The 829,985-nt window shown below is 44.2% G+C and overlaps 3 protein-coding genes across 4 annotated transcripts; 2 read left to right on the top strand and 1 right to left on the bottom strand.

The window, feature by feature from the left end:
• Positions 1–6,480: 6,480 nt before the first annotated feature.
• PARP11 (poly(ADP-ribose) polymerase family member 11) lies at positions 6,481–20,059 on the top strand. Its single transcript, XM_044281284.1, has 5 exons — positions 6,481–6,608; positions 11,521–11,596; positions 13,822–14,025; positions 14,143–14,294; positions 18,987–20,059. The coding sequence occupies exons 1-5, from the start codon at positions 6,578–6,580 to the stop codon at positions 19,298–19,300; spliced, it is 777 nt and encodes a 258-aa protein (XP_044137219.1). The 5' UTR covers positions 6,481–6,577; the 3' UTR covers positions 19,301–20,059.
• Positions 20,060–89,440: 69,381 nt separating this feature from the next.
• CRACR2A (calcium release activated channel regulator 2A) lies at positions 89,441–270,819 on the top strand. Of its 2 annotated transcripts, none has more exons than XM_044277943.1 (18): positions 89,441–89,604; positions 166,452–166,691; positions 170,040–170,151; positions 199,054–199,243; positions 205,639–205,785; positions 209,909–209,999; positions 213,488–213,583; positions 232,956–233,143; positions 236,164–236,235; positions 237,560–237,605; positions 237,942–238,033; positions 241,423–241,759; positions 242,346–242,478; positions 245,773–245,854; positions 252,704–252,818; positions 258,443–258,544; positions 259,797–259,873; positions 269,831–270,819. In XM_044277943.1, exons 2-18 carry the CDS (start codon positions 166,500–166,502, stop codon positions 269,919–269,921), a joined length of 2,163 nt encoding a protein of 720 aa, XP_044133878.1. In that variant the 5' UTR covers positions 89,441–89,604; positions 166,452–166,499; the 3' UTR covers positions 269,922–270,819. The 2 variants fall into 2 exon arrangements, with proteins under 2 accessions (XP_044133878.1, XP_044133877.1); XM_044277942.1 differs by having other exon boundaries at positions 237,560–237,617.
• Positions 270,820–283,297: 12,478 nt separating this feature from the next.
• PRMT8 (protein arginine methyltransferase 8) lies at positions 283,298–568,742 on the bottom strand. The gene is made up of 10 exons (XM_044277941.1): positions 568,674–568,742; positions 470,195–470,389; positions 452,360–452,515; positions 446,545–446,608; positions 393,582–393,724; positions 391,589–391,676; positions 389,623–389,738; positions 379,494–379,644; positions 286,781–286,902; positions 283,298–283,447 (listed from the first exon to the last, which is right to left on the bottom strand). Exons 1-10 carry the CDS (start codon positions 568,740–568,742, stop codon positions 283,364–283,366), a joined length of 1,188 nt encoding a protein of 395 aa, XP_044133876.1. The 3' UTR covers positions 283,298–283,363.
• Positions 568,743–829,985: the final 261,243 nt, after the last annotated feature.

Here is an 829,985-nt window from a genome sequence, read left to right as displayed (position 1 = left end):
GTTGGGAATTAAAAATAAATCGAGTCAGGAGTACCTTGGGAGGAGAAGGCCCCTTACATTATTACCACAATGCCAGTCTCTGGGGATGGGGTGCACATCTGTCCTCCTAAGGTGCTTGGAGCCAGATACAGAGTTGGAAAGCCTCATATTACAGAGAATTAAGAGTAGTCTGGGAGGCCCTGAGATGTTTTGCTTTGGAAATCAGAATGTTCATATCCAGTCCGACAACAGAGCTGTGGTTTCCTACATAAATCGTCAGGCAGGAACAAAAAGATAAAATACTCCAGTCTCTGACCGAACAGAACCTAATGTCACCATCTGCGATTTATCTGAAAATGGCATAAAGTACAAAGGCATCAGCTATTGCACTGGAGGAGCCCTGGACTCTTTCTTGGATTCAGGATTTTTTGTTCCTGGGTCCGAGCTTTCATCCTGAGGTGGAAAGCTTACATCTGGCAGCATGGATCCTGAAAGGATGATTCTTAAGTATCGGAAAAACTAATTGACACCATGATAGCTAGTTGTAAGGTGGTAACATGTAAAATATATCATAACATTTGGAAGAAATGTATTTCCTGGTGTAGGGTTTCTAACTTTATGGGTAATATTGGTGACATCCCCTCTATTTTTGGATTTTCTGCAGCAAGGGTTTACATTGAGAGTTCAGGTATCGGTTCTAAATGTTTCCTTGAAGAAAAACTAGCGGAATATGAGGCAGTGGTGATGGTGAATTCACTGAAGTTCAAGAGGGGCCTGGATGTATTTCTGGAGTGTAATAATATTACAGGCTATAGCTACTAGAGATGGGTCGTTGATCCATGGAGTTATTCTGATTGCCTGATTGGAATCGGGAAGGAATTTTGGCTTCTACCTCAGTGTTTTTTTTTTTTTTTTTTTTTTTAACCTTCCTCTGGATGGAACAGATGTCTTTTTTTCAGCCTTATAAACTGTTACTATGTAATATCAATGGATGATCCGATTTTTGAAAGGAACAAATAGGCTCAGACCCAGGATTAGAAAATACTGTGTAGCTCACCTTGGCTTGACTCTTCCACCATTTGAACCATTAGGAAAATTGTTTTTTTCTTGTTGCTGTCACCTCGGCTAGAAGGGTAAATGAAATCCAGGCCTTTCAGTTAAAGAGCCTTTCTTGACTATTGTCGGAGGTTGTTCTTCCTTCTTTCTGTGAAAACCCAAAAACAGAGGCAGAGAAAGTTTTTGACAAATTGGACGCTAGGAGATGTATGCTTCAATACCTAGTCTAATGGTCTTTTCATCCAATTTCAGGGGATGAAGACTTTGAAATCTTCTATAGCTAGGTTGTTAAAGCCAGCCATTTTTGAATCCTTTAAAACAATGGGAAAAGAACCACCAGAGGGACTAAAAGCTCATTCAACTAGAGCAGTTTTGCAACCTGGTCCAATTCTCACAACTTTATAAAACACTACAGGGTAGGTGTTGATGCTAAGCAGGATGTGGAGGGAGAAGGTAAAAATCTGAATTAATCTTACCGGTAAACCCTTTTTTACAAAACCTCAATGATGGCACCAACTATTCCCCCCCCCCCCCCCCCCATAACATTATATATATGACAGAAATCCAATTTTTGGATTTCTGTTGGATATCTAGTGGATCCTACTCTTTGGATTCCAGAGGGTTTGCACCCATTTCTCCTGTTGTGACAAGTGCTGCTGTCTACTCTGTTCATAGGTAAGTATATGGATATACCATTTGTACATATGTAATGGAAAGTGCAAGCTCCTAGAGAGAGAGAATGGACATGTGCATGATGTGAGTCTATAGGGTCTGTCAGGTGTGGAAGACACTGAAGAGAACATGGAGGTTAAATTATTTTATTGCAACATTTTCAAATATTTTATGGAACAAAAAGGGAAGGGGAACAAGCAATACATCCTGAAATATGCGTATTTTCTGAGAACCCATCTGTATCGTATTGCAAATAACAGCAGGTCTAGTAAGCAACATTTATAGATGTATACATAAAAAAGGGGGGGGGGGGAGGGATGGGAGAATTACACTTGAAGAGCGCCCAAAGTGCCTTTTAGAGAGGAAATGAGGTACCAGGAGGTATACTAAGGCTAAAATGAGTAATGAGGAAGGTCTTCCATTTTCGTAAGAATTTAGTAGCTGAGCCCTCTTTGTGACTCTCTGCCTCAACTCGATCATACCTCAATAACAGCTTCAGTTGATAAATCACAGCTGATACATCGGGCATGGAGTTTGACAACCAGTGTTGTAATAAAACCCTATTGGCAACCAGCAGTATTTAGTGGAGGAAGAGAGGGGCACCTTGGGAGCGTGTGGATTGGGATGCTGGTAGGCGAATGTAATGAAACCGCAATGTCTGAGGTTCTAGGGGGAGGTTGACAGACCAGTGCGTTCGAACATATGCTGTCAAGTCCTTCCAGAACTTGAACACCAGAAGACATGACCATATGCCATGCCAGAAATCTGTGGCTGGTTCTTTGCATTTGGGGCAATGGGTAATACGTTCTGAGAACCCAGGAAAAGCTGGGAAATTGAAACCATAAATGGCATTATGCATCATCTTGAAGTAGGATTCCCGCGATCTCTCTGACACAGGAGCGGACCTTTGCCCACCCCTCTAGAATCTTCTCTCTAATTTCAGCGTCCATAATTAATATTTCCCATTTGTAAAAGAGCTTGGATGGTAAGACTTTTGTGAAATGACCAGACATGGCTCTGTAAAGTCCCAAGTGATACCATTTGCGGAGTGGTTCCTACTATGTAATCAAAGGTGTTCATGGGTGCTTCTTTGGATAGGTCACCAACTCTTTGCCTACAGAATCCTAGCACTTGCATGATGTGAAGAAAGTGAGTCTGGTAATTGGTATCTTTCCTTCAGCTCGCTGAGAGACAACCATTGCTTCTCCTCCCCATGTATCAGATGCTCCGCCCAAATTATCCCTCTTGATTTCCAGTTTTCGAAAAACATGACATGCCTTCCTTGGGGAAATTCCGGATGATCCCATAGCGGCATCTTTTTTTTATATTAAGTAGGGGAGCCCAAAGGCCTTCCTGATCGCTTTCCATGCAACCACTGTGTCTCCACTAACATTGAGTTCTTAACTACTGAGGGGAGAGCAGCCAAATTGGAGTGAAGGCAAGACACCAGGCCCCAAGGAGCCACTAAATTTTGCTCCAGATCTTTGTTGGAGAAGTGGTCTGTCCCATGTAGCCAGTCCATGATGTGTCTCTTGAGGCAAGTAATATTGTATCCCTGTGTTTACATCTGCATGTTTTAGTAGGACTGGGAGGGTTTGGAGAGGATATAGCAATTTAGAAAAACTCATCATTTTAATCAGATGGCATCTTCACATAAATGACAGGGGAAGTGTGTGCCATCTTTTTAGATCTGCCACTATTTTCCCTATGAGTGGCAAGTAGTTCAAATTGTATCGGGAGCTAGGAAGTTTGCCTATCTTCAGTCCCAGATATGTTATATGTTTGATCGAAGTAGGGGCAAACCCATTAGTCTGCCACAGTTGAGGGGGATTTTTGGTTTGCAATTCAAAGACTTCACTTTTGGCAGAGTTGATGTTATAAACCAAGAGGGAGCCAAAGCGATGGAGCAAGTCTATCAGGGGGTGCATGTGGTGTTTAGGATTGGACATGAACATCAGCAGGTCATCCGCGTATAAGGCCAATTTGACCTCCTCCTTATTTTGATGCCTGAGTACAGATCCGAGCCTTCCAAGAGTCGAGCCAGAGGCTCTAAGGCCAAGTCGAACAACAGTGGGGATAAGGGACACCCCTGCCATGTGCCTTTTTGGAGGAAAAAGGTGGGAGATAGAAAGCCCTCTGAGTGTACTCTCTCTCCATCGGGTTTGTATAAAGTCTGTTTAAGAAGGTGTGGAAATGTCCAGGGTAGCCAGCACCTTTCCAATGTTGGCTAATGCCTACCTGCCTTTAATGAACTCCACCTGAGAGGGCCCCACCAACGAAGACATTAAAACCCCCAAACTATCTGCTAATATCTTTTGTTAGAATCTTCAGGTCCTGATTAATCAATGATATAGAGCAATAGGAGCTAGGATCTCGTGGATCCTTGTGTGGTTTTAGTATAAGCTTTATGTAGGCTACATTTGTGTGGCTAGGAAAACATCCCGATTGTAAGAGGTGGCTGAAGTAGATAACCAGGGTGGGGGAGAACTCCCCAGTAAACCCGCCTGGGGCCTTGCCATTGTGTAGTGACTTAACTGTATTCAAAATGCCCCCCTCCGTGATCTTCAAGCTCAGGCTTTCTTGTTGATCTTTGGTCAACGATGGCATAGTGATGGACGACAGGAACCTAGTGCCTGCTATTGCATCTCCTGGTGTATCTTTGTACAGATTAGCATAGTATTCCCCCAGAATTCTATTTATGACCCTGGGGTTTATTTGAGAAGCTCCGTGACCATCTTTTAAGGATGAGATAATCATGGGGGTGAATCTTCCTCTGGCCAGGTTAGCTAGCATGCGCCCTGACTTATTACCATAGTGAAAGAGATTAGTTTGAAATGCAGATCTGTACATTGCTTCTCTTCTATCTACCCACCATTCGTAATCGCTTCTAGCCTTGAGCCAGTTGTCCATATCGCTAGTGGAGGCTGTCTGTAAAAATTTGGTAAAAGCTTCCCCTAATGCTGTGCTAACTGTCAAGTACTGTTGGGAGACTGTTTTACGCAGGTTACTAATATATCCTATAATCTTCCCTCTCAATACTGCTTTGGCTGCTTCCCAATGGGTCGAGACATCTGATGCATGGCGGGATTAGCACTCTGGAACTCCATCCACCAACCTTGCAAACTTTCCTTGAAGTTGTCATCTTTGGCCAGGAAGGAAGGAAAGTGCCATATGAAGTCAGTTCCTCTTGGATGGGCATTCTCCTCCTGTAGCGCAGTCGGGGAAGACTGTATGGTGGTCTCCAGAGTCCTCTGGATGTCTGGGTTAATGCTTAGCGCCACTTTTATAGCTAGACGCTTGTAGTCCAGTGGATCCGAACCCCTATCTGAGGGCAGAAGTTCCTGGAGCATCAATGGTGAGGGCGCCGCCATTTTGGTAGATCGGGAAGGGGGGGATGAACCGGAGTGCTGGTATCCAGTGGATTTGTGTCCGCTTTGTAATAAGTACCGGTCCATATAGTGAGGATGGAACCTCCAGGTGCCGTTCCCAGGTTTCTAAAGAGGGAATGCTGTGCAAACTCTCTGAAATGGCGCTCTTGGAGTCAGTGTAGCAGAGGAGCTCTTTTCGCTGCATCCTCAAATGGCAGCACCGGAACCGGAAGTCGAGGTGGGCCCTTTTTAAGCTTCCTGTCCCTGCCTGGTGGGAGGAGGAGATTCTCATGGTTAAGGTGTCATCGAGGAGGTTTCGTTTTTTTTCTCCCAATGAAAAATATCACCCGTCCTCCCAAAACAAGCCCACATGAAGCTACATCAGCAAAACAATAAAAAAGTTATGAAGGAAACAAAAAGGGTCCCACCTCTAGAATCTGCTCCTGTGTTGAACAGGGCACCCTGTCTTGCACTGCTGTGAATGGAGAGGTGACTGCCTTGCTTATCCTGTGGATATACCATAAATGTCCATATGTGAATACCCCTCTAAGGCCTAAAATAGGCCAGTCCTGAAGAGGTTAAGTACATAAATGCACAAGGTTTTAATGCTGAAGCGCCTTTTCCTGTGTATTTCCTCTGTTATTCCTTCTGACAATATGCAAATAAATGGTGTTACCATTTGCCTTGTTTAATGGATGTGTCTCTGGACAGTGTCAGAGTGTCTAATCAGTGAAGACATTTTAAGACTGTGGAAAGGGCAGTGCTAGTTTCTAGGGGCACGCCCCACTGACAGGGCAAATGGTAACATCCGCTGTTCAATTTATTCATATATTTCCTGGAGAGATAACAGAGGAACGGCATGCATAATTCTAAGGAAAGATGTGCCGTACCTACAGTATTTAATGTGGAATTTTAACCATTTACTAAAACGTGTGTCGGGAGAGCTCACTGGTCCTGCTTAAAGGGGTTGTGTCCTGAAGACAGCCCTGTCCATTTGCCTCGTTAGGGCACAGGAACACCTTGGAGGGGGAATTCTCTGCTCCAAGCTTCGTCTAGAAGTGTGAACGGAGAGTGAGCACTGTATGAGCAACTACCATTCCTATGGACTGGAGCCACCTTGTAATACTTGGACGGCCCATGTGATACTACAATACTGTCTGGCCATGACTCTTTGAATAGGGATGTCTCATGAGACCACCCCTTTAACTATATCCTTAAAATTTTAGTGTAATATCACACCCGGTCACATGAATGGGTCAACAGAGGTCCAGAGTGGGAGCTGCTCTTTTCAGGACTCTGTAATATCCATATATCCTAATAGAGTAAACACCAGTAATAAAGCAAAATAATGCTCTTTGTAGGTCCACGCACGTACTCACCCGAGATGGTTCTCTTATCTTTGTGTTTTGTAGACGACGTCCACAGCCTATTGCTCCATAAGTAGCCAAGAGATTGAACAACACTACAAAGCAAATCCGCACGCTTCAGTAAACTTTAGGACCATGAAGTTCAACTACACATTAGATTTTATAGGTGAGCAGTTTTATTTCTTTCTTCTTTATACCCTAATAGTGGTTCTCATGCCGGGATGTCCATTTGTTGCAAAACTACAACTCTCAGCAAGTTGGGAGTTGCAAATTTGCAACATCTTGAGAACCACTTTAGCTACCGTCAGGTCCATAAATATTGGGACATCAACACAATTCTAACATTTTTGGCTCTATACACCAGCACAATGGATTTGAAATGAAACAAACAAGATGTGCTTTAACTGCAGACTGTCGGCTTTGATTTGCGGGTATTTACAGCCAAATCAGGTGAATGGTGTAGGAATTACAACAGTTTTCATATGTAGCTCGCTAGTATTTGTTTTAGGGACCATTCACACATCTGTGTGTTTTGCGGATCCGCAAAACACGGACACCAGCAATGTGCGTTTCGCATCTTGCGGACAGCACATCGCTGGCACTTAATAGAAAATGCCTATTCTTGTCAGCGGAATTGCGGACCTGGAAGTGCGGTTCCGTATTTCCGGATCCATATAAATGAATGGATCCACAATTCCGTTCCACAAAATGTGGAACGAAATTGCCGACGTGTAAATGGAGCCTTTATACGCGTTATTGGTATATCTGCAAGGTTAGATGCCGATACCGATAATGTACAAAATCCTGAATATCGGCCAATAATATCGGTACTTCCAATAATCAGGAAAAGGAAGGAATAGAGGCTCACCCGACTGGAGGTATGGATAGGTGCTCTAGTCACGTATTGACCCACCCGGTCAAGAGGAGAAGCAAGAATTGGATATAAAATAATGTGACTAGCACTCAACCTTTGAGACCATGTATTTGGACTTTATTTGTAAAGTAAGGTAAGTTGTATGTAGGGTGGTACATGTACATACATAAAATGGCAATTGAAAGATAGAAATGAAAATCGCAATATGAATAAATATGGTGAAGTATAGTCCCAAATCCTATAGTTTATGGGTGATATTCGAGTAGTCCTTTTATTCGATGTTGAGCAGATAATGTCCACACTTTTAAACTATAATAGGCAATGTCAATTCAGATTAAGATGTTGAAAAGGTGACTTTTTTTTTCAGATATTACAATCGAATAATAAGTCGATAATAGTTGTTTGTCGGTCTGCACCTACGCTACTACGTGGCGTCCCACGGAGCTGGCAGTAACTGACCTTACCTCCCTCCTGTCAATGACTCAAACCGTGTTTGTTCGCCCTCTAAGTACAATACACCGCGTGGTCCTGGAGATGTCAGCTCGGCGTCCCACGTGTTCGGATAAATTCAATTTCTGTCTGTACGGTTGAGTTTTGGTTTATCAGAGGTGGTATGCCAGTTCATGGGAAAGAAACGCTTCTATCCTTCAAATATTTAGTCGACATAAAGACAAGAGTAGGTCCTGTGACATGGGAATCCAAACCATACTCGTTTCGAAGTGTATGCTCACTCCTTCATCTATTGTACTTAGAGGGCGAACGAACACGGTTTGAGTCATTTACAGGAGGGAGGTAAGGTCAGTTACTGCCAGCTCCGTGGGACGCCACGTAGTAGCGTAAGTGCAGACCGACAAACAACTATTATCGACTTATTATTCGATTGTAATATCTGAAAAAAAGTCACCTTTTCAACATCTTAATCTGAATAGACATTGCCTATCATAGTTAAAAGTGTGGACATTATCTGCTCAACATCGAATAAAAGGACTACTCGAATATCACCCATAAGCTTGGGACTATACTTCACCATTCATATTGCGATTTTCATTTCTACCTTTCAATTGCTATTTTATGTATGTACGTGTGTGTGTATATATATATATAGAGATCTTATGTGACTTTTTATAGGTTCTTTATCTATCTTGTGCAATATTTTTTTTTATATATATATGTTCATATTTGCGATTTTATATGCTCGTGATTTTATTCAAGTGATCTCATCTGATTTTATACACATTATATTCATTACCTAAGTGTTCTTATTCACTATTGTATGAACCACCTTACATACAACTTACCTTACTTTACAAATAAAGTCCAAATACATGGTCTCAAAGGTTGAGTGCCAGTCACATTATTTTATATTCAATTCTTACTTCCAATAATCAGTCGATCCCTAATTTCTGTCATATATACAGGATATAACATAAATGTCTCATAGATTTGTACAGATAAAACAGCAAGCACATTACTCTATTTAAAGGGGTTGTCCAAGTTTCCTCAGGATAGGTCATCAGTATCAGATCGGCAGGGGTCAGACACCTGGCATCCCCGCCGATCAGCTCGTGAGGATAGGCCATCTATAGCAAAAACTTGGACATCACCTTTAACATAGTGTGCCATAGTGCTCATATACTATACTAGTCTTATACTAAATATATGAAGAGCCTGCTAGAGAAATAACATAAGCATGCTACCTTGAGGGCATCCTGTGCCACTGCTGCATCTGTAGGTCAAGAGGGTAGCCCCTTGTTCCACCTGCTGCATCAAGGTGGGGAAAGATTAGATAGGTGGAAAGCAAGTGCCTGAATGCCGCATCTACTGATAGCCTCATTTCCAAGAGGAATAACAGAGAAGTGAACACCGGGTGCCAAGGAAAGATGCTTCAGAGCTCTCATTTAATGAGGCCCTCTTTAAAGGGTATGGATACGTGTAAGCGTTTTCTGATGTAACATGTAAAAGGATGTGGGAGGAGTCTTTATTTTTTTTATTTTTAACAGTTCTTAAAGGTTTTAAAGGGGTTCTCCAGGAATAACTTAAAATGGCTGCTGACAATCTGTACTAGAATGTGAGCAGGACTGGTTGCCTACAAATGCAGAGGAGCCTGGTGGGATGTGGGGCAGGGCCTCACTGCACATTACGCTTTGGTACTTCCATATACTACACATTCGTGAGCATTCCTGTCTGGCTGTTCAACCATAATGGCATTATTGTAGGCAGGATCATATCATTATTGTAGAGCAGTGTAGTGAGGTCCTGCCCTCCCATTCCATAAGCAGCTTTGCAAGACTATAAATCCAATAGTCCACCCAGAACAGAACTCCACCAGGTGCTTAAAGTGTTCAGAAGACACAATTCAGATAACAGATCTGACCTAGCATTTAGCCTGCTTGTTTATGGTGTCCAGGAAACAATGGCAGAATTTATTTTGGATTGGTTTGTATAACCACTATTACGTAAAAGTAAATCTTAATTTTATGTATTTTTGTCCCCTTCTAAAACCTCCATATCGGGGAATTAGAGTTTGCCCACTCACAATTTCCACTTTGTCTAAATCTTAGTATTCATAAATCTGTGACAGTCTAAAGAGGCATGGGGTTTATCACACTGGCTGATGCTGAAGGATAAGTTGTACCACCTGTGCCGTTTCACAATGTAAACCACACCCCTTTCCTGACCAGCCACGCCCACTTACCCAGTGAGACCTTAAGGCCTCTTTCACACGGACGTTGCGGGAACATGCGCGATTGCCAAACATTGTCATGCGTTTTGCACGCGCGTGAGAAAAATCGGCATGTTTGGTACCCAAACCCGAACTTCTTCACAGAAGTTCGGGCTTGGGATCGGTGTTCTGTAGATTGTTCTATTTTTCCCTTATAACATGGTTATAAGGGAAAATAATAGCATTCTGATTACAGAATGCAAAGTTACAATAGCGCTGGAGGGGTTAAAAAAAATAAAAAAATAATTTAACTCTCCTTAATCCACTTGATCGCGCAGCCCGGCTTCTCTTCTCTTCTGTCTTCTTATTTGCTGTGTGCAGGAAAAGGACCTGTTGTGATGTCACTCCGGTCATCACATGATCCATCACCATGGTAAAAGATCATGTGATGACCGGAGTGACGTCACCACAGGTCCTTTTCCTGCACACCGCAAATAAGAAGACAGAAGAGAAGCCGGGCTGCGCGATCAAGTGGATTAAGGTGAGTTAAATTATTTTTTTATTTTTTTTTAACCCCTCCAGCGCTATTGTACTATGCATTCTGTATTCAGAATGCTATTATTTTCCCTTATAACCATGTTATAAGGGAAAATAATAATGATCTGGTCTTCATCCCGATCGTCTCCTAGCAACCGTGCGTGAAAATCGCGATTTTCACGCAGCCCCATTCATTTCTATGGGGCCTGCGTTGCCTGAAAAACGCACAAAATAGAGCTTGCTGCGATTTTCACGCAATGCACAAGTGATGCGTGAAAATCACCGCTCATGTGAACAGTCCCATAGAAATGAATGGGTCCTGATTCAGTGAGGGTGCAATGCGTTCAACTTGCGCATTGCACCCGCGCGGAATACTCGCCTGTGTGAAAGGGGCCTAAGGGCCCTATTAGGGCTGTTTCACACGAGCGGATGCCGTGCGTGACATCCGCTGCGTGAATGACAGCCATGACCCGATGCAGACAGCAGAGGCACGGAGCATTAACATGATTGATAATGCTCCGTGCCTCTCTGTGATCTCTTTACTACGAAATCACAATGACAACTTTATCTCGCTGTGATTTTGTAGTAAAGAGATCATAGAGAGGCACGGAGCATTATCAATCATGTTACTGCGCCGTGCTTCAGCTGTCCGCATCGGGTCTTGGCTGTCATTCACGGAGCGGATGTCACGCACGGCATCCACTCGTGTGAAACGGCCCTTAGACTACATGATTTTCAGGCCAATTATTGGGAATGAGCGTTCATAGGAAGCTCGTTCCTGATGGTTGGGGCGTGTAACCGATTAGCAGATGAATGAGCAAGCGTCTGTTCGTCGGCCAATGGCCTGATTATCGGCAGCACATCTTTCTGTGTAAAAACCTGAATACCGCAGTCGTTACTCCCGCTGTCAGCAAATCTGCCCCTTAGTTTTTTTCCTACTTTTTCGTGATGCGTCCATTGATCAGAAGAGTTGGCTCATTCTTCTTCTCTTCACTCCTTGTGCAGGCATGAAACAGACCAATCTATGCACCGGAAAACAAAGGCCAGTAAAGCGAGCCCCGTTTTCAATTTCTGCTTTCAGGTAATTGGGTTCAGTTTCTAAAAATCATACTGACTGTGGTGATGGAAGAATGTCTGATGTATGGTGGAAAGCTTAAAATAGAGCATAGATGGCTTATACTAAGCTGGGCCCTTTATTCTGCTGACTGGCAGGGAAATTGGGGGTCAGCCTGGAACACCCCTGTAATACACGGCCGAGTCACATTATTATGACCACTTACTACTTGTGACTTCCTTCATGAGCTACCGATGTCAAGTGTGGTGAGTTTGCTTGGTGGGTATATAAGGTGTGCGATAAGCTGTCTGCACACATATCCCTCGTTGCTGTCATGGGTCTAAGGGGCGATTTATCAGAGTTGTAAAAAGAGATGAATATTGGCTTTCGGGTCAAGGGTGGCGGTATTTCTGAAGCTTCACAGTTTGTGAACTGTCCGCATGCTGCTGTGGTGAAAGTGTAGGGTGAGTGGACAAATGGCACCACTGTGAATAAGTGACTTGGAAATTGCGGAGCACGAGGTGCCACCGTTGTCAGAGGTGAACGTCGAACTGACACACTACAGTGGAACAGCTCACCGCCAAAAGGAACCGGAGTGCTACCAAACGTGTCTAAAACAGTTCAGTGGAACCTATGGGGCTCTGAAGCAGATGGATGGGGATTTCACCGTCTGCAGAAAAGGCTTCAATTTTCATGGCAGTATCGGACTTGAACCTCTGCTGATTGGCAAAGGGTTGCCTTCCCCGATGAGTTACATTTTCTGCTTCATGGAACAGATGAGTGAACGTCAGATGGTGTCAGGCGAGAAATATCAGAGAATAAACACCCTGCAACCTTTGCTGGAAAAACACAAGCTGGTGGTGGCATTTCTGACATCCTATGGGTACACTCATCCCTGTGGAAGGCACTCTCAACCGATTTGGGTATGAATCCATCCTTGCAGATCTCCTACACCCATACATGCTGATTGTCTTCCCTGGGGAGGATGGGAACTTCCAGAAAGACTATGCCGCATGCCACACGGCTAAAAGTGTCCAACTTTGGTTGGAAGAGCATGACCAAGACTTCCAGGTACTACCCGGCCCCCTAATTCCCCAGACTTGAACCCAATTGAGTATATGGGACCACCTTGATCGTGGTATTCACTCTATATGGATCCTCCCCCACACCCCCTCCAGCAGCTGTGGGATGCACTGCAGTCAGCATGGCTCCACATACCTGTGACAACCTACCAGGACCGTATTGAGTCACTCGGAGCCCATCTAGCTGCTGTCCATACTGCACAGTTACTCTGGATATCAGCTAGTGGTCAGAATAATGTGACTCGACTATGTATAATGTTGGTTGAATCCTACCTCAGCACCGCATGTGAGTGAGATATTCCTGTATTCAGAAAACGGTAGCAGATTCTTAATCAAGACTATTGCAGACTTGCTTTGTGTTATTTTTGATGCATTGGTGTAACATAAAGTAACTGCAAAGGTGGATATAACTTTGACTTGAATAATAGTGATACTATAGAAGAGAATTGTTATTTATGCAGTTCTCTTAAAGGGATGGTCCAATCCCTAACTCACAATTTAAAGGGGGTCTTCCTGTCTCAGACACTGGGATATTACATCAATATCAGATAGGTGCAGGTCCCATCTCTGGGATCCATTCCTATCTCCAAAACAGGGTCCCTGAAGTGACTGCGAGCAAACTGTGCTATGGGGGAATGGAAAGCACACCGGCCACCTCTACATTCGCCGCTATGGGACTGCCGGAAACAGCCGAGCCAGGGCTAAGCTATTTTCGGAACTCCCACAGCAGTGAATGGAGTATAGCTGTTGGTCCTTCACTTCGGAGCTCCCATTCTTCAGAGAGGTGCAGGTCCCACCTATAGTACCCAGTCCTATCTGACATTGATGGCATATCCTATTTCTGAGATGGCAATACCCCTTTACAGGGTTGTCTGGCCATGGAGCCAACAATCCCCATCTTACATATCTGTGTCCCTGAACCTAAAAAAGCAGATTTAGCTGCCACTGCTGCGTTCCCAGACATTTCTGGCCCTGTGGGACCAGTAAGTGGCCACAGCGGCCAGTGACATCGGCTTGAATATTACGTCACAGCCTTGAGGTACCGTTAAACATGTACCTGTTTAATACATGTTATGTTATGTCACCTACCTACGTATATTACATCAGTGGTATAGATGTATGTGCAGATTCTCCGATATTTTATTTCACGAGTATTTCTTTCTGTCCTAGTTACATCTGTGACAATGGATCTATTCCTATGCCGTCTCACTGGGAACACGTGAATAACTCTGAGCCCTATCAGCTCATTCCATTGATCAAGTGTTGTAATGAGTACAATGAAGTGGCCAATCTCTTTGGAGACTCCATGGATAAGAACCGGATTGCAAATATTCTTAGGATACAAAATCTAGATTTATGGGAGTTTTACTGCAGGTAAGCTCTGCCACCACTGACCGATACGTATCAACCTCCTATCCGCCTGCATATATGTGCAACCCAGTGTGTTTTTGCCTATGTCATAATGGTGGACGTTTTACATGTTCCTTATAGAAAGAAAGCTCAGCTGAAGAAGAAGAAGGGTCTGTCTCAGATTGCAGAAGAGATGCTGTTTCACGGGACGAGTAATGAGTTTGTTAATGCCATCTGTATCCATAACTTTGACTGGAGGATTAATGGGATACATGGAGCTGTGTATGGGAAAGGTGAGATTCTCCCCATAACCCCCTTTCACTTCTTCCTTTTGTCTTGGACACCCCCCTGGCTTATATAACCCACTTATGTCCCACCCCTGTGCTATCCTTCTTCTCGCTTTATTCATCGTGTTTGCTCTCGTGGTTCCCCCCTTGTTTACTTGAGGCCCTTATCCCCGTATTGAGCCCTGTCGTCTTGTCTGGTTTTATAAAGCGGCATTCACACACTGCACATAGATTGTGGATTTGTACAGCTCCCACAGAGTTCAATCTTAAATCCATCTGTAGCACGCTTCCTCTAGTAGTTGCTGTGGGCAGCCAGAATTTTACCATTTAAAGATAACCTTTCCTGGCATGTCTGTGTTACTATTGACTACTTGCATCCCCCTTATAATAACAATCCTGGAGCATCTATGGTGTGCCATTCCTTTATTATTCCTGCTAGAAGTATGAATGAATTGCTAGCAGTTTGCAATGAAGGTGCAGATGGGTGTTACCTGTAGGGGCTGTGTCCCTGCACAGTCTGATATTATCCAATAAGTGCTGCCAGTGTCAGACTGTGTAAGGACACCCCCCCCAACTGGTAACACCCATCTGCACCTTCATTGCAAACTTCGAGAAATTAAAGAGAACCCATCAACCTGAAAATGTAATGTAATCTGACAGCAGCATGTTATGGAGCAGGAGGAGCTGGGCGGATTGATATACTGTTTTATAGAATATATTCAGCAATAGGGGGTCATTTATTAAGATAGGCGTTTTAGACGCCAGTCTTAATAAGCCCCTGTGCTGGCGGTGGATCCGCCAAAGTTATGAAGAGGGGCCGGTCTCTACATAACCTCAGCGTATACAGTGTCGGTCTAAATGTAAGATAGCTTCCTTGCTGGCTTACATTTAGACCATTTTCTAGAGCCCCCCCTGCTCTATAGCATACTGCCTGTATCTCAAATGCCATGTTCCATATGAGAGGTTCCCTTTAATATGTAACTTTTAGCAGGAATAATAAAGGAATAGCACAGCAGTCATATGACTAGAGGTTCCACAATTTTTGACTTGCTAAATGGAAGTAGTTACTAAAACAGACATGTCAGGAGAGGTTATAGGCCTTCTTTAAATAGATTTTTTTTTTTTTTTTTTTTTTTTTTATAGATTTTTTTTTTTTTTTTCCCCTTTTAAAGAGATTTCCCGGTAATATAGATTTTTAAGCAAATGACCGCAGCCTCTCCCCTGAAATAGAAGATTCATACTTACCTGCTACACACCCCTCTGGTCCTTTGTGCTGCCTCGGTCTTACTGTCCCTGCACTGTACAGCCAGCTGGCCATGGGCATGGTCGCAAGTGCCGATCCAGCCAATGACTGGCTCTAGCGGTGATGTGCTGCTTGTGGCCATTTCACCTGCTAAAGTCAGTCATTGGTTGGAGTGGTGCTTGTGACCATGCCCATGCACTGCCAGATATAAACAGTGCGGGGACCAGAATATGGAGGCGGCGAGGAGGACCGAAGCATTGTGGAGCAGGTAAATTTTTCTATTTTGAGGGGCAGAACGTACCTGATGCCCTCCTTTATGATCTGTCCTGCCACCCTTCTGCTGGCTACCTCAGTCTCAGACTCTGCGTGCAGCGATCGTCACCCACTCTGCCCTTGGATGGACCAGCTCCCAATACACAGTGAAATATAAAGTTATATGTGGGAACCGCGCTATATTGTTAGCAGTTTATGAAAGTGGTTGGAAAAACCATAAACACAGAGAGCTAAGTTCTTATTCAGCCGTAAAAAGTATCAACTGCAGGTCCGCAATTCACATGCAATGATCCTGCTGTCCACCTCCAGCCTGTTATCAGTTCTCACGTCAAGCCACCAACCGCTCGCTCCAGCCGAATCAGGATTACAGAGAGATGGTGCAATACCCTCAGCACTCAGATATTTTACTCACATATTCCAGAGTTTTCACATGCATATATGTTTGCCCGACCCGGGTTTCGCTGTTAGCTTCGTCAGGGGCTGCGGTATAGACGCCACTATAGTCCACGAGTATATAACAACCTTTTGCCCCGGAACAAAAACGGACTTCCGTTATCCAGCGGCATGTCAAACAATTGCATGTTAAAATTGCTAAAAACATGTACACGTACATACTCACAATAAATACAATTACACTTAAATCCCTTACATAAAAACTTTAACAATATTCCAAAATATCTTTAAAATAGTGAAATATAAAATGAATCTAAAACTATAATAATTAAGACAGTATATATTCAGATAAATCACACCATGCAGACAGATTTTATGTCCCATTCAATATTATGTCCATGTGGCTGCAATGTATTCATTTCGTAGATCCATTCAGCCTCCTTTTTATAAATTTATGTGGCTGGATTACCTCCCCGCCAATGGGGAGGTAATTTTATTTCCTACTTTGGAGGAGGTACATTGATGACTGCATTGGAATTTGGTACGGCACTGAGATTGGATTAATGGAATTTATTTCCCAGATTAATTTAAACAAGTGGAACATCCACTTCACCCAGGATGTGAGTAAAAGCACCATCCATTTCTTGGATCTTGAGATTAGGGTGGAAAAAGGAAAAATTAAAACTACAACCTATTTCAAGCCGACTGACCGTAATGGTTATATAGAAAGGAGCAGTTGTCACTATGAACTGTGGATCTGCAATGCCCCAAAGGGGCAGTTAAAACGCATTAAAAGAAATTGTATCAGTGTTGATGACTATGAAAAACAGAGTGACATTATTGGGAATAGATTCATTGAAAAGGGCTATAAAAAGGAAGAGTTAATTAATCAAAGGGAGGAGGTGAAGTCTGAAAATATGAATATTAAAAAGAAGGACCCGAGTGAGTATAAAACACAGAATGGGGACAAATATAAATTAGCGTTTTCCACCACTTATTCTGTTAACTGTCCACAAATTAAGAGGATTATCCACCAAAACTGGAATGTCCTTAAAAATGATTCGGTCATAGGAGACCTCATCCCCACCAAACCACCTTTTATATTTAAAAGGGCCCCCACAGTTAGAAACAGTCTTGTGCGTAATTTTGTGAAAGAGGATGTGAATGTGTCTAAACCCGCAACGTTTTTACCTGGTGCGGTTTTTGCCTTTATTGTAAAAACCGCTCCAGGGAGGATAAGAAGAAAAGAAAAATGGAAAATATTGTGTCTACTTCCAAATCGATCTCAAAAAAAGTCAGAGGTAATATTTCATGTGAGTCCATGGGGGTGATTTACATACTTGAGTGCCCATGTAGACTTCAGTATGTTGGCAGAACATTAAGGAAGCTGAAGGTCCGAATTGCAGAGCACATTAGAAACATTAAAAAAGGGCTGGAGACCCATAGTGTCTCGGCACATTACAAAAAATTTCATCAAAAGGATCCCATTGGTCTCAAATTTTGTGGCGTGGAATTAGTGAAGCGCCATCGGCAGGGAGGTAATCCAGCCACACAAATTAATAAAAAGGAGGCTGAATGGATCTACGAAATGAATACATTGCCGCCACATGGACATAATGTTGAATGGGACATAAAATCTGTCTGCATGGTGTGATTTATCTGAATATATACTGTCTTAATACATCTGGTCTTAATTATTATAGTTTTAGATTAATTTTATATTTCACTATTTTAAAGATATTTTGGAATATTGTTAAAGTTCTTATGTAAGGGATTTAAGTGTATGTACGTGTACATGTTTTTAGCAATTTTAACATGCAATTGTTTGACATGCCGCTGGATAACGGAAGTCCGTTTTTGTTCCGGGGCAAAAGGTTGTTATATACTCGTGGACTATAGCGGCGTCTATACCGCAGCCCCTGACGAAGCTAACAGCGAAACCCGGGTCGGGCAAACATATATGCATGTGAAAACTCTGGAATATGTGAGTAAAATATCTGAGTGCTGAGGGTATTGCACCATCTCTCTGTAATCCTGATTCGGCTGGAGCGAGCGGTTGGTGGCTTGACGTGAGAACTGATAACAGGCTGGAGGTGGACAGCAGTATCATTGCATGTGAATTGCGGACCTGCAGTTAATACTTTTTACGGCTGAATAAGAACTTGGCTCTCTGTTTATGGTTTTTCCAACCACTTTCATAAACTGCTAACAATATAGCGCGGTTCCCACATATAACTTTATATTTCACATTAAGGAGATCGAACCTACCCTATTAAGGGCACCGCTGCTTGATCTAGTTTTTCACACCACACATTACTTGTTTTATTACTCCCAATACACAGTGCCTACGTCATCGGTAATGGTCCACCCCGAGGGAGGGACGGCGGGTCCTTGGTGACCTGAAGCCATCATTTGGATTTAAAAAAAAAAAAAGTATTTTTATTTTTTTCTCGGGAACTCCACGAGACGGCTATCATTTCAATCAGCAGAATCATGCCTACCAGGCAGTATCTCTACTTTAAAGAGCATCTGTCTCTAGTATCAACCTTATTAAAATAAAGCAAAGTATAATAATAAAAAAAATGTAACATTAGAATTTTATTTTTAGGGGTTGGAAAACGCCTTTAATGTTATGGATGTGTGAAGAGAAGCTGGTGATCAACATCTGGGAATGTCCAGAATTTCTGATTGCCAGTAACGCTCAATAACCCATAAACTGTCCAGTTTCAGCCTTACTTTCCTCTTATTGCACTGTATGGTCAGCTCAGAATTTTTTTTTTACATTTCAGGTACATATTTCGCAAAGAACGCGTCCTTATCAAGCCAGTACTGTAAAAACACGGGCAAGCACGGGCCAACGCTGAAACTGCACGGAGTCACCTCGGACTGCTTTCAGTTCTTCTCTAAGAAATCCATGTTTTTGGCTCGAGTCCTGGTGGGGGAACACGCCACTGGAGACAGCAAGTACATCCGACCTCCATCGAAGGATGGCAGCCTCACGAACCTGTATGACAGCTGTGTGGATAACCCCTTCTCTCCGCTCATTTACGTCATATTTGACAGCAATCAGATCTACCCGGAATATCTAATACACTTCGATTGACATTATGTTTTTTTTTTTTTGTGTTTATTATTAGACCATAATAGCCAAGAGGACTGAGACTAAATCTACTGTGGATGGGTATCCAATGCAAGTCTGATGATCCGGCACTCGGTAGTCTGGCACGCCACCCAGTCTGAGAGTGTTGTACCATCAGGATTGTGTCATATGGTGTCCAATATACAAATCTATGACTTTTTTTCTCCAGGACCCCCGCAGCTCCTATTTGTGGCTATCCATAAGTCATTTAAAGCGACAGTTCAGGACTTTGTGTGATGCCATTCTGCACAAAACCTTGCCTTCTGTGGAACTGAAATCCGGTGGATACATTCACCTACTTGAAAACTTGGTAGCGCGGGATTCTCTAGGAACATTTTATCAACATTTCATATTTGTGCCCACACCCCTTGTGGTTCCCCATTTCTTTGGAGGACTGTTTATTGTGATGACTGCTGTGCAAGTCAGTGATTTATTTTGTATGTGTTTTACAGCAAGCACTGTATGTCATCCAGGCAGAGCTGTTCTGTGTTGTGTCCAATGTCATAGAAAATAATCTACAGGACGAAGCCTGTTAACAATAAGGCCTTACAGGAAAGGCTGATGATGTAGCAGAGTTAAATTTGTATTGTAACTGCATTATTTTTGCATCTTTGATGTAGCAGAGATGAATTTGTTATTTAAGTGCATTTCTTTGCTGACTAAGGGTTTAGGTGCTTAGAACACCTATTTTCAAATACAGTACAAGGAAATTCTGAGTTATTACATGGGAGTACCCCCATTCAGGACCCTGGCCAGAGCGGACGGTAAAAAAAAAAAAAAAAGTCTTCAACTCTGGAGGCCCATCACCTCCTTGCATGAACAGCCCATTGATTTGAATGATCAGCATGCAATGCCTAATTTCCCCTGTGGTGGCACTGCAGGCAAATTGAACAGTTGCTGCTAGATTGCCCTACTGACTATAGCTGATTGCTGACATCCTGTGGTCATCTTACAATACTGTGTGTGTTTTATATTGGACTGCATAAAAAAAAAACACAGATTATATCCGCATGAATTATACCACATGACAAGTTCAGCTCTGCCACATCTGTTTATATTAACACCTACCAAATTCAAGGGCCAACAAAAAGTTCTCCAGTTTACGCCCAAAAATATAACACCAAAGAAATAGCAATAGCTGGAGATATGTAAATTAACAATTCTTATTTATCACATGATTATTATTATTTTTTATTACATATTAAAAATAATTCTCAGGTGGTCACAGAGAACATGGGACAAAATGCCCAGGCTGGCAATGTGGGTTGACAATTAAAGAAATTATATTACTTTCTATAAACAGCATCCATATAGGGGCAATACATACAGTATTATATAGTAAAGTGCTTGGACACGTGGCTGGTATATTGTTATACTGTGATTTACTTAGGATTGACATACTAATAAAATGTATGTTTACTTGCATAAGCACTTTACTATATAATACTGTGTGTATGTATTGCCCCTTTATGGATGCTGTTTATAGAAAGTAATATATTTCTTTAATTGTCAGCCCACATTGCCTGTCTGGGCGTTTTGTCCCATGTTCTGTGACCACCTGAGAATTATTTTTAATATGTAATTTTTTTTAAATCATGTGATAATTAAGAATTGTTTATATATATCTCCGGCTATTGCTATTTCTTTGGTGTTACACATCTGTTTATGTCTATGAATTCTCTGTATCACCCCTGTAATACATTGTGCATGTCCAAAATGCAAGGGTCATGCTGGGACAGATAGTGCAATTCAAAATGGCCACTTACTTGTAGACTGGTAGTGCACTTTACTCACACCACTGCAAATCCTGTATGTATGATGAGACTATTATACCATCCTAGGGGTCACTTGTGGTATGCAGCGGCACACTGTGGATTGACTCTTTTATTTTTGCCATCAGAGTTTCACCAACTGGCAAAATGGTTTGCGATTCCCTGCATTATGATCAGTTGGAAATTGATTCATCAGGTTTGAGAGTCTCTTTTGATGAATTCCAGAAAATAATGGGCAAATTGATTCTGAAATCTGAGTGAAGCCAGCTGGGTATACAATAGATGTTTTAAGGCTGTCATGACTACTCTCAGGGATGTCGGTTTACAGTTTTTTTCAGACCATAAGACGCGTCTAGGATATAGAGGAGGAAAATAAGAAAAAAAGAGCCACAGACCCCCATTCTTCCTCCGACCCCAGATTAGACTCCCAAGTGCCATCAGATAAAAATGACATTACCGCTCCGCCTGCAGATCGCGCGCTCCTTCTGTACTTACCGCTCCCTGGACTTCTTCCGGCCCGCTCTGCACTGTGAAATGACATTGCACAATGCCAGATCATAGTGCGCACCTACGTGCACTACGTCCCCTCTCTGTACGCAATCAGGACGCAGGGCGGGGACTGGAAAAATGCCAGAGAGCCATGAGTACAGCCAGCGTAGAATTTTTATTCACTGCTTCCCTTATCATAACGGAAGCAATTAGCATTTGCAGCATAAGACACACTGCCATTTTCCCTCTGCATTTGGGGGGGGGGAGTGATAGTCCAATAATAGGGTATCTTTAAAGTTACATACATTTATAGGGCTAGTTTCACACTAGTGCTAATAGATTGTTCTGGCAGAGGTAGCCAAAGCCCATTGACTATATGCAATCCGGCCTGGTTCTGCCATTATTCTGCCAGAAGAAAACCGCTGCTTGCGTATTTATGGACATACACATCACTCTGGATGTAACCATGGCAACCAAAATAAAAACTTCTGTTGTTTACTCTGCTGTCTGCAGTCAGTGAACTGAACGATGGTGAACAATATATATATATTTTTTTTAACAAAGTTTCAGATATTTTTTTTTTGTTTTATGATGATTATAAGTTTACAGCCCCTTTAATCCAATATCTAAAGGGCCCATTCAGATGACTGTATTTTGGTCCGCATAAATTTCAAATGGGCCACAAAAAATGTGGACAGCACACCGTTTACTGTCTGTTCCACAGCCCCGCAGAAAAAATAGAACCTGTCCTATTCCTGTCCATTTTGCGGACAAGAATAGGCATATTTAACATAGGGCAGGACATGAGGATCGCACATGGCTGGTATCCGTGTTTTGCGGACCACAAAACTGATCCGGTCATGTGCATGGGGCCTTTTATAAGAAATTCTTCCAGTCTGGGTCTTGATTCCAGAAGCAGAAGACTGCGTGAGTGATAACCTCTAAGGCTATAGCCACATGTACACACTACGGATTTTCTCAGCAGAATTGCTTGCAGAGAAACCATGCTTTCCGCATTTAACTGGTGCACATTCTAAATGCCCAGCGTGTTATACATCAGATAATCCAGAATATTTTATAATTCTGCATCTTTCAATTCCCAGTAATGGCGGATTAAAAGAGTTTTTGTTTCTTCATTGCCCCATCCTCCGATGGCCTGGTTTAACTTGAAGTGCTGTGTGGTGCAGAATGTTACAGAAACGAGGGGGAAACTGTTAAAAGGCTCGTCCGGTTTAAAAATAAAATCCAGCTTCAGATACTGTATTAGGGTCATCTGGGTTGGAGGTTACATAGATTTATTTATTTTTAGATAAAAAAAAAAAAAACGGCCAAATGTTTCAGAATTGGGTGGAGCATGTGACTTTTGGAGCAACTATATAATGGGTAAATGTGTAAGACAGAAGGCAAGTGCAATATGAGAGTTTTCATGTATTGTTTTCAGGGTCATTTCCACTACATCAGGGATCAGCAACCTTCGGACCTCCAGCTGCTGTTAAACTACAACTCCCAGCATGCAAACATGGTCGGTTGTTCTCACAACTCCCATAGAAGTGAATTGGGCATTCCGGGAGTTGTAGTTTCGGAACATCCGGAGTGCCAGAGGTTGCTGATCCCTGCACTGAATGCTCTTCCAAGCATTTCCACTGAGGCCAGATAGACATGAGCGAGTTCAAGGCAAGGAACTTGCAGCATGGTATGATTAGGGCTTATGCACTCAAACGTATTTCTTTCCCGTGTTTGTTACATTCTTTTATTTTTTTTATTGTTGCAGCCTGTATGTGGAACCATTCACTTCAGTGGGTCCGCAAAAAAACGGAAATGACTCTGTGTGCGTTCCGTTTCTGTATGTCCAGATGGCCCTTTTTACGGACAAGGATAGGCATTGTTACAATGGATCCGCAAACAATAAATAAATTTATGCAATACGGATGTCACACGGAGGTCATCCGTATTTTCTGCGGATTTGTGTTAATCCTGTGTGACCCTTAGAGTCCTGAAATCTACTGGATTTTTAATTCTTTTTGTGGGTTGGATTTGGACCCATTCACTTCAATAGGGTTGCAAATGATGCGGACAGCACACTGGTGAGCTGTCCGCATCTGTATGTCCATTCCGCAGCCCAGCAAAAAATAAAACGTGACCTATTCTTGTCCATTTTATGGACAAGGATAGGACCGTTCTACAGAGGGCAGTTATCCATGTTTTGCGGATCTGCAATTTGTCGGACCGCTAAAATGGTTGTGGCCGTGTGCATGAGCCCTTACACTGACATAATGCTGTCAGTGTTATACAATAGATTCCACACCTCTCAAGGTCAGACAGCCTTATAAATCATTTTAATGCCATGCGATTCTGTCAGAATGGGACCTCTCACTGCCACACGCTGCGAATTTCTCGCACTGAGCTCGCTTGTGTGTGTGCCCTAAGAGTCACCAGCATGGTGGCTTCTATCAGATGGTTAAACTGGTTGACAATCAATATGGCTGCTATCACCAAACCAGAGTCGATAAGCCTCCAGAAATTCCTGGACAGTCCTTAAAAAGATGGGAGTTTTTCCCCCATAGTTTGTAAATAAATTAGCGTTTTACAGCTCTCGGTCAATGCTACGAAGGTTGTTTATTAGTAGTATCTGACCTGTAGATATAGGTTATTATATTCTATGATTTTGAAGTATCTGTTAAAAATGTTGGTTATCTATGATTTTTGGTTGTCCAAAAAAGAAAAAAAAAATCCGGTTGAAAAACCTGCTCCAGAATCTTTGATGTCAAATCTTCTAAGGCCTCTTGTGTTTCCCGTGGCCGTATTGCGGCCCGCATACATCAGGTCCACAATAAACGGGACACCGGCCGTGTGCAATCCGCATCACGGATGCGGACCCATTTACTTCAATGGCTCTGCAAATCCAGAGGTGTGGAACGGAACCACAAAACATCCGCATGCGGTTGGCCTAGGGTCGATGCCCATGTGTTGCGGACCGCACGGAGCCCTTACGTTCGTCTACAAGAGGCCTCCCTCATAACTAGGCGGATTTGTTGTTCACGACTAGGTGAAATCTGGGAGACAACCTAATAGCAGCCATAGTTGTCCCCCAACTTACCCCAAAACAGATAGTTCATTTACTAAGCTGAAATACGCCTAAGGCCTCATGCACACGACCGTTGTTGTGGTCCGCATCCGAGCCGCATTCGCTTCAATGGGGCCGCAAAAGATGCGGACAGCACTCCGTGTGCTGTCGGCAGCCGTTGCTCTGTTCCGTGACCCCGCAAAAAAATATAACCTGTCCTAGTGTCTGTTTTGCAGACAAAAATAGACATTTCTACAATAGGCCGTCTCTTCCGTTACGCAACTTGCAGAAGGCACACGGGCGGCTTCCGTGTTTTGCAGATCCGCAATTTACGGACCGCAAAAAAACAAAATGGCCGTGTGCATGAGGACTAAATTAGGCGTATTTCAGGTGTAGAGGCGACCTGGCCCTGCTCACGCCAGTGTAAAACGCTGGTCTTAATAAATGTGCCCCATGGTTCATTTTTTTCATTGACAGAAGACGGCAACTAAATAGGGGAGATGTATTAAAGTGGTATATGGGAAAAGTGGAGTAGTTGGCATCCAATCCAATTCGCCCTTTTGCAGATGCTCCTTGTGAAAATCGTCATTGGCATTTTCTGTGCCCTTTTTGTTATCCATATTTTGGTCTCTATGAGACTTCACGGTGGAAGGTGTTTGCGTTGAGTGACTTGTTTAGCTGTAGAGGGCGCTGTACTCCCGGGTGTGTGTACATTTGTCTGTTAATACTTTGAGTCCTATTGTTTTTTGCCTGTTGATAATTCAACAATAAAAAGTTAATATATTCTTCTCTAACTTGTGTATGTATTAACCCCCTCGTATATTCCACATTGACAATTCTCTTTCTGGAAGGTGCAAATGAAGGGGAAAAATAGGTACAGAAACTGTCACTCTGGAGGACCTGGTGTGTCCATGCAATGCGCAGACAGTCCTTCAATTTCAAAGAAAACTGTGTATTCTCCATGTTGCCTTGTGGTGGTGCTGCAGGGAAATTGAACACTTGCTGCTGAGCTCCTAAGCAAATTACTGCTTAAAGCAGGCATCCTCAAACTGCGGCCCTCCAGCTGTTGCAAAACTACAACTCCCAGCATGCCCGAACAGCCTACAGGTATCAGACTACAGCAGGGCATTGTGGGAGTTGTAGTTTTACAACAGCTGGAGGACCGCAGTTTGAGGATGCCTGGCTTAAAGGGTTTCCGTCATCAGAAAAAACGTTATGTAGCTGACTGGGGCGTTGCTTCAGCACCTAGAGGCTCGGTCTACGCACCCTTTGGCACGCCTAGGTCCCAATGATTGACTGTCGAGTTCTCCTCATCGTTACATAAATCCCACGCCTGCGCGTCCCGTTTAATATTAGGCGCAGACGCAGTGAGTGAAGGACGTACTCCTGGTGCCGGCTTTCTTCCTTAGGCGCAGGCACAGTGAGTGAAGGACGTGCTCCTGGTGCCGGCTTTCTTCCTTAGGCGCAGGCACAGTGAGTGATGGACATGCTCCTGGTGCTGACTTTCTGCCTTCGGAGCAGGTGCAGTGAGGAAGCCGGCAGCAGGAGCGCGTCCTTCACTCACTGCGCCTGCGCTGATTACTAAACGGGACGGCGCAGGCGCGGGATTCACGTGACGATTAGGAGAACTCGACAGTCAATCATCGGGACCTGGGCATGCCAAAGGGTGCGTAGACCGAGCCTCTAGGTGCTACAGCAACGCCCCACTAGCACCTAGAGGCTCATTAGCATATTATAAAAGTCTTTATTTTGAGGGAACGGAGGCAGGCAGGGAGATATAAGTCATACAGTTATGTACTGCTGCATAACGACCGTCTGAGCTGGGAAGCGGTCACTAGCGGCCTGAAGATAGAAGAAACCTGTGGCCTGCAGGTGAGTATAATGTTTGGTCTTTTCTTGTGGGGGGGGCATTATATATTGGGGGCATTATATTATGGGGTGGAGAGCATTATATAAATAGGGGGAATTGGGGGCCTTAATGCCCTATGGGATCATTATTAATATTGGACACAATATGGAAGGCACTACTACTAATGGGGTTGCTATTGGGGATGTACTGTAGGGGGCACTATTACTGCTGAGAGCAGTCTGAGTAATTGGAGGGGGCTAATTTGTACACTATAATGTTTGTGGGCATTGGGGAGCACAGCAGGTACAGTATTGGGTGTAGCAGCAGGATGACAATGTTGGGACACCAGGAGGGGGAAGATGATAGTAAAGTGATGAATCTAAGATGTCTGTGCAGCACGCCAGACCCGCAGGGTATTGCGATTGTGAGGTCACGGTTTATGGGCAGGCGAGGGTTAATCACAGTTCTGTAGGAAAACCCTGGGCAGGCATGGGGCAGTGAAGGAGAGGCTGGCACAGGAGTCCTCTGGGGCACACTCTGTATTAGGGACCAGGCCTGATGGTGGATGAGGTGCCCTGGATGTTGTAGGTGTTTTATGTGCCTGGGGCAAGGTCCCTTTAAGAATCGTGACACCAGTGCCTGTAACGGTGGCACACCGATTTTATAGTTGCAGTAATTTAGGAACACGAGGATATGTTGAACCAAACTTTACTTTACTGAAGAAACAGTTCAACTTTATACAGTTGGATGGCAGTACAGTTCCCTACATCAAGTGCTCTTCACAAGCAGGCTTACATCAACAATGGCAGGTATATTCCTTGCAAGATACTCGGAGGGTAATAATCACATACACTCAGATCAGGTTGTACCTTCTCCTCAGATATAGTGTACACGGTTCCTAGAACTCCTGTCTGGTTTCTATCCCAAGGCCCGGACTCCCAAATGCTGGCTTATATCCTTGGCAAAATAATCTTCCTCCCGTATTTATCCTTGCTCGATATTTATGATTCTTCTGCCCTTCAGCTTACTTGAGTTTAGCTGGAACTCTGGCTCTGCTTGGATTGAGGGTACTGCAGGTTTCTCCCAGGAGGCACATCTCTTCTACTGGGGTGACTCTTCTGAGCTAACATAGGCTCAGGGATACTTCAGGCAGGCTGGAATCCGTCACTAGCCTCCTGGTGGCAACTAGTAGCCTGGGCTGTCTAGCTGCATGTCAGGAGGAGGCCCTCAGCTTGTCTCTGGCTGGTGCCTTCTCACTTCTGTCTCCACAGACTCCTGACTATGACCTAACCCCTCCCTGTCTAGGCCTGGACATTTATACTATGGGCTCCCTATCTCCCTCTAGTGTCTAGGATGCTACACTACACCCCAATAGGCCTGCTATACATATCACAGGGGAACAATACATATAAAAGCACATAGAAAATACATTAAAATGCATAGTTAAATATAATGCCACTGTCCCTCAGGAGTAAGAGTACCACGTGGCCCAATTGACCCTTGTGTAGTGCCCACCCCTACCTAGTGGGACACTACATCTGTGTATCAAACTCTGCAGTGACGAGACGTGGGTGGAAGAAGTTATCATGGAGGTCTGATCTCCAAATGGAGAAGATGAGGAAAGAGAATGTCTACCTCAAAGGAGACATCGCTGGATGTAAGATGTATGTGGTGCTGTATTCTCATGTGTGTTTAGTGTTGTATGTAATGTCCATCCAAATATGTCTTTAAGGCCTCATGCACACAACTGTATTTTCAGTCCGCATTTTTTGCAGATTGAATGCAGACCCATTCATTTCTGTATACTATATGGGTGCAACAAGGAGACATACTGTATGGGGCTACAACTTGTTTTCCCTATACAATATAATGTTTGTTGCCCTAATGTAGATTAATTTCTTCTTGTGGCCCGCCGCCACCCTATATAGTATAATGTCTCCTTGTAGCCTCAATCGTTTCTTTATTCTAAATGGGTATTTATATGATAAATTTCTTAATATTGTTATCGTGGGAATATTTTTATCATCCAACCCTATACAGTCATACACAGCTTTTTGTGGCAGTTTTTGAGTCAAATCCAGAAGTGGATCCAGCAGGAAGGAGAAGTATAACCCCTTCCTTTATAATACTCATTCCCTTCCAACCCACTTGTGGTCTTGGCTCGAAAAAACTGCATAAAAAAACTGCCACTAAAATCTGTTGATGGCACATAGATTTGCCTTGATATTTTCAGGCATTCATTTCCAGATTCATTCAAGAAGGCTGAACACCGATATTTAAAGTGAACCTATTACCAAATTTTGGAAATTTTATAACCAGGGCTTACTTTAAGTCCATATATGTTAAAATTTACAGAAGTTATGGGTAACTAACTTAAAAGGGTTGTCCTAGATTAGAAAGACATGGATGCATTGTTCCAGTAAGGCTACATTCACACGTCAGTATTTTTCTATAATCCGAATTTCGGTCCGTTTTTTGCGGATCCGTTGTTCCTGAAAATGTTTCCGTATGTCATCCGTTTTTTGCGGATCCGCAAAAAACGGAAACATGTATACATTTCAATAATCAAATAAAGTTGTTTGGATTTCTTTGAAAAAATAAATAAAATTTGCTATGTGTTTCCAGGAACGGATTCCGCAAAAAACGGAAGACATACGGAATGACATCCGAATGTCTTCCGTTTTTTGCGGAACCATTGACTTTGCATTGTACCAGAATCCGATTTTTCAGGAACATAATAGGACATGTTTTATATTTAAACGGACATGCGGAACGGAACAACGGAAACGGACAGCACACATTGTGCTGTCCGATTTTTTCCAGGACCCATTGAAAATGAATGGGTCCTGATCTGGTCCTGATCTGTTCCGCAAAAAACGGAACAGATCAGGAAAGAAAAAACAGACGTGTGAATGGACCCTAAGAGTGCCGCATCTGTCCTTGGGTTGTGTCCTTTGAAGTGAATGAGGATGCAGCATAATACCATACACAACCCGAAGACATGTGTGGAATTGTTTTTGGAACAAGGCAGTCATGCTTTTCTAAGCCTCTGCAAATATCTGTCACCACCAGACATCTGAGAAGCTCTGACAGACGTCTAGAACCTCCTCCTTAAGGTTCCTTTGTTTTGCTTTAATTTTCTCATCTCGTTAGCCTCTCTCAGCTGTCATGTAGTTGCACTGATTGCATCCCTTTAAATCCTTTTCCCATAGTGCATCACTTTGCGGTTTATACAACTTCCTGGAGTGTGTGCATGCTGTTCCTACTTTTGAGTCTTCTACAAGATAATTTTTGTTCATTTATTTGTGTTTTTCTGTTTGTTGGATCCCAGGTGACCCTGACTCCCTCCGTATCTAGTGTAGGGAGCCGGTGGTCGTGTCCCCTCACTATTATAGGGTGTTCAGGTGTTATACAGTTGAGGTACGAGGATATGCGATCATCTACCATTGGGATTTTCGCATAGGCTGAGCAGTCAGGGAGAGAGCCAGGTCTGATGCAGGGCTCTCCCTTTTTGTTCCTTAGTTTTGGATCCAGTCAGTCGTATATTCATTTTTGTGTTTTCTAGTTTCCTGCACACCTTCCGTGACATTATAAACCGCCAAAACCGTCTCAAGCATGGAGGTTCTTTCATTGGAGGTAGCAGATCTCCGTAAGACTCTTTCTCTGTTTCAAGTGACCGGTTCAGCTTGCGTTCATGGAGCTTGTTCTGAGCCTAAGATCTCACTCCCGGATACGTTCTCCGGGGGTAGTGAGAATTTTGTGCGTTTTAGAGAGGCTTGCAAACTCCATTTAAACTTAGGAATACATGACCTGATGTAAACGTAACATCTATAGAAGTGAACACATGGAATAGTAATATCTCTGAGAGTCTGAGAAAGGGACACATATGACCCTCGAAGTCACCTGTTGCCGCAGTTTTTTTCTTTGTTAAGAAAAAAAATGGTTCTTTAAGACCATGTCTGGATTTCAGGGAGCTGAACAGTATCACAATTCGTGACCCTTATCCGCTTCCTTTGATCCCCAACCTGTTTAACCAGATTGTTGGAGCTAAAGTTTTTTCCAAGTTGGATCTAAGAGGCGCATACAACCTGGTCAGGGTCAGAGAAGGAGATGAATGGAAGATGGCCTTCAATACCCCATAGGGCCATTTTGAGAATTTGGTTATGCCTTTTGGTTTGATGAATGCTCCAGCCGTCTTTCAGCATTTTGTGAACAGTATTTTTTATCATTTAATGGGGAAATTTGTATTAGTGTATCTGGATGACATTTAGATTTTTTCTCCTGATTTCAAAACTCATAGGGAACACTTACGTCAGGTCTTGCTCATCCTGCGGGAGAATAAATTGTACGCTAAACTGGAGAAATGTATGTTTGCGGTTCCAGAAATTCAATTTCTGGGGTTTCTTCTCTCCGCTTCCGGTTTTCGCATGGACCCCGAGAAGGTCTGCGCTGTGCTTGAGTGGGAGCTTCCTGAGAATCAGAAGGCGCTGATGCATTTTTTGGGCTTTGCCAATTATTACAGGAAGTTTATTTTGAATTATTCCTCTGTTGTTAAACCACTCACTGATATGACTAGAAAGGGGGTAGATTTTTCCTCCTGGTCGGTAGAGGCGCGTAAGGCCTTTTCTAATATCAAGGAGAGTTTTGCTTCCGCTCCCATCTTGGTACAACCTGATATTTCTCTACCCTTCATAGTTGAGGTTGATGCTTCTGAGGTGGGTGTGGGTGCGGTCTTGTCTCAGGGTCCCTCTCTTGCCAAATGGCGACCGTGTGCCTTTTTCTCGAAGAAACTCTCCTCCGCAGAGAGAAATTACGATGTGGGAGATAGGGAGCTGTTGGCCATCAAATTGGCTTTTGAGGAATGGCGCCATTGGCTAGAGGGAGCCAGACACCCTATTACCGTGTTTACTGACCATAAGAATCTGGCCTACTTGGAGTCAGCCAAGCGTCTGAACCCGAGACAGGCCAGATGGTCTTTGTTTTTTTCCAGGTTTAATTTTGTTGTCACGTTCCGCCCTGGGGTTAAGAATGTGAAGGCGGATGCCCTGTCACGTTGTTTTCCGGGAGGTGGAAATTTTGAAGACCCGGGTCCCATTTTGGCTGAAGGTGTGGTGGTCTCTGCTCTTTATCCTGAATTAGAGGCAGAGGTTCAGGTAGCCCAGTCAGAGGATCCTGATCTTTGTCCTCCTGGGAGGTTGTTTGTGCCTCTCGCTTTAAGACACAAGATTTTTAAGGAACACCACAATACTGTCCTTGCTGGGCACCCGGGGGCAAGAGCCATTGTGGATCTCATCGCTCGGAGATTCTGGTGGCCGGCGCTTCGTAAGTCGGTTGAGGGTTTTGTGGCAGCCTGCGAGACCTGCGCTCGTGCCAAAGTCCCTCATTCACGGCCATCAGGTCCTCTCCCTCCCTTACCCATTCCTTCCCGTCCTTGGACACATCTGTCCATGGACTTCATTACGGACCTGCCTCGTTCCTCGGGGAAGACTGTGATTCTGGTGGTGGTGGACCGTTTTAGCAAAATGGTGCATTTCATCCCTTTTGCTGGCTTTCCCAATACTAAGACGCTGGCGCAGGCATTTATTGATCACATTGTCAAATTGCATGGTGTTCCTTCAGACATAGTCTCTGATAGGGGCACGCAGTTTGTTTCCAGATTCTGGAAGGCTTTCTGTTCTTGCTTGGGGGTTCGGTTGTCATTCTCTTCTGCTTTCCACCCGCAGTCGAATGGCCAGACAGAGCACGTCAATCAGAATCTGGAGACATATCTGCGCTGTTTTGTGGCGGAGAATCAGGAGGATTGGTGTTCTTTTTTGTCTCTTGCTGAGTTTGCTTTAAATAACCGTCGTCAGGAGTCCTCTGATAAGTCACCATTTTTTGGTGCATATGGGTTTCATCCGCAGTTTGGGACTTTCTCGGGAGAGGGGTCTTCTGGTTTACCTGATGAGGACAGATTCTCCTCGTCTTTGTCATCTATTTGGCAAAAGATTCAGGATAATCTAAAGAGCATGAGTGAGAGATATAAGCGTGTGGCGGATAAGAGACGTGTGCCTGGTCCGGACCTGAATGTTGGTGATCTGGTGTGGTTGTCTACTAAGAATATTAAATTGAAGATTCCCTCCTGGAAGTTGGGTCCTAAGTTTATTGGGCCTTACAAAATCTTGTCCGTCATCAATCCTGTTGCCTACCGTCTTGATCTTCCTCAGACTTGGAAGATCCATAATGTTTTTCATAAGTCCTTATTAAAACCTTATGTCCAACCCATTGTACCCTCGTCTTTGCCTCCTCCTCCGATTGTGGTTGATGGTAATCTTGAATTTCAGGTCTCTAGGATTGTGGATTCTCGTGTTGTCCGTGGTTTTCTCCAGTACCTCGTTCATTGGGAGGGTTATGGTCCTGAGGAGAGGATGTGGGTCCCAGTGACGGACATTAAGGCCACTCGTCTAATCAGGGTTTTCCATAGGTCCCATCCTGAGAGGGTGGGCTCTGAGTGTCCGGAGTCCACTCGTAGAAGGAGGGGTACTGTCACCACCAGACATCTGAGAAGCTCTGACAGACATCTAGAACCTCCTCCTTGAGGTTCTTTTGTTTTGCTTTCATTTTCTCATCTCGTTAGCAGTGTTCCCTGTAAGCTGCGCGGGCGCGCGGCCGCGCAGCTTCCTTTATGCCTCCGCTCAGCACCTCTGCTGGCCCGCTCACTGCTGCTGCCCGGACTTTATGTAAGGAGCTCGGGGCCTCTCTGTGCAATTTATTTTTATGACGCCTACAGTGCGATTGGCCGGCTGCGCTACCGGCCCAGTGCGCACATTAAGTAACCCATACCCTCTTCGGTGCTGCGCCTGCGCCACCAGCTGTGACAGTGCGAGACTCGGCACTGAGGTCACAGGTCTCGCAGGATCACGCGGGATGACCGAATGGCGGGATGACTGAATGGCGCGGCGCCGGAGAGGGTATGACGGGATTGTCCTGACAGATGAGTGGAGCAGAGAAGGTATTTTTATTTATTTATGTATGCACACACACACACACCGGCTTCATAGGGAGGGGGGGGGGGGGCACGCCGCACTTGAATTCAGAAAAGGGAGCCCACGCCGGCCATATGAGGGCAGGCCCACTGGCAGCAAATCCTTCATTATCATGGAATATATACAGAGATGGAGAGAGGGGCAAAATAATGAAATATATACAGAGAGGGGCAAAATAATGAAATATATACAGAGAGGTGCAAAATAATGAAATATATACAGAGAGGGGCAAAATAATGAAATATATACAGAGAGGTGCAGTGTAGGGACACCGTGTAGGGGTTATACTGTTTATTGTACAGCATGGCACAGGGGTTATATTGTCATTTGCTGTACAGTATACTGTACATTATAATCCCTGTACCATGCCGTACAATATACAGTATAGTTCATACACAGTGCCGTACAATATACAGTATAGTTCATACACAGTGCCGTACAATATACAGTATAGTTCATACACCGTGCCGTACAATATACAGTATAGTTCAGATACCATGCCGTACAATATACAGTATAGTTCATACACTGTGCCGTACAATATACAGTATAGTTCATACACCGTGCCGTACAATATACAGTATAGTTCAGATACCATGCCGTACAATATACAGTATACCACCTACACTGGGGGATTATTGTGTATATTGTACGGCATGGTGTATGAATTATAATGTATATTATACGTCATGGTGTATGGATTATATTGTGCAGCACGGTGTATGAACTATACTGTTCATTATCATGATTAAGGACCAGCATGTAAATGTCCGAAATGCATAGATTTGACTGCCCTGCGTATGTGGAAGTTTTAATACCGCTGTGAATAAAGTATTCCCTGCTATCAAGAGCTGGATTTTCTCTCTTTTCTTCATGAACTATACTGTATATTGTACGGCATGGTGTATGGATTATAACGTACATCGTACAGCATGGTGTAGGGATTATAATGTACATCATATTGCATGGTTTTGGGGTTATATTGTATATTGTACAGCATGGTGCATGAACTATACTGTATATTGTACGGCACTGTGTATGAACTATACTATATATTGTACGGCATGGTGCAGCGGTTACACTGTATTGTACGGCATGGTGCAGCGGTTACACTGTATTGTACGGCATGGTGCAGAGGTTACACTGTATTGTACGGCATGGTGCAGAGGTTACACTGTATGCTCTTTGATGTGACACTTATCTTAGGTTTTCCTAGCGCCCACCTTTGATGGCGCTGTGCCCAGCTCTGAGCCGACCCCGCTCAGCAGCTGCCAAGGCTTAGAGGGAACACTGCTCGTTAGCCTCTCTCAGCTGTCATGTAGTTGCACTGATTGCATCCCTTTAAATCCTTTTCCCATAGTGCATCACTTTGCGGTTTATACAACTTCCTGGAGTGTGTGCATGCTGTTCCTAGTTCTGAGTCTTCTACAAGATAAGTTTTGTTCATTTATTTGTGTTTTTCTGTTTGCTGGATCCCAGGTGACCCTGACTCTCTCCGTATCTAGTGTAGGGAGCCGGTGGTCGTGTCCCCTCACTATTATAGGGTGTTCAGGTGTTATACAGTTGAGGTACGAGGATATGCGATTATCTACCATTTGGATTTTCGCATAGGCTGAGCAGTCAGGGAGAGAGCCAGGTCTGATGCAGGGCTCTCCCTTTTTGTTCCTTAGTTTTGGATCCAGTCAGTCGTATATTCATTTTTGTGTTTTCTAGTTTCCTGCACACCTTCCGTGACAATATCTCATGTTATGTAGTTTAGCATTGTAACATACAGGTACATCTTAAATTACAATATCATTGAAAAGTTAATTTATTTCAGTAATTCAATTCAAAAAGTGAAACTCCTCTATTCTATAGATTCATTACACACACAGAGTGATCTATTTCAAGTGTTTATTTCTATTAATGTTGATGATTCCATCTATCTTAGAAAATTTGAATATTATATAACATCAATTAAAAAAAGATTTTTAATAGAGAAATGTTGGCCTTCTGAAAAGTATGTCCAGTACATGCACTCAATACTTGGTTGGGGCTCCTTTTGAATGAATTACTGCATCGATCTGGCATGGAGGTGATCATCCTGCCCAGGTTGCTTTCATAGGGGCCTTCAGCTCGTCTGCATTGTTGGGTCTGGTGTCTCATCTTCCTCTTCAGTACCCCACAGATTCTCTATGAGGTTTAGGTCAGGTGAGATTGCTGGCCAATCAAGCACAGTGATACTGTGGTGATTAAACCAGGTATTGGTACTTTTGGCAGTGTGGGCAGGTGCCAAGTCCTGCTGGAAAATGAAATCCGGATCTCTATTAGGGAAGCCTGAAGTGCCCTAAAATTTCCTTTTAGACAGCTGCACTGACTTTGGACTTGATATAACAGTGGACCAACACCAGCAGATGACATGGCCCAAACCATCACCAAGCAATTTGGATTGTGTGACTCTCCACTCTTCCTCCCGACTAAGACCTTGATTTCCAAATGAAATGCTAAATTTACTTACATCTGAAAACAGGACTTTGGACCACTGGGCAACAGTACAGTACTTTTTGTCCCTCGTCCTGGTAAGACACTTCTAATGTTGTCTCTGGGTCATGAGTGGCTTGACACAAGGAATGTGACAGTTGTAGCCCATGTCCTGGATATGTCTGTGTCGGGTGGCTCTTGAAGAACTGACTCCAGCCGCAGTCCACTTCTTGTGAATTCTAGTGAATCTCCCCCAGATTCTTGAATGGCTTTTTCTTGACAATGCTTTCAAGCCTGCGGTTATCCCTGTTGCTTGTGCACCTTTTATTACCACACTTTTTCTTTCCACTCAACTTTCCATTAAAATTCTTGCATACAGCATTCTGTGTACAGTCAGTTTCTTTGGCAATGTGGCATACCCTCCTTGTGGAGGGTGTCAATGACTGCCTTCTGGACAACTGTCAAGTCAGCAGTCTCCCCCATGATTGTTTAGGCTACTGAATTAGACTAAGGGCCATTTAAAGGCTTAGGAAACCTTTGAAGGTGTTTTGTATTGATTATAGCTGATTACTTTGTGACACCATGAGTCTACAATATTGAACTTTTTCCACAATATTTTATTGACTTATGGGTTTTCATTAGGTGTAAGCCATAATCATCATTCAAATAAATAAACACCCTGTGTGTAATGAATCTATAGAATAAATGAGTTTCACTTTTTTAATTTAATTACTGAAATGAATTAACTTTTCCATGATATTCTAATTTATTGAGATGCATCTGAATATGGACTCAAAGGGGTGTAAATGGGCTTGCAGGTGTGGGGGCACAGATTGATGTTTATTTTATTGTGGCAGTACTACTATGTGACTCACAAGGGTGGTATGAATTTGAGAGATTTGGTTTTATCTTCTAAAATTATAGCTTCTTTTCATGGTGCTCAGAAATTCTATAGGTGAACCAAAGGAAGGCAATGGTGAGTGAACATTAGGAGTGAGTATGGGTGGACTAGGCAAAAACTTGGGCAATGCATAAATGCTATTGTAATAAATTTTAAGACTTGCCCCATTTCTCCTAATGTACCCACCTTACTGTCATAAAATACACAATCTGGATACTTTTTTAGTGTTATATATTCCAGGAAAAACAAAGAAAGCCAGTTGATACTTGGTTCTGTAAATGGGCCTTCCAGTATTTGCCTGTAACAGTGCCACACAGTGGGCTAAGTCTGTCATTGCAGCTCACTCACCTTTAAGTGAATGAGGGTGAGCTAAAGTACCATAAATAAAATCTATAGACAAGAGTGATGTTCTTTCTGTATAAAAAATGCAGACCCTCTTTTTCCTGGACACCCCTTTTTAGTAGTATTTCTTTATATTCATTGATACAGGAAAAACCTGCAGGCAAATGACAAATGCCATTCAAGCAGCACAATTTTTTTTAATTCTATAATTCCGAAATAAATTATATAATACAAAAAACACAAAATGCTATCGCACTCTGCAACCAGCACTCTGCCCTGCCTTTATGCTGGATGTTGAATAAGGCATTGGTGTACATTTTGGCCAAAGCGTAATAAGCCACTCACCACGTCAAGGTCGCCTTAATGAGTGGTCCCTAACACTAGTTCCTACCTGTTATGGGCCACGACAGCCACACAAAGTCCAGGGAGTGTAGGCACAGCATGCGCGCCAAGCACACTCTGCTTTTAACCCCGTCCGGTGCCATTACAGCTTTCATTGGATCCAGGGATGCAAGTACCAACATGCATGCTGAGCCCACTATATACTTCTCCTGGAGCCAAATGGCTACTGGTAGGTGCTATATAAACAGACTCAGTTTTATACTGACTTTAAAACCAGCCTCCAGGGCATACTAACTGGTCAGTAGGGATGAGCGAACTCGAACTGTATAGTTCGGGTTCGTACCGAATTTTGGGGTGTCCGTGACACGGACCCGAACCCGGACATTTTCGTAAAAGTCCGGGTTCGGGTTCGGTGTTCGTCGCTTTCTTGGCGCTTTTTGACGCTTTCTTGGCGCTTTTTGAAAGGCTGCAAAGCAGCCAATCAACAAGCGTCATACTACTTGCCCCAAGAGGCCGTCACAGCCATGCCTACTATTGGCATGGCTGTGATTGGCCAGAGCACCATGTGACCCAGCCTCTATTTAAGCTGGAGTCACATAGCGCCGCCCGTCACTCTGCTCTGATTAGCGTAGGGAGAGGTTGCGGCTGCGACAGTAGGGCGAGATTAGGCAGATTAACTCCTCCAAAAGACTTGATTATTGATCGATCTGCAGCTGTGGGTCATTGAGCTGCTGATACTCAATTGCTCACTGTTTTTAGGCTGCCCAGACCGTTTGTCAGTCACTTTTTTCTGGGGTGATCGGCGGCCATTTTGTGTCTTGTGCGGTGCTGCGACCAAGTGCATCCAAGCTGCGACCAAGTGCATTTAACCCTCAATGGTGTGGTTGTTTTTTGGCTAAAGCCTACATCAGGGTGAAGCTGTCACACCAAGTGCATTTAACCAGCAATAGTCTGTTTATTTTTTGGCCATATACTACATCAGGGGCAAGCTGCGCCTGTCACCAAGTGCATTTAACCCTCAATGGTGTGGTTGTTTTTTGGCTAAAGCCTACATCAGGGTGAAGCTGTCACACCAAGTGCATTTAACCAGCAATAGTCTGTTTATTTTTGGCCATATACTACATCAGGGGCAAGCTGCGCCTGTCACCAAGTGCATTTAACCCTCAATGGTGTGGTTGTTTTTTGGCTAAAGCCTACATCAGGGTGAAGCTGTCACACCAAGTGCATTTAACCAGCAATAGTCTGTTTATTTTTTGGCCATCTACTACATCAGGGGCAAGCTGCGCTCGTCACCAAGTGCATTTAACCCTCAGTTGTGTGGTTGGTCAAGCTGTCACACCAAGTGCATTTAACCAGCAATAGTCTGTTCATTTTTTGGCCATATACTACATCAGGGGCAAGCTGCGCCCGTCACCAAGTGCATTTAACCCTCAGTAGTGTGGTTGGTCAAGCTGTCACACCAAGTGCATTTAACCAGCAATAGTCTGTTCATTTTTTGGCCATATACTACATCAGGGGCAAGCTGCGCCCGTCACCAAGTGCATTTAACCCTCAGTAGTGTGGTTGGTCAAGCTGTCACACCAAGTGCATTTAACCAGCAATAGTGTGGTTATTTTTTGGCCATATCCCAGTCTAATTCTGTCAGTAAATCCATACCGGTCACCCAGCGCCTAAATACTAGGCCTCAAATTTATATCCCGCTAAATCTGTTGTTACCGCTGTACTGTTGTGGCTGGGCAAGTTATTTAGTGTCCGTCAAAGCACATTTTTTGTTCTGGGTTGAAATACAATTCCCAATTTAGCAATTTCATAATTTAGTGGTTTCTGCTGTATCAGAGCTATTTGAAATCTATCCCTAAAAGGGTATATAATATTCAAGGTGCACATAGGGTCATTCAGAATAACTTCACACACACGCTACTGTGCATTTCCAAGTCTAATTCTGTCAGTAAATCCATACCGGTCACCCAGCACCTAAATACTAGGCCTCAAATTTATATCCCGCTAAATCTGTCGTTAACGCTGTACTGTTCTGGCTGGGCAAGTTATTTAGTGTCCGTCAAAGCACATTTTTTGTTCTGGGTTGAAATACAATTCCCAATTTAGCAATTGAAGCCTGATTGTCTGTTACGGGACCTCTCTCCTCTGCCTGGGTGCTGGGCCTAAATATCTGACAATGGACTGTTGCATTGGTGGCTGACGTGAAGCCTGATTCTCTGCTATGATATGAAGACTGATTCTCTGCTGACATGAAGCCAGATTGTCTGTTACGGGACATCTCTCCTCTGCCTGGGTGCTGGGCCTAAATTTATGAAAATGGACTCTTACAGTGGTGGGTGACGTGAAGCCTGATTCTCTGCTATGATATGAAGACTGATTCTCTGCTGACATGAAGCCAGATTGTCTGTTACGGGACCTCTATCCTCTGCCTGGGTGCTTGGCCTAAATTTATGAAAATGGACTGTTGCAGTGGTGGCTGACGTGAAGCCTGATTCTCTGCTATGACATGCAGACTGATTCTCTGCTGACATGAAGCCAGATTCTCTGTTACGGGACCTCTCTCCTCTGCCTGGGTGCTTGGCCTAAATATCTGAGAATGGACTGTTCCAGTGGTGGGTGACGTGAAGCCAGATTCTCTGCTATGGGACCTCTCTCCAATTGATTTTGGTTAATTTTTATTTATTTAATTTTTATTTTAATTCATTTCCCTATCCACATTTGTTTGCAGGGGATTTACCTACATGTTGCTGCCTTTTGCAGCCCTCTAGCCCTTTCCTGGGCTTTCTTACAGCCTTTTTAGTACCGAAAAGTTCGGGTCCCCATTGACTTCAATGGGGTTCGGGTTCGGGACGAAGTTCGGATCGGGTTCGGATCCCGAACCCGAACATTTCCGGGAAGTTCGGCCGAACTTCTCGAACCCGAACATCCAGGTGTTCGCTCAACTCTACTGGTCAGGTGTGCATGACTACGCTTTGGCCAAAATGTACACCAATGCCTTTTTCAACATCCAGCATAAAGGCAGGGCAGAGTGCTGGTTGCAGAGTGCGATTGCATTTTGTGTTTTTGCGTTTGTATCTGTATTTTGTCATAGCAATGTGCACCTGCATAGGGTTGTGCGGGCTGAATCCCCCATATTTTTTCTTTGTAGTATATATTAGAGGCGTGGCGATCTCCAAGCAGTCATGCACACCTGACCAGTTAGTATGCCCTGGAGGCTGGTTTTAAAGTCAGTATAAAACTGAGTCTGCTTATATAGCACCTACCAGTAGCCATTTAGCTCCAGGAGAAGTATCTAGTGGGCTCAGCATGTACAGTACAGACCAAAAGTTTGGACACACCTTCTCATTCAAAGAGTTTTCTTTATTTTCATGACTATGACAATTGTAGATTCACACTGAAGGCATCAAAACTATGAATTAACACTTGAAGAATTATATACATAACAAAAAACAACTGAAAATATGTCATATTCTAGGTTCTTCAAAGTAGCCACCTTTTGCTTTGATTACTGCTTTGCACACTCTTGGCATTCTCTTGATGAGCTTCAAGAGGTAGTCACCTGAAATGGTCTTCCAACAGTCTTGAAGGAGTTCCCAGAGATGCTTAGCACTTGTTGGCCCTTTTGCCTTCACTCTGCGGTCCAGCTCACCTCAAACCATCTTGATTGGGTTCAGGTCCGGTGACTGTGGAGGCCAGGTCATCTGGTCCAGCACCCCATCACTCTCCTTCATGGTCAAATAGCCCTTACACAGCCTGGAGGTGTGTTTGGGGTGATTGTCCAAAATAAATGATGGTCCAACTAAACGCAAACCGGATGGAATGGCATGCCGCTGCAAGATGCTGTGGTAGCCATGCTGGTTCAGTATGCCTTCAATTTTGAATAAATCCCCAACAGTGTCACCAGCAAAGCACCATCACACCTCCTCCTCCATGCTTCACGGTGGGAACCAGGCATGTAGAGTCCATCCGTTCACCTTTTCTGCGTCGCACAAAGACACGGTGGTTGGAACCAAAGATCTCAAATTTGGACTCATCAGAAAAAAAGAACAGATTTCCACTGGTCTAATGTCCATTCCTTGTGTTCTTTATCCCAAACAAGTCTCTTCTGCTTGTTGCCTGTCCTTAGCAGTGGTTTCCTAGCAGATATTCTACCATGAAGGCCTGATTCACACATTCTCCTCTTAACAGTTGTTCTAGAGATGTGTCTGCTGCTAGAACTCTGTGTGGCATTGACCTGGTCTCTAATCTGAGCTGCTGTTAACCTGCGATTTCTGAGGCTGGTGACTCGGATGAACTTATCCTCCGCAGCAGAGGTGACTCTTGATCTTCCTTTCCTGGGGCGGTCCGCATGTGAGCCAGTTTCTTTGTAGCGCTTGATGGTTTTTGTGACTGCACTTGGGGACACTTTCAAAGTTTTCCCAATATTTCGGACTGACTGACCTTCATTTCTTAAAGTAATGATGGCCACTCGTTTTTCTTTACTTAGCTGCTTTTTTCTTGCCATAATACAAATTCTAACAGTCTATTCAGTAGGACTATCAGCTGTGTATCCACCTGACTTCTCCACAACGCAACTGATGGTCCCAACCCCATTTATAAGGCAAGAAATCCCACTTATTAAACCTGACAGGGCACACCTGTGAAGTGAAAACCATTTCAGGTGACTACCTCTTGAAGCTCGATAAGAGAATGCCAAGAGTGTGCAAAGCAGTAATCAAAGCAAAAGGTGGCTACTTTGAAGAACCTAGAATATTACATATTTTGAGTTGTTTCACACTTTTTTGTTATGTATATAATTCCACATGTGTTAATTCATAGTTTTGATGCCTTCAGTGGGAATCTACAATTTTCATAGTCATGAAAATAAAGAAAACTCTTTGAATGAGAAGGTGTGTCCAAACTTTTGGTCTGTACTGTATGTTGGTACTTGCATCCCTGGATCCGATGAAAGCTGTAATGGCACCGGACGGGGTTAAAAGCAGAGCATGCTGTACCTGCGCTCCCTGGACTTTGTGTGGCTGTCATGGCCCATAACAGGTAGGAACTAGTGTTAGGGACCACTCATTAAGGCGACCTTGACGTGGTGAGTGGCTTATTACGCTTTGGCCAAAATGTACACCAATGCCTTATTCAACATCCAGCATAAAGGCAGGGCAGAGTGCTGGTTGCAGAGTGCGATTGCATTTTGTGTTTTTGCGTTTGTATCTGTATTTCGCCATAGCAATCTGCAGCTGCATAGGGTTGTGCGGGCTGAATCCCCCATATTTTTTCTTAAATTATATAATATTTTAAAAAAAATATGAGTTGCTTTTGATATAGCATTGATGGCATATAATAAAGTGATCTATTGATATGAAAAGTAGGCAGATTGTATTTACACAGGTTGAACACTAGGTGGGGCTCTCTCTCTATGCCAGAGCCAGGATTATTTGTGTATAAGAGCTCAAGTGTTTTCATCTGTCAGACTCAAGTCAGGCCACTTGCTTTGATGTGGAGACTCTTGTCAAAGTTGTGTCCATTTTATAAAACAGGTTAATTACATTACATCATATCTTTTCCAGGAGATACTTATGTGATTTACGCAAATGTGATTAATAAAAATAACAGAATGTGATTCACATGTTGGCCTCAATAGACATGAATAATTACTTCAGGACTGGGCTATTTTGGGCGTTAATGACGAAGGTGACTGTAAGAACAATATATGGTACGATAGCACATAGGGCAGGGCTGGCTCTAGCATACTTGGGCCTTGGGTGACAAAGTCACAGTAAGTCCCGCATGTGCTTCACCTCAGCATGCCAAGCATATAGCATGTTTAACCAGACCCTGGCATCTGCCCAGATTCATCTGGTGCTATATGGCGCTCTGTATATACCTGCGAACTGCACCAATGAAGTTCTATGTATTTTTCAATGTATTTTTTTTATATTGTATTCAGACTGGGTACCAAAGGGCAACCAATGAAACAGTTTTAGTTTAGTAACCTGTCTGGAGGTGAATACAATTTTTGTTTATGATTACATTTCACTCATTTTTGGCTAAAAAACATATTTTCACTTGGCCCTCTATTAAAAATATTGAGCCGTTCTGTCACAAAGGGTTAATTGTTTTTCTAGCTGTGTAACTGGTACTTTCACACTCACTTTGTGCCGGTCATCTAATAACCCTTATCTCTAAACTACTAAGAGGTCATAAACGCTTATTTCAGTAAGATAAGATAAGAACTGAGCTAATGAGTGTTTATAATGTCAGAGAGCAGAGATAAGGAGTCCGTCAGCTCCCCAACTGCTGGAAAAGAGAGAAAATCCACAGTCTGCTACTACAGCATCTCAGCACTGTACAGAAAAAGGGGCTCCATATTTTTTTAAGACCAATTGAAAAAATTATTTTTAGCTCAAAATTCGTACAATGCAATAATAAAAAAATATTGCCCCCTAAAGGTGTACATAGCCTTTGAGATTGTATTTTTCAGTCTCCATTGACTTCTGCGGGGGATAATTGTTATCCGTACAGCATCTTTGTGATGGAGTACACCATGATGGCACAATGAGTCAGTGTAAAACACCTTAGTACAAAAATAAGAAGTCACATGCTTGTACAAAATAGGATGACATTAGTGCCATGTGATGGTTTCAGATGACACAAAGCTAAGACAGATAAAATGGTCACACTTTTTCTAACGTTCAATATTTGTAAGGAAGTATCCAGAAGGCTGCTTTCACACAGTGAGTGTTTGATCAGTGATTGTGAGTTAAGACCAGGAGTGTAGGCTACGCAGAGATAAGGTATAATGGAGAGATTTCTTCCTCTTCTGTGTTTTTGGCCTGGATATGGTTTTGGCTCACAATCACTGATGGAAATCAATGACCAAACACCAAACACTGACTGTGTGAAAGCGGCCTAAGGCCTCATGCACACGACTGTAATTTAAGTCAGCGTCCGATCTGCATTTTTTTGCAGGTTGCTTGCGAACCCATTCATTTCTATGTCAGATCTCATCCGTGTGCCGTCCGTATCCATGAGGCCGTTCTGCAAATTCTAGAACATGGCCTATTCTTGCCTGTTTTGCAGACAGTAATAGCCATTTCCACTGGGTGTGAGACAATAACGGAACACACACAGCCGCATCTGTATTTGTAGATCCACGGTTTGCAGACTGCAAAATGGATACGGTTGTGTGCATAAGACCTAAAGCTGAGACATAAAATGGGATAAATGATGTCAGGTATTCAGATATCGTAGTAGTAGTAGCAGCAGTTCAGGATTTTGTATGTGTACCACCATATGGTGCCTCTAGGGGGCACTGTATTATCCTGTTATGCAGAATGTAACAGAGAGGAGTCTGTTAGTTACAGTATAGGTTCATAAATAGCCAAGTCCTCTGCTTTACAGATATGGGATCTGGCCATGTTCTTGGGGCTTTATGGATATTGGCAGTGGTGTTGTCTTTTTTAATTTATTGGTAGATTTTTTTTTTGTTTTTTTAAGCATTTTATAGGTTTTTAAGATTTGCTATGAAATATTTGGCTCACAATTTTATAACAAGACACGGAGGCTTCGTATTGCTTTTCTCCTTCTTTACTGAAACCAACAGCAGCAAAGAATTAGCATAAAAAATTAGGGACAACCCCCAACAATCCCTCCCAATAGATAGTCCATAAATAGGTCCTCCTCTGAGATCTCATCCTCTTTCTTTGCTGCTGCCCACAGCAGATAAGTACCTCTCGTTTTTACAGTGGTTTTATTTCCTTTAATTGGTCTTATAAGGGCCTTTATGTCCTTATATATATGGTTTACTCTATTGACCGCTATTATTGTCCCTGCGGTCGGTTTTATTCTATGATTTTGGTCTAATTGTGATTTTTTCCCACTGAGTGCGGCGCGTCTTCTGTATTCCCATCCTGGTTGTCCCCCCCCCCCTCCCCTCCCCCTCCCTCTTCCACTTACTTCGGGCGCCATCTTCCTGCTGTATTCGCCTAGCCGTTCGCGCTTCTTGCCGCCCGAGGTCCCGCTCATCGCGGGATTTCGGGAGGCGGTTGCGGGGGAGGGCGGGGCGCACGCGCCTCGCGAGATTCTCGGGCGCCATCTTACTCCACCCTGCATCGCTACAGCGCTGGGTTTGGTCGCGGTTGCGGCCATTTTAGCGCACCTTTTCGCATCTTCTTTAGGAGGGGCGTGTCGGAGCTCCCTCCGCCCACTGTTTCAGTCGGCGCCATCTCGCTTCATCGTGTGACACGGTCGCTGTCCGCTCCTGTCTGCCTGGTATAGTTAGTTTGCCATCGCTCTGTTCTGCCTCTACCAGGAGTGACTAACTCCTTCACCATGTCTCTCCCTGCCGATGTTCCCTCTGCCCTTGGGGATTCCCCCACTACTCCTGCCCTACTTCCTGCAGCTCCTAATGCCAGTCATGCTGAGCCTCAAGTGATAGATTTACAGCAGTCAATCTCTGCAGCAATAGCTAATGCCATGGGAAATGTTTCTTCCATGATCTCCCAATCTATTTCCCAGGCACTTAGGGCGCAAAACCCTGTCACCACCCCACTGATCGATGCTACCCCAGCTACCTCCAGAATTGATTGTACCGATGGCTTAGCTCCATCAAAAGACGGCGTGCATAGGTCACGCAAGAGAGCCTGCCCGCGCCAGGCGGAAAAAGCGCGCCCCTGGAAATCGGCTCGGGCTCGTCCCGAACCCAGTTCCGACTCTGAAATTGAGTCTGAGGAGGAGGTTTTTGATGAGGATCAGTATAACTCTGATCTGGACCTTGAAGGGGTCCGGGTGGCTGACGAAATAGACCGGTTTTCCTCCCCCCCCCCTTCTAGTTTGGTTCCGGATGCTAACCCTCCAGGATCCACCCCCCTTACTGATCCGCAGGGCGAACCCCTGTTTGATCCAGACAGCCTTCACCACCCAAGGTCGGCTGAATGGGTGCCTATTCCGCATGTGGCACAATACCTGGTGAATAGGGTTCGGAAACCTCTCTCTAAGGAGACCAGGAATAAGCTGAAGGCTGAATGCCCCCGTCCCTTAATCCCGAATAAAGTGGGCGAAACGCCCAACGTGGACCCTAAAATGGTCCAATTTCTTTCTAAGTCGGGTTTTAACCCCCGTAAAGGCCTAGACTCTTGGACAGTCTAGGGCCCATGACAAAGATATTTGAATTGGCGGAAACCGCCAGGATTGAGGGTTCGGCCATAGACCCAGAAGAGCTTAGTGGCTGGGCGCAACGCGCCATTTGTTTGATTGGAAACGTTAATACCTCATTGTCCATTGAACGTAGGAAGGCATTGCTCATGAAAATTGAGCCCAAACTTACTAACATGGACCTAACGGAAACGGGCAAGGAGGCTCAGGGGCTCCTGTTTGGCGATAGCTTTGTTAAAGATTTGGGTAAATTCGTAGGAGCATTTACTGCGCATGATAAGGCGCAGAGTTCCATGCGTAGGGTCTTCCACGGGCGTGTCTCTAGCAGGGCCGGCAGTTTCAGGGGCCGACTGTCCGGCCGTGTCCATTTTCAGACGCGTGGAAGCGCTCGAGGTTCCTATAACCAAAGACCACCATTCCAGGAACAAAGGCAACAGTCTTCTTTTTTCCCGTCCAGAGGTCAGCAGTTTCGCTCCAGGGGATACAGAGGCAACCTTGGATCCAGACGTCCATTGGGTAAGTCCTCAAAACCTGTGTGTTTCTTCCAGCCATTACATCGGGGGCAGACTCCAACATTTTTTGGCCGATTGGAATCGGGTTACCTCCGATCCGTGGGTTCTGGCCACGATCCAAGGGTTTCGAATCGATCTTGTGGTTTCTCACCTGTCGCTGCCACATCCTCATCCGCTGATACTCTCGAGATCGGCCCAGTCTTGCCTAGACCGGGAACTGCATGCCCTGGCGGGCAAAAGAGCAATAGAGAGAGCGCCTCCTCATTCCTTGGGGGTGGTCAGCAATATGTTTTTAGTGGAGAAGAAAGGCGGTCAATTCCGTCCTGTGATAAACTTACGGAATCTGAACAGGTTTGTGTGTTACCGCCACTTCAAAATGGAAGGAATCCACCTGCTCAGGGACCTCTTACTGCCAGGCGACTGGATGGTCAAACTGGACCTGAAGGACGCTTATCTGACGGTCCCAGTGTCTCCACAGTCCAGGTCACTCCTCCAATTTTACTGGCACGATCTTCTATGGCAGTTCACCTGCCTCCCGTTTGGCCTGTCGTCAGCCCCCTGGTGTTTCACCAAGTTAATGAGACCAGTGGTGGCTCGCCTGCGCAGCCAGGGTATCCGTCTAGTGATTTACCTGGACGATATCCTCTTTATGGCTCAATCCCCTTCGGAACTGTTAACTCACCTACGGACTGCCATCTCTCTTATTACAGGTCTTGGATTCGTCATCAACACCGAGAAGTCCTGCCTTCATCCGTCGAGATCAATAGAGTTCCTGGGTTTTGTGGTGAACTCCACCGAGCAGACCCTATGCCTCCCTGGAGCCAAAATCAGGTCTATACGCAAGGAACTTCGTCACGTCCTGAGACTCCCTCAGTTGTCCCTGCGTCACCTGGCGCGCGTCATTGGCCTTCTATCCTCATCGATCCAGGCGATTTTCCCGGCTCCCCTCTATTACCGGGCATTGCAGAGACTGAAGATCGCCCATTTACAAGCAGGTGCGTCTTATGCGGACATGGTGTCGTTGGATCGCGAGACGAGAGACGAGCTCACGTGGTGGATCTCCAATCTCGACGCGTGGAATGGCAAGGCCATTGTGGGCCCTCAGCCGGATCTGATTGTGGAGTCGGATGCCAGTCTTCTCGGCTGGGGTGCATACTGCAACGGGGTTTCCACCGGAGGACCGTGGTCAGGCAACGAGTCTCACCTCCACATAAACGCTCTGGAGCTGTTGGCGGGCTCCTTCGCCATCCGCAGCTTCACCAGCGACAGGATCTCGGCGTGTATCAGGCTCAGGATGGACAATGTGTCGGCCGTACGATATGTCAACGCCATGGGAGGTACCCACTCGTCAGTCCTTTCCCATCTAGCGAAGGACTTCTGGTCCTTTTGCCTGGACAAAGGCTTCACGGTAGTTGCGGAATACATCCCAGGACTACACAACACTTTCGCGGACTGGAGTTCTCGTCACTCATCGGACTTCAGCGACTGGAAGTTAGATCCGGCAGTGTTCTCATCCATCGCATCGCTTTGGGGACCTCTCTCTATGGATCTTTTTGCTTCACGTTGGAACGCCCAGCTCCCGCGTTTCTACAGTTGGAGGCCGGACCCCCTGTCGGTAGCCGTGGACGCCCTTCTTCAGGATTGGTCGGGTCAACTGGCTTACGCATTTCCCCCTTTTGCGCTCATTCCTCGAGTGCTATCTCAGATCCGTCGCCAGCTCGCGGACTTGGTGCTCATAGTTCCCTTCTGGCAGGCCCAGTCATGGTTCCCTCAACTCCTGGAGCTGTTGGTGGAGGACCCCCGTCTTCTTCCATCGTCCCCGGATCTTCTTCGCGGGCCTCTGGAACAGCTTCACCCGCTAGTGACGGACGAGTCTCTTCGCCTGCTCGGGTGCAGAGTCTCAGGGAACGCTGGGGCGTCACAGGCTTATCGGGATCGGCTCGTGCCCTTCTGGAGAGCGCATGGGCCCCTGGCACCCGACGAGCGTACCAATCCGCCTGGAATCGTTGGTTTGACTGGTGCATGCGGCGGAATCTGGATCCCTCTTCAGCTCCTGTAACTGACATGATTGAGTTTTTGACGTCGCTTTACGACGAAGGCAAAGCTTATAGGTCCATTAATCTTTTTCGTTCAGCCATATCTTCTCGGCACCAGGGTTTTGCTGGTTGCCCGGCGGGGCAACATCCTTGGGTGTGTCGTCTTCTGAGGGGTTCTCGGTTATCTCGTCCACCTAGGCCACGTTTCTCTAGTTCTTGGGATGTTACGTTGGTTCTTCAATTTTTCTCTGGCTGGCCCCTCAACTCTCTTTTGTCTCTCCGGCAACTCTCGGCGAAACTGGTCACCCTGCTGTGTTTGATCTCATGCAAGAGGGTTTCTGATGTTAGAGCTTTGGACTTCGATGCTCTCTCTTTTATTCCTAGCGGTGTCTTATTTAATATTTCTCGCCGCACGAAAACTAATATTCAATCGGTGTCTTACCCGGCTTTTCCTGAGAATCCAGCTCTTTGCCCTGTACAATGCTTAAAGGAATACTTGGATCGCACCACCCCCTTGCGTGCCCCTTCTAACCCGCAATTGTTCATTTCTTTTCGCAAGCCTTTCCTTCCGGTTGCTAGTGTCACTCTTTCCCGATGGGTCAAGTGGATTCTTTCTCTGGCGGGAGTCGATACATCGATTTTCACGGCTCATTCGGTGAGGGGAGCTTCGGCTACCTCCATGACCGTTGCGGGTGCTCGTCTGGAGGATGTTTTACGTTTAGCTGATTGGTCTAGGGCTTCTACGTTTAGAGAGTTTTATTTCAGGCCACCTCCACATGCTTTTTCTGCGGTGATTTCGTCGCTTTAAACTTGCAATACGAAGCCTCCGTGTCTTGTTATAAAATTGCATGATTTTCCTATTTCATGACGTAAAGTCATGATTTTATTAAAGACACGGAGGCGAGTATTGCCCCCCCTTCTTTTGTTCCCTCCCTGTTTCGCTTATGTGTTATAGCTAATTACCAGATGTTTGCATTACGTGATGTCTTGTGTTATTTATACTAGTATCTATTTATTGGGTTACCTGTGGCCGCTATGGTTCTCCCTCATATCTGGTAAGTCTTTCAATTCGGAAGCTTCCTCCTATTATTATATATTTTTTCTTTCCATAGGTTGATTCCCGATGCGTACCTGCCTACCTTGCGGGATTGCCAAGCAGTTTTGGAACCAGTTGGATTTGGTTTTTCGGTTGAACTTCGGCTCCAGTTCTCGGGTCGTATGCCAGGTTGAAGTTTCGGTGTGCTGTTCGGTCGGTTTTCAGGTGGTCCACATCAAAGAAAGAGGATGAGATCTCAGAGGAGGACCTATTTATGGACTATCTATTGGGAGGGATTGTTGGGGGTTGTCCCTAATTTTTTATGCTAATTCTTTGCTGCTGTTGGTTTCAGTAAAGAAGGAGAAAAGCAATACTCGCCTCCGTGTCTTTAATAAAATCATGACTTTACGTCATGAAATAGGAAAATCATGCAATTATTTTCCATAGTGAGTGAATCTGACTTAGACGATGAAACTGTCCAACAGTATGAGATTTTATCACACAGGGAGGACTGATCTGGGACCCATGAGATCACATGATCTATAAGGTGGTCTCCAAGAAATAGATAAGATGCAGCACTTCCATGTTTGTTTTCTAGAAACAGTGCCACTCCATGGACGCTGCCTCTGAAACAGCACCAGATCATTTTTCTAAGCTCACACCACCCCTTTGACCAGGGCCGATTTAGGCATAGAGTGAACTATATTTGTTTAGAAGGGCTGATCTGGGTACAGAATTATTCAAGGGATTGTGTTGCCGAGTCCTCCATTTTTTGGGGATTGTTTTTTGGGTTTTTACTCTATTCACAGTAAGGTAAAAATTACATGTTAGGCTATTTTCACAGTTGCGTTGTTAATTCCGGTAATGAGATCCGGGAGAGAATCTCAATACTGGAATTAAACAGATCCGTTTTGATTTTGCACATCAGGATGCATCCGTTCTATTAGCATGCAGTTGTGTGAAATAAATACTTCATTAAATACATTGAAAGTCAATGGGTGACGGATCCGTTTTTTTTTTTTTTAAAAGGATCAGTCACCATTGATTTACATTGTTTTCACTGATGGATCCGTTTTTTTAAATTAATTATACCAAACTAGACATTAAGCCTGTTACAATAACGGGCGCTAGAACAGTAGTGCATAAACATGAGTAGGAACAGTCTATATTAAATGGCAAGGGAACTTGACCACATTGGCTGAGACTGCTGGCACTGACTGGTGGCTGTGGCTGAGATTGCTGGCACTGAGTGCTGGCTATGGCTTAGACTGCGGCTGGTGGCTGAGACTGCTGGCACTGAGTGCTGGCTGCGGCTGAGACTGCTTGCTGCGGCTGGTGGCTGAGACTGCTGGCACTGTGATTGGTGGCTGTGGCACTGACTGATGGCTGAGAAGGCTGCCACTGAGTGCTGGCTGTGGCTGAGACTGCTTGCTGCGGCTGGTGCCTGACTGGTGGCTGAGACTGCTGGCACTGACTGGTGGCTGAGACTGGTGGCACTGACTGGTGGCTGAGACTGCTGGCACTGACTGGTGGCTGAGACTGGTGGCCGAAACTGTTGGCTGTGGCTGAGACTGCTGGCACTGACTGATGGCTGAGACTGCTGGCACTGACTGTTAGCTGAGACGGCTGGCACTGACTGGTGGCTATGACTGAGACTGCTGGCACTGAGTGGTGGCCAAAACTGTTGGCTGTGACTGAGAATGCTGGCACTGTGTCTGATGGCCGTGGCTAGCAGTACGGGCCGGCGGGTTACCACGGAGCGGTGAGTAATAGAAAGTGCTTCACTCTTGCTCCGTGGTCACATGACACAAATGAATCCTCGATGCAAAAAATTTGCAGTGTGGATTTTTTGGGTGTCAAATTGCTTGATTCAATTGAGTAATTGTTTCAGTCTTAGTATAGTGTACTCTATAGTCCTCTCTGTGATCTCTGCACAGTGCGCTCCATACAGAAACCATACAGGAAAATAGACCAGTGGTCCAGGTTACTTACATAGAAAAACTAATAGCCAAGGGGCTAAAGAAAACCCTGTTTCTGACCCTTATGTTAAAACATAACTTTCATTTGATTGCTCTAACACCTAGACAGCTAAAGGAAAAAAAATTTTTTTAAAACCTGCTGTTTGGCCTCATGCACACGACCGTTGTGTGCATCCGTGGCCGTTGTGCCGTTTTCAGTTTTTTTTCGCGGACCATGCACCGTTTTGCAGCCGAGACCGTGATCCGTGTATCCTGTCCGTTAAAAAAATAGGACCTGTCCTATTTTTTGGACGGACAACGGTTCACGGACCCATTCAAGTCAATGGGTCCGTGAAAGAACACGGATGCACACAAGATTGGCATCCGTGTCCGTGATCCGTGGCCGTAGGTTACTTTCATACAGACGGATCCAAAGATCCGTCTGCATAAAAGCTTTTTCAGATCTAAGTTTTCACTTCGTGAAAACTCATATCCGACAGTATATTCTAACACAGAAGCGTTCCCATGGTGATGGGGACGCTTCTAGTTAGAATACACTACAAACTGTACAAGACTGCCCCCTGCTGCCTGGCAGCACCCGATCTCTTACAGGGGGCCGTGATCAGCACAATTAACCCCTTCAGGTGCGGCACCTGAAGGTGTTAATTGTACTATCATATCTCCCTGTAAGAGATCAGGGCTGCCAAGCAGCAGGGAGCAGACCCCCCTCCCCAGTTTGAATATCATTAGTGGCCAGTGCGCCCCCCCCCCCTCTATTGTAATAATAGGTTGGTGGCCAGTGTGGCCCCCCCTCCCTCCCTCTATTGTAATAATTCGTTGGTGGCACAGTGTGCACCCCCCCTTCCTCCCTCTATTGTAATAGTTCGTTGGTGGCACAGTGTGCGCCCCCCCGGCCCCCCTTCCTCCCTCTATTGTAATAATTCGTTGGTGGCACAGTGTGCACCCCCCATCGGCCCCCCCTCCCTCTATAGCATTAACAACATTGGTGGCCAGTGTGCGGCCTCCCATCTCCCCCCCCCCGATCATTGGTGGCGGCGGAGTTCTGATCGGAGTCCCAGTTTAATCGCTGGGGCTCCGATCGGTAACCATGGCAGCCAGGACGCTACTGCAGTCCTGGTTGCCATGGGTACTTAGCGATAGTACAATAGTAGAAGATTCATACTTACCTGCTGCTGGCTGCTGCGATGTTCGTGTCCGGCCGGGAGCTCCACCTACTGGTAAGTGACAGGTCTGTGCGGCGCATTGCTAAATGAACTGTCACTTACCAGTAGGAGGAGCTCCCGGCCGGACACAGACATCGCAGCTCCCAGGTAAGTATGAATCTTTTACTATTGTACTATTGCTAAGTAACCCGCTGCCACCAATGATCGGGGGGGGGGGGGGAGATGGGAGGCCCGACACTGGCCACCAATGTTGTTAATGCTATAGAGGGAGGGGGGGCCGTTGGGGGGCGCACACTGTGCCACCAACAAATTATTACAATAGAGGGAGGAAGGGGGGGGCGCACACTGTGCCACCAACAAATTATTACAATAGAGGGAGGGAGGGAGGGCGCACACTGTGCCACCAACCTATTATTACAATAGAGGGAGGGAGGGGGGGGCGCACTGGCCACCAATGATATTCAAACTGGGGAGGGGGGGTCTCCCCCCTGCTGCCTGGCAGCCCTGATCTCTTACAGGGGGATATGATAGTACAATTAACCCCTTCAGGTGCGGCACCTGAGGGGTTAATTGTGCTGATCACAGCCCCCTGTAAGAGATCGGGTGCTGCCAGGCAGCAGGGGGCAGTCATATACACAGTTTGTAGTATATTCTAACTAGAAGCGTCCCCATCACCATGGGAACGCCTCTGTGTTAGAATATACTGTCGGATCTGAGTTTCACGATCTAGCTCATATCCGACATTATATTCTAACATAGAGGCGTTCCCATGGTTGCCGGGGGAGCAGTATACTTACCATCCGTGCGGCTCCCGGGGTGCTCCAGAGTGACGTCAGGGCGCCCCAAGCGCATGGATCACGTGATCGCATGGCACGTTATCCATGCGCATGGGGAGCTCTGACGTCATTCTGGAGCGCCCCGGGAGCCGCGCGGACTGTAAGTATACCGCTCCCCTGCTCCTACTATGGCAACCAGGACTTTAATAGCGTCCTGGCTGCCATAGTAACACTGAACGCATTTTGAAGACGGATCCGTCTTCAAATGCTTTCAATACGATAACGTTTTTCCAGATCTGGCGTGTACCTCCGGCAAGTGGAGTACACGCCGGATCCGGACAACGCAAGTGTGAAAGAGGCCTTAAAGGGGTTTCCACTCCGATTTACCTGCTGGCCTATCTTCAGGATAGGCCATCACTATAGGATCGGTGGGGATCTGACAACCTGTACCCCCACCGATCAACTGCTCTGCAGTAGCTCCACAGCATGGTCCATTGTGCAGAGGATGGAGCTGATTTCTGCAGCTGCAGTTTACTGTTCTGGTTACCAGTTCTGTCCACGACACAATGTGTAGTTCTGGATACCATTGTATGGAATAGCATACTCCACTGTGCTATTCTATGCTTTTTGTACAGACCAGAAGTAGGGTAGAGGGCCCACTCACACCGTTGCATTGGGTCCAATAAAGTGTTAAAATTACTGCCTTTAACGTTATCATATGGAAAGTCTCTATGTGAGACCGGAATAAGAATAGCAGGTGTCCCTAAAGTACCATGGTTGGTTGGGGCCCTGTTACAGAGTTTTTGTTTGGGCCCTTTCATTTCATCTGTGGATATGAATCATAGGGGAGAATGCTATACCTGCATATACTTGTATTATGTCCTCCTCACATTCACTATGGGTAGAAGTGCAGGAAATTGATGACCCCGCATGTCCACATAGCATCAGTAAGATTTAGGCCTCTTTCACATGAACGATATAGTTTAGGTGCGGATGTGTTCAGGAAAACTCACACCGTTTCGCAAGCAATTTTTAGTCAGTTTTGTCTGCGATCGCGTTCAGTGGTTGTTTTTTCCACACGGGTGAAATGCGCATTGATGCGTTTTTTAACGCGCGTAAAAAAAAATCTGATTGTTTACAAACAACATCTCTTAGCAACCATCAATGAAAAATGCATCGTATCCGCACTTGCTTGTGGATGCGATGCATTTTTCACACAGCCCCACTTACTTCTATGGGGCCCGCATCGCGTGAAAAATGCTAAATATAGAACATGCTGCGATTTCCACGCAACGCACAAGTGTTTTTCGCTCGTTCACAGGGTAATTGGTGGTACATTTTACCGCCAGGTAAGGCTACTTTCACACTCGCATCTTGTGCGGATCCATCATGGACGGATCCGTTCAGATAATACAACCGTCTGCATCTGTTCAGAACGGATCCGTTTGCATTATCTTTAACATATACCTATTAACTATACCCCTTGAAAAAGCTGTACGCGAAACGTGCGTTGGGGAGTGGACCGGTGGTATTGCTGCACGATACAATCAAATCAATTGGTCAGTATATATAACGCTTTCCATCATGTGTCAAATACAATTGTGATTATTGTTATTGCCCTAATTTTGATAACTTTGGTGTATATCTTTACACCGGCTTGTGGCAAATTCTGACACATATATACATGTGGATATTTGTGGTACCCAATAGCTACGGCTTTTGGATACTATATGCCCACTACTCATGACCATTTGGGTATAATTATGCACTTGCACTTTACCTTAGATATATGTATTGGCAGCCCACCATCGGTTCACTTGGTTTTTAACATGTATTGTAACCTGTATGTATTGTCTTATTTGTGACCAGTGCTGATCATGTGTCTTTTGTGATTTTCTTAATAAAACTGAGTATTTTTGTACTATTGTAGTATATATTCTTTGAATTAAAGTATACTTTGCTTACCTTACTCCTTCAATCGGCTATATATCTTTAACATAGCCAAGACGGATCCGCCTTGAACACCATTAAAAGTCAATGGGAGACGGATCCGTTTTCTATTGTGCCAGATTGTGTCAGTGAAAACGGATCTGTGACCATGGACACACATTGTGTGTCAGAACGAATCCGTTTGGCTCAGTTTCATCAGGCGGACACCAAAATGCTGCAAGCAGCGTTTTGGTGTCCGCCTCCAAAGCAGAATGGAGACGGAACGGAGGCAAACTGATGCATTCTGAGCGGCTCCTTTTCTGTTAAGAATGCATTAGGCCTCCTGCACACGACCGTTGTGTGCACCCGTGGCCGTTGTCCCGTTTAACGAGTTTTTCTGCGGTCCCATTGGCTTTCAATGGGTCAGTGGAAAAATCAGAAACTGCACCGTTTGGCAGCCGCGTCCGTGATCCGTGTTTCCTGGCCGTGAAAAAAATAGGACCTGTCCTATTTTTTTCACGGCCAACGGTTCACGAACCCATTCAAGTCAATGGGTCCGTGAAAATCCCGGATGCACACAAGATTGTCATCCGCGTCCGTGATCCGTGTCCGTGATCCGTGTCCGTTTTTTCCTATCATTTCAATGGCAAACTTGACTTAGATTTTATTTTCATTTTTCATGTCCGTGGATACTCCAAAAATCACGGAAGACCCACGGAAGAAAAAACGGGCACGGATCACGGTACAACGGAACCACGTTTTGCGGGACGTTAAAAAATACTGTCGTGTGCAGGAGGCCATAGGGTAAAACTGATCTGTTTTGGACCACTTGTGAGAGCCCATGACGGATCTCACAAACGGAAAGCCAAAACGCCAGTGTGAAAGTAGCCTAATCGCTAATAAGCATTTCTGTGAACGCTCGTTAGCAATTGCCTGGCAGATTCTCTGCCCGTGTAAAGGGCCCTTTAGTAATATTGTAACTTTTTGTATATTCTTTGTAATAAATCATTTGCCACACTGTTTGTCTCCAGTAGCAGTGAATAGAGATTAGATGGATAACTGCTTGTGTTATTTGTCCCGCACGGTCACCACCCATTAAGCTAAGAGATATTCAATGCTAATTATTAAGTAAACTGGCCAGAGGCAATTTGTTAATTAAGGTGCGGCTGTTAGGCTAGGAGGAATTATCTGTACACATCCTGGAAAGGGAAAAGCAAACATACTTATACAGTGGAAATATCTATAGTGCGGTATTAAACCAGGATCTGACAGGTGCTGGATTATCATATATTCAGGCTACATACACACGAACGTAAGGGTCCGCAATGCACGTGCTGCGGACCGCAATGCACGGGCACAGACCATGGGTCAGCCGCATGTGTATCGTGGACCCATTCACTCCGTATTTGACGGTCTGCAACGCAAAAAAGTAGTGCATATGCTATTTTTTTGCGGTGCGGAGGCATAGCCACAAACACCACAGAAGCACTCCGTAGTGCTTCCGCGGGGTTCCGATCCGTGCCTCTGTTCCGCATCTCCGTTCAAGTGAAGGGGTCCGCGATCCGTGATGAGGAATGCACACGGCCGCTGCCCGTGTATTGTGGACCCGCTGTATGCTGGCCGCAATACAACCACAGGGGGCACACGGTCGTGTGCATGTAGCCTCAGGATTATTGGATATAAGGGCCCTCTTGCACAATTGTGGACCATTATACCAACACTTGTTCCCTATAATCAGCTCATATAATCAAGCAGCCGATGAAAGAGGAAAGGCTCATTCATCGGCTGATCGGCATCTTGTATCAGGATGAAAGATGCCTGATTATCGGCAGCACATCCCTGTGTAATCAGCGATGTGCTGCCGAGACTTCCTCAATGATTCAAAGAATGATCTGAAGGCTCCATCTAATTTCCTTTCTTATATCTACCTTCACTCACTTATACACTGTGTGCACAATTACCAGGCTAGTGAAAATTTTGACCATATCATTATTTTTCTGCAGATTTTCCTTGCAACTCACAACTGTATAAACTTGAATGCTTATTGGACTGAAGCATATCAGGTGATGTGTATTTGTGTAATGAGGGAGGGTGTGGACTAAGGAGACCAAGACCCTATATCAAGATGGGCATAATTTGCAGAATAAGAAATAGAATGAACCTTTTTGATGGCGCTGTCAGCAGGAGTCAGAGACAGGTAGGTATTGTTAACACCATGTTGTATATTGTCCTGATGAAGGGGGCTCTCCGCCCCTGAAACGCGTTGACCGAAAATAAAAAAATATTGTGTTAACAATACCTACCTGTCTCTGACTCCTGCTGACAGCGCCATCAAAAAGGTTCATTCTATTTCTTCTTCTGCAAACGATACCTCTCCCCGACGATTGCTTCCAAGGCACGGGGCTGGAACCTAGGCAGCAGCGCAGGCACCCCGCATGCTGATCGGGCAAATCAGCACAAGCTACACATAGGTGTTGTGACTCATCACAACACCATCCGGTAAGAGTTTTCACTTACCTTTTTTACTAATCATCTCACTATACCACACATGAGGCGCTGCCTCCTATCTCTCTTTTATCTTCAAGATGGGCATAATTATTAGACAGCTTGTTTTCCTCAGGCCAAATGGACCAAAAAAGAGACTTGACTCTGAAGTCAAAAATTGTTAAAAGTCTTTCTAGCACTCTTGAAATTGTTATCACAGAGTCATCAAACATTTTGTAGCAGATAGCCAACAGAGTTGCTAAACGATGCTAAGAAAAAAAGATGCAAATTAACTGCCAAAGATTTGAGAACAATCGAACGTACAGCGACCAGGAAGCCATTATTCTCCAGTGCTGTCATATTCCAGAACTACAGCCTCCCTGGAGTGCCCAGAAGGACAAGGTGTCCATTGCTCAGAGACATGCTCAAGGTAAGAACGCCTGAAACCTGGCCATCACTGAACAAGACACATAAGTTGAAACGTCAAGACTTAGCCAAGAAATATCTGAAGACACATTTTTCAAAGGTTTTATTGACAGATAAGATGAGAGTAAGGCCTCATGCACACGACCGTTGTGTGCATCCGCGTCCGTTCCGTCATTTTTCACAGTTTAGCGGAGGTCCCATTCAGGGGCGTAACTAAAGGCTCATGGGCCCCGTTGCAAGAGTTCAGCTTGAGCTCCCCTTCCCTCAGTGCTTTGTGTGTCTTCTTATGCGGCACAAGTGTCTTTGGGCCCCTTCAGGCTCCTGGGCCCGGTAGCGACTGCTACCTCTGCACCCCCTATAGCTACACCCCTGGTCCCATTCATTTCTATGGAGCTGTGTAAAAGAACTGATAGTCCTCCGTTTTTTCTCCGCGTTCGTGATTAGTGATTCCAGTCCAAACCTGTCCTATTCTTGTCAGCGGAAAATGGAGGACGGACCCATTCAAGTCAATGGCTCCGTAAAAAAAAAAAAAACTGATGCACTACTGGTATGTCATCCGTGTCCGTGTCTTTTTTTTTTTACAAGACCTTGGTGCAATAAATTTACACTTTTCATTAACTCCCCCCCCCCCCCCCCCCCGTCAGACAAAAAAAAAAGGAAGACACAAGGAAACACAACTGAAGCAAAATCGGACATGGACCACTGAAGCCAAATCACTGACAGTGAGAAAACACTGTCGTGTGCATAAGGCCTTAGTCTTCACCAGATTGATGGGCCTATGGCTGGATCAATAATGGGCACAGAGACTCCAACAAGGTGGAGGTGGGGTACTGCTATGGGCTGGTACTGTTAAAGATGAGCCAGCTGGACCTTTTCATGTTGAAGATGGACTCAAAATCAACTCCAGTTTTTAGAAGACACATTTTTTCAAGCAGTAGTGCAGGAAAAAGTCTGCATCTTTCAAGAAAACCATGAATTATATGCAGGACAATGCTCCTTCACATGAACAGTGTCTGGGAGGCTGTACACAAAAGATTAAGAAACCGACAGACCCCATGGATAGAAGACTTATCTTATTGAAAAGAAGTGGGGCTATATTGGTCTATCTATTTATCTATTTATCTATCTATCTATCTAATTGTAAGATCTGTAGGAGTGGTGTGGCTGTCACTAACTATGGCTAGCAGTTATGAGGTAAATCCCAGACACTTGACTAAATGTATGAGGGTTCAGTTGGCACTTATGGTAATGAGGCACAATGAGGGCACTGGGACTGCGACTTGGTGTTATTGTTGTACCGTGATGATACTGACATACGAAAAATCTGTTCCAATGTACATCTTATGCCTCATTAAGGACTCTGCTTGTTGCCCCTAGCAACCAATCAGAGATCGGCTTTCATTTCTTTAACTGCTCTGGAAAAATAAAAGCTGCTTTCTGATTGGTTGCTATGGGCAATGAAGATAGTCTTACTGCTAGATAGATTTGGATGAATGAGAAAGCATTCCTCAAGGCAGGGGAATACATACAAAAAATACCTCCAATATTACATATATAATACACATTTATATATTTAGACCAGGAATTGTTCCAATGTAGGTACAAAATGGGATATGCAGCTAAATTTGCAACTCCTTTCCTCCTATTTGACGAGGCGATGGGCTTCCTGCTGGAACCTCCAAATTTTGTCAAGCTGCGGTGGGCGGGGGTAGACAAGCTCAAGGTCCTCAGGCCATCAAGTACGGCATCAAATATGGCCACTTGCCTGGTTTTTGCAAGGGTTCTTCCTTTATGTGCTTGTGATGTCACAGGTGTCTATGACTAATGTTGGTGGCAGTTTTCCCGAAGGGTTAACCCTTTAATGACTGTTAATGTACCTTACTGCAGAGGCCCTTAACACCTTACTGACCACACTTTGTCAATATACTCCAGTCTGGATAACCGCCATATATCTATGGTCCCCCAACAATCGCAGGGTTTCCTGCGCTTTTTCCAGGCTTTGGGGGAGCATGTTTGTTCTGTTACTGATATCCACTGGTTCAGGTTCCCACACCGAGTACCCGGACCATTGGCTCTTACTTAACCCCTTTCAGACTGCACCATGTAAATGAACAGACTAACAGCATGGTGTGTTCAGTTTTATATGTGATCCTTGACAGTGGCGTTGCTCGGGCTGGTGTCACCCGGTGCGGTAGAAAATGGTGTCACCCCCCCCCTGTTTTCATATGAAAACTTACAGTTACTTGGCTTGGTCCTTGGGTATCTCGGACGCCACTTCCACACTTTGGCCGGGGGCTCGGCGGAGCTGATGTATTTTATCCTAATGAGAAAGATTTCAAAATAAGGATTTGGAGAAGGGGCAGAGGGATAGCAGAGCAGGGAGAGGCTGGTGCTGCTACTAGGGGGTCATACCATGGGGGAGTAATAAAGCCCACCATAATGCCCCCCAGTAGAAATAATTCTCCTTATAATGTGTCAGTGCAAAAAATACCCCCTTGTAATGCCCCCAGTTGAGCTAATGTCCCCATAGTGCCTCCATAATGTGCCAGTATAAAATACCCCTATATAGTGACCCCAGTAAATGCCCCCATAGTGCTCCTCTCCCCCCTAGTGCCCCCTATAATGTACCAGTATAAAATGCCCGATATATAGTGCGCCAGTAGATGCCCTCAGTGTCCCCCATAATTTGTAAGCATAAAATACCCCTTCTCAGTGCCCCCGTAGTAGTCCTCTCCCCCCTTCCCCATAGTACCCACCACAATGTGTCCCAGTATAAAATGCCCCTATACAGAGCCCCCATATAAAATAACCGTTCTTTGTGGCCTCAGTAGATGCCCCTATAGTGCCACCAATAATGTGCCAGTAAGAAGTGCCCCCATAGATGTCCCCCAATAATGTGCCAGTGAAATGTCCCCTTAATCATGTGCCAGTAGCCTAAGCCCCCCATCAACATGTGCCAGTAGCCATAGGCGCCCCCCTATCATGTGCCAGTAGCCATAGGGCCCCCCTATCATGTGCCAGTAGCCATAGGGCCCCCCTATCATGTGCCAGTAGCCATAGGCGGCCCCCCCTATCATGTGCCACTAGCCATAGGGCCTCTCCTATCATGTGCCACTAGCCATCAGTATTGTACAGAAAAAAAAAAAAAAATTGAAAAAAACACTTACCTCCTCTGGCCTGTGTCCCGCGCTGTGTACGGCTCAGGGCTCAGGCGGCGCGATGACGTCATCGCGCCGCCTGCGCCGGCCTCTGATAGCAGGGCTCCAGACTAAAAAAAATACCTAGTAGCCATTGGCTCCTGAACTGAAATTTTTTAATTTTTAGTCGCCAAATCAAACCCGAATGAAAATTTTGGTATCGTGACAACGCTACTCCGATCAGATCGGCATAGGGTTGTTTTAATACCAATATTTTGATTCGCTTTCATCACCATAAAAAAGTATTGCGCTACTCAATACCACGCAAAAAAGCCACGTGCATTTCGCATTTTATGAAACGTTCGGCCCATAATAGAACAGTCCTATCCTATTTTTTGGGGGTTTTTAGGGTGACTAAAAAATGGTGAATGCTCACCGCATAGGAGATATTTTTTTTATAATTTAATAGTTTGGACTTTTCGGACGCAGCGCTATGTAATATGTTTATTTATTGTATATATTTTTTATATGTAAAATTGGGAAAGGGGGGATTTAAACTTAATATTTTAGAGTACTTTCACACTAGCGTTTTTCTTTTTCAGCATAGAGTTCCGTCACAGGGGCTCAATACCGGAAAAGAACTGATCAGGCATATCCCCATGCATTCTGAATGGAGAGTAATCCGTTCAGGATGCATCAGGACGTCTTCAGTTCAGTCATTTTGACTGATCAGGCAAAAGATAAAACCGCAGCATGCTATGGTTTTATCTCCGGCGAAAAAAACCGAAGACTTGCCTGAATGCCGGATCCAGCATTTTTCCCCATAGGAACGTATTAGTGCCAGATCCGGCATTCAAAATACCGGAATGCAGGATCCGTCCTTCCGGTCTGCGCATGCCAGTAAAAATGTGTAAAAAGATACAAGACGGATCCGTCTGTCCGCATGACAAGCGGAGAGATGGATTCATTCTTGCAATGCATTTGTGAGATGGATCCGCATCCGGATGCATCTCATAAATGCTTTCAGTCACATCAAGAGCGGCGGATCTGGCGGGCAGTTCCGACGACGGAACTGCTTGCCGGATCACACTACCGCAAGTGTGAAAGTAGCCTTAGTGTTTGTGTTTTATTTTCACTTACTATTAGCCCCCTTAGGGGCTGGAACCCTTGTCCTATTCACCCTTAGGCCCCTTTCACATGGGTGAGATTTCTGCGCGGGTGCAATGCGTGAGCTGAACGCATTGCACCCGCACTGAATCTGGACCCATTCACTTCTATGGGTCTGTGCAGATGAGCGGTGATTTTCACGCATCACTTGTGTGTTGCGTGAAAATCGCAGCACGCTCTATGTTGTGCGTTTTCATGCAACGCAGGCCCCATAGAAGTTAATGGGGCTGCGTGAAAATCGCATTGTATCCGCAAGCAAGTGCGGATGCGGTGCGATTTTCACGCTTGGTTGCTAAGATGAAAGTCTATTCACTGTGTTATTTTCCCTTATAACATGGTTATAAGGGAAAATAATAGCATTCTGAATACAGACTGCATAGTAGAAGGTCAATATAATAAACATTGAGTGCGCCCCCCCAGTATAATAAACATTGAGTGCACCCCCCCAGTATAATAAACATTGAGAGCGCCCCCCCAGTATAATAAACATTGAGTGCGCCCCCCCAGTATAATAAACATTGAGTGCGCCCCCCCAGTATAATAAACATTGAGAGCGCCCCCCCAGTATATCAAACATTGAGAGCGCCCCCCCCCAGTATATCAAACATTGAGAGCGCCCCCCCCAGTATAATAAACATTGAGTGCGCCCCCCCAGTATAATAAACATTGAGAGCGCCCCCCCAGTATAATAAACATTGAGTGCGCCCCCCCAGTATATCAAACATTGAGAGCGCCCCCCCAGTATATCAAACATTGAGAGCGCCCCCCCAGTATATCAAACATTGAGAGCGCCCCCCCAGTATAATAAACATTGAGTGCGCCCCCCCAGTATAATAAACATTGAGAGCGCCCCCCCAGTATATCAAACATTGAGAGCGCCCCCCCCAGTATATCAAACATTGAGAGCGCCCCCCCAGTATAATAAACATTGAGTGCGCCCCCCCAGTATAATAAACATTGAGAGCGCCCCCCCAGTATAATAAACATTGAGTGCGCCCCCCCAGTATAATAAACATTGAGAGCGCCCCCCCAGTATAATAAACATTGAGAGCGCCCCCCCAGTATAATAAACATTGAGAGCGCCCCCCCAGTATAATAAACATTGAGAGCGCCCCCCCAGTATAATAAACATTGAGAGCGCCCCCCCAGTATAATAAACATTGAGAGCGCCCCCCCAGTATAATAAACATTGAGAGCGCCCCCCCAGTATATCAAACATTGAGAGCGCCCCCCCAGTATAATAAACATTGAGAGCGTCCCCCCCAGTATAATAAACATTGAGAGCGCCCCCCCCAGTATATCAAACATTGAGAGCGCCCCCCCAGTATAATAAACATTGAGAGCGCCCCCCCCCAGTATAATAAACATTGAGAGCGCCCCCCCCAGTATAATAAACATTGAGAGCGCCCCCCCAGTATAATAAACATTGAGAGCGCCCCCCCCAGTATAATCAAACATTGAGAGCGCCCCCCCAGTATAATAAACATTGAGAGCGCCCCCCAGTATAATAAACATTGAGAGCGCCCCCCCAGTATATCAAACATTGAGAGCGCCCCCCCAGTATAATAAACATTGAGTGCGCCCCCCCAGTATAATAAACATTGAGAGCGCCCCCCCAGTATAATAAACATTGAGAGCGCCCCCCAGTATAATAAACATTGAGAGCGCCCCCCCCAGTATAATAAACATTGAGAGCGCCCCCCCAGTATAATAAACATTGAGAGCACCCCCCCAGTATAATATACATTGAGAGCGCCCCCCCAGTATAATAAACATTGAGTGCGCCCCCCAGTATAATAAACATTGAGAGCGCCCCCCCAGTATAATAAACATTGAGAGCGCCCCCCCCAGTATAATAAACATTGAGAGTGCCCCCCCAGTATATCAAACATTGAGAGCGCCCCCCCAGTATATCAAACATTGAGAGCGCCCCCCAGTATAATAAACATTGAGAGCGCCCCCCCAGTATATCAAACATTGAGAGCGCCCCCCCAGTATAATAAACATTGAGAGCGCCCCCCAGTATAATAAACATTGAGAGCGCCCCCAGTATAATAAACATTGAGAGCGCCCCCCCCAGTATATCAAACATTGAGAGCGCCCACCCAGTATAATAAACATTGAGAGCGCCCCCCCAGTATAATAAACATTGAGAGCGCCCCCCCCAGTATAATAAACATTGGTGGCGCAGTGGGCAGTGCCAATAAGGGTTAAAAAAATAAATAAAAATTAACTCACCTCCTCCAATTGATCGCGCAGCTGCCGGTCTCCTGTTCTTTCTTCAGGACCTGTCAAAGGACCTGTGGTGACATCACTGTGGTCATCACATGGTACATCATATGATCCATCACCATGGTAATGGACCATGTGATTAGCTCAGTGACGTCACCACAGGTCCTGAAGATAGAACAGGAGACCGGCAGCTGTGCGATCAATTGGAGGAGGTGAGTTAATTATTTTTTTTTTTTACCCTCATTGGCACTTCCCACTGCGCCACCAATGTTTATTATACTGGGGGGGGGGGGGCACAAAATGTTTATTATACTGGGGGGGGGGGTGCACAAAATGTTTATTATACTGGGGGGGGGGGGCGCACTCAATGTTAATACAAATACAGGAGGCGGATGCCGGAATGAAATAGCCAGCACCCGACCTCTATGATAGGGGGCTGCGATCAGCGGCAGTTAACCCCTCAGGTGCCGCTCCCTGTCATAGAGGTCGGGTGCCGGCTATTTCATTCCGGCACCCGCCTCCTGTATTTGTATTACAGGTCAGTTTTCTTCATTGGTGGCGCAGTGGCCACAGCCCCTCCCCTCCTCCTCCCATCCCTCTTCTCATTGGCGGAGGCAGCAGCAGCACAGGGGGGAGGGAGAGAGCCCCCCTTGCCTCTATGGAAGCGCCGGCCCTGCCTAAAGTTAGTCAAGGACTAGACTGAGTCAAGGAGAACTCCGGCTGCTGGCGGGTGACACCCCATCAGACTGGTGTCACCCGGTGCGGCCCGCACCCCCCACACCCCCCTCACAACGCCACTGATCCTTGACTCTATACTGGGACTGCACTTAAGTATGGTGTAGCCATGAAACAAACACTTGAATCTTGACTTTACCCAAGAAGGAGGCACAATGCTTAGCGATAAAGTCACCATTGGGCACAAAGATTGATGGTTTCATTGTTATTATAAGCTTGGTGGTTGCTATGGGCAACTGAACAGTCTATCAGGTAAACAGCTTGATGGTGTCAGTCTTTCACTGAGGCACATGGCCTTAGGCCCCTTTCACACGGGCGACTTTTCCGTGCGGGTGCGATCCGTGCGGCGAACGTATGGCACCCGCACTAAATCCTGACCCATTCATTTCTATGGGGCTGTGCACATGAGCGATGTTTTTAACGCATCACTTGTACGTTCAGTGCAAATCGCAGCATGCTCTATAATGTCCGATTTTGACGTGACGCAGGCCCCATAGAAGTGAATGGGGTGCGTGCAAATCGGATGGCATCCGCAAGCAAGTACGGATGCCGTGCGATTTGCACGCATGGTTGCTAGGAGACCATCGGGATGGAGACCCGATCATTATTATTTTCCCTTATAACATGGTTATAAGGGAAAATAATAGCATTCTGAATACAGAATGCATAGTAAACCAGCGCTAGAGGGGTTAAAATAAAATAAAAAATAATTTAACTCACCTTAGTCCACTTGTTCGCGAAGCCGGCATCTCCTTGTGTCTCCGCTGCTGATGAACAGGACCTGGGATGAGCTGCTCCATTAAATACCGGTTAAGGACCTTCGATGACGTCACTCCGGTCATCACATGGTACGTCACATGATCTTTTACCATGGTGATTCACCATGGTAAAAGATCATGTGATGACCGGAGTGACGTCATCGAAGGTCCTTAAGCTCTATTTAATGGAGCAGCTCATCCCAGGTCCTGTTCATCAGCAGCGGAGTCACAAGGAGATGCCGGCTTCGCGAACAAGTGGACTAAGGTGAGTTAAATTATTTTTTATTTTATTTTAACCCCTCTAGCGCTGGTTTACTATGCATTCTGTATTCAGAATGCTATTATTTTCCCTTAAAACCATGTTATAAGGGAAAATAATACAGTCTTCAGAACATCAATCCCAAGCCCGAACTTCTATGAAGAAGTTCGGGTTTGGGTACCAAACATGCGCGATTTTTCTCACGCGAGTGCAACGCATGACAATGTTTTGCACTTGCGCAGAAAAAAATCGCGCATTTTCCCGCAACGCACCCGGCTCTTAGCCGGGCCAAAAAAATGACGCCCGTGTGAAAGAGGCCTTATAGTTACAAATCTTGCCCTGAGAGCACTCGGTTGCAGTTTCTGACAACTCACACTAAGGTCCCTTTCACACGAGCGAGTTTTCCACGCGGGTGCAATGCGTGATGTGAACGCATAGCATCCGCACTGAATCCTGACCCATTCATTTCAATGGGTCCGTGCACATGAGCGTTGTTTTTCACGCATCAGTTCTGCGTTGCGTGAAAATCGCAGCATGTTCTATATTCTGCGTTTTTCACGCAGCCCTGGCCCCATAGAAGTGAATGGGGCTGCGTGAAAAACGCTTTGCATCCGCAAGCAAGTGCGGGTGCGATGCGTTTTTCACTGATGGTTGCTAAGAGATGTCGTTTGTAAACCTTCAGTTTTTTATCACGCGCGTGAAAAACGCATCAAAACGCATTGCACCCGCGCGGAAAAAACTGAACAACTGAACGCAATCGCAGACAAAACTGACTGAACTTGCTTGCAAAATGGTGCGAGTTTCACTGAACGCATCCTGAACGCATCCGGACCTAATCCGTCACGCTCGTGTGAAAGAGGCCTAAGGCCTCTTTCACACGGGCGTCATGTTTTTTGCCCGGATAAGAGCCGGGTGCGTTGCGGGAAAATGCGCGATTTTTCCGCGCGAGTGCAAAACATTGTCATGCGTTTTGCACTCGCGTGAGAAAAATCACGCATGTTTGGTACCCAGACCCGAACTTCTTCACAGAAGTTCGGGCTTGGGATTGATGTTCTGAAGATTGTATTATTTTCCCTTATAACATGGTTATAAGGGAAAATAATAGCATTCTGAATACAGAATGCTTAGTATAATAGGGCTGGAAGGGTTAAAAATAATAAAAAAAGTTAACTCACCTTCTCCTCTTGTTAGCGTAGATCCCGGTCTGTTCTTTAGCTGTGGACTGAATGACCTGAGGTGATGTCAGATCACATGCTCCAATCACATGGTCCATCACCATGGTGATGGAGCATGTGATCTGACGTCATCAAAGGTCCTTCAGCCACAGCTAAAGAACAGACCGGGATCTACGCTAACAAGAGGAGAAGGTGAGTTAACTTTTTTATTATTTTTAACCCTTCCAGCCCTATTATACTATGCATTCTGTATTCAGAATGCTATTATTTTCCCTTATAACCATGTTATAAGGGAAAATAATACAGTGAATAGACTGTCACCTAGAACCCATGCGTGAAAATCGCACCGCATCCGCACTTGCTTGCGGATGCTTGCGATTTTCACGCAACCCCATTCATTTCTATAGGGCCTGCGTTACGTGAAAAACGCACAAAGAGGAGCATGCTGCGATTTTCACGCAACGCATAAGTGATGCGTGAAAATCACCGCTCGTGTGCACAGCCCCATAGAAATGAATGGGTCAGGATTCAGTGCGGGTGCAATGCGTTCACCGCACGCATCGCACCCGCACGGAAAACTCGCCCGTGTGAAAGGGGCCTAACAAGATGTGGCGGGGCACGTTGATCAGGTCTCTCTTGTCAGAACCACACTTTGGAGGCCTCTAAGGCCCCTTTCACACGGGCGAGTTTTCCGTGCGGGTGCGATGCGTGCGGTGAACACATTGCACCCGCACTGAATCTTGACCCATTCATTTCTATGGGACTGTGCACACGAGCGGTGATTTTCACGCATCACTTGTGCGTTGCGTGAAAATCGCAGCATGCTCCTCTTTGTTTGTTTTTCACGTAACGCAGGCCCTATAGAAATGAATGGGGTTGCGTGAAAATCGCATGCATCCGCAAGCAAGTGCGGATGCGGTGCGATTTTCACGCATGGGTTCTAGGTGACAGTCTATTCACTGTATTATTTTCCCTTATAACATGGTTATAAGGGAAAATAATAGCATTCTGAATACAGAATGCTTAGTATAATAGTGCTGGAGGGGTTAAAAATAATAAAAAAGTTAACTCACCTTCTCCTCTTGTTCGCGTAGAGGCCGGTCTGTTCTTTAGCTGTGGTTAAAGGACCTTTGATGACGTCAGATCACATGCTCCATCACCACGGTGATGGACCATGTGATTGGAGCATGTGATCTGACATCACCTCAGGTCATTCAGTCCACAGCTAAAGAACAGACCGGGATCTACACGAACAAGAGGAGAAGGTGAGTTAACTTTTTTATTATTTTTAACCCTTCCAGCACTATTATACTAAGCATTCTGTATTCAGAATGCTATTATTTTCCCTTATAACCATGTTATAAGGGAAAATAATACAATCTTCAGAACATCAATCCCAAGCCCGAACTTCTGTGAAGAAGTTCGGTTTTGGGTACCAAACATGCGCGATTTTTCTCACGCGAGTGCAACGCATGACAATGTTTTGCACTCGTGCGGGAAAATCGCGTATTTTCCCGCAACGCGCCCGGCTCTTATCCGGGCAAAAAAAATCACGCCCGTGTGAAAGAGGCCTTAGGCCTCATGCACACGGACGTTTTTTTTCACGGTCCGCAAAACGGGGTTCCGTTGGTCCGTGATCCGTGACCGTTTTTCCGTCCGTGGGTCTTCCTTGATTTTTGGAGGATCCACGGACATGAAAAAAAAGTCATTTTGGTGTCCGCCTGGCCGTGCGGAGCCAAACGGATCCGTCCTGAATTACAATGCAAGTCAATGGGGACGGATCCGTTTGATGTTGACACAATATGGTGCCATTTCAAACGGATCCGTCCCCATTGACTTTCAATGTAAAGTCTGGAGTTCTGTTATACCATCGGATTGGATTTTTCTCCAATCCGATGGTATATTTTAACTTGTAGCGTCCCCATCACCATGGGAACGCCTCTATGTTAGAATATACTGTCGGATATGAGCTACATCGTGAAACTCATTTCCGACAGTATATTCTAACACAGAGGCGTTCCCATGGTGATGGAGACGCTTCAGGTTAGAATATACAAAAAAACTGTGTACATGACTGTCCCCTGCTGCCTGGCAGGTGCTGCCAGGCAGCAGGGGGCAGACCCCCCCCCCCCCTGTTTTTAACTCATTGGTGGCCAGTGGGCCCCCCCTCCCCTGTTGTTAAGGCCTCTTTCACACGACAGTATGTCCATTTCAGTGTTTTGCGGTCCGTTTTTCACGGATCCGTTGTTCCGTTTTTTGCTTCCGTTGTGGTTCCGTTTCCGTTCCGTTGTTCCGTTCCGTTTTTCCGTATGGCAAATACAGTATACAGTAATTTCATATAAAAAATTGGGCTGGGCATAACTTTTTCAATAGATGGTTCCGCAAAAAACGGAACGGATACGGAAGACATACGGATGCATTTCCGTATGCATTCCGTTTTTTTGCGGACCCATAGACTTTAATGGAGCCACGGAACGTGATTTGCGGCCAAATATAGGACATGTTCTATCTTTAAACGGAACGGAAAAACGGAAATACGGAAACGGAATGCACACGGAGTACATTCAGTTTTTTTTGCGGAACCATTGAAATGAATGGTTCCGTATACGGACCGTATACGGACCGCAAAAAACGGCCCGCAAAACGGAAAAAAAAAACGGTCGTGTGAAAGAGGCCTAACTCGTTGGTGGCCAGTGTGCGCACCCCCCTCCCTCCCTCCCTCTATTGTAATAATAGCATTGGGGCCAGTGTGCGCGCCCCCCCAACCCCCCCCCCCTCCCTCCCTCTATTGTAATAATAGCATTGGGGCCAGTGTGCCCCCCCCCCCCCCCCCCCCCCGATCATCGGTGGCAGCGGAGTAGAAGATTCATACTTACCTGGCTGCTGGCTGCTGCGATCTCTGTGTCCGGCCGGGAGCTCCTCCTACTGGTAAGTGACAGGTCTGTGCGGCGCATTGCTGTCACTTACCAGTAGGAGGAGCTCCCGGCCGGACGCAGACATCGCAGCAGCCAGGTAAGTATGAAAATCTTCTACTCCGCTGCCACCGATGATCGGGGGGGGGGGGGTGTGCGCACACTGGCCCCAATGCTATTATTACAATAGAGGGAGGGAGGGGGGGGGGGGTTGGGGGGGTGCGCACACTGGCCCCAATGTATTAAAACAATAGAGGGAGGGAGGGGGGGGTTGGGGGGGCGCGCGCACACTGGCCCCAATGTATTAAAACAATAGAGGGAGGGAGGGAGGGGGGTGCGCACACTGGCCACCAACGAGTTAACAACAGGGGAGGGGGGGGCCGCACAATGATATTCAAACTGGGGAGGGGGGGGGGGTCTGCCCCCTGCTGCCTGGCAGCCCTGATCTCTTACAGGGGGATATGATAGTACAATTAACCCCTTCAGGTGCCGCACTATCATATCCCCCTGTAAGAGATCGGGTGCTGCCAGGCAGCAGGGGGCAGTCTTGTACACAGTTTGTAGTGTATTCTAACTAGAAGCGTCCCATCACCATGGGAACGCTTCTGTGTTAGAATATACTGTCGGATCTGAGTTTTCACGAAGTGAAAACTCAGCTCTGAAAAAGCTTTTATGCAGACGGATCTTCGGATCCGTCTGTATGAAACTAAAACCTACGGCCACGGATCACGGACACGGATGCCAATCTTGTGTGCATCCGTGTTCTTTCACGGACCCATTGACTTGAATGGGCTCGTGAACCGTTGGCCGTGAAAAAAATAGGACAGGTCATATTTTTTTCACGGCCAGGAAACACGGCTCACGGATGCGGCTGCCAAACGGTGCATTTTCCGATTTTTCCACGGACCCATTGAAAGTCAATGGGTCCGTGAAAAAAAACGGAAAACGGCACAACGGCCACGGATGCACACAACGGTCGTGTGCATGAGGCCTTAGGCTGAGTTCACACGAGCGTGACAGATTAGGTCCGGATGCGTTCAGGGTGCGTTCAGTGAAAATGCTGCGATTTTGGCACTAAAACAAGTCAGTTTTGGCTGCAATTGCGTTTAGTTGTTCAGTTTTTTCCGCGCGGGTGCAATGCGTTTTGATGCGTTTTTCACGCGCGTGATAAAAAACTGAAGGTTTACAAACAACATCTCCTAGCAACCATCAGTGAAAAACGCATTGCATCCGCACTTGCTTGCAGATGCAATGCGTTATTAACGCAGCCCCATTCACTACTATGGATCCAGGGCTGCGTGAAAAACGCAGAATATAGAACATGCTGCGATTTTAAAGCATTGCAGAAGTGATGCATGAAAAAAAATGCTCATGTGCACAGCCCCATGGGTCAGGATTCAGTGCGGGTGCAATGCGTTCACCTACTGCATTGCACCCGCGCGGAAATCTCGCCCGTGTGAACGCAGCCTTACTGTCTTCTCTCCTTGATTAAGCGTAGACATCTGATGGTCGTCAGCCACATCTCTGATTGGTGCTGGGTCCCTTTACACATAACACACAAGAAGACAGGTGACAGAGAACAGACATCATACATGACTGGTGGGCGTCCTCTGCACTCTCAGGGACACCGGCTCTTACACTGAAAGCATGGATGAAATAATTTAAAGGGGCAACCCAAGCCTGTTACAAGCTGAAGTATGGTGGCAACTTCAAGGACACTGCACAGTGGATGGAGCCCTTTGCTTTTGGCTCCATCCACTGCTAAAAAAAGCTAATCAGTGTGGTTCTGGGTCTCCACTAGGGTTGCCACCTGCCTGGTAAACCACTGGCCTAGCCAGCATTAACGGTAGTCTGCTGGGAAAAGTGGCAACCTACATGTAGTTTGTCTATTATATAATAGGTTAGTTTGAGCGCTTAACCCCTAAACGACGGACACCATACCCGAGACAGTGGGTGACGATACAACACATAGAATGGAAACCGTAAGCTATATACCAATGTCAGGGAACATTACAGAGAGGAGGTATAAGAGGAGAGGACTACAACTACCAGGATGCCCAGGTAATTATTATGGGATATCAGAGGATGTTTTAGGAAGGAGGTTTATAATGAGAGTACTACAAATCCCAGCATGTTGAGGCTGATATCATTTGATAGTAGAGCACATTACAGGGAGGAGATAGGAGATATAAGTGGAGGGGGCTACAATTCCCAGCATGTCCAGGATGTTATATAATATAAGAGGATATTACAAGAATAAGGTTGAGGAGAAGAGAACTACAAATCCCATCATGTTCAGGTCTTTATTATAGGATATCAGAGGTTATTTCAGCGAGGGGTATAAGGAGAGGATTACAACTCCCAGCATGTCCAGGCAGGTATTATGGGATATCAGAGGGTATTTCAGCGAGGGGGTATGAGAGGACTATCTATCTATCTAAAACCAAACACGATGCAACAAAACTCTGCAAACTTTGAGGTATTTAGCAAATATATTTTGATCAATATCTGTTGTGCCCATCCACCACGACAAGATGACCTCTTTATCTATCTATTAATGCCAGTGCTTGTGGTTCCTGCTAGCAGTTGATAGTTGGGGGTTCCCAACTATCGGACCATCACCGATCCTATTACTGACCCTATCCTAAGGGTCAGTCACCAATATTCAAGTTCTAGAAAATCCCTTTTTAACTATTCAGGAATCTATCAGGTTTTTATTCACATGCCACAGTAATGTTGTGTGATTTTCTGCAATCATGGCAAAAATACAGCAGTTTTTTGCCATGATTTTGCAAAATCACGGCTAAGACTGTGATGTGTGAACAAACCCATAGGTCTTCCTTAACTACTACTTGAAGACATTCTTCAGGTATATAAAATACTTCGCTCTCATCTTCTGTCTCTCAAGCTGAATGTGATGATAACTCCCTGAGAACCCAGCATGGGTGGAGACTGGTCCATTCATCTCCTGCCTTTTTGTTCCACCTCGACATGATACATAAAGGTGGGAAGATTAAATAAACTCGTGGTCAAGAAGCTACATGGGTATGATGAGTGGATAATATCTTCATTGTTTTTCATTTGTAGTGAAGGGAATCTTTGGTATCCTGGGAGTGGTGCTGTTTTATTACGCCTTTGTCAATTTAGAACAGAGTCTTACAAAAATTTGACTCTTTACCGTCTGGAAATCATATGAGAAAGGTCTTAATTTTTTAAGAGGCACAAGAAAGATTAGAAATAGGGGGGTCTCCTGATAGGATCGGACATGTTGGATATGCAGGCTATGTGCCAGATTTGTCTGGCAGCAGTAGGTCTCCTACTCAGACCCAGATTAATTCGGTGGAGGACCCTGGGCCAAAAAAATTGGTAGGCTTCCTATTCTGGATTCTACCCGTATCTTTATTGTAGCACCTGACACTGCCTTCTATTGGAGTTATAGAAGCATCCATCCCTACTGCCCATACGTTTTAAACAACCTTGGCTGAAACTGCCAATGATCTGAAGTCTATAGGGGGCCACCCTACTCTTGGCAGTGACAAATATTAAGGGAAAGAAAGATCAAGTTTGTTGGATTTTTGTTCCCACATGAGATAAGCAGCATCAGAAGTGTTTATTGATGATAGACTATTATCATTTGAAAAGCAGTCAGCCATGTTTAATATTTTCGACTGATAGTTGGACAAAAGTCTTTTGTTCAAAGAAAGATCATCCGTGAATAAAAGATTTCTTTGAGATAACTTTCCCAGTAAGATCTTTTGTCCATCGCCCGGTTTTATTGACCATGTATGGCCAGTTTGAACAACTGTACCAGCCAATATGGGCTAAAATGTGTAAGGCTATTTCTGTGAAATGAATGTTCACCAGATGTTTGTTTGTTTAACAGTTTTTCAACCATCAACCAACTTCTATATAATGTGTATAGGCCTGTATTACACCAGATTATCTGTTCAACCAGACCAATAGTTGGCATGTATAACAAAATATCTCTGTGAGTAATTAGTGATCTGACCAATGATTGGTGAAAAAATCTGTCTGATAATCTGTTGGCGTAGTCTCTGCCAGACACTGTGATGTGATCTTTTGTGGGAATGAAAGATCAGGCATGGTGAAATCCACTGAAATAAACATGGCGGGGCTAAGTGGGGACTAAGGACAAAATATTTCTAGTCACGTAAACTTCAAAAGAGAGATACACACATGTGTAGCCACCTCTTAACCTTTTCTCAGCTGGATAGAATACTGTAACAGTCTTGTGTGGGTGGAGGAGGCCAACCCAGGGTGAAGAGTAGCTAATGGAGGCTCTTTGGCCATTGGTCAGGCCAACAGTGCATTTTGATGTGTAGGCTGGAGGAGATGAAAGTGTTTTTTACATGTGGGACCGCAATTATGAGATTTCATAGAAGTCCTAGGAATATTTCCTAGAATGGTTCTTTTGGAGAGCTGTGCCTCTGAGAGTCATATGTGATGATATTGATGAGTTAAAAAAACTGAGGAGTTACTTCACTTCAGCATTAAAGGAATTGATGGCAAAGTCTTCTATGCATGTACTAATGGGAAAATGTAAAAGATCACAAGACATTTTGATGATTACGACAATATTGAGGTTTTGGCTTTCATAAGAAAGCCGCAGATGAGTTGTTTAAATTGCATACAGTCATTTCTATACAGAATGAGAAGCATCAGGTAAGACCGTGGGACCTCACAAAAGTCAGCCTGCTGCAAAAAAAAACTCATTCAATGAGGTTGACATTTCCTTGACTGCAAAGCTAACAAGCCACAATGTAAAAATAAAGTTGTGTCCTCTGTGTTCTGAGAAGTCTCAGATCTTAAAAATCTATTTAAAGTTATCATCAATTAATCTTGGGATGAATTCAACAAGTTACCATCTGGTGAAAAAGTGATTCATAAATGTTTTTGGTCTCTTCCCACAGTAGCATCATAGATAGCAATGGGTCTCAATACTCATTTATTGTCAGCTGTGCCAGAAATGTGGGCAGATCTTTCCTCTCAAGCACACTTGGTGAGATGTTTTGCAGATTCCTAGGGGTGGTAAGATATCTCATGATGTGATCCTTCTCTGTGCTGTCACAATAAGATAGTGGCACATTATGGGTCCAAATCTTTCTGAGAAGTTTTTTTGCATGGATGGGATGTTGCATAATCTCTGACTCATTTAGCATCAAGAAATATTTTTTATACAATACTGAGATCTTCTGATACCTTTTCACTTCCTCGTACACCCTTCAAATTGTAGTCCAAAATAATTATATAGTGAATTGCTACCTTAAATGGGTGTTAGGAAATTTTAAAAAAGTCAGTTTTTTGTTTGTTTTATTTTTTACAACAAACAGCACCCCTTTTAGGCTGCTTTCACACTAGCGTTCGCTGGTCCGTTCGTGAGCTCCGTTTGAAGGGGCTCACGAGCGGACCCGAACGCAGCCGTCCAGCCCTGATGCAGTCTGAATGGAGCGGATCCGCTCAGACTGCATCAGTCTGGCGGCGTTCAGCCTCCGCTCCGCTCGCCTCCGCACGGACAGGCGGACAGCTGAACGCTGCTTGCAGCGTTCGGGTGTCCGCCTGGCTGTGCGGAGGCGTGCGGATCCGTTCAGACTTACAATGTAAGTCAATGGGAACGGATCCGCTTGAAGATGTCACCATATGGCTCAATCTTCAGGCGGATCCGTCCCCCATTGACTTTACATTGAAAGTCTGAACGGATCCGCGCAGGCTACTTGCGCACTTGCGCACTTGCGAATTTTTTTAAAGTTATTAATGCAGACGGATCCGTAGTGAACGGAGCCTCCGTCTGCATTAATATGAGCGGATCCGTTCAGAACGGATCCGCCCGAACGCTAGTGTGAAAGTAGCCTTACCTAGGCTGCACCTGGTATTGAGGCTCAGCCCCAAGGGCTCCAAAAGAATAGATACCCTTTTATAAAGTGTTTTTTTTTTATTAGGAGATATGCAAAGAGATATCCCAGAGAAAGAGAACTGTTTCACTAGCGCCACTCATTGGAAGTGACGCCCTATAAGTCAATGTTCAACTTTTTAACAAGCTTTGGAACATGACAAGGGACAATAGCCAAGCCATACATACAGTCCTGATCAAAAGTTTAAGACCACTTAAAAAATGGCAAAAAAATCATTTTTAGCATGGCTGGTTCTTAACAAGGTTCCAAGTAGAGCTTCAACATGCAACAAGAAAAAATGGGACTGAGACAAAACATTTTTTGAGCATTCAATTTAACGAAAACAACGAATAAACTGAAACAGGCAGTTTTTCAGCTGATCAAAAGTTTAGGACCACACCTCCAAAAAAACGAAAACCCCCAAAACAGAAATCCAACTTCCAAACATGAACTCAGTAATGAGTAGCTCTGCCGTTATTGTTTATCACTTCAAATATTTGTTTCGGCAGGCTTGATGCAAGCGTTTCCATGAGGTGAGTGGGAACATTTCTCCAAGTGGTGAAGACGTCTGAATCAGGCGCCATTTTTATGTGTCTTAAAGGGAAACTCTCAAAAATGTGCCCTGCTGGAGCCTCGAAAATTTTTATTTTAGGCCACAGGAGTACAGGACCCAAAAATTAGGCTTCGACCTGACAGAAAAGAACAAGTGAAATATGTGGCTGGAGGTATATTAGACGGTCAGTGGATAACAATTTTACAGTAGGACAGTGGAGTACAGGCCCCAAAAATTAGGCATTCACCTGACAGAAAAGAACAAGTGATGATGTGGCTGGAGGTACATTAGGCGGTCACTGAATAACAATTTTACTGTATGCCAGTGGAGTACAGACCCCAAAAATTAGGCATTCATCTGATAGAAAAGAACAAGTGATTATGTGGCTGGAGGTATATTAGACAGTCACTGGCTAAAAATTTTACTGTAGACCAGTACAGGTCCCAATAATGAGGCATTCACCTGACAGAAAAGAACAATTGATTATGTGACTGGAGGTACATTAGGTGGTCACCGGCTAAAAATTTTACTGTAGGCCAGTGGAGTACAGGCCCCAAAAATTAGGCATTCACCTGACAGAAAAGATTATGTGTCTGGAGGTACATTAGGCAGTCACTGGATTTTACTGTAGGCCACTGGAGTAGAGGTCACAAAAATTAGGCCTGACGGAAAAGGCCTTTTATGCCGCTGTACATACATAAGGCAAGGACCATTCTTTGTTTTGGGTGGTGGTGGATATGCGTGGGCTGGCATCAGTAAAAGCAATTACACGTGGTCGTCACAGGTGTTGAATTCCACCGAGATCCATGCCTCATTCATTTTTAGAAATGTGAGGTAGTGCACACTGTCGTGAGCTAGGTGAGTGCACTTATTGGTCACGATCCCCCCCCCCCCCTACTGCGCTGAACGTCCTTTCGGACAGGACACTTGACTAAGGGCAAGCCAAGAGTTACATGGCAAATTGTGCCAGCTCTGGCCACAGGTCAAGCCTGCACACCCAGTAGTCCAAGGGTTCCTCGTTCTTAGAGCGTCCACATCGGCCGTTAACCCAATGTAGTTGGACACCTGTCGGTCTAGGCATTCCCTGAGGCTGGATCCAGAGGGCGGCTCTCGATGGGTTGGCTGCAAGAATGATGTCATATCCGAAGTCACCAACACATCTTCAAACTGCCCTCTTCTTGCAGGCGCGGTAGGATTGGTACCCGCACCTGTTTTGATGTGGGTGGAAATTCCTCTGCCAGCGCCCGCAACAGCAGAATACAGCATCTCTCGCAGCAAGGCCTGGAAATGCTACATTCTGCTGGCCCTCTGTGATGCTGGTAACATGTCTGCCATTTTGTGTTTGTACCGGGGGTCTAAGTACGTTGCCACCCAGTACTGGTCCTTGCCCTTTATGCTTTTTATACAGGGGTCCCTCTTCAAACACTGGAGCAGGAAGGCCCCCATTTGCACTAAATTAGAAGCGGTGGAAGCCCTGGCTCCTGCACATCGCCCAGGAGAATGTCGTCCTCAGTCTCCTCCCCCCAGCCACGGACAACACCAGGGATCCCCAAAATGTTCTTCTTGCTCCTCCTCCTCCCAGCCACCATCCTCCTCTGACTCCTCTTCACACTCCTGTTGACTTGGAGTAGCCACCCCTGGGAATTCATTCAGCATTGGGACTTCCTCATCTTCCAGCTCCTTCTCCTCCACGGCTTGATCAATCACATGACGCAATGCACGCTCCAGAAATAAGGCGTAAGGTACGATGTCACTGATGGTGCCCTGGCTGCGACTGACCAGTTTGGTGATCTCATTAAATGGCCGCAGAAGCCTGCATGCGTCGCGCATGAGCAGCCACTGGCGCGGTGAAAAGAAACCAAGCTCCCCAAAGCCTGTCCTGCTGCAGAGTTCGTACAGGTAATTGTTAACGGCACGTTGCTGCTGAAGCAGCCTATCAAGCATATACAAGGTGGAGTTCCAGCGCGTCGGTAGCAGTGGAAGAGGCGATAGAAGTGGAAAAGGAGGAGTCAGCCGAGGAGGAGACGGAGGATGGAGTAGGAGGAGAAGAAGAAGAGGCAGGCCTGCATGCAATCCATGGCGGTCACACCACATCCACACGGGTGCCACGGGTTACATTCTTGGCAGCCGTCAGGAAGTTCACCCAGGGGGCAGTAAAAGTTATGTAGCTCCCCTGCCCATGTTTGCTAGACCATGTGTCTGTGGTCAGATGTATCTTGGCAGCGACACTGTGTGCCAGAGATATATTCACTTGCCGCTGAACGTGGCCTTATAGCTCTGGGCTGCTCTTCTGGGAGAAATATTTCCTTCCGGGGACTTTCCAGTGCGATGTGCCAATGGCCACAAATTTTTGAAAGGCCTCCGAGTTTACCAGTTTATATGGCAGTAGTTGGCAGGCTAGCAGTTCCGACAAGCCAGCGGTCAGCCATTGGGCAAGAGGGTTATCCGGCATCATCAACTTTTTATGCTCGAACATTTGGGCCATGGAAGCCTGCCTTCTGCCAGATGAACGTGACGATGGCACGGTGGAAGGTGGAGTGGAGGACAAATAGTAGGAGAGTAGAGAAGGAGAAGAGGCAGGACGTGGAGCACCAGGAGTGTGGCTTTGTGGGTTCTGATGGCGTTGCTCCCACTGTGCTTGGTGATGGGAGGCCAGGTGCCTTCTTAAGGCGGTCGTCCCTAGGTAAGTGTTGGGCTTACCGCGACTTATGCGTTGTACACAGGCTGAAGATGGCAACACTATTGTCAGCAGCTGACACGTTAAAAAAAAGCCCACATCTGGGAGCGCAAGATGTGACCGTGCATGGTGGATGGCTCGCTCCATATACATTTGCAGTCTGCTTTTTGTCTCCGGTGCACTGCGAGTTCTGCCTGCTTCTCCTTCTCCTCCCTATCTGCTGCTCTGTCTCTCCCTCTGAACTCCCCTCCTTTTCCACTCTTGTGGGCTCCCACGTGACATCCATCGACACGCCATCATTGTCTCCTTCACCACCACTGACATTAGAGATCTCGGAATAGGCAGCAACAGCGGGGACCACCCTCCTTGGGCTGATCTGGCTGATCAGAGTACTGTCGTCAGACCGCTGGAGGCTGTTGCTACCTCCTCTTCCTCATCTGATGCCAAGATTGGCTGTGCATCGGTAAGGTCTGGGAATAGATGGGAAAATAATTCCTCTGACTCGAGTGGAGGGGCTATGGTGGTGGTGGTGGTGTTTTTGGGGGTGCACACAGCAGAGAGTAAGGAGAGTGCAGAAGCGGAAGGCTGAGTGAGTCACTCAACCAACTCTGGTGCCTCTTTTGATGTAATCGCACACATTTTCTCTAACTTCCCACTTAGGTTCCGGCCTGGTGCACCTGCCCGACCCCTACCACCACTGCAGAACGGCCTGCCACTTCCTCTGCCTGTCATTTTCAAAATGACCCTGTGCCAAAGTCCCTAGAGAAGAGCATTATTTGTGGAAGCAGATATATCGCAGGCCTCAATCAGTATTTCGTGGAAGCTGGTATATCAATCCCCTTAATCAGTATTTTGTGGAAGCAGATTTATCACAGGCCTCAATCAATATTTGGTGGAAGTAGGTATTTCAATCCCATTAATCAATATTTGGTGGAAACAGGTATATCGCAACCCTCTATCTGTATTTTGTGGAAGCAGGTATATCAAACCCCTTATTCAGTATTCTGTGGAAGCAGCTATAACACACCCCTCAATCAGTATTTTGTGGAAGCAGGTATATCAATCTCCTTAATCAGTATTTTGTGGAGGCAAGTATATAGAACCCCTTAATCAATATTTGGTGAAAGCAGGTATATCGCACCCCTCAATCAATATTTTGTAGAAACAGGCATATAGAACCCCTAATCAATATTTTGTGAAAGCAGGTATATTGCACCCCTCAATCAGTATTTTGTGGAAGCAGGTACAGTTGCAAGAAAAAGTATGTGAACCCTTTGGAATTATATGGATTTCTGCACAAATTGGTCATAAAATGTGATCTGATCTTCATCTAAGTCACAACAATAGACAATCACAGTCTGCTTAAACTAATAACACACAAAGAATTACAATTTTTTTATTGAGCACACCGTGTAAACATTCACAGTGCAGGTGGAAAAAGTATGTGAACCCCTAGACTAATGACATCTCCAAGAGCTAATTTGAGTGAGGTGTCAGCTAACTGGAGTCCAATCAATGAGATGAGATTGGAGGTGTTGGTTACAGCTGCCCTGCCCTATAAAAAAAACACACACTAGTTCTGGGTTTGCTTTTCACAAGAAGCATTGCCTGATGTGAATGATGCCTCGCGCAAAATAGCTCTCAAAAGACCTACGATTAAGAATTGTTGACTTGCATAAAGCTGGAAAGGGTTATGAAAGTATCTCCAAAAGCCTTGCTGTTCATCAGTCCACGGTAAGACAAATTGTCTATAAATGGAGAAAGTTCAGCACTTCTGCTACTCTCCCTAGGAGTGGCCGTCCTGTAAAGATGACTGCAAGAGCACAGTGCAGACTGCTCAATGAGGAGAAGAAGAATCCTAGAGTGTCAGCTAAAGACTTACAAAAGTCTCTGGCATATGCTAACATCCCTGTTAGGGAATCTACGATACGTAAAACACTAAACAAGAATGGATTTCATGGGAGGATACCACAGAGGAAGTCACTGCTGTCCAAAAAAAAATTGCTGCACAATTTTACAGTTTGCACAAGAGCACCTGGATGTTCCACAGCAGTACTGCCAAAATATTCTGTGGACAGATGAAACCAAAGTTGAGTTGTTTGGAAGAAACACACAACACTATGTGTGGAGAAAATAAGGTACAGCACACCAACATCAAAACTTCATCCCAACTGTGAAGTATGGTGGTGGGGGCATCATGGTTTGGGGCTGCTTTGCTGCGTCAGGGCCTGGACGGATTGCTATCATCAAAGGGAAAATGAATTCCCAAGTTTATCAAGACATTTTGCAGGAGAGCTTAAAGGGAACCTGTCATGTGGATATTTGATTATAATCTAACTAATTACATACAATCATTAACTACTAAAAAGTACCTTAGATGTATTCACTTACTGGTGTGACAGATGGTTACCTCATAATATACACACAAAGATGCCGCATGCCGCATGCTAATGAGTTGATTCAAGTCCAGCGTGAGGTCATCGAGTCCAGCGTATATTTAATTCAGAGCTATAGCCACTCCCCTGCCCAACTGCTGCTGATTCATATGGAAACAAACTGTCATTCAGCAGCAGGTGGGTGGGGAGAGTCAGGAGCTCATAAATATTCATGACTCATCATTATCAGCTGGAGCTTTTCAATACAAAATGTTGGCAGATTGACTGGGTCAATTAAAGAAAGTGACCCAGCATCTTGCTAAAAGAATCTGTCACTTATTTATGTTGCCCTTAGTTAGGACACCATAAAACTGGTGACAGGTTCCCTTTAAGGCTATCTGTCCACCAGCTGAAGCTCAACAGAAAATGGGTGTTGCAACAGGACAACGACCCACAGCATAGAAGTAAATCAACAACAGAATGACTTAAACAGAAGAAAATACGCCTTCTGGAGTGGCCCAGTCAGAGTCCTGACCTCAACTCGATTGAGATGCTGTGGCATGACCTCAAGAAAGCGATTCCCACCAGACATTCCAAGAATATTGCTGAACTGAAACAGTTCTGTAAAGAGGAATGGTCAAGAATCTCTCCTGACCGTTGTGCACGTCTGATCTGCAACTACAGGAAAAGTTTGGTTGAAGTTATTGCAGCTAGAGGTGGTTCAACCAGTTATTAAATCCAAGGGTTCACATACTTTTTCCACCTGCACTGTGAATGTTTACATGGTGTGTTCAATAAAAACATGTTAACATTTAATTCTTTGTGTGTTATTAATTTAAGCAGACTGTGATTGTCTATTGTTGTGACTTAGGTGAAGATCAGATCACATTTTATGACCAATTTGTGCAGAAATCCATATCATTCCAAAGGGTTCACATACATTTTCTTGCAACTGTATATAAAAACCCCCCTCAGTGTTTTATGGAAGCAGGTATATCGCATCCCTCATTCAGTATTTTATAAAAGCAGGTATATCGCACCCCTCAATCTTTTGTGGAAGCAGGTATATATAACCCCTTAAACAATATTTGGTGGAAGCAGATATATCAAACCCCTTAATCAGTATTATCTGGAAGCAGGGGCATCGCAGGCCTCAATCAATATTTGGTGGAAGCAGGTATATTGCACCCCTCAATCTGTATTTTGTGGAAGCAGGTATATCAAACCCCTTAAATCAGTATTTTGTGTAAGCAGGTGTATCGCAGGCCTCAATCAATATTTGGTGGAAGCAGGTATATCAATCCCCTTAATCAGTATTTTGTGGAAGCAGGTATATCTCATAATCGCTCCACTCAATCTGTATTTTGTGGAAGCAGGTATATAGAACCCCTTAATCAATATTTGGTGGAAGCAGGTATATCGCACCCCTCAATCAGTATTTGGTGGAAGCAGGTATATCGCAGGCCTCAATCAATATTTGGTGGAAGCAGGTATATTGCACCCCTCAACAGATATATCACACCCGTTGCAAATAGTTGTTCCAATAGCACTTGTCCCTCTATTTACCTGCAGTATTGCAGCAGAACCGCACACAACTGCTGCACAATACAAATGCACCATAACATACTTTCTGTGTTAGAAAGTATATTATAAGTATATCACACTCCTCTGTATATCACGCCTAACGATAGCACACCTATACCAGTCCTTAAAAGGACTTTTGTGGCCCTATTAGCTAGCATTTGGTGTCCCTAACAGTCTGTCCCTGCTCCACAAAGCAACCTCTCCCTACACTGGCAAAAGACTGAATGTAAAATAGCTGCCAGATCGGGTTCTGTTATAGGGTGGGAGTGTGTCCGTGTGCTGAAACGTCTCAATTGGCTGTCCTGTCCCACCTGATGGATGTGTCATGGGTCAAAGTTTGCGCAACGCAAAAGAATATGGGGCATGTGAACATCGTCATATGTTCGCATGTTCGGCAAATCGCGAACGAGCAAAGTTTGCAGCGAAACAACCGCCGGGCAAACCGCAAGGCCATCTCTAGTTATTGACCCTAGGCGTGTGAGAATTTAGATCGTTACATCAGGCAGGGACTGATTTTAGTAATACGTTTCTGTGTACAGTGTTGGGAAAAAAATGAAATCCTGTTCTGATCATGTCCAAGTGACACATGAGCAAGCTGTGCTTGTGCGTCAGCAGCAGATTATCAGAACTGGTTTTCAGTCTCTAAATGTAAACAGTGAAAATCTTCATTCCCTTAAAGCAAGCAGAGATATAAAGGTATATTCAACATTTCTATATTTTAGTGTAAGCTTTATTTACACAAAACTGGAATGCCCCTTTACCCACTTCTATAGTATTACCATAGATCTCTCTGACTTACCAGGATTGCCTACATGTGGTCTAAACTAAACTATTATATCATCCATGGGGAAACATACTGCCGTCCAGCAGGAAATCTCCACCTACTGTACCACAGTTTTTATTTGGAGCCCATTGTCACACTGATTTTATTTCCTTGCTTTTGCTTGTAGGTTTCTGTGGCTTCAATTGCAATGACCAATTTCTAAAAGGGGTTCCCAAATTAGTTTGTGGAGTTAGCAAAATGATCATCTTATTTTCCTCACCATCTTGTAGTGTGTCTAGGGTGATTTAGGTGTTAGCAACAATATTGCACTTATAGGTTAATAACTACTATCCCGATTATCTGAAATGGTTTGGGGGTTAACTCCTACTGTCCATAGAGGTCTGTGGAGATAAAGGGGTGATCTGGGCAATATTTGTGGTTATCTCGGATGACTATGGCTTAATACGTAATAACCCTGATGGGCTAGAGGTTGACACTTAAAAGGGTTTTACAGGAAATAAATATTGATGACCTATCCTCAGGGTAGGTCATCAATATCAGATTGTGGGTGGATGACTTCCGCCTCCCCAACGATGCCCAACAGCTGCTTGAAGCTCAGTATACCAAGCAAAGCACCGTACATTGTATAGTGGCTGTGCTTGGTATTACAGCTCAATTTCATTCAGTTGAAAAGGAATGGGCTGGACAATGAGTTTACAACTGATGGACATGAAGTCACAAGCTGAATCAACAGCTGATCAGTGGGTGGTGCTGGGAGTCGGACCCCAACTCATTAGATATTAATCACCTATCCTGTGAATAGGTTATTGATATTTAAAGGGGTTGTCCAACAAAAAATTTTGTACAGTTTTCAAACCAGCACCTGGATCTGAATACTTTTGTAATTGCATGTAATTTAAAATTTAGCATAGCCACTGAGTTATTTAATAAAATGTATCTGTATAGCGCCACCTGCTGTTAGGTTTTTTCTTATTCCTTTGTCCTGCTCACTGAGATGGCCGACATGCTCAACTGCCTCCTGAGCTGTGATAGGGTGAGCTGAGACACGCCCCCTTAACTGCAGCAGAAAAGACACTCCCCTTGAGCTGTCAGCTTGATATAAATCTATCAGATTAATGACTGAGGAGATCCCTGTTCCGTGGGAAGGATCGTGCAGGGCAAGAGCTCTTTTATTTACTATAACACACTGCCGGGTTGAGGCTTCCGCCCAGCAGTGTGTTCGGTGAAGTCACCGGCTCTGACGCTAAAGCCTGCCCATCAGTGCCAGTGACATCACCGGGCTCACTGCTGGGCGGAAGCCTCCGCTTGGCAGCCCGAAGGTGAGCCCGGTTCATCACCGGAACTCCACAGGAACTCCACAAAATGCCTTTGCCCTGCGCGATTCAGCACAGGGCAAAGGAGAGCATCGGAGCATGAACTGCTCCGTTGCTCTTGTCAGGGGGGCTGCCTGGGTGAAAATATGGGTATGTCTACAATGCCTTTAAAGGGATCAGAGCTCTGTGGTTTTCACTTCCTTTATATACCCCAAACCAAATGCTGCATTTTCTTATTTATTTAATGGGAAGGTTCTGGGTGCCCTCTTGAAATACATCTGCATAAAGTCTCCTCTGGTGCTGTTTCTCTCCACATTTCATTAGGTATAACACATTAAATAGGTGGGATTGATCTTTAGTGTTATTTGTGTATAACCTGTGCCGTATTTATCTCTATGGGGAGTGTGAGAAGAAAATGGTGAATAACATATGGATCCAAGGTCTTATATAATATGGAAATCTTTTCCCTCAGAATGTCATCTGATAGGGTAAACCAAGTATTTTTAGTTAATGGTGTCAAACACAGTGGGGGAAATTAATCAAAACTGGTGTTAAGGAAAACTGGCTTAGTTGCCCATATCAACCAATCAGATTCCACCTTTTATTTTTCAGACCTCCTTTGGAAAATGACAGGTGTAATTTGATTGGTTGCTATGGGCAACTAAGGCAGTTTTCCTTTATACCAGTTTTGATTTATCTCCCCCAGAGTCTCAGAGTGACTAGTAAATAGTCAGTTATTTTCTCTATAATGATTAATGTTCAGCGAATCGAGGTTCACAAAGTGGACTTCGATCCAAATTTCAGCAAAAATTTGATTTGCCGAGAAGCCGAATTTCCTCGTCCTTCATGGTAACGAATCAATTTTCTCTGAAATGGTGGTAAAAATAATTAAAATAAATGTACTTACCTCATCCTTTTGAGTACGAAGAGGCCACCACAGCCATCTTGCTTGAGGATCCCACATGAAATCTCATAAACGGTGACATATGATGTCACCCCGCCGGCTGACGTGATGACATCATCACTCGCAGCGCAAGATTTCGTGCTGGATCTTCAAGCAAGATGGCTGCGGCGGCCTCTTTGTACTCAAAAGGATGAGGTAAGTACAATTTATAATTATTTTTATAATTTGCAACCACTAAAGGGCTTTAATATGGATCTCAGATGTCATGATCAGCGATGAACGTGGCATCTATGGGGTTCAATTATGGGGGCCCCGCAATCGCCGTTCCCTGTCATTGCACCCGCTATTTGCAAAGAAATGCGCTTCATGATCAAGTAATTCGTCACAAAGCAAAATTCGGCGAAGCAGCCAAATCAAACATCGCTCATCTCTAATAATGATGTATAAGAATAAAGAAAGTTTCACTCTAGTGTATTGCAAGCTCATGTCTTCATCCATATTAGGCCTCCTGCACACCAAAATGCGGGCCGCAATGCATGAACACCGACCGTGGGGCAGCCGCAGCGGATCGCGGACCCATTCCCTTTAATGCATTACATGGACAGTCTACTGACTTCAAAGAGAAGAGTGTAATGCTTCATTTGTCCTGTGAAATTTAACACTTCAGAACCTGGATCAGAAAGGGTCTGACAGAAAGAAAAGGTTTTGAAAATAGATAATCAATTTAAAGAGCTTGGGCGTTATTTACAGTATCATAGATGACATTTTTCACTGGTCTATAATATCCCTTGCATTGCCGGAGGATGCGCTTAATTAATGAAGCTCTGGCAGTGTGTGCGCTTAGATTGATATCTACAGCAGCCCCAAGCAGCCTTAGATTTCAGTCTTCTTTTACGCCAAAAAAGTGGTTTAAAAAAAGTTAAATCACCAGGCCCACTGGCACAACCCTTTTAAGGCATCTGTAAGATGTCTGGAAGTAGCTAAATTGGTGGTTGTGATAGCACCTATGCCACCTTACCCCTCAAGCACTGAACATAAGGCCGAAAAGAATGCTACATGACAGTGTTTGTGGAAGCTCCCCTCAGTGAACCCTTTTGGTCAGATAACAGTACTGAATGGTATAACAGGCTCTGGGGGTACATAGGTGTAATCTATACAGTGACCCTATCCCCCAGGGGTGCACATAGCCCCCTATCACAAGTGTAAAGTGAACTGGATATGCTTGCTCTGTTATGTTCAGGAGCACTATGGCTGGCTCTTTTATGAGGCATGACATTGCTATGGGGCACTGTTGCGGTCACTTATAGGGAAACTGTGGCAGGTACTGTTATAGAGCACTATAGGTGGTTATGTGGCACTGCATCTGACACTGTTATTGAAGCACTATAGCTAGCTCTGTTTTGAGGACACTATGGCTGGTTTTATGGAGTCATTTCTTCGGGCTTTGCTATGTGGCCCTGTAACTGACAGTAATATGTGTCAGCCACTGTTATGGAGGCACTGTGGCTGGCTGTTTGGGGACATTGTGACTGTATGAGTTGTTGAGTTAAAAGTTAACTGAACATCTGACAAGGGGTCTGTTGAAAAACCTTTAAATTTGCCACATTACAGGATTCTAGTGGTGGGTTCAGACAGGTGCAACCTTCAGCAGCTTTAGGCTGTTTGTCTGCTGGTACTGTGTACATGTGTTATCAAACAGCTCATATTGGAAGGTTGCTAGGTATATAATTCTCTAATATATTCCGTAAAGTGATCCAAACTTCACATTCACTTTCCTACCATTGTAAATCTGTCATTCTCAGCCAAGCTTCCTAAGTCTTTAGTCCCTCCCCGGGGCAGGCCTGTCCTCGCTCATTACTTTCACAATGCCTGTTGTTCTAATCCTCCCACAACTTTCTACACAAGAGACAAAACTGCCAGAGACTTTGTCTGCAGGTGAAGAAGAGAAATTTCTCCAGTGGTGACACATGTGGATATATGAAAGGTTCTGTGCGCTTCTTCTCACTTTCCAAGGAGGGATGGACATCTGGAGACACTAAGCTTCTGCACTGGTGGTGTCACAGTAAGTAACAGAACTGTGGCAAGTCATGTAAATTTACCTGCTGTGTCTTTTCCACCGGTGCTGGCTCATGGGTTGACTCTTGACAGTCGGCACTTGCAAACAGCTGTTTGTGGTATAAGCAGATGTCCCGAAAAGCTCACCTGTTCACCTGGGAAGAGCCTATCATGACCAACTTATCTTTATAGATCTTGGCCCAGGAGTGTACTGATCATTTGGACATTAAGGCCATGGGTCAGATACTTATTGCCATTGTAGTTGGTAGGGGTAAATGATCTTTTCCCCCCTAGAGACCTGCTTAGGAGTAGACATAGACAGTAGAGCTAATGTACAAAGAGTGCTTGACTCATAATACAGCACCTTACGATGACTATCTAGTCAAACCTTCATCTGATGGATCGCTAATTTCAAGCTATTTTTGCTCTTTGATACCATGTGACTTGAACATCCTTCTGAGAGAAGGGCTATTGACATTAGGAGGATTAGATCAGGCTTTTGGGCATTTCTATAGGTTGGACTGGCTAAGCATTCATTTCAATGAAATCAGGTGCTGGGAACCCTTCAATATTGGGATCAGTAGGGGTCCTAACTTCTGGAACCCCAAGAATGGTGGAAAGAAATATGTAGATGTGAACTACTACTTATAGGATATATATATGTCAATGGACATTTTTTTTGTCTGATATAGAACCTGATGATTATATATACTATATGTATACATAGCAGCACTGAGGCACTGCTTATCTCTGCCGTAGCAGTCTGTCAAAGATCATTTCTGAATAAAGTTCCAGCTCTTGTGCCAGCTGCTGATCCACTGACACGTAGTGCTCCCTCACTCTTTAATAAGAGCTTCTTCAACCGCTACAGTGTATATTACACAGTTAAGTGCCCCAGCTGCTGCAGAACATCATAATACAGGCTTTAGCTGCTGCAAGCTTTCTTTTTGAAAAAGGTTGAGGGCATTTCTTATCAATCAGTATTGCTACAAAGAAGTTGTCTAATTTGTATAATTGTCACAGAACTCTTCGGTGACTGATATTTTTTATCATTTATAGCACTATGCCATATTTTATATGACACATTCAAACGTATACCACATATTTTGTACATGATGCATTTTAATAAATTAAAGGAGCTGTCCTAGTTTCATGCAGGGAACTGTTCAGACATGAGCCAAAAATAACTGCTTAAGGTCAGTTCTGTTGTCCAACTCCCAGTAGTCGTGGGGGAAGCTGCTTTGTTGTCTTCTCTTGACCATTGGGTTGTTTCTGTAATAATAATAATAATAAAATGTATTTATATAGCTCCACCATATTCCGCAGCGCTTTACAAATTCATAGAGTTCATGTACAAAACAAAAGTAACTGGCTAATATGCAACTAAAATACTAGGAGTCAGGGCCCTGCTCGCAAGAGCTTACAATCTATGAGGAATTGGGGGTGACACATAAGGTAGTTGATTGTGATAAGTAGGATTTGAGCCATTATTGAACTGAAAGGAGAGGTGCCGGCCGATCTGCTTCGGGTTTGGGACTACTAGAGGATCGATTTTAGGCCAGAGGAGTTGGTGGGGGAGAGGTTTAGTCTTGGAAAACTCATTTTAGGTAGCTTGATAAGCCTGCCTGAAAAGATGTGTTTTTAAGGCACGTTTGAAGGTGGAGAAGTTGTGAATTGACCTAGTATTTCGGACAGAGTATTCAAGAGAGTAGGTGCAGCTTGAGAAAAGTCTTGAAGAGGGGAGTGAGAAATACAAATTATGGAGGTTATTAATCTTAGGTCGCTAACAGAACGGAGAGCACGGGTAGGGTGGTAGATGGAGATGAGGGAGGAGATATACGGAGGTGCAGCACTGTGGAGAGCTTTGTGGATGAGGGTGAGAAGTTTGAACTGTATTCTGTGGTGGATGGGCAACCAGTGAAGTGACTGGCACAGACTAGTAGCATTAGTGTAGCGGTTGGATGGATAGATGAGCCTGGCTGCAGCATTTAGAACAGACTGAAGGGGGGAGAGTTTAGCGAGAGGGAGACCGATTAGTAATGCGTTGCAGGAGTCAAGGCAACAACAAGAGTTTTTGCCGTTTCCACCGTAAGAAAATGCCGCATTCTGGCGATATTCTTAAGGTGCAGGTGACAAGAGCATGTAAGTGATTGAATATGGGGAACAAAGGAAAGATCAGAGTCAAATGTGGCCCCAAGACAGCGGGCATGTTGCACAGGAGTTATAATAGTGCCGCAGACCAAAATTGAAATATCAAGTAATGTAACGCACTCTCCTGATAATCTGCTTGTGCTTAGCATATACATTACATGTAGTCACAGGTACGCTGCTTTGAAAACCTGCTTTTCAGCTTACTCAACCACTTCCTTTAAAGGGGCAGTTGCTAAATGAGTCATTAAAGGATCTCAGCAATTTAAAGGAAACATATACAGATCCTTCAGAGTCAGTTATAATAATTTCTGCTGGTGACTGTACAAGTGAATTTGCTGTATGTTTTGAAGGGAATATGTCATCAGAAATTGACCTGCTCTTTAAATCAGTTTTTATGTTAAACATATTTCTTCTAGAATTTTTACTCATATGTGTATTCATATCTATGTAAATCTACATTAAAAATAAATAAATAAATAAATAAAAATATAATTGTGCAGTTTTCGTCCTGGTCACTAGGCCATATAAAATGTTGAGAGTTCCTGTTTTGTACAGGTAACTTTTTAGTAGCCATCACATTGTTATCACAAGCAGGATTACTCATATGTGTATTTATATCTATGTAAATCTACATTAAAAATAAATAAATAAATAAAAATATAATTGTGCAGTTTTTGTCCTGGTCACTAGGCCATATAAAATGTTGAGAGTTCCTGTTTTGTACAGGTAACTTTTTAGTAGCCATCACATTGTCACAAGCAGGATTCTAATGACAGATAGCACCATTGTATAGATAACATAGGATTCGTGTTGATCGAGCACCAAAGTGCTCGGGTGCTCGAGTAGAACAGTTTTGGATGCTCGGCTACTATATAGAGCACCCGAGCACAATGAAAGTCAATGGGAGTGTCACCATCTATAAAACCCTGCTCCTGGCCCTAACTCCTATCCATATGGGTACCTCTCGATGGTAGAGATGCCAATACACAGGAACCTAGAAAACCCTGGTGACCCTCAAATGCCCTAAAGGTAATGACAGGGCAGAGGCAACCCGTTCCTTCCCTGGTGAAGGAACCAGCTTCTCGCTGAGGCCTAGTAAACCACTAAAACACAACAAGCAGAACACTTAACTTCTAAGGATGATGGATGAACAGGACTTCAACAAGAACTACACTCCAGCTCTTCCAAAAAATGAGCTATCCAGAGCAAGGAGGGATGGGTAAAGTAAGACTAAATAGGGAGAGGTAAAGGTCACAAGATCCACACCGGAACAGGAGGTGTGGATATACCAGCAACACACAGACAAAGTGAAACCAAAAGAGGCTGTCAGATCACTCATGTGCAGTTAGTCTTTCAGACCTTCTAACACCTGTCACAGGTGTGACAGTACCCCCCTTCTATAGATGATCTCCGGGCACCCAGGACCGACCTTATCAGGATGAGCTCTGTGGAATGCTCTCACCAGACGACTAGCATTAACATCGGTCGCTGGAACCCACATCCTCTCCTCTGGTCTGTACCCTCTCCAATGAACAAGATACTGGAGGGATCTCCGGAGAACTCGGGAGTCCACAATCCTGCTGATCGGAAATTCTAAATTGCTGTCCACCATGACAGGAGCGGGAGGACGGCTCAATAGGTTCGACACATTTCTTTAACTATGATTTATTAAATACGTTATGGATTTTCAAAGCCTGAGGAAGTTCAAGACCGAAGTCTACAGGGTTAACAATGGCAGTGATCTTATATGGACCAATAAATCTTGGACCGACTTCCAAGAAGGTACCTTAAGTTTAATGTTTCTTGTTGACAACCACACAGAATCACCCTCTCTCAGGTCCGGACCACTCATACATCTCCTGTCAGCCGCATGCTTATACCTGTTGCCCATCTTTTTCAGGTTATTTTGGATTTTCCGCCAAATACAAGACAAAGAAGAGGAAAATCGTTCCTTCTTAGGAATGCTGGAATTTTGAGCACCAGAAAATGTACCAAACTGTGGATGGAACCCATATGCCCCAAAAAACGGCGACTTCTCAGTGGATTCCTGCCAACGGTTATTTATAGCAAACTCAGCTAATGACAAAAATGAAGACCGCTCTTCCTGATTCTCTGAAACAAAACATCTAAAGTAAGTCTCCAGATTCTGATTAGTGCTCTCCGTCTGTCCGTTCGACTGAGGATGAAAAGCGAAGAGAAGGACAATTGTACACCCAGACGAGTACAGAATGCTTTTCAGAATCTAGAAACAAACTGAGTCCCTCTATTGGACACCACAACAACGGGAATGCCATGTAGTTTCACGATGTTGTCGACAAACACCTGTGCAAGAGTTTTAGCATTGGTTAGATTAGGTAATGCAATAAAGTGTGCCATTTTACTAAAACCATCTACAACCACCAGAATCACAGTTTTTCCTGAAGAATTCAGTAAATCCGTGATAAAATCCATGGACAAATGGGTCCAAGGTCTGGACGGGATGGGCAATGGAAGCAGAGATCCGGAAGGCCGAGTGTGTGTCACCTTAGCATGTGCACAGGTACCACAGGATGACACATAGTCCTCAACACACTTACGCAACCCTGGCCACCAGAATCTGTGAGAGATGAGATTGACAGTTGATCTGCTCCCAGGGTGCCCAGCAAGCACCATACAGTGATGTTCCTCGAACACCTTGTGACGTAATTCGGAGGGAACAAACAATTTCAAGAGTCCGGAGTGTCCTCCTATGCCTCCAACACCCTGGCCTCGAGATCAGGATAATGAGCAGATATGACTACCCCTTAAGATAAAATGGGACTAGGGTCATTAGGCTCAACCCAGGAAAGCTGTGCGACAAAGCATCCGCCTTGACGTTCTTAACCCCAGGGCGTTAAGTGACGATGAAGTTAAATCTGGTGAAAAACAATGACCATCTGGCCTGCCTTGGATTCAGTCGCTTAGCCGACTCCAGGTAGGCCAGATTCTTGTGATCCGTAATTACCATAATAGGATGAATTGCTCCTTCCAACCAATGCTGTTAATCCTCGAACGCCAACTTAATGTCCAGAAATTCCCTATTCCCCACATCATAATTCCTTTCAGCAGCCAAGAGTTTTTTTAGAGAAAAATGCACATGGGTGCCATTTACTGGGTGAAGGACCCTAGGGGCCAAAGCGAAACATTCTTTCACAGCAGAAAAAGGCCTGTAATGCTGCATCAGACTAGATAGAAATATCAGCACCCTTCCTAGGCATGTCTGTTAACCCCTTAAGGACACAGGGCGTACAGGTACGCCCTTGTGCCCTGGTACTTAAGGACACAGGGCGTACATGTACGCCCTGTGCATTTTCAATCACCGCCGCGCGGCCGGCGGCGATCGGAACCCCGTGCCTGCTCAAATCATTGAGCAGGCACTTGGGGCAAATGCGTCGGGGGGTCCGGTGACCCCCCCATGTATGCGATCGCAAAAAACCGCAGGTCAATTCAGACCTGCGGTTTTCTGCGTTTCCGGGTTATTCGGGTCTCTGAAGACCCGATAACCCGGAACAGGATGGTGATGGTGGTGTGATTTCACTCCACCAATCACCATCCAGCGATCCTGAGTGGTGATGGTGACATCACCACTCAGGATCGCTTTCTGATTGGTCAGGGGGCGGTGCGGCGGCAGATTCAAAAGAGGCAGGCGCCCCTCTCCTCCTCCTTTTGTGTTCCAGCGCCGGAGGAGAGAGGAGCTGCCTGCTTGTGTCCACCATCGCTGCCAGCACCCCTGATCTGTGCCCCCAGGACCCGATCTGTGCCCCAGCACCCCATCAGGTACATAGGGACAGCTAGGGAAAGTTTGGGATAGGCAGGGAAAAAAAAGGGAAAGTTAGTTTTTTTTTACTTTTTATTGCATCACCCTAGTTAGGGTGTCTGGGGTCCACAGCACAGCTGTGTGACCCTAGACCCCCCAGGGGTGCTGCCACTTGCCCCCCTCCCCCTGCCACTTGCCCCCCCCCCCCCACCTTTTTTGGGGTGCTTTTTTTTTTTTTTTTTTGAGTTCGCTGACTGTGACCGGCACTTAGCGTCCGGCCACTGTAAGCGCATCGCACACCCCACCGCTGATCAACTTCGGACGGTTGATCAGCAGTTTTGAATTTTTTTTCCTCACTTTTTTGCCCTTTTTTTTAGTTAGTTTTATTTATTTTTTTCTGTTAGTTTTAGGGTGAGTTCGTGAACACCCGTGCCCCCTCACACACGCACACCAAATAAAGAGTTACACACACGCACATATACACGCAGACACACACTCCCCTATGGCCCGCCGGACGTTCTCGGCCGAGGAGGCATACGCCCAGCTTGCCTCCGAGTCCGAGAGTCCCAGTGAGGATGAGGATGACCCCACATTCCTGTTGTCATCCGCATCCTCCTCATCATCTAGCGATGATGATGAGCCCCCAAGGCGGCGGAGACGCCGCCAGGCGGAGCAAGGGGACCGCCATGTTAGGGACCCTGTGGCCCACACTAGTACGAGCAGCTCTGGGGCTCGTACTGGTTTCCCGGCCCACCAGTTAAATCCACCGGAGCACCCTGCCGGTGAACTTGTCTGGTGTAGCCCAGAGCGATACGAGCCCGTGATTCCTGATTTTGTAGGCCAATCAGGAATCCAGATTTCCACAGTGGGCTACACTGAATATGACTTTTTTTGTCATTTTTTCAGTGACTCACTGGTAAATCTGATGGTGGAGCAGACGAATCTGTACGCCCAACAGTTCGTCGCTCAACACCCGGGCTCCTTTTTGGCCAGGCCCGGTGGCTGGACGCCGGTCAGTGCAGCCGAAATGAGGACATTTTGGGGCCTCGTGCTGCATATGGGCCTGGTCAAGAAACCCAGTGCCAGGCTGTACTGGAGTGGGGACGTCCTATATCAGACCCCACTTTACAGTACGGTTATGACACGCTCCTGGTTTGAGGCCATCAGGAAATGTCTGCATTATTCCGATAATGCAGCATGTCCACCCCGAGGTGATCCTGCCCATGACCGTCTGTACAAGATACGGCCGGTCATCGATCACTTTGGGGCCAAATTCATGGAGGCCTATGTACCTGGAAGGGAGGTCGTGGTTGATGAGTCTCTCATTGCGTTCAAGGGGAGACTCATTTTCCGCCAGTATGTGCCTTCCAAGCGGGCGAGGTATGGCGTGAAGCTATACAAAATTTGTGAGAGTACCTCAGGGTACACTTACAAATTTCGTGTGTACGAGGGGCGAGATTCCCGGATTCAACCACCAGAATGTCCCCCCACTCTGGGTGTTACCGGGAAACTCGTGTGGGACCTTATGTACCCACTGCTGGATAAGGGTTACCACTTGTACGTGGATAACTTTTATACCAGTATCCCCTTGTTCCAGTCCCTTGCCGCCAGATCCACGTCCGCTTGTGGGACCGTGCGGAAAAATCAACGCGGCCTCCCTGCCCACCCCCTCCAGGTACCCATCCCCAGGGGTGAGACCCGTGCCCTTACCACTGGAAACCTGTTGCTGGTCAGGTATAAGGACAAGAGGGATGTCCTTATGCTGTCCACAATTCATGGTAACGGCATCACCCCTGTCCCTGTGCGAGGTACCGCGGCAACGGTCCTCAAGCCCGATTGTATCGTCGCCTACAATCGGTATATGGGAGGAGTTGATCTCTCGGATCAAGTCCTCAAGCCATATAACGCCATGCGCAAAACCCGGGCATGGTACAAAAAAGTTGCGGTCTACTTGGTGCAGGTTGCCATGTACAACTCTTTTGTACTATCCCGAAGCGCTGGCAGCACAGGGACATTCCTCCAGTTCTATGAGGCAGTCCTCAAGGCCCTGATCTTTTCGGACCGGGAAAGAGCAGGCCGGAGTACCTCGGGAACTGTAGGCGCCCGGATCGTCCCTGGCCAACACTTTCCAGGTGTGGTCCCCCATACTGGAAAGAAGGGACGAACCCAAAAAAAGTGCAGAGTGTGTCGCAGGAGGGGGATACGGAAGGACACGACTACTCAGTGCGACACATGCCCCGATCATCCGGGCCTCTGCATTGACGGTTGCTTCAGGGAGTATCACACTTCCATGGAGTACTAAATTTATATCCCAATTTAGGACTGACATGGGATAAAAAAAAAAAATGGTTCTCAGACTTGAGACACCCAAAAAAACTAAAATAATTTATTAAAAGTAGACATAGGTATTGCCGCGTCTGTAATAATCTCCTCTATAAAAATGCCCCATGACCTAACCCCCCAGATTAACACGGTCCAGAAAAAAAAAAAAAAGGTGCAAAAAAAAGTTTTTTTTTGTCACCTTACATAATAAAAAGTTTAATAGCAAGCGATCAAAAAGTCATATAGCCCCCAAATTAGTGCCAATACAACCGTCATCTCATCCCGCAAAAAATGAGCCCCCACATAAGATAATCAGATAAAAAAAAAATTTGAAAATGACCCTTAGACTTTAGAGATACAAATTTTTTTTTAGGGTATCAAAAAGGATAATATAGTCTAAAACCTAAATTATTGTAAAAAAAAAGTTGACTTATTAGGTATCGCCACGTCCGTAAGAATCTCCTCTATAAAAATACCCCATGACCCAACCCCCCAGATTAACACAGTAAAAAAAAAAAAAAAAAAATAGGTGCAAAAAAATTTTTTTTTGTCACCTTACATAACAAAAAGTTTCATAGCAAGCGATCAAAAAGTCATATAGCCCCCAAAATAGTGCCAATAAAACCGTCCGCTCATCCCGCAAAAAATGAGCCCCCACATAAGATAATTGGCTAAAAGAAAATGAAAAAAATTACACTTAGACTTTAGAGATACCCAAAAAAAAAGTTGTATCAAAAAAGATAATATAGTCAAAAACCTAAATAATTGTAAAAAAAAGTAGACTTATTAGATATTGCCGCGTCTGTAAGAATCTCCTCTATAACAATATCCCATGACCTAACTACCCAGATTAACACGGTTAAAAAAAAAACAAAAAAACGGTGCCAAAACCGCTATTTTTGGCACTTTTCCATTTCAGTCCGTTTTTTCCGGTAAGAAAACAAGGGTTAACAACCAAACAAAAGTTAAAATTTATTACCCTGATACTGCAGTTTACAGAAACGCCACATTTGTGGTCGTAAACTGCTGTATCCGTAAAAGGGAGGCTGCAAAAGGAAAGGACCGACATGGTTTCTGGAAGGCCGATTTTGATGGCCTTTTTTATTGACACCATATCCCTTTTGAAGCCCCCCTGATGCCCCCCTAGAGTAAAAACTCCCTAAAATTGACCCCATCTAAGAAACTACACCCCTCAAGGTATTCAAAAATGATTATACAAACTTTATTAACCCTTTAGGTGTTCCTCAACAGTTAATGGCAAATGGAGATGAAATATCAGAATTTCAATTTTTGGTAACCTTACCTCACAAAAATGTAATATAGAGCAACCAAAAATTATATTTACCCTAAAAATACTCCCCCAAAAAATGCCACCTTATCCCGTAGTTTCCAAAATGGGGTCACTTTTAGGGAGTTTCGACTCCAGGGGTGCATCAGGGGGGTTGAAACAGGACATGGTGTAAATAAACCGGTCCATAAAAATCAGCCCTCCAAAAACCAAACGGCGCACCTTTCACTCTACGCCCCGCTGTGTGGCCGTACAGTAGTGTACGGCCACATATTGGGTATTTCTGTAAACGGCAGAGTCAGGGTAATAAAGATACAGTCTTGTTTGGCTGTTAACCCTTGATTTGTTAGTGGAAAAAATGGGTTAAAATGGAAAATTAGACAAAAAAATGAAATTTGCAAATTTCATCCCCATTTGCCAATAACTCTTGCGCAACACCTAAAGGGTTAACGACGAATGTAAAATCAGTTTTGAATACCTTGAGGGGTGTAGTTTCTTAGATGGGGTCACTTTTAGGGAGTTTCTACTCTAGGGGTGCATCAGGGGTCTTCAAATGGGACATGGTGTAAATAAACCAGTCCATAAAAATCAGCCCTCCAAAAACCAAACGGCGCACCTTTCACTCTATGCCCCGCTGTGTGGCCGTACAGTAGTTTACGGCCACATATTGGGTGTTTCTGTAAACGGCAGAGTCAGGGTAATAAAGATACAGTCTTGTTTGGCTGTTAACCCTTGATTTGTTAGTGGAAAAAATGGGTTAAAATGGAAAATTAGACAAAAAAATGAAATTTGCAAATTTCATCCCCATTTGCCAATAACTCTTGCGCAACACCTAAAGGGTTAACGACGAATGTAAAATCAGTTTTGAATACCTTGAGGGGTGTAGTTTCTTAGATGGGGTCACTTTTAGGGAGTTTCTACTCTAGGAGTGCATCAGGGGTCTTCAAATGGGACATGGTGTAAATAAACCAGTCCATAAAAATCAGCCCTCCAAAAACCAAACGGCGCACCTTTCACTCTACGCCCCGCTGTGTGGCCGTACAGTAGTGTACGGCCACATATTGGGTATTTCTGTAAACGGCAGAGTCAGGGTAATAAAGATACAGTCTTGTTTGGCTGTTAACCCTTGCTTTGTTAGTAGAAAACATGGGTTAAAATGGAAAATAAGGCAAAAAAATGAAATTTTCCAATTTCATCCCCATTTGCCAATAACTCTTGCGCAACACCTAAAGGGTTAACGACGAATGTAAAATCAGTTTTGAATACCTTGAGGGGTGTAGTTTCTTAGATGGGGTCACTTTTAGGGAGTTTCTACTCTAGGGGTGCATCAGGGGTCTTCAAATGGGACATGGTGTAAATAAACCAGTCCATAAAAATCAGCCCTCCAAAAACCAAACGGCGCACCTTTCACTCTATGCCCCGCTGTGTGGCCGTACAGTAGTTTACGGCCACATATTGGGTGTTTCTGTAAACGGCAGAGTCAGGGTAATAAAGATACAGTCTTGTTTGGCTGTTAACCCTTGATTTGTTAGTGGAAAAAATGGGTTAAAATGGAAAATTAGACAAAAAAATGAAATTTTCCAATTTCATCCCCATTTGCCAATAACTCTTGCGCAACACCTAAAGGGTTAACGACGAATGTAAAATCAGTTTTGAATACCTTGAGGGGTGTAGTTTCTTAGATGGGGTCACTTTTAGGGAGTTTCTACTCTAGGGGTGCATCAGGGGTCTTCAAATGGGACATGGTGTAAATAAACCAGTCCATAAAAATCAGCCCTCCAAAAACCAAACGGCGCACCTTTCACTCTATGCCCCGCTGTGTGGCCGTACAGTAGTTTACGGCCACATATTGGGTGTTTCTGTAAACGGCAGAGTCAGGGTAATAAAGATACAGTCTTGTTTGGCTGTTAACCCTTGCTTTGTTAGTGGAAAAAATGGGTTAAAATAAAAAATTTGACAAAAAAAAGAAATTCTCAAATTTCATCCCCATTTGCCAATAACTCTTGTGCAACACCTAAAGGGTTAACAACGTATGTAAAATCAGTTTTGAATACCTTGAGGGGTGTAGTTTCTTAGATGGGGTCATTTTTGGGTGGTTTCTATTATGTAAGCCTCGCAAAGTGACTTCAGACCTGAACTGGTCCCTAAAAATGTCGTTTTTGTAAATTGCTGAAAAATTTCAAGATTTGCTTCTAAACTTCTAAGCCTTATAACATCCCCAAAAAATAAAATATCATTCCCAAAACAATTCAAACATAAAGTAGACATATGGGGAATGTAAAGTCATCACAATTTTGGGGGGTATTACTATGTATTACAGAAGTAGAGAAACTGAAACTTTGAAATTTGCAAATTTTTCCAAAAATTTGTTAAATTAGGTATTTTTTGGTGCAAAAAAAAATATTTTTTTGACTTCATTTCACCAGTGTCATGAAGTACAATATGTGACGAAAAAACAATCTCAGAACGGCCTGGATAAGTCAAAGCGTTTTAAAGTTATGAGCACTTAAAGTGACACTGGTCAGATTTGCAAAAAATGGCCTGGTCCTAAGGTGTAAAAAGGCTGTGTCCCTAAGGGGTTAAAGGTTTAACCACTGTGGGGATTCTCTCTGGTAGGCAGGTTAGCGGACGCAGTATAGAGGCAAGGAACCAGGTTGCAAATCAACTTCAGTGTTTTATTTACACTCAGCAAAAATACAACAGTCTTGGTGCTTGTTCACACACAGCAACACATAATAACATTAAAGTCTTTGTGCTTGTTCACAGCAAGAAAAAACAATGGTCACCTGGAATCCTAGGTCTCAGTTCACACCCGGCTATATGCTCAGCCACAGACAATTTTCAGGCCTGCACCCTGTTTACAGTCCTCAGCACAGAGTACTCCCAAAACCACAGCGTCTCCACAGCTTCACTGTGAAGTGGAGGATAATTCACTCAGCTGAGACTGCTGGCTGGGTTTTTATACCCCAGCCAAAACCCGGCCTGGAGCGTGGGGAGAAGCCATCCACCCTGAACTTTGGCTGCTTCCATAAGAGCCGGCCCAGATCGACTCTACAGCCATACTAACAAATAGTATCAGTCAGCACTAACTGCCACTGCCACTTAAAATTACTGACTCTTACCTCACCGAGGCCAGGAATCTCGATGACACATACTTTCTGTCAATGATGGACCCTTACGCCTTCCTACATACCTCATCCCTTTGTTCAACCTTGAGGGGCTGAACACTTGCCAGACAGTGTACGCGGGACAGGGCATCCGCATTTCCCTGTAACCTGCCTGCCCTATGTTCCACTGAGAATTTAAAGTTTTGTAAAGACAAGAACCACCTGGTGGCCCGAGCATTCCTCTCTTTGGCTTGGCTCATCCACTTGAGAGGGGAGTGGTCAGTCACCAGACGGAACTTTCTCCCCAACAGATAATAGTGTAGAGACTCGAGTGCCCACTTGATGGCCAGGCACTCTCTCTCCACTATACGGTACCTAGTCTCGGCTGGAGTGAGCTTGCGGCTAAGTAAGACAACGGGATGCTTTTCGAAGGGAGTCCACTACGACCTGTACTTTGCACCAGTCGGTGCTGTGAATGACAATATCATCCAGATAAGCCGACGCGTATCACCGAAACGATGTCCCCTAGACGTGGCCGCCAAAAGTGACAGGGCCGCCATACAGACTGAAGGGTAACACCTTATATTGGTACAGCCCCTGGTGTAATGAAGGCAGTTTTCTCTTTGGCAACCTCCGTCAAGGGTACTTGCCAGTACCCTTTGGTGAGGTCCAAAACAGAAAAATACCGGGATTGGCCTAACCTTTCAATAAGTTCATCCACCCGAAGCATAGGATATGCATCGAATTTAGATATTTAGTTCAGCTTACAAAAATCGTTACAAAACCATAACGTCCCGTCCGGTTTGGGTATTAGACTCCTCGATGACGTCTAGCCGCAGCATTATCTGCACTTCCTCCGAGATGGCTTGTCGCTGAGCCTCAGGTACCCGGTATGGCTTTAACTGGACTTTTGCCTGAGGCTCAGTGACAATGTCCTGCTGGATTGCGGAAGTGCGTCCATGGAGGTCCGAGAACACATCCATGTTCCGACTAACGAACTCCCTGGTCTCCTGAGCCTGTTTAGAGGAGAGGCTCTAAACTCTTAACTGTGGCAACCTCCTCCCTTGCATCAGACATAGGAGCCGGAACTTCTCCCCCTAGAAAACCTGGCCGCGGGCTGTCTTCAGTACAGGTCTCCCTATCTTTCCAAGGTTTAAGTAAATTAACATAGTAAACCTGCTCCGGCTTGGCTGGTGTACCTTGTAATTTACCTCTCCAACTTTCTCGAGTACCTCGTAGGGCCCCTGCCATCTAGCCATGAACTTACTGTCCACGGTCGGTACCAGAACCAAAACCCGCTCACCAGGGTTAAAGTTTTTCGGACCCGAGCCTGAAGACTATATATCTGAGTCTGGGCTCGCTGAGCGGCCTCCATATGCTCCCTGAAAAGAGGTAAAACGGTCTCTATTTGCTGTAGCATCTTGACAAAATACTCCAGGACACTTTTATACGGAGTGGGTTGCTGTTCCCACACCTCTTTGGCCACATCCAAAAGACCATGAGGATGTCTGCCATAAAGCAATTCAAAGGGCGAGAAACCAGTAGAAACCTGGGGTACCTCTCGCACTGCGAACATGAGATAGGGCAGAAGAAGGTCCCAATCCTTCCCATCTTTAGACACCACCCTTTTTAACATAGTTTTTAGAGTTTTGTTAAACCTTTCTACCAGACCGTCCATTTGCAGATGGTACACGGATGTCCGTAACTGTCTGATATCCAGCAACTTACAGAGTTCCCTCATGACCTTGGACATAAAAGGGGTCCCCTGGTCAGTCAGAACCTCTTTAGGTAGCCCCACTCAGGAGAACATCTCCATTGGCTCCTTAGCTATAAGCCTCGCTGATGTATATCGCAGTGGCACCGCCTCCTGGTACCGAGTGGCGTAGTCCACGATGACCAAGATATGTTGGTGTCCTCCAGCGGACTTCGGTACTGGGCCTACGAGGTCCATAGCGATTCGCTCAAACGGGACCTCGATGATCAAGAGAGGTACCAAGGAACTGCGATAAAGGTGTTGGGGGCTAGTTGCCTGGCAGGTTGGACAAGATATACAGAATTCTTCCACCTCCCTAAACACACTGGGCCAGTAAAACCGTTGTAGTATCCTGTGTCTTCTGCATTCCCAGATGACCCCCGAGAATATGTTGGTGGGCTAACTCTAACACAAGTTTGCGATAAGCCTGGGACACCACCAACTGTTCAATGCATTCACCTAGCAGCTGGTTTACCCGGTACAACATCTCCTGATGAACCACAAAACGAAGGAACACCGACTCTGCCCCTGGTTATTGTGGTTCACCATCTACTGTTAATACATTTTCTCAGGCTTGGGATAGGGTTGGGTCCCGGTGTTGGGCGGTACCAAAATTATCCCCAGAGACATTGAGTTCTGCCAACTCCGGACCCGGCGGCAAGTACTCCACGTCTCCCATCATCACACTTAGTGGGGTTGTCTCCCCCTCTTCAACCGAAGTAGCGGTCACCCCTACCGCTGGCCCTTCGGACTCAGGTTCCCAGCGTTCTGGTCTCCTCCCTGAGATGGGCCACTCTGCTAGGGTCACATCTGTCTCCCGGGTATCGGTAACTTTCGTATCCGGCCATAGTCCCGGGAAATCGGGGAAGTCTCTCCCAATTATTAGTTCATAGTGCAACTTTGTGGCAACGGCCACCTCATGAGTCCACGTGCCGGCCACCGTGGATAGTGACACCAGGGTGGTGGGATAGTCCTTCAGGTCTCCATGGATGCACACTACGCCTACTTTTCGGCAAGTATACTCGGCAAGCCGCACCAGGGCAGCTCTTACCAGGGACATCAGGCTCCCTGAGTCCAGCAGCGCCACTGCCAAGGTATCTCCCACTTGCACCTGGCACACGTTACTATTGTCTATTGTCTCAGGGTTACCAGATGCACACAGCCTCCTGGCATACATTGAGGGGTGGTAGCCAAAGTTAGTGTCCATGGGTTCACCCCGATGGGGACAGTCAGCCCTTATGTGTCTAGGCTCGTGACACTGCCGGCAGACCACTGGGGCTGGGTCTGCAGGGGGTACATCCCGGGCGGGTTTGGCTGGCACCAGCCGCCAGGCCTGGGGTGGAGATTTCCGGGGTTTGACTGGCCCCCTTCCAAAAGAACCCCCCTGCAGATTTTTGGTGGCCTTGTAGCGCTCCCTAGGTTGACCATCTCTAGGGCATTACCAGGAGACACCTGGCCGATCCAGTGCTGGAGAGGGTACGGCAAAGCCCTCCAGAACACGTCCGCCAACAGGCGGTCCAGCATAGCAGTGGGACTCAGTATGTCAGCCATTTTTGCATCTGGTATAGCAGATCATAATACTGCTGTCTGTCGGGTTCAGCCGGGTTAAATTCCCCCTCACGCACTCGCTGGGTCCGGACCAATACATTCACCCCCAGTCTTGCCAGAATCTCACCTTTTACGGACAGGTAGTCGGCCACTTGGTCAGCTGGCAGGTCGAAAAACACCTGCTGGGGTCTAGATGCTAGGATCAGAGCGATGACCTCAGCCCATTGGTCTCATGGTAAATTCTCCCGCACGGCCACCTTTTCGAACACTGCCAGATATGTCTCGTTCCAAATGAGTCATCTCAGGGATCGCCGCACGAACAGCTTTCCGGGCATCGTGGACGTTCTGAAACGCTCCTGCCACTTGTAATGCCATCACATACTGTAATAGCAGCTGGTTGGTTTCCTGTTGTTTGCCTCCCGCTGCTGCAAGTTAGCCTCCACGAGGGCTTTCACGACCGCCTCTATTTTGTTAGGGGATACGGGTCGTAACCTTGCCGGCTTTATAAAAGACATACACCCATGCCCGAGGGGAAAAAAAAAGTTTTCGGCCTTCAGGCCAGCCTTTCCTGCTCCAAGCCACCAATTGTGGGCATTCGCTCTGGTAGGCAGGTTAGCGGATGCAGTATAGAGGCAAGGAACCAGGTTGCAAATCAAATTCAGTGTTTTATTCACACTCAGCAAAAACACAACAGTCTTGGTGCTTGTTCACACACAGCAACACATAATAACAATAAAGTATTTGTGCTTGTCCACAGCAAGAAAAAACAATGGTCACCTGGAATCCTAGGTGTCAGCTATATGCTCAGCCACAGACAATTTTCACCGGCAGGCTTCCAGGCGGCCTGCACACCTGTTTGCAGTCCTCAGCACAGAGTACTCCCAAAACCACAGCATCTCCACAGCTTCACTGTGAAGTAGAGGATAATTTACTCAGCTGAGGCTGCTGGCTGGGTTTTTATATCCCAGCCAAAACCCAGCCTGGAGCGTGGGGAGAAGCCACCTACCCTGCACTTTGGCTACTCCCAATAAGAGCCAGCCCGGATCGGCTCTACAGCCATATATCATTGTGAGCAGCGAGCGTTTCAGTAGACACAAAAGTGGGATGGTTACGCTAATAATAGCGGCATCGCCGCTCACATCTGTGTTGATTCCTCAAAGTTGCGCAAAACCTCACAGAGGTCAGAAATCCATGCCCACTCATCACTTCTGAAGAGTGGAAGTTGACTGGAAAGGGGACGACCATGTTGCAGGTGGTATTCCACTACTGCCGTCTGCTGCTCACAAAGCCTGGCCAACATGTGGAACGTGGAGTTACAGCGCATGCTCACGTCGCACAACAGTCGGTGAGCTGGCTATTGCAAGTGCTGCTGCAGCGTTGCCAGACCGGTGGCAGCTGTAGATGACTTTTGGAAATGTGCACACACGCGGCGCACCTTCACCAGTAGCTCAGGCAAATTGGGGTAGGTTTTGAGAAACCATTGAACCACTAAGTTGAACACATGGTCTAGGCATGGTATGTGTAGGAGGTTGCCGAGCTCAAAAGCTGCCACCAAGTTACAGCCATTATCAGACACAACCATACCTGGTTGTAGGTTGAGTGATGAGAGCCACAGCTCAGTCTGGTCCCCTATACCCTGCCACAGCTCTGCGGCGGTGTGCTGTTTGCCACCTAAGCAAATTAGTTTCAGCACGGCCTGTTGCCGCTTCCCCACTTCAGTGCTACACTGCTTCTAGCTACTAGCTGATGCCTGATTGGTGCTGCAAGATGAGAATTCAGAGGTGGAAGTGGAGGATGAGGTGCAGGAGGAGAATGGGGGGTTGCAGCCACTAATGTAGGTGGTGGCAGAAATCCTGATGGAAGTAGAGCCTGCAATCCTTGGCGTTGGTAGCACCGGTGCCATCCCAGGGTACGACTCGCTTCCGTCCTCTACATCGTTCACCCAGTGTGCTATCAGGGAAATGTAGCGTCCCTGGCCAAAAGCACTTGTTAATGTGTCAGTCGCTAAGTGGACCTTCACAATAACTGCTTTGGTCAGGGCACGGGTGATGTTACGGGACACATGCTGGTATAAAGCAGGGATGGCGCACCCGGAAAAATAGTGGCGGCTGGGGACTGAGTAATGAGAGATGGCCGCCGCCATCAGGCATCGGAAAGCCTCAGTGTCCACAATCCTAAATGGCAACATTTCCAGGGTCAGCAATTTGGAAAGGTGCACATTTATTGCTATGGCCTGTGGGTTGGGTGGCTGGGTATTTGCGCTTTTGTTCAAAGGTCTGGGGTATAGACATCTGTATGCTGCACTGGGACACAGAAGTGGATGTGCTAGCTGATGGTGCTTGCGAAGGTCCAGGTGCAGGGCGGGAGGCATCCAGGCCTGCGTCTTGGACAGGGGATTGGCCAGCACATAACACAGGGGAAGAGGAGGCAGTGGTGTCACCCGCAGACACTGATTGTGGACCCAGGCATTCAGCCCACCTATTAGGGTGCTTTTATGCCACGTGGCGGATCATGCTGGTGGTGGTGAGGTTGCTAGTGTTCACGCCCCTGCTCATTTTGGTACGGCACAGGTTGCAAATAACAATTCTTTTATCTCCCGCACTTTCCTCAAAAAAGCACCAGACTGCGGAACACCTAGCCCTTGGCAAGGGAGATTGCTGCAAGGGAGTGCTCCAGGGAACAGCTGCGGGCCTGTTTGGTGTGGCCCGCCTTCTCCCTTTTGCCACCCCACTGCCTCTTCCAGCCTGTTGCAGGGCTGAAAATCCCTCCCCCTCTGTACTGCTGTACTCGCTCGGCTTGCCACCTTCCCAGGTTGGGTCAGTGATTTCATCGACTACCACCTCCTCTTCCACTCCCTCACTCTGGTCATCCTCCTGACTTGTTGACCTAACAAGAACCTCACTTATTGACAACTGTGTCTCATCCTCATCATAAACCTCGTGAAACACTAATTGCAGTTCCCCACCGTCATATTATTCGGACTGTGGATGCTCAAGAGTTTGTGAATCAGTGTACAAGATCTCCTCATGTCCATCTTCAAGCGGGCTTGGCGAGAGGCCCAAATCAAGGAATGGCGATGAAAAGAGCTCCTCGGAATATCCGAGTGTGGGATCACTTGTTTGCCAAGACTCTCCATGGTGTGGAAGCCTTACTAGAGATAGTGGATTTATATGGAACATTTTCGGGACCACGGGTCAATTGGGCCAAATCGCATTGTATTTGGTTGATGAGTCTTCCTCCCAGAGCGTTTTACCCAGGTCATCACTTCAGATGGTGAGTAACTTCACCTACCTGGGGATAGTCATACATAAAGATCTCACCCAGTTTATAGATTTAAACATAAACCCGGTAGTCAAATACATTTTGCAAAAACTGAAAGCTTGGGAGACACTGCCATTGTCACTAATAGGGTGTATTAATATATTTAAAATGGTCCTTCTTCCTAAGCTACTATACATGTATAGAGCAACTCCTTTAACTTTGCAGAAATCTCATTTTCAGACCCTAGTTTGCTTACTAACACCCTTTTTATGGAATAACTCCATTCCTTGCATAGCTAGGGATACTTTGAAAGCGTCTAAGGAGAAAGGTGGCCTGGCACTTCCGGATATGTACCTATACTACATTGCGACACAACTAAATTATGCTGCTTGGTGGATTAAGGCAGACCCTTATATCCCGGCGGTGGTATTGGAGGCGGCCCTCATGGGGTCCTATGAAGCTATGACAAACTTAGTGTACAGAGCAGGGAAATACCCGGTTAAACATCTTACTACACTAATGGTGGGGGTGATCAATGCATGGAATACTTTTGCGGGGGTGGGAGGGGATGGAGAGGAAAGCAATATACTATTCCCAGTGATGCTCTTGTGGGGAAATCCCAAACTTGTGGAACTAAATTCTCTGCTTGACTTAGAGTTCTGGCTGCAAAAGGGCGTCAAATACCTTACGCAAGTGTATGAAGACTTTTTTTAAAAAACATTCTCAACCTTGCAAACGGAATACAACCTACCACAAGCATCTCTTTTTAGATTTTTCCAACTGAGACATGCTTGTGAATCCCAGTTTGGGAGTGGTCCTTTGAGGCTAGAATATAGTGCAGTAGAGAAAATTGCCAGACGGGCGAACCACACTAAAGTGGTGTCGTCTTTTTATGCTTTCCTTCTATCCTCCCGGCCTTCGCTGATCAAGGAATGGCGATGAAAAGAGCTCCTCAGAATATCCGAGTGTGGGATCACTTGTTTGCCAAGACTCTCCATGGTGTGGAAGCCTTACTAGAGATAGTGGATTTATATGGAACATTTTCGGGACCACGGGTCAATTGGGCCAAATCGCATTGTATTTGGTTGATGAGTCTTCCTCCCAGAGCGTTTCACCCAGGTCATCACTTCAGGTGAGACATGCTTGTGAATCCCAGTTTGGGGCTGGTCCTTTGAGGCTAGAATATAGTGCAGTAGAGAAAATTGCCAGACGGGCGAACCACACTAAAATGGTGTCGTCTTTTTATGCTTTCCTTCTATCCTCCCGGCCTTCGCTGATGACAAGGGCTTTTCTTAAGTGGAGGGCTGATATTCCTGCATTGGAAGATTATCATGAGAAAGAGCTGTCGGCCTCCTGGATGGGGGCGGTGGTTTGTGCACGGGATCAGCTGATTCAGATGAAATGGTTACACAGAGTCTACTATACCCCAGTGAGATTGGTACGCATGCATAAACTGGCCTCCGATACGTGTACAAGATGTAATAATGGCAGAGGAACCCTTTTGCACATGGTATTGGAGTGTCCGGTCATTGCTGAATTCTGGAAGCAGGTACATAGATATCTTGATGCTCGTTTGGGGCTCCCTGCAGTTGTAACACCCGAGGTTAGTCTGCTAGGTCTTGTCAACGATATTATTCCGAATAAACATACTAAGATCCTTTATAGGTTGCTGATGTTTTATGCGAGAAAGTCAATTCTGCTAAACTGGAACATTGTCTCATTGGATCCAGCTTATTAATGCTACACTATCAGTATATAAGCTAACTTATGAAGCTAGGGGCATACCGGAAAAATTAGAGAAAATCTGGGATATTTGGCTGAGTGCAAACTCGGTCACTGTGTAATGGGGCTGGGAGGTTTTTGAGACGTCCAGGTCACTGCCAGTATGAATGTGTGTGTGCATGGAGACAGGTTTTAATGAAACAATTTGATTTTACGGTAATAATTATGCTTTAAGACTGATGTGAATTACATTAACAACCTTTGCATTTGCTGACACATTATCTATATGTAATCCTGTTAATTTGCCTGTCAATTGAATGTGATGTTCATGGTTACACCTTGTTGAGGGGGTTGTTCCCCTATTTAAAAAAAAAGAATCTGTGAAAATGGAAAAATAAAGCCTTTAAAAAAAAAAAGATTCTCCATAGTGGGTGGAAGGAGGATCAGGGTGAGGATTCTGTTGACCAGACTCTTGGCTACTGAGACTGGACTTGGTGGAAGACAGGGTGGTGCTTAACCGACTGGAAGCATTATCTGCTGCAATCCAACCGACCCCCTGGTAGCACTGGTGTGACTTTGAGAGCATTGTCATGCACCGCCCTGCAAACTGGGACATGAAGCTAGGTATTGTGGATGAGTGTGTTTCTTGTGCTTTAGCAGCAGGCACAGTTTCACTGCGCCCAGGGCCACGGCCTCTGCGTGCACCATCAGCAGCACGGCCACTTCCCCGTCCCTTACTGCTCGCCTTGAGCATATTAAATGGTATATATAATTGTGTTCAAAATAATAGCAGTGTGTTTAAAAAAGTGAATAAAGCTCAAAATCCTTCTAAAAGGTTTTATTTCCATACACACAAATGCATTGGGAACACTACACATTCTATTCCAAATCAAAACATGAAGAAAAATATATCAAATGTGTGTTGTTCCTCAAAACAAATTGAAGAAAAGTGAAAGACTGTTAAAAGAAATAGCAGTTTGTATTCTTCTTTACAAACTCAAACATTCGCTATATAACCTGAAAAATGTTTGAAGATTTTGCTTTCCTTTGAATCACTTAACTAATATTTAATATTTAGTTGTATAACCACTGTTTCTGAGAACTGCTGTACATCTGTGTTGCATGGAGTCAACCAACTTCTGGCCCCTGTGAACAGGTATTCCAGCCCAGGATGACTGGACTACATTCCACAGTTCTTCTCTATTTCCTGGTTTTGCCTCAGAAACTGCAATTTTGATGTCACCCCACAAGTTTTCTATTGGATTAAGATCCAGTGATTGGGCTGGCCACTCCATAACGTCAATCTTGTTGGTCTGGAACCAAGATGTTGCACGTTTACTGGTGTGTATGGCGTCGTTGTCTTGTTGGAACACCCATTTTAAGGGCATTTCATCTTCAGCATAAGGCAGCATGACCTCTTCAAGTATTCACTGGTCTGCGATAAATAGGACCAACACCCTAGTATGAGAAACATCCCCATATCATGATGCTTATGCTATCATGCTTCACTATCTTCACAGTGTACTGTGGCTTGAATTCAGTGTTTGGGCGTCATCTGACAAACGGTCTCCGGCCACTAGACCCAAAAAGAACAATCTTACTTTCATCAGTCCACAAAATGTCTCTTTAGGCCAGTCAATGTGCTTTTTGGCAAATTGTAACCTCTTTAGCACATGTCATTTTTTCAACAGTGTAACAGAACTCACAGGTAACTTTTAGACCTTCTTTGATCTTCCTGGATCTGATTGTTGGCTAAGTCCTTGCCATTTTGGCTATTTTTCTATCCATTCGAATGGTAGTTTTTCGCTTTCTTCCACGTCTTTCAGGTTTTGGTTGCCATTTTAAAGCATTTACGATCATTTTAGCTGAGCAGCCTATCATTTTCTGCACTTCTTTATATGTTTTCCCCTTTCCAATCAACTTTATTTTATCAAGGTATGCTGTTCTTCTGAACAATGTCTGGAACAATCCATTGTCCTCAGAATTTCAGAGAGAAATGCACTGTAACCAGCATGTATAACATTTGCTGCCTCCTTTCCTTAAATAAATTGCCACCTTTTTTTCAGAGAATGAATGACCTCACTCATTGAACTCCACACTGCTATTATTTTGAACATGCCCCTTTCAATAAGTGATTGAATTACAGGGAATCAGCAGCATGCATGTCATGACTGTTGGGTCTGTTGGGTTTATGTTACTCTACTACACCTGCTAGTAAATTCTTTGCCATGTAGAAATATAATTTCTACCAAAAACAGTGATTGATTAGGTTAGTGATGTCTGACTGCTATTATTTTGAACACAACTGTATGCTTGCAAGTATGTCACAAGTACAGTAGCATAGGTTTTGTAAGTGTATGTGCAAATAAATTAGACTGAATGTCACAGATATTTAGGATGCGCAAATGTTGTACAGGAGATGTAGTGCAGGTAGTGTCGCTGCCAACAGCAGCGAAAAAATTAGACTGAATGTCACAGATATTTAGGATGCCCAAACGTTGTACAGGAGATGTAGCACAGGTAATGTCGCTGCCACCAGTAGCGAAGCAATTAGACTGAATGTCACTGATATTTAGGATGGGCAAACGTTATACAGGAGATGTAGCGCAGGTAATGTCGCTGTCAGCAGCAGCGAAAAAATAAGACTGAATGTCACAGATATTTAGGATGCCCAAACGTTGTACAGGAGATGTAGCACAGGTAATGTCGCTGCCACCAGTAGCGAAGCAATTAGACTGAATGTCACTGATATTTAGGATGGGCAAACGTTATACAGAAGATGTAGCGCAGGTAATGTCGCTGTCAGCAGCGGCGAAAAAAATTACACTAAATGTACCTGATATTTCGGATGCGCTAATGTTATACAGGAGATGTAGCACAAGTAATTTAGCTTTCACCAGCGGCCAAACAATTGCGCTGAATTTCACAGCGCAAATGTAACACAACAGATATAGCAGATAATAATATATATTGCAGCCAGATAAAACAATAGTCCTTAAAAGGACTTTTGAGTCTCTTAACACCTTTCACCAGTAAACCCTGCCTAAAAAAAAACAACTATTCCTGGCCCTACACTATCTGTCCCTTCTGCTGCAGCTCTCCCGGACTAAGACTGAGCTGAACCACGTGTCATCGGGTGCTATATAGCACCCGATGACGCGTTCCGGCCAGCCAATCACTGTAATGCCAGTAACCAACATGGCTACGGCATTACAGTGAGTGCCAGTACCTCCGCGCACATTTATTTAATGCGTAGCAGCCAACAAACGTGCGGGGAGAAGATGCAGTGTTCGGCCGATGTCACGGCCTATGGTGTATGCTGTGACACTGTTGCCACACTTGTGGTTGCCCGCGGAAACGTGTTGCTGTGAGAGCAGGCGGTGGCAGTGTCTCAGCATTCTGGGTGATTGCCGTGACATGGTTGCCACGCATGCTGTTGCCGGTGGTAACGTGTGGCTTAGTTTGCTTGTGTGTGCACTTCTCCTTTAAGTGGCTTCCTTCCTCTGGTGTTGGAAGGGTTAACTCCCTTCCTAGTGTTTTGTGAACACTGGGTTGTGTGTTTGTGGGTGTGGCTGCTTGGGCTATTTAGTCTCTGCTGGTAGCCTATAGCTCTGTGTTCCTCCAGGCTTGGTGTGTGCTGGTGGTTCACGGCTCCTGGCTTTACTATCTTTCCAGTGAGGGCCCCCCTTGTGGTCATAGATGTTCTATGTTATCCCGGTGTCTCCTTCCTTTCCTGTCCCTATTTGTATGGAGTGGGTTAAGTTCAGGGTGTTTTTATGTCTAGTTTGGTGTTACATGTCTGGTGGTGTTTCAGTCATGTTTACTTGACATTCCCCTGTCTTATGTTTATTGCAGCTACAGACGTGGACAAAATTGTTGGTACCCTTTGGTCAATGAAAGAAAAAGTCACAATGGTCACAGAAATAACTTTAATCTGACAAAAGTAATAATAAATTAAAATTCTATAAATGTTAACCAATGAAAGTCAGACATTGTTTTTCAACCATGCTTCAACAGAATTATGTAAAAAAATAAACTCATGAAACAGGCATGGACAAAAATGATGGTACCCCTAGAAAACACAGAACATAATGTGACCAAAGGGACATGTTAATTCAAGGTGTGTCCACTAATTAGCATCACAGGTGTCTACAACCTTGTAATCAGCCATTGGGCCTATATATATGGCTCCAGGTAATCACTGTGTTGTTTGGTGATATGGTGTGTACCACACTCGACATGGACCAGAGGAAGCAAAGGAAAGAGCTGTCTCAAGAGATCAGAAAGAAAATTATAGACAAGCATGTTAAAGGTAAAGGCTATAAGACCATCTCCAAGCAACTAGATGTTCCTGTGAGTACAGTTGCACATATTATTCATAAGTTTAAGATCCATGGGACTGTAGCCAACCTCCCTGGACGTGGCCGCAGGAGGAAAATTGATGACAAATCTAAGAGACGGATAATCCGAATGGTAACAAAAGAGCCTAGAAAGACTTCTAAAGAGATTCAAGGTGAACTTCATGCTCAAGGAACATCAGTGTCAGATCGCACCATCCGTCGTTGTTTGAGCCAAAGTGGACTACATGGGAGACGACCAAGGAGGACACCATTGTTGAAAACGAATCATAAAAAAGCAAGACTGGAATATGCCAAACTACATGTTGACAAGCCACAAAGCTTCTGGGAGAATGTCCTGTGGACAGATGAGACAAAAATCGAAGTTTTTGCCAAGGCACATCAGCTGTATGTTCACAGACGAAAAAATGAAGCATATCAAGAAAAGAACACTGTCCCTACTGTGAAACATGGAGGAGGCTCTGTTATGTTCTGGGGCTGCTTTGCTGCGTCTGGCACAGGGTGTCTTGAATCTGTGCAGGGTACAATGAAATCTCAAGACTATCAAGGAATTCTAGAGAGAAATGTACTAGCCAGTGTCAGAAAGCTTGGTCTCAGTCGCAGGTCATGGGTCTTGCAACAGGACAATGACCCAAAACACACCGCTAAAAACACCCAAGAATGGCTAAGAGGAAAAAATTGGACTATTCTAAAGTGGCCTTCTATGAGCCCTGACCTCAATCCTATTGAGCATCTTTGGAAGGAGCTGAAACATGCAGTCTGGAAAAGGCACCCTTCAAACCGGACACAACTGGAGCAGTTTGCTCATGAGGAGTGGGCCAAAATACCTGCTGAGAGGTGCAGATGTCTCATTGACAGTTACAGGAAGCGTTTGATTGCAGTGATTGCCTCAAAAGGTTGCGCAACAAAATATTAAGTTAGGGGTACCATCATTTTTGTCCATGCCTGTTTCATGAGTTTATTTTTTTACATAATTCTGTTGAAGCATGGTTGAAAAACAATGTCTGACTTTCATTGGTTAACATTTATAGAATTTTAATTTATTATTACTTTTGTCAGATTAAAGTTATTTCTGTGACCATTGTGACTTTTTCTTTCATTGACCAAAGGGTACCAACAATTTTGTCCACGTCTGTATGGGTGTCCTGGGTTCCTGTGTGGTTTTGTGGTGTGTGCTGTGTCCTTTAATGTTGGTGTGGACAGCAGCACGGGTTCCAGTCAGTGTGTCTGTGGCAGGTAAGTGTGTTATGGGTGTCACTTACCTGCCATCTCCATATGCTGTATGTGTTCCCCTCTCCTTGCAGCCTGGCCTCAGATAGAGACTCCTATTCCTCCATGACTGGGATGAACAGGTCGTCTCTTCCCGGCTCCTTGGTGAGGGATTACCAGGGCGACTTAGGGTCTGTAGGAATTATGAGTATGAGTCGTCCTACCATCGGGGTCCGCTCATACGGTGAGGAGTCTGGGAGAGGATTAGGGAAGCTGTAGGAGGTGACCTGTTCCCTTATTACTCCTTTTGGCCAGGTTGATTCCCTTTTACCCTTTGACACCACACGGTGGGGGGGTTTCCCCCACTCCCCGCCATGACAACCGAATGCTCAAGTAAAAAGGTGTTCGGCCGAGCATGCTCGCCGAACACTACACAGGATCCACCACACACAATAGGTGATATCATAGCTTATCTGCTCCCTTCTGACCTCTGCACAGGTCACAGAGCATGCCTAGAAAAATCTCTCATAGAAGTCAATTAGTTTCACTCCTGTCTATTGTGTATATGGCCCATGTGGCTCTCAAGTAACAGGAAGTCTTGACATACTGTATTTTAGCTCTAGTAGTCAGTGCGAAAACTGTATGACCTTAGGATTATATTTAAATATAGATAGGGACATAGAAAATTTAGAAAGAAATCACCAAAAATTCTAAAAATATGTTTAGCATAAAAATTTGGTTTAAAGAATAACACATTCCTGTTATTCAGCCCAGTAGATAGTTCTGTGGTACAAAAATGTATTTATAGTATTATAAAATGTGTAATGGTATATAAACCGTCATTACTATCTATCTATCTCATATCTATCTATCTATCTATCTATCTATCTCATATCTATCTATCTATCTATCTATCTATCTCATATCTATCTATCTATCTATCTATCTATCTAAAGAAGAAAGAAGGCTTGAAAAAGACAGCAATAAGCTGTTGAAACGTCGCTGCTGACTCTGGGTGAATAAACCACACGCTTTTTTTGATATTTTTGGAGTGCTGCTGGCCTTCTCTCTTCTTTATTACATTGGACCTAGGTGCTTGTCCTGACCTGCACCCATTTGCTACAGTGTGCTGCATTCTCATTTTGCTAAAGTCTGTCTATCTATCTATCTATCTATCTATCTATCTATCTATCTATCTCATATCTATCTATCTATCTATCTATCTCATATCTATCTATCTATCTATCTATCTATCTATCTATCTATCTCATATCTATCTATCTATACAACATATACTGTTATGATGATAGTGATACTTGAAGCCTTGGACAGCCAAGACCCTAAAAGGCTTATTCTTGGTATAAACATATGTCCACATATTGAGGATTGGGCTGAAGTAACTCATAATGAATAGTTCAACAAATATAACTTTTTCTATGGTGTCAAAACGAATACATTCCCAACTGTACAGTAGGTAGGTCATGTGGATTCATAACCACTGACCTACCTGTCCCTAGGCTAGAAGGAATTCTTACCCATTTACAAAGATCACATGGGCCTTTATCTGGCCATACATGTTAGATAAATGTTGGCTGAAACCATAGATTTTGGTGCATAGGGGCTACCTGCCTGGTCATCGGACAAACAAAGAATTGGGCATCTTAGGTTTCCCTATGCTCCCCCATGAGATTTCCAGAGGTGCCTGACAGCTCGCTTTCCATATTGAAATAAGCATGTGCGCACAGATGTGTTAAAGTCCTCCCATTACATAGCTTGGGAAACATAAAGTTAACACTAAACACCATTTCATCAGATACATTCTGATTATTATATAGAGAAGATAAAACATAGCAAAACTTCTCTGAGCCTCTCACTATTTCCACCCATCCCACTGTAGGAGAATACAGTGAATTTTATCATAAGAAAGAGAACACACCGCTCATAAGGCACTGGTAAATTTATATAAAGGTGCAAAAATAAGTGACCCTATTACATAGACTTCTGTAGTTAATACTGGTCTGATTGTTATGTGAGTCCCAGTTACAGACAAGCAGACTCTAACTAAACTAATAAGACACACAGTTGTACTGGTCAGGTCTTTTATTGAGCACAGTTCAGGGAGAAAAAGTAAGTGAACCCTTGAATTCAATAACCTGTAGATACCCAGCAATCACCTCCACATTTCCTGTATAAGAGTTGCACACTGATGAGGGAGAAATTTGGACCATTCCACCCTGCAGATGTGTTTCACGTCATCAATATTTTAGGGATATCTTGCATATACATTAGGGTACCCCCTGTATCTAAGCATATGTGAAGGCTCACTCTTCAGATCGTCAGTAAAAGTATTGCTCTGCTTCGCTGTACTAAAACTGTAAATTCCCAAGATGCTCACAATATGCCCTTATTCCCTTTGGTGAAAAATAAAGGTGTTTTATATGTTCTGTAAAAAAAATAATTGTGAGTCTCCTACATTTTGAAAGGGGTTTGTCCGAAAAATTTAAAATTTTGCAGGCAGCAGTGGTCTATGAAAAAAAAAACCAACAAAAAAAACCTTACCTTTAAAATTGTCTGCCAGTCTTGCATCACCACTCTGATCCCCACTGGCCATGCAGTGGTTAAATGTCCCTCATTGTGCACATTGACTTGCAGCCAGTCACTTGCCTCAGCGGTCATGTCTGCATGAATGGTCCCTGTCAGATTTAAAAGAAATGGAGCACTGAACCCCCAAAAGATTTTATTATGGTAATAAAACTCATCACATATTTTTTGACCTATAAACAACATATGGTGAACATTCACTACGCCCAAAAATTTGTGTGAACAGAATGTTAGAAAATGGGAGTTATGGACTTCATCTAATAGGACTACCATGGGTGCCCAAATATGATAGTGTGAATCCAGTACTTGGCATCACTATGTGGTTGCCTTTGAAATACCAGTTGTAAAATGAGTAAGTGAATTTGCTCTGTTGAAATAATAGAAAAAAATGTGTTGGAAGTTTTTTTTTTTGGGATACATTTGTATGGTTCATATGATCAGAGAAAAGGCACAATGCAGGGGATCACCGAGGAAACCAATTCATCACAATGACACGTGGCTTTGTGTACCACTTGGAACCGAACCCGAGATCGGGAAATAGTAGAAATTGGTTTATGAAGTTATTATGCGTTCTCGCAAGACTCCTGCTCCGTACAGTATTAGAACAAAGTTTTATGCTAATCGATTTCGGATGTTTCATCCGAAATCGATTCGCACACAAATTTATCACAGCATCTAGGTGTACATTAGTAAATGTGGACCAATTAATGCAACATAATTGGCAGTGTTATTGGGGTTATGATACTCCAACCCTGGGTCCCTCTTTCCTGCTGCTCTGAAATATGCTGCGGTCAGGTGTGTACGGTGTAAATATGTCATGGTCTTACCTTCTTACTGTTCTCCTTCGTTTGACATGTGCTGGTGGCCATCTTGGTTTCTGGGTTTCTTGTAGCCTCCCACCCTGCGGCTTCTCCTTCCCACTGGGAGGAGCTGGATGCCTAGCTCATATATATAGGAGGTCTGTGGCTTCAGTTCCTTGCTTGGTCCTCCTGTGTTCACATGCTTCTAAGACTGCTGCTGCTTCTGGTTCCTGATCCTGGCCTCGTCTGACTACCCCGTTGGTTCCTGATCCTGGCTTCGTCTGACTACCCTGCTGGTTCCTGATCCAGGCTTCGTCTGACTACCCTTCTGGTTCCTGACCTCTGTCTACGCAAGACCCTGCTTCGGTTTAGCCATCCGTTTGGACTTTTGCTTACAGCTTGATTTTCAATAAAGCCTTCTTATTTCCACTTATCCCTTGTTGTACGTCTGGTTCATGGTTCCATGACATTAGGACCAAGCCATGAATTCTGACGGTACAGGGCCATCCTCGCTACCTACGCTGGTTGCCAGACTTGATCAGCAGGATCACCTGTTGGGTCGGTTCGCTGTGGCGTTGCAAACCCTGCTTGAACACACGGCTCATTTCGCTTCCGTTGCCGATGGGTCGGTTGTCGCTCCTGGGCCCGCTCCTACTGCCGCTCCGGTTGTTGCGCCAGAGTCTACCCCGACACCTGTTGCTGCGCCTGCGGTGTCTCGGGGTATGACCGGTTCTGCCCCCCTTCCACAGCGCTTTGGGGGAGAGCCAACTCAGTGCCGAGGTTTCCTTAACCAGGTGGGCATTTATTTCGAGTTGCTGCCACATGCCTTTCCTACTGAGAGATCAAAGGTGGGCTTCTTGATCTCGCTGCTCTCGGACAAGGCCTTGGCCTGGGCCAGCCCTTTATGGGAGAACAACAATCCGGTGGTTGCCGAGTTTTCCGGTTTTGTTGCTTCTCTTCGGAAGGTATTCGATGTGCCGGCTCGTGCTGCCTCTGCTGCGAAGCTCCTTATGTCCATCAGACAGGGTTCACGATCCATAGCTGAATACGCCATTGAGTTTTGTACCCTGGCAGCAGAGGTGGGCTGGAATAATGAGGCTCTGGTCGCTGCTTTCTCTCATGGTCTCTCGGATGCCTTGAAGGATGAGGTTGCAGCTAAGGACCTACCAGTGGAGCTCGAGTCTCTTATTTCTTTCCTGATTTTGATTGACACCAGACTCAGGGAGAGACCTTCCTTTAAGGAGAGCCTGCGGAGGTCTTCTAACAGATTGGCGCCTATGTTTGCTGTCCCACCCGTGCCTCCCTCTCCTCCCACGCCTCCTGGGGATGACTTGTCTGGGGGTGAACCCATGCAGCTGGGGTTTGCTCGCCTGTCCGAGGGGGAGAGGGTACTCCGGAGACGCGAGGGCCGATGCATGTACTGTGGTCTCGGTGGGCATTTTCGGTTGGCATGCCCGAACCGTCCGGGAAACGCTCGCACCTGAGATCCTGTCGGGGGCAGATCTTGGGTGGAGTCTCCTCGTCCCCGGTTTCCCGTGTTGACAAACCACTGATCACTGTTGTCCTCTCCTGGGTCGGGGGCTCGGTGACGACCCAGGCGTTGGTGGACTCTGGTGCTGGTGGTTTGTTCATTGATAGTGTGTTCGCTGCCGCCAATTCCATTCCTCTGCAGCCTCGAGGTTCCCCACTGGCTCTTGAGGCGATAGACGGCAGACCCCTTCTGCCGCCACACGTGACTCATGAGACCCTTCCAGTGGGGATAGCCATTGGTGCCGTTCACAGAGAGTCGGTCTGTCTCCAGGTGATTTCGTCTCCACACTATTCGGTGGTCTTGGGGTACCCCTGGCTCCAGAAGCATAATCCGACTTTCGATTGGAGATCGGCCGAGATCCTCTCGTGGTCACCGCAGTGTGGGGCTAGTTGCATCCATGGGCCTGTCAAGTTGCTGTGTACTTCCTCGGACTCTCTGTTGCCTCCTGAATACGAAGAGTACCGGGATGTATTTGATAAGGTGCGCGCGGTTGCCCTACCTCCGCACCGCCCATACGATTGTGCCATAGAGTTACAATCTGGTGCCGTTCCTCCTCGTGGCAAAGTCTATCCACTGTCGGTAGCGGAGAATGAGGCCATGGAGGAGTACGTGAGGGAGGCGCTTTCACGCGGACACATTCGCAAATCCTCGTCCCCGGCAGGGGCTGGATTTTTCTTTGTGAAAAAGAAGGGCGGTGAGTTGAGGCCTTGCATCGATTACAGGGGTCTCAATCGCATCACGATCAAGAACGCTTACCCGATACCCTTGATTTCCGAGCTGTTCGATCGCCTCAAAGGGGCCACGGTCTTTACCAAACTCGACCTGAGGGCGGCATATAACCTGGTAAGGATCAAGGCGGGCGATGAGTGGAAGACCGCGTTTAACACCAGGACCGGTCATTATGAATCCTTGGTTATGCCCTTTGGGTTGTGCAATGCGCCCGCAGTCTTCCAGGAATTCATCAACGATGTTTTCCGTGACCTGTTGCAGCAGTGTGTGGTGGTCTATTTGGATGACATCTTGGTATATTCTGAATCCATGGAGGCCCACATTATGGATGTCAGACGAGTGTTGCAACGGTTACGAGAGAACAGGCTGTTCGGTAAGCTTGAGAAATGCGAATTTCACCGATCCCAGGTAACCTTCTTAGGTTACATCATTTCCGCTGAGGGGTTCTCCATGGATCCTGAGAAGGTTTCGGCTGTCTTACAGTGGCCCCAGCCCAGTGGTCTCCGTGCCCTGCAGCGCTTTTTGGGCTTCGCCAATTATTATCGGAAGTTCATCAGGGACTTTTCTATGCTAGCCAAGCCTCTCACGGATCTGACCAGGAAGGGCAGTAATTTCCAGGTCTGGCCGCTCGAGGCCATCCGAGCTTTTGAGGCTCTAAAGTCCGCCTTTGTGTCGGCTCCGATTCTGTCGCATCCCAACCCTGGGTTGCCCTTTGTCCTCGAGGTGGACGCGTCTGAGACGGGAGTAGGCGCCCTTCTGTCTCAGCGTAGAACACCAGAGGGTCCTCTGCTTCCTTGTGGGTTTTACTCCCGGAAACTGTCTTCCGCGGAGTGCAACTATCAGATTGGTGACAGGGAGTTATTGGCCATCGTGCAGGCCCTTAAAGAATGGAGGCACTTGCTCGAGGGTTCGGTGGTTCCGGTTCTCATCCTGACGGACCACAAGAATCTGACCTACCTTTCTGAGGCCAAGAGATTGACACCACGTCAGGCCAGATGGGCTCTGTTCTTGTCACGTTTTAATTACGTGGTCTCCTACCTACCCGGTTCCAAGAACATCAGAGCGGATGCCTTATCACGGCAGTACTCCGAGCTGTCCGGGGAGGAGTCGATTCCGACTTCGGTCATACCTCCGAATCAGATCCTGGCCGCCATTCGCACCAGCCTGACCTCTCCCCTGGGTGAGCAGATTTTGGCGGCTCAATCTGGTGCTCCCTCTGGGAGACCCAACGGCAGGTGTTTTGTGCCTGAGGAGTTGCGCACTCGGTTGTTGCGAACCTACCATAACTCCAAGGCCGCGGGGCATCCTGGAAAGAATCAGCTGTCCTGGGCTGTTTCACGTCTGTTCTGGTGGCCTTCTCTACGTTCCGACATCGCCGCATATGTAGCGGCATGCTCCGTTTGTGCCCAGAGTAAGTCCCCTCGGCACCTTCCGTTGGGCCTTTTGCAACCCATAGCCACCGGGGAGCGCCCATGGTCACACCTGGGGATGGATTTCATTGTGGACCTCCCTGCATCCTGAGGCCATACGGTCATTCTCATGATTGTGGATCGGTTTTCCAAAATGTGCCACTGTGTTCCTCTCAAGAAGTTACCCTCTGCACAAGAGTTGGCCACGATTTTCGCCAGGGAGGTCTTCCGGTTGCACGGTTTGCCCAAGGAGATTGTGTCGGATCGGGGGAGTCAGTTTGTGTCCAGGTTCTGGCGCGCCTTTTGCTCCCAGTTGGGGATTCATCTCTCTTTCTCCTCGGCCTACCACCCTCAGTCCAATGGGGCCGCAGAACGATCCAATCAGGCCTTGGAGCAATTCCTTCGTTGCTATGTCTCCGATCACCAAGACAATTGGGTTGACCTCCTGCCTTGGGCTGAGTTTGCCAGGAACACGGCGGTGAACTCTTCCTCTGGGACGTCTCCCTTCATGGCCAATTATGGGTTCCAACCTGCCGTGTTACCGGAGGTATTCTCTCCCCAGGATATTCCGGCTGTGGAGGATAACCTTTCCGTCCTACGTGCTTCTTGGGTACAGATCCAGAGGTCCCTTGAGGTCTCTGCGCAGCGCCAGAGACTCCAGGCTGATCGCAGACGAGCGCCCGCTCCTTCCTACCAGGTCGGAGACCGTGTATGGTTGTCCACCCGCAACCTCAACCTTCGAGTGCCCACTCCCAAGCTGGCGCCTCGCTTTGTTGGTCCCTTCCGAGTGCTTCGCAGGGTAAACCCGGTAGCCTATGCCCTTGCGCTTCCTCCTGGCATGCGGATCTCCAACGTGTTTCATGTCTCCCTGTTGAAGCCATTGGTGTGTAATCGTTTCACTTCCTCGGTTCCTCGGCCCCGTCCGGTCCAAGTGGGCAATCGTGAGGAATATGAGGTGAGCAATATCCTGGACTCACGCCTGGTCCGCGGTCGGTTGCAGTTTTTGGTCCATTGGCGTGGTTATGGTCCAGAGGAGCGTTCCTGGGTTCCCTCCGCAGATGTCCATGCTCCTGCTTTGCTCCGAGCCTTCCACGCACGCTTCCCTCAGAAACCGTTCCTTACTCCGCGGAGGAGGGGCCCTTGAGGGGGAGGTACTGTCATGGTCTTACCTTCTTACTGTTCTCCTTCGTTTGACATGTGCTGGCGGCCATCTTGGTTTCTGGGTTTCTTGTAGCCTCCCACCCTGCGGCTTCTCCTTCCCACTGGGAGGAGCTGGATGCCTAGCTCATATATATAGGAGGTCTGTGGCTTCAGTTCCTTGCTTGGTCCTCCTGTGTTCACATGCTTCTAAGAATGCTGCTGCTTCTGGTTCCTGATCCTGGCCTCGTCTGACTACCCCGTTGGTTCCTGATCCTGGCTTCGTCTGACTACCCTGCTGGTTCCTGATCCAGGCTTCGTCTGACTACCCTTCTAGTTCCTGACCTCTGTCTACGCAAGACCCTGCTTCGGTTTAGCCATCCGTTTGGACTTTTGCTTACAGCTTGATTTTCAATAAAGCCTTCTTATTTCCACTTATCCCTTGTTGTACGTCTGGTTCATGGTTCCATGACAAAATATTTGCATGGATGATCATAGTGTGCTGCCTGATTATCCCACCCTCAGATTGATAAGTTTAGAATATGTCAAATGGGATGTTCAGCCTTTACAGTACTATATGATAACCTATCCTCAGGATCATTGGGCTTCCGACAAATCCCCCAACCCCGCTGACCATTAGGGCTCCAACAACCCATCCCCACCAATCAGCTGTTTGGGTATAGCTCTGTTGCTGGGCGCTGAACTATACAGCACCGACAACCTTGTAGTGGAGAGAGCTCGTTAGTACAGCGCTACCACCATTGAAGTCAATAGGAGTAGCGCTGTAGTAATGGGCTTTCTCCACCACAAGGTTGAAGGTACTGTGTAGTTCTGGTGACTGAGCTACACCCAATTAGTTGAGGTGTCAGAGTGTGAGGTTTCAGAGCCCCCGCCAAACAGCTAGCGATTGCCTATCCTGAGGATAGGCCATCAGTTAGTAAAGGGCGACCATCCCTTTTAATGCAATATTTAATTTTACAATATAATACATCATCCAGGAAAGTCATATTTTTTTGTTGACGAATTATGGGCCAGATCATCCAAATTTTCTAATGATGTCCACACATATACCAGTGCTGCTTGCATAGACCATGTATTAAAGGGAACCTGTCACCTCCAACAAACATCCCAAGCTGGCAGCAATACCTGAGAGTAGCCAGCGGCCTCCTTGCTTCAAGTCACGGTAACCGCGCCCCCTTCCCTGCCCCTTCGCTGTGACTGACAGCCGGAAGTTCGGCAAAGCCAGCCGAACAGTCATGCATAAGCGCTGTCAATCACAGAGAAGGGGCAGGGAAGGGGGCGCGGTTACCGTGACCTGAAGCAAGGAAGCCGCTGCCTCCGTGACTTTAAGCCTGACTAGAGAAGCGGGCCGGGCAGGGGATTAAAAATCTTTTTTACAGCTTATGCTTCTCTGCCTGCAGGAAGAAAATGATTGTTACAAACATGCTGCTGGCTACTCTAAGGTACTGCTGCCGGCTTGGAATGTTTGTTGGAGGTGACAGGTTCCCTTTAAGGCATGGATACACATGATAGACCTGTAGGCACTCACAAATCCTGTCCTAATATGGCATATATTTCCACCACTTTTTGGTGACCTCAGATAGATTCAAAATCTGGAATGTAGTATGAGGATGGGACAAGAAATGATTGTGTATATCAAGGGGAGAAAAACAGAACACATCCACAATGCTACGCTTAGATCTAATTAAACTCGCTTCTCAGCGCCATGTTGAAGTGTACAGCCCCCCATACTGCATGCTGTACAAGAGGCATTAGTGTACATTTTGATCAAAAGGCATAAGCCCACTCACAACGTCAAGGTCGCCTCTTTGAGTGGGACCTACTCTGAACAAAGAAATGATTGTGTAACAGCCTCTAATAAATGAAATGACGAGTCATATTTATTTTCCAGTTTTATAAAATAAGACAGCCCTTAGGTCAATATTGACCGCCGGTCTTTTTCTTGTTTGTACAGACGCGGCTTTCAGTTCTCAGGCTGTGGGATTAGAAGAAATACCTGAAGTGTTTATGGAGTTGTGGAAGACCTTTCCTGGCCATTTAACAAAATGATTTCATGAAAAAGCTGCTGTACCAGGTTCCAATTACTGATGTTAATAGCAGCATAAAGCAAGCCAAAGATGGCAGCAATACTTAATGCATTCATCAGTAATGAGGAACATTACATAGATAATTTTTTCTGGAGCTTTCATCATTTAGATGACTTCTCTAATATAGAAATTGTTTGTACTTATCATTAGACATTAACAAAATGTACTAGGTCAGAATAAAAATAGTTGTCTTTGTATCTATCTATCTATCTATCTATCTATCTATCTATCTATCTATCTATCTATCGTTCTGGGGAACTGGGAGCCTAAAATATTAAAATAATAAGTTATCATATGACTTATTTAAATGAAGGCACATGGTAACCTACAAGACCAGCTTGTCTAACTCCCGCCCATGAGTAGTTATCACTGTGGAAAACCTTTAGTGAAATGTAGCATTTTATGGCTTCCATTGAACTGACAGGGGATTTGGAGCTGTATCAGAAAAAAAGAGCTCTATAAACGTATGGTATATTAGGTAATTAAAGCACTTTTCTCATGAAAACAACCCTTGTCCATATTGTCAATTAGGGCATATGGTCATAATGAAGGAGGATCCTCACTATGAGACCCCCCTCTATGATCCAGAACTGAGAGTTAGCCTATACAGGCAGCTCTTAAGCCATCCTTGTAATACGTGAATGGCCATTTATCTGAATGGCGGCCATGTAATCTTATATTTGTTCTTGAGCAGGTGCTGGAAATGTGATATTACATGGTGGCTGTGTGAAGGACCTGGGGCGATCAGCTGATCATCCTGGAAGATGCATTTTGAATGGGGTTGTCTCTAATGAGGCACCCCCTGTAATAATAATAATAGAATTTTGAACCAATTTTGGCAAACATGGCCCAATGGGGACTATTATATTCTCAACCTAATAGTAAAAGTATATTTCCAGAAGAAAGACAAGTCCATCCGTTATGAGGTGGTACGAAATTTGACCTAATGAGAAAAGTGCCATTTGAGGCCCATATTCATGTACAGCTTATGTACTGAATATTGATTACAGCTGTTTGGTACAAATGAATGAAGAGACTTTTCTCTTACATTCTGAAATGTTTTGAACACTATTGCAAGTGACAAGGGGAAAAAAAAAACTGCTATCTTGTTTCTACAGTACCCTGGAGGCTGACAAGATTGAAAAATTCAAGTTTGCATAGAGAGGTTTAATAAAAGATCAGCTATGTGGTCTCATCCGTCACCGGCTGCAAGGAGAATACTAATGTAAACCATCCGACAACAACCTGAGGTGATGCACAAATCTTTACTAGGATGTCAAAAACCTCAAGTCCCTATTGGCAGTCCTAGCAGATACTACAGAAAGCATAGCACTGCTTTTAAATCCTGAAAACCAAGTAAATGGGTGGTAGTGGTAGACTTTATTTCTTAGTGCTCTAGGAATAGTGGTGGGTTCTTGGATTATTCTGGCTGATAGGACTGTTTTTGGAAGCTTTCTAATATACACAGAGCACCACTGAACATTGGCAGCAGAGTACTACTGGTGACAGCAGTGGGAGATATCACCATGGCTGTTGATGTTTCGGAGTAATGCCAATCTTTTTCTGTTTTATGACTGCGATGTTATCCAGAAGTCACAATGGCAGTGTGATTAGAGTATAATGTTGCTGACAGTCCAAGCCAGAAGCTAGAACCTCCATTAATGATTGAGAAGGTCTGAACAACTGGTAAATAGTAGTGATGAGCGGCAGGGGCAATATTTGAATTCGCGATATTTCGTGAATATTTGGTAGAATATTCGTCATATATTCGAGAATTTGCAAAATCGAGATTATTTTCTTGATCGCGAAAAATCGGCAATGTAATATTCGTGTAATGCGCTCGAAATACAGGCGTGGGTCACTATAGCTAAATTTTTCAAGCTGCTAGAAGTTTCCTGAGACTGGAGAAAATGGTTGACACGGCAGAACATTACAATAGATTTTTTATATGCAGATAGAGTGCTCCAATATATTCTCAATTGTGAAATCGGCACCAATGATGCAAATATTTTGGCGCAATACATGCAACTTCACATTTTAACAGGTCTGACTACTCATTAGTGATTGGTGCACTAAGTATTGTTTCCTATTGGTTGCTAGGGATGTTGCTAAGCTCAGACAAAGACATTGCAGCCTTCTCATTGGCCCACAAGCAAGAAGGGAGGTTACTGATGAAAACAAAATCTAGAATATTTGAAATGACAAATATCTACCACTATATATTCTAAATATTTGCGAATTCGCGAAGTGCCGATATTTGCTAATAATATTCGCTATTCGAATATTTAAGCCCAACACTAGTAAACAGATGAATACCTTAACCAAGTGTCAGAATAAGGCACCTTGGGCTCATAAGGGGATGTGATGGACCCACCATCATCACCAGCAGAAAATATGCACATGTCCACTTTGAACTGCATGCTAAACAATTGTTCTAAACAGCAAGTGACTGACTCTAAATCTACTTTAACAAGAGTTATCTTCTACTGGATCCTTGGTACCAAAACTCCTTTGAAAGAACCAGTGTCCATTGAGAGATCCACCTGTTGATTTCTATATTTTAATGTTTGCATGTTTAGCCATAAATCTAATAATGCAGGTTGAAGGTATGGAAGCGGAGATGAACACTAGATCCAACCCCAAGACCTTCTACGGTCTTATCTTTTGACATGCACCTAAAGTCAGAAGATTAATAAAATGGAGAATACCTTTAATAGTGGTGAATCGCACAGAACTACACACCTGTCCATACATGATAGATGAAGCTTGACACCAGACATCTTGGCTTTCTATAAATTTGTCCACCCAGTGCAAAACTTGCAATATGTCTCTTTTGTAGCAGTAAGCTAATCATAGGGTGTCCTACTATGGGGATGCTCAGTGATCAGCTGTAATCTGTGAGGGCACCCATATGAAAGTTTAATTTCCATGCAGCACAACCTACATGGATAGATCAGTTCTGTACAGTCACTCTCAAGCTAAGGCATGAGGCCTTTTCACTCAGGAATCAGGATTATAAACTATGGTATTCACATTATTGTAATTAGATAGGTTGAAATACAAGTCATGCCACATACCAGAGTAGACCTCCTAATATTTAAGATTTATGTAGAATAGTCCTAGTTTCTAAACCTATGAATGAGGTAGAACTTTCTATGAAGGGATTTGTGTTATGAGAACAGGTAGACTAGGCCTGAGGTTAGCTCTGTTTTTGTCTTTGCGAATGATGGGAAGTACAGATGCTCTATGCAGAGATAAGTAAAACCTGCAGTTCTATGGGACATCCCCAAACCAAGAGTGAAACTAATGACTTCAATACCAACAAATGCAGATTTCTATATGTGCTCTATATACGGGTTGCATAAATCAAGGCAACCACAAAGCATAGAATAATTGCACACACCTCATATACTCAGTGTACTAAACACTGTCTGGCAAATCAGTCATCAAATAGTTCACAATAATAAGTGTTCCAGCTCATATTATTAGGTATAAGAGGTCTACATTTACAGATTGCTTCAATTTCAATGACATTCAGGTACAAACTCTCCCGCATTACAGATTAGGAAACTGTATATCTTTATATTAAACTAAAAGTCAGAAAAAGTAGAATTTATTTGAACTGTCATATGATGAGAGCTACATGAGCTGTAAAAGATAAAAAAAAAACACGTCTACTTCCAGAAACAGCCGCTCAAACCCATTCAAGTGACTGGGTCTAATATTTAATGCTATATACTGTACATTCTATTGATAAATGCACAAAAGGGTCTAAATGACAAAAATAAGAATGTACAAGACAATCATACACACTTCAGACCACTCAGGTTTAAGTAGTCCAAACAGGAAACTCTTTCATTCATATCTTCTTTTTATAATAAAACCAGAACATGTAGTGAGGACCCTTTCAGGTTGAAGTATAATCCATCAGATCCTGCCACGCGACGTATCAGGGGTGGGCAACAAAACATTTTGGGAGACAACGTTCCCTTTCTCAAGCATAACAGACAGGATCCTCCCCATCCTAAATATAAGGGTGCATTCACATGACCGTATGTATTTAAAAAATACAGATGACGTTCATGTGACGTCCGTGTTTGATTATAGTTTTTTTGCAGACCCATTGTACCAATGCCTATTCAAGAATAGGACATGTTCTATCTTTTTTTTTTGCGGAGATGCGGAACGGACATACGGATGCAAACAGCACGCTGTGTGCTGTCCGCATTTTTTGTTCTGTTTCTGTTCTGCAAAAATGGGGATTTAATGCAGAGCAAAAATACGAACGTGTGAATGGTGCCTAACTCATATATTGATCTCACCTGTGACATAAATACATACATAAAACTATAAAATTTTAACATCATTTTCTGGTTACCTCTAAACATGATGTTTAGAATTGAGGTCAAAAACTTCAATCTTGGTGTCATCAGACCAAAGATTCTTGGTTCTCATAGTCTGAGAGTCCTTTAGGTGTCTTTTTTCCCAAAATGTCATGTGTCTTTTACCAAGATGAAGCTTATTTTTGGCCACTCTGCCATAAATTCCAGATTGGTGGAATGCAGCAGTGATGGTTGACCACGTGATATGATCTCCCATCTGCACACAGGATCTTTGAAGCCCAAAAGAGTGACCATTAGGTTGTTGGTCACCTCTATTACTAAGACCCCCTTTCTCCGAATACTTAGTTTGGTTGGACGACCAGCTCTAGTAAGAGTCCTGGCTGTGCCACTGTACTCTTTGGAACTTTTAGTGCAGCAGAAAATTTTTGTACACTTCCCCTGATCTGCGCTTCTACACAATCCTGTTTTTGAGCTCTACAGACAGTTCTTTCCTCCTCATTACTTGTTTTTTTCTCTGTTATGCATTGTCAGCTGTGGGACCTTATAATGACAGGGGTGTGTCTTCCCAAATCATGTGCAGTGACCAGGAACGGGTACGCTGATGCCACTTATGCAGTGGGCCAGGATACGGGTGGATAATAGTCTGTATTTGTTCGTGATGCCAATTGCAGCATGCGCGGGGTACTACCCCAGGGCCCTTCCAAGGTGTTATAACGGACATCCCAGGAATGCCAGAGTGGTGTAATGGCCTATAATGTCTCTATAGGGTGATGATAATTGTGTCAACGGTGTCTCCTACCTGGGTACGGCTGTACTCCTGGCTCAATTGCAATAAATTTGAGTGTAGTGATAGTAGGAGTAATAGAGGAATTTTGCAGCAGAAATTATGTCCAGACCTTTAGATGAAGTTCAAACGTTTCTTTACTGAAGATAACTTGTATCCAAGCAGTATACAGCTTTGGTCTCTGGTCCCAGCATGTTTTGGCAATGATTGGCAGGAATAAATACTTCTGCTTTAATGTGAGCTTGCAGGATAAGTCGTCTGCTTGGTAGCTCTATAACTGTGGCAGGAATTAATCTTCTGTGCTTTTCTGTACTTCTGCTGTATGGGGACAGACTAGCTGAGGATGGAATGGCTTCTCCTAGGTCCCTGGACTTAATTCACAGATGGGTTCTCAGGGGATGCTTTCTTCCTGAAACTCTGGAGGTTGTATGCAGTTTCTGCTTCTTCATCCAGCTGAGGCTGAAGTTGCTCAGGCTGGGCATATGATCAAGTCTCAGCCGAGACAAGATCATTGCTGTCTTCCCTATGCAGGGGAACTCCTCACACACACACCCTACCCCTAGCAGGGGGTGGGCTACACTAACTCTAACTTCCTTCTCCACCAATACTGCAGGATGTGGGAACAGACCACTCTGCTCACAGAGGGGGAGCTAAGCTGGAATAATCCATTCCAGCCTAGATTCACTAAACTAGGACTAGTACCTTGCCAAAGTGTTGCTGCCACCTGCTGGTGAACCTGGAAAATTACAGAAACAATTGTACAAACCGGATTCCAAAAAAGTTGGAACACTATATAAATCGTGAATAAAAACTGAATGCAATGATGTGGAGGTGCCAACTTCTAATATTTTATTCAGAATAGAACATAAATCACGGAACAAAAGTTTAAACTGAGAAAATGTACCATTTTAAGGGAAAAATATGTTGAATCAGGATTTCATGGTGTCAACAAATCCCCAAAAAGTTGGGACATGGCCATTTTCACCACTGTGTGGCATCTCCCCTTCTTCTTACAACACTCAACAGACGTCTGGGGACCAAGGAGACCAGTTTCTCAAGTTTAGAAATAGGAATGCTCTCCCATTCTTGTCTAATACAGGCCTCTAACTGTTCAATCGTCTTGGGCCTTCTTTGTTGCACCTTCCTCTTTATGATGCGCCAAATGTTCTCTATAGGTGAAAGATCTGGACTGCAGACTGGCCATTTCAGTACCCGGATCCTTCTCCTACGCAGCCATTATGTTGTGATTGATGCAGAATGTGGTCTGGCATTATCTTGTTGAAAAATGCAGGGTCTTCCCTGAAAGAGATGACACCTGGATGGGAGCATATGTTGTTCTAGAACCTGAATATATTTTTCTGCATTGATGGTGCCTTTCCAGACATGCAAGCTGCCCATGCCACACGCACTCATGCAACCCCATACCATCAGATATGCAGGCTCCTGAACTGAGCGTTGATAACAACTTGGGTTGTCCTTGTCCTCTTTGGTCCGGATGACATGGCGTCCCAGATTTCCAAAAAGAACTTTGAATCGTGACTCATCTGACCACAGAACAGTCTTCCATTTTGCCACACTCCATTTTAAATGATCCCTGGCCCAGTGAAAACGCCTGAGCTTTTGGATCTTGCTTAGAAATGGCTTCTTCTTTGCACTGTAGAGTTTCAGCTGGCAACGGAGGATGGCACGGTGGATTGTGTTCACTGACAATGGTTTCTGGAAGTATTCCTGAGCCCATTCTGTGATTTCCTTTACAGTAGCATTCCTGTTTGTGGTGCAGTGTCGTTTAAGGGCCCGGAGATCATGGGCATCCAGTATGGTTTTACGGCCTTGACCCTTACGCACAGAGATTGTTCCATATTCTCTGAATCTTCGGATGATGTTATGCACAGTTCATGATGATAGATGCAAAGTCTTTGCAATTTTTCGCTGGGTAACACCTTTCTGATATTGCTCCACTATCTTTCTGAGAACATTGTGGGAATTGGTGATCCTCTACCCATCTTGGCTTCTGAGAGACACTGCCACTCTGAGAAGCTCTTTTTATACCCAATCATGTTGCCAATTTACCTAATTAGTGTTAATTGGTCTTCCAGCTCTTCATTATGCTCAAATTTACTTTTTCCAGCCTCTTATTGCTACTTGTCCCAACTTTTTTGGGATTTGTTGACACCGTGAAAACTTGAATCAACGTATTTTTCCTTTAAAATGATACATTTACTCGGATTAAACGTTTGATCTGTCATCTACGTTCTATTACAAATAAAATATTGACATTTGCCATCTCCACATCATTGCATTCAGTTTTTATTCACAATTTGTTTAGTGTCCCAACTTTTTTGGAATCCGGTTTGTATTTAACATGGTTTTAGATGCATATTTGTGAAGGCATAATATAAATTACATCAGATGACAATATACAGGCTCTTAGAAGATAGTAGCGGGGTAGAGGAGTGTAGTAACACAACTCTGGGGTGTTACACATGTCCAATCAACTAAATTTACTACAGGTGGACTCCAAGGTATAGTAACATCTCAGAGAAGATTAAGAGAAATAAGAGACCTCAGGAGCTGAATTTCATGTTTCATAGCAAAGGGTCCGATTACTTATGTAATTTTTGTTTTTCCTTTTAAGAAATTTGCAAACATTTCTAAAATTCTGTTTTAACATTTTCATTATGCGGTATTGAGTGCAGATTGATGGTGGGAAACGTGAATTTTTAGTTTATTTTAGCACTAGGCCGCAACATAAAATGTGAAAAAAAGTGAAAGAGTCTGAAGACTTTATGAAAGCACTATGTAAATACAGTGATCATAGAGACACTCTGAAATTTGAGGCTTTATTCAGTCCCCGTGGTTGCATTGTCTCCAATTTAACAATCCACCTCACGTTACAGTAACTTTTTTGCGATTAACCCCTTAATTCTCATTTCCTCTCAGTCTGCTCAATTACCTGCCAATGCAGCTTATTTACTTAGTGTTCGTTCTAAAAAATAAAAAAATAAAAATAAAAAAGTTTGGTACCGTGTTAGCCAGTAGTGAGAAGTCTTGATGCTCTCCAAAAGAGAAACAATATAAAATATTGTAATTTGATACCATTTAATGGCACTTCTCTCTAAACAGTTTAAGCTACTTTCAGACTCGTGTTTTGGATTGCAGTTTCTGAGATCTGTCTAGGGCTCTCACAAGCGGTCCAAAACGGATCAGTTTTGCCCTAATGCACAATACAAAACGGATCCGTCTCCCATTGACTTTCAATGGAGTTCATGATGGATCAGTCTTGGCTATGTTACAGATAACACAATTGGATCCGTTTATGACGGATGCATGTGGTTGTATTATTGTCACGGATCCGTTTTTGCAGATCCATTACGGATCCGCCAAAAACACGAGTGTGAAAGTAGCCTTATCTGTAAACTTATTAAGGACTCTTTCTCCAAGGACTCTTTCTCCAAGCAGAGGGCTTGTTGTGTGTTTTGCAATTTATTACTCCACCTCTCTGTTCTTTGTAAATTTTGTTTTTATTAGTTTTAAAACAAGAAAAATAAAACTTTTATTAACAGTGCACATGGTTCCATTCACCATTACAATCAAAGTAATATAATAGCAGTATTCAATCAAAAAGAGAGCATTATTGATATGAAAGTATTACAAATAAAGAAAAAAATGCACTGGAGTAATAATTTTAATAAATATATTATAAAAAAGCACATATATTTAATCTAAAAGTAAGGTACATTATGAATGAGAAGCATAACTTATTTTTATTAATCAATTAAAATTATAGCGACATTCAAAAGCCAGTGCACAAGTGGTGAAAGGGGAAGTGAGGAGGGAAGAGGGGAAAAGGGAGAGGGGAGGGGAGGGAAAGAAGGACACAAAGGGTTAAAAGGGGGGAAAACAGAACAATGTCACATGTAATATGGCATATCCAAGAGGAGGAATATTTATTATGACAAGCCTTTATTTAATCAAAATATTTTGAGATTTTGTCTGTGGAAATGTAGTCGTTCCATCTGGTCCAGATCCTGAGATACAATTTGAGATTTCCGAACACCGTCCACTTCAGCTTTTCGAATCTATTAATTATGGTGACTTCTGCTATCTATTCCTGAATAGGAGGGGTATCTGTACACATACAATGTTTTGCAATGATAGTCTTCAGTGCAATAATCAGAAAAGGGAAAAGCCTATCCCTAAGGCATGAGTGTTTTTTATTGTATATCCCTAATAAGACTAGTTCACTATCTAATTCCACCTTTGTCTTATATATTTCAGAGATTATCTGATTGAATTTGTGCCATAGGGGAGTTACCTTATCGCATGTGATCCATATATGTGTAAAAGATCCAATCCCCCCACCACACCTCCAACAGTGTATAGAAATCTTTGAATTAATCCTGTGAAGGAGAACAGGAGTTCTATACCATGTTTGTTTCCGTTTTGCGGACCGTTATTTGCGTTCCGTATACGGTCAGTATACGGAACCATTCATTTCAATGGTTCGTATTTCTGTTTTTCTGTTCCGTTGAAAGATAGAACATGTCCTATTATTGCCCGCAAATCACATTCCGTGGCTCCATTCAAGTCAATAGGTCTGCAAAAAAAACAGAACACATACGGAAATGCATCTGTATGTCTTCCGTATCCGTTCCATTTTTTCTGAACCATCTATTGAAAATGTTATGCCCAGCACAATTTTTTCTATGTAGTTACTGTATACGGTATATGCCATACGGAAAAACGGAACGGAACAATGGAACGGAAATGGAAACACAATGGAAACAAAAAAACTGAACAACGGATCTGTGAAAAACGGACCACAAAACACTGAAATAGTCATACGGTAGTGTGAAAGAGGCCTTATAATGAGCTTCTTGGAGTCTGGTCGAAGTCACTCTTGGTATAAAAGATTGCAAAATCATTTGTGTCTCCTTTTCATTAAAGGATTTTTAAAGTTTTTTTAAGTATTTGCCACCTCTGTTCTTTCCTGTGTACAGTTGTGGCCAAAAGTTTTGAGAATTACATAAATATTGGAAATTGGAAAAGTTGCTGCTTAAGTTTTTATAATAGCAATTTGCATATACTCCAGAACGTTATGAAGAGTGATCAGATGAATTGCATAGTCCCTCTTGCCATGAAAATTAACTTAATCCCAAAAAAACTTTCCACTGCATTTCATTGCTGTCATTAAAGGACCTGCTGAGATCATTTCAGTAATCGTCTTGAGAATGTTGATGAGCACAAGGCTGGAGATCATTATGTCAGGCTGATTGGGTTAAAATGGCAGACTTGACCTGTTAAAAAGGAGGGTGATGCTCGAAATCATTGTTCTTCCATTGTTAACCATGGTGAACTGCAAAGAAACGCGTGCAGCCATCATTGCGTTGCATAAAATTCGCTTCACAGGCAAGGATATTGTGGCTACTAAGATTGCACCTCATTCAACAATTTATAGGATCATCAAGAACTTCAAGTAAAGAGGTTCAATTCTTGTTAAGAAGGCTTCAGGGCGTCCAAGAAAGTCCAGCAAGCGCCTGGATCGTCTCCTAAAGAGGATTCAGCTGCGGGATCGGAGTGCCACCAGTGCAGAGCTTGCTCAGAAATGGCAGCAGGCAGGTGTGAGCCCATCTGCACGCACAGTGAGGCGAAGACTTTTGGAAGATGGCCTGGTGTCAAGAAGGGCAGCAAAGAAGCCACTGCTCTCAAAAAAAACCATCAGGGACAGATCTTCTGCATTAAATATGGTGAATGGACTGCTGAGGACTGGGACAAAGTCATATTCTCCGATGAAGCCTCTTTCTGATTGTTTGGGGCATCAGGAAAAAGGCTTGTTCGGAGAAGAAAAGGTGAGCGCTACCATCAGTCCTGTGTCATGCCAATAGTAAAGCATCCTGAGACCATTCATGTGTGGGGTTGCTTCTCATCCAAGGGAGTGGGCTTACTCACAATTTTTCCCCAAAACACAGCCATGAATAAAGAATGGTACCAAAACACCCTCCAACAGCAACTTCTTCCAACAATCAAACAACAGTTTGGTGAAGACCAATGTATTTTCCCTCACGATGGAGCACCGTGCCATAAGGCAAAAGTGATAACTAAAACATTGACATTTTGGGTCCATGGCCTGGAAACTCCCCAGATCTTAATCCCATTGAGAACTTGTGGTCACTCCTCAAGAGGCAGGTGGACAAACAAAAACCCACTAATTCTGACAAACTCCAAGAAGTGATTATGAAAGAATGGGTTGCTATCAGTCAGGAATTGGCCCAGAAGTTGATTGAGAGCATGCCCAGTCGAATTGCAGAGGTCCTGAAAAAGAAGGGCCAACACTGCAAATACCGACTCTTTGCATAAATGTCATGTAATTGTCAATAAAAGCCTTTTGAAACGTATGGAGTGCGTGTAATTATACAAACCGGATTCCCAAAAAGTTGGGACACTAAACAAATTGTGAATAAAAACTGAATGCAATGATGTTGAGATGGCAAATGTCAATATTTTATTTGTAATAGAATGTAGATGACAGATCAAAGTTTAATCCAAGTAAATGTATCATTTTAAAGGAAAAATACGTTGATTCAAATTTTCACGGTGTCAACAAATCCCCAAAAAGTTGGGACAAGTAGCAATAAGAGGCTGGAAAAAGTAAATTTGAGCATAACAAAGAGCTGGAAGACCAATTAACACTAATTAGGTCAATTGGCAACATGATTGGGTATAAAAAGAGCTTCTCAGAGTGGCCGTGTCTCTCAGAAGCCAAGATGGGTAGAGGATCACCAATTCCCACAATGTTGCGCAGAAAGATAGTGGAGCAATATCAGAAAGGTGTTACCCAGTGAAAAATTTCTAAGACTTTGCATCTATCATCATCAACTGTGCATAACATCATCCGAAGATTCAGAGAATCTGGATCAATCTCTGTGCGTAAGGGTCAAGGCCGTAAAACCATACTGGATGCCCGTGATCTCCGGGCCCTTAAACGCCACTGCACCACAAACAGGAATGCTATTGTAAAGGAAATCACAGAATGGGCTCAGGAATACTTCCAAAAACCATTGTCAGTGAACACAATCCACCGTGCCATCCGCCGTTGCCAGCTGAAACTCTACGGTGCAAAGAAGAAGCCATTTCTAAGCAAGATCCACAAGCTCAGGCGTTTTCACTGGGCCAGGGATCATTTAAAATGGAGTGTGGCAAAATGGAAGACTGTTCTGTGGTCAGACGAGTCACGATTCGAAGTTCTTTTTGGAAATCTGGGACGCCATGTCATCCGGACCAAAGAGGACAAGGACAACCCAAGTTGTTATCAACGCTCAGTTCAGAAGCCTGCATCTCTGATGGTATGGGGTTGCATGAGTGCGTGTGGCATGGGCAGCTTGCATGTCTGGAAAGGCACCATCAATGCAGAAAAATATATTCAGGTTCTAGAACAACATATGCTCCCATCTCTTTCAGGGAAGACCCTGCATTTTCCAACAAGATAATGCCAGACCATATTTTGCATCAATAACAACATCATGGCTTCGTAGGAGAAGGATCCGGGTACTGAAATGGCCAGTCTGCAGTCCAGATCTTTCACCTATAGAGAACATTTGGCGCATCATAAAGAGGAAGGTGCAACAAAGAAGGCCCAAGACGATTGAACAGTTAGAGGCCTGTATTAGACAAGAATGGGAGAGCATTCCTATTTCTAAACTTGAGAAACTGGTCTCCTCGGTCCCCAGACGTCTGTTGAGTGTTGTAAGAAGAAGGGGAGATGCCACACAGTGGTGAAAATGGCCTTGTCCCAACTTTTTGGGGATTTGTTGACACCATGAAATTCTGATTCAACATATTTTTCCCTTAAAATGGTACATTTTCTCAGTTTAAACATTTGTTCCGTGATTTATGTTCTATTCTGAATAAAATATTAGAAGTTGGCACCTGCACATCATTGCATTCAGTTTTTATTCACGATTTGTATAGTGTCCCAACTTTTTTGGAATCCGGTTTGTATTTCACTACATCACATTTGTGAAAACTAATATTTGTGTCATTCTCAAAACTTTTGGCCACGACTGTATATCCACAGGCCTGAAGAAGGGACCTCAGAGAAGCTTGCATTATAATATCATGTATTTTAGTTAGCCATTAAAGGGTATCAAATTACAATATTATATATTGTTTCTCTTTTGGAGAACATCAAGACTTCTCAAAACAATTCCTGGCCACTCCTGCAAATGTATGTTCCATCACTGCCAAAGTATCCTCTCCTTTTTTTCTGCTGCTGTTCTTTTTGTTGATAACAAAAATTGTCTATCTGCTTTCTTCTTCCTCACATCACTTCTCACCAGTGTACTGCTGAAAGAATGTCCTTTTCTATAAGCAAACTGTGGCACATCCCTAAAGAAAACTCCAAATTCTGGGTCCTGTTTCAGCACACTCCAGTATTTGCACGCAATTTCACGTAGAAGACACAAACCTTTCCTCTGGCTGCTTCCTATTACTTCTTCCACAATTTTCACTCATGATGTTCTTCACTTCTCTTTTAATCTGGCACATGAGGTAACCTCTACCGTTGAACTTCTCAACAATCGTACTCATACCTTTTTCATATCCCTTAAATGTACTACAAATTCTCTTAATCTCCATCAGCTAACTGCGTGAGAGACTTTTGAAAACATGGGGAGAGTGACAATTCTTAAAATTGTTGTCAGTTGGTTTAGGTGCAACCTGCTTTCAAACCTGTTTTGTACTTACGAGACTGGCTGACCTGTTACATGTTCTCCTGGCAGCTGAAGGCATCTGTGTTGGTCCTATGTTCATATGTGGCCGCATAGTGGAGAAAGATTATGTTTTAATATATGCAAATTAACCTTTACAGGCAATGGGGGCGTTGCCGTTACTCCAGTGGCGGATCCAGAGCCTGGTCTCGGGAGGGGCACTTCCAGATTATTTTCTGACCGCTGCCACAAAACAATGGTGCTTATAGAACAGACTACACAGTGTGAGGTATACTGTATATTGTGTGGCACAGTGTATGCTATATATGTATAACAAACATATTTCACATGAAAACTTACAATTACTTGGCTTGGCCCTTGGGGATCTCGACCACCACTTCAACACTTTGGCTAGGGGGCTCAGTGGAGCTGATATTGTGTTTTATCCTAATGAGAAAGATTTCATAATAAGGATTTGGAGAAGAAGCAGAGGGATAGCAGAGCAGGGAGAGGCTGGTGCCGCTACTAGGGGGTCATACAATGGGGGAGTAATAAAGCCCACCATAATGCCCCCCAGTAGAAATACTTCTCCTTATAATGTGACAGTGCAAAAAATACCCCATTGTAATGCCCACAGTTGAGCTAATGTCCCCATAGTGCCCCCATAATGTGCCAGTATAAAATACCCCTATATAGTGCCCCCAGTAAATGCCCCCATAGAGCTCACTCCCCCCTTCCTCCTAGTGCCCCCCATAATGTACCAGTATAAAATGTCCGATATATAGTGCCCCAGTAGATGCCCTCAGTGTCCCCCATAATTTGCAAGCATAAAGTACCCCTTCTTAGTGCCCCTTGTAGATGACCCCATAGTACTCCTCTCCCCCTTCCCCATAGTACCCACCAAAATTTGTCCCAGTATAAAATGCTACTGTACAGAGCACCCCATATAAAATACCCCTTCTTTGTGGCCCTTTGATGCCCCTATAGTGCCCACCAATAATGTGCCAGTAAGAAGTGCCCCCAATAACGTGCCAGTAATAAGTGCCATAATAATGTACCAGTAAAATGTGCCCCCAATCATGTGCCAGTAAAATGTGCCCCCATAGCTGCCCCCAATCATGTGTCATTAACAAGAGAACCCCCATCATGTGCCAGCAACAAGAGCACCCCCATCATGTGCCAGTAATAAGAGCCCCCCCAATCATGTGCCAGTAATAAGAGCACCCCCCTTCATGTGCTAGAAATAGGAGCACCCCCATCATGTGCTAGTAATAAGAGCATCCCCCCATCATGTGCCAGTAATAAGAGCCCCTCATCCGTCATGTGCTAGTAATAAGAGCCCCCCATCATGTGCCAGTAATAAGAGCACCCCCCTTCATGTGCTAGAAATAGGAGCACCCCCATTATGTGCTAGTAATAAGAGCATCCCCCCATCATGTGCCAGTAATAAGAGCCCCTCATCCGTCATGTGCTAGTAATAAGAGCCCCCCATCATGTGCCAGTAACAAGAGCCCCGCCAATTATTTGCCAGTAATAAAATCACCCCCCATCATGTACTAGTACTAAAAGCACCCCCCGTTATGTGCCAGTAATAAGGGACACGCCTCTCACTCCCCTGCCCCGCCACAGCACAGACATCTGTATCGCTGTCCTGAGGACCGGGATGCAGATGACTATGGAGATGAGCTCATCTCCCTGTGCCCTGCTGCCGCCAACCCCAACTTGGGAGCAGGGCGGCACCGCAAGCTGGGGGGGGGGGCAATTGCCCCATTGCTCCCCCCCTGGATCCACCAGTGCGTTAATCCTAGAGGCTCAGTTTTCTCTGCAACTGCCGCACACATTGCCAGAGCTAAGTAGGTGTGATCACGTTGACACTGCCTGGCCCTGGCAATCAAAGTGCAGCGGGCGCCGCAGTTGTAGAGAGAGCAGAGCCTCTAGGTATAACAGCAATGCCCCCATTGCTCCTATAGGGTAATTTTCATATATTAAAACTTCATTTTTCTCAGCAATGCGGTCTCATATGAACATGGGACCAACACCGATGTCTTCAGCTGCTACAGATGCTATTTGAAGCCCCTTTACACTGCTCAATTGAGCAGATGGCAATAGCCTGCTTATCAGGGAAGGAGACAATTGCATTTACATGCAGTGATCTCCTCCACAGTATGGGGAGAAGCAATCGCTAATGTCATTGCTTGTCCCCATAAAGAATCATTGTTTGCCGGCAGCAAAGGCTGTTTAGGTGGCATGATCTGCTACCCAGAAGTGATGATTTAGCTGAAAGCACAAACGTATTACCCGATGAATGAGAATTTGCTTGTTGGCAACCTTTACTACAGCAGATCATCGCCAATGTGTGTTCCTATGAATGCTTGTTAGTGATTATCTTCCTAATGCTCGGCCAGTATATAGGGACCTTCAGTCAAAACGATCTCCAACAATGATGTAAAAAATCTGATCATTCTGTTATCCAATGACACATCCAGGCACGACCTTTCCTGAATACACCAAATGCCCTCACACTGTGGAATATTGGTGTACAAACTTTTTACATCTAATTTACTCACTTACACTGACGAGCAAAAGGGTAACAATGTTTTGAACTTTTGACTTTCAGGCTCCATATCCACCATCCACTACAGCTTCGAACATGAGACTACCATCATTATAGACAATCATCTTGGTTATCTCATTGCATTGTTACTGTTTTTCTCCTAAAGCTCTAAATTTAAATTTTTATTATATTGTTATCATTTTTTTAATCCACCTTTGGCTTTCAACACTGCCTGAATCCTTCTGGGCATGCTCTTGATCAGATTCAAGCATGTCTTGACCAAAATCTGTTCCCAGGTCTCTTTTACAAGTTCCCAATGTTGGTGCTGGTTGATTCACTTGGGTAGGAATACAACTTTTTCTTCAACTCTACCCACATATGTTTGATTGGGTTGAGGTCTGGGGACTGTGGAGGCCAATCCAACTCCTCTACTTCATTGTCATTAAACCATTTCTTCACCAATCTCGACGTATGCTTCGGGTCATTGTCCTGCTGGAACACTATGTCGTCCTTTTCATACCCATAGTACTTGAGTATGACGCAGTCTGGCAATTTTCTATCGATGAGCTGGATGATGCAGTTTTTCTTTTCTTAGGAAATATTCTTCATGAATGCTTCTGGATTGAAACCAGTGACCATTCGCTTGGGAATCAACCTTATAACACACTGAGCTATTAGGGGATGTGAGAACAGGTTGTAATTTGTAGTATACAAGAAGAAAAAGAATGTTCTACCACCAGGAGCAAAATAGTAACAATGCAGTTACATGACAAGAATCTGCATAACTACTCATATGCTAAATAGTTGTAAGCCCAATTTGTGTATGAGCTAGCCAAGATGATTGTCTAAAAAATGATGGTAGTCTCATATTCAAGGCTGTAGTGGATGGTGAGATATGGAGCCTGAAAGTCAACAGTTCAAAGCATTGTTACCCTTTTGCTCGTCAGTGTAAGTGACGCCCACATCCATCTAACACTGCATCTTTGCCAAGAAAATAATGTTTTAATGATTCTTAGAGCAAACATTGTGTAAAGAGACATTTTTTGTGGGGCACTTTTTTGTTGCTGAACCGTGAGGGTGGCAAACATCTCTCTTGGAGCATATGGTAAGATTAATGACAAGGTATCTACAGTATATACCATATAGTACAAAGAGTTTTCTTTAATGCGCCCAGGCTCTTCTAATGACAATAAAAAACATTTGTAATGCACTTTATCTCCCAAAGTGGACTCAAAGTGCAGGGTTGGTTGTGTAGCTGGGTCAAATCCACAGTGAGTCAGTGACTGCCAAACAGGCACTCAATTCCAACACAACACTTCCTAGGGTCAATTTCATAAGTAGTCAATTTTATTTTTTTATGATTTTAGTATTTTCCAGCCAGAAGACAGCTCCATTTGGAGGTGACTTTGAGCTAATAACTTGCTCTTTCCTAATAACCAATTAGATCTCATTAATGATATGTCCTGTGTGTAATAATAAGATTCTAATTACAGATGAGCAAATCAATTCATATTAATCAAATTCATTAATGAATCAGCCTGCTGAGCAGTGAGGGGCTGGTCCCGCTGCTTGAGAGACTGCACCTTGATTGACAGACCCAGACATCTCAACTGGGCCTCTCAATCTTGCACCATCACTCCAAATAGCAGCACAAGCGCAGAGGCTCTGCTGCTGTTACCTGAGCAGCGCAGGTGCTGACTGTGCACATGCTGCTACACTTCCAGTTCTTCCGATATCTCTAATTATAATGCAATTATTAGTGGATAAGTACATGTTCTGTATAGGTGGAAAGTAGCCCTCTTAATCATCTTCTCTGACAGGCCTAAGGGGCCCATTCCCACACACCATGTGCCATCATAGGTGACATCACCAACATTTTAATCCATGTACTTTCCACCATCACAGCTAGAGTGTATATTTTATAATATGGTCTTCTGCCTTCATTTCTTAATATGGCTCTAGTCTAATCTAACCCTACAAAACTCATAATATTCTGACTGGAGACATTCTAAGACTTATCTAATGCTTTAATTGGCCACTTGGCTACTGACTGGTCTAGCCCTCTAAATTTTTTAATGCTTTAATAGTTTACAGGTTGGACTACACCCGTGACCAATATTTATACTGACTGGATTATGGTTGGTCTGACTTTGTGAATAATCTAATGTTATAATTGGCATCAAGTTTGCCTAAGCCTATAAACAGTGTAATTCCTCATACTTACTCTGGTCTATTGACAGAAACAAGTATGTTAGTCATTCTTGTTCTAGTGAAATGGGCCTAAAAAAGTCTATCCAGGATCTGTGCAGGCCATAGGAACTAAATGCTAGCTGGATACCGGGAAATTACTTGTAAAAAAGAAGACCTCTCCTTAAGCAGGAGATTAGGGATGTCATCCTGACCGCTCTGGTCTATCTTGGTGGCACTATATATAGGAAAGATCTATGGCACCCCGCTTATGATATTAACCTCTTCAGGACACATGACGTACTGGTACGGCATGTTGTCCTGGTACCGCAACAGGCCCTATTTTGTGGACCGCAACAGGCCCTATTTTGATGGGCTATCAAACACTCCGTTCATACCTCCCTGTAAAGGACTTTGCATGGCCATGCAATAAAGAGAAATATTCATCTAAGAACTGCTACCTGACAATCAGCGGAACAGCTCTAACCACCTGAGTAGGTACTGAGATCAGACGCAAGTCTCACTCGTACTACCGCGAGATCGGGCCGGACTGTTAGTTCCTGCAAGCCGTGAAGACGCAGCGGCGAGTTTAGCAGTCTTCTTCCAGCGTTCAAAACAAGCAGCCTCTTTTCCGGAGGTAAGATTGATCGCATCTTAGGAAGTATTATCCTCGGGACAGAGGTAAGACTTTAGCGGACAAGTCAAAACAGACTATGTCATTAGCTTGAACAGCGGAATATTACCAACGGATTACAGTGCCTGTTGCGGTCCACAGTACATTGAGTAACCCGGACGTTTTTGGTTGTTATAGGAAGCAACACAAGCATAACAGCGTGCATCAACACGCAGTGCTCCATCAGGTGCCCTCTTCACCTACGTACCTCACTATTTATCACCATTATGGACATTATTTAAACTACCACTTTATTAATTTATCACCTTACTTTTTATATTTCTATCACTTATATATTTGGACACCACTGGAGGATGTTTATGTATTAGCAAGTTTTATATGCCTAACTGAGCCCCCTATGCAACTATTGTGAATTTTATCAGTGTCATATTATGGTCGACCTGATCATATAGTTTTATATTCATTTAGTGTTTTAACCATTGTGTTTTATTATTGTATTATTTTTAAGTGCAACTAACAGGCATTTTAATTAATAAATCTGAGTATTGCCATAGAGCGAGTGCTCGCTTCACTATTTCTACAATTTTCATTACATTAAGGTTGGGCGTCCTTAATTTTTAGTTTGTAGCACCGTGCCACCCACCAGCATTAGTGAGCCACTCCATTTAGTCAACCAATAAACCATAAACTAACACCAGACATAAAGTTTATGATTTATGTGTTATTGCAGCATATGGTTACTGGGTTCCCGTGTGATGTCTGTTGTGTGCTGTGTCCTTGGTGTTGGTTGTGGATAACAGCACTTGCACGTGGGTTCCAGGTTGTGTGTCTGTGGCAAGTAAGTGTGGTACTAGTCTCACTTACCTGTCAATGCCATATGTCTGTTTAGGTTTCCCTTTTCTATGTAGGTTGGCCACTTTAGACTCCTGTTTCTCTGTGTCTAGGAGGAACAGGTAGTCTACCCAGCTCCTAGCTTAGGGACCTGCGGAGGGTTATTAGGGACCCGAGGTTCCGGAGCATGAGTCCTCCTACCTTCAATAGTCTTATTTTTAGTTTTTTGGCAATTACCTTGGGTAGGGTATGATTTTTGCAGGATGAGATGACGGTTTTATTGGCACTATTTTGGGATGCGTGTGACTTTTTGATCGCTTGCTATTACACTTTTTGTGATGTAAAGTGACAAAAAATTGTTTATTTAGCACAGTTTTTATTAAACATTTTTTATGGTGTTCATCTAAAGGGGTGGGTCATGTAATATTTTTATAGAGCTGGTCGATGCGGACGCGGCGATACCAAATATGTATACTTTTTTTTATTTATGTAAGTTTTACACAATAATATTTTTGAAACAAAAAAAATCATGTTTTAGTGTCTCCATATTCTGAGAGACATATTTTTTTAGTTTTTGGGCGATTATCTTAGGTAGGGTTTCATTTTTTGTGGGATTAGATGACGGTTTGATTGCCACTATTTTGGGGTGCTTATCACTTTTTGATCGCTTGCTATTACACTTTTTGAGATTAATTATTTTTTACGGTGTTCATCTGAGCGGTTAGTTCATGTGATATGTTTATAGAGCCGTTCGATACGGAAGCGGTGATACCTAATATATATACTTTTTTTCTCCCCTATTTTTTACCAATTTTTTTGACGGAGACTCACATCAATTCATCATTTATGGCATATCCTGTGGAAATGTTTAGATAAGATTACCAGTAGAGGGTACTTGTCCAACAAATATTAAGAAACATTACACTAGACAAAACGAAATGCCATCTCTCTCCATTTTATGAAATGCTTTTCAATTTTTTTTACTGAAAGTCTGCACATGCCAAGTAGAAGGTGACTTCTGTCTGCCAGGGCCCCTAAAATTGGTTTGCATCAACATCCTTTAAAATAATTTATGAAGGTTGCTATTTTTGTAATGTATTCCCTTCACCTTTATTGCTCCAGTCTTCCATTCTGGGCTTTGGTCACATGACTATGTCCATGCAGATCTTTCTGATTTCCTGTGATGTTATGTCCATGGCCGTGTAAAGGCAGCAACAGTGGCAGTGATAGAGGAGGACAGGGGCTGATTGGGAATTGAATGTGGCCCTGGAAAAAATACTAAAAGTGGCCCTATTTGTAGTTCAGTCCAAATTGATGGAAGACAAGGCCAGCAATACCATATTGTGGCTCATTATACCACTTTTCAGAGCCAAATACCACAGTCCAGCAGGAAATACTGCCAGCAGCACAAAATACATTCCCAAAAATTTCCACTGGCCAGCTGTGAGAAGGGCCCAGGTGGCCCCCTGGGCATCGGACCTCCGGGAAATTTCCCTGTAAGGTCTATGGCCAATCCACCCCTGAAGAGGGAGTGTTTATGTAACTAGATGGTGGGAGGAGCTATAAACTAGCTGGCTGTTGTTAGGGGCAGTGATAGGGGAGTGTCTATGTAACTAGCTGGTGGGAGGAGCTATAAACTAGCTGGGCTTTGTTAGGGGCAGTGATAGGGGAGTGTCTATGTAAGGAGCTGGGTGGGAGGAGCTATAAACTAACTGGATGTTAGGGGCAGTGATAGGGGACTGTCTATGTAACTAGCTGGTGGGAGGAGCTATAAACTAGCTGGGTTTTGTTAGGGGCAGTGATAGGGGAGTGTCTATGTAACTAGATGGTGGGAGGAGCTATAAACTAGCTGGGTGTTGTTAGGGGCAGTGATAGGGGAGTGTCTATGTAGCTAGCTGGTGGGAGGAGCTATAAACTAGCTGGGCTTTGTTAGGGGCAGTGATAGGGGAGTGTCTATGTAAGGAGCTGGGTGGGAGGAGCTATAAACTAACTGGGTGTTAGGGGCAGTGATAGGGGAGTGTCTATGTAACTAGCTGGTGGGAGGAGCTATAAACTAGCTGGGTGATGTTAGGGGCAGTGCTGGAGCTGTGGTAGAGAAAGGAGAAGTGCATCATGGGTTTGGTTGGATACAGCAACAGGAAGTGCTGCATACAGGATGGAAAAAAAACTTTGTTATTTCTTTACATGGTCAGAACAGTTTATATTTTTTTTTATTTTTTTTAAAGCATGGGGATGAGGTAAGCAAATACATGACTTTATCTGTAACCATAGTAATCCTGGAAAATGCCTTTAAAACAATTTGCATTGGCCACAAGAAAAGATTTCAAAGTTTCAGTCTTAAAAATGTATACAATCAAAGAGAATAAAACCTAAAAAAAAAAGACACACCTGGGAAAATGGTTACGTCTCCTTTTATTATACTTGTACATGTATACAGTATATACATGTAGTTTGATTCTTTTCTATGATTTGTTCTATGAGCAGTGTAGTTTTACATTGTGCTATATAATTGTATATGCTAAAAACATCACTGCAAAATGAAAGCTAAAAATCAAAATGCAATGCCTGCCAGACTTGTGTAAGCTCCTATTACAGGGGTGGGATTTAAATTTTTAACAACAGGTTTACTACTCAACGGCAGATATGCGGTGTCACGACACATGTTTACATATACATAGACCATAAATATGCAACGCACATAAATGCACCATATACATGGTACACATACATAAATACACCATGTATACACTACACAAACATACCATAAAACTTTTAAAAAGCCTAACGAGCTAAACTATCAGTGTCGCGCAAAGTTTTTTTTACAGCGCTGGCCCACACCTCTAACTGCTCCCAATGTCTATCTGTACATGTCCCAACCCTGCTCAGTCTCCATTGTGCCCCCTACACAGTAGTTATGCCAGATCTGGGATGGTTGGGAGGTATGCATACATAAGCAGACTTTATAGACACTACACTCACATTATCACATATACAATATACACCATACAGAATATAAATGACCCCTAGGCTACACTTACAGTAGATTTACCTATACCTTATACATTTTATACACATTTGCACCTAGCACTAAAGACATATTTACATACATATTATATTCTGTGCTATCCAGAATACAGCACCACATACCTCTTACATTTAGTGACTTCTCCTCTGATGCAGACCTTCTCTTTCTTCATCTTCTCCTTTGAGACCAGACCGCCATGATGATTTTTCACCCATCTCTCGTCTCTGCAGTTTGACAAAAGACATCTTAGGTTGCTACTTTTCCATCATCCTCCTATCTTCTTATCAACTCACCTGCCACCTTCAATAATAATAATACTAATAATAATGTGCACTAGTTAAAAAATGCTCCCGTTCTGTGTGCCAGTACAAAAAAATTCCCTCAGTGCCCTCAGTTGAGCTAATGTCCCCATAGTGCCCCCATAATGTGTGCAAGTATAAAATACCCCTATATAATGCCCCTCGTAAATGCCCACATAGTGCTCCTCTTCCCCATAGTGCCCACATAATGTGCCAGTATAAGATTACCGCACTGTCCCCCAGAATGTGCCAGTATAAATGCCCCTTCTTAGTTCCCCCATAATGTGCCTATATAATATGCCCCCATAGTTTCCCCCCCAACACCATAGTGTCCCCCATGATGTGTCAGTAATGCCCCCATAGTGTGCCCCATAAGCCAGCAATGCCCCACTAGATGCCCCCATGTGCCAGCAATGCCCCCAGTAGATGCCCCCCATAGTGTCCCCCATATGCCAGAAATTCCCCCAGTAGATGCCCCCATAGTGTCCCCCTGTGCCAGCAATGCCCCGAGTAGATGCCCCCCATAGTGTCTCCTGTGTGCCAGCAATGTCCTCAGTAGATGCCCCCCATAGTGTACCCAAGGATGTGCCAGTAGATGCCCCCATAGTGTCCCCCATGTGCCATCAATGCCTTAGTTGATGCCCACATAGTGTCCCCCATATGCCAGCAATGCCTCCAGTAGATACCCCCATAGTGTCCCCCATGTGCCAGCCATGCCCCCAGTAGACACCCTCATAGTGTCCCCCATGTGCCAACAATGCTCCTAGCGCACCACAGAAAAAGAAAAGAAAACACTTACCTCCACGCTGTCAGCGATGCGATGCAGGCCTCTTCCGGCCTAGTGTCTGCAGCCTATCAGAGGTACAGGGAAGGGAGACGCCTCTCCCTTGTCCTGCTGCAGTGTTCATCTGCATTGCCATCCTGAGGACGGTGATACAGATGAATGTAGGGAGATGAGCACTTCCACAATGCAAGCGCTCATCTCCCGCCGCACCGGATCGGTATTCAGCCAGTAACGCGGTTCTCCGATCTGGCTGTAATTTTAACAAGCGGATCTGGAGAACCAGAGGGAACCGGCTGAATCCCAGGCCTGCCCTATTAGACCGCACAATAATTGGGAAAATTGTTCGGAACAAGTGTACATAGGAACGCTCATTCCCGAGAACTGGCTCGTATAATTGAGCAAGAGATCAGCTGATGACCGAGCAGAAGCTGATTCATTGGCTGTGTAATCAGTGCTGATGGATAGGTTATCACTCATTGGTATTCACACTGCATAAAGATCAGACAGTGTAATACCAACTTTAGAAAGCTTACAATCAGATTGTAGGAATCGAATAAAAAACATAACGTGTATTGTGAAGGGAAGGCAGTTTGGAGTGCTATAGGTGGCCGATAGGGCTCTTGTTAACAAATTATTAATCTCTAAATATCAAAGATAGGGAACAAAATGACTCGCTCTAAGCAAGAGTCCCTGATTGTGATCTCTGAGTGCTCTAAAGGTCCCGCTACAACAGGCTTGGCTAGAATTCACTAGCAGATTATATGTGCTTGGAGACGCCGTCATTAACCCGGATGTTGCATCAAATGTGTTTATACAGTTAGTAATCAGAGAGTCTCAGCCTCCTGAAATGTACGTACTTCATATATTCCTACGTAACAGGACTCATGGGGTCCTCATATATTGAATCCAGAAGAGTCTCTTCCAGCTGGAGAGCATTGAACTCTACACCCTCTTCTCATAGTAAATGAATACACATATTACAAAGGGTTTCAGTTGGTGGTTACCCCTGTTCTGAGGATTAAATGTTTGAGATGATGTTTTTTTTTTTAATAATACAAAAATATATAAAACAAAATCTGCAACATTTTTGGAGTCAAATTGAAAGTGATTGTCTCATCATGACAACCCCTTTTTCTCGACAGAAACTTACCTTGCTGATATCACCGTGGTAAGCTATGGCTATGGTTGGTGAGGAACCAGCCCAGATTTTAGTTCTGTTAAATGGAAAACATGTGAGGATTAGATTTATATAATGAAATAACGTAGCTTCTTTCTTCTGGAAACAGTGCCACGCTTGTTCAATGGCAGTGTTTGGAATTATAACTTAACTGCATTCACTTAAAGGGGTTGTCCCACAAAAAATATTCTACAGTTTTCAAACCAGCTCCTGGATCTAAATACTTTTGTAATTGGATTAAATAAAAAAATTAGCATTGCCACTTTATTATTCAATAAAATGTATCTGTATAGCGCCACCTGCTATTTATTTTTTTCTTATTTCTTTGACCTGCTCACTGAGAAGGCCGCACATGCTCAGTTTCATCCTTCACCTGCCTCCTGAGATGTGATAGGGAGAGCTGAGACATGTCTCCTGAGTTATGATAGGGGGAGAATGGCCACGCCCCCTTATCTGCAGCAGAAAAGACACTCCCCTTGAGCTGTCAGCTGAATATAAATCTAACAGAGCAATGAATGGGGAGATCTCTGGATCCTTGTGAGGTACGGGGCTGGTTCTAGCTTTGTTAGAAAGAGGTTGTCATGGACTATATGATGTCTGATTTTCATTTTTTACATTAATCATGGGATAACCCCTTTAAATGGAATTTAGCTACAATACCAGCCACAGCCCAGACTCTGCTTTCTAAACCCTTTTTCCTCTGCTCTACCTGGTGTATACTTTCAATTTTGGTGACTCACCTCTGGGCCCCACAGCAGATACTACGCTTGCCACCTGGTAGCTATGCCCACGCGTGACTTATGTAATAAAAGTATTTAATTTCAGTATCTGGTGATATCATTGATATGTTCAGAGAATATTTGCTTATTTTATAATGTGCAAACAAAAGTAAACCCCAGACTTTTTCATTGTCACAGACTGGTACTACATGGCTAGTTTATAGATCTCTTAAAAGAAATGGTCTGGACTTGAGTGCACAGTGTATTTATGCAGAGCTGCAATCGGCTTCCTCATACACTCTCGTAGCTGCAGATTTGAGACCCTGATACAATTTCAAAGTGTACCTTGTGCTGTGAAAATCCTTTAGAACTGAGCATTTCACAGACAACCCATAAACTTCAATGGGCACCATGTAATAGATGGTTTCTCCCATGGCATGTACTGTGTTGCGGAAGGATTTTTGCCCTCTCTTAGGCACCAGGTCCAAGTAATAACTCCTACTTCTACAGCATCCCCTATAGATACACTGGTGACAGGGCATAGGAGTTAAAATTTGGACTTTGAGTCCTCACGGTATTCCTTCGGCATCACTGCTCATCTTATGGTCTTTGTCCTTGATATTTTTTGGGTGAGGAGAAGAGAGGGAGAATTCTGCTAGTGCACCTATGTTCACTACTTATGTTATAGGGGTATTCCTGTTAGAACAAGTTTCCCCTTATCCACTGGGCAGGGTATAACTGTTAGACCAGTGGTGGTCTGACCACTGGGAACCAAACTGAACACAAGATTGACACTGCTGGAAATCATTGAGTACGTGGCTTGGCTATCTCTGGTGGTCCCTTAGAGTTCTGATGGATTGGTGACCATTGCTCCATTCAACAGGAGGACATGGGTCTAAAAGTTATATCCATCTAGTGGATAGGGTATATCTTGTTCTAACCAGAATACTTTGTTAAGGGTTTTTCAGGTGGTTTCTATAAGGCCTTTAAAAAATAGTCTTCCTTAGCCCATACTAAAAAGCTATAGGCATTCAGTGTGGTCCATATTATGGGGAGACTCTGATGGAACACGGCCCAATTATTGCTCATTTGGAACAAGACATAAAAAGACCTCTGAATGCATTTGTATGAAATCAGAGGGATATGAAGGTACAGCAAGGCACCACAGACTTCTATGAATGCTGTATTATGCCTACACACAACTTGGAGTTTGTAATATGATCCTGTGAAGGAGTCATTATATAAACACTATTGTAAATTCTGTTTCTATAAATCTTCCCCCGCTTCCCTCTCCGCTATCCATCAGGCAGATCATTCAGTAAGTCAGAAGAATATTTAAAGAGTAAACCTAATTTTGTTCTGTCAAATTTTATTCCCTTCCTTATCTCCTCGACTGGTCATCAATCTCCCTGTCATCCTTCAGATCACAGGTTTCCCATTTGTGTCTCTGTTTATTGCCAAACTACAGCACAGCAGAAATTACCAGGTAAAAATGTCCCTGGCAGATCTCCAGAGCGGAGTCAGAAATGTTAGAATAAGCACCTTCAGGTTTTATATCCATTTCCTGAAAATATTGTAGATAAACTGAATTATGTCCCCGACACTTCAATGGCATCTAAATACTTCTTAGAATCACCAGAATCCCAGTTGATCTGACAGAGAACTGATGTAGCAAGGCTGATTCTGTTAGATGCAGCAGAACTCGTTAAGCTGAATGTATGTCAAATGATACAAAAAAATCACCATAATTAGTGGAATCCCATAATAAAATGTGCAATGGGTCTTCTCTGTGACACTGCCGCATTGCTAAACTTTCTAACCGTAACCATCCAAGAGGAGAATATAGAGATTATGGTCTCCTGGGGAGGAGAGGCAGGGAGTCAAAGCACCTTTGGATGCCTATTCTCCTTGGGTCCCATAACAACCTCATGGGCTATCCACTGATACTTATACCAATGTACAGAATATCTATTGTTGCCTGCAGATGGAATAGGGGCATTCTGTTGGACTTCAGGATCATTTGATATTTTAAAGGGTATTTCCACATTTGACTTCCATTTCACATATAATCAATATAAAAAGTGGAGTGACTTTGTGAATACACATAATTTCTTTCTTATTGTTCCATATCTCTGTACTAAAAGCACGGCTGATTGCCATTGAAAGAAACAAACAAGCTATCTCACAGCTTAGTGGAACTTCTATAATGTAGTGGGACAGCACGTTTTTAGTACATGAGGTGACAGTATATTTCCTATTGTGAATATGACACTTTCGAGAATCTAGATAATTGAAGGGCATCTGTCAGCAGATTTGTACCTATGAAACTGGCTGAGCTGTTACATGTGCACTTGGCAGCTGAAGGCCTCTGTGTTGGTCCCATGTTCATATGTGCCCGCATTGCTGATAAATATATATGCAAATGAGCCTCTGGGAGCAACAGGGGCGTTGCTATTACTCCTAGAGGATGAGCTCTCTCTGCAACTGTTGCTCCCTCTGCACTTTGATTTAACCATGCAGTGAAAACCTTATCACTAGGGATGAGCGAATTGACTTTGGATGAAACATCCGAAGTCGATTCGCATAAAACGTCGTTCTAATACAGCACGGAGCAGGTGAACACGGTAAAAAAATTAAAATAAAAACTGTGCCAAAAAAGTCTTTTTTTGTCATCTTACATTACAAAAAGTGTAATAGCAAGCGATTAAAAAGTCATATGCACCCCAAAATAGTGCCAATCAAACAGTCATCTCATCCCGCAAAAATGATGCCCTACCTTAGACAATCGGACAAAAAAAAAAAAAAAAACTATAGCTCTCAGACTATGATAGCTCTCAGAAAATGATATTATTGTATAAAACGTAAATAAAATAAAGTACACATTAGGTATTTCTGCTTCCGAAACAACCTGCTGTATAAAAATATCACAAAATATCACCCTGCTCACTCGTCTCACAGAAGTAGCCGGAGTCGCAGACTCGGATCTACCCTGGTTCGCATCCTTCTTGGAGAACCGATCCCAGAAAGTGAAACTAGGAGCCTTCACCTCAGAAACACGTAAAATCACATGCGGAGTCCCTCAAGGATCACCCCTGTCGTCTGTGCTCTTCAACATCTCCCTCCGACCACTCCTCAAAATCATCAGCAACCAGGATCTGCTCTATCATTCCTACGCTGATGACACCCAACTTTATTTACACATTACCAACAAAAAAGATCAATATCACGCCCTGGAAATCTGCCTCTCATTAATCGACGAGTGGATGACTGAGAGCTCTCTCAAACTCAATGGTTCCTAAACAGAACTCCTCTTCCTTCATGCAAACCGAAACAAAAACTCTAGCATGTCATGCACGCCACCCACCATCCTCGGACAAACCATTACTCCCAGCACCAAAGTCAAAAACCTCGGAGTCATCTTTGACTCAGACATGACAATGGATGCACAAATAGGATCAGTAGTCAGTGGATCCCATCATCTTCTTCGCCTGCTGCGCAGACTCATTCCCTTCATCCCTGAAGGAGACGCAGCAGCAGTAGTTGAAATAACGATCAATTCCTGACTGGACTACGCAAACTCCCTCTATCTAGGACTTCCCAAATATCAAATTTCACGTTTACAAGTTGTCCAGAACACAGCCGCCAGACTGATAACTGGAAAAACAACCTGGGAATCTATTACTTCGTCCTTGAAGACCCTCCATTGGCTACCCGCGAAGGATCGGATCCAATTCAAGACCCTCTGCCTCACCCATAAATGTACACAAGGGAAAGCACCCCAATACCTCTGCGAAAAAATAAAGCACTACACCCCAGGTCGCCCCCTCCGGTCAGCTAACCAGAACCTCCTCCATATCCCCAAGACCCGCTACAAATCAAAAGTTGAACGAAGGTTCGCAGTCCAAGGACCCCGGCTATGGAACACTCTACCTGCGGAGATCCGCTCAGAAGAAAACCATCTAGCCTTCAGAAAGAAGCTCAAGACCCACCTCTTCTGAAAGCACAGGCGGTCAAGGGCTGCAAAAGCGCCTTGAGGCGATTTAGTTCGCAATTGTAGCGCTATATAAGTTATTCATTCATTCACATGACCTAACCCCTCAGATGGACACTGTAAAAAATAAAAAATAAATACTGTGTTAAAAAAGCCACCTTACATCACAAAAAGTGTAATACCAAGCGATTAAAAAGTCATATGCACACTAAAATGCTACCAATCAAACCATCATCTCATCCTTAAAAAATGAGCCCCTACATAAGACAGTCACCCCCAAAAAATAAAACTATGGCTTTGAGAATATGGAGACACAAAAAAAATATTTTTTTCAAAAATGCTTTATTATGTAAAACCAGGACTTTTTTTCTCAGAGGAAAGGTGGTGGAACTCAACCCCCCTCCCCTGGCCACACCCCTACCCACCCCTAGGACCGCCCCCTAAAACCGCCCCTTTAGAGGACAGGGATGCAAGTAAAATTTGGGGGGGGGGCTATAAAAGTCCAGCCCAGCAAAGAAACCCCCCAGATGGGGATGGCACTGTTAATGGGGGATCTGTGGATGGCACTGTTATGGGGGATCTGTGGATGGCATCCACAGATCCCCCATCCTATAACAGTGCCATCCACAGACCCCCCCACCCCATAACAGTGCCATCCACAGACCTCCCCCACCCCATAACAGTGCCATCCACAGACCCCCCCATCCTATAACAGTGTCATCCACAGACCCCCCACCCCATAACAGTGCCATCCACAGACCCCCCATCCTATAACAGTGCCATCCACAGACCCCCCATAACAGTGCCACCCACAGACCCCCCACCCCATAACAGTGCCATCCACAGACCCCCCACCCCATAACAGTGCCATCCACAGACCCCCCTTAACAGTGCCATCCACAGACCCCCCACCCCATAACAGTGCCATCCACAGACCCCCCCTTAACAGTGCCATCCACAGACCCCCCCACCCCATAACAGTGCCATCCACAGACCCCCCCCTTAACAGTGCCATCCACAGACCCCCCATTGCCGCTCCAGTACAGTTATAAAATGTGTAAAATTAATAATGATTTTATTCATGCTGCCCCCTCTGTAGTGCTGTATAACATTCAATATATCCATCCTACTCACAGGGCTAATGTTCTCGTAATGCAGGCCGGCCGGGCAGACGAGCGGCAGCGTCACTGACTGACGTCACGTGCCTGCTCCGCCGGCTTCATTCATAAAGTAGGCCGGGCAGGCATGTGACATCAGTCAGTGACGCTGCCGCTCGTCTGCCCGGCCGGCCTGCATTACGAGAACAGTAGCCCTGTGAGTAGGATGGATATATTGAATGTTATACAGTACTACAGAGGGGGCAGCATGAATAGAATCATTATTAATGTTACAGATTTATAACTGTACTGGAGCTGGGGGCTGGAGCACAGTGAACGCACCGGCCCCCAGCTCCTCCTCCCAGTCCCTCCCCGCTGATACATCGCAGCCTGCCATGCTGGAGCATGGCAGGCTGCGATGTCAAAAGGTGGCGGAACGCCGTTCCGGTGCGTTCCGCCAGAAAAAAAGCCCTGTGTAAAACTGAAACAAACAACCCCAAAAAATTGTCATGTTTGGTATTGTTGCGTCCGTAACAACCTGCTCTATAAAAATACCACATGATCTAACCTGTCAGATGAATGTTGTAAATAACAACAAATAAAAACAGTGCCGAAACAGCTATACAGCAGTTTATGATCACAAATGGAGTGTTTCTGTAAACTACAGAATCAGGGTAATAAATATAGAATTTTGTTTGGCTGTTAACCCTTGCTTTATTACTGGAAAAAAATGTATTAAAATGGAAAATCTGCCAAAAAACTGAAATTCTAAAATGTCATCTACGTTTTCTTTTAATTCCTTTGGAACACCTAAAGGGTTAAGAAAGTTCGTAAAATCAGTTTTGAATACCGTGAGAAGTGTAGTTTCTAAAATGGGGTCATTTTTGGATGGTTTCTATTATGTAAGCCTTACAAAGTGACTTTAGACCTGAACTGGTCCTTAAAAAGTGGGTTTGGGAAATTTTCAAATTTCAAGATTTGCTTCTAAACTTCTAAGCCTTCGTCCCCAAAAAAATGGCATTGACAAAATGATCCAAACATGAAGTAGACATATGAGAAATGTAAATTAATAAGTATAGTCCTGATCAAAAGTTTAAGACCACTTGAAAAATAGCAAAAAATCATATTTAGCATGGCTGGATCTTAACAAGGTTCCAAGTAGAGCTTCAACATGCAACAAGGAGAAATGGGATTGAGACAAAACATTTTTTGAGCATTCAATTTAATGAAAACAATGAATACACTGAAACAGGCTGTTTTTCAGCTGATCAAAAGTTTAGGACCACACCTCCCAAAAAAAAACTAAACCCCCCCAAACAGAAATCCAACTTCCAAACATGAACTCAGTAATGAGTAGCTCCGCCGTTATTGTTTATCACTTCAAAAATTCATTTCGGCATGCTTGATGCAAGGGTTTCCATGAGGTGAGTGGGAACATTTCTCCAAGTGGTGAAGACGGCCGCACGAAGGCCATCTACTGTCTGGAACTGTTGTCCATTTTTGTAAACTTCCCTTGCTATCCATCCCCAAAGGTTCTCAATTGGATTTAGATCAGGGGAATACGCAGGATGGGCCAAAAGAGTGATGTTATTCTCCTGGAAGAAGTCCCTTGTCCTGCGGGCATTGTGTACTGTAGCGTTGTCCTGTTGAAAAACCCAGTCATTACCACACAGACGAGGGCCCTCAGTCATGAGGACTGCTCTCTGCAACATCTGGACATAGCCAGCGGCCGTTTGACGCCCCTGCACTTCCTGAAGCTTGTTCTACTGAAGGAAAAAGCACCCCAGACCATTATGGCGCCCCCTATTATGGTGCCCCCTCCACTGTGGCGCATAGAAAACATCTCAGGTGGGATCTGCTTGTCATGCCAGTAACGTTGGAAATCATCAGGACCATCAAGGTTTAAAAAAATTTCTCATCAGAGAATAAAACTTTCTTCCACCTTTGAATGTCCCATGTTTGGTGCTCTCTTGCAAAGTCCAAACGAGCAGTTCTGTGGCGTTCAAGGAGACGAGGTCTTTGAAGATGGTTATTTGTTTTTGAAGCCCTTCAGTCTCAGATGCCGTCTGATGGTTATGGGGCTGCAGTCAGCACCAGTAAGGACCTTAATTTGGGTCGAGGATCGTCCAGTGTCTTGACGGACAGCCAATTGGATCCTCCGGCTCAGTGCTGATGAAATTTTTGTTGGGTCTTCCACTTGACTTTTTTGTTCCATAACCCTCAGGATCATTTCAGAAATTCCAAATGACTGTCTTACTGTGTCCCACCTCAGCAGCGATGGCGCGCTGTAAGAGACCCTGCTTATGCAGTTCAACAACCCAACCACGTTCAAAAAGGAAGAGTTTGTAACGGATCACCTGGCACCCCGACTGAGTACCTCCGTTGACGGATGCTCCTAGCGTTTTCCTGAGGTTTCCAAGCACTCTGGCAGACACCACAATCACCGAAACGAAGCAGCATATAAATCTTCTTCAAGCATATGAATGCTGTAGGCAGTTGAATAGGAAACCATACGAATAGGTTTACACTCCTAGCAGTCAAACTGGAACAGCATGCAATAAATCCTCCCCCAAGAATGAGACGACACTTCACCTTGAGGGTAAAAACAGGAACTGATGCATCATGGTTTCCTCCTCTCTGTCCCGGAGACAACTGAGAAGTAATCCAATTATCTCTCAGGACAAAAGGGAGATCGCCAATACACATGTGGAGACAACAGGACAGACATCACCATTTAAACACACAATGGCACAATGGGACAATAGAAACACACCCACACAAAATCCTCCCCTCTGCCGATGATGATTATTGAACACATTTGGCGAATATAATTATCAAAGGCAGAGAAATACAGTTTTATAAAAACATATCACAGGAACCCCAAAACATGCAATAACCCCATAACCAATATATCCTCGGAACCGGGGGATCTGGGTGAACCACATATCCAAAATTCACCCACATCCGTTCAGTAGTTTGGAAGATACCGTTTTATGCCAGTTACACTGAAAATGTACAAGTTATACAGAAAATAGTCACTAATAAATGTGTCCCCTGTTTGGTAGTTTCAAACTACTGAATGATGTCTCTGTGCACCAAATACAGGCAAGATAGCACCGTGTTGAAAAGTCAGAACAGTGTCTGTGAGCTAAAATGGCCGCTATCTATTGTTCTCACCATGTGCTTCATCCAAGCAAGTAAGGCAAATGATGCAATCCAGGGACAGAGGGCTCAGTCCCAAGTGTCTTAAGACCCAATAACTTAAGGGACCATAATCCCAGGGCAAGAGGCGGGCACGCAGCCCCCTCCAAAAGCTCATGGCAAACTCTGGCAAACAGGTGAGTTTGCTACAGAGTTTTTTTGCCTTTGCCATCACAACATGTGACTGCCTGACAGAAAATGACAATGAAACCACATCTTTGCACAGATTTGGCCTTTAAAGGCATGTGGTCCTAAACTTTTGATCAGCTGAAAAACAGCCTGTTTCAGTTTATTTGTTGTTTTCATTAAATTGAATGCTCAAAAAATGTTTTGTCTAACTCCTATTTCTTCTTGTTGCCTGTTAAAGCTCTACTTGGAACCTTGTTAAGATCCAGCCAAGCTAAATATGATTTTTTGCCATTTTTCAAGTGGTCTTGAACTTTTGATCAGGACTGTATTATATGAGGTACCACTATCTGTTTTAAAAGCAGAGAAATTGAAATTTAGAAAGTTGCGAATAAAAAAAATAAAAAAATTATTTAGTTTTCTTTTATAAAGATGAAAAATATTGACTGAAATTTACCACTATCATGAAGTATAATGTATCACGAGAAAACAATCTCAGAATGGCTTGGAAAAGTAAAAGCATTCCAAAGTTATTAGTCACGTAAAGTGACACATAAAGTGAAAAATGGCAGGGTCCTGAAGGGGTTAAGCTGCATTCTTATCAAACTGATAATAATTTAGAACAATGTAGCGAGGGTCAAAGAAGTATGCGGCACTCACCCAGGCATATGAATCTGTGTCTTTTTATTCAGTCCTAGACATCGGACGAACAGGTGGGGTTATGAGGCGGACACGCTCCTGCTGATAATAATTTAGCTATAATGAGAGTGTATGATCTGACACTATACAAGAAAAGCTGTTAAAAAAAATAAAAAAAAGACCAATTGAAAAAATGATTTTTAGCCCAAAATTATTAAAATGCAATGTTAAAAAAATGCCCCTAAAGGTGTCCATAACCTGGCTGTAAGCCATTATGGGGGTTATTTATCAAACTGGTGTAAAGTAGAACTGGCTTAGTTGTCCATAGCAACCAATCAGATTCCACTTTCCATTTTGGGCAGCTCCTTTGGAAAATGAAAGGTGGAATCTGATTAGTTGTTACGAGCAACTAAACCAGTTCTACTCTACACCAGTTTGATAAATGACCCCATATGATTTTAAATGTAGCCCTACAAGCATTCTGTAACACTAATATGACTTCTTATACTAACATACTAAGCTGACTTCTAAACTGGAAGTAAAACTTATTTTATCACAGTAAATAAGATATACGGTACTGTACTGTGCAAGCTGTGACTTGATGGAAACATGAACAGGTTTTCTAAGTACTCTCCCTCCATTTCATGTCACGCCATATATCTCTTAAGAAGGGTATTGTTGTTTCCCTGATGTTTACTTGTATTTCCCCTTGCATTCCAAGGTTATTCCTGGGATTCACTTTCTCTATCAGTCTCTCCTCCACACATTTTGATGATTTTGTCCTTTTGGTCTCTAAAATAATAAGACAGTAAGATCTGAGTCATGGATGATATGACCTGTATTCTTCGATTATAGAACAAGCTAGTATTGGCAAGTCTTTGTATGTCATTGCATCAGATATGATAATATTGTCAAGACATGACTTAAAAAATTTAGCCAAAAATAGAGAATTATAACAAAGAGAATGGTAACACCTCGTGGGCAATTTATTCATACATTTAGGCTACATGCACACGATCGCTGTGTGTTTTGCGGTCCGCAAAACACAGATGGCGTCTGTATGCGTTCCGCAATTTGTGGAACGGCACAGACAGCCTTTAATATAACTGCCTATTCTTGTCCGCAAAGCGTGGACAAGAATAGGACATGTTATCTTTTTTTGCTGGGCCACGGAACGGAGCAACGGATGCGGACAGCACACGGAGCGCTGTCTGCATCTTTTGCGGCCCTATTGAAGTGAATAGGTCTGCATCCGAGCCGCCAAAACTGTGGCTCAGATGCGGACTAAAACAACGGCCGTGTGCATGAGGCCTTATAGGGAAGTGGGTTAATGTTAATTAGGGTGCTGGGATGTGAGCCTACAGAAGGATTCTCTCCCAAGACATAAGTCAATAAGCAAGAAGGTAGTGGTAGCTAAGCCCTCTTACTCTAAAGCCTGCCAAATACATGAGAGAATGCAGCTGATCAATCATCTGTGGGATTGTTTCTAAACGATCCTACCGGCAACATGCCACTAATCCCTGGTCCTTCAGCACAACGGCAAATGATCTGCCAAATTTGTCAGATCACTTTGACAACATTTTCCAATCTGGTTGACGACAGCTGACAGAAGTTTGCCATTGGCCATCGCAAACTATCGTTCATTTAAAAAAAAAAAGATCATTGGCCAACTTTGATCTCATGTATATGGCCAGCATACGGGCTATTGAGCATTCACACATGCATTGAGCCCAGGAGGGGCTGGAGCGGAGGATGGGAGTGGTAGTGGGGCATATCCTGGTTCTGGGGCTCCTGCCTAATGGTAGTTGGGGTGCCTGTTAAGTGTCTGTATGGGTACATGACAGGGTGTGTAGTGTGTAATGGCCAGCATATGGTGGTAGGAGTCATAAAATCAAAGGTAGAATAAACATCTCTCTTAACTTAAGTGCAAAATGTGAGCCATAGTACATCCAATTATAGCAGACACAGTTCAAACTGATGGGAATTATGACCTTCTTTCCTCTCTATTTTGCTAAAGTCTCCTTCATTTCAATCTATGGCTGGGAACAGTACATTGGCAATAATGGCTGTAGTGTCCACTGCAAGATACAGGGTCTTGAAGACACGTCTAGCCAGAACATGTCAAGGTGTGAGAATGTCTTAACAGTGTCCCTCATAGCAGCAAAGTCAGAATAGCTGTAGTAGTAGCAGGGGAGTACATAGAAATCACTAGGCCCCATAGCCCCCATGCCCCATTTATAGCCCCTCCCTCTACCCATTTCTGACCAGTATATACAGCAGTGTACTGATATTTTAGGTATGAGGTATAAATTACAGCTCATTCCTCACATATCAGTACACTGCTGTGTATACTACATACCTGTGTCCACTGCATCTATTACACTGTACAGTATAGTACATGCAGTGTGTATGTGAATGTTTGTGTGTGCATATATAATATATATGTATATATATATATATATATATATATATATATCTATATATATTTGTGTAGTTTTTCTTGTGTTTTAATACTGACCCCAAAAATTAAACCTAGGAAAAAAAAAAACTTTTCATCTCCATATTCTGACCCACAATAACTTTTTTGTAGTTATGTATACAGAGTGGTTTGAGGGCTCATTTTTGTATGGTGATGAACTTTTCATTTTGGGGTGGGTATGAGTTTTTTTTATCATTTTTATTTATTTTTGTGGGAGGTGAAGTGACCAAAAAATGGCCAAAGGGCTATTTTGATTTTTTTTTTCCGTATTGCCGTTTGCCATATGGGATGAATATTTTTATATTTTAATAGTATGTTGGGTTTTTGCATGCAGCGATGCCCATGATGTTTTTGTTTTATTTTTTACTTTTGATTTTACGGAAAGAGGGTTGATTTGAATTTTTATACATTTTTTATATTTTTAAAAACATTTATTTATTTATTACATTTTTTTATAGTTCCGCTAGGAAACATGAGCAAGCAATCATTAGATTGCTTCTCTCATGGACCCACATGCATTAGCATTGGTGTCTGAGACACACATCATGTTCCTATGGAGCCCTGCTACAGGCAGGGTGTCCATAGGATCTAATGTGCGACAGCCTTGGATCATTAAGGAGGATCAAGGCTGCTGCACACACCATCCAGCTCCTCCAATCCCCACTAGGGGGAGCTGGTGCTTGACTTGGAGCGTGTGCTCCCAGGTTTATGAGATCCCAGATGCTGTGGTCACATTCGACGATGGCATCTGATGGTTAAATGGAGAGGATAGGTCATCAGTAAAAATATCTTGGAAAACCCTTTTAACTGTACTCTATTTATTTTCTTGCTTTAGTAGACTTGGTACCATATGTGACCACTATATTGTCATTATATGGTGATATTATTGGTTATAATAACCTTTATGAGGCAGATTTCAGAGTGCTGGACTAATATATCTATGAGAATAGGTTTAATTATAAAATGAGGGAAATAAAGTCTGGCAATGGAACAGGTAAAGAGTAATGAATGTAGGTAAGAAATAAAACCTAACAAGAAATCAAAACCCTCAGCTAACACAACTACAATACAGACAACAATAAAACTCTGGAACCATAAATCCAAGAATGGACTATGATTCAAGATCCTGGAAAATATATGCAGTGGTCAGGTTGGGGTGGCCCCAACACTACACTGAGTCCCCCAGACACCATTGAGGTGTCACTATGTGTTGCTATTTTCCGGAAGGGATGGTAAGGTGTGGTGCACCCCACTCAGGCATTGCAATAAACCAGTGTGCTTCTCTACTGGAGGAGTGCTAGGCAAGTGCAAAACAATGCAGGCAAGGCACTGAGATGGCTTCTCCAGTCTCCTCCTTATGTTCTATGTTGAGGAAAGGCCTCTGCTACCAGACCCTCTCTCTCTCTCAGAAGACTGGTACCCTGGCCAAAGGGCTGGTGACCCAGGGTCTGTGGCTCAGTTGTCCAGCTGGCTTCCTGGTTAAAGAGTTGGTGACCCAGGGTCTGTGGCCCCATCTCAGCGTCTTCTTCTGGTCACTCATGTAGCCTGGCAAAGTCTCTCCTACTGAACACTGACCCCTATCTGCAGACAACTAGGGGTTATGACTGGTCTCTTTTATACCATTTCTAATATCTAGTGGCACAAAAGAAAGGTCTAATGTGTCCTGGGAAAAGTTATGTGCAGTTAGAAAACTGATAAATTGGCCCGGTAAGAAAGGGGGGTAAACACTCCGGTAATGAAGACAATGTCTCTGTAATATACCATGATGAACCACTGGTAGAGCAGGGAGTAGCTATATGGAGGCCAAAGGTGGCAGTCACACTCGAGACCTGCAGTCATGGAATGCAGTCACATAAGGTGGATGCGGATGTGTCAGTGTTACTGCAGCAAGCTCAGGAGGGTAGAGAAGAGGACTAGTGGTGGCATGGATTCTGGGGTAGTGGTATTCATGGTGGCAGTTCTCACTCACCAGCTACTCATCACATGCTATTCACAGCCCTCAGATAGAAAGGGTGGGACCAGCCCACACCTAGAAACTGAATATAGGGATGGCATAATAACCTATTTCCCCATATACAGTCTTTTAGAATTACAATTTATTACAGTGACAGTAATACCCCTTGGTCACTGCACAACTAATGTAACATTACGCTATAGGGGGTTGACTATGGTGCTAGACAATGAGTTAATCTATAAAATGCTTGAAGAACACTACGCTTTGTATTACCTGTCTTCCTATGGCCCTGCTCTGAAGGAAGGTAATTATTTTCCTATTCTTCTAGCGTATTTGCCTGTGCATGGTGTGTTTCAGTCCAGTTTATTAAAGAAACAGAATTAGGCTGGGATTTTCAAAAAGCCCTTTTTTCTGCCTTTCATGGCTAATTAAAGAGATGGTTGCTAAGAGATGATCAGAAGCATCACTGCGAGACTCTAATGCACTTTCGTTTTTTTTTCTACCTTTAACATCCAGGTTCTTGACCAGAGTTTGAAGCTTCTACAAGAAGAAGCAGACAGCGCAATGGCCGCTTTAGAAAATTCTTCAACACTACAAGTCAAGCACAGGTCACATGGACAAGAGGCCTCAAGAAATGAACTGAAATGGACAAGCGGCCAAGAACCGGGGCCACAGATAATGCTGGGGAAAGCACATGAGTTTTTCCAGATCTGTGATATTGAGGATAAAGGCTTCATTACACGTCGTGATATGCAGGTAAGAACAGGAGACCAGAGGCAGAATATTCTTTTACACACAATCTAGGAAATAAGTTTGGCTAACATTTTTATCTTACCTAATATGGAAGCAAAAAGTAAGTAAAAAAAGTTTTCCAACATATCAGACTATCATCTCTATATACTGTATATTCCTCTCTTTATCTTTCGATCTTTCATCCTTTTTTCTCTTCTATTATAAAACTATTAATCTATCACATATTCTGTTTTATTATAAACCTCTTTATATCTATCTATCTATCTATCTAAGGCAGCAAAATGAAGGCAGCACTCCGGTCTTCAAATTTTGAAGACCGCAGTGCTGCCTTCATTTTGCTGCCTTACTTTACCATTCCATGTCAAGGAACCGCTGTGGGATTTGCACCTGGCATACCTATATAGTGCTGCTGCCTTTTTTCCTCTATCTATCTATCTATCTATCTATCTATCTATCTATCTACCATTATAAATATCTAGCTTCTTTCTTTCTTTTCTATTATCTATCTATCTATCTATCTATCTATCTATCTATCTATCTATCTATCTAATGCATCATTCTAGACAATATATCAATCCACTATCTATCTACCTCATTTGTATGTGTCTAAATAAACATTTTTTGGATTTAGTACTAGAAATACAGTAGATGATATGTAGGAAGATGGTAAATAAAAGCTCAACTTCACTCTTTGCTTTTATCTTTGGTAAAAAAGAAGCAGCATCTACAGTAACATAATAGATCTAAAGAAAATAGAGCAGTCTAAATGTGTATATCCTGAAGTGGATCTAACACTAAACTATATTGTATTTATTACTACGAGTGTCAGGTAAACTGCATATTCTGGGTTAAGATTCCTCATTTTTTCAAGGACCATTCCAGTCCGTTTTCTGATTTGACAAAGTTTCGTAAAATTTGATCATAGACTCAGTAATAAAAGACGTGACATCACAATGTCTCATAGGTTGGAAGAGAAGGTAGCAACAGAAATGATCTAATATATATTTTGTTAAAAATAGACCGTGTGACAACCTGTGGCTATTCAGATCCTCCTGATATAGTGGCGTTTTCGACCTTGGCTCCTTAAGCTCCTTAACTCTCCCTTGAGTTGATTTGATACAATTGGAAATTCACTATTGTTAGAGACAAATAAAAGCTAAGCTGTAAGCTGTCTACCCCACTGGTGAGGTCAGAGAGGTCTGCCTTATTAATATACATATATATGTATATAGATATATCATCAGACACTTGCACTATTGATTTTCAGTTTACATCTTCTACCAATTCACTGCTTACATTATGAATGCATCCCAGTGCAAAAAAAAAAAATTCTATATTTCCAGTTGATCTCCTGATGTTATTTTTGCAAGGTCTTAGAACAGAATTAAACCATTTGCCAACTTTGGACGATGCCCCATTAAATTACAAAGGTCCCCCCAATATAAGAGAATCGCAGGTTGTTCTATTCCTTGGACTCCCATCAATCAACTATACTCTGGTGGGGAACCTGGCAGCAAGGCTTCGCTGTCTTTCCCAGTGACACCACAGGATCACCACTTATAGTCTGCAGTTAGAGTGCTCCCGCAGTGCCAGACCTCCCTGACTGCTCCCTTGTTGTGTTTCATTTTAGCAAGTGGCATTTATCATGTAGAGAAAGTTAATATAAGCCACTAATGTATTGTTATTACCCATATTGCTTCCTTTGCCGGTTTGCTTTATTTTTCCATCCCAGTATACACTGCTCATTTCCACTTGCTGAAGTGACACAACCCCTACAATGAGAGAGCTGTGCATGTGCGCACCTCTCTTTCTCAGTCCTGATCTGTGTGATCAGTGCAGGCAGGAGAGAAGACTGAAAGATCATTCAAGGAAATACATGTAGGCTCTGACTTGTGCAGTTAAAGGATCTTTGATGATGTCACCAGTGGGAGGAGTCAGAGCGGTATGAAGAGGACTATGCAGTGGATACTGTATTGTAGTGTACACTATAACTTTTGATGTTTATTGTGATGTTAATACTACTAATCATGTGACCACAAGCTCCATTGCTTTTTGTTTCAATGGTCAAAAGTTGACACACTAGGATTAGCCTAAACCTTTAAAGATAGGGACATTGTCTCCTCCACTTCATTAAACTACTGTACCAGGAAAGTTTTAATTAGTAGAAAATATTTATTTTCAATTTCCTGTTATCTAAACAGCCCTTTAGCTTGATTTGCCTAAAGGGGTTGTCCCATTAAAAAATATTCTACAGTTTTCAAACCAGCACCTGGATCTGAATACTTTTCTAATTACATGTAAAATTAAGTATAGCCTCTGAGATATTCAATAAAATGTATCTGTATAGCGCCACATGCAGTTTTTCTTTTTTTTTTTGCTTTTCTTATTTCTTTGCCTCCTTAGCTGTGATAGGGAGATAGCTGCAGCAGAAAGGACCCCCCCCCTGATTTTCAGCAGAAAGGACACTCTCCTTGAGCTGCCAACTTGAGATAGAGCTAGCAGAGCAATTGGAGCAATGAATTGGGAGATCCATGTGAGGTACAGGGCTGGTTGTAACTTTGTTAGATAGAGATTCTCATGTACATACTAGATTTCCATGTTTTACATTAATCATGGGATAACCCCTTTAATGTGTAGCTGTCAGTAATGTGTAGGGTGTGATTTGTATCAGTTTATTATAGTATATAGTATAATATATAGTATATTCTATTGTGGGCATTTATTTTACTGATATCAATTACTTTTTTGTGTCTCTTTATATAATTTTTCAGCGACCTTTACCTTGAGTCAAAAAGAGCTCTGACCAATCAGATTCAGCATAGGATGTGAAATGACATGCTTAGAAAGAGGGCTGAACAAGGGCAGAATGTGAGTGCACATTTTCTCCATTCACTGCTATGTCTTGGCTGATTTCAGAAGTCCCATAGCAGTGAGTGGAGGGCTGGCTGCAGATGCTCGATGTCCTCTCCATACACTGGTATAGCACTTAGCCAAATAGTAGCCTGGCTGTTTTGGAAGTACCACTTAATGGAGAGTATGCCGCATGTGTGGCATGCTCTTCATTCATGCTGGGGACCTGTTCCTGAGATAATAGTGGGACTCCACCCATAGGACATTTATGGCCTACATACTCTAACAACAGCCCCTGCCAGGTAGGCTCTCTGGACATACTGTTTGAGACTTAGATTAGACATATCAATTATTGAGGTTAGGAAGGATTCATTGTCATTTATATTAAATTATTAGTTTTTCCTTCTTCTGGATCCACACAGTATGAAGATACCATGATGACGTTGGTGGATTCATAACTGTGCTATGTAAGTTCTTAACACTGGTCCTTATTTCTTCTAGAGGCTTCATGGAGAGCTGCCTCTTAGCCTGGATGAACTGGAAAACGTTTTCGATACCCTGGATTCAGATGGGAATGGATATCTGACGCTAGAAGAATTCACTACAGGATTTAGTGAGTGTTTTCTACAAGTCTTTGGATAGGTACCGCTGACAAACTACATTTAAAAGGACACTCCAGGCAAAACTGATACCTGGTGCTATAACGAGTGCAGACCCTGAGGGGACGGCAGGTGACTGTCCTCTGTGTTTCTTCAAACCCTTAACTCATACCCTTCCCTGGTGTTTGCAATACTTTCTTTAACACTTTTACATATTGATTAGATCATCCGACCTCTGATGAGACTCGCTGGATTCCTATGAGAGCTTTGGCATTAGTCTAATAGGAATAAATCGAGAAATCGCTTTCCAGTCCAAACAGCAGACACTGAGGGATCCAAAGCAACAGAGGCAGAAAATACATAAAAAATCTATCTAGAAGATTGCTCAAGGAGTTGTGCTGATTTTTTTAAGTTAGCGCTCCCAAAGAGAATGCATAGAGAGGCAGGGAGCACACTCGACCTGTTGGAATGGGACTCCTGTTCGTGGGGTTGGTGCCAGCGTTTGGACCTTGGGCTTGTAAACTTAGCACAACCCCTATGAGCAAACTATAATGTACTGTATAGTAGGGCACTTACAAATGGGGGGAAGAACGAACTGTGCGTCCAGCCCGGTGGGCTTCTGACCACACTTTGACAGACTCCAGGGTCTCAGCTACAACTTCAGGCTTCTAGGAAGGACTGCACTGCACTACTTCTCTAGCCTCTGGCTAGGACCAAAACTCAGGCTCAACTCACCCACAACAGGCAAGACGCCATTCATCTTCCAAAGAGTGGAAAAGAATGGAATGGTTAGTTCCATTCTACCTATAGCTCTGACAGACACACTGCCACCTGCTGGTAAACCAGGCATAATGCATTAAATACAATAAATAACTGTTACATAGCAATACTATTAAGGCACAATATCAAAGGACCTGGAATCAGATATACAGATGACATTACTGGTTAGCCTATTAGATAGAGTAGCAGGTTGTAGGAATGGTAGTGCCCGCTCTGGGGTACTACATATGTAGCTCGCAACCTACTTTGGTGGAACAAGCAGAGTATTTCAGGGGATCTCCGGCTGCTGATTAGCCAGTTATGTTTCTCTGCCTGAAAGGGCAGGCTTGGCAGGGTATTGCTAGCGTTACTTTATTACAGCAGTATTGTTTGTCTTCTATTAATTGTATCACTTTTTATTTGTTGGAGACTGAAGAGGTTTCTGACCATTTACAGAAAGGGCAGAGAAAAGCATCTCACCTGACCAGTCTCTCTTGTGGTAAATTGGATATAAAAATGTCACATGTTAAAGGCATCTGCACATTACTGGCCACACTCACATAAAAATATTTGTTATATTATTTTTTACTCTGCATTTTATGGTTATAGTGTGCGGTTGTAGAAATAGCGCCTTCATTAATCTATGTGTAAAATGTTGACAGTTTTACGGGCATTTCTGGCTCCCAGACAAACAATAGCCTTCTACAAAATGTAAAAAAAACCACCCAAAACATGACAAGCATACTTTGCAGGGGAGGACTGCGAATTCAAGGTGGCCCTGGAAAAAATACTAAAAGTGGCCCCGTTTTGTAGTTGAGTCCAAACTGATGGAAGGCAGGGCCACCAATTCCATATTGTGGCACATTATACCACCCCAACAGAGCCAAATACCACAGTCCATCACAAAATACTGCAGCCAGCAGCACAAAATACATCCCCAAAAGCTTCCACTGGGCAGCTGCGAAGAGGGCCTACGCAGCCCCCTAGGTATCGCCCCACCGGGAAGTTTCCCTGTAAGGTCTATGGCCAATCCACCCCTGATACTTTGGCACCACAAGTCACAGGTCAAATGTACCGCTCCATTATCCAATAAATGATTGTATTATTAATTTCTAGATTTTTTTTAGATTCCAGAGCCACACAATGTCCAGTTAAAACATTACTTTTATTGGATTCAGCATTAAAATCTCAGATAGGCCTCATGCACACGACCGTTGTGTGTTTTAGGGTCCACAAATTGCGGATCCGCAAAACACGGATGGCGGAATGCCACGGACAGCAATTGATATAACTGCCTATTCTTGTCCGCAAAACGGACAAGTAATAGGACAGGTTATATTTTTTTTGCAGACCACGGAACGGAGCAACGGAGTGCTTTTGCGGCCCCATTGAAGTGAATGGGTCCACATCCAAGCCGCAAAGACTGCGGCTCGGATGTTGACCAAAACAACGGTCGTGTGCATGAGGCTATACAGAGTAGATAACCTAGTGCTAATTTCCAGTGGTGCTGGAATCTGCATATATATGGGGTCATATAAAGTACACCTGACAGTTGCCCATAGCAACTAATCAGATTTCATCTTTAACTTTTGACAGCTCCCTTGGAAAATGAATGGAGTAATCTGATTGGTTGCTATGGGCAACTAAGCTAGTTCTACTTTACCCCATAGTGTTTACCTTACTCTGGGAGCTTCTCGCACGCTGGTGTATATCCTGAGGTGGTGAGCTTTCTTTCTATGTCTGATTTAGTTTTTAGGTTCGCAATTTTGACATATAGATGCAAGCTTTAGAGGGAACTACTGTAAATGTATATAGCATGGTACAACTAATAAAGGGACACTTCTGTCAGAAAGGGGTATTTGTTTTCAACTCAATATACGTAGAAAATCTCTTTAGAATTTTTGTCTGTTTTTTATTTTATTTTTTGTTATCACATATTAACCCCTTCCCGACACATGACGTAATAATGCTTCATGGCGGCAAGTAACATCCCGCAGTTGGACATACTATTACGTCATGGTGATCGGGCGGGCACCTGAGCAGTGCGCGCCCGATCACTGCAGGGCCGTGGCAGTCACTAATAGCCGGGCCCCTGCTGTATTGGCCTGCATCGCTGTAAAAGCCAATGCCGGTGTATAAACCCCTTCTATGCTGCGTACACATAGTTATTGCCACGTCCGTAACGAGCGTCTCTATAAATATATCACATGATCCTCCCCATCCTATAAACACCGCAAAAAAATAAATTAAAACTGTGTAAAAAAAAGCCACTCACCAAGCGATCAAAAAGGCGTATGCACCCCAAAATGTTACCAATAAAACGATCACCTCATCCCACAAAAAATGAGCTCCTACATACTGTAAGGCAATCGCCCAAAAAATAAAAAACTATAGCTCTCAGAATATGGAGACACTAAAACATAATTTTTCCCATTTCACCACCTTGACGGCAAGATAGGAGATTGACCCCTGACCTCTGTAGGGGCAGGAAAACAGGGAAAGATTAAATTGCCCCCGCCCCCACTTCAGTGTTTTCCTGTCCCTATAGGGGCCAGGACAGAGAAAGGCCTCTCTGCTCGTCAGGAGGTGAAGATGGATTTATACATGTTTTACCTTTATTCACATTGCCGGCTCATCGGGGGCTGGAGTCTCCCTTAGCTTAGGAATCGCTGTGACTACTCCCGTACTCGCCGGCGGTATATTACCAAAGCTGAGCAGGGGAAAAAGCGCGGACCTCGCATCTGTAGATCGGATGCCTGTGTCCGGGGCTTCCGGCACGTGTGCACCTTCCTTTCCCCTGGTGGGATAAGCAGGTGCAGGCCAGAGTCCCCACGTGGTTGCATTGGTGTCTGACATCACTTTCGGTGGCGCAATGACGCAGTGGGCGTCCCGGAAGTGAGATTCACCGGAGGATTGCGCATGTAAAAAATGCAGGATGCCACGGTGGATCCCGATCTGAGGTCTGAGGATCACGTCCACAAACATGTCGGCCATTACACTCCTGCACCGGTGATTGTAAGTCCCCCATTGGGGAACCCTAACTGTACAGATTGATGGCAAAATGCTGGGGTTTTATGGACAGGGAAACTGTTGGAGGTAGAGACAGATCCTATTGGGCTAGAGGGAAAACGGGGAGGTGGAGCTACCCAAAGGGCAGCCGAGGTAGGGGGTTCCTCCTTAATCCCCAAAATTAGACCAGCGACAAGCAATGGCGCCAGGATTGGGGGAAGACTAAAGGGGTTCTTCTCTCAGTGGGAGAAAATGACATAAAATCTCTGGGTTTTAGACATGGCGAAGGGATACAAGATAGAGTTCTCCTCTCTTCCCCCAAACAAATAAGTGGTCACATCCCCATCGTCAATACGATTAAGAGACAGACTCTGGAAAAGCGTCCTAGAAATGTTAAATCTGGGGGCAATTACAAAGGTTCCCCCCTCTCAAGAAAAGGAGGGTTTCTACTCCACTCTGTTTTCAGTAGCCAAACCGGACGGGACATTAAGGACAATAATAAACCTAAAGGGACTAAACAGGAACATTCTATACAGAAAATTCAAGATGGAGTCTCTTGCGTCCACAATTCAACTAATAAGCGAGAACATGCTAATGTGCACAATCGATCTGAAGGACGCATATTACCATGTACCCAAGGCCGGCGTCAGCACTCGTCATACCCGGGCAAGTGCCGGGCCCACAGCTCCTGCGAGGGCCCACAGCACAGCTGCCAGAGGCCGGAAGCAATGAGCGCTTCCATCAATACAGATGGAAGTGCTCATTGCTGGAGCGCTGGGAGCTGGATCCTGTCACTCACCGCTCAGCTCCCCCGCTCCTCCCCTTCTTCAGGACTGCGGCGCTCTGAATGGTGAAGCAGGAAGACTTCTCCCCGCTCCACCATTCAGCCTGCAGGCACGGATCGCACTGTCAGCATGTGTGGGCGGAGCCTGCAGCCCTGTAATCTGCATAAGCTCTGCCTACATAGTGCTGCAGGGAAGAGAGGTATGTGAGCTTCAGGAATGGGACAAGGTGAGTAGTTACTGTGTTTTTTTGTTTTTAATACCGAGGGTTCACAGAGGACTTTTTTACTATGGAGGGGGCATGGGGAGGACTTTATTACTATGGAGGGGGCACGGAGGACTTTATTACTATGGAGGGGCATAGAGGACTTTATTACTATGGAGGGGGCACAGAGGTCTTTATTACTACGGAGGGGGCATTACTAATTTGAAGGGGGCACACTGGGGGTTTCTACTATGGAGGGAGCACAGATCCACAGGGCATTACTACAATGAAGGGGGCACAGTGGGCATTATTATTGTGAAAGGGACACAGTGGGCATTATTACTGTGAAGGTGGCACAATGGGGATTTTTACTATGAAGTGGGCACAATGGTGATTATTACTATGAAGGGGACACAATGGGGATTATTACTGTGAAGGGGGCACACATCTGTACAAAACTACCCTGAAGGTTGTGTAATGAGGGCAATACTACTGTGAGGGGGTACAATTTTTTTTTAAGTATGGGGGGTGCAGAGAAAGGAACCACCTCGGGTGCCAAACACTGTAGGCACGCCACTGAAGCAGGGAACTATTCGCTCCCCGCTCCACCATTGAGCCGCCAGCGTTCCAAAGCAGCACCAGCACAATATCCTCACACATCGTCCTGCTGATTTGTGTAGGAGGAGCGGGGCAGGCTGGGAATCAGCCTCTGCTCCTCCTACACAGCAGCGAGATGTGTCACAGTATCCTGTTGCTGCTCATGGGGAGTGCGGTTCATGGGAGGAGCCAGGTGATTGAGGCGAGGAGTATTTTTTTGTTGTTGTTTCTTTCACTGCCTGTGAAGGGAGCACATTTGGGCATCACCACTGTGAAGGGGGCACTGGGCACCTATCTTGGCATATCCACCGTAAGAAGGTACATATCTTGGCATATCTACTGTGAAGGGGGCACATATCTTGGCATATCTACTGTGAAGGGGGCACATATCTCGGCATATCTACTGTGAGGGGGCACATATCTTGGCATATCTACTGTGAGGGAGCACATATCTTGGCATGTCAACTGAGAAGGGGCACATATTTTGGGATATCTACTGTGAGGGGGCACATATCTTGGCATATATACTGTGAGTGGGCACATATCTTGGCTTATCTACTATGAAGGGGGAATATCTTGGCATATCTACTGTGAGGGGACACACATCTGTGAGTATACCTGAGGGACTTAAACACTGGGTAGAAAATAAAAGTAGGCACATAAGGACTGATTCACATATATCCGCTCTGTAGGATGCTCTGTGTAAGGTATTTAATTTATAATACATGTAGTTTCCTTGCTGTAAGCGCTGTGCAAAATGCCACAAGGGGGCCCACTGAGACTTTATCGCCCAAGGGCCCACATGTGCCTGGAGCTGGCCCTGCATGTACCGATCAGAGAGCAGTCTTAAAAGTTCCTAAGGTTTGCGCTAAAAGACAGTGCAGGGAAAGTTTGTCATTTCCAGTTCTCAGCCCTCCCATTCGGTATTTCCGTGGCCCCCAGGGTTTTTACCTAAATAGTCATAGAAATGGTAGCTCATCTAAAGAATCACGGTCTAATAATAAAACCTTACTTAGACAACTTTCTAATACTGGCAGATTCCGAAAAATGGATGGAAAGCGACCTAAATTCCTTCCTAGCCTTGCTGGACAATCTGTGATGGATTGTAAATAAATAAAAAAAATCATGTCTTCTTCACCAGACAAGTATAAAATTCTTGGGACTCAGAAATACAGTCATCGTTCCTTCCAAAAGAAAGAGCAACGGGCTTAAGAGGGAAGGTCCAAAATTTCCAGATAATAAATTCATGCTCTATCATGCATAGTGTCGGTTCCTTGATCTCAGTTCCACTTCAGGACTCTTCAACTATGGCTACTGAGGTGCTGGGACAGGAGACAGACATCCTTAGACAGGAAGGTTCTGATCCCACAACATGTAAAGTCGTCACTCACATGTTGGACTCAGTAGGCAAATCTAGTAAAGGGAATGACTTGGCAGAAGTCTCAATTTATTCAAATTCAAACAAATGCCAGCAAAACAGGCTGGGGAGCAACATAGAAGGAAAATTCTTTCAGGGTCTTTGGCCGTAAGCCATGTCGGATCACTCGTCAAACTACAGAGAATTAAGGGTGGTATGGGAGACACTAAAAGCCGCATTGGATCTCATAAAGGGCCATCAGATAAAAATTTTATCCGACAACGTAACAACGGTGTCTTATTTGAGGCAACAAGGGGGAACGAGATCAAAACAACTAATGAAGCTGTCAGGGAAAATATTTTCATGGGCCGAAGAAAATATAAAATCAGTATCGGCAGTGCATCTAAAAGGCTCCCAGAATCAGGTGGCTGATTTTTTGAGCTGCACAACCTTGGACAAGGGCAAATGGTCACGAAATCCAAAGACATTCAGCCTGATAGAACAGATATGGGGTTCTCCAGCCATAAATCTGTTTGCCTCAAGGATAAATGCAAAAGTGAAGCAATTCTGCTCCCTAAACCCAAGAGACAACCCTTGGGTCATAAATGCCTTCTCTCTGACTTGGAATTGGACTTTGGCTTACGCGTTCCCCCCGTTTCAACTGATTCCAAAAGTTATCCAGAAAATTATCCAGGACAGACCAAACCTTATCCTAATAACACCATTTTGGCCAAAACGAAGCTGGTTCTCGATTCTCAAAAATCTTGCTGTATCGGATCTGTGGATACTTCCTCTCAAGAGAGACATCCTGACTCAAGGTCCATTAATACACCCACGTCCAGAATTGTTCAGGCTGACAGCCTGGATCCTGAGTCGGAAATCTTAAAGAGCCAGGGGTTGTCAGAGAAGGTCATCTCCACTCTCAAAGCCAGTAGGAAAAAAGTTACATCTGAGATTTATTTCAAAATCTGGAAGAAGTTATGCTCCTTGTGAAAACAAGACGATATAAATCAGTCAGCTCCAAATATACAAAGAATTCTGGACTTTCCACAACAGGGGTTAGATTTAGGCCTCCGTCCTTCGACTCTGAAGGTGCAGATTGCAGCCCTAAGTGTCTTTTTTTACTCAGATTTAGCTAAGCACCGGTGGATTAAGAGGTTTTTCAGAGCAGTGAGCAGGTTAAGACCCTTTGTCAGACCTAGAATCCCAACCTGGGACTTAAACATAGTACTAAAGGATCCAACAAAAAGTCCACTTGAGCCTCTAGAAGATGCTACAGTCAAAATGCTCTCACTCAAGACAGCCTTCCTTATAGCAATTACGTTGGCTAGGAGAGTAGGGGAAATTCAGGCCCTCTATATCAGACATCCACATTTAACCATTTTGGATGATAGGATAATATTTAAACCAGATCCAGGGTTCCTTCCAAAGATAGTTTCTGACCTCCATAGAAACCAGGAGAGAGTGCTGCCTTCATTCTGCACTCAAAAAACATAAGGGAGGAGGAATTTAATTCTTTAGATGTCAGACGAGTTGTGCTGAGATAACTTGAAGCGTCTAAAGAATTCAGGAAGGCTGACAATCTGTTAGTCCAGTTTGGAGAAAAAAAATAAGGGGAAGGCTGCCTCTAGGGCCTCCATCGCCAGATGGATAAAGCAAACGATCTATGACTGCTACCGACTTCAAAATCTTTCTTTCCCCGTTAAAGTTAGGGCTCATTCCACCAGGGCAGTCTCTTCATTCTATGCAGAAAAAGCAGGCGCATCGTTGGAGCAGATATGCAAGGCTGCGACTTGGTCTAACGTCCATACCTTCATTAAGCATTACAGGATCGACTTGTCAGGATCTTCAGAACTATCCTTTGGTAGGAAGGTCCTCCAAGCCATAGCCCCCCATTAATTAAGTAATCCACCTATCTTGCCATCATGGTGGTGAAATGGGAAAATCTGAATTAGACTTACCGGTAATTCCTTTTCCATGGATCCACCATGACGGCACAGAATTCCTGCCCAAAATGTAAATAAATAGTAGTGTACTTAATTTATGTTAGTATGAAGAAATACTACAGAAAAAAAAGTGTGTCACTGCCTGTGTGTTGTGCTTAAATTAAGTTAGTATGAAGAAATAATAAAATTAAAAAAAGTGTGCACTTATGGTTTAGGTGCATGGGTACTATAGTAATCTGTTAAACACTGAAGTGTGTGTGTGTGTGTGTGTGTGTGTGGGGGGGGGGGGGGCGGAGGCAATCTAATCTTTCTCTGTTTTCCTGACCCTACAGGGTCAGGGGTCAATCTCCTATCTTGCCGTCATGGTGGATTCATGGAAAAGGAATTAACGGTAAGTCAAATTCAGTTTTTTAAAATGCGATTATTGTATTAAAGTGAAATAAATAAAAAGTATACATATATGTATTAAGTATCGCCACGTCCATAACAACCAGCTCTATAAAAATATCACATGACCTAACCGCTCAAGTGTACACAGTAAAAAATAAATAAAATTAAAACAGTGCCAAAAAAGCAATTTTTGGTCACCTAACATCCCATAAAGTGCAACACCAAGTGATTAAAAAGGTGTATTTTAACGCTCCAAAGGGGGGTGGACCCGCTGTGCCACTTACCGGTTTGGCTTTGGGCCAAACGTGGGAGCGGAATCTAAGTGTTCCCCTGGTTTTCACCCTTTATCCCGCTCCAAGATGCGAAAGCTGGTCTTAGCTGCAAGGGAGACACCAGGTCGCTACCGCAAGAGTGGTCTCGGTTAAGTGGCAGCTGGCAAGCACTGGGGATGCAGGCAGGTGGAGCGAGCTGTCACTGGATGGAAAGAGCGTAGCAGCAGAGTCAGATGAAGCAGAGCTGAGTTAGTGATTTAGCAGAGCTGGAGCTGTTAGAACAGCAGAGCTGAATAGCTCAGGTGCAGCAGGTGTAACAAGCTGAACAGCAGACAGAGGCGTGGTTGACAATCCGAATCATACACTTGAGAGCAGCGAGGTACAGGAGGATCAGGCAGAGACGAGGTCAGGATACAGGCTAAGGTCGGAAGCAGGATAACACCACAGGAACAACAAGCTGGAACCTTTGCTGTAGAAAACTACAATATTGCTCAGGCATCACAGGAAGGGGGGAAGCACCCTTATAAAGGTGGTGCCTGGCCAGGATTGGAGAAAAGGCGGAATCAGGAGCGTGCACGAAAACCTTAAAGAAACAGGACGCGCGCGGCTCATGCAAGGTGCAACTGAAGCTGTCGCCGCCTGCGGGAAAACGGGAGCCTGCAGCGGAGAGGAGGAGCCTTGTGTGCAGTTCGACTGAGGTACGTAGCAGGATGAGCTGCACGTTGGCGGCTGCCAGCTACTATTGTTACACATATGCACCCCAATAAAACCTCATCCCGCAAAGAATGATGCCCTACCTAAGTGTCATGGAACCATGAACCAGACGTACAACAAGAGATAAGTGGAAATAAGAAGGCTTTATTGAAAATCCAGCTGTCAGGCAAAAGTCCAAACGGATGGCTAAACCGAAGCAGGGTCTTGCGAAGCCAGAGGTCAGGAACCAGAAGGGTAGTCAGACGAGGCCTGGATCAGGAACCAGCAGGGTAGTCAGACGAAGCCAGGATCAGGAACCAGGAGCAGCAGCAGTCTTAGAAGCATGTGAACACAGGAGGACCAAGCAAGGAACTGAAGCCACAGACCTCCTATATATATGAGCTAGGCATCCAGCTCCTCCCAGTGGGAAGGAGAAGCCGCAGGGTGGGAGGCTACAAGAAACCCAGAAACCAAGATGGCCGCCAGCACATGTCAAACGAAGGAGAACAGCAAGAAGGTAAGACCATGACAGTACCTCCCCCTCAAGGGCCCCTCCTCCGCGGAGTAAAGAACGGTTTCTGAGGGAAGCGTGCATGGAAGGCTCGGAGCAAGGCAGGAGCATGGACATCTGCGGAGGGAACCCAGGAACGCTCCTCTGGACCATAACCACGCCGATGGACCAAAAACTGCACCCGACCGCGGACCAGGCGTGAGTCCAGGATATTGCTCACCTCATACTCCTCACGATTGCCCACTTGGACCGGACGGGGCCGAGGAACCGAGGAAGTGAAACGATTACACACCAGTGGCTTCAACAGGGAGACATGAAACACGTTGGAGATCCGCATGCCAGGAGGAAGCGCAAGGGCATAGGCTACCGGGTTTACCCTGCGAAGCACTCAGAAGGGACCAACAAAGCGAGGCGCCAGCTTGGGAGTGGGCACTCGAAGGTTGAGGTTGCGGGTGGACAACCATACGCGGTCTCCGACCTGGTAGGAAGGAGCGGGCGCTCGTCTGCGATCAGCCTGGAGTCTCTGGCGCCGCGCAGAGACCTCAAGGGACCTCTGGATCTGTACCCAAGAAGCACGTAGGACGGAAAGGTGATCCTCCACAGCCGGAATATCCTGGGGAGAGAATACCTCCGGTAACACGGCAGGTTGGAACCCATAATTGGCCATGAAGGGAGACGTCCCAGAGGAAGAGTTCACCGTCGTGTTCCTGGCAAACTCAGCCCAAGGCAGGAGGTCAACCCAATTGTCTTGGTGATCGGAGACATAGCAACGAAGGAATTGCTCCAAGGCCTGATTGGATCGTTCTGCGGCCCCATTGGACTGAGGGTGGTAGGCCGAGGAGAAAGAGAGATGAATCCCCAACTGGGAGCAAAAGGCGCGCCAGAACCTGGACACAAACTGACTCCCCCGATCCGACACAATCTCCTTGGGCAAACCGTGCAACCGGAAGACCTCCCTGGCAAAAATCGTGGCCAACTCTTGTGCAGAGGGTAACTTCTTGAGAGGAACACAGTGGCACATTTTGGAAAACCGATCCACAATCATGAGAATGACCGTATGGCCTCGGGATGCAGGGAGGTCCACAATGAAATCCATCCCCAGGTGTGACCATGGACGCTCCCCAGTGGCTATGGGTTGCAAAAGACCCAACGGAAGGTGCCGAGGGGACTTACTCTGGGCACAAACGGAGCATGCCGCTACATATGCGGCGATGTCGGAACGTAGAGAAGGCCACCAGAACAGACGTGAAACAGCCCAGGACAGCTGATTCTTTCCAGGATGCCCCGCGGCCTTGGAGTTATGGTAGGTTCGCAACAACCGAGTGCGCAACTCCTCAGGCACAAAACATCTGCCGTTGGGTCTCCCAGAGGGAGCACCAGATTGAGCCGCCAAAATCTGCTCACCCAGGGGAGAGGTCAGGCTGGTGCGAATGGCGGCCAGGATCTGATTCGGAGGTATGACCGAAGTCGGAATCGACTCCTCCCCGGACAGCTCGGAGTACTGCCGTGATAAGGCATCCGCTCTGATGTTCTTGGAACTGGGTAAGTAGGAGACCACGTAATTAAAACGTGACAAGAACAGGGCCCATCTGGCCTGACGTGGTGTCAATCTCTTGGCCTCAGAGAGGTAGGTCAGATTCTTGTGGTCCGTCAGGATGAGAACCGGAACCACCGAGCCCTCGAGCAAGTGCCTCCATTCTTTAAGGGCCTGCACGATGGCCAATAACTCCCTGTCACCAATCTGATAGTTGCACTCCGCGGAAGACAGTTTCCGGGAGTAAAACCCACAAGGAAGCAGAGGACCCTCTGGTGTTCTACGCTGAGACAGAAGGGCGCCTACTCCCGTCTCAGACGCGTCCACCTCGAGGACAAAAGGCAACCCAGGGTTGGGATGCGACAGAATCGGAGCCGACACAAAGGCGGACTTTAGAGCCTCAAAACCTCGGATGGCCTCGAGCGGCCAGACCTGGGGATTACTGCCCTTCCTGGTCAGATCCGTGAGAGGCTTGGCTAGCATGGAAAAGTCCCTGATGAACTTCCGATAATAATTGGCGAAGGCCAAAAAGCGCTGCAGGGCACGAAGACCACTGGGCTGGGGCCACTGTAAGACAGCCGAAACCTTCTCAGGATCCATGGAGAACCCCTCAGCGGAAATGATGTAACCTAAGAAGGTTACCTGGGATCGGTGAAATTCGCATTTCTCAAGCTTACCGAACAGCTTGTTCTCTCGTAACCGTTGCAACACTCGTCTGACATCCAGAATGTGGGCCTCCATGGATTCAGAATATACCAAGATGTCATCCAAATAGACCACCACACACTGCTGCAACTTGCCACGAGGAGGAACGGCACCAGATTGTAACTCTATGGCACAATCGTATGGGCGGTGCGGAGGTAGGGCAACCGCACTTACCTTATCGAATACATCCCGGTACTCCTCGTATTCAGGAGGCAACAGAGAGTCTGAGGAAGTACACAGCAACTTGACAGACCCATGGATGCAACTAGCCCCACACTGCGGTGACCACGAGAGGATCTCGGCCGATCTCCAATCGAAAGTCGGATTATGCTTCTGGAGCCAGGGGTACCCCAAGACCACCGAGTAGTGTGGAGACGAAATAACCTGGAGACAGACCGACTCTCTGTGAACGGCACCAATGGCCATCCCCACTGGAAGGGTCTCATGAGTCACGTGTGGCGGCAGAAGGGGTCTGCCGTCTATCGCCTCAAGAGCCAGTGGGGAACCTCGAGGCTGCAGAGGAATGGAATTGGCGGCAGCGAACACACTATCAATGAACAAACCACCAGCACCAGAGTCCACCAACGCCTGGGTCGTCACCGAGCCCCCGACCCAGGAGAGGACAACAGTAATCAGTGGTTTGTCAACACGGGAAACCGGGGACGAGGAGACTCCACCCAAGATCTGCCCCCGACAGGATCTCAGGTGCGAGCGTTTCCCGGACGGTTCGGGCATGCCAACCGAAAATGCCCACCGAGACCACAGTACATGCATCGGCCCTCGCGTCTCCGGAGTACCCTCTCCCCCCTCGGACAGGCGAGCAAACCCCAGCTGCATGGGTTCACCCCCAGACAAGTCATCCCCAGGAGGCGTGGGAGGAGAGGGAGGCACGGGTGGGACAGCAAACGTAGGCGCCAATCTGTTAGAAGACCTCCGCAGGCTCTCCTTAAAGGAAGGTCTCTCCCTGAGTCTGGTGTCAATCAAAATCAGGAAAGAAATAAGAGACTCGAGCTCCACTGGTAGGTCCTTAGCTGCAACCTCATCCTTCAAGGCATCCGAGAGACCATGAGAGAAAGCAGCGACCAGAGCCTCATTATTCCAGCCCACCTCTGCTGCCAGGGTACGAAACTCAATGGCGTATTCAGCTACGGATCGTGAACCCTGTCTGATGGACATAAGGAGCTTCGCAGCAGAGGCAGCACGAGCCGGCACATCGAATACCTTCCGAAGAGAAGCAACAAAACCGGAAAACTCGGCAACCACCGGATTGTTGTTCTCCCATAAAGGGCTGGCCCAGGCCAAGGCCTTGTCCGAGAGCAGCGAGATCAAGAAGCCCACCTTTGATCTCTCAGTAGGAAAGGCATGTGGCAGCAACTCGAAATAAATGCCCACCTGGTTAAGGAAACCTCGGCACTGAGTTGGCTCTCCCCCAAAGCGCTGTGGAAGGGGGGCAGAACCGGTCATACCCCAAAACACCGATGGCAGCAACAGGTGTCGGGGTAGACTCTGGCGCAACAACCGGAGCGGCAGTAGGAGCGGGCCCAGGAGCGACAACCGACCCATCGGCAACGGAAGCTAAATGAGCCGTGCGTTCAAGCAGGGTTTGCAACGCCACAGCGAACCGACCCAACAGGTGATCCTGCTGATCAAGTCTGGCAACCAGCGTAGGTAGCGAGGATGGCCCTGTACCGTCAGAATTCATGGCTTGGTCCTAATGTCATGGAACCATGAACCAGACGTACAACAAGAGATAAGTGGAAATAAGAAGGCTTTATTGAAAATCCAGCTGTCAGGCAAAAGTCCAAACCGATGGCTAGACCGAAGCAGGGTCTTGCGAAGCCAGAGGTCAGGAACCAGAAGGGTAGTCAGACGAGGCCTGGATCAGGAACCAGCAGGGTAGTCAGACGAAGCCAGGATCAGGAACCAGGAGCAGCAGCAGTCTTAGAAGCATGTGAACACAGGAGGACCAAGCAAGGAACTGAAGCCACAGACCTCCTATATATATGAGCTAGGCATCCAGCTCCTCCCAGTGGGAAGGAGAAGCCGCAGGGTGGGAGGCTACAAGAAAGCCAGAAACCAAGATGGCCGCCAGCACATGTCAAACTAAGGAGAACAGCAAGAAGGTAAGACCATGACACTAAGACAATCGGCCAAAAAATAAGAAAGCTATGGCTCTCAGACTATGGAGACACTAAAACATCATTTTTTTGTTTTCAAAAATACTATTAGGGTCCATTCACACGTCCGTTGTTTCTTTCCTGATCTGTTCCGTTTTTTGCTGAACAGATCTGGACCAGATCTGGACCCATTCATTTTCAATGGGTCCTGAAAAAAAATCTGACATTGTGCTGTCCGTTTTTTTTCAGGACCCATTGAAAATGAATGGGTCCAGATCTGGTTAAGATCTGTTCCGCAAAAAACGGAACAGATCAGGAAAGAAACAACGGACGTGTGAATGGAGCCTACTTTTGTGAAACTTAAAAAAATAAGAAAAAGTATACATATTAGGTATTGCCGCGTCCTTAATGACCTGCTCTATAAAAATGTCACGTGACTAGAAGTGAGCGGACACCTGGATGTTCGGGTTCGGCCGAACTTCACATAAAAGTTAGAGTTCGGGACCCGAACTTGACCCCGAACCCCATTGAAGTCAATGGGGACCCAAACTTTTGAGCACTAAAATGGCTGCAAAAATGTCATGGAAAGGGCTAGAGTGCTGCAAAAGGCATCAACATGTGGTTAAGAGCATGGCAAGTGCTCTGCAAACAAATGTGGATAGGGAAATGACTTAAAATAAAATACATAAAAATAAACAATAATAATCTTGATCTAGGAGGACGAGGTCCATATGGAGTAGGAGGTTAAGGAGGCGGTGGATGCGGCGGTGTAGGTGGAAGCGGTGGTGGAGGAGGTAGCCTACTCTGCTTTTTGGGTTTAAATTTATTTTTATTTTTTAAATTAGGGTACACCCCAAAACATTGGGAAATATAACCTGTGATAACCCCCTCCAGTCGTGCTAAACACATGTTCAGACAATACACTGGCTGCAGGGCAGGCCAGAACATCCAAGGCGTAAGGGCAAGCTCAGGCGATGTGCCCACTTTGGAGACCCATAAGTTGAAGGGGGCAGACCCATCATTCAGTACATGTAGGCATGTCCCCGTGATGTCCACGATCCAATTGGAAATCTTCTCTATCAACTTTCGATGTTCTTTTATGCGCCTACCATGGTGATCACGGGCGGCGGGGAATCAGGGTTCCAGGCCGGAGAGGGAGCCTGAAAAAGGGATACCGCATCCAAGGGAGGTCAATGGATAAAATTAAATGTAATCGAGCAGAAATGTGGGACAAAGTATTGAAGCATAAGCTTCCAAGTTAAGGAGGGGGCGCACGGCAATTACCCACTCCCGACTCGGGGAGGTAGTGATGATAAATAACAATACAGGACTCTTAAGATGCCCTGTTATTGAAATGATTAATAAAAAAATTATAGGGAATGTCACAGGGGTATTTTGGATTTGAAAACATTAACCAGGAGAGGCCCTGATGTCGCTTTGTTGACTCTAGATAACTTCTGCCTGATCGCACGTCCCCGTGATGTCTACGATCCATTTGGATATCTTTTTTTATCAACTTTCAATGTTCTTTTCTGAGCCTACCATGTTGATCACGGTTATTGGCGAATCAGGGTTCCATGCCGGAGAGGGAGCGTGAGAACGGGAGACCCCATCCAAGGGAGGGCAATGGCTGCAATGGGATGAAGCGGAAATGTGGGACAAGTTATTAAAGCAGAAGGATCGAATGAAAGGGCCAATTAAAGACGAATTTTAGAAATTTAAGTTCCTGTGACCTATGCAGAGCAGGGGTTTATTCACGCCAAAAATTTGAAAATGTCAACCCAAGAATGTGTGAAATTTATTAACCTGTCTACTAGGTAGAGCAGGGGTCTATCACAGCCAAAAATTGTTAAATGTCACCCAAAAATAGAACAGACAAATTAGTGAATTTTGTTTACCTGTCTACTAGGTATAGCAGTGGTATATCACACCCAAATATTGCTGAATTTCACCTGAAAATGTAACAGACAAATTAGTGATTTTTTTTACCTGTCTACTAGGTAGAGCAGTGGTATATCACAGCCAAAAATTGTTGAATGTCACCCGAAAATGTAACAGACAATTTAGTGATTTTTTTTTTACCTGTCTACTAGGTAGAGCAGTGGTAAATCACACCCCAAAATTGGTGAATTTCACCCGACAATGTAAAAGACAAATTAGTGAATTTTTTTTACATGTCTACTAGATATAGCAGTGGTATATCACACCCAAAAAATTGTGAATTTCACTCAAAATGTAACAGAAAAATTAGTGATTTTTTTTACATGTATACTAGGTATAGCAGTGGTATATCACACCCAAAAATTGGTGGATTTCACCCAAAAATGTAACAGACAAATTAGTGATTTTTTTTACCTGTCTACTAGTCAGAGCATGGGTATATCACACCCAAAAATTGGTGAATTTCACCTGAAAATGTAACAGACAAATTTGTGAATTTTTTAACCTGTCTACTAGATAGAGCAGTGGTAAATCACACCCAAAAATTGGTGAATTTCACCCAAAAATTTTACACAAAAATTAGTGAAATGACATAAAATAAAATACGTACACATTTAAAAAAAAAAACTTGATTTATGAGGTGGAGTTCCATATGGAGTAGGAGTTTGAGGAGGCAGTGGACGTAGCAGTGTAGGTGGAAGCCGCGGTGGAGGAGGACGAAGTAGCCAACACTGGTTTTTGTTTTTTTAATATTTTTTTATATTTTTTATTAGGGTACACTCCAAAAGAGTGTGAAATATCCAAAATACAAGAATGAGCAATTGCGCAGTAGTATAACAATGGCTAATTAAGGCCGGTATACATGTCTATTCTGCACAAGGTACGGACAAGTCCTGTGGGATCCATGCCTAGTTCGATTTAATGAACGTGAGCTTGTCCACATTGGCTGTGGACAGGCGGCTGCCCTTGTCTGTGATAACGCCCCCTGCTGTGCTAAACACACGTTCAGATAATACACTGGCTGCAGGGAAGGCCAGCACCTCCAAGGCGTAAAGGGCAAGCTCAGGCCATGTGCCTAATTTGGAGACCTAGATGTTGAAGGGGCAGACCCGTCATTTAGTAAGTGTAGGCGTGTGCACACATACTGCTCCACCATGTTGGTGAAATGCTGCCTCCTGCTAAGACGTTCCATATCAGCTGGTGGTGCTGGTTGTAGTGCGTGCTGACAAAGCTTTTCCACATTTCGGCCATGCTAACCCTGCCTTCTGAGGTGCTGGCGGTGCCCCAGCTGCGTTGGCGACGTCTTCCTCCTCCTCTGCCTTCGCCTTGTGCTTCCACTGTGCCCCCGCTGTCAGGTGGGAATGCCACCAGCAGCGCATCTACCAGCATGCGCTTGTACTCGCGCATCTTACGATCATGCTCAAGTGAGGGAATTAAGGACGGTACGTTGTCCTTGTAACCGGGATCCAGCAGCGTGGCCACCTAGTAATCAGCACAAGTTAGAATGTGGGCAACTCGGCGGTCGTTGAGGAGACACTGCAGCATGTAATCATTCATGTGTGCCAGGCTGCCCAGAGGCAACTAAAAGCTGTCCTCTGTGGGAGGTGTATCGTCTGTGTCCTCTGTATACCCCCAGTTACGCACCAGTGATGGCCATGAGCTGGTCTGGGTGCCACCCTGCTGCGAACATGGTTCCTCCTCCTCCATCTCCTCCTCCTCATCCTCCACCTCGTCATCCTCCAGAACTGTGCTTTGGCTGGACAATTGTGTACCTGGCGTTTGTGGGTGCAGGAACCTCCGCTCGGAGTCACTTGTGAATGACTGGCCGGAAACGCTATGAAATGATCCCTCTTCCTCCTCCTGTGCAACATCCATTTCCATCATCGCCAGCAGCTTTTTTTCAAGAAGGCATAGAAGTGGAATAGTAACGCTGAGAACGGCGTTATCGGCACTGGCCGTGTTGGTGGAGTACTCGAAATAGCGCAACTAGGAACACAGGTCTTGCATGGAGACCCAGTCATTGGTGGTGAAGTGGTGCTTGCTCCGCAGAGCGACTCACCCATGAGTGCTGCAGCTGAAACTCCACTATCGCCTACTGCTGCTCACACAGTCTGGCCAGCATGTGCAAGGTGGAGTTCCACCTTGTGGGCACGTCGCTTATGAGGCGGTGAGCGAAGTTACGCTGCAGCGCTGACAGGCGAGCAGCAGCAGGGTGAGAACGTCGAAAGCACGCACAGACAGCGCACACTTTATGCAGCAGCTCTGACATATTGGGGTAATTTTTAAGGAATCTCTGCACCACCAAATTCAACATATGCGCCAGGCAAGAGATGTGCAACAAACCGGCTAGTCCCAGAGCTGCTACAATATTGCGCCCATTATTGCACACCACCAGGCCGGGCTTGAGGCTCACTGGCACGAACCACTCATCGGTCTGTTCAAGGCCCATCCACAGCTCCTGCGCGGTGTGGGGTTTGTCCCCCAAACAGATACGTTTTAAAACTGCCTGCTGTCGTTTACCCCTGGCTGTGCTGAAATTGGGGGTGAAGGTTGTTGTGGAAATTTTATTAGGATGTGTATTTAATATATTGTGTATTGTCATCATGTCTCTCAGTGTCAGGGTAAACCATTGGAGTAGATATCTACCTGTGTATGTCCTGTCACAGCTGCTGGGCGCAGAGGTCTCCGTCGGCGAATGGTCCATGTGCTAAGCACTGGGCTGTGGGCCGGGGGAGACTGATGTGTTCAGCAAAGCAATGTTTTGTTGGCTGATGTATGGACGCCGGCTAGGGCCCCCAGCGCAAGACACGGATTTATTGGCTTGGCGTGGATACATTTGTTAAGAGAACAATATAACGAAAGGAACGTGCGTTTGTTGTCTGTAGTGCGCCTGATCAGCCGCTGGAGATAATGACGTTGTCCTGTAAATAAACATGTATGAGGATCATAGTAACTTTATCTGGCATTGATCACTGAGCAAGGCTAGATAAAATTAACTCCAGTGTTAATGGTAGATTATTACATACATGTGTTTGTTGGCTAGGGTATTCTAAATGTTGGTGTCTTGTCTTCCTATGTCATCACTTCCTGTATCCTTGTTATGGGCCAGCCCCTTTTGCACCTTTTGTGAGTAAATAAAAGTGAACAGACTGAGCAGGGCGGGGCAGTTGCTCAGAAGAATTCAAGCAAAATGGTAACACCTGTGTCTGCCTCTGACTGCGGTTGAGATTTTTACCTTTCCTTACACAAAGACATTGGAGAGCAGATTACAACTATTAATATTTCTACAACAAGGTGTTACGCTGACCGGATGAGGAGCCGGTAGAGGATGAGGAAGCCGAGTAGGAGGAGGAAGCAACAGGAGCAAACTAAAGCGCCCTGCAATCCTCAGTGGTGGAAGGACATGCGCCAAACTGCTATGCGCCTCAGGCCCAGCCGCCAAAGCATTTACCCAGTGTGCTGTTAGGGAGATATAACGTCCCTGGCCGTGCTTACTGGTCCACGTATCAGTAGTGAGGTGCACCTTGCCACAGATGGCGTTGCGCAGTGCACACCTGATTTTGTCCCCCACTTGGTTGTGCAGGGAAGGGATGGCACACCTAGAAAAGTAGTGGTGGCTGGGCACGACGTACTGTGGGACCGCCACCGCCATAAGGCTTTTAAAGCTCTCCGTCTCCACCTGACGGAATGACAGCATTTCAAAGGCCAGTAATTTTGAAATGCTGGCATTCAGGGTCAGGGATCGCAGGTGGGCAGTGGGGTACTTCCTCTTCCTCTCCAGTGTTTGGGAGATGGAGAGCTGAACGCTTCCGTGGGACATTGTGGAGATGCTTGGTGACCCAGGTGGTGGTGTTGCTGGCAGATCCTCTGTTTGCGGGGTGACAGGTGGCACTGTCACTCCAGAGGTGGATGAAGAGGCCGAGACTGCAGCAGAAGAGGAAGCAGGAGGAGGCAGAGACCTTTCTTGTTTTTTAAGGTGTCTACTCCACTGCAGCTCGTACTTTGCAGTTAGATGCCTGGTCATGCAGGTAGTGCTCAGGTTGAGAACGTTTATGCCTCGCTTCAGGCTCTGATTGCACAGCGTTCAAACCACTCGTGTCTTGCCGTCAGCACATTGTCTGAAGAACTGCCACGCCAGGGAACTCCTTGGAGCTGGCTTTGGTGTTCTTGGTCCCTTGCTGTGGTGGGCAGTAGCAGGCCTACTGTCTAGGGGACGGCTGCTCCGCTTTTGCACCCTGCTCCCTCTTCTGCTGTGCTGGTGGCTCTGTGCAACCACTGCCTCATCCTCCACATCATCTTCCACCCAGTCTTCACCCCTGCCCTCCTTGTCGGTCTGCACACTTTCGAAAGCCCCACCTGTGTTTTTCGTCATCATCCGAAACGTGCTGCGATGGTCCTCCCATGTACTCATCTTGAAACGTTCTCCTTATATTTATCAAATTTAGGATCTTGCCCAAAATGGGTGTTTTTTTAATAACAGAATAGAACAACACTATTTAACACGTGTATCTCACAATGATATATGCAGCAAAGACTGCAAAATTAAGATTTGTTTTTTGTTTACCAGAATATGACAGCAGTATATAACGCCTGAATTTCACATGTACAGATGCAGACAAGGCCGCAAATTAAGTATTTTGCCCAAAATGGGTGTTTTTTTAATACCCAGAAAATGATAGCTGTTTTTCTAGCTTAAATTCACACTGACTAATGCAGCAGAGCAGAGTATTTCAAGCTTGTTTTTAACAATCACAGATGCAGCAAAGGCTGCAATATTAAGTATTTTGCCCAAAATGGGTCTTTTTTTAATAACAGAATATTACAACAGTATATAACGCTTGAATTTCACACGCACAGATACAGCAAGGGTTGTAAAATTGAGGATTTTGCCCAAAAAAGCTGTTTATAAAAACCCAGAAAAATTAAACTGTATTTCTAGAATAAATTGCACACTGACTAATGCGGCAGAGGCACAAGATGGAGGGTATTGCCAAAAATTGGTGTTTTTTCAAAGCCAGAAAATTATTGAAGTATTTAAAGCTTGTTTTAACAATAACAGATGCAGCAAAGACTTTTAATATTAAGTACTTTGCCCAAAATGGGTGTTTTTTTTTATTAACAGAATATGACAGCGGTATATAACGCTTGAATTTCACTCTGACAGATGCAGCAGGGGCTTTAAAATTAAGTATGTTGCCCAAAAAGGGTGTTTTTTAAAATCTATAAAAATAAAACTGTATTTCTAGCTTAACCTCTTGCCGCACACGTAACGCCTAAACGCGTCCGTGCGGCAGCAGTCTCAGGCTCAGCGACGCCTATTGGCATCTCGTGAGAGCTGAGATTTCGTGTGAACGCGCGCATGCGTTCACAGCGACGCGCAGCTGGGGAGTTGATCTACAGCCCGCCAGCGATGATCATTCACTGGCAGGCTGTAGATGCGATTTTTTTAACATCAGAAAGGTATATTAGACTCTGTTTTGTTAACAGCGTCTAATATACCTACTACCTGGTATCCCCATTGCTTGGATCGACCACCAGAGGCCACAGGCAGCTCTGTAAGTAGCACCAATCACCACACTACACTAAACCCCCCCTGTCACTTATTAACCCCTTATTAACCCCTGATAACCCCAAATATAGACTCCCTGATCACCCCCTGTCATTGATCACCCCCCTGTAAGGCTCCATTAAGACGTCCGTATGTGTTTTGCGGATCCACGGATCCGCAAAACACGGACACCGGCAATGTGCTTTCCGCATTTTGCGGATCCGCACATTGCCAGAACTATAATGAAAATGCCTTTTCTTGTCTGCAATTGCGGACAAGAATAGGACATGTTCTATATTTTTGCGGAACGGAAGTGCAGATCCGCAATTCCGGATCCGAGCGGGACAAAGTCTGTCCCCATAAAAATGAATGGGTCCGCAATTCCGTTCCTCAAAATGCGGAACAGATTTGCGGACGTGTGAATGGGGCCTAAGGGTCCTAATTGTTAGGTAGTTAGCTCCCAGCCCACCACACCGCAGTCACTGATTAGTCGCTGATTAGCGTCATCGCTGTCGCTAATCAGCACTAGTACTATATAGTATCTGTAAGTGATCAAGACTGATCGCAATCAGATCTATATCAGTACATTAGGGTCACCTTAGACTCTACAAAAAACGCAGTGTTCGCCCGATCAGGCCTGATCTTGTGCGCACACTTGCGTTCAGTCCGCCCCACCGCAGTGACAGAATATATATTTTTTCTGATCACTGCAAAAACACCGTAAAATCACTGCGGCGCTATAAAGATCACTTTTGAGGGGCATTGCGAGTTCATAGAAGATTTTTTTTTTTTGCCACAAGTTAGCGGAAATTGATTTCTTTTTTTCTTACAAAGTCTCATATTCCACTAACTTGTGCCAAAAAATAAAATCTTACATGAACTCACCATACCCCTCACGGAATCCAAATGCGTAAAATTGCCCTGTGAAATCCTAAAGGTACTCATTGGAATTTGGGCCCCTTTGCGCATCTTGGCTGCAAAAAAGTGTCACACATGTGGTATCGCCGTACTCAGGAGAAGTAGGGCAATGTGTTTTGGGGTCTATTTTTACATATACACCCATGCTGGGTGAGAGAAATATCTCTGTAAATTGACAACTTTGTATAAAAAAATTGAAAAAGTTGTTATTTACAGAGATATTTCTTACACACAGGATGGGTATGTGTGAAAAGACACCCCGAAACACATTGCCCTACTTCTCCTGAGTACAGCGATACCACATGTGTGACACTTTTTTGCAGCCTAGGTGTGCAAAGGGGCCCAAATTCCAATGAGTACCTATTAGGAGGGCATTTTTAGACATTTGGATTCCAGACTTCTTCTCACGCTTTGGGGCCCCTAAAATGCCAGGGCAGTATAAATACCCCACAAGTGACCCCATTTTGGAAAGAAGACACCCCAAGGTATTCCATTGGGGGCATGGCGAGTACATGTAAAATTTAATTTTTTGTCACAAGTTAGTGGAATATGAGACTTTGTAAGGAAAAAATAAATAAATAAAAAATCATTTTCCGCTAACTTGTGCCCAAAAAATATATTCTATTAACTCGCCATGCCCCTCACTGAATACCTTGGGGTGTCTTCTTTCCAAAATGGGGTCACTTGTGGGGTATTTATATTGCCCTGGAATTTTAGGGGACCTAAAGCGTGAGAAGTAGTTTGGAATCCAAATGCATAAAAATGCCCTGTGAAATCCTTAACTGACTCATTGGAATTTGGGCCCCTTTGCGCACCTAGGCTGCAAAAAAGTGTCACACATGTGGTATCGCCGTACTCAGGAGAAGTAGGGCAATGTGTTTTGGGGTCTATTTTTACATATACACCCATGCTGGGTGAGAGAAATATCTCTGTAAATTGACAACTTTGTATAAAAAAATTGAAAAAGTTGTTATTTACAGAGATATTTCTTACACACAGGATGGGTATGTGTGAAAAGACACCCCGAAACACATTGCCCTACTTCTCCTGAGTACAGCGATACCACATGTGTGACACTTTTTTGCAGCCTAGGTGTGCAAAGGGGCCCAAATTCCAATGAGTACCTATTAGGAGGGCATTTTTAGACATTTGGATTCCAGACTTCTTCTCACGCTTTGGGGCCCCTAAAATGCCAGGGCAGTATAAATACCCCACAAGTGACCCCATTTTGGAAAGAAGACACCCCAAGGTATTCCATTGGGGGCATGGCGAGTACATGTAAAATTTTATTTTTTGTCACAAGTTAGTGGAATATGAGACTTTGTAAGGAAAAAATAAATAAATAAAAAATCATTTTCCGCTAACTTGTGCCCAAAAAATATATTCTATTAACTCGCCATGCCCCTCACTGAATACCTTGGGGTGTCTTCTTTCCAAAATGGGGTCACTTGTGGGGTATTTATATTGCCCTGGAATTTTAGGGGACCTAAAGCGTGAGAAGTAGTTTGGAATCCAAATGCATAAAAATGCCCTGTGAAATCCTTAACTGACTCATTGGAATTTGGGCCCCTTTGCGCACCTAGGCTGCAAAAAAGTGTCACACATGTGGTATCGCCGTACTCAGAAGAAGTAGGGCAATGTGTTTTGGGGTGTATTTTTACATATACCCATACTGTGTGTGAGAAATATCTCTGTAAATGACAACTTTTAAAAAAAAATTATACAAAGTTGTCAATTTACAGAGATATTTCTCTCACCCAGCATGGGTATATGTAAAAATACACCCCAAAACACATTGTCCTACTTTTCTGAGTACGGCGATACCGCATGTGTGACACTTTTTTGCAGCCTAGGTGTTGGCGGGTATATATAAAGCAAATGCTTTATATAAATATTCAAAAAAAATTATCGGGTCAAAAGAAAAATTATGCAAACTATATTGACCCGTGAGATGGACGTAAACATCTCAAAAAGAGTTCAATCAAGAACCTGATTATTTTGTGCAATCAGTAAAACAGGGTACAAGCGTCTATGCAAAAATATAAATGGTTTATTATACAATAGGTTAAAAAACAAACAAAAGTGAATCAGCATAAATTTCAATAATATACAATGATATGCAGTACCCAGAATTCACCACTATATGATACCAACAAAACACTACTCAACCAACACAAGAATATTATGCAATACAGCTTTAAATTTGTGAGAGATATACAATCAATGGATTATGCGGAATACTCAATCAAGAAGATGACAGATACGAGCCCTTGCTCCGCCCAAAAATGATGACCAATCTTCAGATATTGGTAGTATTGCAACAAAACTTATAAATTATTGGCTTGATATCAAACTAGGGAATACAAAGATTCCCAACAAAGAGTTCTCCAATATTATCCCTTTTTTCAGTTATATGCATCGTAACTGAAATCAGAGAAAATACTGATGTAACAACTAACGTTACACGTCCGCAAATGAGCGGGTATCTGGCTAAGTATCAAGCCAATAATTTAGATCAATACTACATAAAAACAAAATGTACATTACCCAATGGTCAAGTGATGTGCAGAGTCTTGGGGCAGCCAGCTCTCAAGAGTTTTTCCCAATAATCCAAACGATTCTCCAGAGATCTATAATCCAAATGTTTGTTTCTCTTTTTCTCCTTCTTTTTCTCCTTTCTGGTAACTGGTTTCTTAACCCAAAACTTATCAGATGAACACGCCCTCCGAGTTTGGAACTTTCCAATCATTGTTGGATGGGTGTGTGCATTGATAAGGAGCATGACGTCATAATACTACCCAGAATGCACTTTTGCTGCTGATGTAGTATTAACTGCTTATATCTAGGTGGCACTGTTGTATAAGCAATAAGCATCATACCATTAAGGGTTAACTCATACATGCCTAATATTTCCAATACTTCACACCTCTGACATCTAGAGGCCTTGTCTCAGGGCTGAGGGACATTAATATATACTTTGAGGAACATCTAGACAATTCTCACACTGTGGAATTCATGTTCAGGTAGGAAAAACAATGAAGTCTCAGAATCTGCAGGTGCGGTGTATCTTCTAACTTTCTAAATGTATAATATATTGTTACAATAACACTAGCTTTTGAACAGCACAGTAATGTTCTCATGGACTTACTTTGGCCTACATGAAACTTCATACAAAACAGTGAATATAAATCAACATTGCTCTTAAAGGCAATGAATACACATTATAACTAAAATAAGTAGATATAACTGTTTACACTTATGAAAAAGCACAACAGTGTGTAAAGGGGCCGAAAGTCCAACGAGTACCTTTAGGGTTGCTCACAATTTAGCCCCGCCCAAAAGGCCAGAACAGTAAACACACCCCACAAATGACCCCATTTCGGAAATTAGAGACCTCAAGGTATTCACTGAGGGGCACGTGGGAGATTTTTTTTTTTTGCCAGGCGTTAGCAGATATGGAAACTTTTTTTTTTCTCAGAAAGTGTCATTTTCCGCTAACTTGTGAAAAAAAATTCAATCATACATGAACTCACCATGCCCCTCCGCGAATACTTTGGGGTGTCTTCTTTCTAAAATGGGGTCATTTGGGGGGTATTTATACTATCCTGGCATTCTAGTACCTCGAGAAACATGACAGGTGCTCAGAAAGTCAGAGCTGCTTCAAAATGCAGAAATTCACATTTTTGTACCATAGTTTGTAAACGCTATAACTTTTGCGCAAACTAATAAATATACACTTATTGGATTTTTTTTTATCAAAGACATGTAGCACAATAAATTCTGACACAAACTTGTATAGAAATGTAATTATATTTGAACAATTTAACCAGAGAAAGTTAAAAATACACATTTTTTGAGAAAATTGCGGCCTATTTTGATAAATATCGGAAAAACGAAAAATCTCAGCAGCAATAAAATACCACCAAAAGAAAGCTGTATTTGTGAGAAGAAAAGGAGGTAAAATTCATTTGGGTGCCAAGTTGCATGACCGAGCAATAAACCGTTAAAGTTGCTAAGTGCCGATTTGTAAAAAAGGGCCTGGTCACTAGGGGGGGGGGGGGGTATAAACCTGTGGTCCTTAGGTGGTTAAATTGCACACTGACTAATGCGGCAGAGGCCTAAGATGGAGGTTATTGCCATATTAAGTACTTTGCCCAAAATGTGTTTTTTTTTTACTAACAGAATATGACAGCAGTATATAATGCTTGAATTTCACACTGACAGATGCAGACAAGGCCGCAAATTAAGTATTTTGCCCAAAATGGGTGTTTTTTGAATAACAGAATATGACAGCAGTATATAATGCTTGAATTTCACACTGACAGATGCAGCAAGGGCTTTAAAATTTAGTATTTTGCCCAAAAAGGGTGTTTTTTTAAAACCCAGAAAAATAAAACTGTATTTCTAGCTTAAATTGCACACTGACTAATGCGGCAGAGGCCCAAGATGGAGGGTATTGCCAAAAATTGGTGTTTTTTTAAAGCCAGAAAATTATTGAAGTATTTAAAGTTTTTTTTTAACAATAACAGATGCAGAAAAGGCTGTAATATTAAGTACTTTGCCCAAAAAGGGTGTTTTTTAATAATAGAATATGACAGCAGCATATAACGCTTGAATTTCACACTGACAGATACAGACAAGGCCGCAAATTAAGTATTTTACCCAAAATGGGTGTTTTTTGAATAACAGAATATGACAGCAGTATATAACGCTTGAATTTCACACGTACAGATGCAGCAAGTGCTGTAAAATTTAGTATATTGCCCAAAAAGGGTGTTTTTTAATAACAGAATATGACAACAGTATGTAACGCTTGAATTTCACACTGACAGATGCAGACAAAGCTGCAAATTAAGTATTTTGCCCAAAATGGGTGTTTTTTTGTTTCTCACAGCTGTACTAAACTAATAATGGGTTACCTATGTCTATAGGAGTTTTATCTCTCTGTGCTGACTGCTACAGAAGTACAATACTTTCTATTTAATTTTCAATGGTAATGTACCACCAAAATGAAAAAGAAAAACAGCCAAAAGTTCTTAAAAGAATGCTTTCTATGAATATTAAGTTTAATAAAAATACATCCTGCTGATGGAAGTATGCTTTTAAAGTTAGCTGTACAAATTCGTATGCAGTGAGTTCCATCTAGTGGTGGTTGCATGTAGCCAGGATGACAGTATCATGATGAACAGGGAACCAATCTTTTGCTGTACCCCTATCACTATGGTCCCTTCCCGCATGGTAGCTATACCACTGTATTTGTCAGAGTACAGGACATATCAGACACCATCAGTGTCGGACTAGGATACCTAGGCCCACCAGTAAAATTTATTTTGGGGGCCCACCGTACAGATACATTCAAATATAATAAATATTTTAACAAGTTTTTTATATGAACATAGGCTGGTTGAGGTGCTCTGCATTGAATACATGTTTGTAGAGCAGTAAATCTACTGTGTTATGTGCCACTTGTGCAGGGGGTGGAAGACTAGGGGCCCACCTTGCTCAGGGGTCCACCGGGGGATTCCCCTGTACCCCTGTGGGCCAGTCCGAGCCTGGACACCATGTCTATTACCCATTTCCATTGCACTAATTATTAGCTCTAATTAAAGCTTAACTTTTTCAAATATTTTAGGTCACTTTTTACATGGAGAAGAAACGCAGATGAAGGACATGTTGCATGAGGAACTTGAGGAGCAACTTGAGTTTGAAAATATGTATCAAACAAAATGGGAAGAAAGCACTCGAGATGTCCAAGAGGAGGATGTCAACACCCAGTTCTACAACTTGATAGATTCTGTTGGGGCAAACAGATTTTTAGAGGAGTGAGTATAGTACATCATTGCTTCTTCAATTTTCAAAGTGGTTTGTAAAATCTTATGGACCAATGGACTTGTTCTTATGGTTGATGGGTGAACATCAGTTGAACAATCATCTGGTGAATACACATTTTAGTCCTTATTGGCCATTTCAGTCATTGAAACTGCCCGTACATGTTCAATGAAATCAGGTGATGGATGAAGGATCTTTTTAGGAACATTCTTTGAATGAAAGATCTTTCATCCAACTATCAGACAAAAACTTCAAATATAGCCAACTTTCTTTCAAACAATGATGGTCTGGCATCAGTTGGTTAAAATGATTGATTTATCATCAATTTCACCTGAAGTGAATAGAGTAAGTGGGTACAGCTATTGATGTCACTTACTAATGTCTGCCCACCAACCTCACTGTGAGTGAGCTGGGTGAGAAGCCACATTGGAATGAAGACTAGGTGAGTATTTGTGGATTGAAGTTAACATTGTATAGTTATCAGAATGACTTCTAATGAGTAAACAAGCCATTGATTTAAAGGGACGTTCCACCTAGAGATGAGCAAATTTCATATTTTGAAATTCATTCACTCGTAAAAGTAGAATTGCGTTATGGATTCTGTTACCACGGACCATAACGCAATTCTATGACGGAATGCATAAGAAAATGCCTTTAGAGGCATTCCGTTATTCATTCTGTCATAATAGAAGTATATGGTCAGCATAACGGATCCGTCCGGTTTACATTATGCAGGGGAGTCCTCTTCTGCATAATGGAAACGGGACGGATCCGTTTTGCAGCCCATAGACTTCTAATATGCCTTTAGAGGCATTCTGTCATGGAATTGCATTATGGTCCGTGGTAACGGAATCCATAACGCAATTCATCTATTACCAGTAAACAAAGCGAGGCTTTGCAAACAGCCTTACAATATACTGTTGTCTGCAGCATCTATGGAAAGCTGTAGGTTGCCATAGTAATAGACAACAAACTCTGTGTAGTCTGATCTCTTGGTCATATTTCTAACAATGTATCCCTTACTTCTTGCTAATCTCCTGAATATAAGTTTAATGAGAAGTAGGGGACATATAAAATGATGTTTAACTTGGGTTTGTTTACAGTCTGTTACCATGGAAATGAATAGGTCCGCAAAGGAGCTGTAAACACAAAATAGTTGGAGATTTAAAATTTTGACTGTTTGCAAAGTTGAAAAAAAAACTAAAACATATGCTTCAAGGGTATCAGTTCAGCCCATCAAGGTAAAACTCTCAATTTAGAAATCATATAGGGGAGAAGAGGGGGAAATTGGAAATAAATAAAATGTAACTTTTATTAGATATGTATTAAAACGTCTGTGGTGCAGATCAGAGCTGATTCCAATGTGTAGATGCCAGTGAGATTGAAGATTAAGTGTTCTCCATGTAAGCGGGACCACTACAGAGGACATTTCTATTAGTGTCCTGTTACTCCCTACAGACTAATACTCATTTGTTGCTAAGTGTTATGCTGGGCAATGCTTAGTTTCTTTATTTTTCAATTTAGATACAATTGAATGGTAGAATTTTTTATTTTTTTAAATTGAACCTTCCCTTTAAAGGGGTTATTCCATGATTATTGTAACAAATGAAAACCAGATATCATATAGAACATGGCAATCTCTTTCCAACAAACTTAGAACCTGCCCTGTACCTCACATGGATCCAGAGATCTCCTCATTCATTGCTACAATTGCTCTTCTAGATTTATTTCAAGCTGGCAGCTTAGGAGGCGTGCACTTTCTTAGGGGGCATGTCCTTTCTACTGCCGCTGGTGGTAGTTGAAGGATGGAACTGATCATGTGTTTCCATCTCAGAAAGCAGGACAGAGAAATAAGAAAAAGAGCAAACAGCAGGTGGCGCTACACAGATAGATTTTATTGAATAACTCAATGGCTAAACTAAATTTTTTATTACATACAATTACAAAAGTAATATTTTTTGTAGGACAACCCCCTTTAAGTCATAAACTGACCATTTCCCGGTCTCAGTTCAATTGGTGGCTGCCTGAAAGTACTTTATTTTGTAATCATGACATAATTAAACTGTGGGTAAAAATTATAGTCGGTCTGACGCTAATTAAATATGAAACTTTTCAGTTTGTTACAATGCTGGATAATTTGTGAGCCAGCAATTACACAAACCCTCATAACGACCCAACGGCAAGCAGGAAATAGACCGGGCATTTTTTGACCATTTGAAAGAACACATTATTGCTTTCACAATCATTACACAAAATTATTTCCATAGCAAATGCGTAATTTACTTTATTTAGCACAAGGGTCAGGAAGTTTTTTCTTGTTCTACATAATACAAGTAATTTTACAGGAGTAACCTGTTGTACAATTATAGGAACAAAGTCACTTAGGCAGTAGGCGATGAATGTAAAATGGAAATTAAACCTATATTGTGAGCAAAGTTTACCCATTCCAATTCAACTTCATGATGTATAATGTACTTATATGTTGCCTAGAAGCACTGGGGTTCTGGTTTCAAATCTGACCATGATCCACATCTGTAGGAGTTTGTATGCTGTCCCTATGTTTGTGTGGGTTTCCCCCCACCAGTATACTAGGAAGTAAATTGCCTTGCTATGAAATTGACCCTAGTGGGTGTTTGGGATGGGCAGCTCCTGATTCCACAATCATCCCTGCCCTTTGAACCTCTCGTGTGAGATAAGTATATTACAAGAACAGGAGTCTCACTGGCCAAGCTACAAAGAAAGGGGGGCAAAGATAGCTTATGGCAATGGCAGGTAAATGCAACAAGTACAACACCTACCTGCCACAGACACAAAGCCTGGAACCCATGCAGAAGCGTTGCTGTCCACAAGAACACAAACGGACACAGCACACACCACACATCACACAGGAACCCAGGACCATAAGCTGCAATAAACAAGGAGACCAAAGACACACCTTCATAACATCATGTATAGCATAAACTTATGACCACAAGGGTGGCCCTCACTGGCAGATGGTAAATAACCAGGAGGATGACTCCAGCTAACCATGGCTGAAGTACCCCTCAGACTACTGATCTGAACTGAGGCTAAATAGCCCATGTAGCCACACCCAGACACAGACACACCCAGTGTTCACACAAAGAAGGGAGTTAACCCTTCCTACACCAGGCAAAGGGAAGACAGCAACTTAAAGGGAAAGTGCACACACAAATAAACCCTGTGCACACCAAACAGGAAAGTGCACACATATAACACAAGTTGCCTGAGACAACCGCATGCTATAACAATGAGCAGCCTAGCAACCAGCTCCAGCTGCTCTACTGCCACATACCTTATGTTGCCAGCGGCAACCACAAGTGAGGCAACATACTAGCGGCCCTCACCTGTGGTTGAACAACCAAACTAGACCGCAGGCAACAGCATGCGGTTCAGGTCAGGAGTCACGCTGATGGTGCTTGCGAAGTTCCAGGTGAATGGCGGGAGGCTTGCTTCTTGGACAGGGGATTGGCCAGCATGTAACACAGGGGAAGAGGAGGCAGTGGTGTGACCCGCAGACACTGATTGTGGACCCAGGTGTTCGGCCCAGCTATTAGGGTGCTTTGATGCCATGCGGCAGATCATGCTGGTGGTGGTGAGGTTGTACTTGCTAGTGTTCATGCCCCTGCTCATTTTGGTACGGCGCAGGTTGCAAATGACAATTCTATTATTGTCCGCATTTTCCTAAAAAAAGCACCAGAATGCGGAACACCTACCCCTTGACAAGGAAGATTGCCGCAAGGGGGTGCTCCGGGGAACAGTTGCGGGTCTGTTTGGTGTGGCCCGCCTTCTCCCTTTTGCCACCCCACTGCCTCTTCCAGCCTGTTGCGGTGCTGTGTATCCCTCCCCCTCTGTGCTGCTGTCCTCACTCAGCTTGCCACCTTCCCAGGTTGGGTCAGTGACTTCATCGTCCACCACCTCCTTTTCCACTTCCTCACTCTGGTCATCCTCCTGACTTGACCTAACAAGAACCTCACTTATTGACAACTGTGTCTCATCCTCATCATCACCCTCTTGAGATACTAATTGCCGTTGACTTATTGGCAACTGTGTCTCATCATCCTTTTCCACCTCGTGAAACACTAATTGCCGTTCCCCACCGTCATCTTCTTCTGACTGTGAATGCTCAAGAGTTTGGGAATCAGTGCACAAGATCTCCTCATAGCCCTCTTCAAGCGGGCTTGGCGAGAGGCCCAAATCAAGGAATGGCGATGAAAGGAGCTCCTCGAAATATACGAGTGTGGAATCACTTGTTTACCAAGACTCTCCATGGTGGGCGGAAGGAGGATCAGGGTGAGGATTCTGTTGACCAGACTCTTGGCTACTGAGACTGGACTTTGTGGAAGACAGGGTGGTGCTTTACCGACTGGAAGCATTATCTGCTGCAATCCAACCGGCCACCTGGTCGCACTGGTGTGACTTCGAGAGTGGTGTCCTGCGCCGCCCTGCAAACTGGGACATGAAGCTAGGTATTGTGGATGAGTGTGTTTCTTCTGCTCTGGCAGCAGGCACAGTTTCACCATGCCCAGGACCACGGCCTTTGTGTGCACCATCAGCAGCACGGCCACTTCCCGTCCCTTACTACTCGCCTTGAGCATATTAAATGGTATATATGCTTGCAAGTATGTCACACGTACAGTAGCGCTGGTTTTGTAAGTGTATGCGCAAATAAATTAGACTGAATGTCACAGATATTTAGGATGCGCAAACGTTATACATGAAATGTAGTGCAGGTAATGTCGCTGTCACCAGCGGCTAGAAAAAAGGATGCGCAAACGTTATACAGGAGATGTAGCGCAGGTAATATTGCTGTCAGCAGTGGCCAGAGGGGTGAAATAGATGTGGTTTTCTGTGCACATCGTCGATGGGCCTGGGCTCTTGTTGCAGTATCGCTGCCCATGGGCACTTGCCTAACCTCATTAGCATAAGTTTTAAAAGTCTTTTTTGGAAGATCTCCGGGAGGGACAACACAAATAAAGGTACCATTGTAATAGGGGCACAGGAGTCTATAACCTGATCTGAGCAGTCTTAAAGGCTCAGATTAGGTGACAGACTCCTTTTAAAGCATACCTGAGTTTTCAAGAAAAAGTTTGCATAATGGCTGTGCTTCTTTGTACAATCATAAGTGCGAAAGAACAGTTATGTTTGGGCTTACTTAAAGTCTCTTTCAGCAATATTACTTCTTGTTGCAGCTGCACAGCTAGATAACTTTCTCTCAGAAGCAGTAGGTGTCTCCCTTTTGCCAATACTGTATACAGTGATCTCACTTCCTTTGCTTCCCACTATGTTTGTTTTATTCTAGGGAGCTCAGAAAGCTGATAAGGAGGGATACATCACAGTTACAGAAAAGCAGGAGGCTCTTGTGATGTTTAAAAGCAGTTATTTTATTAGGCTCAGGATCTCAGCTAGAGTCGCTCTGACAAGTCCTACTTTTTTTCAGCCATCTTCTACAGATCTTGCCTGACAACAGGCAGTGAACTGCAAATTAAGAGGAAGTGAGACCCCTAGTGGCCATGACTTTACAGCCTTTTTTTAGGTGGATGTAGACATATTTTTTTAAATGATGTGATTTAGAAATTAGCTATTTACACCGTTCTCTATTAAATTAAATTGTGTGAAAGTGCAGTGACTCTTTAAAGCTCATGCATATATGTGTGCTGCTTTTATATTCTGAGCTCTGCTGTTTTATTCTAGTTTCTGATACAAGTTACTTCCTTTCAGCCATGTTCGATACCATACTATTATCAGTCACCAGCAGGTCCACCACCAGTCATTCTCTATAAAAAAAGCTTCTCTACCTCTTCGCTTTTTCTGTGGAGACATACTGATTTAAATCCTTGCTGCTGAGCTTATGGGTGCGGGCTTTCTAAAGTAACATGTATATACCACTAGTAACTACAAATGTTGCACATTTTTATATTATCATAATTGTAAAAGCTTTAAGTGTTGTTTTTAATGCAAGATATCATAAATGGGAATGTATATGTCTTGTACATTTACATCCTAGTTCTGCAACCTGTGGTGCTTCAGCTGAAGTGGAACTACAAGTTTCATTATGCCATGAAAACTGCTAATTTTAAGGGGTTGCTGCGAATTTGAATGTTTTACAGCCTAAGGTTATTTTCACACAATCAGTGTTTGATCAGTGTTTGAAGCCTACACAGAGATAAGGTATAATGGAGAGATTTGCACCTCTTCTGTGTTGGACCCGTATCTGGTTTTGGCTCACAATCGCTCATGGAAATCACTGATCAAACACTGACCGATCACTGACTGTGTGAAAGCAGCTTTATTCAGTGGAATGACCCCTTTTTTTCCAATTTGGTCACCTAGCTCAAAAGTTGTCACAAGGATATCCTCTTTATTGCAGTGAGAATAAAATAAAACGCTTGTGGATGGATTTAAGAAGGGATGAACCTCATCTGCTTTCAAGTTTTGAAGAATTCCTCACCAGAGTATTTTCACAACTTCAAGAAGCCAATGAGGAAAAGAATGAAATGGAGTGTGCACTCAAAAAGTTAGTAAACTGAAAAAAAAGGGATATGTTCATCTCAGCCAGGGCTGCCATGAGGAATGTTGGGGACCAGAACAGGCAAATTTATAGCAATAACTTTTTGTTTTGCCTCAAGCCATTTTACCATACACATCAGTAAGATTTTAATTTATGTCAGCTTTTATTATGAGTTAAATGTGTGTGTGTGTGGGGGGATTTGCATATTTTTTATTTCTGCTGTTTACTGATCACTAGCGTTGAGCGAAGCAAAGCATTCAGAGCAGAATTTGGTTCAAAGTTTAGGAAAACTTCGATTCCCAACAAATTCAAATTTCCTCGCCCTTCGTGGTAACGAATCAGGTTTTCCTAAAGTGGCGGCTGCACATGTTACAAAGCGAAACCAAGTGTAGAGGAGACAAGCCTGGGAACACGATTTTCCATAATACCATGCAGCCAGCTAGTCTGCAGGTAGCCATCCCCTATGATGTCACTGCCCTATAAAACCCTCACCCCGTGCAGTCTCCACCATTGTCCTGTGAGCTGAACATAGGGAGAGACGTAACAATCTCTCATGTGCTGGAGACAGTGTTGCTGAAAATGATTAATAGAAGAATATTAGAGATGGAGAGAACAGGGAGAGTGCAGGGACAGTGCAGAGAGACTGCAAGGAGAATGCAGGGACAGTGAAGAAAGACTTATTCTGCATCAGTGTTATTTATTTAATTCTACGTTTACTTATTCCTACATCAGCTGTAAACTAAGATATGTAATTCAGTACCAATAAGATGAAAGCCTTTATTATTCCACTGCCAGCGTGCCTTAGAGGGGACAGGTCTTAATGCTGACTATCCTCATCTTTTGCGGGCTTAACTTCTTCCGTATCATCCTTCAAAGTCTCTATGTCCTAGAAATGTCAGCAAGGTGCAGAGAGAGGAGATGCTGGATGTTCCTGATGACATATTCTCATCGATATTAGATGATGTGGAAAAGGAGGGAAAGCAGATGGCAGAAGAAGGGCTCCCACCTGTAGGGCAGGAGAGTGCTGGGGTTAAGGAAGTGGGTATACCAAAGTTGATTTGTATTGTGTTTACTGTCAAATAACCTGCAGGAGATTGCAGGCCAGAACAGCAATAATTTGCATATTGTGCCCCCACCTAACCAGCCCCATCCCATACCAGCAATGCAATGCCACGCGGCCATTAACAATAAAGACCGACTGTACAGTGAGGGCTTCATTATTACATGAAAGGCAGCTGCAGGCTAACTGGTCATGCGGTTCTTTACCACATCATGGCCGCAACCTGCCCACAGCACTGCCACTCCGTGTGGCTGTATAGTAAGGCAGAGTGGCTTGGGTATAGCTGATTTATAATGATTTGTGACAATTAATTAGTAACTAATTGAATTTCTCTGTGAACTTTGGTGACACTGCTGAACCAAATTATTCAAAACATTGCTCATCTCTACTGATCACCATAAATAATGTGTTCACTATATTGTACGGGTTATTATATATACAGGGATACAATCTACTGTTTTGTGATATTAAATAGTAAGTATATCACAAAAACACGGTTATTGTAATTGTTTTTGCTCCATTATTCTTTTTCATAACAATAAAAGATAAAAGTTGGAAAATTAAAGTTCTCCCTTAACCTTTACTAAAAAAAAATATTTGATAGGTATGTACTAGGAATTGAACCCCAGCCCTTCTGAATAGCCAGCAATAGCCTTACCGATACTGTGTAAGAACATTCTGATGTTTTAATAGAATTTTGATAAATTTATTGGAATTCTGTGCGTAGTAACTACTATATATTAGTACTATTTCATATTATGCCTGTGAAGAAAAAAAATACTATTTTGACACAAAAAATCCTACACTAACTACAGAACCCTTCCATACAGTACTGGGTAAGGCTGTTGCCTTTATAGAAAAACTCAGATGTTTGAATAGAATTGTCTGTGTCTAGTAGCTATTATGTAGCATTTCTGTTTATTTAACATTATACCTGTATAGAAAAAAACATGCTATTTAGGCACAAACATGTCTATGCTTGAAAAGAACCCTTCTATACTCATGGATCTGCACAAACGCATCAGTTCAGATAATACAACCGCATGCATCCGTTCAGAACGGATCAGTTTGTATTATCTTTAACATTGCCAAAACGGATCCGTCTTGAACACCAGTGAAAATCTATGGGGGACAGATCCGTTTTCTATTGTGCCATATTGTGTCAGTGAAAACGGATCTGTCCCCATTGACTTACATTGTGTGTCAGGACGGATCCGTTTGGCTCAGTTTCGTCAGACGGACACCAAAACACTGCAAGCAGAATAGAGACAAAACGGAGCCAAACTGATGCATTCTGAGTGGATCCTTATCCATTCAGAATGTATTAAGGGCAAAACTGATCCATTTTGGACGCTTGTGAGATCCCTGGACGGATCTCACGAATGGAAACCAAAACACCAGTGTGAAAGTAGCCTAAGGTTCCTGTTGCCTCCTATACAAAAGGTCTGGGGTTCAATTCCCAGTATGTACCTTTGAAATACATTCTCTATTAAAAGTTATAGCAGAAAAATGAAACTTTTATATAACTTTTTATTTTATGTAAAATGTATCAAAGTCGATGTTAGAAAAATATAATGGAGAAAAACCCATTACAATAAATATTTACTATTAAATATCAGAAAACAGTATTTGGTATCACTGTAATCATAATTACTTCTACAGTATAGTGAACACATTGGTAACCAACTTAAATAAAAATGACACAATTTTTTCCTCTTCATTTAAATCACTTCTGTTGGCAAGATCAACATAAAGTCAAAAGAAAGGTGTCATTATAATTAGCATGATCAACCTTACTGGCCTGGTTTAATAGGGTTCATCATGGTGACAGATGATCTTTAAGAATAGAAAATCTTATCGTTCTAACATGCTAGGTCTATAGTGTAATGGTATATCTTCCTTCTGCCATATAGAAGGTCTGGGGTTCACATTCCCTCAAAGACCTGTAAATTTGTTTCTTTAGTAAAAATGTTTGTGCTGGGAGAGGGCCCTTCCCCAAACTCATATGGAGAGAGAGAGACAATGATTAATTAATATTCACTGCGCTCATGTGAATATTAATGAGGCTGCCAATGTCAGAGTCCTGGGCCTCTGCAGTACCACTAGTAATGTCCTGATGGTGGCCCTGATTTGACACCTATCTTATGTGGTGGTTGGAGTTATGGAGACAGCGTAGCTCGCTGTGCTTCTCTGTTTTCATGAATCCCATCAAAGTGAATGGAAGCTACGGAAACAGCAAAGCTTGCTGTGTACAGTGTAGCTCCAATCTATTTCTATAAAATGTAACCGTTAAGCACAGTTCTCTCAGATGTTTCCTTAACTCCTCCATGAATAGCTGAGATGGGAACATCCGTTAGGCAATTATTAAGTATTAAAGGTAATTCCCTAGACTGATTAGCATATATGGAAAGCTATTTAGGTTATGCCATCAATATCCTATCAGTAAGGCTTTAACTGCTTGGACCTCTGTGATTGTGAGGAACATGTCATTTCTTATTATCTCCTGTTGGCCCCTCCTAGCTATTACCAGCTAATGGTTGACCATATACTGGGGAATAAATCTGAAGAAAGCCACCAAGAGCTGAAGAAGCATGTCAAGAGCAAATATATACATAAGTAAAAGCGAAGACAGTTCTCACACAATACATTTCATTCAAATATAGTGGTTCACTATCCATGAGACAAAGAACTTTCTCATCTATAGGAAGAAAAACATCTAATACAACCTCTCCAAATGGCCACCTTTTTGAGAAGACCTAGACCAGATTTTTGTGTGACAATTTTTCAATTTGGTCTCTTCTTTTGGAGGCGCACCACTATAAAAGACCATTCTTTACTGCAATGATGGGTGGTGATCTAAATAATGTTACACTTCCTAGACATATTCATAGGAATCTAAAGGATATTGAGCCATTTGTAAATCTGGAAAACACACAAGATCCACACCAGTACTTTAGTTGGCCAGTGTCTCATTGGTCAATTGAGTTTTATTGAATGATACATTTTTAGATATGTAATGTATTTACGAAAGTGACATTCACATGTCTTTTTTCACTCCCAATTGTCCAGGAAAATTGCAACTTATGATAATGAAATTCAGAATTTATATGAAGAGATGGAACATCAAATAAAAACCGAGAAAGAACAATTTCTCTTACAAGTAAGTTCTGTAGTCTCTGCTGTATGGTAAAACAAAACGTTTTTACCATCATGTACATTGACCTTGCAATATATCTTTCATGATCTTTGTAAGTGTAATAATGTCTGTTTTTAGGTTCTGCCTTAGGATAAAGACATTTGTGTTCAGGAGAGATAACTATTTCCAGCATAAAGGTCATGGTCCCCTGAGTTATATATTTTATTCCATACTATATCAATATAGTCCTGTAATTCCTTTTTGTTTTTAGTTTCTCAATTTTAGCTTGAGAATGGAGTTTAGATTCACAATTATGGATTATATTCTAATGATTAATATCTTCTGCAGTATACCAGGCTGTATAATACTACCAGACCATGAACAAATGTTACCACCATGCTGTGACCAAATAACAAATACTGGGTTCACCAAGTTATCTTTCCCTATATTTTTACAAATAAGTTAGTAAAATATTTTTTTTGTTTTATTTAAATGTTCCCTCAGGCAGTGATTGTTCAATATAAACCTTCTTTGACCTTTATTCAGTGAATGGAGTTGTAGTACTCCTTTCCTCTCTCTCTTTCCAAAGTCTCTTTCTGCAGAATCTAAGGCTGGCAATATTACTCTTGCAATGGTGGCTGTAATTGCCAGCTGAAGGATAGAAGATTGAGATATGGATGGCAGAACAATGTCCAAGTTTAACGGGTGTTTAGCAATGTTCCTCTCACTGCAGTATAGTCTGCAGCAGCCTTAAACAGCAATTACCTTACTGACTGACTATAATGCTCGGCCATGCAGATTCTGGACCTTCTTGGTTCTCTCTCCTTCTGGAGTACTGTAAAAGTGGATAATCTTCAGAGAAGGTGATTCTCTGAAACTTTGGCCAGGTCCTGTAAGCTACAGCTACAGTAACTCATTACAAACCGACTGAGCTAGGGGCAGACCCAAGACCCACACCTTCATGCAGGGGCTGAGTCAAGATGGTTAATCATTTGATCCATGCAGAGATATGCTAGTACATTACATGACATTAACATATTAAATAATGTTACATAACATTATAGAACAAGAACTTTTTTCAAGTATCCTGGTTTAGGGTACTGTACAAAGGCTGGATAAACTATACTGTGACTAAATAATACCTCCAGATCATGATAAAATGTAACCACTATAATGCAATTGAATAATACCACCAAATCATGACTAACTATGACCATTCCACTGTGACTAAATAATGCTGCCAGACTATGGTCAGATATTGCCACCATATCGTAACCATATTGCCACCATGACAGTATTATACCAACATATCACATGACCAATTTTTACCACTGTACATCGGACAATACAATACTAACCTGGTGCAAATGGAGGCAGAATAATTAACAACCTCTTTAAGAGATACATATTTCTATTTCATGCAATAGATATCTTTGTCTGTTTTCAGAAACATTATTATAACAGACCAAAAATTGTCAGTCATCATCATATTGATAAGAAATGTTTTTTAACCTATTTTAGGGTTTTTTAATCTTATAAATAAATTGACTTTCTAATGCAGCCAGAAATGCATTAATGGAACACTTAGAGGCTGTGGTTTTTACTTTCAGGAAACACAACTTAATTGAGTCTTTGTAGAAAAATATATTTTAAATGAAAAAGGAAGAGCCCTGAGTCTGTTCGGTATCTCTTGTGAGCGTTGCTAACAGCAATCATTTTCTTTCTTAATGGCTTTTAATGGGAGCCTGAGCAATGGCTGAACAATGAAAAAACAAAAAAATCTATAATGCATTTCACATTGGATTTAGCCATTAGATAGAGAATTGTGACATTCTTTATATCTACTGACACCCGGGGCCAAATTGTATTTTTTGTTGTATAATATGAATACATCTATACTTAAGGATATTTTTTTTTATTTTACAAAGTTATTTTACAAAAATCCTCAGAAAACATTTTTAAGAATATTTGGACACTGAGAAAATTTAATACATGGTGTTATTCCTATCAGGAGGTCTGAGGGGGCAGAGCATGGCATGATCAAAAAGATGCATTTTATATTTCATGCTTGACCCCCAGCGCTGTTTCGTCAGGCCTTGCAGTAGGTATAACACAGTTTTGCTTAGAGTGTTTCTTTAAAGGTATTGTCGATTTGGATAATACATCTGATCTCTAAGGAGCTCAACAGTGGGGGTATCATAAGATCAAAGTTCCATATCATGAGGGGACCTTTTTTAATAAAACAGGATTGTTTAAAGTTGGTAACCCCTTCAGGGTGCTGCCACACTATATTTTTTTCCTGTTTTGAAAATGAATGCATTTTTAGAAATTTTCTGAGGGTGGTGTTTTTTATTTGTCACGGTCAGCGGATGTGAACCCACTGTGCTATGGACTGGCTTTACCCTGGTTTTCGCTAGAGCCTCTTATGGTGAGGATAGACTTTGCCGTTAGGGTAATTGCCAGGTACCACTCCAGGGCAGTCCCAGAGTCAGTAGCAGCTGGTCCAGGCGAACCAGGACATACCTGCAAAGGTACCTGACAGTACAGGCATGGTTAGACAGGCAGGGTCGTTACCAGGAGCAACACAGACAGGAACTGGAAGATGAGGCAGAGACATAATCGAGACAAGCAATGGGTCAGGGCAGGCGGCACAGGAATGAAGTCAGACAATCCGGGTCGGCAACAGGAGGAGCGATGCAAGCAGGCAGGGATTAGATGAAGAGCGTAGTCTAGGAAAGAGGCACGTAGTCAGGAACACAAGTGGGAACACAACACAGCCCCGCCCAAGGAGTAATGCGTACAGCAGCCGAGCACAAGCAGCATTCAGGTAGACTGGAAGCTGAGGAGCGGAATCTCTAGAGCAGCAGCAGAGACAGGGAAGCACAGATCATGATCACAGGTGAGCACGGCGCCCGGAACCGTGGTGGCGAGCAGGGGGACAATGTTGCACCGAGGACGCTGTTACATTATTCACACAACAATTTATTGCTGTTTTTTTTATCCATTTATTTTTCCTTATAGAGTGGTCTATGGGAAAGCACCTGAAAAAACATTAAACCCAGGGCATGCTGGGATTAAATAATAAACTTCAAGGGTAAAAAACTAAAAAACAGACAAAAAAAACCCCAAAAACGGAATTCTATTATAAAACACCACACAAAAAAATGCAATGTTTGTTGTGGGAGGTTTATATTATACTATTGGCCAACATTTAACATCTGGATTCCATATTTTTCACTGTAAAAAAAAAAACGTACAGAAAAACACTGGCAAAAATACTGCTGAACCCACCCACAATTTTGCATTTCCACAGCTTTTCAAGTATTTGGATGAATATGAACTGTACTGATGCATTCAGAGGTACAGTGTGCACAGACTTCTATGGGTGCCTTTTTATGGTGTCATAAAATTTGAGACCATGAGAACCTACCTTCCTGTTTATTAACAATTAAAGCTATACATTTGTTAATATAAATTTGTTACATTCTTTATTATATTTTTGTTATATTTAGGACACAGAGAGGTTTCAAACACGCAGCCAAATGCTGGAAGAGAAGCTGCAGAACAAGGAACAGGAGTTGGAGCATCTAGTGCTTAAGCAAAAAAGGGTATCTACACTTCTTTACTTAAAATCTGGCTAATGTCAGGGTAACTCCACCACAGTACATACTTTCCATATCACTCCTTTAGTAGGTTCTTGTTTGCTCATTGGCCAGTTGTCATGACCAACAGCTGCGGATTGTTTGCTGTAATTGCATTAAATGTAAATTGTACTCTATGGATTAATCAGCTTCATTCATAATGATACACCATAGGTCTGTGATGGCTAACCTCCAGCACTCCATCTGTGGTAAAACTGCAACTCCCAAGATGCACACTTGCTTGACTGTTCTCTGTTGTGCCTTTTATAGCATGTATGTCTAAAAATCATAATTATAGTGGATTTGATTATATATAAGAGGCCATGTTGTGAAATATTCACAATTTTTGTATGTATTGTTAAAGTTGGCCGAAATAGGTTCATGGAAAGGACACTGTTCATAAGGTTTCTTCTCTATTGATGTACCAGTCTGAGAAGAGTCATTCTTGTCTCCTTATAGATTTATGACTAAGATAAGGATTTTCTCTAGACGTATCTGGTACTAATTACCCCTACAGTTGATGTCTATTGGTGAAGCAGAAAATCTGTGGTGTCTGTATACACGGTGGGGTTTCGCTCTGGTAGATGGGATTAGCGGACACAGTATAGAGGCAACAAGTTATTTGGATCAAACAGTTCAGTGTTTTATTCACACTTTAGGCAAGTGACAAAACAAGCAGTCATAATCAAACAAAAAGTCACCTTGCGATGTTGGTGTTAATTCACACCATGCAGCAATTCTGCCTCAAAGAGTCCTTGCTGATAGCAGCACCAACCTGTTTTCATGCCAAACAGGTAGCAAGCCTTCATGCAGACACACAGACTCCTGAGCTCCACTGTCAGAGGGAGGTAAATCCATGCACCTGGCAGTGCTGGCTGATTTTTATTCCTAGCAAAATCCGGCCTGGAACATGGGGAGTAGTCACCCACCCAACACTTTGACTACTCCCAGTAAAAGCCGTCCTGGATCAGCTATGACAGACATGCTAACTCTCAAGGTGTCAATTAGCAATAGCTGCTGCTGACACATAAAATACCAGCTCTTACTTCACCGAGGCCAGGAACCTCGGTGAAGCATACCTTCCATCCACAATGGTCCCTTGCGCCTTCCTATAACACATATAATGAACCTTATTTTTTTTTTTAGCATAAGATAATCAATAGGACATATGTATTGTTTTATATTGTTAAATATTATGAAGGATGTCAATGCATCTATTACCGTATTTTTCGCCCCATAAGACGCACTTTTTCTTTCCCCAAAATGGGGGAGAAATGCCCCTGCGTCTTATGGGGCGAATGCTTGCAGTTTTACATCGCAAGCTGCGATGTACGAGCGAGCGGGGACTCGGGGAGGGACTGGGAGGAGGATCTGGGGGCTGGCAATAGTGGCGGGGTGGTTCAGTCAGTGTAGTATCCCAGCCCCACCGCTCCGGTATACTAAAATAAGATGTCATATCCAAGTAATACTTATTAAACATGCCCCCTCAGTCCTATTACTACCTTACATCCTAATCGCTGCTGTAGAATTCAGGCCGGGCGGGCGGCAGCGTAACTCTTGTCACGTGCCTGCGCAGCCTACTTTATGAATGAAGCAGGCGGCGCAGGCAAGTGACGTCAGTGAGAGACGCGCCGGCCGCCCGGCCTGCCTGCCTGAATTCTACACAAGCGATTAGGATGTAAGGTAGTAATAGGACTGAGGGGGCATGTTTAATAAGTATTACTTGAATATGACATCTTATTTTAGTATACTGGCGGCGGCGATCTGTGGATGGCACAGTTATGGGCTAGGGGGGTCTGTGGATGGCACTGTTATGGGCTGGGGGGGTCTGTGGATGGCACTGTTATGGGCTGGGGGGGGTCTGTGGATGGCACTGTTATTGGCTGGGGGGTCTGTGGATGGCACATATATAACAGTGCCACCCACATATCCCCCCCAGCCCCCTGTAACAGTGCCATCCACAGATCCCCCTGTAACAGTGCAAGCCACAGATCCCACCATAACAGTGTCCGTCATCCACAGATCCCCCCATAACAGTGTCCGTCATCCACAGATCCCCCCATAACAGTGTCCGTCATCCACAGATCCCCCCATAACAGTGTCCGTCATCCACAGATCCCCCCATAACAGTTTCCGTCATCCACAGATCCCCCCCATAACAGTGTCCGTCATCCACAGATCCCCCCCATAACAGTGTCCGTCATCCACAGATCCCCCCCATAACAGTGTCCGTCATCCACAGATCCCCCATAACAGTGTCCGTCATCCACAGATCCCCCCATAACAGTGTCTGTCATCCACAGATCCCCCCATAACAGTGTCCGTCATCCACAGATCCCCCACATAACAGTGTCAGTCATCCACAGATCCCCCCCATAACAGTGTCTGTCATCCACAGATCCCCCCATAACAGTGTCCATCATCCACAGATCCCCAGTAATAGTGCCATCCACAGACCACCATTAGTTCCAAACCCACCAAACACACAGCACACCTTTTGGTTAAACATTTTTTTTTTCTTATTTTCCTCCCAAAAAACCTAGGTGCGTCTTATGGGCCAGTGCGTCTTATAGGGCGAAAAATACGGTATCTTATATATTTCTCACTAGGAACGCATACACTCCTAAAACATGATGAGAAGAATTTTAGGTATAAACTTTGTTAATGACTCTCCGTTCAGGGAAGGCAGTGTTTTTGTAACTAACAATCAATCAACCGTTAAAGTGACAGGGGAGACACACATGTCTGTGAGAGTACAAGGTCTATTATATTCTTATGAGTACCATACATTTTATAGTTTGGGAAATGTGTAAACTGGTACCTTACTGTCTATGCTTTAATTGGTACATTAGTGTCTATGCTTTAATTGGTACATGTGTCAAAGTTATTCGCTGTAGCTCTGATTTAGCAATCCATATGTTATGTGTATGGAATGTAAGATGAAGTCAGACCTGGACATTTAACCCTTACTAGTAATGATGCTAATAGCTTATGCAATAGTGCCACCTAGGTATAAATAAGTAACATTACACCAACATCAGAAATGCATTCTGGGTGATACAGTGACATCACAGTCATTATCATATGTACACGCCTAACCGACAATGATTGGAAAACTCCAAGTTGGGAAGGTGTGTCTAACTAATAAGTTTTTGATAATAAACCACACACAAGAAAAAAAAGGAGAGAAGAAAGAAAGGAGAGACCCTAGAAGAAAAATCACAATGATCAGAACGGATTTTACAGCGGACTTCCCTTAGACTCTGCATATTATCTACATTCCTGGGTAACATATTACTTTATTATGTATAGTATTGATTGAATTAATTGGCCTGATATTTAGTAACTCCCCGCTTTAGTGCGGATGTATAATGTTAAAAGTCCTACATCAATATTATCACTATTCAGTAAAGATGCATATTACTGAATAAAAGATCTAATATTGATATCGGGGAAACTCTCTGATTGAAATATTCACATTCCATAGTCAATATCAGGCCTGATAATTTATAAGTTGTGTCGCAATACTACCCGATATCCAAGATTGGTCATAGTTTGAGCAGAGCAAGGATTCGTATGATTAGCTACCCTAATCACTATTGAGTTAACTGTGTCAACTGAAAGTATATCTCATAATTGTGGTTTAGACGGTTGTATTACATTTTATGTTTGAGAGGTAATAAGGAACGCTGGTATTTGTGTTAGAGCCATCTAGTGGCGAATATATGGCACTACATATTACTGCCTGTTATTGCATATTATTGAATTTTATATTGATTAAGCTTTGATTGTATTCTAAGTTATTGTATAATAAATGTATTTATATTTCTGCATAGACGTTTGTACCATGTTTTACTGATTGCACAATATAATTAAATTAAAGACAAACTCTTTTTGAGGTGTTTTATATGTCCACCTCTAGGATCAATTCCCTTTGAAATTTTTTCTTTGATCCTTTCTTTATATAAATCATTTGCCTTATATCCCTGGCATCTCAGAACTCCATAGAAATGAATGCAGCATGCTAGGAGTCGTAGTTTCACCACAGCTGGAGTGCCAGAGGTTTCCATCCCTGCCCTAGGTTCTCACACTGTAGTATGTGTACCCCATGTGGTATATACAGTGTCCTGAAGGACTTATTCACACATTAGTGTTTGGTCTGTGTTTTCCATCAATAATTGTGAGCCAAAACAATGTGCGGATCAAAAATTCAGAACAGGTGTAAATACTTCCATTATACCTCATCTTGGTGGAGGATCCACTCCTATTTTTGGCTCCCAGTCACGAACCAAACACTGACTGTGTGAATAATGCCTAAAGGTGTTGTTCAGGATTTTACTATGGTGGGCCTATTCTCAGGAAAGGACATTGAGAGTGCAGGGTGCTGGGGACCCACCAATCAGATATTGATGGCCTATCCTTAGGATAGACCATTAATATCTGATCAGTTGGTGCCCAACACCCTGGACCTCTGCCAATGTGATATTGATGTCCTATAAGCAAACCATAGTAAAATCCTGAACAACACCTTTAAGGTGCGCCAACACTGTCCACATGCCCTGCTTTAACAGGTGCATACACTGTATGATCCTGCTGCTGATATAACTAACATAGGATTCCCATTAGATAGAAGTCTGCCAAATCTTCAGTTGAGAGTATTGTCTGGCAAGTCGCTGACCACCACAGATCTTGCTCCTGAAAACCCCAAGGATGAGTTAGTATATTTTCTCAGTTGTATTATATTCTTGCAATGAATGGCCAGCTATGTAATATAACATGGATAGACTGGGTTGTCAGAGTGGGAGCAGCTCTTACTTAGTGGTTCCCTGCTCTGGCTCATTTAGGAGTTCTTGAGCAGTCACCCCTCCATTAATATCCATATGCCCTAAATGACCATATGAACATGGAAGGTCTTTATGAAACAACTCATTGAACCCAGAACAGTTTTCAGGATACATTTTTTTTATGGTTTACTAATATGTTAGCAGTCTCCACATTCATTTTTCAAATGTAGGCACTGTCCTTTTAATAGTCTTAGGCCTCATGCACACGGCCGTGTTCCGCGGCCGAGAGTGGACCGTGGAAACCCGGCCGGGATTCCTCCTGACAGCATGAGCGCACGGCGTCATTGGTTGCTAGTATAATGTATTACTGTACAGCAGCGGCTGCATGAAGCGCACGGCGTCATAGCAAGTGTATTACTGTACAGCAGCGGCTGCATGAAGCGCACGGCGTCATAGCAACCAATGACGCTGTGCGCTCATGCTGTCAGGAGGAATCCCGGCCGGGTTTCCACGGTCCACTCTCGGCCGCGGAACACGGCCGTGTGCATGAGGCCTAAATGATATTCCTGGCTGAGAAAAGAGAATTTACTCCATCCAGATGCACTTGATATAGACAGCTATGCTTCACTCTAGTCCAGCTTGGGGGTGCCATATTCTCCAAAATAGGTATGTGTCTATAGTGCCCACTGCAGGGTGTAGACCTTCATCAGACCAGCCATCTGTTTCTCTGTGGCATGACTGGGGACCTGAGGCCTTTAAACCAAGCCAAAGCTGTAGAGTCCAATAGCCAAAACGCAAACGTTATCATGACATTCTGTTTCCTTGTACCCTCCAGTTTCACTGCTTAACCTTCTCTAAATAATTCCATTTTTTGTGAGTTTTCTTCTCTTTTTGGCCCCAGATATTCTCTGCAGATATTCACAGGGCTGCTTACATCCACCAACTCTCTCACTCAAGCCTTATTCACACGTCCATTTCTGTGCTCAAATCCATGAGCAGGTGGTCAGTGATGCATCCATGAAGCCATGAAGGATCCGTGTTGGGTACGTGTGTCTGTTTTTTGCTGTCCGTGTTGCATCCATGTTTCACTGACACTGAACAGTGAATTTAAAAAATTATTTTTATAGCATCTCTTCCTAATGATCTGTGAAACACGGATGCAACATGGATGGCATCCGTGTTGCATCCATGGTTTTCACTGACTCATAGATTATAATGGACGTAATGGATCCGTGAACATGGACAAAATAGAGCATGCATCCGTGCTAAAAACACAGACCCACGGACCATGCTAAAACACTGATGTCTGAATACACACATTAAATTGAATGAGGACGTGTGCTGTCCGTGGAGAATACGTACAGTACATGTCCGTGAAACACGGACGTGTGAATGAGGCTTCACTTGCTAACTGCTGCCTTACAGGAGGAAGCCAAGCCCAAGGGGTTAGACGTGCCCCTGCCTAGTAATGGTTGCTATTGCCTTGAAATTAACTCTCTCTGTCTCAGCCAGGTGTAATTTAATTTATATACCTTACCACACATTAGAAAAAAATAATGTGCAAAATTCCTTTATTAACAGTAAATTCTATTAGAAGTGGCCTTCTAATTATTCAGTGGCCTCTGGATTACTGCATATGGTTCAAAATCACCTGAACTCACTGTCCCTATACATAAAAAAAATAACCAGCTCCATCCACTGCCCAACAAGTAGAGCTGTATCGTTCCAGCGACAGCTTCTGGTACCAGAGCAACTGCAGAACAGCTGATTGTCGGGATACGGGGTGTCGGACTTTCAGTAATCAGATAATGATGGTGAGTTCTGAGGATAGGCCATCACTTGTAAAAGAGTGGACAAACCCTTTAAATCTATTTGCCTATATTATCTATTAAGGAACTGAGTTAGGGCTCATGCACACGAACGCATTTTCTTTCCGTGTCTGTTCCGTTTTTTTTGTGGACCTTATGCAGAACTATTTAGTTTAATGGGTCCACAAAAAAATGGAAGTTACTCCGTGTGCATTCCGTTTCCGTATGTCCGTATTTCCGTTTCGCAAAAAAATAGAACATGTCTTATTAGGTCTCATGCACACGGCCATAAGAATTTTGTGGTCCCCCAAAAACGGATCCCCAAAAAATACGGATGACGTCCGTGTGCATTACGTATTGCAGAATGGAACAGCTGGCCCCTAATAGAACAGTACTATCCTTGTCCGTAATGCGGACAATAATAGGACATGTTCTTTTATTTTGCGGAACGGAAATATGGACATACGGAAACCGAATGCACACGGAGTAAATTCCGTTTTTTTGCAGACCCATTGAAATTAATGGTTCCGCATAAGGTCCGCAAAAAAAACGGAACGGTCACGGAAAGAAAATACGTTCATGTGCATGAGCCCTTATTGTCCACATTACAGACAAGGATAGTACTGTTCGATTAGGGGCCAGCTGTTCCGGAATACGGAATACACACAGACGTCATACGCATTTTTTGTGGAACCATTTTCTGCGGACCGCAAAATACATACGGTTGTGTGCATGAGCCCTTAATGGGAAGCGGCCCCACTGATCAGGATCCTAGTTCTTAAAGAGTCACTGTACTTTCACACAATTTAATTTCACTTAATAGAAAGAGAATGGTGTAACTAGCGAATTCCTAAATCACTTTATTTAAACAGATATGATTGCATCCGCCTGAAAAAAGCTGTAAAGTCATGGCCTACTAGAGGTCTTGCTTCCACCTAAGTTGCAGTCCACTGCCTGTTGTCAGGCAAGATCCATGTCTGGTAACAGAGACTCAAAAGATGACTGAGAGGAAGTAGGGGTGTGTCAGAGCTAGTTGAGATTGTAAGACTGATAAAACAACTGCTTCTATACTGCTTCAAATTAGAGGTGGGATGACGAATCCGTCGAATCCACGAATCCCTCGAATCTTGTTGGATTTGTGGACTCGAATCCCGACCTCATTTGCTAAATTCGAATCCGACGAATCCATGACAGCGGGGACTGGTGCAGTCCCTGTATTCTAATGCACCGGCCCTGCTCACTGTAGTATAATCTTATAATCTAACCTGCATTGTTAAGGTATAATTCATCTGTATTACTTACATTACAACATTAAGTTCCATAGCAGAGAGGAGAGAGGATGCAGGCCGGGAGGATGCAGGCCGGGAGGATGGGCGGGCGGCGCATCACTCACAACGTCACGTGCCTGTGCCGCCCACTTTATGAATGAAGCAGGCGGCACGGGCGCGTGACGTAGTGAGTGACGCGCCACCCGCCTGTCCTCCCGGCGTACCTCCTCCCTCCTCTCTGCTACGGAACTTAATGTTGTAATGTAAGTAATACAGATGGATTATTATATCTTAACAATGCAGGTTAGATCATAAGATATACTACAGTGAGCGGGGCTAGTGCATTTGAATGCAGGGACTGCACCAGTCCCCGCTGTCATTCCTAATCCAGATGCCGGCCCCAGCCCCTGTATTGGGGGGTCATTCACACTGCAGGGACACTGTTATGGGGGGGATCTGTGGATGGCACATAGCATAAGATGCTATATATGTGTCATCCACAGATTTCCCCATCACAGTACCATCCAGAGATCCCCCATAACAGTGCCATCCAGAGATCCCCATAACAGTGCCATCAAGAGATCACCCATAACAGTGCCATCCAGAGATCCCCCATAACAGTGCCATCCACAGATCCCCCATAACAGTGCCATCCACAGATCCCCCCCATAATAGTGCCATCCACAGATCCCCCATAACAGTGCCATCCACAGATCCCCCATAACAGTGCCATCCACAGATCCCCCTATAACAGTGCCATCGACAGATCCCCCCATAACAGTGCCATCCAGAGATCCCCCATAACAGTGCCATCCAGAGATCCCCCATAACAGTGCCATCCAGAGATCCCCCATAACAGTGCCATCCAGAGATCCCCCATAACAGTGCCATACAGAGATCCTCCATAACAGTGCCATCCACAGATCCCCCATGACAGTGCCATCCACAGATTCCCCCATAAAAGTGCCATCCATAGATCCCCATAACAGTGCCATCCACAAATCCCCCCCATAACAATGCCATCCACAGATCCCCTCCCATAGCAGTGTCATACACAGATCCCCCCCCATAAGTGTTTGGATCACTTTGTTTCTTACGCCGTTCACACAATTCTTATGTACAGGATTCGTAGGATTCGAGATTCAAAAGATTCAATAGATTTGAGAACCTTTTCGGGTTTCGAATTGGAAAAAAATTGGATTCGTCCCACCTCTACTTCTGATTATGATAGCCTTTTTGTAAGTGTTATGTATCCCTCCTTATCAGCTTTCTAAGCTCCTTAGAAGACAACAAACATAGTGGGAAGTAAGGGAAGTGAGGTCACTGCATACAGTATTGGCAGAAGAAAGACACCCACTGCTTCTGAGCAAAATGCATCTAGCTGTGCAGCTGAAGCAGGGAGTAATATGGCTGGAAGAAGCTTTAAGGAAGCCCAACCAAACCCAAAGAAGCACAACCATTATGAAAACTTTTTGGGGAAACTCAGATACACTTTAAGAGCATTTACAAAGAACACCTCTTGTTCTGGAGGACCTGTCCTATCAACCAAATGATTTGAATGGTCACTGTTAGAGATGAACGAATCTTTCAAAAATTCAATTCGGCTGGTTTGCCAAATGTTTTTAAAAATTTTTGTTCGATCCGAATATATTTGCGGCGAATCACGTTAAAAATCGGCTATTTCCTGGCTGCAGAGAGCCTTTATAGTGGAGTAGAACACTGTGCCTTGCAGTAACACACATAGGGAGTCTGCTGTGATAGTGAAATAATACTGTGAGTAAAATACAGATGACAGGCGTCGCTCTTAGAATCACTGCACACTTCACTTATTTGGGCAGTCACAGGGCCAAAACTGACCAAATAACTAAAGTATGAACTCAGCCTTACAGGTCGATGTTAGCGCCAAGAAGAAGCACACTACTTTTACACTGTCGCCAGCTGATTCCACATAGAGTTCTACAGAACCTGGTCTATTAAATGCTTATACAAGTAGAGCTCCCCGACAGAGTGGAGAGGGTGTCAACAGTAAGTTTGTGTTGATGACACTGATTATTTTGCCCTTCCTCTGATCCGTCAGAACAATAACCCCCAAAAAACTGATCCTGTCTGTTGAGCACCCCTAAACGGGAAATAGACCCTTATTTTTTTCTACTTATACATGCCAAAAAAGGCTTTAGTACATGTAAGTGCACCGCTTAACGGCAAATATATTTTTATTTTGCAACTATTACACGACAAAAAGGGCTTTAGAACATATACAGTCAGGTCCATAAATATTAGGACATCGACACAATTCTAAAATGTTGGGCTTTATACACCACCACAATGGATTTGAAATTAAATGAACAATATGTGCTTTAACTGCAGACTGTCAGCTTTAATTTGAGAGTATTTACATCCAAATCAGGTGAATGATGTAGGAATTTCAACAGTTTGCATATGTGCCTCCCACTTGTTACAGGACCAAAATTAATGGGACATAATAATCATAAAGCAAACTTTCACTTTTTAATACTTGGTTGCAAATCCTTTGCAGTCAATTACAGCCTGAAGTCTGGAACGCATAGACATCACCAGATGCTGGGTTTCATCCCTGGTGATCCTCTGCCAGGCCTCTACTCCAACTGTCTTCAGTTCCTGCTTGTTCTTGGGGCATTTTCCCTTCAGTTTCGTCTTCAGCAAGTGAAATGCATGCTCAATCGGATTCAGGTCAGGTGATTGACTTGGCCATTGCATAACATTCCACTTCTTACCCTTAAAAAACTCTTTGGTTGCTTTTGCAGTATGCTTTGGATCATTGTCTAGCTGCACTGTGAAGCGCCGTCTAATGAGTTCTGAAGCATTTGGCTGAATATGAGCAGATAATATTGCCCAAAACACTTCAGAATTCATCCTGCTGCTTTTGTCAGAAGTCACATCATCAATGTGACTTCTCCAGTTCCATTGGCAGCCATACATGCCCATGCCATAACACTACAACCACCATGCTTCACTGATGAGGTGGTATGCTTAGGATCATGAACAGTTCCTTTCCTTCTCCATACTCTTCTCTTCCCATCACTCTGGTACAAGTTGATCTTGGTCTCTTCTCTCCATTGGATGTTGTTTCAGAACTGTGAAAGCTTTTTTAGATGTTGTTTGGCAAACACTAATCTTCCTGTTTTTCCTGTTTTTGAGGCTCACCAATGGTTTATATCTTGTAGTGAACCCTCTGTATTCACTCTGGTGAACTCTTCTCTTGATTATTGACTTTGACACACATACACCTACCTCCTGGAGAGTGTTCTTGATCTGGCCAACTGTTGTGAAGGGTGTTTTCTTCACGAGGGAAAGAATTCGTCGATCATCTACGACAGTTGTTTTCCATGGTCTTCCGGGTCTTTTGGTGTTGCTGAGCTCACCGCTGCATTCCTTCTTTTTAAGAATGTTCCAAACAGTTGTTTTGGCCATGCCTAATGTTTTTGCTATCTCTCTGATGGGTTTGTTTAGTTTTTTCAGCCTAATGATGGCTTGCTTGACTGATAGTGACAGCTCTTTGGATCTCATCTTGAGAGTTGACAGCAACAGATTGCAAATGCAAATAGCACACTAGAAATTATCTCTGGACCTTTTATATGCTCATTGTAATTGGGATAATGAGGGAATAACACACCTGGCCATGGAACAGCTAAGAAGCCGATTGTCCCATTACTTTTGGTCCCATAACCAAGTGGGAGGCACATATGCAAACTGTTGTAATTCCTACACTATTCACCTGATTAGGATGCAAATACCCTCAAATTAAAACTGACAGTCTGCAGTTAAAGCACATCTTGTTTGTTTCATTTCTAATCCATTGTGGTGGTGTATAGAGCCAAAAATGTTAGAATTTTGTCGATGTCCCAATATTTATGGACCTTACTGTAACTGCACAGCTGAATGGCAAATAGACCCTTATTTTTTTTCCACTTATACACGCCACAGAAGGCTTTAGAACATATAACTGCACTGCTGAACGGCAAATATATTTTGCTTTTGCCACTAATACACGGCAAAAAGGGCTTTAGAATATATAACTGCACCGCTGAACGGCAAATATATTTTACTTTTGCCACTAATACATGGAAAAAAGGGCTTTAGAACATATAACTGCACCGCTGAACGGCAAATATATTTTACTTTTGCCACTAATACATGGCAAAAAGGGTTTTAGAACATATAACTGCACCGCTGAACGGCAAATGTATTTTTCTTTTGCCATTAATGCACGGGAAAAAGGGCTATAATGTTTGCACTTCACCACACAACGGCTAATAAGCGCTTTTTTCCCCCCACTAATACAAGCTAAAAAATGCTTTAGAACATATAACTGCACTGCACAAGGGCAAATAAGATGTAGAAATATTTCCTTGTAATAAACCCTATTAATGTCTGTATCAAACAGTACACCCCAATAACAAGAATGGTTCGCTGGAATTACAGAGCAGTATAATAATTTGGATCTCCAGTCAGTGCAGCAAAGTGTAATAGGATTGTTCCTATTACCCAGGCTGTAACTAGTGTTGATCGCAAATATTCTAATCGCGAATTTTTATCGCGAATATCGGCACTTCGAGAATTCGCAAAGATATAGAGTAATAGTGTTATATATTCGTAATCGCGAATATTCTAGATTTTATTTCATCAGTATCCTCCCTTCTTGCTTGTGGGCCAATGTGAAGGCTGCAATATCTTTGTCTGAGCTTAGCAACATCCCTAGCAACCAATGGGAAAGTTGCATACCCCTTATTATACACTCACCTAAAGAATTATTAGGAACACCATACTAATACGGTGTTGGACCCCCTTTTGCCTTCAGAACTGCCTTAATTCTACGTGGCATGAAGGGATGCACATGGTCAGAAACAATGCTCAGGTAGCCCGTGGCATTTAAACGATGGCCACTTGGCACTAAGGGGCCTAAAGTGTGCCCAGAAAACATCCCCCACACCATTACACCACCAACCACCAGCCTGCACAGTGGTAACAAGGCATGATGGATACATGTTCTCATTCTGTTTACGCCTAATTCGGACTCTACCATTTGAATGCCTCAACAGAAATCGAGACTCATCAGACCAGGCAACATTTTTCCAGTCTTCAACAGTCCAATTTTGGTGAACTCGTGCAAATTGTAGCCTCTTTTTCCTATTTGTAGTGATGATAAGTGGTACCCGTGGGGTCTTCTGCTGTTGTAGCCCATCCGCCTCAAGGTTGTGCGTGTTGTGGCTTCACAAATGCTTTGCTGCATACCTCGGTTGTAACGAGTGGTTATTTCAGTCAACGATGCTCTTCCATCAGCTTGAATCAGTCGGCCCATTCTCCTCTGACCTCTAGCATCAACAAGGCATTTTCGCCCACAGGACTGCCGCATACTGGATGTTTTTCCCTTTTCACACCATTCTTTGTAAACCCTAGAAATGGTTGAGCGTGAAAATCCCAGTAACTGAGCAGATTGTGAAATACTCAGACCGGCCGGTCTGGCACCAACAACCATGCCACGCTCAAAATTGCTTAAATCCCCTTTCTTTCCCATTCTGACATTCAGTTTGGAGTTCAGGAGATTGACTTCAGTTTGGAGTTCAGGAGATTGACCAGGACCACAACCCTACATGCATTGAAGCAACTGCCATGTGATTGGATGACTAGATAATCGCATTAATGAGAAATAGAACAGGTGTTCCTAATAATTCTTTAGGTGAGTGTATAAGAAACTCCCCAGAAGCCATTTTCTGCTGTTTTTTGCAGTTCTGAGAGAGAGAGAGAGAGAGAGAGCAGTGTCATTGCTGTGCTCTGTGCTTTGCTAAGTCATCTGGATCCTTATTCAATTACATTAGATAGTTAGTTAGCTTATATATATATATATATATATATATATATATATTAGAGATAGTTAGTGGGAGATAGTCAGTGTAGGTTAGATAGTGATATAGTATAGCTGATTCCAGTGCAGGTTGTTAGGTAGTGTGATAGGAATTACTGTGTTGTGATAGGGATTACTAATGTGATAGGGATAAAATGTTGCATGTATTGCGCCAAAAAATATGCGCATAATTTGTGCCGATTTGCACAATCGCAAATATATTGGAGCACTATATCTGCATATAAAGTTATTGTTCTGCCATACATGCAAAATGTAATAAAAAACTGTGCTGTAATTTAAAATTACTTACAGTGATCAGGAGTACTTCCTCACAGTCACGAAAGCTGCTGCCAAGCATTGTCTCAGGAAACTTCTAGCAGCTTGAAAAATGTAGCAAAAGTGAGCCACGTCTTTATTGCGCGCGCAATACACGCATATTACATTTCTGATTTTCGCAATCAAAAAAATAATGACTGGAGATCACGAATTCTAGAATTTGCGAATATTAGGCCAAAAATTTTCGAAATATTGTGAAAATGAATATTGCCTATACTGCTCATCACTAGCTGTAACCTCCTCTACTGAACCCTGTTCAATAAAAATGCTGTGGTATGATTCCTCCCTATCCTTTCCCTACACCTTGAATAATCTTTCCCTGCCCTTGTAAATTGTTTTTTTTAGCACAATGAAGTCTTTCCTAGCACTGTCTTTAGTGCCTACTGACATCTCTCCCTGCACTAAGTACACTGGAAAATGGCAGAATCCAAGATGGCTGACACTATTTATAGGGCTGTGACATCACAGGGCTGACTGTCTGCTGATTGGCTGCATGCATGGCATTGTGGGTGATGCCGCTTTTCCAGAGTTCCTTGCTTCATGTCCTCTCACGGGCAGCAGCCATTTTAGGATAGGATTCGTTATCACAAAGCGTAAGGAAATTCGGATTCGATGCAAATCGAATTTTTCCTGAACTTCGGATCGAATTCCACTTCGTCCACTTCAAATCGCTCATCTCTAGTCAGGGATATTAAACACTTACTGCCAGGTTTCCCCACAGATTGCAGCTGGTCGCCAAGGGTCAGTTTGGGATCATCTTATTCTAATAATGTATGGATTGTCAAAAGCAGATGAGCCCCATTAAGTTGGCATAAAAATTGACACATCTCATTACTGACACCTCAGAGGCATGAGGCACATATTACCTGACTGATATAAATAATTACTACTGATTGTGTATGCCAGTTTCTATTAATCGATTTCCAACCTAAAATGTTGCTGCAAGCACTGTTATCAGTTAAAGGGGTTGTCCAGGTTCAGAGCTGAACCTGGACATCCCTCCATTTTCACCCCGGCAGCCCCCCTGACATGAGCATCGGAGCAGTTCATGCTCCGATGCTCTCCTTTGCCCTGCGCTAAATCGCGCAGGGCAAAGGCATTTTTCTGAGTTCCGGTGACGTACCGGGGCTCTCTATGGGGCTGACAGGAACCCCGGTGACGTCACCGGCACTGATGGGCGGGATTTGGCTCTGCCCTAGCCAGTAAAACGGCTAGGGCAGAGCTAAAGCCCGCCCCTCAGAGCCGGTGACGTCACCGAACACACTGCTGGGCGGAAGTTACCGCCCGGCAGTGTGTTATTGTAAACACAAGAGCCTGTGCCCTGCGCGATCTAGCGCAGGGCACGGGAGCGCATCGGAGCATGAGATGCTCCGATGCCAGGCTCAGGAGGGCTGCCGGGGTGAAAATAAGGGTATGTCCGGGTTCAGCTCTGAACCCGGACAACCCCTTTAATGAATACGCCTTATTATACATATTACCTTTCATTTCTCATGTTCTAAACTTTGTGTTTTTTATTTTGGGGCATTGAGTATTAGGGAAGAACGATTATCTTTGATGTAGCGGAGAATATAACAGGAATATAATGAGTCTCTTGCTTTCTCTTCCTGTTTCATGTTTATGTAAATCCAGCTGTTCGGCTCCTCTTGTTTTCTACATTTTAAGTAGCGCTTTTAGCTAAGATAAATTGGCCTTTCAAGTTTCACAACATAAAAATCCTCCAACAGCTAGTTATCTAACCTCTATACAAATGATCCCCTGCCTTATTGTGGTGTTATACATATATGCATGGCCCTATGCAGAAAGCATGGGCAAAATGCGTTGAGTTTTCTCACACCCAGATAAAAAAATAAAAAAAGGATGCGTATTAGTATCTGATTTTAATTTTCCATTTAACTATTAAAGGGACACTTTCATCAATTTTGTATCAGATATTAACACCCCATGTGTTAATATCTGATAAAAAAAAAAATAATTGTGCCAAGCTAATACTGTGTCAGAGTGCCTCCCCCACAGTAATCCAAGAGTCCTAAAAGTCCCACCAATAGTAGAATTCATCTCCTAGAGTGCCCTCACTAGTAATAGTGTCCCCTACAGTGCCCCCAATAGTAATAATGCTTCTCCAAACCATCAGTTGGACCATGGAGGAGTGAGGGCTGGTGATTCAATTAGAGCACCACACCTCCCCTATGCTATATAGCGGTCAGGGATTTTATACTTTTTATTACTTTTTACACTGATGAAGGATTTTCTTCACTAGTGTGGTGCCCCTCCTTCACTAAAACCTTTATTCCGTTCGTTGCCAACCATTCATTTAAGACTTTTAATTATCTATTATTTATAATTCAGAGCTTTTTTTTTTTTTTTTACTAAATTTAAAGGGAGTCTGTCAGCAGATTTACCCCTTTTTAACAGTTGCCATTATGCTGTAGCCGCAAAACAGACGATTAACACAGTACCTTTATACGCTTTGGTGGACTTTTAAATCTGCCAAAAACGAACTTTGATGAGGGCTCGCAAGTGCCCAGGGCGGAGTCCACCGTGTTGGAGCCCAGGCAGCTCTGCCTCTTCGGCTCTTATCCCCGCCCAGCCTCCTCCTCTGCTCGCCTATCTGTTGTCTCTCCCCCTCAGCGAGATCCCGCGCCGATGCGATAACTTCCTTGGCCGGGGCATGCGCACTGCAATGCCCATTGCCAACACGGCATCGCAGTAGCTTATGCGCATGCCCCGACCAAGGAAGTCATCGTGTCGGCGCGGGATCTCGCTGAGGGGGAGAGACAACAGATAGGCGAGGAGAGGAGGAGGCTGGGCGGGGATAAGAGCCGAAGAGGCAGAGCTGCCTGGGCTCCAACACGGTGGACTCCGCCCTGGGCACTTGCGAGCCCTCATCAAAGTTCGTTTTTGGCAGATTTAAAAGTCCACCAAAGCGTATAAAGGTACTGTGTTAATCGTCTGTTTTGCGGCTACAGCATAATGGCAACTGTTAAAAAGGGGTAAATCTGCTGACAGACTCCCTTTAAATGCAATTTACTTTTACAATTTTTAACATGGCACAAAAAGAAAAAAAAAATTTTGTATGTAGCCAAATCTGCAGTAGCAAACTCCACACCAAATCGTGTGGATTTTGCTGCAGATTTTGGTGTTGAAAGACTGTGGAATTGCTGCAGGTGTCACCCACTGAGTTTTAAAGGGTGAATTCCACGGTAGATATCTGCAACATAAATTGGCATGCTGTGGTTTTAACATCCGGATTTTACATACACAATTACATTGCAGAAAATCTGCAATATTTATGCTACATGTGGCCATATCCTTATACTGTTCAACATGCGGTATACATACCTCATCCTGCCAGTCATTCCTGTCCTCCACCTACTATTCTAATGAGGATTAACATGCAGATAAACACTTCCCTGTGCAGCACGGTTTAAAAATATTAGATTGCCTTGCCCCTTATTAAGAACTTTTATCTCATTGGTAAAAGAAGACAATATTTTTATTACATTAAAAAAATTATTTCATTTTTAATGGACCAGATTTAATGAATAAAGGAGCTGCCAAAGGGTCTAAAACGATTGTATTCTATGAATATTGAGCTTAAAAAATACCCCTCTCTGATGTAAGTGTCCCTTTAAGCTACCCCAGATCAGTATGCACATATCCCTATGCAGTAAGCTCCCCCTACAGGTAGCTGCAGGCAGACTTAATATTATCAATTAATGACAGGAAATAAAATAAAATTCTAGGAACACGTTCCTACTTCACCCTGGGATTAGAATATAATTAACCACTAAAATACCCTAGACCTCCAGGGATATTTATTTGTGTAATCTATTTTATCTGCATTGTATTTCCAACATCCCTACAAGGGTAGAATATGATTATTAGGCAGATCCATCATCTTTGGCAGCTTGAGCCATGAAGCTGAGCAGCATATGGGCAGGTATTCTGCAGCTCTCCTCTCCATGGGATCTAGATAGCTGTGCCGTGCATTCAATCCCCCATAAGTGGACAGAAAACCAGCCAAGGTAATATTGTGTCTGTCATAACAGTCACAACATGGACAAGCTTTTTTGACTAAAGGCAAATTAATCTTTATGGCCAAAATATTGAGTTGTGTGGACTCTAAGCTTCCACGCAGTTCTGTAAATGGAATTTTTCTGATGTCCATGTAGTTGTGATAATAACATAGTGCGCCAATAATCTTCTGCTGAGTAAAGTAAGTAGAGCACAAGTTACGAAAGACCACTAACACAATACAAGTCTTCTAATATTCACCAGAATTTACAGATGGGGTTCTCTGTCCCTCTGTCTATTCAATATGCCCAGATGTCTAATATCTATCTATCTATCTATCTATCTATCTATCTATCTATCTAATATATATATATATATATATATATATATATATATATATATATAAAGATGTAAGGAAACTGTGCCACTTTTGCTGAATAAATCACGGTTTTCTATTGGAAGTGCTGTCCGTTTCCTTCTATATTTTTGGGTAAGAAGCTACACCCTGGGACATAGAACCCGTGACTATTATTGTAAATTGGTGTTGCCATATTTTTTCTTTATATATATATATATATATATATATATATATGTCCAAAGAACGAGGCAGCACTCCAAATTCTAGTGAGAGGGTGATGACCCAATTTATTTCCCAGGCAACGTTTCGGCCTACTCAATGAGGCCTTTGTCAAGCCTCATTGAGTAGGCCGAAACGTTGCCTGGGAAATAAATTGGGTCATCACCCTCTCACTAGAATTTGGAGTGCTGCCTCGTTCTTTGGACATATTATACAGTGGAGGAGAAGCCTGCCTTCCCTGAGGAGTTGCACCCTATTCACTCCCTCTGACTGTGCTGCTGCTCTATCTGTGTTGTTATATATCCATGGACCGGACTTGAGAAAGGTTCTGTGAGAGAACCGAAACGTTGTCACTTGATATGTGTGAATAAAGAGCACATTTTATCTTTTATGGAGTGCTGCGGACTTTCTTTGTCTGTGTTGTGATATATATATATATCTACTATCTATCTATTATCTATCTATATATCCATATATCATCTATTCTTTCTTGCTTTCTTTGTTTCTTTCTTCCTTTGTCCCTTTTTGTATTAGTACTGTATATTGGATGTCATGGAAGAAGCACTCAAAAATTGAAAATATATTTTAGAACTTCTCTCAGTTTTCTTTTATGCCATTGTGCCATTCATTTAGTTCTATCTTTCTACTTTGTTCTTCTGGATCTGTTGCAGTTGGAGAGTCAGTGCACAGAGCTGAATAATGATAAGTATGAAACCAAAGCCGAGAACGAGAAGCTGAAGTCAACAAACAAAGAGATGAGGCGAGAAGTTGAACGAACCACACAAGAGTTAATCACCGCTCAGAGACAACTGAAGATTCTGCAGGAGGAGGCCTCCCAGCTGCACGAGGAGAGAGAAATGTACTGACTTTGCAGATTGGATTTTCCATGAGATTTTATCAAAGGCCTTATTCAATGGCATTAGTCATTTTAAGGGGTAAAGCATAAGCAGTGGCCTAAATGGGAGGAAATGCTCAAAAACCCCAAACACTGTGGTGTGTTTATAACCGGGGAAGCAATTCCTCCGCATGTGATCCGTTGCTAACGGTAATCCCCAGCAAAAATGCATACAATGGAGGATGTCGGCAGCAGACCACATGCACCATAATGGCATCCTACACAAGATTGGATAATGTGTGGATGCAAATATACAATTACATAAATCACTGCAAAAGGTGCACCACAATGATATGCAACTGTCAGTTGCATATTATTGTGGTGCACTTTTTGCAGTGATTTCTACATCTCCTATGCCAACCCATGTATCTCACTGGTTACAGACCACAAACAACTCTGCCGAATGCACCTTAAGGGTCCATTCACACGTCCGTGTATGTTTTGCGGACATCGGCAATGTGCGTTTCGTATTTTGCGGACCACACATGGCCGGCACTTAATAGAAAATGCCTAAGAATAGGACATGTTCTATTTTTTTAGGGAACGGAATTGCGTACCTGGAAGTGCGGATCGGCAATTCCAGATCCGGACAGCACATCGTGCGGCCCCATAGAAATGAATGGGTCCGCAATTCCGTTCTGCAAAATGCGGAACAGAATTGCGGACGTGTGAATGGACCTACCAATCAATAAGGTGTCTGTTTACTTTGTGTAGCCATTGTGACATTTAAAAAAATGATGATTTGCAATGTCACTTCATGCAAATAGTGTATTTTCATTTCACACACTTTTCATTCCCTGATATCTTCAGATGCCACAGTAGAAGCCCAGGTCTGCGGTGCACAGATTACTTAATAAGCAGCTTTTGCGATTTTGGTCCCTTGCAATATCTCTCAGCACTGCAAACCATTGTCATAGTTTCTTTAAAGGGATTTCTTGTTTGGATCGTACATTTTCAAATACCCTGTTAGTGGATTAAAGGGACATTTCAGTCAGATACAGGAAATTTTTTATACTCAATATTCAAAGAAATGTAAAAAAATTTTAATTGGGGCTGATTTTCTTTTTTATTTCAGCATTACAATGCCACTGAAAATGAAATACAAAATATTGCTCTGCTGTAGTAGTCAACACAGAGAAATAACACTCCTATATAGATAGGGACCTCGTTGTCAGTTGACTGAGCCTGTGAGAGAAAGTTGGTATCTTTTAGAATAATAGTAGATTGTAGAATTGGGATAACAGTGTGATAGCTCTATTATTCTCTTCATGTCCACAGTGAATGGTCTGACTGAGAAAGTCAAGCAAACCTGTTTGTCGTACTAAAAGTCCAAACACAGGAGGAAGTTAAAGAGGCAGGACAGGAAGTAGAATGCATGGAGTGACTTCAAAAAAATGTTTTTTTTTTGTTAAAAACAAATTACATAGGATATTCACATACAGTATAAACTAAGGGTAATCCCTCATTTTGGTCCTTCAGTTATCTAGAGTAGAGTCTCTCTGGCTCTCGAGGACCTGGCAAGTCTGTCCGTTACATGCTGAAGACCGCTTATTTCAGTGAAATATCTCTCCTGTGGTGGAGCTGCGGGATAATTCAACATTTGCTGTCTTGTCCCCCACAGATAATAACTGATTGCAGTGGGTCAAAACAATGGAACATCCTACTATGTGCTTATCATAAGGGAACTCTTCTAACAAAACGTGATTGAGTTGGACATCCCCTGTTGTTCCATATCATTTTTCTTAATTAAATCCAATAAAGTTAAAATCTGATCCTGGTGCAATTTTTTTGCACCCATAGGGTTTGTTTCTCCATTTTTGCTGCATAAGACAGTATAAGGAAGTAGTACTTTTATCCAGATGAGTTTAGATTCAGTGATCCTCAGCAATGACAATGGACCATACATGCATCCTGACTTCACTGTTCATGACTTGAAGTATTATATGCAGGCCATTGTCCAACCTTGTAGAGTGTGGATTGATCAGGTTCGTCAGTCCTGCTCTTTCTTTGTGGCTTAGTGGCTATCCTACATATCAGATATGCCAGAAATATCTAAAATAGGACACCCTATTTAACTGTTGCTGCATCTTAATAACGATGGCTTTCCCAGCATAGTTATGGCATTTTGCTAGGATATTTCATAGCTAACTGATTACTACCAGTCAGACTCCCAATGATCCCCATACTAAGAGATTGTGGGTGATGGGTCATTAAAGTTTGGCCATTGGATTTAATAGGTAAAGAAAAGAACAGTAGCCCAAAGACGAAAAAGAGTGAGGAATTCAGACTTTTAGAAGACTACTGCTCTGAAGTAATTCTTGAAATCTTTTATGTTAAAGACCTCAACCATAGACAGAACAAACAAGAAAGTGCAGATGCAAAAGTTGCAGTTGCAGCCAGACTCTGGTGCTCGGGGAGGAAGGGGGGGGGGGGGGGGCATGAAAAAACACTCTAGTATTATAAATGGCACATGGTAGGTGGGGAGACCTATTTCATATTTTGGCCTGGTAAGCAGTCACTTGAAAAGGATTGTGCCAAGTTATGTTAGGTAACCATCTGATGGAATCCACAACGATCACAAGAATGGGGTTTCCATTCCTTGAATGAAGGGAGTGGCAGGTAATGCATGTCTACTGCTGCCCATTTATCCCTACGGAAGTCCATGAGATAGCTAAGTGTTATACTAAGTTATCTCCAGCAGTCTCATAGAGAATGAATGGAGCAGCAGCAGACATGCTCATGATCGGTGGGCACCCATTCTCATGATCGGTGGGGATCCCAGTGGTCAGACCCCCAGCAATCAGATGATTATCCCCTATGCTGTTTTTAGCAGATAACTTTGTAACTTAACCCTTAACATGTAAATAAACCCCTCTAGTTAAGATCAATTCTGTTAATTCATAGTGAATATACATTTGCAATTGCTCATATTTCTCTTTTCCTCCTCTTAAGATATGTTTGTTTTAACAATACATTTATTATAGGGAGGTATACCGAGTCACAGAAAGTCTTCAGCGAGAGCGTTCAGCACTTCTAAAACAGCTTGACTTGTTAAGGTAAGTGTTGTCTGCCAAAAATGAACATTTATCATCTGCCCTTTTAGGCTACATTTAACTAATGGTGGTGGGAGGTTCTGTCTTTTATGGCACACTTCTGTTAGTTAAAGGTTCTCAACACTGGATGCCCACAGGGTGCCTGTTGGTGACATCCATTGACTGGGGTGTAGCTTGACATTGATGGTGGGGCATGTACAAGAAAGTGCTGGGTGTCAGGGATTAACTGTTTGAGGGAACTCACCAGCTGGTGTGGAGCCCAGTCTACCATTCACCCCAAAGTGCCAAATGCTACAGATAGTTTACTAATATGACTGGCTCTTAACACATCTCCTGTATTTTATTAATTCATCTTATATATAAGCATACATTAAAATGTAAAAAATACCTTATTTGGTGATCCAGGCTTATAATATGCAGAGCTCACGCATAAAACTAAATTAAAATACAAAAATTGGCCAAACTGATATATAAAATCTGTGTTTTTTAGACGGTGATTTAATGGATATTAATGTCCATATATTGTTGTTCACATTAGTTGACGATTCAGCAAACATCTATATTCTATGCATATATTCATGCATTAATATGTCCAATAAAATACAGGAGATGTGTTAAGAGCCAGTCATATTAGTGAACTAGAAATTTTAATAGAGGGCTGCCCTCTTTGTCACAAATAAAGTAAAGGTTGGTTATTACTATGTCATCATTTAATGTTATTGAGTTCTCTAAGTAAAGTTCCTTTACTACAAATACCTAAATGGGGACATCCAACAGAGGCTCCATGTTTGGGACTTCTGGTGCCGCTATACAGGCTTCATGCACATGGTGCTACCAAATTCATGAGATAGATTTTATAATTTCTCCTTATTATGATTTTATTATTTTTTTGTATCAGCTACACTCTCTTCTCACCATTACAATGGGGGTCATTTATTATTAAATATACTAAAAATTTTGTTGCAGATTCGATTGTAAAGGAGATTTGCGAATCTGTGCCTTTTCCTTCCTCACGTCAGGTCTAAAAAAGGGGGCATGGTATGAGAAAGGAAGAGGGCCAGCCGGCCCGTCTCATTTGCCATTTTCTACTCCTGCATTAGGCGTAGAAAATTATCTAAATCTACTCCAGCAAGGGAGCTGACGTAGATTTAGGCAGGTGGTGGATGCGCCTAAGTTATGTAGAGGATGGTGCCTCTACATTACTTAGGCACATCATGCGCCAGCGCAAGGCGTGTTAAGACTGGCGTCTAAAATGCTAGTCTTAATAAATGAACCCAAATGTTTTTAGAATAAATTAGGTGATTATTGTTACAATTCTTTTTTCCAGGGAAATGAATAAACATTTACGAGATGAAAGAGACAGCTACGTGCAGGTACAGGAGAATGTGAGTTTGTAGCACAGGAAATGCCTTTCATTTTAAAAAAGGGCCCATATGCATTGCCATTTCTAGCTAGTCAACAGCATACACAGCTTTCTGACAGTCCCATCGAGAATGAATGGCAGTGTACATGCACATCTTGCTGCTCCATATACAATTGCGCCTAACAGAATGGTGCTCAAGGGTAGACAACAAGAAAAACTGAAAATTGAATTGAGTTTTAACTAAATCAAGGGTAGACATTCATTTTGAGTAATTGGGTTGTACAATGAAATATTAAATGTCTTTGTTAGATCACACAAAACATTTTTTTCCCTTTTTGTTACCTAGAAATCAAAGGTAAATCACTCTAAATCAATGAAGAATCAAAGATCTGGATCTATAGTTGGGAAATATTTTGAAAAAAAGCCTACAATTAAAAGGTAACCATAATCTTTAATTGTCCTTATGCTAGAAGTCCAGCTGTTACCTCCTGGAAGATTGTGTGAAATGAATTTTGTCCATTATCAGATTTACTTCTCAGGCACAAATAGCCTGTTACCTGAGACTAGTCCTTCAAAGAGGCCAAGTCTACAGTCATTTTTAGACTAAAAAAAAATAGTAGATCCCTGGTGGTCCTCCTCTCTTTTCTACAGCCCTGACATTACCTAAATAACTCTAAAATCTACTTTACTTCCATATTAATTCACTCCGTTCTGTTCATTTGTATGTAATTTTACCCGTCAGCAGGCTGTAGAGTTACTGTAGTTAGCCAAACTTCCGACTCAACATCAAGTTCTCTGTTTTTCCACGTTATGACTCCAGCTCCGACTCCAGTATAAATGGCTAATGTATAAGTAATTCGTAATAACAAATTTACTATAGTGAAATTGTGATATAAGGCTTTTCATCAGCTGTATTATGTACTTTCCTTAATACTGTCTTCCTGTTGTCTCGCAGTTCAGAGATGACTTCAGGCATGTTCAGGGGTGACCTTCTTCCTCTGTTTTACACAGAAGGAATTTCACCCCAATGGCTGATATCGGGGAAGATAAGCATATGACATGCTGGATTTCATCTGCCTAATCCTTTTGTTCTTTTGGAGAGAAGCCGCTACCAGAGGTTCACTATACTACATATGCATTCTCAGCTATGCTGAACATGAATATGTATGGGTGGACGGGGAGAGACAGCTGTTGGCCAAATGTGTATCCTAGTTTTAGGGTCCATTCACAAGTCCACAAAATGGGTCCGCATCCGTTCCGCAATTTTGCGGAACGGTTGTAGACCCATTCATTTTCAATGGAGCCGGAATGTGCTGTCCGCATCCGCATTTGCGGATCCGCACTTCCGCATCCATGCTTCCGTTTTCGCAAAAAAATAGAACATGTCCTATTCTTGTCCGCAATTGCAGACAAGATTAGGCATTTTCTATTATAGTGCCGGCAATGTGCGGTCTGAAAATTGCAGAATGCAGATTGCCAGTGTCCGTGTTTTGCGGATCCATGTGAATGGATCCTTAGACTGTTTTTTTGATAAATTGGAGCTTTAGCTTGATAGAACATAGCAGATATTTATATGATTACAATTTCTAAACTTAAATAATATTCCCATGAAAGGGAATATGCAGGCATAGGATTCAGCCAGTTCCCTCCAGTTCTCTAGATCCAGTTGTTAAAATTACAACTGGATCGGAGAACTGTGTTACCGGCTGAGTCCTGATCCAGTGCTCCGGCCGTGGCAGGGCAGCTTCCATTGCTTCGCGCTGCTGATAGTTTAGCTCCTTAGTTGGGTGGTATGTGTGTGTAGTGTATATATGGTGTATTTATGTGTATGTGTTTCATATATATATGGTGTATGTATATGTAAACATGTGTCGTGACGCCATTGAGTAGGGAACCTTGAATCCAGCCCCTGGGAATATGCAAAAAGTTCTGAATTTAATAACCATTTCTGTCTCTTACTCCATCCAAAACTGCTCCCAACTCGTACTCCATGACTCTGGCTCCAACTACACAACTGTGGTTTTACACCATGTTAGATAATACCTTTTTACAATCAATGTTGTCATTAGTTTTAAAAAGTCTTCTGTTTTCCCTTTCCTCTGTGACCAATCAATTATGTGGTATTATACCCACATATAAAAAAATATATGGGCCACTCCATGTATGAAGGGGGACAATCTTTTTGATAGAAAGTTATTATATTAGCAACTAGATGCTTTTCTAAAGGAAATAGAATTGAGGGTTATAAATCATTTACCAGTTATTCTTGTATAATTGATTGGGAAAGGTTGAACTTGATGGATTTGATGGACATGTGTTTCCTATTTCACTATGTAACTCATTTAAATGTTTTCATGTCTACTGGACATCAGTTCAGAGCTGAAGGGTAAGGGTGCATTGGATTAGACATTTTACAACAGCATCACCTTACTGCCCTGATGGTGGTCAAGGGATCATTCGGGGAAGGACATATACAATCTGCCCCAGGCTCCCAAACAAAAGTGACAGGGGAAGAACAATAAATGTGTCCTAGTTGCACACTAGCGACGGCGATCTGGCTGCATTCTGGCAAATATGACTGAAAGAAAACTGCTGCCGCATATTTGCCGGAATGCGGCTGGACCTCTGCTTGGTCCCCATTACAGAGAATAGATTACAGATAGACCTTTACAAACCTCCGACAATGCCGCGAGATACAGCGCAACCTGGCAGGCTGTTCACCGCGGATCTCCTCTGCTAGTGTGCAACTAGCCTAAAAGACAAGATCATGGACAATGATCCAAGTAATTGTTATTTGTTAGATTTACAGTCCCTTTATATTCCTAGGCTAACCCCATTCATCAAGTAACATTGAGTCATCCATTAACTGTTTCTTCACAGTAAATATAAACAGTTTGAAGTGGCTTTTAACAATCCTCTGCGTAGGTTCCTCCAAGCACACAATACTCGGTAGATCTTAATTTTTGACCCTTATTGCAGATTAAAAAATAAATCATTAATGATCCAAAAATTCTAGTGTATACACGAGCCTCTCATATAAGGCTGAAGTACTGCCCCCTAACTATATAAATATATATTTTTTGTTAGCAGAACATCTAATTTTAGGATGCTTTATAAGAGCCTAAATTACTTCCATGTGCTGGGTAGACTATTTTACATTTTAATGCATTCTCACATCCGCTAATTATTCACTAATTGGAAGAACATCCTAAGAGACACATTCAATTATTGTTCCTCTTCACAATTAATTGAATTTGATGAATTATAGCCAAAATATGGACAATGGTGCACACCTAGGAACAAGCAGGCCACAACTTAAAATAGATTTAATTGTAATGGATGTCACAATGTAACAATAGGCTTCAAAATAGCACTTATTTGCCAGAAATTTTGCTAAACAGGCCAAGAAAAGGTTCATATGGGAAAAAGGAGAGGTAGAGCTACTACTCATGGTTAAAGTTATCAGTTACTTTACCATACTCTGGCTGTAGTAACTTGGTCCCCTGGACATTGCACTGCAGATTTTAATAATCTGGGCCTAATATAGTGTCCATAATCTGTGGTGTTCTGTAACCAATACTGGTGAGTCTGAAGTTTCATGAGCAGTCACATTTTTTTAATCCAAAAAGCTGTGCCCTTGCCCCACCATTAATTAGTAGCACCCTAGACAGCATCCACTTCCTTCTCCACCTACCCTTCTTTCTGTCTTGCTTAAGTGGACATTTTGGCTACTTGGACTCAATTTTTTTGGTTTTTGCATTCTCTCAGTTGCAATACTAAGCTTTCACTTGGTCAACATTTTTAAGATTGTTTTACTTATTTTCCAGTCAGTCATCTGAAGACGATGATGTTTTTCCACCTAAACGGAACTCTGTAGGGTTAAATGGTGTTGGCACGTCTACAACAGAGACTGACAGCCATTTGGAAAACAGACAGAGTAAAGGTCACCATTTACGGAGAATAATCTCCATTGAAGAGGATCATCTTCCTCAGTATTTAGACAATCAACAAGAGAGACCATTAAATGACTGGCAGGAGGTGGATGAGAAAGAAGAAAAATTTACGCACACTAAAGAGGAAATCCAAAACAAAGAAGAAATTCCTCATGAGGACTTGCCATCTTCTCCAAGAGGACAACCAGTTGGAAAAGAGACTTTACCAAATGTAAGTCTGCATACCCAGATTTGTGCTTTACAGTCCTGTGGCCACCAGTGGGGGGAGCTTTGGGGCTTACTGCATACTGTTTATACAGTTAGTCGTAGTATAAGCTGAGACTGGAGGCTGACTAAGACAGGAAGAACGAGAATGAAAGATGAAGATAAAAAATTATTATGCAGATATATGGCAGTGGGCTAAGGTGGTGGAAAATCAAATGAATGGCTAACCATGCAATACAACCAAAATCATACTTTACCCAGGGAAAATATTCAATTCTCAAGTGCAGTATTTACTAGAAAGTCTACATACCCAGATTTGTGTCTTTACAGTCCTGTAACCACCAGTGGGGGGAGCTTTGGAGCTTACTGCATACTGTTTCTATGTTTAGCTCAATAATAAAACACGATGCAGTTCGGATCTGAGCTCCTCCTACTGAACTGTAGAAAGCCAGAATTTTGGCATTATACCTAATTGTTTATCAATGTATTTTCAGTGTCCAATACTTTTGGCAGTCAGATCATGTGACTCCCAAATGAAGTTCTCAAGAATTATATTCATATTATAGAATAATTTTAAATTGGTTTATTTAAAGGAAGAACATATTTACTGGCCCCCGGATCGATTATTTAAAATAATCATGGTTGGAAATTCCAGTGTGGGAAAAACATCGTTTCTAAGAAGATTTTGTGAAGACAGTTTTTACCCTGGAACCTCTGCCACAGTAGGTAGGTGTAATTCAAATGAATGGCCAAATGTGTTGCCTAATATGTTTTTTTCCATTGACCAGGGGAGGGGTAATATGTACCTACATTATTTAGAGGAGGGAGACAGGCAGGTAGTATCATCTGTACCTACATCTTTTACCGAGAGACGAGGGAGAAAGTTTTATCTGATCCCCCTTGTATTGCTCCTCCTAGCAAGCAGCTGATCAACACATTGCAGTAAAACCTAAGCAGAGATGGACGTCCCTGTTCATTATAATAATGTCCAGAATAAAAAATGCTATTCAGGCACATGTGGATTATAATATATAAAAAAAAATCAAAAACAAAATCTGAAGTTTAATTCCTTGAATATTTTGGTGACATTGCTCTTGCCAAGCTGTGCAGCTTCATCTGAGACTGCCAAATCTAGCAGATAAATTCTGTATACCCAAGAATACTCTACATCTGTGATAAAACTCCCACTGGTCCAGCAGAAGAAAATACAGTCAACAGCCTCCATTTCCCTTGAATCGCAGCAGCCTGTGCTCTGTCTCATGCATATTTCTCTTGATTTATTATAGGCATTTGGCTGTTTTGCATCACATCAGCATAATTTATATTAAAACACACCATGAAACTATATAAAAAGGATCCATAGTGCACAGTGAACACCATTTTAATATGATCGGAAAGAGACACCAGCAGGGGAGCGGAACATGTACAGTGCTTCCTGAACATCCTGAATGAATATTGCTCCTGGCTTCCAAAAAGCAGGTTTACAATAAGGTCATAGATGATTCCTGCTAATCTCAACTTTAAAAGTACAGAAACAGATATTGATATGATTTTTAGATTTACCTTGCAGAAATAACTTACTTTGATTACTATAGAATCCAGGATTTGAAAAAAAGGGTCTGCTTTTGCAGAACCAACATAGATAATGTCTAGGGGCTGTACCTGGTACTGCAGCTCAGCACTTAAAGGGGTTGTACTGGATAAGAAAAACATGGCTGCTTTCTTCAAAAGACAGCAGTTATGGGGGTGATTTGCAACATCAGACAAGAGAAGGTGTTTCTAGGAAAGAAAAAAATAGACATTTTGTTCAAATTCCAATCCATCCAATTCATCTGCAATCCATCTGCATGTCTTGATGACCTTTTTATCTTGACAATCAACCTTTCAAACTGCTTCCTGCACTGGTGTTCTTGGGGTCCAGACATATAGTAGACACATTAACTTCTGTGCAGCACACAGGAACACACATTATATAGCAAAGGAAGAAGCAAGATGGGGCTGCGTCGTAGTATAAACTGAGACTGGAGGCTGACTAAGACAGGAAGAACAAGATTGAAAGATAAAGATAAAAAGTTATTATGCAGATATATAGCAGTGGGCTAAGGTGGTGGAAAATCAAATAAATGGCCAACCATGCAATACACCCAAAATCATACTTTACCCAGGGAAAAGATCCAATTTCCTAAGTGCAGTATCTACTAGAAAGTTTATCACCAATGCAGAATAGCTTATTTGCGTTCCATCCTGAATTACATGGTCTGCCCTTCACTCCACAACTATTCCATTGCTACCAATATTTTCAATCAAGGAGGTTGTAAATTGACCAAAGAGCCATGAAAAGATCATTTGAAAGAGTCTTTTTATTGACATGCATCATTTCGAACTTACCAACATTTATATAACACACATTTGTACTTAAACCATCCGTGAATGTATACATTACTTCTGAATAGCATAACGGGCATACAGTAGTTCTTCTAACTTCCAAAATGGGCCAACGAACCTCCAAATCCATATATTACATTAGAATGCAAACAACATCCATAAATGATCCACAGTATGTTTTAAATTAAAGGGCTAAATGATTATGACTAATTATACAATGTTAATATTAATAGGACCAGATGCTTGTAATCTCCTTTAGGATCTTATTAGCTTCTTAGATAGAATGTAGCTGGATGAATAAAAATTTGTGTTTATCCTTTGTAAATGTCTTAGGAAGCATAAACCCCTGCTTAAACACTTCCCTTTTCATGCTCCATTACCCATTCAGGCTCTTGCTTTGGTCCTTCAAACATAAAGTTGAATATCTCCCTTGGGTTCTATCAATGCAGCAAGAACAGACCGCGATCTATGATACTACTGCCAAAAACTAAGAGTGTCCAGCCATGCATACCTTATTTCTAGAGCTCTTTCTCCTCCTGCAGTGAAATGCCATCATAAATTGTCGTTCTATGTTTTTTGCCTGCCAAATCCAACAAGTCAAAGGTGAAGCTTCAACCTGTTCTCTCGCCACATGTCAATGACTTGTTTCTAGGGCAGAAATTGTTAATATAAACAGGCTGAGATCCACCGTTTAATTGAGAATATTTTTCAACAGCTAAATACAAGAAATAAGGATTTATAAAAATGTATACATAATGGGTATGACACATCGAAGAGAACAAAATTAGATTCTGAAAGTTGACATGGAACTAAAATGATATTTATTTTCAACCAGAATATAAAAACGTCTATTTTTCTATTATTCCACATTGATGTCTTGAATGTAAAGCTAGGTTTTCATGGGGCGAGGCAGCGGCCGATTGTCGGGAAGGAAGTGCTGAAAGATGACTGTATGAGGACGGGGGATCTCTAAAGCGCTATAACAATCTACCCAGACCATAATTGGTGGTGCCTGCATGAACGACAGGATCACCTGATGAAAGAGCGTTTCACTCTTTCAACAGGTGATTGGTGGCACATCAAGATGAGCAGGTTGTTGGGAACGACCGTTTGCAGGAACGGTTGTTCCTGATAATCTGCTTGATAATTGGTGCGTCTAAATGCACCTTCAGAATTAGTTTTTTCCTACTGTTTATGTTTTGTAAGTGAGTATTGTTGCCCATTCGCAAGCAATGTAGAGGCAGATACTGAGTGATGATTGTATAGGACCCAGATTGAAAAATTAGTTTGAGGTCCCTATTTCACCTCATTAACTTGGACCCTACCTAACCTTCTATTGTTGAAACTACATGCTGGTGTCTGTGCTGTTTGTGGCTCAACACTTGCCTTTGTGAAAAGAAGATGCTTGGCAAAGTCACAAAACACACAAAACAAAGTCACAAAACAAGCGATTATAACTAATCAAAGGTATTAGGGAATATATTTATAGTAAAATAATTAAGTATTTTCATTTTCTTAATTCACGGAGAACCCTTTTAAGTAAAAACATAAACAATCTTTCAGTGTTCAGGTCCTTTAAAATGACATTATAGATGCCTTTGCTATAACATATCCTGTTTCCCTTTGGTCATGCAGGCATTGATTACAGTGTAAAGACGGTAACGGTGGACAATTGCCAGGTGGCACTGCAACTCTGGGACACAGCTGGGCAAGAAAGGTCTTTCATTCTCCACTAATAATACTATGTGACTACTCTGACATGTTATTTTCCTTCACTAAATGGAAATTATTTTTTAAACAACAAGGGTGTCCCATAGAGGCAAACCACATTGCTTCTATAAGGCCTTTAGCTAGTGAGGGCCCAAATCAGGTTAATCCCATCCCATTTGCAACTTGGTGGAAAGAATCAGTGTAGATCTCCCTTTCCAGAGCATAAGGGGTTTAGCAAGCAGTGGGGTAGGGAATTACCTAAGGGTCATGGTAAGGAGTGGAGAGGGAAACACACTGCTTGTCCTGGGTAATAAATCTAACACCATGATAGGACCTCCTTATTTCTATGTAAGTAAGACAAAGACACTATAACACATTAGAAATTATGGTAATTAAAATATAACTTTATTGAACTTTAAAAGGGTTTTCCAAGGTGTTAATACTGATGACCTATCCTCAAGATCAGTAGGGGTCTGACACCCGGGAACACCATCGATCAGCTGTTTGAGAAGGCACCGGCACACCTCGCAGTTTACCAAGCACAGCGTCGTACAATGTATAATTGCTGTGCTTGGTATTGCACTCAGCCCCATTCACTTAAATGGGGCTAAGCGCGATACCAAGCACACCTGCTATATAATGTATGGTACTATGCTTGGTAAACTGCAAGAAGGCCACGGCACTCACAAGAGCACCAGTGCCTTCTCAAACAGCTGATCGGTGGGGGTCCCAGGTGTTGGTCCCCCGACTGATCCTGAGGATAGGTCATCAGTATCAAAATCTAAAAATAAAACTTTAAGGCCATATCATTTCCCCAAAAATCATATTCTTGAGCATCTACTTTGAGGTTGCTTTCAGGGTATTGGTCCTTCATCAGTGCTGCCCTGTCTATAAGGGATTCTATAGTGCACCTGTCAGTCACTGGGCAGCTTTGGGCAGAACCTGACTGGTCACTAATGTGTTTATTGCATATGTTTTAAGTAATGTTGAGCGAATCAAAGTGAAACAAATTGACTTCGATCCAAATTTCAGGAAAAATTTGATTCGCCACAAAGCCTCGCTGTCACCGCCAGATATCTGAGAAGCTCTGACAGATGTTCTTCAGAACCTCTTGCTTGAGGTTCTTTTGTTTTGCTTTCGTTTTGTCATCTCGTTTCTCTCTCTCAGCTGTCATCTAGTTGCACTGATTGCATCCCTTTAAATCCCCTCCCATACTGCATCACTTTGCGGTTTATACAACTTCCTGGATTGTGCTTATGCTGGATGCTGCAACTGATGCTTCTACAGATAAGTCTGTTCCTTTATCTGTGTTTTCCTGTTGGCTTGATCCTAGGTGACCCTGACTCCCTCCGTATTAAGTGTAGGGAGCCGGTGGTCGTGTCCCCTCACTATTATAGGGTGTTCAGGTGTCATACAGTTGAGGCACGAGGGTATGCAATTATCTATCATAGAGATCTTTGCATGGGCTGAGAAGTCAGGGAGAGCGCTAGGGCTTTTACAGGGCTCACCCTTATGTTCCTTAGTTTGGGATCAAGTCAGTCGGATCTTCATTTGTTGTCTTCTAGTTTTCTGCAACACCATCTGTGACATTATAAACTGCCAAAACCATCTTAAGCATGGATCCGGTTTTACTCTTGACTGAAAGCATGCAGGCTCTTACACTGGAGGTAGCAGATCTCCGTAAAACTTTATCTCAGTTTCAGGTGACCGCTTCAGCTTGCATTCATGGAGTTTGTTCTGAGCCTAAGATCTCGCTCCCGGATACGTTCTCCAGGAGTAGTGAGAATTTTGTTTGTTTTAGAGAGGCTTGCAAACTCCATTTTCGCCTAATTCTCCATTCCTCTGGTGATGAGGAGCAGAGAGTGGGGATCATCATCTCGCTGCTCAGGGATAACGCTCAGTCTTGGGCCTTTTCACTACCGGTGGATTCATTTTTTGTAGCCCTGGGTCAGATATATGATGATCTGGATCGTATTGCTCTAGACTGCGTCTTTTATGCCAGGGTAAACAGTCCACAGAGATATACTGTTCAGAATTTCGGAGATGGGCAGCTGATTCTGGTTGGAATGATGCTGCACTCCAAAGTCAATTTTGCCATGGTCTTTCAGAGGGATTGAAGGATGCATTTGCATTTCATGAGAGACCTGTCTCCTTGGAGTCTGCCATGTCTCAGGCTGTTCGTATTGACAGGCGTCTTAGAGAGAGAGGAGAGATCACTCCTTCCTGTCATATTCAGTCCAAGGACAGTGGGTCTGTCTCATTCAGTGCACAGGGGTCTCAGTCTCTCTCAATCCCCTAATAATAGAGGATTCAGCTCTCCAAGGAGGGTTTGTTTCTGTTGTGGAGGTATAAATCATTTAGCAAATGTTTGCCCCTCTAGACGATCCAGGGAGAGTTTTGAGGGTAATAAAGAAACAAAAAGAAATAAATCCTCTAAAAAATTTCCATCTGTTACCACTGGCATGGTTGATGCGGAAATTGAAGCTTTTCCGTTTGCTTGTAGTTCCAGTTTTGTCCTACCTGCCAGGGTGGCGCTAGAGAGCAAGAACATTGTTTGTGAGATTTTTGTAGATAGTGGAGCAGCTGACAATCTCATTAATAGTCAATTTGCTGTAACACATAGTTTCCAGGTATGCACTTTGGGAAAGGACATACCTGTTTTTGCTATTGATTCCGCTCCACTTTCTCAAAAATCCTTAAAGGGCATAGTTCACAATATCCATTTGACTGTGAGTGATGCTCATGTTGAGGATGTGTTGTGTTTCATCCTAAGTGGATTACCTACGCCTCTAGTTTTGGGGCTACCCTGGCTCACTAAACATAACCCCACCATTGATTGGCAAGCGAGGCATATAAATGGTTGGAGTGACTTTTGCAGAGAGAAATGCCTCTTGACGTCTCTTTTAGAGGTTTCTACTAAGACTGTACCATCTTTTCTCTCTGAATTTTTGGATGTGCTTTCTGAGAGTGGTGTTCAGGAGCTGCCCCCTCACCGGGAGTACGATTGCCCTATTAATCTCATCCCAGGCACCAAGCTGCCTAAGTCTCGTTTATGCAATCTCTCCCAACCTGAAAGGGTCGGTATGCGTACTTATATCTCTGAGAGCCTGAGAAAGGGACACATACGATCCTCGAAGTCACCTGTTGCCGCTGTTTTTTTTTTTTTTTAAGAAAAAAGATGGTTCTTTAAGACCATGTCTGGATTTCAGGAAGCTGTACAGTATCACAATTCGTGACCCTTATCCGCTTCCTCTGATCCTGGACCTGTTTAACCAGATTGTTGGGGCTAAAGTTTTTTCCAAGTTGGATTTAAGAGGGGCATACAACCTGGTCAGGGTCAGAGAAGGGGACGAATGGAAGACGGCATTCAATACCCCTGATGGGCCATTTTGAGAATTTGGTTATGCCTTTTGGTTTGATGAATGCTCCAGCTGTCTTCCAACATTTTGTGAACAGCATTTTTTTCTCATTTAATGGGGAAGTTTGTACTAGTGTATCTAGATGACATTTTGATTTTTAATCCTGATTTCAAAACTCATAGGGACCACCAATGTCAGGTCTTGCTCATTTTGCGGGAGAATAAATTGTACGCTAAACTGGAAAAATGTGTGTTTGCAGTTCCAGAAATTCAATTTCTGGGGTTTCTTCTTTCCGCTTCTGGTTTTCGCATGGACCCCGAGAAGGTCCGCGCTGTGCTTGATTGAGAGCTTCCTGAGAATCAGAAGGCGCTGATGCGCTTTTTGGGTTTTGCCAATTATTACAGGAAGTTCATTTTGAATTATTCCTCTGTTGTTCAGCCACTCACTGATATGACTAGAAAGGGGGTAGATTTTTCCTCCTGGTCGGTAGAAGCGCGTAAGGCCTTTTCTAGTATCAAGGAGAGTTTTGCTTCTGCTCTCATGTTGGTACAACCCGATATCTCTCTTCCCTTCATTGTTGAGGTGGATGCTTCTGAGGCGGGTGTGGGTGCAGTCTTGTCTCAGGGTCCCTCTCCTGCCAAATGGCGACCGTGTGCCTTTTTCTCTAAGAAACTCTCCTCCTCAGAGAGAAATTACAATGTGGGAGATAGGGAGTTGTTGGCCATCAAATTAGCTTTTGAGGAATGGCGCCATTGGCTAGAGGGAGCCAGACATCTTATTACCGTGTTTACCGACCATAAGAATCTTAGCCTACTTGGAGTCAGCCAAGCGTCTGAACCCGAGACAGGCCAGATGGTCTTTGTTTTTTTCAAGGTTTAATTTTGTTGTCACGTTCCGCCCTGGGGTTAAGAATGTGAAGGCGGATGCCCTGTCACGTTGTTTTCCGGGAGGGGGGAACTTTGAAGACCCGGGTCTCATTTTGGCTTAAGGGGTGGTTGTCTCTGCTCTTTATCCTGAATTGGAGGCAGAGGTTCAGGCAGCCCAGGCAGAGGCTCCTGATCTTTGTCCTCCTGGGAGGTTGTTTGTGCCTCTCGCTTTATGACACAAGGTTTTCAAGGAACACCACGATACTGTCCTTGCTGGGCACCCGGGGGGTAGAGCCACAGTGGATCTCATTGCTCGGAGATTCTGGTGGCCGACTCTTCGTAAGTCAGTTGAGGGTTTTGTGGCAGCCTGCGAGACCTGCGCTCGTGCCAAGGTCCCTCATTCACGGCCATCAGGTCCCCTCCTCCCGCTACCCATTCCTTCCCATCCTTGGACACATCTATCCATGGACTTCATTACGGACCTACCTCGTTCCTCGGGGAAGACTGTGATTCTGGTGGTGGTGGACCGTTTTAGCAAAATTGCGCATTTCATTCCTTTTCCTGGGTTGCCCAATGCTAAAACGCTGGCGCAGGCATTTATTGATCACATTGTCAAATTGCATGGTATTCCTTTAGACATCGTCTCTGATAGGGGCACGCAATTTGTTTCCAGATTCTGGAAGGCCTTCTGTTCTCACTTGAGGGTTCGGTTGTCGTTCTCTTCTGCTTTTCACCCGCAGTCGAATGGTCAGACTGAACGCGTCAATCAGAATCTGGAGACATATCTGCGCTGTTTTGTGATGGAGAATCAGGAGGATTGGTGTTCTTTTTTGTCCCTTGCTGAGTTTGCTTTGAATAACCGTCGTCAGGAGTCCTCTGATAAGTCACCATTTTTTGGTGCATATGGGTTTCATCCGCAGTTTGGGACATTCTCTGGAGAGGGTCTTCTGCTTTACCTGATGAGGAGAGATTCACCTCGTCTTTGTCATCTATTTGGCAAAAGATTCAGGATAATCTAAAGAGCATGAGTGAGAGATATAAGCGTGTGGAGGATAAGAGACGTGTGCCTGGTCCGGACCTGAATGTTGGTGATCTGGTGTGGTTGTCTACTAAGAATATCAAATTGAAGGTTCCCTCCTGGAAGTTGTGTCCTAAGTTTATTGGGCCTTACAAAATTTTGTCCTTCATCAATCCTGTTGCCTACCGTCTTGATCTTACTCAGACTTGAAAGATCCATAATGTTTTTCATAAGTCCCTATTAAAACCTTATGTCCAACCCACTGTACCCTCCTCTTTGTCTCCTCCTCCGGTTGTGGTTGATGGTAATCTTGAATTTCAGGTCTCTAGGATTGTGGATTCTCGTATTGTCCGCGGTTCTCTCCAGTACCTCATTCATTGGGAGGGTTATGGTCCTGAGGAGAGGATGTGGGTCCTTGTGATGGACATTAAGGCCACTCGTCTCATCAGGGCTTTCCATAGGTCCCATCCTGAGAAGGTGGGCTCTGAGTGTCCAGAGTCCACTCGTAGAAGGAGGGGTACTGTCACTGCCAGATATCTGAGAAGCTCTGACAGACGTTCTTCAGAACCTCTTGCTTGAGGTTCTTTTGTTTTGCTTTCATTTTGTCATCTCGTTTCTCTCTCTCAGCTGTCATCTAGTTGCACTGATTGCATCCCTTTAAATCCCCTCCCATACTGCATCACTTTGCGGTTTATACAACTTCCTGGATTGTGCTTATGCTGGATGCTGCAACTGATGCTTCTACAGATAAGTCTGTTCCTTTATTTGTGTTTTCCTGTTGGCTTGATCCTAGGTGACCCTGACTCTCTCCATATTAAGTGTAGGGAGCCGGTGGTCGTGTCCCCTCACTATTATAGGGTGTTCAGGTGTCATACAGTTGAGGCACGAGGGCATGCAATTATTTATCATAGAGATCTTGGGCATGAGCTGAGAAGTCAGGGAGAGCGCTAGGGCTTTTATAGGGCTCACCCTTATGTTCCTTAGTTTGGGATCAAGTCAGTCGGATCTTCATTTGTTGTCTTCTAGTTTTCTGCAACACCATCCGTGACACTCGTGCTTCGTGGTAACTAATCAATTTTTCCTGAAATGGTGGCAAAAAAATATAATTTATCCATTTGCTCGTGGTAAAGGCCATTGCGGCCATCTTGATTAAAAATTATGTCATCACATCACCGCATGCAAGATTTTACGCGGTTTCTTCTATCAAGATGGCAGCAACAGCCTCTTCACGAGCGGATGAGGTGAGCAAGTATTTCTTTTTTTACCCATGGTTAACCCCTGAAAGGCCTCAATGTAACTGTCAGATGCCACGATCAGCAATGAACGCGGTATCTGAGGGGTTCAACGATGGCGGAGGGGCGGCACGATCGCCGCTCTTCGTCATTGTGCTCGCTACATACAATGGAATGCAATTCATGACTAAGTAATTTCTTTGTGAAATTCGGCACAGCAGCCAAATTGAATTTTTGATAACTTTGCTTATTTCTAGGTATCTAATACAACTTCGCTGTCCTTTTACCATTAACCCCTAATAACATGATGCCACTGAATGCAGCCTACAAGTTTAGATGTTATCTGAATATATTCTAATGGCATTCCTGTTTTCATGCTAGGTACCGCAGTATCACCAAACAGTTCTTTAGGAAAGCTGACGGTGTGATTGTCATGTATGATATTACCTCCAAGGACTCATTCACTGCCGTGCGACAATGGCTCACCAATGTGGAGGTGAGATGCAGGAAAACTATAATGGCAGCTATGAAAGGTGAATGATAAATATTAGATAAATAGATAGAGCTGCAAGAAAAAGTTAGTGAACGCTTTTGAATTGTCTAGATGTCTGCATTGATTACTAATATAATGTTGTTGGAATGTTATCTAGTTCACAATTTTAGAAAAACACAATCTAACAAAGAATCAATAATATGCTGTAATAGTGGCTTACCCTCTCGGATCTAATAATACGTGTGCTCTGCCTACGGTCCACCCTCTGACGTGTATGTTCAAAGATGATCAATAAAAATGCACGTGCCAGGCACTATATATCTCGGAGTTGCATAGACAAATCACTCAAATAAAATGAATATATAATTATACAATTCATTTACCGCAGAAAATTTTAATTCAAATAGAGAGAAGTTCATATTATTATATTATACTATAGTAAAAGTGGATAATAGTGTTAAATGTCTCTCTAATATACCTATAAATCGTGACCATAGGCCCTAGCTAATATTTGCATGTATATAACAAGAATTATTATAACAGCAAGTTATATAGCTTAGAAACACAATTGGTCTGGACTACTATAGAGATATGGTACGCTGTAGATTTAAGGAATAAATAGTCAAGTCTCTGTAAATAGTTAATAAATAGTTGATAATAAGTGTCTTCTTAGTGATTATTAAAAATAATATAGCTCTGTGGTAGTAGGTCCATTAGTTCATAGATTAATATATTCCATCCATATTATTGTAGTACGCATTGAAAAAATATAAAAATATAAAAAATATATAAAAACTGCATAAAAAATATGTATATACAGGTGAAACTCGAAAAATTAGAATATCGTGCAAAAGTCCATTTATTTTAGTAATGCAAATTAAAAGGAAATGCATTAATGCAGCTTAACATTTGAATTTTCTGAAAAGGTTTAATATTCTAGGCTCAAAGTGTCACACTCTAGTCAGCTAATTAATCCATACCCCCTGAGCAAAGGGTACCTCAAAATTGAGACTTTGGGGTTTCATAAGCTGTAAGCCATAATCATCCAAATTATAACAAATAAAGGCTTGAAATATATTGCTTTGAATGTAATGAGTCTATCTCATATGTTAGTTTCACCTTTTTAAGTTGCATTACTGAAATAAATGAACTTTGCGCAATATTCTAATTTTTCGAGTTTCACCTGTACATACAGTACAGACCAAAAGTTTGGACACACCTTCTCATTCAGAGTTTTCTTTATTTTCATGACTAAGAAAATTGTAGATTTACACTGAAGGCATCAAAACTATGAATTAACACATGTGGAATTATATACATGACAAAAAGTGTGAAACAACTGAAAATATGTAATATTCTAGGTTCTTCAAAGTAGCCACCTTTTGCTTTGATTACTGCTTTGCACACTCTTGGCATTCTCTTGATGAGCTTCAAGAGGTAGTCACCTGAAATGGTCTTCCAACAGTCTTAAAGGAGTTCCCAGAGATGCTTAGCACTTGTTGGCCCTTTTGCCTTCACTCTGCGGTCCAGCTCACCCCAAACCATCTCGATTGGGTTCAGGTCCGGTGACTGTGGAGGCCAGGTCATCTGGCGCAGAACCTCATCACTCTCCTTCATGGTCAAATAGCCCTTACACAGCCTGGAGGTGTGTTTGGGGTCATTGTCCTGTTGAAAAATAAATGATGGTCCAACTAAACGCAAACCGGATGGAATAGCATGCAGCTGCAAGATGCTGTGGTAGCCATGCTGGTTCAGTATGCCTTCAATTTTGAATAAATCCCCAACAGTGTCACCAGCAAAGAACCCCCACACCATCACACCTCCTTCTCCATGCTTCACGGTGGGAACCAGGCATGCAGAGTCCATCCGTTCACCTTCTCTGCATCGCACAAAGACATGGTGGTTGGAACCAAAGATCTCAAATTTGGACTCCTCAGACCAAAGCACAGATTTCCACTGGTCTAATGTCCATTCCTTGTGTTCTTTAGCCCAAACAAGTCTCTTCTGCTTGTTGCCTGTCCTTAGCAGTGGTTTCCTAGCAGATATTCTACCATGAAGGCCTGATTCACACAGTCTCCTCTTAACAGTTGTTCTAGAGATGTGTCTGCTGCTAGAACTCTGTGTGACATTGACCTGGTCTCTAATCTGAGCTGCTGTTGACCTGCGATTTCTGAGGCTGGTGACTCAGATTAACTTAGACTTCGCAGCAGAGGTGACTCTTGGTCTTCCTTTCCTGGGGTGGTCTGCATGTGAGACAGTTTCTTTGTAGCGCTTGATGGTTTTTGTGACTGCACTTGGGGACACTTTCAAAGTTTTCCCAATTTTTCAGACTGACTGACCTTAATTTCTTAAAGTAATATTGGCCACTTGTTTTTCTTTACTTAGCTGCTTTTTTCTTGCCATAATACAAATTCTAACAGTCTATTCAGTAGGACTATCAGCTGTGTATCCACCTGACTTCTCCACAACGCAACTGATGGTCCCAACCCCATTTATAAGGCAAGAAATCCCACGTATTAAACCTGACAGGGCACACCTGTGAAGTGAAAACCATTTCAGGTGACTACCTCTTGAAGCTCATCAAGAGAATGCCAAGAGTGTGCAAAGCAGTAATCAAAGCAAAAGGTGGCTACTTTGAAGAAGCTAGAATATGACATATTTTCAATTGTTTCACACTTTTTTGTTATGTATATAATTCCACATGTGTTAATTCATAGTTGTGATGCCTTCAGTGTGAATCTACAATTTTCATAGTCATGAAAATAAAGAAAACTCTTTGAATGAGAAGATGTGTCCAAACTTTTGGTCTGTACTGTATATATAAAGATGTCTTTTTTAGTTGATATGATAATTGTGTCAATATTCAAATGTCCTCTAATACTTGTGTGTCGATATCACCATGCCAAACTGAGATACTAGGGGATAAAACAAGTCTCTCGTTCAACACTTTATTGTCAATTATAAAAGAATACATTGTAACATGCTGTTACTTTACCACCCAGAAGAGTTACTCGGCAGTTCATACGAGTCGTCTCCTGTTTACATTCCTGCTTCTTCTAGCGCTTGAGTCCCGTGCCGTGATTTGGTGGTGGCCGGACCGGAGTCCTCCATCCACCACCTAGCGGGGCTCCATTCTCGATATAGGTGCAGGTCCCGCACCTATAAGACAATGGGGGCATATCCTAGCGATATGCCCCCATTGTCCATGATGAGACAACCCCTTTAATCTATGAACTTATGGACCTACTACCACAGAGCTATATTATTTTTAATAATCGCTAAGAAGACACTCATTATCAACTATTTATTAACTATTTACAGAGACTTGACTATTTATTCCTTAACTCTACAGCGTACCATATCTCTATAGTAGTCCGGACCAATCATGTGTTTCTGAACTATATAAATTGCTGCTATATTAATTGTTATATAGATGTAAATATTAGCTAGGGCCTATGGTCACTATTTATAGGTATAGTAGAGAGATATTTCACACTATTATCCACTTTTACTATTCTATAATATGAACTTTCCTCTTTTTTATTTTTCTGCGGTTAATAAATTGTATAATTATATATGCATTTTATTTCAGTGATTTGTCTATGCAACTCCGAGATATATAGTGCCTGTCACCTGCATTTTTACTGACAATCTAACAAAACTAGTAACACATGCACAGCTGTACCATTCATGTCTTTTGAAGAAAAAATGTAACATAGTAGGCACACCTAAATCTGGATAAAATTCTCAGAGTCACCAATATGTTATGAAATAACGTATTTACTAAACAATTAAATATTTACTAAACAATAAAATAACAGAGTACAATAATATTATTGAATACACTATCATAGCAGGGCCCTTGCTACTAAACAGTAAAATCTATGACACAAATCAATGACAATTGCATTCAAGTGGATGCTGTCATGCTACATAAATTCTCCAGATCTCCTAACTCGCTGTGTCTTACCACAGTGCCATTTATTACTGAATAAAGCGACCAATCTCCTTGTTAACTTTTATGCAAACCTTATTCAACTTCTTCACTGGGCATCGATTTCACCATACCGGCCAAGCCACAATGTCCAACCATAGACCTGCAATAGTAGTACACAAATGCAACAAATCCAATGTGATAAGTTCCCTGGAGTCCTTCATACCCAAATTGTTGCCTCCTCAAGATGTCGGGAGGCCTATCCAAACCAACATGAAACTGTACCTCAGGCAACAAGCAACTCCACATCATGCTGCACCCCAAGCGCACCAAAATCAGAATGCAGCTGGCGAGCGTCCCAACTCACATCCAATCTCATCGCCCCCCAGTAGACATAAGAATGTCTGACTATCCAAACCAGGCAAGGGCCACAAACTGCAAAAACACAGGCACCTCAATCAAGTAGCCAAAAATGCCAGCCCCACGAAAATGTACAAGGCCTTACGGCAATTGAGGTCTAATGTATAAACAGAATCTATCATCTATAATCCTTGACGCATTTTGGCGTCAAAACAGACCTTTTGATGCCAAATATTTTCTAAAAATTGGCACAAACTGAAACTATGAGAGAAGTGAACTGGCCCCTTGAACTAATAAAGGGCATAGACCCAACGGTCGCACCATGAAAAATTCCCTCAAACAACGCATTGACACACCAAGGACCCTGGGAATTCACATTTCTATCCACATTCCCCTACTCTCCTGGTCAGTTTTGGACTGCCTAAAATGACACCAAACTGACCTATGCTTTAACCGTATGCAACTTATACATAAACCCCCAGCAGATTGCCTAGACTTAGCTGCCAACTCAGAAACCTGAAAATCCTGATGCCACCCCACCATCCGGGGCAAACACGGGTGCCAAATCAATCAAGGAGCCCCGCTGATCCTTCCTTGCCTTCCAGTAGCAAGGCAGGCCGCCAAAATTAATTATGTCTCGTTGGATGGCCACAGCCTGTGCCTGGCTGCTAGGCCATTTTCCCTGACCCGTGGAGTGCTTGCGCTTCCTGGCTTTTAAAAGTCCAGTTCACCCGTACACCAATCTCCATTAGCTAATGGATGGACATCTGTTAGTACTTAAGGTGCCTTTCCCAAGGGAGAGGTGCCTGTGCAATAGGTTTCTCTAGTTTCTATATCCTGCAAAGGTGCCTTTAATCTTCTTTGATTGCCTGTGTACTGACTTCTGCCTGATTCCTGGATTCTGACTCTTTGCTACTTTCCCTGACCCATGCCTGTTTACAGTACTGACTCCGTTCTGCCTGCCCTGACCTTTGGACTGATTTTCAGATTTGCATGGACTCTGCCTGCCCTGACCTCGGCTTGTGACTGACCACATGCTTTGACTGATCCTTCAGTGCTTCACACCAATAATTTATCTGATACCTGTGGGTCAGCAGCCACCACACTGGTATTATTCCAAGAGGTAGTGGCCTAGTGGCTCACCTGCAGGGAGGACCATATGCCTGTATATAGGTTTAAATACTTAAAACTAGGGGACTTCCAGGATAATGCCCTCAGGACTGACTCAATGTTAAACCATTTGGTTGACACGGGGGATAAACATATCTCATAAATCCATAAACATACAACTATCTGTATAAGATTATGTAATCGTCCTCCTTTATCTCCACAGGAAGGAGCTGGTGAAAACATTCCCATTTTAATGTTGGGCAATAAAATAGACATTGAAAGGGAAAGAGAGGTGCCCTGTGGCCTGGGAGAACATCTTGCTAAGGTATAAAATGTAGTTATTACATTGTAAAAATCTTCTGTGTCTTTAAGGAGTTTTGTGGGATAGTGCAGATGTTCTGTCCTTCCACCTCAATATACTGAGGAGCACACTTGAGGTTGTGGTGGTGGGTGGGTCAGTTCCGAAATCCACCTATAAGGGCTCATGCACATGAACATATTTTCTTTCCGTGTCCGCTCCAGTTTTTTTTTTTTTTTGGACCGTATGCAGAACCATTAATTTCAATGGGTCCACAAAAAAAGCCGGAAGTTACTCCGAGTGTATTCCATTTCCGTATGTCTGTATGTCGATTCTGCAAATAAAATAGAACATGTCCTATTATTGTCCGCATTACAGACAAGGATAGTACTATTCTATTAGGGTCCAGCTGTTCCGTTCCGCAAAATACGGAATACACACGGAAGTCATCCGTATTTTTTGCGGACTGCAAAATACATACGGTCGTGTGCATGAGTCCTAAGCCTTTCATGAGAAGCCAAGTGAAATGGTAAAATTATTTTTCTTACCACAAGGGGGAGTTCCTTAATAATGTTTTTGACATTGAGTTCAATAGGAGCTGTATCAATTCATATGCAGTAAACTCACCCTAATGTTGACTGCAGGTTGACATAATTTTAGGCTGGATTCACATCCGATCCATCACAAGAACGGAGAAATAAAACAGATCCTTTATTTTTAGCATCCACTGTACTGATTTTGCATACGTTTTTCCACCTCCATCTTAAATCCATTAGTTTTGATGGGAGGAAAAGTGCTATTTCCCCCATGAAAAATAACAGATCTCAGACGGAAATGGCTAAAAAAGTGCAACAGATGCTAAAAATAAATGATCTGTTTTTATTCTGTTCTATTGACGGATCAGAACAGAAAACTAAATGGTGATGTGAACCTACCCTAACCCCTTTAATAAAAGGGGTATGTTCACCAGAGTGACTAATTATTCAAAATTCCCGGGACAGTCCATATACTGGGGGATGGGACACAGTTTGGCATTCTCCACCATGGACACCAACACTCTTGGAGAGCAACAACAGTTACTAGACTAACATTAAAAGGCATCATCTCATCATCTAAAGCTACAGCGATGTTATGACCAGAGGTCGCTGCAGGCGAAATGGGACATTACATGGCAATCATTCAAAAGAAGAGCCCTTTTACCAGGGAGAGGAGGGATAGGGAGCATGCCAACCATCTATGAAGTCCATGTACCCTTAACTAACTTCTTTTTACTGTCTAGAGTTGCCGCTTACTTTTTTATGAATGCAGCGCCTCCAGTGGACACAATGTGAAAGAATCAATTCTTCATTTAGCAAAGTAAGTTATGTTTTTACCAAATTCCATTTTAACTGTGTGAGATGCTGGCTGATCATCATCTGATAACTCAAGTCATGTTTCAAGAATCTTTACAGAAGCACTCCAGCTCCTGTGTGGACCAGAAATTGTGCTCTGTATGAAAGTCTATGGTAGCCTACATGCGAGTCTCAGACTTGCATAGAGAGATTGACTTTCGGTCCATACAACAGACACTAGTCTAGAATTAGCTAGTCAGGGCGGTGGTCACATGTTGCAAGGGCAGGTGGGAACAGAGCTCATAATTCTACAATATAAAGGTCAGTAAGGGTGGGTTAACATAATTTTTTGTCATCCATTTGATGTATACTACGTTGGAAAAAAAGGAATCTGGTAAAAAAAAATATACGTTAACGTATACTTTTTTTGTTTTTTACGATGGAACTCTATGGTGAATAGATGCCGCAGTATGGCATCAGTAATACAATGTGTCGATCGGCACTGTGGTTTGAAGTGGAGTAGCGGTGCACGTGTCTCCGCGCCGGTGTCCCGTATAGATAAGGAGAAAAGAGACCAGCACTCGCTTGTTTAGATAATCTTGCTGTGATTTATTGTCACATTCCAGTGACGCGTTTCGGCATGCAATCTGCCTCTGTCAAACTGTGAACCAACAGTGAAACAGCACCCAAACCTCAGACCTTGCATGAGGTAGTCATGGAAACCAAGTAAACAAACAGTAAACAGAAGGAGAAGCAAAAGGGGAGAGATGAAGGAGGGGGGGGGGGGAGTTTGTTGAATAGCAAAATTCTGTGGCATAGTGAGAATCATTATAGTTCATAGAGGACTTCCATCTTATCGGTATGAAAATGTGCCCCGTATAAGTATCCTTTGCCCTGTGTGTGGATGAGTGAGATGTGTGCCTCTAATTATTATCCCTGATGTTACTTGCCCTTATATACAGATAGAAGAATTCCAAACCCCAGCGATGGTTTGTTATAAAAGGGCAAGTAACATCAGGGATAAAATAATTAGAGCTGACATTGGGAGTAATAGAGGGTTCTCCAGACAGAGCACGCTCTCCACTCCAAGATCTGGAACCTTTCCTTGTGTAAGTTGCATACATTGTTCCAGCATCATTAAAGGCACACATCTTACTCATCCACACACAGGGGAAAGGATACTCATACGGGGTACATTTACATGTAACCGCCAATTCATCATATATATCCTGAAGTGCCCTTGTGGTCTAGTGTATGTAGGTGAGACCTCTATGAAGATGAAGGACAGGTTTTCAAAACACAAGTCCACCATACGGAAAGGAAACCTGATGTTACCCATTCCTCATCATTTTCACTTACATAGACATACAGTTGCTCAATTACGCTTCCAGATCCTTGATAGTGTCCCCCAACCGCGACGTGGCGGCGACAGGCACAAACTTCTGCTTAAAAGAGAGGCTTATTGGATTCGTCTCCAGACACTGGAACCCAGAGGACTAAAACGGGACTATGCATTAAATAGCTTTTTATAAAAACTTTTTGATGATGATAATGGTTTCTTGTAGTTGCAGATCAGACGTGCACAACGGTCAGGAGTAATTCTTGACCATTCCTCTTTACAGGACTGTTTCAGTTCAGCAATATTCTTGGGAAGTTTGGTGTAAATCGCTTTCTTGAGGTCATACCACAGCATCTCAATCGGGTTGAGGTCAGGACTCTGACTGGGCCACTCCAGAGGGCGTATTTTCTTCTGTTTAAAGGGCTTCTGTCACCCTCCAAAACTCATTTTTCATTTTTGGGCATATTAAAATCCTTATTGGACAACTATTCGCTATATAGGGCTCTTACCTTGTTCTGTGGCTTGATTTCACAAAAAATCGAGCTTTTAAAATATGCAAATGACTTCATTACCAGCAAGTAGGGCGTCTACTTGCTGGTAGCCGCCGCATCCTCCTTTCAAAAAAACGCCCCCTCCTCCTGTTGATTGACAGGGCCAGCGAGCGCTCTCCTCCTCCGGCTGGCCCTGTCTGCAATTCAAATCCCGCGCCTGCGCGTAAGGTGCTCTGAGAGAAGGACGCTCGGTAGTGAAGTCAGTTGGATATTTTAAAAGCTCGATTTTTAGTGAAACCAAGCCACAGAACAAGGTAAGAGCCCTATATAGGGTATAGTCGTCCAATAAGGATTTTAATATGCCAAAAAAATTTGGGGGTGACAGAAGCCCTTTAAGCCATTCTGTTGTTGATTTACTTCTATGCTTTGAGTCGTTGTCCTGTTGCAACACCCATCTTCTGTTCAGCTTCAGCTGGTGGACAGATGGCCTTAAGTTCTCCTGCAAAATGTCTTGATAAACTTGGGAATTCATTTTTCCTTCTATGATAGCAATCCGTTCAGGCCCTGACGCATCAAAGCAGCCCCAAACCATGAAGCCCACACCACCATACTTCACAGTTGGGATGAGGTTTTGATGTTGATGTGCTGGGCCTCTTTTTCTCCACACATAGTGTTGTGTGTTTCTTCCAAACAATTCAACTTTGGTGTCATCTGTCCACAGAATATTTTGCCAGTACTGCTGTGGAACATCCAGGTGCTCTTGTGCAAACTGTAAACGTGCAGCAATGTTTTTTTAGACAGCAGTGGCTTCCTCTGTGGTATCCTCCCATGAAATCCATTCTTGTTTAGTGTTTTGCGTATCGTAGATTCGCTAACAGGGATTTTAGCATATGCCAGAGACTTTTGTAAGTCTTTAGCTGACACTCTAGGATTCTTCTTCACCTCATGAAGCAGTCTGCGCTGTGCTCTTGCAGTCATCTTTACAGGATGGCCACTCCTAGGGAGAGTAGCAGCAGTGCTGAACTTTCTCAATTTATAAACAATTTGTCTTACCGTGGACTGATAAACAGCAATGCTTTTGGAGATACTTTTATAACCCTTTCCAGCTTTATACAAGTCAACAATTCTTAATTGTAGGTCTTCTGAGAGCTCTTTTATGTGAGGCATCATTCACATCAGGCAATGCTTCTTGTGAAAAGCAAACCCAGAACTGGTGTGTGTTTATTATAGGGCAGCTGTAACCAACACCTCCAATCTCATCTCATTGATTGGACTCCAGTTGGCTGACACCTCACTCCAATTAGCTCTTGGAGATGTCATTAGTCTAGGGGTTCACATACTTTTTTCAACTGCACTGTGAATGTTTACATGGTGTGTTCAATAAAAACATGGTAACATTTAATTCTTTGTGTGTTATTAGTTTAAGCAGACTGTGATTGTCTATTGTTGTGACTTAGATGAAGATCAGATCACATTTTATGACCAATTTGTGCAGAAATCCATATCATTCCAAGGGGTTCACATACTTTTTCTTGCAACTGTATATATAGTTTTCTTACAGCGGATGTGAAATGAATTAATGACTACATACCGATAAGATGGAAGTCCTCTATGAACTATAATGATTCTCACTATGCCACAGACTTTTGTTATTCAACAAACTCTCCCCCACCTTCATCTCTCCCCATTTGCTTCTCCTTCTGTTTACTGTTTGTTTACTTGGTTGCCATGACTACCTCATGCAAGGTCTGAGGTTTGGCGGGTTATTTAAATGGGTGCTGTTTGACTATTGATTCACAGTTTGACAAAGGCAGATTGTATGCCGAAACGCGTCACTGGAATGTGACAATAAATCACAGCAAGATTATCTAAACAAGCGAGTGCTGGTCTCTTTTCTCCTTAACAGTATGGTATCAGTCTGAGGCATCCGTTAACATATACGTATTTTGTATATGTTAAACGGATGGCAAAAACGTGATCTGAACACACCCTAAGCCAACTAATTGCACTACCCTATGCCTTATGTTTTCAGATTGGGGCAACAAAAACAAACCAAAATGTTGTTTTTTAAGAGTTAAGACATTAACGTACAGTTGGCAACTAATAAGTGGCACTAGAGAGATAGTTTTTCTGCTTCTGGAAGAGAGCTATCTTGCTTGAGTCTTTTAGCAATGACACATGTAAACTCAGGGCTACAGGTGGACCACCTCAGGATCCTCTGGGTGAGCATGAGGATTAGCAGCAGATAACCCCTGCAGCTACTAACAGACCATAGGAGATTCAGATTTTTGAGTCATTTCATATTTGAAATGTTAGTCCGTATTGATGATGTGGCCAGGGGTATGAAAAGGCCTCTTTGCCACAACATAGGTGACCTCTTGCAAACAAGTGGCTTTGCTAACATTACACCTGTACTCTCTGATCTACAATATATAAGAAGCTCTCATTGTGACTGACAAATATAATGCAATAAATCCACTAAAGTAGCATAATGAATAACAGCATCTGAAGCCTAATGCACATTATCCATTTTATAGCTGTGAGAAAATGATGTATGTGAGAGACTACCAATGCCAAGTAATGAGATAAATATCCTCACCTTAATATCTCATTTACTGCACCATGTAGAAGGGATGATGGAATACTCCAACAATCGGACCACATCTGCAGGAGTTATTAAAGAGGATCTTTCATCTGGCAAAAAATTGTGAACTAAGTATCATGATATACACAGCGGCGCCCAGGGATTTCCCTGCACTTATTATCATCCCTGGGCACCGCTCCATTCTCCCACTATGTCCTCCGGTATGTTCGGTCTCTGGGTTATAGTAGGCGGAGACTTAGGGGACTTGGTTATAGAAGGAGGAGACTGCCCTTGTTCTCCTGGGTGTCTTCTTCTCCCATGCTGTAGTGCTGGCCAAACGCAGCACAGAGTTCGCAGCCTGGGAGAAAAAAACCTCTCAGGCTGTGATCTCTGCGCTACAGCCTGGGAGAAGGAGACGCCCAGGAGAACAAGGGCAGTCTCCTCCTTCTATAACCAAGTCCCCTAAGTCTCCGCCTACTATAACCCAGTGACCGAACATACCGGAGGACATAGTGGGAGAATGGAGCGGCGCCCAGGGATAATAATAAGTGCAGTGAGATCCCTGGGCGCCGCTGTACAGATCATGACACTTAGTTCAGAATTTTTTGCCATATGAAAGGTCCTCTTTAAATTCTATATGTGATGTACTGTATTGACCATTTTTTCAAGTGGTTCCTTGGGCGATGACGTCTCAGTCGGCCCCCTTGTGTCATTTTGCATGACACATGCTGCAATGAAACTGCATGTATTATAGATGTTGCCAAATACAATAGACAGAGCATGCTACGCAGCGGATATATGGGAATCAGTCCTTTTGCACCTACTTGTTTTTTTTCCTACCCAGTGTTTCAATCCCTCCGGTCAACTTACAGTATTCCATTTTTGACTGAACACCCTCTAAAGAGAAACTACAGACATTAAATATACTGCAGACTGGGAGAGGGTTGCTGAGCTGGAGGCACTTTTCCCCACTCTATGCTTATGATGCCTCCTCTGACTGCCTGCTCATGCTCCGTGCTGGCACCTAGCCTGTTGGGCTTTCCTGTGGCTTCATTACAGATCACAATGCTGCCAGCTACTATTGGCTGAGAACCGAGATGTAATTATTCTCCCTTTATGCAATCACACAGTAGTAATGCCCAGAGGTGCCCCTCACAGTTGTAATGCCCACAAAAACTATGGCCACATATGTGCCCCTTTCACAGTTGCTCAACCCATATATGCTCCCTCACAGCAGTTATGCCAAGGTATGTGCCCGCTCACAGTGGTTATGCCCAGATATTTGCCCACTGGCAATGGTTATGCTCAGATATGTGCCCCCTCACAGTAGGAATGCCCAGATGTGCCTACTTGCATTAGTTATGCCAAGATGTGCCCCCTCACAGTAGCTATGCCCAGATGTGCCCGCTCACAGTAGTTATGCAAAGATATGTGTCCCCCTCACAATAGATATGCCAAGATATGTGCCCCCCTCACAGTTGATATACCAAAATGTGTGCCCCCTACAGTTGATATACTAAGATGTGTGCCCCCTTCACAGTAGATATGCCAAGATGTGCCTCCTCACAGTAGATAAGCCCAGATAGGCCTCCTCACAGCAGTTATGTCCAGGTATGTGCCCCCTCACAGTAGTTATTCCCAGATGTGCCACCGCACAGTAGTTATGCCCATATATGCCCCCTCACAGTAGTTATGCCAAGATATGTGTCCCCCTCACAGTACATATGCCAAGATATGTGCCCCCTCACAGTAGGTATGCCAAGATGTGTCCCCTTCACAGTAGATATGCCAAGATATATGTCCCCTCACAGTTAATATGCCAAGATGTGTGCCCCCTTCGCAGTAGATATGCCAAGATGTGCCACCTCATAGTAGATATGCCAAGATATGTGCCTCCTTACAGTAGTTATGCCCAGATGTGCCCCCTCACAGTAGCTATGCTAAGATGTGTGTCCCCCTCACAGTAGATATGCCAAGATATGTGCCTCCTTCACAGTAAATATGCCAAGATGTGCCCCCTCACAGTAGATATGCCAAGATATGTGCCCCCCAAAGTAGTTATGCCCAGATGTGCCCCCTTCACAATAGATATGGCAAGATATGTGCCCCCTCACAGTTGATATGCTTCACAGTAGATATGCCAAGATATGTGCCCCCTTACAGTAGATATGCCAAGATATGTGCCCACTTAACAGGAAGTGAAAAAAAAAACTGTAAATACCGTACTCACCTAGTTCCTCCAATGATCTGCGCTCCCTAGCAGCAGGATACAGCGATACATCATGCTACTGTGTAGTAGGAGGAGGAGGTTGAGAAACTGATTCCCAGCCTGCCCTGCTCCTCCTCCTACACAGACCAGCAGCGTGATGTCTGCTGTTTATTGCCCTCTTATTGCCCTCCTACAGTAGTGCTCCCTTTACAGTAGTACTAACTCTGTGGTTTTAATTTAAAAAAAATGTAATACTCACCTAACCCTGTCCCCCCGGAGACCATGGTGACCTTCTTGAAAGCGCTATGCAGCCAAGCAGGGGAATGCACAGGCCAGGGACAGGCTGAGAAATGATCCTCAGCTTGTGTGCTCACGTGCTCAGCCTAGCAGGCGTGATGATATCACTGCATCATATCTGCAAGTAAATTTAGACTAGCACATCAAAAGTCACAGGTGCACATCCATAAAGCTAACATGCAGACAGCAAAAAAAATATGTATGGCAGCACACTCTTACATACATGCAAACAATAGATCTAGGGTTTAGGGATTATTTTGGATTACAGTGGTACTATACCTACTTTACATGAAAAATTGAAAAATTTAAATTTAGGCCCAGGAGAGACAGTTCTGTTAGTGTTAGGTACCCATCTGCAGAAGCCACCTTGACGTTGGTAGATGGCTCCGTCACACTTTTGATAAAAAATGTGCGCAAAGATCTTCCATTTTTCATGTATAGTAGATATAGTACCACTTTAATCCAAAATAATCCCTAATCCCTAGGTCCATTGTCTGCATGTATAACAGTGTACTCCATCAAATCAGGAGAATGAGGCCTAAGCCCTAATGGATGACAGACACATCAGTTGGACCCGGGCAGAGGTGCACCATCAATGAGGCCAGGTAGCACTCAGGCAGCACCAGGTAGGGGCAAGAGGGGGCAGCGGAAGGGCCACGGGAAATGAGCACTTTCATTGTGGCAAAGGAGTTAGGTTAAGAAATTGGCATGGTGGGGGGGGGGGGGGGGTTCAGTTTTCGCCTCAGACAGCAGAAAGGCTAGGTGCACCCCTGGACCCGGGCCCTGTTGTGTCTGTCGTCCATTACAGCCTGTCAGTAGTGATGAGTGGCAGGGGTCATATTCGAATTTGTGATATTTCACAAATATTTTGTCGAATATGAATTGAATATTCGCAAATTCTAATATTTGTCATATTCTACATTCTTTTTTTTTACTCGAAGATCGGCAAGGTAATGATCGCGTAATATGCGAATATTACGCGATCAATACAGGCGTGGGTCAAAACGAATACAGAGCACTATAGAATATAGTGCTATATATTCCTTTTTAGAATATTTGTCATTTTTTCCATCTGAACACATGATTCCTCCCTGCTTCTTGCTTGTGGACCAATAAGTCATTGGCCCACAAGCAACTTAAGCAGGGAGGAATCATGACTTCAGATGGAAAAAATGACGAATATTCTGAAAAACGAATACCGTATTTTCCGGCGTATAAGACGACTGGGCGTACAAGACGACCCCCAACTTTTCCATTTAAAATATAGGGTTTGGGCTATACTCGCCGTATAAGACTACCCCTGATTTCCCAGCCCTCCCTGTCTTCAAGACTATCTTCTCCAGTCCAGGGAACTGACTGGGATCTGTGGTTGGCACTGTTATGAGGAGGGGGATCTGTGGATGGCATTGTTATGGGGAGGGGGATCAGTGGATGACACTGCTATGGGAGGGGGGTCAGTGGATGACACTGCTATGGGGGGATCTATGGATGACACTATATAGCATCTTATTCTATATGTGTCATCTACAGATCCACCCCATGACAGTGTCATCCACAGATCCCCATCCCTATAACAGTGTCATCCACAGATCCCCCCTCCCATAACAGTGCCATCCACAGATCCCCCTAAACAGTGCCATCCACAGATCCCCCTACCCATGACAGTGCCATCCACAGATCCCCCAATGACAGTGCCATCCACAGACCCCCCTCCCCCTAAACAGTGCCATCCACAGATCCCCCTAAACAGTGCCATCCACAGATCCCCCTAAACAGTGCCATCCACAGATCCCCCTCCCCATAACAGTGTCATCCACAGATCACCCCCCCATGACAGTGCCATCCACAGATCCCCCTCCCCATAACAGTGCCATCCACAGATCCCCCTAAACAGTGCCATCCACAGATCCCCCCCCTAAACAGTGCCATCCACAGATCCTCCTCCTCATAACAGTGTCATCCACAGATCCCCCCCCCCCGACAGTGCCATCTACAGATCCCCCTCCCCGACGCTCACAGGAGTATGCATTTATTAACTGTAATCCGTAACTTTAACTTTAAATGAGCGCTCATCTCTTTACTAGGGTACCTTACTCTCAGCTCCGGTAACAGGCAGTGCGGGTGGCGCTTACTCACTGACGTCACGCGCCTTCTTTTCCAATAGAAGTCAATGGGGAAATACTTGTCTGAGACAGACCTGGCGCAAGTTGTGATGACTGCACTTGTTGAACGTGCATGTAAAACATGCGCACCCACTTGAGGCTGCTGACTACATTGGTTATACAGTTGATCAGCTGCTTGTGGTTTATGTTTAACATATTTTATGACTTGTATCACTATTTGAAGTTAATCAGAATGCTAAAGAACCACAAAATTCACAACAGTTCAAACAACAGTCTATAAATGATCATGGACAAAAAAAACCTACCCTAAGGCCCCATTCACACCACCATGTCTATTTTGTTGATCCGCAAAACATGGACACCAGCCATATGCATCTCGCATATTCTCCTTTTACAGGTCCTACACTATGTTACAATTGCCTGGTCTTGTCCACAAAGTGGGGCAGCGTGAATGGAATTACGGATTAAAATTAATGGGTTAAAAAATCCAGTCGTGTGAATGGGGCCTAAAAGCATGATTATACATGGGTTGTTTCAGCAGATAACCTCCCTTCCCAGACCTGCAAAGGGAAGCATACTTACCTGCTCCCCACCGCTGCCTTGCTCAAGTCCCCTCTGCTATCAATATCAATTTTCATGCTGCTGCAGCCAATGACCAGTTGCAGCGGTGACCTGCCTCCTTGCATTACGTGACCAATTGATGTGACACAAGAGGGACAGGTCACTGCTGTGGCCAATCTTTGGCTGCAGTGGTGTCAACATGACCAAGGCAATGGTGTCTGGGGAGCAAATGAGCTGGGACCCCGTGGTGGGGAGCAACCTTTGCAGATCTGGCCAGTGTGGGGGTTCTGTCCAAACATCCCCAAAAGGTGAACAACCCCTTTAAGCAATAAGAAAGTGTTTATGTTCATAGTTTATAATATATTTATGTTTTTCCAGGATTCTAAAAGAGCAAGAAGATAAAGTGAGGGAAAAAACCATCCATCTACTTGATTCACCAAAGAAGAAAAATTGCTGTTCCAGACAGTAGACTTCGAATACTTACTTCTGCTTCTTCTACACTACCATTCCCTGGGACTGTGTGCCCAGCTCAACATTATGTAGTATAATACTACCCAATGATATAATATGCTTGTCTGATATTTCACTTAGTTGGTGATCATACTGACAAATAATGGACCTTGGCCTTAGAGTGGTATTTTTATAACTGGCCGAAAATGATTATGTTTTTATAATAATTTATTGTGGTTTATTGTTGATATAGCGGTATATTTGGTATGGCAGAATTGCATTGAGTTGTTCCTTAAATAATACATATGTCAACGAACCACCGTATGTCAAAGAACCACCAGAGTGGTGGGAAGTTAAGACATTGGTAAGAAGAAACTCCTCATTCCTGGATAACATATTATAGCTATGATGGATGCCTACGATAACGCAGTCAGGTCTCCTGATACAGTTTTGGAAGCCAAAACCAGGAGAATTCAAAAAGAGAGGAAAAGTCGTATCTGTCCTTATTAATGTCTCTCGTTTTATGATCCACCCTTCATTTTGGCTTCCAAAACGGCATCTGGAAACCATCTGTGGCCATACCCGGGGTTTACCGGGATTTTACATTGTTGACCTATGCTAGAGATAATGTATATACTGTATGTATGTCAGGGACTAACCTTCAGTACCACCACAAATCAAACAAAGAAATAACAGAGCTTGATGGAGCCCCTTCATTGCAGTATCTGACACAGTAACATCCATACCTCTGTGGCTGTGTGTGGTACTTAAATGACCAGGACCGAACTAATGGCCACATTTTGGGCTACTTTCACATCTGCGCTTTCCCTTTCCGGTATTGAGATCCGTCATAGGATCTCAATAGCGGGGAAAAACGCTTCTGTTTTGTCCCTATTCATTGTCAATGGGGACATAACTGAACTGAACAAAACAGAATGCACCAAAATGCATTCCGCTCCGTTTGGTTGTGTCCCCAACGCGGACAGAATAACGTTTCAAGCAGTGTTTTTCTGTCCGCGATGTGGTGCGGAGCAAGACGGATCCGTCCTGACACACAATGTCAGTCAGTGGGGACGGATCCTCTGACACAATAGAAAATAAATACGTCCCCCATTGACTTTAAATGGTGTTCATGACGGATCCGTCTTGGCTATGTTAAAGATTATACAACTGGATCAGTTCATAACGGATGCAGACGGTTGTATTATCACGACGGAAGCGTCTTTGCTAATCCATGACGGATCCAGCAAAAATGCTGGTGTGAAAGTAGCCTAAATGTGGATGTTCTCGTGTCAGGTACAGCAGCAAGGCACCACTGCCTGTTTTATCGACTAATTGGAGGGCAGATAAACCATCAATGTAAGGCTCTTTTCAAATCTGCATTATGACTTCTGTTCATAATGTGGATCATGATGGCTCCTGATGGATCTTGATGACTTATAGTGTGTTATATCTTGGTCTCTTTTGTAGGCTTGCTGCTATGCTATTCTTGTGGTCAAATTGGACGGATCTGGCAGCAAGAACCTCCTATAGCAGTATAAGCATCCTAAAATCCTGGAAAAGTGTCGGCCATATACTGTTGGGAATCTTTAAAAATGATTTTTTTTTTAAAGAAATTAACACCATGTAAATAGAGCATATATATGACCAATGCACTAACTTAATTTCGTATCATATATCATATCAAAATCATCATATAGGGACTTAAATACTCCCATTAATAGACATATGTTTTATAGACATGTATATGTCATGTTTTTAGTACAAATGTATTTGAATACAAATGGCATTTTAAAGTTATTTTAGAAGATTTATAATCTCCCTTGCACCTGAAAAGTGGCGTTAAAAAGTCACAAAACATTGTTGCATCTCTCTACTTTTATGCCGCCCTTGCCACACCCCTTTCAGTGGAAGTAGGGGCGTGGCCAGGCACTGCTACAAATACATTTTTATTTACACCACTTTTTTGGAGCAAATTAATCCATAAATCCAGGGGCGTCGTTAGGTCAAAACATTCGGGGCTGGAGCACCGAATGTTTTGCCCAGTGCCCCGAATGTTTATTCTGGTGGGATTTTTTTATTTTTTATTAGGCTATTCCTAGCCGTCTAGGCAATCCAACAGCTCATCTCCCAACACCCCTTGTACTTGTTCCGCTACTTGCAGGCAGCGCGGGAATGAGTTCAGAACTTCAGTCACTTCGGTCCACAATTCTGTTCTGTGGCACGTGATCCCGCGAGACCCGCCACGGGAGGTCACGGGTCTCACAGGATCACGCACCGCAGAACAGAATTGCAGACCGAAGTGACTGAAGTTCTGAACTCATGCCCGCGCAGCCTGCAAGTAGCGGAACAAGTACAAGGGGGTTGATGGGTTCCAACTTCCTACACTTGTTGATGGGTTCCCTCACAGATTACAACTGATTCTGGCATCCCAGCAGCACAATCTGTGATTAGTTTATAGTTATTAATCCCTTTCAGCAGTCCCCGATTCACTGAAGGGGGGACTGCTGAAAGGGGTTAATAACTACTGTGAAGGCCCCCCCCCCCCCCGGTGGCGAAGAGGGCGTAGCTTCATGGGGTGGGGGCGTAGCTTCACGGGGGCTCGAGCCCCAGATGTCTTCAGACCCTAGCAACGCTTCTGCATAAATCTACAGCAGCTCAGAGTTACCGTAGAATTCCATTTAGGTTCCATAATTCCTGGCCACAGCACTCGTCCAAGAGAGACTTCTGCTGGGTACAAGTCCTTTTCAGGTCCTTTTCCACCCTTCGGCCATATATTAGTCAATTTTAGACGGCACACCAGCTTTGTGTTTTCAATATGCATATCTTTATTTTATTCAGCCATTTGAGGTGCAGTAGCAAGAACATCAGCAACGTTTTGGGTCTCTATTTGAAACTAATAACTGCACCTCAAATGGCTGAATAACACACCGTGAGGAGCATAGAATTCTGTTTAGGCACACTGACTGCCCGGGAATTAACCAATTTATGCGGAGGTCTGCACCTCTTCATAAATTAGGCGCATCCTCTGGCAACGCAGGGATATGAAGACTGGCGCAGAAAGCGCCATACTAGATAAATCTCCCCCATTGTCTAGTTTGGACTGCTTTTTGCCCTGAGATAAGCTCATCCTGGGATTCCCACTGCTGGAACCTATGGCACCTAGTACCTGTTGCCTGAGTTAGGCTACTTTCACACTAGCATTTTTGCTGGATCCGGCAGGGCTCATCAAAAACGCTTCCATTGCTGATAATGCAACCATCTGCATCCGTTATGAACGGATTCGGTTGTGTTATCTTTCACATACCCAAGACAGATCCGTCATGAACTCCATTGAAAGTCAATGGAGGACGCATCTATTTTCTATTGTGTCAGATTGTGTCAGAGAAAACGGATCCGTCCCCATTGACTTGCATTGTGGGTCATGATGGATCCGTCTTGCTCTGCATCCCATGATGGAAGGGAATGAGACTGCAACCAAACGGAACAGAAAGCATTTTAAAGCATTCTGTTCTGTTCAGTTACGTTTTGTCCCCATTGACAATAAATAAGGACAAAACTGAAGCTTTTTTTTCTGATATTGAGACCCTATGACAGATCTCAATACCGGAAAATATTAACGCTAGTGTGAAAGTAGCCTAATCTGTGGTTGACAGAAATATCACATTAAGGTCAAAAGGGAAATAGACATTACATGGTCCACACTGAAGTCAATAGGTGTTCACTAATGTGAGGGCATACCTACAATAGAATCAGGGCACATGATCATTAGGAGAACCATGGTGGAAGTAGGCCAGGGACTTCATAATCTGCAGCTGCAGGTAGTTGGAGCTTGTAACATACCGTACTCATTGATACAGCATGCATTGAGAACACTACAATTAAGTTGTTGCTGAAGGAGCTGTTGCACTTCGGCTACTCCTCCCCATTGATGACCTATCCTTTCTAAGGAAAGGTCAATATAGGGAACCAGACAACCTCTTTAAATGTATAGTTAAAGTTATAGTGTAAAGTTATACGTTTTACTGAATCTTTTCCCAAAAACTATATAATATACTCCCCATGTTCTATAACATCCTGCCTGCAGATAGCTCTGCATTTTGTGGTGACAGGTTCTCTTTGCGCACTTCTTCAAGAATGATTTAAAATGGCCTCACTACACACTACACTCTAGCACTTGCATATACTGCATAGGCAAATATTGTGCCTGTGAAGACATCAATAATATGTATTAGCTTTCTAAGCATAGAAAACCACCATTCTCAGTATGGAGGTAAGTGATCAGGCTTCCATACAGAGGTTTCAGGTTTGAATCATGGTGGATACTCTTCTTCAGTTAAGTTTTTTCTCCCTCATTTAAAGGGAACCCGTCATCAACTTTATGCTGATCTCACTGAGGGCAGCATAAAATAGTGACAGAAATGCTGATTTCAGCGGGGTGTCACTCATGTAAGTGGTTGCTGAAAGCCAGCATCATAATCATTGCAGCCCAGGCCTGGAAATCTACTTAAGAAGAGTCCTGGTTATTCATAATCTCCTGCTCTCCCCGTCCATCTGCTGATGATTGGCAGTTCTCTCCTAGACGGAAATGGAGAAAACTAGGTAGAAGACTGTCAGACCTCAGCAGGTGGGCAGGAGAGCAGGAATTCATGAATAACCAGGACTCTTCTCAATTTGCCATGACTCTTTTCCAGGCCCAGTCTGCAATGATTGTGAACTTGGTTCTCGACAACCACTTACTTTTAACTTTTAAATGACAGACCGCTGAAATCTACTCACCCGTCTCTACTTTATTCTGCCATTAGTATGGGCACCATAAAGTTGATGACAGGTTCCTGTTAACCTATAACATTAGTTAATAGAAATTAAAATGTTATATGTATGGCAAGATGGCCTGATGAAAGTAATGCTATACTCGCTAGGCTTTAAGCAGTGTATATGATATCATGTTATGACACAGCATGAATTTACTTCCTGATGCCTATACATAATACTCCCCTTATCTAGTTGAAGATCTGTTTAGTGTAAAGGCAAGGTTTGAGCTAGAGCTGAGTGTCACAGATATGAGAAGCATGATTACATCTGCAGATCTACCCTTCCCATGTTGATGTCTAGCCCTGCCAATGAAGGGGAAAGGGTGGGAGGAGTGTGCACGCATAATGGCATTACAAAAGCAGTGCTTCAAGGATTCAGCCCCACCCCGTTGTCCCAACTTGCTCATTTGCATATGAATAAAACCACAAATATCTCTGCAGCTGTTTAAAATCCCGACATATCATTTTAATCAGCATGATCAACACTACCAGGCACTAAACCTGGTTTAACGCTGGGTTCAGACCTGAGTGTACTTGAACGTACGCTCTGTATGCGCAAATGTGGAATATTCTGCTGATATACTTTCTGAGGATGTTTTTTCCTCATATCTATAAATGTACAGTAATGTGATCTTTGGTATCTTCTAGAATTTATTTCATATCAGTTAAGCTAAGATGTTAGGGATGTGTCTGTCAACACACTGTTGACTGATTCCTGGGGAAACCAGCAGAATTATGAAGGCAGCTCTTGGCCATAGCAACTGCTGTATGGGTATGCTCACATAAATCACACCAATGAGGCCAGGTTAGGCAAGCGCCTCAGGCAGCACCAGGTAGGGGCAAGAGGGGGGCAGCAGAAGGGCCATGGGGAATGAGCGCTTTCATTGTGGCAAGGGTTAGGTTAAGAAATTTCGCCATTTCAGTTTTCGCCTCAGGCAGCAGAAAGGCTAGGTGCACCCCTGGGAAAATCTAATGGGTATTTGCTGAGGAATCTACTCATTTTCCATTTACATGCTGTAGATCTGCCCATGGATTTAGCTGGATTCTATTATTCTAATTTGTGAGCTGCCACACTGTGGTTTCTGTGTGGCTGAATGGCAGCAATGAGTTTTCTGTGGGTAGTTAATGTTAGGTGTTTTTGCTGCGGATTTCAGTGTGGAAAATCTGTTGAAAAATAGCGTAAAAAGGAGCTCCATCTGAATATATCCTAACCCATAATCAGCAGAACATATGTGCAGCAAAGAATTGTTAGATCGTATTTACCTGTATGAGTAACATGTCTATAAGTTTTAAGTTATAATTCATCTAGAAATGTTTGCATAAAGACAGAGCAATAGTAAGATCTATATTTTTTATAGAACAGGCTTTATTACTATGAGGATAAAAACATGGAAAAAATATTAAATTGATATATTTTATGATCTGTTGTTCTCATGCTTCATGTCATTAATGTAAAATATCTGTATTTCCCAATTTTATTGGATTGTTTTATTGTACATATACAAATAAATTAAGTCCCATTTTGTATGTGTATAGTTTTTAATAGATAAATATTTGAAATCAAATGTTTTATTTAATTTAATTTAGAGAATAAAGCCCAGCTCTCCTAAATTTCGCACAGCTTTTCGACTTCTATTGATAGCATCAATCTCAGTGGCCACCACTAGGTGGAGCTTGCTGCATATTGTTTATGATTAGTTTAATGGTCAAACAGTACGCAATAAGCTTTTAAACAAGAAAATGTGTCCTCAGAAATTGACCGATTGTTTAAAGAGGACCTTTCATGGTTTTGAATTAATTGAGATAAATAACTTACTTGCTGATGCTGCCACCCTGCCTGACTTTTTAAAATACCGCTCGTACGCCCTGCTGTGCCTCCCCCTGCACTTTTGCCGCTCAGTATGCTAATACTGAGCATCGGTACAGGGAGGAGGAGACACCGGGGGGGGGGGGGGGCACTGTCTGTGCCGCGATCCAATCACAGCGGAGAGCGTCACAGCCAGCGAGAAGGTAAGCTTTTTTTTCTCCCTGTGATTGGATCGTGGCACAGCCAGGGAGAAGGAGACGCCCATTGAGAAACCCTGGTGTCTCCTCCTCCCTGTACTGATGCTCAGTATTAGTATACTGAGCGGCAAAAGAGCAGGGGGGCATAGCGGGGCGTATGAGCGGTAGTTAAAAAAATCAGGCAGGGTGGCAGCATCAGCTGGGGGTACCCGCAAGTAAAGGTATTTATCTCAATAAATTCGAAACCATGAAAGGTCCTCTTTAAAGCGGTTATCCCATGAAAAGCCATACCATAGTGCTATTTATTAGTGGAATTGTTGGGCTGTGAATGAGGGACTACTATGTACAGTATGCAGAGGAGGAAGACAGGAGAACACAGCAGGGTTAGCAATGCAGTCATGGGAGATGCAGGTGCTTGATTGTTACATGTGATGATCTGCTGCCCTCCCACAGAAAATATAGAGATCAGAGCTGCAAAGGGGTCAGTAAAGAGGCTAAACAGCATGATAGTTATACTGGAGAACAGCATTTTATGCATTGATATAGTAAAAACTATACACACACTGTATTTTTGCCCTATAAGATGCATCCTATAGAGCGAATACTAATGGAAGCACATATTAGTACAGTAGGACTGGGGAGTGATCTTCTTGCATCGCATGCTGTGCTGTGACCTGTGTACAGCGTCAGGATTAGAGATGAGCAAATTTAAAAAAAATTAGATTCGGCCGTTTTTTTTTGTTTTTTATTTGGTTCGACCTGAATTTATTAATGCCGAATCGTGTTAAAAAACAGCTATTTCCTGGCTGCAGAGAGCCTTTATAGTGCTGTAGAACACTGTACCTTGCAGTAACAGGAGGCCACAGAGTGGCAAGATGACATAGTGTTGAGGAAGCATCAGGAGACCACAGAGTGGCAAGGTGACATAGTGTGGAGGTGGCAACAGCATCAGGATACCACAGAGTGGCAAGGTGACATAGTGTGGAGGTGGCAGCAGCATCAGGAGGAGGCCACAGAGTGGCACAATGACAGAGTGGAAGTGTCAGAAGCAGCATCAGGAGGCCACAGAGTGGCACAATGACAGTGTGGAGGTGGCAGCAGCAGCATGAGGAGACCACGGAGTGGCACAATGACAGTGTGGAGGTGGCAGCAGCAGCATGAGGAGACCACAGAGTGGCACAATGACAGAGTGTGGAGGTGGCGGCAGTAGCATCAGGAGGAGGCCACAGGGTGGTGCAATTACAAACTGTGTAGGTGGCAGCAGCATCACCAGGAGGCCACAGAGTGGCACATTGACAATGTGTGGAGGTGGCGGCAGAAGCATCAGACTGAGGCCAGAGGGTGGCACAATGACAGTGTGGAGGTGGCAGCATCAGTAGGCCACAGAGTGGCAAGATGACAGAGTGCTGAGGTAGCATCAGCATCAGGAGACCACCGAGTGGCAAGGTGACATAGTGTGGAGGTGGCAGCAGCATCAGGAGACTACCAGTGACCCGGTGACAGAGTGGAGAGGCTGGTGGCAATACCAGTACCAGCTGAAGATGGTGGGTGAAAGAAAGAGCACTTGGCATCAGATGTGTGGCATCAGGTGGGTGGCAGAATCAGAATAGTAGCTGAGGCAGGTAGCCATAAGAAACCAGTCTCTTTTGTCAAAGTTTTCGGTGTGGCGCCATGGATGATCTAGTCTGACGCATTAGGCATTGGTGGGTTGAAATCCTGGCTGATTTATGCCTGATTCATCTTGACAAAGGTCAGTCTCTCTACATTTTGGGTGGACAGGCGAGTTCTTCTTGGGGTAACTATGGCTCCCGCCGCACTAAACACCAGCTCTGATGTCACACTACTGGCCGGTCAGGACAGCTTTCCCAGGGCAAACTCTGCCAGTTGCGGCCACAAATCCAGTTTGGCTGCCCAGTAGTCCAGCAGATCTTCAATGTGGGGTGGCAGGGTGCTGTCCAAGTATTTCAACACCTGCTGGTTCAGGTCCTGCTCCAGCTCAAGCTGCTGCTGGTGAGTAGTTTCTTCACTATGCGGGTGAAGAAAGCTGCTCATCAGCGACTCTACCCTGCCACAGCAGCAATGGCCGTGGAACGTGAGCGCAGAGGGCCCTGCGAGAGGATGGACGATGGTGCAGATAGGCAGCGGCCAACTGACTACATAGGATGTCTCTATAGTAGTTCAGTTTGTCCTCCCTCTAATTTTGGGCTGGTAGCAAGGGTCCAACAAGGTGGAGAGCCAGAAGTCATCCCTCTGCCGAATGGTGACAATTCGGCTGTCACTACGCAAGCAAGTGAGCATGCATTGGGCCATTTGTGCAAGTGACTCAGAGGGACTCCCTGCCTCCATCTCCACTGCATACTGCCACGGTGTGTCTGGGTCCTCTGCCTCGTCTTCCTCATCGCCATGTAGCTCCTGTGGCTGCTTCTGCTCCTCCTCTCCTGTCACCTTTGTAGAAAAACCACCAATTTTGCTACACATTGCTTGTGCTCCAATTTCCTCCTCCTCCAGTTCAACCCCCACAGGGCTCATGTGGCTATGAGATCTAGGCACCATGGCTCCAGTCCCCTGACCAGCCAGATTTACCAGCATCTGTTCTAGGATATGAAGCAGTGGAATGACGTTCATCCCATAGTCCTGGCGACTGACAAATAATGTGGTCTCATCAAAGGGCCTGAGCAAGGTGGTGTCACACATGAGTTGCCACTGGCTGACGTTGAAGTTACACAGGGGAGTACTCTTGTTTTCTTGGATCATCAAGAAATAGTTTATGGCCTTTTCCTGTTCGTATAGTCGGTCCAACATATGGAGGGTGGAATTCCAATGGGTGGAAACGTCGCATATCAGCCTATGTTGGGGGATGCCGTTCTGCTGCTGCAGCTCAAGGAGGGTGTGCTTTGCAGTGTACGAGTGGCTGAAGTGCATGCAAAGTTTCCTGGTCATTTCTAGGATGTCTTGCAGATGGGTGGAAGACTTCAGGAACAGCTGCACAACCAAAACATGTGCCAAGCAGGGCGCAAGGCTCAGCCCTCCTTGACGCAGCGCCGCCACCATGTTCTTCCCGTTCTCTTCACCATGGTTCCGATTTTGAGTCGTCGCGGAGAAAGCCAGGATTTGGCTTCTTGATGAAGGACATGGAGCAGTTCCTCCCCTGTGTGACTCCGTTCACCCAGGGAAATGAGGTGAAGAACAGCACTGCACATGTGGTATGCTGGAGGGGCACTGTGAATTGTCCCTGCAGTGGAGGCTGAGGGCACAGTGGAGAATGAGGAGGCAGAGGCGGAACTTGTCGCAGGACCAACGGCGTGAGAACGTGGAGGCGGAAGCGGCTTCACCTGGCCAAGTTGCTGGTGTGGCTGTGCAGGAACCACATTCACCCAGTGGGTCATAAAGAACATGCATTGTCCCTGACTGTAGTTAGAGCTCCAAATGTTGGCGCTGCCGTGCACTTTGGAAGACAACGACAGGCTCAAGGACTGGCCCACCTTCCGTTCTACGTGTGCAGGGCTGGTACTGCCTTTTTGGCAAAGAAATGACGGCTTGGGACTCTCCACCTTGGCTTGGCACAAGCCATCAGTTCTCTGAAAGGAGCAGTGTCCACCACTTGGAAAGGGAGGGACTGCAGCACCAGCAACTTGGCCAGGAACACTTTTAGCTTCTGCGCCGTTGGATGAGTGCACTCATACTGTTGTCTCTTGGCAATCGCTTCAGTAATTGATTGCTTTCCCTGAAAATGAGTGAACGGTGCTTATTTTATTTAGGGTAGTATCATGGTGACATTCCATGTCCGCTGCTGTCCAACTATCCGGGGTGGGCACAGGCACGGGTTAATTCCCTTTCTGATCCTGTTGTCAGCTGCTTGACTAATAAGCCAATCAACTCTTCTATATAGCCTGTCTGCTGACCTCACTTCCTTGCCTGAGCAGTTGATCTCTAAAGATCTTGCTAGGTCTCTCTAATTTCCTAGAGCTTGTAAAGAGCTACCAGTGTACTGACTCCTGCCTGTTTTATGGATTTATTCACAGATTTGCACAAACTCTGACTGCCCTAACCTTTGCCTGTTCCCTCAGTGCCACGCACCGCTGTCTCTGATCAGCAGCCAACCACACAGCAGCTATTCCAAGAGGTAGTGGCCTGGTGGCTCCCCTGTAGCAAAGGCCAGATCCCTGTATAAAGGTTAAAGGGTGAAAACTAGGGGATCACCAGGATAACGCCTTCAGGACTAATCCAAAGTCAAACTGGTTGGTTGGCACAGTGGGTCCACATTCACTGTCCATAACAGGTATCAGATGGTAACAGAGTTGAATCGCTGTTTCAGTCACACTGTAACAGAAGCCAATGTAAAGCAAGTTCACGTCTGTAATATAGCTGTATGTTAGTTTCCACATTATAAACTGAACATTTAAGTTCCCTTCAATTCTACAGAACCAAACTTATATCACCATAGGGTTCTAAGTTGGGTTCAGTAGAGCCACAGGCCATCGTAAACTTGCAGGATTATTATGTCAGTCTCAAACATACATCACAAAAGTTGTGTATGCCACCTGAACGGTATGACTGAAAACTTTGATTCAACTGCTTTGCCAAATTACTGACAAATTGAGAGTAGCGGGCGCAATGACGGGGAATGGTGATTGCGCCACCACCCTCATCATTGAACACCTCAGACGCGTTCATCAATGATCGCGGCATTTGAGCTAAAAATATTAGGGCTTTCAGGGGTCAATCGATGAAAAAAAATACATTTTCCATTTGAGCGCAAAGAGACCATCTTGATTGACGATTCTGCATGAACTCTCACTCGGTGCGTAATGACATAATAACGCTGTCCAGTGTGGTGACGTCATACACCACGTGAGATTTCGCACGGGATCTTCAATCAAGATGGCCATGGCGGTGGAAGAGATAAGTATGATTTTTTTTTGCCGCCATTTCAGGGAACATTGATTCATTACCACAAAGCATGGGGAAATTCGGCTTCGCTGAGAATCTAAAATTCGGATCGAAGTCTACTTTGGATACTTCAATTCACTCAACACTAGTGCCCAACATAGAGCTGATCTGTGTACCGTGCCATGTGAACTGCGGTTTTGCTGATTCAGAGAATTACTCTATATTACAGCAATCTATGGAATATGATTTTCTTCTCATGGAATTAAATCAGTGGTATAACAATATATGTTATGAGCTCATAGATTTCTATGGGCTCTGTATTACAGATTCATACAACTAAAATCCATAATATGATCGTCTCATCTGCAAACTCCACTTGCTAGCATACTTACAGCTTACATAGAAGTGAATGGGGCTGCGTAAAATTCGCAAGCATCAGCAAGCAAGTGCGGATGCGGTGCGATTTTCACTCATGGTTGCTAGGAGATGATCAGGATGAGGACCTGATCATTATTATTTTCCCTTATCACATGGTTATAAGGGAAAATAATAGCATTCCTAATACAGAACGCTTAGTGAAATAGGGATGGAGGGGTTAAAAAAAATTAAATAATAATTTAACTCACCTCATCCACTTGATCGTGCAGCCCGGCTTCTCTTCTGTCTTCTTCTTTGATGCCCAGGAGGAAAAGGACCTGCTGTGACGTCACTGCGCTAATCAGTGATGGATCATGAGCACAGTCACCACAGGTCCTTTTCCTCCAGGGCATCAAAGAAGAAGACAGAAGAGAAGCCGGGCTGCGCGAACAAGTGGATGAGGTGAGTTAAATTATTTTTATTTTTTTTAACCCCTCCATCCCTATTTTACTAAGCGTTCTGTATTAACAATGCTATTATTTTCCCTTATAACCATGTTATAAGGGAAAATAATAAAATCTACACTACACCTAACCCAAACCCGAACTTCTGTGAAGAAGTCCGGGTTCGGGTCTGGGTACCAAACATGCCGATTTTTCTCACAAGCGTGCAAAACGCATTAAAATGCTTTGCACTCGTGGGGAAAAATCACGAATTTTCCTGCAACGCACCCGCATCTTTTCCTGCACGTCACCCGCAACGCCCGTGTGAACCCAGCCTAAAGGTCAGTATAGTACCCTAACCTACTGTCGTTAAATTGACCTCTCCTACTACAGGCAGGAGTGATCCAAACTGAAAGTAGTCAAATCCATGTATGAATAATGGGTATAGTTTTCCTTTGAAGGATCGGTATTAAATTGCATTCAGCCACAGAGACATGATGTATGAAGTCTTATCACTAGATGCTTTTTTTTATATCATCCCGCAGTTCCTAAAATACGTACTGCAGGCCGCTCATTACACATTTATCATGAATGAAGCAATAAATGCAGTGCTAACACCCATTTGTTTTATCCCCCAATTAGACCTTAGACATTTCATAGCACACATCACTTTATTGCCATAGTACAATCAGCAATCTCATTATCATGCACTGTAAAATTACAAGTGTCGCCATCGTCGCCACCTTACAATTAACCGATAAACACAGAAGATTTGCTCATTTCATTTATTAGTTACTTCCAACAACATGAAAAATTCATCACATTTTTTTTTTTTTTATTCGCCTCTTCTCGTCGTGAAGCTGAACTGACTTCAGTGTCCGATTTCTTTCTTCAGAAGTACCGGTGGCTTCAAGTATGGCAGGTAGAGGATTAATGAGATTCAGGCTCTTGTTCTAACGCATTTTATAATCATGAGATATTGAAGCTTCACATAGCTGGCCTTTGAAATCCAGTTCTACTGTGAAATCGAGATCACGCTGTAATGAATAGCAAAGATACTAGTTAAGCAATTGTATTTAACCATGTAGCTGCCACAACTGCATCCGTGAATAGTTGATATTATACATATTAGGCTTACTTGCTGAGAATTGGGTGTGTGGCATGTGTAGACCTTTTCCCCAAGCCTCACCCCCTTTCTTTTGGGTCAGACCCTTTTTTGTGCCATTGCACCTACCCCTTACTCTGTATTTGCATGGCAGGGCTGTAACCGATGACACACCCCTGGCACCACACGCAACTTGGGACTAATCTCCAGGAGATGTTGGGATGGAATTTGCCAAGTCTATCGGAATTCTGGGAAGTTTATTCTATCTCAAGGAGCCTCCTGGACTTTCCGGGAGAGTTGGCAAGTATGTATTAGGCACAGACCTCAAATACAAGGATTACAGATCTGTGTTGTTCAGATAATACGGTGTCCATAGTTTGACATGGGCCAGATGCCTAACTTGAATAATCTTGGCCCCAATTCAAAATCTATAATAAGGCCTGTATTTACCATGTGCCTTTTATTATACTAGTGTCTACTTATGTGGCGGAGAGGTATTTGGCCTCCTTCAGGATCTCAGGCCTATGTTCAACTGCTACATTTGCACCCCCTATATGTTTTTTTGGCCGACACATATATTCTTGGCTGAGCCAAGCAGATATGTGCTGAGATAGTGGGGAGAAAGCTGATGCCAGAAATCTCCCCTAAAAACAAAAGAAAAGCCAAGATTTCTAAAAATCCAAGAATGCTGAAATCCAACATGTTTCCCTTTTCCCTGAAATCTTCTTTAGATGGTTGACGAATACCATCAAAATTGGTGGGTTCAGCCAACTTGTATCTAATATGTATGGCAAACTTTTATCTTGTGCACATTAAAGGGGTTGTGAGGTGTAAAGATACTGATGACCTATCCTCAGTATAGGTAATCAATATCAGATTGGTGGGGGTCCAACTCCCGGCACTCTGATCAGCTGTTTGAAGTTGTAGCGGCACTAGTGCAAGTACTACTTCTGCTTCAAAATTGCCTGTGCACCATCTTATTTGCAGTGGCTGCGCGGTGTATTTACAACTGCTTATCGCATTAGTTTGAGTGGGACGAGCAGCCATAATTACACTGAGCCGCCTCTACAACAGAGACGATATGCAGGTAATTTTGAAGTAGAAGTGGCGCTCACACTATCACCACCAGCTCTTTTAACAACGGATCTGAAGAAAGGTGAGCAATAGGGCTGAAACGATTACTCGATTGAATCGAGTAATTCGACACAAAAAAATCCTCAATGCAAAATTTTTGCATCAAGGATTTGTTTGTGTCATGTGACCACGGAGCGGGAGTGAAGTGCTTGCTATTACTCACTGCTCCTCGGTCACCCGCCGGGCCGCGCGCTGCACTGGATCCTGACACGTCAGGACGACAGTGCAGCGTGCAGAGAAGAAGATAGAGGAGTTGTGGAGCAGCGTATTGAAGGGCTGCTGGAGATTAGGAGTGGAGATGGTGGCACTGGGGGAGCTGAGGGCACGCTGGCATCAGAAGGGATGATGGCACAGAGGACTGATGACACGGGGGGGAGCTGATGCCACCGGGGGCAGCTGATGGTACATAGAGCTGATGGAACAGAGGATTGATGGCACTGGGGGACTGGTGGCACAGAAGATTGATAGCACATGGGGGTGATGGCACTGGGGGAGCTTATGGCACAGAGGATTGATGGCACGTGGGGGTGATGGCACTGGGGGAGCTGATGGCACTGGGGGAGCTGATGGCACTAGGGGGAGCTGATGGCACGGGGGAGCTGATGGCACAGAGGATTGTTGGCATGAGGGGTGATGGCACTGGGGGGAGCTGATGGCACTGAGGGGCTTATGGCATGGGGGAGCTGATGGCACATAGAGCTGAAGGCACATAAAGCTGATGGCACAGAGGACAGATGGCACTGGGGGGAGCTGATGGCACTGGGAAGATTAATGTAAAGTACAGCTCATTACATGAGCGTTTCATGATATGGACCATTTTAGACTGGAAGATGCTCAAGTGAATGGGGTTGCAATGCTACACACTTGTCATGAGCATACAAGCTGGTTCTTGAAAAAAAACAGACCATATTTCTAATCTCAGACACACATTTAAAGGAATCAACTTGATATATCATTAGAAGCAATGTCATAACCATACTAAATGAGGAGAAATCCCTAGGAAATTCCATCACTGTGTGAACGTTGGTGGCTTACTGACCAGATGGCCCTCAGCACATCATATGCTGCTATTCCTAAATCTCCTGCAATTCCTCTGCAATGTTGATGGCTAAGATCTTTCATATTTTTGAACTAAGCACATTTTAATATTGCAGCATTGTCTTGTATTACCAATGGATTTCCTGCAGGGCGAATCAAAGCTGTAAGTCTATGGTTAATGTCTTTATATTATAAATTGATATTACTAGACTGCTTTATCCTGTGTACAGGAACATCTCTTTCAGCTGACAGTCAGCAAATATAAATGCTTTAAAGATAACATCCTTCCTTCTTGTTAGAGATTAGCGTGACAAATGAGGTGTGTTGGCATTAGTAGAGGAAGCTCAATAGGAGAGAGACAATGCCAGCAGCCGCGCTCTCTGCATCCTGCATACTGATCAGTAACGGCATTCTTTTCAGGTGATCATTCCTATTTTTGCACTGACAGCTAAGACCGGGAGCAATGCAGCTTCAAAACTGGGGCATAGATAGAAGAAATCAAAATGGTTAATGCTATTATAACCTTGGAAAAGAAGGTTCTGGAGCTTGGTGAAACTTTCATCCCCCACTTTTATTGAACCTTGAGAGAAACATGGCAGGTTCCTTTATTTTGTGCTATGGAGATATGGAGACCTGCCTAGGTTCCCACCGACTATGAGAAAAGAACATGGGATCGGGGTCAGACTGACGAAACAGAGGACCTTCCTGTGGGCCTAAGCTGTAACGTGATCATAGGTCCCTAAGTGTCCTTCAGAGGAGAAACCTGTGTGGAATTGACTTTGGATCCAATCACTTATCACAAGGGTCTATTTGTGACACAAAAATAACCTATTAGCCCTTATCAATGATCTTCTCTGTGTGTACAGTGATGACAAAATACATTGTAGATCATAATGCAATTAAAAGTGGTCATGTTCTGTATAAATGGAGGGTGGCCCTCAATAATTTTGATGGACCAAAGAACCACAATCTGATGATGCATTGTCAAAACCTTTATCTACTCTATATGCCCAATGACAGCTACAATGGTTGTTTTCTGGTACATACTCTTTTACTTTAGAAATACTGGTAGATGGAAACAAACACAACTTACAATGTTGTTAGCATTAGGTTTCATAGATATAGTACCATATAGTTCTTCTCCTCTCCGTACAGTTAGGTAATCTTCCAAGTAAAAGACAGTTTGCTTCCAGTGTGTATATGGAGCATCTGGAGCTGTGGAAGAAGATAAAACAATAAAAAACAATCATGAAAATATTCATAATTCTGTTAATATTGCAAGCAAAAAATGTGATGTGATTGTCATTTTGTAGAATCGCAGGGCTTAATTTAGGTTGGTGGAGCCCCATAAGTCTGGCTAGTACCCAACTGACTCCCTATAGCAGTCACAGGTACGAAGCAGAGAAAAGCCTCATTGTTCTGGGATAAAAAGTTGTATATGGGTGAATAAAGAAGGTTCTTTCACTTTATTTGGGGATTTTGCCTATTTTTGTATTTTAATTGGATAGATATACATATATTGTATACAGTTAATGTATTGTATTGTTATGTTATTTGGCCATATCCACTAGTCAGGAATGGTTGGCAAAGCTTTTTTAGGAACATGGCTAACCACCCTCTTCCTTCCTTCTTGGTAGGAGTGGGATGGTCCTGCTTCCTGCCAGAAGAGGGAGTTCCAGTATTGACAAAGGGAGGAAATGAGAGGGGAGTTCCATTTCAGATAATGGGGGAGTGAGGAAGTACATGTCAGAGCTTCCAATCTCCTATTCCCCTGTGAGGAGAAATTCAGGAAGCAGAGATTCTTCTCCTGTGAGAACAATTTAATCCTGTCTCAAGAAAACATTTGAGACAAGTCAGCAGAGTGATCAGTAAAATACAGCTTTACAGCTGTAAGGTGAAGGACAATAGCTTAGACACCACCATCTACCTAAACCATCACTAGGTCAGAATAACATTAAGCCTGTATTACAGTGGACACCTATATCCACAAGTGCTTGCTAATGCCAACCGATTGCCATCCAACCTGCCACCATACCTCCCCATCTGGTGCCAGAATCTGCACTTTGTACTTCATACTCCTGGATGTGCCACATGTTATATTTTGCACTAAGTAAAGAGAGACTATTATACATTTACTTATGGTCTGATTCTTCAAACTACTTTTTATTGCACCAAACCTCAGGGAGAGATGGCCTGAGGGAGTACACCGTGACACATCAGGGCTACTATCGCTCAAATCCTCTACATCGGCTCCTTGGGGGCTCATGATAGATATATTAAATACCGTAGATAAATAGATAGATAGACAATCCTATTAATAAATATTGACCTCGGGCGCGGAGCTTGGAACCCATGCAGAGAAGAAGCAGCTAGTGACAGCTCCTGGTGTATATCTGCTAAAGCTACAAAATAAAGCAACTCATAATTGTCAGACAAGCGAAGTTCGCCCAAGGAAACGATCCGGATACTAGAGCTACATTCTGGATGAACTACATGCCGGAAAGAATCCGGTAAAGGACATATTACAACTTCTAAAGCAAAGCCGCGGCACTAGGAGAGAGAGGCGCGAAATAACGCATCACAAAAGGGGCGGAGTCAGCACAGGAAGAGACGGGAGCGGCATCTTGTGCGAGCCTCAAGATACAGACAGCGCCATAATAGGAACACAGCGAATAGAAGTTGCAAACAGAGGGACACAGACTTCCCAAGCAAAACGAGAGGAGCGCAACAAGAAACGATCCTCGCGGCGGATAACAGCGCAGCAGCAGTCACGATTACTGCAAGTAGCCGAGAGAGTAAAGTAAAAGAAGGGGAACAGAACATTGAAGCAACAGCAGAGGTGCCCAAGCCTCCGGAACACAAGCTGACAGCAGTGTGATCGAAAACAGAGAAAGCCCGCACAAAGATCTATGTTAGCAGAAAAATGAAAGTAGACGCACAGTCCTGAAGACAGTATTACCAGGAGTGGAATCGCATATATTAACCCACCAAGACCCAGCGACCGAGTGCACAACAACCACAGCAAGTAACCTGGTAGGACTGCGGGGTATTATTAAAAGCGGGGTACACTGCTTTACAAGCTGCATCAGAGATATTGCCTCTGATATAGAAGGCACTTCCTTAGTAGCAAGAGAAATACCAACCTGCTACACTACACAGAACTAAAAGTAATTCTGTTATAATTACACACTACAGATCCCTAACTTCCTCAGTGAGATGCAACAGAAACACAACCATCCTTATCGCACCAGAGGAATAAACAACTCTGAAGTTTGGCAAACCTCATAAAAAAAATCCTATCATTCCAAAGATTATCTGGGAGAAGATTTCCCAGACATATACAACATGCAAAGCTCGCAAAAAAAAAGACAAAATGTCCCAAAACCAAAAGCCTCAAAACTATTAACAACAAAATTGTGGGAAATGAGGAACAAGAAGACAATACTGAGAATGATAATTTCTCAGACAACTCCTCAGACACGGAGAGTCCTCAAAAACAGAGAGCAAGGAAAAAATCATTCAGTGACTCCTTAAATGAGGAAAATCAGACACATCAATCAGAACAGGTCAAAACTACACCTGAACCCAATCAGTGGATAGACCTGAATTCCATCATCGCCACTGACAAAGCTGCGTCTGAATCCTTCATAAAAGAGACAATATTATTGCTACACAAGTCCTTTACAAAAGAGATAAGCAATGTCTTCTTGTCAACCAGCTCGAAACGGGAAAATATAGAGAACACACATAGAGAACAAAATAGATCAGATCTGCAAGTCGCATAACGAGATCGCTGACACCATTAATTGCAACTCAGATGAAATTGAAAGTTTACAACTTAAAATTGTTGATCTAGAAGATAGAAATAGAAGAAAACCTGAAATTCAGGGGCATCCCAGAAACCGTTTTGCCCTTGGAACTAACACAATTTTTACAAAAATTACTGGGACTAGTTCTACCAGATTGCTCCTCACAAGACTTTGAAATAGACAGAGCCCACCGTTTACCCAAACCAAGAGGATTGGACCCTTAAATCCCAAGAGACACTATTGCCAGAATACATTTTTACAAAATCAAAGAAAAGTTCAATCAAGAATTCAGAAAATGCAAACAACTCCCAGAGGAATTCAAAAATATACAAGTCTATACAGACTTATCACAATTCACAATCCAACAGAGGGAAAAATACCAAACAGTAACTAATACTTTACGCAAACATAATATACCCTACAGATAGGGCTTCCCTGTAAAGCTATTGATCCTGGATGGAGGAACAAAAAGGATAATCACGTCCACAGAACAAGGCCTGGAACTATTGAATAAATGGGACATTTCGCCCAAACCAGAAGACCGTCCCCCTGAAAGACCATCAAAAAGAGAAAGACCGCGCTGAAGAAACGATGAACCGCGCTGAAGAGATGAAACCGCGCTGAGGAAACCACTCAGTGTCTCTCTCCAGTAGTTTAAAACATGTTGACAATATTTACAGTTATTGCAGTATACACTAGAGTATATGTATCACCAAGACTCCAAGTGTACTTACTTTTTTTTCCTTTCCCTTTCCTACAATTGACCCCAATTGTGTAGCGAAGGCTACTCTTCTATAACTCCTATAAATTCCTATTTTTTTCTGTCACTATAGTGAGCCCTCTTGGGGTAATCCATTTTTATTTTGTATCTGGATTGCCACATTGGCGCTTACGCATCTTAGACCTCTTACCTATTACCTTTTCTTTACCTTTGTTGAACCAAATACTTTTAGAATCTGATAGATTGTAAGGCTATTTACTGTTTAGGCTGGGTTTGATCGGCTCTTGTCATATGTTGTACTCTTATGTAAAGTATAACCTATATATACACACAGGTGTAAATTGCCCACGCACAGATCATCCAGAAAAAAGAATATAATTAGGGATGAGCGAACCCGAACTGTATAGTCCGGGTTCGTACCGAATTTTGGGGTGTCCGTGACACGGACCCGAACCCGAACATTTTAGTAAAAGTCCGGGTTCGGGTTCGGTGTTTGTCGCTTTCTTGGCGCTTTTTGAAAAAGGCTTCAAAGCAGCCAATCAACAAGCGTCATACAACTTGCCCCAAGAGGCCGTCACAGCCATGCCTACTATTGGCATGGCTGTGATTGGCCAGTGCAGCATGTGACCCAGCCTCTATTTAAGCTGGAGTCACGTAGCGCCGCATGTCACTCTGCTCTGATCAGTGTAGGGAGAGGTTGCAGCTGCGATGTTAGGGCAAGATTAGGCAGTGATTAACTCCTCCAAAAGACTTAATTCAGTGATCGATCTACAGCTGTGGATGATTGAACTGCTGCTATTCAATTACTCACTGTTTTTAGGCTGCCCAGAGCGTTTTTCATTCACTTTTTTCTGGGGTAATCGGCCGCCATTTTGTGTCTTGTGGTGCGCCAGCACAAGCTGCCACCAAGTCCATTTAACCATCAATAGTGTGGTTATTTTTTGGCTATATCCTACATCAGGGTCAAGCTGTCACCAAGTGCATTTAACCATCAATAGTGTGGTTATTTTTTGGCTATATCCTACATATGGGGCAAGCTGTCACCAAGTGCATTTAACCCTCAATAGTGTGGTTATTTTTTGGCTATATCCTACATCAGGGTCAAGCTGTCACCATGTGCATTTAACCATCAATAGTGTGGTTATTTTTTGGCTATATCCTACATATGGGGCAAGCTGTCACCAAGTGCATTTAACCCTCAATAGTGTGGCTATTTTTTGGCTATATCCTACATATGGGGCAAGCTGTCACCAAGTGCATTTAACCATCAATAGTGTGGTTATTTTTTGGCTATATCCTACATATGGGCAAGCTGTCACCAAGTGCATTTAACCATCAATAGTGTGGTTATTTTTTGGCTATATCCTACATCAGGGTCAAGCTGTCACCAAGTGCATTTAACCATCAATAGTGTTTTTTTTTGGGCTATATCCTACATCAGGTTCAAGCTGTCACCAAGTGCATTTAACCATCAATAGTGTGGTTATTTTTTGGCTATATCCTACATCAGGGTCAAGCTGTCACCAAGTGCATTTAACCATCAATAGTGTGGTTATTTTTTAGCTATATCCTACATCAGGGGCAAGCTGTCACCAAGTGCATTTAACCATCAATAGTGTGGTTATTTTTGGGCTATATCCCACATCAGGGGTAAGCTGTCACAAAGTGCATTTAACCATCAATAGTGTGGTTATTTTTTGGCTATATCCTACATCAGGGGCTTGGCTGTGCTTGCTATTTTATTGAGGGGTGAAATACAATTGCCAAAATAGCAGTACCCTAAATCTGGTGTTTCAGCTGTGGCCAGCCAATTGTAATACTGTCTGCTGTCTGGCAAAGGATATATTTTTGTTCAGGGTTGAAATACAATTCCCAACTTAGCAATTTCCTAAATTAGTGGTTTCTGCTGTATCAGGGCTACTTTAAATCTATTCATTAAAAGGGTATATAAGATTCAAGGTGCAGATAGGGTCATTCTCAATAACTCCACACACACGCTACTGTGCAATTCCAAGTCTGAATCTGTGTGTAAACGTATACCAGTCACCCAGCGCCTAAATAATAGGCCTCAAATTTATATTCATCTAAATCTGCCTTTATTGCTGTGGCTGGTCAAGTTATTTAGTGTCCGTCAAAGCACAGTTTTTGTTCTGGGTTGAAATACAATTCCCAATTTTGCAATTCTCTAAATTAGTGGTTTCTGCTGTATCAGGCCTACTTTAAATCTATCCCTAAAAGGGTATATAAGATTCAAGGTGCAGATAGGGTCATTCTCAATAACTTCACACACACGCTACTGTGCAATTCCAAGTCTTATTCTGTCTGTAAACGTATACCTGTCACCCAGCGCCTATATAATAGGCCTCAAATTTATATTAATCTAAATCTGTCTTTATTGCTGTGGCTGGTCAAGTTATTTAGTGTCCGTCAAAGCACAGTTTTTGTTCTGGGTTGAAATACAATTCCCAATTTAGCAATTCTCTAAATTAGTGGTTTCTGCTGTATCAGGCCTACTTTAAATCTATCCCTTAAAGGGTATATAAGATTCAAGGTGCAGATAGGGTCATTCTCAATAACTTCACACACACGCTACTGTGCAATTCCAAGTCTAATTCTGTCTGTAAACGTATACCTGTCACCCAGCGCCTAAATAATAGGCCTCAAATTTATATTCATCTAAATCTGTCATTATTGCTGTGGCTGGTCAAGTTATTTAGTGTCTGTCAAAGCACAGTTTTTGTTCTGGGTTGAAATACAATTCCCAATTTTGCAATTCTCTAAATTAGTGGTTTCTGCTTTATCAGGCCTACTTTAAATCTATCCCTAAAAGGGTACATAAGATTTAAGGTGCAGATAGGGTCATTCTCAATAACTTCACACACATGCTACTGTGCAATTCCAAGTCTAATTCTGTCTGTAAACGTATACCTGTCATCCAGCGCCTAAATACTAGGCCTCAAATTTATATTCAGCTAAATCTGTCGTTACTGCTGTGCCTTTATCAGTGTAATACGGTACCTAAATAGATAGCCAGATAGTGTTAGGTGTCTGTAAAAAAAGGCCTGAATTTGAATTCAATACATTGGGCCAAATAATATTTTTGTTATTGTGGTGAACGGTAACAATGAGGAAAACATCTAGTAAGGGACGTGGACATGGTCGTGGTGGTGTTAGTGGACCCTCTGGTGCTGGGAGAGGACGTGGCCATTCTGCCACAGCCACACGTCCTAGTGTACCAACTACCTCAGGTCCCAGTAGCCGCCATAATTTACAGCGATATTTGGTGGGGCCCAATGCCGTTCTAAGGATGGTAAGGCCTGAGCAGGTACAGGCATTAGTCAATTGGGTGGCCGACAGTGGATCCAGCACGTTCACATTATCTCACACCCAGTCTTCTGCAGAAAGCGCACAGATGGCGCCTAAAAACCAAGCCCATCAGTCTGTCACATCACCCCCATGCATACCAGGGAAACTGTCTGAGCCTCAAGTTATGCAGCAGTCTCTTATGCTGTTTGAAGACTCCGCTGGCAGGGTTTCCCAAGGGCATCCACCTAGCCCTTCCCCAGCGGTGGAAGACAAAGAATGCACTGACGCACAACCACTTATGTTTCCTGATGATGAGGACATGGGAATACCACCTCAGCACGTCTCTGATGATGACGAAACACAGGTGCCAACTGCTGCGTCTTTCTGCAGTGTGCAGACTGAACAGGAGGCCAGGGATCAAGACTGGGTGGAAGACGATGCAGGGGACGATGAGGTCCTAGACCCCACATGGAATGAAGGTCGTGCCACTGACTTTCACAGTTCGGAGGAAGAGGCAGTGGTGAGACCGAGCCAACAGCGTAGCAAAAGAGGGAGCAGTGGGCAAAAGCAGAACACCCGCCGCCAAGAGACTCCGCCTGCTACTGACCGCCGCCATCTGGGACCGAGCACCCCAAAGGCAGCTTCAAGGAGTTCCCTGGCATGGCACTTCTTCAAACAATGTGCTGACGACAAGACCCGAGTGGTTTGCACGCTGTGCCATCAGAGCCTGAAGCGAGGCATTAATGTTCTGAACCTTAGCACAACCTGCATGACCAGGCACCTGCATGCAAAGCATGAACTGCAGTGGAGTAAACACCTTAAAAACAAGGAGGTCACTCAGGCTCCCCCTGCTACCTCTTCTGCTGCTGCCACCTCGGCCTCTTCTGCTTCTGCCCCCGCCTCGGCCTCTTCCTCCGCCTCTGGAGGAACGTTGGCACCTGCCGCCCAGCAAACATGGGATGTACCACCAACACCACCACCTGCGTCACCAAGCATCCCAACCATGTCACACGCCAGCGTTCAGCTCTTCATCTCACAAACATTTGAGAGAAAGCGTAAATTCCCACCTAGCCACCCTCGATCCCTGGCCCTGAATGCCAGGATTTCTAAACTACTGGCCTATGAAATGCTGTCACTTAGGCTGGTGGACACAGACAGCTTCAAACAGCTCATGTCGCTTGCTGTCCCACAGTATGTTGTTCCCAGCCGGCACTACTTCTCCAAGAGAGCCGTGCCTTCCCTGCACAACCAAGTATCCGATAAAATCAAGTGTGCACTGCGCAACGCCATCTGTGGCAAGGTCCACCTAACCACAGATACGTGGACCAGTAAGCACGGCCAGGGACGCTATATCTCCCTAACTGCACACTGGGTAAATGTAGTGGCAGCTGGGCCCCAGGCGGAGGGCTGTTTGGCGCACGTCCTTCCGCCGCCAAGGATCGCAGGGCAACATTCTTTGCCTCCTGTTGCCACCTCCTCCTACTCAGCTTCCTCCTCCTCTTCTTCCACCTGCTCATCCAGTCAGCCACACACCTTCACCACCAACTTCAGCACAGCCCGGGGTAAACGTCAGCAGGCCATTCTGAAACTCATATGTTTGGGGGACAGGCTCCACACCGCACAGGAGTTGTGGCGGGGTATAGAACAACAGACCGACGAGTGGTTGCTGCCGGTGAGCCTCAAGCCCGGCCTGGTGGTGTGCGATAATGGGCGAAATCTCGTTGCAGCTCTGGGAATAGCCGGTTTGACGCACATCCCTTGCCTGGTGCATGTGCTGAATTTGGTGGTGCAGAAGTTTATTCACAACTACCCCGACATGTCAGAGCTGCTGCATTAAGTGCGGGCCGTCTTTTCGCGCTTCCGGCGTTCACATCCTGCCGCTGCTCACCTGTATGCGCTACAGCGTAACTTCGGCCTTCCCGCTCACCGCCTCATATGCGACGTGCCCACTAGGTGGAACTCCACCTTGCACATGCTGGACAGACTGTGCGAGCAGCAGCAGGCCATAGTGGAGTTTCAGCTGCAGCACGCACGGGTCAGTCGCACTGCGGAACAGCACCACTTCACCACCAATGACTGGGCCTCCATGCGAGACCTGTGTGTCCCGTTGCGCTGTTTCGAGTACTTCACCAACATGGCCAGTGGCGATGACGCCGTTATCAGCGTTACAATACCACTTCTATGTCTCCTTGAGAAAACACTTAGGGCGATGATGGAAGAGGAGGTGGCCCAGGAGGAGGAGGAAGAGGGGTCATTTTTAGCACTTTCGGGCCAGTCTCTTAGAAGTGACTTTTTGCCACAGCAGAGGCCAGGTACAAATGTGGCCAGCCAGGGCCCACTACTGGAGGACGAGGATGAGGAGGAGGTGGAGGAGGATGAGGATGAAGCATGGTCACAGCAGTGTGGCACCCAACGCAGCTCGGGCCCATCACTGGTGCGTGGCTGGGGGGAAAGGCAGGACGATGATGATACGCCTCCCACAGAGGACAGCTTGTCCTTACCTCTGGGCAGCCTGGCACACATGAGCGACTACATGCTGCAGTGCCTGCGCAACGACAGCAGAGTTGCCCACATTTTAACGTGTGCGGACTACTGGGTTGCCACCCTGCTGGATCCATGGTACAAAGACAATGTGCCCACCTTACTTCCTGCACTGGAGCGTGATAGGAAGATGTGCGTGTACAAGCGCATGTTGGTAGATGCGCTACTGAGAGCATTCCAAAATGTCACAGGGGAACAAGTGGAAGCCCAAGGCCAAGGCAGAGGAGGAGCAAGAGGTCGCCAAGGCAGCTGTGTCACGGCCAGCTCCTCTGAGGGCAGGGTTAGCATGGCAGAGATGTGGAAAAGTTTTGTCAACACGCCACAGCTAACTGCACCACCACCTGATACGCAACGTGTTAGCAGGAGGCAACATTTCACTAACATGGTGGAACAGTACGTGTGCACACCCCTCCACGTACTGACTGATGTTTCGGCCCCATTCAACTTCTGGGTCTCTAAATTGTCCATGTGGCCAGAGCTAGCCTTTTATGCCTTGGAGGTGCTGGCCTGCCCGGCGGCCAGCGTTTTGTCTGAACGAGTATTCAGCACGCCAGGGGGCGTCATTACAGACAAACGCAGCCGCCTGTCTACAGCCAATGTGGACAAGCTGACGTTCATAAAAATGAACCAGGCATGGATTTCACAGGACCTGTCCATCCTTTGTGCAGATTAGACATTAACTACCTCCCCTTAACCATATATTATTGTACTCCAGGGCACTTACTCATTCAATCCTATTTGTATTTTCATTTTACCATTATATTGCGGGGCAACCCAAAGTTGAATGAACCTCTCCTCTGTCTGGGTGCCTGGGCCTAAATATATGACAATGGACTGTTCCAATGTTGGGTGACGTGAAGCATGATTCTCTGCTATGACATGAAGACTGATTCTCTGCTGACATGAAGCCAGATTCTCTGTTACGGGACCTCTCTCCTCTGCCTGGGTGCCTGGGCCTAAATATCCGACAATGGACTGTTCCAGTGTTGGGTGACGTGAAGCCTGATTCTCTGCTATGACATGAAGACTGATTCTCTGCTGACATGAAGCCAGATTCTCTGTTACGGGACCTCTCTCCTCTGCCTGGGTGCCTGGGCCTAAATATCTGACAATGGACTGTTCCAGTGTTGGGTGACGTGAAGCATGATTCTCTGATATAGTGATTGTAGTGGATGGCACTCCTGGTTTGTGGTAGTCGGTGCTCAGCGGAAGAGGTCAGTCAGAATATACTTGTATAAACCACGGCACTCGATATATTGCAAAATTAGATTCTTTTATTTATTGTCCATCCCAAATGGATCTTTTTGTAAATACACTGGCCAGTGTATTTACAAAAAGATCCATTTGGGATGGACAATAAATAAAAGAATCTAATTTTGCAATATATATCGAGTGCCGTGGTTTATACAAGTATATTCTGATTCTCTGATATGACATGAAGACTGATTCTCTGCTGACATGAAGCCAGATTCTCTGTTACGGGACCTCTCTCCTCTGCCTGGGTGCCTGGGCCTAAATATCTGACAATGGACTGTTCCAGTGTTGGGTGACGTGAAGCATGATTCTCTGCTATGACATGAAGATTGATTCTCTGCTGACATGAAGCCATATTCTCTGTTACGGGACCTCTCTCCTCTGTCTGGATGCCGGGGCCTAAATATCTGACAATGGACTGTTCCAGTGGTGGGTGACGTGAAGCATGATTCTCTGCTATGACATGAAGACTGATTCTCTGCTGACATGAAACCAGATTCTCTGTTATGGGACCTCTCTCCTTTGCCTGGGTGTCGGGACCTAAATATCTGACAATGGACTGTTCCAGTGTTGGGTGACGTGAAGCATGATTCTCTGCTATGATATGAAGATTGATTCTCTGCTGACATGAAGCCTTAGTCTCTGTTACGGGACCTCTCTCCTCTGCCTGGATGCCGGGGCCTAAATATCTGACAATGAATTGTTCCAGTGTTGGGTGACGTGAAGCATGATTCTCTGCTATGACATGAAGATTGATTCTCTGCTGACATGAAGCCAGATTCTCTGTTACGGGACCTCTCTCCTCTGCCTGGGTGCCTGGGCCTAAATATCTGACAATGGACTGTTCCAGTGTTGGGTGACGTGAAGCATGATTCTCTGCTATGACATGAAGATTGATTCTCTGCTGACATGAAGCCAGATTCTCTGTTATGGGACCTCTCTCCTCTGCCTGGGTGCCTGGGCCTAAATATCTGACAATGGACTGTTCCAGTGTTGGATGACGTAAAGCATGATTCTCTGCTATGACATGAAGACTGATTCTCTGCTGACATGAAGCCATATTCTCTGTTACGGGACCTCTCTCCTCTGCCTGGATGCCGGGGCCTAAATATCTGACAATGGACTGTTCCAGTGGTGGGTGACGTGAAGCCTGATTCTCTGCTATGACATGAAGACTGATTCTCTGCTGACATGAAGCCAGATTCTCTGTTATGGGACCTCTCTCCTCTGCCTGGGTGCCGGGGCCTAAATATATGACAATGGACTGTTACAGTGGTGGGTGACGTGAAGCCAGATTCTCTGCTATGGGACCTCTCTCCAATTGATATTGGTTAATTTTTATTTATTTTATTTTTATTTTTATTCATTTCCCTATCCACATTTGTTTGCAGGGGATTTACCTACATGTTGCTGCCTTTTGCAGCCCTCTAGCCCTTTCCTGGGCTGTTTTACAGCCTTTTTAGTGCCGAAAAGTTCGGGTCCTCATTGACTTCAATGGGGTTCGGGTTCGGGACGAAGTTCGGGTCGGGTTCGGATCCCGAATCCGAACATTTCCGGGAAGTTCGGCCGAACTTCTCGAACCCGAACATCCAGGTGTTCGCTCAACTCTAGATATAATCAAGTCTTGTCCTCATATCACTTCATACCTTGAAAAACCCTCCGCGCTCGCAGAAACAAGGAAGACTACAAACATAAGTGACTTCCTCCTGACATATTCTACATCCTCATTCAACACAATCACTAAGAATATTCCACCTTCTTGTCTCTACTAGATACAGGAAAGCGGAATGACGGTGTCATTGCTTAGTTATGACATAAGAGGCCTAAATAGTCCTCAAAAGAGAACATACCTGAAACATGACATACAAAAACTCAAACCAAACATAGCTTTTATCCAAGAAACACACTACAAAGAAGGTGACAACCCACAAATAAAAATTAAAGGCTATTCAAAAACTTTCTATGCCAATGCAGCAACCAAAAGGCAGGTGTATCTATCCTTATTAAGGATACGATAACTTTCCAAGCAGAAAAAATAACAAAAAGCAATGAAGGAAGATTCATCATCCTAAACTGCAAAATAAATAATACCATATACATGCTTGTGAACGTCTATGCCCCCAATACTAGGCAAATAAAATTCTTGAACAAACTACGCAAAAAAATAGACAAGTTATCTAAAGGTGTTCTCTTGTTGGGAGGCGATTTCAACGCAATACACGACCCAATCTTGGATACAAGCAGTGGGAAAAATAAAAACAGAGTCTTAATAGATAACTGGCTAAAAGACAAAGAACTATATGACATATGGAGATGCTTAAATGCCACTGAAAAAGACTACACGCACTATTCATAATGCCAAAATTCATACGCAAGAATCGATATGTTCTTAGCTAAAGCTGATACATTCAATCATATCATATCGAGTACCATAAACAACATATCTTGGTTAGACCATGCACCAGTATTGCTAAAAATTAAAACTACAACACCATCCCCCACATCCTACTCATGGAAAAATAATATATTCATACTCAACAATGAATAAACAAACCAAGTAATAAGGAAAAACTTAAAAGAATTCTTTGAATTCAATTCCTCCTCACATTCTGACCCCATTATGATTTGGAGAGCTCACAAAGCCTTTTCAAGAGGAATAATAATTCAGCAAACGGCCAGATTCAATAAGTCTCACAAAAGAGAGATCACAAACACATTAAAAGAACTAGAATACCTGGAGAAAAAAACCACAAATCAGACAACTCTTTTCCCACACTAGAAGCCCCAACTAAGAATAGATTGAAACTTCACAACATTTTACTAAAAAATCATCTAAAAACATCAAAAAGAATAGAAGCACATTACTACAGGGACTTTAATAAACCAACAAAACTAATGGCCAAACAATCCAAAAATATTAGAACTCAATTTAGAATACAACACTTAATAGATGAGATTACAAAAGAAAAAAATAACTAATCCAGTAGAAATAGCTAACTCAATAGCTAAATATTATGAAAAACTTTACAACTTAAAAAAGGATATAAACACACACCAACCAACTAAAGAACAAATTACCGATTACCTAAAAGAGTGCAAACTTCCAAATATTAATCCAGAAATTAAAGAATCGCTTGAATCTCCTCCTATCTCTGAAAAAGAAACAGAATTAGCAATCAGATCTTTAAAACAAGGAAAAGCGCCTGGCCCAGACGGATTTTCATCTGAATACTATAAGATCTTCAACGACATCTTATTCTCACATATAACTAAAACATTTAACAAAGCAATGGAACAAGGAGAATTCCCTCAAGAAATGTTATCAGCCAACATAATTACACTCCCTAAACAAGGTAAAGAGCCCACCAGCCCAAGAAATTTCCGCCCAATTTCATTAAGAAATGCGGAAGTTAAACTATACGAAAAAATTCTTGCATACAGGTTGAAAGATTTGGTACCGTCTTTAGTCGATTTAGACCAAGTAGGCTTTACCAAAAATAGACATCCATATGATGGTACTAGAAAGATCATTGATTTAGCTTTCTGGGCAAAAACCAGAAAAGCACCTTCTCTGCTTCTTTCCCTGGACGCAGAGAAGGCGTTCGATAGGATCCAATGGGATTATGTCAAACTGGCCCTTCTCAATACAATTTCCCTGACTCAATGATCAAAGCGATATTTGCATTATACAAAAACCCATCTGCAAGAGTCCAATGTAATGGCATATACTCAGATACCTTCCTTATCAGCAATGGAACTAGACAGGGGTGTCCACTATCCCCAACTATATTTATTCTTGCAATTGAACCTCTGATAACCCATATAAGATTGAATCCGAATATAAAAGGCATTAAAATAACTAACAAATCATATAAAACTTATTCGCAGATGATATGATATTAACATTGACTGATCCACTCGGGTCCATTAGAGAAATTCAGACAGAATTAGATAGATTTGGGAAAATTTCCTACCACAAAGTAAACCAAAACAAATCTCACATATTAGGGATCCACATCAAAGAAGACACCAGAACCAAGATTGAAAAAGATTTCAATTACATATGGAATCACAAAACGATAACCTTTTTAGGATCAGAAATAGCTCCAGACAGAAACCTCTTATTAAAAGAGAATTTCCACACGCTATTAAAAAACCTTAAAAAAGATATGGATATGATAATGTTAAAAGAATGGAGCTGGTTTGGAAGATTAACCCTTTATAAAATGATTATCCTGCCTAAAGTGCTCTACAAATTCAGCACAATACCCATTTCCGTACCAAAATACATACTAATAAATATTGACCAAAATTCCATAAATCTTTCTTACTTTTTTTTTTTTAACGAAAAGTAAACTTTTTGTTATCACCAAGTACATCTTCTGTGAAAGGACAATAACCCTGATCTGTATTCCAGAGACAGGTAATATCTAATTTAGCACTTTAGGCAGAGGCGTTGACAGGGGTCTTAGTAAACAAGCTTCCACATATCCATGTCTGTTTCTTTCCTAATATTGTGACAGCTTGTAAATTGAAACAGAAAACCTTTTTCTAGCAAAAGCCTATCTGTAGAAACCCATTCGGTATCACATTATTGAAATGGTGCTTGATTTAAATCACTTAAACATGCATGTGAATTGAACATATCACTGCACTACAGCCTTCTCTAAATTTAGACATGAGAAATCGAAGTTTATAAGAACATTTAATGGATAAATTCAGCTACACAAGATGGAAATATATATTCCTAAATTAGTTTTTGAATTTTGATGCAATTTCTATTAAAACCCAATGATTCTTGTATAAATAAACTGGGTTTATTTTATGCTGCAAACATAGTTATTCCTCTCAAAAATAAAAAATGATTAATATAGAACCTATGAAACATAAGGCAAAGGAATATGACTGCTAAACACTTGCACCAAATTATCTATATTGTCATCATACATCCAAACTATACTCACATGCGGGTTTTATAGTGTCTGACTGCACAAGGGATTTAGCCATAATCCACATCTCTCTATCTGAAAGAATATAGTTCTAGGAAAGACTTACAACAGGGCCAAGACTCTGACGATAATTACCCCCAAAGGGCATCCAGCAGTCAATCCATTTGAAGCCAACTTTGGAGCCAATTACTTGTCACTAGAGTGTAGTCTAATGGTTTGATCACAAATAAATGATTACATCTTATTGATGCTATGTCCTGTGTGCACAATTGTGGGTTTACTGGTGAAAAGCAAAGAGCCTCTCTGGCCAGCACTAAGCCTAGGGCTACAAAGAAACCCACTTGGTCTCTCACCAGTAAGTGACAGGTTCTAGCACCTAGGCAATATGTAGCAAGATTATTTGGGTACTGTATGGCTCTATTATTTGACTATTATATGGCTCTATTAATTACCGTATGGCTGCTTTAGAAAAATGGGTGGTTAAGAGTGCACAATTAAAATTTGAAGCAGCTACACTTCCAAATGCATGCTGGCTCTATTATTGGAACACTGTATGGCTCTATTTTTAGGACACTGTACAGCTATGTCTTTTGTTAACTTTCCTCTTGGCTGGAAATGTCCTGATATGTATGGCATGGGATGACCAGCTTTTCAAAACAACATGATTTCATGATATTGTGCCATGAGATGTCTATCCTAAGTCGTCTATAGGTGGCCACACAGTGCCTGGGTTGTGAAAGGGAATCTGTCAGCTCCGAAACCCCCCCAAACTAGAGACAGCAGTGTATAGTGTAAGTGATGCTGAGTCCGATTATGTAATTTGTATCTTTATAGTCACTCACATTCTATCACTGCAGTAAAATACGATAAGAGGACTCCTGTGCTCCTGCACATAATAGAGAGGACTGAAATGCTTGTTACTGCTGGTTTGCAGAGCACAGTGTCAGAATGCAAGTGGGTATGAAAACAAAAATGTCCTAATAGGACTCAGCATCACTTACACAAGTTTGGTTGGTGTTACGGACCTGACACATTCCATTTAAGGGTATTGATGTCATGATATTGTATTGTGATAAAATGGAGTCTTTGGGAATTGTATGGGTTTATTATATTAACACTGTATGGCTCTATCATTAGAAGATTATATGGTGCTCTATTATAAGGGAAATGCATGGGTTTATAGTTGGGCACTCTATGTTTTATTAGGCCACTGTATTGGCCTACTATTTGGGCGCTGTATAACTCTATTAATAGAACACTGTATGGCTCTATTATTAAGTCATTGTATAGATTTATTCTTTGGGCACAATACATATATATTATTTGGGCACTATAAAGGTTTATTACCGGTATTTGGTCACTGTATGGTTCTATTATTAAGTTACTATGGGCCACATTTATGTACTGATATACGCCACTTTTGTGGTGCATATGAGTCACATATTTTGTCGCAAGTCTCACTTCTCTCTTTCTGTCTGCTGCTGCTGTCCTATAGACATAAAGGGGAGAGCGTCAAGAAAGAAAGGAGACGGCATGTGCGCACTGAGCACGCCGTCACTCCGTACAGCTGATCAGTGGTGGTGCCGGGTGTTGGTCCCTTGCCGATCTGATATTGATGACCTATCCTGAGGATTGGTCTGTCTTCAATATTAAAAAGCCCAGACAACCCCTTTAAATCTACACCAGCAAGGGGGCTGGCGTAGATTTTAGATTGCCTCACGTCCCGCTGGAGCAATCGAAAACACTATGTAGAGGCCTGAGTCTCCACATAACTTTGGTGCTTCCTCCAGCAGCACAGGCACAATTAAGACCAGCGTCTAAATCTTCAGTCTTAATAAATGTGCCCCTATGTCTCTATTATTAAGAGATTGTATAGAGTTACTATTTGGGCACTTTATAGCATTGTTGAATATGGTATATTAATCTTACTTTGGTCATGCATGTTCACTGCGCGCTTCCACATACATCTAAATCTAGTTCTGGATTAGCACAATTTTACTTAAGATATTTTTTTTTTACAAAATATGTGTTCACTTAGGACCAAAATATATTTTCTGAAATGAAATTAGTTTTACACAGTTGTACTATACTTCAAAAGGATGTCCGCCATATATTTACTAAATATATTCACTGGCTGATGGTTGAACATGAAAAGGCTTTGTGCTAAATAATTAAAATGACTTATTATTCAAGTGCAGAATATAAATATCCGCAGAGACAAGTGTTCTTTGATCTGTGCCCTTACTTTGACTTAGATCTCAAGCTGAACATTTGTATTTCAATGTAAGGATGAAGATATTCTAGCGTGAGATCTAGATTATCTATGTGATATTATTTTATCGCAATTTTTCCTAACATGGCGGCTAGCCGGCTACAATGGCGGCTAAAATGGCGGCTACACGTGTGAGGACATGAGGCAAGGAACTCTGGCCAGGTGGGATGACCCATAATGCCATGCATGCAGCCAATCAGCAGCCAGCCCGTTGAGGTCACAGCCCTATAAATACGGCGGCCATCTTAGAGTCTATTTCAATACAATACAAGAAATATTTACCCAGGTCACTTTTGTTGTTATTTGCGCTAAAAACATTTATTGCCATAATTCTAGAGAAAAAGAGAAAAAGACTAAGTTCATATTTGGTGTTATTTACGCTGAAAACGTTTCTTGTCGGATTTCACTACAACAGGAGAAAAATAGACGCAGTTCATGTTTGGTGTTATTTTCGCTAAAAGCTTTTATTGTCGTATTTCACTACAATACGAGAAAAATAGATGCAGTTCACATTTGGTGTTATTTGCGCTAAAAGCGTGTATTGCCATATTTCTAGAGAAAAAGAAAAATAGACTAAGTTCATATTTGGTGTTATTTACGCTGAAAGCATTTCTTGTCATATTTCACTACAACACGAGAAAAATACACGCAGTTCACATTTGGTGTTGTTTGCGCTAAAAGCGTTTATTCTCATATTTCTAGAGAAAAAGAGAAAAATATAGGCAGTTTCTGTTATTTACTTAGAAATCGTTTAGTGGCCTATTTTAGTCCAATACGAGTAATATATACGCAGTTCAGTTTTGCTGTTATTCACCCTGAAATTGTTTCGTTGCCAATTTTAAATCCTTTAGTAAAAAAAATAAATATATATATATATATATTTGGCACTTTTAGGGGTGTTTTAGTTTGCTTTAAATGTATTTAGTTCAGCTAAAACTATGTCAGACAGAGAAGTGCCAGGCCCTGCACAGGGGAGTGTCAGAGGCGTAAATGATTCTGGCGCAGGCACATGTCGCAGCAGAGTAAGGGGGCGTGACAGCAGGGGTTTCTTCCCAAGGCCTCAGGTCCACATGTCAGCTAGCGGTCGTGTCTTGACCAGCAACCCAGCGGTTCTTGATTGGTTGACTGAAACTTCGACTTCGTCGCAAGTGACAGCAGCACCAGAAGCCTGAGTCTAGAGTCGCTGATGAGCAGCTTTCTTCACCCACATAGTAAAGAAACTACTCACCAGCAGCAGCATGTAGACCTGGAGCAGGACCTGAACCAGCAAGTGGTGGCATACTTTGACAGCGCCCTGCCAGCCGTCATAGAAGATCCACTGGACTACTGGGCAGCCAAACTGGATTTGTGGCTGCAACTGGCCGAGTTTGCCCTGGAAAAGATGTCCTTCCCGGCCAGTAGTGTGGCATCAGAGCGGGTGTTTAGTGTGGCGGGGGCCATAGTTACCCCAAGAAGAACTCGCCTGTACACCCAAAATGTATAGAGACTTACTTTTGTCAAGATGAATCAGGCGTGGATCAGCCAGGATTTCCACCCACCAATGCCTGATGCATCAGATCAGATTAGATAATCCATCTCCACACTACGTAACATTGCCAATCTGTGGTATCATCCTGCTGTTGCTGCCATGTCCACACTGTCACCATGCCACTCTGTGGACTCCTGATGCTGCCATCTCCACACTATGTCACCGCACAACGGATCCTGTCTGTGTAGCAGCTGTAATGCCTGTATGGTCGCATCAGAATTGGCTTATGATTTGGTAGCCAAAAGCAGGAGTGAGTACAAAACACAGAAGACATGCAAATATTACTGTCATCTCTGTTTTAGATCCACTCCTGTTTTTTTGGCATTACCAATACTCATGGATTACTAAGAAAATGCTGACCGAGTGAAGGCGGATGCTCCACAGACAGGATCCGTTTTTTTGTGGGTTATTGTTTTGACGGATCAGAGGAAGGGCAAAATAATCATTGACTTTGACACAAACTTACTGCTGACACTCTGTCGGGGGGTACTCTACTTGTATAAGCGTTTAATAGAACAGGTTCTGTAGACATCTATGTGGAATCAGCTGACAAGGGTGTAAAAGGACTACCCTTCTTCTAGACGCTAACATGGACCTGTAAGGTCCAGTGCGTGAGATGAACGCATTGCACCTGCACTGAATCCTGACCCATTCATTTCAATGGGGCTGTGTACATGAGCGATGTTTTTCACGCATTACTTGTGCGTTACCTGAAAATCGCAGCATGTTCTATGTTCTGCGTTTTTCACGCAGCGCAGGCCCCACAGAAATAAATGGGGCTGTGTGAAAATCGCATCCGCAAGAAAGTGCAGATGCGGTGCGATTTTCACGCATGGTTGCTAAGGAGACGAGGGATGTATGACCCGAGACTAGGGCCAGCGCTTCCATAGAGGCAAGGGGGGCAATTGCCCCTGGGCCCCCAAGTCCTTAGGGGCCCCCAGCGCCGGCCCGCAACTAACTACTATTTGTCACCGCCAGTTCTGTGAGAAGGTCTGGCAGACGTTCTTCTCTACCTCTTGTATGACATTCTTTGTTTTGGTTTTACTTTGTCATCTCCTTTCCTTCTGCCAGGTGTCACTTATTTAGACTAATCGTCTTCCTTTATATTACCTCCCACACTGCCTCACTTTGCGTTTTATACTACTTCCTGGATGAAGTGTTCAAAGCTGGAGGCTGCTGTTTGCGCAGATAAGTCTTTTCCTTTATTGTGTTTCCTTGCTGGCTTGATTCTATGTGACCCTGACTCCGTCCGTATTAAGTGCAGGGAGCCGGTGGTCGTGTCCCCTCACTATTATAGGGTTTTCAGGTGTCACACAGCCTTAGGTACGTGGGCATGCAATCGTCTACCATTGAGACCCTTGCATGTGCATAGCAGTCAGGGAGAGCTCTTAGGGTTTTAAAGGGCTCACCTATATGCTTCTTAGTTTGGGATCATGCCAGTCGGTTGTTTATTTATAAGTTCCAGCTATCTGCAACTTCATCCGTGACTTTATTCTATAATTCTGTGTGGCGGCGCCGCGGCGCTGCTAACTCCGCTAAGCACATGGAGTCCCGGGCGGCGGGCGGTTCGGACTAATGGAAAGGAGGGGCCCCCGCCACCGGCCGCTCTGAGCCCCGCTCTGCCTGCCTCTTTAAGAGACTCGAGAGCAGTGGCTGTGAGTGTGCCGCCGCTGCTGCACAGGCAGGCACGTCTATGCGTCTGACGTTGTTGCAACAGCTCCGCCCCAGAGCAGAGAAGGAGCGAGCGCCAGTGGCAGCCAGCCGCAGCCCACAGACTCTGCCAGGGAAGGCCTGCGGCCCGCCGCCCACACACGGAAGACAGGCAGCCAAGTTTAAGTTAAGTACAGAACAGTTACTGGTAGGTTGGTTAATTATAACAACTGGATCCCATTCCCAACATCTCACCCATCCCAGTGCAAGTGTACTAGCCCGCCATGGTTCTGTTTGGACTGGAGAAATGTGCATTGGGGGGGAAGGGGGCGCGAATGACTCATGATGAGAGATGTGCATGTGCTGGCACTGCTAAATAAATGTCCCATGGAGGGGGTGGGGGAAGGAGAGATGTGCTGCTAGTGCACTGCCACTGGGCCAGTGCCACTGGCCCATATATACTGGAGTGGGAGAAATGTGCCATGGGGGGAGGAGGAGAGATGTGCTGCTGCGAAGTGCACTGCCACTGGCCCATGGAGACTGGAGTGGGAGAAATGTGCCATGGGGGAGGAGGAGAGATGTGCTGCTGCGAAGTGCACTGCCACTGGCCCATGGGGACTGGAGTGGGAGAAATGTGCCATTGGGGGAAGGAGAGATGTGCTGTTACGAAGTGCACTGCCACTGGCCCATGGAGACTGGAGTGGGAGAAATGTGCGGCCATTGAGGGGGGGAGGAGAGATGTGCTGCTGCCAAGTGCCACTGGCCCATAGAGTGGGAGAAATGTGCCATTGGGGGAAGGAGAGATGTGCTGCTGCCAAGTGCCACTGGCCCATGGAGTGGGAGAAATGTGCTATGGGGGGGGGGGGAGAGATGTGCTGCTGCCAAGTGCACTGTCACTGGCCCATGGAGACTGGAGTGGGAGAAATATACCATGGGGGGGGAGTAGGATAGATGTGCTGCTGTGAAGTGCACTGCCACTGGCCCATGGGGACTGGAGTGGGAGAAATGTTCCATGGGGGGGAGAGATGTGCTGCTGCCAAAAGTGCCACTGGCCCATGGAGTGGGAGAAATGTGCTATGGGGGGGGGGAGGAGGAGAGATGTGCTGCTGCCAAGTGCACTGTCACTGGCCCATGGAGACTGGAGTGGGAGAAATATACCATGGGGGGAGTAGGAGAGATGTGCTGCTGTGAAGTGCACTGCCACTGGCCCATGGGGACTGGAATGGGAGAAATGTGCCATGGGGGGGAGAAGGAGAGAAGTGCTGCTGCCAAGTGCCACTGGCCCATGGAGTGGGAGAAATGTGCCATTGGGGGGATGGAGGGTGGGACGTGTGCTGCCATGATGGAGGGGGCGGGGGGAGAAATAATGTGACGCAAAGCGAAGGGGGTGATGTAAAAAGGAGGGGGTGATGATGTGACATGGAGGGGGAGAAATGTGACATTGAGGCCGGGGGGCATCATTGGGGGCACTTTTTACTGACACATTATTAGGTTGCACTATGGGGGCACTTCTTACTAGTGATGGACGAACATCTGCCAGGATGGTTCGTGAGCGCGATTAAATGTTCGCGAACCGCAAGTTCGCGGCGGGTCCCATTCATTTTAATGGCAGGCGAACCTGAAAAACCTTCAGCTCATATTTGCAGCCAAGAAATAATTACTAGAAGTGCACAAATAGTCCCACAACATGGACTGTGACAAACCAGATGTATTATTCGAATTTCCGATCTCCATTTATAATTTTTTTTAATGCGAAATTTCAGCAATATAATTTTCACGTACGCGCATGAGCAAATGCACTATACAGTACCCAAATGCACTATAAAGAAAATATATTGGTATATAACACCCTGCTTCAATCAGTTTTTTTGGGGGGCGACTGGTATATCACACCAGTAGAAATGATTTGTTCCAATAACACTTGTCCCTCTATATACCTGCAGTATCGCAGCAGAGCCGCACACAACTGCCGCACAATACAAATGCTCTATAATATAGTTTCTAACATAGAAAGTATATTATAACATTGTACAAGGAAGGCAATCCATTAGAATATACATAAATATAAAACGTAACCTTTAATAATGTTACTATGAGGGTCCATTCACACGTCCGTAAGTGTTTTGCGGATCCGCAAAACACGGACAACGGCAATGTGCATTCCGCAATTTATGGACCGCACATTGCCGGCACTATAATAGAAAATGCCTAATCTTATCTGCAATTGTGGACAATAATAGGACATCTATTTTTTTGCGGAACCAGAAGCACAGATGCGGAAGTGCAGATCCGCAAATGCGGATAAGGATCCTCAAATGAGGATGCGGACAGCATATTCCGGCCCCATTGAACATGAATTGGTCTGCACCCGTTCCACAAAAGTGGACGTGTGAATGGAATATGTCCCTCAAAATGAAACCCACCGATCAGCTGTTTGAGAAGGCAGTGGCGCTCCAGCAGCGGCGCGGCCTTCTCACTGTTTATCGCTGGCCCAGTGACGTCATGACTAGTATCAACTAGCATGGGCGGGGCTAAGCTCCATTCAAGTAAACAGAGCTTAGCCCCGCCCACACTAGTTGATACTCGTCGTGACGTCACTGAGCCAGCAGTAAACAGCGAGAAGGCCCGCGGTGCTGCTGGAGCGCCGCTGCCTTTTTCAAACAGCTGATCGGCGGGGGTCCCGGGTGTCGGACCCCTGCTGATCAGATGCTGATGATCTATCCAGAGGATAGATCATCAGTTAAAACAAAGTGCAGAACCCCTTTAAGCAAAAAGCATAGATGTGGTAGGCAATAACAAGTGCTCGGCGGCACCAAATCAGAAACCATATGTCCTACCAAATTCCGGGGGGTTCCAGTGCATATCCATGAATCCCGGAAGTAAAGCAAAAACCATCTATCCCTGGGCTAGATGATGATGGGGTATTGAAGGACAGGGTGGGCAAAGAACTGTCCCTGATATTGCCCTACAGGGGGGCTGCTATTGTGGCCCTGATAGCCTAACCACAGACCACCCGCCCTGATAAGAGCGACCCTGTCCGGAACCTTACCCTATATAAAAATGGCCCTAGTAAGCCCCTAGGCCGCTGACTTCCAGGTGATCACTATATAGATCTATGTGTTTTTGACTCATTATGAAAGTATAAGTATGTCGCACCCCTCTGTGTATCACACATATAGATACTAGTCCTTAAAATGACTTTTGTGGCCCTATTAGTTAGCGTTTTGTGTCCCTAACAGCCTGTCCCTGCTCCACACAGCAACCTCTCTCTACACTGGCAAAACACTGAATGTAAAATGGCGGCCAGATCAGGTTTATTTATAAGGTAGGGGTATGTCCATGTGCTGAAACATCTTAATTGGCTGTCCTGTACCACCTGATGGATGTGTCATGGGTCAAAGTTCTTCATAATGTAAAAGAATATGGCGGGCACGAATTTCTCCAAATGGTCGCATGTTCGGCGAATCGTAAACACGCAAAGTTCGCTGCGAAACGACCGCCAGGCGAACCACAAGGCCTTCTCTACTTCTTACTAGCACATTATTGAGGGGCATCTATGAGGGCACTTACTACTGGCACATTATTGGGGGCACTTTTTAGTGGCACGTTACTAGGTGGCACTATGGGGGCACTTTTTGCCGCCACATTATTGGTGAGCACTGTAGGGGCATCTACTGGGGCTACAAATAAGTGGTATGTTATATGGAGGGCTCTGTACAGTGGCATTTTATACTGGGACACATTATGGTGGGTACTATGGGAAAAGGGGGAGAGGAATACTATGTGGTCATCGACGGGGGGCACTAAGAAGGTGTATTTTATGCTTGCAAATTATGGGGAACAGAGGGCATCTACTGGGGCACTATATAGGGTATTTTTATACTGGTACATTATGGGGGCAATTTTTGCACTATTATAAGGAGAATTATTACTACTTGGGGGGCATTATGGTGGGCTTTATTACTCCCCCATGGTATGACCCCCTAGTAGCAGCACCAGCCTCTCCCTGCTCTGCTATCCCTCTGCCCCTTCTCCAAATCCTTATTATGAAATCTTTCTCATTAGGATAAAACACAACATCAGCTCCACCGAGCCCCCCAGCCAAAGTGTTGAAGTCGTGTCCGAGATCCCCAAGGGCCAAGCCAAGTAATTGTAAGTTTTCACTTGGAATATGTTTGTTATACACATATAGCATACAATATATAGTTTCTTCTGTATAAACGTCCACTAATTAAATCTTTAGACCGATTGATGAATGAGATGTGTGGGCCAGCCACGATTAAACCTATAATTGTTTTTATTGATGACACTTAGTACTGTTTTATGGTTTTATCGATATCACTGACGTGACACTACTAGTGAGCGAGGAGGGAGGAGCCGCAGGCAGCCACTGGTGTCTCCCTCCTGTACTCTTGGAGTGATATAGGGTAAACTGAAATTCTGTATTATTAAATTCACTTTAATACTTAAATATAAAAATAGACTTGAACATAACTATATTTTTTTAAGTATATTGTAAGATTACTGGGCCAAGATGAAGCGATCCTATCTCAGCGGTTCTCAGAAAAGAAAAAAAGCAGAAGAAAACACAAGGAAGTTGGAGACCTATCTAAAACTAACATCATTCTTTCAACCACATCGAGAATCACAGCAAGTTGAAGCTTCAACATCCAGTGATGGAACTCCTTTACCACTAGCCACAGAAATGGGAGAGGAAGCTGAAGGTCACGGATCCAAGGACTACAGTCTCTTCTGTGGAAGCACAGATGCAATGTGGAAGTGAACCAGTCACCACTGAACCTGCTGCAGAAAGCACAAATGTTCTGCTGTTTCCATGAGTATTATTTTACCACCGGAAAATGCAGATATTACTGATGTTTTAAGTGACGCTCCAGCATTGTGGCCTACTGCAATTTCTGATGCCCAGAGAATGGAGTTAGTGAAGAGAGGCCCCAAGCAAATTGTGGACATTGTCTTTCCACAGAACAAATCAGCAACTCCAAGACGTTTTACAAAATACAATTATTTCATTCAAGTAGGCAATGGAGACAAAATTCTACGTACATGGCTGGTTTACTCTGAGAAAGTAGATAAAGTATTTTGTTTCTGCTGCGTCGTATTTGGAAAATGGGATATCACAATATCCAAAGATGGGTTTAACAAGTGGAAAAATATCCATTCATACCTGAAAGAACATGAGCACTCTGCTGCTCATGAGCAGTGCATGCAGGACTGGCACAGCCTACGCACAGGGATGTGTGCGAAAAGGACAGTCGATAGAGCCAACATGCAGCAGATTGAACTGGAAAAAACCTACTGGTGCTCTATTCTAACAAGGATAATAGACATTAATTGTCATTTGGCGCAACGCAATCTGGCCTTACGTGAAAGTACAGATAGACTATATCATCCCCACAATGGTAATTTTATTGGCTTGGTTGAGCTTCTTGCTTAATATGACTCAGGTCTGAATAAACATGTGCGAAAAATTCAGAAGAAGAAAATTAAACAGCACTACCTCAGTAAAGACATTCAGAACGACGATAATAAGGCAGATGGGTAATACCATACTACAGGCTGCGGCAGAAAGACTTTGTACAGCAAAGTACTATGGTGTGATCATGGACTGCACACCTGATACAAGCCATGGTGTGATCATGGACTGCACACCTGATACAAGCCATGGTGTGATCATGGACTGCACACCTGATACAAGCCATGTGGAACAACTTTCAATAACCATTCGCATTGTGAAATGTGAACTGTCAGTTGGAGCCTCAGTTTTTGAACACTTTGCTGGTTTCCTTGCTGTGGAAGAAACAACTGGGGAGGCCTTGTGTGATGTATTTTTAAAACACCTGGATGAACTGAACACCAGTATTGATAACTGCAGAAGTCAGAGCTATGATAATGGCAGTAACCTGAAGGGGAAGGGGTGTCCAAACAAGGATTTTGGCCATTAATAGACGAGCATTGTTTATGCCCTGCAGCAGTCATACTTTGAATTTAGTAATACTGGATGCTGCCAAATCTTCTGTGACATTTTTTTGGGCGTTTTACTGAGAATCTATGTTCTTTATAGTTCCTCTACACAGCGGTGGGCTATCTTGAAGCAGAACTGCCCTCGTCTCACTATTAAACCCCTCTCTGACGCTCGATGGAAGTGTCGGATTGATAGTGTTAAGGTTCTGCGCTTTAACCTAGGGGATGTTGTTTCTGCACTTGAAGATCTTGTCATCCATGCAACAACAAAGAAAGATGATGTGACAGCTGCAGAGGCCGAGAGCCTTTCCGAGGAGATATCTTCAGGTCAATTCACTCTCTGCACTGTTGTGTAGTACGATGTTTTGTACCACATTAATCGTGCCAGCAAGCTCTTCCAGAGTCCAAGTATTGGGATGGATGTCCTAACAAAAGAAATTGAAGCAGCACTGGAATTCTTACAAGAATACAGAGATACTGGTTTTGAATCAGCCCATTCCATTGCTAAAGACTTGGGAGAAGAAATAGGTGTGGAATTTGTGTTGCCCATCAAGAGAAAAAGAACTAAAAGAAGAATGTTTGACTATGAGGGAATAGATGAGGCGATCTGCAACCCAGAAGAACATATAAAACAAGTTTTCTTTCTACCCCTGATTGATGTTGCCCTGACAAGCATAAAAGAAAGATTTACTCAAGTAAACACTTCCTACAATCTTTTCGGTTTCCTCTTTAGTTCAAAGGAGATGAAGGCTGCTAAAGATCAACAAAGACTGGAAGATTGTTGTTAACACTTCTCAGAAGAAATGGGGGACATTGATCCTAATGACTTGAAGCTAGAAATAATTACTGCCATAAGAAGCATGCCTGATGACGTATCTGATTCCACCCTGAATATGTTAAATCATATATACAGAGCCAACCTTTTGGATCTGTACCCAAATCTCAGTGTGGCCTTTCGTATCCGCCTGAGTGCAGGGCCGGTGCAAGGATTTTTGCCAACACAAGCGAAGCTACATTTTGGCGCCCCCCCCACGCTTCTCCTCTCTGTGGTCCAGGTATCTTCTCTCGGCTTCAGACAATGGCTGGTTTTTAAGTACCATATTTTTTGCCCTCTAAGACACACCTAGGTTTTAGAGGAGGATAATAAGAAAAAAATATTTTCCATTACACCTCAGGTCAGATCAGCAATCAGACCCCCAATGTTAATCAGACCTCAGCTCACAGCCCCAATCAGACCCCCAATGTTAATCAGACCTCAGATCAGAACTCCATGTCAGACATCATCCCCCAGCCATCAGCCCCCAATGTCAGCCATCAGACCCCCATGTCACATTTCTCCCCCTCCATGTCACATTTTTCCGCCCTCCCCCAGGGTGCGCCCTAAGGCGGCCGCTTGGTCTGCCTTATGGTAGCACCGGCCCTGCCTGAGTGTACCAGTTACAGTGGCATCCAGAGAGAGAAGCGTCTCACGTTTAAAGCTAATCAAGAACTCTTTACGATCCTCGATGTCACAAGATCGGCTAAATGGCCTGGCGGAGATTGCAATTGTGCAAGACATTTGCAGAAATCTAGATTTCTCAAAATTGATGGAAGAGTTTGCCTCAACAAAAGCCAGAAAGGTTCACTTTTAAGAAGTCATAAAATGTTATTTCAAAGCAAAAATTTTGTGGGTTCTCAAACCATTGCACTTCAAATTATTTATTTTTGCTTGATGTTGCAGTATTTTTTTTTATCTAACGTTAAGTTAAAAAATTTCATGTTAAATTATTTGTTTATAATATTTCTATTTATTTCTATTTGTTTATAATAATTCTATTTATTTCTATTTGTTTATGATAATTCTATTTATTTCTATATGGTCATTCTAATTATTTTGATGGAAACAATTTTGTTATAGCTTATGTTGATGTTGCATTTACTTACCTGGGATGACTTTTTTTAAATTCCTGTGTCATAGTTGATGTAATTGCACATATAATTTAAGAGCACTTTACTTATTTTCAGGCCACTTTAGAAATGTTTGTTCACTTGCCATAGGTTAATTTTGAATTAGTGAACTTATATTTATCTGAACATTTGTTAGAGACCAGTTTCAGGAATCATTTTAATTTGACTATTGCGCAGTATGGTTTACATTGTGTTCTTGTTTGTAGTGTGTTATGTCCCCATTTGGAAGAAAATACCAAAATTTTCCCTACAGCTGGGTTTTAAGCCTACCCAAAAAATCTAACTGCACTGTTTATTTGGAAAAATGCTTTGGTACTTGGAAATTTTGATAGTTTATTCCTTTTATTGTAATAATAAATATTAAATACATTTTTACTTGTACATGTTGCTTTGCCACTTGCATTTGTTTACAATACGGGACGTTAAAGTCAGCAAGTGTCATGTGGGGGGGGGGGGGGGGGCTTATTGTTTTTCGCCCCAGGGCCCCATTTCACCTAGAACGGGCCCTGCTCGGGACCCCATTTACTTTATTATTTTCCATTATAACATGGTTATAATGAAAAATAATAGCATTCTTTAATACAGAATGCTATTAAATGCAAAAGGACCTTTGCTGACGTCATCGCGCTCACCGCATGGTGACGTCAGCGCAGGTCCTGCTGAATGAAGATAGAAGGTCTTTTTGCAGGTCCTTCAAGAAGAACAAAGAAAAGGATCCCGGCTGCGTGATCATGTGGATGAGGTGAGTTATGTTTTTATTATTTTTTAACCCTCAATTGACATTATAATTAGCATTCTTAAAATGCTATTATTTTCCATTATAACCATGTTACAATAGAAAATAATAAAATCTACAGAACACCAAACCCAAACCCGAACTTTAATGAAGAAGTCCGGACTCGGGTCTGGGTACCACATTAAGTTTTTTCTCACGCATGTGCAAAACGCATTGAAATTGCGCTGAAAAAAACTGAACAACCGAATGCAATCGCATTGAAACCGGACTGAAATTGCGTGCCTACTCGATTTTCCCTGAACGCACCTGCATCACATCCGGCCCTCAACTGCAACCCCTGTGTGAAGGGGGCCTGAGTTAATACTTGAGTAATTTGGTCAGTTTTGGCACCGTGAATGCCCAAATAAGTGAAGTGTGCAGTGATTCTAATAGCGACGCCTGTTATCTGTATGTCATACTGACTCTGTATTATTTCACTACCCCAGCACACTCCCTATACGTGTTACTGCAAGGCACAGTGTTCTACACCCATATAAAGGCTCTATGCAGCCCGGAAATAGCAAATTTTTATTGCGATTTGTCGCTAATATATTCAGATCTTAGCAAATTTTTACAGAAAATTCGGCGAATTGGCCGAATCGAATTTTGCTCATCTCTAATTATAATATTATACAATAAGTGACTTAATGTTAAAGTCCCTTGAGGGGGCTAAAAAACGTTGACAAAATGGAAAAACATAAACTTTAAAAAATGCATTGTGAGGACTCCTGTGCTTTTATGTAATGTTTTGCCATAAAAAATAATAGGTTTTACCATTTATCATATTAGAGGGAGTTTGACACTGTTAAACCAGGCACAATGCCTTGTAGGGCTAGCTCAGCTGAATGCAATGATAACTTTCATTTAGAGATACATTTCTGAATTCTGGAGATGGTATTTCTAATCCATTTTCAATGCTGCAGTTTTATAATATGAACAATTTTAGGTAGGGCGGCTGGTTTTGCTTTAAAGGGAAAGTCTGGTTTCTTCTGTGCATTGCTGAGGCCAGACAACTCCTTTAAGGCCTAGGGTCTTCAAGCTACACCTCTGGAGACTAGTTTGATACTTACTCACTGGACAATTGGGATGAATGACACCAAACCACTAAAAATGCTGGACTAAGCAACTATATTTTGGGACACAGAAGAGGGAAATTGGATGCCTAATTGAAAAGGGTTTTTTGTTTACAAAAAAGGGGCCTGCAGTTTAGAAACAGCACTACTTCTGTTCATAAGCTGGTACTTGAGTTCAAGTGAATGGGGCCGAGGTGCAATATCAGATATTTCCTGTCAACAAGAGTGGTCCTGTTTTTTGAAAAAGTTAAGATCCTTTTTTCTGACTAGCTTTGTACTGGGAACCAGTTTATCCCACTACTGCAGATCACCATATGTACAATAAGTTTTATCAGTTGTCTTTTCTTAGAGAGGCACAATGTAATAACAAGCAGTTATTACAGCTAAAAACATTAGCGCTCAGCAAGCTTTGGCATCCACCAGTTCATTTTTAACATCGTCGGACCACAAATTAAGATTGTAGCACGCTATTTTTATCCTGGTTAGAGCATGTGTCTTTATTTGCAATGTTAATTTGTTTTCACAGCGGTGACTGATGATCAAGGAGCCGCTAATGCATTTATAGCAAACACTCTTTAATGTATTTTCTTATAACGAAGACTTTCTCAATTAGCACCTTGAATTTCCTAACACAAAACATTTCATCCCATTCATTAAACTGGAGTTTCTGGACCAAAATAGAAAGCAATTTAAAATAATGAAGCATTTGCATTTCCACTGTATATTGCCCAATAAAATAAAATAAATATAAAGTCAAAGAAAGCTAAAAGAATAATATAGAGGTTACGTAAAACCCATCTGCAGGAAATTAAAGTACAGGATCATTCTGGAATAAAGCCTTCCATGTCCTCAGAAAAGTACAACTGGCCGCATACCTTTGCATCGGTATCTTCCAGTAGGCTTTTTCTTCCCAGGCTCCTTGCTCAGCTGCTAAAGGTGCAGTTATGTTTTAGTGCCGGACAGCAGTGAATTGTCAGGTTCCCTAGTGCTCAGTGGCAATGGCAAATGACATTTCATTGACACTGAGCGCTGCGGACCACCCTGACAATTCACTGCTATTAGGTCCAGAAACTAGGAGCACAAGTATTTGCCAAACAGAGAAGGCTAGGGAAAAAACACATGTAAGATACCACTGAAAAGGTATGCAGCCAATTCTATTTCTATGACGATCTGACAGGTCCTCTTTAAAGTGAATGTCCATTCAGATCAAAATTCCATGTTGCTAAATTTCTAAATACATCTTTATAGTGGTCAGAGCACTGTTTCGTGCTACAATCTTCGACATAGACATAGAGGTAAATAATAAGATTCTGTCTGCCTTCAACCACCACAAGAGGGAGCTCACTGCATACTGTTTATACACTGAAGTTGAAGTGCAACTGTCTGAATAAGCTGCCATGAGGAATAACACTATATACAGTCAGGTCCATAACTATTGGGACATGGACACAATTCTAACATTTTTGGCTCTATACACCACCACAATGTATTTGAAATGAAACAAAGAAGATGTGCTTTAACTGCAGACTGTCAGCTTTAATTTGAGGGTATTACTACTATTACAATTACAATGAGTAGATAAAAGGTCCAGAGTTCATTTCAAGTGTGCTATTTGCATTTGGAATCTGTTGCTGTCAACTCTCAAGATGAGATCCAAAGAGCTGTCACTATCAGTGAAGCAAGCCATCATTAGGCTGAAAAAACAAAACAAACCCATCAGAGAGATAGCAAAAACATTAGGCGTGGCCAAAAAAACTGTTTGGAACATTCTTAAAAAGAAGGAACACACTGGTGAGCTCAGCAACACCAAAAGACCCGTAAGACCACGGAAAACAACTGTGGTGGATGACCGAAGAATTCTTACCCTGGTGAAGAAAACACCCTTCACAACAGTTGGCCAGATAAAGAACACTCTCCAGGAGGTTGGTGTATTTGTGTCAAAGTCAACAATCAAGAGAAGACTTCACCAGAGTGAATAAAGAGGGTTCACCACAAGATGTAAACCATTGGTGAGCCTCAAAAACAGGAAGGCCAGATTAGAGTTTGCCAAACGACATCTAAAAAAGCCTTCACAGTTCTGGAACAACATCCTATGGACAGATGAGACCAAGATCAACTTGTACCAGAGTGATGGGAAGAGAAGAGTATGGAGAAGGAAAGGAACTGCTCATGATCCTCAGCATACCACCTCATCAGTGAAGCATGGTGGTGGTAGTGTCATGGCGTGGGCATGTATGGCTGCCAATGGAACTGGTTCTCTTGTATTTATTGATGATGTGACTGCTGACAAAAGCAGCAGGATGAATTCTGAAGTGTTTCGGGTAATATTATCTGCTCATATTCAGCCAAATGCTTCAGAACTCATTGGACGGCGCTTCACAGTGTAGATGGACAATGACCCAAAGCATACTGCAAAAGCAACCAAAGAGTTTTTTTAAGGGAATGAAGTGGAATGTTATGCAATGGCCAAGTCAATCACCTGACCTGAATCCGATTGAGCATGCATTTCACTTGCTGAAGACAAAACTGAAGGGAAAATGCCCTAAGAACAAGCAGGAACTGAAGACAGTTGCAGTAGAGGCCTGGCAGAGGCTCACCAGGGATGAAACCCAGCGTCTGGTGCAGGGCCGTTTCTAGGGGCGGGCGGGACGGGCGGCCGCCCGGGGCGCTGTCAGAAGCAGGGGGCGCCCGTTGAGTAAAAAAAAAAAAAAAAAAAAAATTGGGTTATGAAAGTAAAGGATCGGGCGGCCGGCTGGCGGCGCCCCTCATGCTGAGCCTCCTGAGCGGCCGGCTCAGTGCTGCGCAGCCTGCCTGCGCTGCAGACTGAGTTGTTAATGTAGCGTGGCCGAGCTCTGTTCGGTCCGGCCCGGGGTACAGGAGCATTTGTTTCCTGTACCCGGCCGGACTGAAAGGAAGTGCACACTAAGCACTTCCTGTCAGCCGGGTACAGGAAACAAAAGCTCCTGTACCGCGGAGCGAACAGAGCTCGGCCACGCTACATTAGAGGTGACATTGACAAGGGGGAGGAGTAGAATGAGACAGAGTGACAAGGGGGGGGAGTAGTAGACTGAGAGTGACAAGGGGGGGGGAGTAGTAGACTGAGAGTGACAAGGGGGGGGGAGTAGTAGAATGAGAGTGACAAGGGGGGGAGTAGTAGAATGAGAGTGACAAGGGGGGGAGTAGTAGAATGAGAGTGACAAGGGGGGTGGGGGGAGTAGACTGAGAGTGACAAGGGGGGGGGGAGTAGTACAATGAGAGTGACAAGGGGGGTGGGGGGAGTAGACTGAGAGTGACAAGGGGGGGGGAGTAGTAGACTGACAGTGACAAGGGGGGGGGAGTAGTAGAATGAGAGTGACAAGGGGGGTGGGGGGAGTAGTAGACTGAGAGTGACAAGGGGGGGGAGTAGTAGAATGAGAGTGACAAGGGGAGTAGAATGAGAGTGACAAGGGGGGGAGAAGAGAGTGACAAGGGAGGGGGGGAGAGAGTGACAAGGGAGGGGGGGGAGAGAGTGACAAGGGAGGGGGGGGGAGAAGAGAGTGACAAGGGAGGGGGGGAGAAGAGAGTGACAAGGGAGGGGGGGGAGAAGAGAGTGACAAGGGAGGGGGGGAGAAGAGAGTGACAAGGGAGGGGGGGAGAAGAGAGTGACAAGGGAGGGGGGGGGAGAAGAGAGTGACAAGGGAGGGGGGAGAAGAGAGTGACAAGGGAGGGGGGGGGAGAAGAGAGTGACAAGGGAGGGAGGGGGAGAAGAGAGTGACAAGGGAGGGGGGGAGAAGATAGTGACAAGGGAGGGGGGGGGGAGAAGAGAGTGACAAGGGAGGGGGGGGGGAGAAGAGAGTGACAAGGGAGGGGGGGGAGAAGAGAGTGACAAGGGAGGGGGGAGAAGAGAGTGACAAGGGAGGGGGGGAGAAGAGAGTGACAAGGGAGGGGGGGAGAAGAGAGTGACAAGGGAGGGGGGGGAGAAGAGAGTGACAAGGGAGGGGGGGGAGAAGAGAGTGACAAGGGAGGGGGGGGGAGAAGAGAGTGACACGGGAGGGGGGGGAGAAGAGAGTGACACGGGAGGGGGGGGGGAGAAGAGAGTGACAAGGGAGGGGGGGGAGAAGAGAGTGACAAGGGAGGGGGGGGGAGAAGAGAGTGACAAGGGAGGGGGGGAGAAGAGAGTGACAAGGGAGTCCGCAGAGCCAGACCAAGAGCCAGACTGCAGCCAGAGACCAGATCATCTAATTGTCCTGGTGGTAAGTAGACAATGCAATATGTGTATTATTTAATTGTTTAGTTATTAATACTACATTTTGCGGACCGCACATTGCCGGCACTAAGAGAATATGCCTATTCTTGTCCGTTATTGGGGACAAGATAAGGACATGTACTATTTTTTTTAAGGATCGGAATTGCGGATCCGGGTCCGCAATTCCGGATCTGATAAGGGGGGGTGGGGGTGCCAATTTTTATCTTGCCTAGGGCGGCAAAAATCCTTGCATCGGCCCTGGTCAGACTTACTGACGTCACGCGCCTGATCCTCCCACTAGGCGGCGCAGGCGCGTGACATACAGTGACTGAGTGAGCGCCGCACTGCCTGCCTGTTACCGCCCGCCCTGAGCCCCTGAGCAGTGCTGATGCCTGCTGTGAGGCGAGTGATGGTCTGGGGGGGCATTAATTACAATGGGGGGGTGGGGGTTATTACAATGGGGGGGGGGGCATTAATTACAATTGGGGGAATTAATTACAATGGGGGGGCCACTGTGGGAGACATGAAAATGGGGGCCACTGTCACTGTGGGGGACATTCAGTTTAATAAGGATCACTATGGACATTATTTAGAATGGAGGCTGCTGTTGGTGTCATTACTCATTATAACTGTATAATGTCTGATAGGCCTAGTCCTGAGCTGAGTTATATTACCCTGCCCATGCCCTGTATAATAATGTACCCATCCCTGATACCCCTTAGTTATATTACCCCGCTGGAGTAATATAACTAAGGGGTATCAGGGTACATTATTATACAGGGCAGGGTAATATAACTCAGGACTAGGCCTATCAGACATTATACAGTTATAATGACATCCACAGCAGCCTCCATTCTAAATAATGTCCATAGTGATCCTTATTAAAAATAATGTCCCCCCACAGGCAGGCAGTGCGGGCGGCGGCGCTCACTCACTGTACCTCACGCACTGCGTGACGTACAGTGAGTGAGGTCAGCACCGCCGCCCGCACTGCCTGCCTGCCTGTTACCGCCCACCCGGAGCAGTGCTGAGAAAGAAGCCTGCTGTGAGTGAGAGCCTGAGTCTATGGGACAGTGGGTCACTGTGACCGTCCGTGAAATGTGGTTCCACATTTTTTACAATAGGGAGACACTTATTTCATCGAGCAGTTGTGAGGGGGGGGGGGGGGGTTTTGACTCTCGCCCTGAGAGAAATTTTACCTAGAAACTGCACTGGACTCTGGTGATGTCTATGCATTCCAGACTTCAGGCTGTAATTTACTGCAAAGGATTTGCAACCAAGTATTAAAAAGTGAAAGTTTGATTTATGATTATTATTCTGTCCCATTACTTTTTGGAGGCACATATACAAACTGTTGTAATTCCTTCACCTGATTTGGATGTAAATGCCCTCAAATTAAAACTGACAGTCTGCAGTTAAAGCACATTTTGTTTGTTTCATTTCAAATCCATTGTGGTGGTGTATAGAGCCAAAAATGTTAGATATGTGTTGATGTCCCAATATTTATGGACCTGACTGTAATATATATATTTATATTTTTTTATTATTTGTATATATATATATATATATATATACACAGTGGATATAAAAAGGCTACACACCCCTGTTAAAATGTCAGGTTTTTGTGATGTAAAAAAATGAGACAAAGATAAATCATTTCAGAACTTTTTCCACTTTTAGGCTGAGTTCACACGAGCGTGACGGATTAGGTCCGGATGCATTCAGGGTGCGTTCAGTGAAGCTCACACTATTTTGCAAGCAAGTTCAGTCAGTTTTGTCTGTGATTGCGTTCAGTTGTTCAGTTTTTTCTGTGCGGGTGCAATGTGTTTTGATGCGTTTTTCACGTGCGTGAAAATTTGTCACGCAGAATATAGAACATGCTGCGATTTTCACGCAACGCAGAACTGATGCGTGAAAAACAACGCTCATGTACACAGACCCATTGAAATGAATGGGTCAGGATTCAGTGCGCGTGCAATGCGTTCACCTCCCGCATTGCACCCGCGCGGAAATCTCGCCCGTGTGAACGCAGCCTTAGGCTCCTTTCACATGGGCGTTGCGGATTGGGGCTGGATGTGTTCAGGGAAAATGTTGCGATTTTGACACTAAAACAAGTCAGTTTTCACTGCGATTGCATTCCATGTTTGCGTTTTGCAGGCGCGTGAGAAAAATCTGCATGTTTGGTACCCAGACCCGAACCCGGACTTCTTCACAGACGTTCGGGTTTGGGTTAGGTGTTGTGTAGATCAAGTGGATTAAGGCGAGTTCAAACACCTTCATAAGTTTCAGCAGTAGTAGAGGACATCATACAGCAGTACTGGGCAGTGTAGCTGTAAATCCAGCAGAGAAATGAGACAGTAAAACACATGAGAACAGCATGCATAATTTTTCTCTGATAAGATAAATTACAAAGTTGCTTATATTCACCTGTAATATTGATTTATGAAAAAATAAATTACACTATAAAGCAATATCCAGTAAGCTCCTAAACTTTGGTGGCTGCAGACAAGTAAACTTATATCTTTAGTGAGTAACTTTATTTTGGAAAAACTTTTGCTCTCTAACAATAATATATCAAAGGATTTGATCTCTAAAATGAGGAGTTAGAAATTAGGAGTTCATCTGAGCGCTGTCTCGCCTCGGTGCTGAAGATGGAAATTTAGACAGTCTCACAGACTGTCTATTTAAGGGGTTATACCATGATTGATGTAAAAAAATATTATCACACATAATATAGTACACAACAATACCTTTCTAACAAATCTAGAACCGGCCCTGCACCTCATATGAATCCAGAGATCTTCCCATTTATAGCTTCAATCTATTTCTGGCTGGCATTTTAGGGAGTGTGTCCTTGCTCAGGGTGCATGTCCTTTCTGCTGTAGCTCTTTCCATATAACTGCCACAGCTTCTAACAGAAGATATAGCTGGTGACAGCTGAAGACTTAAACTGAGCGCGTGCAACCACATCATCGAGGTAGACAAGAAATAACGATAACAAACAGCAGGTGGCACTCTACAGATACATTTTATTGAATAGCTCACTTGGTATACTAAATTTCTAATTACAAGAATTCAGATCCAGATGCATGTTTGAAAAATGTAGAATATTTTTTGTGGCACAACCTCTTTAAGTCCTTCTTCAGCAGCAATGATTGCAGCAGGTCTGACTGTTCTAACCCTCACTGATCAGCTGTTATCACCCTCCTGGAACTGCATCTGCCCACTTTACATTTTCAGACAGTCCACAAAAGTCTTTTTTTCTTGTGCTATTTAATGTCTCGCAGGGAAAAAAAACATTGGGCTAGTTATGTTTTTTTGTTCAGGTTACAAGATTTTCTCCTTCCAAAAACATGTGGACAACATCCAAGAAATGCTTTGCCCTTCAGCCTGCACAAAACCTGGTTCTGCTTCCACAGCTCATGGGAGAAACAACCAAAATAAGCTTAATAATATTGTGAAGGGGCGTTGCGGCAGGTTCGCGGGCTGTATATATTCTGGTGTAGGGGTGGGGCAGCACCAGTGTCCGTTTTCGTATCTGAGCGAGTTGCCCATGGACCCGCACTGTTTAGTTATTCAGTTTTACGTCATAGCAGGGGCAGGTTAACGGGGGTCCTGGAAGGCAATACAATGTTTAATAGGTGCATGACACTTTGGAGCGTGCATCTTATGAGGTTCGGTAAGCTGAAAGCTGGGGGCTCCTGTTTGGGCTAAAAAGGCTAGATGGATATTTAGATTTTGGAGGATTTGGTGCCCTTGGGGCGGTGAGTGCGGCAAAGGGTAAGGAAAAGATGTGGGGAGTGAAGAACGCAGCTTGCTTGGGTTGCCTTCTAGGATCCTTCCTCAATGTGAATGTTATTGCATTTTATTATATGTTTATATTATTGTCTCCATTAAAGATGTTGGATAATGTTTTGGATTAATAAACTGGATGCTATGGCCTTTTTCACCAAGAAGTTGGACTCAGAGTTTTATTTTGAGGGAGGTGAGTAGATGTGGGTTTGGTAAAGGGTCTGAAAGGATCTTACATCCTTAAGTCAACACTGCTTCCATTATTTTCATTATTCTACTCCTATAATGGAGTAGAACAACTGAAATAAAAATACTAATGTCAACCCAGCATAACAGGGACTTATGTGCATGTGATTTGTTCACATCAGCGACAATGGTTTCTCAGAAAACCTTTTAATTTTTTATTACCATTGAGTTCAATGGTGTAATATTAGCATCAGTTATGCTCAGGTTATATTCCTTCATGTTTCAGACCTGCATCACTGGGTGACATTGTGGGGCCAGAGAAAGGTGAGTATGGGTATACTAGGGCACAAAACATGATACAGCGTATGAGGCACTGCAGGGCGCACAGATCCTGGCACTATATAAAGGTGCAATTCCCCAGAGGACCACTGCAAGGGTTAATTGTTGCTAAAAGGGTTAATATTGTTTGTTTCATGCATTGAATGTTGCCAGGTTGATGTGTTAGCCATGCCCCTTTCCGGTTAGTTTTTGGCTAGTTTATAGTTAGGCCCCTTTCACACAAACAAGTTTTCTGCGTGGGTGCAATGCGTGACGTGAACGCATAGCACCCTCACTGAATCCTGATCCATTAATTTCACTGGGTCTGTGTACATGATCGTTTTTTTTTTCACGCATCAGTTCTGCGTTGCGTAAAAAGCGCTGCATGTTCTATATTCTGCATTTTTTACGCAGCCCTGGCCCCATAGAAGTAAATGGGGCTTCAGTAAAAATCGCATTGCATCCGAAAGCAAGAGCAGGTGCAGATGCAATGCGTTTTTCACTGATGGTTGCTAGGAGATGTTGTTTGTAAACCTTCAGTTTTTTATCACGCATGTGAAAAACGCATCAAAACGCATTGCACTCGTGCAGAAAACTGAACAACTGAACGCAATTGCAGACAAAACTGACTGAATTTACATGCAAAATGGTGCGAGTTTCACTGAATGCACCCTAAACGCATCTGGACCTAATCTGTCATGCTCGTGTGAAAGGGGCCTTAGTGTTGCTCTTCATGTTGTTGGTGGCAGATGCTTTTAAATATGGCTGAAGCATGTGTGAAGGAAGAGAATGTTATTCATGTGGAGTGTAGAAGATGCCAGAGAATAAGCAACTGTGCCAGGAGATTGACCCTGAAGAAGCTGAAGATATCTGGATGGAAAACTCTGCAGAGACTAGTAATGGCCTGGAGGAGTCATCAGGTGGTCTGAATTATATGAAAAAAAGGAAAGGGAATAACTCCAGAGAAACTATAAACTGGAAGTCTCTAAAACTAAATGTTACTTCTGTAAGAGACTGCATCTGTATGGTCCACAGTGTGTTGAAGGGTGGTAGCAGTCTCTTTTGTGAACCAACTCAGAGCATGCCTTTTCAACTGCTCAGGCCATAGTGTGAGCTGTAGTTTCAGAGTGTACAACATGAAAGGGCAAACCTGACAATTAGTGTTGAGCGAGCATGCTCGGCCAAACACCTTGTGTGCTTGAGTGCAATCCTCGAGTCAGTGTATTTAAATCAAATTTAGCTTCTATTTCTGAGAAGTTTCAGTTGGGATTTGAACTCACAACCTTCTACAATAGAGGCAATGACTTTAACCACTAAGTCATAAAGCTGAATGATCAACTGTGTCAGAAAAACCTCATAGTAGTTTGTCATGTAGTTAACATGTAGCTGTATAGCATAGTGGTTAAGGTTCTTGGCTCTAATGTAGAAGGTTGTGAGTTCAAACCCCAGCAGAAACTTTTCAGAAATAGAGGCTAAATTTAATGTAAATATATATATATATATACAGGTCCTTCTAAAAAAATTAGCATATTGTGATAAAGTTCATTATTTTCTGTAATGTACTGATAAACATTAGACTTTCATATATTTTAGATTCATTACACACCAACTGAAGTAGTTCAAGCCTTTTATTGTTTTAATATTGATGATTTTGGCATACAGTTCATGAAAACCCAAAATTCCTATCTAAAAAAATTAGCATATCACGAAAAGGTTCTCTAAGCGAGCTATTAACCCAATCATCTGAATCAACTAATTAACTCTAAACACCTGCAAAAGATTCCTGAGGCTTTTAAAAACTCCCAGCCTGGTTCATTCCTCAAAACCGCAATCATGGGTAAGACTGCCGACCCGACTGCTGTCCAGAAGGCCATCATTGACCCCCTCAAGCAAGAGGGTAAGACACAGAAAGAAATTTCTGAACGAATAGGCTGTTCCCAGAGTGCTGTATCAAGGCACCTCAGTGGGAAGTCTGTGGGAAGGAAAAAGTGTAGCAGAAAACGCTGCACAACGAGAAGAGGTGACCGGACCCTGAGGAAGATTGTGGAGAAGGACCGATTCCAGACCTTGGGGGACCTGCGGAAGCAGTGGACTGAGTCTGGAGTAGAAACATCCAGAGCCACCGTGTACAGGCATGTGCAGGAAATGGGCTACAGGTGCCGCATTCCCCAGAAACAGCGGCAGAAGCGCCTGACCTGGGCTACAGAGAAGCAGCACTGGACTGTTGCTCAGTGGTCCAAGGTACTTTTTTCGGATGAAAGCAAATTTTGCATGTCATTCGGAAATCAAGGTGCCAGAGTCTGGAGGAAGACTGGGGAGAGGGAAATGCCAAAATGCCTAAAGTCCAGTGTCAAGTACCCACAGTCAGTGATGGTCTGGGGTGCCATGTCAGCTGCTGGTGTTGGTCCACTGTGTTTTATCAAGGGCAGGGTCAATGCAGCTAGCTATAAGGAGATTTTGGAGCACTTCATGCTTCCATCTGCTGAAAAGCTTTATGGAGATGAAGATTTAATTTTTCAGCACGACCTGGCACCTGCTCACAGTGCCAAAACCACTGGTAAATGGTTTACTGACCATGGTATTACTGTGCTCAATTGGCCTGCCAACTCTCCTGACCTGAACCCCATAGAGAATCTGTGGGATATTGGGAAGAGAAAGTTGAGAGACGCAAGACCCAACACTCTGGATGAGCTTAAGGCCGCTATCGAAGCATCCTGGGCCTCCATAACACCTCAGCAGTGCCACAGGCTGATTGCCTCCATGCCACGCCGCATTGAAGCAGTCATTTCTGCAAAAGGATTCCCGACCAAGTATTGAGTGCATAACTGAACATAATTATTTGAAGGTTGACTTTTTTTGTATTAAAAACACTTTTCTTTTATTGGTCGGATTAAATATGCTAATTCTTTGAGATAGGAAATTTGGGTTTTCATGAGCTGTATGCCAAAATCATCAATATTAAAACAATAAAAGGCTTGAACTACTTCAGTTGGTGTGTAATGAATCTAAAATATACGAAAGTCTAATGTTTATCAGTACATTACAGAAAATAATGAACTTTATCACAATATGCTAATTTTTTTAGAAGGACCTGTATATATATATATATATATATATATATATATATACACACACACAGTGAGGAACAGAAGTATTTGAAGACCCTGCAATCTCCCATTTAGAGATCATGGAGGGGTCTGAAATTTACATTGTAGGTGCATTCTCACTCTGAGAGACAGAATATAAAAAAATTCAGGTAATTTCATTGTATGATTTTTAAAGAATTATTTTTTCTTGCACTGCTGAACATAAGTATTTGAACATCTGAGAAAATCTGTGTTAATATTTGGTACAGAAGCCTTCAGAGGTCAAACGTTTCCTGTAGTTCTTGACCAGGTTTGCACACACTGCAACAGGGATTTTGGCCCACTCCTCCACACAGATCTTCTCTAAATCTGTCACTGAGCAACACAGAGTTTCAGTTCCCTCCAAAGATGTTCTATTGGATTTAGGTCTGGAGACTGGCTAGGCCACTTGATATATGCCTCTAGGGAGCCACTCCTTGGTTATCCTGGCTGTGTGCTTTGGGTTGTTGTCATGTTGGAAGACCCAGCCACGACCCATCTTCAATGCTCTGACTGAGGGAAGGAGGTTGTTGCTCAAAATATCACAATAAATGGCCCCATTCATCCTCTCCTTAATACAGTGCAGTCATCCTGTCCCCTTCGCAGAAAAACACCCCCAAAGCATGATGTTACCACCCTCATGCTTCACAGTAGGTCTGGCATTTTTGGGATGCGTCCTTCTTTTTCCTCCAAACACCACGAGTGAAGTTTAGACCAAAAAGTTCTACTTTGGCCTCATCTGACCACATGACTTTCTCCCATGTCTCCTTTGAATGATCCAGATGGTCATTGGCAAACTTCCGATGGGCCTGGACATGTGATGCCTTGAGCAAAGGAAGCTTCCGTGCAATGCTTGATTTGAAACTATGACGGCGTAGTGTTCTACCGACAGTGACCTTTGAAACTGTGGTCCCAGCTCTCTTCATGTCATTGACCAGCTCCTCCTTTGTAGTTCTGGGCTGATTCCTCAACTTTCTCATGATCAGTCATACCCCACGAGGTGAGATCTTGCATGAAGCCCCAGTCCGAGGGAGACTGACCATCTTTAGCCTCTTCCATTTTCTAACAATTGCTCCAACAGTTGATCTATTTTCACCGAGCTGCTTGGCAATTGCCCCATAGCACTATTCCCTCTTGTGGAGGTCCACAATTTTTTCTCTGGTGTCTTTTGACAGCTCTTTGGTCTTGCCCATGGTAGTAGTTGGCGTCTGACTGACTGTGGGGTGGACAGGGGGCTTTGAAGAGCTCAGACAGGTGCTACTAAGGTTGATTAGTGGAGTAGAAGTGGACTTTTCAAAGGCACAGTAACAGGTCTTTGAAAGCCAGAATTATTGCTGTTTCTCAGGTGTTCAAATACTTATGTTGAGCAGTGCAAGACAAATACATTCTTTAAAAATCATACAATGTGATTTCCTGATTTTTTTTTATGTATTCTGTCTCTCAGAGTGGGAATGCACCTACAATGTGAATTTCAGACCCCTCCATGATTTCTAAGTGGGAGAACTTGCAAAATCGCAGGGTGTTCAAATACTTCTGTTCTTCACTGTAAATGTATGAGATGTAACACATTATCTATTATTTATGTATCAGAAAAAGCACATGTTGGTTACGCTGTATCTGAGAAAACCATGCCTTGAGGTGACACGTGTGGGACACCATTCCCTCTCTTCCATCAGCCTTAGCTGTTTTAACAGCATTTACAAAGCATAAAACATTGCTTTATGGCAGATGCATGGTCCATAGACACAATGGTCGGAAGGGGACCTCATTGACTTCCATTGGAAAGCTTTTTAGGCAAGCTCTGTGACCTGTGCAGAGGTCATTGTACAAGGAAAAAATAGGCAAGCTCTGAAAATCACCTACTGTGAATGGTGGACCCTGTCTTATCCATACACAGAGGTGATACAATTACAGGCAGGATTAGAATAGATAGATAAGCAGGTAACTGCCAGTAATATGTATAGACCAAGAAGTGACACATATTATTAGGCTTAGGGTGCTGGCACAAAGTGCAGTTCTGACATGCATTCAGGATGCAGTTTTTTATTGTAGCTAGCTGAAAATACTTAAAAGTCATTCCCACAGTGCAGAACACCACGGTTTAATGAGGTTGCTTAACTGGCTAAACTAAAAATTGCATCCTGAATGCATGTCACTGCACTATGTGCCATCACCCTTACTGGGCAGTGCGAAAACTGCAGGAATTTATGGTTTTTGTTTGAAAATAGTTATTGACATGGAACATTAAAAATAACATAAAAAATTATTTAAAAATATGTCAAACATAAAAACGTGATTTAAACAATAGATGATTTTCTGATGACACATTCCCTTTAGTGCATGTACTTTTAGTTTAGTTATTATATGTTGTATTGTATTGTTAGATATAGCGGCCATTGGTTTATGAAAAGGGATGATATATTTATGGTATTGGTATACACCGTTATTATAATTTTGTGATTGCTAAATTCATACCTCTCAGTACCCATACAATTATTGGTTTATTACCAAAGGGGTGGGGTAGGGTTTGGTGCTTACAGCACTATACCTTGCATATCATGCTTTTTATTGTTTTTAAAACTTATTGTCTGATTAATTAAATCGCTTTTGATAATTTGGAGTCCATTTCTTTATGGCCTATACGCAGTAACTGGATTACTTGGTCTAAAGGAACCAATCAGATTCCACCTTTTGTTTTACAGAGCTCCTTTGGAAAATGATAGGCGGAATCCGATTGGTTGCTATGGGAAACTAAGGTAGTTTTCCTTTATACCATTTTTGATAAATCTCCCCCATTGTCTGTTGTAGTCTTGTAATAAGAGTAAAATAATCACAGTCCCCCCCCATGTTATAATTTGTTTAGCTCTTGCAAACAATGCCTGAAACAACAGTTAGTTATGATGATATCACAAGACATATGACATCATAGACATTGCATGATGTCACAATTGGTGCAGAATGTCTAAAGTTCTAAACCAGAACCATTTTGTGTCACATGAGCTTGACAGGTTGAAGTGGACACGTTCAGGTATGTAGTTCTTCACTTCGTGCTGAGACCTTCATACATCGTGTAGTTAGAGGCTGTGTTGTGAAATACCACACAATTAACAGGGGTGTAAGTAGGGGTGGCAACTGGGGCATGTGTACTGGGTGCTCAGTGCCGGGTGATGCGCCTACATGCCACTTTACCTTGGTCAGGCTGTTAAGAAACAGGGCTAGGTTAGAAAATTCCACCTTCTGGTAAAGGTTAATCTTCAGCTCTACCATTTATCCCTCCATCCCCTAGAAATCTCGACAACAACCCCTGTGGGACATATTTCTTGTTGTGACTGTCAGGACAAATCTTTAAAGGGAAGACATTTCTAAGAAATGTTCACAGACCCATTTTATGGAAAATGTGCCCATCTGGGCATTATGCTTTGTCCCTCCTAAAGGCATCTGGACAACCCCTTTATGAGAACTCCCTGGGAACCACTGGGGGGACCCTGTTGTCTCCCCACTACACAGGTGGTATGTTAATGGACCATTTTCAAACGTATGATCATCTGGAGCATGAGCTGCTCTTTGAAGTGTGTCTATACTCTGGCGGGGTCCCAGACTGTAATGTGGTTTTATATAGGTGCAGTCCTAGGAAGATTTTCCTGGAATTGTTCCTTCTACAGATCTGTGACGTTGATCATGTCCATGCAGTTTTAATGGCGCAGATCTCCGCTGTATCATTATCATTCTGTAAATCTATATTATGGGGACTTGTTTGTGGACTTTTTTTTAGAGTCTTAGGGGGCCATGCACATTATATTAATGTCATCTGAGCTGAACCTGCTGACTTTGGTGGGATAGGCAGATTTTTTTTATGTTTATGGGGTGCCACAACCCTCTCCTTATGACAAATGTTGAGGAAGAGAAGGCTTGGGTAGGTTGGAATTTAACATGACCAATTTTTTATGCCTATGGGGATGTCAGGGAGAATAGCTGTTGGCTGAAATATTGTCTGACTGTCAGCTATGATGATGTCAGAAGACACATGACATCATAGACACCATATGAAATGCAACAGGTGTAAAATGTGCAAAGTTCTAAACCAGAATCATCTTGGTTCATTTCAGCTTGAAGAGGACACATCCACATCCAGTGTGAAGCATTTGAAGAGAACAAGCCCAGGAATGTAGCTCTTCACTCAGGTCTGTAAGATTGTAAACTCTGAGGAGCAGGATGTCTATTGTTGTATTAGACTGTAAGCTCTTAGGAGCAGGACATGTGTTATATATTAGATTGTAAGCTCTTAGGAGCAGACCTTGTATTGCATATTAGATTGTAAGCTCTTAGGAGCAGGACATGTGTTGTATATTAGATTGTAAGCTCTTAGGATCAGGGCATGTACTGTATATTAGATTGTAAGCTCTTAGGATCAGGGCATGTACTGTATATTAGATTGTAAGCTCTTAGGATCAGGGCATGTACTGTATATTAGACTGTAAGCTCTGAGGAGCAGGGTTTCTATTGTTCTATTAGACTGTAAGATCCGAGGAGCAGGACATGCATTGTATATTAGACTGTAAGCTCTTAGGAGCAGAGCTTGTATTGCATATTAGATTGTAAGCTCTTAGAATCAGGGCATGTACTGTATATTAGATTGTAAGCTCTTAGGAGCAGGTTGTCTCTTTCCTTCCAGGGTCAGCTCTCCGGAGCTTTATATTACATACATATATACAGCAATATGCAGCAGGACAGATCTAATCCAGGGAATTATCCGATCGCCACATCTGGGGTCAGGAAGGAATTTTTTTCCCCCCTGAGGTAGAAATCTCTGGGGGGTTTGTTCACCTTCCTCTGGATCTTTGGATCCGGTGGCTCTCATATCAGGACAGTGTTGGACTGGTCCGAATGACTGCAGCAAGTTCTGTGGTCTCCACCGGTCCTGGCCTGAGAGTCACTGTGATCCCTGTTTATTTATTAAAGGGCCAGTAATATTTTATTACAATGTTGCTTATTGCTATTCCAATAAAAATAAAAATAAATAAAAAGATATATTGTGGTGTTTTTTTTTTTTATATCTGGATTTGTCCTTAAACAATGACCACGATTAGGCTGATTGTTGCCGCTCAGTGTTTTAGTAGTAGTCATAGCTGCTAATCTAGCAAATAATAAAGCACATAATCTCCTAAACACATGGCGGCAGCTGCTGCAGGACCAGGAACTACATGGGAATTCATTACAATAAAGTACATTATCTTCTAAACACATGGCGGCAGCTGCAGGACCATGAAGTATAGGGGGCTCCATTATAATAAAGTGTATCATCTCCTAAACACATGGTGGCAGCTTCTACAGGATCACGAACTATAGGGGGCTCCATTATAATAAAGTGTATCATCTCCTAAACACATGGTGGCAGCAGTTGAAGGACCAGGAACTTTAGAGGACTTCATTATAATAAAGTGTATTATCTCCTAATCACATGGCAGCAGTTGCTGCAGGACCAGGAACTATAGGGGACTCCATTTTAGTAAAGTGGCACAGTACCTGCACTGTCTGTAAGAGGGGCTCCCAGGTTTTGGTATCTCTGCCGTCATAACCACTGCACACACTGTTCTCAGCCAGGCTACGCCCTTTCACGTGACACACAATATTGCACAACGCACTGCTTACAGGCTGTAGGCTGGTCTTTATTATAGGCCTATCTCCTATACAGGCCTTAGCTGCTTGCAGGATGCAAGGACTAAGTACAAATCGGATTCCCAAAAAGTTGGGACACTAAACAAATTGTAAATAAAAACTGAATGCAATGATGTGGAGATGGCAAATGTCAATATTTTATTTGTAATAGAACGTAGATGACAGATCAAACGTTTAATCCGAGTAAATGTATAATTTTAAAGGAAAAATACGTTGATTCAAATTTTCACGGTCAGACAAGTAGCAATAAGAGGCTGGAAAAAGTAAATTTGAGCATAACGAAGAGCTGGAAGACCAATTAGAACTAATTAGGTCAATTGGCAACATGATTGGGTATAAAAAGAGCTTCTCAGAGTGGCAGTGTCTCTCAGAAGCCAAGATGGGTAGAGGATCGCCAATTCCCACAATGTTGCGCAGAAAGATAGTGGAGCAATATCAGAAAGGTGTTACCCAGCGAAAAATTGCAAAGACTTTGCATCTATCATCATCAACTGTGCATAACATCATCCGAAGATTCAGAGAATCTGGAACAATCTCTGTGCGTAAGGGTCAAGGCCGTAAAACCATACTGGATGCCCGTGATCTCCGGGCCCTTAAACGACACTGCACCACAAACAGCAATGCTACTGTAAAGGAAATCAAAGAATGGGCTCAGGAATACTTCCAGAAACCATTGTCAGTGAACACAATCCACCGTGCCATCCGCCGTTGCCAGCTGAAACTCTACAGTGCAAAGAAGAAGCCAGCTCAGGCGTTTTCACTGGGCCAGGGATCATTTAAAATGGAGTGTGGCAAAATGAAAGACTGTTCTGTGGTCAGACGAGTCACGATTCGAAGTTCTTTTTGGAAATCTGGGACGCCATGTCATCCGGACCAAAGAGGACAAGGACAACCCAAGTTGTTATCAACGCTCAGTTCAGAAGCCTGCATCTCTGATGGTATGGGGTTGCATGAGTGCATGTGGCATGGGCAGCTTGCATGTCTGGAAAGGCACCATCAATACAGAAAAATATATTCAGGTTCTAGAACAACATATTCTCCCATCCAGACGTCATCTCTTTCAGGGAAGACCCTGCATTTTTCAACAAGATAATGCCAGACCACATTCTGCATCAATCACAACATCATGGCTGCGTAGGAGAAGGATCCGGGTACTGAAATGGCCATTCGGCAGTCCAGATCTTTCACCTATAGAGAACATTTGGTGCATCATAAAGAGGAAGGTGCAACAAAGAAGGCCCAAGACGATTGAACAGTTAGAGGCCTGTATTAGACAAGAATGGGAGAGCATTCCTATTTCTAAACTTGAGAAACTAGTCTCCTCGGTCCCCAGACGTCTGTTGAGTGTTGTAAGAAGAAGGGGAGATGCCACACAGTGGTGAAAATGGCCTTGTCCCAACTTTTTGGGGATTTGTTGACACCATGAAATTCTGATTCAACATATTTTTCCCTTAAAATGGTACATTTTCTCAGTTTAAACTTTTGTTCCGTGATTTATGTTCTATTCTGAATAAAATATTAGAAGTTGGCACCTCCACATCATTGCATTCAGTTTTTATTCACGATTTGTATAGTGTCCCAACTTTTTGGGAATCGAGTTTGTAGATTCTCTCTACCCCTTAGGCCCCTTTCACACGGGCGAGAATTCCGTGCGGGTCCAATGCGTGAGGTGAACGCATTGCACCCGCACTGAATCCGGACCCATTCACTCCAATGGGGCTGTGCACATGAGCGGTGATTTTTATGCATCACTTGTGCCTTTTATTGTGCGTTTTTCACGCAACGCAGGCCCCATAGAAGTGAATGGGTCTGAGTGAAAATCGCAAGCAAGTGCGGATACGGTGTGATTTTCATGCATGGTTGCTAGGTGACGATCGGGATGGGGACTCGATCTTTATTATTTTCCCTTATAACATGGTTATAAGGGCAAATAATAGCATTCTTAATACAGAATGCTAAGTAAATTAGGGGTGGAGGGGTTAAAAAAATAAAAATGAAAATGAAACTTACCTCATCCACTTGTTCGCGCAGCCCGGCTCGTCTTCTTTCTTCTTTCCTGGGGGGAAGTCCGGGTTCGGGTCTGAGTACCAAACATGCTGATTTTTCTCACGTGTGTGCAAAACGCATTAAAACGCTCTGTACTAGCGCGGATAAATCGTGCATTCCTCCGCAACGCACCTGCATCTTTTCCCACAACGCACCTGCAATGTCCGTGTGAAAGAAGCCTTAGCTTCAGCCTCAATTCCTCTTGTTGCACCATTTTTCTAGTACTAATCACTTCTGCTAGGGGAGTAATGCAGATATGGTGAACCTGGGAGAGCCGGTCACAGGGGGATACTCGTGCAGTAGGTGGCAGCAAAAATAGGAGAGGTCTTTTTCATTGGTGTGGTTTACATAATATGGCCTGGTTAATTTATATAAGATACCATAGTAGAAGTAACATACCAATCTCATTACATGAGTTTAGCCTCGTTCACACCAGCGTTCAGCCTTTCCGTTCTCCTGCTCCGTTATAGAAGCAGGAGAATGAAAAGGACGGATTGGGCACATAACTGAGGCGCGCGGAGCCTACGGACCCCATAGACTATAATGGGGTCCGTTAGGTTTACGCTCAGAAGATGATTTTGGAGCGGAGACGAAAGTACTGCATGCATGTGTATGAGACCCTGAAAAAACTATGGCTCTGATAAAATGGAGACACTAAAACATGATATTTTTTTTTTTTATGAAATAATTGTGTAAAACTTACATAAATAAAAAAGTATACATATTAGATATTGGCACGTCCATAACAACCTGCTCTATAAAAATATTACATGACCTAACCCCTCAGATGAATACTGTAAAAAAAACTCAGTAAAAAAAGCCATTTTTTGTAACCTTACATCACAAAAAGTGTAATAGCAAGCGATCAAAAAGTCATACGCACCCAAAATAGTGCCAAGCAAACCGTCATCTCATTCTGCAAAAATCATACCCTACCCATTATCGCCCAAAAACTGAAAAAACTATGGCTCTCAGACTATGGAGACACTAAAACATGATTTTTTTTGTTTCAAAAATGAAATCATTGTGTAAAACTTACATAAATAAAAAAAATAGTATACATATTAGGTATAGCCGCGTCCGTGAAAACCTGGTCTATAAAAATACCACATGATCTAACCTGTCAGATGAATGTTGTAAATAGCAAAAAATAAAAACGATGCCAAAACAGCTATTTCTTGTTACCTTGCCTCACAAAAAGTGTAATATAGAGCAACCAAAAATCATATGTACCCTAAACTAGTACCAACAAAACTGCCACCCTATCCCGTAGTTTCTAAAATAGGGTAACTTTTTTGAAATTTCTACTCTAGGGGTGCATTAGGGGGGCTTTGTAACTGGAAAAAATTATTACAATGGAAAATATGTCGAGGGTGTAGTTTCTAAAGTGGGGTCACTTTTTTGGAGTATTTACTCTAGGGGTGCTTCAGGGGGGCTTCAAATGGGACATGGTGTCAAAAAACTAGTCCAGCAAAATCTGCCTTCCAAAAACCGTATGGCATTCCTTTGCTTTTGTGCCCTGCCGTGTGCCCGTACAGCAGTTTACAACCACATATGGGGTGTTTCTGTAAACTACAGAATCAGGGCCATAAATATTGAGTTTTGTTTGGCTAATAACCCTTGCTTTGTAACTGGAAAAAAATATTAAAATGGAAAATCAGCCAAAAAAGTGAAATTTTGAAATTGTATCTCTATTTTCCACTTATTCTTGTGGAATACCTAAAGGGTTAACACAGTTTGTAAAATCAGTTTTGAATACCTTCAGGGGTGTCGTTTAGAAAATGGGGTCACTTTTTTGGAGTTTCTACTCTAGGGGTATATCAGGGGGGCTTCAAATTGGACATGGTGTCAAAAAACCAGTCCAGCAAAAACCAAAAACCGTATGGCATTCCTTTCCTTCTGCGCCCTGCCGTGTGCCCGTACATCAGTTTACGACCCAGGACTGCTCTGAGACTCCCAATGAATGTGTTGGTTTAATTGTCCCTTTGTTCTATTGTGTTAGTGATGGGATTAAGAAGTAGCCAACTCTGGTGTAGAGAAGTAGATCATCCTAGGATACACTGAGGAGATAATCCCATCCCATGGATCTCCTCTCGCCCCATTGTTCCATCAAGACACCGTGAAGGGGATGTCTTTTTTCATACTGTTAATTTTTTATTGAGTTATGTGTCATAAAGTTGGCAGCCAATGCAATTATAAATACATCCCTCCATATTGGAATTTCTTTATATCAAATGTTCTTAAGATTTTGGAGTTGTTTATCTAAAATCTGAACATTCTGTGATCACAGAAGTTCCTATTCCCTCCATTCGGAGAAGGCGATCGGCGGAGGCCGTGCAGGTAGTGGAGGTAGAGGCGGAAGAGGAGGGGGAGGCCGGACCCTCCCAGCCTATTGAGCCACCCCCACCAGATTTGGAAGGAGGTGGAAAGTGCTGTACCCTCCAGCACCACCCCATTTCAGGACTCGCAGGAAGAGGAAGTGATCACCAGCCCCCGCCAGGAGGGTAAATATGCGTACATAGCAATATGATTATGTATCCATAACCTGTACATAAAGATTAAAAGAGCCAACAATGAGGCAACAACATAACTATAGTAATACAAAAAAAGAATACTGGACAATAACTCTTTAATCTACATTAAGCCTTAACTTAACAAATAAATACCGTATTTTTCGCCCTATAGGACGCACCGGCCCATAAGACGCACCTAGGTTTTTGGGGAGGAAAATAAGAAAAAAATTATTTTTAACCAAAAGGTGTGCTTTTGGTGGGTTTGGAACTAATGGTGGTCTGTGGGTGGCACTATTACTGGGGATCTGTGAAGGACACTGTTATGGGGGATCTGTGGATGACAGACACTGTTATGGGGGGGATCTGTGGATGACGGACACTGTTATGGGGGGGATCTGTGGATGACGGACACTGTTATGGGGGGGATCTGTGGATGACGGACACTGTTATGGGGGGGATCTGTGGATGACGGACACTGTTATGGGGGGATCTGTGGATGACGGACACTGTTAGGGGGGGGGATCTGTGGATGACGGACACTGTTATGGGGGGATCTGTGGATGACGGACACGGTTATGGGGGGATCTGTGGATGACGAACACTGTTATGGGGGGATCTGTGGATGACGGACACTGTTATGGGAGGATCTGTGGATGACGAACACTGCTATGGGGGGATCTGTGGATGACGGACACTGTTATGGGGGGATCTGTGGATGATGGACACTGTTATGGGGGGGATCTGTGGATGGCACTGTTACAGGGGGGGGGATCTGTGGATAGCACTGTTACAGGGGGGATCTGTGGATGGCACTGTTACAGGGGGGATCTGTGGGTGGCACTGTTACATATGTGCCATCCACAGAACCCCCACCCCATAACAGTGCCATCCACAGCCCCCCAGCCCATAACAGTGCCATCCACAGCCCCCCAGCCCATAACAGTGGCATCCACAGACCCCCCCCTTAACTGTGCCATCCGCGGATCAGCTCGATCATCCAATAGCCCCCCCCCCGCCGCCTGTATACTAATATTAAATGTCTTATTCAATTAAATTGCATTAGATATGCCCCCTCACTCCTATATTGCTAATCGAGCCTTAAATCCTCATCCTAGGTGCTGTAATGCAGGCCGGCGCGTCACTCGCTGACGTCACTTGCCTGCGCCGCCTGCTTCATTCATAAAGTAGGCGGCGCAGGCACGTGACATCAAGGAGTTACGCTGCCGCCCGCCCAGCCTGCATTACAGCACCTAGGAATAGGATTTAAGGTCCGATTAGCAATATAGGAGTGAGGGGGCATATATAATACATTTTAATCGACTAAGACATTTAATATTAGTATACCGGAGCGGCGGGGCGGTGCTATACTACACTGATTGCACCGCCCCGCCGCTATTCCCGGCCCCCAGCTCCTCCTCCCAGTCCCTCCCCCGGCCCCAGCTCACGCTACATCGCATCCAGCGATGTTAAATTGTCAGCATTCGCCCCATAAGACGCAGGGGCATTTCCCCCCGATTTTTTTGGGGGGGAAAAGTGCGTCTTATGGGGCGAAAAATACGGTATTATTAAACTCAATAGAACTATCACTAATTACCAAATAAAATAAAATAAAATGATACTGTACTGAAATATCACTAATAAACTATATAAAGATCATAAATATCACTAACTAAAGTATTGAGATTTAAATCCTTAATTTGTATAAAGACTTTAAATTTAAAAAAAAATAAAAAAGGTAAACAATAGACAAACAGACATATTTTGTACCGCCGTGTACATATCGATCGTCTCTATAAAAATATTCGATGATCTAACCCCTCCGGTGAACACTTTAAACATAAAAAAAGAAACAATTTAAAAAATATATTAATTTATTCAACCTAACATCACTAAAAGTGCAACACCAAGCTATCAAAAAAGGCATATGCCCCCCAAAATAGTAATAATCGGTCAGTTCATTCTGCAAAAAATGAGACCCTACCATTAGACAATAGCCAAATAAAAAAAAAAATATGGCTCTCAAAATAGGGAGACAGTAAAACATGAATTGTTTTTGGTTCAACAATGCTTTTATTGTCTAAAATAGAAATAACTAAAAATAAGGAAAAATATTCGGTCTGGCCGCATGTGTAACAACCAGCTGTCTATAAATATCATACCAAATAACCCCTCAGGTGGACACCTTTTAAAACTAAAATTTATAACTCTCCAAAAACTTTTTTCACAAAAAGGTGTAATAGCAAGCGATCATAAAGTCAGATGCACCACAAAATAAAGGTTTAAAGGTTTAACTCCAGTGACCTGTGTCACTTTAAGTGGTGATAACTTTAAAACGCTTTGACTTATCCAGGACATTCTGAGACTGTTTTTTCGTCACAAATTGTACTTCATGACACTGGTAAAATGAAGTAAAAAAAATGTATTTATTTATTTATAAAAAAAAAACCAAATTTACCCAAAAATTGAAAGAAATTGCTAATTTCCTAGTTTCATATTCTCTACTTCTATAATACATAGTAATTCCTACAAAAATAGTTATTCCCTTACGTCCTACCAGTAGCACAGATGGGGTTAACTGCCCCCCGTTGACTGGTAAGACCGGCAGAATTTTTAATGAGCCCAAAGAATAACCAATAGAAGAACTCCAGCTCCCTTAAAGGGAGGGGTTCGACCCCCCAGCCCAGCGTATTTTTTTCTGTCCTTCGGACAGGTGGACTGGCGAAGCTCTCCCTCTCTGAGAGTTGGAGACCATTACTCTAATGTTTCCTTGGTTTCCTTTTTTTGTCCTTACATCTAGCGCTTTTTCCCCTGCGCATATTCTTTTCATTCCCCCATTCAGTTCGCTATGTTTAGCGATATTTGGGGGTGATGTGTTCTCTTTCAAAGTGCTTGACTTTTTCTCCTCTGGTTCGTGCCGCTAATTAATGTCTTTTACTCCCTTAGTTTTTTAGGGATGTTTTAATTTTCTTCTTTCATTTCAGCTATGGCTTCTCCTAGTGAGTCAGACCAGCAACGGAAGTCTGCGGCCAAGAGGAAACACCTGGCCTGTTATAATTGCAAAAACGCCTCTTGACGATAGTCGCCGCCATTCCAGGTGCGACAGCTGCCGTTCTGGCACCGCTACAGAACCGTCTATGCAGGATATTTACCAGTGGGCTAAGACGTACGTTGTCGACTCCATCAAGGGTGTCGTACGCCTTCTAAATGAGAGGTTACCGGTTTCCTCTCAGACTCCGATGGAGGTTGTCGCCCCTACTGACAGACCTATGCCCCTTTTTGTGGGGTCAGCTTCCTCGGATGAGGAGGAATCAACTTCATGTTTCTTTCCACCCGAAAAGACACAGAAGCTACTAAAGTCCATCAGGTCGGGGGACCATTATGTTGACATAGGGGAGTCTTCCGATCCCGCCTGCCGGACTCAGCCCGTCTTTAAGGCAGATGAGACCCTTCTTTCTGTGATGCGCACAGAATGGAAAAAGCCAGAAAAAGGTCCAGTCCTCACCCGGAAATTTAAGTTACTGTTTCCGATGGCTAAACCCTTAGTAGAATCATGGGGTTCCATACCTAAGGTAAACATGGCGATAGCCAAACTGTCCAGGCGCACTCTGGTTCCTGCAGACGATGGGTCTAGTCTGCAGGACCCTCTAGATAGGGGTTACTAAGAAGGGGTTACTTGGCGGCCGCTGCTTCGGCCTCAACCTCCATTGCAGCCACAGAGGTCTCTTCTTTCCATAGATCTAGGCTGAACCAAATGCAAACTGATGTCTCCCGAGACGACATCCTAGCCGCTTTCAAATCCGTCAATCTGGCCATGGATTTCCTGTGCGACACGTCCCAGCTACGGCTGAAATTGGCAGCCAAAACAATGGCTCTAGTGTCAGCTGCTAGGAGACCTCTGTGGCTAAAGCCCTGGAATGCCGACAACGCTTCCGTATATAACCTCTGTGGGCTTCCTTTCGAACCGAACTGTTTATTCGGTTCAGAATTTGACTCCATCATGGAGGGTCTCTCGGATAAAAAGGGAAAAGTTTCCCCCAACAGCCCTTTCGGGGCAGGGGTGGACAAGCTCGCGGGGGTCGACCTGGACAGCAGGCCAGACGTAGAGACTGGGGGGGCAGTCTAGAAAATTCTCTTGATGCTCCGGTAAACCCACCAGGGAGGCAAAACCCTCCGGACTATGGGCCTCAGAGGCTCTTGGATAAACCCTGCTACCCCTGTCGTTAGGCATCTGGATTTTCCCGAACCCCTCCCTCACCTCCTTGTATGAGGTCGTCTTGCTTTTTCAAGAACGTTTGGGCCCAGGAAATCTCAGATCCCTGGGTCCAAAGCATAGTAGCTACGGGCTATTCCATAGACCTTGTTTCTCTCCCCCCAGAAAGATGAATCGCCATGCACAGTTTTTTGCCGGCCAGACAAAAGATCCTAGAGTCCTATATCCAGGACTACATTTCCAAGGGAGCCCTGGAGGAGGTACCGGCAGGGGAGAGGGGTCTAGGGATTTATTCTCCAGTATTCCTGGTACCCAAAAAGACAGGAGATCTCTGGATGATCATAGATTTGAGATTCCTCAATCGTTTCGTAAGGAGAACCAGGTTCCGCATGGAAACCATAAGGTCAGTCAGCCACCTCCTCAGTCCTGGGGACGTGATGGCTACTCTGGACCTCAAGGATGCTTACCTCCACATTCCGATCCATCCTTCCTCCCGGAAATTTCTCAGGATCGCGGTCCAGATTTCAGGAGTGCGCAGGCACTATCAATTTGCCGCCCTCCCCTTCGGAATCTCATCTGCCCCCCTTATCTTCACCAAGGTGGTAGTATCGGTGGTAGCAGCTCTGAGACTCCAGGGACTGACCATTGTTCCTTACCTGGACGATTGGCTCCTTCTAGCCTCTTCGGTCCCTTTACTTTCCCATCATCTTCGTGTCGCAATTTCCTTTCTGCTCCGCTTAGGCTGGATCATCAACTGGCAGAAGTCGAACGTGAGCCCTTCAATTTCTATCCATTATCTAGGATTTGTAGTCGACTCTCTGGAGATGTCCCTCCAGTTGATTGCAGAAAGAGGATTCAGGATCTGGCAAGGTTCCTTTACGTACCACGACGAGTCTCCATACGGACCCTCATGAAGATGTTGGGGCTCATGTTGGCGGCTCCAGTCCCTTGGGCTTTATGGCACCTCCGACCTCTTCAGTCGGAGGTATTAAACAAATGGAACGGCAGCCCGGCGGGGCTAGATTCCCTGTGCTCCCTATCCAACTAAACTCAGAATTCCCATAGATGGTGGTTCCATCTACCAGCAGGGAAGTCTTTGACCTAACCAGTTTGGCTCATATTGACTACAGACGCGTCCCTTGTAGGCTGGGGCGCCCATTTAGATGGATCCCCAGTTCGGGGATCTTGGTCTCCTCAGGAGCAGCATCTTTCCTCAAATCTCCACGAGATGCGTGCTAGCCCTCCTTCACTTCGCCCCTCAGATTCGGGGCAAAGCTGTGAAAGTCCAGTCAGACAACATGACTGCCGTGCTTTACTTAAACAAGCAGGGAGGCACAAGATCCTTACCCCTTCTTTCAGAAATTGGGGTAATCCTGCAGTGGGCAGAGCTGAACCTATCCCATCTATCTGCCACTCATATCCGAGGCTCCCTCAACATCATTGCGGATCGCCTAAGTCGCGGCTTACCGACCATGAAGTGGTCACTGCATCCAGAGATCTTCAAGCAGCTAATCCTCAGATGGCGTATGCCAGAAGTGGATCTTATGGCAACCAGGTTCAACGCCAAGGTACAGAGGTTCTGCTCCCTATACAGGGAGGACAACCCCCTGGCGATAGATGCTCTGACAATACCATGGAGGTTCAGGCTGGCTTACATCTTCCCTCCCTTTTCCATGATTCCGAGGGCATTGATGAAAATCCGTCAGGATCAGGCCTCGGTAATAGCCATCATCCTATTTTGGCCCAGGAGATCCTGGTTTACCCAGCTTACCCATATGTGGCCGTAAACTACTGTACGGGCACACAGTAGGGCGTAGAGGGAAAGGTGCGCCATATGGTTTTTGGAAGGCAGATTTTGCTGGACTGGTTTATTTACACCATGTCCCATTTGAAGCCCCCCTGATGCCCCCCTAGAGTAGAAACTCCATAAAAGTGACCCCATCTAAGAAACTAAACCTCTCGAGGTATTCAAAACTGATTTTACGAACTTTGTTAACCCTTCAGGTGTTGCACAAGATTTATTGGCAAATGGGGATGAAATTTAAGAATTTAATTTTTTTGCCAAATTTTCCATTTTAGCCCATTTTTTCCACTAACAAATCAAGGGTTAACAGCCAAACAAGACTGTATCTTTATTGCCCTGACTCTGCCGTTTACAGAAAAACTCCATATGTGGCAGTAAACTACTGTACGGGCACACAGTAGGGCGTAGAGGGAAAGGTGCACCATATGGTTTTTGGAAGGCAGATTTTGCTGGACTGGTTTATTTACACCGTGTCCTGTTTCAACCCCCCTGATGCACCCCTGGAGTAGAAACTCTCTAAAAGTGACCCCATTTTGGAAACTACGGGATAAGGTGGCAGTTTTGTTGGGACTATTTTTAGGGTACATATGATTTTTGGTTGCTCTATATAAAATTTTTGAGAGGTGAGGTTACCAAAAATTTGAATTCTGAAATTTCATCTCCATTTGCCATTAACTGTTGAGGAACACCTAAAGGGTTAATAAAGTTTGTAAAATCAGTTTTGAGGGGTGTAGTTTCTTAGATGGGGTCACTTTTAGGGAGTTTCTACTCTAGGGGTGCATCAGGGGGGCTTCAAAAGGGACAAGGTGTCAATAAAAAAGGCCATCAAAATCGGCCTTCCAGAAACCAGGTCGCTCCTTTCCTTTTGCGCCCTGCCTTTTAGTGATACAGCAGTTTACAACCACAAATGTGGCGTTTTTGTAAACTGCAGTATCAGGGTAATAAATATTATATTTGTTTGGTTGTTAACCCTTGCTTTGTTACCGGAAAAAACAGAGTAAAATGGAAAAGTGCCAACAATAGCTGTTTTGGCACAGTTTGTAATTTTTTGGGGGACCATGTTAAACCGGATGGTTAGGTCATGGGGTATTTTTATAGAGGAGATTCTTACGGACGCGGCAATACCTAATAAGTCTCCTTTTTTACAATTATTTAGGTTTTAGACTATATTATCCTTTTGATACCCAAAAATATTTTTGGTATCTCTAAAGTCTAAGAGTAATTTTTTTTTTTTAGCCGATTATCTTATGTAGGGGCTCATTTTTTGCAGGATGAGAGGACGGTTTTATTGGCACTATTTTGGGGGCTATATGACTTTTTGATCGCTTGCTAATAAAATTTTTGTTATGTAACGTGACAAAGAAAGTTCCTTTTTTTTTTTTTTTTACCGATTATTACCGACGCGGTGATACCTAATTTGTATACTTTTTTCAATTATTTTAGTTTTTATAATTTTTTTGGGTGTCTCAAGTCTGAGATCCAGTTTTTTTTTATCCAATCGTCAGTGGATAAATTGGGATAAAAATTTAGTACTCCATAGAAGTGTGGTACTCCCTGAAGCAACCGTCAATGCAGAAGCCCGGATGATCGGGGCACGTGTCGCACTGAGTAGTGGTGTCCTTCCGTATCCCCCTCCTGCGACACACTGCACTTTTTTTTGGGTTCGTACATTCTTTCCAGTATGGGGGACCACACCTGAAAAGTGTTGGCCAGGGATGATCCGGGCGCCTCCAGTTCCCGAGGTACTCCAGCCTGCTCTTTCCCAGTCCGAAAAGATCAGGGCCTTGAGGACTGCCTCATAGAACTGAAGGAATGTCCCTGTGTTGCCAGGACCAAGTAGACCGCAAGTTTTTTGTACCATGCCCGGGTTTTGCACATGGCGTGAGGCCTTGATCAGAGAGATCAACTCCTCCCATATACCAATTGTAGTCGACGATACAATCGGGCTTGAGGACCGTTGCCTCGGTACCTCGCACAGGGACAGGAGTGATGCCGTTACCATAAATTGTGGACAGTACAAGAACATCCCTCTTGTCCTTATATATGACCAGCAACAGGTTTTCACTGGTAAGGGCACGGGTCTCACCCCTGGAGATAGGTACCTGGAGGGAGTGTGTGTGTGTGCAGCAGAGCTGTGTATGTAAAATGTGCAACACAGTGATATATAATGTGCAACTCAGAGCTGTGTGTGTAGCAGGGCTGTGTATGTAAAATGTGCAACACAGTGATATATAATGTGCCACTCAGAGCTGTGTGTGTAGCAGAGCTGTGTATGTAAAATGTGCAACACAGTGATATATAATGTGCAACTCAGAGCTGTGTGTGTAGCAGAGCTGTGTATGTAAAATGTGCAACACGGTGATATATAATGTGCCACTCAGTGCTGTGTGTGTAGCAGAGCTGTGTATGTAAAATGTGCAACACAGTGATATATAATGTGCCACCCAAAGCTGTGTGTGTGTGTGTGTGGGCATGTAGCAGAGTTGTGTATGTAAAATGTGCAAAAACCCTGATGCTCTCAAAAAGAGCAAGCAATATAAAACATTGTAGTTTGATACCTTTTACCCCTTAAAGACCGGGCCCATTTTCATTTTTACATTATCCATAACCTTTTTATTTTTCCATTCACATAGTCATATGAGGGCTTTTTTATGTGTAGGACAATATGCATTTTTTAAATGTCGCCACTTAATTTACCATGTCTTGTATCAGAAAGCAGGAAAAAAAAAAATCTTCGTGGGTTAAAAATTTTTTAATAACATCACGGCGTTCACTAAAAATGACGGCGTTCACTAAAAATGACGTCTTTATTCTGCGGCTCAATACGATACAAAACTTGTATAGTTTATATTTGGTTTAATTACTTTAAAAAAATAACTTTTCTATATTTCGGTCTATGTGAGGGCTTGTTTTTTTGTAACGATCAGTAGTTTTCTTGGGGAGGAGGGGCCCAGTCACTTCTAGTTACGCCCCTGGATACTAGTATAAAAGTTATCCACGTACAGGTGATAACCTTTATCTAGCAGTGGGTGCATAAGGTCCCACACAAGTTTGCCGCTAGCACTCAGAGTGGGGGGACATTCTGGGGGTTGAATATGGGAATCTCGCCCCTCGTACACACGAAACTTGTAAGTGTACCCTGAGGTACTCTCACAAAGTTTGTACAGCTTCACGCCATACCTCGCCCGCTTTGAGGGAACATACTGGCAGAAAATGAGTCTCCCCTTGAACGCAATGAGACACTCATCAACCGCGACCTCCCTTCCCGGTACATAGGCCTGTACAAATTTGGCCCCAAAGTGATCGATGACCGGCCTGATTTTGTACAGGCGGTCATAGGCAGGATCACCTTGGGGGGGCATGCTGCATTATCTGAATAATGGAAATAGAAGAGTATGGTAAAAACCGTCACAGACCGTATTTATTTTTTATGAGAATAGGATAAAAATGAAGGATAAAGGATAAGAGATATAAAAATGAAAATTGCAATTTGCAGAGGTGGGGATGCACAGTAGAAAAAAGTGCAAAAGGTGGATGTGGGAGTGGGACAATGCGGTAGTTGTCCGATGGTGTTTTCCACCTTCAGTAGGTTCAATGGTTCAATAGTTTATTGTGTCCATTTGTATACAGTTCAAAAATAGTCTTGTATAATATGGAATATATGTAAATATATTGCAGGGGAGAAGATGCGGTGTTTCCCTGTTTAAGGCTTGCTGGCCGGACACTGATGTTGGTCACAATAGAGAAAAATATATAATAACAAAAAGATAAAAAGATACAGGTAATGTGTCAGTCGGATGCTGCACCTGGTGTGGCGTCCCACACACTGAGGAGGGCTGCACCCTGACTGTTTACCTTCTTTGTGAAGTGTACTGTAGGTGTCCCGGCTGTTGGAGCATCCTTGCTGCCCTCTGTGATGTCTGTTTCCCGGTCTTTGGCGTTCCACGTGGGTGTGACGTCACTTATCTGGCGTCTCACGTGTCTTTGCCGAATTCAGTTTGTGAATTTTCGCGGGGCGGTCTTTTCGATCCAGAAGATTCGGATGTTACCGATTATTTGGAAGCGCTTCCAGGGTAAGATGTCTTGCAGGTTTAGAGGGGAGTCACCAGACGCGTTTCGAAGGTCTTAGCTGCGTTTTTTTAGATGGATTTTGTTTTGGGGCATATTTAATATCTAGGGACCCTAATTTAATCAGGGTTCTGTAGCTTTTGTATTTCCTGCGGTATCACTGCGTTTTTGCCAATGGTGCTTTTCTTTTAGATTGATTTTGATTTTGGGCATATTCAATATCTAGGGAGTGTTAAGTGAGGTGGTGGTGTCTTTTTGGGATTGTGCGTTTTGGTGTGTGTGTTGGCGGGAGGTGTGTCTGGTGGTGACATTGGTGGCGGGCAGTGTGAGTGGTTGGGGTAGTGCATTCCGTGATGTGTGCTAATGGGGGAACCTCAATCTTTTTTGGTGGTGTGTGTGTTTTCCTCTGTGGTTTTTGTGCTCATTTGTGATTTTAGAGTTTTTGGAACCCATTTTTGGATTCAGTTTTTGGGTCCAAGGCTTGGATCCGGTTTTGGGATCCAATTTTGCGTTATGTGATTCTTATTGTTGTTAGGTGTTTTTCAATGTGTGGTGGTGAATTTCTCAATCTTTTTGGTGGTTTGGTGTCTTGTATGGATTTTCTTTTGCGATTTGGATTTTTGGGATCCGTTTTTTGGGATCCAATTTTCAGGGCTCGCTATTTTAGTGGTGATGGGGTGGTGGCCACGTATCGAGTAACGGTAAGGGTGCTGGTAAGCAGCCGGACACCTACCATGAGTCGAACGGGGGAAGCCACTCCAGGGATGATTTATAGGAACCCGAATAGTTCGAAATCGGCGTTTAGGCCTCCCGGTATGATTGTGTTGAACTCGAAGATAAACTTTGATTCAATGCAAGACATCTTAGCTACGTGGTTTCCTACTCTCCAGTCTGTTTTTACTTTTTCCAGTGCTGCAAAAGATAGTCCTGATGGGTCTTGGTTGTGGTGTGTTTTAAAGTGTTTGGAGAGTGAGTGGGTTTCAAAACCTTTTTTGATGTTGTTTATATGCTCTGATATTAATTTTTTTTAAAGTTCTTTTTGTTCTACCGATGTATTGTTTTTTTACAGGGACAGGTGATGATGTAGATTAGGTTTGTGCTGCTACAAGTGAGGAATTCCTTTATTTCGTGTTCTAGTGTTGTGGTTGTGGACTGTACTCTCTCAGTTTGTTTCTTAAATTAGGTAATTTTGCAGTTGGAGCATTGATTGCACCTGAAGAATCCTTTGAGTTTTTGCCATGTGTTTATTGTGAGGTTTTGTTTCTTCTGTTGTATTTTGATGGAATGCTCAATTTTCAGGCCTAGATTTGGGGCCCTTGTGTATATGATGTGAGGTTTTGTAGAGATGAAGGGGCCTATCGTTTTGTCCTTTTGAATGTGGTGCCAAAGGGTGTTGATAATTTTTTCGATATTTTTATGTTTTGTGTGAAAGGTAGTATCAGCTTTATGGTTTCCTTTGTTTGTGTTTTTGTTTTGTTCTCGGGGTTGTCGTTGAAGAAGGAGGTTCTATTTACTTTTCTTACCTTTGTGAGGGATGTCTCAATTTTGGTTGGGGGGGGTGTATTCTTTTTCAATAAATTGTGCTTTTAGGATCTCAGCCTCTTTCTCAAATGTGTAGTCTTTAGTGCAGTTGCGTCTTAGACGTCTGAATTGGCTCTCTGGTATGTTGTTGAGCCATCTTGGGAGGTGGCAGCTAGAGTAGAGGATGAAACTGTTTTTTGCTGTTGGTTTATGGAAAGTTCAGCAGGTGAGTTTGTTGTTTTCTACTTTAATATTTAAATCTAGGAATTCTATTTTGGTTTTGTTTATATTGGCAAGGTTAGGTTAGGTTTATTTGGTTGTTGTTTATTTCTTCCAAGAAATTTTTTAATTCAGTTTCTCCTTTCTGCCAGATGAAGACCACGTCGTCGATGTATCGTTTCCATAGCACCAGATCTGTCCCCAGCCGATGCTGTATATGTTCATCCTCCCATTGCGACATGAAGAGGTTTGCAAAGCTGGGGGCGAATCTGGTGCCCATGGCTGTGCCTCTGGTCTGTAGGTAGTAGACGGAGTTAAAGGAGAAGTAATTATGTCTTAAGATCAGTTCAACACCTTCAGCTATGTAGCTTATTTGTTCTTTTTGAAACTCGTTGCTTTTTTCTAGCTGTATGGTCATAGCTTCGATGCTGTGCTTGTGGTCTATTACGGTGTATAAGGACTGGACATCTAGAGTACCTAGGATCCAGTTTGGGTTGTATTTTTTGTTTTCCATTGTTTTAATTACCTGTGTACTGTCTTTTATGTATGCGTTTGTATTTTTGACAACTGGTTGGAGTAGTCTGTCGATGTGTTGTGAAAGATTGGATGTCAATGATCCTATTCCGGAAATTATTGGACAGCCTGGTGGGTTCTATAAACTTTTGTGAACTTTAGGTAGACAATACAATATCGGGAGTCTCTGTTGTGTGTTTAGGATAAATTTTGCTTCCTGTTCTAATAGAAATTTGTTGTCTACTCCATTCTGGCAGTAATCTTTCAATATTTGGCCGTATGAGTCGATGGGATCATTGCTTAGTTTCTGGTATGTAGTGTTATCTGACAGTAATCTTAGACATTCCATTTCGTATTGTTCTTTGTCTAGAACTACGGTTGCTCCTCCCTTGTCTGCGGGGCGAATAATAATATCTTTCTGTATTTGTAATTGTTTTATTGCATGGATTTCTTGATTAGATTTTAGTTTTTTTTTTATTTCTGATCTTTTTATGTTTTAATCGTTTGATGGCGGATTCCACACACTTTCTAAATGTGGCTATTTCTTGGCTGATTTCTTGTCTGGGGAATTTAGTTGATTTGGGTTTTAGTTCTGTGTGTTTGTGGGTTGTGGCTGTTGTCAGGTTTTGTGTGATTGGGTTTTTCATGAAATACTTTTTTAGGCAGTGTTTTCTGATGAATTTCTTTATGCCAATGAATGTATGGAATTTATCTATTTTTGTGGTCGGAGCAAATTTTAATCCTTTGTTTAGGAGGTTCAATTGTGGTTGTGTCAAAAAATTTTTGCTGAGGTTTATCACTGTTTTGTTGTCATTCTTTATTGTTGTTGGTTCTTCTAATGTCTGTTGGGGTATCTTCTTTTTTCGTTGTCCTCTACGTGTCTTACTCTTTCTTCTTTTGTCTGTTGTCTGTGATGTTGTCTCCGTGAGTTCTCTTGTCTGTAGTTGTGGTTTGCATGTTGGTACTGTGTTTGTGGGGATTTGTAATATTGCCGTGGTGTGTGTTCTTGGTTGTGATATTCCTGCTTGTTTCTCAGATTGTATTGGTGTGCAGATGGAGAGGGGGGGCAGTGTGCTCTGGGTGGGGAGGGGTGTGTTGTCTTCCTCGTCCGTGGTCTGTGGTGGGGGGGTTTGTCTAAAAAATGCTCATTGGATAGAATTTCCTAAACAAAGGATTAAAATTTGCTCCGACCACAAAAATAGATAAATTCCATACATTCATTGGAATAGAGAAATTCAGAAACAACCTATCTAATCAAGAAATCCATGCAATAAAACAATTACAAATACAGAAAGATATCATTATTCGCCCCGCAGACAAGGGAGGAGCAACCATAGTTCTAGACAAAGAACAATACGAAATGAAATGTCTAAGATTACTGTCAGATAACACTACATACCAGAAACTAAGCAAAGATCCCAATGACTCATACGGCCAAATATTGAAAGATTACTGCCAGAAAGGAGTAGACAACAAATTTCTATTAGAACAGGAAGCAAAATTTATCCTAAACACACAACAGAGACTCCCGATATTCTATTGTCTACCTAAAGTTCACAAAAGTTTATAGAACCCACCAGGCCGTCCAATAATTTCCGGAATAGGATCATTGACATCCAATCTTTCACAACACATCGACAGACTACTCCAACCAGTTGTCAAAAATACAAACACATACATAAAAGACAGTACACAGGTAATTAAAACAATGGAAAACATAGAATACAACCCAAACTGGATCCTAGGTACTCTAGATGTCCAGTCCTTATAGACTACAAGCACAGCATCAAAGCTATGACCATACAGCTCGAAAAAAACAACGAGTTTCAAAAAGAACAAATAAGCTACATAGCTGAAGGTGTTGAACTGATCTTAAGACATAACTACTTCTCCTTTAACTCTGTCTACTACCTACAGACCAGAGGCACAGCCATGGGCACCAGATTCGCCCCCAGCTATGCAAACCTCTTCATGTCGGAATGGGAGGATGAACATATACAGCATCGGCTGGGGACGGATCTGGTGCTATGGAGACGATACATCGACGACGTGGTCTTCATCTGGCAGAAAGGAGAAACTGAATTAAAAAATTTCTTGGAAGAAATAAACAACAACCAAATAAACCTACAATTCACAGCCAATATAAACAAAACCGAAATAGAATTCCTAGATTTAAATATTAAAGTAGAAAACAACAAACTCACCTGCTGCACTTTCCATAAACCAACAGCAAAAAACAGTTTCATCCTCTACTCTAGCTGCCACCTCCCAAGATGGCTCAACAACATACCAGAGAGCCAATTCAGACGTCTAAGACGCAACTGCACTAAAGACTACACATTTGAGAAAGAGGCTGAGATCCTAAAAGCACAATTTATTGAAAAAGAATACACCCCCCAACCAAAATTGAGACATCCCTCACAAAGGTAAGAAAAGTAAATAGAACCTCCTTCTTCAACGACAACCCCGAGAACAAAACAAAAACACAAACAAAGGAAACCATAAAGCTGATACTACCTTTCACACAAAACATAAAAATATCGAAAAAATTATCAACACCCATTGGCACCACATTCAAAAGGACAAAGCGATAGGCCCCTTCATCTCTACAAAACCTCACATCATATACACAAGAGCCCCAAATCTAGGCCTGAAAATTGCGCCATCCATCAAAATACAACAGAAAAAACAAAACCATACAATAAACACATGGCAAAAACTCAAAGGATTCTACAGGTGCAATAAATGCTCCAACTGCAAAATTACCTCATTTAAGAAAAAACTGAGAGAGTACAGTCCACAACCACAACACTAGAACACGACATAAAGGAATTCCTCACCTGCAGCAGCACAAACCTAATCTACATCATCACCTGTCCTTGTAAAAAACAATACATCGGTAGAACAAAAATAACTTAAAAAAAACTAATATCAGAGCATATAAACAACATCAAAAAAGGTTTCAAAACCCACGCACCCTTACCGTCACTCGATACGTGGCCGCTACCCCATCATCACTAAAATAGCGAGCCCTGAAAATTGGATCCCAAAAAAACAAACCTCAAAAGAAAATCCATACAATACACCAAACCACCAAAAAGATTGAGAAATTCACACTCACACATTGAAAAACACCTAACAACAATAAGAATCACATACTGCAAAATTGGATCCCAAAACCGGATCCAAGCCTTGGACCCAAAAATTGAATCCAAAAATGGGTTCCAAATACTCTAAAATCACAAATGAGCACAAAAACCACAGAGGAAAACACACACACCACCAAAAAAGATTGAGGTTCCCCCACTAGCACACATCACGGAATGCACTACCCCAACCACTCACACTGCCCGCCACCAATTTCACCACCAGACACACCTCCCGCCAACACACACACCAAAACGCACAATCCCAAAAAGACACCACCACCTCACTTAACACTCGCTAGTGTGTGTGCCCGGGTGTGGAGCAACAAACTGTTGGGCGTACAGGTTTGTTTGCTCCACCATTAGATTTTCTAGTTGGTCACTGAAAAAAAGACTAAAAAAGTCATATTCAGTGAAGCCCACTGTGGAAATCTGGATTCCTGATTGGCCTACAAACTCAGGTATCACGGGCTCAAATCGCTCTGGGGTACACCAGACAAGTTCACCGGCGGGGGCTCCGTTTAACTGGTGGGCCGGAAAACTAGTACGAGCCCCAGAGCCGCTTGTACTAGGGTGGGCCACAGGGTTCTGAGCATGGCGGTCCCCTTGCTCTGCCTGCCGCCGCCTTTGGGGCTCATCATCATCGCTAGATGATGAGGAGGACGCGGATGACAACAGGAAAGTGGGGTCATCCTCGTCCTCACTAGGACTCTCGGACTTAGAGGCAAGCTGGGCATATGCCTCCTCAGCTGAGAACATCCGGCGGGCCATAGGGGAGTGTGTGTCTGCGTGTGTGTGTGCGTGCATGTAAATCTTTATTCAGTTTGCATGTGTGTGGCGGCACGGGTTTTTAAAAAAAAAAGACTAACTAAAAAAAGGGTGAAAATGTGAAAAAAATAAAAATAAAATATGTGGTGTGAGATGCGCTAACAGTGACTGGACGCTAAGAGTGCCGGCCACAGTCACCGTACGCACACAAAAAAAAAACAAAAAAAAAAACAACAGACACCCTACTTAGGGTGATGCACAGATCGGGTTTTGGGGGCAAGGATGGGTGCTGGGGCACAGATGGGGTGATGCTGGCTCAAATTCGACGACGTGCACAGCAGCGCTCCTCTCTCCTCGGGACACAATAGGAGGAGGAGAGGAGCGCTGGCAACATTTGAATCTCCCGCCCGCCCCGCCCACCTACCAATCAGAGGCGATCCTGAGAGGTAATATCACCATCACCTCTCAGGATCGCAGGATGGTGATTGATGGGGTAAAAACAGACCACCGATCACCATCCTGTTCTGGGTTATCGGGTCCTCAGAGACCCGAATGACCCGGAAACGCAGAAAACCGCAGGTCTGAATTGACCTGCGGTTTGCTGCGATCGCCTACATGGGTGGGGGGTCACAGGACTCCCTGGCGCATTTGCCCCAGGTGCCTGCTCAATGATTTGAGCAAGCACCGGGTTCCGATCACCGCGCGGCGGTGATAAGAAAAACACAGGGCGTACAGGTACGCCCTGTGTCCTTAATTACCAGGACATAAGTGCGTACCTGTGCGCACTGTGTCCGGAAGAGATTAATAAGAGTTGCAAATAATGTTCATATATTTTTTTTTCAAACAGGAATGAAGACATTGAAGACCAAATTGGACAAAATGCAAAAGGAGCACCGCCAGGATATATGGGCCATTCAGGAGTGCTTGAAGGCCATGGAAGAGAGGCAACGCCAGGCCATGAAGGGGGTGCAGGAGATGATCATCCTTTTGGAAAAGTTGCCTTAATTTTATTTATTTTTTCTAATAAGTTATATAAGTCGTTTATACAGTTATAACATGTATTTTTTTATTGCTCTGTTTTAGTGTAATAGATCAGCCTAAATCAGCCAGAACTGACAGCAGTCGGTAAATACATGTCAAATACATATAGGGTCCATTCACACGTCTATAAAATGTGTCCGCATCCGTTCCACAATTGAGAGGAACGTTTACAGACCCATTTATTTTCAATTCCAGTCTGAAAAAATAGGCATTCACAGGATACAATTAAGTGTCGACCATTACAGGCCCCAAAAAATAGCCGACAGGCTTTCACCTTACAGCAAATACATTTGTATTCTGTGGCTGGTGGTACATTAGGCGTTCACAGGATACAGAAGTAAGTGTCGGCCTTTACAGGCACCAAAAATTAGCCGACAGGCATTCACCTGACAGCAAATACATTTGTATTCTGTGGCTGGTGGAACATTAGGCATTCGCAGGATACTGAAGTGAGTGTTGGCCTTTACAGGCCCCAAAAATTAGCCGACAGGCGTTCCTGACAGCAAATACCTTTTTATTCTGTGGCTGGTGGTACATTAGGCATTAACAGGATACTGAAGTAAATGTCAGCCATTGCAGGCCCCAAAAATTAGGCATTCAATGGACATAAAAGGCCTTTTATGCCGCTGTATTTACTGAAGACAGAGACCATAAATTGTTATGGGTGATGGCGGATATGGGCTTGTCATGACGAATTTGAATCAAACAGGTTCTACTGGTCACATGTGCTTAATTCCTCCGAGATCCATGCCTCATTCATTTTTAGAAATGTGAGGTAGTCAACACTGTCGTGAGCTAGGCGAGTGCGCTTATCAGTCATGATCCCCCCTGATGTGCTGAACGTCGTTTCAGACAGGACACTTGACAAGGGGCAAGCCAACAGTTCCATTGCAAATTGTGCAAGCTGTGGCCAGAGGTCAAGCCTGCACACCCAGTAGTCCAGGTGTTTATCACTTCTCAGAGCGTCCAAATCGTCCGTTAACCCGATGTAGTCGTACACCTGCCGGTCTAGACGTTCCCTGAGGCTGGATCTGGAGGACAGCTGTCGATGGGTCGGCTGAAAGAATGTTCTCATATCAAAAGTGACCAAAACATCTTCAAACCGCCCTCTTCTTGCAGGCGCAGTTCAATTGGTACCCTCAACTGTTTCTCTGTGAGTGGAAATTCCTCTGCCAGGGCCCAAAAAAGCTGAATGCAGCCTTTCTCTTAGCAAGGCCTGGAAGTGCTGCATTCTGACAGCCCTCTGTGATGGTGGTAACATTTCCACCATTTTTTGTTTGTACCGGGGGTCTAAGTACGTTGCCACCCAGTACTGGTCCTTGCCCTTTATGCTTTTTATACGGGAGTCCCTCTTAAAACACTGGAGCATGAAGGCCCCGATTTGCACTAAACTGGAAGCGGTGAAGTGGCCTGGCTCCTGCTCATCATCCAGAATAATGTTGTCCTCGTTCTCCTCCCCCCATCCAAGGACAACACCAGGGATCCCAGAAAGGTTTAAAGCATGCTCTTGCGCCTCCTCCTCCCCGACACCATCCTCCTCTGACTCCTCTTCAGACTCCTGTTGTTGACTTGTCTCAGATGGAGTAGCCCCCCCGGGAATTCATCCAACATTGCGACTTCCTTATCTTCCCGCTCCTGCTCCTTGATGGCTTGATCAATGACACAATGCAATGCACGCTCCAGAAAGAAGGCAAAAGGCACGATGTCACTGATGGCGCCCCTGGCTGCGATTGACCAGTTTGGCGATCTCAACAAATGGCTCAAAAAAAAAGCTCCCCAGAACCTGTCCTGCCGCAGAGTTCAAACAGGTAGTTGTTAACTGCACGTTTCTGCTGGAGCAGCCTATCGAGTATATACAAGGTTGAGTTCCATCGCATCGGGCAGGTTGCAGTGCCGCTGAACGTCAGCAAGGCGAGCCATGGCTGTGTAAGATCTTCTGAAATGGCCCGAGATTTTCCTGGTCTGCCGCAAGACGTCCTAGACCCCGGGGTATTTGACAACAAATCGCTGCATGACCAAGTTCAGGACGTGTGCCATGCACGGCACGTGTGTCATTTTGTTCTGTTTCAGCTCGCTCAGCAGATTGGCACCGTTGTCGCACATCACTTTACCAACTTGAGCGGTGTTAGCCACTGATCTGCCTGTGAACGCAAAGCTGAAAGGATTGCAGGACCGGTGTGGCTCTTGGCTTCCAGGCACAACAGACACAGCACATCATGGCAACATCTCACCTGGCATGTCGAATAGATTCTGGGAATCTTGGCCGGCGCAGCAGAAGAGACAGTAGCAGCGGAAAAGGAGGAGTAAGCCGAGGAGGATAGGGAGGATGGAGTAGGAGGAAGAGAAGAAGAGGCAGACCTGCATGCAATCCGTGGTCTCAGATAGAGAGGATGAGGAGGGTACAGAAGCGGAAGGCAGAGTGAGCCACTTAACTAAGTCTGGTGCGTCCTTTGACGTAATTGAGCACACGTTCTGCAACTTCCCACTTTGGCTCCGGCCTGGTGCTCCTGCCCTACCCCTATCCCTACCACCCCTACCTCTTCCTCTGCCTGTCATTTTTTAAATGACCCGGTGACAAAAGTCTCCTGAAAGGGCAGTGTATATGAAAGACAGTATATAACACCCTGCTTCAATATGTCGTTTTGAAGTCAACTGGTCTATAATCACACCAGTTATAAAAAAAAATCCTTTGAATTTTCTCACTGTGTGTAGCAGAGGTAACGCAGTGAAAGCGGATACAATTTTTTAGTACCAAAATACACTATTTGAGTAGTATATTCTTAGATAACACCCCGCTTCAATATGTGGTTTTGGGGGCCACTGGTCTATCACACCAGTTATAATACCTTTTTTCTAATTGCGTTTGTCACTCTTTGTAGTTGCAGTATCGCTGCAGAACCGATCACCAGTCACAATGCTGCACAATACAAATCCACTATAATATGCTTTCTATATTAGAAATTATATTATAAGTGTATTACACCCCTATATACTGCACACCAATCAATAGCACACCTATACCAGTCCTTAAAAGGACTGTTGTGGCCCTATTAGCTAGCGTTTGGTGTCCCTAACAGCCTGTCCCTGCTCCACACAGCAACCTCTCCCTACACTGACAAAAGAAAAATGGCGGCCAGATCACGTTTATTTATAAGGTAGGGGGTATGTCCATGTGATGAAACGTCTCAATTGGCTGTCCTGTACCACCTGATGGATGTGCCATGGGTCAAAGTTCTTCACAATGTAAAAGAATATGGCGCCGGCGAATATCGCCATATGTTCGCATTGTTGGGCTAACAGCGAATGTGTAAAGTGTACTGACTGCAGGGAGAACCGCAAGGCCATCTCTAATGATAGATAAGCAGATAACTGCAGGTGATCTGTATAGACCAAGAAGTGTTGCCTATCATTAGGCTTAGCGAGCAGTGCAAAAACTGTATTGTATTGTGTTAGATATAGCGGCCATTGGTTTATGAAAAAGGATGATATATTTATGGTATTGGTATACACTGTTATTATAATTTTGTGATTGTTGTATTCATACCTCTCAGTGCCCATACAATTATTGGTTTATTACCAAAGGGGTGGGGTAGGAAAGTGTTTGGTGCTTACAGCACTATACCTCGCATATCATGCTTTTCATTGTTTTTAACCCTTATTGTCTGATTAATTAAATCGCTTTGGATAATTTGGAGTCCATTTCTTTATGGCCTATACGCCTTGGGGGAGAATTATCAAAACTGGTGTACAGGAAAACTGGCTTAGTTGGCCGTAGGAACCAATCAGATTCCGCCTTTTGTTTTTCAGAGCTCCTTTGGAAAATGATAGGCGGAATCTGATTGGTTGCTATGGGCAACTAAGGTAGTTTTCCTTTATACAATTTTTGATAAATCTCCCCCATTGTCTGTTGTAGTCTTGTAATAAGAGTAAAATAATCATAGCCCCACCATGTTATAATTTGTTTAACTCTTGCAAACAAAGCATAAAACAACAGTTAGTTATGATGATATCACAAGACATATGACATCATAGACATTGCATGATGTCACAATTGGTGCACAATGTCTAAAGTTCTAAACCAGAACCATTTTGTGTCACATGAGCTTGACAGGTTGAAGTGGACACGTTCAGGTATGTAGCTCTTCACTTCGTGCTGAGACCTTCATACATCGTGTAGTTAGAGGCTGTGTTGTGAAATACCACACAATTAACAGGGGTGTAAGTAGGGGTGGCAACTGGGGCATGTGTACTGGGTGCTCAGTGCCGGGTGATGCGCCTACATGCCACTTTACCTTGGCCAGGCGTTTAAGAAACAGGGCTAGGTCAGAAAATCAACCCTCTGGTAAAAGTAAGTCTTCAGCTCTACCATTTATCCCCCCATCACCTAGAAATCTCGACAACAACCCCTGTAGGACATATTTCTTGCTGTGACTGTCAGGACAAATCTTTAAAGGGAAGACATTTCTAAGCAATGTTCACAGACCCATTTTATGGAAAATGTGCCCATCTGGGCATTATGCTTTGTCCCTCCTAAAGGCATCTGGACAACCCCTATCTGAGAACTCCCTGGCAACCACTAGGGAGGACCCTGTTGTCTCCCCAGTACACAGGTGGTATGTTAATGGACCATTTTCAAACGTATGGTCATCTGGAGCATGAGCTGCTCTTTGAAGTGTGTCGATACTCTGGCGGAGTCCCAGACTGTAATGTGGTTTTATATAGGTGCAGTCCTAGGAAGATTTTCCTGGAATTGTTCCTTCTACAGATCTGTGACGTTGATCATGTTCATGCGGGTTTAATGGCGCAGATCTCCGCTGTATCATTATCATTCTGTAAATCTATATTATGGGGACTTGTTTTTTGGTCTTATTTAGAGTCTTAGGGGGCCATACACGTTATATTAATGTCATCTGAGCTGAACCTGCTGACTTTGGTGGGATCGGCAGATTTTTTTATGTTTATGGGGTGCCACAACCCTCTCCTTATGACAAATGTTGAGGAAGAGAAGGCTTGGGCAGGTTGGAATTCAACATGACCAATTTTTTATGCCTATGAGGGTGTCAGGGGGAATAGCTGTTGGCTGAAATATTGTCTGACTGTCAGCTATGATGATGTCAGAAGACACATGACATCATAGACACCACATGACATGCAACAGGTGCAAAATGTGCAAAGTTCTAAACCAGAATCATCTCGGTTCATTTCAGCTTGAAGAGGACACATCCAACATCCAGTGTGAAGCATTTGAAGAGAACAAGCCCAGGAATGTAGCTCTTCACTCAGGTCTGTAAGATTGTCCAGGCATCCTCAAACTGCGGCCCTCCAGCTGTTGCAAAACTACAACTCCCAGCATGTCTGAACAGCCTACAGCATGGCATTGTGGGAGTTGTAGTTTTACGACAGCTGGAGGGCCGCAGGTTGAGGATGCCTGTAAGCTCTGAGGAGCAGGATGTCTATTGTTGTATTAGACTGTAAGATCCGAGGAGCAGGACATGTGTTGTATATTAGATTGCAAGCTCTTAGGGGCAGACCTTGTATTGCATATTAGATTGTAATCTCTTAGGAGCAGGACATGTGTTGTATATTAGATTGTAAGCTCTTAGGAGCAGACCTTGCATTGCGTATTAGATTGTTAGCTCTTAGGATCAGGGCATGTACTGTATATTAGATTGTAAGCTCTGAGGAGCAGGGTTTCTATTGTTCTATTAGACTGTAAGATCCGAGGAGCAGGACATGCATTGTATATTAGACTGTAAGCTCTTAGGAGCAGAGCTTGTATTGCATATTAGACTGTAAGCTCTTAGAATCAGGGCATGTACTGTATATTAGATTGTAAGCTCTTAGGAGCAGGTTGTCTCTTTCCTTCCAGGGTCAGCTCTCCGGAGCTTTATATTACATACATGTATACAGCAATATGCAGCAGGACAGATCTAATCCAGGGAATTATCCGATCGCCACATCTGGGGTCAGGAAGGAATTTTTTTCCCCCCTGAGGTAGAAATCTCCGGGGGGTTTGTTCGCCTTCCTCTGGATCTTTGGATCCGGTGGCTCTCATCTCAGGACAGTGTTGGACTGGTCCGAATGACTGCAGCAAGTTCTGTGGTCTCCACCGGTCCTGGCCTGAGAGTCACTGTGATCCCTGTTTATTTTATTAAAGGGCCAGTAATATTTTATTACAATGTTGCTTATTGCTATTCCAATAAAAATAAAAATAAATAAAAAGATATATTGTGGTGTTTGTTTTTTTTAAATCTGGATTTGTCCTTACACAATGACCACGATTAGGCTGATTGTTGCCGCTCAGTGTTTTAGTACTAGTCATAGCTGCTAATCCAGTAAATAATAAAGCACATCATCTCCTAAACACATGGCGGCAGCTGCTGCAGGACCAGGAACTACATGAGAATTCATTACAATAAAGTACATCATCTTCTAAACACATGGCAGCAGTTGCTGCAGGACCATAAAGTATAGGGGACTCCATTATAATAAAGTGTATCTTCTCCTAAACACATGGTGGCAGTAGCTGCCGGACCAGGAACTATAGGGGAATCCATTATAGTAAAGTGTATACTGTCATAAACACATGGCGGCAGCTGCTTCCCTTTCTCCCCCACTCAGCCCCTCTGACATGAGCATCAGAGCATTTTATGCTCCCCCTTACCCAGTGCTGTATCAGGTAGGGCAAAGGCTGTTTAGATTTTAAAAGGGGTTGTCCGGGTTCGGAGCTGAACCCGGACATACCTCCATTTTCACCCAGGCAGCCCCCCTGACATGAGCATCGGAGCAGTTCATGCTCCGATGCTCTCCTTTGCCCTGTGCTAAATCACGCAGGGCAAAGGCATTTTTTGGAGATCCAGGGACGTACTGGGGCTCTCAATGGGGCTGCCAGGAAGCCCAGTGACGTCACCGGCACTGATGGGCGGGATTTAGCGCTGCCCTAGCCAGTAAAACGGCTAGGGCAGAGCTAAAGCCCGCCCCTCAGTGCCGGTGACGTCACCGAACACACTGCCGGGCGGAAGTTACCGCCCGGCAGTGTGTTATTGAAAACAAAGGAGCCCGTGCCCTGCGCGATCTAGCGCAGGGCACTGGAGCGCATCGGAGCATGAGATGCTCCGATGCTAGGCTCAGGGGGCTGCCGGGGTGAAAATAAGGGTATGTCCGGGTTCAGCTCTGAACCCGGACAACCCCTTTAACACTGCTAGGCAGAGGCTTCTGCCTAGCAGTGTTCTTGGTGACGTCACTGGCACTGATGGGTGAGCTTTCGCTCTGCCGTAGGTATTTTACAGGCTAGTGCAGTACTAAAGCCTGTCCATTAGAATTCTCCTCCTAGCTTACCCATGGAGAGCCCAGTAAGTCACCGGATCTCCAGGAAATGCCCTTATCCTGCGCAATTCAGCGCAGGGAAAGGAATAGCATCGGAGCATGGAATTCTCCAATCCTTATGTCAGAGGGGCTAAGTGGGGGAAAAAGGAAATACGTCAGGGTTCAGCTCTGATTCCGGACAACACCTTTAATGCCTTATTTTAGGTTTCAGCTACAAGGGAAAAATATAAAAATTGTTAAAGGCTGGAAATGTGCCACTTGGTAACTTTTATTCAGTATCTTAGTAGGCCTTTCAACTGACCTGGATGTGTCACTTATTCTTGCCAATAAATTAATTTATACTTGCTGATTAATCTGAACTTTGTAGCTAATTACCATCTCTGCAATTAAACGCTACAGTTCAGCCAAGTGTGTGAATCTAGATAAGCAGTCATGTGGCTTAATTGTCCCAGCCTTGTTTCATCACAACCATGAAAGCAGTGCTGATTTAGGCAGTCTTGTGTGAACTCCTAAAGACTTCAACATGGGGAACTCTAACAGCTCTCCTTAGTTTTCTCTCTCCAAGACAGGAACTTATTGCTCATTGGACCTGTGTTGTTTTATATTATTTATGTATGCTTCCTCTCAGAAGTACAGTGCCATGGAATTAATGGTGCTTTCAAATAAATAATATTAATAACTCAGAACCCATGCAGATTACCATAGAGATGTTGGATGGCTCTATAGTACATCGCCCACAGTCTGCTTTGGGTAAATACTGTACCTTTGTATGTCATTATTTGTATATAGAGGCACATGGGAGCATACAGGCTACATATTCTTCTCTAGAAACATCTCCCTAAAGTACTCCCTATGTCCCTGAACTTGTACTTCAGAAACCATGGACAGATGACTTCCTGACATATGACCATCACAGGCTCACAGAGGCTTTGTTCACGTCATATTTGAGCCTTCAGAAGTACTAATACTGACAGTAATGCACTAGGAACTTAGGTACTGAAAAAAACTTAAAAATTGCCCTATGTTGTAAGATGGGTCCAGATTGACAGAAACTGGTGCAACACAAGAAGGAAAGACCAACAGAAGAAGGCAGGGACAACAGAAGTAGGCAGGGCCTGCAATACCATAGTGCAGCACAAAATACCGTCCCAGGAGAACCAAATATCACAGTGCAGCACAAAGTGCTGCTACCCTCGCAACAGTATTCAATGGTATCAATTACCCAAGGATCTCATTGTTATATACCTGGCCGGCCGCTGTGAGTAGGGCTTTGGTGGCCCTCTGGGCATCATCACACCGGGAACTTTCCCTGTAGGGTCTATGGCCAGTCCACTACTGCATACTGATCTATACCTCCAAAGGAAGGCTTTGGCATATGCTACTGTATAAGCATATAGTGACATAAATTGCCCATAGGCCTCATCATTGAATAAAGAAGTTGTGCTATTTAATACAGTAAAAAGTATGGTGATGCACATCTCCCTGACATAAAGAAAACGATGCTCGGTGAATAGGTTCGACATACTGTAAGCATCAGGAGCTTTCCTGGCACAGACCAGCAACATGCTAAAACATCATATGAAGAGAGAGAATAGTATGGTATGGGTTAAAGTTTTTCTGTTAAACACTTTTTTTTATGTTTTATTCATTTTCCAAACTAAATGAAGAAAAACAAACAAGATACAGAAATGCTACATTTTCAGGTAGGTCCTTGAGTACTCATAATAGTTTAATGCTTCATGCTGCTTTTCAGCTTGTATAATGTACAATGAGGGCAGGGTGGGTTCACATTATGTTTTATGCCTCTGTTTGACATATACATTACAAACAAATAGGATACAAAAACGCATAACTGGTAGAAAAAAAATTATAATTTTTTTTTTTACAATGGAACTCTATGGAGAACTGATGCCACTGTATTGCATCAGTCTGAGACATACGTTTAAATGATATCGTTTTTTGTATACGTTAAACAGGGAAAAACGTGATGTGAACCCAACCTAACTCCTCTGTTTTAAAGTTGGAGGGAAAAGCCTTATGATCACACTAAAGTTTGGGTTAGCACACTTTTTCCTCTCCCTGCCAGGGCGTGATTGGCAACGTACCGTACCAGGAAATTCCCAGTGGGCCGAAGTTCCTGCTCTGCTTAGGAGTCCCCTGCCTAACTCCATATATCGAGTCATCCTTGGGAGTATCCCCAAACAATGTTAGCATTCTGATGGGTATGAGGATACTCCAGTGTATTTAAAAGTATTCTTGTCTCTGCTTTTAAACTGTTACCACAGGCATTCATACCCATTTAACCTCCTGCTTAATAGACAGAAGCCTTGCCAGGTGTGCTACAAAGTACACCATGGTCTATGGGAAGACTTTTGCTAGCTAAATACCTTAATTAGTACAAATGTAAAATGCACTGGTATCTACAGATACATCTCTGTATACCAGGACATTAGGCTAACAATATAAGCCTAATTTTTTTAAAGAGGACCTTTCATCAGAAAAAAGTATGTAAACTGACTATACCGACGTGTAGAGCTGCGCCCAGGGATCCCGTCTTTTTCTCCTATGCTGTAGCGCTGGCCAATCGCAGCGCTCAGCTTATAGCCTGGCTATGAGCTGAGCACTGCGATTGGCCAGCGCTACAGCATAGGAGAAAGAGACCGTGGCAGGTTCCCCTGGGTGGAGCCTAAGTTCCCCTGGGTGGAGCCTAAGTAGGAACATACCGGAGGCTATAACCGGAGAACGGAGCGGCGCCCGGGGATAACAGTAAGTGCAGGGGGATCCCCTGGCGCCGCTCTACACGTCGGTATAGTCAGTTTACATACTTTGTAATGGAGCAAAATAGCTATCTCTCTTTAAAAAAAAAAATAGAATAATAAATAAAAAAATAAATATATATATATATATATATATATATATATATATATACTGTATATATATATTAATGTATTTTGCTCCATTATATTTTGTTAATTACAAAAATAAAAGCAAACTTCTGGGGTTATCCCAGGATTCAAACCCACAAATGTTGTGTATGGACCTACCCCTTACCAATGTACTACAGAGCACACTACTATGGTAGACGAGGATTTCTGTAACTAAAAACCTTCATTAGAATTCCTGTACAATGTTCTCTATACCAGTACATTTTGGCTAGACAAATTGATTGGTCACAGTATGCTCTTTAGCACACCAGGTAAGGCAGCAGTCATCTTATACAAAACTCTAAGTTCAAGTCCTGGGGTAGCAGCAAGACGCTGATTTATTTAGTAATCACACAAATACTCTGGGGCAAGATTTAGTAATCACAAAAATGTGATGGAGCAGAATAATTAACAACACACACAAATATATATAGAGAGAGAGAGAGCTAAAATGTGTTTATTATTAATTCATTTACGCCATTACATTTCTGTGATTACTAAATACCATACCTGCCCATATGACACACCTAGGTTTTATAGGAGGAAAATAAGAAAAATATATTTTTCATCAGAGATCAGTTCAGACCACCAATCAAACCCCCAATGTTAATTATAACTCAGGTCAGACCTCCTATGTTAGTCGGACCTCAGCTCAGACCCCCAATTAGATCCCCAATGTTAATTAGACCTCAGCTGAGACCCTCAATGTTACTAGGACCCCCAATCAGACTTCAGATCCGAATACTAATGTTAATAAGACCTCAATCAGACCTCAGATTAGGCCCCCCCCATGTTAATAAAGCCCCTATTTAGACCCACAATGTTAATAAGGCTCCTATTCAGACCTCCAAAGTTAATAAGGCCCCCAAGCAGACCTCAGATCAGACCTCCTTGTAAATAAGCCCCTATTTGAAGCAGACCTCAGATCAGATGTCCTTGTAAATAAGCCCCATGTGTGAAGCAGACTTCAAATCAGAGGGGGAAAAATAAGCTAAGGGTACTTTCACACTAGTGTTTAAGTTTTCCGGTATTGAGATCCGTCATAGGGGCTCAATACCGGAAAAAAAGTTTACATTTTGTCCCCATTCATTGTCAATGGGGACAAAGGTGAACTGAACAAAACGTAATGCTCCGAAATGCATTCCGTTCCATTTAGTTACGTTCCTAGACCGGAGAGAAAACCGCAACATATTGTATTTTGCTTTCCGTCCTGGGGATGCTGAGCAAGACGAATCCGGCATTACCCCCAATGCAAGTCAATGGGGATGGATCAGTTTTCTCTGCCACAATCAGTGGCAATGGAGTTAATGACAGATCCGTCTTGGCAATGTTAAAGATATGTTAAAGATAATACAACCGGATCCGTTCATAACGGATACAGATGGTTGTATTATCAGCAATGGAAGCGTTTTTTGCTGAACCCTGCCAGATCCAGCAAAAACGCTAGTGTGTAAGTAGCCTAACTTACTGCTCCTGCTCCAGACGCCACAGCTCCTAACATCCAGTGTGCTCCCTGGTCTTCATGCTGCGCTGTGCTGTGACCCGATGCCGTGCAGCTTAAGGTCACAGAGTGCCGACATGATTACGCTCAGTCACAGCACAGCCAGCGGCAGAGGAAGGCCGGGAAGCGGTGAGTACAGAGCCAGGGGAGTACTGCGTTCACCACTTCCCTGTCCTACTGTACTAATGACATACCTCCCAACTTTCTGGACGTTCAAAGAGGGACACTTATGGTACATTGTGTGAAAGATCCATTTTTCCTGCATATCTCTACACTTCATATCTATATACTTCACTCTTATGAAATAGTGGAAAATTTGATTATAGAAATTTCTAAAATTCAAATTGCATCAATAATCGAATAGTCAGGGTCTATTATGCACATAGGAGCCAGCCAAACACTTTCTGGATCAACATTATCATTGTAATAATGAAAATCTATACCTCAGATCAATAAGAGGGACATTTATGGAGCAAAGAGGAACAGAGAGACTTGGGTCAAAAATAGGGACTGTCCCATGCAAAAGATGGACACTTAGGCTACTTTCACACTAGCGTTCGTTGGTCCGCTCGTGAGCTCCGTTTGAAGGAGCTCACGAGCGGACCCGAACGCAGCCGTTCAGCCCTGATGCAGTCTGAATGGAGCGGATCCGCTCAGACTGCATCAGTCTGGCGGCGTTCAGCCTCCGCTCCGCTCGCCTCCGCACGGCCAGGCGGACACCTGAACGCTGCTTGCAGCGTTCGGGTGTCCGCCTGGCCGTGCGGAGGCGTGCGGATCCGTGCGGATCCGTCCAGACTTACAATGTAAGTCAATGGGGACGGATCCGTTTGAAGATGCCACAATATGGCTCAATCTTCAGGCGGATCCGTCCCCCATTGACTTTACATTGAAAGTCTGGACGGATCCGTACTAGGCTATTTTCACACTTAGCTGTTATATGCTAAAATAATGCAGATGGATCCGTTCTGAACGGAGCCTCCGTCTGCATTATTATGATCGGATCCGTTCAGAACGGATCCGATCAAACGCTAGTGTGAAAGTAGCCTTAGAAGGTTTGCTAAAGAGCGCTTCCATCATGAAAGCGCTCATTAGTATTTGTCCCATAAGACACTGACATTTTTTCCCCACTTTGGGGTGAAAAAAGTGCATATTATAGGGTGAAAAATATGGTAAATTAGACTTTTGCTGTTAACTCAGTATCCTGGTATACAGAGGTGTATCTGTAGATACCAGTGCATTGTACTGAAATACCAGTAAAGGTTTTTAGTTAGAGAAATTCCACAACTGCCTACAACTGTCAAGCCTGTGGCTCAGCTACGTGATGCAGAAGGTCCCTGGTTTGAGACCCATCAGTGACAATTTGGATAAAAGGGGAATAAAAGTATCTAAATACATAGGGGTGTTTTCAATCAATATTATAATGCTCAAGGCCCTAGCTATACAGAGGAATGACTTTTTATTTTAACCCTTTCCCGACTTCCGCTATACATGTACAGTCTGTGGGAGCAGAGATCAAACGCATTGTCATTGTTGCGCACAAAATGCTAGTACTATTAAAATATAAATGTATTTATTCCATATGGTGAACTCCAAAATGGGAAAAAAAATCTAAACTGTGGAGTCGCAGTTTTTTTGTTGCTTCATCTCCCCAAAATACTGAATAGAAAATGATTAAAAAGGCATATTCCAAAATGGTATCAATAAAATTAGCAGACTGCCACCCCCCCAAAACAAAAAATATACCTACTTGGCTTGGCCACACCTTCTGCCAGTTTGACTCTGCCTACAACATAGGTCCAATTCTATGTTTTATTCCAGGGACACTTTGAGTTCCCAATCCGCCCCTGCTCTCTGTACAGTGATATTGGCATACTTCACAGAGCATGCTCACAACAGTTCTCCATTTTTCTTATGTTCAGGGGCCTGCCACCTGCAAACCTCTGGAACTGCTGTTAAAGGGTTTTTCTGGTACGTAGACCTCAGGATAGGTCATTTCAATATCAGATTGGGTGGTGGTGGCGGGGGCAACACACCTCGCCCCCACCAATCAGCTGTCCGTGGCAGCTGCTAACACCAGAAACTATACAATGGACCGACCTGGAAGTAAAATGTTAAATATCTATAGATAACTCAATTCAATAGGCGTAATCCTCACACTGTGTACTGTACCTCTAAAGAAAAGGGAGAACAGGCAGTTATTTTACTGGCAGCTTTTGTTCTACCCTTTTGTAATAAGTATATATTATACCGGTATTGAAAGATTAAGACCAAAATGGAAATTTTCTGACAGATATCGACTGAATAAAGCAATTACTTGTCATTAGACCTTTCATATATTGTTAGTCATGCCATTAAAGTCTAAAGGTAAAAAGTGTGGGCGTCATACAGTAAATGGCACGAGGGTCGGTACTATGTATGTGATGCATTGTTTAACGGAAAAAATGTCTTATTCTATTAATATTTGATGCTGTTAAAATAAGAGTGAAACTATAAGGGCTCTTTCATGTGAGTGAGTTTTCCATGCAATACGTGTAGCGAGCACATAGCATCCGGACTGACTCCTGACCCATCCATTTCAATGGATCTGTGCGCATCATCTCTGTGTTCAGGAACAATCGCCGCATGTTCTATTTCGTATGCTTTTTACGCAGCTCTGGCTCCATAGAAGCGAATGGGGTTTTCATGAAAAACTGATTTTTCACTGATGACTGCTGAGAGATGTAGACTGTTATTCTTCAGTTTTTCTTTACATGAGTGAAAAACGCATGCAGTCCGGATGGAAAAAACGCACTCACTGAACACAATTGCAGAAAAAAACTGATTGAACTTGCATTTAAAACCATAAATTTTTCCATGAACAGATCCTGATTCCTGAAATGGACAGAGCAGCTGGTCGGAAAAGCACACCACAACCCCTTAACAACCGCCCTCTCTCTTTTGGTGGAAGCTCCGATCCCGGCTGTTAACCCTTTGATTGCCACAGTCAATATCATGGCTTGATCAAAGAGGACTCCCCTGTAAGATCGGGTTACCAGGTTTCCCAATGTTGCGATCAGAGACAGAGTGAGGACGCGCAGTGATGGCTAACCTTCGGCACTCCAGCTGTGGTGAAACGTAGTTTTACCACAGCTGGAGTGCCAGAGGTTAGCCATCACTGGCAGCCTTGCTTTGTCTCCGATCGCAACATTGGGAAACCTGGTAACCCAGTCTTAGGGGGGAGTCGTCTTTGATCAAGCCATGATATTGACTGTGGCAATCAAAGGGTTAATAATTGGGATAGGAGCTTCCACCAATCCATCACCAAAAGACAGAGGGCGGTTGTTCAGGGGTTAAAATGTTACTGTATTCAGCTACCTCCGGTGCCCCCATTGAAATGAATGCGGCAGTGGAGCGTTTTTTCGACCAGCTGCTCTGTCCATTTCAGGGGGTCTCCTGCTGTTAGGAAACACTACAGTTTGTGCCATATTGACACACAGTCTAAAGTTTTTGCATCAGCGGTGTAACTACAATTGACTGGGCCCCACAGCTAATTTTTGAACAGGCCCCCCAACAACTTCTTCATACCCAGCAACCCCCAACTTACATGCAACCCCCTCTCCTGTGGCTAGTCAAGATTGAGCTCTCGTACAAGGACCGGTAGTTGCTTCCTCCGTTTCCTACAGTCACTGTATACAATGTCATTGTATAATACTGTTGAGGGGGAGGGGGCCCTGACAATAAAATCTTTTTGTCTTCCTCCTGAGGTGGTCCCTTGTGGGTCGGGCCCCAAAGCAGCCACTTCCCTTGCTTCCCCTATAGCTACGCCTCTGATTAGCATACAGAAGTACGATAATACTTTATAAGTCTGAAGTAAAGTTTTAACACAGTAATCTCATACTTACTTTTACAAGAAATGTTATAAATGTAATAAACAATTTAAAAAATCTGCCTCCCCCCAAAAAAAATGCAATTTCTTAGTATAAAATATATTTTTTCTGAACTCATTAAATAAAAATGCACAAAAATGTACACATGACTGTAATAAGCTGAATAATTCATTTATCAGGCTATGAAGTGTGAAACATGAGCGCCTTATAAATACATTTTTATTTTTATTTATTTCTGTAGCAAAAAAAAAATCATCATGTAAATTACACCTTCAAAATGTTATGGCTACTGAAATGTCTTAAGGCCTTTTCAGGTCTTGTCATAAAGGGGTTTATGAAGATGGCAGAATAGCAGAGTTATTCCTCTGCCACATCAGAAGACAGCAGTATTATAAATGGCACATGGTAGGTGGTGGCCCTGTTACAAATACTGCATTCGAGCCCAGGAGCTCAACATCTTTAAAGGGACACTGACAGGCCCAATAAGCATATTTAGGTATATATATGACATTACAGGTCTTATAAAGTGTATTAGAATCATCTAAGTATCCCCCCCTGTCCACCTTATAAATACAGTAAAAAGAAGTTTTTTAACCTGCTTGAATCATCTTCTTTCTGCCCAAGGGGCGGCGTTTCATCTCCACTTGCGCCCAGCCAGCCTCGCACCAACTGCCGTTTTGAAGCGCCGCCCAGCTCATCAATATTCACTTCGCTGGGCGGCTTCTGCAGTCCCCGCTCTGAAGCGCTGCGCTGAACAGTGCCCGGCGCATGCGCATAATGCAGAGGCTAAAGCGGCCTCTAAGATGCAGACTGTACGCAGGCGCGATGTGATCCCGGCCAGTGAGGGTGCCGGGCGCATGCGCTGAAGATGAGACGGAGGCCGATGCCCATAGGGGCATGCGCCGGATCTTGTGAAGTCGGGGACAGTAGTAGCCGCCCAGCGAAGTGAATATTGATGAGCTGGGCGGCGCTTCAAAACGGCAGTTGGGGGCAGGCTGGCTGGGCGCAAGTGGAGATGAAACGCCGCCCCTTGGGCAGATTGAAGACGATTCAAGCAGGTTATAAAACTTCAGTTTACTGTATTTGTAAGGTGGACAGGGGGGATACTTAGATGATTCTAATACACTTGATAAGACCTGTACTGTCATATATATACCTAAATATGCTTATTGGGCCTGTCAGTGTCCCTTTAATCAATTAAGATGAATGGATCTGGATACTCACATATTGGTCTTTGATTTAATGACTTGGGCATACACATAGGAGCAGCTAAAAATACTGAGCTAAAATTAGGAAGCAGACGTAGCAGGACATGGCCTATTTTCCCCTTTTTCTTTTGTGCAATTTGTATTTAGCAGGTTCTATATGCAGACATGTTATCTTAGGCCCAGGGCCGGACTGGGACAAAAAGTAGGCCCGGGCATTTTTGACTGAGCAGCCCAATCACATGACCCCCAACAGGCCCCACCCCCTTGCAGTCTAGGGGCGGAGCCAACACCGGAAGCACAATTGAGGGGCAGGGCCAGCCACCAGTAAGATAGGAAGGCTTCAGCCAACCTGTAGAGCAAACGGAAAGCCTCTTGCAGAGTCTGCACTGTACAAGAGAGATATAGCAGTGGCTATGAAGGGGAAAGTACCAGAGCACAATGACAGCCCCAGAGCCTTTCTGCTGCCTGACCAACTGTATGCTGCCACAGCGCCAGCCTGCAGGACATCAGAGAGGCCTGGGGTCCACATTATAGCACCACTACATTTACTTATTATCAAAAAGCATCATACATAACCAAGCAAAAGCCAGAATATAATAAAAGAAAAAAACATTAAACTACATTTATAATAAAACAATTTACTTACAAAAGAAGCTATTCAGTCGACTGCTGTGCCGTCCTCTGCTTGCTTCCACTGATTATTTGCCCTCCTTTCTGTCTCTCCTCAGTGCGCAGGCGCACTGTTATGGGGGATCTGTGGATGACGCACTGTTATGGGGGACTTGTGGATGATGCACTGTTATGGGGGATCTGTGGACGACGCACTGTTATGGGGGACCTGTGGATGACGCACTGTTATGGGGGACCTGTGGATGACGCACTGTTATGGGGCATCTGTGGATGACGCACTGTTATGGGGGACCTGTGGATGACACACTTATGGGGGACCTGTGGATGACACACTGTTATGGGCATCTGTGGATGACGCACTGTTATGAGGGCATCTGTGGATGATACACTGTTATGGGGGCATCTGTGGATGACACACTGTTATGGGCATCTGTGGATGATACACTGTTATGGGGGATCTGTGGATGACGCACTGTTATGGGGGCATCTGTGGATGACGCACTGTTATGGGGGCATCTGTGGATGACACACTGTTATGGGCATCTGTGGATGATACACTGTTATGGGGGATCTGTGGATGACACACTGTTATGGGGGATCTGTGGATGACACACTGTTATGGGGGATCTGTGGATGACACTGTTATGGGAGAATCTGTGGATGACGCACTGTTATGGGGGACCTGTGGATGACGCACTGTTATGGGGGACCTGTGGATGACGCACTGTTATGGGGGATCTGTGGATGACACACTGTTATGGGGGATCTGTGGATGACACAGTTATGGGGGATCTGTGGTTGGCGCACTGTTATGGGGGATCTGTGGATGACGCACTGTTATGGAGGATCTGTGGATGACACACTGTTATGGGGGATCTGTGGATGACACACTGTTATGGGGGATGTGTGGATGACGCACTGTTATGGGGGATCTGTGGATGACGCACTGTTATGGGGGATCTGTGGATGACGCACTGTTATGGGCATCTGTGGATGACGCACTGTTATGGGCATCTGTGGATGACACTGGCATGGCGGCATCTGTGTGGATTGTGGAATGATGGAATCTGACACAGATGCGGGGGCATCTGTGGATGACACTGTTATGGGTGGCCGAGGGGGGATCTGTGGATGACACACATATATGGCAGCGCAAGGATCTTGTGCTATATAAATGTGTCATTATCCACATATCACATCTCCCCCGCCCATAACAGTGTCCCTGACAGTGTCCCACCCTATTGTAAGACATCCGTTCCTTATGTAAGTGAGCTATTGAGCTTGTAAATAAACTTGTGCAAAGTATATGAGTAGTTAGTAACTACTCATATAGTTTGCAGTTTGCACAAGTTTATTTACAAGCTCAATAGCTCACTTACATAAGTTACTATCTTATCTAATATAATCTATCACTATCATCACTAACTTACTGCCTGGGACAGTCAGGAGGACTCCAAATTGTCGCGGCAGCAACAGCCAGTTGGGCACTACTGGGGCGCAGGGGCGGGCAGGCAGAAGCTGGTGGCGTGGCAGTGCTCCAGTCCCGCTCTTCAACATTCAAACTAGGTGGCCGGCGGCAGCGGCAGCGTAACATAACATGACGTGACGTCACTCACCACGTTATGTCGCACGCGCTGCTCCTCCCACTACATTACGTCGCACGCGCTGCTCCTCCCACACTGAAGGCGGAGCAGGCGCGTGATGTCGGAGTGAGCGACGTATGCTGCCGGCCGCCGGAAGATGGAAGGCAGAGCACGGAGGCGGAGCACAGGAGGCGGAGCACAGAAGGCGGAGCAGTGGGGGTGGACTCAGTCTCACACAGTCAGTATCTCTATGTGTCTGTCTTCTTTGTGCAACAGTGGGCGGCCGGGGCTGGCAGGAGGCGGCACACCCACTCGAGCCCTGAGGCGGCCCGGCCCACCGGGCAAATGCCCGGTCTGCCCTATGGCCAGTCCAGCCCTGCTTAGGCCATAGAAATGATGGATGTGTAAGGTGTGCCCAGAGTATATTTTATCTGAGTTTGTGCTTTGTTAATTAATATGGCATATTCCTGCTTGATACATGCAATGTTTTTGTTTTATGCCACTGTACATTTGATCTTCATGATGATGGTTTAAAATGTTGCAATCCCATCATAAGAGCCCAGACTATGTCTGTGACATTTGCTGGTGCCACTAGATTGCTCTGTTGTAGCAGACAAACAGGAAAGAACACATAATGTGCTGGCCGCAGGAAGTAGGACTACTGTGTAGCTGAACCCACATGGTGTGCTAAGGTACCCAATATATAAAAGCAGTTTAGTGACAGCTAAGTAGTTGCTGTTGGTGCATGTTATTGGGATACTGATCTCAAAAGACTCGAAGAAGGAACAGGCCCCAGAGATAGAATTCCTGAGAAAGTGGGAGCCATGGTGCCTGCTGGGGAAGCTGGCTAAAAAATTTTTTGAAGACCCCTACTTAAATGTGAGTACATATATGAGTAAGATAGGTCCAAGCTACGTCTTTGCAGCTGTAGAGGGGGAAAGCCTAACTAGAGCATGAGTAACTTAGGAGCCAAAGCAGAGAGGGGGGGGGGGGGGGCAGAGGACTATAGAGCCAAGCAGTGATAGGGCATCTTCACAAACTCATGGAAAGGCCCAAGAGTTTTTTGTTTGTTTTTAAATCTTGGAACCCTGACAAATCTGACAGTTATCTTAATTACTTTTTAAGGATTCCTGATTCCTGACTCTATGTAAAGAGAGTTTACCGAGCATGCACCAACCTAATAAGCACTGAGGAACCATCTGCCCCAGAACCCACACAGCAGTCTGGAAACACTAGTGCTTGTCCCTTCTACCTTCAGTCTGACACAGTTAAGGGGGCATGTGGCATGTACACATATCGATGTATGTGTCAAGTGGCGGGGAAGGACATAGGGATGTGCTGCTGCACTGATTTTTGAGGAAGATAACTAGCAGCACTGTTAAAAGTGTATGTTACTCGTGTGTCAAGCCTCTGAGTAGCTGGTGCAGGGGAGGGGAGTGGTAATGGCTAGTGATGAGCGGCAGGGGTCATATTCGAATTCGCAATATTTCGCAAATATTTTGTAGAATATTTGGCGAATATTCGAGAATTTGAATATTTGTTATATTCTACGATTTTTTTAATCGAAAAATCCACAAGGTAATGATCGCGTAATATGCAAATTTTCGTAATGCGAATTTTCCTAATGCGAATTTTTCAATTGCCGAGCAACGAATGTAGAGCAATTTACCTAATATAGTGCTATAATCTTTTTTTTTATAGTTGTAATTTTTTTTCAATCTGGACTTCAGATGAGAAAAAAAATTACAACTATTAGACAAAGAAGATTATAGCACTATATTAGCTAAATTACTCTATATTCGTTTTTTCGAATATTCGCTATATTGCTATTTATTCTTGTTTTAGAATATTACGAATATTCGAAACACCAAATATATTCGATAAAGTGCTATATATTAGTTTTTTTAGAATATTCATCATTTTTTATCACTATATTCAAAATATTAGCAAATTTTCGAAGTACCTATATTCGCGATAAAAATTCGCAAATCGAATATTCGTGATCAACACTAGTAATGGCCCTGATGACATGTATACTCCCTCAAGTTGTTACTCCCTGGGGATTGGAGCAGTGGAAAGGTGGTTTGAAGGATCAGACCAGAAGTAAACATATACAAGTGTCTCTTTACTTAGTGCAAAATATAACTTGTGGCACATCCAGCAGTATTAGATACAAAGTGCATTTTCTGACACCAGATGAGGAGGTATGATGGCTGGTTGGATGGCAGTTTATTAGTACTAGAAGATGCTTGTGGATATAGGTGTCCCCTGTGATACAGACTTGTTGTTAGTCTGGCCTGAAAGGTGGTTTGGGTGATAGTTGTTTGAGCCGTAGTCCCTCACCTGCAGCAGGGTCTGTAAAGCTGTCATTTCTCTGATTACTCTGCTATCTTGTAACACTGATGCTTTCTTAAAGCAGTGTTCTGGTTTCTAAAGATCTCTCTGATGTGTACTTCCTCTTCCTTCTCTATTTGAACTGGAACCCCGCCTCCTGGCAAGAAACAGGGCCAGCTCACTCCTTCCAAGAGGGCAGGAACAAGGTGGTTAGTCCTGTTCCTGCCAACCATAGCCAACCATACCTTCCCTAGTTGGAATGAACAGCCAAAACATTAGAATAACAATATATAATACAATACATATCAAACATTACAACTGCAGATACCCCCAGGTCTGCAGTTCTGCACTGGCACCAGTATGCTGACATATCGTTATACTGATGTTTGACTGATGCTGATTGACATTGCCATTTGACTGTCCTAGGTATATTTGGCTGTCACTGTAATGGTGGTCTGTGGCTGTCACAGTTATTAAAACACATGTGCCTGCTAGCAACATAGCAGCATCTGATAAGGGGTTTTACGGCTATTACTATTATGGGGGCATGTCGGTGGTTCTAACATTGTGGCACTATGGCTGGAACCTTTCTGGGGGCTTTGCTATCACAACTCTCACTGATCAGTATTTCAACAGCAGTAAAATAAAGTCCTCAAAAACTACAAATGTTCATTTTCTAGTTTTGTGTAATAGAGTTCAGTGATTTGTGTGAGTGGCGCTATAGGTAATTCCATACTTGTACAATATCTGAAATCTGCAGTGGTCATTTTCACCTCTGTCAGCATATCTCAAATGGTAGAAATTATTATGTAAGTATACTGCGGCTCCCAAATCAGACCGCTGAATGCAAGTTGTCTACAGCACATCAGCCCCTTTAGTGGAGCACAAAGAGGTTTTCATATCTTATAAAGCAACAGCATATACCTTGGATACTGGGGCTACCCTTCTGGTTCTGACCTTGAGGAGATGCTCGCTCCATCTTCTTTTCTAGATTCTTTGATGCTAGTTGCCAGGCCAAGGTATTTAGATACAGGGGGAAGGCAATGAATAGAACCTTTGCCAAGAATAAAGGAAAGCCTATGACAGGCTCTCAACACTTATTAGAATGTAGGTTATAACCTCGACTGGACCCCCTCTCTCCAAGGATCACATAGATGCTGTTGTATGTATGCCCTTGACTATTGGTCAGCCCTCCCCCATTACCCATCTGCACTTATTATTCTTTCTTGAGGCGTAAGGATGTCTTATGTATATTGATGATCGAAAAACAAGACATCACAGCCCTCATCTTACCAGCTTTGCCTTGGCCACTAAGATAGAACCAACATTTTATATTTTTTCTATTTGTTAAATGTACCGTATATTATCAATAAATTAATTCCATAGGTAAGAAAATAAATCTTATCTCTACCTGTACGTAGTTACAGAGCACTGCACCAATGGCAAATATCCGTACCTGTAGAAAATCCAGTCTTCTTGTGGCACTTAGTAAACTCGATGTTGAAGTAGGTGACCAAGGCGTGAATGTAATCATTCCGCTGTACTTGTAGGCAGAAGGCTGACGTAAAGGCTAGTTCTTCAATCTTCACGGTATAGATATCGATTTCCTGTGTCCAACAATAATACAACCATCCTGTCAGTATGATGTACTGAAGGCCATTTGTATTACAATACTGGAGATATTGATTAAAATGTGCAAAATTTATGTCAAACACCTAAACAGAATAGATGTACCTTCTTAATATATTTGTATAGGGATCTGATCTTTATTTTGCTCCAATACCAAGCTCTAAATCTCCTAAAAATACCTAGATAGATGATAACTGGTTACCTGCAGCCGCCACTAGAGGGAGCTTAGGAGCTCACTGCATACTGGTAATCTTCTCGACAACCACCCAGAAGCGATTTAAAACCATCTCTGTTCTCGCCTTTCCAGCCCTCAAAGTGTTCAATGAGTGCTATGTAGTGAATAGAGGAAGCGGCAATGTCACTGCTTCCATGGAACCACATGATTGCTGGAAGTTCTCTAAGCATAGCAGAGCTGCTGGATCTTAGCATAACTAGATCAGCTAGATCAGTGTAAAATGTCACCCAGTAGCTGTTTTTCCTTGTACCAGAGGCTCCTATGGATGGGAAAAAAAGACACACACCAACCAAAACCATCACATTAGCCAATCGCTGACTGCAGCGGTGACCTGCTCCCAGTGCGTCATGACAAATAGTCACATGACACATGGCGAAAGGTCACCACTGCAGCCAGTGAGAGGCTGCAGCGGCGTCTAACCATAAGTTTACATCCAGGGGCTCGAGCTAAGCAGAAAATCTCGGGTGAAAGAAGGAGTTGAGAGCCAGTGTCGGGAAGCAGGTAAGTATGCTTCCCTTTGCAGATATTCGCAGGAGGAGGAGGGGGGGGGGGGGGTTGGAACTGCCAACACCTTCCCCCCTTCCTCCGCTAAACATGCACAGCCCCTTTAGAGCTTTCTCGGACCTGGTTATTAAGGGGTTATACACTGACCCTCAATAATAAAACAGTATGCAGTAAACTCCTACGCTATCTCCACAGATGGTTGCAGGCGCTGAGCATGTCACCTCTTCTGATCCAAGTAAATGCAGCAGAATAACTAGTATAAAGGCATAATAAACAATAAATCACACATGCTTTAAATGGGTTGCCTGACTTTTGCCCAAGGCAGCAATTCTGATAAAATACCAAAAGGATATACAGTATACTCACCTGCTACATTCACCGTTGTTTCTAGCACTGCTGCCATGATCCTTCTGCAATAAGCAGGACACTAGTACAAAGGCAGTGGGTCAGGATAGATATGTGTATAAGTTTATAGTTTGTTTGTGACGCCAATTGCAGCTTGCTCAGGTACTGTATCAGGGCCCTTTAAGAAGTTATAACTCATGTACCAGGTGAGGAATGCCAGAGGGGGATAATGTCTCTGTGTAGTAGGTATAGTAGTGTCAACGGTGTCTCCTACCTTGGTACGGCTGGACTCCTGGATCCTGGCTCACTTGCAATAAATTGAGTGTTGTTAATAGGAGTAATTGAGGAATGAATGAGATCCAGACTTGAAGTATAATGCAACTTGTCTTTACTGGATGGCAACAGTTACAGCAATAGTCTTTAGGTCCCAGCAGGTATTGGCAATGTATGGCAGGGAATAATATCTCTTCTGCTCCTATACTATATGCCTGGAGAATCTGGCAGGTATTTATCTTCTGCTCTGTCTGTCTTCTGCTTGGTATGGGCCTGACTGGCTGGGGAGGAATTTGGCTTCTCCTGGACTCTGGATAAGTACTCAAAGGACTGATCGCAGGGAATGATTCTTCCTGGAGATCTGTAGTTCTGGAGGTGTTGCTTGGTTGTCCACAGTCGAGGCTGAAGAGCTCAGACTGGGAGGATGGATCCTTGGCCTCAGCCAAGGCTGGATCCTAGGTTGGGATCCCTGTAACTGGGAGCTCCTATCAACACAGCCTACCCCAAGCCGGGGTGGCTGGTACACTAACTCAACTTCCTTCTCCTCCTCATGAGACAGGACATGGGACTAGCCCACTTCTGCTCAATACTGCACAAAGCAAAACCTTTACTGACTGACTTTTTAGTATCGTCCACCAATACCAAAGAAATCCGTAATCCCACAATTATGTAATGCAATGCCCGCAAATGAAATGGTGGCTTTATCCTGTAATCCCTTTCCTGCACCATAGCCTGAAGAAATTTGGTTTGTAGCACGATCACTATGATGACTGAGGGGAAGCTAAAGTATGGCTCTAAGGCTTGAGGCGCCTTACCTTAGGCAAAAGGCTCAGAAGGGGAGATATTTATCGTCTCCATATCTTCTGGCAATGTCACAGGAGGAGGGCCTTTAATCCTGTGCGCTCCCGGAAATGAGACACCTCAGGATGGGAACAATCCTGAACATTTAACAAGCGGGAAGGAGCAGCCCAGGGCTTCTAACGATTCCCGAAGCAGCTGGATCTGCCTGGACTTACCACTTGGTCCTACCCTGGGTACCTATAGGTATATATCACCGGGCGTAGGCCATTAGTATACAACGTCCCTATAATGACAGTCCGTGCAAGGGGGGGAGAGAACAAGAGCTGTAAAAAAGGCACACTTTAAGTAAGTTGCTACATTTTTGTTAAGTGCAGTGGTTTAGTGCAATCATGATAAACAGTGCATAAATTCACACTTGGGCACCTAGAAGGAGAATACACACAATGGGCATGTTATCTTGAACGTTACAAAATTTGTAAACTGGTACAATAGTGCAAAAACATTATGCAAATATCAGTGCAATCATATTAGATAGGAATATCACAAAGAGCTCAGGTATCACGTTTGAGTCTTTTCTTTGGGTGCAAGCTTTTATGTTGCAATAAAACATTTTTTACAAAAGTAGTGCAAATTTTATTAATGCAAGAATAGGCTCAACAATAACTTGAGTCCTTTTTCCTGGAAGTGCTTAAAGTTGTAGAATCCTCTGGAAACTGATAAAAGTCAATTTCTAATCCCCAGGGTTAAAAGTTAATTTCTAATCCAAAGGGTTAAAATGTTTAAGAGCAGCAGGCTATCAAGTAACCTGAGAAAGGGGATAAAACACTGAACTTGGACGTGAAGGGGGTTAAGTGCTGATGGGGGGAGTCCTAACTGGCATGACCATCAGGGTGAGGACTAAACAGGCAACCTGAAACAAAAGGTTAAAAACACACAAAACTGCCAACAGGTCCCCACCCGTCAGGAATCAGTCCATGGAGTGGCTCCCAAATGTCACTGTTATTTTTTCTTTATAGTGGATACCTTTTACAGAAAGGTATCCAGCTCCTCATCGCTGCTGGAACTGCTGAACCTCATAAGAGGTAGCTCATTGTAGCTGCCGTTGTGGTACGCCACTGCCCTCTGCTGGTGGCTGCAGGTACTGGCTGTGCTGACAGCCTGGAGAATGTGGCAGTTACGCGCTGTAGCCCGGAATCTCCAGCTGGCACAGAGGGGGATAGGACCTCTGGCTGAAGGGGCTCAGGAAGAGATGGAGCAGGTTGCTGGGGCTGCTTCCAGGGCAGGACGTATGGGGGCATGACATATGGCTGTACCTTGGGGTTAAAGGTAAGGACAGAATTGTTGATCTGTCCTACCCTCAGGGTCGGTGGTGCTGCCAGATCCGGGATGAGAGGTGCTGGCTCAGGCTGGGGTTGCTCCTTGAAGCGCAAACGGCCATCCAATGTTTCTTGAAGGCACCTCACCTTGCCCGCAGAGCCTGGTTCCTCCTGCCAGGTCTCTGGGGTGACGGCAGGGGTGAGTGGTTTATACAGCAGGGTTACACCCACAGCAAACGGTCCCTGGATGGATCGCATAGGAGTGTACTCGACCTGGTCTCCCACGTATAGGTTGTGCCATGCCTGAGGCATTTAATGCCTTTTAACGGAACGTCGGGCCACAAAGATTTCGGTACCGGAATAGTTATCCTGTAAGAACCCCACTCCCCGTTCCACAGAAAACCATAGAACAGTCCCGGTACGCCTGACCAAGGTGGGGTCCCCTGGCTGGGGGTCATCAACCACCTGTTTAACCCACTCTTCAACGGCTGACATATTCCCAGGCCGTCTGGGCAAAAGCGGCAATTTCGTGTGGGGTACCTCGGGGTTCAGGCTCTTTAACTGGCTGGGAGTGGAGCTGGGCGGTGGAGTGAAAACACCAGCCGCCTCCGCCGCACCAGTAGATGACTGTCACGGTGCAGGCCTAGGCCTGGTGGAAGGTGCTGGGGCCTCAGGACGTGGTGCAGGGGCAGACACAGACTGGGCCGGGGCCTCAGGGAGCGCGGCAGCTCCTACCTGTAGTCGCGGCCGGGCGGCCAGTTCCGGTGCCTCCTGGGTGCCGTCAAGGGGTGTCATCGCTATCCTGAACACCGTCTTGTCGATGGCGTGGGTAGATGCGTCAGCAGCGTCCTCCGTGGGAACAGACTTGACGTCGACTTCCATCCGGCCTGGCACGTCGTCTTCCGCAGGGGACTTGGCGGAGGGATCCACTGCCTCCGGGAACTCGATCAGGTCCTGGCCCTTTGCATCGGGAACCGGGACATCAGCGGCGACCTTCTCAGGATCCTCAGGGATACTGGCCAAGGTAGGTGGCGTAGGTGCTTTGACCAGGGAGGAATCCACGGCCTCCGGACTGGTGCCAAAGATGGAGGGTCCGCTTCGCCTCAATAGTTGGGAGACCTGAATCTCCAGTGGATACTCTGGGTAAACTGGCTCTCCGCCGATGGACATCTCATTCCATTTTGGGCGCGGGTAGGCCATAGCTGCTTCTTCGCATGAACAAACTTCCAGATCTGAGAGTGTAATCCAGAGGGCGGAGTCTTTATCACCTCGGCTCACAATAGGAAGTTCATGGTGGGCAGTCTCTATTTTTCCCGCTTCCAGGGGGGCGTATTCGACATCTTCGCGCTCTTGAGGGGGAGTTACAAATTTTTCCCACTTCTGGGGGGCGTATTCGGCATTTTTGCGCTCTTGAAAAGGCGTTCTTATCTTTTCCTGCCTCCGACAAGCATGGAGAGGCGGCGCCATTTTGCGAATATGGCGAATTAACTTTTTAAGTACTCGTGGGCACCGCATGGCGCTTCCTTGCACAGCAAACAGGCAATAAAGTCACTTTTATAGGTCTTTACACAAGCGGCAGCGCTTGCAATACTGTGAAACATGCGATGGGATCCGTTTTAACACACAATTGGATCCGGTTCTGTTAGACAGGCGTGGCACACAATTCAATCCGATCCTGTTATCAGGGGTGGCACACAATTCAATACGATCCTGTTTGTGACACCACTTTATGCAATGAGCAGGACACTAGTACAATGCAGTGGGTCAGGATAGATATGTGTATAAGTTTATAGTTTGTTCGTGATGCCAATTGCAGCTTGCGCAGGTACTGTAGCAGGGCCCTTTAAGATGTTATAACTCATGTACCAGGTGAGGAATGCCAGAGGGGGATAATGTCTCTGTGTAGTAGGTATAGTAGTGTCAACGGTGTCTCCTACCTTGGTACGGCTGGACTCCTGGATCCTGGCTCACTTGCAATAAATTGAGTGTTGTTAATAGGAGTAATTGAGGAATGAATGAGATCCAGACTTGAAGTATAATGCCACTTGTCTTTACTGGATGGCAACAGAAATCCATACGAGTTACAGCAATAGTCTTTAGGTCCCAGCAGGTATTGGCAATGTATGGCAGGGAATAATATCTCTTCTGCTCCTATACTATATGCCTGGAGAATCTGGCAGGTATTTATCTTCTGCTCTGTCTGTCTTCTGCTTGGAATGGGCCTGACTAGCTGAGGAGGAATTTGGCTTCTCCTGGACTCTGGATAAGTACTCACAGGACTTCTCGCAGGGAATGATTCTTCCTGGAGAGCTGTAGTTCTGGAGGTGTTGCTTGGTTGTCCACAGTCGAGGCTGAAGGGCTCAGACTGGGAGGATGGATCCTTGGCCTCAGCCGAGGCTGGATCCTAGGTTGGGATCCCTGTAACTGAGAGCTCCTATCAACACAGCCTACTCCAAGCCGGGGTGGCTGATACACTAACTCAACTTCCTTCTCCTCCTTATGAGACAGGACATGGGACTAGCCCACTTCTGCTCATATAGGGGAGACTAGACAGGAATGAACTATTCCAGTCTAGCAATACTAAACTGGCTAAGGTCTGCTGAATACATTGCTGCCACCTGCTGGTGAACATGAAAATGACAGCAAATTTATGAAACAGGCATAGAAAATACATATACAGGGAAATGCAATGTTAGATTACACAAGATGACAATAAATATACACCCGACATGTTGTAGCAGGGAAATAGAGTTTTAGTAACATACTTCGGGATGTTACACTTCCACCTGCTACAGCCATAATGTCCTCTGACTGCAGCCATGACATGGCCACAGCTGCAGCCAATCACTGGCCTGGTGACTGGCTGCACTGTTCAAGTCATCGCTACAGCAAAACAAACAGTGCCCAGCAGGGAGGACTGGAGCAGCAGTGCTGGAGGTACCATATATGTTGTTTTATTATTTTCTGACCATTGCTGGCTTGGAGAAAAGGTTTTCATAAGTCAGACAACCCTTTTAAAGAACTTTACTGCCATTGGAACATACAGTACAATTTTTAACATGCAAAATCTTACTACTAAAGGAGTAAACTTGGAGCTGCGGGCATTTTCCTTTGTGGGTTCTTTGGGCATAGGAGACCCTAGGAGATGTCCTGAATTAACCTTACTAATGTCACTGTGGAACAGCTTCAGTTGTTAAACCTTTGATTGTTTTGTGACCAGATAACAGATTTTCAGTACTCTGATTTCATGATCTAGATTCTAGAACATCTACGATATTTTGTAGTTCTGATTTCATATGAGATACATCCATAAAAAAATAAATAAAGGAAACATATAAACATACTATTTCTGTTTGCTAAAAGAGAATAGATACACTGCCTTGCTAAAGTGTTCGCATTTGGTGTTTTTCCTGTTTTGTTGCATTACCACCAGAATTTTAAATTCACTAGATTTTATGTAATGGATGTGACTCAAAAAGTCCAAATTGTTATGGTGGAATGCAAAAGAAATACCTTGCTTAGGCCTAGTTCACACTTCAGGTATTTGGTCTGTTATTTCCATCAGTTAGGGCTCATGCACACAAACGGGTTTTCCGTACGCATCCCATCTGCTTTTTTTCAGGTCGGATGTGGACTCATTCACTTCAATGGGGCTGCAGAAGAAAAGCTGTCCGTATCCGTATGTCCGTTTTGCAGACACTAAAAAAATTGAACATATCCTATTCTTGTCCGTTTTGAGGACAAGGATAGGACATTTGTGAAGGAGCGAAAACAATGGCTGCAGGCTCTCGAACGGTATTCGTGTTTTGCAGATCCGCAATTTGTGGACCACAAAAAAGGTTACGGTCATGTGCATGAGCCCTTATTGTAGGCCCAAACCTGTAGGGGGGCCTACTCAGAGATAAGGCAGAACGGAAAAATGTCTTCCTGTTCTGTGTTTTTGACCGACACCTGGTTTAGGCTCACAATAACTGATGGAAATAACTGACCAAATAAGGGCTCATGCACACAAACTTATTTTCTTTCCGATTCTGTTCTGTTTTTTTTGCAGACCGTATGCGGAAACATTCACTTCAAAGGGTCCTCAAAAACAACGGAAGGAACTTCGTGTGCATTCCATTTCTGTATTTCCGTACCGCAAAAAAGTAGTGCATGTTCTATTATTGTCTGACAAATCACGGTCCAAGGCCCCATTCAAGTCAACGGCTCTGCAGAAAATACGGAACGCACACGGAACACATCCGTATGTCATCCATATTTCATCCGTATTTTGCGGATCCATACTGTAGAAATGCTATATTGCCCATATTACTCATGTGTTTGGTGATTAATAAGTTACTGTTTCCGTTTCCGATCTGTAAAAAACTGATCAAATACGGAAACCATACGGATATGTTTTGTGCAATAACGGAACGGAAGAGGACTTAAATCAGAGAAAAAAAACCTCAGATACTGAACAACGGATCTGTGAAAAACAGACCGCAAAACAACGGTCGTGTGCATGAGCCCTAACTGAGGTGTGAACTAGGCCTTAAAAAATAAAACCATAAGGCCCCTTTCACACGGGCGAGTATTCCGCGCGGATGCGATGCGTGAGTTGAACGCATTGCACCCGCACTGAATCCCGACCCATTCATTTCTATGGGGCTGTTCATATGAGAGGTGATTTTCACGCATCACTTGTGCGTTGCGTGAAAATCGCAGCATGCTCTATATTGTGCGTTTTCCACGCAACGCAGGCCTCATAGAGATGAATGGGGTTTTCACGCTATTGTACTATGCATTCTGTATTCAGAATGCTATTATTTTCCCTTATAACCATGTTATAAGGGAAAATAATACAATCTACCCAGCACCTAACCCAAACCCAAACTTCTGTGAAGAAGTTCGGGTTTGGGTACCAAACATGCTGATTTTTCTCACGCGAGTGCAAAACGCATTACAATGTTTTGCATTCGTGCGGAAAAATCATGCATATTCCCGCAACGCACCCGCACATTTTTCCGCAATGCCCGTGTGAAGGAGGCCTAAGAGTTGTGAGTGCATATGTATTCACCCTCTATGTTATGAAATCCTTAAATAAAGTCTAGTCCAACAAGTTAATTTCAATAAGGTCCCCCTGTGTGCAGTGTCACATGACCTGTCACATGATGCGAGTATAAACACTGTTCTGAAATTCCCCTCATTCTGAAACACCACTAAGCAAACAACATGAAGACCAAGAGGTCTAAAACCAGGTCAGAGAAAAAAAACACTGTGGAGGAGTATAAATTAGGGTTAGGTTCTAAAAAAAAAAAAATCCCAAACTTTAACCCTTTCCCGTCACATGTTGGGGCTTTAAAGATGGCAACCGGGTGCCTGCTGGGGATAATGCCAATCACTGACATTTAACCTCTCAAATGCTGTGGTCAAACCTGACCACGGCATCTGAGTGCGCTAAATACCGAAAGTTAGTATTTCCAGTGATGCTCCCCCATGGGGCATAGTGAATGACAGGAGGCTGCTGCACAGTCTTTCCTATGGAACCCTTGTCTGTAATAGGGCTCCATAGGAAAGTAGTAAAATCATCATAGACTCCAATGCTAATGATTGCTTGTTATAAAAAAGTGGAAAAAAAAGTTTTTACAAATAAAAAAATTAAAATTACCCCCATTTCCCCAAAATAAGAATAAAAAAAATAAAAATAAAAACACATCATGGTTATCGCCACGTGCGAAAACGCCCATACTATCAAAATATAATAAGTAATAATCCCATACCGAAAAATGTAATGAAAAAAAGGGTCAAAATGCTAAGCTAACAGAGACATGCCCCAAGAGACATGCATCTGTAACTGCAGCAAAACATGGCTCCACTAACTACTGACTTTCCTGGGGTGAATATTTATGATTATGAACATTAAGGTTCTTTGTTTTTGTGTTAATTATTGTGTGTCACAGTAAAATATTTTGCACCCTCAAAGTAGTAGAATTGTTGCGTAAATCAAATGATATAAACCCCCCAAAAATCGATATTTTTTATTCCAGTCTGTAATGCAACAACACACCATCAGGGTGAATACTTGCACAAGGCACTGTGTAATACAATTTTGCAATGTGAACCATGTTACTCATTGGAAGAACATCTGTCCATGTTCTTCAACCCCTTGATGTCTCAAAGCTATCATCCCCCACATTACTGTTCAGTGGAGGCACTCATTCCTATGGATTTCAAATAGACAAATTCTGAGAATTTATGGGCATTTATGATATTATAAATTATCGTTGTGTTTGATGTCCAAGTGGTTGGACATTCATTTTTATAGATGAGTCTTTTACTGCAATGATCAAGTCGATACACATGTCATATAAGCCTAGGGTGGAAAAAAACACCATCTTGGCCAGGCCTACATGGAACTCATGACTTGGACATCGCACCGAACCGGTATATGATCTCAGTCCTTTTATACAATGTAATTACTTCTGCATTGGATATCACCAAACCTTTATCAAACAGGAATTGGTCACCACTTGCTTTGGATCTACAATGTCCACCAGCGGCTCCCTTATGGCAACATCCCTGATACACGTCATGTCAAATCCATACACGTTTTCCCACCCTGTGAACAAAAAGTTGCAGACACAATATTTAGTCTTCACCAACTATACACAAGTAGTAATCATTTTACAGCTAGTCAGCCATAAGTACTAGTAGAAGAAAACTTAATGTAAGCTATAAGTAAAAGGTTCTGCATCTTTGGATTGGTGTCCTGTGGCAGATCAGACCAGTAGATTAGATCCTATACCAGGCGTCCATGACCTAAGGCTCTTAGATTGTTGAAAAACTACAACTCGTAAGTCATAACTAGGCTTTCCTTTATCTGGTCATACATTCTGCTCGGCCTGTACCTAAACACCTCGGTCAGAGAATCTTGCCTTGTGATTGTGAAACTGCAGCAGATAATACCCTTTATTAGTGGTTTATGTCCCTCAACCTTGCAAACTACAACATCCAGCATGTCTTGACAGCTAGTCATGACCTACATTAGTGGTCTGTGACCTGTGGCTCTCCAACATCTGTGAATCCACTACTCCCAGCATGCTCTACATATAGATAACACGTTATATCAATTTTGTATGATTTCTACCCGTAGATTTATATTTGGACTGCAACTCCCTAAAATATTGGCATAATTTGAGGCTTCAGGGCCCCAATGCAAAATCTTTACAGGGCCCACACTAATCATATGCCATTTTTAAAACTCGAAAAGTGCACCAGGTCCTTTGCTCCCCTCATGCTCCAGGGTCCAGGTGTGACTGCTATCTCTGCACCCCCTATAGCTATGCCCCTACCTAGAATGCCTTAAAGGAAATGTGGAATTAGAAAATGACCTAAGTGTTTAAATGCCGTTTTTATGTTTAACGTTTTTTTAAAGAATCTTTGGTGATGTTACTTTTAATTTTCCATGTCACAATATATTTAAATGAAAAACATAAATTCCTGCAGTTTTCCCACCGACCACTAAGCCTTATAATAGGCATCACTTCTTGGTCTGTAAAGATCACTTTACTGCAGTTATCTGCTTATCTATACACAGAGGTGATATCATTACAGGCAGGACAGAACAGATAATACCCTATATCAGTCATCTGTGATCTGTGGCTCTCTAGGTGTAGTAATACTACAACTCTAAACATATTCTGACCGCTGATTATACCACACTTGCCAACTCTCTAGGCAGGTCCAGGCTCCCAGAAAAAGGGGAGACCTCCTGGACCCTCAGAAGAGTTGGCAAATCTCCCAGTATCTGTGGAATCCCCACAAGGCCACGACATCTCCCTCAGATTAGTTGTGTGTGGCACCGAGGATGCATCATTAGACACAGCACCAGCGGCCAAATACAGAGGCAAGCACATAAAGGAGGCGTGACACAAAAGAAAGGAGTGTGGTTTCGGGAAAATGGGTGTGTCTAGTCCCCAAAAAGTTCTGGCTGTGTGTGCTGCACACTCTCAACTCCTACGCTTGCCAGCAAGAAGGTTGACAAGTATGGATTAAACCTTTTATTGGTGGTGTGTGACCTGTGGCTTTCTAACGGCTCATGCACACTGCCGTATGTATTTTGCGGTCTACAAAAAAACGCATCTGCAAAAAATACGGATGACGTCTGTGTACACACAGACATATGGAAATGGAATACACACGGAGTAGATTCCGTTTTTTTGCGGACCCATTGAATGAATGGTTCCGCATACAGTTCGCAAAAAAAAAAAACTGAACTGACACGGAAAGAAAATACGTTCATGTGCATGAGCCCTAATAGTGTGAGACCAAATATCTAATTTATTGTGATACTACAACTCCTAGCGTGCTGGAACTCATAGATTCACGACATCCATAGAGCCACTGGTCACAAACCATTCTGAGATAGATAAGAGGGACAGGAGCGGTGTTTGAGGATCCAATACTCACAGTGAATCTTGAAGTCCTTATATTGTCTGTCTTCAATTGCGACGACATACAAAGCCGCTCGGTCAGGAAACATGAGCCCTCCAGGTTTCTGTTGATGAATTGTGGGGAAATGGGTCTCGTAATCTATTCACCTGACAAAGACATCATAGTTTGAACTGCACATATAAAATCCAGACAAGCACCCCCTGCACGCTTACTATCCTCCATCACACTGTCACACACTGTTTCATATCTGAGCGGATACATCAGCCAGAGGCAAAACACAGAGATAAAAATGTCTCTTTAAATCAAAGTCATTGTCAGTCACAGAGAGACTATTGAAATGAAAGGTCTACCGGCTGACTACACTTGATGCTAGTTTTAAGGATTTAAGGAGAGCAAATAGGAAGCTCGCAGGTGTTTCGGTTGGCGTTTGGTATTGGAATATTCAAAGTGGGTGCTTTTTTTTGCAGGAAAAGTTTCTCCATATGGCGGCACAACTTTTAAGCCGTGCAGGAGGATTTCTCACCCTTTATATTATCTGTGTCATGATTAAGGAGTAGGAAAAAAAAGTGGATATTCCAGTTTCACCAAATTAGGCCTCATGCACACGACCGTTGTGTGTTTTGCGGTCTGCAAAACACGGATGACGGATTTGCAGGACCGGCACGGACAGTCATTAATATAACTGCCTATTCTTGTCCGCAAAACGCGGAAAAGAATAGGGCAGTTTTTTTTGTTTTTTCTGCGGACCACGGACCGGAGCAACGGATGCGGACAGCACACGGAGTGCTGTCCGCATCTTTTGAGGCCCCATTGAAGTGAATAGGTCTGCATCCGAGCTGTCAAAACTGCGGCTCGGATGCGGACCAAAACAACGGTCGTGTGCATGGGGCCTAAAATGTATTTTTTGTAGAATGAAAAGTTATAAAATTTGCCAATATCCTTTCTCGTGGTTTTCAAGATCTCTGCTTGCTGTCATTCAGTAGGAACCTTCATTGTGGGATAATAAACTGCCTTGTGATGAGATGGGCCCACAGGTGTATGGCTCCTTACAGTTATCAGAGCTGTGTTTTGCAAACTGGATCTATGAAGTTAATGAGCACAAATTAAAGCACCTCCTAAAACAAGTTAAAAGAGGACCTGTCTCCTGATATGTCTTTTTTTTGTGAATACTTGCATTCTCCGTAAATTACTGGAGGATCTTTTCTTAAAACTCTTTGATGTGTCATCCCTCTGTTATTGCTCCTGGAAATGTAAGAATAAATTGACGACAGGGTGTTAAAGTTCCCCTTGTCAATAGGGCAAGTCTCTACATATGCAATTTTTACTGCTATGGTTAGACTGTTTATGGACAAAGGGCATGGTACCATCTAGTTATTTAGTCATACATTTCCATGAGGAATAATAGGGCCCAGATGACCTTGAAACAGATGTGAATAGTTATCTATTGGATTAAAAACAACAACTGCATTCTGGCCAGGCTTTCCCGTTATAAAGCTAGTGCCTGCCCACTTCTGTTCCCTAGCTTCTCAAAGCATGCAGAGTCACAGACACACAGAGAGAGACTGCAGCTGCATCCCCCTCCTCTGCCCAACTGTGTTTTTCACAGAAAGCCTGCAGGGAGGCAACTATAGATTATAGGCTGCTGGAAGTTGATGAATATATTTCAAGTATACCATTCACATGCACTTTAACCTTTGACAGCCTAAACATCTGGAGATGTTTATGGTGCTCCTTCTATACCCTTGCCTATTAGAGACCTGATTGGCTTAAACAGGTTTTACAGAATTAGAAAAACATGTCTGAATTCTTCCAGAAACAGTGCCACATCAGTCTGTGGGTTGTGTCTGGTACTGCAGGCCAACTCCACTTGGGTATGTAATACCACTCACCACCTGCAGGCAGGTGTGGTGCTGCTTCTGGAAGAAAGCGCCACGTTATTCTTATCTTGTACACCTTCTGTAACATAGCAGGGCAGATTCGCTTTACTGAATGCATATATCACACTTACCAGCCATTTATCCCTGGCAAAGATGACAGTGTTGAGCATGGATTCATAGAAGAGACAATATCCCATCCATTCCGTGATGATAATGTCCACTTTATCCACCGGTAACTCCACCTCTTCAACTTTACCCCTAAATATTGTAATTACTGAAAAATGTATAGAAAAGTGCATTGTTGCAGTAATGAAAAAACGGTTACTAATGTCAAGAAAAATCATACTCAGAATATTGTTGACTAATTTAAATTGCAGCAAGCCCTGGTACTAGCATGATGCAATCATTAGACCTATTAAGCACAAGCCCAAGAGCCAGGTTGCCTTATACTGCTGACAGTGATTGACAGTAGACAGAGTCCCCAACAAGATTTGGCAAGAAACTGGTGCTGAATTTGTGTCGTTGTTGGTGCTAGCAGCACATTGATTTTAATAGAAAAGTGTAGTGCTTCATTTACCCTGTGGAGGCACTACAGGCAAATTCAACACTTGCTGCTTCATTGATTGGTGACAGGGTTGCCAACCAGAATTTTTCTACCATAATATAGGTAATTATATTATAAGTAATACATGTCTAGAGCTCAATATACTGATAATAACTCACTACCAGCATTTACTGTGAGCTGCAAAATGATGATAACTACCAACAAATCAATCAAGTCAAGTACCACCAGCCTCAAAAAAAAAAATCACAGAAACGTCTATTTATTTATTTTCACAGACACAGGAAAAAAGTTGCCTATTTTTACGGACTGTCCAGAAATTTCTGGACGGTTGACAACCCTAATTGGTGATGATCCTATTGTCAGTCAGGTCCTTGTGATGATCTTATTGTCCCTTCTAACAAAAAAAAATGTGCCACTTTCTAAAATTTGCAAGATACTAAATGATTGTGAGGCAGAATTAGGAAATGGTGCCCAGTGGATCACTGCTAAAAGGGTTAATATATTGTGGATCACTACCAAAAGGGTTAATACTGTAATTACCTGTTAAAAGGGCAGAGACAGTAAGGTAAATGCATGTTTATTGAAATAGACTTCACTGCTTGTGCTAAGAGTTTTTTGCTTCTCGCGGCCGCCACACTTTTGAGACACACTGGCTATCCAGTTGTAAGGACTGCAAATATATTGAGAGTTTGCACGTCTGTGGTTGATTTGGAGAGACTAAATAGTGTAACTGGAGAGACAACTACCATTATTGCCACCTCTTACAGTTAGGTCCATATATATTTGGACACTGACACAAATTTTGTTTTTACAGATGAACCGTGCAAAGTTCATTTATTTCAGTAATGCAACTTAAAAGGTGAAGCTAACATATGAGATAGACTCAGTACATGCAAAGCGGGATATTTCAAGCCTTTATTTGTTATAATTTGTTATTTGTTATAATTTGGATGATTATGGCTTATAGCTTATGAAAACCCCAAAGTCACAATCTCAGGTCCCCTTTGCTCAGTGGGTATGGATTAATTAGCTGACTAGAGTGGGACACTTTGAGCCTAGAATATTGAACCTTTTCACAAAATTAAAATTTTAAGCTGCATTAAAGAGGACCTTTCACCGATTATGACACTGTGAACTAAGAATACAGACATGGAGAGCGGCGCCCGGGGATCTCACTGCACTTACTATTATCCCTGGGCGCCGCTCCGTTCTCCCCTCCGGTATCTCCGCTCACTAAGTTATAGTAGGCGGAGTCTGCCCTTGTTCTTCTGTAGCGCTGGCCAATCGCATTGCAGAGCTCACAGCCTGGGAGAAAATAACCTCCCAGGCTGTGAGCTCTGCGCTGCGATTGGCCAGCGCTAGAGCAGAACAAGGGCAGACTCCGCCTACCATAACTTAGTGACTGAAATCTCTGCCTACTATAACTTAGTGAGCGGAGATACCGGAGGGCATAGCAGGAGAAAGGTGCGGCGCCCAGGGATAATAGTAAGTGCAGTGAGATCCCCGGGGCGCTGATCTACATGTCTGTATACTTAGTTCACAATGTCAGGATCGGTGAAAGGTCCTCTTTAATGCAATTCCTTTTAATTTGCATTACTGAAATAAATGGACTTTTGAACGATATTCAAATTTTTCGAGTTTCACATGTATTACCTGTTTACTAAAACATATTCAAGTCATAGTTATATAATGGACATAAAGTCCAGATTTTTTGCTTTTATTTGAGGTTATCCACATTAAAATTGGTAAAAGGGTTTAGGAGTTTCAGCTCCTTTACATGTGGCACCCTGTTTTCAAAGGGACCCAAAGTAATTGGACAATTGACTCAAAGGCGGTTTCATGGGCAGGTGTGAGCAATTCCTTCATTATTTCATTCTCAATTAAGCACATAAAAGGCCTGGAGTTGATTTGAGGTGTAGTGCTCGAATTTTGAAGATTTTACTGAGAAGTAAACATGCAGTCAAAGGAGCTCTCCATGCAGGTGAAACAAGCCATCCTTCATCTGCGAAAACAGAAAAAAAAACATCCAAGAAATTGCTACACTATTAGGAGTGGTGAAATCTACTGTTTGGTACATCCTGAGAAAGAAAGAAAGCACTGGTGACCTCAACAATGCAAAAAGACCTGGAGGCCTATGGAAGACAAAAGTGGTGGATGATCGCAGAATAATTACCATGGTGAAGAGAAACCCCTCCACAACAGCCAACCAAGTGAACAACACTCTCCACGATATAGGAGTATCAATATCCAAATCTACTATAAAGAGAAGACTGCATGAAAGTAAATACAGAGGGTTCACTGCACGGTGCAAGCCACTCATAAGCCTCAAGAATAAGGCTAGATTGGACTTTGCTAAAAAAACATACTAAGGGCTCTTTCACACTTGCGTTCTTCGGGCATAGAGTTCCGTCGTCGGGGCTCTATGCCGGAAGAATCCTGATCAGTTTTATCCTAATGCATTCTGAATGGAGTGAAATCCGTTCAGGATGCATCAGGATGTCTTCAGTTCCGGAACGGAACGTTTTTTGGCCGGAGAAAATACCGCAGCATGCTGCGCTTTTTGCTCCGGCCAAAAATCCTGAAGACTTGCCGCAAGGCCGGATCCGGAATGAATGCCCATTGAAAGGCATTGATCCGGATCCGGCCTTAAGCTAAACGGCGTTTCGGCGCATTGCCGGATGCGACGTTTAGCTTTTTTTCAATGGTTACCATGGCTGCCGAGACGCTAAAGTCCTGGCAGCCATGTAAAGTGTAGCGGGGAGCGGGGGAGCAGCATACTTACCATCCGTGCGGCTCCCGGGGCGCTCCAGAGTGACGTCAGGGCGCCCCAAGCGCATGGATCACGTGATCGCATGGCATGTCATACATGCGCATGGGGCACTCTGACGTCACTCTGGAGCGCCCCGGGAGCTGCGCGGACTGTAAGTATACCGCTCCCCCGCTCCTACTATGGCAACCAGGACTTTAATAGCGTCCTGGGTGCCATAGTAACACTGAAAGCATTTTGAAGACGGATCCGTCTTCAAATGCTTTCAGTACACTTGCGTTTTTCCGGATCCGGCGTGTAATTCCGGCAAGTGGAGTACACGCTGGATCCGGACAACGCAAGTGTGAAAGAGGCCTAAAAAAGCAGCACACTTCTGGAAGAACATTCTTTGGACAGATGAAAACAAGATCAACCTGTACCAGAATGATGGAAAGAAAAAAGTATGGCGAAGGCATGGTACAGCTCATGATCCAAAGCATACCACATCATCTGTAAAACATGGCGGAGGCAGTGTGATGGCTTGGGCATGCATGGCTGCCAGTAGCACTGGGTCCCTAGTGTTTATTGATGATGTGACACAGGACAGAAGCAGCCGGATGAATTCTGGGATTTTCAGAGACATACTGTGTGCTCAAATCCAGCCAAATGCAGCCAAACTGATTGGTCAGCGTTTGATAATACAGATGGACAATGACCCAAAACATAAAGCCAAAGAAACCCAGGAGTTTATTAATGCAAAGAAGTGGAATATTCTTAAATGGCCAAGTCAGTCCCCTGATCTGAACCCAATAGAGCATGCATTCCACTTGGTAAAGACTAAACTTCAGACAGACAGGCCCACAAACAGCATCTGAAAACCGCTGCAGTAAAGGCCTGGCAGAGCATTAAAAAGGAGGAAACACAGCGTCTGGTGATGTCCATGAGTTCAAGACTTCAGGCAGTCATCGCCAACAAAGGGTTTCCAACCAAGTATTAGAAATTAACATTTAATTTACAATTATTTAATTTGTCCAATTACTTTTGAGCCCCTGAAATGAAGTGATTGAGTTTAAAAAATGCTTTAGTTCCTCACATTTTTATGCAATCATTTTGTTCAACCCACTGAATTAAAGCTGAAAGTCTGAACTTCAACTGCATATGAATTGTTTTGTTCAAAATCCATTGCGGTAATGTACAGAACAAAAATTAGAAAAATGTTGTCTCTGTCCAAATATATATGGACCTAACTGTATATACAACCTTTGGGAGAATCATGTTGTGTTAATTACCTTAGAACTGTGCCTGCTGTTTCTACTGATAAATGATAAAAATGTGCTGGGGCCGATGGCCCTGTCCGAACCCGGCCCCCGTCATACTTCCATTTCGGAAATTGGTGAGACCAGTATAGAAACACCACTTGTGCCTAGATTTTGGCAAAATGGCATTGAACAAGTAAAACTGGAGTTTAAGACTTTTTTACAAATCTGGTGTAGATGGACGATAAATTTCCCCCTGTAATAATTATATAATAAAAAAATTCATGTACATGTTTTGCACCACATTTATGGGGTCATTTATCAAACTGGTGTAAAGTAGAACTGGCTTAGGGCTCTTTCACACTTGCGTTCTTTTCTTCCGGCATAGAGTTCCGTCGTCGGGGCTCTATGCCGGAAGAATCCTGATCAGTTTTATTCTAATGCATTCTGAATGGAGAGAAATCCGTTCAGGATGCATCAGGATGTCTTCAGTTCAGGACCGGAACGTTTTTTGGCCGGAGAAAATACCTGCACCATGCTGCGCTTTTTGCTCCGGCTAAAAATCCTGAACACTTGCCGCAAGGCCGGATCCGCTTCAGAGTGACGTCAGGGCGCCCCACGCGCATGGATGACGTGATCGCATGGCACGTCATCCATGCGCATGGGGTGCTCTGACGTCATTCTGGAGCGCCCCAGGAGCCGCACGGACTGTAAGTATACCGCTCCCCCGCTCCCCACTACTACTATGGCAACCAGGACTTTAATAGCGTCCTGGCTGCCATAGTAACACTTAACGCATTTTGAAGACGGATCCGTCTTCAAATGCTTTCAGTTCACTTGCGTTTTTCCGGATCCGGCGTGTAATTCCGGCAAGTGGAGTACACGCCGGATCCGGACAACGCAAGTGTGAAAGAGGCCTTAGTTGTCAGTAGGAACCAATCAGATTCCTCCTTTCATTTTTGACAGCTCCTTTGGAAAATGAAAAGTACAATCTGATTGGTTGCTATGGACAACTAAACCAGTTCTACTTTACACCAGTTTGATAAATGACTCCATTATTGTTTTAGACACATCCGATTTGTCTATTAATGAGGCGTGGTTTAGTGGGAAAGGGTGTGTGGCTTAAGATGTTACATTGTGTGCCAAAAATGCAACAAATTTGTGTTGCTTAATTCTGGTGTAAAGTAAAACAACTAATAGGTGGTATAAACTTAGACTAAAAAATCCCCAGATGCATCAGCCATTTTGATAAATGTGGTACAGATTTAGACTTTCTAATCAGTGGCGTACATAGAAGAGTAAGGGCCCCATAGCAAGGATCAAACCAGGCCCCCCACACAGGACAGAAGGGTTTGTGCCTAAACCCTTTTCAATGACCCTTGGACCATTTTTCCACAGTTTCATTTGCTAAAAGTTGTTCCTTTAGAGGGTAGAGTCCTGACCAAGTTTTCACCCCAGTAGAAGAGGAGATGATCCCAACTGGGCCCCCTCTTGCCCTGGGCCCCATAGCAGCTGCATAGTCTCCCTCTATGGTAGTTACTGTGTCTAATCTAAGGGCTCTTTCACACTTGCGTTGTCCAGATCCGGCGTGTACTCAATTTTTCTGGAATTACACGCCGGATCCGGAGAAACGCAAGTGAACTGAAAGCATTTGAAGACGGATCAGTCTTCAAAATGCGTTCAGTGTTACTATGGCAGCCAGGAACTATTAAAGTCCTGGTTGCCATAGTAGTAGTAGGGAGCGGGGAGCAGTATACTTACCGTCTGTGCGGCTCCCGGGGCGCTCCAGAATGACGTCAGAGCGCCCCATGCGCATGGATGACGTGCCATGCGACCACATCATCCATGCGCATGGGGCGCCCTGACGTCACTCTGGAGCGCCCCGGGAGCCGCATGGACGGTAAGTATACTGCTCCCCCGCTCCCCACTACACTTTACCATGGCTGCCAGGACTTTAGCGTCCCGGCAGCCATGGTAACCATTCAGAAAAAGCTAAACGTCGGATCCGGCAATGCGCCGAAACTACGTTTAGCTTAAGGCCGGATCCGGATTAATGCCTTTCAATGGGCATTAATTCCGGATCCGGCCTTGCGGCAAGTGTTTAGGATTTTTGGCCGGAGCAAAAAGCGCAGCATGCTGCGGTATTTTCTCCGGCCAAAAAACGTTCCGGTCCTGAACTGAAGACATCCTGATGCATCCTGAACGGATTTCTCTCCATTCAGAATGCATTGGGATAATCCTGATCAGGATTCTTCCGGCATAGAGCCCCGACGACGGAACTCTATGCCGGAAGAAAAGAACGCAAGTGTGAAAGAGCCCTAAGGCTACACTGTCTAAACATTAGACAGGGTTAGTAAATGTACCCCAATGTATTTGCTTGATTTTAAATATTGTTGCGATTTATGTTCTATTTTTAAAAACTTCCCTGAGGGTGGACATAGTGGAGGCGAATACTTCCTTCCCGTATAGAATATGTGCAAAAGGGTTGTTCTTTACAGCAGCTAAAATGAATAGAAGTGAATGACAGGAAAATGTCATAGATTATTACCCTCTCTAGGAAGTGATAGCATACAGCTTCCTCCCTTCCTCACTAGGGAGTGACCCATTCTGCACAGTAAGGCCTCATGCACACGACCGTTGTGTGCATCCGTGGCCGTTGTGCCGTTTTCAGTTTTTTTTTTCGCGGACCCATTGACTTTCAATCGGTCCGTGGAAAAATCGGAAAATGCACCATTTTGCAGCCGAGACCGTGATTCGTGTATCCTGTCCGTCAAAAAAATAAGACCTGTCCTATTTTTTTGACGGACAACGGTTCACGGACCCATTCAAGTCAATGGGTCCGTGAAAGAACACGGATGCACACAAGATTGGCATCCGTGTCCGTGATCCGTGGCCGTAGGTTACTTTCATACAGACGGATCCAAAGATCCATCTGCATAAAAGCTTTTTCAGATCTAAGTTTTCACTTTGTGAAAACTCATATCGGACAGTATATTCTAACACAGAGGCGTTCCCATGGTGATGGGGACGCTGGTGATGGGGACGCTTCTAGTTAGAATACACTACAAACTGTGTACAAGACTGCCCCCTGCTGATGCGCCCCCCATCGGCCCCCCCCTTCCTCCCTGTATTGTAATAATTATTCGTTGGTGGCACAGAGTGCGCCCCCCATCGCCCCCCCCGATCATTGGTGGCAGCGGAGTTCCGATCGGAGTCCCAGTTTAATCACTGGGGATCCGATCGGTAACCATGGCAACCAGGACGCTACTGCAGTCCTGGTTGCCATGGTTACTTAGCAATAGTACAATAGTAAAAGATTCATACTTACCTGGGAGCTGCGATGTCTGTGTCCAGCCGGGAGCTCCACCTACTGGTAAGTGACAGCAATGCGATTAAACTGGGACTCCGATCGGAACTCCGCTGCCACCAATGATGGGGGGGGGGGAGATGGGAGGCCGCACACTGGCCACCACCAATCTTGTTAATGCTATAGATGGAGGGGGGCCGATGGGGGGCGCACACTGTGCCACCAACAAATTATTACAATACAGGGAGGAAGGGGGGGCCGATGGGGGGTGCACACTGTGCCACCAATGAATAATTATTACAATACAGGGAGGAAGGGGGGGTCCGATGGGGGGCGCACACTGTGCCACCAACGAATAATTATTACAATACAGGGAGGAAGGGGGGGCCGATGGGGGGCGCACACTGTGCCACCAACGAATAATTATTACAATACAGGGAGGAAGGGGGGGCCGATGGGGGGCGCACACTGTGCCACCAATGAATAATTATTACAATACAGGGAGGAAGGGGGGGGCGGGGGGGTGCACACTGTGCCACCAACAAATTATTACAATAGAGGGAGGGAGGGGGGGGGCCGCACTGGCCACCAATGATATTCAAACTGGGGAGGGGGGGGGGTCTGCCCCCTGCTGCCTGGCAGCCCTGATCTCTTACAGGGGGATATGATAGTACAATTAACCCCTTCAGGTGCGGCACCAGAGGGGTTAATTGTGCTGATCACGGCCCCCTGTAAGAGATCGGGTGCTGCCAGGCAGCAGGCGGCAGTCATGTACACAGTTTGTAGTATATTCTAACTAGAAGCGTCCCCATCACCATGGGAACGCCTCTGTGTTAGAATATACTGTTGGAAATGAGGTTTCACAATCTAACTCATATCCAACAGTATATTCTAACATAGTGGCGTTCCCATGGTGATGGGGACGCTTCAAGTTAAAATATACCATCGGATTGGAGAAAACTCAGATCCGATGATATAAAAGGGACTCCAGACTTTACATTGAAAGTCAATCGGGACGGATCCGTTTGAAATGGCACCATATTGTGTCAACGTCAAACGGATCCGTCCCCATTGACTTGCATTGTAATTCAGGACGGGTCCGTTTGGCTCCGCACGGCCAGGCGGACACCAAACTACTTTTTTTCATGTCCCTGGATCCTCCAAAAATCAAGGAAGACCCACGGATGAAAAAACGGTCACGGATCACGGACATACGGACCCCGTTTTTGCGGGCCGTGAAAAAATACTGTCGTGTGCATGAGGCCTAAAACCGACAAATGAGAAACAGAAAATGTCAGCTCATTGCAGTACCACAGAAAAGGGTCACTGCAAAAGATTAAAGGGGGTAATTTATTAAACAGAAATACGCCTAAATTAGGCATATTTCTGGCGCAGATTAAGGAACCATTCACACGTCCGCAAAATGGGTCCGCATCCGTTCCGCAATCTTGCGGAACAGGTGCAGACCCATTGATTTTCAATGGGGCTGGAATGTGCTGTCCGCATCCGAACTTGAGGATCTGCACTTCCGGATCCGCACTTCTGTTCCGCAAAAAAAACTGAAAATGTCCTATTCTTGTCCGCAAGAAAAAGCATTTTCTATGAGAGTGCCGGTGATGTGCTGTCCACAAAATGCGGAATGCACATTGCTGGTGTCTTACGGACGTGTTAATGGACCCTTAGACAAAAAAGGTCCTTTGCGCTGCAATCTGCGAATTCCCCCCTCATGCCAGGTCTAAAAAAGTGGGCAAGGAAGGGAACGGGCTGGCAGGCCCATCTCATTTACCATTTTCTACACCTGTTTTAGGTGTAGAAAATGGTCTAAATGTAAGACAGCTAGGAAAAACAATTAAAAATAATATAGAAAAATAATGAAAAACCTTGAAAAAATGATTTGCTTTGTTTTTGTCGCTATTAGTGATGAGCAGCAGGGGCAATATTCGAATTTGCAATATTTCACAAATATTTTGTGGAATATTCGCCATATATTCGCAAATTCGAGAATCCACAATTTTCTTGATTGTGAAAATCGGCAATGTAATATTCCCGTAATGCTTGCGCAATACAGGCATGGGTTACTTTTGCTACATTTTCCAAGCTACTAGAAGTTTCCTGAGACTGGAGAAAATGGTTGGCGCGGCAGAACATTAAAAATGGCTTTATATGCAGATAGAGTGCTCCAATATATTTGTGATTGCGTTAATCGGCAATCAATGATGCGCATATGTTGGCAAAATACGTAAAACTTCACATTTTAGCAGGTCTGACTACATATTACTGATTGGTGCACTATGTATTGTTGTGACATCACAGCACTATGTCTGTAGCATGTATGTATGGACAGCAGAACCTATCAGCTACACTATATCAGGATATAACCGACACTGACTATCTCCCACTAACTATCTGTATATATATATATATATATATATATATATATGTATATATAAGCTAACTATCTAATGTAGTGTGGAAAGCACAGAGCACAGCAATGACACTGCTCTCTTTCTCTCAGATCTTTAAAAAACTGTAGAAAATGGCTGCTGGGGAGGTTCTTATATAGTAAGGGGTAGGCAACTTTACTATTGGTTGCTAGGGATGTTGCTAAGCTCAGACAAAGACATTGCAGCCTTCTCATTGGCCCACAAGCAAGAAGCAGAGAGGGATCATGGGTTCAAATGAAAAAAAATCTAGAATATTCGAAAATACGAATATATAGCACTATATTCTAAATATTCACGAATTCTCGAAGTGCCGATATTCGCGATTAATATTTGCTATTCGAAAATTTGTGCCCAACACTAGTCGCTATATTCTGACCCCTATAACTTTTTTGTAGCTATGTGTATGGAACTGTGTGAGGGAATATTTTTTGCAGGGCGATCTGTATTTTTCATCAATAGCATTGATGGGTGTGCAAGACTTTTAGCAAGCAATCATTAGATTGCTTCTTTCATAGACTTCAATGCATTAGCATTGGAGTCTATGGGAATTATACTATGTAAACTAATGTGCAGCAACCTCCTGTTACACAGGAAGACAAGGGCTGCCGTGCACACTTTCCGGCACTCCCGAACCTTGCCGGGTAAGCCAGAGCACACCTAGAAGTGCGCACCTCCGGCTTTTAGCATGTCCAGGTGTTGTGGTCACTAGTGTTGATCGAGCACCAAAGTGCTCGGGAGCTCGAGTAGAACACCTCGGGATGCTCGGGTGCTCTACCGAGCACCCGAGCACAATGGAAGTCATTGGGAGAACTTGAAGAAGGGAGGGTGTCTGGTTCACAGGAAAAGGTCAGAAATTGATGGAAACACCACTGAAGTAGTTCGGGAACAGCATGGGGAGGATGTCTGGGTGCATCTTGGACTCCCAGGTCGCTCCTGGGAACAATGTTGTCCGAGTAGTACACCACTTTTACAGACTGACAATAATATGCACAAAATCGAAGAGAAAATCGATTTTAGAGGAAAAATTGGTAGGAAACATTATTTCCTGTATATTTACTTGTATATAAAGTGCAAGTGCTGCCAAAAATTACAAGAAAGACACTCCGACACAACCTGTATATCACATAAAGGAGGGCCTCATTCACATTGTGGTACAATTGTTCAGGTAGTGGGACTCCTACACTCATAAAGCCTACGCACTAAGTGAAAGGACTGCCAAAAATTACAAGGAATCGGCACTCAAATACACCCTTTATTACACATAAAGGAGGGCATCATACACACCCTTGAAAAATTATGATTGATAGCCTGCTGGTGACCCTCTAAAACATTATGAGCAAGGGCCTGCTGGTGACCCTGTAAAACATTAGGGGCGAGGGCCTGCTGCTGATCCTACCAGCTAAAACATTAGGGATGAGGGTCTGCTGCTGAGATGACAATCTAAAACATTAGGGGAGAGTGCCTGCTGCTGATCTGACCATCTAAAACATTATGGGCGAGTGCCTGCTGCTGATCTGACCATCTAAAACATTATGGGCGAGGGCCTGCTGCTGAGCTGACCATCTAAAACATTAGGGGAGAGTGCCTGCTGCTGATCTGACCATCTAAAACATTATGGGCGAGTGCCTGCTGCTGATCTGACCATCTAAAACATTATGGGCGAGGGCCTGCTGCTGAGCTGACCATCTAAAACATTAGGGGCGAGGGCCTGCTGCTGAGCTGACCATCTAAAACATTAGGGGCGAGGGCTTGCTGCTGATCTGACCATGGAAAAAATTATGTGCGAGGGCCTGATGCTGAGCTTACAATCTAAAACATTATCGATGAGGGCCTGCTGCTGAGCTGACCATCAAAAAAATTATGGATGAGGGCCTGCTGCTAAGCTGACCCTCTAAAACATTAGGAGCGAGGGCAGCCTAATAAGCATGTTGATATGATGGAGGAGGAGGATGAGAAAAGGAAGATTGAACCATACACCCTTTTTTGTGGTGGAAGGGGTGCATGGGAATACAGTTATATTCAATACACCATAAAAGAAACATTTAAAGTGCCTTTATGTTCACCCGCTTTTCTCTGGTGGAGTAGAGAAGTCAGGGGAAATCCAGGCCTTGTTCATTTTAATAAGAGTCAACCTGTCAGTATTTTCAGTTGACAGGCGGATACGTTTATCTGTTATAATGCCACCAGCAGCACTAAATACCCACTCAGACAAAACGCTGGCAGCAGGACAGGCCAGCACCTCCAAGGCGTAGAGCGCCAGTTTGTGCTACGTGTCCAGCTTGGACACCCAATAGTTGTAAGGCACAGAGGGATCATTGAGGACACTGACACGGTCTGCTACGTACTCCTTCACCATCTTCCAAAACTTTTCTCTCCTTGTGACACTAGACTGCGCATCAGGGTGAGGTTGCTGGCGGGGTGTCATGAAACTGTCCTAGGCCTTGGAGAGTGTTGTCTTGCCTCTGTTGGAACTGCTGTGTGTTCCCCTTCGTCTCCCCTCCTTGGTTGCCCAAGGAACTACGTACATTGCTGCCAGCGTTGTCAGCTGGAAATTTTTGGAGCAATTTTTCCACAAGGACCTTCTGGTATTGCACCATTTTGCTAGTCCACCATAGTAATGAGAGATAAGAAGTTCTCTTTGTAGCGGGGGTCGAGAAGGTTGAACAACCAGTAATCCCTGTTGGCCAAAATGCGTATAATGCAAGGGTCACTGGAAAGGCAGCATAATATAAAGTCAGCCATGTGTGCCAGAGTCCCAACAGACAAGACTTCACTGTCCTCATCAGGAGGATGACTCTCAATCTCCTCATCCTCTTCCTCCTCTTTGGCCCATCCACGCTGAACAGATGGAATAAACCTGCTGTGGAAACAAGAACTGTTTCCTGCTCCTCATCATCATCATCATCCAATTCGTGCTGAGAAGACGAACAGAGGGTGGTCTGGCTATCACCCTGTATACAGTACTGTCCTCCCCCATTTCCACCTCTTCCACATGCAAAGCGTCCACCTTTATTGTGAGCAGCGTGCGTTTCAGTAGACACAGAAGTGGGATGGTTACGCTGATAAGAGCAGCATTGCCGCTCACCATCTGTGTTGATTCCTCAAAGTTGCGTAAAACCTCACAGAGGTCAGACATCCATGCCCACACGTCGCTTGTGAAGAGTAGAAGCTGACTGGAAAGGCAATGACCATGTTGCGGCTGGTATTCCACTACTGCCCCTCTGCTGCTAACAAAGCCTGGCCAACATGTGGAACGTGGAGTTTCAGCGCGTGCTCACGTCGCACAACAGTCGGTGAGCTGGCAATTGCAAGCGCAGCTGCAGCTCTGCAAGACTGGCAGCAGCTGTAGATGACTTTCGGAAATGGGCACACACGCGGCGCACCTTCACCAGTAGCGCAGGCAAATTGGGGTAGGTTTTGAGAAACTGTTTGTAGCGAAACCAACCTCGCCACTTGGTTTTGGAGAGGCCTGTTTACCAGCCTCTTGCCTCAGGATTATGGCCCATACTAACTTTAAAGGAGAAGAAAGACCGGCCGCACAGCTTAAATCTGTCTTTGGAATTGTATTTTGTTATGTGAGGGTACCCAGATAGCTAATTTTATCGTATTTGTGTAGTCTGAGTGCCGTTCACCTTATAATATGCACTCAGACTTGAGCTATCTGGGGATATTTTAAATGTCTGTGTTTACTGTAAGGGTGTAACATTGTGTGTTTAAAAGGTGATTTCTGTCCTGTTGTCTCCACATGTGTATTAGCGATTTCCCTTTGTCCTGAGAGATAATTGGATTGCTCCTCAGGTGTCTCCAGGGCAGAGAGGAGGAAACCATGATGCATTGTGGGGATGTGTTGTGTCTGTGTATCCTGAATTGCTACATATCTGTCCTGTGTCACAGTCTTCCTTCTGGTCCCCTAGGGGCGTGTCCACCAGATGGGGACCTGCATAAATACGGGCGGGTAACACTCAATAAAGGGTGGCTGCTTTATACCTTCATGAAGTTTTGGCTCATGTTTGGGGAATGCGATAACTACACTCTTGGGGATTGCTATATCACAATAGTCCCCTGAGTATAAGCTCTTTTAAGAGCTTGTTCATGGTTCCTGCTCTCTGGATGTAGGAGAGGTTCACCCACTGGAAGCTGAAGCCCGGTCTTGGGTCCAGCGTGGGTGGAGGACGGTGAGACCCCAACCAAGCTGCGGTAGTTCGTGGGGTCTGCAGTGCGTACGGTGTCAAGTGGAGTGCTTGGAGTCCTCGGAAAGCACTAGGAGCATCTATCGACGGAGGTACCTGGTCGGGGTGCCTAGGAGATCCGTTACATTGGTGGCAGCGGTGAGATGGCGTCCTAGTGAGAGGAGAGGCAGCTCGGAGACACCGTTCGTGGATTTTACAATTGAGGGAAACGCTAGTATCCGTACAGCGCCCCTGGCTACAGCAATATGGATGCCGTTGGTTCCTGCACAGCATTCCATGAGGAAGATTACAGGGATGCCGAGTGAAAAGGCGTATGACACCAGGCCCTGGAGGACGTGCAGCGTCGGAGGGGTGAGAGTCTTCCCAGTGAGGAGCAGAGATTACGAATGCGATTGGCGCTGCGACTACCTCTACTGGGAGAGCAACCATTGATGGAGTGGGTGTCAGAGCTTGAGACACTGGTATGGCAGGAAACCTGGCTGGATGACGCTTACCAAGCACTATGGTGGGACACAGTACGACAGTCTCCATGGATGGAGGAGTACGCCAAGCCTGAAGGTGAGGAATATAATTGCCCTGGTTTATTGTGGGAGTCTTTTGAAGACATTGACTTTGGGAGCACAGAAGAGTCTAGATTTTGAGACATTACTGACTACAGGTGGGACTTGCACAATTGGCCTACAACTAGTGGGGTGAGGGCAGATCTGACCTTTCTGGTCCAAAGGGAGTGGGAGCTGGAGCAAGATTAGCAACAGTTGCTTCGCTCCATTCAAGCCCAGCGCAAGATACAAGACAGTTGGATACCAGGCCCAGACCTGCAGCCCTACCCCTGGCAAGTCACAGCTGCGGTATCCCCTACTTCCTCACCAACTGTGGAGGTAGGGGACTTCATAGACTGGTACTGGGAGGAACCCCAGTCGGCAGGTGGAGATGGGACCGTAGTCACTCCACCGGCCCAACAGGGTGGCTGGGCAGGCGGCCCAGATCCCCAAATGCCACTGGGAGTACAGGGAGAGGAGGTTGTCGGTCCCTCATCTCTGCAACAACCAGAATCACTGGTAGTGGAGACAGTCGGTCTCACTACCCAGTGACAGTATACTCTACAGGGAGAGGAGACAGTTGGTCTCTCTCCCCAGCGGAAGATGGGGTATCCAGAGGAGGGGGTAAGTGATAGCCCCCCTCCACAGCTCTCTCCCAGCCCAATACTGAGTGTAGTGGGTAAGGCTTTAAACCCAACTGACCCCTCTCCAGCAGAAGAGCTGGCATCAGAGCAGAGCGCCGCTGGCCTCTGCTCTAACCATTCATTTACTACCCAGCATGAGTTGGCACCATGCATCCCAGCTGAAGCGCTGGCATCAGGGCAGAGCGCCGCTGGCCTCTGCCCTCCCCTATCCTCTTCTTCAGAGCCGGACTTCCCACAGGCTACCCCAGCGGAAGAGCTGGCATCTGGGCAGAGCGCAGTCGGCCTCTGCCCACCAAGTACATACAGCTCCAAGCTAGAGAACCACAAGGAAGCAAGGAGTCGCAGATGCCCACTCAACAGCTGGGGACATACAGAACAGAGCCAGGCCCCAAGATTCAACAGGTCCAGTATTGGGTTGTGGTTGGACTGCCAGACTAACTCAGGTACTGACCGTGAGTATCTGGTTAGTCTTCCCTGGGAGGGGGAGATGTGTGGCGAAACCAACCTCGCCACTGGGTTTTGGAGAGGCCTGTTTATCAGCCTCTTGCCTCAGGATTATGGCCCATACTAACTTTAAAGGAGAAGACAGACCGGCTGCACAGCTTAAATCTGTCTTTGGAATTGTATTTTGTTATATGAGGGTACCCAGATAGCTAATTTTATTGGATTCGTGCAGTCTGAGTGCCATTCACCTAATAATATGCACTCAGACTTGAGCTATCTGGGGATATGTTAAATGTCTTTGTTTACTGTAAGGGTGTGACATTGTGTGTTTAAATGGTGATTTCTGTCCTGTTGTCTCCACATGTGTATTGGCGATTTCCCTTTGTCCTGAGAGATAATTGGATTGCTCCTCGGGTGTCTTCAGGGCAGAGAGGAGGAAACCATGATGCATTGTGGGTATGTGTTGTGTCTGTGTATCCTGAATTGCTACATATCTGTCCTGTGTCACAGTCTTCCTTCTGGTCCCCTAGAGGCGTGTCCACCAGATGGGGACCTGCATAAATACGGGCAGGTAGCCCTCAATAAAGGGTGGCTGCTTTATACCTTCATGATGTTTTGGCTCATGTTTGGGGAATGCGATAACTACACTCTTGGGGATTGCTATATCACAATACCCCCCTGAGTATAAGCTCTTGTAAGAGCTTGTTCATGGTTCCTGCTCTCTGGATGTAGGAGAGGTTCACCCACTGGAAGCTGAAGCCCGGTCTTGGGTCCAGCGTGGGTGGAGGACGGTGAGACCCCAACCAAGCTGCGGTGGTTCGTGGGGTCTGCAGTGCGTACGGTGTCAAGTGGAGTGCTTGGAGTCCTCGGAAAGCACTAGGAGCATCTATCGACGGAGGTGCCCGGTCGGGGTGCCTAGGAGATCCGTTACACTGTTGAACCACTAAGTTGAACACGTGGGTTAGGCATGGTATGTGTGTGAGCTTGCCGCGCTCCAAAGCCCCCACCAAGTTATGTCCCTTATCAGACTCAACCATGCCTGGTCCCTTATACCCTGCCACAGCACTGCGGTGTTGTGCTGTTTGTCACCTAAGGAAATTAATTTCAGCTGGGCCTGTTGCCGCTTCCCCACTGCAGTGCTTCCAGCTACTGACTGATGGCTGACTTGTGCTGCAAGATGAAAATTCAGAGGTGGAAGTGGAGGAGGAGGAGAAGAGGGGGTTGCAGCCACTACTGTAGGTGGTGTCGGAAATCCTGATGGACGTACTGTCCGCAATCCTTGGCGTCGGTAGCACCTGTGCCATCCCAGGGTACGACTCACTACCGGCCTCCACAACATTCACCCAGTGTGCCGTCAGGGAAATGTAATGTCCCTGGCCAAAAGCACTTGTCCATGTGTCAGTCGTTAAGTGGACCTTCCCAATAACTGTGTTGGTCAGGGCACGGGTGATGTTACGGGATACATGCTGGTGTAAGGCAGGGACGGCTGGGGACAGTACTGCGGGACAGCCGCCACCAACAGGCTGCGGAAAGCCTCAGTGTCCACAATCCTGAATGGCAACATTTCCAGGGCCAGCAATTTGGAAAGGTGCGTAGTTAGTGCTATGGTCTGTGGGTGGGTGGCTGGGTATTTGCGCTTTCGTTCAAATGCCTGGGGTATGGACATCTGTACGCTGCGCTGGGACACAGAAGTGGATGTGCTAGCTAATAGTGCTTACGAAGGTCCAGGGCGAGAGGCATCCGGGCCTGCGTCTTGGACAGGGGATTGGCCAGAACATAACACAGGCGAAAAGGAGACAGTGGTGTAACCCGCAGATACTGATTGTGGACCCAGGCAGTCGGCCCACCTATTAGGATGCTTTAATGCCATGTGGCGGATCATGCTGGTGGTTGGTAAGGTTGCTAGTTTTGGTATAGCACAGGTTGCAAATGACAATTCTTTTATTGTCTGCACTTTCCTCAAAAAAGCACCAATCTGCGGAACACCTACCCCTTGGCAAGGGAGATTGCTGCAAGGGGGTGCTCCGGGGAACAGTTGCGGGCCTGTTTGGTGTGGCCCGCCTTATCCCTTTTTCCACCCCACTGCCTCTTCCAGCCTGTTGCGGTGCTGCGGATCCCTCCCCCTCTGTACTGCTGTCCGTGCTCGGCTTGCCACCTTCCCAGGGTGGGTCAAGGATTTCATCATCCAGCACCTCCTCTTCCACTTCCTCACTTTGGTCATCCTCCTGACTTGTTGACCTTATAACAACCTCACTTATTGACAACTGTATCTCATCCTCATCATCAACCTCGTGAAACTCTAATTGCCGTTCCCCACGTCATCTTCTTGTAACTGTGGATGCTCAAGAGTTTGGGCATCAGTGCACACGATCTCCTCATGTCCCTCTTCAAGCGGGCTTGGCGAGCGGCCCAAATCAAGGAATGGTGATGAAAAGAGCTCCTCAGAATATCCGAGTGTGGAATCACTTGTTTGCCAAGAGTCTCCATGGTGGGAGGAAAGAGGATCAGGGTGAGGATTCTTTTGCCCAGAAGACATGGTGGACGACAGGGTGGTGCCTAACCGACTGGAAGCATTATCTACTGCAATCCAACTGACCACCTGGTCGCACTAGTCTGACTTAGAGAGTGGTGTCCTGCGCCGCCCTGCAAACTGGGACATGAAGCTAGGTATCGTGGATGAGTGTGTTTCTTGTGCTCTGGCAGCAGGCACAGTTTCACCGCGCCCAAGGCCATGGCCTCTGCGTGCACCATCAGCAGCACGGCCACTTCCCTGTCCCTTACTGCTCGCCTTCTGCATATTAAATGGTATATATGCTTGCAAGTATGTCACACGTACAGTAGCGCATGTTTTGCAAGTGTATGCGCAAATAAATTCAACTGAATGTCACTGATATTTAGGATGTGCAAACGTTATACAGGAGATGTAGCGCAGGTAAAGTCGCTGCTGTCACAGCGGCTAATAAAAAATTCCAGGGAATGTAACAGCTATTTGGGATGTGCAAACGTTATACAGGAGATGTAGCGCAGGTAATGTCACTGCTGTCACCAGCAGCTAACGTTATACAGAAGATGTAGCGCAGGTAATGTCTCTGCTGCCACCAGCAGCTAAAGTTATACAGAAAATGTAGCGCAGGTAATGTTGCTCGCTGCTGTCACCAGCGGCTAACATTATACAGAAGATGTAGCGCAGGCAATGTCTCTGCTGTCACCAGCAGCTAATGTTATACAGAAGATGTAGCACAGGTAATGTTGCTGTTGTCACCAGCGGCTAACGTTATACAGGAGATGTAGCGCAGGTAATGTCTCTGCTGTCACCAGCGGCTAACGTTATACAGACGATGTAGCGCAGGTAATGTCGCTGCTGTCACCAGTGGCTAACGTTATACAGGAGATGTAGCGCAGGCAATGTCGCTGCTGTCACCAGCGGCTAACGTTATACTGGAGATGTAGCGCAGGTAATGTCGCGGCTGTTCATAGCTGCTAAACAAAAATTACAGTCAATCTCACTGATATTTAGGATGCGGAAACGTTATAGAGGAAATGTAGTGCAGGTAATGTAACTGTACACAGCGGACACCGTCTTTGGGAAAAGTACACTGGATGTTAGATATTTTTAGGATGCGCAAACGTTATACAGATGTAGCGCAGGTAATGTAACTGTCCACAGCGGACACCGTCTACGGAAAAAGTACACTGGATGTCTCAGATATTTTTAGGCTGCGCACACGTTGCACAGGAAATGTAGTGCAGATAATGTCGCTGTCTGCAGCAATCAAACAACTGCACGCAATTTAGTGCAGGTTGAGCTAAGAATATGTATTGCTGCTAGATACAACAATAGTCCTTAAAAGGACTTTTGGGTCTCTACAATTGCATGCAATTTAGCGCAGGTTGCGCTAAAAATATATATTAGTGCCAGACACAACAATAGTGTTTAAAAGGACTTTTGGGTCTCTAACACCAACCCTGCCTAACAAAAAAATTAAATAAAATTCCCTACACTATCTGTACCTTCTACAGCACAACTCTCCCTGAGCCGAACCACGTGTCATCGGGTGCTTTATAGCACCCAATGACATGTTCCAGCCAGCCAATCACTGTAATGCCAGTAACCAACATGGCTACGGCATTACAGTGAGTGGCGGTACTTACGTAGCAGCCAACAAATGTGCGGGGAGGAGACACGAGCATCGCCGATGTGCCGAGCATTGCGGTGCTCGAGCCAAACTGGTGTTCGGCCCAGCATGCTCGATTAACACTGGTGGTCACGTTTGACCATGGCATCTGAAGGGTAAAAAGTCCATGATCGGCTTTACTGTCGGTCACCGACTTTCGGTGTGAGTGTCTGCTCTAAGAAACAGCAGGCACCTGGCAGCTATGGCCACTCTGGCGTGCGGGTGCCATCTTTAAAGTCCCAACCAGAAGGGGTTAATTTTGTACCCCTCAGTCCATGAATTACACAAGATATGCACAGAATTTCAACTGCATGCTTAAGGTTCTAAAAAAACTGAGGAGTAGCACAACCCCCATCGTTGCTGCGGTCCATACAATGCTATTGAGGATGAATTTCTCTGTGATTTGCTTAGAAATGGGTCTTGATACTGTTGAATGCACTATTACTCCTATTCTGCACTGTATTAAAGACAGTATTATTTATTTTCACCAACTAGCCTGGTCACTGACTCCTTCTCTATTAAACTGTAATTGCATCTGCTCCCACACTTTGCACCCTGTCAAAAACACTTAAAGGGGTTGTCTCATTTCAGCAAATGCCATTTATCATGTAGAGAAAGTTAATACAAGGCACTTACTAATAGTGGCATTCCGGTGGTACTTGGTAACCCATAGCCATTATACAGACATCCTTCAGGACTTCGTATGTGAAGTAATTATTTTATGTTTAATGGGGATTTTTTTCTCCAGGTGTCTGGAGCTGCTATGGGAGCAAAGTTCTCACCGTCAATATTAAATATATTCATGTCCTGGTAGGAGAAACATTAACTGTTCACAGAGAGGAATATTTCACCCATTGTATCAAATGGTATGGTCGTTATATTGACGATATGTTAATGGTATGGCAAGGTGCGGCGTCTGACATCCACGTTTTTGAGGAATATTTAAATGGATGTGTTGGTTCAATCTCACTAAGTATGCAAAGTCTATGTCTAAGGTCTGAAACGCGTAGACAAAGTTTGTATATTTGATGTCTGGAGATTTTATTACAAGGAAATAAAGCTTTTTAACGGGAAGCTGGATTCGATTTTTCTTTGTAGAAGGCTACATGGTTGTTGTCCGGGACCTTTTTCCGTGCTTCCAAGAGAAAGCTCATGACGAGTAAACAATTTGCAAATACCCCTTGCTCTGGGGTTCGACATAAATAGCCCCATCCCCTACAACTACTACCACTCCTGTCCCCTACCTGTCCACCACACGCTTTCCCCTGCTGAGCCTTTTCCATACATCCTCTTTTGAAATTCATCTTTTTTTTAATATCCCTATTAAATGGGTAATTTATTAGGGAATTACTGTTTATAACCACCCCTTATATATTAGTTTGGGCTCACTTTAAAAATCAGGTCACACAATGCCCCAATGTTCTTCCATTTTCTCTGCTGTAAAAATAGCTTAGGTAATCTCATAATTCTTTTTTGCAATATCTGCCAGATAAACTCCTGTCTTACTTTTTCTTATTAATATTATTTCATCAAAACATGGATTGTGCAGAGCTTATGTCAGATCAACCATTCATGATTACTGCTTTCTGTGCCACCAAGGGATGAGGTTACAGGACAAGCCGGCAGCTAATACAATGATTTATATCAAGAATAGATAAAGAAGACGGTTAGGAAGGCCGGCAGATAAGTAAATGGATGTGAGATAGATATTACATTGGACAGATATTGCGATAGATATGAGATGATAGATGGATGGGTAGATAGACAGACAAATAGATTTTAGACACTATGGGGGAGATTTTTCAAGACTGGTGCTTTCTGCGCCTGTTTTGATATCTCCTGCTCGCCTAGTTTCCTAATGCAGTCCATGATCAGAGCTGCAATAGATTTCTGTCTTCATTGACACCAGAAAACTGCCGAAAACGCTGATATATTTGTTGTTGCGTCTGATCACGCCCGCTTTACCGCCCTTACCCCACCCCCTTTAGAAAAGTAGTGAGGGCGCCAAAAAAGGGGAGATGCGACAATTGTTTAAAAAGTCACAGTTAAAAACTTTTTAACACCACTTTCCAGGTGTAAAGGGAATGATAAATCTCCCCTTATGATTTATTAACAGGGAACAACTTGAAGTCCATTTGCCAAATTTATAAAAGTGGCCCAGGCAGCAAATGTGATAGCATAGGGGCAGATTTACTAATACAGTCCCAATTTGTATAGATCGTCTTAGAATACGAGACACAGTCTTAATGTTAGACAAATTTACGATTCTCGCGAATGGACCTTTGTAAATTTGGAGCATTGTAAATTTTGCACCAGAATTTTGTCTGTGCACCAAAAAAACTGTCTAGTCTAAGTTTACACTAACTGTAAGTTGGCATAAATTCACTCCAAAAATGTGTCCAAATTGTGGCGCATTTTTGGAGCATGGAGGTGCATTTAGGCCACACCCTTTCCCACAAATAATGACCCTTTCCTATGAAGCCAGTGCCTCCTTGTTAGACAAGGTGTAAAATGCTTATAAAAGAGTGAAAAACGGTTTGTAAATGCAATGTAAAGCATGCCGCCGGTCCTTTGGAGCAAAATGTGCCAAAAAACGAGTGCATTTTTAATGGTAAATCTGCCCCAATCTGGCTTATTTTCACCTGCTACAGCTACATATTTTGGGAGTGGAGAGCAGCTAAGACAAATTTTTGATACTTTCCCTACGATAAATAAGGCCAAAGACCAACATGCTCCATAGAAACACCCATAAAACATCTGGATTTATGAAACTGACTTCAGAAAAAAAAAAATGGTCTGTCAAAGACTATTGATGAATGTGCGCTACAAGCAAAACAATAGAAAAGTCACAATTTAGTCCAAAATTAAAATAAAACCAGTTTGATAAATCAGGGCCTATATGGACAAATGTATTGGGACACCTACCCGTACATATTACACCTACAGGAAGTTTTATGACATCCCATTCTAAATCCATCGGTATTACTGTTAAGTTGGTCTTTGCAGCTAAAAGAACTTCCACTCTTCTGGGAAGGCCTTCTATATGGAGGGTGTCTGTATGAATTTTTGCCTGCTCATCCAGAAAAGCATTTGTGAGGTCACTGATGTAGAGTTCCTGGCTTCCAGTCTCCATTCTAGTTCATCCCAAAGATATTCGATGGGTTGAGACTTCTTCCTGCTCCACCATTCAGCCCGCAGGCACAGATCGTGCTGCCGGCCTGTGTGGGAGGAGCCTGCAGCCCGGGAATCTGCATGGGGGGAGGCACAGTGCACAGAGGTCATTACTACTATGAAGGAAGAACAGAGGGCATTACTACTCTGAAGGGGGCATAGAGGGCATTATAACTGTGAAGGGGGCACAATGGGTATTGCTAGCACAGAGGGCATTACTACTACTAAGGGGGCACAATCGGAATTGCTACTATAATGGGGGCACAGAGGGCATTACAACTATTAAGGGGGCACAATGGGCATTATTACTGTGAAGGGGGAACAATGGGCATGACTACTATTAACCCCTTTATGACACAGCCTTATTTCACCTTAAGGACCAGGCCATTTTTTGCAAATCTGACCAGTGTCACTTTAAGTGGTAATAACTTTAAAACGCTTTGACTTATCCAGGCCATTCTGAGATAGTTTTTTCGTCACATATTGTACTTCATGACACTGGTAAAAAGAAGTAAAAAAAATTAATTTTTATTTATAAAAAAATACCCAAATTTCCAAGTTTCAATTTCTCTACATCTATAATACATAGTAATACCTCCAAAAATAGTTATTACTTTACATTCCCCATATGTCTTCTTCATGTTTGGATCATTTTGGGAATGATATTTCATTTTTTGGGGATGTTACAAGGTGTGGCTGTCACGGAAGGTGTACAGGAAACAATGCAAAATGAATATATGACTCACTGGATCCAAAACTAAGGAACAAAAAGGGAGACCCCTGCATCAGACCTGGCTCTCTCCCTTACTGCTCAGCCTATGCAATAATCCCAATGGTGGATGATCGCATATCCTCGTACCTCGACTATATAACACCTGAACACCCTACAATAGTGAAGGGACACGACCACCGGCTCCCTACACTAGACACGGAGGGAGTCAGGGTCACCTGGGATCCAGCAAACAGAAAATCACAAATGAATGTAAAACACTTAACTTGTAGAAGACTGATAGGATCAGCATGCACACACACTCCAGGAAGCTGTATAAAACGCACACTAATGCATTATGGGGAGGAATTTAAAGGGATGCAATCAGTCCAACTACATGACAGCTGAGAGAGGCTAACGAGATGAGGAACTGAAAACCAAAAACAAAGAAAACTCAAGGAGGAGGTTCTGAAAGGCTTCTGTCACAGCTTCTCAGCTGTCTGGTTGTGACAGTACCCCTCCCTCTACGAGTGGACTCCGGACACTCAGAGCCCACCTTCTCAGGATGGGACCTATGGAAAGCCCTGATGAGATGAGTGGCCTTAATGTCCGTCACTGGGACCCACATCCTCTCCTCAGGACCATAACCCTCCCAATGAACGAGGTACTGGAGAGAACCGCAGACAAGACGAGAATCCACAATCCTAGAGACCTGAAATTCAAGATTCCCATCAACCATAATTGGAGGAGGAGGCAAAGGCGAGGGTACAATGGGTTGAACATAAGGGTTCAATAAGGACTTATGAAAAACATTATGGATCTTCCAAGTCTGAGGAAGATCAAGACGGTAGGCAACAGGATTGATGACAGACAGGATTTTGTAAGGCCCAATAAACCTAGGACCCAACTTCCAGGAGGGAACCTTCAATTTGATATTCTTGGTAGACAACCACACCAGATCACCAACATTCAGGTCCGGAGCAGGCACACGTCTCTTATCTGCCACACGCTTATATCTCTCACTCATGCTCTTTAGATTATCCTGAATCTTTTGCCAAATAGATGACAAAAACAAGGAGAATCTGTCCTCATCAGGGAAACCAGAAGACCCCTCTCCCGAGAAAGTCCCAAACTGCGGATGAAACCCATATGCACCAAAAAATGGTGACTTATCAGAGGACTCCTGACGACGGTTATTTAAAGCAAACTCAGCAAGGGACAAAAAAGAACACCAATCCTCCTGATTCTCCGCCACAAAACAGCGCAGATATGTCTCCAGATTCTGATTGACGCGCTCTTTCTGGCCATCCGACTGCGGGTGGAAAGCAGAAGAGAATGACAACCGAACCCCCAAGCGAGAACAGAAAGCCTTCCAGAATCTGGAAACAAACTGCGTGCCCCTATCAGAGACTATGTCTGAAGGAATACCATGCAATTTGACAATGTGATCAATAAATGCCTGTGCCAGCGTCTTGGCATTGGGCAAACCAGGAAAAGGGATGAAATGCACCATTTTGCTAAAACGGTCCACCACCACCAGAATCACAGTCTTCCCCGAGGAACGAGGCAGGTCCGTTATGAAGTCCATGGACAGATGTGTCCAAGGACGGGAAGGAATGGGTAAGGGAAGGAGAGGACCTGAAGGCCGTGAATGAGGGACTTTGGCACGAGCGCAAGTCTCGCAGGCTGCCACAAAACCCTCAACCGACTTACGAAGCGCAGGCCACCAGAATCTCCGAGCGATGAGATCCACTGTGGCTCTTGCCCCCGGGTGCCCAGCAAGGACCGTATCGTGGTGTTCCTTAAAAATCTTGTGTCTTAAAGCGAGAGGCACAAACAACCTCCCAGGAGGACTAAGATCAGGAGCCTCTGACTGGGCTGCCTGCACCTCTGCCTCCAATTCAGGAAAAAGAGCAGAGACCACCACACCTTCAGCCAAAATGGGACCCGGGTCTTCAAAATTCCCACCTCCCGGAAAACAATGTGACAGGGCATCTGCCTTCACATTCTTAACCCCAGGGCGGAACGTGACAACAAAATTAAACCTTGAAAAGAACAAAGACCATCTGGCCTGTCTCGGGTTCAGACGCTTGGCTGACTCCAAGTAGGCCAGATTTTTATGGTCCGTAAACACGGTAATAGGGTGTCTGGCTCCCTCTAGCCAATGGCGCCATTCCTCAAAAGCCAACTTGATGGCCAACAATTCCCTATCTCCCACATCGCAATTTCTCTCTGCGGAGGAGAGTTTCTTCGAGAAAAAGGCACACGGTCACCATTTGGCAGGAGAGGAACCCTGAGACAAGACCGCCCCCACACCCACCTCAGAAGCATCAACCTCAACTATGAAGGGTAGAGAAATATCAGGTTGTACCAAGATGGGAGCGGAAGCAAAACTCTCCTTGATATTAGAAAAGGCCTTACGCGCCTCTACCGACCAGGAAGAAAAATCTACCCCCTTTCTGGTCCTATCAGTGAGTGGTTTAACAATAGAGGAATAATTCAAAATAAACTTCCTGTAATAATTGGCAAAGCCTAAAAAACGCATCAGCGCCTTCTGATTCTCAGGAAGCTCCCACTCAAGCACAGCGCGGACCTTCTCGGGGTCCATGCGAAAACCAGAAGCGGAGAGAAGAAACCCCAGAAATTGAATCTCTGGAACCGCAAACACACATTTTTCCAGTTTCGCGTATAATTTATTCTCCCGCAGGATGAGCAAGACCTGACGTAAGTGTTCCTTATGAGTTTTGAAATCAGGAGAAAAAATCTAAATGTCATCCAAATACACTAATACAAATTTTCCCATTAAATGATAAAAAATGCTGTTCACGAAATGCTGAAAAACGGCTGGGGCATTCATCAAACCAAAAGGCATAACCAAATTCTCAAAATGGCCCTCAGGGGTATTGAAGGCCATCTTCCATTCGTCTCCTTCTCTGACCCTGACCAGGTTGTATGCCCCTCTTAGATCTAACTTGGAAAAGACTTTAGCCCCAACAATCTGGTTAAACAGGTCCGGGATCAGAGGAAGCGGATAAGGGTCACGAATAGTGATACTGTTCATCTCCCTGAAATCCAGACAAGGTCTTAAAGAACCATCTTTTTTTTTTAACTAAGAAAAAACCAGCGGCAACAGGTGACTTCGAGAGTCGTATGTGTCCTTTTCTCAGACTCTCAGAGATATAAGCATGCATAGCGACCCTTTCAGGTTGGGAGAGGTTGTATAAACGAGATTTAGGCAGCTTGGCGCCTGGGATGAGATTAATAGGGCAATCGTACTCCCTGTGCGGGGGCAAATCCTGAACTCCACTCTCAGAGAAGACATCCGAAAATTCTGAGAGAAAATGTGGTACAGTCTTAGTAGAAACCTCAGAAACAGATGTCGTGAGGCAATTCTCTCTGCAAAAGTCACTCCAACCATTTATTTGCCTCGCTTGCCAATCAATGGTGGGGTTATGTTTAGTGAACCAGGGTAGCCCCAACACAAGAGGAGTAGGTAATCCGCTAAGGACGAAACATGACACATCCTCAACATGAGCATCACTCACACAATTAAACGAATATTGTGAACTATGCCCTTTAATGATTTCTGAGAAAGTGGAGCGGAATCAATAGCAAAAACAGGAATATCCTTTCCCAAAGTGCACACCTGGAAACCATGAGTTATCGCAAAATGATTATCAATGAGATTGACAGCTGCTCCACTATCTACAAAAATCTCACAAAAAATGTTCTTGCTCTCTAGCGCCACCCTGGCAGGCAGGACAAAACGGGAACTACAAGCAAACGGGAAACCTATAGTAAGCCAATAGTAACAGATGGAACATTTTTAAAAGATTTTTTTCCTTTTTGTTTCTTTATTACTCCCAGAAAACTGCCTGAATCTCCTAGAGGGACAAAGATTTGCCAAATGATTTATACCTCCACAACAAAAACAAACCTTCCCATGCGGGCTGAATCTTCTATTGTCAGAGGCAATCAACCCCAGCTGCATGGGCTCCTGCTCAGAAGGGGCTGACAGCGACTGAGACCCCTGCGCACTGAATGAGACCGCCGCACTGTCCTGGGACTGAGTATGACAGGAAGGAGAGATCTCTCCTCTCTCTCTAAGACGCCTGTCAATACGAACGGCCTGAGACATAGCAGCGTCCAAGGAGATAGGCCTCTCATGAAAGGCAAATGCATCTTTCAATTCCTCTGAAAGACCATGGCAAAATTAACTTCGGAGTGCAGCATCATTCCAACCAGTATCAGCTGCCCATCTCTGAAATTCTGAGCAGTATATCTCTGCGGATTGTTTACCCTGGCATAACAGACGTAGTCTAGACTCAGCCAAAGCAACACGATCCAGATCATCATATATCTGACCCAGGGCTAAAAAGAATTCATCCACTGAACGGAGGGGCCGTGCCCCCACCGGCAGCGAAAAAGCCCACGACTGAGCGTTACCCCAGAGCAGCGATATAATGATCCCCACCCTCCGTTCCTCATCACCAGAGGAAAGGGAAAGATGGCGAAAATGGAGTTTGCAAGCCTCTCTGAAACGCACAAAATTCTCACTACCCCCGGAGAACGTATCCGGGAGCGAGATCTTAGGCTCAGAACAAACTCCATGAACGCAAGCTGAACCGGTCACTAGAAACTGAGAAAGAGTCTTATGGAGATTAGCTACCTCCAATGAAAGACCCTGGAAGCGTTCAGTCAAAAGTGAAACCGGATCCATGCTTGAGACGGTTTTGGCGGTTTATAATGTCACGGAAGGTGTACAGGAAACAAGACAATGCAAAATGAATATATGACTCACTGGATCCAAAACTAAGGAACAAAAAGGGAGACCCCTGCATCAGACCTGGCTCTCTCCCTTACTGCTCAGCCTATGCAATAATCCCAATGGTGGATGATCGCATATCCTCGTACCTCGACTATATAACACCTGAACACCCTACAATAGTGAAGGGACACGACCACCGGCTCCCTACACTAGACACGGAGGGAGTCAGGGTCACCTGGGATCCAGCAAACAGAAAATCACAAATGAATGTAAAACACTTAACTTGTAGAAGACTGATAGGATCAGCATGCACACACACTCCAGGAAGCTGTATAAAACGCACACTAATGCATTATGGGGAGGAATTTAAAGGGATGCAATCAGTCCAACTACATGACAGCTGAGAGAGGCTAACGAGATGAGGAACTGAAAACCAAAAACAAAGAAAACTCAAGGAGGAGGTTCTGAAAGGCTTCTGCCACAGCTTCTCAGCTGTCTGGTTGTGACAGTGGCGAAACCAACCTCGCCACTGGGTTTTGGAGAGGCCTGTTTACCAGCCTCTTGCCTCAGGATTACGGCCCTTTAAGATACTTTTACAAACTTTTAAACCCCTGAACCTATTCAAGTGAATTTTGGATAGGTTTGTCCCCAAGTTATACTGGTTAAATTAATATAAGTTATATGTATATACAATGTAAACTCACAAAGTTGTAACAATTTATAAGAAGTGTAACTTTTCAGCGTAGGAGATAGTTGAGTAGATACAGAAATTGACTCAATTATCTCCTAGACAGAGGGGAGGAATATGCTGGGTGTGTTTCTATTGTCCCATTGTGCCATTGTCCCATTGTGTCCGATTGGTTGCTGTACTTAGATTGTATGTGTTGTAATATATTAATTGGTTGTAATTCAAAACCCTGTGGGCAGTACAATGTTTGTGGATTGTGAATAAAAGAGGCTGTATGTGCCAGTACAGTCAGAGGCTGCTTTTTTACCTTCATGAAGTTTTGGCTCATGTTTGGGGAATGCGATAACTACACTCTTGGGGATTGCTATATCACAATACTCCCCTGAGTAGAAGCTCTTGTAAGAGCTTGTTCATGGTTCCTGCTCTCTGGATGTAGGAGAGGTTCCCCCACTGGAAGCTGGAGCCCGGTCTTGGGTCCAGCGTGGGTGGAGGACGGTGAGACCCCAACCAAGCTGCGGCGGTTCGTGGGGTCTGCAGTGCGTACGGTGTCAGGTGGAGTGCTTGGAGTCCTCGGAAAGCACTAGGAGCATCTATCGACGGAGGTACCCGGTCGGGGTGCTAGGCGTTCCGTTACACAAGGCTTAGAAGTTTAGAAGCAAATCTTAAAAATTTTCAGAAAATTTCAAAAACCCAATTTTTAGGGACCAGTTCAGGTCTGAAGTCACTTTGCGAGGCTTACATAATAGAAACCACCCAAAAATGACCCCATTCTGAAAAATGATTTTACAAACTTTGTTAATCCTTTAGGTGTTCCACAAGAATTAATGGAAAATAGAGATACAATTTCAAAATTTCACTTTTTTGACTGATTTTCCATTTTAATATTTTTTTTCCAGTTACAGAGCAAGGGTTAACAGCCAAACAAAACTCAATATTTATGGTCCTGATTCTGTAGTTTACAGAAACACCCCATATGTGGTCGTGAACTGCTGTACGGGCACTCGGCAGGGCACAGAAGGAAAGGAATGCCATATGGTTTTTGGAAGGCAGGTTTTGCTGGACTGTTTTTTTTTTTACACCATGTCCCATTTGAAGCCCCCCTGATGTACCCCATGAGTAGAAACTCCATAAAAGTGACCCCATCTAAGAAACTACACCCCTTAAGGTATTGAAAACTGATTTTGCAAACTTTGTTAATCCTTTAGGTGTTCCACAAGAATTAATGGAAAATAGAGATACAATTTCAAAATTTCACTTTTTTGACAGATTTTCCATTTTAATATTTTTTTCCAGTTACAGAGCAAGGGTTAACAGCCAAACAAAACTCAATATTTATGGCCCTGATTCTGTAGTTTACAGAAACACCCCATATGTGGTCGTAAACAGCTGTACAGGCACACGGCAGGGGGCAGAAGGACAGGAATGCCATACGGTTTTTGGAAAGCAGATTTTGCTGGACTGTTTTTTTTGACACCATGTCCCATTTGAAGGCCCCCTGATGCACCCCTAGAGTATAAACTCCCAAAAAGTGACCCCATTTTAGAAACTACGGGATAGGGTGGAAGTTTTTTTGGTACTAGTTTAGGGTACATATGATTTTTGGTTGCTCTATTTTACACTTTTTGTGAGGCAAGGTAACAAGAAATAGCTGTTTTGGCACCGTTTTTATTTTTTGTTATTTACAACATTCATCTGACAGGTTAGATCATGTGGTATTTTTATATACCAGGTTGTCACGGATGCGGAGATACCTAATATGTATACTTTTTTTCATTTATGTAAGTTTTACACAATGATTTCTTTTTTTAAACACAAAAAAATCATGTTTTAGTGTTTCCATAGTCTGAGAGCCATAATTTTTTCAGTTTTTGGGCGATTACCTTGGGTAGGGTATGATTTTTGCGGTATGAGATGACGGTTTTATTGGCGCTATTTTGGGGTGCGTGTGACTTTTTGATCGCTTGCTATTACACTTTTTGTGATGTAAGGTGACAAAAAATAGTTTATTTAGCACAGTTTTTATTTTTTATTTTTTTACTGTATTCACCTGAGGGGTTAGATCATGTGATATTTATATAGAGCAAGTTATTACGGATGCTGCGATACCTAATATGTATACTTTTTATTTATTTATGTAAGTTTGAAGCAAAAAAAAATCATGTTTTAGTGTCTCCATATTCTGAGAGCCATAGTTTTTTCAGTTTTTGGGCGATTATCTTAGGTAGGGTCTCATTTTTTGCGGGATGAGATGATGGTTTGATTGGCACTATTTGGGGTGCATATGACTTTTTGATCGCTTGCTATTACACTTTTTGTGATGTAAGGTGACAAAAAATAGTTTATTTAGCACAGTTTTTATTTTTTATTTTTTACGGTGTTCATCTGAGGGGTTATGTCATGTGATATTTTTATAGAGCCGGTCGATACGGACGCGGTGATACCTAATATGTATACTTTTTTTCATTTATGTAAGTTTTACACAATAACAGCTTTTTTAAAACAAAAAAGTTATGTTTTACTGTCTCCATATTCTGAGCCATAGTTTTTTTTATTTTTTGGGCGATTGTCTCAGATAGGGGCTAATTTTTTGCGGAATGAGGTGATGGTTAGATTGGTACTATTTTGGTGGGCAAATGCCTTTTTGATTGCTTGCTGTTGTACTTTTTGTGATGTAAGGTGACAAAAAAATTGTTTATTTAGCACAGTTTTAATTTTTTACGGTGTTTATCTGAGGGGTTAGGTCATGTGATATGTTTATAGAGCCGATCGATACGGACGTGGCGATACCTAATATGTATATATTTTTTTCCCCCTATTTTTTACCATTTTTTTTTTTACTTTAATTGGGGAAAATGACGTTTTTGTTTATTTTTACTTGAAACTTTAAATTTTTTGTGGGGAAAACTCTCTTTTTTCACCTTTTTTTCCCACTTTGGGACTTGAACTTTTGGGGGTCTAATCCATTTACAATGTATTCCAATACTTCTGTATTGGAATGCATTGGCTGTATGATTAATACAGTGTGTATTACTCATACAGCTTCCGGGGCCTGTGAGATCCAGGGGGCTGGATCTCACAGGCTCGTCACCGGAAGGCAGCGTGATGCCTTCCTTAGGCATCGCGCTGCCTTCCGGGCCATCGGGTCCCCCCTACAGCCGCATGGGGACTCGATGGCGCCGCCGCCAGCCGCCGCAAACCGCTGGTAAAAGCCGCAAATCGCAGGTCTGAACTGACCTGCGGTTTGCGGCGATTGCCAACACGGGGGGGTCACGGGACCCCCCCCCCCTTCAGTGCATTTAGCCAAGGCGGCGGTGATCGGAAATACACATGACGTAGCTGGACGCCGCGCGTGTGTATGATATATATATATATATATATATATACACACACAAATACACTAAGGGGTATCAGGGAACATTATTATACAGGGGTAATATAACTAAGGGGTATCAGGGTACATTATTATACAGGGGTAATATAACTAAGGGGTATCAGGGTACATTATTATACAGGGGTAATATAACTAAGGTGTATCAGGGTAAATTATACAGGATAGAACCGAAAAAAGAGGAAAAAAGGCCTCCCTATAATACCGTAAGTAAGGGCAAACAGAGAACCAATTATATAAACCTAAAAGTGTTGCTAGAAAAACAACCATGGAATGCCCAATAAAAATATAAATACTTTATTGAATCATCAATTGATCAAAAAATTCATAAGACATGTTACACAGAATTACTATGGAGAATAATCAGCAAAACAACCTGGATGCAGTAGTCCCCCCCGTCGGTGCCTCAAAAACCCGCCAAACAGATGAAATACATGTCTGTGCAATATGCAGTGAGGTGATTCACAAGTAGAAAGTATCCAGTAAATATCCGCTACAAGTGAGGCCTCATGCACACAACAGTTTTTTTTCACGGTCCGCAAAAACGGGGTCCGTGGGTCCGCCTGGCCGTTTTGGTGTCCGCCTGGCCGTGCGGAGCCAAACGGATCCGTCCTGAATTACAATGCAAGTCAATGGGGACGGATCCGTTTGATGTTGACACAATATGGTGCCATTTCAAACGGATCCGTCCCCATTGACTTTCAATGTAAAGTCTGGAGTTCTTTTATACCATCGGATTGGAGTTTTCTCCAATCCGATGGTATATTTTAACTTGAAGCGTCCCCATCACCATGGGAACGCCTCTATGTTAGAATATACTGTCGGATATGAGCTACTTCGTGAACCTCAAATCCGACAGTATATTCTAACACAGAGGCGTTCCCATGGTGATGGGGACGCTTCAGGTTAGAATACACTACAAACTTTGTACAAGACTGCCCCCTGCTGCCTGGCAGCACCCGATCTCTTACTGGGGGATATGATAGCACAATTAACCCCTTTAGGTGCGGCACCTAAAGGGGTTAATTGTACTATCATATTCCCCTGTAAGAGATCAGGGCTGCCAGGCAGCAGGGGGCAGCCCCCCCCCTCCCCAGTTTGAATATCGTTGGTGGCACAGTGTGCCCCCACCATCGCCCCCCCTCCCTCCCTCTATTGTATTAAATCGTTGGTGGCACAGTGTGCCAACCACCATCGGCCCCCCTCCCTCCCTCTATTGTATTAAATCGTTGGTGGCACAGTGTGCCAACCACCATCGGCCCCCCCTCCCTCCCTCTATTGTATTAAATCGTTGGTGGCACAGTGTGCCAACCACCATCGCCCCCCCTCCCTCTATAGCAGTAACATTGGTGGCAGTGTGCGGTCTCAACAGTAGAAGATTCATACTTACCTGCTTGCTGCTGCGATGTCTGTGTCCGGCCGGGAGCTCCTCCTACTGGTAAGTGAAAGGTCTGTGCGGCGCATTGCTAAAGAACTGTCACTTACCAGTAGGAGGAGCTCCCGGCCGGACACAGACATCGCAGCTCCCAGGTAAGTATGAATCTTCTACTGTTGAGACCGCACACTGCCACCAATGTTACTGCTATAGAGGGAGGGGGGGGCGATGGTGGTTGGCACACTGTGCCACCAACGATTTAATACAATAGAGGGAGGGAGGGGGGCCGATGGTGGTTGGCACACTGTGCCACCAACGATTTAATACAATAGAGGGAGGGAGGGGGGCCGATGGTGGTTGGCACACTGTGCCACCAACGATTTAATACAATAGAGGGAGGGAGGGAGGGGGGGCGATGGTGGGGGCACACTGTGCCACCAACGATATTCAAACTGGGGAGGGGGGGGGGGTCTGCCCCCTGCTGCCTGGCAGCCCTGATCTCTTACAGGGGAATATGATAGTACAATTAACCCCTTTAGGTGCCGCACCTGAAGGGGTTAATTGTGCTATCATATCCCCCTGTAAGAGATCGGGTGCTGCCAGGCAGCAGGGGGCAGTCTTGTACAAAGTTTGCAGTGTATTCTAACTAGAAGCGTCCCCATCACCATGGGAACGCTTCTGTGTTAGAATATACTGTCGGAAATGAGTTTTCACGAAGTGAAAACTTAGATCAGAAAAAGCTTTTATGCAGACGGATCTTCGGATCCGTCTGTATGAAAGCAACCTACGGCCACGGATCACGGACACGGATGCCAATCTTGTGTGCATCCGTGTTCTTTCACGGACCCATTGACTTGAATGGGTCCGTGAACCGTGGTCCGTCAAAAAAATAGGACAGGTCATATTTTTTTGACGGACAGGATACACGGATCACGGCCTCGGCTGCAAAACGGTGCATTTTCCGATTTTTCCACGGACCCATTGAAAGTCAATGGGTCCGCGAAAAAAAAACGGAAAACGGCACAACGGCCACGGATGCACACAACGGTCGTGTGCATGAGGCCTGACTGTGATGTTCAACTCACTGCACAGCCCAGTGGAGGGTTAATGTGTAATAATACAGCCCAAAATAGTAATACTATAGAGCACATAATCACATAACATCCACTTAATAAATCCAGATGAGATATGCCCATATACACCAGATCATAAATAGCAGGCTGCAAAATAACAAACTCCTACACAAAAATACCCACTAGGAACGTGAACATACCCACAGACATGATGAAGGGCTAGGACACCGAACACAAGGCAGGCAAGAACCCCGACGCGCGTTTCGCCTCAGCTTCGTCAGGAGGTTAATGAGAATGTGGCCATGGCTCCCCCTTTATACCCCTCATGTAGCTACACATATAGTGAATATAACTCAGCTGATACCTATTAATCGAACGCTTGTGCGCTCGTGTTAACTATATGTGTAGCTACATGAGGGGTATAAAGGGGGAGCCATGGCCACATTCTCATTAACCTCCTGACGAAGCTGAGGCGAAACGCGCGTCGGGGTTCTTGCCTGCCTTGTGTTCGGTGTCCTAGCCCTTCATCATGTCTGTGGGTATGTTCACGTTCCTAGTGGGTATTTTTGTGTAGGAGTTTGTTATTTTGCAGCCTGCTATTTATGATCTGGTGTATATGGGCATATCTCATCTGGATTTATTAAGTGGATGTTATGTGATTATGTGCTCTATAGTATTACTATTTTGGGCTGTATTATTACACATTAACCCTCCACTGGGCTGTGCAGTGAGTTGAACATCACAGTCACTTGTAGCGGATATTTACTTGATACTTTCTACTTGTGAATCACCTCACTGCATTTTGCACAGACATGTATTCCATCTGTTTGGCGGGTTTTTGAGGCACCGACAAGGAGGGGGGGGGGGGGGGGGACGACGACGACGACTACTGCATTCAGGTTGTTTTGCTGATTATTCTCCATAGTAATTCTGTGTAACATGTCTTATGAATTTTTTGATCAATTGATGATTCAATAAAGTATTTATATTTTTATTGGGCATTCCATGGTTGTTTTTCTAGCAACACTTTTAGGTTTATATAAATTATACAGGAGTAATATAACTGAGGAGGGCTATCAGGAACATTATACAGGGGTAATATAACATATTATATAAGTTATATTACCCCTTCATCATGTTGCCTGAGATAGCCCTCCTCAGTTATATTACCCCCTGTAATTTATCCTGATACCCCTCAGTTATATTACCCCCTGTAATTTACCCTGATACCCCTCAGTTATACGATATCATATAACTGAGGGGTATCAGGGTACATTATAAAGGGGTGTAAATGAGGAGGGGTAGCAAGCAGCAGGGAACATACAGGGCAGAATTCCAGTGGCGTAGCGTGGGTTTAGCCAGCACCCGGGGAAATCACAGTATTGCTCCCCCCAACCTGTGGACAGGCCCCTTTTAACAAATAATGCAGTACATGTCACCTACAGTCCTATGTAACACCACAGATAACACAGTGATAACTCTGAGTGCAGATAATGTAGGATATATTACCTGCAGTCCTATGTAACACCACAGATAATAGTGATAACTGAGTACAGATAATGTAGCAGATGTCACCTGCACTCCTATGTAACACCACAGATGACACAGTGGTAACTCTGAGTACAGATAATGTAGTAGATGGGTGTAAGCCCCCAGAATTCAGAACACGCAGTGTGACCTGACGTCTGGGGCCAGGATGTGGCAGTGTGGGACAAATCCTAGAGCCACCTTCCCCCCCCCAAACCGATATGTGGATGGACATTACATATAATGGTACACACTATACAGTAGAGTACAGCGGCACATACCTGTTACATCCAGTGACGTCTCCTGTGATGTAGACCTTCCTCAACGTCTTCATTCGGAGATAAGACCGCCATAATACCTTCTTTCAGCAGCGACTCTGCAGATTTTCACAGAAAAATGTTTAGAGTTCTCACTTTACTATCATCTTTAGATAACAGACCTCCCCTCCACCCGTAGTGCCCATAAATAGAATGCCCTCTGTATAATTATAATATATACTGGCCCCACTGTGTTATTATTATTCTTAATATTATGATGGCCCCCTCTGTATTAGGTGCCATTCACACGTCCACATCCATTCCGCAATTGTGCTGAACGGGTGTGGACCCATGCATTATCTATGGGGACGGAATGGATGTGGAAAGCACACAGTGTGCTCTTCGCATCCGCATTTCCGGAGCGGCCTGCCGAACTTCCGGTCCGCGGCTCTGGAAAAAAATAGAACATGTCCTATTCTTGTCCGCAGCTGTGGACAAAAATAGGCTGTTCTATGGGGGTGCCGGCCGGGTGTATTGCGGATCCGCAAAACACTACGGACGTGTGAATGGACCCGAATAGTAATAATTATGGCGCTCTTCAGCCCCACCAGCATACAGTCCCATGTAAAATACATCACTCCTTGCCTTCAGCCCCTCCAACATACAGTCCCATGTAAAATACAAAACTCCCCCTGCCTTCAGCCCCTCCAGTATACAGTCCCATGTAAATAATATCACCCTTCCTCTCTTCGCCGCCTGCCTTCAGCCCTTCAGCATACAGTCCCATGTAAAATACATCACTCCCCGCCTTCAGCCCCTCCAACATACAGTCCCATGTAAAATACAAAACTCCCCCTGCCTTCAGCCCTTCCAGCATACAGTCCCCATGTAAAATAATATCACCCCTCCTGCCTTCAGCCCCTCCAGCATACAGTCCCATGTAAAATACATCACTCTCTCTGCCTTTAGCCCCTCCAGCATACAGTCCCCATGTATATAATATCACTTCACCCCCCTCTCTTCAGACCCCTCTAACATGCAGTCTCCAGTACAAGGATTATTCCTCCTCCCTTCAGCCCCTGCAAAAAGCCGCCCCCCCCCCCCCCCCAAGTACACATAACAGTCAATCTTCTCCACACACTGACCTGTAGCTTCTTCTGCTCCTCTCTCCAACCTGCTCTGTTGAATCTCCTCCTGCACATCTTGAGGCCCCGCCCCCTGTATGACGAGACTCCGCCTCTTCCTCCGGTCATCATACCTCCCTGGAGCAAATCCATTCTAGGGCTCTACGGTCTCATAGGCTTCAGAACACTCGCCTGAAGCCTATGTGAAGCATGGGATCAGGAGTTGGCACTTGACAGATGGCAGTGCGCACGCCTATGACCAGGACAACATGCCGTACCGGTACGTCATGTGTCCTGAAGAGGTTAATCGGGCAAAATGGGCATTATTACTATTAAGGGGGCACAATGGGCATTATTATTGTGAAGGGGTACAATGAGCATTACTAGTATTACATTATTACTGTGAAGGAGGCACAGCACTCGTTAACACTGACATGGAAAAGGATCTAGGAATTTTAATGAACAGCAAACTAAGCTGCAAAAAAACCAGTGTCAGGCAGCTGCTGCCAAGGCCAATAAGATAATGGGTTGCATCAAAAGGGGCATAGATGCCCGTGATGGGAACATAGTCCTACCACTTTACAAATCATTAGTCAGACCACACATAAAGTACTGTGTACAGTTCTGGGCTCCTGTAAACAAGGCAGACATAGCAGAGCTGGGGAGGGTTCAGAGGAGGGCAACTAAAGTAATAACTGGAATGGGGCAACTACAGTACCCTGAAAGATTATCAAAATTAGGGTTATTCACTTTAGAAAAAGACGACTGAGGGGAGATCTAATTAGTATGTATAAATATATCAGGGGACAGTACAGAGATCTCTCTCATCATCTATTTATCCCCAGGACTGTACCTGTGACGAAGGGACATCCTCTGCTTCTGGAGGAAAGAAGGTTTGTACACAAACATAGAAGAGGATTCTTTACGGTAAGAGCAGTGAGACTATGGAACTCTCTGCCTGAGGAGGTGGTGATGGTGAGTACAATAAAGGAATTCAAGAGGGGCCTGGATGTATTTCTGGAGTGTAATAATATTACAGGCTATAGCTACTAGAGAGGGGCCTGGATGTATTTCTGGAGCGTAATAATATTACAGGCTATAGCTACTAGAGAGGGGCCTTGATGTATTTCTGGAGTGTAATAATATTACAGGCTATAGCTACTAGAGAGGGGTCGTTGATCCAGGGAGTTATTCTGATTGCCTGATTGGGATCGGGAAGGAGTTTTTTAATTCCCCTAAAGTGAGGAAAATTGGCTTTTACCTCACATTTTCTTTTTGCCTTCCTCTGGATCAACTTGCAGGATGACAGGCCGAACTGGATGGACAAATGTATTTTTTCGGCCTTATGTACTATGTTACTATGTTACAATGGGGATTATTACTATGAAGGGGGCACATTGGGGATTACTACTGTGAAGGGGCACAAAGATGGCATTAGAACTGTGAAGGGGCACAGATAGGGCATTACTACTGTGAAAGGGGCACAGAGAGGGCATAACTACTGTGAGGGGGGCACAATGAGGGCATACAAATGTAGTAAATACATGCTTTATGAGATGTGTTATCTAAATTAAATGAGTTAAGCAAACATCTTCAATTGCTTTTCAATGGCTTTTGTTTCAAAATAATGCAATGAGTTAAGAAATTTGAGTTAAGAGTTTGTGTGTTAACCCTGCTACATCTGGAACTACTGTGAGGAAGGCACAATGAGGGCATAACTACTGTGAAGGGGGCACAATGAAGGGGTAAGTACTTTACGGGGGCACAATATGCATGCTCTCTAGTGTAATTGTAAATGGTGTGAACTGTGCTAAAGCGAGTCTGATATTCATGCTGGTGCAATTGCATATACATTGCATTTGGCATTCATATTGATAGTTCCTGTATACATTACATAAAGGTACAGTACATTATAATTTTTAGGTACTTGTGCTGCATTATTTAGGATGTGACTTTGTACATATCTTTTCATGTGGTATTTCATTCTGCGGTGGATTATAGGCCTAGGCTTTTGTACCCTGTACTTTTATCTGAGGGGCTTGTACCCCAATGCATCTGTATGGATGCCTGTAGTTTTTATTCTGCAGTATATAATTTATAAAAAATTGTTATTTTTTTTATATAACTGGATGTTGTGAACCTCTCTGACCACCAAGCCCTCTGCCTCACGTCTGCATGTGTGCAATCACCAAGTTCAACCGATTGTCGTAAAGTAAGTGTTCCTTCCAGACAGCCAGCTGCTAGTTCATTGGGGATGAAGCGCTGCAATTACATGCAGCGATCATCTCCACAGTGAGGATGAGGGATCACTATTGGGATCGCTTGTCCTCATACAGTGGCATTGTTTCTGGGCAGCAGATGGCTGTTTATTGCTATAACCTTAAAGGGGTTGTCTCCCTTCAGCAAATGGAATTTATAATGTAGAGAAAAGTGCAAACATGGCGCCCGCTCGCGCGTTCAGCGTGCGTCACGGCCGGAAAGTCTCTGCCATTTCGAACAGCAGGGACCCGCGGTTAATGACCTCGACCAGCAATAACTCCGATTGTGGTCATTAAAGCCATTGGATGCCATGATCAGGTGAGATCACGGCATCTAAAGGGTGAAAAACCTTGAAGCTAGCACTTCCAGGCTTCCTACCAGCATCCTCTGAGGCCAATGAAGATGCCGGTAATTGGTTTCAATATGCTGGGTCTATCTGAAGAGACCCAGGGTATTGAAGCTACAACTCTTATGTTGGCAGACCAACATAAAATATGAGCAATTCTTGTCAAATCATGGGTCTAAAAGACCCATGAGGGTTCAGAATTTAAAAAAAATGGGCTTTGTAGGCTCAAATACGAGCTTCAAAATCATAGAAATAGTAAAAAAAAACGTAAAAAATATATAGAACGTAGAATAAAAAAATAAATACATAAATAATAAAAATATTTTTCCAATAAGGCGAATGGCGTAACAAAAAAAGGGTCAAAATGGACAATTTGCCATTTTTTCATTGCTTCTCTTGCTCCAAACTATTTAATAAAATGTGATCAAAAAACTCCAAAATGGTATCAATAAAAACTACTGTCACGCAAAACATGAGCCCCCACACAGCTCAGTAGATATAACTATAAAAAAGTTATTGGGGTGAGAATACGGTGATGTAAAAATAAATATTTTCAAAGTTTACATTTATTTTTACACTATTTAGACATAAAAAACCTATACATGTGTGGTATTGTTGTAATCGTACTGACCCAGAGAATGAGGGGCACAGTTTTGCCGCAAAGGGAATGCTGTGAGAACAAAACCCGTAAAACTGTGAAGGAATTGCATTTTTTTTCCAATTCCACCCTATTTGGATTTTTTTTCCCTCTTCCCACTACTTTGTATGCCATGTTAAATGGTGACATTAAAAAGAACAACTTGTCCTGCAAAAAATAAGCACTCATATGGATATGGGAGCGGAAAAATAAAAATGTTATGGCTCAAGGAAGATAGGGAAGAAAAATGAAAACGAAAAAAAAAATGAAAACCCGGTATCCTAAGGGTTAATACAAGGCACTTACTAATGTATTGTGATTGTCCATATTGCCTCCTTTGCTGGCTAGATTAATTTTTCCATTATTTATCTATCTAAAGAAAAAAATCTGGCATCACTACATCCAACTTGAACAAAAAAGGGTGCATGCCCAAAGGGACTAGACTATTGCCCAATACACAAAGTAGCAAAAAGGCAGCACTCCAAAATCTGTAAAAAATGAAGTAAATGCTTTTATTCACCCATGTGGATACACGACATTTCAGCTCAACACTAACTTGCTTGACAAAGGCTCTAATGTTGAGCCGAAACGTCGCATATCCACATGGGTGAATAAAAGCATTTTCTTAATTTTTTACTTATTTTGGAGTGCTGCATTTTTACTACTCTATCTATCTATTTATAGTATCTGTCTATCTATAGTATCTATCTATCTATCTATCTATCTATCTATCTATCTATCTATCTCCTATCTATCTATCTATCTATCTATCTACAGTATCTATCTATCTATATCTACAGACGTGGACAAAATTGTTGGTACCCTTTGGTCAATGAAAGAAAAAGTCACAATGGTCACAGAAATAACTTTAATCTGACAAAAGTAATAATAAATTAAAATTCTATAAATGTTAACCAATGAAAGTCAGACATTGTTTTTCAACCATGCTTCAACAGAATTATGTAAAAAAATAAACTCATGAAACAGGCATGGACAAAAATGATGGTACCCCTAGAAAACACAGAACATAATGTGACCAAAGGGACATGTTAATTCAAGGTGTGTCCACTAATTAGCATCACAGGTGTCTACAACCTTGTAATCAGCCATTGGGCCTATATATATGGCTCCAGGTAATCACTGTGTTGTTTGGTGATATGGTGTGTACCACACTCGACATGGACCAGAGGAAGCAAAGGAAAGAGCTGTCTCAAGAGATCAGAAAGAAAATTATAGACAAGCATGTTAAAGGTAAAGGCTATAAGACCATCTCCAAGCAACTAGATGTTCCTGTGAGTACAGTTGCACATATTATTCATAAGTTTAAGATCCATGGGACTGTAGCCAACCTCCCTGGACGTGGCCGCAGGAGGAAAATTGATGACAAATCTAAGAGACGGATAATCCGAATGGTAACAAAAGAGCCTAGAAAGACTTCTAAAGAGATTCAAGGTGAACTTCATGCTCAAGGAACATCAGTGTCAGATCGCACCATCCGTCGTTGTTTGAGCCAAAGTGGACTACATGGGAGACGACCAAGGAGGACACCATTGTTGAAAACGAATCATAAAAAAGCAAGACTGGAATATGCCAAACTACATGTTGACAAGCCACAAAGCTTCTGGGAGAATGTCCTGTGGACAGATGAGACAAAAATCGAAGTTTTTGCCAAGGCACATCAGCTGTATGTTCACAGACGAAAAAATGAAGCATATCAAGAAAAGAACACTGTCCCTACTGTGAAACATGGAGGAGGCTCTGTTATGTTCTGGGGCTGCTTTGCTGCGTCTGGCACAGGGTGTCTTGAATCTGTGCAGGGTACAATGAAATCTCAAGACTATCAAGGAATTCTAGAGAGAAATGTACTAGCCAGTGTCAGAAAGCTTGGTCTCAGTCGCAGGTCATGGGTCTTGCAACAGGACAATGACCCAAAACACACCGCTAAAAACACCCAAGAATGGCTAAGAGGAAAAAATTGGACTATTCTAAAGTGGCCTTCTATGAGCCCTGACCTCAATCCTATTGAGCATCTTTGGAAGGAGCTGAAACATGCAGTCTGGAAAAGGCACCCTTCAAACCGGACACAACTGGAGCAGTTTGCTCATGAGGAGTGGGCCAAAATACCTGCTGAGAGGTGCAGATGTCTCATTGACAGTTACAGGAAGCGTTTGATTGCAGTGATTGCCTCAAAAGGTTGCGCAACAAAATATTAAGTTAGGGGTACCATCATTTTTGTCCATGCCTGTTTCATGAGTTTATTTTTTTACATAATTCTGTTGAAGCATGGTTGAAAAACAATGTCTGACTTTCATTGGTTAACATTTATAGAATTTTAATTTATTATTACTTTTGTCAGATTAAAGTTATTTCTGTGACCATTGTGACTTTTTCTTTCATTGACCAAAGGGTACCAACAATTTTGTCCACGTCTGTATCTATCCAGTATATTGTGTCTGTTTTCTATACTAAAACTTCGCATTACCATTTAGATAATAATAGTGCAATCTAATGTTCTTGTTCTAGATCTCCTACTGGAACCTGTATTTTTTTTCGAAATGAACCATTCATGGTTTTGGTTCCTAAACTGATATGATGGTGGGAGCTATCAGCTCTGCACATTGTCTGGGAGCCTCCACAGTGTGTGTCATACTGAGAGTTACAATGTTCTGTTCTACTTTACTGAAAAGAATGAATGAAGAAATCAAGGAGGATCTTAACAAATTCAGATTGTCGAACAAAAAAAGTATTGCTTTTCAGTAGAAGTAGAAGTTTTTGTTCCTCATCCAATCTCTTATCTTATAGAGTGTTTAGCAATATGCCTAGAATGGCTCAACTTACCAATGTGCATTGATACGTCACAACATGGCTATGAATGACAGTGCTGTAGAAGTAAAAGCCACCATGTTAACGGTGGTGTAACGAAGGGGACCTACCTGGATCTCTAAGAAAGAACCACTTACAACTGTATTCTCGTCCTCATTGGCTCCCTTCTCCGCTACTTACTCTGTAAACCACAGACTACTTTAAGCCTGTGGCCACCAGTGGTCGGGAGCTTGTAAAAGACATCAGGTGGCCCAGTGATGTCGCTGCATTGTGCCGTCTGTGTTGGGTGGTGGACTGCAGGCAGGAGGATACAGCAGCTTGCCATGTGAACAAGGTTAGATGAGTTTCAGATGCAAAGGGGATATAATAAATAGGGGGAGTGCACATGGTTATAACATAACTATATCATATGTGGCCCAGGAGGGCTACGACTGTATGGGGAACAGAAGTGGATGGTACGATTGTATGGCGATGCAAATGAAGGCTTGAGTACTCTGTGTGTGCACAAAGGGGGCATTGTTACTGTGTGGGGGAACTTTTACTGTTTGATGGACACTATTATTGTGTGGTGTAGAAAAAGGGGGTACTATTAATGTGTGGGACATTGGGGGGCATTACTATTTTCTAGAGCACTATGGATAACAAATTTCTATAGAGGTGGGGAAAAGGCACAGAGAATGGTGTACAATCAAGGAGTTAAAGCATTTATCATGGCAGTCTGCATGAGATTGAGAAGAAAAGGGAAAGTGAAGGACTCCAATCAGAGAAGAGTCATCTGTGAGTCACTGGATTTAACTGTGCAGTATTCAGTCTACAGAGTTAATGTTTAGAAGTCGTATCCCCCACAATGTTATAACTCTATGGTAGTAATAATTGGGACAGCAAAATACATACACTTGTGTACATGTAGCCTAAAGTGTTTATCAGTTTTGGACAATAATATCTGACCGTGTGTTATGTTCAAGGGTGTACAGCTTGAGGTCGGCACTGCAACCTCCCATGCATGGGTGGAACATGCTCTAATGGTGCCCAATGCAGGACATTCTATTCCTGTGCAACAGGAGATATTCTAACAGCTGGCTACCCATCACCCTAGCCCCCCATATTAGTTGTTTTCATATTATCATTAGGGGAGCCAGCAACTGACTACACATTTATCCTCTCGAGAAGAATACAACATCCCACATGGAAAGGGATGTCTCCATTAAAAAAGCACTTTCACAAAAATCTTTATTCTCTGGGCCATTAAAAAGGTATATAAGTTTTAGGTAATCTTCTTACCAGTGACTGTATTTGTAAGTTATAGCCTCCCTTCCGATCCTCAGCTATGTCATGTAACCAACACTCTGCCTTTCCAACTGACACAGGACATCAAATCAGTTACTTCTCTATTCATTCCTATGAGACTGACGTTGATGCTTCCATAGGAATACATAGAGAAACTGACTTCCTGTCCACACATAGGATGACATGAGCTGAGGATCAGAAGGGAGGTTACAACTCACAAATAGCAAGAAAATTACTCTTCACTATAGTTTACATCATCTACCCTTCTAACAGGTCAGATAATATTTTTTTGTGTGGAAGTGTTGCTTAACAAAATGAAATGCACCACATGGCAGAGGAATTATTCAGTAATACAAAATGGATATTATGCAATACCTTTGGTGTCTTCATTCAACACCTCAAGGGCATTGCATCTGTTGATAGATGAGATATGATCGCTTTGGGAATGAATGCTGGAAAGCGCAGTTACGTGCACAGACCCAGCCATCATTTTGATGGATAGGTATTTGTAAGGAACAAAATTAAAAAAAAATACCTTGACATGGAAAATACCCATTTTTAATCTTCCTCTACCGATGACTCTGTAACAAGTATGTATACAGGCCACCATAAAATCTGGTGTGTCCTTCTAAGACATAAATGTATTTCATAGAACTGTCATGGCAGGAAAAGTAATTTCATACAGTGACAAGAAAATCAAAGGGAAAACAGATTTCAGCAACTTAACCTGTTCCCGACCACCCATTGACTATAAAAGTCTTGGGTGTTGAGACTTATGTCTTTAGTACATCCGTTCAGAGATCGCAGCTGCACGCTAATCATGCAGTTGCTGAGCTGGGGGCCCATGGTCAGAGACAGCAGGTCACCCCATAGAAAAGGTAGGGACTGTTTCTCTGTGTCCCTGCCTTCTGGATCGCTGGATATACAGCGCTGAAGAAGTGCTGTGTATACAGCTGAGGAAGTGATATGCTGCTTCCTGTTCTGGGCCGGGAGACTGTAGGAGCTGCCGGGTCTTCTTTAGACCTTGATCAGCCTTGCAGTGAGGCTGTACAGTGCTGCACATCCTCTTTGGGGGCTGTATTGCTACTATGTCAGCCCCAGTTACAGAAGAAATTAATATAAAAAAATGCGATGTTAAATGTCCCACAGAGGTCTTGTAAAATAACAAAGTGTAAAATAAAAAAAATAAAAATAGAAAAGTAAAAAAAAAAGAAAAACTAAAAATGTTACATGTTAAAAAACCCTCCCTTTTCCTAATTGAGTCACTTAAAAATTGTTAGAAAAATATCACATCATCTATCCCATCAGGTGAACGCTGTAAAAAATAAAATTATGCCAAAACAGCTATCTTTTAATCACCTCACCTCCCAAATAAATAATATTGAGCAATCAAAAAGTCATATGTACCGCAAAATATGGCTAAAAAAGAAAACGACAACACAAAAACATGATTTTTTTCCCCAAAAATGTTCTTATTGTGTAAAACTTTTTTTAAAAATAGACATATTTGGTTTCAGCACTTCTGTAACGACCGACTGTACAAAAAATGATACATGAGCTACCCCATCAGGTAAATGTTGTAAACAAATAAATATAAATTACGCCAAAACAGCTTTTTTTGTCACTTCGCCTCCAAAAAATCATAATATCAAGTCATTAACAAGTCTTATGTACTGTACCCAAAAATAGTACCAGTAAAAAATACAGTCTTTCCTGCAAAAGGCAAGCCTTTGGACATCTACGTTGATGGAAAAATAAAAATGTTAAGGCTGTTAGTAAATGGTGATGCAAAATATAAGATATTTCTTTTTCAAAGCATTTTATTATGCAAAAGTAGTAAAACATGAAAACAAACTACATAAATTTGGATTGTCATACTTGTATCAACCTGCAGAATAAAGTTATTATCATATGTATCACATGGTGAAACTCATAAAACATAAAAATACGACAGCATTTCAGTTTTTGCCCACCTTATCTCTCAAAGAATGAGATAAAAAGTGATCAGAAAGCCACATGTACCCCAAAATAGTGCCAATAAAAACTAAAGGTTGTTCTGCAAAAAAAAAAAAACCCTCACACTGCAAGTCAACAAAAATAGTTATGGCTCTTAAAAAACATTTCAGCAAATTCCATGTTAGAAAATTGAGATGCCGCTTCTTCCCTTCTTACGTAGCTTGCACCTCTACATAATTTAGGCCAGTCTTAAAGGGCTTCTGTCACCCCACTAAACTCTTTTTTTTTGTCTACTTATAATCCCTATTCTGCGATATTGCTATACATGATGTTATTAATAATTTCCGTTCAGTAGATTTGGCAAAAAACTTACTTTTATGATATGCTAATTACCTGTCTACCAGCAAGTAGGGCGTCAACTTGCTGGTAGCAGCCGCAGAAAACCGCCCCCTCCTCCTGTTGATTGACAGGGCCAGCCTGTCAGCATTTCAAAAATCGCGCGCCTGTGTTGATTCGGTGCAGACGCTCTGAGATAGGGAGGCTCGCCTCCTCAGCACTCCCTCAGTGCACCTGTGCCGATGACGTCTTCTCTTTCGGTGAAGTCATCGGCGCAGGCGCACTGAGGGAGTGCTGAGGAAGCGAGCCTCCTTATCTCAGAGCGCCTGCGCCGAATCAACACAGGCGCGCGATTTTTTAAATGCTGACAGGGCCAGCCGGAGGAGGAGATCGCGGCTGGCCCTGTCAATCAACAGGAGGAGGGGGCAGTTTTCTGCAGCTGCTACCAGCAAGTAGACGCCCTACTTGCTGGTAGACAGGTAATTAGCATATCATAAAAGTATGTTTTTTGCCAAATCTACTGAACGAAAATTATAAATAACATAATGTATAGCAATATCGCAGGATAGGGATTATAAGTACACACACAAAAAAAAAAAGAGTTTAGTGGGGTGACAGAAGCCCTTTAAGAAATGTCCCCCTTTGTGCTTATAACATACTGGCTGTTTTCTTTTTTACAGTATCTTATTAAAAGAAACCTTTGAAAATATGCTGATCAAAGCTAGTCCTGCTATGCTAGAAACCCCAGTAATCAGCTGTGATCTGCGCGGGAACCAGGTATCAAATCTTTGGTTTCTCTGCAGCGCCATGACAGTGAAAATGAAATATTAAATTGTGCTCCTTAAAATCAATTGACTGTCCATTGATCAAAACAGAGATAGAGATGCTCTTTGTTGTTGCTCTGCCCTCTGGCTAATAGTGTAGGTGAGGTTACTGAACAGGGAAGAGGGCCCTCTATTAAAGGGGTATTTTGGGAGAGTATTTTTAACTAAAAACTAGGTGATACTGATGTCAATCAAATAACCATCTTTATTCACCTTTCTGCTCCTCTCTACTTCTTAGTCTTGGTCTCAACATATTGGAAACGGCTTGGACTGCCTCCTCAGCAAATCACTGCCCACGGAAGTCCAATCCATACAGACATACGGACACGGAATGCACACGTTTTGCGGCCCCAATGAAGCGAATGGTTCCGCACACGGGCCACAAACAAACACAACAAAAAATGGAATGTACACGGGAAAAAAATAAGTTTGTGCATGAGCCCTAAAGGGAACATTGGCTGCAAGCCCCGAAAGACCGGAGCAGAGGATGGGAGTGGTAGTGGCTCTGGCTGCAACAGTCATTCACAGTGGCAATTCTCACACCGATATAGCGCTATATTCTACATATTCGACAATTGTACCAAGCCAACCCAATAGGAAAGTTGCTTAACTTACGCGATTCGATTAATGCACATATTTAATTGCCGATTTTTCGCATAAGATAAACTATATTAAAGAATATTTTAATTAAGTACTGACTAAGATATTTTAGCCTTCTCACATTGGCCCACAAGCAAAAAGCAGGCTGGTAATGGACCATTACTTGTGGGCCAATGTGAGAAGGCTAAAATATCTTACAATTAGCGGAAAACAGGGATGAACAGCACTCCTTAGTATCAGTGCGGTGGGTGCACGTCTCCCCAATCCAGCGTACATAACAAGAGATAAGCAAAAATAAAAAACTGGAGACAGCACATCCAAAGTGATGGAATTTAATCTGGATGCAACGTTTCGGCTCAAAACAGCCTTTGTCAAGCTTGACAAAGGCTGTTTTGAGCCGAAACATTGCATCCGGATTAAGTTTATCTTTTGCGAAAAATGCACATCCGCACACGAATATTTCAATAACGATTTTTCGCAAAACAATAGCACTGAACGAATATAACGAAGTCTCGAATTAGCGAATATATCACAAATATTTAGCAAAATATTTGTAAAATATTGTGAATTCTAATATAGCACCTGCTGCTCATCACTACTGGTGTGGTATCTCATAGCTAAGGCAGGGTTCCCCTGTAAAAGGGTTTAATGTGCATTTCCTGTATGTACTGTATGCTACCAAAAAGTTCAGAAATGGAATTTATGGTGTATATATGCATTTTTTGTGTAGCGAGCAGTTAACAGGTCATAATTGTCACCATAGGGAGGAGTTGCTAGATCAGTCTAGGAGAGAGAGAGTCTAGACACTAAGGTGAGTCAATGAAAACAGACAGTCTGGGATCAGACCAGCCAGGGAGCAGAAAACATACAAAGGAGAACTTTTTTAAAGCATTTCAGTGTTGAGAGGTGGTGTGTGCATAAGCTTTGTGGAGAAAAATCGCCTTAAAAAAAATACTTAGAATCTGTATGGCAAACTTGTTCAGGTAATTGAAATCTTAGGATGCCCGGACATACTTTTCAAGGACACTGTGGAAGTTGCTAAATAATATCATCCCTCTGATGTTGTGGAGGCATATATTGTGAGTACGCCAACCTGTAAAAAGGGTGCAGACCTAAGTCTGACATTGGGGGCTGCCATGTGGTTGCATAGTTAAAGAGAAGTATTGTACCCTTATTTCTGGATGCTTATGCAAAAAGTCAGCTAGAGAACTGTAGTGTGATGAACATTGCTTTAGAGAACTATCTTGGCCTGGTAACTATTACTGTAGCCATATAACCTGTTAGATTTATGGAAGTTGCGTAAAAAATGCTGTCCATACATGCTGAGAACTGTGACTAATGTACCTAAACTTGCTCCTTCAGTAAGAATGGTTCTGCTCTTAAAACTGCCTCATCATTGCCTCTACGCTGCAGGGGACCCTGCCTTGCACCTTATAATTTCTCACCATAAAGGGCACCCGAACCACCATCAGGCTGGAGAAACCCCAGAACCAAGGTGTGCCTTGATGAGAACAAAAGGGCGCCCTTCCCATCACTGCACCGCTCATGGGAGCGTCAGAGTGAGTTACCACTACAACCATCATTCTTGCTCCTCTCTTCTCACCATCTTCTAGGCTCTCTACACAAGTGTTTTACATAGTAGACACCTGCCAGTAGAGTCTGTGATCAGAGAAAAATTTGATCATGGACTTTTAACCACTCAGATGCTGTGTTCAATTGCAACCATGGCATATGAGTGGTAATTTACTGGGCTTCTACTGGAAGAACATGGAAGCTGTTTCATTGCTATGGAAGATTGGGTGCTTGTAAAGGTCTCCCTGGCCTATCATAGTTAAAGGGGTTGTCCGGGTTCAGAGCTGAACCTGGACATAACCCGTTCTTCACCCCTCCGGGCCCTTCTGAGTGGAGCATCAGAACATTTCATGCTCTGATGCTCTCCCTTGCCCTGCACTGCATCAGACAGGGCAAGGGCTGTTTGTTTACATTTTTACACTGCTAGGCGGAGATGACGTCACCGGCACTAATAAGTGGTCTATAGCGCTGCCCTAGGCTGTTTTGCAGGCTAGGATAATGTCTATTAGTGCCGGTAATGTCACCGGGCTCACTGCTAGGCAGATGTCTCTGCTTTTACTTTTTTCATATTTTGTAATGTTGTGGGTTGTGGTAAAATACATTAAAAAAATCTAGTTTTTACCCATCAATTTGCACTCAGTAGCCAATAATCAAAAAGGGAAAACAGAATTATAGAAATATTTACAAGTTTCTTAAAAAGGAATAAGTATTACAACCCTTTGCTATGACACTTGAAATTTAGCTCTGGGGTCCTCCCATTTCTCTTGTTCAACTTTGACTGGACATGATTTGTGAAGACACATAACTATCTATGTAAGGTCTTATAGCTGACAATGTATATGGGAGCAAAAACCAAGCCATAAGGAGGAGAGAACTGCCTGTAAAGATCAGAGACATGGTTGTGGGAGACACAGATCTGGAGAATGGTACAAAACATTTCTGCTACACTGAAAGTTCCCAAGAGCACAGTGGCCTCCATAATTCTTAAATGGAAGACGCTTAGAACAACAAGAACTATTCCTAGAGCTGGCCGCCCCAATAAACAAAGTAATCGGGGAAAAGCACCTAGGTAAGACAGGTAACTAAGAACCCAATGGTAATGAGCTCCAAAGATCCTTTGTGCAGATAGGAGTAACTTCCAAAAGTTCAACGATCAATCCAGCATTCCACCAATCTGGGATTTATGGGAGACTGACAAGAAAGAAGACTCTGCCCAGTAAAAGTCACATGAAAGTTTGCATAAAAGCACCTTAAGGACTTTTGGACTCTGAGAAACAAGATTCTCTGCTGTTGGCCTCACTTTAAAGCATCATGTTTGAAGGAAACTAGGCACTGCCTACAGAGAATCCCTGCAGGAAAGCATGGTGTTGTAGTATCATGCTGTGGAGGTGTTTTTCAGTGGCTGGGACAGGTAGACTGGTCAGAGTTGAGGAAAGCTGAATGGAACAAAGTACATAGATACTCTAGACCCAAGACTGGGCCAAAGATTCACCTTCCAACAAGACAATAACCCTAAGCACACAGCCAAGACAACACGATAGTGGCTTAGGGACAACTCTCCTTGAGTGGCCCTGCCAGAGCCCTAACCTGAATCCAATTAAACAACTCTGGAGAGACCTGAAAATGGCTGTCCACTGACAGTCCCCATACAACCTGACAGAGTTTAAGATGATCTTGCATAGAAGAATATCAGAAAATTCCCAAACCCAGATGTGGTAACCTTGTGGCATCATATTCAGGAAGACTGGAGGCAGTAATTGCTGTCAATAGTGTTTCAACTAAGCACTGAGTAAAGGGTCTGAAATCTGAATACTTACATCAATGTGATATTTTATAGATTAGAGTATTGAGTGCAGAATGATGAGGAAAACTTGCATTTTATTTTTCATTTTAGCACAAAGCTGCAACATAACAAAATGTGAAAACGATCTGAAGACTTTCTGAAGGCATTGCATATAGACATAAACTGTAATACAGTAACAGTTATCAAGGTTGTTCTACAGGGCATGCATAAAGAAGACATTTTCATGTGTTGGAACATGAGTACATCTCCAAATGCCTTACCGTTGTCCAGATGGTTGGCCTTGATAATTTTTTCAGAATATTCAGAAACGCTGGAACATTCAATCTAAAAAAAATAAGGTACACACAATAGTTAGGTCAGAGGTGCTGCAGCAAGTAACAGAACAAACTGAGATGACATGTGTTTACTTTTCAAGTGCTTTCTGATGGTACATAAAGTCTGATTGACATTTGACATGTTGGCTTCTAAGGGATTTGCTACAGTGTGCTATTGTTGCTGGCATCATGTGTTGAATGAAGTGGTTGCTCTTGCTATTACCACAGAAGGTGCTTAGCAGCCACTCATGTATTACATGGTGCCCTTTGAAATAAATTAACCACCATGCAATAGGATAGTGTTCAGCCTGACAGAGTGAGATCCACTCTGTGCAACAGCTTTTAAATGTGTCTTATGATAGGTGTTCTATAATGTCTATATACCCCATGAGAGTTTTAAGAAAGCATAATCCCTTGATTGACTAATGCAATTATAAGATATTAATCTACATGCTCTTCTATTCATATCTTCAGATCACTTTGGAGATACTTTGAAGTCTAAGAGGAATTATTTATAAGGGGATTTTACTAAAATGTAAACTTTTACAAGCCAAGTGTGAATAAAGTCCAGCACACTCTTCTTCATGCAACAGTTGTCTTTATTTCAATCCTTTAAAAACATCATCCAAGCAATATTGATGGGGTGTAGCAGAAAATGTGAAGCTGGAGGAACCCTGCGTTTCTGACAACTCTAATCCTTAATCATTACCAAGGTAAGTCAGTTATACTTTGTGAGAACTTGAGACCAGCAGGTCGAAGAATGTGCTTTAACCTAAAGGACAGTCCAAGTAAGTATTCTCGTGAGCTGGTCAGTCCTATTGGAATTTGTTGGTGGGTCCTTTAGATCCTTTGTTGAGTTGGAGGGCAGTAATGTCTATACAATCCTAATTGAGATAATCACTTCAGTCCTCCCACCTATATACTCACCTTTTACTTATTAAGTGACATCCAAAAATTCTGATTTATCTAATGCTAAGCATTACAGACATTCATGGATGTTGGACATTTCAAATTCACACTCTCTAGTTGTCTGAAAACATAAGCTAGAAATAATTCAAGGGAAATACATCTACAATGTGTCTTTGTTTCAGTCATATAACATAGACCCTCACTGATTCCAAATCTGAGGAACTACATCTCATGCTGGAAATTGTAGTTTTCAACCACTGAAGAGTCACGGGTTGGACAACACTGCTCTAGAGCAGTTTTGACACCACTGGACTATTTCTACCTCTGGAAGTTGCACTATTAGAGGATAAGCTGGGATTTGATTAAACCATTAGGCTAATGCTATAAGGATCTCATTGCATTTTCTGTCATCTTACAACAGATGCTTACATTACGAGAAGCTCTCTATCACAGTCCAGAAATAAAAAGATCATGATATGTTCAGGAGGCGGCAGCACCTACAGCATGATGTGCAGCATAATAAGAAAGGAAATACACAGTGAGAACATGGAGCAACTCAAAGCTAGAATGGTTTAAATGTCCCAAAGGTACAGTAACTTGCTAATTGCAACAACATATCTGCAGCTCTTATTTCTGCAATGATTTTCTGGAATACTAATTATCTGAATGTTAGGAGCAAGAACATCCAACACCATGCATTACTTTATACCATGTAGAGAGAGATAGAAAAGGAATATGTGTCCTTAACATTAGAGTATCCAAAGCAGAACTAAGGTCTACATATGCACTATCCAAGTGCCGACAGAACAGCCAATAAATAGGCCAGATGAAGTCCCCATCCCCAGGCAGTGCTCTACTCTTTTATGTGTGAGATGACCTCCCTTGGCCAAATACTGTAAGTGGAGAAAAGAAGTGACACTTTACCAGATCCTGCATGAGGACAGAATAGGTTACCCTAGAGCAGTTATGGTGAACCTTTTAGAGACCGAGTGCCCAAACTGCAACCCAAAGCCACTTATTTATCGCAAAGTGCCAACACGACAATTTACCCTGAATACTACAGTCCAATATCTTCCATGTACTTTATCATTTAGCTGTAATAGCCTGCCTACATTCAATGTGCTGCCTGTGCTGTTCATAGTGCACCCTGCACTAATGAATGGCATAGACTTTCTAGTGTGCGGGTGTCCACAGAGAGGGCTCTGAGTGCTGCCTCTGGCACCCGTGTCATAGGTTCGCCACCACTGCCCTAAAAGCATGTTGTCTACACGTAGTGTCCAACTGCTACAGCAGTGGTCCACTGCTTAAGTGGGAAAATGTATTTTATGTATTTCCTGTATGTGATTCGCACAAAGAGCAAACAGGCCGTAGTAACCACTGCTAGGTTGGGGTGTTCCACCCTTTAAATAGGGAGAAGTGAGTGAGTGCAAGAGAGGTGTAAGGAAGTGAAGAACAGCCCTAGGAAAGAACCAGGCAAAGAAGAGCAAAGGAAGTACAGAGAGCTTCAAAACCAGCACCTGGATCTGAATACTTTTGTAATTGCATGTAATAGAAAAATTATTACAGCTACTGACTTATTCAATTAAATCTATTTGTACAGCGCCACCTGCTGTTTTCTCTTTTTCTAATTTCTATGCCCTGATAACTGAGACGGAAGCAAATGCTCAGTTCCATCCTTCAAGACTGCAACAGAAAGGACACACCCCAGAGAAAGGGCACATCCCCTAAGCTGACAGCTTAAAATAAATCAAGCAAAACAATTGGAGCAATGAACGGTGAGATCTCTGGATCCGTGTGAGTACAGGGCTGGTTCTAGGTTTGTTAGAAAGATATTGTTATGTACTATATTGTGTATGATTTTCATTTTTACATTAATCATAGGATAACACTTTTAAGTGAAAAAAACATTGAGGAGCATACCGGTGTTGAGAGGAGGTGTGGAGATGAATTGTCTAAGAGGCTTATGGGCTCCACAGCTAATTTGTCCAGGAGATAAAAGGTTTTGGGAGTCTGGACCTGCTTTAGAGGCAGACTGTGGATCTGCTGCATCCAGCAGTGGAAACCTCTAGTATCACATTGTACAATTACCTAATTAAAGTGAGAGTGCAGAAAGCTGCGAGTGTGGTGTTGCACCCCTATTTCTGGATGCTAACTGTAGAGAAGAAACTGCAGTGTGAGGAAGATTGTTCTAGAGAGGGAAAATTGGCTTATGAACTACTTTGTAGGAGTGAGAACTGTAAGAACTGGGAAAGTGCAAAGCTATGAAAGGTCTACTGGTCCATGCCAAGTATGAACTCTGACAACTGCTTTGAATACGCTATTGGAACTTTGATTGCCAGTAAAGCTCTGTTATACCATTAAACTGGCCTCATCATTATCTCACACTTTAGGGAACCCTGCCTTGCACCTCAAAAACTCATCTCCACTAAGGGCACCCCTCCTCACACCAGACAGGAGCCCCAAAACCAGGGCGTTCTGCAAAAAGAAGGAAAGGGCCACCCTTCCCATTACTGCACGGCCCCTGGGAACGCCAGAGTGAGGACCACTGCCGTAAGTAGCTACTACAACCATCATTGCTACCAACACTTCTGTCCTCCACTCCTCTCACCTCTCCTGGGCCCACTGCATATAATGTGGTATACACATACCAAAGGTTGAGAACCTAGGGCTTATAGGTGGGCAGTATATATGAAAGAATATTTCCAGCTCCGATGACCGATGACCAGATTCGCTTGCGTTATGTGATAATTTGTCATGACGTAAGGGAAACCAGTCACCACTGCAGTCAGTAATTGGCTGCAGGTGGCGTTAAATCGGATGTTTCCAGCAAGGGAGCACAGCAGAGCATCGCCGGCTGGGAGGAAAAGGAGCAGGGAGTCTGCACTGGGAAGTAGGTAATTAAGCTTCCCTTTACAGGTCATGCCAATTGGGGGGTTGACTAAAACCTCTTTCAATCTTGCACAACCCTTTAATGTTTAAAAATGTGCTATACTATGCCATATTATTTGTACAGTATGTACAGTACTTCAGACTGAATCACAGGGTTAATTCCAGTCCCTTACCAACTGTCTCTAGGAAAGCCTAAACCCTTGGGCTCTTTCCTGTGAAGTGGGTTGGTTGGTTCTAGGCAGAAGTGTGACCATCATCTCCAGTCCTGTAGCAGCCTCAGACCACGTTAGGGACTCAGTGAGAAGGCTAGAAAAGATCCCAAAGAAGGATTGTAGATCAGAATCCTTTAGAGGGTTGAGCAGCCAAAAAAGAGGGTGTGCATGGGCAAAGTCTGTAAAGGTAATGCTTGTCTAAGGCTACTGGACTTCACAGCCTTGAGTTACTCTAAAGGCTTCTGTCTCAATTATGGCAGCTGGCAAGTGCTTATTTTCGGGGTCTACACTCTAGAGTGAGAATTGTAGATGTTTTGTGAGGAATTGCACCCTTCAGCTGCATTGGAACATTAGGTATTATTACACACGAAAGCATATCTCTGTGGGGGGCTCCGGAGACAGTGATTCAGCCTCAGAACCTGATGTGATTTTGGAACTGTTAAAAAACATCCATTTACATGTGGAACAGATTTGCACTATCCAATTCAGTAAAGACTGTAGCCCAGATTTTACTACTCCTATAGATGGCATAACCAGATGAAGTGACCTGCACCAGGGACTCAGGCTTCCTGATAAATCTTGTACTGGGATAGATACCTTTCTCTGATTCTTTTCCAACTACTGGTTGGCTTGGAGACTAATTTGTACATCAGAAATGTGGCTAAATTTCGGCACAAAATGGCACATCTTAGGCTCCACTGTCTTTTCTCCCAAAGCTCTGTTCACTTTCTGCTAAGCACATCCCGTTATCGAGCATGTCAAAAAAAGTGGAAAACCTAGGTGCACCAAATATTGCTGATTTATACAACTTTTTGCTGCAGATACATTTATAAATCTGGCCCTGTGAGTTAAACTGCATCTACCTGTCTTTGCGCCTCACCATCAGCAACATCAAGTGCACCCCACCATGCATCAGACAGGAGACCCTAACCTGGCTGTGCCCAAGGAATATTAATACTAGGTACCCCCTCTTCACTGTGAACAGTTCCGGGAGCAAGAGAACAGGACAGTCGCTACCATGAGTACTACCACCACCTCACACTACTCCTCCACCTCTCTTTTCCTCCCTGCTGGGTCAAAAAAAGCTGAAAAAGTGTATTTTTTCCTGAAACATTGCCACTATTGTCCATGGGCTGTGCATGTTATTGCAGACCAAGTGAATAGGGCTGAGCTATAATACCAACACAGCCCTTGGACTCTTGTGGAAGAAAAACAGATATCTCATACAATTCTTTTAATAAATATAATTTAATACATTTAAAAAGGTTTGACTGCATTCTATGTTTAGTATAAATTTACTTTGAGAAATTGCTAAGCATCTCTTTTTATTTCTGAATAAATCACGATAATCAAGTTTAAAGGGAACTTGTCACCGGGATTTGGTGTATAGAGCTGAGGACATGGGTTGCTAGATGGCCGCTAGCACATCCGCAATACCCAGTCCCCATAGCTCTGTGTGCTTTTATTGTGTAAAAAAAACGATTTGATACATATGCAAATTAACCTGAGATGAGTCCTGTGTGTGGGATGAGCCAGGGACAGGACTCCTCTCAGGTTAATTTGCATATGTATCAAATCGGTTTTTATACACAATAAAAGCACACAGAGCTATGGGGACTGGATATTGCGGATGTGCTAGCGGCCATCTAGCAACCCATGGCCTCAGCTCTATACACAAAATCCCGGTGACAGGTTCCCTTTAAGCCCTCGGTTTTAGAGTACGGCTTGAAATTTGATAAGATTTTACTCACCCCGTATACTTTCTTTGCTCCAGCCTTTGCTGCGAACATGGAGAGAATTCCAGTCCCACTACCAACATCCAAGACAATTTTATCCTTAAACACATGTTTATTGTGATACATCGAGTTTCTGTACGTCAATGTGCGAATTTCATCTTTCAACATTTCCTACAAAAAAAATAATTCATTAGTAAAAAAAAAAAAAATCATTAGTAAATAAGGTTTAAAAAGTTAATGCTCCTCTCATCCAAATAATTGAAATTACATATGCTCATGTAGCATGCACACTTCTAGGTATTTTTGTGCTGAAAGTAATGGTTTCTAAATATATGTCCTAGTAGGGACCTGTAGACCCCTTCAAGCTCCAGCTCTGGGAATCATATTAAACTGCTATATATTATTTATTTTTTTATTAACTTTTAAGTTCATACAGGAATTCTGGCCAGGCTGTTTTCACATTTCTCTTTTTCCCGCATTTGACATACCGAAATGCTCCCTTAATTGTTGCAACAATTGACCCAACATATGCCAAAACAGTTATGGATGATGTATGCAGCTATATGGTAGAGAGTTGCAGATCTCGAAGCTTTGCTATGGTAGCATACATTAGGAGAGGTTAGGGTTTCATGATGACAGAGAGTGACCCGCTAATAACTGCTGTGTTTCCCTATGGGATAAAAAAGTGGAAATGATCTTTTCACCTTTCACCTTTCTATACCATAGGATATCCCATAGTGAAACATTCAACATTACTTGTGAAAGAACTTCTTAAAAGTTCTGGGTTTGGGGTGCTCATGCCAGGGGTCCCACTGTTTAAGACACAGCAACATTCCACAATATACAAAGTAAGACAGGACACCCTATGGTAAATGCAGTGCAGACATTTTATTAAAGGGGTTGTCCAGCTTTTTAAAGCTTGTTTGTTCAACTACCACCCCTTCCCCCATACTTATCTGCTTCCAACCGCTCAGTTCTGGCTTCTTTGGTATGCTGCTGCTTTTACTGCCCTCTGGTCCCCGCTTGTACAGTACCCCAGACCGGGGGTATCTGCAATATTGTTGTATATTGCGTATTTGTTTTATATGTTCCTGCTGTGTACATCAGCAAAAGACGTGTGGTTGGCAATGGTTGGCAGGAACAGCGCTAACCACCTTGTTCCTCCCATCTTGGTAAGAGTGGGCTGGTCCTACTTTCTGCCAGTAGGGGAAGTTCCAGAGAGACAGCAGAGAGAGAGAGAGAGAGCAAGCGCATACCAGGGCTCCTACTCTTAGCAAACTTAACAAGTGCTCCTGTGATACAATCATTCCAAGAAAAAAGCCAGAATTGAAAAAGCTGTTCCAAAGAAGCTTCAGTGTGTCTAGACAGCTCAGTGATCAGCAAAATCACAGCTTTACAGTCCCTACTGCAGGGGAAGGACTATGGTTCAGACACCCAATTATCTAGACCTCTTCCAGGCCAGCCAAACACCAGGCCTGTACCCTACCATGGAAACCTATACCCAAGTGTCATTTAATTGCCACATAACCAGCCACCATGCCTCATCAGCTGATGAACAAAGAAGCATTTTGTACTTCTACTGTTGGATGTACCATAAATTATATTTTGCACTAAGAGATACTCTTACTTCTGGCCAGCACAGTGAATACAGTGGTGGACTAAAGGTGCAGGAATTGAGTGGAAGGGAGCAGGTAAGTATTCTTCCCCTTACAGGTCCGGTGGATGGGTGGTGAACAAAAAAAGCTGGAAACCCTTTTGTAAACATGTGGCAACATTTCAGACTAACAGTACTTTCATACTTACGGCAGAGGATTCCGGCAGGCAGTTGCGTTGCTGGAACTGCCTGCTGGATCCGGCAATCTGGACGCAAACTGATGGCATTTGTCACACGGATCCGGATCTGTCTGAAAAAATGCATTGAAATACCGGATCCGTTTCTCCGGTGTCTTCTGGAAATTAATTATTACGGATCCGTTATTATAATTTTTTTGCATTTTTAAAGGTCTGACCCATGCGCAGACCTGAAAGCCGGATCCGTTTTGCTGGAACACTTAATGCTGGATCCGGCACTAATACACTTCAATGTAAATTAATGCCGGATCCGGCATTCCGGTAAGTGATCAGTATTTTTGGCCGGAGAGAAAACTGCAGCATGCAGTGGTATTTTCTCCGTCCAAAAAAACAAAAGAGGAACCGAACTAATACATCCTGATGCATCCTGAACGGAATGCTCTCCATTCAGAATGCATTAGGATAAAACGCTAATGTGAAAGTACCCTAAAGCCCTTTATCAAGCACTGCATCTATCTTGGTGTGAGCTTGCTTACTTGGTATATAAGGAAACATTAAAGTCAACCACAAATCAAAGACATCTCTGGACCTTCATTCAATGTATTTTGGAAAGAGATTCTTTCCAAAAGAGTTGACATAAAAATCATGCAAAAGACTAATTCCATGTATTCCCATGCGCATAAAATAATTAAAAGTAGGTAGCAATGTACGGTGCCAACTTTTTGCCTTCATTTTAGATCTATTCCCAAGGTTTCAGCCTTCACCAACGAATAATTGCAATGTCTAAGAACACTTCCCTAGACAATTGCATTTTAAAGCAAATTGATTTTTTCCATCTAAAATAAAGGCTTAATAAAATGGTTATTGGGGGTGACATTTGTAGAGGGATTCTCTATATAGAAGAAGCTTTCTGGTGAACTGGTTTCTTTCAGAGCTTTCTGGTATCCTAAATCCCTTGGCCAGGGCACCCCCAAGCTGACAACTGGTCCATTGTCATGGTCTTACCTTCTTGCTGTTCTCCTTCGTTTGACATGTGCTGGCGGCCATCTTGGTTTCTGGGTTTCTTGTAGCCTCCCACCCTGCGGCTTCTCCTTCCCACTGGGAGGAGCTGGATGCCTAGCTCATATATATAGGAGGTCTGTGGCTTCAGTTCCTTGCTTGGTCCTCCTGTGTTCACATGCTTCTAAGACTGCTGCTGCTTCTGGTTCCTGATCCTGGCTTCGTCTGACTACCCTGCTGGTTCCTGATCCAGGCTTCATCTGACTACCCTGCTGGTTCCCGATCCAGGCTTCGTCTGACTACCCTTCTGGTTCCTGACCTCTGGCTTCGCAAGACCCTGCTTCGGTTTAGCCATCCGTTTGGACTTTTGCCTTACAGCTTGTTTTTCAATAAAGCCTTCTTATTTCCACTTATCTCTTGTTGTACGTCTGGTTCATGGTTCCATGACATTAGGACCAAGCCATGAATTCTGACGGTACAGGGCCATCCTCGCTACCTACGCTGGTTGCCAGACTTGATCAGCAGGATCACCTGTTGGGTCGGTTCGCTGTGGCGTTGCAAACCCTGCTTGAACGCACGGCTCATTTAGCTTCCGTTGCCGATGGGTCGGTTGTCGCTCCTGGGCCCGCTCCTACTGCCGCTCCGGTTGTTGCGCCAGAGTCTACCCCGACACCTGTTGCTGCGCCTGCGGTGTTTCGGGGTATGACCGGTTCTGCCCCCCTTCCACAGCGCTTTGGGGGAGAGCCAACTCAGTGCCGAGGTTTCCTTAACCAGGTGGGCATTTATTTCGAGTTGACAAACCACTGATTACTGTTGTCCTCTCCTGGGTCGGGGGCTCGGTGACGACCCAGGCGTTGGTGGACTCTGGTGCTGGTGGTTTGTTCATTGATAGTGTGTTCGCTGCCGCCAATTCCATTCCTCTGCAGCCTCGAGGTTCCCCACTGGCTCTTGAGGCGATAGACGGCAGACCCCTTCTGCCGCCACACGTGACTCAGGAGACCCTTCCAGTGGGGATGGCCATTGCTGCCGTTCACAGAGAGTCGGTCTGTCTCCAGGTTATTTAGTCTCCACACTACTCGGTGGTCTTGGGGTACCCCTGGCTCCAGAAGCATAATCCGACTTTCGATTGGAGATCGGCCGAGATCCTCTCGTGGTCACCGCAGTGTGGGGCTAGTTGCATCCATGGGCCTGTCAAGTTGCTGTGTACTTCCTCGGACTCTCTGTTGCCTCCTGAATACGAGGAGTACCGGGATGTATTCGATAAGGTGCGTGCGGTTGCCCTACCTCCGCACCGCCCATACGATTGTGCCATAGAGTTACAACCTGGTGCCGTTCCTCCTCGTGGCAAAGTTTATCCACTGTCGGTAGCGGAGAATGAGGCCATGGAGGAGTACGTCAGGGAGGCGCTTTCACGCGGACACATTCGCAAATCCTCGTCCCCGGCAGGGGCTGGATTTTTCTTTGTGAAAAAGAAGGGCGGTGAGTTGAGGCCTTGCATCGATTACAGGGGTCTCAATCGCATCACGATCAAGAACGCTTACCCGATACCCTTGATTTCCGAACTGTTCGATCGCCTCAAAGGGGCCACGGTCTTTACCAAACTCGACCTGAGGGCGGCATATAACCTGGTAAGGATCAAGGCGGGTGATGAGTGGAAGACCGCGTTTAACACCAGGACCGGTCATTATGAATCCTTGGTTATGCCCTTTGGGTTGTGCAATGCGCCCGCAGTCTTCCAGGAATTCATCAACGATGTTTTCCGTGACCTGTTGCAGCAGTGTGTGGTGGTCTATTTGGATGACATCTTGGTATATTCTGAATCCATGGAGGCCCACATTCTGGATGTCAGACGAGTGTTGCAACGGTTACGAGAGAACAAGCTGTTCGGTAAGCTTGAGAAATGCGAGTTTCACCGATCCCAGGTAACCTTCTTAGGTTACATCATTTCCGCTGAGGGGTTCTCCATGGATCCTGAGAAGGTTTCGGCTGTCTTACAGTGGCCTCAGCCCAGTGGTCTTCGTGCCCTGCAGCGCTTTTTGGGCTTCGCCAATTATTATCGGAAGTTCATCAGGGACTTTTCCATGCTAGCCAAGCCTCTCACGGATCTGACCAGGAAGGGCAGGAATCCCCAGGTCTGGCCGCTCCGAGCTTTTGAGGCTCTAAAGTCCGCCTTTGTGTCGGCTCCGATTCTGTCGCATCCCAACCCTGGGTTGCCTTTTGTCCTCGAGGTGGACGCGTCTGAGACGGGAGTAGGCGCCCTTCTGTCTCAGCGTAGAACACCAGAGGGTCCTCTGCTTCCTTGTGGGTTTTACTCCCGGAAACTGTCTTCCGCGGAGTGCAACTATCAGATTGGTGACAGGGAGTTATTGGCCATCGTGCAGGCCCTTAAAGAATGGAGGCACTTGCTCGAGGGCTCGGTGGTTCCGGTTCTCATCCTGACGGACCACAAGAATCTGACCTACCTCTCTGAGGCCAAGAGATTGACACCACGTCAGGCCAGATGGGCTCTGTTCTTGTCACGCTTTAATTACGTGGTCTCCTACCTACCCGGTTCCAAGAACATCAGAGCGGATGCCTTATCACGGCAGTACTCCGAGCTGTCCGGGGAGGAGTCGATTCCGACTTCGGTCATACCTCCGAATCAGATCCTGGCCGCCATTCGCACCAGCCTGACCTCTCCCCTGGGTGAGCAGATTTTGGCGGCTCAATCTGGTGCTCCCTCTGGGAGACCCAACGGCAGATGTTTTGTGCCTGAGGAGTTGTGCACTCGGTTGTTGCGAACCTACCATAACTCCAAGGCCGCGGGGCATCCTGGAAAGAATCAGCTGTCCTGGGCTGTTTCACGTCTGTTCTGGTGGCCTTCTCTACGTTCCGACATCGCCGCATATGTAGCGGCATGCTCCGTTTGTGCCCAGAGTAAGTCCCCTCGGCACCTTCCGTTGGGCCTTTTGCAACCCATAGCCACCGGGGAGCGTCCATGGTCACACCTGGGGATGGATTTCATTGTGGACCTCCCTGCATCCCGAGGCCATACGGTCATTCTCATGATTGTGGATCGGTTTTCCAAAATGTGCCACTGTGTTCCTCTCAAGAGGTTACCCTCTGCACAAAAGTTGGCCACGATTTTTGCCAGGGAGGTCTTCCGGTTGCACGGTTTGCCCAAGGAGATTGTGTCGGATCGGGGGAGTCAGTTTGTGTCCAGGTTCTGGCGCGCCTTTTGCTCCCAGTTGGGGATTCATCTCTCTTTCTCCTCGGCCTACCACCCTCAGTCCAATGGGGCCGCAGAACGATCCAATCAGGCCTTGGAGAAATTCCTTCGTTGCTATGTCTCCGATCACCAAGACAATTGGGTTGACCTCCTGCCTTGGGCTGAGTTTGCCAGGAACACGGCGGTGAACTCTTCCTCTGGGACGTCTCCCTTCATGGCCAATTATGGGTTCCAACCTGCCGTGTTACCGGAGGTATTCTCTCCCCAGGATATTCCGGCTGTGGAGGATCACCTTTCCGTCCTACGTGCTTCTTGGGTACAGATCCAGAGGTCCCTTGAGGTCTCTGCGCAGCGCCAGAGACTCCAGGCTGATCGCAGACGAGCGCCCGCTCCTTCCTACCAGGTCGGAGACCGCGTATGGTTGTCCACCCGCAACCTCAACCTTCGAGTGCCCACTCCCAAGCTGGCGCCTCGCTTTGTTGGTCCCTTCCGAGTGCTTCGCAGGGTAAACCCGGTAGCCTATGCCTTGCGCTTCCTCCTGGCATGCGGATCTCCAACGTGTTTCATGTCTCCCTGTTGAAGCCACTGGTGTGTAATCGTTTCACTTCCTCGGTTCCTCGGCCTCGTCCGGTCCAAGTGGGCAATCGTGAGGAGTATGAGGTGAGCAATATCCTGGACTCACGCCTGGTCCGCGGTCGGGTGCAGTTTTTGGTTCATTGGCGTGGTTATGGTCCAGAGGAGCGTTCCTGGGTTCCCTCCGCGGATGTCCATGCTCCTGCCTTGCTCCGAGCCTTCCACGCACGCTTCCCTCAGAAACCGTTCTTTACTCCGCGGAGGAGGGGCCCTTGAGGGGGAGGTACTGTCATGGTCTTACCTTCTTGCTGTTCTCCTTCGTTTGACATGTGCTGGCGGCCATCTTGGTTTCTGGGTTTCTTGTAGCCTCCCACCCTGCGGCTTCTCCTTCCCACTGGGAGGAGCTGGATGCCTAGCTCATATATATAGGAGGTCTGTGGCTTCAGTTCCTTGCTTGGTCCTCCTGTGTTCACATGCTTCTAAGACTGCTGCTGCTTCTGGTTCCTGATCCTGGCTTCGTCTGACTACCCTGCTGGTTCCTGATCCAGGCTTCATCTGACTACCCTGCTGGTTCCCGATCCAGGCTTCGTCTGACTACCCTTCTGGTTCCTGACCTCTGGCTTCGCAAGACCCTGCTTCGGTTTAGCCATCCGTTTGGACTTTTGCCTTACAGCTTGTTTTTCAATAAAGCCTTCTTATTTCCACTTATCTCTTGTTGTACGTCTGGTTCATGGTTCCATGACATCCATGTTCTGCCCTAGCTATAGTATAGGCGATTCCATAAAAACACATACTGTCATGGGCGGATTAAGTGGCCCAAAGGCCCTGGGCTGTTCCTCAAGCTTGGTGACCACAATTTATCCAACATCGAGAGCCCATTAACAGGTATCACACTGTATGCCTATACATACAGTGGGATATGTAGCAGTTGTCTGTCAAAGGTATACATCAGGGGATCCAACGTATACCTCCAACGTAGGTATCTAACTGTGATGTGAACAGAGCCTAGGGGTCTATTAACACTTCAAACTATACAGTGGAGGTATAGATCGGGAATTTCTGGACATACAACTCTAAGGTATAAATTGATGTTGTCTCCTATGTTTAAGCAAACGCATTTTGTGCGGTATACAGTATATGTTTTGTGGGACACCTTTGCATGGAATAGCGCAGCAGTTGAAAATAAAGGCATCCTGACATATATACCATGTTGGAGGCCAAAAAGACACTCTTTAGGCCATTGTTGAGTGGATAAGGGCCTATGTATACATTTGACATATGTGCCGTGAACGTTCCAGGTCCAATCGTCAAACACACGCTGAAAGTGTGAATTCACCCAAAGACATTTAAGGAGGAAGTTTCTAGGTAAGCAATAATAAATAATGATAACCCTTAGAGTCTATGAAGCTATTAGAGGTCCCAGCAGAAATAAAGGGAAGAAAGCTCATTACTATAGTGTGGATTTTTTCAGTGCAGATTTCAAAACTGTCTCAGGAAGTGAAGTGTTCCTACTTGCATCAAAACCAGAGCAGGCATCCAACTGGGGTTTAGTCCCTTTGAATGGGGTCAGATACACATTATTCAATTTATAAATCTGCAGCAGAAGTCTGAGAGTCAGCCTTAGATTTCTCCCGAGGCAAATACACGTCTTATTTTTCCAACATGTATTTTACGCTGTGTGAACCCTCTAGAGTTAATGCTTTAGAACTAGGACCATGAAAGCCTCTGTGGGAATTCCACTGAAATTATTCAAATAAAGACTTAGAATGAATACAAACTAAAGTAATAAGATCAGAGTGCTATCATATATTCAATTTATTAGTTCATTCAAAATGTTAGAGATATTGATTATTTTTTTTTTTCTCAAGCATCACCTTTAAATTCCTTTTAAAGGGAACCTGCCAGGTTAAACACGGTATCTGAGCTGAAGGCAGTATGCTATAGAGCAGGAGGAGCTGAGCAGATTGATGCATAAGTTTTTAAGGAATTTTTTTTAGTATAATTTGTAATTTATTCATTTACATCTGTTCTTCCTCTGGGCTTTAAAGAGGCGGTCCTATCAGCTATCTCTGTATACCAGGGATGTAAAACTCGTGGCCCTCCAACTGTTGCAAAACTACAACTCCCATCATGCCTGGGCATACTACAGCTATCAGGGAATGATGGGAGTTGTAGTTTTGGATTACTTTTTCATGCTGACTGGTTCCCTTTAAGTGGAGTTTAACTCAGCTATTATATTAAGTAATTGCTGCGCAGTATGAGAAATGTCATTTATTCTGTTGGGAATTAGGAGTAATTACAGTTCTGTACAGACTGTACATTTTTAGTTACAGATACAGATTCGCTGATGACCTAATCTGGCCCTCGTCTCTGATTTAATAATACATTTTCAAGAGGTATAACAGAAGTACGGCGCCAGAGAAAAGAGTTTCCAACAAGCACTAGAATGGCAATTGTGTAATACTACATTTGTCTGACTGGCCAACACTTCCCTCAGCTGTTTGTTGGGCATTTCTGGCGCTGGATCCAAGGTGATCAGATGAACATTGTGTGATGAGAAAAGCCCTTAAAGGACTAAAACAAGGAATAAAAAGGCTGCCTAGCACAGAAACCTTCTTCAAAAGAGTATTCCAGCTTTTAGAAATTGATGACCTATCCTCCGTAAACCAGGGGATGCTGGGTGTCGGAAATAGAAAAAAACAAAGTTTTAGAAAATTCGAATTGGCTGCTTTGCCAAAATAATTCGCTTTGGCACAAATTAGTTCATCACGAAGAGCATTTTTTGTAAGTAATGGGTTTTATGACAGGGAGCTGCGATAGCGCTTCTCCCCATCATTGTACCCCTCAAATGCCGCATTCATACATGATCGTGGCATCTGAGAGTAATAATACAGTGTAAAATTAACATTAAAAAATGTAATCATACTTACCACCTCCATTTAATTGCGACGGGTCGGCCGCCACAATCTTGCCTGTAGATCTTGCGAGAAATCTCCTATGGCCCAAGATGATGTCATCACGATGGCCGGCGTGGTGACGTCATACATCACCACGCACAGGATTTCAGCCAAGATCTTTGCTGAAGATGGCGGCGGCCGGCCCGTCGCAAGCAAATGGAGGAGGTAAGTATGATTTATTTATTTTTTTAACTATTTCAGGTTAAATAGATTCGCTACCATGAAGCACTGAGGAAATTCGGCTTTGTGGCTAATTGAATTTATCCTGAAATTCTACAAAAAACTAAAAGATGAGGACAGTTGTGATGATGGGATTCTTTAATCCATAGTAGTAATCATATAAACCAAATACATGCAACGTTTCGGCTGACACTCAGCCTTCTTCAAGCATACTGTACATACACATGTGCAAGCCAAACATTTAAAGCCCAAAACATGTGACATCACAGGGGTCAGGGGCGCTGCTAGAGTCTCAAAAGATTCGGGGCCCAAGCCCCAATGAATATGGCCCAGTTCTCTAAGTCGTTTCCCCCTCCCCCCACACACACACCGCATTTTGCTGTACTTGCTATACAGCAGCACATACCTGTCACATCCAGTGCCTCCCAGGTGACAGCTCCTCCGATGTAGATCTTCTCTGTCATCATCTTCTCCTTTCCATCTGGAGAACTTCTTTCCGTCGCACCTCGTCTCTGCAGAGTGTGACACACCGACATCTTAGCTTTCTCACATTTCTATCCTCTTCCCCAACCTGGAGTCCCCACTGTGTTATCCTGCCGCTCGTTGTGCTCCTCAATACCCCCAAATACTATCCTGAAGAAAAATAAGTGCCACCATAGTAATAGTGCTCCTCATAGTCCCAACAAAATAGTAATTCCCTTCTAGAATGCCCTCATTAGTAATAATGCCCCCAACCGTGATAACGCTCCCCAAGAATGCCCTCATTAGTAATACTGCCCCGTACAGTGCCCCCATTAATAGAAGAGCCCTCCAGTATTAATAATATCCTCACAAAGCCCCCAGTGGTAATAAAGCTCTCTACAGACCCCTCAGTAGAAAGAAGGCCCTCCTATAGAGCCCCCAGTATTAATAAGGACGTCTATAATGTGAATTTGCAGTGCCCCCTGTAGTTATATCCCTCCCTCCACCATACAGTCCCATGTAAATAACATCACACCATCTCTTTAGCCCCCTCCAATATATAGTCCGATGTAAATAACATTCCTCTCTATCTATAGCCCCCTCCAAAATACAGTCCCATGTAAATAACATCACTTCCTTCCCAGCCGCCTTCAACATACAGTCCCAAGTAAATAATATCACCCTTTCCACAGCCACCCCCAAAATGCAATCCCATGTAAACATCACCCCCCTACATTCAGTCCCATGTAAATAACATAATTCCCCCCCAACAGCCACCTTCAATATACAGTACCATGTAACTAACACCACTCCCTCCCTCAGACCCTTGTAACATTCAGTCCCATGTAAATAACATAATTCCCTCCCACAGCCGCCATCAACATACAGTCCCAAGTAAATAATATCACCGCCTCCCCCAGCCTCCTCCGACATACAGTCCCATGCAAATAACATAATCCCCTCCCACAGCAACCTTCAACATACAGTCCAATGTAAATAACTTCACCCAGCTTCCTCAAACATTCAGTCCCAAGTAAGTAACATCACTCACTCCTAAAGCCGCCATCAATATACAGTCCCATGTAAATAACATGTCCCCCTGCCAAGCACCTCCAACACACAGTCCCATGTAAATAACATCCCTCCCTTCAGCCCTAACATACAGTCCCAGTTAAATAACCACAACCATTCCTCTGCCTCTCCCTTTACTTACCTCTCCTCATGTGGCAGACATCACCAAAGCTTCTTCCCCCAGGACACTCTTCACTGCCGTCCTCTCCTGTACTGGTCACATGATGGTGACATCATCGCAGGTCCTACTCAACCGCTGCCTGTTTTATTGGTCACATGACCTGTGATGTCATAACAGGTCCTTCAGCTCTTCCAGTGCATTAGATTAAATTGTATTGCCGTCCTAAGGACAGCAATACAGTTGTATCTAGCTGGAAGGCAGTACATTCGGGGCCTGGGACAAAACATCAGGGGCCCAGGACCCGAATGTTTTAACCTAGCAATGCCCGTGACAGGGGTTGACCCGGAAGCACTTTGCTCTGAACGTGTTAATAAATGATAAAATTTGTACCACCATATTGAGTATGTCATGATAAATAGAGATGAGTGATTTGAAGTTGACGAATTGGAATTCGATTGCATTTTTTCCTAAAATGGCTGCTCCACGTGTGAGGACATGGAGAAAGGAACTCTGGGAACGCGGGATCACCCATATTTCCATGCATGCAGCCAATCAGCAGCCAGCCAGCCCTGTGATGTGACAGCCCTATAAATAGTCTCAGCCATCTTGGATTCTGCCATTTTACAGTGTACTTAGTGCAGGGAGAGACGGCAGCAGGCGCTAGGGACAATGCTAGGAAAGACTTCATTGTGCTAAAAAAAAGATTTACAAGTTCAGGGAAAGATTATTCAAGCTGTAGGGAAAGGATAGGGAGGAATTATTCCACGGCATTTATGTAAAACAGAGTTCAGTAGGCAAGGTTACAGCCTGGGTAATATGAACAATCCTAATACACCTTGCTGCACTAACTGGAGATCCAAATTGCCAACCTACAGCTCTGTAATTCCAGCAAAACATTCTTGTTATTAAGGTGCAAATGCTGTTTGATACAGCCATTAACAGGGTTTATTACAGGAAATATTTATCCGTCTTATTTGCCCTTGTGCAGTGCAGTTATATGTTCTGAAGCATTTTTTGGCTTGTATTAGTAGGGAAAAAGGGCTTATTAGCCGTTGTGTGGTAAAGTGCGAAAATTAGAGCTCTTTTTGGTGTGTATTACTGGCACAAAAATAATAATAATTTTGACGTTCAGCGGTGCAGTTATATGTTCTAAAGCCATTTTGTGGAGTGTATAAGTGGGGAAAAAAATATATGTTTGCCGTTCAGTGGCACAGTTATATGTTCTAAAGCATTTTGTGGAGTGTATAAGTGGAAAAAAGATAAATATATTTGCCATTCAGCGGTACAGTTTTATATTCTAAAGCCTTTTGTGTCGTATATAAGTGGAAAAAAATAAGGGCATATTTGCCGTTCAGCGGTGCAGTTATATGTTCTAAAGCCTTTTTCTTTTTGTGGAATGTATAAGTGGCAAAAGAAAAATATATTTTGCCATTCAGAGGTGCAATTATATGTTCTAAAGCCTTTTGTGGATTGTGGAAAAAGGAATAATATATTTACCATTCAGCAAAGCAGTTATATGTTCTAAAGCCTTTTGTGTCATGTATAAGTGGAAAAAGTAAGGGCCTATTTGCCATTCAGCGGTGCAGTTATATGTTCTAAAGCCTTTTGTGGATTGTAGAAGTGGAAAAAGGAAAAATATATTTGCCGTTCAGCAGTGCAGTTATATGTTCTAAAGCCTTTTGTAAAGTGTATAAGTTGAAAAAATATATATATATTTGCCGTTCAGCGGTGCAGTTATATGTTCTAAATCTTTTTGTGTCGTGTATAAGTTGAAAAAAGAAAAATATATTTGTCGTTCAGCAGTGCAGTTATATGTTCTAAATCCTTTTGTGTTGTGTATAAATGGAAAAAATAAGGGCCAATTTGCTGTTCAGCAGTGCAGTTATATGTTCTAAAGCCTTTTGTGGAGTGTATAAGTGGAAACAAGAAAAATATATTTGCTGTTCAGCGGTGCAGTTATATGTTCTAAAACCTGTTGTGTGGTGTATATGTGGAAAAAATAAGGGCCTATTTGCCATGCAGCGGTGCAGTTATATGTTCTAAAGCCTTTTTTGTCATCTATTAGTGGCAAAAGAAAAATATATTTGCCATTCACCGATGCAGTTACATTTTATATTAATAGCTTTCATTGAAGTTCCGATCCCCAGCCCATCTGTACTACTTACTAAAAGTCCTGTAGCAGGCAGAGCAGTGCGGGCGGCCGTAACTCACTGATGTCACATGCCTGCGCTGCCTACTTCATTCATAAAGTAGGCGGCACAGGCACGTGACATCAGTGAGTTCCGGCCGGCCGCCCGCCCTGCTCTGCCTGCTACAGGACATTTAGTAAGTAGTAAAGATGGGGCTGGGGATCCAAACTTCAATGAAAGCTATTATTATAACATGTTTAGGCAATAAAGCAGTGAGTAAGCGGCGGGCCGGAGTACAGTGACCGCACCGGCCCCGCCGCATTTGCATGACACCAGCCCCTCCAACAGGTTTACTGTAGCTCCGGTATATTAGGGCAAATGTGGATGCCACTATTATAATACTATTCATAAAGTAGGCGGCACAGGCACGTGACATCAGTGAGTTCCGGCCGGCCGCCCGCCCTGCTCTGCCTGCTACAGGACATTTAGTAAGTAGTTAACATGGGGCTGGGGATCGGAACTTCAATGAAAGCTATTATTATAACATGTTTAGGCAATAAAGCAGTGAGTAAGCGGCGGGCCGGAGTACAGTGACCACACCAGCCCCGCCGTATTTGCATGACACCAGGCCCTCCAACAGGTTTACCGTAGCTCCGGTATATTAGGGCATATGTGGATGCCACTATTATGGGGTGGGGGATATGTGGATGGCACTGTTATGGGGGGGGTGCTCTGTGAATGCCACTATTATGGGGTGGGGGATATGTGGATGACACTGTTATGGGGTGGGGGATCTGTGGGTGACACATATATAGCAGTGCCATCTACAGATCCACCCCCCATAACAGTGCCATCCACAGATCCACCCCCCATAACAGTGCCATCCACAGATCCCCCTCCATAACAGTGCCATCCACAGATCCCCCTCCATAACAGTGCCATCTACAGATCACCCCCCATAACAGTGCCATCCACAGATCACCCCCCATAACAGTGCAATCCACAGATCATCCCCATAACAGTGCCATCCACAGATCACCCCCCATAACAGTGCCATCCACAGATTACCCCCTTAACAATGTCATCCACAGATTACCCCCTTAACAATGTCATCCACAGATCACCCCCCCTTAACAATGTCATCCACAGATCACCCCCCCATAACAGTGCCATCCACAGATCACCCCCTTAACAGTGCAATCCACAGATCACCCCCCATAACAGTGCCCCCCTCAGATTCCCCATAACAGTGCCCCCTTAGATCCCCCCATAACAGTGCCCCCCTCAGATCCCCCCATAACAGTGCCATCCACAGATCCCCCCATAACAGTGCCATCCACAGATCCCCCCATAACAGTGCCACCCACAGATCCACCCCCCATAACAGTGCCATCCACAGATCCCCCTCCATAACAGTGCCATCTACAGATCACCCCCCATAACAGTGCCATCCACAGATCACCCCCCATAGCAGTGCCATCCACAGATTACCCCCTTAACAATGTCATCCACAGATCACCCCCCTTAACAATGTCATCCACAGATCACCCCCCCATAACAGTGCCATCCACAGATCACCCCCATAACAGTGCAATCCACAGATCACCCCCCCATAACAGTGCCCCCCTCAGATTCCCCATAACAGCGCCCCCCTCAGATCCCCCCCATAACAGTGCCCCCCTCAGATCCCCCCATAACAGTGCCATCCACAGATCCCCCCATAACAGTGCCATCCACAGATCCCCCCATAACAGTGCCATCCACAGATCCCCCCATAACAGTGCCACCCACAGATCCCCTCATAACAGTGCCATCCCCAGATCTCCCATTGTAGTGTCATGCACAGACCATTAGTTCAAAACCCACCAAAAGCACACCTTTTGGTTACAATTTTTTTTTCTTATTATTTTCCTCCTCAAAAACCCTGGGTGCGTCTTATGGGCCGGTGCGTCTTATAGGGCGAAAAATACGGTATATGTTCTAAATAGTGTTGAGCGCGAATATTCGAATAGCGAATTTTAATCACAAATATCGGCACTTCGAGAATTCACAAATATTTTGAATATAGCACTACATATTCGTAAAATTGAATCTTCTTTTTTTTTTTTTACGCAGTACACATCAGGTGATCATACCTCCCTTCTTCTAGCTTGTGGGCCAATGAGAAGGCTTTGTCACAGCTTAGCAACATCCCTAGCAACCAATAGAAAAGTTGCCTACACCTTACTATTGGCAAAAATTTGCAAGAGCAAATATATTGGAGCACTCTATCTGCACATAAATCTATTCTAATGTTCTGCCGTGCCAATCATTTTCTCCAATCTCAGGAAACTTATACCAGCTCGAAAAATATAGCATAAGTGACCCGCGCCTGTATTTTACATTGCTGATTTTCACAATCAAGAATATAATCTCGAATTTGCGAATATATGATGAATATTCTACAAAATATCTGCAAAATATTGCGAATTCGAATATTGCCCCAGCCGCTCATCACTAGTTCTAAAGCCCTTTTTTGCCTTTTGTGTGGTGAAGTGAGAAATTGACAGCCCTTTTTTGCGTGTATTAGTGGGAAAAAAAGGGCTTATATCAGTTGTGTGGTGAAGTCAGAATTTTTTTTATTTTTTGATGTAACAGTATTTCAGACAGAGAAGTGCCAGGCCCTGCACAGGGGAGTGGCAGAAGCCTAAATGTTTCCGGTGCAGGCACAGATCACAGCATCACAGCAGAGTAAGAGGGGCGTGGCAGCAGGCGTTGCAGCGAGAGGTCTGAGCTCCCAGTGAAATCTAGCAGTCGTGTCTTGACCAGCAACTCAACGGTTCTTGAATGGTTGACTCCGTCATCCACTTCATCCCAAATGACATCAGACACCCCAAGCCAAGAGTCGGTGGGTTCGTCAGACACAACCCTTAGTTGGTATGGCCCACGAGCAGGCCCTGTGCCCTCACCTGTCCTCAACCTGCCTCTGTCCTTTTCTGTTCCCTCAGCCAGAGAAGTATTATATGCTGTGGGCTCAGCACCACTGTAGACCGAGGACGAGCTACTAGAGGACAGTCAGCAGCTCCTGGCCAGCCAATATGTGGAGGAGACATCCGTCGCTTCCTACTATAGGCAGGCAAGTAGTGATGAGGAGAGTGGCATGGTAGCTGGTGTTGCGAGTGGTGAGGTTCCTGACCCAGAGACCGTTGAGGAGGACATCAGTGACATGCAGACAGTACTCAATGATGATGATGATGTAGCTGATCGAACTTGGAAGCCCGGTGAATTAGGGGCTTCATCATCATCAGGAGAAGTACACCTACAGTGGAAACCCAAATAAGTGACCTCATTTCGAAACTACACCCCTCTAGATATTAGACCTTAGACTTTGAGTGGTGTAAGGCAGTGTTCCTCAACTCCAGTCCTCGGGGCCCACCAGGATTTCTTTAGTATTGAGCAGGTGATAGTATTAATGTCCATGCATCAGGACCATTCATTGTGTGGGAAATTCTCAAATCATGACCAGCAGGTGGGTCTTGAGGACTGGAGTTGAGGAAAACTGGTGTAAGGCATTGCATTTAAGCTCCTTTGATGTAAAGGGGCCTGAGCTGCATACTTTCTAATCATTTATAATCCATTGAAATCTACAGACATCTACTGTTCACGCCATAACTTGAAGCCCTTGTACCCTAATGTAAAGTCTGTAACAGCCCTCACTTAACATGTTCCCTTTATAATACTTATGTGTTTTCTAATGTGGCAGAGGAACCTTTGGAACCTCTCAAGCACCAGGACACAGGTTCGATTTCTACTTCTGCACCACTTATAACTGCACCTCTGGTTCTTACTACAGTATGATAGGTCTAGTCTCAGTATAATTCATTCAGTGGTCTCTAACCTGTGGCTTAGCAAATGTCAGGAAACTACAACTTCAGGCATACTCTGACACAGCAGAAAACTGAACTTTTTCACCATGTAATGGTCCATTCACACGTCCGCAATTCTGTTCCGCATTTTGCGGAACGGAATTGCGGACCCATTCATTTCTATGGGGCCACACTATGTGCTGTCTGGATCCGGAAATGCGGATCCACGCTTCTGGGTCCGCAATTCCGTTCCCCCAAAAAATTGAACATGTCCTATTCTTGTCCGCAACTGAGGACAAGATTAGGCATTTTCTATTATAGTGCCCGCGTTGTGCGGTCCGCAAACGCACATTGCCGGTGTCCGTGTTTTGCAGATCCGTGGATCCGCAAAACACATACGGATGTGTGAATGGACCCTAAAGAAAAGTCTAACTATGCTTGTGGACATACTTGTAATGAACGAAGGGCTGTATAGGCTACTTTTGACCGAAATGAAATAATTGTTTTTCCTTACCTCATGAATTCCAAAATGAGCATAGGAATCAAAGTAGTAATCTCTTGAGGTCATTTCTTCTGGATTTAGCAGTTTGGCCATTTTACCTCTGCCAGCGCAACTAGGTTGAATCGGGGTGTGTATCACATGTTGAATGGGCTGTACAGGCTTTGGATGTACCACTGGCTGAACCGGTTGGGAAGGTCCACCACAAACCTAAAAAAAAAATATACAATTCTATCTGTAAACAAAAGTATTTGAGATAGTTAGAGAAAAAGAAAGCCAAGCTCCATAATGGACATATCTAGATACATTCATTGTTGACCTAATTATTTTCTTTGTTCCCAGAGTAAGGTCACTTTCACAAAGTCAGTGGGGGGAATATGTCAAAACTGGTGTAAAGTAGAACTGGCTTAGTTGCCCATATCAACCAATCAGATTCCACCTATTGTTTTTCAGAGTTCCTTTGGAAAATGGAAAGTGGAATGTGACTGGTTGCTATGGGAAAATAAGCCAGTTTTCCTTTACACCAGTTTGATAAATCGCTCCTAGTGTTTGGTCAGTGATTTCCATCAGTGATTGTGAGCCAAAACCAGATGTGGGTCAAAGACACAGAATAGGTGCAAATGTATTCATTGTACCTTGTCTCTGTGTAGACTCCACTTCTGGTTTTGGCTCACAATCACTAATGAAAATCACAGCTATAATCTTTTCAATTCTCAGCCCGTGAAAAAGGACCCTTTAGACCGGGGATCAGGGCAGAGCATCAGATATTCATTCATTAAGAATTTAGGCTGTTTTATGTATTCACACAATTCATAATCAGATTACAAAGAAAGCAACAAGATCCGACAACAGCATTAAACCTGCTTGTTGATGGTTTGCAAGTAACAACAATTAGAAAATGTGTAAAGAAATAAGGTAAAGCTCCATTTTAGACTAAATTGGAGGAAAATCAACCCTGACCATAAAATAGTCATCACTCTGTGCAATTCTTAATAATTAATTCTTAATTCTTTAATAGCTCACCTTCCATTCGCCATATTGTTTTTTTTTTTTTTTATAAAAAACATTAAAAAAAAAAAATCTTCTATAAAAGGAAAGTTTTCCACTCACTGAACTGTTACTCAACGGGAAAATAATTACAATGACAAGTTGACATGAGAAAGAGATATCAAACCAAATAAAGACAAAACAGCCCAAAAGAGCACACTAAAATAGAATGTATAATAGCATCTGGACAGTCCATAGAAAATCTCAAGAAAATATATCTTAAAATTCAGCAAAGACCACAACAAAGGAATGGAAGCAATGCCAAATTCTAAGCTCTTGTCCGGAGACAAGGAGGTTAATTCACTAAAGTGTAAGGAAGGTGAATGTTCCAGGTGTCTGCGCTGCAAGGTATATCAATTTGACGCCTTATACAGGTCTTCTAAAAATAGTTGGTGTCAGTCCTGATGCATCTTCACAGCTGCTTTACAACATTTCTCAGAAAATAGAATCTAGGGAGAAGCAATTATACGCTTGATGTCTTAAAGGGAGGGACCCATAAATCATCTAGGTGTCTCTAACTGTAGATTCATGTATGTCTATAATTGTTAATGACCTTCACCCCATTCCCTGATTAAAATAAAATACTCTATGTAAGGGCTTTTTTTTAACAGGGCAGAGGATTGGGCCAAATATAAGGGATGAGCATTCCTGAATGCTCTTTGCCAATAATTGATATGTGTTAAAGCCACTTTCACACAGTCAATATCTGATTAGTATTTTGCATTAGTATTGGCAAGCAAAAATCAGGAGTGGGTCAAAAATACAGGAGAGGCACAAATCTTTCCATTATAGATTTTCTCTTTAAGTTCCACTCGTAGGTTTAGCTTAAAAATACTGACCAAATAGTGACTGTGTGAAAGTGGATCACACGAAAACCGGACATTGCGGCATGTACAATCTGTCTAACATCTTACCATTTATATTGATTAGATGACTGAATTTCCCAAAAAGTGTGCAATTCAGTGAAATCGGGAATAAGGTTCTATTTGGTCTAAATAAATTTGATCCAAATTGAAACTGCATCTCTACCCTACACTATGTATTGCTAATACAGCTGTATCTTAATCTTGTAACCCTTATCTGGGAATTACAGATGAGTTTGCAAGAATCGTATTGCTAGCCCTAGATTCTGCAGACAGAGACTTTTGAAAAGATAGAGAGAAGTACTACAACCTCCATCATTGCTCATATCCATACATGGCTATCATGGAAGATTTGACTTTGAATTGTTTTGAAGTATGTTTCATACTGTTGGATGTACTACAGCTCTCATTTTGTACTTCGGCAAAGAGAGATTTGTCTATTTTCTACAAATGGCCTGGTTACTGACTCCAACACCTTTTGCAAGCCATACTACTAAAGGCTGGGTTCAGACCTGAGCGTACTGAACATACGCTCTGTATGCGCGATTGTACGGGCGTTTGCAATCGCGCATACAGAGACAAGCGAACGCCCATTGTCGCGCGTTCCCGCTGAAGTCTATGTACGGGAACGCGCGACAAGACGCCCCAAAGAAGTTCCTGTACTTCTTGGGGCGTCAGGCGTTTTACAGCGTGATCGTACGAGCTGTAAAACGCTCAGGTGAGAACCATTCCCATAGGGAATCATTGGTTCTTGCCTGTTGAGCTCAGGTCTGAACCCAGCCTAAAGGCACACAAACTACCATATGGCAGGAGTCCCAACAGCAGGGTGTGCCCCGATGGAAGAAAGGGTGTGCCCTCCGATCACTGCCCTGATTCTAGGGAGTATCAGTGTGAAGATTGCCACTGGGAATGATTATTGCAGACTGAGCCACTACCACTCATATCCTCAACTCCTCCCGGGCTTGTGGTATCAAATTGACAATCAAAAACAAATGATAAAGCTGTTTAGTTCCAGTGCTGAAGCTACTCAGGAACAACTTATCAGCAGGGTACATGGTGTTGGACCCCCACTTGAGTGATAATCTTTCCTGAGGATACGCCATCAATATCACAATCCTGGATGACTCCTTTAACCCTTAGGATCCCAGCACCGTACATGCACGGCGCTGGGAGGGTCTTTAAACATGGTGCCCATAAAGCCGCTCATTAATTTTAATACACTGAGTCTCTCTGAAGAGAACCAGCATATTAGAGCTGCAGTTCCTATGTTGGCCAACACAGGAGAATAGCAATTAGAGCTTATACATTACTTATATGGAAATACAGTATAAGCTGTAAGTACTGCAAATTGTAGTCTCCTAGAGGGGCGACAAAAAAGTAAAAATAAAATGTAAAAAAATATAAAACCAATAAAAAAATATAAATATAATGGGCATCGCCACATCCAAAAATGTCTGTACTATTAAACTATAAACATATCTATCCCATACAGAGAATGGTGTAACAGAAAAAAATCAAATCAAATGACCGATTGAAAAAATTTTCATCACTTCTCTTACCTGAATTTTTTTTAATAAAACGTGTTCAAAAAGTCACACACACTCCAATATGGTATTGATAAAAACTACAGATCGTCACCCCCCAAAAAATTAGCCCCTATACAGCTTAGTAGATATAACTATAAAAAAGTTATGGAGGTCAGAATATGAGAATGCGATTTTTTATTTTTTTTTGTATTAAAACACAAGAAAAACAGTACATAAGTGCTATCGCTGGATTCGTACTGACCTGGAGAATAAAAAGCATGTGTCAGTTTTACTACATTTCTTTCCAATTCCACCCCATTTCAAAAAAAATTCCCGCTTCCCACTCCATCCTATGCAATATTAAATGCTGGCATTAGAGAGTACAACTTGTCTCACAATAAACATGCCCCGTACGACTATGTGAACAAAAATACAAATGTCATGACTCCTGAAAGACAAGGAAGAAAAATGAAAACGCAGAAAACAAAAACATGGGGTTAAGTAAATGATACTGCTAATAATTCCTCAATAATTGACAGCAGGTCAACAGTCTACACTTTATTTTCTTGCTATGCTTGGCAGATCATACATTGTAATTAGTTGTAACCGTTATATTTAATTAAGGGTCACTTAACATTAAATGGAAGATAAACTAGGTAATTATCCAGCCACCTGATATTGCAGATAAGATCTGAGGTCTGGTAATAAGGTGAGATGTGTTTACTGGAGATGCCCAGCCACTGAGCTTTGTCTTTTTTGGGAGTCATTAATGTCATGCAGACGAATGATCAGTTTCAAGGCCAATAATAACAAATTAGCCAAGACTAGGTGAAAGTTCAGATGATCTCTCTATTCCTGATAGTTGGAATGATAGTGATAAATAATTTTCTGTCTCAGCTCCGAAACAGAAAAAGTAATGTAATATATGGCAAGAAAGGAATTAAGGGAAAATGAGGCTTCTGAAAATTGTATACACAGTATATTGTACCTTATATACAAATGAGTACCAAGGGCCTTATGTATTGATCTGTTGGAAAGTACAGACTATTGCACCATTTTTTCCTCTGACAGCTCTAATGGTTCCTTTTTTTCTAAAAGAGGATGTGGCTTGTAAGTTGGTAAATTGTAACATATGTACCAACTCATTAGGGTACCACTCCATTGTACGGCTGGCTGCATGTGGCCTAGCCACGCCAACTCATGGCAATCAATAGATGCGCGATTTTGTGGCTATTGGCTGCCTTGGGTGGGTGTGGCTATCCGCCAAATCGAATTGTACCCTTATACTAGTATTTTGTGTCAAGAGAGACTCACATGTATGTTATAGTAGGCTTCGCCTTTTTATGTTCCAATGATATATTGCAGATACTGTTGTAATAATCATTGATACATGTATTATATTTAATGATAATAGGGAAAATGAGGCAATTGAACTTGGTCCTAAGTATACCTGATGTGCATTACTTTATAAACAGATATGAGCGCATTTCTTGAAATTCGTTTAGTTTCCGATTTGAACAAATTGTTTGGTAGATTCAATTAGGGTTGAAGTTATTGAGAATTGCTCTCATTAACCTGACAAGTTGTGGATGCATTTGTATTTGCAAAGTGATATATATGGTTATGGGTAAATGCATGATTGCCGATAGCACTGTTGGAGTTGTAAGGCTTCTTTTAAATTAAAAAAACAAACACAAAAAAAAAGCACACAAAAATTATCCCCGGTACAGAATGAAACCTGGTGGAAAAGGTAGGAGATGTGCGACTGTGTAGGGGTAGTAATAGTGGCAGAAGGGGAAGTAGTAACTAGGGCGCATCTGTACAGTATGGAACCTGTCAGACAAGGCAAGAGATGAGCAGCTGTGTAGCGGTAGTAGTAGTAGTGGCAGTAGCGGTAGTAGTAGTGGAAGTAGGGTTAGCAGTAGCAGCAGCACTGTATGGAACCAGACTGACAAAGCAAGGCCTGTGCGACTATGTAGGGATAGAAGTAGTTGGAGTAATGGAGGTAGAGGTAGTAGTAGTGGCACCAGCAGAGTATGCAACCTGAAAGATGTGTGGCTGTGCAGAGGTAGCAGTACTGGCAGTTGAGGCAATAGTAGTGGCATCAACAGCACAAGGTGAAACCTGATGGACAAGACAGGCAATGTGCAGCTGTGAAGAGCTATGAGTAGTGGGAGTAACAGCTTCCCAAGGGGCACTAGCAACAGTACAGTGTGGAACATGATGGACAGGCAGACAGTGGCATCATTGTGCCAGTGATAACTAGACACTGTCAGCAATGACAACAATGGAGGTGTGTGAAATTTCCTTTCCTGATTCATTTTATGTACATTCATTAATTTTTGGAACATAAATTAGGTTTCTAGCTGACTCCTACACAATAAGAAAATAAGAGTACTGTAGCTCTAAGTAGTGCTGTGCAGAATTCTAACTGCATACAAATGCCTGCAGACTCACCCTATCATGTCTCTGAAACCGATCTCTATCTATAAATACAATCTACCTATTATTTTCCCTAACCATGTCCCTGTTTAAACCTAGACCAGCTTTGCTGAGTTTATCTGCCCTCTTTCTGACACAGACATCCTGCCTTATCAATGTACAATACAAGCTCGGAAATAAAGATGGAGTCCCTGGTTGGGATGTTATATAGCGCCTATAACCAGCCACACACATGACCCTATATCCCTCATGATTGGCTGAATATGGGTAATATGGGTAATCCTGCAAGACAGGGACACCACCCAGGGTCATATGATCTTCCCTTCATCTTCACTGCTCTTGTGACTGTCTTCTGATCTCTAAAATGGCGGACGTGATTTTCAATGAATCACCCAAATTGAATCACAACAGATTGTAAGGCACAATTTTTGTGAAATTTTAGTGGAATTTGATTCATTTAGAACCAATTTGATGACCTCTATTTATAAAGGCTGTGAAAGCTCTATGGCATATAACTAGTAGTTAGGCTTCTGATTGGCTACATGTCCGTTAAACTGTATTGTAATATGCAGCGGCTACTGCCCTATGTATTTACTGCACAGCCTCTATCAAGGAATACCGTATGTTTCTGTCTTGCCCAACCCTCCTAAATACTCCCCCACCCCACATTCCAACCAGCAATGCACCTAGCTGTACCAGTAATGAATAGGCCACTAATTGGTTAAAATGTAGTTTTGTTTCCAAATATATACTTATGTATTTAGCGAGCATGCATATACTGTACAGTTTCTGAATGCATGTACTGTATGCACTGCGTGTGTACTGTATGTACTAAGTGCACCCACTATGTGCGAAATTTGAGGCATGAGGTCATCCAAGGCTGGCACAGACTGTTAAACGATTGGTGGGACTAAACAAATGTGATGTTCAATCATCTGGAGGGTGGGTGTTCAGGAAGGAGGGGGCTCATGAATTCTTTGCACTGATCCCACTAATGTGCTAAAATGGCCCTTATGAAAAGGTGTAAAGGAAGTAAACTAAGATCCTGTAACCTGCATAAGGATATCAAGGAGCTGGAGAAAGGTCGAAGAATGGCAGCCAAACTAATAAGGAGTATGTCAGGTATCCTGCGTTTTGTGGAAAGGTTGTCAAAATAAAATGTATTTACCCTAGAGGTACAGGGAAGAAAGATTTCATCTAGTAATAACTACAAGAAATGGTAAAACTAAATTGGATTTTAGGGGACTTAAAGGGAGTGTCACCGACTGCTCATATAACATTATTGCACAGTTGCCAAACATAAAAATAGTACCTTTATTATGTCTGTCCATGTCCAAAAGCTGAAAAAAAAACACGTTATAAAGATATGCAGATTAGTTTCCGCAAGTGTCCAGGGGTGGAGTTATGGCCGCACGTGCCCAGGACACTCTCTGATGTGCCTTCATTCTAAAGTCAGTTCTAATATGTCACCAATGTTTCAGGTGATACCACCCCTTTACGATCACTGTGGTGGTGATCTGACTCTTAACTCCCACAATTAGCTGTTTTTAAGGACCTCTTCTTCTGGTCTGAGACATTATGTTTAGAGATGAGCGAATTTCTCAAAAATTCAATACGGCCGGTTCGTCAAATTTTTAGATCCGAATTTATTTGTGGCAAATCGTATTACAAAACGGGTATTTCCTGGCTTCAGAGAGTGTTTATAGTAGTGTAGAACACTGTGCCTTGCAGTAACACGCACAGGGAGTCTGTTTTCGTAGTGAAATAATACTGTGAGTCTGTATGACATGTAGATAATAGGCGTCGCTCTTAAAATCACTGCACACTTCACTTATTTGGGCAGTTACGGGGCCAAAACTGACCAAATAACTGAAGTGTGAACTCAGCCTTACAGGTCAATGTTAGCATCAAGAAGAAGCGCACTCCTTTTACACTGTCATCAGCTGATTCCACATAGATGTCTACAGAACCTGTTCTATTAAATGGTTATACAAGTGGAGGCCCCCGACAGAGTAGAGTGGGTGTCAGCTGTAAGTTTGTGTTGATGTCACTGATTATTTTGCCCTTCCTCTGATCCTTCAGAGCAATAATCCCTAAAAAACGGATTCTGTCTGTTGAGCATCTGCCTTCACTCGGTGAGCATTTGGTCAGTAATCTATCAGTATTGCTAATGCCAAAAAAACAGGAGTAGATCTAAAATAGAGATGACACGTGAATGGAATATTTTCATGTCTTCTGTGTTTTGTACCCACTCCTGGTTTTGGCTACCAAATCATAAGCCAATTCTGATGCAAAATAGGGACCATGTCATGCAGGCCTTAGAGGTGTTACAGAGACAGGATCCGATATGCTTCTCATTTTTCCTTCCATCGGACAGATCAGAAGAAGGGTCAAATAAATGATGACGTCAGCTAGGCTGAAAGGCAAAATAGTGGCCCAGTCATGAAGTGGTGAGGGTTGGAACAGCATGAGAAGCCCACAGAATGGCCCTATGACATAGTGGTGAGGTGGAAGCAGCATGAGAAGACCACAGAGTTGCCCAATGACAGAGTCTGGAGGTAGCAGCAGCATCAGGAGGAGGCCACAGAGTGGCACAATGACAGTGTGGAGGTGGCAGCAGCAGCATCAGGAGGCCACAGTGTGGCACAATGACAGAGTGTGGAGGTGGCGGCAGAAGCACCATCAGGAAGAGGCCACAGAGTGGCACAATGAGAGAGTGGAGGTGGCAGAAGAAACAGCATCAGGAGGCCACAGAGTAGCAAGGTGACAGTGTTGAGGTAGAAAGCAGCATCAAGAGACCACAGAGTGGCAAGGTGACAGTGTTGAGGTAGCAGCAGCATCAGGAGACCACAGAGTGGCAATGTGACGAAGTGTGGAGGTGGCAGCAGCATCAGGAGACCACAGAGTGGCAGGGTGACATAGGTTTGAGGTAGCAGCAGCATCAGGAGACCACAGAGTGGCAAGGTGACATAGTGTGGAGGTGACAGCAGCATCAGGAGACCACAGAGTGGCAAGGTGACATAGTGTTGAGGTAGCAGCAGCATCAGGAGACCACAGAGTGGCAAGGTGACATAGTGTGGAGGTGGCAGCAGCATCAGGAGACCACAGAGTGACCCAGTGACAGAGCGGGTTGGTGGGTGGCAATATCAGTACTAGCTAAAGATGGTGTGTGAAAGAAGTAACACTTGGTATCAGATGTGTGGCATCAGGCGGGTAGCAGCATCAGAATAGTAGCTGAGGCAGGTAGCCAGAAGAAACTGGTCTCTTTTGTCAAAGTGTTGGTGTGGCACCATGGATGATCTAGTCTGATGCATCAGGCATTGGTGTGTGGAAATCCTGGCTGATCCACACCTGATTAATCTTAACAAAGGTCAGTCTCTCCACATTTTTGGTGGACAGACGAATTCTTCTTGGGGTAACTATGGCCCCGCCGCACTAAACACACACTCTGATGCCACAGCACTGACTGGGCAGAACAGTTTTTCCAGGGCAAAATCTGCCAGTTGCAACCACAAATCCAGTTTGGCTGCCCAGTAGTCCAGCAGATCTTCAATGTGTGGTGGCAGAGTGCTGTCCAAGTACGTCACCACCTGTTGGTTCAGATCCTGCTCCAGGTCTAGCTGCTGCTGGTGAGTAGTTTCTTCTTTAGGCGGGTGAAGAAAGCTGGCCATCAGCGACTCTAGACTCAAGTTGCTGCTGATGGAGCTGGAACAGCTCCTACCCCCCCCCCACCCTGCCACAGCAGCCATGGCAGAGGAACGTGAGTGCAGAGGCCCCCCCCCGGTCAGACCTGTGAGAGGATGGACAATGGCGCAGATAGGCAGCGGCCAACTGACTACATAGGATATCTCCTATAGTAGTTCAGTTTGTCCTCCCTCTCAGCGGGTGTAAAAAAGGCCCCAATTTTGGACCGGTAGTGAGGGTCCAACAAGGTTGAGAGCCAGAAGTCATCCCTCTGCCGAATGGTGACAATTCGGCTGTCACTACGCAAGCAAGTGAGCATGCATCGGGCCATTTGTGCAAGTGACTCGAAGGGACTCCCTGCCTCAATCTCCACTGCATACTGCCATGGTGTGTCTGGGTCCTCTGCCTCGTCTACCTCATCGCCCTGTAGCTCCTCTGGCTGCTCCTGCTCCTCCTCTCCTGTCACCTGTGTATAAAAACCACCCATTTCGCTACACATTGCACAATTGCAGATTTACCAGCATCTGTTCAAGGACATGAATTAGTGGAATGACGTTCGTCCCGTAGTCCTGGCGACTGACAAATAACGTGGCCTCCTCAAAGGACCTGAGCAACTGGCAGGTGTCATGCATGAGCTGCCACTGGCTGACATCGAAGTTACACAGGGGAGTACTCCTGTCCACCTGGTCATCAAGAAATTGTTTATCAAGGAGGGTGTGCTTTGCGGTGTACATGTGGCTGAAACGCATGCAAAGTTTCCTGGCCATTTTTAGGACGTCTTGCAGATGGGTGGAAGACTTCAGGAACCGCTTGACAACCAGATTGAACACGTGTGCCATACAGGGTGCATGGCTCAGCCCTCCTTGACGCAGCGCGACACCATTTTCTTCCCGTTGTTGGTCACCATGGTTCTGATGAATGACACAGAGCAGTTCCTCCCCTGTGATATTCACTTTACAGGTAATAATAATTTAAAATGTATTTTCACAAATGCCAGAAGTCTAGCTAGCAAAATGCGGGAGCTGGAGGCTATGGTACTAGAAGAACGCATAGATATAGTTGGTGTGGCTGAGACATGGTTGGATTTTTCGTATGACTAGGCTGTAAATATTAAGGTATAAACCTATAAATGCTGCTATAAAAACAACCATAGAATGCCCAGTAGAAATATAAATACTTTATTAGATCATCAGTGGATCACAAAAATTCATAAAATATGTTTTATACACAGATATGCTATGGAGAATAGTCAGCAAAACAGACTGGAAACAATAGTCCCCCCCGTCGGTGCCTCAAACACCCACCAAACAGATGAACAACATGTCAGTGTGATGTGCAGTGAGGTGATTCACCAGTAGAGAATGTCAGTAAACATCCACTACAAGTGTCTGTGATATCCAACTCGCTGCACAACCCAGGGAGAGGTTATTGTGTGAATACAGCAGAAAATGATAATAATATACTGGAGCACAAGGTTACAACACATCCATCAAATACATCTAGATGCAATCTGCCCATATATAGTGAGTTAAAGATATCAGGCTGTACAATCAAACTCCCACAAAAAAGTATCCACTGGGGACGTGAACATACCCACAGACATGATGGAGGGTGGAGGCACCGAACACAGGGCTGGAAGGAACCCCGACGCGCGTTTCGCCTCAGCTTCGTCAGGAGGTTAATGTGAATGTGGCCATGGCTCCCCCTTTATACCCCTCATGCAGCTACACCTTCAATTAATATGTTTCAGCTGATACTTACTTATCGAGCGCTTGTGCCTGATGGTGCGCGCCGAGGACATCATGGAGACGCCGCATTCATCAGGAGGAGGGGTGGAACGCAAACGTGCGTTCCAGCCCGCCTCCCAAGGAAACGTAGCCGCGTCACCACGTGACCCGGCGCGCAGCGCATCCTGGCCAAGCGCTATATCAGCCTCTACAGCGAGCCTACCAAAGCGGCTCAGAAAATACCAGAGCCCATCCGAACATATGGCGAACAAGTCTTAACCCTTAGTGGGATTTGCATGAGATCTATAAAGTTCGGGAATGCCTTAAGGCCGCTGAGTATGGATGGCTGATAATTGGGATACATACAGGGGGGAGGGGTGGGGGAAAGAAAAATAAAGGTGAAAAAGAGGTTGAGGAGAAAACAAATGGATAACAATAAATCAACAAAAAGTATATATAAAGAGAGGAAGATAAATACAGAGAATGCTGTAAACATGATTCCATAATTTCATCTTTTTGTACAGATATTCATAAATTTTACACCATGGTTGAATATATAAAATATAGCATGATTTCTTATGAATTATATCCCATGATTTTATGAAAATAGATGCACACAAATTTTACAAATTTATATATCACGAATAGCATAATTTTTTATATAATGAATTAGGTCCCATGATTTTTAACAATAAATTTGCGTATCCATGGAGTCATGATTTAATAATAAATTTACATATCCATGACATCATGATTCTATATATAATTACAAAAATTTATAATAAGCAGACTTTATGAACATGATTGTATTGAATAATATTTCATATGTGTTTCCTCTAAGACAAGATGTATATATATCAATTATGTATATGTACAGAAAGGAGCAATGTGTTTCAGAAGAACGAATACCAATGCTATGTTCTCACCAATATTATCAATAGTAACTACAAGTGACTCGTGCAACAATAATTATATAGATATGGGACCTCCCCAGTAAAGGTCCCGTCCTATCTAGCCCGTTCAAAATAAGGCTACATAGGTCCTGTGAGGTTATACTACCGCTTAAATACTTCCAAAGTGAGACCAATAATCCATTCAATTCACACATATCGTAAGCAAATTCCACCCGCATTGTTGGAAGGGGGAAGAACAAAATATTTACATTAATAATTGTTATGAAGTATTGCGGGGGATGACCGATGGACCAGAGTGCCACCGACCCCACCTTAACCAAGTTGGCACAGTGCAGTCAGGCCCATCGCCACACCCCCAGCAGCACCCCCAATTATACACAATCATTTACCCTGAACCCAAAATAATAATTAATGTAAAGAGACCGTGTTGGTCAATAGCATCATCCAACACCCATCGTGTGCATAGTTAATTGTCCAAAACGGACATTGTGAGCTTGTGTAGAAAGGCCTGTGCTGGTCAATAATGTCTCCCAGCACGGACTATATTACACCCCCCCAACAACCTATCTGTGCAGAGAATATTAACTAAATAAGTAGGAATTTCAAAATTCTTAATAATAAATATTCATAAGGTTAACTATTCATATTAAAGGGTGAGGGTGTGTCCAAAAGCAGCTGGGTACCATCAGTCATGGTTATACCAGCCTAATCGGGCACAGCATCACCTAATGATATACATAAAGTTCTGAAACAACATCACATTCCAATCTTATTCCATACAAATTTATTCACCAATAGTCTAGCCCCACAAATTTATTCACCAATAGTCTAGCCCATATATCATAGCCTATTCCTTGTCAAATAACTGTGGAACCACCCACGCAGAGATAAATAGAGGGATCATAATGTTTCTTCCCGTTGATATCTTCCTCTCCATTTGCATCATACAATTTCCGATACGTATAGAAACTGCTCCTCAACTCGAACACCTCCACTCATCGTACCATGTCCACACAAGAACTAAATAGAATAAAAAACAGTTAAAATCACTGAAAAGATTCAGTAACAACGCTACCCTAAATAAAGGATTTGAAACTCAAAGCCTCATTTAATCCATGAGGAGTCACTGTATTGAGCAGAACCATCCATTTGGTCTCCTTTTGGAGGAGGCAACGTTTAATATTGCCCCCTCTAATCCCCAACCGTACCCGATCTATCCCTTTAAATAGAATACCCCTGGGATTACAACCATGCATCTCCCTAAAATGTTTTGCCACTGGTTTCAACTTTCTAAGTTTCTCGCACTCTGTAATCTCGGCAGCAGCCTTAATGTCACGGATGTGTTCCAGGACTCTCGTTCTAAGTGCCCTCGTGGTCATGCCTATATAGACCAGGCCACAGGGGCACTCAGCACGATAGATCACCGCCTCCGTTTTACAGGAGATGTGATGCACAATTTTGTACTCCTTCTCCCTGTTGGTGTTAGTAAATTTGTCTGACCGGATCATATATTTGCATGCTGTGCAGTCACCACAGGGGAAGAAACCCCACTGTGGGCCCCTATCGCCAAATATCCCTCCCGTAGTGGGGGCCACATAGTGGCTCCTGGTCACAATATCTCTCAAGTTTTTAGCTCTCTTCCAAGTGACTAGAGGCCTATCCGAGATAACTTTTTTCAGGTCTCTATCTGTGCGAAGAACCTGCCAGTGTTTGTGGAGAATATCTTGTATTTGTCTCCATTGGGCATTGAAGTTGGTGATAAACCTAGGAAAACCAAAATCTTTTTCTTTTTCTTTTTTGCGTGAAGATTGTTTAAGCAAACTATCCCGCGAGGAGTTTTTGGCCCTATCATAGCCTTTTTTGATTACTTTTTGGCTATACCCTCTCTCTCGGAGTCTCCTAGAGAGATCCGCTGCCTCTCGCTCAAAACTTACTTCGCTAGAACAAATTCTCCTAGCTCGACAAAATTGTCCAATGGGTATAGCGCGAGCGACCTGTGGATGATGCGAAGAGGAGGAGAACAGTAGTGAGTTTGTGGCCGTGGGTTTCCGATGTATGTCAAAGCCCAACAGGCCATCATTCTCCACAGTAATAGCAAGATCCAAAAAATCAACACGCTCGCCACTATAAACCCACGTTAATTTTATATTTTGGTCATTGGAGTTAAGATCATCCATAAACTTCTTCAAGTGCGACGTCGAGCCCTGCCAGATGAACAGCACATCATCAATATACCTTGACCACGAGACTACGGCGTCATGACCTTCCAAATTCAGGACAATCTCCCTCTCCCACAGCCCCAGGAAAAGATTTGCGTATGAGGGCGCACAAGTCGCCCCCATCGCAGTTCCCCGGAGCTGTAGGAAGTAGCGGTCCTTAAATGTAAAAGCATTGTGTGTCAATGCAAACTCCAACAGCGTCATGATTAGGTCAATCAGATCGCTGTCTAGTTTAGTTGTACTGAGAAAGAATCGTGACGCTCGCAGCCCGTGGTCATGGCAGATGGAAGTATACAGGGACTCGACGTCGCACGTGACCAGAACCATATTTTTATCCAAATGCACACCACTGAGTCTATGAAGGACATCAGTGGTGTCCCGTACAAAGGAGGGTAGGGTCTCAACACACTTTTGTAAGTAGTAATCCACAAAGCGGCAGATAGTCTCACATAGGCTCCCAATCCCAGACACTATCGGTCTGCCCGGAGGTGTTTTGGGGTCTTTGTGTACTTTCGGCAATAAGTAAAATGTGGGAAGTACCGGAAATTCGGTTGTCAAACCTTCCCACATTTTCATGCCTATGATGCCCGTATCATATGCATGTCTCAGGATACCGTCCAGCTCATTTTTATATTGTATCATGGGATTAGATTTTAGTTTCTGGTAACAGGATGTGTCCCCCAGTTGTCTAAAGGCCTCTTTCTCGTACATCCGCACCGGCCAGACCACAACATTGCCCCCCTTATCCGCAGGTTTTATAACAATATTTTTCATATTTTTAAGCTCCTTCATAGCCTGTCGTAGCTCTCTGTTGAGATTATCATGCGATCTATTATCGCATAGTTTTTCAAGATCTTGTTTAACTAATTTAACAAATATGTCAACTGCTGGACAAGAGGCTGTAGGGGGCCAATGCTGTGATCGGCGGTGCAGGTGCACGGGAAATTTGGACACATCTGGTTCCTGTTCCTCTAATAAAGATTGTAAATCATTCAAAGTTTGTATCTCGATAGGGGAGAGACCAGATTGGTCTCCACCCCTATTGAAGTATTTTTTAAAACACAGTTTTCTTGCGAAGAGTTCCAAGTCCTTCACCGACAGGAAAAAATCAAATTTTCCCGTCGGTGAAAAAGTCAGACCCCTCCGCAAGACAATTAGTTGAGGCTGTGTAAGAACAGTATCTGACAAATTTATTACCTTTAATATCTCTTTGCTCGTTTCCCCAGGGCATAATTCTGCCTTGTCTTTCGCTTTGTAGATGCTGTTCTTAAACGGGAGGTCCAATTTTCCTCGCCGCCTCCCTCGCCGGATCCCCGGCGCTCCTCTAAAAAATGCTCTCCACATCCTTGGCTATTAGTGGAAGTTGTGGATAAAGAGAGTGATGAATTTCGTGTACGGCTTCTTGTCATGTGCCACCGATATACTTTGTTACTCTGAAAGTCAACCAGATCTCTCTGGAATTTTTTCACTTTAAGGGCCTGGATTTCTTTTTCCCATTTCACCAGATCTTCCTCCAGTTCACCATCAAATGATGCACACGCTTCAGCTGGTACCGTCCGTTGTATCTGTTCCCGTAAACCATCAATCTCCTTCTCCACAACCTCCAATGTTCTTCTATCTGCCCCAATCAGGAGCTCAATTAGGGTGCGGGAACACCGAGTTAGTGTGTCCTCCCACTTCCCTACAAAGGATGGGTCCTCCACCTCAAAGGCAGGAAATAGCTGCAATCTTAAACCCCGCGGGATAATTTCTCTCTGGAGGTACTGCTCAAGTGAGGCCTTGTTCCACCAGACTTTAATCCGTTTTTGCAACAGATCTTTGATTTTGAGTTTCAAATCCTTTATATTACTGGACTCTGCCCCAGCCGCCGCTGATTCTCCAAAGATGGACCCGAGTTGTGTTGCCCAGGTCTTATCTCGTTTTCTGAAGTCCATATATTTAGAGGCACTATCTGTAAAAACAGACAATATATTAACATAGAACCGAAAAAAGAAGGGCCTCACTATAATACCGTAGGTAAGGGCAACCAGAGAACCAATCATATAAACCTATAAATGCTGCTATAAAAACAACCATAGAATGCCCAGTAGAAATATAAATACTTTATTAGATCATCAATGGATCACAAAAATTCATAAAATATGTTTTATACACAGATATGCTATGGAGAATAGTCAGCAAAACAGACTGGAAACAATAGTCCCCCCCGTCGGTGCCTCAAACACCCACCAAACAGATGAACAACATGTCAGTGTGATGTGCAGTGAGGTGATTCACCAGTAGAGAATGTCAGTAAACATCCACTACAAGTGTCTGTGATATCCAACTCACTGCACAACCCAGGGAGAGGTTATTGTGTGAATACAGCAGAAAATGATAATAATATTCTGGAGCACAAGGTTACAACACATCCATCAAATACATCTAGATGCAATCTGCCCATTTAAAGATATCAGGCTGTACAATCAAACTCCCACAAAAAAGTATCCACTGGGGACGTGAACATACCCACAGACATGATGGAGGGTAGAGGCACCGAACACAGGGCTGGAAGGAACCCCGACGCGCGTTTCGCCTCAGCTTCGTCAGGAGGTTAATGTGAATGTGGCCATGGCTCCCCCTTTATACCCCTCATGCAGCTACACCTTCAATTAATATGTTTCAGCTGATACTTACTTATCGAGCGCTTGTGCCTGATGGTGCGCGCCGAGGACATCATGGAGACGCCGCATTCATCAGGAGGAGGGGTGGAACGCAAACGTGCGTTCCAGCCCGCCTCCCAAGGAAACGTAGCCGCGTCACCACGTGACCCGGCGCGCAGCGCATCCTGGCCAAGCGCTATATCAGCCTCTACAGCGAGCCTACCAAAGCGGCTCAGAAAATACCAGAGCCCATCCGAACATATGGCGAACAGTCTTAACCCTTAGTGGGATTTGCATGAGGTCTATAAAGTTCGGGAATGCCTTAAGGCCGCTGAGTATGGATGGCTGATAATTGGGATAACAGGAGCAGGAAGATGAGGAAGTCACAATGCTGAATGAATTCCCCCCCCCCTGTATGTATCCCAATTATCAGCCATCCATACTCAGCGGCCTTAAGGCATTCCCGAACTTTATAGACCTCATGCAAATCCCACTAAGGGTTAAGACTGTTCGCCATATGTTCGGATGGGCTCTGGTATTTTCTGAGCCGCTTTGGTAGGCTCGCTGTAGAGGCTGATATAGCGCTTGGCCAGGATGCGCTGCGCGCCGGGTCACGTGGTGACGCGGCTACGTTTCCTTGGGAGGCGGGCTGGAACGCACGTTTGCGTTCCACCCCTCCTCCTGATGAATGCGGCGTCTCCATGATGTCCTCGGCGCGCACCATCAGGCACAAGCGCTCGATAAGTAAGTATCAGCTGAAACATATTAATTGAAGGTGTAGCTGCATGAGGGGTATAAAGGGGGAGCCATGGCCACATTCACATTAACCTCCTGACGAAGCTGAGGCGAAACGCGCGTCGGGGTTCCTTCCAGCCCTGTGTTCGGTGCCTCTACCCTCCATCATGTCTGTGGGTATGTTCACGTCCCCAGTGGATACTTTTTTGTGGGAGTTTGATTGTACAGCCTGATATCTTTAAATGGGCAGATTGCATCTAGATGTATTTGATGGATGTGTTGTAACCTTGTGCTCCAGAATATTATTATCATTTTCTGCTGTATTCACACAATAACCTCTCCCTGGGTTGTGCAGTGAGTTGGATATCACAGACACTTGTAGTGGATGTTTACTGACATTCTCTACTGGTGAATCACCTCACTGCACATCACACTGACATGTTGTTCATCTGTTTGGTGGGTGTTTGAGGCACCGACGGGGGGGACTATTGTTTCCAGTCTGTTTTGCTGACTATTCTCCATAGCATATCTGTGTATAAAACATATTTTATGAATTTTTGTGATCCACTGATGATCTAATAAAGTATTTATATTTCTACTGGGCATTCTATGGTTGTTTTTATAGCAGCATTTATAGGTTTATATGATTGGTTCTCTGGTTGCCCTTACCTACGGTATTATAGTGAGGCCCTTCTTTTTTCGGTTCTATGTAAATATTAAGGGTTTTACACTATTTAGGAAAGATAGGGTCAATAGAAAAGGAGGTGGAATGTGCCTGTATTTGAGGAGTGATCTGAAGACAAGTGTGAAAGAGGCAATTATGGATGAGGATGGTGAGGATGTGGAAACCTAATGAGTGGAAGTTCAAAGGGATATAAACAGTGAAAAACTAATACTTGGTATAATCTATAGACCCCCTAAAATCACAGAGGAGATAGAAGCACAACTGTATAACCAAATAAACCGGGCGGCACAGGCTGGTACAGTGGTCATAATGGGAGATTTTAGTTTCCCAGACATTGACTGGGGACATGATTCGGCCTCAACCACAAAGGGGAGAGGATTCCTTAACTTTCTGCAGGACCACTTTATGGGCCAGTTTGTAGAAGCTCCCACTAGGGGCAATGCTCTATTGGATCTGGTAATCTCTAATGATGCAGAGCTTGTTGGAAATGTTACTGTTCGAGAAACACTAGGTATTAGGGACCACAATATAATTATATTCCCCCTAAACTATAAGAAGCAAACTCTGTCAGGCAGAGCAAAGACACTAAATTTCAAAAAGGCTAATTTTCCTGGGTTAAGTGCAGCATTTTAGGGCATAGACTGGGAGCATCTACTGTCACATAATAATACTGATTATAAATGGGAGAGCTTTAAATCCACATTGAATAATTGCACTAAAAAAATTATTCCTTTAGGGAACAAGTATAAACGGCAAAAAATTTACCCCCCCCCCCTCCCCTCATGGCTTACAGCTACTGTAAAAAGGGCAATAATAGACAAAAAAAGAGCATTTCAAAAATGCTAATCTGAGGGGTCTGCTGTAGCGTTTGAGGATTACAAAGGGCTTTTTAAAATCTGTAAAAAGCAAATAAAATTAGCAAAAATACAAATCCAACAGCAGGTAGCAAAAGAGAGCAAAACAAATCCCCAAAAATTATTTAAAAATATAAATGCTAAAAAACCTAGGTCTGAGCAGGTAGGTCCACTAAATAATGGTAAAGGGGATAGTTGTAAGAGGGTGAAACAGCCACCATTGCTTAAATACGGTTTCTAATACTGTTGATCTGAATTTTAACTTGTTAGAGTTGTCATTGTGCAGTTTTACCAATAGAGGCCGCTGTTCCTCCATACAGTTAAAGGGAACCTGTCATGCGGATATTTGATTATAATCTAACTAATTATATACAATCATTAACTACTAAAAAGTGCCTAGATGTATTCACTTACTGGTGTGACAGATGGTTACCTCATAATATACACACAAAGATGCCACATGCCGCATGCTAATGAGCTGATTTGAGTCCAGCGTGATGTCAATGAGTCTAGCGTTTTTTTTAATTGAGAGCTATAGCCACTCCCCTGCCCACCTGCTGCTGATTCATATGGAAAATAGCTGTCAATCAGCAGCAGCTGGGCGAGAAGAGTCAGGAGCTCATGAATATTCAGGACTCATCATTATGAGCTGGAGCTTTTCAATACAAGATGTTGGCAGATTGACTGGGTCAATTGAAGAAAGTGACCCAGCAAGAGAATCAGTCACTTATTTATGTTGCCCTTAGTTAGGACACCATAAAACTGGTGACAGGTTCCCTTTAAGTTTTGCTAAGTATATGAATATGCCTAAGAGGTGGAGATGATGACTCCTGCTGCTGCTGCTGTGAAGAAGCAGGAAATGGTGAGCTGAGCAGACATGTCTGGACAGAGACTGGAAGACAGCATTTTGTGCCCTCCTCGCGTCAGTGGGACTTGGAGTGGCCAGGGTCACTGTTGGAAGTGACTGATGGCTGCCAGCGATCCAGATGGCGTCCAGGAGAGAGAGTATCGGTTCCCGGAAGGCTGGAAGAGCCGTTGAATGGTCGGGGCTGCCATAAGAGGTGAAATTACTCCCCTGAAGAAGAAGCAGTCTGCCATTTTGTGAGCTCCCCCACAACCCTGTGGACCACTCTCAGCCAGCAGCGGTGCTCTTGCACCCATGCGGTGGTACTTCTCGGTGATGGCTCCATCGGGTTGGGCATGTGGAGATCTTCAATCTCCCGTCTGGCTCTTCCAAACGTGTGCACATGTGGAGAGCATCCGGTGGTACTGTGTACCCTGTTGTTATACGCCCACATTAGTTCAGGTAGGTATTCGGGCCACTGAGCCTTTTGGCTATCCTCCAGAGTCCGCAGCATCTGGAGCAAGGCGCAGTTAAAGTGTTTGCACAACCCGTTTCCTTGGGGGTGATACGGGGTGGTGAGGAAGCGTTTGATCCCATACAGCTGGTACAGTTCGTTCATTAGAGTACCTTGGAAACATGCCCCCTGGTCCGAATGTATTCTCCGTGGACACCCGAACACCTGTATAAAGTGTTTGCAGACCGCTTCAGCGGCCGACTCTGCTGTCTGGTTTCTGGTGGGTACAGCCACTGCATACTTTGTGAAGTGATTTGTTATGACTATACAGTACGAGTGTCACAAGGTAGAGTATACAATCTGTACATAACCAATCATCGGAAGCTCTAGGGGTGCTAAGGTCTGGATAGCCTGGATGGTCGACCTCGGCCACCATGTCGGCCAGATCTGGACAGTATACCAGCCGTTGGAGCCACTTGAATGTTTTGTCTCTCCTGAATTGGGCTCCCCTTTCATGGGCTTCCCTGGCGGCTTCTGGTCCCAATGACATGGGATAACAATCTGTTGGCGGTACTGCAGCTCCGACTGTAAATATATGGTCTGACACAAGAGGCCCTGGGTAATGGTCAATGTGGCGAAACCAACCTCACCACTGGGTTTAGGAGAGGCTTGTTTAAAAGCCTCTTGCCTCGGGATTATGGCCCTGTGGCAAACCCAGCCACTATATACGGTAATTCCTGTACGTATGATGTTAGGGCATATGGGTATACCACTTTAAAGAACCAAGCGTATATATGTTTGTGTAACTTGTCAGCTTGGGAGATAGTTGGGTGGATAGACAGAGGGGAGGAAAATGCTGGGTGTGTTCCATTGTCCCATTGTGTGTTTAAATGGTGATGTCTGTCCTGTTGTCGCCACATGTGTATTGGCGATTTCCCTTTGTCCTGAGAGATAATTGGATTGATCTTCAGTTGTCTCCGGGACAGAGAGGAGGAAACCATGATGCATTGTGGGGATATGTTGTATCTGTCCTGTGTCGCAGTCTCCCTTCTAGGTCCTCTGGGGGGCGTGAACGATTGGTTGCTGTACTTGCATTGTGTGTGTTGTAAGATATTGATTGGTTGGATTTCAAAACCCTGTGGGCAGTACTATGTTTGTTTTTTATGAATAAAAGAGGCTGTACTTGAAGTACAGTCAGACCACTGCTTGACCCTCAACACGGAGCCTTGTCTCGTTATTGGGGGGATTCCCTGTATGCTGTTAGAGACTGATTGCCAGGAGTGTAAGCTGATTGTATGCTTTTCCTGTTCGTCTGCTAGCAGCTATTCGCGAGGTTCCAGTTTGGAGTGCTATTTTGTATCCAGTTCGGGAGTTTGGTGTTCTGCAGTAGCTGTGCCTGTCTCTCAGAAAGGGGCATATCGCCTAAACGGATTTTAACCCCTTGTCTGCTGAAACGGTCCGTTACAGTCAAATTATCCCACTGCTTCAAAAACTTTTGTCCCTCTGGGGTCAGTCGGTCTCGCTCTTCTGGCCGTGGCCAGATCTTAGCCCAAACCCATTCCTTCACTTTCCACAAGTCCGGGCAGCCATTCTGGATTCTCTCCCAATCGATCAATATCTTTCCCAGCACCAGGGACATCCCGGATGCCACCCCACTTGAAAGTGCCACGTCCTGGAACACGGGTAATCAACCAAGGTCAGGCGTTTCAATGTCCTCCAGGTCCTCGTCGGTACTCTGAGCCGACAATCCTACAGGGACTCGAGAGAGTACATCAGCATTGCTGTTCTCCCTACATGACCGAAACTTGATGCGGTATTGGTACTTAGAACGGAGAGCCAATCACCTCTGCTTAAGCGCACCGAATTTGGCATTCTCCAGATGTGCTAACGGGTTGTTGTGGGTCATCACAGTCACCTCTGCACCTGTCAGGTACTTTACAAACCTTTCGGTCATGGCCCACACCAGCGCCAGTAGTTCCAATTTAATGGAGCTGTAGTTGTTAGGGTTGCGTTCTGATTTCCTCAGAGACCGTCTGCCATAGGCAACAACTCTCTCGCGTCCATCCTAGACTTAGGATAACACGGCCCCCAGACCATGTAGACTTCCGTAAGTGTACAACAGGAATGCGGTGTCGAACCGTGCATAAGCTAAAATCGGGGCATTGATCACTGACTCCTTCACTGCTTTCATCTTGTTGTCTAGATCCCCACTCGATGGGGTGATTCTTTGGGCCCCCCACAGTGTCCCTTAATAATTAATTTAACGGGCCCACCAAATGAGCAAATTTGGATATGAACCTTCGGTAGTAGCCGGCCAGTCCCACAAATGCCCGCACCTCTCTCAGTGTACGCGGTTGGGGCCACTTCTGGACGTCTTCCATCTTGCTGGGGGCCAGTTTTACCCCCTCCTGGGTGACTACATGTCCAAAATACTCAATCTGTTGCCGAAACAATTGGCACTTCTGGGCTTGATCTTGAGCCCATGCTCTCGTAGCCATCCTAGGACCTGTTGCAGCTTCCGGAGGTGATCTTCGAAGGAGGCCCCAAACACTACTATGTCGTCCAGGTTTATCAATACTGACTCGAAGTTGAGATCCCCCAGGCAGTGTTCCATCAGCCACTGGAATGTTCCAGGAGCATTGGACAGGCCGAATGGCATCTGGTTGAACTCGTAGAGTCCCATAGGTAGAATGAAAGCAGCCTTCGCTTTGTCCTTCTTGGCCACCGGTATCTGCCAATATCCACTGGCCAGGTCAAGAGTCAAGAAGAACTTTGCGTGGCTCAGGGCTGACGACTCCTCAATCCGCGGAAGTGGGTAAGCATCCTAGACGGTCTGAGCATGTAGCTTTCGATAATTCACGCAGAACCGGAGGATCCCATCTTTCTTCCACACCAAGACTAATGGACCAGCCCAACGACTTTGACTGTCTTGGATCACCCGGTTTTCCAACATGCTGGCTACCGTATCCTTCACCTTCTGGTACATTTTAGGTGGGATTTGCCGGTAACGTTCCCTTTTGTGGGATTTTGTGTTCAATGGCAGAACCACACCCGAAGTCCTCATCATGTCGCGAGAATGCCTCTTGAAATTCCCAGAGGGTGTTTTCCAGCAACTTCTGTTGTCTGGGAGTCAGAGTCTTGCAGTCCACCCCCATCCGGGCCATGATCACTCGACCATTCCATTACACTGTCGGGGTCTCCCTTTGATGAACCTCTACAGCATAGGTCCAGGCTGATCTCCTATCAGGCTGTAGCGTGAAACTCAGTTGTCGAGAGACATCCCCTTCAGACACATAGACTTTGGCCAGCAAGGTGTTTCCGGGAATGGTGAGCTTACAGTCTTCAACATTGAGGCAGCGTACAGGCACACACCCGTCTTTCACAATGCCGAGGGCCCGGGCTACCAGTGGGCGAGTCTGTGTTTCCTCTTGATAGACAGGCTTGATCAGGACCTCCAGTCCATTCAGTCGTCGTCGAGCCCCCTCTGCCAGCATCAATATTCGTTCTTGTCGAGGTGGGATCTTCACCGGGGTCCTCCGCGGCACCTTTAAGTCTCTAATGGGCCAACCAGACCTGTTACTCTTTTTCAGGCTACAGCTCCTCACCATCTGTTGCAAAACCTCTAGGTCGGCCAGTGTGTGGTGGCCCGTTGCTAATACTTTGGCCCTTCTTTGGCATAGAGTTGATGGTTTAGGTCCCTCAGTACATTCATACCTAGGGTCACGTCTATTCCTTTCCGGGATGGATAGTCAAACAGCACGACCCCCATCTTGCTTACATCTTGCCCAAACAGTCGGACCCGCATCCAGACTATCCCTCGGATGTCCATCTCTTGGTTATCGTCAGCCTGATGGTCCTGTCTTTGGGCTCCATCATATGCCTGAAGTCCCTTTCGAAGAACTCCAGGGGCATAACGGTTCACTCTGACCCTGTATTAACTAGGCAGCAGACCTTCTGGACTTCCAACTGGGCTTCCATAATGGGGCTACTGGCATACAGGTCATGTTCCTCATGCATAAGGCCTAGCTTTTGGTGTACCGCCGCAGTACGCCCAGCTCCTGCCGCGGTTGGAAGTTTAATGTCGGCTCGGACTTCATCTGTTCCGGGGACTCTTTGGCTATATGGCCATACTGTCGAAAAGCCAAACAGAGGGTTCCTCTTTTGATGTGCCCTCGCACCTCAGTTATCCTGGGTGGAGTGGCGTGGGGTCATTTCCAGAGGCCGGGGTGATCCTGCCTTAATCTGGGACACTTCTAGCCGGAGTTCTTTCAATTCTGTCCGCAGGGCCTGGACCTAATCTTTTAAGGAATCAGAGTATTCAGATGCAGACTGACATCCCGTAGCATGGGTGCTATTCACTATTCTCGCCATCACAGACAAGTGCTCTTCCTCTCTCTCCATGGCGGCTAGGTAGATGCTGTAGAATGTCATGTCGGCCGCAGTCCAGGTCATCTCTTGCAGCTTGTACTGTAAGAACTTGGAGATCCCCACTATGAACTGATCTCTCAGTAGCCGGTCCACCTCCCGGAAGGCTCCCATGGCCTCTGGGTCCCTCCACTGTATTTCATTGAGCGTCTCCTGTAGGGCATTGAAGTACTGCATCAGGGTCTCACCGTCTCACTGTGGTCGGTTGAAGATGTGGCTCCGCAGCTGCACTACTTTAGCACGCCCCCCCAGTCAGGCTACACATTCTAACTTTGCTCCGCACACTTTCAATCCAATCCTGCAACATCATGTTTTGGCAGTCAAACTTTGGCAGACGACGCAGCAGCGCCCCTACGGGGATGTGCCCTACTGGTGCGGGCATGGCATTGGGGGCAGGCTTGCCTTGCGCTGGTACACCCTGAGCTGGGTCCTGATCCGATGTCACTGTCATCGGGGGAAGGTCTCCCACCACGTTCCCGACCATAACGGTCGCTGTATCCTGCCGACTATGCCAAGTTTTAAGACCGTGAACCGGGGCGGGACCCCCAGGATACAACGAAGTCACAGACGAGGAAAGCGACAACACACAGCTGTGTGCAAAAACAGAAACTTTACTAAAACAGTAATATAAACACAACAATATGACGGTGCACCAAAGATCTTATACCCCGGGCCCACAGTCACTGTCCCTGTCCGGTTAGACAGACCTATCGCGGTGGTGCACACAGAAGAGTCTGCAAGTCGATTCTGTGCCGCAAAAGAGAACAAACCCAGCCAATGGCACACATAGCAGAGCCTGCAAATCAATACTGTGCCGCAGAACAATTTTGTAAAGCCTGCCAAATATGAAAGTCCTAACTAGATAACTAATTGCAGGCCTAGACTTAGTCTCTGATGCTTTAGGCTCCACTAATATAATGCGATGAGTAAACGGATTTACTGACCTGCGTCTGTTCTGTGTCAGAGGATGCCTCTTAACCCAGATGGCCACCAGTCCCTTATCACAGCGGCCTTGCTTGGTAGTTAGACTTCTGTCCAAACGCTGTAGCAGTCCACCTGGAACAATCCCTCTTTCTAAGAGCCGGATCTAGGTGAGGGACAATGACTAGTCCCCCTCCACTGCATCCCCGTTCACTCCAGGACACTTGGCAACCAAGATGGAACCGGATTCAGTCGGATTCAGTCTCACACAAACAGTCCTTCCACCATATCAGTTCTCACTTCCTGGTTCTTCTCTCAGCAACCGCAGCATGAGTCATCCTCTAGTTTGCATATTTAAATCCAGCAGTCACTTAGCTGTAACAGAGAACCGGCGGCCTCCTGTGGCCGAAATGCTAAATGACAATCTCAAAGTTTAACTATGCACCAGCATTATACAGGAAAAGCTGTTCCACAATCTCATACTCAGCTGATCTCCATTACTTTGTTCTGCCTGGCTTACTTCTGAAGTCTTCTGGTCCCAGTCCAATAATTGGCCTCAGTGTTGACATATTCCCAAATGGCACATGACCCAGCAGTGAAGTGCTGCTGGAACAGGTCAGCAGGGAGCAGGTGAATATATTTTTTCAATAAATGCAGGCTTCAAATTTTAAAAAGTGCCCAAAGCTGAAAAAGCTCTTTAAGGCAAATTTCTACCTATTATCATCATGATATTGATCTGGGTGTGCAGGTCCACGCAAGCCATCCAACAGATGCAAAATTACTTTGAGGTTTACTGGTTCTCAGTCAGATGAGAGCTGGTTTGGAATATCTTATAGTGCACAAGGCTGCCATTGTAAGGTATGCTGGCTGTTATCTGTCTCATGGATAGATAGATTGATTGTACATACCTGGCTTTTGGCATATAGCTTTATGTGGTTGTCTATTGTATGTCGTACATAATAGGAGTCTAAGATGCATCCAGCTCTCCTCTTAACGCTGTTGCCAAACCATTTTGATGGGGTTTCCATCAATTTCGAACCTTTTTTTTATGAACCAGACACCCTCTTCCCTCCAAGCAGGGGGTGCCTGGTTGTCTCCCATTGACTTCCATTATACTAGGGTGCTCGGCTGAGCACATGAATATAGCAATGTGTTCGGGCCGAACACCCAAATACTTTGGTGCTCAATCATCACTATTATTACTTATTAAATACATATAACTCCGGAAATACCTTCAAACCCGCTCAGAACTGTTCACCTATGCATGGGGCTTACATAAACCCATTTATGGCTCTGGACCGCATACATTTGCTAGCAGCTATAATTAATATATATTCAATATATATATAATCTTTACAGTTTGGAGCACTGTAATGCTACTAATCCTCTGCGTAGATGTAGATTTGAAACACAACACTCTGGTTGTTACAGTCAACACTAGAGGGAGCTTATTACATAATTAATTATTATTGATTTTATTAGATAACAGTAAGCAGTCGGCTTAAAAATCGCGCGATTGTGTTCATTCGGCGCAGGCGCTCTGAGATGAGGAGGCTCGCCTCCTCAGCACTCCCTCAGTGCGCCTGCACCGATGACGTCTTCTCTTTCGGTGATGTCATCGGCGCAGGCGCACTGAGGGAGTTTTGAGGAGGCGAGCCTCCTCATCTCTGAGCGCCTGAGCCGAATGAACACAGGCGCGCGATTTTTGAAATGCTGACAGGGCCGTCCCGGAGGAGGAGATCGCGGCTGGCCCTGTCAATCAACACGACGAGGGGGCAGTTTTTTGCGGCGGCTACCAGCAAGTAGACGCCCTACTTGCTGGTAGAGACCTAATTTACATATTATAAAAGTTCGTTTTTATAAGAAACTGCTGAAGGAAAGTAAGTAACACCATTATATTTTCATATATCGCAGTATAAGGAATTTAACTAGCCCCCCCCCCAAAAAAAAGACTTTAGTGGGGTGACAGAAGCCCTTTAACTACAAGGGGTCCCTCTGGTGGACAGACAAAGAGATGCCCTTTACTTTGGATGGCTACTCGTTCAGCCTAGTAAATGGCTGCCAATATTGTCTCTACTCTGCTTGCTATATATGCAGATGCTTGACTGATAGTCATGTACTTGTCACATTTCACATGAGAAAATATGAAAGGAAAGATCATTTACACTGGTAAATGCTGTAGTTTTTCATGTTACTTTTTTCATGGCCACTGAGATAAGGAACTCGACAGAGAATAACAAGGCATCTCTCATTCGCTTTACATAAGATTTATATCTCACATCTAGTACTTTGCATTGGGCAGATAGAAAGTATTCTGATATAATGGCACACGTCTGTCTCAAGGGTCATTAATGATTCAGAAAAAGATGCAAATAATCATATTGGAATAATGCAGTGTTTATGCCTGTTCAGCTAAATGGTAGACAGGCAGGAAGGTGGGTGTGCACAGAGAGTTCACTATATGTACTGCTCGTACTTCATAATGTAAGACAGTGAAAACTCCTAGGTTGTTTGTGTCCGTCTCCTCATTTGTTATTATATAAGTTGTCTCTGACACACATGTATTTATAATTCAACCCTGGGCGTCACGTTGCTGGCTACGGCCTTATCTTTGGAGGACATCAAGATCACAAGAGCATGGAGATGCTGGTTCTTGTGGACGAGACATATTAGATAGTGTTGGGCACCAAATAAGAGAATCAACATTGGCTTGTTAGAAGGTCATTGCGGTTGGTTGGTTGAAAAGAACAATGATGAGGTCAGGTAGAGAGACATGCCAAGGTTGGTGCAAATCATGCTTAACCAGTGAAGTGAGGTGAGCGAGATCAATACCCACACAACCGAGATGGTGGTTTGGAGGCACCACAGAGAAAGAGATTACTGAGTAGGACACAAACCATGCAGTGAGAAAGCCACCATAACCAGCTAAGGGACCGTCATGTGTGCCATACTGGCAACTTGTTACCTGAATTTAGAGAAATGTTCAAGGGTGTAATTCCCCTGTGGAAGCTGTTCAGGCCTTAAGAACCCTCCCAACTTTATGACTACCCTATCTGAATTGGGCTTGCTGTGGACATTCATCAATACAATGCAGAGAGATGTTGCATAATGGATTGTACTAGAGGCCTAGCAATTTTCTAAACTACACAAAAACTAAGGTAAAATACAAAAATTGGACATCTGTGAGCCACTGTGTCTGAAAATATAAACGCAAACAGCACGATGCAACACTGCATATATGGATTCTAAATGTCATCAATGCTATATACAGTAGACTACTAAATATAGGGTGAATGAATATGAGGTACTTAGCAAACATATTTTGATCAAACTTATTAGAGACCATCCATCACAGCAAAGTGACCTCTTTTTTAGCCCCCAGGCTACAGATATTGATTACCTATCCTCAATATGAGATTGGTTGGGGGTCAAAGACCTGTCACCCACCCCATGATCAGATGTTTTGGGCAGCTGCAGCACTGGAAACTATACTGTGGACCTAGTGAAAGCAGATGGCACCATACACTTATGTCACCAGTGTACTGCAAATGCCTGTTGAGCTGCAGTACCCTGGTATAGCCACTACACAGTGGATGTAGACTTCTGGTTCTGTCTACTGTGCACTTTCAAGTGCCAGCAGCTCCCCAAAACAGCTAATCAGTAAGAGTCCTGGGTTTAGGACTCCACTCCACCAATCTGAAATTAATTCTGAGGTTGGGTGATCAATATCTAAGTCCTGAAACTCCCCTTTAACAATCCTTGTGCCAACAGGCAGGGGCACTACTAGGTTAAAAGATTCGGGGCCTGGGCCCCTGATGTTTTGTCCCAGGCCCCGAATGTCCTGCCTCCCACCTAGATACAACTGTATTGCCGTCCTCAGGACAGCAATACAATTGAATCTAATGCACTGGAAGATCTCAAGGACCTGTGATGACATCACATGTCAATGTGACCAGTAAAACAGGTAGTGGTTGAGAAGGACCTGCGATGATGTTACCATCATGCGACCAGTGCAGGAGAGGACCGCAGTGAAGAGAAGAAGTCCTGGGGGAAGAAGCTGTGCTGATGTCTGTACATGAGGAGAGGTAAGTGAAGGGAGAGGCAGAGCAATGCTGGGAGTTGTGGTTATTTAACTGGGACTGTATGTTAGAGCTGAAGGGAGGGATGTTATTTACATGAAACTGTGTATGTGTTGGAGGAAGATGTGGGAGGAAGTGATGTTATTTACATGGGACTAAATGTTGAGGGGGTGATGTTTACATGGGATTGCATGTTGGAGGCGGCTGGGGAGGATGTGATTTTATTTAAATGGTACTGTATTTTGGAGGGGGCTGTAGATAAATAGGGCTGTTATTTATATGGGACTGTATATTGGAGGGAGCTGGAGAGATGGTGTGATATTATTTCCATGGGACTCCATGGTGGATGGAGGAATATAACTACAGGGGGCATTATAAATACTAGGAGCACTTCAGGGTGAGCATTATATAGTAGGGGCAGTATAAATATTGGGGCACTATGGGGGTAATTTAAATCCAGGGACCATTATAGGCATTCGTATTACTACTTATTACTACTTTTATTATATAAAATGAGAATGCTCGGACTGGGAGAAAACGTCTATATGTGGGTAAGTAACTGGCTCAATGATAAAAAAAACAGAGGGTGGTTATTAACGGTACACACTCAGATTGGGTCACTGTCACTAATAGGGTACCTCAGGGGTCAGTATTGGGCCCTATTATCTTCAATATATTTATTAATGATCTTGTAGAAGGCTTGCATAGTAAAGTATCCATTTTCGCAGATGACACTATACTGTGTAAAGTAATTAACACTGAAGAGGACAGTATACTACTACAGAGGGATCTGGATAGATTGGAGGCTTGGGCAGATAAGTGGCAGATGGGGTTTAACACTGAGAAATGTAAGGTTATGCACATGGGAAGGAATAATGCAAGTCACCCTTACATACTAAATGGTAAAACACTCGGTAACACTGACATGGAAAAGGATCTAGGAATTTTAATAAACAGAAAACTAAGCTGCAAAAAACAGTGTCGGGCAGCTGCTGCCAAGGCAAATAAGATAATGAGAACATAGTCCTACCACTTTACAAATCACTAGTCAGACCACACATGGAGTACTGTGTACAGTTCTGGGCTCCTGTAAACAAGGCAGACATAGCAGAGCTGGAGAGGGTCCAGAGGAGGGCAACTAAAGTAATAACTGGAATGGGGCAACTACAGTTCCCTGAAAGATTATCAAAATTAGGGTTATTCACTTTAGAAAAAAACGACTGAGGGGAGATCTAATTACTATGTATAAATACATCAGGGGTCAGTACAGAGATCTATCCCATCATCTATTTATCCCCAGGACGGTGACTGTGACGAAGGGACATCCTCTGCGTCTGGAGGAAAGAAGGTTTGTACACAAACATAGAAGAGGATTCTTAATGGTAAGAGCAGTGAGACTATGGAACTCTCTGCCTGAGGAGGTGGTGATGGTGAGTATAATAAAGGAATTCAAGAGGGGCCTGGATGTATTTCTGGAGTGTAATAATATTACAGGCTATAGCTACTAGGGAGGGGTCGTTGATCCAGGGAGTTATTCTGATTGCCTGATTGGAGTCGGGAAGGAATTTTTTATTCCCCTAAAGTGGTGAAAATTGGCTTCTACCTCACAGTTTCTTTTTGCCTTCCTCTGAATCAACTTGCAGGATAACAGGCCGAACTGGATGGACAAATGTCTTTTTTTGACCTTATGTACTATGTTACTGGAGGCTCTATAGAAGGGACTTATAGATCCGTCTTAGTGCTACTAAGAGCACTATGGGGGGCCTTATTACTACTGAGGGGTCTGTAGATAGCTTTATTACCACTGGGGTAACAATGGGGGGCTTATTTATACTGTGGGCTCTGTGAGGGTATTATTAATACTGGAGGGCTCTTCTACTAATGAAAGCACGCTTGAGGAGCGTTATCACGGTTGGGGGCACTGTAGGGGGCAGTATTACTCATGGTGGCATTCAGGAAGGGAATTACTATTGGTGGGACTATGAGGAGCACGAGCACAGCGAGCGAGCATCAGGATAACACTGTGGGGACTCCAGGTTGGGGGATGATGGTAGAAATGTGAGGCAGCTAAGATGTCTGTGTGTCACACTCTGCAGAGATGAGTCTGATTAAAAAGCCCATCTTTCCAAGTTTGTTTTTAATTAGAGCAGTATATAGCTAGATCTTACTTTCCCTGAATTCATTGAGGTTGACACAAGGAAAGAAGTCATAATAGAGTAGGGTCCCATTTATAAGAGTTTACTTTGACATGGCGGATAGGTGCAAATGATTTTGTTGAAAATATATTCGTAAAGTACCTCATAGTCATTTATACTGGTAAAATTATTTATTTCTCCAATGTATTTAAAATAGAAAATGAAGGACCTTCATTAAGAATTACTTACCATTTTTTGTATGGCGCTCCTGCACAGACCCATGCAACTCTACAGGTTCCTATACATAACACAGTGCTATAATACCAACTGTGACAAACTGCCATTTGCCACTGGGCATTGTAGAAAACTTATGGCTAGCCTCCTGCCCTACGACTATGGCCCCGGGACATATTACCCTTCAAGAACCGTGTAACAGAACTATGCCGCATGTCTGGACTGTTAATAGGACCAAACGCGGTCAGCGGTGTATACTAAAGATTCTGTGGAACTAAAATCGGATGCGCAAATACACGAACACCGCTGACCCATACCTTCTTCCATACTGAACTTTCAGCTCCAGAGACTAAGTCCCGTTCGAAGATGGAACTTAATCATTTTTCTGCATGAAACTGACTGACCGCACAGCCCAAATCTATGGAACTGTTTTGGGCAGAAAATTGTGCTTGCGGTCGGTCATAAAGGACTTCCACTTAACTTTTGATCCGCTGGAGGGATTTGTGTGATTTTTGGAAGTGTTTATGTTTGATGTATGCTGAGTTTAAATATGTAATTTTTATGGAGATGGAATGTATGGTTTTCAAGTTACAGTGTATGTTTAAAAACTGTATTTTTACTGTCTGTGATGATTATGTTAATCCATAATTATATCACAGACAGTAGGGAGGCCTGTTGTTCCCACATGTGTATTGGTGATTTCCCTTTGTCCTGAGAGATAATTGAATTGCGCTTCGGGTGTCTCCAGGACAGAGAGGAGGAATACATGATGCATTGTGGGGATGTGTTGTGTCTGTGTGTCCTGGGTGCTGCGTGTCTGTCCTGTGTCGCAGTCCCCCTTCTGGTCCCCTAGGGGCGTGGCCACCAGATGGGGACCTGCATCAATACGGGCGGGTAGCCCTCAATAAAGGGTCAGTTCTTCTTAATCCCTCAAAACGTAGCCTTGTCTCGTTATTGGAGGGAATTGCTGTATCACGCTGGGGATTGCTATGCTCTGCATATTCCCTGGAGCTTTAATCTCTTTCTTCGTGTCCCGGATACCCTCTCCTGGAGGAGAGATCTTTCCCACACGGTCCTGAATGCTGGAGGTTCATTCAGGGTGGAAGGAAGACGGCGCGGCTCCAGTTAATCTACGGCGGTTGTGGAGTCTGCGGTGGTTGTGGTGTCCAGTGCGGTGCTTGTGGTCCTCGGCACAAGCTAGGAAGCGTCCATTAACGGAAGGGGATCCGTTACACCAAGCACAACACAAAATGACATTACATGTCTATACATGACAAACTGCTTACTACTACATTACCCATGGCATATACAGCCATATCCCTACTGTACATTGCATATTGCTAACTACATCATTTCTCATGGAGTATACAGCAGTGCTATATATTACATATCACTTACTACACCATTACCCATGGAGTATGCAGCAGCACGCCTACATTACATACTACAGTACACTATTACCCATGAAGTATAAGCAATGCCCTTACATTGCAGTATACTAGCCACAACAGTATCCAATGAGTATACAACAGTGCCTATAACATTACTTGCTGTTTGGCATTACTATGCGGCCCAGATAAATTTAATTCAGTCTGTGTACAATTGACAGGTTTTCAAAGCAGAACTTATATTACAAATCTCAAGGCATTCTGGAGTAGACACAAGACATATCAGAGAATGGTGTATAGGTAAGGAAATAGTTTAACAGCTCCAGTGCTCTGACAATAGAGTGGTAATTAAAGCACATATTAAAAACACTGCTGACTGTATGTAATATCATATATTTCTTCAGTGCTGAGCCCCGGACAGCTGTCAATAGAGTGCACAGATCCTGCGGCTCCTTGACAATGTATTGCATTACATTTAATGGATTTTATGTATATTGCTTAACATAATGTAATAACATTATAGGTGAAATGGCATTAACATTATTAAGGTGCCAGCAATAAATACCAAAGATTGCTAATCTACAAATGTGAAAAGCTTATTATATTCCTGTTCAGGATGTAGAGGGGTAGGTGGTATTCCATTAGACTCCATAGGAAAATGACAATACCCAAGTAATTTCTAATTTCTAGTAGGACTATTAGCATATCATTTATATCTAGAAAGCATAGTTTAATACTATTGTATCATTTTTGTGTTTAGTCAGACAACCTCTTTCCATATAACATATTAGGGCATCTGGGTGTTATAGAGGGGGCCACGGTTTAGAGCCCCCACGCCCTCAAGTGAAAAGCCGCTAATCATCAGCAGCTCCCTCTCTAACAGACCCAGTCCGACCTTGTATTGTACTGTGTATACAGCCATTTATATAATACTATAACACTACATTTCTCCTGTAGTGGTCACGGCAGGGGTAATGTATAACTGTGTATGCCATGATTAAAAGCACATGATGCCCTTGAAATGTGAAACATACCGATGATGACTACTGTTTGCCAAGGTCAGACCCACACTGAGCAGCTGATTTCTGGCTTGTTGATTTTTTTTTTCAAAAAGGAATACCAAAATGAGATGATCTCTAGAAAGTTCTAATTCCTCAAAATGCTGTGCATGTTATTCATTGATTTGTATAATATGATCCTGACCTGGCAGTTCTGTCATCAAAGAATGAACTGACCTAATCTCATAATAGAATCCACTCACCCTCTAGACTTAGGCTTGTATCATACAAATTGGCCATTTAGAGTGCTCAAGCAGTAGGTCTAATGGATTGAGGAAATGCAAACACCAGTCAAATGCTTATTTTCTAGTTTTGCTCCAAATAACCCCTTTAAACTATGGATATGTTCTACATGCAATACCATGCCTTACCACTCGGTGTGCTATATAGACTATATAGAGCGTAAAGAGATTTTAATAAAGAATATACTGTAATATAAAGTTGCACAGGCCAATTCTGCATTCCAATTTTACTGTGATTTTGGGCAAAATCTCATCTGTCCCATGTAATCTTGATTGATATACTGTAGTTGTAAGAATATTTCACTGTTATATGCAGCTAGCAGCTGCAATCTATTATTAGGAAATTTATTAGTTCTGCCTGGGAGCCCTGTTTGACATGTAATATATACTGTATATGTGGAAATTTATTGGCTGGCAATTAATTAGCAATTGTTAACATTTTGAAAGGAATAATCAGAGGGAAATAAAGACATTACTTTGGAATTGATTATTTTTGCCTAGCAGACTTTTTTTTTAGTATGCTACATGGATTTTGGTTGTATGTTCTTGTGAGTTATTTACTTAGTTACTATGATTTAAAACAAATATCCACATGTGTAATGTCGGTATAGGTAATATCAGAAATGATAACACAAGTTTTAAAATTCAGAAATATTGATATTCTCCATCAGATTGTGTATTACAGGGGTATTCACCCTAGAAGCATTACTGCTGATAATGGAAGTATCACTGTAATATGGCGCTGTACAAAATCACCTAGAATACCTACCTGTTCGTGACTCCGTGTTCCACATTTAAGGTCTGCTAACATGTCTCTGCTGTGTGCAAATCACATAGAGTTCAAAATCCATAGCAAAGTGATAGATTCTATAGTAAGTGTGAATGAAGAATACAGGTTTCAACATCTCATTACTTTGATCCATTAGTTCCTTTTTATTAGCTCAGTCAGCCAAAAATAAGAGATTTCCTGCAGCTAAGATTGACCCATTATGACTACATTTAAAAAAATGAATGGTCTTAAAGGGAATCTGTCTCCTCCCCCAAGGTAGCAAGTATAGTAGTACGTAAATAGTACAGCTAGTGCAGTACTGCTGCAATGGCTACTACAAATGGGTTAAAAAATGACTTTGCCACAGAGAAACAAAAGGGCATGGGTATCATAGATAAAAGAAAGAAAAAGAGGACAGAGACTGGGGTAAGAGACTGGCTCTGTTACGTGTGATGTTGGCTTAGAAAACCTGCCCGTGGAACTCTATTCAAAGGGACTCCACACCATTTATATACCTTATCTAAGTTGTGCACGTTGCACCTCCCCTTCCTTCTCAGGTTAAAATCCACTGCCTGAGTTGGTTCTGCATGTGCCCAGGGAAAAGACTTTAACATACCAAAGCTCTCTGTGATCCTTTTTATGCAATGTTTTAATACTTTACCCAGAAAGAGACTTTAACGTATCTAAGCCTTCTATAATATGTTCTGCAACATTTCAAGATATTGTGCCTAAAGTGAGAGACTTCAGCATATCTAATCCCTCTAAGATCTTCTTCCAGATTTAATTTTATATTTTTGAACTATTTATAGCTATTTTTGTATTTGTTGTGGACTTAACCTTATTGCAAGGACTATTTTTATAGCCGGAAAGACTATTTACTTTTATAAGCCCCTTTTTGAAATGCCGTCAACTTAGATCCTACCTACGATGACAATATGTCTGATTTGAAATGCACTGCTGATGATTTTACATATACCTTAAAGGGGCTGTGCCAAGAAGGGGGGAGGTGTTGGCAAAGTCCCTCACTTGACCTGACCTGTAAATAAAAGATTATTTACATGCTTCCCAGCGGTAACTCCCTGCCAAATACTGGGCCCTTGCGTCATGTGACCATTTGTCATGACGTAAGGGGAGCCAGTCACTAGGACTAGTGATTGTCTGCAGTGATATCAAACCAGATGTTGGCATTGAGTGATGAGCCCAGCGAACCATTGCAGGCCTGGAGGAGAAGGAACGGAAAGACAGTGCCGGAAAGCAGGTAAGGTCTGGCAAATTGAGGCGTTTGCACAACCCCTTTAACATAATTCTTGTAGGATTAAGCTAAGAAGAAGGAGCCAGAAGGTACTTTGTATATGTATGCGATTTTGTAGGTCTTAGAAGATCTACCTGACAAGATGCCAGGGAAAGCTTGTTTTACAATAAGGAGGAGTGCAATACCCCAGAGGAAAACTAAAAATGGGTTAATTTGTTACTAATGGATTAATGTCCATTGTAAATTTTAGTGCACTTTTTCTATGTGATGTTTTTCATCCAAGAACTAAAATGGGAACACCGTTTAGTTTTCATGCCCTACTCTGAGTTAGGAGCAAGTAAGTCTGTTCTAGTTAGGCTAAGTGAGAGGAAACATCTGTATGTGCCTTTGCAGAAGTGAGATATGCTGTAAGGTGCCTTCATCCTTGCATGCCTTTATACTACCATCATTCTCTAAGAGAGAAGGAAGTACAGAATTTATAGACTTGAAATTAAGAAATGGATACAGCTTCCAATGAAAACGATGACCTTTATTCTTTCAAGCAGTAAAATCCAAATATAACAGTGCATAAAAAACGGCTATGCATTTCGGATCATGGATTTGAGAATATTACACATACTAAAATACCCTACTTCCACCAATCAAATTACAAACCAAGATGTCACATGAGTCCTGGTGGTAACTCTTTTGGGCAAAATAGAAAACATGGAACTAAAATATTCAATAAACATATAAGATCAATTATATTGAAATGTAAGATCACATTCTTTATTTAGGCCGGTGAGAAAGCAACTGCCCAGCTGAAACATCCAAAAAGATTCTCTGATGAGCAGTTTTTTCTTGTGATCATTATTATTTTGGGGGAATAAAAGATTTACCCTATCCAACAAATTAGGGTATTTTAGTATGTGTAATATTCAGTAGGGGGCTCAAATCCATGATCCGAAAAGCATAGACGTTGTGTATGCACTGTATTATATTTGGATTTTACTGCTTGCAAAATAAACTTCATCGCTTTCACTGGAAGTTGGATCCATTTTATAATTTCAAGTGTCCTTGTATGCCCTTTTTCAGGTATTTCAGTGCTTCCCAAGTATTGGACAGAATGTATAGACTGTATGGGACAGAAGTGAAGTACTGGGGCATAGGACAGACAGTAAGTGCAATCACTCTTAGTATATAACAACAGACCTTACTGCTAGTGGAAAGAGTGCATTGCCTCAGATGCCCACCACATTTTTACCACAGATTATCTACCTATTGGAGTATCTACCTTCACTGGGAGAATTGTAGTACATTCCAGGACATTGTGAACCCCTCTAGTTTATTTGAAAAGTAGTCTGGATGTGATAGATAGTGTTGATCAAGCACCAAAGTGCTTGAGTTGAACACCTCGGGATGCTCGGGTGCTCAGTAGAGCACCCAAGCACAATGGAAGTCAATTGGAGAACCCAAGCATTAAACCAGGCACCCCCTGCTCTGAAGAGGGGATGGTGTCTGGTTCATAGGAAAAGGTCAGAAATTGATGGAAAAACCACCGAAATTGTTTGGGAACAGCATGGGGAGGATGTCTGGATGCATCTTGGACTCCCAGGTTGCTGTTGGGAACAATGTTGTCCGAGTAGTACGTCACTTTTACAGACTGACAATAATACGCACAAAACCGTAGATAAAATCAATTTTAGAGAAAAAATTGTTAGGAAACATTCTTTCCTGTATATTTACTTGTATATAAAGTGCAAGTGCTGCCAAAAACTACAAGGAAGAGGCACTCCGATACAACCTGTATATCACATAATGGAGGGCCTCATTCACATTGTGGTACAATTTTTCAGGTAGTGGGACTCCTACACTCATAAAGCCTATACACTAAGGGAAAGGGCTTTCAAAAATTACAAGGAACTGGCACTCCAATACAGCCTTTATTACACATAAAGGAGGGCATCATACACCCTTGAAAAATTATGATTGATGGCCTGCTGGTGACCCTCAAAAACATTAGGGGCGAGGGCCTGCTGCTGATCTGACCATCCTAAAACATTAGGGGGGAGGGTCTGCTGCTGAGCTGACCCTCTAAAAGATTGTAGGTGAGGGCCTGCTGGTGAGCCGACCCTCCAAGAGGTAGAGCGCCAGTTCGTGCCACATGTCCAACTTGGACACCCAATAGTTGTAAGACACAGATGGATCATTGAGGACCCTGACACGGTCTGCTACTTCACCATCTTCCAAAACTTTTCTCTCCTTGTGACACTAGGCCGCGCATCATGGTGAGGTTGCTGGTGGGGTGTCATGAAACTGTCCCAGGCTTTAGAGAGAGTTGCCCTGCCTCTGTTAAAACTGCTGTGTGTTCCCCTCATCTCCCCTCCTCGCTTGCCCAAGGAACTACGGACTCTGCCGCCAGTGTTGTCAGCTGGAAATTTGTGAAGCAATTTTTCCACAAGGACCTTCTGGTATTGCACCATTTTGCTCATCCTTTCCACCACAGGAATGAGAGATGAGAAGTTCTCTTTGTAGCGCGGGTCGAGAAGGATGAACAACCAGTAATCGTGTTGTCCAAAATGCGTGGGTCACGGGAAAGGCAGCCTAACATAAAGTCAGCCATGTGTGCCAGAGTCCCAACAGGCAAGATTTCGCTGTCATCATCAGGAGGATGACTCTCAATCTCCTCATTCCCTATCCTCTTCTGCCCATCCACGCTAAACAGATGGAATTAAACTTCCATGGGTACTACCCTATGTAGCGGAGGCAACCGTCTCCTGCTCCTCCTCCTCATCATCATCATCCAATTTGTCACCTAAGCAGATCAGCTTAAGCACGGCCTGTTGACGCTTCCCCACTGCAGTGCTACACTGCTTCCAGCTACTGACTGATGGCTGACTGGTGCTGCAAGAGGATAATTCTGAGTTGGAAGTAGAGGAGAAGGAGGAGGAGGAGAAGTGGGGGTTTGAGCCACTAACGTAGGTGCTGGCGGAAACCCTGATGGAATTAGGGCCCGCAAACATTGGTAGCACCTGTGCCATTCCAGGGTATGACTCGTTCCCGGCCTCCGCAATGTTCACCCAGTGTGCCGTCAGGGAAATGTAGCGTCCTAGGCAAAAAGCACTTGTCCATGTGTCAGTGGTTAGGTGGACCTTCCCAGTAACTGCATTGGTCAGGGCATGGGTGATGTTACAGGACACATGCTGGTGTAAGGCGGGGACGGCACACAACGGGAAAAATAGTGGAGGCTGGGGTCTGCGTAACATAGGACGGCCGCCGACATCAGGTTGCGGAAGGCCTCAGTGTCCACAAGCCTAAATGGCAACATTTCCAGGGCCATTAATTTGGAAAGTTGCGCATTTATTGCTAAGGCCTGTGGGTGGGTGGCTGGGTATTTGCACTTGCGTTCAAATGCCTGCGGTAAGGACATTTGTACGCTGCACTGGGACAGGGAAGTGGATGTGGTCGCTGATGGTTCTTGCGAAGGTCCAGGTGCAGGGTTGGAGGCATCTGGGCCTGTGCCTTCGTCAGGGGATTGGCCAGCACGTAATACAGGGGAAGATGAGGCAGTGGTGTGATCCGCAGGCACCGATTGTGGACCCAGGCGTTCGGCCCCCCTATTACGGTGCTTTGATGCCATGTGGCGGATCATGTGGTGGTGAGGTTGCTAGTGTTCACGCCCCTGCTTATTTTTGTATGGCACAGGTTGCAAATTACAATTCTTTTGTCGTCCGCACTTTCCTCAATAAAGCGCCAGACTGCGGAACACCTACCCCTTGGCAAGGGAGGTTTCCGCAAGGGTGTGCTCCAGGGAACAGTTGCAGGTCTGTTTGGTGTGGCCCGTCTTCTCCTTTTTGTCACCCCACTGCCTCTTCCAGGCTGTTGCAGGGCTGCGGATCCCTCCCCCTCTGTACTGATGTTCTTGCTCGGCTTGCCACCTTCCCGGTTTGGGTGAGTGACTTCATCGTCCACCACCTCCTCTTCCACTTCCTCACTCTGCTCATCCTTCTGACTTGTTGACCTAACAAACAACCTCAGTTATTGACAACTATGGCTCATGCTCATCATCAACCTCTTGAGACACTAATTGCCGTTCCCCACTGTCATCTTCTTGTGACTGTGGATGCTCAAGAGTTTGGGACTCAAGGCACAAGATCTCATGTCCCTCTTCAAGCGGGCTTGTCGAGAGGCCCAAATGACGCTGAAAAGAGCTCCTCAGAATATCCGAGTGTGGGGTCACTTGTTTGGTAAGACTCTCCATGGTGGGTGGAAGGAGGATCAGGGTGAGGATTGTGTTGACCAGACTGTTGGCTACTGAGACTGGACTTGGTGGAAGACAGGGTGGTGCTTAACCGACTGGAAGCATTTTCTGCTGCAATCCAACCGACCAGCTGGTTGCACTAGTTTGACTTTGAGATGTTGTCCTGCGCTGCCCTGCAAACTGGGACATAAAACTATGTATCGTGGATGATTGTTTTTCGTGTGCTCTGGCAGCAGGCACAGTTTCAACGCGCCCAGGGCCACGGCCTCTGCGTGCATCATCAGCATCACGGCCACTTCCCTGTCCCTTACTGCTCGCCTTCTTCATATTAAATGTTATATATGCTTGACAGTATGTCACACGTACGTAGGACTTGTAAGTGTATGCGCAAAAAAATAAAAAAAGGTATTTGGGATTTGGAAACGTCACACAGGAGATATACCACAGATAATGTCGCTGATGTCAGCAGCGGCTAATAAAGAATTACAGGGAATGTCACAGATATTTGGGATGTGGAAACGTCACACAGGAGAAATGCCGCAGAAAATGTCAATGCTGTCACCAGCGGCTAATAAAAAATTACAGGGAATGTCACAGGTATTTGGGATGTGGAAACATTATACAGGATAAATACCCCAAATAATGTCACTGATGTCAGCAGCGGCTAATTAATATTACAGCAAAAAGTAAGACTGTTAAAAACACACTTTAATTCATATAATTAAAAATATAAACCTAAAGTTTCCCAATACATTATTCTGATGATGGTCAATTTGAAACCTGATTTACTATACACCAGGATGGTCTATACCAGGGGTAGGCAACCTCCGGCACTCCAGCTGTTGTGAAACTACAACTCCCAGCATGCATACCTGCTCTTCTAAGAACTCACATGGAAATGAATGGAGCATGCTGGCAATTGTAGTTTTACAACAGCTGGAGTGCCGAAGGTTGCTGATCCCTGGTCTATACTATACACCAGGATGGTAACTCAGAGATGCATCAGCATAAGAACACTGGGGTGAAAAAAAACTTTCCCTGTGATGACCCTACGGTGTCCTTTAGCCCAGAGACGGCCCCTAAAGGTGGCTCATATTAAATCAGACACCTTACGAGATATTGTCCCCCTGAGGAACCCAGAAGTGGGGGAAACGCGTTGAGACACAGGGACCTATGAGGGCCAATTAGGGTTGTTGGCAGGATAGGTACGAGGACAGAGAGTCTCCACCTTTAGGGGCCATCTTCATCACAGGGAAAGTTTTATCCACCCCAGTGTTCGTATGCTGATGCATCTCTGAGTTACCATCCTGGTGTATAGTATATACCATCCTGGTATATAGTAAATTAGGTTTCAAATTGACCATCATCAGAATAATGTATTGGGAAACTTTAGGTTTATTTTTTAATTATATGAATTAAAATGTGTTTTAAGGGTCTTATTTTTGCTGGACTTAATTTGATATATTTTGAATGACTCATATGTACTAAGGTGGATATCAGTATTTGCTGAAAATTAATGTCACTGTCCGCAGCGGACAACGTCTACGGAAAAAGTGACACAGATATTTTTGGGATGCGCACACGTTACACAGGAGAAATTCCGCAGATAATGTCGCTGATGTCAGCAGCGGGTAATATTAAATTACTGGGAATGTCACAGGTATTTTGGATGTGGAAACATTACACAGGAGATGTATCCCAGGTAATGTCACTGCATGCTCGATCAACACTAGTGATAGAGAAAAATTCAAGGTCAGCCATCTCATTGTCTGTTACCCCATGTTCAGCTTTAGAAGTATTGTGTATGTATTCTGGGACAACTGAACTAAATACCATCATTGTCTTATTGACTGCCTAAAATACCTCAGTAAAGGGACTCTAAATCTCTAAACCTCACAACATCAGGAGCACCCCATTTAACACCAGGAAGGAGCCCAATAACTCAGGGAGTGCTCAAAGGGATGAAAGGGTGGATCCATGCCTCCCAAGTGTCCTTCTTTTGGAAGGACAGCCTTTCTTTTTGACCCAAGTACCTCTGTTCCTCTTTGATCCTTAAATGTCCCTCTTTTTTACCCGGAGAATTAATGTATAAATGTGCATTTATAAATTTACTAAATTGCTTACTAAAGTGTCAAAATTTCATTATTTTGGTCAATTTGGATCTTAAAATATCTATAATCTATAATCTGAAGATTTATTTAAATGAATATTGAAACACAAGAAAAATATTGTCCAAGGGGCTCCACATGCTGTAAAAAAAGGAGCTTACACTCACCTAACCGATCCTCAGCTACTGCAGTTGTGATGGAGTCAGTAATTATGCTTTAGGAGGTGTTAGACAGCCACTGTAAACTGTGAGTACTACTAGCACCATCATGCCCACTACCAGTCCTCCCATCGTCGCCTCCTCTCCACCTCCCATTGACTTCCTTGTTCACCTGCAGTTCACCCACAAACCGGCACTGGAATACTTTAAGCTGACTTAGGAGTCCTCTCCATTATAAATGTATGCTCTGAAGTTCTCTGAATATATTCCAGCACAAGTTTGTAAGATCACAGCAGGGGAACAAGGGTCAATATGGACATATACTTAAACTGCCAACCAGGAGTGAGTGTGAGCAGTAATACTTACGTAGTGCTTTACTTAATAGGCAAGGGGGGAGGTGACATATTTTATCATATATATAGTAGATCCATTTTAAGGCTCATGCACATGACCGAATGCATTTTGTGGTCCACAAAAAATATGGATGGCGGCTGTGTGCATTCCGTATTTTGCGGAACGGAGCAGCTAGCCCCTAATAGAACAGTCCTATACTTGTCTGTAATGCGGACAATAATAGGACATGTTCTTTTTCACTAGCGGAACGGACATACGGAAACAGAATGTACATGGAGTAACTTCCGCTATTTTTTCTGGACCCACTGAAACGAATGGTTCTGCATACGGTCCGCAACAAAATACGAAACGGACACAGACAGAAAACATGAGATGGTCACTCTCCCCCTGCCACAATCACAGACAATTCCTGTGGCCCAGTTTACTTTTTATAATTTTTTTTATCAGATGTTGATCTGAAAGTTTTTGCATTCAAAAAGTTTTCAGCAGTTATAAAGCAAAAAAGCATGCCACTGGGAAAATTCACTATCTGATTGATTGCAGAATTAAAGGTCAGGAGCTTCCTGTAACAATCATTTTCTTAAAGATAAACACTCTATAATCAGAGCAATTAATCTGAAAATGTTTCCAAAGTGGACATAAACTCCATCTGATATGTAACAGTAATGGCCTGTATGACTAGTGGTTAGCAAGAAAGAAGTGAGTAGTATTTGCAGCTTTCTATAAGGCCCCTTTCACACAAGCGAGTTTTCCGCACGGGTGCAAAGCGTGAGGTGAACGCATTGCACCCGCACTGAATCCGGACCCATTCATTTCTATGGGGCTGTGCACACGAGCGGTGATTTTCACGCATCACTTGTGCGTTGTGTGAAAATCGCAGCATGTTCTATATTCTGCTTTTAAGGTTTTGTGAGTCCAACCTTTGTTTTTTTGGATAGCATTGCTGGTGTGGTGGTGGTGTTGCTGAATGGTGTGGCACCAGAGAGAAGTGTAACCTACCACCAGAAGAAACCAGGGCAAGGAGGAGGGCCTGATCAACTCTCCAGGAAGCACAATGGATATCAGACAGTCCAAAGGAGCCCAGGCGGGTGCCCTCTCCCAAAGTTTTAGGAAGACTGTGTAACATCCCAGAGTTATGTTACTAAACTCTTTTACCCCGCTACAGCCTGTTAGGTGTATGTTATCCTGTGTAATCTAACATGGCATCCTTTATTATGTGCATTTTCTAGGCCTGTTTCATGTATTTGCTGTAGTTTTCCATGTCCACCAGCAGGTGGCAGCAATGTGTGACCAGGAACTTAGTGTCAGTTTAGTATTTCTAAACTGGAATGGTTCATTCCAGTTTAGCTCCCCCTCTATAAGCAGAATTGGGCTGGCCCATGTACTGTCTCATGGGGAGGAGAGGAAGTTCTACGTAGTGTACCAGCTACCCTGGCTAGGGGAAGGCTGTGTTGGTAGGAGCTCCCAGAAATAGGGATCCCAACCCAGGATCGTGCCTCAACTGAGTCCAAAGATCTCCATTCCCAGCCTGAGCCATCAGCCTCAGCTGGTTGATTAAGCAAGCAGCCACCTCCAGTCCTCCAGAAAGAGCCATTCCCTGTGAGCATAGCTGTGAGTACTTATCCAGAAAACCAGGAGAAGCCAAATTCCTCCTCAGCTAGTCAGGCCCACACCAAGCAGAAGATAGACAGAGCAGAAGACAGATTCCTGCCATATTCTCCAGGCATATTTTAGAAGCAGAAGAGATATTGATCTCTGCCGCATATTGCCAATACCTGCTGGGACCTAAAAGACTAATGATGTATCTCGTATGGATTTATGCTGCCTTCAGTAAAGACAAGTTGAATTATATTTCAAGTCAATTACTCCTACTAGCAACACTCAATTTATTGCAAGTGAGCCAGGATCCAGGAGTCCAGCCGTACCAAGGTAGGAGACACCGTTGACACTAGCACTACTGCTACACAGAGACATTACCCCCTCTGGCATTCCTCACCTGGTACGTGAGTTGCAACACCTTAAAGGGCCCTGAGACTATAGCCTGCGCACCCTGCAATTGGCGTTACGAACAAAAACTATTAACTATATCTAAACCTGACCCAGTCAGTGCATATTATTGCGCCAGTGTGCATTAGTCCAATCCGGCTTAATGCAACTGCAGTAGACATACAGTAGACAGAGACAATGTGGAGAAGAGGCAGTGAAAAATGTAGATATAACTTTTAAGAGGGCATGCATAGCTAAAGGTGAGTGTTTGAATTTGAAACAATGAAGAGAGCTCTAAATGAATGATGGCCCTTAGAGGAACAAAAACAAGTAAAATCAATGGATTACAGTATGTGAGGATGTGGGCAGCAGAGAAACAGGAAGAGGCTGGTCTCAAATCGTCACACATAGTACAGAGAAAGGATGAAGATACAGCAGATTACCAGACCAGACTATGGACTGCTTTTATAGATTATGGGGGTAATTTATGAATAGATATATGCCAATTTTTGGCATATATCTGTCGCACATTCGGTTGCAAAGGGGATTTGCGGCTGAATCTTCTTCTAAAAAAGGGGCATGGTGTGGGTGGGGATGGGGAGGGGGGCAGCTCTCCTGTCTAATTTATCACTTTCTACACCTGTTTTAGGAGTAGAAAATTATCTAAATCTATCCCAGCAAAGGAGCTGGTGTAGAATTAGGCTGGCGGTGGAAGCACAGTTTTGTAAAGACCGGCACCATAGAGTTATTAAGACCGGAATCTAAAACGCTAGTCTTTATGAATGACCCATTATGTATATATATGAGATCGCCTCCTATACTGAAGTAAAAATGCTTTGGGACATTTTTATACAGGGTATACTGAAGCCCTTGAGATAGGACTTGATAAAGGCACGCCTTGAGTGCAGGCATATGAAATGGGAGGACCTGATGATGGTGTGCAGGTTAATAGAGGCCAATATGAGACAGAATCTTATCAAACATGTCAGCACCACTTACTTTAACAAACCAGTGAGAAGAAGGGGAGGCTGCCCTACCTGGGGCCACGCACCTAGAGACCCCAGCCGTTGAATATGTTACAATTGTCAGAAAAAGGGACATTTTGCTAGGAACTGTACTAAGCCCAAGAAATCTTGTCCCCAAGAGGAGCAAAAGTCATTCTAGGGAATTGGAAACTGGGGATATCCCTGCTACCCTAATGGTGACTATAGCGCAAGCCATTTTACTACAGTATAGCTTGAGATACAGGGATGTCCAACCTTAGACTGCATTATAGATATTGAGGTAGTCAAATCAGTGTTGCAGTCAACGTCCTTACCTTCTGATTTGCACAGTGCTTAATCCTACTACACTACTTCTGAATGATTCAGACAGAGGGGAGAATGACGGAGAACTAGAACCTCATGATTGTTTGTCCTTAATTAACCAAGAACTGAAAGGTTTAGACACAGTATTTGAGGTGCCAATTTGTTATCCAGAGCTTGAGTTTTCTGTAGATGGCTCCAGATACTGACATGAAGGATCTTATTGAACAGGTTATGCAGTGGTAACGGCAGATGATGTAATTATCCAAAAACCACTTCCACCACTGTGTTCAGCAAAGGAGGTGGAGCTGAAGGCAGTCACAGAAGTGTGTAAGCTAGCAAAAGATATGATGGCCAACATCCACACTGACTCAAGGCACGCATTTCGTAAAGCCCACGATTATGGGCCTATTTGGTAAAATAGGAATTTCTTTAAATCGTCAGATAAACCAATAAAGAACAAGGAGGCTGTGCGGGAAGTGATGGAGGCTCTGAACAAGCCGTAAGTTATAGCAGTGCTGAAAGTGCAGGAACATACCAAAAAAGCTACTCCAGAGGCTGTTGGAAACCACAGGGTGGATGAGACCGCAATGCAGGAAGCACTTTTGCCACTTGGTCTCACTAGTGTGGTTGCTCAACTGCCAGAGGCCAGGGTGGTGGATCAGAAAGTGCTGATGTAGATGCATAACAAAGTCAGAAAGGGGGAAAAGGTGGCGTGGCCACTCAAAGGAGGAGAACCAGTCAAAGGCCTGTGGGTGAGAAATGGTATGACCTGTCTCCCTAGGGCGCTGTACCTAATGACGGTCCAGCTTACATATGGAAAGACCCATAGTTTGAAAGAAGTGATGTGAAGCCTGGTAAGTAGATTTTGATTTGCCTTTGGATTAAATAATCCAGCAGCAAGGTTTGTTGCTGGTTGTATGATCTGCACCTGACACAATCCAGGGAAAACAACTAAAGTACCTGTGAAGAGTGAATCAAGGCCAGAATACCTGTTTCAGCGACTGCAAATTGACTACATACAGCTGGCAATTGTAAGTGTGTACGAATATGTGCTGGTCTGCATTGATTTGTTTTTAGGATGTCCAGAGGCCTGGTCTGTGTCAGCTCTCACAGCTAAAAGCACAGCATATAAAATAGTAGTAAAGTGGTTTGCAGATTTGGGATACCAGAGACCATAGAAAGTGACAGGGTAACCCATTTCACTGGCGAGATAATTAAGGAAATTATGTCAGCTTTAGGAATAAAGCAGGCATTTCATGTCCCTTATCAACCCCAAAGCAGTGGCAGAACAGAAAGATTAAATGGCACCCTGAAATTGAAGATCCAGAAGATACAGGAGGAAATCCATAAACCATGGACTGAATGTCTCTCAATTGCCCTGCATAATGTAAAAGTGACTCCAAATAGGAAAATAGACCTTAGGACTTATAAAGTTAAATTTGAAGGGTCACCCAAGATAGGGTAATACTTCCCTCAGCATCTTCAGACCAAGTTTGAAGACATGACAGACTATTTGGACAGCTTTCAAAAGGAGTGAGGGAGGGTGCGTAAACCTGTCTACTCTTTCATTCCAGACCCCGAATCAAAAGAAGGGGCATATTCCTTGGTCCCAGGAGATTAGGTGATGATAAAAAGACACATCAGGAGACTTGAGCCAAGGTTTGATGGTCCCACTCCATTACCAAGTTCAGCTGAAGACTTCCACATCAGTCAAAATTGAAGGACAGGAGACTTTCAGTAAGAAAGCGCTGAACATGAAAGTGGTGCCATGTGGAGAGGCGTCTTCATCTTCGCAGGAAGTCTGAGTGATATGCTGGGAGAAGACTGGGGCAATAACTTAATCAAGTATCATCAGATTTTACTAGATGATATGGACTACAATTCCATGAGCAAGATTAAAAATTGCTGGATATGCATGCATAGTCCTATGGGGGGCAAGGTCCATAAAACAAATGACACAGCACAAGTCTAGCAAGAATAGGATCACATCCCTCCTGCAGCCAACGGTTGGGAAATGGAGTGAAGAAACACTGCAAAGTCTCCCCACACTGGGCGATGAATTAAGGTTCACCAGTGATGGAAGGTACCCCAAAGTAGCTGTTTAGAGTCAAAGAAAGAAACAAAAGAGGAGATTGCGAGAGTAACTAAGGGGTTAAAGTACATTCTTCAGATGTTTCTTCTGTTGACTAATAAAATCCAGCTCCCAAGGGTTAGATAAGCTCACTCTGCTAGATCCTGTGATTCAAGGGTTAGATAAGATCATTGTACCAGATCCTGTTCTTAATGATTCTCACAGGTTAGGCAAATGCCAATGTTATTATGAGGCATTCATATATAATAACTTGATCTATGGGTTGTACTACAGTCCTGATCAAAAGTTTAAGACCACTTGAAAAATGGCAAAAAATTATATTTAGCATGGCTGAATCTTAACAAGGTTCCAAGTAGAGCTTCAACATGCAACAAGAAGAAATGGGAGTGAGACAAAAAAAATTTGAGCATTCAATTTCATGAAAACAACGAATTATTTTTTCAAAAGTTTAGGACCACACCTCCAAAAAAAAAATAAACCCCCCCAAAACAGAAATCCGATTTCCAAACATGAACTCAGTATTGGGTAGCTCTGCCGTTATTGTTTATCACTTAAAAAATTTGTTTCGGCATGCTTGATGCAAGTGTTTCTATGAGGTGATTGGGAACGAAGGTTATCTACTGTCCGGAACTGTTGTCCATTTTTGTAAACTTCCCTTGCCATCCATCCCCAAAGGTCCTCAATTGGATTTAGATCAGGGGAACACGCAGGATGGGCCAAAAGAGTGATGTTATTCTCCTGGAAGAAGTCTGTAGCGTAGTGTACTGTAGCGTTGTCCTGTTGAAAAACCCAGTCGTTACCACACAGACGAGGGCCCTCAGTCATGAGGAATGCTCTCTGCAACATCTGGACATAGCCAGCGACCGTTTGACGCCCCTGCACTTCCTGAAGCTCCATTGTTATACTGAAGGAAAAAGCACCCCAGACCATTATGGCGCCCCCTCCACTATGGCGCGTAGAAAATATCTCAGGTGGGATCTGCTTGTCATGCCAGTAACGTTGGAAACCATCAGGACCATCAAGGTAAAAATGTTTCTCATCAGAGAATAAAACTTTCTTCTACCTTTGAATGTCCCATGTTTGGTGCTCTCTTGCAAAGTCCAAACGAGCAGTTCTGTGGCGTTCAAGAAGACAAGGTCTTTGAAGAAGTTTTTTGTTTTTGAAGCCCTTCAGTCTCAGATGCCGTCTGATGGTTATGGGGCTGCAGTCAGCACCAGTAAGGGCCTTAATTTGGGTTGAGGATCAGCCAGTGTTTTGACAGACAGCCAATTGGATCCTCCGGCTCAGTGCTGAGGAACTTTTTGGGGGTCTTCCACTTGACTTTTTTGTTCCTTAACCCTCCGGATCATTTAAGAAATTCCAAATGACTGTCTTACTGCGTCCCACCTCAGCAACGATGGTGAGCTGTGAGAGACCCTGCTTATGCAGTTCAACAACCCGAAGACGTTTAAAAAGGGAGAGTTTTTTTGCCCTTGCCATCACAACGTGTGACTACCTGACAGAAAATGATAATGAATCCACATCTTTGCAAGGATTTGGCCTTTTAAAGGCATGTGGTCCTAAAATTTGGATCAACTGAAAAACAGCCTGTTTCAGTTTAATCGCTATTTTCAATTAATTGAATGCTCAAAAAATGTTTTGTCTCACTCTCATTTCTTCTTGTTGCATGTTGAAGCTCTACTTGGAACCTTGTTAAAATCCAACAATATAAAATATGATTTTTTTTGCCATTTTTCAAGTGTTCTTAAACTTTTGATCAGGACTGTAGCTTGACTCGTTGAATGACTTGTTATATAACTATAGGTAAAAATAAAGCAGTATTTCTGGCCTACAAGCAGAGAACTAATTTAAGGCAGGAGGACTCCATGTCTGTCTCCTGTGTCTTTTCTCTCTGGTATACAGCAGCACCTCAGCTTAGCAACCAGCAGGTGAACAATTAGGGCTACCTTTCTTATCTCCCAAATTGCTAAACTACTGTCACAGTTTGGATCCTTCTCGTTTTAGAGGTCATATGTTCAAGATATTGAGGATAGATTTGGTTGGATGGATTGGGCGGTGGGAGTCCATCAGGTTCTGGTCGTACTTCCAGCCCTAAAAGGGGCTGTCACTGCACACCATCCCCCTTAATTCTTCTCCCCCTCCCCCAGGGTGTTCATTTTTTTCTATTGATCCTGTTTGTTCTTTGTTTTGTTGTAGAAGCTCTGTCATGCCTAGTTTGGATCCTTGGGCACAATTTATTTTTTGGGAAGCCTTAAGTGGTGGTCAGGTCAGATAGTTTTCAAATGAGTGATTCAGTTATTTGGTGTCTTGGAATTAGAGTAATAGTGTGGATCCGGGTGTTGCCGGAGTTTCATTGTTTTATCTGGTTGTACAGTCCCCCAGGAATTTTGGTTCTACATGTCAGAGGAACGACTTGGGGGTGTGGCCATTTCGGGAGCTCACTAAGGACATTCATTTTGATCTTTTGCAGTTATGGGCGCAGTTTTCTGTGTTTAGTAATTGTATGGTTTGACATCATACCGTGGAAGAGGTAGAGGGAAGCAAGTTTGTTATTTAGCAGAGAACTGCCCAGGTTTAGTGGGCTAAGGTCCATGGTTGCATTGTTTTACCTCTGAGCTTGCGTTTTTTGGCTAGAGGTAGTTTAGCAGAGGGGCAGGGCAGATCCCCTTTAAGTTTTTGGTGATCCAAGGAACCAATTTTTACATTTGGGGAATGCCATTAGGTTATTTTATTGTTTGAGATTTGAGAAAGGGCCTTTATGACTGGAGGCCCTTTGTATGTTATTTATGTTGTTTGTTTAATAAAATGACTGTTGTGGCCAATTAAATCCACTTAATGGGGTTGTGTCATTATTGGGGAGTGAGAAATGATCAGGGTGGGTAGGAACGAGGAGAATGAGTCAACAATACTCTTAAGGGTCCTTTACACGAGCAGATAATCCACCAGATAATCGCTAACAAGCGTTCCTGTGGAAAGCTGCCTCCGGCTACCCAATGAACAAGTGAAACAATCGTTTGACGGGTAAGTGAATTGTTTAAGTAGGCACCTAAATCGTCATTTACTGGCAGCAGATCGTGGTGTTTAAACATGCTCTGCTGCCGACAAACAATGTTTTTGTATCAGTACGAGCGATGGCATTAGCAATTACTTCTCCCCATAGTGTGGAGGAGATTGTTGCATGTAAATGCAGCAGTCTCCTTTACCGACAATCGCCTGCTGAATTGTCCCTGCTAAAGGGACCTTTGCTCATGAGGATCAAAGAGAAAACCAGAGTTTGGAACCTTTCATTCTATTAGCCAGAGTGGAGGGACGCTGCAATTGGTGATGACTTTTCTGGAGGGTTCAGTGCCTCTATGTATTCATTGGGCACTATGCAATACCACATTTCTCCTGTAGTAGCCACTGTATGTGAAATGTGTGAGTTTTCGCAGCAGTTCCCAGTGATAATAGCTGACCAGCTAGGAATTAAGTTGCTGGGTTGAAACTACCAATAACTGCTCATGTAAATAAACAAAAAGATTACCATTAAAACCATAAAATTCAAAAGATCTAAAAGTTATTCTCCAAATTATTAATCCCCCTATAGATAAAACAGGGGGATTTACAGACTCAAATAAAAATGGGAAAAGGGTACACGGGGCAGTACCCACTGAACTTGCAATAGATAATATAACCAATTTGGTCCTACCACCTAGTGGTTGTGGTGGAGTATCCCAGGCCTCTGGATCTGTTGTTATTGGTGGTCACAGCATATGGGTGATGAGTGCTAATTGTCTGTAACATACCCTGTTAGATGTGAAAATCAGGGGTTTGAGCAGCTCTCACCTGCCAAGGATTCCACTAATATAGCGCGGACCGGCTCCTTCACCCGAAATAGGAGAAATATAGATATGAAGAAAAAAAGGATTGGTTGGTCCAGCTTGTATTCGTGGTAATCCAAAGCTTTATTCAATATTCAGTAAAATCCAGGTACAGGAATGCCCTGTTAGATGTACTATGTTTTCCCCATAGTCTCTAGCTACAAAGTAACCACCCTGACAAGGGTGACTGTATTTGTAACCTGACCCTAGTCTATGCAGCCATATACTGGTCCTGAACCATTATCCTGACATGCTGTGTTTAAGTATAGATGCTCACCAGAAGACATGACTAGAATTGAACAGCTCTAATGCATGCACTTGATATAATATATATAATATATATAATATAAACTTGCTCCAGTGTAGTTTAGGGCAGTGTGGACATGCTACATAGAGGTGGTAGGATTAGTTATATTATCTATTGCAAGTTTGGTGGGTGCTGCCATATAACCAGTGTCGGACTGGGATGCCTAGGGCCCACCAGTGGAATTTATTTTGGGGGCCAAACTTAGATTTACCATAAAATTGAGATATTTTACCATAATAATGAGATATCAGCCTCGTGCACATTAATGTATGCATTCATAATCCCCTTCTGTAAATCCAAACATAATTTGGGTCTACGAATTCTAGAGACTCTAGATCAGATACCAACCACAGTATATGCCTGTCATGCTTCAGTGTGGGAGGGAAACACCACACTAAGCATAAGAAGGAAGGGGGAAACAGAGAATCAGGCCTGATAACTAGGGAAGGAAGATGGACACCTCCTAGTAAAACCCTAACCAAAATCCTGACTGTCTACCAATATGAACAAACCCCAGAAGTAGGTGTGTTCATACGCAGGAATACCTAGAGTCCTATCTAGCCCTATAGGACCCTGGTACTAATGGTAGACTACCTGTTCCTCCAAAAGGAAGGATGAACAGGAGTCTCCTACAGGTCTAATACAAACAATAGGGAAATGCAACACACAAATCCCAAACAAAATACAAATGGGAAAAGAAAGACTTAACTTCAAAGGGGCTATGGAAGCACCAGGAACCCAGCCGAGATCCACACACCAGCTCTCCACAACTAAAACTGAAGCTATAAACCGCATAGCATTGTGGGACAAGGAACAATAAATAAGGAAGGTTTAATGACCACATTAGCAACACCTAAGGCAAGGGGTGTGGCCATTCCCGGAAACAGACGCCTATTGATCCACAGGGAAAACCTGTCAGGTCAAACCACGTGTTGCCAGTCTCACCGATCTCCTGCCACCTGTCGCAGGAACGTCCGTGACAATGCCTTTTGCAATCTACATTATCACAAACATACTAAGGAAATTAAATTATAATTGTAATTGTAAATGTTTCTGAATCCCATCAGTACACTTTGTTATCTTTAGCACAAAACATTTAATTGACCAAGCTTACTGTATGACTTAAAGGTGGAAATTGAGTTTACTCTAATCTGATTACAGCTGTTAAGACGCAGTCAGCTGGTTAGCAGTCAAGTGGAGCTATGGCGCTTGCCTATAGATTACAGCATCATTTCTTCCATGGATTAGCATTAAGACTGATTTAAAGTTATTTAATAATCAGTTCATAGTCCAACGCACTCCATAATAACTTACAAGAACTTGCATCATCAGAAAACATCTATAGTACACACTGTTAACAAATTAAAAGGCTTTTTTTTAAAATCTCTTCCGCCACAATATAATAACCTTTGTAATTAACCCGAATTATTATATGCTAATAAAGGAGTATCTGTGTGGACGGGATCAAAATACTGATTGAGGAACCACTGCTCCATTCCCTTCTATTGGAATGGCAGAAATACAGCCAAGTAACCAGACACTTATTTCCTATCAAGGACAAGTGTTCTTTGTAGGAAAACCCCTTGTAGAAAGGGATTGTCCTTATTAGAAAACCATCTTTAAAAAAGACCTGTTAGGTAGGAAACCTGAAAGTGAATTAACACAATTTTTAACCCCCACCCTGCTATTCTATTACTTCTTTTTAAGTAGGTAGTTAATGCAAAGCAATGTAATATTATGGCGCTCTGATGGCATGGACTGTGCCAGTCAGTAAATTATACAGCAGGCACCTCACTCTCACTTCCAGGATAGGAGTAAGGTTGGGTTAACATCACATCACATTTTTGCCATCCATTTAACGTATACAAAAATTGTATATCTTAACGGATGCCATTCACCGTAGAGTTCACCTGTAAAAAAAATGTAAATATTATTTAACGTATGTCTTTTTTTACCACTTTTTTACGCTTTTGAATCCTTTTATTGTTTATTACACCTCTAAAAAGGCAATTTACCCATATAGGACCCGTACATGTAGGGCACTGGTGGACGTGACTTAAGGATCAGCACCGTACATTTACAGCGGGCTGATCGGGCGGGTGCAGGAGCTGCGCCCGCCCGATCATCAGCACGTACCCGGCATCAGTGAAAACACAAATTCCGTCGTGTTAACCCCTTGTATGCCACGGTCAAAGCTGACCGCAGCATGCAGAGGGTTCACGGAGGGTACGGGCGCCCTCGGCTTCCCCATCGGGTCTCCACGCTGCAGTGGCGGGGACCCAATGGCAGAGAAGGCAAGCCCGATGCCTTCCATAGGCATTGGAGCTTGCCTTCTACGGAAGCCTGTGAGATCCAGCCCTTAGGCTGGGTCTCACAGGCAGGCTGTCAGCATTGTGATACATTGTGATACATTGCAGGGGGGATCAGACCCCAGAAGTTGAAGTCACAGAGTGGGACAAAAAAAAAAAAAGGAAAATCAGACATATTAGGTATTGCCATGTCTGGCCACGTCCATAACGTCTGGCTCTACAAAAATATCACATGATCCACCCCCTCACCTGAACGCCGTAGAAAAAATAAAATAAAAACTGTGCTAAAACAATAATTTTTTTGTCACCTTACATCACAAAAAGTGCAACACCAAGCGATCAAAAAGGCGTGTGCCCCACAAAATAGTACCAATCAAACAGACACCTCATCCCGCTAAAATGAGCCCCTACATAAACCAATCAGGCAAAAAATAAAAAAAACTATGGCACTCAGAATATGGAGACAATAAAATGTTTTTTTTTTTGTTTCAAAAAATGCTTTTATTGTGTTAAGTGAAAAAAAAAAAGTAGACGTATTAGGTATCGCCACATCTGTAACAACCTGCTCTATAAAAAATATCACATGACATAACCCCTCAGGTGACCACCGTATATAAAAAAAAAAAAACGGTGTCAAGCCATTTTTTGTCACCTTACATCACAAAAAGTGTAATACCAAGCAATCAATAAGTTATACGCACCCCAATATAGTACCCATTAAACCATCATCTCATCCTGCAAAAAAATCGAGACCCTACCAAAAACAAAAAAATAAATATAATATGGCTCTGAGAATATTGAGAAACTAAAACATGTTTGTTTTTTGGTTTCAAAAATGCTTTACTCTTATATACAGTGGATATAAAAAGTCTACACACCCTTGTTAAAATGTCAGATTTCTGTGATGTAAAAAAATGAGACAAAGATAAATAATTTCTGAACTTTTTCCACCTTTAATGTGACCTATAAACTGTACAAACTGTACAAACTGTTTGAAACACAAACTGAAATCTTTTAGGTAAAGGGAAGAAAAAATATAAAAATTAAATAATATAGTTGCATAAGTGTGCACACCATTAAACTAATACTTTGTTGAAGCACCCTTTGATTTTATTACAGCACTCAGTCTTTTTGGGTATGAGTCTATCAGTATGGCATATTTTGACTCAGCAAGATTTGCCCACTCTTCTTTGCAAAAACACCCCAAATCTGTCAGATTGCAAGGGTATCTCCTGTGCAGAGCCCTCTTCAGATCACCCCACAGATTTTCAATCAGATTCAGGTCTGGGCTCTTCCAAAACTTTAATCTTCTTCTGGTGAAGCCATTCCTTTGATGATTTGGATGTATGCTTTGGGTTGTTGTAATGCTGAAAGATGAAGTTCCTCTTCATGTACAGCTTTCTAGCAGAAGCCTGAAGGTTTTGTGCCAGTATTGACTGGTATTTGGAACTGTTCATAGATCCCTCTAGCTTACCTAAGGCCCCAGTTCCAGCTGAAGAAAAACAGCCCAAAGCATGATGCTGCCACCACCATGCTTCACTGTGGGTATGGTGTTTTTTGGTGATGTGCAGTGTTATTTTTGCGCCAAACATATCTTTTGGAATTATGGCCAAAAAGTTCAACCTTGGTTTCATCAGACCATAACACCTTTTCCCACATGCTTTTGGGAGACTTCAGATGTGTTTTTGCAAAATGTAGCCTGGCTTGGATGTTTTTCTTCGTAAGAAAGGGCTTTCCACTCTACCCCATAGCCCAGACATATGAAGAATACGGGAGATTGTTGTCACATGTACCACACAGCCAGTACTTGCCAGATATTCCTGCAGCATCTTTAATGTTGCTGTAGGCCTCTTGGTAGCCTCCCTGACCAGTTTTCTTCTCGTCTTTTCATCAATTTTAGGGGGACATCCAGTTCTTGGTAATGTCACTGTTGTGCCATATTTTCTCCACTGTGTCCCATGGTATATCTAATGCCTTGGAAATCCTTTTGTACCCTTCTCCTGACTGATACCCTTTAACAATGAGATCCCTCTGATGTTTTGGAAGCTCTCTGTGGACCATGGCTTTTGCTGCGGGATGCGACTGAGAACATTTCAGGAAAGACCAACTAGAGTACTTGAATTTCATTTGGGGTTAATCCAAAGCACTTTAAATGATGGCAGGTGTATGCTGACTCCTATTTAGCATGACTTTGAATGTGATTACTTAATTCTGAACACAGCTACATCCAGTTATAAGAGGGTGTGCACACTTATGCAACCACAATATTTTTGTTTTTGTTTTCTTCCCTCCACCTAAAAGATTTCAGTTTGTTTTTTAATTGAGTGGTACAATTTATAGGTCACATTAAAGGGGGAAAAAGTTCTGAAATGATTTATTTTTGTCTAATTTTTTTACATCACAGAAACCTGACATTTTAACAGAGGTGTGAAGACTTTTTATGACCACTGTATATAAAAATGAGTTTCTGTCTGTCTGTCTGGACGTTCTTTAAGCGCGACCAAACGACTGGACCGATCTTCACCAAATTTGGCACACAGGTACATCCTGTGTCTCAGCTCTCTAGGACTTACCATTCCTGAGATATTCCCAAAAAATGACCTGCATTAGCCAATAGAAGCCAGCAACCCTTTCACTTAAATCCGAACTGCCATTTACACGGTTACATGTCCCTTATTAGCCAATAGAAGCTCGCAAGCCCTACTCCAGGTTGCCATAACAACTTATCATAGGTTTTAGCAGTTCGCAGGTCCTTAAATATTCAGTCATATGACGTATGACAGCACAACTACACTGCTACATGCATGGGGGGCAGGGGCCACTACTAAACGGACGGACGCTATGGAGTTCACTGTTAAAGAGGCGGGCACTGAGGAGGTCACTGTTAAAGGGGCAAGCACTGTGGAAGTCACTGATAAAGGGGCGGGAACTGTGGAAGTCACTGTTAAAGGGGCGGGTACTATGAAGGTCAATTTTAAAGGGGCAGTCAATGTTAAAGGGGTGGGCACTGTGGAGATCACTGTTAAAGGGGCAGGTACTGTGGAAGTCACTGTTAAATGGGCAGGCACTGTGAAGATCACTGTTAAAGGGCAGCCACTCTCAAAGGGGCAGCAATGTGGAGGTCACTGTTAAAGGGGCGGGCACTGTGAAGGTCACTGTTAAAGGGGCGGCCACTATGAAGGTCACTGTTAAAGGGGTGGTCAATGTTAAAGGGGCGGGCACTGTGGAGGTCACTGTTAAGGGGAAGACATTGTGGCGGTAACAGTTAAAGGGGCAGGCACTGTGGAGGTCACTGTTAAAGGGGCGGCCACTATGAAGGTCACTGTTAAACAGGTAATCAATGTTAAAGGGGCGGGCACTGTGGAAGTCACTGTTAAAGGGCCGCGCGCTGTGAAGTTCATTGTTAAAGGGGCAGCCACTATGAAGGTCATTGTTAAAGGGGTGGTCAATATTAAAGGGGCGGGCACTGTGGAGGGCACTGTGGAGGTCACTGTTAATAGGGCGAGCACTGTGGAGGTCACTGTGGAGGTCACTGTTAAAGGGGCGGGCACTGTTGAGGTCACTGTTAAAGGGTCGGGCACTGTGGAGGTCACTGTTAAAGGGGCGGCCGCTGTGGAGGTCAATGTTAAAGGGGCAGCCGCTGTGGAGGTCACTGTTAAAGGGGCGGGCACTGTGGAAGTCATTGTTAAAGGGGCTGGGTATTGTAGAGTACACTGTTATGGGGAAACTGTTGATATCTTTTTACGACACACGGAAACATAAAATGAAATAGATGAAATATACCTGGGTGAAGCCGAGTCCTTCTGCTAGTATTGTATGAAACTTAAATAAATAAAATAAAAGTATACATATAAGGTATCACTGCATCCGTAACAACCTGCTGAATAAAAATATCACATGAACTAACCCCTCAGGTGAACACTGTAAAAAAATAAAAATAAAAGCGGTTTTAAAAAAAGCCATTTTTTTGACACCTTACATCACAAAAAGTGTAATACCAAGTGATCAAAAAGTCATACACACCTGAAATCATACCAATCAAACTGTCACCTCATCCAGCAAAAAATGGTACCCTACCTAAGACAATCGGCCCAAAAAAAAATAAAAAATATGGCTCTCAGAATATGGAGACACTAAAACATACCGTATGTTTTTTTGTTATAAAAATGCATTTATTGTGTAAAACTTAAATAAATAAAAAAGTATACATATTAGGTATCGCCACATCTGTAACGACCTGCTATATAAAAATATCACATGATCTAGCCCCTCAGGTGAACACCGCAAAAAAAAAAAACGGCGTCAAAAAGGCAATTTTTTGTCACCTTACATCACAAAAAGTGTAAAACCAAGCGATCAAAAAGTCATACGCACCCCAAAATCATACCAATCAAACCGTCATCTCATCTCGCAAAAATTAGACCCTAACTAAGACAATTGCCCCAAAAATATAAAAACTATGGCTCTCAGAATATGGAGGCACTAATACATGATTTTTTGGTTTCAAAAATGCATTTATTTATGTATAAAAAAAGTATACATATTAGGCATTGCCGCGTCCGTAACAACCTGCTATATAAAAATATCACACAAGCTTTTTTTTTGTCACCTAACATCACAAAAAGTGTAATTATTGTACCAATCAAACCGTTATCTCATACTGCAAAAAATGAGACCCTACCTAAGACAATCGCCCAAAAAATATAAAAAACTATGGCTCTCAGAATATGCAGATACTAAGACATTAATTTTTTTTAAATGCTTTATTATGTAAAACTGAAACAAACAACCAAAAAAAGTATACATATTTGGTATTGTCGCATCTGTAACAACCTTTTCTATAAAAATAGCACATGATGATCTAACCTGTCAGATGAACATTGTAAAAAAATAAAAATAAAAACAGTGCCAAAACAGCTATTTTTTGTTACCTTGCCTCACAAAAAGTGTAATATAGAGCAACCAAAAATCATATGTACCCTAAAATAGTACCAACAAAACTGCCACCTTATCCTGTAGTTTCCAAAATGGCGTCACTTTTTTGGAGTTTCTACTCTAGGGGGGCATCAGGGTGTCTTCAAATGTGACATGGCAAGTTAAAATTATCCCAGTGAAATCTGCCTTCCAAAAACTATTTGCTGTTCCTTTCTTCTGCGCCCTGCCGTTTGCCCATACAGCAGTTTATGACCACATACAGAATTAGGGCAATAAATATTGAGTTTTCCTTTAATTCTTGTGGAACACCTAAACAAAGTTTGTAAAATCAGTTTTGAATACCTTGAGGGGTGTCGTTTCTAAAAGGGGGCAATTTATGAGTGGTTTCTATTTTGTAAGCCCCACAAAGTGACTTCAGAACGGAACTGGTCCTTAAAAATTGGGTTTTGGAAATGTTCTTAAAAATGTCAAGATTTGCTTCTAAACTTCTAAGCCTTCTAAGATCCCAAAAAAAGAAAATTTAATTTACAAAATTATCCAAACATGAAGTAGACATATGGGAAATGTAAAGTCATAACTATTTTAGGAGGTATCACTATCTGTTTTAAAAGCAGATAAATAGAAATTTAGAAAATTGCTAATTTTTCAAAATTTGGGGTAAAATAGTTTTTTTTATAAATAAAAATGTAATATTTTGATTTAAATTTTCCACTGTCATAAAGTACAATATGTGACGAGAAAACCATCTCAGAATGGCTTGGATAAGTAAAAGCGTTTTAAAGTTATCACCACATAAAGTGACGTCAGATTTGCAAATGGTCTGGTTCTTGAGGGAAAGATGGCAGGGTCCTGAAGGGGTTAAACTGATAAAGTTGTATATATACCAATAAATGGCACCAACAATAACTACCGCTCATCCCGCAATAAAATAATATATATAAATCTCTGATAAATTATTATACGGTATCTATCTACTGTATATCACTCATGACCACCCACTGGACTCCTATATGTTATTCTGAATCATTTCCCACAAAACTATACAATAGTCTCTCAATTTACAATATTAATTGTATTAACTGTTCATAAGTGAAACTATTAATTGGTTCCAAAGCACTAATGTACTTACTGGGTAAGTTAATTTATTTATCCTATGTGTGATCTGAGGTCTAATGAGGATTGGGGGTCTGATCTGAGGTCTAATACAGATTGGGGGTCTGATTGGGGGTTCTGATCTGAGGTCTGGTAGAGTTTGGGGGTCTGATTGGTCTGTCTGATACAGATTGGGGTCTCATCTGAGGTCTAATAAATATTGTGGGGTCTAATTGAGGGATCTGATGAAGATTAAGGGGTCTGAACTGAGGTCTAATGCAGATTGAGGGTCTGATGAAGATTGGGGGTCTGATCTGATTTCTGATTAAGATTGGGGGTTTAATCTGAGGTCTGATAAATACTGAGGGTCTAATTTGGGGGTATGATGAAGATTGGGAATCTGATGTAAGACTGATGAAGACTGGGGTGTCTCTTTTAAAGAGAAAAATATGGTAAGTTGATAATATTGTTTCTTAAAGCTACTGTATTTTGAGGGACCACATGTATATAAATCTAATCACCTCCTCCTACTCTAGCTAAAAAAAAAATGCAATGACATCAGCATCTCCATCAATTACAGTTTATTTGTTAATTCCAAGAAGTACAAAAAGGGTTGCGTTTCGGCTATATCGTAGCCTTTTTCAAATTGTAGCTGAATGTTGTACTTTTTGTACTTCTTCTTAAGACCTAATGAACCATAATTGATGGACATGCTGACGTCATTTGAGGTTTTTTTGGAGCATACTTTAAAGCATGATGTGGATCTATCAGCGAGACATTCTGTTGCATTCCAGGAGTATGTTGGTGAGGGACTTTGTGCTGTTCTTGTATTGTGAATAACTATCCTCCGAATAGTAGATTAGTATCTGATTTGTGGAAGTATGTCACCCAGGACCCCCACCGATCAGCTGTTTGAGGAGACTGCATCACGTCCTCACAGCTTACCAAGAACAGTGCAGTCCATTGTGTAGTGGCTGTGATTGGTCTCACAGCTCCACCCCATTCACTTGAATGAGACTGAGCTGAACCTAGGCCACGTGTCCAATTAATGTGAAGTCACCGGCCCACAGTAAGCTGTAAAAAGGCTGAGGCCCTCACAGGACCACCATGGCCTTCTCATACAGACTGTTCAACAGGAGCCCCAGGTGTTGGACTGCCACCAATCAGATATAGATGACCTATCCTGAGGATAGGTTATCAGTATAAAAAAATCCCTTAAAGGAAACTTGTCACCATGAGAATGTAATTAAAGCTACAGGTACCATGTTATTGGGCAGGAGAAGCTGAGCAGATTGATATATAGTTTTATGGGTAAAGATTCAGTATAACATATCATTTATACATTTCAATTCTTGCTCATTCTGGGCTTTAAAGTCAAGGAGGTCCCAGCAGTGATTGACAGCTATCTCTGAATACATAGTCATTAAGGAAAGACTGTCAATCGCTGAAAGGACAGCCTCCTTGAATTCAAAGCCCAGAATAAGCAGGAATTTAAATGACTAAAATACAAGTTATACTGAATCTTGTCCCACAAAATTATATACCAATCTACTCAGCTGCCGCATGCAGCTCAAACACCGTGGTCAACGTGACAGGTTTATTTTAAAATTATATAATTCTGGCTGCCTTAAGCGACCACTAGGGGGAGCTTAGAAGATACTGCATACTGTTTAAAAAAGTGAACTCAGTAATACAGTCTGCAATTTCCTAAGTGCCCTGTACTTGTAGATACCAGTACACTATGCATGTAAAGTCAGAGAAAATCCTTCGATTGACATCAGTGGACCTTATAGCACACTGGTAAGGGTTTCTGCCTCCTTTATAGCAGGTCCTGGGTTCAAGACAATCTGAAAATAAATCTGGAATAGAAGTTGAATATAAGAGGTAGATGTATTAATACTGCTTCCTAACACACAGCACTAACAGGAAAATAATCAATGGCTTATCTTGCTTTGTCAGTGACCACCATTACATTACACGTAGCTTGAGATGTTGCGCTAGCCACCATAATGATTATTTGTTGAGCAAAAGACCTCTCCATGTTACATCGAGTTGCTGTCACTACCATGCCGCCATCCAGTTGCCTGGGAGACAGTCTGATCTCCCATGACAGGTGTGCTGACGACATGTGTCACGTGACGCTAGGTGTGTCACGCGACCAGGCAGTGCATCACATGACCAGGACGTGTGGGGTATTTAAAGTGGCAATCTGCTGGTCACCGATTGTATGTGAATGGTTCTATATACCTCACCAGTGATTTGGATTGCTTTGTTCTCAACTCATGACTTCTGATTTTGGCAACTCCTTCTAAACCTGATTCTTGGATTCCGATCTGGCTTTTCTGCATCTCCTGATTTGACTCTGGCTTGGTTCTTGAACTTGCTTCTCCTGACATATTTGGACCTGGATTGACCATTCATGTATGACCTTGGCTTGGTATTGTTTAGTGATCTGCATTCTAATTTGACTTCATTGTTCCCTCTTGGTTTTGATCTGGTACGTTGACTCTTGACTTTGGTTCTGGGTTTGTCTGAGCATTTGTGTGCCTGCTTTGTTTATTTTTTCCCTATGTTTCTAACTGGTAAGCCCCAGCATGTAAATAAGCAGGGACCATCGACCAGTTGTGGTCCATCACTTAGAGCGGTCATGCAAGTAGGCAGGGAGTTGAGGGTGGAATTTAGGGTTCATTTTCCCTCCGTGACAAAGGAAAGCATGAAAAGACTGCAAAAGTATTTTAAGGTCTACATACAGTATACAGAACTAAGTTATAAGGGGAAAAGGACAGGAAAAATTTAAAGGACAGGTAAAGCTAAAATAATAATTTTACAGGGGTTGTCAAGGATTTTGATATTGCTGATTTATTCTCAGTGCCGAAGCTACAAGGTAACAGCTAGCTGATATGTAATTAATGCCTTATCCTGAAGGTAGGTCATCCATATCCAAATCCTGGAAACCACTTTAAGAGAAGTTTTCAATGTCAGCTATCAAATGATTGATAAAGAAAAATTGATTCTTTTCAACTGCCCATCAGTTGGCACTGAGATAGATTTTAAAGGGAATGTGTCATCAGAAAATTACCTATTGTTTAAATTACGTTTTTATGTTTAACATTTTTTTAAATGTTGTTATTTGTTACTTTCTATGGTAATATCTATACATAAACTATAAAATCCTGCAGTTTTCAAACTGGCCACTAAGCATAATATTAGATTAAACTTCTTGGTCTGTACCAAGAAGTTTATTGCTGTTACCTGCTTATCTTTCATTATAATCCTGTCTATAATAATAACACCTCTGTGTATAGATACAATAAGGGCTTGTTCACATCGCAGTTATGTATTCCGTTAAGACTTTCCGTCATAACATGGTTATAACGGAAAATAACGGAATCCATAAGACGGAAATCAAAACGGAAACCTTTAAAGGCAACCAGGAAACCAGACGGATCCGTTATGCTTGCCCATAGACTTCTATTATGAGGAATCCAAACTGAATGCCTCTAAAGGTTTCTGTTTTGATTTTCATCTTATGGATTCTGTTATTCTTTCCTTGTACAATGGCCTCTGCACAGGTCACAGACCATGCCTAGAAAGTCAATGAGGTCAGCTCCTGACCATTGTGTCTATGGTCCATGTGGCTGCCTTAAAGCAATTTTCTTAATGCTTTCTAAATTTTGTTAAGAACAGCTAAGGTAACATGGCCGCCCCCATAATCATTTTCAAGAAATAGATTTAAAAAATCTGCAGTCAGAAAATAAAAATACGATAGAATAAAGGATATGTGTTAATATGTAGTTTTGACTGGCAGACAAAAATTTGGGTGACACATTTCCTTTAGGGGTTAGTATCCCTTTAAGCAGTATATATCCACTGAGAAAAACTGGAGACCTTAATGTATAAACAGTAGAACTTTAGAATTCAAAAAACTATCACATCTTAGATTACTTTTTGGACCAACGTTTTGGTACATTTATATACTAGTTCAGAAAATTCAGCTCTTGAGATAAAAAACAATTGCTGAACTCCTGAAAACAAATCAATCTGTTCTGAGGCAACCTTTACAAAATGAATTGGAAAAATAAAAGCGTGTACTGTATTTACTTGTATAAGAAAAGGGAAATGATTGCCTGATAGATTGCAAAGAGAATAATTATGACAAATGCCACACGTAAGACAGCGAAAAAGTAACATCAACAAGTAAGAGTGGGTTCACATCAGCGCTATGTATTCCGTTATGGCTTTCCGTTATAACATGGTTACAAGGGAAAATAACGGAATCCAAAGGATTGAAGTCAAAACGGAAGCCTTTAAGAGGGATTTGTTTTGACCCTTCGTAATAGAAGTCTATAGGCAGCATAACAGAGCCATAATGCAGGAGTCGAGTCCTGCATAACGGAAACCAGGACGGATCTGTTATGATTCCCATAGACTTGTATTATGACGGAATGCAAAACGGAAGCTTTTAAAAGGAATTCCGTTTTGCTTTCCGTCATAATAGAAGTCTATGGGAATCATAACGGATCAGTCTGGTTCCTGTTATCCAGAATGGACAAAAAAGTCCTGTTGACATGACTTTGTTTTCCATCTTGCATAACGGGAACCAGACGGATCCGTTGTGATTCCCATAGGAATGACTCTTAAAGGCTTCCGTTTTTGACTTCTGTCTTATGGATTCCGTTATTTTCCATTATAACCATGTTATAACAGAAAGACATAACGGAATACATAACGCTGATGTCAAACCACCCTAAGCAATTAAATTTTTTATATATTTTTGAAAAGCATAAAGTCAGACAACACCTGGTATTGAATGGACTGAGCTAATGTCAAAATAATCTCTGAAAATATCAGCATAATTATTGGGATGAATGACTGCTCGAGAGGATGATTTGCAGATCGTTTGAAAATGTAACCACACGTTTGGTGTCTGCATTACAGACATTTTTTTTTGTTTGCTACTAGTGTTGCTCACATTTAGATGTGAACGTACGACTCCCAATCCTCGAGCTCCACCATTGCCTTTATAGCCTCAGAAACTCACAAGCTCTAATGCCATCCACATTGAACCTGATTCTACGTCAATGCCAGAATCCTACATTACCACATGCCTGATGAAACGTTGTTTCATAATTTGTATCAGCAGTGGTTTCATTGGATCTGAATAGAATCACTGAAAGCATCGTCTGTGTGCTAAAATAGTGCCATAGAGTCCTAGTATAAATGATGACATACAGTGCCCCCATAAAAAGCAGTGCCTACAGCACTTACTGCATATTGTGCATACATATATCTAAATTAATAGCAATTAATAATACATTGCCCAAAATAACAGATAATACCCTACAGTGCCCACATACAGCCAAACAGTACCCACACAGTTGATACTTTGACTAGCTAGGGCTAAATAATACCTATAGTGCAACGGTTTAGATACAGACAGTATCCAGAGACTGTAATGCTTTGCCTTATGAAGTCTAATAGTACCTTTAGTGCCATACTTTGCACAAATACAACCATATGATACTCATAATACAGTGCCATATCATAACCATATACTGTACTAGAGTGACTTTATAGAGTCATCTAGTATTTACATTGTTCTTTTTTTGTACTAGCTTAGAGTTATCAGTTGCAAGATATTTGCCCACATGGTCCCCATATAGTGTCAAATGGATAGTGTCATACTTGTGTCATACCTAACTTAACCTGCAAACTGCCAAATGCTACCCAAATAGTGAACCCCAGGATTGGACTGGCCCAAAGGGGTACAGGTGAATCCCCTGGTAGGCTCCACAACAAGGTGGGCCTCTAATCTCCCACTGATAGGCAGTGTACAGCGGCTCAACCAACCAATAAATTTAAGGAACTACCCAGTTTATTATTCTAGATGCAATGAGATTACTGAGATAGCTTCTGGGTACAGACTATTCAGCCCAGCAGGTGTCACAGATGGTGTTACAAAAAACTAGAAGACACAAATGAAGATCCGACTGACTTGATCCAAAACTAAGGAACAAAAGGGTAAGCCCTGCAACAGCCCTAGCTCTCTCCCTTACTGCTCAGCCTATGCAAAAATCTCAATGGTAGAAAATTGCATACCCTCGTTCCTCGACTGTATGACACCTGAACTCCCTATAATAGTGAGAGGACATGACCACCAGCTCCCTACACTGAATACAGAGGGAGTCAGGGTCACCTAGGATCAAGCCCACAGGAAAACAGAAATAAAGAAACAGACTTATCTTGTGGATGCAGCAGTAACAGCTTCTAGCATCAGCACACTCCAGGAAATTGTATAAACCGCAAGGTAGGGCAGTATGGGGAGGAGATATATAGGGAGGCAATCACTGCTAATAGATGACAGCTGGGAGAGGGAGGAGAGATGTCAAAACGAAAGCAAAATAAAAGAAGATCATGCAGAAAGTACTGAAGAACGTCTAACAGAACTTCTCAAAAATCTGGTGGTGACAGCAGGATCCTCTTTTCTGAGTCACTGCATGGACCCTATAATAATCTTGTAGCGTCTTGCTGTGTCATCAGGTTATATTTGAATGTATCCATACGGTTGGCTCCAAAAATAATTTTTGCTGGTGAGCCTTAGGCACTCCAGTCCAACACTGGTAAACACATACTGCCAGTTAGTACACATATAGAGCCCTATAGTGAAAACATAGTACCAAACAGTCCATAATCACATAGTACCCACACAGAGTTGCATAACACATACACTGTGCCAACCACTGCTTATACTGTATATTGCCATTTTATACTAATATGTTGGCAAGAATACCCATAGAGTCCCATAGTTTACCAAATATATTTCTAAACAGTGGCCTAATATAGTCATACTGCTCACCTACTGCAAAATACACGCCGGAGCTGGAGTACAATTGGAAATTAAATACTGTTATTTCAATGTTTAATCACTGCAGATACATATTTCTATAAATTATTATTATTTTTACAGTGGGCTATTCGACTGTACCCCACACATGGTGTAAAAATATTGTCTGCCTGTCTCTCTGCCACCAACACGAATATCTGAATATAACCGTATACTGTCCTTATTACCCATTACAGTAGAGAAATGACAGCCAGAACAGAGGAACAATGTACCTAGAAATACTTAGGAACACTAAACCTGGAAATGAAAGCTATATGGCAATATAGGTGCCCTCACTGTTTGTCAGTCTGCAGCTTTTTCTGCATGACCTTGACACAAAGATTGTTGTTGAAATCCTGCAGAGGTGAACACCGAGGTTAATGTCCTTCTGGTCTTTCCTATCTTTGGCTGGTGGAAGCCTGAGATGGAGGGGGTTAAGCGAATTGTGCTTTTTTTTTGTCTTACTGTAGACAGGGTGAGGGTGTTGTTCCAGCCAGTTGTCTCACAGCCAGACAGAAGACAGTGAAGAGGAGAGACATGACATCTTGTGGGACACAGAGAGAAGATTTTTTCATACGTTACATTTCTCCGACCAAGGGAATGCAGGAAATGAGGGGATCAAGAGGGGAAAAATATATTTTTGTGTGCATGTTCCATGTTAATTATTCCCTTACTCTTTTAGTTTTTTTCAGCAAGTGTTATGCTTTTTTTCCCTGCCTTGCAGAGAAGCTTCCCTGGTCTTACCCAAGGGCATCTGGAAATCTGTTACTTGTCCATCATTTAATGTCACTTTAAAACTCACCCTTCTAAAATTGAAATTTAAATTCTTATATACTCAGAAACTGTGGATTTAAACAAGATCTTCTGTTCTGCTGACTAGTTTTTATTGATTTAGAATATAATTCAAGCAAATGTATTTAGATTGATGGACTCAACTGTCAACTCAGATCCACAGAATCCTGCTGCTTTCTGAGCAAACACTTAGGGGCAAAAAACATAGATACAGGAAAAGCTGTGAATCTCACCTCACCAGAACCTATTATAAAACTGCTTTCTGCCCATATAAGACAAAGAAGGGTCACTGTACTGTACTTCACCTGGACAATATGGATGTGTATTACAACGCCATTGTTTTACATGGGTATAGTAAGCTTCCATAAAAATAGCTGAGCAGTTTGGCAAATTGTTGGTTTTGCACAACTCTAGTCTTGAATTATGTTCACTTTACTTGTCTTAGTTTAGTGGTCCCCAACTAGTGGCTCTCCAGCTGTTGCATAACTACACCTCCTAGACGACGCCAAGGTGCATAAATGCAGGCGTCCTTGACTGCAGAGAGGATGGTGGTGCAAAGGGTTAAAGAAAGGATTGCAGCCTGTTTAGAGTGGCACAGCCCGCAGGGGTATTCTGGGTAGCAGGCTGGTAAGATATGAGGCATTTAAAAGGGGCGGTAGTGGCCAGATGTAGAAAAGAAGGGGAAGGGCCAGAGAACAGACTCTTTCTACGGCACCTCAGTGAAAGCTACCCACCCACCCTTTGTTTCGTTGTTGTTCCGTTATTGTTATTCTCACTGCTGGTGTTCCGTTTTCAGATCTACTCCTGTTCAGAAGTCACAGCAGAGGTCGGTTGAGTTATTTAAGATGGAGAAGAAGGCGGACTTGCCCACGGATGAATTCTGTGGGGCATACTGCTTCTTATACTCCGATGCAATTTGTTTGGTACTATAAGAGTTAGATGGTTGGAGAAAAATAACTAATAAAGCTGTGACGGACCCTCACCCAACAAGATGGTTGTCAAGTGTTGTTTATTATAGGCTGCAAGACGGCCAAGGTGTTGGGGGGCAAGGGTATAAGTCTCAGCAGTCCAGCATGCCTTAGACACAGGCTTTAGACATATACAATACCCCGTGGGTATCTGCCAATGGTTTTTAATGTAATGTTATGTACATCCAGCATGACCTGGTATGTTTTGCAGGGACAGGGGACCACCCCGTTCCTCCCCTCTTGGCAAGAATTAGCTGGTACGACTTCTTGTCTGAAGGGGGAGTTCTAGTCTAGTGAGGCTCCATTCACACGTCCGCAATGTGTTTTGCGGATACACAGAGCCACGGATCCGCAAAACACGGAAAGCGGCAATGTGCTTTACGCATTTTGCGGACTGCACATTGCCGGCACTAATAGAATATGCCTGTTCTTGTCCGCAATTGCGGACAAGAATAGGACATGTTCTATTTTTTGCGGAAACGTAAGCACGGATGCGGAAGTGCGGATCCGCAAATGTGGATACGGACAGCACATTTCGGCCCCATTGAAAATGAATGGGTCTCCACCCGTTCCGCAAAATTGCGGAACGGATGCGGATCCATTTTGCGGACGTGTAAATGGACCCTTAGTGTGAGGAGTGAGAAGGCAAGTTCATGTGCTCCTTCTCCTTAGGCCTTAGGATCCAGAGACTAACCGATCTATGCAAAAGTTACTATTTCTGCTACAGGAAGAAAGAGAGAAAAAAATTGAGAGTCTACATGGCGAAGCATAGAGTCAGCAAGGCAACCTATGACTACAGCTGATCAGACTGCTGCATGAGAGGAATTACAGTTTAGACACCATAACACATCCTGGCCAGATGTGCCTCTAAGGGTTCATTCACACATCTGTATATTTGGTCCGCGTCCATTCTGCAATTTTGAGGAATGGGTGCGGACCCATTAATTTCAATAGGGCTGCAAAAGATGTGGACCGTACACCGTGTGCTGTCTGCACTTACGTTCTGCGGCCCCTCAAAAAAATAGAGCATGTCCTATTCTTGTCCGCAGCCACGGACAAGAATAGGCATCTCTAACATAGTGTCGGCCATGTGCGGTCCGCAAAATGCAAAACGCACGTGTCTGTGTTTTTTTATGATCTGCAATTTGCGGACCGCAAAACAGTTGCGGACGTTTAAATGGACCCTAAGGACCTGAATCCTGTAGTGGAGATAATGGTTATAATTGCCAGGTTACAGCTGCTAGCCAGAGAAGCTAGAAAAAGAGACTTTAGAAAGATAGCATACCCAGAGTGCCATTATTTGCCCCTTTGCCAGCCTTCATACCTTGCCATCTGGGAATAGGATTTGCACGGTGTACAAATTATTGTTGAATGTACCTCAACTCCAATTTTGCACTGAACTCCTACCACACCATATGCTGGCCGCTGCAATACTACACTTCCTTCCATGCACCCATACAACCACTATCAAGGGCACCCCATAGTACCATCAGGCAGGAGCCACAACTACTGGGACTGCACTGAGGGAAGAAAGGGTGCACCATCCTCTCACTGCACTGGCCCTAGGGAGCAACAGCCTGAGGGAAACCACTATAACACATCCTATAGTCAGAGCCACTACCACTCCCATTTTCTGCATCAACTCTTCATCTGATCAACAGTTCTACCGATAGGAAATAAGTTTAACAATTTCGTTCAATGGGCCGCTCATGTTTTATAACAACAAGGTAGTATACATAGAGCTGCATGGGCCAGACACCAGCCAGTATCTGTATATGCACAGAATTGAGGTACATGTAAGAACAGGGAATGTGGTGAATATTGTAGAATAATGTAATAGTGTGTGAACAGAGAACAGCTAGAGTAGGAAATGTGATCAGCAACCCTAAAAATTAGTTTTTAGGGCAATCTCAGAACTGTGAATATTGTGTATTAACCTGAATGTCTGTAGTGCATTCCATAGAACTGATGCAGCTCCAGACAAGTCTTGGATATGGGAGTAGAAGTGGGATTATGGAGGTCTTAGATCATTGGCAGTATCGAGAGTATTGATAGGGTGGTAAACAGAGATGACGGAGAAGATGTAGGGGTGCAGCATTGCAAAAAGCTTTGTGGGTTAGCATGATAGGATTAAATTTGATTCTGAGTAAGCTGCAGTGACTGGCACAAGGTGGAGGCATCAGCATAGTTGTTGCACATAGATGAGACTGGCTGCTGTGTTCAGGATAGATTAGAGAGGGGAAAGTTTAAAGGGAACCTGTCACCCAAAAATCGCCTATTAAGCTGTTTACAGTACCTTATAGTGCTGTATAGTCGTTTCCTGATGCACTTTTTGTTAGTTTTGCAGCATGTATGCTCAGTCAGAAATCGATGTTATATTCAGCTGCTGCCCCGTGCTTCAAGTCAGGCTTGAAGTCACGGGGGCAGCGGCCTCGGCGTCTTACATGGCCCTCTCCCCGCCCCCTGCCTCTGTGACTGACAGCCGAAATCCGATTCCGGGACCGCGCTCAACGGCCGCATGCGCAGTAAAGGGCGGCAGGAGCGCGGTCCCGGCTGCCGCGCGTACTACGCGCCGTCTTACTTTCGCCGCACTGCGCATGCGCCCGACATCCTGTATCAAACGCGCCCGCGCCCGGCATCTGGGCGCGGGCGCGTTTGATACAGGATGTCGGGCGCATGCGCAGTGCGGCGAAAGTAAGACGGCGCGTAGTACGCGCGGCAGCCGGGACCGCGCTCCTGCCGCCCTTTACTGCGCATGCGGCCGTTGAGCGCGGTCCCGGAATCGGATTTCGGCTGTCAGTCACAGAGGCAGGGGGCGGGGAGAGGGCCATGTAAGACGCCGAGGCCGCTGCCCCCGTGACTTCAAGCCTGACTTGAAGCACGGGGCAGCAGCTGAATATAACATCGATTTCTGACTGAGCATACATGCTGCAAAACTAACAAAAAGTGCATCAGGAAACGACTATACAGCACTATAAGGTACTGTAAACAGCTTAATAGGCGATTTTTGGGTGACAGGTTCCCTTTAATGAGGACAAAACTGATTAGCATTGGGTTGAAGTAATCAAGTCGAGAATAAATCAGGGCAACAATGAGAACTTTTGCCGTTTTCTCAGTAAGGAAAAGAACATGCCAAGAAAAAGGGGTCCTCTAGGACCTTTGATGGCATATGCTTAGATCAGACCATCAGTATTTAATCATTGTGGTCAACCTCCAGGATGCCGCCTGCTAATCAGCACAAAGAGTCCTGCAGGAGCAGAAGTGACACATCCTCAGAATGTTCAAGTGATGGGCCCAGCCACTTGTATGGACAAGGCTATATAAGCAGTGAATAGATGCAACGCCCACAATATTGCAATGACCCCCTCACTGTGCCAATTGATGGTAGCTTTAGTACTCTCCTGCTCTCTCTCTAAAGCACATTTTACAGTCTTTCATGAGAACCACAGGCGTGCAATGAGATTCTTAAGAATTTCTTTTGCAGTTCCTGGACTGAGGGGTGCAGAACATTAGATACAGGTGGCCAATATGTGTCAAAGTTGGAGGGATGATTTAGCAGTATTATCTCTCGACAGCAGCAATGTCTTTCTGCCATAGTTGTGCAAAATACTTTGCTCAGTCCAATGCACAGACTGCAGGCACTCTCCATTCACATGTCCTTCCTGTAGTTTTCCTCAGGCTAGACAACTTACTCTCACGAATCAGGAGCGGATCTAGTCCATCACCGTGGTAACCTAAACCAGTCTACCAAATGTTAACTGTTAGCTTGCTGATACAGTGCTTATAAGTTCTCATAGAACACAATAAATTATAACATTTAACTTAAGAACATTACATTAACTTGTTTGGTACTACTTAACCTTTGCAGTAGGCCTTTGGGAAATTGCAGCTTTAATTGGTAAAAATATAGGTAAACATCAGACAGTTTATGCATACAGGTACTGGTGGTCAAAAACATTAGATGTCAGTTGGTGGATCCCACCATTTTCAGTCGGATTAGGTAGAAATCTCCAAAGCATTTGACACTGTACCACATAAAAGGTTAGTATATAAAATGAGAATGCTCGGACTGGGAGAAAATGTCTGCATGTGGGTAAGTAACTGGCTCAGTGATAGAAAACAGAGGGTGGTTATTAATGGTACACACTCAGATTGGGTCACTGTCACTAGTGGAGTACCTCAGGGGTCAGTATTGGGCCCTATTCTCTTCAATATATTTATTAATGATCTTGTAAAAGGCTTGCACAGTAAAATATACATTTTTGCAGATGACACTAAACTGTGTAAAGTAATTGACGCGGAAGAGGACAGTATACTACTACAGAGGGATCTGGATAGATTGGAGGCTTGGGCAGAGAAGTGGCAGATGAGATTTAACACTGACAAATGTAAGGTTTTGCACATGGGAAGGAATAATGCAAGTCACCCGTACATACTAAATGGTAAAACACTGGGTAACACTGACATGGAAAAGGACCTAGGAATTTTTGTGAACCGCAAACTAAACTGTGGAAACCAGTGTCCATCAGCTGCTGCCAAGGCCAATAAGATAATGGGTTGCATCAAAAGGGGCATAGATGCCCGTGATGAGAACATAGTCCTACCACTTTACAAATCACTAGTCAGACCACACATGGAGTACTGTGTACAGTTCTGGGCTCCTGTGAACAAGGCAGACATAGCAGAGCTGGAGAGGGTTCAGAGGAGGGCAACTAAAGTAAGAACTGGAATAGGGGACTACAGTACCCTGAAAGATTATAAAAATTAGGGTTATTCACTTTAGAAAAAGACGACTGAGGGGAGATCTAATTACTATGTATAAATATATAAGGGGTCAGTACAGAGATCTCTCTCATCATCTATTTATCCCCAGGACTGTGACTGTGACGAGGGGACATCCTCTGCGTCTGGAGGAAAGAAGGTTTGTACACAAACATAGAAGAGGATTCTTTACGGTAAGAGCAGTGAGACTATGGAACTCTCTGCCTGAGGAGGTGGTGATGGTGAGTACAATAAAGGAATTCAAGAGGGGCCTGGGTGTATTTCTGGAGTGTAATAATATTACAGGCTATAGCTACTAGAGAGGGGTCGTTGATCCAGGGAGTTATTCTGATTGCCTGATTGGAGTCGGGAAGGAATTTTTCCCCCCTAAATTGGCTTCTACCTCACAGTTTTTTTTTTGCCTTTCTCTGGATCAACTTGCAGGATAACAGGCCGAACTAGATGGACAAATGTCTTTATTCCACCTTATATACTATGGTACTATCTAACGTCTGTATGAGGGATGGACAATACCCATATGATGTTAGTAGAGCCATACATTTAACCCCATAGTGATCACCAACAGTGATGGCCAGTTCACATTGTTCGCCTGCGAACATATGCGGGCTGCCATCTTTTTTCACAAGTCCGGCGAGGCACAGGTAAGCCCTCACCTGTGCCTGTGCCGCGAGCCGGTCTGAAAAAAATAATTTAACTCACCTTAATCCACTTGTTCGCGCAGCCGGCATCTCTTCTGTCTTCTTCTTTGAGGAATAGGACCTTTGATGACGTCGCTGCGCTCATCACATGGTCCGTCACATGGTGATACATGGTGATGGATCATGTGACGGACCATGTGATGAGCGCAGTGACATTATCAAAGGTCCTATTACTCAAAGAAGAAGATAGAAGAGATGCCGGCTGAGCAAACAAGTGGATTAAGGTGAGTTAAATTATTATTATTTATTTTAACCCCTCCAGCCCTATTGTACTATGCATTCTGTATTCAGAATGCTATTATTTTCCCTCATAACCATGTTATAAGAAGAAATAATACAATCTACACAACCTTGAACCCAAACCTGAACTTCTGTGAAAGGTACCACAGTCAGTTTTTTATCGCGCGCGTGCGAAACACATTGCACCCGCGCGATAAAAACTGAACAACGGAACGCAATCGCAGTCAAAACTGACTGCAATTGGGTACCTACTCGCGCGGGTTTGCCGCAACGCATCCAGGCCTTATCCGGACACACTCGTGTGAAAGAGGCCTAACTGTTTGTATACTACTGTAATCTTATATCTATGCCTACTTTAAAATCTAAAATGAATTCATTAAAATATAATAAAAATGAATTTATGTAAAAAATAAAGTTACACTTATTTTTATTACTTTGTTCATATAACCATGTTGGGAGAGATTTATCAAACTGGTGTAAAGTAGAACTGGCTTATTTGCCCATAGCAACCAATCAGATTCCGCCTTTTATTTTCCAAAGGAGCTGTCAAAAATGTAAGGTGGAATCTGATTGGTTGCTATGGACAACTAAGCCAGTTCTACTTTACACCAGTTTTTAAATCTCCCCCATTGTTCTTGTTGTTTTGTTTGCTTCCCATTTTATACTGTTTGTCATTTTGGGAAATATTTTGCTGTATGAAAGCTGTTGGAGGACAGGCAGGTATTTGACTGAAAGTCACAGGTTCCTCCGCTGTGGGGAGAGGTGTCACTGGGGAGCTTCAGTCTATCTCTTATCAGTGGCACAGGCCTTGGCTATATTTAGGCTTGGATCTCACCTAAGCTGTCACATCCTGACACCTATTGTGCCCTCCAGATACTGAATAAATGCACGAAACACTATTTCTCAGTGACATGGAAAGGCTGGAATCTTCACTTCAGCTGCGTTGTATATTTTGTGCTCAAGACTATTCTGGATTATATAGTCGATATTGCAGTAATGGAGTTTGTTTTTAACAAATTAGGATGCAAGGAATAATCTGTTTTGATATTAGGGGAGGAAGGAAACCTTGGGGGGTGCATAGGTCGAGTTCACACCCAGGATCTAGAGCCTGACACATTTCTTCTGGATATGAGAAGGCCTGTACTAGAAGTTCTGTGTCCTAGTTGGGAGACCTGTTACAGAATTTGAATTAGGATGCTGGAGCTTAAATAAACTGCTGCGGTGGTTCATACTGTATATAGCAGAGCTTTATTTATTGAAGTAAAAAACATCACAGAACCAGCCCTATACCTCACATGGACCCAGAGATCTCCTTATGCATTGTTCCAATTGTTCTAGTAGATTCTCTTCAGTATGGCAGCTATGGGGCATGTCCTTACTCACTCGCTATACCTGAGGGGCATGACCTTTCTGTCGCTTGTTTCTCCCTATCACAGATCAGGAGGTGTGCCTTTTCTGCCGCAGTTCTCTTCTTGTAACTGTCACAGCTTGTTTCAGAGGATATGCTTGGTGGCAGTGGAGCATGTGCGACCTTCTCAGTAGGTGGACATGCACATTACAATCCAGATTAAACACTAGGTGGCGCATTATAATAAAGTAAAGAGAATATCTCACAATCGGGCACCAAATAAATCACAAAAGTAACTCGTTTTTCATTCTGAATGATATTAAAATAACATTGTGTAGCCATAAGGCAAGTTTTTTGTGGCACATTTGCAAAGATTGTGACGAAAGCCGTGATATCTTCGCACCATGTGAAATACACCTTTAGTGATCATTTAGGTACAGCCGTAACATCAAACACACACCACAACAATGGGTATGACGGGAATCTCGGCTTTTCGTAATTTAACCCCTTGCTCACTTGCTATCGACACTGGCTGCAATACACAACCAGTTTTGGCTATGCCGTAATTTTAAGAAGAATCAAAATGTCCTCGTCAGTCATCTACAAGGGGTGACATTTCTTTAACCTGGCATCCAACTATTTAGAAAATGGCCCTTGTTTCTAGGACAGAATTATAATATAATGTGGAATATAAAAGAACAGAAGCAGAAGAGAATCAATTAGAGAGTGCTTGAAAATTGTGTGTTAATATTTTATATTGGGCTTCCTTCCGAAAGGTCCCAGCTAATTCAGACAGTACCCGGTACAACTTTATATTCAGTCCCGTCCCACTCAATGTCATTGCTATAGATTTATTGAAAACAATTTTGTGTTCTTTAATGTGTGTAGTGTAGTTTGAATTTGTAGTCTTTTTTTACCTCTCGATTTTCCTCTAGTTAGTCCTTGACCTACCTTGGCCTTCCCTTGGCTTTAACTCCTCATCAGGGCCTCCTGCTGTCATCTGGGCTGCAATCCAAATTACTGGATTAAAACAGATTTTTTTTATTTGAATGTATATTTATAACATCTCTTTACTTACTGGCAAGTGGCAACCCATAATTCACTTCTTTACTAGAAATTATGAATACCCATGAAGTGTCAGATCTACAGTAGCTATTACCTTTCAGGAGGAATACAGGAAAGAATCACCTATTTCAGGGTACGGCAGACGCAAGTCATTTGTTCCCTATATCTCCATTTACGTAAACCAAAATTCATGATAAAAATTTAGAGGATATCTGCCAAAAGCTTTATCTGAAGGCAGCATAAAGTGACGCTGACCATGATTCTATAAATATGTCACCTACAGGGTTTCTTGCTGTAGTTTTCATTAAGGGTCCATTCACACGTCCGTGATGTATTGTGGATCCGCAATACACCCGGCCGGCACCCCCCATAGAACTGCCTATTCTTGTCTGCAATTGCGGACAAGAATAGGACACGTTCTATATTTTGGCGGAGCAGTGTCCCGGAAGATCGGGGCCGCGATCCGTAAATACAGATGCCGAGAGCAGATAGTGTGCTCTCCGCATTGATTCCTGCCCCATTGAGAATGAATGGGTCTGCACCTGTTACCAATATTGCGGAACGTATACGAACCCATTTGTGGATGTGTAAATGGACCCTTAAGGGGTTATCCCATGACTAATGTAAAAAAATGAAAATCAGACATCATATAGTCATAATATTCTCTTTCTAACAAAAGCTAGAACCAGCCCTGTACCTCACATGGATCCAGGGATCTCCCCAATTTTTGCTCTGCTAGATTTATATCAAGCTGAAAGCTCAAGGGAGTGCCTGAGCATGTGCGGCCATCTCAGTGAGCAGGACAAAGAAATAAGAAAAAGAACAAACAGCAGGTGGCGCTATACAGATAGCTTTTATTGAATAACTCAATGACTATGCCACATTTTCAATAAGATGCAAATGCAAAAGTATTGAGATCCAGGGGCTGGTTTAAAAACTATACAATATTTTTCATGGGCCAACACCTTTAAAAAAAACTAAGAAGCACAGTGGGGGGAGATTTATCAAAACTGGTGAAAAAGAAAACTGCCTTATGCTACTTTCACACTGGCGCTTTGGCTTTCCGTTTGTGAGATCCATTCAGGGCTCTCACAAGCGGTCCAAAACGGATCAGTTTTGCCCTAATGCATTCTGAATGGATAAGGATCCGCTCAGAATGCATCAGTTTGCCTCCGTTCAGTCTCCATTCCGCTTTGGAGGCGGACACCAAAACGCTGCCTGTAGTGTTTTGCTGTCCGCTTGACGAAACAGAGCCAAACTGATCCGTTCTGACACACAATGTAAGTCAATGGGGACGGAACCGTTTTCTCTGACACAATCTGGCACAATAGAAAATTGATCTATTCTCTATTGACTTTTAATGGAGTTCATGACGGATCCGTCTTGGCTATGTTACAGATAATACAAACGTATCAGTTTATAATGGATACATGCGGTTGTATTATTGTAATATATCTGAGGGGTATCAGGGTACATGAGGGGTAATATAACTGAGGAGGGCTAGGCTACTATCAGACATTATACAGGGGTAATATAACTTATCTTACCCCTCACCCCTGTATTATGTCCCTGATAGCCCTCTTCAGTTATATCACCCCTGTATAATGTACCCTGATAGCCCTCCTCAGTTATATTACCCCTGTATAATGTACCCTGATACCCCTCAGTTATATAATATAACTGAGGGGTATAAGGTTAAATTATACAGGGCGGGGTAATATGACTAAGGGGTATCAGTGTACATTATTATACAGGGTAATATAACTAAGGGGTATCAAGGGACATTATTATACAGGGGTAATATAACTAAGGGGTATCAGGGGACATTATTATACAGGGGTAACATAACTGAGGAGGGCTATCAGGGGACATTATACAGGGGTAATATAACTTATATTACCCCTGTATAATGTCCTTGATAGCCCTCCTCAGTTATATTACCCCTGTATAATGTACCCTGATACTCTTTGGTTATATTACCCCCTGTAAAATTTACCCTGATACCCCTCAGTTATATTACCCCCTGTATAACATCCCCTGATAGCCCTCCTCAGTCATATGTAATCCACAGATGCCCCCATATCAGTGTGTCATCCACAGATGCCCCCATAACAGTGTGTCATCCACAGATGCCCCCATAACAGTGTGTCATCCACAGATGCCCCCATAACAGTGTGTCATCCACAGATGCCCCCATAACAGTGTGTCATCCACAGATGCCCCCATAACAGTGCACCTGCGCACTGAGGGGAGACTGAAAGCAGGGGAAGATCCACGGAAGCAAGCAGAGGACGGCACAGCACGACTGAATGGCTTCTTTTGTAAGTAAATTATTTTATTATAGTGCTGAAACTGCTTTAAACTCTAAAGAAAAGTTTTGGAGAGTGTTTCTCTCTTTCTCAGGTCTGAAGCAATACCGAGGAAGAAAGGAAACCTCTTTAAAGCTTGTCTTTTAAGTATTAGGATAGTACAATAAAAAGGTATCCCTGCATACCGCAATACTCTCGTATTTTGTAATCTTATTTATATATACTTATTTAGTTTTTTTAGTAGTATGATAGGCGCAGAGGCGGAGTCACGCCAACGCTAGGGTGAGGCCTGGCGTGTGTGTGTATGTATATATATATATATATATATATATACACACACACACACACGTGCTCGGGGCGTGTGTGTTTGTGCTTTAGGGTGCACACCCTAATGCAATAGGCTGCGCACGCCTATATTTAGGGATAAAATTTCTTCCCGATTCCAATCAGGCAATCAGAATAACTCCCTGGATCAACGACCCCTCTCTAGTAGCTATAGCCTGTAATATTATTACGCTCCAGAAATACATCCAGGCCCCTCTTGAATTCTTCTAGTGAACTCACCATCACCACCTCCTCAGGCAGAGAGTTCCATATTCTCACTGCTCTTACCCGTCCTGGGGATAAATAGATGATGGGAGAGATCTCTGTAATGACCCCTGATATATTTATACATGGTTATTAGATCTCCCCTTAGTTATCTTTTTTCTAAAGTGAATAACCCTAATTTTAAAAATCTTTCAGGGTACTGTAGTTGCCCCATTCCAGTTATTACTTTAGTTGCCCTCCTCTGAACCCTCTCCAAGAGCACACACTTATGGGTTCTTTTGCTATGGTGCAAAACTAAACCAGGTAGAGGCTCATCAAAAACTTTACTGTAACCTATATGTTCACACTTTATTCCACAGGAAGGCATGGGCTAAACAAACCTCAACATATTTACAAGTCTCTTAAAGGCACAGTACTAATATTGGTTACAGTCTCTAAGTGATGGCAAATAACTTGGTGTTTACTCATCTTTAGTCCAGAGGCACAACAAGAACAATGGTACTCATGTAGAGTAGCAACCTATGTAACTATATACAGTACGTAATGTAGTCACAGGTGGGACTCCCTCACTACAGGGGCCACCAGGTATCCAGCTCAGGGTCTCTCTTCACTTGCATCTATTATACTCTATCTCTTGGGCACCTGCGGGGAGTTGCCCTACGCCACCCGCCCTTCCAAACCAAATGTCTCCAGGGGCTGACACATGTACCATGGAGTTGGCTCCTCTACTGTCTAGAAGTATTAACCCTTCTTCTGCTGCCTCTTCTCAAAGAGAACCCAGATCTTATCTGGAACATTGGTTACTCTCTGCACTGCTACGGTCAGTTCCCTCTGAAGTCTTCTCATTCCACATCATCTTCAGCAGAACTGTGACCATTGTGCTCTCTCATATGGTCTTTGAGTCACCACATCTGAAATGACTGCTGCCTCACGCCCGAGCCAGCTTCACTAGGACATGTGCCCAACTAGTTCAAGATGTCATTGGCAGTCCTTTTTTGGTGGTCCTACCTACTCCTTGAATCACACTAAAGGGATGACCTTTCCCCTGCTCTGTTTTCTCTGTAAGGCAGTGCGCTGTTTCTAGTTGTGTTGCAATATCACCATCTAGTGGATGGATCTCACAACTACAGTCTATTAATATTGCTGTAAAGAATGGGATGTAATCTCCTCCACCAATGCCGCACATTTCGGGGAGGTGGTGCTCTATAAAGGTGGGTGTGCTCCTCTACCACATGTCTGTCTGTCTGTCTGTCTGTCTGTCTATCTAGCTAATATCTCTAATATCTAAATATCTATCTATCTATCTATCTATCTATCTATCTATCTTTCCCCTTCACTGATATAACATGGCCTTTTAGCTGTGAATTCATTTCTATCTGCTGTACTGTACATAAAGAATTATTAAGCACCATGCTCAGATTTAAATAATTAAGTTAGCAAATTAAAAAGCAATCAACATATTCCACAATAATTGCTTTTTTACAGCAAGATTCAAGTAAAATTAGAGGAAAATGTCATTGTATATTTCTGCTAATCCTGGTATTGTATATGACTTGGTATAATCATAAACAGAAAATGCAAAGTGTCTATTGAAACTGCCAAAATGAATGACAACTCAAGAAGCCCACAGCAGAATTGCTCCTTCTTCATGTCAATGCCTGATATGAACAACTGAAGAATATTATTATCATTGTTATTTTTTATTATTAAAGGCACCGATAAATGAACACAAATGTTTAAGAATTGCCCAAATAGCAACTCCTTAAAGGGGTTGTCCGTTTTTTACTATAGATGACTTTTCCTTAGACTAGGTCATCGATATCAGATTGGCAGCAGTCCGGCTCCCGGTACCCCCGCTGTTTGAGGAGAAGGCAGTGCTCATACCTGATACCTTCTTGCTCTTTTTACCTGCTCGCTGCAGCAATTGCAGGGGTAGGCAGGTGTAATTACAAGATTGGTGTCCCCATTCATTTCTATGGGACGGCTCCTTACATTCACTTGAATCGACAAGTGAAATTGCTGTGGCGAGCAGGTAAACAGAGTAGAGAAGGCAGCGCTCGTATGAGCACGTCCTTCTCTCCAAACAGCTGATTGGCGGGGTGTACGTATGTCTACAGTTACCTACGTAGGGATGGGTATATATATATTTTTTTACAATAAGTACTCTCTAAGAGACACGTCTGTTTTAATAAACTTTTTTTTAACCTATAAAACATTTCTTATTATTCTACATTGTGCTGTCCCTCTGTTAATCCTGCTAGAAATGTGTGATTAAACGTACAACTGGGTGTTACCCTTTCCCCTGTCCCTACACACTTTGGCAATGTCCAATCAGGGCTGACAGTGTCAGACTGTGTAGGTACACAACCTATGTCCAAAGGGAACGGTATCGCCCAGTTGCCAATTTATTAATTTCTAGGAGGAACAACAAAGAGATGGCACAATTCAGATTTGAAGGAAGGCCTCTCCAAAAGTGTTATTGTATTGTGTTTTACTAAAACATTCATTTTAATAAAGGTCTAGAACATTTGGTGGAGCTTCCATACTGGAGATGGGTCCATTTAGTTCTAGGTCTGGGGGGGCACTTTACAGAGAAAACTAATGTTTTATGTTGATTGTGTCACTAACCTTCTTTATTGCAGCTACACAGAGATTTAACTCTCACACTGCTTCGGATCCGTCTGTATGAAAGTAACCTACGGCCACGGATCACGGACACGGATGCCAATCTTGTGTGCATCCGTGTTCTTTCATGGACCCATTGACTTGAATAGGACAGGTCCTATTTTTTTGACGGACAGGATACACGGATACACGGATCACGGTCTCGGCTGCAAAACGGTGCATTTTCTGATTTTTCCACTGACCCATTGAAAGTCAATGGGTCCGCGGAAAAAAAACGGAAAACGGCACAACAGCCACGGATGCACACAACGGTCGTGTGCATGAGGCCTAAGGGTTAAGCTACAATAAACAAAAGTAAGTGATATGGAGACACCAGAGCAGTCAAAATAAGAGAAAGGTGAAGCCAGTATGTGACCCATATGTACATTGCCGACTAGCAGAGATGACTTCTCTACCTATCACACAGAAGACCATTCCATAATTCATTCAATCATTTTTATACAGACCACTCACAGATGATGGTCAAGTGATGTCTGTTTTTCTTACTCACTTGAGTAAATGAATCAGAACTGGATGGTGCATGCTATGATTCTTCCAATCACAGCATGCACTATTGATGGAGCATGCATCCATTGATGGAAATGCCTTCAGACTTGTGCATTAGCTTTATATTTTACTAGCAGCTGTGTAAGGGTTTATTTAGATGAGATTGCATTAAAATGGGCACTTAAAACTTTTGTTGCGGTTTTGTGATGTGGCTATTTGCCGCGGACGCCAGGAGACGTTTGTCCATCCCTTTACACAGCGCCTCCTCTATATAAAGGTGGCTGTATACGTCTACTGCTGCTCATCCTCTGAGTGATATATCAGGGTATTGGGCTCCTGCACTACAACATCATCTGTTCTCATCTTGCTGACATGCAAGTAGACGACTGGTTTTATCTAACAGCCTTCCCTTATACTACAATATACAGCACTTCATCTATATATCGGTGGCTGTGATACACATCCTCTCTGGTATCTCTATGTCATGCCCCTTTTGGAATATTTATATTGCAGTATAAAGAAATGGAGATGTCTACATCTATAACAACCCTCACCATACTAACCACCAGGGGACCGCATAGTGATCCCTTTTAAATATATGTTATCTATAATGATGAGATAGAGGTCGCACATTAACTGCACAGATATCGCATGTGATGACGCTTCTGATGCGATCTCTTGCCATCTTTACGCTATATTCTTCTTTGTAACACTGTTAAGGTTCTAAATACTATTTTTAAACTAACACTTGGATTTTATAATGTCGACTGATGAGATAAGAAGAACCGCGTTATACAACAGCTGAGACTGTTTTTCTTGGCTTTCATTATATTGAAAATCACTCCTCCTAGTTGAATCCTGACCAATGGACGATCTAACGCCACCTCCTCAAAGCCATATAAAGTATGGACTGCAACACGCAGAAACTTATAATAGCCACTGAAGATGAGGTTTGCAACCTCGAAACGCGTATGGCAACTTAATAGCAAAGTTTATGGACGATACAATCTAAAAAGAAACAGAGCACTGTAATTTCAAATAGGTGACGTATCAAGCCACGTGAGACGCCATCGAACACGTGACCTATACCCGGAAGTTCTCCGACCCAGTGCAATACGCCAACCGAGCGTGAACCCACACCGGATCATGGAAAATCTACGCTGACTCGGCGTGCGGTCTGTTCAACCGCGAAGACACGGTAACGAGACTGCTCTTATTCATATTCATATACTTGCCTGTTATACGACCTTCTGTCTTTTACTGAAATGCCATTGATATGGTGACTATATCAAACAAATAAGCGGTTATACACCTTACTATTGAGAACAGATCCGGAGGACTCTTTACATTTATGTGATTTTTTTTCAACTATTCGATTTTTTTCAACTATTCGATTATCCATTGGTCACCTCAATAACATGTTATGATAATGATATGCCTCTAATGACCCTTATGCTTCTTTTGTGTTTTTATAGTATTGTTTTAATCTATGGCAGTTTTACCAATAAATTTACATTTTGATGCAGCCCCCTATGGTCTGAGTGCCCATTCAACTTACATACTGTGATACATATCTACTTCTGCTCATCTTCTGAATGATATATCGGAGTATTTGGCTTCTGCACTACAGCAAAATATGTTCTTGTTGACACGCAAGTAAAGACTGGTTACTATCTAGCTTCTCTATACCACTATACCAAGAGGCTGATGTTGATATCCTCTATACTTATTTTGTTGTTCAAGTTGGAAACTCCTCTTGTTTGATTTACTATATCTTCAGATCTAAGTCTTCTTGATCTGATCCTGGTCAGGTAATAAGTTGAATGTGTCCCCTGATGAGCCCAATTAGAGCATGGCTGAAACGCGTTGGATCGATGACGTTGTGAATTAACACAGCGCCTTCTTGTTGTAACATCAACTTTCCACCTATCTCCAATCAGGATCGGTTTATAGGAGTGGCTTAATAATCTATTCTTATCTACTTTATTATTTTTATGTAAGTTTTGTTTTTGTTTGTTACTATTTTGTGCTACTCTTCATTGTAGTGACGGTTCTTTTGGTCAGCATATATTAAGCTGATAGCTTCATCCCTTATCCAGGGCCATCCTAGGGTGCTCAGGAGGTTCCTGATATGGGATCGCCCCTATCGAGATGGCTGTTCCGTTTGTAGGCAGGGCATGAAAGCTGTAGGGCCAGAGCCCATTAGTATAATATATTTGGCCCATCCCTGCCTACCTGTGTCCCAAAGTGCTGAGTGTCTACTCATTTAAATTTATGATTTTTTTCATCCTTTTCATATATCATTATTTGGGATATTTTGGGTTTTAATAATACATAATAAAGGCTATGTTTTAAGGGTGGTAGTCTGGGACTAATTATATTTAAAAAAAAGTTACCATTTGTAAGAGAAGATTCAAAGGGGATGTCCATTCAATTTTAAAATCGCCCATATTTTAGGAAACTAGAAGTTAAAGGGCCTCTGTCAGCAGATTTGTACTTATGAAACTGGCTGACCTTTTACATGTGCACTTGGCAGCTGAAGACATCTGTGTTGGTCTCATGTTCATATATGTCTACATTGCTTAGAAAAATGAATTGTTAATATATGCAGATGAGCCTCTAGGAGCAATGGGGGCGTTACCATTACACCTAGAGGCTCAGCTCTCTCTGCAACTGCCCCTCCCTCTGCCCTTTGACTGTCAAAGTGCAGAGAGCATTGATGTAACAGCGAGAGCTGAGCCTCTAGGTGTAATGACAACGCCCCCATTGCTCCTAGAGGCTCATCTGCATATATTAAAACATCAATTTTCACAGCAATGCGGGCACATATGAACATGGGACCAACACAGATGCCTTCAGCTGCCAAGAGCACATGTAACAGGTCAGCCAGTTTCACAGGTACAAATCTGCTGACAGAGGCCCTTTAAACCAACAGGGATATTGGTATTATCTTGCTTAGCTGTGGCAGCCACAACAGGACGCAAAACCATTTTGGATTGAATTACATTCATGATAAAGAGTAATTTTTGTAATTGAACAAAATGACAGTAATTCAAAGCTGACAACTAAGATATCTGCACTTCCCGTTGTCACATCTGTAAAGCTATCTGCCCCAACAACGCCTAAAGGCAGACATGATGATTGATCCTCGGAGCTACAAATCCTAATAACATCGACATATAGGAATTTATATGTCTTGTGGCTGAGGGACATAAAACCATAAATTTGGGTCTTGGCTGCTGGACCCATGAGACATGGGCAATGGTGGAGAGGCCATGGTTAATGTGTTCTCCAATGAAATGAATAGGAGTTACAACTATGGTAGTCACTATGGTGGCACCTGTGCTACATACAAATCAGTGCACGGCTGCTATGAGGGACAGAAGGAGTCAGAATGGGAGGCAGCGTCTTAGGAGGAGGATGAGAAAAGGTGTAGGTTTTTATATCTGTGATATTCCAGCTGCTCCCAGCGTCAGATGAACTGCAATGAACGGATAATGCGCTAAGGTAAAATCCTGCCCAGATGGTTTGTCCCTTTGAAATGGAAGTGGCAACCCAAAAATTAAGTCACCCATGAATATTCTGCAACAATTGATATTCAGCGGTTTTCTCCAACCTGTGGTTCTCCAGCTGTCGGGAAACTACATATCCCAGCATGACCTAACTAACACATATCTGCCACTCAGGTCTGTAACATTTGACCAACCCAGCTCTCCTACATCAGGCAAACCTAACTCTGCAGTATATAACCAGGCTGGCAGTCACTTTCATCAGACACTCAGCTTTGCAGCATCTGGACTTAAGCTCTGCTACATCTAACAAACACTAACATATAACATCTGACTACTTAGCTCTACTATATCATCAGACGTTTTTGTAGCGTCTTAAACTCAACCTCCTACATCTGACAAACCCAGCTGCATGATAGCTGACAGCACATCTACTACATCATCCGATATACTGGATTTAGATCTGCAGCAGCTGCACAAACTGAACTCAAAAATACCATCAGATATATTCAGCTCTGCTACATCGGAAACTCAGCAGTGCAATATCTGACTGACAAACGACCAGTATCTGACAGCCTCAGCTTTGCCACAGCTTTGCCTGACTCAACCTGGCATCCTTTGCCACAGAAGACAAACACAGGTCCACAATACATTACAAACGCAGAGCTGCCACATAATTAGACATTCTGAAGGTATGGCCATCGCAAAAGGAGAGACTATTAACTGCCTCCCGACCGCCTAACGCAGGGATGCATCCTGCGGGCGGCCGGGTTATTCCTCCTTGACGCGTCGGTGCGTCATCTCGCGAGACGCGAGATTTCCTGTGAACGCGCGCTCACAGGAGTGCGCGTTCACAGGATCGCAAGGTAAACTAGTTGATCTACAGCCTGCCAGCGGCGATCGTTCGCTGGCAGGCTGTAGATGCGATTTTTTTAACTCCAAAAAGGTATATTAGACGCTGTTTTGATAACAGCGTCTAATATACCTGCTACCTGGTCCTCTGGTGGTCCCTTTTGCTTGGATCGACCACCAGAGGACACAGGTAGCTCAGTAAGTAGCACCAATCACCACACTACACTACAACCCCCTGGTCACTTATTAACCCCTTATTAAACCCTGATCACCCCTGATCAGGGGTTCAGACTCCCTGATCACCCCCCTGTAAGGCTCCATTCAGACGTCCGTATGTGTTCTGCAGATCCACGGATTCGCAAAACACTGACACCGGCAATGTGCGGATCCGCACATTGCCAGAACTATATAGAAAATGCCTTTTCTTGTCCGCAATTGCGGACAAGAATAGGACATGTTCTATAGGCTCTACAAAAAATGCAGTGTTCGCCCGATCAGGCCTGATCTTGTGCGCACACTTGCGTTCAGTCCGCCCCACTGCAGTGACAGAATTGTTTTTTTTCTGATCACTGCAGGCGCTATAAAGATCACTTTTAAGGGGCATGGCGAGTTCATAGAAGAATTTTTTTGGGGCACAAGTTAGCGGATTTTTTTAGAATTTTTTTATTTTTCTTACAAAGTCTCATATTCCACTAACTTGTGACAAAAAATTAAATATTACATGAACTCACCATACCCCTCACGGAATCCAAATGCGTAAAAATGCCCTGTGAAATCCTAGAGGTACTCATTGGAATTTGGGCCCATTTGCGCACCTAGGCTGCAAAAAAGTGTCACACATGTGATATCGCCTTACTCAGGAGAAGTAGGGCAATGTGGTTTGGAGTGTAATTTTACATTAAACCATGCTGGGTGAGATAAATATCTTTGTAAAATGACAACTTTGTGTAAAAAAATGGGAAAAGTTGTCTTTTACAGAGATATTTATCTCACCCAGCATAGGTATATGTAAAAATACATCCCAAAACACATTGCCCTACTTCTTCTGAGTACGGCGATACCACATGAGTGACACTTTTTTGCAGCCTAGGTGCGCAAAGGGGCCCAAATTCCAATTTTTTACGCATTTGGATTCCAAACTACTTCTCACGCTTTAGGGCCCCTAAAATGCAAGGGCAGTATAAATACCCCACATGTGACCCCATTTTGGAAAGAAGAAACCCCAAGGTATTCCGTGAGGGGTATGGTGAGTTCATGTAAAATTTTATTTTTTGTCACAAGTTAGTGGAATATGAGAGTTTGTAAGAAAAAAATTATAATAATTTTCCGCTAACTTGTGACAAAAAATAAAAACTTCCATGAACTCACTATGCCCATCAGCGAATACCTTAGGGTGTCTACTTTCCGAAATGGAGTCATTTGTGGGGTGTTTCTACTGTCTGGGCATTGTAGAACCTCAGGAAACATGACAGGTGCTCAGAAAGTCAAAGTGCGTAAATTAATTTTTTTGCACCATAGGTTGTAAACGCTATAACTTTTACTCAAACCAATAAATATACACTTATTGCATTTTTTTTAATCAAAGACATGTAGAACAATAAATTTAGAGAAAAATGTATATAGAAATGTAGTTTTATTTGAAACATTTTACAACAGAAAGTAAAAAATGTCATATTTTTTCAAAAATTTGGTCAATTTCGATTAATATAAAAAAAAAGTAAAAATTTCAGCAGCAATTAAATACCACCAAATGAAAGCTCTATTAGTGAGAAGTAAAGGAGGTAAAATTCATTTGGGTGATAAGTTGTATGACCGAGCAATAAACCGTGTGTAGTGCAGAATTGTAAAAAGTGGTCTGGTCATTAAGGGGGTTTAAGCTAGGGGAGCTGAGGTGGTTAAAGAAGGTTTTCCTGGACGTAGATATTAATGGCCTATCCTCAGGATAAGTCATTAATATTAGATCAGTACCTACACTGAACAAAAATATAAACGCAACACTTTCGGTTTTGTTCCCATTTTGCTGAACTCAAAGATCTGAAACATTTTCTACATACACAAAATACCTATTACTCACAAATATTGTTCACAAATCTGTCTAAATCTGTGTTAGTGAGCACTTCTCCTTTGCCGAGATAATCTATCCCACCTCACAGGTGTAGCATATCAAGGTGCTGATTAGACAGCATGAATATTGCACAGGTGTGCCTTAGACCAGTGTTTCCCAACCAGTGTGCCTCCAGCTGTTGCAAAACTACAACTCCCAGCATGCCTGGACAGCCTTTGGCTGTGCGGGCATGCTGGGAGTTGTAGTTTTGCAACAGCTGGAGGCACACTGGTTGGGAAACACTGCCTTAGACTGCCCACAATAAAAGACCACTCTGAAATGTGCAGTTTGATCACACAGCACAATGCCACAGATGTCGCAGCGTCTGAGGGAGCGTGCAATTGGCATGCTGACTGCAGGAATGTCTACCAGAGCTGTTGCCCGTGCAATGAATGTTCATTTCTCTACCATAAGCCGTCTCCAAAGGTGTTTCAGAAAATTTGGCAGTACATCCAACCGGCCTCACAACCGCAGACCATGTATAACCACACCAGCCCAGGACCACCACATCCAGCATGTTCACCTCCATGATCGTCTGAGACCAGCCACCCGGACAGCTGCAGCAACAATCGGTTTGCATAACCAAAGAATTTCTGCACAAACTGTCAGAAACCGTCTCAGGGAAGCTCATCTGCATGCTCGTCCTCATCGGGTCTGGACCTGACTGCAGTTCGTCATCGTAACCGACTTGAGTGGGCAAATGCTTACATTCGATTGCATCTGTCATGTTAGAGAGGCGCTCTGTTCACGGATGAGTCCTGTTTTTCACTGTTCAGGGCAGATGGCAGACAGCGTGTGTGGCGAAGTGTGGTTGAACGGTTTGCTGACGTCAACGTTGTGGATCGAGTGGCCCATGGTGGCGGTGGGGTTATGGTATGGGCAGGCGTATGTTATGGGTAACGAACACAGGTGCATTTTATTGATGGCATTTTGAATGCACAGAGATACCGTGACGAGATCCTGAGGTCCATTGTTGTGCCATTCATCCACGACCATCACCTCATGTTGCAGCATGATAATGCATGGCCCCATATTACAAGGATCTGTACACAATTCTGGAAGCTGAAAACATCCCAATTCTTGCATGGCCAGCATACTCACCGGACATGTCACCCATTGAGTATGTTTCCGATGCTCTGGATCGGCGTGTTCCAGTTCCTGCCAATATTCTGCAACTTCGCACAGCTATTGAAGAGGAGTGGACCAACATTCCACAGGCCACAATCAACAACCTGATCAACTCTATGCGACGGAGATGTGTTGCACTGTGTGAGGCAAATGGTGGCCACACCAGATACTGACTGGTTTTCTAACCCCCCCTTCCTGGATGCAGAACCATTCACATCAACGGGGCCGCAAAAGACGCAGACAGCACACTGTGAGCTGTCCGCATCCGTATGTCCATTCCATGACATCCGCAAAAATATAGAACATGTCCTATTCTTGTCCGCATTATGGACAAGGATAGGACTAGTTCTATTATGGGCAAAAATGCGGAACACACACGGCTGGTATCCATGTTTTGTGAATCTACAATTTGCTGACCGAAAAACAGGCAACATTCGTGTACATGAGCCCTTAGGATAGCCCATCAATATCTAAGTCCAGGAAACACATTTAAGGACAGATATGAGTTCTCCATTTCCAATTCTGGTTTTGGCTTTAAAAGTTGCAATGAAAAAGCCGAATGTGGCCGTACCCTTAGCTGTGCTACATCTGAAACTCATCTACAAACTCCACTATGCCAGATCTGACAAACTCAAGTCTACTACAACATCAGGTGCACTCAGTTCCACCACATCTGACAAACTCAGATGCCCAATATGTTACAAGCTCAGCCACATTACAGCATATCTTCCGGTGTACCCAGCCCTAGACATCTTATCAAACTCTGCTCTGCTGCACCATATGACCTACTTAACCCTGCAAAACATAGGAGTTTCGGGCAACACAGCAACTCAGTTCCTATCAAACATTGCACAATAAACGACAATCTCCTCTTTACTGTATCAGACATAATCAGCCCTGCAATGTCTAAAACTCAGCTCTGCTACATCTGACAAACGCAGATCCACAAATGTGACCAACTCAACTCTACTACATTACGTGCCTGACAATTGATATGACACTTCTTCAATGTCCCTGGAGAAACTTTAATCCTCTTTCACAAATAGGACATCTTTTTGCAGGATTTTTCTGCGACTGAAACTCATTTCGACTCCCCTGAATGGGGCTTGCAGAAATCCATTTGCTTTTCGCCAAAACAAACCCCATTCAGGTGAATGGAACTAATCTTCCGTCACAGAAATTTCTGCCACGTGTAGAGGCACCCTTTATATAAAGAGACATGACTTCAATCATTATCAGCAGTGTTCTATGGAGCTGCAATTCACTGCAGGGCATCAGAGCTATGAATCTCTCTGACACCAGCCGCATTGTACAGCAGAGCTGGCTTGTGCCCCCTCCTCCTGTCCTGCAGCACCCTGGAGAGCTCCTGGCTGCTCTGCGCCTGCGGACTGGCACGGGCTCCATGGGCTGCTCTTCTGCTCTCATCTTGATGCAGGACTCGGCTGCAGCAAAGCCAATTAGCTGATTCCCTGCATGCTGGGTAGTGCTGCCAGCAGGGCTCTTTAATGGGCTGAGGCTCCCGTATACCATACAGCTTGCCCTTAATGGAACTTACCATAACCCTCCTCCTATTCACCACTTCACCACACATGTAGCAGAGCTTAATTGGCTCATTAATGCTCTTGAGCTGCATCATAATTCAATGATAATGAAGCAGTTTTACCTGCAGTCCTATGTAAAACCACATGAAGTGCTGCGCTGCATTCTAAGCTTGGCTATAAAACACCCTGACAAACTCAGCTCTGCTGTGCATGCTTTTTTGATAGTACAACCAATACCCAGACTTTTATCACTGTGTCAGAAGCACAAGGCTCCAGCCTACTGGCTGATTGGATAGGACAGCTCATGTCAATGATATGTATATGATAATGTCTAATTGACCTCCTATGGCACAAGTTGTGCATGTACGGATATAGAAATCGTCGACACCAGGGGCGTAACTACCATAGTGGCAGAAAATGCGACTCCTATGGGGCTCAGGGCATGAGGGGGCCAGTTGGGATCATCTCCTCTTCTACTGGGGTGAAAACTTGGTCAGGACTCTATCCTCTAAAGGAACAACTTTTAGCAAATGAAGCAGTGGGAAAAATGGTCCAAGGGTCATAGAAAGGGGTTTAGGCGGAAACCCTTCTGTCCTGTGAGGGGGGCCTGGTTTGATCCTTGCTATGGGGCCCTTTCTTCTCCATGTACGCCACTGGTCCACACAATGGCAAGAAACTTTGAATGGACCTTTTCAATGGCTTTTGTGACGTGATGACGCGCCATGATGTGATGTCACACTCCATCTGTATGTGGCAATTTATATGGGCCCTTAATGTATATGTTCCACCCTCTGTTTGTTGTGAAGCTCCCACCAGAGTCATACAAGCTCACGCAAAAACGCAAATATGTGACAAATGGAGAGCATTCAATGTTTCGCCCATTCCCGTCGATAGAAATGGCTATTCCGCAAATATGAACTGGGACAGGACCCGTGCTGAGTGGATTAGGCACACGGTTCCATGAAAAAAATACATGTGCATGACCCCATAGAAATGAATGATGCAAAACTTAAAAATTATGGGTGAAATAGATTATTTGCCCTGGTAAATAGTGCCATGCAGGGTTTGTTTTATGACATCATATACCGCCTTGATTAATGGTGCCGTACTGGTCCCTGATGAATAGTGCCATACTGAGCCTTGACTAATATTGCCATACACTGGACTATTGAACATTGCAATTCACTGCCTTGGTTAATAATGGCATGCAGTGTTTGTAACAGCCACATGATTCATATTGCCATACAATACTTTGATTAATAGTGCCCCTCACTGCCATGATGAAAAGTGTTATACAGAGCCTTGATTATCTTGCCATACACTTCCCTGATGCCATACACTGGACTAATCAGCATCGCCATAAAGTGCCTTGATTAACTGTGCTCTTCACTGCCATGATGAAAAGTACACTATAGAGCCTGGACTAATAGTGCTATACAGTACCCTACTGAATAGTGCCATACGTTAGTCTGATGAAGTGCCTTGATTAACAGTGTCATACAGCCCTTTAAACGTCTCATGATGAATATTTACATACAGTGTCTTTATTAACAATCCCCTTCACTGCCATGATGAAAAGTACACTATAGAGCCTGGACTAATAGTGCTATGCAGTACCATACTGAATAGTGCCATACGTTAGTCTGATGAAGTGCCTTGATTAACAGTGTCATACAGCCCTTTAAACGTCTCATGATGAATATTTACATACAGTGTCTTTATTAACAATCCCCTTCACTGCCATGATGAAAAGTACACTATAGAGCCTGGACTAATAGTGCTATGCAGTACCCTACTGAATAGTGCCATACGTTAGTCTGATGAAGTGCCTTGATTAACAGTGTCATACAGCCCTTTAAACGTCTCATGATGACTATTTCCATACAGTACCTTGATTAATAGTGCCGTTCACTGCCATATAGAGCTTTGGCTAATAGTGCTATACAGTACCCTACTGAATAGTGCCATACATTCTAAAAAAATAGTGCCAAACAGGGACTTGATAAATACTGCAATACATTGGCCACATGAATCCTTAATTTTGCCTTGATGAATGACACCATACAGTAGCCTTGATGAATACTGCCATATGGTGCCCTAATAAATAGTGTCATATGGTGTACTTCATGCACAGCCCATGTAATGCCGTAGCAGCCCCGTGATCAGATGATTGTGACTGGTCTGGCTTCAGAAAACCCAGGCAATCTGGAGTCCACTATAGAGAGCCACACATATGTATGGCCAGCTCTGTTACTGTCCCCAAGGAAGAAAGATGTTTGTAGGTATTACAGGCTGGCAATTCAAATGAATAGTCATACTTGTAATACAGGAGTCCACTGTTTGTAGAAGCTCTCCTAGAGGCATCGATAGCATATTCTAGGACCTCCACCTGTGGAGAAAGCAGGGCTCCCCTTTACTGCCTCATCTACAGAATGTGGCCATGGTGGCAGCAAAAAAAAAGGAGAAGCTTGGCCATGCATATATGCAGTTCTTGTGGTCTACGGGTCAGGTTAGGTTCACATCTGTGGGACGTTTCTGTTTTTCTGTTCTGGTGGGAGCACTGGATCCAGCATATGACGGACACCAATGGTGCCTGCTGGACCCCATTCACTATGATGGGTCCATCAGGTTGAGAATTCTGCTGGATAAAACGGCGCTGGAAGCAGTGGTGTTATCATACATTTTTTTTGTGGGAATTCTCAAAGGAGGCCCCGAAACTCAGATGTGAACATATGGGGGTCCTTTTTTTAATACTGCTGTAAAGTAGAACTGGCTTAGTTGCCCATAGCAACCAATCAGATTCCACCTTTCATTTTCTAAAGCAGCTCTGAAAAATGAAAGGTGGAATCTGATTGGTTGCTATGGGCAACTAAGCCAGTTCTACTTTAAACCAGTTTTGATAAATGACCCCCTATGTTTTTTTCTGTTTTATTTTTTTCTTGGACCATAAAAGACCATGCCCCACACACAGTGTTTTTGTAGTGCCATTTTAGGACAGTTTCCTAGTGTTTTTTGATCTCTTTGGCTTTTTTTTTCCTTTCAAAGGGCAGCAAGCCCCAAGTGTGGTCTTCAGACGTTTTTTCAAAACAGCTTGTAAAATGACTTATGACTTTCATGGTGTTTTTTACAAGCCTCCCTAAGAAAGGCGTGGAAACACCCTGGCCCCCATAGATTAAGCAACTGATCTAGATCGGACATAACTAGAGGGCTGCAGCTACACATAGAGGGGGATTTATCAGATCTGGCACAAAAGAAAACTAACTTTGTTGCCCATAGCAACCAATCAGATTGATCCCTTACTTTTCCAAAGGAACTTTGAAAAATGATAGGTGGAATGTGATTGGTTGCTATGGGCAACCAAGCTAGTTTGATTAATCTCCTCCATAGACGTTTTGTAGCTCTTGTAATTGATATTAACTTATAGAGTGACCATATCACCTAACTTTTTGGACAATTAAAGAGGGACACTTACAGCTCATTATGTGAAAGATATAGTCAAGGGCTCTGGCACGTCTGACATGTCATTTATTTTTATTTTTTAAGCTGGAATACCCTTTTAAATATTAGCACAAATCTCTTATCTATCTATCTAATATTTATCTATTATCTATTTAATAACTATCTATCTATAATTTATCGACTATCTCTCATAACTGTCTATCTCATCTATCTACCTATCTATAATTTATCGACTATCTCTCTATAATTTATCGACTATCTATCTGATATCTATCTATCTATCATCTGTCTATCTATCTCATATCTATCGATCTTTTATCTATTATCTATCTCATAACTGTCTATTATTTATCTATTTATCTATCTCATATCTATCTATCATCTATAATCTCTACCTATCATTCCTATTATTTCTATTTATCTATCTATATACTCACTCCATATTCCAATACTCACTAGTACATACACAATGGACTCCCTAATAAACAAGGTCAGTAAATGAATGCCCCCTGCTGACTGCATACATATACAAGACCCCACTCCCCCCTTACTACAGGAATACATTTCAACTGAATATACCAAGCAATTTCCTTAAATGCAATAACCCCCAGCAGAAACACCACATACCAACCATACACATGGCATAGGTCTGTCTGTGCTGCACCTGTACCGCATCCATTCTGCACAGCCACCAAGCACACCTTATGACAGCTCTGAGCACAACCTCCCCATTCACAAGTCCTGCATTCTCCACTATGTCAAGGACACGATGTGCCAGTCTCCCTGTCTGAGCTGCCTAAGCAATTGGCAAGTGTACCCCTTCCCCTCCTCCTCCATACTCACAGCACAGCTCTGCATCCTATGTAAGGGCAAGCATTGCCTACACATATTCATGTCACTGCTGCTCCATACAATGGCAATGCGGCTTCTTCTGCCTGCATCCACAACGTAGGTCACTCAGGGCACGAGAACCCTCAGTCTATGGAAATTCCTCTGCATTGCAAATCCCATAGCTTCCTACACATCCCAGCTGGAGATGCAGCAATGGTTAATGCCCCAATATCAGTCAGGGATGAGCAGTGACTCAGCCATTGACACCAGTGGTTACTCATGCATCTAGTGAGCCCTCCACAACACCCCATATGCTACAGTATCACACATTCAAAGTTCACATCTCCAGGAACCTCGATGCTGCATCTCAAGACATACCTCCACATTCTCTGCTTCAGCCATCTTCCTCCTCAGGAGCAAGCAGCGGGAGGAGTGCTTAATTCCCATAAGAGCCAGTGAGTTCCTTTATCTTTTACTAATGATATTATTGACAAATGTATAAAAAATAAATAAAAATAGCAATGTATTTCCTTATGCTCTTCGCCAGATCTTCACTTGACTTCTCAACTCAAGTTCTCACAAAGTTCTCCTCCTCTTCAGGTGTCCACAACTTGCACTTTTTAACTCTTTAGATAACCTCCGATGAAAAAAAATCTAGCAAAAATGGCATGACCTGAGGTTGCAGGGTGGTGAGGAACCTTGATGGATCACAACGTGGTCTGCTGGTAGCCGATGAAGAGGACCACCTCCACCACCGCAAGTTCTCCAGATGTGACTTGAAATGCTTTGTTCTTAGCAGCAATTGAGTCAAGTGCTTTTATTTCTTCTGGGAAAACTTAGTAGGAAACCAAATACTGCTTATTATAAGAGGCTGTATATTACTTCCATGAGCAGATCCTGGTACACAAAATGAAATCCTCTTGCAGCAATGATTTTTTTCCTCCTATCTCTGCCTCCAGTGCTCCTGGTTATGTCTATATCCTCTCTAGAATAAAACAGCCTCCATGAACTTTTCTTAATAATCTCCACTTCCTAGTAGTGTGGATGGAGCTGTGCAGATTACAGATCCTGTAAATTTGTTCTTTCTGGGTCAGCCCCATTAACTCCTTAAAGTCCCTCTCATTCTGATTGGAGAGCTGGAATGTCTGTAGCCCCTGTGCTTCTTCTTACTTGATTGACTTTTACCTAATGAGCACTGGATCCCACATAGGACAGGATGTCCCTATAGCACAGGGAGAGGAGGTGGCCACCTAAATACATAGGATGCTCTGCAGTCTCAATTTCAATCAGTTCTATAGAAATACAAGTGCAGATGTAGCAGTGCTGAAGTCCTCATCTCACTCTTCCTGTATGCACTAAGTTTGGATAATGCAATAGAATTGTCTTCTGTTTTATAGGAAAAAATTATGGTGATGCTACCAAAGGGGCAACTTCTTCCACATCCATACATAGCTTGTAGGGATAAATATACAGTAAATGAGTCTTTAGGGTAGCACTGCTGACATTTAGTTCTACAAATGCCATAACTTTCTACCTTTATCCAAAACCTGCATCTATACCTGTTAAAGGGACACTATCTGGTCCCCTCTCTGAGGGTTGTATAAGATAGACAGGGATTTTCGATCTCTGGGATGTGTAGTTTCCATGATCTAATTCACTGTTTTCATGGAAAAAGCTTTTTAACTGCTGTCAGGATAGAGAAAGCCCATCAGTCACACAACATGATTGACACCTGTATACACAGGCACACAGGAGAAGCTGTAAATCACTGTGTGTGGGCGGTTGGAGGACTCACAAGCTTTTACTACCCTGACAGCAATTAGATAGTCTGCCACCTCCAAATTCAGTTTCAAGGTAAGCATACTGCCATGTAGGTTAAGTACCACCAAACCTTACCATACCTTTGTGGTAAAAATCCTCTAATCCTGACAAACGGTCATGAAAATATGATTTTCAGTGCACCGAGGGAGGGGTCACTTCATTCAGTGCATCTTGCATCCCTTGTGTCATCAGTGTCGGCTCTAAAATCTCAGGGTCTGTCAATTAAACAAGAAGGGTAGGTACTGGGCAACGTTGTTGATGGAGTGCACCAAATGGAGTGGCCTCGCCCCACAGTTCACCAAAATCCTTATTTGCAAAAAAATACACTTTCAGGATTAGAAAAACAGATATTCTCAAGAAAGCTATGCATACATTTTGGGGCACCTGCTTACTTTGAAGGTCACAGACGCCCTTTAAACAGCTTCTTGCGTGAAAATACTAAACCAAATCATGGAAAACTATACATCTTAGAGCTCAGCATTTCCCCCTCTGTTCTATCACCCCCCCCCCCCCCCCCCAAGAAATCACGAGGATACATATATGAAAACTGTCAGAATTTTTATTAACATTAATATGAATTAGAAACTGGCATAGGCTTGTATATGCATATTTTAGTCATATCTACCGGTTTTTAGTTTAATGGTGTGAGAAATTGCACCTTCATTTTGTATACTAGATTTCATTTAATAAGCTGGTTTATTTGAGGTCAGAATGGAGAATTGCTGAACTGTGTGTACATGAGAAAAACATGTTACTTGTTAGTTCTCAGAACTATGTGTATCTGATGTTCTGGCAGTACAAGTGGTTCAGTTCTGCACGATGTTGTCTATGCCTTGGTGCTCCACAGACCCTACACATGTCAGTCCAGTCAGGGTTTTGAGTGTCAAATGCTTGGCATGTCCAACCGGCCGTTCCCTCGACCATCATCGGATAAGCCGGTGGTGGAGCAAAACCCCTACTTACACATAGTTCTGAGAACTAACAAGTAACATGTTTGTCTCATGTACACACAGTTCAGCAATTCTCCAGGATGAATAACTCAAGGATAAGATAAAGCTTTTTGTAATTAAATGTGCTTGATTTACAAATACTAAAAATGTTATGTTATTATTGTTAATCACGCAATGCTTATGTAAGTGACGAGAGCTGTGTTGGCTTGAGTCCTAGAAACTGGGTATAAGTATTTCTATATCCTCTCAATAAAGTCAAGAGATTATTCTCATGCAACCTTGAGTCTGTGTCGTTTATCTCTTCCGAGTACTCGCACCTTTACCGGATTTGGACCCCAGCAGGTCATAGAAGTAGGGGTTTTGCTCCAACATTTCTTGGCGCCCAATGTGGGTCTCGAACAGTTGGTTCCTCCCAACAACTCTGACTGATTAAGGAGAGGGATCAAGATGCACAGATGATCTAAAAAACAGCGCTGTTAAGGTAAGAAGCTTATTCTTACAAATCTATTCGTGTCTCCTTTGCCTTTCTGCCTGGGCCGGGACTGTAGGGAAGTGTAAAGGGTCTACTTAAGGTCGAGCCATATTTGAGAGGTAAGAACCACAATCATTTATCTCTTTTGAGTACTTGCACCTTTACCTGATTTGGACCCCAGCAGGTCATAGAAGTAAAATAGTGACTAATTTTCAACATTTTTCTGACTTTTGAAAGCTCTCTTAAACCTGATGTCAAGTCAGATTTGACGGGGGAATCCACAAACTAACATAAATTCTCAAGCACATTTCAAACAAGCTGCACAGGGGCAGAAGACCTCGTTCCACCACGAGATCCTGACATCGGCTTCAAGCACTCACTGCACATGCCCAGGAGATGCTGTGACCACTGTCAGCTGAAGTAAGGGTCCTGACCATGGAACAAGATTTTCTGCACCAGTGCAAGGCTTCGCATTACCAGATGCTGATATTAGGACTCCCTGACCTACATATTGATGGCATCAGGTACATTTTAAAAGTGGATTTTTCACACAAGCACCATAATGTGAAAAAACTACAGCCACAATTTTTCCTGGTGCTTAAAGGACCATTCAAACTATTTTCATATAAAACACAGCATTCTTAGTTGGCTACCAAAGATGGTCAACACTTCCAGTGCACTACTGAACCTAAGTAAGGCTGTATTCACATCACGTCTAGCTTGTACATTGGGCAAGGCCCCGATGTGCATACTAAACCTGGCCATAGCCTTCCATTGCTAGACATAGACCAAAAAAGATTATCCTTTTGCTCTCTGGCTCTGCTGTGCTAACAGGATAGCTATATAATTTAACTATAGCTGTAGGCTGCAACTTCATTCTTGCAGTCTGTCTCTAAACTGGTCCAGGGAACTTTCCTTCGGCTTTAGAGGCTTCCAGTTTCTGCCTCCATATCCAGCTGAGCTGAAGGTGCTCCAGCTGGTCTGAGCAAGACACGTCCAGGATGGACATGCACCTGCTGCACACCCTCCCTTGGCAGGGGGTAAACTAGAACCTTCCCCTACCAAGGGGTAAGCTAGACTGACTAGAACTGGTCTCCACCCTTCCTGCCGTAAGTGGGAAACGCCCACCACACTACTGAGGGGGTGTTAGAATGGTAGGAAAGCTCCATTCTCTGTCCCTGTAGCTCTGCCATTTATGCTGCCACCTGCTGGTGAACCAGGCATATTACAATTAAACATAACAGTTACATGGAAACAGATATACACATTATATAGGATCTGGAAATAAATGCACAGATGACATTAAGTTAACCAATAAAGACAGTAGCGGGGTGCAGAAGTGGTGTTACCTCTGGGGCATTATGTCTGGGGCATTACAGATGCAAATCTCTTATACAATTCATATGGAGTATAGAATATTTCTACATGGCATACACCTATACAAAATTCACATCGGCTTTCCAATAAAATATATGTCCATTGCAGCAGAGAGTGGCTCCAACTGTGATGGCAGACCTCGAGCAGCCACACTGAAGGCATGTCCTCCAAGTCAGATTCAGCACTTGATCTGTGAGCATTGACTATATAATCAAGCATTAGGATTATGCCGTTCTACTAATCTAGATTTATCACAGCATACTGTAGGCACTTGACATTAGATTGTATAATCTTCCATATAATTCAAAAATGTTTTTAACCATTCATTTTCTGAATAATGATCAGTCTGTATTATATAGGAATGTACATGGATGTGTATAGGTACATAAAATGTAATATATGAGCGATGACCTATACTACATATTCTGCACAGTAAGATATTTAGAACTAGCGCCAGTTGTATATACACAATGTCCAGTCCATGCCGGGGAAAGTCAGGATCCACATTGGATTCATTTTAACTCTACTGTGAAGAATTCACCTGTCCATGGTCCCGTAGATCTATATACTGTAGGTCCAATAATGATTGCTATGAACTGCATTGCTAAATAGAGACATATTATAAGGATAACAGATTCAGAAACAGATTTGCTAATGTTTTCCTAGTTGCATTTTTTTTTGATTTATTACACATAGTAAGGGTCCATTCACACGTCTGCAAATGGGTCCACTTCTGTTCCGCAATATCGGGAACGAGTGCGGACACATTCATTCTCTATGTGCTCTCCGCATCCGCATTTTCGGAGCGCGGCCCTGAACTTCCGGGCTTCGGTCCTGAATTTCCTGTCCGCGGCTCCGACAAAAAATAGAACATGTCCTATTCTTGTCCACAATTGTGGACAAGAATATGCAGTTCTATGGGGGGTGCCGGCCGGATGTATTGCGGATCCGCAATACACCACGGACGTGTGAATTGCCCTAAAAAGACTTTCAAAAATAAGGAAAAGCAGCAAAACAGGTCAGGAAAATGTGTTTAAGATTTTTACATTTATTGACTGTATGTAAAACTTCTGGCCCTAAGGCCTCCTGCACATGAAGGTTTTTTTTTCCATTTACGTTCCGTTTTTTGCGTTCCATATACGGACCGTATACGGAACCATTCATTTTAATGGATCGGCAAAAAAAACGAAAAGTACTCCATATGCCTTCCGTTTCCATTTTTCCGGATTTCTGTTTCATTCAAATATAGAACATGTCCTATTATTGGCCACAAATAATGTTCCGTAGTTCCATTCAAGTCAATGGTTCCGCAAAAAAAACGGAATGCATCCATATGTCTTCCGTATCCGTTCCGTTTTGCAGAACCATCTATTTAAAATTTTATGTCCACCCCAATTTTTGAATGTACTTACTGTTTAAACATTATTATATGCTTCCACAAACGGAAACCAAACGGAAAAAACGGAATGGCAAAACGAAACAGGAACACTACTGAAACAAAAAAAAAATGGAAAAAAAAAACATACGGTCGTGTGCAGGTGGCCTAACAGTTATTTTTGGAAAAAAACACTCTGCATTGAAATTTTTACCTATTGAGGTCCCACTGCACAGTACCACTTCTCCTGTCCTGTATATTAGGTATAGTTCTCAGCATCTGCTCTTATTCTGTATATATGGACACTGCACAGTACCACTTCTCTTGTCCTGTATACTGGGTGCAATTCTCAGTGTCTGCTCTTATTCTGTATATATGGACTCTTTTAATTTGGAAAAATAAATAAATAACAAAAGGCCATAACAATATCTATACACAGAAACAAAACACATTACTAAACCCACCCCGACCAGTCCACCACCCCACTAGAACCTACAATACTATTCACACTTAAAACACTTTCATAACCCCATACTATACATATTTACATCTTACACTTATATATACAATCCATAAAATATATACACAATATACATAAACTATACACAAACTATATCCAAATTATATACAACTTATAGAACTAAATCTAACTAACCCACCACCAGTCCACAGCAAATATGCAAACTGATAACCCCCAAAGTTCCAAGGGGATAAACCCCGAGCTTTGAGAAGTCCTGGTCTTTCCCCAGTTGGACTGGGGTCAGTCAGTTTGCAACAAACAAAAACACCCTTTTTTTTTTTTAATTCTATATATATATTTTATTTTATTTTTTATATATATATGTATATAATATAAAATAGAAAAGAAAAATATATACACTCCCTCCTCCCTCCCAGCCCCCCTCCCAACCTAACTAAACCCCACTATAAACTTAACAATACTAATATAATACTAATATAATAATATATTATCACAATACTAACATAATACAAAACATACCTATATAATACACTATAAATACACTATAAATACAATATAGATACAATATAGACATCGTAATACTATTACACCTAAACCAGCTATGGTTCGGTACCCTTAAGCCTTTCCATATTTACATTACTACAAAACAAAACAAAAACCTATAAGTGTGCTATATCAGCCCACCACCAGGAAAAGAGTACTACTCAGCTAAGGAACCCCAAAACAGAAGCCCCTCCACAGACGAAAGACTTTGGGGTCCCCCCACCTTTTGTACTCAAGAGAGCGTACCTTCACCAGGTCACCCATGATGTTCCTATATACCTTCTCCACCGGGAGGATTTTGTGACTCTTCGTTGACACTAGACACCGTGCACACCAAATGTGGTGCCTAACCACTGCACTAACTACGAATAAAGTGCGACGGTCCCTCCCACCAAGGTCTTTGAAAGCCCCATAGGCCCACTCCGCATAGGACAGGGCGGCCAGACTAGGCCAACCGATGGAAGCTCCCACCCTTTTGTATACCTCTATATTAAAGAGACAATGAAGTAAGAAGTGGTCCATGGTTTCCAGCAGGTTACCACACTCCTCCCGAGGACAACCCCTTTCCTCAGAGTTTCTACACTTCACATTGTCCCTTACATATAGCTTACCGTGGAAGCAGCGCCAAGTCACATCCCAAACTTTCTTAGGGATCCTTTCTGAATTCAACAAAGACAGCCCACCCTCCAGATCCTGACTTGGGCAGTCCCTCAAGGCCAGTGGGGCCTGAAAAAGGTAAGATAGAACCTTCCTGTCAAGGGAAAACCTCGACATGGTCTCCACCTCTCCCTTCCCCAGACCCCACCGTCTCAGGATTCTCAGAACCGGGGCAACATAAGCCGGGAGATATCCATGTGACGCACGTAGGTCTTTCACTCGCCCTCCTGTCTCCCATTCCTGGAAGAAAGGCCGAAACCACTCCCTACAGGAAATTACCCACAAAGGAGCCCTCTCTTTCCAGAGGTTTGCAATATTAATTTTCAAAAAGGTATTTTTTAAGAATACCACCGGGTTGACCATATCCAACCCGCCTAGTCTCCTTGTGCGGTAAGTAACCTCTCTCCTGATTAGGTTCAGCCTGTTTCCCCACAACATCTGGAGGCCGTAGACCGTACCCGAGAGAGACCCTGGCAAAACACAAACACTGCTTAGATACAAAAGCACAGGAATCAGGTAGGCTTTGCACAGGTGAACCCTTTCCCTGAGGGATAAAGACCATCCCTTCCAAAGGTCCACCTTTTGGGCGACATCTTTTAGTCTACTCTCCCAATTTTGCTGATGATAATCTCCATCCTGCCAAAATTGATGCCTAAGATCTTTACAGACTTCTGGGGTTCTGGAAGAGTGCCCTGGAGATCGAAGACAGGATCCCCTTCCCCCAGCCAGAGAGTCTCACATTTGTCCCGGTTGATCTGAGACCCAGAAACCTCTGAATAGCGGTCCACCTCCGACATCACCCAGCTCACCTCCTCTTCCGAAGAGGCAAGAATAGAGACATCATCGGCGTACGCCGCCACCTTCAGAGATGGCCCCCGCACCGCCAGTTCCATCCCCACCCCTGCCAATGGTCCACGATCTACCCTTCTAATGAAGGGATCAATCGCAAACACATACAGCAAAGGGCTTAAAGGACATCCCTGGCGGACACCAGAAACCACCTCAAAAGGTCGACCCGACCAACCGTTAATCAAGGGGAAACTCTCCGCCCCTTTGTACAAAGTTTTTAACCAGTCTACAAACCTCCCGGGTAGACCATACCACAAGAGAACGGACCACAGGTACTCATGGTTCACCCGGTCAAAAGCCTTCGCCTGGTCCAAAGATAACAGAAACCCTTTCCAAAGGCCCGCCCTGCCCCGCTCCACGGCTTCTCGGACACCGAGAACGGCGCTAAAAGCGCTCCGACCAGGAACAGAACAGTGCTGAGCCTCAGAAAGAAGTCTTGGTGCAAACTTCACCAATCTGCAGAAAAGTATTTTTGCCAGAATCTTCCTGTCCACATTGAGAAGCGATATGGGTCTCCAGTTCTCAATGCGGGATGGATCGTTACCCTTTGACAGAATAATCAGGGCTGACTTACCCATTGACTTTGGCAGAGTACCCGAGGAAAGACACTCGTTAAACACCTCGGTCAAGAGAGGAACTAATTGTTCCTTAAAAGCCTTGTACCACTCGGATGTTAAGCCATCAATGGCCAGTCCCACTTCCTCTTGCCTGATAGGTTCTGCCAAAACGTCAAGAGAGGGGTCTATTCCTGCCTTGGGAAGAGCTTCAGCCAAGAAAGCTGAAAAACTGTCCCGATTTAGTTCTTTCCTACCCAAGAGGTGAGAGTAGAAAGACCTGACTGACCTCCAGGATCCCTGATTTGGACCTATTCAGGGAACCCGTACTGTCGACCAGGCCTACCACAAATTTACTTTTTACTGCCATCTTACAGTTTCCAAAGGGGTCGGGTGAGCGGTACTTCCCGAAATCCCTTTCAGCTACCAAAGAGGCGTATCTATCGTACTGACACCTCTTGAGCAAGGATTTCACACGAGAGATATCCTCACGGCTACCCCCCGTCGAAACCAGTCTTTCAAGTTTCTTCCTCAGACAGTATCTGTCCCAGCTCCTGAGGTTAGAAAGCTCACGGAAAAACCTTGCCGTCCTTTTTTTTAATATCTCCCACCACTCCGACTTACTGTTGCAGAGGTCCACCAAGGGTTCCTGGCTCTGAAGGAAATCCTCAAAGGACTGTCTTATTGTCACTTCTTCCAGGAGAGATGAATTCAGCTTCCACATACCTCTGCCCATACAGGGAGTCTCTGCAACATTCAAAGAGAAAATAATCAAACAGTGGTCGGAGAATTCCACTTCCACGGCTTCTAAAGCCGAGAAAACAGCCTCCTCCTTTAAATAAAACCTATCTATTCTAGACCTACGATTTCCCTGATGAAAGGTGAAATCCACGTGGTCTGGCTTATGCTGTAAATGGGCGTCCACCAGACGAGTATCCTCAACTATCCTAGACAACACAACGCTATCAGCATCCAGCCCACCTTTTGAGCCTCCCCTATCACAGGCCCTCGTCACATTGTTGAAGTCCCCTCCAAAGATCACTTGCCGGCTGGTAAAAAGAAAAGGCTTAATCCACATGAGGAGACACTTGCGGTCCCACTTACTCTGTGGGCCATAGATGTTTATTAGTCTCAACTCTTGTCTCCCCATGAGGACATCTAAAATCAGGCACCTTCCCATTTCTAACTCGATTATCCTCCTGCATTCCACTCTTTCGGCGGTCTTAAAAAGTACCGCCACCCCGCTACGTGGCTCGGCCGGAAGAGACCAGAAAGACGGACCTAGCCACCATTCTCGCTTGGCTTTTGCCAGCAGAGTTGTACTTGTTAACCAGGTCTCTTGCAAAAACAAAATATCAGCTTCAATACGGCTGAAAAAATCAAAGGCCAGGAAACGAGCTGCGTCTGACTTAATACTGGCAACATTAATGCTTGCCAGTGTCAACGGGGTGAGTTCCGCCATCATTGATGATCGAGTTAGATAGCCTTCTTTTTCCCCACCCCACCACCATCAGCATTTTCATCTGAACCATCACACTCCTTCTGTCTTTTCAAACATACAGAGACATCCATACCATCCTTTTTGCCCAAGGTTCCAGGCTTGGCCCCCCCTCCAGAAGGTAATTTATCCCCCGAAGGACAGGGCCCGGCAGCCTGCGAGGAGGCCCCCACGCCTTCTGGCACCACACCCTCCTCCCCCCCAGCTGAAGCAGTTGGGGGATCCTCGTCAAGGGCCTGGTACCGATTAGAGACTTCCACCAGAGGGGACCCAGTTGATCCTTCCTTAGGCCTCTGGTCAAGGATGAGTGGGACAGATGGGTCCCACTCCAGAGAGGGCTTACAACCCTCTCCTTTCTTCTTCTTCTTCTTACTCCGCTTGTTCCTCCTACCCTCCAACCACGCTTTGCCACCCTCGTCCAAGCTTTCGCCATACGAGGAGACAGGGTTGGCGGATAGGTTAGCCTCCACAGGTTGGGCCTCTGGTTCCCCATTGTCGCTATACCCCGGGTCACTACAACCGGGATCCTCAGCCAGACCAGCTGAAGGGTCAGCTGCCACCTGTTCCCTGTCCTTGCTGCGTTGTTCTAGCTGCCTGATCTTGGACGGCCTTTGCTTCTTCGGATCCTGCCTGCTTCTTCCAGCGCTAGTAGTTCCAGCGCTTGTCCCCTCACCAACTGATTCAGTCCCGGCAGCAGGCTCCTCCCCAACCACAGACCCAGCCTCGCGGCTAGTGCCTGCCTGATCTTGAGCCCGGCCCTGAACCCTGTTGGCGAAGGCAAGCGGACAGCGACTAAATGGGTGACCTAGGTCCCCACAGAGGTTGCACCGGATCCGCCTACAAGATGCGGCAGAATGACCAGTGTCCCCACACTTCGCACACATGCGAACATCGCATTGTGCGCTGAAGTGGGTGGGACTGCCGCACTTGTGACAGACCTTTGGCTGGCCCCTATAGAACACCATAATCCTATCCCTTCCTATGAAGGCAGAGGAGGGAATATGAGCAACAGAATTGCCCCGATCAAACAGCTCCACGCTGAAGGTCCAGGCACCTGACCAGATGCCATGCTCATCGAGCACCTTGGCGGGGAACTGCCCCACCCTACCATATCGACTAAGCCAAGTCATGATGTCTACACTAGACAGTGATTCATTACAGGTCAAAACGGTCACTGTCTTCACAGTCGATTGGTGGGCGATGGCCTCGACGGCAAAACCCTGCCACTCCGGGGTGTTCTTCATCAGCTCATATTTAGACCAGAAAAGCTCCAAACCCTCCGGCCTAACAAAGCTGACGTCGAACATAGCGGTGCCATAGGGATGTATGAGCGCAAAGATGTCATTCGCGACAAACCCCGCCCCCAGAAGAAGTTCCACAACAGTCTTCCAATAGAGACGGGCCACATTCCTACGGTCCCTCCCCGGTGTGGGGTGAGTCCATACGATCTCACCCCTCCTTTGTTCTCGGAAGGCCCTAAAACCATGCCTTTCTGTCCAAAAAGCTAGGTCAACCAACCCTCCCTCTACCTGTATGGAAGTCCCCGGTCCTTTTTTTAGGGCCTCCAGGAGGCGCCGTTGCAAGTCACCCCCGCCCAAAACCTTGGGCAAAGAGTCACCCGAAACAACACCTGCATACGTCTTTGTTTTTGCCATCCTCTCTCTCACATCCTTCCTCATTGCTTCCTTCCGCATAACTTCCTCCTCTTCATCCACTTCCGTATCCGCATTATACTCCTCAATCAAAGCATCCTCATCCAACATCTAAATTTCTTCCTCATCCACAATCCCATTCACCAGTTCATTTGTATCCTCATTTATAACCTCGTTTACGTTCTCATTCACCCCCACAGCCACCGGCACATCATTACCCACAATCCCATTAACAGCCATATTTGCATCCATATTTGTTTTTGCATCACCTTTCACTCCCCCTGGACTGGTCGGGTTCCCTAAAGAGACCGGAGAATCACTGGGGGCGGGCCCTGAGGAGCCCCCCGCAAAACCCGCAGGGGACACCCCACCTCCCGCACCCCCCACGGCCCGAACAGTCCTGGGATAATCGACCATAGTGTTCTCCTCAGGTTCCAAAGTCTTTACACCTTCCACTGATTTTAATGGTCTTTTCACAATATCAACAGTTTTATCAGTTTCTAATGCTTTCTTCTCCTCTTTCTCAGCACCACCACCTTGAATCTTGTCCACAATCATCACATCCTTGTCCGCCACACTGTTTGGGGTTTTACCCCCTGCGCTTCTTGTGACCACCCTACCACTACAGGAAGGGGGGGCACCTCCCGTCACCATCTTAGAATTAATCTTCCGCACTGTTTGACCCGATTCCACTACAGGAACCGGGCTGGGCACAGCAGCGGATTCAAAAGGCACAAATCGAAGCACTTCTTCCTTTACAGTTTTATTTTTCTCCTTTGTGATTTCCACCATCTCATCCTCAGGGACCTCCTCATCCCCAAAATACAGTCTGCCCACCGGGGACTCCAGCTGCCTGACTTCCAGCATTAGCCTTCCCCCAGACCCGCTTTCATCCCCGGAGTCGGCCGCAATCAGGTCTGAGGGGTCCCCCTGGCCACAAGGCAGAGAGTCCACCTCCGAATCCTGTGTTCCAGGTACCACCTTCCCCTGGCTCCCAGCCTGCTGCCCTGACAGACTGGGGCCAGGCGTACCGGACAGTCCAGACATGCCCTCAAACCTGCAGTCATTCCTGAATTTCTCTAAGAAAGGGCCGCCATTTTCCTCAATAGCGGCCCTCTTCTCCTCCAAAACCGCGATTATCTCCTCCAACTTCACCAGTCTGGAGGAGAGGATTGCCTTCTTTGTTTTAGGCGCCATTTTAACTTGCGTTTGTACATTTTTATATTCCACATTTAGTCTTTTTAATTCCCTCTTGACCTCCTCATGCATGTTCAAAAAATATGCTACCCGGGAGGAAAAGGTTTTTGAAGACTCCTTAGGGCCCAAAGTACCCCAATTGTGCAGTCTCTCAACCGCTGGGCAGGAAGAACCCCCGACACCAGGCTTCTTTACAGTAACTTTGTTGCCGGGCTGAGGCACCGACACAGACACACCACATGCTGAATCACCTACCTCAGCCTCTGGCCTCGTCACCTTCTCCACGGCCTTCCCTGTATCCCGTCCAGCAGCTTGTCCAGCCACTGTACCTTTCATTTTTTCACCCGCTGCTTGTGCAGCAGCGGGCCTTTCCACAGCATCCTGCTTTCTCGGGTGCTGACTCAAATTGTCCAGAGAGGATCCCAAGCTGGCTGCTCTCCTGGGACCCCTCCGGACCCCACCTGGTACTCCTTTGGGCACACTGCAGGGATCACAGCCGCTCCTAGCAGCAGGGCCCCTCCTGCCCGCGGCACTTGCGGGGCTGCCCTCCATCACCTGCGACCTAGCAGCCGCTTGCTGCGGTGTCTTTATATCCGCATCGTCGTCCACCTCCAGTAGCGCCGACGTATCCAAGCCCAGGTCTCCAGTCCTGGAGGCCCTCCTCTCCACTCGCGCATCTCCGCCGCGGCTGCCGACATGTGGTGATGAACGCCGGCAGCCGGAGGCCCGGGGATCCATACCGGGAGAAACTGCCACCCCCTGGGGAAAGGGTAGCAATTCCCCCGGCAAACAAAGCGCTGGTAAGCCTCCCGGACCTCACACACCCACAAACAACAGGAAACAGGAATAGGAAGGAAAAGCAGCTCCTCCCACCACTTCTCCTGTCCTGTATACTGGGTTTAATTCTCAGTATCTGCTCTTATTCTGTATAGATGGACACTGCACATTACTGCTTCTCTAGTCCTGTATTCCAGGTGTCATTATCAGTCACTGAGCTTATTCTGTATATATGGACACTGCACAGTACCACTTCTCCTGTCCTGTATACTGAGTGTAATTCTCAGTATCTGCTCTTATCCTGCATATTTAGACACTGCACAGTACAGTACCACTTCTCTAGTCCTGTATACTAGGTGTCATTCTCAGTATCTGCTCTTATTCTGTACAGTACCACTTCTCTTGTCCTGTATACTACAGTACATTACCACTTCTCTTGTCCTGTAGACTGAAGAGACGTTTAACATCCCACTCACACAGGGGTTTCTCTATCTATCAAATAAATCAACTTAACCATATATTTGTGGTGAAAGGGGGGAGGCCACAGCTTTATTACAAAGACAGGAGGACCTTGTCTACTCATAAATCCCAAGCCGCTGCACTTTCTTCGTCACCTTGTATGCCTGGTCACCGTGGCCATGGTGAGCATGTCTTTTTTGGAAACTTCAGGTGACTTTCACTTCTCCATCTTCTTCTTAGACAAGGTCCTCCCACCGCCACCGAAGCCGGGTATAAGCCAACACCGATCTCCGACCCCCCCTCCCCAACAAAATGAAGAGGGCTCTGTCAATGGCATCTGTAACCCTGAAAGAAATATGTCCAGACCTATATGGTTAAGGTGTATTCCATCCCGTACCATTAACTTACGGTTGTCTCCCTCCAACTACCCACTACCCTATCTTTCGACCTAACATGTCTAGACACCCGCATATTCAGCAAGCGGCGTGCCCTCTCGATGCCGCTGTTGTTCCTTGCTCCACTCCACAACACATGGGAAACTACCTCGGACCAAACCACAACCAAGTCATTAAAGAAGGCCTGGAAACGATCAAAGTCCGACCGTATAACGGAAATCAACTCTAAAATCCGAACTGCGCATAAATCATTGCCACCAACATGGATAACCAGCACCATGGGACCACCGGATTCCAAACTAATGGTCACCACTTCAGGTAGAACCTGCAGGGATTTAAGACCCCAAACACCTCTCCAGGACACGTCCGCTTGCAAGAAACCCAATTGCAAGCCTTCCGGGCGGTATGATGCCCTTTGCGCGGCCCAGTAAATGTAAGAGTGACCAAGCAACCACACTGTTGGCCTCCTAGAACCTAAAGGAAAAAACAAACAACTGTTAACCGATTAATAAATCAGGCCTTATATATCTGCGAAAACAATCATATTTCCATCTCCCAAGTCTCTTACCTTGCGCCTCAGTCATACCTGCCGCATCTGTGACCTTAGCTGCCCCAATGCGAAAAGAATGTGTACCAAATTCTGACGGGGACAAACCTGACTTAGAGTTGTTTGAAGATGGTAGTGAATTGATATTTGGTAAGAGGAGAACTGTCGGCATGAACTAAGAAACTATGGGCCCTTGGACGGACGGCGGAAAATGAATGAACCACACGCACAGGGCAAAATACGCAAGCAATACCAGAGATAGACTGCCAAACGCCTTGCCCATAAACATCCGTTTTCGAACGACGAATGCGTACCTTTACTGCATCTGGAAAAAAGCACACGTCTTCCTCAAGTAGCGGAGACTCAGTGGTATGTGACAGGGCAACTAATTCTCCGAGACGCATTGCGCAGAAGAAACATAGCATGAAAGCACATGAAAAAAGCCGCAATTTGTATTTGGAAGACCAAACAAAAGGAAGGACGTCGCAAAGTCTCCGTAGTAAAGCAAATGACATGGGTCGCCGTTTGTCAACTGGACGAGATTCCTTCCTCCACCCTTTTATAATCAACAAAATGCTAAAATCTTTAGTGACGTCATGTATACCTAATAGGCGCAATGCGAAGGAGACGCCCGATAACTGTTTTTCAACCATGCCCGACGAACACCCCTTATCACGAAGATGACACAAATATAAATGTGTGACCTTATGGCAATAGTCAGATGTAAGTAACGCGTCCGCCTCAGCCAATGCCAACCATTCAAACCATGCCTTACCATGACTGGACCAGGTGGAAGGAGCCACTGCATTCTGAATCAGCGGCCTTAACTAGGGTTGAGCGAACCCGAACTGTAACCCTGGACCCGAACCCGAACAGTTCAGTAAAAGTTTGGGTTCGGGGTTCGGCGCTTTCTTGGCGCTTTTTGAGCAGCCAATTAACAAGCGGTTAACTGTCTAACCTTAGGAGCCATCACAGCCATGCCTACTAATGGCATGGCTGTGATTTACCAGTGTAGCATGTGACCCAGCCTCTATATAAGCTGGAGTCACGTAGTGCTGCACGTCACTCTGCTGTGTTTAGTATAGGGAGAGGATGTTGCTGGTGATTTCAGAGAGAGAATAGAAGAGAGTCTTTGCTCAAAATCTGAATCTAACTCAGCGATCTACATACATTGGGCCAGATTTATCATTAGCTCAAATCAGAATAATGGAGTGAAAAAGTCGCAATTTTTTGCGCAATGGCTAAAACTGTGCAAAAATTTGCGACTTTTTTCTGCTCTGCATTATGCTCGCCAGTTTTCTGAAAGTGGGCGTGTTTTCTTATGTAAATGAATCTCTAGACAGATTTACTATTGCAACTATTTAAAAAGTCGTAAAAATGTCGAAAAAAATTTTGCAGTTTCACTCCAGTGAGGACCATGCTTATCTTATGAGACTTTTTAATAGAACATGCAACTTTTTCGTAAAGACGTGTGACTTTTGTAAAGCTGCTTACTGACAGATAAACTTTTACCGTCAAACTACATTTATTACAGTCTTAAAGGGACGATCATAAATCTGACTTGGCTAAAACTGACTTTAGCCATATGTGAAAGTGGAGTGAGCTGTCAGAGTAATGATAAATCTGGCCCATTGTGTTTTGTGGGTGCAGGGCACAATTTTTTTTTCCTGCCTTGAGTCCATTGACTGAAAAAAAAAACTTTAATAAGTCAGTTAGGTGGGCGTCGGCGGCCATTTTATACAAGCTCAGTGCACCAGCACTGCATCTGAGCTTTTGGGACATTGAAAATCCCAATTTTTTGGGCAATATACAACATCTGGATTAGTCAATGTGCAATTTAAGTACCAGGACATAAGGGTGTACCTGTACGCCCTGTGTCCTGAAGAGGTTAATACATTTGGGTTAGATTCAGAGATTTTAAATACCGCCATTTGGTGCACCAATCTTTAATTCAGGCCTACTGTGGGTCAGGCCGTATGAGATACAACCTGTATATACAGGGCTTATATTCTTTCATTAATAAAACACCCTTTTTGGGGCAAAATTCACAATATTTCAGGCCTTGCAGCATAGGCACGTTTGAAATTCCTGGGTTATATACTGCCGCCATATTGAGTTATTAAACAAACACCTGTTTGGGCAAAAAAAAGTTTATTTGGCAGCCTTTGCTGCATATGTAATTTTGAGTTACACCCTTAATACATTTGGGTTAGATTCAGAGATTTGAAATACCGCCATTTGGTGCACCAATATTTAATTCAGGCCTACTGTGAGATACATCCTGTATATACAGGGCTTATATTCTTTCATTAATAAAACACCCATTTTGGGTCAAAATACACAATATTTCAGGCCGTGTGAGATACACCCTTTACATACAGGGGTTTGATTCAGGCATTTGAAATACAGCCATTTTGGGTAAAGAAATCTTTAATTGAGGCCTACTCTGGTTCAGGCCGTGTGAGATACACTCTTTACATACAGGGGTTTGATACAGGCATTTGAAATACAGCCATTTTGGGCAATGAAATCTTTAATTGAGGCCTACAGTGGTTTAGGCCGTGTGAGATACACCCTTTACATACAGGGGTTTGATTCAGGCATTTAAAATACAGCCATTTTGGGCAAAGAAATCTTTCATTGAGGACTACAGTGGTTGAGGCCGTGGGAGATACACCCTTTACATACAAGGGTTTAATTCAGGCATTTGAAATACAGCCATTTTGGGCAAAGAAATCTTTAATTAAGGGCTACAGTGGGTCAGGCCGTATGAGATACACCGTTTACATACAGGGGTTTGATTCAGGCATTTGAAATACAGCCATTTTGGGCAAAGAAATCTTTAATTGAGGCCTAGTCTGGTTCAGGCCATGTAAGATACACCCTTTACATACTGTCGTTCTATTCCACTATTAATTAAACACCCATTTAGGGCAAGATCCTAAATTCGAGAAATATGAGGAGAGCGTCAAATACGGGACGTGGCCCAGGTCGTGGTGCTGCAGGTGGAGCTCCTGTTGCAGGGAGAAGACATGGTCGATCTGTGCCAGCTACACGCACAAGTGAAACCCCTTCCTCAGGTGCGAGTAGGCGACAGAACCTGCAGCGGCATTTGGTCGGACCATCGCAGCACGTCTCGGATGATGACGAAACACAGGTGCCAACGGCTGGGGCTTTCGAAAGTGTGCAGACTGACAAGGAAAGCAGGGGTGAAGACTGGGTGGAAGATGATGTGGAGGACGATGAGGTCCTCGACCCCACATGGAATCAAGGTCATGCGAGTGACCTATGTAGTTCGGAGGAAGAGGCGGTGGTCGCACAGAGCCACCAGCACAGCAAAAGAGGGAGCAGAGTGCAAAAGCGGAGAGGCCGTCCTCTAGACAGTACGCCTCCTACTGCCCACCGCAGCAAGGGACCGCGCACACCAAAGCCAGCTCCAAGGAGTTCCCTGGTGTGGCAGTTCTTCAGACAATGTGCTGACGACAAGACACGAGTAGTTTGCACGCTGTGCAATCAGAGCCTGAAGCGAGGCATTAACGTTCTTAACCTGAGCACAACCTGCATGACCAGGCATTTAAGTGCAAAGCACAAGCTGCAGTGGAGTAGACACCTCAAAAACCAAGAAAGGTCTCTGGCTCCTCCTGCTTCCTCTTCTGCTGCAGTCTCGGCCTCTTCATCAACCTCTGGAGTGACAGTGCCACCTGCCACTCCGCAAACAGAGGATCTGCCAGCAACACCAACACCTTGGTCACCAAGCATCTCCACAATGTCCCACGGAAGTGTTCAGCTCTCCATCTCCCAAACGCTGGAGAGGAAGAGGAATTACCCCCCTACCCAGCCGCAATCCCTAGCCCTGAATGCCAGCATTTCTAAATTACTGGCCTTAGAAATGCTGTCAATCCGTCTGGTGGAGTCGGATAGTTTTAAAGGCCTTAAGGCGGTGGCTGTCCCACAGTACATCGTGCCCAGCCGCTACTACTTTTCCAGGCGAGCCATCCCTTCCCTGCACAACCAAGTAGGGGACAAAATAAGGTGTGCACTGTGCAACGCCATCTGTGGCAAGGTGCACCTGAATACAGATACGTGGACCAGTAAGCACGGTCAGGGACGTTATATCTCCATAACAGCACACTGGGTAAATGCAGTGGCGGCTGGGCCTGAGGCGGATAGCAGTTTGGCGCATGTCCTTCCACCACCGAGGATTGCAGGGTGCTTCAGTTTGCCTCCTGTTACTTTCTCCTTCTACTCTGCTTCCTCATCCTCTACCAGCTCCTCATCCGGTCAGCGTAACACCTTCACCACCAACTTCAGCACAGCCAGGGGTAAACGACAGCAGGCAGTTTTAAAACTTATCTGTTTGGGGACCAACCCCACACCGTGCAGGAGCTGTGGATTGGCATGGAACAACAGACCGATGAGTGGTTGGTGCCAGCGAGCCTCAAGCCCGGCCTGGTGGTGTGCGATAATGGGCGAAATCTCGTAGCAGCTCTGGGACTAGCCGGTTTGACCCACATCCCTTGCCTGGCGCATGTGCTGAATTTGGTGGTGCAGAGATTCCTTAAAATTTTACCCCGATATGTCAGAACTGCTGCATAAAGTGCGGGCTGTCTGTGCGCGCTTTCGGCGTTCTCACCCTGCTGCTGCTCGCCTGTCAGCGCTGCAGCGTAACTTTGGCCTTCCCGCTCACCGCCTCATATGTGACGTTCCCACAAGGTGGATCTCCACCTTGCACATGCTGGCCAGACTGTGCGAGAAGCAGCAGGCAAGAGTGGAGTTTCAGCTGCAGCACGCACGAGTCGCTCGGCGGAACAGCTCCACTTCACCACCAATGACTGGGCCTCCATGCGAGACCTGTGTTCCTTGTTACGCTGTTTTGAGTACTCAACCAACATGGCCAGTGCCGATAATGCCGTTCTCAGCGTTACTATCCCACTTCTATGCCTCCTTGAAAAAATGCTCCTAGCGATAATGGAAGAGGATGTGGCACAGGAGGAGGAGGAGGAGGAAGAGGGATCATTTCGTAGGGTTTCCGGCCAGTCATTCCCAAGTGGCTCCGAGGGTGGGTTCCTGCACCCACAAACCCAAGGTACACAATTGTCCAGCCAGGGCACAGTTCTGGAGGATGACGGGGTGGAGGATGAGGAGGAACCATGTTCACAGCAGGGTGGCATCCAGACCAGCTCATGGCCATCACTGGTGCGTGGATGGGGGGATACAGAGGAGACAGACGATACACTTCCCACAAAGGACAGCTTTTCGTTGCCTCTGGGCAGCCTGGCACACATGAGCGATTACATACTGCAGTGTCTCCGCAACGGCTGCTGAGTTGCCCACATTCTAACTTGTGCTGATTACTGGGTGGCCACACTGCTGGATCACCGTTACAAGGACAATGTACCGTCGTTAATTCCGTCACTGGAGCGTGATCGTAAGGTGTGCGAGTACAAGCGCATGCTGGTAGACGCGCTGCTGGTGGCATTCCCACCTGACAGCGGGGGCACAGTGGAAGCACAAGGCGAAGGCAGAGGATGAGGAAGAGGTCGCCAACGCACCTGGGGCACCGCCAGCACCTCAGAAGGCAGGGTTAGAATGGCCGAAATGTGGAAAAGCTTTGTCAGCACGCCACAACAAACCAGCACCACCAGCTGATATGGAACATCTTTGCAGGAGGCAGCTTTTCACCAACATGGTGGAGCAGTATGTGTGCACACGCCTACACGTACTGAATGACGGGTCTGCCCACTTCAACTTCTGGGTCTCCAGCCCTTCTGGCCTGAGCTTGCCCTTTACGCCTTGGAGGTGCTGGCCTGCCCTGCAGCCAGTGTATTATCTGTGTCTTTGGCACAGCAGGGGGCGTCATCACAGACAAGCACAGCCGCCTATCCACAGCCAATGTGGACAAGCTCACGTTCATTAAAATGAACCAGGCATGGATCCCTCAGGACTTGTCCGTACCTTGTGCAGAATAGACAATTACTGGCACTAACCAGCCATTGTTATACTGCAGCGCAATTGCTCATTCTTGTATTTTGGATATTTCACACTCCACCTCATAAATCAAAAATTTTTATTTTTATTTGTACGGATTTTTTTTAATATCATTTCACTACTTTGTCAGTTACATTTTCTAATGAAATTCAGCAATTTTTGGGTGTATAGTACCACTGCTATACCAAGTAGACAGGTTAAAAAAAATAATTGTCATTTACATTTTAGGGTGAAATTAACCAATTTTTGGGTGTATAGTACCACTGCTATACCTAGTAGGCCGGTTAAAATATATATATATTTAAATTGTCAGTTGCATTTTCAGTTGAAATTCAACAAATTTTGGATGTGAAGTACCACTGCTATACCTAGAAGACCGGTAAAAAAATAAATAAAAACAATTGGCAGTTACATTTTCTGGTGAAATTCAGCAATTTTTTGGTGTGATGTACCACTGATAAACCTATTAGACCGGTAAAAAAAACAAAAACATTTGTCAGTTACATTTTAGGGTCAAATTCACCAATTTTTGGGTGTAATATACCCCTCTTCTACCTAGTTGACAGTTTAATAAATTTCAATAAATTTTATTTTACATTTTCGGGTGACAATAAACAATTGTTTTCTGTCATAGACCCCTGCTCTACCAAGTAGACAGGTTAATAAATTTCTGTAATTTTTCTGTTACATTCTTGGGTTGACATTATACAATTTTAGACATGAATAAACCCCTGCTCTGCATAGGTGAGAGGGAATAAAATTTCTGAAATGCTTCTTTAATTGATGCGCGCCACCTCCTTTGATTCAATGCTTAAACTTAACCACTTCTCATCTGGGCCATTTGCCCCCTTCCTGACCATGCCTAATTTTGAAAAACTGACATATTTTACTTTATGTGGTAATAACTTTGGATCGCCTTTACTTATGCAAGTCATTAAGAGATTGTTTTCTCGTGACACATTGTACTTCATGATAGTCATAAATTTGAGTCAATATATTTCACCTTTATTAATGAAAAAATCCCAAATTTACAAAACATTTAGAAAAATTTGTAATTTTCTAAATTTCTATTTCTCTGCTTTTAAAAATGAAAGTGATACCTCATAAAATATTTATTACATAACATTCCCCATATGTCTACTTTATGTTGGCATCATTTTGGAAATGTCATTTTATTTTTTTAGGACGTTAGAAGGCTTAGAAGTTTAGAAGCAATTCTTCAAATTTTTAAGAAAATTGCCAAAACCCAGTTCAGGTCTGAAGTCACTTTGTGGGGCTTACATACTGAATACCCCCATAAATGACCCCATTGTAGAAACTACACCCCTCAAGTTACTTAAAACCTTTAGGCGTTCCACAAGAATTAAAGGAAAATGGAGATCAAATTTTTAAATTTCACTTTTTGGGCAGATTTTCCATTTTAATCCAATTTTTTCTTTAACACATCGATGGTTAACAGCCAAACAGAACTCAATATTTATTACCCAGATTCTGCGGTTTACAGAAACACCCCACATGTGGTCATAAACTACTGTATGGGCACACGGCAGGGCGCAGAAGAAAAGGAACTCCACATGGTTTTTAGATGCCATGTCCCATTTGAAGCCCCCGTGATGCACCCTTACAGTAGAAACTCTCAAGAAGTGATCCCATTTTGGAAACTAGGGGACAAGGTTCCAGTTTTATTGGTACTATTTTTTGGTACATATGATTTTTTGATCATTCATTATAACACTTTATGGGGCAAGGTGACTAAAAAATTGGTTGTTTTAGCACAGTTTATATTTATTTATTTTTACAGCGTTCACCTGAGGGGTTCGGTCAAGTGACATTTTTATAGGGCAGATTGTTACAGACGTGGCGATACCTAATATGTATACTTTTTCTTATTTATTTAAGTTTTACACAATAATAGCATTTTTGAAACGAAAAAATTATGTTTTAATGTGTCCATGTTCTGAGAATATAGTTTTTTTAAATTTTTGAGCGATTTTCTTATGTAGGGGCTCATTTTTTGCGGGATGAGGTGACGGTTTTATTGGTACCATTTTGTGGGACATACGCCTTTTTGCTCACTTGGTGTTGCACTTTTTGTGATGTAAGGTGACAAAAATTGCTATTTTTTTTTTTTACGGTGTTCACCCGAGGGGTTAGGTCATGTGATATTTTTATAGAGCTGGTTTTTACGGACGCAACAATACCTAATATGTATACTTTATTTATTTATTTCACTTTAACACAATAATAGCATTTTTGAAACAAAAAAAATGATGTTTTAGTGTCTCCATGTTCTAAGAGCTATAGAGACACTAAAACATGTTTTTTTTTAGGTTATTTATTTATTTATTTTTTATGGTCTATATCGAACTGGGTCGATTATGTGATATATTTATAGCGCCGACCATCTATTTGAATTTATTTATTCTATTTTTCTATTTATTTATTTTTATTCCTTACTTGGGAATTTTTTTATGTGAAACCTTTTTTTATTTTATTTTTCTAACACTTTATTTTTTATTTTTTATTTTACACTTTTCGTCCCCCATAGGGTCAAACAAGACCTCTGGGGGACATTTACTTCACTGTTGATTTGTCCTGTAACTGGGGCTGACATAGTAGCCCCAGTTACAGGAGAAATACACCCCCTAGAGAGGTTGTTACAGCGCAATACAGTGCTGTACAGCCTCAGTGCAGGGCTGATCGAGGTCTCTGAAAGACCTCACACAGCTCCTGCACTCTCTGGTCCCGGCGGTCACATCTCGGTGAGCGCTGTGTATGCATCGATCCAGAAGGCAGGGACACCTGGGCACTGTCCCTGCCTTCTCTCTGGGTTGCTCTGCTGTCACTGACAGCGGGCAACCCAATCAGCAGCGTGCAGCTGCAGTTTCTGAACAGACGTTTTGGAATGTCCATTCAGAAATAGAGAACCACCTCCCGGACGTTTATAGTCAACGTGCGGATGGGAGGTGGTTAAACAAGTTGTACCACATTTGCACTTCAATAATTTGTCCCACATTTCCGCTATACTCTTTTGGCAAACATTTGCGCCTCAATAGCTTTCCCACATTTCCGCTTGACTCTTTTGGCCCACATTTGGGCTGTCTGAGACGTATCCGCTCATATAATGCAGATGTTGGCTCCGTTCAGAAAGGATCCGTCTGCATTATATTGTTAAAAAATTTCTAAGTGTGAAAGTAGCCTGAACGGATCCGTCCAGACTTTACATTGAAAGTCAATGGGGGACGGATCCGTTTGAAGATTGAGCCATATTGTGTCATCTTCAAACGGTTCCGTCCCCATTGACTTACATTGTAAGTCTGGACGGATCCGCTTGCCTCCGCACGGCCAGGCGGACACCCGAACGCTGCAAGCAGCGTTCAGGTGTCCGCCTGCTGAGCGGAGCGGAGGCTGAACGCTGCCAGACTGATGCATTCTGAGCGGATCCGCGTCCACTCAGAATGCATTAGGGCTGGACGGATGCGTTCGGGGCCGCTTGTGAGCCCCTTCAAACGGAGCTCACAAGCGGACACCCGAACGCTAGTGTGAAAGTAGCCTAATGCGCAACCAAAATGTTCCCAGTCTCAACTTTTACAACCCACTCTAAAAAAACACTCTACATCTTGAAGCAACCTATGGGAAGGCACATGTCAAAGTAGAAGAAACCATTAAACTGACAACCAGATGGAAGCAATCCGGGTGGACCGGCAGAAGTCGGAAGGCAGATTCTATGTCTGTTTTTGCCATGAGTGTCTCAGGGACAGCTTTCACGATTAGACGTAAAGCCGCATCAAAAGAGGTATATGAGACAGCCGCCGCTTCCTTTGGAATCGCATCATTGACGGAATCCCCTTCTGGAAATGATAAATGGTGTATTAATTTAAATTTTCCTTGCTCTTTTTTGGGGCCCACACCAAGAGGGGACACCCGTAAATTGTTGAACGAGGGCTCCCCGAAAGGCCCAGCCATACGACCCATATCAACCGCCTTATCTACTTTCGCCTGTGCCTCCCCAGGGTGCTCCAAAACTTCAGATTACTTGTGAACACAACCGAGTGATGGAGTAGATGAATCCAGAAACCAAACTCAAAACCTTCAGGGAGCCTGACGGCCTCCTGTCGCCTGGGATATCGTTCGAGCCACTGGCGGATCCTTTGCACGTTCACCGGGGTCCTCTGCTCTGGTAGGAACCACCCTGGCCGTGACAGTGTTTTTTTTTAAGCACCTGAGGGCCGATTGGGACCCACCACAGAGGGAGCACTCATGCCGGAACTTGCAGGATGCAAAGAAGCGACAGTGACCTTCGTTGAAGAGCCAACAAGCTCCATGCCGTCGACCTCCTGCTGCGAGGCCATAGGAACCAGCAGCGTGAGGTGTCTGAAAGGACGAGGAAGGGCAGGACGACATCATTAATTGGATCCAGACATCCGTGACTTTTGACGCCCAACCAACCTTGGGTCTCAATGTCAGACGGCATCTGAACTCCTCGTCATATCGCCACCACGTGTAGTGTCTCACTAGGTAGGAGTGGGCACTACACAAGGGTCAATTGGGTAACGTGTTACTTCTGCTCACAAGGGACAGTGATGTTACATCTGACTGTGCACTTTAATGCATTTTCTATGTGTTTTTACATGCAATGTTTCTCCTGTATTATGCATGGCAGGCCTATTAGGGTGTAGTTAGGCATCCTAGACACTAGAGGGAGATAGGGAGCCCCTAGTATAAATGTTCAGGCCCAGACAGGGAGGAGGGAGTTCATAGTCAGGAGTCTGTGGAGACAGAAGTGAGAAGGCACCAGCCAGAGATATGCTGAGGGCCTCCTCCTGACATGCAGCTTGATAGCCCTGGCTGCTAGCTACGATCAGGAGGCTAGTGAAGAACCCTGGCCTGCCTGTAGATCAAGTGAACCTCAGTTAGCTCAGAAAATTACCCCAGTAGTAGGGATGGACCTCCTGGGAGCAACCTGCAGTTTCTCTACCAAGCAAGGATAATACAACCAAGTACAGATAAGTAACCTGATGGGCAGAAGTACTATAAAGTGAAGAGCAAGGGTTTATACTGGAGGAAGGATTTATATACCAAGGATTAAAGCCAGCAATTAGGCATCCGGGCCTTGGGATCCAGCCAGCTAGAATAGCTGAGGGGATAGAGCAGCATTGTACTGCAAAGCATTAACTGTTTGCCCTCCAAGTATCTTGCATTATTAATACCTGCCATTATTGAAAGGAAACCTGCTTGTGAAGTATTGTTCAAGGGACTGCATCATCATTAACAACTGTAATTGTCTGTACAAAGTTGGATTGTTTTCCTAAAGTAAAGCAACGTTTGGTTCAATATACAATCTGTGTACCTCAATTACTACTTCTACAAATCGGTGTGCCACCGTTACAGGCACTGGTGTCACGATCCTTAAAGGGACCTTACCTAAGGCACTCAAAACACCTATAACATCCAGGGCACCTCACATACCATCAGGCCTGGTCCCTATCTACAGAGTGTGCCCCAGAGGAACTAGTGTCTGCCTCTCTTTCACTGTCGCATGCCTGCCCAGGGTTCTCCTCAGGAAAGTGAGTAACCCTCGATTGCCCATACCGTGACCTCACTGTCGCTATACCCTGCAGGTCTGGCGTGCTGCACACGCCGTACCACCATGTAACCTGTGGGCCGAATAAATTGAATCAACATAAGTGAACAATTCTCATGCTTTGTCTGGGTGACGCTGACTATATATCCCAGCCAATATAGAAAAAGCATGTAACCAGTTGAGAAGAGTCTTGGCGACTTTGGGCTTCCTATCATCAGATTTCTCTACACATTTTTCCTTATCGACAGTCACTCGCTGGCGGTGGAGGGGCCACCCCTGGTGTCGCCACTGAACTTCCCAACTTGGCAACCAATGTTTTTAATGCGTCCAGCATATCGTCAGAACCAGATACATTCCCACCTACCCACGCCTCTGAAAAGGCAGATTCACTACTTGGCGGCAGTGTGGCGGCAGCCGAAACAGGAACCGGAAAGGAAGGCAGCACAGGAACTTTAGGAGCCATAACCACAAGCACAGATCTAGCCACCTGCGACGGGCTGTGAGAATGCCTCCTGCAACTTTGTCTCTGTCTGCGACGATCCCTCTTGGAAGAACGACCATGAGATTCCACACGAGAATGCAAGGAAACCGACTGATCTCTGTGCCTCCTGGAGCCATGGGAACTGCGGTGTCTGCGACCAAGACGTGACCGCCCACCGTGGTCCGACCTCCGGCTGTGAGACCTATGGACCGCGCTCCGGCTGTGAGATATGCTACTGACCGAGTCCGATGAAGATGCGGAGCGACGTGCGCCCGACGACTGCGCCCACTGACTACGCTAAATCCCCGCACCAACGTGCTACCATCTATAGGATTTGATGATATCCTATCTTGTGGTGTGCCAGGGACAGCTTCAAATTCAAAGAATTCCTCATTGCTGTTATTAACAGACGAGAGCTCCTTCTGGTAACCAACAGGAGTAATTGCAGCCCCAGACTCAGAACGAGCAGGAGCTGCCACAGGAGCCGGTAAGTCACCCTGTGAGGCCGATGCCGGGGGGGCTGGAGGGGGGGGTAGAAACAGCAGGTGGAGGGGGCACTGCCTGGCGTCCAAATCATCTGGCCAGCCTGCCTGGAGGGTCAGTAACAGGCTGCACGGCCCCCAGGAGGAAAAACAGGCTGTGCAACCTGCAGCACAGCCGAGGGTGCCACAGCCAAGCCGTCTGCTGGGGAACATGTAATGGGGGCTGTGCATTGCCTGGCAGCAGGCCCGCGGCACGCAGGTGCCCTGGACGAGGCACGGCCACGCCTGGGATGTCTAACTGGGGAAGGGGACAGACGGGCAAGGGGGGCGCGAGGATCGCAAGGGGCATGCAGCAGGAGGCGCAGCAACCGCCTGAGGGGACACAGAGCTCTCCGGCGCACTGACTGAGAGCAGGCGAGCTAATGATGCGGAACCTTCCCTGGAAAACTTCTCCTGTAGGAGAGCCAGGAGGTCCGCTTCGTTCAACTCTGCCATTATATGATTTCACCTGGTGCAGAAAAACTTTCAACCTTTGCCGGCTGAGAGCACACCAAGAGGAAGTGGAGGAGGAGTTAACCCTATATATGTCCTCCTCCTGAGGCGCACTCGGCCCGGCGAGACCTCCTCTATAATTAACCCTTTCCTGCACTACTTGCCCTTCAGTCAATGGCCCCCACGCTTACACAGCATGGGAGCCACACTACTAGGTGTCATTCTCAGTATCTGCTCTTATTCTGTATATATGGGCACTGCACAGTACCACTTCTCTTGTCTTGTATATTGCGTGCAATTCTCAGTTTCTGCTCTTATTCTGTATATATGGACACTGCACAATACCACTTCTCTTGTTCTGTATATTGGGTGTAATTCTCAGTATTTGCTGTTATTCAGTATATATGGACACTGCACAGTACCACTTCTTCTGTCCTGTATACTGGGTATAATTCTCAGTATATGTTCTTCTTCTGTATATATGGACACTGCACAGTACCACTTCTCATGTCCTGTATACTGGGTGTAATTCTCGGTATCTGTTATTACTCTGTATATATAGACACTGCACAGTACTACTTCTCTTGCCCTGTATACTGGGTTTAATTCTCAGTATCTGCTCCTATCCTGTATATATGGACAATGCACAGTACCACTTCTCTTGCCCTGTATCAGGGGCGTACATAGAAATCACTGGGCCCCATAGCAAAAATCTGAATTGGGCCCCTTAACCCCGCCCACTACCCACCATGGCCCCTCCCACTTCCTGACCTGGCTCCTCCCATGCCACACCCCCATTAAATAAATTTATACATGACCTACAGAAACTGTTAGGGATAAACATTTTTATTTTTTTATATTTTCATACAATGGGCATGTCACTTGCCAGGCTTTAGCAGAGTGGACACAGGGCGCAATATGTATGCCACACAACTGAGCGAGTGCAGCGCAGGAGCGCATACACATCACTCCTCCTGCCTCTGTCCACTGTGCTAAAGCCGGACGTAAGCCATCCCCCACATCTTAACCCCTTTGCTACCTGCGCCATTTTGTCATCACTTCTCTTACCCCAAACCCCTTTAACTCCTTGCTGCTGAGTGTGCACATATGCGCATGTGTTTGTGCGTGTGTGTGTGGGGGGGGGGGGGGGGTTTGGCTGGTTGGTGAAATATCATTTGGTGGCTATGTGCACACTCAGCATTAGCAGCAAGGAGTTAGAGGGGTTAATATCCAACCCCTAATGCCCTCCAAAATGCCCGGGGGGGGGGGGGGGGTTGTTAGGAAGGAGTAGGTGTAGGAGGAAAGCACACTGTCCTCTATGAGCCCCCCAACCCCTAATGCCCCCCCCCCCCCAAATTCTCAGGACAGTGTGCTTTCTTCCTACTCCCCCCCCCCCCCTACCCCGGGCACGCCCCTTTTAACAAATACTGTAGTAGATCACTAGCAGTCCTATGTAACACAGTGATAACTCTCTGAGTACAGATAATGTAGATGGGTGTGAGGCCCCAGAATTCAGAACACACACAGTGTTACCTGAACTCTGGGGCCGGGCTGAGGCAGTGTGGGTCAAATTCTATATACCCCTTACCCTACCGAGAAACAGATATGTGCATGGATAATATTATTACAGGAGAATGCCGCCCCATACCTGTTACATCCAGTGACGTCTCCTGTGATGTAGACTTTTCTCAACGTCTTCATCCAGAGATAAGACCGCCATGACACCTTCTTTCAGCCGCTTCTCGTCTCTGCAGAGTTTCACAGAATTTTTTTTTAGGTTCCTCACTTTACTATAAACCTCTCCTTCCTGGTGTCTCAACAACTCATCCTGCTGCCCCCCAATATTGTGCTAGAGCCAGATAGTCCCCCATTCCCCATAATATTATTCCCCCTGTATATTATAATGGCCCCCACTTTGTTATTAATATAATGGCCCCCACTTTGTTATTAATATAATGGCCCCCACTTTGTTATTAATATAATGGCCCCCACTTTATTATTAATATAATGGCCCCCTCTTTATTATTAATATAATGGGCCCCTCTTTATTATTAATATAATGGGCCCCTCTTTAATAACAAAGAGGGGGCCATTACATTAATAATAAAGTGGGGGCCATTATATTAATAACAAAGAGGGGGCCATTACATTAATAATAAAGTGGGGGCCATTATATTAATAAAGAGGGGGCCATTATATTAATAACAAAGAGGGGGCCATTATATTAATAATAATATAATGTCCCCGTCTTTATTATTAATGTAATGGCCCCCTCTTTATCAATAATATAATGTCCCCCTCTTTATTATTAATATAATGGTCGACTCGTCTCTTCACTCTTATTAATACTATGATGTCCACTGACTGAGTACAGTCAGTGGTCCCCTTCTCTTGTCCCCAGTGCCTCTGCAATAAGGGTAGAACGTAGGGATTAGGGAACATAAAAAATAAAAAAAATTAATACTTACCTCTCTAAGGACAGCTTGTGGCATCCTGGTACAGGATCGCTCACTGTGCCTTCCTGCGCCGCGTCATTGCGTCATCTCGCGAGATCCGACGCAGGAGGTCACAGTGAGCACCTCAACTGAAGCCGCTCCCCCGGCCCCTCCTCACTTCGCCTGCCCAGTGCGCGTCACACAGGGCCTCTCCTCTCGCCGAGTCGCCGGCCTCCGCTCCGCCCCCCTGTAAATCTTATGTTATTCAGCTGCGGCTGGCCGGCTGCGTTCTAACGTGTGGGCGGGGCCTTCTCTGCGCTCCGGGCCCCCCAGTGCCGCGGGCCCTATAGCAATGGCGTGGTCTGCCTCTATGGGCGGTACGCCACTGCCCTGTATACTGGGTTTAATTCTCAGTGTCTGCTCTTATTCTGTATATATGGACACTGCACAGTACAGTACCACTTCTCTTGTCCTGTATACTGGGTGTAGTTCTCACTATCTGCGCTTATTCTGTATATATGGACATTGCACAGTACCACTTCTCGTGTCCTGTATACTGGATATAATTCTCAGTATCTGCTCCTATCCTGTATATATGGACGCTGTACAATACCACTTGTCTTGTATACTGGGTGGAATCGGCCCTAAAGTCCTGTCAGGACAAATTATTGGACCTTTTGGGCCCATTGACAAAAATATTTGAATTGACTGAGTCAGCCAGAACCCAGAAGACTCTGGTAGACCTGGAAGAACTCCGGGGATGGGTACAATGTGCTGTGTGTATCACGGGCAACGTGAATACTTCACTCTCGATTGAGCGTCGTAAAGCAATCCTCTTTAAAATAGAGCCTAAGTTATCCAATTTAGCCCTGACGGAGACAGGCAAAGAGGATCAGGGATTGCTCTTTGGGGATTCCTTCATTAAGGATCTTTCCCGATTTGTGGGAGCCTTCACTGCCCTCGATAAGGCTCAAACATCCATGAAGAGAGTGTTCCAAGGACGGGTCTCTAACAGGGCCGGCAGCTCTAGGGGCCGCCTGTCCGGCCGCTCATCATACCAGACCCGCGGGTCCGGCAGAGGCTCCTTTTCCTATCGACCCTCCAACCAGGAGTTCCGTCAACCGCCCGCTTTCTTCCCCTCCCGAGGTTCGTCTTGGCGTTCACATGGAGCCAGAGGTTCATCTTCCAGACGTCCTTTCAGTAAGTCTAATGTCACCGTTTTCTTTGACTCCTTGTGTAGGGGGCAGGCTCCGTCTTTTTTCCCTTGTTTGGAAAACCATCACGGCAGACCCATGGGTCCTTTCGACTGTCCAGGGGTTTCTCATAGAGTTAGTTTGCCCCCACATCCAGATTCCGTCCCCGTATCCTACGGTTCTCCCAGCCTCATCACACCTGCTTTTACATGAGGAACTGTCAGCCCTGTGTCATAAGGGCGCCATAGAGCGGCCCCCTCCTTCCTCGGAAGGTATTATCAGCAGTGTGTTCTTGGTGGCCAAAAAAGGAGGCCAGATGAGACCCGTTATCAATCTCAGGGCACTAAACGCTTTTGTAAAATATCGGCACTTCAAGATCCACCTCCTCAGGGATTTGCTCCTCCAGGGGGATTGGATGGTCAAATTAGACTTGAAGGACACCTACCTGATGGTCCGGTGGCCGAACCATCCAGGGATCTCCTTCGTTTTTTCTGGGACTCGGAGATATGGAGGTTCACCTGTCTACCCTTGGGTCTCTCTTCCGCCCCTTGGTGTTTTACCAAGCTCCTTCGTCCGGTAATTTCCTATCTCCGCAGTCAAGGAATTTGTCTGATTATTTATCTGGACGATATCCTTATATTGGCCCAGAATCCTTCTGTTCTTCTGACCCATCTACAGTGGTCCATGGACCTGTTATCCCGGCTGGGATTCCTCCTCAATTTGGAGAAGTCGTCACTTACTCCGGCCCAGTCCATAGAATTTTTGGGATTCACTATCGATTCTTCCACAGTGTCTCTCAGCCTTCCGTCTGCCAAGGTTCGTGCCATCCGCAAGGAACTTCTTCATACTCTGTCTCTCCAACAGGTTCCCTTACGACATCTTGCCCGAGTCATAGGTCTCCTCTCCTCGTCCATTCAGGCTGTGTTTCCGGCTCCCTTGCACTACCGTGGCATGCAGCGTCTCAAGATTGCTCACCTCCATGCGGGAGCGTCTTACGCGGATTTAGTCACCCTGGACGAGGACACCAGAGAAGAACTGATGTGGTGGATCCACAACTTGGAGACCTGGAATGGGAAGGCCATAGTTGGTCCCCATCCGGACTTCACAATAGACTCGGATGCCAGCCTTCTCGGCTGGGGTGCTTACTGCGAGGGTGTGATGACAGGAGGGCCCTGGTCTCCAGAGGAATCCAAGCTCCACATCAATGCCTTGGAACTTCTGGCGGGTTCTTTTGCAGTTCGCAGTTTTGCGAGCAGCTTGTCCAAGATTTGCATCAGACTGCGGATGGACAACATTTCCGCAGTTCGGTATGTCAATGCCATGGGAGGCACACATTCAGCGATTCTGTCCAGATTGGCTCGGGATTTCTGGACATTCTGCCTGGCCAGAGAAATCACAGTTACGGCGGAGTATTTACCAGGACTCCACAATACTCACGCAGACTGGAGCTCACGTTTCCTTTCGGACTCGGGAGATTGGAAGTTAGATTGCACGGTGTTCTCATCCATATCTTCCCATTGAGGTCCATTCTCTTTAGACCTCTTTGCATCCCGTTTGAACGCCCAACTTCCACGCTTTTACAGCTGGCGTCCAGATCCGGACACGGAAGCAGTCGATGCGTTCCTCCAGGATTCGACCAGCCACCTCGCTTACGCTTTTCCCCCGTTTGCGATGGTGTCTCTAATATTATCTCAGATCCGCCGCCAGGGAGCGGATCTTGTGCTCATAGTTCCGTTTTGGCCCATGCAGTCGTGGTTCCCTCAGCTTATGGAATGCCTGATCCAGTGCCCTCTACTTCTTCCGGTTTTGCCGGACCTCTTGTTGGATCCAGCGGGTCTGGGTCACCCTCTCATCCTCGACGGCTCCCTTCAGCTCCTGGCATGCAGAATTTCAGGGAACCCTGGGACATCGCTGGAATTTCGGAAACAGCTCGACGTCTTTTGGATGAAGCTTGGGCGCCGGGAACCAGACGAGCTTATCGATCGGCCTGGAGGTCTTGGGCTGATTGGTGCCTGGCTAGGCACCTGGATCCCGTATCATGTCCTGTGACCGAAGTTCTTCAGTTTATTGCTTCACTTTTTGAGGACGGTAAGGCTTACCGTACCATCAATTTGTACCGTTCTGCCATTTCCGCGTTTCATCAAGGGTTTGGTGGGTGTCCTGCCAGTCAACACCCTCTTGTTTGCAGACTTCTCAAGGGTTCCCGCCTATCCCGCCCTCCCAGGCCTCGTTTCTCTTCAACTTGGGACGTCTCTTTGGTGCTTACCTTGTTCTCCTCGTGGCCGTCTAATGCGGACCTTTCTCTCCGTCAACTTGCAGCCAAGCTGGTTTCTTTATTCTGCTTGATATCGTGCAAAAGGGTGTCGGACGTTCGCGCTTTGGATCACGACGCTCGTTTGTTTACTCCGGAGGGAGTCACGTTCAACATCTCGCGTCGCACCAAAACCAGTATTCGGTCGGTTTCGTACCCCAGTTTCCCAGATTCTCCGGCTCTTTGTCCAGTGTCGTGTCTTCAGGAATATGAGGCTCGTAAGGCCTCTCATCGTTCCACTTCTTCTCGTCCTTGCGTCCTTTCCATCCGGTCTCCACTATCACCTTGGCCCGTTGGGTGAAATGGGTTATGGCTTTGGCAGGTGTGGATACTGCGATTTTCACTGCTCATTCCACTAGAGGAGCCTCCGCGACCTCTATGGCGGTGGCTGGAGCGCATTTGGAGGATATTATGAAGATGGTGGATTGGTCTTGTGTATCTACATTCTGTGAGTTTTATTTCAGGCCTACTGTTCACGTTTTTTCTTCGGTTGTAGGTCAGCTTTAAACTCGCAATAGGAGCCTCCGTGTCGTGTAATAAAATTACATGATTTTCCTATTTTATGACGTAAAGTCATGATTTTATTAAAGACACGGAGGCCAGTATTGCCCCTCCCATTTTGTCTACCCTCCCTGTTTTTTTTCTCTGTTATGCATTGTTTATTTGTCATTGTACTTTGATTTTTATCATCTGATTATGCAGTCATGGCTTTGGTTAGGGTTTTAACTAGGAGATGTCCATCTTCCTTCCTTAGTTTTCAGGCCTTATTTCCTTTCCCCTTTCCCTCCTATGTTCGGCGTGGGGTTTCCCTCCCACATTAGAGCGTGAAAATGAGCCTCTAGAAGCAACAGGGGCACTGCTGTTACTCCTAGGGGCTCAGCTCTTTTTGCAACTGCCGCACACTCTCAACTTTGATTGCAGGGTCAGGTAGTGTAACCGTCATGTCTAGCCCTGTCAAAGTGCAGAAGAGAGGCAGTTGCAGAAAGAGCAGAGTCTCTAGGTGTAATGGCAATGCCCTCGTTGCTCTTAGAGCCTAATTTGCTTATCTTAAAACATCATTTTTCTCAGCAACGCTGGCACTTATGAACATGGGACCAACACAGATGCCTTCAGCTGCCAAGTGCACATGCAACAGGTCAGCCAGTTTCATAGGTACAAATCTGCTAACAGATGCCCTTTAATGGTGGCGCAAGCGTTTAAGCAGCAGTGAAATGGCCTTGGTGCAGTCAATGTGTCACTATGTGTTGCTACTCTCTGGAAGGGATGGTAAGACGTGGTGCACCCCAATAGGAAAGTCCATAGAGTCAGGGTCTGCAATATTAAACCAGTGTGATTCTTTACTGGAGGAACAATACAGGCAAGACACTGGACTGGCTTCTCCAGTATCCTTCTGGGCAGAAGAAGGGTTTGATGCTAAGGAAAGGCCTGAGCTAGCTGTCCCTCTCTCTGATGGTTGGTATCCTGGCCAAAGGCTGAAGGCCCATGGTCTGTGGCTCAGTAGTCCGGCTGGCTCCTTGGTCACAGGGCTGGTGAACCATGGTCTGTGGCTCAGCATCCTCATCTCAGTGTCTTCTTCTGGTCACTCTGTCAGAATCCTTTTTTCTAAGCACTGATGCCTGACTGCAGAACACAAGGGCTCTGGCTGCTCTCCTTATATAGAATTTCTAGCTGAACTAGAACCTTCTAGTGGGAGGGGTGGAGTGGAGAAACACAACCCAAACATATACAATTTTATAGTTATCACCTCTCATAGACTTATATTAGAGCTTCAATAATACTCAATGGCAATGACACAACAGTATCTCTAGACAAAAACAAGTCTTCAGATATTTGTCTTTTTTCCCCCCTTCAAAACATACTCTTGTTTAAACCTTATGGTGATTGTGAAAATTGACCAGCTTCTCATTATTAGCTAGTAAGTCCCAAAAGTCTCTCAGTATTCATTATCCGTTTCCACAGTGCTGTGCAAAAACAGTGGAAGTATGTCTTAACAAACATATAAAATGCAGTTACACAGTATTAAACAGTATAAGTCGGTGCAAGTTAACCCTAGAAAGTAAAATAAAGTAATGAGTTGGTAACTTTGCATAGGGGAAACAGAGGAAAATGTTCAGACTTCAAAGTACCCCTAGGCATATGTGAGGGCCCACTGCAGTTGGTCTACTTCTATCCTGCGTAAATGTGCTTTTTAATCTAGTAAACATCAAGTGTGCAGATCTTGGTCCTGGATATAATATTATTCTATATTATTCTAGAATTATTCTAGAATGTGGATCTGCAGAAAATGCTGAGTGGGGGGGAGGTAGGAGTTGGGGAGTGGTAGTTGTGCCACTGATAGAAGTTGTCACGGTGGCTTTTCTCGCTCTAAGGCTCCCCGGGGATGTGCACTAAAAGCATGGCTCACCCTTTCTTCCCTGGTATTGGAGGCTACTTCCTGATGTTAGGTGGGGTGCCCTTGATGTTAGGTAAATGGGCGCAAGGCAGGAGGGCAGATGCAGTGGCTGACGGATTGATTGTAAGTCAATAACCAGGCCCATTTGGTAGCAATAAAGACTCTCTTTACTGAGTTGATGATGAGAGAAGAAGTTGCTTCAACAGCAATAATCACAAGGTATATCACAAAGTAGGATTTCCCAAGGGCTGTGTATAGGCAGCAACAATAATGGTTGTAGTAGTACTCCATGTATCTCTCTGAATATACTTTGGAGTGTTTCCAAATAACTGCAGGCATGCAATCCCGTTCTCATTAACTCTTTCTGCAATTTCCAGGTTGGAGGGTGCAGATCTTAGATCTGGATAGCCAGTCTATCTCAAAGTGTGGTGGGCACCACACAAATATACCCTATCCACAAGCAGTAAGGTCTTTTGTCGTAAAGCGATACCTTACTGTCTTCCAGGCATGGCCTCTGAAATGGTACTAAACCTTCAAAAATATCTGTTCTCCTTATCTCCCACGTTTAGGTGTTTTGTACAGATGTTCTATGGCAGTTTTCAGTCTCAGGAATGGTGTTTCCCTGGATCAGGCTTCACTGTGGGCCTTGCAGGAACTCACACATACAGGTCTTGCCTCCAGCTCTGCTTAGCTAAGTTCTCACTAGCCAACGGTGTGGGAGATCACACTGTGAACTATGGCTAAGACTGCCAATGTTAACTATTGGTGGTCAATATACAACCATTTGGGATACAAAGTGCATAAAGTAGGGTGACCACTTTCTTAACCCCCAAAAGGAGGGCACCATAGCTGGGACAGTGGGTGATGATACAACACACAGAATGGAAAAAGTAATCTATATACCAGCATCACAGGTTGTTACAGGGAGGAGAGATAAGAGGAGATAACTATAACTCCAAGCATGTCCAGGTCATTATTATGGGATATCACAGGACATTTTAGGGAGGAGGCATAAGATGAGAGGAATACAACTCCCAGCATATCCAGGCTGTCATTATGTGATATCAGAGGACATTACAGGGATAAGGTATAAGACGAGAGAACTATAACTCCCAACTTGTCCAGGCCGTAATCAGGTGATGTCAGAGGATATTACAGGAAGGAGGTATGAGGATTACAACTCCTAGTATGTACAGGTTATTATTATGCAACATCAGAGGGCATTTCAGCAAGGGGGTATAAATAGTGAGGACTACAACTCCAAGCATGCCCAGTCAGGTATTATGGGATATCAGAGGATATTTCAGGAAGGGGTATAAGAGGAGAGAACAACAACATCATGTCCAGGCTGTTATTATGGGATATCAGAAGACAATTCAGAGAGTATAAAGGAGTATAAGAGAACTACAACTTCCAACATTTCTCAGGCTCACCACTTCTAAATATTGCCACTTAGAGCAACTGTGCTTTGTTTGCCCGTTACCTTTTTTAAAGGGTCACCTCAAAGCGCCACCCGCTCTTTAAACAGCTGATCAGTGGCGGTTCCAGGTGTCAGACCCCTACTGATCAAATATTGAGGACCTATCCTGAAGATAGGTCGTCAATATAAAACTATTGCGCAACCCCTTTAGCATTAGCAGCAGAATATGGTACATAAAATCCAGGCCATGTACAGATTGCAAATATGCATGTGTGAAAGAGGCCTTTATCAAAGGGCAGGACTTCACTGACTTTTGCTGCAGATAAAGCAGTCTAAATCTGACCATACATATTAGGCTACTTTCACACTAGCGTTAACATTTTCCAGTATTGAGATCCATCATAGGGTCTCAATACTGGAAAAAAACGCTTCCATTTTGTCCCCATTCATTGTTAATGGGGACAAAACGTATTTGAAAAGAATGGAATGCTCCAAAATGCATTCCATTCAGTTCTCATACCGGAGAGCAAACCGCAGCATGCTGTGGTTTTCTTTACGTCCTGGGATGCGGAGCAAGACGGATCCGACATTACCTCCAATGCAAGTCAATGGGGACGGATCCGTATTTTTTTTCTGCCACAATCTGCCACGATAGAAAACTGATCCATTCTCCATTGACTTTCAATGGAGTTGATGACGGATCCGTCTTGGGTATGTTAAAGATAATACAACCGGATCCGTTCATAACGGATGCAGACTGTTGCATTATTATCAGTAACGGTGGAGTTTTTGCTGAACCCTGCCGGATCCAGCAAAAACGCTAGTGTAAAAGTGGCCTTAGATGTACATGTAATGGGACCTCCCAGCTCTCCCCCGATGACAGATGTCAGATGGAGAGAAGGACTGACCATGTTGGATTTCAACATGTCTTATCCTTTTAGTCTCGGGGAGATAAACTGCACAATAAAAGTGTCTGGCAGAGGCTTTCTCTCATCTACCATTCACAATACATGCATGCTTGGGGGCAGGATTTGGAGAAATACATGTAGCTACAGTATCTGTCAAAAGTTCTCGTGTGTATAGCTGGCTGAAAGGTAGAAGTAGGGTGAGATAAAATAGATATCTCCAGGGAATCATGTAGTAGATTTTCATTATAATATTTTCTACCTTTTGCGATTATTGTTTAGAAAAAAAAATAAAAAATAATATATATATATATATATATATATATATATATATTTATTCTAAATATAATCATACAGTGCTTTTGGCTGAAAAATATAGGCAGATTTTTCCAATGCAATATTAGTAATAATCTACAGTAAAAAAAAAAAATTATGTCGAAATCGAAGGTTAAAACAATAAAAACTGAAAAAATTGTGGCAATTAGCCTGATCCGCAGCTGAAGCTAGTGCCACGGTCTATTCAGTAATCCAGAATCGCTCATTATTTGGCATGCCATAAATCATCCTCATAGTATATATATACATATATGTATAAGACGTTGCATGCATCTATTTTGTGCAGCAGCAAAAGTGCTACAGCTGTGCGTTTCAATCATCTGCAAATGTCACAACACTTCTACGGGAGATAAATAAAATAAGGATATTCTTTCAGGAGGCCTTCAGTGGTAGCTCATTTTAGCTAATGGACAGATTTGTTTTACTTTCTATTTGGCAGACGCTCTTGGCAGTACAATATGATACGGCTTAATATAGAGGTTGATTCAGCTTCATTTTTCATATCAACCATGTGGCAAAGAAAGCTCAAATTTTTGGTAGATTGAAAAGTGTAAAATGCTAAATTAAAGGGGTTGTTTACTTTGGACAATCTTTTTCTTCTAGTGATCCAATTTAAGGTATGAGGGAATCTGGCAGCAAGTGTTCAATCTCCCTGCAGTGCCCCCACAGGGAAAATGAAGCATTACACAGTCCCATTAAAATCAATGTCGTGTTAGTACAGTACTTACTAAACAGACATGTCAGAAGAGGTACTGATGTCACCACATAAGAAGTAGTAAAAGCATGGCAAAAAAAATTGTTTAGGGGATGTGTCTGCAATTAAAAGGTGTGGCTATGCTAGTTAGTAGGAGTGGTTTTAGTGCAAAAGGATTACAAAACTGCAAATTGTCACATCCTAATATACTAACATGAAGTTGCACCCAAATGTTAAAATCTCTTATTGCATAATGTTGCAGTGACCAGGTTTGAGGTGACCCCAAGGCCGGTCGCCATGTTTTGCTGCTCTCCGGAGGAGATGGCAAGGTGTGGTGCACCCCAATGGGAAATAAGTCCAGAGATTCAGGATCTGCAGTAAACCAGTGTGCGTCTTTACTTGAGGAACTCAAGTGCAAAACAATACAGGCGAGGCATAGGGCTGGCTTCACTAGATCCATGCTGAGGAAAGGCTTGAACTAGCTGTCCCTCTCTTTCTCAGAAGGCTGGTACCCTGGGCAAATGGCAGATGACCCAGGGTCTGTGGTGTGCTGTTCTCCTCATATTTAATCGAACACTGTATTATTAATTCTTCTTTCACCTTGTTGTTTCTATGTATTGTTTTGTTGCCGCCATCTGCTGGCCAGAATTGTATGCTGTGCGCCTCTGCTCTTGCTAGTAAAGTTTTTTTTCTGCTTGGCGTGGTTTTAGCTGCCTCAGTCCATGTCACTTCCTGCAGCCATTTTCAGTGCTGCATAGCTGTGTAACTGGATATTCTAACATTTTTGGGTTAGTGAAGGCACCAGTTTGTGACCAGCAGTTAGCCTCAGGAAAGACACCAACAGAACAGCATCAATTCACTACTACATTACAGTATTGTATCATTGTTGTCGCTGTATTTGGATCAAATAAACCCACGCTGATTTAATTCCCGTATCAATGTTTTGGATCCATCTAACCCGAGCATCTGCCAGTCCGGTCTGCTCCACTGCTTAGATATGAAGGTAGGTACTCACGCAGCCATTATCAGTTATATCTTCATTCGCCTTCATGTGGGGACAGAACAGTCAAAAACTGCCTTAAAGTCCATACCCCGGCTACAGATTCCCTCAAAGTCCAGTACCACACTCAGGAATCTCCCTAGCAACAGGCCCACTTGCAGAAAATCTGCCCGACTACAGTGCATGTCCGACAAGCCTAAGCACTGCACATCTGCAGTATCTATACCCTCGCCTGGAAGTCCTCCACAACTCATCAATCCATTTTCTACGTCCTATATTAACCTTTTCTTGCATAATGGAAGAACTGTTTATGCACGCGGGGTCTCCCTCAAATTATACCCCTTATAGAGACTTGCTGCATATCTCCTTACGTTGCCGTGGTCACCTCAAAACCCCGAAATTCACTTAAAACACCTTAGAAATTTTGTCAAGGTGCCTTATCGGAACCGTGCTGCGATTTTCAGCCCCCAATTCAAAAGTTCATTCTCTTAAAGAGACAGCACACCTTAAGGAAAAATGGCCAAAAAGGACTTTGCACAGTTCCCCAGTAATGAAATAAAGCAAATGCAACCTGATATTGATCATTATGAAGAGCAGGAAGCAGAATCCACACTTCCAGCAGACCAAGTCGTGAGACCAAGACGCTCTCTCAAATCGACGATAAAGGTTATTGAAAACTATAACGCCATGAAAGATGAGCTATGTGATAACCTGGAAGAGCTATGGGAACGAGTTTCCTCCCTCATGTCACTTAAATCCTCCTCAGGTGATGCCACAAGCTTACAAGTTGCCGTTGGGCAGCTGAACACAGCTCATGAAAGATACAAGGGAATGTCCACAAGGTATCTAACCTTTCTAAAAGACTCTATCAATGAAGCCCTATCAGAACTGACCAAGGCAGAATCTATAGACAGACAAAGAGACGCCATGGTGCTGGATGTTAACCCTTTCATGACCAAGGGTCATTGATGCCCCAATGTCCAGGTCAAAATTTACAAATCTGACATGCGTCACTTTATGTGGTAATAGCTTTGGAACACTTTTACTTATCCACGCCATTCTGAGATTGTTTTCTCGTGACACATTGTACTTCATGACAGTCATAAATTTGAGTCAATATATATCACCTTTATTTATGAAAAAATCCCATATTTACCAAAAAAAATTAAAAATTTGCAATTTTCTAAACTTCAATTTCTCTGCTTCGAAAACAGAAAGTGATACCTCATAAAATATTTATTACATAACATTCCCCATATGTCTACTTTATGTTGGCATCATTTTGGAAATGTTATTTTATTTTTTTAGGACATTACAAAGCTTAGAAGTTTAGAAGCAATTCTTAAAATTTTTAAGAAAATTTCCAAAACCCACTTTTTAAGGACTAGTTCAGGTCTGAAGTCACTTTGTGGGGCTTACATAGTGGAAACCCCCATAAATGACCCAATTACTGAAAACTACACCCCTCAAGTTACTTAAAACCAATTTTACAAACGTTATTAACCCTTTAGGTGTTCCACAAGAATTAAAGGAAAATGGAGATGAAATTTCTAGATTTCACTTTTTTAGCAGATTTTCTATTTTATTAATTTTTTTTCTTTAACACATTAAGGGTTAACAGCCAAACAAAACTCAATATTTATTACTCTGATTCTGCGGTTTACAGAAACACCCCACATGTGGTCGTAAACTGCTGTACGGGCACACGGCAGGGCGCAGAAGGAAAGGAATGCCATACGGTTTTTGGAAGGCAGATTTTGCTGGATTGGTTTTCTGAACGCCATATGTTTTTTATTTTTCTACCGATCGTCTTGTGCAGGGGCTCATTTTTTGCAGAAAGAGTTGAGGTTTTTATTGGTACCATTTTTGGGTACATAGGATTTTTTGATCATTCATTATTACACTTTATGGGACAAGGTGGCCAAAAATTGGCTGTTTTGGAACAGTTTTTTTTTTTTTTTTTACAGCGTTCATCTGAGGGGTTAGGTCATGTGACAGTTTTATAGAGCAGATCGTTACGGACGTGGCAATACCCAATATGTATACCTTTTCTTATTTATTTAAGTTTTACACAATAATAGCATTTCTGAAACCAAAAAAATGATGTTTTAGTGTCTCCATAGTCTGAGAGCCATAGCTTTTTATTTTTTGGGCGATTGTCTTAAATATGGGCTAATTTTTTGCGGGATTAGGTAACGGTTTGATTGGTACTATTTTGGGGTATATACGCCTTTTTTGATCGCTTGGTGTTGCACTTTTTGTGATGTAAGGTGACAAAAATGGCTTATTTTTTTACACCGTTTTTATTTTTTATGGTGTTTATTGGACGGTGTTGATGATGTGATATATTTATAGAGATGGTCGTTACGGACGCGGTGACACCTAATATGTGTGTTTTTTTTTTTTTTTATAGGAAAAGAAAATTTATTTTTTACATTTATTTTTTTTTTTTTTTTACTTTTATTATTTTCACTTTTTTTTTTTTTTTTTATCAGTTCCCTCTTGGATCTTGAAGATCCAGTGGGGCTGATGGTTGTACTATACTTTGCAATTCTCTTGCATTGCAAAGTATAATACAATCAGATGCCTGTAGGTGGCAGCACTGGACGCCTATACCATGGCAACCGGACGCCTTTGCAAAGCGTCCGGTTGCCATGGCAACCATCGGGCGCTGCGATCGCAGCAACCCTGATGGTTGAGAGAGAGGGAGCCCTCTTCCTCTATTAACCCTATGGATGCCGCTACTGCGGCATCTATGGGGTTACAGCAGTGTCAGCATAGAGCTGACACACGCTGCTGATGGCGGCGGCTCAGGAATGGAGCCGCCGCCATCACACACAGAAGGGGGACCGCATCGGGGGCTGGGGACGGGGCATCGCTGGAAACTGGGGAGAGGAGAGGGGGGCAGCATTTCATTACTTACAGGAAGGGGCTGCAGGAAGGGGCGGACCGCATCGGGAGGAAGTAGCAGGAGAAGATGATGGACAAGAAGGGGGCGCAGGTCGGGGCAGGAGGGGGCGGACCGCATCGGGGGGGGGGGGCAGGACAAGAACGGGGCACAGATCGGGGGCTTCAAGGGGGCACGGGGGCTTCAGGACACATTACCGATTTCAGGCTCTGATCTGCAGACCGCAGATCAGAGCCTGAAACCGGCATTTTTTTCACACAGCGATCGGATCGGATCGATTGCCGGCAAGGGGCCACTCTGATTGGTCCCTTGCCGGCATTACTGCACTGTATGCTGTCCGTGACAGCATACAGGGCAGGGGCAGAAGCTTTAATCCAAGCGCTTTGCAGCGCTTGGATTAAAGAGCTGCCAGAACGTATATATACGTGGTAGCTGCACGGGGTATGTGCAGCTATCACGTATATATACAGATTGCAGTCGTGAAGGGGTTAAAGATAAAGCGGAACTCCATATCTCTCATTTGCAAGAAACTAGATCACACAGATCAAATTCATCTAAACATTCCTCTCGGTCATACAGATCCTCGTTCTCAAGATGCTCAGCCCTGAGTGACATAATACTAGAGGCCCGCATAAATGCAGAGCAATTCAAAGTGAGATGTTCCTTTATTGAAAAGAAAGCTCTTGCAAGAGCAGAAGCAGAGGCCAAGATGGCTGAAGCAGAGATTCAGATAAAGATTATTGAATCAGAGATGGAAGAGGAAATTGCATTAGCTAAAGTGGGATTACTTGAGCAAGCAATGGACTGCATCCAAGGTCTTGATGCAGTCTGCTTGCCACCACAGGAGATAGATGATCTAGTTGATCGCACCAGTGACTATGTACTGAATCAGTGCTCTGCACCACCCCTAGTTTGCAGTACTGTCCAAACCGACAACACTGAAACCTCCAAGCCAGCTCTACCGGCAGTGCCAAGAGCAACCTAATAACCGTCACCCAGATGTGCCCTCTCAAAGACAGTTATTATAGCAAGATGGTGTTTTCTGGCCTACCTCCACAGCTCAAGCAGCAGCCATCAGAATGTACAGAGGCTAAACCACAGCTCAACCCTGCAGCAACATTATTCTACCCGAAAGCATCTCACCCTTTAACGCCAGGCAGCCCATATGCCCCAGGGGCATCACAAGTTGTCATGGCAACAAGCAGTGAGAAATCATATATGTTTGAGTTTGCCAGGTTTATGGTGAGCAGAGAGCTAATCAACACCAGTCTCTCAAAATCTGATGACCGTGCGGAGAGCTACAGAGCTTGGAAGGCAACCTTCAAAGCCGCCATTGCCAACCTCAACTTAACCGCAGAGCAGGAGCTTGACCTTTTGATCAAATGGCTGGGCCCAGGCTCCACAAATCGTATCAAAAGCCTCAGAACTGTCTTTGTGGAACAAGCAGAAGCAGGTCTCGTTGCCGCCTGGCAGAGACTCGAACGTACCCTTGACAGCAGAAGCAATAGAGAAGGCCCTATTCAAGAGACTGCAGAACGTCCCAAAGATCAATCTTAAGGATGTCCATAAGCTTCAGGATTTAAGTGATCTGCTCATGGAATTGGAGCTTGCCAAAAGAGACCCTCGTCTGTCCGGGCTGTGCTTCCTGGATACAGCCCATGAAGTGAACCCAATCGTCGTGAAGCTACCATACAGTCTGCAAGAAATACGGGCGGCATCAGTCTCAAGGTACAAATCGAAAATAATACAGGAGCGCAAAAAAGTCCTCACCGAGCTTGGGGTATGTTTCAGATGTTGCGCTTCATTGGAGCACATGGCTAAGGACTGTCAATCTGTCATCAAGTGTGAGGAGTGTCATAGTGACAGACATGCCTCAGCTATGCACCCAATCCCACTCGCCATAGATTCACCGACTGCCGTCGCCACCAGTACTGCTCCAAGTCATGGCGGGGAGCCCCAGGATCATGCTAACACAGCCACCGCTGTTTCCTGCTCATGCTTGGACGTATGTGGGGAGGGCCAGAGTGAGAAATGTTGTGCCTGAATATGCCTTATCAAGGTCTACCCAGAGGGACTACCAGAAAAGGCAGTAAAAATGTATGCCATCATCGACGACCAAAGCAACCAGTCCCTAGCAGGACCTAAATTCTTTGAAGCTTTTGGAATAAAGGGACCATCAGAACCCTACATCTTAAACACCTGCCTGGACCACATAGAGACTAGCAGCAGGAGGGCACAAGGATTCATTGCTTCTCCCGTCGGTGGGGATACGGAAATACCCCTACCAACGCTGATCGAATGCGATCAAATACCCAACCATAGGGATGAGTCCTATCAGTGGTGAACAGCCTATTTGATGAGCTGGGATTTGTAGCGCCCATCACCATACAAGGCAAATCCCTACTGAGACAGCTTTCTGAAACCATCAAGGATTGGGATACCCAACTTCCCTCCGATAAAGAGCAAAAATGTGAAGCCTGGAAGCAATCTTTGGGTGCCTTGGATGGGATTTGCATCCCGAGATGCCATATTAAAACCTCACTTACCTCTAGCGTAAAGAAGTGTTCTCGGACGTCTCCACAGAGGCCATAGCAGCGGTTGCCTATCTGAAGGTCACAGAACCCAACAATCAAAATCACGTTGGATTTGTCTTTGGTAAGGCTAAGTTAGCCCCCAAGCCCGATCATACTATTCCCAGACTTGAACTCTGTGGGACTGTGTTGGCAGTGAAGATTGCAGACTTCATACAACAAAAACTGGGTGTTGACATTGATGAAGTTCAGACAGTAAGGTCATTTTAGGTTACATCCAGAATCAGGCAAAACAATTTTATGTGTACGTCAGTAACCGCATAGAGAGAATCAGGAGGTCCTCCAAACATGAACAATGGGACTATGTACCATCCAAGCTTAATCCAGCAGATCACACCACTATGCCTATGTCTATAGATTCCTTTACTAACTCTACTTGGCTTACAGATCCAGGGTTTCTGCTAGGACAGGCAGACGAACATGTACAAGAAGTTTTTAGCTTCCAGGATCCGGATTAAAATCCAGAAATCCGCGCTGAATTTAGTGCATTAGTCACTGGAACAAAGCAAATTTCTATTCTCGGTTGTCAGCGCTTTGAACGTTTCTCCAATTGGATGAGACTCGTCAGAACTATCGCAAGGTTAGTGCACATTGCGAGATGTTATCACAATACCCACGGAGATATAGATTGTCATGGTTGGCATGTCTGCCATAAACCCTTCTCTGCTGAGGACATCTCTCATAGTGAGTCCCTCATAATATGTCACATCCAGCAAGAAGAATTCAACGTAGAATGGAAGTACTTGTACAACAAACAGCAGATTCCAATAAAAAGCCATCTTGTCAACTTAAATCCAGTTATTGACAGTTTTGGCTTGCTCAGAGTTGGTGGTTGTTTGAATCAAGCCCACCTAGGAGTTGCAGAACAAAATCCTCTCGTCATTCCCGGCAAACATCATATCACCGTCTTGCTGATCCGACACTACCACAAAAAGGCTGAACACCAGGGCAGGCAAATCACTAAGGGCAAGTTACGGTCTGCAGGCCTTTGGCTTAAAGGTATTAAAAAACGTGTGGCCCAAGTACTGCATGACTGTTTGCAAAGTGAGAGGAAAACAACTACACCAACAAATGGCTGACTTGCCTGCGGATAGACTATGTACAGAGCCGCCTTTCACCTACATTGGCCTAGACATCTTTGGACCATGGATGGTGTCTGCACACAGTGGCCACGCAAACAGTAAGCATTGGGCTGTACTATTTACTTGCATGAATGTGCAAGCTGTTCACATAGAGGTGTTAGAATCCATGGACACAACCAGCCTTATTAATGCCTTAAGACGGTTCTTAGCAATCAGAGGACCAGCGAAACAGTTGAGGTCTGACCGTGGAAGCAATTTCATCGGAGCCTGTAGAGAACTGAACATCGACACCAAGCTCATTCAAGATCAGTTGATGGAAAAGGGTTGCACCTGGATTTTCAATCCTCCTCATAGTTCCCACATAGGGGGCTCTTGGGAGAGAATGATCGGGATCTCACACAACATCTTGAATTCTATGTTGATGGATGTAAACTCTTCAAGACTCACACATGAGACTCTAGTCGCCCTTCTTGCTGAAGTTTCGGCCATGATCAATTCAAGACCCCTTGTGCCAGTGTCTATGGATCCTGAAACACCAGCCGTACTGACTCCGGCTATTCTACTTACCCAAAAAACGGAGAATACGCTAATGCCTAGCGGAGAGTTTACTGATGTGAATCTCTACCAAAAACACTGGAAACGTGTACAATACCTAGCGCATTACTTCTGGAACAGGTGGCTAAAGGAGTATCTCAATATTAGAGTTGAGCGGACTGGTTCGAAGGGTTCGGCCGAAATTGACAAAAAAAGTTCGAGTTCGGGACCCGAACTTAACCCGAACCCGATTGAAGTGAATGGGGACCTAAACTTTGGAGCACTAAAATGGCTCTAAAAAAGTCATGGAAAGGGCTAGAGGGCTGCAAATGGCAGCACAATGTGGTTAAGAGCATGACAAGTGCTCTGCAAACAAATGTGGATAGGGAAATTACTTCAAATAACATAAAATATGTAAAGATAAAAAATAATAATCTTGATCTAAGAGGACCAGGTCCATATGGAGTAGGAGGTTGAGGAGGTGGTGGATGTGGAGGAGGAGGTAGCCAACACGGTTTTGTTTTTTATTTTATTTTATTTTTTGTTTAAATTTGGGTAGACCCCAAAACATTGGGAAATATATAAAATAAAACTGAGAGAAAGTGCACTGGAGTACAACAATGGCTGGGTGAGGACAGTATACATGTCTATTCTGCACAAGGTACGGACACGTCCTGTGGGATTCCTGCCTGGTTCATTTTAATGAATGTGATCTTGTCCACATTGGCTGTGGACAGGCGGCTGCGGTTCTCTTTGATAACCCGCTCCTGCCGTGCTAAACAAACGTTCAGACAATACACTGGCTGCAGGGCAGGCCAGCACCTTCAAGGCGCAAAGGGCAAGCTCAGGCCATGTGCCCAATTTGGAGAGCCAGAAGTTGAAGGGGGCAGACCCATGAGTCAGTACGTGTAGGCGTGTGCACACATACTGCTCCACCATGTCGCACGTCCCTGTGATATCCACGATCCAATTGGATATCTTCTCTATCAACTTTCGATGTTCTTTTATGCGTACCATGGTGATCATGGTTAACGGGGAATCAGGGTTCAATGCCGGAGAGGGAACCCGAGAAAGGGATACCACATCAAAGGGAGGTCAATGGATGAAATTGGAGGAAATGTGGGACAAATTATTGAAGCAGAAGCTTCCAAGTAAAGGAGGGGGCGCGTGGCAATTGCCCACTCCCGACTCGGGGAGGTAGTGACGATAAATAACAATATAGGACTCTTAAGATGCCCTGTTATTTGAATTATTAATAAAAAATTACAGGTAATGTCACTGGGTATTTTGGATTTGAAAACGTTAGACAGGAGAGGCCCTGCTGCCGCTTTGTTGACTCTAGATAACTTCTGCCAGATCGCAATTGGAGATCTTCTCTATTAACTTTCGATGTTCTTTTCTGCGCCTACCATGTTGACCACGGGTAGCAGCGAATCGGGGTTCTACGCCGGAGAGGGAGCGCGAGAAAAGGATACCACATCCAAGGGAGGTCAATAACTGCAATGTGATCGAGCTGAAATGTGCGACAAGTTATTAAAGCGGAAGGATCGAATGAAAGGAGGGGGCGCACCTCAATTAAAGACGAATTTTAGAAATTTAAGTCTCTGTCACCTATGCAGAGCAGGGGTTTTTCATTGGCAAAAATGGGTTAATGTCACTCAGCAATGGAACAGACGATTTTTGAAAATTTTAGGCCCTGTCAACTATGCAGAGCAGGGGTTTATTCGCTGCAAAACTGGTAAAATTTCACCCACCAATTGAACAGACAATTTTACAAAAATTAGGTCCCTGTCAGCTATGCAGAGGGGTTTGTGTACGGCAAAAAATGGTAAAATGTCACCTAACAATGTAACAAGGATTTTTTTAAATTTAGGTCCCTGTTACCTAAGCAGAGCAGAGGTTTATTCACGGCAAAACTGGTAAAAATGTCACCCACCAATTGAACGGACGATTTAGCAAAAATTAGGTCCCTGTCAGCTATGCAGAGCAGGGGTTTGTATATGGCAAAAAATTGTAAAATGTCACCTGAGAATGTAACAGAGGATTTTTTTAAATTTAGGTCCCTGACACCTATGCAGGTCAGGGGTTTATGCACGGCAAAAATGGTAAAATGTCACCCAAGAATGTAACAGACGCTTTTGCACCCTGCTCCCTCTTTTGCTGTGCTGGTGCCTCTGTGTGCGACCACCGCCTCCAAACTAGACAGGTCACTCGCATGACCTTGATTCTATGTGGGGTCGAAGACCTCATCGCCATCCACATCATCTTCCACCCAGTGTTCACCCCTGCCCTCCTTGTCGGTCTGCACACTGCAGAAAGTCATAGCAGTTGGCATCTGTGTTTCGTCATCATCCGAGACGTGCTGCGATGGTCCTCCCATGTACTTATCCTCAAAGATAAGTGGTTGGGCATCAGGTGCACTCAATCTCTTCCACTTCTGGGGCAGGGCTAGGTGGATGGCCCTGGGAAACCCTGCTAGCAGAGTCATCAAAAAGCAGAAGAGACTGCTGCATGACTTGGGGCTCAGACTGCTTGGCTGATTTGCAAGGGGGTGAGGTGAAAGACTGATGGACATGGGCTGCAGGTGCCAACTCTGATCTCTCAGCAGCAACTGGATGGGAGACAATGTGAAGGAACTGTAGGCACTGTCAGCCACCCAATCTACTATTGCCTGTACTTGTTCTGGCCTCACCATTCGTAGAGCCCCATTAGGCCCGACCAAATAATGCTGCAGGTTCTGTCGCCTACTCACACCTGAGGAAGGTGTTTCAATTGTGCGTGTAGCTGGCACAGATCTACCACGTACTCTCCCTGCAACAGGAGCTCCACCAAAACCAGCACCACGACCGGGACCACGTCCCTTATTTGACGCTCTCCTCATTCATTGCGTTCACCAACCAAACTAACAGATGGTTTATGTCAGGCGACTATGTAACTGCCAATAGTCAACAATTAAGTTCACTGACAGTAAGACAGTGCCGGTGTCATAAAGAGGAAAAATGTCTTGAGGTCGCACAACAGTGTGACAGGTGAATTTTATGCAATTACTTCACGGTCACAATTTTTTTTAATTTGTCAATCAACAACATAACAGCATTATTTAAAGCTCTCTCAGAAATGCAGCAAAGGCCGCAAATGATGTGTCTTACACAAAATGGGAGTATTTTTAAACCCAGAATATAACAGCAGTATTTAACGCTTGTATTGGACTCTAAGAAATACAGCAAAGGCCGCAAATGTAGTGTCTTGCACAAAATAGGTGTTTTTTTTAACCCAGAATAAAACTGCAGTATTTAAAGCTTGTATTTGACTGTGACAAATGCAGCAAAGGCCGCAAATAAAGTGTCTTGCACAAAATGGGTGTTTTTTTCAAACCACAATATAACAGCAGTATTTAACGCTAGTATTGGACTCTCAGAAATACATCAAAGGCCGTAAATGTAGTGTCTTGCACAAAATGGGTGTTTTTTTTTTAACCCAGAATATAACTGCAGTATTTAAAGCTTGTATTTGACTGTTACAAATGCAGAAAAGGCCCAAAATGTAGGGTCTTGCACAAAATGGGTGTTTTTTTAAACCCAGAATATAACTGCAGTATTTAAAGCTTGTATTTGACTGTCACAAATGCAGTGCAGGGCGCAAATGTACTTTTTAGCAAAAAAATAATAATTTGTCCCCACAGAATCTAGCAAATGGATTTACTTGGATTGTACTTTACAGAAAAAAATGCAAATATGTCACCCCCTGGGTCCCTGAACTCACAGAACGATTCCCTATATTATTTTGCCTTCCCCTGGCACATATGCAGTGCAGGTGCACTTAAAAAATGGGTATATGTTGCCCACGGAACTAAAAGAACAGGGTTAAATTATTGTCTCTGGCACATATGCTGTGCTGGTGCACTGAACTTGCACAAAATTGCTGCCGACGCTCACCTAACTAATAGACGGATAAAAGTTATTTTTCTATGTCACTGGACTCAGGGCAGGGAAAAAAAAAATTGCACTGCACCCTCAAAACACAAACGCTGTAGATTGCAGAGTTAACAAGTTCTGATAACAGATAGATTTTTTCCTATTCTCTCGCTCACAGCAGCAGCATCCTCTCCCTACACTAGTAAGAGCAGAGTGACGTGCAGCGCTACGTGACTCCAGCTTATATAGAGGCTGGGTCACATGCTGCACTGGCCAATCACAGCCATGCCATTAGTAGGCATGGCTGTGATGGCTTCTAAGGTCAGACAGTTAAACGCTTGTTGATTGGCTGCTCTGCAGACTTTCAAAAAGCGTCATTAAGTCGCCGAACACCGAACTAGAACTCAAACTTTTAATGAAAAGTTCGGGTCCGGGGTCCAAAAATCCTAAAGTTCGGTACGAACCCGAACTTTACAGTTCGGGTTCGCTCAACCCTACTCAATATTCTTCAAGGAAGAAGAAAATGGCAACACCACAAACCAAACTTGAAAGAAGGAGACCTCGTGTTGATGAAGGAGCAACAAACCGAACGGATTTACTGGCCTATGGGACTAATTACAAAGGTTTTTCCTAGCAAGTATGGCAAGGCCCGGAAGGTGGAGTTGAAGAACTTCAGAAAGGGTGAGCCTAAAACATTTGCAAGGCCAATTAAACTCATTTTGATACTACCCATCGAGAATGTCCCAGCAGGGTGAACAGGACTGAACTTGAACTTTGTGGATCTTCTCCATTCCAAGTCGAAATCGACTATATTGTTATGTTTTATTGCATTCTAACATGTTCTTTGTTAAAGGTTGTTCTATATTTTATGGACACTTGTCATAGTGAAATCCCCAACAGAATTTCAGACGGGTAATGAGCTGTTCTCTTTATATTTATTCGTACACTGTATTATTAATTCTTCTTTCACCATGTTGTTTCTGTGTATTGTTCTGTTGCCGCCATCTGCTGGCCAGAATTGTATGCTCCCTGCTTCTGCTCTTGCTAGTAACATTTTTTTTTCTGCTGCGTGTGGTTTTAGCTGCCTCAGTCCATGTCACTTCCTGCAGCCATTTTCAGTTCTGCATAGCTATGTGACTGGATATTGTAACATTTTTGGGCTAGTAAAGGTATCAGTTTTTGACCAGCATTTAGCCTCATGAAAGACAGGACAGCATCAATACCACTACTACATTACAGTATTGTATCATCGTTGTCGCTGTATTTGGATCAAATAAACCCACGTTGATTTAATTCCCGTGTCAATGTTTTGGTTCCATTTAACCCGAGCATCTGTCGGTCCGGTCTGCTCCACTGCTTGGATACGAAGGTAGGAAGTCACACAGTCATTATAAGTTATATCTACATTCGCCTTCATGTGGGGACAGAACATGTGGCTCAGTTGTTGGAGCAGGGTATTCATGTTTCAGTGTCTTCTTCTGGCCACTCATGCAGTCTATCCTGCTAAGCCCTGGTCCCTATGTGACACATTAGAGGCTCTAACACTCTTGTTATGTTATATACAGTTTCTAACTGAACTAGAACCTTCTTGTGGGAGCGGTGAAGCTGGGGAATAACAGCCTAAGGCCTCATGCACACGACAGTTGTTTTTCACGGTCCGCAAAAACGGGGTCCGTAGGTCCGTGATCCGTGACCGTTTTTTCGTCCGTGGGTCTTCCTTGATTTTTGGAGGATCCACGGACATGAAAAAAAAGAGCCAAACGGATCCATCCTGAATTACAATGCAAGTCAATGGGGACGGATCCGTTTGACGTTGACACAATATGGTGCAATTGCAAACGGATCCGTCCCCATTGACTTTCAATGTAAAGTCAGGAGTCCCTTTACTTTCACACTTGCGTTCATATAATGCAGACGGTGGCTCCGTTCAGAGCGGATCCGTCTGCATTATATTGTTAAAACATTTCTAAGTGTGAAAGTAGCCTCAGACGGATCCGTCCAGACTTTACATTGAAAGTCAATGGGGGACGGATCCGTTTGAAAATTGAGCCACAGTGTGTCATCTTCAAACGGATCCGTCCCTATTGACTTACATTGTAAGTCTGGACGGATCCGCTTGCCTCCGCACGGCCAGGCGGACACCCGAACATAACTTGAAGCGTCCCCATCACCATGGGAACGCCTCTATGTTAGAATATACTGTCGGATATGAGCTACATCGTGAAACTCAGATCCGACAGTATATTCTAACACAGAGGCGTTCCCATGGTGATGGGGATGCTTCAGGTTAGAATATACAGAAAAACTGTGTACATGACTGCCCCCTGCTGCCTGGCAGGTGCTGCCAGGCAGCAGGGGGCAGACCCCCCCCCCTGTTTTTAACTCATTGGAGGCCAGTGCGGCCACCCCCCTCCCTCCCCTGTAGTTAACTCATTGGTGGCCAGTGCGGCCGCCCCCCTCCCTCCCCTGTAGTTAACTCATTGGTGTCCAGTGGGCCCCCCTCCCTCCCCTGTAATTAACTCATTGGTGTCCAGTGGGCCCCCCCTCCCTCCCCTGTAGTTAACCTGGTTGGTGGCCAGTGGGCCCTCTCCCCTCCCTCCCCCTCCTAATTAAAATCGCCCCCTATCATTGGTGGCAGTGGAGACTATCGATCGGAGTCCCAGTGTAATCGCTGGGGCTCCGATCGGTAACCATGGCAACCGGGACGCTATTGCAGTTCCGGTTGCCATGGTTGCTTAGCAATTTGTAGAAGCTTCATACTTACCAGCGAGCTGCGATGTCTGTGACCGGCCGGGAGCTCCTCCTACTGGTAAGTGAAAGGTCTGTGCGGCGCATTGCCTATAGCACAGACCTGTCACTTACCAGTAGGAGGAGCTCCCAGCCGGTCACAGACATCGCTCCTCGCAGGTAAGTATGAAGCTTCTACAAATTGCTAAGTAACCATGGCAACCGGGACTGCAGTAGCGTCCCGGTTGCCATGGTTACCGATCGGAGCCCCAGCGATTACACTGGGACTCCGATCGGTACTCTCCACTGCCACCAATGATAGGGGGGGCGATTTTAATTAGGAGGGGGAGGGAGGGGAGAGGGCCCACTGGCCACCAACAAGTTATCTACAGCGGAGGGAGGGGGGGCCCACTGGACACCAGTGAGTTCATTACAGGGGAGGGAGGGGGGCCCACTGGACACCAATGAGTTAATTACAGGGGAGGGAGGGGGGCCCACTGGACACCAATGAGTTAACTACAGGGGAGGGAGGGGGGGCCCACTGGACACTAATGAGTTAACTACAGGGGAGGGAGGGGGGCCCACTGGACACCAATGAGTTAACTACAGGGGAGGGAGGGGGGGGGGCCCACTGCACAACAATGAGTTAACTACAGGGGAGGGAGGGGGCCCACTGGACACCAATGAGTTAACTACAGGGGGCAGTCATGTACACAGTTTTTCAGTATATTCTAACCTGAAGCGTCCCCATCACCATGGGAACGCCTCTGTGTTAGAATATACTGTCGGATCTGAGTTTTCACAAAGTGAAAACTCACCTCTGAAAAAGATTTATGCAGACTGATCTTCGGATCCGTCTGTATGAAAGCAACCTACGGCCACGGATCACGGACACGGATGCCAATCTTGTGTGCATCCGTGTTCTTTCACGGACCCATTGACTTGAATGGGTCCGTGAACCGTTGTCCGTCAAAAAAATAGGACAGGTCATATTTATTTGACGGACAGGATACACGGATCACGGTCTCGGCTGCAAAACGGTGCATTTTCCGATTTTTCCACGGACCCTTTGAAAGTCAATGGGTCCGCGAAAAAAAATGGAAAACGGCACAACGGCCACGGATGCACACAACGGTCGTGTGCATGAGGCCTAACAGAAACAATGTTACAGTTCATGGCTGTCATAGACTTGTATTGTGCCTCAGACAAACAACAGTCTGACAGAGCTGAAACAGATGGTCAAAAGTTCACTGTGTCTGTTTTTCCCCTCCAAATCTTAACTCTCCATAGTCCCTTATGGTAAATATGGAAAATTAATAGCTTCTCAGTGTACATTGTATAGTGCAGTGCAATAACAGTGCAGATGCTAATATATATATATAATATATATATATTGTGGGGTTTCGTTCTGGTAGATAGGGTAAGCGGGCGCAGTACAGAGGCAAAATACAAGTTCTTCTTAACTCAAAACATCAGTGTTTATTCACACTTGAGGCAATTGCACAAAACAGCACGTAACTTTGCAGTCTTGGTGTTAATTCACACACAATGGAAAGTTCATATAATACAAGTCACCTTGCTGGCAGTTCTGCTTCCAGTAGTCCACAGTAGGCTTTAGGGGGCCTGTTTCCCCAGCATGTGTCTCTTAGCCCTCCAGCATTGCACAAAGCCTCAGATCCCAAAAACAGCGACATCTCTGCTGAGCCCAGCTGCCTATTTAAGGACAGACAGATACTGTCAAAACCTGGACCGGCACTTAAACTCTGGTCTGGTATTTGACCTCACCTGGCTGGAAAACAGCCTAGCCGCACATGCTGGGAGGAAAATACCTGCCTTGCCAGACACAACCCCTCACTGTGTCACAATATACACTGCCTGTCCCCCCAAAAAAAGTCGCCACCTGGATTTAACTAACCAAATAGGTATGAGCCTCCAATTGGATAATTACTGCATGGGCGATTATCTTTCAGCTGGCAACAAGTTATTTAACCCCAACTTGGTGCAATGAGTTGCTTCTCATTTCTTAAACAACCATGTCGAAAGACACATCTTGTGGTCTTGGAAAAGATGTTAGTCTGTTTGAGAAGGGTAAAATCATTGTCATGCATTAAGCAGAGAAAACATCTAAGGAGATTGCACAGACTGCTAAAATTGGGTTAAGAACTGTCCAACGCATTATAAAAAACTTGAAGTATAGTGGGGACCCATCGTATTAGAGGAAGAAATGTGGCGGGGAAAAAATCCTGAGTGATCGTGATTGGCGATCACTTAAACGTTTGGTGAAATCAAATCGAAGAAAAAGATCAGTAGAACTCAGGGCTATGTTTAATAGTGAAAGTAAGAGCATTTCCACACGCACAATGCAAAAGGAACTCAAGGAATTGGGACTGAACAACTGTGTAGCCGTATAAAAACCACTAATCAGTCAGGCAAACCAGAAAAAAAAGGCTTCAATTTGCTAGGGAGCATAAATATTGGACTCTGGAGCAATGGAAGAAGGTCATATGGTCTGATGAGTCCAGATTTACCCTGTTTCAGAGTGATGGGCGCATCAGGGTAAGAAGAGAGGCAGATGAAGCGATGCACCCATCATGCCTAGTGCCTACTGTACAAGCCTGTGGGTGCAGTGCTATGATCTGGGGTTGCTACAGTTGGTCAGGTCTAGGTTCAGCAACAGTATGTGCTCCAAGAATGAGGTTGGCTGACTACCTGAACATACTGAATGACCAGGTTATTCCATCAATGGATTTTTTCATGGGCATATTCCAAGATGAAAATGCCAGAATTCAATGCCAGGCAGTGTATATAACAGCGTAAGTGTAGACAATGGCATAAATCACAGTGCAAGTTAACTCTTCAAAGTGCAGTAAACTAGGGAGGTGATGGCTTTGTATAACAGCAATAGAGGCAAATATGCACAAATGTCCATACTCCAAAGTACCCTTGCTCCAGGACACTACACTGTATGAACATCATATTAGATAACATATAGGGTCGCCACTTTACCAGCCAAATTAAGCCACACCCAAGAAGTGTGGAGTGTGTTTTTGGGTGCGTGGCTTACCACTGGGTGTTATTTGACACCAATGGTTTGCTTATATTGAGTAAAAAAAATAATATATATATATATATATATATATATATATAATTTCTCCTGTCACCACGATTTTGGACTATTACCTGAAGTAATGTATGAGTAGTCCTGCAGATAAGGAGTCCATGTCACAATTTTTTATTTACCTACTGCCTCCAGTTCCTCCGCTGTCTGCACTAATGCTGTGCAGAAATACACAGTCCGGACTGCTGTGCTGTTGTAACATAAGGCCGCTTTCACACAACCGTTTTTTTTTTTTCCATTTACGGAACCCTTCATTTCAATAGTTCCGCAAAAAAAACGGAATGTACTCCGTATGCATTCCGTTTCAGTATTTCCGTTCCGTTGAAAGATAGAACATATCCTATTATTGCCCGCAAATCACGTTCCGTGGCTCCATTCAAGCCAATGAGTCCGCAAACAAACTGAATACATACGGTGTCTGGCAGTCACTGATAGCTGGATCCTTGCTGTATGCGCCGGCATCGGTGAAAACGCAGATGCCGGTGCATTACCCTCGCACTGCCGCGCATCCATCGGGTCCCCGCTAGGGTGGCCAGATGTCCTATTTTAGTCCGGACAGTATAGTTTTATGGCTCCCTGTCCTCCGTCCTGTGCAGTGCCTGGACAGACGCAGGGATGTCCTCCCTTTCAGTACCTCACTCTCAGACAGCAGCAACTGACTGAGGCTTCTCTCACCTTCAGAGCCCACAGACATGGCTCTGTGTGGCTGACTAAGGGGGAGAGAAGCGCCCCATCTACCCCGAGCTCACCTTCCTCTCAGAAACTTCTTTGCTCTCCTCCCCGATTTTTTTCCTAACTGCGATTGGGGCATGGCTTTACTGAGCAGGGGGCATGGCTTCACAGAGTGGAGGTGTGTCTTATTCATTTTGTGGCGTGGCCGGCGAGGTCCAGCTTTCTGGGGTGAAGCCAGTGGCCACCCTAGTCCCCGCGCTGCTGTGACGGGGACCCGATGGCAGGGAAGGCAGCCCGATGCCTTCCTTAGGCATCATGGCTGCCTTCCATGACAGCCTGTGATATCCAGCCCCCTGTAAGCGTATTGCACTGCTAATACACTTACAGCCAATGCATTACAATACAGAAGTAATATAGTGCATTGTAAATGGGATTAGACCCCCAAAAGTTGAAGTCCCACAGTGGGACAAAAAATAAAGTTAAAAAAGTAGTAAAAGAAATAAAGTTTTACAAAAAAATGTAAAGTTTCAAATAAAAAAAGGCGTCCTTTTCCCAAAATAAAGTTGATATATTTTTTTAATATTAGGGAAAAAGAGAAAAGTAGACATATTAGGTATCGCCGTGTCCGTATTGACCGGATCTATAATAATATCACATCATCCACCCCGCCAGGTGAACGTTCTAAAAAAAAAAAAAAAAAAATGTGCCAAAACACCCATTTTCTGGTCACCTTAACTCACAAAATGTGTAATACCAAGCGATCAAAAAGTCTTGTACCGCAAAATAGTACCAATCGAACCGTCATCTCACCTTGCAATAAATGAGTCCCTACCTAAGACAATCACTCCAAAAAAATAAATAAATGGCTCTCGGCAAATGGCAACACAAAACAAGATTTTATTGTGTTCAAAAAGGCTTTCACTGTGTAAAACTTAACAAAAATTTAAATGCTAGACATATTAGGTATCGCCGTGTCTGTAACAACCTGCTCTATAAAAATATCACATTATATGCCCCCCTGTAATACCAAGTGATCAAAAAGTCTTATGTACCGCATAATGATACCAATCAAACCGCCATCTCACCCCGCAAAAAAGGAGACCCTACCTAAGACAATCACCCCCAAAAAAATAAAAAAAATATGGCTCTCAGCAAATGGCAACACAAAAACAAGATTTTATTCTGTTCAAAAAGGCTTTCACTGTGTAAAACTTAACAAAAATAAAAATGATAGACATATTAGGTATCACTGTGTCTGTAACAACCTGCTCTAACAAAAATATCACATTATATGCCCCTCGGGAAAATGCTGTAAAAATGTAAAAACTATGCCAAAACAGCGATTTTTTTTTCACCTTGCCTCACAAAAAGTGTAATCAAATCAAAAAGTCTTATGTACCCCAAAATAGTACCAATGAAAACGTCACCTCATCCAGCAAAAAATTAGCCCCAACATAAGACAATCACTTAAAAAATAAAAAACAATGGCACCCGCAAACCAATTCATAAAAATCTGTGCTGCAAAAGCCATATGGCTCTCCTTCCGTTCTGAGTCGTGCCATGTGCCCCCATAGCAGTTTATCATCACATATGGGGTATTGACGTATTCAGGAAATGGGTAACAAATTATGGGGTGCTTTTTCTCCTGTTAACCCTTGTGAAAATAAAAAATCTGGGGCTAAAGCAACATTTTATTGGAAGAAATGAAACTTTTCATTTTCACAGTCAAGTGTTTCCAAATTCTGTAAAAAGCTTAGAGGGTCAAAGTGGTCAGTACCCCCTAATATATTCTTTAAGAGGTGTAGTTTCCAAAATGGGATCACTTTTTGAGGGTTTCCACTGTAGGGGTACGTCAGGGTGTCTTCAAATACAAAATGGTGCCTAAAAAACATTCTAGCAAAATCTGCCTCCAAAATCCATATGGCGCTCCTTTCCTTCTGACCACTGCCACGTGCCCATAGAGCAGTTTACCGCCACATATGGGGTATTTCTGTAAACTGCAGAATCAGAGTAATATATATTGAGGTTTAATTTGCTGTTAACCCTTACTGCGTTGCAAGAATAAATTGGTTAACATAAAAAAATCGACCTCCATTTCATTTCACCTCCATTTTCCTTGAACTTGTGGAACACCTCAAGGGTTAGCAAAGTTTGTAACATCAGTTTTGAATCATTTAAGAGGTGTAGTTTCTAAAATGGGGTAATTTATGGGTGGTTTCCATTACATGGAAAGCCCCTCAAAATCACTTTATAGCTGAATTGGTGCTACAAAAATGATTTTGGAAATTTGGTTGAAAATTTGAAAAATTGCTTCTAAACTTCTAAGCCTTCTAACGTCCTAAAAATAAAATAAAATGACATTTACAAAATGATGCCAACATAAAGCAGACATATGGGGAATATTAATAAAAAAAAAAATCATGAGGTATCACTTTCTGTTTTAAAAGCAGAGAAGTAGACATTTTGAAAATTGCAAATTTTTCTAAATTTTTGGTTATTTTTTTATTTTTTTATAAATAAAGGTGAAATATATTGACTTAAATTTATGACTGTCATGAAGTACAATGTGTCACGAGAAAACAATCTCAGAATGGCTTGGATAAGTAAAAACGTTCCAAAGTTATTACTATATAAAGTGCCTGGGATTTAAAGAAGTTGTCTGGGATTGAGGACTTTGTTCCATTAGTACAAGACAGACATACATATAACATACATCCATGTCCTACCTTTTCCACATGTTTCTGAAGCCCCAGTTTCTTATAGGAAATTCTTCACCGGAAGTGACGTTTTCTTAGACTCGGTGACGTACCGGGTCACTTACAGGAGCGCTGAAGCCTCTTCTTCTGGCTGCTCAGGGAACCCTGTGACTTCACCGGCACTGATGGGTGGGCTTTAGCGCTGCTCTTGCCAGTAAAATGGCTAGGGCAGCACTAAAGCCCGCCCATCAGAGCTGGTGATGTCACCGAACACACTGCCGGGCGAAAACCAACGCCCGGCAGTATGTTTTTGTAAACAAAAGAGCATTTGTCCTGCACCATTTAGCGCAGCGCAAAGGAGAGCATTGGAGCATGAACTGCTCCGATGCTCAAGTCAGTGGGGCTACCTGGGTGAAAATAGAGGTTTGTCCGGGTTCAGCTCTGAACCCGGACAACATCTTTAAGGTGAAAAGTGGCTTGGTACTGCAGGGGTTAAAGGAACATTATAAAGAGGAGAGAAAAGCATAGCCACAGGAAATTCTAGTTTTCAGAAATGTTTCTCTGAAATGTATTAAAACAGTTATTTTAGTCAACTTGTTGAAGGCAGACAGTGAGACTAAAGAGCCCCTTAATTACTGTGTTCTGCATCTCAGTGTGATCTGTGACATCAGCTGACTGAGCGCTGCTCTTGCAGTGTAGAATTTAGCACACCATAAAAAATCTAAATCTAAATTACTTCAGTCCTGTCAATCATATTTTGGAAGTTTTCTGACAGAAACAGCTTCATATAATGGATGAAGGACAAGGTAGCAGAGGTTTCGAGAACTGCACATCAGATTTTTAGAATGAAGCTTATAATTAATCTAGTCTTCTGATTTGAATTGGGAAAAAAATGGAACCTTTTAAAGGGGTTATACAGGATTAGAAAGACAAGGATGCTTTTTTCGAAAAACAGTGCCACACATGTCCATAGGTTGTGTCTGGTGTTGCAGTTCATCTCCAATGAAGTAAATAGAGCTGAACTGTAATAGCAGATGTAATATGCAGTGGCCCCAGAGCAAGGAAGGGAGAGATAGTAGAGGCTCTGATGGTGGTGGTAATAGTCCTCAGAGTAGCTATGGCCCTCCCTGGAGCTCCCTGGGCTAGTGCACAGTGAAGGGATGGCGAACCTTGGTTCCTTTGGTACACATCCTGGTATAGAGGGTCTTCTGCTTTGTGGTAGTTGGGGTGCCCTTCATGTTGTGGAGCTGTATGGTAGGGTGCAAGGCAGGTTCCCGATGCATATATGTAGGCAAGGCGATTACTGTGCTATGTGGGGATTAGTGCATGCAATGAGGAGGTCGGTTTTGTAACAAATTACAATTCTTTACTTTAGGGTTCAGCGAATTGAGCTTCTGAACTTAAGATTCCTATTTTAAAATGTTTTTAAATCTGCAGATAGGAATACCGAAGTCATTCACCGAAGTCTCGTGCAACTTTGGGCAAGATGAAGTTTCCCTACACTGAGTAAATGCTGTACAGAAACAGTGCTACAAACAAATGTGGTCATTTATCAAACTGGAATCAAGTATAACCGCCTTAGTTGCCCATAGCAACCAATCAGGTTACACCTTTCATTTTTTGACAGCTCCTTTCAGTCAGTTCTACTTGATCTGAAGCTGGATTCGTTCAGCCCTATTTACTGGCAATCAAGTTCAAATATGTCAGACACAGTCTTTATGGTACATGGATCAGCATATGTTACATTTGTCATGGATTTCACAGTTCTAGAGAATGCAAATATGGTAGATAGATCAATCTTCCAAACCTGTACACCCTCTCTCTCCCTCCAATCCAGCCACAGAAACATAGAAACATAGAATGTGTCGGCAGATAAGAACCATTTGGCCCATCTAGTCTGCCCAATATACTAAATACTATGGCTAGCCCCTGGCCCTATCTTATATGAAGGATGGCCTTATGCCTATCCCATGCATGCTTAAACTCCTTCACTGTATTTGCAGCTACCACTTCTGCAGGAAGGCTATTCCATGCATCCACTACTCTCTCAGTAAAGTAATACTTCCTGATATTACTTTTAAACCTTTGCCCCTCTAATTTAAAACTATGTCCTCTTGTCCTTCTTTTAAATATTCTCTCCTCTTTTACCTTGTTGATTCCCTTTATGTATTTAAAAGTTTCTATCATATCCCCTCTGTCTCGTCTTTCTTCCAAGCTATACATGTTAAGGTCCTTTAATCTTTCCTGGTAAGTTTTATCCTGCAATCCATGCACCAGTTTAGTAGCTCTTCTCTGAACTCTCTTCAAAGTATCAATATCCTTCTGGAGATATGGTCTACAGTACTGAGCACAATACTCCAAATGAGGTCTCACTAGTGCTCTGTAGAGCGGCATGAGCACCTCCCTCTTTCTACTAGTAATGCCTCTCCCTATACACCCAAGCATTCTGCTAGCATTTCCTGCTGCTCTATGACATTGTCTGCCTACATTTAAGTCTTCTGAAATAATGATCCCTAAATCTCTTTCCTCAGATACTGAGGTTAGGACTCTATCACTGATTTTATATTCTGCTCTTGGGTTTTTACGTCCCAGGTGCATTATCTTGCACTTATCAACATTACATTTTAGTTGCCAGATTTTTGACCATTCCTCTAGTTTTCCTAAATCCTTTTCCATTTGGTGTATCCCTCCAGGAACATCAACCCTGTTACAAATCTTTGTGTCATCAGCAAAAAGACACACCTTACCATTGAGGGCTTCTGCAATTTCGCTGATAAAGATATTAAACAATATGGGTCCCAGAACAGATCCCTGAGGTAGCCCACTGGTAACAAGACCTTGGTCTGAATATACTCCATTGACTACAACCCTCTGTTGTCTGTCCCTGAGCCACTGCCTAATCCATTCAACAATATGGGAGTCCAAGCCCAATGACTGCACTTTATTGATAAGCCTTCTATGTGGGACAGTATCAAAAGCCTTACTAAAGTCTAGATAATCTATGTCTACTGAACCTCCCCATCTATTATTTTAGTCACCCAATCAAAAAAATCTATAAGATTAGTTTGACATGATCTCCCTGAAGTAAACCCATGCTGTTTTTCATCTTTCAATCCATTGGATTTTAGATGCTCCACAATGCTCTCCTTAAGTATGGTTTCCATTAATTTCCCCACTATTGATGTCAGGCTTACTGGCCTATAGTTGCATGATTCCTCCCTACTACCTTTCTTGTAAATGGGCACAACATTTGCTCATTTCCAATCTTCTGGGACGACTCCTGTTGCCAGTGATTGGTTAAATAAATCTGTTAATGGTTTTGCTAGTTCACAGCTGAGCTCTTTTAATAGCTTTGGGTGTATCCCATCAGGCCCCTGTGACTTATTTGTATTCATTTTAGACAGTTGACTTAGAACCTCTTCCACTGTAAAGACACATGCATCAAAAGATTCATTAGTCTTCTTTCCTAACTGAGGTCCTTCTCCTTCATTTTCCTTTGTAAAAACTGAACAGAAGTATTCATTGAGGCAGTCAGCTAGTTCTTTATCTTCTTCCATATACCTTCCTTTTTTTGTTTTTAATTTGGCAATTCCTTGTTTTAGTTTAGCACCCTCTAGTGGTGGCTGAATGCAGCCAGATTTATATCATTTATAGGGACAGAAAAACAAAACTATACAAATGTAATAAAGAATTAATCACTACAGATTTCAGAACGTTATAGGTAGTGGCTCGGTGGTTAGCACTGGTGCCTTGCAGTGCTGGGGTTCTAGGTTTGAATCCAACCAAGGTCACCATCTGCATGGAGTTTGTATGTTCTCCCCGTGTTTGCATGGGTTTCCTCCGGGTACACTGGTTTCCTCCCACATTTTAAAGACACACTGATAGGGATGTTAGATTGTGAGCATCATTGGGGACAGTGTGATGCTAAAGTCTGTAAAGTGCTGTGGAATATAGCAACGCTATATAAGTACATAAAATATGTAGTGTACATGAGGGCACTGTGACTGTGTAAGATTCTATAACGCCCCTTCATATCCATGAAAGAGAAGGACACATAGAACCAGCCTGTATTGCTGCTCAGCGTTTATCATTTTTCCTGCTGAAGGGGCACCAATGACCATAATGACTTAGGCATTCATAGTTTGTACCTCCAATCTCACCTGGCCCTATTGAAAGGCAGCAGTATCCTTTCTTATTTTATTAACTGGCAGTGTTATTTAAGCAATTGTATGGTAATATGTATTTGGTACTGTACTGTACACTTTATAATGGCAACATTTGGATACTATATGCAAATTATACAGTGATGTGCTGCACAAGGAAGCATTGAATCTATGCCAGCCATCTTACTGGGAGCAGGGAGCAGCAACTTCATAAGATGTGTGGCAACTATACCTTTAGAAAAAAAACTCTAAACTAAAATGTCCTCTATTTATAGTGGCTTAGGCAGAGTCTAATCTTCTTAACCACCTCCGGACCGCCTAACGCCTAGCGCTTTGCTGGCCCGCGCATGCGCAGTTCGGGCCGGCATTTCGTACAGGAGTATTTCGTCAGCAACCTGCCAGCCAATGATCGCGGCTGGCAGGTTGCTGATTTTAAAAAAATCCAATCACAGTGCCAGATAGCAGATCATATTTGTAAATATGATCTGTTATATGGCTGCCTGCTCCTCTGCTGGTTCTTTTCGTCGGTTGGATCCAGCAGAGGAGCAGGCTTCACAGTGAGTACACCAAACACTACACTATAGCCCCTGATCACCCCCCTGAACCCCAATTAACCCTTTGATCACCCCTTTGATCGCCCCTGTCAATCACAAGTGAAAAGAAAAAAGTGATCAGTGCAAACTGTCACTTTTTTTTTTCACTGGTATTGACTGTTAGGTTTTAGTATAGTTTAGGCCCCTTGGTTAGGTAGTTTAGGGATCGGTTAGCGCCCAGCCCACCGCACAGCAGTCCGTTATTCGCTGATTAGCGTATCGCTAATCAGCATTTGTACTTTTATAGTATCTGGAAGTGATCAAAACTGATCACGGTCAGATCTATAATTGTATTAGTGTCACTTTAGTTCTCCCTCCACCCAAAACGCAGTGTTTGCCCGATCAGGCCTGATCGCTCGCCCACACGTGCGTTCGCCCACACCCGCCCCACCGCAGTGACAAAAAAATATATTTTTTTTTGATCGCTGCACATACACTTTACACGCACTGCGGCGATAAAAAAATCAGTTTTGATATTTTTTATCAACCGCAGCGGCCTCCGGTACTTCGCTAGCCTCCCCTTTGTAAGACAGGCTTGCTTTTTTTTCTTGGGTAGTCTCAGGGAATACCCCTAAATTTAGTTGCCCACATGTCAAACTGGGGGTATTCCTCTGAAGAGGCCTACAGGCTTCTGACCCAGTCGGATGAGGAGTGGGAACCCTCATCTGATGAATCCAGCGGGTCAGAATACGAACCTGTAGAAAGCAGTGGCTCTCTGACCCAAAGTTCGGACGAGGAGGCTGAGGTCCCTGATAGCACCAGGCGTACCCGGCCCCGTGTCGCTAGACCGCAGGTTGCGCAGGATCCGCTTCAAGAGCAGCAGAGTGGGGCTGGTGCTGTCGGATTACGTGGTGAGGCATACACCAGCAGCCCAGCCCTTCCTGGACCTAGTACCAGCACTGCCGTACAACCTGGTGAAGTAGCGAGCACCAGAAGGGCAGTTGAAGCTGGTACGGTGGCACGTGCAGTAGTGACCCCGTCGCAGCCACCGCAAAGACATTCCCGTAGAGCCCCTAGAGTCCCTGAGGTGCTGGCAAACCCTGATTGGCAGTCCCCAACTTCAGCCGCACCTGTAGTTTTCCCTTTCACCGCCCAGTCTGGAGTTCGGGTTGAGACAGCTCAGATCGGTTCGGCCCTGGGATTTTTTGAGCTGTTCTTGACTGCGGAGCTCTTAGACTTAGTTGTGGCAGAAACAAATCGGTATGCCACACAATTTATAACCGCTAACCCGGGAAGCTATTATGCCCAGCCTTTCCGGTGGAAACCAGTCCAAGTTTCCGAAATTAAAACTTTTCTGGGCCTCCTCCTCAACATGGGCCTGACAAAAAAGCATGAATTGCAGTCATATTGGTCCACGAACCCAATTCATCACATGCCCATGTTCTCTGCTGCCATGTCCAGGGCACGTTTTGAGACCATCCTGCGTTTCCTGCACTTTAGTGATAACAGCTAGAGTTGAGCGAACACCTGGATGTTCGGGTTCGAGAAGTTCGGCCGAACATCCCGGAAATGTTCGGGTTCGGGATCCGAACCCGATCCGAACTTCGTCCCGAACCCGAACCCCATTGAAGTCAATGGGGACCCGAACTTTTCGGCACTAAAACGGCTGTAAAACAGCCCAGGAAAGGGCTAGAGGGCTGCAAAAGGCAGCAACATGTAGGTAAATCCCCTGCAAACAAATGTGGATAGGGAAATTAATTAAAATAAAAATTAAATAAATAAAAATTAACCAAAATCAATTGGAGAGAGGTTCCATAGCAGAGAATCTGGCTTCCCGTCACCCACCACTGGAACAGTCCATTCTCAGATATTTAGGCCCCGGCACCCAGGCAGAGGAGAGAGGTCCCGTAACAGACAATCTGGCTTCATGTCAGCAGAGAATCAGTCTTCATGTCATAGCAGAGAATCAGGCTTCACGTCACCCACCACTGTAAGAGTCCATTTTCATAAATTTAGGCCCAGCACCCAGGCAGAGGAGAGAGGTCCCGTAACAGACAATCTGGCTTCATGTCAGCAGAGAATCAGTCTTCATATCATAGCAGAGAATCTGGCTTCCCGTTACCCACCACTGGAACAGTCCATTCTCAGATATTTAGGCCCCGGCACCCAGGCAGAGGAGAGAGGTCCCGTAACAGACAATCTGGCTTCATGTCAGCAGAGAATCAGTCTTCATATCATAGCAGAGAATCAGGCTTCACGTCAGCCACCACTGCAACAGTCCATTGTCATAAATTCAGGCCCAGCACCCAGGCAGAGGAGAGAGGTCCCGTAACAGACAATCTGGCTTCATGTCAGCAGAGAATCAGTCTGCATGTCATAGCAGAGAATGAGGCTTCACGTCACCCACCACTGCAACAGTCCATTTTCATAAATTTAGGCCCAGCACCCAGGCAGAGGAGAGAGGTCCCGTAACAGAGGATCTGGCTTCATGTCACCAGAGAATCAGTCTGCATGTCATAGCAGAGAATCAGGCTTCACGTCACCCACCACTGCAACAGTCCATTTTCATAAATTTAGGCCCAGCACCCAGGCAGAGGAGAGAGGTCCCGTAACAGAGGATCTGGCTTCATGTCACCAGAGAATCAGTCTGCATGTCATAGCAGAGAATCAGGCTTCACGTCAGCCACCACTGCAACAATCCATTGGCATATATTTAGGCCTAGCACACAGGCAGAGGAGAGAGGTCCCGTAACAGACAATCTGGCTTCATGTCAGCAGAGAATCAGTCTTCATATCATAGCAGAGAATCAGGCTTCACGTCAGCCACCAATGCAACAGTCCATTGTCAGATATTTAGGCCCAGCACCCAGGCAGAGGAGAGAGGTCCCGTAACAGAGGATCTGGCTTCATGTCAGCAGAGAATCAGTCTTCATGTCATAGCAGAGAATCAGGCTTCACGTCACCCACCACTGTAAGAGTCCATTTTCATAAATTTAGGCCCAGCACCCAGGCAGAGGAGAGAGGTCCCGTAACAGACGATCTGGCTTCATGTCAGCAGAGAATCAGTCTGCATGTCATAGCAGAGAATGAGGCTTCACGTCACCCACCACTGCAACAGTCCATTTTCATAAATTTAGGCCCAGCACCCAGGCAGAGGAGAGAGGTCCCGTAACAGAGGATCTGGCTTCATGTCACCAGAGAATCAGTCTGCATGTCATAGCAGAGAATCAGGCTTCACGTCACCCACCACTGCAACAGTCCATTTTCATAAATTTAGGCCCAGCACCCAGGCAGAGGAGAGAGGTCCCGTAACAGAGGATCTGGCTTCATGTCACCAGAGAATCAGTCTGCATGTCATAGCAGAGAATCAGGCTTCACGTCAGCCACCACTGCAACAATCCATTGGCATATATTTAGGCCTAGCACACAGGCAGAGGAGAGAGGTCCCGTAACAGACAATCTGGCTTCATGTCAGCAGAGAATCAGTCTTCATATCATAGCAGAGAATCAGGCTTCACGTCAGCCACCAATGCAACAGTCCATTGTCAGATATTTAGGCCCAGCACCCAGGCAGAGGAGAGAGGTCCCGTAACAGACAATCTGGCTTCATGTCAGCAGAGAATCAGTCTGCATGTCATAGCAGAGAATGAGGCTTCACGTCACCCACCACTGCAACAGTCCATTTTCATAAATTTAGGCCCAGCACCCAGGCAGAGGAGAGAGGTCCCGTAACAGAGGATCTGGCTTCATGTCAGCAGAGAATCAGTCTGCATGTCATAGCAGAGAATCAGGCTTCACGTCAGCCACCACTGCAACAGTCCATTGTCATAAATTCAGGCCCAGCACCCAGGCAGAGGAGAGAGGTCCCGTAACAGACAATCTGGCTTCATGTCACCAGAGAATCAGTCTGCATGTCATAGCAGAGAATGAGGCTTCACGTCAGCCACCACTGCAACAATCCATTGGCATATATTTAGGCCTAACACACAGGCAGAGGAGAGGTTCATTCAACTTTGGGTAGCCTTGCAATATAATGGTAAAATGAAAATAAAAATAGGATTGAATGAGGAAGTGCCCTGGAGTCCAATAATATATGGTTATGGGGAGGTAGTTAATGTCTAATCTGGACAAGGGACGGACAGGTCCTGTGGGATCCATGCCTGGTTCATTTTTATGAACGTCAGCTTGTCCACATTGGCTGTAGACAGGCGGCTGCGTTTGTCTGTAATGACGCCCCCTGCCGTGCTGAATACACGTTCAGACAAAACGCTGGCTGCCGGGCAGGCCAGCACCTCCAAGGCATAAAAGGCTAGCTCTGGCCACGTGGACAATTTAGAGACCCAGAAGTTGAATGGGGCCGAACCATCAGTCAGTACGTGGAGGGGTGTGCACACGTACTGTTCCACCATGTTAGTGAAATGTTGCCTCCTGCTAACACGTTGCGTATCAGGTGGTGGTGCAGTTAGCTGTGGCGTGTTGACAAAAGTTTTCCACATCTCTGCCATGCTAACCCTGCCCTCAGAGGAGCTGGCCGTGACACAGCTGCCTTGGCGACCTCTTGCTCCTCCTCTGCCTTGGCCTTGGGCTTCCACTTGTTCCCCTGTGACATTTGGGAATGCTCTCAGTAGCGCGTCTACCAACGTGCGCTTGTACTCGCGCATCTTCCTATCACGCTCCAGTGCAGGAAGTAAGGTGGGCACATTGTCTTTGTAGCGTGGATCCAGCAGGGTGGCAACCCAGTAGTCCGCACAGGTTAAAATGTGGGCAACTCTGCTGTCGTTGCGCAGGCACTGCAGCATGTAGTCGCTCATGTGTGCCAGGCTGCCCAGGGGTAAGGACAAGCTGTCCTCTGTGGGAGGCGTATCGTCATCGTCCTGCCTTTCCCCCCAGCCACGCACCAGTGATGGACCCGAGCTGCGTTGGGTGCCACCCCGCTGTGACCATGCTTCATCCTCATCCTCCTCCACCTCCTCCTCATCCTCGTCCTCCTCGTCCTCCAGTAGTGGGCCCTGGCTGGCCACATTTGTACCTGGCCTCTGCTGTTGCCAAAAACCTCCCTCTGAGTCACTTCGAAGAGACTGGCCTGAAAGTGCTAAAAATGACCCCTCTTCCTCCTCCTCCTCCTCCTCCTCCTGGGCCACCTCCTCTTCCATCATCGCCCTAAGTGTTTTCTCAAGGAGACATAGAAGTGGTATTGTAACGCTGATAACGGTGTCATCGCCACTGGCCATGTTGGTGGAGTACTCGAAACAGCGCAACAGGGCACACAGGTCTCGCATGGAGGCCCAGTCATTGGTGGTGAAGTGGTGCTGTTCTGTAGTGCGACTGACCCGTGCGTGCTGCAGCTGAAACTCCACTATGGCCTGCTGCTGCTCGCACAGTCTGTCCAGCATGTGCAAGGTGGAGTTCCACCTGGTGGGCACGTCGCATATGAGGCGGTGAGCGGGAAGGCCGAAGTTACGCTGTAGCGCAGACAGGCGAGCAGCAGCAGGATGTGAACGCCGGAAGCGCGAACAGACGGCCCGCACTTTATGCAGCAGCTCTGACATGTCGGGGTAGTTGTGAATGAACTTCTGCACCACCAAATTCAGCACATGCGCCAAGCAAGGGATGTGCGTCAAATTGGCTAGTCCCAGAGCTGCAACGAGATTTCGCCCATTATCACACACCACCAGGCCGGGCTTGAGGCTCACCGGCAGCAACCACTCGTCGGTCTGTTGTTCAATACCCCGCCACAACTCCTGTGCGGTGTGGGGCCTGTCCCCCAAACATATGAGTTTCAGAATGGCCTGCTGACGTTTACCCCGGGCTGTGCTGAAGTTGGTGGTGAAGGTGTGTGGCTGACTGGATGAGCAGGTGGAAGAAGAGGAGGAGGAAGCCGAGAAGGAGGAGGTGGCAACAGGAGGCAAAGAATGTTGCCCTGCGATCCTTGGCGGCGGAAGGACGTGCGCCAAACAGCTCTCCGCCTGGGGCCCAGCTGCCACTACATTTACCCAGTGTGCAGTTAGGGAGATATAGCGTCCCTGGCCGTGCTTACTGGTCCACGTATCTGTGGTTAGGTGGACCTTGCTACAGATGGCGTTGCGCAGTGCACACTTGATTTTATCGGATACTTGGTTGTGCAGGGAAGGCACGGCTCTCTTGGAGAAGTAGTGCCGGCTGGGAACAACATACTGTGGGACAGCAAGCGACATGAGCTGTTTGAAGCTGTCTGTGTCCACCAGCCTAAATGACAGCATTTCATAGGCCAGTAGTTTAGAAATGCTGGCATTCAGGGCCAGGGATCGAGGGTGGCTAGGTGGGAATTTACGCTTTCTATCAAATGTTTGTGAGATGGAGAGCTGAACGCTGGCGTGTGACATGGTTGAGACGCTTGGTGACGGAGGTGGTGGTGGTGGTGTTGGTGGTACATCCCCTGTTTGCTGGGCGGCAGGTGCCAACGTTCCTCCAGAGGCGGAGGAAGAGGCCGAGGCGGCAGCAGCAGAATAGGCCGAGGCGGCAGCAGCAGAAGAGGTAGCAGGGGGAGCCTGAGTGACTTCCTTGGTTTTAAGGTGTTTACTCCACTGCAGTTCATGCTTTGCATGCAGGTGCCTGGTCATGCAGGTTGTGCTCAGGTTCAGAACGTTAATGCCTCGCTTCAGGCTCTGATGGCACAGCGTGCAAACCACTCGGGTCTTGTCGTCAGCACATTGTTTGAAGAAGTGCCATGCCAGGGAACTCCTTGAAGCTGCCTTTGGGGTGCTCGGTCCCAGATGGCGGCGGTCAGTAGCAGGCGGAGTCTCTTGGCGGCGGGTGTTCTGCTTTTGCCCACTGCTCCCTCTTTTGCTACGCTGTTGGCTCGGTCTCACCACTGCCTCTTCCTCCGAACTGTGAAAGTCAGTGGCACGACCTTCATTCCATGTGGGGTCTAGGACCTCATCGTCCCCTGCATCGTCTTCCACCCAGTCTTGATCCCTGACCTCCTGTTCAGTCTGCACACTGCAGAAAGACGCAGCAGTTGGCACCTGTGTTTCGTCATCATCAGAGACATGCTGAGGTGGTATTCCCATGTCCTCATCATCAGGAAACATAAGTGGTTGTGCGTCAGTGCATTCTATGTCTTTCACCGCTGGGGAAGGGCTAGGTGGATGCCCTTGGGAAACCCTGCCAGCGGAGTCTTCAAACAGCATAAGAGACTGCTGCATAACTTGAGGCTGAGACAGTTTCCCTGGTATGCATGGGGGTGATGTGACAGACTGATGGGGTTGGTTTTCAGGCGCCATCTGTGCGCTTTCTGCAGAAGACTGGGTGGGAGATAATGTGAACGTGCTGGATCCACTGTCGGCCACCCAATTGACTAATGCCTGTACCTGCTCAGGCCTTACCATCCTTAGAACGGCATTGGGCCCCACCATATATCGCTGTAAATTCTGGCGGCTACTGGGACCTGAGGTAGTTGGTACACTAGGACGTGTGGATGTGGCAGAACGGCCACGTCCTCTCCCAGCACCAGAGGGTCCACTAACACCACCACGACCATGTCCACGTCCGCGTCCCTTACTAGATGTTTTTCTCATTGTTATGGTTCACCACAACAACAAATATATTATTTGGCCCAATGTATTGTATTCAAATTCAGCGGGATATAAATTTGAGGCCTAGTATTTAGGCGCTGGGTGACCGGTATGGATTTAGTGACAGAATTAGACTTGGAAATGCACAGAAGCGTGTGTGTGAAGTTATTCTGAATGACCCTATGTGCACCTTGAATATTATATACCCTTTTTGGGATAGATTTCAAATAGCTCTGATATAGCAGGAACCACTAAATTATGAAATTGCTAAATTGGGAATTGTATTTCAACCCAGAACAAAAAATGTGCTTTGACGGACACTAAATATCTTGCCCAGCAACAACAGTACAGCGGTAACGAGAGATTTAGCAGGATATAAATTTGAGGCCTAGTATTTAGGCGCTGGGTGACAGGTATGGGTTTAGTGACAGAATTAGACTTGGAAATACACAGTAGCGGGTGTGTGTGAAGTTATTCTGAATGACCCAATGTGCACCTTGAATATTATATACCCTTTTAGGGATAGATTTCAAATAGCTCTGATATAGCAGGAACCACTAAATTATGAAATTGCTAAATTGGGAATTGTATTTCAACCCAGAACAAAAAATGTGCTTTGACGGACACTAAATATCTTTCCAAGCAACAACAGTACAGCGGTAACGAGAGATTTAGCAGGATATAAATTTGAGGCCTAGTATTTAGGCGCTGGGTGACAGGTATGGGTTTAGTGACAGAATTAGACTTGGAAATACACAGTAGCGGGTGTGTGTGAAGTTATTCTGAATGACCCAATGTGCACCTTGAATATTATATACCCTTTTAGGGATAGATTTCAAATAGCTCTGATATAGCAGAAACCACTAAATTATGAAATTGCTAAATTGGGAATTGTATTTCAACCCAGAACAAAAAATGTGCTTTGACGGACACTAAATAACTTTCCCAGCTACAACAGGACAGCGGTAACGAGAGATTTAGCAGGATATAAATTTGAGGCCTAGTATTTAGGCGCTGGGTGACAGGTATGGGTTTAGTGACAGAATTAGACTTGGAAATACACAGTAGCGGGTGTGTGTGAAGTTATTCTGAATGACCCAATGTGCACCTTGAATATTATATACCCTTTTAGGGATAGATTTCAAATAGCTCTGATATAGCAGAAACCACTAAATTATGAAATTGCTAAATTGGGAATTGTACTTCAACCCAGAACAAAAAATGTGCTTTGACGGACACTAAATAACTTTCCCAGCTACAACAGGACAGCGGTAACGAGAGATTTAGCAGGATATAAATTTGAGGCCTAGTATTTAGGCGCTGGGTGACAGGTATGGGTTTAGTGACAGAATTAGACTTGGAAATACACAGTAGCGGGTGTGTGTGAAGTTATTCTGAATGACCCAATGTGCACCTTGAATATTATATACCCTTTTAGGGATAGATTTCAAATAGCTCTGATATAGCAGAAACCACTAAATTATGAAATTGCTAAATTGGGAATTGTACTTCAACCCAGAACAAAAAATGTGCTTTGACGGACACTAAATAACTTTCCCAGCTACAACAGGACAGCGGTAACGAGAGATTTAGCAGGATATAAATTTGAGGCCTAGTATTTAGGCGCTGGGTGACAGGTATGGGTTTAGTGACAGAATTAGACTTGAAAATACACAGTAGCGGGTGTGTGTGAAGTTATTCTGAATGACCCAATGTGCACCTTGAATATTATATACCCTTTTAGGGATAGATTTCAAATAGCTCTGATATAGCAGAAACCACTAAATTATGAAATTGCTAAATTGGGAATTGTACTTCAACCCAGAACAAAAAATGTGCTTTGACGGACACTAAATAACTTTCCCAGCTACAACAGGACAGCGGTAACGAGAGATTTAGCGGGATATAAATTTGAGGCCTAGTATTTAGGCGCTGGGTGACCGGTATGGATTTAGTGACAGAATTAGACTGGGATATGGCCAAAAAATAACCACACTATTGCTGGTTAAATGCACTTGGTGACGGGCGCAGCTTGCCCCTGATGTAGTATATGGCCAAAAAATGAACAGACTATTGCTGGTTAAATGCACTTGGTGTCACAGCTTGACCAACCACACTACTGAGGGTTAAATGCACTTGGTGACGGGCGCAGCTTGCCCCTGATGTAGTATATGGCCAAAAAATAAACAGACTATTGCTGGTTAAATGCACTTGGTGTGACAGCTTCACCCTGATGTAGGCTTTAGCCAGAAAACAACCACACCATTGAGGGTTAAATGCACTTGGTGACAGGCGCAGCTTGCCCCTGATTTTGTATATGGCCAAAAAATGAACAGACTATTGCTGGTTAAATGCACTTGGTGTGACAGCTTCACCCTGATGTAGGCTTTAGCCAAAAAACAACCACACCATTGAGGGTTAAATGCACTTGGTGACAGGCGCAGCTTGCCCCTGATTTTGTATATGGCCAAAAAATGAACAGACTATTGCTGGTTAAATGCACTTGGTGTGACAGCTTCACCCTGATGTAGGCTTTAGCCAAAAAACAACCACACCATTGAGGGTTAAATGCACTTGGTGACAGGCGCAGCTTGCCCCTGATTTTGTATATGGCCAAAAAATGAACAGACTATTGCTGGTTAAATGCACTTGGTGTGACAGCTTCACCCTGATGTAGGCTTTAGCCAAAAAACAACCACACCATTGAGGGTTAAATGCACTTGGTCGCAGCTTGTGCTGGCGCACCACAAGACACAAAATGGCCGCCGATCACCCCAGTAAAATGTGACTGACAAACGGTCTGGGCAGCCTAAAAACAGTGAGCAATTGAGGATCAGCAGCTCAATGATCCACAGCTGCAGATCGATCAGTTAATCAAGTCCTTTGGAGGAGTTAATCTGCCTAATCTCGCCCTACTGTCGCAGCCGCAACCTCTCCCTACGCTAATCAGAGCAGAGTGACGGGCGGCGCTATGTGACTCCAGCTTAAATAGAGGCTGGGTCACATGGTGCTCTGGCCAATCACAGCCATGCCAATAGTAGGCATGGCTGTGATGGCCTCTTGGGGCAAGTAGTATGACGCTTGTTGATTGGCTGCTTTGCAGCCTTTCAAAAAGCGCCAAGAAAGCGTCACAAAAGCGCCAAGAAAGCGACGAACACCGAACCCGAACCCGGACTTTTACGAAAATGTCCGGGTTCGGGTCCGTGTCACGGACACCCCAAAATTCGGTACGAACCCGAACTATACAGTTCGAGTTCGCTCATCCCTAATAACAGCACCTCCCGTCCCAGAGGCCACCCTGCTTTTGACCGGCTCCACAAAATTCGGCCCCTCATAGACCATTTCAACCTGAAATTTGCAGATTTGTATACCCCAGAGCAAAACATCTGCATAGACGAGTCCCTGATACATTTTACCGGGCGCCTTGGCTTCAAACAATACATCCCAAGCAAGCGCGCCCGGTATGGGGTCAAATTGTATAAGCTCTGTGAAAGGGCCACAGGCTATACCCACAAATTTCGGATCTATGAGGGAAAAGATCAGACCCTGGAGCCGGTCGGTTGCCCTGACTACCTGGGGAGCAGTGGGAAGACAGTTTGGGACTTGGTGTCACCCTTATTCGGCAAGGGGTACCATCTTTATGTGGACAATTTTTACACAAGTGTGGCCCTCTTTAGGCATTTGTTTCTAGAACGGATTGGCGCCTGTGGTACCGCGCGAACTAGTCGCGCGGGCTTCCCCCAACGGCTCGTTACCACCCGTCTTGCAAGGGGGCAGAGGGCCGCACTGTGTAACGAAGAACTGCTCGCGGTGAAATGGAGAGACAAGCGTGACGTTTACATGCTCTCCTCCATTCACGCAGACACGACAATACAAATTGAGCGAGCAACCCGTGTCATTGAAAAGCCCCTCTCAGTCCACGACTATAACCTTCACATGGGAGGGGTGGACTTCAATGACCAGATGTTGTCTCCGTATTTAGTTTCCCGCAGAACCAGACGCTGGTATAAGAAGGTGTCTGTATATTTAATTCAATTGGCTCTGTATAATAGTTTTGTTCTCTACAGTAAGGCTGGGAGAACTGGATCCTTCCTCAAATTTCAGGAAGAGATCATCGAGAACCTCCTGTACCCAGGAGGTTCCGTGGCCCCATCCACCAGTGTAGTTAGCCGTCTACATGAGCGACATTTCCCCAATGTCGTTCCTGGTACCTCAACCCAACCGTCACCCCGAAAAAGATGTCGTGTCTGTAGCAGGAGTGGAATAAGGAGTGACACCCGCTATTTCTGTCCTGACTGTCCTGACCACCCTGCCCTATGCTTTGGAGAGTGTTTCCGGAAGTACCACTCACAGGTACACTATTAGCATAGGGATCATCTCACCAGGACAGGCACACAGGGCTATTAGGGCCCATTCACTCACACAGCTGCTGCAAACGTCTCCTTTCACCTGGGACAAAGTGCATAACGCACTTCGCCACATCTTTGGGCGATTTGCGCTTTGCACATTGACCCATGGGGAAGGAGAGGTTTGTTCTATAAAGGTAAAAAAATAAAAAACACCAGTAAGCAAAAAAGTTAATGTTCAGTTAAAAAAGTTAAAGTTTATATGTTCTGTTGCAAAGTTAATAAAATTATTGAGTTGCGGCCTGTTTTTTTTTTTTTTTTTTTTTACCTTCCAGGTGGACCAACCGATCGATTAGCTGCAGCACTGATGTGCATTCTGACAGAAGCATTGCGCTGCTGTCAGATTACACGCAAGTCAGTGTATGCGGCGCCTCAAGACGAGATTTCTACTCTGCAGTAACAGATACGTTTGCCGATGCATACGAGCTGAGGAGGAGGCGGCGTTCCTATGCTTTGGCAAACACTTTGTATATATATAAAAAAATAAAATAAATCCCGGCAATGATTTATTCATCCATCGATTGATGTGAATGGAGAAATCTGGTTTGCCAGGGCATACGAGCTAAGTGGGTATGGATGTAGGGCGGAGCTCCTATGTCCTGGCAGACGCCTTTCCCCTCCATTTTTTTTTTTGGCAGAGATTTTTTCATCCACATTGATCGATGCGAATGAAGAAATCTGTGCCGTTCATTTTTTTTTCAGCCCAGAGGCTGAACGGAAAAAAAAATCTCATTACCTGTATGCTCAATATAAGGAGAATAGCAGAAACTCCTAATGCTGGCCATACATGTAATGATTGCGGAGACCCTCAAATGCCAGGGCAGTACAAACACCCCACAACTGACCTCATTTTGGAAAGAAGACACCCCAAAGTATTTGCTGAGGGGCATATTGAGTCCATGAAAGATTTAAATTTTTGTCCTAAGTTAGCGGAAAGTGAGACTTTGTGAGAAAAAAAAAAAAAAAACAATTTCCGCTAACTTATGCGAAAAGTCAGTGTATCTTGGTTAAATAGATAAAAAAGTAGAAGTGGGGCACTCACTTAAAGTATAGGGATCTTGTATTTATTAAGGTAATAACAATAATGACAATAATAGTGAAGCAATAAAATATCATATAGCAATATTAGGGTATCAGAATAATCATAAAAGTGGAGCAAAATAAAATGTGGTACTATCGACAATTAGCAATAAAATATAGCTATAATAAATACAGTAAAAAACGTTAATGCAATGCTAGGATATATTAATGGATATAGATCCCGATAAATATAGATAAAATTGTGAGTTCATATGTCAGCCATAGGGACATTCACTGAATAAATCCTGTGCGCCAGAGCTATTACCGGAACCATCGGTGTTGCATCACGCAGGTCACTCATACCGCGTGCAACAAACATTTCAACTGGCGCTAATTTCAAAACAGGACATCTATCCTTGAGACCGGAGCAGTACACCAACGCACCGTGTCGAGGAATCGTTATCCAGGAGCCTCGGGTAAGCACTTGTATATCCCACTCACAAGCGATCGCAATTACAGCGGGACGCCGCTGTGCGTATTAGCAGCCAAACTGATACACAGTAAAAACTTTTTGGCTGCATACGCTTGGGACTGTGACCTATTCATTTTGAGAGTACCCTTGAAAGACTGGTTATTGGAACGGATTACCCCATATGGAACTATCCCTCAGGATTTATTCAGTGAATGTCCCTATGGCTGACATATGAACTCACAATTTTATCTATATTTATCGGGATCTATATCCATTAATATATCCTAGCATTGCATTAACGTTTTTTACTGTATTTATTATAGCTATATTTTATTGCTAATTGTCGATAGTACCACATTTTATTTTGCTCCACTTTTATGATTATTCTGATACCCTAATATTGCTATATGATATTTTATTGCTTCACTATTATTGTCATTATTGTTATTACCTTAATAAATACAAGATCCCTATACTTTAAGTGAGTGCCCCACTTCTACTTTTTTATCTATTTATCTCTATCAGACTGGGTGCTGTCTGTTAGTGGGTGCACCTCTGTTTGGATCCCCTTTTCATCTTGGTGCGACATTTCCCTTGAATATATTTATCTTGGTTAAATGCCAACTTTGTATAAAAAAATGGGAAAAGTTGTCTTTTGCCAAGATATTTGCCAAAAATATCTTGGTCAAATGCCAACTTTGTATAAAAAAATGGGCAAAGTTGTCTTTTGCCAAGATATTTCTCTCACCCAGCATGGGTATATGTAAAATGACACCCCAAAACACATTCCCCAACTTCTCCTGAGTACGGCGATACCAGATGTGTGACACTTTTTTGCTGCCAAGGTGGGCAAAGGGGCACATATTCCAAAGTGCACCTTTCGGATTTCACCGGTCATTTTTTACACATTTTGATTGCAAAGTTCTTCTCACACATTTGGGCCCCTAAATTGCCAGGGCAGTATAACTACCCCACAAGTGACCCCATTTTGGAAAGAAGACACCCCAAGGTATTCTGTGAGGGGCATGGTGAGTTCCTAGAATTTTTTATTTTTTGTCCCAAGTTAGTGGAATATGAGACTTTGTAAGAAAAAAATAAAAAATAAAATCATCATCATTTTCCGCTAACTTGTGACAAAAAATAAAAAGTTCTATGAACTCACTATGCCCATCAGCGAATACCTTAGGGTGTCTACTTTCCGAAATGGGGTCATTTGTGGGGTTTTTCTACTGTTTGGGCATTGTAGAACCTCAGGAATCATGACAGGTGCTCAGAAAATCAGAGCCGTTTCAAAAAGCGGAAATTCACATTTTTGTACCATAGTGTGTAAACGCTATAACTTTTACCCAAACCATTTTTTTTTTGCCCAAACATTTTTTTTTAATCAAAGACATGTAGAACAATAAATCTGGCAAAACATTTATATATGGATGTCGTTTTTTTTTTGCTAAATTTTACAGCTGAAAGTGAAAAATGTAATTTTTTTGCAAAAAAATCGTTACATTTTGATTAATAACAAAAAAAGTAAAAATGTCAGCAGCAATAAAATACCACCAAATGAAAGCTCTATTAGTGAGAAGAAAAGGAGGTAAAATTCATTTGGGTGGTAAGTTGCATGACCGAGCGATAAACGGTGAAAGGAGTGTAGTGCCGAAGTGTAAAAAGTGCTCTGGTCATGAAGGGGGTTTCAGCTAGCGGGACTGAAGTGGTTAAAGGGACCAGTCCTGAATGGAGACTTACTGAAAGTAATTGTCCATGTGAAACGAATATGCAAAGAGGAATCTACAATAAAGAGGGACATCTTGAAAGCCATACCTATTGAAAGTGGTCCCTTTAAGTCAACATCCAACCGTTCAACAAGCCATGGAATATCCATCCATAGACAGCTGTTTTGGAGTGCTTGCCCCTCATCAGTACTAAGTATGATTCTGGCTAGCTCAGTGTGATGCCTTGGGAGCTATATTCCCTTGTCAAATCCCAAGGCTTGTTGGAAAGTCGCTTCCAAGGCATCACACTGACCAAGCCAGAATCCTACTCCATACTGATGAGGGGTAAGCACCCCGAAACAGCTGTCTATGGATGGATACCAGACTTGGCTAGATTACCTTGACAAATCCCAAGGCTTGTTAGAAAGTTTGATCTTGACTCATAGGGAGCCACATCCAATAGGTGGTGCTGGCAAGATGGTTCTCTTACTTGAGAGATATCTCTTGCCATAGTCTTTTCATAGTAAAACAATAACCTTGTAATGCATTTCCTGAATAATTTTACAGCTGAACCACATCTAAGGAAATACTCAAGGAATGTTTCACTTTTTTTTTTACAGAACTGAGCCCAAAGGCAGCAGAAGACCTGTTTTAGTCCATCTATTTTAATGGCAGAGTTAAGAATACCACTTGACACACACATAAAACATTTCTGTTCTGTTTAGTGCTCTTTTTGGTGATGACTCCAGTTCTCTGGAATAGAATATACAGAAGAATTCACTGGGAACATCAAGAGATTCAACGTAATACTTTATTTCAGATTATGCCTAGTGAGCTATAAGTGACTAATGACAGTAGTGACCAATGAATATTATATTATAGAACCATATTCTCGGATCTATACTCATAACTAGTGATGTCCCAAACTATTCGCCGGCGAATAGTTCCCGGCGAACATAGCTTGTTCGCGTTCGCCGCTGCGGGCGTACATATGCAATGTTCAGTCCGCCCCCTATACATCATTATTGAGTAAACTTTGACCCTCTACCTCACAGTCAGCAGACACATTCCAGCCAATCAGCAGCAGACCCTCCCTCCCAGACCCTCCCACCTCCAGGACAGCATCCATTTTAGATTCATTCGGAATCTGCTTTCACAGAGAGAGGAGGGAGAGTGTAGCTGCTGCTGATTCAATAGGGAAAGCGTTAGCTAGGGCAGTGTTCTGTGTCCACAGACTCATCTGCTGTAAGGACAGCATCCAGACAGCACCCCAAAAAGCCCTTTTCAGGGCTGGTACATCAGTCTGCTTTTTTTTTTTCATATATATATATTGCAGTTGCCTGGCTGCCCGTGTGTGAGAGGCTGCAGGCTCAGTCATAGACAGCACTGTGTGCACAGTGCACACCATTCATACAGTGTGTGACAGAAAATACCTTGCAGATAAAAAAAAAAATTATATTTAATATTTTTCTGTGATCTAATCACATTTGCAAGCCCGTGTGTGTCAGGCGCCCGCACATACTGTATTGTAGCCACTGGCTACTGGCTGGCTAGGCCTGCACTCATACCGTTACAGGGTGTCATTCAGTCAAACACCTTGCAGAAAAAAAAAATTATTTAAAATTTAACTGTGATCTAATCACATTAGCAAGCCCGTGTGTGTCAGGCGCCCACACATACTGCATTGTGTCCACTGGCTAGTGGCTAGGCCTGCACTCATACCGTTACAGGGTGTCATTCACCCAAATACCTTTCAGAAAAAAAAAAATCTATTTTAAATTTAACTGTGATCTAATCACATTTGCAAGTCCGTGTGTGTCAGGCCCCCACACATACTGTATTGTGTCCACTGGCTAGTGGCTAGGCCTGCACTCATACCGTTACAGGGTGTCATTCACCAAAATACCTTTCAGGAAAAAAATATTATATTTAAAATTTAACTGTGATCTAATCACATTTGCAAGCCCGTGTGTGTCAGGTGCCCACACACACTCTATTGTGTCCACTGGCTAGTGGCTGGTTAGGCCTGCACTCATACCGTTACAGGGTGTCATTCACCCAAATACCTTTCAGAAAAAAAAAATTATATTAAAATTTAACTGTGATCTAATCACATTTGCAAGCCCGTGTGTGTCAGGCCCCCACACATACTGTATTGTGTCCACTGGCTAGTGGCTAGGCCTGCACTCATACCGTTACAGGGTGTCATTCACCCAAATACCTTTCAGGAAAAAAAAATCTATTTTAAATTTAACTGTGATCTAATCACATTTGCAAGCCTGTGTGTGTCAGCCAGGCCCACACAGACTGTACTGTGCCCACTGCCCACCACTTATATAGAGTGGCACAGTACCTTGCACGCATAGTAACACTTATCTAATAAAAAATGACAGGCAGAGGCAGGCCACGCCGCAGGGGGCCGTTCGTGGTGCTGTGATTTCCACTGGCCCTGGAATAATGCCCAGTGTTCAGAGGCCATGTACCCTAAACCCAAAAAATTCAGAGAAAATAGTTGACTAGCTTACACAGGACACCCAATCTTCAACAGCTTCCTCTAAGAACCTTGACGCACCATCCTCCTCCAGCTCAGCTTTGGTCACCACTCTCCCGCCCGCCGCCACCACTACCACCACAGCCACCACAGCTGCTTCACTTGATCCCTCAGAGGAGTTATTTACACATCAGTTGGATAAAATTAGTGATGCGCAACCATTATTGCCAGGGGATGTAGATAACAGGGATATGTCTCAGTCAGGCAGCATTACACACATGGACGTACAGTGTGATGATGATGATGATGATGATGTTGTACCCGCTGCTGCTTCCTTTGCTGAGGTGTCAGATACAAGTGAAGCGGTTGATGATGACGATGTGCCACGTGGTGCCTGCTCGAAGAGAAGAAGAAGAGGGGGAAAGTTCAGAAGGGGAGACAGAGAGAAGGAGGAGACGAGTTGGAAGCAGGGGGAGGTCGTCGCAAGGAGCTAGTGACACAGTTAGACAGCATGTATCGGCACCCGGGGTCAGCCAGACAGCACGCCAATCAACACATGCTGTTGCCACCACCAGAATGCCGTCATTGCAAAGCTCAGCAGTGTGGCATTTTTTTTGTGTGTCTGCCTCTGACAACAGCGATGCCATTTGCAACCTGTGCCAAAAGAAACTGAGTCGTGGGAAATCCAACACCCACCTAGGTACAACTGCTTTGCGAAGGCACATGATCGCACATCACAAACGCATATGGGATCAACACATGATGACGAGTAGAAGCAGCACACAAGCTCAAAGCCACCATCCTCCTCATGGTCCAGCATCTTCAGCCACGTCAACCACTCCACCTTTCACCTTGAGCAGTTCCATCTCATCTGCCCACAGACAGGTGTCTGTTAAGGAAATGTTTTGAGCGTAAGAAGCCAATGTCACCCCCTTGCCTGGCGTCTGACAGCTGGCTTGACGGAACTCTTAGCCCGCCAGCTTTTACCATACCAGCTGGTGGAGTCTGAGGCCTTCAAAAAATTTGTCGCTATTGGGACACCACAGTGGAAGGTACCCGGACGATTTTTTTTTTCTAATAAGGCAATCCCAAACCTCTACTCGGTGATTGAAAAGGAAGTCATGGCATCTCTGGCATACAGTGTTGGGGCAAGGGTCCATCTGACCACTGATACCTGGTCTGCAAAGCACGGTCAGGGCAGGTATATCACCTACACTGCGCATTGGGTCAACCTGCTGACGGCTGCCAAGCATGGAATGCGTGGCTCTGCAGCAGAGTTGGTGACACCGCCACGACTTGCAGGCAGGCCTACTGCCACCTCCTCTACTCCTCCTACTCCATCCTCTTCCATAACCTCCTCGGCTGAGTCCTCTTCTGCTGTGGCGTCTGGCTGCACATCAACTGAACCCCCCCCAGCTCCCCAGGGGCTATTCCACATCCCGGATACGACAGTGTCACGCTGTCTTGGGGTATGACTTGCCTGAAAGCAGAGAGCCACACCGGACCAGCACTCCTGTCCGCCCTGAACGCACAGGTGGACTAGTGGCTGACCCTGCACCAACTGAAGATAGGCAAAGTGGTGTGTGACAATGGAAGCAATTTGTTGGCGGCATTGAATTTGGGCAAGTTGTCACATGTGCCGTGCATGGCACATGTGTTAAATCTCACCGTACAACGCTTTGTGTCTAAGTACCCAGGCTTACAGGATGTCCTCAAGCAGGCCAGGAAGGTGTGTGGCCATTTCAGGCGTTCCTACACGGCCATGGCGCACTTTGCAGACGCCGAAACAACATGCCAGTGAGGCGCTTGATTTGTGACAGCCCGACACGTTGGAATTCAACACTCCTAATGTTCGACCGCCTGCTCCAACAAGAAAAATACGTCAACGAGTATTTGTATGACCGGGGTGCTAGGACAGCCTCTGCGGAGCTGGGAATTTTTTTGCCACGTTACTGGACGCTCATGCGCAATGCCTGTAGGCTCATGCGTCCTTTTGAGGAGGTGACAAACCTAGTCAGTCGCACCGAAGGCACCATCAGCGACCTCATCCCATTTGTTTTTTTCCTGGAGCGTGCCCTGCGAAGAGTGCTGGATCAGGCTGTAGATGAGCGTGAAGAGGAAGAGTTGTGGTCACCATCACCAACAGAAACAGCCTTGTCATCATCGCTTGCCGGACCTGCGGCAACGCTGCAAGAGGAGTATGAGGAAGAGGAGGAATGTGGCTTTGAGGAGGAGGAAGACCAACCACAGCAGGCATCCCAGGGTGCTCGTTGTTGTCACCTATCTGGGACCCGTGGTCTTGTACGTGGCTGGGGGGAAGAACAGACCGTCAATGACATCAGTGAGGAGGAGGAACGGGAAATGAGTAGCTCGGCATCCAACCTTGTGCAAATGGGGTCTTTCATGCTGTCATGTCTGTTGAGGGACCCTCGTATAAAAAGGATGAAGGAGAACGACCTGTACTGGGTGGCCACGCTACTAGACCCCCGGTATAAGCAGAAAGTGGCGGAAATGTTACCAAATTACCGGAAGTCAGAAAGGATGCAGCAGTTCAAAACCAAACTAAAAAATATGCTTTACACAGCTTATAAGGGGGATGTCACAGCACAACGGGAATCTAACTGGGGAAGAGGTCAAAGTAATCCTCCTCCTACCACGACCATGGTGGCAAGGACAGGACGCTTTACAGATGTGTTGTTGATGGAGGACAAGCAGAGCTTTTTCAGTCCTACACATCGCCACAGCCCTTCGGGATCCAGCCTTAGAGAATGACTCGACCGACAGGTGGCAGACTACCTCGCCTTAACTGCAGATATCGACACTCTGAGGAGCGATGAACCCCTTGATTACTGGGTGTGCAGGCTTGACCTGTGGCCTGAGCTATCCCAGTTTGCGATAGAACTTCTGGCCTGCCCCGCTTCAAGTGTCCTGTCAGAAAGGACCTTCAGTGCAGCAGGAGGCATTGTCACTGACAAAAGAAGTCGCCTCGGTCAAAAAAGTGTTGATTACCTCACCTTCATTATGATGAATGAGGCATGGATCCCGAAGAGACTGACAGTAGGGAATACGTTTAACTAACAAAAGGCCTGACATGCCTTGGCCTCAAAATGGTCCCCACGCTGCTGTATTTAATGTCTGCATACCGGATGACTTTCGTGAATTCTCCACCACCAACTAGGGTTTAAGTCGCAATGTTTTAGTCACCTTTCTGCCTTGAAAACATCAATTTACAACAGCGGCTGCAACAATAACATTGTTTTTCAGGCATGTGTACATGCCTAATTTTTCTAGCCTCTGGTGCTGCACTGTGGCTGCAAAAACAAAACAAAAAAAAGGCACAAGTGTCAATTCCCCTTTCGTGATCGTTACCTTGTTGTGGTGAAGGGGCTTGCGTATCACAATGAAGCGATCATCACCTCTATGAGTGTGTTGGCAATGTTGCCACACCCCAGATGATAAGGCCGTTGCTTCATTATGATCAGACCAAAAGCGATCGGGACGGCTGGATGTTTTTTCATAGAAAAAACTTAAATTTTTTTATTTATCGTTTTTTAAGTTGTATGGGTGGGTTTTTAATGCATAAAATAAAAAAAATCATAATAAAGTCTATTAATAGTTTATTAGAAATAATGAAGACAATTTAAAAAATCCCCAACAATTCCAATACAAATCAAGTACAAAGCTCAGAACTAAATTATTCCAGGATGTCGTAATGGTTTGTTAATTCGACAATGGTTAAACAATTCGACACATGTCCCCGGATAGGGGACGTAACAGGGATTAAACTGATAGGAATAGTTAAGACACCACTCATATAGGGTGTCACAGCACATTGCTCCGTGCACGCGCAGTGCCCCAACTTGGGAGTAAGAGGACCGACCAAGCTGCTTTTTCCATCTCCCGGTTCCTAAAATCAATTCAGTTTGGTGTATCAGAGTTTGGTCTGTCACTGTGAAGGCAGTCGAAGATACCCGGCCTAAATTTTTTTTCACAAAAGGCAATCCCACCCTGATATGGGACGTAACAGGGATTAAACTGATGAGAATAGTACTACAGAAAATAGCACTCATATCGGGTGTGACAGTAAATTGCACGGCGCAGACGCAGTGAACGTGGCGTGGATTCAAACAAAGAGGAGGGAGCCAGCAATTTTTTAACCATCTCCCCGTTTCGAAAAATCTATTTAATAAATGGACCCCAGATAGGGGACGTAACAGGGATTAAACTGATGAGAAGAGAGAACTACAGGAAATACCACTCATATCGGGTGGGACAGTAAATTGCACGGCGCAGACGCAGTGACCGTGGCGTGGATTCAAACAAAGGGGAGGGAGCCAGCAATTTTTTAACCATCTCCCCGTTCGAAAAATCTATTTAATAAATGGACCCCAGATTGGGGACGTAACAGGCATTAAACTGATGAGAAGAGAGAACTATAGAAAATAGCACTCATGTCGGGTGGGACAGTAAATTGCACGGCACAGACGCAGTGACCGTGGATTCAAACAAAGGGGAGGGAGGCAGCGTTTTTTTAACCATCTCCCCATTCAAAAAATCAATTCAATTCACCTTTCCGGGACCCTTGGTGTTGTACGTGGCTGGGTGGAGGAAGAAACCTTCAATGACATCAACGGGACATGGTTAGCTTGGTATCCAACCTTGTGCAAATGGGAAGTTTGCGGTTGGGCAAATGGACTGTTTGCGGTTGTTTGCGGTGCATTAAAAGGGGAGTTTGGTCTGTCAATGTCTGTGAAGCGGGCGTAACCCTTACACTACCTGATCGATACAACATCATACCTGATCGTATACACACACTGGATGTTTTAAACCACGTTGTTAAAAAAAATATTGGATTGTTAGGTGATTTATGCCCTTTATGGATTAAAATCCAACTCTGCGTCAACTATGTAATTTTCCATGGGAGTTTTGCAATGGATCCACAGTCCAGGTGTTAGTCCCCTTGAAACAACTTTTCCATCACTATTGTGGCCAGAAAGAGTCCCTGTGGGTTTTAAAATTCGCCTGCCCATTGAAGTCAATGGCGGTTCGCCCGGTTCACCCGTTCGCGAACATCTGCGAAAATTCGCGTTCGCTGTTCGCGAACGGAAAATTTTATGTTTGCGGCATCTCTACTCATAACACCATATAAAATCTATGACACATCAATGGAGAATTGTACATGTAAGGTCCAAATGTATGGATGGCTTAGGCTGCATTCACACAGTGCTAGTAATTTCCACTGTTCTACTCTATTTTAAGAGCAGAACAATGAAAATACCAGAAGTTCCAGATTTAATGACTATAATGACTATAATGAGGTCCATTTGGTTTTTGCTTAAGATAACACTGCATGCAGGAATTTTTTGTCTGCTCAAAATTTTCATCAGCAATGAAGGCTTTCCTAAGATCACATTCCATTTGAGATCAGCCATGCTCCCTATTTGTGATGTGTTACACCCTCACAGTAAATGTTGGGGTGACGGGACTGAATTTGAAGATGTAGAATCCCACCACATAGATTTCACAGAGGGCAGTTTTCAGAGTGAAAGCAGCCCTCCATGCACACCACGAGATTTCTTCTGGGAGTCCTTTCTATAATGATAACAGTCTCTTTAAGGTTACTGGAACTTAAAGGGATTGTTCAAATGATTTCATAAGCTCCTCAAGGCCTATAAATAGCTAAAATAATGACAGTATATTCACCATCTTGGTCCTCACCTCAGGTCTGTGTTAGCATGGGTGTTGCACCCACGTAGCTATATACCACTGCGGCCAATCGCTGGCCTTAGTGGCATACAGGCATAAATGCTCCAAATTTAATATAATTTTATTGTTGAATGTAAGTCAACTTTAAAGGGGTTGTCCGAGTTCAGAGCTGAACCCGGACATCCTTCCATCTTCACCCCGGCAGCCCCCTGACTTGAGCATCGGAGCAGTTCATGCTCCGATGCTCTCCTTTGCCCTGTGCTAAATCACGCAGGGCAAAGGCATTTTTGGAGATCCAGGGATGTACTGGGGCTCTCAATGGGGCTGCCAGGAAGCCCGGTGACGTCACCGGCACTGATGGGCGGGATTTAGCGCTGCCCTAGCCAGTAAAATGGCTAGGGAAGCGCTATAGCCCACCCATCAGAGCCGGTGATGTCACCGAACACACTGCCGGCTGGAAGTTTCCACCTGGCAGTGTGTTAGTGAAAACAAAAGAGCCCGCACCCTGCGCGATTTAGCTCAGTGCAAGGGAGCGCATCGGAGCATGAGATACTCTGATGCTAGGCTCAGAGGGGCTGCCTGGGTGAAAATAAGGGTATGTCCGGGTTCAGCTCTGAACCCGGACAACCCCTTTAAAGGCAACCTGTTACAATGAAAATGTGAATTAACCTGCAGGCAGTTTGTTATAGAGCAGGAGGAGCTGAGCAGACTGATATATAGTTTTATGGGAAAAGATTCAGTATAACCTGTATTTCATTTGTTTAAATTCCTGCTCATTCTGAGCATTCAAGCTATTGAGGCTGTCCTATCAGTGATTGACAGCTATATACATATACACAGTCATAGAGGGAAGGCTGTCAATCACTGATAGGACCGACTCCTGGACTTCAAAGCCCAGAATGAGCAGTAATTTAAATGAATAAAATGCAAGTTTTACTCAATCTTTTCCCATAAAGTATATATCAATCTGCTCAGCTTCTCCCGCTCTATTACATGCTGTCTTCAGCTCAGATACCATGTTCAATGTATCAAGTTTCCTTTAATGTTACCACTGTGAGCCTAAGTTCAGAGGAGTGGGCAACTTAAGTTCGTTTTTCTCGTTAGCTACAAAATGACTTCAATTATAGTATGTGAACCCTATCTACTGCATCAATTGTTAAAGGGCCTCTTGACCTGTAGGATTTTATACAATCTTCCTCTTAAAGTAGAACTTCAAGTTGTAGTAAAGTTTAATATTTTTTTCTGTAATGTGCCTTGATCTGCAAGAAAGGTGAAAAAAGAAGCATAAAACAGCTGGCTGGAGCTGAATAATGCAGGGTTCATTTAAGAACAGGAGCGCCGATGCCAGACAAGATTACTGAACTGCTTAAACCCTTTTAGCGTTATGAATTTAATTAATGATATGGAGTGCCTCAGCAATATTGATATTCCTTTGTGCCATATTGTGTACCTGACTGCCAAAAGCACAAGCATATACAATATCCCCATTGTGTTAGACTACTTTCACACTAGCATTTTAGTTTTCCGGTATTGAGATCCATCATAGGGGCTCAATACCGGAAAACAACGCTTCAGTTTTGTCCCCATTCATTGTCAATGGGGACAAAGGGGAACTGAACAGAACGGAATGATCCAAAATGCATTCCATTCCGTTTAGTTGCGTTCCCATACCGGAGAACAAACCGCAACATGTTGTAGTTTGCTTACCGTCATGGGATGCAGAGCAAGACGAATCTGGCATGACCCTCAATGCAACTCAATGGGGACGGATCCATTTTCTCTGCCACAAAATTCCACAATAGAAAACGGATCCGTCCCCTATTGACTTTCAATGGAGTTCATGACGGATCCGTCTTGGCTATGTTAAAGATAATAAAACCGGATCCGTTCATAACGGATGCTGATGGTTGTATTATCAGTAATGGAAGTGTTTTTGCTGAACCCTTCCGTGTGCTAGTGTGAAGGTAGCCTTAAAAGGGTTTTGCAATTTCAGCTACTCTTGTATCCACAGGATTTCTAACTCTGGCTAGAAGCTATAGACCCTTAAAGGGGTTGACCCATGAAACATATTCTACATCTTTCATCCCAGCACTCTTGCATGTAATTGCAATTAATGAAAAATATAATATAGCTATTGAATTTTTACATGGTGAGATGGCACATGTGGGGGTTTGGCACTTGATACTGCAACTGGCACATTGGGCGTGGGGGGTTGGCACTTGATACTGGCACATGGGGGGTTTGGCACTTGATACTAGCACATGGGGGGTTTGGCACTTGATACTGGCACATGGGGGTTGGCACTTGATACTGGCACATGGGGTGTTTGGCACTTGATACTGGCACATGGGGGGTTTGACACTTCATACTGGCACATGGGGGGTTGGCACTTGATAATAGCACATGGGGGGTTGGCACTTGATACTGGCACATAGGGGGAAGAGAGGCACTTGTTACTGGCACATGGGGGGTTGGAACTTGTTACTGGCACATGGAGGGCATGGAGAGGCACTTGTTACTGGCACATGGGAGGCATGGAGAGACACTTGTTACTGGCACATGGGGGGGAGAGGCACTTGATACTGGCACATTATTATGGGGCACTATGGGGGCACTAAGGCCACAAAGAAGGGGTATTTTATATGGGGGGCTCTGTGTGGTACTAGTATTATCAGGGGCATTATTTGTTTCTGCAGTATAGTATTGGGGAGCACAGTGGCACAGTATTGGGGGTAGTAGGATGATTTGTCCAGAAGATGGGAGGATTATGGAAAAGTAGTAAACTAAGATTTTTTTGTTGTTGTTGTCAAACTGCAGAGACGAAAAATGGTGACAAAATGATGGTCTGGTCTGAAGGTCTGAAAGGAGAAGACGAGGACAGAGAACATCTACATAAAAGTAGACATGACTGGATGTAAGAGGTAGGGGGCGCTGTATTTCTGTAGTGATGGGGGGACGTTAAAGTCAGCAAGTGTCATGTGGCGGGGGGGCCTTATTGTTTTTCGCCCCCTGGCCCCATTTCACCTAGAACCTAGAAATGCACCTACAATGTGAATTTCAGACCCCTCCATGATTTCTAAGTGGGAGAACTTCGCAAAATTGCAGGGTGTTCAAATACTTATTTTATTTACTGTATGCAGGAGTGTTGCTAGGTTAAAACATTCGGGGCCTGGGCCCCTGGTGTTTTGTCCCAGGCCCCGAATGTCCTGCCTGCCTGCTAGATACAACTGTATTGCCATCCTCAGGATGGCAATACAATTGAATCTAATGCCCGGAAAGAGCTGAAGAACCTGTCACAGGTCATGTGATCAATGCTAAATGCAGTAGCTGAAAAGGACCTGCAATGATGTTACCATCATGTGACCAGTGCAGGAGGGGGCGGCTCAGCAGTGAAGAGAAGTCCTGGCAAGAAGCTGTGGTGAGGTCTGTACATGAGGAGTGGTAAGTGAAGGGGTAGATTACTCAGTGTGAGAAGCTGAGAAATGTTGGGAGTTGTAGTTATTTAACTGGGACTGTATGTTAGGGCTGAAGGGAGGGAAGCTATTTACATGGGACAGTGGGGTGGAGTTATATTATTTACATGGGACTGTATGTTGAAGGCGGGCTGGGGAGGGGGTAATGTTATTTACGTGGGACTGTATGTTGAAAGCGGCTGGAAAGGCAGTTATGTTTCTTACGTGGGACTGTATATTGAGGGGCCAGGAGAGATGATGTGATGCTATTTACATTGGACTGTATTTTAGTGGGGGCTGTAGATATAAAAGGATGTTATTTACATGGGACTGTATTTTGGAGGGGGCTGGAGAGATGGTGTGATGGTATTTACATGGCTCTCTATGGCAGAGAAGGGAAATAATGTTATTTACATGGGACTGTATGGTGGAGGGGCTGAGGAATTATAATTTTTGAGGACAGTAACGGAGGAATATAACTACAGGGGGCACTGCAGAGGGCATTATAAATACTGGGAGTGCTTCAGGGTGAGCATTATAACAGTACGGGGCATACATGGCAGTTAAACGATAATTTATTAAAAGACCAGATGTGTGGTTCTGCGATACTATCCGCTATTTCCGAGTTTGTTGATATACATGCGTTGGATCAGACAGCCCCACCCATACAATGGGAGGCCCTCAAGTGTGTGCTACGGGTATCTTCATATCGCATGGAGCTAGATTAAAGAAAGAACGTACCCACAAATTTACCGCGCTTTTCAATTACCTTAATCAGAAAGATGTTTTAAATAAGACCTCCCCCACTGATCAGTTAAAATCTGAGATTTCCCTGATATGTCAACAAATTCTCTAAATATTAGACCAGAAATCCCTCTGCATTAGGGACAAAATTAGACATGGCTTTTATAAATATGTGGATAAATGTGGAAAGTGGTTAGCTAGGGCCCTTCACCCACAAAACACGCTAACTCATGTTGCGGCGTTGAACACTTTGTCTAGAGGTTTAGTTCAATCCCCCTCTGAGATTGCTCAAGAGTTTTAATCCAATTACTGGGGTTTATATAACTTAAATCAGACTTCCCCCCCAAATTCTTCCGATTTGGTTACTGATATACAGGATTATGTGTTGCAACACGGGCCCAAACTATTATCAACTAATATCTCCAACGACATGGAGTCCGATTTCGCTTCACCTGAGCTCCTGGCCATAATTGGAGATCTTAAAAATGGGAAAAGCCCCGGTCCAGATGGCCTAACCTCTCGTTTTTATAAATTTTTGGGAGAAGAGCTTGCCCCAGTTGTCTTGAAGGAATTCAATGCAATTGGGGAGGAGTGTCCTTTCCCATACCAAGCCTTACAAGCTCACATCACAGTAATTCCTAAACATCTTTATGTGCTAACTATAGGCCAATCTCCATACTATATGTAGATCTAAAGATCTTCGCAACACTTTTAGCCCTTAGGCTTCACCCCCATATCTTGGGCTGTGTCCATAGAGACTAAGTGGGTTTTGTCCCTGGTAGAGAAGCCAGTGACAATATCTAAAATCCATTGGTTTGGTGGCCAGGGCGCGCCTGTCGAAGACCCCTCTGTGTCTTCTTTCAGTGGCGCAGAGAAGGCCTTTCATAGGGTTAATTGGCAATACATTAAGGCTACATTGCTACATCTAGGGTTGGGAACCAAGATGATCCAGAGAATTATGGCCCTATATTCCACTCCATCAGCAAAAGTACGTGTCAATGGTATTCTGTCAGATCCCTTCCCTATTCGTAATGGCACATGCCAGGGATGTCCCCTATCGCCGTTTTTATATATTCTAGTCATGGAATCCTTGGCGAATGCTTTGTGAGCTAATCAATCCATTCAAGGCATGGTTAAAGGTGATTCTGAACACAAATTGTCCCTGTTTGCTAATGATCTCCTTATATATCTAACCTCTCCCAAAGTCGGTCTTCCTTTAGTTTTGAAATAATTTAAGATATTTGTCCGTCTCAGTTACTTCAAGGTAAACACTCATAAATCGGAAATTCTAAACGTCACTCTTCCCAATTAGATTAACTACTTATCTGAAGGATACTTTCAGTTCAGTTGGGCACCACAATACGTCAAATACTTGGGAATTAACCTACCTGCCAATACTGATCATGTCTTTAAACTTAATTTTACCCTGTTGATAAAAAATATCGAATCCAGCCTCCATAAATGGGATTCCCTACAGTTATCTTGGTTTGGAAGAATCAATACCTTAAAAATGCATGTTCTTCCTAGACTCCTGTATCTATTTCAAACACCCCCATGTCAGATTCCTGTTTCATTTTTTGCCCGCCTTAGAAAAATCACCACACGATTTGTTTGGAAGGGCATGAGACCAAGACTTAGTTATGATCTACTGACATGCTCTAAGTCCGCAGGGGGAGCAGGCCTACCAAATTTCCTCACTTACTATAGGGCGTCTATCACGAACTGCATTCTTGATCTACTTCATAACTCGGCCACGAAACTCTGGGTGGAAATTGAAAGAGATATGTCTCCTCATTTAGTGCCTGGACTCTTTTGGCTCCTGACAGATATGCGTAACTAGATCCCACATTTACACTCATCTCCTTTACTGTCATCTTTAGCTTCACTATGGGATAGATTTTCCCCCAAGCCAAAATTGGTCTCCAGACCAGGACCTCTCATAGTTTTAAATGGGCATCCAGGCCTTCCTGACTCCCTTAAAAATCTACCGAGCTTTGCAATATCAGCTGTACACTCGATTACTGTCAAAAAAATTCTAGGTGATAAAGGCTTGCTTCCCCTGAAAAATTTGTCTCACATCCTTCCAAATACACCAGGTAGATGGTTTCTTTATTTTCAGCTAAGAAACTTCATATGGTCCTTGACACCTGGGTCCCAGTCTAATGTACGACTGACCCCATTTGAGAACCTATGTGTCTCTGAGTCAGCTCCGGGTCATGCAGTTTCCTTTATTTACAGTATGATTAATGATGGAGAGATTGAGGATAAAAACCATGGGATACATTCCCAGGGATTAAATTTGGTTATGGCTTGGGAGGAAGAGTTGAGAGTTACTATTTCCCCAGATCAATGGAAAAGATCTTTATTATTCACACATAAGTCCTCTATTTCAATCGGCCTTCAAGAGCTTAATTACAAAATCAGGACCAGGTGGTATAGGACTCCGGTAAAACTACATAAATTCTATCCATCTGTTCCAGATGTCTGCTAGAGTTGCCAAACGGACACTGGTACAATGGCTCATATTTGGTGGAATTGCCCTGAAGTAGCCCCGTTGTGGAAAGATGTTTTCTCTCTATATAACCATTTTTACCGGACTACTATATCACCGTCTCCTCTGATAGCACTGCTTTCTATTTTTCCAGGACGAATAAAACATGTTAAGAAAGGTATCCTAAGATTTTTTGTACTTGCCATGAGGCAGATTATTCCCCGTAGGTGGAAGTCAACAGAGAGGCTGCAGAGGATTACCTGGGCAACTGTTATGGATGCCTTGGCACACCTAGAGGAATTAAGCGCTGATTGCAGTTTATCCGGCCTGGTCTATACAGTAACTTGGAAGTCTTAGCTCCGGTTCCGTTCCTCCCCCGCTTCTCGGTTTGGTTGAGTAATGGCTCTCTTTCCTGACTTTTAAGTTCTTTTGACAGTATCAGTCTAGTTATAGTATAGTCTTGTCTCCATGTATTCTCCCGATATTCATGTTCCTTACCTAATGTTTCTGTCTTGTCTTCCCTTCTATCCTTCTTCATGTTTCCTTACCTCTACATTTTCGTTATTTGTTTAAATTTTTTTTTTTTTGTTATTCTTATTATTTTCATATTCTCAAATGTTTCATAAGTGGATACTAATCAACATTAATAGTGTCTTATATCTTTGGATATATCACATTTCTCATGTGTTTTTCGCAATTACCTCTTACAATGCTTGGTAATTATTATTGCTAATCTGCTTGGATAACTCAATAAAAACTGATTGAACCATAACAGTAGGGGGCATTATAAATTGTGGGGGCACTGTGGGGGCCTTTTAAATCCAGGAGACATTAAGTGTTCTTATTACTACTGGGGGCTCTATAGGAGTCACTTATAGATATGCCTTATTTCTACTAAGAGCAATATGGGTGGCCTTATTACTACTGAGGGGGTCTGTATAGAGCTTTATTACCACTGGGTGAACAATAGGGGGGCCTGATTTCTACTGGGGGTTCTGTAAGGGCATGATTAATATTGGAGGGCTCTTCAAATAATGGGGGGCATTGTCACAGTTAGGGGCACTGTAGGGGGCAGTATAACTAATAAGGGCATTCTAGAAGGGAATTACTATTGGTGGGACTATGAGGAGCACTATTACTATGGGGGCACTGATTTTTCTTCAGGATAGTATTTGGGGGTACAGAAAAATGAGGAAGTCAAGATATGTCTGTGTGTCACACTCTGTAGAGACGAGGCGGCTGAGAGAAGTTGTCTTAGGGGTCGGTTGGTCAACTTGGAAAATCGGTCCATATGCATTGGGGCTTGGGCCCGGGATATTTTGAGACCCTAGCAATGCCCCAGATTGTATGTATGTACAGCAGAGAAACAGTAATTCCTATCACACTACCTTACACCCTTCACTGGAACCTATCAGCTACACTAACTATCTGTATTATATATATGAGCTAACTATCTAATGTAATTGGATAAGGAATAGGATCCAGATGAAAGCACAAAGCACAAAAATGTCACTGCTCTCTCTCTCTCAGAACTGCAAAAAAAACTGCAAAAAATTGCTGCTGGGGAGTTTCTTATGTAGTAAAGGGGTAAGCAACTTTCCTATTGGTTGCTAGGGATGTTTCTAAGTTCTGACAAAGATAGTACAGCCTTCTCATTGGCCCACAAGCAGGAAGTGAGTTTACTGTTGGAAAAAAAAAATCTAGAATATGCACTATATTATATATCTTTGCGAATTCTTGAAGTGCCGATATTCGCAATAAAAATTCGCGATTAGAATATTCGCGATCAACACTAGTGGAGAGTCCCAAGCCGTAATTTCTTTGCCAATAGGCAGTACCAGCCCTGCATGTATAACAGACGGTGGGCCAGTCCTTGAGCCTTTCGGTGTCTGCCAAAGTGCACGGCAGCGCCGGCGCGTGGAGCTGTAACTACGGTTAGAGACAATACATGTCCTTTACGGCCCACTGGGTGAATGTGGTTCCTGCAGAGCCACACCAGCAACTTGGTCAGGTGACGCCGCTTCTGCCTCCACGTTGTCATGCCGTTGGTACTGCGACAATGTCCGCCTCTGCCTCCTCATCCTCCACCATGGCCTCCACTGCAGGGACATTTCACAGTGCCCCTCCAGCATACCACATGTGCAGGGCACGGCGGTGTCACGCTGTCCTGCACCTCATTTGCCTGCGCCAACGGAGTCACACAGGGGAGGAACTGCTCCGTGTCCTTCAGCAAGAAATCAGATACTGGCTTTCTCCATGACAACTTAAAATCGTAACCATGGTGACCGACAACGGAAAGAACATGGTGTCAGTGCTGGGTCAATGAGGGCTGAGCCATGCACCCTGCATGGCACACATGTTCAATCTGATTGTCAAGCGGTTCCTGAAGTCTTCCACCCATCTGCAAGACATCCTAAAAATGGCCAGGAAACTTTGCATGCACTTCAGCCACTCATGCACTGCAAAGCACACCCTCCTTGAGCTACAGCAGCAGAACGGCATCCCCCAACATAGGCTGATATGCAACGTTTCCACCCGTTGGAATTCCACCCTCCATATGTTGGACCGACTGTACGAACAGAGAAAGGCCATAAACGATTTCTTGATGATCCAAGCTGACAGGAGTACTCCTCTGTGTAACTCCGATGTCAGCCAGTGGCAGCTCATGCGTGACAACTGCCATTTTCTCAGGCCCTTTGAGGAGGCCACATTATTTGCCAGTCACCAAGACTATGGGATGAACAATGTCATTCCACTGCTTCATGTCTTGGAACAGATGCTGGAAAATCTGTCTGGTCAGGGGACTGGAGACATGGCCCCTAGATCTCATGGCCACATGAGCCCTGTGGAGTCTGAATTGGAGGAGGAGGAGGACATTGGAGCACAAGCAAAGTGTAGCGAAATGGGTGGTTTTTTTCACACAGGGTACAGGAGAGGTGGAGCAGGAGCAGCCAGAGGAGCTACATGGCGATTAGGAAAACAAGGCAGATGACCCAGACACACTGTGGCAGTATGCAGTGAAGATAGAGGCAGGGAGTCCCTCTGAGTCACTTTGACAAATGGCCCGATGCATGCTCACTTGCTTGCGTAGTGACAGCCGAATTGTCACGATTCGGCAGAGGGATGACTTTTGGCTCTCCACCTTCTTAGACCCTCGCTACCGCTCCAAAATGGGGACTTTTTTACACCTGTTGAGTGGGAGGACAAACTGAACTACTATAGAGACATCCTGTGTAGTCAGTTGGCTGCTGCCTATCTGCGCCATCGTCCATCCTTTCAAAGGTCTGACCGGGGGGCCCTCTGCTCTCACGTTCCTCCACCATGGCTGCTGTGGCAGGGGAGGGGGGGTAGGAGCAGTTCCAGCTCCATCAGCAGAAACTTGAGTCTAGCGTTGCTGATGAGCAGCTTTCTTCACCCACCTAATGAAGAAACTACTCACCAGCAGCAGCTAGGCCTGGAGCAGGGCCTGAACCAGCAGGTGGTGGCATACTTGGACAGTACCCTGCCACCAGTATGCAGCCAATTTCCACCCACCAATGCCTAATGCATCAGACTAGATCATCCATTGTGCCGCTCTGTGGCCTCTCGATGCTGTCGCCACCTCCACACTGTCGTTGTCCCATTCTGTGGCCTCCTCCTGATGCTGCCTCTACCTCCAGACTCTGTCATTGGGCCACTCTGTGGTCTCCTCATGCTGCTTCCACCTCACAGCTATGTCATAGGGCCACTCTGTGGACTTCTCATGCTGTTCCCACCCTCCCCACTTCATGACTGGGCCACTATTTTTCCTCTCGGCATGGCTGACATCATCATTTATTTGAACATTCTTCTAATTTATCTGAAGGAAGGAAAAATGAGATGCACAGCGGATCCTGTCTGTGTAGCAGCTGTAAGGCCTGTATGGTCCAATCAGAATTGGCTGATGATTTGGTAGCCAAAAGCAAAAGTGGGTACAAAACACAGAAGACATGCAAATATTCAGTTCACGTGTCATCTCTGTTTTGGATCCACTCTTTTTTTGGCATTAGCAATACTTATGGATTCCTGACCAAATGGTAACCAAGTGAAGGCGGATGCTCCACAGACAGGATCCGTTTTTTGGGGGTTATTTTTCTGACGGATCAGAGGAAGGGCAAAATAATCAATGACGTTAACACAAACTTACTGCTAACACCCTCTCCACTCTGTCGGGGGGCTCTACTTGTATAAGCGTTTATCACTGAATAATTATCCTACTAAAACTTAGCTTTTATATCAATATCAATTTAAAATAAGTCCCACATTGAAATATTAGATAACTGCATATATAAGATAGGCTTATGTGTTAAACAGACACTGGGTATGCAAACATAGAGAATACAATTTTGGACTATATAGTCACCACTCACGGTTTGATGAGAATTTAAGGAGATGTATCCGGCCACAACAGATGAACGTATTTGTGGTAAAAGGGTCCACCAAGACCCCAGTGGTAGATCTTAACTGCAGATGTACTGAGGAAAAACAGTAATGGAATCACTGGTTCTCCTTGAGCAGAGAGGGTGAGGTAACTGGCAGAACAATATCCCTAGCCAACTGATAAGGCCCTGCCTAAAAGCGGAGAGGTCTCCCGCCTATATGCGGGAGAATCACCCCCAAGGGAGCGACCCCACTTATCAGGTGGCTATCCCTGTTACTCTGACCCTAAAAACAATCTCCCAGTGTCAGCACAGAAACATGTAAAAAATATTAAATAATTATCCCATAATGAAGGAGATTGTCATATACTATATGATGTCTTATTTTCATTTTTCCCATTAATCATGGGATAATGACCCTTGCACGCAAATAAATATCAGATTATTTAGTACATTTGGATAGGGTGGGTGCAGTGGCGTCTCTAGCTTTCAAATTTTGGGGGGCACACTGGGGGCCAGGACAAAAGTAGGGGGGGAAGCTATAAGAACGATACATTTACACAAGTATGCTTAGAAATGCTGCGATACTTTACCCAATACCTAAAACTGCAACAGGGAAGAAAAGTCCTGTTGTCTGTGATTTAAAAAATAAATAAAAAATCACTCAGATTTCAACATGTTCTCGTTTCCTGTGGATGACACTTGTATAGGGAGGCAGGGGCGTACCTAGAGCATTTGGCACCCGGGGCGAACCCTTTGTTTGGCACCCCCCCCCCCCCCCCCCAAGAAAGTTAAGAAAACATGCACAAACTTTTTTCAATGTTTTCAATAATATTTTTACAAATTTTCGGATCCGCAAAACACATGTGGACGTCTGAATGGAGCCTTACAGGGGGGTGATCAATGACAGAGGGGTGATCACCCATATAGACTCCCTGATCACCTCCATCATTGATCACCCCCCTGTAAGGCTCCATTCAGACGTCCGCATGTGTTTTGCGGATCCGATCCATGTATCAGTGGATCCGTAAAAATCATACGGACGTCTGAATGGAGCCTTACAGGGGGGTGATCAATGACGGAGGTGATCAGGGAGTCTATATGGGTGATCACCCGCCTGTAAGGCTCCATTCAGACGTCCGTATGATTTTTACGGATCCATGGATACATGGATCGGATCCGCAAAACACATACGGACGTCTGAATGGAGCCTTACAGGGGGGTGATCAATGACAGGGGGTGATCAGGGAGTGTATATGGGTGATCACCCCTCTGTCATTGATCACTCCCCTGTAAGGCTCCATTCAGACATCCGCATGTGTTTTGCGGATCCGATCCATGTATCAGTGGATCCGTAAAAATCATACGGACGTCTGAATGGAGCCTTACAGGGGGGTGATCAATGACGGAGGTGATCAGGGAGTCTATATGGGTGATCACCCGCCTGTAAGGCTCCATTCAGACGTCCGTATGATTTTTACGGATCCATGGATACATGGATCGGATCCGCAAAACACATACGGACGTCTGAATGGAGCCTTACAGGGGGGTGATCAATGACAGGGGGTGATCAGGGAGTGCATATGGGTGATCACCCCTCTGTCATTGATCACCCCCCTGTAAGGCTCCATTCAGACATCCGCATGTGTTTTGCGGATCCAATCCATGTATCAGTGGATCCGTAAAAATCATACGGACCTCTGAATGGAGCCTTACAGGGGGGTGATCAATGACAGGGGGGTGATCAGGGAGTCTATATGGGGTGATCAGGGGTGATCAGTGGCTCAAAAGGGGTTAATAAGTGACGGGGGGGTGTAGTGTAGTGGTGTTTTGTTGTACTTTACAGAGCTGCCTGTGTCCTCTGGTGGTCGATCCAAACAAAGGGGACCACCAGAGGACCAGGTAGCAGGTATATTAGAGGCTGCACCCCCTTAAAAAAAATCACTTTCCATCTGCACCAAAAAGAAAAAAAATCCAAATCCCCATCAATAAAATGAACAAATCCTGCACCCCCCCTTAATTACACCCTCTCTTCTCCCCTTAATAACAAACCCCCCCCTTAATTACACCCCCTCCCTCCCCACCTTAATTACACGGTACACCCCGACCCCCCCCCCCCCTTAATTACACAATTATTTACTTAACTTTACTTGTGTGTGTCTCACATTTATTTTGATGATGCCCCCCGCCGTCCGGACCGTCCGACCGCTGCGCTGGTATAATAGATGGATCATCGATGGGATCCTTCTGATCCGTGAAGGCGGCGGCGCGGCGTCAGCGTCGTGACGTCGTCACGTCATGTTGCGCGCCGCCCGCCGCCGCAATAATCCTTCTTCCACCGGACCGAAGCCGGCGCCTGGCGCAGAGTCGCGTCGCACGGTCGCCGCAGTGGATGGAGCCGGGGACGGGTGTCTCTGGCGTCAGCACCCCCCTTGTGAGTGGCACCCGGGGCGGCCCGCCCCCCCCGCCCCCTCCTTGGTACGCCACTGTAGGGAGGGGATCTGTGGATGACACTGGTATGGGGGGGATCTGTGGATGACACATACCGTATATAGCATCTTATGCTATGTGTGTCATCCACAGATCCACCCCATGACAGTGTCATCCCCATTTCCCCCTCCATAACAGTGTCATCCACAGATTCCCCTCCCTATAACAGTGTCATCCACAGATCTCCCTCCCTGCCTCTCACAGGAGTGTACATTTGACATTTCTAAACTGTAATCCATATCCTGCAGTAACTTTAACTTTAAATCATGATTAAGCGGCCGCTCATCTCTACTAGTACCTTAACCTTACACCACTCGGCAAGCTTCGGTAACAGGGCTAGGCTACAGCCTAAAGGTACTGCCTGTTAGTTGTTACCAAGCGAGTGCTGATTTCTGCAGGTCAGAGGATACGGATTACAGTTTAGAAGAAATGTACACTGCCCGTGAGCAGTCCAGAACAGTGGCGGATCCAGAGCCTGGTCTCGGGAGGGGCACTTCCAGATTATTTTCTGTCCGCCGCCACAGAACAATGGTGCTTATAGAACAGACTCCACAGTGTAGAGGTATACTGTATATTGTGTGGCACAGTGTAGAGGTATACTGTATATTGAGGGGCACAGTGTAGAGGTATACTGTATATTGTGGGGCACAGTGTAGAGGTATACTGTACATTGTGGGGCACAGTGTAGAGAAATACTGTACATTGTGGGGCACAGTGTAGTGGTATACTGTATATTGTGTGGCACAGTGTATCTATATGTGTATAACAAACATATTTCACATGAAAACTTACAATTACTTGGCTTGGCCCTTGGGCATCTCGGACACCACTTCACCACTTTGGCTGGGGGGCTCGGTGGAGCTGATGTTGTGCTTTATCCTAATGAGAAAGATTTCATAATAAGGATTTGGAGAAGGGGCAGAGGGATAGCAGAGCAGGGAGAGGCTGGTGCTGTTACTAGGGGTCATACCATAGGGGAGTAATAAAGCCCACCATAATGCCCGCTCCCCCCAGTAGAAATAATTCTCCTTATAATGTGACAATGCAAAAAATACCCCCTTGCAATGCCTCCAGTTAAGCTAATGTCCCCATAATGTGCCAGTATAAAATACCCCTATATAGTGCCCCCAGTAAATGCCCCCATAGTGCTCCTCTCCCCTCTTCCTCCTAGTGCCCCCCATAATGTACCAGTATAAAATGCCCCATATATCGTGCCCCTATAGATGCCCTCAGTGTCCCCCAAAATTTGCAAGTATAAAATACCCCTTCTTAGTGCCTCCCGTAGATGACTCCATAGTACTCCTCTCCCCCCTTCCCCATAGTACCCACCATAATGTGTCCCAGTATAAAATGCTACTGTACAGAGCGCCCCATATAAAATATCCCTTCTTTGTGGCCTTAGTAGATGCCCCTATAGTGCCCACCAATAATGTGCCAGTAATAAGTGCCCCCAATAATGTGCCAGTAATAAGTTCCCCCAATCACGTGCCAGTAACAGGAGCCCCCCAATGTGCCAGTAATAAGAGCCCAGCCCCCCATCATGTGCCAGTAATAAGAGCCCCCCCCAATGTTTCAGTAACAAGAGCCCCCCATCATGTGCCAGTAATAAGCCCCCATCATGTGCCAGTAATAAGCCTCCCATCATGTGCCAGTAATAAGCCCCCCATCATGTGCCAGTAATAAGCCCTCCATCATGTGCCAGTAATAAGCCCCCCATCATGTGCCAGTAATAAGCCCCCCCCAATGTGCCAGTAATAAGCCCTCCCATCATGTGCCAGTAATAAGCCCCCCAGCATGTGCCAGTAATAAGCCCCCCAGCATGTGCCAGTAATAAGCCCCCCATCATGTGCCAGTAATAAGCCCCCCCATGATGTGCCAGTAGTACGCCCCCCCAATGTGCCAGTAACAAGAGACCCCCTAATGTGCCTGTAAAACTATTGTAAAAAAAAAAAAACACTTATACTTGCCTCCATGACAGCGATGCGATGCAGGCCTCTTCCAGCCTGTGTCCCGCACTGTATGGCTCAGGCGGTGTGATGACGTCATCGCGCCGCCTGCGCCGGCCTCTGATAGGCTGCCGGCCTAGTGCCTGCAGCCTATCAGAGGAAGGGGAAGGGACACGCCTCTCCCTCCCCTGCGCCGCCGCATCACAGGCAGATAACTATGTAGATGAGCGCAATGGAGGCGCTCATCTCCCTGTGCCCGGCTGCAGCCACTCAATTGGGGGGGCATTTTAGTTGGGGGGGCACAGTGTGATGTAGGGGGGGGGGCCATGGCCCCCTCTGGCCCCCCCCTGGAGACGCCACTGGGTGGGTGGGCAGGTATGGTGGGATCTATCAGCCATGTTTTTGTTACTGTCTTGCGAGTACTGTAGACAGACCAATGCAGATAATAGGAATGTAGTGTACATTGCTGCTTTGAAAGTCAGGTAAAATCACAGCCCCAGAACCAATTGATGAATCTATTGTAAAAAATGCATTAGGATCCATTCCACAGACTTGACACCTCATTGATGGGGGTTAATAAAGCCAGATCTGTGATGACCCCAATAGGTCAGTATCTGTTTAAAATAGTCTTCCAGCTCATTCACAAAAAGAAAAGGCATTAGAAGCTATTAACCATTTATAAAGTATCAGGAGACTTGGTACTGCACAACACCATCAGCTGTTTGTTCTCACAATTCCACACACAATTCGGCAACCTTAAAGGAGCAGCAGATTAGAGTGGCAGTGGCTTTGGCAGCAACAATCACTCATAGTGGCAACGATCCCTTGCACTGAGCAGTGACAAGAGACCATACTCCCTCCTCCCTCAGGGCATGCATTGATGTTCGGGGTCCTGCCTGATGGTAGTTGGGGTGCCCTTGGTGTTTTGTGTTGTACATGTGTAAGGCAGGAGATGTAAGTGCATTGGCCGGCATATGGTGCTGGAGTCAGTAACCAGGCTATTTGTAGAAGATAAATAGATATCTACTATAGGTACTAAAGAGCAGAATGGGAGTTGTAGTACATCCAATGGTATCAAACACAGTTCCGAACAATTCACAGAGCAAATCTTCCCTGATATCGATGTAGGGATATAAGCAAGGGTGAGGGCTGTAGTACTCCTTTCACCTAAATTACAGTATCTCTCCAAAAGTCTCTCTATTCACAGAATCTAAGACTGGCAATAAGGTTCTTGCATTAAGATACGGCTGGCCAAGATTGTGTCAAAGTGTTGCTGGGTGTATTAACGAATAGTGTTGAGCGCGACTATTCGAATATCGAATTTTTTTCGCGAATATCGGCACTTCGCTAATTCGCGAATATTTCGAATATAGTGATATAAATTCGATATTTCGAATATTCTTTTTTTTTTTTTTTTTTTTATATTTTTTTCTTTCCCACTTCCCTAAAGTTGTTCTTACCTGTCCTTTGGATTCCTGGCTTCCTGGCTGCTCCAGTCAGTGCCCGTTGCCGCTTCTGCCGACTTGCGTGCTCATGGAGCGTCCCCATCACCATGGGAACGTCTCCATATACTAGAATGTACTGTCGGATTTGAGAATTACGTTGAAATCGCAATTCGATTATTTCAAGTTATAATAATCGAATTTCGATTTTAACTTAAAGGCTACTCTCCTATTGAAATAGCAATGCGATTATTTCAAGTTATAATAATCGAATTTCGATTTTAACTTAGCACTGCTATATTCCATATTCTAGCCTAATATGGAATATAGCAGTGCTAAGTTAAAATCGAAATTCGATTATTATAACTTGAATTAATCGAATTGCGATTTCAACTTGGACCTGGTTTACTATGGTTGGCTTGGTAGAATTAGCGAATATGACAAATATATTCGTTATATTCCACAAAACGAAGATAACGAAGTATTCTGCATCTTTGTTTTAGCTACCTATTCATCAACTTCGCTAATTCTAGCAATCATATAGGAAAGTTTACTATAGAGACAGCTAAGTTTAATTCGCTATGCGATTATATGACTGCTTTTAAAAAAAATAAAAAATGGAATAATTATAATACCTGATAATTATTATAATTATTCTATTTATTAAAAAAAAGCTAAGTAATATAATCGCATAGCGAATTAAACTTAGCTGTCTCTATAGTAAACTTTCCTATATGATTGCTAGAATTAGCGAAGTTGATGAATAGGTAGCTAAAACAAAGATGCAGAATACTTCGTTATCTTCGTTTTGTGGAATATAACGAATATATTTGTCATATTCGCTAATTCTACCAAGCCAACCATAGTAAACCAGGTCCAAGTTGAAATCGCAATTCGATTAATTCAAGTTATAATAATCGAATTTCGATTTTAACTTAGCACTGCTATATTCCATATTAGGCTAGAATTAACGAATATGGAATATAGCAGTGCTAAGTTAAAATCGAAATTCGATTATTATAACTTGAAATAATCGCATTGCTATTTCAATATGAGAGTAGCCTTTAAGTTAAAATCGAAATTCGATTATTTAAATCGCATATTAATCGCGATAACAAGAATAATGACGAATATTCGATTTCGACGAATATAAAACGAATATTCTATCGAATATTCGCGAATTTCGTCGAAATCGAATATGGCACCTGCCGCTAATCACTATTAACGAAGTGTCACTGCAGTAAAGTCTTTATCAGCATTAAGCAGTGAATACCTTACTGACTGACTCCAGTACTTAGCTATTAAAGTTCTGGACCTTCTAGTTATTTATTTCTCTCTCATTTCTGGAGTATTGTATATGCATTCTTCATGTGGGGTCCCTCTGCAGTACAGGATGCATACATTCAAATAAGCAGAACTGAGCTGGCTCCTTTCTCTTGACTTTTTGCTGCAAAGAAGGGTTAAGACTAGAGTTGAGCGGACACCTGGATGTTCGGGTTCGAGAAGTTCGGCCGAACTTCCCGAAAATGTTCGGGTTCGGGATCCGAACCCGATCCGAACTTCGTCCCGAACCCGAACCCCATTGAAGTCAATGGGGACCCGAACTTTTCGGCACTAAAAAGGCTGTAAAACAGCCCAGGAAAGGGCTAGAGGGCTGCAAAAGGCAGCAACATGTAGGTAAATCCCCTGCAAACAAATGTGGATAGGGAAATGAATTAAAATAAAAATTAAACAAAATCAATTGGAGAGAGGTCCCATAGCAGAGAATCTGGCTTCACATCACCCACCACTGGAACAGTCCATTCTCAGATATTTAGGCCCCGGCACCCAGGCAGAGGAGAGAGGTCCCGTAACAGACAATCTGGCTTCATGTCAGCAGAGAATCAGTCTTCATGTCATAGCAGAGAATCAGGCTTCACGTCACCCACCACTGCAACAGTCCATTTTCATAAATTTAGGCCCAGCACCCAGGCAGAGGAGAGAGGTCCCGTAACAGAGGATCTGGCTTCATGTCAGCAGAGAATCAGTCTGCATGTCATAGCAGAGAATCAGGCTTCACGTCAGCCACCACTGCAACAGTCCATTGTCAGATATTTAGGCCCAGCACCCAGGCAGAGGAGAGAGGTACCGTAACAGAGAATCTGTCTTCAAGTCAGCAGAGAATTAGTCTGCATGTCATAGCAGAGAATCAGGCTTCACGTCACCCAACATTGGAACAGTCCATTGGCATATATTTAGGCCCCGACACCCAGACAGAGGAGAGGTTCATTCAACTTTGGGTAGCCTCGCAATATAATGGTAAAATGAAAATAAAAATAGAATTGAATGAGGAAGTGCCCTGGAGTACAATAATATATGGTTAAAGGGAGGTAGCTAATGTCTAATCTGGACAAGGGACGGACAGGTCCTGTGGGATCCATGCCTGGTTCATTTTTATGAACGTCAGCTTGTCCACATTGGCTGTAGACAGGCGGCTGCGTTTGTCTGTAATGACGCCCCCTGCCGTGCTGAATACACGTTCAGACAAAACGCTGGCCGCCGGGCAGGCCAGCACCTCCAAGGCATAAAAGGCTAGCTCTGGCCACGTGGACAATTTAGAGACCCAGAAGTTGAATGGGGCCGAACCATCAGTCAGTACGTGGAGGGGTGTGCACAAGTACTGTTCCACCATGTTAGTGAAATGTTGCCTCCTGCTAACACGTTGCGTATCAGGTGGTGGTGCAGTTAGCTGTGGCGTGTTGACAAAACTTTTCCACATCTCTGCCATGCTAACCCTGCCCTCAGAGGAGCTGGCCGTGACACAGCTGCCTTGGCGACCTCTTGCTCCTCCTCTGCCTTGGCCTTGGGCTTCCACTTGTTCCCCTGTGACATTTGGGAATTCTCTCAGTAGGGCGTCTACCAACGTGCGCTTGTACTCGCGCATCTTCCTATCACGCTCCAGTGCAGGAAGTAAGGTGGGCACATTGTCTTTGTAGCGTGGATCCAGCAGGGTGGCAACCCAGTAGTCCGCACACGTTAAAATGTGGGCAACTCTGCTGTCGTTGCGCAGGCACTGCAGCATGTAGTCGCTCATGTGTGCCAGGCTGCCCAGGGGTAAGGACAAGCTGTCCTCTGTGGGAGGCGTATCGTCATCGTCCTGCCTTTCCCCCCAGCCACGCACCAGTGATGGACCCGAGCTGCGTTGGGTGCCACCCCGCTGTGACCATGCTTCATCCTCATCCTCCTCCACCTCCTCCTCATCCTCGTCCTCCTCGTCCTCCAGTAGTGGGCCCTGACTGGCCACATTTGTACCTGGCCTCTGCTGTTGCCAAAAACCTCCCTCTGAGTCACTTCGAAGAGACTGGCCTGAAAGTGCTAAAAATGACCCCTCTTCCTCCTCCTCCTCCTCCACCTCCTGGGCCACCTCCTCTTCCATCATCGCCCTAAGTGTTTTCTCAAGGAGACATAGAAGTGGTATTGTAACGCTGATAACGGCGTCATCGCCACTGGCCATGTTGGTGGAGTACTCGAAACAGCGCAACAGGGCACACAGGTCTCGCATGGAGGCCCAGTCATTGGTGGTGAAGTGGTGCTGTTCTGTAGTGCGACTGACCCGTGCGTGCTGCAGCTGAAACTCCACTATGGCCTGCTGCTGCTCGCACAGTCTGTCCAGCATGTACAAGGAGGAGTTCCACCTGGTGGGCACGTCGCATATGAGGCGGTGAGCGGGAAGGCCGAAGTTACGCTGTAGCGCAGACAGGCGAGCAGCAGCAGGATGTGAACGCCGGAAGCGCGAACAGACGGCCTGCACTTTATGCAGCAGCTCTGACATGTCGGGGTAGTTGTGAATGAACTTCTGCACCACCAAATTTAGCACATGCGCCAAGCAAGGGATGTGCGTCAAACTGGCTAGTCCCAGAGCTGCAACGAGATTTCGCCCATTATCACACACCACCAGAACGGGCTTGAGGCTCACCGGCAGCAACCACTCGTCGGTCTGTTGTTCTATACCCCGCCACAACTCCTGTGCGGTGTGGGGCCTGTCCCCCAAACATATGAGTTTCAGAATGGCCTGCTGACGTTTACCCCGGGCTGTGCTGAAGTTGGTGGTGAAGGTGTGTGGCTGACTAGATGAGCAGGTGGAAGAAGAGGAGGAGGAAGTCGAGTAGGAGGAGGTGGCAACAGGAGGCAAAGAATGTTGCCCTGCGATCCTTGGCGGCGGAAGGACGTGCGCCAAACAGCTCTCCGCCTGGGGCCCAGCTGCCACTACATTTACCCAGTGTGCAGTTAGGGAGATATAGCGTCCCTGGCCGTGCTTACTGGTCCACGTATCTGTGGTTAGGTGGACCTTGCCACAGATGGCGTTGCGCAGTGCACACTTGATTTTATCGGATACTTGGTTGTGCAGGGAAGGCACGGCTCTCTTGGAGAAGTAGTGCCGGCTGGGAACAACATACTGTGGGACAGCAAGCGACATGAGCTGTTTGAAGCTGTCTGTGTCCACCAGCCTAAATGACAGCATTTCATAGGCCAGTAGTTTAGAAATGCTGGCATTCAGGGCCAGGGATCGAGGTTGGCTAGGAGGGAATTTACGCTTTCTCTCAAATGTTTGTGAGATGGAGAGCTGAACGCTGCCATGTGACATGGTTGAGATGCTTGGTGACGGAGGTGGTGGTGGTGTTGGTGGTACATCCCCTGTTTGCTGGGCGGCAGGTGCCAACGTTCCTCCAGAGGCGGAGGAAGAGGCAGAGGCGGCAGCAGCAGAAGAGGCCGAGGCGGCAGCAGCAGAAGAGGTAGCAGTGGGAGCCTGAGTGACTTCCTTAGTTTTAAGGTGTTTACTCCACTGCAGTTCATGCTTTGCATGCAGGTGCCTGGTCATGCAGGTTGTGCTCAGGTTCAGAACGTTAATGCCTCGCTTCAGGCTCTGATGGCACAGCGTGCAAACCACTCGGGTCTTGTCGTCAGCACAATGTTTGAAGAAGTGCCATGCCAGGGAACTCCTTGAAGCTGCCTTTGGGGTGCTCGGTCCCAGATGGCGGCGGTCAGTAGCAGGCGGAGTCTCTTGGCGGCGGGTGTTCTGCTTTTGCCCACTGCTCCCTCTTTTGCTACGCTGTTGGCTCGGTCTCACCACTGCCTCTTCCTCCGAACTGTGAAAGTCAGTGGCACGACCTTCATTCCATGTGGGGTCTAGGACCTCATCGTCCCCTGCATCGTCTTCCACCCAGTCTTGATCCCTGACCTCCTGTTCAGTCTGCACACTGCAGAAAGACGCAGCAGTTGGCACCTGTGTTTCGTCATCATCAGAGACATGCTGAGGTGGTATTCCCATGTCCTCATCATCAGGAAACATAAGTGGTTGTGCGTCAGTGAATTCTATGTCTTTCACCGCTGGGGAAGGGCTAGGTGGATGCCCTTGGGAAACCCTGCCAGCGGAGTCTTCAAACAGCATAAGAGACTGCTGCATAACTTGAGGCTCAGACAGTTTCCCTGGTATGCATGGGGGTGATGTGACAGACTGATGGGGTTGGTTTTCAGGCGCCATCTGTGCGCTTTCTGCAGAAGACTGGGTGGGAGATAATGTGAACGTGCTGGATCCACTGTCGGCCACCTAATTGACTAATGCCTGTACCTGCTCAGGCCTTACCATCTTTAGAACGGCATTGGGCCCCACCATATATCGCTCTAAATTCTGGCGGCTACTGGGACCTGAGGTAGTTGGTACACTAGGACGTGTGGATGTGGCAGAACGGCCACGTCCTCTCCCAGCACCAGAGGGTCCACTAACACCACCACGACCATGTCCACTTCCGCGTCCCTTACTAGATGTTTTCCTCATTGTTATCGTTCACCACAACAACAAAAATATTATTTGGCCCAATGTATTGTATTCAAATTCAGCTGAATATAAATTTGAGGCCTAGTATTTAGGCGCTGGGTGACCGGTATAGATTTACTGACAGAATTTGACTTGGAAATGCACAGTAGCGTGTGTGTGAAGTTATTCTGAATGACCCTATGTGCACCTTGAATATTATATACCCTTTTAGGGATAGATTTCAAATAGCTCTGATACAGCAGAAACCACTAAATTATGAAATTGCTAAATTGGGAATTGTATTTCAACCCAGAACAAAAAATGTGCTTTGACGGACACTAAATAACTTGCCCAGCCAGAACAGTACAGCGGTAAAGACAGATTTAGCGGGATATAAATTTAAGGCCTAGTATTTAGGCGCTGGGTGACCGGTATGGATTTACTGACAGAATTAGACTTGGAAATGCACAGTAGCGTGTGTGTGAAGTTATTCTGAATGACCCTATGTGCACCTTGAATATTATATACCCTTTTAGGGATAGATTTCAAATAGCTCTGATACAGCAGAAACCACTAAATTATGAAATTGCTAAATTGGGAATTGTTTTTCAACCCAGAACAAAAAAATGTGCTTTGACGGACACTAAATAACTTGCCCAGCCAGAACAGTACAGCGGTAACGAGAGATTTAGCGGGATATAAATTTGAGGCCTAGTATTTAGGCGCTGGGTGACCGATATGGATTTACTGACAGAATTTGACTTGGAAATGCACAGTAGCGTGTGTGTGAAGTTATTCTGAATGACCCTATGTGCACCTTGAATATTATATACCCTTTTAGGGATAGATTTCAAATAGCTCTGATACAGCAGAAACCACTAAATTATGAAATTGCTAAATTGGGAATTGTATTTCAACCCAGAACAAAAAATGTGCTTTGACGGACACTAAATAACTTGCCCAGCCAGAACAGTACAGCGGTAACGACAGATTTAGCGGGATATAAATTTGAGGCCTAGTATTTAGGCGCTGGGTGACCGGTATGGATTTACTGACAGAATTAGACTTGGAAATGCACAGTAGCGTGTGTGTGAAGTTATTCTGAATGACCCTATGTGCACCTTGAATATTATATACCCTTTTAGGGATAGATTTCAAATAGCTCTGATACAGCAGAAACCACTAAATTATGAAATTGCTAAATTGGGAATTGTTTTTCAACCCAGAACAAAAAAATGTGCTTTGACGGACACTAAATAACTTGCCCAGCCAGAACAGTACAGCGGTAACGACAGATTTAGCGGGATATAAATTTGAGGCCTAGTATTTAGGCGCTGGGTGACCGAAATGGATTTACTGACAGAATTTGACTTGGAAATGCACAGTAGCGTGTGTGTGAAGTTATTCTGAATGACCCTATGTGCACCTTGAATATTATATACCCTTTTAGGGATAGATTTCAAATAGCTCTGATACAGCAGAAACCACTAAATTATGAAATTGCTAAATTGGGAATTGTTTTTCAACCCAGAACAAAAAATTTGCTTTCACGGACACTAAATATCTTGCCCAGCCAGAACAGTACAGCGGTGACGACAGATTTAGCGGGATATAAATTTGAGGCCTAGTATTTAGGCGCTGGGTGACCGGTATGGATTTACTGACAGAATTAGACTTGGAAATGCACAGTAGCGTGTGTGTGAAGTTATTCTGAATGACCCTATGTGCACCTTGAATATTATATACCCTTTTAGGGATAGATTTCAAATAGCTCTGATACAGCAGAAACCACTAAATTATGAAATTACTAAATTGGGAATTGTATTTCAACCCAGAACAAAAAATGTGCTTTGACGGACACTAAATAACTTGCCCAGCCACAACAGTACAGCGGTAACGACAGATTTAGCGGGATATAAGTTTGAGGCCTAGTATTTAGGCGCTGGGTGACCGGTATGGATTTACTGTCAGAATTAGACTGGGATATGGCCAAAAAATAACCACACTATTGCTAGTTAAATTCACTTGGTGTGACAGCTTGACCAACCACACTACTGAGGGTTAAATGTACTTGGTGACCGGCGCAGCTTGCCCCTGATGTAGTATATGGCCAAAAAATGAACAGACTATTGCTGGTTAAATGCACTTGGTGTGACAGCTTGACCAACCACACTACTGAGGGTTAAATGCACTTGGTGACGGGCGCAGCTTGCCCCTGATGCAGTATATGGCCAAAAAATGAACAGACTATTGCTGGTTAAATGCACTTGGTGTGACAGCTTGACCAACCACACTACTGAGGGTTAAATGCACTTGGTGACGGGCGCAGCTTGCCCCTGATGTAGTATATGGCCAAAAAATGAACAGACTATTGCTGGTTAAATGCACTTGGTGTGACAGCTTGACCAACCACACTACTGAGGGTTAAATGCACTTGGTGACGGGCGCAGCTTGCCCCTGATGTAGTATATGGCCAAAAAATAAACAGACTATTGCTGGTTAAATGCACTTGGTGTGACAGCTTCACCCTGATGTAGGCTTTAGCCAAAAAACAACCACACCATTGAGGGTTAAATGCACTTGGTGACAGGCGCAGCTTGCCCCTGATGTAGTATATGGCCAAAAAATAAACAGACTATTGCTGGTTAAATGCACTTGGTGTGACAGCTTCACCCTGATGTAGGCTTTAGCCAAAAAACAACCACACCATTGAGGGATAAATGCACTTGGTGACAGGCTCAGCTTGCCCCTGATGTAGTATATGGCCAAAAAATAAACAGACTATTGCTGGTTAAATGCACTTGGTGTGACAGCTTCACCCTGATGTAGGCTTTAGCCAAAAAACAACCACACCATTGAGGGTTAAATGCACTTGGTCGCAGCTTGTGCTGGCGCACCACAAGACACGAAATGGCCGCCGATCACACCAGAAAAAAGTGACTGACAAACGGTCTGAGCAGCCTAAAAACAGTGAGCAATTGAATTTCAGCAGAAAAATGATGCACAGCTGCAGATCGATCGATTAATCAAGTCCTTTGGAGGAGTTAATCTGCCTAATCTCTCCCTACTGTCGCAGCCGCAACCTCTCCCTACGCTAATCAGAGCAGAGTGACAGGCGGCGCTATGTGACTCCAGCTTAAATAGAGGCTGGGTCACATGGTGCTCTGGCCAATCACAGCCATGCCAATAGTAGGCATGGCTGTGACGGCCTCTTGGGGCAAGTAGTATGATGCTTGTTGATTGGCTGCTTTGCAGCCTTTCAAAAAGCGCCAAGAAAGCGTCACAAAAGCGCCAAGAAAGCGACGAACACCGAACCCGAACCCGGACTTTTACGAAAATGTCCGGGTTTGGGTCCGTGTCACGGACACCCCAAAATTCGGTACGAACCCGAACTATACAGTTCGAGTTCGCTCATCCCTAGTTAAGACATACAGTATGCACAATACAACAACAATAATAACTCTAGGCACTCTCTAACTGTAACAGATGGGCAAAGAATGTCATGGTATCTGCATAATGAGTAATACAGATATCTATTCTGTAATAAATAGAACTAACTGGCTGTGCAGGGTCTTAATTATATTAAAGTCCTTGAGGCTGTAGCAGAGGAAAAAAAAGAGCACAGGGTGCTTAGCTACATGAAAGTCTATTCCCTGGCATAACATTCAAGTTTCTAAACAATAGCTTTGCGGCTCAATTACATTAAAGTCCATGCAATAGCAAACAATCACATTGTGAGTCAAATGAGTTAGAGTCCTTGGCAATGGGTCCAAATCCTAAACCTTTCAAATACAAATCCTGATACCAGGCAGGTAGCTTACCCTTGTTAAGGGGTAATGCCACCTTTCAGATCTCCTTACTGGTAGCATGGCATCAGGAGGACTGGATTCTGGCTCTTTGGTCTCTTCTGGGCTGAAGAGCTCTGCAGAATCTCTGAGCAATGAGATCCACTGTGGCTCTTCTCCTCGGGTGCCCAGCAAGGACAGTATCGTGGTGCTCCTTAAAAACCTTGTGTCGTAAAGCGAGAGGCACAAACAACCTCCCAGGAGGACAAAGATCAGGTGCCTCTGCCTGGGCTGCCTGAACCTCTGCCTCCAAATCAGGATAAAGAGCAGAAACGACCACCCCTTCAGCCAAAATGGGACCCGGGTCTTCAAAGTTCCCCCCTCCCAGAAAACAACGTGACAGGGTATACACCTTCACATTTTTAACCCCAGGGCGGAACGTAACAACAAAATTAAACCTAGAAAAGAACAAAGACCATCTGTCTCAGGTTCATTCCTCAAAAGCTAATTTGATGGCCAACAACTCCATATCTCCCACATCGTAATTTCTCTCTGCAGAGGAGAGTTCCTTGAGAAAAAGGCACACGGTCGCCATTTGGCAGGAGAGGGACCCTGAGATAAGACCGCACCCACACCCATCTCAGAAGCGTCCACCTCAACAATAAAAGGTAGAGAGACATCAGGTTGTACTAAAATGGGAGCGGAAGCAAAACTCTCTTTGATACTAGAAAAGGCTTTAGGCGCATCTACCGACCACGAAGAAAAATCTACCCCCTTTTTAGTCATATAAGTGAGTGGCTTAACAACAGAGGAATAATTCAAAATTAACTTTCTGTAATAATTGGCAAAACCCAAAAACCGCATCAGCGCCTTCTGATTCTCAGGAAGCTCCCAATCAAGCACAGCGCGGACCTTCTCAGGGTCCATGCGAAAAACAGAAGCGAAGAGAAGAAAACCAAGAACTTGAATCTCCGGAACCGCAAACACACATTTTTCCAGTTTAGCGTACAATTTATTCTCCCGCAGGATGAGCAAGACCTGACATTGGTGGTCCCTATGAGTTTTGAAATCAGGAGAAAAAATCAAAATGTCATCCAGATACACCAGTACAAATTTCCTCATTAAATGATGAAAAATGATGTTCACAAAATGTTGGAAGACTGCTGGAGCATTCATCAAACTAAAAGGTATAACCAAATTCTCGAAATGACCCTCAGGGGTATTGAAGGCCGTCTTCCCTTCGTCCCCTTCCTTGACCCTGACTAGGTTGTATGCCCCTCCTAAATCCAACTTAGAAAAAACCTTAGCCCCAACAATCTGTTTAAACAGGTCCGGGATCAGAGGAAGCGGATATGGGTCACAAATCGTGATACGGTTCAGCTCCCTGAAATCCAGACAAGGTCTTAAAGAACCATCTTTTTTCTTTAAAGAAAAAAAACAGCGGCAACAGGTGACTTCGAGGGTCGGATTTGTCCCTTTCTCAGGCTCTCAGAGATATAAGTACGCATAGCGACTCTTTCAGGTTGGGAGAGATTGTACAAACGTGATTTTGGCAGTTTGGCGCCTGAGATGAGATTAATAGGGCAGTCCTACTCCCAGTGCGGGGGCAACTCCTGGACACCACTCTCGAAAAACACATCCGAAAATTCAGAGAGAAAAGATGGCACAGTCTTGGTAGAAACCTCTGAAAGAGACCCCGTGAGGCAATTCTCTCTGCAAAACTCACTCCAACCATTTATTTGCCTTGCTTGCCAATCAATAGTGGGGTTATGTTTAGTGAGCCAGGGTAGCCCCAACACTAGAGGAGTAGGTAATCCGCTTAAGACGAAACATGACATATCCTCAACATGAGCGTCACCCACAGTCAAACGGATATTGTGAACTATGCCCTTTAACGATCTTTGAGAAAGTGGAGCGGAATCGATAGCAAAAACAGGTATATACTTTTCCAAAGTGCATACCTGGAAACCATGAATTATTGCAAATTGATTATCAATGAGATTGACAGCTGCTCCAGTATCTACAAAAATCTCACAAACAATGTTCTTGCTGTCTAGCGCCACCCTGGCAGGTAGGAGAAAACGGGAACTACAAGTAAATGTCAAACCTTCAATTTCCACGTCAACCTTGCCAATATTAGCAAATGGAAAGTTTTTAGAGTTTTTTTTTCTTTTTGTTTTTCTTTTATTACCCTCAGAAAACTCAATGAATCTCCTAGAGGGGCAAACATTTGCCAAATGATTTATACCCCCAACAGAAAAAAACCTCCTCTGAGAGCTGAATCCTCTACTATCAGAGGCAAGCAAACCCAGCTGCATGCCCTCTTCCTCAGAGGGGATTGAGACCGACTGAGACCCCTGGGCACTGAATGAGACAGCCCCACTTTCCTTGGACTGAATATGACAGGAAGGAGTAGTCTCCTCTCTCTCTCTAAGACGCCTGTCAATATGAACAGCTAGAGACATGGCAGATTCTAACGAGGCTGGTCTCTCATGAAAAGCAAATGCATCTTTCAATCTTTCCGAAAGACCATGGCAAAATTGACTTCGGAGTGCAGCATCATTCCAACCAGTATCAGCTGTCCATCTCCGAAATTCTGAACAATATATCTCTGCAGACATAAAAGACGCAATTTAGATTCAGCCAGAGCAATACGATCCGGGTCATCATATATCTGTCCCAGGGCTACAAAAAATTCATCCACTGATTGGAGGGACCTTGCCCCGACCAGCAGCAAAAATGGCCAAGACTGAGCGTTATCCCTGAACAGCGAGATGATGATCCCCACCCTCTGCTCCTCATCACCAGAGGAATGGGGAAGTAGGCGAAAATGGAGTTTGCAAACCTCTCTAAAGCGAACAAAATTTTCACTACCCCCGGAGAACGTATCCGGAAGCGAGATCTTAGGCTCGGAACAAACTCCATGAACGCCAGCAGAACCGGTCACCTCAAACTGAGACACAGTTTTACGGAGATCTGCTACCTCCAGCGAAAGACCCTACATGCGGTCAATCAAGGCTCAAACCGGATCCATGGTTAAGACGGTTATGGCGGTTTATAATGTCCCGGATGGTGTTGCAGGAAAGCTGAAACTTATAAATCCGACTGGCTTGATCCTAAACTAAGGAGCATATGGGTTAGCCCTATAAAACCCCTAGAGCTCTCCCTGACTGCTATGCCCATGCAAAGGTCTTTATGGTAGACAATTGCATATCCACGTACCTCATACTATGTGACACCTGAAAACCCTATAATAGTGAGGGTACACGACCGCCGGCCCCCTGCACTTAATACGGACGGAGTCAGGGTCACCTAGAATCAAGCCAGCAAGGAAACACAAATAAAGGAAACAGACTTATCTGAGGAATCAGCAGAAGTAGCCTTCAGCAGTGAACACAATCCAGGAAGAAGTATAAACCGCAAAGTGAGGCAGTATGGGACGGAATATAAAGGGAGAGAATTAGTGTAAATAGGTGACAGCTGGGAGAAGGAAAGGAGATGACAAAGTGAAACCAAAACAAAGAACTTCATGCAGGTAGAGAAGAACATCTAACAGACCTTCTGGCGGTGACAGCCTCTGATCGGCCTGTGACCGCAGAGCTGAAAGCAGTGCAGGACCGGTGTGGCTCTTGGCTTCCAGGCACAACAGCTGCAGCACAGCATGGCAACATCTCACCTGGCACGTTGAATAGGTTCTGGGGAGCTTGGGGGGCACAGCGGAAGAGGCGGTAGCAGTGGAAAAGGAGGAGTCAGCCGAGGAGGAGACGGAAGATGGAAAAGGAGGAGGAGAAGAAGATGCAGGCCTGCATGCAATTTGTGGTGGTAACACCAAATCCACACGGGTGCCACGGGTTACATGCTTTATGGCCGTCAGAAGGTTCACCCAGTGGGCAGTAAAAGTAATGTACCTTCCATGTCCGTGTGCGCTAGACCACGTGTCTGTGGTCAGATGTATCTTGGCACTGACACTGTGTGCCAGATATATATTCACTTGCCGCTGAACGTGGCCATATAGCTCTGGGATGCCCTTCTGGGAGAAATATTTCCTTCCTGGGACTTTCCATTGCTGTGTGCCAATGGCCAAAAATTTTCTAAAGGCCTCCAAGTCCACCAGTTTATATGGCAGTAGTTGGCGGGCTAGCAGTTCCGACAAGCCAGCTGTTAGCCGTTGGGCAAGAGTGTTATCTGGCGTCGTCAACTTTTTACGCTCGAACATTTGGGCCATGGAAGTCTGCCTTCTGCCAGATGAACGCAACGACGGCACAGTGGAAGGTGGAGTGGATGACAAATGGGAGGAGAGAGGAGAAGAAGCAGGAGGTGGAGCACCGGGAGTGTGGCTTTGTGGGTTCAGAAGGTGTTGCTCCCACTGGGCTCGGTGATGGGAAGCCAGGTGCCTTCTTAAGGCGGTCGCCCCTAGGTGAGTGTTGAGCTTACTGCAACCTATGCATTGACAGCACAGGCTGCAGATGGCAACACTATTATCAGCAGCTGACACGCTAAAAAAAAGCCCACACTGCGGAGCCATGTGCCGGCATCCTGAGAGCAGGTATCTCGCAGGCCTCAATCAATATTTGGTGGAAACAGGTATATCAAACCCCTTAATTAGTAATTTGTGGAAGCAGATATATTGCATCACTCAATCAGTATTTTGTGAAAGGAAGTATATCAAACCCCTTAAACAGTATTTTGTGGCAGCAGGTATATCGCAGGCCCTTAATCAAAATTTGGGGGAAGCAGGTATATCAAACCCCTTAATCAGCATTTTTTTTATGGAAGCAGGTATATCGCAGGCCTCACAAAATATTTGGTGGAAACACGTATATATAATCCCTTAATCAGTAATTTGTTGAATCAGGTATGTCACAGCCTTCAATCACTATTTTGTGGAAGCAGGTATATCAAACCCTTTAATCAGTATTTTGTGAAAGCAGGTATATCACAGGCCTCAATCAATATTTTGTGGAAGTAGTTATATGAATCCTATTAATCAATATTTTGTGGAAGCATGTATATGGCAGCCCTCAATCAATATTTGGTGGAAGCAGGTATATTAATCCCCTTAATCAGCATTTTGTGTAAGCAAGCATATCGCAGGCCTCAATCAGGGATGTTAGCATATGCCAGAGACTTTTGTAAGTCTTTAGCTGACACTCTAGGATTCTTCTTCACCTCATTGAGCAGTCTGCACTGTGCTCTTGCAGTCATCTTTATAGGACGGCCACTCCTAGAGAGAGTAGCAGCAGTGCTGAACTTTCTCCATTTATAGACAATTTGTCTAACTGTGGACTGATGAATAGCAAGGCTTTTGGAGATACTTTTATAACCCTTTCCAGCTTTATGCAAGTCAACAATTCTTAATCGTAGGTCTTCTGAGAGCTCTTTTGTGCCAGGCATCATTCACATTAGGCAATGCTTCTTATGAAAAGCAAACCCAGAACTAGTGTGTGTTTTTTTATAGGGCAGCTGTAACCAACACCTCCAATCTCATCTCATTGATTGGACTCCAGTTGGCGGACACCTCACTCCAATTAGCTCTTGGAGATGTCATTAGTCTAGGGGTTAACATACTTTTTCCACCTGCACTGTGAATGTTTACATGGTGTGTTTAATAAAAATATGGTAACATTTAATTCTTTGTGTGTTATTAGTTTAAGCAGACTGTAATTGTCTATTGTTGTGACTTAGATGAAGATCAGATCACATTTTATGACCAATTTGTGCATAAATCCATATCATTCCAAAGGGTTCACATACTTTTTCTTGCAACTGTATATCGAACCCCTTAGTTAGTAATTTGTGGAAGCAGGTATATCGCATCACTCAATCAGTATTTTGTGGAAACAAGTATATCAAACCCCTTAATCAGTATTTTGTGGAAGCAGGTATATCGGAGCCCTTAATCAGTATTTTGTGGAAGCAGGTATATCATAGGCCTCAATCAATATTTGGTGTAAACAGGTATATCAAAACCCTTAATCAGTATTTTGTAGTAGCAGATAAATCATAGCCCTCAATCAATATTTTGTGGAAGCAGGTATATCAAACCCCTTAATTAGTATTTTGTAGAAGCAGGTATCTCGCAGGCCTCAATAAATATTTGGTAAAAGCAGGCATATCAATCCCATTAATTAGTATTTTGAGGAAGCAGGTATATGGCTGCCCACAATCAATATTTAGTGTAAGCAGGAATATCAAACCCCTTAATCAGTATTTTGTGGAAGCAGATATATCGCAGGCGTCAATCAATATTTGGTGGAAACAGGTATATAAATCCCTTTAATCAGTATTTTGTGGAAGCAGGTATGTCGCAACCCTCAATAAGTATTTTGTAGAAGAAGGTATATCAAACACCTTAATACGCATTTTGTGGAAGCAGGTATATTGTAGGCCTCAATCAATTTTTGGTGGAAGCAGGTATATCAAAGCCCTTTAAGGCGTTATCCGAGTTATGGGAAAAAAAATTAAAACCTCATAAAATTCATCAGGACATACATATACATTGGTTAAGCTTGATTTCTTAAGAGAGAAACCCATACGTACACCTTTTCATGGTTCTGTTATTGCTGTGTTTACATGCTGAAGTACATGCTGTGGGGGCGTATAACAACAATGCCTGAACTCTCCCTCATAAATATTTGTGGGCGTGAACAATCTGACCTTCCCCTCACCCTGCTCTGCACATCCTAAGTTTGCATTAAAAAAAACAGTCACATGATCATCTCCTAGCTCACACAGGCAGATCTTCCTGTCACATTGCAGATACAGCTATGGCTCAGATACAGCTACAGCTAGGATGCGGCTACGGCTCTATCTATAAGATGGACATATAGCAGTATCTAAGCTATTTCTGTATCTAAGCTATCACTGATTCTAAGCTACAGCTGTATCTAAGCCACCACGGTATCTAAGCTACAGCTGTATCTAAGCTATTGATGTATCTAAGCTATCACTATATCTAAGCTACAGCTGTATGTAAGCTATTTCTGTATCTAAGCTATCACTGATTCTAGGCTACAGCTGTATCTAAGCCACCTCTGTATCTAAGCTATCGGTGTATCTAAGCTACAGTTGTATCTAAGCTATCGCTGTATCTAAGCTACAGCGGTATCTAAGCTACCCCTGTATCTAAGCTATCGCTGATTCTAAGCTATCGCTAATTCTAAGCTATCGCTGTATCTAAGTCATCGCTGTATCTAAGCTACCCTTGTATCTAAGCTATCGCTGTATCTAAGCTACCGCTGATTCTAAGCTACCGTTGATTCTAAGCTACAGCTGTATCTAAGCTATCGCTGTATCTAAGCTAGAGCTGTATCTAAGCTATCGCTGTATCTAAGCTACCTCTGTATCTAAGCTACAGCTGTATCTAAGCTATTGCTGTATCTAAGCTATAGATTAGATAAAGATATATCTTGGATGCAGATATAGATATAGATATAGCTATATCTAAGCTATATGATGGACAATTATTTCCTTTTTCCCCCCGGGGGGGTATTAACAGTATAATGGGGACTTGTTGAGGGGGCTAGGGCTGTAATAACAATCCCCATATGCGGGAGGGGAACGTGTAAACTGGCCCAAGTGAGGGAAGGAGCCAGACACATACCCTGCTGCTGGTGCTGCTGCTGAAGAAAATCTATCACCTCGGCTCTGGTAAGTATCGCACATGAGCAATCGCTTACCATCGCCGAGGCTGTGTGAGGAGAGGGAGAGAGGGGCGGGCACAAAAGGCTCTGACGTCTTGTTTACAGAGCCGGGCCACTCCCTCAAGCAGGGAGAAGCTTGTAAACGAGACGTCAGTGCCTGAGCTGGGTTGATGACGTCGGGGGTCACATGACCCAAATGTGAACTGGCTAAACAGAGCAAAATAGCTAATGTAAGTGATTTACAAAATAGTTTAATATAATACTATCAGTGTTATTAGCATAAATGTATTTAACTCGGATAACCCCTTTAATCATTGTTTTGTGGAAGCAGGTATATATCAGCCCTCAAATTGTATTTTGTGGAAGCAGGTGTATTAAACCCCTTAATCAGTACTTTGAGGAAGCAGGTATATTGCAGGCCTCAATCAATATTTAGTTGAAACTGTTATATCAAACCCCTTGAACAGTATTTTGTGGAAGCAGGTATATTTCAGGCCTCAATCAATATTTGGTGGAAGCAGGTATATCAATCGCATTAATCAGTGTTTTGTGGAAGTAGGTATATCGCAGCCCTCAATCAATATTTTGTGGAAGCAGATATATCAAACCCCGTAATCAGTATTTTGTGGAAGCAGGTATATCACAGCCCTCAATCAGTATTTTGTGGATCCAGGTATATCAAACTGTCACAGATTAGAGTGGGGGTAACTCTAATCTGTGTGATGTTTACGTAAATGGAAGCTGCTTGACCAGGACAACAGAGTTAGGAAGCAGGTCACCTCCTAGCGCATCCCTAATCTGACCCTGATTCCTAGCTGTATGAGCCGACCTTGATGGTAGGAGGGCTCATACTCAGGAACCTCGGATGCCTACTAACCCTCTGCAGATCCCTGAGCTAGGAGCTGGGTAGAAAACCTGTTCCTCCTGGACACAGAGAAACAGGAGTCTAAACTGGCCAAGCTGCAAGGGGACATAAACAGCCTATGGATATGGCAGGAGGGTGAAAAGCACTTCCACACCTACCTGCCACAGACACTGGATCCTGTACTCACAAGCTGGTGTCCACACCCAAACATAAAAGGACACAGCACACACACATAAACACACAGGAACCCAGATCTATAGCCGCAGTAATAATAGACACCACATAAATATAAAATAACATCATACATAGACTTATGACCACAAGGGTGGCCCACACTGGCAGATGGTAAAGGAACCAGGAGGATGACTCCAGCCTAACAAGAAAGCTAAGTACCCCTCAGACTTCTGATCTCAGCAGAAGCTTTATAGCCCAAAGTGGCCACACCCACACACAGACACACCCAGTGTTCACACACTAAGAAGGGAATTAACCCTTCCTACACCAGGCAAGGGAAGAACGCCACTTAAAGGGGAAAGTGCACACATAACTTAAACCCCGTGCACACCAGACATAGAAAGTGCATACATACACCCACACATAGCCAAAGGCAACAGCACGCATCAACAGTGAGACGCCTAGCAATCCGCTCAGGCTGCTACACTGCCCATAAACACCTGTTGTCCGTGGCAACCGCACTTGAGGCAAACTACAAACAGCCCCCAGCTGCGGTTGAAAAAACACCCAGACCGCGGGCAACTGCAAGCTGCTCTCAAGGAGTCACGACCATAGACAAGGGCGTGACGCAAACCTCTTAATCATTATTTAGTGAAAGCAGGTATATCGCAGGCCTCATTCAATATTTGGTGGAAACAGGTATATCTAACCCCTTAATCAGTATTTTGTGGAAGCAGGTATCTCTCAGATTTCAATAAATATGTGGTGGAAGTAGGTATATCAATCCCTTTAATCAGTATTTTGTAGAAGCAGGTGTATGGCAGCCCTCAATCAATATTTGGTGGAAACAGGTATATCAAACCCCTTAATCATTATTTTGTGGAAGCAGGTATCTCGTAGGCCTCAATCAATATTTGGTGGAAACAGGTATATTAATCCCCTTAAACATTATTTTGTGGAAGCAGGTATATCGCAGCCCTCAATCAGTATTTTGTGGAAGCAGGTATATCAAACCCCTTATTCAGCATTTTGTGAAAACAGGTATATTGCAGGCCTCAATCAATATTTTGTGGAAGCAAGTATATTAATCCCCTTAATCAGAATTTTGTGGAAGCAGGTATATCAATCCCGTTAATCAGTATTTTGTGGAAGCAGGTATATCGCAGGCCTCAATCATTATTTGGTGGATGCAGTTCTATGAATCCCATTAATCAGTATTTTGTGGAAGTAGGTATATGGCAGCCCTCAATCATTATTTGGTGGAAAGAGGTATATCAAACCCCTTAAATAGTATTTTTATGAAAGTAGGTATCTTGCAGGCCCCAATCAATATTTGGTGGAAGCAGGTATATCAATCCCCTAATCAGTATTTTGTGGAAGCAGGTATATCGCAGGCCTCAATAAATTTCTGGGTGGAAATAGGTATATCAAACCCCTTAATTTGTATTTTGTGGAAGCAGGTATATCACATCACTCAATAAGTATTTTGTGATAGGAAGTATATCAAACCCTTTAATCAGTTTTTTGTGGAAGCAGGTATATTGCAGGCCTTTAATTAATATTTGGTGGAAACAGGTATATCAGACCCCTTAATAAGTATTTTGTGGAAGCAAGTATATCAAACCCAGTAATCAGTATTTTGCGAAAACAGGTATTAATCGCAGGCTTCAAAAAATATTTGTTGGAAACACGTACAGTATATCAAACCCCTTAATCAGTATTTTGTTGAAGCAGGTATGTCACAGCCTTCAATCAGTATTTTGTGGAAGCAGGTATATCAAACCCTTTCATCAGTATTTTGTGGAAGCAGGTATATCACAGGCCTCAATCAATATTTGGTGGACGTAGTTATATCAATCCTATTAATCAGTATTTTGTGGAAGCAGGTATATGGCAGCCCTCAATCAATATTTGGTGGAAACAGGTATATCAAACCCCTAAATCGGTATTTTTTGGAAGCAGGTATCTCGCAGGCCTCAATCAATATTTGGTGGAAGCAGGTATATCGATCCCTTTAATCAGTATTTTGTGGAAGCAGGTATATCGCAGACCTCAATCAATATTTGGTGGAAACAGGTATATCAAACCCCTTAATCAGTATTTTGTTGAAGCAGTTATGTCGCAGCCCAGAATCAGTATTTTGTGGAAGCAGGTATATCGCAGGCTTCAATCAATATTTTGTGGAAGCAGGTATATCAATCCCCTTAATCAGTATTTTGTGGAAGCAGGTATATTGCAGGCCTCAATCAATATTTGCTGGAAGCAGGTTTATTAAACCCTTTAATCATTATTTTGTGTTAGCAGATATATTGCAGCCCTCAATCAGTATTTTGTGGAAGCAAGTATGTCAAACCCCTTAATCAGTATTTTGTGGAAGCAGGTATATCGCAGGCCTCAATCAATATTCAGTGGTAATAGGTATATCGAACCCCTTAATCAGCATTTTGTGGAAGCAGGTATATCGTAGCCCTCAATTAGTCTTTTGTGGAAGCAGGAATATCAAACCCCTTAATCAGTATTTTGTGGAAGCAGGTATATCACACCCCTCAATTATTTTTTCCCCCACAACAGTTATATTACACCACCCTGTTTATTTGGGGCAACAGGTATATCGCAGCCGTCAATCATTATTTTGTGGAAGCAGGTATATCACACCCCTCAATCATTTTTTGGGGGGCAACAGGTCTATCACACCCGTTGCAAATAGTTGTTCCAATAGTGCTTGTCCCTCTATATAGCTGCAGTATCGCAGCAGAACTGCACACAACTGCTGTACAATACAAATGCACTTTAATATACTTTCTATGTTATAAGTATATCACACCCCTCAGTAAATCACACCTATCGATAGCACACCTATACCAGTCCTTAAAAGGACTTTTGTGGCCCTCTTAGCTAGCGTGTGGTGTCCCAATCAGCCTGTCCCTGCTCTACAAAGCAACCTCTCCCTACACTGGCCAAACACAGAATGTAAAAAGGGCTGCCAGATCGGGTTCTATTATAGGGTTGGGGTGTGTCCATCTGCTGAAATGTCTTAATTCACTATCCTGTCCCACCTGATAAATGTGTCATGGGCCAAAGTTCGGCGCAATGCAAAAGAATATGGCACCGGTGGACATCGCCATATGTTCGCAAACGCGCAAAGTTTACCACAAAACGACCGCTGGGCGAACCGCAAGGCCATCTCTAGTGTCAACCCCTCTACCCATTTCACAGCATATGGTTCAGTTTTGATGCGTTAGCTCCTCCATGGCAGTATGCAAATATGAAAATATGCTCCAAACATCTGTAGCAAATAAAGCGTATATCTCTTATATATAAAAATGAGTTTCTGTCTGTCTGTCTAGACGTCTGTCTGTCTGGACATTCTTTATGTGCGACCAAACGACTGGACCGATCTTCACCAAATTTGGCACACAGGTACATCAGATATCTGGGAAGGTTTTAGACCAGCTCAGCTCTCTAGGAGATATTCCCCCAAAAATACCTGCATTAGCCAATAGAAGCCAGCAAGCCTTTCGCTTAAATCCAAACTGCCATTTACACAGTCACATGTCCCTTATCAGCCAATAGAATCCTATTCCAGGTTGCCATAACAACTGATCACAGGTTTTAGCAGTTCGCATGTACTTGTATTGAGTCATATGACGTATGATGGCACAACTATACTACTACATGCATGGGGGGCAGGTATCAATAATAAACGTACGGGCGCTGTGGAGTTCACTGTTAAAGGGGCGGGCACTGTGGAGGTCACTGTTAAATGGGAGGCACTGCGGAGGTCACTGTTAAAGGGGCGGGCACTGTGAAAATCACTGTTAAAGGGACGGGTACTGTGGAGCTCACTGTTAAAGGTGCGGCCACTTTGAAGGTCACTGTTAAAGGGTTAGTCAATAGTAAAAGGGGCAGTACTGTGAAGGTCACTGTTAAAGGGGCAGGTATTATGAAAATCACTGTTAAAGGGGTGGGAACTGTGGAAGTCACTGTTAACGGGACGGTCACTGTTAAAGTGGCAGAAGTTGTGGAGGTCACTGTTAAAGGGGCTGACACTGTGGAGGTTACTGTTAAAGGGGCTGACACTGTGGCGGTCACTATTAAAGGGGCGGAGACTGTTGAGGTCACTGTTGAAAGGGTCATCACTGTTAAAGAGGTGGGCACTGTGGAGGTCACTGTTAAAGGGGTTGGCACTGTGGGGGTCTCTGTTAAAGGGGCGGGCACTGTGAAGGTCACTGTTAAAGAGGCGGCCACTATGAAGGTTAATGTTAAAGGAGTTGTCAATGTTAAAGAGGCCAGCACTGTGAAGGTCATTGTTAAAGGGGTGGGCACTGTGGGGGGCACTGGTAAATGGGCAGACACTGTGGAGGTCACTGTTAAAGGGGCAGGCAATGTGGCGGTCATTGTTAAAGGGACGGGCAATGTGGAGGTCACTGTTAAAGGGGCAGGCAGTGCGGAGGTCACTATTAAAGGGGCAGGCACTTTGGAAGTCACTGGTAAAGGGGTGGATACTGTGGAGGTCACTGTTAAAGGGGTGGCCACTATGAATGTCACTGTTAAAGAGGTGGTCAATGTTAAGGGGTGGGAACTGTGGAAGTCATTCTTAAAGGGACGGACACTGTGGAAGTGTCACTGCCAGACATCTGAGAAGCTCTGACAGACGTTCTTCAGAACCTCCTGCTTGAGGTTCTTTTGTTTTGCTTTCGTTTTGTCATCTCGTTTCCCTCTCTCAGCTGTCATCTAGTTACACTGATTGCATCCCTTTAAATCCCCTCCCATACTGCATCACTTTGCGGTTTATACAAATTCCTGGAGTGTGTACATGCTGGATGCTACAACTGATACTTCTACAGATAAGTCTGTTCATTCATTTGTGTTTTCCTGTTTGCTTGATCCTAGGTGACCCTGACTCCCTCCGTATTAAGTGTAGGGAGCCGGTGGTCGTGTCCCCTCACTATTATAGGGTGTTCAGGTGTCATACAGTCGAGGTACGAGGACATGCAATTTTCTATCATAGAGATCTTTGCATGGGCTGAGAAGACAAGGAGAGTTTCAGGGCTTAAATAGGGGTCATCCTTTTGCTCCTTAGTTTCGGCTCAAGCCAGTCGGATCCTTATTTGTAACTTCTTGTTTTCTGTTACACCATCCGTGACATTATAAACCACAAAACCGTCTTAAGCATGAATCCGGTTTCAACCTTGATTGACCGCATGCAGGGTCTTTCACTGGAGGTAGAAGATCTCCGGAAAACTGTCTCTCAGTTTTAGGTGACAGTTTCTGCTTGCATTCATGGAATTTGTTCTGAGCCTAAAATCTCGCTTCAGGATACGTTCTCTGGGGATAGTGAGAATTTTGTTCGTTTTAAAGAGGCTTGCAAACTTCATTTTCGCCTACTTCCCCATTCCTCTGGTGATGAGGAGCAGAGGGTGGGGATCATCATCTCGCTGCTCAGGGATAACGCTCAGTCTTGGGCCTTTTCGCTGCCGGTGGGGGCACGGCCCCTCCGTTCAGCGGATGAATTTTTTTTAGCCCTGGGTCAGATATATGATGATCCGAATCTTATTGCTCTGGCTGAGTCTAGACTACGTCTTTTATGCCAGGGTAAACAGTCCACAGAGATATACTGTTCAGAATTTCGGAGATGGGCAGCTGATACTGGTTGGAATGATGCTGCACTCCGAAGTCAATTTTGCCATGGTCTTTCAGAGGGATTGAAAGATGCATTTGCCTTTCATGAGAGACCTGCCTCCTTGGACTCTGCCATGCCTTGGGCCGTTCGTATTGACAGGCGTCTTAAAGAGAGAGGAGAGATCACTCCTTCCTGTCATACTCAGTCCAAGGATAGTGCGGCGGTCTCATTCAGTGCGCAGGGGTCTCAGTCTCTCTCAATCCCCTCTGAGCAGGAGCCCATGCAGCTGGGTTTGCTTCCCTCTGACAATAGAAGATTCAGCTCTCAGAGGAGGGTTTGTTTCTGTTGTGGAGGTATAAATCATTTGGCAAATGTTTGTCCCTCTAGGAGATTCAGGCAGTTTTTTGAGAGTAATAAAGAAACAAAAAGAAAAAATCCTCTAAAAACATTCCATCTATTACTATTGGCAAGGTTGATGCGGAAATTGAAGGTTTTCCGTTTGCTTGTAATTCAGGTTTTGTCCTACCTGCCAGGGTGGCGCTAGAGAGCAATAATTTTTTGTGTGAGATTTTTGAAGATAATGGAGCAGCTGTCAATCTCATTGATAATCAATTTGCTATAACACATGGTTTCCAGGTAGGCACTTTGGGAAAGGATATACCTGTTTTTGCTATTGATTCCGCTCCACTTTCTCAGAAATCGTTAAAGGGCATAGTTCACAATATCCGTTTGATTGTGAGTGATACTCATGTTAAGGATGTGTCATGTTTCGTCCTAAGCGGGTTGCCTACTCCTCTAGTGTTGGGGCTACCCTGGCTCACTAAACATAACCCCACCATTGATTGGCAAGCGAGACAAATAAATGGTTGGAGTGACTTTTGCAGAGAGAATTGCCTCACGACATCTGTTTCAGAGGTTTTTACTAAGACTGTACAATCTTTTCTCTCATAATTTTCAGATGTGTTTTCTGAGAGTGGTGTTCAGGAGTTGCCCCCTCACAGGGAGTACGATTGCCCTATTAATCTCATCCCAGGCGCCAAGCTGCCTAAATCTCGTTTATACAATCTCTCACAACCTGAAAGGGTCGTTATGCGTGCTTATATCTCTGAGAGCCTGAGAAAGGGACACATACGACCCTCGAAGTCACCTGTTTCCGCTGTTTTTCTCTTTGTTAAGAAAAAAGATGGTTCTTTAAGACCATGTCTGGATTTCAGGGAGCTGAACAGTATCACAATTCGTGACCCTTATCCGCTTCCTCTGATCTGGTCAGGGTCAGAGAAGGAGACGAATGGAAGACGGCCTTCAATACCCCTGAGGGCCATTTTGAGAATTTGGTTATGCCTTTTGGTTTGATGAATGCTCCAGCCGTCTTTCAGCATTTTGTGAACATAATTTTTTATCATTTAATGGGGAAATTTGTACTAGTGTATCTAGATGACATTTTGATTTTTTCTCCTGATTTCAAAACTCATAAGGACCACCTACGTCAGGTCTTGCTCATCCTGCGGGAGAATAAATTGTACGCTAAACTGGAAAAATGTGTGTTTGCGGTTCCAGAAATTCAATTTCTGGGGTTTCTTCTCTCCGCTTCTGGTTTTCGCATGGACCCCCGAGAAGGTCCGCGCTGTGCTTGAGTGGGAGCTTCCTGAGAATCAGAAGACACTGATGCGTTTTTTGGGTTTTGCCAATTATAACAGGAAGTTTATTTTGAATTATTCCTCTGTTGTTAAACCACTCACTGATATGACTAGAAAGGGGGTAGATTTTTCCTCCTGGTCGGTAGAGGCGCGTAAGGCCTTTTCTAGTATCAAGGAGAGTTTTGCTTCTGCTCCCATCTTGGTACAACCTGATATCTCTCTGCCCTTCATAGTGGAGGTGGACGCTTCTGAGGTGGGTGTGGGTGCGGTCTTGTCTCAGGGTCCCTCTCCTGCCAAATGGCGACCGTGTGCCTTTTTCTTGAAGAAACTCTCCTCCGCAGAGAGAAATTACGATGTGGGAGATTGGCCAACAAGTTAGCTTTTGAGGAATGGCGCCATTGGCTAGAGGGAGCCAGACACCCTATTACTGTGTTTACCGACCATAAGAATCTGGCCTACTTGGAGTTAGCCAAGCGTCTGAACCAGAGACAGGCCAGATGGTCTTTGTTCTTTTCAAGGTTTAATTTTGTTGTCACGTTCCGCCCTGGGGTTAAGAATGTGAAGGCGGATGCCCTGTCACATTGTTTTCCGGGAGGTGGGAATTTTGAAGACCCGGGTCCCATTTTGGCTGAAGGTGTGGTGGTCTCTGCTCTTTATCCTGAATTGGAGGCAGAGGTTCAGGCAGCCCAGGCAGAGGCTCCTGATATTTGTCCTCCTGGGAGGTTGTTTGTGCCTCTCGCTTTATGACACAAGGTTTTTAAGGAGCACCACGATACTGTCCTTGCTCGGCACCCCGGGGGTAGAGCCACAGTGGATCCCATCGCTCAGAGATTCTGGTGGCCGGCGCTTCGTAAGTCGGTTGAGGGTTTTGTGGCAGCCTGCGAGACCTGTGCTCGTGCCAAAGTCCCTCATTCACGGCCATCAGGTCCTCTTCTTCCGTTACCCATTCCTTCCCGTCCTTGGCCACATCTGTCCATGGACTTCATTACGGACCTGCCTCGTTCCTCGGGGAAGACTGTGATTCTGGTGGTGGTGGACCGTTTTAGCAAAATGGTGCATTTCATTCCTTTTCCTGGCTTGCCCAATGCTAAGACGCTGGCGCAGGCATTTATTGATCACATTGTCAAATTGCATGGTATTCCTTCAGACATAGTCTCTGATAGGGGCATGCAGTTTGTTTCCAGATTCTGGAAGGCTTTCTGTTCTCGCTTGGGGTTCGGTTGTCATTCTCTTCTGCTTTCCACCCGCAGTTGAATGGCCAGACAGAGCGCGTCAATCAGAATCTGGAGACATATCTGCGCTGTTTTGTGGCGGAGAATCAGGAGGATTGGTGTTCTTTTTTGTCCCTTGCTGAGTTTGCTTTAAGTAACCGTCGTCAGGAGTCCTCTGATAAGTCACCATTTTTTGGTGCATATGGGTTTCATCCGCAGTTTGGGACATTCTCTGGAGAGGGGTCTTCTGGTTTACCTGATGAGGACAGATTCTCCTCGTCTTTGTCATCTATTTGGCAAAAGATTCAGGATAATCTAAAGAGCACGAGTGAGAGATATAAGCGTGTGGCGGATAAGAGACGTGTGCCTGGGTCGGACCTGAATGTTGGTGATCTGGTGTGGTTGTCTACTAAGAATATCAAATTGAAGGTTCCCTCCTGGAAGTTAGGTCCTAAGTTTATTGGGCCTTACAAAATATTGTCCGTCATCAATCCTGTTGCCTACCGTCTTGATCTTCCTCAGACTTGGGATATCCACAATGTTTTTCATAAGTCCCTATTAAAACCCTATGTCCAACCCATTGTACCCTCCTCTTTGCCTCCTCCTCCGATTCTGGTTGATGGTAATCTTTAATTTCAGGTCTCTAGGATTGTGGATTCTCATGTTGTCCGCGGTTCTCTCCAGTACCTCGTTCATTGGGAGGGTTATGGTCCTGCGGGGAGGATGTGGGTCCCAGTGACGGACATTAAGGCCAATCGTCTCATCAGGGCTTTCCATAGGTCCCATCCTGAGAAGGTGGGCTCTGAGTGTCCGGAGTCCACTCGTAGAAGGAGGGGTACTGTCACCGCCAGACATCTGAGAAGGTCTGACAGACGTTCTTCAGAACCTCCTGCTTGAGGTTCTTTTGTTTTGCTTTCGTTTTGCCATCTTGTTTCCCTCTCTCAGCTGTCATCTAGTTGCACTGATTGCATCCCTTTAAATCCCCTCCCATACTGCATCACTTTACGGTTTATATAACTTTCTGGAGTGTGTACATGCTGGATGCTACAACTGATACTTCTACAGATAAGTCTGTTCATTGATTTGTGTTTTCCTGTTTGCTTGATCCTAGGTGACCCTGACTCCCTCCGTATTAAGTGTAGGGAGCCGGTGGTCGTGTCCCCTCACTATTATAGGGTGTTCAGGTGTCATACAGTCGAGGTACGAGGGCATGCAATTTTCTATCATAGAGATCTTTGCATGGGCTGAGAAGACAGGGAGAGTTTCAGGGCTTAAATAGGGGTCATCCTTTTGCTTCTTAGTTTCAGATCAAGCCAGTCGGATCCTTATTTGTAACTTCTTGCTTTCTGTTACACCATCCATGACAGGAAGTCACTATTAAAGAGCGGGAACTGTGAAGGTCACTGTTAAAGGGGTGGTCAATGTTAAAGTGTCAGGCACTGTGGAGGTCACTGTTAAATGGGTGGGCACTGTTAAAGGGGCTAGGTATTGTAAAGGTTACTGTTATGGGGGATGCTGTTGATATCTTTTAACGACACACAGAAACATTAAATTAAATAGATAAAATGTATCCGTATGAAGCCAGGTCCTTCTGCTAGTATAGTATAATAAGGAAAGATCCCTTCAGTCCATCAGTCTTTGGTAAAGTTTTCTGTTAGGAGATGATTCTGTTATGCTATTTAATATCACGCAGCAAAATATATGCCTGAGTAAAGAGCACAAATGCTGCTAAAGTTCTTTTCAAAACGGCCTTTAATGCTGTGTGATTGTTTCTGGCATCATATATAGTTACATAATAATATCACTATAGCTATCAGCAGTCTTTGGTGTTACTTAATACAACAGATGTTTTAGTATCATACGTCACAACATAAGCATGTGAAAAATACAGATTTATAGTTCTAATGCTCTCTTTTCATTAAAGGGGTTGTTCCATGAAAAATATTCTACATTTTTCAAACCAGCAACTGAATCTAAATATTCGGAAGTGCATGTAATTAACCCCTTCCTGACATGCGCAATCTGTTACTGACAACCAGGCCCCTGTTATGTTTGCTGTTATTGCTGAAAACTCTGATGCTGGCGGAGTGACCCTTTAGATACCGCTGTCAATGCGGACTGCAGCATCTAAGGGTTATACAGAGGGAGGGAGCTCCCTCTCCAACTCCATTGGCTACCCACGATGCAATCGCAGGGTTCTGATGGTTGCCATGGGTCTCGGAAGCCTTACAAAAGTCTCTGGGCCTGCCATGTATAGAAGCCTATGAGGCCCAGGCTGGATCTCATGCTGTATTGTACTACATTGAAACAGGGTGTGTTGTGTCTTTGATGGAAGCAGCTAGGCCCAGCACATTGGGCACTAAAATGCCATATCTGTGGAAAACTTGCAGTTTTCATTTTTCACAGTTCCCTGCTAATTCATTTCTGTAAAAAAAAAAAGTGGTGTCAAAATACTCACCCCACCCCTTGATAACTTACTTCAGGGGTGTAGTTGCAAAATTAGGTCAGTTATAGGGGGTATCCACTGTTCGGGTACCTCAGGGTTTCTGTAAATGTGGTGTTGTGTCCGGAAGTCATTCCAGTAATATCCGTGCTCCAGAAAATAAATAGCACTCCTTCCCTTCTGAGTCCTGCCATGTGCTCATAAGGCATGTTACACCCACATTTATGCATAAGAAATTATCCCAGCAGACGTACTTGCTCTTCAGAATGTGCTTTATTAAACGGTTCACAGAACGCGTATCGGCATGTCAGCCTTCCTCAACTGCAGTACAGTTGATTTATTTAATAAATTGTTTCTGTATAGCACCACCTGCTGTTTGTTTGCCTCCTTCCTTAGTTCTTTGTCTACCTCAGTAACATTGTTGAGATGGTCGCATGTGCTCAGTTCCATCCTTCAACTGCCACCAACCAGATCTACTGTGAAAATACGTGACAGTTTCTGGACACGCCCCTTGAGAAGTAGACAACCCCTGAGCTGCCAGCCTGAAAAAAATCTAGCAGATCATTTGGATAAATTAATGGGGAGATATCTATTCCTTGTAACGCACAGGCTGGTTCTGGCTTTGTTAAAAAGAGATTGTCATGTACTGTATGATGTCTGATTTCCATTTTTTTGCAATAATTAAGTAATATTCCCTTAAATGTATTTTGGCCAGACTGTAGCTGACCAGCTAAGACCTGTCCTAGGTTGCTAGTATAGCCTTATATGTGTTTACAGCTAGACCTGCTAATAACCTTAATACAGTTCCTATATGTATGTGTTAAATACAAAAGCAGAGTTATTTACTGTGACATCATGTTTTGGATGTCATATAACTTTTATATTTTGTGTTCACAGAAGCAGAAAAAGATATTATGCCTTTAAGATTCATTTTTATAGTGTAAGGTAAGCTCAGTGACACAGCAAAAACAACAGAAAGCATAGTGTTAATCTGTTGTTGCTGGGCAGAAGTCTAGACCAATCATAGCCAGCTTCTCACACAGCAAGAGTTTTCACCAATTAGAGCCAGTCTCACAGATAGCCTGTCTGGGAATTCCCCCAGCTCCTGCTGCTAGAATCATTATTCACCAGAGACAGGAGCTGAAGAGACATTCACTCCACTGAGAGCTGAGTTTAATGGGAACAAGTGGCGAATATATGTATTTTAAACAGTTATATAATGTTCATATTGTTAGTATTATGTTTAGAACTGTATACTGAACTAGATATATATGTGTTTACTTACAGTTCCACCAAATACAAGTTCAATTACAACCATACAAATTCAATTGCAAAGTGCAAATTGCAAGCTACAGTTGCAAACTGTGAACTACTACAATTACCATTCAAACATATTGCAATCCAAATTGCATACAAACATACCAGATCATACTTAATCTGCAAATAGTCAGTGCTAACTGCCTACTGCAAATAAACTATTAGTTAGACCTCAGATATACCTCTCAGAGAGATTATAAAATGCTTAAATAACCTAAAGTGAGAGTACAGATACTCAAGAGAGAAATATATCCACCATTTTATGTTGAATGACAAGATTGAACAGTTGAACCACCATCTTATGCATACCGCCATTTTGTGATATCTTTTCAACACGTGTTATGTACATGGATTATCTGCTGCGGAGGCGGCAGTATTATATATGAAAAAAGTTTGAAGTTAATAAAGAAGTTATTTGAAGCATTTGGTGTGCTCTTTAAACCTACTGTTTCCATAGAACGGCACTAGAGGAATTACAGAGTAAGAGACAGTCGGGTTAGACTAAAAGTCAGAGATATCAAAATTCTTCTAATGCCACAGCGCAAAAGGCACTTCATAGTGCAGCGTCTGCCACACAGACAGTGCTGACCTCATTAACAGTTAAGTGCAAAGTATAAACTCATTGCCTGAAATGCTTTGTGCGGCTTAGGACCTTGTTGACTCCAATAACCTTTATTGGCTGCTCAATTGGGCTGCTAGTCACATAATGTTGCTTCCCCCATATTTGCAGTCTGGTTGTTCTCACTAGCATAATCATATTATTGGACTCTCCTTCCTTAACCCTTTCAGACAAAACAATAGCTGATTTTAAGGAGACCAGCTAAAGAAAACACAGTGGAGCCTCATTTAGGAGTCTCAACACAGCAATCCAAAATGCAAAGCTCCCTGGGAAACAGTAATATGCAAAATGACTGTGGAGCCCCAGTTATGGGTCTTCAACACAGAGAGAGCCAGATATCCTTCAAAGGAAGGAAAACCGAGCAAAGGGGTGTCTCCATTACAGAGATCACCAGATACACCATATTAAGTGGCCCCTATGGCAAGATCCCGCTCTTTTACAAGATTTAAGGATGTGATGGAGAAGACCTAAGCAAGTTATACATCCACAGACAGCTGTTTCGGGGTGTTGCCGCTCATCAGTGTGGAGTAGGATTCTGGCTAACCAGGAGCAATGCCTTGGAGACTACTCAAACAAAACAATAGCTGATCTTAAGGAGACCAGCTAAAGAAAACACCATGGAGCCTCATTTAAGAGTCTCAACACAGCAATCCAAAATGCAATTACTAAATTTAGTAATGAAGGCAGCAAGGAATTACTGTTTCCCTGGGAGGGAAACAGTAATATGCAAAATGACTGTGGAGCCCCAGTTATGGGTCTTCAACACAGAGAAAGCCAAATATCCTTAAAAGGAAGGAAAACCCTTTCAGGACACAGACTATTTTGATTTTTTTCCTTGCTACCTCCATTACTAAATGTATATAGTTATTGTAATTTTTTTTTTTTTTTTTTATAAATATTCAAAAAAACATTTTTTTTATTTGCTTTGCATATTTTGAGACCCATTTTTGCTGGGCAAGCTGTGATTTTCATCAGGTTACATCCGACTTTTTGATCACTTTTTATAAAATTGTTTTGGGGGGACAAGGCCAAAAACAAGCAAATCGGCCATTTTTGTTCTCTTATGGTGTTCCCCATACCTGATAAATTTATATTTCGTTAGTTTGATGCAGCGATACTAATTATATTTATTTATTTATTCGTGCATTATTATTATTATAATAAAGAATGATTTCAAATTTTTATATATTGTTTTATTTTTAAATAAATGGCCATCTACCAAGCCTTGCTGCAGTCATGGCTTCACAGGTTGTTTACTATAGCAGTCCCCGTACCTAGTGCTAACCGGTCCCTGGAAATCCCTACATAAAGATGCTCCAGGATAAACAAGATAAAGAATAACAGGTGCTCTATATGGATGTATGTCACCGTTACTCTCTAAAGATCAACTGTTGGTCACTATTAGTTCCCAACAATAAAATGGTCACCAGTAATCCCCGACGCGTTTTGCCTAATACTTATTAGGTTCATCAGGGGGTAAAAAATGATGAATTGTGGTACTTAGCTTTGCGACCAGATATTAAGACCACGATACTTTTTTTGCTGCTGGTCCCCAGGAAGAGGAAATGGACCTCTTTCGTCCCGCTCAATGGTGCCTATAAATGAGTAAATAGAGGTGTAACTTAAAGGGTGGCCTGTCAGGGACAGGCCAACAAAGCAGATCAACCGCTGCACAATAAAAGGCCCACACAGAAATATACAGCATAGTTACACACACTAGATCATTGAAATAGTTAATAGATAGGAAGATGTGACATTCCCATGTATTTTATATTACTAGTCCAGACCCAAATATTTGTAAAAATGATACAGTTCAAGAAAAATAAGGCACTGTTAAAACTTACAGGCGGGAGAGATGGAGGTTTATCCAAGCAGAAGGTCGGGCTTTATGGGTCCAAAGGTGACCCCTGCTGCAAAGGAGTCAGCTATTTAAAGACTCGCGCCAGACAGCGGTCACTTCCGGACGCTCATGAACAAGTTCCGGCCTTTGGAGCGCACGTTGGAACGCAAGTGACTGCGAGTCAGTTCCGGGATCGTGGAACGCATGCTGGAGCGCATAACGAACCGGAAGTGATGCCGCGTCAGACACTAGAGTCCAGTGGAACGCAATAATGGAACGCAGATGCTCCACTAATGTCCACAAGCACTGCAGGAGCTCTTTCAAGGGGCCCCTCAAGAAAACAGCTGTTAGGAAGAAATAATGTCTCCCCACCCTCCAACAAAGGTCTAAAAAGGAAGGGCAGAGGGACCTTATGGAAGTTTTTTCTTACAAGAAACTATATAAAAAATTATAGACAAACAATTGATAATTCTCCGTGTAATCTCCTAACGGTTAGAAAGGAGACCACACAGGGTCTTGTAAGGATGAGGAGATCAGATAGTGGGATCACCTATATAATAAGATGCTTTACGCATCGATTAGAACAGTTAGGAGGGCTAACATACCTAAATGATAATTAAAACTAAACACCGACTGAAGGTACAAATTAGGGACAGGAAAAATACTATATGAAACATGTAAAATTTAGTCTTTCATTAAGGCCCAAAGGAGATTGAGACTGGAACCGGTAGATCCAAGAAGCCTCTTTTTTCAGAATCTTTTTGTCCCAATCGCCTTTTCTTTCAGGTAAAGGGAGTACCTCGAGTACAGAAAAGCGAGCACAGGCCACATCCCCCTTATGACAGTTGTTAAAATGATGGGCCACCAGAGTATCTTTTTGCTTCTTGATATCGTTTATGTGCTCACAAATCCTTCTCCTAAATTCTCTTTTAGTTTTGCCAATGTAGTCAAGAGGACAACTACACTGACAAATGTATACAACACCCTTGGTTCTGCAGTTGACAAAGTCCCGGGTGGCAAAGGGACGTTGTGTCACAGAGCAGGTAATTATTTTTGAGGTGTTGATGAAGCTACAAGCTTTACAGGATCCGCACCTGAAGACGCCCAGGGGCTTTCGGTCCAACCAGGTGCCTTCTTTTTTGGGGCCCTCGTAGTGGCTCTGGACCAGACGGTCTCGTAGGCTTCTCCCTTTACGATAGGTCACCTGGGGATATGCCTGCGTTAGATCTGGGTCCATTGTGAGTACTGGCCAATGTTTTTTCAGGATGGATACTATTTCTTTGTTGCTGGAATCAAAGGTGGAAATCAGACGAATCTGACCCTCACCCAGGGTTTCTTTTTGTCTAGGTAGTAGTAGATCCTCCCTTTTTCTTGATTCCGCATGATGGAAAGATTATTTAAGTAGTGGCAATGGGTACCCTCTCTGCAGCAGTCTGTTTTTTAGTTTGTTTGATTCAAAATAAAAATTACTGCCTGAGGACCAGTTCCTGCGAACCCGCAAGTACTGCCCCCTGGGGATACCTCTCTTGACAGCCAAGGGGTGATGACTCTCCCAGTGCAGAATGCTGTTAGTTGCCGTTGGTTTCCGGAATACTGAGGTGGTCAACGTCCCCTCAAATTTCGTCACTACCACATCAAGGAATGTAATCTGTTCCATCTGCGTCTCATAAGTAAAGCTCAGGCCGATGTCATTTTGATTGAGAGTATTTATAAATTTATGAAACGCAGGTATGCTGCCCTCCCAGATCAGGAATACATCGTCGATGAAGTGAGTCCAAAAGATAATGTTTTCGCCCCACCAACGATGCTGATCTGGGAAGACATAATGATCCTCCCACCAACCCAGGAGGAGATTGGCATAAGTAGGGGCACAAGAGTTCCCCATTGCCGTCCCCCTGAGTTGGTGGTAAAAAGAACAATTGAACAGAAAAAAATTGTGTGTCAAAGTGTATTCAAGAAGCCTTAAGACAAAGTCATTATGCTGGTTAAACTGAGTGCCTCTGGTATTCAAAAAAGAAGAGACAGCCCCTATACCTCGGTCATGTGGAATAGATGTGTAAAGAGACTCTACGTCTATGCTTGCCAAAATACTGTTAGGGTTGATGGATAATGTCTCGATTTTTCGGAGGAAATCCATCGAATCCCTCGTGTAGGAAGGTAGAGTCATTACGAAATCGCGAAGTACCTTGTCAAGATAGATACCGGTATGGTGCGTTAGGGAATCAATACCTGAAACAATAGGTCGTCCCCTAAGGGGCTGTAACCCCTTATGTACTTTTGGCAAGCAATAGAACGTAGCCGTTTGAGGGGCTTTGGGGAGCAAGAAGTCGAATTCAGTTTTATTAACAAGGCCCTGTTGTAGACCCTGAACCAGGATTCTGGTTAGGTCTGCAAGGAAGACTTCTGTCGGGTCAGAGGGAATTTTTTTGTAACTTTTTTTGTCATTCAAAAATGTGAGACACATTTTTTTATATTTTTCATGATCCAATAGTACCAGGTTACCACCTTTGTCCGACTGTTTTATAATTACATTTTTATTCTCTTCCAAATTTCGTAATGCCTTAAATTCAGGCCCAGATAAATTGGAATGAGAAGGAACAGCCGTTTTTAGCTGCTCAATCTCAGAGATCACTAGACGCAAAAAGATGTCAATGTGTTCGGTGTTGACCAAAGGTGGCAACTTAGTGCTCCGAGATCGTAATTCAGTGAAAGGGCCTTTACCAGGTATTCTTGTGCCCTCCCCACAGAGTTCCATTAGGTTTTGTAAATCGGTAAAGTCTTCTGGATTGATCCCAAGGTCCATGCATGTTTTTCTATTATAGTTTTTGAAGAACTTGTGCCACTTCAGTTTTCTCCCAAAGAGACTCAAATCTTTTATCCAGGTGAAGGTGTCGTGTTTTGTCGTGGGTACAAAAGATAATCCCTTCTGTAGAAGGGTCATCTCGGTGGAAGTCAAATTATAGTCCGACAGATTAATTACCTGTAACTTGTCAGTTAGCTGTTCCTGTTGCAGTCCCTTAATTGGTAAGAGGCCGCCCCTTTGGCTAAAAAAGAAGAGGAGGAGGAGGAAGATGTTGACAGTGAATTTGAGACAGGTAAAGGAGTAGGGTTGACTACATTTTGATAAAGGGTTTGTTCGGGCATGCTATCTGTTCGAGGGCGATTCTGAGGCCCCGCATTCAAAGGAGGCCCTGAATGGCCATCCCCCCACTCCCCCCTGTAGTTGCCTCTCTGTCTCCTTTGACCCCGCCATCTCTGACCACCTCTACGCCCCCTTGAATAACGACCCCCCCTAATAGTTCCTCTGAGGGAGGTTTGGAACAAAACCTCCCTCAGAGTCAGAAAAATCAGGAGCCCTGGAAGCCTTCTCATTCTGTCATAGTGCAGCGAGCCGGGTCCGCAGGGGAAACACGTGAGGGTCACGGTAGTTCATGTACTCACGGTTAGCAGAGCCTCCACAGGCCGGCAGTGCAGTGGATGGGAATACAGCACTAAATCTTATGGGGCACTCTCTATTGCAGGGAACACCAGCCAGATGGAAGTTGAGGTGCCCTTGATGGTGTAGGTTTTTAAGGTGTTTAAGGTGCTTTGGTGGCTGGGGCCCCTGTGCTCGTGATGCCAGCACCGTAAGGTGCAAATGTTGAGTGTAGTAGTAGTAATGAAGAGTCAGTTGTTGTAAAACAATTCCAACTTTTACTTGAATCAATAGTCTCAAGGCAGATGTTACAGTCCATTAATAAAGTCCATTCATATGGCATAAATGATGACTCAGAAATAAGTTCAATTTTATTCCACTTATTAGGTTTAGGCAATTGTCATTTGAGGAGTTCTCTATAGGGTTGACAATTTACAGGCAAGACTTCTTGTAATAGTTCTAAATTCACTCTCTAGCACTCTGATACAAAATATGCTGTTTTCTACTTATCTTGAGCTATCCAATAAGGGCGTTCTCCCTCGTGGCAGGCATCAGTCTTATGCTACATTATTTGCAGGATGCTCTTCTGAAGTAATCAGGTTTTTAGGTTTCCACTATATCCCAGAAGGCCTCTAGTGAATAAGGACAATTCTGCCCACTAATTATCCATTTGTGTCCCAGCACTTGGAAAGTTGCTCTCAGGCACTTGTGCTGATAAGGTCCATAATCTAGATTCAGCTTTAACCCTCACTAGGTTTACTTCATATTTAGACATAGACTCACTGACTACTGACTGGTGCTTGGTTGTTGTGGTTGTCTTCTCCAGGCTTGATCAAGGCCCAGAGGAAAGTAAAACAGCAACATGTTGATTTAGGCCTGTTTCTCTCCTCCATCAACTTGCTTCTAGTCTCTCACTCTGACTCTAACATAACCTCACTTCCCCTCTACTCTCAACTAGACACACCCCAGCTATATATATTATGTGGTGCCAGCACCACCTAGGAACGAATGGGTAAAATGGCATTGCCAGCCTGATAATAGGAAATACCATACAATGCATAGGAATAATGAATTGGCAGATGTTTAAAGTGCCTCATTTGCACACATATGTGGGACGCAAATTGGAGCTCCCTCTGTTTAACTTCACAGAAATCATGGTCACAATTGAGTATGGCATCTGAAAGGTTAAATAGCCTACATCAAAGTTATCTGTGATTCCAGTTATTGCAGCTGGGTTCCAGCTGTATTGCACAGCCAGCACCCACTGTGCTTGAGTCTGTTCCATACATTTACAGTGCACCAATGACATACAATTACATTGTGGAGCCTGTAGAGGTTAAGGATCAACATCTTCATCTTTAATAATTTACTAAAAAGTGTTCCAGCTCCATCCCTGCTTAATTATATGGCTGGTATCATGACGATGATCTAAATGGTCAGAAGAGCAACTTAAAATATCTTGATCCCAATGCAACAGTTATAATTGAGCTCCCACCTATGTGTCATTAATAATACTGGTGTCTTTTTATGTGTGAACCATTGGTCACCCTCAGGCACAAGATGTCAGATAAGGTTTGCTGCAGAATTAGGGAGTATTCGGGAAGCTCAGGTGGCAATGAAACAACTAAACAGGTAAGGACTGGACATAGCCAATATCTACAGCTAAGTCACATACCTACACAATCTATAAATAACAGAAGTACAGAAACCTTTTAAACTCTGCAGGAAGGTTGACTTATCAAAAGTAAAATGGTTATAGTAAGCTACATAAACATCTTACATATCTATACAATACACATGTCACCCTTTGGAATTACATCTGAAAAAATGTCTCAAGGTTAAAAGTAATTTTTGTAATGCTAGCATTTAACATTATGGCATCTTTTATTTTATTTCATTCACATTGATTTTCTGTTTTCGTTAGGTCTACAAAGATAAAATTAGAAATTCAAATTTCCATTAAAGTGGTGGAAAAGATCATAATGCACTATAGACTGAATCCCTATTTTGATCTTTGCTATGGTACCTGCTGAACTCTACATGTGCCACTGGCCATATGACGGCAGCTTCCAAAGGACAAACAGGTGACAGAGCCCATTGAGATATTATCTGCTCCACAGAAGGAACCACCAATGTATGCGGATGGTACTTTGCTGTTTTGGTAGTCCAGGAGGTCCTCAGGCCTGTTACATCTCAGGCACCTACGTATAACATTTGCATTTCTCAGATGCAAGGATTGTATTTGGCTTTTCATGATGAATTATTTTCAGACATTAATTTTTCATAGACAGTATTAATGCCATTAATGATTCTTCAAAACTGTTACCATTTACTCAAGTCTCTAATTATCAAATATTTTAATTTGCAAGAGACTCTCATGGCACAAAAATGTTTTCAATTGGCTTCAGCTTATTAAATGTGGATGTAAATTTACCATTATAAAAGTAATTAATTTTTCAAATGAGGAAATTCTGAAATAAAACTGGTGCCATGCCGGAGATGACTATGAGAGAAACACATGCAACGTGACAGATGTCTTATGTACAGAAATAAATATCACAATTAAATACATGTAGTCTGTATGAGTCAGGGATCCCACATTCTTAGCTATATTCATAAATGCATTATTATTTTTTTTTAAATTGTTCCATCTGAGTCATAGAAATATTAAGAGATTAATTTATTATGTAGAAAGCCTTCTATTATGATCATATTTAGCTGCTATGGACATGACAATGTGATCTATATATGTATTTTGAATGAAGTCGATAATTAAAAAGTTATAGACTGATAGATATTATATCACTGTGTCAGTGAATCACTAACTTTCTCTCAGATAGATCTCAAATAGTAAGCGTGGGCAAACATGTTTCATTCCCCCTCATCTTGAATGTTAGCGCCTCACAAGGCTGTGTCCTGAGCCCATTGCTCTACTCATTATTTAGAGATGAGCGAATTTCTCAAAAATCCAGTTCGCCGAATTTTCCAAAAAGATTCTATTCGATCTGAATTTATTTGTGGCGAATCGCATTAAAAAACAGCTATTTCCTGGCTGCAGAGAGCCTGTATAGTAGTGTAGAACACTGTGCTTTGCAGTAACATGTATGGGTAGGAGTCCACTGTGGTAGTGAAACAATACTGTGAGTCAGTATGACATGTAGATGCCAGGCGTTGCTCTTAGAATCACTGCACACTTCACTTATTTGGGCACTTATGGGGCCAAAACTGAGCAAATAACTCGTGTGAACTGACCAAATAACACTCAGTGTTAGTGCCAGGTATAAAGAACCGTGCAGAGGCCCAAGATCCTACTATAGTGTGAAAGAGTGTAATCCTCGTCGTCAGCTAATTCCACATAGATGTCTACAGAGCCTGTTCAAGTAGAGCCCCCGACAGAGTGGAGAGGGTGTCAGCAGAAAGTTTGTGTTGACGTCACTGATTATTTTGCCCTTCCTCTGATCCATCAGAACAATAACCCCCCAAAGACGGATCCTGTCTGTTGAGCATCCGCCTTCACTCGGTCAGCATTTGGTCAGGAATTAGTGTTGAGCGAACCCAAACTGCAAAGTTCGGGTCCGTACCGAACTTTGCTAATTCAGGTACAAGGCAAGGACCCAAACCCGAACTTTGCCAGTGTTTGTGCATTTAACAAAGCTTGTTGAAAGGCTGCAGGGCAGCCAATTAATAAGCTTTTAAGCTGTGGGCACTTAGAAGCCATCACAGCCATGCCTAGTAATGGCATGGCTGTGATTGGCCAGTGCATCATGTGACCCAGCCTCTATACAAGCTGGATCACGTGTAGCACCGCCCATCAGCTCTGAGTAGTACAGGGACAGGAAGAAGGCAGCTGAAGCTAGGGAGAGTGTTAGGAATCTTATCTGGGTTTTAATTCTGTGGGTGACCTATAGCGATTTTTTTGTAGGTGCAATGCACCATCTTTGTACCCCTGACACAAAAATATAATAGTTAATCTGTCTGTTAGTTCTGTGGGTGACATATACCCATTTTTGGTGTGAGGTACACCTGCACTGCATACGTGACAGGGAAGTTAATATTGTTAATCTATCTGTTAGTTCGGTGGGTAACATATACCCTTTTTTGGTGTGAGGCACACCTGCACTGCATCCGTGACAGGGAAATTAATATAGTTAATGCGTCTGTTAGTTCGGTGGGTGACATATACCCATTTTTGGTGTAAGGTACACCTGCACTCCATCCGTGACAGGGAAATTAATATAGTTAATCCGTCTGTTAGTTCGGTGGGTGACATATACCCATTTTTGGTGTAAGGTACAGCTGCACTGCATACGTGACAGGGAAATTAATATAGTTAATCCATCTGTTAGTTCGGTGGGTGACATATACACATTTTTGGTGTAAGGTACACCTGCACTGCATCCATGACAGGGAAATAAATACAGGGAGTGCAGAATTATTAGGCAAGTTGTATTTTTGAGGATTAATTTTATTATTGAACAACAACCATGTTCTCAATGAACCCAAAAAACTCATTAATATCAAAGCTGAATATTTTTGGAAGTAGTTTTTAGTTTGTTTTTAGTTTTAGCTATTTTAGGGGGATATCTGTGTGTGCAGGTGACTATTACTGTACATAATTATTAGGCAACTTAACAAAAAACAAATATATACCCATTTCAATTATTTATTTTTACCAGTGAAACCAATATAACATCTCAACATTCACAAATATACATTTCTGACATTCAAAAACAAAACAAAAACAAATCAGTGACCAATATAGCCACCTTTCTTTGCAAGGACACTCAAAAGCCTGCCATCCATGGATTCTGTCAGTGTTTTGATCTGTTCACCATCAACATTGCGTGCAGCAGCAACCACAGCCTCCCAGGCACTGTTCAGAGAGGTGTACTGTTTTCCCTCCTTGTAAATCTCACATTTGATGATGGACCACAGGTTCTCAATGGGGTTCAGATCAGGAGAACAAGGAGGCCATGTCATTAGATTTTCTTCTATTATACCCTTTCTTGCCAGCCACGTTGTGGAGTACTTGGACGCGTGTGATGGAGCATTGTCCTGCATGAAAATCATGTTTTTCTTACCTTGCAGACTTCTTCCTGTACCACTGCTTGAAGAAGGTGTCTTCCAGAAACTGGCAGTAGGACTGGGAGTTGAGCTTGACTCCATCCTCAACCCAAAAAGGCCCCATAAGCTCATCTTTGATGATACCAGCCCAAACCAGTACTCCACCTCCACCTTGCTGGCGTCTGAGTCGGACTGGAGCTCTCTGCCCTTTACCAATCCAGCCATCTGGCCCATCAAGACTCACTCTCATTTCATCAGTCCATAAAACCTTAGAAAAATCAGTCTTGAGATATTTCTTGGCCCAGTCTTGACGTTTCAGCTTGTGTGTCTTGTTCAGTGATGGTCGTCTTTCAGCCTTTCTTACCTTGGCCATGTCTCTGAGTATTGCACACCTTGTGCTTTTGGGCACTCCAGTGATGTTGCAGCTCTGAAATATGGCCAAACTGGTGGCAAGTGGCATCTTGGCAGCTGCACGCTTGACTTTTCTCAGTTCATGGGCAGTTATTTTGCGCCTTGGTTTTTCCACACGCTTCTTGCAACCCTGTGGACTATTTTGAATGAAACGCTTGATTGTTCGATGATCACGCTTCAGAAGCTTTGCAATTTTAAGAGTGCTGCATCCCTCTGCAAGATATCTCACTATTTTTGACTTTTCTGAGCCTGTCAAGGTCCTTCTTTTGACCCATTTTGCCAAAGGAAAGGAAGTTGCCTAATAATTATGCACACCTGATATAGGGTGTTGATGTCATTAGACCACACCCCTTCTCATTACAGAGATGCACATCACCTAATATGCTTAATTGGTAGTAGGCTTTCGAGCCTATACAGCTTGGAGTAAGACAACATGCATAAAGAGGATGATGTGGTCAAAATACTCATTTGCCTAATAATTCTGCACGTAGTGTATAGTTAATCCATCTGTTAGTTCGGCCGGTGACATATACCCATTTTTGGTGTGAGGCACACCTGCACTGCATCCGTGACAGGGAAATTAATATAGTTAATCCGTCTGTTAGTTCGATGGGTGACATATACCCATTTTTGGTGTAAGGTATACCTGCACTGCATCTGTGACAGGGAAATTAATATAGTTAATCCATCTGTTAGTTCGGTGGGTGACATATACCCATTTTTGGTGTGAGGTACTGCATCCGTGACAGGGAAATTAATATAGGTAATCTGTCTGTTAGCTCAATGGGTGACCTAAAAAAATGAGGATACCGTCAAATAAGGGACGTGGCCCTGGTCGTGGTGCTGCTGGTGTTGGTGGAGCTCCTGTTGCAGGGAAAGGACGTGGTCGATCTGTGCAAGCTACATGCTGAAATGAAACACCTTCCTCAGGTGCACGTAAGCGAAAGAACGTTCAGTTATTTTGTAGGCCCGAATACTGGTGTACGAATGGTGAGACCAGAACAAGTAGAGGTGGTAGTATATCGGGTGGCTGACAGTGCCTCCAGTTCCTTCACATTGTCTCCCTCCAGTCCCCTGCTGAAAGCGCAGAGTTGGCACCTGCAGCCCATGGGCATCTGTCTTTCACCTCACCCCCTTGCAAATCAGCCAAGCAGTCTGAGCCCCAAGTCATCCAGCAGACTCTTATGATTTTTGATGACTCTGCTGGAGGGGTTTCCGTGGGCCATCCACCTAGCCCTGCCCCAGAAGTGGAAGAGATTGAGTGCACTAATGCCCAACCACTTATGTTTCAGGATGTGGACATGGGAGGACCACTGCAGCGCGTCTCTGACGATGACGAAACACAGGTGCCAACTGCTGCAGATTTCTGCAATGTGCAGACCGGCAAGGAGGGCAGGGGTGAAGACTAGGTGGAAGATGATGTGGAGGATGATGAGGTCCTAGACCCCACATGCAGGGGCGTAGCTAAAAGCTCATGGGCCCTAGTGCAAGAGTTCAGCTTGGGCCCCCCTTCCCTTAGTGCTTGTGGAAAAGGGGCAGGGGAGCATGAAGCCTTTCTGCTGCCTGAGGCAAACATTGAAAGGGCACCCCCTCATGCCAAATTCTTAACCTAACCCCTTCCCTACAGGCAGAGGTGTAAAATAACCAGCATGCACTTTCTTTAATGCCAGTGTCTTTTGTGGCACAAGGGTCTTTGGGCCCCTCAGGCTCCTGGGTCCGGTAGCGACTGCTACCTCTGCACCCCCTATAGCTACGCCCCTGCCCACATGGAATCAAGGTCATGCGAGTGACGTGTGCAGTTAGGAAGATGAGGTGGTTGTCACACATTGCCATCTGCACAGTAAAAGGGGGAGCAGGGTGCAAAAGGAGAGTGGCCGTCCCCTATCCAGTATGCCTGCTACTGCCCTGCTACCGCACCCAGGGACTGAGCACACCAAAGCCAGCTACAAGGAGTTCTCTGGCTTGGCAATTCTTCAGACAATGTGCTGACGACAAGACACGAGTGGTTTGCACTTTGTGCAATCAGAGCCTGAAGCGAGGCGTACATTTTCTGAACCTGAGCACAACCTGGATGACCAGGCATCTAAATGCAAAGCACGAGCTACAGTGGAGTACACACCTGAAAAACCCACAAAAGACCTTAGGCTCCACCTACTCCCTCTTCTGTGGTCTCAGCCTCTTTTTCCCCCTCTGGAGTGACAGTGACACCTGGAACCCCGCAAACAGAGGATTTGGAAGCAACACCACTACCATCACCAAGCATCTCCACACTGTTCCATGGAAGCGTTCAGCTGTCCTTACCCCAAACACTGGAGAGAAAGACAAAGTACCCCCCTATCCACCCGTGATCCCTGGCCCTGAATGCCAGCATTTAAAAATTCCTGGCCTTTTATTGCTGTCATTCCATCTGGTCGAGACAGAGACTTTTAAAAACCTTATGGCGGTGGCTGTCCCACAGTATGTGGTTCCCTGCCACCACTATTTTTCCAGGCAAGCCATCCCCGCCCTGCACAGCCAAGTGGCGGACAAAATAAGGTGTGCACTGCGCAACGCCATCTGTGTAGTGTTGAGTGAGCACCAAAGTGCTTGGGTGCTCGAGTAGAACACCTCAGGATGCTTGGGTGCTCTACCGAGCACCCGAGCACAATGGAAGTCAATGGGAGAACCCGAGCACCAGGCACCCCCTGCTCTGAAGAGGGGAGGGTGTTTGGTTCATAGGAAAAGGTCAGAAATTGATGGAAACACCACTGAAATGGTTCGGGAATAGCATGGGGAGGATATCTGGATGCATCTTGGACTCCCAGGTCGCTGCTGGGAATGATGTTGTCCGAATAGTACGCCACTTTTACAGACTGACAATAATACGCACCAAACCAAAGATAAAAGCGATTTTAAAGGAAAAATTGTTAGCAAACATTATTTCCTGTATATTTACTTGTATATAAATTGCATTGTATATAAAGTGCTGCCAAAAATGACAAGGAAGAGGCACTCCGATACAACCTGTATATCACATAAAAGAGGGCCTCATTCACATTGTGGTACAATTGTTCAGGTAGTGGGACTCCTACACTCACAAAACCTATGTACTAAGTGAAAGGGCTACCAAAAATTACAAGGAACCGGCACTTCAATACACATAAAGGAGGGCATCATACACACCCTTGAAAAATTATGATTGATGGCCTGCCGGTGACCCTCTAAAACATTAGGGGCGAGGGCCTGCTGCTGATCTGACCATCTAAAAAATTAGGGGTGAGGGTCTGCTGCTGTGCTGAGCATCGGAAAAATTATGGTTGAGGGCCTGCTGCTGAGCTGACCTTCAAAAAAATTATGGTTGAGGGCCTGCTGCTGAGCTGACCCGCTGAAACATTAGGAGCGAGGGCAGCCTAATAAGCATGTTGATATGATAGAGGAGGAGGATGAGAAAAGGAAGATTGAACCATATACCCTTTTTTGTGGTGGAAGGGGTGCATGGGAATACAGTGTATTCAATACACCATAAAAGCCACATTTAAAGTGCCTTTATGTTCTGCCGCTTTCCTCTGGTGGAGTAAAGAAGTGAGGGGCAATCCAGAATTTTCAGTTGACAGTCGTATGCGCTTATCAGTTATTATGCCCCCAGCAGCACTAAATACCCACTCTGACAAAATGCTGGCGGCAGGGCAGGCCAGCACCTCCAAGGTGTAGAGCGCCAGTTCGTGCCACATGTCCAGCTTGGACATCCAATAGTTGTAAGGCACAAAGGGATCCTTGAGGATGCTTACACTGTCTGCTACGTACTCCTTTACCATCTCCAAAAACTTCTCTCTCCTTGTGACACTAGGCCGCGCATCAGGGTGAGGTTGCTGGCGGTGTGTCATGAAACTGTCCAAGGCCCTTGAGAGTGTTGCCTTGCCTCTGTTGAAACTGTTGTGTGCTCCCCTCATCTCCTCTCCTCAGTTTCCCAAGGAACTACGTACTCTGCTGCCAGTGTTGTCAGCTGGAAATTTTTGGAGCAATTTTTACACAAGGACCTTCTGGTATTCCACCAGTTTGCTAGTCCTCTCCACTACAGGAATGAGAGATGAGAAGTTCTCTTTGTAGCTGGGGTTGAGAATGGTGAACAACGCGAGGGTCACGGGAAAGGCAGCATAACATAAAGTCAGCCATGAGTCCCAACAGACAAGACTTCGCTATCCTCATCAGGAGGATGACTCTCAATCTCCTCATCCTCTTCCTCCTCTTTGGCCCATCCACGCTGAACAGATGGAATAAACCTGCTGTGGGTACTATCCTTTGTAGCAGAGGCAACAGTCTCCTGCTCCTCCTCCTCATCCAATTTACGCCTAGAAGACGAACAGAGGGTGGTCTAGCTATCACCCTGTGTACTGTCTTGCCCCATTTCCACCTCTTCCACATGCAAAGCATCCTCCTTCATTGTGAGCAGGGAGTGCAACACAGAAGTGGGATGGTTACGCTGATAATAGTGGCATCGTCACTTACCATCTGGGTTGATTCCTCAAAGTTGCGCAAAACCTCACAGAAGTCAGTCATCCATGCCCACTCCTCACTTGTGAAGAGCGGAAGCTGACTGGAAAGGCGATGACATGTTGCAGCTGGCATTCCACTACTGCCCTCTGCTGCTCACAAAGCCTGGCCAACATGTGTAATGTGGAGTTCTAGCGCGTGCTCATGTCGTGCAACAGTCAGTGAGCTGGCAATTGCAAGCACTGCTGCAGCGTTGCCAGACCGGCGGAAGCTGTCGATAACTTGCGGAAATGGGCACACACGCGGCGCACCTTCACCAGTAGCTCAGGCAGATTGGGGTAAGTTTTGAGAAACTGCTGAACCACTAAGTTTAACACATGGGCTAGGCATGATATGTGTGTGAGCTTGCCGAGCTCCAAAGTCACCAACAAGTTACGGCCATTATCAGACACAACCATGCCTGGTTCTAGGTTGAGTAGTAAGAGCCACAGCTCAGTCTGACCCATTATACCCTGCCACAGTTCTGCGGCGGTGTGCTGTTTGTCACCTAAACATATTAGTTTAAGCACGGCCTGTCGCTGCTTACTCACTGCAGTGCTACACTGCTTTCAGCAACTGATTGATAGCTGACTGGTGCTGATGATAATTCAGAGGTGGAAGTGGAGGAGGAGGTGGATGAGGAGAAGGGGGGGTTGCAGCCACTAATGTAAGTGGTGGCGAAAATCCTAATGGAAGTAGGGCCCGCAATCCTTGGCGTCGGTAGCACTTGTGCCATCCCAGGTTGCGACTCGCTCCCAGCCTCCACAACGTTCAACCAGTGTGCCGTCAGGAAAAATGTTGCGTCCCTGGCCACAAGCACTTGTCCATGTGTCAGTCATTAAGTGGACCTTCCCAATAACTGCGTTGGTCAGGGCACGTGTGATGTTCCGGGACACACATGCTGGTGTAAGGCGGGGACAGCACACCGGGAAAAATAGTGGCTGCTGGGGACTGAGTATCGAGGGACCACCACCACCATCAGGCTGTGGAAAGCCTCAGTGTCCACAAGCCTAAATGGCAACATTTACAGGGCCAGCAATTTGGAAAAGTGCGTATTTAGTGCTATGGCTTGTGGGTGGGTGGCTGGGCATTTGTGCTTTCGTTCAAAGGCCTGGGGTATGGACATCTGTAAGCTGCGCTGGGACACAGAAATGGATGTGCTAGATGATGGTGCTTGTGAAGGTCCAGGTGCAGGGTGGGAGGCATCTGGGCCTGCGTCTTGGACAGGGGATTGGCCAGCACGTAACATAGGGGAAGAGGAGGCAGTGGTGTGACCCGCAGACACTGATTGTGGACCCAGGCCTTCGGCCCACCTGTTAAGGTGCTTTGATGCCATATGGCGGATCATGCTGATGGTGGTGAGGTTGCTAGATTTCACACCCCTGCTCATTTTGGTACGTCACAGGTTGCAAATGACAATTCTTTTGTCATCCGCACTTTCCTCAATAAAGCGCCAGACTGTGGAACACCTAGCCCTTGGCAAGGGAGATTGCTGCAAGGGGGTGCCCTGGGGAACAGTTGCGGGTCTGTTTGGTGTGGCCCGCCTTCTCCCTTTTGCCACCCCGCTGCCTCTTCCAGCCTGTTGCGGTGCTTCGGATTCCTCCCCCTCTGTACTGCTGTACTCACTCGGCTTGCCACCTTCCCAGGTTGGGTCAGTGATTTTAAGAATATTTTTACCACCAACACTTTTCAGAGACCCAAAAGTCCTTTTAAGGACTATTGTGTGTGGCAGCAGCAGTATCTTTTTTTAGCGCAAACTGCGCTAAATAGCTAAAACTTTACAGACCCAAAAGTCATTCTAAGGACTATTGTGTGTGGCAGCAATATCTATTTTTAGCGCATTCTGCGCTAAATAAGGTACAAAAGTTAGGCCGCTGCAGACAGCGACACTAGCTGTGCCACATATCCAGTGTAAAGTGTGCACATCCCCAAAAAATCTGTGACATCCAGTGTACTTTTTCAATAAACGTTCTCCGCTTCTGACAGTGACATGAGCTGCGCCAGATCTCCAGTGTAAAGTGTGCGCATCCAAAAATGTATCTGTGACATCCAATGTATTTTTTCAATAGATGGTGTCCGCTTCTGACAGTGACATTAGCTGCTCCACATCTCCAGTGCAAAGTGTGCAAATCCAAAAAATATCTGTGACATCCAGTGTACTTTTTCAATAGATGGTGTCCGCTTCTGACAGTGACATTAGCTGCTCCACATCTCCAGGGCCGTCTTTAATATTGATTGGACCCTGGGCAAAAATTTACTTGGGCCCCCTGGATCCCGCCTTCCTACACCTTAGCATGCAATCACGCCCTCCACCACAACACACACACAAAAAATCCACAGATCTGGTAGAGTACAGGGAATGACAGTAAATATTTCCAGTTCTGAAGACTCCAGTGGCTCAGTGCTCTGGGCAGCTGGGCTCAGGCTGGAAGTGGGCACTGCTCTGCAGGAAGGAGACCAGGGCTCGGCTCACCCTAGTGTTACAGTGCACCCCAGCACCCCACAGTATGCAGTATAGCACCCTATAGTATACAGCACCACACAGTATGCAGTTTAGCACCCCACACTATACAGTACCCCACAGTATATAGTAGAGCAGTATAGCAGCCCACAGTATACAGCACCTCACGGTATACAACACCTCACTGTATACAGCACCCCAAACTATACACGATACAGCCCCCCACACTATACAGTACAGCACTCCACACTATACCGCACCCACAGTATACAGCCCCCCACACTATACAGTACAGCAGTATAGCACTCCACACTATACCGCACCCACAGTATACAGCCCCCCACACTATACAGTACAGCAGTATAGCACTCCACACTATACCGCACCCACAGTATACAGCCCCCCACACTATACAGTACAGCAGTATAGCACTCCACACTATACTGCACCCACAGTATACAGCCCCACACACTATACAGTACAGCAGTATAGCACTCCCCCCCACTATACAGGCCCCCCCCACACTATACAGGCCCCCCACAGTATACAGCCCACCACACAGTATACAGCACCCTACTATACAGTAGTTTACAGTATATTAACATAACAGCCCCTGTCACCTTTTTCTGATGTAATCTTTACACAAAAAAGCTCCACAGTTAACTTCTGCAACACTCCACAGGACCTGTGATGACCTCATAGCCATGTGACCAGTAATTGCTAGGTTACTGGTCACATGGTAATGATGTCATTAAGGTCCTAGATCAAAACTCATTAAGGTCCTAGAATAAAGATCATTAACACAGTACGATCATGATGCCTGTGTAGCCGACAGCCTGACACCCGGGGCAGTAGCTAGCAGGGCTCAAGAGGCAGCTGCCTTGGGCCCCCCAGGAACAACTGGGCCCAGGGCAGCTGCCCCTTTTGCCCCTTGGTAAAGACGGCCCTGCACATCTCCATTGTAAAGTGTGCAAATCCAAAAAATATCTGTGACATCCAGTGTACTGGCTCACATGCGGACCGCCCCAGGAAAAGAAGACCAAGAGTCACCTCTGCTGCGGAGGATAAGTTCATCCGAATCACCAGCCTCAGAAATCACAGGTTAACAGCAGCTTAGATTAGAGACCAGGTCAATGCCACACAGAGTTCTAGCAGCAGACACATCTCTAGAACAACTGTTAAGAGGAGACTGTGTGAATCAGGCCTTCATGGTAGAATATCTGCTAGGAAACCACTGCTAAGGACAGGCAACAAGCAGAAGAGACTTGTTTGGGCTAAATAACACAAGGAATGGACATTAGACCAGTGGAAATCTGTGCTTTGGTCTGATGAGTCCAAATTTGAGATCTTTGGTTCCAACCACCATGTCTTTGTGCGACGCAGAAAAGGTGAACGGATGGACTCTACATGCCTGGTTCCCACTGTGAAGCATGGAGAAGGAGGTGTGATGGTGTGGGGGTGCTTTGCTGGTGACACTGTTGGGGATTTATTCAAAATTGAAGGCATACTGAACCAGCATGGCTACCACAGCATCTTGCAGCGGCATGCTATTCCATCTGGTTTGAGTTTAGTTGGACCATCATTTATTTTTTAACAGGACAATGACCCCAAACACACCTCCAGGCTGTGTAAGGGCTATTTGACCATGTAGAAGAGTGATGGGGTGCTGCGCCAGATGACCTGGCCTCCACAGTCACCGGACCTGAACCCAATCAAGATGATTTGGGGTGAGCTGGACTGCAGAGTGAAGGCAAAATGGCCAACAAGTGCTAAGCATCTCCTTCAAGACTGTTGGAAGACCATTTGAGGTGACTACCTCTTGAAGCTCATCAAGAGAATGCCAAGAGTGTGCAAAGCAGTAACCAAAGCAAAAGGTGGCTACTTTGAAGAACCTAGAAGATGACATATTTTCTGTTGTTTCACACTTTTTTGTTATGTATATAATTCCACATGTGTTAATTCATAGTTTTGATGCCTTCAGTGTGAATCTACAATTTTCATAGTCATGAAAATAAAGAAAACTCTTTGAATGAGAAGGTGTGTCCAAACTTTTGGTCTGTACTGTATGCGCATATACCAGGTAAAAATCTAGCCGCATTGGTGGCAGCACAATCGAATAAAAGCAGCTATATTCACTGCTTGGTAGACAAATCTGGACATAATATCACCGAACAAACGGCTAAAATGGAATTGCTTAAAGAATATTTAGAGAGTTTATACTGCAGTAAAATAAGGAAAAATTTAACGGAAATACAACAATTTTTGGAGACAATCACCATTACTTTGTTAACGACAGAGCAGAAGGATAGGCTGGAAGTTCCTTTAGAAGTAACAGAAGTGGTTAACACATTACTAAAAATAACTAAAAATAAATCCCCTGGTATAGACGGTATTCCGTTTGAGGTGTATTTTCAATAAAGAGAAATATTGATCCCGAAATTGCTTGAAATGTGGACTGCGTCGAGAGAAAAAGGAAAATTGTCCGACTTCATGAGGGAAGCCCGGGAAAAATCCAATTCTCCCAGTCTCATATCGCCCCATTTCCTTGATCAATACAGACAATAAAATATTAGCAAGAATATTGTCCGCCAGGCTTAGGGAGATGCTACCGATACTAATACATGAGGATCAGACGGGATTCATGTCGGGTAAAACAACAACGGAAAATATCATTAGATATTTTGTAAATACCCAGGTGCAACCGACAAGCAGCGGAGAGCGTATGATCTTGACTTTAGACGCTTCAAAAACTTTTGACACCATAGAATGGCCATTTTTGATGGCAACATTAAAGAAAATGGGAGTTGGTAATATATTTGCCTCTTGGGTCAAATTATTATATACGGAAATATCCAAAATATCCAAAAATGTATCTGAGACATCCAATGTACTTTTTTAATAGATGGTGTCCGCTGCAGACAGTGACATTAGCTGCCCCACATCTCCAGTGTAAAGTGTGCGCATCCCAAAAATATCTGTGACATCCAGTGTACTTTTTGAATAGACGGTGTCTGCTGTGGACAGTGACATTAGCTGCGCCACATCTTCAGTGTAAACTGTGTGCATACAAAAATGTATCTGTGACATCCAGTGTACTTTTTCAATAGACAGTGTCCGCTGCGGACAGTGACATTAGCTGCGCCACAATTTCAGTGTAAAGTGTGCGCATACTAAAAATATCTGTGACATCCAGTGTACTTTTTCAATAGACGGTGTCTGCTGTGGACAGTGACATTAGTGGGCCACATCTTCAGTGTAAACTGTGCGCATACAAAAATGTATCTGTGACATCCAGTGTACTTTTTCAATAGACGGTGTCCGCTTCTGACAGTGACATTAGCTGCGCCACATCTCCAGTGTAAAGTGTGTGCATCTAAAAATGTATCTGTGACATCTAGTGTACTTTTCAATAAATAGTGTCCGCTTCTAACATTGACATTAGCTACGCCACATCTCCAGTGTAAAGTGTGCGTATCCCAAAAATATCTGTGACATCCAGTGTACTTTTTCAATAGACGGTGTCCGCTTCTGACAGTGACATTAGCTGCGCCAAATCTCCAGTGTAACGTGTGCGCTTAAGAAACTTCTGTGACATACAGTGTACATTTTACGTAGATGCTTTGGACAGTGACATTACCGGGGGTACCTCTCCTGTATAACGTTTCCTCATCCCAAATACCTGTGACATTCCCTGTAACTTTTATTAGCCGCTGGTGACAGCATTGAAGTTATCTGCGGGATATCTCCTGTGTGACGTTTCCACATCCCATTACTAAATAGCGTTTTAAATTTTTTTGTGCATATACTTCCAAATCCTACACTACTGTACGTGTGACATACTTTCAAGCATATATAACATTTAATATGAAAAAGGCGAGCAGTAAGGGATGGGGAAGTAGCCATGATGCTGATGGTGCACGCAGAGGCCGTGGCCCTGGGCGTGTTGAAACTGTGCCTGCTGCTAGAGCACAAGAAAAACAATCAACCACGATACCTAGCTTTATGTCCCAGTTTGCAGGCTGGCGCAGGACACCACTCCTGATGTCAGACCAGTGCGACCAGGTGGTCAATTGGATTGCAGCAGATAATTCTTCCTGTTGCTTAAGCACCACTCTGTCTTTCACCAAGTCCAGTCTCGGTAGCCAATAGTCTGCTCAACACAATCCTCACCCTGATCCTCCTTCCTCCCACCATGGAGAGTCTTGGCAAACAAGTGATCCCACACTCGGATATTCCGAGGAGCTATTTTCTGCACCATTCCTTGATTTGGCCTTCTCGCCAAGCATGCTTGAAGAGGGGCAGATCTTATGCCCTGATTCCCAAACTCTTGAGCATCCCCAGTCACAAGAAGATGACGGTGGGGAATGGCAATTACTGTTTAATGAGGTGGATGATGATGAGACACAGTTTCCAAAAAGTCAACTGCAATTACTGTCTCAAGAGGTTGATGAAGAGGATGAGACATAGTTGTCAATCACTGAGGTTGTGGTTAGGTCAACAAGTCTGGAGGATGAGCAGAGTGAGAAAGTGGAACAGGAGGTGGTGGACGATGAAGTCACTGACCCAACCTGGGAAGGTGGAAAGCCGAACGAGGACAGCAGTACAGAGGGGGAGGGATCTTCTGCACCGCAACAGGCTGGAAGAGGCAGTGGGGTTTCAAATGGGAGAAGGCGGGCCACACCAAACAGGCCCGCAACTGTTCCATGGAGCACCTCCTTGCAGAAATCTCCTTTGCCAAGGGGTAGGTGTTCCTCAGTATGGTGCTTTTTTTAGGAAAATGTGGACGACAAAAGAATAGTAGTTTACAACCTGTGCCATACAAAAATGAGCTGGGGCGTGAACATTAGCAACCTCATCACCACAAGCATGATCCGCCACATGGCATCCAAGCACCGTAATAAGTGGGCCGAACGCCTGGGTCCACAGTCTGTGTCTGCGGGTCACACCACTGCCTCCTCTTCCCCTGTGTTATGTGCTGGCCAATCCCCTGTCGAAGGTGTAGGCCCAGATGCCTCCTGCCCTGCACCTGGACCTTTGTAAGCACCATTAGCGACCACATCCACTTCTGTGTCCCAGCGCAGCATACAAATGTTACCCCAAGCATTTGAATGCAAGCGCAAATACCCAGCCACCCACAGGCCATAGCACTAAATTCACAACTTTTCAAATTGCTGGCCCTGTAAATGTTGGCATTTAGGCTTGTGGACACTGAGGCCTTCCGCAGCCTGATGTCGGCGGCCGTCCTGCGTTACGCAGTCCCCAGCCGCCACTATTTTTCAGAGTGTGCCGTGTGCACCTTGCACCAACATGTGTCCCGTAACAGCACACGTGCCCTGACCAACGCAGTTACTGGGAAGGTCCACTTAACCAGGGACACATGGACAAGTGCATTCAGCCAGGGGCTCTACATTTCCCTGACCGCACACTGGGTGAACATTGTGGAGGCCGGGAGCGAGTCGTACCCTGACATGGCACAAGTGCTGCCGACGCCAAGGATTGCGGGCCCTAATTCCATCAGGGTTTCTGCCAGCACCTACGGTAGTGGCTCCAACCTCCACTTTTCCTCCTCCGCCTTCTCCTCCACTTCCACCTCAGAATTATCCTCTTGCAGCATAAGTCAGCCATCAGTCTGTAGCTGGAAGCAGTGTAGCACTGAAGTGGGGAAGCGTCAACAGGCCGTGCTGAAGCTGATCTGCTTAGGTGACAAACAGCACACTGCCGCAGAGCTGTGGCAGGGGATAAGAGACCATACTGAGTTGTGGCTCTCGCTACTCAACCTAGATCCAGGCATGGTTATGTCTGATAATTGCCATAACTTGGTGGTGGCTTTGGAGCTCGGCAAGCTCACACACATACCATGCCTAGCCCACGTCTTAAACTTGGTGGTTCAACGGTTTCTCAAAACCTACCCCAATTTGCCTGAGCTACTGGTGAAAGTGTGCCACGTGTAGATGGCCAGCTAAGTCCTAGGTTGATAATACAGCTTATATGTTTATAAAGACAATAGCAGAGTTATTTGCAGTGACTTCATGTTTGGATGTCATATAACTGTTATATACTGTATATTGTGTTCACAGAAGCAGAAAAGATAATATGCCTTTAAGATTCATAATATGTATGTGAGGTCAGTTCAATGACACAGCAGAAACTACAGAAAGCATAGAGTTAAACTGTTGTTGCATAGCAGGAGTCTTTGCCAATCACAGCCAGCCTCACACACAGCCTGAGTGGGAAATTCCCTAGCAGGAGCTGCTAGGAATAATTATTAACCAGAGGGAGAATCTGAACAGACATTCACTCCACAAAGAGATGTGTTTTATGGAAGCAGAGAGGCCAAAATAGGTATTTAAAACAGTTATATAATGTTCTTACTGTAAATATAGTGATTAGAAATGTATACCGAACTAGTTATATATGTGTTTACTTTCAGTTCCACTAATTGCAAACTACAAAGTTCAAAATCCAAATTCCATACAAACTATGAGCCATAAAATCATACAATCCAAACTAATTGCATACAAATGAGAACTGCACATACCAGATCATAAGCAGTTGCATAGAGCAAACTGCAAACAAAGAAGATCAAGTGAACTATTGGTTAACCTCAGATATACCTCTCAGAGAGATCATAAAGTGCTTACATAACTTAAAGTGAGAGTACAGATACTCAAAAGAGAAATATATCTACCATTTTTAGTTGAATGACAAGATTGAACAGTTGAACCACCATCGTATACATACTGCCATTTTATGAATCTTTATGCAACACTTGTTTTGTACATGGACTATCTGCTGCGGAGGCGGCAGTGTTATATATAAAGAAAAGTTGCAGTTAATAAAGAAGTTAGTTTAAGCATTTGGTGTACTCTTTAAACCTACTGTTTCCATAGAACGGTGTTAGAGGAATTACAGAGTAATAGACAGTCTGGTTAGACCAAAAGTCAAAGATATCGAAATTCTTCTAATGCCATAGTGCAAAATGCATTTTATAGTTCTGCGCCTGCCACATCGCGTGTGTGCAAAATTCCGCAAGTCATCGACAGTTTCAGCCGGTCTGATAATGCTGCAGCAGCGCTGGAACTCCACGTGAGCATCCGCTTGAACTCCACATTCCACATGTTGGCCAGGCTTTGTGAGCAGCAGAGGGCAGTAGTGAAATACCAAGTGAGGTAAGTGAGGAGTGGGCATGGATGTCTAACCTCTGTGAGGTTTTAAGAAACTTTGAGGAATCAACACAGATGGTTGATTCCTCAAAATAACACTATTATCAGCGTAACCATCCCACTTCTGTGTCTACTCAAACGCTCACTGCTCACAATTAAGGATGATACTTTGCATGTGGAAGAGGAGTAAACGGGGGAGGAGGAGCAGGAGACATTTGGCTCCGGTACAGAGGGCAGTACCCATGGAAGTTTAATTCCATCTGTTCCATCTGCGTGGGTGGGCAGAAGAGGAGAAAGAGGATGAGGAGATTGAGAGTCATCCTTCTGATGACGACAGTGAAGTCTTGCCTGTTGGTACTCTGGCACACATGGCTGACTTCTTGTTAGGCTGCCTTTCCAGCGACCTGCGCGTTATACGCATTTTAGACAACAAGAAATAACTAGTTGTTCACCCTTCTCGACCCCTGCTACAAAGAGAACTTCTCATCTCTCATTCCTCCGGTGGAGAGGATGAGCAAAATGGTGCAATACCATAAGGTCCCTGTAGAAAGATTGCTCCAAAAACTTCCATCTGACAGCGCTGGCCAACCGAGGAGGGGAGACAAGGGGAACACACAGCAGTTCCAACAGGGTAACACTCTCCAATGCCTGGGACATTTTCATGACACCCCGCCAGCACCCTCATCCTATTGTGCCTACTGTGACAAGGAGGGAAAATTTTTGGAAGATGGTGAAGGAGTACATAGCAGACCGTGTCAGCGTCCTCAATAATCCCTCAGTACCTTACAACTACTGGGTGTCCAAGCTGGACACGTGGCACGAACTTGTAGGAAAGTAAGTTCTAGTCAGGCGCAAAATCACTAGTGCAGAAGGTCTTTAGAGATCAAATCTTCTTTATTTCATAGATGGCGTATATACATAAAACAACGCTTTTCGGGGCTCAAAAAGTTCCCTTCATCAGGTTATTAAGTAATAATATAAGCTAAGAATATATATATATATATATATATATATATATATATATAGAAAAAATGAACTCTGCGGCACATCCAAGTCGTGAAATAGTAAAATAAATTTTAATCACCAAACATGCAACGTTTCAATCCTCTCAATGGGATTTTTCTCAAGCAATGACATAGTGGGCAGTGCTTAGTACATATTTAAACATATTAGCATAATAAAACAATCAGTGAATAAATTACAATCAATCAAGGTGATATAGTTCAAAAATTATGACAGCAACAGTGTTGTTATTATAAATTAACATTTCATAAAACTACATTCAATTTTACAGTGTAAATGATATCCATATCAAATCCAACATACAGCGTGCTGACAAAATGCAACAATGATAATCCTAATTACATCAGGTGTGTACCATTATAATAACTAAACAGTGCAGGTGTACCTCAGTGGAATGGTGAGTTAGATTGCAGGGGTGAGCGATGGAATCAGAACACGAGGGTCCGAGCGTCTCAAGGGGATCAATGCGCATGTCACAGGACCTTCCTGGGGAATCCGATCACATGATCACCCATTCTGGTCATTCAATGTAATGCGCATGACGCAGGACCTGTGAGTGTGTGGTCACAGCACGTGATCACTCCTCTGATCATGTGTTCAAGTAAATCGTCCGGTCATTGTGGTAAATATTTCTTCCCATGTCCTGTCAGATGTGCAGTTGAATGTCTTGACCAAGGGACTAAGCTTCTGCCCCAACAGCAACACGGATTGGCTACAATTAGAAGCTGACCTTCATCAGTTTTTCCGTAGGCTGAAGCTTAGAACCTGGTTTTCAACACGTCCAACTATGACAAATACTTGTACTAATACTGAATTGAAACTGAGTGATTACAATTTATTTAACAAAAGTGATTTCATCCCACCGGCATCTTCTCCTGCAATTGATCTATTTATAGATGCGGTAATGAAAGATGTTAATATACTTAAGTTGAATGAAAAGAAATGGTTTTTACACCCCAACATCACACAAACCGAGTGGCATGCTGTTGATGAGCTAGTCCATGACCACAGTCTCACCATTAAGCCTGCTGACAAGGGCGGTGCGATTGTGGTCATGGACACTCATCAATACATCACAGAGGCCAATCGACAGTTGGAGGATTGTGAGGTGTATCAAAAACTACATACTGATCCCAAATGGGACATTGAAAGGAGGATACAGAGCTTACTACAGGAGGCCAGCACTGCTGGCATCATTGATGATAAGCTCAGAACCTTCCTTTCTGTCTCACATCCCGTCACACCCCTTCTGTACCTGTTGCCCAAGATACATAAATGTCTCATTGCCCCTCCGGGTAGACCAATTGTGTCTGGTCGCTGTTCCCTATTGTCCAACATCTCCATCTTTTTGGATAAAATATTGAGACAATATGCACTGTCAGCCCAATCCTATATTCAAGACACTTCGGATTTTTTGAACAAGTTGGCTGAGGTTTCTTTGACATCTGATGTGATTCTAGCATCGCTAGATATCACTAGCCTATACACCACAATCAGACACACATTTGGGATTGAGGTAGTTACCAAGGCTTTATCTCAGTCCACTTTTTCAACTGAATGCCAAGATTTTCTAATACAACTTCTACATTTGGTGCTGACTTGCAACTACTTTTTATTTGGGGATCATTTCTACCTCCAGAGGAAGGGGACCGCCATGGGATCCAATGTGGCCCCGACTTATGCCAACATGGCGGTCTCCTTCCTCGAGGAGACGTACATCTATGTATCGCCCCACTTCCGACATGTTCTGAGGTGGTGGCGATACATAGATGACATTTTTTTGATTTGGACCGGTTCAGAGGAGGCTCTTATGGAGTTTTTTCAATTTTTGAATACTATTGATTCGGATATCAAATTTACGTTGGAACACTCACGTGAACGATTACATTTTTTGGACACTGTTGTGACCTTACATGATCGTGTGCTATCGACGGGCTTATACTCTAAGCCCACCGATCGCAACACATTACTGAGGTACAACAGTGCACATCCCAGTGCCATGGTCAAGTCCCTTCCTTTGAGTCAGTTTTACCGCGCCAAACGTATAGTCAGTAACAACAATGAATTATCGGACACCCTTAAATGTATGACACAGTCCTTCATAGATAGGGATTATCCTATAACTTTACTTAAACAACACCTTAACTCTATACAAGATAAAACGCGTACAGAGCTCCTTACCAAGAAAAATAAAAATAGTGATAAACAAAGCAAAAGAATTCCTTTGGTAACTACCTACACAGAAGATAGTACACATATTCGGCAAATTATCCTGAAACACTGGCCGGTTCTAAAAAGCGGTCATGAGGGTATTGAGGAATTTCATCTCCCTCCCCTCATGTCATACAAGAGAACTAGGAATCTTAAAGATAGATTGATCCGCACCGACATAGGTACACAAAAAGTATTGGGCCAAACCTTTCTGCGTAGTCCCAAATTGGGCAGCTTTCCATGCTTAAATTGTATCAATTGCCGATACATGCACAAAGGCAGTTTCTTTCTGCATCCACGCACGCAGAAGAAGTACTATATCAAGCACTTTCTGACATGTGACTCTTCTTTTGTTATATACATCCTGTGGTGTCCATGTCAGTTATTATATATTGGGGAAACTTCACTGGATTTTAAAAGTAGAATCAATCAACATCGATACACCATCCGTAAAAAACGGATGGATCTTCCAGTCCCGAAACATTTTACTGACATGGACCACAAGGAACGTGACCTGAAATGTATGCTGGTTGACCATATCCCTATACCACGGAGGGGTGGGAACAGACTTGCCCTTCTCAAAAAATGTGAGATGCGATGGATTGCAAAACTAAATACTATAAGACCACAGGGATTAAATGTTGATTATAGACCCTGGTTATTGTCCTAGGTGATTGTACTCTTGATTCTGCTCGTCTGCTCGTATGTTGAGGTGTTCTTATACACTATTTTTATTACCCTCAGGATTATGGTGACTGTTGTGTGTACCCACAACAAAGTGTGAGCGCTGGAAGATTCATCCACCGGATCATGATGGGACCTATGTATATACACCACTTACTTCACTGCTTTTTACAGCTTCATTTACTCTTTTTCTTTTGAACTATATCTTTTTATAACAAGATTGATTGGATCATGTCTTGGTGCACAGTTGGGTATACGGTCATATCTTATGCAATGCATGACATGTGACTGTGCTCCATACAGGTGCACTGACATATAGATTCGATTGACACTTATTTCTTTTTTTGATTGGTATTGCAAGCATTCAACTGTACATAGGTGATGTTAGATAACCTGGGATGGTCTAGTTGCTATACCCATGCGCTCGGAATTACACATGGACATGCCTCTTGAGCCACCAGTCTCGGGTAGAATAGGGACATGTCTATATATCTTGTGCCCCTGTAATCTAGAGGATGATCCCGAGTCTGCCATGTTGGATTTCCAGGGATGGTATCCAACTGACAGGGGGACAAATCAGGTTGGGACTTTGTGATAACCACATAAGTCACATTTACTGAAATCCTCGACTAGACTAGGGGGCTATTTAATAACCAATAAATTAAGTCCGCACACAGTGAGGATAGCGGCGGTACTTCCGCCCAGTACATTTAGCTTTCCTGTACATAACAATGGTACTTCCAGTTGTATATACTCTTTTGATCTATTTATGTTCCCGGATTGATGATTGACTCATGAATGGTACTGCCCATGTGATTCGATGCGCTAGGGTTGGCAATGATTCGATTACGGGTGCCCACACTGCCATTTATACTGCGCTACTGTTCATGCTTGCATACGCAATCCTATTATCTTATGTCCGTAAGATCAATTATTTCTTCATACTTTGTATATTTAATACTTACTTTAGGTGTTGTACATATGTCCCACACTATGATCCTTGGAAACAAATCTGTTTAATCATGCTTTTTCATGTGCTTCAAACCTTATTGAGCACATGAACCTGCAAGTTCGTCTAATCCGATCATGTGACAAACGGAAGCACATGACCGGACGATTTACTTGAACACATGATCAGAGGAGTGATCACGTGCTGTGACCACACACTCACAGGTCCTGCGTCATGCGCATTACATCGAATGACCAGAATGGGTGATCATGTGATCGGATTCCCCAGGAAGGTCCTGTGACATGCGCATTGATCCCCTTGAGACGCTCGGACCCTCGTGTTCTGATTCCATCGCTCACCCCTGCAATCTAACTCACCATTCCACTGAGGTACACCTGCACTGTTTAGTTATTATAATGGTACACACCTGATGTAATTAGGATTATCATTGTTGCATTTTGTCAGCACGCTGTATGTTGGATTTGATATGGATATCATTTACACTGTAAAATTGAATGTAGTTTTATGAAATGTTAATTTATAATAACAACACTGTTGCTGTCATAATTTTTGAACTATATCACCTTGATTGATTGTAATTTATTCACTGATTGTTTTATTATGCTAATATGTTTAAATATGTACTAAGCACTGCCCACTATGTCATTGCTTGAGAAAAATCCCATTGAGAGGATTGAAACGTCGCATGTTTGGTGATTAAAACTTCTTTTACTTTTTCACGACTTGGATGTGCCGCGGAGTTCATTTTTTCTATACCATTTAGAGGTGGATCGCCGACTCAGCCGCTGGCACTCCGTCCGTACTATTCGGATAGTGGTGCTGATGACATTCCTTGATTTATTATATATATATACATAAAAACCGCCCAAAACAGAGTACCTGTGGGCGGCCCCTAAGTGGGAGGGGCTAACCCAAGGTGTGATAATGAATACATATATATTTATTAAAACATCAATTTGAGTTCATTTGAAGGTGGAAAATCTGTCCACCAGTTAATTAGGCAAAGCGATTCTTCAAACTGTTAAAAAGTATATTAATAATGATGAACTGGCTGACCAGAGAGAAAGGGTCATATGACCGCCTCTCCCCGGTCACATGATCGCCTTGTGAGTAGGGGTGGGTCCACTTACTCCAGGCGGATTATTGGTACCTTCTGCTACCAATATAATCTATCTCTATATTTCATCCCTGATCCGGTCTTTTCGGAGGCTGCCCATACTTCATACGACTTCATACGTTGTTCATCTGGAATGAGCAACTTAATTCCATACATCAATTACTGCAATGGTGTGTCAGTTGAGAATTCTTCCATAGCAGGTCCCTCAACATCCATCTTATCTCTTTTAGCCCTACCCCTACTAATTCATCCGACAAGTGCCTATCCAATTTTAAAAAGTCCCAAAACCACCACGATAACCGATTTTTTTCACCCGCTAGGCCACAAACCAGCAAAATGAAAAAAACAAGAAGAGGCTGCAGAGCAGTTAAACACAGAAAGAAGGATTCCTACCCCCCAAAATCAATAACAACAAAAAAATCAAGATACTCTGTCATACTCTCTGGTATCTTCAACTTGGCTACCTACTCTATGACAGCAGCTGAAACCTCTTTGCTATCCAAGGGACTTTAATTCTGTCCTACCAGTAAATTCAAGGAATTTGATCTTTTTATTGATTTGAATCATTATATTAAAAAATTAACCTTGAAAAGACATTTCAAAATCCAGGATAATTCCACTAGTAGGTCTTTACCAGAGAAAAATACTACATCCCTTAATGAGGACCATACCCATAGGCCTCAAACCACCATCTGCCTTCTATCCTATTCACCATAAGGGAAACTTCCTAGATACTTTCTTTTCTGTGGTCTCAAATGAATTTAGGCAAATTAACCAAGAACCTAGTACGAGACATAACATGAAACCATCAAAAAAGGCGGCTCTGAATAAATTACAATCCAATACTGATATAGTAATCAGAAATGCTTATAAAGGTGGGGGCATTGTTATTCAAAACCGAGAAGACTACGTCAAGGAAGCTTTGAATATTCTATCTGATAGAAAAGATTATCTACCCCTTGATTGTGACCCCTCGACAAAAGATAGAGAAGAGTTTCAAGCACTAATCAAGTCAGCGGACTTTTGTCTAAGTAAGAAATAAAAATAATATATCCTGGTGAAGGAGTCAACATTTTTTGCCAACTTGTTTATGGGGACCATTGAGAAGGAGTTTATCTGTCAAACTAGCTTCTGGTCCAATAATAACATTATTTGCTTCTGAAGATATAGTGATGACCTAATTTTTATTTTATATGGAGATCAATCTTCCATAGACAAATTCATCTCACATCTTAATACTAATGATTGGGGGATCTCCTTTACCGGAACATACAATAACACCAAAATCAAATTTTTGGATCTAGAAATTTTTATTCAGATTAAGAAATTAATACACACACTTATTTTAAAAAAGGTTGACAGTAATAGTTACCTGGATTTTAATAGCACACAATATAGAAAATGTATTCCTTTTAGCCAATTTAAACGTTTGAGACGAAACTGTACTTTGGAAGATGATTTTACCCAACAATGCAATATTCTCGCTTCTAGGTTCAGCCAAAAAGGCTATCCACAAATCCCCCATAATAGTGTCATCCACAGACCACCATTACCGTAGGTCAAAACCCACCAAAAGCACACCTTTTGGTTCAAAATATTTTTCTTCTTACTTTCCTCCTCAAAAACCCAGGTGCATTTTATAGGGCGAAAAATATGGTAAATATATTTTTTATATGGTTTAGGATCATTATGATAATTACCTAAGCTTTATATGTACACACACAGTTGTATTTTATATACTTTTATGTATATGGTTTTTAAAAAAATCTTTAACACATATGTATAACGTTTTTTCTCTATATATGAGTATTTATACATTTGGTAATTCCCCCCAGAATAAGAGTGTTGAATAACTATGAGTATTAAAAATACCATATAATTTTATATTTATATATTTATTCATTATTTTATATGTATTATCCATGTATAACAACTACTGTCCATCTACGATATATATTTTATGAGCATACATTTATATATATATGCCACTCTCAGTTTTTACCTTTTAATCTTATCTTCTATATGTCCCTTCAGTGGCCACGCTAGTACATCGGACCTCCCTGTAAGGACAATGTATTCCTTACTAAAGCGTTCCCACCTCCATGGTTACTGACCATGCGACTTATGATCACATGACAACTCCCTAGCAGTTACGTTAGTACATTGCGCCCCTTTGTAGGTGCTATGTACTCTATGCCAAAGCATCCCCGTTCCCATGGCCACTAGTCATGCCATAGCAAGACTTGCGATCACATGACTTCCCTGTCTCCTGTGGTAGACCAGTACAGGTCTCCTAGCGCTGAAGACCAGTTGGGCGCATGCGCCAGTGCTCCGACGGCAGGCCATCTCACTGCGGGCCCACCCCTACTCACAAGGCGATCATGTGACCGGGGAGAGGCTGTCATGTGACCATTTCTCTCCGGTCAGCCAGTTAATCATTATTAATATAACTTTTAGCAGTTTGAAGAATCTACTGGTGGACAGATTTTCCACCTTCAAATAAACTCAGATCTGTCCATTCTTAGCTTATATTATTACTTAATAGCCTGATGAAGGGGACTTTTTGAGCCCCGAAACACCATCTATGAAATAAAGAAGATTTGATCTCTAAAGACCTTCTCCACCAGTGATTTTGTGCCTGACCAGAACTTCCTTTCCTACAAGTATCCTTTGGGGGATTGGGCATCCGATCCCAAAGAAACTCTTTCTGTGGCTGCAGTCCTGGAAAAAGGGTCTATAATCCTACAAGTCTACAATAGTGTTGTGTCTATCAGTAGCACAACCCTAAAAGGTGAGCACCTTTGTCTTCCAATCAATGTATATTTGTGTTGGACGTACTATCCTATTGTGCGCTCTCTACTAGGGATGAGCGAACCCGAACTGTATAGTATAATTTTGGGGTGTTTGTGACACGGACCCGAACCCGAACATTTTCGTAAAAGTCCGGGTTCGGGTTCGGTGTTCGGCGCTTTCTTGGCGCTTTTTGAAAGGCTGCAAAGCAGCCAATCAACAAGCGTCATACTACTTGCCCCAAGAGGCCATCACAGCCATGCCTACTATTGGCATGGCTGTGATTGGCCAGAGCACCATGTGACCCAGCCTCTATTTAAGCTGGAGTCACGTAGCGCCGCACGTCACTCTGCTCTGATCAGTGTAGGGATAGGATGCAGCTGCTGCTGTTAGGGCCAGATTAGGCAGTGATTTAGTCTTCAAAAACAATTACTGAAGTGATCGATGTACAGCTGTGTATCATTCAATCTCTGCTATTTAATTGCTCACTGTTTTAAGGCTGCCCAGAGCGTTTTTCTGTCACGTTTTTCTGGGGTGATCGGCGGCCATTATGTGTCTTGTGGTGCGCCAGCACAAGCTGCTACCAAGTACATTTAACCATCAATAGTGTGTTGCTTTTTTTGCTATATCCTACATCAGGGGCTTGGCTGTGCTTGCTATTTTATTGAGGGGTGAAATACAATTGCCAAAATAGCAGTACCCTAAATCTGGTGTTTCAGCTGTGGCTAGCCAATTGTAATACTGTCTGCTGTCTGGCAAAGGATATATTTTTTTCTGGGTTGAAATACAATTCTCAAATTAGGCTACTTTCACACTAGCGTTCGATCGGATCCGTTCTGAACGGATCCGATCATATTAATGCAGACGGTGGCTCCGTTCAGGACGGATCCGTCTGCATTATATTGGCAAAAAAAAGCTAAGTGTGAAATTAGCCTGAGCGGATCCGTCCAGACTTTTACATTGAAAGTCAATGGGGGACGGATCCGCTTGAAGATTTAGCCATATTGTGGCATCTTCAAACGGATCCGTCCCCATTGACTTACATTGTAAGTCTGGACGGATCCGCACGCCTCCGCACGGCCAGGCGGACACCCGAACGCTGCAAGCAGCGTTCAGGTGTCCGCCTGCTGAGCGGAGCGGAGGCTGAACGCCGCCAGACTGATGCAGTCTGAGCGGATCCGCATCCATTCAGACTGCATCAGGGCTGGACGGAAGCGTTCGGGTCCGCTCGTGAGCCCCTTCAAACGGAGCTCACGAGCGGACAGCCGAACGCTAGTGTGAAACTAGTCTTAGCAATTCCCTAAATAAGTGGTTTCTGCTGTAGCAGGCTAAGTTTAAATCTATCCATAAAAGGGTATATTACATTGAAGGTGCTCATAGGGTTATTCTCAATAACTTCACACGTTATGGTACATCTCCAAGTCAAATTCTGTCCGTAAACGTATACCTGTCACCCAGCGCCTAAATAATAGGCCTACAATTTATATTCAGTTAAATCTGTGTTTACTGCTATGGCTGGTAAAGTTATTTAGTGTCCGTCAAAGCACAGTTTTTGTTCTGGGTTAAAATACAATTCCCAACTTAGCAATTCCCTAAATCAGTGGTTTCTGCTGTATCAGGCCAAGTTTAAATCTATCCATAAAAGGGTATATTAGATTGAAGGTGCGGATAGGGTCATCCTCAATAACTTCACACGCTACCATGCATTTCCAAATCTAATTCTGTTCGTAAACGTATACCTGTCATCCAGCGCCAAAATAATAGGCCTACAATTTATATTCAGCTAAATCTGTGGTTACTGCTGTGCCTGTATTAGTGTAATACGGTACCTAAATAGATAGCCAGATAGTGTTAGGTGCCTGTAAAAAAAGGCCTGAATTTGAATTCAATACATTGGACCAAATAAGTGTTTTTCTTATTGTGGTGAACAGTAACAATGAGGAAAACATCTAGTAAGTGACGCGGACATGGTCGTGGTGGTGTGAGGCTGGGTTCAGACCTGAGCGTCCTGACCTGAGTGCTGTGTATGCGCAATTCTCAAGCGTCTCACATACGCGGCTCCGGTAGTATGCGAACGCCCATTGTCACGCGTTCCCGGAAGTCTATGTACGGGAACGCACGACAAGACACCCCAAAGAAGCTCCTGAACTTCTTAGGGCGTCGGGCGTTTTACAGGGCGATCGTACGCGCTGTAAAACGCCCAGGTGAGAACCATGCCGATAGGGAAGCATTGGTTTCTCCTTGTTGAGCATTTTACAGCGCGTAGGAACGCGCTGTAAAACGCTCAGGTCTGAACCCAGCCTGAGTGGACCCTCTGATGCTGGGAGAGGACGTGGCCATTCTGATACAGCCACACGTCTTAGTGTACCAACTACCTCAGGTCCCAGTATAGACGCCAGAATTTACAGCGATATTTGGTGGGGCCCAAAGCCGTTCTAAGGATGGTAAGGCCTGAGCAGGTACAGGCATTAGTCAATTGGGTGGCCGACAGTGGATCCAGCACGTTCACATTATCTCCCACCCAGTCTTCTGCAGAAAACTGCACAGATGGCGCCTGAAAACCAAGCCCATCAGTCTGTCACATCACCCCAATGCATATCAGGTAAACTGTCTGAGCCTCAACTTATGCAGCAGTCTCTTATGCTGTTTGAAGACTCTGCTGGCAGAGTTTCCCAAGGGCATCCACCTAGCCCTTTCCCAGAGGTGGAAGACATAGAATGCACTGATGCACAACCACTTATGTTTCCTGATGAAACCCTGGGAATACCACCTCAGCACGTCTCTGATGATGAAACACAGCTGCCAACTGCTGCGTCTTTCTGCAGCGTGCAGACTGAACAGGAGGTCAGGGAGGAACACTGGGTGGAAGACGATCCATGGGACGATGAGGTCCTAGACCCCACATGGAATGAAGGTCGTGCCACTGACTTTCAGAGTTCGGAGGAAGAGGCAGTGGTGAGACCGAGCCAACAGCGTAGCAAAAGATGGAGCAGTGGGCAAAAGCAGAACACCCGCCGCCAAGAGAGTCCGCCTGCTACTGGCCATCGTCATCTGGGACCGAGCACCCCAAAGGCAGCTTCAAGGAGTTCCCTGGCATTGCAGTTCTTCAAACATTGTGCTAACGACAAGACCAGAGTGGTATGCACGCTGTGCCATCAGAGCCTGAAGCGAGGCATTAACGTTCTGAACCTTAGCACAACCTGCATGACCAGGCACCTGCATGCAAAGCATGAACTGCAGTGGAGTAAACGCCTTAAAAACAAGTCACTCAGGCTCCCCCTGCTACCTCTTCTGCTGCTGCCGCCTCGGCCTCTTCCTCCGCCTCTGAAGGAACGTTGGCACCTGCCGCCCAGCAAACAGAGGATGTACCACCAACACCACCACCTCCGTCACCAAGCATCTCAACCATGTCACACGGCAGCGTTCAGCTGTCCATCTCACAAACATTTGAAAGAAAGCGTAAATTCCCACCTAGCCACCCTCGATCCCTGGCCCTGAATTCCAGCATTTCTAAAATACTGGCCTATGAAATGCTGTCATTCAGGCTGGTGGACACAGACAGCTTCAAACAGCTCATGTCGCTTGTTCTCCCACAGTATGTTGTTCCCAGCCGCCACTACTTCTCCAAGAGAGCCGTGCCTTCCCTGCACAACCAAGTATCCGATAAAATCAAGTGTGCACTGCGCAACGCCATCTGTGGCAAGGTCCACCTAACCACAGATACGTGGACCAGTAAGCACGGCCAGGGACGCTATATCTCCCTAACTGCACACTGGGTAAATGTAGTGGCGGCTGGGCACCAGAGCTGTTTGGCGCACGTCCTTCCGCCGCCAAGGATCGCAGGGCAACATTCTTTGCCTCCTGTAGCCTCCTCCTCCTACTTGGCTTCCTTCCAGTCAGCCACACACCTTCACCACCAACTTCAGCACAGCCCGGGGTTAACGTCAGCAGGCCATTCTGAAACTCATGTTTTAGGGACAGGCCCCACACCGCGCAGGAGTTATGGCGGGGTATTGAACAACAGACCGACGAGTGGTTGCTGCCGGTGAGTCTCAAGCCCGGCCTGGTGGTGTGCGATAATGGGCGAAATCTCGTCGCAGCTCTGGGACTAGCCGGTTTGACGCACATCCATGGCCTGGCGCATGTGCTGAATTTGGTGGTGCAGAAGTTCATTCACAACTACCCCGACATGTCAGAGCTGCTGCAGCGTAACTTCGGCCTTCCCGCTCACCGCCTCATATGCGACGTGCCCACCAGGTGGAACTCCACCTTGCACATGCTGGACAGACTGTGCCAGCAGCAGCAGGCCATAGTGGAGTTTCAGCTGCAGCACGCACGGGTCAGTCGCACTGCGGAACAGCACCACTTCACCACCAATGACTGGGCCTCCAATGCGAGACCTGTGTGCCCTGTTGCGCTGTTTCGAGTACTCCACCAACATGGCCAGTGGCGATGACGCCGTTATCAGCGTTACAATACCACTTCTATGTCTCCTTGAGAAAACACTTAGGGCGATGATGGGAGAGGAGGTGGCCCAGGAGGAGGAGGAGAAGGGGTCATTTTTATCACTTTCAGGCCAGTCTCTTAGAAGTGACTCAGAGGGAGGTTTTTTACAACAGCAGAGGCCAGGTACAAATGTGGCCAGACAGGACCCACTACTGGAGGACGAGGAGGACGAGAATGAGGTGGAGGAGCATGAGGATGAAGCATGTTCACCGCGGGGTGGCACCCAACGCAGCTCGGGCCCATCACTGCTGCGTGGCTGGGGGGAAACACAGGACGATGAAGATACGCCTCCCACAGAGGACAGCTTGTCCTTACCTCTGGGCAGCCTGGCACACATGAGCAACTACATGCTGCAGTGCCTGCGCAACGCCAGCAGATTTTAACGTGTGCGGACTACAGGGTTGCCACCCTGCTGGATCCCCGGTACAAAGACAATGTGCCCACCTTACTCCCTGCACTGGAGCGTGATAGGAAGATGCGCGAGTACAAGCGCACGTTGGTAGACGCGCTACTGAGAGCATTCCCAAATGTCACAGGGGAACAAGTGGCAGCCCAAGGCGAAGGCAGAGGAGGAGCAAGAGGTCGCCAATGCAGCTGCGTCACAGCCAGCTCCTCTGAAGGCAGGGTTAGCATGGCAGAGATGTGGAAAAGTTTTGTCAACACGCCACAGCTAACTGCACCACCACCTGATACGCAACGTGTTAGCAGGAAGCAACATTTCACTAACATGGTGGAACAGTACGTGTGCACACCCCTCCACGTACTGACTGATGGTTCGGCCCCATTGAACTTCTGGGTCTCCAAATTGTCCACGTGGCCAGAGCTAGCCTTTTATGCCTTGGAGGTGCTGGCCTGCCCAGCGGCCAGCGTTTTGTCTGAACGTGTATTCAGCACGGCAGGGGGCGTCATTACAGACAAACGCAGCCGCCTGTCTACAGCCAATGTGGACAAGCTGAAGTTCATAGAAATGAACCAGGCATGGATCCCACAGGACCTGTCCATCCCTTGTGCAGATTAGACATTTATAACTACCTCCCCTTAACCATATATCATTGTACTCCAGGGTACTTCCTCATTCAATCCTCTTTTTATTCTCATTTTACCATTATATTGCGGGGCAACCCAAAGATGAATGAACCTCTCCTCTGTCTGGGTACTGGGGCCTAAAAATATCTGACAGTGGCCTGTTCCAGTGTTGGGTGACGTGAAGCCTGATTCTCTGCTATGACATGAAGCATGAATCTCTGCTATGGGACCTCTCTCTGTCTGGGTGCCGGGGCCTAAAAATATCTGACAGTGGCCTGTTCCAGTGTTGGGTGACATGAAGCCTGATTCTCTGCTATGACATGAAGCCTGATTCTCTGCTATGGGACCTCTCTTCTCTGTCTTGGTGCCGGGGCCTAAATATCTGACAGTGGCCTGTTCCAGTGGTGGGTGACATAAAGCCTGATTCTCTGCTATGGGACCTCTCTCCAATTGATATTGGTTAATTTTTATTTATTTTATTTTTATTTTTATTCATTTCCCTGTCCACAATTGTTTGCAGGGGATTTACCTACTTTTTGCTGCCTTTTGCAGCCCTCTAGCCCTTTCCTGGGCTGTTTTACAGCCTTTTTAGTGCCGAAAAGTTCGGGTCCCCATTGACTTCAATGGGGTTTGGGTTCGGGACGAAGTTCGGGTCGAGTTCGGATCCCGAACTCGAACATTTCCGGGAAGTTCGGCCGAACTTCTTGAACCCGAACATCCAGGTGTTCGCTCAACTCTACTCTCTACCCCTCCTTTTGTCTTTATTCCCCTCGTTACCGAGTGGAATCTAGATACGCCCATGTTTTGAACGTGGCATGAACTGGCGCTCTACGCCTTGGAGGTGCTGGCCTGCCCTGCTGCCAGCGTTTTGTCTGAGCCGGTATTTAGTGCTGCTGGTGGCATTATAACAGATAAGCATATCCGCCTGTCAACTGAAAATGCTGATGGGTTGACGCTAATAAAAATGAACAAGGCCTGGATTGACCATGACTTCTCGACTCCACCAGAGGAAAGCGACTGAACATAAAGGCACTTTAAATGTGTTGTTTATAATGTACTGAATACACTGTATTCCCATGCAGCCCTTCCACCACAAACAAGCTAGCAGCAGTGGGTCTCAAATGTGCAGCAGGCTGCCCGCTAAGATGTAGTAATCCCAGTGTGTAGGATGTGTGGTATACTGCAGCCTAATGTTTGTGTCACCGTGCTCCTACCTTCAGGCTGTCGCTTCCTGGGGGTCAGTCTCTTTTGCAAAGATTGAATTGAAGAATAAAGTGAAGTCCAGACATGGGAACGTTTCAATCATGTTTACCTGAATAACCTGATCTTTGCCTTTGCTCTGTTACTCCCTCCACTTTACTATGAACCCTGTGAATAGAAGGGTGGCTTTATCCTGTAATCACTTCGTAGCAACAAGGTCTGATACGCTTTACGCATGCTCATCTTGAAGACTGACCCACTGTAGCTTCTAAGTTTCTTTAGGAGTGGCAGAATAAGGCCGAATGCACACGGCCGTTGTTCACGGCCGCGAGCGGTCCGTGGAACCGCGGCCTGGATTCCTCCTGAGAGCAGGAGCGCACGGCGTCATGGGTTGCTATGACGCTGTGCGCTCCCTGCTGCCGCCGCAATACAGTGACACACTGGTATAGACTGGTATAGACACTGTGCATTCGGCCTAAACACAGGGAACTGTTAGTCCCCGGGGCATCAAGCTTCCTAGGAACAGGAGCACATCAAAATACTACCTCTCACCTAGGAATCTTCCTCTGTGCTGCCCACTGTAACATAACTCCTCAATCTTGAAACAAGAAGTAGGACATTAGTCCCTATGTGGGCATAGCCTGTCTAACTAATATTTAACTTACATTACAGCGGGGTTACCTTTATATTTAAGGTGGAATTTTCCTTTAACCCCTTAGTTAATTTTTCTTCCACCCTAGTTGTTTTGGACCTTAATAACCAAGCAGTTTTTTTCATTTGTTCATCATCGTCTTCCAAGAGCTATAACTTTTTTTTATTTTTCCAACTATGTAGCCATATGGGGCTTGTTTTTTGCGGGACAAGATGTAGTTTTCATCATTTTGGGGTGCACATAACTTACTGATTAACTTTTAAAACAACATTATTGCTACTGAGTTTTTACGGTATAAATTTTGCGGCTTTTATTTTTTTACATAAATAACATGATACGTTTATTCTCTGGGTCAGTACTATTACAGCCATACCAAATACATATATTTTTTATATGTTTTAATACTATTGTGCAAAACCTCTTTTTTCTTCCTATAGAGCTGTGTGAGGGCTTGATTTTTGCAGGACAGCTTGTAGAATTCATTGGTATCATTTTGGGTTAAGTAACAATATTTTCTATGAAAAAAGCATATTTTTTATTGAAATTTTATAAAAAAAAATTTTAAACTTTTTTAAACCATTTAATAGTCCCACAAGGGGACTATAATAGGCAATATTTTGAATGCTTCTAAAATACATTGTCCTATTCTTATAGTGCAATGCATTTTTACGTCTGCTATACCAGCTGCTCGGAAACGCTGGAGACAAGCTTGGGGCCTACACTAGTCCCCAACTGGCCTTCACTGACAGCAATCTCATATGTGTTGTGCTGTTGGGATGACCTGTGCATTGCTTAGACTAGGCCACCGTGAAAGGTGCAGCCCAGCCTATGGCTCCTTAGTGACTGCCATTAAAAAAGCATATGAGTGGTTACTAGGAAGTTAAATATTTTCTGACTTTTTAAATGTGATCTTTAGCAAACATAAACGTATAAGATACTTTACAGATTCAGAAAGTTAATTTAACTAAAGAATGAAGTCAGTGCTAAGAGGCCGAGGATGATATCAGTTTTTTGGGTTAATGCATTCAGTTCCTCTATTAAAACACAATTTAATTGCTCTCCCCCTTGTATACCCCTGGCACATATCACTTTCCCTTAGGAGCTGTAAGCTAGAACATGATATAACAAGGCAAGAATACTGAAGAGCTAAATAGAACAGACTCATGCTTAAAATTAGTGTAATGAGTAGCGTTTGCTTCATCTCAAACTCAAGATTTGCCATTTTAAAGATATATTACCCTAAGTTATTAATTTGTTCCATTTATAATTATGTGTATTATTATTTTTAGACTGCAATCCCTTTTTACCAGGGAAGGGGGTATTCTTAGAAAATTGATCACAGCTAGTGCGGAAATACTCCCTGTATGACCTCTGGCGTCTCACTTATCCCACTAATAGGTCCTTCTCCTTTTACTCTGCCCCACATGGTTCACACACCCGTATTGATTACCTCTTTGGTACCATTTCAACCCTCAGATTATTGGAAGGAGCGGACATGGGTCAAATCACCTGGTCAGACCATGCTCCTGTACTAGTGGACATTAATAGTGAGTCGGGCCATGTTTGCCATTGCCACTGGAGACTTAATGACTCCCTCTTGAAACAGCCTATCATTAGGGAGGAGCTCCGCGAACATCTGAAAACGTACTTTGACCTAAATGAGGGATTAGTTGGGGATGTCCGTCCTTTGATGGAAGCGCATAAAGTGGTCATGAGTAGGGATGAGCGAACCCGAACTTTTAGTAAAAGTCCGGGTTCGGGTTCGGTGTTCATCGCTTCGTGGCGCTTTTTGAAAGGCTGCAAAGCAGCCAATCAACAAGCGTCATACTACTTGCCCCAAGAGGCCATCACAGCCATGCCTACTATTGGCATGGCTGTGATTGGCCAGTGCAGCATGTGACCCAGCCTCTATTTAAGCTGGAGTCACGTAGCGCCGCACGTAACTCTGCTCTGATCAGTGTAGGGAGAGGTTGCAGCTGCGACGTTAGGGCGAGATTAGGCAGTGATTAACTCCTCCAAAAGACTTCATTCAGTGATCGATCTGCAGCTGTGGATCATTAAACTGCTGCTATTCAATTGCTCACTGTTTTTAGGCTGCCCAGAGCGTTTTTTTAATCACTTTTTTCAGGGGTGATCGGCGGCCATTTTGTGTCTTGTGGTGCGCCAGCACAAGCTGCCACCAAGTACATTCAACCATCAATAGTGTGGTTATTTTTTGGCTATATCCTACATCAGGGTCAAGCTGTCACACCAAGTGCATTTAACCATCAATAGTGTGGTTATTTTTTGGCCATATACTACATCAAGGGCAAGCTGAGCCTGTCACCAAGTGCATTTAACCCTCAATAGTGTGGTTGTTTTTTGGCTATATCCTACATCAGGGTCAAGCTGTCACACCAAGTGCATTTAACCATCAATAGTGTGGTTATTTTGGCCATATACTACATCAGGGGCAAGCTGAGCCTGTCACCAAGTGCATTTAACCCTCAATAGTGTGGTTGTTTTTTTGCTATATCCTACATCAGGGTCAAGCTGTCACACCAAGTGCATTTAACCATCAATAGTGTGGTTATTTTATGGCCATATACTACATCAGGGGCAAGCTGAGCCTGTCACCAAGTGCATTTAACCCTCAATAGTGTGGTTGTTTTTTTGGCTATATCCTACATCAGGGTCAAGCTGTCACACCAAGTGCATTTAACCATCAATAGTGTGGTTATTTTTTGGCTATATACTACATCAGGGGCAAGCTGAGCCTGTCACCAAGTGCATTTAACCCTCAATAGTGTGGTTGTTTTTTGGCTATATCCTACATCAGGGTCAAGCTGTCACACCAAGTGCATTTAACCATCAATAGTGTGGTTATTTTTTGGCTATATACTACATCAGGGGCAAGCTGAGCCTGTCACCAAGTGCATTTAACCCTCAATAGTGTGGTCGTTTTTTTGCTATATCCTACATCAGGGTCAAGCTGTCATACCAAGTGCATTTAACCATCAATAGTGTGGTTATTTTTTGGCCATATACTACATCAGGGGCAAGCTGAGCCTGTCACCAAGTGCATTTAACCCTCAATAGTGTGGTTGTTTTTTGGCTATATCCTACATCAGGGTCAAACTGTCACACCAAGTGCATTTAACCATCAATAGTGTGGTTATTTTTTGGCTATATACTACATAAGGGGCAAGCTGAGCCTGTCACCAAGTGCATTTAACCCTCAATAGTGTGGTTGTTTTTTGGCTATATCCTACATCAGGGTCAAGCTGTCACACCAAGTGCATTTAACCATCAATAGTGTGGTTATTTTTTGGCCATATACTACATCAGGGGCAAGCTGAGCCTGTCACCAAGTGCATTTAACCATCAATAGTGTGGTTGTTCTTTGGCTATATCCTACATCAGGGTCAAGCTGTCACCAAGTGCATTTAACCCTCAATAGTGTGGTTATTTTTTGGCTATATCCTACATCAGGTTGAAGCTGTCACCAAGTGCATTTAACCATCAATAGTGTGGTTATTTTTTGGCTATATCCTACATCAGGGGCTTGGCTGTGCTTGCTATTTTATTGAGGGGTGAAATACAATTGCCAAAATAGCAGTACCCTAAATCTGGTGTTTCAGCTGTGGCCAGCCAATTGTAATACTGTCTGCTGTCTGGCAAAGGATATATTTTTGTTCAGGGTTGAAATACAATTCCCAACTTAGCAATTTCCTAAATTAGTGGTTTCTGCTGTATCAGGGCTACTTTAAATCTATTCATTAAAAGGGTATATAAGATTCAAGGTGCAGATAGGGTCATTCTCAATAACTTCACACACACGCTACTGTGCATTTCCAAGTCTATTTCTGTGTGTAAACGTATACCTGTCACCCAGCGCCTAAAAAATAGGCCTCAAATTTATATTCATCCAAATCTGTCATTATTGCTGTAGCTGGTCAAGTTATTTAGTGTCCGTCAAAGCACAGTTTTTGTTCTGGGTTGAAATACAATTCCAAATTTAGCAATTTCCTAATTTAGTGGTTTCTGCTGTATCAGGCCTACTTTAAATCTATCCCTAAAAGGGTATATAAGATTCAAGGTGCAGATAGGGTTATTCTCAATAACTTCACACACACGCTACTGTGCAATATCAAGTCTATTTCTGTGTGTAAACGTATACCTGTCACCCAGCGCCTAAAAAATAGGCCTCAAATTTATATTCATCCAAATCTGTCATTATTGCTGTAGCTGGTCAAGTTATTTAGTGTCCGTCAAAGCACAGTTTTTGTTCTGGGTTGAAATACAATTCCAAACTTAGCAATTTCCTAATTTAGTGGTTTCTGCTGTATCAGGCCTACTTTAAATCTATCCCTAAAAGGGTATATAAGATTCACGGTGCAGATAGGGTTATTCTCAATAACTTCACACACACGCTACTGTGCAATTCCAAGTCTAATTCTGTGTGTAAACGTATACCTGTCACCCAGCGCCTAACTACTAGGCCTGAGGCTTTAAATTTATATTCATAAAAATCTGTCTTTATTGCTGTAACTGGTCAAGTTATTTAGTGTCCGTCAAAGCACAGTTTTTGTTCTGGATTGAAATACAATTCCCAATTTTGCAATTCTCTAAATTAGTGGTTTCTGCGGTATCAGGCCTACTTTAAATCTATCCCTAAAAGGGTATATAAGATTCAAGGTGCAGATAGGGTCATTCTCAATAACTTCACACACACGCTACTGTGCAATTCCAAGTCTGAATTCTGTGTGTAAACGTATACCTGTCACCCAGCGCCTAAATAATAGGCCTCAAATTTATATTCATCTAAATCTGTCATTATTGCTGTGGCTGGTAAAGTTATTTAGTGTCCGTCAAAGCAGTTTTTGTTCTGGGTTGAAATACAATTCCCAATTTTGCAATTCTCTAAATTAGTGGTTTCTGCGGTATCAGGCCTACTTTAAATCTATCCCTAAAAGGGTATATAAGATTCAAGGTGCAGATAGGGTCATTCTCAATAACTTCACACACACGCTACTGTGCAATTCCAAGTCTAATTCTGTGTGTAAACGTATACCTGTCACCCAGCGCCTAAATAATAGGCCTCAAATTTATATTCAGCTAAATCTGTCGTTACTGCTGTGCCTGTATTAGTGTAATACGGTACCTAAATAGATAGCCAGATAGTGTTAGGTGTCTGTAAAAAAAGGCCTGAATTTGAATTCAATACATTGGGCCAAATAATATTTTTGTTATTGTAGTGAACAGTAACAATGAGGAAAACATCTAGTAAGGGACGCGGACATGGTCGTGGTGGTGTTAGTGGACCCTCTGGTGCTGGGAGAGGACGTGACCGTTCTGCCACAGCCACACGTCCTAGTGTACCAACTACCTCAGGTTCCAGTAGCCGCCATCATTTACAGCGATATTTGGTGGGGCCCAATGCCGTTCTAAGGATGGTAAGGCCTGAGCAGGTACAGGCATTAGTCAATTAGGTGGTCGACAGTGGATCCAGCACGTTCACATTATCTCCCACCCAGTCTTCTGCAGAAAGCGCACAGATGGCGCCTGAAAACCAACCCCATCAGTCTGTCACATCACCCCCATGCATACCAGGGAAACTGTCTGAGCCTCAAGTTATGCAGCAGTCTCTTATGCTGTTTGAAGACTCCGCTGGCAGGGTTTCCCAAGGGCATCCACATAGCCCTTCCCCAGCGGTGGAAGACATAGAATGCACTGACGCACAACCACTTATGTTTCCTGATGATGAGGACATGGGAATACCACCTCAGCACGCCTCTGATGATGACGAAACACAGGTGCCAACTGCTGCGTCTTTCTGTAGTGTGCAGACTGAACAGGAGGTCAGGGATCAAGACTGGGTGGAAGACGATGCAGGGGACGATGAGGTCCTAGACCCCACATGGAATGAAGGTCGTGCTACTGACTTTCACAGTTCGGAGGAAGAGGCAGTGGTGAGACCGAGCCAACAGCGTAGCAAAAGAAGGAGCAGTGGGCAAAAGCAGAACACCCGCCGCCAAGAGACTCCGCCTGCTACTGACCGCCGCCATCTGGGACCGAGTACCCAAAAGGCAGCTTCAAGGAGTTCCCTGGCATGGCACTGCTTCAAACAATGTGCTGGCGACAAGACCCGAGTGGTTTTCACGCTGTGCCATCAGAGCCTGAAGCGAGGCATTAACGTTCTGAACCTTAGCACAACCTGCATGACCAGGCACCTGCATGCAAAGCATAAACTGCAGTGGAGTAAACACCTTAAAAACAAGGAAGTCACTCAGGCTCCCCCTGCTACCTCTTCTGCTGCTGCCGCCTCGGCCTCTTCTGCTGCTGCCGCCTCGGCCTCTTCCTCCGCCTCTGGAGGAACGTTGGCACCTGCCGCCCAGCAAACAGAGGATGTACCACCAACACCACCACCCCCGTCACCAAGCATCTCAACCATGTCACACGGCAGCGTTCAGCTCTCCATCTCACAAACATTTGAGAGAAAGCGTAAATTCCCACCTAGCCACCCTCGATCCCTGGCCCTGAATGCCAGCATTTCTAAACTACTGGCCTATGAAAAGCTCTCATTTAGGCTGGTGGACACAGACAGCTTCAAACAGCTCATGTCGCTTGCTGTCCCACAGTATGTTGTTCCCAGCCGCCACTACTTCTCCAAGAGAGCCGTGCCTTCCCTGCACAACCAAGTATCCGATAAAATCAAGTGTGCACTGCGCAACGCCATCTGTGGCAAGGTCCACCTAACCACAGATACGTGGACCAGTAAGCACGGCCAGGGACGCTATATCTCCCTAACTGCACACTGGGTAAATGTAGTGGCGGCTGGGCCCCAGGCGGAGAGCTGTTTAGCGCACGTCCTTCCGCCGCCAAGGATCGCAGGGCAACATTCTTTGCGTCCTGTTGCCTCCTCCTCCTACTCGGCTTCCTCCTCCTCTTCTTCCACCTGCTCATTCAGTCAGCCACACACCTTCACCACCAACTTCAGCACAGCCCGGGGTAAACTTAAGCAGGCCATTCTGAAAGTCATATGTTTGGGGGACAGGCCCCACACCGCACAGGAGTTGTGGCGGGGTATAGAACAACAGACCGACGAGTGGTTGCTGCCGGTGAGCCTCAAGCCCGGCCTGTTGGTGTGCGATAATGGGCAAAATCTCGTTGCAGCTCTGGGACTAGCCGGTTTGACGCACATCCCTTGCCTGGCTCATGTGCTGAATTTGGTGGTGCAGAAGATCATTCACGACTACCCCGACAGAGCTGCTGCATAATGTGCGGGCCGTCTGTTCGCGCTTCCGGCGTTCACATCCTGCCGCTGCCTGCCTGTCTGCGCTACAGCGTAACTTCGGCCTTCCCGCTCACCGCCTCATATGCGACGTGCCCACCAGGTGGAACTACACCTTGCACATGCTGGACAGACTGTGTGAGCAGCAGCAGGCCATAGTGGAGTTTCAGCTGCAGCACGCACGGGTCAGTCGCACTGCGGAACAGCACCACTTCATCACCAATGACTGGGCCTCCATGCGAGACCTGTGTGCCCTGTTGCGCTGTTTCGAGTACTCCACCAACATGGCCAGTGGCGATGACGCCGTTATCAGCGTTACAATACCACTTCTATGTCTCCTTGAGAAAACACTTAGGGCGATGATGGAAGAGGAGGTGGCCCAGGAGGAGGAGGAGGAGGAAGAGGAGTCATTTTTAGCACTTTCAGGCCAGTCTCTTCGAAGTGACTCAGAGGGAGGTTTTTTGCAACAGCAGAGGCTAGGTACAAATGTGGCCAGCCAGGGCCCACTACTGTAGGACGAGGAGGACGAGGATGAGGAGGAGGTGGAGGAGGATGAAGCATGGTCACAGCGGGGTGGCACCCAACGCAGCTCGGGCCCATCACTGGTGCGTGGCTGGGGGGAAACGCAGGACGATGACGATACGCCTCCCACAGAGGACAGCTTGTCCTTATCTCTGGGCAGCCTGGCACACATGAGCGACTACATGCTGCAGTGCCTGCGCAACGACAGCAGAGTTGCCCACATTTTAATGTGTGCGGACTACTGGGTTGCCACCCTGCTGGATCCACGGTACAAAGACAATGTGCCCACCTTACTTCCTGCTCTGAAACGTGATAGGAAGATGCGCGAGTACAAGCGCACGTTGGTAGACGCGCTACTGAGAGCATTCCCAAATGTCACAGGGGAACAAGTGGAAGCCCAAGGCCAAGGCAGAGAAGGAGCAAGAGGTCGCCAAGGCAGCTGTGTCACGGCCAGCTCCTCTGAGGGCAGGGTTAGCATGGCAGAGATGTGGAAAAGTTTTGTCAACACGCCACAGCTAACTGCACCACCACCTGATACGCAGCGTGTTAGCAGGAGGCAACATTTCACTAACATGGTGGAACAGTACGTGTGCACACCCCTCCACGTACTGACTGATGGTTCGGCCCCATTCAACTTCTGGGTCTCTAAATTGTCCACGTGGCCAGAGCTAGCCTTTTATGCCTTGGAGGTGCTGGCCTGCCCGGCGGCCAGCGTTTTGTCTGAACGTGTATTCAGCACGGCAAGGGGGCGTCATTACATACAAACGCAGCCGCCTGTCTACAGCCAATGTGGATAAGCTGACGTTCATAAAAATGAACCAGGCATGGATCCCACAGGACCTGTCCATCCCTTGTGCAGATTAGACATTAACTACCTCCCCTTAACCATATATTATTGGACTCCAGGGCACTTCCTCATTCAATCCTATTTTTATTTTCATTTAACCATTATATTGCGGGGAAACCCAAAGTTGACAATGGACTGTTCCAGTGTTGGGTGACGTAAAGCATGATTCTCTGCTATGACATGCAGACTGATTCTCTGCTGACATGAAGCCATATTCTCTGTTATGGGACCTCTCTCCTCTGCCTGGGTGCCTGGGCCTAAATATCTGACAATGGACTGTTCCAGTGTTGGGTGACGTGAAGCCTGATTCTCTGCTATGACATGAAGACTGATTCTCTGCTGACATGAAGCCAGATTCTCTGTTACGGGACCTCTCTCCTCTGCCTGGGTGCCTGGGCCTAAATATATGACAATGGACTGTTACAGTGGTGGGTGACATGAAGCCTCATTCTCTGCTATGACATGCAGACTGATTCTCTGCTGACATGAAGCCAGATTCTCTGTTATGGGACCTCTCTCCTCTGCCTGGGTGCCTGGGCCTAAATATCTGACAATGGACTGTTCCAGTGTTGGGTGACGTAAAGCATGATTCTCTGCTATGACATGCAGACTGATTCTCTGCTGACATGAAGCCAGATTCTCTGTTACGGGACCTCTCTCCTCTGCCTGGGTGCCTGGGCCTAAATATATGACAATGGACTGTTACAGTGGTGGGTGACATGAAGCCTGATTCTCTGCTATGACATGCAGACTGATTCTCTGCTGACATGAAGCCAGATTCTCTGTTATGGGACCTCTCTCCTCTGCCTGGGTGCCTGGGCCTAAATATCTGACAATGGACTGTTCCAGTGTTGGGTGACGTAAAGCATGATTCTCTGCTATGACATGCAGACTGATTCTCTGCTGACATGAAGCCAGATTCTCTGTTACGGGACCTCTCTCATCTGCCTGGGTGCCTGGACCTAAATATATGACAATGGACTGTCACAGGGGTGGGTGACGTGAAGCCTGATTCTCTGCTATGACATGCAGACTGATTCTCTGCTGACATGAAGCCAGATTCTCTGTTATGGGACCTCTCTCCTCTGCCCGGGTGCCGGGGCCTAAATATCTGACAATGGACTGTTACAGTGGTGGGTGACGTGAAGCCTGATTCTCTGCTATGACATGCAGACTGATTCTCTGCTGACATGAAGCCAGATTCTCTGTTACGGGACCTCTCTCCTCTGCCTGGGTGCCTGGGCCTAAATATATGACAATGGACTGTTACAGTGGTGGGTGACGTGAAGCCTGATTCTCTGCTATGACATGCAGACTGATTCTCTGCTGACATGAAGCCAGATTCTCTGTTATGGGACCTCTCTCCTCTGCCTGGGCCTAAATATATGACAATGGACTGTTACAGTGGTGGGTGACGTGAAGCCTGATTCTCTGCTATGACATGCAGACTGATTCTCTGCTGACATGAAGACAGATTCTCTGTTATGGGACCTCTCTCCTCTGCCTGGGTGCCGGGGCCTAAATATATGACAATGGACTGTTACAGTGGTGGGTGACGTGAAGCCTGATTCTCTGCTATGACATGCAGACTGATTCTCTGCTGACATGAAGCCAGATTCTCTGTTAAGGGACCTCTCTCCTCTGTCTGGGGGCCTGGGCCTAAATATCTGACAATGGACTGTTACAGTGGTGGGTGACGTGAAGCCAGTTTCTCTGCTATGGGACCTCTCTCCAATTAATATTGGTTAATTTTTATTTATTTTATTTTTATTTTTATTCATTTTCCTATCCACATTTTTTTGCAGGGGATTTACCTACATGTTCGAACCCGAACATCCAGTTGTTCGCTTAACTATAGTCATGAGGGGTCATTGTTATTAAAGAAGGACTCGACTGCCTTAGTCAAGACCCTTACATCCCGCTTGCAAACACTAGAAGACAAGATGGCTGCTCACCTCTCCTGGTGCACACTCAGACGAATTGTTGATACCAGGGCCCAATTGAAGAGTCTAGCTTTAGGTCGTGTCAGCAAGTTATTACTTGACACACAACAGCATTATTATGCTTGGGGGAACAAACCCCACACTTTGCTGGCCAGACAACTTACGAACCACAACTCCCAAACGGGTCTGAGTGCTATTAGGGGGGCTGATGGAACAATCCACTATGACCCCAGAGTGATAGCGGAGAGGTTCTCTACCTACTACTCTTCCCTGTACAATTTACCCTCCGACCTCCCCACAGATGAGGGACTGAGAGTGCACTCCGGTCTTATTTGGCATCCTGTCACCTTCCTACCCTATTGACTTCCGACCTTGCCACCCTTAATAGTCCGATCACTCCGGAAGAGATTGGGGAAGTGGTGGACCATCTACCTGAGGGTAAATCCTCAGGGCCTGATGGCTTTTCGTACAAATATTATAAGACTTTTAAGACTGAACTAATCCCTCATTTAGTAACCCTATTTAATCATTTTCTAGCGGGCAATGCAGTACCTGCCCAAATGTCTCACTCTTATCTCACGATGATTACGAAACCTGGGAAAGATCCTCACAAATGCCATAACTATAGGCCCATTGCCTTGCTTAACTCAGACCTTAAGATTTACACCAAAGCCCTAGCTTTCCGACTAAACGTCTTTCTCCCCTCCCTGATTCACAAAGACCAGGTGGGATTTGTCCCAGGCCGTCAGGGGTCCGACAACACACGAAGAAACATTGACTTGATAGATGTCATATCTCGCTCAGGTGAGGAGGCATTACTTCTTAGTTTAGATGCTGAAAAGGCATTCGACTGTTTAGGTTGGCCTTTCCTTTTTGCTACCTTGCAGGCTTATGGCCTTTCTGGTCGCTTCGTTAGGGCCATTCATAGCCTATACTCCTCCCCCACAGCGACAATCAGACTACCTCATGCTCAATCTCGACCCATACGCATTGCTAATGGAACGAAACAAGGCTGCCCCCTGTCTACCCTACTATTTGCCATGTGTATCGAACCCTTGGCGGCCAAGATCAGGGCATGCCTAGACATCAGAGGTGTTATGGTCAAGGACAGGGAGTTTAAGCTATTGCTATATGCAGACGACATCCTCCTTACCCTTACCAAGCTTCATATTTCCCTACCAAACCTCCACTCCATCCTACAGGAGTTTGGTCGACTCTCGGGGTATAAGGTCAACACCCATAAAACTGAGGCCCTACCTCTTCTCAGATGGCCCTGGGCTCCCTCAGGGTTAACTTTTCTTTCCATTGGAAGATGGATTCCCTGCGATATTTGGGTGTTGACCTCACTCCCTGATATGGGGAGCTTTACAAAGCTAACTTCCCACGTATATATGCGGAGATTAGGGGTCTTCTGGATAAGTGGCATGCTCTCCCACTCTCTCTCATGGGATGTATTGCTGCGAATAAAATGACGATCTTGCCCAAGCTTCTGTATTGTTTTGAGACCTTACCGATTATAGTTCCCCTTAAAGATCTGAGATCCACTCAATCTCACCTCCTCAGATTCATATGGGCGGGAAGGCGGCATAGAATCCCGCGGTTGGTCCTTCTATCTAGTAGGCGCCAGGGCAGTCATGGGGTACCGGATCTGTCCAAATATTACTGGGCGGCCCAGCTACGTTCTGTCACAGCCTGGCCTTCCTTGCACCCATACTCTGTCTGGATGCAGGTAGAAAGTCTCTGGCTAGCTCCTGTACATCCTAACTCCATGTTATGGTCCGGACCTGACAGGACTCTCCCAGCCAAGGATCTCCTAGGGCCCATGGCTTGTACCAGAGGCATCTGGCAGCAGTGCAGTAGCAAATTCCCGCTGGCTTCCAATCACTCTGCCATGACCTCCATTTTGTAACACCCTATGCTCCCTGCTAGTCTTACCACGTCCACAACGAGACCAAGGTTTCAGCGGGGGGTGTTTCGGTTTTCTGATATTGTAGACCCCTTCACTAGGGACCTTTTGCCATTTTCTACCCTGCAGACCAAATATGATCTCCCCCCCCTCCAATTACTTTTATATCCAGATTAGTCACTTCGCCCAGTCCATCTTTTCAGGGATCACAGTTTCCTCCTGACTCCCTTTGAACGCCTTTACAGGGAAGGGGTACATGCGAAAGGTCTAATTTCTGAGATTTACTCCATATTGCTGACTCCCTTCCCTGATCAGGTTCAAAGGCATTCCTACATGGTGCGGTAGGAGGAGTATCTGGGGAGGGCCTTACCGGACACACTCTGGCACCTTATATGGAGAAGGGCAGTGAAATCCTCTGTCGGTACTTCATCAGTAGAACCAATATAAAATCTTAATCTACTGGTACCACACTCCTGACCTCCTCCATAGAATGAACCCAGTAGTCCTGGGTAATTGCTGGAGATGCGGCTTACATAGGGGTACACTGCCTCATATTTTCTGGGACTGACCCAAGATATGCCCCTACTGGACCGGAGTAGGCGCCCTCCTGAGTGATATTTTTGGAATTGAAATCCGACCTGATCATATGTCCTTCCTGCTCAATGTGGTCCCCATTCAAGTTAAAAAAAACACTCACTCAAGTTATTACTATTGATACTAACAGAAGCTCGTTGTCTAATCTCCCGAGCTTGGAAAAGCTCCGAACCACCACGGGTATCTGATTTGTATGCTCGGGTGATGGAGGTCCGAACAATGGAGTATTCCACTTTTATGTTTCAGGACAAAATGGCACTCTTCAGCGCCATATGGGACCTATGGGATAATTACTGGGCCACTAGGCAACCTTGATGACCTCATGTGAAAGGAGAGTCCCCTCCCCCCCTTATGTCTCTGTCTATGTTATTTGTCTTGTCTTTTGTGTATTTGTTAGGTAAAGAATTATTAGCTGAGAAGCTCCGGGCTTTTGGGTCTTTAAGGCTCTTCCGCTACTACCTGATGTCTTTTTGTCTAGGATACACCGCTTAGTAGTCCTTCTTCGGACTGGTTACAGATAGACACAGTCTTCATTAGTTCACTTTATTGTTAGATTTCTGCTCGGTCTCTCATTTTTCATCACTGATTATTATCGAGTGATACAAATGCTCAATCAATATGAATGTGATGTATTTCATGGTTCATCCTAACCTTGTACTTTTGTGCATTATTCTATTGTAAATGTGTATTTTCATTTCTGTATTATTTAATAATAAATATACAATTTAAAAAAAAAAATACATTCACAGTGCAGGTGGAAAAAGTATGTGAACCCTTGGATTTAATAACTGGTTGAACCTCCTTTGGCAGCAATAACTTCAACCAAACGTTTCCTGTAGTTGCAGATCAGACGTGCACAACAGTCAGGAGTAATTCTTGACCATTCCTCTTTACAAAACTGTTTCAGTTCAGCAATATTCTTGGGATGTTTGGTGTGGATCGCTTTCTTGAGGTCATGCCACAGCATCACAATCGGGTTGAGGTCAGGACTCTGACTGGGCCACTCTAGAAGGCTTATTTTCTTCTGTTTAAGCCATTCTGTTGTTGATTTACTTCTATGCTTTGGGTCGTTGTCTTGTTGCAACACCCATCTTCTGTTGAGCTTCAGCTGGTGGACAGATGGCCTTAAGTTCTCCTGCAAAATGTCTTGATAAACTTGGGAATTAATTTTTCCTTCGGTGATAGCAATCCGTCCAGGCCCTGACGTAGCAAAGTAGCCCCAAACCATGATGCTCCCACCACCATACTTCACAGTTAGGATGAGGTTTTGTTGTTGGCATGCTGTGCCTCTTTTTCTCCACACATAGTGTTGTGTGTTTCTTCCAATCAACTCAACTTTGATTTCCTCTGTCCACAGAATATTTTGCCAGTACTGCTGTAGAACATCCAGGTGCTCTTGTGCAAACTGTAAACGTGCAGCAGTGGTTTTTTTTTTGGACAGCAGTGGCTTCCTCTGTGGTATCCTCCCATGAAATCCATTCTTGTTTAGTGTTTTACGTATCGTAGATTCGCTAACAGGGATGTTAGCATATGCCAGAGACTTGTGTAAGTCTTTAGCTGACACTCTAGGATTCTTCTTCACCTCATTGAGCAGTCTGCGCTGTGCTCTTGCTGTCATCTTTACAGGACGGCCACTTCTAGTCAGAGTAGCAGCAGTGCTGAACTTTCTCCATTTATAGACAATTTGTCTTACCATGGACTGATGAACAGCAAGGCTTTTGGAGATACTTTTATAACACTTTCCAGCTTTATGCAAGTCAACAATTCTTAATCGTAGGTCTTCTGAGAGCTCTTTTGTGCGAGGCATCATTCACATCAGGCAATGCTTCTTGTGAAAAGCAAACCCAGAACTGGTGTGTGTTTTTTATAGGGCAGGGCAGCTGTAACCAACATCTCCAATCTCATCTCATTGATTGGACTCCAGTTGGCTGACACCTTACTTCAATTAGCTCTTGGAGATGTCATTAGTCTAGGGGTTCTCATACTTTTTCCACCTGCACTGTGAATGTTTACATGGTGTGTTTAATAAAAACATGGTAACATTGAATTATTTGTGTGTTATTAGTTTAAGCAGACTGTGATTGTCTATTGTTGTGACTTAGATGAAGATCAGTTCACATTTTATGACCAATTTGTGCAGAAATCCATATCATTCCAAAGGGTTCACATACTTTTTCTTGCAACTGTAAGCGCATGAGGGCTAGGTTTGGTCAGCGAGGTCACATGACCTAACCCATAAAACCCGGGAAGTGATGAGCGCCTGCCCTTAAGGAAGTGCTGCAAAAAAACAGCAGCAAGCATGCTATGGTCAGGGCTTAGATGAAACTGTGGAGCGGATCCTCAGAGCCACAGCACCTACACAAACAGAGTACAGAGCTGCAGCGGTAAATGGCCACAGATCACCGCTGAGCACGGTACCCGGGACCGCGGTGGTAAGCAGGGGAACAGCGCGCACAGCGGCTGTTACACCACTCATTGTTACAACATGGCACATTCCTTTAATTTCGTTTTATTTTATTACTGTCAATTACATTTTTTTTTTTTTTTTGACTAGCAGGATGTTCTCTTTAAAGTTCTCAGCCCCCCACTGCCACTTAATTGATGCTCTTTACAGCATCTAAGTTCATTTGCTACAGGTGCAGTGTGAAATATGGTAATTTTACTGGTATCTGAAACCTACTATTGTATTATTTTTTATTTGACAGTTTGCCTGTCACTTATAAAATAAATTACACACTTCTTAATCCTAATCAGTTCATCTGTACGCACTTCCTAACTATAATGAATTCAAGTGGTTTTCTGGTCTCAGAATATTAATGGCCTATCCTTAGGCTGGGCCATCAATATCAGGTTGGTGGGTGTCCATCTCTCAGTATCCCCATTGGTCCATTTTCAAGGGGCTGTGGAGCAACCAATATGAATAATGGCTTATCCAATGGTGATCTTGCCAAACCCCTTTAAGGGTCCATTCACACGTCCGTTGTTTGTTTCCTGATCTGTTCAGTTTTTTGCTGAACAGATCTGGACCGGATCTGGACCCATTCATTTTCAATGGGTCCTGAAAAAAAACGGACAGCACAATGTCAGATTTTTTTTCAGGACCCATTGAAAATGAATGGGTCCAGATCTGGTCCAGATCTGTTCAGCAAAAAACGGAACAGATCAGGAAAGAAACAACGGACGTGTGAATAGACCCTTACCTGTACACATTTTCTAATCCTAATAAATAAAAAACTATAATGATACAATGTAAGATTTTAGCTTCCAAGAAAAGTTTCTGTTCAGTCATCTGAGTTTGGATTTCACATGTTTAAATTCATAAATACAGGACTAGTGAGGCACCATTAACGCTTGTACAGGGGCTGCGGCCGAACTTTGCGAATGAATGCACCGCCAACCCCATGAATAATTTGGGGCCCCCTTGGCTGTATCCGGCACGTGCAAGTAGTATCTTGTTACTTGTTTTGCATCTTAGTGTCCATCACACATGCGATTGCATGAATGATATTTGTCTTAGAGGGTCATTGATTCTATTGCTAAGTTGGTAATCACTTATATCTGCATGTATCTATATACCCCTGCAGGAGCCTGCACTTCATGCTATACAATTATTCCTATGAGTTATGCACTGACCTAGTGCTTCTCAGTGGTCTATGTATAGGATTGTGACATCTGACCTTTAGATATCATTATCTTTATAAGCTATTTAATGAATGAACTAATATTGACCAGTTAACAATCTGGTCAAATATTGTCATCACTATTGAGGGGCTGGCTGATTAGCCTTGCTACCTCTTATCAATGCCAAATAATAGCACTGTACTATAACATGTCCCCTGAGGAACCCGGCAATCTATTAGGGTGAAACGCGTTGGGACTCTGACACCCGACCACACGCCACCAACCTAGGAGGCAGTATTTCTGGTGTTCATCATATATATCTATATTGATGATACATCGGCAGGTACAAATTGTGTACGGCAATTTTGAGATCATTTTTTGATGACATATAGATCCATAGGCAATAACACCTGTGGTATCTTGCGAATTTGGCATGATATTATCTTTGGGAGTAGTTGCTCACCCACAGTACGTAGTTCTTATGATTGTGGGAGATCAATTGCTCAATACACTGTAATTCCTTTTTTTTTTTTTGTTCTATATACCTAGAGTAGGCCCTGACCGAGGTTACAACCTACACTGTAGGGTATACGCAGGACTCAGCAGGAGGTTCCAGAACACGGGATCGTCCTTATCAGGGCGGCCATTCCGTTCCTAGGCAGGGGTCTGAGCCTAGGGTTAGGCATAGGGACAGATTAGAATTTACAACTGTCCACCCTGTCCATCACCGAGCCTGCCATCTGGACATTACAGTATTATCCCATGCCATCAAGGCTATATCTTTTCTTTCTTTTTTGTTTCTTTGTTTTATGTATGTTCGTGGGAGTCCGTTATTTTATGTAAATTAGATTAAAGGCTACGTTTTAGAACAGGTTGTTCCCTGTGATTACTTTAAATTCATAAATAAGTCAGAATATTTTGTTTAGGTTTCATCATTTTAGTTTTTTTATTAACTAGAGTTAGGAAAATATGTGTTAGGGTTAGAAAAGTTTTAGTGTTTTAGTGTTAAGAAAAAAAGATAATGCAGCATTAAAGGAGTTGTCTAGGAGCAGACAACCCCTGTGGACTTAAACTGTGGCCAATTAAAAAATAAACTAACCTGTCCGTGGTTCTGCTGTCACTGCCCTGTTCCCAGCCAGAAGAGGTTTGATTCTGTGACTGCAGCAGCAAATAACTGACCTCAGCGATCACATGTACTAGAACAACATGTCCCTGCATCTGTGGACAGGTAAGTGAGTTTTCTAAAAAAAAATTGGTCACAGGTTAAAGCCATTGGGGTTGTCGGCTCCTAGGCTGGACAATCCCTTTAAGTTTTAGATACCAATAAGATTATCTGATTTTATAGTTTGCCTGCATTTCATAACAGATGCAACTTATTCTATGAGTCAGATACATAACTGTACAGTATAATCATCTATTCTATTCTTGCATATTTGTCCCACATAAAAGGCATGCGATATGAGGCTTGGGATCAGAAAAATGATTTTTTTTTTTCCAGAACCAGTGCTACTGTAAAAAGTGTGATAAAGTATTTGCCCCTAAAATATTCTCAAGGTCAGACTATGGACGAATTGTGTCCTATTCAAGCTTTCGGGTATAAATTCCCTTTACATGGTTCTCTGGTTAACTGTGGACAATGTATAGACAGAGTGAGTCTAATAGTGTCTGTACCTTCGATGACAAGAAGTATGGCATGTCATGTGCCTGCCTACCAGCCATTGTGATATCACAAGTGATTGGTGAGTGAATATGGCTGATGTCTTCACTAAGTGGAGTGCAGTAGGTGAGGTCTAGTTGTGAGTGTTTGAGGCTGGCATTTAAGGGGGATGTTGTGGGGCTCCTGTGTCTGTAAATTTTATAGGAGCCATGTCCTTTGCCTCCTATAAGGATATGGCTATATGGCAACACTGGTCGCATGACAGCTACTGGATCCAGGATCATAGAGTGGTGGTGATCCCATAAAAATGTTTGGGATTGCAGCGCCAGTCACAAAAAACTGAGCAGTGTTGGATTTTGTGTTTAGAACTTTTCTAATTTGGACACAGTCTGCCAAAAAGTCTCACCTCATACACTCACCTAAATAATTATTAGGAACACCATACTAATACGGTGTTGGACCCCCTTTTGCCTTCAGAACTGCCTTAATTCTACATGGCATTGATTCAACAAGGTGCTGATAGCATTCTTTAGAAATGTTGGCCCATATTGATAGGATAGCATCTTGCAGTTGATGGAGATTTGAGGGATGCACATCCAGGGCACAAAGCTCCTGTTCCACCACATCCCAAAGATGCTCTATTGGGTTGAGATCTGGTGACTGTGGGGGCCATTTTAGTACAGTGAACTCATTGTCATGTTCAAGAAACCAATTTGAAATGATTCAAGCTTTGTGACATGATGCATTATCCTGCTGGAAGTAGCCATCAGAGAATAGGTACATGGTGGTCATGAAGGGATGGACATGGTCAGAAACAATGCTCAGGTAGCCCGTGGCATTTAAACGATGGCCAATTGGCACGAAGGGGCCTAAAGTGTGCCCAGAAAACATCCCCCACACTATTACACCACCACCACCAGCCTGCAAAGTGGTAACAAGGCATGATGGATACATGTTCTGATTCTGTTTACGCCAAATTTGGACTCTACCATTTGAATGTCTCAACAGAAATCGAAACTCATCAAACCAGGCAACATTTTTCCAGTCTTCAACGGTCCAATTTTGGTGAGCTCGTGCAAATTATAGCCTCTTTTTCCTATTTATAGTGGAGATGAGTGGTACCCGGTGGGGTCTTCTGCTGTTGTAGCCCACCTTTCTTTCCCATTCTGACATTCAGTTTGGAGTTCAGGAGATTGTCTTGACCAGGACCACAACCCTACATGCATTAAAGCAACTGCCATGTGATTGGTTGACTAGATAATCGCATTAATGAGAAATAGAACAGGTGTTCCTAATAATTCTTTAGGTGAGTGTATATACCACATCAAGACATATCTTCACTTCTGCTAATAGGAACAAGATTGTCCCCATGCCATAAAGAACTGGAGCTGTAAATGGAGCTTGAAGACTGGGGATTCATTTCAATACAGAAAACTTTTTTAGTTTTGGGTCAAGGTTTCATTGAATCACATTTCCTCATTGAAGCATATTCTGTGCACCTTCACTTACTCTAAGTTGCCATTAACCTTTTTTTTTTTTCACAAACTAGGATCTCCAAGTAAGTGGAAGAATTCCAAGTGAGTGACAACATTTTATGAATGTGTAGGCCTTAAAGGTGTTGTGAGCTTTGGAAAATTTCTACCTGCTGCCTAATCTGCCACCTATTCCGTGGCAGAAACCACTGTAGTTTCTGCTGCGGTTTTTCACTTTGAATTCTGTGGACCTGCTCGCAGTTTATCTCCATTGTGGTCTCTGGCTAATCCATATTTGCAGATGCAAATAGAGGGGACATGGTGTCCTGAACCCACTATTTACATGCACAAGTATTTACAGTTGTTTTATTACTCACCTGGATTCAGATGGGGATGGTTCAGGCAGAAGACACCACTGGAGAATCTTGATTGGAAGAGACAGCAACTGTTGATGACATGATGGGACCTATAAAAGAAGAGGAAAGACCGTTACTGCGCACTCAAGTAAGTGGCAGTGAAAAAAAAAACCTCCCGTAGTTGACCCAGAGTCGGGTTTTAATCCATAAAGGGCATAAATCACCTAACATTCCTAAATTGTTTGGAATAACGTGCTTTAAAACATCAGGTATGATGTTGTATCGATCAGGTAGTGTAAGGGTTACGCCAGGGGCGTAACTAGAAGTGACTGGGCCCCACAGCAAATATTTGTAAGGGCCCCCCTCAGCGCGCTTCGCACCTCCCTCCTCCTGTGTAAACCCCACTCCTTTGGCACAGTGTAGCGGTATACTGTATATTGTGTGGCACAGTATAGAGGTATACTGTATATTGTGTGGCACAGTGTAGCGGTATACTGTATATTGTGTGGCACAGTGTAGAGGTATATTGTGAGGCACAGTGTAACGGTATACTGTATATTGTGTGGCACAGTGTTGAGGTATATTGTGAGGCACAGTGTAGCGGTATACTGTATATTGTGTGGCACAGTGTAGCGGTATATTGTGAGGCACAGTGTAGAGGTATACTGTATATTGTGTGGCACAGTGTAGCGGTATACTGTATATTGTGGGGCACAGTGTAGAGGTATACTGTATATTGTGTGGCACAGTAGCAGTATACTGTATATTGTGAGGCACAGTGTAGAGGTATACTGTATATTGTGGGGCACAGTGTAGAGGTATAATGTATATTGTGGGGCACAGTGTAGCGGTATACTGTATATTGTGGGGCACAGTGTAGAGGTATACTGTATATTGTGTGGCACAGTAGCAGTATACTGTATATTGTGAGGCACAGTGTAGCGGTATACTGTATATTGTGGGGCACAGTGTAGAGGTATACTGTATATTGTGGGGCACAGTGTAGCAGTATACTGTATATTGTGTGGCACAGTAGCAGTATACTGTATATTGTGAGGCACAGTGTAGAGGTATACTGTACATTGTGTGGCACAGTGTAGCAGTATACTGTATATTGTGAGGCACAGTGTAGAGGTATACTGTACATTGTGGGGCACAGTATAGAGGTATACTGTACATTGTGAGGCACAGTATAGAGGTATACTGTATATTGTGTGGCACAGTGTAGCGGTATACTGTATATTGTGGGGCACAGTGTAGGCTATATGTGCATAACATAAACATACTCCACATGAACACTTACAGTTACATGGCTTGGCCCTTGGGGATCTCGGACACCACTTCCACACTTTGGCCGGGGGCTCGGCGGAGCTGATGTTGTGTTTTATCCTAATGAGAAAGATTTTATAATAAGGATTTGGAGAAGGGGCAGAGGGATAGCAGAGCAGGGAGAGGCCGGTGCTGCTACTAGGGGGTCATACCATGGGGCAGTAATAAAACCCACCATAATGCCCCCCCCCCCAGTAGTAATAATTCTCCTTATAATGTGACAGTGCAAAAAATACCCCCTTGTAATGCCCCCAGTTGAGCTAATGTCCCCATAGTGCCCCCATAATGTGCCAGTATAAAATACCCCTATATAGTGCCCCCAGTAAATTCCCCCATAGTGCTCCTCTCCCCCCTTCCTGCTAGTGCCCCCCAAAATGTACCAGTATAAAATGCCCCATATATAGTGCCCCAGTAGATGCCGCTCAGTGTCCGGCCTCTGATAGGCTGCCAGCCTAGTGTCCCCCATAATGCCCCCCAATAATGTGCCAGTAAGTGCCCCCCATCATGTGCCAGTATCAAGTGCCTCTCCCCCCCCACATGTCCCAGTATCATAGTGCCATCTCCCCCCATGTGCCAGTATCAAGTGCCTCTCTCCTTCCCACCCCCCATGTGCCAGTATCAAGTGCCTCTCTCTTCCCCCCATGTGCCAGTATCATAGTGCCATCTCCCCCGCAAAAAAAGTGCCAGTATTAAGTGCCTCTCCCCCCCATGTGCCAGTATCATAGTGCCAACCCCCCCCCCCACTAAAAAGTGCCAATATCAAGTGCCTCTCTCCCTCCCCCTCCCCATGTGCCAGTATCAGGTGCCTCCCCCCCCCATGTGCCAGTATCAAGTGCCAACCCCCCCTCTCCCCTCCAGGTGCCAGTATCAGGTGCCTCCCCCCCCCCCATGTCCCAGTATCATAGTGCCATCTCCCCCCCCCCACCACCACCACAAAAAAAGTGCCAGTATCAAGTGCCTCTCTCCCTCCCCCCCCAATGCCAGTATCAGGTGCCTCTCTCCCTCCTCCCCCCCATGCCAGTATCAGGTGCCAACCCCACTCCCCCCCATGTGCCAGTATCAGGTGCCAACCCCCCTCCCCCCCCCCCAGGTGCCAGTATCAGGTGCCAACCCCCCTCCCCCCATGTGCCAGTATCAGGTGCCTTCCGCTCCCCCATGGCAGTAACAGTCGGGTATTTAAAAAAAAATAATAAACACTTCTACTTACCTCCATGTCAGCGATGCGATGCAGCCTCTTCCTGTGTCCCGCCTTGTATGTCCTTATATGGACTCAGTGCTTGTATTTCAGAAAAGAGTCTGCTGGGATTCAAACCCACGACCTTCTGCTTCAGAGGCAGAGCAGCTAACCACTAGACCATACGAGCTGCCTTGAGGCTGAGTGTAAAAATATGAGACTTCTACTGTTATAGCTGGCTAAGTGTACATCTATACACATGGCAGCTGTTCATATATAGAGATGTAGCAGAGCTGAATGTGCTGAGACAGCTGTCATATACAGATATAGCAGTATCTCAGATATATCTCTATATGACAGCTGTTCCAGCTCAGCTCTGCTATATCTCTATATAGGATAGCTGCCCCAGCAAACCCAGCTCTGCTACATCTATGCATATGACAGCTGCCCAAACACACCCAGCACTGCTATATCTCTATATGACAGCTGTCCCAGCACACTCAGCCCTGCTATATCTCTATATATGATAGCTGCTCCAGCACAACCAGCCCTGCTACATCTATATATCTCTAAGTATTGCTATACAGTAGATAGATATATAGAGATATAGCAGAGCTGAGTGTGCTGGGGCAGCTGTCATGTGTATAGATGTAGCAGTGCTGGCTGTGTTTCGGCAGCTGTCATGTGTATAGATGTAGTAGAGCTGGGTTTGCTGGGGCAGTTGTCATATATAGAGATATAGTAGAGCTGAGTGTGCTGGTGCAGCTGTCATGTGTATAGATGTAGCAGAGCTGGGTGTGTTTGGGCATCTGTCATGTGTATAGATGTAGTAGAGCTGGGTTTGCTGGGGCAGCTGTCATATATAGAGATATAGCAGAGCTGAGTGTGCTGGTGCAGCTGTCATGTGTATAGATGTAGCAGAGCTGGGTGTGTTTGGGCATCTGTCATGTGTATAGATGTAGTAGAGCTGGGTTTGCTGGGGCAGCTGTCATATATAGAGATATAGCAGAGCTGAGTGTGCTGGTGCAGCTGTCATGTGTATAGATGTAGCAGAGCTGGGTGTGTTTAGGCATATGTCATGTGTATAGATGTAGTAGAGCTGGGTTTGCTGGGGCAGTTGTCATATATAGAGATATAGTAGAGCTGAGTGTGCTGGTGCAGCTGTCATGTGTATAGATGTAGCAGAGCTGGGTGTGTTTGGGCATCTGTCATGTATAGATGTAGTAGAGCTGGGTTTGCTGGGGCAGCTGTCATATATAGAGATATAGCAGAGCTGAGTGTGCTGGTGCAGCTGTCATGTGTATAGATGTAGCAGAGCTGGGTGTGTTTAGGCATCTGTCATGTGTATAGATGTAGTAGAGCTGGGTTTGCTGGGGCAGCTGTCATATATAGAGATATAGCAGAGCTGAGTGTGCTGGTGCAGCTGTCATGTGTATAGATGTAGCAGAGCTGGGTGTGTTTAGGCATTTGTCATGTGTATAGATGTAGTAGAGCTGGGTTTGCTGGGGCAGCTGTCATATATAGAGATATAGAAGAGCTGAGTGTGCTGGGACAGCTGTCATATAGATATATAGCAGTGCTGGTGTGTTGGGGGCAGCTGTCATGTGTAATGATGTAGCAGAGCTGGCTGTGTTTTGGCAGCTGTCATGTGTATAGATGTAGTAGAGCTGGGTTTGCTGGGGCAGCTGTCATATATAGAGATATAGCAGAGCTGAGTGTGCTGGGACAGCTGTCATATAGAGATATAGCAGTGCCTGGTGTGTTGGGGGCAGCTGTCATGTGTATAGATGTAGCAGAGCTGGCTGTGTTTTGGCAGCTGTCATGTGTATAGATGTAGCAGAGCTGGCTGTGTTTTGGCAGCTGTCATGTGTATAGATGTAGCAGAGCTGGCTGTGTTTTGGCAGCTGTCATGTGTATAGATGAAGTAGAGCTGGGTTTGCTGGGGCAGCTGTCATATATAGAGATATAGCAGAGCTGAGTGTGCAGGGACAGCTGTCATATACAGATATAGCAGTGCTAGGTGTGTTTGGGCAGCTGTCATGTGTATAGATGTATTTTTTTTTTTTTTTTTCCCCCACAGTCAGTTGTAATGCAGCCTTTATGGCTGTGAGGGTAAATGCTTTGCCACTGATTCACTGATAGATTGGAGGTTGTGGGTTCGAATCCCAGACCAGGAGACTTTAGCAGACAGTAAAATTAGATCATACTAGTGGCTGTGAAGGGGCCCTGAACATGATATTTAACTAACTTGAAAATAAACTGTCACACACGCTGCTGGGGCACCGGGCACCGGGCCCCGAAGCAGCTGCTTCCCCTGCTTCCCCGGTAGTTACGCCACTGGGTTACGCCCGCTTCACAGTGACATGCAGGGGCGTAGCTAAATGCTCATGGGCCCTGGTGCAAGAGTTAGACTTGGGCCCCCCTTCCCTCAGTGCTTTGTGTGTCTTCTTATGCAGCACAAGGGTATTTGGGCCCCCTCAGGCTCCTGGGCCCGGTATCGACTGCTACCGCTGCACCCCCTATAGCTACGCCCCTGGTGACATGTAAGATGGAGAAACAGCCACTGATTCTTGAATGCTGTTTCTGAGACTGTCATTCTGTTTTTCGCCACAAGAGGCTGCTGTTTCCCCACACAGTGAAGTTACTGCCGTCCCTAGATATGCAAAACAGATGATGACTCATGCTACTGCTGTGTGCCTGACAGAGAGCAAATGGTGACATGAGGAGACATGCTTGTGCTGAGGCTGATGACAGGATCCAGTGCCATCCTCAGTTCTGTGGGACTTGGAGAGGTCAAAGTCACTCTCAGAAGTGACTGATGCCTGTCAGCAATGCAGATGTTGCCAAGGGAGAAAGGATCGGTTCCCGGAAGGTCAGTTGGACCGTGGAATGTGGTTACAGACCCTGTGAGGCCTCATGGTGGATGGAAGGACCTGCAAGTTGGTGTAAGTCCCCATCGGATAAGGACCAGGCCAGGGTCAGCGATCCAGAAAGCTTCCCAGAGAGAGAGAGGACAAGGTCCTGGAAGGCTGGAAGAGCCGTGGAACGGTTGGAGTTACCAGGAGAGGTGGAGTTGCTCAGCTTGGAGAAGAAGTAGTCCGCCATTTTGTGAGCTGCATGAGAGAACCGTGTGGATCCGGATTCTGTTCGCAGGAATGAGTATCGGCGTCAGGAAGCTGATCGGAACAGAGGGTCAGAGTACAGGTTCTGCAGGGTCACATGTTGTGGCAGGGACTTGCTGTCTGTTTGGGAGCAACCAGTGAACACAGGACATACCCAGGTCAGTGACTTAGCGGCACGGTTATTGACTTATAGGCTCTGCCGTGTGCGCCATCGGTCAGGTCCGTTACCCTGCGGCACAGTATCAACTTGCAGGCTCTGCTGTGTACGCCGCTTTGGGTACGGTTGTTCAGTTGGGCTGGTACCGTGACTCTGAGCCTGGGGTATAGGGTATCCTGGACACTCCGTTATTGCTGAGAGTACTCAGGGCACATGAACAGTGTCATTTGGGGGCAAGAGAAAGGAATGTGAGGTGTTTATTGTATTTGATATATATATATATATATATATATATATATATACAGGGAGTGCAGAATTATTAGGCAAATGAGTATTTTGACCACATCATCCTCTTTATGCATTTTGTCTTACTCCAAGCTGTATAGGCTCGAAAGCCTACTACCAATTAAGCATATTAGGTGATGTGCATCTCTGTAATGAGAAGGGGTGTGGTCTAATGACATCAACACCCTATATCAGGTGTGCATAATTATTAGGCAACTTCCTTTCCTTTGGCAAAATGGGTCAAAAGAAGGACTTGACAGGCTCAGAAAAGTCAAAAATAGTGAGATATCTTGCAGAGGGATGCAGCACTCTTAAAATGGCAAAGCTTCTGAAGCGTGATCATCAAACAATCAAGCGTTTCATTCAAAATAGTCAACAGGGTCGCAAGAAGCGTGTGGAAAAACCAAGGCGCAAAATAACTGCCCATGAACTGAGAAAAGTCAATGGTGCAGCTGCCAAGATGCCACTTGCCACCAGTTTGGCCATATTTCAGAGCTGCAACATCACTGGAGTGCCCAAAAGCACAAGGTGTGCAATACTCAGAGACATGGCCAAGGTAAGAAAGGCTGAAAGACGACCACCACTGAACAAGACACACAAGCTGAAACGTCAAGACTGGGCCAAGAAATATCTCAAGACTGATTTTTCTAAGGTTTTATGGACTGATGAAATGAGAGTGAGTCTTGATGGGCCAGATGGATGGGCCCGTGGCTGGATTGGTAAAGGGCAGAGAGCTCCAGTCCGACTCAGACGCCAGCAAGGTGGAGGTGGAGTACTGGTTTGGGCTGGTATCATCAAAGATGCGCTTGTGGGGCCTTTTCGGGTTGAGGATGGAGTCAAGCTCAACTCCCAGTCCTACTGCCAGTTTCTGGAAGACACCTTCTTCAAGCAGTGGTACAGGAAGAAGTCTGCATCCTTCAAGAAAAACATGATTTTCATGCAGGACAATGCTCCATCACACGCGTCCAAGTACTCCACAGCGTGGCTGGCAAGAAAGGGTATAAAAGAAGAAAAACTAATGACATGGCCTCCTTGTTCACCTGATCTGAACCCCATTGAGAACCTGTGGTCCATCATCAAATGTGAGATTTACAAGGAGGGAAAACAGTACACCTCTCTGAACAGTGTCTGGGAGGCTGTGGTTGCTGCTGCACGCAATGTTGATGGTGAACAGATCAAAACACTGACAGAATCCATGGATGGCAGGCTTTTGAGTGTCATTGCAAAGAAAGGTAGATATATTGGTCACTGATTTGTTTTTGTTTTGTTTTTGAATGTCACAAATGTATATTTGTGAATGTTGAGATGTTATATTGGTTTCACTGGTAAAAATAAATAATTGAAATGGGTATATATTTGTTTTTTGTTAAGTTGCCTAATAATTATGCACAGTAATAGTCACCTGCACACACAGATATCCCCCTAAAATAGCTAAAACTAAAAACAAACTAAAAACTACTTCCAAAAATATTCAGCTTTGATATTAATGAGTTTTTTGGGTTCATTGAGAACATGGTTGTTGTTCAATAATAAAATTAATCCTCAAAAATACAACTTGCCTAATAATTCTGCACTCCCTATATATATATATATATATATATATATATATATATATATAAATATACTCTCTGTAACTAGTGTTATTATTATTTCTGTTAATACTACTGTTCAGTAAAGTTACTGTTTTTGCATCAGGAGCTTGTGTCCGAGTCGCTTTCCTTATTCCATGACTTCGCTGTATCCTGGGGGTCCCTCCCCAGTTCACGGTCTTACAGACAGACCAAACTCCCTGTTTAATGCACTGCAAACAACCGCAAACAGTCCATTTGCACAACCGCAAACTCCCCATTTGCACAAGGTTGATTACCAAGCTAGCCATTTCCCGTTCCTTGTCCTCACTGACGTCATTGAAGGTATCTTCCTCCACCCAGCCATGTACAATACCAAGGGTCCCCGAAAGGTGACAACAAGCCCCCTGGGATGCCTGCTGTGGTTGGTCTTCCGCCACCTTCCTCCTCTGACTCCTCTTCTTCAGACTCCTCTCTTAAGGCTGCTTCTGGTGGTGATGGTGACCACAACTCTTCCTCTTCATGCTCATCTACCGCCTGATCCAGCACTCTTCGCAGGGCATGCTCCAGAAAAACGCATATGGGATGAGGTCGATGATGTTGCCTTGGGTTTACCTTGGGTTTGTCACCTCCGCAAAAGAACGCATGAGCCTACAGCCATTGTGCATGAGCATTCAGTAACGCGGCCAAAAAATACCAAGCTCCGCAGAGGCTGTCCTCTTTTTTTTTTATTAAAAAAAATCTGTTCTTACCAGTTTAATCTCTGTTTTGTCCCCTATCAGGGGCCGGTGTATGGAATAGATTTTAGGAACCGGGAGATGGAAAAAGATGCTTGGTCGGTCCTCTTACTTCCAATCTGGGGCACTGCGCCTGCGCCGTGCAATGTACTGTGCAATCTCAATATGAGTGGTATGTTAAGTTGTACTATTCCTATCAATTTAATCCCTGTTACGTCCCCTAACAGGGGCCGGTGTATGGAATAGATTTTAGGAACCGGGAGATAAAAAAAGTTGCTTGGTCGGTCCTCTTACTTCCAATTTGGGGCACTGCGCGTACGCCTTGCAATGTACTGTGCTACCAGATATGAGTGGTATGTTAAGTAGTACTATTCCTATCAGTTTAATCCCTGTTACGTCCCCTATCAGGACGATGGCGGTTTTTCAAAGCCTATGGTCGTGCTGAGGTAGTTCAGTGACAGTTAAGCGACCCAGAAAACAATGATTCTGCAGTGTGGCCCCATTGTTGGCCTAGTAGGCTTTAATTATCACCTTAGATGATCACAAAGAAAATTAATGTTTTTTCTATGCAAAATTATTCAGCCGATCGCTTTTGGTCTGTTCACAATGAAGCAACGACCTTATCATCTGTGGTGTGCCAACATTGCTATTGCCAACACACTCATAGAGTTGATCGCTTCATTGTGATACGCAAGCCCCTTCACCACAACAAGGTAATGATCACGAAGGGTAATTGACACATGTATGTGCCTTTTTTTTGTTTCGTTTTTGCAGCCACAGTGCAGCACCAGAGGCCGGAAAAATTAGGTATGTACACATGCCTGAAAAATTAGGTATTGTTGCATAAAGTGCACTAAAACATTGTGGCTTGAACCCTAGTTGGTGGCGGAGAAGTCACGCAAGTCATCTGGCATGCAGAGATAAAATACAGCAGCGTGTGGACCATTTTTAGCCCAAGGCATCTCATCTCATCAGGCCTTTTTTAGTCAAATGTATGGCCCACTGTCAGTCCCTTCGGGATCCATGCCTCATTCATCTTAATAAAGGTGAGGTAATCTAGACTTTTTTGACCTAGGCGACTTCTCTTCTCAGTGACAATACCTTCTGCTGCACTGAAGGTCCTTTCTGACAGGACACTTGAAGCGGGGCAGGCCAAAAGTTCTATCGCAAATTGGGATAGCTCAGGCCACAGGTCAAGCCTGTAGTCAAGGGGTTAATCGCTCCTCAGAGTGTCGATATCTGCAGTTAAGGCGAGGTAGTCTGCTACCTGTCGGTCGAGTCGTTCTCTGCGGGTGGACCCCGAAGGGCTGTGACGATGCATAGGACTTAAAAAGCTCTGCATGTCCTCCATCAACAACACGTCTGTAAAGCGTCCTGTCCTTGCTGGCGTGGTCGTGGTAGGAGGAGGAGTACTTTCACCTCTTCCCCTGTTAGATTCCCATTGTGCTGTTATATCACCCTTATACGCTGTGTAAAGCATACTTTTTAACTTGTTTTGAACTACTGCATCCTTTCCGACTTCTGGTAATTCTGTAACATTTCAGCCACTTTCTGCTTATACCGGGGTTCTAGTAGCATGGCCACCCAGTACAGGTCGTTTCTCCTTCAGCCTTTTTGAAAAAGGGTCCCTCAACAGGCACAACAGCATGAAAGACCCCATTTGAACAAGGCTGGATACCGAGCTACTCATGTCCCGTTCCTCATCCTCACTAATCTCACTGAAGGTCTGTTCTTCTTCCCAGCCACGTATAACACCACGGGTACCAGATAGGTGACAATGAGCACCCTGGGATGCCTGCTTTGGTTGGTCTTCCTCCTCCTCAAAGCCACATCCCTCCTCTGACTCCTCTTCCTCAGACTCCTCTTCCAGCGTTGCCACAGGTCCAACAAGCGATGCTGATAAGGCTGTTTCTGGTGGTGAAGGTAACCACAACTCTTCCTCTTCATGCTCATCTACGGCCTGATCCAGCACTCTTCACAGGGCACGCTCCAGAAATAAAACAAATGGGATGAGGTCACTGATGGTGCCTTCGGTGCGACTGACTAGGTTTGTCACCTCCTCAAAGGGACGCATGAGCCTACGGGCATTGCGCATGAGCGTCCAGTAACGTGGCAAAAAAATACCAAGCTCCGCAGAGGCTGTCCTAGCACCCCGGTCATACAAATACTCGTTGACGGCTTTTTCTTGTTGGAGCAGGCGGTCAATCATTAGGAGTGTTAAATTCCAACGTATCGGGCTGTCGCAAATCAAGCACCTCACTGGCATGTTGTTTCGCCGCTGAATATCTGAAATGTGCGCCATGGCCGTTAGGAATGCCTGAAATGGCCACACACCTTCCTGGCCTGCTTGAGGACATCCTGTAAGCCTGGGTACTTATGCACAAAGCGTTGTACGATCAGATTACACACACGTGCCATGCACGGCACATGTGTCAACTTGCCCAAATTCAATGCCGCCAACAAATTGCTTCCGTTGTCACACACCACCTTGCCGATCTCCAGTTGGTGCAGAGTCAGCCACTGATCCACCTGTGCGGACAGGAGTGCTGGTCCGGTGTGACTCTCTGCTTTCAGGCAAGTCAACCCCAGGACGGCGTGACACTGTCGTATCCGGGATGTGTAATAGCCCCTGGGGAGCTAGGGGGGTGCAGTTGATGTGGAGCAAGATGCAGCAGCAGACGAGGACTCAGCCGAGGAGGTTAGCGTAGAGGATGGAGTAGGAAGAGTAGAGGAGGTGGCAGCAGGCCTGCCTGCAAGTCGTGGCGGTGTCACCAACTCCTCTGCAGAGCCACGCATTCCATGCTTGGCAGCCATCAGCAGGTTTACCCAATGCGCAGTGTACGTGACATCCCTGCCCTGACCGTGCTTTGCAGACCAGGTATCAGTGGTCAGATGGACCCTTGACCCAACACTGTGTGCCAGACATGCCATGACTTCCTTTTCCACAATACAGTACAGGTTGGGGATTGCCTTTTGTGAAAAGAAATTTCGGCCGGGTACCTTCTACTGCGGTGTCCCAATAGCAATTTTTTTTTTGAAGGCCTCAGACTCCACCAGCTTGTATGGTAAAAGCTGGCGGGCTAAGAGTTCCGACAAGCCAGCTGTCAGACGCCGGGCAAGGAGGTCACTCTGTGAAATTGGCTTCTTACGCTCAAACATTTCCTTGACAGACACCTGATTGTGGGCAGATGAGCAGGAACTGCTCAAGGTGAGAGGCAGAGTGGCGGGTGGTTGAGAAGGGGCAAGGAGGACAGCAGTGGTTGACATGGATGAAGATGCTGGACCAGGAGGAGGATGGTGGCTTTGAGTTTGTGTGCCGCTTGTACTCGTCATCATGTGTTGATCCCATAGGCGTTTGTGATGTGAGATCATGTGCCTTCGCAAAGCAGTTGTACCTAGGTGGGTGTTGGACTTCCCACGACTCAGTTTCTTTTGGCACAGGTTGCAAATGGCATCACTGTTATCAGAGGTAGTGTTGATCACGAATATTCGAATTTTGAATTTTTATTGCGAATATAGGTACTTCGAAAATTCGTGAAAATTTCAAATATAGTTATATATATTCATAATTGCGAATATTAAAAAAAAAAATCCTTTTTTTTATTTATTTTTTATTCGATTATTTTTTTAAAAAATCAGTACACATGATCCCTCCCTGCTTCTAGCTTGTGGGCCAATAAGAAGGCTGCAATATACTTGACTTTAGGAGTAGTAGTGTTTGCGAATTTTGCTCTATATTTGTTTTTTCGAATATTCGCTATATTGCTATATATTCTTGTTTTAGAATATTACGAATATTCGAAAAAACAAAGTTATAGCAATATAGCGAATATTCGAAAAAAAACGAATATAGAGCAATTTAGCTAATATAGTGCTATAATCTTCTTTGTCTAATAATTGTAATTTTTTTCATATCTGAAGTTCAGATTGGAAAAAAATTACAGCTATAAAAAAAAAGATTATAGCACTATATTAGCTAATCTTCTTTGTCTAATAGTCTAATAAAAATTCGAATCCGAAAATTTGAATTATGAAAATTCGCATATTACACAATCATTAACAATTGAGCTTGACAGCTGGAAGAGGACATGTCCAGGTATGTAGTTCTTCACAAATCATGTTTCTGGATGGTGTGCCGTGAAGTTCAGAACTGCGCCATTAAGGGTATCTCTACACAGAGATTTTGGCTGTTAAATTGGAGAAGTGACCTGGGACTTGTCCTTTATAGCTGCCAGGAATCCCAGTGTAGAATCCTGTCTTTTTCTTTAGTTCATAGAGCAGTAGGTAATAAGTATAAAGGAACGGTCCCTTTAAATATGTGTCATGACATTTCTGGTGACTATATTAGTGCAGTCCTAGGCAGATTTTCCTGTTACTTTTACAAATCTGTGACGATGATCATGTACAATACATGCTGGTTTTATGGCGCAGATCTCCGCTGCATCATTATAATCCTGTAACTATATTACAGGGTCTTGTTTTTGATCTTTTTAGACGCTTAGGGGGCCATACATGTTAGATTAATGTTAGACAAACCTGCTGATTTTGAGGGATAGACCATCTATTTAAAGGAGTTGTCTCAAATAGCATTTATGATCTAGAGAAAGTTAATACAAGGCACTTACTAATGTATTGTGATTGTCCATATTGTCTCCTTTGCTGGCTGGATTCATTTTTCCATCACATTATACACGGCTCGTTTCCATGGTTACGACAATATTTGCACACTATAGAGAAAAGCAACGGCCTCTCTGGTGGCCAGGACCATAGGAGCGCACATAGGCTAGTGCTTTTTCCTATATTATGCAAAAAAGACCACCACTGATGGATTGCAGCGGTGGTTGTAACCACGGAAATGAGATGTGTATAATGTGATGGAAAAATGAATCCAGCCAGCAAAGGAGGCAATATGGATAATAACAATACATTAGTGCCTTGTATTAACTTTCTCAACATAATAAATATTATTTACTGAAGTGAAACAACTCCTTCAATGTGTATGGATGTCCTCATATGTATGGGCAAGTCAGGAGGAATAGCTATAAGCCATACAATATCACAAGACACATGACATCATAGATACCACATGGCAACCAGGGCACATGACATCATAGGCACCAAGTGACATCACAATGGGTGTAGAATGCACAAGGTTCTAAACCAGAATCATCTCTGTTCATTTCAGCTTGAAGACGACACATCCAACATCTAGTGTGAAGCATTTGAAGAAAACAAGCCCAGGAATGTAGCTCTTCACTCAGGTCTGTAAGATTGTCCAGGCATCCTCAAACTGCGGCCCTCCAGCTGTTGCAAAACTACAACTCCCAGCATGTCTGAACAGCCTACAGCAGGGCATTGTGGGAGTTGTAGTTTTACGACAGCTGGAGGGCCGCAGGTTGAGGATGCCTGTAAGCTCTGAGGAGCAGGATGTCTATTGTTGTAAGAGACTGTAAGATCCGAGGAGCAGGACATGTGTTGTATATTAGATTGTAAGCTCTGAGGAGCAGACCTTGTATTGCATATTAGACTGTAAGCTCTTAGGATCAGGGCATGTACTGTATATTAGATTGTAAGCTCTTAGGATCAGGGCATTTACTGTATATTAGATTGTAAGCTCTTAGGATCAGGGCATGTACTGTATATAAGATTGTAAGCTCTGAGGAGCAGGGTTTCTATTGTTCTATTAGACTGTAAGATCCGAGGAGCAGGACATGCATTGTATATTAGACTGTAAGCTCTTAGGAGCAGAGCTTGTATTGCATATTAGATTGTAAGCTCTTAGAATCAGGGCATGTACTGTATATTAGATTGTAAGCTCTTAGGAGCAGGTTGTCTCTTTCCTTCCAGGGTTAGCTCTCCGGAGCTTTATATTACATACATATATACAGCAATATGCAGCAGGACAGATCTAATCCAGGGAATTATCCGATCGCCACATCTGGGGTCAGGAAGGAATTTTTTTCCCCCCTGAGGTAGAAATCTCCGGGGGGTTTGTTCGCCTTCCTCTGGATCTTTGGATCCGGTGGCTCTCATCTCAGGACAGTGTTGGACTGGTCCGAATGACTGCAGCAAGTTCTGTGGTCTCCACCGGTCCTGGCCTGAGAGTCACTGTGTTCCCTGTTTATTTTATTAAAGGGCCAGTAATATTTATTACAATGTTTGCTTATTGCTATTCCAATAAATAAAATAAATAAAATAAATTGCTATTTTGTGGTGTTTGTTTTTGTCTGGATTCTTTATATAGTGACTATAAAGAGAGTGATTATTGCTGCTCAATATTCTAAAACTACACATAGCTGTTGATCCAACATATAATAAAGTACATCGTTTTCTAAACACATGGCGGCAGCTGCAGGACCAGGTACTATAGGGAACTCCATTATAATAAAGTGTATCTTCTCCTCAACACATGGCGGGCACATACTGCAGAACTGGGACTATAGGGAACTCCATGATAATAAACTGTATAAACACATGGCGGCAGCTCCTGCAGGACCAGGAACTATAGAAGACTCTATTTTAATAAAGTGTATTCTCCTAAACACATGGTGGCAGCTGCTGGTCAGGAACTATGGAAGTGCTTCATTAGTAATCGCCGGCCAGCGCGTAGGACCAGGAACTATAATAATGTGTATCTTCTCCTAATCATATGGTGGTAGCTGCTACAAGATCATGAACTATAGGGGGCTCCATTATAATAAAGTGTGTCTTCCCCTAAACACATGGCAGCAGCTGCTGCAGAACTGGGGACTATAGGGAACTCAATGATAATAAACTGTATAAACACATGGCGGCAGCTCCTGCAGGACCAGGAACTACAAGGTACGCCATCAAAATAAAGTGTATCATCTTTTAAACACATGGCGGCAGCTTCTGCAGAACTGAGAACTATAGGAGACACCATTATAAAAGAGTGTATCTTCCCCTAAACACATGGCGTCAGCTGCTGAAAAACTGGGTACTATAGGGGACTCCATGATAATAAACTGAATAAACACATGGCGGCAGCTGCTGAAGAACTGGGAACTATAGGGGACTCCATGATAATAAACTGTATAATAAACACATGGCAGCAGTTCCTGCAGGACCGGAACTATAAGAGACTCCATTATAATAAAGTGTATCATCTCCTAAACACATGGTGGCAGCTGCAGCAGGATCGAGGTTTATAGGGGCTCCATAATAATAAAGTACATTGTCGGCTTAACACATAGAGGCAGCTGCTGCAGGACCAGGAACTACAGGCCTGTTCATCCTGTCAGCAGCCTCTCCAGACCTTTCCAAGATGCACATGCATTTCCTTTTGCTCCCAGCCTATCGCAAGCTTTCCTAGGGAATTTAAAGAGGACCTTTCATCGGTCCAAACATTGTAAGATATCAGGCTGTGTAGAGCGGCGCCCTTGGATCTCCCTGCACTTACTATTATTCAGGGGCGCTGCTCCGTTCTCCCACTATGTCCCTCGGTCTTCGCTGACTTGGTTATAGTAGGAGGAGACTGCCCTTGTTCTCCGGGGCGTCTCCTTCTCCCAATCGCAGCGCAGAGATCACAGCCTGGGAGGTTTTTTTCTCCCAGGCTGTGAGCTCTGCACTGCAATTCGACAGCGCTACAGCCTGGGAGAAGGAGATGCCCAGGGAGTAACAGGGCAGACTCCTCCCAGTATAACCAAGTCAGCAAAAATACCGGGGGACATAGCAGGAGAACGGAGCAGCGCCCCGGAATAATAGTAAGTTCAGTGAGATCCCAGGGCGCCGCTCTACACAGTCTGATAGTTATCTTACATTGTTTGGACCGATGAACCATCCTCCCACTGGGTGATATGTCTGAGCAATAGGTTCTAGTAAGTTTCCTGCAAAGTAGCGCCATTATCTTGTTTGCCTGTGCACCAGTCACGTGAGGTTCACGGTGGACCGATGAGGGGTCAAATGGTATAATACACAGTTCATCAGTTTACTCGCGGTTAGCAGATACCTCCCTGGCCTGGCAGCACAGTGTTGAGGTGGACAGCATGAAATCCTCCAGGGCACGCTCTGTGGTAGGAAGCATCAGCCAAGATGGTGGTTGAGGTGCCCTTGATGTTAAGGGTGCTTAGGGTGCTTGTTGCGGCTGAGTCCCTTGATGGTTTTTGTCGTGACGCCAGTACCGTTAATGGTGGTACAACCATAGGTAGTAATAATGAGGTAGACAGTGGTAAGATGCAACTCACAACTTTTACTTTGGATGTCTTTCAGTTGCAGTAGTACAATTATGCAGTCTTTAGATGATACAGAGATAATTCTGCAAATCCACTGTTGTAGGCTTGTCATGTTTTGTGGTTTTGGAGCAATGGGTTACTTCAATGTCAGTGGAATCTTGGTGAGGTTGCCGGAGGCTAAGGTATCCTTCACCTAAAATATCCCAAAGGTCCTTTCTGCCTGGGCTACGGCTTTTATCCTTTGGATGAAGTTAAATTTGTCCTTCTCTCTTGTCCCTCTTCTGGACTAAGACATTTCTTTAGAGCTGACGAGCTGGATCTGCAACTTTTCACTCTCTGATCTTCACACTGACATGTGGTCTCAAATGAACTAATCATCCACTGAACTGTCTCAATAGGCCTGACTGGATATATATAGGACCTGAACTTTGTCCCCATCTAGTGGTGGGATGTATAAATTACACCTAATAGGCATGTTAACAGGGTTTTTGCAGTTACACAAATGCAAAGTTATATATTACGGTACAATGCAATTGTTAAGATGAAAAAGTACTTTAAAGCACTGCCCACACACACGTAGTGGGACGCTGCATACCCCCATGGTAAAATGTTAGTCGACCTCAACACATTCTTGACTCGATGTTGTATCATCCTAAAGATAAAAAGGAGAAGCATGCATGCATAGGTAAAAATTGCCATAACTCACATTCTTGTACTTCTTGTACCTATGAATAAAATGGGTTAGGCAAGCATATCTCAGGCAACAACGAAATGCATCAGATGGGGTAACACATTTTTTCTCTGAATACTGCTAAAAAAACCGGCAACTAAAATAGTCCATAAAGATAAGGAAAACACAATAAACATCTCAGGAGGCTCACAGGGTATGAGTCCATTCCCTGGGCACCAATAAATATAAAAATGGAATAGCACGGAGGCTCAGGTACGTGAAAGTCTATCTCTCAAAAAAAAATCGTGAATTTTCGAATATTAAACAAATATTCTAAAAAAAATTCACGAAATATCGCGAATTCGAATATGACCCCTGCCGCTCATCACTAATCAGAGGCAGACACACAAAAAAAATGCCACACAGCTGAGCTTTGCAATGACGGCATTCTGGTGGTGGCAACAGCATGAGTTGATTGGCGTGCTGTCTGGCTGACCCGGGTGCCGATACATGCTGTCTGTGCCACTAGCTCCTTGCGACGACCTCCCCCTGCTTCCAACTCGTCTCCTCCTACTCTCTGTCTCCCCTTCTGAACTTTCCCCCTGTTCTGCTTCTCTTCGAGCGGGCACCCATGTGACATCCACGGACACATCATCATCATCAACCGCTTCACTTGTATCTGACAACTCAGCAAAGGAAGCAGCAGCGGGTACAACATCATCATCATCATCATCACACCGTACGTCCATGTGTGTAATGCTGCCTGACTGAGCCATATCCCTGTTATCTACATCCTCTGGCAATAATGGTTGCGCATCACTCATTTATTCCAACTGATGTGTAAATAACTCCTCTGACAGATCAAGTAAAGCAGCTGTGGTGCTAGTATTGGTGGTGGCGGCAGGCGGGCGAGTGGTAACTTGAGAGGTGCCCGAAGCTAAGCTGGAGGAGGATGGTGCGTCAAGGTTCCGAGCGGAAGCTGTAGAAGATTGGGTGTCCTGTGTTAGCCAGTCAACTATGTCCTCAGAACTTTACGAGTTCAGGGTACGTGGCCTCTGAACACTGGGCATTATTCTAGGGCCAAAGGAAATCACAGCACCACGACCATGACGGCCACTGCGGGGTGGCCTGCCTCTGCCTGTAATTTTTTTTCTCGATTAGTTGTACTATGAGTGCAAGCTACTGTGACACGAGATATGAGTGGTGGCACTGGTCACTGGCAGTAGTGGGCACAGTACACGCTGTAGGCCTGACACACACGCTTGCAGGCAACTGCAATTATATTACAGTGAGAAAATTGTTGTTCTTTTTTAAATGCAAGCTACTGTGACACCAGATATGAGTGGTGCAACTGGGCACTGGCAGTAGTGGGCACAGTACACGCTGTAGGCCTTATATACACGCTTGCAGGCAACTGCAATTATATTACAGTGAAAAAAGTGTTATTTTTTTTATGCAAGCTACTGTGACACCAGATATGAGTGGTGCAACTGGGCACTGGCAGTCGTGGGCACAGTACACGCTGTAGGCCTGAAACACACGCTTGCAGGCAACTTCAATTATATTACAGTGAAAAAAAATAATTTTTTAAATGCAAGCTACTGTGGCACCAGATATGAGTGGTGCAATTGTGCACTGGAAGTAGTGGACACAGTACACGCTGTAGGCCTGACACACACGCTTGCAGGCAACTGCAATTATATTACAGTGAAAAAATGGTTGTTTTTTTTAAATGCAAGCTACTGTGACACCAGATATGAGTGGTGCAACTGGGCACTGGCAGTAGTGGGCACAGTACACGCTGTAGGCCTGAAACACACGCTTGCAGGCAACTGCAATTATATTACAGTGAAAAAAGTTTTTTTTTTTAAATGCAAGCTACTGTGACACCAGATATGAATGGTGGCACTGGGCACTGACAGTAGTGGGCACAGTACACGCTGTAGGCCTGACACACACGCTTGCAGGCAACTGCAATTATATTACAGTGAAAAAAGTGTTGTTGTTTTTTTAATACAAGCTACTGTGACACCAGATATGAATGGTGGCACTGGGCACTGGCAGTAGTGGGCATAGTACACGCTGTAGGCCTTATACACACGCTTGCAGGCAACTGCAATTATATTACAGTGAAAAAAGTGTTGTTGTTTTTTTAATACAAGCTACTGTGACACCAGATATGAATGGTGGCACTGGGCACTGGCAGTAGTGGGCATAGTACACGCTGTAGGCCTGACACACACACTTGCAGGCAACTGCAATTACATTACAGTGAAAATATAGTATTTTTTTTTTAAATGCAAGCTACTGTGACACCAGATATAAGTGGTGGCACTGGGCACTGGCAGTAGTGGGCACAGTACACGCTGTAGGCCTGACACACACGCTTGCAGGCAACTGCAATTATATTACAGTGCAAATATAGTTTTTTTTTTTTAAATGCAAGCTACTGTGACACCAGATATGAGTGGTGCAACTGGGCACTGGCAGTAGAGGGCACAGTACATGCTGTAGGCCTGACACACTCGCTTGCAGGCAACTGCAATTATATTACAGTGAAAAAAGTGTTGTTTCTTTTTTAAATGCAAGCTACTGTGACACCAGATACGAGTGGCGCAACTGGGCACTGGCAGTAGTGGGCACAGTACACGCTGTAGGCCTGACACACAAGCTTGCAGGCAACTGCAATTATATTACAGTGAAAAAAGTATATATTTTTTTTAAATGCAAGCTACTGTGACACCAGATATGAGTGGTGGCACTGGGCACTGACAGTAGTGGGCACAGTACACGCTGTAGGCCTGACACACACGCTTGCAGGCAACTGCAATTATATTACAGTGAAAAAAGTGTTGTTGTTTTTTAATACAAGCTACTGTGACACCAGATATGAATGGTGGCACTGGGCACTGGCAGTAGTGGGCATAGTACACGCTGTAGGCCTTATACACACGCTTGCAGGCAACTGCAATTATATTACAGTGAAAAAAGTCTTGTTGTTTTTTTAATACAAGCTACTGTGACACCAGATATGAATGGTGGCACTGGGCACTGGCAGTAGTGGGCATAGTACACGCTGTAGGCCTGACACACACACACTTGCAGGCAACTGCAATTACATTACAGTGAAAATATAGTATTTTTTTTTTAAATGCAAGCTACTGTGACACCAGATATGAGTGGTGGCACTGGGCACTGGCAGTAGTGGGCACAGTACACGCTGTAGGCCTGACACACACGCTTGCAGGCAACTGCAATTATATTACAGTGCAAATATAGTTTTTTTTTTTTAAATGCAAGCTACTGTGACACCAGATATGAGTGGTGCAACTGGGCACTGGCAGTAGAGGGCACAGTACATGCTGTAGGCCTGACACACTCGCTTGCAGGCAACTGCAATTATATTACAGTGAAAAAAGTGTTGTTTCTTTTTTAAATGCAAGCTACTGTGACACCAGATACGAGTGGCGCAACTGGGCACTGGCAGTAGTGGGCACAGTACACGCTGTAGGCCTGACACACAAGCTTGCAGGCAACTGCAATTATATTACAGTGAAAAAAGTGTTGTTGTTTTTTTAATACAAGCTACTGTGACACCAGATATGAATGGTGGCACTGGGCACTGGCAGTAGTGGGCATAGTACACGCTGTAGGCCTTATACACACGCTTGCAGGCAACTGCAATTATATTACAGTGAAAAAAGTGTTGTTGTTTTTTTAATACAAGCTACTGTGACACCAGATATGAGTGGTGGCACTGGGCACTGGCAGTAGTGGGCACAGTATACGCTGTGGGCCTGACACACACGTTGGCAGGCAACTGTAATTAGATTACAGAGAAAAAAATAAAATAAAAATCTGACTGATGTCACAGCAGATCAGATGAGTCTTTCAGGACTGGAGTGGACACTGAATACAGTGGCCTAACTATTGATTTCCCTATTAAATCAGCAGCAGCTGCACTGTCCCTGCTCTCACTAACATTGCAGCTTCCGAATGAATCTAAGATGGATGCTGTCCTTGCTTTTTGCTAGGAGGTGGGAGGGTCTGGGAGGGAGGGTCTTCTGCTGATTGGCTGGAATGTGTCTGCTGACTGTGAGGTACAGGGTCAAAGTTTGCTCAATGATGACAAATAGGGGGCGGACCGAACATCGCCTATGTTCGCCCCCCGCGGCGAACGCGAACAAGCGATGTTCGCCGGGAACTGTTCGCCGACGAATAGTTCGGGACATCTCTAATCACAAAGCGTCCTGCTGCTTGGACCCCCAGTGATCAACTATAGTCTATAAGGACATCTAGCAGTAAATGATCAATTTCTCTGCAGTGCCCTGACAGGGAAATTAATTATTACACAGTGCCAGCGCCCATTAAAATGAACAGGTTAGCTTCATAATGCAGGAGAAGTCCTCCAGACGTGAGAGATGTTGTTCGCAATCACTCTCCACTCTGGCCTACAGATGAAGAACATGAAGGGAGGTATATGAAAATTGGTTTCTAAATTGGACAACCCCTTTAATCACTAAGCAACATATATTATTAATACTAATGGCATCCCTTTCCACCTTCTCATCCTCCTACTTGTAATTGAATTATAGCAAGGTGCTCCATACTACCTGGAGAAATGCATTTAGCAGCATATGGGGCTTGATCAAACCTCAAGTGGACACACATAAAAGCTCTCAGATACCTGTAGGGTTTTCCTGTAAGTAACCAAATCCATTAATTTTACTCTATTGATTCAGAGCCATGTAATAACTGCCTGTTGGCAGCAGCCAATCTAAGCATGAGGTTATTATGGAAGTGCCTTGCTGGCACGGTTTCTGGCTTAAATGCGTTAAATTGATTTTTCAGGTTACATTCAGTCATTACATTTTAACAATGAAGCTTGGTGTTAGGAAGAAGAGAAATACAGATATATGCACATATTCCCCTCTTGTGGCCAGTAAGACTGCTGGTACTAACCTAGGGATAGGGCAGGGAAATGAATGAGGGAGAGGGGGAGGAGAGGGGACCACCGGACCCCCCCCCCCCCTTTCACTCAACCAATAAAAACTCCGACACCTCAGCTCTTTAACCAATCCTTTACTGGGTGATGATCGGCCACAGCAAAAAAATTTCTTTAACAAAAATGGTAACAAAACACCACCTCCTCCACAGACCATTCCTCCTATGCGGTGTACCACCCTGGATCCCCAGGGCGTACGTACGCCAGTCACTCTTCACCACGACTTGTTTTCCAAATGCCGCCTCCAGCTGTGACTTCCACTGTCCACCGAACCTCAAAAGAGAGAAACAGTGAACAAACCGCAACAACCTCATTTTTTTTTATTTATTTTTTATAAATGTATAAAATAAACCTGTTGTAAAACAAATCCAACCACTAAAAAGGGGCGGGAGGGCGGGCAACTCGCTTACCCTGTCAAGAGGAAGTCCTCTCCCCTGCACTCCCCTATATATACCTCCCCTAATCCTCCTCCCACCGTCTCTCCCACTTTTCTTACACTCCACCTCCCACTTCCATTAACCCCTTCCTATCATCCCTACCAACCACTACTCGGCCTATACTCCCCCAAACCAGGAAAACATAAGGAGAGGGAAGAGGGGACCAACAGTCCCTCATCACCCTCCTTATCCTGTCGGGTGCTCTCCAAGAAGCCTCTTTTATTTGTTTAAGACGAAGAGTGTAGGTCATTAGTTCATTGAATAGCCAAAAGTGCAAATTGAAGCTCCTGTTCCCAACACAAAATGTAATATAGGTCTCAACCTACTTTTAAACTACACCCCTGTATAAGGTCCACAGAGAAGAAAGCTACTGTAAGAGTAGGTAAGATTCACCTGGGTCAATGATTTGCTGTCCTAGCTCTGTTTCTAAATAACCTGGCCAAGGTAGAACGGCTTGTTGGAACATTATTGAGTTGCATGATTTAAAGGGATGTCTCATTGTAAGGAGCAGATTTGGAATAAATGCAGATGGAAGCATGTATATTTTCTAACACCATTAGCTTTTTTTTTCTTCAGCAGGAGCACAAATGCATAATGGTTACAACAAGTCTTTCAAATACAGAGGGCACATACACTTGGTGGTTACAGACACATTGGGCATTTAGTTTAACAGTTACAGACAGTAAGAGAGAGGTATCCTCTTATTGGTACTCATGTAGAGGAACATTTCTTACAGCCCAATGTAGTCCATACTCTAGTGCCTAGAGGGGCCTCCCTGGTGCAGAGGCAGTGTTAGGCGCATGTAGCCAGATGTCAGTTCCTGTTTATCCTGTGAGAAGACGGGAGGTGTCTTACCTGCCTTGCTCCTGACATGTTCTGCTGCAGATTTCCAGATGCTCCAGTCCACACTACTGCAAACTTCACTGTGGTGCTTTGTCTCCTGCCGCACCAAGGTGACCCCTGCCATTGATTTCAAGTCAAGGACCTTGCTGCCTGGCCTGGTGTGTGGCTTCTGGTCTGCATCAGGTTTCAAATAGCCAGGAGGGACAGCACTTTTCTTCTCCACACCCCTCTTCTTAGAAAGCAGTACAGTGTCTACTCCATGGTGATCCAGTGCCATCTTGTAGCCAGATTGTGCCAGTACATTAGGGCATGGAAGCAAGGCCAGCATTCTGTACCTTTATAGCTGAACTAGCCACCTACCTCATTAAAGGGGCCTCGTCACCAAGCAGCACATGTTGCTGAAGTGCTGCTCAAGACCTCAAAGAAGTAGCACTTCGTTAAAGTCAGTACAATTTCCCCTTCTTATATCATCCCAGATAATCGCTTCATTGGTAAACAGCTGATCCTGCTGGGGTAGATTTTTTGGAACATATGCATTTCAACTGTATATGTTTCTCTAGGAAAATGTAGTATCAGACCTCTTTGAATGCAATGGAGGAGCAGAGAGCCATCAGCTCTCTGCTGCATCATTTACTTTAAGACCCCCATATTCAGCAGCTCAATACAGGCAAGTGTCATGATATCAGTGCATTGTGCCTGCCTGCACGCTAGCACAGGATAAAGCAGGGATCCAGCCACTCTCTGAGGAACATGAATCTGACATGAAGATCAGTCAAGAGAGCATGAGAATGAGAAAGAAGCCCTGAGACAGCAGGAGAAGAAAACAATAGGAAGGGAGAACACGTTTATGTGCAAAAGTTTCAGGCAGGTGTGGAAAAAATGCAGCAAAGTTCGAATATTTAAAAAAATAAAAGTGTTAATAGTTTATTTTTTTGAATTCACAAAATGCAAAGTGAATGAACAAGAGAAATGTAAAATCAAATCAGTATTAGGTGTGACCACCATTTGCCTTCAAAACAGCATAAGTTCTTCTAGGTACATTCACATCCACACAGTTTTTGAAGGAAACTTAGAAGGGAGGTTGTTCCAAACATCTTGGAGAACTAACCATGTAGGCTTTCTCAAATCCTTCTGACTCTTCCTGCAATCACAGTCAGACTTGATGATGTTGAGATCAGGGCTCTGTGGGGGCCATATCATAACCGTACTAGCCTCCTAGAATTTTGAGGAAAACTTGTTATCTCTTTTCATTTAGTTTTTCTAAATTTTATTTTCCCTCCCCACTCCCCAAGCTCTTGAACACAATGACAGCAATAGTAAATGATGTCTTAGTGTCTCTGACATACATAGCTATGGGTAAATGCACATTTGATGGAGGTAACATACAGCGTGTTTAATATCACACCGCGCTGGCACATGTTATGCTTTTTCATGTCCCAAAGCTTCCAAAAGTATTGAACATACAGGGCTGTCTGTGGGTAGTAGTAGCAATAGTAGGAGTAGTTGTAGTGATAGTGGTGGCAGATGCTTTGCGTTAATGGTGGTGGCAGTAGGAGATTAATAGGGACAACCAGCAGCAGCTGAGCCACCGGTGGCTGTAGTAGCAGCCATATGGTACATGTTGGAAGGAAGGTAGAAGCATGATGGAGGCAGCAGCAGCCTTACGGCAAATAGTGGTAGAAAGGTCACAGCAGTGGCATAATTGCGGCATGATGGAGCTGGCAGCAGCAGCCGTACAGAACGTGATGGTAGGCAGGTGGCATTAGTGACACGATGGAGGCGGCAGAAGCAGCTGTACAGAGCATGATAGTAGGCAGACAGACAGCATTAGCATGATGCCACAGCAGTGGCATAATGGCGGCATGATGGAGGTGGCAGCAGCAGCCATACAGAACTTAATGGTAAGGAGACAGAGAGCATTGGCATGATGCAGACGGCAGCCGCGGCTGTACAGAACATGATGGTAGGCAGGTTGCAGCAGTGAAATGATGGTGGCAGTGGAATGATGGAGGCAGCAGCCTTATGGAAAATGATGATTGGATGGAGCAGCAGTGGCATGATGGAGTCAGACAGGAAGACAGCAACAGTGGCAAGATTGGGCACCTACCAGCAAGGCCAGATCTATTCTTCAGGCTCAGCTGGAGGAGTGTGAAAATCCTCCCCAATCCAGGCTTGGTTCATTTTGACAAAGGTGATATTTTGGACACTGGCAGAAGACAACTTGGTCCGTTTGGGTGACCCCAAACCCCGTGGTGCTAAAAACCCTCTCCAAGATGGCACTGGAGGCTGGACAAGAAACAAGAAAGAGTGCTGTGCCAGTTCAGGCCACTGTTCCAGTCCACCTGCCCTTCCTGTATTTACATAGGGTTATAGGAACAGGGTATGCGCCAGAGACTGGCCAGAGTTAAAGTAGGCCTGTATCAGGGTGTTAAGGCGAGAGCTGTCAGCTTGTTGACTGGCCTGAGCCTGGCACGGCACGTAAAAAAAAAACGACAGCAGGAGGGGGATGACTATGCAGGGGGAGGAGAGGGGCCTCCCTTTCAGACATGCTGGTGGTAGGCATAAGCTGCGGCAAACTGTGTGCACAGTAATAAGGTAATTTGTCCTCCACTGCTTAATGTCACCGAACCGCCTGTCACTGCGCAAGCAAGCGAGTCTACAGGTTGCCATTTTGTCCAGGGTGCCCGAGGAGCCAGTTATTTCCACCTCCGCTGCCCACTGAGAGATTGGGTGCCATGGCCGGTGTCACGATCATCTTCTTCATCCTATTTCTCCTCCAACTCCTGACTCCTTTTCCTCCTTCTCAAGTGGCAGAATCTCCTCCTCCTCTCCTATGGGAGTTTCTCATTGTGGGTCTCCAACAGCTACAGGTCCACCTGTTGCATGATTGTCAGTGTCTCTTCAAAAATACATATGAGGGGGATGAGGGACAACTGTAACATATGAACAATATGAGCTGCCACTGCCTGACCTGAAAAGAACGCATACTATTTGCTGAGGTGGTCTAGTGCATGACAAAATCATTCATGTCTTTCCTCTGCTCGTACAGACAGTGCAATGTTGAATTCCAGCGAGTTGTAACTTTGCAGATTAAAGGGGTTGTCCGGGATTGGGGACATTGGTCTAATAGTAATCTACTGACATACAAAGTACAAACATGCATGTACTACCTTTTGAACATATTTCTCAAGCCCCGCTTTCATCCAGTAAATTCTTGGCCGGAAGTGAGTATTTTTTTGTCTTCAGTGACGTACCGGGTCCTCTTCCGCTGCTCAGGGAGCCCGGTGACATCACTGGCAGCCTAGGTAATTATGCAGACAATGGAGGGGCGGTAACTAGGCTGTCCGACATCACGCTAAGCCGCGCCCCTCCAGTACGGTGACATCACCGGGCATGGAGCTTTATAATAAATGGAGGCAGGAGGTTGAATATGTATGAAGTGTGCGAATCGATGGAGGAGTGGACGATGTGCAGGTAGCATAAATATGTATGAGGGGGGAGGGTGCAGGGATGCAATGTTAGACAGTAGAAATCAGGAGATGCCGTCCTGCACTGGGACCCACAGTGCAATGCGGCAGGAAGTGATCGCACAGATAAACAGATATGTAAACAATCTGTTGGAGACTGTAGGTGCCATGCTCCAGTGTAAAAACGATCTAAAACCATCTTGGGAACATAGACTCAGCTACTAAAGGTGAGTAAGATGTTTTTAAAAAAATAAGTTTGATCCCAGACAACCCCTTTAAGTGGTGTAGCTGCATACCATTCTGACGCTGCAAGTCGAGGAGAATGGCTGAAAAGAAGGACAGTCTCCTAGAGATTGCAATCACCTTATGTAAGCCAGTGCATTTATTTTAAAAGACCATGCAGGGAGCATGTGTTATTTCTCCCAGGTTCAGAGCAGCCAGGATGTTGTGCCCATTGTCATTGACCACCTTGCCCAGTTGGAGTCGGCAGGGTGACAGCCAGTGGGATGTTGCTTGATGCAGTTGAGCAACTGCTCACCATTGTCCCAGACCTATCAGCTCCAACACAGTGTGGCAACACTTGACACATGTGACAGGAAGGAGGGGTAGTGTGAGTGTAGCTGTGCCCCGCTGCTGTTAGGGTTGGGACCATGTCCATGGAGGAGGAGGCAGAGGAGGCAGATAAGTGCTTGCTGTAGGAGCCAGCCCCATGATATGGTGGTAGGGGTCCAAACGTACCTGGCAATCATTGAGCCAGTGGACCATGAAAGACATGTACTGTTCCTGCCTGTAACAGCTTCTCCAGGTGTCCACCATGGAATGCAGCTTGCCTCACAGCGAGAATCGCAAGGAGTGACCTGCATTCTCCGCCACGTGAGACTACAAGGCACTACTACAATGCTACTGCTTGATGTGGGTTGGCTGCCACAAAGAGGAACATGAGAAGAACGACAGACTTGTTCTGATTGAGATGGCTGGCCAGTTGTATTTTCTCAAAGGATCCAGTGATGCAGCCTCATGTGCTGCAATAGACCTCTAGTACTTATAATTGTGTTTGACTGGCCATGGGTAATTTTAATCCTGCAGATTTTGCACTCCATTGTGGTTTTGTGAACTAATAATAGGGAGAGACTTTCCAGGCTTCCCGACCCTGTGGCAGGCTGTGAGAGTTGTTGATGCCCCTGAGTTAGGGGTAACCAGCAGAGTGGCCTGGCTCGGGCGGGAGGCGAGAACCCTGGGAACCCAAGGCCGAATGGGGCAGCGGTAGGGGTGACCTCCACTTTGGTGGAAGAAGGGGAGACAACCCCGCTGAGTGTGTTGGTAGGAGACGCTGAGGACTTGCTGTCGGGTCCTGAATTGGCAGACCTTAATGTCACCTGAGGGACCATGACACCTGGCTTCCTGAGCCTGTTTAGAGGAAAGGCTGTCAGCAATTTTTACTGTGGCAACTGCTTCTCTTGCATCAGACCGAGGAGCCTGAACCTTTTCTCCTACAAAACCTGGCCGTGGGCTGTTTTCACTAGAGGACTCCCTATCTTTCCATGGTTTTAGTAAGCTGGTGTACCTTGTAATTTACCTGGGGCAGCGGTAGGGGTGACCGCCACTTCGGTGGAAGAGGTGGAGACAACCCCGCTGAGTGTGTTGGTAGGAGACGCTGAGGACTTGCTGTTGGGTCCTGAATTGGCAGACCTCAATGTCTCTGGTGAAAATTTCGGAACCGCACAACACCGGGACCCAACCTTATCCCGGGCCTGGGAAAATGTGGTAATAATTGATGGTGAACCACAAAAACCTGGGACCGAGTTGATGTTTCCCCATTTTGTCGTTCACCAGGAAATGCTGTATCGTTTAAACCAACTACAGGGTGAGCAAATTGAACAGCTGGTGGTGCCCAAGGCGTATCGCAAGCTCAGATTGGAGATTGCCCACCAACATGTTCTTGGGGTCATTTGTGGTGGCAGAAAATGCAGGAACGGATACTACAGCAGTTTTACTGGCCCAGTGTGTTCAAAGAGGTAGAAGAGTTTTGTAAGTCTTGTCCAACCTGCCAGATAAATCGCCCCCAGCCACACTTTCGAAGCCCCCTGGTGCCTCTCCCAATTATCGAGGTCCCGTTCGAGTGAATCACTATGGATCTCATAGGCCCAGTATGAGAAGTCCTCTAGAGGGCACCAACACATCTTGGTCATCCTCGACTACGCCACTCGGTACCCGGAGGCTGTGCCACTGCGACATACATCAGTCAAACTCATAGCTAAGGAGTTAATGGAGATGTTTTCTCGAGTGGGACTACCTAAAGAGGTTCTGACTGACCAAGGGACCCCTTTTATGTCCAAGGTCATGAGAGAACTGTGTAAATTGCTCCACATAAAACAGCTATGGACGTCAATGTATCATCCACAAATGGATGGCCTGGTAGAGAGATTTAATCAAAAATTAAAAAACATGTTAAAAAGAGTGGTGTCTAAAGATTTGAGGGACTGGGACCTTCTTCTGCCCTATCTCTTGTTGGCAGTGCGAAAGGTGCCCTTCGAACTGCTATATGGCAGACACCCTCATGGTCTGTTGGACATAGCCGAAAAAGCGTGGGAACAACAACCCACACCGCGCAAAAGTGTTGTTGAGTATGTCATCCAGATGCAAGGACAGATGGAGACAGTGTTGCCTCTGGTCAGGGAGTATATGGAGGCACCGCAGTGAGCCCAGAGTAGGGTCTATAATTGGCAGGCTCAGGTCCGGAACTTTAACCCGGGTGATCAGGTTTTGGTTCTGGTACCAACAGTAGACAATAAGTTCCTAGCTAGGTGGCAGGGGCCCTACGAGGTACTCGAGAAAGTGGGAAAGGTAAATTACAAGGTACACCAGCTGGGGCAGCGAAAGCCGGAGCAGATGTACCATGTGAATTTACTAAAACCATGGAAAGATAGGGAGTCCTCTAGTGAAAACAGCCCACGGCCAGATTTTGTAGGAGAAAAGGTTCAGGCTCCTCGGTCTGATGCAAGAGAAGCAGTTGCCACAGTAAAAATTGCTGACAGCCTCTCCTCTAAACAGGCTCAGGAAGCCAGGTGTCATGGAGAAATCTAACTGCCTCCTTGATTTCTCTTTATTCAGTGTTCATAGGGTTAATGACCACTTCCCTTTTCTCAGCTATTGCTCAGTGGTCATCACTTCTACCCTTTATAGTCTGACCCCACACTTATGACTATGCGGTAGATAGCTTCATTTGGGTTTGGCTGAGCTGGTGTGAGGTCGTCTCTGGTTTCCCTGTACTTTCATCTCTACAGAAGTTAAGTGCTGCGTTTGTTTGTATTTGTTATATTCCCTGTTGTTGTATCTGGGCCTGAGACAGAGACTTCCATTTGTCCATCTGGGGAGGAATGGGTTGTCTCTAGTCCTAAACTTATTCCAGGGCCTTATAGGGAAATCAGGGCCTAGGTATACTGCATATGAATATTCCTAACTTCAAGGTCTATTCATATTGATAGGTAGTCAGGGCCCGGATTGGGGTTGTCTAGGAGGTGACCTGTTTCTTCCCTAGTTTCCAGGCCCAGTTACTTTTCCTCTTCCCTCCTGTGTTCCGTGTGGAGTTTCCCCCCCACACTGATCGTGACACCAGGGAGTTCATTAGTCGGAACACGGATGTGTTCTCTGACCTCCTTGGACGCACTTCCATAATCCAGCATGACATTGTCACTGAGCCTCAGGCAAAAGTCTGGTTAAAACCCTACCGGGTATCCGAGGTTCGGTGACAAGCCATCGCGGAGGAGGTGCAGCTAATGCTGCAATTAGACATCATTGAGGAGTCCAAAAGTAAATGGGCCAGTCCGATAGTCTTAATACCCAAGCTGGACGGGACGTTGCGGTAACGATTTTCGCAAACTAAACGAAATCTCCAAGTTTGAAGCGTATCCCATGTCCTAGGTAGATGAGCTTATCGAGAGGTTAGGACAAGCCCGATATTTTTATGTTTTGGACCTCATGAAGGGCTTACTGGCAGGTGCCCTTAACGGAGGCTGCCAAAGAGAAAACTGCCTTTGTCACCCCTGAGGGGCTGTATCAGTATAAAGTGTTACCCTTTGGTCTGCATGGTGCCCCTGCCACGTTCCAACGACTCATGGACATTGTACTTCGCCCACATCATCGGTACACGTTGGATTACCTGGACAATATCTTCATCCACAGTACCGACTGGGAAAGTCATCTACCAAAAGTGCAGGCTGTAGTGGAATCCCCATAGGAAGGATGGACTGACCGCTAACCAAAAGAAATGTGCGATAGGGTTAGAGGAGAATAAGTACCTGGGGTACATCATTGGACACAGAGTTATCAAACCCCAAGTGAATAAAATATAGGCGATTCGGAATTGGCCCCGACATCTCACCACTAGGCAAGTAAAGTCGTTCCTGGGAATGGTGGGCTATTATATAAGGTTCGTTCCCCACTTTGCCACTTTAGCGGCTCCATTGACAGGGCTCTTGAAGGGACGGAAGTCCGTGATGGTCCGCTGGAATGGCCAGGTGGAAGAGGCTTTTTCCGCGTTGAAGTCGGTCCTGTGCGGGTCACCGGTTTTGGTGACGCCCGACTTCAAGAGAGAGTTTTTGGTACAGACCGATGCCTCTAAAGTAGGCCTCGGAGCAGTACTCTCTCAGGAAATCAATGGGGTGGAACATACTGTTGTTTTTCTGAGCCGCAAACTCACCCCAACCGAGACTAGGTACAGTATAGTGGAGAGAGAGTGCCTGGCCATCAAATGGGCACTCAAATCTGTTGGGGAGAAAGTTCCGTCTGGTGACCGACCACTCCCCTCTCAAGTGGATGAGCCAGGCCAAAGAGAGTTATGCTCGGGTTACCAGATGCTTCTTGTCATTACAGAACTACAAGTTCTCAGTGGAACACAGGGCAGGCCGCTTACAGGGAAACGCGGACACCCTGTCCCGGGTACACTGTCTGGCAAGTGTTCACCCCCTCAGGGTTCAACAAAGGGGGGAGGTATGTAGGAAGGCGCAAGGGTCCGTCGTTGACGGAAGGTTCGTGTCACCGAGGTTACTGGCCTCGGTGAAGTATGAGCCGGTATTCTCAGGTGTCAGTGGCAGCTAATGCTGATTGGCACTTTGATATTTTAGTATGGCTGTATAGCTGATCCGGGACGGCTCTTACTGGGAGTAGTCAAAGTGATGGGTGACTACTCCCCACGTTCCAGGCTGGGTCTTGACTGGCCTATAAAAAAGACAGCCAGCAGTGTCAGCTGTAAGTGATTACCTCTCTCTGACAGAGGAGCTCTGGCGATCGCTGGTGTGGGAATTGAGCCCTGTGCTGGGCTGAAAAGCTGAGTGTGTGTTGGGAGACCAGGCCACCTAAAGCCTGCATTTTGACTGGAGGCAGAACCGCCGACAAGGTGAAATTTTTTTGTTATGCACAAACTTTCTACTTGGCGTGAACAAAGACCAACCTTGCAAACAGTGTTTTTTGTTTGATCCTATGTGTGAATGAACACGGACATTTGAATTACGAACTTGTACTTTGCCTCTGTACTGCACCCGCTTATCCCAACTACCAGAGCAAATCCCCAAAATGTGTATACACTATATAGACAAAAGTATTGGAACACACCTCCTAACCACTTCCCCACTGCCATATGACTACTGTATATATGTCAACAGTAGGGTCTTTAAAGATAGCGGCCATAGCTACCAGATATCTGCTATTTTAAACCCTCAGATACCATGGTCAATTGTGAACATGGCATCTGAGGCTGCTTTCCTCGGGAAAACTTTGGGGCCCAAACAGCTTCCTTGCCCAGAGATCAGGGAATACATTCCTTTTCTGTAATAACCTTGGTCTCTCTGAAGAATCCAAGACTATTACAGCTGTAGTTCTTATGGGTAGGTGGCAGGGCTCTATAGGAACATAGTGAATCTCCTATACACTGCAATGATAATTTATAGCAGTGTATAGGAGAAGCATTATAAATGTTGCTTATTCAAGTCCCCTAAGGGGACTCATAAATGGTTAAAAAAAAAGTGAAATATATTTTAAAAATGTATAATTCAAAATACCCATACTATTAAAATATTAATATATTTATCATGTACTGGTCAAAGCCCTAACGGAAAAAACAAAATGGCGGATTTGCCATTTTTTTGTCACTTCATCTCATAAAAAGTGATCAAAAAGTCATATACACTCCAAAATTGTGTCAATAAAAACTACAAATTACCCTGCAAAAGTGAGTTTCCTTAAACTCTGTAGACTTGCATAACTGTAAGAAAGGTATAGGGGTCAGAATATGGCAATGATAAATAATTTTGGTTCCATTTTTTTTTTTTGTATTAAAAACACAAGAAAAACTAAGGGAACAGGTCAGTTTGGTGCATAGAAAACACCATAAAACTAAACCCATAAAACTCTGACGGAAAGTTTATTATTTTAAAATTTTACCCCTTTTGGATTTTTTTTTCCAGCTTCACACTACACCCTATGCGATATTAGGTGCCATTGGAAAGTACAACTTATCCTGCAAAAAATAAGCCCTAATGTAGCCATGTGAATGGAAAAATAAAAAAGTTATGGCTCTTAAAAGCAGGGAGTGAAAAATAAAACAGCAAAAACAGAAAATCACCTGATAATGACATGATCAATTATTGTATTCTGGTGTTTCAATCAGTCCCATTGACACAGGTGTATAAAATCCAGCCCTCTAGCCATGCAATCTGCCTTTACAGACATTTATGAAAGAATAGCTAATATTAAAGATCTCACTGAATCTGACCATGGTCCTATAATAGGATGCCACTGCTGTAACATGAAATAGCTTCCCTTCTAGATATTCCATAATCAACTGTGAATGGTACTTTTTATTACAAAGTGGAAGTGTTTAGGAACCACAGCAAAACCATCATGAAGAATTGACCATGTAAAGTTAAAGAGTAGGGTCACCAGGTGCTGAGGCGCATAGTGCATAAAAGTTTTTATTTATTTTTTAAATTAAAACAGCACTTTAATGACTTCAGTGAAAAAAATGGCAGCTCTTTATTCACTCATATAACATTTCAGCCCTGCTCAGTGGGGCCTTTCTCAAGCAATAGGGCACTGAGTCGGGAGTCCTGGAATGATGGCACTTAATCACTAACCAAGCTTTACTGCTTTATTTTGAACCTCCTGATTCCCTGAGCAGGTGACAGGCTAGATGTATTATTGCTCATCCAAGAGGCTGGCACTTTCAACTTCTGCTTGTCACAGTAGGGTAAGCTCTTAAAATACAGAGAGAAATTTGAATATCTTTCCTAGAAACCCAAAGATATGCAAATTAGCTTTCCTTCCAAAAGGAAAAGAAAGCCAAGTCCGTCAGATGTGGACAGATGTGCTAAAGTGCATATATCGTTCCCAGAAACCCAGAGGAGTGTTTCCTGGCTAACAATACTCCTCACTCATACTAATTGCTCTCCATAAAGATAACGGTGCATATGCAGTATTCATCTTCTCTGCTCTGGAAGAAGCCAACGGCGGTGTGCGCATGAGTGCACAGTAAAACAAAAGATGCAATGCAACAGCTCACTGCAAACCAAATAAAGTACAAAAATGCATAATAATTGCCAGTGCTATACTTATAAATTAGAGATGCTTGGCAAATCATTTTGTACTAAATTATTTGAGCTCGTCTGCCGCACGTCAAGGCAATCTCTGTAAGGCGGGTTCCTAACACTAAATTCTACCTGTTATGTGCCATGACGGCTACCATACAATTCAGGGAGTGTAGGTTCCACATGCATGCTGGGCCTGCTTTAATTTTTGTCATCTTTGGTGCCAAAATGGCCTCCATTATATCCAAGGAATGCAGATACCAACATGCATGCCGGGCCCACTCCACACCACTCCTGGTGCCAAATGGCCACCAAAGAATGCAATGAGAGTCCACAACTATATCTCTCCTGGTGCCAAATGGCTACCAGTGAATGAGGGGGAGCAGGCCAAGATATATACTCACAGTAATTAAAATCAGCCTATCAGCCATAGCAACGTGCTCCTGCGCATTGGGATGTGCTGATTGACCCCCTTTTTCTTTGCAGTTTGTACTGGAGGTGTGGCTGCCTCCCCAGCCGTGCACTCCTGACCAGCTCGTCTGCCCCATAGGCTGATTTTAATTAGTGTGAGTATATAGCTTGGCCTTCTCTCCCTCACTCACTGGAAGCCATTTGGCACCAGGAGAGATATAGTTGTGGACTCTCATTGCATTCTTTGGTGGCCTTTTGGCGCCAGGGGTGGTGTGGAGTGGGCTCTGCATGCATGTTGGTACCTGCATTCCTTGGATATAATGTAGGCCATTTTGGCACCAAAGATGACAGAAATTAAAGCAGGCCCAGCATGCATGTGGAACCTACACTCCCTGAATTGTATGGTAGCCGTCATGGCACATAACAGGTAGAATTTAGTGTTAGGAACCCATCTTACAGAGATCGCCTTGACGTGTGGCAGACGGGCTCAAATAATTTTGTACAAAATGATTTGCCAAGCATCCCTAATTTATAAGTATAGCACTAGCAATTAATATGCATTTTTGTACTTTATTTGGTTTGCAGAGAGCTGTTGCATTGCATGTTTTGTTTTACAGTGTTGTTCTCAGCCATAGCAACGTGCCCCTGCGCATTGGGATGTGCTGACTGACCCCCTTTTTCTTTGCATGAGTGCACAGGCATGAGATTTCAGCGCTAAACCTGAAGTCTAGCACTGTCAATCTAAGGGGATCGCATAAGCTCACCCCCGGTGCTTGAATAGCTCATTTGCATAAATAATAACAATAAAAGTTCAAATTTCTTCTGGGCACATGTTCCTACCGAGAAAGAAAGGTATCATTTTAATCAGCTTCATCAACCCTATCAGGCTACATTGCTGGTTGTATAGGGTTGATCCTGGTGACAGAGCCTCTTTAACAAACTACCCAATTTATTATTATAGATGCATCTGGTGGCTGAGCTTACTTCTAGGTACAGAGGCAGGACAGCTAGCATTAACTTTCCCCAGGAATTTGCCTTCTCGAAGTTGCTGCATGGACCCCCATAATTAATCATCTTCTAACATCTTGCTGCCGTGTAAAATAAAAATCACAGAAAATAATGCGCTGACACAATAGATGCAAACATTATATATGGACTAAGCCCTCACTCTGATATGATAAAATCTGAGACTCTCAGCCAATATATTTTGATCAAAACACATCTGAGCCCGCCTACCCGCTACAAGGTGGTCTCAGTCAGGCAGGACCTACTCTAAACCTATCTATGCCATTGAGCATCTACATTCAGGAGAACAGACCCTGCAGATATAGTGAGCTTCTCCTAGTTACCTCTGTGTGCACCAAGCAACCAATGAGAGGAGGAGCCCACACAGCTACAGGTGAAACTCGAAAAATTTGAATATCATGCAAAAGTCCATTTATTTCAGTAATGCAAATTAAAAATTAGAATTATGTGAAAAGGTTTAATATTCTAGTCTCAAAGTGTCCCACTCTAGTCAGCTTATTAATCCATACCCCCTGAGCAAAGGGGACCTGAGATTGTGACTTTGGGGTTTCATAAGCTGTAAGCGATAATCATCCAAATTATAACAAATAAAGGCTTGGAATATCTTCCTTTGCATGTAATGAGTCTATCTCATATGTTAGTCTCGCCTTTCAAGTTGCATTACTGAAATAAATGAACTTTGCACAATATTCTAATTTTTCGAGTTTCACCTTGTATATGTATCACCTAATCAAGGTCGCCTGTGGGATAGGCAGGACAAAAGGTTGCACAAAAATGCTACTCCCAGGATAAAATAGAAACGCATTCACACTTGAAGGTGCCACTCCTTCAAGAGTATACTACAAACTAGTCTAAAATCACAAAAATGGATAAGAAACATCCTGCACAATATGATAAATGAATATGTGGATGTGCATGGTTACATTTCTTTTTTAAATGTAGCCATATACATCTGCATATTCATTTATAATATTGTGCAGGATGTTTCTTATCTGTTTTTGTGACTTCTCCCACTGTGTAAGCAGACAATATTTTCATGTATTTTTACTAAAGATGAGTAAATAATTTAAAAGTTCGATTTGGCTGTTTCGCCGAATAAAAAAAAAAAATTTGCTTTGTGACTAATTACTTTGTCACGAAGCGCAATTTTTTGTAAGTAGCGGGTGCAATGACAGGGAGCTGCTATAACGCTGCCCCCGTCATTGTACCCTTCAGATGCCGCTTTCATACATCATCGCGGCATCTGAGTGTAAAAACTGTAAAATTAACAATAATTTATATTTTTTATCAAACTTACCGCCTCCCTTTGCTCACGACGGGCCGGCCGCCGTCATCTTGCTTGAAGATCTAAAGCAAAATTTTGCGTTGCGCGAGATTACGTCATCAAACTGGTCGGCGTGGTGATCAGTGATGGCCAGTTCGCATTGTTCGCCGGCGAACATATGCGGGCTGCCATCTTTTTACACAAGTCCGGCGAGGCACAGGTAAGCCCTTACCTGTGCCTGTGCCGCGAGCCGGTCTGAAAACAAATGCGGTCACCGGGAGCAGGCAGTTCCGAGAACAGTCCAATGAAGGCCCCCGGTGGCTGTAAGAACTGCCTGCTCCCGCTGACTGCACTTGTTTTCAGACCGGCTCGCGCACAGGTAAGGGCTTACCTGTGCCTCGCCAGACTTGTGAAAAAAGATGGCAGCCCGCATATGTTCGCGGGCGAACAATGCAAATTGGCCATCACTAGTGGTGACGTCATACGTCACCACGCACAGGATTTCGGCCGAGATTTTCATTTAAGATGGAGGCTGGCATCCGTCGTGAGCAAATGGAGGAGGTAAGTTAGATTTTTTAGTTTTTTACACTATTTCAGGTTAAATCGATTCGCTGACACAAAGCACGAGGAAATTCTGCTTCGAGTTGAATCGAATTTATCCTGAAATTCTCATCTCAAATTTTTACAGTGGGCCACAGAATGAATTTTACTGATGGACCCTAGGCATCCCAGTACGTCAGACCGTCCTAATCTACATGGTAAACTACCTAGCCAAATATCAAAACCGTGTTAAAGGGGTTGTCTCACTTCAACAAATAGAATTTATTATGTAGAGAAAGTTAATACAAGGGACTTACTAATGTATTGTGATTGTCCATATTGCCTCCTTTGCTGGCTGGATTCACTTTTCCATCACATTATACACTGCAATCCAGCAGCGGCGGCTGTGCTTGAACTCTATAGGAGAAAGCACCAGCCTGCGTGTGCTCTCATGGTCCGGGCCACCAGAGAAACCAATGTTTTTTCCAATAGTGTGCAAGCACGGCCACTGCTGCTGGAGGTTGGTCCGTAACCATGGAAATGAGCAGTGTATAATGTGATGGAAAAATGAATCAAGCCACGAAAGGAGGCAATATGGATAATAACAGTACATTAGTAAGTCGCTTGTATTAACTAAATGCCAGTTTCTGAAGTGACAAAACACTGGAGGCAAATATATACTTCCTCCAGAAGATGGCAGCAGCCAGCTACCATCATGGCTGCACTCTACATGAAAAAGTTGGAGTGCACCCAAGAAAAAGGTCAATTAACCTTCTTCCTGATTCTCCGAAACTATCATAACACAGGATCTGCTTCAGTCAGCCTAATGATGAGACGTGCTCGTTAAAAGCTGATGTCTCGTGCTCAATAAAGCCACTGGCTCTTGGAGAAAACAAATACATTGATTACATTGTGTTTAGCTCCATTTCTGCAGAGGACACATACAATTCTCCTGTGCGACAGTAAACACAACAGGACGGTAAGTGAAGACAGCAGCGTACCAAAGAAGCCTATGTTACTGTATTGTCATTGTAATGCTGATTATGTTGGTGTTGTGTCTGTACTGGGGAGTGGAAATAGTTGCATAGTTGGTATTTTTAATGAGTGGGGAAGTTACAGAGCTGAATGTGTCATTTAACTGCTATGTTTATGCATGATGTAGTAAGTGTGCCTGCAGTCCCATGTAAGACAACAGAAGTTAACTTAGCTCGGTAGCTCTGCTACATCTGTATTTGCAGTGTTGATGCCTATATAACATATGTGAATGTCTGGAGAAGGTTAGCGATTTGTACAACCAATTTTATTAAGGCAAGATATAAAATAGATTAAGCTTATTCATGTTAATGAATAAAACTATCACTGTATCTGGTTACCGTAATGTGCTTTGCATAGTTACGGCAATGCATACTGATGTAGCAGAGCTGAAGTTGGCATTTAACTCTTCAGGGATGCATCTTTTTGTACCACAAAAGCTCATAAGGTTAAGATAATATATGGAGGATGACAAGCGGAGCTAAAAATCAGAGTAAACACATCACAATATTTTTACATTACAAAAGTATTATCTTCTTATGATATGATTTTATGTTGGCATAATGTAATAAAAAAAAATTGGCAAATAGGTTTACCTAGAAATTTTGACTCAACTAGAGTTCCCTTCTAAGTTTTCTACAACCAGGTTACAGCAGTTGGTGAGGACTGGGGGTTTCTGAAATGCTCCACAGTGCACTTTGCAAATAGATGATCAATATCCTACCGTTTTGTGCATACAGCTCCTATGCAGACCTTTACAGCTCCATGGTTACAGACTAATAAGCAGAAAACAGGCCTTGTGTACAGTCTGATGAAACAGTCACATGTTTTTTTTGTAATTTACCTCTCTTGTAGCTACCGATACTGTTGGGAAGACTTAGGCCCCTTTCACACGGGCGAGTTTTCGCGCGCGGGTGCAATGCGTGAGGTGAACGCATTGCACCCGCACTGAATCCGGACCCATTCATTTCTATGGGGCTGTGCACATGAGCTGTGATTTTCACACATCACTTTAGCGTTGCGTGAAAATCGCAGCAAGCTCTATTTTGAGCGTTTTTCACGCAACGCAGGCCCTATAGAAGTGAATACGGCTGCGTGAAAATCGCAAGCATCCGCAAGCAAGTGCGGATGCAGTGCGATTTTCACGCACAGTTGCTAGGAGACGATCGGGATGGAGACCCAATCATTATTATTTTCCCTTATAATATGGTTATAAGGGAAAATAATAGCATTTTGAATACAGAATGCATAGTACAATAGGGCTGGAGGGGTTAAAAAAAATAAAAAAAATAATTTAACTCCCCTTAATCCACTTGTTCGCGCAGCCCGGCTTCTCTTCTGTCTTCTTTCTTCAGGACCTAGGTAACGGATCTGTGATGATGTCACTGCACTCATCACATGGCCAGTCACATGATCCATCACCATGGTAAAAGATCATGTGATGGACCATGTGATGACCGGAGTGATGTCACCACAGGTCCTTTCCCTGTACACAGCAAAGAAGAAGACAGAAGAGAAGCCGGGCTGCGCGAGCAAGTGGATTAAAGGGCTTCTGTCACCCCACTAAACCGTTTTTTTTTTTTTGTTTACTTATAATCCCTATGTGATTTCTGCATACATATGCTAAATAATCATTTCGGTTCAGTAGAATTTGTTAAAAACGTAATTTTAAAATATGCAAATTACCTTGCTACCAGCAAGTAGGGCGGCTACTTGCTGGTAGCAGCCGCATCCTCCGATCCTGAAGACGCCCCCTCCGCATGTTGATTGACAGGGCCCTATTCCTTTTACTCATAGGTATCACTCCACCTAGACAGGGTGGTAGTCGTTCAGACCAATAGAATTGACAGCTTACTCACTAGTATAGTATTGTCACTTGTGTGCCCAATGGACTATCAAGGGAGAGGTGGAGAGAGGGGGGAGAGGGAGAGAGAAGGGGAGAGATTTGCAGGCAATCAGAGATCTTTCTATTCGTGTTGAACTTATTCTGTCACAAGTCAAATCAGGCAGCCAATTTGGATCCTAATTCAATTTTAAGAAATTCACTCATCTCTAGTTTAGACAGATCTGCCCAATAGATTCTCAGTATTCTTGTCTATTACCAATAATGGCAGCAGTGAGGACGAATAGAATGACAAACTTGTCTGTTCATATTGTCAACCTAGACAGATCTGACGAATGATATCTCAATATCATTATAACTTACCAATGGTGGCAGCAATGAGGTGGAATAGAATAGGTAACTTACCCACTAGGCATATCTGCAGAATACTGTAGCTTCTTAATATCCTTCTCTCTTGTCATGGCTGACGAACATGGGGATAAATTGAAAAGGCACCTTACCCATTTGTTTTGTCATCCTAAACAGATCTTCCCAATGGATTCTGAATAGATATGAACACATTTCGGCATATTAAATTGGGTATAAATACATTCAACCCAATTCCGCTTTCACAAATACAAATGCCCATGACATTAAGCCTGAGTTACAGGAAAGTGAAGAAGAAATGGTTTTTGTTTTTAAAAAAGCCATGCAAAAAATCTCCCTATTTTGAGAGCAGCAGCAGTACAGTATGAAATCTGATGGACAAGGTAGGGGAAGTAGCTGTGTAGGGGTAGCAGTAGTGGCAGCAGGGGCAATAGTAGCTGCTGCAGCAGCAGTACAGTATGGGACATGATGGTCAGTGGGATTATTAGGACGGTGATAAATAGCCAATCCCCACTGATAGCCAAGGAAGATCTATTAATTGGCATAAGTCAGAGGTGAGTGAAAATCTGCATAGATCCATGCCTGATTCGTTTGCACAGCTGCAATAGTTTCCACACTTGTGGAGGACAATTTTGTGATGACACCACCTTCCATGCTAAATACCCTCTCTCACAGTACACTATAAGCTGGACAAGACAGTACACAAATGCCAAACTGGGTTGGTTCCTACCACAGGTCCAATCGCTGACCCAGAAGTCCACGGGGTTAGAGCTCAGGGTGTGTGCCAGGGAAAGGGCACAGTCCAGATATAACTTAACCTGGTTGTTCAAGTGGTGCATTTCTATTTGCTGATGTAAGTCCGTTCCATCATGTTCAGCAAACTATATTGGCTGCTGCTGGTGCTTAACTTGTGGCCGTGGCAGCACTGGCAGAGGCAGCGAAGCTTTGATTGGGGGGGGGGGGGTTTCGGGGGTCAGAGAGGATCAGACATGCGGATGGTAGGCATCTCCATAGGGGCTCCATAGGAACTAATGTGTAGCAGCCTCATATCACTCAGGAATACAGAGGCTGCCACACACACACTCTGGATCCAAACCTGCAAGTGAGCGCTTCTGGGTTTTTGTGGCATATGAAGGGTTAAAAATATGCAATCGACGTTATCATCAATCACATACAGTGGCAAGAAAAAGTATGTGAACCCTTTGGAATTATATGGATTTCTGCACAAATTGGTCATAGAATGTGATCTGATCTTCATCTGTCACAACAATAGACAATCACAGGCTGCTTAAACTAATTTTAGTGAACACACCATGTAAACATTCACAGTACAGTTGGAAAAAGTATGTGAACCCTTGGATTTAATAACTGGTTGAACCTCCTTTGGCAGCAATAACTTCAACCAAACGTTTCCTGTAGTTGCAGATCAGACGCGCACAACGGTCAGGAGTAATTCTTGACCATTCCTCTTTACAGAACTGTTTCAGTTCAGCAATATTCTTAGGATGTCTGGTGTGAATCTCTTTCTTGAGGTCATGCCACAGCATCTCAATCGGGTTGAGGTCAGGACTCTGACTGGACCGCTCCAGAAGGCGTATTTTTTTCTGTTTAAGCCATTCTGTTGTTGATTTACTTCTATGCTTTGGGTCGTTGTCCTGTTGCAACACCCATCTTCTGTTGAGCTTCAGCTGGTGGACAGATGGCCTTAAGTTCTCCTGCAAAATGTCTTGATAAACTTGGAAATTAATTTTTACTTCGATGATAGCAATCCGTCCAGGCCCTGACGCAGCAAAGCAGCCCAAAACCATGATGCCCCCACCACCATACTTCACAGTTGGAATGAGGTTTTGATGTTGGTGTGCTGTGCCTGTTTTTCTCCACACATAGTGTTGTGTGTTTCTTCCAAACAACTCAACTTTGGTTTCATCTGTCCACAGAATATTTAGCCAGTACTGCTGTGGAACATCCAGGTGCTCTTGTGCAAACTGTAAACATGCAGCAATTTTTTTTTTTGGACAGCAGTGGCCTTCTCTGTGGTATCCTCCCATGAAATTCATTCTTGTTTAGTGTTTTACATATCGTAGATTCGCTAACAGGGATGTTAGCATATGTCAGAGACTTTTGTAAGTCTTTAACTGACACTCTAGGATTCTTCTTCACCTCATTGAGCAGTCTGCGCTGTGCTCTTGTAGTCATCTTTACAGGACGGCCACTCCTAGGGAGAGTAGCAGCAGTGCTGAACTTTCTCCATTTATAGACAATTTGTCTTACCGTGGACTGATGAACAGCAAGGCTTTTGGAGATACTTTTATAACCCTTTCCAGCTTTATGCAAGTCAACAATTCTTAATCGTAGGTCTTCTGAGAGCTCTTTTGTGCGAGGCATGATTCACATCAGGCAATGCTTCTTGTGAAAAGCAAACCCAGAACTGGTGTGTGTTTTTTATAGGGCAGGGCAGCTGCAACCAACACCTCCAATCTCATCTCATTAATTGGACTCAGTGGCGTACCTCTAATAGAGGCAGACCACGCAGCTGCTATGGGGCCTGTGATTGAAGGGGACCCGGCTGTGGATGAATCGCCCTGCCCCCTTCTGGCTCCTTGCTTCCGGATCTCGGGCCCCCCTCCTTAACGAGTCCATCAGTGGCCACTGATGAACGCTCTGTCCTTCTGCTCAGCAGAGAAAATTTTGCTGCAGAAGGATGTGCAGACATGTCACTTATCTGCCTGCACGCAGAACCTGTGACCTGCCCTGACCTAGCGTGACCTCCAGCTCCATCATCTGCAGTGTGTCAGGGCCCTGACTGCTGCGCTCTGCACGCTGAAGGAGAAGCACAGGAGAGCGATCTCTGTGTTATGCAGTAAGTCATCTGTCAAGACGGATAACTAAAGTGCCTGGGGGCTGGTGTGTGCCATCGGGGTTGTGGTGCTAAGATGGAGAATCCAGGGCACACTTTATTCACAAGAGGGAGTGGGCACAGACACATTATATAAAAATCAGCAACAACAGGAGTAACAGTTCATGGGGCAGGGAAGGGTATGGCACACTTTACAATATGCAGCAGAAAGCATAGTCTTTAGGCCTGTTTCATATTTGCGTTAAAACAGATCCGGCAGGCTGTTCCGGCCAGGAACAGCCCATCAGATCCATGAATACTGGGTGCTACCGTGCAGTGCCGAGGTTCAGTCCTGCCCCATTCATTATAATGGGGACCAGTGGAGATCTGTCCACAACCTGGCAAATATGCCAAGACGCGGCCGGACGAAAAAACTGCTTCGCGCAGCGTTATTTGTCTGGGCGCCCCTTGGCATATCTGTTTTAACACAGATGTTAAACAAGCCTTAAGCAGGAATAGCACACTGTATAATACACAGCAGAAGGCATAGTCTCTGGGCAGATATGGCACACTATATAGTACGCAGCAGCAGACAGTACATGGGAGGTACGGTACACTATATAATAAGCAGAAGAACGCACAATTCATAGATGGAGCAGGGGAGGGGCCAGGGCACAAGTAGTGGAAGGTACCAGAGATGGGTATGGGCATGGGGGCCCAATTCAGATTCTTGCTATGGGGCCCAGTGATTTCTATGTACGCCCCTGATTGGACTCCAGTTGGCTGACACCTCACTCCAATTAGCTCTTGGAGATGTCATTAGTCTAGGGGTTCACATACTTTTTCCATCTGCACTGTGAATGTTTACATGGTGTGTTCAATAAAAACATGGTAACATTTAATTCTTTGTGTGTTATTAGTTTAAGCAGACTGTGATTGTCTATTGTTGTGACTTAGATGAAGATCAGATCACATTTTATGACCAATTTGTGCAGAAATCCATATCATTCCAAAGGGTTCACATACTTTTTCTTGCAACTGTACATTAGTCCTGAGGGTCTGCTGTTTAAAAGATAGGGCCAAGGGCTATTCATAGTATTCAGTATATTGGGCAGACTAGATTGGCCAAATGGTTCTTATCTGCCGACACATTCTATGTTTCTATAAAACAGCAGGCACCCGGCGACTGTAGCAACTGACCACCCAGCGCTGGTCGGGAATGAGTTAATGAAGGCCAAGACACCTTTTTGCTTTTATTAAGGGGTCTTTGTACAGCAGCCTAGAATAAGCGCTGCACATATCAATCACGCAGCAGAGAGTAGGAGCTCGGCTCTTGCATGACATCCAGGCTCCTGCTCTAATGGCCAGATCAGCACAGGTGGCAATCCTGGCTGTTTAACCTCTTAGATGCCACTGTGAATACTGACGCAGCATCAAAAGTAGTTTCAAAGGGAGCGGGCTCTGTCTGTCAGGCATTGGCACTGCCAGAGGTTAGATCATGGAGTGCAGATGTCTATACACAACAGTCCAATGAATGACCCCAGATCTGCCCTGTGTATATGTTCTGTGATAAATATATGACATTTTAGTGTTTTTATATTCTTGCTCAGTGTTTCACAGAGTTAATGGTTGAATTGTAGTGTGCTGGCCAGCTGATTGTTTCCTGCTGGTTTATGGCCTCACATTTAGAGTTGAGCGAACACCTGGATGTTCGGGTTCGAGAAGTTCGGCCGAACATCCCGGAAATGTTCGGGTTCGGGATCCGAACCCGATCCGAACTTCGTCCCGAACCCGAACCCCATTGAAGTCAATGGGGACCCGAACTTTTCGGCACTAAAAAGGCTGTAAAACAGCCCAGGAAAGAGCTAGAGGGCTGCAAAAGGCAGCAACATGTAGGTAAATCCCCTGCAAACAAATGTGGATAGGGAAATGAATTAAATTAAAAATTAAATAAATAAAAATTAACCAAAATCAATTGGAGAGAGGTTCCATAGCAGAGAATCTGGCTTCCCGTCACCCACCACTGGAACAGTCCATTCTCAGATATTTAGGCCCCGGCACCCAGGCAGAGGAGAGAGGTCCCGTAACAGAGAATCTGTCTTCATGTCAGCAGAGAATTAGTCTGCATGTCATAGCAGAGAATGAGGCTTCACGTCAGCCACCACTGCAACAGTCCATTGGCATATATTTAGGCCCAGCACCCAGGCAGAGGAGGGAGGTCCCGTAACAGAGAATCTGTCTTCATGTCAGCAGAGAATTAGTCTGCATGTCATAGCAGAGAATGAGGCTTCACGTCAGCCACCACTGCAACAGTCCATTGGCATATATTTAGGCCCAGCACACACACAGGCAGAGGAGAGAGGTCCCGTAACAGAGAATCTGGCTTCATGTCAGCAGAGAATCAGTCTGCATGTCATAGCAGAGAATGAGGCTTCACGTCAGCCACCACTGCAACAGTCCATTGGCATATATTTAGGCCCAGCACACACACAGGCAGAGGAGAGAGGTCCCGTAACAGAGGATCTGGCTTCATGTCAGCAGAGAATCAGTCTGCATGTCATAGCAGAGAATCAGGCTTCACGTCAGCCACCACTGCAACAGTCCATTGTCATAAATTTAGGCCCAGCACCCAGGCAGAGGAGAGAGGTCCCGTAACAGAGAATCTGGCTTCATGTCAGCAGAGAATTAGTCTGCATGTCATAGCAGAGAATGAGGCTTCACGTCAGCCACCACTGCAACAGTCCATTGGCATATATTTAGGCCTAGCACACAGGCAGAGGAGAGAGGTCCCGTAACAGACAATCTGGCTTCATGTCAGCAGAGAATCAGTCTGCATGTCATAGCAGAGAATGAGGCTTCACGTCACCCACCACTGCAACAGTCCATTGGCATATATTTAGGCCTAGCACACAGGCAGAGCAGAGAGGTCCCGTAACAGACAATCTGGCTTCATGACAGCAGAGAATCAGTCTGCATGTCATAGCAGAGAATGAGGCTTCACGTCACCCACCACTGCAACAGTCCATTGGCATATATTTAGGCCTAGCACACAGGCAGAGCAGAGAGGTCCCGTAACAGACAATCTGGCTTCATGACAGCAGAGAATCAGTCTGCATGTCATAGCAGAGAATGAGGCTTCACGTCACCCACCACTGCAACAGTCCATTGGCATATATTTAGGCCTAGCACACAGGCAGAGCAGAGAGGTCCCGTAACAGACGATCTGGCTTCATGTCAGCAGAGAATCAGTCTGCATGTCATAGCAGAGAATGAGGCTTCACGTCAGCCACCACTGCAACAGTCCATTGGCATATATTTAGGCCCAGCACCCAGGCAGAGGAGGGAGGTCCCGTAACAGAGAATCTGTCTTCATGTCAGCAGAGAATTAGTCTGCATGTCATAGCAGAGAATGAGGCTTCACGTCAGCCACCACTGCAACAGTCCATTGGCATATATTTAGGCCCAGCACACACACAGGCAGAGGAGAGAGGTCCCGTAACAGAGAATCTGTCTTCATGTCAGCAGAGAATTAGTCTGCATGTCATAGCAGAGAATCAGGCTTCACGTCACCCACCACTGCAACAGTCCATTGGCATATATTTAGGCCCAGCACCCAGGCAGAGGAGGGAGGTCCCGTAACAGAGAATCTGTCTTCATGTCAGCAGAGAATTAGTCTGCATGTCATAGCAGAGAATGAGGCTTCACGTCAGCCACCACTGCAACAGTCCATTGGCATATATTTAGGCCCAGCACACACACAGGCAGAGGAGAGAGGTCCCGTAACAGAGAATCTGTCTTCATGTCAGCAGAGAATTAGTCTGCATGTCATAGCAGAGAATGAGGCTTCACGTCAGCCACCACTGCAACAGTCCATTGGCATATATTTAGGCCCAGCACACACACAGGCAGAGGAGAGAGGTCCCGTAACAGACAATCTGGCTTCATGTCAGCAGAGAATTAGTCTGCATGTCATAGCAGAGAATGAGGCTTCACGTCACCCACCACTGCAACAGTCCATTGGCATATATTTAGGCCCAGCACCCAGGCAGAGGAGGGAGGTCCCGTAACAGAGAATCTGTCTTCATGTCAGCAGAGAATTAGTCTGCATGTCATAGCAGAGAATGAGGCTTCACGTCACCCACCACTGCAACAGTCCATTGGCATATATTTAGGCCTAGCACACAGGCAGAGCAGAGAGGTCCCGTAACAGACAATCTGGCTTCATGACAGCAGAGAATCAGTCTGCATGTCATAGCAGAGAATGAGGCTTCACGTCACCCACCACTGCAACAGTCCATTGGCATATATTTAGGCCTAGCACACAGGCAGAGCAGAGAGGTCCCGTAACAGACGATCTGGCTTCATGTCAGCAGAGAATCAGTCTGCATGTCATAGCAGAGAATGAGGCTTCACGTCAGCCACCACTGCAACAGTCCATTGGCATATATTTAGGCCCAGCACCCAGGCAGAGGAGGGAGGTCCCGTAACAGAGAATCTGTCTTCATGTCAGCAGAGAATTAGTCTGCATGTCATAGCAGAGAATGAGGCTTCACGTCAGCCACCACTGCAACAGTCCATTGGCATATATTTAGGCCCAGCACACACACAGGCAGAGGAGAGAGGTCCCGTAACAGAGAATCTGTCTTCATGTCAGCAGAGAATTAGTCTGCATGTCATAGCAGAGAATCAGGCTTCACGTCACCCACCACTGCAACAGTCCATTGGCATATATTTAGGCCCAGCACCCAGGCAGAGGAGGGAGGTCCCGTAACAGAGAATCTGTCTTCATGTCAGCAGAGAATTAGTCTGCATGTCATAGCAGAGAATGAGGCTTCACGTCAGCCACCACTGCAACAGTCCATTGGCATATATTTAGGCCCAGCACACACACAGGCAGAGGAGAGAGGTCCCGTAACAGAGAATCTGTCTTCATGTCAGCAGAGAATTAGTCTGCATGTCATAGCAGAGAATGAGGCTTCACGTCAGCCACCACTGCAACAGTCCATTGGCATATATTTAGGCCCAGCACACACACAGGCAGAGGAGAGAGGTCCCGTAACAGACAATCTGGCTTCATGTCAGCAGAGAATTAGTCTGCATGTCATAGCAGAGAATGAGGCTTCACGTCAGCCCACCACTGCAACAGTCCATTGTCATAAATTTAGGCCCAGCACCCAGGCAGAGGAGAGAGGTCCCGTAACAGACAATCTGGCTTCATGTCAGCAGAGAATTAGTCTGCATGTCATAGCAGAGAATCAGGCTTCATGTCAGCCACCACTGCAACAGTCCATTGGCATATATTTAGGCCTAGCACACAGGCAGAGGAGAGGTTCATTCAACTTTGGGTAGCATCGCAATATAATGGTAAAATGAAAATAAAAATAGGATTGAATGAGGAAGTGCCCTGGAGTCCAATAATATATGGTTATGGGGAGGTAGTTAATGTCTAATCTGGACAAGGGACGGACAGGTCCTGTGGGATCCATGCCTGGTTCATTTTTATGAACGTCAGCTTGTCCACATTGGCTGTAGACAGGCGACTGCGTTTGTCTGTAATGACGCCCCCTGCCGTGCTGAATACACGTTCAGACAAAACGCTGGCTGCCGGGCAGGCCAGCACCTCCAAGGCATAAAAGGCTAGCTCTGGCCACGTGGACAATTTAGAGACCCAGAAGTTGAATGGGGCCGAACCATCAGTCAGTACGTGGAGGGGTGTGCACACGTACTGTTCCACCATGTTAGTGAAATGTTGCCTCCTGCTAACACGTTGCGTATCAGGTGGTGGTGCAGTTAGCTGTGGCGTGTTGACAAAACTTTTCCACATCTCTGCCATGCTAACCCTGCCCTCAGAGGAGCTGGCCGTGACACAGCTGCCTTGGCGACCTCTTGCTCCTCCTCTGCCTTGGCCTTGGGCTTCCACTTGTTCCCCTGTGACATTTGGGAATGCTCTCAGTAGCGCGTCTACCAACGTGCGCTTGTACTCGCGCATCTTCCTATCACGCTCCAGTGCAGGAAGTAAAGTGGGCACATTGTCTTTGTAGCGTGGATCCAGCAGGGTGGCAACCCAGTAGTCCGCACAGGTTAAAATGTGGGCAACTCTGCTGTCGTTGCGCAGGCACTGCAGCATGTAGTCGCTCATGTGTGCCAGGCTGCCCAGGGATAAGGACAAGCTGTCCTCTGTGGGAGGCGTATCGTCATCGTCCTGCCTTTCCCCCCAGCCACGCACCAGTGATGGACCCGAGCTGCGTTGGGTGCCACCCCGCTGTGACCATGCTTCATCCTCATCCTCCTCCACCTCCTCCTCATCCTCGTCCTCCTCGTCCTCCAGTAGTGGGCCCTGGCTGGCCACATTTGTACCTGGCCTCTGCTGTTGCCAAAAACCTCCCTCTGAGTCACTTCGAAGAGACTGGCCTGAAAGTGCTAAAAATGACCCCTCTTCCTCCTCCTCCTCCTCCTCCTCCTGGGCCACCTCCTCTTCCATCATCGCCCTAAGTGTTTTCTCAAGGAGACATAGAAGTGGTATTGTAACGCTGATAACGGTGTCATCGCCACTGGCCATGTTGGTGGAGTACTCGAAACAGCGCAACAGGGCACACAGGTCTCGCATGGAGGCCCAGTCATTGGTGGTGAAGTGGTGCTGTTCTGTAGTGCGACTGACCCGTGCGTGCTGCAGCTGAAACTCCACTATGGCCTGCTGCTGCTCGCACAGTCTGTCCAGCATGTGCAAGGTGGAGTTCCACCTGGTGGGCACGTCGCATATGAGGCGGTGAGCGGGAAGGCCGAAGTTACGCTGTAGCGCAGATAGGCGAGCAGCAGCAGGATGTGAACGCCGGAAGCGCGAACAGACGGCCCGCACTTTATGCAGCAGCTCTGACATGTCGGGGTAGTTGTGAATGAACTTCTGCACCACCAAATTCAGCACATGCGCCAAGCAAGGGATGTGCGTCAAATTGGCTAGTCCCAGAGCTGCAACGAGATTTCGCCCATTATCACACACCACCAGGCCGGGCTTGAGGCTCACCGGCAGCAACCACTCGTCGGTCTGTTGTTCTATACCCCGCCACAACTCCTGTGCGGTGTGGGGCCTGTCCCCCAAACATATGAGTTTCAGAATGGCCTGCTGACGTTTACCCCGGGCTGTGCTGAAGTTGGTGGTGAAGGTGTGTGGCTGACTGGATGAGCAGGTGGAAGAAGAGGAGGAGGAAGCCGAGAAGGAGGAGGTGGCAACAGGAGGCAAAGAATGTTGCCCTGCGATCCTTGGCGGCGGAAGGACGTGCGCCAAACAGCTCTCCGCCTGGGGCCCAGCTGCCACTACATTTACCCAGTGTGCAGTTAGGGAGATATAGCGTCCCTGGCCGTGCTTACTGGTCCACGTATCTGTGGTTAGGTGGACCTTGCCACAGATGGCGTTGCGCAGTGCACACTTGATTTTATCGGATACTTGGTTGTGCAGGGAAGGCACGGCTCTCTTGGAGAAGTAGTGCCGGCTGGGAACAACATACTGTGGGACAGCAAGCGACATGAGCTGTTTGAAGCTGTCTGTGTCCACCAGCCTAAATGACAGCATTTCATAGGCCAGTAGTTTAGAAATGCTGGCATTCAGGGCCAGGGATCGAGGGTGGCTAGGTGGGAATTTACGCTTTCTATCAAATGTTTGTGAGATGGAGAGCTGAACGCTGGCGTGTGACATGGTTGAGACGCTTGGTGACGGAGGTGGTGGTGGTGGTGTTGGTGGTACATCCCCTGTTTGCTGGGCGGCAGGTGCCAACGTTCCTCCAGAGGCGGAGGAAGAGGCCGAGGCGGCAGCAGCAGAATAGGCCGAGGCGGCAGCAGCAGAAGAGGTAGCAGGGGGAGCCTGAGTGACTTCCTTGGTTTTAAGGTGTTTACTCCACTGCAGTTCATGCTTTGCATGCAGGTGCCTGGTCATGCAGGTTGTGCTCAGGTTCAGAACGTTAATGCCTCGCTTCAGGCTCTGATGGCACAGCGTGCAAACCACTCGGGTCTTGTCGTCAGCACATTGTTTGAAGAAGTGCCATGCCAGGGAACTCCTTGAAGCTGCCTTTGGGGTGCTCGGTCCCAGATGGCGGCGGTCAGTAGCAGGCGGAGTCTCTTGGCGGCGGGTGTTCTGCTTTTGCCCACTGCTCCCTCTTTTGCTACGCTGTTGGCTCGGTCTCACCACTGCCTCTTCCTCCGAACTGTGAAAGTCAGTGGCACGACCTTCATTCCATGTGGGGTCTAGGACCTCATCGTCCCCTGCATCGTCTTCCACCCAGTCTTGATCCCTGACCTCCTGTTCAGTCTGCACACTGCAGAAAGACGCAGCAGTTGGCACCTGTGTTTCGTCATCATCAGAGACATGCTGAGGTGGTATTCCCATGTCCTCATCATCAGGAAACATAAGTGGTTGTGCGTCAGTGCATTCTATGTCTTTCACCGCTGGGGAAGGGCTAGGTGGATGCCCTTGGGAAACCCTGCCAGCGGAGTCTTCAAACAGCATAAGAGACTGCTGCATAACTTGAGGCTGAGACAGTTTCCCTGGTATGCATGGGGGTGATGTGACAGACTGATGGGGTTGGTTTTCAGGCGCCATCTGTGCGCTTTCTGCAGAAGACTGGGTGGGAGATAATGTGAACGTGCTGGATCCACTGTCGGCCACCCAATTGACTAATGCCTGTACCTGCTCAGGCCTTACCATCCTTAGAACGGCATTGGGCCCCACCATATATCGCTGTAAATTCTGGCGGCTACTGGGACCTGAGGTAGTTGGTACACTAGGACGTGTGGATGTGGCAGAACGGCCACGTCCTCTCCCAGCACCAGAGGGTCCACTAACACCACCACGACCATGTCCACGTCCGCGTCCCTTACTAGATGTTTTTCTCATTGTTATGGTTCACCACAACAACAAATATATTATTTGGCCCAATGTATTGTATTCAAATTCAGCGGGATATAAATTTGAGGCCTAGTATTTAGGCGCTGGGTGACCGGTATGGATTTAGTGACAGAATTAGACTTGGAAATGGACAGAAGCGTGTGTGTGAAGTTATTCTGAATGACCCTATGTGCACCTTCAATATGATCTACCCTTTTAGGGATAGATTTCAAATAGCTCTGATATAGCAGAAACGACTAAATTATGAAATTGCTAAATTGGGAATTGTATTTCAACCCAGAACAAGAAATGTGCTTGAACGGACACTAAATAACTCGCCCAGCTACAGCACTAGGGACAGATTTAGCTGGATATAAATTTGAGGCCTAGTATTTAGGCGCTGGGTGACCGGTATGGATTTAGTGACAGAATTAGACTTGGAAATGCACAGAAGCGTGTGTGTGAAGTTATTCTGAATGACCCTATGTGCACCTTCAATATTATATACCCTTTTAGGGATAGATTTCAAATAGCTCTGATATAGCAGAAACCACTAAATTATGAAATTGCTAAATTGGGAATTGTATTTCAACCCAGAACAAGAAATGTGCTTGAACGGACACTAAATAACTCGCCCAGCTACAGCACTAAGGACAGATTTAGCGGGATATAAATTTGAGGCCTAGTATTTAGGCGCTGGGTGACAGGTATGGGTTTAGTGCCAGAATTAGACTTGGAAATACACAGTAGCGGGTGTGTGTGAAGTTATTCTGAATGACCCAATGTGCACCTTGAATATTATATACCCTTTTAGGGATAGATTTCAAATAGCTCTGATATAGCAGAAACCACTAAATTATGAAATTGCTAAATTGGGAATTGTATTTCAACCCAGAACAAGAAATGTGCTTGAACGGACACTAAATAACTCGCCCAGCTACAGCACTAAGGACAGATTTAGCGGGATATAAATTTGAGACCTAGTATTTAGGCGCTGGGTGACAGGTATGGGTTTAGTGCCAGAATTAGACTTGGAAATACACAGTAGCGGGTGTGTGTGAAGTTATTCTGAATGACCCAATGTGCACCTTGAATATTATATACCCTTTTAGGGATAGATTTCAAATAGCTCTGATATAGCAGAAACCACTAAATTATGAAATTGCTAAATTGGGAATTGTATTTCAACCCAGAACAAGAAATGTGCTTGAACGGACACTAAATAACTCGCCCAGCTACAGCACTAAGGACAGATTTAGCGGGATATAAATTTGAGGCCTAGTATTTAGGCGCTGGGTGACAGGTATGGGTTTAGTGCCAGAATTAGACTTGGAAATACACAGTAGCGGGTGTGTGTGAAGTTATTCTGAATGACCCAATGTGCACCTTGAATATTATATACCCTTTTAGGGATAGATTTCAAATAGCTCTGATATAGCAGAAACCACTAAATTATGAAATTGCTAAATTGGGAATTGTATTTCAACCCAGAACAAGAAATGTGCTTGAACGGACACTAAATAACTCGCCCAGCTACAGCACTAAGGACAGATTTAGCGGGATATAAATTTGAGGCCTAGTATTTAGGCGCTGGGTGACAGGTATGGGTTTAGTGCCAGAATTAGACTTGGAAATACACAGTAGCGGGTGTGTGTGAAGTTATTCTGAATGACCCAATGTGCACCTTGAATATTATATACCCTTTTAGGGATAGATTTCAAATAGCTCTGATATAGCAGAAACCACTAAATTATGAAATTGCTAAATTGGGAATTGTATTTCAACCCAGAACAAGAAATGTGCTTGAACGGACACTAAATAACTCGCCCAGCTACAGCACTAAGGACAGATTTAGCGGGATATAAATTTGAGGCCTAGTATTTAGGCGCTGGGTGACAGGTATGGGTTTAGTGCCAGAATTAGACTTGGAAATACACAGTAGCGGGTGTGTGTGAAGTTATTCTGAATGACCCAATGTGCACCTTGAATATTATATACCCTTTTAGGGATAGATTTCAAATAGCTCTGATATAGCAGAAACCACTAAATTATGAAATTGCTAAATTGGGAATTGTATTTCAACCCAGAACAAGAAATGTGCTTGAACGGACACTAAATAACTCGCCCAGCTACAGCACTAAGGACAGATTTAGCGGGATATAAATTTGAGGCCTAGTATTTAGGCGCTGGGTGACAGGTATGGGTTTAGTGCCAGAATTAGACTTGGAAATACACAGTAGCGGGTGTGTGTGAAGTTATTCTGAATGACCCAATGTGCACCTTGAATATTATATACCCTTTTAGGGATAGATTTCAAATAGCTCTGATATAGCAGAAACCACTAAATTATGAAATTGCTAAATTGGGAATTGTATTTCAACCCAGAACAAGAAATGTGCTTGAACGGACACTAAATAACTCGCCCAGCTACAGCACTAGGGACAGATTTAGCTGGATATAAATTTGAGGCCTAGTATTTAGGCGCTGGGTGACCGGTATGGATTTAGTGCCAGAATTAGACTTGGAAATGCACAGTAAGCGGTGTGTGTGAAGTTATTCTGAATGACCCTATGTGCACCTTGAATATTATATACCCTTTTAGGGATAGATTTCAAATAGCTCTGATATAGCAGAAACCACTAAATTATGAAATTGCTAAATTGGGAATTGTATTTCAACCCAGAACAAGAAATGTGCTTGAACGGACACTAAATAACTCGCCCAGCTACAGCACTAAGGACAGATTTAGCGGGATATAAATTTGAGGCCTAGTATTTAGGCGCTGGGTGACAGGTATGGGTTTAGTGCCAGAATTAGACTTGGAAATACACAGTAGCGGGTGTGTGTGAAGTTATTCTGAATGACCCAATGTGCACCTTGAATATTATATACCCTTTTAGGGATAGATTTCAAATAGCTCTGATATAGCAGAAACCACTAAATTATGAAATTGCTAAATTGGGAATTGTATTTCAACCCAGAACAAGAAATGTGCTTGAACGGACACTAAATAACTCGCCCAGCTACAGCACTAAGGACAGATTTAGCGGGATATAAATTTGAGGCCTAGTATTTAGGCGCTGGGTGACAGGTATGGGTTTAGTGCCAGAATTAGACTTGGAAATACACAGTAGCGGGTGTGTGTGAAGTTATTCTGAATGACCCAATGTGCACCTTGAATATTATATACCCTTTTAGGGATAGATTTCAAATAGCTCTGATATAGCAGAAACCACTAAATTATGAAATTGCTAAATTGGGAATTGTATTTCAACCCAGAACAAGAAATGTGCTTGAACGGACACTAAATAACTCGCCCAGCTACAGCACTAAGGACAGATTTAGCGGGATATAAATTTGAGGCCTAGTATTTAGGCGCTGGGTGACAGGTATGGGTTTAGTGCCAGAATTAGACTTGGAAATACACAGTAGCGGGTGTGTGTGAAGTTATTCTGAATGACCCAATGTGCACCTTGAATATTATATACCCTTTTAGGGATAGATTTCAAATAGCTCTGATATAGCAGAAACCACTAAATTATGAAATTGCTAAATTGGGAATTGTATTTCAACCCAGAACAAGAAATGTGCTTGAACGGACACTAAATAACTCGCCCAGCTACAGCACTAAGGACAGATTTAGCGGGATATAAATTTGAGGCCTAGTATTTAGGCGCTGGGTGACAGGTATGGGTTTAGTGCCAGAATTAGACTTGGAAATACACAGTAGCGGGTGTGTGTGAAGTTATTCTGAATGACCCAATGTGCACCTTGAATATTATATACCCTTTTAGGGATAGATTTCAAATAGCTCTGATATAGCAGAAACCACTAAATTATGAAATTGCTAAATTGGGAATTGTATTTCAACCCAGAACAAGAAATGTGCTTGAACGGACACTAAATAACTCGCCCAGCTACAGCACTAAGGACAGATTTAGCGGGATATAAATTTGAGGCCTAGTATTTAGGCGCTGGGTGACAGGTATGGGTTTAGTGCCAGAATTAGACTTGGAAATACACAGTAGCGGGTGTGTGTGAAGTTATTCTGAATGACCCAATGTGCACCTTGAATATTATATACCCTTTTAGGGATAGATTTCAAATAGCTCTGATATAGCAGAAACCACTAAATTATGAAATTGCTAAATTGGGAATTGTATTTCAACCCAGAACAAGAAATGTGCTTGAACGGACACTAAATAACTCGCCCAGCTACAGCACTAAGGACAGATTTAGCGGGATATAAATTTGAGGCCTAGTATTTAGGCGCTGGGTGACAGGTATGGGTTTAGTGCCAGAATTAGACTTGGAAATACACAGTAGCGGGTGTGTGTGAAGTTATTCTGAATGACCCAATGTGCACCTTGAATATTATATACCCTTTTAGGGATAGATTTCAAATAGCTCTGATATAGCAGAAACCACTAAATTATGAAATTGCTAAATTGGGAATTGTATTTCAACCCAGAACAAGAAATGTGCTTGAACGGACACTAAATAACTCGCCCAGCTACAGCACTAAGGACAGATTTAGCGGGATATAAATTTGAGGCCTAGTATTTAGGCGCTGGGTGACAGGTATGGGTTTAGTGCCAGAATTAGACTTGGAAATACACAGTAGCGGGTGTGTGTGAAGTTATTCTGAATGACCCAATGTGCACCTTGAATATTATATACCCTTTTAGGGATAGATTTCAAATAGCTCTGATATAGCAGAAACCACTAAATTATGAAATTGCTAAATTGGGAATTGTATTTCAACCCAGAACAAGAAATGTGCTTGAACGGACACTAAATAACTCGCCCAGCTACAGCACTAGGGACAGATTTAGCTGGATATAAATTTGAGGCCTAGTATTTAGGCGCTGGGTGACCGGTATGGATTTAGTGACAGAATTAGACTGGGATATGGCCAAAAAATAAACAGACTATTGCTGGTTAAATGCACTTGGTGTGACAGCTTCACCCTGATGTAGGCTTTAGCCAAAAAACAACCACACCATTGAGGGTTAAATGCACTTGGTGACAGGCGCAGCTTGCCCCTGATTTAGTATATGGCCAAAAAATGAACAGACTATTGCTGGTTAAATGCACTTGGTGTGACAGCTTCACCCTGATGTAGGCTTTAGCCAAAAAACAACTACACCATTGAGGGTTAAATGCACTTGGTGACAGGCGCAGCTTGCCCCTGATTTTGTATATGGCCAAAAAATGAACAGACTATTGCTGGTTAAATGCACTTGGTGTGACAGCTTCACCCTGATGTAGGCTTTAGCCAAAAAACAACCACACCATTGAGGGTTAAATGCACTTGGTCGCAGCTTGTGCTGGCGCACCACAAGACACAAAATGGCCGCCGATCACCCCAGAAAAATGTGACTGACAAACGGTCTGTGCAGCCTAAAAACAGTGAGCAATTGAGGATCAGCAGCTCAATGATCCACAGCTGCAGATCGATCAGTTAATCAAGTCCTTTGGAGGAGTTAATCTGCCTAATCTCGCCCTACTGTCGCAGCCGCAACCTCTCCCTACGCTAATCAGAGCAGAGTGACGGGCGGCGCTATGTGACTCCAGCTTAAATAGAGGCTGGGTCACATGGTGCTCTGGCCAATCACAGCCATGCCAATAGTAGGCATGGCTGTGATGGCCTCTTGGGGCAAGTAGTATGACGCTTGTTGATTGGCTGCTTTGCAGCCTTTCAAAAAGCGCCAAGAAAGCGTCACAAAAGCGCGAAGAAAGCGACGAACACCGAACCCGAACCCGGACTTTTACGAAAATGTCCGGGTTCGGGTCCGTGTCACGGACACCCCAAAATTCGGTACGAACCCGAACTATACAGTTCGAGTTCGCTCATCCCTACTCACATTCTTTCCCTGACACTGGGCAAAGCAAGTGGAGGATTATAAGATTGTAACTTAGGCTCCATCTTGCCTTTGTTTGAACAGACAAAAAATTTGCCTCAAACCATCTAATCTCCAATCACAAAGCGGAGTGGCTGGAGGGCAGGACACTGATAACATTATCCGTTAACCATCTGATTGGGCAAAGGAAATACATAGTGAGTATGCAAAATAAAAATAAGAAACTCATGGATATGCGGGGAGGAGATTCTGTGTGTGTGGAGCTATGCTATATAACATCAGACCACAGCTCCCTCCATAAAGGATGCCAAGTCCCACTGGTAGGAATACCCGAACCACATCTTTTAGTTTTTTTATAGTCCCTTTTCTTTTACTTTTCCTTGTAGTAAAATCGTTAAAGGTCTTACTTACTAATGTATTGTGATTGTCCATTTTGCCTCCTTTGCTGACTAGATTTATTTTTCCATCACATTGTGCACTGCTTGTTTCCATGGTTACGACCACCCTGCAATCCAGCAGTGGCCATGCTTGCACACTATAGGAAAAAGCCCGAGCCTATGCCCACTTCCATGGTCCTGGCCACCAGAGAGGCAGACACTTTTGCCTATAGTGTGCAAGTATGACCACCGCTGCTGGATTACACAGTGGCCGTAACCCCTGGAAATGAGCAGTTTATAATGTGACTAAAAAATGAATCGAGCCAGGAAAGGAGGCAATATGGAGAATCACATTATATTAGTAAGTGCCTTGTATTAACTTTGTCTACACTAGAAATGCCTTTTGCTGAAGTGAGACAACCCCTTTTAAGTTTAATAGTGACTGTGTTTTCCTGTTGATGGAACCCGGTTATATTTAACTGGTCTCAGGATAAAACATGATCAGCCATACTAAGTTGAGTAGTCTCCTGGATTTTCCCCTTTGTTATCGCAATTCATGTGATTCTCAACTTCTTTGCGTGGTGCCAAATCAATTAGAAGTATAAGTATGTATGTATCATACTGCTTTCATAATGAGACCAGAAACGCCAGTTGGTTTCATGAAAGCATCTTCTCATCCCCCTGAGCCAGAGCAAGAAGAGCCCCTTTAATCAAGTTACATTCACTTAAACAGCAGACATGACATCACAAAAGGGGTGTTCCTTAAGAAGAGACTATTGACTCCTTAACCTAATAGGAGTGGTTTCAGCATCTTCAACTCTGAGTTCATAGGTAGATTTGAAAATTGCAACCTAATCCCCCTCCCCTTCCCGCCAGTGTCCTTAAAACAAAGGAATGCACACGTGGTTCATACATCTGGTTTGCGGCCATCTAGTGGACAGAAAAGAATACTACAGAATGTTTGCATTATATATAGAGAGAAATAAAACCTCTCACAAATCCCTCCTTTTGTGGGAAAGAGACCAAAGGTGAACAGGATAAGTGAGGTACTCTCCCAACACCCCAAACAGCAAAGAGCTGGACTTTCCTTATTGCTTCACCAGGTCCCCTCAACTCCCTTTCAGGTTTGCCTTCACCTTGTCCTATTTACCCCGCAACCATCAACAAGGTTTTATTTACTTCAGGATGGAATAATCTTTGTCTTCGACAGGGGCACAGCACATATACATAGTGTGGGCATGGATGTATTAAACATTTTTTTTAAAAAAATCCTAAAATGGAGAACTATATGACAGCCTGTTAAAACCAAATGCAAAAAAACACTGTAGTCACTGGACCAGTTCCCAAAACATTATTCTGGCCATGATGTGATTAATTTCAGATTTTTTCCCGTCAGTTCATTTGATAAAGTCCCTCAGTTTCTTCAGATCCTTGGTGATCCTTCCATCAGGGGTAGTGTTTTCCAGAATGTAGATGCAACTCGAACTTCCAACAATCTTGTAGATCCCTACTTTTTTTGCTGTCAAGGACCAGTCGGTTCTGTAGAGTCATCACCGGAGGAGAGCTCAGTTGCTCAGCCATTCCCTTTGCAGCATCACAGGTGCAATTCACAAATCTCTGTTGATGACTTTAGAGATGTAAATTATTTTTATTACTACTAATCGTGGGAATTATTGACTCAAATCATGCAGCTATCTGACTTATAGCTTTAATTTCGTCAGAAACTCTTCTACAGACTCCTATGGCATCTATGTATACATGTGAGTCAAAGGATGTAGCGAGTGACCTTCTTAGTCGTGACCGGACATTGTTTTGCTTACTGATTTGATCCCAATCAGGAGGTGAAAATAGAACAAATAGCATCAGTACTTGATCAGGGTACATTGGCCACTTTATTACACCTGCATCCTGGGTCGGAGTTTCAAATCTCCACACGATTACCAGATATCTGCATTTTGTTAAATAAACCAACTGTCAGAGTAAATGTTAGAGTCACTACTCGTCTCATTCAGCTGAATTATGTAAGAACCATATCCTGGAGGGAAAACACCAAAGGGCTTTCCTGTATAAAATCCTGTCTCTAAGGCCAGTTTGTCTTCATATTTTTAAATTGACCAAATATTTAATGCCAATTATAGGTAAGGATGTAGGAGTCACAGATTCAACTGAACTTTGAGGTTTTTCCCTTACTAACATTCAAAATTTGCCTAGGGGATCTTGGTCACTTAACCCCTTAAGGACCTGGCTAATTTTTACCTTAAGTACCAGGCCATTTTTTGCAAATCTGACCAGTGTCACTTTATGTGTGAATAACTTTAAAACGCTTTTACTTATCCAGGCTAGTCTGAGATTGATTTTTCGGCACATATTGTACTTTATGACACTGGTAAAATGGAGTAAAAAAATAATAATTTTTATTTATAAAAAAATTCCAAATTTACCAAAAATTTGAAAAAATTTGCTAACTTCCAAAATTCTATTTCTCTACTTTTATAATAGATAGTATTACCTCAAAAAATAGTTATTATTTTACATTCCCCATATGTCTACTTCATGTTTGGATTATTTTGTGAATGCCATTTTATTTTTTTGCGGATGTTAGAAGGCTTAGAAATTTAGAAGCAAATCTTGAAAATTTCTAAAACCCACTTTTTTAGGACCAGTTCAGATCTCAAGTCACTTTGGGAGGCTTACATAATTGAAACCACCCAAAAATGACCCCATTTACAAACTACACCCCTCAAGGTATTCAAAACTGATTTTACAAACTTTGATAACCCCTTAGGTGTTCAACAAGAATTAATGGAAAATAGAGATTAAATTTCAGAATTTAACTTTTTGGGCTTATTTTCCATTTTAATAAATTTTTTACAGTTACAAAGCAAGGGTTAACAGCCAAACACCCCATATGTGGTCGTAAACTGCTGTGCGAATTGCGCAGAAGGAAAGGAACGCCATATGGTTTTTGGAAGGCATATTTTGCTGGACTGTTTTTTACACCATGTCCCACTTGAAGCCCCCCTGATGCACACCCAAAAAAGTGACCCCATTTTGGAAACTATGGGATAGGGTGGCAGTTTTGTTTGTACTATTTTAGGGTACATATGATTTTTGATTGCTCTATATTACACTTTTTGTGAGGCAAGGTAACAACGAATAGCTGTTTTGGCACCGTTTTTATTTTTTGTTATTTACAGCATTCATCTGACAGGTTAGATCATGTGGTATTTTTATAGAGCTTAAATCTGACTTTTTTGTTGTTTGTTTCGGTTTTACATAACAAAGCATTAAAAAAAAAAAAAAAAAAAAGATTCTTTAGTGTCTCCACACTGAAAACCATAATTTTAATTATTTTTGGGGCGACTGTCTATCTTGAGTAGGGGCTCATTTTTTTCGGGATGAGATTACGGTTTGAGATTGGTACTATTTTGGGGTGCGTATGACTTTTGGATCTCTTGCTATTACACTTTTTGTGATGTAAGGTGACAAAAAATTGCTTTTTTTTAACACTTTTTTTTAATGGTATTATCCCTGAGGGGTTAGGTGATGTGATATTTTTATAGAGCAGGTTATTACAGATGCGGCGATACCTAATATGTCTGCTTTTTTTATTTATGTAAGTTTTACACAATGATTTCATTTTTTAAACAAAAAAAATCATGTTTTAGTGTCTCCATAGTCTGAGAGCCATAGTTTTTTCAGTTTTTGGGTGATTTTCTTGGGTGATTATTTTGGGTGATTATCTTGGGTATGATTTTTGCGGGATGAGATGACG

Source organism: Bufo gargarizans, chromosome 2 (assembly GCF_014858855.1).
Source record: "Bufo gargarizans isolate SCDJY-AF-19 chromosome 2, ASM1485885v1, whole genome shotgun sequence".
Classification (NCBI taxonomy): domain Eukaryota; kingdom Metazoa; phylum Chordata; class Amphibia; order Anura; family Bufonidae; genus Bufo; species Bufo gargarizans.
Note: the sequence above shows the minus strand (reverse complement) of the source record. Positions and strands in the feature narration are given on the sequence as shown.

Coding starts and splice junctions, on each gene's coding strand:
- PARP11 (XM_044281284.1), top strand. CDS start 6,578: ATGAAGTTCAACTACACATTAGATTTTATAG. Junction 14,026..14,142: donor TTATGGGAGTTTTACTGCAG/GTAAGCTCTGCC, acceptor TGTTCCTTATAG/AAAGAAAGCTCAGCTGAAGA. Junction 14,295..18,986: donor TGGAGCTGTGTATGGGAAAG/GTGAGATTCTCC, acceptor TTTACATTTCAG/GTACATATTTCGCAAAGAAC.
- CRACR2A (XM_044277942.1), top strand. CDS start 166,500: ATGGCCGCTTTAGAAAATTCTTCAACACTACAAGTCAAGCACAGGTCA. Junction 210,000..213,487: donor AAGAACAATTTCTCTTACAA/GTAAGTTCTGTA, acceptor TGTTATATTTAG/GACACAGAGAGGTTTCAAAC. Junction 242,479..245,772: donor TGGAACCTCTGCCACAGTAG/GTAGGTGTAATT, acceptor TTGGTCATGCAG/GCATTGATTACAGTGTAAAG.
- PRMT8 (XM_044277941.1), bottom strand. CDS start 568,742: ATGGGAATTAAGCACTCCTCCCGCTGCTTGCTCCTGAGGAGGAAGATG. Junction 446,609..452,359: donor GAGCAAAGAAAGTATACGGG/GTGAGTAAAATC, acceptor TATTTTTTTTAG/ATTGAATGTTCCAGCGTTTC. Junction 391,677..393,581: donor TTGCCAGGGATAAATGGCTG/GTAAGTGTGATA, acceptor ATTCATCAACAG/AAACCTGGAGGGCTCATGTT.